We start from the raw sequence: 1,102,205 nt of genomic DNA, 5'->3' as shown, positions 1-1,102,205 counted from the left end.
AAGAAACGTGCCTAGCCTTTTTGGTTTTTGTATATAGGTTAATTAAAAATATACATAATTAATAATGTAAATAGTTGTCAATTTTAATTAGACAAAAGGAAAGAGAAGTAAATAAAATCTAAAGTTATTATTTACAATTTTGTATATATACATAGAGTGATGTGTTGTCTAGTTATAATAAATAAAATAAATCATTTCGTATATAAATTGATATAAGCTTGTATGTAAGTTTTGTGTATTTAAATTATGTGCGTTTGTATGAAATGTCGATAAATAATATAAATTTGTACAACCGCATTTCGGAGAAATTTACAAAAAAAAAAATATTTTTAATGTAGTTGTACAGTAGTAAATAGCAAAACCGTGTATGTAAATTTTTGTTTTGTTTTATTTTATTATTTTTTTTAATTTAAGAAATATATTAAATATTAAGTCATAAGGCATTTATTTTATTTTTCCCTATATATTTTTTTATTAACAACGCACCTTATTTCTAACTGTTTGAACATGCTTATCTTTTTCTTCTTCTGTAATGGTTTCCGACGTTCATCCATCACCAGCGATTCAATCAGAAAATGAAGTAGAGAATTTTACTTTTACAAAACCTCCTCAAATGCTTCATTAGGCAAAACCTCACATAAAATTTACGTCAGTATCGGAGGTGACACTCAAAATAACTACGCTGGTAAATGAGTTGTCAACTTGTCTACATTTTTCTCCTACAACATCAACTAAGGGCAAAAAGTGAAAGTGTGTACCACCATCCCATCCATAGTTAAAGAGTTGGGAACCACTATCTACCCCTCAGCATCCCAGATAGAATAAATTGGTACTCTTAATGAACAAAACGGCATTAATCTCGCGCGATGCATTCTCCACGAATTCCTATCAAACCACAACGATTTCACTTGATTCAAATTCAGATCCACTCGATTCACTTAGATTTCGTTGATCAGGCCTGAAAAAATCCGAACTAATCACAATTAAGAGGACAATGTCCCTGCTTACGCTACTTAAAGTAAAGAAAAAATGAAGCGGAGACTCACAGCACTTAACATAAAGCATGCCGTCGCAAATACAATATTACGTCAAATCACTAGGGTTTACCCACACAAACATAAATAAATATTTGTGTGGGTGTATATGATTAATTTTCCATTTAAATTTGTTTTGTAATAACCATTTTGGTTATATAATGAACCTTAAAAAAGTTTATTACCTGGGAGACACGCTTTTGAAAGCTAGTAATTATAAGTGAGCGCTCTAATCCGAAAACTAATTGTTTTATAGACCCATAGACCTAGTGTTTTATACACCTCTCCACCATCACTTTCAAACTCTCACCTTATTAATAAATAAATGTGTTTCTTTCTTTCTTTCTTATCTGCTTGGGAGCCTAGCCTGTTACCAAGCTCGAAACCGCTTTTGGTTATTGAAAGACTTAAAAACTAACTAATTAAAAAACTAACATAAAGGCAGACGTCCAAATTGGCTTATGGAGAAATTGAGTTTTTAAGAATGAAACCCTCCACACCATTTTTCAAAATCAAAAATTGAATGGTTCAGTTCTTACTTTCATTATAGTTCTTTCAAATTAAGGCTGTTGTTACCGATCAAGCTATTGATGTTTTGAAACATATATCTCAGTTTTTATATAGGTTGAAGAATTATGCAAGGGTAAGGAGATGGTCTTTACTTTATTTACAGCTTGTTCTACTAGTAATTTTTTTTTTTCAAATTCAAATAATATTCATTTTATTAGAGAAAGTAATTTCTGATCTTAGTATTGCATAATATATTTTCATACTTATTCTTGACACAATTTAAAAGTAACGTGGATTAATTAAAAAATTAATAATAAAGAAGATTGTATTTAATTTATTGGTTATGTAAGTAATCTATAACGGTGACCTTATTTTAATAGTCAGATGTTTGTTGTTGGTTGCTTTCATTGGAGGAGAAAACCAGCAGTCAGGTTATCAAATAAACAGTGTTTGTTGGGTGTGCCTTCTGTGGGTATTGAATTATTTAGTATGTTGAGTTTTTTAAAAGTTTAGATTTGAATAAATTTGTATTAGTTTTAGTTGTGTGAAACTAAAAAAAAATTAAAAATGACGAGTGACAATAAGGTGGATTACCCTAGGGCTTCAGGTAAGTTCGAAAAATGTAATTAATGGAACTTGTAACAAAGAAATTAAAATAAAATTTACGCTAGTAATTGACTAGTTTGTATTTCAGCGTATATATTAAATATTAGAAGTTCAATCATAAAAGTTGAACTGGTCAAGCTTATCTGAAAAAATGTGCATCACTTTATTGTACTTTTTTCAAAATTTTACGTCTATACAACCGTAATATGGCAATAATTTTAGTTTTAATCAAAAAAGGTTTCCAATGATAGCTAATCTTATTAACTTATTTTAGACTCTATGGTCTTCGGAGGGATATTAGTATATATTGCTGGGATGTTTCTGTTAATTGCATTTGCTAGGTAAGTATACAGTTCAAGTTTTTTCTTTAATTTTGTCTTAGTAACGAAGTGTTTACATAACCCAAAATTCTGTAAGAAGGTTGTTACAAAATCAATTGCACTTTATTATTACACAGATATTGCTGGCATTACATTTTCAACTAAATATATAAAATAACAATCATATTAATTATGTTTATTACGGACTTTAATTCTGAACCATGATTATTAGCCTTCGGGCCTTTTTTTTATAACAAGTTAAGCACCCTTTGCTAATGTGTATTGTGGTAATAAGTTCGATTCCCGGTCTGGGCCTCGGATTTTATTTAACGTTTAAGTAAAGAACGTTTGTTATTCGTCTCCGTCCACGACACCTAATCTGCAGCTTCACGTAAAGCCTACCTGAAAAAAATAGGCATTACTTTAAGCACCAGTTAATTAGTTTTAAGTATTATCCAATGTAAAAAGAGAGAGAGGACTAGTGCGTGTTTGTAGTCTTGTTACTTCTATCCTAAATTTGCGGATGTATTTATTGAGTTTCTTTCAAGCTAACTCACTCACATAAGGCCTGATTAATAAAGTCAAAAATCTAAAACCCAAGATATATTGTAAATATTTTGCATTTTCACTTAGTTAACATTAGAATCTCAGATCTTAGAAGTAATAATAGAGCTTAGCCTAATGTTTCTTATACTATTGTGGTACAATCCATCTATTTCTAAAATTCTGACTGGCTTAATGCAATTTCTCTTAAAATTCAGCCATCATTACATCATTACTTCGACAGTCTGTAGAAAACAACCCATAATTTCATCAGTTACCATTTATCCTGTAAGCGATTACTTACATTCTAATTTGTAATAAGTTAAATATGAAGAATTTGTATTATATTTGATTTTAAACAAAAAATATTTGTAATCATTTAGTAATTGTCAAAATTTAATTCTTTTTCAGCCCTTACTGGGTGGAATCTTATGATGAAACATTTAGCGAATTCAAACACATGGGACTTTGGGAATATTGTTTTGAACGTTTTCGGTTTCCTTATCATCAATTTGACAAAATATTCTCTGGTTGCCATTACATTTATAGTTTTGAATTTCATATTATTAGAGAGTGGCTATTACCAGGTATGTATTTACTTACAATCAATATTTTTCTTCTAACATGAGCAGGTTTGGTGTAATGGTTTAAATAATTGATACACAGTAATTATCTTACTAAAGCCATTCTTAAACTTACACACCAGTAAAAAAAAAGGATGTTAACAATTTATGACTGCCTCTTTTATATTCAAAATTTCATTGTTGCCCATAACAGAAGTATCAGCATAATAAGATTTCATAAATCTCTTCGCTTACTTCATCCATTACACAAGATAGTGTTTATTGAAAACTGAAAACTGTTTATTAAGATTAACTTGAATTCTTATTTTAGGTTGGCTGTTGACAGTACAAACATTTGTGACTCTTGCATTCATTTTATCATTCAGTTCGCAACTTCTAGTTGCGTTAATTGTCACCCGTTATCCATTAAAATTTGTTCTCAAATATGAATGGTTACTATCTGGTGTTGTATTTATTTGTAATGCTGTAGGAGGTAATTTTATTTGTTTTTAATGGTTATATGTTTCTGTTCTTTACAATTTATTAAAAATTATTTTTTTCTTTACAGCATTCTTTCTATTTCTGGCGGTGATAATATTCTGGACACAGTCTTCAAGACGTGATTGGCTGATGTACCCAAATTTCAATCATATATCATGGTCATATTATTTTTGTGCTTTATCATTTTTCCTGCACGCGTTTGCAGCAATTATTCTGTACAAAGTAAGAATAACTTTTTTGCTACTTTAATTTCGTCATCTAAGCTGGTTATATCTCTGATTTTATGTGCAAATTCTGATATAATCAAACCATCTCAACGAAGTCATATGTGCTTTTTTCATTTTGTCATTAGGGGAGAGGGAGCACATTTAAACAGAATTTACATTTTCTGTTACAGAGAGCACAGAATCTTATTATTGAACCTTTTTATTTTGTTTTCTACAACTTTCAAGTATTCTGAACAGATATATATCAATAAATAGTTGGCATTTTACATACACATCTATATTTTTTAATTTAAAAATGTTGTGTCAAATGTTAAGATCTGGTGGGTACCTTTCAACACATTATAAAATAGAAAAAAATGATATTACTTTACTCAGAATCTACCTTCTATCAGTTATTTCTCTCACTACTATATTACTTTCTCTTTTAAACCACTAAAATCTAGTTAAAAAATCAGTTCGGGAGGTTGCACCAAGTGATGGGTTTAGGAAGTTTGAACAAAACATTCGGTTTGTTGCGCTTCTTAACATAGGTTTTCCCCATCTTTGCGATTAAACGAATAAAAGTCACAAATTTGCAACTTTAACTGTGATGTTGAAATGTGCCCTCCGTCCATCCATAAAACGAGGAAACAACGTTGGTCATTAACAAAAGATAAGGTAAAAAACAGCTGAATATGAAATGCGAGAAGGGTTTCAATTTTTTAGGTCCGTCCCTACAGTTTCAAGAGCGACTTCATCTTATTTTAGACTAAGATTCTAGAGAGCTTAGAGACTTAAGATTGGAGCAGCCAGTGTTTTCTGACAATCCTGTAACCTAGGGTATCATTTAATTTTTATTAGTTTCTTTTGTAGCCTACCTTCATCCAAAATATTTAATTAACCCGAGATTATTTTTCAACATCATTTTTCTTAATGTTTTTCCGAGTTTAGTCTACCCAAGTATTGTTAAGTTTCTTATTGCAATGTGAACTTCCTAAGGTACCTCTTTAGATAATAGCCGTTTTTACTAGCGTGTTCAGTATTTTATTTTGGGCGTCCTAAGATTGAAGTGCTTGTGTGGTATTAGTAACCATTTAAGCTATATTCTCCTTCAATCGGCGGCTTGAGTACAAAACGAATAACTGACGATGGCAAAGTCGAGGTAAACGCATTGCCTAATACAATCATTTTGGTTTCTTGAATGTAAAATGTATTTTTTTTTTTCAATAACCTGAACTTGCTCTTTATTAATATTTTGGCTTTTTCTGTAGGTACACTAGAGTTCTCTTATAAAACTCTTCTGTCGTAAGTAGATAATTAAATTGTTTAAATAATTGAACATTCAAATATGACAAAATAAACTCTGTTTTGGTATCGTCGCCTGTTTCCAAGCTGGGAGATAGATTAAAATTCTATTGAGAATTTTATTTATGAAAGAGATTAATTAGAATGAAGAGGATACTTTAATATTGATAAGGAAGTAATTGATAATAGTTATTGAAAAACATTTCTTAGGTTCATGATAGATTTTCATCCTCTTTTATTTTTAATAGGTTTTTACTGTCCTTGTTCACTCAAAACAATTGCGCTCAATACTGGAGTAAACACATGATTTTGTGATTCGCTAAATACGATTCATTTATAATACTTTTAAAGCTCTCTTTTTTTTTCAGGATGCCAAAAAATCGTGGGATACTCGAGAAGAAAAACGCCACTTAGTGATGGAAATGTATCCTCAAGAACATAATGGTTTTATATAATTTTTTTTGTGATGATTTTTAACAAAAATTTATCAAGATTAAAAATATTTTTATATATTAAAGAAACTCATTATGAAGAAGTTAAATTTTAACTCGAAGTATATATGAAATTAGTAGATGCACGCGGCACAGTTGTGGCACTTATATCTTGAGAAATAGATTCCGCCTCTTAAGATTTATTAAATAAACAGCATGCTCATCTGCGAAATTTTATCTCAAACAAATTAAAATTTACAGATTTACCATTTATATTTTTAGACATATCTTTATAGCAGTAGAGAGAAAAAACTAGCTCATATTTACAAATACAATTAGGCGAGTCAATAATTCAAAAAATTCATATCAATGAAACATATCGATACCATCACAGACTTTTAAATTGAAAAATTATATATATTTCTTATACTGCAATATTTTATAATTTTGTAGACTATAAACAAATTAAAAACATGGGCTTATATCCTGTGCCTTAGGAGTAGCTGACGATAAAACCTCTTCTGCTTCAATTATCCTTTTTAACAAAATAGCATATTCATAAATATTGCTTATATTTTACTTACATACCTTTTTGTGGGTGTTGTTTGTAGCAGTCCACATATTTAATATTTATAGTACAAATTCTTATTTTGACTAATAACATTTAAGTCAGTCGGAAGACAAATTGTAACTAATTCCATCCAATTATAGGACTGAAGTTGATATTTGAAGGTTTAACAATTTTTTAAAATATATATTTTAACTTTGTATTTTATTCTAATTTTCAAGTTGTATGTTTTTTTTAAAAGCAATTAGTGTATAAGTTTTTATTATAATAATAATTTGAGTGTAAAGTTTCTTATTTATTTATTATGTTTTAACAAAATAAGGTCACTTTTGGCAGAACCTATTGCTTATTTATAATGTGAAAGCTAAAATCTATATTTAGGGTACTTTTCAAAATTGTATTTGTTATATGGAAATTTAATTTAGTTGCACTTTCAAAATTAATGTACCTATATTTGCGCTTTTTAAAGCGGGAACTCTTTTTCGGATTATTTCGGAAGAGCCTATAAATTTGTAACTTACAATTAGGTTTAAAAATGAAATTTATTAGCCAACTTTAAAAAGCGCAGTTCATTCGCTGTTTATAGTGAAATCTTAGAACACACACACACACAAAAATCCCTATCTTGTTTGACTTATATCTGTAAGCACATTAAGTTTAGAAGAATATTTATTCTAAATGGACCAACTTGCTTGTAATGTTAACATTTAGCGGAAAATCAATTCTGTTCACTTGCACCAAAGTTTATTGATTGAAGTTTACCGACTGGAGCATCACAAGAATTCAATAAATACAATTAATAAAAAAGAAAGTACTAATTTGGATGATTTTTTTCCGCGCGACATGGATTTTAAATATCGTCTCTTGCATTGGAATTGAATCTTCAGCGAATTGTGAGGTCATTATGTATCAAATTGACGAATAACAGTGAGCAGTTGAATGTGGACCTTTGCAGTGATGTTGAGCTATTGATTTTTCTGTCAATGGGCTATTTTCAAGTAAATGATGTATAGTAATAATAATCAAGTGGGTATTAGAAACACTTTTTGAAGATTTTGATGTTGGAAGTAATTGACAAGTGAGTACAGAAATTTTCAATTTTTAGGTTGCGGTTGTGACGTAGGTTTTTCTATTTACATGTATGTACAATTACATCTTTCTATGAGTTTAAACGAATGAACGCCATTATATATACATTCAGTGTAGATTGAAACAAAGCTTGGTGGTGAACTATTCATCTTGTTAAAAATCTGAGAATTAAATGGGAAAATATTTTTAGTGAATAGTAAACCTGAGGATGTAGTACAATCTCTTGAGTTAGCACACATTAGTCATTTGCATTTTGCAAGTCACAGGGCAGTAGTATTACTCACAATAAATGTATTACTGACAATTCAAATAACGGATCCCAATACCTTTATTGGTATGAAGTTTGTAATTTATACACATGGAATCATGCAGGATGTCCCAGTGGTTGATTAGTATTTTCATCTTGGTTGAACTTTGATAACAGAAAGTGCCTTTGCACGAAAAGCTAATTCGTAGTTGATTACTTTATTATTAATTAATTGTTTTGAATGAAAGACTTGGAAAGGTACCATAGGCAGAAATTAAGAAAGATATTATGAAGAATTCAAAGTAAAAGAAATTCAACATCAAACATAAACAACGTTGAAATAGAGCCGATGTGTATTAATGGTAGAGTAGCAAGAATGATTGTAGATGGTAAGTTGGTATATCGAAAAAATTGTAATTGTTGTGTGTTAGTATTCAATAACTTAGTAAAAATGTCTGTACCTAATCAGTTATAAATGCACCCATTTCCATAATGCATTTTTTAATCCACATCTAACATATCAATAGAGTGATTAAAAACAGCAAGTTTGAAATTAAAGTTAACAGTTAACTTCATATCTTTACTTTGTGAAGAATGTTGCGAAAAAGTTAATAAAAAACGGATAAATGTGTATGTTTGATGATCGGTTTAAAAATATTATTTATGTTTAATCGAAAATCATTTAAACTCCATACATTTTTATCTGTGGTTAGTATTGGAATATGGTAGTGTACATTTTAGAAAACAGCTTTTCGCTGTAAAAGTTCATTTCTTATTGAAGTCAATAAGGTTGCTCATGAAACCTAACCGTTTTAAATCCTATATTCATAATCCATTAAATAATGCAAAAGGTCTTGCAGAAATATTTTAATACTTTATGTACAGGTTTCGAGCTTTTTAGAGATCAGTTTTGAAAACGATTTCCTTATTAAGTTTTAATTAGCATTTTAACTTAAGATTGACGAGGAATCTACTAACTTGTACGTTTTTGGAGTGACACTATTTTTGGCCTTGTCCTATTTTGCTTGATTTACAATGCAGTTAAGTTGAAATAAATGTTATGCTTATTTTCTATCTTTTTTTTTTTTCTAGTTTCGATTATTGTAATGAAGAATTGATGTGATGGATACAATTGGATTTAAATAAATAAACATGAACATATTAGTTTGTATGATAATCCTCCTTTTAGTAATAAAAAAACTTAACTTTTTTAATGCTAAAAAGCAATGATTTCCAAGCATTAAGAAGCTATTCAGGACTGCAGGTGTTGTATCAAGTGGGAACATTGGGCATATTTTAAACAAAACTTTTGTTGGACAGGAATATGAAATGATGTGTTTCACTTTTTCTTGTTACAGATGAGGCGTGTTGCACAGTTCTGGATTTTCCCATTTCTTGCTTAGACTTCATCGGCAGTCATTGATTGCTGTTGCTTTCCTTTTTAGAAATATATTGTACAAAACCTTACGTATGCTGACTCAAGCTTAATACAAATGCATCCAATTTGGATTTCACTAGGTACGGTTTTACAAATTCTATTTAGTGAAAAGAATTCTACTTTCAAAAAAAAAAAAAAAAATTGAGGCTAGATTCAGCAGATAACAATCTGCTACCGATATTTTCAGACAAAATTAAATAATTTTTCAACGAAATGCTTTTGCAATTTGGTTTTAAATTTCCAAGATAGATAAAGTATTTCGATTGACGGGTCAAATTTTTGTGAGACCTATAACAGAGTAAGAACGTCAAAAACGGAAAGGGCGCATGTTGTTCAAATATAATACTTCATTCTGTATCTTTTGTTAATCCGAAAAGTTCAAAAAATGATTAAGACTGAGCGCCTCGCTATTGGTGAAATCTCAAGTTTAAAGGGGACTGTAATTAAATTAATTATAGAAGTCGGTTTAATGCGATGAAAGGGAGGGATGCTTTTCATCCCTTTATCAACACTTGTATATACTAATATCATGGTCAAAATGTTATGCACCCCGGTTACTAGCGAAGGATCAAGGTAAGGGTAAGTGCAGTGGACTGTGGCAACCTTTTCTTACCCCTTCTGAAAGAAATGTAGTTTTCAGAACAAGTACTATTTTTATAGTCCCATGAGTTTGTTTAATTTCAGCATCATTGAATCGAATAGTGGCATTATTTAAAATAAAATTTGATATCTCTATCATTACCTCATCTTGACTTATTATTGGATTCAAACTACATTGATCTATAAAGTCTTTAAAAGGAGAGCTTTCTATAGATATTTTGTTTTGGATAATCATTGATACTGTCATAGTTTTGCCTTAATCTTTAAGTGAATGACTGTGAAATAGGTTTGGGCTTAATTATTATATTTAAAGATGATACTTAGCAATAGATGAAACAGACAATTGTTTTAGTGTAATTTTTAGTGCACCATTCTCCTAGATGCGGTGTATCTATTCATTTACTCAAAGAGTTTAGAACATTGACTTGTGAAACTAGGTAATAAAGAAAAAAACTGGTTTATAATAAAAAGAAATCATTATATTGTAAAGAAAATTACAAACGAAAATTTAAATAATTAAACAGCAAAGGCAGCTTTCCTGTACATTGTAAAATGTTCTAAATATTGCTGTACGGTATCTAAGGGCTGATAAATTTCATCCATTCGGCTTTGTAAATAAGGTGGAAGTCCTTGAACACATGATCCTAAAAATCCTTGCAGGAATTCTCTTAAAAGGCCGGCACAACTGGAAGGAACTACACAAGGTCTATATTCAACTTCAACTAAAACACCTTTAAAGTTCTGACTTATGGTTACACTGCCTAGTTTTATGCAGAAATCAGCCAATTCAAAACGTGGACCTTTAGATTCAATTTTTCCTTGTTTCTTTGTATAAATAGGAGTCATTTTCAACATTAGTAAGTCGAAAAGGCCATCAGCAACTAAAGGAATAGTTTTCGTACCTGTTTCCAATAGTGAAAACACAGATGCTGGTTGTTCAGAATTGTGTAAAACATGAACTGTACGTTGTGGACCTAATGATGGCATAGAAATATATGTATCACAATCAACTAAAAACTGACCACACTGCACGGCACCTAACGCGACAACCCGTTTAGTGAGAACTTCAATAGTCTGTGGACCAGTTCTATTTTCTAGCATTGGAAATTGCTGTAAAATTGTTACACCCATATTTGGGTTTGATTAATGTCTACTATTTTAAATGATTCGTTGATGCATTTGTTAACCACTCATCAAAAGGTTATAAATAATTCCAATTAGCACAGCAATCTGAAACCTCCCTTAGAAAAGTGTTAAACGCATGGTTAGAGTAGATTTAACAATCCAATATACATTTAAATTGATTAATCATCCCATGATATGGATGAGAGTGTAAAATCTGTGAGGAATTTAATATATAACGTACAAGATGGTCAGCGATATATTTCACATTCAGGTAATAACAATGCTTATTATTATTTCCAAATCAGTATGTTTTGAGATATCATTAAAAAAAAAAATTAATTGATTATAATTTTTTAACCATTAGAATTGAATAAACCATTCTTCCCCTTGTACAAGCAGTAGCAATTTTCTACTGATTTATTCGTTGCTGAAAATGTCAGTTCAGGTAGTCTTATCCGTTATTTAATTCGTTCAAGGTATTACAGTGTAAAGTAAAACATGTTTTCTGATTATAATTTTTCTCTTTCGAACTGAATAAATAATGTTTTCACTTTTATAGAAACAAGGTTTAAGTTTAATTTCAACATTCAACGTTAAATGTACATGCGAATGATTGTTATTATAGTTGTTTTTCTATTAGAAACGTTTTATCGCATTGTTCTTATGATTTGTGTGTCTGCCTTTATTGATGAAGCCAATAGTTTTGTTGACATAGACAGTGTGTTAAAAATACCCTAGAGTTGCCTTTGTCCAAACAGACAAAGTAAATCTCAGCTCGTTTTTTTTACTATTTTACAAGTTATCTATTTATCATTTTTCTTATTTATGACCTTCTTATATTATATTTGAATCACATATTCGTCATTATTTCATTTAAAAATAATGATTTTATTGTACAAACGAAGAAATTCTTTTACATAAATTTGCATACCTCCTCCTGTATAAAATGCAACTTCAACTTTACAATTTTAAAATATTAGAAATACACTAAACGAATATAGTATATGCTCTTCGGTTCGCAATGATCCTACAATGGTAAGATGACCACAAAATATTTTATCCTCCATCTAGCGAAATTCTTTCTTGGCAAAATTATTCTTATGCTCTGTTTTAGTTTAATTACAATCACATTTATTTAATTTTATGAACAATTATTCATCAGTAGTTATTAAATGTGTTCTTTAGCTTTTATGAATTAAATGAAATAATTTTGAACAGTTGAATTTGAAAAATCGTTTATTTTGGTTTGCAAACTTAATAAACTAATGATTTAAATTTATGGCAGTGGGTGTAGCTTGTCTAAAACAAGTTTAGTAAAACTGTTAAATTGCTACGTATGTGTCTAAATAATTTAATGTTTTTCCATGCTAGAATACGTTCTATAAGATTGATCCGTTTAAAAGATTTAAACTAAAATTTCAGCATTCGTATTTTATTTATTTATTAAATTCCTGAAGGATACAAATTTATCTTAAAGAAATGGTTGCGTTTTAATTTGCAGTATCATCGAATAGAATGCTTTTTAATTAAAGATTACCTCTATAAACTGTTTATTTCATTGAATAATGATTTTCAGATTGAAAACAGCTAATAAAGGTAACAGCCAAAACTGTCCATCAACTAAAGTGGAAATGAAAAAGACGTTGAGAAAACATCCATCAAATGTGTATGTACAAACGAATTTTGTTATTATGAATCAATTGATAAAAAAATGTATTATTAACTTTATTGTTTAAAATACAGTTAAGACACAATTCTTATGTTACATTCATGTATTTATTACATTGTGCTTTGATAATAAGTTATTACAGCAAAAATAAATAAGTATTAATGACCTATCAACTAGCAGGCTCTTCTTAGTTGCTAAGTTGGTCTATTTCCTTACATATACGGCAAGAAATGTAAATTAAAATAGTTGTATCGCCGTCTAGAACGGAAATACAACGTAAAATAATAATAGAAAGTTATATTGTATGTAGATAACAAAATGGCAATATGAAAACATTTATACAATTCTTAAATTGATCAACTAGCCTATTTGTAACATTTAGTAACAATTCAGATGAAGGAAATAGCCTACAACCTTTGCTTTAGCGCAATAATATAACAAATAAACGGCAGTTTACTCCTTGTATGTCAAATTCATTCTGGCTAACACCTATTCATCGTATTGGTTACTGAGTGGTAGAAAAATGTACGTTTTACAGCCAACCGTAATGCAACACTCCCACTTCTAAAATACTGAGTTCTGATTGGCTGTCATATTCTCCAATGCGGTGCAGGCCAGCAGACCAGGATTGTAAGCGAAGCTCCTTCCGTATTATGTTACCCGGATAGAAATAGTCAATTTTACCCAATTTTCGTGCACTTTTAAACGTCGTATTTCGAGTTTTTCCTTTTAGTTTCTTTATTTTCGAGTAAATAGAAGCCTAATTAACCATATATTACCTCAAAATACCTAATTAAAAAAGTATATAATTTGTAATTAAAATAAAAATGCTTAAAAGGGAAAGGTATACAAATAATCGGACTTTTAAGCTAGTATTGTACAACTTTATTGTTTCAAATACAGTTAATACACTATTCTTATGTTAAATTCATGTATTTATTACATTGTGCTTTGATAATAAGTTATTATAGCTAGAATAAGTAAGTGCTAATGACTTATCAACAACGCACAGGCTAATTGAGAGGCTAATTGGTTTCATTTCCTTAATAAACACTAATAAACAAACTTTTAAGCTTGTATTGTACAACTTTATTGTTTCAAATACAGTTAAGACACATTTCTTATGTTAAATTCATGTATTTATTACATTGTGCTTTGATAAGAAATTATTACAGCTAAAATAAATAAGTATTAATGACCTATCAACTAGCAGGCTCTTCTTAGTTGCTAAGTTGGTCTATTTCCTTACATATACGGCAAGAAATGTAAATTAAAATTGTTGTATCGCCGTCTAGAACAGAATTACAACGTAAAATAATAATAGAAAGTTATATTGTATGTAGATAACAAAATGGCAATATGAAAACATTTATACAATTCTTAAATTGATCAACTAGCCTATTTGTAACATTTAATAACCATTCAGATGAAGGAGATAGCCTACAACCTTTGCTTTAGCGCAATAATATAACAAATAAACAGCAGTTTACTTCTTGTATGTCAAAATTCATTCTGGCTAACACCTATTCATCGTATTGGTTACTGAGCGGTAGAAAAATGTACGTTTTACAGCCAACCGTAATGCAACACTCCCACTTCTAAAATATTGGAGCTGTCATATTCTCCAATGCGGTGCAGGCCAGCAGACCAGGATTGTAAGCGAAGCTCCTTCCGTATTATGTTACCCGGATAGAAATAGTCATTTTTACCCACTTTTCGTGCACTTTTAAACGTCGTATTTCGAGTTTTTCCTTTTATTTCCTTTAATTACGTGCAAATAGAAGCCTAATTAACCATATATTACCTCAAAATATTTACTTAAAAAAGTATATAATTTGTAATTAAAATAAAAATGCTTAAAAGGGAAAGGTATACAAATAATCGGACTTTTAAGCTAGTATTGTACAACTTTATTGTTTCAAATACAGTTAATACACTATTCTTATGTTAAATTCATGTATTTATTACATTGTTCTTTGATAATAAGTTATTATAGCTAGAATAAATAAGTGCTAATGACTTATCAACAACGCACAGGCTAATTGGTTTCATTTCCTTAATAAACACCAATAAACAAACTTTTAAGCTTGTATTGTATAACTTTATTGTTTCAAATACAGTTAATACACTATTCTTATGTTAAATTCATGTATTTATTACATTGTTCTTTGATAATAAGTTATTATAACTAGAATAAGTAAGTGCTAATGACTTATCAACAACGCACAGGCTAATTGAGAGGCTAATTGGTTTCATTTCCTTAATAAACACCAATAAACAAACTTTTAAGCTTGTGTTGTACAACTTTGTTGTTTCAAATACAGTTAAGACACATTTCTTATGTTAAATTCATGTATTTATTACATTGTGCTTTGATAAGAAATTATTACAGCTAAAATAAATAAGTATTAATGACCTATCAACTAGCAGGCTCTTCTTAGTTGCTAAGTTGGTCTATTTCCTTACATATACGGCAAGAAATGTAAATTAAAATTGTTGTATCGCCGTCTAGAACAGAATTACAACGTAAAATAATAATAGAAAGTTATATTCTATGTAGATAACAAAATGGCAATATGAAAACATTTATACAATTCTTAAATTGATCAACTAGCCTATTTGTAACATTTAATAACCATTCAGATGAAGGAGATAGCCTACAACCTTTGCTTTAGCGCAATAATATAACAAATAAACAGCAGTTTACTTCTTGTATGTCAAAATTCATTCTGGCTAACACCTATTCATCGTATTGGTTACTGAGCGGTAGAAAAATGTACGTTTTACAGCCAACCGTAATGCAACACTCCCACTTCTAAAATATTGGAGCTGTCATATTCTCCAATGCGGTGCAGGCCAGCAGACCAGGATTGTAAGCGAAGCTCCTACCGTATTATGTTACCCGGATAGAAATAGTCAATTTTACCCAATTTTCGTGCACTTTTAAACGTCGTATTTCGAGTTTTTCCTTTTAGTTTATTTATTTTCGAGTAAATAGAAGCCTAATTAACCATATATTACCTCAAAATACCTAATTAAAAAAGTATATAATTTGTAATTAAAATAAAAATGCTTAAAAGGGAAAGGTATACAAATAATCGGACTTTTAAGCTTGTATTGTACAACTTTATTGTTCAAAATACAGTTAAGACACTATTCTTATGTTAAATTCATGTATTTATTCATGAAAATTATGAAAAATTAATATGTTTAAAACAATTTTTCGTCATAGGTATTTCATAAATTATCAGATTATGCTATTAAAATTATGTATAAAAGTGATAATATTTTCGGTTTGTCTTACATACGCTCAAGGTAAGTGCGCTAAATTACTGGCTTTACATTATGTAATACCAACCTGTAACGTAATATTAATTATAAGTTTGATTATGAAGCTTACGCAGATTAAATCTCCTTTACAACATTTCAATTTCTATGTGATAAATATATGTTCAAAATTGGTTATTCTGTTGCAATGTTAATTGTTTATTTTGAACTCTTGGGTCCAATATAGTATGGCTATGCCACAACTTCATCTTATGTTTCAATATCAAAATTGCATTAAAAAGGTTTTAATATAAAAGTTATGTGTTTTAAAATGTAGTACGTTTTTCTCTTCATCCAGTGCCTCAAAGACCCTTTCTGCCCTTCGCTGGCTTGATCATGGTCCTTCATTACATCCAGCAGCACTCCCATATAAGATGAGGTGATTCACATCTAATTTCTACATTTCGTTCATGAAACAAATTAGGCAATCTTGGAACCTACCCTGATAATTTGTGGAATTCTACTTCAGGTACTCTTAACTATTATATATTATTTCTAAAGCATGTTAACATGGGAAAAAATCCAGAAAAATTAATACTTTTGATTACATGAAAAAAGATTCAAACTGATTGATAAATGCAAGCATTAAATATTTTGTTTGTGTGTAATCTTGGAAATTTTATTCAGCAACAAAATTATTCCTTTTTTTAACATGCAATTTTTAATTGTGATAAAAACATTCTTATAATGTTTAATGACTAAATATCTTCTTTTTTTTATAGATTCCTAACCAATGTTTGTTGATGTATTCACATTGGGTTGACGTCTTTTTCACTTTGGCTTCCATTGATGATCAGTTTTACGGGGTACACAGGTAACAGCAGCATTAATTCAGAAAATCAATATTATTTACTGTAATTAAAAAAATTAAAATGTTTACTGAGTTTTACCTAGTATTAAGAAACACATGTATAACAATTTATGTATATTATAAAGATTAAATAAAGAAGATTAAACTAAAGTATTTTAGTGCCCTTTGAATTGTATCTATGTGTGCGTGTACTGTTCTGGTGAGTGTGCATGTTGCTATACTTTTCTGTGGTAACCCTATGCGGGGCATCAAAATGTTTAATCAGTCAAAATCAAATTAATAAGCAGCTTAAAATTCATTCAGCAGAAAATCACCGATTAGCAGTTTCTTAGTTTTATGGAAAACACATTCTTAAGCTTTTACAAAAAATTATTATTAAGTAAAGGTTTCTTATAGATTCCTAGGTTCATTTAGATCTAAGATAATATTCAATAAGAAAATTTTAAGATTAAAAAGACATTAGAGTAATAAATTTTGTATGCCATTCATGAATAGATTCATATTGAGAGCAATATATTTTTTATTTTATAATCCCATAAAATATTGAGTGCTGTCTTGAAGAAATTGATTACCAACATTCTTCTCCTAATTGTGAATGTCAGGGCTGGTAATGAATATTTATATATACCCATCCATTAATTAAAAACTTCAGTCAATGAATTACTCGAAGTAAATAAACGTACATCAAGGACAAATATAGATTTGTCTATTAGAAAAACTTTAATAGAATTAAGTTAGGAATACAAATAGTTAATTAGTCAAGGATGAAGCTTCGAAAGAAGAAGATAACTATAGTGAAATATATATAGAAGTTGCACTATAGTTTTAAAGCGACGAATTTCGTTCATTTTGAGGCTACTTGAAGCTTTGGAGTTACTGCATTGGAATTCAAGTTTACAAAAAAAGAATTAGCTAAAAAAATGCAAGCTGTAAGTACACTTTTAGAAGGTAACAATATACCTTTTATACTTTTGAGGAAACATGGTTTTTGTAACCAACAATAAGTGTAAATCAGTAAAATAAATGCTTCTACAATTGTTTTGTTTGATTGAAGACAATATGATGGATATTCTTTATTCATTATAAATCAAATTTATTACCTGATTAATTCTCGAAGGTTTTCTCTTTTTACTAGATTTATTTATTCTTGGTAATAAGAATATTGAGATCACTATTCTTTTAAACATAAACTTGATGATATTCTGACCACTTAAAAGCACCCATGCAGCTAGAGATCTGTACACCTATTATTTATTTCTACTGTGCTCCAAAGAATAATTACCTAAATTGAAATAATTAAAACGAAGATGAACAAAAGATTCATTCTGTAATCAGATTTCAATATTAAATTATTTATAAATTTAAAAATGCCTCTAAAAGATTTGTTTTATAATGGTTCAGTAACAAAAATGTTCGTTTTAAATTAAACAATTCAAAAAAGTTTAACTGAAAAAACCTATAAAGTACTATGCAAGTGGTATATATTTAAATTTCTTCAAAACAAAGAATTTTCTGTAAATTGTTGAAAAAGTTAATAAAATTTCAAGTTATAACCATTTACCGTTTATAAATATTTTGTGCAGAATAAAATTGTGATAAAAAAGTATGTAAACTAACCCAAGGTAATAAAGCGTATTTTTTTATTATTTCAGTATAATTTAAATAAAAAGAAACAATAAACAATTTTTTTTTTTGGAATACACAAACAATAAAAAATTAGTTCAAACATTTGTCGCAAGGCTACAGCACTTACTTAGGATTAAAAATATAAACATATTATTAGTTTTCAAATTGGCCACCAGGTAACAGCACTTCCTGAGAATTTAAAATATATTAATTATTTTAAATAAATTAGTTTAAATTTGGCCGCCAGGTTACAGCACTTACTTGAAATTAAAATAAATATAAACTAATTAGTTTAAAATGTGGCCGCCAGGTTACAGCACTTACCGGGAATTAAATAGATACAAACTAATAGCTGAAACATCAAGTTATCTACAGCAGTTCGCTGCCAGACAGCAAGCAGTAAGGAAGTAGGCGTGAATTTTTCTTCGTCAAAAACCAATAAATAGATTATCGTTGATAATTAAATACACCTGTTCTCCCATAAATATTATCACCTCTGCTGGACCCTCCTCATAAATACAATAAAATTTAAGTTGAATAAGTTTTTTTTCATGCTTTCAAACTAAATGATATAGCTGATAAATAGAATAAATAAACAACCAACAGTAACTCTTAGGACCTCGAAGCAAATTGAAGTAAAAAATCATTTTACAGATGAACGAAATATTTATTATAATCCCCTCCCTCACCACCCTGTGAACACAACTCACTTAAGTAGATATTATGACAGTATGCACAGACGAGAAGGAAGCTCCTTTCATTGCTTTTTTTATGCGTAATAAAAACTATAACTAATTAATTTTACTATAATATATTATTAATACAATAATACCACCTAATGGTAATTTTTTTGACATAAAAAAATTGTTTTATGATGCAATATAAATGAAAAAAACAGTGTGAATAAAAAAGTATACTTAGTTTAAAGATAGATCTACCAGAGAGCAGAACATACTCAACAATTTTGAAAGCTTTAGTGGACTAAAATTATTGAACAACTTAATACCAAGTAGAAAATAATAGTAAACAAAATCTAATTACAAAAAAAAAGAAAGAAAAAGGTTTATGATGTAAAATGAATAAAAAAAACACTGTAAAATAAAAATTAATTTTAATAAACAGCCATTAGATATGTCGCACTGTTAATTAAAATGTTTTGAGTTCAGTTTACATATTTCTAATTACTAAATGTTTATGAATTAAAATAATAATTTCTTCACAAAAAAAGTCAATAAAGACTACAGAAGTTGCATGCTACTGTATTATATTTGATATAAAATTTTTCATTAAAATTAAAACAAATATGATTGAAAAGAATCAGCTAAATAAATGCAAGCTGTAAATATACTTTTAGAAGGTAACAACAGCTATTTATTAATTATTTTAAGTTTCTCTGTTAGGTTTTAAATGTTTTTCAGCAATTCTTTTTGTATTTTATTGATTTATATGTATATTTTTCTTATAGTAGAATGTAAAATATGAAGTAAAAATAGGTATGCAAATAAATATTTTTTTTTTTCAAATTAAAGGTTTTTATTTATTCTCCTACTAAATAATACTTTTCACTTTAAGTCAAAAAAATCATTTAATAAATAAGATTTTGATACAAACATGCAAATTACATATACCTAAATAATACATTTTTTTATCAATTGATTTATAAGAAAAGTTGTTTGTACATATGTACTTATTTGATCCATGTTTTCCCAACGTCTTTTTCATTTCCACTTTAGTTGATGGACAGTTTTGCAGTTATTGGCTGTTTTCAATCTGAAAATCATTATTCAATGAAAGAAACAGTTTATAGAGTTAATCTTTAATTAAAAAGCATTCTATTCGATGATACTGCAAATTAAAACGCAACCATTTCTTTAAGATAAATTTGTATCCTTCAGGAATTTAAGAAATCAATAAAATATGAATACTGAAATTTTAGTTTAAATCTTTTAAACGAATCAATCTTATAGCATTGTAAAACATTAAATTATTTTGACATGAATTACATATAAGTAGCTATTTAACAGTTTTACTAAACTTGTTTTAGTCAAGCTACACCCACTGCCATAAATTTAAATAATTAGTTTATTAAGTTTGCAAACCAAAATAAACGATTTTTCAAATTCAACTTTGTTCAAAATTATTTCATTTAATTCATAAAAGCTAAAGAAACACATTTAATAACCACTGATGAATTATTGTTCATAAAATTAAATAAATGTGATTGTAATTAAACTATAACAGTGATATGGACATAACAATAATTTTTTTTTTTTTTTTTTTTTTTTTTGGCGCATCGACTGCTGAGGTCATTAGCGCCCCTAATCGTTGTAAGCTTTTCTCTTCCTTTATCCACTCGAGCTGGGTCGGCACGCGTTTGCTGTGGGCTTCCACATACTGCACCTTGCATAGCAAGGTAGGGTGGAGCCCATAACAATAATTATGCCAAGAAAGAATTTCGCTAGATGGAGGATAAAAGATTTTGTGGTAAAGTTGGTATATTTGATTGAAAAATTATTTAGAATTCACATGCACGTTTTCAATCAAATTAAATCAAACAAAAAATAATACATCTCAGAGTCAAAGTGGAAGATTTAATTTTGTTCTCTGTACTTTACTAAATGCATAAAATAATAAATGAGGTTACCTGATGCTCAGGGTGGTAAGTAGATCCACTTGCTTTTTTTTTTAAATTTAGGAAACAAAATGGAATCCCATCATGTTTACGGTCGTACTGCTGGAAGTATACAGGAGCCCTTTATTATAATTAATTAAGTAGTAAACTGAGCTTTACTAGCTGCTAGTTGCCTTAGAGTTGAAAAACCCATGGATGAAAGCTCTGGAAAAGAGAGAAATATTACATGAAAACCTCAGCTGATAATTAGAACTTGATTTACATAAAGTAATATTGGCTTCAAACGTAGTATTTTTCTGTTAAACTAAACCCTTTTCTCAAGCAAATTAAACTATTATTGAATTTGAACCAAATACATCATACATCTACAAATGTACGTAGTTCAAACAAAGCCACACGAAATTTTAAATAATTTCTTTAAGAACTTAATCCTGGTTTTATTCAATTAATAGTTAGGTTTCTTAACAGTCTGTATATATAATAGTTTATGCTGTAATTCTTAGATTGTATGGGATAATAGACAAGACTATATGAAAAACAGTCTTACATAAGCAGTGTAGTAGGCAGATTTCTATATATTCCAGATTGAATGGTTGAGAATCAGATAATATTTACCCCAGTGCTGCTGGATGTAATGAAGGCCAATAAAGTTAATCCATTACATGGATGCAAGCTGACAAAATGGCACCGGATAAAGATTGACTGCAGTTCTATTACTGTGCTGGTCACTACAGCAGGCTATTAAACAATAGAACATTCAATCTTGGTTACTTACTTTATAGAACTTTAATATATCTTTGATAACGAAGTTCTTAGCATTTAAAAACCCGACAGTTTTTCGTAGATGTTTCTAATATTTATAAATTAATTTTTCAACGTTACGCTTTTTCGTGCAGTATTTGACGAGCAACTTTATACAACTGTCCTACCGGACAGTTTTGATAAAAAGATTACCTACCTTTCATAATGCACAGAACAAAGTGTATATCCAAAAATATTAAGTAAATCCAATGTTATCAATCTCAAAAGGTTTGTTTGTAATTAAAGAAAGACTTTTTCTTAATAGTATCACAAAACGTGTGTATTTTGAAATATCACTAAGCATTACCATTCTATGTCATAACTTCAATGTAAATGTAGTGTCACGGATTGGAATGTCACCTTTACATGTTTTTGTAACCCTGGACAATTTTGTACTTCCATTCATCATCAGACGGTGATTAATAAGTTTAAATATGTATTAGTAACTAAGTAATGTTAATATGCTAGTAACTTCGCATCGACTTACAATACACACTACCATTGTTGACTGAGTGAAGGAGGTTATTTGTGGTTACTTACGAGAGATCATATTATGGTGTGTGTTTACTGAAATTGTTAATAAATTGTAGAACATTTTTTTGTAAAAATAATGAAATAAAATTAACTTAATCTAGTTTGATTGGAAGGCTTGTGAATTTTTTATTCATTGGTAATTTTTTAAAATTCTACTTTACATAAGTGGGCGCGCTTTTTTGAAAAGAAAACACTGAATGTAACCAAGTTCATTTGTACTGGGAAATATTGTAAAATTAAAAGAAATTATTACAAAATTATACATAGAAAAAACAATATTCTATTTACTTTACAAATTACGCGCAGATCGTAAAATTCTAAAATAAAGGGGGTGTGAATTTTGGCAAAATTAGACTTCTTTCATTTGTACTGGAAAATAATCATAATTAAATGAAATAATTATGAATAAGTGGTTCAAATAATATAAACAGTGCGTAAATAAGTAAAATCTTGAAAGGAAAACTGAAGCTGGCTTGTTCATGTTTTAAATTCAAAAGTTATTAAGACAAAGGGGTTGAATATAATCTCAAAAATAATTACATCAAAAACAGTGTTCTAATGATCGAAACATGGCAGTAACATTACTACTGCATGATAACCAAGAATAAGAATATTATATCAGAAATATACATACAAAATTGAAGACACAGAATTAAACAGTACGAACTTCAAAAATGAATCTGACGTAACCATCCTTAATCGCAACTAAGTGGTTTTACTTTGAAAACCCATGATCTAAAGAAACTGCTCCAGTTAGAGCCTTTGGAAGTTTCAGCATGTAGATGTGATTAGTTTGGTGCGACAAATACAAATCTCTTGACTCTGCAAAAATAAGGAATAAAAGGTTGATGTTCTTAATATATTTGTAAATACCACCATACTCACTACATAGACGAGGTTCCGTGGTGTAGTGGTTATCACATCTGCTTTACACGCAGAAGGTCGCCAGTTCGATCCTGGCCGGAATCACTAAATTTTTTTCTATAATCCAAACTTTTATTCAGGAGGGGCAGAAGGTTTAAAAAAGCTAATGATCGCATGCGCACGATGGACTTTTTTTAAATTTTATTTTCCCAACCCAATAGCATTTTTTAAGTATCTTCGTGTATTTTTAGATGAATTATTTTTGCCTTATTTGGTCTTCAATAAATAAATAAAAATCGAGTAGCCACTTTTTTCCCTCAAACTGATTATTATTGCAGAAAAAACGCCGTAATTTAGCAAAACGTCGATACTATGTGAAAAAAAACGCCAAAAGGTGCATCGTTTTCGGCCCATTTAGTACGATGATTAAAGAGGCCAAGAAAGTATGATTCAATCTCTTAAGGTTGTATGAAATTCGAAGCTGATCGGAATAAAAATAACATGCAATGACGAATTATACCACTGTTACTGTCTACCACTGTGGAGTAACCACTTTCATCATCTAAAACTTCGATAAAAATATATTTCGCTGGGTGCTACGGATTTCTGTTATTAGGAAAACAGGCATTGAAAAAAAGCTTTTGAGTTTTCGAAGCAGATATATCTATGAAAGAACTACTTTTGCATTACAAGATAATCGTGTAATACAATTAATTAATATTATGATTAGAACTAGAGTATCGTCTAGCGATGTCTTACACCGTAAAGAATGCTTGAAAATTATGACGAAATCAGTAGAGCTCCATACTGATTTTTTCGTATTATTCATGCATTCTGCAAGAAGTAAAACATTAATAGACAATACCCTAGTTCTAATCATAATATCAATTAATTTAGTGGCACGATTGAAAAAAAAAACAATAAGAAATTCAATCACAAAAATTTTACGTTATAATAAAGAATGTCACTGAAGATTTAGTAGCAATTAGAAAATAAATTTGCTATTTCTAGAACCTAAATAGAATTTTTACAAGAACAAAATAAACACAATCAAAATTCACTTATCTCGTGACCACAACGAGTAAATATAGGTAGTGTTTAATTTTAATTTTCTATCACACTTATAAAAATAATTTAGTTTTACATAAAAATCTTACCAAATTTAACAAAGTGTTTAGGAAAACATAAGTTTCTCCATAAATACTTTTAATAAACATAAATGATGGCAGTCACTATTAATATAATAAAATATACAGGAATGAATACCTAAAAGAACTATTTAAATTTACAATATTTATATAAAAATATTTATTATTTTACAAAAAAAGAAAAAAAAAAAGGAAACTATTTACAGTATTTTAAGTCAAATGATTTAGGAGGCGACTGCAGCAATTTTTTGTACTGTTTTTAAATCTCTTAAAAGCATTAGTATTGTTTGTTTCATTAGTTTATCTGAAACAACATTACTGGAAAGGTCAGCATCTTGTGATTCCAATGCTATAAAATTAGAAAAAGTAAATATAAGTTAAAGAAAAAATACATAATAATAAATTTAATACATTATAAATATAAATAATTAAAGTAAATAAATTGAAATACCAGCTATTTGAGTTTGTAAAGACATTAAACGATCGTCAAGTTGTTGATAATAATTATCAATGTGGTCTAATAATTTCATCCTACACTCCTCCAAATCAATAGGTGCTTCTGGTTGAGGAATTCCACTTGGTTTGTCATCATCTAAAACGTAAAAGAAGAGGAAAATATAAATATAAATCTTTATGCCTCACATTTTTTAAATTAAGTATTTTATTTACGTTGTCATAAAACGTGCCATTCACTGATAGAAACATTAATGGAACTATTTGAGACAATGGGTGTGAATCATTGTTTACCACTTCTTTTTTTAATTTTTATTTACTTGTCAGTGGATTTGCACTCTAATATATCAGTACTAGTACTTTATTATCTGTGATTTCTGAGTAGTTATACAATATAAACTATGTCAGGCTTAGATGAAGAGGTGTCAAAAACCTTTCAATATTGGTATGCGAGGGCGAGCGATTTTATACCAAAAGGTTTCCGATAGTACATTGCATTCTTTCAAAATATTGATATAATTTTCACCCATGCTAAGAGATTGTACAAAAACTGTAGGTTCTGCTTGCTTAGCAGATACCAGCCTGCCGTCATTCAGAACATTCATGCTTAATAATTGCATTCTTTCAAAATATTGATATAATTTTCACCCATGCTAAGAGATTGTACAAAAACTGTAGGTTCTGCTTGCTTAGCAGATAACAGCCTGCCGTCATTCAGAACATTCATGCTTAATAATTGCATTCTTTCAAAATATTGATATAATTTTCACCCATGCTAAGAGATTGTACAAAAACTGTAGGTTCTGCTTGCTTAGCAGATAACAGCCTGCCGTCATTCAGAACATTCATGCTTAATAATTGCATTCTTTCAAAATATTGATATAATTTTCACCCATGCTAAGAGATTGTACAAAAACTGTAGGTTCTGCTTGCTTAGCAGATAACAGCCTGCCGTCATTCAGAACATTCATGCTTAATAATTGCATTCTTTCAAAATATTGATATAATTTTCACCCATGCTAAGAGATTGTACAAAAACTGTAGGTTCTGCTTGCTTAGCAGATAACAGCCTGCCGTCATTCAGAACATTCATGCTTAATAATTGCATTCTTTCAAAATATTGATATAATTTTCACCCATGCTAAGAGATTGTACAAAAACTGTAGGTTCTGCTTGCTTAGCAGATAACAGCCTGCCGTCATTCAGAACATTCATGCTTAATACATGCTTGAATTTCGTTAATTTAGCAGAATAGAGCTCACTTACAAGTATTTCAAATTCTAAACAATGAGCAATAATATATAGTGTAATCTTCATAGTCTATCTTTTCAAATGTTACTTACTTGAAGACTTATTTGCCTCTGTATCCTCTGCATTTCCATTCTCCTCACCAGTTCGATCTTTAGAATCAACTTCTACTTTAGTTTTTAAACTTATTTGATTAGTTTCATCCCAATTTTTGGCCCATAGATATAACTTGGGATGTCCAGCTTGCCTAAAATAATAATAATAAATTTAGAAAGATGAATTCTATCAAATTCTTAATTGGTTATATAAATATTTAAAACAACATCTTACTCTGCAATATTAATTTTTGCCTTCAAACTTCTCTCCACATTTTGTATTTGTCTTAAGCTAGACGACAACTCATAACATCGCTTCAATAACATTTCCCTTTGTTGTATATCTTTTTCATCTTTCGTTCGGAAACTAAAACTATAGATTCTTTTATTTTTATCATTTATTTATTAAGCCTTAAGTAAAACATTATTTCTGGAATTGAAATAATTATCACAAAATAGATAAAAAGTGCTTACGATGGTAATTTTCCTTGAGAGAGGTAATGCAATGCATACGAATACTTTTTTGAAGATCGTACTTTAGGCGGTTGTCGACAAATTTGACAAACATATCTATCTGGTACGTCTGAATCACTCTCTACTCCGCTGCACATTCCATGCTGCCAGCACATACAAATGTCACACTGAAAAAAAAAAAAATCCCCCTTCATGTGCAGAGATAAAACAAAACCAACGCATGAAGATGGTGTGAAACAGTTCTTAAATATTTAAGATGGGATGGACCCCGAAGTAAATGTAGCTAAAACTAAATCGTTGTCTAGCCATTTCCTTCAACTATAACATATGAATTCCCGAGATTTTCACACATTAAAATGCATTATTTAAAATTTCAGCTAATAGATTCATAATAAACAATTTGTGAAGCCATCAGGAAGGCGGAAAGCCTAAAGATAAATTCTTATATCATTGATTTTATTCGTCGAAGGGCAAAATTTTTGTTGTCAGCTAAGACTCTTATTTGGGATCATATCAATATTGTGTGATGAGAACTTAATCGAGGTTAGATTCTCTACTTTAAATCCAAAACCAAAGTTTATCTTCTTCCTTACTTTCTTACTAACCTTGCATAACTTTTTATGGTAACAAAACTATTAAAAAATACAAACTCAGTGTTGGATGGTACAAAAAGAATTAATTTTCTTAAATGTTCGACGATTTGGACACCTCTGGTGTAACTTGTTCAAATGATATACTATTTAAGGCTTAAAATATTAAGTCCTCCCATGTTCGGCGAACGCTTCGAATGCCACAAGATTCAAATTGGATTTATCTGTTATAATAAATAAACCTAATGACGCCTCATGGTACTTAAGACTAGTTTAAAAATTAAAGGAATGTGCAAGATGTCTGTAACATTTTTCAAGTGCTATTCGCCTAATAATAGACACATAACTATTACGCTTGAGTAGAACAAAATAGATCCATCCCTACAATAACATTAAATGAAAACTACCTGTATCATAAGGCCATCTTCTTCTCTAAAACCACAGATACAATTTATAATCTCTTCAGATTTCAATCTTTCGATGACTACACCGCCTTCATCTGTTGTTGCTTCAGTGTTTGGTGAAGTTTTCTCTTCTTCAGTATATGAGTCTACAATAAAAACATTGCTTAACAAATTGGATTTTAAAAATTTCAATAAATATTAATAATAATAGTTTTAAGGACACTTAGTATCATGTTCCAGAAGTCACTTTGAAGAAAGTATCACAAAATATTGACAATTTTTTTTGATTTGTTTTTTGTTTAAAGAAAAAGTAAACCACTTACCATTACTATCAGTTGTAATATGTAACTTATCTAGTACTGGTAATTTCTTTTTTGTATATTTGTATGTCGGTGAATTCGGATAACCATCATCTGGTCGAGGGACTAATTAACCAATATAAATCAAATATGGGAATTAGGATAACAGCTTAGAATAGAAAACTGAATTATGAATAAAGTAGAAATGATTCTCTCTGTGATATATAATTGAAAATAAATAACTAATTATTTTATTCACCTGAATTCAATTTTTTTTCCGTCTTTTTACGCCCGCGTCCTGGTTTAAATGGTTTTGTTTCGACACTTTGTCCATCGTCACTGTCCACATCGTCTGAATCAGCCATTGCCAATCTGCTAAATTTTTTATTTGATAAAATTATTTTAATGAATGTAATAATATAGTGAGGTTCAATGGTACTGAACATATTCGCTGCCTTTTATAAGTAAAGTTTTTCTTTAAGATTGTGCAAGCACGAACCAACAGTTAATAATTGCATACACTGTTTACGTAGTTGGAATGAGAAATAATTTACTCAGACATCTTTATTCACTTATAAGTAATGTAAGATAATTTGTAAAAATGCTTAATAGCACCCATTATGCCAAGGAAAAAATAAAATGAACTAAACATTTCTAATAGTATTTAGTAATGTAAATAGTAATTTCTGAGGATAAAAAAAAAAGACCGGCATTTTACAAAACGTATCATTTCACATCATAATCTCTGTTTACTTTTTGACATTTTGCTTATAGGGGAGGTTATTACAATTAGTAATATAATATAATATGATAATATAATATGACGAGCTGACAAGTAATGTCGAAACTGGAACTAATAGTACATATATGAAAGAAATGGAAAAAAAGCGGGCTACCCAAACACAAATAAACATCAGAAATAGTTTAAAAAGTTAAGATTATTTCTACCAAAAAAAGGATTATTTACCTATAAACCTGATTTTAAAAAAAGAAGGGGAAAAGAGAAAATGCGTATTTGATTTTAATAAGAAAATTAAACAAGATGCCACCTTTAATTTCTAAAAGTAAAATACTTTACTATACAGCGTTAATTACCTTGGAGTTGTCGATGTATCTTGTATAGCAGATTGCCGTAATGGTAACATCGTTTTTATCGTACTCTTTCTTTGTTCTAACGGCGTTTTGTTAGCAATATTATCCTGAGTATCTGTCTTAACGACCACGGGAGCCTGAAATATTAATTGCTCTTATACTGCAAATCTTTCTTCTTATTTTTTTAGTTTTGGAATACTTTTTATGAGTCTAGGAAACTTTTGTTACCTGAGGATTGGAAACAGTTGTTACAACTGAAGAATTATCAATTTCTGACGGTTTTGAAGAATCACTTGTGTGTGGAGGAGTTTGAGAAGGCCTGAAAATGTTATCTCTTTTTAAACTGAAGAAACTTATATACAATATATACAATTTAAGAAGCACAAGCAAAACTTACATTTTCGTCAATAATTTTTTGGGTGGAAAGCTTAATGATTTAATATGTTCCGCATTTACAATTTCTGATCTGGCACAAGCTAGATCTACAACATTTGGAGCACTACCAACTAATGCTGTGAATTCCACATGGTAATGCTTGATATGCATCTTTAAAAAAAATAAATCAATAAAATAAAGTTTTCAAGCCATTGTAAACAACTGTAGTTGTAATTTTTTGTAAACAATATTACTTAATACTACTTTAAATAAAATATACCTGCAGCAAATTTTCTTTACGGAATTTTTTATCACATCCTTGCTTAGGACATCTCCAGATTTCACTGAATGTTGCTGCAGGAGGTTCATTAGTCGTAACATTTTGTGGTGTTCGACATTTAGGTAATAATGTTCTTACTCTGCCAACACGACAATGACTTTGAACAGTTAAAGGACTCATAGCACTGGTACCTCCCAAAAGGGTATTCTTTTTACCAGATTTACCAATCCTAAAAAGAAAATTTTAATAAAACAAAAATGTATAAAATTACGAGTACATTTATTGAATATCATAAACCTACAATATGTTAAGTGATATTTAGTACGCTCAGGTTTTGAATGCTGGAAAATGGGTAAGTGTGCAACGCAACGCACAAGAGCGCCTTGATTGGTGGGCGCCACTCGAATAAAATATAATTATCATCTGATAATAATCAGACCAAATTAAAAAAAAAAAAATCGACTGCTAATATCATTACGAGAAAAAAAACAAAGAGATTTTTCAGTTTGAGAGATTTTAAAAGGAAACGAATAAAAAGTTTGAGGTTGCAAAATATGGTAAAAAACCAACAATAAAAAATAACTAACCATGGTAACCAATTGTTTACAGGCTGAAGATTTTCTTGTTTTCCAATTAGTTCCGTAAGGATCTTAGTATTCACTAGGAAGTCTAAATTTCTAGGTGTTCTTGAGCCCAATATTTCTCTTGAGTACTCTTTCAAATCTTGTTTGGTATTTAATCTATAACCTTCGGGACTAAATATTCAAATTTAAAAATAATTAATGGAATGTAGTGTTGAAAGTAAATTTACATTGTACATAAAAAAGAATACGAAAGACTGATGAATACCTAATTAGGAATGTTTCCCACATCTGTCCAGTTCTATTTATACACTGTTTAGTCCAACCAAGAGGTAATACTTTATCAGGTACTACTACTGACTTTCTAATGCCTAGGAAAAGAAAAATACTAAGATAAATTTTACGAAAATAACGTAATAAATAAAATAAATTAGAAAATCAAGGATTACCATCACTACATTCAATATTTAATGGCTTGGCATCAGGGGATATCTCTCCAGTCCATCTATCTTCACTCTCTCCAAATAATTCATGATAATTATCACTCTAAATTAAAGAAAAACAAAATTAATTAATTCAAATTTGTTCCTGCAAATTAGTAAGCACAATATTTCACTAAAGAGACAAACTACTACGAGACTATTCCAACATAAAAGTTTTATCTTTTGCCAACATAAAATAGAAAGAACAGATCACTACACTAAAATATTAACTATAATTGGAGTCAATCTGTCTGAAATAATAGGGTGCAAAATAATTGATTTTCTATATAAACAAAAAAGAAATCTATTATTTATAATTCTGTTTCATGCTCTCATCGATTGATAGATTGTTGGTATTCCATTTTCTATCGGCTACAGCATTTATTGAAACCATTCTTTCCTTAGGTTTGGAATCCAATATTTCAGTTTCCACTTCCGTGCAGTTATTAACTCTATTTCCGCAATAAAGAAAGTATCCACTGGACCGAAACACATGGAAGCCGGATATTACGAAGTTGATTAGATAGTTATTCCAACAATGCCAAAGCCGCAATGGCTATCAGCAATTCTGAAGAATGCAGAAGCCTGATCCTAATCCGTGTTAAAAGAACTTGATGATTTGCAGTTTTATCTTTAGTTTAACGGGAGGAGTCTGGCAAAGATTTATCTTGCTGGAATAACGTTTGTTTTGGATTGGATAGCTGGAATAGGTTTGAGCTTATGCTTTGCACCAGTAATCACCAAAAAAACAAAGATGATTTCTTTCCTCATAGCACGCTTCAGAGTCTACCAAAAGAATATAATACCGAATATAAACGTTTGTAAATCTAAGACATACGACTTATGAAAACGGCCATTTATTTTACTTCCTATTAATACCACCGAAAAGATAAGATGTACTTCGAATCGAATGTTCCGCACTATCTCATACAAAACATCCAGACACATATTATCATAAAAACAAGCCGAAGCACAGACCGAAGCCTCCACATGCATAGCACAGGAAGGTTATGTGAATTGTAAATGTTTATATTACACAAACACTAATTGAAACACTAAAGAAAAAAATACCTGAATGTAGATTTGTTTCTTTTCAATTTTCAAGACGAATAGTAATACTTACATCTGTACCCGCCATATTTGAATTTTCATAATCATTAGTGCCACTATCATTCATTGGACTTTGTGCCTCATCATCCTCTTTATCTGACAATAATTTCTTCCTTTTTCTACCTTTTCTGCAATGGGTGTGTAACGATTGTAAAGAAGGTTGTTTACTTGTTTCATCTTCAACACATTTACTTCGTCTTTTTCTTTTCAAATCTTTGGCAAATACATAATCATCAAATGTTTTCCTTTTTCTCTGTCGTCGCGCTTCCTTGGAATCGGCCTCCATGTCAACGAAAGAATCAGCTTCTGATGGTTTTGAATCTTGGTACTGAAATAAATAAATCTAAATTTAATTTAATTTACTAAATGAAAATAATATTATCGACTTGGAATTGATTTACAATAGAGTTCATGAAAAGTAACCAATTAATAAATTAATAAATAATAAATTAATCAATATCCACTCTTAAAGATTAAGAACTGAGTTTGTTTCACTCGCTTGTTTCAGGCGGTTCGTCTTTTGTAAGTAAAAAAGTGTCACGCATGGAAGTGTCAATATTATCTTGAGAGGTTTTGAAAGAAGAATAAACTTCTCCAATCAGCTTGGAAATAATTGAAGTGCTAATACGAACAGTAAATACAGCAATCATAAGTAGTAATCGATGTCAAACCAAAAATTATTGATTATAACTAATTTTGGATTCTTGTTTATGAAGCAGATGGCTTTTCAAAAGGTCGAGACACATTATAAAGAAAAGAATAAATAAAAAGCTGTAATTTTCTTGTTATTTTGAAGCTAATGAAGCATTTCTACTAAATGTAATTTGAAAAATTCATATTCAATGAGCACAAGATAATGTGAGGAATTTTTCACTGTAAAGGAAGAAAATGTTAGGACGTAACCATGGAAGGGATAGTTTTGGCGATAATGTTCAATAGAAAGTTAGTTTTGTTCGAAAGATGGAATGCGGAAAGCCTTTTTTTGCCAACAACTTGCGCAGATAAAAAAAACCTCGATAATTCCTCATAAATCATTGTGATTGACTAATTGTGAAATTATAATTTTTAAAGTAGGTTGCATTGTAAGATATCCATGGGTAGATATATAAAACTTCCAAGATTCAAAACCTCAAAATTTAAATTAAACCAAAAGAAAAGACAAACAAAAAGTACTTTCTTGTATCTAAAATCTTCTTTAAAAAAGCAGATTTATACTTTACCAACAAATGAATTTTTTTCGACTCACTCCATTCAAAAAAAATAAAATTTAGACTAATTTACAAATACTATTGCACTAAATTCTGTTTCTGCGAAATAATAAGATTATTATTAGTAACATTTCCACTTTCAAATACCGTTAAAATGGTTGCTTTGTTTTAATTTCTTTAATAAATCTACATTACGATTCTTTTGAATGCAGTAAATTTCAGAATTCACCCTTGAGCTTGTCTCTAGGTGATTGACATGCCTTTGTTTGAAGCCAAAGGCCGTTTAAAATTTTAAAAATAAGAATAACTTCATGAAATTTATATTACTTTATAATACAATTTACTTGATACTTTGTGATTTTAAGTAGTTTATTATTATTATTGTTACTTAAAACGAATTTAAAAACTACCCCCAACTTGACATTTTCAAATTCCGAACGAATTCTTAAAATAGCATCTTCAAAATTTTGTAATATAATGAAGCATTTTAAATTTGAAATTTCAACACTTACTTAAATAAATCCAGGAAACCAGTTTAAATAAAACAACATTGAGGAATCAAAACTAAGGAATCATAACCACATAAAATGATATACAAAACTGAATTTACATTGAAAAAAAAACAAATTAAAACTTAATATTTACATTGATGGTAACGTTAACAGTACTTGCTTGTAAACTAACCTTAGCTGCTTCCTCTTCTGTTGTTTTAAAAATATGATCTTCGTTTATTGTTTTTTCAAAGCCATCATAGAATAACAGATCATATGCACCTGAAATGTATGGAGATTTAAATTAAATTTGTATTTGTATTTATATGAATAAAATACAAAGAACCAAGGGTAAATGTAGAAATTTTAAAGGAGAAGGACATAACCAAAATGTTATAGTAAACCATACATATATTATCACCACCCTAAAAGTTGCTTTTAGTTTAGAGTTTTTTTAAGTTTTGGGTAATGAACCATGGTACCAAAATTACAAATAGTTAAAACTTACATATTAAATTGTTAAAAGATAATTATATTTAAACTCGATTAAAATTAGATTATAGTTATAATTTTGATTCTGTTCAAACATAATGGATTAATGAATACATTTTTTAGAATACTATTTTGTCTTTAACAAAAAAAAAAAAAGATTCAAAAAAGTTTTGTGTGCAATATTGAATTTATACTCTCAATTTGGTTTTAATTCACTAAAGAACGAAGAAATATAAATATTAATTAACAGTTTAAAAATATTAGCGTTTATAACGTAGTTAACGGAATCAGCCATCTGGCAGATTGGCCAATAACAACTGAATTGATGGGCATTGGACTTCCCAAAAAATAACAATTCCGATTATTTAGCATAGAAAGGGACATGGCTAAATCAATCTTCTCTTGCCGCACTTTTGGATCCGCCGCTAGACTTTTCAGCAAACTGGAATTTCGGAGATCAGTTAATTTAACATCTACTGCAGGGCTTGAGGGGAATGAATAAATTAGAAGAAATGATTCATTTTAAAGCAGCGTTATCCAAGCATCCAAAAGCAGAGCTTGGCGTTTTATAGATCAATACGAAGAAATTAGTATGATGTGAAAAATATGGAAACAATAATGGCTTATCTAAGACTGGCGCCATTTTTAGAGATCAGAGAATTAACGTATGCAGCCCACGCAGAAACTGTGCAAATTAAATGTTCTTGGAGAACAGTTTTTCAATGAAGTTCATAAATCAACAAGAGTGCAAAATATAAAATAAAGGAATAGAATCTTTTAAAGTATTCAAGAAAAACACACGATAAATATAAATTTAGCTTTTGGTGGGGAGAGGTTGAGTGAATCCTATGTTTGGAAATAAATAATAAATTAAAACTGTCCAGTTTAGGACAGTTGTATAAGGGTTGTTATAGTTCATTATTGATCATAATATGATCGAACAACATAAAAAAGTAATACACAGCTCCTAACAAAACCCTACTCTCATCAATCTACACATACATTTTGAAGGGCAAAATCAAAAAACTGCTTTCATTATTCTTTATTAACGCACGTTAACTTAATTATTTTTAATTAATATTTAAAAAATGTAATTCTACTGAATAAATGAATAAAAATTAATTTATAACATAAACGAATAATACTTACCTTTTCCAGAAATACTTTTGATAACTGCCGGAAATTTTTGCATCCTATGATTTGACCATTTAGCTAAAACTTTTTCACCAACTTTAAATTTGCCTTCAAATTTTGAAGAAGATTCTAACGAGGACTGCCGTTTAAATCGCCAATTTTTCCTACTATTTCTATAACGTCTGAACTTGGCAGGATTCCGATTTCTTTTATTTTTTCGACCGGTTGAATCTGCTGAAGATAATTTTGGTGTCCCAATCAGTTCCTCTTGGTTGGTTTTAATTTCTGTATTCATTGTTTCTATCTCACCTGTTTCTTTGATTTTGATATCTTCTTTTTCAAATAATCTGAAAGATTAAGTTAGTTGTCTAATTTATTTGTATGATACAATTTTTGTTTGTAACAATCGAAAGTGTTAAAAGAACTAATCTTTTTAAAAAAGTAACTGGGATAGCGTCACTGTATATTATACTGTAATAAATAAAACTATTTTATACTGTACTTTACAAAATATAGAACATCTTTTGTGTCCCATTTAATTAGTTGTATATTTTCCCTAGACACTAAAGGCATTTCAGTCCTCAGCCAAATACAGCCTTATTAAAATGCTGTCTTCAGGATGAATTTAATTTAACACGGAAAGTCTATAGAGATATTTTCCATAGCAAATCTCAATAATTAACAGCCTGCAATACTAGTATGAAAGTCAATGTCCACTATTCACTAAGCGGAGACCAATCCTAGCAATAGTCAGTGATGTATGTAGTCGTTTCGGGCTGGGATTGGGCAGCTCCAAAGAGTATCAAGGCCGTCTATATATATGTATATATATTTTTTTTTTTTTTAATTCCGCAATGTGATGGTTCCAAAGCCAACTCCTTACTAGCCTTCGCAAATCAAGCTAGATCCAGGAAGCATCCAAAAATACTGCGATTGTCCAGACAATGGCCAATCAATGCCGCCTTTGAGTAGGATAATACTACTATTTTGTTAAGATAGTATTTATACAATTTGCTGGTGTATGCACTACCAATTCTATTATGACCAAGAAATGGGAGTTAGTGCAATAAGTTTGGAAACCACTGCCTTAACCACTGGGAGTAGATTGATGGAGACGGAGGGAGGAATTAAAAAAACAAGGTAAATGTGTGTGAGAGCACTAAAAGTAAAAACTGCGCAAACTTTTTTTCTCCTAGTTAATTTTAAATAAATCGAAAATTTAGATCGATAAATCATTAAAAAAAATGAAGAAATATAATTATGCAATCACATTCGCAATAGCTTAAAAATTATGCTTCTACAGATGAAATTTGCATTAACTACTGGTTAATCGATACTGTAATTAAAATTCAATTATACTTGGAAGTTCCTGATAAGGGATGAGTTGTACTTCTTGACAATCTCTGACTGCTCATGGACACCCATTCGTCCGGCTTCCGAATATCATAATGTACCAAGACTTCCTCCTCTTCCCAATCCACTTCAAGTATTGATGCTTTGTTCCTTTATTAATTATTAATATTAATTTCTAAAAAAAATACATTATAAATAATTATTGCATACATATAGCAGAAATGTACTAATCTCTTACCATTCAGTTGTTTTGTAATCTTTTACATGTATTTGTAACCCAGCACTAAATTCTTGTTCAACATTATCATTAGATGAGGGTCTCGTAGGAGAAGCAACGTCCTCTTGGGATTCCGTATCTTGTTCTTCTTCTTGAGTTTGCTCATCCTCCTCTTTTTTAGGTTGCAATGTTTCATCAATTTCTTCCTCTTCTTCAATAGTTTCTAATTTAATCGAGCTACTTTCTTCTATCTCCGACGGTTCCTCTTTGATTACTTTTTGTACTGACATTAATCTTGGCCGAGGTGCAAATTCTTCAACTAGCTCTTCGCTAGCATCAATCTCTAAATTCTCTTCCCAATTAATATCATTGAATAAATTAGCTTGTTCGCTATTTTCTGAATTTGTTGTACTTTCTTCATCATTTTGAACAATTTTAGTTCTTTTATTGGTAAGTTTTTTAATTTTTGTTAATCTTTTTTTTAACGTTTGTCTTGCAGCATTTCTTTTCCTAATATCACTTCTTTTTAAAATTCTAGTATTTTTTCTTTTTCTTTTTGCATTTGTAGCTGTTGTTAAGAGTTTTGTAGAAGAATCATGAGAATTTGTAGATTTTGACGAAGAAGGCTCTGAAACAGTATCAACACTAACTAAATCTACCTTAATTTTTGTTTTTGTTTTTTTAGTCTTTGCACTACATTCTTCGCTAGTAATTTTTTTGTTTTTATTATTTTGAACTTTTCTATTTTTATTAGTTTGCAGTTTTTTAGTATTTTTTTTATTTGGAATTTTTTTATTTCCATTAGCTTTTTTATTACCCTTTATTGCAACTCTTGGCATACTGTTAGTGTCAATTTTTTTTAATACTACCAATAATTCCTTGATTTTAAATAATTTTTTATCTTTTTCACTTAAAATTTGATTAGATGTAGTACCTCCATTTGACTTTACATTAGTAGCTGCTGTAGATTCAATTTTGCACTTGGATGCATCATTATCCATTGTTCATTATGCGTCCATAGTACACTTTTTTTTATTTTTAAACATATATAATAATCTGGAAAAAAAATCAAGTGATAAATTATTTCATTGATCTATAATATCAGTATAATAAAATAATAAACTCTGCAAAAATAATGTCGGAAATTTTTAAACAATTAAAGAATGACAAATAGGAATCACTCTGAGGGAATAAAAATTTCCAATACACTTAAAGTAAACATTTTAGGAGGTATTCTTTACATCTTTTGTATACATCTACATTCATGCAAAATATAAATGCATTAAACAACCAAATAATGTAAACCTAATTTAATAAAAAAAGATATAATCGAATAAATATTTAAAAATATATATATAACGCAATCTCATGATTTTTTTGGGATAATTTATTTTTTTAAATGAAATATGAGAATATTTAAATAGGCAAACGAAACAATATAGATATAAATACATGAGGGAGAGAATTTATTGGTTGAAAATGTACGCTTTATTTAAATATCGTTAGACAATGGACCGTCTATCTACTTCTTTTTTCTTTTCTAGAATTCTGCAAAGGCTAGTATTTTGCTAAGAAAATGGTACTACGTTCAGAAGATATAAATGTTCGAAAAAGAGGCACGCAATTTTCCTTTGCAGACAATAAATATGGATTTGCTCGATCGAACCCTAAATCTTTGTACAGAAGTCGTTTCTATTTCAAAACTGAAAACTATTTTGTTCAGTGATTATTTGTGATAAATTACAAATAAATCTTGAAGAATAAAACTACTGACAGCTTCTATTATATCAAAGCGATAATTTTCTTTGTGGCTTTAAGGACATGAAACTACATGACCTTAATTTATACTGGTTATTTCTAATGCATTTAACAGCAAGAAATGTCTTCTAGTTTATGGTGAATTGTGTGGTTCTCGAAACTCCGGGAACATGAAGGACAAGTTAGTTACTGTTTTAAATGATTTAATCATGTACAACTGAATATGAAACAAAAATGTAATTACATTATATATGTATTAAATTAATTGGGAAAAGTAAAAATTTTTAGAACGTTCACTTATCTCTCAGGAAAGTGGCAGAATTCCACACATCGCCCTTTATTTTAAGGAAAGATCTTATGTAATGGATATCTCTATAGATCAATTTGTGAGGTGGAGGAGGAACGACCATGCAGCTTGTAGAGAGAGAGAGAGTGTGTGAAAGGGCATTAGGTTCAAGCTCTTTGGTCGGAATAGGTCGAAGGAGAAAGTTCCTAAGCTGTTTCTCACTGATCGATTTGACTTTCACCAGAGAATGTTGCGTTTTTCAAGTCCAGGTCTGCATTTTGGTACTAGGAACGGCGTAAAACTAATTTCCTAAATCCAACAGAGGGTAGTCATAAGGAGGCAAGAGATAGATAACCTTAGAATGCATTAACTATACAGGATCCCCCGCGGTGAAGTGATGCCCACTACATATCTTGGTGGCTGATAACGCACCAGCCAATCTTAAGATTTTAAAATATTAATGTTAACCACAACATGCTGAGTAAAGTTATTTTAAAATAACCGATGTCTACATATATTACTTTATATTATTGTTTGTCATATCTTATCATTTACGAGATATGTTAGAAAACAGTGCATTAAATTGTAAACTCTCTAGTGGGATCAGTGACTGAAACTGCAATTCCGTGTTGGTTTAAAAATATTACAAAAAACAAAAACAAAAAACAGCAAAAACAGCTTAAAGGGCTACTCAGCCATTTCATTTGAGATTTTGGATGGCAGCAAATTTAAGTAAAAGTTTGCTAAATAAAATTCATATATTTATCTGGTTTCTTTCTCGGTCTTTAATCCGTTTTACTTGGATGACCTGGGTAGTTACTAGGTGTTGGAGTAAATACCTTATCCTACCAGTTTCTTAAAATTTTTCAGCATATCTACGAGATGCTAAAGGAAAAGAGGCCACATGAATGTGGCTTAAGATCTACCACGCCACATCTCTCTACTTTGGTCAAACAGGACTGATTTTCCATGAAAGTAAAAATTATTGCATTAGAGTAAAAATATGTCACTGTTTCAACTTCTTGAAATCTCATGTTTTGTAATAACCGAAATCTTATTTTTTTGGCATGCAAGAAGTAATGAAATATAAATAGAATTTGGTGTGCCATAGATGGAAAAAGGTTGCAGAACACTGCACAAAAGGGTCATTACAACACACCGATTCCATCTTATTTAAATATTAATTGAGGATTTTTTTTTATTTTTATAACAAATAAACATTTGTTAAAAATTATTTTATAGAAGAAATTTTGTCATGAGATTAACATTATTTGGGGCAGGTGGTTTGGAGTAATGTTTGTGGCCGTGGGGTTTTAAAAGGGATTTTAGCTTTTATGTTGATAGCATCCACACCTAGGGAGGATGTCAACTAGATTAACACTTATTCTACATTAATTAACACAGAAAATAAATGAATGAATTATGAAGTACTATGAATTACTCTTTATAAAGTAAAAAAGAAAATCATTAACAAAAGAAATCTAAACACTTCCTATGTTTACATTAAAACAACATGCATACATAAATTTCCTGTGACAAAAGAATATTATTGAATAACAAAAAAAAAAAAAAAAAATTAAACAACTAAAACAGCACTACATTTGTTATTTTACACTAAAAAAATAAAAATACCAAAAAAATATGTGGGCCATACTTTCATACCAATGGAGGTGTAATGTCCAAAGATGTAACTTTTATGCCTTTTTAGAAAATCCAATTCCACGTGTGAGCCAATGCAAACATTCAACTTTTTTTTTAAATACACTTCAAACCTAGCTAAAAGATTTATTTGGAGGAACAATATTTATAAAAGAATCTGTTGCGAAAAGTAAGGCACATACCACAAGAAGCTTGGCCTTATATAATTGTTAATAGCTGCTTTAATAAATTATGAAAAGTTACCAATTTACGTCGCAAATCTTTGTATATGCTTGGATAATTATGAGAAAACTAATCTTAATTTTCTAATATGGTTAAAAAAAACTTATCTTAGGAAAATAAGACTTCATATAGAAATTTTATTACCTATTCCCAGCCCAATAACCCAGGTTAATGTTTAGCTGCAAGGCATTACATTTACATAACAATAAAATAAAATGGTTTGCTTTAAATGCCTTAAAAATTGAATGCAAACAGTTGAAATTATGGAAAATGCAGACAAAAGTATGCGTATGATTTGAATTGACTTTAAATAAAAGTAACATTGTAATATTTAAGGTTTACAACTTTTGGGATGAAATTCTAAAAAATGAGAAGCTAGTAGTATTGAAACGTTTAATCATACTACCAGACAACATTTTCGATTCATAAACTAAATTCAATTCATAATTCTTCCTTTGCTGTAAAAAAAATTTGATTTGTTTGTATTAAATTAATAACGCCCATATCAAACATGCAAACCTTTGTTAAATAAACATTTAAATGATCAGATGATAAGAAACACATGATTTGATCTTATTAAGACGTTATTAAAAAAAGATATATACAGCAATCAAATAGCATTGTAAAAATATATATTTTTAAATAATCTAAACGACATGTTTAACTAATATATTGCAATTGTTCAACATTAAAAGTGGAATAAAAGCCTGTCAGCAAAAACGATAACACAAACATTAATACTACTAGTGCCTACAATTAGAAACTTCTGACTTCTATACGCTGTACAGCTGAATAAATTAATACGGGAAAACGAAATCAACTTCATTGACAAAAACAGAAATTCCTAAAACTGTAGCAATGTGAAAAACTAAATGATAAAATTTGCATTAAGAATAAAGTTACATTATTCATAACAGTATCATCAAATTGACAATTTATTTTAAAACAATTTAATTATAAAAAAATATCAAGTAATTAATCAAAATTTTATTTGCTGAAAATTATGCTTCAACTTTTGTGCTGACACTTCCGAAAGAACTCAAAGCAATAAACTCATGCAACTGGGTAACTCCTTTCCCAAGGAGAGCCAAAATCGAACAAAATAGTAAATTTCATAAGTAACAATAAAGTATTTTTTTTTTTTTAAACAAAATGAAAACGATCCAACACATACTGTTAATTTAAATACTTCCACCTGGAGCTAGTAAATGATCTGAACTTACTTTTTCTTATGCTGGGCCTCTTTTTTTCAGACAATTTAGGTTATGTTCTTCTTAAAACAACTATAAAAAAATGAAAGAATTTACATTACTTCATAATAAGAGAACCTTTTAAATACAGTACTAAATAAAAAAAAATCACCTGAATACACTTTTCAAAATATAAACATTACAAATGCTTCTCTATATGTTGCACAAATACGTATAATCATTGAACAAAAGGGAGTTAGTAAAATGCAAGAGTGTGTATATTGTCTCGAAAGTCACTAAAAATTAAAAGTAATTTTAACTTTATTTTCCAAATGACACAAATAAACGGGCAACTTCACACCAAAACAAGACAGTCGGCTAAACACCAAAAATGCTAACATTACCCTCTACAATAACCTAGCGACTTCCAATGGAAATAGAGGGCGACGCTGTATCCATATCAAATCCGTTCTCAAATTAGATTTTCAATAAGAGGTTAAGCAAGGTTACACATTTTCAGTCAGCTGTCCATCCAAACTAAGTTACACTCTTTGAATGAGCGTCAGATTCTTTCTTTACTAACAGTTATTATAGTTTTAGAATTATGTCATTTAAAAAGGTAGTGACTTCTTCCATTCGTCAAGTAAAACCAATTTTGTCTGTGGATAAAAGTGAAAGTAAAAGAAGAGTTTTAAATTTGTACAAAGCTTGGTATCGACAAATTCCTTATATTGGTTGGTATATTTAGTAATTATTTTGAAAAATATTAATTCTAATGTTATAATTGATAAACTCTTATCTATTGTTAAGGGAAATTATTATAGAAATGAGTTTTTTAATTTTCAAGGGTTTTGATACCTGAAGAAGTTGCTTCCTTAACATTCAACACTGATTTACCCCCACATTTAAACAACTAAAAAAGATTATTCGTACAAATACTTGGCGAAACTTAACTGTAGGCTGTGAAGGGAATGACTATTAGCCGAAACACTGACCAGAAAAAAAATTATTCTGGCTTACTAAAGTCTTTGCATAGATTTTTGGCGTTTGTAAAGCTTAAAATATGTATATGTGGTACTAATAACAGTCATTATAGTGAAGTATGCCTGTGGATCCGCTAAACCCAATTAGTTGACTAACGTCTTGCATGGTTCAGAGTGCTGGTGTTAATTGAATGCCAATACAAAAAGTAACAAGTCCTCTTCTCTTTACGGGAGTTAAGAATTCATTATAATATTGTCCCAGAACAGAGTTGGGCAATGCTTGTGAGTCGAATAATTAGACCAAGTTTTTCCAGAGGTTCTTGTTAATTTAACCAGTTAATTTTCTCTAAGAGGCAAATATGTACATATTATATTTACTTATGTTAACAATTACTTTTTCTATAAAAAACTGCAGAGATTGGCTGAAACAAAATAAAAAAAATCTTAAAGTTTCTACTTTTCGGAATCATCATGTCCTCCGAAAGTTGTCCAAAACAAATGTACCAACATTGCAGTTTGTTATGTAACAGCGGCCAAATATCTAATTTATTCATCAATTTCTTTTTCTATTTCCAGTTATGGATTATGACATACCTAAAAATATAACACAGTGTCGGGAAAAATTAAGAGAAGAATTTATGAAACATAAAGATGTCACAGACATTCGAGTGATTGATATGCTTATCATTAAGGTATATATTTTACTTCAGTATTTGTATTTGTGTGCTAAGAATGTTTCAACTAACGTAATGGTATATGGACAAAAATGCACCATTAAATTTTAAAAAAAAATTATGTTTCCTGAATTTCTTATAACGTTCCACTTGTCGACTACTGTAACTGATTGTGTAAGCTAACTCTCTGGCATTGTAGAATACATGTGAACCATCGCTAAACATTCTTAGGTGCATCAACCGCCTGAACTGTGGCGCTGATATCCAAATATCGTTAATGTACTACAGTCAATTAATTCTTTCCATGATAGATTATGGATGTGTCCTTTCTTGGGGACGCCTCTCAAACCCACTTAACGAAAATTGTTAGAATCTAGTTCAAAGCACTGAGGATCTGTCTGGATGCTCTCATCTCCAATCCCATGAATACTCTTTTGGTAGGAGGCTCTTGAAACTAGGAGGAAGCTTTTTAGCTTCTCGTTTTATTGTGGACAGGCTGGCAGTAAAAAACCACCCATATGTAATGTATTAACTAGAATTTTAACAGAAAAATATTGGCTTAAAAGAAATCTCCAATTTTAGTTGAGGTTTTCTGCTGCCTGTTGAACATTACTTGCTCACTACATCGCCTTCCCAGATACACCTTTGATTACTCCATGCTCACTTTAAACTGTAGTACTGATATCTTCACCTGTTAACGAACCCCACCTTCCTAATTCCGTAAATAATCTCAGCTTCCTATCGAAATTTGAAACCAAATTTCCCCAGTCTATATACTTTTGTACGGACGGTCCTAAAAATAAGGACAGTGATGGTGTTCAGGTCTATGACTCTCTTTCTTAAGCCTCAAATCAAACTTCACACTTCAGTATTTACAGCTGAACCCACAGCCGTAAATAAATCCCTGTTTCACATCTTGTCAGCTAACCTGTAGCACTACGTGATTGTGAGCGACAGTATGTGCGATCTCCAGAAATTAAAACAACCCGGTAGTGACCCTTTCTTTTTGATCTAGGACACGTTTGGTCTGCTACAGAAAATAAATTCTAATGGTACGTAGATTTGTGTATCTGTTGTGGATGAGAGGACACTGTAGATTGAATGAAAATGAGAAGGCCGATATCGGCGGAACAAAATTGGCCACTCTTCTCGAAGAATCATCTATAGAAACACTAACAACCTGAGTGAATGGGTTAAAATTTACTCGATTTCTATTCCAGATAATTACTCACATTACCATTTAGCTATTATTGGTTGCTAAACAGTTCCCATATGCTCTTGTGATAATAAATCTACTGCTGAATCAAATCACATTATCTTGGCCTACAGTAAGTACACGAACAGTAGGGATCAGCTGTGGAGGGCGATATTACAGACGAACTGCCTAATTTCGACCAACTAACACTAAATACTGATACCCAAGCATTTACTCATATTTATATAACTAGATAAATATTAATCAAATTAAAATATTAAAATATAATCAGCTTTCATGCACCCATATTGAAATTGATTTTAAAGATGCATAATAACACTTTTTAATAAAGAAATACCAATAAAAATAGGCTAATTTGCAAGGGGGAAAACCAACTTTCTGGCAGCTGTTGACTCTCTCAGTTACCATTCATTTTTTCTCGAGACAAAAAATCTGTTTTAAACTTTCGTTTAGACGAATTTATTAAATTTTCTACCCTAACGAAATCGAATAGAAAGCTACTCTGATTATAGGATGGGTTTAAACGACGTTAATGTATCAAATGTTCAATTTATTCTTCTCCGACGGAATGTAATCTTTGCGAGCGTTCATGTATTTATGTACCATTTATATATTTAAACTGATTATTATTTTATTATAAAAAAAAATCAGTCTTAGCAAGCTACAGTTTCAGCCAACATTCATTTTCAGGGTTAGAGAAAGAGAATGAGTAAGAGTGAGAGAGACTACTGTCTTAATGTGCAAAAATTAACTGTAATTGAAAACTTATTACATAAAAATTAAATTTATTTAATATTATTTATGAATGAACAACATCCTTTCAAGGTTACAATGTAATTTTCTTTTATTTTTTAGGGACAGATGGAACTTAAAGAAGTGGTTAATATTTGGAAACAGAAGGGTACTGTCATGGCTTATTGGAAAGATACACATGAACCAAAACCTACAGATTTCTTATCAAAATTTATGGCAGGATCTAATTGATTACATTTCATTGTAATAGATAAAATATTTATATCAAAATAGAAAATTGGAATTAAAATATCTTGTAAATGATTTTAATTTATGGATGTATATAAAGTTAAATTAAGTAGAAATGTTCAATAAAAACTGTTAATTTGGTTAATTTATGATTTCAAGATTATTATTTCTTTTTAAACATTTCTGTGGAAAGATTTTATGAAATTGGCAAAAAAAAATTGGATTCATTTCATTCAAATAATGTCTTATCTTTATAATGCGCGTTTCTAATGCAATTTTATTACGGCAACAATTATGTCTACATAAATATGTATTATTTCCTATCGTAAGGACATTCATCAGACTGTGAATTGTGGAGAATAACTTTTCGTGGAGCTTCTACGCTGCAGGCTCTTTCAAGAGCTTAACGATAATTAAAAAAAACCTCTTGTCTATGCCACAAAATATGCAATGTTTCCTCTTTTTACTAAAAAGTTATCTTCTGTCCATACCTAGCATGTGTTGTGATATAAAAGTTCTATAATCATTATATTTACGTGTCCCAAAAGGGTTCAGTTCAATGAGGACTTTGAAAACTTCTCAATTCGAAGGATTGGCCTTCCATCTTCGTTAATATGCTAAAATAGTGCAATATTGTGAATTGACTTAACAAGTGGGTACAATAGCTCAAAAGAAGTCTCAGACTAACTAAAATAAAAGCAACGTCGCCAAACATATTCTAACTTATGTATCTCCATAACTCTATTTACAGCCTCCCATTGGTATTCACATACTATCCTATCTAGTTCAGGACACAATAGACCCAAATGTGGACTAAGTGAACAGCTTACTTCCTATGAAAGCCTCGATTTAAGATTTCATTTAGAAAATGAACCTGGAACTTTTTAAAATTAGCAAAGCATCTAATCAAATTATTAAAAAAACAAACATTAAAAACATGAATTTATTTAATATTTAAATATCGGACTAAATATGTGTACTGGGTGGCAAGGTTATAAGACTATGTCCCACCACTGGTACCGGCAATGAACTTATTTGACGATTCCAAGTACCTGTTTTCATACACCATGAATCAACTTGATTTAGTGATTTCACATATTTTGTAGTAGAACCTCCAATCATTAACATTTGAGAACCTATAAAAAAAAGTTTTAGGTAAAAGTAAATGATTAAATGATCTCCCATTATTGAGATCCATCATCCTCTCTGTCTTGTTTCAATAAAAAAAAAGTAGAATTCAGGAAAGCCTAACCTAATACAGCGACAACATGTCCATGCCGGGGTATAGCCATATTAGCCTTTAATTTCCATTTTCCTTGTCTATCATCCCAAACATCGATTGAATCAGTACTGATTAATTCATCATTTTTGACGATAGCTCCACCAATTATATGCAGTGAATCTTCATAGTTTATAAGTGTAGAAAACCCACGGCCAAAACGAAGAGGCGCTGATCTTAGCCACCTATGTAATTATAAATCAACATTAGTACGTGAACAAGTTTCTAATATTTAATAAAAAGTTGTGAACGTAGCAAGTGCAAGTGCACATAACTTTTTTTCGGTCAAATGACATTCACGAATAATGAGAGGAAGTTTGGTAATGTGGTAATTTTACATCAGTTAGTCATACGTTACTAAAGCTACTAAATTTAGAGGGCCTTTCTGAATTCGATGTACATGTTCCTAAGTGATAAAACTGTGAATTTATCACACTATTAATTTATTATTAGTGATTATTTAATTACTCACATTTTACTATTGTACTTAAGGAGTTGCACAAATTAGTATTAAAACAACGTACATTTTTAAGATATTTTACCAAAGATTTATCCGTATGTTTGCCTGAATTAAGAAGCATCGGAAAAGAAAAAGTTAGGAAAACGTGGAAGAATATCATTTAAAAAGTATCGACAAATTCTATTAAACGATGATAACAGATAGAAGAGGTCCTCCGATGATAAGGAAGAAAGAAAATTGAATGGAACATTGTTAGCAAATATTTATAAAAAAATCTTTTCAAGTTACTTAGAATGTATTTTTTAAAAGATGAAATATGAATAGCAAGACAATTTTCAATTTTGCGAATAAGGGTAGGTGCGGTTTAAAATTATTGATAGGTTCATAATAGATTTAAAGATCATTGCATGATCTTATATTGTGATTGATCGAAATTTTATTTTTTTAAGCCTTTACAAAAATCATTCTTAAATGTATCAAAATCTAATGGATAATTTGTTAATGAATTATATTTGACTGAAGAATAATTTGAAAAGAGAAATTTATCGTTATTAGAAGATCGTATTTAGATTGATTATTAAATAGTAAAAAGAACCAAAAGTTTGCATTCAAGTATTTTGTAAAATAAAAAGGCCCTACAGATTTTACTTACAGATTTTTAAATGGATCATAGCAATAAACGTGTGATGATACTACAGGTTTTGGGTAACTATTCAAACCACCAGCAACCCAAATATTATTTTTATAAACGCATGTAGCTGGATAAATAAGAGGTTCCGGTAATGGTGTAACTTCTTCCCACTTCTTTTGATTCTGATCATACCTTTCGACTGAAGATAATATTCTAAAACAAAAGAAAAACAAAATTAATTAAAAAAATGTCAATACCATGTATCCATTGACGGATGGTTATTTTTTTTATTGAGAAATGATCGCAAACTAAATTGAATTGCAAATTTGAACAATAACCATACTTGTTATCTTTATCTTGGCCTCCAATAACAAACATAAATCCATGAAATGTTACCAAACCAAAACTTTTTCTAGGTGTCAATAATTTTGCCTCTTTATTACTCCACTGTTTTTTTATTGGATCATAACTCCAGTTTTCAAGGTAAATATTACTTTCCGAATTTTCACCTTCCTGTGGATTGCTGCCACCTGTAAACCAAGTATTGCCTCTAGATTATAAAATGATATTTATTAAAATGTAACTGTAGTTACATTATAATGTAGTTTTCCAACGTAATATGTGGAATGCAATCACGTTAAACGAAACATTCTACGCCAACACGAGAGAGCGATTAATCATGAATTAGTCTAACAAAAGTCGATCTTATTCTATGTAGTAAAACAAAACAAAAATTATATAGTAATAAAAAAAAGCCATCATGTAAGTAGTAATTTGAACGGATGCAAATAACAGCTCAATAAGAGTAATCTATAATGAGCTCACAAACATTAATTCAGAATTGCTAAACAGTATTAAAACTATTAGTCTGTATATTATTTTGAGATTTGTTATGCTCTTCTTCAACAAAAAAGAACTACACTTTTTAGTAGAAATGTGTTAATTTACTAATTGTTGCATACTTAAGAATAGAGTAAATTATAATGAATTCATAGAGAAACCCATCACTTCAATATTCCCAGAAAAAATTAAAAATCTCTGAATAGGATTCAAATTAAAGGAAACTTTATTACGTAAGATCAGTTAATTAAGTCAAGGAAAACAGATAAAGTCGTTTTCTAGACAATCCAGAAAACCTATAGCATTTTGCTTAAGTGAGTGATAAAAGAGGTTTAAGAGTTAATATATTTTTTTTTTTGCAAATGCTCTTAATTTAGTATCTTATTTGTAAAAAATATCTGTACAATTTAGTCTGATAAATTGGTTGTTGAGGTTTTTGGTAATAAGAGTTGATATTAATTTAAAGTTACTTCTTATCAAAGTCTAGATACTATTCAACAACTTTTATGCTATTTTTTTTAGCCTTACCAATAACAAATATTTTGCCTTTCAGCATAGTGGTTGAATGATGATAACGAGGTTTTGGTAAGAAATCGACAGTTTGCCAAACATTACTATCAGGAAGGTATCTAAACAAAGAAAACAAATTCTGCTCTGTTATTTGATTATTATTAAATCAGAATTGTTATATATATTAACTCACTTACCTATAAATTGTACAACTGTTGTTCAAGCTTGTTAACTTGCAACCAGGATTTTTTCCACCAAATATTAAAATTGAAGGATGGTGAGCAAAATAAAGAGAGCTTGGTACGTCGTAATTAGTCTTATTAATTGGAGCTAAACTTGATTCACTGGAGCGGCTATAATAAATTAATTAATTAAAACATTCAACCAGGTCGGTACTTCCTACATGAATCTCAAAATATTGATCGTCTAACTGGCAATTATTTGGGAAAAATATTCAAATCTGTCCCAACAGTAAGCCAGAACAGTAGATGGTCCAGCAAGAACCAACAAGTAGTACTGGACTTTGATTTTATTCCCAAAGACTTGGACTTCGAAATCGTTTCAACACTCTTACGAATTGGGAAGAAGCGGTTATCATTCTCAGCCAGGATTTTGAGAAGAGGCATATTCTTCTTAGTAGAGACGCGTTTTGGAGACGCCCAAATCTAATTTTATTTAATCTTTACAAAAAGGTGGAGCTTTTGAAACGAGATCAAAAGTCTCACAATAACATGAGTAGTTCTAAGTTTTGGATTACTTCTATGTTGCCATAAAAAATTGGCGTAGTAAGCAAATGCATGTAATGCATTAATAGAGGGTTATTTTAAATGATGTTGATACATATGCTTAAGCTCTTTAAAAGTTTCATCTGTGTTACTAGATATCACTTGTTCACCGTTGACTCACCATTTTCATATTCTACTATGGATAATATACCAAATTCACGAAACAGTTCTGATATTTCAGCGATCATGATCTCCATGAGATTAACAAGAAGAGTACGTTCCATAGCCCATGTGCAGGCATTTCACAGAAGCTCGCCTTGCAAGAGGGAAAGAGCCTGCACCAAGAAGTATGTCTTCCATTAAGAAGGAAACTCAGTATTCAAGACGGTCTCCCGCGGACTGTCGAATCAGTGCTAACATCTAAGAGAGTCAATCTTGACAATCGCTAACCCATCCGGTCTCGTATTAATATTAAGAATTGAGATTTGTTAAGTACGTTAAATACGTCATCAGCACTGAGACAAGCCAGCGAATTTTCCGCTTCTCAATTCACGAAAGGTTTCCTTTTGTTATGTATCTCATCGTACATCTCGAAAAATGGTCTGAGAGTTTGTTTTATTACTGAAGACAATGTTATTGAGCGGAACAATGACTGAAATATATATATATGGCCTTTTTTCGAGCTGTGCAAATTCGATGCCTTCGCAAGGATTCTTTTATATTGCGAAATTCCAGGTTATCAAGGGGCGAAGAGAAATCAGGTACTGGGAAGAGAGAACGACTTCCAACTCGGTCATGATTGTGTTATACCACACTACTTTTAATAAATAATTACATATAAATAAATAGCTACCTTTTTTTCAATTCATTGTGAGTTGTAATAGAGATTTTATTTAAACGTGACTTAGTTTCATTTGAACAATTAAAAGTAGCTTCTCTCTTGGGGTCAATTAATTTTCTTTTAATACTTTCGTGCATTAAATTCTTATTATTATTTAGACCTAAAACTTTTCTATCTTTAAATCCCCTGTATGTTGATTGGATAATAATAGCAGCACTTTCTTTTAAGGACAGTTTCTTCTTATAAACAGATTCTGGACTATCAGACGATTTATGCCTAGTAAAATTTTCTGAATAAGGTCCAACTGTAGTTTCTTTACTTTTTTGGCTGTAATCTTGAGTATTCGGTTTAAACTTATCTTTATTATCTTTGAAAACGTCATTAAGAACGTTTCTATTTTTTGGCAATTGTTCGTTTGGACTACTAAAAACACTGTTGCATACGATTGGTCTATGTGTTTCACTAGCATGATGGTAGACTACTGGTTGATAAATTTTATTACCCTGTACGTCAGTATATTCACGAAATAGTTTCTGATCGTACCAATCATCAAATTTCCGTATTTCTGGTTCTTTCTACAAATTATCAATCAAAGTTAGAAATTTAATAAACCATTAAAAATATTAATAAATATAAACTATGAAGAAAATAACATACCTTTTCCGTGTTATAAATTTTGAACAATGGTACCGATTTATTTCTTTGATTTAAATTTTTTTGTAAAAATGAATCAGGTTCAATTTCAGTGTACAGAGAATCTTGTGATTGTACATTCGAGTTCTGTGAGTGAGAAAATGATTCTTCTGAAGTAATATCACTCTTTGATTCACAACGATTTTTTATAAACATATGTCGCGGATTTTTATGTAATTCTTGAAGAAATTTTAAAAAATCATTATAAGTTTTGTAATCCTAAAAAAAAAACAAAAAAATTATTCTTTAGAGAAACTCATCCGTTCTGTTAACATATAAATACATATGTACTATTTCTGTGTGATATCTATTTATTTTTAAAAACAATGCTAGAACAACTTGTTTTAAAAAACCACTTCATGAATCATTTTCTATTCACCTACCACTCTTTCTGTAAAAAACAAGGGTTAATATAGACACCAAATTCATTGAAGAAGGCGAATTCAAATTGGCAATTCTCTTTACAAGACTATATTGGGTCAATCATTGTATGTTTTTCTGATATTGTCTCGATTGTTAGAAAACTGAATTAGAATTTTTTTTTCCAGATTCTAATGATAGATGACGGTCAAACATAACTTACAATCTAGAAAAAGGATTATTTGATAGACATGATCTCTGTTATAGGACCCATCAACTTTTTAATCGTACAACTCCTGTTTTTTCGCATTCAGGAGAGTAGGAAAAAACATGATGAGATTGCCTGTTTCATTTAGGGAGATAAATTTCTATCGCCAGCTCTGATTCTGTGAATTATATTTCTGATTTCATTTTTTCTTAAATGTTTTAGCGTGAAAATCCTTGTGATGAATTACATTAAAACATTTCTGCGAATAATACAAAAAATATTTGTTATTTTTGCGTACTTTTCTACAAAGTGATTAAATTCAACGATATTGTTCAACTTAACCCAGTCTTCTTTTGGAATAATTTAAATTCACAAAAGAATATAATTACCTTTTTTACCTTTAATTATCTTTTGAATTAATTAAAATTCACTAAATATAATTACTTTTGTTTCTTTAGAAAAGTTTCTTGGTTGAGGGACATCCAGTTTTAATAAATTACATCTCTGTAAATGATCAGACTTGACTGATGAATTTTCAACTGCGTAACTAAAAAAATTAATTAAAAACATCAAAAATTAACTATCAATCACTAATCAATAATGGGCTTTTAGATCTTTATAGAAAAAGTAGATTGAAGTTTTTAAAGTTAATGTCATAAGTTTAATAACATGAATTTTTAGAATTACGATTTGTTAACGACCACAACGTAAACATTCTTTTCAAAATTACTTGGTAAAATAACAATATTTTATTATAAATAAATTCAATTTTTAAAAAACTGTCTCTTTTTTGACCGAAGCGCAATTATTGAAGGGAATAATTCTTATTAGAATTAATTACCAACTTTTAAAGTATGTTAACAGGAGATAAACTGATATAAGGAAAAATTAAAACAATTGTGGAATTGTAGAGCTAATCACAAATGTTATTGTTTTGATCTGGTGGACTCAAGTCTTCTAGAACGCACATAGTAGCGTCTAATGGTCCGAATAAGTGACCTTATGTAATAGAGATCTTTAATAAAGCAATTGTTAAAATCAGTTTCGATTCATAGCGTGAAGACTCAAGTATGGACTGTTGAGCTACTTTTTTGGGGCCAGTTTAATATAATGTTGTGATTATCCGACAGAATGATTGCACTCTTGGAGAAAAAAAAAATTCTTGTCTATTATGCGAAGATGTTTTGCTAATACTTGTGATTACTACAGAGAAATTGTTTGAATAAAAGTCACCATGTACTTTGCTCAGAACATTTTCATCAGCGGACTAATAGGAAACAGAGAGGCCTTAGGGTAAGGTTTTGTAAAAAGTGCTTAAAAAATCCTGAATTCTCAACATTCATTCATTCAACTTCATTACTTATATTAGTTGAGATAACTATAATTTTTTTTTTAACACTAAGTATCAAATAAATAATATTTACGCCATTCCATCATCAATCATCTTTTGCACAGCTTTATCTTGTGTAATTTTAAGAAACTCTGGTGATTCTGGATTTTTTCTGATGTCAACAAGCTGAGAGGGAGTCATTAAACCAAAGCGAATGCATTGCATGACTATAGATAGATAATGACATCGCTCTTCCCAATTATGCATTAACCATCTCACTGCAGACATAAACATTTCCATTTCACTGAAAACGAAGAAAATTCATTTTTTTTTTAAGTATTGAAAATAAAATATAATAAAAAATAAAGTATGTAAGCGAATATGATAAAATGAGACAATACCAATGAATTATAGCGTAATTTGATTGAAGAAATACTGTCAAATCTTCTACATTAAGTTCTAAAAATTCCTTTGCACTAACTAAGTGTAAGAAGAATGCTTTAATTCGTGGCACCATAAGATCCATAATTTTCTGTTGCTTTAATCTACTAGCATCCATAAATAAATGAAAAGCATTTTCTTCTGAGAAAGCTTGCCCATTATCGATAAATGCAAGACATTGTTCTTCTAAATCTGTAGAACAAAATAAAAAAATATTTTTAAATTTTCTTTAATAAGGCGAGTTAATATTATATATTAATATTAGTATACATTAGTAATATTAGTATTAGTATTACAATAGTTTAGAAGGAATCATATAAGATGAGTCTACTGGCTTATAATTTCGTACTGTAACGATAACGAAGTTTGAATTTTTACTAAATGAGGTTGCAATCTAAATTAATAAACAAAATTCTCGAAGATATGTCTCAAGGAAGCAAAGCATTTACATTACACTCCAGCAGTACAGATTCAAATGAATTTTCAAATAAAATTGTGTTAAAAAAAAATAGTTTGAATAGAGTTGTTACTATTAGAAATTAAGAAATAATTGAGGCTTTGATGTCACTTTCTAATTGCTAAGTCTCAATTTATGATATTTAAGACAAACTTGGGATTGAATCCCTCCGCTTTTACCCACACAAAATTTCTTATTCTATTCTTTCTGGTGATAAAACAATGTAACAGTACTAATTTTATTTAAGTACATATTCAAAACTAATTTATAATAATAACTCAGAATCTGACACGAGAAGTAAATCAAAGATAAAAAGAATTAAGAATTAATAAAAGTTTTGTGATTAATAGGGTAAATGGTAAAGTGTTAATATAATTGAATCTATTTAATCTAGTTAAGTATTACTAACCTGTAACTTGTAGAATCTGACAAGCAATTAAAACTTGTAAAATATTTTCTCTGGTTAGATAACGAAAACCACCTTGTCCAACAGTGAGCATCCAAGCATAAATAGCTATAAATGCTTCTTTAGATACACCCTAAAAGTATAACTAAAGTTATTGGTAAAAAAGTTAGTGGTATATATTTTGTTGAGTTTCTATTAAAACGAAACTACCCATATTTGTTAAATTCAGCAGAATGAATCTTAAAACGTTTTAACTAGAACAAAGTCAGGTAATCATTTTGGCTCAACCCAATGAATTTGAGACAGGGCTAGGCAATTGTCGGCATCCCTCCAGTCACTCATCGCACTGGCAAAGAACAATAAGCAACTTTTTTTTCCAGCTTAATCCAAATTACAGCACATTAAATCTCATCACCACTTTTCTATTGCAGATGTTTGCATGAACTTATTTATAAGAAAAGTAATAAAATGTAAAAAGTAATTGTACATAAGTACATAAATATACAAATATAAATATACAATTAAATTAGTTGTCAGTTAAACAAAAATAAATGCGTTTGTTGTGACGAAAACTTATTAGGGAGGAATTTACAGTAGGATACATATCACTAGAAAGAGAGCTGCAAAATCTGGCTTTTACTAACTTCCATTTCAGTTGAATTACAATTCTACTATTATAAGTTTTGGAATAACTACATATTTAGAAAAATTCCATATTTAAAGAATCCGGAATGGATTGTGAATAGAGCAATAACAAAAAATAATTACACAGATGTTTCATTGTCAACATTTTAAGAGGGAATATGCATTTTTAATTCATACTTAACTAGAAAATGCTGAAAAACTTGAACTCCATACTTACTGGATCTATTTCAATAAAATTGTTCGGCTGTAAATTATTCATTTGATCAAAAAAAGGGGAATAACACTGAAGTACAATTCTGTGGCAATAAAATTCATGTTCATCTATCATTAAACTTATGTCTGGATTTCTGAAATAAAATAATTAATTTAAGAATTAAGAACAAAATAGAGAATGTATACGATATCTTTTGGGTAATTATTTATAAATATACTCGTATGTGGGAAAAAAATATTACACAAAATTCAGAAGTCGTTCATGAATAAGTGGATGTAATTCTCTTCTGTCTAGTGTTTTTAAATTATTCCATTCTATATCCTCTGCAAAATACCCTAACCTATAAAAATATTTGACATTCTGATTATTGCAGTCTTAGTTATTTTAGCAGAAAGAAATTAAGTTTCGGGTACTTTCTGGTTAAAGAATCCCTTTAACTTATATTGCTAGATAGTTTAACATACTTATTAAGTTCTACTTCTGCAAAGAAATCGCCTTTTCCTCCGAGTGGTTCATCTTTTAATGTTCCCAAAAGAGGAAATTTAGGATCCTGCACATTAAAATATTTTGTACTTAAACAAAATGTCTTATTTAGCTGATATTGAGCTTCACTTTTTTGAGACATGAATTCTTGAGGAATGTCTGGTGATGTTGGTTTCACATATCTTCCTTCAGAATGTTCCTTAAAAAATAAATATAAATAATAATAATAATCTTGAAATGATACTTTAAAAAATAATATAACTTTTGAATTATTCTATAATTCAATAACAATATTGATATATTCTAGTTTTACTTGGTATTGAGTTCCTGGTAACCTTTGCCTGTTAGGATGTTTACTTTCAATATGGTTGCTCTTGAGTTTTTGATGCACAGCACATTTCATTTCTTCTTTTATTTCAGATCTTCTAAAATAGAAAAATAAATTTAAGTACATGTGACATAAATTGCGTCATTAGTCTTAAAAGATTACTTGTTTGTGCTCGAAATGGTTTGTGGTAGAAAAACAGATATCCTTCCTCTGTAGAGTGTTCTCTATTTTGTAATTTACCAATTCAGAACGGTTCCCACCCTCAGAATTTTGAATGAACAACGTCCAATACTTTTTTTTATTAATCTAACAAGACAGTAACTAAACTCCCAAAACACGCAGATGCCTCAAAATGATGACGACGGAATATGTAAAATATAAGAAAAATGTTGCGAGAACAATACACCGTAAATAGAACGAAACGTGTAGCAACTCAAAATGCTATTGCAATATCAATTACTTTGGGTCTAAATTTTGATACTTTTTTTTTAAATTAATAAACTTGTAATGACAAAAATCTTTCATTAAATTGGTTCTGAGTATCATTCGTGGACTCCTTTACATAGTGAAATCAAAATCGCCAAGAAAGTTGAGGAAATAATTTCAGAAAAAATCGTGGCTTTTTCGCCAATTAGCATAAATTCATCTGAAGTTACAAAAACAAAAATTTTCGCAAAGCTTCTTTAATCTTTTTGAATTTTGTTTCTCCTAAGAACCCCAAAACAGTGGCAACGAATTATCGAACCATAGGAAGCAACTCCGGAACCTCGGTCGTTGCAAGAAATAAGAACACAAAAACATTATTTTGTACTAATATCAGTACCAAAGCAATAATTATTTTATTGCGAGCAATATAATTTAATCTAATATAATCCAATTTGTTTTTTAATTTCTTAAGGATGTAGTAACCGGAAAAAATAGTGGAAATGTTTGTTTTGAAGTAATTTTGACGAAATTACTGGTTTAAACCTCCAAAATTCTTTCCTTTCTGTTTTACTCCTCCATAATAATTACCTAGATCTGGTCAATACTGTCTCTTCATCTGATACATCATCACTACAATTTGTATATGGCAGTCTTCCTTTATTCCTTCTGATAATATGTCTGGGTACATTTTGACAATGAGATAAATTTGTTAAATCAGTTGAGGTTTCACTTTCATACAATACATCTAACAATAATGCCAAAATGAGTAAATAACTATTGGAACATTGAAAAATTTTATGTAAAAACAATATCCTTAAAAGAAAGCTTAGTAATGTCATACTTCTTGGCTGATTCTTAATAAAATAGCCATAGCATTACCAAGTCTGGTCCTCCAAAAAGTAATAGAATATTTTGTTGAAGTTCTTTTAACTTACTCATTAACTTTCAAAGCTATTATGTAATCTTACATCTGTAGCACAACCTTTATAATTAATTTATTTTATTATTTTTGAAATAATACTGGTAGAATTTCCAAAAATTCATTTTAATATTCTATTATTACATAATTTTACATGTAAATTTCTTTAACCAACATTCATTTCATCTTTGTACATTTATATTTTAACGATTTTTTTTTTCACTTATTAAAAGTTGAATAACGAGTGTCCCTCATTCCCAAAATCGAAAAACTAGGCTAGGTAATTTTAAAACTGATTAAAAAATTTCCGAAATAGTAAATAAGGCGCCTATACATTAACAAAAAAGTAAATTAAAAAATTCGCTGATGATGAGAAATGGCTAAATTCTTTTTTTTCGGAACGCTCAAGATAAAAACTAGAATGGACTGATTTATATTTTGTTTTACAGCATTAAAGTAAAAGTAATGAAATTCAAATATTGGGGGTACTCACCCCCAGTATCTTGTCCATATGAGCGATGAATGTCACCATAATCTATTTGATGTGAAATTAATCTAAAATTAATAATGAAATATTACTTATTATTATTTTGATTAAGGCACGTCAACATATGAGGCGTTGGCGCATGTGTAATGATCGCTTTAGCATTGTTATTACATTTCATGGTTTTGTTTAGAAGAACTAACTTACTTAGCAGCTCTGTTGGAAATTTCAGTAACATATCCAGAATTTTGCTTCATGCCGTCACCATAATCAACGTCAACCTTGAAAAATACTTCACTTACTGTGTGATCTGTAGAAATTAATTTTTAATAAAACATTTGTTTTGATAAAATTTATAGAAAACTTTGCCCATACTTACATTTGTTCTATTTATACTAGCAGTATTTGGCTCTACTCCTTCGAGAGGTGCAGAAATTACTTTTTGAGCAGATACTGAAATTAAAATTGAATAATAAGCAAAATTTCTATTCACAATTTAAAACGAAATCACATTAAATTTTCATAAAATAAATATTTAAATTGCTACGATACAGAATAAATAAAAATCAGTATTTAATTAAATAATTAATCAGCAGCATTGCTAGTTTTAAAAAGCAAAATAATCGCATAATTTTGCAGCACATCGTTTCGTGCGATAATTTTTGGAAGATCCGTCCACTTAAAACCCACAATAATGTTTGTGCGATACTATTTAAAATGAAGTTATCCTCTTTTCTGGAAAAATGAACTGGTCCGCCATGCAGGTAAATCTAAATCAGAACTTTGAATGCAAGAAAGTAAATAGGTCCTTAATTTCATACAGAACTTTACTGGTTGCCTGTGCTGAAAAGTTGAGAACTTTCTAGTTCATTGCAACAATAATGTGCAGTTTAGCAACTAATGATAAATTACAAAAAAAAATAAGATAATTATACTGCATTTTTTTTTTAATAGTTATTATTATTACTGAAGGTATCTCGCCGTGATTTGTAAAAATTAATTCGCTGTACTTCAATTAGGAAGAATTTTCGGATTTATGTTTACAGTCATTTTGACTTCGAATGACTCAGGCGACAGCAAACCATCGAAACGTATCACAAATTGTAAAAAAAAGGGAGGAAAATACATTAATAATTTAAGACGGATGTACAAAATGAAATAAAATAAAAGGTACTTATTACAAGTTTGAAAAGTGTGGTTGAATAATAATTGAATTTATTAGCCGTAGCAATATCTTTTTTCTGTTTCTTGTCAGGTTTTCGATTTTTTTCTATTCCCTCTGGTAATCATACTGATAATCGGAACTGCAGCCCATTACTAAGCCTTGGCAGCAACCTTCCAGTTTCTAATGAGGAGTAGTTTCAGGCATCTTCACAAACCCATCCGTCTTTCTTAATATGGGTCTGCCTGCTCGCCTTACCCGGTGTACTCCCTCCTCATGGACCTTTTGGGCATTTCCTCATCCGGCATCCTCTCTAAATGGACGCCCATTTGAGCCTGCCAAGTTTGATCGTTTTGATGATGTCTGCTTCCAGGAGAAGATGTTGTAATTTCTGATTCTTTCTTCTTCTCAAAACCGTGCCCTTTCGAACTGGGCCTTAGAGCCGCCAGAGAATCTCTCACAAAGACTGGTAGCATCTCTCCAACTTTTTTTTGACATTATCCAGGTCTCAGAACTAGATGTACGCACCGGCCGGATTAGTGTTTTGTAGAAGGTGACTTTTGCCCTTCCTGAGATTAAATTATTTATGTTTTGCCTACTCAGCCCCAAGTAGCTCCTATTTGCCAGCATCATCCTTCGTTTCCGTAGAACTTTGATAATAAACGAAAATCCGAAACAAAAAAGGTGGGATAAAAGGGATAAAGTCAATGTTACTTCAGGTTTCTTACAACAAAAACCTGATGAGAGAGTTAAGAATGATTAGTTTTAGTAGAAGTACAGATACGTTTAAAAAAAAATATATATACATTAAAAATCTTATTTTTATAGCATGAAATAATCACAGAATGAATTAGCTTATGAAATTTATGCAGGATGCAGAGAAAGAAATAAATGTATTATTGAAAAAAGATATTTTATAAATAAAAAATGAATCAATATATTGAATTTGGTCTATTTTGATTATTATATTATCTTCAAAGAATTAATAAAACTCACTCCACGTTTTTGAAGATTGTCTTAAAATGTTATTCTTTTCGTAAAAATCTTCTTCAGTAGGATGAAAAAGTTTGGCTATTTCTTTTGGCTTCAATAAATTTGTTGATGAAAGAGTAGAATTGCAACTAAATTTTGAACAATCAAATTCACTATGTAAAAGTGAAGATCTTATAGTTTGGATTCTTTTATTTAAATTCTGCTTACTAAAAATAACAGAATATAAATTATTTTTTAATTTTTAAGAGTAATATTAGTTGATTTAAGCCTCGTAACATAGAAAGTTGTCTCTAAGATAGAAACTATTAAAAAAGTGTTTGCATTTAGATAATAAATGAATTTTTTAAATAATTTAAAAAATGATTTGGATTGTCATCACTTGAAAATAACGATCCTCCAATAGATTATGGATAAATAAAATTTAAAAAGTTAACATTTCAAAATCTAAGTAATTAAATCATTCGTATAATTGAACGTCTAGTTCACTAAACTTCTCATTTAATAGTTTAATAGTTTCAAAAAAAGAGAATTTGAATTCCAAGAATTAAAAAAAATGGAAAAACGTCAATAGTTTACCTTAATGTTTTTAATAAACTATTAGAAGAGTCGCTTCGACCAACAGCAGTTACTTCACCAAAAGAATCCTAAAAATTGAACAATTAAGGCTTTTTTATATTTTATATCAGAAGCTCTAACAAATATTTTTTTAATAGTAGAAATTTCATTGGATACTATCTTTTTTGTTTCCCTTACTTTAAGTAAGTAGACGATTTAAGACCATGTGATTGTTTTATATAGTTGAGTTCATAGAAATATAATTTTAGCTTAATTTTAATTCCTATAAAACATAATACGTGTTTTTCCGCATTTGTTCCGTCTTTCTTCTTTAAAATTTGTTATTCTAAGTTCGTATACAATATCTTCTACTCTATTGGAATTTTCCAATTCGAATTCCAATTGTTTATTTTAAATTCTGTAATTTTCCAATTAATGCACAGCATTGCACTTATTTGAAATCATATCGCTTTTCTTCGGGAAGGTAAGAGGCTATCTTTCTGAGATTGTTGTAATGTAAACGAGGAGTGAGGTGGGAAAGGAGAACAATTGTATTTTATGCCTACATTCCTTCTTTCTTGGATCCATCATTATGAGCAATTTAATATAATCTAGAGAATTACATGATCTCTAGATCACAAGATCCTGAAATAAATATTCCAGAAAGAAAAAAAAAAATCTTTAGAAGAATGTAGTTCATGTTCGAAATGCATTTTAAAAGAACTGTGGTATTTCTGACTGAAGAATCGAACCTAATTTATGCCAGACCCTCTGTCGCTGTGATGATACCTTAACATAATGTTTATAATTCATTTCAATTATCTGTTTTTGTGCTACGATGTTCGTTAACGTATAAACAAAAAATATTTTTTCGGTCTGGGGACCCAGAATTCAAAATTCAAATAAAATTTGACATAAACGCATTATTTCTTTTAAACAGGGAACAGAGAAAGTAGAAAAAATTAACTTTCAAATTGCCAAAACGATTTAACCGGTAGTACGCTCAATAAATTTGAGGTTCTGCATTATATTCTACAACATGATGAGAATAATAACAATATAATTACTTACCCGATTAGCAAAGCACGTTGGGCAATTATTCATAAGAATAAAGAAAACGTTATTTCCGAAAAAAATGTGCTATATGATACGTTAAAATACAAACTTGAATCTACTCATTTGTCTAAATAATAAGCTAGATTATTTTTAACAAATAGGTACTAGAAACATATGTTCTTACTGAGAAACCTAGGAATATGTATAAAATGAAAAGTATGTATCTACTTTTTATCTTCAGATTATTTAAATCTTATGGCTACTCATTAGCAATGTAATACCAATATTTAGAAATTGTTTAGGAATTTATTGAATAAAAACATAAGGCAACTTAAGATGTCAATATGTTTGAAAAATATTGATTAGAAAAAATAATAATATAAGCTTATTCTATTTAATGACATTGGTTTATTATTATTCAACAGGACAAGAAATTTATTTAGGTAAATAAGGTAGGTAAGTTTTACTTTAGATCTGTACTGATGTTAAATACTCTTTATTAACAGATTCGCAAATTTTTCTCATCAAGATGTTGAATTATCTTCAAATAATCCAACAAAATCTATTCCATTCGATTTAATTTAAATCCACAAAGTTCTTAAACATATGATTAAAAGCTCTATATTACAAATTTACTAGTCTTCTTAACACAAAAATTAATAAATTAAACAAAAATAAACATATTGAATAAATTTTAAAATGATTAAGGAAAACATAAATTCATTCACGGAAAAAGTAAAAGCTTCAATCACAAAAAAGGAACTAGAAACCATTGTATGGAATGAATTCGAAAAAGTTAACAGAGCAGATTCATTGAAATTTATTGAAAACGTTATACCAGAGGAGATACTATGTGAGTGTAATGAACTATATAAATAAACAAAAGGTAATTCTGAAAGAGAAGTAGTAAATTGATGAACTCTAAAATGTATTGAAATGTTGCAGTTTGTGAAGGAGGTACCCAAAAATTATTCTTAAAATTAACGGATGAACAGATTATTAAAATATTAAGATATAAAGAAGGTACCTGTAGAGCTCCTGTAAATAATCTACAGGTAATTACTGTAGAACTAATTAGCAAATTTTTACAATACTATTTCCTTCTATACAAGTGATGCAGCTCAAAAAATTAAATAACATGACATTTTAGTATCTTAATTTAAGATATTCGAATCTATCTTTTATTACAAATCTATTTTTGAGTGCTTTCATCGGGAAATGTGGTTTTTAAAAATTTCTATTAACCTGTGTATATTACAATGAGATCAGCTAATTTAGACTTGCTAAATTTAAATTCAGAGCAGTCTTACACAGAATGCAGAAGGCATTTACTCAGTGCAGTAATGAAATGGTACATAGAAAAGATTTCTGGATAAGAAATATTTTGTTTCATAATTTGTTGTTTTCTTATGATTAAAATTGTACTAACACCATTATTGAAAAAAGAATCCTCGGGCGACCTCCTTTTCTAGAAGATTATTGAACTGTAACAATTATTCTCAGCTAGTCAGAAACTTTAATGAGTAAAATTAATGCAGGAAATGACCTGCATCCTAAAATAAAAACGTGTGTTATGTTTTATTACTAGCGAGCTAGGTACATGAAATCTTTTAAAATGCTTAGGAACTAGGCACTAAAAACTCTCTTTATCAAAAGAGAAAATTTAAAAATAAAAAGAAAGATCTTTCAATAACAGTAACAGAACATGTAGCACAGTTTTATATTTGAAATTGTATAGTGTCCACCATATTCCACAAAATGGACAAAAATTGTAATGTGAGACAGAAAATTTTGATACTAGATTTAAGTTAAAGCGTTCCTTTAATTTTGTATAATTACAATTTTTAGGTAATGATGAGAATTGGTGTGATAGTTCTAGGTAAAACGGTCCAGTTTAAAAATCTACATGTTAATCTACAACATGTTTGTTCAGTTGAACTAAATAAGCAAACGATTGTAGTTCCAACAGTAAGTTAATTTCCATCATAGTTTACTTAAGAGCAAAATATTAGCTGACTTGAATTAATATATGTATGTTAAAAAATTAAATTAAACTAGTTTAGGCTCTACTAATTACAAATAAAATACACATGATTTAGAACCTGTAAATACAACTGTTAAACTTAGCTAACAGGTTCCTACCAGAATAAATATTCAGATTAATATGTTAGTTCAACTCCTCGCTTGTGCTTATGATCTGTTAAACTAAGACTTCATCGAACCGTAATCAAAAGTCAGGGCTTAGAATTAATCAGAACTAAAACCCAATACGTGGTTAATGACAAAAAGTTATAGAGCTCTCCATATGCCTGTAAATATTTGGTAGGATAGATGAATTTGTTTTCCAAGCTGCTAATTCATTTCGGAAAATGGTGGTTTAGCAGAAATGATAAGATGGATTCAGGCAGCAAATGGGTGTTTTTAAGGGATGAAGTGAGAGATGAGAAGTCGCTAGTTAAGCTGGAAAAAGAAGCATCTGTTTCTTCAAATTGGTCTTTCTGCAACCGAGACGCAGGTGGAAGGATAGTGTGGCGATTGATGGAAGAAAGCCTGTTAGATGTACAGAACTGGAGGGCAGTCACGCATAATCGTGATTGTTGGAGCTCGTAACTTAAGGAGGCAAAGACCTGCAAAGGATTGTAGCGCCTAGAAAAGTAGAAGAAGATCAGTCCACTTTTTCTCATCTTTTTTTTTTATTATTATTAAATGGATGTTTCAACCTGAGAGATTTTAATTGAGTACAATACTATTGCAAATGCTACAGGTTATTTATTTACTTTGTGCAGGATGTTAAACCTTAAACAATAACCTATTTACATAGTGCTACTAAGGTACTAAATTATAATAATCAGACGGGTCATTCAAAAACAAGAGAGTATATACAAACGTGTGAAATACCTATAAAAAAGTTAAAAGTAAAAAAAAAAAGGCAAACTACTAAAAAATAAATTTTCAAAAGGGGATTTTTCAACTTTTTGTTTGGGATTATAGCTTAGTTTTTTTTCGCTTTTTAAAAAGAGTTTTGCCAGCAAAATTTGTTTTTAGAAAAGTCAGGAGCTATAGATTTACTCTTGTCAGCCCTAATCAGTAATTTAGTTTCAATCAGGTGGAACTTATAAATAAGGTAAAAATATTTAAAAAATTTAGTTTCAACTTTGAAGAAAACTTTAGAAATGGAAATAACAGAAAGTATATAGTTTCACGCCAAGTTATTTAATATTATTTTTTGCAGGATAAGGCAATAAATTTAATGCCAGCGTTAACTGTTATCCCAGGTGAACCAAATCTATTGATTATAAATTTTTTTGCACCAAATTTTTATGTTATAAAAATTTTTCTTGGGAAAAATACTACTGTACCAGATTTAGAAGAAAAATCATGGGATCCCAAGAAAATTCAATGGTATTGCGAACAAAATAGTGAGTATAACTGAATATTTTTAAACTTATCTACATATTTTATTTTCTTTTTTTTTGCCGATTCGTTATTGAATATAAATATGATTGAATCACATAACAATGATGCAACTATGTTACATATTTCTTGCAAGACGAAGTTTTCAAAAATCTTAGCTCCCAAAATCCTTGTTATCAAATTCTTTAGTCTTCCAGAAGTTCTTCTTTATTTATTTTTTGCCAATTTGTAACTTCAGGAAATGTTTCTTTAGAAGTTTGAGTCCATTAGTGATCTCATAAATGAATAAGGCTTCTCATAATAGTATGGTAGATCGGGAAAGTAAATGTCAATATTTTAACAATTAATTGCAATATACTCAGTTATATCATCTTTTCAAATGTGTTGTATATAATAACCTCATTGAAATGAGGGCTAGAGACAGAAACTTTAATTTGTTGCAGCTAATTCTAAGTGAGATGCTCTAAAATTAAAGAAAATCTTTTCTTTAATTAAATTCAATGTCACTCTAATCTAAGAATGTGTAGAACATTTTCATTTACACTAATTTTTTTAAAATTAATAAAATACGAAAATATAAAGACGTGTATGGCACCTTGCATTCATGGAGAATGCGCTATAATTAGTTCCAGAAATGATGAGTTCTTTTAAAACATAAACGCTGAGAGTAAATCTTCTTAGCATATGCATTTTCAAGCAACCAACCTGAAATAGGTTTCTCAATTTTGAGATCATTTTGCATCAACAAAAAATAAAAAAAAATTTGAAATAAAAAACTGAGGAAGAGTGAATAGGAAGGAATCAGCTATTCAGGTATCTTTTGGACAGTTAACTTGGAGAACCAACAATACTTTGAGTTTAAAATTTATATTTAGCCCCAAAATCCTCTCTAATCATTACCTAAAATGTAAATTTTTTAACAGTATCGCTTGCACCGAACAATGATGACGATTGTGCTGAAATTACTTCAATAGATGTGGTACTTGTCTGTCCAATCAGCAAAACGTTAATTAAATGTCCTTGTCGTGGTGAATCATGTTTACATTTAAATTGTTTCGATCTAGCAAGTTTTTTAAAAATTAAAGCAAATAAAAGGAGTTGGGGAAACTGTCCAATATGTGGGAAACGCATTCAAAAAAATACATTAATTATTGACAGGTATTTCATTTTTTATTTTATTTTTCAAATTTATTGAAATTCATTGATTAGTGCACCGAAATTCCGATGGAGATCCTGGGTCATTTTTTATTTTAAATTTCTATTTAAAAAAAAAACAAAATTTGTTAAAGTTTTCATGTTTCTACATGAAGCTTCATTATGACTGCATTTATAAAGTTTTTCAAAGGAAATTTTATATAATCGGCTCTATGAAAAGAAAAAGTTATGTTTATTTTCTTTTTAATTAGAAGCATTGTCATTTACGGTCATTGGTGCGTGGATCCATCTCCACGTGATGTGTAATTATACTTAATTAATAATGTTTAGACAAAATAGAAAACTATTTTATCCTTAAAAACTTGCTTCTTAAAAGGAATTTATTATGAAATCTTTATTTCATTTATTTATTTTGCTTAGGTACATGCAAAGAATAATACAAAAAATACCTCCTGGTTGTTTAACTGTCAGACTAAATAGAGATGGCTCATGGTACCCAGTTACAACGAATAAATGATTTTAAACATGAAATTGATTTGATATTTTATAATAAGATCTTTAAGTAAGTCATTTAGGTTAAGAAAAATAAATAAATTAGCTGATAGATGTAGTCTGAACGAACAACTTTTAAACAACAGTTAAATCTCAATTTATTAGCCAACTGGCCAATATCCTATTTTTGGTATTAAATTATTTGTTGCCCTTATTACCTATTTTAGTACATACCAATACTTAAACCAGTTATTAATTGACATATTTTAACCAAAGTAGATATGAAGCATGAATATGCATAAACAGATGAATAATAAAATCAAATTAGAGATGTTAACAGGGTCCTACTATGAGATATTTAGACATTTCATAAATTATAAATTTCATATTTCAATATAAGTGCTCGTAATAACCTTGATTTGTTTGTTGGAAGCTGGATATCTTTCAAATTATAATAGAAATAATTATTAATATTGACATAAAACTAAGAATTTAGCTAGAACTCTAGAAGTAGCAATCAAATTAACACTCGGTCTCCTCCTTGTGCCTATTCAAATACTGATTGCGGTATCAAGAGTGAGAAATAAAAGTTACAAATAGCAAAAACTAAATTTTGGCTCATAAAAGAAAGTTAATTCGAACATAAAGTACCAGGGGTTGAAAAACAAAATTATGACATGGGACGGGGTACCTACATTTTGTAAATTCCAAGATTTTTTTGAGAATCTACTGATTAACCTAAAAGCATTTGTTAAAGAAGTTCATGTATATAAAATTGGCAGCTGATTTATACAATTAAATATTTATGAGTTTTTATTTTAATTAATGTAATTTTTTACCACAATAATATTAATTAGTTATTGAACTTTATTTGCGTTTGTTTTTAAACGATGTTTTCACAAGAAATAATGCATTTTTTCATGTGAAAAATTTCTCTTGGGAATGTGTTAAAGAGCGGATTTTTACTCTAGAATGAACTTAAATATAATTGTTTTGGAATTATTGAATAATGTAGTTTTGTTTTTAGGATTTTTAGTTTTTAGATACTGGTGTAGTTAGAAGAAGACGAAATATACAAATCCTTATATAATTAATTTTTCAAATTAGTGAAATTTATTTTTTGTAAGTTCCTAGAAAAAGTGAAACGTGTAATGGAGCTACTGAGGCGAAAGAAAACAGGTATGCTAGGTATAATTAAAAAATAAGTAAATAAAGCTCTCTCAAACTATGTTTACTATAATGTTTCCTATTTTAGACCTACCTCTCATACTCATACTATCAGTTTTCTTATGCAAAGATCTGTGCAATTGGAAAAGAATGGCCAAATTAAATCTAGAAAGACGGGCGCTTTTTCATTATTGTAACAAAAAAAAAAAGTTTGTAAGCCACCATAGCAGAGTAGAAGGCTCCGTTACTTCTTGGGCTACTCAAGTTAAGTCAAAGTGGTTAAATGTCTGAAAAATAAACTTCGTCGAGAATGTAACACCTTTCTTAGAATCTGACTTCAAACCTCAACTCTGGAAGCAGGTTCTTACATAAACATCAAATAATTTTAACAAGGTAACCATAAACCTGCGAGTAGCTGGCATGATTTCCTGGAAGCAGCCGAAGTGTTCTATATCAACTTGCAACCCAAGCAAGCTGCATATTGACTTTAAACCTGTAAAACATTTCTTCAAAATTCGATTGAATTTTTGATTGATCGTATTGTTATTAACAATACCTTTAAAAAGTGATGTGTTTCCACATTTCGAATAAATAAAACCATTAATTAGATTAGATCAACTATTGTATCTATTCACCCAAGAGAAATATTTGAAAAAAAAAGTGGAGGTGATGTATTATTTGGGTGTCATAAACTTCGGGATGATTCCTAACGCCCGTGGGATGCTACCCAAACTTATTGTAGTCAACTAGAACGTGCATGTGATTTTTGTTTTATATCACTGAATTCATCCATCTAAGGCTTGATCGAAAAAGAGTACTGAAACGAAGGTTACGCTTGAATCTAGGTGAAAGTGCTAATTTCTGAATTGTTTTCCCAATATTTTAAGGTTTTCTTGATGACGATTGTATTACTTTTATTTGGAACTTCTTCCCCTGAAAATATGATTGTTTTTCTAAGAGTGGTGGGTGGTGGATATATGTCCTCTAATGTGCCATTTTTGTAAAATGTATGGATCAATGGATCTATCTCTTCTGTACTGGATTAAATGTGTAGCCACAATCAAGTTTGATGAGAATTCCTCAACCTAAACGTACCTTTTCACTCAATGGATTGTTCACGTTCTTAAAAATTGTTCCCCGGTGGATTATCAACAAACTACGATTTTCAGGGAGGGTTTTGGGAAGGCTTCCCTGTAAAGTTAAATTTCATGGTTTTACTAACAGTATAATTTGGTAACAATCAAGAATTTGGTAAGTCTCAAAACAGGAGTTTCTCGAAAATTGTCAGAGAGAGTCATGGAAGTGTTGCTATGCCTATGATCTGCGTAGCTTACAAACTAAGTATGAAAATTTGTTTACTAACTTTTTTTACCCTTTGGATCATTTATTGCAGTTTACAGAGTTTTTTCTTAACTTGTTACATTTGTTGTATTTGTGAATATTACCAATGAAGTGAAAAACAAAAAAACGTTGTTGATGCATAGAAATGAGCATTATCAAAACATATATCTATGTATATTATCCTTATTACTTATACCATCTTTAACATTTTATGATTCAGACTATTGAGCTGTAGGCCTAAATTTCGATATTTTTTTTAGCGGGCAATGAAACTAAAAAATATCAAAAAAAGAAATTTCAGGCAAACAAAGTCATTTCTATAGCAGGTACAAATGTAATAAAAATGAATATGATCAAGATCCATAGAGCTTTCTACGAGAATTGTTTATTTGAATTCCTTAATCCAATTATTCCTCCAACATTATTGAGTAAGTAAATATTTGATAGCTATAAAATAATTAATTTTATTATTATATCCTGAGTTACTTACTCGTATATCCAATGAATTAATAATTTGTAAATTTTACGTTTTCCACAGCACAAATGTCTGGATTGTCTATGTTTAGGATGACACTTGACATTCATTTAGCCAATGCTATAGGCCTAGGCAGAGAATTAAATAATTCTGACCCTCAACTATCATCAGATTATATATACAATGTAAAGGTAATTATAGAGATTGTATAACATTTAAATTATTCTATTTAATAATTATTTATAAATCAACCCTTTTACCACAGCCCTAACGGGACATTTTTAATATATTTATTCAAATATTTTTTTATTCATTAATAACAGATTCTACTGAGAATGTGTAAAGTTGATGGTGGTGTATACAATATGGATAAATATCCAAAAAATGTAACAATTAAAGTAAATGATGAAAATGTAAATATTATGAAGGTAAATAATTCAAAATTTATGTTATTAAAAAAAAACTAAACTTTTTTCAATTTTAATTTGTATAACTGCCAAGGCATTTGTATTCGACTCATAGAGAAGTTGATTTAGAAGTTTTTTAAGCATTAAAACAACTTTTCATGTAACTATCACACGTCTTCTTATGGTATTTCAATCACATTTGTAAATATAGTTCAAATTTGAATTTAAGCAATTGATACCATTCTGTGTGAACGATTTCTTTCTAAGGTTGCAAAATCGGCTTTGACGGCTTTAGGGCATACGTTTCCTAAACGTCCCATCAAGTTTCCTTCGTTTTGTACCAAGTAATATAAATTACTGTCGTACATCAGTTCTCAAACAACAAATGTTTTGAAAGTTCACTATTTCTCACTTACACTAAAAGTTTGTAATAAGGACTGAACTACTGTCGCAGCTTTCTCTTTTATAATCTCTTTAGAACGTTGTAGAAATTTCTGATACATCCTGAATCATCTCCTTTTTTTCTGTACATCCCTAAAAATTTCCTAGACCAGTCTTGAAGAAATCTGCTAATCTTTTTCCTAGGTTTCACTCGGGAAAATTCAAGTGCGTGTCTTTTATGCAGAGTTAGCACCACTTGTTACAATAAGTAATATTTAAATTTTAATTAATTTTTAGTATATTTTAAAGCACGGATTTCAGTTATTTTTGAAACATTTATTTAGGTTTAATTTTTGTTTTAAAATAAATAAGTGCATACTTAAAATCAATATTTAATAATTTCACGAAGATGTCACTAATCTATTATTGACAACGAAATAAGAAAAGTTAAGAAATACAAGAACAGTTTATCTTTCCAAAGTTTACTTACAAATCTCATTATCTATTTAAATTATGTATGTAATTATTATTCATCAGATCAAGTTGTCCAACAGTAAAGTTTAATCTATCAAGCACGCAATCAACTATAATGTATATAAAATCTTAATCTAAAGTGATTAAAATATAATTAATTTATGCTGTTTTTCAATTACAGGGAACATTAACAGATATAACGCCTTATGTTAAAATTAATCCATCCTTTGAGAATATTATAAAAGTATTTAACAGCAAATTTGAAAAATCATTTTATCTTTTAACAGTATTTCTGGCAAAAACATTAGATTTTAATATAATTATCAAAAATCTTCTTTCTAACAAAATTCGATCTGAAGAATATACCCAAAATAAAAGTAAGAAATGAGTTTATTTAAGTATTTTATTCTGATTCTTATTTTATATTACTCTTTTTTATTTTACAATAGTTTTCGAATTAGGCTAAAGAAAGTCTTTATATAGCCATGCATTAATCATGAATGTCCTGGACGATGTTCTAAAATTTCTATTTTTTTAGCATTACTATGTACAGTTGCGTACATTTATGAAATGGCATTTCAGGAATTTAACAGATTTGTGGCATTTCAGACTCGATCGAAGTACATCCTCTACTAAAATGACTCATTTCATCCCCTGCAGTGAAAAGGCAGCATGGACCAATATAATCATAGGTTTTGAAGCGCCTTAATTAAATAACAATAATAATTTTTTAGTCACAGAGTTGCTGAATAAAGAAGAAAGTGAATTAGAGCTGACATCAATGGAGATTTCATTGAAATGCCCATTTAGCCAGACGATAATGGTAAATCCTTGCCAGAGTGTACATTGCAATCACTTAGAGTGTTTTGAAGCAGTTTGTTATATTAAAGTGAATATAGCTAATGGAAAATGGATATGTCCAATTTGTAAGATACATGCTCCACCAACAAACCTTGTTATAGATGGGTAAGTTATTGTTATTATTATTATTTTTTCAAATTTATGCTGCGTCAACTCATGGAAATTCAATAACTTTGTCAATGCACTGCCGGACTCCATGCCCAGTTTCAGAGGAAGCACTAATCCATCAGTGAACGGTAAGGGTAAGAAACTTTTAGGAAGAGTAAATCTAAAGGTAAATCAAACTGAAGATCTCCGCGCGAAAATCCAATGCACTAACCACTAAGCAATCTCTTCCCCTAAGTATGATTATTGTATTCTAATCCTGGTCAAGGCAGCGAGCCACCACAATATCATCTAGAAAAGTTTTGTACCAAAGTGGCAACTAAAAACTCCCTCAAGAGAATATTTGATCACAACATCCAATGAAGAGGAGAATGAATGTTGAAAGAGAAATCCAAATCATATCGAAATGGATGTCAGAAGATTCTCCATCGTGTTTTTGGCTTAGTCAGATATTGCGAATTTACAATTGTTACCGTTGCTCTCAACACTATGCCAACTTCTGCCCTGAAAACTTTTTTTTTGGAAATTCCATTTCTCTTTGTTGAAGTGAAAAACCTGCGCTGAAAACTTTGCAAAACCCAAATCATTATTTTAACTCAATGGTTACAGTAAAAAAGTAATATTAATTGAGCTGTTGCGAAGTATAAGTATGTACTTCTAGAATGAATAGAGTGGCCCAAACTTTTAGGCTTTACACTGTACACTGTTTTTGACTTCATTTGTTGGAATTAACTTTTTGTAACAGTTTTAATAAAAGTTTAATTTAATGAGATTAACCACGTTGATTCAAATTTAACCCTGTTGACTCGTTTGCGTTAATATTTTGTTAATAAAAACAGGACCTTTAGGTATTTACTTAGGTACTGGCGTTAAAATAGTGGTCTTAAATTATCTTGATGGCACTTTTTTTTTAAAATAGGGATTAATACATTTTTAATTCTATTTCAGGTACTTGCTAAATGCTCTGAAAATTATACCCAAAGACTGTATTTGCCTCATACTCAACAAAGATGGCACTTGTATTCCACGAAAAGAAAATAATTTATGCTTTAATGATTTGGATGAAATTAAAGATGTTAACGATTAATAGAAATAAAAATAGCGTGATAGTAAAAATAGTGTGAAATTGCTAATATCTTTTTTTCATCAGTTTTCCATGTTTATCGAAAGCCAAGCTAATCTAAAAGAGAGGTAGAACTGGGTGATGGTATCGTACCTCAAAGATAACCACCATGGCCAGTGAATTACGTAACACCAGTTTATGAGATAATAGAAATGACACCGGCCTGTGACACCGAAATCAGAATCTTGCAGAATTTGATAAGACAACTAAAGTTAAGAGAAAATATCGAGAATGCCATTTGTTATTGCAGATACCTAGTACCTTTTATCAGGGCACTGGTTTGCTTCGAGTGATCCTAAAATTAAAGATGGTGTATTGCTGAAGATATTATCATAGCGGAAGAAAAACTGCATATTATCATACGCCAGCCAATTCTTTACTTACAAGGTGGCCCCAAATTAGTCTAGTGTAGGGTTAGAATATAATATTTACCTGGCATTTCATTTGACACCTCTTCACAAATTCTATTTCACTTACTTCCTAATCTAATCTCTGATCTAGTATAAGTTTGATGTTACCAGCTCAACTTTTCCAATCTGTCCGTTTTACCATTCTACTCTTCATTTCTCAGAGCACTACCTAGTGCTTTATCTGAATATAGTTCTATCTTACTGTTACTTATTCATCTATTTGTCTCAATAATTAGTTGTATCATTTCCTATTTGAATTCCTTCAAGACTTTTTTTTATTAGTTTATTGATAGAATTGTTTATATGGGTGATGCGTGATCTGTTGGCGTTGTGTCAACCGATTTCCGTCAATCTTTCATTAAGAATAATGTAAGTTTGTTTAAGAAATTGCTCTTGGAAGTTTTCGCTAGAGTTAATTTATGTAGGTATTTCCATTACGCTTCTGTAACAATTTCTACAACTGTATTTAAATAAGGTCGAACTAAACTTATTAATGATGGAATTAAGATCATGTTGGAAATTCCTTATACAATATCAGATATTTCCTGGTAGGGCGAACCGCCTTTAGATGTCTGGTTTCTCTTACCAGTTGGTGGTACGACTTAAAATTCAATTTGCTTATTAATTAGTGTTAACTTAGTTAATGTTAGTGAGAAATGTTAGTATTAGAAAACTATTGTTTGCTAAAATTTCAAATGTGACTAAATTGACATAACCGTTTTGTTTCCTAAACGATTGTTTTTACTTTGTAACACTTTTTTACAGAAATTAATTTTTTAGAAAGAGTTCTAAGAATTTTTGTTTGTCTTTAAAATCCTGTAACATTGTGATCATTAATTTTATTTTACCTTCTATTGCACTGAGTTAACAATTGATTTGAGGGCCACGGCCGCATTTTTGTTTTTTGAAGAAGGTTTTTGTTTTGCTGAAATTGTACTTCTGTAAAATATAAATTTCTACAAACTGCTAGGAGTTATTAGTAGTTCCTAAATCAAATAATTTTTCATCAGAATGAGAGAATTTAGGGATGTTTTCATTTGATAATTTAATAAAAGAAAGAAAGCGATGAAAGTTAAAATAAAGATGAAGTGTTTTCAAAGTGGCCTGAAAGAATTTATTTACGCGTTAAATAAGAATATAGAATGACAAGTTACATAATACTAAGTAACTAAACGAGCTGACCTAAGATGTTGTAACAAGTATTTTCTTCAAATAAATGTGTCTAAAAATTATTTTTCATTATTGCTAATATAGGTAATTTTACTTATGTAATATTCATTTTTTTTTTCATGTATTGATTGTCATAGCGTTGCAAATTATTTTGGAAAAAATTGTTTAAATCTAAAAATTTGGTTAATTAAGTTATTGGTAACTATCTTTGAAAGTAAGTCAATAGTATTTAAGGTTATTATTATTTGTATGTTCGCACAGCTATGCATCCAGACTGGTATTTGAGTGTTTTTAAGTGCTTTAACTTTTCACTTAAAAACTAATTTCATTTTAAGGAACAATTTCTTTTGTGAGATTTTTATGAGAATATATTTACAAAATAATTGAAGCATCACAATTTCTTTAAGCAATAATAGTACATATTCTATAATAATTAAGTAATTACCTTAAACTTATGTCTCTGCATGGTTTACAGATGGATGTAAGACAGAAGAAACGGTAGGGATCGGGCTGTATGGCGCTAATCCATGGTATATTTCGGTATATTAAGGAAAACTTGCCATATTATTTCAGACAGAGTTAGTTACAATTCATGAGTGCTGTTGGTGATATTTTTAAGAGAAGAATGATTTACGAAGAATGTTAGTAAATGAAGAATCATTTACGGTAGATGAAGAAGAATGATCACTCCTGAAAAAGAACCGGCACAGCTCGTACGGAGAGTAATATTTCAGTGTGCATGTTTGGCATAAAGTTCAGCTCCTTCAGAAGAAAAAATGTGCCTTCAAGCTTTACTAAGGAGTCTCTCTCTCGAAACCTAGGTGTAATCCAGCAGACAGGATATGAGGGCTTCAACGGGTGCCGCAACTGATCCCGCTTAGTCCAAGAGTCCACACGGAAAATGACTGGCCAATCTAAAGTATCCTCATGTACCAGGAACGCCACTCCCGCCTTGGCTGTGGAGCTTGTTGGTACTCCTGAGTGAATGAGAATAATGCTGTCTCCAATTTCCGCACAGCCCCGTGCCTTTCTTCTTTGTCTCTGTAATCGCCATCAACTGGACATCTTTCTTCAATCTCCTCAATCAGTCGCACCTCCTGCCTCGCTATACCTTTTACGTCCCAAGTTCCATACCTTTATAGTTCCATCTTCTCTCCAAAGTCCTGCCATAAAAAATAGAGTCCGTTTTTTCTTTATTTGTATCTTCTAATCTGTTTCATTTCGGAGATGTGGAGGATTGGCCCACAATCCCCTGGTGTAATGGAGAGATTGCCTCCTTCAGGTCTCTACATTTGCCCTGAGCACCGTCAGAGTTTTCAACGCGGTTAAACTCCTACTTTCTGAGACGGTCTGATGGCTCAGACCCATTCAGTGTAACTGATCGTCTAGATCATGCAGGGGGCACCACGAGCAGGCGATCAAATTCACCCTTTTATTTTATTTTTTCTCATATATTTAGTATAAGAAATACACCATCAAGGTGCGTTGCCATAATATACAAATTTCTTTCTGCGCATATTCCATGTCAATTTCAGCTATTAAGAATCCTAGACTCATTGGGTATCGAAATTTATGATTCAATCAGATAAAAAATTATTTAACGAATTCTGATTAAAATTATTTCAACTGATTACATGAGAATAAAGCCAGGGTAAAATTGATTGTAAAAAACAATATGATTCTAAGATGTATCTTATGACCCAATGAAGGTTTTGACAAGGTACCCAAAATTTAAAGCATCATAGCAGCTATTCTAAGATGATTTCAAGAAAAGCGTTGACTCCATAAATAAACCAGACTACCATGTTGTAGAAGTTAAGAATTTAGTAGGTACATAAGGTACAAGCTTTAGGTTATTTAATTATGTGTACGTTAAATATATTGAGATTCTTTGTGTGCTCTATATGTGAAGAAAGGAAGGAGGTAGAGTAAAAAAAAAGTCTTTTTCTTCTAGTAACTTGATTTCATTAATAGTGTAAACAATGTAGACCAAAGAAGGAGTTTTGTTACAATGATGAAACAAGAGTTTTAGAATTAGAAAAGAGTTTTGGAGTATAAGTCAAACAGAAACAGGCGTACAATGTTACATTAAAAGTTCGGTAGAACTACGGCCACTAATACACTTTCATTTAATTTAACGTTTAAACAAACATACACTCGCCTGAACGCAAAGATAAAAAAAGAAAAGTTTAAGGGACAGAAGTTCATTACTTAATAAGATATAGAATGAAAAAGAATGATTAAAATATTGAACTAACAATCTTAACAATCTTTTCCTCTTAATATTTAAATTGTGTATCTGAATATATTTTTTTTCCTAATTCTAGTTTCAATGGATAAACTTTTTTTAAAAAAGATTCTTAAAGATTTGAAAATACCCTAAATAAATCAAGATTGAAAAGTTATTTAATAGTTAAATAGATGTGCAAAGCGGTTTTTTCCTCACAAGAATGGAGACTGCTATAACCACATGAAATGCAAAAAAGGTCGGTTGGTTGATTGTCGGTTCACTTCACTGAATAAAATTTAAGGCTTTTTGATATATACATATTTTGTCACATAATAGTTTTAAGAAGTTTCATTATGTGAATCTCACTTTTTTTGTTTTTCTAAATTTCTTAATTGTTGCTAACTAGCCAGTTTTACAAAATTAGGTCTTTCAAGAGTGGGAATGGAATTAGATGGCTAAAAGCAATGTTTTCTACCTTTCTTTCACTTCGATTTGAAAACTTGATCATCCGGAAAAATATCTATTTTGATTATTTGACATGTTGGCGTCAGTATTGAAAAAGGTAACGGGACTGACTGCTCAGAAATTAAATCCAGAATAATTTTTTTTTTTTAGCGGTCCAATTACATTTTATCCAGAATGGTAATTAGGCAAATGAATATGGAATGTTAAACAAGACAATAATCATAATTTATTCAATACTGGCACTATTTCAAAATTAACCATTTTGGTGTTTTATTAAAGTTTGATTTATTAGTATTTTTCGCTAGTATGTAATATGCATGTGCATGTATTTGCTACAGAAGTAAAATGTTGTTTGTAAAATGCTGATAAATAAAAGCCTAAGGAAGAGAAATACAATGTTAATGTACATGTATAGGTACCTAACAAAAATGAATACATTAATCTCTCTGTTGTATTATTGAATATGATGAGGAAACTAAAACGAGCGTGCATATGTAATCGATATGCATTTATAGGCAGTGGTTACACCTGTTAAATGGTTATCAGCCAATGTATAGCGTTTTATATCAATTATTGCTTTACAGATTCGCAAACCAAAGGTTAGGTCAATATTTTACGCACATAAAAGCGTATATTAAGTTAAATGATAATTAATTTATGCAATAATTACTCTGTAAACGAGAAATGGATATTGTTTTAATAATTCATATCATGTGAATGACTTACACTCATATCATGTGAATGACTTATAAATAATTGAATAACAAACAATAGAAGTAATTGAGAAAAGAAGAGGGAAAAAGGTAAACCAAGGGAGTATTTGTGCGTGTCCATGTGATACAGTTTAATTATAGATTTCCTAGTTACAGTACAGAAACGAGACAGCAAAGGATTATAAAAGATTCAACCGCTTATTCACTAGTGGACTGAAGGAGAAATAGGTAGACTGTACATTCAGAAAATGTCCTAGAATCCTCTTTTCACAATTACAAGTAAATAGTTTCTAATTATGCGGTAGTTGCAGGGCCCGATTAATTTCAAACAATGATACCTGGGACTTTCTAAGTATTTAGATAAGATAAGCTACCACCTCTAGTTAAATCAAGTTGAGTGACCTAATTGTTTAAGAAATGTATTCATTGTTACACATTTAAGAAATAAGAACAATTTTATTCTCATAAGTTAAAAATGACTTGAATTAAATCTAAACATTAAGTTTTATGGTACTTCTGTTATTCCTCATTAATAACTAAATAGATACATTCTAAATTAGGTGTGGATGGAGGACAGAAGCTTTCGCCATAACCTTTTGATTATTTGTCCATTAAAATGTTTACAACAAATAAAAAGTAGCTACACTCAGTCAACTTACTTTTCTTCTTTCATGATCACTACACGAAATCCCGTCTTTCCAATTAAATCTTTAATTTGTTAACATTTATGAGGCAACCATCTGCATAAGAGAAAAATTTAATTTTTCCTTCATTGCAAGTTTCTGCAGTTGTTTGGAAGCCCTAATCAGTAACTTCATTTTTGAGGCTGCAGGCAAGATGAACTAGTACGGTAATGATAGGATCTTGGTTGAAATCCCAGAACATTAATCACAGCTTTTTAGGGTAAAAAAGTGTTGAAAAATTATTTGATTTCTATTAACTAAGATGTTAAAATTATTGTTTTTTTGAAAACCAAAAGGAAAGATTATCTTAGAGAGGAAAAGTGCAAGTTTTTTCTTCTTGATTTCGATTTTAGATGGTAATTCAAGTAAATAACTTTATTAAAGCCACAAATTTTAGTTTAGAGTTACATTGAAAGGAACATAATGGTTGCAAAAACTATTTGTTACAGATTATCGAAAAGCAAAGCTTATAATTTTGAATCGATATCATCCTTAAATTGTTTAAGTAACCCATAATTTTTAGTAACATGCTTCTAATGGTGTAGACTTTGGAACATTTTCCACCTACTTAGTTGTTGAAAACTACAACATTCTGCGTGTTTGAAGGGCTTTTTTTCCTTCATTGATCAAATCGCAACTGTGTAATACATTGACGCAACCAACAAATGTGACGAACGTAAAATACAGCATAAATGTGACATTAAACAAAAATAAAGTAAAAACAAAACAAAATAATAGTATAAAACAAAATAAAATAAATCACTGGAAGGGTTTGAATGAAGGCCATCCAACGATGACCGACATTATAAGTAAAATACCGAATTGATTGAATACAAAGGATGCGTTTATCTCTCGACCAGGTGGCGGCGAGGCCATCGGTGCTTCAGTCCTCGAAGAGGATTTGACGGGAGGTTAGTGCAGGACAAGCGCATGAAGAGCTAAATAGAGATTTTAGCGAGCTATCATGTAAACACGGAAATCAGGGGAAAATTAAGGACGAAGCAAGATCCAGAAAAAAAAGAAGATGGCGAAGATTTTAAGGATTGCATTGTAATTGATTGTAATTATTTTGCATTGTGTTTATTTGGGAAACAAAATTTCATGATAGTAGATTTATTATTAGTTAAAATAGTACAACCTCTATCTAGCATTTGTACTGCACACCAAATTCTTATTTAATTTATCAATTATTTTGACTTCAACTATGCCGAATCAAAACTATAAAGATAATTTTTTGCTTGCAAATCTCTTTGAAATATAGAACGGATCCAATGTATGCAGCGAGTAAGATAATTTCTACAGAAATATAGGATTCTATCGCTCCTTTAGACAAGCCACTTTTTTCTTTCACTCAATGGTTCACATAAACGCAATAAACTTTTCTTTTTTTTCACAGCATACAAAATACGGGCGCATGGATAGACGGAAATATTCTTCTTTCTACCAAACAGGTTCATTTGCAATGTATATTATTTTATTCAAACAATCCAATTCTCTGTGTTTTTACCAGAATAAACATTCAATATCCCAATTTATTTCTTGAAGATAGATAGATATGTTTTATTCCTTCTTTTAAAAAGAAATATTTTATCCTTGTTTGTTTATACTTACTTAATCTAAAGAATAAAGGTAAGTTTGGACTATTAATGTTTCAGCAAAAAGATCCGTGGTGATATACGATCATTTATTTATAATAAACAGTTTGGAATGTTCACGATGTTATAGCATTTATGGACTTACATTGACGATTTTTCTCCGAATCACAATTAAAAAGTTATTATTATTATTATTGTTTTTCCCTTCCTTTTATCGTAGGAGTGATTTCAAATTGCACAATTATGTTAAGAGGTTTTTTTACCCAAATAAACTAGTTTTCATCTTTGAAAGGTTTTGCCTTCGCCTAAAAAATGGATCTTGTCATTTTAATGCCAACTTTGAATAGGAATTCTAAAATGTAGGGGAGATAACTTTACTTTCTATGAAAAAGTATCAGAAAGTAACAAGTTTTTCCTTGTTGTTGAAGAACAGAACAACAAAAAGAGTAGTGAACTAAATGGCCATCCATCTATGTTACCCGCAAGGATTTTCTGTGAGTACGGAGTAACCTGAATGGGAAGTTACGATTGCAAAATTAATGGGAAAATAATGAATCCTCCTCTAGTTTGACCAGTAATATTAGGGTTTCTGCTTCAGTGTATTAATAATTAAGCCAGTGGTAGATTGTGTACACAGGGTAGCCTGAATTTGGAGTTACGATTGCAAAATTAACGGAAAAATAAGGAATTCTCGTCTAGTTTGACCAGTAATATTAGGATTTCTGCTACAGTGTATTAATAATTAAGCCAGAGGTGAATACACAAAGTAGCCGAATACCTAACTACGTCTGAAAATTGAACGGAAAAATAAGAAATTCTCTTCTAGCTTTGAACAATAGAAAGAGAGAGATTGCAAAAGAATGAAGAAAGAAATCACAATCTTTCCAGTCAAACTAGACCAGAATACCTTATTTTGCCATTAACTTTGCAATCGTACTTCAAATTTGGGCTATCCTGGGTATACATTCCACCTCTGGCTTGGTAATTAAGTGTACAAAGCAGAAAATGTAATGGTCGCAGTAATACTAGACGAGAACTCCTCATTTTATCTTCTATTTTGCACTTGTATCTCCAAATTCGGGCTACCCTGTGTGTACAATCCATCTTTGGCTTTCTTCTTGAAGTCACTGAAGCAGAAATCTTAATCTTTCCAGTAAAACTAGTCCAAAATTTCTCATTTTTTCCATAACTTTACTATCGTAACTTCAAATTCGGTCTACTCTGGTGTGTATAATCCAACATTGGCATGGTTATTAATTCACTGAATCAAAACTCACGTTCTTTTGTGTAAAACTAGTCAAAAATTATTTATTTTCCAATTATTTTGCAATGTAATTCGAAATTCAGGCGTGAATTGGTTGGTACAAATAGGTTTCACCGAATTTGAAGTTAATATTGCAAAATAAAAGAAAATTTAAAGAATTTCCGTCTAGTTTTACAGGAAATATTAGGATTTCTGTTTCAGTGAATTATTAAATAAGCGAGAGTCGGAATATATACACAGGGCAGCTTGAATTTTGTGTTACGATTGCAAAATTAATGGAAAAATAAGGAATTCTCATCTAGTTTGACTGGAAAGATTGGAATTTTTGCTTTTGTGAACACACAGCAGGGCCAACGTCATCACTCGGCTTACCCGGATAATTGCCAAGGCCCACATCGCTTCTGGGCGCCCGCGGCACTTGCTGCCCCCCTGAGTAGAAGACCTTGAAGGAGCGATTCAAGCGAATCAAGAAAGGAATAAGTACATGGTTTTAAACAGAATGACTGCTAAAGAAGACGACGGGTAATATTCAGAATAGCGACCGGGAGCGTGGCCTATTTATTTAGATCGTTTTATTTACTGTATAATTTTATTCTAGTTGGCTGTTACCTCATGATTTCCACCACAAAAGAAGCCACTAAGGTTCTGTCGCCCAATGGCCCACAAAAACCTGAAGGCGACCCTGTCTATGACACACCAACTAATATTAATCAGCTGCTCAAAGGCGGTACTCTTTCGGCTAAGACCACTCCTTTCAACTACCGATACACACAACCCTTCGAAAGGCCCAAATTTTGGCACGAGTCTACCACTTATACTACATTAATTATGTTGCAAAAATTTTGAAATTAGACAAGAATTTCTGGGCAACAGTATCAAGTTACTTTCCACTTTCATTATTCACATAAAGCTGCTAAATATTTAGTAAGAATTCTAAGTCGGGAAAAATTTTAAGTTAAAACTAAGAAACTACAGAAACTAGAATTTGGTGGAATTTTTTGAGGATTCAAATAGTTGTCGGAGAGAATGGATTCAAAAGAAAAGATTAGAAGGCCTGACATTCAGATATGTGATATGTCAGAAGATTATTTATTATCTACTTGTAATCTCAACGAGGTGATGGAAGCCTAGCTGATCAGCACAAGAGTGAAGTAGTGTTCATGGTATGAGGATAAGAGAGAACTAGTTACAACAACAAGGATGGTAGAAAAAAATGTCTAATTACGTGTTTGTGTTGTTATCTAAAAGTTAAAGAAGGGTGGAAGTCATAGACTGAAGGAGCCGTACAGCCAGGGTGTGAGGAAGTTATCTGAGAGACTAGTGCTCGTTCTTGCTAGAAGTGAAGGGGCCGAAGGAGTTTGGTTTGGGGTAGAGTATTCAATAACAAGGAGCGTTATCTTGGCTAGTGTGGCAGGGCTGTACCGCCTTGGGGCGTGTAACCCTCTCCGCTATCTCCCAACATACGGCTAGCTGTATAACAACTAGCAGACAATCTCCTCCTCGTATTATTTAGACCAACATTATGTAATCATTATTTCACTTGAATTTACAGGCTGATTGGAGGGAAAAATGGATTTTGGGTAATATGAAATCTCGTTTGCAACGAAATAAATTCAACCTTCCTCAATTCTTGTATTTTGAAGGTTACTTTTTAAAGTACCACTTACTTAAGAGGAAATATTTCTTATACAGGGTGATCCATTTAAAACGCACCAATCACATATAACTTTTTAGGAATGCGAAGGGAGGGGCTGGTGTTGGACTAGTGGTCAAGAGCGTGGTTTTGTAATTCAGAGATCCCCAGTTCGAATCCCTCGTATGACTACATTTTATTAAAAAAGTATTATGATGTATTAAGAACGATGAATAACTGCATACGCGGGATTCGAACTGGTGATCTCTCACTTACAAAGCCACGCTCTTGATCATTAGACCAGCATCCTGGCAAGATATTCTTACCGTAATCACAGTTAAAGAAGTCTTGCATACGGAGTACATTAAAATGATGTGATGGTTGCTTTAGTAACTTTGATCTTAAATATCTCGACAAATATTAGGGGTATCGAAACAGGGTCAACGTCATTTTTCACAATTTTTTATGTAGTTTTCACAGTCATTGTCAAAACTAGTGGTCCTTATGAAACCCCCAATCGGGTTTTTGGCCGTAACTCCGCCAAAAATAAAGATACAGCATCTGGGGTGGAAAATTTGTAAACTAGACCAAAAAAAACAACAAACATATAGTTTACTTCGTGGGTTTTTTCGAAATTCCGCTTTCCTAAAAAGTTATTTGCGATTGGTGCGTTTTAAATGGATCACCCACTATATGTGTCTACTTTCGTTTTTAGCAGAGACCTCAAAGGTATTTTTGATCGTTCTTGGATACCTAGTCTTAGCTCAAGTTCAAATTTGTCTTCTTTTTTTTCCTTCTAGATGTCTTTTACAGTTTACTGTCGTTCTTCGGAAGAGTTCTGTCGACCTAATTGGTGGTAAATCGTAATGGACTCAAAGGAACCTGCTCCAATTCTGAGCGAAATTCTTTCCTACTGTGAATCTACAATTTTTAATGTTAAAATTTAAATTCAACTCTTTTATACTTTTAACTTAGTCTTGTTTAAGTAGTAACAAATCGATTGATTATAAACAAAAAAAATTTTAGTACTAATTTGTTTTTAATGTTAAAATAAAAAATTGTTTAGGGGCAAGGGTTTTCGTCACTCTTTGCCCGCTTACTTTCTTGCTATTAATTACATACAGTTTAGTAAACATTCCATAAATGAAAAAAATTGCAGGAAGAAGGAGGTACATTTATTGAGCGTGATGGATTATCAATAAACTTATTTCATTCTTATCAAATAACTTAATTAAGATCTATTTCTTTTCTTAATTCCAGCCAGACATGAATATAATTTCAAGATTTAAATGAGAAACACCAAAGAAATAAATTAGAAAGAAGTGGAAAAACAAGACCAGTGGAGATAATAGACTTATTTTTTAATAGGATGAATGGAGATGTCATCGTTGTTGGCAGAGCATTACACTTTGGCCTTCTTTAGGTTGTTCAGTAAAGTTAGAATGGTTAGCGGTTCACCTCCATGCCAAAACTCTTATCACATAATTTGGCTAAATAGTGTCTGAAAAAACTTTGCTCATTTCTCACCGGTATATAGTCAACGTAGGTCACTCAATTTTCTTAGCTTAAACTATTAATAAACTCGTTTAAAAAGTTTTTCATAGCAAAGCTCAGACTTTTTTTTTTTGAATAAGATAAAAATGACAAAAACTAGGGTTGTGTAGCTTTATCAATTCTTTGCACTATCTTCATTTCCTTTCTTTTTTCTGTGGTAAGTATTCTTCTTGTAATAAGACTTCAAATTTGAATTTAAGAAATAAAGTCCTACATAAGAGATAAGTTCTCCATTTAACAGAATAAAACCGGCTAATCAATGTAATTTGTAAAACAAAATAAAAACAAATTACTCAGCAATCCCAGGAATGTATCTTCATAAACATAAAATGTTATTAATGCTTTTTATCTGATTTGATTTGGTGATTTGTTGTGAAAACTAAAAATTAACCTTTCTCCTCAAAAAAACAGACTCTTCCACACCAACCAGGAATACTTCTCTCCATTTTTTATCCTGTGGAAACTGAAGACCACTAGCAAGGATCCTAAATCCAATCTATAACTCACTTCACAAAATTATATTAATGTAGTTCCAATAATCATGGACCCTTCCATTACACCATCTTATTTTTCGCAAAAACAAATGGCTAGAAAAGAGAGGATTTCAATTGCAACGATCCAATGTAAATCATAAAACGTATTATTTGTCTTTTATTTAGTAAGAATCCTATCTGGTTCATCACTTTGCTTCAACTATTTGGACAAATGAATCGATGCGTGAAAGGCACGTTTTACGGTTACTAAAGAAATGTCTTGGAACAAAACCAAATTTATCATTGAACAAAAAGGTATTTGATTTGAAACATATAACATGAATCTAAGTACTTGAATTATCGAACTTTGTAAAGCATCATCACCTTCAACTGTTATCATCCCACCCGAAGCTTCAAATATCATCTTTAAATTATTCGTGTGATTGACTGAACCACTCAGTTCTAGCGCGAAATTTATATTATTAATATTCTATATTATTTTTTATAGACTTTTTTTATATTAAAGTACTGATTTTCCAAAAATAACGATCTAGGGAAACTGATTTTCTACGAAGAATACCACGTTGTAACGGGGAAACTTGATCAGTATTTCCATTTATATTTACCAATTATTTCATTAAAAAAAAATTCTTACATCTAATTTCTCTGTTAGTTTTAAATAATGTTTTTGATAGCTTTCTAAAAATTGTTTTCTTTTTCCATGAGTAGATACTTGATATATTTCTAATCTTGTTAATTGAATTTTAAATTTATTGCAGTGTATACGAGGTGTGTTCAAAAAGTAACGGGAATTTTTAAATTTCGCGGGTTTGGAGAGTCTGATTATAAAAATTTTTTTTTTATTATGTTGGTACACATGCCCCTGAAGTACGATAAAATTTTCAGTAATATTCATTGTTTACTTCTTAAGTGGCAGCCGTTAAGGTTAGACGTGTTTTTCGAGCTTGGCGATTTTTGTTTGTTAAAAAAAATGGATCAAAGAATTTGTATTAAATTTTGCGTAAAAAATGAAATAAAGTGTGTGAAATGTTAATAAAGGCATATGGTGAGTCTGCTATGAGTAAAACAAGGATTTACGAGTGGTATAAGCGTTTCCAAGATGGCCGCGAAAACGTTGAAGATGACGAACGACCTGGACGTCCAAGCACATCAACAACCGATGAAAACGTGAAAAAAGTGAAAGAAATGGTTATGAACGATCGCCGAATCACAATCAGAGAAGTCGCTGATGATGTTGCCATATCAATTGGCTCATGCCATGAAATTTTTTCGGATGTTTTGGGTATGAAACGTGTGGCAGCAAAATTTGTTCCAAAATTGTTGAATTTCGAACAAAAACAGCGGAGAATGGAAGTTGCTCAAGAGTCACTCAATGAAGTCGACAGCGATGCGGATCTACTGAAACGTGTTATAACAGGTGACGAAACATGGGTTTACGGATATGATGTCGAAACTAAGGCTCAATCGTCCCAGTGGAGGCATTCTGGATCGCCAAGACCGAAAAAGGCTCGACAAGTGCGGTCGAATGTGAAGGTTATGCTCACTGTGTTCTTCGATTTTAATGGCATAGTGCATCATGAATTCTTGCCACAAGGTCAAACAATCAATAAGGAGTACTACCTACAAGTTCAACGCCGTTTGCGTGAAGCAATCCGAAAAAAACGCCCGGATTTGTGGCAAAACAATTCATGGATTTTGCACCACGATAATGCACCTGCTCACACTTCATTGCTTGTTCGTGAATTTTTGGCCAAAAACAAAACTTTAACGATGCCCCAGCCTCCATATTCGCCAGACATGGCTCCATGTGACTTTTTTCTATTTCCAAACATAAAGAGAACATTAAAAGGCCGTCGTTTTACAAGCATAGATGACATTAAAAGCGAATCGCTGAAAGAGCTGAAAGCTATCACAAAGATCGAGTTTCAGAAGTGTTTCGAGGATTGGAAAAAGCGCTGGCACAAGTGTATTGTATGCGAAGGGGACTACTTTGAAGGCGACAATATTAATGTAGATGAATAAATAAATATTTTTTTCAAAAAACGAAAATTCCCGTTACTTTTTGAACACACCTCGTATTTGATTCCGTATTTTGACTTGTTTATTCAAATGATTTGTAAATTGTAGGCTTTAACCGGTGAATAAATAAATGTGGCGCACTGATGTTTTTGATTGTACGCTTCAATTCACCCCTTTTTTTGCCCATAACTCTGTAAGATATTGATAGGTATTTTATAATTAACATATGGACTTCATTTAGTACAAAGATAGGCACTTCCATACCGTATGGCAAGAATGGAGACCTGCTAATCAGAATGAAGGCTATTTGATTTTTTATACAAGCAAATAATAACAAAGTAGATTGATGAAATAGGCAGGGGCGGCTTAACCTATAGTGCAGGGTGTGCAATGCACACGGGCGCCGCGGCGCTCCCTGAGACATCTAAGAGCATCGTCTTGGACCATCATGGTACAACAATGATATGACAGAAGCGGCCAGCCAGCGCGGTGGCGGCAGTTATCAAACGCGAGCGCCCTATGGGCGGCTTCTTTTTCGACCATTTTGTTCAACTTAAAATCAACCTTATTTCACTTAATTAAAGTTTATACTCGCGTAAGGCGGCATTGCTATCAAAAGCACGTGCCGACGCCCGCCGGCACGCGTTTGATCAACAAGCCGACAATCATTGCGAATTCGGCTTTATTACAATGCAATAATGTTAAAAATTTCAACAGCAATTGACACACGTGGCATATTTTCAAAATAATATTTTGTAAGTCGGCTTTTCTTTTGGTCTAATTGATATAAAAGGATTAGGTGATTAGCTTCAGCTATCACAATAATTGCGACTTTCACCCAGTCAAGATCTCAGAAGAAAGGCCGTAACTAATACCATACTGTAAGCTATACCTACTTATAAAATAGCTTGTTGGAATATGAAAAAACTTTCTTGGTACGACGGCAAAGTTAATAGTTATAGCCGCGGGGGGGGGGTCAGGCCTAGGGGGCGCCAGGGTTTCATTGCACACGGGCGCTACACGAGCTAGAGCCGCCCCTGGAAATAGGGATAGATTTTCAATTTCAAATAAAATTCAATAAATTAGTTAATGCACACAAATTATTAAACAATCATCTTGCCTTTGTAGCAAAGTTTTAGAATTGTTGCTATTGCGTTTTGATGACTCCTCAAGACAAATTGATGTATTCATTAGGTTCATAAATTTCTGTCATAGTTTTTAAAATGAACGCAATTCTCCTAAAACTATAATTATTATTTTTTTTTTATTCGTTGATTTAAAAAATACAACCATATAGTTTTGTCACCATGAGCTTCAGGATTATTTACCTTAAAGACCCTTTAAAAGAGATGATGTATTCTATGTTAAAGTAACTAACTTAAGTCTATCATCCGCTTTTAATAGTTTTAAATGCCTATAACTGTACTAAAGTTAGTAACTTGTCTTAGGGCCTTCAAATTGTTAGGATGGCGGTAGGTACAAGGTAGGTTTGGGGTACAAGCTGAGAAACTTTTTCTTTTCCAACAGATAGAATAAAAGGAAAAGAATGAAATTGCATATTGTATACAGTTAGAACCATCGTTCAAAACTTATTCAACTTTCAAGCATTCAACTTTTGCAACACACTGGCTTGGTCTGAGTGCTAGCGTTAGTATTCGCGTACATATATATACAACTTTTATAATACTAAGTAAAAGATGGTATTGTGAAGTAATAGAAGTATTGGAAGAATACAAAACTGAATGTACACACTGAAAAAGATATTGCAATATACAGAATATGGCAGAGTTTTTTTCTTCTTATTACTCACTATTTTATGCTATTCTCTTTTCCTCAAACCTTTACCAATATTTACTTATTTTCAATATTCCTAAGTAATAAACCTTAACATATTACTTACCCACTTTGTAAAAGTTTATTTTTGTTGAGTTCCCTTTTTTAAAAAAGTCCATTTACGATCTTCTAGTCTAAAGGAATCTATTTTAACCTTCTATCGCACACAGGATCAGGATATAAGGGAAACGAAGTGGCAGATTTATTGGCCCGGAAAAGCTCTGCGGGACACTTCGTTGGCCCGGAGCCCTGTTTTGGGGTTTCGAAGTGTGTTAAGACTGCGGCCATTAAGCTATGGGTGCAGAGTAGGTCTCAGGAGTGGTGGCTCTCCACCACTGGACAGAGACAGGCGAAGGAGTTCATCAGAGGCTATTCGCCGAGGCTGACTGCAGAATTAATCCGTCAAGGCCGTGGGGCTATAAGGATAATTGTAGGCTTATCGACTGGCCACTGCAGGCTCAGAAAACACATGCATCGCGTGGGCCTGGCAGATGACAGTCTTTGTAGGTTCTGACAGGAAGAAGAGGAAACTGCACTGCACGTTTTGTGTCAGTGTGAGGGGCTTGTATGGCTAAGGATGTTACTTCTCGGGGAGGAAAAACCAAGGCCTGAGAGCTTTACCCAGGAGTCACTCTCCAGAAGAGTCTGATTGAACGGACGGATCTGGAGGGTGAACTCTAAAGTCTGGGAGCCACAATAGATCCAAAGGGGTCGCAGTGGCGTAGGCCTTGAGGCCGCCCTAATTTAATCTAATCTAATCGCACACAGGATACTAAATATCATCAGAGTTTGGGGTACAAGAGTTGTGAAACTAATTTAGTGCCCTTCATTTGCTTCATTAAACAAAGCAATATGATGAGATGACAGCAATATAATCATCTTTATGGATTCAAAATTTCAACAAGTATCATGAAGAAGATTTAAGCTAGGCTTTCCAATTAAAGTCTGAGCAAGTAAAAGTACAGACTATTACAGTCATTTGCTATTGCTCAAAATATACTTATTTCTCAGATACGATTTCGTGAAGATGTTATAAGACTGATTCTTGTATTAAGTGAATGTTTTAACCTAAAACGGATCAATAAAATTTCTATTGTAATTGAGATGGGCTAATTACAATAACAGATAGTACCGCAAGAATCGTTTAAATATTTTCCTAATGCTCTCAAACTCTTTCTAGTGCACCACACCGCACTAATTCACGGATTGCAGTTGCGAAACTATATTTTTACCTAATTTTGAACTTTGACTCGTTCATGAAAGTAAGTGAAAGTAAAAAATTAAATGTGCAAGAGATTTAGTTAAATTAATCGACCAAACAACAATATACATATTAAGTAGGCTAAATATTATTGAGCTCTGAGGGTTAGCAAACTGGATTTCTACTTGGAGATCCTAGGTTCGAATCTAGCTTCTGACCCTTAGATTTTCTTTATCTAGGAACTTCTTACAGTCTTACATCCAGTGATGGACAGTTTAACGAGAAGACACTGTACGGAAGCCCACAGTAAGGCTAGTGTGTTGATAAAAAGCTCCGCCAATGAGCTTAGATGTTGACGCATCTTAAATTAATTTTAAACAAATTAAGTAAAACTATCTAAATCACAAATCAAATTGTAGAATTCAAATAATTCCAGATGTAATGCGATTATTAGATTCAATCACATGAAAGTAGAATGCTAAATTTTAGCAAAAAGTAATCGCCTATTTTTTCAGGAGGGGCTTAACTTCCAACTACCATTTACTAGGTGTCATGGAAGGAGGCGTAGCAAACGTACTTTACTATTTCTCATATAACCATTAAATAAAATCCAAGGAATCGAACCCAGTACCACAATAAAAAGGGTCCGATATGTCCAAGTGTACCTAGGTCGTTATATGGCTTAGCCATCAGCGAAAAAATCTCAAGTTATGTCTAAAGACAAACTCGAAGCCCCTTACAAAACTCAAACATTTCAATGTTAAACAAATCAATTAAAATTTTAGCAAAATAATTTTACATTGCAAAGAAATTAAATTAAAATTTTATTTGTTTTCTCAGCTAAATTTAAATGAATTTGGCCTAACACGAACGAAGTAAATAAAACATAAACCTAAAAAGATTATTGTGTAATATTATTTTAAATTTGTACGATTAATGAATAAATTCTATTGGGATTAAATTTTAATCTTCCCAGCAGTTGTGAATTTTATTTGCATATTTATTGAAAAATTGTCATTTTAAAACATCATTTACATGCCCATTCTGTTATTTTGTTTTCTTTAATAAGTTCAGCACTCAACCATACCCATTTAACTTAGCACAAAATATTATACTTGCTAAGAGGTATATCTTTCCCAGATTAAATTAAAATTAGCCTAACAGAACCAAATATATTTGTTTTAAGTTCTATTTTAAGGGTTAAATTGTTAAAGTCTTCACGATTTGGTTGCCAGGAGTTAGTAAGGTCGATAAATAGGAAACATAAAAGACAGGTCGCCAATCATAAAATGTTAAGAAGTAATCGCAGTTATATTTTTTGCGATTGGCTGATTTCACTGTACATAAATGCCCTTAGAAGAATCATCTGTCAAGTCCTCCATTCCTTAATTCTTGTCCCAGGAGTTGAAGTTGACATTACAGTATTTGTACATAAACGTTGTGTCAAATACTCAGCAAGTTTCTACCAATTTATATTAAGAGAATTTTTGATAGACACTAAAGCTGACAAACAGGGACATCTTGAGAGATTGTGGTAAGGAGGTCATGACTGAAGAATTGCAAAAAACAGTGAAATCTATTTTAAATTATCTCAGTTTCCTAAAAAGTTATTTGAAAAAAAGTAAATGAATTATTTTCAAATTAATTTAATTCTTGATTAACTCAAACTCCTTGAATTTTTATTGTTTAATTCCATGAATAAGGCACATTAATTATTCAAACATTAAAATATTTCATTTTCATTTCATATTAAATTGCAATTAAATTTCATATGGCAAATAAAAATTTATATTAAGTTCTAGCAACCTGAATTGTAAAAATATTTCCTTTTTTAAATTATTTTCTATTTGCAGTTTATTTATTTTTAATTTTTATATTATTTTTTCCCCTAACTCTGTAAATATTAGAACTTTATATTTTTACAGTCTTGATGAATTGATTTTAACGCATATACGAGGGTCGTTTGAAAAGTCCGTGCAAAAATAAAAACTACTTAATTTTTTGGGGTAAACCTTTTTTATTTTTCAACATAGTCGCCTTTTAGGCTTACACACTTCGTCCAACGCTGCTCTAGTTTGTTGATCCCTTCCGAATAATAGGATTTGTCCAAGTCTGAAAAATAGCCATTCGTTTCTGCAATCACCTCCTCGTTTGAATAAAATCTTTTTCCCGCCAGCCATTTCTTCATATTGGGGAACAAATAGTAGTCCGAGGGAGCCAAGTCTGGAGAATAGGGGGGATGTGAAACGAGTTGGAACCCTATTTCCATTAATTTTGCGACCACAACTGCTGAGGTGTGAGCTGGTGCGTTGTCGTGATGGAAAAGGACTTTTTTGTGGGCCAATCGTGGGCGTTTTTCTTGCAGCTCGGTTTTCAAACGGTCCAATAACGATGAATAATATGCACCTGTAATAGTTTTACCCTTTTCCAGATAGTCGATGAGGATTATTCCTTGCGAATCCCAAAAGACAGTCGCCATAATCTTTCCGGCCGAAGGAACGGTCTTCACCTTTTTTGGCGCAAATTCCCCCTTGGTAACCCATTGTTTAGATTGTTCTTTGGTCTCAGGAGTGTAGTGATGTATCCATGTTTCATCCACAGTGACGAAACGACGCTTAAAGTCCTGCGGATTCTTCTGGAACAGCTGCAAACCGTCCTTGCAACACTTCACACGATTTCGTTTTTGGTCAAGCGTGAGCAATCGCGGCACCCATCTTGCGGTACCCGTTCATTCGAGATGCCCACAGCACTAGCAATCTCACGCACCTTCACTCTTCTGTCATCCATCACCATATCATGGATTTTATCAATGATTTCTGGAGTAGTAACCTCAACAGGGCGTCCAGAACGTTCAGCGTCACTTGTGCCCATATGGCCTCTCCGAAAATTTTGAAACCACTTATAAACTGTTCTAATCGAAGGTGCAGAGTCACCATAATGTTTATCAAGCTCCTCTTTAGTCTCCTGAGGCGTTTTGCCTTTCATAAAGTAGTGTTTAATCAACACACGAAATTCTTTTTCGTCCATTTTTTGAAAATCACTCGACTTCCTCGATTCAAACGAATGCCAAACACAAAGAAATAGACCGATCTGGCTGAAACTTGGTGTGTGTTCTTCCAAGAGATGCTACTAACTAATCATAACCTCGATACGCGCCAGTGGTGCTATCTCTCTGACTTTGCATGGACTTTTCAAACGACCCTCGTAATAGAGATGTAAAACATGTAGAATATTAATTTTTTTTTATATTTTATAACTTCTTTTACGAAAAAGAAGTCATAAGTTACAATTTACGGTGATAAATCAAATTTCTTTGATATGAATTTATAAAACTACCTAATTATTTATTACTGTTATAGTTGGTAGAGATTAACTCAAACTCTGAGCTTTTGCAAATGACACCTAATAAAATATGATGGTTAAAGAAGATGAAAAAAAAAACAAAAAAACTGAAAGCTCACTAAAGAGTAACAAATGTAATCTAAGCTTTATAATTGTGTGTAATGTATAATTCACACAATGGCAAGATTATTGAATAGTTAATGTGAGTTTTACATAACAACAAACGGTCTCGTTTGCATGGTAATAATCTTTCAATATGGATTAATGCATTCCATCCATGGATTACTAAAACTTCATTAGCTTACAAACAACTAAATTAGTAACATTACAATATCTAGCCGATTATTATACACCGATAATATAAATATTAATGTACTCTCTGTACCAAGGATGTAATATGGAATTTGCAATTTTATTTTTATTTTTTAAAAGTAATAAAACTGAGGCTGGAGCTGTTTTATGGAACTTACGTTAACATTGAATTTTAATGATGGTTTTGGTTTTCGGCTGTTGTTATTAGATTATCATAACGAAATTATTGAGATGTGAAATATTTAAAAAAGATTTAGTAAGTTTAATAAAGATTTAAAATCGATAAAGGTCAATAAAGGCTTATCAACCGCACCTCTATCATTTCCCTATGATAATTGAATTTTAATACGAGGATTCTATCATTGCCTTTAACGCGCTAAATTTTTCCTTACAGATACCAAACACACCAACTCTCTCTGGGTTCGCAGTGCCTGACAATGACACCCTTGAACCACTGTTTTATCATTTTCAGCTAATTATATAATCCTAAATGAATTTTATTCACAAATTAAATTTTTCCTGCATGGTAAATGTTGATTTTTCCTGCACGGAAAAATATTGATGGCGGTTGGAAAAGTAGTTTCCACAACATTTTATCAAACTTATTTATAAGAAAAGGATGAATGCTGTAAAAAGATGCCCATTTTAGAAAGTCATACACAAAAATTCTGGACCATAAAGAGTGAAGTAGCGCCTAATTTGGTCCGCCTAACAAATTCCACAATTTTATTTGAGACAAATAGACAGAATGATTTTTATGGATTTTGGAGTGAAGTCATATATTATCGAAAAACTTGTCAAAAAAACGAGAAAAGGTGTACTGGTTATGACGTCTCTTTGTTTTAATCAATAATAGTTTCAAAGCATATTCATTGTAGTTTTTCCTAAAGCTTTCAATGCTTCCAAAAAAACTTTTATAACACAATAACGTAGGAGTAAAATAGTTTGATAAATATCCTTGCTTTAACATTATCGTTTCCATTCAGCACCTGAACAGAATTGCTTTCAGATTAATTTATTTTTAGCACAGTATAACCTAAACTATTGAGAGAAACAAGCAGAGACCTACTTGACAAGAGATCTAAGCTCCCTTGTTAATCTCTGGTTAATTATTAAGTTCTGTTGTGTAGAAACTACTTCGGGGGTAGATAAACTTGGTTGAAGTATTCACGACTAAAATATCCATTTGAATGATGTAATCAGCGTCTTAGATCCTTTATTATTGTGCTCGGTGTTTGGAGACTAAGTTTTCAATCTAAGTAATTACAAAACAGAATTTGTAATGTACAACAACAATAATGTACGTTTTACAAAAATTTTGAGCTATAAGGAAGGTGTACGACTCGTATAATCGTTGTAAGAGAGAAAAACCCAGTAAGAGAATATCACAGGAGTGGTCACATTTCTCTTTGTCTCTTTTAATTTAATGAACTAATTATAAGTTAGGGAAAGCGTTGATATCCACGGCTTTAGGAAAGCTTAAAGTTGAGAGACAAGTTTATAGTTTTTCCGTGAGCTGGCTCAGTTTTAGTGATATAGTATTTTGGTGGCTACGGTCTGTAGATGTAGAAGAAGAAGAGGAAAGGATAAGAGAAGGAGTTGGCGAGTTTGACGGGAAAGGTCTGATGATGCCATAGCTTTGGTGCTAGTTTTCTAGTTAAATCAAGTGAACTATTATCTAGCCAGCAGCAAAACGGCGATGGATGAAGAGGTGGAGGGTGAAGCAGGACGGATAGTAGTGTATTGTAGGGTGGTTGAAGCGGCAACGGATTTAGCGTGATTAGCTTCCCTCTCTCTAAGGCCAGTTGGCCCGGGCTCTGGTTAGCAGAAGTACGGTGGAGAGAAACGGCTCATCTAGTTTATATCTGCGGTTGTATTGTTATCGGGCGAGCGGAGAGCTAAAGTTAGCGTGAGTGGGAGAGCTGTACAGCCCTGTCCTGTCAGCCAGCTATTATCCCCGCGCATTCAGTGTCGCTCCTGCCGCCCCCAACATGCAACTATCAGCACCGACAGCAACAACTCACACTCTTACCATTCTTTCGCCAATAATAGAGCCACCTTTTACTCATTTTGTTAATTACCAGTTGGTACCTAAAACAGACAAATTGTGGAAATATAAACGCAATCTTATTGCTTTAGTTTATTGTATTGTTTAATATGTTAACCCCAACTGAATAGAAACTGACGTACTCATAATCAAATCTGAAATCTTTACTGAACTTTTAATTACAACACCATAGATGAGGATTAATTTTTAATAGGTTTATTCGACAAAGAATTATATCCATTAGGATGGCCTAAATTGTTTGCTCCAATAAAAAACTTCGGTAAAACAGGATTTTTGTGTTTTTGTTTAATAGCCTATTTAAACTCACACCAAGTTGAAAGCAAATCCGTTTATGAGAGTATCTGCATAAATTCAAAAAACATCTTACTAAGACCAGCCTATCTCTCTTCATATTGTTCAGATTTAAATGATTTCTTTGCCGAATTGTAGAGAAAAGTTAGCTCCCTAACTAGTGTAAATTGCAATATTCTAGTGATAATAGTAAATGTGCAATTGACGTTTAATTTTTTCATTCACTTTTTCCATTCATTTTTACTTCTGCTTTTTCAAAATAGATCGACCCCAAATGTACAATCTAGCATTGACCTTAATATTAACTATCGAATACAAAAACCACCGAATTTCCGTAAATTTAAGAGACAACTTCCACTTTTTCCATTCATTTTTACTTCTGCTTTTTCAAAATAGATCGACCCCAAATGTACAATCTAGCATTGACCTTAATATTAACTATCGAATACAAAAACCACCGAATTTCCGTAAATTTAAGAGACAACTTCCACTTTTTCCATTCATTTTTACTTCTGCTTTTTCAAAATAGATCGACCCCAAATGTACAATCTAGCATTGACCTTAATATTAACTATCGAATACAAAAACCACCGAATTTCCGTAAATTTAAGAGACAACTTCCACTTTTTCCATTCATTTTTACTTCTACTTTTTCAAAATAGATCGACTCCAAATGTACAATCTAGCATTGACCTTAATATTAACTATCGAATACAAAAACCACCGAATTTCCGTAAATTTAAGAGACAACTTCCACTTTTTCCATTCATTTTTACTTCTGCTTTTTCAAAATAGATCGACCCCAAATGTACAATCTAGCATTGACCTTAATATTAACTATCGAATACAAAAACCACCGAATTTCCGTAAATTTAAGAGACAACTTCCACTTTTTCCATTCGTTTTTACTTCTGCTTTATCAAAATAGTTCGACTCAACATGTTCGACCCTGTATAATACATATTTTGCACTACAAGCACTATTGGAGTGAATCATACCACCAAAACTAGTGTGTCTAATTAGAATGACAATGCAAGGCGCACGGTGCGTTGACTTAATGCAGAAACACCTCTCGCCTGAATTTGGCCCCAGCTAGGGCTTGGGGGGGGGGGTCGCTCAAACTTGCTTTCTCTTTTATTTGGGGATGCAAGGAACGAAAATTAAGCAGACTGGCATTTTTTCAAGTAATTTTCAGATGAAATGCTATTTAATTGAAATAATTTGTACCGTCAAAAATTGTAGTTAAAATTAGATAAACTAGAGAGAGAAAGAGTGAGCTAAAGGAGGTATTTCCTGAGTATGTGTCAGGGCTAATGGGAGCTAGGACAGGATCCCTGAAGGGCTATACATAACCTGACCTGTAACAAGCAGTAAAGGTAACATATAATGGGCGGTTAGTATCGCTCATTACCGGAGGCCAGTTTCACTCGTACCTTACCTCCGCCAAGCCGCCTTCGTTCCTTACGGCCGCGCTGCCATTACAGAGAACGCGCTATATCCGTTAGGGACTAGCCCTCGGGATCTACTACTGCCGCTTCTATTCCTGGCTAAACTCCTTTACCTGTTGCCCTGGAAAACACCACTCTGTTTATGAATAACCTATTACCTTCCTGCAGCAAAAAATAAAGTAAAAACCTTTTTCCTCTTTCATCTAGGCCCTTTATTAACAGCTTAATTCCCTCATCCTCCACTTAATCCTGTAAGGTAAACACAACTTGAAATATTACTTCCTTCTTTTAATTTTTTTTTCTGAATCCTTCCGTTCCACTTTATTATGCTAACCTTTCTGAATTTTTTTTTAAAAATCATCCTTTTTTTTTGAATGTATAAACATGTTTTAAAAAATGAAATTAGAATAATCATTATTAACTGGCTTACCATTACTTTCAATGCTGTAGCCCCTATTTCAAAATCCTGTTACTTTATCTTATGACTGTAAGAAGAAATGTAAACGTCATTTTTGAAGATAGAAAATAAAAAATATTTGAGTCGAGGAGAGGAATCAAAACTGAGTAGTTTTGCTGGCAGTATCTGATAACAGTAGAAATATTGAGAGTATTAATGGAGGATTTATATAAATAAAAATCTTCTGAATTAATAATAAAAAAAAGACACATTCGCGTTTTATATAATTTCCATTTAGATTAGAATGTATGATTAGAGAAGAGTGTGATAACAAAAAATAAGTTTGAGCGAGTAGGCCAGCAGAAATTCATATTTAGGATACTGTACTTGTAATCTCGATTGTAACTCAAATAGTAGCAAAAGTAAAATTAAAAAAGGTACCTTGAACAACAAAAAGGGGAATGAATCCATCGTTTTTCTGGAATTTAGAGTATTTCGCTGCAATACTCTAATGGAAAGTGATATACAAAACGTATAGAAATTATTGAACGTGCTGCTATCTATTTAGTTTTTTCTGTACTTTTTTAATTTTTAAATTAAAGATTTAAATTTAATTGAATTGTGGATTTAAAAAATATTCTTAAAAAAAGGATAGAACGCTGTGATTGTTTTTTTTTTTAGATTTACTTGTCATTAAGAATTCATACACGTATCATTAATAACATACTGTCTTTGGTACTCAGTTACAAGTTGTGATTGCTTTGTTTGAAAACTTCTTATATCATCATGATGATAATGATGAAACTCATCATCTCCATCACGCATACGGAGAGGCAAAAGTCAGTGGTAAATTTTCAGTTACACTCCCTAGAAGTAGTAATGAAGTAGGGAACTTTGTTCAAGCTCTGTTCCCCATGATAACAAAATTTATTTAAGAAGATAACGATGTTTGACTCATCAAAAGTTACTATTATGGTAATTCTACCAGCAAAAATGGCAGCAAGCTATATCAGCAGCATAGATGCTTTTGTTTACATTCATGATCCAGGAAGCACATATTTGTTCATTTAGGAAGACAACATAGACGTTCATTGGAACATCTCTTTAAGGCAATGATTTCCCTGGAGCTTTATTTATTTGGAGGGCACGAGATAAGATAAATAAATGTGGCTTTTGCTACCAGCTTCGCTACATTCTAAAGATCTTATGTCAAACTGTTCAGCCTTAAAGGAAATAAACCCTTTATAAATAACAAATAGACAAATTTTGTGCAAACTTCCGTACAAATCCCAAGCAGATTTCCTACTAAATTGAGTTGAAATAGTAAGCGACCATGAAGTGCTCATGGACTAGAGTATCCAACTAAAAGATCACTTTGATGAATAGTGAAAGAAGGCAGCTAAATCTAGCGGGCTTAATTTTAGTCCTTGCCGAGATTTAAAGGATTCTAATGATCTGAAATCTGTGAAGGTATTGTTTCCTATTTTGTTTTATAGCATTATAAATAAAAAAGTGTTGAGTGTGTTGTCTTCTTGGTCTGGTATAAGATTCAGACGCGGCCCAGTGCACAGTTACCGAATAGAAGCGAAGTACGATAGAAGCTGGAACAATGCACTGCTTGAAGAGCTGGACATATTTTCATCGTTTATATTGAAGGTATAGTTCATTGTTAAAACATTCCTCGTATGTTTTAATAACTTGTGAATATAAAGTTGCTCTCTTTGTTTAGTTGTTATTGACGCGATTCATCTGTTTGTTTGACAAACAACTATTTTGGATTTGTAGCTTTTGGTTGATGTAAATAAATATATGTGATTATCTGCAAGAAGAGAGTTCATTGGAAAGCAGAGAACATTCAGCTAAGTAGCAGCTCCTTCATTAGCTCCTGAAAAGAAAATTAATTTATAACCTGAACATATTAGGCGCCACGGTAGCCGAGCGGTCTGAGACGAGACGACCTGTAAAGCTAATATGCATTGTGGTACTGGGTTCAATTCCCGGTCTTAGGCCTTGCATTTTATTTAATAGTTAATAAAAGAAATTTACAGTAAAGTATGTTTGCTAGTTGCCTCCGTCCACGACACGTAATTGGTAGTTGAACGTTAATCCCCGCTTGAAAAAATAGGCGATTAATTTACTTTACCTGAACATATTCTATTTGTTATTATACAATTGGGTAAGTCAACAGTAACAGTTGATTTTTGAGTTGGGCTATGACTTTCTCTGGCAATCCCAAGATGTGGCCCATAATTATTAATTTAAAAAAAGAAATTTTAAACAAATATGAAAATAATTTGATTGAACTGGATGGGGTCATTTTGCGAAATTCATCCTTCACCACCAACCTAGCGCATATATTTTTTATTTGCCCAGCTTACCATCTTTATAGAATACAACACCTGATTGGTTATTAGTTATTATGATTTAAATTCACTATTAAATGATTTGAATAAATAGATATGGAATATTTACCATGTTATCACCTTTTTGCTTAAATTTAGGCCGCTACTTTCCTAAGTTAGCTGGTCATATGTTGTAATTATAACTTTAAGGGTCTTACTATATATATTTTACTTTATTCTAATAGTTTTTTTTTTCTGTTTAGTAATCAGTTTAAGCATTTGTCAAAATTAATTTTAAGTTTATTTTTTTTCAGTGATATAAAACTATACATCTATATATTTTCGTTACTTTCATTTAATAGTACCTATTTTACTTGTTTTTCTTTTGTATCTTTATATAATGTATTTAGTCTGCATATTGCAGGTTTCATTCCCTTGCTGTAAGTACATTTATGTATGAAACTGTCAATAAATAAATATTCTATTGTTACTCATGACTCCTGTCTAATAACTATCAGACAACGTTCCTTTTCATCTAAATCTGAATTTGGTAAGAACAAAAAGTAAAAACAATATTTTCTGTCTGGAAAACTATGGCACTTAATGAAAACAATAATTTAAAGCTCAGCTGATTCAGGAGATTACTGCAAAAATTAAAACACTCAATGCAACATTAATACCTTAGATATCAGAACGCCATGTTAAGTCTCTGTTTTGATTTGCTCGATTTAAAAGAGGTCTTTGGCCATCCCAAGTAAAAAATAAAAATAAAATTTATTCAAGATGTACTTAAGCATCATTTGATGGATGAGGTAATTTGTATTTGGGTTCTGCAAACAACATTAAGATCCTTGTTTGGTTAGCAAAAAAAAAATCTTCAAAATTTAGATATTTATACTTTAAACTTTGATAGTTCTATCAATGATTTAATCAGTTCCTCAAAGAGAATGATCAAAAACAACCAAATGTATGCAAGTACTGTTCATTGTTTTTGGTGGCATCCATTTTATCCAGAACGAAGAAAGAATAATGCCAATTTTAGTCATTATTATTATTATTATTTTGTCGAGCTTTCGACCTTTGTTAATCACCTTACGTTATTGAAAAAGACAATATTTTTTACATTGTTATACGTAAGGTTGGATAAGGTCGTTTGATGCCGGTTTCTGCAAACAACATAAAGAATTGTTAGGCTACAAACGTTTGCCTAACAGAATTCGGCTTCTGAGTAGTTTAAAAAGAAGAAATGAGGTTTTTGAAGTATTAAGTTATATTCCTTACAACTAGTGTAGGTGTGAGTGGTAGGAGGTTATTTGATATATGTTGGGCTGGAAACACAAGGGACTAGATAGGGACAACTGTAGTAAGAATCACGTAGAGGAAGAACGAATGGGGATCCTATGTGATTCATATAACAAATTTCTGAAGCATATGTAAAGAGGAATTCTCCCCGCTAAGGCTGGAGATATTGCTATCTACGGAGTGCCTAGGGATTTACCATCCAGGTGCTAGGGACTCCTCAGGTGTGGCAACACTAGTATATCTACTACTTAATACTACAAACCATATTTCCTATTACCTGGACTTAGATGTGAGAAAGCTCTCCACTTTCAAACAAATTGTCGTCTTACCTTGTCTTCCAGTACCACCGCAGCGTCTTACAATTCATATAGTATTTCCCTCACCCGTCAGGTTTATGCAGAACTTCCACCACCCTCTTTTGCACAGCTTCAGGACCACAATGAATAAAGGCACAGTACATTGAGCAAGTTAAGTGGAGAATTCATTTGACATATTGTACGTTAGAGAATCTCGACAAAGATAGAGAGAGAGAGAGAGAATATCATCCTTCTATCCTGTTTCCGGTTTCTATAGAGGATAATGATACCTCGTTTAAATAATTTGGCTAAATCTTAGGAGAATGTTATGCAATCTGTGGACCATTTGCTACAATAGAACTTGTTGATGTCATGCAGTAACTTTCTAATGTCAGTTTCGTCAATTAGTTTCTAAGTTTCTACTTCATGGAAACTTTGATAATAATACAAGTTTATGTTTCATGTAAATAAACTTCTAAAACTTAAATAATTTACGGATTTTTTCAGTTAGTTCATTTCCTACTTTCTACGGATTATATGTGTAATATACAGGTGGAAACCTATAAAGTAGAAATAATCACTTTGATTGCATAATAATAATAATAATGATAATGATAATAGTATTAATATTTGTGTTTATTTAGAAACAACATATCGTACATTCAAAAACAAAATATTTACTCTAACTAAATAATCAAACATTTTTTTAATTAAAATCGGAACACACTTCGGGCATGGATTTAGTCCGTCTGCTGAGTTGACTCTAATTTTCATTACCATAAACTTCGGAACTAAACATATTTCAGTATTAAAAATTGCCTATAATTCCAAGCTGCTACTGTATTACTTATACAGCTTGCACCAATCAAGGCCATTAAAATAAAGAATAAACCCACTTTTCTTGAGTTTTCTGTTTCCAAGAACTGTTCTCTGAACTCCTGTAGAACCGGACATTCCTCAATGAAATGGACTATATCTTCAATCGCTCCAAGATTACAGAGAGGTCAATTTTCATCCCTGTTTACACTAAAATTTAAATTAAACAGTGAAAACAACTTAGAATCATTATATTAAGAATAATTACAATAAACATCATGAAATAAGAAATAGAATAAAAAATTATATTATGACTCACAAATTTAATATAAATTACCCTAAAGTACATCAATCAATCCCACAACAAATCCCTACAGACCGAATAGTGCTACGATTAAATTACCTCCCTTAGAAATTAAAAAGTAGCCCATCTGTTGTTTTTTTTTAGTCAAAGTTTCATATTGCTGCGTAACTGCATTTAAAGTTCTGCAAATAGTCAATTTTAAACTAGCGGTAAACTACTAATGCACTCTATCGAAAAACTGCTAAACATTTATTTCCAATGTTCTGGATATCTTTTATCATCTTGTATCTCGTACATATTCGAAAAGTGATTCCAGTTTGCTAAAATTCAAGCTCGTTGCTCTTGATAAATTTCTTCCGAAATAACAGCTCTTTTCGAGATATTGGTTTCTTTTTCTGTGTAATATTCGCTTGTGCTTTTTATTTATTAACAATTAGAATTATTTGGACGACACACCAAATTGACCATAGAACTGAAACGTTTAATACAACAATGCTATCCTCAAACCTATGTGGACTTACGGGCTAGAGCTATAGGGTTCAAAACTACTCCGACAGATAGCTGACGCTCCTTTCTACGTGACTAACTTCACCCTTCACAACGACCTCAACATCCCATTCGTACACCAACTCGACAAGACGAAATATCAAAAGTACCAGACTACTCTCTCTACTTGCTCTAATCCTCTTGTGCAGTCTCTCACCTCCTCTGACATCCCTAACAATACTCCTCGCCGACTGAATCGCTAGTGGCCCCGCGACTTCCTTACAGTCTGAAGACATAAAGATAATTATATCCTGTAGAGAGTGCTACCACTGGGTAGTTTCTCTCCTCCTGCCTTTCGCGCATCCATTTATCTTTTATTCTTCCTATTTACTTATTGTGTATACAGATCGTAAATAACGAAATAAATAAATAAAAACTAGTCTGATTTATATTGTGAAAGTTTGGGGGTGTTTTAGAAACAGTTATCATATCTCACATTTTAGTTTAAGTCATTGAAATTGAAGATTATTCATCAACAAAAAAAAGGTAATTAAGTGAAAGTTAACTTTAAAAAAACTGATGGACACAATTTTAGGTTTTCTTTACGTAGTTCGTGCTTCATAGTGCTTAAGTGGCACTGTTTATATTCGAAAATTATTTTGTAATTAGAGAACGAATGCACTAAAGTGTTCTATCTAGAGAAACGTGATGCCCATATTGTCTGTGAGAGAGAGACAACTATGTGGCAAGATAAAGGACTACAGGAGAGAAGTGATGTTGGTTAATACACGTCTCGCAGAGAGAATCATGATTTAGTTTTACTGTAGACAGCTTCTATTCCAAGCTGTGCCTTAATCAAGTTCCACTCAACACAAATCCAACCTCAACCTCTTCCTGCCCACATCTTACCAAGTCATCATCCTCTGACTACTTCATTTCTGACCAAAAAGCTCTTCACTACACCCGTCCGCACATTGTCTCCGCCAGCCGCTTTTACTAAGTTCCTCAGCAATTCGTTTCTATTTCTTGTAATTAAACCAGCTTATTAACTATTCTCTGGCCGGCGTGAATACAGTACCTACCAACTTCCAAACATAGCTCACTTTGATCTTAACATCGCCTTTAAAGTTAATTTAATTCTCTTCCACAGCCTCCACCATTTTTATTGGCCTCTTTTGATGTTTCACCGCATTAATAAAAAATGTAGCGTTTTCTACTGTGTGACCATCCTTTGTTTTAACCAACTGCTGTAGGTTTGTTTTCGTTTTTTAACAAACTTTTCTAACAGTTAATGAAAAAGTCGAGTCATTCTCGCTTTTTAATTTATTAATTCTTTAATTTTTAGAATATAAGTTTGTTTCAGTTGTAAAAAAAAATCCTGAATTTAACTGTCATTACCATGACCTGATATGAAATCACTCACAATTTTCAGTTACAACAATTATTTTACAGAAAGTTTACAAATAATTTTTTTTATTTTATTTAAATGAAATCTAAATATAAAAGAAAGTTCTCTGGGTTTGGCAAAGTTTAGCAGGAGATGGGTTTCATGCTGCGGGGCCAATTGTGAGAAGGTGCTGCTAAGATAAAATATTGTAGAGTTTATTTCAAATATTTAAAGCTAAGAAAGGAAAACACCATTTTAAAGAGCAAATATCTTCTTTATATCTAGAATGTTTGAATAAAATAGTGTAGCATAATTTTACTTGAAACTCACAAAATTAAATATTTTCAAATAAACATATTGCGATATTTTATGTCTGATGTGGGCAGACGACTTGGTTATTTTTGCTGACTCTCGACCTGATGCGCAGGCTAAATTGAATGTGTTGGCTGAATATTGTGCTCTGAATGATCTTGAGGTCAATACAGACAAGAGCAAGGTAGTCGTTTTCCATGCTGGGGGGAGACTGAAAAAATTCAGGGCTCTGCACTATCTCGGACATGAAGTAGAATTCGTTAAAAGTTATTTATATTTAGGAGTACTTTTCAGCTCCTCTGGTTGTTTTAGATTAGCAGCCCAAGAATTTATTAATAAAGGAATCAAAGCTGTAGGCAGAATAAAGCAAATTCTCATTAAAGGCAAGAATAGTTCATGGGAATGTAAACTCAAACTTTTTGAGAGCGTAGTGTCTGCCATAACTTTGTACTGCTCCGAAATATGGGCCATTCAATATCTGGAAATGGTGGAAAAGGTACTGCAGCACTTTTTCAAAACATTACTGTTATTGCCGCGTAATACGCCTTATCATTATGTGCTAGTGGAAACAGGCTGCAAACCACTTAAAGTTGCTATTTTTAAAAGAACAATGTCTTGGTGGCTCAAGTTGTTACATATGAGTCCAAGTAGGTATCCCCGCATTTGTTATGATAAACTTCGTGAGTGTGGCCTCAACAAATACAATAAGTACAATTGGGCTTTACAAATTAAAAACCTTCTGTGTCCTATTGGTTCTGAAGAGTTGTGGAATGCCACTAACCCTCAGTTGGTGAAAAATGTTATTAAAGATTTAACTGAGAAATGGTCGAACCACTGGTACAGTCTAGCGGTTGAAAATGTATTGAATTCCCGCTACAGTAACATTTATAGAAGTATAGCCTGTTGGGGCGATGGAGAGACTTATTTAAAAGCAAATTTATCTATTTCAAAAATTAGAATCATAGCTCAACTTCGTCTCTCTCATAAAAATGTAATAAGGATATTCTATAAAGGCAATAAGTATTGTTTGGATGGCGGCGTGTTGTGCAGTTTGTGCAAAAGAAATGAAATAGAAAATTTGGAACATTTCTTTTTTTACTGCCCTATATACGGACCTCTACGCGATCAATATATATTAAAGTATTTCCCTTCAATGAGCCTTGATATTGTGAGTTTGTTTGTATTTGACAGTACAGACAAGATCAACGACATTGTGTATTACGTGTTGGGTTCATTGAAGCTGAGATCCTTTATTATGAATGAATAGTTAGTCAATATAAATGTTTTTGAGTTTGTTAAATTTTTCAAATGTCCAGAAGATATCTTTCTTATACTTGTGCTGCACTATTGGTTGTTTCTTTTTATTATATAGGTGTAATCTTTCTACTTTTCGTAATATTATATTTGTATATTATATTTTTCCATATTTTGTCAAGTCCCAACTCTCTTGTAAAACTGCTAAGTTGTAACAAGTAATAAATAAATAAAATAAAAAAATAAACATGCTGCACAAAAGTAAAAGCCCTGATACACAGGATAGCCTGAATTTTGAATTACGATTGCAACATTAATGGAAAAATAAGGAAATCTCTTCTAGTTTTGAACAAATGAAGGAGAAATATTGCAAACGAATAAGGAAAGAAATATCAATTTTTCCAATCGAACTAAACGAGAATTCTTTAATTCTGCATTCGTAACTTCAAATTCAGGGTATCATATTTGCACATTCCACCTGTAGCTTAGTTATCAACGCTATAAAGCAGAAATCTTAATCTTTCCAGTCAAAGTAGACGAGAATTACTTATTTTTCTATTATTTTGCAATTAATTTGGTTCCAAATTCGGGATACCCTGGTCGAAAAAATCCTCTTTTGACTTAGTTATTACTAAAGCAGAAATCTCATTCTTTTGTTGAAAAGTAGAGAAGAATTACTCATTTTACTATTAATTTTGTAATGATAATTCCAACTTTAGGCTACTCAGTGTGTACAATCCATCTCTGGCATTGTAATTAAGTGTATAAAGCAGAAATCTCGATCTTTGCAGTCTGACTAGTCGAGAATTCCTATTTTTCCATTAATTCTGCAATCACAACTTCTAACCAAAGGCAGCACTGTGTGTACAATCCACCTTACTCTAAGTTATTAATATACTTAAACAAAAATCACATACGTTGGTTCAAATCTAGACAAAAATTACTTATTTTTCCAATTATTTTGTAATACTTGAATTGTACAAACAGAGTACTTTGAATTTGAAGTTACAATTGCAAAATAAAAGGAAAAATAAGAAATTCCGTTTAGCTTGACTGAAAAGATTGAGATTTCTGCTTCAATTTATAATTTCTTAATCCAGATGTGGATTGTATACATAGGGTAGCCCGAATTTGAAGTTACGATTGCAAAATAAAAGGATAAATAAGGAATTCTTTTCTAGTTTAATAGGGAAGGTTGAGATTTCTGCTTCAGTATATTAATAATTAAGCCAAAGGTGGAATTTATACACAGGGTAGCCTGAATTTTGAGTTACGACTGCAAAATTAATGGAAAAATGAGGAATACACGTCTAGTTTGACGGGAAATATTAGGATTTCTGCTTCTGTAATCCTTAAGCCAGGGATAGAATGTATAAACGTAGTCAGCCCTCCTGACAGAGCTTCATATTTTTTGAAGCTCATTCGTACTTGTGAACTGTTGTTTTATAAAAATAAATTATTTGCTAATATTAATAAAAATAAGTAAATAAAGCAATGAACTTAAAAAAGAAAGCACTTGTCATCTTTCAATTAGACAAATTTTAGATTAATCGTTGAAAACTGAAGTAATAAGTCATACTCATATCAAACTCCGTTTACGAAAAGAACAGCGACCTACTACTACCCTTATGTACATCAATAAACGACTCCAAACCGTAGCCTTTGGCCTTTAGAAAAACGAATATAGTTTAGTACAAATGACCCTTTTAGCATCGATCTTGTTTGCCACAAAAAAATGTGACGAGATTATGGGCGCATGATTGCGAAGAAGAGAGAGACAATTGTTTGAAAATTAAGTTGTTATCATGAGGGAAATGACATTTCCATTCAATCAGCTATTAATGAAATTTGACTAAATGGTAAACAAAAAAAACTGTCAATATTATTATTTCAATAAATAAAATATATAAATCAATTCATACTGCTCAATTATTTGCGGTGAGAATTACGATATCACAGTTGATCTAAATTGTTTTCAACTGTCTCATTTTATGATTATATGCTCATCGCAAGTGACAATCTGTCAACCACATTAGTGCTGTTACCATTCTTATTTTGAGACCATCAGTTTATTTCAACGTTGAACCATTAAAATTGAGTTGGGAAAAAATAAACAACATCCTCAATCAGTCTTTGCTTCTGGCTATAACAATATCATCTTTTATTTTGTTTGTAAATGTGACGCAGTAGAGTTTAAATGTGTAATAAATGAATTTTCGAGTCTTAACCTTTTAAGCGATAAAATTTTATTACCCAATTATTATTTTAGAAAGGACACGTTTAGCGTAGGATCTAGGCAGTGTGGCTTCTTTGATCCCAAATTCTGTGATTCCAGCTCCAATTGCGTCTCCAATTTACTTCTTTGATGTTTTACGTGAAAATTTCGTTTTCTTGAATTTTGATCTCAAATCTTGTTTGATTACTGGATTAGATTGATTTTTTTTTTCAGACTTTTTTAAGTCTCTTTATGAGTCAAGGCGTTAAGCGCCTGCTTACTGGGCTTACTTCGTGAGAAACAGAAGTTTTAAAGATGGGAAGTGGAGAGAGACGGGGCTGATGATTCCCAAAATATCTAACTCTTGAGCCACCATCAACTGAGCAACGAAATGGATTTGTTAAAAAATGGTTGTTCAAAAAAACGCTAATTACGTTTAAAATTTATTTTTATTTTTTAAAGGAGTCAATTAAAAAATGTATTAGGTGTCGCGCTATGTTATCCTTTTTACAAGGACCTCTTAATTTTTTTTGCTTTTCTAAATTTCAATAACAGCACCTGTCAATGCCAGACACAAACTGCCACAACGTGTTCGTAAACAGGAGCAAAAAAAGTTATTTTAATTACAAGGCTAATTTAAATTAAAAAACTAACGAGCTTTTCATGATTTTTAACTAATGAAGACATCCTGACCTATTTTTTATTATTAAAGTTGAAAGTCCTGCGCTTTATACAAATATTTACTAAGAATATGACAAAAAAAAAAAAAAAGAGGGAGAAAAAAACAAACAAAGAAAGCAAGAATCCTCAAGAAGAAAAATAATGGAAAACACGGCTAGAATCAAAAGGCAGCGCGCAGAAAAAGGAAACCTTTAATACAGTTTGTTTGTCCCCAGCTCAGATATGTCAAAAGCAATGCTATATTGCAAAGCAATATTGATGGAATTGTTGGCAAGCAAGGGAGTCTTCGCCTTCACTCACTTATTTAGAAGTAATATACGAAGCAACAATGTAACTTTCGTCAATGTTCCTCTTCAATAACAACTGAAAACAGAATGATATATAGCTAAGAATTATTTATTGTTTCCGGAATACTTAAAAAAGATCGCTTCACTGGCAACAAAAGATAAAATTTAGTCAGATTTAATGGATTCACTATATTCTACGGCTGAATTAAAAAACATTTTTATACCCTAGCAATGCTCTTAAAAAATAATTACTTACAAATATGTTTTCAAAATTGAAAATCACCAGAAATGCATGTAATGTTTGATATCTTTTGTTTTTATCTTATGATTTGCAAATTAGCTCAAAAACAAAATATTACAGGAACCTCAAATAGAAAAAAAGGGTGATATTTTCTAAAAAAACATCTGCAAAGATTTATTTTTTAATTTTTACTCATCCACCTTAAAACTGGTGGCCAAACATTTTTTTAAGAAACATTTTACAAGCAAAATTTATTTTTGCACACATTTAGAACATTGGGTACTGCTTAGAAGGGGTGTTTAGCGGAATAAGGGCTTCAGATGAATGGCTATGGAAAAGAAAGTTCTTTATTAGGTCTTGTAATTTTAAAAATGGCAGTAAGAACAGAAAGATTTTAAAGTTTACTCTTTGGAAAAACATTGACTGATCCAGATTGTAGAAGCTGGAACGAATCTACCCAATGGTTGCAGAGCAAGATTGTGATAGTTAGGGAAACGTGATCGGGAGCCGTGAGACAAGCTACGATTGTTTTGGCTGCGAGTGGACAAGAAAGATGAACGATAGCGACAAGTGGAATTCTCTTTTAAAGGAGATTTAGATTGTACTTAGAACGTAGTTTTGTTATAACAAGAGTATGAGGTTATACTTTAGTGAGATATTAGTTCGATGCTAAGGTCTTCCAACGAATAAGGCGTTCTTCGCCATTTCTCACTGGCTGCCACTATCCATTGTCTCATCTCAACAAAGACTGCTTTAACATTATAATCGGTATTCACCGCCTCCAGCCGCCATCTGGATCCCATACTTCGAGGAAAGCTTCTTTCTCCATCCGCTTAACTTGACCCTTCTTAATAATGACAACCAAGTCTGGCAGGGTACAGAACTCATCATTGGTTCTCATCTTTTACTGAAACATCGCAGCTACTAGCAACATGCACGAAGGAGGTTTTTCATTTTTACTTTTCACCCTTTTAACAATCTTTCATAGTCCTTCTCATTGTCCATTCATTTTCTTAGGAATTCATCAGAGTTGTTAAACTAATATTTTTTTTGAAACCCTTGATGTTCTGCAATAAAATGAAAATAGCAAAAATTATTATGAAGCAAATAGGGGAGAACGGTGCAATACCGTAGACACACAATTCCCTCGTTAACCCTTTAACTACTAAAGACGAGTATACACCTTTCCTTGGGGCCTGTGGACATATCTAAACGCGCTGACTCAGCTTTGGCGATTTTAGGAAACGATATGTCTGCCACTCTCAGTGGAATTCCAGAATGATTCGGTCTTAAAAGAGAAATATCAAGAAATAGGAAATCCCAAAATATATTCTTATTTAGGTGAGAAATATCCAAAAATTAAAAACTATGCTGCACAAATTTCTATGTTATTTTGGCAATATGTACTTGTTTGAGCAACTATTTCCATCTAAGAAATTAAAATAAAGCGGCATACAGACTGATAAACATCTATCTGCCTTAGAATGCAGGTATTGGAAGACTAGTACGAGGAAAGCCCTGACAAGTTTCGAGGTAAAAAAGAATAATTTTAGTTTTATAAATACATTAAATAGAATAAATATTTAAATAAAAGCAATTATGTAGTGTTTTAATTATTCTATCCATATTCCTGAATCCTCACTTCAGAATATAAATTTAACAAAATTTGTAAATATGATGTGGCCCGCGTGAATCTAGCTTGTTGCACCAAGTGGATCCTGTTTTAATTGAATTTGACACCTCTGGAATAGAAAATATAGCAAAATTTTCACTGTAATAAGTACCTGACTGGTTGAACTCATTAAATGGTTGTTTTATTGATTAGCTATTAATTTAAATGAATTTATGAAATTATAATAGATATTCTGTGAGTGTTCAATAATGTAAAGAAGAAAACAATTCTTAACTCTTCAGACCTTTGCTCTGTACTGTCAAGTAGGATAAATTCCTTAAAAACAAGTTTAAAATGTGTCAGTGGTTGTGTGTTCATCGAACTAGAAAACACTGGATATTCACGTAAACTTGAAAATGGCGACAGTGTGATATTAGACTGAACTAAGCGAAGCAGGCACCTCTTTGTAAATTAAGCTCTTCAACATCTAGTGAAGAAGTGAGTACATACTTTGAATTGAGTGTACGTGATACACAGAACAGGTATATATATATATGTAGGTAACTATGTAGAGGGATACCCTTTCTAAAATTTAATGAATATTAAAGAGAAAGTTGCTTTATTTTACACGCCTACGTTTGCCGCCATTCTAAACAACCATCTCATACTGCTCTTTAATCTTTTAATTTGGTATCTAATTAATTCAGATTTTTCCTCATTTTTACTATCTCTTGACTATCTTACCAACCTTACTAAGAATTACAATCATGTAATCCATAGAGTATTAACCATAAATATCCGTTTTCAGATCCTCTAGATATGGAAGAGTGAATTTAAAAAAATGGTCCGTGGGTTTGTGATCAATATGTCTAAATACTGAAACCTAAAGTAAGCTGAAAGTTTATGTTTTGATATTACTACCCACCACAACACCTTAATCCTCTGATATACTGACGACATCGCCATCCTCTTTACTCACTCAGTACCATCCGAAACCTCTTTATCCTTTTAAGAGCATCACAATCTAATAGAAAGCTGGTGCACACCCATTGGTGCATAAAAAATTAATGAAAACAAAGATTCTCAACATAACTTGCCTGCTTAGGTGTCACGTTATCTGGGGACTCACATGGAACCCACAGACTGTACTTAAAAAGACAACAGCTAAACAAAAGGTACGGACAACTAAGACGCATGATCGGACCTAAATCTAAACTAAGTACACCCAACAAACTAACCCTCTGCAAGACTTTTTTTTAAACCCATCTGGACTTACAGATCAGAGCTGTAGGGCTCAACTAAAACCTCCAATATTTCCCGCCATATTGTTGATGCTCCACTTTATTTCTCTAACCTCATTCTTCACAAAGATCTGAAGATTCCCTATGTCATCTATCCATTTACGTTTTCTTCAATTTCCATAGAATTTATCCTATCTATATCTCGAACACTCTCCTCTATAATCCATCCTAATATCCACCACAACGACTTTGGAATCTCCTACCCTAGACAATTCCAACGATTAAAATTCTCGAGAGAGTCAGCACTGGCTGATTTCTCTCTTCCTTTGTCCGTACGGTTTCGTTATGCATCGCCTATGCCATACAGCTTTTGCATCATGTAATTGTAATTACAGTATTTCCACATACTGCCTGATGTGTATATGTTTCTCACAGATAGCAATAAATAAATGATTAAAAAAAACAACTAAAACAAAAAAAAATAAATGTTTTTCAATAATATTCTCTAAAAAATGAACATTTAACTTGCACAGCCGTAGCTTCTCCAGGTGGATTGCACCAACATTCATCCAGCTATATAATTTATGTTTCATTTATTTGAAGAATAATGATAAATTTTTTCAGGGATAAAATTATTCTTGTAAAGAAAAATGTTAAATTTTTAAATAAAGCAACTACAAGATGAATGAAGCGGTATTAATAATGCACTTTGACAGCTAAAACATTAAATTGGTATACGCTCACATATGTACTGAAATATGAAGAAAATAATTATTTTAACAGATTGTCTGAGTGCAGAACTAATTAGTTACTGAATTTAGTAAGTTATTTATAGCTTTTTAGTTATTACTAAGGGCTAAATTTAATTTATTTATAAGATTTTTTGTTAATACGAGTTTTTAGATTATAAATGTTTACAAGCAAGGTCTGATAAAAGACCATTAGAAGCCTCAAGCACTTAAAGATATAAAACTTTATGTGTTATTCAAAATGAAATAAATAGTGATCTTTATTTTTGTATGCTGATGATTTAATTTGCTAAGTATTCGATCAGATCTTCCAAAAAAATAAAGTGATGCCTATTTTTTTTAGTGTCATTGGACGGAGGAGACCGACAGTAAACATACTTTACATAAATTCTCAGACATCACTTAATTACTTAATATTATCCTCTTATAGAATTATTAGAGTCAAGGTGTCTTCATATTTGCTTTTCAAACTAACCTATCTTAGGCCAGTCTGAATTGTCTTAACTAAATTCCTCATTCAGAACTCCTTCCTCACAAAACCTTCCCAGGTTGTTCTACTGTATTCTTGGCTCTGCATTTTTCGCCTTATAGCAAATGCTTTGCAACATAGTATGCTTCCATTCTAAATCACTTGCCTAAAACCATCATAGGCTTCGCTTTCTTACAGGTTTGACTTCTTAGGTGAGATCTAATTATCTCCTTTCAACTAACATTAAATAAAATGTACGGCCACAAAGCAATTTAGCTTTATGGGCTCAGCTACCTTGGTGCCTTTGTTTTTAAAGGGTTGGCCACAATGATCACTCTTATTTAGAGGCGATGTATTATTCTAATGTTTAAATGCTTTTTTTTTTTTTATCATTCAGTTTCGTTTTTATTTCATTTCTTTTAGCGTTACAGTTGGGCGTAACACTTTATTACGCTCTTATCACATAAAATACAATATCAATCAGCAGCTGGTTTGTTTGAATAGCACTCTCACAATGTTTATAGAGTTTGGCTTAGTAAGGAGCAACTATCCATTATAGGCGCCAAGAAAGGAGGTTAGAGTAAGTAATTTGTGAAGAGCTTGAAAGAGGAAGGTAGAGTAATAGCTCATACACTAACAACACTGATAATGGAAACCACGCTTTCCTTTAGGACATACAGCTTTAGTGTTGGGGGAAAACTCTAGAGGCATAAAGAGAGCTATTCTCTTGGAAAACAGTCCGCCCTCCTGACATGGAGAAGTGAACACATGAGAACGTCAGCTGTGTTTTCCCGACCCTATCCATTCCCAAAACACTCACACAAACTCAAATATATTTATACATGTGTACAAAACTATATAGATATAAATATATCTAGGAACATTACTGGAACGATATCCTGTTTGTTCTGAATTAGTTTCTTCTTTCTTCTTTTTATTATATTTATTTTATTTTATTAAATTCGCAGAGCTTGATATAAATATAACTCTTATTTATCTATCCATTAGGGTGCACAAAATAGTCTACGTACTTTTATTCTTACATTTAAAAAGGGTTCTCAAATTAATTATAGCTAGGTTCTCGAAATAGGTTCTTAATTTTCTCTAAATCAAAACTTCCGTGACGTACACGGAATAAGGACATCTTAGTGACTTGTGGAAGGAATGTCTTTTATTGATTTACTTGATTACAATAGTGTACTTGAACAGCTTATTTGATTTTAACTTTATTGTACGAATAACTGAGCCAATCATGGATTGTAACACAAAGGGTAGTACGAAAATTATGTTAAGATTGTAGAATTAAAGGAAAAATAAGCAATTCTCATTTAGTGAGACTAGAGGTATTGAGATTTCTGCTTCAGTGTATTAATATTAAGCCATTCGTGAACTGTACAAACAGGGTAGCCTGAATTTGAAGTTACGATTGCAAAATTAGTGGAAAAATAGGTAATTCTCGTCTAGTTAAATGGGAAATATTGATATTTCTGCTTTATACATTTAATTACTGAGTCAGAAGTGGAATATACATACAGGGTAGCCCGAATTTGAAGTTACCATTGCAAAATTAATGGAAAAATAAGGAATCCACATCTAGTTTGACTGCAAAGATTGAGATTTCTGATTCAGTGTATTAATAATTAAGCCAGGGTTGGAATATATACACAAGGCAGCCTGAATTTTGAGTTATGATTGCAAAAATAAATAGAAAAATAAGGAATTCTCATCTAGTTTGAACGGAAATATTAGGATTACAGACGGGGTAGCTTGAATTTTGAATTATCATTGCTAAATTAATAGAAAAATAAGTAATTCTGGTCTAATTTGACTGGAAAGATTAAAATATCAAAACTCAAAATTCAGACTACTGTGTATTGAACAACCTTGAGATTTTTTTTAATCTTAAATCATACACATGAGCTAAAATTGGTTGCCCTGATATAACTCGTTAACCAGATTGCAGTGGCAAGATATTGTACACTCACGGCTAATGTCCTAACCCCATTAGAATGTTGTATTTTTCTTCTGGTGCTGGAAGAAATCATCAAGTCTAAATTTGTTCTTTGATAGCAAAACCATTTGATTGCCACCTCTACTGTGACAACAAGCTGCTTTATCTCAAAATTTCCTGTTTTTACTAAACTGTAAGCGAGAATACTTCTAGGTAAAGTTAAATCTCCAGATATAGAAACTGACCAAGCAAAGAATTTGGCAGAATTCAGATGTTACCTCACCCAACCTGAATAAAGGCCTAATTTTAACACCATCAGCCTATCAGATCACAGTAACTTTTTATTTGAATGATTTATTTCCTTTGCGAACCGTGGTCAGCGATAATTGGAGGAAGCCATCTGGAATTATCGGAAATTCTTTGCTTGTTAACCTAATGAACCAGCACGGAATCCAAGTGCCCGTTGAAAGATGAAAACAGGCTTGCTACTTATTGAATATTACGTTGCATTATCAGTATCAATATTACATTATCATTTTTTTAAATAATAAAACTTCTTTTTACTTCTTTATTATAAAATTAATAATTGAAATATTTAAACATTAGTATCCTATAATTTTTCATATAAAGAAAATAATGTTATACTTTAAGAAGAAATATTGTTAAATAAAAATTGTTGCATTTAGTGTCAACTTGTTCGTGACAAAAAGAAAGAGGCAGACAACCACGAATTGTGGGCAAGAAAATTTAAGTAAAGAACAAAATGGTTGGAAAAAATAGAATGTCACTCAGCGAAATGACAGTGTGGTGTAAGATATAAGAGAATGGGAAGAGTCCAAAAGCCGTCAGTTGTCACTAAAAGAGGTGCACTTGTCTATAGTGGACAGGTTACTAGGAGGGTCATGCCATGGCGCACATTGTAAAGACTTAAAAAAAATAAAATAAAATAAAAATAAACGGACGACACTTAAAATAACTAATTTTATTCAATCAACAAAATGATTCAACATGAAAGGTAATAAGTTTGCTCGCTCGATTTCAAATCAGACCTTCAAAAAAAAAAGAAAAAAAAGTAGGATTTTAATCATTTTCCCTAATAATTTATTCTGATTACATCACGAAATAAGATTATTTTTATAACTCATTCTTCATTTGAAGAGCGACATACATTATTGCGTGAGGTTTCACACTAATTTCAGCATCTTTACATTGAATTCGAATCTAAAATATATTTATTCATTATATTAAAAATTTAAACATTCTTTATCCTCAAATTCATTATCAATTCAGTGAAGTTTCAACCTCAACTGACATTCACCAATCACAGAGAACAAAAGTTTTTATTCATTTATTTTTCTTAAATAATTTTGTTCTATTTTTAAACAGAAAGAAATGTTCATTTTTCACAATATATTTTTTATTAATTCTTCTTATTTCAGTTATAGTTATTTTTGTATTTTGTTATAATATTTATATTACTTTTTCTTCAATAGAATATTGCATGAAAATTTAAAGTGCAATTCAGCAGATTGACCAAGTCCATAAATTTTATTCTTGCTCCAATGAAGAAAAGTAAAAATTTATAACTGATGAACAATTTATTATTTATTAATTTATTACCTACAGCAGATCCGGCTTTTATTTCCGTAGTCACGTCATTATGATACAAAATTCTTTTAGCTGAAACTTGTTCTGACTCAAAATCTGCTCTGAACTCTTACTTTCTCTAGGTCCTTGAAGTGGGCCTTTTATTCATTAATCTCAAGGCCAAGTTTTTTGCAAGCATCTTTCAGTTGATGGAAAGTTACCCTTAGCTCCTGCTGGATGTTTAGGCCAGGTATTGTCACAGGCTATTTGCAAATTGTGCCACCTGGGTTAGTTTTTACATATAACATTTTACTACATATATAACTCCCTCTATTGAATATAATGCTTAATGATGGATTTCATTCTGAATAAGGAGAAAATAGAAGTTGCCCAAGCCCAAGATTCGTTAGAGTGTCACATTTAATATCTAAATACTTTTAAAATCATCAAATCAAATAAAAAGTAATTTTTAAAAAGCAGTATACAAAACAAACTTGCAGCTTATTATGGCGCTTTGTATTCGGTTTTAATCCTTCTTGTCCAAACATTGTACTCGCTCCGCTCATTCCATATCTGGCAGCTGGCTCCGTTCAAAACGGAGGTATGCAAGCTCATTAGGACCAATCGTGACAGTTCTCTAAGCCACTGATGGAAAGTTTTTTATAAATTGACTTTGCTGTTTTTAGACTGAAAAGGCTTCAAAGATGTGGGTTATATACAAAGTTTTATATTTTCTGACTTGGAAATTAAAGTTCTCTACACAAGATGATTTTATCTCTGTAGATTAAAAAAAAATCCGAAACCTTAAAGATGAAATTAAATAAACATGCTAATGACGAATAAATTCAACGATACTGTCCAGCATTCCAACTAGGCTCAACAAAACCAGAGTGAATGGGTGATTGTTTACTATTAAAAATGTATCTTTAATTCATTTGAATAGAAGAAGAGCGTCTCTGAGACTTTATGGTTAATGTATGGAAGGAACTATTTGAGACAGAAGTGAAACTATTATTTCTAGATTACAAGATTGTGGTTGTTAAACTTCTGTTTGAAACAGAGTTTTCTCATTACCAGTCACCAAAACTTTTAAACTAGTTTTATGAATGTTCTATTTAGCAAACAACTTTCAACTAACTAATATTATTTTCCCAAAATAATGAATGAACCTTTTTTCTTTTCTTTTTTTATCAAAGTAACCATTGAAAATAAAATCTTATTAAAAGAAAAAGTAAAAAAATCTGCTGTTACAGATGTAGAAGTTTCTAAAAGATTGGTACTAATGCAATGGTAAAGTCGTTCAATGATTCTTTCAGACGAACAAACTAGTAAATGGGGTTGAAACTTGTAGAAGAAAGTGTTGATAAGTACAATATTGTAGTTTACTTGCTGGCTGTAGATGTAAGAGTTCTACCTCCAGTATACATCACGTACTCTCTTGAGGTGTAAATGAACGAAATCCAATTCCCCTGCCGGGTTGGCTGGCTGCCATACAAGTCAGAACTCGTGCACGTTTTAGACACTACTTCAATACATCCTTCCCTTTACTACAGCTAATAATTCACTAGAAAATTTATCATGGAAAATATCCGCTATAAATTATTTTATAAATAAAAGTATGAAAATAACCTTCTAGTGGAAATTATGTACACTTTTGATGTGCGCTATTAAATTACATTTAAAATTCAGTAAATTTCGTTGGATATTTTCTACAAATTGTGCATCAAAGAATGTTCAATTTTTCGTTTTAATAAATCAGATGGATATTTGTTATATTATGTGAAATGAGAAGATTAATACCCTTTTTATCTTTGCTTACTCAAGTAAGAGAAGGTATTGGAGACCAGGCAGGTTTTCGGGTTGGAGTTTTTTCTAGAAATATCCGTCTGGGTGTATCTTGAGCTTATCAAAAGGTGTTTCTAGAAATTTGTCCTGCATGTGGCCAGCGTAACTTAAAAACGGAAAATTTTAATTTTAATATTTCGACTGGAACACGACAATAAGCTTTTAGTTAAAATCAGCAGATGTATCACATTACAAAGACAAAGTTTTAGTGTTTTGTATTTCGGATTTTCTCTATAAAAGGGACCAAAACTTTGTACACAAAGCGCTCATATGTAAATCTAAAACTTTCATTTAGAACACCTTCCCAAGGAAATCCAATCAACCAATACTTTTTTAATCTGTCGAGTAAAGATTCATTATACAATTGAAATTTATTTTCTTTTTTCTGTTCTCACAATCATTTATAATTATTAAAAATGCCGAACTATTTTAACTAGTAATTCCTTTTATTTAAATAATTTTTGTAAACATAGTAAACGAATGTGTTCTGTTTAGTTACACAAAGAATTTAAAACCTAAATCTGTTTTCTAGTAGGTTTTAATAATATAAAACTAACTTCCAACTTTGATGTTAAGAGAAATCAATAATTCAACGAACGGAGTCAAACTTATTGAAATTTAGTTAGTGTGAAGTGAAAGTCCTTGAAGTTTCTTGACATGCAAATCTAACGATGAAAACAAACTCAAAGAATAACTTATTCTTGCTATTTAGAGATTAATGAACTTTTAAGAATTAGTAGTGAAGTGTACTGGAAAATTTGTATAAAAAAAGAAGAAGATAGAAATAATGGAAAAAAAACTGCAAATTGTCTATTAAAAAGTAATAAATTTTTATGAATAATAATTAAGAGAGAGAGAAAAAAAAAATAGAAAAATCTTCTACTTAAAATAGTAATTTAATTGAGTAACTGTTTTTTGGAAAGAATGTATTAATATTTGTTCTGTGGGTTTAACAGTTTACTCAATGTTCGCAAAAAGACATCGCAAATGTGACGCACCTTCAGGAAAAAGTCAGTTGTCTCAGAAATCCATTTATTATTATTAATCCTCCAAGAAATTTTATATCAGGAGATGAATACTTCATTGACCAACGAAGACCTTTTCACCTCAAATAGGGACAATGCTATCTATTTTAAAAAATTAATAGAATTTTATAAAAACAAATCTATGCGAAAATTTGGAAGAGGGAAATCTTAAGTTTTATTTGTTAAAATAGATTTGCTTCCGCCCGACAATGTCACCTACCTGGTACTTGAATGTGAAGCACGGCTTGAAAAAAATTGGCAATATTTTATTTGTTTATGAATTTGGGAGCTGATCGCACTCCTGTTACAATATTGCAATTTAAGGGGTAGAAGTCTCCACTTTTTTTTGAATTAACAAATGAACTGACCTCAGTTTTTCAGCAATTACAATATTGGGTACTGCTTTTTTACTAAAATACGTTGAACCGAAAATAAGATATAACATATTCATTTTCTTAAAGCACCTGTTACAACATTATATCCACTTTGAAAATAAATTTCAATATAATGGATATTTTTACGAAAATTTCGTGGACTGACAGCTGACACTAAGTTAAATTTCATCTTCTGGAAGGAAAGGAAATCAAATATAGTTGCGGTGATGGGAGATCTAGAGGGGCGGTAGATTAGCGCATTGCTACAGTTTATTACTTCTACCCCATACTTTTGTTGATTAAAGTCACCCCTCCTTAGTTGTACTAATGGAAACGAAGCTAAGAGAAGTTGTAAAAGGGTTTCACCGCATGAGAGTACACTAGTTATTGAGGAAAAAAGTATATTAAAACTAGCCTCCTTTCTAGTAGGGTGTCTAAGATATACTGGAAAATGGAGAAAAAGGACAACCATATAAGAGCAGCAAACGTAATCCCTTACAAGAGGCAATCTTCCTTCAATGTAATTCCACGCTCATTTCTTCTCTTACAATTTCACTACCTACATTTTTATTATTATTATTACTCCCTTGCAAATGCACTCTACTCATCCCTATTAAAGATGGCATGGAAAAACAAAAAAATCTTGATTATTTTTTCCATAAAAAATAAAGTATAAGTAAAGTAAAACATTATAATTGTAACAGCGATTCCAACAAATCTGTTTTTTTTTCCCCCTTCTTTTTAATATTATACTAATATTTTACATTAATTATTTGGTCCTCATTCTAGCAGTTCGAATTCATTTCAAGTAGGTTTTATTGCACTGACTACCCACGATTTGTTGTTGCCACATAATGTTTTGAAATTGAAAGAAAAAAATGTTTTTTTCAAGTTTTAATCTTTACTGATTTCTGGTTTATTTATTAAAACATTGTTAAAAATATTAGCATTACCATTGAGTTGAAACTAATTAAAGTTTTCATAGATTTACCTTTTTATTATTATTATTAAGAAGGTAGAATAAGATATTTTAGTAATAATAAGATATTTTTGAAAAAAGGATATAAAAAGGAGCAGCTGATGCACAGGAAAATTTGTGAAGCTAAAGAGAAAGAGGTATTGAATGAACGTTAGTTTAAAAAAATTAAAACGTGAGGACACCTGCAAGTTCATGTTCAGTAGATGAGAGCCGAAGTTGAGGAGTCTGCACTACCATCAACTTGTGAACTGGGGCTAATCTTAGTATAAAAGGATTTTTGCTATCCCTTTTTCATTTAAAAGCATCTGCAATCCAACAGCGCCCTTCTTGAGTCTATTTCTCTTAGAAAGTTTAGCATATGGGAAGGTTCTGAAGAGATATTTTGGTTTTTAAAGACTGGAAAATACCTGAGCTCCTAAATACTGGATAATATCCAACTTCATTCCAGAATCAGCAGTAGTCATTTCTTTCTGGGTTAAACTTTTTCATCTTCAAAGTCTTGAGCAACTATTAGCATACGTAATTTATTACTTTCTCTTTAATAGGCAAGAAAAGCAGTGTTTTTTATCACTAATGTTTGGCTGCGATCTTTATTGTAACTTCTTCTTCTTCTTCTAACCGAATGTGTAAAAGGATCCCAAATGTTCGCGAATTTCTTACATCAACAAAAAATATTTATTTTGTCTTACTTTGTTTTAAGAACCGATACAAATTTTAGCCTGTTTCTTCTTGTTTTAGAAAAGGTTTGTGGTAAGTAGCCCAATGGTATCGGCCAATTTAGTTCCAAAATATTGAATGAAAGCCTTGGTGCTATTCGTTATTCACATATAATTTCTTAAACATTAATTAATTAGTTAATTAATAAATAAATAATTAATTAGTCTTTTGGTTTAATCTCTGACTACCCAGGGTTTTTGCCAAGTCATCCAAGTTACATTATAATAATCAATGGCAGTTCATTAGGCTAAGCTGAACCGGCACACACTCCTAGTTTCTTCATGTTTATTCTTTTGCAACAAGAAGTCGATAAATACAAAAAGCATATTTTTTTTATTGTTGGCTGAAGATTGGTTGAGTGGAATGTGCCAAGAACGAGAACTTCCACTTGCATGGAAATAAGAAGGAATTAATACAAAAAACATTCAAGAACTTTTATTATATGTAAAAGAAACTTTGTTTAGTATTAATTATGTACCACCTATAATTTCATGGATGACTAATTAAGTCAGGGAAAAATAAATTTTACAGACATCACTAGATGTAATAAGTAACCGGTTTTTATTGATCAACTACCCAACTGTAATATTACAGCCGGCGGCGCAATTTTAACCAGATGTCGTTAAAATAATAACTTCTTTATTTGGTCCAACTAGGTAGATTTAAAAATAATTTAAGTAGAGGGAAAATGGCGGTTCTGGCGCACCTAAATTGTGCCAGATCCAAACACCTCCAAATCTGACCGGGTAATCATCGAGTTCAACGAAGCTGTAAGCCATATCCATCAGCACAATTCTACCCCCACTTATCTTCGAATTTGACGAGGCTGAAATCCGCACCATCACAAAAAAAAGAGGAATCGTTTTAAAAGATTTAAATCGGTATAGATATACTCAGATCTCAGAATTGTTAAATAATAATTTTGTTCAGAATAATGTTTGAAATAAATAGGTTTATGGCAGAGAAGATTAAAATAAACAACAGACTAAAGGTTTTTTTTAAGCGTATGCTTATTTTTTTCGACAAATGAGTTTAAAAAAGCACTCACACAAAACAAATAAGGTGAAGGGACCGGTAATTTAGAGCTTAAGAAAAAATTCGACTTTCGTTTAGAACAGTGTTTCCCAACCTTTTTTGTGTCATGCCCCACCATAACCTTTATAACATTTTTATGCCCCCCTATGTAACATATATAATTTTTAACATTAAAAAATTGATTCGTTCATTTAAGAAACATAAATGATAGGTTCTAGGAAGAAATCACTCTGAAATTGTTAACAAAACACAGTAAGTAAAATTTCAAAACATATAATGAAAAACTGAAATTCAAATTCCAAATAATTTTAATACAGATTTTTCTATATTAATTTATTATTTTAATTTAGTGAGATCCTTGCGCTTGATGCTTGCTGCACAGAGATTTTATATAAGGTTCCAATTTGGTTAGCTGCAGTCTCAAGTCTCCACGTTGTGTTATATCCAGCCGATTTCTTTTTTTTACCAGTAAATCATTTACAGCACTAAATCCACATTCAGCTAAAAATGAAGATGGAAACGGTAGCAATAGTTTTCTTGACGAGACCAAAATATCAAATGGGTGATTGGCGTCGTCAAGTAAACTTCGTCCGGGGTTCACCGCGGAGCGTGCAGTTTGTCGCGGGGAACCCCGGACGTTTTAAAAACTCGCTAAACAGCGCAGTTGTTAACCATTAAATAAAATCCAGGTGACAGGCCATCGCTGCATAAGGGAAGGGATTAGCTATGAGGTTAGCATACTGGACTCCCACGCGGAGGTCCCGGGTTCGAATCCAGCAGCTGACCCTTAGATTTTCTCTTCCTAGGAGCTTCTTACAGCTCACTGTCCGGTGATGGACAGTGTTGTCTGTAACGAGAGAACACTGTCCGGAGGCCGGCAGTGCACTGGAAAAAGCTCCGGGCGCTAATGACCTCAGCTGTTGATGCGCCAAAAAAAAAAAAAAAAAAAAATAGTTTTCTTGCACATTTGGTTGAATTTAGGTATTTGATTTCTGTTTCCTCACAAAGCCATGCCATCGCTCTTTTATATTAAATAAAGTTTTAACTGACTCATCATTTTGCAATTCTGCGAGTTCTTCTTGATACTGCATATTTGATATGCAGCGATGGCCTGTCACCTGGATTTTATTTAATGGTTAACAACTGCGCTGTTTAGCGAGTTTTTAAAACGTCCGGGGTTCCCCGCGACAAACTGCACGCTCCGCGGTGAACCCCGGACGAAGTTTACTTGACGACGCCAATCACCCATTTGATATTTTGGTCTCGTCAAACGGAATTATACCTAATAATTATTTACCGCAATTATTTAAGAATTTGCTTTTTTTGTTAAATTTAGCACCGATATCTAGCATTGCATTTAAATGGCCCGGAGCGAAAGTGTTAAAGTCGTGTCGAGTCCATTTTCGAATTGCCCCCCTTAACTATCAAATTGCCCCCCTGGGGGGCGTGGGCCCCACGTTGGGAAACCCCGGTTTAGAATATCTTCCGTTATTTTGGCTCCAGGTGTTGTTTGGTACAATTGTGCAGCACCTTTAGATTGTATTATGTATTCACTAAATTCGATTTTTATGTCAACCAAAAATTATTACTTTTTTAAAAGTATTTCAATGACCCGGTGATTGACACACCGAATGTTCGGTGGTACCAGTGTTTGACATGGGGTGGGACCAGTGATTCACAACAAGTATATTCCTGAAACGACCTAAAAAATTCAAAATACCTAAGTCACTGTTCCACTTAGATTTTTAACAAAAAAATCAGTCTTATTCATAATTAATAACAATCGGATTTTAAATTGGCCTACCTAAATAATGTAATATTTTTCAACATTACGCTTTGTGAAATGAGGCCCTTATAACCCCCACAGTAAACATTAGATTATTCGTATGAAATTTTGTGCTCTTACACACGCGGTTTTACTGAGTAGTATGCTATAGTTTTCTTGATTACAGATCCATTAGTTGAGAAGATATTGAGAGTTGAATTTTTTTTGGGTCATGGTTTTGCTGTGAAATGAGGCCCTTATAACCCCCAAAGTAAACATTAGATTATTCGTATGAAATTTTGTGCTCTTACACACGCGGTTTTACTGAGTAGTATGCTATAGTTTTCTTGATTACAGATCCATTAGTTGAGAAGATATTGAGAGTTGAATTTTTTTTGGGTCATGGTTTTGCTGTGAAATGAGGCCCTTATAACCCCAACAGTAAACATTAGATTATTTTTATGAAATTTTGTGCTCTTACACACTCGGTTTTACTGAGTAGTATGCTATAGTTTTCTTGATTACAGATCCACTCGTTGAGAAGATATTGAGAGTTGAAATTTTTTTGGGTCATGGTTTTGCTGTGAAATGAGGCCCTTATAACCCCCACAGTAAACATTAGATTATTCGTATGAAATTTTGTGCTCTTACACACGCGGTTTTACTGAGTAGTATGCTATAGTTTTCTTGATTACAGATCCATTAGTTGAGAAGATATTGAGAGTTGAAATTTTTTTGGGTCATGGTTTTGCTGTGAAATGAGGCCCTTATAACCCCAACAGTAAACATTAGATTATTCGTATGAAATTTTGTGCTCTTACACACGCGGTTTTACTGAGTAGAATGCTATAGTTTTCTTGATTACAGATCCATTAATTGAGAAGATATTGAGAGTTGAAATTTTTTTGGGTCATGGTTTTGCTGTGAAATGAGGCCCTTATAACCCCCACAGTAAACATTAGATTATTCGTGTGAAATTTTGTGCTCTTACACACGCGGTTTTACTGAGTAGTATGCTATAGTTTTCTTGATTACAGATCCACTCGTTGAGAAGATATTGAGAGTTGAATTTTTTTTGGGTCATGGTTTTGCTGTGAAATGAGGCCCTTATAACCCCCAAAGTAAACATTAGATTATTCGTATGAAATTTTGTGCTCTTACACACGCGGTTTTACTGAGTAGTATGCTATAGTTTTCTTGATTACAGATCCATTAGTTGAGAAGATATTGAGAGTTGAATTTTTTTTGGGTCATGGTTTTGCTGTGAAATGAGGCCCTTATAACCCCAACAGTAAACATTAGATTATTTTTATGAAATTTTGTGCTCTTACACACTCGGTTTTACTGAGTAGTATGCTATAGTTTTCTTGATTACAGATCCACTCGTTGAGAAGATATTGAGAGTTGAAATTTTTTTGGGTCATGGTTTTGCTGTGAAATGAGGCCCTTATAACCCCCACAGTAAACATTAGATTATTCGTATGAAATTTTGTGCTCTTACACACGCGGTTTTACTGAGTAGTATGCTATAGTTTTCTTGATTACAGATCCATTAGTTGAGAAGATATTGAGAGTTGAAATTTTTTTGGGTCATGGTTTTGCTGTGAAATGAGGCCCTTATAACCCCAACAGTAAACATTAGATTATTCGTATGAAATTTTGTGCTCTTACACACGCGGTTTTACTGAGTAGAATGCTATAGTTTTCTTGATTACAGATCCATTAATTGAGAAGATATTGAGAGTTGAAATTTTTTTGGGTCATGGTTTTGCTGTGAAATGAGGCCCTTATAACCCCCACAGTAAACATTAGATTATTCGTGTGAAATTTTGTGCTCTTACACACGCGGTTTTACTGAGTAGTATGCTATAGTTTTCTTGATTACAGATCCACTCGTTGAGAAGATATTGAGAGTTGAATTTTTTTTGGGTCATGGTTTTGCTGTGAAATGAGGCCCTTATAACCCCCAAAGTAAACATTAGATTATTCGTATGAAATTTTGTGCTCTTACACACGCGGTTTTACTGAGTAGTATGCTATAGTTTTCTTGATTACAGATCCATTAGTTGAGAAGATATTGAGAGTTGAATTTTTTTTGGGTCATGGTTTTGCTGTGAAATGAGGCCCTTATAACCCCAACAGTAAACATTAGATTATTTTTATGAAATTTTGTGCTCTTACACACTCGGTTTTACTGAGTAGTATGCTATAGTTTTCTTGATTACAGATCCACTCGTTGAGAAGATATTGAGAGTTGAAATTTTTTTGGGTCATGGTTTTGCTGTGAAATGAGGCCCTTATAACCCCCACAGTAAACATTAGATTATTCGTATGAAATTTTGTGCTCTTACACACGCGGTTTTACTGAGTAGTATGCTATAGTTTTCTTGATTACAGATCCATTAGTTGAGAAGATATTGAGAGTTGAAATTTTTTTGGGTCATGGTTTTGCTGTGAAATGAGGCCCTTATAACCCCAACAGTAAACATTAGATTATTCGTATGAAATTTTGTGCTCTTACACACGCGGTTTTACTGAGTAGAATGCTATAGTTTTCTTGATTACAGATCCATTAATTGAGAAGATATTGAGAGTTGAAATTTTTTTGGGTCATGGTTTTGCTGTGAAATGAGGCCCTTATAACCCCCACAGTAAACATTAGATTATTCGTGTGAAATTTTGTGCTCTTACACACGCGGTTTTACTGAGTAGTATGCTATAGTTTTCTTGATTATAGATCCATTAGTTGAGAAGATATTGAGAGTTGAAATTTTTTTGGTCATGGTTTTGCTGTGAAATGAGGCCCTTATAACCCCCACAGTAAACATTAGATTATTCGTATGAAATTTTGTGCTCTTACACACGCGGTTTTACTGAGTAGTATGCTATAGTTTTCTTGATTACAGATCCATTAGTTGAGAAGATATTGAGAGTTGAAATTTTATTGGGTCATGGTTTTGCTGTGAAATGAGGCCCTTTTAACCCCCACAATAAACATTAGATTATTCGTATGAAATTTTGTGCTCTTACACACTCGGTTTTACTGAGTAGTATGCTATAGTTTTCTTGATTACAGTTCCATTCGTTGAGAAGATATTGAGAGTTGAAATTTTTTTGGGTCATGGTTTTGCTGCGAAATGAGGTCCTTATAACCCCAACAGTAAACATTAGATTATTCGTATGAAATTTTGTGCTCTTACACACGCGGTTTTACTGAGTAGAATGCTATAGTTTTCTTGATTACAGATCCATTAATTGAGAAGATATTAAGAGTTGAAATTTTTTTGGGTCATGGTTTTGCTGTGAAATGAGGCCCTTATAACCCCCACAGTAAACATTACATTATTCGTGTGAAATGTTGTGCTCTTACACACGCGGTTTTACTGAGTAGTATGCTATAGTTTTCTTGATTACAGATCCATTAGTTGAGAAGATATTGAGAGTTGAAATTTTTTTGGGTCATGGTTTTGCTGTGAAATGAGGCCCTTATAACCCCAACAGTAAACATTAGATTATTCGTACGAAATTTTGTGCTCTTACACACGCGGTTTTACTGAGTAGAATGCTATAGTTTACTTGATTACAAATCCATTAATTGAGAAGATATTGAGAGTTGAAATTTTTTTGGGTCATGGTTTTGCTGTGAAATGAGGCCCTTATAACCTCCGAAGTAAACATTAGATTATTCGTATGAAATTTTGTGCTCTTACACACGCGGTTTTACTGAGTAGTATGCTATAGTTTTCTTGATTATAGATCCATTAGTTGAGAAGATATTGAGAGTTGAAATTTTTTTGGTCATGGTTTTGCTGTGAAATGAGGCCCTTATAACCCCCACAGTAAACATTAGATTATTCGTATGAAATTTTGTGCTCTTACACACGCGGTTTTACTGAGTAGTATGCTATAGTTTTCTTGATTACAGATCCATTAGTTGAGAAGATATTGAGAGTTGAAATTTTATTGGGTCATGGTTTTGCTGTGAAATGAGGCCCTTTTAACCCCCACAATAAACATTAGATTATTCGTATGAAATTTTGTGCTCTTACACACTCGGTTTTACTGAGTAGTATGCTATAGTTTTCTTGATTACAGATCCATTCGTTGAGAAGATATTGAGAGTTGAAATTTTTTTGGGTCATGGTTTTGCTGCGAAATGAGGTCCTTATAACCCCAACAGTAAACATTAGATTATTCGTATGAAATTTTGTGCTCTTACACACGCGGTTTTACTGAGTAGAATGCTATAGTTTTCTTGATTACAGATCCATTAATTGAGAAGATATTAAGAGTTGAAATTTTTTTGGGTCATGGTTTTGCTGTGAAATGAGGCCCTTATAACCCCCACAGTAAACATTAGATTATTCGTGTGAAATGTTGTGCTCTTACACACGCGGTTTTACTGAGTAGTATGCTATAGTTTTCTTGATTACAGATCCATTAGTTGAGAAGATATTGAGAGTTGAAATTTTTTTGGGTCATGGTTTTGCTGTGAAATGAGGCCCTTATAACCCCAACAGTAAACATTAGATTATTCGTACGAAATTTTGTGCTCTTACACACGCGGTTTTACTGAGTAGAATGCTATAGTTTACTTGATTACAAATCCATTAATTGAGAAGATATTGAGAGTTGAAATTTTTTTGGGTCATGGTTTTGCTGTGAAATGAGGCCCTTATAACCTCCGAAGTAAACATTAGATTATTCGTATGAAATTTTGTGCTCTTACACACGCGGTTTTACTGAGTAGTATGCTATAGTTTTCTTGATTACAGATCCATTAGTTGAGAAGATATTGAGAGTTGAACTTTTTTTGGGTCATGGTTTTGCTGTGAAATGAGGCCCTTATAACCCCCACCGTAAACATTACATTATTCGTATGAAATTTTGTGCTCTTACACACTCGGTTTTACTGAGTAGTATGCTATAGTTTTCTTGATTACAGATCCATTAGTTGAGAAGAAATTGAGAGTTGAAATTTTTTTGGGTCATGGTTTTGTGTGAAATGAGGCCCTTATAACCCCCACAGTAAACATTAGATTATTCGTATGAAATTTTGTGCTCTTACACACTCGGTTTTACTGAGTAGTATGCTATAGTTTTCTTGATTACAGATCCATTAATTGAGAAGATATTGAGAGTTGAAATTTTTTTGGGTCATGGTTTTGTGTGAAATGTGGCCCTTATAACCCCCACAGTAAACATTAGATTATTCGTATGAAATTTTGTGCTCTTACACACTCGGTTTTACTGAGTAGTATGCTATAGTTTTCTTGATTACAGATCCATTAATTGAGAAGATATTGAGAGTTGAATTTTTTTTGGGTCATGGTTTTGCTGTGAAATGAGGCCCTTATAACCCCCAAAGTAAACATTAGATTATTCGTATGAAATTTTGTGCTCTTACACACGCGGTTTTACTGAGTAGTATGCTATAGTTTTCTTGATTACAGATCCATTAGTTGAGAAGATATTGAGAGTTGAATTTTTTTTGGGTCATGGTTTTGCTGTGAAATGAGGCCTTTATAACCCCAACAGTAAACATTAGATTATTTTTATGAAATTTTGTGCTCTTACACACGCGGCTTTACTGAGTAGTATGCTATAGTTTTCTTGATTACAGATCCATTAGTTGAGAAGATAATGAGAGTTGAAAATTTTTTGGGTCATGGTTTTGCTGAGAAATGAGGCCCTTATAACCCCCACAGTAAACATTAGATTATTCGTATGAAATTTTGTGCTCTTACACACGCGGTTTTACTGAGTAGTATGCTATAGTCTATTGATTACAGATCCATTAGTTGAGAAGATATTGAGAGTTGAAATTTTTTTGGGTCATGGTTTTGCTGTGAAATGAGGCCCTTATAACCCCAACAGTAAACATTAGATTATTCGTACGAAATTTTGTGCTCTTACACACGCGGTTTTACTGAGTAGAATGCTATAGTTTACTTGATTACAAATCCATTAATTGAGAAGATATTGAGAGTTGAAATTTTTTTGGGTCATGGTTTTGCTGTGAAATGAGGCCCTTATAACCTCCGCAGTAAACATTAGATTATTCGTATGAAATTTTGTGCTCTTACACACGCGGTTTTACTGAGTAGTATGCTATAGTTTTCTTGATTACAGATCCATTAGTTGAGAAGATATTGAGAGTTGAACTTTTTTGGGTCATGGTTTTGCTGTGAAATGAGGCCCTTATAACCCCCACAGTAAACATTACATTATTCGTATGAAATTTTGTGCTCTTACACACTCGGTTTTACTGAGTAGTATGCTATAGTTTTCTTGATTACAGATCCATTAGTTGAGAAGAAATTGAGAGTTGAAATTTTTTTGGGTCATGGTTTTGTGTGAAATGAGGCCCTTATAACCCCCACAGTAAACATTAGATTATTCGTATGAAATTTTGTGCTCTTACACACTCGGTTTTACTGAGTAGTATGCTATAGTTTTCTTGATTACAGATCCATTAATTGAGAAGATATTGAGAGTTGAAATTTTTTTGGGTCATGGTTTTGTGTGAAATGTGGCCCTTATAACCCCCACAGTAAACATTAGATTATTCGTATGAAATTTTGTGCTCTTACACACTCGGTTTTACTGAGTAGTATGCTATAGTTTTCTTGATTACAGATCCATTAATTGAGAAGATATTGAGAGTTGAATTTTTTTTGGGTCATGGTTTTGCTGTGAAATGAGGCCCTTATAACCCCCAAAGTAAACATTAGATTATTCGTATGAAATTTTGTGCTCTTACACACGCGGTTTTACTGAGTAGTATGCTATAGTTTTCTTGATTACAGATCCATTAGTTGAGAAGATATTGAGAGTTGAATTTTTTTTGGGTCATGGTTTTGCTGTGAAATGAGGCCTTTATAACCCCAACAGTAAACATTAGATTATTTTTATGAAATTTTGTGCTCTTACACACGCGGTTTTACTGAGTAGTATGCTATAGTTTTCTTGATTACAGATCCATTAGTTGAGAAGATAATGAGAGTTGAAAATTTTTTGGGTCATGGTTTTGCTGAGAAATGAGGCCCTTATAACCCCCACAGTAAACATTAGATTATTCGTATGAAATTTTGTGCTCTTACACACGCGGTTTTACTGAGTAGTATGCTATAGTCTATTGATTACAGATCCATTAGTTGAGAAGATATTGAGAGCTGAAATTTTTTTGGGTCATGGTTTTGCTGTGAAATGAGGCCCTTATAACCCCCACAATAAACATTAGATTATTCGTATGAAATTTTGTGCTCTTACACACTCGGTTTTACTGAGTAGTATGCTATAGTTTTCTTGATTACAGATCCACTCGTTGAGAAGATATTGAGAGTTGAAATTTTTTTGGGTCATGGTTTTGCTGTGAAATGAGGCCCTTATAACCCCAACAGTAAACATTAGATTATTCGTATGAAATTTTGTGCTCTTACACACGCGGTTTTACTGAGTAGAATGCTATAGTTTTCTTGATTACAGATCCATTAATTGAGAAGATATTGAGAGTTGAAATTTTTTTGGGTCATGGTTTTGCTGTGAAATGAGGCCCTTATAACCCCCACAGTAAACATTAGATTATTCGTGTGAAATTTTGTGCTCTTACACACGCGGTTTTACTGAGTAGTATGCTATAGTTTTCTTGATTATAGATCCATTAGTTGAGAAGATATTGAGAGTTGAAATTTTTTTGGTCATGGTTTTGCTGTGAAATGAGGCCCTTATAACCCCCACAGTAAACATTAGATTATTCGTATGAAATTTTGTGCTCTTACACACGCGGTTTTACTGAGTAGTATGCTATAGTTTTCTTGATTACAGATCCATTAGTTGAGAAGATATTGAGAGTTGAAATTTTTTTGGGTCATGGTTTTGCTGTGAAATGAGGCCCTTATAACCCCCACAATAAACATTAGATTATTCGTATGAAATTTTGTGCTCTTACACACTCGGTTTTACTGAGTAGTATGCTATAGTTTTCTTGATTACAGATCCATTCGTTGAGAAGATATTGAGAGTTGAAATTTTTATGGGTCATGGTTTTGCTGCGAAATGAGGTCCTTATAACCCCAACAGTAAACATTAGATTATTCGTATGAAATTTTGTGCTCTTACACACGCGGTTTTACTGAGTAGAATGCTATAGTTTTCATGATTACAGATCCATTAATTGAGAAGATATTGAGAGTTGAAATTTTTTTGGGTCATGGTTTTGCTGTGAAATGAGGCCCTTATAACCCCCACAGTAAACATTAGATTATTCGTGTGAAATGTTGTGCTCTTACACACGCGGTTTTACTGAGTAGTATGCTATAGTTTTCTTGATTACAGATCCATTAGTTGAGAAGATATTGAGAGTTGAAATTTTTTTGGGTCATGGTTTTGCTGTGAAATGAGGCCCTTATAACCCCAACAGTAAACATTAGATTATTCGTACGAAATTTTGTGCTCTTACACACGCGGTTTTACTGAGTAGAATGCTATAGTTTACTTGATTACAAATCCATTAATTGAGAAGATATTGAGAGTTGAAATTTTTTTGGGTCATGGTTTTGCTGTGAAATGAGGCCCTTATAACCTCCGCAGTAAACATTAGATTATTCGTATGAAATTTTGTGCTCTTACACACGCGGTTTTACTGAGTAGTATGCTATAGTTTTCTTGATTACAGATCCATTAGTTGAGAAGATATTGAGAGTTGAACTTTTTTTGGGTCATGGTTTTGCTGTGAAATGAGGCCCTTATAACCCCCACAGTAAACATTACATTATTCGTATGAAATTTTGTGCTCTTACACACTCGGTTTTACTGAGTAGTATGCTATAGTTTTCTTGATTACAGATCCATTAGTTGAGAAGATATTGAGAGTTGAAATTTTTTTGGGTCATGGTTTTGTGTGAAATGAGGCCCTTATAACCCCCACAGTAAACATTAGATTATTCGTATGAAATTTTGTGCTCTTACACACTCGGTTTTACTGAGTAGTATGCTATAGTTTTCTTGATTACAGATCCATTAATTGAGAAGATATTGAGAGTTGAAATTTTTTTGGGTCATGGTTTTGTGTGAAATGTGGCCCTTGTAACCCCCACAGTAAACATTAGATTATTCGTATGAAATTTTGTGCTCTTACACACTCGGTTTTACTGAGTAGTATGCTATAGTTTTCTTGATTACAGATCCATTAATTGAGAAGATATTGAGAGTTGAAAATTTTTAGGGTCATGGTTTTGTGTGAAATGAGGCCCTTATAACCCCCACAGTAAACATTAGATTATTCGTATGAAATTTTGTGCTCTTACACACTCGGTTTTACTGAGTAGTATGCTATAGTTTTCTTGATTACAGATCCATTAGTTGAGAAGATATTGAGAGTTGAAATTTTTTTGGGTCATGGTTTTGTGTGAAATGAGGCCCTTATAACCCCCACAGTAAACATTAGATTATTCGTATGAAATTTTGTGCTCTTACACACTCGGTTTTACTGAGTAGTATGCTATAGTTTTCTTGATTACAGATCCATTAATTGAGAAGATATTGAGAGTTGAAATTTTTTGGGTCATGGTTTTGTGTGAAATGTGGCCCTTATAACCCCCACAGTAAACATTAGATTATTCGTATGAAATTTTGTGCTCTTACACACTCGGTTTTACTGAGTAGTATGCTATAGTTTTCTTGATTACAGATCCATTAATTGAGAAGATATTGAGAGTTGAAAATTTTTTGGGTCATGGTTTTGTGTGAAATGAGGCCCTTATAACCCCCACAGTAAACATTAGATTATTCGTATGAAATTTTGTGCTCTTACACACGCGGTTTTACTGAGTAGAATGCTATAGTTTTCTTGATTACAGATCCATTAAATGAGAAGATATTGAGAGTTGAAATTTTTTTGGGTCATGGTTTTGTGTGAAATGACGCCCTTATAACCCGCACAGTAAACATTAGATTATTCGTATGAAATTTTGTGCTCTTACACACTCGGTTTTACTGAGTAGTATGCTATAGTTTTCTTGATTACAGATCCATTAGTTGAGAAGATATTGAGAGTTGAAATTTTTATGGGTCATGGTTTTGCTGTGAAAAGAGGCCCTTATAACCCCAACAGTAAACATTAGATTATTCGTACGAAATTTTGTGCTCTTACACACGCGGTTTTACTGAGTAGAATGCTATAGTTTACTTGATTACAAATCCATTAATTGAGAAGATATTGAGAGTTGAAATTTTTTTGGGTCATGGTTTTGCTGTGAAATGAGGCCCTTATAACCTCCGCAGTAAACATTAGATTATTCGTATGAAATTTTGTGCTCTTACACACGCGGTTTTACTGAGTAGTATGCTATAGTTTTCTTGATTACAGATCCATTAGTTGAGAAGATATTGAGAGTTGAAATTTTTTTGGGTCATGGTTTTGTGTGAAATGAGGCCCTTATAACCCCCACAGTAAACATTAGATTATTCGTATGAAATTTTGTGCTCTTACACACTCGGTTTTACTGAGTAGTATGCTATAGTTTTCTTGATTACAGATCCATTAATTGAGAAGATATTGAGAGTTGAAATTTTTTTGGGTCATGGTTTTGTGTGAAATGTGGCCCTTATAACCCCCACAGTAAACATTAGATTATTCGTATGAAATTTTGTGCTCTTACACACTCGGTTTTACTGAGTAGTATGCTATAGTTTTCTTGATTACAGATCCATTAATTGAGAAGATATTGAGAGTTGAAAATTTTTTGGGTCATGGTTTTGTGTGAAATGAGGCCCTTATAACCCCCACAGTAAACATTAGATTATTCGTATGAAATTTTGTGCTCTTACACACGCGGTTTTACTGAGTAGAATGCTATAGTTTTCTTGATTAAAGATTTATTAAATGAGAAGATATTGAGAGTTGAAATTTTTTTGGGTCATGGTTTTGTGTGAAATGAGGCCCTTATAACCCGCACAGTAAACATTAGATTATTCGTATGAAATTTTGTGCTCTTACACACGCGGTTTTACTGAGTAGTATGCTATAGTTTTCTTGATTACAGATCCATTAGTTGAGAAGATATTGAGAGTTGAAATTTTTTTGGGTCATGGTTTTGCTGTGAAATGAGGCCCTTATAACCCCCAAAGTAAACATTAGATTATTCGTATGAAATTTTGTGCTCTTACACTCTCGGTTTTACTGAGTAGTATGCAATAGTTTTCTTGATTACAGATCCATTAATTGAGAAGATATTGAGAGTTGAAATTTTTTTGGGTCATGGTTTTGTGTGAAATGTGGCCCTTATAACCCCCACAGTAAACATTAGATTATTCGTATGAAATTTTGTGCTCTTACACACTCGGTTTTACTGAGTAGTATGCTATAGTTTTCTTGATTACAGATCCATTAGTTGAGAAGATATTGAGAGTTGAAATTTTTTTGGGTCATGGTTTTGCTGTGAAATGAGGCCCTTATAACCCCCAAAGTAAACATTAGATTATTCGTATGAAATTTTGTGCTTTTACACTCTCGGTTTTACTGAGTAGTATGCTATAGTTTTCTTGATTACAGATCCATTAATTGAGAAGATATTGAGAGTTGAAATTTTTTTGGGTCATGGTTTTGTGTGAAATGTGGCCCTTATAACCCCCACAGTAAACATTAGATTATTCGTATGAAATTTTGTGCTCCTACACACTCGGTTTTACTGAGTAGTATGCTATAGTTTTCTTGATTACAGATCCATTAATTGAGAAGATATTGAGAGTTGAAATTTTTTTGGGTCATGGTTTTGTGTGAAATGTGGCCCTTATAACCCCCACAGTAAACATTAGATTATTCGTATGAAATTTTGTGCTCTTACACACTCGGTTTTACTGAGTAGTATGCTATAGTTTTCTTGATTACAGATCCATTAATTGAGAAGATATTGAGAGTTGAAAATTTTTTGGGTCATGGTTTTGTGTGAAATGAGGCCCTTATAACCCCCACAGTAAACATTAGATTATTCGTATGAAATTTTGTGCTCTTACACACGCGGTTTTACTGAGTAGAATGCTATAGTTTTCTTGATTACAGATGCATTAAATGAGAAGATATTGAGAGTTGAAATTTTTTTGGGTCATGGTTTTGCTGTGAAATGAGGCCCTTATAACCCCCACAGTAAACATTAGATTATTCGTATGAAATTTTGTGCTCTTACACACGCGGTTTTACTGAGTAGTATGCTATAGTTTTCTTGATTACAGATCCATTAGTTGAGAAGATATTGAGAGTTGAAATTTTTTTGGGTCATGGTTTTGCTGTGAAATGAGGCCCTTATAACCCCCACAGTAAACATTAGATTATTCGTATGAAATTTTGTGCTCTTACACACGCGGTTTTACTGAGTAGTATGCTATAGTCTATTGGTTACAGATCCATTAGTTGAGAAGATATTGAAAGTTGAAATTTTTTTGGGTCATGGTTTTGCTGTGAAATGAGGCCCTTATAACCCCCACAGTAAACATTAGATTATTCGTATGAAATTTTGTGCTCTTACACACTCGGTTTTACTGAGTAGTATGCTATAGTTTTCTTGATTACAGATCCATTAGATGAGAAGATATTGAGAGTTGAAATTTTTTAGGGTCATGGTTTTGCAGTGAAATGAGGCCCTTATAAACCCCACAGTAAACATTAGATTATTCGTATGAAATTTTGTGCTCTTACACACGCGGTTTTACTGAGTTGAATGCTATAGTTTTCTTGATTACAGATCCATTAATTGAGAAGATATTGAGAGTTGAAATTTTTTTGGGTCATGGTTTTGTGTGAAATGAGGCCCTTATAACCCCCACAGTAAACATTAGATTATTCGTATGAAATTTTGTGCTCTTACACACGCGGTTTTACTGAGTAGTATGCTATAGTCTATTGGTTACAGATCCATTAGTTGAGAAGATATTGAGAGTTGAAATTTTTTTGGGTCATGGTTTTGCTGTGAAATGAGGCCCTATAACCCCCACAGTAAACATTAGATTATTCGTATGAAATTTTGTGCTCTTACACACGCGGTTTTACTGAGTAGTATGCTATAGTTTTCTTGATTACAGATCCATTAGTTGAGAAGATATTGAGAGTTGAAATTTTTTTGGGTCATGGTTTTGCTGTGAAATGAGGCCCTTATAACCCCCACAGTAAACATTAGATTATTCGTATGAAATTTTGTGCTCTTACACACGCGGTTTTACTGAGTAGTATGCTATAGTTTTCTTGATTACAGATCCATTAGTTGAGAAGATATTGAGAGTTGAATTTTTTTTGGGTTATGGTTTTGCTGTGAAATGAGGCCCTTATAACCCCAACAGTAAACATTAGATTATTCGTATGAAATTTTGTGCTCTTACACACGCGGTTTTACTGAGTAGTATGCTATAGTTTTCTTGATTACAGATCCATTAGTTGAGAAGATATTAAGAGTTGAAAATTTTTTGGGTCATGGTTTTGCTGTGAAATGAGGCACTTATAACCTCCGCAGTAAACATTAGATTATTCGTATGAAATTTTGTGCTCTTACACACTCGGTTTTACTGAGTAGTATGCTATAGTTTTCTTGATTACAGATCCATTAATTGAGAAGATATTGAGAGTTGAAAATTTTTTGGGTCATGGTTTTGCTGTGAAATGAGGCCCTTATAACCCCCACAGCAAACATTAGATTATTCGTATGAAATTTTGTGCTCTTACACACTCGGTTTTACTGAGTAGTATACTATAGTTTTCTTGATTATAGATCCATTAGTTGAGAAGATATTGAGAGTTGAACTTTTTTTGGGTCATGGTTTTGCTGTGAAATGAGGCCCTTATAACCCCCACAGTAAACATTACATTATTCGTATGAAATTTTGTGCTCTTACACACTCGGTTTTACTGAGTAGTATGCTATAGTTTTCTTGATTACAGATCCATTAGTTGAGAAGAAATTGAGAGTTGAAATTTTTTTGGGTCATGGTTTTGTGTGAAATGAGGCCCTTATAACCCCCACAGTAAACATTAGATTATTCGTATGAAATTTTGTGCTCTTACACACTCGGTTTTACTGAGTAGTATGCTATAGTTTTCTTGATTACAGATCCATTAATTGAGAAGATATTGAGAGTTGAAATTTTTTTGGGTCATGGTTTTGTGTGAAATGTGGCCCTTATAACCCCCACAGTAAACATTAGATTATTCGTATGAAATTTTGTGCTCTTACACACTCGGTTTTACTGAGTAGTATGCTATAGTTTTCTTGATTACAGATCCATTAATTGAGAAGATATTGAGAGTTGAATTTTTTTTGGGTCATGGTTTTGCTGTGAAATGAGGCCCTTATAACCCCCAAAGTAAACATTAGATTATTCGTATGAAATTTTGTGCTCTTACACACGCGGTTTTACTGAGTAGTATGCTATAGTTTTCTTGATTACAGATCCATTAGTTGAGAAGATATTGAGAGTTGAATTTTTTTTGGGTCATGGTTTTGCTGTGAAATGAGGCCTTTATAACCCCAACAGTAAACATTAGATTATTTTTATGAAATTTTGTGCTCTTACACACGCGGCTTTACTGAGTAGTATGCTATAGTTTTCTTGATTACAGATCCATTAGTTGAGAAGATAATGAGAGTTGAAAATTTTTTGGGTCATGGTTTTGCTGAGAAATGAGGCCCTTATAACCCCCACAGTAAACATTAGATTATTCGTATGAAATTTTGTGCTCTTACACACGCGGTTTTACTGAGTAGTATGCTATAGTCTATTGATTACAGATCCATTAGTTGAGAAGATATTGAGAGTTGAAATTTTTTTGGGTCATGGTTTTGCTGTGAAATGAGGCCCTTATAACCCCAACAGTAAACATTAGATTATTCGTACGAAATTTTGTGCTCTTACACACGCGGTTTTACTGAGTAGAATGCTATAGTTTACTTGATTACAAATCCATTAATTGAGAAGATATTGAGAGTTGAAATTTTTTTGGGTCATGGTTTTGCTGTGAAATGAGGCCCTTATAACCTCCGCAGTAAACATTAGATTATTCGTATGAAATTTTGTGCTCTTACACACGCGGTTTTACTGAGTAGTATGCTATAGTTTTCTTGATTACAGATCCATTAGTTGAGAAGATATTGAGAGTTGAACTTTTTTGGGTCATGGTTTTGCTGTGAAATGAGGCCCTTATAACCCCCACAGTAAACATTACATTATTCGTATGAAATTTTGTGCTCTTACACACTCGGTTTTACTGAGTAGTATGCTATAGTTTTCTTGATTACAGATCCATTAGTTGAGAAGAAATTGAGAGTTGAAATTTTTTTGGGTCATGGTTTTGTGTGAAATGAGGCCCTTATAACCCCCACAGTAAACATTAGATTATTCGTATGAAATTTTGTGCTCTTACACACTCGGTTTTACTGAGTAGTATGCTATAGTTTTCTTGATTACAGATCCATTAATTGAGAAGATATTGAGAGTTGAAATTTTTTTGGGTCATGGTTTTGTGTGAAATGTGGCCCTTATAACCCCCACAGTAAACATTAGATTATTCGTATGAAATTTTGTGCTCTTACACACTCGGTTTTACTGAGTAGTATGCTATAGTTTTCTTGATTACAGATCCATTAATTGAGAAGATATTGAGAGTTGAATTTTTTTTGGGTCATGGTTTTGCTGTGAAATGAGGCCCTTATAACCCCCAAAGTAAACATTAGATTATTCGTATGAAATTTTGTGCTCTTACACACGCGGTTTTACTGAGTAGTATGCTATAGTTTTCTTGATTACAGATCCATTAGTTGAGAAGATATTGAGAGTTGAATTTTTTTTGGGTCATGGTTTTGCTGTGAAATGAGGCCTTTATAACCCCAACAGTAAACATTAGATTATTTTTATGAAATTTTGTGCTCTTACACACGCGGTTTTACTGAGTAGTATGCTATAGTTTTCTTGATTACAGATCCATTAGTTGAGAAGATAATGAGAGTTGAAAATTTTTTGGGTCATGGTTTTGCTGAGAAATGAGGCCCTTATAACCCCCACAGTAAACATTAGATTATTCGTATGAAATTTTGTGCTCTTACACACGCGGTTTTACTGAGTAGTATGCTATAGTCTATTGATTACAGATCCATTAGTTGAGAAGATATTGAGAGCTGAAATTTTTTTGGGTCATGGTTTTGCTGTGAAATGAGGCCCTTATAACCCCCACAATAAACATTAGATTATTCGTATGAAATTTTGTGCTCTTACACACTCGGTTTTACTGAGTAGTATGCTATAGTTTTCTTGATTACAGATCCACTCGTTGAGAAGATATTGAGAGTTGAAATTTTTTTGGGTCATGGTTTTGCTGTGAAATGAGGCCCTTATAACCCCAACAGTAAACATTAGATTATTCGTATGAAATTTTGTGCTCTTACACACGCGGTTTTACTGAGTAGAATGCTATAGTTTTCTTGATTACAGATCCATTAATTGAGAAGATATTGAGAGTTGAAATTTTTTTGGGTCATGGTTTTGCTGTGAAATGAGGCCCTTATAACCCCCACAGTAAACATTAGATTATTCGTGTGAAATTTTGTGCTCTTACACACGCGGTTTTACTGAGTAGTATGCTATAGTTTTCTTGATTATAGATCCATTAGTTGAGAAGATATTGAGAGTTGAAATTTTTTTGGTCATGGTTTTGCTGTGAAATGAGGCCCTTATAACCCCCACAGTAAACATTAGATTATTCGTATGAAATTTTGTGCTCTTACACACGCGGTTTTACTGAGTAGTATGCTATAGTTTTCTTGATTACAGATCCATTAGTTGAGAAGATATTGAGAGTTGAAATTTTTTTGGGTCATGGTTTTGCTGTGAAATGAGGCCCTTATAACCCCCACAATAAACATTAGATTATTCGTATGAAATTTTGTGCTCTTACACACTCGGTTTTACTGAGTAGTATGCTATAGTTTTCTTGATTACAGATCCATTCGTTGAGAAGATATTGAGAGTTGAAATTTTTTTGGGTCATGGTTTTGCTGCGAAATGAGGTCCTTATAACCCCAACAGTAAACATTAGATTATTCGTATGAAATTTTGTGCTCTTACACACGCGGTTTTACTGAGTAGAATGCTATAGTTTTCATGATTACAGATCCATTAATTGAGAAGATATTGAGAGTTGAAATTTTTTTGGGTCATGGTTTTGCTGTGAAATGAGGCCCTTATAACCCCCACAGTAAACATTAGATTATTCGTGTGAAATGTTGTGCTCTTACACACGCGGTTTTACTGAGTAGTATGCTATAGTTTTCTTGATTACAGATCCATTAGTTGAGAAGATATTGAGAGTTGAAATTTTTTTGGGTCATGGTTTTGCTGTGAAATGAGGCCCTTATAACCCCAACAGTAAACATTAGATTATTCGTACGAAATTTTGTGCTCTTACACACGCGGTTTTACTGAGTAGAATGCTATAGTTTACTTGATTACAAATCCATTAATTGAGAAGATATTGAGAGTTGAAATTTTTTTGGGTCATGGTTTTGCTGTGAAATGAGGCCCTTATAACCTCCGCAGTAAACATTAGATTATTCGTATGAAATTTTGTGCTCTTACACACGCGGTTTTACTGAGTAGTATGCTATAGTTTTCTTGATTACAGATCCATTAGTTGAGAAGATATTGAGAGTTGAACTTTTTTTGGGTCATGGTTTTGCTGTGAAATGAGGCCCTTATAACCCCCACAGTAAACATTACATTATTCGTATGAAATTTTGTGCTCTTACACACTCGGTTTTACTGAGTAGTATGCTATAGTTTTCTTGATTACAGATCCATTAGTTGAGAAGATATTGAGAGTTGAAATTTTTTTGGGTCATGGTTTTGTGTGAAATGAGGCCCTTATAACCCCCACAGTAAACATTAGATTATTCGTATGAAATTTTGTGCTCTTACACACTCGGTTTTACTGAGTAGTATGCTATAGTTTTCTTGATTACAGATCCATTAATTGAGAAGATATTGAGAGTTGAAATTTTTTTGGGTCATGGTTTTGTGTGAAATGTGGCCCTTGTAACCCCCACAGTAAACATTAGATTATTCGTATGAAATTTTGTGCTCTTACACACTCGGTTTTACTGAGTAGTATGCTATAGTTTTCTTGATTACAGATCCATTAATTGAGAAGATATTGAGAGTTGAAAATTTTTAGGGTCATGGTTTTGTGTGAAATGAGGCCCTTATAACCCCCACAGTAAACATTAGATTATTCGTATGAAATTTTGTGCTCTTACACACTCGGTTTTACTGAGTAGTATGCTATAGTTTTCTTGATTACAGATCCATTAGTTGAGAAGATATTGAGAGTTGAAATTTTTTTGGGTCATGGTTTTGTGTGAAATGAGGCCCTTATAACCCCCACAGTAAACATTAGATTATTCGTATGAAATTTTGTGCTCTTACACACTCGGTTTTACTGAGTAGTATGCTATAGTTTTCTTGATTACAGATCCATTAATTGAGAAGATATTGAGAGTTGAAATTTTTTGGGTCATGGTTTTGTGTGAAATGTGGCCCTTATAACCCCCACAGTAAACATTAGATTATTCGTATGAAATTTTGTGCTCTTACACACTCGGTTTTACTGAGTAGTATGCTATAGTTTTCTTGATTACAGATCCATTAATTGAGAAGATATTGAGAGTTGAAAATTTTTTGGGTCATGGTTTTGTGTGAAATGAGGCCCTTATAACCCCCACAGTAAACATTAGATTATTCGTATGAAATTTTGTGCTCTTACACACGCGGTTTTACTGAGTAGAATGCTATAGTTTTCTTGATTACAGATCCATTAAATGAGAAGATATTGAGAGTTGAAATTTTTTTGGGTCATGGTTTTGTGTGAAATGACGCCCTTATAACCCGCACAGTAAACATTAGATTATTCGTATGAAATTTTGTGCTCTTACACACTCGGTTTTACTGAGTAGTATGCTATAGTTTTCTTGATTACAGATCCATTCGTTGAGAAGATATTGAGAGTTGAAATTTTTTTGGGTCATGGTTTTGCTGCGAAATGAGGCCCTTATAACCCCAACAGTAAACATTAGATTATTCGTATGAAATTTTGTGCTCTTACACACGCGGTTTTACTGAGTAGAATGCTATAGTTTTCTTGATTACAGATCCATTAATTGAGAAGATATTGAGAGTTGAAATTTTTTTGGGTCATGGTTTTGCTGTGAAATGAGGCCCTTATAACCCCCACAGTAAACATTAGATTATTCGTGTGAAATTTTGTGCTCTTACACACGCGGTTTTACTGAGTAGTATGCTATAGTTTTCTTGATTATAGATCCATTAGTTGAGAAGATATTGAGAGTTGAAATTTTTTTGGATCATGGTGTTGCTGTGAAATGAGGCCCTTATAACCCCCACAGTAAACATTAGATTATTCGTATGAAATTTTGTGCTCTTACACACGCGGTTTTACTGAGTAGTATGCTATAGTTTTCTTGATTACAGATCCATTAGTTGAGAAGATATTGAGAGTTGAAATTTTTATGGGTCATGGTTTTGCTGTGAAAAGAGGCCCTTATAACCCCAACAGTAAACATTAGATTATTCGTACGAAATTTTGTGCTCTTACACACGCGGTTTTACTGAGTAGAATGCTATAGTTTACTTGATTACAAATCCATTAATTGAGAAGATATTGAGAGTTGAAATTTTTTTGGGTCATGGTTTTGCTGTGAAATGAGGCCCTTATAACCTCCGCAGTAAACATTAGATTATTCGTATGAAATTTTGTGCTCTTACACACGCGGTTTTACTGAGTAGTATGCTATAGTTTTCTTGATTACAGATCCATTAGTTGAGAAGATATTGAGAGTTGAAATTTTTTTGGGTCATGGTTTTGTGTGAAATGAGGCCCTTATAACCCCCACAGTAAACATTAGATTATTCGTATGAAATTTTGTGCTCTTACACACTCGGTTTTACTGAGTAGTATGCTATAGTTTTCTTGATTACAGATCCATTAATTGAGAAGATATTGAGAGTTGAAATTTTTTTGGGTCATGGTTTTGTGTGAAATGTGGCCCTTATAACCCCCACAGTAAACATTAGATTATTCGTATGAAATTTTGTGCTCTTACACACTCGGTTTTACTGAGTAGTATGCTATAGTTTTCTTGATTACAGATCCATTAATTGAGAAGATATTGAGAGTTGAAAATTTTTTGGGTCATGGTTTTGTGTGAAATGAGGCCCTTATAACCCCCACAGTAAACATTAGATTATTCGTATGAAATTTTGTGCTCTTACACACGCGGTTTTACTGAGTAGAATGCTATAGTTTTCTTGATTAAAGATTTATTAAATGAGAAGATATTGAGAGTTGAAATTTTTTTGGGTCATGGTTTTGTGTGAAATGAGGCCCTTATAACCCGCACAGTAAACATTAGATTATTCGTATGAAATTTTGTGCTCTTACACACGCGGTTTTACTGAGTAGTATGCTATAGTTTTCTTGATTACAGATCCATTAGTTGAGAAGATATTGAGAGTTGAAATTTTTTTGGGTCATGGTTTTGCTGTGAAATGAGGCCCTTATAACCCCCAAAGTAAACATTAGATTATTCGTATGAAATTTTGTGCTCTTACACTCTCGGTTTTACTGAGTAGTATGCAATAGTTTTCTTGATTACAGATCCATTAATTGAGAAGATATTGAGAGTTGAAATTTTTTTGGGTCATGGTTTTGTGTGAAATGTGGCCCTTATAACCCCCACAGTAAACATTAGATTATTCGTATGAAATTTTGTGCTCTTACACACTCGGTTTTACTGAGTAGTATGCTATAGTTTTCTTGATTACAGATCCATTAGTTGAGAAGATATTGAGAGTTGAAATTTTTTTGGGTCATGGTTTTGCTGTGAAATGAGGCCCTTATAACCCCCAAAGTAAACATTAGATTATTCGTATGAAATTTTGTGCTTTTACACTCTCGGTTTTACTGAGTAGTATGCTATAGTTTTCTTGATTACAGATCCATTAATTGAGAAGATATTGAGAGTTGAAATTTTTTTGGGTCATGGTTTTGTGTGAAATGTGGCCCTTATAACCCCCACAGTAAACATTAGATTATTCGTATGAAATTTTGTGCTCCTACACACTCGGTTTTACTGAGTAGTATGCTATAGTTTTCTTGATTACAGATCCATTAATTGAGAAGATATTGAGAGTTGAAATTTTTTTGGGTCATGGTTTTGTGTGAAATGTGGCCCTTATAACCCCCACAGTAAACATTAGATTATTCGTATGAAATTTTGTGCTCTTACACACTCGGTTTTACTGAGTAGTATGCTATAGTTTTCTTGATTACAGATCCATTAATTGAGAAGATATTGAGAGTTGAAAATTTTTTGGGTCATGGTTTTGTGTGAAATGAGGCCCTTATAACCCCCACAGTAAACATTAGATTATTCGTATGAAATTTTGTGCTCTTACACACGCGGTTTTACTGAGTAGAATGCTATAGTTTTCTTGATTACAGATGCATTAAATGAGAAGATATTGAGAGTTGAAATTTTTTTGGGTCATGGTTTTGCTGTGAAATGAGGCCCTTATAACCCCCACAGTAAACATTAGATTATTCGTATGAAATTTTGTGCTCTTACACACGCGGTTTTACTGAGTAGTATGCTATAGTTTTCTTGATTACAGATCCATTAGTTGAGAAGATATTGAGAGTTGAAATTTTTTTGGGTCATGGTTTTGCTGTGAAATGAGGCCCTTATAACCCCCACAGTAAACATTAGATTATTCGTATGAAATTTTGTGCTCTTACACACGCGGTTTTACTGAGTAGTATGCTATAGTCTATTGGTTACAGATCCATTAGTTGAGAAGATATTGAAAGTTGAAATTTTTTTGGGTCATGGTTTTGCTGTGAAATGAGGCCCTTATAACCCCCACAGTAAACATTAGATTATTCGTATGAAATTTTGTGCTCTTACACACTCGGTTTTACTGAGTAGTATGCTATAGTTTTCTTGATTACAGATCCATTAGATGAGAAGATATTGAGAGTTGAAATTTTTTAGGGTCATGGTTTTGCAGTGAAATGAGGCCCTTATAAACCCCACAGTAAACATTAGATTATTCGTATGAAATTTTGTGCTCTTACACACGCGGTTTTACTGAGTTGAATGCTATAGTTTTCTTGATTACAGATCCATTAATTGAGAAGATATTGAGAGTTGAAATTTTTTTGGGTCATGGTTTTGTGTGAAATGAGGCCCTTATAACCCCCACAGTAAACATTAGATTATTCGTATGAAATTTTGTGCTCTTACACACGCGGTTTTACTGAGTAGTATGCTATAGTCTATTGGTTACAGATCCATTAGTTGAGAAGATATTGAGAGTTGAAATTTTTTTGGGTCATGGTTTTGCTGTGAAATGAGGCCCTATAACCCCCACAGTAAACATTAGATTATTCGTATGAAATTTTGTGCTCTTACACACGCGGTTTTACTGAGTAGTATGCTATAGTTTTCTTGATTACAGATCCATTAGTTGAGAAGATATTGAGAGTTGAAATTTTTTTGGGTCATGGTTTTGCTGTGAAATGAGGCCCTTATAACCCCCACAGTAAACATTAGATTATTCGTATGAAATTTTGTGCTCTTACACACGCGGTTTTACTGAGTAGTATGCTATAGTTTTCTTGATTACAGATCCATTAGTTGAGAAGATATTGAGAGTTGAATTTTTTTTGGGTTATGGTTTTGCTGTGAAATGAGGCCCTTATAACCCCAACAGTAAACATTAGATTATTCGTATGAAATTTTGTGCTCTTACACACGCGGTTTTACTGAGTAGTATGCTATAGTTTTCTTGATTACAGATCCATTAGTTGAGAAGATATTAAGAGTTGAAAATTTTTTGGGTCATGGTTTTGCTGTGAAATGAGGCACTTATAACCTCCGCAGTAAACATTAGATTATTCGTATGAAATTTTGTGCTCTTACACACTCGGTTTTACTGAGTAGTATGCTATAGTTTTCTTGATTACAGATCCATTAATTGAGAAGATATTGAGAGTTGAAAATTTTTTGGGTCATGGTTTTGCTGTGAAATGAGGCCCTTATAACCCCCACAGCAAACATTAGATTATTCGTATGAAATTTTGTGCTCTTACACACTCGGTTTTACTGAGTAGTATACTATAGTTTTCTTGATTATAGATCCATTAGTTGAGAAGATATTGAGAGTTGAAATTTTTTTGGGTCATGGTTTGCTGTGAAATGAGGCCCTTATAACCCCCACAGTAAACATTAGATTATTCGTATGAAATTTTGTGCTCTTACACACGCGGTTTTACTGAGTAGTATGCTATAGTTTTCTTGATTACAGATCCATTAGTTGAGAAGATATTGAGAGTTGAATTTTTTTTGGGTCATGGTTTTGCTGTGAAATGAGGCCCTTATAACCCCCAAAGTAAACATTAGATTATTCGTATGAAATTTTGTGCTCTTACACACTCGGTTTTACTGAGTAGTATGCAATAGTTTTCTTGATTACAGATCCATTAGTTGAGAAGATATTGAGAGTTGAAATTTTTTTGGGTCATGGTTTGCTGTGAAATGAGGCCCTTATAACCCCCACAGTAAACATTAGATTATTCGTATGAAATTTTGTGCTCTTACACACTCGGTTTTACTGAGTAGTATGCTATAGTTTTCTTGATTACAGATCCATTAGTTGAGAAGATATTGAGAGTTGAAATTTTTTTGGGTCATGGTTTTGCTGTGAAAAGAGGCCCTTATAACCCCTACAGTAAACATTAGATTATTCGTATGAAATTTTGTGCTCTTACACACTCTTTTTTACTGAGTAGTATGCTATAGTTTTCTTGAGTAAAGAATTTCTGTACTGTAGGTAGGCCAATTTAAAAACCGATTGTTATTAATTATGAATAAGACTGATTTTTTTGTTAAAAATCTAAGTGGAACAGTGACTTAGGTAATTTGAATTTTTTAGGTCGTTTCAGGAATATACTTGTTGTGAATCACTGGTCCCACCCCATGTCAAACACTGGTACCACCGAACATTCGGTGTGTCAATCACCGGGTCATTGAAATACTTTTAAAAAAGTAATAATTTTTGGTTGACATAAAAATCGAATTTAGTGAATACATAATACAATCTAAAGGTGCTGCACAATTGTACCAAACAACACCTGGAGCCAAAATAACGGAAGATATTCTAAACGAAAGTCGAATTTTTTCTTAAGCTCTAAATTACCGGTCCCTTCACCTTATTTGTTTTTTGTGAGTGCTTTTTTAAACTCATTTTTCGAAAAAAATAAGCATACGCTTGAAAAAACCCTTTAATCTGTTGTTTATTTTAAACTTCTCTGCCATAAACCTATTTATTTCAAACATTATTCTGAATAAAATTATTATTTAACAATTCTGAGATCTGAGTATATCTATACCGATTTAAATCTTTTAAAACGATTCCTCTTTTTTTTGTGATGGTACGGATTTCAGCCTCGTCAAATTCGAAGATAAGTGGGGGTAGAATTGTGCTAATGGATATGTCTTACAGCTTCGTCCCGGTCAGATTTGTAGGTGTTTGGATCTGGCACAATTTAGGTGCGCCAGAGCCGCCATTTACCCTCTACTAATTTATTATTTTTTCTAATTTAGGATAAAATATAAGTTGTTTATAATTTTGTTTCAGCGTGTTATTTCAAGGAAAACATGTTTCATATATCGAAGAAAGCTTAAGCTCTTAGTGAGTTGTGTTCCCGATTTTAGTCTTTATAAAGGTTGACAACTAAATCTAAAAGTTTTCATTTGAAATAGTTTAGCCTTTTTAGCTTAATGCGCTGAAGGATTTGAGTTGGGATTCAAAATGAGTGAGCATTAAGATTTTGAATTTTATGCCATTGACATAGAGAGATGTTGATAGCTTATTCGTAATTGTTCATTCAGTAAACTAATTTCATTTATCTCATAATTTCTTTCTTTTTTGAAGATAATTTTTATATTTTATGTTAGTCATTATCATCATTCTTTACTGGTGAAGTTAAAATATTTTTCTACGGCCACCATCTCTGTTTTGTGCTCACACTTGTGAAATTATCATTTTATGGGAGGAGGAGTTTTAGATAAGTGCTTTCCAAATTGATTCCCTCCAGTATAATAAAAAAATTAGAAAACCTAAAAACTAAACAGCTCAAAATGAAAAAAATGTAAAACTTACTATAATATAAAGCATCAAAAGCATTAATGAAAATCTCATAGTTCAACTAGTACAAACAATCAAGCAAATTTAGGGTGTGCTAAAACCGAAACTTTCAGAGGTAATAAAAGTAATAATTAAATCTATATAAATAAAAATATTTTTCCGGAATACTGTGAATTCAGAATAAAATTTTAAAATTAACTTTGAAATTTGATTTGTTTATTAATTCTGTTTTTAATTCTAATTTAGAGGTAGTTTTCAAAAGATATAATTGCAATAAACTTTAATTTATTTTTGTACCAAATAAGCTGAAGAAGTGGAAAATGTTTAAGCGTTAAAACAAAATCATTGAAATCATGGTTTCTTGTTTTATGCCCAAAATAAATAAAAAATTACCTTTACCAACAATTATAATGTATAATTATTGATATTGTGAGAAAACGACAGAAACTATCTCTATCTATACTGTGATTAAACAGTATAAATATGATAAATAAATTTTTACATCAATAAAAAAATAAGCCAGACAACAATTTGTGGCAACCTTACCTATCACACAATTAAAATGTAAATTACTTTAATATAAAATACATTCTAATTCTTAAAATATTTGATCTTCCAAATCCTATGTTACCATTAACTGCCGCATTCTAATGTTTTATATCTTTTATTTGAGAAGACAGGAGCCTCAAGTCAGCTCTTCATTTTAAAAGTGTTACACCAGGCACTCGGAAGTCAAGAGAGTAAAAAATGACAAGAATTTAACTCTCTTAGTGATAGTCTACTTACCATTTCTGTAGCTGTTTTATTTATTTGAATGTGCAACAAATATGTCACTTATTTAACTCGTCAAGTTTTTATTATATGAAACAACTAAAAGTAGGAATTGAGAAATAACTTTGCTTACTTATTTATATTACTTCAGATTTAAGATAATTTCTATTTAGGGGCAACAAAAGAAGTAGAAGTATACTAATTTTTGCATTAAAAGCATTTCTGGGAATTGGGGTCCATTTTTATCCTACACAATTAATTTCCCAATTACATACGTTTCGATCTAAATATATAATCGCTGGTCAAAGTCTAGTAGCATCCAAGTGGGAAGTTAGAAAGTGAAGAAATATATGTGTTTTTTCCAAATCGTTAAGTTGCTCATTTAGTTCAGCTTTGGATTTTTTCAGGCTAAGGAAATTGGTTGAAATTATTAGGAACTGATACTTGATCAAATTATGGCCCATTGAGTTAAGAATCCTGAAAGAAACAGATAGGGTGTTAAATTTATTTTTAAATGCATTACTATTAATATTAATGATAATAATAAACATGCGTTGATTTAACTTAAAGTTAAATAAACTCAAAGTGGAGACTATTGGTCTAGGCGCAGGTCAGCCAATCTTCCATTGATGCTTTCTTGAAGTTAACTTGTATAAGCCACTCTTCAGGGACCACGGTCCTTTCATGAAACTATATTTGCTGAAAAAGAAATTACTTTACATGAAAATGAAGAAATAGAAAAAAAAAATTCAAGGAGCAAAAGCATTTCATTTTAAATTAGATTATATATATATATTTTTTATATATGTAATTTCTTTTTTGCAATGGACAAAATGAAATGACCAGAAAATTAACATTAAACTTTCGCTTTGATACATTTAAAATAACAAAAAATAGTTATAATACAATAAAAATTATATACATCGGTCCTTGAATAAATATGTACACAATTAACCTTCCGTTAAAAACATTTTTTTCTTTTTTTAACTTCATTTAGTTTCCAAAATTACGAGACCATGGCACGGTTTTTTTAAATTTTTATTTAGCATGAAGTAATATCCCCTCGATGTTCTATTGGCGATCTAAGGTCCATTGTCCGATGTTCTATTGATGCTCTATGGTCAACCGTTCTATGATCTATTTGTTGCGGGGGAGGAGTTGGTTGTGGAGGTTCAATTGTTGGTCGGTGGCTAAGAGGCGTTCGATGATCAATAGGTGTAGATCGATGAGGACCAGCATTCGCGTCATGGCACATTGCAAGGCCTAAAACTACTGGTGATGGCTGCTGTGGGGGTTGTTGAGGTTGTGGTGGTTGTTGTTGCTGCTGGTGTTGATGTTGTTGGTGCTGCTGTGGTTGATGTTGTTGTTGCTGCGGTTGATGTGGTTGATGATGCTGTTGTTGCTGTTGAACATTATTAGGATTTTGTCTAGTATGTATTCCTTCATGTCGTCTAAGGCTAGATTTAGTAAGAAAAGCTTTACCACAGGTATTGCATACTTGTCCCCTGGCTCCAGTATGTGTAAGATGGTGGTTCTTCAAATGCGACAAAGATTTGAAAGTTTTATGGCATTCAGAACAGGAATATGGCCTTGATTCAGTGTGGCCCGCTCTATGGCCAGATAAATATAATTCAGAAGAAAATATTTTACCACAAATGTCACAACGTACGCAGTCCATTATCCGATCTTCAGTGGCTTTTCTATGTGTAACCACATGCGATTCCAATTCCTCAAATGATTCAAAAGATGCTGAACACATAACACAATTTCTCAATCCTAATCTTGCATGTCCTAATACGTGTTTCCTTAGATTTGATGTGTCACTGAAAGCAAGACCACAAAAATCACATGAAAATGGACGGTTTTTAGTATGTGTAGTAAAATGTCTTTTTAATTCAGAAGGCCGGGAAAACAGTTTATTACAATATGAACAATGATAAGTTTTAGCTTGTAATTCTGCAGCACCACCTTTTAAATGAGTTGTGATATGCTTTTTTAAATTTGATGTATCACTAAATGCTAAACCACAAACGGTACATGCAAATGGTCTTGAACCACTATGTGTTAATGCATGTCTACGAAGATCGGCTGGCCTTCCAAACGATTTAGAACATACTTCGCATGGATATATTTTTAAACCAGGCCTACTAGCCGCTTTTATGCCTGTATGTACTCTAGTATGTCGTAATAGTTCGCTTGGCTTACTAAATGACTTACCACATGTTTCACATTTGTGTGGCAATTCTCCTGAATGCTTCATTAGATGAATCCTTAAGTTGTAAGCAGAACTCAGACCACTTCCACAAATATGGCAAATGAAACGTGAAGAGCAATTATGGCGCGATGGTTCGAATTGTTTATAAGTTTTTTGACACCTGGGACATTGTGGATCTTTGTTATTCTCATTAGTTGTACAAGTACTGCTAGACATAGTTGTATCAGTGCAGTGGACAAATGTATGCTTTTGCAATAAAAATGTAGTCTGAAATGATTGATTACAATAAGCACACTGAAATCCTGGACAAACACATGCCTCCATTGAACAGGTATTACAAGGAGGTCTACGGTCCAATGATTCCACTCTTTTTAAACAACCTGGACAAGCCTCGTGTGGAGAAAGAAATCCGTTTTGGTCGTAATAACTCTGACAGGGCGCACACAGTCCAACTGGCTTGATTGAACACTCTACAGCTAATTCTTGTTTTACATCAATATCTGTATCCTGGCCAAACATAGGCTTCATATAATCTTCCATCTGCAGCAAACGTGCAGGACCTCCTAACATTTCCTGTACATTGAACATTCGAACTATTTAACACTCCACATAAAAAGAGAATAAAAACTAAAACTGTCTACTACTGGAAACAGCTTACTCCTTAGTCATGTATGGCGTACATACAAAACTTTGAAAGTGTTAATATCACAGCAATTGTTTAATAATGGCTAATGTAGATTCAGTAACTGACAAACATAGATATTTCGACTCTACAATCAAATGTATTTGTAATGTTTGCAACAGTTCAGAGATGGTTATTAAAGAATCATTTATTACGGAAAACACTTCACTAAAATCTTACCTCTAAATTCATTATCCATCGAATTGAATAATAAAACTCTTTAGTTTTTATAAACACTTGTTTAACCACAAAATTTTCAATACCTAACTGTTTGGTTATCTAATAATGACAGAATCACACTGCAAAGTTAATGTATATTATTGTTTATAAACGAAATTCACATTTAACTGTGAAATATAACAAAAAACAAACTAAGATAAAATAGGAGTAAACACTAAACAGCCATATTGGGAAGGTAGCGTCAGAACTCTAGGCTATATAGCTCCCTAGCGGCAACTATAGGAACTACAATTTTCTTATTAATTTCAAAGGTTGAAATAAAATTATTAAGACATTTATTTTAAATTTTATAGACTTTAATATATAATCTTTATCGAATATACCGAACACATAAAACAAAAAATTACTAAATGTATGCTTAATCTCTTTTAACTAATAATAACTCTTTTATTTATGTGCTGTACACTTCCAGACTGCAACATTTTTGAGATCCAGTTTTAGATTTGGGAAATAATTATTGTAATAGAAAAACGAATTACCTATAAGTTAACATTCCTAATTTTAACTTTTAGAAAAGGCTATTTAAAGTATTAAAGACTCAATATAATAAGATAGACCTCTGAATTTTGGGCTATCCTAGTAATTAAGGAGAGATCTGTTCATATCTGTTTAAGTTGGTTATAAAATAAATGATGATAAAATAAATTTTAAACTACAGCTGCACGACAAGTAAATAAAAATAACAAAATTGCAGAATAAACCATTCCAAAGGTTGCACAGTATTAAATAATAAATTGATCAAATAATATAGTTTCGCTCACTACTTATTATTTTGGAATAAACAAAAAACACATGCGCATCTATATATTTTTTTTTTTTTAAGAATTAGATTAATACAAAGAAAGAGATATCCAAGAGGTTTGTTAGTTTTGGATGAGGTATGTCACGAATACACACATCTACAATCACAAGCAGTAGAAGTCACGCATGTCCCCGGGCACGGTGCCTGTTCCCTTTCAATATTGTATCAACTTCTTTTTTTAGACTCTGTAATAATAACTAAGACTCAATTTATTTTCTAATTACACTTACATTTGTTAGTCTGTAACTGTGTCTAGAAATTAGAACAATATAAAGATTTATAGTTTTTATACGTACATATAAACAGTGATGAACATCTTGCTATTGAGGAAATATAATTTTTGGAAAACATAAAATATATAACACTTCGTAAGCTCTGTACAACCTAAAAGAAATTAAAAAGGATTGAATATGTTGCTTAAATTTCAAGTTTATAATTTTATGTTTTCTAACGATCCAAATTTGCTTGCAACACTTTTGTTGTCACATGTCTCCATACAAAACAAAATCTGGTGAAAAATAGTTAAATTATTGTGTTGAAAAGATACTAAATAATTTCTACATAAAATTAGGCGCACTAAGCTTTCTAATATTTTGTACAGCTTTTTAAAGAGAAAGTGAGACAGGTTGATGGGTCCTCAAAAATCAATTACTAAATTTTTATAATTACCTCTACATCAGGAAGAGAGGAGAATAAAATAAATTCATTTACTGTCTATTATTTTAATTAATAAAAGTAATTAAATTTATAATAAATGTATTTACACCGAATAAAGAACTGTTATTGTATAATAGAAATTGATAATAATTGTCATAAATAAAATCAGCGTAAATTTATTTCCTTTGTGCACATTATTAATTAAAAAAGAAATAACAACGCAGTATCTGAAATTTTACTATTTAAATTGTAAATAATTTAATCGATAAAATTTTGTACTCACCATTTTCTCCGCTCACAGTGAATATACTAAGTTTTTATTTTCCTTGGACTGTGATGAGTAAGGTGATCCAGCTCATGAAGTTCCAAATTATGAGAAGAAGCCTTAAGTACTAACCAGTTCCTAAAAGATGAACAACAAATGGTAAGAAAGGATAGCTCAGCTTTTTGGTGAACGAGTAAGACAGAGATCCTAGGTTCAAAAACCACGTTTGCTGTTCTATACACGTTAGCCTATAAACATCTACAGACAGCTATTCTATTCAGTGATGGAGAACAGTGTCCGGAGACCGGCAGAGCTTTGAGAAGGTTCCCTGAATCAATGCATTTAGACACTGACACCCCTTAAGGAATAATATTAAACTAAGTGAGCCAAACTTTTATTAAAAGTCACTGACAAACGTGATTCAAAGTTGATTTCTGCTTCAGTGTATTTATTAATATTAATAAAGTTATTACTAAGACAAAAAAGAATTGTATACAGGGGAGCCACGAATTTGAAGCTTCGTTTGCCAAATTAATGGAAAAATAGAGAATTCTCGTCTAGTTTGACTGGAAAGATTAAGATTTCTTTCTTCATTCTTTTACAATCTTTCCCCATCATTTGTTCAAAGCTAGAAGAGAATTTCTTATTTTTCCATTCAATTTTCAGACGTAATTTGAAATTCAGACTACCCCGTGTAAACATTCCATTTCTGGCTTAATTATTAATACACTGAATCACAAATCGCAATCTTTCCAATCAAACTAGGCGAGAATTCCTTATTTTTCTATTAATTTCGCAATCGTAACTCAAAATTCAAGCTACCCAGTGAATATATTCCACCTCTGGCTTAATTATTAGAACACTGAATCACAAATCGCAATCTTTCCATTCAAACTAGGCGAGAATTCCTTATTTTTCTATTAATTTTGCAATCGTAACTCAAAATTCAGGTTACCCGGTGTATATATTCCACCTCTGCCTTAATTATTAATACACTGAATCACAAATCGCAGTCCTTCCACTCAAACTAGGCGAGAATTCCTTATTTTTCTATTAATTTTGCAATCATAACTCAAAATTCAGGCTACCCGGTGTATATATTCAACCTCTGCCTTAATTATTAATCACTGAATCACAAATCGCAATCTTTCCATTCAAACTAGGCGAAAATTCCTGATTTTTCTATTGATTTCGCAATCGTAACTCAAAATTCAAGCTACCCAGTGAATATATTCTACCTCTGGCTTAATTATTAATACACTGAATCACAAATCGCAGTCCTTCCACTCAAACTAGATGAGAATTCCTTATTGTTCCATTAATTTTTGCAATTATAAATAAAAAATCGCTATTCTAAAGATTCTTCTTCTTTGGCAGTCATTCTGTTAAAAACACGTACATTGTTCTTTGTTGGTTCAACTTCTTGATTCGCTTTAATCGCTCCTTCAGGGTCTCTACTTGGTGGTGCGGTAATTGTCGGAGGGCCCCTTGAAGTGATGTTGGCCCTGGCACTTGCTCGGGTAAGCTGGGTGCTGATGCCAGCCTTGTAATTTAGTCAACTGGTTCGCAATCACATTTCATTTTTTGTTTAAAAGGGTGTTTATACCAAAAATAAATAACTAACATGGTACCTCTTACTAGAAAATAAGCTACTTAGTTATGAAACATTACAGTTTAGTATTTAGTACTCAATCATTTTATGTATATTCGCAGGAAACATGTATAGCTTTATGTTTTATATAAATAAATTTGGTATATAGCATGTAATGCCTATAATATTTGGTTGATGTTTAAATAAGTTTTCCTGTTATACTAGAATATTTTGACAGTTATTGATCGTAAAAAGCTTCTATATTATAGTAAGGGTGAAATTCTTTCCCACTTTAGCCAGTCTTCTTTAATAGTTGTTTACAACATGCTACTACTTACTTGTACATTTTTCTACGCAGCAGTTAGTGGGATCCCGAGGGTGATGTAGTTTTTGTGGAGGTGATATTGGAGTTATACAGGGTGAATCAGTAACGTCCATAGGCCTACAGTGTGTACTACACCTGAAGTGGAGTTTAATGACGTATTGGCCAACTTCATATTTTCCATTGTTCTTCAGTGACGTCACTTATTTTATTTTATTTTTTTTTCATAAAAACTATACTTTTTGCAATAAAAATGTTATTACTCAGAAAGTTTTAGTCCGAATTTGATTCTGATGACACGGTTAGAAAGACAGATAAATTTTCTAAAAATTGATACTTAATAATTAACAGAAGCATCTACACATCCTCAAGCTGATGGACCACTTTGAAGGCTTCATTCATCTACTACCTCATCTCCACTTTATTCATTAACTAACCGATTAAAGATGTAACGCTAGTGTTCCATTATAATCACTGCCTCGAAGTCCCTTACTTTAAGGTCCCATAATTCTTGCTAGTTATCTTAATTAATATCTTAATGTATAATCAGCTACTAGAAACTATACACGCGTTTTATGTACTCAATGTTGTACACTATCTAGTAGCTCTTTTAGTTATTCTTACTAGGTACATCAATAGCAATCTGCTCAGTTCCCTACTGCTTACTACTTACTTAAAAACTCTCCGAACTAGATTCTTCTAGAGAGAATTCTAAAAGATCTAGATTCTTTCAAGACATATTCTCATGTTTTTTATGCAACCATATTTATTTATTGCCAATATGCACTTGTAAATTAATCTGAAAATGTTAAAAAAAATAGTCATATTTCTATGGAAAAATGTATTTTTTGGGTTATCTGGTTTACCTGAAGATTGATGAGTAGGATTTTAGTTTTGAACAGAATGTATCCTTCTTTCTGCACACAGGTAAGAGAGAGAAGAAACTTGACGAAGGGACGATGATTGCCAACGATATTCACTCCTAGTGACAATACTCTAGCCCAGCGTTTCCTAACCTTTTTTTGGCTCGCGTACCACTTGGTAGTACTTCATGCTACCACTTCGTAAAAATGATAGTATTTCGTGAAATTTGTTATTCCGAGTGTGTTATTTTACTATAATTATCTTTATTTGTATAGAGATACAATGTATCTGCTACAAAGGAGTTTAAGTTCATGTTCTCTTTATAAACTTTGTAAAGTGTAAGATCTTAGTTTTAAAACTTTGTTTAAATGATAAAAAATTGCTTACATATTTTTCTCTTCAAAATTATTAATTAATTTACAAAGTTCTTCTTTAGGATTATTATATTTGTGCCCAAATCTTCTAAATTAATTTCTTTCAAGCATTCAACTACCTGTAAGTAACGATTAAATTTAATGTTGCTTGGATAGAGCTTACTCATTACAATCAGTCTCTTTAAGCAGATTTTTACATAGTTATCATTTAAGTTCTGTCATATAACTCTTTAACAAAAACTTACAGTTTAAAATGTTAAGTATAAGGGTTGATTAAACGCCAAAAGGTACACAAATCAGCAAGTACCCAACATTTCATTAATACTTCATTGATATTATTTTAAGTAATTTTACTACATTAATTTTCATTAATATTTTTTTGAATTTATTAGATGTTTCACAGACCCTTATGCTGGCCATTTTAATCTATACAATATTTGTTCAAGTAGAACACCATTTAACTTAGATTGACTGTAATAAGATAAATAAGATATGCATATTTTTATGACAGCTAACATAATTATTCCAGTATTTTACTATAAGTAAAATTAGAGGGACTAAATTAAATTACAATTGAGAAATGAATAATTATTGCTGAATAATTTACTTGATATTACCTACGCGTTATTTGTGCTCACGAATACTTTGGAAAGACGAATTCTAGACTGAAATATTGTTTTAAATCCGTGATTCAAATTTAAATAGTAGCCGACTCTGCCTTTGTCTTTTTTTACTTTAACGTGCATGTACATACATACGATATATGTGACTATTCAGAATAAAGAGCATAATAAAGATAAATCAGAAGAATAATTTGGAATAAAGCTAAAATAAAGTACCTATTTAATTACGAAAATATAATATACATTTTATCATAATTATAACAAAAAAATAAAATATTATGAATGAACAAAGGGAAGGGATTAGCTATGCGGTTAGCATATTGGATTCCCACGTGGAGGTTCCGGGTTCGAATCCAGCTGCTGACCCTTAGATTTTCTCTTTCTAAGAGCTTCTTACAGCTCACTGTCCGGGTGATGGACAGAGTTGTCTGTAACGAGAGAACACTGTCCGGAGGCCGGCAGTGCACTGAAAAAAGCTGCGAGCGCCAATAACCGCAGATTGTTGAAGTTGTTGAAGCGACTTAAATCATAAAAAAAAAGAAAAAGAAAATGAATGAACTGGCCAGCATAAGGGTCTGTGAAACATCTAATAAATTCAAAAAAATATTAATGAAAATTAATGCAGTAAAATTACGTAAACATTAATGAATTAATGAAGTTGGGTACTAGCTGATTTGTGTACCTTTTGGCGTTTAATCAACCCTTATACTTAACATTTTAAACTGTAAGTTTTTGTTAAAGAGATTTTTGTACCTTTTGGACAGATTTTCTTTTTTGTATGTTTTGCAAAGTTACATATCTGCTTTACAGATTTTATTAAAATTGGGAATAATAAATTTAATTTTATCATTATAACCTGAAAAGGTGTTAAGTCGGAGTTACTACCACTGGACAGATCTTTTTAAAGAATGATTATAGTTGCGGTCCCCAAGCCATCCTCAATAACAATTTTTTTGAGAAAGCGTTTTGAATAAAATAGGAAGGTAATTTGTACGTAAATAGCAAAATTAAACTGCGATTTCAGTACTTCCCTTTAAGAGGAGTAAGAAAAATAAACTGCGATTACAGTATTTCTCCCTAAAAGGCAAAGAGGCAAAGATTTTGAATCGAACTACAATTCATTGATGAAAATCGGTTCACTCATTGAAAATTTTAACGATTGCAATACTTCCTCTTAGTAGGTGTAAAAGCATGATGGCACTTCACAGCCACGTAGAGGAGCTTTAACCACTTCTTCTTACTAAATTTTATCAAAATCGGACTAACCGTTATAGAAATATTGGTAATAATAGTTTTAGAAAGGGCCTTACTTGGGTGGGGCAAACTCCCCTCCTTATGAGGCACAGCGTCGAGACTTTTAAAGTGCAAATCTGTACAAAATTTCGATTCGAATGACACTTTATTCATGAAAATCGGTTCACGTTTCGATAATTTGAAACGATTGCTATACTTCCCCTTAACAAGTGTAAGAGCAGATCGTCGCTTTAATGTTACGTAGGGGAGCCCTAACCCTGTCATCCTACCAAATTTTATCAAAATCGGGCTAAGATTTACAGAGTAATTAATGATAATAATTTTGGAGGGGGCCTTACATAAAGGGGGCTAACTCCTCTCCCATTCGATGTGCAGCATCGAGACCCCCAAAAGGCACATCTACATAACATTCCGACTCGAATGACACCTCATTCATGAAAATCGGTTCACGCGTTTAGGCGCTACGTTGTTTACAAAAAAGGTAACAAGAAGAAGAAGAAGAAGAAGAAGAAGAAGAACAACAACAACAACAAGAACAAGAACAATTTTTGAAAATGCCGTTTTTGCTCATTTTCAGCATCTTTTTTCTCAATATCTATCAAATCTAGGCTGTTGCAAAAAAATTACAGTTATAAAGGAGGGTTTGCCCTATATTTTAAAGAAAATTTGGGAATTTTATCTTTTATAGAAAAAGAGAAAAAAATTGTCAAAGTTAGGTGTTTTTCAACGTTACGCTTTTTCGTGCAGTTTTTGATGATCAACCCTTATACAACTGTCCTACCGGACAGTTTTAATTATTCTAATAAATTTTCTTTATCTTTTATTGATAATGATTTAGCTTTTCCTAAATTTTCTTTATAGAAGGGGTTTGAAATCCAATTATCATTTGTGTTTTCGGGTTTTGGAAAATACTCCATGAAAGACAATTTTAATCCTGTTAAATGTGCTATTATATTTTCTCGTATATCTTGAGACAGACTAACCTTCTTACTGTACATATTAACAACTGTATAATATTATTAATTAAAATAATTTTTAAGAATTATAGGAAACAACGTTTCTACGATATTTTTATGCCTTAATCTTCTTTTAATTGTTATGTCCGCCATTATTGATTATTTTTCTTGTACCACCAACCAGCAACTCGCGTACCACCAGTGGTTGGGAAACGCTGCTCTAGCCAGAGGAGGCACCGATAAGCGGCGAGTACAGCTTGGCGATGTACCATCCCATCTTCGGTAAAAACAACCATCTGGTTTCCATGGATTTAACAGACTTCCTTTACCTGAACCCAATCACTGTTTCCAAAAGCGAGCTTCATGTGAATAGTCCTTAAAGTAGCAAAACTTTCTAACCTACAATTTATTATAGCTTTATACCTCAGCTGACCACTGTGACGCCAGCTAATCTAATTAAGATATCAAAGGTTGTTATTTCACCTGAACTTTCTATTTATTAAAGGTTTTTATGTCACTCACCATTATGGAGAGGAAAATGTACGTAGCACTTTAACACAACCAGTTCGAAATTACTACATAAAAACTGTATTTAACTGCACGCTCAAAAAATAACCAAAAGAACTTTATTGTAATCGATATTATCTTTATGGCCTAATCATTTTCCTCTCTCTAGGAACTAGTATGATTAAATGGTATATTACTTTCATAATTACTGCCTTCTCTTTGAAATCAATACCGCTTATCGATAGATGAAATTTTAATTCACGTACTTAAACCATTTATAATCCCTGTTACATTCTTTTAACTGAATAAGATAACGTATTTTACAATCGTATCATTTTTTCAAAAATTAAGTCCTTGATCAAAGTAAATATCGACCAAAATATTAATTATGTTTTTGATGTAAAAATGGAGATGTTTTATCTTGGAACGGACAGATGCCATGATTGAAAATCGTTTTATTTTTAAACAAATAACTGATTTAAGATTTCCTTCAAAATGATTTTTTTTTTGGATAACTTTTGGTTTTAAATGCAACATAAAACCGTAATAACTGCTTAATCATCTGTATCTTATGAATGACTCATCTCTCATGTTGGAAAAAAAATGGATGGAATTAAGTTTAGAGATCGTATTTAATGAATTTTCTAAAAGTTAAAACTTATTTATCAAGATATAGAAAGTATTAGTTTGGTTAGAATGAAAATACATCATAAATAATTTGTTTTGAGACAATGTTTGTTTGGCTTTGTTATAATCTAAATTCTCAACTTATTTAATTTCTGATTATTTGCTATTAAAAAACTCTTAATTTTGTAGCCATAATGTTGAAAATACTCGGTAGAATTTATCAAACCTGCTTCCAGATTTATCAACATTAAAGCTTCAATATTACTTCAGTTCAATGATGGATAATATTGACGGTACAAGGTTCTACTTACTCCCGAACATCCTGCCATTCTAAAAGATCACCCACTTCCCTCAAACTGCCGTTCAAGGTTTGTCTCTGGCCTGGATGAACAGATGAACTACAAGAATTGCTAATTTTCAGTATATTGAGGGTTACAGTTACAATAATAGCTTATAAAGGTGTGACTATTAATAAGTTAGCGTGGATTATTGTTACTCCGTTTGAATGGAGTTTTGTTTATTGAAGACAAGTTTTGAATGGATCCATGTAGTTGTTTAGCAGATGCGGCCAGCTAACTTGCCGAAGTTAGTGAGTAATGGCGATGTAGTTAGTAAGAAAGGGGATAATCCTTGGGAATAATTGCTAGGATATCCTGTCCCCAAGCTGTGGGTGCAGTAATCTATAGCTGCGTATGTTCCTACTCTGTGATTGTAACGCCCCTTAATGACCCTCTAAGTGATTAATCGTATTGTTATCCTCATACCTGGGCTCAACTCTCAACAGTTCAACTGCCTCCTTTATCCTATTTAATTTATACCATACGGTAACTCTTTTTCTTTCCTTTTAATGCAGTATACGCTGAATTTTGACCCAAGGCACGCAATCTTTTTGGAAAATTTTGGTTACCGAAGTTCTAGCTCTTTCACAGTATTTTTTAAAGTTAAGTTCTTCTCTAAAGCACTTTTCTTTTTTTTTTTGGTATATTGTTCAGTTTTAATACCTATCTATTATATATGAGTGTAGTTGGGACGAGTGTTGGTCTAGTGGTCAAGAGCTTGGCTTTGTAAGTGGGAGATCCCCAGTTCGAATTCCGTGAATAATTGTTAAAAAAAATTGTTTACAGTAAAGTATGAGCTTCCGCCCCCGTCCACGACACCTAATTGGTAGTTTCATGTTAAGTCTCACCTGAAAAAATAGGCGATTACTTTACAATATAGCTGTAGTCGAAATCGCTTCTCACTAAAGTACTATTCTAGTAAAATAGTTAATAAATTTTGAATGTAGGAATTTTACTTTAAGATTTTTAGAAAAAGAACTGCTTTTCTGGTTGTTCTGGAGATGTGTAATGAAGTTTTCAATAGAAATGTCCTACGAATGATCAAATTGGGCTAAGAAGTAAACCCTGTATACACCAAAATGGTTTTTCTGATGTAACTATTTTTATTATTATTATTACAAACTGAAGACGGGATAGAATAGAAAAATAATAAGATAAAGTTGCCGTTTCTGTGAGACAGAAACCAGCCGTAAGGGTGTAGGGCTTGTTGGAATGTTACAAAAGATTGTTTACATTGTTAGATAACGGTAACGCGGACCAGCAACAATAACAGCAACCCTCCCTTACACATACAAAGAGAAATAAGAGTAGGTACTTCAAACCAAAGAGGTATTCTGGTGAAGTTGGTGAATATAGTAACAAACAGACGGTTTATCTAACCGTCTCACTCTCTTTCTGTTATTATTATCTACTTTTCTGTTATCTCTTCTTCTTCAGTTTCGTATTCTGTACCCACCCTAATAATGTATCTATACTTGAAAATGTATATCTTCTTTTTCTGTCGGTGATGTCGACGACCTTTTTTGACGATGTTCCCTTAATGATGAACGAAATCAGTGGCGCAGCCAGATTTTTTTTCTTGGTCAGAAGAAGAAATTGGTTTGAGAAGTGAATCTGTTACTAATGTTTTTAAAATCTATTTCTTTCATTTAGAAGGCAACGCAGTGTCTCAACGAGATTGTTTCTTAGAATATGTTTATGCAATATGTATTATTGCAAAATAATTTTAGGCTACCTAAATCTCTTTTCAAACTTTCAATTTGGACACCCTTGGAAGACCTCTTGAAGGGTCTCACCCTTTATAGGTTTGGTCAGAAAGAAAACAGAAACGGCCAACACACGAATTGAATATTTTCTGTCGTTGTCAAGGATGTGAGTTGCAGAGAATTCGGCAATTCGGAGAAGAAATTCAAGTATTCAGGCTTTACCCGTGAAACGTTCCCCAGAATCTTGAAGTCTAATCAAACGGATATTGAGAGCACCAAATCCAGTCCGTTGGATCTCGGTGAAATAGGCTGACCATTCAAAAGAATCTAATCTAAACTTAGGTTTAATTTTATTCTCTTCTTAGAGCTGAAATTTTCTAAGTAAGGTAAATTGTCTACATTATTTACATCTTTTTAAAGAATATTATTGGAAAACTTTAAATCTTGCATTCATTTTCGGGAGGCGTGCTGACCCCTGAACCCTCCTTTGGGTGCGCTATGAACGAAGATACTTTGCAAAAAGGCGCCACTGTAGCCAAGCGGTTAAAGGCGAGACCTGCAAAGCTTATATGCATTGTGGTACTGGGTTCGATTCCCGGTCTTAGGCCTTGGATTTTATTTAATGGTTAATAAAGGAAATTTACAGTAAAGTATGTTTGCTAGTCGCCTCCGTCCACGACACCTAGTAAATGGTAGTTGGACGTTAAACCCCGCCTGAAAAAATAGGCGATTACTTTACTTTACTTACTTTGCAAAACTGCCTGTATGAATTGGATTGTGTTAGCAGTTTGGACAGTTGGTCACACTTTCGACATATCCTCCTGGCTGAATCACGCTTGATGTTTATTCACAGAGATACAACGATTTATTGGCAACACTGTGGAGAGAATAACATCCTTCTGGTATCCGATAGTTCTACTCTTTAAAAATCTTCAGTCTCCCTTTATGTAGGAATCATCATTTTGTGGACCAGGATTACTTGGTATTCAGAAAGCAAAACGCAATGACAGTATAAAAGATACGATATTGGAAAATACTTCATAAAGAAAGCTAAGAAATATTGACAGAGGGCTGACAAAGAAGGCATCGACGTGCTTGGTATTATTGTGGCAATGTATATTAAAGAGAAAGGTTATATTGTATTAGAAGGAAGGTAACTGAATGAAAGAGGACACTACATATAATTTCACATGTTTTTTTTTTAGAGATATGTAGCGCAGTGAAGGAGTTCCAGTCGAGGACTGTAAGCAGTGAGGCGGACAGACTAGGCGCTCCACTTGGTGGAGGACGAACTCTTCTGCCTCCAATATACACAGTATCATCCTCCTCCATCTTCGCCTTGTTTCTTCTTTCAGTTTTCTCTTTATTTGGGATTCACTCTATCCCATGTTTACTTCTTCCGTGGCCAGAATCTTATTGGATTCTTATATTCTTTCCATCTTTCTTACTCTGGCCGAGCCAACACTCTAGCTATTTCTTTCTAGTGTTTGTGGAAATCTTTTGCTTCCACTGTGTTCACTAACAACCGGGCACATACATGCGCATACTTACTCATACAAAAAAAAAAGAAGAGGTCTCTGTCTGCTCCCTATTTCAATAACATATAACCCCGCAGGGTCCTGACCTCTGAACTTCTAGGCATGGCTCTTTCGTCTACAGCTAGTAGGAGAAGTTAAGGCACCGGAGCTACTTGTTCCTCCTGCTTCACCCTGGCCAATCTAGACCAGGCTGCACGCACGTATCAACACAACCTTGCTCTATTTGCATCTCCAGAACACAAAATATTCCCCTCAACATTCACCCGCTTAGAATTTTGTATTATTATTATTATTATTCTGGCTTATATAAATAAATTTCAATAAAATAAAAGTAAACAAAGTGTCTAAAACAGCTGGTAACCTCCTCAAAGTCGAGACTCACGGATAAACACAATTTACATAATAATAATCGATACATTTTTTTTTTAAAAACCTTTACATCTTTAAAGTTTTACTAAATGTTTGGTAGCTTACAATACTACGTAGTTATTCTACGAGAAAACTACTCTTTTCAAGAGGGTATTCTACCCAAAATTGCCTCCAAGAATTCCTCGAAAAAATTAATTTCTTTAAAAAAAACCATGAATAGTTAGTTGATTCGGTCCACATCGAAATGTACGTTATGACCTGACACCCAGAAACGAAGAACAGCCTTGACAGAATATAAATAATTCTATTTTTAAATAATGATAATATTATAATAGAACATGTTTTCCCTTATAAGAAGCCCAATTAAACGAAAGTATTAAGGAAACAAAAAAGGCATTTCTCATTAGCATAATTTCATGAAAACAACTTCCATTATACTATTTATCGTTACAGTAAACTTTTTTACCGAACTAGATTCTAGTTATTAGGCAAGAAAAAGTAGGTTTCCGTTCTGCTCTGAGTTACACAGTTTCTAGCTGTTAATATCAATGGTAGGCTGTAGCGGAAGATAGGTCCAAATAGTTGGGTCATTTGGCCGTACAGCATTGAAATGACGAAACTTTTAATAAAGGGACAAACCCTTAACAAGTGATTCCATTCTGGCCCTTCAGGTGTCACTTAGCCCTAACAATGAAATCTGCCACGGGTTTTGGTCATCTTTGTTATCACTTATCACTTCACAATTCCTTTTCAGAACTAGTTCGCACGAAGTTAACGTACAAACTTTTAAATTGTTCCAATAATATTGGCTAACAGAGGATAGAATCAAACTTTAGGTTGTTTCAAGAGTAATTAATTTTGATTAATAACCTATTCAAGTCGCAATTACATTTCTCTTCAAATTCAAAATGGTATGCTCTACAACTTTTGTATTAACTTTAAATGACATCATTTAAAGGAAAGAGAAAACTGATTTCCGTGACCTATGAGACTTTTGTGCCTACTTATAAAATGTCAAAACAAAGATTTATACAAGGTTTTATTATCTCCCATTCTCAAATTTTTTCTTTAACCTAATTTGACTGGGCTATATCGTCCATTTAAGGATAATAAGTTTATGATACCTTAGTGCAATATATTATTTTATTCAAATTCTCTATAAAATAATTGTACACTCTATTTACAAAATATACAATTTTAATGTAACGCACACCTCCTCTTATCATCTCTCAAATCATACACTTTTCTGTTATAAATATCATTTTACAAAATTAATAGTTTTTATGTTTAGTAAATTTACATTTACATTATAATTTATACATTTTTTTTTTTTACTTCATTATTTATGTTATTGTTAGACTTATTTATATTTGTGACAGAAAGGAAGTATTGGTCAAAATATCTTGTGTATACATTTAAATTCTTTTCACAGTTTTGTTTATATATAACTACTTTTGTTTTTATAATTTATCTTGTATATGTATATTTATTTATATAATTAAAATATATAATACTGTATTTCTTTGTAGGCCTTGCCTTAAAAAAAGAAAATAGGAAATAGTCCATTAATCTAATTTAATAATTATACAAATAAAGAAAAAATGAGGGTGATTTAAAATAATTAATTTATATAGCCGGCCAAATCCAAATGAATCATTTTCAGATTTTTGGCGATTTACTTCAGTTGCAACGAAAAATTTTTACCCAAAAATAGTAGAAAAATTATAATGAATTGTTGAGACTTTCAAAGAGGAATTCTGAGCGATTGAATCAGATTTTACTGGCGATTTGATCGAGAATGAGGATGCTTAAGCTTACCTCAAAAATAAATTTAATTTTTGATCCCTAAAGAAGTGATGATTGGAAATACACTGGCTTGTCCTTGCCGGTCGCCTTAAACTCTGAATCTTCATAAATAAAAAAAAGATAAACTTGTTTATTCAATCTCTAAAAATGGATGATAAGTCCGAAATCGGCCAGAATAAATATTCTGTTTATTAAAACTTTCTGGTAAGTGGCTCCAATGATTTTTATCTTAACTTAATTTAGCGATTACAAAGCTTTAAAGGAGGGGTTTAGATCCCATTTAAAGTCTTAAGGGGGACAGTTAGACCATTGAAGGAAATATAGTAAGAGGAACTGGTAAGAATATTCACATCAGAATTGAATTTGTCTTGAATAAAAAGGAATCATGTTGATGACCACAAAGAAGTCCAGCTATCCAGAAACTCCCAGGATGGAAAAATTACATTCAATTCTAAAATGTGGAAGGTTCTGTTATGGAAGTTTACTCTCCATCCAGTCTGGATTAACCAATCTTTGAAGGGCAAAAACAGTAACTGAAATAAGTACATAAAAAATGAAGAGTTACATATGTTGACATTAATTTACTTAGCCTACTTTGTAAACATATGGTTGTTATTAAAGTAACATCAAAAGATTGTTTCATATATGATTGAAGTAACAAACTATAGGCTATAGAGGATTTCACACAATTTTAGTAATCAGATTTCTGTATAATAACAACCTTTGGTAGAGTGACTACAAAGTGCAGTGGTAGACAAGAAATTAGCGAGTCATTCAAATGGAAATATAATCAAACTAGAAGATCTGCCTGTCTCTCTGTCTCTGTCTCTCTCCAATAAAGCTGCCTCAGTCTATGCAGTAACCACAATCCATCTCTATAACTAACCGAACTGAATTACTTCAAAGTGAACAGTTTCAACTTTATCATATGTTCATAATTATTATTATCATTTAATTTATCTAGGTAGGTATATGAATTTTATTTTTAAAATAAATTTTAATTTGAATATGGATTAGAAACTGAAATTAGGCCGGCATATAAATGAAATTTACTCATAATATTTGCATGCTTTATTATTAATTAAATCATTAATCCCTAAACAAGTATAAGTTTAAGAAATAAATATTAATAAATAGTTAGTATAAAAATGATATGTATTTATTGCAATTTTAGGCTCCCTTTATGCAATTTTAATATTAGCGGGTATTGCTAGATACTATTCACTTCAAATTGAAGTGAATTGAGGAAGAATTATTCAAACAATAGAATAAATAATATCAATTAAATCAAAGACAAAAGAAACAATAATTATTGTCAATTCAAACATGAAGGTAAGAAGCAGGCATTTTCGTTACAGGAAACCACTAAATTCGCTGATTGATCAGTGGGCATAGATCTGGGGCTTAGCTTGAGATGAACTGATAAGTTGGTGGCCATAGGTGGTTGGAGTAAAAACTTCGACGTCTAAGACGTAATCGAATTTACAGTCTGCATTCAGAAGAAGAACGATAGCCGCAATTTTGTCTTTAAAAGAATGCCAGTTCACCCGTTCCCGCTCTAATTCTCCATTTTAGGAACCGAACTAAGATTTTTCACATCAATTTGCGAAAGAATTTTGAAGTACTGTGCAGAAAACTGGGGCAGCGGGAAAATTTAAAAAAAAACTGTTGCGAGAAATAGGATAACGATGGGACGTTTAAACAAATGTGTTATCATTGGTTTAGTTATGGGACAGAGGGCCAATGAGGCCTATTGTACGATTATCGCCTTGAAAGGTCTAATGGATCAAACCAAATCTCTTAAGAAGGCTAGGGAAGTGGAACTGCTGTTTTTGCGACATGATCATCTCTGGTTTGAACCTGCCAAACATATATCTGTCTATGCAAAGAGCCTATTTCAGGGGCCGGCAACCCGTGGCTCGCGAGCCGCATGCGGCTCTTTTAACCAAATTGTGTGGCTCTTCAGCCTGTCTAAAATAAATTATATATTTTAATTTTATTGGAAAAAATGAGAATTTCTTTTATTAAAGTAAAGATATTTTTTTAAAAAGAATTTTAACTGTGATTGGTTCGAAATTGAATAGAATTATATTAAAATTAATAGGATTGCCGCCTTGTCATTCAAACACTGGTTTAGCCATTATTTATTTGTTTTTTTACTTCGCAATATGTAAAAATAAATGTGTAAAACATTTAAATATCACAAAATAATAATTTGGGAAATAAATTATTAATACAAATGATCTACAGAGGTTTTTACACCATCATCCTTGCGACTCTTGGTTAAGATTTATTAACATTATTTAAGGAGAAATGGCTCTCTACTTAAAATAGGTTACCAACCCCTGGCTTATTTCAATCCCTCCTTCCAGAAACAGTCGGCAAGGAATATCTAAGATAACCAACCTTAGCCTGTCATAATCAAATAAATATTGAAAAAATTGCTGTTAATAAATTAAAATAAAAATTGGATAGATCAAGATGTGGGATGAAAATAAGTAAAAAGAAAGAAATAAATCAGGTCAAAATTTGCCAATAATTAGAATTTCTCTACAATATTGCGTAATAAAATTTATAAAATCTTTTTTTAGATTACATTACAAATATAATGTTAATTTTTAAAAATACAAATTAATTGATTATATCTTTCCCTTCTATCGTTCTACACTTTTATCCCTCATGAAAAATGGTCAAAATCCCTTAGGGATTATTGGTTTAGGAAGTAATATTGGGTTTAATAGAAAGGAATTTTACAGCGACCTTTAAACTTTAAGGAGGTCACAAAGTAGAGGATTCTGTTATTATAGTTATCAGCTGTCCTACCTATCTTGGAGAATATTATTATTATTAATATTCCTTTTTGAAATAAGAAGGGTTGTAGGGCAATTTGTAAATAATTTAATATATTATCAAATTAATGATAATGATTCTATTTAAAATTATCAGTATATTTATTAGAGCTTTTCTGTAAAACAATTGCCACGGATATAATCTTGTCAATGAATTGAGAATCCAACTACAAACTGATTAGGATAAAAATAATCTTTAAAGCTGTTTTGTGTTTTTAAAGAAAACTTATAATTAAAGCAGACATCACTCTGAAGTCAAACAGTAATGATTTTTTTCCTTTCTCTTTAACATTTTTGATGGACAGATAATTTGTAGTTGCTTCCATCTAGGGAAACAAGGAATGTCTTTTTGTTGCCCAATCATACTCAAATGTTTTAACTACAAAAATAATCAATAAATGGACATGCGAAAAAAAAAACACTGTTCTACAACTTTTCCAGCCCAGGGGTTAATCGCCAAAGTTAGGCATGATCCGGTTATGCAGATTCCGGATTGAAGATAAATTTCAGTAAAACGTTGCAGAAGGAATGGAGTACATGAAACAAAACATATGTAATTGATATCTAGATTAACAGGCGTAAGTCTTGAAAATTCTTTACTTTTTTTCTTACATACCCAACGTTTCGGCTAGGATATATACAGTGATGGATTACAAAAGAGGATACTGGACAGAGTAAGATGTTCCTGCGGGAGATGACACTCTTTTGTGGTTACAACAGTTGACTTAATAATAATAACAGCTCGCCACTTTCTTCTTGATTAAACTTTTATTATGTGGTTATATACAGGGTGAACCAGTAAGTAATGTCCATAGGCCTACTGTGTGTAGTACATCTGAAGTGGACTTCAATGACGAATTGGCCAACTTCATATTTCCCACTGTTCTTGAGTGACGTCACTTCAAATTTTTTTTTCTAAAATCATTACTTTTTTTTGCAATAAAAACGTTATTACTCAGAAAGTTTTAGTCCGAATTCGATAAATATTTCCTAACATTTTCTCAAATATTTCAGTGAGATCAGAAGTAAATGTTTAAAGTGCAATTTTGTAACCTTTTACTTCCTTATTTTAAGACAATCTAGTTTAAAAATTGACTACTGGTCCATCTAAAAGAGTTTTCAATGAATTAAACAACTTGATAAACTAACACTGTTGAGTGCTCGAGAACACTTTTTCTTACAAAAACAAACGTAATTTCTCATACGAAGATAAAAGGAATCCTGGGCAAATGATATACCGTTTGAAAGCCCATTAGACAAGGAAACTTTTATAAAAAGTGCCAGCACCTAGGTCTGATAATGATCACATAAGGGCCTAATGAGTTTTCTTTAAAATTTCGATTACTTATATTTTTCCAGCATTCGGAGGGAGATTGAGGCTGTTTGGAGAATAACTTATGCTTCAAAATGGTATCAATTTTTAGAAAATTTATCTGTCTTTCTAACCGTATCATCAGAATCGAATTCGGACTAAAACTTTCTGAGTAATAACATTTTGATTGGAAAAAAGTAATGATTTTAGAAAAAAAAATTAAAGTGACGTCACTCAAGAACAGTGGAAAATATGAAGTTGGCCAATACATCATTGAACTCCACTTTAGATGTACTACACACAGTAGGCCTATGGACATTACTTACTGGTTCACCCTGTATTTGGTTTAAGTTATTTTTGTTCTTTTTCTATAGTTCATTGTGGTTGGCTATTTTGGCTACTATAAATTCTTTTTTAGTTGCTATTTCTTTGTCCATAATGTTGGAGTTGTTAAGGTAGAACCTATGGTTAAGTGTTGTAGCGTGAAAAGCTAAGGCAGTAATTTTCTTTCAGTTATTTATGTTCTTCTCGTGTTGTTTCATTCTTTTATCTAAATCCTAGAAAGTTCGTCCATTTTACGAGCATTCTTGTAGTTAATTTTGTTCATAAAATTTGAACGTTTTGGTGTTGGGGTGTTCTATTTTATTTTTTTTATTTCGACTGTCTTTCATTGGGTGTAATGTGATGGCGAATGTAATTTTGTTCTTTGCAGGTCTTTTAATAATTTGTTAACCGTTTTCCACACTGAGATAAATAATTTTACACTCAGGTTTTCAACTCTGAATCAAATCAGACATAGATAAGGGAACACATCCTGGCCTAAACGTTTGCACATAGCCAAATATCACGCGAATCGAAAATATGTTTTAAAAAGGTCGCAACATTTTTCTTACTAGTCAGGGAAAGTAAAAAATAAGGCTAAAATTATACTAGAGATTTTTCAAATCTTTAAATTGACTTCAACCTTAAAATAAAAATCAATTATTTAAAAGTATTACTTAACTTATTTATGACAGCAGGGGAGCCTCTTTTTTAAAAAATAAGAACAGCCTAGAAATTAGTAAATAAATATATCATAAAATTGGAACAATTGTCTTATACTATGGTAAAAGACTATGGGGCTGCAAACTTTATTTACATAGTATCTTATATTTACATACTTCAGAATGGATTTCTTATTTTCAGGGCAAAAATATAAAATATTTTTTGCCTTTTTCTTAAAAAAAAACAAACTAATCTTTTGAACAAGTCTTAAGTTTCTTTAACTTATTTACAAAACCATAAATATGACTTAATTTTTCTTTTTTTTTGTTTTCAGTCACTTAAATTTAAAGATTTTTTTGTAAAATAATTTTTCCTCTACTCGACTTATTTACCTTATATATATTTACACAAACATCTACATTAAGGGTTTCCAGATATGTATTAGGTTTTTATTTTCTCTTTCTTTGTTTTTGTACACCGTCTTTTATACTTTCTGAACGAATACAGATCATTCTTTTTCACATTTCTTTCATTTTGTTACTTTGTTGTTCTGATTTCAATATCAGATTGGAAGAAATATTAGCAGACTGTTAACTGCATACAATCATCACCGGTAAACTACCATAAACAAAACCACCAATATAAGAGGCGGTGGTAATGAATGTGTAGCGGCAGATAATGCGCTCGCATGGCATGATAATTGTTCCGGATGTAGATCTAATAATGGCAATGCACGTCCAGCACGATCACGACAGGTTGCCTCTCTAACTGCCCTTACTAAACGTTGTCCACTCTCTGGATCTGTTGTATGTATAACCAAGGATTCTCTTAGCCATCGTCGTAACCAATGGCCAACCCATACTAGACTGCAATCACAGGATAATGGATTGCCTTTTAGCAGTAATCCACCTGAAACAGAATGACTATAGTTTAAAACAAATCACACAGAAATAGTAAAACATTTGCATGTGTTTTTTTTTTGGGTGTGGGACTAAAATGGTTAATTGGTTTTGGTTAATAAATGGTTTAAACCATGGTATTGATCTGTGCTTGGTTTGATCAGTAAATCGGCAATATGTGCTTCAACGTAACGTACAACTAAGGTTGGTAACTTGTAATGCTCTTTAATGAAAAACACTGAAAATAGTTACAATAATAAGCAGCCCCACTACCTGGCGTTATATTTATCTTTATTATATTGTATCAAAAATACAAGACACGATAAAAATTTTGCTCTTAAATAAAAGTGAGGCGCCAAATTTGTGGGATTTCGGTAAGCCCAGTAATAATGTTATAAACTTTTTGTAAGAAATGAGGGATTAAGTGCCAAAAATTTGTCATTGTAAACCAGTTTAAGGAAAAGAGTAAATAAAGATTAGAATTCCAACAGTATCACTTTTTTTTTCTTTTTTTTTATTTGAGGCGCGTCAACATCTAAGGTTACTGGCGACCGGAGCTTTTTTCAGTGCACTGCCGGCCTCCGGACAGTTTTCTGTCGTGGACAACACTGTCCATCACCGGACAGTGAGCTATAAGAAGCTCCTAGGAAGAGAATATCTAAGGGACAGCAGCTGGACTCGAACCCGGGGCCTCCGCGTGGGAGTCCAGTATGCTAACCGCATAGCTAATCCCTTCCCTCCAACAGTACTACTAAGAGTAAGTTAACAAGATTTGACGTTAAACTTTTGGAGAAGGTCAATTCCTACAGTGGTTATCGAATGCAGTATTAAACATACTATTTTTTAAAAAAACAATAATTCTAAGAAGACGTGGTGAATTTTTAATGAATCCTTGGACAACTGTAAATACAGTCAAAGAAGTGAACAGGTAAGATTATTATGGCCTTATACAAATTTTTCATCTAATCGCAAACTTAAACAAGTGTTTAAGAAAATATCAGAAGAAAATGAAAGTGAAAGACTAAAACAAAATAGGGAGGATGGTCTAAATAAAGAGGTAGAATAAAGGAGTATCCTCAGGACGAAAAAGGAGTCACCTAAGATCAAGTATTAGAAACAGGGTCTGGGACTGAAGAACCATATACTCGACGCTGCAGTAATATAAAACTTTTAGTGAAAGAAAAACATGACATCTAAAGTAGCAAGAAAGTTATCTTTCGTCAAACTTTCGAGAGCGACTTTCTACTAAAGTTGTCCTCGTTTAGTAAACGCAGAAAAAAAAAAAAAAAAAAAATTGTTATACTAAAAGTAATACATTCTCACTAGCATCTTCTGGGGACCATCTGCAAATCACAAATGAGATATACCAACTAAAACTAAGTTTGTTTTTTTATCCTGGAAAGATATATCTTGAGTCCCAACAAAACATACACTTGGCAAATATGGCGGATATTTACGTGTTTAAGACAGTTCAAGCACTTTGCTTCATAAGAACCTCAATCTTTTTACTTTGTTTACGTGCACCACAATCGGATTTGTTTCCAAAAAATCATACAACTGAAGTTAATGTTGAAATTAAAAGAAAATTCAATTCAAAACTAAAAAAAAAAAATCACGTGGGGGTTGACAGAGGGTTTTCCTTTTTTCAAACTTAAATGCCCTGCCACAAAATAATCAGTTTAGTCCCAATAAACCTAATTTAAGTTAATGAATAATTACAGTAAAGCCTTTAAAAAGAACAAACTATGCTAAACTATTTAGGTAAGTGGACAAAGACTAAAAAGAATGACGAGCCTGACGCACGTAGTAGCAGTTTATTTGACGTTGCCACTGTAATAATATTCCGAACATAAATCACAGGTAATATGAACTAAACGACAATCGATCATTATTACAAATAGGTATAAAGTACTTATCTCATACGAATGATGTATGTACCATTTTTAGATTTATCGTTTTATTTTTTATAATTATGATAAATGATGCGAAGTATTTTGAAAAAGGAGAAGGGAGGTAATACCACAGCTGTTATTGCTGTTGAGTAATTAGTGAGTATAATTCACATAATTTTGCTCGGTTTTCATTTTAACTGCATTTTATAATTTATTTTTTTTAATTGAAAAATAAGTAACAATAATTCACCATTTTACAAGAGAATAAATCAACACTTTGAGAAATAACATAACAATCAGAGAAGGGTTGTTTAACACTAAACCTACCACGACCGGTCAATTGACTGTTTTTTAAATTTGATTTAAATTTTCTAATTACAGCGTCATCATACCGCCATTAAACTTCACGACTTTTCCTAAAATATGTATACAATTGTTTTTTTAATATTCACTTCCTTTCCTAATATTTGATTTTTGAGAAAAATTTGTAGTCCGTCTTAACTACCGCGACCGGTCATTTGACCGGCTGAATATTTTCATTTTATTTACTTATGATTTAATTATTTAATATTTTATTTTATTCATTTATTTATTTTTGTAACAGAATTCTCTCGAAAACTCAATTTGATAATGCTTTTATCGGATTATTGTTTGCATGTGGTGCATATGAGGCGAAAAATGTACGATATTGCCCTTTTCTATGGAACAAAAAATAGGGACGAGCATTCTTCTTAAACACTGTGAGCAGAAATGTATAGACGGAAATTTTGAGGTTTATTCGAGTGGATCAAAGAAATAATCGTTTACAAACCGATAAATTTGCTTTGATTTCTAAATTTTGGAACAAATTCGTAGAGAACAGTCAAAACTGTTCTAACCAAGAGCATATATATCTCTTCCAAGGACATTTGTTCCCAACAAAGTCGAGATGCAAATTTACTCAGTACATGCCAAATAAACCGGACAAATTTGGTATCAAATCTTGGCTAGCGTTCGATGCAATAAAAGGCTTTCCATTTTTGGGAAAAAGTGAAAGCAGAGAACCTATAGTTCCGCTTGGGGAGTTTGTCGCTCTGAAATTAGCAGAAATGTATACAGCTCGTGGAAGAAATATAACCGTGAAAAATCTCGGAGATGGTCTCAACAAATAGTTTTCAATATCCTAGACTTAGCCCCGGGATAAATCCATGGATTTTGTATAAAAAAACTACCGAAAGCGAAATTTCTAGGCAAAATTTGTGTTACCATTGCAAAAGCATGACAAATATTAGTACACGAACAAATGGTCGGAAAATAGCCAAATAAGATACTGCAAAGGCAATAAGACTAAAAAATGCTGTCTAAAATGTAAAAAGTAAGTAAGCGGGAACTTGGCAATTGAGAAGCCTATAATTATAAAAAATGATGCATTAAAGAGTAAAATCTACGAGATTTATTTTTAATCAAAAGAAACTATGCTTTTTCGTAGTTAAATAATTATTATCTTCATTCTAAAATAAGAAAAAGTGATTTTAAAGTCCGGTCATTTGACAGGTCACGGTAGGAATAGTTATGCATAAATGTCGGTAGGTTTAGTGTTAAATTGAAAAGTAATCAAATATAATTCAATTATACTCTAAAGATAGGCGCCACGGTAGCCGAGCGGTTAGAGGCGAGACCAGTAAAGCTAATATGTATTGTGGTACTGGGTTCGATTCCCGGTCTGTAGACCTTGGATTTTATTTAATGGTTAATAAAAGAAATTTACAATAAAGTATGTTTGCTAGTCGCCTCCGTCCACGACACCTAATTGGTAGTTGGACGTTAAGCCCCGCCTGAAAAAAATAGGCGATTACTTTACTGTAGTATATTCTAAAGAATATAAATACAATTTAAATTGTGCTCTCTATAATCATTGCAGATAAGATTGTTTACACTTTACACGTGTTCGAATTAAATCCAAGTGCAACAAATTTTATGAAACGATGGCTGCAAAAAAAAAAAAAAAAATAGTAGTGTACAGTTGAAGATATTGATCACGAATGGATTGAAGAAGCAATTAAGTGTGTTTGTCCGCCATAATTAAAGCAGAAAACGTTGAAGTAGGCTGTTGCAGCATATGGGCTACATGAGTGATCTATCCCTATTAGAGGTCGCCCCCTTCACCTACTAAGAGCACTCCCTGGCAGAGACAGGAGATCCCGCAAGGACGTATCTACCTTTACTACCAGCAGCACAGCTTACAACTGTGGTAATTTACTGTAAGATATAACTACCAACTTCTTCAACAGCATGCCCTACCTAAGCTAAGTTTCCCAGTAAGGCACCAACTGTAAGAAGAGGGCTGTGGAGACGCTCAGAATGGAAATCTACTCACAGAGACGACGCCCTCATCCCTTTACCTCCTCCACAAATGAGTACCCTTGAGATATTACTATTCTACTAACAAGCTGTATATTGCACGCAGCTACCGCCTCAAGCGGTGAAATGCCGCACACTTCTAACCATATTTCCATATTCAGAAGCTCCTAACACACAAATAACTTAACTACAAATTATTATTATTAATAATGACGGATGTTTTCAAACGAATAATTTAATAGCAATTATACAGGAAGTAAGAAGTTTTAGCTAGTTGATTATTATCAAACAAAACTTGAATTAGTTTTTGGAAATTCTGTTTTAAAAGTACAACTCTCCTTTTAGATAACTTAATTCCATATTTTTACTCTTCTACAACGTTTATTGGTAACTTTTTTCCATGCAAATTCGAAGAAGAGAACTTCAAAAAAATCGGAATTGATTAAACTTATCTTTAAAGGACCAATTGAGTACAATCTACAGTTTTGTGTCTTACAATTAACAAAAGAGTTCACAATGGGCGCATTCAGCAGACAAGAGCGCTAAGGAACTATCCGCTGAATGGCGCATCGCTCTCACAACATGTTGTGGCAGGGGACGCCATCTTATGGAGCGGAAATTTTCTATGCTACTTGGACGGAGCGGTGATCGCTACTAGCAAAGTACATGTATTTATAAAAACAATTTTGAAATTTGTTTCGGTAATTAAACGCAACTCCCCCAAAATTACCAAATAATTGTTAAACCTTTTTGTTTGTAACAGATGTAAAATTATTTTCTAGTCATTCCGTGTATGCTTGAGAACATCTGAAGCTCTTAACATTTGATTTTTCTTAGAAAATCACTCGGAAAACTACTTATTTCCCGATATTAAGAAAAATACTAGCTTTACTGCCTTGGCAATATTTTTAGTAGAAAGAGGATGAAAAAAATACATAAAAATGACCTATCGCGTGCTCTTCTTTCTCTTTGATAACAAATTAAAAAATTGAAATATGATTAATAAATATCCAGATTTTGAAATGGCCTAGCACCTTTTAATTTAAAAGACCAGTTGTTTTTTTATTTTTCGCCAATATTAATTCGAAAAAAGGTTATGTTTAGGTTATATTAGTAGCAGAGCGTTCAGAGAAATAAAGCGCTCCCTTTGGGAGCGATCTGGTAGCGCTTTTGTCTGCTGAATGCGCCCAATGTGTAGCTAAGCTAAAATGTCAACTTTGATGAAACTTCCAAACAGCAAGCCCTCTCAAGTCAATAAACATCGATATATTCTCCTTACTAATTAATGCTGAGTTTCAATTGAATTGTATTGATAACACTGTTTATTACATTTATGTAGCATGCTTGATTATAATGTTTACAAAAATTAGATATATCCAAACATCTTTTGTATAGGGCTTTATCCTTTAAACAAAATAAAATAATTAAAAATAAAATATATTCGCTTCATAATTTGTTCTCCCCTAGAAAGATCATTCCTTTTAAGCGAATCCACTATTTATCTTAAGCATCACAAGAGACTTGGCAATAAAACTGTGACCAAAAAAAAAAAGGTTGCGAACAATTTTGAAACGAAAGAGGAAAAAGAAGATCAAAAGAATGAAGTAGAATGATTTAACAAACAGAATAAATATTAAATAAATGAACTCCGCGACAATTTTTTATTGAATAAAGAGAAATGTGAAAGTTTTAAAAAGAGATTTGAATTAAAATATGAAATAGAAATTGGTTTTAAAAATAATAAAAGTGTAAAACAAAGGAATGAGCTGAATAAAAGGGAATTAATACTCGGTCAAGTGTGATACAGTTCGCCCACGCGTTCACTTGGATAACGACGTTACTCACTATCTAGATAGAAATCATATCAATTTATTATTGTTTGTGGTCACAATTTTTGTATTTTTTTGCTTTGCCTCAGATCTGTAATTAAGTTATAGACTTCATACTTCTAGGCATTACTTTCTTTTAATTTATCTTTATAAATCTATTGATTCTATCTTTTGATTACGGAAGTATTAGTTACAGGTTAATTTCTGATTTAATAACATTTAAGAAGGGTTTTAGTTTGCGTGCCATTGAATGATTTATTGATCAATGTATTAAGAAAGAATCGTTAATAATGATTGGAATATTCGCTACGAACTAAAAATTAAATGAAATCTGTTTCCATCCGTTTAAGACTCATTTTTGTGGAACAATGTATGCTCATATGAGGAAAAGGAGTTATGGGGTAGTTAGAAGACCCTGATTTCGAGACCAGGGAGTAGTTACTTTTTATTTAATTTATGGTATAATGTAAACAGTCATAGTGGGAGCTTCTGGAAGGGGCATCTCTTTCATTGGTGGTCAGTGAGAGGAGGAGCATTATATGTGGCGGTGCCGCAAAGCGCTGCGTTGCTCGTGTACAGTACTACTTCCGATGACTCGCGGGATGCACGCGTCACGGCTCCGAAATATAACAGCAGAAGTAGGAATAAAGGCAAAGCACTATAACTAAACCGGACATTGGACCATCTCATAAGCCAAAAGCAGGCCCATAGTTCCCACAGAAATACTGGGCAGTTTGGGTGATTTAAATTAACTTGTTCTCTATTTTAAATATTCTATTTGTTCCCGTTTAGTTTTATAGTCTGGCCCTCCAACGGTCTGAGGGACAGTAATCTGGCCCCCTTGGTAAAAAGTTTGGGGACCCCTGACGTTTAAGACCTCCCTATACTGGAATCTAAACTCCAACTTTAAATTTCAATTTTTTTTTTGTGAGCAATTTAAAGTTATCCTGCTTTGGTATTGGAGGGATTTTAGTCCAATTAATCAATTGCAAAGGTTATGGTTCTATCTTAAGAAAGTTCTAAGTTAACCGCGGTATTCTCCAACTTACTCAAAAAGAGAAAGATGTGAACTAATGTATTTGAAATACAGCGTTTTCAGAAATGATAGCCGACCCTTCTGCCCTTTGTCTGATACAAGGTGTCAGAAGATTCCTTCCTATTTGCCTATCCTGGAGATTACTAAGAACAAGATGCTTATTAACTTAATAAAATATGTTTATATAAATATTGTTTTGTAACCTTTATAAATTTTTAGATGCGAAGATGGCGAATACACAGAATCGAACTGATAAAGATATAATAAAGGTATTAGTAAAAACAAAAATGATAGATAAACTTGTGTCAAGTAAAAATAAGAAAAGTGGCAACTTCTATACTTATCTAATTAGGTAAGTGATCAACGAAAGATTTTATTGTTGTTGTTTACAAATAAAATGGACAGGTATTTCGCAATTGCAGTGAAACACTTTTAAGCAGGAAGAAGTAATGGTAGAACTAAAGATTGGTCATTGGTAAAAGTCTATCAAACTAATGGATGTTACTGTCCAATCTGGTACAAAGAAAATAGACACACACACAAAAAAGAAAGAAAAGCTCTCCATTGAAAGGTTTTTGAAAGCCACAAGAATGAGAGAAAACCAGAAAATAGAAAGGCCATCCAAAACAATCAAAACATTGACGTTTGTTTAAAAAAAAAAGAAAGCGGTTTTCATTGACGTTGGTTAAAAGAAAGAAAACAAGCTGCCTTTCATTTCCTCTTAATTTACGCTGTATTAGATTTCGGCAGCTGAATTACTTCGTTACTTAGTTTGGTAATGATTTCAGAGTGGCAACATTCAAGTACCGACTACGCTGAGAAAGGTGATTGAAACTCTATTTTTACGTGTTTTTACCCCCCAAACTGATGTAAAAATATTAACGCAACTATCAGTCAAATGTCCACTTTTACTACATTATTAAAGTGTTTTAAATTTAACACATCTTGGAGTCTGGTTTAACCATAAACTTGACTTTCAAATCACGTATTGATTATTAAAAAAGCAACTTTAAAGCTGTTAGGTTTTCATCTTTTGTTAATCAAAAGAGATAAATTTAAATGCTTTTATACATTACGACACTCAGATCTATTTTGAAGTATTGTCCACTTATTTGGGATCCTTTTTCAATCTGGTAAAATTTAAAAACCAGTGTAAAATAAATTCGCTCGAATTATCTCGTTTAAATCTGGCCTGCAAAACTATTCTACCAATTGCACATTCCTTAAAGCTCCACTTGAACTTATCTCCTCTGAAGTCTCGTATACTTCACCCTGACATAATGACGATATTAGACTTTTTCATCAGCTGCTTTCAGCTGTCCAGACAGACCAAGGTATCACTTCACACTCAAGAAGACATCACAATTTCACTCTATTAACTATGGTAAAAACATCCAACGTGATAGAATTTTGCACTCCGCAAATAATGCTAGTAGAAGTTTAGACTGGATATTAATTGAATTAAAAATATGTCTTAACGGTCTCAATGTTTTTTTTTTTATCACGATAGAATTTGTCCTTCATAAAAGCTTAAGTACGAGGGGGTACCCAAAAATAACCGGAATTGCGTTGCCGCGCATGGAGCTTATGTAGTACGCATTTCTGCCGCTAGACGTGTATAGCGCAATTCCTTGCCAGTTCAGTCCTGCCTGTGTTGTCTGCCTGGCTTGTTCTGTTCATCTGCAGTGATTGTTTTTACCAGCGCTGTTTTGTTCTTTTTTCGTTTTTTATGATGGCAAGTTTAAGTGAACAACGTGCAGCTCTGAAATTTTGTTTTCTACTCGGCAAAAATGCTGCTGAAAGTGTTTTAATGTTGAAAACAGCTTACAAAGATGACGCTATGGGAAAAACTCAAGTATACGAGTGGTTTACTCGGTTTAAAAATGGCGACATGTCGATTGATGACAAACCTCGTTCTGGACGTCCATCAACTGCCCGAATCGACGAAAATGTTGAAAAAATTCGAGAGCTGGTGTTCACAGACCGTCGACAGACAATTGATCAACTGTCAGAGAGTAGTGGGTTATCTTGGAGCTCGGTTCAGCGAATTTTAACGGAAGATTTGGGGATGAAAAGGGTTGCTGCCAAGTTTGTTCCTCGAGTTCTGACTGACAATCAAAAAGAACATCGAGTTGAAACATGTCGTGCTTTGAAACAACAGCTTGAAACTGATCCAGACTTTCTGTCAAAGGTCATCATTACTGGTGATGAGTCATGGTGCTATGGTTATGACCCAGAAACAAAGCAACAGTCGAGCCAATGGAAGACGTCATCTTCACCCCGACCAAAAAAATGTCGTCAAGTCAAGTCAAACATCAAAACAATGCTGATTTGCTTTTTTGATGCCAAAGGCGTAGTCCATTCAGAGTTTGTCCCCCCCAGGTCAGACCGTCAATCAAACCTTGTATTTGGAAGTTTTGAAAAGATTGCGCAATAGTGTTCGCCAAAAAAGACCCGATTTGTGGCAAACAGGAGACTGGTTCTTCCACCACGACAATGCACCTGCACACACAGCCATCTCTGTTACACAGTTTTTGGCTAAAAATGGCATGGTTCCCGCTGCCCCACGCACCTTACTCGCCTGACCTGGCTCCGTGCGACTTTTTCTTATTTCCACGCATGAAAAAGGGCATGAAAGGTCACCGATTTGACAACATTGAAGAGGTCAAGAAAAAAACGAAGAAGGAGCTGTCAGCCATTTCTAAAGATGACTACAAAAAATGTTTCGAACAGTGGAAGCACTGGTGGGACAAATGTATTAGTTGTAATGGAGAGTATTTTGAAGGGGATAAGGTTGTTCTGTAAAAAATTTGTAAATAAATAGCTTTTAAAAAATAATTCCGGTTTTTTTTGGGTACCCCCTCGTATATTTATAATTGAACTGCTAAAAACAAATCAATTGAAACCATATAAATTCTTCCTCGCAGATTCAGCCAAAACAATATAGATAAACGCTAAATTTTGCAAAATATTGCAGAAAAGCGTGGAAATACAGATATCTTCTAACTTCAGCAGTTGATCACAATCAAAGAAGACCATTATCACTTTTAACTATGCTTTAAGTTCGTTTGTAAGTTCGTTAAGTAAGTTTTTTTGCTTGTTAGTGTTCTACCTGTTATTGGAAAAACAGAAAACAATGCCAAATAAATATAAATATATATTTTTCTCTTTATCTTTTTAATTTAATTAATGAAGGAGGATTTCTCTGATCTCAACCAGGTGTTTATGTTGTTATTTGATTTTATTTAATATTTTCAATTATGTATTTGTATTAATGTATAAAAATTTAATATTAAAGTTGTAACTGAAGTAAACTGAACTGTACCTTTAAAAGGAGCATCAGCGATTTTGCTGAATTGCTAATTAGATAAACGAGTATAACTATCTAATCATGTATTTGTATTATACATTAAGAGCAATAAATGGCTTGTTATTAGTGTTCTATCTTGCTTTGTATTTGCTATAAAAACGTTAACGACATTAAATCCGTCCGATCATCACATGAGACCAATTTTCTATCGCTGAAAAACATAGAACATTATTTTTTGAGAATATTTCAAAAAAATAATATTTTGAAATATTATTATTAGCTTTTCACCAAATAATGTTGGATCGTTTTTCTAGTTTATATAATGGTAGAAAGCTCCCTCCACCTTAAATTTACAGAGAACATGTCCTATACCTTAACTTCTGGAGTCAGAATATGGAATATTTAATTATTTTAATTTCTAGCAGAAATTCTGAAAGGATAAAATTAAATGAGCCCACGAAACTCAACTAAGTCCGTTGATGATTGATGACTAAAATTTATAAGTTGAAAATTGAGTTTAGGAAACATGTTAAACTTATGGTGGAAACAATGTGATGGTGTCAGACTTGAGAAATTGAGTTTTGAGAAAGTGGTACACGGCTTCTGAGTCCCTTAACTTAGATTTAATCTATTAGAATAGAATAATGTCTCAGTATGTTTTGAGTTTTAGAGTGTTTAGTTCGTACAAAATTATATGTTTTCAATGTACACCAATAATAATCTCCTTTTAGAATAGTAAAGATTTGCGAGTGTACTGGAAAAAAAATATCGGTAATTGTAATTAGAATAAAACCGGAAAGAGGATGGAAACGTACGCATGACTCACTTAAGATTTTGTGTTTCCTGCTTTTAAAACTTATAATCCAGTTAGCACAACGGAACACCGCTAACAATATGTACCAAAAAAAAAAATTTATAAAATTATACGGGATCATTTCCGCCCAGAAAGAAAGAGTTCAAAGAAATATTCTTGTACAAAACATTATTATATAATTTCCTGTCTAGAGTAATATCATTAAAGAAATGAATTTCAGGCAGAATATTTAATGAACTCGGAAGAAAAATAACCTTTAAGCTTGTTTTTTTTTTAACCCTAAGTTGTTTTTTATTATCCGCCTGCACGGTAATAATTTACAATATGAACTCAAGATGCAAATTTTTAAGAATGAATGCAAAAAAAGTAAAAAAGAAAACAACAACCTTAGTTGAAATTCCAACATTTTGGCGCTCTCTTTTGTAAAAGGATTTTGAAAAGAACTCTATTGGTCTCGTAAAATGATCATTGTTTGGGGGGGGTTTAATGACGAACCTAAGAGGGTTCTAAGGAGAAGTCCATCCTGCTCTACTCTTGGTAAGTTCCCAGATGTCTCCATCTTCCTTGGATACTCAGGTATTTTAGTCAGTTACAAAAAATAGTGGAGATTTTTCAATCTATCCACAGAATCTGCAGAGTTATATCGTTCCAGTAATCGAAAAGGCCCTATGAAGGAAACCTGTAAGCTAAAGAATTTTTGAGTTTTTCCTCAGCCCGAGATACGGCCTCACAACTGTTCCAATGATGCCCACTTAATCTGGCATTATGCCTTCTTTCAGGACGCAATAGACGAGAAAATATGAAAACAGAATGTTCCAATCTGTAGGTTTAGTTCATCCCCTGTCTTTAGCGGTAAGGTTCCAGTTACAGGTAACCCTATTTCATATTTCAATATTTAGGTCAAAAATTTCTTTAGTAACATACAGAAATGTTGTCTTGCTTGGTGGTCTTTTTTCTTACCGCAGTTTTGCGTATTAAAAATGTTCTTGAAACTAACAATTTACAATAATGAGCACTTGACTTCAAATATTAAACATGCACAAACGTTATCAACCAGTCGTCCATGATTGCTCTGAATGATCATAATTGACATAATTTTGGCTTTGTACCAGTCCAGTAGTTTAAATTTAACAATTCACATTTAACCTTTAGTCTTAAGGAACTAACTTTGCGACAAGAAATTATACCCTCTCTAAATAATCACCGTAATAATATCTAATTGAGCGTTTAGTCCGTGTAAAATGCCGTTCCTTGCTTGAATTTTAGTTTTAGTTTTTCATACATATTTTAATGCTTTTTATCACTTTATTAGAGGTTTCTATCTGGGGAGTTTGGCTTTAATAACATTATCTTTTACACTGATCCCATATTTGTGCATTGATTTGTTCACACTTCAGACCATTACATATGTATTCCATTTTATTACTAGATTTTGTTAGTAACCAAAGGCTTTAGATAAGACTCAGTACTCAGGATGCATTCCTGATCTATAAATCAGAGTAAAATCTTAAGATGTCTTTTGAATTCCTAAATTCGGCACAAGAAACATGAGATCTTTTGAGGAAGAAGTTTCAGAAATCTAAAGTTGGTTTTGATGAGCGTAGGTTTCTAATTGAAGCAGACATTTTAGGTGGAATTTGTTTTATTGTACTTAGGATATTGATACTACTTAAGATTTGTACTGCTTCTATTTTGTTATCAGCGAATATCCACCGCTTTCAGATTATCCGGCAAACCTTCTTTTTATCGAGAGTATGCTATCATGAAGACTAAGAGATAAGGGATTAGAAATTGTAGGGAACACTGGTATTAAATAGCTTTGGGGCGCGGGAATAAGAGGCTACGCCCCCAGGATACAAGGCCAGGCCTATACTTAGATTTATTTTCCTTCAAAGACTTGTTTACAACGCAGTATAGCATAAATGGTGACTCTGTACATTACTGAGGTACTATTACTGTATTATTATTAGAAGTTTTGTGTATTTTTATCAGAAAAGTGTTTGACTAATGCTTTAAATGTAAGTTTTAGGCATTTTTTATTGAAAAATTAGTTTATAAATTTTGAAGAAAAACAGAAATATTCTGCTGTTCATTATTTTTGGAGACTGATTCATAGTTTCAATAGGATGAAAAAATAATTGCCATTTCAGTCGAGTAAAATCTATTTTGCCGAGCTTTCGATCTAGGGACTAAGGTCATCTTCAGGGCTAATTTATAAAGTAATATTTTTACATTTCAGGGTTGGTGTGTCTTCTGTCTTGTCTGTTCATGGACTCATTACTATAAAATATTACTTTCTAAACTAGCCCTGAAGATGACCTAGTCCCTATGTCGAAAACTCGGCAAAATAAATTTTACTCGACTGAAATGGCAATTATTTTTTCATCCTACAGAAATATTCTGTTAACACTCCCTGAATCGATGAAAAAATCGATGAAGGCAAGATTGGAATAATAGCTTCTTAGCTTAATTCTTCCTCCTACTGATTTATCTTTAAATTTAATGTAACATCTGGGCTGCTGATTCCATAATTCTTTTGCCTGTATCATTACTCTATATCAAATAAACTAAAACCACCCAGGCGATATGAACATGTTATTGCTAAATAACAATATATATTATATATATATATATATATTTGCTTCCATTATTACAGGAAAACAGGAGTCTCGTGTCCTTCCTATTCCAACAGCAAAATGTTCATCCAGGATGCTGTGGAAGGAATATTAATGTTCCGCTTATTAATCCTGCAACATTAGCATCCTCCAGGCTTTAACCATCCCACAGCCTCCTTTCCTAGTTTGTTAAGACCGTACCCATGGGCTTCTTCTTATCTAATACTCACGCTGTTATAACAACAAATTTTATTAAAATCTACCAAATAACGGTTAAAAATACTTTTATTTAAATTATCTAAGATTTTTTTTATTAAAATTTGTTAACTATTTTAGATGTTATGATTTGTGTGCAAATCTCAGAAGATTTGCATGGAGGCTAAATTAATAATTTTGTAGTAAAAAGAATAATTAGTTTATTTCTAAAACATCACACGAGCTTAGGAATTTAAAATTTGGGTACTTTTACTGAGAAAGGAAAAAAAGAAATCCTGTCATCAGTAAAACCATGAGCGCTGATCTTTATTAAGAGTAGATTAACGAATGCCTTATTTCCATAATCACCTGTTAAGTAAATTTATTTGAAAATTTGGAAGTTGCGCTTTACCACCAAATAACAAGATACATTGTACCTTGAAGTCACAGCAGTGTATCAATACAGGTCAGTCGGGCTAGTGAGTGCGCGCATCTCAGTTCGGTCATTCACTTCACGATCATTTAAATCATCTGTTTAAACCAATTGTTACTTCTCTATTGTAAATTGGATATCCATTTGAATGTAATATATACTAACTAATTAAACTATATCAATTTATTTATTAAACACCCCTGAAGGCACAGTCTAATTGAAACAAGACAAGGTTAATGATAATTAAGGAACGGATTTTTATGTATTTAAAAATGCCAAATATTTAACTAAAATATGCATTTATTTTCGTCAATTATGTGGAAAATATGTGATTTTCTTAAAATATTTTCTGGAATATTTAAGTAAAATGGACATTTTTTTTATGAATTTTTTTTTTTGTGGGGGGGGCAAGTTATAATTATTTATACAAGAAAAGAATATTTTTACAATTTATAATAATTTATTAGGAACAAAATAATTTGTTTTTACAAGTTATAATGATTTATACAACAAAGAACATTTTTACTATTTATAAAAAGATGTGTTAAATTTTCAATTTTGAAAACTTCACTCTTCGAAATTGTTTGCAACCACATGAAATTTCAAATGTTGGAACGTAAAGTGACGACGATCTGGGCTTAAGATGGACTTGTAACGACTAAAAGATCGTTCAACATCTACAGATGTTATAGGTGCCTTGCTGAAAGAAGTTATCTCGTTGGTTGTAAAGGGTCCACGATGTTCTGAGGTGACTTCTGTTCCACTGATAATATCAGAAATCTGGCAGATGGTCTCCCACCCTTTGTTCTTGCTCAGTACTTCTACCAGTTTTGATCTGATCAGATCTCCCTTACTCCCAGGTATTCCTTCCACCATTTCGATGACTTTTTTAACGTGGGACACGTTTTCTGTCAGTCGAACATTTTGGGACTCAAGTTGGGTAATGGCTTGTGCAAGAAATACGCAATTGTCAGAAATGAATGCAAGGTCGTTCCTTAAATTAGGTTTCTCGAATAAAGACTTGGCTGTATTTATCGCTACTGCTTCGTCTTCGAGATGTGAAAGGACATTCTTGATTTTATTGTAGTTTTCATAGTAATACTGAGCTGCTTCCAGCCAAGTACCCCATCTTGTCAATATTGGTTCTGGTGGAAGGCACAAGTCTGGATAGAGATCTTTTAGCATTTTAATGCGACTTGGTGCTTTTAAAAACACCTTTTTAACCACTGTGATTCACAGTCTGTGGTTCACAGTTCCTGTCAACCACCTCCCAATTATGAAAATATGCCCAAAATGAAAAATATGTACATATTTTGATTAAATATGTAGAAATATTTATTTATTTTAATCAAATATGTATAAATATGCGATAACATCCAAATATGTGAAATAAAAGTAGACTCAAACGGCTTAAAAAGTGTCAGTATGAATACTTCTAGTTGAAAAACGTCTGTAAATTGCCTAGAAAAAAATATTTAAATACATACGAATCCGTTCCCTAATGATAATCTACGCAAAATTACAGAAGAAACATTATTGTATGAACGTTAATTTATCTGGATAATTTTACGAACACTTGCAGTATTTATTATAAGCACTTCAATTAATTTTTTGAGCAATTAAAACACTTAACAATTTAACGTTTACTTATCACTGTTGTATAAATTACATCTGATAAGTATGGCTTAGGTATAACTTAACATTATCAACCTGATCAGTAAAAATATTGGACCTTTACTGTATTCCTCTCTAACGAACATCGTAGGAGTAATCAGAAACTGCAAATCCTCTTGAATAAACCTCTTTTAGTGTTCAAAGAAATTGAGTAGAATCAGACGGGGGTGATCACCTAGCTAAGTTGAGTCCTGAAGGAAACCCCAATACAAGCTACTTGAAGAACAACCGCAATGAAAGGGTTAAGCCAATGACAGAGTAGGTCTTGGAACATAAGCAAGTCCCTGTCTAATATAAGGAATAATGGCGTAAAGAAGGAAAGGTTTTAGCGAGGAAACAAAGACACAGTGTAACGTAAAAATGTCACAAGCAAATATTAAGCAGAGAAAAAAACCACAGAATTAGAGAAGAGGCTGAGCCCGGAGTCTGCATCTCATAACACATTCATTACTCAAAGTGTTTCTCCCTAAATTCAATTCTGTCAATGACTTTCAATGTCAAAGGTTTGTTCCTTACAACTAGCAATGCAAATCACTAAAAAAATCAGTCAACTCGAAGTGATATTTGGAAGAGAGATTCAAAGTGTAATGTGCGGACTCTTTACCTGTATAAATATTAGTGACGTATGGTGATTTTTCCGTACAAATCCCAAGTTTAAAAAAAGATATTTTGTAAATATTGGTAAAAGAAAGCCGAGTGAATGTTCGCGACAAAAAGTTTCACTAAGTAATTTCATCATATTTACATAATATTGAATCTTTCATCTCACTTTTTACTATGAAATTTCCATTTACAATTAAAACTGTATTTATTTCATTTAATTAAATTTAAATTCAGCCACTAACCAATCCCTCTTAATAATCTATGGGTCTCCATTTTGGTTAATTGATTTTAACTAAAGAAGAAAGGACATGCAAACTGTTGACTACAAAGAGCCAATTATTTATCAATTAGAGTTGGTTAAGTCACAATTATTGTGCTCTAGCTGCCAATTAGAATAGAACTAGATAATTATTGGAAAAGCTAGTGTAGTGTTATGAGCATCTATGGTGCTAGTAAACTGAGATCCATTTAGTGGGAGTGTCTCATAAAGTCAATGCAATGTACTAGATTGGCCTCATAGGCTATAGCCTAAGAGATATTCTCCTGGCATTTATAGGCTAACCCAGAGAAAGCCTTCTGATTTAGCCACCTTTCAATAGACAATATTTCCCTTATTTTTGTAGTTCAGCTCGTAGTTAGTAGTTTTGTCCGGTTGTCATGGCCTTATTTGGTTCTACAACTTATCCTCCTTATCGTACTCAAAAGTACTCCTTAGTTTCTGCTACTAGGGAATAAAATCAACGTCACCATTCTTTCCACTTCTATGTAACTCTGGTGTAGACAGTCCATTTGGGTTTATAACTAGGCTGTAAAAGTGTATTCCTCTTTAAACGTAAAAAATCATCATTTGAGCAAAATAGTTACACGTGTGGTTTCAATACTCGTCTTTGAAGGGCGGTTGATGGTCCCAGTGGTCAAGAGCGTGGCTTTATAAGTGGGAGATCCCCAGTTCGAATCCCGCGTGTAACTACTTACTTTTTATTTGTTAGAAAAAATTGTTTATAGCAAAGTATGAGCTTCCGCTCCCGTCCACAACACCTAAATTGGTAGTTGAACGTTAAGCCCCGCCTAGGAAAACTAGGCTATTACTTTAATAAGTCATGTGTACTTTTGTCTGACTACCATAGCCAAAAATTGATGTATTTAGTGAATATTTTAATGGATATTATCAATGAATTATTTTTTCCTTACATATAGCGCAAGAATCGCGTCGATTGCAACTAATTAATCGATTTTAAAAGTAATTGTGACTTAATTACAATTCACTACTGTAGTGAGAGAAATTAAAATCAAACTTAGCAAATTTGGGAAATAGCTAGGCATAATTGAAATCTCTTTGTGGTCAAGTTACTCTTTTCTAATAGTTTAAACCACACTAGAAAATATTTACACTAGTTTTAATGCATTACATGTTAATAAAAAGCGAAAATAAACAAAGATTTGAAAGAATGAGGCAGAAATTTCAGCAGGACCTCGGGTAAACATGTAATTAATAAAATATTGGGTAAAAATATATTAATCAACATTAAAGGTAGAATAAATTAACTCTTGGATAAAAAAAAATATGTTCGTGTAAAAGTTATTTCTCTTTGCAATATATAAAATGGCGTGAAATTATAATTACCAAAAATAACAATGAAATTAATTAAATATAGATTAGAAAAGGGTTGATGAAGTAATGGAAGAACGAGGTGAACATATATCGGAGGCGGTATGGATGTAGCTGGAGGCGGCCTTCTGCCCGCCGCCTTCACATTCTCTGCTGACTACACGGTCCTGTTATATTTGCTTTTGGTAATAAATTACACGAATAATTTCACAATAGATGTATATATAATTATAATCGTTACAACTAATACAACGCATTAATAGAGATTTAATTTAATTTATCACTAATCGAAATACCTTTCCCCATATGTTTGCTGTAGTTGTAACTAACTCACTTGAAACGGGAATTCAAATATGAATATATATAATATTAATAATAAAGGGGTATAAATTCGTACTTCCATATATTCTGTTATGTTCGTAATTATATGTTTTGAAATATATGACAAACGCAGAATTCCTGTGATTGGCAAACAACAACAAAAATCAATTCTTACTTCAAAAATGTTTCATAATTAATTTTTAAAAGAACTTTATTGATCTTAAAATGATCATTGTAATTATTTGGGGGGTTTAATGACGAACCTAAGAGGGTTCTAAGGAGGGTACATCCTGCTCTACTCTTGGTAAGTACCCAGATGTCTCTATCTTCCTTGGATACACAAGTATTTTAGTCAGTTACAAAAAATAGTGGAGATTTTTCAATCTATCCACAGAATCTGCAGAGTTATATCGTTCCAGTAATCGAAAAGGCCTTGAGAAGGAAAACCTGTAAGCTAAAGAAGTTTTGTTTTTTTCTTCAGTCCGAGGTTTGGCCTCACAACTGTTCCAGTGATGCCCACTTAATCTGGCATTATGCCTCCTTTCAGGACGCGATAGACGAGAAAATATCAAAACAGAGGGTTCATTTCTGTAAGTGAGTTCAGCCCCAGTAGAGTCTTTGGCTGGAAGGGGGTATAAACCTCTTAAACTCTTGTCAGGTTACATCGTAATCGCTAGTTTACATCCTTCTGGCATTCGGAGAACAGAGGAGACGATACGAAAAATACGAGTGACGTAAAATCCATGAAAGAAGAGAAGATTTTTCTTTCAATTTAAATTTAAAGCGATCATTACAATGAGCCACTTTTCTTCTCAAGATAAGAGACACTGTGCAATCTGTGTCAGGATGGTCTTCATGATTGCCATCATTGCATCGTTAGGCTGGGTATGAGATCTTTGGTATACTGTCAGCAGGAAGTCCATAAATACAGGAAAAAGAAAAGAGTATGTCTGTTTGTCAGACGGAAGTAGAACGCGGCTCTAGAATGGCCCAGCAACAGTATATAAGAGAGGAGACGTCATTTTTCATTCTCGTTTCCAATTCGCGAAGTACTGGTCATTCTGTAACTTAACAGTGCTAACAAAAAGATCGTCACCTCGCTCCGTTATTTAGCGATTCAATTCATTGAATGTACTTTTTAGTATTTTTACTTTTTATGAGGAATCTGATTGCCCTCTTTGACAGGAGTAGTCAGGATAGTCTATAATACATACTCTATAATCTTGCCCAATTCTTTCCCCTTTTAGGAACTCATAGTATATCGAGAAATACATAGTTGGACAACGCTCAGACAGAGAAAATTTTCTGGATCTACTTTCAATTGAAAATGACATTAATAAATTGAATAATATTTATTTTTTTGTAACGAAAAGCTTGAAACTTATAAAACTATTGTTAGATTTTTAATTAATTTACAATTTTTTATTGATATAGCCTATTACTATTATTATTATTAGCTTCCTATTTGCCTGCATAGCTACCATTTGCGAGTAATATAAAATTAGTTTGATGTAAAGTTCTCTATTTTATTATTTAAATCAAGATTTCTATTTGTATAATTACAGATTCGCCGTTTTCTTTTACTTTTGTATTCAGTATTATTGTCTGGGAGAATGTTGACTTCATTTACTATTTTTTCACTTTTCCCTCTGTTTATTAAATTTATTAAGTATTAATCATTTTAAAATTTATTATAAAACTGCCTTATATCTGTTTTATATTACATTCTACTTTATTGTAAATAAGCTTTGTGATGGCCAACTCCAAGCTATTCTTACTCTTGAAGCAATAAAAAAATCATTCACTTTTAGTTACGCTGCATTCTAATGTAATATCTCGCGTACAGCTTATAAGTTAATGCTAGACAAACTATAAAGGCATTAGTATTACCCACCAGTCTTTTTCAAAGACCTTTGTAGTTTTTAATTAAATCTAAATTACTCAGCCTTTTTTTTACTTCTATATCAACAGCATCTTCCCGCATTCAGCAGCATTACTCTGGCATCTTAAAACAAGCGGAGATCACCCCTTCTAAATCGTAAAACGGGAGAAGCTATGAATACAAGATTTAGGGATACTAGGAAGATTTGTAAAGTAGAACGTGGATGTGGTTCTAAATGAACGATTTGCTAATATTGATGGAAAGAAGTACAGTTACTGCCTTACAGATTTTAAATGATGAAAATTTTATTATTAAATCAAGTAACCTTCCCCTCATAGTCCCTTTAAATTGTAAATAAATGTAAGGGTAAAAGAAAGATGGTTGCAAGAAATGTAGATGTTCAACAGATGGTCCAAGAGAAGATAATATTTTATTACAAGTGAGTAAAATGTTTTATAAAGATAATGAGGAAGCTATATAAAGTTGGATAAAGTGTTAATAATGATAATCTTAAAACTGAACCCCATCCTAGTAAAACCGGAAATACGCGAAGAGTGTTTGGTCGTAGAGAAACCTTTCATCCTCTCCTGTACCTCTCTTTCTCTCTATCCCATTGGCTGTCCTGCTTTTAGATATTATAGCGTATAATTCCTAGTTAGATAAGGAAACAGGATCGAAAGGAGGAAATAGCCCCGAGGTCCCAGTTACTCCCTTACTCGTCCTTAATGCTACCAACCACTCTACTTCCTGCTCCAAGTCTTCGTATCGCATCTTCCAGCACCTTTTACTGTATAACCTCTAGCCAGGGATGTGTTTGTGTATTACTTTCAACCCGTACACTGACAACAATCCTCCTTTTGGCCACATTAAACGAGTAGGGTTCGTCCTAGTAACCGATATCCCATCTCTACCATCTTGCAAACCTTTACCTATTGGTTAAAGTATGGGTATAGTCTTACTATATAGTAAAGATATATGATTTAGGAAGGTAGTTTTATCAAACAATGTTACCTTCAGGCGTACACCACTTTGATATGCTATTCTAGCAAAGAAATAAAGGAAAAAAATTTGGTGTTTTCTAGGTGACCAGCCATGCTTTCTACGTCGGCTTAGACCGTACTGCAATCAGTACATTGAATGCATTGACACTGAATGAATGACCAAGAATTTATTTTGAAATAAGTCACAATCTTAGTAAACTGCAGGTTAAAATAGAAATATTAGTTTGAGAATTATTGTTGGATATGCTAAAATATAAACACTAAAGTCCTTGAAAGGGCTAATCCAAGCGAATTAACTACCTACCTCTTTGGCAGTACTAGGGTGAACATTATCGACAACCTTACCCTTACACCCTGGACAAGGAATAAAGCTTTTTATGTTCAACTGTCACGATATTTGGGCAACAATATCAATGTGGTTACACAGATTTCACTCTTAACGCATACAACATTAATCGTATGAACAACAAACTCCAAACATTGCTGCTCTGCACATGATATGCATATTTAATAATGTTGCTAATGAAGGCGGATATGGATATGTCGCCTTTTGAAGGCACTAATTAAAGCTATGGAATTAAAGGCAGACAAAAGACAGTATTCAACTATTCAGAAGCGGGGATGGGATCACTAGTGCACCGCCTACTCGGAGTCAGAAACACTTTTACTAAATTAATATAAATAATTCTATTTATTTTTTTTAAGAAAAGTAAATCTGTTCAATCCGGAAGAATTAGAAGGAGTCAAAAATTAAATGGAAGGAAATACAAAAAGAAATTTTATAGTGAAACGTGACTAAACATATTATCATTTTTATGATGCACAATTCTAGATGGATCCTGATGAACAAGATATACCTAGCCAAACCCAGCCAAATATGTTAATATCTTTCATTAGGGCAGTATTCGGCTGAAATTCTTTTACTGAGGATGTACCCAGCTCTATCTATTACCTTAACCAGGAATAGGGCATTAAGATGGGGATTTTGAATACCAATATGTTAAACAAAACCTAGGCTCTTCTCTATAAATATTATCAAACTACTGTGATGCCCAAATCTACAAAAGATATCAAACACACGGTTTTCACACTTTTTTCGCATCCGCCCCACTTAAAATGAAACAAAACTATTATCGCCCCTCCAGGAAATGTAATTTGTTGATGGACAAACAGAAAAAGGGTAAGTTACTACACTTTAGAACTTACTCTCATTTTATAGCAAATAAGCATCTTGGAACATGAGATGTTAAAAATAACTAAGAATTACAAACTTAAAACAAGATTGGGTGATAACAAAGTAGAATTCATATCCTCAATAACTTTTCTTTTTTTTAAATCATTTATTTAGTTACAATCAACGCATTTTGCGTTATAAGCAACAATGATAACAATAAATAACATTCACACATATCAGGAGTGGAGAAGTTACCCAGCGGTAACACTCCAAAAACATTCTACAATCTACTGACTCTCTTCATCAGAGAGAAGATCGCGAGGCCACTGTCTTGTAAGACTGTCCTAGAAGTATTGTCTGGAAATGTTCTTGAAGATAGATGTTGTACAAGTGGATTGTGATGAGATAGAGATTTCTGAATCGAGTTTCAGCCACTTGTGCGACGAAAGGAATGTTTATGTCTGCGTGATTGGTGACGTAGAAAGGAGCGTTTACTATAGAGCGAAGAATTTTAGACTGCAAGGACCTGGATTCTTTGCAGATTTGAGCGTTTGGTTGAACCCCACAGTTCGAAACTCTTAAACTTAAAATCAAAAGTAGTTAACTTGGGAAAGTCGACGAACTTGGTGAATTCTATTTATTCCTCTTTCGATTTAAGAGATTTGCTTAATTTTTAATGCCGAAAAGAGCATTCATATTGCAACTAAGCATGCTCATTTATATTTCAAAAATATCATCCTCTCATCTTTGATTAAAGCCAAAATGGTAAGCATCCAAATGCTGACCGTTGATGATCAAACATCGTAATGTTTTTCTATCTTAATTAATTTCGGAAACTGGCCAAATTATGTTGCTCCTAAACTTTGTTTTACAGAAGAAATTTAGTCCTTAAAGCAGAGCTAACTATTGTCTTATTTTATTCATTTCTTAAATCTGAAGCAGCAGTTTAAATTTATGAAATGATCTCTTGATGTGATTGAAAAGATAGTAGTTACGTCAATCAACGTTCCTAAAATTCCTAACCAAATTGCTACTATTCAATTGACTTAAAAAAGACACTTATCGACATCAAACGGACTTAGACACCAAGCATTAAACTTAATTGAATTAAGTCATTTAAGCAGAGAATGCTTTTTGACTTAGATGTCTCCTCTAATAATCATACTGAAATGAACTATTCATTAAGTCTTTTACCTACGCTAGATTTTCAATTTTTGCAATATTTTCCGGGTCCAATATTGTCAAGAATTAGAGTAAATCATACTTCAGTCAGGCGCCAAGGTAGCCGAGCGGTTAGAGGCGAGACCTGTAAAGCTAATATGTATTGTGGTACGGGTTCGATTCCCGGTCTCAGGCCTTGGATTTTATTTAATGGTTAATGAAAGAAATTTACAGTAAAGTATGTTTGCTAGTCGCCTCCGTCCACGACAACTAATTAGTAGTTAAACGTTAAGCCCCGCCTGAAAAAATAGGCGATTACTTTACTTTACTTCATGTTTTTGGAGTGTTACCGCTGGGTAACTTCTCCACTCCTGATATGTGTGAATGTTATTTATTGTTATCATTGTTGCTTATAACGCAAAATGCGTTGATTGAACCTAAATAAATGATTAAAAAAAAAGAAAAGTTATTGAGGATATGAATTCTACTTTGTTATCACCCAATCTTGTTTTAAGTTTGTAATTCTTAGTTATTTTTAACATCTCATGTTCCAAGATGCTTATTTGCTATAAAATGAGAGTAAGTTCTAAAGTGTAGTAACTTACCCTTTTTCTGTTTGTCCATCAAAAAATTACATTTCCTGGAGGGGCGATAATAGTTTTGTTTCATTTTAAGTGGGGCGGATGCGAAAAAAGTGTGAAAACCGTGTGTTTGATATCTTTTGTAGATTTGGGCATCACAGTAGTTTGATAATATTTATAGAGAAGAGCCTAGGTTTTGTTTAACATATTGGTATTCAAAATCCCCATCTTAATGCCCTATTCCTGGTTAAGGTAATAGATAGAGCTGGGTACATCCTCAGTAAAAGAATTTCAGCCGAATACTGCCCTAATGAAAGATATTAACATATTTGGCTGGGTTTGGCTAGGTATATCTTGTTCATCAGGATCCATCTAGAATTGTGCATCATAAAAATGATAATATGTTTAGTCACGTTTCACTATAAAATTTCTTTTTGTATTTCCTTCCATTTAATTTTTGACTCCTTCTAATTCTTCCGGATTGAACAGATTTACTTTTCTTAAAAAAAATAAATAGAATTATTTATATTAATTTAGTAAAAGTGTTTCTGACTCCGAGTAGGCGGTGCACTAGTGATCCCATCCCCGCTTCTGAATAGTTGAAAACTTGGGTACAAATGCTGGTCTTCAGACTGCAAGATATTGTGTATCCCTGGCTCAGGTTATATTATTTTTGTAACAGATTCACGTAAGAAATCAAATCGTATGCTTTTATTAAAATCGATAAAAGAGTAAAAATTACCTCTCTTTATACGCATAGCTAAATAAATATTTGTAGCAGAAGTCAAAGTAATAAAGTCTTAAAAGAGCTTTAAATATTATTTGCATCTCACTAATGAGTTTAGCATTTCTTTTTTTAAAAAAGAATATATTTACAAATAATAAAATAAGGGGCGTAAATGGGTTTAATTTCTCAATTTTATTCTTCTTAAACTTTTTCAGTCTATAATCTGGAAAATTTGCTTTGATAAAGGAAATTTTAGTGCTTGAAACCAATATACACACACTCATAAATAAAATTATATAGCATGCGGAAAAGTACGTGATGTGACGTGAAAGGAAATAGATGAGAAAATGGAAAAATATATCCGTTTTCTCAATATTTGTGGAGAAAGAGAGAGTAAGAAATGTGGAGTTGGATGCTATCTAGTGGTGAGTTCTGGTATTGACAGAAATATCACCTAGAAGAGTGATATGTGGATGAGATGGAACTGTATGGCCAGCAGATATTGCAACTTTGTCAAAATATTGTTTGTTTATTTTTCTTTCTCTTATTAAGAGGATATATAGCGATCGTGACCAATTTTCGTAGTTTTACTTTTACACCCAGTGACGTGACTTCCTATTAGGCTACAAGGTTGGGACAAAAATGGAGCTCTGTAAATAATAATTCATTTTAATTTACTTTGCAAGAATAAACTAAGTCTGAAGTTCTTTTGCTGTTTTGCTCTCCAGTTGTTATGGTTACTGCTTAAAAGGCCTCAATGACACAAAGGCTAGCATTCGACTACCTCCGTTGACTACCTCTGGTTGAACCAGGATCGGACCAATGCACCTTCACTTTATCAACTAGCTGCCTTCATTTCCATCAATAATATCAATTTTCTGAAACTTCATCTACATCAACAATATCACTTTTCTTAAACTCGGTTCCTCCAGTCCACCAATACGAGGACCATTTTAGGAAGTGTTAGCAGAATAGGAACCATGATCAATAGTCATGTCATTGAAATCTGTAAAACAAATTACCGGAGGAGCAACAAGCCATACTTTTAACTAACAAAGTGTTACCAGCTCACCGATAAATGAGGAATAAAACACATATTCTAAAAAAATAAGTTAAACATGAATGTAAGATAGTCCTATATAAGTCTAGTAAGTCGTCAACGTGGTTAAATATGAGTGTAAGATAGTCCTATGTAAGTCTAGTGAGTGGTCAGCGTGGTTAAATATTAGTGTATAATAGTTCTATATAAGTATAGTGAGTTTTGAACATGATTAAATGTGAATGTAGAATTTGCGTTTGTTTGCAGAAATTGCCACTAGAGTTCTCCACCGGATGGTGTGTAAAGTAAGGTTACAGCCTATTTAATGGCGGCTCTTAAGCCCATTTCTCATTAATCTATTTCACGATTAAACAATACAAATTCTCAACTTTTTTGTTTCTGTTAACAATAATTGTGTAAAATATGAAGTATTATCCCAAAAGAAATATTATTTATAGTATTTTTGACGAGAAATTTTTTTTCTTACTTATTTAGAAAGTTTATCAAATACCTATGGGAGAAATGTCGAAAAAAAAATTTTAAATTAATTATTTCATTGAAATTATCACTTTTAAAGTATTGGCCAATCACAGCGTAGTAGGGATGCGGACTGTGGGCGGGTCATGCCCACCTCTACTGTAGCCACGCCCCGTCCAATGAAAAGCAGTTATGGGCTGGTCAAAGCGGTATTAACAATGGTGCTACAATACCTTTCACTTATTTTTCTAAATCTTTCATTATTTTCTCATATTTTATTAACTTTTTCTGGTTATTTAAGAAATAATATTAATCTTACGTAGGTATTGAGAAAAAATGCTCACAAATTATTCGAAAAAAAAATTTCAAGCAATTTTTTATTAAGTTAAGATCGTTTTCGAATAGTTTTCGCCAATATTCGCCAGTTTCACTTTACTTTCTCATGAAAAGAATCTCGTATGAATACTCACATGACTTTTTCTTACCATAATTTACGAATATAATTTAATTGTATTGTAACTTAGAATTACATAATAAAAAGAAAAAAATATCAATGAACTAAACTATTGAGAACAAAATTACAAGTGAAACTGACATTTAAGCTTAAGTAGCCATTAGATCAGCTTCAAATGAATCCGTTAGGCAAATTCGTAGTAAATTACAGGAAAAGCCTTTCTTTAAGATTGCACTTCCGGGGTATTGATTATCTTTCTCCTTACAGGTTTGGTTAGGAATTTAATAATCAAATACTTAGAGGTAGTAAATCCATAAAATATCTAAATGTAAGTTTAGAAAACCTTAGTTAACCCCTCCTACAATAAAATGAGAGTATAAGATGGTCCCATTGTAGGGCTAGTGAGTCACCAACACTGTTTAATAATTTAGTGTAAAGGTGGACCTATCTTGGTTTAGTAATCGTATGCTTGTGGAAGTCGCAAGTCTAAAAAAAATTAATCGAAAAGTTATTGTTGGAGATACTGAGAAAGGTGGCCTCGCCAAAAAGTGGTCCGAACCATTAGTTGAAGAGTCATATAGTGAGTTATTAAATCAATTTCATTAACTATTAAATTCGAAATTTAGTTAACTAATTGTCATTTGATCAAACTACGATTAATTTCGCAGTTTAATTAACAGTGTCCATCTCTGGCTGCCGCACATTGTGATCTCAAAGTTCCATTTGTTACTGAAATAATCTAATCCCGATTAATTTACATACTAACCTATAGGATTATCTTAAAATCATCCTAATTTTTCGGCCCCCCACTTCTACAATCCACTAAGACTTAGAGTAATGTATTTCCTTAAACATAAGGCTATTATTTTGAAACACACTACTGTGAAAATAGTTATTCCATGATAATGATCAAGGTGGAATATTAAAATATCAAAAATTGAGCGAAAACCCATTTTGAAGAAATACTTTCCTTCCATCTTAGAGCGGTTTGGGTGATCAATTAATGATTAAAGAATCCTTTAAAAATTAAACAAAAAACCCAAAAAAAGGAAACTGTAACCGTACCACTTCCTGTTTAATAGAAAGTGCTAAGATAAAAAAAGGAAAGAATGGGTGGAGAAAAAGATAATGGCGGCGCAAGGGAGTTTAAAACAGAGCAAGAAGGTTGTGTTTACAAAGTAGGTATTGTAAGGGCCAGTTTACATCCAAGTGTTGGACAAGTAGATAGGGATATAAGAATTGTACTTAGGCCGAATCTAAATTGACTCATCCACACACACATTGCTCTGAGGCCCTTTGTTTCTGGCCCTTTTCTTTTTTCTTATTCCAAGCCAAGAATAAAATAAATGGAACGGCTCTTGCTACCCAATTTAGATTCTATTCTACACTTTTGTATTATTACGTTATAAGTGTTAGCTTTTAAAAATAATGTTCCTGAATTAGTTAAACTGCGGAGAAAAGTGTACAGGGCATTTCTAGCTAAAGTTAATCTCATTTAGAACAAGATTATCTAAATAATAGCGGCAATATCTAGCTTTGTCCGCTCATCGATCGTCAACCCCTTTGACTATAAAAATCTTTTAAGCAGTTCTTGACTCTTAAAAACGTCTGAACGAATGAGGAAATGGGACTGAGCGACTGGTTCGAAAATCTGTTTCGAAACGATTGCAGGTTTTTAGTAGAAGAATGCTACTCCAGCTTGAAATATTTTAAGGTTGCGTAGCAACAACGCAACCTACTAAAGAATGTCCGAGAAAGAATGACCGATGCGACCAGCAAACGTCCTTTTTTATAAGTTTCTCACATTAAACATGAATTAAAATGCCAGTTTTAAACAGGTAATCGAACCCCATGACATATAATACATCTTAGCTTTGAGAAGCTTGCCTCCAACCGCAACGTACATATAAAATTATATAAAACGTATCATTGTGGAAGAATCAGCTTGCTGCCCTGTTAGATAAAATAAAGAACAGTTCATCGCGAAGTGTGTGTTACAAATGCTAAAGATTGTAATAGATAACCTTTTTTTTTTATAGAGAGCATAATGTTAATGCTTGTCTATTTTCTTTTTCAATTCAGTCTACAGCATTAAATTTAAAAGAATTACGTTGGCTGTTTAAGATGAGATGCGAACTGCTCTATTTGAATTTTATCCCTTGGTAGAGGGAGGTAGAGTTGTGCTCACTATATAATTTAAAGGCCAGAGAGGACTTGGTTCATTTTTTGGGTGATTTGTCCTGTCTTGGCAGAATTTAGAGTGCGACACCTTGGTGTTCGTTCTTTAACTTTGCCTAATTTAAGAGAACTATTAAACTCTGCTAACTGTCTCAACCTTATTAAATATGCTCGCCCTGGCTGGTTGTATAGATACCAATTAATTCAAGAATGTAATGTGAAGACTCATGTGGAATCCACATACTAGACTTTAAAGACAAGCAATGACAAAATGTGCGAAACTGCTTTACAGACTTCTTGGACGACGCTCCAAATTACCCATTGACCTCTAAACGCTTAATATACAGTACTATCCTCAAACCTATGTGGACTTACGGACTAGAGTTGTGAGGTTCAGCCAAACCTACAAACATACGGACGGTACAAACATTTCAATCAAAACTCCTCCGACAGATAGCTGACGCTCCTTTCTATGGTGACTAACCTCACCCTTCACACCGACCTCAACATTCCCTTTATAGATCAACACGCCAAGACTAAATACCAAAAATTCCACACTACTCTCTCGACTAGCTCTAATCCTCTTGTACTGTCTCTCGCCTCCTCTGACATCCCTAATACTCCTCGCTGACTGAATCGCCAGTGGCCTCGCGACTTCCTTGTAGTCTGAAGGCCTAAACGTCATTATTCTCCTATCTCTCCTCTCTCCTATAGAGAGTGCTACCGCTGGGTAGTTCCTCTCCTCCTGCTCTCCTCCCGCACCAGTTCATCACTCTCTCCATATTTACTGATTGTATACAATGTATACAGATTGTAAATTACATGTACAATAATTTTATTATTATCTTTTCCTGTGATTGTTTAATAGTGCTTCATGAAGGCAATTTTTCTTTATTAAATTTAAAAAATAATTGTATTCTTCCTTCCCCATTAATGATGATTTTTGTTTTGTTCTATTCTCATTTCTATTGAGTCACTTTTTGTATTATTTCTACTTAATTATTGGAAAAACTCTTAATTTCCGGCGACGGATTACCAAGCTTTTGATTGGTTTTTTCCACAGTAAAGATTGTAAATTCATTTCAATAAATTGTATTATTACTATTATTATTATCAAATCATAATAACCTGGAAGATAATTTATAACAAATACTTGGCTATTTGGCCTACAGAAATAGTACTTCCCTAGCGTCAAACTGCTTCCAAAGAATTTACTATACTTAAGTGTAAAGCTACATAGAGTTAAGGAGTTTTTTTTACTGAGATATTTTAAGTTATTAAGGGTAGAACATTGTTTTGCAGCTGAGTTATACGTACATTTATTTTATATATTATAATCAATTATTATGCCTGAATGATCTTAATAAGTTGTATATTTGACCGGAAGTTTCAATACTTTATTCCCTGAACACTGTCTAACGCTAAAACATAATATTCAATAACTTCCTCTCTGACTTAGTAAATCACTGGTCCACACAGTTGAAGCAAACAGCTTGATTTTGATTGGTAGTTAACGAGTTTCTGGATGAAAGTTCTGAATTCGATCTCAACGAGAATGGAATGCCATTAATTACCTTCCATTTTAATGTCTAATATTGCTCTCAGAATTACAAATTCTCTCCCATTTGTCAAATTCTAATATCTTTGAAATTGATTAGAAATATGTCTGTATTTACAAAAGAAAATAAGTCAATAGTGTCCATTGTTCGAATCGTCACCTATTATTCTTCATAGAGTTTTGGTAACAAATGTGTACAGAATATGTTAAACGCTATAGACAGTTTAAAACTCAGAATAAAACAAAATTCCAAAATAGAATGTATTCTAGAGGAACGCTGCTTCCTTTTCAGATAACAATTTCTGAATTTAAAATTATGATAAATCAGAGAAGAATATTTCGTTTTCAGCTTTTTTTATCATTCCACTTTTCTTAATGAGAGAGAGAATACACCTTCTGTTGACATACCTGTACCTGAATCCTGTGAGGACGAGATAAAATAGCCCTCCTGCCTACTTTCTTAGTCCTTCGTCCTCAGAAAATTGTTTCATATCCCATTCATTTTAAATTAATTAATAAAATACCAGCCAGTTTGTATCTCTCCGTACGCTCATCTATCTCCATCAACTTAGAGGTGTGTTTATTTATTCAAACGTTAACTTTAATTTCTTCTTGTAAGTTAACCAGTCTGTCTCTTTGTCGGAATGTTCATTGTTAAGCTGCTCAAGGCGAAATATAAACAAGCGTTCTCTAATTACTGAATATTTTATGTTAGTGGTTGGCAAATCTTGCCAAGTTGACTGTGAAATCTCTCTCTCCAACCTCAAGACAGTATTCCTGTGTGACGCACAATAGTATCTTTTTAAAAGCTCCAAAGCTGAGAATACCCAAAATATTTTTCAAAAAAATTAAACATTGCTTTCATTAACTTTTCTCCCTAACTAACTACCCGTTTTGTGATTCGTTTTTCAGGTTTCTCTGCTGAAACTTAAAATTTTGCAGCAAGTTATCTCCTAATATGTTCTCAAAATCTGTATTTTAGGATCGGGATGCAGATTAGTCCGATTTTAGAAGGAGTTCGCAAGGAGAAGTTTTACGAATATGAAATTGAAGTTTCACTTCGACTACAGTCCATGCTACTGATGATGAAAACAAGTGTCTCCGTAGTGAGCTTCAGTTAACACCAAATGTTTTTCCTAAATTGTGTATTCATTGAGATCACAGTTAAAAACGTTGCACAAAGGATACAATGATTGTATAAATATTACGAAATGTGGGAAGAGGGACCTAAGTTTGGTAAACATTTTGTGGCCATGAGATTCAGGAGCCATCTTTGTACCGGTCTGCGGGCAATCATTTTTTTCCAAGAAGAGAAAGCACTAACTCTGGACAATTCCTTTCTGACAGAAAAAAAACAACAACCTTATTTTCGCATGCCTTCTTCATCAAAGCCACCGGGATTCTTGAATGATTCCTTCCCAGATCCAACAAGACAAATCTATTGACAAATCTAAATTATTTGGTAATCTCCTCAGATACAGAGAGCAGTTGATAACCTCCTGGCTAACCTGGCTTGCGAGCCAGAGGAGGCACCTTTGAAAGCACTGTACTTGCTTCAAAAATTGAATTAAGTGCATTATTTGATAAATTAAGGAATAAGTTTGATCCTTTACATGAAAGATATCGATCACTTAAATATGTGGCAGGAGGTTTCCAATTTTTTAGTAATTAAACGCAACTCTCCCAAAATTACCAAATAATTATTAAACCTTCTTGTTTGTAACAGATGTAAAATTAATTTTTAGCCATTTTGTGTATGCTTGAGAACATCTAAAGCTCTTAAACATTTGATTTTTCTTAGAAAAATCACTCGGAAATCCACTTATTTCCCGATATTAAGAAAAATACTAGCTTTAATGCCTTGGCAATATTTTTAGTAGAAAGAGGATGGAAAAAATACATAAAAATGGCCTATCGCGTGCTCTTCTTTCTCTTTGATAACAAGTTAAAAAATTGAAATATGATTAATAAATATCCAGATTTTGAAATGGCCTAGCACCTTTAATTTTGAAAATATCGAATTGCGGTTTCCGGTTTCTTTCATAACTTTTTATACTCTTTAAAACTGTGTGAATGAAAATGGGGGTCAACTGCGAACCCTCACTTTTGGACGCGCGTCTGCGGGCAGGAATCTAAAATCAAGCCACAAATTCTGAAACTAAGAGGTGACGGGCAACAAATTTTTCCTCTACCAATTTTTTTGCTCAGATTAACCGTTCAAGCATGAAATGCGTTTGAGCCGTCTTAAAATGAACACCCCCGTATATGGTGATTACATAATTTATAAACTTAACAAAATACCGTCATTTCTTTTAAGAACAGTTTCTAAGATAAGAAAGGAGAGTAAGTCAAAATTTTGAAGAGAAAATATTTTTTAGAAAAAAGGGGCAAAGACCTGAAATTTTAACATTGTATTACACAGAATAGGCTGGAAACTTGGCCACTATTGAACTGAAAGAACAGGAAAAAAAGAAGTCACAGTAGAAGTTTTTAAGTTTGTTGAATTCAGTTAAAGTAATAGAATCAGGAGAACGAGGTGGAAGCTTGGTTACTCAAGTTCAATGATGTGAACTTTAAAAGAGAACAAAAAAAGAAGGAAAAGCTCCTCCTGGGAATGAAAGAAAAGCTTTAAATAATAGATAAAGTTGATCATTCCTTCTCCACTTTTAATTTTATTTTGAAAAACATTTGTGCGCTTTCCGGTTCTACAGTTCCTTTTATTTAACCATTTATTTCCTCTCTCTCTTTTTTTTTGTTTGAAAGACATTTTTCTTTTAGTTAGGTCGGTCGAGTTTGAATAGACTATGTAATCGTCTGAAGACAGAACTTTGTTAAGAAGTAGAAGCAGAAGAAGGAACTGGTCGACAATTTACAAATTGAGTGCAAATAGCTAAAGATCAAGCAAAGGGGAAGTGACACTGGCGTGCCAAAGGAAACAGTTGAAACGGAAATTGAAACGTTTAACGAGAAGGCATTTGGATAACCGTCTCTTGTTTTTTTTTTATCCCTCCCTTTCATCTAATGTTAGTTGTACCCATGGGTTCATGGTATCGGCTTGGAAACTGTCTGGGAAGTTACTTAAATAAACTTTTTAGGATTCGTTTTCTAACTGTTCATTTACTATTCTAGCATCGATTTTAATCTAATTCAATTTATAAATTTAACTCTCTTTCAAGTCTAATTGTAATTTTCATCTTAACCTTTTGCTTCTTACTCATCAGTTAGCTTTACTTTTCTGTGAGAAACTTCTGTGAATAACACCTGACTACTGCCCAATAGTTCTCCCAATAGTTTTTTAAAGCTTGTTTCGAACTACAAGCTCGCCTCAATGGCTGATAGTGAGGCCAAACTGCAAAGAGATTTATACAACAATAACTTAAATAAGAAGCAGAGAAGAGCAGCTTAGTTGTTTCTCAATTGCGCTGTCAATTTTCTCCACCCATATAATTGTTCAAAAAGTTCTGAATTTTTTTTACATATTTGTACCTAATTATTTATTTATATTCATCCATTAATTAACTATTTCAGTGTTCTTACAGCCTAGACTTCCAAATTCTTTGGCTAATAATTCTATTTCTTTGAATAAATTATTGGGTTTTGTGTCAAACCAAGAGTGGCTGTTCTAAAGTACAACAAATCGCACTGCTGTTGTTGCAATAATTGTGTAGATATGTAGCCATTTCTCAGTTTGCAGCAAGTGTTTTCTTCTAGAACTGTACATTGTACTGAAATTGGCAATCAAGAGAGGATTTGAGGGGAGGGCTTCTCCCATTGAATTCCTAAAATGTTGTTGTTGTGGAAGGGACGAATTTTAGGAAACTGCAAAAAATTTTTTTGAAATATTTCAGTGTCATGTAAATCTCCAAATTTTCTTATTGTCCTGATAATATTACAAAAGCGGGACGAGACCTACGCCCCACGGCACCGCAGTTAAAAGAGGCTTATTGTGCCCTCCGCTATTTGGATCTAGTAGACGAAACCTCCCCTACTCAGGAGGTTGAGGACTTTCCCTACTAGTTCTTTTTGCGCTACTATCTCCTTTGGTCTCAAAGAGCCAAAGGTTTCAAAGCGTAACCACTCGATTGCAACGCCGTTTCTTCCACAACGGTTCAGAGATAATAAGCTCCACCCAACCTTGTACAGATGTTTTCTGAACCTACCATGCCCCGTGAATAGGCCTGTAACCAGAGTAATCTGATTTCTGTCCCAGCACACAGAGACTCTTCGGTTCTTCGTTTACACAGCCAAGGCAACATAGTCTTGCTGTGTTTAACCCCAGGACACATCATCCAGTTCTTTCTATGCTCTCTCCAGATCCACATCTGAGATCCGCACGAACTACACCCTTGGAGATCTCCAGGACAGGTACCGGGCTAATGAAATGAGTGTTAGCTCCATTCCTGGCCTGCTGATCGGCTGTTTCCTTCCCCTTGATTCCCCCAAATGACCTTATCACCTTTTCTAGCCGAACTTTATTGTGCCGGGCCAGTTGTTCCTGGGCCTTTCTTATGTTCCCAAATCAGGGAAGAGGTAGTTCTGAAGAAAGTAAGCGCCTTCAATGCAGTCTGGCTGTCCGGAAAGATACAAATCTCCCTCGCACTCGCTTCGGCGGTACATATACTAAAATTAGTCCTGATAAAGGAAATAAACATTTCCGAAACTTTAGAGAGAATGTGAGATATATTTATTTTCTAGCTCGATCACCCTCCGAGAAAACATTATCAAAAATGGTCTACCTTTCTCTCCTCAATGTGTTATTAAAATTAGAACTCGATTCTCTATATGATTCAATAAATTTACTAAAAAATTGGAACAATCCAAATTACCGGCTCGAAGAATGTCCGGTAGTGATTCAAAGTACTTATCCTTTAAGTTGTTAAAAAAAGGGGCCTCAAGTCGACACATGTCTACTGAATGTCTGGATATTCCAAAATCCATCGTACGTTTTCAGTTAAAAAAAAGAAAAATAATTTTAAAAAAAATATTAGTTGCAGATTTTCTTATTCTAATTTACAAATTCATTAATTTTCTCCTCAAGTTCTCTGCCTCACACTCCCAAGAAGTGGAAAAGACCACTTAACTCATCCAACAGACTCTCAACGTGATGAGGGTTCGACACTGCAATGGTGAAGTACGGTAGTAAGGTATACAAAAATCTTTTCTTGCTTTTATAAGTCCAAGAAGAAGCAATGGTGGTAGTGGAAATCCCAGACGATAGAAAATGGTTCGTTTTTCCATAGAGATAGATTGCTTGAAGGGGTTAGATTAGTTCTGGGTGGTCAGACTTGGTGCATCTTTTTCCTTCAATGGATAGAGCCTCTCACCTTCTACTTCTTCTTCTTATCGCCTTCCTTGGGGCCCAGCTTTTTGCACCTATCTCTCCCCAAAAGCTGGCCACACTACATCAGATAAAGCAGCCAGTAACCCTTTCAATCTCCAAGTATAACGTGAGGAATCCATCAATTTCACCGGATTAACACTTCTACCGCTATCAGCTGAAATCTGTCTACTAGTTGTTTTTTTTTTTTTTTATTCTTTCAGCATTTTTTGATAACTGACTCCTTCTTCCGAACATTTATTTATTTAATTTATGCACAGAACAACTCTGAACAAAAATTGATTAATGGTACTAATTAATTGTTTAATTAATCAAATATTTAAATAAAATCTATCTATAATTAAACCAGAATACTGAAAACCTTTTCAGGAAAACGCCCCAGAAAGCTCAACATGGTATTAACAAGGGCAATGTTGCTTGCGATACCAAGGTTTTAGGCAAGCTTCAGGTAATGGTAAAAACGATTGTCATTAAATTCTGATTTCTCCTAATTTATTTAATTCCAATTAAATTTGTACAGGTTTTAAGGTTGAATGAAACATAATCCATCTAAACTCTCCAGCAGAACATCCTTAATAAGCATTTAAATGGAAAAACGTTTTAAATAGAAGTTTCCACGTCAAAATGTGTAGGCAAAGAAAAATGCGGAAGTAGATTTTCGCAGTAGAATTTTCTAAAAAACCTGAAACATTTATTTAGAGAAAAGGGCAACTTTTTACCTTCTAGCGACTGATTTCTAGCTTACTTTGTCAAAAAGCTTGATATGTGGTACCCATTGGTGGAGCCAATTCGAAATATCAGAGGAATTAGTTATCTCAAAATCGAAAATCGCAATAAATTCTTTTACTAACAGACTAAGAGAAATTCATAACAATTTTAATTTCTATAACAAACCTGTATGTTTACATTGTAAAAAAAAAGTTTATCAGGAAAAACTAAATAAAAAAAAAAACGGCCTATACAAATAATGGGGGATAACGTTATTTGGGTAGTTTCATGAAGGCCTTGGTAGAGTTAAAACAGGATGGAAATAAAAATACTAACTGGGTAGAGTTTGCTCTAATTGGAACGGACTGTTTGAACCAATAAGCCTGCTACTGCAAAATTCAACACCTCTGTTTTCTCTCTCTCTCTCCACACAAACACACGTTAGAGGCATTACGAAAAACCAGTTTACGTTGGAAAATGAAGAAAATAAAATTGGAGGAATTTCCATTGTACACATACACTCCATAACGGTGCTGTATGTGTAATTAAAAAAAAATAGAGAGAGTAGAAAAAGACTTCGTACTTAGAAAAAAGGAAAAATAGAAGAAATAGATCGCCAATTTCATTTATTTCAGCACTTGCTGTTTCAGCTAGCCAATTAGTAATATCGAAGTTCATTGAAATCATTGTTTGCTGCTGAGAACGTTGGTCATATTCTTTATTGTTACGTAGAGAGATTATATTTTGTTGGTGAATGTTAGTAAGTAATCAAAAATATATATAAAATGAAATAATAAGTCCAAAGAGATATAAATTTCAATTAAAAGCACAGCCTTTTAGATTAACCAAAAGAGCGATATTTTTCAATCAAAAAGGCATTTTCTAGTCATTCAAGTTCTAGTGATTTAATAAGTTAGGTTGTAAACATTATCTACTAATAAGTAATACCAAAAAAATCTATTAAAATTTATTATAATAGTTTCATTCTCATCTTTCTGGACATTCTAATCCATTAATCCATCAGCTCTGATCTCATAGCTCTTCCCAACAATCTTCTTACACGTTTTAAGCGGCGCTGGCCACACTAATTCCTCGACAGGGGAGATCAGTAATTTAATGTTACTATTCGTTCACGTTTCTAACGTCAGTTGAACTACTTGTTGCAGGTCTTCAGGCTTGGCATTTTCAAGTAATTTTTTTTTTAAAGTTTGGATGAACAACAGTTTCAGCAATCAATGCGATTTAAGAAGAATTAATCGCATCAGACGCTGCAGAGATGATGCCGAAATCTGAATTGGACAATGTTATACAGGGATGCATATTTAAAATTATATTCTAATGCGAAATTACCAGAAGAGTAGATCACTCTGCTTAAATTTGCAATCACGGATATCACTCTTGGTTATATTTCAAAATACCAGGCGTGAATACAAAAATTTTCAAAGTGGTTGTAATAATTCGAATAGTACTAATGGAGCAAGGCACCACGGTAGCCGAGCGGTTAGAGGCGAGACCCACAAAACTAACATTTATTGTACTAAGTTCGATTCCCGGTCTCTAGGACTTGGATTTTATTTAATGTCTAATTTTAGAACTTTGCAGTAAAGTATGTTTGCTAAATCGCTTTCGTCCACGACACCTAATTGGTGGTTGGACGTAAAGCCCACCTGACAAAATAGGCATTACTTTCCTTTTACTGATGGAGCAATTTTGAAGAGAATAACAAGAAAATGTGTAAAAACTTACTCAATAATCCTACCCAAGCTGAGATGGGGAACAAAGTGTCGAAGCTAAATACTTACAGGGTAGTAAAATGTGCAGCAACTATCACCTTGGGGCACCGGGCGAAACCCCATTGTAATTTAGCCTTCCTGAGGTAGTGGGGGTCTGCCAACGTTTATCCCACAACTCACGTGGGATCAAAAAAATGTATAAAAATATAAAAAATTCAAAATCACTAGCTAGGAGTTATTCCTCAGGCTGGGTCTGAACTTAAGGATAGTATTGTGCCAGACCTTGAGATGGATGCGGTAAGACCCAAGGGGTCGTTCCTGGTGACAGTGGAAACCCTGATTCCCACCCAGAAACGGGAGGCTCTTGCTGAGATCTCCCAGAAACTAGGTTCAAAAAGCATCTGCACAAGGTGGGGGGGGGCAATTAGCTCGGAACCGTTGTGCAGATTGTGTCAGGAAGAGGAGGAAACGGCCTCTCACTTGTTGTTCGATTGAGTTGCAATCGAGTGGTTGCTCTTTGAAACCTTTTGGCTCTTTAAGACCAGATAGTAGCTCATAAAAAAGAAACTAGTAGGTAAAGTCCTCAACCTCCTTAGTAGGGGAGGTTTCGTCTACAACATCCTAAGTGGAAGGCACAATAAGCTTCTTTTGGCTGCGGTGCTTTGGGGCATAGGTCTCCGCCCCGCTTTTGTAATCTAGCTTAATCTACTCTGTAAAGAGACACTGCCACTTAAATTTGTAAGAATAACATAAAAAAGGGTAAATGTTTAGGAAGGCTTAAAACGTCACGAAAGCCTGCAAACTATAGAATCATAATCGAAGTTTAACTGCACAGCAATAAAAATTATTAAAGCTCAATTTTTGTAGCTTCTGTTAAGCTTTCACTTATATGTATATATATATTTTTAATTTCTGTACAATTCCAGTACTATTTGTTCGCTCTACCCAACAAAAGCTTGCACGCCTACAATTTTATTGTTATAAGATGTCCATTGAGATTACTAAAAGCACTCTACTAAGAACTACCTCTTTATAAAATGGTCAATAACTGTATTTCTCTCTGCATTTTTCATTCTCCATTTTATCCAACAACTTTATTGCAAAAGGCAGCTTTAAAAATAATTTTATTACTTTAAAGGTGGAATATGGCAATAAGGGAAAAAAATACGTAGCAATAAATAAAATGCAATTCCCATTTAAATTAAATTAAACAAAAACGGAAAATAAAGTAAAAGTTGGGGGAAAAAAAAGAAATTAGTGAGGAAACAGAGTGAACACATATCTTCATCTCCTTCAGTTATTTTTAGTTGCCTTAAATTAACTTTTCAACAAGTTCTCTGGTTATAACTTCCTCTTCTCTTCCTTCACTTTTATAAAAAACAGGAAAAACATAAAAACTACGTAATACAAGTGAGGAAATACTTTTTGCAAGTCTAAAAGTAACGTAGTAACAAACATAGTTTAAACGGAAGTTTTAGATTTTCATAACGGATGTTTAAATCTTAATAAACGTGAGACATGAAGCCCCATTACTACGAAGGTAACCAACCATTCCATTAAGAGAACGCAAAAAAAAAGATAAGGATGTTTATGTACTTGAACAATCACTTACAGCCAATGATGGGCATCCTACCGGTTCGCGCGAACCGTTTTTTAAAATGATGTAACCTTAGGGAAAACCGGTTAATAAAAATGAATGAATCACTCTGAACTTAAGTTTTGAATCGTGCAGTGTTGGACTACCTACAGTCCGGGAGCAGTACCGAAATTGCTCATATTAATACAAAATTTGCACAACTATGAAGCCAAATTATCGCATGTATTAGTGGAAGATCATGATCTTCAGTAACTTCGAAACAGAGAAACCATGGTCCATACTTCTAGATACTTTATGCTTTAATTCTATAAACTCTATAATTTCATGTTTAATTCGTTTATTTTGAAATAGATTAAGTGATTTTGTAGACTGTTAAATGGGTTTTTGTAGAAGCTTAGCTAAAGTTTGTTTTTTCTTTTGGGGTTAATGTTGAAACTACCAAACAGAACATTTTGTATTTGTCAATTTGGAGTACGTCTTCATTCCACGGATTGTTCAATTTTTGGATATTTTGGTCGAAAATGGTTCCTAGGATTTTCTGCCAATTTCCGTAAATTCATCAGATATGCACATTAAAACTGTCCGTCAAAAAAAGCATGAAAAAGTAACGTTGAAAACACCCAACTTTGACCATTTTTTTCTCTTTTTCTATAAAAGATAAAATTCCCAAATTTTCTTTAAAATATGGGGCAAATCCTCCTTTATAACTGTAATTTTTTAACAACCCAGTTCTATAAATACTTATAAGTTGTTCCATGTAGTAAGATTAGATTAGATTAGGGCGGCCTCAAGGCCTACGCCACTGCGACCCCTTTGGATCTATTGTGGCTCCTCTCACTTCAAAGCTCACCCTTCGGACCTGTCAGTTTAATCAGACTCTTAATGCTGGAGAGTGACTCCTGGGTAAAGCACACAGGCCTTGGTTTTTCCTTCTCGAGGAGTAACATCCTTAGCCATACGAGCCCTTCACACTGACACAACACGTACAGTGCCGTTTCCTCCTCCTCCTGACAGAGGTTATCATCCACCAGGCCCTTGCAATGCATGTGCTTCCTGAGCCTGCAGTGGCCAGTTAATAGGCCTACAATCATCCTTATAGCCTCACGGACTTGACGGTTTAATTCTGCAGTCAGCCTCGGCGAATAGCCTCTAATGAACTCCTTCGCCTGTCTCTGCCCAGTGGTGGCAAGCCACCACTCCTCAGACCTAGTCTGCACCCATAAGTTAATGGTCGCAGACTTAACACACTTCGAAATCTCAAAACAGGGCTCCGGGCCAAAGAAGTGTTCCGCAAAGCCTTCCCGGGCCAATAAATCTGCCAGTTCGTTTCTCTTATGTCCTGAATGACCAGGTACCCAAACCAGAAAGACCTTATTTGGGTCACTAATTTCCTTCAGGGACCCAGACCGTCCCAAACCAGCCTTGAGTTGACCTGGTAGGAACTAATAGCTCGTAGAGCAGCCTGAATATCCGAGAAGATTACGACCTTAGAATTAATAATTCCTCGCCCACAAATCTCGGTAGCGCAGAACCTAACTGCAGCTAGCTCAGCCTGAAAAACTGTAGCTAGTTTTCCTAGGCTAACCGAGAAGCTACATTTCGGCTCCCACACCCTCCTCTGTCTTGGAGCCATCAGTGTACCACCATGTGGTAAGTTCCCTGTAAAGATTCATTCTAATATTTTATAAACATTCTAAAGTTTGTAAGAATTAAATATAAATATTGTTGTTTGGGGGCAAAAAATTGTAAGTTGAAACCTTGATACGTTATTTTATCAGTTACTAATAACTACTTATTGCAGGAACAATCATAATTGTAGTAGCAAATTTCAAAAAAAAATTATTAAAAACCTATACTTGCAATTTGCGGCGCACATGCTTTAAAGCCGAAAGAAATTTGCATTCCAAAATCCTACTCTCATGATTGTGCAAGAGTAAGAGAAAGAGAGAGAACAAAGATTTTAAAGATTAGATTCAAAATGGTGAAATCTAAAAGATAATTCTGCAAAGAGAGTGAGCCATAATAAAGCACCTGGCAAACGGCAGAAGTTATGCGCTAATAAAACTTGTTTAACCCTTAATACTGCTTAGCAGGATCTTATTTTTCACTTTGCTTTATTCTCTTTATTTTCTTTTATATACAATTAATATTATTATCTCCCGCTATAATGGAAGACTTCTTGCAATCTTTTGTCTTGAAACTGAAGAAAATACTCAGCTTTTTGTTTTCTAATTACCGCATGTATTGCGATAGAATTCTAGTTAAACTATAAATGAAATGAAAAATTAATTTTACTCAATCGGAAAAAGGCAACAAAATCCATGCAAAAACGTTAAGTAACAAACAAGATGTGCGCTTACTTATAAGGGACTTCGAGTTCAAAATATAATGGCTACGTTTTTTTCTCCACGATAGCAGAGTGGTTGGAGGCGAAGCCCGAAAAGCTGAGATCTATTGTTGGGTTAGTAGGTTCGATACTCTGGTCTAGGCCTTGGATTTTTATTTAATGGTTAATATGAGAAATTAATAGTAAAGAATGTTGTGGCTACACGCCTCCGTCTATGACACCCTAATACAGTAGTTGGACGTCTCACCTGAAAAAAATAAGAGACTTCCAAACAGATATTTAAAGTAAAAAAGAATCAAAACTGATCATTTCTACATGTTTACAATAAGTTGAGAAAGAAATAGGAACCAAAGAACTCCATTTTGGTTTTTATAAGAAGTGGAGAAACAAAGCAGAAACCAATTTTGATACGTTAGCACATAAAATTGTGTTCAATTAATACTTTTATTTAGAAAAGGAATTATATTTATTATGGTAGCGTGTACTTGCGAAGGCAATTGGCTTTACTGTAAATCACTAATGGTGTAATTTAAGTAAGTAATCTATCCTAAGTTTGTAGGGATAGAATTGTATTTTAAGCATAAATATTACCAAATGTAAATTCAATAAAAGTTTGCGATGTTTGGTGCAAAAAGACAATACAATTTATTTATTATTTTTGGTAAAAATATAGCGAGGTAGTACATTATAATTTAGAAAGAGAAAACAATACAACTGCCTAAAAAAATGTCTACTTATATATGTGTAGAAAGGGGCAGTATGTACAAAAAGCACATAACAGAGATGTAACACAAGCTACATATCTAACTTCACTTTCAACTGTAACTGTATACCTGGGTTATTTTATAGTGTTTTTCTTTATCATACAAAACAGTCGTCTACCATCATACCAGTAGCGTCTAGCAAAACATCAGGAACCAGTTGGACGGGCGGCACTAAGAAAATGTAGAGTAGAATGGGGACGCGGAATGGTACATTGCAGACTCTCGGAGAGCTTGAAGAGCTGTACAGAATGAAGGTAACCTCAGAGTAAGACAGAACCTTCACCCACAGACAGAGGGAATAAAAAGAAAGGAAATATTTCGACATGACATCTGCACCGAGCTGTAGTACACTCTCAAATATACTATACCACACTCATTCTGTCTGATGGTTAAAAACGCCAGTTATTATTTTTTTTTAAATTTGTTTTTATTTTCTTGTTAGCCGGTGTTGACAAATGTGTTTTCCCTTGTTGCTATAAAAATAAATAATTCTGTCATGGTTTCAAATATTCGATATTAGATTTTTTAATGAAGATTCAGATTAATGGAGAAATTAGATTTGATAAAATAATGTGACAAATGAAATTTTCTACGTCAACACATAATTATTCCGCTTTTATATACTTAAGGTACCAGACCATGGTTTCAGGCGTCATCATAGCACTATTCAACAATGCCACCGGGCTGTGGATGCCATTGCTTCAGCGCTGGAGAGAAAATAGTATTGCTCGGGGGCGTTCTTAGAACGTAAGCCAGGCCCTCGATCGTGTTTGGCATCCTGGATTACTGTTCAAACTAAAAAAGCATCTTCCCTCAACATACTACCTCATTTTGCGCTCGTAACTTTCTCTTCTTTATCCACAGAGGCGGCGGGAGTGCCGCAGGGTCCCGCTTAGCCCCGTTCTCTAGACAGTATACTCATCAGACCTACCTGTACAACCCTCTGCAGACGACACAGCCAATTAGCCACAAGTACACATCCTTCATCAGTTTCATACAAGTTACAGTCACACTTAAAATAGAATCCTGGGCAAAGAAGTGGATGATTAAAATGAACCCACAGAAATGCCAGCATGCCACGTTTACTCCCCGGCGGGGCTCCTGTCCACCTGTCCACTTCAACAGCAATCCTCTTCTTTATACAGATCTGGTGCGCTACCTTGGGCTCTACATAGACAAAACGACTCACGTGGAACCCACACATTAGACATAAAAGACAAGCAATGACAAAACGGGCGAAACTGCTCTACAGACTTCTTGGACGACGCTCCAAATTACCCATTGAACTCAAACGCTTAATATACAGTACTATTCTCAAACCTATGTGGACTTACGGACTAGAGCTGTGGGGTTCAGCCATACCTACAAACATACGGACTATACAAACATTTCAGTCAAAACTACTCCGACAGATAGCTGACGCTCCTTTCTACGGTGACTAACCTCACTCTTCACTACGACCTCAACATCTCACCAAGACTAAATACCAAAAATTCCACACTACGCTCTCGACTAGCTCTAATCCTCTTGTACTGTCTCTCGCCTCCTCTGACATCCCTAATACTCCTCGCCGACTGAATCGCCAGTGGCCCCGCGACTTCCTTACAGTCTGAAGAACTAAACGTCATTATTCTCCTATCTCTCCTCTCTCCCACTCATATTCTCCTCCTCACATTCCCCTATCTCGCTGGGTAGCTTCTCTCCTCCTGCTCTTCCCGCACCAGTTCATCTTATTTACATCCTATTTACCTATTGTATACACGATATTTATACAGATAGTAAATTACAAAATAAATAAATAAATAAAAATTAAAAATAAAATACTTAAGGTTTGTTTTGGATGTAGGTACTGAAAATTAGTCCAACGGTTCAGTTAAATAATAATAATAATAATAAAATTTGTGTTTCTATTTCATATTTATGTTATACTGTACATTCGTCACATTTGCTTGCTGCGTCAATGTATAACGAAATGTAGTTGCGAATTGATCAATAAAGGAAAAATAATAAAATAAATGAAAAAACAATGAGCTCTAACCTTTCCATCAATTAGTGAACAAAATTATATTTAGGAGGTAACAAAGACTGAAGCAGTAGTGATAATTACAAGAACATCTTATAGCTCACTGTCCAAGACAGCTTGTAACTTGTGAGACACTGAAGGTCGACAGTCCACTAAAGGAAACGGCCGCAGGCTCCAATCATCTCACAAATTAGCACGCATAAATATTAATTATTAAGTATACACTACAATTTATCTGAACTAACGCAATTTTTATAATGATAACTTGTAAATAATTGGTTTTAAGATCACCGAGTAAACGTTTAAAGCTTCGCTCTCCATTTTGTTCAATTTAAACTCATCCAGTTTGTTTTTGTCGTGGACAGGTACAACTTAAAGAAAAGTGAAGAGTAGATTCCCAATGGTAGAATGCTGCTTATAGAAGCCTCTCAGCCTAGTGGCAATGTGTAGTAGCACATTCTACTTGAAAGGGATGAACCAATTTACACAAGCCAGCATCCTTGCGTCTACACACTGTCTTCTACTTCCTTTCCGATTCCTCACAGTTTTACAACACCCATCAACTTCTTCCCTTGATCCTTCCTTGCAGCTACCCACTACTACATACACAATAAATACAAGCGCCCACACAATACACACCCGAAACAAAAGAAAAATAAACACTGAACAGATCCACTTCATATGGAATTTATTCCATCTTCTTTTTCTTCGCCTCCGTTACACATTCCGCAGCTTCTTCTTCTTCTTTCCTTCCCAAGATAAACACTCCTGATGAAACGCTTAATGCTCTCTCTCTTTCTGTTTTTTTTGTAAGTTATATATATAACTATAATTTGAAAATAAGATACTAAAAGGAGAAAAATATCATTCTATTCTGAAACCAATAGTAACTTATATTTCCGCCCTTTTTATCGATATAAATAACCTCCTACTGCATTTAGCTACAGTTTTTGGAACGTTGACTGCCAGACGCATTTTCGATGGTTTGCCCAAGGCGCCGACGTGACCTTTTCATTATGCGATGCATATTATGCTGAAATATTATTTGCAGCAGATAAAATGACTGCTTGAAGCAGTTTTTGTGGTGAGGGTCACCGGTGGCCCCCACGGCGCGGTAGGCAATTCTTACAATATTCAAATGTCGGGAAATGCACGAAATGTAAGGCGATTTTGTAAGGCGTGTTATAACAAAAATTCAAAGCAGCTAGGAAGAACTAGAGCAAAGAATTTGACTAAAAAAGTGGTGACATATTGTTCCGATTGCGTTGATTCACCTTTTCTTTGCCTTCAGTGTATCAATCTGACTCATCGCAATATGGCACTGATAAAATGTATTTCATGTACTAATGCAATTATTTTTGTATGTTCTATATTGCATTAATTTCTTCAAACCATTATAATAACAATGGTATTATTGAAAAATTTATCAATATCCATATTTACGATAATTACGTACTTTTATTATTCACTGCGTCGCCGGTCACCGGTGGCCCCCACGGCGCTGTAGCCAAGTCGAGTGCCGGTCGCCGGTGACCCCCATGTCAGTCAACGTGTTAAAATAAATAAATATATGTATGTAAATGTGATTTATTGAATAAGTTATGTATTTCATGATCCTAACCTAAGTCATTTTTCAGCATCAATAAAAAGTAAAAAAAGTAAAGCAAAGCCATTTTTGTTTTTTCACGCATGCTTAAAGTTTCAATTACCAAATTAGGTGTGTGGAAGAAGCTCTGTAGCTAACGCATAAATTACTTAATTGTAACGTATTAATCATTAAATAAATATCTATAATTTTGACCGAAAACCGAGCCCTATACATCTTAGCTTTGCGTTCTTCGCCTTCTAAGCGGTTTACTGTCGAGAAGCTTTTTTTAGTGTCCCTGTTTTTTGATTCTATCTCATTAATAATTCAAATATTTAAAAGCTCTTCTATCCTTTCCCCAAAAAAATTAAGCTGGTTTTTATGGGATAGTGATCCGAGTTTTATGCATTTAGTAGAATAGAATGCAGCCCACTTGTAGGACCGACAATACTGCCCTGTGACAAGCCGTTCTCTGAGTGCAATGAAGTGCAGTAATGGAGAATCCAATTGACACTAGGATATATCGATCAGATGTAAGTTTGAGGTACAATTCTCTACTTCTCCTTTTCATACCTCTGAGGTTGTCATGACGCAGTACAGTATCCTTCGTCATTCAATATTCACTGCAGAACTGCAGACGATACTGCAATAATTTACTCCCATCCTGAACCTATACTCTTTTATATACAAAAAAAACCTACTAAGCTATTCAACAAATACAGAATCTTAGGTTCAATATATGGAATATCTAAATTTGATAAAAGAGTTAAAATGTAGGATGCCATTGAATTTGGCAGAGTAAACTCTGATAAGAGTTCGAAGACCTACTTCGGTTGCCAAATATTTGAACGCTGTCGAACTGAATTGTTTTTAGCGTTTATTTTTGCTACAATCAGCGCGTTGGTGCTATAAGTAACAGTGATAACAGAACTATGAATAACAGAAGTATACGAGTGGAGAAGTTACCCAGTGGTAACACTCCAAAAACATTAGGCTATTAGTCGCTCTCTTCACTTGAGAGGAGATCACGAGGCCACACTATCTCTTAAGGCGTCTTGTGCGGGTTGTCAGGAAGAGTTCTTGAGGAAAGATTTTGAGCAAGAGGATTTATATGAGATTGCAGGCTGAAGTGGAGTTTTCTGTATCGCGTTTTAGCAACTTGGGCGACAAAAGGAATGTTAAGATCATTTACAATAGTTCGAAGTATTTTAGATTGAAGAGATTAAATCCTTTGGAGACTGGAGCGTTTGGTTAAACCCCACAGTTCTATTCCTTACGCCCAGATAGGTTTCAAAATAAAAGTATATGTTAAATTAGTCTTTTGTTGTCTAGAGCTTTGATCTATCGTCTAAAAGTCTTTTAAGTAGTCGACAGCGTCTGTTTTGTTCTGTTCTTTTTAGTCTAGTAAAACTGAAATTTGGAAATTATATTGGATATTTCAAGGATTGGATTTATTCCGTTTTAATATCAAACTTTTCAAATATATTGCCAAAACTAAATAGAAGACTTTTAGAATTATGCAGAGTTTTGAAATTACGAACATTTTTCACCATTTTTGGGCATTATTTATGAGTACTCTAGGTAATCATTTTCACTTCTGATCTCTAAGAATAACTCCTCTAATGGTACTAACATGGAAGTGTGTCATACATGATCGTATGAGAAAACTCTGATTGTCCTTTGGTGATAGTTAAGGTAAATAATTTATAAATTATTCCAACAAATTAAATATAATCACTAACATGAAAAGTTACATCACTTTTACCTCGTAAATTTCATACTCCATACTAGACAACTATGATAGTAAACCTAATACTGCGACCCTTATGGAATCGATACTAACTATTGGGGAGTTCAATTTACTCTTAACTCCCACAGGAAAACTAACAATTAAACAACCTCCGCAATTTATAGTATTTACTTAGTAAATATTTCTTCTTAATAATCTATATTTACTATGTAAATATTAATCTAAATATTTACGTAAATGTTTTAATACTTATTTATTTGCCGATAAGGCTAAAGCCTAGCAAAGAGTGACATTTGTGAAATATTTACAGGAGTAAATAACTAAATAGTTGGATTACATAAGATTAGATTATCGGGGTGGGAACTACGCCCCAGGCACCACAGCCAAAAGAGGCTAATTATGTCTTCCCCTTTGGTTCTAGAAGGACCTACCAAGAAGGTTGAGGACTTTCCCTACTAGTACCTTTTGCGAAACTATCTCCTTTGGTCTCAAAGATCCAAAGGGTTCGTAGCATAACCACTCGATTGCAAGTGAGTGGGGACGTTTCCACCTCTTCCTGACACAATCTACCCAACGGTTCCGAGCTAATAAGCCCCTCTCATAAAGTGGAAATTGAAGCCGATATCATAAGAAGTCTGCTTTTTCTGTCTTTGGTTGTTAATAATAAGGGCAATGCTAGGTTGTACATGTAGAGTCGATCTAATTTGTAAAATAAGAAGTAAAAACCATTGGAAAAAGTGGAAATGGAAGCCGATTTCATTAGAAGTCAGCTTTTCCTGTCTTTGGTTGTTAATAATAAGGGCAATGCTAGGTTGTACATGTAGAGTCGATCTAATTTTAAAAAATAAGAAGTAAAATCCAATGGAAAAAGTGGAAATTGAAGCCGATTTCATAAGAAGTCTGTTTTTTTCTGTCTTTGGTTGTTAATAATAAGGTCAATGCTAGGTTGTACATGTAGAGTCGATCTAATTTGTAAAATAAGAAGTAAAAACCATTGGAAAAAGTGGAAATTGAAGCCGATTTCATAAGAAGTCTGTTTTTTTCTGTCTTTGGTTGTTAATAATAAGGTCAATGCTAGGTTGTACATGTAGAGTCGATCTAATTTTAAAAAATAAGAAGTAAAATCCAATGGAAAAAGTGGAAATTGAAGCCGATTTCATAAGAAGTCTGTTTTTTTCTGTCTTTGGTTGTTAATAATAAGGTCAATGCTAGGTTGTACATGTAGAGTCGATCTAATTTGTAAAATAAGAAGTAAAAACCATTGGAAAAAGTGGAAATTGAAGCCGATTTCATAAGAAGTCTGTTTTTTTCTGTCTTTGGTTGTTAATATTAAGGTCAATGCTAGGTTGTACATGTAGAGTCGATCTAATTTGTAAAATAAGAAGTAAAAACCATTGGAAAAAGTGGAAATTGAAGCCGATTTCATAAGAAGTCTGTTTTTTTCTGTCTTTGGTTGTTAATTTTAAGGGCAATGCTAGGTTGTACATGTAGAGTCGATCTAATTTTAAAAAATAAGAAGTAAAATCCAATTAAAAAAGTGGAAATTGAAGCCGATTTCATAAGAAGTCTGTTTTTTTCTGTCTTTGGTTGTTAATAATAAGGGCAATGCTAGGTTGTACATGTAGAGTCGATCTAATTTGTAAAATAAGAAGTAAAAACCATTGGAAAAAGTGGAAATTGAAGCCGATTTCATAAGAAGTCTGTTTTTTTCTGTCTTTGGTTGTTAATATTAAGGTCAATGCTAGGTTGTACATGTAGAGTCGATCTAATTTGTAAAATAAGAAGTAAAAACCATTGGAAAAAGTGGAAATTGAAGCCGATTTCATAAGAAGTCTGTTTTTTCTGTCTTTGGTTGTTAATTTTAAGGGCAATGCTAGGTTGTACATGTAGAGTCGATCTAATTTTAAAAAATAAGAAGTAAAATCCAATTAAAAAAGTGGAAATTGAAGCCGATTTCATAAGAAGTCTGTTTTTTTCTGTCTTTGGTTGTTAATAATAAGGGCAATGCTAGGTTGTACATGTAGAGTCGATCTAATTTGTAAAATAAGAAGTAAAAACCATTGGAAAAAGTGGAAATTGAAGCCGATTTCATAAGAAGTCTGTTTTTTTCTGTCTTTGGTTGTTAATAATAAGGGCAATGCTAGGTTGTACATGTAGAGTCGATCTAATTTACAAAATAAGAAGTAAAATCCATTGGAAAAAGAGGAAATTGAAGCCGATTTCACTAAAAGACTGCTGCTTCTTTAGTTTATAAAGAGTTTTGATGATCTTTCATTTTTGTAAACATTATTTAGTCCTTAAACTAGAATAATATTTCAATTTTATGTTAATCACCTTTATAAACTAATTATTTTAAATAAAAACATAATATCCTCCTTTGTTGCCCAAAATCTGCAGAAGAATATGTAGAAAATGGAAGTACTTATTCAGCGATTCAAGAAAAATATGTAGCAATCTGGCAAATTTCTAGAAAATGGTTTCTTCTGCGGTTAATCTTTGGCTTATTATATCTATAAATTTGACTGGGTAGATGACCTAAGTCAAAAGCTTGGCATTTAAACTAATAAAAAAGTTTGGAATGAATCTGACAAGGCAATAATCTTTCTTACCCTCGGATTAATGTGTTTTGTTTCCCCTAATTTTTCTTAATTTGCAACAAATGATTTAATTAAGGTTAGAAGGTGATAAATATGATAATCTTCGTTTACTGGCACAATTTGATATAAAAAAAAAGATTTTTTTCAGTAGTTTTTTTTTTTTTTTGTAGTTGAGTGATGTGGGATAATGGAGGAGTAGATATAGTTAGCATGTGCGCCGGAAGGGTTTGAAAAAAGAAAAGAGTTACGGTGGGTGATTGAGTGATTGGATGATTGACAAGAGTATTGTAGAAAGGCGCTACGGGAATAGAGGATTTACCCGAGTTAAAAAAGTGTTGGGAAGGGAACGTGGAGGATTATGGCGCCGGTGGTATGGGAAGTGCAAAACTGTCATTCCATCACACACTTGCCTAGCGCTAATATGGACCGCCATCGTGGGCGAGACTGGGCAGGTTCGCAGGAAGAAGATACAGCAGGGTTGGACTATGATTTATATACTCTCACATCATTTTATTTTTACCTTCCTCCAAAACTGGAATGGATCCGTGTCATCTGCTTTTACTAGCGGATGCTGCAGACAACTTTATGTATCAGGATGTCCATATCTTTTCTACTAGTACGATTCTGTATCTTATTTCAAAAGGGACGGAAAAGGGGAAGATTTACAAGATTACACACTTTTATTAGAGCCAAGGTGAATGAAATCAAGTTTGTGGGTGAAGAGATACGAGATGAATGAATGACTGATTAGGCTACGTCAGTTGTGTGGTGATAGAGAAACTATTGGAGTATGAATTACGTGCAGTCGATCTACACTAATCGATCATCGATCTTCAACCAACATAAGGATTGCCTTCAGCAGCAACCAATCTTTTTTGTAGTCTAATAGCAATAATTACACTGTGATGCTGCGATGAAAAAATTGTCTGGAATCTATTGTGTGATTTCAATAGATTTTTTGGTGCTGAAAATGGGAAAAATATTTAAAAAATTTCATCACGTAAGGTTTTTCCACAATTTCGGATTTTTTGTGTACTACAGGTGTTGGCATATTGTGAAGGATTATTTTGTAAAACTATTATTTAAATGAATAATAATTAGTATTTTTAGTCGTGATGATGTAAGAACGTAATACTCTGAATAAAGTATTGTGAATTTTACTGATAAAGAAGTTAAAAGCAATGGTAAATTTATAACACAACTGTAAATACAACCTCTGTCACCTCAAGACATGTCTGATCCTGTTACTGCGCGTCTCCCTCCCACCACCAATATTTTATTTATTTATTTGTTGTACAAGTGTTAAATTAAATTGCAATGGCTTCAAGAGGTTGTGTCAACGCGCCTGACTCTTTTTGTTATATTTGTGGTAACTTTAGGGTTAAAAAATAACAAAGAAAATTTTGAATTTAAAATGGAGGAAGCAGAAAAACAAGCATGGAAAGCCTTCAAGGAAGTACGTAGTTACTAAGTTTCTTGGCAACAAAAAAGATGAAGTTTATAAAAATATTGTAAAGGAATATGTTAGAAAAATTTAAAAATTTAGGCTGTAACATGAGTTTAAAGAGGCATTTTTTACATTCGCACCTTGACTACTTCCCTGCAAATCTTGGTGCAATTAGTAAGGAGTAGAGGGAAACATTCCACCAAGATATAAAAGAAATGGAGAGGAGATACTAAGGAAGATAGAATGTAAGCATGATAGCTGACTACTGTTGGATGTTGAAAAGGGACGGCCTGCTTCGAGACCACCGAAGACAAAGCACCAAAAGGAGCGTGGAAATGATAAGGAAAAGATTCTAAAAGGACTTTTAAAGAATTAAGTAGTATTTTACTGTGATTTTCATTATATTTAATTGCTTTTTAAAGGAATTTTACTTGTCGCATCACTTGCAAATAAAATCTAATTTTAAATTTTGTGAAAACTTCTTACGTGATGGTGGAAAATGGAGTTCATATTTGGATTTAGCCCACAAAAATACATAAAAACCAAGTATCAAATTTAAAACAATTTTTCAAAAGTTAAAGAAAATGCAGGCCTGTGTTATTGTTCGAGCACTTATAAATGCAACCAGAGCGCCTGAATAATAAAGCCACTTGCCGAGTAAACCAGTTCATCACCATCTTTGTTTTTAATCCGAGTTTTAATCCGAAGTATGAATTGAATGGTATTGATTGTGTTTCATCTAAATGAAAGTTATGGTTACAATCAGGATACGTTGACGTTTACAAATTATATTTCAATAAAACAACACGTATAATTGACAGATACAAATAATATTCAAATTCGATATCAATCGTGAGACATGTAGTAGTATTCCTCTAACTGAAAACCTTTAAACTAATCGATTAATTTGACAATTCCACTTAACCAATATTTCCTTCAAAATTTAGAATTTCATATCCTCTTCATCTTTAAGTGTTACGTTCTCCATGAATGTTGGACAACTAGTTGCATGATTTTTCATTTTAAGTACCGTTGCTCTGATGAATGACACTCCGATTTTTGCAGCTAAGATGTCCTTCTATTGCCTAGGCTCCAGTTTGACTTGAATTATTATTTGCAGCAACTGATATTTCTTATTTCTCATAAAGTGGCCAAATTATTCTAATTTTCTTCTTTTGATGGTGTTGAATATTTCAGTTTATTGACGTGGCGTAGCATTTCAATGTTAGTTTTCTCCATTCTTCTAAATGTCCCCTTCTAGAATTTTCACGTTGTCTCTTGTTATGTACCATACGGTACAAATGAATACTGTTAACACAGAAATAATCGTAAATGGGATGAAATTTTCCGATCACGTCTTGTAAAAATTGTCTTCATCTTTACAAACGCACTTCAAGTCTATTCAAGTCTGCATTTTACTTTTTTGCGAATTCTCCCAATTTCCAGTTATTTAATAAAGAGAATATTAGTACGTAACTTGAAACTCTTTTAATAATAACATTTCTAACCGCAAGCTAAACCTATATAGAAATTGTTATTCACTTATAATTGTGAATTTAACTTATATTCTTAATTCCTATTAATAGTTTATAGTTATTATTATTATTTTATTATTACTTGCTTATAATACAATAAATTGTAGCAAGGGGTTGACCCGTGCCTTTACATGGATAAAATACAGAAGATACATGAAAAGAGAAAGAGAACAAAAACAAAAATAAATTCAGTTTACAAATAAAAAAAAAAATAATAATATAAGTACAAATGTAAATATAATACAATTTATTTATATATTATATAAAAAAACAAAACAAAAACAAAAAAACTTATTAAATTAATGAGAACAAATTTCTAATTTTTAGTGAGTTCATTATAAAAAAATACATATATTTAACTTTGTTTACTGAGTCAAAAGATAAAAGGTTCTCCAACACAATTTTAGGCTGAATACTGGGAGAAAAGTTAATGTGTTGCGCCTGTAGATACTTGGCTCTTAGGACATCCAAAATCGGGCAGATAATCAAGAAATGAATTAGATCATCTTGATCTTTTCCACATAACGGGCAGGAGGAACCAGTATTAAATTTATAAACCCTACCGAGGATATACAGTTGAGGCTTCTTCTCAGACATTAATCTTAGTTGACTGGCAACTCTGATCATATCGATATGACATTTAAAGTGAATGTATTGTTCACCTAAACCAAAACTGCTAATATTCCTAAGGAACGTGTTAAATTTGGCGTTTAACAGAGATTCGACATCCTTACTAATTAGATTATTGTTGAATCTTGCCAAGATATCTGTCAGTTTACCCTCGGGTATGTACTGTTTTTCCCAGACATCATCGGAGCCAATAATCTGAAATTGCTTTCGCAAATCAGCGGTCCAGTTAAAAGGGATGCTAGGGCTATCAATGCTGTCAAGCAACGCGGCATAACAGATACGAGGCAATCTATTTTCGGGCATGGCTAAGATTTTCTGCCATAAAAAGACCGTACGTTTAAAAATTTTTGAAACTAAATGAGTATGGCCAACCTCCAACCTGACAAATGCATCTGGAGTATTCCTGGATAATTTTAACAAAGTTTTGAAAAATTTTAGAGGTGTTCTCTCGGCAATATCGGCATATTTGAATCCCCACAGTTCAGATGAATGTAGGAGAACACTGGATACTAGAGAGTTAAATAAATAATTTTTAACTTCCCAAGAGTCACATTTCATTTTGGCTAAAATAGAAAGAACCGAAGAGACAGCCAACATACTCTTAGTTTTAAAAAATTGAGCAGCTTGTAAGAATTTACCGGAAGTGGAGAATGTGGTTCCTAAATAAGTAAAGGTGTGGACTATTTCAATATGTTTATTGTTGCAGAAGAAATTTGGAATATTTTTCGGTGGCCGACCCTTAAAGAAAGAGTAAAGATACTTCACGATTTAGTCACAATCCTAAATGACACTTTGGAGGCAGCTAAATCTTTCAATCCCACAGAACAGCCATGATAAGTATTTTTTTTCTATTTACTTAGACAAGTTTTTAAAAACAACTTCTTTGCACTCAAGTAGATAATATTTCTGGTAAGAACAAAAAATAGAAAATAAGCAATAAAGTTTAAGTAATATTCAACGCGTCAGATCTTTTATTAATATTTACTTCAATAAGTGTTTTACACAGTCAAATATTGCGTCGACTTTCTGCGGACAGTTTAACTCTCGTTAATCCAACCATTTTTCAAAAAAAAGTATTGATTTATTCACAAAAGATATAGTAAAGATCTAGAGGCCATATGAAAATAAGACAAATATGATGTTAATGCAACCAAAACAGCTGCTAAATAATCTACCTGTTGCGCTTATGCCATTTTACTCCATGAAATCTGTTATAAGCACAATTGAGAACATAAGTACGAGGGTCGTTTGCAAAGTCCGTGAAAAGTCAGAGAGATAGCACCACTGGCGCGTATCGAAGTTATGTTTAGTTATTAGCATCTCTTGGAAGAACATACACCAAGTTTCAGCCAGATCGGTCTATTTCTTTGTGTTTGGCATTCGTTTGAATCGAGGAAGTCGAGTGATTTTCAAAAAATGGACGAATAAGAATTTCGTGTGTTGATTAAACACTACTTTATGAAAGGCAAAACGCCTCAGGAGACTAAAGAGAAGCTTGATAAACATTATGGTGACTCTGCACCTTCGATTAGAACAGTTTATAAGTGGTTTCAAAATTTTCGGAGTGGCCATATGGGCACAAGTGACGCTGAACGTTCTGGACGCCCTGTTGAGGTTACTACTCCAGAAATCATTGATAAAATCCATGATATGGTGATGGATGACAGAAGAGTGAAGGTGCGTGAGATTGCTAGTGCTGTGGGCATCTCGAATGAACGGGTACATAATATTTTGCATCAACATTTGGACATGGCAAAGCTATCCGTAAGATGGGTGCCGCGATTGCTCACGCTTGACCAAAAACGAAATCGTGTGAAGTGTTGCAAGGACGGTTTGCAGCTGTTCCAGAAGAATCCGCAGGAATTCAAGCGTCGTTTCGTCACTGTGGATGAAACATGGATACATCACTACACTCCTGAGACCAAAGAACAATCTAAACAATGGGTTACCAAGGGGGAATCTGCGCCAAAAAAGGCGAAGACCGTTCCTTCGGCTGGATAGATTATGGCGACTGTCTTTTGGGATTCGCAAGGAATAATCCTCATCGACTATCTGGAAAAGGGTAAAACTATTACAGGTGCATATTATTCATCGTTATTGGACCGTTTGAAAACCGAGCTGCAAGAAAAACGCCCACGATTGGCCCACAAAAAAGTCCTTTTCCATCACGACAACGCACCAGCTCACACCTCAGCAGTTGTGGTCGCAAAATTAATGGAAATAGGGTTCCAACTCGTTTCACATCCCCCCTATTCTCCAGACTTGGCTCCCTCGGACTACTATTTGTTCCCCAATATGAAGAAATGGCTGGCGGGAAAAAGATTTTATTCAAACGAGGAGGTGATTGCAGAAACGAATGGCTATTTTTCAGACTTGGACAAATCCTATTATTCGGTAGGGATCAACAGACTAGAGCAGCGTTGGACGAAGTGTATAAGCCTAAAAGGAGACTATGTTGAAAAATAAAAAAGGTTTACCCCAAAAAATTAAGTAGTTTTTATTTTTGCACGCACTTTTCACACGACCCTCGTATAAGCCTAGAAATTTCCATACGTTTTTAAAAAAAAGTTTTTCCACGCGTCATATTCAGTGTTCATTTGAGTAACTAATAATACTTTCAGGGGCCTTACTTTAGATTTTAGGATTACAGAATTTAGGCTCAGAGTAACCGGACATATACCTGGAGAAATACGTTAGAGGCAAAAAAATAAAATTTGAAATCATGGTTTTCTGCCGAGAACGTACGTTGTGCGCAGGTCTGTCTTTTCAACACTGCTAAAAAAATAAATAAAAAAATAATTTCTCCTAAAACAATTCCAGAAATTCAAGACGCAATTTTTGTGCTACGCCGAAGTTCTTCAACCTTTTTACCGCACAATATATTTCTTTGAACACGTACTGATACAGAATTGTTCGTTTAATTATTTATAATACAAAATAAATCAGACCTCTGTTGTAAATTGCAAAAAAATAGTGTTTACTCAATTCCAAAAGATGAGAACCGCTGTTCTACACCATTTACAGAATATACGACTCATTGGATTCGAATTTTATTTATAGATATTTTTGTCTCCCCTGAACCTAGTCCATATTTAGGTTCAACAGGTTTACACTATTCCATCTCCGCAGACAAAACCGTACTTTACCGCAGATGACATTTAATGCCAAGGCTCATTTTTTTTCTGAGAACTGCTGACGCGAACATGCATCAATAATTTACAGCATTTGGATGCTTTTATTGGTTGGTTTCCAAGTTCGCAATCAGAGGCGTGGTTAACGTTTTATACGAGTAGTCTTTCCATCTTTATCATTTCTATTTCTTTTCTTTCACTTACAGGGAACCAGTTTCCTACTTATAAGGGACGAACTAAATAAGCTCGTGAACATAAGACTGAATTCTTGGGCAGGAGTCACCACTTCTCCATAGAGTGAGGCGGTTGCTCTTAATAAATTCCTATTATACTATTACTTCCAAAAAGGACAAGAAGTTTCGGAGTCTCGCCAACTTTCTTGGCTCTAGGTAGCTAAAATATCGCCTGGAAAGCGAATTGTTGTCTTGCAAATGAGAACACTAAGATAGCTCTCAATGGACGTGACCATTTTGGAGAATTCAAGAAGAATTTTGCAGTTGATGTCCTGGAGTTGACGTCACAATTGATTAACAAAAAACTTCTACTATAACTGGATACCAAATTAAAAAAAAGAAGCAATATCTTTAGGAATTCATTCAATAATCGTGAGCCATTCGCCATCTTACAATAAAGAACCCAGAATCGAGGCAAAGTCAAAAGTCTGACCGAAAACACCCTTTTTGTAGGAGAAAGAGAAAACCCAATGCATGGCTGAGCTATACGTATTTCGCTTTGTTTGTCCACTAAGAACACTTTGCTTGATTCTGATTTCCTGTTTTGCTTGATTCTGATTTCCTGCTTTCTTTCAATGAGACTCTACTTCAATATTTATCTTACGAACCGCACTAACCAAGAGCAAAGTAAGAAGATAAAGATAAAAATAAGATATATTTTTCGGTTAAAAAAAGGAGAATTTTAATGTGATATTAATAAATAGAGCAGACGTTATTAATATTACTAAATATTGAAAATAACCCACCTAATGATCAATAAGTAAACCCTAATCTTCTAATTACAAACTCCTATCCTTGTATGAATAATTAATATCCATTTTGTAATATAGCGTATGGTACTGCTTTAAACTTAATTAAAATATTAATCTCTGGAATACCAAAATCTTAAGACCTCTTTAAGGCAGGTCTCAAACTTAACTTAAAAAGTACTTTGCATTGTTAATATCAGTAAAACAGTGCAAAGACCTAGAGTTACAAACATTATTTATTTAAAACAATAATTTTATAAGTTTGCTTTTAAGATTTTACTTAAAAATTCGTTCTCTTAATGTTATTAATATTAATTAAAAACCATGTAAATACCACGTGGGTGTGCCACACCCGAACGAAGGCCTGCTTTAAATCAACAAGCATTCCTGTACAGTTTTCTAAAAACAAACTCTTTACACTAATAACAAAATATTATTAGCAATAGTAACATTAATGAAAAATTATATCTCTAAATTCATTTCATAGTTGTTGACCAAATTCTAAAGACAAACTTCCAAAATCTGTACGATTATAACAAATACTTCTTAAAGAAAGAAAATAGTTTAAGGAAAGATCTAAAACTTTATTTTAAGGCTAATAAATCGATTGGTGTAATTTGATTTGATATAAGCGAAAACTAAAATATGATATTGATTTTGTATAAGGCTGAGTGCTGCGAAGGAAACTGGAGCAGTGATGTAATAAAAACAATTTAGGATACTTGTTAAGGATTTGAGATGAAAGTGGACTGAAGGATCTAGAAGGCTATTCCCCTCGTTCCTCGTAGGAAGCATTGCTATCTTGATTGGTTAGCTGACCGCCTCCGCCTCTTCTTGTTCACTCTTCCACTTCATACTGTTCAGTAATCTAATTCCAAGGGCAGAACACCTCAAACCTTACAAAATTGACAACTTCTTCGCCTGTGGTACTCCTTTTTTTTCACCCTTTCTCTCAAACTAACCCTTTTACTTGATCTTCTTTTTATATCTATATTAGATAAAATTATTCAGGAGACCTTCTTTAAAGAGAGGCCAAAAAAAGGAGTCGACTCTTTACCTATATAATGTACTTTCTTATCAAATGTGATAAATAAGAAAAGAAGAAAAAGGTAACATCGACCATTTTTTGGAATTAAAGAAGAACACGATGGATATATACATATTTTTTTTTTGCAGCAAATCATTCAGAGCCCAAATATTTTAGCTTATCTCCGGTACTTTAATCCAAAAAAGTTAGTTTTATGCATAATGGATTCTTTTTTTCGGCCTTATTTTGTTAATACTTATCGATATACTCGAATGGACTTTCGATTTTGTGTTTTCAACTGAAATGGCAGTTTTGAGTTTTGCATAAGTAATTATTACAAATTTTTCAATGTTTGTATGATCAGTATATGACAAAAAATGGGAAAAATCACGATTAGTTCAAAGGCCAACAATAACCTATAAGAAAAATCGATGAAAGCTTAGAAAAACCAATTGCTGTTAATTATTTTTGGTGACTGATTCATAGTTTCAATAGTATGAAAAAATAATTGCCATTTCAGTCGTTATACATTTATTCTGCCGAGCTTTCGACCTAGGGACTAGGTCATCTACTGGGCTGTGGAACAGACAAGACAGAAGACATACCAACCCTGTAATGTAAAATATTTCATTGTCAATTAGCCCAGTAGATGACCTAGTCCCTAGGTCGAAAGCTCGGCAGAATAAATGCATAACGATTGAAACCGGCATTTATTTTTCATCCAATTTTAGTAAATCAATTTTTCTGACTTTGATTTTTCCTTAAAAACGAGGCTAAAGATTTTCTCTAAAGTTAGTACACTCACTGTCTATGTTTGTTGAGGCAATATTTCCCAAGAAAATGCTCGAAAAAAAAAAAGGTGGAGTTAAGGTTCCCCCCAATGCGATAGATAATTGATGCACTATTAACCGAGTATAATTAATAATCATTCAATATGTAAGTAAATGTAATAATTTTAAGTAAATAAATTGAACAAAAATGCCACTTTAAAAAGTTTTGTGAATTTTCAGTTTGGCAACAGATCTATTTTTAGATAAACGTTCTTGCAAAACTAGATACAAAGAATCTAACGCTGACAGCTTTCCACAAATCTATTTTAGAATGAACTAGGGGTCAAAAGAAAGGAAAAAGATCGTGGTCTCAGGATCTTGCTACCTCCAAATTTAATAGCAAACTAAATGTGCCAGAGAAGAATTAACCAAGATTTGTTGTAGGCCATATTTAAATAGAATTGTTATCAATGAAACTTCAACTTGCATTGAATACATTGGCCGTGAAATAGAATAATATATTGTGGACAGAATTAGTAAACCGATTTTAACTGGGGAAACATTTTGTGCCATACCTAATTCGACCCAAGAAACAGAAAGTCGTCCTCATCATTCTCTAAAAGCATCTCATTAATTTCAAAATATTTATATTACCTGTTTCAATTTCGAGAATCACCATCATTTCTCTAAATAGAGATTAGGAGAGATTGTTACAAATCTGGGCAGTAGAATGTTTAGAATACTTTAGGAAAATAAATAGAACATAGTCCAACTGGAAGGCTTCAAATTTACTAGCAAACCAAATGTGCCAGAGAAGAAGTGACCAAGATTTGTTTTAGGCCATATTTAAATAGAATTGTTATTAATGAAACTTCAACTTGCATTGAATAATTGGCCATGAAATAGAATAATACGAGCATACCTCTTGAATACAGAATTAGTAAACTAATTTGCTCCTCCAAACCTGTAACTACAGGTGTGTGTTACAGGTTGGGCTCGTAATCCAGCTATAGTGGAAGCTCTGTTTACATGTTCTAGTCCATGAAACTATAGAATTTAACGAAGAAATAAGTTATACGTTGGAGATGAGCGATAGATAGATAGATAAAAACAAATGACTGCATAGTAATGAAAAAAAAAATTGCAACGGACCAATTATGACCAATAGAAAGTGATATTTACCTTTCAGTTTTCTAACCTTAAACATATAAATAGCCGAGTGAAAATGTAAAGGGCAATACGTGTTGTTTATACAACCCTTTGATAGACAAAACTCGTCCCTTTTTCTATCGATATTCATTGCAAATTTATGGCTAATTAATCTTGTTCCTCCCAATTGTTTTTTACATAATAAAGAAGCATAACTTCAACGGAGAATGCAATAAATTTGAAAACAAACAAAAAAATAAAAAAATCTGTAGTGCGGCCATTATCTCTGACTAGTAAACAATTTACGGGAAAACAGGAAAAAAAGAAAACACCCAACAAGCGAGTAGACAAGGAATACAAACACAAAGGAGCATCAGACAAGATGGAAAAGGTGTGCAGGAGAAAGAACAAGAGATGAAGAAGCAAACAAATAGAAGGTACTTATTTCAATTTACTTTTCTCTTTGTTTTATTAAGATGAAGACCATGGAGGAGAAAGGGCTGCAATAACTAGCAGCAGTTTGGTCCACGAACAGAATTACACTCTCCAGCATCCTACTTTATAATGCAGCATAAATTTTCAAACTACAACCTTCCAGTTGGACTATGTTCTATTTATTTTCCTAAAGTATTCTAAACATTCTACCGTCCAGATTTGTAACTATCTCTCCTAATCTCTATTTAGAGAAACGATGGTGATTCTCGAAATTGAAACAGGTAATATAATATTTTGAAATTAATGAGATGCTTTTAGAGAATGATGAGGACGGACTTTCTGTTTCCTTGGGTTGAAAAATTTATTTTCCAAAGCTGGACATTGATTGTAGAGCAGCGTTTCCCAACCTTAGTAAAGTTGTTAACATTTACAGTAATAAGGTTAGTCTGTCTCCAAGATATACGAGAAAATACAATAGAACATGTAGCAGAATTAAAATTGTCTTTCATGGAGTATTTTCTAAAACCCGAAAACACAAACGATAAGTGGATTTCAATCCCCTTCTATAAAGAAAATTTAGGAAAAGCTACATCATTATCAATAACAGATAAAGCAAATTTCCTAGAATTATCATGTAACAGAACTTAAATGAAAACCTTGTAAAAATCTGCTTAAAGAGTCTGATAAACTCCTATCCAAGACAACATTAAATTTAATTGGTACTTACAGGTAGTTGAATGCTTAAAAGAAATTAATTTAGAAGATTTGGGCACAAATATAATTATCCTAAAGAAGAACTTTGTTAATTAATTAATAATTTTGAAGAGAAAAATATGTAAGCAATTTTTAATTATTTAAAAAAAGTTTTAAAACTAAGATCTTACACTTTACAAAGGTTATAAAGTGAACATGAACTCCTTTGTAACAGATACATTGTGTCTCTATACAAATAAAGATAAAAATAATAGTAAAATAACACACTCGGAATAACAAATTTCACGAAATACAATCATTTTTACGAAGTGGTACAATTTAGCATGATGTACTACCAAGTGGTACGCGAGCCAAAAAAGGTTGGGAAACGCTGGGCTAGAGTATTGGGAACGAATAGATCATTTTGTTAAATGAGACTAGGCAAGCTCGGTTAAGAAACAACCTACCTAGACCCACCTCACCAATATTCACCATAGATATTCTAAATGAAACTTCTCTAAATGTAAAGAAAGAAGTATTTGAAGGGAATCGAAACACCTGGATGAGCATCCAGGCTCTCCAGGAAAGCCCGCAGGAAGTGCGATGAAGAGTTGGCAGTTAGTGAGAGGATTATCTCATCAAATTAAAAGAATCCCAGGGAAGTTGTTAGAAAGAGAACGGAGAATGGCCATTTTGGGATAAACTCTTGCTGGTGTTTTGGATGCACAATCCTGATGCATGTCTCCAGATATCCCAAACATAGCACTTCAAATACAGGGCAGGGGTTCTAGGGAGTGTAACATACCAGTACTGCACCAGATAACGAACCCTAGAGAGTGCAAACAAATAGATTTCAGTTAAATGAGAAAGAGAAAAATTAATATTAATAAATTATAACAGTTTTGAACATTACATATTTAAAATACAAACCAAAAACAAAGTGCATGGGCAAAGTCAGTGCACTCAATAACAGCCATACAATAGTAACTGATCAATACAGTAATAATGTAATGTAAACTGAATAGGGGAGATTGTTGTACCTTGAGCATAGTGTGCCTTGAAACAATTCATGTTGCTGGGCACTGGTGTCATCTGTGGACTTTCTGTTGAAGTATGTGATAGATCATAATATAACAGCAGTATGAACTGAGTTTCAGTTTTCTTGTTTACTTTTGGCGGTTTTCAGAGCAATTTTTAGTTTTTCATAGTGAAAAGTAAAATTTTATAACATCAAACCGAAGTGTTTATTCTCAAAAATAGTGAATATAACTATCAACCACGTCTGGAATAATAATCTCCGCTAAATAGTGAGTAGAATACTTATATTATTTTGATTTCTATTCCTAACCTAATTTTAGATCGCAACTTTTGTTCAAACCCGTACCATCTTGTACCATGCATCCTGTACGTTGGAACACTACTCTTTTGCAAAAGGCTATTTATTTTATTCTATTTGTTTATAGGTAAAGATGCCTCGCAGTAAAAAAGGCAGGAAAAGGCCCCCCTGTTAATTCTAATGCCATTGAAGTAGCCGTGGCCGCTGTTACAACTAGTTCTGAAAACAAGATTTCTTTGAGAGAAGCATGCAAAATTTATAAAGTGTCTCTCGCCACTTTATCAAGAAATTTAAAAGTTTTTTAAGAATGTGGGGCTGAAAATTTTAAGTATTCAGCTAATTGTACTGTAAAACGTGTTTTCGATGACACGGAAGAGTTTAGTCTGGTTGACTATATAAAGACAATAGCCAAAATGCAGTAAGGGCTCTCAAAGAAAGGTGTGAGGGAGTTAGCTTACAAATATGCTGAAGCGAATAAAAAAAAAATTCCAACAACATGGGGTGAAGAAAAAAATTGGTGGTGAAGAATGGATACGTGGATTCATGAAGAGTGGTACATGACTTGTGTTCCATGGTACATGACCATGTTGTACCATGGAACAGAAAACATCATTTGACAGATCCATCATTTTTACAGTTAATATTTACGAGGGTCGTTTGAAAAGTCCGTACAAAGTCAGAGAGATAGCACCATTGGCGCGTATCGAGGTTATGTTTAGTTAGTAGCATCTCTTGGAAGAATACACGCCAAGTTTCAGCCAGATCGGTCTATTTCTTTGTGTTTGGCATTCGTTTGAATCGAGGAAGTCGAGTGATTTTCAAAAAATGGACGAAAAAGAATTTCGTGTGTTGATTAAACACTACTTTATGAAAGGCAAAATGCCTGAGGAGACTAAAGAGAAGCTTGATAAACATTATGGTGACTCTGCACCTTCGATTAGAAGGTTTATAAGTGGTTTCAAAATTTTCGGAGTGGCCATATGGGCACAAGTGACGCTGAACGTTCTGGACGCCCTGTTGAGGTTACTACTCCAGAAATCATTGATAAAATCCATGATATGGTGATGGATGACAGAAGAGTGAAGGTGCGTGAGATTGCTAGTGCTGTGGGCATCTCGAATGAACGGGTACATAATATTTTGCATCAACATTTGGACATGACAAAGCTATCCGCAAGATGGGTGCCGCGATTGCTCACGCTTGACCAAAAACGAAATCGTGTGAAGTGTTGCAAGGACGGTTTGCAGCTGTTCCAGAAGAATCCACAGGACTTTAAGCGTCGTTTCGTCACTGTGGATGAAACATGGATACATCACTACACTCCTGAGACCAAAGAACAATCTAAACAATGGGTTACCAAGGGGGAATCTGCGCCAAAAAAAGCGAAGACCGTTCCTTCGGCCGGAAAGATTATGGCGACTGTCTTTTGGGATTCGCAAGGAATAATCCTCATCGACTATCTGGAAAAGGGTAAAACTATTACAGGTGCATATTATTCATCGTTATTGGACCGTTTGAAAACCGAGCTGCAAGAAAAACGCCCACGATTGGCCCACAAAAAAGGCCTTTTTCATCACGACAACGCACCAGCTCACACCTCAGCAGTTGTGGTCGCAAAATTAATGGAAATAGGGTTCCAACTCGTTTCACATCCCCCCTATTCTCCAGACTTGGCTCCCTCGGACTACTATTTGTTCCCCAATATGAAGAAATGGCTGGCGGGAAAAAGATTTTATTCAAACGAGGAGGTGATTGCAGAAACGAATGGCTATTTTTCAGACTTGGACAAATCCTATTATTCGGAAAGGATCAACAAACTAGAGCAGCGTTGGACGAAGTGTATAAGCCTAAAAGGCGACTATGTTGAAAAATAAAAAAGGTTTACCCCAAAAAATTAAGTAGTTTTTATTTTTGCACGGACTTTTCAAACGACCCTTGTATATTTTTTAAACATTTATTATTGGAAATTGTAGCTTAAACAACACTCTTCGTAGAGACATAGTTAAATGTTCGAAATGTTAATTTATATTATATACAGACGAAAAAACAAAAAAAGTGTTCCAAGGTACAACAGTCTCCCCTACAACTGAAATCAAAATGGATTTTATGAAATTAAGCCTTTCTATAAAGTCTAAAAATATTGAAAAATATTCAAAATAAAAGAACAACCCTTGTTTCTACAAACACAATCACAAAATTAGTAATTACCTAAATTGATTGATTGAATAAACATTTGTCTGTAATTTCCAGCTGAATGAATAAATTGATTAAATAAACAGCCAATCTTTTCCAATCGAGTAATCAATCAGTTCTGCCCATACCTGGATTGTATTTTGCCAAAAAAGACCTGCCTCTAAACTGAGTCAAAGTTGAACGAGCTATAATAAAAATGATAAGACTATTGCTTTCATAATACCCACGGCATAGACCAACAGAACGTACGAGCAAGTTAGTTTTTATGTATATTTTGCAAATTACTGAGAGAATGTTTATTTTTCTATAGAGATGTAGTTCAGAGAGACTTGCAACTAGTACCATTTTATATTTTCAAGATATTAAGCTCTCTCTCAGTTTACCTTTAACATGAAATAAGTTCTAAAAAGCTCTGAAAGGTTTTTTTTTCCAATTTTTCCTTCAAACTTTTTACTCACACTTGAGTAGGGTTGGATGATTTTAAGGGATCCAACAAAGTATATCAATATAGTGTTAGGTACAAATAACTTTCTGTATAATACTTATGGATATAATACGTATGTCTAATCAAAATTTTAACCAAGCTGGAAGTTTATCAGTTCAACGAATGTGAAAAACTGAATAGAATACCTTTTTCTAATTTTACATAATTTTAAGCATAAATTAGGTGTGTTGGACGAAGGCAGAAGAAGCACATACTTTACTGTAAAGATTTGTTTCTAACAAATAAAAAGTAGTCATACACGGGATTCGAACTGGGGATCTCCCAATTACAAAGCCAACCATTAGACCCAACACCCGCCCCTCAAAGACGAGCATTGCAACCACACGAGTGACTTTTTTACGTTTAAAGAGGAATGCACTTTTATAGCCTAGTTATAAACCCAGATGGACTGTCTACACCAGAGTTACATAGAAGTGGAAAGAATGGAGACGTTGATTTTATTTCCTAGAAGGAGAAACTAAGGAGGACTTTTGGGTACAATAAGGAGGATAAGTTGTAGAACCAAATAAGGCCATGACAACCGGACAAAACTACTAACTACGAGCTGAACTACAAAAATAAGGGAAATATTGTCTATTGAAAGGTAGCTAAATCAGAAGGCTTTCTCTGGGTAAGCCTATAAATGCAAGGAGAATATCTCTTAGGCTATAGCCTATGAGGCCAATCTAGTGTATTACATTGACTTTATGAGTCACTCCCACTAAATGGATCTCCGTTTACGAGCACCATAGATGCTCATAACACTAAACTAGCTTTTCCAATAATTATCTAGTTCTATTCTAATTGGCAGCTAGAGCACAACAATTGTGACTTAACCAACTCTAATTGATAAATAATTGGCTCTTTGTAGTCAACAGTTTGCATGTCCTTTCTTCTTTAGTTAAAATCAATTAACCAAAATGGAGACCCATAGATTATTAAGAGGGATTGGTTAGTGGCTGAATTTAAATTTAATTAAATGAAATAAATACAGTTTTAATTGTAAATGGAAATTTCATAGTAAAAAGTGAGATGAAAGATTCAATATTATGTAAATATGATGAAATTACTTTGTGAAACTTTTTGTCGCGAACATTCACTTGGCTTTCTTTTACCAATATTTACAAAATATCTTTTTGTAAACTTGGAATTTTCAACGGAAAAATCACAATGTCACTAATATTTATATAGGTAAAGAGTCCGTACATTACACTTAAAATCTCTCTTCCAAATATCATCTCGAGTTGGCAGATTTTTTTAGTGATTCCCCATTTTGCATTGCTAGTTTTAAGGAACAAACCTTTGATTTTGAAAGTCATTGACAGAATTGAATTTTGGGAGAAACACTTTGAGTAATGAATGTGTTATGAGATGCAGACTCCAGGCTTAGCCTCTTCTCTAATTCTGTGGTTTTTTTCTCTGTTTAATATTTGCTTGTGACATTTTTACGTTACACTGTGGCTTTGTTCCCTCGCTAAAACCTTTCCTTCTTGATCTATTTACGCAAATTATCCTTATATTAGACAAGGAATTCCTTATGTTCCAAGACTAATCTGAACATTGGCTTAACTCTTTCATTGCGGTTGTTCTTAAAGTAGCTTGTATTGGGGTTTCCTTCAGGACTCAACCTAGCTAGTTGATCACCCCCGTCTGATTCTACTCAATTTCTTTAAACACTAAAAGAGGTTTATTCAAGAGGATTTGCAATTTCTGATTACTCCTACGATGTTAAGTTATACTAAACAGATGTAATTTATTATACATCAGTGATAAGTAAACGTTAAATTGTAATTGTAAAGTGTTTTAATTGCTCAAAAAATTAGTTGAAATTTTAATTGTAAATGGAAATTTCCTACTAAAAAGTGAAAGAAAGATGATTATTGATTGACAGACTTTCAATACAGTTACTCAAATTTGTAATTATTGATTTTTCGTTTATTTTTAGAAAATCAAAATTGAGCTTTTCCTGAATGGATTCAGAAAGAAGACTTCAAAAAAACATCACTTTTTGCCAACTAGCCATCTAAATTAAGATGAATTTTTGCAATAAGCTTCACCACGGTGGCTAACGTCACCGATTTTCCCAGTTTAGTCTTTTTCTTTGGTGAAATAACCACCGATTTTGAAGAAACTAGTGGTAACTTGATGGAATAACTTACTAATTATTGATAACAATCGATTGTTTGGTAATCTAATGTGTTGATGACCGGCAAAAATTGGGCATACTACTAATTCTTAATAGATTTAACGATGCTTCTAGCCAGCCAATTCGGTTACGCAACTTCGATGCTTCGCTTAAAATTTAAATAAATTAAGTAATCCAAATCTTTACCTGATTTTCGTAGAAGGAGAAAGGAAGCAAAGAAAATTTAAACCAGCAGTTACCCAAATAGTAAAATAATATATATATATTCTCCTATTTCACCATTCTGAAAAATTGTACAAAATAAATAAATAAAAGCAACTGAAAATGATATTAAAATAAAAATAACACAAAACGGAAGAAAAAACTTAAATATTTTCCACTTAATCAGACTAACTGCCAGAATTTTCTCCTTTTCATAGTCCTCGAATTTTCCTGATGATTATCATCATCTATCTTTTGATATAACACTCAGAAATAATTGAAAATTTGTACTAATATAACTGTCCTATTTTTTTTTACAGCATTTTACCCTTAATATTTTCTCATGAAAACTAATATTTTGTAAGCAAAGTGAGGGCCCTCTCACTGGAAAATAATTATCAAATACCGTTTTCATTAAATTCCAGTGCTGTGATTGCTTTTCCTGAAATTGTGAGCTCAATTGCTCTCATTAGTGATCTTCAAATAATTAAACACTGTAAACTCCTGGCCTGTTTTACTCCATATATTCTAGATTTTTCCGATCTATTTGAATCATTTGTGGCAACAATTTCTTTAAAAAAAAAGATGCCTATTCAACTAGTGGATGAGTAATAACCCAAAAAACCAACTAACTGAAGCTGTTCTACAGAAGAAATAACCTGAACTCATAGTTTTAAATATTTTCGTAACCACAAACACAGAGGGTGTTCCACTACCCTGGGGGGGCTTCAAGTTAAACTGGACTTGGTGGTACGAGTAAATATAAAAGAATATTTATTCACAATATTCTAACAAAACACATTAACTTCGCTTTCCTCCCTCTTTGATTATTTCTCAACAATTTAAATTTTAAATTAAAAGAAAATATAAGCGGCTGGAAGCGAAAATAAACATGCAGGTAAAAATCCAAATTATAAGAAAATCCGTAAAAGGGAAGTTCCAAAATACTGAACAATGTGTTGTGGATTTTTGGAATAAAGTTTAGTACGTGAATAAATGTAAAAGGAGTCACTTCCATTATTTTAAACAAACCTCACTATCCACAATGATCTCAAAATCCTTTTCGTTAAAGATATTGCTAAAACTCATTTCTTAAAATCTCATTCCTTTACTGCAGCTCATCCTAACCCTCTAATCTAAAAACTATCTTCTTTCGCAAGACCAGGTAAACCTCTAAGAAGATTGAAGAGAAGATGGCCACATCGATCTACTCTCATCATTAGAGCAGTATAAAGCATCTATTCACGTTAATGAAGTGTCGCCACTGGGTGCCTTCTCCTATCCAAATTCATGATATAGTTATCTTATATCTCATTTGCTACTTGCAACAGTTGTGAATTTCAATAAAAAAGAATCTATAGCTTCTAACTCAACTACTTCCTAAATCGCAACAACTTAAACAACTCCCGAAGGCTAGCCTTCAGACTACCTAGCAGTAATCAAAACTATGATTTGTAAGTTTTACAACTGCAACAAGTGCGGAAACAGCCCAAGCCTTTTGGTAATACTTCCTGAACGTTCAGGCTTTGTTTATTCGTATAAGTGGTAATTCCAAACGTTTGTGTTATCACTAAAGTATATACTCTGAAATTATAGATGGTTATAAAAGCAATGTTATCTCTTTTTGGAAGGCTAATCCGTGGTCTCTCCTAAATGGTTTTCTCCCAAAAAGTACTTGCATTCATCTTGTAAAAGCTGTCCAACGAATCAAAAAGAACTGAAAATAATATAATTAAAGGCTTAAGTGAAAAATGAAAGAACTGCTTACCTGAAATAAGTTTAGTACCAACATTTTCCCATCCTGTGAGGTTATAGTAGAAAGTATCCGGACTTAATGACGTAATCTTGTTGTCCCGAATGTCTAGGGTCAGATGTGTGACGTGGCCAAGACCTGATAGTAAACCTAATGGTAATTCTTCTATACTGGTACCACGGATACAGAGTACAGCTTCCCTAGCCAGTCCAGAAAGACCAGCTGGTTCAATCTCTCTTAAATGTTCACCACGTAATTCAAGATGTGCCAATTTTAGTGGTAATCTACCAAGTTGGTTGTTCAATTTTCTTTCTAATATTCTTACAGTAAGTCTTGTAAGATAAGGTAGGCTGGCCAATAATGAGCCAAGTCTTGTGGAACTTTCTATAGATAGACGTCTCAACCAATGACAGCCCATCATGGAGTCACTGTCTAATCTCTCTAGACTTAACAGGCCATCCATATCTAGCCATTCCAGTCTGTTTAAACCTGACAGACTGTCCTTCGTTATCATCTGTAAATATAAAAAGGAAATTATTTCGGAATTTTATAGTTACTTTTAATACAAATAATTTAAAGGAACCATCGGATAATACTTCTTTACAAAAAATGTATTTAAAATTGTAAACGAAACTCTAAAAATTAGTTTATTTGCAAAAAAAATCTTTGACTTACAATGTGATGTCTATTATCACTAGAATATTGCGATTTATACCAGTTATATACAGTTAACTTTCCTCTACAATTCGGTAAAGAATTCATTGAAATCTGAACAATACGTGTAGAGATACGAATGGTTTGAAATTTGAACTGTTTGTAAAACCTCCAAAACTTAACCTTCTATATCTCATTAACTAATCACTAGTACATTACCATTTATATCAGTTACAGAGCTAACTTTTCTCTACAATTCAGTAAAGAAATCATTGAAAACGGAACAATACGTATAGTGATATAATGGTTTGAAATTTGAACTGTTTGCAAAACCTCCAAAATTTAACCTTCCAAAGAATTCCTAAAATTGAACTCGATTGTGCAATGCATCAGGACTACACCAATCAGGAGAAATGGCTTTTAAGAATAGGATTTGACTGACCTTTGGTCTATAATTTAATTAATGCTGTAATAAAATTATAATTACAATTCAATTAAGTTGAATAACGAGCATCTATTAGTAATTTTGAATTACTAGTTAATTAAATGTAATATAGTTGCACTAGCCCACTAGTTGCATAAAACAAAAATGTCCTAATCTATATTCAATTAAATTATAATCATATTGCTATCGATATGTAATTTAGCCGGGTTGCATTCGAATTAAGCGAATGTTTAGTCTATTAATTAGAAACGAACCTGATAATGCAGGTCACGAGTAAAATATCAAGGAGATGTTTCCAAGCGATGGACAAACAGGAAAATTGTGATCTCCCTATTTGAGGTGCTATTCGGAGGAGGTCACAAGGTCAGCGGCTGGTGGAAAACCAGGGTATTAGCAATAAAACTTTCTGTTAAGACACAAAGCAACAACAATAAAGAAATAAAAACAACAAAAACCTAACAATAAGAGAAAATTAAAGACAATATTAAAGAAAATCACCCCTTATTAAGATGGCGGAGTGGAAAACAGAAAATATTAAACAAGCAAAAAAGGTACTCACTACAATAATAAAGGGATAAAGCAAAATAAAACACAATAAAAGAATGGAATTAATTCAGAATATGCTGTCGGTATGTATGTAAGAAAACAAGGCTGTAATAATACATATTTCTGTATAAGAAGGCAGCGAGTGTATTCTGGTAACAGCAAGGTAGCGCGTGTACAACCTTAAGGAATTACATAAATGAAATGGAAGGACCGCCCTGTGTGCGAAGAAAAGGGTGGAAAAACCCAGGATATTAAGTAAAAATAAAATACCATAGGGTTTTCACTTACCCTTTCCAGGTTTTTAAAAAAGTTTTCTCTTTTCCTTTATAGAGGCAGTTTTAGTCTAGGCACTGGTTGGTTTTCTGTAGCTTTATTTTTCTTTTTATTTAAATATTCTTTAGTTTTTCATGTCTTGAGAAAGATTTGAAGACTTACAATTTTTTAACAGAATTAAAACAATGCAATAATATTTCTAAACTACAATGTTAAAACTGATTTATTTTCTTCAAGATGTGGAATTTTACTAAAAGCTTCTAGCAAAAGCCTAGTCCAGAGAATTATTTTTAAGGTTTACTGAATATCCGGACATATTGGAAAGAAAAAAAAAGCCTACGAATAGGCTAAAGTGGGATCCTCAACATCTAAGATTAATTCAGGTTAGGGCTAGCTCAACGAAGACATGCAATAATAGAATGCACGAATGAGCTAGTAATTCAATCGACCCACATTCACTGCAGCTTGTAAGAATCACTTAATGTGTTAACCCATACTGTAAAATCCCTTGGTTAGCCAAAGTTAACACCGTTAGCTCACAGAACATACGTAAACCTTAGGCTAACAAGCAGACCTTAAAGCTTCTAGAGAAGCGCACCCATAAGGCTGCCACGTCTTTAAAGCTCAAACTTCCAGCCAGTGACCACCAACGACTAAACAAAGTAGCTTTTATTTTTCAATCTAGCTCGTCAGTCTCCAGTCAGCAGATACTCCGTAGTAACATTTATAACCATCCAGCTCTGGTGAGGGTTCTCGAATAAAACCAAACTCCAGAGTTGCTGGAAACCCTGTTCTTAAACGTTGCTTTTGTCGCAACCCTAAATACGCAGCAGAAGGGCTCCGGGTCCACTAAAGATAAGGCTAGAACCTACCTTCCTCTCTTTTCCTACATGATCAATTTTGTGGCAAAGAAATTAATACTTGAAGAATAATGGATTAGGAGAAGTACTAAAAGAGGGCAGAACGTCACATGAAACTTCAAAGAAATGCAGGCAGGGAAATACATTATTGAAGATGGAGAAGTAACCGGCCTCTTACGCCCGGTCTGATTGCTCTGCAACCTATAGTTTGCATTAAGACCTCTTGGAGGCTGCAACGCAGTTAATAACCAAAAGCGACATCTGGTAAAGCCTTCGGCCTCATACGAAGCTTGTGAGAAAGAGGTAGAAACGTCATTAAGAGTTGTTTCATACGAAGAGGAAGAGTATAGTGAAAACTTACCAGACCAATTACGGCGAATATGGTTTATTGATGAACGATGTTGGCGAGGTAGCGAACAGTAATCTCCAAGATTGTTGTAGCCAAATATTCCAGAAGTATTGCAAGTTGAAGAAGCCGATTTTGGGTTTTTTTTTTATTACTAGTGACGTTGATTACCTAGGAGATTTCTTCTTTCATCTAATTCTTCTGTGAGATGAGGACCAGATGAACCTGTGCCATTGCAACTAGCTAGGTTTGTATTCACACTTTAGCTAATTAAAGTGTTGCAAAATTTTATTTAAAAGAAGGTAGTAATAATTGGGAGTGAATTTAAATTTGAAGGAAGGTTGTGTTAACATTAAATGGAAGAAATAAGAAATAGAAAAGAGAAGAGATGGAGTCTCCAAAAGAAGTAGAAGAGGCTGTCACAAAAAAAGGGGTTTCACAAAGAAGCACAAGAGAAGTGGGAAGTAAGTTATCCTGGCTCACTGTCAGCGAGTGGGTCACGATGAGGAGCAGCCCAGCCCGACCTCTAAACTGGGTGTAAAAGTCCTTCTTTTGTCTTTCTACCAGGTACAGCCCAAGTAGTACATCTTCCACCTTCTACCCTCGGCTCATACGTGTTCTCGCCGAGTGCCTGTGTGGGCCCAGAGTGGATCCTTAGCCAACTCCTCCACTTTCAGCACTCCAATTTTATTTTATATATATGTATTTTTTTTTTTTTTTGTTCTGGTTGTTCCCTCTTTCTTGTTCTCTGTTATGTGTTATTGGTCGTGAGGATAGTAAGTGCACCCAAGAAGAGAGGTCGCAACCCTTTGTTTTCCCTTGGTCTGCCCTTCATCTCTTTACACCCTAAGGTACTTCTTCTCTAACTATACCACCTACTTAACCAACCTTGTCTCTAAAAACTGCTCTAACTTCAACCACTGACGTTGCTACTCTACTGTAATAGTACTAGTTGGTTCTTTGAACTTCTTTTGTACGTAACTTACTTGGATATATTACATGGAAGTATATAATCAAAATATATGTATGTACTTTTTACTGAAAAAAAAAAATAATAATACCTAATTTGCCCCTCTTGATGACTAAGTTCAGCTAATGACGTCCTTAAAAGAGGCAAATTTCTTTGATTTGTTTTCTAGCAAAACCTAAAGCCTAAAAAAAAGATGACGACCAGAAGATCAAGTTTTACATCAAAATACTGCGACAATTATAGGCCGAAAGAAAAAGATATTCTTTGATTTACAATTATTTTTTAATTAAGTTGCATTATATCCAGAGTTGGGCACTGATTAAAAAAAAAATTAAATTCTAAATTTAATTGATTAAATTTTTCAATTGATTAAATTTATTTTTAATTTAATTCAGAATTTAATCGGCGAATTTAATCGTAATTTTAATCATATGACAATTATTTAATCAACTAAACAGATTTAATCGTTAATCAAACTAATTTAATCAAACTAAAAAAAATATGATTAAATCTGAGAATTAAATTGAACTTTAATTTTAATCACCGAATTAGTTCAATTTCAATCGTTAATCAAACTAATTTAAACATCCACTTTTATGGCTTTTCAACCAATGGTTCGAACCACGTTTTGGCGAGGCCCTTTTTCTGAGCGTCTTCAGTAAATACTTTTCGGATAATTTTTATAGACTTGGACTTCTTCACAAGTCTCTAGACCAGTGGTTCTTAACCTTTTCATAGACGCGGAACACAATTATATGTATATATATATATTTTTCTTGCTGAACACTAACATTAAATAAAGTGTATAAGAGAACAAAATTCCATATCAATATGTGGTTCACAGCGGGAGATATAGAACGGCCATAATTTTACAGAATTTCATGACCCAAAAATTTTCAACCCTTTATATCTTCTACCTTTTTAGATCTGTGCACAAAATAACTATAGTTTATAATTGAGAAAAACAAAGTGTACAAGAGAACAAAATTTCATACGAATACATGGTTCACGGTGGGAGATATAGAACGGCCATAATTTTACAGAATTTCATGACCCAAAAATTTTCAACCCTTTATATCTTCTACCTTTTTAGATCTGTGCACAAAATAACTATAGTTTATAATTGAGAAAAACAAAGTGTACAAGAGAACAAAATTTCATACGAATACATGGTTCACGGTGGGAGATATAGAACGGCCATAATTTTACAGAATTTCATGACCCAAAAATTTTTCAACCCTTTATATCTTCTACCTTATTAGATCTATGCACAAAATAACTATAGTTTATAACTGAGAAAAAAAAGTGTATAAGTGAATAAAATTCCATATCAATACGTGGTTCACCGTGGGAGATATAGAACGGCCATAATTTTACAGAATTTCATGACCCAAACAATTTTCAACCCTTTATATCTTCTACCTTTTTAGATCTGTGCATAAAATAAATATAGTTTATAATTGAGAAAAACAAAGTGTATAAGAGAACAAAATTCCATATCAATATGTGGTTCACAGTGGGAGATATAGAACGGCCATAATTTTACAGAATTTCATGACCCAAAAATTTTCAACCCTTTATATCTTCTACCTTTTTAGATCTGTGCACAAAATAACTATAGTTTATAATTGAGAAAAACAAAGTGTACAAGACAACAAAATTTCATACGAATACATGGTTCACGGTGGGAGATATAGAACGGCCATAATTTTACAGAATTTCATGACCCAAAAATTTTTCAACCCTTTATATCTTCTACCTTATTAGATCTATGCACAAAATAACTATAGTTTATAACTGAGAAAAAAAAGTGTATAAGTGAATAAAATTCCATATCAATACGTGGTTCACCGTGGGAGATATAGAACGGCCATAATTTTACAGAATTTCATGACCCAAACAATTTTCAACCCTTTATATCTTCTACCTTTTTAGATCTGTGCATAAAATAAATATAGTTTATAATTGAGAAAAACAAAGTGTATAAGAGAACAAAATTCCATATCAATACGTGGTCCACAGTGGGAGATATAGAACGGCCATAATTTTACAGAATTTCATGACCCAAAAATTTTCAACCCTTTATATCTTCTACCTTTTTAGATCTGTGCACAAAATAACTATAGTTTATAATTGAGAAAAACAAAGTGTACAAGTGAACAAAATTTCATACGAATACGTGGTTCACAGTGGGAGATATAGAACGGCCATAATTTTACAGAATTTCATGACCCAAAAATTTTTCAACCCTTTATATCTTCTACCTTATTAGATCTATGCACAAAATAACTATAGTTTATAACTGAGAAAAAAAAGTGTATAAGTGAATAAAATTCCATATCAATACGTGGTTCACAGTGGGAGATATAGAACGGCCATAATTTTACAGAATTTCATGACCCAAAAAATTTTCAACCCTTTGTATCTTCTACCTTTTTAGATCTGTGCACAAAATGACTATAGTTTATAATTGAGAAAAACAAAGTGTACAAGAGAACAAAATTCCATATCAATACGTGGTTCACAGTGCGAAATATAAAACGGCCACAATTTTACAAAATTTCATGACCCAAAAAATTTTCAACCCTTTATATCTTCTACCTTTTAAGATCTATGCACAAAATGACTATAGTTTATAACTGAGAAAAACAAAGTTTACAAGAGAACAAAATTCCATATCAATACATGGTTCACAGTGGAAGATATAAAACTGCCATAATTTTACAGAATTTCATGACCCAAAAAATTTTCAACCCTTTATATCTTCTACCTTTTTAGATCTGTGCACAAAATGACTATAGTTTATAATTGAGAAAAACAAAGTGTACAAGAGAACAAAATTTCATACGAATACGTGGTTCACGGTGGGAGATATACAACCGTCATAATTTTACAGAATTTCATGACCCAAAAAATTTTCAACCCATTATACCTTCCACCTTTTTAGATCTGTGCACAAAATGACTATAGTTTATAATTGAGAAAAACAAAGTGTACAAGAGAACAAAATTCCATATCAATACGTGCTTCACAGTGGAAGATATAGTACGGCCATAATTTTACAGAATTTCATGACCCAAAAAATTTTCAACCCTTTATATCTTCTACCTTTTTAGATCTGTGCACAAAATGACTATAGTTTATAATTGAGAAAAACAAAGTGTACAAGAGAACAAAATTCCATACAAATACGTGGTTCACGATGCGAGATATAGAACGGCCATAATTTTACAGAATTTCATGACCCAAAAAATTATCAACTTTTTATATCTTCTACATTTATAGATCTGTGCACAAAATAACTATAGTTTATAATTGAGAAAAACCAAGTGTATAAGAGAATAAAATTCCATATCAATACGTGGTTCACAGTGGGAGATATAGAACGGCCACCGTTTTACAAAATTTCATGACCCAAAAAATTTTCAACCCTTTATATCTTCTACCTTATTAGATCTATGCACAAAAAAACTATAGTTTATAACTGAGAAAAAAAAGTGTATAAGTGAATAAAATTCCATATCAATACGTGGTTCACCGTGGGAGATATAGAACGGCCATAATTTTACAGAATTTCATGACCCAAAAAATTTTCAACCCTTTATATCTTCTACCTTTTTAGATCTGTGCACAAAATAACTATAGTTTATAATTGAGAAAAACAAAGTGTATAAGAGAACAAAATTCCATATCAATACGTGGTCCACAGTGGGAGATATAGAACGACAATAATTTTACAAAATTTCATGACCCAAAAAATTTTCAACCCTTTATATCTTCTACCTTTTTAGATCTATGCACAAAATGACTATAGTTTATAATTGAGAAAAACAAAGTGTACAAGAGAACAAAATTCCATATCAATACGTGGTTCACAGTGGGAGATATAAAACGGCCACAATTTTACAAAATTTCATGACCCGAAAAATTTTCAACCCTTTATATCTTCTACCTTTTTAGATCTATGCACAAAATGACTATAGTTTATAATTGAGAAAAACAAAGTTTACAACAGAACAAAATTCCATATCAATACGTGCTTCACAGTGGAAGATATAGTACGGCTATAATTTTACAGAATTTCATGACCCAAAAAATTTTCAACCCTTTATATCATCTACCTTTTTAGATCTGTGCACAAAATGACTATAGTTTATAATTGAGAAAAACAAAGTGTACAAGAGAACAAAATTTCATACAAATACGTGGTTCACGGTGCGAGATATAGAACGGCCATAATTTTACAGAATTTCATGACCCAAAAAATTTTCAACCCTTTATATCTTCTACCTTTTTAGATCTGTGCACAAAATAAGTATAGTTTATAATTGAGAAAAACAAAGTGTATTAGAGAACAAAATTCTATATCAATACGTGGTCCACAGTGGGAGATATAGAACGGCCACAATTTTACAAAATTTGATGACCCAAAAAATTTTCAACCCTTTATATCTTCTACATTTATAGATCTGTGTACAAAATAACTATAGTTTATAATTGAAAAAAACAAAGTGTATAAGGGAACAAAATTTCAGACGAATACGTGGTTCACAGTGGGAGATATAGAACGGTCATAATTTTACAGAATTTCATGACCCAAAAATTTTTAAACCCTTTATATCTTCTACATTTATAGATCTGTGCACAAAAGAACTATAGTTTATAATTGAGAAAAACAAAGTGTACAAGAGAACAAAATTTCATACGAATACGTGGTTCACGGTGGGAGATATAGAACGGCCATAATTTTACAGAATTTCATGACCCAAAAAATTTTCAACCCTTTATATCTTCTATATTTGTAGATCTGTGCACAAAATAACTATAGTTTATAATTGAGAAAAACAAAGTGTACATGAGAACAAAATTTCATACGAATACGTGGTTCACAGTGGGAGATTTAGAACGGTCATAATTTTACAGAATTTCATGACCCAAAAAATTTTCAACTTTTTATATCTTCTAAATTTATAGATCTGTGCACAAAATAACTATAGTTTATAATTGAGAATAACAAAGTGTACAAGAGAACAAAATTCCATATCAATACGTGGTTCACAGTGGGAGATATAGAACGGCCATAATTTTACAGAATTTTATGACCCAAAAAATTTTCAACCCTTTATATCATCTACATTTATAAATCTGTGCACAAAATAACTATAGTTTATAATTGAGAAAAACAAAGTGTACAAGAGAACAAAATTTCATACGAAAACGTGGTTCACGGTGGGAGACATAGAACGACCATAATTTTACAGAAATTCATGACCCACAAAATTTTCAACCCTTTATATCTTCTACCTTGTTAGATCTGTGCACAAAATGACTATAGTTTATAATTGAGAAAAACAAAGTGTATAAGAGAAAAAAATTCCATATCAATACGTGCTTCACAGTGGAAGATATAGTACGGCCATAATTTTACAGAATTTCATGACCCAAAAAATTTTCAACTTTTTATATCTTCTACATTTATAGATCTGTGCACAAAATAACTGTAGTTTATAATTGAGAAAAACAAAGTGTACAAGAGAACAAAATTTCATACGAATACGTGGTTCACGGTGGGAGATATAGAACGGCCATAATTTTACAGAATTTCATGACCCAAAAAATTTTCAACCCTTTATCGTATATCTTCTATATTTATAGATCTGTGCACAAAATAACTATACTTTATAATTGAGAAAAACAAAGTGTATAAGAGAACAAAATTTCATACGAATACGTGGTTCACAGAGGGAGATATAGAACGGTCATAATTTTACAGAATTTCATGACCCAAAAATTTTTAAACCCTTTATATCTTCTACATTTATAGATCTGTGCACAAAAGAACTATAGTTTATAATTGAGAAAAACAAAGTGTACAAGAGAACAAAATTTCATACGAATCCGTGGTTCACGGTGGGAGATATAGAACAGCCATAATTTTACAGAATTTCATGACCCAAAAAATTTTCAACCCTTTATATCTTCTATATTTGTAGATCTGTGCACAAAATAACTATAGTTTATAATTGAGAAAAACAAAGTGTACAAGAGAACAAAATTCCATATCAATACGTGGTTCACAGTGGGAGATATAGAACGGCCATAATTTTACAGAATTTCATGACCCAAAAAATTTTCAACCCTTTATATCTTCTACATTTATAAATCTGTGCACAAAAGAACTATAGTTTATAATTGAGAAAAACAAAGTGTACAAGAGAACAAAATTTCATACGAATACGTGGTTCACGGTGGGAGATATAGAACGGCCATAATTTTACAGAATTTCATGACCCAAAAAATTTTCAAACCTTTATATCTTCTCCATTTATAGATCTGTGCACAAAATAACTATAGTTTATAATTGAGAAAAACAAAGTGTACAAGAGAACAAAATTCCATATCAATACGTGGTTCACAATGGGAGATATAGAACGGCCATAATTTTACAGAATTTCATGACCCAAAAAATTTTCAACCCTTTATATCTTCTATATTTATAGATCTGTGCACAAAATAACTATAGTTTATAATTGAGAAAAACAAAGTGTATAAGAGAACAAAATTTCATACGAATACGTGGTTCACAGTGGGAGATATAGAACGGCCATAATTTTACAGAATTTCATGACCCAAAAAATTTTCAACCCTTTATATGTTCTACATTTATAGATCTGTGCACAAAATAACTATAGTTTATAATTGAGAAAAACAAAGTGTACAAGAGAACAAAATTTCATACGAATACGTGGTACACGGTGGGAGATATAGAACGGCCATAATTTTACAGAATTTCATGACCCAAAAAATTTTCAACCCTTTATCGTATATCTTCTATATTTATAGATCTGTGCACAAAATAACTATACTTTATAATTGAGAAAAACAAAGTGTATAAGAGAACAGAATTTCATACGAATACGTGGTTCACAGTGGGAGATATAGAACGGTCATAATTTTACAGAATTTCATGACCCAAAAATTTTTAAACCCTTTATATCTTCTACATTTATAGATCTGTGTACAAAAGAACTATAGTTTATAATTGAGAAAAACAAAGTGTACAAGAGAACAAAATTTCATACGAATACGTGGTTCACAGTGGGAGATTTAGAACGGTCATAATTTTACAGAATTTCATGACCCAAAAAATTTTCAACTTTTTATATCTTCTACATTTATAGATCTGTGCACAAAATAACTATAGTTTATAATTGAGAAAAACAAAGTGTACAAGAGAACAAAATTCCATATCAATACGTGGTTCACAGTGGGAGATATAGAACGGCCATAATTTTACAGAATTTCATGACCCAAAAAATTTTCAACCCTTTATATCTTCTACATTTATAGATCTGTGCACAAAAGAACTATAGTTTATAATTGAGAAAAACAAAGTGTACAAGAGAACAAAAATTCATACGAATACCTGGTTCACGGTGGGAGATATAGAACGGCCATAATTTTAAAGAATTTCATGACCCAAAAAATTTTCAACCCTTTATATCTTCTATATTTATAGATCTGTCCACAAAATAACTATAGTTTATAATTGAGAAAAACAAAGTGTACAAGAGAACAAAATTTCATACGAATACGTGGTTCACAGTGGGAGATATAGAACGGCCATAATTTTACAGAATTTCATGACCCAAAAAATTTTCAACCCTTTTTATCTTCTACCTTTTTAGATCTATGCACAAAATGACTATAGTGTATAACTGAGAAAAACAAAGTGTATAAGAGAATAAAATTCCATATCAATACGTGGTTCACAGTGGGAGATATAGAACGGCCACAGTTTTACAGAATTTCATGACCCAAAAAATTTGCAACCCTTTATATCTTCTACCTTTTTAGATCTGTGCACAAAATAACTATAGTTTATAATAGAGAAAAACAAAGTGTATAAGAGAACCAAATTTCATACGAATACGTGGTTCACGGTGGGAGATATAGAACGGCCATAATTTTACAGAATTTCATGACCCAAAAAATTTTCAACACTTTATATCTTCTACCTTTTTAGATCTGTGCACAAAATAAGTATAGTTTATAATTGAGAAAATCATAGTGTATTAGAGAACAAAATTCCATATCAATACGTGGTCCACAGTGGGAGATATAGAACGGCCACAATTTTACAGAATTTCATGACCCAAATAATTTTCAACCCTTTATATCTTCTACATTTATAGATCTGTGCACAAAATAACTATAGTTTATAATTGAGAAAAACAAACTGTACAAGAGAACAAAATTTCATACGAATACGTGGTTCACGGTGGGAGATATAGAACGGCCATAATTTTACAGAATTTCATGACCCAAAAAATTTTCAACCCTTTATATCTTCTACCTTTTTAGATCTGTGCACAAAATGACTATAGTTTATAATTGAGAAAAACAAAGTGTACAAGAGAACAAAATTCCATATCAATACGTGCTTCACAGTGGAAGATATAGTACGGCCATAATTTTACAGAATTTCATGACCCAAAAAATTTTCAACCCTTTATATCTTCTACCTTGTTAGATCTGTGCACAAAATGACTATAGTTTATAATTGAGAAAAACAAAGTGTACAAGAGAACAAAATTTCATACGAATACGTGGTTCACGGTGGGAGGATATAGAACGGCCATAATTTTACAGAATTTCATGACCCAAAAAATTTTCAACCCTTTATATCTTCTATATTTATAGATCTGTGCACAAAATAACTATAGTTTATAATTGAGAAAAACAAAGTGTACAAGAGAACAAAATTTCATACGAATACGTGGTTCACGGTGGGAGATATAGAACGGCCATAATTTTACAGAATTTCATGACCCAAAAAATTTTCAACCCTTTATATCTTCTACCTTTTTAGATCTGTGCACAAAATGACTATAGTTTATAATTGAGAAAAACAAAGTGTACAAGAGAACGAAATTCCATATCAATACGTGGTTCACAGTGGAAGATATAGTGCGGCCATAATTTTACAGAATTTCATGACTCAAAAAATTTTCAACCCTTTATATCTTCTACCTTTTTAGATCTGTGCACAAAATAACTATAGTTTATAATTGAGAAAAACAAACTGTACAAGAGAACAAAATTTCATACGAATACGTGGTTCACGGTGGGAGATATAGAACGGCCATAATTTTACAGAATTTCATGACCCAAAACATTTTCAACCCTTTATATCTTCTACCTTGTTAGATCTGTGCACAAATTGACTATAGTTTATAATTGAGAAAAACAAAGTGTACAAGAGAACAAAATATCATACGAATACGTGGTTCACGGTGGGAGGATATAGAACGGCCATAATTTTACAGAATTTCATGACCCAAAAAATTTTCAACCCTTTATATCTTCTATATTTATAGATCTGTGCACAAAATAACTATAGTTTATAATTGAGAAAAACAAAGTGTACAAGAGAACAAAATTTCATACGAATACGTGGTTCACGGTGGGAGATATAGAACGGCTATAATTTTACAGAATTTCATGACCCAAAAAATTTTCAACCCTTTATATCTTCTACCTTTTTAGATCTGTGCACAAAATGACTATAGTTTATTATTGAGAAAAACAAAGTGTACAAGAGAACAAAATTCCATATCAATACGTGGTTCACAGTGGAAGATATAGTACGGCCATAATTTTACAGAATTTCATGACCCAAAAAATTTTCAACCCTTTATATCTTCTACCTTTTTAGATCTGTGCACAAAATAACTATAGTTTATAATTGAGAAAAACAAAGTGTACAAGAGAACAAAATTTCATACGAATACGTGGTTTACAGTGGGAGATATAGAACGGTCATAATTTTACAGAATTTCATGACCCAAAAAATTTTCAACCCTTTATATCTTCTACATTTATAGATCTGTGCACAAAATAACTATAGTTTATAATTGAGAAAAACAAAGTGTACAAGAGAATAATGTGAGTGTAAGGTGGTCCTATGTAAATCTTGAGAGTCACCAACATGGTATAGATGAGACACCAGACTGGTAGAATGAAGGTGCCAAGTTTGGAAAAGGTGATAATATTGATAGAGAAGAGGCACCAGCTAGGCGGAATAAAGATGCATTGGTCCGATTCTGGTTTAACCATTGGCAATGTTTGGTTTTAAAAATTTAATCTCTCAAATTTTGATTAAATTAAAAAATTTAATCGTCCAAAGTGATTAAAACTAAATTTGGAATTTAATTCAATCAATTAAAATTCTGATTATTTAATTTTAATCTTAATTTTTAGTTATGATTAAAAATTTTAATTGATTAAATTGCGATTAAATTAAAAGTGAATTTAATTTTAATCAACTAATTTTGGCCGATTAAATTTTTTAATTTTAATCATGATTAAAATTAAATTTCGGTTTAATTCAATTGTTTTTTAATTGATTAAATTTTTGCCCAACTCTGATTATATCTTAAGATCATTGGCACACCCCAATGCTTTTTGTAGATATTTTGGAATTATATTTCCTTTCATATCTTAATAATCATGTTCGTGGTGAATTTAAAGTAACAGAAATAATTACTCGAACAATTTGGAAAAAAATAGAAGGATTGACTTGTCAATCATAGCGCGTTAGTGGCGAGGAAGTCTGTATGTTTGTAAACAAAATTTAGGCACCCTTAAAAACTGGGATAAGGATATCATTACCAGTATCCCAGAAAAAAGTAGCAAAAAAGTGATATCCCATTTTTATCGAATTAAATTAATAACCAAGTCAATTGGTTAGATAAAAAGAAATCCCATTGAGTAAAATTAAATGCTAGTTGACTCAAAATATTGGCATGAAAAGTCTGCTTCTATTTAAAAATAAAAATAAAATCATATTTAATATTTCTTTGCATTAAATTTGACTTATAAATTTGTGAATAAGTTGTCAAATATTTTTTAATAAAGTAAAATGTTTCATCATCCGCAAACTGAACAATGCGAACCTAACTTTAATAAAGTTCTTTCAAAGAATAAATTCCTGTTCAAATAAAGCAGCCATAGAATTCTTATTTCTTTGTGTAACAACAAAATAAAGAAGAAAATGGAATAAGGAAAAATATAAGTAAACAATTTATTTGCGTGAGAATAGTGATAATTGGTATTTTTTTTTAAAAAAAAAACCTTAAGGTTTAAAAATTAACTTAAATTTTCTTTCATTACGTCCCCAACATAATGTAAAGAATTTGTATTATCTTATAGTGGCCATAAACTATTTATATTTAGAATTGAAATAACGTGGATTCGGCCAAAACAAAACACAATAATTCCGTCTTTAAGCCAACGTTTCCACAAATTTATTTCGTTCTTCAAGGAACTGGTTACACAAAGAAGACAATAAATTTGGCGAAACATTTGGTGAAAAGACGGAATTATTGTGTTTTGTTTTGGCCGAATCCTCGTTATTTCAAAATTGAAATTTTTCTAATACAATTTATAATAAATATTTAGGATAAGAAAATTACTGGAGGGAACGCAGTATTTTTTTTTGCAAGTTTTGATGAAGAGTCGCAAAAATGTTTTTTATTTTATTGGCCCAGAAGTATCTCATTTACGCGATACCTGACAAACTAATTGCGTCTGTTTTGTTCCCAAAACATATGCTCCGTAAAAACTAAAAACAAAAAAGCTCTCAATTATTGGCTTAATTCTTGGAGCATTCAGTTATTAAAAAAATATTCAAAAACTTCTAGCGTTATATTTAAGTCGGGGACATTAAAAGCAATTCAGAGAACAAATTTGGTATAGCAGCTCAGGAAAGCGCGAAGCACGCAATAACAAGTTGGAGGAACTTGTAATCTTGACTGCAGCTAAAGAACTTAATCTGAAAAGTTGGACTAAGGAAGGGAAAGACTAACTTCGGTGCAATATTGAAGAACATGTACCAGGGCAAGAAAAAAAATGAAGAACTAAAAGGATCTTAATAAGGAAGAAGATCTGGTAACAACCGTTAAAAGTACTAAATTGGGTTGGCCGATACACCTACATTAGACGAAGGAGGCTCCAGAAACTATATTTATTAAGTAATCACAAGATGTACAGCCAAAACGAAATACTAACTTAAGAAAAAAATGGCCAAACACTAAAAAAAAAGTTTTACGAGTTCAAATTAACCTTAGGCTGGAAACATAGTGGAGCGGCGAGCAAAGCGGCGATGATAGTTGCTTCAGATCAAAGAGAACGGCGAGCAACGAGCGAGCAAAGAGTCGCATGCACATAGTGACGAGTTTAGTTGCGTTCTCCTTTCGACGAAACAAGATGGAGGAACTATTTCTGTATGAAAATTCTTCCTTTAAAATTTGGTATTTACAGCAGCTTAGAAGCTGGAGCTGAGTGTTCATGATATAATCAGGACTAGACGTGAACACGGTGAATTCCATCACTAGTACCAACAACTTCGGGAACATCCTGCAAGTTTCATTCGTATTTTCGAATGTCTATTTCAACATTTGATTACATATTGACCAGTTTGCAAGGCATGTTAATCAAGAAAAGAACAAATTTCAATGTTAACCCCATTAATCCTGTTCCATTTCTTATCGAACACAAATCGATTTTGATGTAGAAGATCCTTTTGGTCCCACAGAGGTTTCTTTAAAAGAAACTTCACCAATAAATGCAGCAATATCCCATTTTAGCCTTTAAAAACTGAGCGCGATGAGAGCGAAGAAATCAAACATGTCATAACGCTTTGCTCTACTCTCTATAGATAGCGTTGCTCTATCTTCGCTTTGCTCCCCAGTATGTGCGGTCCCATACGGTTAACTTGTGATTGTTTTCGCCGCATTGCTCTTCACTATCATCGCCGCTTTGCTCGCCGCTCCACTATGTTTCCAGCCTAAGGATACGTTTACAACGGAGCTGTGAGCATAGATGATAGCGGAGATGGTAGCAGTGAGGCATCAGCGCTTAAAGAAAAACATAATACATTCGAATGTGAGCGTGCACAACGAAGCTGCGACAAGGACTCATACGCTGTGGTATAAACGAGCATAGATGATAGAATTGAATTTTTCATTTTTCTGCTAGCTGAACTCCAGTATCGGAGCTTCAAAATGGACGTCGAAAAATTATTTAGTGCTGTCTTTACTCATTATTTTTTATTATTTACTTTTAAACAATATTTTGTTTTTTAAATCGTGCTTACATTTATTTTTATGTGTATTTATTTCTTTTTTCTCAATAAAACCATTACTTACCTAAGAGTAATCACTAGTTTTTCTTCTGTGGTTATAACATAGGATTTCCATGACAATTTTTCCGTTTTCTTAATTTTGACCTTATTTTTTCTAAAATATCGTCGAATGTGGGTGGACCCATCCTCACATATTCAAAAAAACGATCCGGATAATTTCTAAGTTCCTTATATAAATAGTGAAATTCACCCAAAGTACTTTGTTTTTTATTTATGGGATGTACATGATATTTTCTAAAGCGTTTTTTCTTTAAAATGTACCATTTTGCTGCTGCTGAACATAAAAACTCTTCTATCACAGCTCCGTTGTGCACACTAATCAGCGATTATATTTTACTCTATCAGTTATCATCTCTGCTACCCTTAGTAACCAACATTGGAAACTAACTCAACACATGTTACTAGTAAAATTGAAAATACCACTTTGGTAAAACAAACGAGCGCATCTGGTTCACTAATTTTAGGTGAAACCAGAATCAAAAGCGGTACTAAGAAAGGATAACTTCTACCGCTAACTTGATTTTTATTTCTCTGATACGAAATATTATTTGAAAATACCTCTCTATAGCACAGCTGCTTAAATATAATAAATGAAAATAGTAAAAGATCAAAAGCTGGCCGTTGTAGGAAGTAATGATCTTTATTCCAACTTTATCAGCAACTATATCAGACTGTTGAGGTTTCCATTTTCTTTCGTCGCCAACCAAGAATAAAAAGAAAAGCCAAAATAATAATAATAAAAAAATCTTTTAGCTCCAGCAAGGAATTTTCCCAGTTTCTGTCGTTGTGAATAAAAACTGTAGAGAATAATAATTTCAAATAAGTTTAACTCTTTTTTTTCCTTATGCATTATTCAAATTTTCTTTATTCTACTTCTATTTTTGCCAGCCACCACTCAAGATCGTCCGCCAGATCGCTCTGTTCTTTTTTTTTATCTTTTTTCTGTAGCTGGAAATTTATTTTTTAGCATCGGCTGATGGTTAAGCTTTAAACTTCTCTTTACTTACTTTATAATAAAGAGTTTATTTTCTTGCTTTATGACAATCTCTATCTTAATGATAATTCTTCGATGATTTTCTTTGTTTTTCAAGAGTTTGTAAAAAAGGAAGAGAATTTTTTGCGTTCGACAATCTCACGAAGTAAACCAATTGATAATCAAAATGTTAACGCGTACCAAGATGGTTATTTAGCTAGCATTCGTTGGAAGATATTTGACTCCGCTCGACCAGCACTTTCTAGTTCCAATAAGGTTACCATCCTACCTTTAACGAGAGAGAAAAGATTGATTATAAAGAACTATTCAGTAAAAAGGTTTTGTTATTTTGTAATTATTAAAACTAATATTCCAAATAAATTAATGAAATATTCTATTGATATATATATTTTTTTTAAACTATTTACTTGAGGCATTTTATCAAGATTCATCATTGTATAGGTTGACAAATAAGTTCGTTCGGTTTTTGAGGGTGGAATAAATAACTATTTTTTTGATACACAGAATAAATTTTAATCAATAATATATTGACCATTCTTACTGATGACCTCTTGCCATCTTTCCACCAACTTCATTATGCCACGTTCGTAGAACGTCTGTGGCTTATCGTCGAAAAACCAATCAAAATGTTTTTTATCCCACCATACGGAGAGCATAATCTTCTTCGGATGCAATTCCGGCTTCGAGCTTGTTTGCGGCGGCTCACTGCAGTGCTTCCATGATCTTTTACGCACTACGTTATCGTAGACGATCCATTTTTCATCTCCCGTTACCATCCGCTTTAAAAATGGGTATTTTTTGTGACGTTTCCGCAGCGAATCGCAAATGGTTATGCGAGTGGCTAAGTTGGCCTCGGTTAATTCATGCAGTACCCCAAACATTGAGCCGAGAAACGTATCCCAGCCGGCGCAAATGATTTTCAGCGCTCGTAGGGGATATGTTAAGTGCTGTTGCTATCTCTCTCACCGATTCGCATGGATCTTTATCGATTACGCCCTTGTCATTATCTGAATTAATCTCGGTCGGGCGACCGGAGCGGGGCTCATCATTAATGTCAAAAATCTCCAGAACGGAATTTGGCAAACCACTTTTGGCAGACGTGTTCTGTTAAGGCATCATCACCCTATACACAACATATCTTTTTATGAGCCTCTGCCGCTCGTTTGCCCTTTTTAAAATAATAGAGCAAAATATGACAAAAATGCACTTTATTTTCTTCCATCTTAACAGCTACGCAGCAAGCACAATAGTATTTGTTAAACCGAAATTCATAGAAAGGTTACACGCTTAAAATAATCTTTCAAATGAACAATCGAGTTGTGCGCTTGCGCCGAGAATACAAAAAAGAAAATCGGAATGAATCTGTACCAAAATAAAAACCGAACGAACTTATTTGCCGACCCGATATAATACAAAACAAACAATTAATTACTGTCTGCAAATTATATTATACAATAGAATCTATAACATTTTTTATGATTTAAGGCGTGAAAAACATCTTAGGTTATTGGTGCCCGGGGCTTTTTTCAATGCACTGCCGGCCAGCGGACACTGTACTCATACGTGTTACAGACAACACTATCCATTGCCGGTCTGAGAGCTGTAAGAAGCTCCTAGGAAGAGAAAAAATTAAGAGACCAGCAGCTGGATTCGGTTATCATTAAATAGAAATTTTTTTTATATATAAATTATAGAATAAATTGTTGATATTTTCGTGTCAGTATTTAGTCAAGGAATGCTAAGTCAAAGAATTTAAAAAAAAATTAAATCAATCTTAACCCTTCAGCCATCACGTCGGGTCATATTGACCCAGCTCATACTTTCAAGCCTTCTATTTTAATATCTATAAGGGCTGGGCTCGCGACATTTTTATTTATCTCTTTGTGACGTATTTTGATTGAGATGGCATAGGATTTTTTCCCGCCGCCTTTTGTACGGGCGCGAACCAGCCATTTTGACCCGAGGTGACGGTTTGTGTCATTCATTTCTTAGTGATTTGACCCGAGGTGACAGTGTGTGCCGTTCATTTCTTAGTCTTAGTTCATTTCTCAACCTTTGTTGAAACTCTTAGGAAAAATAAGCCAGAAATCCCCATTGCATTTCTGCCACACAAGTCAAGGGAAGCGAACAGCTACCTTTTTGGGTTCAAAAAGAAAATTTCTATAGTGTCTTATGTACCCAAAAAATCAAGAGCAGTAATTTTGTTATCTACAATGCATAGCGATAAATCCATTGACAGCGGAACAGGGAACAAAAATAAACCCGAAATTATAACTTTTTACAATGCTACTAATGGAGGGGTAGACACTAATGACCAACTTTGTGCAAATTATTCTGTAGGAAGAAAAACAAATAGGATGGCCCATGGCCATTATTTACCACTTACTTAATGTGTCAGGCATTAATGCGTATATCACATGCAAAAATAATGCTCAACGTAAAAATATAAATTTTAAAATGGACCGACGCATCTTGCTCAAAAGTTTGGGGCATCAATTATTGCAAAACATCATTATCAGAAGGTCGCTGAGCACCGTGATCTCACGGGATTTGAAGGTGAGGATCAATATGTATCTGCAAGAAGAAGGCGCATCAATTCTTCCGATTGCAACAAATGGAGAAAACATCCCTAACCCTAAAGAACGAAGAAGATGACACACATATGCCCTAGTACAAGGGACAATAAATATCCTACTTTTTGCAGTAACTGTAAAAATTACATATGTAAGATACACTCAGTAACTATTTGCACTAACTGTAGAAATAATTGTAATTAATTAACTGTTTTAATTTTAATTGTAAACTGTAAATATTTTCTCTGTTTTTCATTACATGCTAAGCAGCACCTCATTTACATACAAAAAGTAGGATATTTATTATCTCTTGTACCAGGGCACATGTGGCATCTTCGTTTTTCTTTATGTTATTGATTTTTTTTAAATTTGTATTTCTGTTTTATTAAAGTATGAATAAATGTTTTGTCTTCGATTTCTATTCCCTGTAACATGATATTAGTTAGTTTTTCCTTTTTATTTAATAGTTTTTAATGCTGGGTCAATATGACCCGAGGTGACGGATCATAGCACTTTACGAAAGGTGACGGCTCAAGGGTTAATGATTTATAGTATATTCGTGGACAGTGTTCAATCAAGAGCTTTTCCACTATAAAATTGGATAGTCGACATCTGTGATTGACATCTTGGCAGAGTCAAATCCCTTTTAATAGATCACTGATTTAAAAATGAAAATAAAAAAATTATCTAATGGTTCCATTATACGGGGTGTAAAAATAAAAGTGCCACCTACCTTTACAGGATTATGTGATATATCCAAATGTTTTAGAAGAGTCAATTTAGGCCATGCATTTGATGGTAATACGGTGAATCTACAATTACTGATCACTAAACTTCTTAAACTAGGCAAAGATTCAACTAATGCTTGTGGTAGATCGCTGATTGCATTGCCAGATAGATTCAGACTTACTAAATTTGGTAATGGTAAAATTGGGGCTGATTTTAGGCCAGTTTCAGCTAAATTTAGTACACGTAAACTTTGTAAATAATGGAATAATTCTTTAAAATTTGCACGCAAACGATTACCGCACATTTCTAGTTTCAACAGTCCGCCAACGCTGGTGAATACATTGTCTGGTACTAGTGTTATACGATTATTGCATAGATTCAATCCAGTTAGATTTGGCGTTTCCGGAAATACAGTACTGTCAAGATGTTCAATTTGATTATTAGATATATCCAATAGACGTAAAGTGAAGCCAACTTCGCCTAATGAAGCGCTTGGCATCACTAGAAATTCATTATTCGATAAATCTATACGTTCTAATTTTGTAAATTGAAAGGCATCTCGTGGTATTGAACGTAAATGGTTGAATGATAAATCGATAACTCGTAAATTTGACAAATGTTTAAATTGTTCCATATGTAACTGTTCGATATGATTATGTGACAAATCTAATATTTGCAAACTTCTTAGTCCCGTGAACGCTCTTTTACGCAATTTCACTATGCTGTTATGCTCTAACGCTAATGCTTCCAGATTTTTCAACATACCAAACGCTGCTTCATCTAATTTCCCAATATGATTATAATCTAGATTTATTCTTCTCAGTGATTCTCCCATAACTTCGAAAAAACTACGTGGTATTTCAACAATGTTATTATAACTTAAATCAACTACTTTAACGAACAAACTATTTGCAGAATCAATGTTACCTACTGTTAATGATGATATCAGATTTCTCGACATATTTAAATGCAATGGAAACTCATTAGTGGTAACATTGTTAAACATTGATAATGACCATTCTTGTAATTCATTGCAATGTAAATCTAATTTTATTAAGTTTGGTATATTAGTAAAAGCATTATCTGCAATGTGTGCAATTTTATTATCTGATAGTATTATTGTTAATTTATTAGGTAAATCTTTGAAAGAATTAACCTCTAGAGAGGTAATCTGGTTTCCAGCCAAAACCACAAACTGGAGCTCTTCCAGACCATCAAACATGTTCGAATGTACACTTTGTAGGTGATTATAGGAGATCCTAACGTCGCGTAGATGTTGATGTGTTTGTTTTTTAAATAATCCGCTAGGGATTTTTGGTAATCGATTGCCGTCTAAATTTAAATATCTTAAATATTTGAAATTTTCCAAAGCGCTGGATTTTATAACATGAAAATTATTATTATCCAAAGCTAACCATATGATTGATTTCAATGGTTTTAGCGATTCTTCTGGGAAATTTTCTTGGTATAAACCAAAGCTAATTTCTAGGCTTTCTAAACTTGTCACAACGTCTAAAAATGCTTTTGTATTTAATTCGGCAATTTTATTAAACGATAAGGATAGTTCCCTTAATTTTGGTGTAAACTTAAATGTATGCTCATGTATTTGTACTAAACGATTGTTCATCAATAATAATGTATCTAGATTTTCGCCCCAATCATTAAAATCATCCATATTAACATCTCTAATATAATTATAACCAAGATTTAGATGTGCCAATTGTTTACAATTTTTCAAAGCCATTTTTGGCATTTCTTCCAATTTATTTCTGGATAAGGATAATGCGACTAAATGTTTGGAGAAACTTTGTAAAACATCGTCCTGTATTTGGCTGAGATTATTCGACTGTATATATAAATATTTGAGCCGTTTTAATATGGCCAAAGCTTGAGGCACTTTATGCAATCGATTACCACCAAGGTCTAAATACTCCAATTTGGTCTGCAAACCTTCAAATGCTCTCTCATGGATCGTCTCCAATTTGTTCATCGATATGGATATACGGCCAATTGTCAGTCCTTTGAACATATACTCTGGCAATGTTTTAAAATAATTATAATCCAAATTTAAATCTTTTATAGTTACACTACCGTTTAATGTGTTTCTATTGATTTCTTTTAAAAAATTATCACCCAAATCTAATTTATCCAAATTCTTAAAATTTCTAAAATTATACGCTGGTATATGATCAATATAATTATCACGTAAATAGATCCATTGTACTGAGTGTAGATTATCAATCAATTCTATTGGAAAACTTTTTAATAAATTATGCGAAGCGCTTAAAGTCTGTATGGTCGGCGGTAAAGAATCGCTTTCTAATTTTATTATTTTATTACGATCCAAACTAACTGATGTTAAACGACGAAAATGTGATAATGGTAAATCTTCGCCTAAATTTCTAAGGTCATTTTCGCCTAAAAATACGTTTATTAGGCTATGCCTTAAACTGCCCCATTCTGTTTCATCGCCTAACGAAGTTATCTGATTCCTGAAAGCAAAGAAAAATTATAATAATAAATACAAATACATTTAATTAATGATTATAATATTGAAAGTTAAAGAATACAAAAAAAGGGCTTACAAACAAAGGGTGTGTGCTAGGTACGCGCTCACGAAATCATTAGATCAGTTATATTAAATCGATAGTTTTATTCGACATGCATCTCATTCTGTTCGATTCCAGCTAATTTGGACTTTAATTCATAGTTCATGGTTTGGTTTATCATGTTTTTGTCGAGATTTCAACAATTATATTTTTTTTTTATAAAATTATTGTGTAACACACCATTAAGTTTCTTTTGTAAATTAGTGAAAAAAGTAAAGAAAATACCTATTTTTTTAGGCGAGCTTAAGGTCAGCTACCAAATTAGGTGCCGCGGATGGGGTCAATTTGCAAACACACTTTACAGTAAATTACTTTTATTAACCTTTAAATAAAATTCAAGGCCCCGAACCAAAATACAGATTAATTTTGCGAGCCTCTCCTCTAATTTGGTTATAACTGATAATCCAAGACTCCAAAAAAGATCTTTCAAATTATAATCTTGGACGAAAAACCCCGTGGCAATAGAGTATGGGTAACCATAAGGGCTTTCTTATTAATGTTAAAAGTATATTTCAGAATCGGATGTTGCATTTTCATCTTGCCAAGTACTTCTAATAAATTTAACGAAGAAATGTTCTGCCTTAGCTGGCGGAGGTGGCATTTTAGAGGAAGAATAAGGACATCTAAACGACCCCTTAAGACTTTTAAATAAAGACTTAAGTCTTTACAAGGAGAATATGATTGATTTAACTAGCCAATAATTTTGTTTGCTGGGAGGATTAGTTTGAAATTTTTAATATTATTTATTTAATACGCGTCCATTTCAATAACTGGGTGCGAAGGGAATAGAAATTATGCTGCTAAGTAATAGTCGAACTTAAAATCCAACTTACCCATGCAGATTAAGCCATTCCAAAGTTCTTAAATGCCTTAAAGCTTCCAAAGGTACTGTCTCTAATTTATTGTAACTAAGATCCAACGATCGTAACACTTTTGAAGATGATCTGAAAATGAAGCAAACAAAAAAATAGAGCTGAAACGTTATTTATATTTATATAAATATTATTTTCAGAGGCAAAAAAAAGAAAAAACGTAAGCTCAGCTTTTTGTAGAGAATTAATCGAGGAACTTTATTATCTGCCCTAGATAAAGCTGTTCAAATAGAGTGGAACAATTCATTTTGGTCAACTTTTTTTCTACTGGGCTGAAAAATAATGTGGTTTGCAGCTCCAACTGACATCAAATGGGGCCCCTCACGCAAAATAGAACAAAAGGATTTCTTTAATCTAACTTTCCCCCCTTTTAGCCAGTTTTCTAAACAACTTTGATTGAAAAAAAAGGTATTTTTGTTTTAAACAAGGGAAACTTATTCAATTTATTCAAAAATAAATCATGATATATTTTTACTTGCTTTTAGTAATGGCGGTAAGAAGTATTGCAATCTAACATACTATATACTATAAGCGTTTTAAAGTTTGCTCTGAGATGACTAAGTACGGAAAAGTTGTTTTGAATAAGTTAAATCTTTATGAGTAACCACTCATAAAGTTCTTTGAATATATGTTATCTGCGTAAGCGATCCCAGAGTGTGTTTTTAGGGATCGGCACCCTAGAATTTTTAAAAGAAATTCAAAGCTTTCGAGTAAAATGTAACTGTAACGAAGACAATGTACATTATTTAGGAAATTACAGTTCTAAGTCTTTTCTACTATAATTTTAATTTAAATAGTGTTGACTATAATTTAATCTTATAATCTAAAAAAATTGGACGTAAGTTTAGATTAATTAGATTTAGATTCCGATGGATAGTTAGCCTATTTCACCACGACCCCTAAGATCTTTGGTGATACTTTCTAGAGGGAGTAACCCTCTAGTTCTGTCTAATTAATTACAATTAAGAATCTGGAGAGAGACAATCTAGAGAGAAGCTTGAAAACACGAGTTTTTTTTCTTCTCTAATGGTGCCCAAACTCACAGCCTAACACATCCTTCACACTGACAGGAAATACTCAATACTTAAGTGTTTAATCAATCTGCTAGGGGGCTTAATATCGACCGGAGTGACCTCTCTCAGTCTTGTTTGTAGTCACAAGTGGCTAATAATTAACTATTTCTTCTTGACTTGCGAGATTTTCATTCACCAATTTGGTACGACTATTTGTCGTAATTTCAACGCTTTGTTGGCCATCCTACTGCTAGATTTTCTCTCAGCGTAAACACTTAGACCCTTCGAGGATCGGGAAAGTTGTCCAACTGCTGTTTTATTGCTTCTTGAAGTCAGAATTTGGGATCTTTAATCACAGAACAAATGAATACTAGTATCCTATACAAGTCTAGCCATTGTGGTATAAAAGAAAATGAAATTGTGGATAAACTTGCAAAGGAAGCCACCAATAGTGGGGAAATGGCTAATTATAAATTACCACCCACCGATATCAAGTGTATAATTGCAAAAAATGGCAGACAGATTACAGTAATGGTAATAAAGGGAGATTCTATAAAATTTTGGCTGATCAGTTACCTAGACAACCATGGTTTAAGGGAACTGTCACTAATAAATGGATTGTAGCGACAATAAGCAGGCTGAGAGCGAACCACGCTGTGTGCGGATCGTATCTTCATAGGATCAACAAAAAGGTCCTCTCTCCTCTTTGCGTACATTGCAATGAGGAGGAGGATTTCAAACATATAATAATGATATGTCCACGTTTTGTAGTAGAAAGGAAACGAATGTTTGACGACATATACAGGTATTTAGATGCACCATTTCGCTACGAAGACATAATATTCTCGAGCAACATCTATGCGCTTAAATCTATCTATTGCTAGCAGAGCTAGCAATGAAATATGAATGTATTTAAAAGTTATAGCCAATTAGAATGAACGGAAGAAAGTGATTAGAGAAGGATTACATGATTTTAATTTCGGTTAAGCTATAAGGATGGCAGGAATATAGAGTACTGATCCATCCATTAGCTGTAAGGTTTATGTAAATAGTTGAATATAGTAGAGTGATGAATGAGTGAAGCGAATGTATTTATAAGTGAGAATGGAGAGTGAGTGATATTCTAGTGATAAGCACCTAGACGATGCTGGCAGTATGGCGAAAGCCAAGGCCAAAAAAGGAAACCCCAAAAAAAGAAAAAAGTCTAGCCAATCTTTAGCACAGAAGTAGCAGTACTACAGCAAAAAATAACATTAAATACACTAATTTTTCAGCATTACAGAAATAAATAAATTAGAAAATGAAATTAATCACACGAATAAAACACACAAATCTAGAATACATTTTTGAACAATTGATAATTACAACAAAATGATATCATCAAAATATTATTACAACTAAATATGAATCTCGGTTGGCCCTTTCCTTGAGTCCCAAAATACCAAGATTACTCTATGGTCTGCATCATTCTAAAGCTCCTCAAAGGAGGCTAAAAGAACCTTTAATCTGTAATAGATTAACAATAGTAACCTATTGTGAAAAATAAACTTATTTAGTTAAGAATGGTATATTGAAGTCTGTAAAACATTGTTAGTCTGAATTCTGCTTTTTTACTTCAGATCTTGGGCTTCCTTTAACAGGTGAAATTCTAAAAAAACATTTTGAAGAAAAGTAACTTGATTTTCTTTCAACGCGTAAAATACACGGAATATAAAAGGCTTAAAAGTTATAATGAAATGGAGACTAGTCGAGCAATAAATGTAATTAATATCGGCAAAGAGGTAAGTGGTTTGTTCGAGAATGTGAATATGAGGACGCCAGTGTATTGTGCGAGCAAGTAAGTGAACCTCTGTGTGGTAGTAGAGAGGGGATAGAAAGGAAATTTAATCCAAAGTAATAACGCAAGATTATTTAGAGATAACCATGGAGATGGTTTCCACTTAATACAAACGGCACCCTCAACTTAATCTCGATTCATTTTAAATTACTAAGCATTAATTGCTAACCAAATGTGCTTTCAATTCCTCCATAACATTCCAACTCAATAGTATTACTATTTACTTGATTATTACTGTAATAAGACAGTAAATTTAAAATTGCAGAATTTACTTTCGTTGCCTGTATTCCACCTCCTGTAAAAATTACTTCAATACTTTACTATTCCCACGGTATTAGGACATAGATCAAACTTAATGATATCAATTAGCGAAAAAGGGTTTTTAAAGAGGCATTCAGCTTTGTTATGAACCTTAACAAAAACATACAGTTCAAAAAGTTAAGTATAAGGGTTGATATAACGCAAAAAAAGGTACCCAAATCAGCAAGTACCAAACATTTCATTCATATTTCAGTTCGACCAAAAAAAACTTATACGTTTTATTCAAATTTTAAAACAATAATATCATTTAAGTAATTTTACAATTATAATTGTTTAGAATCTATTAGATGTCGCAGACCCTTATGCTGGCCAGTTCATTCATAAAATTTTTTTTAACTCTATTCCAAATTATTCTTCTAATTTATCTTTATGATGCCAATTATTCTGGAATAATCACAAACACATGCACATTAAAATGAACAAGACAAAAGTTAGAATTGGTTTCTCCTGAAATTTGAATCATGGCGATGAAACAAAGTTTGAATCTTGAATTCGTCTTACAGAAGATACGAGAGCACAAATTACACACAGTTAATAACAAATTAATTTCTCAGTTGTAATTTACTGAAGTCCCTTTAATTGAGTCTTGTAGTAAAATACTTTGGCAATAATTGCCTAACCTAAAAATATGTGTTTAGCAGTTCTAGATTAATAAAAGGTACACAAATCAGCAGTTCCCAACATTTCATTAATACTTCATTGATATAATTTAAGTAATTTTACTGCATTAACTTTTCCTTCACATTTTTTAGAATTTATTACATGTCACAGACCCTTATGCTGGCCATTTTCGTCTACAAAATATTTACTCAAGTAGCACACCATTTAACTTAGATTGACTGTAATATCTATTTATCTATAATAATCAAACTATTAATCACAGGTGAAAAAGAAAACGTTATAAAAAATATAAAAAAAATAAGAGGCTAAAAAATTCATAAACTTTTTTTACATCAATGATTTTATGCATTTATTTTTATTTTTAAATAAAAATCATTGGTTTAAGTTCATTCTTCGATTAAGGTAATTGTTATTTTATGCTGTAGTCAAACGTTTGTAATAATAAGTAATAAATAATCTGGCTTTATCGCAAATAATATAGTTTTCTTCAATTACATTCTCAATCTAGGTGTTCTTCCCACAATGTTATATATATGTAATATAAAATAAAGAAAATAAAGATATGCATATTTTTAGGACAGCTAATTATTCCAGTATTTTACCATAAGTAAAATTAGGGGGACTAAATTAAATTACAATTGAGAAATGAGTAAATATTGTTGAATAATCTACTTGTTATTAAATGTATGTTATTTGTGCTCACGAATATTTCGGTAAGACGAATTTAAGACTGAAATATTGTTTTGAATCCTCCGTGATTGAAATTTAAAAAGTGGCCGACTATAACTTTGTTTTTTTCTGCTTTAACATGCATGTATATGTGACTACTCAGAATAATTCATCACTCATTTTATCATAATTATAATAAAAAAATATTATGAATGAACTGGCCAGCATAAGGGTCTGTGACATCTAATAAATTCTAAAAAATGTGAAGGAAAAGTTAATGCAGTAAAATTACTTAAATTATATCAATGAAGTATTAATGAAATGTTGGGAACTGCTGATTTGTGTACCTTTTGGCGTTTAATCAACCCTTATACTTAACTTTTAAAACTGTAAGTTTTTGTTAAGGAGATTTTTGTACCTTTTGGATAGATTTTCCTTTTTGTCTATTTGCAAAGTTACGTCTGCTTTACAGATTTTTTAAAATTTGGAATAAGCTATTCTATCATTATAACCTGATAAGGTGTTAAATCGGAACCGTAACTACCACTGGAGAGGTCTTTTTAAAGAATGATTATAGTTACGGTCCCCAAACCATCCTCAATAACCATTTTTTTGAGAAAGCGTTTTGAATAAAATAGGAAGGTATTTGTACGTAAATAGCAAAATTAAACTGCGATTTCAGTACTTCCTTTTAAGAGGAGCAAGAAAAATAAACTGCGATTACAGTACTTCTCCCTAAAAGGCAAAGATTTTGAATCGAACAACAATTCATTGATGTAAATCGGTTCACTCATTGATAATTTTAACGATTGCAGTACTTCCTCTTAGTAGGTGTAAGAGCATGATGGCACTTCACAGCCACATAGAGGAGCTTTAATCACTTCTTCGTGCTAAATTTTATCAAAATCGGACTAAGCTTTGTAGAAATATTGGTAATAATAGTTTTAGAAAGGGCCTTATTTGGGTGGGGCGATCTCCCCTCCTTATGAGGCATAGCGTCGAGACTTTTAAAGTACAAATCTGTACAAAATTTCGATTCGAATGACACTTCATTCATGAAAATCGGTTCACGTGTCGATAATTTGAAACGATTGCTATACTTCCCCTTAACAAGTGTAAGAGCAGATCGTCGCTTTATTGTTAGGTAGGGGAGCCCTAACCCTATCATCCTACCAAATTTTATCAAAATCGGGCCAAGATTTACAGAGTAATTAGTAATAATAATTTTGGAGGGGGCCTTACATAAAGGGGGCTAACTCCTCTCCCATTCAATGTACAGGGCCGAGACCCCCAAAAGGCACATCTACATAAAATTCCCAATCGAATGACACCTCATTCATGAAAATCGGTTCCAGCGTTTAGGCGCTACGTTGTTTACAAAAAAGGTAACAACAAGAAGAAGAAGAAGAAGAAGAACAAGAACAAGAACATTTTTTGAAAAAGCCGTTTTTGCTCATTTTCGGCAACTTTTTTCTCGAAACCTATTAGATCTGGGTGGTTGCAAAAAAATTACAGTTATAAAGGAGGATTTGCCCTATATTATAAAGAAAATTTGGGAATTTTATCTTTTATAGAAAAAGAGAAAAAAATTGTCAAAGTTGGGTGTTTTTCAACGTTACACTTTTTCGTGCAGTTTTTGATGGTCAACCCTTATACAACTGTCCTGCCGGACAGTTTTAATAAAGTAATTGAAGAAAACTATATTATTTAATATTAATCAAGATTAATTATTTACCTATTATTTTTAGTGCTTGTCTACTAACTACATTAAGCGAAGAAACAATCAATTTAATTGAAAATTAATAAAAGCCGACGATTTTTACTTAAAAAAATACATTCAGCTTAGTTATGAATATGTTAAATTAAAACATAATGATCCAATCGCATTTTTCTCAGAAAGCTGATTCCAGATAGACGTGTTTCAAGCTGTCTATGGCCAGGAACTTCTCAAAAACCCTTGGACGTTTCTTAAATAGATGGTAAAGTTCTACAATTACTTGAAACTAAGCATGCGGAGGAATGTAGTCTAGTTCCACTGACATCTATGTACTCGTATGTCACTTCTGTATCTCCGAAGCTATAGAAATGGTCCTACAGTAATCTAACAACTCTGTCTTACATCAAGTTAACTGGGTTCACAGTGAAAACCGGAGTGCTTTTTGTAAAATTGAAAAGTATTGGAATATCCAATGAAGGTAGGTACCTAACAGTAATGTACATCATTTAAGAAGTCCTTAATCTTTGAAACAGAGGTTTGGCTATTGAGTTGGAGATGAATAAAAGGATATTTCAGGCAGTTTAAGGACTTAATGAGAGTGTGGAAGAATCAGCAGAAGATGCTGCTATCTGGGGGAAGAAGGCAGATCTACACCTTCTGAATAAAGAATACAACAGATAGTTTTTGCTTCTTGAATAGTAAAAGACCACTTGAAAGACTGTTCAAAAAAAAAAAATATAACAAGTCGAATATTGAAAACTCTTGTACAGAGATCACAAACACATTGTATTGTAATCATGACGTATGTTATCTTCACATATTGAAGAAAGAGTTTGGGTCTTTCTGAAAAAAAGAAGTGGGAGAATCCAGGATGTTGAATGGTCACCTAAAAAAAGAGTGGAAAAACCAAGAAGGCAGGTGTAGGATGGAATTGGATTTGAGAAGTATCGAAATAAGAAAAGTAGGATTGCTGTAGGAGAAAGAAGAAGTGGTTGAGAAGACTTCCATGCAGCGCCATTAGAAGAAAAAGAAGCAGAAAAAAGAAATAGAAAACATTAAAGCTGGATTATGCCTTAAGATAAACTGACTTGGGGAATATGTCGTGAGCAGCCCTTACTGACAAATGTCGAAGCATAACCATTATTTTGTTCTAAAGATGTAAGGCTATTTAGCCAGTTTCTCTGAGGAAATTAATGCTGAATAATAGGAAATGTGAAAAACAAAGCTGTAGGAAAATATTATGGAGGCACTATTTAGAATAATCAGAAACATTTACTGCAAAAAATAAATTAATAACTTTTTTTTTTTAAAAAACAAGATTTTTCTGTTTTCTTCTTGACTCTCTCTAGTGTGCTGTATATAATGAAATATTAAGGTAGATAGGAGCAGAGTGCAGTAAAAGCTTCTGACTTGGGAGGATTACGTGTAAAGCTTAGATTAGCGAACAAAGTAATTGCCTGCTACAGTTTTAATCATTTCTAACAGTGAAGCAGCTTGTAGCGAAGCAGAGCAACACTGTTGCTGCTTGCTGCTTTAAGTTACTGTTGCTTTAATTCCATTCTCTTCTCTCCCCTTTAGTTCCTTTAGAGCCCTGTATCACCCAATCACCTTCTTATATTATTCTCTTCAACGCGCTCTCATTCATCTACAATTCTCACCAACTTATAGACAACATTCCTATCTTATATTTTATACCAAATGCTATTAATTGTATTTGGCTAAATGTTAAATAGAAAACCAAAATACTTGAACAATTGACTGAAATTAGTAATAAATTTTAAATCTCAAATCAGTTTCTTCTAAGACCCGCCGCATTTATTTAGTTATACATTGATGCATTTATTTATTAGTATTATCTCATAATTTAGTGATATTATTCATTGTAATTAGACTATATCAGATGGTCAAATTGTCCCTGGCTATGTGGCAGCTTTAATATTTATTTACACTCAACCCAAAAAAGTAATAAATGCGTTATCAATGTTACAAGTTAGGCTTCCCAATACTATCTTCTAATGATAATAATAAAGAACAATACTGAATTGAGAAGCGAAGAATAGATGATAACAAAAGAGGATGGTAAGTTCTCAAAGCTTGGGAAAGGATGATCCTAAGGTAGTTCTTTGTCTCTGCTGTAGAAGAAAAATCGTGAAATAAGAGAGCAATACCAGGATCATGATCTAGTAGGAAAGGGCCGGATTTCCCTATAGGCTGAAGCCTAGGGCCTCAAGATCAAGAGGGGCCTACATTCAAATTGTTAGCCAAATTAAAATTACACTATTCTAAAAACAGTGAACACTAAAACACTGAAAATAAGGAGAAATTCTACGCAAGTACTCGACTTTTTTTTATTTACTATCCATGCCACATTTTTTATAAAGGTTAGTACCAATAGCGACATGTTTCATTTAACATATTGATATATATAACAGTAGTGATGTATTTTATTATCTCTAATGTAATTTACAAACTTAAAAATGGGAGGTGAAAGGGCCTCATAAGTGGAATATAGCCTAGGGCTTCTTTACATCTAAATCCGGCCCTGAGTAGGATGGATCAAAAGAGACTGGAGAGAGAGTTTGGGTCTTACTGTAAGACTGGAGGAATCCAGTATGTTGAATGGACACCCAAAAGGAGTGGAAGAACCAAGAAGACTTCCATGCAGCGCCATTGGAAGAAGAATAAGGAGAAAAAAGCGAAAATAAAGCTGGATTATGCCTAGGGGATAAATAGTTGCATAAATCAACTCCACTGCAGCCATATTTGCATTGCATGATTGTTGATCCTATTCTATACAATTGTTCTACAAATATTTTACAATTTAAGGTAGAAAAAGAGAGTGTTTTTGGTTCGTCAAGAAAAGAAGCAACTTCACCAAAAACAAAGAGAAATACAAAGCCAAATGAAACGTAAAAACTTTTGAATGAAATGATGCTTTGCTCGCATCAATACAAAGTGAATAATAGCACCTAATTAGATTGGATAAAACGTGAAAAAAAAGTTAGATGCACGTTAACTAAGTAAAATTAAAATAATTGATCCTCTCGAACAAAGTAAATTGAGAACACGTTATTTTTAAATTAGACGATAAGCAAAACAATTGGTTTGTTGCATGCATTCAAATTGAAAGTTATTAATTTTTTTCCCCATTTGTGTTTGTTTTTTCAAGGATTTTGCAATTTTATTTATTGATTAAACTCTAATTTACAGGGAAGCTCCAATAGGGACGGGCTAAAATTACTTTTAAATTCACATTCATTCTCTACTTTTCAGAAATCCATAATGCCCAACTTTAAATTCTTTTCACCAAAGCTTAATTAATGAATGAACATTTTTGAAATGTACTTCACTTATCGAAGTGCTCTTTAGAGTGCATTTTATCAACGCACTATGATCATTTACAGAAAATCATAATCAAATAGTTCTCTAATAATCAACTACCTCAATAAACTCATTGAGTGATGTTTGGGATTATGAGTAAGGGGAAAATGTAGTTTTTTATGGTTTGCTTGAGATATTTTCAGGAACATTAAGATTCCAGAAGGAAGTCGGTTCAATACTTCCTGTAAGGAAATGTGGTTTGTAGAAAAAAAAAAAAATACAACAAAGGAAGCTAAAAAAGAAGTTCACAATAGTTAGTGCATCTGGAGATTCAAAACATTGTTAAATATATAATGACTTCTGTCATATTCAAAGTAACGAAAATCAATGCCATTTCACCGAGTTTCCAATCTCCAAACTAAATATCTTCAGCTAAAGAGGACTGTTATCTATATATTTACGGTTTTTATGGAAATATTGGATTAAAATAGAATATTTTTTGAGATAACCATTAATTCAGATTTTCTTTTGATTGTTATTCCCATCAATAACGTAGTACCTCTTTCCTTAATATATTATAATGAGATAATCTCTCATAAATAATTTGTCAAATTAATCTGCAGTATTATTTTCTTTATTTTAATAATAATTAGAAGAGCGTTATTAGTGGAAATCTACTATTTGCCACAAAGATTTCCATGCTTTGCAAATTGTATTTTGCAAACTTTGTAGAAGGTGGGAACGATTTGCATAAAATTTAGAGAATGAGCACTTCCATATTTTAGTTTTGAAATACTGAGAATAGGTGAAACTGATTTAAGTAGAACAATTATAGTCTAATTAAAAATTAAAGCTTCAAGAAAGGGTGTTTTTTAATCAATTCTTAATGAATTCTGAACTGGGCATCTTCTTCGATTGAACAAAGTGGACGATAAAATTAAATATTGGAAGAAGAACTTATAAAATCCGCCATGTCTCTCTCTCTCTCTCCAGTTTGCTTTCAATAAACACTCTCTAGTTCGCTTTCAATAAACACTCTCCAGTTTGCTTTCAATAAACACTCTCTAGTTCGCTTTCAATAAACACTCTCTAGTTCGCTTTCAATAAACACTCTCCAGTTTGCTTTCAATAAACACTCTCTAGTTCGCTTTCAATAAACACTCTCTAGTTCGCTTTCAATAAACACTCTCTAGTTCGCTTTCAATAAACACTCTCTAGTTCGCTTTCAATAAACACTCTCCAGTTTGCTTTCAATAAACACTCTCTAGTTCGCTTTCAATAAACACTCTCTAGTTCGCTTTCAATAAACACTCTCCAGTTTGCTTTCAATAAACACTCTCTAGTTCGCTTTCAATAAACACTCTCTAGTTCGCTTTCAATAAACACTCTCCAGTTTGCTTTCAATAAACACTCTCTAGTTCGCTTTCAATAAACACTCTCTAGTTCGCTTTCAATAAACACTCTCTAGTTCGCTTTCAATAAATATCAACCATCATTAAATCCTTGTTTAAAGTTGGGATACAAAAAGTCATGAGAGTGTTTCACACCAAATTTTCTGCATTGATGAAAATTTTTTTTTCTTTTCAGCAATGCAGTACATTCGATTAGAAAGCGAATCCATCTAGCAGTATACTTAGTGTTGTTTGGTATATTATGGTGATCAAATAAAAAACTGTGCTAATGAAGCTAGATTACTAGATTATTTAGCCTCTATTTTACATCGAAATAGTTTGGAAACATGCAATATAAAGCACCATTCTTATTCCATTATTGTAGAATGCATATAGTATGTTGCATATTACATTTGACTTTATAATTGCATTTTCCTTCCTTCGAAAGAGGATTCAGAAATTTCCAATTTTCTTTCCCAAAAAATAGCACCTGTTTTCAGGCAACCTGTTTGTAAAGGAATAGTTTTATTACAATTTGGTTCATGTGCGATTTGTGCCGTTTAATAAAAAGAAGTTCTGATTAATTGTAAAAAAAAAATTCAAATGACTTCAAAATATTCTCAATTATATCAAAAAGTATGTAAATTATGTATGTGTAATGGTTGAGGAGAGAGAGAGATGTTGGTTGTAGATGTTGATGGATAAATAACACTTTTAGTATCGGTATAAGACTTTGTATATTTATATGACTGACTGCCAAGGACTGTATACTTTACACTACAAGAACAGAACAGACTGACTGACGTGGCTAAACGATGTGTACAACTGAAGCGTAACACTTTGAACAGAATCACCGAATCTTCGAATCACAGAATCTCCAAATCACCCAATCACAGAATCTCTCTTTTGACTTTCCTCTCGTTCTTATATACATTCGCCGAGGCTCCCTTCTCTGTGTGCCGAGGGGGCTGTCTCTTTCTCTCTGGCTAGAGTGGGTGAGTAGTGAGGTTTCACTACCCCTACGCTAGAGTGGATGAGTGGTGGGGTTTCACTACCCCTACGCTAGAGTGGATGAGTGGTGGGGTTTCACTACCCCTACATATGTATTAACTTTTATGAAAAGCAATGAACAGAAATAAAAATAATACAAACCAATTAAAGAAGAAAAAAAGAACACAATAAGATTTTGAGATCAATTTGAATTGGTTAAATTCCACTTTGTCAATTGGAGGAGATTTCTGATCCCATATTGAGTGATGTTAAATCAAATTAATTGACTGAATTAGAGCGGAATGATCTAATTCCAATCAAACCATAATGGCAGTTTAATCTCTCGCTACAAATTGCTACTTAATTTATACCAGTAATTACTCAAAATATATTTGTTTTTTTACTAATCTACTTCAAGTAAACAAAATTTAGACACGTTTTTTATGACATTAATTAATTTGAAAAAAAAAATCGTTGACAAAACCAAATAAAATGAGCCTTCCAAATATCAGCCTCCTTTCTACTCGCCTGAAAACGCGATATTGAGGCTAACTTCTTTGTTCTGACTGAATATACAATTAAAGCTCTTCAATTAGGATTTTGGAAATCACATTCCATGACTTGAAAATTATAACTGAACAGAAACAATACTTATATGTAGCTTTATTTCTGGACGTTTCTACAATTCCATACAATATTTCACAAGGGACAACTCTATTGAGCAAAAACTTGGCTCTATTGAACAGGACAGAATATTTGAAGTAAAAATAAATTGTACCAACGAAACTCGAAGAAAGATTAAGTCTGGAGTTCCTAAAGTAACATTCCAACATTCAAGACTTCCTCTCCTACCCTATTTCTATCACGACATAACCAACTTCCTGAATTTATACATCACAAGCATACGTCAGTAGAAAAAAAAAAATAACGCACTGATTCCCACAAATGAAAACTATACCATAAATGTACTGGAAAATACAGGAATCAATTTTTTCTCTCCGAAGTCTGCAACCAAACCATAAAGTTTTAAGTTTAGCTACAAGTGACGTGATCTTAGCTTAGAACTAGACTCGAGACTAACCTGGAACTCTATATATAACTGTGAAGTTAAGGCTTTTCCCTCTCATTATCCGACGGATATCACTGAAACCGCAACGTTCCAGATTTCACTAGAACTCCAAACTTTGAACCCTTATTGTCATATGCTTGCCCCGTCTTGCAGGAAGTTAGTAATTCTAACCAATTCGCATGCCTTCATCATCTAGTTTAGTTACTCTACAATAAATAAAGACTATATTTTATTGTTATTTACAAAATAAAGAAGATGGTTTTGTGATCTTTTAAATAATTTTTATTTTTTTCTGATGTCTTTGAAAGCATATCTACACTCAACAATATTCAGCCCGCGTAGAATAGCATCTTAAAATGAATATATACTAACGCGGAATATCTTTACAGATGTTCAACTTTACATCCTCCAGATTGCACATTGGGAAATCAGGATGAATCAACAGGAACAGTTCTACGATGATGATGCTAGAGAAAGACATGGCAGGCTGAATGGGAGACGATTCTTTGGGTCAAGAAGAACAGCCCAACTTGCCCTTCAAAAAAAATTATTGTTCTCTTTTTTGCATAGTGTGATTGACATTTGCAAGTTACAGTTTACCTGTTCTTTATGAAGTCAATAAATTTGGTTTGTAAGTGCTACTTAATTTGTAAATATAAAGTTTAGATAAAGAACAATATATTTAGATCTAGTAATAAGTAAATTGTATGTTTCGAGTTATAGGACAAATTACCCAGTAATAACACTATAACCTCACTAAATTTCCATTTTAATTGCACAACGTTTTCTCGGTTAAAAATGGACTTCAATTTTAAGTGTCTCCATTTCTTTTACAGCTCCTGATATCTCATTTCTACACATTAAAATATTTACATTAGACAACCTTTTAAAACTCATTTCTGTCTTTGACCTACTTTAAAGTCAATTTTTTTCATATTCAATCCTTAATGACCTCGTGAAAGTGCTTTTATTGCATGTACACTTTAATTTTTAACCCAATTTTGGCAATTATTCCTTAAATTAGAATCCTATTATATTTAAGATAGGCGTCATATGGCAAAGGGAATTGTCAATAAATGTCCCTTATCTTACCCAAACAAGATCTAAACTCTTACATTAACCTAAACCAGCAAGCTACCCCCACAAATAACTTGGTCTACATAACTTGTCTTCTGAATCAGAGGAGCCTGGTCACTCCCTTGATTTCTTCTGCTTTGAATGTCCCCTAATCTGGTTTGTACAAATCTTTGGCAGTCATATAAACAGTATGCTACCATTTCTCTTACTTTTTCGACAACATTGCGCCTGTCTAGGTATACTTATGTTAAACAGTTGACCTGCAACTGTGGCAAGACAGTAATCAGCCCTTCTGTAGTCCACAAATCAATTCTCCTCAAATTAAACAAATCTAAAGAAACCTACGACTAGTCTGTACGCATAAATTTCTTTAATTGAGCACAAGTCCGAAAGCTGTCTCCATCATCTGTTCATTTTATCGATTTACCATTCTTTAATTTTAGTAGAACTTAATTTCTCTAAAAATAACCGGCTAAACGGAGGTTTTAAACCAATGATTTGATCTGACTTTTATGTGAGGTACTATGGATTGTTACAGTAAATAGAGAGATTCAATATTTCAATGGAATTATGGCACAAACTCCAGATAGAAGTCGTACCCAAGAAAATTTGGATAAGAGAAGATCAAATTTAAATGAAGATAAAATAAAAAATAATGCACGATATCCTCTTGACGTAATAAGAGTGGAAAAGCCAGTGATATCAATATTAGGGGGGTTAATTTGAAAGTAATTATCTAGGAATTAATTAGGAGAAAGATCATTACAAATAGGAAACGTTTATCTAAGGAGGGGAAGGTATGTTAAATAGGGAAGCTTGGCAATACATTGAATTTGTCTGTTATAATTGTGTGGTGGCTACACTGCAGAGTAATACCTTCTCGCTTATATGTATATATATATATATATATATATATATAGAAAAGGATGGATAGAGACAGCAGAAATAAAGGAGCTTTCTAAAGGGTAAGGCTAAATTGTCCGGAAGTGAGTGCTGCGTACCACTTGGAAAATACAGGAAGAGAGAAATAAGAAATTGTACTGGCTGGGCTTGGTTCGCCCACAGCGTTCTGATGTTAGTATCCTTTACAACAAGGGAAGGATTTTCTCTCGTTGGCGGTGGCCACAAATTAACCCAGCGGAGCGCTCCCGCTCCCGTGGAAGGAACCAACCCGACTCTACCTTCTTCTTTGCTCGTACTCTTTAAAGAGGAAGAAGGCGGCAAGATTGAAGAGCAACAGCGACGACCAAGAAGGAGTTTGGGTGTCCCTTGTAATAACCAAAAGGAATGCCCTACTTTACCACAGATTGCTATCTTACTCTCTTTGCTCCACTTTATCATCTCCCCAGCTCATCTTGCAAAACACACATACTCACGCTTTCCCGTCATTCTTATAATACCAAGTAAATCTTTCTAAAATATCTTTCTCAATTAGCTCAAAACCGTTTCCTTATAAAAGACTCGTATTTTTTTTTTGTTAATCATATTCTCCTGATGATGGGGTACACGAAAAAACAACTGTTTTCTTGCTGAAGCACCACAGACTTCTAAAAGAATGATTATAAACAAGGAGTCTGTATTTGGTAGCGAACGAGGTAAGACGTGCTGTTGTCTCTCTTAAGTTAAAGTGTTTTTTTTCTGTGTGTTAAAGTGACTTTTGCGGAAAATTTTTGGATAATAGTTTTCTATATGAAAAGACCTTTGATTCAGAAAATAATTAGCGCCTAAGAACTTAAAATAAGTGAGTAATTAACAAAAATTAATTGATGAAATTTAATGCACAAATCTGCAAATTCGTGATAGGAATTGTGGTGGGGAAGTTTCAAGGCCAGTTGAACTTTGGCTTGAGCTTGCTCTTCAGTTACGTTTGTGCCGAACTTTTGAGAAGTGGTTTTACTTTTTTCTAATTAGATCTTAATTCTGAAGAATTAAAAGAAAAGAAAAAAAAAAAAAAAAAAGAAGAAAAATTGCACTTATATATTGATACAGGTTATTTGTCTATAGCACATTAAATTGAATTAGAAAACCTCATTACATTAAATTCTTTATGAGCAAAAATTCTGAGGATATTTGCTCGCCAAAACTATCGAAAGGTAAAAGACAGAGGAGTAATAGTTCTCCGGAAACTGAAGAGGAAGTTAAGAGAAGGGAAAAATACATCATGGCAAGCCCAATGGAACAGGTAGGAAATATGAATGTGAATCAGTTAAGTGAGCTATTTGATTTAAAGTTAAAAAATATGGCGACAAAACAAGATATTTCTATCCTCTCTGCCCAGTTGGAGCTTCTCCGTCATGAACATTCCACCCTGAAATTAGAAATAAAAAAGCAGCAAGACATAAATAGAAAATTAAGAAGCCAGATGGAATTTACTCAAAGGGAAGTGAAAAGAAAAAATTTAATTTTTAAAGGTATTACAATGAGCCCTGAAGAAGACTGTTTACAAAAGGTAAAAAACTTGTGCTTGAATCTATTAAACACTCCAGAAGATATTACAATATATCGAGCTCAGCCTATAGGCAATAAAAATGCCAGTAAGAAAATCATTCTAGCGGAATTTCCAAAAGAAGCGGAAAGGATAAACATTTTAAAAAACGCCAGAATACTGAGGGGAACGGGAATATCAGTGGAGAAAGATCTCACTGGGATGCAGAGAGATATAAAAAGGAAACTTTTATATCTGAGAAAATGCATAAAAGAAACAAACCCTAAATTGCAAGTATCAGTATGGAATCAAAATTTATTTATTAACAATTCAAGATTTCATTGGATAGAGGAAGAAGGGCTTATTTTTGGTAGAGAGTGTGGAATAAGTAAATTAAAAGAAATTACGAATTATGATTTTTCCACAGTTATTCAAAAGTTATTGAGTGAAGTATCAGCTGAGAAGTTAAATTTAAGAAAAGAAGAGATGGGAGAAGATAAACAGAAGAAAGAAGATCAAAGTTCTTTTAGAGAAACAACCTCAGTAAATGTCTGTAATAAACAAGTTGTATAATATAAAGACGTCTGTCAGGTTAACACAAGTAAGTGCATAACTAACAAATTTAAAATATGTTCATATAATGTTCATGGCTTGTTTAGTAAATTTAATGATGTTTCCTTTTTCGAGTTTTTAAAACAATATGAAATTATATTGCTGTATGAAACTTTCTTAGTTAGTGAGGAGTGTCATAGATTTGATAAATATTTTCATGGCTTTAAACTTAACTGGCTGGGTGCAAAAAGATTAAATAAATTTGGAAGACCTAGTGGAGGTACGTTATTAGCTTACAAATCTAATATTTATCCGAATTTAAATTGTAAATTTGTTAAAATTCTTGATTATGATGTTATCGAGATTATCGCTTATGACCAGAAATTTTATTTAATACCAGTATATCTTAATTTTTCACACTGGGATTCAGATTTTAACAAATTAAATAATGTAATGGAAACTATAAATTGTAATAGTGTGGTGATAGGGGACATGAATGCAAGAGTTGCTGACGGACAAAGCTTACCTGATTGTATTGCACAAGAAAAGTGTATTGTAGAAAGTTTTAGGCATTCAAAAGATTTATGTTTAAATAATAGGGGTAAATTATTTTTACAGTTTTGTGAAGATTCGGACATTGTTATATTAAATGGCCGTACCAAGGGGGACAGTAACGGAGAATTTACTTTTATTTCAGATAGAGGAAATTCAGTAATTGACTTTTGTTGCGTCAGTCCTAATTTGTTAAACCTGGTTTCTGATTTTGAGGTAATTCCAGAAATTTATTCTGACCACATGCCAATTGTGATTACCTTCGAGTATAAACAATTTTCAAACAATGTTAGCAAACCTCGCATGCTTTCAAAATTGCTATGGTCAGACCAAGACGAACAACATTTTAAACTAAAAATGAGTAAGAAAATAGCGCTGCTGGCAAAACAACATATTAAGCCGGAAGAAAAACTAGACGCTTTGTTAAACTGTATTGTAGATTGTTCCCATTACGGTAACCAAATATACAAGCCAAATATCGCTAAAATCGGTAAACAAATATGGTTTGATTACGAATGTAAAAAGTATCGCAAGCGTTCATTTAGATTTTTACAGATCTTTAGAAAACATAATAATACCTATGTGAGACAATTATACCTTGAAGCGAACAGTATTTTCAAACAGGTATGCCAAAATAAAAGGAAAAAATATATTGAAAGTTTAAAAGATAAATTTAAAAATGTGAGAGATTCGAAAGACTACTGGAAACTAATAAAGCAATTTAAAGTCAGTAATTATATTAATGAGTCGAATATATCTAAGATCCAATTTATGAACTATTTTCAGGAATTGTTAAACCCTTCAGTAACTAATGCCGTAATTCTCTATGCCGAACCGTTCTGGTCTAATTCAGATTTAGATAAACAGTTTACACTACTAGAATTGAAAGATGTTCTTAGAAAAGCGAAAAATAACAAAGCCCCAGGAATTGATTCAATACCATACGAATTTTTCAAAAACAGTTCTGATAATTTTCTCGAACAGTTAGTGAACACTTTTAATTATATCTATGAGACTTGTAAAATTCCACGTAGTTTTAACGAATCGATCATTTATCCGTTATATAAAAAAGGTGATTTAAACTCTGTTACAAATTATAGAGGGATCTCCTTTATTAATGTGGTTTCAAAACTATTTACAGGAATCTTATTAAAACGATTGTGGGATTGGGTGGATTTATATAATATTCTAAACGAATTTCAGGCGGGATTCCGTCCTGGATACTCTACAGTTGACAATATCTTCACCCTTCTTAATATTCTCAAAATTGTATTATCAAAAAAGCGGCGAAAAATTTACAGTTTTTTTATAGATTTCAAATCTGCTTTCGATTGTGTCAACCGGCATGCGCTATTTTTTAAGTTGGCTAATTTGGGACTGTCAGCGAAAGTAATAAATATTTTAAGGGGTTTTTACGATGAAACGAGGGCTACAGTGTGGCATAAAGAGGGGATGTCTGAATTCTTTCACACTAATATTGGCGTGAGGCAAGGTTGTCTTCTGAGCCCTTTACTTTTTGGACTCTTTCTAAATTATTTGCACGATAGCATTGGAGAAGGCTTAGATGTGGCTGGGACAAACATTAGGTGTCTCATGTATGCTGATGATGTTGTTATGCTAGCATCAACCCCTATTAAATTACAAAGGATGATAAACAAACTGGGTGAATATTGTAGTTTGTGGGGATTAAATATAAACTTAGCAAAATCGAAAGTCGTAGTGTTCCGAAATGGTGGTAAACTTTCTAGATTTGAAAAGTGGTATTTAGAGGGGCGACAAATCGATATTGTAAATTCTTATAAATACCTTGGTATGACCATCTCCTCAAAAGTATCTCTTAGCGAGCATTTTCTAGAAAGAATTAGTCATGCAAAATTTGGGCTGAACACTACTTGGCATAACTTAATGATGAAAAAGGATATTCCCTACTCCACCAAGTTAGAAGTATTTCATTCTGTTTCTCGTTCAGTAGTCAGCTATGGGTCTCAAGTCTGGGGATTTGAGCCTTACGACTGTTTAGAAAAATTTAGAAGATACTTTATAAAAAAATTATTATCACTTCCCCGGTATACCCCAAATTATATAGTAGACTTTGAAACCGGAATTGAATCTATATATTCTTATACTTTGAAGCTTCACTTCAAGTATATACTAAAAGTTTTAGAAATGCCCTCCACTCGTCTACCCCACATTATGTGTAATGAGACTATTAAAAGGAATATATACTGGTATAAAAAATGGGGGGAGTTGGGTGCAGCACATTTACCTTTGTCAAATATCCCATCATTGCGGCAAAAATTACAAAGTTTGAGGCAAGATCTAATAAAAGCTCAAAAAGAAGAAGCCTTAAATAATTGTATACAATCAAGGTATGAATTGTACGGTAAGCTTTGTTCTGTCGGGGACGGCACTATATATTTGAATGATGATAGTGATTTATATTCAATGAGATGGATTTGTAAGGCTAGAACTGAATCCCTAAATCTGAATTTTAAACATTGGAAACGAGACAATACAGTTAGATGTTCCCTCTGTAACTCTAACGAAAAAGAGGATACATTTCACTTCATTGGGGTGTGTACCGTTCTATCTGAATGGAGGGTCAAATGGTTAAAAAAGAAAAAATTGACTAAGGAAGAGGTTTTTAATTTGTTAAAGGGTGGAAACTGGTCAAATCTCGTTATGTACTTAAGGCAAGCCAGTTATTACAGAAATGAATTAATAAATGAATTTAATTGGTAAAGGGCATAGGAGGATTATTTTATTTTATGATTTTATTTTATGAAGTTAAATTTTGAGCCATTTTTTATTTCGGGTGTTCTTTTGTTTTTGTCTTTTTTGTTTTTATCTTTTTAGAAAGGGTGTATGTTTATTTATTTTATTTTCACTTTTTACTGAAATATTGTTTGTTTATTTACAATTACCTTTTCGAGGGCGTAAAAAGTAGTTAATTTTTGTTATTAGAAAAATTAGAAAAAAATAAGGAAGAAGAGAAAAAGAAACTGTGAATTAATCATTATTATTTAAAATGCGTTACACATTTATCATTTAATTTAAGTTTATTAATTAATTGTTTATTGTATTTTATATGTTTATTTATTTAAAAACACTTTCTGTAAAATACAGACTTGACAGACGGATTTTATCCATTGTCTATGTGCATAGATGTGAATAGAAGTTTGATTTATTTTCTTTTTTTTATTTTTTGTATTATTTTTGTTTTAGTTTTTCTTTGGTTGTAATTTTGTATGCACAAAATAAATAAAATAAATAAAAAAATAAATAAACAAGAAGAAATTTAACACTTTTTTCTTTCTAGTCTCAAAAACTGTATTTATCTTTAGTCAAAACATTTCGTTCCTCTCTATTTTGGGAGACATTTTAGATCTCTATTTGCCTATTATAAGTCATTTAAGACAACAGCGCTAATTTTTTTGTAAAATAATAATTCACTTTCTGCCATTTTAAAACATTTATTCAAAAAATTAAAAATAAAATCAATAAATAAAACTATTTCTCAAAGAAAGCCTTTCGTTGTTATGGTAACAGTTTTTTTGCGTTATGGAGAGATAGTACAGCCGGAACACCCAATGGAGGGAAGTGAATTGAAGAAAGAATTTGGAAATTTAAGACACAAAATGTTTCATTTTTAAATTATCTTGCGAAACGATAAAACTAATTGATCGCCGAACTTCTACTAAACATTCAAGCGAGTATCTATCTTATGACCATTGGTTCAATCAATGATTGCCTTGATTCTGCACAATTTGTGTTATAAATGACTAACAAAGATGCATATTTTACAAGAACTTCCGTTCTACAAGCAACAAAATTTATCAGTGGCAAAATACGAAGAAAGGTTCAGAAATATTCTAAAAGAGAAGTGACACTAATGAGGGAAATTTAAAAAAAAATCAATTACCAAACGATAATTTCTCGTCAATTGATGAAAGCAGAGACAATTACCATCGCTTTATACTAATTACTAATAATATCTATAATTATATTCACCTCTTGAGAACATTCGCTTTGAGCGTGCTCCATTCTAAAATGATAAGCATCGGCTCATTAGAGAGAGCTCGTTACTGGGTGATGAGGTCTGGCCAATTAAACAAGCTTAATTAGCTATAGGAAAGATTGGTAACTGGAGTAAATAAATTTGTGAACTCATTTTTAAAACTGGTAACTTTTTATCTTTGGATATATGTATGCTGATATATCATATTTACGATCTCTCTTACTCGTAGGACAGAAGAGATAGTTCACATACATGCTAATAAGAGAATTTAGAACGGAGAAAAAAGCATATAAAGAATATCTTAAAACAATTCTAGAATTCCTTCTGTGATAATAGTGGAGTTATGGACACTGGCGACGAGGAATAGAAATTATGGTACCTCCAAAGAATAGGAAGAATCAAGTTGAAACACCTACAAGTCCAGATGGGAATTATTCCAGAATTCAACGTAATAAATGGATGATTTGGCAGATCTATGCAGAACGATTGGATCAATACTCTATCGCCAATAATATTCCAGAAAAGGAAAAAGGTATCTTTATTTTTAACTCTGATAGGGAATGCCGTCTACATGTATCTTAGGGATGTAGTAAAGTAAAAAAGTAAAGTAATCGCCTATTTTTTCAGGCGGGCTTAACGTCCAACTACCAATTAGGTGTCGTGGACGGAGGCGACTCAAACATACTTTACTGTAAATTTCTTTTATTAACCATTAAATAAAATCCAAGGCCTAAGACCAGGAATCGAACCCAGTACCACAATACATATTAGCTTCGCAGGTCTTGCCTCTAACCGCTCGGCTACCGTGGCGCCCATCTTAGGGATTTGTGTTCCCCGTAAGTGCAAAAAGATCAAACAAATGTGTGAGATTATTATGTCACGGCAGTTTTTTTTACATTAATATAACTTCGTTAAATATCCAATGCCAGTTAATGTTACGATAAAAACTCTGCATTTTTACTTACGTAGATCATAATTATAACAAATATTTTATTCAAAATTTGATCATTAATCTAAGCGCTGTTAATCTAAAGAGAAGTTTTTTGAATGAAGTAATCATATTATACTGATGGTAATTATACAACGGTTAAATCAAGATGAATCGATTGAAAGTAATATCAATCGAAGGGACTATTTAATAAATAGTCCGATTAAATAAAAAAGAATCGATTGAACGTAAATGCAGACAACAAACCTATCATCCTGACTATCCTTTGGATGATGATGATGATGTTGCGAATAACTCATTTTATTTTTTATTATATTTCAAGTTACTGGATAAAATATAGTCTTAAAAATTGCAAGATCAAAGAATATTGCAAGGAAATATAAGTTGATGATGTTAGGATACAGGAAACTTATTGAAAGCATTGTTCCTCTAACTTCCACCCTATAACCAACCTTATCTCGCTGGCTTTCAGAACACTGTTGAAGTCGGCTTATTCTTGATCCTTACGTTAAACTCTACTGTAAAAGGGTAAAACCTATATTGTACAGTGTACCCCTGCATATTACCATAATCCTGTAAATTTGCAACATAACATACTCCATTGTTCATGCCATTGGGTTAAGAATTTCTTTTTTTAATACGTAACTTAGTGCCAAACGAAAAGAATGGTGAATAATTATGGAAGATACAGTATAATAGTAAATAACTTCTTTGATTAAATGCCAAAAGATAAATTTAAAAGTAACTATAAAACCAAGTTCATTAAAACTAAAACATCTACCTCCTTACTTGTGCAGAGAATGTGCGACAAACGGGTACGAGAAGGAAATGTGAACAAGCCCTGTAAGGGGAAGTGGTCTTGCCACTTCCTCCGGAATTGTGGCGCCCTTGTGGGTGCCCTAACTCATCCTGGCACTGTAGAGGTAGTCTGATGTTGTCTACTTGGATTTAGCGTTCCCACTTCCTTATTATCATAGACAAAGAACATTACTTTCACTGCTACCAATATAAGAAATAGGAATAGAAGAAACAACAGTTCTGGATGTTCCTCAGGAGTGAGGTGCGGAAACTATGTAACCACTACCTGGTTTACTTTGTTCGGCAGCGGAGCTATACCATCAAGGAAATAGCTGCAAGATTTGGGGGCTGAAGGATATCTTAACGCAGGCAGATCTGAAAGCTGTTTTTTTTTTCCGAGGAGCGTTCTTTTTATATAACCTTTTTTCGCTTTGGCACCTCCAATTCCTAGTTTTCTGTGGAACCATTTGAAAATGATTTATCTTTGATATAACTCAAAGACGAGAGCTCCTATTGGTTGGCAGATGGTGAATGATTATTATAGAAGAGAGGGAACACTCGTATCCAAAAGTAATACCTCCATATTAAATTCCTAACTATAGTTTCACAAAGACCAGCCCCAATAAAGTTCAAAATTAACTTTTGTTTAATTCATGAACTTCACTCCTAAAAATATAAGCAACAATACAAACGCATAATAAAAATATAATTTAAAATTAAAATAACTTTAATAAACTCCTTTTTTTAAAAAAAACGAACTTTTCGTTGTTTAATAAATTTGGATTGGCGAAATAAAAGTGTATTCAGTAGTTTGAAAGGAAACTAGACTCATTTTAATTTTTAATTGGCTTCCATAAGTATTAAGTTAGAAGTTGTTCTTGTAACTGCTCCGACCACTGCGATGAATGGATATTGTAATGAGGTAAGTTTCTTTAATGGATCCAAATAACTAACCCTGCCTTTAACTATAAGTATTGTGAAATAACAACAAGAAAAGAAATCTTTTTACTCAGATTTACGGACTACCTGCTTTAAAATAAGGCTATTTCATTTTAATATCCACTTAAATATGACTTTATTATACTTTCTTGCGGCTTCTTGTTACGATGGAAGACAAACGACACTAGTTACCTATTCAAGTATGCTCTTTGATCAAATTGTACATTCAAATAATATGAAAACATCAGTAATTAAGTGAAGTCAAAACTTAGTAACCTTCAACACCGATTAATTACTAAAAATTTCATTCTCTTACAGAAATTCAATAATTAAGAGCTGATAAAATCTCTTCATTTGTGTTTAATGATGATAATAATATATTTGTATTAGAGATTAATGCTTACAATTATGAAAAACATAATATACAGGGTGAACCAGTAAGTATTGTCCATAGGCCTACTGTGTGTAGTACATCTAAAGAGGGTCACTTCAATTTTTTTTTCTAAAATCATTACTTTTTTCCAATAAAAATGTTATTACTCAGAAAGTTTTAGTCCGAATTCGATTCTGATGACACGGTTAGAAAGACAGATAAATTTTCTAAAAATTGATACCATTTTGAAGCATAAGTTATTCTCCAAATAGCCTCAATCTTCCTCCAAATACTGGAAAAATAAAAGTAATCGAAATTTTAAAGAAAACGTATTAGGCCCTTACGTGATCATTATCAGACCCTAGGTGAGGTACATTTTATAAAAGTTTCCTTGCCTTATGTTGGCTTTCAAACGGTATATCATTTTCCAGCATTCCTTTTATCTTCGTACGAGAAATTACGTTTGTTTTTTTGCAAGAAAACGTGTTTTTTTTTAAAAGTGCAATTTGTAACCTTTGACTTCCTTAATTTAAGACAATCTACTTTAAAAATTGACTACTGGTCCATCTAAAAGAGTTTTCAATTAATTAAACAACTTTGATAAACTAACACTCTTGAGTGCTCGTGGACACGTTTTCTTGCAAAAACAAAAGTAATTTCTCATACGAAGATAAAAGGAATCCTGGAAAGCCCATTAAACAAGGAAACTTTTATAAAAAGTGCCAGCACCTTGGTCTGACAATGATCCCCATAAGGGTCTAATAAGTTTACTTAAAAATTTCGATTACTTTTATTTTTCCAGCATTCAGAAAAAGATTGAGGCTGTTTGGAGAATAACTTATGCTTCGAAATGATATCAATTTTTAGAAAATTTATCTGTCTTTCTAACCGTGTCATCCAGAATCGAATTCGGACTAAAACTTTCTGAGTAATAACATTTTTATTGCAAAAAAGTAATGATTTTAGAAAAAAAGAACAGTATAAAATATGAAGTTGGCCAATACGTCATTGATCTCCACTTTAGATGTACTACACACAGTAGGCCTATGGACAATACTTACTGGTTCACCCTGTATAGTATAATATAGTGCAGGCAATATCTGCTAGAGTCGACTGAACATCGTAACAAACAAAAAACCATAAATGAACGTTAACAAAAACATATCTGACTTAAAAAGAAATACGAGAATATGGCGTAAAATAAAATTTCCCATATAAGTTAGAAAGAAAAAAGATCTAGTAGGGGAAGTCCTCAATTTCTTTAGTAGGGGAAGGTTCGTCTACTAGATCTAAAGGAGAGCTGGCACAATAAGCCTCTTTTGGCTGCGATGACGTGGGGCTTAGGTCTCGTCCAGCTTTTCTAATCTTAATCTTTCGAAAAATCTCTCCATCAGTAAAAAAGTCTGAGAACCCCAAACCTGGGGGCACCATAACAAACCACAGCAATGCGAAACACATTTATAAACCAGACGTTTGGCACATAACGGAACATATTTAAAATTAATTCAAGTTTAGCTTCCCTTTTCTAGATGGGACAGAAAAGATGACTCTGATAATGCCATTCTTCTGAAGATCATAATTTTTGATTGGGCCAAATTCACAGATCAGATCAGATTCCACTGATCCTAATAACCCATCAAAAAACTTAATATTTATCCGAAGTGCTAGTGGATTATCAGTTAATAATACAATTTCAACAGCCTAGAAGAGAAAGACCTCTGTTTTTGCGTCACCAGCCAAAACTACACCTTCCAAGAAATCCACTAAATTTATGTTCGCATTGTTACAGATCTAACAGGGGGTGAAAATGCTCATCTAAAATAATATTAAATGCCATTTACTGCAGGAAGTTAAGATGTTACTTCCTGCAGTTTTTTATTTTATTTCTCTCGTAAATGCTAACAAGGATTAAGTTACTAACAAAGCCACTAATTGGATGTAAAAATTAATTAACTTAATTTTTTACCCCCACTAGCGTTTTATCAATTTATTTTTTACTTTTTAAACGATAACATTTCCTTTAAAATTACTTATTCAACATTTTTACGCAAATATATCTTTGATTAATTAATCATTTTTCCTAATAATGGCACAAATAGAATGTTGTACATACAGTATCTGAGGAATGTGATGAGTTGATGAATTTTGTAAAGTAATTTACAAATTAAAAGCTAACCGCACCAAAATACCTTCTACTATCATTCAAATATAATGCCGAAGAACCTAATTAATCTTTAAGTTATCAATGTAAGATTAACTATAATTAATGATGGTAAAGCAAGAAGCAGCGGTGACATGATTATTCGAGCGGATGCAGGAGGATTTTGCGAAATGATTGGTTAAGTTGGTCGCACTGAATTGGTAACTCATAATAATTATCGATGTGATTGTCAGCTATCAATTCTATTTCCATCAAGGTAGGGTAGTTAAGGGTGTCCCTTCTACTTTTGCCCCCACTTAAACTATAATTGTCTGTGACAACCATAACTATTGTATTTCTTAAAAATTGGTAAGAGCTTTTATATCACTGCACATTTTTGCAGTTCTATGGCATGTTAAAATGATTTATTAAGAATTAAATGGAACAATTTAGAGGCAATCTAAGGAAGCCTATGAACCAATGGCATTTGGCATCGGTGCGCATTTCCCAGAGTAAAAACCAATCAACTTTACATTTCCTAGGTTTCCTTGATGTCCAGAAACCTCGAAAAGGTCCACTCCTATCATTCTAAATCCTTAAGTCTTATTCAGCATTCCCTAATCAGCTCTGATGAGCATTCAGGCTTCTCCAGGGCTCTCTGAAAGCAGCCTGGCTGTCTGAAATTATTCTTATAGCTCATGGGTGACCTTCACATCTGTCTAGTCGCAGCAGGATCTATGCCTGTTTATCAAGACGTTAAAATTGTAAATGATTTCTGTACTTCATAATTGAAAGTTACTTGTTATTATTCTAGATATGAAATTATATAAGTTCAAAACTCATTATATTTGAAGTAGTTACTTACAACAGTGCTTTCGGCGTGAGAAGTAAAATTTGATTGGATATAAGTCTAAGGGAGACAAGTTGAGGCAGCGCGAGGCTGTCTCCGTCCACAACCTCTAGTCCACCTTCCACCACGTCAATGTGCTCCACCCAACCGCTGGCCAGTTCTGCAATCAAAACATTTATCATTAAAATCTAATATTGACTATCAGCTAACAATAAATTTTGGGGGGACAAAATTTAATCTAATGCTTAATAAAACAATCCTTTTAAACAATAAATTAGGGAAGACATCAATAAAATTAGTGCACTCCATCGCAGAGGTCCTGGATCCAGCAGCTTGTCCTTTAGATTTTCTCCACCTGGGAGCTTCTTGCTGCTCACTGTCAGCGATGGATAGTGATCTTTGTAACGAGGAAACTCTTCACGGAGGTTAACAGTACTTATAAAAACGCTGCGGGTGACGATAAGAAAAAAAAGCTTTTGGCTAAAATATTATTAAAGTGATTTGAACTGAATAAAAAAAGCGAATTATAGATCACTGGTATTTTGCATCATAATGGCGACAAAATAACTATCAATGAGAATAGTTCCAGTGTTTCTGGAAAAACAAAACAAGGATCATCTATGAGCCTTCATGAGTCATCTGAAGATCTTTGGCTAGATCTAGAACCAGGACAGAAAGCTAGAGGATGCGAGCCCTAACAGTCCTAGGAAGGTGTGGATTTTAACATTTACTCAGTGCTTTAAATACTCCGCGGTAGTTGGGCAAAGAGATTGGACCCTTGCGGTTAGAAGATGCGGCAGTAGGTGGACACAGAGTATAGAAAAGGGGGCACTAAGGGACAGCAGTATTTCAAGGATAGAAAAGGCTTTTATGTGTGATAATTAATTTAAAAAAAGGACCAGGTTATCTAGTTTTCGAAATAAAGACAAACATATGGAATTAAAAATATTATTTAAGCGAATTGAATTAAATAAAAAGGGGAAATTATATTGAGCTGGCGTTTTGAATTACAAAGTAGAGCCTTAATTTTATTTATTTTAATAAAAAAGATAAACTTTCCAATTGTTCAGTTTAAAATTTAAATTCATCCCTTGACTCAATCTAAAATTAAGATTTACAAAACATATAATGACGATGTTATAGCTCGGATCCATAGTAATAAGATTGATTTCATTACTGGATCTAGTGGAATTGTAACAAAAGCGTAGGAATATAATTAGAAATGTAGGCGTGCACTGTTTCTATTTATTAGAGCCTGTTCCCTGAGGGAACCGCTACTGATTAACCAACATCCATTGATAAACATTTCGCAGCCACATGGTAGATATAAACCTATGCATAACTTTACTGCCAACATAAATTTAGAGCCAATAGTAGTTAAAGCCTGTACAACGTGACCCATCTGGAAAATATATGGTATTAAAAGAAGGAACAAACCAGTAAACCAGGGTTGTTTTTTTTAGATCATTTTCAATTAATTCGATATAATTAACATTATTGCATGAACTTTGGTAGGAAACCAAAGATCTGAACAATTAGTATCCCATTCTTTTTCTTTTGAGAATTATGTGGATTTTTTTGAGATGTTCTTATTGAAACTCTACAGAGTAGGTACTGTTACCCTTTTTGTGTAGAGTCTACGAGGGTCGTTTGAACAGTCCGTGCAAAGTCAGAGAGATAGCACTACTGGCACGTATCGAGGTTATGTTTAGTTAGTAGCATCTCTTGGAAGAACACACACCAAGTTTCAGCCAGATCGGTCTATTTCTTTGTGTTTGGCATTCGTTTGAATCGAAGAAGTCGAGTGATTTTCAAAAAATGGACGAAAAAGAATTTCGTGTGTTGATTAAACACTACTTTATGAAAGGCAAAACGCCTCAGGAGACTAAAGAGAAGCTTGATAAACATTATGGTGACTCTGCACCTTCGATTAGAACAGTTTATAAGTGGTTTCAAAATTTTCGGAGTGGCCATATGGGCGGGCACAAGTGACGCTGAACGTTCTGGACGCCCTGTTGAGGTTACTACTCCAGAAATCATTGATAAAATCCATGATATGTTGATGGATGACAGAAGAGTGAAGGTGCGTGAGATTGCTAGTGCTGTGGGCATCTCGAATGAACGGGTACATAATATTTTGCATCAACATTTGGACATGACAAAGCTATCCGCAAGATGGGTGCCGCGATTGCTCACGCTTGACCAAAAACGAAATCGTGTGAAGTGTTGCAAGGACGGTTTGCAGCTGTTCCAGAAGAATCCGCAGGACCGTTTCGTCACTGTGGATGAAACATGGATACATCACTACACTCCTGAGACCAAAGAACAATCTAAACAATGGGTTACCAAGGGGGAATCTGCGCCAAAAAAGGCGAAGACCGTTCCTTCGGCCGGAAAGATTATGGCGACTGTCTTTTAAGATTCGCAAGGAATAATCCTCATCGACTATCTGGAAAAGGGTAAAACTATTACAGGTGCATATTATTCATCGTTATTGGACCGTTTGAAAACCGAGCTGCAAGAAAAACGCCCACGATTGGCCCACAAAAAAGTCCTTTTCCATCACGACAACGCACCAGCTCACACCTCAGCAGTTGTGGTCGCAAAATTAATGGAAATAGGGTTCCAACTCGTTTCACATCCCCCCTATTCTCCAGACTTGGCTCCCTCGGACTACTATTTGTTCCCCAATATGAAGAAATGGCTGGAGGGGAAAAAGATTTTATTCAAACGAGGAGGTGATTGCAGAAACGAATGGCTATTTTTCAGACTTGGACAAATCCTATTATTCGGAAGGGATCAACAAACTAGAGCAGCGTTGGACGAAGTGTATAAGTCTAAAAGGAGACTATGTTGAAAAATAAAAAAGGTTTACCCCCAAAAATTAAGTAGTTTTTATTTTTGCACGGACTTTTCAAACGACCCTCGTATAAAGAGAGAACCTGGTGGCCGGCAATGCTCTAAAGAAATTGGCTCAGTTTTTCTTTTTTTGACGGACCTTTCAATATTATTAATAATAACAATAATAATAATAATAAATACTGGTGCTGATTGGTCAAAGTACCATGTGGGCGACTTTTTGGCTAAAAATTAAAGTATCTTTTTTGTCTTTCTTATTATTATTTGATTTATTAATCATTTATGCATTTATGAATTCTATAATTTATAGATATTTAAGAAATTTATAAGTTATGTAACTTTTCAATTTAATAAAGACTTCTTTCTTTGTACTGGCACCGATCTATTTGAGTTGTCTTGCAATAGCAAAGCATCGATACTTTAACAGCAATCACCGTGGCTACTATCAAAGAGGAAACTTAACTGAAGACATTAACACTTAATTTACATTTTATTGGTGCTACAAGGACCCACCTGATGAACCAACTTCAGTCCATTATAGTGAGGAATTGAAGCGAATTTTATCGAGTTTTATCAAAAAAGGGATGGATATGAAATGGCTTTCCTTTTTAATAACGTTTTAAATAATACAAGCAAAAATTTCAAGTTAAATCTCGATTGAAAATTTATTATTTTAAGTTTTAAATTTATGAATTTATATTTTGTTTTATAATTTATTATTTAAATTTATTTTATGAAAAGGTTTTTATTTTATTTATTGATTTATTTTGTAATTTACAATCTGTATAAATATATACAATAAGTAAATAGGAGGTGAATGAGATGAACTGGTGCGGGAGAAGAGCAGGAGGAGAGAAACTACCTAGCGGTAGCACTCTCTATAGGAGAGAGGAGAGATAGGAGAGTAATGGCGTTTAGGTCTTCAGACTGCAAGGAAGTCGCGGGGCCACTGGCGATTCAGTCGGCGAGGAGTATTAGGGATGTCAGAGGAAACGAGAGACTGTACAAGTGGATTAGAGCAAGTAGAGAGAGCAGTATGGAATTTATGGTATTTAGTCTTGGCGAGTTGGTCTATGAAGGGAATGTTGAGGTCGGTGTGAAGAGTGAAGTTAGTCACGTAGAAAGGAGCGTCAGCTATCTGTTGGAGGAGTTTTGATTGAAATGTCCTGTCCTGTCCGTATGTTTGTAGGTTTGGCTGTCTCAAACATAGTCTTTGACAGCTCTAGTCCGTAAGTCCACATAGGTTTGAGAATCGTGTTCTATATTAAGCGTTTGAGTTCAATGGGCAATTTGGAGCGTCGTCCTAGTAGTCTGTAAAGATGTTTCGCACGTTTTGTCATTGCTTGTCTTTTAAGTCTAGTGAGTGGGTGTTCCAAAGGAGTCGTTTGTCTATGTAGAGCCCAAGGTAGCGCACCAGATCCGGAAGAAATTTGCAGTTGAAGAGGACAGGTGGACAGGAACCCTGCCGGAGAGTAAACGTGGCATGCTGGCATTTCTGTGGGATCATTTTAATCCGCCACTTCTTGGCCCAGAATTCTATTATATGTACGAGGTGTGTTCAAAAAGTAACGGGAATTTTCGTTTTTTGAAAAAAATATTTATTTATTCATCTACATTAATATTGTCGCCTTCAAAGTAGTCCCCTTCGCATACAATACACTTGTGCCAGCGCTTTTTCCAATCCTCGAAACACTTCTGAAACTCGATCTTTGTGATAGCTTTCAGCTCTTTCAGCGATTCGCTTTTAATGTCATCTACGCTTGTAAAACGACGGCCTTTTAATGTTCTCTTTATGTTTGGAAATAGAAAAAAGTCACATGGAGCCATGTCTGGCGAATATGGAGGCTGGGGCATCGTTAAAGTTTTGTTTTTGGCCAAAAATTCACGAACAAGCAATGAAGTGTGAGCAGGTGCATTATCGTGGTGCAAAATCCATGAATTGTTTTGCCACAAATCCGGGCGTTTTTTTCGGATTGCTTCACGCAAACGGCGTTGAACTTGTAGGTAGTACTCCTTATTGATTGTTTGACCTTGTGGCAAGAATTCATGATTCACTATGCCATTAAAATCGAAGAACACAGTGAGCATAACCTTCACATTCGACCGCACTTGTCGAGCCTTTTTCGGTCTTGGCGATCCAGAATGCCTCCACTGGGACGATTGAGCCTTAGTTTCGACATCATATCCGTAAACCCATGTTTCGTCACCTGTTATAACACGTTTCAGTAGATCCGCATCGTTGTCGACTTCATTGAGTGACTCTTGAGCAACTTCCATTCTCCGCTGTTTTTGTTCGAAATTCAACAATTTTGGAACAAATTTTGCTGCCACACGTTTCATACCCAAAACATCCGAAAAAATTTCATGGCATGAGCCAATTGATATGGCAACATCATCAGCGACTTCTCTGATTGTGATTCGGCGATCGTTCATAACCATTTCTTTCACTTTTTTCACGTTTTCATCGGTTGTTGATGTGCTTGGACGTCCAGGTCGTTCGTCATCTTCAACGTTTTCGCGGCCATCTTGGAAACGCTTATACCACTCGTAAATCCTTGTTTTACTCATAGCAGACTCACCATATGCCTTTATTAACATTTCACACACTTTATTACACTTTATTTCATTTTTTACGCAAAATTTAATACAAATTCTTTGATCCATTTTTTTTAACAAACAAAAATCGCCAAGCTCGAAAAACACGTCTAACCTTAACGGCTGCCACTTAAGAAGTAAACAATGAATATTACTGAAAATTTTATCGTACTTCAGGGGCATGTGTACCAACATAATAAAAAAAAATATTTTACAATCAGACTCTCCAAACCCGCGAAATTTAAAAATTCCCGTTACTTTTTGAACACACCTCGTAAGTGTGTCTGTAACTTGTATGAAGAACACAGTGATTCTGAGATAGAAATCCAGGATAAGTGGAAGACTCATGCTAAGTCCCAGTTCGTTGTTCCATTTGGAATTAAATCGAGCATTTGCGGACCTAAATCCAGCTGAATTTAAAAAGGTTTATTCTTCTATCGACAAACAAAAGCCTTTAATTAATAATTAAAATGTATAATTTTTTATAATACATTTGTTAAAGTGTACCTCAAATGCTTATTCAATTAAGTAGAGGGAAAATGGCGGTTCTGGGACGCTTTTTTTGAGGAGCCAATCAGAATGCAGGATTTCTTTTTGGCCACGCCCACCGGCCTATCATCGAATTCGACGAGGGTTTAGGCCACGCCCCTCCCCCCTCCCCCCTTACCCCCTCCCCTTCCCCTCTCCAATCAGCGAATTCGACGACACTTCCTCTACCCCCCACCCCACCCTATCCCTACTCCTACTACATGGCACTTACCTTTACCCCCACCCCTCCTCCTCCTGCTCGTTGTCCTCCTCCTCCTACAAGATGGCGGACCTCATACCAGCTGTTGTGCACAGCTGTGCTCTGACCAGCTGTTGACCACCACAGCTGTGCTCCGACCAGCTGTTAGCTCCAAGATGGCGGACCTCATGCCAGCTGATGACCTGAAACATACCTCTCACCCCCTCGCCCATTGATGGAGAGGAGGGTGAATTTTTTTTATTTCTTACCTTGGATTCGATCCTACAACCTTCGTGCTGGTAGCCACGTCATCTTCACCACTCGGCCACAGTGATAGTCTCGCTCACTGTAGTTTTTAATGTACTCTTATGTTTTACCTTGGAATTATTTTTAAAAAAAAAAAAAAAAATCTAGCCCCCTCTCCTAAGATTTTTTTCTTTTAATAACCAATTTAAATTAACTCCCCCCCCCCCTTCACTGTTACACACACAGGCACATATATATACACACACACAATATTGAACTTAAATATTAATGGCTGACTCACTTTAAATAATGAAGAAACTTACCCCCTCCACCTGGGCTGCATTCGCTGTTGATGACGTGACCTTCACTCACTAAAAACTAAACACGAACTAACACTTAGTCCTACCAGCTACTACTAGCATTCCCTCCCCCCCCCCCTCTCCACCACAATTACGTCACATTGTAACTAGCCAATAGAATTGCATCTTTTTTTTCCAAACGGTTACCTCTCAGGACAGGTTTCTATAGCAAGCACCTGTAGCCCCCCACCCCTTCCTTAACTTTTGTATTTTCTATTTTAAATAAGAAATATTATTTAAACTGCTAACTTGTATCATTTACGCATGCGCAAACTCCAGTCTCCAGTGTGTGATAGATCTTTAAAAAAAAAAAAAAAAAAATACAGGAGGCAGTTGCAATATCGATTACTTCTATCGGCTATAATATCGGTTGTATATGTATTGATTAATATCGATTTTATTTCTTAGTATAAGTAATATATATAACAACAGCTGGTTAAATAAGAAATATTATTTAAACTGCTAACTTGTATCATTTACGCATGCGCAAACTCCAGTCTCCAGTGTGTGATAGATCTTTAAAAAAAAAAAAAAAAAAAAAAAACAGGAGGCAGTTGCAATATCGATTACTTCTATCGGCTATAATATCGGTTGTATATGTATTGATTAATATCGATTTTATTTCTTAGTATAAGTAATATATATAACAACAGCTGGTTAAATAAGAAATATTATTTAAACTGCTAACTTCTATCAACTAGGCATGCGCAAACTCCAGTGAATTGTGTGTGTGAGAGTAAGAGAGAGAGAGAGATCTTAAATATACAGAAGGCAGTTGCAATTTCAATTACTTCCTTCAATTACCATATTTTGAAAAATAAAAAATAAAATAAGAAATTATTATAACACAACTTGTTATAACCTTAACTTTAAAATAATGTCTATAGATTGGTTTCCTTTGAATAAAGACTTCTATTTTTCTCTATATGTTTAATTCGAAAGACAAAATATTTATATTATTCTTATATCTCTTAGTATTTCGCTTTACCAACTATACAAACCTGAATATGTCGTTGTAGCCTCAATAGGCTAACTCATATTATTTCTGTGTTATATTTTAATAATTTACTTTACCTCAAGTCTGAATCATCATACTTAACCCATTTAAACTTTCTTGTAATATGGGAATAATTCAAATGTACAAAGGAAAAAATAAGAATGAAGCAAAATTAATTAAAAAAAAAAAAACATTTTTTATTGATTTAAAAAAAAATAAACTTATTAAAAAAAAAAAAAAAAAAAAAGATGACATCAATAAAGATGTCATAAGAAAGGAATTTTTTTAAACATTTCTTTTATTGTTTAAGAAAAGAAATGTTTAAAAAAATCCCTTTCCCCCTGCAGGCAGGCCTCCACTAAATCTTCATCTTTCACTTTTTCTCCCTGCAGGTATTGTTGCATGATTTTATTTTCCTTTTCTGCCTGCAGGCAGGCTTCATTCTCCTTTTCTGCCTGCAGGCAGGCTTGAATTAACTGATCTTCCTCCTCTTTCGAGGAGGAAGATAGCAATTTTTCCTTTTCTGCAATTTGCAGCGCCTGAAAGAAATAATAAATATTTTGTTTAATTATATATATATCAAGATCAATATAAAACAATAATGCATTTTTTTTTTTTTTATTATATTGTTATTTAATTACTTTATCGAAAATATCTTCTTCTTCGCTGTCGTAATAATGGGGCCTAAGGGCCCCTGAACGGTTGGGGGTGGAATCTCCCACCGCCCAATCGATGTTCAAATCCCAAACCTGGGCATTTGAAGTCTGAAAAAAAATATTAATAATAATTAGTATTTTTATTACTATAATAGTATGCAATTAAAATTAGCATTTAAGAGAAAGTAATAATTATCACTTACTTCTTGAGAGTAGTTGCTGCTTGCCGACATTCTTGTGATAATGAACAGCGCTCTGTTGTTTAAACTGCCCCCTTCTATCATATCAGCTAACGGACAAGTTCCAACATGATTTGAACTGACTTATTGTCTAATTTCATTTAACTTTGTGTGTGTGTGTATTTGGATACTTATCACTAACACTATGATCATTTTTTATGTTTTATTATTATTTATATGTGGCTTAGTATTATTTAACTTGCACGTCCGATCATGCCGTGTTTGCATTGGTCAGTAACTAACTTTGATACCCCCTACCCTTAGCATAACAATCACAAGAGTCTATAGCATTTCCTGTTTTTTACTTATAATCGATATAAAAGAAGTCTCCGAATTCTGTTGCGCTCATACAGCGTTCAGAGTTTTTGGTGACAACATCTATTCCAACATCCTGCCTGTTTTTTCTAAAGCAAGTACTTTTTTTAATTAATTGTTATTTTACAAATATATATATTCGTTTTTTTTCTTTATTTTTTTTATTGCTCTTTTATTATTTTGCTATATTTCATATTTCCATTCAGTATTTTACATAGTTAATTTTTATTAGTTTTATTAGTTTTATTAGTTGTATATATATATATAATTATTTAGTAATTTTGTGTTATTCTAGTTTTTATTCTTTTTTATTTTTAAAATAATTTTTTTATTCTTTTTTCATTTTAAAATAATTTTTTAATTTGTATTAAATAACTGCGTTAAATTATTTTGTATTGCTCTTTTATTATTATTTTTATTATATTTCATATTTTCCATTCAGTATTTTACATAGTTAATTTTTATTAGCGTTAAATTATTTTGTATTGCTCTTTTATTATTATTTTTATTATATTTCATATTTTCCATTCAGTATTTTACATAGTTAATTTTTATTAGCGTTAAATTATTTTTTATTGCTCTTTTTTTTTTTATTATTTTTATTATATTTCATATTTTCCATTCAGTATTTTTACATAGTTAATTTTTATTAGTTTTTTATTAGTTGTATATATATATAATTATTTATTTAGTAATTTAGTGTTATTCTAGTTTGTGTATGTATTAAATAACCGCGTTAAAATATATATATATTTGTATTATTAATATTTTTCATTACATTACTTATTATTTTATATTACTTATTATTATTTTATATTACGTGTTATTTTATTAATTATGGAGTGTCTACATTGCCATAAAATATTTAAAAGGGAAGATAACAAGAATCGTCACGAAGTTACATGTATATCGCGCAGTCAACGCCATCTTTGCAATATTTGCGGCGAGGGATTTTCTTCTAAGAAGACGTTGACTGCGCACATGCGTCGTTGTGGCAATGAAACACTGACCATCATGACTAAAAGAGCTCGAATAGATGCCGCCAACGGAAGTTTGTATGAAGTGGAAACGGCGCACGGAGGGACTCTTCGGACTTTCTTTCTTCCATGCATTGAAGTAGTTGATGCAATGGAATTCTTAAATGCCCAGTTAGGCACATTGCGTCAGTTACTTGCAGAATGCGTGGAAGAGGCTCCCCTCAAGTACAACTTGGTCTTGGAGGCGACATTTGAAAACATCAAAGGTGAAACATGTGATCGCGCCTTCAAGACTAAGAATAAAGTAATTTATGAAGACTCCTCCATCGAAGAATGCTTAAAGGAAAGTTTTAAGAAATTAGTGACTGAGATGGAGGAGTCCACATTAAAGGGGAGCGGGTGGTTTTTGAAAGGGTTTGATGGGGTCCTTCTAAGGGTGAACCGTTTCCAACCCATGGGAGGTAACAGCTACATCCCTTTACCTCCCCACATTGCGAATCGAAAAGCGGTTATAAATGTCCAAAACAATGATGATCAGTGTTTCAAGTATGCCATTCTCTCCCGTCTCGTAACTATTCATCCAGAACGCGAAAGTAAATATAAAAATTTAGAACACAGGTACAATTTTGACTGCATTTCCTTCCCCACTCCTCTCCATGAGGTGAAAAAATTTGAGAAATTTAATAACATAAGCATCAATGTTTTCGCCCTTGGAGAGAAAGGAAACGTGTACCCTTTAAAGGTGGTGAAGCAGGAGAAGGAAGACCATCGCGACCTCCTTCTCCTAATGATGGAAAATGGACGGAGCCACTATACCTATATTAAAGATTTTAATAAATTAGTGGCCCGTCAGATTACTGAGCACGAACAAAGGGTACACGTTTGTAAGCGATGCTTCACGCACTTTAACATCGACAGCGTGAACATCGTTGAGCGGGTGAAGGAGCATATGGAGTACTGTGGAGAGAACAGAGCGACTCGAATTGTCCTGCCCACATGCAATGACGATGGGTCTCCTCCAACTGTATCTTTTACTAAAGTGCAAAATCAGATGAGGATTCCCATCGTCATCTACGCAGATTTTGAATCGGTTTTAAAAAAAATTCCCAGCGATGGCAATTCGAGTCGCACCTACACGACTCCCTATCAGAGTCACCTTCCAATGAGCTTCTGTGTTTATATTAAAGTTGCAGAAGACATACGCCACTGTCTTCCTGCCGATTTCCCTGCAGAACCCTACATTTATACAGGTGAAGATTCTGCAGAGAAATTCATGGCATACATAAAGGCAGTGGCCGAGAAGGTGGCTCTGGTATACTCCATAAAGAGGCCAATGCTACCCCTGACACCATCTCAGCTGGAAGACTTCCAACAGTCCCAAACCTGCTACCTTTGTCACAAATCCTTCTCTAGATCCAATCCTAAGGTGGCGGATCACGATCACATCAGTGGTATGTATCGTGGTCCTGCTCACAATTCCTGTAATATCCTATACCGCACTCCTCGTTTCCTTCCCGTCTTCCTCCACAATCTGAGCGGATATGACGCCCACTTTATTGTACGCCAGTTGGGGTATGACACAAGTCGCATTGACGTCATCCCCAACAGCGAAGAGAAATATATCTCTTTTAGCAAACAAGTGGGCGCTCTAACCGTCAGATTTGTGGACACCTTCCGCTTCTTGTCTTCCAGCTTAGATAGGTTGTCCAAGAATTTGCCCAAGAACAAATTTATAGATATGGGTAAATTCTTCCCCGCAGACAAGATGGATCTGGTCATAAGAAAAGGAGTGTATCCCTACGATTACACAGACTCGTTCGAGAAACTTAGGGAGACGGTTCTACCCCCTAAGGAGGCATTCTATAGCACCCTTAATGAATGCCATATCTCGGACGAAGACTATCAGCATGCTCAGTCAGTTTGGGAGGCCTTCGATATTAGAACCCTAGGGGGGTACAGCGAGCTCTACCTTAAGGTAGACGTAATGCTCTTATGTGACATCTTTGAAAATTTCAGAGATGTTTGCATAAGAGCATATTCGCTGGACCCTGCCTGGTATTTCACGGCCCCAGGACTGGCTTGGGATGCCATGCTGAAGTGTACAGGGATACAATTAGAACTCCTTACAGATTATGACCAGCTCCTAATGATTGAGCGGGGCATAAGGGGCGGCATTTGCCAATGCAGTCATCGCTATAGCAAAGCCGATAATAAATACCTCAACCCAGATCGCGACCCCCTTAAGGAATCGAAATACATTGCCTACCTAGATGCAAATAATTTGTACGGGTGGGCAATGTTAAATCCGCTTCCTTCTGGAGGTTTCGAGTGGGTAGAACATCCGGATACTCTAGACTGGGGCAATATGCAAGAAGATGGCCCCTTCGGGTATATTGTTGAAGCCGACATAGAGTATCCGAGCAAATTGCACGAACTGCACAACGATTTCCCCCTTCTCCCGGAGAATAGGGTGCCTCCGGGACAAGTTACCAAGAAACTGTTGGCTCCATTGTCCAACAGGGAGAAATACGTTGTCCACTTCGTCAATTTGCAGCAAGCCATGGGCCTAGGTCTCCGGTTAGTACGCGTACATAGGGCGCTGCGATTCAGACAGTCCCGTTGGCTTCGTTCCTACATCGACCTCAACACTCACATGAGACAACAGGCGACGAACGACTTTGACAAAGACTTTTACAAACTTATGAACAACGCCGTTTTTGGAAAATTTATGGAAGACGTACGCAAACGGACGAAAATAGAACTGGTGACTGACCAAAGACGACTGAGAAAACTTATAGCAAAACCCACTTTTAAGGACCGGACAGTATATACAGAAACTTTAGTGGCAGTGCATCTGGACTTTGAGCAGATCACGATGAACAAACCGATTTATGTTGGAATGTCCATACTTGATCTGTCCAAAGTCCGGATGTACGAGTTCCACTACAAAACTATGCTCAAAAGGTACGATACAGACAAACTTAAGTTAATGTATACCGATACAGATAGTTTAATTTATGAAGTTAAGACGGAAGACTTTTACAGTGACTTAACAACAATAATAAACGAACTGGACACTTCAGACTACCCTAACGGACATATACTTTACAGCACAAAAAATAAAAAAGTGTTGGGGAAGTTCAAGGACGAGGCCAGCGGAGAGCCTGTAACTGAATTCGTGGGCCTCCGCGCCAAAATGTACGCTTTACGTATCCGGGGACAAGAGTTAAAACGGGCGAAAGGGATAAAAAAGGCAGCTGTGGAAAAGAAAATAACTTTTGATGATTATGTGGCTGCCCTGTTCGACGGAAAAGAGTTTACCACCTCTTTTAGAACAATCATTTCAAAAGAGCACAAACTCTTTTCCGTTGAACAGAAAAAAGTATCTCTTTCGCCCCACGACGACAAACGACATCTAGTCGATCGTGTTCATACTCTTGCCCATGGCCACTTTGCTATAGCGAATGTACCTGTGTAGCCTCGTTTCTAGGGGTTGTATATAGTGTACATATTAGTCAAGTAGTTAGGTTAGTTTAAGGTGGTGGTCATTTTATTTATTTATTTATTTATTTAAATTATTTAAATTTCTTAATAAAACATTATTTTTATTTATTCATTTTATTATGTTTTTTTTTTTTTTTTTTTTTCTATTCATTCAAATTTTTTTTTAAATTCATTTATTTCACTTTTTTTCTTTTTTCATTTAAATTTACTCTAAATTTAGAAAAAAAAAAAATAAAAAAAAAAAAATAAATAAATAAATAAAAATACAAAAAAAGGTGGCGGGAAATTCTATTTTATATACTTTTTTTTTAATTTATAGTTAGTATGCATGCTTTGTAAATATTTGATCTTAATTTTAATATATTATTTATTTATTTTTTACTTTTTTTATTGTTATTGTTATTTTATTTATTATATTTACTTATTATTATTTTTTTTTTTGTATAATGAGCATGAGTTATGTATATATATATATAAGAGACGGGAGAGCGATTCTTGTTATTCTTCATCATGCGCTTGATAAAGCAACATCACACCCTCTCAGTGCAAAACCTTGACGACAGGGCCTCTTCCAAAAAATGTTCCAAACACGGTCCGCTTTTCCCAGATTCCATTAGATGTTTAATATGCGGACCGTCTAATTGTGGGAAAACTAACCTGATGTTGAGTTTAATATACGATCCAAAGGGGTTGAGATATGAAAATATATATTTGTTTGCAAAGTCATTACAACAGCCCAAGTACCGGAAGCTAGCTCAAATTTTAGATCCTTTAAAAGATATTGGCTATTTTGAATTTGAAGACAATTCTCAAGTTCCCCCACCTAAAGAGGCCCTGCCAAATTCAATAATTATTTTCGATGATATAGCATGTGACAAGCAAGATAATGTAAGAGCCTATTTTTGTATGGGGCGCCACAGTGGAGTTGATATATTTTATCTAAGTCAAAGTTATACTAGAGTTCCTAAGCACTTAGTAAGAGAAAATGCAAATTTCCTAATACTCTTTCGGCAAGATGAATTAAATTTGAGAAGAATTTACGATGACCATATCAATTCCGACATGGAATTCAAAACTTTCAGAAAAATTTGCCACAGGTGCTGGAAAGAAAATAGATTTGGCTTTCTAGTGTTGGACAAAGATAGACAGATTACTGAGGGAAGGTATCGAAAAGGTTTCGAAGCCTATATAATACCTTAACCTCGTTCTTGAACATCACTGTTCATTGAGCCATGGAGGGGTCAACTAGTGACGTTGTAATGCGTGAAATAATCGAAACCAGAAAGGCGATTCAAGAAAAGTGTAATTTATTGAAGAGAAACAGAGAAGAGACCGATGAATATTTGAAAATGAAATATCAACCTTTATTGAGTCCATTGAAAGCATTGGTGGAAAAGCAGGAAAAGCCACCACTTGAATTAAAACAATCTCCTAAACCGGAAGTAGCTACTTGTGAAACACCCCTTCCACCTCCAAAGAGGCTAAAATTTTTGAGGCTGGAATCGGCTACTACACCACCGTCAAGATTATCAAAAATATGGCATGAAGAACTTTCAACCACAAAGCGACCGGAAGTACTAAAGTTAACTTCTTCTACTTCTGCTGAAGCAACTAGCCCGCTTCAAGAGGGACGAGAACAAGCACAAACGCCTGAAGGGAAGGAAATTTCAGCAAAATATTTGAAGGAAGTTGGAGAAATGTCCTCAAAATATATCAAAAAATTTATTAAAAATGAGACCAAGGACTTGGATATGATATATGGTGTAGTTTATGACGGCCGGAGATTTAGTATTGGTGACTCAGTGGTCTCCATCAGCAAAGACATTCTATCTGTTGGTGATAATACCTATTTCGGCACACCAGGTCTTTTCGAGTTATTATTCATGACAAATCCAAACTTGTCTCTGGTGAAAAAGACGGATTATATCAATTATAAGAGCATACTGCAACAGACGAACGCTCATAGAGAAGGGCACAGCCCTTCCGGACCAATTAAAGTTCTGAACACAAACATGAAATACAAGAATGTGATTTCAAAATTGTTTTCAGCAAAAAGGGGTGCTGGATTTGTAGATCCTAACAAGCTTGTAGATCGATTAAGAAGCTTACTTGGTACCAACAATGCCAGCGCAGAAATAAAAAGTATTGAAGCTCAGCTGAGAGATGGAGGTATAATAGCGTAGTGTGGGCATAAACAAGCTTCATTTCATCATGGCCTCTGTTAAGGAACAGATTGTAAACGAGTTGCATAGACCAGCAAGAAGAGTGTTCAAGAGAAGAGCAGTCCTTCTGAAGGGCTTAGATGATCTGTGGCAAGCCGACCTGGTGGAACTAATACCCTATTCTAGATTCAATAAAGGTCACAAATATCTGTTGACTGTGATTGATTGTTTCTCCAAATATGCATGGGCGATCCCTCTGAAGAATAAGACAGCCCTGGAAGTGAGTCAAGCATTCGAGAAAGTATTAGCCGATCGGAAGCCAAACAATTTGCAAACGGATAATGGAAAAGAGTTTTACAACAAGATATTTGGCAAGCTGATGAACGTGAACGGTATAAATCACTATTCTACCTATAGTAACTTAAAAGCTTCAATAGTGGAGAGATTCAATCGTACTCTGAAAGCGGCAATGTGGAAAAAATTTAGTCTCCAAGGATCGTACGACTGGTTAACCGACATTAAATCGCTATTGAACAAATATAATAACACTAAACACAGAACGATTAAAATGGCACCGGCTTCAGTACGGGGAAAAGAAATAGAAGAACAGCTATTACGTGAAGTATATGGGAAGAAAACTTTGAAAAACGGCAGCATTCCCAAGTTCAAAGCTGGTGATCATGTACGCATATCCAAATATAAAGCGCAATTTGCTAAAGGCTATTGCCCTTCGTGGTCTACAGAAATATTTAAAGTTGCTGAAGTGAAAAATACCATACCGTTCACATATCATCTGAAAGATTATAAGGGGCAAATGATTGCTGGAGGTTTCTATCAAGAGGAACTGCAGCTGGCCAAACATCCCGACAGTTACCTAGTGGAGAAGGTTATTAAACGGAAAGGTGATAGAATTTTGGTGAAATGGTTGGGCTTAGATAATTCACACAACAGTTGGGAGAATGTTAAAAATATTCATATATAAAGCCAGAAACAACTAACAATGATTCAGTTTATCATGAGACGTGCTAAAGATAAGAAGAAAAAGAAGAGAATCATCCCCACTCCTAGGCGGATGGGTGGCAAATCTTCAAAATTGAGTGTAAAAGCCAAAGGAATGCTGGATACGCTACCTCGCCTGCGGTTAAGTAATTTTGATCTAATTAAGTTGGCAAAATCAAATAAAATTCCTCATTTCAGAGGAGTATTCATGATTGATGAATTTCCAAAGAAACCATGGAAAAATGAACGAGCCATTTTTAATTTGGATAGCAGTGTTGGCAGTGGTACTCACTGGGTTTGTTACAAGAAGAGAGGTGAATATGTTCAATTCTTCGATAGCAGTGGTGCCAATCCCCCTGCTGAATTTGTCCGTTATGTAAAGGGAAATCGAATTTCATGGAACCGGAAGCAGTATCAGAAAGTTGGCACTAACAACTGCGGTCAGCTTTGTCTACTCTTCCTGCTGGATGTCTTATAAAAGAGAGGCTCACAACTGAAGTTGCTCATTTGATCACTAGACTGAGATGGGTTTAGACTTTAGAAGAGGCGATAAAAGGACAGTTGCAGAGAAAAAGAGCATCATTCCAGTGAGAACAGTTGCCGAGCGAACATCGCTGACCAACAGCAGTATTCGATTTCTTCAGGCTGCAGGTTACTACGTTCTATCATCATCATGGAAGTGTTAGATTTGGAAGAGAAATGTCAGTTTGACAATTCAATCGAGTGCATAGAATTGCATTCCCATCACCCATATGCTTCTTCAAAACTACTACCAGGCGACGAAATACGCATTAGTGTACAGCATCAAGATCTATATACGCTACCTAGTCAAAGTTTGCTCTACTTGGAAGGCAAGTTTTTAAAGGAAGACGGCTCTGCAGTTCCTGTTTCATCCAAATTGACCAATAATGCTTTTGCATTTCTATTTGATGAAATAAGATACGAACTAAGTGGAGTTGAAATAGATCGAGTAAAAAACCCAGGAATAGCTTGTACACTTAAAGGGCTGGTTTCGCTTAAGGCAGGTTGTCAGTATATTACAAACTGGGGCTGGTGCTATCCTCAAAGCGATGCTCTCAACATCACTTCAGCAGAAGGATGTTTTAATTTATGCATTCCGCTATCATTGCTGCTGGGATTTTGTGAAGATTATCAGAAGATTGTGATTAATGTTAAACAAGAATTGATACTTGTTAGAAGCAGACAAGATGGAAATGCCTATAAATTCAACAGGCTGAATGAAGAACAAGCGGTGGAGAGGTGTAAAATTGAAATGGTGAAGCTTTGCTGGATGCTGCCCTATGTAACAGTCAACGAACATCAGAGATTAGCTCTTATGCGTCATCTTAAATCTGCTAAGGTATTTGCTCTAAGTTTTAGAAGTTGGGAACTCTATGATTACCCTTTGTTGCCGGCCACTCAGAGGCAAATCTGGTCAGTAAAGACAACTAGTCAAATGGAAAAGCCCCGATATATCATTCTAGCTTTTCAGACCGGACGTGCTAATAATGTGGAAAGCAACGCTAGTCACTTTGACCACTGTTCAATTTCAAATGTAAAACTTTATCTTAATTGTAAAGCTTTCCCATACGGCGATTTGAATGTAGATTTTTCGTCTAACCGTTTTGCCATTCTGTATCATATGTATGCTTCCTTTCAAATGTCATATTATGGAGAACAAATGTATCCTCTAAGTTCTTTACAAAATTTTAAAGAGAAAACACCCTTAATTGTAATAGATTGTTCTAAACAGTGTGAATCTATCAAATGTGGCCCGGTAGATGTTAGATTGGAATTTGAATCAAAAGAAATGTTCCCTCCAAATACCACTGCCTATTGTCTTATTATTCACGACAGGGTGGTAGAATATAATCCTTTAACAGGTATTGTACGTCGTATGGTATAAGAAGGCTTGAAGAGCTAATTCAGTGTTCAGAATGGCTCAGACAGGCCTACTGATAACTGACTTCCAGTGTTTTGTAGACAGTGTAGGAGGATATATTGTTAAAGAGCTTTCTCTATTAGACTATAATTTTCAATCAGTTAGACACTGGATATTCAAGCCACCTGTCCAACATAAACAATGTGAAAAAAGTAGAAGAACCAATTATTGGTTAGAAAATTATTATCATAAAATTAAATGGAATGATGGGGATATTGAATATGAAATGATTAGAGATATTTTCAAGTTTATTGATTGTAACTATAAATTTGTTTTTGTTAAGGGTAGTGATAAGAAAAAATTTCTTTTGCAAAATCTGTACAGTTGTTGTGTAATTAATTTAGAAGATTATGGTTGTCCAAAACTTGATTCATTAGAAGCAGCAGGAAATCAGTGTATTATACACAATACTTGTAAAGAGAAATGTACGCAATATCGAATTAAAGCCATCAATTGCTGGCTCAACAATAAGTTAGGTTGGAATGAGGCGGAAATATTTTTGCCTTGAAGTATGAATGTGGTCACTGGCGAATGCATTGAGTTGCACACAAACCTGAATGTTGGTCACTGGCGAGATGTAAAATCTCGTAAACCATGAATGGATTTGTACAGATTCTGTGCAATGTTTGAATATGATTGGTGCAAGGCAGCTAAAATTCCAACATTGAAATAAAGTGCTTCGATAGCAAACATTTCTCTTCTTATTTCTTTCATATTAATGTAATTAGAAATTAAATATTTTATTTGTATTAGAAATTTTTTATATCTGTCTGTAAATATAAGAATCTTTTTTTTAAAGTTTTGTTTCAATAAATGTATTAAGTCAAATAATTCTTTTTTTTCAAGAATTCCTTCTATTATTATTAAAAAAAAAAAAAAAAAAAAAAAAAAAAAAAAAAAAAAAAAAAAAAAAAAAAAAAAAAAAAAAAAAAACTAAGCAGCAGTTTGCGCACGTTGAGAATAGTACATGAGAATGGTAAGAGTCATCATTATTATTATTATTTTTTTTTTTTCATTTGCCTGATCAAACAGTCAATTTAAGTCTACAAACATTCAATGTTTTATTATTATTTATAAAGCAATAAAAAGCTAATAAGGACAAAGTTCAGTTTTCAAATTTTTTCTAAGAAACATGAAGTTAACGGACAGGTTGAGTCCTGTTTCAAAGGTGGCAGGTGTGGAATCACCTTAGAGAGAGAGAGAAACACTTGTCAGAGAGAGAGAGAGAGGGTAAGGGAAGCTCGCAATTCTATTGGCTAACTATAGGTGACGTCACTGAGGGGGGGGGCATCCGTAACGGTAAATTAGTGAGGCTTGTAAGATAATTCTCCATTCGCTACCCACACTCCGAACGTTAACTACACACACAGCAAAGGTAAGTAATAATACTTCAAAAAAAAAAAAAAAAAAAAAAAAAAAACATTATTTTAATAATGATGTGATACTTTCATATAATATTCTTCTTTTAGATGTCTAAGTTGGCCAGCTTTTTGAATGATGTGAATATAAGGTCAGCGGGCATTGGCAAACTATCAGATCTGAGAACCGGATACTCATACGAAGTCAAACAATTCGAAAGAATCAACACTAAATTTGGAGATGCCATCGTTGCCCATTTACATTATATTGGCCCGACAATGGACTACCCAACGAGGATCTTCCTTCCACGCAGATTTGCGGCAGTGATAACTGATGAAATGGTGGAAGATTACCAACAATCAAAGAAAAAACTGTTAATAATGTACAAAGGCTTTAATAATAGAAGATATGACATAGAATTTAAATAAAATTTATACTGTAAAATAAATTACTTTAAAATTTAATTATTTAACTTGTATGGTTCCTTTAAATAATATGTTTTAATTAATTTTGATTCGTTCTTATTTTCCTTATATATATATATATTACAAGAAAGTTTATGTGGGTTAAGTATGATGGCTACATGTTCAGACTTAAGGTAAAGTAAATTATTAAATTTAACAGGAAATAATATGAGCCATCCTATTGAGGCTACGATATGTTCAGGTTTGTATAGTTGGTAAAGTGAAATAGTAAGAGATATGCTAATTAGTTAAGGTTATAACAAGTTGTGTTATAATAATTTCTTATTTTATTTTTTATTTTTCAAAATATGGTAATTGAAGGAAGTAATTGAAATTGCAACTGCCTTCTGTATATTTAAGATCTCTCTCTCTCTCTTACTCTCACACACACAATTCACTGGAGTTTGCGCATGCCTAGTTGATAGAAGTTAGCAGTTTAAATAATATTTCTTATTTAACCAGCTGTTGTTATATATATTACTTATACTAAGAAATAAAATCGATATTAATCAATACATATACAACCGATATTATAGCCGATAGAAGTAATCGATATTGCAACTGCCTCCTGTATTTTTTTTTTTTTTTTTTAAAGATCTATCACACACTGGAGACTGGAGTTTGCGCATGCGTAAATGATACAAGTTAGCAGTTTAAATAATATTTCTTATTTAACCAGCTGTTGTTAAATATGGTGGAGAGGGGGGGGGAGGGAATGCTAGTAGTAGCTGGTAGGACTAAGTGTTAGTTCGTGTTTAGTTTTTAGTGAGTGAAGGTCACGTCATCAACAGCGAATGCAGCCCAGGTGGAGGGGGTAAGTTTCTTCATTATTTAAAGTGAGTCAGCCATTAATATTTAAGTTCAATATTGTGTGTGTGTATATATATGTGCCTGTGTGTGTAACAGTGAAGGGGGGGGGGAGTTAATTTAAATTGGTTATTAAAAGAAAAAAATCTTAGGAGAGGGGGCTAGATTTTTTTTTTTTTTTTTAAAAATAATTCCAAGGTAAAACATAAGAGTACATTAAAAACTACAGTGAGCGAGACTATCACTGTGGCCGAGTGGTGAAGATGACGTGGCTACCAGCACGAAGGTTGTAGGATCGAATCCAAGGTAAGAAATAAAAAAAATTCACCCTCCTCTCCATCAATGGGCGAGGGGGTGAGAGGTATGTTTCAGGTCATCAGCTGGCATGAGGTCCGCCATCTTGGAGCTAACAGCTGGTCGGAGCACAGCTGTGGTGGTCAACAGCTGGTCAGAGCACAGCTGTGCACAACAGCTGGTATGAGGTCCGCCATCTTGTAGGAGGAGGAGGACAACGAGCAGGAGGAGGAGGGGTGGGGGTAAAGGTAAGTGCCATGTAGTAGGAGTAGGGATAGGGTGGGGTGGGGGGTAGAGGAAGTGTCGTCGAATTCGCTGATTGGAGAGGGGAAGGGGAGGGGGTAAGGGGGGAGGGGGGAGGGGCGTGGCCTAAACCCTCGTCGAATTCGATGATAGGCCGGTGGGCGTGGCCAAAAAGAAATCCTGCATTCTGATTGGCTCCTCAAAAAAAGCGTCCCAGAACCGCCATTTTCCCTCTACTACAAAGTGTTTCATTCAATGGTAAAAGTTTCATTAATTAATATCATAGAAGCGTTTGTTTTTTACATGTAACAAAGTTTGTTATTAGTCAGTAAAATTATACATAAATTCATTAGTGGCCCTTTGCTTTCAAACACAAATTCACGTTACATTCACACTGTCTACAGTTTCTAAATCATTCTTCCTCGTAGAGTTTTGTTGCGCTTGTTGTAAACATGGTATTGTTGAAGAGTTCAGAGAGCCAAGAGAGATAGCAGCAACTATATTTGTAACACTTGTTTTGTTATAGATGTCGCCTATTACCAGTCCTACAATAACAACCATATCAGTTTGTCCATTTTCAACACTTGTTTTGCGGGTAAATGTTCGACATTTCCCTATTTTGTAAATAGATTCTCTACCATACATAAACTATATCCTATAATGGAAATTATTAGCTTTCATTAGTAAAGAGAACCTTTATTGTTTAAACTATGTGAATAATAGAGTCTCAAACTGGAGGCCATCGTCCCTCTGTAGGCGTTCTTCTTGTTTGGCACTACAGTCCATGAAGAACCTTGGCCTCCTCAATAATATCGTGCCATTCACCTCACTCTTGGGTCGCTCTTCTCCATCTTCGCCCAAATCTCTTAAATCCTGCTCAACGTTGTCCAGCCATCTCACCCGGGGGCTACCACTCACTCCTCCTAGCCAATCCTGGATGTCCAAGAAATAGTTTTTTGGCTATTCCTTCCTCCTCCATTCGTTCCAAATGACCCAACTATCCTAATTCGTCGTTGTTTGATAAGGCCAACTAGATCCTGATCGGCATAAAGATCTATGACTTCTTTGTTGGTCCTTATCCTCCATCTGTCCCCTTCCTGAATGGGGCCATATATTCTTCTTAAAATCTTCCACTCCCACACATTAAGAAGACGCTCCCGTACATCACAATAAGTTGCAAAAATCTGTGAGCGTTGATATGAATTGAAAGGACAGTGCTAGACTTAAGTTCATTCTGGAGGCGTTTTATAAAATAAAGTGCTTTTGAAAAAACACCTGTACAGATCATTACGAGTAGCTCATTTAAAAGGATCAAAAATAAACAAAAAATATTTTCGTTAAGTAACGAAATTTCTTGCTTGTTGTTTCTAGCTAAAGTCCGCTGGTTATCCAAAAATGCCTGTCTACTTGAATCAAATTTGTACAGTCTACGATTCGGGAATAGAGTTCATAAAAAAAAAAGACAAAGACGATAATTTAGGAGCCTGATTTGATTGATTCAAACACTGATATATCTTTAGATTCAAAATTGAAGAAATTAATTAATCAAAAGAAAATGCGCTATTTTTGCTTTTTGAGGCAAAACCTTTTATTTTAGGATGAAGAGAATGATCGTATATCCCTAGTTCCATATTTCAATCAGTGTGTTGGTTAGAAATTAAGATTAATATAAGTAAAGTAAAGTAATCACCTATTTTTGTCAGACGTAAAGCCGTCCAACTACCAAATTAGGTGTCGTGGACGGAGGCAACAAGCAAACATACTTTACTGTAAATTTCTTTTATTAACCATTAAATAAAATACAAGGTCCTAGACCAGGGAGTCGAACCCAGTACCACAATACATATTAGCTTGGCAGGTCTCGCCTCTAACCGCTCGGCTACCGTAGCTCCTAAGATTAATATGTCACTTAATTTATTTATAATATTAATAAGAAGGGCAGTCAAATTAATACTGACCTGGTAGTCTGGAGAGCGGGACGCCCAAACAAGTGATATCCCTAGTTGTATTTACTGGATGAGTCGGTGGACTTTTGCAGGTACACATGGAATTAAACCGGCAAGGTTGGCATCCAACTAGCCTGGCGCACAGTAGAAACATCATTATCTGCAACAAAAATATACCTGTCAAATATTTCTTCATAATGTGACGTATGAAAATATTTTGGATTGTTAAACACAATATTGTAATTGATATACATTCATTGCAACCAATAAATTTTGTTCGTTAACAAAGTGAGATAATACTTAATAATAAGAAATCCATTTGGACGCCCGTAATTTTCATCAAAGGACAGCATAGACATTCTTAAAACAATAGACTTGAGCGTCTCCTTTAGACACGAAACTGGCTTTGGAAAGTAATTAAAGGAGAAAAACCGAACTACACTACAGATGGCAACATGAAGCCACTTGGCTGAGGTACTTTGGGAGAAACAGAACCCCAAATAAACGCTGCTGTTAGAAACAGGTATGAGTTTCTGTTCTTAAGACTTCCAATTCCTCTAAACCATTAAGGTGCCTCTAACCCTACTAACCAGAGAGTACTGTCTGAAGAAGGAAAGGACTCTCGGATACTAAAATGGGTAGATCTTAAACTAAGAGGTGTGGCTATTAAATAACGAGAGTGATGCTGCTACAGAAGAACTATGCATGCGCCAAATCCTAACGACCGACAGCTGTGCAGCGTAAAGCTTTCTCTTTCGATTGCAGCGTCTCACGTGTTTGTAGAGAAATCTGTCTGACCGGAACCGTCGTTTGTATAAGAGGTGTTAGTTTCGTTTTGCCGAAAACACGATACTACACATGTAGTAGAGCAACGAATTGTCGTGAAATTTCACATGAAAATTGGTAAAACCGCTACTGAAACTTATCTTTTATTAAAAAAAGTTTATAGCGATGAATGTTAATCACGTGCGCAAGTTTTTGAGTGGTTCAAGCGTTTCCAAGATGGCCGAGAAGACGTCGGAGATGATGACCGCCCGGTTCGCTCTTCCACGTCCAAAACGGATGAAAATATCGATTATAATTAATCAACATTACTACTGTGAGGTGCTTGCTCAACTCCGTGAAAGAGTAAGGAAAAAAACGACCCAATTTGTGGAAGAACAAGTCATGGGTTCTCTCCATCAAGACAACGCGCCAGCTCACACTACATTGTCTGTCGCAAGACGTTTCTAGCTAAGTACAACATCCAAGTTTTAGGCCATCCGCCTTATTCGCCTGACCTGGCCCCACGTGACTTTTATCTGTTCCCCAAAGTCAAATCTGCATTAAAAGGAACACGATTTCAGTCCGTTGAAGCCGTGAAAGAAAAAGCGGCTGGCGTCATGACACATTTCTGCATGCAGAAGCTCACAGAAAAAGACTTCCAGCACTGTTTCGAACAATGGTAAATTCGCATGGAGCGTTGTAGGGATAGGGGAGGGGTGTATAGTGAAGGTGATAATAACTAAATATGTATAAATTTAAAATAAAATGTTTTATAGCAATAGTCTCGTTATTTAATAGCCACACCTCGTATGTTTAACAGTGTCGGCAAAATTATGTAGTCCGATCGAAGTAACTTAGTAAGAAAATGAAATGATTTGCTAAAAGGAGTAAAAATCGGCCTTGAAGAACAGTTCTTTTAGGTCTTATTTTGCGCTACAGAACCTAAAACCTGAACATAATACCCGAAAATCTGATAAATACAGAGCGCAATAATATTTTGGATCTTTATCTGACTAAACCTAAGAGGGAGCTTTTAAAATTGAATCACATGTGATGAATATTGGGTTTTGTAGTTTACATAAAAGAGAAAAAAATTAACCATTTTTTCACGTGTTTTTTCATAAAATTTACATTTCCAGGGAGCTCTACCCTAACATTTTCTGGATTCACAAAAATATTTTAAGATAGGCTTAATTTTGGAGGCCTTTTGAGAAACGTTACTGCAGTTGGTCAATGAATCGAGAGTGTTAAAATTTAATTATTTACGTAACAATTTACAAGTTTTTATCGCGGCGCACTCTCTAAATACCAAGTGCATTTAAAAATGTGTCTACCATAGTAGTTACGTTCCCAAATATAGATGCGAGTATACCCCTAAACTGCTATACACCATCAAGAATTCAGCATCTCTTTTATAGCATAAACGGCAATCCTTAACTTGTAAACACGGCGCCATCAACATAAAAATCACTCTTCATTTAATGCCTTTAAATTGTACAGTTAGAACTAAAATGATACAGTGAAATAATTAATTAAATCCAACGAAATAATCAAAGACTTTTAAAAAAATCATTACAATTTTTCTAAAGTTTAGACTAGGTTTTTTGCACAACTACTCAATGTAGTCATTCTAATCTTTTCGCCTAGAAAACCTAAAAAAATTTGTATTGAATATTTTCTCAATTAGGTTGAAGAAAAAACAAACTTAAATTGTTTCTCAAACATAAAGTAATAGAATTACTTTTCTGTAAGGTTAGATAATATTTGATGATTGACTGTTACAATGGTCGTAGCTATGACCTCACTTCACCTATTATGTTTAACCTTTAGTACTACGAAGTTTCCATCCTAGAACACCTAGTTTATTAAATTTTAGAATTGTTTAGCTACAGCAACTGTTTATGTTTCCATCTACCTTCAGACAGATACAAAGCATACTCTGATAGTAGGATGGTTTAATTATTATAACTTCATTAAAAACAATGGGCTAACATCATAATTTATAACAATTGTTTTTATACTCATTAAGCTTTACTAAAATGTATAAAAAGTTTCTCTTAAATTAATTCAAAATTATAATATTAGCTTCCAGTTATTCTGGATTATTTTAAATTTAGATATTGTCGATCTGTTGGGTCATTAAAAAATGGTTTCATTGATTTTAATGGAAATAGTTTTGTTATAAAGTGTTTCTACGATAAAAAAATGTATTTTTATACTTGAACATGAGTAAAATAACCCAATTAGAAACGTCGTGTGCTTAATTAACTATCTAGAATGTAGATTAAACATAGAGATGTATCAACAAAGATAACAACACTAGGTATTCGAGTCAAATATTAAAGAATAATTACAATTCAACAGGATTTATCTCTGCAATCATCTTTTTACACTGTCCTTACAGAATTTGGAGGAAAACGATTCGAGCGGTGCTTTGTGGGTTTCAAATCTTGAGAAAGTCCTAAGTAAATGAACACTACTACGACCCAAGCAGTAAATGTGCTGAAATACAATATGGAAATCAAGATTCTCGTTACAAATATGGAATGGCTTTCTGCAGCTGACAGAAGCGGGAGTTTCGAACCAACATTTATAAAAAAAAAATGTTACTGTTTTAGTGACTTAATAATAGTTTCAATAGGATGAAAAATTAGTGCCAGTTTCAGCCATGATAAACTTTATTATGCCGAGCTTTTGATCTAGGGGACTAGCTCATCTTCAGGGCTAATTTACAATATACTGTTTAACATCATTAGAGGGTCTTCTGTCTTGTCTGTTCATGGACTCTTATTAGCCCTGAAGATGACCTAGTCTCTAGGTCGAAAGCTCGGCATAATAAAGTTTATCATGGCTGAAACTGGCACTAATTTTTCATCCTATTGAAAAAATGTTACGTTATTTTGCTAGGTTAAACAAAATCATATTAAATATTCATATAAAGTGTTAAAATTAATTATTATAAAAATATTAATTCCTGATGCAATTAAAACAAAAATTAAACTTGTCACATTTAATAATAAAATATTGGCAAAAGTATTGACATTAATGGAATTGTGACAAAAACCTGTCAATTCATTTCCACAGTTTGTAACCGCAAACAAAATATTCTTTTATAGAAAATTGGTGTTTTAACTAAAAAATATTAAGGAACTTACTATTTATATAATTTTATAATAAAACATTCCATAATTGCCTAGAAAAAAAGAATCGTCCACAAAAGTAGTCACTCACTTTCTGTTCATGAAACAAACTAAATAATCGGCAAGAAATAAGTAAAATTACGTGAAATTAAAGCAAATAATACTCGTACATATTAGTTAATTGAAATGAATAAGTTAACATTTACAATCTTTTAATTGAGACTAACATAAACAGTAGGCGACAAAATTAACACTAAGTTTTATGCCTAATAAGTATTTAGGATGGAAGATTTGCGAGGAATCGGTCAAATAAAACAACTCGTCTTTTTGCCAACGTTTCGACAAATATATTGTCCTCTTCAGGGCCTGGATATTACAAATACAAAACAATTTACAGAGTCAGTAACATAGAAAATCAGTAATACAAAAATAAACAGTAAAATACAATAAATTCTTTATAATTATTGAAACTTACGTGGCTATGCGGGTTGGTTGAGTTACAGAAACTAAGAGCCAGAAATGGAGAAGCAGGTATATATATACAGATATAGCGGTACTTACAAGGGAATTTTAGCAATTACAATTGAACAATATATTTGTCGAAACGTTGGCAAAAAGACGAGTTGTTTTATTTGACCGATTCCTCGCAAATCTTCTATCCTAAGTTTAACAATTTGCGGTCACGAAAACTATATATTCATAGTAATAAGTATTATATATACCGTATAAAATACATAAAAATGCATCTCACATACATGCACATAATATACATACTCATATGCACATTTGTGTATACTCAATAGTATATACACATTTACATATCACTTCGTTTCTACATCAGTGGGTAAATGTATATTCATTACGACACGCCCGACTCTGTATACTCATTTCATCACTAATCATACAATAATAGACAGTATTTATGTATATCCTTAAACAGTTTTAAGGATCAATTAATTTATTAGAATTAATTATATTTATTATATAATTATATATGATTATATGATCCTCGAGTGAGGTAACTATAGAACTAAGCAAACTGAAGAGTAATGAGGGTAGATGTCTATGATTTTATAAGTAAGTTTCACGCATATTTATTGTATTTCTGGACCGGTTTTGGAATTTCATCCATCAGCAGAGGTAGATTTACCCAGTTTAGTGTAGAAATTTCGACTTCACTTTACGCTGCTGGATAACAAGTGTAAGGGAGGGTTAGAGCTTAAAGTTTCTTTTCGGTGCAGTTCGCAGTTTTACATCTTCTTAATGATAGTTTCTATTAAATATTTTATATATCCTGTCGAATTTACCACTGATTTTCCACCCACTAAAGCAGAATCTAAAATCGAGGGGTGAAGGTGGAACCGCAGACAGTGTCTATCTAAAGAATCTAAAAATAGAATGGAGTTCTGGAAATTTCATCTACGAGTTACGTTAAATGAGCATTTCAATTTTGGATTGTGTCTAGACAAACTTGATTAGTAAATTCTATAGTTATACGTATTTACATCGTTCTATTTTAATGTTCTCTATTCTGAATAGATTAAAGGTTTCGACAGTTCATCATACTGCACAAAACTATAAACTCGCAGATCGAATGTTATATATATAAATATATGTTCAGATAATAGAACATATTATTTGACATTCTTCCTTCCTATCGTCGTAGTAATATGTTAAATGTCGGAAATCTATAATTGATGAATGCATTTCATTTAAGTGTAATGTCACATCTGCAGAAGGACTAAGTAAGGTCAAAGGTAACTTTCAGCTGTTTTGGCATTTCCAACGAAATTTTGTACTTCTAAAGTGATTTAGTATAAAATTCATGCACAATATGCACTATTGGTTTTTTTGTTTTGCGATTTGTTATTATTGTGAATATTACTAATTGAAAGCCCGCTTTTTTGATTAACCAAAAACACAAATCAATGATTTGTTGGCCCATCTTAAAGCGTACAGAAGACCCAATTACCACTTTCGAATTTCCATATTATTTTTAACTTTAGTTTTAGAGCCGTAAATTTTTAGTATTTTTTAAATAATTTATTAAGTTACTTATAGTCGGTATATAAATATATACAATAAGTAAATCAGGAAGTTCTGAGATCAATTGGTACGTGAAAAGCAAGAGGAAAGAAACTACCCAGTGGTAGCACTCTCTGCGGGATGTGATGATCTTTAGGTCTGAAGACCTCAAGGAAGTTGCGGGGCCACTGGCGATTCAATCGGCGAGGAGGATTGTTAGGGATGTCAGAGGAGGCGAGAGACTGTACAAGAGGATTTGAGCAAGTAGAGAGAGCAGTATGGAATTTTAGATATTTAGCCTTGGCGTGTTGGTCTATGAAGGGAATGTTGAGGTCGTAGTGAAGAGTGAGGTTAGTCACCATAGAAAGGAGCGTCAGCTATCTGTCGGCAGTAGTTTTGATTGAAATGTTTGTACTGTCCGTATGTTTGTAGGTTTGGCTGAACCCCAGATAGCTCTAGTCTCTAAGTCCACAAAGGTTTAAGAATAGTATAGTATATTAAGCGTTTGAGTTCAATAGGTAATTTGCAGCGTCGTCCAAGAAGTCTGTAAAGCAGTTTAGCACGTTTCGTCAATGCTAGTCTTTTAATTTAGAAATGTAAATTTAAGAAACTGTCGACATTTAATTAGGGCTTGTTACCGAAACTGGTCTCGAATCCTCCATACAGCCTTGGTTTCTTTCTTTATTCGTTCTGTTATTTGCATTTTTTCCTTTTAATTTAACAAAAGTTTTACAAAGTAAGGCCATTTGTTGCCTTACTTTGGCCATTAAAAATCTATAGGATTGAGTTCATTTATTGCAGACTGCAATATTGCATTGTAAATTACCGGTTTGTTAACTGAAGAACCTCCCTGGAATATTTATATAAAACATAAACAAAGAACAAACATAAAAATCAATAAAATAACGCTACATTGATTCATTAAACCAGCTGAATTCGTTGAATATTAATTTCCTTACAGAAAAATGCGTACGTATAAAAACAATATGCCCACGCAGGCCATCTACATTCATGGAATTATTAAATTTTAACATTCCGTCTACTATATCAGATATTTCTTCCTAAAAGCAACGTAATCTGAATTTATCTAGGTTATGGTTTTCTGTCATAAAATGATGGAGGTCTATCTAGAAAATGTAGCATCGCATACTCGACAATACTGGCTGTAGTTTTCAGTTCCCCAATTTAAATAAAACATTCTGAACATCGCTCTACTTGCAAGCTGAAAATCATAAGAATACTAAAAAAGTAAATATCGATCAGATAAGGTCAAATTTAAAAAAATCTGGTGCAAACTCATACCACTTTATCGTACTGAGGTTTTATCTAACAAAGTTTCTGGTAATTTTCGACATTTTGAGTTACATTTATACATCATATCAACATTGTAAAACCTTACATTACACTAAAATGTAACTACTTCAGCGAAATCTACTCTTTGAAGTTCTAGTTTAAGCTAAATCTCATTAAGAAGAAAGATGAAGATTCAGTAAAATGGTGCCTCCATTATATAGGTTTTGATCTAAACTTCATTGCCTAAGGCTAAACTTCTTATTGAAATAATATCAATTTTCAACTTATTGCGACGTTCGTTTTAGAGTTAGGTAGATATACATATGTATTGCAATTATAGACATTTGTACTTAAATATTTCTTTAATGTTAAATATATTTAAAGACTGAATGTTGGGCTGAATAATGGAACAGTTAGACGGTGGAATTCTGGAGAATAGATAAGAACAAGTCTTTCTAAAGTGGGGAATAGAATTAAGTATTGGAGAGATGTTAAGCAGCCTGAGAATAGTCAAAGATGGCTACAGAAATGGAAGTTGTAATGCCCAAAATGAAATCATATTTTAGCATTGTGAAATAGTAATGCTTCTTAAATGTGCTTTAGTGTTTTTTTGAAAACCGGTAACAAAATCACAGGGGAGAAACCAATTTCGGCACGTGAAAAAATCAAGAATGAAAAATCAAATAATTAGAAATTATTAATTCATTAAAAATATTATTATTCCAAAACTAACGAAAGCCACTCTGGGGCCTGTATAGTGACCCAAAGAAAAACAATATATACGTAGACAAATTCTAGGTTGAAAATCCAGTAAAGCTACCTAAGAATCACATATGTCCGTAAAAATTGACTTAATCAAGTCTAAACTCCCTCTCACCGTCCATCTTTTCCTACTAAGAGCCTAAACCTTTACACCCTGAACCCTTGATGGCAAAACGTTTTAGATATACGTGCCAAAAATTTGAAAATATTATACGGTGCTAAGTAGTTTTTTTAAATGGAGTTTTATTTAAACGTTCCTCTTGTAGTTTAGTATGATTTATTTATTAAATAGATCTTATCTATTCTCAAGAATGTCTTAACTTGTACAAAGTGTTGCTTTTAATAGTATGTATTGTATAATTTAAAAAAATGTATAAGTATATTAAAACAGCAATTAACATTTAAACAAGTGATAAAAGATAAATGAAATGTGTTACACATGTATTTCATAGGAATTTTATTTTTATAAAAAATTGTATTTTTGAGTGCAAACCATTAATTAAAACCGTGCCATGCAAATTTTGAAACGTGCCATCTTTGGCAAGCATACCATGGATTTGCCCTTAACAAACCATCAAAAGATGGGCGATCCTTTTCCTTATCCGTCTAACACATTATCAGCATGGGTTAATTTTCTAAATGGTGTATCTTCCTAAATGGCAAAGTCTACTGAAGGAAACCAATCTGGTGGCTGAGAGAAACCACAGCTTCTTATAAAACTCAGGGCGGTCACAATGGTATATGGTATTGAGCTATGGGGTGGAATCTCCGAAGCTTCCATTGTATTTAAACTTCAGAAGAGAGCTATTAGAACCATGATGAAGAAGAGAACTCGAGTCAGCTGCAGGCCTCTCTTCAAAGAATTAAATATATTGACGCTACCCTCAGTATTCATTTTGAAACAAGCACTGTATAAGAAAAAAGAGCCTTCAATTGAATCTAGAGGTGATAAGCATAATCACGATCTACGTAATAAAGATGATTTATGCATACCTTACAAACGACTAGTGATGTCCAATCAACTTTGCAGTGTCATGTCGGCGAGAGTATTTAATAAAATTCCCTTAAGTGTAAGACGGTTAAGTGAGAATCATTTCAAACGAACCATCACCCGTTTTTTGATGAGGAACTGCTTTTATGATATAAAAGAATTTATAAACGCAGAGTGGAGTGATGAACATTTCAAACAAGACTGAAAGTTTTAATATATAATATAAAGTTAGTTTTAATACACAGTGTGAAGTCCGTTATTCTAGATTAGTGGCATATAGTTGTTATTGTTTTTCTTATGTTTGACGTACCTTTTATATTGTATTTATGTACACAGGCAAAAAAATAAATAAATAAAAAAAAAAAAAAATAAAAAATGGAAAGCCATATAGAACTCCGTAGCCGAGATGGTCAACGCCATTGGACTTCACTAAATTCCCTGACCCGTCTCTCAGATTACCAAAACATCATTAATAGAGGATAAACTATTCTAGTCTTCAATAAAAAAAACATTATTTTCCAGTTTAGCTTTGAGATACACTGCAATTTTAACAGCAAAAATCATGACACGCTGCTGTGGAAAAACATTTTATTCCGCTTTTCCAAAGGGACTGTGCGTGACAGAAGGAGAGGACAATTGTTATTACCAAAGAAAGAGAAGGAAAATACAATAACTATGGTGTTCTCCCAGCAATGAAATCTTGCCGGCATGAAAAGCCTATGGCAGAGATATTTTCTCTTCTCGTATTTAATGGAATAGTTGTCCTTTTTTCCAAGAACTATCTTGGGAGAAGGGGGAAATCTAGATCTATTCTACCATTTAGATGGGTACAAGCATTCAGGTAATATCAAAAACAGGCCGGTTGCCCGCTTTACTAATAAATAGTTAATTAAGTAAGCAGTGGATATGGAAGAGAAGGGAAGATCGTACTCTTGGAGATGATTCATTCGCTACGTGACTAAAATAAAAACTCCCACAACCCTTTCAGTTACCCTTTCAGTTAAGCTACCCGACTCGGGGTACTTCCTTCAGACCAAAGCCGTTTCACTGACAACGATGAGGAGCCGCCCTCTCTGGTAAATATAACAAATGAAATTCTTTTACTTCCGTAATGTTTCCACTTTTATTATCTCGTTTCAAATTTACAAGGAACATCTCATCAGGTGGGTTTATAATAAGAATTTCTTCTTTTTTTATCCCTCCATGCTATATCTCTTTTCTTCAAAATTGGTTTTACATAAATTATACGCAGTAAGAATTCATCAGCTAATACTAAATTGGGCTCAGTACTGTTTGCGAAGAGTAGGTAATACTGAACAAAACTGGTCAATAAAAAGGCAACAATTATTACTAGGAACTAGGTATAAAAATACATATACTTCAGGCAAAGTGTGGATACAATAAGTACAACACAGGATGCGAAAGCTGCTCGGCATAGCCAACGCAACCGTACGGACAAGGAAGAGAGAAATCAGCCAGTGCTGACACTTTTTTCACGAATTTTAATTTGTTTGGAATTATCTAGGATAGGAGATCACGAGACCAACGTCGTTTTAGACGTTGTAGAGGACTATCAGAATGGGTTGATGAAGAAAGAGTTTCGAGCTGTTGAAGTTGGGATGGCAGGATAGGCTTCTGTGGAAATTGAGGAATCGTGAATGGATAGTTTCGGTGGCAAAGGGGATATTTAGGTCTTCGTTGAAGGTTGAGGTTAGTGTCATAATAGCAAGATGAGAGATATTGGAGGGTTTGGTTGAGCCTCACAGCTCTGATCTACGGATAGGATGAAGTAACATCTTGTAAAGGGTTAGTTTGTTGGGTGTGCTTAGTTTAGATTGAGGTCCAATCATGCGTCTTAGTTGTCCGTATCTTTTGTATAGTTGTAGTCTTTTGAATCTCATGTGGGAGTTCCATGTGAGTCTACTGTTCAAGTAGAAACCCAGGTAGCGTTCTGCGTTCGAGGTAGGGATGGGATTATTGAGAATTAAAACATTGGGCGATTATTTGACGCCTGAGCGTGAAAATTATGTGAACCCACGTGCTTTTATTAAATTTTACTAGAAACTTAATGTCATTTCGCGAGCTGGGCAAGAAACACAAAAATGTAACCTGGGCAAGCCGAAAGATAGTTTTCGGATCGTCTGGACTGGACAACTACGCATGTGCTGAAGGCGCAGAAAACCGTGCACCATTGGTATAATTCTTTAACTATAGGTAAGTATTATAAGACTAATTAAAGCAGTACATTCTTTTTATTGACAAATTTGGGTAGACTCAGTCTTGAAGCATAAAGGGAGGCTACGCCACTACTATAATATAAAACGATAGAATGGAAGACAACAATGTAGTTAGAGTAAAAAAGATAGGAGGAGATGATTATGAAAAATAGAAAACGGGGAAATTACTTTCTCAATTTCTTGGAAATCCTCTTAAAGAAAGGGAAGTTAAGCCGATTAATGAGATTATAATAAGAAAGTGAGGAGTAGGAGGAAGAGAGGTGCATTGTTGGACCGCTACTGCTCACAAAAGAGTATCATCTTGGGAGGCCCTTTCCTAGCTGGGTTGGAGGCCCTATAGAAGTGTAGTTTTCTGGGTCCATAGAGGAAGATGTATATACCCATCTAGATTATACTATTTCTCTCACAAATGAGAAAGTCCCCCTCCTCCCTTCTAACTAGCAACCCCTCAAACTCAAAAACAACAAACTATTACCACTAATACAATCACAGCCTCTTCAATTTCGTCCTGTTAAAGGATTATACAAGGGCTATAAGGCTTTAAACAGTAAACAAACTTTTAGACACATTAAAATTCCTCCCTAACTTAGCTTCCGCCACTTCATCCAAACAAACTCTACTTCATAATCCTAAACGTTAATATAAGATTAGTTTTGTCAGACTTTTTTTCTTTTTTTGTAAAACTTTTAGATGGAGGCGAAAGTCATGAAAAATTATACTAAAAAATCTTAAGGCATAAAATAAATGATTTTTATATCAGCCAATTGTAAGTAATGTTGAGAAAAAGATTTAAACAGGTCTCTGCAGTAGCGGATAATAATTTACATATTTCTTCAATGGATTACAACTTCCATAAAATATAGCCTCCCAGTTATCTGATACACGGACTAACTCTTCTTCAGCAGGGAGGATTGTCCAACTTTTTAGCCATTCTATGTCTACCGTGCCAACAATGAAAATTGCCAAGCCTGAAATATATTATTATTTCAGTTAAGTCAAACAATATTAGTATTTAATCAATTCACTATAACCAGTATTAAAGTAAGTAAAGTAATTGCCTATTTTTTTTTGTAGGCGGGGCTTAACGTCCAACTACCAATTACATGTCGTCGACGGGGGGGCGGAAGCTCATACTTTACTGCAAACAATTTTTTCTAACCAATAAAAAGTAGTCATACGCGGGATATTCGAATTGGAGATCTCCCACTTACAAAGCCAAGCTCTTCACACTAGACCAGCGGTTCCCAACCTGGGGTACGCGTACCCCTAGGGGTACGCAAAAAAAAGTTATTATGGCGGGAGATATAAAAATTATACAGATATATTATTAATGAGAAAAAAATTATATAATAAATGATTCCTACAACTTAATTACGAAATTATTATAATAATACTGAATAACATACAAATTGACAAGAATTAAGTACTCATTCGATACTGCAGTATTTTTTTAAAAGTAAATATATTTGTATATCAAAAATTATTAAATGATTTCTTGAAAATGTAAAAATTGCGAAAAAATGTGGCTTTAGTTTAGACTAATATTAGACATGGCCCGCATATAATTTACTTCTTTATTAACGCTTTGCTGTTTCAATTTACGGCCCCAGCAATAGTTATTGGTTTGAAATGTTTACCTATTCATAAATGATTTTTTTTAATAGGAACATATCATATGTATATGTTCTTTACAAGACACATTATATTCAGATTGTTTTGCTGTTAATTTAAAGTTACAATACGTAAAATCAAGAATACGATTACAGTGGAACCTCGCATAACGAGCACCTCTCTTAACGAGTAATTCGCATAACGAGTAAAACAAATTGATTCTTATAGCGAGCGATGTTTCGCATAACGATAGTTTTCTAATGACATTTCGCTGACTGCGCAGTTTTCGCTGACTCATCGAAAACTGCGCATTCTTCGATTAGTCATTCCTGTTTACGCATATGCGTTTCATATTCTCCACGTATCTAATGCAGTGATACAGTCGAAACCGAACTTCACCGAATGAGTGGTGTATAGGGGAAGTCCATATAGTGATATTTGTGTTTAAATATTATTGTGTTTATTTTGTTATCCCTCTAACAAAATGGCTTCGAAAAGAATTAAAATAACGTTAGAATTGAAACGTAAAATCATTGAGAAACGAGAAAATGGTGTAAATGTGGCTGATCCCCTTTTATTTTAATTTATATGAAAAAAATTGTTTCGCTTAACGAGTATTTCGCGTAACGAGTAAGGTTCTGGAACGAATTATGCTCGTTAAGCGAGGTTCGACTGTATTTATTTTTTTATTTATATATATTATATATATATATATGTTAGGGGTACACACTAAGGAAACAATCAGGTAAAGGGGTACACTAATGAAAAAAGATTGGGAACCACTGCACTAGACCAACATTATGCAGTTAGTATTATTCTTTAACTATTAATATTTAGGACTGAGATAGCGAAGATTCGGTCAAAATAAAACCTAATCCTGTAACTCAAACAACTCACATAACCTTGCCCTGAGAAAGACAACAAACCTGTCAAAATGTTGGTTTTCAAAAACAAGAGAGTTGTTGTTCTTTTTATTTTGATGGAATCCTGCGCTAGTTATTTCAATCCTAAATATTGTACAATTAGTTTAGAGATGCCACGATAGACCGAGCTGGTTAGAGGCGAGACCTGCTTAAGCTAAGAAATATTGTATTGGGTTCGTTTCCGGGTCTAGGCCTATAGTAAAGCATGTTTGCCAGACGCCTCAGTCCACACCTGTTTAGGTAAGTTGTGAGTAAAGCCTGCCTGATGAAATAGGCAATTACTTTACTACACAGTTAGATCGAATGTCTAACTTATCTACATCAACATGGTTCACCATTTTTACAGGAAATAGTACAATTTTATTCAGGAAATTCTAAAAAATAAATTCCAAAAAGTGATAACTTATTGAGGCATCCTCAAGTCATCTAACCGAATTATTAAATTTAAACTTCTACAAATTTGACGTTTTTGAGTTAAGGTACCTCCACCCACACCGCAATAAGTTAAAAACGCATTTTTTTTTCGGACTCAGGGGGAGTCCTCAAAAAAAATATTTCCCGTGAAATTGAGAATTACCTAATTGGAAAAGTGGAAAACCTTTTTTGTTTTTTTAAAGAACATCTTTCCCAAAGTTGTGAGACTTGCCAACAGATTCAATATTTAATTTCTTTAACAATTTATTAAAATTTCCGTCAGTGTACACATACTTATTTAAACAGAAATAAACAAACAATGGCCGGCTGAAATTAAATAACTCGAGCTATTATTTCTGTTCGCCCGACCGTTACATTATTAATTAAATTTATTTTCTTCGCCATTCTTTACATTTGATTTTCCTACTTTTCCTTTTTATTTATACATCTAGCTTTTCTTTCATCCAACCAAACTTGCTCTAGATTAATAATATTTAAAAAAAACAATAAAGTTAATTAAAAATTGTTAATGTAGATTCTTAAAAGCCGCCATTTCTTTTCACGTTCAGTAATTGAGACCACTAATTACAGTACAGATATTTACATTTATTTGTATGCAAATTGTGGAGAGGACAATTTTAAAAGATAAATAAGTGCTTACTAGAACAAGGTAAATAAATAATTGACTGATTAATCTGTTAATGCAGTTGGATGCCTGAATATTTATGGCAGCAAAATTAGATGTGAGACGATAAATGGCGTGATTTTTTTGCTGCCGTTTTTCTTTTCAGGAGAGTTGATAAGAAATATTTCAGGCCAGAGTTGGTAAAGAGAAAGTCTCTTCCAGGTAGGTTGTTGGACGTAATACTCGTCAAAAAACTAGGATCTTTCATTTTTAATTTTTTTGAAGTAGATCGCGATAAATTTTTCAGAGAAAAAGTCGATCCTATACAGGGTGGACCAGTAAAGTAATGTCCATAGGCCTACTGTTTGCAGTACATCTAAAGTGGAGTTCAATGACGTATTGGCCAACTTCATATTGTTCACTGTTCTTGAGTGACGTCTCTTTAATTTTTTTTTTTTTCTAAAATCCTTACTTTTTTCCAATAAAAATGTTATTACTCAGAAAGTTTTAGTCCGAATTCAATTCTGATGATACGGTTAGAAAGACAGATAAATTTTCTAAAAATTGATACCATTTTAAAGCATAAGTTGTTCTCCAAACAGCCTCAATCTTCCTCCTGGATACTGGAAAAATAAAAGTAATCGAAATTTTTAAGAAAACTCATTAGGCCCTTATTTGATCATTATCTGACCAAGGTGCTGGCACTTTTTATAAAAATTTCCTTGCCTAATGGGCTTTCTAACGGTATATCATTTTCCAGGATTCCTTTTATCTTCGTATGAGAAATTACGTTTGTTTTTTGCAAGAAAACGTGTTCACCGAGCACTCAACAGTGTTAGTTTATCAAGTTGTTTAATTCATTGAAAACTCTTTTAGAATAGACCAGTGATCAATTTTTAGAGCAGATTGCTTTAAAGTAAGGAAGTCAAAAGTTACACATTTACTTCTGATCTTACTGAAATATTTGAGAAAATGTTGGAAAATATGAAGTTGGCCAATACGTCGTTGAATTCCACTTTAGATGTACTTCACACAGTAGGCCTTTGGACATTACTGGTTCACCCTGTATATGCAGAAGTTGTCCAATCCCTGGTCTATAGAATGACAATAAGTTTTTCTTTTAAATCTATCATAATCATTTGAAACTTCTCCGCAAGACAATTTATTTCAGCAGAAGTTCCAAAGAAATTGGAACGGTCCGTTATTCTATATATAGAATAAACTCGATGGTAATTAAATAAGAATTGAAAAAATCGAAAGTTAGAGTAAAAATTAGTCATTTAGAACTAATAGTCTTGCATTAATAGTCATATTTGAATTTCACGCCAGTTAGTTTAGTCTAACTTCTTAGTCGCCAATACGAAGATCATATTTGTTCTCTTCCAATTTGGAACAAAGAGGCTTGCTAGTTCTATCTTCCGTGAATAATAAATTTAAGACTTGAATTTAACTTGTTACTTAGTTTCCTCTCTTTTTGCTCTGTAATTTGCTACATCTACTTGTTCACTTCTTTGACTCAATTTTCTTGATCAAGACTTCCTTCCTCTTTTTCATGTACTTCCCTCAATTGTCTACTTCAGAATCAATATTCTCCTTTATTTTGTACAACTGTTTTCCCTCTCCGTTTACTGTTAATAGAAACTTAAGCTTACTTTTCTAAGTAAAATGTTGATCCGAGCACAAAAGTTACCACATACTCTCTCCATTTTACTGAAGTCTTGTATTTAACTTGTTAAGACAGGCTTTTTCGACGGGTACGCTGCTAGTTTCGAGAAATTGATGTAGTACACTTATGTAACATCCATCTCTTAAATTAAGTTAATAAGAATTTTTGCCGCTGTTATAATAGTGTAATAATAAAGGAAGTCAGAACGTTCAAGGATTAAACCAAAGGCTCGTGCTGGAACGCAGCATTCTGCTCTTCCGGGGAATTGTCAGTGTTCTATTTGTGAACTATTACTACTTGAATAGTATTGAGGATTCCGAAATTGTTGGAAAAGACGACGCGTCCTACATTGCTGTCAATTCGTACAACAAATTTTCAATTGCACTTTTAATGTATACTACTTTTAAAAAATTAGATCAATATTTCTGTATTCTTGCTTTATCAGTAAGTGATTTGTAGAACGTGTGAGACATGGTCAAGTGATAAATAAATATTAGTTCTTAATGAGTTTGAATTAATATATTATTTGGGAATTGTTAGAGATCTTGGCTTTAATTAGAAATAAAATAAAAATATTTCCATATTTTTATGGAAATTCTGCTTTCTTCCCTAATTAAATCCAACAGTACTGTTATAACTTCACCTAATCTCTCTTTAAGGATGTTTTATAGGAGCGAGGACGAAAAGAGATTGGTTTGTACCAACAACTTCCTGTATTGCTTTCAATAAAAAAATTGAAAAAATATTTATTCGACTGCTATGCAAAATTAAAATTTTACAGTTTCTTTTGAAGTGAGTTATCTCACTATTTTATGACCATGATGCAGATAACTACGATATTCTAGGATATATTCACTAGGATTCGTTAGGACATTCTCTGGGTTCATTCATCATCTTCTTCTTCTTTTAGCTTTACAGCCTTGCAGGGCCTTCCTCGTTTATTTTCCTTCAGGCTTCTCTAGCCTTGTGCCTTGTGCCTTTTTCTTGCCTTGTGCCTTCAACTTGCTGTCCTCAGTTCCGCGATATCCTCTCCCTCTTACTCAATACACCTTCTTCTTAATTGACATCTTCCTGTAGATATTGTGTAAGTGTTGAAGAGTCCAAAAAAGGTGTGGTGACATATTGTGAACGCATAACTGGAGAATTAACAATTTGAGAAGACTAACAATGAAATAAATAGATGAAAAAGAAAACTAATACCAGGTGTTAATAGATTTTATGTCAGATTGCAACAGCGAATTGTTTTTTTTAAAAGAAGTTAATAAATTATGTTAGCAGTGAAAATGAAAAAAGAAAATTACATTAACTTCTTCCTTTAAGAGTAACTTTTTAAAGGAATTCTGTTGGGGATAATCAATGTTCCGGAAGTGAAAGAATACTGGTAGGGATATAACAATGATGGATCACTTAGTTATATTTTGGGAAGTCAGAGAAGAGCACGATAAGCAACTGCAACAAGTGTTATTGCGCCTATGCTCTATAAATAGTGGTATCTCTAAACGATACTTTTTTTTTTAAACAAACTAACTTTGTGATTTAGATTTGGGTTTTTAGATGGTGTTATTTTGCAAAAGATGGAGATGAAACAAATTTATAAAATCGGCAACTTTTTTACTATCTTCATCGTAAAAAAAGAAGAAGTAGTACGAGGGTCGTTTGAAAAGTCCGTGCAAAAATAAAAACTACTTAATTTTTTGGGGTAAACCTTTTTTATTTTTCAATATAGTCTCCTTTTAGGCTTATACACTTCGTCCAACGCTGCTCTAGTTTGTTGATCCCTACCGAATAATAGGATTTGTCCAAGTCTGAAAAATAGCCATTCGTTTCTGCAATCACCTCCTCGTTTGAATAAAATCTTTTTCCCGCCAGCCATTTCTTCATATTGGGGAACAAATAGTAGTCCGAGGGAGCCAAGTCTGGAGAATAGGAGGGATGTGAAACGAGTTGGAACCCTATTTCCATTAATTTTGCGACCACAACTGCTGAGGTGTGAGCTGGTGCGTTGTCGTGATGGAAAAGGACTTTTTTGTGGGCCAATCGTGGGCGTTTTTCTTGCAGCTCGGTTTTCAAACGGTCCAATAACGATGAATAATATGCACCTGTAATAGTTTTACCCTTTTCCAGATAGTCGATGAGGATTATTCCTTGCGAATCCCAAAAGACAGTCGCCATAATCTTTCCGGCCGAAGGAACGGTCTACGCCTTTTTTTGGGCAGATTCCCCCTTGGTAACACATTGTTTAGATTGTTCTTTGGTCTCAGGAGTGTAGTGATGTATCCATGTTTCATCCACAGTGAAGAAACGACGCTTAAAGTCCTGCAGATTCTTCTGGAACAGCTGCAAACCGTCCTTGCAACACTTCACACGATTTCGTTTTTGGTCAAGCGTGAGCAATCGCGGCACCCAAATTGCGGATAGCTTTGTCATGTCCAAATGTTGATGCAAAATATTATGTACCCGTTCATTCAAGATGCCCACAGCACTAGCCATCTCACGCACCTTCACTCTTCTGTCATCCATCACCATATCATGGATTTTATCAATGATTTCTGGAGTAGTAACCTCAACAGGGCGTCCAGAACGTTCAGCGTCACTTGTGCCCATATGGCCACTCCGAAAATTTTGAAACCACTTATAAACTGTTCTAATCGAAGGTGCAGAGTCACCATAATGTTTATCAAGCTTCTCTTTAGTCTCCTGAGGCGTTTTGCCTTTCATAAAGTAGTGTTTAATCAACACATGAAATTCTTTTTCGTCCATTTTTTGAAAATCACTCGACTTCCTCGATTCAAACGAATGCCAAACACAAAGAAATAGACCGATCTGGCTGAAACTTGGTGTGTGTTCTTCCAAGAGATGCTACTAACTAAACATAACCTCGATACGCGCCAGTGGTGCTATCTCTCTGACTTTGCACGGACTTTTCAAACGACTCTCGTATTTGATGTAACCAATGAAATTTATGGTTCTTAAGAGTAAGGGGGCTCAACAGCAATAGTTGGGCAAAGATTTTTGAACTTTTGAAGATTGAAGGCGACATCAATTGTCGCTGATTGATTCATCAACTTGACGCTTCTCTTAAGTTTTCAGTCCTTAAGGAATCTGCATCTGCGCAAGGAACTTCAGACCGACAGTGGTTCATAGGAAAGCTATTGGTGGACGCTATGTTTGGACAGTTTTTAACATTACTTTTTTATTCTTAATTTGATGAATAGATCGAGAAGAGGAAGTGGTTAGAGGCGGAAGGAGGGTATAATTTAAAGTTCTACTGCCATTATAATATTATTATAAAATTCAATTATACAGGGTGTTCATTTTAAGACGGGTCAAATGCATTTCATGCTTAAACGGTTGATCTGAGCAAAAAATAGTAGAGGAAAAATTTGATGCCCGTCACCTCTAGTTCCAGAATATGTGACTTGGTTTTAGATTCCTGCTGACGCGCGACCAAAAGTGAGGGTTCGCAGTTGACCCCCATTTTCATATACACAATTTTAAAGAGTATAAAAAGTTATGAAAGAAACCAGAAACCGAGATTCGATATCTTAAAAATTAAAGGTGCTAGGCCATTTCAAAATCTGGTATTTATTAATCATATTTCAATTTTTTAACTTGTTATCAAAGAGAAAGAAGAGCACGCGATAGGTCATTTTTATGTATTTTTTCATCTCCTTTCTACTGAAAATATTGCCAAGGCAGTAAAGCTAGTATTTTTCTTAATATCGGGAAATAAGTCGTTTTCCGAGTGATTTTTCTAAGAAAAAACAAATGTTAAGAGCTTTAGATGTTCTCAAGCATACACAAAATGGCTAAAAATTAATTTTACATCTGTTTCAAACAAGATGGTTTAATAATTATTTGGTAATTTTGGGAGAGTTGCGTTTAATTACCAAAAAAATTGGAAACCTCCTGCCACATATTTAAGTGATCAATTTCTTTCATGTAAGGGATCAAACTTATTACTTAATTTATCAAATAATGCACTTTATGCAGCTTGTGCAGCATGTACTGTGCCTTCAAAGGTGTCTCCTCTAGCTCGCAAGCCAGGTTAGCCAGGAGGTTATCAACTGCTCTCTGTATCTGAGGATATTTTTTGCTCAGATTAACCGTTTAAGCATGAAATGCATTTGAGCCGTCTTAAAATGAACACCCTATATATTATACTTATATAAAAACTGAATTTTCGGGTTAAAGGGTCGTTAAGGGTCACTTAAACTGGTTATTTCTGAAAAATTGGCTGTAATCACAATAGTTTGTTTCATTAAAAAACCGATTCACTAATTGGAATTTGTAAATAAGAACTCCTCGCCCGTAACTATTTCAGAACATCAGGTGAAGTCGGTTTAAAACCAAAAAAATATTTACAAACTAGCACGAAAAATGAACTAGAGGAGAATTTTTTATTTTTGTAAAAAAACCAAAACAATTATTTAGAATTGCAGTTTTTACCAAATCCTGCCACCATCAGAGTCAATATTTTAGGCTAGCCCGTTGTTAAAGCGACTTATCGCACAAAACATTATTTATTACTGATCTCCCAACGTCGAGGCAAGCACACGCCCAGAATTGTTTCTGCCATCAAATATGGGGCTGGGTAGCATGGTGGAGGAGATAAAGGTGAGAGGTGATGAATTAGTGGATTACGGTTATGCAGGGGGTGGAAGGAAATGTGATTTTTTATCGTGAGATAGCATTAAGTCCTTGATGAATGGTGGGATGTTGGGAGCGAGGGAATGTTATGGATGGTCCTGTTCTGGAGATATGTATTGCGTAGAATCTTCCGCAGCTGGTATTGCAACTCGTTTCTGGTAAAGCAAGAATGTTAAGAGATAAAATTCCAAAGGATACCATGTCCTAAAGAATCTTTGTTCATTCTAGTATGTATTAGTCGATGTATTTAGAAAGTTAGAAGGATTGCCAGTAAAATATTGTTATATATAGAGAGAGAATGTAAAATTGTCTTTAGTCTGCGGGTAAATTTTTTCACAAACAAAAATAGTAGAGGTTAACCAATATTCTCTGCCAACAATTTGGACGTGGAATCTTCAAGCATGACTTAACAGACAAGAACTTATAAAAGTGTCCACATACATATCGCGATTTTCTTTTAAATCCATCTGGACATTTGGACAAATATACGAGTACGGTAACTTTCCACCAAATGTCAAAGAATCTAGCGCAGAAGTTTCGAAACTCATAAGGTGCAACATGGCAAGCTTCACGCGGGCCACATCCTATTCACAAATTTGATTTGGATATGTACTGATTCATAACATCACAACTCAGAATACTTTTTTTTAAAACCATTTCGCTATTGAGATCTGTTTATATTAAATTACGTCTCCACTGAGAATGGCAGATAAATCGCTTTTAAACGTCGCCGAAACTGTGTTTATCCACGCCTTAATTGTGAAATTGCGTGTAAAGGAATTGCCACGATCTCCCGTAAGCGTTATTTTCTTCAGAACATCGTGGGCTGCAAAAAAAAGAAAAAGAATACCTCGGAGGCCGCATGCGGGGGCCGCGGGCCGCCAGTCTGACACTAGCTCAGTATCAGCTTTTTCTCCAGGCATTTCTTAGGATCATAGCTCCATGTTGTGCAAAAAAAACGTGATGAACCACAAACACTTCAATAATATAACTAAAGAAAACTCCATGAGCTTTTTTTTTCCGCGACCACCGCCGCCTCTATCAACTTCTTGATGATACTTCTAATATCTTAGATGGATATGGCATGCGGAAGTGTCAAACTTACGATGTTCACTTTTAACAGGAAATATTTGTTCTGTGGTCACCTGATTCTCAAAAATGTTTTTTTTTTTTAAAGAAAATCTTTTATTTGCGAACAAAAAAAAGAAGACAAACTAAAAATCAAAGAAGTACGAGACATGTCCAGAAAGTAAGTGTACTGAGGCTCTCACGGCCGGAAGGATTTTTTTTTCGACATGTTGGCTACACTGCCGTGTAGCCTGATACCTCCCCTCCGCAACGAGACCGGTTTGAGGTCAGTAAGTTGTGAACTGTCGACGCGAGAATAGGTTTCGTGAAAAATGTCAATCCAATCTCCCGCCAAGTGCGAAATGCAAGTAGTTTTTGAGACGCTACAAACTCCATGGAGACAAAATTTCTCCGCTCCATTGTTACTGGAGATGAAACTTGGGTTGCACACTACTCACCTTAAACCAAAAGGCAGTCTCAACAGTGGCGCCACACCTCTTCACCCTCCGCCAAAAAGTTCAAAACCACAATTTCAGCCCTAGAAAATCATGGCATCCGTGTTTTGGGACTGTCAAGGCATAATTTTAATTGAATATATGCCTCAAGGCGAGACCATCAACTATGCAAGATACTGTGAGACCCCAAAAAATTTGCGGAGGGCGATTCAGAACAAGAGAAGAAGCATGCTGACAAAGGGAGTCTGCCTGCTGCACGACAATGCCAGAGACTACACACGGCCAAAGTGCCACGAAGGAACTGCTCGCTTCGTTTAAATGGGATGTCCTGAACCATGCCGCACATTCCCCTGACCTAGCACCTTCAGATTACTATCTCTTTACCTCCCTGACTACATATGCTTACATATGTACTAATGTAACCAGCTAATGTTTTTGTTTAAATAAACATTTTTGTAACCTACAAAAATTCTGTACACTTACCATCTGGACATGCCTCCTAAACACTATATGATTTCTTTTGGATATTCGAATGAGAACTAACAGAAAATAAAGTTCAAAACGGAACTACTGCTTTACTCAATTGATTACAACTTCGAGATTTGCTTGCAATGATTCCAAATATTCCAAGATTATTTGTCAAAGGCTTGGGAGGCAAGACGTAAGAGGAAGTCGTGTTAGAATTTAAGTTTTAATAAGAAATTTTAAGTAAAGTATATACTTATTGCACCAAACTTGCAGGATACGACGAATAATTTAGTTTTTATTCCCTGCAACTCGTCGCCTTTTTTTGAGATCTCAATTTCCTGAACTTAACTTTTTCTTATAAAATTGCAATAACTCACACAACTTCAAAAACATCTCTGAGACAAACATATAAGGAAAAAGTTTCTTGTTGTTGTGGTTATTTTGAGCATAGAATCTACTGTGCCTAACTTTGTACGCCTAAAGTTGAGTGTGACTTCATATAAAACTTTTTGGCAGAGCAATCAGATTTTAAAGCTTCTAGAAAAAAAAGTACTTCTTCTCCTTTATATAGACAAAGTCCTGCGAGGTTTTTCTTTTTTGCCCTCATCGGATTATATATTATAATTTTACTTTTAAAAGTACCTCCAGTCTTTTTTACGAATATATTTTGGGTGATGGCTCATATATTGTAACGAAAATGGTTATTCTGGATAGAGAAAAAAAGCGATTCAGATGTTTAATATGATCTCTAGCCAAGTTTTAAATCTTTCAGCTGATTTTTAGAATATTCTTCGCCAAACTTGAAATCTTTGTTTCGCATCCATAAAGTTTTTTAAACATAAACAAACAAAAAATTTGCAAAATAACTCATACGAATTTCTCTAAAAAGAATCCTCAAAGTAAAAATCATTCTAAGTGGTTAGCGCAGGACATTTGAAAACCCGATAAACATTCAGACGGTTTTAGTCAACCTAACAATTTTGCCACATTTAATGGTTAATTTTTAATCTTAATGAATTTGATTGTTACGATAGGTTTTAGATTATTCGCAAGTTTTAAAGATTTTTGGAGCCTAAATATGAAAGTCTAAGGTGGGACTGGCAAATTAAGAACATAATAACCAAAAAAGTTTCATGCTCAAAAAAAAATGAAAAAGCAACTACTTATTTCCTACCTAAAATATTTAATTTTCAAAAGTAGTACACCAATGCTGATAATTTTTCTCAGCATAAATGTAGCTTAAACGTCTACCTTGTTGCTATGATAAATTGCACAAGTATTGCGAAGTACACTGCTCTACGAGTACTTAGTCACAAGAATAGTGTAAATTATTTAATTCACGGGTAATTCTTATTGAATAGTTCTTAATCAAAAATTTTGTCAGTTCCATTTGTGTTACCAAAACTACTAACAATAATCTACTTAACATCTTTATTAACTTGCTCATACTTACGTGCAGGTTCCCTCTCATACGTAATCATATTTAGGATTTACTGATTTATGTTAATGAAGTTTTTATAGGCATTCATAAAAAGTATAATTAAAAGAAAAATATTGTAGATCGTTATGAAGTATAAAAACAAAACCTTAAGCTGTCTGATGAAAAATACTTTTCGAGGCAGGTGTCCGTAGTACCAAGCGTTATTAGATTGTACCAACTGTCCGCATTATATTAGGTAATAAAAACCGTTTTTATGTCTGTTTACAGTTCAATAAAAAGGATAGTATCTACCTTCATTCTACCAAATGTAAGTGAATTACCTTCTGACCAACCATATTCCCTCGTGTAGACCTCCACTTCTGATAAATGACTTTATTTATAAACCTGGTTTATTACAGATTACATATTCTTCGAGATTAATCAGTCAAATGCTTTTACAATATACTAATAAGTGATTTAATTAAGCTAGGTATTGTTGCGAACTCGTACAGGTACTTTGAAACTAAGTAGTCAAGAAAGAAACATGTATAGAGAATTCTCGAAATGTCAATCAAAAACCCTTAGATTTTAACGCAACGAACGATTCAAACTTCTCTCTAGACTTCTCGACAAACGATGGAAAGTTCCATTAAACTACAAACGATTTATCTAACACCATGATCATCAAACGATTCTGGGCTAATATCTATCTGGAGAAAAGGTGCTAAAGAATCCAATCAAAAACACTCCATCGAATCGCTAATGTTCCTTAGTTTGTTCCTAAAACTACAAACCTTGCATCGAGTTCTCTTAAAGCTAGCCACAACAAATCGCGGTATCTTTATTTTAAATCGTAAATAGCGAGATCTAATTAAGTATTTGACGAATGGAATTTTGATACCATCATGAATTGTTAGAGAGAATAATTGGTGCATTGGTTATTCGACGAAGAATTTATGACACAGTGATTGTAGGAGGTAAATGATTAGTATCCTTAGGGCTGACCTTTATACTTGAAGTTCACAAGGTCAAATCGATTCAAGCAGATTGTTGTTTAACCATATACCAGTCTAACGTCTAACAAGTAGACGTTCTGAAAATATTATTGCATCTTTGTCTTTCTAGCCTTGGCTTCGTTTCCAGACAGTCATTTTTTTCAAATCAAGTCCTAGATACTTTGATAGTGTCTAAAAATGGAAATAGTCTGATTAATATAAATGAAACGAAAAGTTGCGCCCCTAACAGTGCGAATTTCGATTTCCCATTTTCTAAAACACTGTTTTAGAAAATGGGAAATACTTGAGAACTCGATGCAAGGTAGTTTTAGGAACAAACTAAGGAACATTAGCAATTCGATGGAGCTTTTTTATTGTGTTCTTCAGCACCTTTTCTCCAGATAGATATTAGCCTAGAATGGTTTGTGGATCATGGTGTTAGAATTTGATCATTCTAAGCCACTAATCCGTCACTTAGACTTCCTGACAACTTCACTCAGCGTCTGAGACGACGTTGTCCGCTAGATTTTTAGAGCGGTGACTTCTCTCAGTGTCAAATGGCAGCCGTTTTTACTTGCTGCAGGAGCTACGATGCCTTTCAGTAGTATATTTTAAATAATAACTAAATCCATAATTCTCAAGTTGCCCAACCCGCAACACTGTCAGGAAATCCTGTTACGATTAAATCGCCAATGCCAGATGATCTTCTGAATGAATTAAGCGCTAGCGCAAAAGAAGTTACTCCACCGGGAGAATTCTTTCTTCACGCTGTAACAATTAAGTTTGACTGCAGCAATGCACAGTCATCGTGAAAATTAAGGATGTAAAAAAAAGGTTGGTAGACTGGACTGACCATTGGCCTAGCACTGCCCAATCAAAAAAATACTTTCTACGAAGCATTTAAATTTAATTTTTCTAGATAATAGTAAACAAAAGTGGTTTTTCAGTTAAATTTGCTTTATGGGAGATAAATGCTTATTGACTATAAAGTTCTTCCTGTCAAATCCACGTTCAGTGTTACGAGATTTACTGTGTACGATGGAAACGTCACACCAAAGGTTGTTAAGAGTGGAATAACTAAATAAATAAAAATAAAGTGCTGTAATCAAATAGAATAGACTTACAAAGAGACTGTAGCTAACAGGTTTTCTAAGTTGGAAAGCCCGTCACTGAATTGAGATTGATGGTTTTCGTTGGATCCATATAAAAGATTTTTGAAGAGGAAGTTTATTTTATGCTTATAATAATAATAAATATATTTATAAAAGTTTTAAAGCTAAATAATAGTTAGCAGGCACTTAACAATGAACTTTCTTAAATGGTTCTGTTGAAATAGGAAAGACTAAAAATAAGCTTCATTTTGTTTTGGATATAAAAAAGGTAAGGACTGAAATAAAATAAACACAGCCCACTTTAGGTAGAAACAGTCCTAACGTTGAGAACTGAGTTCTCATGTAAGGCAGAAGAAAAAAAAGGGAATTAGGATTGAGCAGGGGTTGCCTGAGTTCATCCTACAAGAAAAGGGGGAGTTAGGAAAAGCTATTGAGCGTATAGCGCCACAGAAAGAGCCAGCACGGATGAAATAGCTTACTTTTTGATTCATGAATCGCTCATTTAAAGGATACGATCCTTTTAAAAGTCTCCTGTAGGACAGGGAGAGTGCGGAGTAGCACAAGGAGCTACTAAAGTACCTAGAACTCTCCACTCTGCCGCTCTGCTGTACTCTCTTTCTATAACCGCCTCCAAGCCAATATCCACCTCCACAACAGCCACCGTTCAACCACTTAATCTTAAAAACATTTCACGAATCAGCAGGAAAGCTAAAAGCTGAAAGCGAAGCAATTATAACTTTAAATGGACCATTCAAGAGTTACAATCAAATGAAGTTACAAAATGTTTTTTCATTTATATAATTTATTTTTTCTGTACACTTGTACATAATATTGTATAATTTTTATTAAGACATTATTACTTTAGAATAAAAATAATCAGCTGGCTGATTTTATTAAATTTTAATTGAGGCAATAAAACAAATGGGAGAACTTAAAGCGAGGGTAACATTTTTAACTTTCCTTCAAACTTTCATTTTAAAAGAGTAAGTATTACAAATTCCGTAGTACTTACAATTTAAACTGTAAGGCGCTGTTCTAGAACGGCACCAGGCAATTGCAACTTCTATTAGAAAGTTTGGACATCTTCAATCTCGCATTACAAACTATAAGATATAATGCGAGAAAGGGTTATGGAGTCAATTATGTTTTAAAATTCCGAGATGGAAGAAAAAGTATTTCAGGTATTATCGTAAAAGAATGCTGAGTTCAGAATATTGGTCCATTAGATTATAGTAGTATTTATAAAATTAAACTGTTAAAAACATGTAAGGAGGCCGGGACAATTTAGGATGATCAAGAAAGAGGCAGAACCGTACGTACAGAAAATTTGGAAATTACTGGTATGGACTTCAGTTTTTCCCGACAGACAAATATGAATAATTCTTCCACAGAAGAATTAGGCGATTTGTTGAAATTGGTGAGTTCTATTGAAAATTAACGAACAGTTTTATTTATTTACTTTATTTTTGGAGGGCGTAAAAAGCTGCAGTTTTACAAAAAAGAAGGTTATTTAGGCATCATTCCCTTGTTCTCTATATCATTAAGCAAAGAAGTGAATACTTTTTAAACAAAGAATTAGCCTTAATAAGATATATTTCTCATTAAATGTAGGCAATAAAGGAGAAGTGTAATAACAATTAACAATAGTAAAATGTTAAAACTTTAAGATAATTAATACTACTTCTAGACTAGAAACTTTTCCAAGCAGACAAATTAGCGAGAAGGGAAACAGTTGTGTTTCCAATTGCAACTGACAGTTCACTGAAACTTAGCCCATACTGAGAATAGTGAAGAAGTTTCAGCCGGAAGATGTGCTTGGTTTCCTGTCTCACAAGCTGAATAGTGCAACATTCTAATTAACCAAGGATATTCAATGAAATAAGATCAGAAGTTAAGCAGAAAGTCGGTAAATAAAATTATTTCGATATATAAATGTTTTAGTGATTCTGCACAACTTTTTAATAACTCCTCCTAGACATTCTAGGAAAGTTGTAAAAAAGTAGCAAAATATTCTAAAGTAACCTTTCTGGATGAAGAGGATTTTAGGTAGGGAATACTTCTTCTCGACGCTTTCCTGGTGATTCACAAAAATTAAATAAACCAGGGTCTTCAAAGAAGTTTTAAGAAAAAAGTGGAGCCGGGGTTAACCGCTCCCTAATATTTGAAAAACAACCCTCCTCTAACCATGCATCACCTAGGTAACTTCGCAGGCGTTCTTTAAAAAAAAAAAACGATAATATACCCTTGTAAAATACGCGTTACGATAGATATGGGACGCCTGGTTACACGAAAGCATCGTTCTCGCCAAAATCATCCATCTTTTCATCACGAATCGAATTGAACTGAGCTAAAGATTGCCGATGAATTGTCTAACCCCGAATTAAAACTGTCCGGTAGGACAGTTGTATAAGGGTTAATCGGCCAAAAACTGCACGAAAAAGCGTAACGTTGAAAAACACCAAACTTTGACAATTTTTTTCTCTTTTTCTATATAAGATAAAATTCCCAAATTTTCTTTAAAATATAGGGCAACTCCTCCTTTATAACTGTGATTTTTTTTTTTTGGAACAAACATGAATGTCGTAAGTGTGTGCTGTTATGCTGACGATACCAGTAAAGACGCTAAGATCTCTGGGTAAGTTTAAAGAGGGGCTTAAATTTGAAGATTTTCCTGAACACTAAATTGCACAAAATTCAATTATCTAGTAAAATTTTTTCAGGTAAAATAAAGGTTCTGGGCGAGTAAATTGTTAACGAAGTTTTATAAAACAAATAGATGCGCTTTTCAAAATAAAGGCGAAAAGTTTGAAAAATCATATCAGAAATGACGCAATTCCGGTCAAATTAAATCCGAAATTTTCGTTCTTGAGAAATCCAGTTTTACACGGACTGAACTCTAAAAAAAAAAAACTTAGTTTTCTCTACTTAGAAGTCTCAAAACGTGGACACATGACTACCGGAAAAACACAACAATTAAAACGAAAATATTGCTTCCCGCTTTGTATTAGAAAAGAAAAATCGCGGCAATCCGTCAACTCAGAATATTAATTGACTGGGCAGAGAAATGGCAACAATATTGGACATTTTAACGATCAGAATTGCAGGAAGCCACAGGAAGTCAATTAATATTATAGCCACAGCATCCTGAATCCTATTGGAAACCATCCCCACAGTAAGGGAAGAAAAATGACTTTAAAAAGAATGATAACATTTTTTACAATATGATTGGCTATGAGGGTACCATAGATTTTTAAAAACACATTGTAGTCTTTGTGTTAGTAGTTCGAGACAGGATGGTAGATTGGCGCCCAACAGAGGGCATATGAGTTAGGTTGGGAGTGGTGCGTGTCTGGACTATATCTTGCAGAATTATAAACTGTACATCATAAAATGAGCCCACCAACCCACTGAGAAGTAGAAGAACAAGTGGAGGCATCTGGCCATTCCTAACTTACGGCTCGCACAAACACTCTTGTGTCCATATGTGTATGCGAGCGTGTCTGTATGTTTGGCGAGGATGTGCAGTTTGTGCGGGGTAAGGGGGGAACTTTAGTGAGAATATAACGTCTCAAATATTTGTTCTCCTTTATCTATATCCTACCAGAGTGTACTTCCCTTAGATCATCTTCCGCCCAAACACACCCCTTGCCAAATACCACTTCCTTCTGGCCCTTCTCTAGAGATATGTACACTATTAAATGACAACCCTAGCCAACATAATAAAAATTGGTAACGTTATCCAAACAATAGTATGTACAGTCTAATGTCTCTTTTAGCGATAGATTATATGAGAAATTTATCTCTTAAAATTACATCCTGAGGAATATTTTGTTTTTTATACCAAAAAAAATTAATAAAATGAAAGAGTTATTTTACCTAATGCCTCATAATTAATTGAAAAACCACCTCCAAGTTAAGGACTTAAGCATTTCCAATCCAGCAAACTGTAGATGATGACAAGGGTTTCGAAACATTCACAAAGCGACTACCAAACTTTTTATCAGGCTAAAAGTGACCTGTATGAAAGTGATTCATTGAAAAGGGGAGTTATTTATAAGAAGAACTGGCATAATCACAAAATGAGTGAGCTTAAGTGATATGAATGTCTTAAGAAATGTTTAATTTAAGACGCGTCAGGCCATTGGCACCAGGAGGCTTTCTTTTCTGCCACTGCTGAACAGAAAATTTAAACGCAGGCATCTCATGGTTAAGACCTCGTACTCCTGGAAGATCTCGGCACGCTTAGAGTTCGCTTGGATGGCTAACTCAGCAAGAATAAACTATTGGCGATTGTTTGTATCAGTTGGCGAACATAACACAGAATCTTCTTAAATATATCCTTGAGGAGAAAAGAGCAGAATGCGTATGGTCGAAACTGTTATATTTTTGTTTAGATAAAGGTATTAATTGTCATGTGTTAAAAATAACGTATGTTGAGTTGAGTGAAATACAAAATTGTATAAAACGCTAATAAAGAATATCTGTAATAATTCTAGTGTTCTTTCTTATACCTAATAGTAGAGATATTACAGAAACTTGTACCGGAAACCTTCATAGTTTTAGTACTGCGATAGCGGGACTTGATTCCTGAACAAGGAGGGCGACAAAGCACGAATCGAACTTACTATTTCATCCTGTCTAATAGCTTTAAATTTATGTATTAACAATTTTAAGGTAATTACATTTTTGAAGTAATGAAGGGTGAGTCATTAACACAAATGTAAAAATAATACTAATTATAGTAAGACATTAATTATCGTTCTTGCGAAGATTTTTACTTCTTTCAAACTGTATTAACTTGCGACATAGTAAATTATAAATCTTTAAAAAATGCGATTAGACACACTTTTATTAGAGAATTAATAAAAAAAGAAAAGAGGCAAAAGACGGATCTTGGAGGAGCATAATCTGAGGGAGTTCTGTACCTTTTTAAAATCCAATTTAAATATCATTAAGGAGGAAGGCGACTTATCTTCTTGGGGCTAACTAGTTAGGGGACAGGCAAAATACCGGACCAAGAAATTAAATCAACGTCTTTTAAAACTAGTAAACAAGATATATCACTTCGTAATAATCATTGCCAAGATAACTTTTTTTCCCTCAAATTTTCCTAAAATTATTGTTAATAAAAAATTATGAGCTCACTCATCGGACATTTTCTTACATTTTCAAGGAGCTTACTTACAGGAAAATTTTAACATACACTTAAAATTTTTTAGTACTTTTCATAAGATTTGGAATTTCTGCAACTTAATCCTGTTAACGAATATATGTCCTGGATGCTAGAGATTCTATTTGAAGGATCTATCCTGTAAGTAATGTGCACAGTCCGTCCAGAAACTGTCATAACCTATGCAGATCATCCAGCTATACTTTCTTCTCACAATGATCCAGTAATTGGACACAGAAACCTCCACAAATCCATCTCCGGTCTCTTGAGGAATGGTCCCCCTAAAAAAAAGGGAAAATGAATTAAACGAAACCAAATCTCGAATCATTACTTTCACTGTTCCTCCGATCTACCATGACCTCAATTCCTGTTCCTGCTGCCAATGTTGTCTATCATCTCCGGCTGTATTTAGGACAAAAGATTGACTTGGAACCAGCACACGCGGCTTAAACGAACTGAAGTTGTTAAGAGACGCTATCGACTACTTAAAAGACTTTTAGACCAAAGATCTAACCTTTCACTTAATAACAGACGACTGATTTATAATTCTGTACTAAAACCCACCTGGATGTACTGGTATTGAACTGTAGAGTTCAACGAAAAGCTCCAATCTTCACAGAATTCAATCTCTTCGTTGAAAATCCAACGCACTACATTAACGCTCCAAATTTCAAATCTAACTATCCACACAGACTTAGAAATTCCATTTTGTAAGTCCAAGTTGCTCGAACTCGCTTTAAAAAACTTTCATCAGAACTTACAGCCTCATTCCAATCCTTTTGTCCTCAATTTATCATCTCCTCTTACATTCCAGATAATCCTCCTAGGCGATTAAAATCAGCCTGTGGTCTTGCTATCTTCTGAAATGAGTAGTTAATCCTGGAGATGGCTTAGGGAGTGTTACCGCTGGAGTAACTTCTCCCCTCTCAGTTAGTCGGAATGTAGTAGTCTCAATATTATTGTCATTGTTACTAATAGTGCATCTAGCGCTGGTGTAACTCTCAAAATAAATTAAAAAAAAAGAAAATGCATAAATAATGCCCCTCCAAAGAAGTATACTTCTCTGACTCGTACCAAGTTTTTCGTAAATTGGTAAGAAATCAATTCTATTCATTTGAAATTTTGCTTGACAATTTTATGCATTTCCCGCAAGAGAGGGTTGCATTTTTGAAGATTAAACTATGATAAATATTACATTTCTTTTTTTTTTTACACCCTCGGGTTTTTTTTGAGATATAAAAAGGGATAAAGTTATGAAAGAGTTGATCTGAATATCACAATTTGGTATATCAACACGCCAGCTTAGTTAAATTGACGAAGATATATTATAGTATATGAAGCTGTAGCTGTAGCAGCAAATACCACTTTATGCTCAGATCATTTATTCCTTTCCATCGGACGAAATTTATAACTTTATTGAATTCGAGTCATGAAGCAATGATAAATGTCTGATCTATAAAAATAATCTGACATTTCTAGATCTTGGTACTCTGCAATCATGTTATAATCCACTTATCGTTATAAAATTCTAATTGTAAGCACAAAGCTGACAATAAAAAAAAACTTCATGAGTAATTCAATTAACTTACAAAAACTTAACTTTTTTAATTATTATAATTTGTATAAGTAACTGTAAGATAGCAGATTGAAAGAATGTAATTGAAGAGATTATGTATCTAAGGCCCGTCAACTTCTAAGGCCATTGGCGTCCGGAGCTATTTTCAGTGCATTGCTGGCTCCTTGGACATTGTACTATTGTTACACAGACAACACTGTCCATCAAACGGACAGTGAGCTGTTAGAAGCTACTAGGAAGAGAAAAATCTAAGGACCAGCAGCCTGGAATTGAACCTGTGATCTACGCGTTGGAATCCAGTATTAGCTATCCACTCAGCCAATCCCTTCCTTTACTGATGTTAAATGTTTTTAGAAGTGATGTGATTAAATTGTTCCAGTCTTTTTTTTTTTGTTTTTTCTTTTTATAAATATTGGGCAGTTTTTAATACCTAATTTTCATAGTGTTTTGTTCAGTTTATTTAAAATCTTAAGATTCAATGTATAATTTGGTGAGCGTTAGTCAACAGAGCTTTTTTGGTTAACGAATCGAGACTTCCACAAATGATTTGGAAACGATCTTAATAGTGTTACACTTCGAGCGAAATCAATTGAAGTTGATTTGCTAGAAATGGTCGATCACCACATATTTAGAGAGCAATAATCTTAAATTGTCACTTCTTTTATTCCATGGATAATCAATCCATGATGGCACGAACTGTGTTTTTGGCCTTCAAGTTTACTTTAAGACTTAGATAAGTCTTTCAGACTGATCAGCAGAATGCTATGTTGTTAGCTATTCAACATAGTTGTGCAGCCACTTTTTATTTGCCTACAAATAATAATAAATAAAATAGGAATTTATGTGGAAAACTAACTTAAGTGCCATAAACGTAGCACCCGAACAGCACAAATTGAAAGATCTCTGACAGAAGATTACCGGATGGGAACGGTGCCCAGTTTTTCGAGAAGTTTGGGGTTCCTCTCCAGATAATTACTGATATCAATAATTTATTTTTATTTTTATTCCTCCAGAGTTCCTCCTAATCTTTAAGCTTTGAATCAACTTAACCAATTCCCACTCTTGAAAAACTTCCCCTTCATTAAATCTCTTCCCCCTCCAAGTTTGTCACAATTTCCTGCCAATTTCTCTCGTTCTTCCCCTCCATCCGCATTTTCATTCGCCACTTTCCAGCTTAATCATATCTGCTTTAAAATATTTCACCATTTCTGCTTACCATAACAATTTTTACACCGTTTGCCTAATTCCACTGTCACTAAAAGCGAGTTGCTTAGCTTCTTCCAAAACTACACTGTGATGATCCTAATGTAAGAAGCCTTTAAATGAAATGTTTCAAATAAAATTAAAATATTACAAACCACTTTTGGTGCGCTACCTTGGGCTCTACATAGACAAAAGGCTCACGTGGAACTCACACACTAGACTTAAAAGACAAGCAATGACGAAACGTTCGAAACTGCTTTACAAACTTCTTGGACAACTCTCTAAATTGCCCATTGAACTTAAACGCTTAATATACAGTACTATTCTCAAACCTATGTGTACTTATGGACTAGAGCTGTGGGGTTCAGCTTCAATCAAAACTCCTCCGACAGATAGTTGACGCACCTTTCTACGTGACTTACCTTACTCTTCACCACGACCTCAACACTCCCTTCGTAGACCAACTCGCCAAGACTAAATACCAAAAATTCCATACTGCTCTCTCGACTAGTTCTAATCCTCTAGTACTGTCTCTCGCATCCTCTGACATCCCTAATGCTCCTCGCCAACTGAATTGCCAGTGGCCCTGCGACTTCCTTACAGTCTGAAGAACTAAATCTCTACTCTCTCCTCCTCACATTCTCCTCTCTCATCTAGAGAGTGCTACCGCTGGGTAGTTTCTCTCCTCCTGCTCTCCTCCCGCACCAGTTCATCTCATTCACCTCCTATTTACTTATTGTATATATTTATACAGATTGTAAATTACAAAATAAATAAATAAATAGTAGAGAGGATTTGGCGGTTCTGGCGCACCTAAAATACAAAATGGCGGCCATCCCCTCCCCTCCCACCCCCTCCCCCACCCTCCCCCCACCCCTCCTTATTGACCAATCATCGATTTCGACGAGGGTTTAAGCCACGCCCCCTACCCCCACCCCACCTTATTGACCAATCATCGAACTCGACGAGGGCTTTAGGCCACGCCCCTTCCCCCACTCCACCCTTTAAATCGACCAATCAGCGAATTCGATGACACCCCTTTTACCCCCACTCCTACCCCCACCCTTCTTAATAGACCAATCAGCGTATTCGACGACATCCCTTTACCCCCACCCAAGCCCTACTCCTATCACATGACACCTACCTTTACCCCCACCACCTCTAGGTCGTCGTATTCGTTGGCCTCTTAAGCTCCTCCTACAAGATGGCGTCTCCTCTAACAGCTGTAGTACACAAGATGGCCGACCTCGTACCAGCTGATGACCACAAGATGGCGGACCTCATACCTCCACCCCCCTCGCCCATTGATAGACAGGAGGGGATTTTTTTTTTTTAATTATTTTTACTTACCTGGGATTCGATCCTACAACCTTCGTACTGATAGACACGTCATCTGCACCAGTCGGCCACAGTGGTAGTCTCGCTTACTCTAGTTTTGAATGTTCTCTTATGTTTTAACTTGGAATTATTTTTTAAAAAATCTAACCCCCCTCACCAAGAATTTTTTTTTTTTTTTATTTAAATTACCCCCACTATCACAAAAATATTTAACTTAAATAAAAATGGATAACCTCACTTTAGGTAATAGAAAAAACTATTTACTTACCCCCTCCACCTGGACTGCTTCCGTTGCTGATGACGCGACCTACACTCACTGAAAACTAAACCCGAACTGGCATTTGGACTGCGATACTAGCATTAACCCCCCACCACAATTACGTCACACTCTAACTAGCCAATAGAATTGCATCTTTTTTTCCAACTGATTGCCTCTCTGGACAGGTCTCTGTAGCAAGCCACCCCCTTTCCCTTCCACATCTTTTATCATACCTGTTAATTTATATATATGCCAACATAGCTGAACATGCTCCAACAAGTCTGGACATGTAGCCAGCTGTTTGAACAGGCAAGTAAAAATAATGATGACTCATACCATTGTCATATCCTCAACGAGCACAAACATGCTCCAACAAGTCTGGACATGTAGCCAGCTGCCTCTTTCGCTTTAACCGTTTTTTTTTTTTGTTATTATGAAGTTAAAAGTAAATTGAACTTTGAACTTTCATATATCTTATTATTATTTCCGTTTACCAACTATACAAACCTGTATGAACATATCATCGGTGTAGTCTCAATATGTGTGATTACCTGAACATGCTCCAACAAGTCCGGACATGTAGCCAGCTGCCTCACTCGCTTTAACCGTTTTTTTTTTTGTTATGTGTGATTACCTGAACATGCTCCAACAAGTCCGGACATGTAGCCAGCTGCCTCATTCGCTTTAACCGTTTTTTTGTTATGTGTGATTACCTGAACATGCTCCAACAAGTCCGGACATGTAGCCAGTTGCCTCATTCGCTTTAACCGTTTTTTTGTTATTATGAAGTTAAAAGTAAATTGAACTTTGAACTTTTTGATAAAATATAAATAAGTTTTAATTTCCTTTTTTTTTATTTATCACATAATTTGTATATGGCTTAATATTGCTCAACTTGCATCTTAACCCCATAAAACTTTCCTGTAATTTTAAGTGTAAAAAGGAAAAATACGAATGAGCAAACATTAATTAAAACATTTTATTTTTATTTAACGGAAGTATACAAGTAAAATAATAACATTTATTTCACAGTATAAATTTATTTCAGTTTACCAACTATACAAACCTGTATGAACATATCATCGGTGTAGTCTCAATATGTGTGATTACCTGAACATGCTCCAACAAGTCTGGACATGTAGCCAGCTGCCTCATTCGCTTTAACCGTTTTTTTTTTTTGTTATTATGAAGTTAAAAGTAAATTGAACTTTGAACTTATTAATAAAATATAAATAAGTTTTAATTAACTTTTCTTTATTTATCACATAATTTGTATATGGCTTAATATTGCTCAACTTGCATGTCTGAGCTTGCCCTGTTTGAATTGGTCAGTAACTAACTGATGTCCCCCCCCCCACTCTATGACGTCACTTATAGTTAGCCAATGGCATTTCGTGTTTTTACTAATAATCGATTATCATAATCGATCCTTCTGATGATATAAAAGTCGCTCCGAATTCGGCTGCGGTCATAAAGTGTTTAGTGTTCTTAGTGTCAACAGCTTTTCCAGCATATTGCCTTCTTTGAACTGTAAGTACTTTTGTTATTATTTTTCAACAAATATATATATTCGTATTATTTCACTTTTTTTTATATTTCATTTTTTTCTAAGTTTTCAATTTTAAATTTCATTCTGTATAGTTAATTTTATTTCTTGTATATATTTAATTAGTAATATCTTAGTCTAGTTTATATTCTTATTAATTTTTATTAGTAATTTTTAAATATTCGTGCTTTGATAATATATATATTTGTATTTATTATTTCGTGTTACTCACTATTTGAATAATAATGGAGTGCCAATATTGTGAAAAAATGTTTTTACGGGGGGACTATAAGGAACGTCATGAACGTGCTTGCGCCGCAAATGAGCAATCTCGTCAATGTCCAAATTGTAGAGAATGTTATTCCTCAAGAAAAACGATGCTTGCTCATTTGCGACGCTGCGGTACTGAAACACCAGTCATGGCAAAACGAGCTCGTATTGAGGCAGCTCAAGGCCATTTATATGAAGTGGAGTCAGCCTTTGGGAGGACTCTTCGAACTTTTTTCCTTCCAAGTTCCGGGGCAGTCGACGCAATGGATTTTCTAACAGGTCAGATAGAAACATTGCGTCGTCTGCTTCAGGAAGTAATGGCAGACAGCGATTCTCCCCTGAAATATAACTTGGTCTTGGAGGCGACCTTTGAAAACATCAAAGGTGAAACTTGTGATCGCGCCTTCAAGACTAAGAATAAAGTAATTTATGAAGACTCCTCCATCGACGACTCTCTTAATGAGAGCTTCAAGAAGATTATAGTAGAGTTGGAGGAGTCAACACTAAAGGGGAGCGGCTGGTGCCTAAAAGAGTTCGATGGAGTCCTCTTAAAAGTAAATAAATTTACCCCTCTCGGCGGCTCCAGCTTCATTCCCCTTCCTTCTCACATTGCCAATAAAAAAGCCGTCATCAATGTCCAAAATATGGATGACCGGTGTTTTCAGTACGCGATTCTCGCTCGCTTCATCGCAAAGGATCCACAACGCGTTAGTAAGTACGCTAATCTTGAACACAGGTACAATTTTGACTGCATTTCCTTCCCCACTCCTCTCCATGAGGTGAAAAAATTTGAAAAGTACAACAACATCACGATAAATGTTTTCACCCTTGGAGAGAAAGGAAACGTGTACCCTTTAAAGGTGGTAAAACAGGAGAAGGAAGACCATCGTGATCTCCTTCTTCTGACTTTAGAGAATGGACGGAGCCACTACACTTACATTAAAGATTTTAATAGATTAGTGGCCCGACAAATTACTTCTCATGAACAAAGGGTACACGTTTGCAAGCGGTGCTTTACCCATTTCAACTTGGATGGTGAAAGCATCGCTGAGCGGGTGAGGGAACATATGGAGTATTGTGGAGTAAACAGACCGACCCGGATTGTATTGCCAGAATGTAACGACGATGGGACCCCTCCAAAAATATCTTTTACAAAAATACAAAACCAAATGAGGGTTCCCTTCGTCGTTTATGCTGATTTTGAGGCAATTTTAAAAAAAAAATGGATACAAACGGAAACAATGTGGGCCGGTCGTACACAACTCCCTACCAGAGCCATCTTCCTATGAGTTTCTGCACTTATGTGAAAGTGGCAGAAGACATACGCCACTGCCTTCCTGCCGATTTTCCTGCGGAACCTTACATCTATACGGGTGAAGATTCCGCAGAGAAATTTATGGCTTACATAAAGGCGGTGGCCGAGAAGGTGGCTCTGGTGTACTCCATTAAGCGGTCAATGCTACCCCTGACACCATCTCAGCTGGAAGACTTTAAACGGTCCCCAAAATGTCACCTCTGCAATCTTCCCTTCAATAGATCCGATCCTAAAGTGGCGGATCACGATCACATCACTGGTGTGTATCGTGGTCCTGCTCACAATTCCTGCAATATCCTTTACCGCACTCCTCGTTTCCTACCCGTCTTCCTCCACAATCTGAGCGGCTATGACGCCCACTTTATTGTTCGCCAGTTGGGGTATGACTCAAGTCGCATTGACGTCATCCCCAACAGCGAAGAGAAATACATTTCATTTAGCAAGCAAGTGGGCGCTCTAACCGTCAGATTTGTGGACACCTTCCGTTTCATGTCTTCTAGCTTAGATAGGTTGTCCAAGAATTTGCCCAACAATAAATTTATAGACACGGGCAAATTCTTCCCCGCCCACAAGATGGATCTGGTCGTAAGAAAAGGAGTGTACCCCTATGACTACACAGATTCGTTCGAGAAACTTAGGGAGACGGTTCTACCCCCTAAGGAGGCATTCTATAGCACCCTTAATGAATGTCACATCTCGGACGAAGACTATCAGCATGCCCAGTCAGTTTGGGAGGCCTTTGAAATTAGAACCCTAGGGGGGTACAGCGAACTCTACCTTAAAGTAGACGTAATGCTCTTATGTGACATCTTTGAAAATTTCAGAGATGTTTGCATAAGAGCATATTCGCTGGACCCTGCCTGGTATTTCACGGCCCCAGGACTGGCTTGGGATGCTATGCTGAAGTGTACAGGGGTACAATTAGATCTACTCACTGATTATGACCAGCTCCTGATGGTTGAGCGGGGCATTAGGGGTGGCATTTGCCAGTGCAGTCTTCGCTATGGTAAAGCTGATAATGCTTATCTGTACCCAGATCGAGATCCCCATAAGGAATCTAGCTACATTGCCTACCTAGATGCAAATAATTTGTACGGGTGGGCAATGTCAAATCCACTTCCTTACGGGGCTTTCGAATGGGTATCAGATCCGGATACTCTAGACTGGGGCAATATGCAGGAAGATGGTCCCTTCGGGTATATTGTCGAAGCCGATATTGAGTATCCGGCCGAGTTGCACGAACTGCACAACGATTTCCCCCTTCTCCCGGAGAATAGGGTGCCTCCGGGACAGGTTAACAAGAAATTGTTGGCTCCATTGACCAACAGGGAGAAATACGTTGTTCACTTCGTCAACTTGAGGCAGGCCATGGGTTTAGGTCTGCGGTTGGTACGCGTACATAGAGCGCTGCGATTCAGGCAGTCCCGTTGGCTTCGCCCTTACATCGACCTCAACACCCAAATGAGACAACAGGCGACCAACGACTTTGACAAAGACTTCTACAAACTAATGAACAACGCAGTATTTGGCAAATTCATGGAGGACGTACGAAAACGAACAAAAATAGAACTGGTAACTGACGAACGTAGAATACGGAAACTGATAGCGAAACCTACTTTTAAAGACAGGACGATCTACTCAGAGACGCTGACTGCTGTACATCTGGACTTTGAACAGATCACGATGAACAAACCAATCTATGTTGGGATGGCCATTCTTGATCTGTCCAAAGTCCGGATGTATGACTTTCACTACAGTACAATGCTAACCAAATACGGACCTGACAAACTAAAACTTTTATACACAGACACTGACAGCCTCATGTACTTAGTAAAGACGAAAGACTTTTACGAGGACATAACTACAATGATGGACGAATTTGACACCAGCGACTACCCAGACGGACATCCATGTAAGAGCAACAGAAATAAGAAGGTGTTGGGGAAGTTCAAGGATGAAGCCAGTGGAGAGCCTGTCTCTGAATTCGTGGGCCTCCGCGCAAAGATGTACGCAGTACGCATCCGCGGCCTAGAGAAGAAGCGGGCGAAAGGGATAAAGAAGGCAGCCGTAGATAAAAAAATCACCTTTGATGATTATATGGCTGCCCTGTTCGAGGGAAAAGAGTTTACAACCACGTTTAGAACAATAATTTCTAAAGAACATAAACTCTTTTCCGTCGAACAGAGAAAAGTATCCCTTTCGCCCCACGACGACAAACGCCATCTAGTCGATCGTGTACATACTCTCGCCCATGGCCACTTTACCATAGCGGACTTGCCTGTGTAAAGTTGTGGATTTTTTGTAAATATATATATTTCATATACTATGTACATGGTTACCTTGTTTAGAGTAGGTCTTTTTTTTTGTTCTAGTCAATCTTTATTTATTAATTTTTTTTAAACGTATTTTTGTAAATATTTTTTTCCATATATTATTATTTTTTGTAAATATTTTTTCTATTTATTATTAGTATTTAGTATTAAGTTTTTTCTAATTAATAGTTTATTAAAATAAAATAAAAAATTAAAAAAATTAATAAATAAAAAAAAAAAAGGTGGTGGGTATTAGTTTAAGTTATTTTATTTTATGTGAATAGGATGTGTGAATGTTGGTGGCGGGTGTGTGAATGCAGTGTAGATAGATTTCCTGTGCCATGTACATAGCTTAGTTATATATATATATATACAGAAGCGAGAGAGCGTTCCTTATTAGTTCCCATCATGCGCTTGATAAAGCAACATCACACCCTCTCCGTGCAAAATCTTGACGACAGGGCCTCTTCCAAGAAATGCTCCAAACACGGTCCGCTTTTCCCAGATTCCATTAGATGTTTAATATGTGGACCGTCCAATTGTGGGAAAACTAACCTGATGTTGAGCTTAATATACGATCCAAAGGGGTTGAGATATGAAAATATATATTTGTTTGCAAAGTCATTACAACAGCCCAAGTACCGGAAGCTAGCTCAAATTTTAGAACCTTTAAAAGATATTGGGTACTTTGAATTTGAAGACAATTCTCAAGTTCCCCCACCTAAAGAGGCCCTGCCAAATTCAATAATTATTTTCGATGATATAGCATGTGACAAGCAAGATAATGTAAGAGCCTATTTTTGTATGGGGCGCCACAGTGGAGTTGATATATTTTATCTAAGTCAAAGTTATACTAGAGTTCCTAAGCACCTAGTGAGAGAAAATGCAAATTTCCTAATACTCTTTCGGCAAGATGAATTAAATTTGAGAAGAATTTACGATGACCATATCAATTCCGACATGGAATTCAAAACTTTTAGAAAAATTTGCCACTGGTGTTGGAAAGAAAATAGATATGGTTTTCTAGTGTTGGACAAAGATAGACAGATTACTGAGGGAAGGTATCGAAAAGGTTTCGAAGCCTATATAATACCTTAACTATGTACTTGAAGATCATTGTTCATTGAGCCATGGAGGGGTCAACTAGTGACGTTGTAATGCGTGAAATAATCGAAACCAGAAAGGCGATTCAAGAAAAGTGTAATTTATTGAAGAGAAACAGAGAAGAGACCGATGAATATTTGAAAATGAAATATCAACCTTTATTGAGTCCATTGAAAGCATTGGTGGAAAAGCAGGAAAAGCCACCACTTGAATTAAAACAATCTCCTAAACCGGAAGTAGCTACTTGTGAAACACCCCTTCCACCTCCAAAGAGACTAAAATTTCTGAGGCTGGAATCGGCTACAACACCGCCGTCAAGATTTACAAAAACATGGCATGAAGAACTTTCAACCCCAAAGCGACCGGAAGTTCTAAAGTTATCTTCTTCTGCTTCTGCTGAAGCAACCAGCCCGCTTCAAGAGGTACGAGAACAAGCACAAACTCCCGAAGGGAAGGAAATTTCAGCAAAATATTTGAAGGAAGTTGGAGAAATGTCCTCAAAATATATCAAAAAATTTATTAAAAATGAGACCAAGGACTTGGATATGATATATGGTGTAGTTTATGACGGCCGGAGATTTAGTATTGGTGACTCAGTGGTCTCCATCAGCAAAGATATTCTATCCGTTGGTGATAATACCTATTTCGGCACACCAGGTCTTTTCGAGTTATTATTCTTGACAAATCCAAACTTGTCTATGGTGAAAAAGACGGATTATATCAATTATAAGAGCATACTGCAACAGACGAACGCTCATAGAGAAGGGCACAGCCCTTCCGGACCAATTAAAGTTCTGAACACAAACATGAAATACAAGAATGTGATTTCAAAATTGTTTTCAACAAAAAGAGGTGCCGGATATGTAGATCCTAACATGCTTGTAGATCGATTAAGAAGCTTACTTGGCACCAACAATGCCAGCGCGGAAATAAAAAGTATTGAAGCCCAGCTGAGAGATGGAGGTATAATAGCGTAGTGTGGACATGAACAAGCTTCATTTCATCATGGCCTCTGTTAAGGAACAGATTGTAAACGAGTTGCATAGACCAGCAAGAAGAGTGTTCAAGAGAAGAGCAGTCCTTCTGAAGGGCTTAGATGACCTGTGGCAAGCCGACCTAGTGGAACTAATACCCTACGCTAGATTCAATAAAGGCCACAAATATCTGTTGACAGTGATTGATTGTTTCTCCAAATATGCATGGGCGATCCCTCTGAAGAATAAGACAGCCCTGGAAGTGAGTCAAGCATTCGAGAAAGTATTAGCCGATCGGAATCCAAACAATTTGCAAACGGATAATGGAAAAGAGTTTTACAACAAGATATTTGGCAAGCTGATGAACGTGAACGGTATAAATCACTATTCTACCTATAGTAACTTAAAAGCTTCAATAGTGGAGAGATTCAATCGTACTCTGAAAGCGGCAATGTGGAAAAAATTTAGTCTCCAAGGATCGTACGACTGGTTAACCAGTATTAAATCGCTAGTGAACAAATATAATAATACTAAACACAGAACGATCAAAATGGCACCGGCTTCAGTACGGGGAAAAGAAATAGAAGAACAGCTGTTACGTGAAGTATATGCGAAGAAAACTTTGAAAAACGCCAACATTCCCAAGTTCAAAGCTGGTGATCATGTACGCATATCCAAATATAAAGCTCAATTTGCTAAAGGCTACTGCCCTTCATGGTCTACAGAAATATTTAAAGTTGCTGAAGTGAAAAATACCATACCGATCACCTATCATCTGAAAGATTATAAGGGGCAAATGATTGCTGGAGGTTTCTATCAAGAGGAACTGCAGCTGGCCAAACATCCCGACAGTTACCTAGTGGAGAAGGTTATTAAACGGAAAGGTGATAGAATTTTGGTGAAATGGTTGGGCTTAGATAATTCACACAACAGTTGGGAGAATGTTAAAAATGTTCATATATAAAGCCAGAAACAACTAACAGCGATTCAGTTTATCATGAGACGTGCTAAAGATAAGAAGAAAAAGAAGAGAATCATCCCCACTCCTAGACGGATGGGTGGCAAATCTTCAAAATTGAGTGGAAAAGCTAAACGAATGCTGGATACGCTACCTCGCCTGCGGTTAAGTAATTTTGATCTAATTAAGTTGGCGAAATCAAATAAAATTCCTCATTTCAGAGGAGTATTCATGATTGATGAATTCCCAAAGAAACCTTGGAAAAATGAACGAGCCATTTTTAATTTGGATAGCAGTGTTGGCAGTGGTACTCACTGGGTTTGTTACAAGAAGAGAGGAGAATATGTTCAATTCTTCGATAGCAGTGGTGCCAATCCCCCTGCTGAATTTGTCCGATATGTAAAGGGAAGTCGAATTTCATGGAACAGGAAGCAGTATCAGAAAGTTGGCACTAACAACTGCGGTCAGCTTTGTCTACTCTTCCTGCTGGATGTCTTATAAAAGAGAGGCTCACAACTGAAGTTGGCCATTTGATCACTAGACGGAGATGGGGTTAGACTTTAGAAGAGGCGATAAAAGGACAGTTGCGGAGAAAAAGAGCATCATTCCAGTGAGAACAGTTGCCGAGCGAACATCGCTGACCAACAGTAGTATTCGATTTCTTCAGTCTGCAGGTTACTACGTTCTATCGTCATCATGGAAGTCTTAGATTTGGAAGAGAAATGTCAGTTTGACAATTCAATCGAGTGCATAGAATTGCATTCCCATCACCCATATGCTTCTTCAAAACTACTGCCAGGCGATGAAATACGCATTAGTGTACAACATCAAGATCTATATACGCTACCCAGTCAAAGTTTGCTCTACTTGGAAGGCAAGTTTTTAAAGGAAGACGGCTCTGCAGTTCCTGTCTCATCCAAATTGACCAATAATGCTTTTGCATTTCTATTTGATGAAATAAGATACGAACTAAGTGGAGTTGAAATAGATCGAGTAAAAAACCCAGGAATAGCTTGTACACTTAAAGGGTTGGTTTCGCTTAAGGCTGGCTGCCAGTATATTACAAACTGGGGCTGGTGCTATCCTCAAAGCGATGCTCTCAACATCACTTCAGCGGAAGGATGTTTTAATTTATGCATTCCGCTATCATCGCTGCTGGGATTTTGTGAAGATTACCAGAAAATTGTGATTAATGTTAAACAAGAATTGATACTTGTTAGAAGCAGACAAGATGGAAATGCCTATAAATTCAACAGATTGAATGAAGAACAAGCGGTGGAGAGGTGTAAAATTGAAATGGTGAAGCTTTGCTGGATGCTGCCCTATGTAACAGTCAACGAACATCAGAGATTGGCTCTTATGCGTCATCTTAAATCTGCTAAGGTATTTGCTCTAAGTTTTAGAAGTTGGGAACTCTATGATTACCCTTTGTTGCCGGCCACTCAGAGGCAAATCTGGTCAGTAAAGACTTCTAGTCAAATGGAAAAGCCCCGATATATCATTCTAGCTTTTCAAACCGGACGTGCTAATAATGTGGAAAGCAACGCTAGCCACTTTGACCACTGTTCTATTTCAAATGTAAAACTTTGTCTTAATTGTAAAGCTTTCCCATACGGTGATTTGAATGTAGATTTTTCCTCTAACCGTTTTGCCATTCTATATCATATGTATGCTTCCTTTCAAATGTCATATTATGGAGAACAACTCTATCCTCTAAGTTCTTTACAAAATTTTAAAGAGAAAACACCTTTAATTGTAATAGATTGTTCTAAACAGTGTGAATCTATTAAATGTGGCCCGGTAGATGTTAGATTGGAATTTGAATCAAAAGAAATGTTCCCGCCCAACACCACTGCTTATTGCCTTATTATTCACGACAGGGTGGTAGAATATAATCCTCTAACAGGTATTGTACGTCGTATGGTATAAGAAGGCTTGAAGAGCTAGTTCAGTGTTCAGTATGGCTCAGACAGGCGTGCTGATAGCTGACTTCCAGTGCTTTGTAGACAGTGTGGGAGGTTATATTGTTAAAGAGCTTTCTCTATTAGACTATAATTTTCAATCAGTCAGACACTGGATATTCAAGCCACCTGTCCAACATAAACAATGTGAAAAAAGTAGAAGAACCAATTATTGGTTAGAAAATTATTATCATAAAATTAAGTGGAATGACGGGGATATTGAATATGAAATGATTAGAGATATTTTCAAGTTTATTGATTGTAATTATAAATTTGTGTTTGTTAAGGGTTATGAAAAGAAAAGATTTCTTTTACAAAATCTGTACAGTTGTTGTGTAATTAATTTAGAAGATTATGACTGTCCAAAACTTGATTCATTAGAAACAGCAGGAAATCATTGTATTATGCACAATACTTGTAAAGAGAAATGTACGCAATATCGAATTAAAGCCATCAATTGCTGGCTCAACAGTAAATTTGGTTGGAATGAGACGGAAATATTTTTGCCTTGAAGAACGAATGTGGTCACTGGCGAATGCATTGAGTTGCACACAAACCTGAATGTTGGTCACTGGCGGGGTGTAAAATCCCCGTAAACCATGAATGGATTTGTGCAGATTCTGTACAATGTATGAATGCGATTGATGCAAGGCAGCTAAAATTCCAACAACCATTAAAATAATCTGATTCGATAGCAAAACATTTCTTATTTACTTCACTTTAATGTACTAATTAGAAATTAAATATTTTATTTGTATTTGAAGTTGATTTTTAAGTTTTATTTCAATAAATGTATTGAAGTTAAATTATTGCTTTATTTTTCAATTATTCCTTTTATTATTATAAAATTATTTAAAAAAATAAAAAAAAAATAAAACAAAAAAAAACAAAAAAAACAATCTTCCTCGATGACCTCCACCTTGACGTGGTGAGGAAGCTTAAGGCGGAAGCCGAACTAAGAGGGGCGCATATACAAAATTTATTTAGTTAAAAAAAAGTCATCATTATTTTTTACTTGCCTGTTCAAACATGTTGTGCAAGCGTGTTAACATTTTTTAAAAAGTAAGTTTTTAAGTCTCCAAAACATTCAAAGTTTTATTATTTATAAAGCAATAAAAGCTAATAAGGGCAAAGTTCAGTTTTAAAAATATTGTTTTTTCTAAGAAACATATATGAAGTTAACGGACAGGTTGAGTCCTGCATCAAAGGTGGGAGGTATGATTCACCTTATAGAGAGAGAGACACTTGCAAGAGAGAGAGAGAAAACAAGCACGCAATTCTATTGGCTAACTATAAGTGACGTCATAGAGTGGGGGGGGGGACATCCGTAACGGTAAAGTAGTGAAGCTTCTAAGGTAATTCGTCATTCGTTGCCCACAGCTCGAGAGGTTAACTTCATACTTCAAAGGTAAGTAATAATACTTTTTTTATTGAAACAATATATTGATCATGATGTGATACTTTCATGTAATATTCTTCTTTCAGATGTCTAAGTTGGCAAGCTTTTTGAATGATGTGAATACAAGGTCTGCGGGCATTGGCAAATTATCAGATCTAAGAACCGGATACTCATACGAAGTGAAGCAATTCGAAAGAATCAACACTAAATTTGGAGATGCCATCGTTGCCCATTTACATTATATTGGCCCGACAATGGACTACCCAACGAGGATCTTCCTTCCACGCAGATTTGCGGCAGTGATAACTGATGAAATGGTGGAAGATTATCAACAATCAAAGAAAAAACTGCTAATAATGTACAAAGGCTTTAATAATGGAAGATATGACATAGAATTTAAATAAAATTTATACTGTGAAATAAATGTTATTATTTTACTTGTATACTTCCGTTAAATAAAAATAAAATGTTTTAATTAATGTTTGTTCATTCTTATTTTTACTTTATACACTTATAAATAAAGAAAAGTTAATTAAAACTTATTTATATTTTATTAATAAGTTCAAAGTTCAATTTACTTTTAACTTCATAATAACTAAAAAAACGGTTAAAGCGAATGAGGCAGCTGGCTACATGTCCGGACTTGTTGGAGCATGTTCAGGTAATCACACATAACAAAAAAAAACGGTTAAAGCGAGTGAGGCAGCTGGCTACATGTCCGGACTTGTTGGAGCATGTTCAGGTAATCACACATATTGAGACTACACCGATGATATGTTCATACAGGTTTGTATAGTTGGTAAACGGAAATAATAATAAGATATATGAAAGTTCAAAGTTCAATTTACTTTTAACTTCATAATAACAAAAAAAAAAAAAAAAAACGGTTAAAGCGAAAGAGGCAGCTGGCTACATGTCCAGACTTGTTGGAGCATGTTTGTGCTCGTTGAGGATATGACAATGGTATGAGTCATCATTATTTTTACTTGCCTGTTCAAACAGCTGGCTACATGTCCAGACTTGTTGGAGCATGTTCAGCTATGTTGGCATATATATAAATTAACAGCTATGATAAAAGATGTGGAAGGGAAAGGGGGTGGCTTGCTACAGAGACCTGTCCAGAGAGGCAATCAGTTGGAAAAAAAGATGCAATTCTATTGGCTAGTTAGAGTGTGACGTAATTGTGGTGGGGGGTTAATGCTAGTATCGCAGTCCAAATGCCAGTTCGGGTTTAGTTTTCAGTGAGTGTAGGTCGCGTCATCAGCAACGGAAGCAGTCCAGGTGGAGGGGGTAAGTAAATAGTTTTTTCTATTACCTAAAGTGAGGTTATCCATTTTTATTTAAGTTAAATATTTTTGTGATAGTGGGGGTAATTTAAATAAAAAAAAAAAAAAAATTCTTGGTGAGGGGGGTTAGATTTTTTAAAAAATAATTCCAAGTTAAAACATAAGAGAACATTCAAAACTAGAGTAAGCGAGACTACCACTGTGGCCGACTGGTGCAGATGACGTGTCTATCAGTACGAAGGTTGTAGGATCGAATCCCAGGTAAGTAAAAATAATTAAAAAAAAAAATCCCCTCCTGTCTATCAATGGGCGAGGGGGGTGGAGGTATGAGGTCCGCCATCTTGTGGTCATCAGCTGGTACGAGGTCGGCCATCTTGTGTACTACAGCTGTTAGAAGAGACGCCATCTTGTAGGAGGAGCTTAAGAGGCCAACGAATACGACGACCTAGAGGTGGTGGGGGTAAAGGTAGGTGTCATGTGATAGGAGTAGGGCTTGGGTGGGGGTAAAGGGATGTCGTCGAATACGCTGATTGGTCTATTAAGAAGGGTGGGGGTAGGAGTGGGGGTAAAAGGGGTGTCATCGAATTCGCTGATTGGTCGATTTAAAGGGTGGAGTGGGGGAAGGGGCGTGGCCTAAAGCCCTCGTCGAGTTCGATGATTGGTCAATAAGGTGGGGTGGGGGTAGGGGGCGTGGCTTAAACCCTCGTCGAAATCGATGATTGGTCAATAAGGAGGGGTGGGGGTAGGGTTGGGGGAGGGGGTGGGAGGGGAGGGGATGGCCGCCATTTTGTATTTTAGGTGCGCCAGAACCGCCAAATCCTCTCTACTATAAATAAATAAATAAATAACAAACAAACCACTTTTCTTCAAATTTAGAATTCCATAGTTTCGTTTAGGGTTCTTGAAATTTTAGTAGTTGTACCGTTCACAATTTGATTCTAAAGCAATCTTAAACTATTAACTCAATCATATTTCTTAGACTTCAAAGCACATGGACAAAAGCAACAAAAGAAAATGAGACAAATTTTAGTCTAGCCAGGTAGATTGCAGCTTAGAAGCAGTTTAGGCGACTTAATGGTGTTTGGTAAGAAGGATGTGGTAAGATGATCAAGATAGATGCAATTAAATTGCAGTTAGCTCTCTTTCATAGATGAACTAAAAATTAATTAAATCAACTATCAGTTCTATTAGTTATTAACTTAAATGTTTTAGTACATAGGATGGGTGATAGATTTTGGATTAGAGGATTGAGTAATAGCATTGTGGTTGGATAGGCAGGTAGAACAAGAGAGATTGCTAGTTGGTGAATTTCACCTAAACATAGTACTGTTCATTTGATGAATGCATGAGGTAACAGCAGCAGCAACAACAACAACAACAACAACAACAACAACAACAGCGCGTTATAGCGTCATAGTTATATATGGAACGTAGGTGAATACTAAAACCACAGGCACCGCAAATCAGGTATGTGTTAATGGGTCATTAACGGGTGCTAGTATGTCGGCTGTTTAGTTTGGTAGGTTTGCAGTGAGTATGAGGTGGAAACAACGGCAATGTTTACTGGCCAGGTCGGTGAGGAAGGTAGAGTAAGCCAGTAGGTGAGAAGAGATTGGGATTTCATGAGTACGATTTGGCTACCACAAGCTCTAGAGTGGAAACGCAGCAGACGGAAACTGACAGACGGGGACGGGTTATACAACCTTTGGGTTGAATACAAGTGGGCTGTCCAGATTGGCTGTTGAAGCTCTGGGTTTTGTATGTCGTCGTTGCTACTACTGGGGGGGGGCAGATGGAATTAGAGGAGGCGAGAGACACAGAAGAGAGAGACTCTGGTATATGCCCAGAAGTACCGGGGCATTGAGGGTAAGTGTTAAATTAGTGATTTCGTGGGCCGCTGAAGAGTCAGAATTACCACAACTTAATTAGTCCTATAAAAAAGCCATTTACCACTTTATAATCCTTTCTACAAAATATTCCGACAGCAATTAGCCAGTGATGAAGGTAGGAGATCCTAATTTAAAAACAAAAAATGTACGAATCCATTAATTTTGTAAATATTTTATAATTACTTTTCCCATTCCGCGGATTGCGTCAGGTCAAATCTTTCTTCCATGGCTTTCCAATATCATCCTTCCATCTTCTTGAGGGTCCTGCCTCTTTTCCTGCTCCTTTTTTGGCATCCAATTCTTAACAATTCTGTACATCTCTCAGAAAGCATTCTACAAAGAAGATCGTGCCATCTTGACTGTTGTTTTTAAATTTACTATTTTTTGAACCACTGGTGCCGTCTCCTTTTTCTTTTTCACAACTGCAGTATATTTCTAAAATAAATGAAGCTGAAACAACATGGTACAAGTATAAACATGAGTAACGTGTGGGAAGAATTCACTCATTGATAGAACTCACAAAGAAAAACACTTCACTATCGTCCACTGGCACTTAATTCATAGAGTAGATCGCGTGGCCACCTGTGCTTAAGTCGTCTTAGAGTATTTGCAGGCAATACAGTAAGTTGGGATACTAGTGGATTAGGATCTGAGTTGATTGATGTATAGAATTTAATATAATGGGATCTTATAGCTTCTGAAACAGAAGAAAATCTCGGTACAAGGTAGAGTCTGATAAAAAGTAAGGAGTGTTAGCGGTTTCGACGGAGTGTTTTTGACTGGAAGGATTGAATTTTGTAGATATTGGAAGCTTTGGCTGAGCCCCAAAGTTCCATTCCTTAAGTCCAGGCAAGTTCGTCTCCTATATCTCCTTTTTGAACAGCATTGTTTTCCCTTAGCAATTCTTGCCTTCTTTAGACACCATCTCCACTAAACCAATTCCATTCTATTTATTATTCCAATTCTATTCTACTTTATTATTATTATTATTTTATATATTTATTTTGTTTAATAAACCAAATTTAACTGTAAGTTCCGTTTTATGATTAATAAATTAAAACTTCTGTAGATCATTTATTACTAAAAATGAAGTGAAAACACAGCCTTCTAGAAACGGCCACATTACAAACAATGATGAGAGCAACCCCAGTCTCTGGCACTCTAAATGTCCAGCAGATAGCTGCTAGAAAGGACAGAAGACTCGAACCATCTCAGGAGGATGTTAATCCTATATAACTGTGGCAGGAAGTGGTAAGTTCCACCCCTCTACTCTAACACTTTGCTGCTTCTAAACACTTTCAATTAAGTTTTGATAAATCTCTTCATATATTAAATATTAAGAAGGTTTGCATATCAGTTTATGTAAATTTCTAATGCGCGATACGCTGGAATTCTACATTTTTAGCTGGATATATTTATACAAATTAGTATTTCTAGATTTTCTAGTTTTATTTCTTCTAGAATTCAATATTAGAATAGTTTTCAGTATTTATATCAATTAATTTATTAATTTACAGTATTCGCTATGAACTAAAATTAAGTCAAAATTTTGACGCTGATATTTAAGAAGGTTTAATATTTAAATAACAAAATTAAATCGTAAAAAATGAAATTTAGAAATTGCCTGAGTACAGTTTTAACCAGCTAAGAACTCTGAATGAGTCCGGAGTTCCGCTATTATACTTCTCCTCTCACTCTACTAAAGGTGTTTGCCTGAACCAAATTAGCCTAGAATATTTGTAGTCTGATAGCCTGAGTGAAGAATAAGTTAATGAAGCAACTTGCCGCCTTGAATCTGCTTCCATTTAGTCATTAATTTATTGTGTTCACAATTGAACTGTTCATTAAACAGTTTTAGTTTTGGTTTAATTTGAAATATGGTAAATGTTATTAATTTTGATAATAATGCGGCTCGTTTCTCTTATAAGTATAAAATAGTTATTAGAATCCAAGTATGCAATTAATTAGAAGAAATATGGAGAAGGCTAGCTAGGGACTAAGAGAAATATTAAACGTAATTTAATACCATCATTGCTCGGTGTTTAGTGGTGTTATATTTGAAAATTAGGTTGTAGCTGGGGATATGTAAGAGAACCAACCGTAGAGTGGTAGCCTGTAGTGTGGTACACACGATGGCGGGTAATTGACGGTTTTAATATAATTTCTAAACGTGTGGTAAAACCAAAGAGCAGAATTATACGATATATAGAGCTGAGATTTAATAAATACCACTCAAACACAAACGAGGCGAAAACATTTGTGGCAATGCAATAATATATCTGACGCTGATTCGAAAACAATTCAAACGATAAAAGTTTTGTTACAATTCTGTGGAATAATAATAGATTATTATATTCATTGTTTTGAAAGATAAACTTTGATGGGAAATTTAAATTCTAATTTTCAACTTTTCCATTTCAAAACATCAACATCCGGCCATTTCTACACTTTTTCACCAACTAATTACAGTTATCTAATTTGACGGTTTAGTAATACCGTATTTGTCAGATTAATGGAGATTTTTTTATTCCTCTAACGCAGGGATGGCGAACCTTTTTGAGACGTGGGTCAAATTTTGTTCATTTTTTTTTTTAGCTCTTGGGTCACTAATGCCCATTTGCACAAGAGTTAAGTTTAAATATTTTAAACTGAATATTTTCAAAACTAAACATCTTTAAAATTCAGTTGGCTTAACGGGTAAAACGGGACGAAACAAGTAGCTATGGAAGTCTCTTTTTTACAAACATAACTGAACAAAACCTTACAAAAGTGTGTTCTATCTGATAAAAAATCTAAATATGGTTATTTGCTTTGGGTTGTCGATTTTTTTTTAACAAACAAAATATGAGAAAATTATACATTTTATTTGATATTTTGTAAACACTTTTACTTTATTTCAAATACTACAAAAAGCATTCGTCGTCATTTGCGTTTTAGAACTGTAATGATCAAACTAAAGGTTATAGATAGCATTTAAATTGCTTTTGTGTCAATGCGTGATTGAAAAAAATACAGATAGAATATACGAGGGTCGTTTGAAAAGTCCGTGCAAAAATAAAAACTACTTAATTTTTTGAGGTAAACCTTTTTTATTTTTCAACATAGTCTCCTTTTAGGCTTATACACTTCGTCCAACGCTGCTCCAGTATGTTGATCCCTTCCGAATAATAGGATTTGTCCAAGTCTGAAAAATAGCCATTCGTTTCTGCAATCACCTCCTCGTTTGAATAAAATCTTTTTCCCGCCAGCCATTTCTTCATATTGGGGAACAAATAGTAGTCCGAGGGAGCCAAGTCTGGAGAATAGGGGGGATGTGAAACGAGTTGGAACCCTATTTCCATTAATTTTGCGACCACAACTGCTGAGGTGTGAGCTGGTGCGTTGTCGTGATGGAAAAGGACTTTTTTGTGGGCCAATCGTGGGCGTTTTTCTTGCAGCTCGGTTTTCAAACGGTCCAATAACGATGAATAATATGCACCTGTAATAGTTTTACTCTTTTCCAGATAGTCGATGAGGATTATTCCTTGCGAATCCCAAAAGACAGTCGCCATAATCTTTCCGGCCTAAGGAACGGTCTTCGCCTTTTTTGGCGCAGATTCCCCCTTGGTAACCCATTGTTTAGATTGTTCTTTGGTCTCAGGAGGGTAGTGATGTATCCATGTTTCATCCACAGTGACGAAACGACGCTTAAAGTCCTGCGGATTCTTCTGGAACAGCTGCAAACCGTCCTTGCAACACTTCACACGATTTCGTTTTTGGTCAAGCGTGAGCAATCGCGGCACCCATCTTGCGGATAGCTTTGTCATGTCCAAATGTTGATGCAAAATATTATGTACCCGTTCATTCGAGATGCCCACAGCACTAGCAATCTCACGCACCTTCACTCTTCTGTCATCCATCACCATATCATGGATTTTATCAATGATTTCTGGAGCAGAACGTTCAGCGTCACTTGTGCCCATATGGCCACTCCGAAAATTTTGAAACCACTTATAAACTGTTCTAATCGAAGGTGCAGAGTCACCATAATGTTTATCAAGCTTCTCTTTAGTCTCCTGAGGCGTTTTGCCTTTCATAAAGTAGTGTTTAATCAACACACGAAATTCTTTTTCGTCCATTTTTTGAAAATCACTCGACTTCCTCGATTCAAACGAATGCCAAACACAAAGAAATAGACCGATCTGGCTGAAACTTGGTGTGTGTTCTTCCAAGAGATGCTACTAACTAAACATAACCTCGATACGCGCCAGTAGTGCTACCTCTCTGACTTTGCACGGACTTTTCAAACGACCCTCGTAAATTATCCACACAATTAGAAAATCTAAATCAACAAATGGTTGCCTAGGAATTGTGGGTCAGTGAAAAAGCTTGCGCAGGTCCAGTGTCTGACCCACGGGTCATAGGTTCGCCATCACTGCTCTAACGATTATTAGCGATTATCTGTCCATGATAACATGAACTATCATCTATTACTTCTATCTATAACATAAGTAACACTACCGAAAATACTGTAACTTTTAAGTTCGATAGAACCAATAACATCCTTCAATCTCATCCCTAAATACAAAAGTTCCTTTTGAAAATTGTTTTTCTTAAATGAAAAGTGAAAAACAAATGAAGAAACATTTGTCTAACTGAGTTACATTTACTCTTCAGAAAGTCCATTTGTAAATAGTTTGCATAACTTCTATTTCAACCAATTTGGCAGACAAAAAAGCGCCAGTCTAGAAATATTTCACTTTGATTTCTTAGCATAAGCGCATTTTTAACCAAAAAAAACCTCAATAACTTCAACACATATTTAGTTAAACTTTGTTAACTATAGTCTGCCAGTATTTCAGATAATTCCTTAATTGATACAATTTATCGTAAAATATCTCGTTCATGAATTGCAAATACGTTATCTAAGAACTGTTACAGCTAGCTGTTATAATAACTAGCTGAACTCGTTTAAAATTAGATTTCTATAATTCCCTAGCAGTCAATAAAAAGAGGCCAGTTTGAGCCATTAAGAATACCTAAAATCTTAACTAGCAAATTTCATAATTTCTTTGTAGTTTGTATAATTTTGTAAAGTATTTATTTAGATTTGATGAATTTGATTTTTTTTTGTAATGTGTTAAGATGGAGAAGAGCAAATTGACTGTCGTGACTATCTAACAGGTTACGATCGCTAGTGAATTCAATTAAAGCAGAAAAATTAAATTTGAACTATTAACTAACAATAACTGAACAAGGTGATAACATTTCTGAGGACATCTACTCTCTCTATAAAAAAAACACAAATCTGATGAAACCTAATTAAACTTTGCTCATCAAGTGAAAGCACTGCAAAGCATTTACTTTAATAAATTCTCAACTGTTTTACATCAAAAAGGAGTTTTTGGTAGAAATGAATAAATATTAACTTTGCATTGATGTTGATAATATGCAAAAAAAACAACAAGCAAAAAGTTGGAAAAGAAATAAAAAGAAGACGATAAGGAGGCGACCCTAAAGAGGTGATGAAACTGTCCCGTTTTACCTTGCTAAAGTTATTATTCTGATATTATTTTAGACGTTCGGGATAGAATAATTTTATAGTTGGTAGGACATTTAGAATCTAAATTAGCTTCTACTTCTTCTTGTCCTTCATCTGCTGCGTCCGCCAGTTTCTAGTTCAACGCCTTTGTGATCTTTCATGCTGTCCACTGCTCACTTTATTAAACTCTCTTTTATTCACACTTGTGCTAAATATGAATTAACAAAATTTTATTAATATTCAGACAGTGTTCTGCTTTCATTTCATAGATAAAAACCTTCCAGAGATGGGATTTTTTTTTTTTTTACGCTCTCTCTTAGTAAGCAATGCATTGCGAACGTATCTAATTATCTGATTTCCAATTCTTGCTGGGTATATCCGTTTTTAAGTTCATCTGAGTCCAAAAAATAAGAGATTTTTAGAAAATAAATGACCAAAATCTGTAGGTTTTTTGGAGAAAGAAGGCTAAGCAAAGGATTCAGGACCTATTATTGAGTACTGCTCTGCTTTATGGTCTGCTTATCAGAAAATATACGTTAACAAGCATAAGTTGTTTTAAAAGAGATTCTTAAGACTGCTCTGGTATCGGGAGGACAAAAACCCAAGGCGGACGTATCATAATGACGACATAATGGAATTTACTGGATTGAATACTTTACAGTTCATAGTAGATTGAATATTTCAACCTCCTTCATATAAACCGTTCCCTGCATAAATCGATTAACTCCAAATAATTGATAAATCCTTAAATTTAAGCGTCAAAGCATATATATTTCCCAAATTATAAAGATTATATAAAAAATAAATAAATACAAAATAAATCAGACGCAGACGAAGTTTATGGTGTGTTCTCGAAGAAACCTAGGTAGTGATGAGGCGCCTATATGCGCACCGTACAATTTTGAGAGGGTTTTATCTTGCAAATATCTGGGGGCCGTTTTTAACCTATGAGAATGAAGTGAGTGTAGAAATAAACGGTAGGTTAGTGGCAGGCTATAGGTGTTTCTGGGCGCACTATAGAAGGTCCTTAAGTTTTAAAGAACTATCAAGGGAGGCAAAGCTAACCGTCTATAAAAGCATATTGAGGCCAGTGGTTACGTATGCCAGTGAAACCTGGGTGTTGACCAAGGAGGATAGAAAATTGATTAATACCTGGGAGAGGAAGATTCTGAGAAAAAGTTTTGGTTTTGAAAGAAGGGGAAAGGTACAGAATCAGGAAAAACGAAGAAATAAGAGAGCTGTACCAGGAGCAGGATTTGGTAGGTTTGATTAAGAGGGGAAGATTGAGATGGCTAGGCCATTTAATAAGAATGGAAGATTCCCGAATTCCCAGGAAGGCCGAGGATTAGGTGGCTGGATGATGTAGAGGAAGATGTTCGGAGTCTAGGAGTGAGGACATGGAGGAGGATAGCCTTGGTGAGAGAGGAGTGGGGAAAGGTGTTAGAGGAGGCCAAGGTCCTTCGAGGACCGTACAGCCAGAGGAAGGAAGAAGAAGATAAAGATTAACACCATTAAACGACCATTTTTTTTTTTTGGCAATTAATTAATAATTAATTCATTTCAATAGCCATTTTGATTAACTCGGTGCTCTAATCGTTGCAATAATTCAACTCAAATTCAGTAGCAGACGCTGAATGATGTCGGTAAATTTATTGTAATTTAATATTATAATCAGGAATTATAGAATTCAATGTACATTATTTCATCGCATTTTCCACGATTTGGTTTTACAGAGTTACCCAAGCTGTGCAGTACGTATAACCATCCAAAATGTGCATCACAGAATAGTCCAACTGACAAATGTAAGTACAAATGTGAGATTTGTGTTCTCAACTGAGTCATAGAGTCTAGGATAGTCGTCATAGTTATCGCTGTAATCAGCGATCGTTTAATATTCAAAATAAATACAATAAAATAAAAAGGTAAGGATTGGTAGGTTATTGAACTGTTACAGTTGAAGCATTAAACTTACGCACTGTTGCAAGTGAAGGGGCAGAAACAAATGAAGTAATTACTTAATTAACCTGTCATACTAAGCAAAGTACTTTTTTTTTTGTTTCCTCTTTCAATTTGTCCACTTCTTAGATAAAGTCTGGAAATAAAGGAAATTTACTTTCCTTTCAACAGGCGGAAGTAGGGGCTTGATGTATAAGGGTGAACTTCACTGAAAGGGACAGATTGGATTTGCGACAGAAAAAGCTCTACTTTTCGGTTAAGTTAAATTTGCAAAGTTTTTTTTTTCATTTGTCTGACGTACGGTAATTGAAGTGTACCGCTCGCTAGAACAATTCAACAGCCCAAAATTCAATCTTCTTCAATTCAATCTTCGGCACCAAAACTCTCTTGATGGGTACAAAAAGTTGGTTATTTCAAGCGATAGATTCTCTTACATGTCCTTTAATTTTCGTTTTTTATACACTCGACTTTTTTTAAAAAAAACAAAAGTAAAACTAATATTACTATTACCTCATATTAAATTGTAAAATTTCATTGAAATTATTTTGTGAGGAATAAAGCGCTAAAAATCCACTAAAATTTACTCCGTAAAGTGCCGCATACTCTTAATCGATTTACTTCAAATTTAGAATTTAATTTATATTAAATACATATAGATTGTGGTAAGTGCCTAAGACTATTCTTGTACAAACGCCTAAGCTGGAACCCACATACTCAGACTTAAGCGGAAAGAATTAAACAAGACGATTCAAACTTCTCTGTAGACTTCTCGACAAAAGATCTAAGCTTTCACTAAACAATAAACGACTTATCCAACACCATGATATACTGAAACCTGCCTGGACTTACGAAATAGTACTTTGGGGGCTCAGCCAAAGCTTCCAATATCTACAAGAATCCAATCCTTCCAGTCAAAAACACTCCGTCGAATCGCAATTGCTCCTTTACTTTGTATCTAACTTTATCTTGCACCGAGATTTCCTTGTTCCCTATGTTTCCAGAAGCTGTAAGATCCTGTTACTTTAAATTCCACACTTCAATTACCTCATATCCAACCCTATAGTATCCCAACTTACTGCATTACCAGGAAATCCTCCAAGATGACTGAAGCGCAGGAGGCGAAGCGATGTTCTCTATGAAATAAGTGCAAGTGCACGATAGTGAACTGTACCTCTTTGAGAGTTTCACTAAGGCTGGAAACATAGTGGAGCGGCGCGCAAAGCGGCGATGATAGCGAAGAGCAAAGCGGCAAAAACAAAAACTAGAAATAGATAGAGTTGCTCTATCTTCGCTTTGCTCGCCACTATGCGCGGTCCCATATGTTAACTTGTGTTTGATTTCGCCGCTTCGCTCTTCGCTATCAGCGCCGCTTTGCTCGCCGCTCCACTATGTTTCCAGCCTAATGGGTGAATTCTCCCCTCATGCTATTCATGTATTTATTTTATGTATCATGTTGTATCAGCTTCACTTAGTGCAGAAATGTACTGCAGTTGTGAAAATAAATAATAAAGAAAAAATTAATAATATAAATATTATCTGATATCAGTAATTACTCTTTAGTAAACACTTTATATAGTGTAAAAGAGAACAAAATTGGGCTTAACGTCCAACTACCAATTAGGTGTCGTGGACGGAGGCGACTAGCAAACATACTTTTCTGTAAACTTCTTTTATTAACCATTAAATAAAATCCAAGGCCTAAGACCGGGGAATCGAACCCAGTACCACAATACATATTAGCTTCGCAGGTCTCGCCTCTAACCGCTCGGCTACCGTGGCGCCAAAAGAGAACAAAATATTACACTAATAAGTTATTTACACAGGGAGATATGGGGGCACAATTTCAGAGCAAGTTATGACCCAAAATATTTCAACTCTCAATACGTATCCTCGCCATTTATGGATTAGAACACAACAAAACTATAGCCCATAACTGAGTAATGTACAGAGCAAATGGCAAACTTTTTGCGGCTCGGCGTGTCAAAATTTTGATAAACCCTAACTTAACTCTGGTGCCTAGTTACATATAGAAATATTCATAACTTTTTGATCTTTGCAAACCGTAGTAGGAAAAATAGTTTACAGTTTTTTCATTCTAAACCTAAATGAATTACTAAATTTGTGTTTGCCGCAGATTAAGCGCTAAAGACGAACTTCCTTTTTCAATTCCATGGACACGGTAAATAATCTATAGATTGCTGTTGAAAATTCAATTTTGAAAATTAGCAAATAACGTTAAGAGTAATTAAAAAATATGGGTAATTAAAATTGAACATTCAAAATCAACGAACTATAATTAAGATTCAACGTAGCAAGTAAACAAAAATGGAATCAGTTAAATAACAGTGTAATATAACAAGTTTAAATTCTGATATGGGTCACTGAAGTGTTAAGTTCAATTATGTATAGAAACAATGTATGTATATATACTTACTTTATCAAATTACTTTAGGCACTTATTACTACAGCGTATAAATAAGTGTTGTGTAACGAAACATACTCCTGAGTACACGGAGGTGGATTATATCTGGAGGTGGCAATTTAGTGTATCCTCTTTTATTTCTGTTCAGAAATGATGACGAAGATTTTATCTCAACGTGTAATTCTTTGATCAATTATTACATGAATACAGAGTGTGCCAATTTTATCTCTCATCCGATTTTATTGTTTAATTATGAAGATAACCTCATCAATTAAATCATTCGTTGGATTCAATAATTATCCAGAAATGGCGTTTAATTGCATTTTACTTGATGCTGCTTCTTTCGTGATTCTTTTTTAATATTATCCAAATATACGTATTTTGTGGAAAAGTGCGCAAAAATTATTTGAAACACTAATACAACAAACCTGGCTGTTCTGATTAATAACCAGGACAAACCTAACATTCAATCAGGTCTACTTATTGGGGAATTCTACCTGGATGGTACACTGAATTGGTGCCTAAAAAACTCGACTGAAAAGATAAGAATTGAACGGAAGATACCGCCTTCTAAGGACGGCTATTTTTACCAAATTCCACAATGAACGTACCAAATTCACTTTAACGACCCATATAGACCTACTGGGCGGAACTAAGGAGTGGTATGCGCCCAAATTCCCCATAATCCGGAGAATACAGTTCTTATCATTCCAAGTTCTCCGATCAATCTTCTTCAACGCTTCTTTTTGAATAAATTCCACTTTTATCCTTCAAAAATCTTTTATTTCATAATTAATCCACTCACGATTTCCTTACCTTCCACAATAATCAATACATTAATCCTAATCCTGTAACTCAAGTAAGTCAAAGAAATTTGTAAATTACACTAGGCAGAGATTTAGGATTCGAATTCCAGCTGCTTGGCCCTTAGATTTTCTCTATTTCTAGGAGCTTTCTACAGCTCAGTGTTCCAGTAAGTTTACTTAGAAATGAATAGAACTTTGTTCAATCATAGTCAAAAAAGCTATAAATAATAACTTTGGTAATACTTTATTATATGCTTAAGGCAATAAAAAATTAACTAAAAAAATTTTACTCGCAAATTAGAGATAAATTTTTCAAAATTGCTCGATTCCATTTAACTTTTTGCTATTTCAGTTATTATTTTTACTTCGTGTAGATGTAAGTTGTCAAATAGGACTTGTCAAATAATATGTAACTTTTTAAAATAACCTTCAAAAATTAATACAATTTTTATATGCAGCTACACAATTTTCTCTGTTAGAATAGATGCTCTTCAATGTTGTCTTCATCTAAAGGATTTAACAACTTCTTATAGTCAATGTCACAACGTATCTTTTTCAGTGATATTGGTATCAAGTCTTTCCCATTTCTTAAATTTGTATAATTTTCTATAGTTTTATCAATCTGAAAAATAAGTTTTTCTATTTTTAGTTAATCAACAAGAGGAATATGTTTAAACTAAATGGTTTAAGATTCGCCATCTTCACAATATCATTGTTTTCCTCTCATCATTTAAAGTCTTCAATACTTTCATTTATTTAATTCTATCCAGTTTCTGATTTTTCATATATCTTTACAAATAGTTTCATCAGTTTCTTGTAGAAATTAACTTCTAAAGTTAAAAAGAAAGCAGGTATCCTAAAAATAGCGTTTATTTTAAAGGAAAAGAGAAAACTGAATCAGTGATCAACTAGAATTACTGCGTCTATCAGAACTTAAACAAACTAAAAGGCCTAGTTTTTGATTGTAGTTTGAAAATTCTAAACCAATGATTAATAAGAAAAATCGTCTTGTTAAAACGAATAAAACCTACGATAATGTATTTTTATGACTAAAATTAAATTTACTAATTCAGCTTCAAAAAACATTTAAAAAAAAAGTAATTACTTCCGTTTCTGTTACAAAATTCTAAATTAAAAAAAGAAAAGAAAGCGATTGTTTTTAAACGCAGTTAATTATTACTTTTCATGGCGGTTTGGTGTAAATACAAAAAAACAATTAAAAAAATAAAAACTCGAGGAATTTAGTGGACTACGTCACCCACCCACTTCCCCTCATAATTAATTCCGTTGTAATTAGCAACTAACCAGAATTTTTTTTTTTTTAATAATTAATAAAACACTGAAATGTTTTCTACCTTTTATAATCCACTTTGTATACATTTTTATATTACCTTTTCATTTTTTTCTTTCTTAATTTTTTATTATTTTTCCCTCCTACGAAGTAATTTTTAAAAAATAAATAATATATCATTTGAAATTGATTTTTTCTTTTTGCATAATCATTTAGCTCACCGACACTTATTTTTACCAAAAAAAAAGTACTCAATGAAGGCATTACTATCTGGATTCTCACGAGGTTAACCTCGGATTCGAATCCAGCTGTTCAGCCCTTTCTAGGAGCTTCTTACAGTTCACTGTCCAGTGATGGACTGTATTGTCTGTAACAAAAAACAAATGATACTGGAAAAAGCTCCAGGCGCCAATGATACCAGATACTGAAGCGCCTTAATTCAATTAAATATTGTAAAAAAATATATTGCTGGCAAGAAATAAGAAACAGTTTCGACATACTTGTGAAAATAAATCGAATAGTAGATTTTATATTCAAAATATTTATTTATAAAGACCTACCACTTTTGTTAAATTTTTCCATTTTACAATAAATTTATAGCAATCAGGTTTCTCTGAACTATTTATAAACTTTGTAGCAATTTTCTTCATTCTAGGTATTAAACATTTTAGGCAAATGTCGCTTGTCACTAAATGGAAATAATGAAACTCTGTTAAAACATTAATATTTTTGGTTTTACTTACGTAAAAATCAAACATTATAGATATTTTTGAAACCATATACAACTTATTAACATTTTTAATGGAACTTTAATTGAAAATTCTTGAATTTGCAACCAGCGTCTTTCATATTCATTCCCAAGTTTGCAGCAAAAAAGTTCTAATATCATTTCAAACTCATTTAGCTCTAATTTCTACGATTTTGGAACTTAGGTTAAAGATGATTGTTTTTACACCTAAATATTTTTTAAATGATAATTTTTGCACTATCCTTTAATTGAAGTAAACGTAATAGAAACAGTTTCTATTGGTTTATCACTTATTTCACTTCAAAAATTGAGTTTAAGGGAGGCATAAGTAAGAGTAGATGTTCTTTTACAGATCATTTTATGAAGTTCTCAGTTATTTAGAAGAAGATTTTAAGGTTTATTGGGTATTTTTAAATAATGCAGGTCTTATTGAGGCAGTTTTGTCCGAAAAAGTCAGTGAAGATAAACGGTAAACATCCTTCGAATTCAATTCGTTCGGTATTTTGCATTGATCAACTTATGATTGTCTTCGTTTGGATGGCCTTTATTATTTTGTTTAGTCTTTTCTATGTAAAATAAATAAAAAATAAATAAAATATGGGAGAAAACACACAATAACTAAAACACATAAAACATAATAATAATTTACTAAATACTCATAAGGGTTTGAATAAACACAAATTAACCTAAATATAGTTTATTCACATAAGTCATGAGGCATAACATTCATAAAGCATAACTTCCATAAAGAGTGACCAAACTCAACTCAACTCAACTAAGGAATGTCTCCAACTACCTGCAACCCTATAGTTACCCCTAACGGTCAGCCCTTCTCTTACACCCTCAACAGGGTTGCCAAATATCTACCATTCCAAATTTACTACAACTATTTGATTTTTAAGTTGTGAATACATTAATAAAGGGAAAATGGTGGCTGCAAGAGGAGAAAAGCTGCAATAGACTCCTCTGTAAAGTTACTTTCCTGTCAAATGCGCGGTTTTACCACTACAGCGTGTAATATAGGAAAGTAATGAAATATAACAGAAATGTTTGCAATGTGACGAAACTTGGAAATAATAGTAAGACAAAGTTGTGTGACTTTTTTGAAGTTATTTGACCGAACCTAAATATTATCTAAAAGAATGTAAGTGTTGCGTGGCTAAAGAATTAAAAGAATTAGAATCATGAGCAGTTGAACGTGATTAGCTTAAACTACGCTGAACAAAGAAAAAATAAGATCCTGTATTTTTAGTTTTCTACTAATTTCCGTTGTAATTAAAAATGGATTGTGTGAGTCGTTTGCAGGAATCAAGAATAATATTCTCTGAAACTAATCCAATCGATGAATTCACCGAAGTTTTCCATCAATTATTTACATATAAATACCACCAGAAATATCCTGGAGCTGAAAACTTAAAAATAAAAATCAGAGAAATTTAATAAGGCTACTACAGTATGAATGAATATAGCGGGGGAAAGCACAGCGTTCAGGATATCCAGAAAGGACGACCAGATAGTTCGAAATAGTTCCTTCAAGATAGGAGGGAAAAGTGGTCGTTAGATAGAGAGTTGAACGGAAGTTAGATAAGTTAGTAAACATTATAGACTCTTGTAGAACCTCTAACGGAAGTTATATTATCCTGTATAGAAGAGTATATACTATTAGCAATGGTTAGAGGTAAAGGTTGGAAGATCTTTAAGAAGTAAAGTTAGGCTTTAAAGAAGTGGGAAGTTAGTAGAATAGTGGATGCAATAGTGGAGGCTGTGCAAGTGGTTGTTGGCCATCTTAGCTTCTTCAGCCATTATCTACCTTCTCCTGTGCGGATACCACTGTGCGATATCAGCAAATATCCTTGGTCTTCCTACACGGGCCATTTTCTCTTCGCTTAATGTACAAACTAAACACATACAAACACAGCTATTCACACCAATACTTACACATATTCGTAGCTATCTTTCCGTATCCCTTCACTATCTAAACTTTAATCATCTAATTATCTATCTAAATATGGTTAGAATCACGCACAAACATTTCTATATTGAACAAATACTAACATTGGCCAAATTGTTAGCCAGCATGGGGCAAAAGTTTCGACGCGTTTTCTTCAAAATATCGTCCCTTACACGAAAGTTTTTCGACAGTTGTGATTTTCTTACAAAAAAAAATGTCTCGTACGATTCTCTTCGTTTAAATTTCGCTCAAATACTTTTAATGATAAGGTCAACCATTCTCAGGTGCAAGGAGTTTTATACTGTATTATAAATAAATATATAATAGATAGATGAACTGTTGGCAGTCTTAAAATTGGTTTAAACAAGAAAAAAAGACATATTTTTCCAGAATCGGTTAACCCAAAAAGAATTACCGATGTTTTTTATTTAGATCTGTGTACGAGTACCGCGCTGAAGTGCAGCAGCTCAAAAAGCAATTTAATAAGAAAATCAGACCAATTTTACGAATTTTCATGGTAAGAATCTAAGAATATAATAACTCCTGCGGGTGCAATAACACAAACCATGCCGAAGATAGCAGCAAAATAACCATTTCCGGCCTTTAAGAGTGAAGATAGGAAATTAGTAAGCTTACTGAAATGATCATATTTGGTATATACATCCTCTTCTTCCAGTCTAAATGTCATCACATCAAAATCACTGATATCCTTCAATAATTTATCAAATTTCTTTAATATGTTCTCTTTTTGTTTTAAATCTTTTAAATATTTCTTCACATCATCGTCAGTTAAATTCACTGGCTTCTTTGGATGATTCCTTTTGCTTTGACCACTATCCATTTCATTCTTTTTATGTCATTCTAATAAAGATATTTTGCTCTGAATATTGATTTTAACATATGATTTTAATTAACAGTTTTTTTTTTATAAATTATTGTCTTTTAAACAGAGATTGAACAAAATTAAATTATCGAGAATATAAAATGGAGTTTATCTAATGTGAAATGTAATGATTTCGTCAAATTCTCGTAGCAAACAGTTATTTGAAATTTGAAATAATGGTTACGTATTTTATTCGAATAATTTAAAATAACAAAATAAAATAAAATCTGACAAAGTTATTTTTAATTTATTTAAATCAAATTTTTTTCAAACCGTGCATCTTTATCCTTTTAACCGCTCAACTTAGGTTCACTCCCCTATCAATTTTATCATTTCCTGTAACTTCATCCTATTAAAACGGGTTTATTCGCTTATTCAAGATCCAAGTTGGATAAAATCGAAGAAAATGATCAAGCTAACTAAAAAGAACTAATATTAAATATAAAGTAACCATCTACTTTTGTCAGACGTAAAGCCGTCCAACTACCACTTAGGTGTCGTGGACGGAGGCGACAACCATTTGCGACTTTTATTAACCATTAACTTCTAGCATTATTTTGGGCGTGCAATGTACGTCTTAGATAATTTTCTCCTATACTGAAAATAACGTGCATCGCACGTCTACTAAAGTTTCTGAAATACTGTACTACTTGCTACATTTTATTATTTTTCGTGTTGGTAATACTGTACTTAACTCTTAACTAAACACCGTTATGCAAAATGTGAAATTAGTGCAATTACACTGAACTGCCTTTTTTATTTAGTCGTAGATATTAGATTTATAACGCGGTATAATAAATTAAAACCTGGTCAGTACAAATAATTGTCTGACAATTGGTCTGATTCTCTTATTAAATTGCTTTTTGAGCTGCTGCACTTCAGCGCGGTACTCGTACACAGATCTTTTACGAAATAAAAAACATCGGTAATTCTTTTTGGGTTAACCGATTTTGGAAAAATATGTCTTTTTTTCTAGTTTAAACCAATTTTAAGACTGCCAACAGTTCATCTATCTATTACATATTTATTTATAATACAGTATAAAACTCCTTGCCTCATTGTTATTTTTAGTAAGTATTATCCTTATTCAGATCCCTAAAATGGATAATGGATAGTGAAGCTAGTGATATTATTCGACCACTCTCAAAAAGAAAGCGAGGATGGAGGAGACTGGGTGGTGAATCTAGCGATATTGTTTTCATTTCATTTCGAAAAAATCTAGAATTTCAGACGAAGTAGATGGAACTGTTTGGGTGTGGAAAAATGAACCAAATAACAATAAAGTATGGCATTTCTCGAGAATTTCTGGTATAGAGAAATCAACGCTTGAAGTTATGGGAAAAATGTTACACCGTTACAAGTAGTCAATGCTATATTGAAAGCATATTTCGCTTTTTTCCCCAGTGAGATGGGCCCACATTTTTGCTGATTAATTAATAGCGCAAGAGGTTAAATAAAAATCCAAAATCTAGACCAGGGAGTCGAACCTACTAAACCAGCAATACATCTTAGCATTGCGGGTCTAGTCTATAACCACTCGGCTACCGCGGCGCCTAGAACCAATATTGAATATAATATATTAATAGGCGTCGACCAAGAGATGATGTTACTCATGATGGCTAACTCTAACTGAAGACTAGCTCGTAATTCTACGCGTTTCTCTGAGGCTGTCCGCGATATTGTAGAAAATAAGAAGAAATAAGAATATTTATTCAACTGAAATAACGGCTCGCACATTATTAAAAAGTTAGAAGGAAAAAGATTACGAATAAACGGCTGTAATATTTGCGTCAAACTGTTTATACTATAAACACAAACTCATAATAAATATACTAAAAATTATTATATACTGAAACAGAGATAAAATGCTAACAACAGCAAACTTACATACAAAGATATATTTATGTATAAAGGTACATAAAAATATATTATATAGCCAGAGAAAGTTCCCATTCATGTGTGTGTTTAAGCCTTATTTAGCACGAGCAAAGTAATTTCTGTTCTAATTAGTATTTTAATTTATTCCATTTATTAATATAGATCAAGCCAGCCGTGATTCACCTGGAGTTTATATTGCCTAACCTGGCCACTGCCTACCTTATTCTCTCACAGCGCACGGCCTTCGCCTGAACCCTGGTCTCACCACTTTGGCACTCGCTCGCCACTTCCCAACTTTACGAACTACACTAGGCTAGAAAGTTTATGCACTAATTATTTATTACATCAGTTTAGTCTAAATATATATTATACAAAGTACTAACTCACGCCATTGTGTTTACGTTTGACCTGCAGATTGATTCAAATATTTTAATTTTTCCATATATTTGTTCATTTTATTATTATTTTTCGTCAATGGGGAGTAAAATTGTGCTTCTCTGGGACCCTTCAGCTGTCCTAAAAACAAAAACAAGAAAAATCAGTAGACCGAATCTAAGATGATAATTCAGTCTCGGTCCATATTCACAGTTGTCCGAAGAAATCAAGCAATCTTCAGAGGAAACAGCCTAAATTCCTCAACCTTTTCCAGCAATAATTCTAAATCTAACCTCCTAAAACTCTAATTAATCCCTTATGAGTATTCTTACACCCACCACAATGGGCAGTGAGAGTACATCCAAAGCCTGAAAAAGAGGTTCGCGAAAGACACGGTAGTATATCATTATCGATGCCGGAAGTGACACGAATTAATATATGGACAGTAGGCAGCTCACAGAGTTCATCTAAGACCGGAAACTCGGACTGGCTTTGATCGCTTCCAACGAGGACTTCCTTTTGGTCAACCTGACCACCTGTCCATTATGTCCTGGTATCCAGAATAGAAGTATTCTTTAATAGCAATCACCTGGAACATTCTAATATCAGTCTTGAAAGTGAAAACACAACAGTTCAGCGCCTTTAACAAAGCCTGACTTATCTGAATAGATGCAAAACGTATTTTACTTTAACTTCAATGAATTTATCAAAGTGACGTCAAAATTAAATTAATCTTTAAGTTGTGTCTATATGAAACTGTGGGGTTCAACCAAACGCTCCAGTTCTTGCACACTAATATTCTTTGGTCCAAAGTTAACGTTTTGCGTCTCCAATCAAATCATTTCTAAAAATTCCTTTAATCTCAAAAGTTGCTTAAATCTGACACAATATTTCACCTTAGTATCTCATACCACAGGATAAAACAACTAGATGTCTTCTAGACACTACTATCTACCCAAGCGATCTCTTCTCAATCAGGATAAGAGTCAATTGATCGTGAAGTGTTGTTGGAATGTAACCAAAGGGTGTCTTCTCCACTCTCGAGTATGTGGTGGACATTCCATCCTATCCTTGCAGCTTATACGCTACCAGTAACTAAATTCTCCACTAGGCCATGGATGGCCGTTTGCTGGACCCTAATTTGATGTTCTAATTGGTACCATGATCGTTTCCTTTTTCTTACCATAATTTTAAAGCCTTCTGATCTCCTTGCTGAAAATGAAGAGCTCTAAACTGGTATTGAAAGTTATGTTTAGCGTTTTAAATTCCACGGCTGTGTTCTTGTTTGAATGATTCCGAGTCTGTATGTCTGGAATTCTGGTAAATCACAAGTTCCTCACCCACAAATGGAACATCAAACCAAATACGTATACATGTGATTCGACAGCGAAAGCTTCTGACCACGTTTCTAATGTTCAGTCAGTTACTCACAGTGATTTAGAAAGTTAGTACTTCTCTCTCATTTAAATTATTAATTAAAATGAATTCAAGAAGATCCTTACCTCTTCACCTAGGTGTCCGAGCAGCTCGAAACTGCGATTTACGAGTCAGCATCATATCCAATTAAAATTTTCAGTCCAATTTCTCTACAATAGTCAGTTGGAATCGTTAAAATTAACTGTTTTTTATATGCAGATGACGTGGTGCTCATAGCTGATAATCCGGTCCTCTACAAAGAAATATTAAGAAATGTACTGCCTAAGATGGAAACTGATCTTGAATTTAACTAAATCAAAGATCTTGGTCTTTCGTAAGGGAGGCAGAATATGGCAGCCAGGGAAAGATGGTTTTTATAATGGTAAATATCTTGGAATACACCTAACCTCTCGCTTATCGTTTAATTTTCACCTGAATGAAAAAAATCTCCGTTGTCAAGATTGGTATCAACAAAGAGTGTGCTCCGTTCACTTGTCGAAATGAAGTCCCATTAAATGCAGAATTCCAATTTTTCAACTCCATCTCTAAAGTGTATTATGGATCACAAATATGGGACTAACAATGCTTTGATAACCTGGAAAAATTTTAAAGGTTCTTTATTAAAAAAGTTTTCTCTTTGCCTCCCTCTAATCCAAACTATCTGGTCCATATAGGAACTTCCGTAGATTCTCTTGTGTTATCTACATTAAAACTCCACTTCGGGCAACGTCATGGCTGGAACAAGTTCCAGACGCCTTCACCCGGATGTAATTTCAACTTAATGACTGTATGATCACTAAAAAACAACTCCATTAATACTAGAAAGTTGATATCGCCCCTGATGATTATTCTCATCCTGGCATAACTAAGGTTTACGATAGTAGGTTATTGTTTCGTCAAGTTTCCTCCCTCAACGCAGAGATTGTCTCCCTAACAGGAACCACCCTAGTTCTCCTCAGGTCTTGTGATAGTAGGGATAGTTTAGATTGTGAGCTAGTTTTGGTAAGCAAGGTCGCCGCCATCCACCCTGAGGAGGCAGCTAGTCCACCTCCAATATTGCTTTGCCAAGGCGCCCGGACCACACCACGTGGAGGTGGGGGTTGGCTTGAGGACTTCATGGATGTACTGCAATACCATGAAGACAGAGACGTACAACAACACTCTGCTCTATCCTCCTTGTGGTCCGAATGGGAGATATATTGAAAAGATACAGGTAGATACATGCGATTGTCTGAATAATATAAATCCAGAAATAATTACTTACGTGAGAGGCTACACAAAATCGCCACTTCTTCCGCTCGATAACAGCTATTTGCTGGGAGTTACAATCGTCGCACTACTTTTTATCTACTACTCCAAGAAAAGTACTATTTCTGTTCCTAATGGTAATACTTTACTTAATTTTTCAATACTTTTCTTAATTCTCCATTTTAAATCTCAAACCTCACCATCCACAACTACTTAATAATTCCCTTCGTTTCCAAACGCTTTGTGAGAGTGCGCTGGACTTGCTAGCAGAGAAGCTTGAGTTAAACCCAGTCCGGACTCGGTTTTCTTCCTAGAATATCGTACTGTATCCCTAGTGAGAAAAACGTCTATAGGCCGATATGCACTGTGGTGTTCAGGGGTGCCAATGTCAACAGCTTTTTTTTTTTGTCACGATTTAATAAAATAAAAGCCGTAGTACAACCCTCCATACCGGAACAATCAAGAAATATTTGTTACGATTAATTTGAAAATTTCAATCAAAATTAGGGGATAAGAAACAAAAAGGTATTTAATGTTTAATTATTGACATGAAAAGTAACTGGTTGCCCCTATTTCACCCTCTTGAGTGTAGTGTGCGTACAATCTGCAGTAAATTGAACAGAGAAGAAGCACAAGGCCGAGCACACATGCATGTGGCACGTTGAAGGGTGAGAATGGTGTGTTTGAAGAGAGGTGGCCGTTGTAGAAGGGAGTCACAGGAGAAGATACAATTTGCAAGTTAATGGCTTTACAATGTTAATGGATATAAAGTTAAGAAGGGAATGGTTAGGGTAAGATAAGGGTCGGAGCCTGGGATAAGGAGTGTAAGTACTTGGAAGTTGGCACCACTGACGCTACTTCACCCGACACTGAAGTACCTCTTCCACCATGGGGGCAAACCCTTTCTCCCTCCTTGTCCGATATAACGCCCTGGCGCGTACTTTACTCTTAAACGGAGCACTACTATGTTTCAACTCCCTTAATTGCAATACTTGTTTAATCTTCTTTTTGTAACTAATACCCTTATCTTGATTTTATTATCAAAAATAATGAACTAAATTTCCAAGTAAAATTATAAAAATTTTGTCCTGAAGACAAAATCTTAATTATACAAACTTATATGATCAACAATTATACTCTCAAAACGATAAGGCAGCCACTAAGAAGATAGTAGAGGAAGAGAGCCACTGTTACCTCGTGGCAGTCCTGGAAAAGTAAGAGATGAAGGAGGCTGTAGAACAACTATTCTTCGAACCGAATCAAGGTTGGTAATGGTTGGTTTTCCGCCAATTTAATATTGGTAAATTGAGACATTAGAAGTCAACAGTAGCTGTGAATACCGTTTGTTTGTTTTTTCGGCCATCCAAAGCAATAAATGGTTAATGTGCAAACAAAACAAAACCAAAAACACCATAAATAAATAAAATAATACGGCCAACAATTAAATAACAATAAAATTTTAATTAAAGCGCATCATCTTTTAAACTCCTTAGTAGTCCGTAAGTAAACGTTAGCTTGAAAGTGCGAACTCAAATTGTAACTCCATTCTATGTTCAGTTGAGGTTCGAGATGAAGGCTCAACCGAGTCAGCTTCGACTCGAGCCTTCAAGCTTCCTCGAAGCTCGAGCCGTGAAGTTCAAGTTGGAGGCTCACAAAATGCAAGCCTTTTTACATTCTTAAGGAATGACGAGTAATCAAAAAATATCGAACATTTTAAAAATTATTGTATTCATTTATACAAAACAATGTTGAAAAATCCATTAGCTGCTATAACTTGATTTTATTTTAAGAAATGAATTTATTAATAGTACATTCAAATAAAATGCTTCACATAAAAAACTAAAAAAAAAATCTCGAGCCTTTTGAGCCGAGCCTTGGAGGCTCACCGAGCTCTCTGTGAGGCTTCAGCTCGAGCTCTGACTCTGAGCCACTCGCTGAGAGCTCGACCAGGGAGCCCGAAGGCTCGAACCTTATAGCCTTATAGCTCAGCTCTTGGAAAACGCTAATTCTAGATCATCACCACGAGGTACGATATGAAATTTGCAAGCAAAAATCATCACCTAATTGAAAATACAATTATTTTCTTAATTTTTACACTTCTAAAGCATAACTTAATTCCATATTCTAAGTTCAATAATTTACTTCAGCGGGTAGCCTTTAACTATATCCGAGTTCACCGTTATATCTTCTAAATTATTGTAACGATTGCTGAGAAATGTTTTTCATTTTTTTACAACTCTCTTGTCCAGTTGCTCCCTCGCTACGGTAGTTAAAAAAAAGTGTTTAATGAGTAAAAACTCAACTTTTCATTCTAGTACAAAAAATATTTTGTTTAAGACGTAGACTAATCTTTTTTTTACTCACCCTTGCTCTACATTGGTATTGGCAGCAAAACTAGACCGAAAAGCTTAGAATTCAAACTAAGCAAGGTTAGCAGGTAGTAATTAAGTTCAAGAGAAAAGGCAATGAATTCAAGCTCTTCACCCTGAAGAAAAGTCTAATTTTGTGTAACCAATATCTTAAATTTCCAAGTCCTAAATCCTTACTTTATGAACCTAAAATGCTCGTTGCACGCACGTAGAATTTAATTCTTTTATGTGGCGATTTTCTCAGTATATAAACCAGTGAAATAAGGGTTATTATTAAATATATTTTTCTTTTTTTTTCAAAAACCATCACACCATGACCAACAATATGGAAAAGAGAATTACACGAGATTTGTTAATTTTACTAAGTTCAAAGCAGGAGATACGCAATGCTGGAAATAATACGCATTATTGTTGAAAGTAAACGCTAGGTAAGGTAATATTGGCATATACGAGGTGTGTTCAAAAAGTAACGGGAATTTTTAAATTTCGCGGGTTTGGAGAGTCTGATTGTAAATTTTTTTTTTTTATTATGTTGGTACACATGCCCCTGAAGTACGATAAAATTTTCAGTAATATTCATTGTTTACTTCTTAAGTGGCAGCCGTTAAGGTTAGACGTGTTTTTCGAGCTTGGCGATTTTTGTTTGTTAAAAAAAATGGATCAAAGAATTTGTATTAAATTTTGCGTAAAAAATGAAATAAAGTGTGTGAAATGTTAATAAAGGCATATGGTGAGTCTGCTATGAGTAAAACAAGGATTTACGAGTGGTATAAGCGTTTCCAAGATGGCCGCGAAAACGTTGAAGATGACGAACGACCTGGACGTCCAAGCACATCAACAACCGATGAAAACGTGAAAAAAGTGAAAGAAATGGTTATGAACGATCGCCGAATCACAATCAGAGAAGTCGCTGATGATGTTGCCATATCAATTGGCTCATGCCATGAAATTTTTTCGGATGTTTTGGGTATGAAACGTGTGGCAGCAAAATTTGTTCCAAAATTGTTGAATTTCGAACAAAAACAGCGGAGAATGGAAGTTGCTCAAGAGTCACTCAATGAAGTCGACAACGATGCGAATCTACTGAAACGTGTTATAACAGGTGACGAAACATGGGTTTACGGATATGATGTCGAAACTAAGGCTCAATCGTCCCAGTGGAGGCATTCTGGATCGCCAAGACCGAAAAAGGCTCGACAAGTGCGGTCGAATGTGAAGGTTATGCTCACTGTGTTCTTCGATTTTAATGGCATAGTGCATCATGAATTCTTGCCACAAGGTCAAACAATCAATAAGGAGTACTACCTACAAGTTCAACGCCGTTTGCGTGAAGCAATCCGAAAAAAACGCCCGGATTTGTGGCAAAACAATTCATGGATTTTGCACCACGATAATGCACCTGCTCACACTTCATTGCTTGTTCGTGAATTTTTGTCCAAAAACAAAACTTTAACGATGCCCCAGCCTCCATATTCGCCAGACATGGCTCCATGTGACTTTTTTCTATTTCCAAACATAAAGAGAACATTAAAAGGCCGTCGTTTTACAAGCATAGATGGCATTAAAAGCGAATCGCTGAAAGAGCTGAAAGCTATCACAAAGATCGAGTTTCAGAAGTGTTTCGAGGATTGGAAAAAGCGCTGGCACAAGTGTATTGTATGCGAAGGGGACTACTTTGAAGGCGACAATATTAATGTAGATGAATAAATAAATATTTTTTCAAAAAACGAAAATTCCCGTTACTTTTTGAACACACCTCGTATATGTTATATACTAGATGGCAGTGGATGATAGTAATAACAAACTAAAAACAAACACAATGAACAAAGCGAGGTGAACTCACAAAGAGCCCTACAAGGACAGCTTTGTTCCTATTACTGGTAATAACTTATATACTAGGTTACCAAACCTAACCTATTAACTATATCATAGATATAACCCTTTCATCTTCTCTCCATATAATATATACACACATACAAATACACATCTGTAGGAATGGCGCACACACATATCTGCTACAAACTATATCAATTACATCCTAATGATAACATCAACACTGACAACCATTAATATTGACTGTGCTTCAACAATGGTGCACTCAAAGTCTGCTATTGAATCAAATTTATAACCAGCTTCTTCTTCTTTCAGCTACTGTTGATATTGTACCTTTCGATATTTCGATATTTTATTATCTGATATCATATCGAGGTCATATCAACCATGCTAAACTTCCTCTTTTATCTTTATTGATGCTATAATAATTCTTCCATTAATCACTAATAATCTACATGGCAGTGTGGTTTGAAATTATTAACAACTGTCCTTCAATAGTACTATCGACAACTGCCACAAGTTACTATTTTACCTGCATTTAACCAACTTTAAAAGGAGAAGATTTGCCGACATCCTAGAAAAACTGTCCATCTTGGTTTTTAGGAAAAGCTAGTAATATTATTTTTCTGGAAGTGGGCAGTCTTAGAGAAGTAATCAACGCGAAAATGGACGACTCTCACAAATGAGTTTAATGGAGAACTTTTGCCATTCAGTTCTTAATGAGGAATGGATTAGAATGAAAGAATTACGTCAAAGACTTAACTGCCCATACCAAAGGCTACCCTATGATACGACTTAAAAAGAATACTGGACACCAGTAGTGTCTAAAAAGAAATCCGTGAGTGAATGTCTTAATGCATTATTTTTATGTTTGCAGCTTTAGGCCATAACAATGTTGCACCAAAAGTGAGGGTGGGGTGCCTACGGGGATTATATTTAAGTCACCACTGTTTTGTAATCCAAGGCAGAAGATGTAACGCTTCTAGATCGTCGACAACATTTTAAAACCAAATTTGAAATTTCTGTTTGAACTTAATGCTTGGTGCCACCTTACTCGTCAATACTCGATTGCGTGTTGCCTAGAATTAAATGAATTGTATAAATGGATAAATAAACTTTATTACAATAATTACAAACATGTCGTGTCTATGTGTAATTACATTACAAACTTCATTACATAGTGCACAGGAAAGTTTAGGATGGGAAAGATAGAGAATGCAGGGGAAAAATGGATGGAAAAACCTGCAGCTTGTGGTGAAAGTTAGAGCAGGATATGTTTGATTCCTTTGTGTCTGTTGGGAATGGAAGGATGTGTAAGAGGCTAAGTCGCGGAAGAGTGGTTTAGGATTGCATTCTTGAGAGGAAAGGAGTTTCAGCAGAGCGAGTTTGGATTTTGGTACGGGAATAATGGATGCAGTCTCATGGAGTGAGTCCAATTTTAGTGCATCGAGAAGAGTCTGTCACGAGTCTTAGAAATTGGTTCTGTTTCGTCTGGAGTTTCATTGATTTTACTTCTATAGGATCAGGCTGCAGTCGGAGCGAGTGTAGAGTATCTTAGTCGGTCTGATAACCACTTTGTAGAGGAGGAGTTTGTTCTGCACATTCATCTTCGAGTCTGGTTAGAGTAAAGGGATAAATAGTCTTGCAGTCCACTTTACTGGAGTCCACTTTGTCCTGAACCGGGATATGAATTTCATGTTAAAGTATTTAAGTTGCAATTACGTGAGTAACTGAAAACAAAAACCGTGTTTCAAATCGAAGAGTGTTGTGAAATTAGTCGGCTCCAAACACAATACTTCCTCCTAGTGCAGGGGTCGGCAACCCGCGGCTCGCGAGCTGCATGCGGCTCTTTTATCCAAATTGTGTGGCTCTTCAGCTTGTCCAAAATAAATTGTATATTTCAATTTTATTGAAACAAATTTCATTTATTGAAGTAAAGATATTTTTTCAAAAAGAATTTTAAATGTGATAGGTTAGAAATTGAATAGAATTATATTAAAGTACAGTACGTAGGTAATATATACTCGTAGGACTGCCGCCATTTTCATTCAAACACAGGTTTAGTTATTATTTATGTGTTTATTTACTTTGCAATATATGAAAATAAATATACAAAACATTTAAATGTTATTGAATATCATAAAATAATAATTTGTGATTACAAATGATCTTCAGAGTTTTTTACACTACCATCCTTGCGGCTCTTGGTAAGATTTATTAAAATTATCTAAGGAGAAATGGCTCTCTACTTAAAATAGGTTGCCGACCCCTGTCCTAGTGAAAGTAAGAAATGCTTCAAGCCAACCAATAACTACCAAAAACCAAATTGATGACTGTGCATGGCGCCAAACAAAACTTGGCAACAACTTCAATCAAACTGCGATGTCAGCATAAAAAAACAAGTTTACCAACTCACATACTCTATATGTGAAAACATCTGCAAGACAAGATAACAGTGTAGCCAGTGAACACAATAATCTCTTTACAGTGCAATTGTCTCTTCCATTCCTCAACTCGCTAACAGAAGGATAACAAAGTTCTTCTATCTGTTCTAGAGTTTTTTCCCTTCTTCTTTTTGTTCTTCCTGGTTTATAGTTTCTACCCGCTATTCTCTTGTAGTTCTTCACATTCTGTCGCAATGGATCAAGTAATGTAGGCTGTTGTAACATGAGCGGATTCCATGTAGGCGATGAAACGCTTACTATGTTGTCATTGTCCAGAGAAATAGAGTTGGTTGGGATGCAGCCAACAACAAGAGATTAGATACTCTCTTCAACATACTTATTTGTCCCACAGCACACAGGTAGTATATATGCCGCAGTTAGGGCGATCAAGTCCCCAAACTACTTGCACAAACTGGGCCTTATGTCAGCACTTTCCCTCAATATTGATTAATTCTTTGGCATTATGCCATTCAAACAGCTTGTAAAGTCTATAACAGGCACACCTTTAGCTTGTCAATACCATATTAAGGGCAACTTTATACATTATAGCTTAAAACGGCGCCGGAAGAGGGAATCGATTGGAAAAGAGAATTTTCATGAAATTTATGTCTGAAAGAATCAGTTCAGAATACCTCGCAGGACTTTTGCTGTTAAATCTGACAACACGGACAGGGCGTAAAGATCAATAGAGGGAAGTTATTGCGCAGTAGGCAGAATTAATCCTACTGAACGAACATGTTAATACAGGACTAGTTTTGAATAGTAGAAATCCTAAATGTTGGATTGCCGAGCACTGAACACAGGACACTGCAATGGAAGAGAGGAAATTTTGGCATAATGGGTTGGCTATGATCGATAAATGGATTTCTCTCTGGCCAATGTAGACAATGTTTGTTAAATCTCATATCGCTAATTGTTATAACAATGTGTTCACTGCCATAGTTGTTTTCATTGGGAATGAGAGAAGCCATGTGTACCTCTGGATGATGTCATTTAATGCTGGAGATCTTCCGTGTCTTTCAGTCGGTCACAGTCCGTCTGTGTGTACTTCACAGAATATAATTGTGCAGTACAAATTGTCACTCGGTCCCTTCCATCGCGTAATGACAATGATTGTCACTGATGTAACAGTTGCCGCACGTCAAACACTATCATTGTGGTCAGACATCAAGCCAAATACTTAGCCACAGATTCCTGCTAGCAGCAACACAATCATTCCAAATAAAATCCATTGAAGGCATATCAAAAATACTGAATTATGAATTTATTGCATTATTATTTATAATTAAACCATTTACCAAATTAAGAAAGAAAATTTGGATGATAAAACAATGTTTTTCTTTTAAGTAAAGCAATTTAAGTAAATCTTCTTCATTTTATTTACAATTCGGTACAGAATTCAAACAATACAATACAAACAAAGATACTGAACAATACAAACAAAGATATAAAGGTTTGAAATTTGAACGTATTTAAAGACCACCAAAATATAACTTTCTATATCTCATAAACTTCAATCACTAAAACATTGCGATTTATACCAGTTATGCAGCTAACTTTCCTCTACAATTCAGTAAAAATTCATTGAAATGTTTACAATACGAAGAGAGATACAACGGTTTGAAATTTGAACGAAATTAAAGACCACCAAACTTTAACCTTCTATATCTCATAAGCTTTAATCACTAAAACATTGCGATTTATACCAGTTATACAACTATCATTTCTCTATAATTCCGTGAAGAATTCATTGAAATCAGAACAGTTTGTAAAGAGATACAAATGTTTGAAATTTGTAGGAATTCGAAATCTTTGATCGTATACATCCAATATTTAACCATCTATATCTCACTTATTATTATAATTAGAAAAATGCATATTATACCAGTTATATGGCTAACTTATCTCTACAATTTGGTAAAGAATTCGTTGATATTTGATAAATATTAAAAAAGGTACAATACAACGGTCCTATTGGGGGAGTATTAATTAAGAAAGTAACCATCTAACTAGCTCTAGCCTATAGAGAGTGGGAGCTATCAAAAAAAATAGTCAGCCCATAATAGAAAGTAAAACTTTACGAAGGTACAAATTAAATAATTAATAACAATAGTAGCCTGTATCTTTTTTGCCCCTGGTTACTTCAACAGCGGATGAAAAATTAATGTAAAGCTATAACTGGCTAAAACTAAGCGACCATAATCCTGAAAATGCAATAAATAACAGTTTAATGGTTTAAACGTTGTGACTAATTATCTCGTCACTTTAATGGCACAAATTCTCCAGATAATGACGGATATTTAAATTAATGATACTTTATAGCTTACAATCTATCACCTTGTGAAAAATAATTACAAGTAAAAAAAGAAAAGATTACTTTAACTTTATTTAGATAAAATAATGGAAATTTATTAACTTTGTACTTATTTATTTATTTTTGCTTTATTTATTTGTACTAAGTGTGGAAAATTAAAAATAAATAATGGAATTCCTTATTAATTTAATAAAAAAATTATTAATTTTAATAAATTAATTAAAAATGAGATAATTCACGACTTTCTTTAACTTCAATTCCAGAATTCTAACTTCAAATTGAATCCAGACATTAAAAACGGCGCATTTCAATGATGCACAACTTTTAACCTATCCTCCTCATCTCTCTTCAAAATGCTTCATAGACCCAAAATTTTATTTCTAGAAACAGATTTTTACAGAAAAGTTTCAGATTTGTGTATATGAGGTACGAGTCGTAATACTAAAAGGAAAGATAAAAAACTTCGTTCAGTATAGCGATCTTCTCGGCTGTGGGAATTTTCATGTTATATATACTTAATATTTTATTAACCTTCCTTTATAACAATACAAAACAGTACATTATCCTTAAATCGTCCTTTAGTGAAAAGCTTTTCCCTCCCCAGAAGTGCTTTCAATCGAATTTTCCAGGAATAATTTAATGGAGAATTTTTTTTTTTTTTTGGCGTTTATTTTTGCTACAATCAGCGCGTTGGCGCTATAAGTAACAGTGATAACAGAACTATGAATAACAGAAGAATACGAGTGGAGAAGTTACCCAGTGGTAACACTCCAAAATAGGCTATTAGTCGCTCTCTTCACTTGAGAGGAGATCACGAGGCCACTGTCTCTTAAGGCGTCTTGTCGGGTTGTCAGGAAGAGTTCTAGAAGAAAGATTTTGAGCTAGAGGATTTATATGAGATTGCAGGTTGTAGTGGAGTTTTCTGTATCTTGTTTTAGCAACTTGTGTGACAAAAGGAATGTTTAGGTCAGTGTGTATAGTCAGGTTGGAGACATAAAAAGGAGCGTTTACAATAGTTCGAAGAATTTTAGATTGTAGAGATTGAATCCTTTGAAGATTGGAGCGTTTGGTTGAACCCCACAGCTAATGGAGAAATAAAAACCATTTTCATGAAAATCACCAAACAAACAAAAAATGGAAAACCCATTTTGTTAATTGGAATTATCAGTTATGATTAATACGATGCAGTCAGATACCTCTGACAGGGTACAATCTAAGTATCAGGAGTCCTAGATCTCTAGTTCATACAGGGGAAACATCCACACAACCACGCTGACAAAGAAAACCACCTTCCCAGACTATGAAGGTGCAAACAGATGATTCAAGGGGAAAAATTGCAATTGGAAACTTGATGAACGCCCTGCTTTCCTAGTAAGAGAACCATCAAAATGCAGCAAAGCTCATACTGATGATTTTAGAAACGCCTCAGAATCTCCATTCTAATCACTTTAATCGAGTATAAATCAATGAATTATAAATTTGGTGGTCTCCACTCCATTAGGAGAAGCTGCTGTAAAGTTAAAGACGCTCTCTGAACTTCTTTTCTAAATATTCGAACTGAAATTGAACAATATGATTTTCAATTAGATTTTCTAGCCTCCGAAATAGGTTTAAGAAGTTTTATATTTTATAGTATGGTATGAGATAAGTGAATAGACACGGCGGCAGTCCAAAGATTGAAACTAATCATGTAACTGTAAAACTCCTGGGGAGGCTTTAATTAACAATGAGATTGGATGGACGAAATGAGAGTGGTTCGAACCACGAAGTTCTGACCACAGTCGTCGTTAAAACTGGCCGAATGGCAGCAAAAAAAGGTTCATTATCAACGTAGGCGTTTTAATAATTTTATTTCTCACAAGGAGAACTGCCTTACCGAAATGTTTAACTAGATTCAATGGGCATTATCTGATTATTTTTCATGAATATATAGTATTTTGTCAAGGAACAAGTTTAATTATAAGGAAATAAGTTACCTTCAAGATGTTCGATTGAAGAAGCGTCCTGCCAGGCCACACCTGAAAACAGCAAAAAATCATCACTTTGTATTAACGGACAATGAAATTTAGAAGCAACAAAAAACTTATGTAAATGGGGCATATATCGTGGAATGCATCTTCTTAAAAGAATATTTGTGATAACTTGTCGTTAATCACACCAAAAAGCTTGCTGCAAGATCATGAAGGTAAAGTAAAAAGTGGTACATAAGTGATGGGCTGCGAGAAAAACTGAAAAAAAAAAACTCAAGTACTGAACTGGAACGTGGAACTAAGTAAGAAAAAATCTCAGCTCCTTAACAGATTCGTCAAATAGATGCTACAAAACCTAATTTATTATTTCTATGAATTAGCTATTAACAAAAGGAATCAGAAGAGAATTTGAATATAATTAATGCCATAAAAAATTATTAATTAGCAATAATATTTTATGCTTTAATTTAAATTGGAAGATATTAGAAATTTAGAAATGGTTCTTGTGGTTACCAAAGGTAATAGTGAAATTACATTAAGAAAACAGACAAGTACCTGGTTCTGAAAATGACAAAGAAAATCTAATAACAAAACGTAGTTTTGTAATTAGATTATAAATGGTAAAACACAAAATTAGAATTAGGAAATGATTAACATTGGAAGGTAATAATGGTCATTATTCCATTTGTAAAATTACCTTTTATAAATAAACAAGTATTTTGTAATCGCATTATATAATTAAAACATTTTACACTTTTGTTTTCTTATTACCTAATTTTGTTTGATGAATTAAGTTTATTTTATTACCATTAATGAGTTTGAAAATACGGTTTTGGTTCCACAGTACAGATAATATCTCTGATTTTATCTGTCGAAGCCTCCTGAGATAAATAAATTTGAAGTAATAAGAAAAAAAGTAAAGTAATTGCCTATTTTTTCAGAGGAGCTTTTCTGCGTCCAACTACCGAATTAGGTGACGTGGAAGGAAGCGACTAGCAAGCATACTTTACTATTAAATACTCCATATTAAACATTAAATAAAATCCAAGGCCTAGATCAGGGGAATCGAACCTACTAAACTAACAATACATCTTAGCTTTGCGGGTCTAGCCTATAACCGCTCGGCTACCGTGGCGCCTGATAAATATTTTTTTTTTTTATCGTTTATTTAGTTATAATCAACGCGCATTTTATTGCGTTATAAGCAACAATAATGATAACAATAAACAACATAACATATACGTAACTCTCAGAGTGGAGAAGTTACCCAGCGGTAACACTTCAATAACATTTCAATTTCTACTGGACTCTTGTCTTCAGACATAAGATCGCCAGGCCACTGTCTTTTAAGACGTCTAGAAGTGTTGTCTGGAAATTTTCTGGAAGATAGATGTTGTACAAGTGGATTGTGATGTGTTTGAATGTTAAGATGGAATTTTCTGTATCGTTTTTCAGCCACTTGTGTGACGCAAAGAACTGTTTAAGTATGTGTGAATGGTTTGATTGGTGACGTAGGAAGGAGTAATTACTATAGGAGCGAAGAATTTTAGACTGCAAGCACTTGATTCTTTGGAGGTTTGAGCGTTTGGTTGATTTAATTTTAATTTTTTTTAAGTTTAAATTATAGAAATTAAAAAAATGGTTAAAACAAACACCCAGAAGACTTTTTCTCACTGAAACTTTCAATTGGTACCAAGACTTGCAATATTATACATTTTGATTTAATAGGTACAGTTTTCTAAAAATTAATGAATAAATCGCTAAAAATCTATTCTAATGGCAATTTCAGTAGGCTAATTTCGTCGAACCACTTAGGAGGGTCGTTTGAAAAGTCAGTGCAAAGTCAGAGAGATAGCACTACTGGCGCGTATCGAGGTTATGTTTAGTTAGTAGCATCTCTTGGAAGAACACACACCAAGTTTCAGCCAGATCGGTCTATTTCTTTGTGTTTGGCATTCGTTTGAATCGAGGAAGTCGAGTGATTTTCAAAAAATGGACGAAAAAGAATTTCGTGTGCTGATTAAACACTACTTTATGAAAGGTAAAACGCCTCAGGAGACTAAAGAGAAGCTTGATAAACATTATGGTGACTCTGCACCTTCGATTAGAACAGTTTATAAGTGGTTTCAAAATTTTCGGAGTGGCCATATGGGCACAAGTGACGCTGAACGTTCTGGACGCCCTGTTGAGGTTACTACTCCAGAAATCATTGATAAAATCCATGTTATGGTGATGGATGACAGAAGAGTGAAGGTGCGTGAGATTGCTAGTGCTGTGGGCATCTTGAATGAACGGGTACATAATATTTTGCATCAACATTTGGACATGACAAAGCTATCCGCAAGATGGGTGCCGCGATTGACCAAAAACGAAATCGTGTGAAGTGTTGCAAGGACGGTTTGCAGCTGTTCCAGAAGAATCCACAGGATTTTAAGCGTCGTTTCGTCACTGTGGATGAAACATGGATACATCACTACACTCCTGAGACCAAAGAACAATCTAAACAATGGGTTACCAAGGGGGAATCTGCGCCAAAAAAGGCGAAGACCGTTCCTTCGGCCGGAAAGATTATGGCGACTGTCTTTTGGGATTCGCAAGGAATAATCCTCATCGACTATCTGGAAAAGGGTAAAACTTTTACAGGTGCATATTATTCATCGTTATTGGACCGTTTGAAAACCGAGCTGCAAGAAAAACGCCCACGATTGGCCCACAAAAAAGTCCTTTTCCATCACGACAACGCACCAGCTCACACCTCAGCAGTTGTGGTCGCAAAATTAATGGAAATAGGGTTCCAACTCGTTTCACATCCCCCCCTATTCTCCAGACTTGGCTCCCTCGGACTACTATTTGTTCCCCAATATGAAGAAATGGCTAGCGGGAAGAAAAATTTTATTCAAACGAGGAGGTGATTGCAGAAACGAATGGCTATTTTTCAGACTTGGACAAATCCTATTATTCGGAAGGGATCAACAAACTAGAGCAGCGTTGGACGAAGTGTATAAGCCTAAAAGGAGACTATGTTGAAAAATACAAAAGGTTTACCCCAAAAAATTAAGTAGTTTTTATTTTTGCACGGACTTTTCAAACGACCCTCGTATTGTCGGGTCTAAATATGTCATCGAATCCAGCTAAAAAAAATTTAAATTGGTGTGATAGTAAGTTTTTATGCTAAAACATTTACTGATATAATTAAGTTGTAAAATTTAAATCCCATTCTTCACCAAAAATTAAATGAAAGTTTTTTAAAAAAAAACGGAAAATGCCTTGTTGTAAATAGAGCACGATGTAAGCAACTGCTACACTAGTTTAATTGTCTATTAACAACACATATAACAACAACGTGTTGTATCTGTTGTGATATAAACAGAAAATATTACTATTTTCAGCTGATCAGTTAATGTCTTGGCCATATGTGTTACCCGTTTCCCTTATCCATCATATGTGAGTAAGAACTTGCCACGTCATAAAAAAGAAATGAGGGTAATATAGTGGGGAATAATTGCATAACACGTAGCTGCACAAATCAAATAAATCTAATCTGTATTCTATTTTTTTACCAGCGTCCGTCTATAAAAACGTCAAAAAAATATTGATATAAATATGATTTACAGTGTAATATTATTTATTTTTCAGTCTTTATTACTATTTTATTTCTCATGCGTAAAATATTATTTCAATGGAGGTATTCAAGTCAACAGGGGGTAGCTCTTTCTTCTTATAAACTGTTCTAAAAGTTCTGGTATGAGCAAGATGTTTTCAGACTGTCCAGCCAGAAATCTGAAAGGTACCCTTGAAAGATGTAGCAACTTATAATCTATCAAAAACGAATTTTATGAGTACGAGGTGTGGCTATTAAATAACGAGATTGATGCTGCTACAGAAGAACTATGCATGCGCCAAATCCTAACGACCAACGTAAAGCCTTCTCTTTCGATTGCAGAGTCTCAGGTGTTTGTAGAGAAATCTGTCTGACCGCAAACGTCGTTTGTGTAAGAGGTGTTTTAGTTTCATTTTGCCGAAAACATGATACTGCAACATGTAGTAGAGCAACGAATTGTCGTGAAATTTCACATGAAACTTGGTAAAACCGCTACTGAAACTTAACTTTTATTAAAAAAAAGTTTATGGTGATGAATGTTAATCACGTGCGTAAGTTTTCGAGTGGCTCAAGCGTTTCCAAGATGGCCGAGAAGACGTCGGAGATGATGACCGCCCGGGTCGCCCTTCCACGTCCAAAACGGATGAAAATATCGATTATAATTAATCATTACTACCGTGAGGTGCTTGCTCAACTCCGTGAAAGAGTAAGGAAAAAAACGACCCGATTTGTGGAAGAACAAGTCACGGGGTTCTCCATCAAGACAAACGCGCCGGCTCACACTGTATTGTCTGCAAAGACGTTTCTAGCCAAGTACAACCTCCCAGTTTTAGGCCATCCGCCTTATTCGCCTGACCTGGCCCCATGTGACTTTTATCTGTTCCCCAATGTCAAATCTACAGTTAAAAGGAACACGATTTCAGTCCGTTGAAGCTGTGAAAGTGAAAGCGGCAAGCGTCATGCAGAAGCTCACAGAAAAAGACTTCCAGCACGGTTTCGAACAATGGTAAATTCGCTTGGAGCATTGTAGGGATAGGGGAGTGGTGTATATTGAAGGTGATAATAATTAAATATATATAAATTTAAAATAAAATGTTTTACAGCAATAGTCTCGTTAATTAATAGCCACTCCTCGTGGTCCCTCCTTTAACCAATTTCTCGGCAAAAATGCTTCAAATAACAGGTTTTTTTCTTACATAAAATCAAATAATATTCAAATATTAATGAATATCGTTAGATACATTTTCGAAGAATAAATAGAATAGAAAAACGATTGTCTACTTTTGGAGAAGGACGCTTCGAAGAGGGGAGTCTTTCATTTAGGTTTGATTAGGGTACACGGGTTTATCCCGCGTATGGATAGGGGAGGGGTGTATATTGAAGGTGATAATAACTAAATATGTATAAATTTAAAATAAAATGTTTTACAGCAATAGTCTCGTTATTTAATAGCCATACCTCGTATGTTAAGAATGAATGGTGCCGACATGTGCGTAAAATTTCTGGTGTATTCTTAATTTCAGATGTAAAAATGATAACAATATTTGTTCTTACTAGAAAAATGAATGGTCAAAGAAAATAATAATGTTTTTACAGCATCTCTTAATTGAAATCTAATTCACTATTTGTTTTTAACAAATTTGTGAGCCCGGAAATTGTAGCGCAGTGTTGCATGGTACGTACTTGTTTGTGGACCGCTCGTTATGCACACAGCTGGTTAAGATGAAAAAGTTGCACCATTTTAAATAACTGATAAAAACCTCGCCACCGATGGAATAAATAATTACTATAAAATGATTAATGTTCATTAAAATTGCATTAGCGGTCAGTGTAGAGGTGTGACCATATTTTACGACGACAAAATCGATATTGTTTTTTGATGATTAAATTATTCATTCGCACAAATCAAAACACATTACATTAACCACAATATCCATTGAGATCAGAACTTTTAGTTTTAACAAAATCCTCTTTTACTACCCCCAAATTGTCACATGGTAGTGCAAATTTAAAATTCAATCAATTTTAGAAAGCTGCGCGTATGTAACAAACACAATGCTCCTAACCACTTGCCATTATCATTGTTCGAATAAATGTTTAAGTAGGTAAATATTTCAACAGTGTGCCGGCTTTCACAATCAGTCAACGGCTGGTAATGGTGAACCTAAATAAATTTATAAACAGGCGATAACTGAGAGAATTCGTTTTAAAATCTGAACTTAGAATCTAAATAAACAGCGTAAATATATAGATCTAGTCTATCAGTTTGTTTGTCCGATTATTTGTACGCAAAACATAATTAGAAATGTACAATTCTAAATGAAAGATGATACTGATTCCGCATTTCAGGTTAATCTTACTAAAATACTTGTGTTATAAATAAGTATTAGAACAAAATCTCTTAAATTTAACTTTTTGGCTCAGCAAAGATTCATCTAAAATAAGGATCTTACTGGGGTTAAGGAGCTGTTTTGTAGAAAAAAGAAAGTACTTTTACACTTTTAATTTACGCAATAACAAAGTTCAAACTTAAAGCGAAACTTGGAGGAGAGTATGGACTTCCGCAGGACAGAGGACCTCCGATACCCAACAATAAACCGAATAAGTATTCTACCAATAATAGTAATACTGGTGATAATACTCGTATTAACAGTACAGCTACTGCCAACAATAGCGTGAATCCCACAGCAGACAAAACAAAGAAAAGATCGCTAGCTTGGGGAGCGGCTCCCCTAAATCTAATTCAGGCTCCAAATTGGGTCAAATTGACAAAAAACAGTGGTAATGTTACCATATAAACTTTACAACTACCGGCCGAAAATAAATTCAATTAATAGACTACGTATTACAATAGGGTCTATTTTTTACCAAAAATACCCATTTTAAATTCCCTGGGACTAAAAACAGTTGAAAAAGATTGATGAAATAAGGAGTACTACTAAGGAATGGTACACATAAAAGTAAAGTAAAGTAATCGCCTATTTTTTCAGGCGGGGCTTAACGTCCAACTACCAATTAGGTGTCGTGGACGGAGGCAACTAGGAAACATACTTTACTGTAAATTTCTTTTATTAACCATTAATTAAAATCCAAGGCCTAAGACCGGGGAATCGTACCCAGTACCACAACACATATTAGCTTCGCAGGTCTCGCCTCTAACCGCTCGGCTACCATGGCCACCTGGCGAGATGGTACACATATCCTGCTGAATTAGTTTGAAAGCCTCGCTCCTACAACTTAATTTCTTTCTTCAATTTTTTGAAGTTAATTGTTTGGGTTATTTGACTATTTCATTCCACTGCCAACATTATCACATTAAATCCTATTCTATCGTTGCAATAAGTTGAAAAAAAAATTATATAATACTACACTTCACTACAAACATTTCACTATGATTATACAAAACCTTTTAAACAATAATTTTCAAACTTTTCCTAATTAAACTTCTTGACTTTCACTTCAAGGCTTCCTATATCTCAAATTCAATCTCCCAACCTAATCCGACTATTATATCGTAGATCGACTCACATATTAATGAATGAGTAATCGATATCATTTTTGCAGTTCAACGTTTATTTACTTGTTTTTGAAGGCATTATATCCAAAGGACCAATAGCTTTCTATTTAAGAGATTCTCATTGAGAAAAATAAAAAGAAAAGCATGAAAATTATGGGTTCCCCTTCTTTTCCTCACCTTGGTACAGAACGTATCGTCAGTTTCCTTCCTACTACAATTTCCCTCTTTTCACTTTGTACCACCTTCAAAATTGGATTGTGAATGATACAAGAAATCCAATACTGAAGAATAAAGCGGATAAAATGCATATCTCTGTTCACACAATACGAGTATAGATCTCTACAGCCTGCATTCTATTCTTTCTCCATGAATGTGAATTTTTTGAATTTAATAAATGTTTGAATAAATAAACGCAAATATTACCAATATAATTTCTCTCTCGATTTAACTTGCTCTCACTGCAATAGAATAAAGTTATAGCAATCTTACAAAATTTTTGATTTCAAATCCCCACCAAAAAAATCTGTTCTGATTCACTCTGATTAGGAAAAAGTGATTTTTACTAATTTCCTCTCACCCCAAATTGCTCCCTCTCCACCCACTCTGTGTGAGTGTCCATCGCAACTCAAAAACGGGAAAACCACAGAACATTGAAATTTGATATTTCGTTTTAGGTGGGCAACTGAGCACGTTACGAGATGCTGATATTGGCTAAAATCGGTCTAAGTTTGGAAGTACCCCTTTACATAAATCAATCTTCAAAATTTGGTGAACTACTTGTAAATATCTAGAAATTTAGTTTGTCTTTCTCAGCTCCCCGAAAACTTACACATTCCATAGAACTTATTAAGTTTCATATTCCAGAAAAAATTGACTTTAATTTTTTGCACGGGAAGGGTAAGTTAGACTTATTCTTAATTGCAAGGATTAGGCTTATAGCGTGTTGTGATCTTCTCACTAAAATGTAGAATGAATGTTAGTAGGCTACGGAAACTACAGACAAGATCGGAACAGCCTATTCCTAATCCATAGAATTCATTAAAATCCACTTTAAATGGAAAATATTAGTGATAGACTGAAGGTACAGGAGGCTACTATGTTTTGGGGGGGAGAATTTGAGCTTACAGGAGTAAAAAACTTCCCTAAGAGTGGTTGCGCTGCAGACTTAAGTCTGATTAGACTGTAGTTTTCAAAGGAAGTGGCTATAAGAAACTAAATCCACTGCCACCTATTATTGTGACTTCCGAATGTAAGTCAGCGTTTCGAGGGTTAATGTATAAGTCTGTAAACTGATGAGCACGTGATTGCTAAACTCAAATAAGTTGTACACATTTTGAAAGTTGCATCTGTGCACTCTATATGCATTATGTGACTGTTGTAAGATTTCGGTAACCTCAAGAGACACCAGGTTCACTAAAGACCAGCAGTTCACTTCCGCCTTTCATCCATTTCAACAGAGAGCTGCTTTTAATGGTTCTTTAGAGCGATGAGGAATCTGAATTGAACAAATTAAAAAAGTTTTTGAATAACTCGTCAGTACGAATCAATTTAGTAAATTTCTTTACAAAATTGAGGTTCGCAGGGGGTCAAATCTCCTTTTTCGTTGGCTACGGCACCTTGAAGGCTTACTTCCCACCTTTACATTTAAATGTCCATTTACAAACCCTAAAAGGAAGTTTCAAATTTTTTTTGTCCTAAGTCAAAATGCTGTGAACAGAATTCTCGAAGTTCCGCCGAAAGTAATTATTATTAACATTTTGAAAAATATCAAGAATTTGTTTAATTATTATTATATTTAAACATCATTTATATTTGTTACATTTTTAAATTGAAATTAAAATTTAAGTGCTTTGCAAATTCTGGGATGTATAAGATATTGATTTACTGACAGACTAGATTTCAATCGTTTCCAACCTTTCTACGCCAGCCAAGCAACTACTTGTGACCTAGTTCAATTTATATTTAGACAAAGAGATTCAAACATGGCAATCAAGTTCACTTATTCTAATTATAATAGCTGCAGCAAGTGCTAGTAGTGTTGGATGCATTAAAATTTAAAATGAAAGTAGTCCTTTCATTAACACAAACTTAATTAATAATTAGAAAGTGATATAATTAATGGAGAAACATCTATACATCTTATTAAGGGAAAGATTTCCACTCAGATAGTCGCTCTTATCTTATCAAAATGTTTAAAGATGTAAACCTCGCCCACGTACAACTTCTAACCTATTATCTTATAGCGGAATAATTAAGACTTCATAATGGAACGAACATTACACCGTTGTTTATGTATATATAAGGTAAATATACATCTAGTACATTGTACAATATGTTTTCCGTGTAAATACATTTCCTTAGGGAATTTCATTACATAATAAGCTGTATTATAGCTTTTACAAGAGAAGGTTAAAGACAGGTTTACAACAGCCTTAACAAACTCATGTATTATGCAGTAACATCAAGTGTATGATGCATTGGTAATAAATATTTACATATCATTAATATGTCTATTAATTATTAAATTTAATATTGTGATAATAGTAACTAACATATGCCATATTGATTTGTAATCAAATAATTAATCACAAGTGTACATCGTGCAAGTTAAATATAACATCGAATTGGATAGGTCAAAGATAATAGAAAAGGTATAAAAAAGAGAAGTAAAAAAAATAAAAGACTTAAAAAACTCCAACTGCTATTGGGCGCAATTTTACGAGAATGCTGTCTAGACGAAGTCAATAAAAATTGGACATAAAGGAATGGAAAACGTAGTGTCTAGGCTTTATCGGGTGTCAATTTTGGAAATTCGACGAAGCCTCCCACTAAGGTTAACTCTCAATATCTCGCTTCACATTCATCACATCATCATGAAAACTTAACCAAATATATACTATACCTGTGCCTACAAACGGGTGTGTTTTGAACCCGAACGATGTTTTAGTTTAGGATAAAATTGAAGTTGAACTTTTTTTTAGTTTGAAATGAGACTTTTTAACTGTAAATATCTCGCTTCTCATTCACCATTTTAATATGAAAATTTACCAAAATGTAGACTATAGCAGTGCCTACAAACGGGTAAATTTCGAACCCAAAAGATGTATTAGTTTAGGAGAAAATTGAAGTTAAACTTTTAATTGAATGCTACGAGTATATAAAACATGAGGAAGGTTCAAATATTTATTAGAATATATATATTTGGTTAAACCCCCTCCATACAGTACTTGTAAATTCAAAATACAACATTAAAGCTTATGTATTCTATTCCACAATACATATTAAATAGAACAACGGATGGTTTTGTATCCTCGCAATACAAGATTAGAAATATAACAAAACTACAGCTGCCGTTGAATATAATTGTTATTACTATAGCACCAGTATTCACTCTGGACTCTGCCATTACATTAAATTAATTGGGACTTGTAACTGGGTGTTAATCTGCATACATTTTGCAAAATCATTTCCTAATTATTTGTTTTCACCAAATACAAAATTTTTGTATTTTTATTTAAAATTTATTTTCCCCTAAATAAACTTATTTATAATCAAAACGTTTGCGTATTTAAAACACTCTGCACATTTACTACAAATCAAAAATTTATCTTAATAAAATTTAAGTAGAAGTTGGTGAACTCTTTCGCACTAATAAATGTTTTTTTGGTATCCGAAAAATTTTGTGTTTTGGAACTTTGAAAATCTTGGTTTTGATCATAAAAAGTAATTTTTCCTATTATTATACTCAAGGTACGTTAACATATGAGCTTTTTTCAGTGCACTGCCGGCCTCCAAACAGTGTTCTCTTGCTACAGACAACACTGCCCATCACCAGAAAGTGAGCTGTAAGAAGCTCCTAGCAAGAGAAAATCTAAGGGCTAGCCGCTGGATTCGAACCCGTGATCTCCGCGTTGGAATCCAGTATCGCTATTTGTTTTCCTATAATAATATGTATTCAATTTGATAGTTTAAGTTAAAAATAAGTTAATAAAGAAATAGCATATAATGTAAACAAAAGTAAACTAATTGCCTATTGTTTCAAGTGAGCTTTAAGTCCAACTACCAAATTAGGTGACGTGGACAGAGGCAACTAGCAAACTTACTTTACTACAAAGTTCCTACATTAAACACTAAATACGAGGGTCGTTTGAAAAGTCCGTGCAAAGTCAGAGAAATAGCACCACTGGCGCGTATCGAGGTTATGTTTAGTTAGTAGCATCTCTTGGAAGAACACACACCAAGTTTCAGCCAGATCGGTCTATTTCTTTGTGTTTGGCATTCGTTTGAATCGAGGAAGTCGAGTGATTTTCAAAAAATGGACGAAAAAGAATTTTGTGTGTTGATTAAACACTACTTTATGAAAGGCAAAACGCCTGAAGAGACTAAAGAGAAGCTTGATAAACATTATGGTGACTCTGCACCTTCGATTAGAACAGTTTATAAGTGGTTTCAAAATTTTCGGAGTGGCCATATGGGCACAAGTGACGCTGAACGTTCTGGACGCCCTGTAGAGGTTACTACTCCAGAAATCTTGATAAAATCCATGATATGGTGATGGATGACAGAAGAGTGAAGGTGCGTGAGATTGCTAGTGCTGTGGGCATCTCGAATGAACGGGTACATAATATTTTGCATCAACATTTGGACATGACAAAGCTATCCGCAAGATGGGTGCCGCGATTGCTCACACTTGACCAAAAACGAAATCGTGTGAAGTGTTGCAAGGACGGTTTGCAGCTGTTCCAGAAGAATCCACAGGACTTTAAGCGTCGTTTCGTCACTGTGGATGAAACATGGATACATCACTACACTCCTGAGACCAAAGAACAATCTAAACAATGGGTTACCAAGGGGGAATCTGCGCCAAAAAAGGCGAAGACCGTTCCTTCGGCCGGAAAGATTATGGCGACTGTCTTTTGGGATTCGCAAGGAATAATCCTCATCGACTATCTGGAAAAGGGTAAAACTATTACAGGTGCATATTATTCATCGTTATTGGACCGTTTGAAAACCGAGCTGCAAGAAAAACGCCCATGATTGGCCCACAAAAAAGTCCTTTTCCATCACGACAACGCACCAGCTCACACCTCAGCAGTTGTGGTCGCTAATTTAATGGAAATAGGGTTCCAACTCGTTTCACATCCCCCCCTATTCTCCAGACTTGGCTCCCTCGGACTACTATTTGTTCCCCAATATGAAGAAATGGCTGGCGGGAAAAAAAAATTTATTCAAACGAGGAGGTGACTGCAGAAACGAATGGCTATTTTTCAGATTTGGACAAATCCTATTATTCGGAAGGGATCAACAAATTAGAGCAGCGTTGGACGAAGTGTATAAGCCTAAAAGGAGACTATGTTGAAAAATAATAAAGGTTTACCCCAAAAAATTAAGTAGTTTTTATTTTTGCACGGACTTTTCAAACGACCCTCGTAAAATCCAAGTCCTAGAGACCAGGTATCGAACCCACTACCACAGTAATTCACAGCTTTGCCAGGTCTCGCCTCTAACCTCTCGGCTATCGTTGCGCCTGCCATATTATATTATATTTATGTTTCTTGTTTCTTCGGCCTGCCACCAAACTAACAGAAAGAAAAAAACACTTTACTTTTGAGTAATGGTTAAAGAAGAGTGTTTCCGTTTCATGTATTTTCGTATAAATCACTTTTCAAAAATTTAATATATCCTTCGATTTAGTCATTCTACATGCTCTAAGTGGAAATGATTGCCCAAAATGTGGAATAAACTGTTTCTGTAAACTAATAAATTTAGTAGAGTGAATAATTTAGCAACGTATCAATCAATTTAATCAATCTAATTCACTTAATCACTAACCTCAGCCACGATTGGACAATCTAAAATCATTCCTCAAAACCTAACTCTCGGCTTTTTTACATTTTTCGAGGAACCTTTCTCTTTGAAATAATTTCGAATCATTACTACATCGAAACATGAACAAAATTATTCATTTTAGTTAGCGCATTTCATTTTATTACCTCAGTTTGTCTTACATATCTGTACCAATTCTCTAAATTTCTTTCTCAAAAGTTAACCTAAAATCAACTGCGATATAAAGTTGATGGTTAATAAGGAAATAGTAAATCAAAAGTCTTATTGAAAAATAAAATCACATTGAAAAGTTTCAAGTTAAACCAAAGTAAAGCTGTTTTTGGTAGGGAAAAAGGTTAATCTGGAAAGGAAGGTTATAAGTGTGGGAGCCCATAATGTAGAGTATGTAACAATTAATTAATGGCCTAACATGCTTCATAAATAATATGTCCTTGATTTAATTCTATTATCTTGGATATTAAAATTCAAGTTAATATATCATTATTAAATAATCACATATGCATAATGTTTATGCATTGTAATATATTTATGAACGTGCGAAGTTAACCAGTTCTGCAGTCTAACTTTTTGTAACAACGAAATTATGCTACTAACATCCAAAAAAAAAAAATATATATAATTCAAGCTTCGCTACAAAGAAATTACACCTTAACCAGTAATTTTTTGCACGCAATCAGAAAAGAAAAACCTTACTGTTAAAAATAACACAATTTGTCTTAACTGAAATTCTCAAAAAATATTTCCTATCATCTTGAAAATATTAACTAGTTTGCTTTTTAGTATAGAAAATTTTTGAAATTGGATTTTTGAAATCTGAGGGGGCCAGAATTTTACAACACAAGTGTTGAACAAGGGCATCCCCTAATTTCTTCAATACAACCAATTTTTAACCTGTTCTTCTCAAATTTCAAGCAGTCAGAAAAGTATAGTACAATAAATAGCTTTGAAGAATACAGTTTAACGAGAATTGAAACATGTTCAAACATGCTTTTTTATGAATGACATAATTACACACACACAAAAAAAAATACACAATAACTGTCCCCAACAATTGCACAAAAAAAGTTCTAAGTCATTTTGCCAGAAGCCTTGAATTACAGTCGAACCTCTCAACAACGGACATTGGCGGGGGAAAGCAAAGTGGCCGCTGTTTGGAGGTGGCCGTTAGAAGGAGGTAGGCAAGTTTCATAATGAAAAATATGGGTTTTTTTTCCAAACATCTATTTAAAAATTGTTTATTATTAATAGATTTAAAAACGTACATAATTGCATAATTATTTAGCTACATGATATGCATCAAATTTTTCTTAATTATCCAAAAAAGTTATCAAAAAACTACATATTATTGACTTAATTAATAATCTTTATAATAATCATCGCATTTATTCATAACAATAATAATTTATGGTAAAATTATCATCATACTATCATCTATTATTAGAAAAATAGAACAAACCTTTCGGCTAGTTGACGAACGGCTCGATTTGGTTTTTGCAAAATCTTCCAACACATTTATTTTCTCTTCTAGAGTTAACCACTTTCGTTTGAAAGACATATCGGAAAAAATAATATTGTTCGTCCAAAGTTATATTGAAAAATGATTAAAATGGTACAAGATGTATGGAGCTTATATAAGAAACTTTAGGAAAAACCAGAAAAAAACTAAAACTTGAAAGGGGATAATTCTTTTTATCACCGCGTCAAAGGAACTTTTAATAATAAGGTGGTCGTTGGTGGGAGGTGAAACATATAATCCGTTCCCCAAAATCAATGTCCGCGGTCGCTATGTAGAGTGTCCGTTAGACGGAGGTTCTTTTACATAGACAAGTGTATAGGGGTAAAACGGGGAAATTCAAAAACTGTCCGTAAATGGAGGTGGTCGCTAGTGAAAGTGTCCTTTATGGGAGGCTCGACAGTATATCCAATTAGATTTTCTTAACTTTTAATATAACATAAATAATTAACTATAATTGGTTAAACTGATCAGAAATATAGGAGAGAGAGGTTTTAGCAAAATGGACACGATTAAAGAAAAGCCTTTGGGAAATTCAAGGCAGTTGAATAGAACATGGATTCCACAAAATCCACTTATTCCATAATTCACTTCTATTGAAATAATCTCCAACGGGATTTAACTATACAGGGTGGTGTCTCTTATCTATAACAGAACACCATTCCCTGAGAACAACAAGTTAGTCAGTTCAACCTTCCTGATTATTGACTAGTAAAACTTATCGCATTGTTTAAAAGAAAAAAATGGTTACTAAAAGTTTTCTTCACCTTCTTTTTTTGAAATTAAAAAACTACAAAGTGGATTTAATTACCAAATATATTTCTCTAACAGCAACTTAAGAATAGTTCGGAAATGTGAAATTTAAGGCAGATATATTTATATAACTATTCTCGGCTAGTTGTGGTGAGAACACACATAAATTTCTCTAACTACTATTCTCTATGTTTTAACTCATTAATATTTCTTCATTCTCCGAACATTTGGACAATATCTAATCCTTACCAACATTATAGTTTGTAAAACCGTACAATAGACTCTAAAATACTGTATCTTTTTTTAAATAATAAAGAGGAACTTATAAATCTATATATTTTGCCCCCAAGAGTTAATCCCTACATAACTAAGCGTCGTTAGACAAAGTTTTGAATGTAGTTAGGTGCCCTCCACCAATTCACTGGGCACTGTTTATCTTCCTTAACCAATTCCGCTTGACTTCCTTCACATCTCTCCAAGAGTTTTACCTGTACCAACAACTAACACTTCAAACCCAAAAAAAGGTTTTAGCATGACCACTTAAAAACAGGGAACTCGCAAATATTCTTTAAACAAAAAAAATGCAATAAAAAGATCTTTCAATCACAAGTTTTATCAAGAATCCAGACTCGGGCTTTAGAAAATGCAAAATGATAAGGGAGAGGACGTATTAACCATTTAAGAGAGATCAAAGGAATGAATTAAGAACTAGAGGATAAAGGAAATAAGAAGAAAATGGTTACAATTACTTCAGAAAAACGTACACAATTGCTTTAAGGGAATATTTATTAAAACAAAAATGCTAATAAATCTGTTCACTAAGAGTTTGCACACTGAAGACGCGGCGTAGACGGTAGATGAATGTTTCAGGTTAAAAAAAAACTGTAGGGGAAAGTCGCTTAAGTCGTACCGGTGCTTAAATCGTATCTCAATGATCTCAAAAAGTTACACCGCTCGGTTGTACTTAATCGCGAAGGCAGTGGCATCTGAGTTTCAATGAATTCAAACTGTTTTTGATAACCAAATTCATTTATAGCCAATTGAGTGTAATTTCCATCTGGTGTGTGGAAGCTCCTAAGGTAAGAAAACATCAGTTAAATGAATTTGGTTTTTTTAGTATAAACAACAAACCTACATAACAAAAGACTCTTATACCTGTTGTTACTGCGACCTATTTGGTAATACGGCAACGAAGTATGGGGAATTGACTAAACGTTCCAATTCTTTACGCAATCAGAGACTTTACAATCAAAAATGCTACCAAAACTACTTAACGCTCCGTTCTATGTATCTAACTTCACCATCCATAATGACCTCAAAAATCCCTTTCATTAACGACCTTACTAAAACTCGTTTCTTAAAATTTCATTCCTTTACCGCAGCTCATCCTAATCCTTTAATTGAACACTTATCTTCTTCCACATTACCAGGTAATCCTCCAAGGAGATTGAAGAGAAGATGGCCACGCGATCTACTCTCCTCGTAAGAGCAGTATAGTGCATCTGTTCAGGTTAATGGAGTGTCCCTACTGGGTGCCTTCTCCAATCTTCATTCATGACAATATACATTACAACCGTTGCAGTCGCAAATTTCAATAAAAGATTACCAAAAAAAAAAAAATCTGTATAAGTTATTATATCTGTAGCGACTTTTTTGGCCTCTCGCAGTTTTGTGAAAGATTTTTTCAAAATAGTTTTGGGATTTTATTAACTGACATGCACGCTGTGTCTTATCTCGTACCCACTTACCACCGGTACGACTTAAGACCCGGCCGCAAGGAGGTACAAGTTTAGTTTTCTAGCGCATTTGTTGAAAAACATTTTCAGTAACTATCGGGGCTTGGTAGAGGAGCACACCGTCTTCAACCATTGGACCCGTTCTTTTTTTTAATCACTTAAGAGTATTTTTTTGGCAGGCTGGCTTTAATATCCAACTACCCATTAGGTGTCGTGGACGGAGGCGACTAGCAAATATAATTTACTGTGAATTTCTTTTATTTACCATTAAATACAATCCAAGGTCTAAGACCGGGAATCGAACCCAGTACCACAACACATTTCTCTTTACTTTGCAGGTCATCTCTGCTTTACAGGTCTCGCCTCTAACCGCTCGGCTATCACTTAAGAGTTATTATTACGGAACCTCATCAATTTGTTAAGAACAAATTCTGGCGAAACAATTAAACAAAGTACCGTTTCGGAGTTATTGGGTTAGGCATTCCCAAAATTTGTTCGTACAGATACAGCCATAAAAGGCTTTAATTCTACAGGATTGTGAACATCTTTCGGAATGAAGACTTCTCTGCTTCAATGATAAATAATTAGGACTCATTGTCCAAGTACCAACTCCAGAAGAGGGAATATTGAAACTGAAGAAACTGAAAGTCCATCGGCCGACCCGCTTCCATCGACTCTAGGCCACCACCTACACAGGTCGTGACAAATACAGGAAATGGATACACTTGCTGAAGATACCGTCGATAAGAAAAAAGTGCGCAGACTATTTAATTTTGTTGCAATAAATAAAAGCAGGGTTTACTAAGATTTCCGGAATATGGTTCCGTCCAAGTTATATATTTATTTTATTTATTTCAAAGGACTAAGGAGATTGTTGATCCTCTTACATTAATAAGGAAATGTAAAAAAAGAATTTGTTCACTCTATCCTTCTACTCTGATCCATTAATTCAAATTCTCGCCTCCATAATTATTCTGGATAATCCATCACCCTGACCGAGATGCCATTAGAGAGCTTGTCCATCTCTTGACATTGATGTAGTTTCGCTGGTGACGGTGTTAACCCCCTCTGGGTAACTTCTCTTCTCCACCAGGGTACCGCACAGAAGTTCCAAAAAAAATCAGTTCAATTTAATACATCTAGTTTGTTGAGACTAGGAAAATTTAGAAAAGCGAATCTGGTAGGTTTGGTCTATCTACACTAGAGAGTGCGGTAGATAATATTAGAGATCTACCTCTTTGAGATTAACCTATTTCTCTGAACTGGTTCAAAACCCGTTCATACCCTTTCAGGAAGTGTTGATAAACAGTGCGATGTTACGGTCTTGCTTTTAGCAATGATTTGTACAATATTATTTCGACAAAATGATTATACCCTCATTCTAGAATGGCTGGACCCAAACTGGAGATTTTCCCCTCCTCAGCTGAAATTAATTATTGAAGTGGCTAGCCACTACACTGAACAAGCCTCCACAATTTTATAAATAATTTGTTCACACCATTATAATATTATATAATTAAATACCATTTTGACATAATTTTTTCTTCAGTGATTTTGAAATTATTAACTCATGCCTTGCTTCAATTTTACAATCGCGAGGTGCAGCATTCGCAGTATTACCGTAGATAATCATATTTTTAATTAGGAAAGGGTAATAAAAAAAAACTGAAACAATTTGGCCAAAAAACTCATTAAATGAAGCGACAAAGTAACTAAAACGGAACAAAGTCACACACAACCGGGAAGGAATTGGCTGAGTGTTTAGCGTAACGGACTCCCACGCGGACATCCCAGGATCAAATCTAGCTGCTAGCTTTTAGATTTTTTTCTATCTAGGAGCTTCTTACAACAAAGTTGTCTCCGGTAATGGAACTATGTTGTCTGTAACGAGAGACTGGATAATTGTAGGACTATTAACTGGCCACTGCAGGCTCAGAAAACACATTGCAGATGATAGCCTCTGTAGGTTCTGTCAGGAAGAGGAGGAAACGACACTCTGCACGTGTTGTGTCAGTGCGAGGGGCTTGTCTGGATGTTACTTCTCGGGGAGGAAAAACCAAGGCCTGTGAGCTTTACCCAAGAGTCGCTCTCCAGAATTAAGAGTCTGATCAAAAGGACGGGTCTGGAGGGTGAGCATTAGAGTGAGGGGAGCCACAATAGATCCAAAGGGGTCGCAGTGGCGTAGGCCTTGAGGCCGCCCTAGTTTAATCTAATCTAACGAGAGACTGGTACTGTATAAAAGCCAACATTGGAAAAAACAAACCACTAGGCGACATTATTTGAGATATTAAATCGTTTCAAAATTTATTAAATAAATAAATGTTTCTTGAATAATTCAACTGTTGAAAGTATAATTTTCTTTCCAACGGTTTGAAAATTAAAAATATTTAGAAAGTTAAGAAGTTAACGGAGGGTGGAATCCGCAATCTTGAACCAGGATAGGAGAGTAAGAACATGACATTTTGCTGAGAGGATGTAGATGACGCGATGGCTGTTAAGGAAATGAACTCTTGTCATCTACAGCCAGTGTATAGCTTGTCCCCCATCATGTATATATATATTAATTTCCATCAACATTAAACCTTCTACGTAATATTAGGAATGTGGTGACGTTATAAACATAATATTCTGTTTATAAATGCAGATTTAACCTTCCATAATTTAATAGGAAGTTATGTTGATAATAATTATTATTTTGTATTATTATTATTGTATAATAATTATAATAATAATAAATAAATAAATTTTGTTTAATAATTCTGTAAATTCTGGTATAAAATACTGAAAATCGGATGTACATTATTCTAGTTTCACAGCCAAATGTAAATTGTGTTAGTTCTGTCGGATGAAAACAAAACGTTTATGGTTGGGGTAAGTCAGCCCGATCTGTTCACCGCCAATGCAATCTGTACCAAAACGCCCATTACTTATCCAATGTGAAATAAATTGAACAGAAACCAACCACACCATCATACCACTCTAAAAACATTCATTCCCTCTGTCCAGTTCTGGGATCTACCCCCTACTAAACGGGATACTATGCTGCTGGTTATGATGAATTTTATGCCTATAAATTATAAAGGGAGTTATCCTTGTTTCCGGCTGCAATATATTTACAATAATTCTCCCTGTAATAATTGACCATTTTAAAAAAGAATTATTTTTGAAGCTGCAGTAGAACAGGAGCGACATAAGGAGCTATGATCACAGAAGAAATACAAATGAGAATTCAAGTCTAAAAATCTCACATAAAATAATTTTCTTAATAAATTACAATGAAATTAAAACTGTCCGGTAGGACAGTTGTATAAGGGTTGATCGTCAAAAACTGCATGAAAAAGCGTAACGTTGAAAAACACCCAACTTTGACAATTTTTTTCTCTTTTTCTATAAAAGATAAAATTCCCAAATTTTCTTTATAATATAGCGCAAACCCTCCTTTATAACTGTAATTTTTTTACAACAACTCAGATTTCTAATATATCCATTAATACCCCTTATAAGTGGATATGTCGGTCAAAGAATTAATTAATAGTGCCTTATCAGAACCCTTCCAATTGGAGTCGTCCGTTAGTCGTTGTCTATTTTATATTTTAGGGTCATATTTTCCTCGCAAATACAAACCAATATTTTAATAACCTCTTTCTCTTAAAGGGCATACTTCCGGCAAAAATGATGATTAAAAAAAAAAAAAAAATGAACTTTTGAATATTTATATTTATGAGGCGTAATTTACATAGATTGGAAATTTACAACGTCACTGTTAAGTTAAATATTTGTACATAAAAACTAGTTGAGAAAACTACCTCGTAGTTACTACAAGTAAGTGCTTTATTCTCTGGGCAGCAAAGAGGGTTTATCGAGGCCACTAGACTTTCAGAAGGGTGTCAGAGAGAGTACAGGATTAAAGGAGACGGACTAGAAGGTTGGAATGTGAGAAAAGACAACTGAAGAATGTTTGGTATCTCACTTTGTTAGTCACTGGTGATGCGTACGTATACTATTTTTTTCAAAGTATTTTAGAATGTTGGGATTGGATAAGGTCGAATTTGGAACGTTTGAATCGTAATACCAGCCTAGATCTATAATCTAGGAGATTTTTTATTTGTAATTAACGAATGTTAATTTCCTTGTCTTTCGCGTTAAGTGAGGGGATTCTCAATATCAATTTTTGGAAGATTATTCGGTTGAAATAAAGAAAGGGAAAATAATCCTTCTAAGAATAAAAGTAACATGATGTCAATTAATTAGAAATAACAGAATAAAGAGGAAGGATCAAGATTCTGTTTAGAAGGTGGCTGTGAAAGACAGAAGCACTATATTCTAAACAATTTATTGTGGCTCTCTTATTTGCCCAGTATTGGTTCATAGAATTTGGACGTCTGTAAAGTGTAGCATGTTTTGTACGCTTCCTTAAGCTGTTGGAAGCATCAAAATAACACAGCTAAAAAGCCATAGTTTTATAATGACTGGGATGTAAGTTTTGTTTGTGCTGGGATAAGACTACCGCAAGTTTGCCAAGAACTCTTGCAGAAGTGGCTAGTCACTTCAATCTAACAGCATGGAGGATGCTGAAGTAAGGGTCTATTTGGACCATGAAGTGCCACCACACTAATGAGGAGAAGGTAGCAAACTGGCTGGACTCAATCTGAAACTCCTAGAACTCCTATCAGGTTAGGATAGCGCGTCACATAAAAGTGTTTTAAAAATAATTTACTATCGACTAAATTTAATCAAAAATTATTAAACCGATTACTGATAAATTACCTAATTAAGTTGAATTTTAGTTTCAAACACAAAACTTTCAATTTTAGTTAAAGCTTTTAAAGTACTATGGGTAATATTTTTCATTACTGAGAGCAATTAACGACATTGAAATTTTAAGTTTGAACTTAATGAGAATTTAATATAAACCAAACAAAATGTTTGAATTTGATTTTGAAGTGCTCGGAGAACTGAGAAACCACACTACAAAACGATCATCTAGTCCAAACTTATATATAGGGTAAACCAGTAAGTAATGTCCATAGGCCTAGTGTGTGAAGTACATCTGAAGTGGACTTCAAAGACGTATTGGCCAACTTCATATTTCCCACTGTTCTTGAGTAGCAAACGTAATTTCTTATACGAAGATAAAAGGAATCCTGGAAAATGATATATCGTTTTAAAGCCCATTAGACAAGGAAACTTTTATAAAAAGTGCCAGCACCTTAATGATCACGTAAGGGCCTAATGAGTTTTCTTAAAAAATTTCGATTAATTTTATTTTCCCAGTATCCGGAGGAAAATTGAGGCTGTTTTGAGAATAACTTATGCTTCAAAATGGTGTCAATTTTTAGAAAATTTACCTGTCTTTCTAATCTTGTCATCAGAATCGAATTCGGACTAAAACTTTCTGAGTATTAACATTTTTATTGGAAAAAAGTAATGATTTTAGAAAAAAAAATTAAAGTGACGTCACTCAAGAACAGTGAACAATATGAAGTTGGCCAATACATCTTTGAAGTCCACTTCAGATGTACTTCACACAGTAGGCATATGGACATTATTTACTGGTTTACCCTGTATATAAAGTAAAGTAAAGTAATCGCCTATTTTTTCAGGCGGGCTTAACGTCCAACTACCATTTACTTACCCTGTATATAGATAGTAGTAACCTCAGTCAAGCTTAGTTCGTGCGCTCGTAGGTCCAAATAGGGACGCTTAGTGGAAATATACAGTTGCCTGAAGTCTTTTTTAGCATTCTGAAACGGTAATTTAGTTCAATTCGTTTAAGTCGAGTATGAGGAATCAATGTTAGTCCTTTGTCAAGGTGAAAGCCGAGGTAATTCACAGATAGGAAGGGTGATATGATTGGAATGTATGGGGGAAAAAAGGTGTAATCGATTTATTGTGGAAACTGTTCGTATTTCTGCTGATAAATCGAAATTTTCCAGTGAGGATGCTAAAGAAAAACTATTTGACAAACGCTGCAATAGAAAACTGCATAGCAAAAGATAATTTCAATACTAGCCCTTATACGAGTATGTTATGGTCTTACAGACTCGAACTATACGGGATCGCCAAATGGACAAACAAATACCCAATTCAATCCAAAATCCAAAGCATTCAACGCTCCCTTTAACCTATTTAACAAAAACCAGAGCACACCATAACCGCCAATACCTTGAAAATCCCATTCCAATCTAGCTTCTCATTCTCTAATAAGCTCATCCAAGTCTTCGCACAATCCCCAGGTAAATCGACAAGACGTATGAGGCCACAGTTGGGCGTACGACCTTCTTCTTCTTCTTCTTCTTCTTCTTCTTCTTCCCAGAAAAGCAGTAGCACTCCCATAAAGCCTTAATGGGCCGCCATTGATCACTCGCAAGTGTGGGCCACTGGCCTTTCAAGTCAACGCACAACCTTAATGCAAACGTCTACCTAGCATGCCATTATTTTCAATTTCTGAATTACTATTATGAATTTTATACTTCTCTCCGGCGGGACTCCTGTCCACCTGTCCTCTTCTACAGCAATTCTACAGTACAGATCTGGTGCGCTACCTTAGGCTCTACATAGACAAACGACTCACGTGGAACTCACACACTAGACTTAAAAGATAAGCAATGACAAAACGTGCGAAACTGCTTTACAGACTTCTTGGACGACGCTCCAAATTGCCCATTGAACTCAAACGCTTAATATACAGTACTATTCTCAAACCTATGTGGACTTACGGACTAGAGCTGTGGTGTTCTGCCAAACCTATAAACATACGGACAGTACAAAACATTTCAGTCAAAACTACTGCCGACAGATAGCTGACGCTCCTTTCTACGGTGACTAACCTCACTCTTCACTACGACCTCAACATTCCCTTCATAGACCAACTCGCCAAGACTAATTACCAAAAATTCCATACTACTCTCTCGACTAGCTCTAATCCTCTTGTACTGTCTCTCGCTTCCTCTGACAATCCTAATACTCCTTGCCGACTGAATCGCCAGTGGCCCGCAACTTCCTTGTAGGCTGAAGAACTAAATCTCTCCTCTCTCCTCCTCACACTCTCCTCTCTCCTATAGAGAGTGCTACCGCTGGGTAGTTTCTCTCCTCCTGCTCTTCTCCCGCACCAGTTCATCGCTCTCTCCATATTTACTGATTGTATACAATGTATTCAGATTGTAAATTAAAAAAGAAATTAAAAAAAAGAAAAAGAATTTTATAGTTTTTCAACCGATTTTACTAGCATTTTACTGAGTATTGGTAAGGTAATATTTATTTGTTAATCACCTGAACCAAAGTTAAGCGTTAAGCAAAAGTCAAACCCTTTCACAATTTGCACCAAAGCATATTTTATTAAAGCCCGACATTATAGAGTTTCTTGGTTCAACTGGAAATTAGTTTTAGTAAACTAGAGCTAAGACTGTTTGGTGCATTGTTTGTAATAAGGAAAACCCTTAGACGTTCATCTTATTGGCATAGGATGCAGCTCACTTAGATTGGGTAGAGCTTTATTGGACAGGACAGCTATAATGGAAGAGCATTCTATTCCTATTAGACGCGTGTGGAACAGTTAAGTTATATATGTATATGGGGGAACACTGGGACCTGCTATGTAATTACTAACCGATTCTTACTTCATTGTGTCTTTGTGTATATTACCCGCTGCGCCTCCATTTATATCTTATCACCAGTTTAGCTCCTCTATTGAACACTAGCGACTGCTTGGCTTGGTGTTGTTAAATTCCCTCGTCATAAGATCACACTCACACACATGTAATGCGTTCTATATATATATATACACACACACTCCTTTTGCTTGGTCTCTGAACCTCTGAAAGACGCAAATTTAATGAAATTCCCTGCACACTCTCTACACTCAATTCTACATCGACCTTTATCACCTTCACCCCCTACGCTGAATGAGATGCCATACCTATTTCATTATGAACACACCTAACTTTTACATCATAGCACACACATATACACCAGCCCTATACATGTATATATAAGATTCAGGCTGTACTAAGAAGAGCAAAATCCTTCTCTTAACCTTTCAATTGCTCTTCTGTGTAGGCACTTTAAACAGAAGAGAGAACCTACCATTCTCTTTTAACACTGAATAAAGTACAATCTACGTTGGGAGATGGAAGGTAAGTTGCAAGTACCTACTGTTACCATGCCAGCAGCCACCACATTGAAAGGTCCTCCTCTTCAGGGCCACTTGTTTTCAATTGTTCAACTTTGGCTGTTTCTACGTTAAAGTGTGAGTGAGAGAGACTGAGGACTTGTACTCTAAGGAGACGCTAAGAGACCTTCTCCCTTCGCCAAACTTCTACAACCAAATGATTCAAGAGCAGTGGCGCGCGAGAGCTGGCCCACTGTACTGACTTCACCGCAAACAGCTCTTTCTCAGCTTGGTGGGGCGCCTCCTTTCTCCATCTAGTTCTCACTCTTATACTCCTTGCAGCAGCCCCTGAATATGAACAATCCAGCCCTTCCCTTTTACCAAGTTTAATATTTGCTATTAATTTCCTTAGAAAGTTTCGCTTCTCTGTCCCCTTCCCTTTGGAAGATCTGTTCAAAGGCAAAGGTGAAATGTTAGACGTTCTTCACTATTCTAAGATTTATGAACTGTACACAATTTGACCGAAAGTAAAATTTCTTCTTTGTTTTCAGCTGTGTCATTTCTCAGAAGCTACGTCTTATAAATTTTATTTCTTTTTTATTTTTATTTTTTTAAAGGTGAATGAAACCCTTTTTAAAACCATCTTTTACAGCGAGATCATCTAATTGACAAAAAGTGTAATAATATTTAATTTTACAAACGTTTACTGCTTTCTTAACTGACTAGGTGATAGGTTAAATGACACACTCTGACAATGAACGGAATGAATGAGTTATACGAGGTGTGGCTATTAAATAACGAGACTGATGATACTACAGAAGAACTATGCATGCGCCAAATCCTAACGACCAACAGCTGTACAGCGTAAAGCCTTCTCTTTCGATTGCAGCGTCTCACGTGTTTGTAGAAAAATCTGTCTGACCGGAACCGTCGTTTGTGTAAGAGGTGTTAGTTTCGTTTTGCAAAACCATGATACTACACTTGTAGTAGAGCAACGAATTGTCGTGAAATTTCTTATGAAACTGGGTAAAACCGCTACTGAAACTTATCTTTTATTAAAAGAAGTTTATGGCGATGAATGTTAATGACATGCGCGAGTTTTTGAGTGGTTCAAGCGTTTCCAAGATGGCCGAAAAGACGGCAGAGATGATGACCGCCCAGGTCGTCCTTCCACGTCTAAAATGGATGAAAATATCGATTATAATTAATCATTACTACCGTGAGGTGCTTGCTCAACTCCGTGAAAGAGTAAGGAAAAAACGACCCGATTTGTGGAAGAACAAGTCATGGGTCCACCATCAAGACAACGCGCCGACTCACACTGCATTGTCTGTCAAGACGTTTCTAGCTAAGTACAACATCCCAGTTTTAAGCCATCCGCCTTATTCGCCTGACCTGGCCCCATATGACTGTTATCTGTTCCCCAAAGTCAAATCTGCATTAAAAGGAACACGATTTCAGTCCTTTGAAGCTGTGAAAGAAAAAACAGCACGCGTCATGCAGGAGCTGACAGAAAAAGACTTCCAGCACTGTTACGAACAATGGTAAATTCGCTTGGAGCATTGTAGGGATAGGGGAGTGGTGTATATTGAAGGTGATAATAACTAAATATATATAAATTTAAAATAAAATGTTTTACAGCAATAGTCTCGTTAATTAATAGCCACTCCTCGTGGTCCCTCCTTGAACCAATTTCTCGGCAAAAATGCTTCAAATAACAGGTTTTTTTCTTACATAAAATCAAATAATATTCAAATATTAATGAATATCGTTAGATACATTTTCGAAGAATAAATAGAATAGAAATACGATTGTCTGCTTTTGGAGAAGGACGCTTCGAAGAGGGGAGTCTTTCATTTAGGTTTGATTAGGGTACACGGGTTTATCCCTCTTAAGACTTTTAAGCCTTATTACCAATAATCATTTTTAAATTATTTATGATAACTGATATAGTTTTCCTTTTTATTTATTAATAAATTACTCTCAGTTAAAAAAACGAAAGTTACATCTATTCCTAAAAAAAGTTAAACCCTATAAATCTAAATTCTATTACGAAGTTACCTATTTACGGTCTTAACACAACAGTGTTGTTTTATGCAGAATCATTTTCCAACTCAACAGGAAAATTTAATCAGCTACAATGATTAACATTAGCCAATCAGTTGGAAGAAGATCCAGAATAGGAAATAGCTCCTCTGGGTATAGTTATCTTTTGGTGGTAAGTGTGCTAGGGAGGATAAATAACCTATATTTGTAGCACAGGATGTTTACTTCTTGAGCTGGGTCCTGTAAAATATAATTTATCTAATCATATTGTTATTGCAATAAACTGCAAGGAAGGAAAGTAGCTCAGTGGTTAATGCACTAAACTCAGTTGCCCAAGTTCTCCAGTTAGTCACCTTTTGGCTTCTCTTAGATGTTTCCGTTCTGAGAATCAGAACTGAGCTCAGTAAAAGCTCTCAACTCCAAAGACTCACTTTTTAACGCGCCTTAATTGATAACAAACAGCCAAAAGATTTGGAAATTCTAATGAAATCCTTTTAATAAATAAGTTAAATCTTTGTACATTAATTTTAATCGGGTATAGTGGCTCTTTAACTTGTATTTGTAAGTGAGGAATCCCAAATTCGAATTCCACCTGCAGCTAATTCTTACTTGTTGGTAAAAATGTTAATAGTAAAGTATCTACTTTAAAAGTAAAGTATTTACTTCCGCCTTCGTCCACGACAACTAATTTGATGGTAGGACACCCGTCTGAAAAATTACTTATTCGAATGTGCATTAGGTAACACAAATGGGAAAATTTTGAATTTCAAATCAAAGCTGGAGGACTGGGATTATCGGAGAGTAGAACTCGAACTGAATTCAAGGATTTTCATACAAAGATGCAATTCTCTAAAATTAATTGTGTACGTACACTTTAAAAGTAAAAAGTGTGCATGCTTTATATCAAAAGTGCATCTATAGTGAGCACCATTATTTTAATTTTATGCAAAATAAATCTAATAATATACTTTCTTTTTTTTTTCAAAGTTGAATTGATTTATGTAACTTTTTCCTTTTTAAATTTCTATTCCAAATTCTAATTCATTTTTATTATTCCCAAGCAAAGATGTATTGAAAAATGAAAAAAAAAATATATATACAAAATAGCGCAAAAGTGACTTGAATAGAAAATACAGTTTAAATTGAATGATAAATAAGGGCCGGAAAATAAAAGAAATGAACGCTATTTTTCCTTACTCTGGGACTCGCTTTGTTATCGGGGAAAATGTTTCTTTTATTATTATTGTAAAAATAGAGAGATAAGAGAGGCTTTCTGTCAAGGCAGATATTTATCTTATTTTGTTAGATAAAGATGGGATGCAGGAGGAAAAACGGAAACAGGAAAATATTGGTGTGTATGTACTCCAACAAAGATGTCAAGAAACCAATTATACAAGAGGAACAATAGTTATTTATTTAACAAGTGCGGAAAGTAGTACTTTACCTCACGCAGGGTTTGCACGCACGAACGAGCGAAGCGAGGCGAGTGCAAGTGCAAATTGCCGAGTGTGAGGAAAATACTTTACTCTCGAGTTAAATATTATATTTTTTCTGCAACCATTAGATTTATTAACTAAAAAAAAAAAACTAAACAGGAATCACTAGAATCCATTTTAAATTTCTATAAGGTAACACTATAACCTTTTTAACTGTTATAGTTAAAAATATCTAATTATTTATTAAAGTATTATTTTTATTTCTATATTCCTTTCAATTTTTATTTTATTTTTTAATATTCGTTTTTTAATTATTTAAATAAAATAAATTTAAATAAGCTTATTAGAGTTTTACAGAAAATATTTATGTTAATAACAAAACTTCTTATATCAAGGAAGCACAATAAAGTTTTTCCACTCACTTGTGCGGAAAGTGACACTAATGGGAATTTTTCCCCACTAGTGTGGGAAGTTGGGCATTACACAGCTGATTTTAATTGAGTAATGAGAACTTCCCTAAATGGTTGCAGAAAAAGTTTATTTTCAGTTCCGGAGTAGTAATTTTTCAAATGTTAAATTCGAACTTCCGATATTTAATTTTTGAATTATTTTAACCTTACACTCAACGGGAAGACTGATACACAATAAACACACACACAATATTTCCGGTGATAACATCAATATATTTTCTATTATTTAGAATAGTAAGAAGAAATTAAGAAATGAATTAGCTGCCATTTACAAGCAACAGCCATGAGACAGAAAACAACAACTATTGTGACGTAAGAGAGAAAAAAACAATAGGTAACGCAGAAAATTGGTAATAATATGATACAAACAATTTTCTTAGTTTGTTTAAGAAAAAATCAATATACTATGTTGATATAAGAAGGAAAATTATATATGGATAACGCTAACTCTTAGGCCGGGATAACAGTTTTCTGATAATATTTGTTCAATACAAATAATCTGATAGAAATGATACACGCTGGCTAAGTAAACAAAGTTTATTTATTATAATTCAATGCAGGAGAAATGTCCTAAATATCGACTAGCATCATCATATTGAAATCAAATAACGCTATAATAATTGAAGTAATGATTAAATAGAGCAAGTTTTAATTGAATAATAAAATAACCGTTTTCTTTGTACAATAATTAGTGTTATCCGCTCGGGTTATTTATAAATTTAAAAATAATGTTATCCAATAAATTTACAAGAATAAATGATGAAAGTAATAAAAAATCGTTGGTAAATCACATGCTTTATTAGTTACTTTCTCTGGCCAATTGCAGCTGAATTGCAACAATAAGACCACCTTGGTCTTACAATATCTGAGAGTAAATCTACTTTAGTCCCGTTTACTAGGAAAAGAAGAGTTCTCCTATCTGATTCAGTGCAAATTGGCAGTTTTAAATTTTCATGCGCAAAGGAAGCCAAATTTTTAGGATTATTATTGGATAGGAAATTATCCTGGAAAAGCCACATACAACAAATTATTAAGAAAACTACCAGATATCAAAATGTTTTAAAAGCTATTTCACACAGTAAATGGGGCTGTGACCCGAATATAAGTTTGATTTTCTACCGTACAACCATTAGAGCTATCTTGGAATTCGGGTGTACCTTCTACGGACAGGCAAGGAAATCCACTATTCGTCCATTAGAAGTAATTCAAAATAACTGTCTACGATTGTGTTTGGGCTTCCTAAAGAGCACCCCCATAGATGTTCTACACGCTGAATCTGGCGAACCCCCTTTTAAATACAGAATGATGTTTCTGTCCAATAAAAATCTGATTAAACTAAAATCATTTCACTATGATATATTCAATAACATTTCATCGCTTACAACTAAAGTGCTCACATATAATTATTGGAAAACCAAAGTTACACCTCCAATGGTTGATAGCTTCATAAATTGCTCTGACCTATCTCTTCAAATTTTCTCATCAACAAAAATGCCAATGTTTCTGACAGATTTTAAAATTTTACAGCAAACAGTACCATTAACTACACTAGAGGACTTTTCTGACATCCCTACATCCATGAAAAATACGGTATTTCTTCACAGAATAAATGAGATATGGCCAGATTCATGTTTCATATTCACAGACGGATCAAAACATAATAACTGCGTTGGTGCTGCGGGCTATATCCCCTCACTAAACCACTCGTTTCAGTACAAATTAAATGAAAATGTATCTGTGTTCACAGCTGAATTGGTGGCTATCCTTATGGCTTTGCAATACATATTAACAATGGATAATACAAATTTCACGATACTAAGCGACTGTAAAAGCGCTTTAATTAAACTAAGTAGTATATCGGTATCTTCCACTAACAGCCATTTAATAGTTCATATAATGGAAACCTTAAATAACGCCAAATCATTGGGGAAATTGATAAATTTTGGATGGATAAAGGGACACTCTGGGATAGTATATAACGAGAGAGTAGATCAGCTGGCCAAGGATGCCGCTACCAATGGAGAACTCTTAACAATAAAAATTCCATTCCAAGATTTCACCTCAACTATTAGATCTTCCATAACAGAAATATGGCAAAAACAGTATAACAATAACAAAGAGAAAGGAAGATTCTATAAACTTTTATTCCCCAAGTTAAAGAGACGCCCGTGGTTTGCTAAAATGTCAGTTAGTAAATCAACAGTGACCAGTATATGCAGAATACGAAGCAATCACCTTATATGTAGAGCCTACTTGAATAAGTTAAAAATAGTTAACTCTCCGCTATGTTCCAGATGTGGGGTTTGGGAAGATCTAGAACATGCGATGATGATATGCCCGTACTATGGAACTGCAAGAGACCCTCTCTTTAATATAATAACTAAACATGAAACATGTCCCTTCAATTATAATACAATCATTTTAAGCAAGAACATAGAGGTATTAGAAGCAATAGTCACTTTTTATATGAATTATAAAAAGAGTTTTATATACAATAATAATAATAATAATTAAAACTTCCCTAAAAATCTTACTAACGTAAATGGCTATATAGTGTGTAAGCTAATGCCAAAAAACAAACAATAAAACGATTCTCGTTACTGAATTTTCAAAGAAACTAACTTATGAAGCCCAAAATGAGAAAAAAATTTGTTTTTTGAGCCAAAAAGCTTTACTTATTGCACAAATTCAATTCCCAACTTATGCTAAGTTACCCAATACTTTACGGAACTTTTGTACGATTTCCAATTTAAAAATGGCTAAATTTTATTTGTAACGTTTTCTAAAGGGACCTTGTCTTGTTTAGTATATAGTAACTGGACGAAAACATCACGATGCGGTGACTAAATTTAACTCGATATTAATGAATAGTTTTCTAAAAAAATACTCAAGCAGTCGATTTAATCAATTGAAAACTTAACAAAATAAGTTACATAAAACTTACACGTGGTAACAAATCAACAAACTAGATTGTCTACCTCTGCTAGGTACGGATACAGTTTATTGTAATTTCAATAAAAATAAATAATTTTAGGAATCAATTAGATTAAAATATTATTTTAGCCTTCTTTCTTTAGCACCTTTCTACGGTGACTAACCTCACTCTTCACACCGACCTCAACATTCCCTTCGTAGACCAGCTCGCTAAGACTGAATACCAATAATTCCATACTGCTCTCTCTACTAGCTCAAATCCTCTTGTACTGTCTCTCGCCTTCTTTGACATCCCTAACAATCCTAATCGCCGACTGAATCGCCAGTGGCCCCGCGACTTCCTTGCAGTCTGAAGAACTAAATCTCTCCTCTCTCCTCCGCACATTCCCCTATCTCATATAGAGAGTGCTACCGCTGGGTAGCTTCTCTCCTCCTGCTCTTCCCGCACCAGTTCATCTTTACCTCCTTTTTACTTATTGTATATATTTATACAGATTGTAATTGACAAAATAAATTAAAAAAAAAAGCATTCTGTAGGTTTTTATTAATTTTATACTTCTAAAGCTCAAGTTAATTCAAAATATTAAACACAGTAACCTATAGCGGGGAGCTTTCTTGTCTAAGTTTGCGAGTTTATACTTATTAGGTACGATACACATCTAAAAGGAATCGATTTACATAGCAAATACAGAAAAAAGTTAAGATTTCAAAATAGATACTAACAATCCAAATAATGTATATAACCAAACTAATTGCGAAACGTGTAAAACCTCTTTTTGGCAGTAGACTACACTTAGATGGCTCAAAAAAAGATTTTGAAAATCCCATCAAGTCATAAATCATAGAAAAATCAACAATTAACCTCCAAAAATCAACACAATTTCGTACCAGTTGTGATTTAAAAGAAGTGTAGAATCAGTGCTAACTATATTGTATATTTTCAAAATAACTTGAAAATGTAATCATTTCTGACAGCCCTGAAATTGGCCTAAGAAAAGGCGAAAGCTTGTCAAAGAAATAAACAAAAAAAACAAGATGGAATTTTAGTAATAATTTCTCTTCTTCCCTTTTGGTTGAAATAATCAAGTCACCAAAACGATGGACAATACTCTTAAAACAAATATTACATCTTAGCTAATCGTGTTCACGCTATTCTATTCACCAATTAAAACTCTATCTAAAAAAAAAAAAGGGAATTTTTAGAATGGTTACGATATAATAATAATAATTATAAGCAAGAATGGGCTGAAATCGATACAACATATCGATATCAATAAGATAAAAGTCATGTCAACGCTATGGATTTTCCATTGTTGTGAATGGTGGGGATAGTGATAAATCTAAAAGAATAAGGTTACAGAAAAAGTTATGATGGTTGAAGGACGGTGTATTGGTAGTGGAGGGGATGTCGTCGGCGTTTCCCTTCATATCTTTCTTCCCACACTTTATATGGGATAAGATCTGGGATAGGAGGGGACGTTTTGTTGGTTTGACTTACTATTATATTATATATATGGTATATTTTAGGGAAAGAGAAAGAGAGATCAAAAATTGTCTTTACTCTTATTGTGTTGTATGTATATATATATATATATATATATATATATATATATATATAATAGGCCAATATTCAGTGTATCACATTTCTCATCAGATATAAACATCTCTGGTGGACCAAAAATACGCCCTCAGAGACAATGACGTCACTATCGAACTGTAGCATGGACTACTTCCTATATTGAACTCACGGAGATTTCGAAATGGAAGTAAAAAAAAAACAAAATGGCCACCGATATACTACTAAGATGGTTTTCTTTGTTTTTCCATTCAATTTTTCTTGCGCCTTTTCCGTAATAACTCGATATTTACACAATTCTGATCTAGATTTATTGATATAGGTATTATTATTTTAGATAGCGGCCATGTTAAGGTAAGGTATGTTTTAAATTAGTGAGCATCAATATCTGAGATCATCGGTGCCGGAAGCCTTCAATATTTACAGGAAATACTAAAAAGCATCACAGGGCAGTAGACTGAAATAGTTTCTAGAACGAGGAAATGGACTTTCTTTAAGGCAGAATAAATAATTTTTAGAAAATGGTATTTACGAGGTGTGGCTATTAAATAACGAGACTATTGCTGTAAAACATTTTATTTTAAATTTATATCTATTTAGTTATTATCACCTTTAATATACACCCCTCCCCTATCCCTACAACGCCGCATGCGAAATCGTATTTCTTTTAATGCAGATTTGACTTTGGGGAACACATAAAAGTCACATGGGGCCAGGTCACAGGCGGATGGCCTAAAACTGGGATGTTGTACTTGGCTAGACAACGTCTTGACAGACAATGCAGTGTCAGCCGGTTGTCTTGATGCGAGAACCCATGAATTGTTCTTCCACAATTTGGGTCGTTTTTTTCCTTACTCTTTCACGGAGTTGAGTAAGCACCTCACGGTAGTAATGTTGATTAATTAAAATCGATATTTTCATACATTTTAGACGTGGAAGGGCGACCCGGGCGGTCATCATCTTCGATGTCTTCTCGGCCATCTTGGAAACCACTCAAAAACTCGCGCAAGTGATAAACATTCATCGCCATAAACTTCTTTTAATAAAAGATAAGTTTTAGTAGCGGTTATACCAAGTTTCGTGTGAAATTTCACATGTATCATGTTTTCAGCCAAATGGAACTAACATCTCTTACACAAACGACGGTTCCGGTCAGACTGATTTCTCCACAAACAAGTGAGACGCTACAATCGAAAGAGATGGCTTTACGCTGCACAGCTGTCGGTCGTTAGGATTTGACGCATGCATAGTTCTTCTGTAGCAGCATCAATCTCGTTATTTAATAGCCACACCTCGTATGACGGTGTAAATGAACATACAGAGGTAAAAAATGAAAGTTGCAGTAAGTTCAAACTTTACATTTCGTTTGGTTTATCTCAAAATAGTAACTTAAATGGTAAAAAATCTCTACTAAAATAGAAGTTGCCCTCTGCTGAACGGATTAAAAGGTCACTTTTGGATGTAGAGTTGAAGGGCGTCCTTCTAAATTACCTAAATTGCTGTTCCCCGGTCGTAAAATGAGATATTGTTGATACGGGACTGTGCCATAGATTCAGATAAATTTTGAAACTTCTTGATATTTGCTACAAGTTCAATGCCACTGCAACAGAACTTTTAATAGGATTCAGTCAACAAAATTCTAATTCTTATTTAAATTCACGCCAATGGCGGCAATGAAAATTCCAAGAACAATATTATAAATAAATTAAGGAGTGGTAATTAAGGAGAAGTGCAGCTGTGTAATGGAACGCAGTGAGTGCAAATAATTAGCATATGAAGTTATACAGCGTGAGACTGACATTAGCTGGAAATTATCTGAATGTATGGCACAGTCTGACATCCTCCGTATCAACAAGTTATCCTCCTCCTCCCAATGTTACCAACAATAACTCATCTTCCCAAAGAGCCTCCAACTAAACTATTGCGCGTATCAACTAGTTTTACTAACCCAACGTCCAACTTCCAATAGTTGCTACAAACTAATAGACAAAGTGCATGATTAATTATGTAGCATGGATGTTACTCTGTGTCACCTCCACCCAAACCTTAGGCCCAGGAAGTCCGGACGGCCTAAAGTCCTGTGCCACCTTTGTAAAGCTTTACTTCAAATACAATGGTAATGCACCAAAGTTGTTCAATACCTTCATCTGCACAAATAGTACAGCACTTCAGCCTCTGCAATGAGCAATATCAATATACAAGATGCTTAATTTGTTCTGCTGCATAAAGAGGAAGCCTTACGATTGATACTTAAATCATCTACTCCAACTTCCGCGAACTAGAGACCAGTGTACAGCAAGAGTGGGCCGAACAGTCTAACACACACAAATCTAATATTGATTTGAAATTGCAATTTCTCGGAAAGCCCAACAACTTAATAGAGTTTAACACAGAAAAAGTTGATTTTGAAAAAGTGTTAAAACTACTCGTGCAAAATGAGTATAACGTAACTTGAGATAATCGTAGAGGATTTTGGGAAAAGGCACCATGTCACAAAAATTAAATTCTACAGGGGAGCCAAATATAGATATTTTTCAAAATTCATTTTTTGTTCCACTTTTCCGGTTATACTCTTTCCTGTACTTCTCACCATAATTATTACAGTTGGTATGGCCACTTTAACTCCCATATTTTAAAATATTTTATTTTGATCTCCATTGTGAAAAAAATTTATGCCCATGTAGTGCCTTTTACCCTTAAGTAATGAAGTATCATAGCGCTTTTTAAAAATACATAAATCGCTTAATAGTAAACATAGGTCATAGTGCTTTACACCTGTAGAAAGAGCAACAAAAAATTTGTAAAATGATGCCAAAATATGAAAATCGAAAAAAATGGACATGGTGCCTTTTCCCTCCGGGGTACAGTTTTTTTTAGAGAAACTCTTAAAGAAAGGAACAATCGATACAATAAAATGGCACCACCGGTTGGCAATCTATACAGTAAAGTGAGTGGTACCATCGATTGGAAATCGATACAGTTCAGTGGCACAATCGGTTGGCAATCTATTCAGTAAAGTGGCACTTCTCAGCAATCGATACAATAAAGTGGCACCATCCATTGGCTATCGACACCGTAAATTGGCACAATCGGTTGATTGATTTAGTCATAAGTTTATTGTTAGTTCCGATGGTGGGAACAAAAACAGATATTAAATTGGGCATTGTCTGTGCCTTTTCGTTTTATAGCTGTTGCATACAAAGCTCAAACAAAGTCAAAACCACTTTAACTTCAGCGAAATCCTAAAATCGAAAACTTTCACGATTGTAATAAATTTAGATTAAGACAAAATATGACAGTATTAAATAAATAGAACATGAACATGTTATTCTTCCAAAATTATAACAAAACACTTCTCTAATTATTTCAGCCTTATTTAAATTAAGTATTTAAGTAATATAAATAAATAATTATTAATTAAAACAAGTAATAAATAAAATAACTAATAAAATAGATACCTAATTGTTACTAAAATATTGAATTTTTTATTATATACAATAAGCCAACTATCTACAACAGCTGGTTATACTAACCATTCATACATCTATGTATGTATAATAGTGGCCCCTACATGTTGTGATAATAATGGCAGTGTTGTGGAATTTGTAAGTGGCCATGACTTATAAATTCTGAATATTGACTATTTGAGAATTCTATACATGGCCCCCTCCTAGATTATAACGGTTAGTGTTTAGGACACTAAACCACTATTCTACACAACTATTGAATATTAATTGCATATTATTATATATTCAAGCTTTATAATAAATCAAACTGTACTACATTGTGTTATTAACACAATATATTTAATCACGTGATTATTAACAATATATTCCGTGGGGTTGACAGCATAGAGCTGGAGAGGGAATGGGGCTGCGGCACTTTAAATTTGTGCAAATCTTCTAAATGTCAATAAATTTACATAATAAAAAAAAATTTTATTAAATACATTAAATTTTTCGAAGATCAATTTGTCTTTTTTTTCAATTTCTTCTATCTCAAAAGAGGAAGTTATTGTTTACGAGGGTCGTTTGAAAAGTCCGAGCAAAGTCAGAGAGATAGCACTACTGGCGCGTATCGAGGTTATGTTTAGTTAGTAGCATCTCTTGGAAGAACACACACCAAGTTTCAGCCAGATCGGTCTATTTCTTTGTGTTTGGCATTCGTTTGAATCGAGGAAGTCGAGTGATTTTCAAAAAATGGACGAAAAAGAATTTCGTGTGTTGATTAAACACTACTTTATGAAAGGCAAAACGCCTCAGGAGACTAAAGAGAAGCTTGATAAACATTATGGTGACTCTGCACCTTCGATTAGAACAGTTTATAAGTGGTTTCAAAATTTTCGGAGTGGCCATATGGGCACAAGTGACGCTGAACGTTCTGGACGCCCTGTTGAGGTTACTACTCCAGAAATCATTGATAAAATCCATGATATGGTGATGGTAAAAGGGTAAAACTATTACAGGTGCATATTATTCATCGTTATTGGACCGTTTGAAAACCGAGCTGCGAGAAAAACGCCCACGATTGGCCCACAAAAAAGTCCTTTTCCATCACGACAACACACCAGCTCACACCTCAGCAGTTGTGGTCGCAAAATTAATGGAAATAGGGTTCCAACTCGTTTCACATCCCCCCTATTCTCCAGACTTGGCTCCCTCGGACTACTATTTGTTCCCCAATATGAAGAAATGGCTGGCGGGAAAAAGATTTTATTCAAACGAGGAGGTGATTGCAGAAACGAATGGCTATTTTTCAGACTTGGACAAATCCTATTATTCGGAAGGGATCAACAAACTAGAGCAGCGTTGGACGAAGTGTATAAGCCTAAAAGGAGACTATGTTGAAAAATAAAAAAGGTTTACCCCAAAAAATTAAGTAGTTTTTATTTTTGCACGGACTTTTCAAACGACCCTCGTAGGTGTAAATTTAAATTTAAATTTTCAACGGAAATACATATTTGAGACCCATGAACACGGGGAAAAAAATTACGAATTGGTTTGAGGTGTGTACGGACAGAACTTTGTTCAGAATCTTAAAGAAACTGTTGCAATTTTAAGCCATTTCTTCGCTTTTTTTGAAACTTTACAAACAAATGCCAATTGAATAATATTAACTAAATAAATTGACAAATCTTTCCTGCATTAGAATTTAATAATTTGTAAAGATGAAATTAATACCATTAAAAAATTCATATCTATTTAATGAAGCATTTTCAAGGATTATCCCCTTAGCGTATACCAGCGGTTTTATACGCTTCATTTAGCGTAATTAATCAGCAAATGAAATTTAGCAAGTAAATAAATTTAAAAATTATTTGGGTAAATTTAAATATAATATACATTTATTTACACACTCAAAAAAAAGGAGTGCTAAAGATATTAAAGTTTTGTAAGATTTATCAAACATAATAACGGATTATTGGGATTATTTGATAAACAGGATTTCTGGATTTCAATTTCCAAAAGCAGAGGGATAAAGTTAATTTCTGTGATATGGTTTTTGGAAATACTGTGTCAAAATAAAAGTAATACAGCTTTGAAATTATTATTTTCTTTATTATTGAGGGGGGAAAAAAATGTATTACTGGACTAAGTTGAATTAAGTTGAGTTTTGCAGATTGGATTGCTAATTTAATAAAAACCAAACAAGTATACTCGTATAAATGGAAAAAATGGAGTTCCATACTTTTCATTAATTCATTTTTTGGTAAAAGAAATAAGAACATATATTTGTGGTTTAATTTATAGAAATCCTTTCTAATCAACCATAATTTTTAATATTTGATTTAAATGGAACCATGGCTGAATGGAACCAGATATTATTAAAAAACATTAAGCGCAAAATTTTTGTGACTGCTCAAGTGGTGTTTGCAGTAATATTTTGTTTTTTTTATACAGGTGATATACTCTGTATATTTCACAGTAATGATTGTTTAAAGGGAAGAGCTCTAGCCAAGCGAGTTTGACGTGCGTCAAACCAAATCTCTGTTACGGTGCGTTTGACGTGTATACTCGTTGTGAAAAATATAAAATTGCCATTAACTATAAAAACTCGAAATTTTAATAAAATACAATAAGAATATCATTTGGTGGGATGTTTCCCTTTATCTTACCAATAGAACTGCGGTGGGAGTTAGCCAAATGATAAGTGGTTGGTACATGTTTGGTCTCCGCATTAGAGATTGGGGAATTACGCGCACAAATAGAAGCTCTCAACCCTTGTGCAATGCCCGCTTTTACCTTAGATAGAGGTTCAGACCTCAGTACGAGCATGATTTCATTTTGCACAGAATTCAAAGCTCTTTTTCTTCCTTGTAAAAAGCTCTTGCGTCCCCTAGTTAACTAGAGCAATGCATACGTGAAGCGGTGCAAGATTTTTGAATGAGCACAGAATGCTCTGGTAATCTCAAGCCCCACAGAGATTGCAGAAAAAGTGCACTGCAGTGACTATTACAACTATTGTAAACTTTTGGTTGTTTTGCCCTGCGTTCGACGGGTATACATGTCATTGTCTGATTTTAATTCCGCACATTGTGTGGGTTTTTTTAAGACTTTTTTTTTTTTTTATCCTACGCCTTCACGGTCAATGGCTACTTCGGCCATGCGACGTCTGGCAGCCCAATATAAAATTTTTGTTTTTTTGTATGGGTCCGTGGGCATATTGTCCCGGACATCCTGCAGTTGGGAGCACGCTAGCAGGTGCGGACCGTTCATAACATCTCCTCCTCAAAGCACACAGATACTGTTGTCCTTAATGCCAATTCGGTGGAGATGCTTCTGAAGGTAATCATGCCCCGTCAATAATCTAAAGCATGCCACAGCTGTTGATCTAGGCAGATCGGTGGGGAGTCTTCCTTTGATATTTCCAAGCACCTCCCACTGCTTCCCTTGTGCTTTTCCCCTTTGTTCTTCGGCCATCTTCGATCGAAATCGAAGCCGGATCTCTCTCTTGGCAGTTCTAAGCGGCAGCGAGGTCGGCTTTTTAAAACTAAATTCCACGCTTAACTGGTTAAGAAGTACGTAAAATAATAATAACAATTATATGAAACAAATCTGTGTTGTTAAGAACACAATAAATAATAAGTGGGTTCTGTTAGCCGTGAATCGCAGGAGAGGAGAAACTACCAATTGTTAGTGCTATCGACGAGATAACCATTTTGCTGATGAATCCCGAAGGAGGTCTCAGGAATTTTGGCGCTTTAGTAAACGAGGAGATGGTAGAAGAGGCGAGAGGCTGTACTAAAGGATTAGGACAATGAGAAAGAGTAGGATGGTTTTTCCGATATTTTTTCTTTGGCTGGTTCCTTTACGAAAGGAATGTCGGAGATCGTTTACGTAGAACGGGGCACCATTTGTTATAGTATTCTTACAGAAATGTCTGTGTACAGAACTGGGGATCAAGTTATACTCCCCTGTGGGTACTGCTGCCCACATTAGGGGATGAGGGAGAATTTGCGGCGCCGCTGCTGACCAGATTATGTCTTTCGGAGGTAGGAGCACCAGTTGAGGTAGATATTACTGCTGACGCCACAGTTTCAAATAAACCTCTAGTAAGGATAGTTCAAAAATAAAGTTGCTAATGTACGCCATGAGTGAATGATGTTTAGCGAAACTCGAAGAGCCTTAATACTGTTCCAAAATAATATATACCTATTTATAAAAAAAACAACCTCTTTTTCATACCTCAAAACCTGTAATTCAGAAAAAAATTAAAATCTACTTCCTGCAAGAATAGAAGGGGTAACAAAAAGTAAAAAGTTAGTTGAAATTATTTACATTTCTAAGGAAATATATTGAAAATTAAAATGCAAGAGTTAAGCATAACACAAAAATTGTTTATATTGAAAGTAATGAATTAGAACTAGCGGAGAAGTATTTGGGTATAGAGGAAATACCTAAACTAGGGGCAAAGTACCAGTAACATGCTTAGTGTGCTTATTTAGGGTGAACGGAGGAGAAGTAGAAAGACCTCTTGAAAGGATTTAGTTGTAAGCAACTTTGTATGGAGTACCTGAATGGTGTAATGAAAGGTTGGCAGAGTTTGGTAGACAAACCAAAAGTTCATTAAAGGGTTAATTATTGAAGGGGTCTGTCGACAGTGAAAGGTCTGGTTCGAAAAGGCCTCCTCTCTCTTCGCCCCGTCCCAAGTCAGCTTGTGCTTCGCTAAACCATCTGGCTGAGAGAGAGTAGTATTTCTAGAAGGTAAAGTTTTTAGACCTTACCAGTCTCCCCCGTATTCCACTATTTCTGTAACAACACCCCCAACGGCCCTGACAAAGACAGAAATAAAGGCTGTGGAGAAGAGGGCAAAAAAGAAAAGCAATGTACAACACTTAATGGATTATAACTACATGGTTTGTCCAGTAATAATGGCGGAGTTAACAGCTATCAAGCTACAAATAATATAAGGAGGGCAGTAAAAAATAGAAATACAAAAAAAAGGTCCTTCAGTATCCAGCATGAAAAGGACGAAAAAGGTTTGTGACAAAGGAAACACCTTCCCTTCGTCTGATCTATAGACCCAAGGCTACTAATCCTAACCGGCCCAATGAACCAAATCTTTCCTACACATTTGCAGACTACCCTGAAAACTCACCGCCCTTACACAATCCTAAATGGAAACCTTCAACCTTAAAACTTTAGGTTAAAAGTAAGTGATGGGTAAAACGCTGCCGAACCGGAAGTTTGACATTTCCTGCTTCCTGCACGCTTTCCTTCTCATCCACACAGACCCTACACATAAGCTAACTATATAACTATATTTGGAAAGGTTGAAGGTAAACTGACCCTACAGAAATATTACTCCAATCCTCCTTTGCTGCCCAAACCCGTTACAAATGAGATGTTTGCCCTACATAGTAAGTAGGAAATCGGTTTTACTAAATTTAATAAAAATAAAAAAAAAAGGGTTATATCCGTGCACCTCTCGCCTTGATCTAACCTTCTTCAGGTTATATCCTCTATTAGGGATATAGCAGGAAGAAATGTGACCCGGAAAGTAATCTATTGTTAACACTCGTTCGTATTTTTGTTATTCTACTTTCATGAAATGCTCAACGTTTAATGTTCGGAGTTGGTTGAAAATCGTGTCTAACCTAACAAATTTTAGAAAAAATAATAAATATAAAATAAGAGCGGCAAATAAGTATATAAAACATTTACAGAACAATTTCTAAGATGGTTTTAATAAAATACTTTTTTTTTATTTATCCTTTTATTGAAATTTACACCTGTACCTCTACAGGGTACTATAAGTAAATGTGATGAATGTATATAAATAGCGTGGCAGATGTGAGTGACTTGTCATCCAGTGATGGCCGCCATTAGTCACCCAGTTGGTCACGGGGGGGCTAACGGCGCCTCAGCCGTCTTCCGATGATTGGAGGGTAGCGTAGTTGAAGACAAGTTTGCAGCCAAAGGGTTGGGTTGAAATGAGAGTTTTTGATGAAAATTGTTATATCGGATTTTGGCAAGTACGGAGATGAGTGGAATTTGGAGATCTGTATGGATTGTGTGGTTGCTAACATATAAAATGGAGCGTCAACTAAATGCGGCGGAGTATTTTGGATTGGAGTGTTTGCAGTCTATTGATGTTTGATTTTTTAGCTGTTCCTTAAAGTTGCGAGTCCGTAAGTCCCATATTGGTGTGAGTAGAGCTGTATAGAGTCGTCGATTGTTCTGTAGTGAGAGTTTTGAGTGTTGTCAAGTAGTCTGGCTAGAAGTTTGTATCGTTTGTTTAGTTCGGTACGTTTAAGTCTCGTATGGAGGTTCCAGGTAAGTCTCTTGTCTAGGTACATTCCAAGGTACCGCACATGGTCGGCTGGTGGGAAATAAAATATTTAATATTGAAAAATTCTTTCCCTCTTTGTTGATGATACTGCAATCTTATCTCCTCATTCTGATCTTCTTATCGCTACTTGAACTCTTCAAACGGCCATCAACCACTTACAGGACTGGCTTATCAAATGACGAATCAAAACTAACTTTACGAAATCAAAATAACTACAGCAAAGCTTCAGAACTTTAGATCTCCCTTAATTAAAGAGAGCAACACGGCTCCATTAACCTTGGCATCACACGCGTAGACGTACAATGCAGCCAGAACTTCTGGTAGCCTTTAAATTGGATAGAAGACTATATGAATGGTAACGGTAACCAAACCTGAGGAGAAAACTGAAATTAATGTGGCTGTAGTTCTGTATATAAAAAGTAATTCAGCAGGACTTGTTCTACAGCCCCGGACGGAAGCCGCTACACAGTAATTGTTAAGAAGTTTTTTGTTTTTTTTAGGCTTTACAAACCAACTTAGTGTAGTGGAGTCCTCTTGCCAAGTATAATGAGGACAGGGAAATCAAATTGGAAAAAGCCAGCTTCTCTTTACTTCTATTACTTCATCCTGGGGGCCTTCGTTTTCCACTCTAAAGCGAACCACCTCCTGCCGGTTACAGACCGTTCCAGCGTTTCCACTAATACCGTTTACACTGGACCCCTATCACTCACCATAATTACTTCCTAAACTTACAAATTACCTTCTAAACAATTTTAACAGATTCTTTTCTCTTTTTTTTTCTCAACGTTTCCTCTTAATTTAACAAGAAAAGAGGGGGGAACAGAAGAAGAGAATGTGAAAGAGAAAACGTCTAATCTGTTTTATAATGAAAGAGAAAAATTACATCAGTTTTTTTTTTTTAATTACAAAATTCTTTTCAAGGAAGACTTTTATGAAAGAATTATGAATTTCTTAACATTAAAGAATTTAAGAATATTAAAGAGAAAACATTTTCCGTTCAGAACAAACTTATGAAATTAATTAAAAAATAATAATAAAACAAGAACCCAAGCTACACAAAATATCTGATAAAGAACCCAAATATAAGTATAATAAGAATGTGGAGGAGGGAAAGTCATTCAAAGCCTCTGTGGATCGTGTACGTCACCCAGATATGATTACGAAATTTCTTACGCGATGTTCTTGCTAGCATGATCTCAAAAAGAAAAAATGTTTGCCCAAAAAACCAAAACGATAATGATGCTCGTCACCTTCATATTGATTCTGCCAAAGAGATACGAGATTTCCAAGCCCTTCAAAGTAAAAAAATATTGGAATATCTTTAATTTTGTTCCGTCTTTTAGCACCACGCCTGTTTATTGTATCTCTAACCGGATTTGGACTTGAATCATCGGTGGTGTACAGTTTTCGTTCGACATCACTTACTTTGTTATCATAGGAGGAGTATTTCTTTTCATTAGCGGATATAACTGAATACGCAGAAGTAACGCCCTCATTAGTCCTTTTAGTATTCAAGAAATTTCCTCATTACTGAATTTTAATTGGCAAAAATCTTCTTTCCGGTAGGAGGAGAAAAGCTTGGCTTCTAGTTTGGGAAAGGCAATCCATATTATCGTGTTGGTAAGTTAGTAAAGTCTGAAGAGGTAGAGAGAGTGAATTGTGGATTCATTTTGGGATAATCACGTTAGAAACTCTGTAGTTATTGTTACACCATATACAGAAATGTTCTGTCTTCAATTAAAGGATATTTTATAGCAACAGAATCAAGTAAAAAGGACCAAATGAAAAGCTGAGAATCCAAAAATAAGAATTCAGAAACTGTAAATAATTTAAGGCGAACATTTTGGTGATATTAATACGCAATTCAGATTGAAAGACAAAACAACTTTACCCTCAACAATTTTAAGGAGATAAATTACCTAATAAACATCAGACTCACAATGGAGTTGGAATCTTACAGTAATTTAATAGCAGTTTCCATGAATTCCCAGTCTTGCTAAGCCACTCTTACTACAAAAGAAATTCTCCTCAAGAATTACATTTAAAACAAAATGAGAAAACATTTTATTACAGTCTAATAAATTTACTAAATTACTTAGAAAGAACTTCTTGAAACAGAAACAAAAAACAAATCCTTTAATAGAAAACAATAGAACCAGAGAAGTAAAACTAAACATTCTAGGTAGATATTTACTTTGATATGTTTATTGAATTATATACGAGTATGTACGTAGTGTGGAACCCTATATAGTTTGAATAAATGTCCCGAATGGGAATATGTCTGTCAGAAATTTAACATGCGTGGAATTATACATTTCCCGTTATAGGTACAATGTGGAAGCAACCACTTTAAATAAACACGCACAATCACATGTTACGTACAATAATGCTGAATGTATACAGAAATTTATGAAACAGATTTATAAACGTACAATCAAAACTGAGTTAATTAATAATTGATAGTAAAGTTATTAATGGAATTATTTTAATTAAAAAGTGCACCTAGACTGCACCTAGACTGCACCTATACAAACGGTTGACATGGAATCCCCCATACTAGACTGAAAAGACAAGAAACTAACCCAACGCTACAAAACTTCTCGCCAGACTACTTGGACAAACGATCTAAACTTAACCTACATAACAAAAGACTCTTATATCTACTGTTACTGCGACCTATTTGGTCATACAGCATCGAAGTTTGGGGATCGACTAAACCGTTCCAACTCACTACGCCTCCAGGGACATTACAGTCAAAAAATACTACGAAAACTTCTTAACGCTCCGTTCTAATGTATCTAACCTCCACTATCCATAATGACCTCAAAATCCCTTTCATTACAGATCCTTGCTAACACTCGTTTTCTCAAATTTTTCATTCCTTTACAGCAGCTCATCCCAATCCTCTCATAGAAATACCTATCTTCCTCCACAATACCAGGTAATCCTCTAAGGAGATTGGAAGAGAAGATGGCCTCGTGAACTTCTCTTATCGTGAGAGCAAAGCACGTTACTAGAGTGGCACCACTGGGTGCCTTCTCCAATCATGATTTTCTTCTATTCATTTTTTCTTTTACCATATTTGCTTGTTGCAACAACTGTTGCAGTGGTAAATTACAATAAAAGATTAAAAAGTCAAATTACAATATTATCGATACAAATTTATTTAGCCTGAAGAATGTAGCCATAGTTAATAGTACAAAATACTGCATCAAATATCTTGACCATAAAGTAATTAAATGAAAACCCTGGCGAGTTACCTCCCTACCATTTTCAGTTTTTAACTTACAGTAGTAATAATAATACACTGTAATTTTGTATTAAAAATATTACAGCATAATGTAAAAACATACCGACATTATTAAATAATAATAACAAAAAGAAACCGAATTATTTCCAGAAATCTAAGCGAATAAGAATAAGAGATAATGCAACTTGAGGGGTAGGAAGAATACGTACTTTCTCAAGTAAAGGGTTCGACCTAGGTCAACGATTAGGGTCAAATTCACACATTTCTTTGTCAATCAATTTCAAAGAAATGAAAACAAAAAGAAAAAAAAAAAAACTAGCTTTACATAGGCAAAGCAAAACGCAGGAGATAAGTAATTGAGAAATTACAATTTTGAAATGCAAAAGCGTTAAATAAGTGCACAGAATTAACAAATAATAGACACATATAACTTGTACAAGAGTACGACGTACGGGAATCGCCCGTTGTGTTCGCTTGTACAAGTGTGTTACAGTGTGGGTGAGCAAGAGTTGGCAGGAAGAGATGTATATGAACGATTATGCGCATGTATTCGTAATATCTGCAGGTATTTGCATTGCAGATAGGTCCCGGAGTCCAGATACCCGGGCCTAGACTATATCCTCTACAGCTGTGAAACTCTACTGCCCTCGCATCCATACAGGATCACTAACACCGTTGCAGTTAGAGGCATACGAAGTGGGCATTTGAGATTAGCACAGTGCTCCCGTACTACGAATAATTGATAGCGCGAGTCACCGAGGCTTTGATAAACAAATCTTCTATATGGTATGTGCACGTCATGTGCTAATATAAAACATAAACGCAACTGCAATTCCGTGAAATGGACTTTCATTCAACGAATTATCGTTTTATTTAGAATGTAGGGTGCATTCTATTTAATGTTATTTAATAAATGTTACTTATTGCACGGAAATGGGAGGCTTTTACAGGTCAATCCCAACAACCCCGTCGCCAATGCTTAAACCAAATTAAGTTTAAAAGGAAAAACGTTTTAAGTACAAGATTCAGGGCTACTTATGGGCAATAAATAAAACAAGTTTAGAAAAGCGAAAAAGAAGGGGCTTTTTTTGATTAAATTTCAAAAAAACAAAAAAAGAATTAGTAAAGCAGCTGATTTCCTGTCTGATAATGGCACCCAATCTTGAAAACCAAAATTTTCTGTTTACACACCATAAATTCATAGTATGAATTAACTGCATAAACCTTTCAGATAACCTTTAATCCAATAAAAATGATACGTTGGATGCAGGGAGTCTCCATAAATGCACTGCAAGTGCTGGGGAAAATATTTTTAAGGAAAAAGTTATTAAGATCTAAAGCTGGCGGTGGAAGGATGCAGCGCAGACACTGCACTGCACCAAATGTGCACTGAAGCGAACGGTTATTGCACTTAGTGCAGATCACTGGAAAGCATATAAAAACTGTACATATACCTTAGTTTTACAACTTGCCGACCTAGTGACTGTTAACAAAAATTACACAAGTAGAAAATACTGCTAGTTTAAGTTCTCTCCTAGCTTATCAACTCTTAATATGGTTATAATTTTTCTACGCTTCTTTTTTTAAATAATAAATAAGCTATTCCTTTTAAAATAACAATTTTTAATATCAAGCTAACCCTTTTCTAAATATCAAGGCATCCCTTTTTTAAATAACAAGGTATCCCTGTTTTAGATAACAAGCTATCCGTTTTCTAAATATCAAGGTAACATCAAGGTATCTCTTTTTTAAATAACAAGGTATCCCTTTTTTAGATAACAAGCTATCCGTTTTCTAAATATCAAGGTAACATCAAGGTATCTCTTTTTTAAATAACAAGGTATCCCTTTTTTAGATAACAAGCTATCCGTTTTCTAAATATCAAGTTAACATCAAGGTATCTCTTTTTTAAATAACAAGGTATCCCTTTTTTAGATAACAAGCTATCCGTTTTCTAAATATCAAGGTAACATCAAGGTATCTCTTTTTTAAATAACAAGGTATCCCTTTTTTAGATAACAAGCTATCCGTTTTCTAAATATCAAGGTATCTCTTTTTTAAATATCAAGGTATCCCTTTTTTAAATAACAAGCTATCCCTTTTCTAAATATCAAGGCATCCCTTTTTTAAATAACAAGGTGTCTCTTTTTTAAATATCAAGCTATCCCTTTTCTAAATATCAAGGTATCCCTGTTTATTTATTTATTTATTTAAACAAATATGTAGTTGAGAGTTGTTTATTGGTGGAGGTTACGTTTTGATATCTGAAAATACTCTACAGAGAGATATGCAAACGGATAAGAATAGGTATTGAAGGTTCTGCTCCAGAAGGAAGAGGTAAATCCTTTATGAGTCAGTGAAAGCTCAAACGAAGAAAACAAAGGTATCCACAAATATTTTGAATAAAATCAATTTTTCTAAAAATTTATCGATTGCAGAAAAGAATCAACTGAAAGAGAAAGAGACAGAAAAATAAAACAAAAATATTGCTAACATTTCTCTTGCAGGTATTCTACAGCCAAATACTCTAGGACATTTTTTCCCTCCCAAAAAGAAACCTCCCTCCGTATTTGTATTTACTTCAGCAGTTCCTCATCATAGAAAACTCCAGACTCTTGTATTTCTACAAATTTATTTCATCCTCAGCAGATACTGAAATCGCATCTAGCTGAGTGGATATTTTTCCATTTACTTTTATTGTTTTCCTTTTAATTTCATTTTCTATTTGTTTCCGTCCCATTCAATTATCTATTATATTCAAAGAGAGAGAGATAGATATATGTGTATAGAGAGAGAGAGACATACAGACGCTCAAAGTGAGCACAAAATTCAGGTCATGATTACAATTATTAGGAGAAAATTTTGTCTATCTTATAAACGGAACTTTACGTTCTCAAACAGGAAACAAGCAATGTAATTTGTATTATCGAGAAAATAACTTCAAAAGTTTGTAATTTTTCTTTTCCTTTTTTTAATTTTTTCCTACGACTATTATCGTGAGAAATTTTTCAAAATTCATTTTAAGGCTTTCAGTCTGGTTAAACAGGAGTCATTTCTCGGTAATGCTAGTAAGATTTAAATATATCTTAAATTTCAGAGTTTTCCAAATTTATAAGTATGACATTTCATTAACAGTGTTCGCAGCTGATTTTATTTTAATTAAAATTTGCTAAAACTCACTTACAAGATAATATAAACTACCAAATTTTACAGCCTAGGATCCCCAACAAGCCATGGTTTTTAGAAGTACTGGAGGGGGAAAGGCAATTTTACACAACAATAATGCGACTGAGGTTCAACCGTAATCTCACAAATTCGCATTTGCATAAAATTAAGTTATTAGTTAGTCCCAAATGTGATTGCAATAGCGGGGAGGATGGGGACATCGATCACCTCCTCTTTAGATGCAGCAGATATAACAGAAATGGAGAGAAGTTCCTAAAAGAATTGGCAGCACATGTACGATTTCCCTGTAGCGCTAAAAGTATTTTAGCTATAATGAATCCTGATGCGCTTCGAATTATTTACAAATTCATTAGAGGGAATAAAATCAAAATATAGGATGCAGCGGGTCTCCATAGTTTCGATTTTAGTTCTTAATTACTCATTAATCATGACTACACTACTAATTACACCACTCTAAGCTCACATCAAATAACGAAGTCACATTCAGAGACCATTGTGTTGTTCTAGGAAGGAATGTCGGTACGCAGCGCTCAAGATATCCTTATCTCATGGAAGCCACGAAGCAGAATGTAGTAGAAGAGTGGCTGGCATGAAGAAGAAAGAAGTGAAAGAGGCTGCGCTATTCCTCAAATTGAATATTGGAAAAGATAGGGCTGGTTTTTTTCCACCAACATATTGGTAAATTAAGGCATTCGAAGCCAACTGTAACTGTGCATACCAATATGTTGGTTTTTTCCAGCCCTCATATAAAGTAATTGGTTAATGTGCAAACAAGACCACAAATACAATAAATAAATAAATATATAAATAAACTACCAAATAAAATTTTTTGTATCGTACTGATGTTGAAAGTAGGCAGTAATATTACGGTAATATCAGCGAAGGAAAGATGAAGAAAATATCAATTAAACTCAGTAATTTATAGAACACTTCGAAATGTTAAGTGATAAATAAAATCTGCGCAATAATTTATCATTTGCTGTCGTAAATTTAGTTTTAAGGTAATTTCAGTGAATTGGAATCACCTCTTACCGGATTTGGTATGGAAACATCCTGATAAATCGTGTACGACGATTCCCTAATAGGATCTGTCGACGGAATGTGCAGAGTTATTCATTTTGAATCATACTGTTTAGAAAAATCTAATTTAATTTTCTTGAGGTAGAGCAAAGTACAATCCATATTAGTGTTATATTTCTAAAAATAAAAAGAGACCACAAGAATTAACTAAAAGCTCAACCACCCTTTTCTTAGAAGTGCCCTTTATTCAACTTTGTTTTCCAAAAAAATGTTCCAATTAAAAAGTTGTACCAAGAAATCGTGGCAGCAATTTTCTTGAAAATTTTAAAAGATTGAAAAATAATTAGAGTAGAGAAAGCACATTTGGTTAGCTGATTTTCTTTTACTTAAAAAAAAGACTGTTACATAAAAGACATATGTAATTTGAACATCCTACGGTATTTCTTTTTCAGTTATACTGCACTTTGATAACTAATTCGAGAGGAAAACATAAAACGAAGTCTTAATGTGTACTCCTAACTGATTAATCTACTACTGATTAAGAATTTAAGTCTGCAACCAGTCAGGGATAATACCATAAACTTGTGTACTACTTTGGTGAAAATCAACGATCTTATCCAGTACTGTGGACCTAACATTTTCAAATTAATATACATATACGTATATCTACACTGACCAATCTATTTCCGGTTAAAACTAGGTACAAGTAAATCTGTCGCAATGGTGTCATTTCCTCTTAAACAGAAGAAGCTAAAAAAAATACAATTTTTCTACAGAAAATACCAAGTGTTCTCTAAATAATTTGAGAATATCTGACTTTTTTATGGAGTTTTAACTCAAAACTTTGGGTCAAAACCCTTACTTCATCTAAATTGGACAATCGTTCAAATTTTAAGAAATGTATCCTTCTTACCAGGAGCAGCATCATTTTAAACAAAATTAATTATTAAAAATAACTGAGGTTAATTAATAACAAATTTTAAATAAATAAACAAACCGAAAATGTAATTAAATTCTATTTGGTTAAGTAAATTCACTTAAAGTAAACGATATAAAATGGAGCTACAGGTGTTGTTAGTGGAAACTAGAGGGTTAATATGTTACTCAGTGGAAATTGTAATGGCCAGAATGCAGGAGAGGCGAAGTTACTCCGAAAGACTAAAGTTTGGAGAGACGGAGGAGTTTAGGAAATGGTTGTAATGCCCCCCTCTGTGCTTTGGACTAATGATTGAATTTAATGTTTGTATAGCCTACAATGGGGCACACTGTATCCGTGCATGTATGTGAACTTTACTTTCAGAGCTACAGAGAGCCACCATTAAAGGGCAATACTCCCATTAAGTTTGGACAATTAAGCATTTAACAGCTATTGAGATTCGCCTATTTCCGTTAGTCACTTAGTACTGGGCTTTGACTTAGTATTAACTAGCTTCATTTTTCGTACTACAAGAGACAACAACTTAGAATTCGCAATATTCAGAAAGCCCACGTCCACTGACACTATTACACACAACAGTTCCTACCATCCTATTCAACATAAACTAGTCGCTCTCAGACACCTGACAGATTGAAAACTAATCCTCTTGTAATGGACCAACTATGAGTGAGAACTCAACATCATTCGCACAATAGCCACAAATAACAGTTTTACCACTAACATTATTAATAAATTACTAAGTACAAACAAACATTGCCCAAAATAATAACCTACCCAACATATTCGGCACTTTTACTTACATCGGACACGAGAACTTACTAACTATATAACCTTTACAAGAAACCGCGCTTAGGACCAATAATAAACTGAAAAAAAAAAAACTGCAAACATCGAAACTAACAATCACCATGACAACCGCGATACATTTTTACATGATACTATCTTGTTTTGGCCAGAAAAATCTAAGAAACAAACAAAGAACTCAACTTACACAAACCTCCTTAGTCAAACAGTCATCAACTGGACTGTTAAAAACCACACAATGGCTCTGTTACATTCGGGAAAAAAGGAAGACTTGTGGACATCTTAGACAGAGCAGAAATATTGATGAATCGGAAAGCCATTTACAAAAACAATATGGAAGACCAAATAACCTATAACTGATACACTCTTTAAAGTCATTCCCAACCAAACACACCGACACAGCTGAGCAAAACCTCACAAAATAAAGCATGAATGGAACAAGAGTGTGGCATATTCTCTACCATTAAATATATTCTATTTAAGATTTTATTTATTTACGCATAATTTATTAAACGATTAGAATCACATATTCATTAATATTTTATTCAACAGCAATAGGTATGATGAACTAGGTAAGATTTAGTTTTTCCTGCTCACAACTACCATTTTACAATTCTAAAATATTACCTATGCACAAAACAGGCATATCCTTTAAATACCTACCTATTAATATTCTTTAATTGTATTTCAGCATTTATACAAAGAAAAAGACGTTCTCATAGAAGGATTTGTGCAATCTATTTCAGTCTTGTTCAATTTCAGGCGTATCGAAAATCTGCACGATTGTAATACTTCCACATAGGAAGGGTGAGACAAAGTAAAAAACACTTGAAAACGTTAGAGTAATGTAATAGATACAAAGTGCTCCTATATCTACAATCATTTGAAACTCAAACATTGGATTTTTATGTATTCATTTAAATAATTAAGATTGGACTTTATCTGCTAACAACTGTTACATAACGACTGACTTACACAAGATACCATCTCAACAATTTGGATTTAGGTCAAAGCATTTATCAATAACATTAAGTTAAGCGAGTAACTCCTCGCATACATATCGTACACAAAGTAGAAAACAGAAAGTACTCAGCAGCTATAATTCTTGATTTAGCTGGTGTATTTGACAATTTTGAAACGCTGGACAGCTTTACAAAATTAGGTAGACTTACGCACTTAATTACATAATTCCAATCATACGATACTTTTTTAAAAGACCTAACCTTCTGGGTAAGATTCAATAACATTTACAGTACTCGACGATAATTCTGGCTAGCCTGCCTCAGGAAGCAATAAGTCCTATATTCTTCAATTTCTACTCTATGGACAGACCGAAACCTAGTATAACGATGATAGCAACTTACGGCACAATGTTATTAGCAAAAGGCGACAACACAATCATTTACTAAACCATCAACAACTTACAGAAAACAACTAATCTTATAATCAATTGGCTCAAAACAAACAAAAATTGAAATTGCGGAAATTGAATTTAAACCTATCGAAAACGTAAGCAAAAATCTTCGCTCTAAGATGGTTAGAAAATGAAGATCTAAGATCCCTATAGAAAAACCAAGAAATCTCTTAGAATCAAAAAGATCAAGGAGTGTGCTAGCTCGACATAACTCAGTATGTCGACACATCAACATAAAACTGCAACAACCGTAACCCTAACTGAGACAATTATAGCCACTTATTTACAAGAAAATATTAACAACAGAGTACAAGACATTACTAAAACCTATTCTGACATACCCCTGTCCAATTTGGATAACAGCTAGTGAAGGACTGACCAAACAACTAAACACATTACAAAAAATAATTCACTGAACGTCTCTTTGTTCACCACAAAGCCACAAATTCATCTAATGGTTTTCGTAAAGTATTAAATAAAAACACAGTCTTTCTAACAATGTACTGGTTGTATTTTTACAACAAATACACTTAAAAGATACTGATACAATTTGGTAACTTGGTAGGCAGTGATTGGTAGGTTACTTGTTACTACGAGAAAAAACAATTAAGGCAAACCATGAATGACAGTTTTCAACAGTAGATTTAAAAGAAAAGTTCAAAGAAAACATAAAAAAATATTTGTAAACAAAAACGCTAATTTTGTACTTATAGTCGATTAAGAAAGAATGATTATAAAGTACATTTAAAAGAAACAGAAATCTATTGCAAAAAACAATATGGGGAAACCAAGATTACTTCTTTCAAACTAATACTTATTCAATTAAAGAGAAAAGATTAAAGCATACATTTAGATGGTTAAGAAATCAATTCTAAAATACTATTAGAGTAATCAAACAATGCTAATTTCAAACTGATTGCCAAATAAATGGGCAAGATTAAAGAATACCTAAAGAAGATTTAGAAATAAATTGAAATACTATCAACATTAAAGGAGTAACCAACACTGAACGTAGTTAAGACGTAACATTAATTTTAATTTGTAAATAATAAATAAATGATATAATGTTATTTGCATGCAAGAATAATAAAAATATAGTTGATGATAAAAGACTTACAGTGTGTTATGAATATAAAAGTTCATCAGCATCCCAATAGATCACCAGTCCAATAGCACATGACACTTGACACTATTTAAAATAATTCACAACACTATTCGCACTAAAACTGTATATCATGCACTAAATATAACTTAAACACAATTTATAAAATAGAACTTCACTTTAACACGCACTGATATTCACTTAAAAAATCACGTAAATTAAGAGAGATGACGAACGAGTTAAAGATGGCCGCCGGTAACTGGCCAGGCTGATCAGCTGGTAAATTAAAGTTAACTCAACAGTGTGACCAACTATTTTTTTTCATAAAAATAATAAAAATAACAATAACAATAATAATAATAATAATAATGTCTTTATTAAAATAAGTATTAAAAAGTTTGAACCAAATACATTTTCTAGCGACAGACTTAGTGACGACCGTCAGAGAGTTGTCTTGCAATTAAACTTCTTTAATTATTATATTACTGAGAAAAGAAAAGACAAAAAAAAATTGGATACAAATATTTTATAGCTTTGATAGTTTTATTTTTATTTATTTATTTTTTTAATGAATTCATTAATCTTTTCTTTATAATCGACTATAATACCAAATTATCAATCTATTTGCCCAAATTGTTTTTTGGGATGGATTTCTAAGACGGCTACCGTGGCGCCAGTCACTTTTTAATTTAAATATTATATTTATTAATAATGAATAATGTATTCTATTTAGTTCGATGGTATCCAAAATAAGTGATATGTATATTAAAACTGTCCGGAAGGACAGTTTATTTGAATTCGGCGTTAGTAAATCACTTATTTTGCTTTGGAAGTGAAAAGTAAACTAAATAAACAACGATCCCTGTCTTCAGAAGAAGGAAAAAATTATCGCTTTCGATGAGTAACAACTCAGAAAAAGCAGTAACACAAGTGGTTTTGGACGATTATCAGGAAAACGTAGCTGAGCAGAGTGAAAAAGAATTAAATACACAAACTGCAATTTGGATTTAAATTTCCAAATCTATTTTCCACGACTAGCCAGTACCAGAACAGACGAAATGCAGATCGACCAAACAATATTAACCAAAGATGAAAACCCAATAATCTTCCGCCAATCCATAATAAATTCGAACCTATACCTAACGCCGAATCAGACAAACCGCTAATAGACCGCATTTCAAATAAACTAATGAAAATTTTACGGGTATGGATAAATATCAGACAACAACAGAGGGAATTAAAAAGACAATCATTTGACAACCAGGCTGCGTAGAAATAAATTAAAAATAATTGCCATAAACTCAAAAGACTTCAGAAAATTGACTAAAAGCAAAATACTATACTTTCCCAATGACATAAACATTTTTTAATTAAAATTTAAAAGTTAGAATATATATTTATATTCTAGAAATATTATTGTTAGTTCACTGAAGCCCGGCGCAAAGAACCCTAAATTCGAGTACAGCTGTTGGCCCTTAGATTTTCTGTTTCTAAGGGCTTCTTACAGCACGTTGCCCGATGATGACAGTGTTGTCCAGAACGAAAGAACACTAACCGTTAGTCAGCCGGAGTGATGGAAAAGTATCAAAAATAAATGCTTTCTAAACTGATAACAACTTATTTGTCAAAATAAATTACGATGAGAAATAGAGCAATTAGTACTTGTTATGTTGGATAAATAGTGTATCATGTAATGTTCATGCATTGGTAAAACGTTGTGCAAAAAAAGATAAACAAGATTTAAGCTTTAAGCTAGCAAGGGCCAATGTTACATAGGCACTCTGTTAATTTAGATATACTGCCTCGGGTGCTGTCCAAATCTCTGGGAAAGAGTTGGCAGCTCGATCTACCGGTTTGAATTTTTAATTAAACCATCCGACCAAACCAGATGGTAGAGAACAACATACAGATCACAGCATCCACATACTATCGAGTGAGGGGTACAAGCAACAACCCGCTAAACCTTTAAACAACAAAACTGCCATTGGTTATCACAGTGTTTAACGGTTTAATCTAAACAAGCAAAAGGAAAAAAACTGTTTACATGTCATTTTAACTCTTTTAATTAATTATTGCAATTTTAATTTTTTCAATTAAATATCCTATTTACTTTAGACTGTCCAGTAGATGAGGTTACCTAAAGTCAGTAAGAAGTTGTAAGAAATTGTGCCTTTAATTAAACACGAAATGTCCATAGAAATCTACGTCTTTCTTCCCTGATGCAAGTTGCAAAGGAAAAGTGAAAATTTAAACATAAAGAAAAGCCTCCACCAAATTTTTCGTAAGAGAAATTCACCCGGTATTCCAAAAATGTTTCCCAATTTTGATTCAGCCTTAGAAATTGATTAATTTAACGCTGAAGTTCTGCTATTAATTGGATTTAGTTTTACTGCATTTCCATCACTGTAGATTAGTCTACCCAAATAAAGAACCCAACTACATTACTGAATAATAGAAGAGTAAGGCGCCACGGTAGCCGAGCGGTTAAGAGGCGAGACCTGCAAGCAAAGCTAATACTGGGTACTGGGTATTGGGTTCGATTCCCGGTCTTGGCCTTGGATTTTATTTAATGGTTAAATGTGAAATAGTAAAGTAGGTTAGCTAGTCGCCTCCGTACACGACACCTAATTGGAAGTTGGACGTTAAGCCCCGCCTGAATAATAGAAGAGTAGTAGAAATTTAGGAAACAAAAAAATCAGGGAATTCTAGTAAACGAAGCCATTTTTATTCTTATTAGAACTATTTACATGATTTAAAGAGATGATGTTAGTTTGCTTTGTTAAGTGAAAATATATGCCAGCACTTGTAGAGATTGCTCTACATTATAATGGTCCTTATTTAGTACTCGAGTAGTGGAAGAATACGTTCTCAGGTAGGATGTTCCAGGGTGTAGATATAATGGAAGTAGATAGAAGAAGGGAGAGAAGGTTATGAATATGATATAGACCACCCAATAGAGAAGTGTAGCAGTGCTGCTATATAACTAGCACAAGAAGTAGTAGAAGAAGAAGAAGCAACCAAGCGAGCAGGTTTATACAGGATGAATATGAGAAGGTAAACCTGCGGCAGGTTACAATCCATTCCTCCACCACCACACAAATACAAAACACACATGTATTTATACTTTTATACACAGACACAAACAACACAATAACCATCTTGTTCTCGTATCAAACGTGTATATTTTATTTGTAACCTCCATATTGTTGTTATCATTTTGACAAGGTTATCAAATTTTTAAACATAACTAACCTCAATTGAGTTTCTGTTAATAACTCAATATAATTCAGCATTGCCGGTTTGGTATTTTTTCTTCTTCTTTAAGTTATTTATTCTAAAGAGAAGTTTCCGAAAAAGCTAGGAAACATAACAATAATCTTTTTCAATTTATACCAAAAGTTAATCTTGAAAGTGGAGTACTTTTTTAAAAATATAATGACGCAGATCACACCGCCTTACTGTCCTCTAATCATGATCCTGTACTAGACATAAAAATCTTCAGTCACATCTCTCTTCAATAGAACAATGGTTCAAGAAATGGGCTATAAAGCTTAATGAAACCAAGTCTCAAAACATCACCTTCACTCTTCGTCGCATTACTCTTCCTCCAGTCTTCTATAACCTAACACCTCTACCAAAAGTGAACGTTGCCCGCTACCTTGGGCTTTACTTAGACCGAAGACTTTTTTGGAACCCCCACACTAGACTTAAAAGAACAGAACTGAACAGACGCTATCGACTACTTAAAAGACTCTTAGACGATAGATCAAAACTCTCACTACAACAACAAAAGACTGATTTATACTTCTATTTTGAAACCCATCTGGGCGTATGGAATAGAGCTGTGGGGTTCAACCAAACGCTCCAATCTCCAAAGGATTCAATCTCTACAATCTAAAATACTTCGAACTATTGTACACGCTCCATTTTATGTCTCCAACCTGACTACACACACTGACCTTAACATTCCTTTTGTCACCCAAGTTGCTAAAACACGATACAGAAAACTCCACTTCAGCCTGCAATCTCATATAAATCCTCTAGCTCAAAATCTTACTTCTAGAACTCTTCCTGATAACCCGGACAAGACGCCTTAAAAGACAGTGGCCTCATGATCTCCTCTCAAGTTAAGAGAGTGTCTAACCATCTAATGTTTTGGAGTGTTACCACTGGGTAACTTCTTCACTCGTTACCTTATCATTTATTACTCTATTGTGTCATTGTTACTTGTAGCGCTAACGCACTGATTGTAGCACATAAACGCAAAAGAAAAGCTATTAAAGTTTTAGTGCTTGTACGTATTTTTCTAAACTAACAGCTAGCTCTGATTTGCAACGTTTAAAAATGTATGATCAGACGAAAAATGATTCAAATAATAATAATAATGATAATTTTTTTACGCAGCCCTTAAAGTATGACTAATGCAAAGCTGTTTGTTACTTAAAATAGGCTTCCACATTATTCTCACTTGACTCGATGACGACAGAACAAAAACAAACTCCTTCTCTATGAAAGTGGTCATCAGGCCAATGCTACTCTGTTCTGTCTGATCTGGAACACAGAACAAAATCAGTCCCAGACTTGTTACGCGGACTATTCTCAACGCTCTAGGTTCGATTCACTCCATGAGACTGATTCCTTAATCGTTCCTTTATCCAAAACCATCAGCTAAAACTCTAGATTGTCATCCTAACTAATGGGAATGGCCAAGTATGAATCGTAACTATGGAATATATCAAGTTTGTAGGAAAACTAACCAGAAGTCAAAAAAAACAAAAAAAAAGACGAAAGAAAACTAATAATAAGAAAAGGAAAAATAAAATTGGTTTGAATTCATTCGATTAGATTTAATGGTAGAAGGGGTAAAGATAAATCTAGGACGGTTGTAGATCATTTCTAATTATGTGAAGTATTTGTGTCACGAGATAGCAGCACTGAGATTAGAGTGTAACGCTGCCTAGAGGAGAGCCAATGATGCTGTGGAAGTCCCTTAGGCAATTCTAGTGTCTAGTATCAAGTCAGTAGATTTGTTCCCATTTCACTAATAGCATTCGAACAGAGTCGCGATTCTAAATTAAGGAAATTCTTATCCTCTTTTTTAGATCCATTATTGCATTTTTTGTTTATCTATTTCTGATCTACTTTTATAAAGTATAGGCCATTCTTATTAACTTTATACTTTTAACCCTTTCCAGCTCGATGATGCCATATGGCATCACTAGTTTAAAATGTATTATTTCTTGCTTAATTTTGACCAAATAATACAATTGGCATCATTTTAGTTTTCTTTCATGCCTGTTGGGGCAGCACAAGTCGTAATTTTTACATAATTCTTGCCCGCGAAAATATATGTTTTTATTTCATTGTTGTCAACCACCAGAAAATCGTCTTCATTACAGTTGTATTTGTGAATTTTTTTTTGCATTTTTTAAAGCTTTTTTGTTTCTTAATTATTTGTTTTTGTAGAAACTAAGTGTTATTTATCTTGAATTAGGTATGTTTCAATTTATTTAACTTATATTTATTTGTATAATCGAAATTTTAAAAATGAGTCCATATGGACTCTTTGAGCAAAAATTGACTATTAACCATTCTATTTTTTTTATTACATAGGGTATATTCTGACCTGTTTTTTTAAACATGGAGCGCATGTATACACCCGAAGAAACTATAAAGATTATATTAGACGGTAATTGGTTAGATGTTGACTTAGAATCTTCAGATTCTGAAGATGAACAAATTGGGGAAGTTGATGCCAACGCGAATTTACCCCCAAAAACAAAAACTCTAATTATACCACTTTACCAAATGAAGATGAGTTTTTTACTGAGGATGAAAGATCAGCTAGTTCGGAAAATATTTCAGGAAACCCTTCCAATAATTTGCAGGATCCTGTTTTACCAACCCCTGAAGCAAAAAGGAAACCTCCAAAATTATTACGCGGGAACAACATTAGTTGGGTACCAGTTAGGGATGATTTTCAATTGAATTGTACTAATTTTTCTTTCAATAAAAAACACAATATCACTTATGGATGTGACAAGCCCATAAATTATTTTCAAATCTTTTGTTCGAATGAAATTTTAAAAAAATTTGTGGAGCAATCTAATTTATATTCTGCTCAAAAGACTGCCCAATCTATTGGCACCACAATTAATGAAATAAAAAAATTTTTGGGTATAAACATCATGAGCGGAATTGTAAAAATGCCAAGCTATAGAATGTATTGGGCCAGAGATACCAGGTATCCTTGCGGATGCAATGAGCAGAAATCGTTTTGACAAACTTCGCACATTTTTCCATGTGAATGACAATACAAACTTTATCTCTGATCCAAATCACCCTAATTACAATAAATTGTACAAAATTCAACCATTCCTAGATGGAATAAATAAAGTTTTAATTATTTTCATTCTTGCTAACTGGTGCCCAATGATGCCATATGGAATCATTTTCCAAAAAATGTTCAAAACATTCAAAATGGAAAAAAATATTTGATTTGTTCATTTTAAGCATTATTTATTGCAGTGAAAAAAGTTTTTTTTCTCTCTCTCTCTGTATAATAATTCGGTCCGGAAAGGGTTAAAATTATCAATCAAATGATTAGAACTAATCTTTTATGTTTATAGAGATTGGAAGGGAGATGGTAAGTGGCTACTTACCGATTGAGTGGGTTATGTCGGCAGTGATAATAATACATAGATTATGTGGAGAGGAGTTTCAGTAGCCGGTTTTTGGATGAAGAAGGAGTATCGTGTAGTTATGAAGCCGTAAGCCTGTGGAATTTGTTCTTGAGTTGGTCTAGACTTTCTTTATGTTACATACTACGTTAGGCTGTAGATGTAGCGAAGCATAGGAGTAACATCGGCCTAATGGCTATTTTGAAGAGGAGTTTTGTTCAACACAGTCCATCTTCGAGTTGAATGAAAGAAATGAGAAAAGTTGTCTTGTGGTCGTCACTTTTCTAGAGGACACATTTGTCCTCCTAAAGATGGATATGAGAAGGATCAATTTGTTGTCCCGAGTTAAGCAGAGATAATTAACGTGGTTGGTCCGAGAATCAAAATATTGTCTTATTTAATTTGTCCACTGAGGATAAGTCAGCGTTTAGTAAAAAATATACGAAGTTAGTTTCGTACATATTTTATTACAATTCGCCACATTACAGTTCAAGCGTAGTTTTCCCAACTATCCACTTATAGAGAGTAAAGTAATCGCCTATTTTTTCAGGCGGGCTTTACGTCCTACTACCTAATTAGGTGTCGTGGACGGAGGCGACTAGCAAACATACTTTACTGTAAATTTCTTTTAATAACCATTAAATAAAATCCAAGGCCTAAGACCGGGAATCGAGCCCTGTACCACAATACATATTAGCTTTACAGGTCTCGCCTCTTACCGCTCGGCTACCGTGGCGCCTCTTTTCCACTTATAGTTTAAATTATGTATTTACATTATATAGAATAAATTGCATACAAATAAATATACTTTCAACGGATATAATATATTACACGCACACGTACTATAGTGAGCATAAATTTCAAAGTAGATTATTAATTTTATTATGTATACATTTATTTGTTCGTATAATGTATGAAACGTGTCACAACCTGTATTCACACATTGCGAAACAGAGCAACATATGTATGGAATTTACAAGCGATTCATATATATATGACGTCTCTGTTCTAGAATTGTATTTGTCTGTTAGTGTGTGCCAGTCTAACCACTGAGAATACACAAATACGAAAATCGAATTTTGCTTGATATAACGCTGGATATGCTGTTATTACTGTATATTTGAATACTATGCCGGATATGTACAGTAACGGTGTGAATACATTTAAATTTTTATTTCATACAATTTATAAAGAGAGTTCTCGTTTGGCCTCGTCATCCGCCGCACCGGCCAACTTACTTGACAGCTATTTATTTATTTTTTTTTTAATTTTTGTTACATTCCTATTTTACTTTTTGTGTTGATAGGTTTGTATTATTTATTTATTTTAATTTAAACTTTAAACAAAATGAAAGAAAAGGAGCACGAACCCAAATAACGTGTGACAGGAAATAGATTCTTTGATCTACCTGTTAGCAACGATTGATCTACATTTGTATCATTAACTCTTCGAAATATTAACACAATCCAAAAATAATCCAATAAAAATAGGAAATATAAAAAATTATAAACTTCAAATTATAATTTGTTATTACAGCTTGAATTGTTGGTACGAGGGTCGTTTGAAAAGTCCGTGCAAAGTCAGAGAGATAGCACTACTGGCGCGTATCGAGGTTATGTTTAGTTAGTAGCATCTCTTGGAAGAACACACACCAAGTTTCAGCCAGATCGGTCTATTTCTTTGTGTTTGGCATTCGTTTGAATCGAGGAAGTCGAGTGATTTTCAAAAAATGGACGAAAAAGAATTTCGTGTGTTGATTAAACACTACTTTATGAAAGGCAAAACGCCTCAGGAGACTAAAGAGAAGCTTGATAAACATTATGGTGACTCTGCACCTTCGATTAGTTTATAAGTGGTTTCAAAATTTTCAGAGTAGCCATATGGGCACAAGTGACGCTGAACGTTCTGGACGCCCTGTTGAGGTTACTACTCCAGAAATCATTGATAAAATCCATGATATGGTGATGGATGTCAGAAGAGTGAAGGTGCGTGAGATTGCTAGTGCTGTGGGCATCTCGAATGTACGGGTACATAATATTTTGCATCAACATTTGGACATGACAAAGCTATCCGCAAGATGGGTGCCGCGATTGCTCACGCTTGACCAAAAACGAAATCGTGTAAGGACGGTTTGCAGCTGTTCCAGAAGAATCCGCATGACTTTAAGCGTCGTTTCGTCACTGTGGATGAAACATGGATACATCACTACACTCCTGAGACCAAAGAACAATCTAAACAATGGGTTACCAAGGAGGAATCTGCGCCAAAAAAGGCGAAGACCGTTCCTTCGGCCGGAAAGATTATGGCGACTGTCTTTTGGGATTCGCAAGGAATAATCCTCATCGACTATCTGGAAAAGGGTAAAACTATTACAGGTGCATATTATTCATCGTTATTGGACCGTTTGAAAACCGAGCTGCAAGAAAAACGCCCACGATTGGCCCACAAAAAAGTCCTTTTCCATCACGACAACGCACCAGCTCACACCTCAGCAGTTGTGGTCGCAAAATTAATGGAAATAGGGTTCCAACTCGTTTCACATCCCCCCTATTCTCCAGACTTGGCTCCCTCGGACTACTATTTGTTCCCCAATATGAAGAAATGGCTGGCGGGAAAAAGATTTTATTCAAACGAGGAGGTGATTGCAGAAACGAATGGCTATTTTTCAGACTTGGACAAATCCTATTATTCTGAAGGGATCAACAAACTAGAGCAGCGTTGGACGAAGTGTATAAGCCTAAAAGGAGACTATGTTGAAAAATAAAAAAGGTTTACCCCAAAAAATTAAGTAGTTTTTATTTTTGCACGGACTTTTCAAACGACCCTCGTACTACTGTTGGAACTAAAGTTTATTGGCTACACGTCTTCGTCCATTTTCGTAGGCCATCATGAAAAACAGACATTTCTTTACTTAATATTACTTCTTATTTGAAATGAATAGAATATTTGTTTATTCTTGAATAAAACAATTAATAAAGTGGAGTTCATTAAATAATTAACTTAAGGTTATTAATTTAAATGGTCAAGGAAATTCAAGTTATTAATTTACTTTTAATTTTTTTTTACATTTCCGGTAGTAAAACTGAGCCTAAAAACCTGTAACAGTACAAGTTCAAGCTCATGGGATTACGGATCCCGGAAAGCGAAACGGGATCTATGCCCAACGGCACCGTAGCCACCACAAGAGACGTATTGTGCCTTCCCTTTTTATGGATCTAGTAGACGAATCCTCGCCTATTAAGGAGGTTCAGAACTTTCCCTACTAGTTCTTTTTGTACTACAATCTCCTTTGGACTCAAAGAGCAACCGCTCGATTGCAACACAATCGAACAACAAGTGAGAGGCCGTTTCCTCCACTTCCTGACATAATCTGCACAGTGGTTTCAAGCTAATGAGCCCCCACCTTGTACAGATGCTTCCTGAACCAGTGGAAGCCTACATTACTGGCGTAATGTGTAATTTTAGTTACGAATTTTTTCGAAAAGTTAAATTGGTGACCAAATTGTAAAAAGAAAAACCCAAAACCAAAAATCTGTAAGATTCAAAATATTTTGTTGTTACTTGAAGTAACGAATAATGAAACTGACTAATGTATTTAGAGCGTTGCATCAAAATATTTGGACAGAACTTCAATAAAATATAAATTTTATTTTTTGTATTTACAAATACTTACATTTCATTTTTCAACCACCAAGATTTAGAAAATACCTGTGAAGTACTGGTTATGATTAGCATAAAACGTTCATTATGCGATTTGTATCTATAATAGTGCAATTTACCGTCATAAAATAAGTCCTTATTCTCTTTATAATACATACTGGGATATATGGAAGATTATATAGACCAAGAGATATATCCAAAGTGAGAGAAGGGTGAAGTAGAAAGCTAGAAGTAAAACAGTTTGCGATCCTGCAGCTTCTAGGATGGGTCCAGTGATAAAGACTGTTGTTTACGAGATCCAAATATTGAAATTCTAAAAGTGGGCACAGCTGTTACCAATTGGTGCACCAATCTCCTATTTACCAGATCATCTTATTGGCTATTCTCTAGGAAGTATGGTCACTCTACTAAAAACCCTCGAAACTATAATCCTTAATATATTATTTCTTCAAATCAATGAAACCTATCAAAAACTATTCTACTTCTACCCTTAGATTTTGGAGTAAACTCTGATGTACAGACAAGAACTTCCAAATTGTGCATAACTGTGAGGTTATAGTAAATAAATGTAATTTACTTGAAAAAATTTTCTTTCAACACTTAAGGTATCGGTTGTCCTTTAAGAGTAAATGGTGTAGTTAGGTCTGCCATAAAACACCCTGGTAGAATATGACCGGAGTGTGTATTCGAGGTATGTTCAAAAAATAAGGTGAATTTTCAAATTTCGCGGGCTACGTACATTCGAATTTCGATTGTCTTTTTTTTTTATGTTGGTACACTTGTCCTCGAACATATTTTCAAAGTTGTAGCTATATAGCATGTTTAGTTTGTATGTTAGAGGCATAAATAAGACAAGTGTTTTGCGAGTTCGGCGATTTTCTTCTGTCGAAAAAAATGGATCAACGAATTTGCATCAAATTTTGTGTAAAAAATGGAATTAAGTGTTAAAAAACACTTGAAATGTTGAGAGTGGCGTACGGTGAGAGTACTCTGTGTCAAAAAAATGTTTACAAGTGGTACAAGCTTTTCACAGAAGGTTGAGAAGATGTGAATGACGTCGCTCGCCCTGGACGCCCCAGCACATCAACAACCGATGAAAATGTTGAGAAGAATCGTCGAATCACAATTAGAGAAGTTGCTGAGGTTGTCGGCATATCGGTTGGCACATGTCCTGCAATTTTTTTCGGAAATTTTGGGCATGAAGCGTGTAGTAGCGAAGTTCGTTCCAAAATTGCTGAATTTTGATCAAAAAAACCGTCGCACGAGCATCGCTCAGGAATTGTTGAATGACATTATCATGTCTCAGTCACCGTATTCACCAGATTTGGCGCCCTGTGACTTTTTCCTGTTCCCATGATTGAAGAGACCCATGAAAGGACGGAGATTTGCGACGATTGAGGAGATAAAAACCGAATCGCTGAGAGAGCTCAAGGACATACCAAAAAGTGCATATCAGAACTGTTCCGAGGATTGGAAAAAATGCTGGCACATATGTATTATATCTGAGGGGGACTACTTTGAAGGAGACAAAATAAAAATCGATGAATAAATAAATATTTTTTAAGAAAAATGAAAATTCACCTTATTTTTTGAACACACCTCGTACTTATTGTCGCCACTCGCCACACGTGCATTACCTTCCTAACATTTCTCTTACTTTAGCAGAGTAAGAGAAATATAAATAAATTAAAAAACGCAGTAAAATGTTGATGACATAATTATAAAACGTTAAACAAAAAACGTTTTACTCTGGCAATTCTACATTGATTTTTTTGTAAATTAAATATTTTCAATTCTAAATATCCACTAAGCTGTGTAAAAGATTACCATTTATTAATGTCACGTAGTTTGAAAAATTGATTTAGTCTTTTCATTAACATAATGAAGTGAACTTCATAATTAAATTTGCAAATGGGACGCTGCACGGGAAAGAGCCAATCCGATACAATGCTCACTACCAAAACAAATATTTATTCAAACAGTTTAACTTAATTTTTTGGATTAACTTTTTTTTTTCTTTATTTTTTTGTTTATTCGTTTATTTAGCTGCAATCAGCGCATTATTGACTACAAACAACTAGGATAATGTGCAAATCACTCAGAGTGGAGAAGTTACAACCAGCGGTAACATTGCAATACAATTTGACTTTCTACCGACTCTCGTTCATCAGAGAGGAGATCGCGAGGCCATACTGTGTTTTAAGACGTCTAGAAGTATTGTCTGGAAATGTTCTTGAAGATAGATGAAGATTTTCTGTAACTGTTTCAGCCACTTGTGTGACGAAAGGAATGTTTAGGTCTGCATGAATGGTTTGATTGGTGACGTAGAAAGGTGACGTCAAACTATAGAGCGAAGAAGTTTTTAGACTGCAAGGCTCAGGAACCTTTTGAGACGTTTGAACCCCTATAGTCCGATGCCATTGGCCAAGGCGGAACATAAATAAATATTTCGTTGTCCAGTGAGTGTTTTGATTTGTTGTCTTTATAGCCTTTCACTTGTCGGAAGCGTCTGTTGAGTTCTGTTCGCTTAAGTCGTGTACAACGATTCCAAGTCTTCTGTCGAGATAGAGCCCAAGACAGCGGACGTTAACTACTGGTAAAAGACTTAGAATTGTAAAAGACAGGTGGAAGAGTGATGCGTCTCAGTGTGTTGAGATTTTATCTCGTTCAGTTTTTTGAACCACAAAGTCGAGGTGGGATTGCAAATTTCTATGTGCCATTAATAGATTTGTGTTTGAGGATCATACGGACTGTGCAGACATTCCAATCAAAACTCTGCCGACAGATAGCTGACGCTCCTTTCTACGGTCACTAACCTCACTCTTCACAACGATCTCAACATTCCCTTCATAGACCAATTCGCCAAGACTAAATACCAAAAATTCTATAATACTCTCTCGACTAGCTCTAATCCTCTTGTACTGTCTCTCGCCTCCTCTGACATCCCTAATACTCCTCGACGACTGAATCGCCAGTGGCCCCGCGACTTCCTTGTAGTCTGAACACTTAAATATCATTATTCTCCTATCTCTCCTCTCTCCACACATTCTCCTATAGAGAGTGCTACCGCTGGGTAGTTTCTCTCCTCCTGCTCTCCTCCCGCACCAGTTCATCATACTCTCCATATTTACTTATTGTATACGATGTGTACAGATTGTAAATTACAAAATAAATTAAAAAAAAAAAAAAAAGTGTGAGGATAAGACAACCTAATCTCTTCTACTCGCACATAATTAATCGAATTTTTACGAAATCCCAAATTTGATCCGAACAGAATACTTCCTTCCTCTTATGAAAGTAAAAAAATGAAAACTTGCTAATCAGGCAGGCAGCCAAATTGGACAAAGCAGTGATTGCAATTAACAATATTTAAATACAGTGATTGCTGAACAAATCATTGTTATTACATGAACAACACAACATTCGTTAATTAAGCCCATGTACTCCATAATAACATTAATAATAAAAATGAATCATAATAATTAACATTTCAGGTAAAGCCTAAGGGTTAATTTCAAAAAAGAATAACGACTAGCTAAAAATACGCACTGAACTCTTTTAAAAGCCAAAATAATAAATAAAAAGTAATGGCCGTGTCTATGTACATATATATATTTGGTAAAAGATAATATGATGGAATTAATGTGAAATACAGGGCGACCTAATATTCACACAACATGGGACCGCCCGTGGGTCTCTCTGTATTGCGAAGGCGGTAAGCATATCTCTTTTGTAAGCATAATACCCGAGTAACAACACATTCCAGGTGTGGAACACCACAGGCTGCAGCAGGTTATAATACCTATCTGTGTTGGGGGCCGTGTGTATCTACTTTTAATAAACTTCGAATGCAGGAGCCATCTCATGCTTTCAATTTAATTACACCTAGATTTGCTAATAAAAATAATTTCACCCATTATTTTGTGAATGAAGCAATTATAATGATTAAACTAGAAAATTAATTGTCTTTTAATAATTTTTTTCTGGAAGAGGAGAGGAAATGGAAGAATAAAAATTAGAGGATATAAATTCTGTTACAAAATTTCAATTTAATAATCTGCTTCTATTTTGAACTTCTACGCTAAACTTTTGCTTCTAACTCTAAACTTTTCTAGCTTGTTTAAACAATGCAGATACTATTTGCAAAAATTTAATAAGAGAGCTTTAGGAGGTGCTTTCTAATTATTTGTTTTTTAAATGCCACAGGTTTTGGTTTTATCTAAGCAAAAGCAATATTTTTGAAAGGAACTAGTAATTTTACTAAAACGTTCGTAATAATGAAAAAATGGCAACATTTATTATTCAATCTTGCAGCACAATATTAGTAACTTAGCGAACATTTTTGACCAATTTACTTTTAGCAACAACGTAGAGAATCCAAAATTTCGATTGTTTTCCTATTCAACTTTAGGAATATTATGGATTCTGTTGAAAAGCTGATGCCATTTATGATACGGAATCAGACTCTACTCATTGGCAGAGTGAACGTCAATGCATCAATGTTCAACTTAAGTATAAGCGCTACGCTGTCCAAATTCCAGAGTTACTTTAATGGACAGCATATCTTTGGCACGCCTTTGAGGGTTGCACTTTTACATACCTCAAAGAACCTTTTTTTTGTTTTTTTTTTGCAGGAACTTTTCGAGATCCTCACGCAACTTATCTAATGACTCTAATCAGAGACTTGTGATCTGATAATACTCTTTTTCTGGCGTAGACTTAAGTAAATGTGAGGATTTACGAGGGTCGTTTGAAAAGTCCGTGCAAAAATAAAAACTACTTAATTTTTTGGGGTAAACTTTTTTTATTTTTCAACATAGTCTCCTTTTAGGCTTATACACTTCGTCCAACGCTGCTCTAGTTTGTTGATCCCTTCCGAATAATAGGATTTGTCCAAGTCTGAAAAATAGCCATTCGTTTCTGCAATCACCTCCTCGTTTGAATAAAATCTTTTTCCCGCCAGCCATTTCTTCATATTGGGGAACAAATAGTAGTCCGAGGGAGCCAAGTCTGGAGAATAGGGGGGATGTGAAACGAGTTGGAACCCTATTTCCATTAATTTTGCGACCACAACTGCTGAGGTGTGAGCTGGTGCGTTGTCGTGATGGAAAAGGACTTTTTTGTGGGCCAATCGTGGGCGTTTTTCTTGCAGCTCGGTTTTCAAACGGTCCAATAACGATGAATAATATGCACCTGTAATAGTTTTACCCTTTTCCAGATAGTCGATGAGGATTATTCCTTGCGAATCCCAAAAGACAGTCGCCATAATCTTTCCGGCCGAAGGAACGGTCTTCGCCTTTTTTTGCGCAGATTCCTCCTTGGTAACCCATTGTTTAGATTGTTCTTTGGTCTCAGGAGTGTAGTGATGTATCCATGTTTCATCCACAGTGACGAAACGACGCTTAAAGTCATGCGGATTCTTCTGGAACAGCTGCAAACCGTCCTTGCAACACTTCACACGATTTCGTTTTTGGTGAAGCGTGAGAAAATCACTAGACTTCCTCGATTCAAACGAATGCCAAACACAAAGAAATAGACCGATCTGGCTGAAACTTGGTGTGTGTTCTTCCAAGAGATGCTACTAACTAAACATAACCTCGATACGCGCCAGTAGTGCTATCTCTAACTCTGACTTTGCACGGACTTTTCAAACGACCCTCGTAAGTAACACAGTTTCGTACAAAACTAAAATTAGAAAGTAATTACAACTTTTGGGAAATTATTGATAAATTAATCACCAACCAGCAATCTCTGATCAAACTAAACTTTCAAAACTATGTTATATTAATTAAATTACAAAAAAGAAATCAAGATATAATAGTCAGCAAAGGATTCAAGAAAGTCAACGAAGTCTTCAGTCTACCAAAACCTCCGCAGACGAAAACTCCTGTAGATATGGCAACATCAGAAAATCATTGAAGTTGCTGCACTATCAGCCAACTATCATCATTGCAAATTTGCTAGACCAAAGTGCGCATGACTTTGCCAGTCAATTTATTCTCGATTATAAAATGTAAATCGCCTTCAACACCTCGCCATTACTTTCAACTAAATCTGTAGAAGAATTTGAATAGATCAAATTAAATTTTAATATTCTAAATTAGTCCAACTCTGCTGAAAATAATTTAAATGCACACAATTATACAATATTAATGAGAACGTTAATCCTATACCTGAAGTCTCACTCTATACTTTCAATGGTGACAGCAGTAATTTCAGGGGTTGTTGGTAAATTATTCGTTAATTTTATGTAGATTAAACGAATGTCTTGTTTCTAAAATTAATTGCACTTACTGTCAATCACTTTGCACTACATTTCAAGTGATTTTAATCATTCAGGTACGATAATACAGTTGCTTTCAATCTTTCCATTAAAACCAGCTGATGCTAATGTTAGGATTACAATAATATTTTAATTTATCAAAACGGAAATTATAATGTATATAATAAATACTTCCTATTCCAAATAATTAGAATAACCAAATCACTTTACTAAAGTCATTTCAGTGTTTGAGAAGTTATACAATTCATTACCATTTATGGAATCAATTTTTTCTTCGGCAATTTCAAGTAGATCATCAACTTATGCCATTGTCTCTATGCAAGAAGAAAAAATTATTTTAGAACGTTATTTCATTGGATAACTTGACGATCACTTAAATGATTTTTTTTTTGCGTTTATTTGTGCCACAATCATCGCGTTAGCGCTATAAGTAACAGTGATAACCGAGTAACAAATGATAAGGTAACGAGTGGAGAAGTAACCCAGTGGTAACACTCCAAAACATTATATGGTTACTTGGGAAGAGATCACGGGACCACTGTCTTTTAAGACGTCTTGGTTGTCAGGAAGAGTTCTAGAAGAAAGATTTTGAGCTAGAGGATTTATATGAGATTGCGGGTTAAAATGAAGTTTTCTGTATCTTGTTTTAGCAACTTCGGTGATAAAAGGAATGTTAAGGTCAGTGTGTATAGTCCAGGTTGGAGACATAAAATGGAGCGTGTACAATAGTTCGAAGTATTTTAGATTGAAGAGATTGAATCCTTTGGAGATTGGAGCGTTTGGTTGAACCCCACAGCTCTATTCCATACGCCCTGATGGGTTTCAAAATAGAAGTATAAATCAGTCTTTTGTTGCCCAGAGAGAGTTTTGATCTGTCGTCTAAGAGTCTTTTAAGTAGTCGATAGCGTCTGTTCAGTTCTGTTCTTTTAAGTCTAGTGTGAGGGTTTAAATTATTAAACTACCTAATTAAAAACAAAACAAAAAGATTGGTAATGTTTAACAAATCGATCTTTTCAAAAACAGAAAGAACATCTACTGATTTGTGAGTAAAATTATCCATTACAACATTCGTGTCTCTGCGACTTCCAACAAAAATCAGCTCCAGGCGGAATTGAGGCTTTTATTTTTCGAAACTCAGAAGTACTTTCTAAACCAATATTAGACTTAACAATAATATAGACCCAGTTCTATGTGAGTACAAAGAGAGGCAACCACAAGATGCTACGTAAGTGGAAACAATTGTATCCGAAAAGCTTTCATAAACTAAGTACACATGAATGGAACTTAAAGCGGTTATATTGTGCTTACAGAATTTCAAACTCATTACCAATTTACCTTTCCACGTAATGTACAAAGGAGACGCAAACTTTGTAATAAATGCTCAGAGCATTATACGTATGTTATACTATGTGATAGACATAACAACCCCGCTTACATCAAAATTAAGTTACAAATCAATTAGCGATGTACAGAACGATATTTTGTAACAGGAATGGATGGTTTCAATTTTCATGATAATATTCAGCACATTTACAGCTACCAGTTAGAAATAGAGTCTCACCAGAGAGAAGAGTTGTTGTAATGTAGAGGGGAGTGAGCGAGCTAGAGCCTGTTATAATTATCCAGAGAGAATGTGGTCCCAGCAAACTCCTTCATTCCATTTCCTACACCCCATTGATCCTGCACTATTATATTCATTATCATACTCAGATTGGAGGCTTCAGTTATAATTATTTCAGAGAAGGATATTAGCACTAATTGTGAGCATGATTGTAATGGCCATATTGTAATGGTAGGTAGGATATAGGGTAGGTACTCTATATGCATACTCTTATTTGTAGATTAATGATCTCGCCTGAAAGGTACAACATATAACTAACACAATTATTTTAAATACTATTATATTGCTGATATTTTAATAAAATATTTTGCTGAAGATCCAGGTCGTGTTAGTATAAGATTCCGAAGACGTCATACATGGACAACAATGCAGGTTGAATGCGCAAGGGCTTGGAAAGTGCAGTATCCGGTAAAAAGTTGGAATAACAACTAAAATGGAGCAATAATTATTAAAAAGGTGAGATACAGCTATAGCAAGGTATTCTGTTCCATAAAGATGGTTTCTGCAACCGTTACAGTGAGTCTCAGTGATTTGAAGTATTTTGTAAGAGCTATTTCCGAAAAAAAAGTCTTTAAAAAAAATGGAAAACCGCTTCAGTGATAACGCACTTTTAGAAAACGGATTCCGGTCAAAAACTTAGTATCTGAAGAGGCAGTAATTCCTAAAATCAAAGATTAGCTGAGTTATAAGAGTATACTGGATTCCCTCGCGGAGTTCCTGGATTCGATACCGGCTGCTGGCCCTTAGATTGGGTATGGCCATCTGCTGTGAATGCCAGAAGGAATTGTGGCCAAAGGGGTGTTTACAGAAGCCAACATCATATAGAAGAAAAAGAGACAGACTAAGATAATGCCAGAATTGCCGTCAGGAAGATGATGGAACTTCTTACAGACAACACTGTCCAGTTCTCTTACTTCCGGGCGCTAATAACCACAGATGTTGACGCTCCTTAAAAAAAAAAAAAAAAACTGTGGCTGTGTCATGGACCCGGCCGTGTGTTGAACGTGAATACGTTTACGTAACGGGTTATATTTTTTATATAAAACATTTTTATTCATGTATTCAGGATGAAATCAAATTTGTCATTATTTATCGACGTTGATGAAATTAACTCATTGAGTCGCGATTTAGAACCCAACAGTGGTGTCGATGTAGAAGCGCTTTCATCATCCACTTGCATAATTTCATCCGCCCCAGCTGCAGATGTACTGACACCGTCGTTGATCCGCTCGGCCGCATTCATTCTTTTACGTTTCCGGCACAGCTTGACTCGTTCATAAGGTGTTTTATTATTACCATTCGACTGTTCTTGAGAAGCCCTTTCCAACCGTATACGATCTCTGTGTTTGGTTTTGGCTTTTCGACGTGTATAGGCCGCGACATTATTTATTTTTGATAATATTTTTTTATTCTAACACCTTATTATATTCACTGTCACTATTTTACACTAATGTTTTATATACAATCGATAGATTGTGACGACAGCTGACGATTAAAACTGAAACGAACATCGTAGCTTTTCCGAGTCAAAAGTTATACTAATTGCAAATCGCGATACGCAGCAAAATTATCTCAAAATGGCGGCGCTTCCCCCTTCACCACGCGCGATGCGTCACAGTCCTCGCTTATCGTAATGAATTCTTTAATCCTTTAGCTATCCAGTGGTCTAATTTAATTTTGGATGTAGACGATAGATTCGAAACTATAATGCCAAACTGTATCCCCCGATTTTGTTATCATTAGGTTTTTTGGATTGCCTCCATATGATAGCAAATTTAAAGACGTATTCACGTCCAAAAAAAAAAAAAAAAAATTACCATAATCAGATAACAAGTTTGAGTTATCTGCAAAGTTTAGAACTGAGTTAAGATTTTTGGACTTAGCGAAACCATAGGCAAGTTCAAGCACACTAAATACAAGGTGCCTTAACGGTGCTAAACGGGGGAATGTTACGGAACAGAATCTCCGAGATTCCAGGTACCCTACCGCCCGGAGTAAATAGCCTTTCTCTGGCTAAGATGTACTTGGATGGGGAGCTGTGCATTACTCTATAGAACCTGGATGGATTCCAGAGTGTTGATAGAGGATTTTCTCGCTCAGTTCATTCTAAATCCATCCTAACTCAAAAATGAATACATTCAATAAAACAAAAACCAAAAATGAAATAATTTTAAGGTTAATACCTATTAAAAAAAACTAGATCAACCTTTTCCTAGCACATGGTAAAAAAAGTAATGAAAATGATTTTCGCGTTTCACCTAATTAGCAGTGAACAGTGGAGAGCAGCACGATACCAACAAGGTGTGATACCACGAACTCTAACGGGTAACACGCTAACAGTTTCAACTAACCTAACCATGTCTATGGATATTATTTTTTAGTTTATTTATTCAAATAATTTACTAAACTTTACACTAAAATAATAATATTTCCTTTCTAAATAAATCAATTAGAGAATGAATTATGTATTTAAATTATATTCTATTTTTAAGCAAAGTTTGGGATGAGTCATTAACACGGAAAATTCTTATTAAAACAACTAATTCTAGAAGAAAATTATACTAACGCGGAATTTACAGCAATCACTGAATAATGATAGGCCTATTATTATTTCAGCTAATTTCGGAGGAGGGATTTCGTGTCCATTGTTTTGTGCGTTAATTTGTATTTAATTAATTTGGTAAACGTAATTCTAATTCTGATTGCTGTCTTGTTTTGAACCTTGTATGTTCAATAAAACGATGACTCTAAGACAGTACTGGAGGGGAGAAGTGGTTCTGTAGCGATTATTTGGGAAAATGAAGAGGAAGAACAAGAAGTTGAAGGAAAGATCTCGAGGATGGTTTCCAAACTTAAAAGAATGGGGAGACATCTTCTAGGGAAATTTCTCCGTAGAATGCTTCCTGCTACTGTTAAGTCTAGGCTGAAGAACCCTGTCAATATTATGTTGAACTAAGTGAAGTTGTACAATCTACTTAACAAAAAGTAACAAAAGTGACGTAATGACCGATTAGGTATCGCGTTCGGAGACGGATAGCAAACATACTTTACTGCAAATTTCTTTAATTAACCATTAAATAAAATCCAAGGCCTAAGACCAGGAATCGAACCCAGTACCACAATACATTATTAGCTTTGAGGGCCTCGCCTCTAACCGCTCGGCTACCCTGGCTCCTTAAAATTAATACCCTCCACAAAGATGGAGCAAGCCCTTAGTACGACGTCATTTTTCCAAAAAAAAAAGCAGTTTAATCTTCTGGGTCCCCTAAGGAGATTGTACCAGAGATTAAGATGATAAGAATAAATACTACATTTTGATCTTAGGCAATAAGCTGAGTAGCGACAGTTGTGCAATCTACTGGAAACTGCTACTTTAAGATGTGGCAAAAGAAAAAGGTTTGTTGCTAGACAGAGACCTGTTAAAGAAACTGCCTTTTTCAGAAATCTAAGCATCACCGTTTGGAGCAAAAACAGAAAAAAACCTGAGATAGAACCCAAAAGATATGATAAACGGCTAACCACCAACAGTTCTACAATTTCTTAATTCATTCTTTTATAGAAGCCAAATTGCTTCCGGTGGCCCAAAAAACATCATTTAAGCTTCAAAACAGATGGAATTTTAAATTAAGCTCATGAATGATGCTGTTATGTTGAATCGTTCAACTCTTCCAGGGCTCTGGTCTCTATCAAGAATTCCTGTTCAACTTTTAACCAACATTTTGTCCTCCTTCCCAAGAATTATCCTATTTCCTTCTGTTTTCTTTTGTGTAACATTCAGTATTGCACGCTAGAAGTATGCGATTTTAATGCAATAAAGCAATTAAATTGGTCAGAGAAATTTTCAAAATCTCATTGAATCCAACGCAGTTCTCTGAAACAGAATTGATTCACTATCACGAATCATTCAAAAAAGAATCACTTTCTTTAATATCTTGCTAACCAATTTTAAAACCATAATAAACAAAGGTAAGGTGACGTGTTTGGTGTAATAGTTGCGAGTTTGGTCTAGTAAGTGAGAGATTTCCGTTTATTTTCCAAAGTATAGCTAGTTTTTATTTAATTGTTAAAATATTAATAATATAGTATGAGCTGCCGCGCCATTTTCATGTCACTTAATTAGGTAGTTGAGCGCTAAAGTCCATCTGAGTGAATTGGCCATTATTTTAATCTCCTCTTTATTTTGTAGAAAAAAATAAATGGATTTTAAATATTGAATTCCAATGGTTTGTGACACATTTAAAGCTAAGAAAAGTAATATTATTACTTTATTATTGTTATTATTATTATTGTTACATTATTATTTAACTTTTTTTTTCTAAGTCTATTCACACCTAAACAATCGCATTAAGGTGTTAAATCAATTTTCTCACGTAGTTATTCAAAAGGTTTCCGTTAACTAATAAGCTTTGTAAATTAGTCTGACTGCTGCAACAGATATAACTTGTCCAATGTAATTAGGGTGTTATTTAATTTGCAGGTGGTATATTTGCACTACTCGGTACAGTAGTGCATATTTTCAGTTATTTATACATATGGGCATAAATTTTTTTTTTTTTTTTTTTTAATTTATTTATTTTCACAACTGCAGAATAATTCTGCATCAAGTGAAGCTGATACAACATGATACATAGAATACATACATGAATACATGAGGGGAGAATTCACCCATTGGTGAAACTCCCAAAGTGGTACAGTTCACTATTGTACATTGGCTCTTACTTCATTTAGAAGATCGCGTGGCCACCTGCGCTTCAACCGTCTGGGAGGATTTCCTGGTAGAGTGGTAAGTTGAGCTACTAGAGGATTAGGATGTGAGGTGATTGATGTGTGGAATTTAAAGTATCGGGATCTTACAGCTTCAGAAACATAGGGAACAAGGAAATCTCGGTGCAAGGTATGATTGGAAACAAAGTAAGGAGCATTAGCGATTCTACGGAGAGTTTTTGACTGGAAGGATTGGATTCTGTAGATATTGGAAGCTTTGGCTGAGCCCCAAAGTTCCATTCCGTAAGTCCAGGCAGGTTTTCGTATCATAGTATAGATAAGTCGTTTATTCTGTAGAGAGAGTTTAGATCGCTTGTCAAGAAGTCTAGAGAGAAGTTTGTATCGTCTGTTCAGTTCTTTCCGTTTGAGTCTAGTATGTGGATTCCAGGTTAGGCGTTTGTCCATGAAGAGTCCTAGATACTTAACACAATCTGTTGTGGGAAGAGGAGTGAGGTTTAGGTAAACGGGTGGAAGGATAGTTCGCCTTAGGGAGAATGTAATGTAATTACATTTATTTTCATTAATTTTAATTCTCCATTTCTTTAGCCAAGGCTCAAGAGATTCTATATGGGATTGGAGGAAGCGGTAGGCAAGGTCCGGGTCTTTATGAGGAGAGAGGATGGCCGTATCATCGGCATAAGTAAAAAGGAAGGTACGAGGATTGGTAGGAATATCAGCAGTGTATATGGTGTAGAGTACAGGCCCAAGGACACTTCCCTGGGGAACACCTGCTCGAACTGGGTAACAAGGAGAGTAGGAATTTCCACAGACGACACTAAATAAGCGTCCAGTAAGGTAAGATTGAAGGATGAGAAAATATGTAGTTGGTAGGATGCTCTTGAGTTTGGCAAGCAATCCCCGGTGCCAGACGCGATCGAAAGCTTGAGCAACGTCGAGAAAAACTCCCGGACAATACTGTCCATTCTCAAGAGAGGTTGAGATTACATCCACAACACGATGACATTGTTGGACTGTAGAGTGATGAGCGCGGAAACCAAATTGATGGGACGGAAGTATTTCCTGTGATTCTAGGAGAGGATAAATTCGTTTTAGGAGCAGTTTCTCAAGGAGTTTTCCTAAGATTGGAAGAAGGCTTATAGGACGATAGGACGAAACGCTGTTTACTGGCTTTTTAGGTTTAGGAATCATTATTATTTTGGAGAATTTCCATTGAGTCGGGAAAAATGTGGTTCTAAGTACTGAATTGTATAGGTAGGTAAGGAAAACGATAGCACGTTTTGGCATTTGCCGGAGGACTTGGACGGTGATAAGATCGTGACCAGGGGATTTTTTCCTAGGAAGATTCTGGATAGCATACTTAACATCAGAAGGAGAGAAAGCTTTGGGAGGAAGTTCGAGAGGTAACGGTCTATTAAGTTCATCTACAATTTTGCTGGTATGTTCGGAGTCGAATATGTTAGTGTGGGGTGTAAAAGTGGTATGTAAGTGTTGAGAGAATAGATCAGCTTTGTCGCGGTCAGTCTTGGTCCAAGAACCATCCTCACGTCTAATTGGAGGTGAAGTGAACTTATACTTAAGTAAGCGTCGTGTAGTGTTCCATAGTGAGTTGTCTGTAGTGTTTAACGCTGCAGTGAATTTTTCGTGCTGCTCATTTTTGTACTTACTCAACTCCTTCTTAACAAGACGTGCTAGGCGATTAAATTTACGTTTGTAAGAAGGTAGTCGTGTGTTTTGCCATAACGATCGTATCCGTCTTTTATAAGTAATAATCCTACCAATTCTCTTCAATCAACTGTCATATCTCTCCCAATAAACTCTTTCCAATTGACAATAGCATCAGTTTACTGCCCTCCTAATGGGCATAAATAAATATTACAAATAGCACATACTCGTATATATGTATAATAAATTACTTGAATTTAATAAATTAAAAAAAGGAAATAGCGTATGTTAGGATAAAAGATTAAGATTAGAAAGCGGGACCTATGCCTCACGGTACCGCAGCCACAAGAGGCTTATTGTGCTCTCACCTTTGGATCTAGTAGACGAAACCTCCCCTACTAAAGAAATTGAGGACTTTCCCTACTAGTTCTTTTTTGTGCTACAATCTCCTTTGGTCTTAAAGTGCCAAAAGGTTCCAAAGAGCAACCACTCGATTGCAGCTCGCAATTGAACATCAGGTGAGAGGCCGTTTCCTCCTCTTCCTGACAGAATCTGCACAACAGTTCCGAGCTAATAAGCCCGCACCTTGTACAGATGCATCTTGTACCTACCATGACTCGTGAATAGGCCTGTGATCAGAGTAATCTGAATTTCTGCCCAAGCACAGAGTCTCTTCGGCTCTTTGTTTACACAGCCAAGGCACCATAGTCTTGTTGTGCTTGACCCCCAACAGATGCTACTTTGGGCTTCGGAAGCACCTGGGATGTAACCTGATATCAAGGCAGACGAAGCCCAGGCTATGAAACTTGGGACACATCTAAGACAGATGAGGGGAGCCCTTCTAGGTTTCGAAAAGAAAATACTGTGCGGCGAATTTTCGGCCCAGTCCTTAGTAGGACGGGAATGGATGTTTCGAACGAATCAGCAGCGGTGTTGTGTATGTGCTGTTTAAAAGAAATAGATGCTGGTCAAAATTTATGAAGTTGGCTAGACTTCTGTGGGCTGGACATGAGGTTAGGACATCCCAAAAAAAAAAATGACTAATGTGCACCTCCATGGTGCCAGGAGAGTTGGGAGGCCGAAGCTGCAGGTGTTGCTGGTGGAGGACGATACTGAATATCACCAACTGGAGAGCGGCAGCACAGAACTGACTGGCGGAATCACGTTGAAAGAGGCCAAGACTCAGCACTGAGTTGTAGCGCCTTTGGACGACGATTATCACATAGTTGATGGACGGAATTTGGATTCTTCTTCTGTGATGATTAAATAAGAAACACAAATGTAAGCCTAGAATTGTTTTTTTTTGAGCATAACCTGCTTTTTGCAAGCAAGAAGCTATGTACATGCTTACACTAACTTTCCAACTAAGGTCGCCTTGAAGTTAACATCTACATAAGATAGCAAATCTCACTTTAGTGCACTTTTATTCAAACATTTTACACAAATTAAAATTATTTATTTTTTCCTCCTTTAACAGCTCATTAAGATTGGAAAATGATTACCAGAAGCTTTAAAACAGTACCGGGAAAGCTTGTTAACATGAAAGCTGGAGGATGTCGCCTTAGAAGTTGTTTGGGAAGTGATCAATAGCAGGCGAGGGATACCACTTCATGCTAAAGGCGAGTTTCTAATTGGTGCCAATGAAGTATATTCCTCTTTAAATTTAAAAAGAACTGTCCTTGATAAGGGAGGCGAAGAGAGAAAATTTATTTATTTTTTTTAAAGAAGTGGAAAACCGATGGGCTAGGGGAGAGCAGACGCAGGCGCACGAGGAATTGTATCCCCCTTACTTAATGTCATTTGGTTGCTTCTGTTTCTCAAAGGAATGAGCAGTAGCGAGGCGCGCTAGCAAAGGGAACAGCCAGAAGCAAACCTCTTCCTTGCCCCAACAAGTCGGTGCCTAGTTTGTGAGAAATGGGGTGCTGTCCGCCCTCCCAGCATCCAGCAGTGACTCACTTCAGCCTGCCTCAAGTGGCTGACATGGACACAAGAGGGACAGGACTTAATAAATCTTTCACAGAGGTGCCACCAAGGGCTGGTCCCTACTGGGCGCGAGAGAGAAAGAGATAGAGGCATGCGCGCAGAAGGGGATGCAGACTTCAAGGGCGAGCAAGAAGGAGGGGTTGTCCCAAAGTTGCCTGAGGAATGAGCACACCAAGTCTCAGTAGAAGGCTTTGAGGAGAAATAGAGGAAGGGAGGTTATTTTCTGTCGTTACTCTTTGAAGTGAACCCAAGGCCTTCACCAGCCCGCGCCCAGTCCTAGGATAGCCCCTTTAACCCCTTCACCAAGAAACCTCACTCACCCCTGGCAAGTCTCTCACTGGCTCTGTTGCCAGTATAACATCTCCTTCACTTAGACAAGTCAAACATCATTAACACGCTGCTGCTATCAGAGTGATGTTGTAGACCTCGCACTAATAGTAATACTATCTATATTTAATGCAGTGACACTTGAAAATTAAAATCACTTTACTTATAAAGAACGTGGGAATGACGTTCAATTTACTAATTCCTCAAGAACTTTACTAAGTGCACCTCCATCATTTCACATCAAGATTTTGCTTTACATCAAAATGATGATAACATTATTGAAAATGCAAGAACTACAGCTTCAGCTTTAATAAATTAAGAACCCAATTAGCCTCCATTTTATAACCGTCCACTTTACAATTCCACAGATTTTTACATTAAGGAGCCAAATAAAACTTAACATTCGTTTCCGCAATATCTTGGCAGCCTATCTCAATTCAATTGCACTAGCCCCGGCTAATCTATGTCCTAGAGCAGTCCCTTGTTGGCGCTAGAGGCTTACAAGGAGGCGGTAAAAAGCCCAGAGAAAATTTGGGGTGTTGAAGCGGTTTAATGAGGCGATGACTCATTTTGTGTTTTCCTAATATTTTAAACTAAAATCCAATCCTACCTACTACATCGATTATTTCCTTGTTTTTTTATATAGTTTTTTCGTTAATTTTGGTTACAAAAACCAATCCCGCAGTTGTACCCTGGATTGCGGACAACGATTTTCGATAGCATTCCCTGTTGAACGTGGGTTTCATGCTGTGGCAACGCTGCTAACTAGAAAGTGAAATCGTTTGCATGTTACCTTACGGCATGCATGGTGACGGTTGCATGGTGACTTACGGCTGTTTTTTGAGTAAATTCGAGCCTAATATTAACAAACTTGAGTAAAAATCATCAAATTCATCCTTCATATTAGTTAAGTTTTAAAATTTAAATTAAAATGTTTGTTTTAATTTGAATAAAAGTTTTTTCTAAATATTATTTATAAAGTAGCACTTTATTGCTCTCATTATTTACGTTCTCATTTAAAATGTAAGTTCGAACTCAGAAACAGGATAAGACCCAGATGGCTCGCTATAATTAAATTAAAGTAATGATTGCGATTGTGATTTTTCAAGATGTGGTAAAGTTGCGAATTTTTTGGTGGGGCTCTAGAAAATAATTGATTCTCAAAGTGGGGCGGTAGACGAAATACGTTTTGGGAAACTCCGCACAAGAGGAATCCTAGAAATCAGCACCCCATTGTGATCCAATTATACAACATTTGCAAGGTACATATACTCGTATGTGTAAAAATTTTGAGGAGGCTAAGGCCCTTAATGGGTGGCTGTAATGCCAAGAAAGAATATGTATAAAAATTTAAAATAAATAATTGTTACAATTTAAAACCATTTAAAAAGAGAATGTAAAAATAAGCTAAAGCTGAACTATTGTAAATTAAAAAATAGTTTGTACAAAGAAAACAAGATTTACTAGATGGTAATTGTTGATCCTTGAATATCAAGATGGCAATGTGTCTTAACAGCCAGTTCTGTATGTCTAGAACATGTTGAACGTCTCCATCCTTAACTTGCGCACTCTGAACTTCCAGCCAGCTATCCAATCCCCCGCCACTCTTAATGTACCTTAATTAACTCAATTCCAAAGTTCCAGCGTGACGTCCCTATCATATTGTCATCTCAACTTCACTCAGAAACTTCATCGTAACGGGTTATCTAAGATGAAGAAGAACAGACCGGAGAAAATGGTCGTACATCATTCACTAGAACACCCTTAAAGTAGTCTTCAACCAAGCTTTTCTTAAACAGTTTTGGGTATATACCAATACAATTGGAAGAACGGCTTTTAGAAGTGTCTTTAAGAGGGTATAACTTTTGGACTATACTTATCTCGTAACAAGTCTCTTCACATTTCGTATCTTGTTTTTTATTGTGTATAGAATTTGGGCTCTTACTAAGGAGGATGAACGCTTTCTTAATGTCTGGGAGAGGGAAATTTTAAGAAGACTATATGGCCCCATACTGGAAGGGAACAGATGGAGGAGTTCAACAAGTTGATCAGGATGTAGTTGGCCTTATCAAAAAAGGAAGGATTAGATGGTTAGGTCACTTGGAACGAATAGAAGAGGAACGAATAGCCAGGAAACTCTTTCTTGGTAGAAGGCCAAGGTACTTCATGGACTGTAGTGCCAAAGAAGTAGAATAAGATATAATTTGACACATAAATGCTTATGGACATTTTATCGACTCTTAACCAAGAGGCAATGAAAATTGGTGAATAAATTCAGATATTCCTCAGCGGGAAATTGTACAGAAGGGATTTTAAACTCATCTTTTAAGTTTTTCTTGAAAATTGTTGCTCCGATTTTCTATATATTTCCTGTTATCCAATTTACATACACAGATCAATTATAATTAGCTCAGGATAGGGTGCTTGGTCCGCTACTCTTTTATAATATTCCAGAACAACGTAGCACACAAGGAAAATATACATATCATCTCTTTTAGCTGAAGACGCTGTACAATACAACTTTCTCGTTAGAATTATCTATACAGTTCGTATAATAAATCATTACAGAATACTGAAATATTTTCAACTGTTAGAAAATCAAAATTAATATAAATAATACTAGGGTAACCCTGTTTACTTAACAGAGGTTATTGGTAACTAGAAATCTACCTGTTGGTGGAACAGACAATTGGGCGAAGTTTAATGATAACTTATTTAAGGTTGAATCAACCATGTCAGAAAGTAGAAGGCATTGATTATCAGACTATTTCGAACCCTTAAGTAAAAGCTCAAGCTCAGAAGTATTGTAAATAAAAACTTAATGCATGTAGAGTTTTTAATTACGCCAACGCTAACTTAAAGCAGCTTAATTCTGCAGTTTTGCAGTTGCATGGAGAATGATTACTGGTTTTAATTTAATTTCTGGGTTTTGCACAAATCTTCCGGAACAGTTTCTCAAGCTTTATTTTTTGGGGTTTTTTTCAAAGCTTTTGCTTAACAACCATTCGTTGTTCGTGGTTACTCAACCTTAAGAACAACCATTTTTAATTGAATTCATTCCGATGTTCAATAGGAATAATATAAATTAAATACTGGAATAGAATAAGAACAGGTGGTTTACTGGAAATCAATAATGATTAGAAACTGGTTAAGACAGAATTTGGGAAAACTAAATGGAATATTGGATATTAGGGATGAACGGAAGTGATTCTAGGTTTGGACAAGAGCAATTCGACATCTAATCACGTTTCCAATTTGGGATGGTACCTTTTAATACCGGAATTATTCTGATTATTTCTTTGCCCTCTCTTCTGGTATTATTTTTGTAAGGTGTTAGTGGGCGAAAGTGTTAGAATATAGCTAAAAAAAAGAAGGTAAAACTGATGTTATAAAAGGCAGTAACCTAGATAGTCTTCTAAAAGAAAGAAGAAGAAGAAGAAGAAGCTGCCTCACACACCCCACCCAATCCAGACTTCAAATACCTAACAGTAGAATTGAATGTCTAAATGGTGGCAAGACTGAGTGCCAAACATTGGGTAGTGAGAGAAATACTATTGGCAATACTGTGAAGGGAATTTTAAAACATTCACCCCCCCCCCCGTTACATAGCGTTGCCTGCAATATTGGCCCCTCACACCCTTGACGTCACCCTGAACATCAGTTTCTGAACGTTACCTGAGTCAGTTCCTCTCCAGGGGCGTATATATTACCCACAAGGGGCCACACTGCTACTGAAGGCAATAAAAATCTACCCCCTCCAACCCCCCAAATTCTCTTTAAGCTGGCCACTTACTTACAAATAGACAATTTATTTTTTTTATTTTATTTTATGTTTCCACTCACGCCTTTCGACATTCTGGAGTAGAGATGTTTTCCTTTCGTATCCACCAACGCGCTTTCCCATTTCATATAATTTATTATTCCACTTTTATACTTGTTTTCCCCTCTCCTTAACTTGTCATTCTATTAAATCAAACTAGCAAGGACCTACTACATCAGCAACTACTATCTTCCCAATATTTGCAATACCTAATGAACACAATAAATAATATCAAGAAAATCTTTCAAATATTCAAACTCGCTTATACAATTCAAAACTTTCCAAATTTAAATACGGTCTTTGAACTACGAATTCGGAAATAAATTTACTTTTAGTACTAGCAAAGTACTTAATAATTATTATGCAACTAAGTAAAAAAAGCTTTAAAAGAATCACAAAAGCTGTTGTCAAGAAAATACATAGTTTGAAAAAAATCTAATTTTAGAAAGAATCTACGTTTTCGCTTTCTCAGAAGCACAATCAATCGACTTTTCGCTAAAACGTTTTATGTATAAGTTGTAGATTTATAAGACTGTAATCACGATATAAAGTTAGGATATAATTAGGAGAATATAAAGTTAGGATATAATTAGGGAAGTATAAATATGAGCCGCCGTTCACTGCCCAACTTAATTAACTCCATAAAACCAAAAAATGGAGAAATGCGATGAAATAATGTAAATTGTTTTTTAAAATTCCAGTTTATAATATAAATTCAAAATAAATTTACCGACATCATTCAGCGCCTGCTACTGAATTTGAGCTGAATTATTGCAACGATTTACATCCAGCACATTGGAGGTTAATCAAAATGACTTCTGAAATAAATTATTTATTATTAATTAGCCCAAAATTTTTTGTCGTTTAATGGTGTTAACCCTTTCCGGACCGAATTATTATACAGAAAAAATGTAAAAAAAAAAAAAAAATCAAAACAAATGCAGACAAAAAAGTGCCTCACATTTTTTGAGCCTCACTTGTGCTGCCTCAACTGGCATGAAAGAAAACTAAAATGATGCCAATTGTATCATTTGGTCAAAATTAAGCATGAAATAATACATTTTAAACTAGTGATGCCATTATGGCATCATCGAGCTGGAAAGCTTTATTATTCTTTATTATTTAGGAAATTTATTATAAATATAAAAAAAGCTATGACTGACCCAAGTGTTTTGACACTTAAATTTAAGATATTTCTAAATGTGGAGTTAATCGATTTGTGCAGGGGACGGTTCATATTTAATCGATATTAAATCAAATTATTTTGCAAATGTTGTAAAAGATAGTTTCAAAGTTTTGAAAGTTGATAAACTCCTTTCTTTTGGCATACAGCGTATTTAAAGTTTATTATTTTCTTTTATTTTATGTCTGTCAGATGGAAATTGTCAAATTCTATTTTTAAATTTTCAACCTAATGGAAGCCGATTTTTCTCGATTCGTAGAATTATTGTTAAAATATTCATTCTTTGGTGCAATTATCGTAAATTAGTATTGATTTCCTAAATTCTATATCAAAGGTTAATTCATGTTGAAACAAAGTTCTAAAATTTTGCTGAAGAAGAGGAATCACTTCCGAATTCCGCATACAATTTCTATAAAATGGAGTTAGCAAATATACCCTTGCCAAATATTATAATGAAAACCCAGACAAGTGACTTATCGTAACTCTCCAAATAAATCGATGTTTGGCGAATCAAGAGAACGTTCCGAACAAAAAGGCTACTCACATTTTTGACGTACACAATTCACATTTAAATGGACCAAAACCTTTAGTATAACAGCTGATAAAGGGCCGAGGAGTAGCCTGAGGTAACATACTACAGTGTTACCACTTCGGTGCTTAAACTTTAGTTCTGATCTCTGTAGCCGCTTGGTAAGAAGCGTTATCACAACTCGTCCTAAAAGTGCCCTAAAATGAATTTCCTGTTTACACGTACGCAAAAATTTTTTAAAGGAAATCAACGACACAGTTTTCTGAGAAAATGCCAAAAATTCGGAAAATTGGAACTATCAGTAGATTTACTGCATTCAAAAGCTTATTTCCGGTTCCAATTCTTACCAATTTTGAACTTTGATCAAAAAAAGACCATTTTCAATTAAAGCAGATCCTCGGAAGTGAATTTCCATAAAAATTTTCAAATGGAACATTACAATATAGAGGATGGCGAGATTATCGAAACTTCAACTCACCACCCAAGAAGACACTGGGAGGTCATTGGCGCCCGGAACATTTTATCAGTGCACTGCTTGGGCTCTGTTCAGTGAGCTGTTAAAAACTCCTAGAAAGAGAAAAATCTAAAGCCCAGCAGTTGGATTCGAACCTGGTATCTCCGCGTGGAAATCTATAATACACTAAACACTCAGCTAGTCCCTACCATTAGAAACCACCAGAACAGTGTGCGTTGGATGTTTGCAGGAAAACTTTGCTAGAATTTTTGAGAAAATCTAAAAATTATGGACAATCCGGTATAGGAATTTGGTCGCTAAGTATAGTGCTCTAGTGGAACCAAATTGAAATATTCAGTTTCATCTTTCTGCGATTTTTAGATTTTCAGTTATTAAGCAAACATTCACACTTTTTTGAACTGAAAGCCTAACTTGGCAAAATTGGTAATCATCTTTACTTAGCATTAAAAGTAATAAGAAAAAGAAGTAAGATTAATTATTAGGAAATTATAAATAAACATTTCGTACCCCAATCTTTGTTGATGACAATAAACTTGACGATATAATGAACGGATACGAGAGAAGAACACGTGGAAGAATCAGAATTGCCCTACAAAGAAGCGCTAGAAGAAGGGACGCTGGAATAGACAAGTGGGAGCTAGATTTGTACTTCATGCTTTCTACTTTTCCGCGTTTGACTTCTTTACTCTTTTCTCATTGTCATTTATTAGAGAAGCTGTAGAGAAAGAATCAGAAACAAGAGACAGTCCAAAAAGAGTAACAGGAAATAGGGGGAGGAAGACGACAACGGAAACCTGGGATAGGGCGAAGAATAGCAAGAGAAGAGACAAAAGCTTGTTCTCTCTGATGCTGTTAGAATTGTTCTCCTGCCGGTTAGTAGTTCGCAGGCACTCCTGAAGACCGCATGGCCGTAATAGTTGAGAGGGGACGGAAGCTTTTCGTTACTATTTCACATTAGTAAGCCCGCATTGTTGCTCAAACTGCCTCACTTCCTATATCAAACTCCTTCTCCCGCCAAACAGCATTGCCAACCTTCTAGCCGTTCCCTTAACCTACTCACTTCTCTTCTGTCAGTCGTTAATCATTCGGACAGTTTTCAGACAGACTGTTCTATGTGCAACCTCAAAACCGCGTATTTTATCTCATTCCAAACAGTCTGTTCTTCAGCCTCCAATTAAAAGAGAACCTCTCTTATTTATATCTTTAACTAACTTTTTTTTCTTTTTTTTTACTTTATTTATTTTCACAACTGCAGTGTATTTTTGCAATAAGTGAAGCTGATACAACATGATACATAGTATAAACATGAATAACATGAGAGGAGAATTCACCCATTGGTCGGACTCCCAAAGAAAAACAGTTCACTATTGTGCTCTAGCACTTAGTTCATTTAAAAGATCGCGTGGCCACCTGCGTCTTGGAGGATTTCCTGGTAATGCAGTAAGTTGGGATACTAGTGGATAGGAATGTGAGGTGATTGATGTGTGGAATTTAATGTAACGGGATCTTGCAGATTCTGAAATATAAGGCGCAAGGAAATCTCTGTGCAAGGTAGAGATTGATACAAACTAAGGAGCATCAGCGATTCTACGGAGAGTTTTTGACTGGGAGGATTGGATTCTATAGATATTGGATGCTTTGGCTGAGCCCCAAAGTTCCATTCCGTGAGTTCAGGCAGGTTTCATTATCATAGTGTAGATAAGTAGTTTATTGTTTAGTGAAAGCTAAGATCGGTTTTTAACTAACTGAATATACTTTTATTAAAACCAATATGTGTTTTTTAAAGTTCCAAGTAGCGTATTACTTATTATTATTACGAAATAATTTTATTTTAAAAAAAGATCATTAATTGGAGTATTAGGTAGTGAACCCTGGCAAAAGCGGTGAAATTAAAGTTAAACTCCCAAATTAGGGGTCAAGAACGATGGTAAAAGCTGATACTTTACTATAACCCGGGGGGTGCGTCGCCTTCTTGGCCATTAGCACCTTCCTAAACTTTTTCTATCATATACCGAGGCCACTCAGACTCAGTATGGATGGCACCTGTGACCTTATGCGTACAGCATCCATACCCAATACCTTGTCTTGCAAGAAAGGAACCCTAAGTTATAATAGTTTTCCATACTTTCGCTCTTAGTAAGACGCTCCAGTAGATGTGAGGGTGGTTAGTGATATTGATATTTTGCTATAAAAAATTTTTCTTAACAAAAGTTACACTCTGGACTCTAGAACCGGGGATTTCTCATGGTACTTCATGTTTTCTCAACTCGAAACCCACCGAACATTGTGGGAGGGGGGGCTAATTTTCGCATAAAAACTTAATTTAGAATTACCAAAGAAGTGAAATATAAAACATGAAATTGTAAAAATGTAAAGTAATGCCTATTTTACAGGCGGGTCTTATGTACAAACTGCCAAATAAGGTGCCATGGACGGAGGCGACCAGCAAACATACTTTAGTGCAAAATTCTCGGTATTAACCATTAAATAGAATCCCTCTTCCTTATACAGATCTGGAACCCACGCACTAGACTTAAAAGACAAGCAATGATAAAACGTGCCAAACTTCTTTACAGACTACTTGGACGACGCTCCAAATTGCCCACAGAACTTAAACGCTTAATATACAGTACTATTCTCAAACCTATGTGGACTTACGGTACTAGAGCTGTGGGGTTCAGCCAAACCTACAAAACATACGGACTGTACAGGACATTTCAGTCAAAACTCCTCCGACAGATAGCTGACGCTCCTTTCTACGGTGACTAACCTCACTCTTCACACCGACCTTAACATTCCCTTTATAGACTAACTCGCCAAGACTAAATACCAAAAATTCCATACTACTCTCTCGACTAGCTCTAATCCTCTTGTACTCGTTTCCTCTGACATTCCTAATACTCCTTGCCGACTGAATCGCCAGTGGCCCCGCGACTTACTTGTAGTCTGAAGAACTAAACGCCATTATTCTCCTATCTCTCCTCTCTCGACCACACATTCTCCTCTCTCCTATAGAGAGTGCTACCGCTGGGTAGTTTCTCTCCTCCCGCACCAGTTCATCACTCTCTCCATATTTACTGATTGTATACAGCTGTACACAGATTGTAAATCACAAAATAAATTGAAAAAACAAATAAATAAAACAAATAAAATCCAAAGGGACTAGACAGGGGAATCGTACCCACTAACCAGCAATACATCTTAGCTTTGCGGGTCTTGCCAATAACCGTTCGGCTACCGAGGCGAGTTTTCGCTCCAATAGAAGTACAGATGAACACCAATTCTCAGATTCCGTCCATTAGGACATATTATATAAAAGCACTAACATGAAATAGACTATCATAGTTAATGATTATTAAATAAAATATGAGAGCAGTACATGTGAAGAAAGTAACTTCATAAAGTACGTAGACGTAAATTCTACAGAACCGCAGTAGAATAACTGGGTTTCCTGCGCCAGAAGTAATTAGTGCCGGGGTATTCGTGTAAAAAGGAAGGTGGAGGGGGTACACAAAAAAATTAATTACCCTCCCCCTTACAATTATATGGGAATGAATAATTTGAACTCACAAAAGAGGGATATAAAGTATAAAATGGTGTAGGCAAGTTTTAAAAAGGCCGTTGTTAATATTCTATGTTTAATTATTTAAATGTCTACTAGTATATTGTTAAAACGGCTGGTAAGATTAGTGTATAAGGCGGATGATGCAAAAGATGCGGCGCTAAAAGATAATACCCAGTAAGGTGGATGAAAAAGCTTTAGAAGCTGTTACCAGGAAGTTAATACTAGAAACGGGAAGTCAAGATGTTTAGTTGAAATAGCGGGAAGAAGTATAATAAACAATTTCCGTTATCATTGAAAGCCCAAAACTTGATAATCCGACAACGCCCCAGAACAGGCGAAGAGTTGTTGAAATTACCACTGCCTAGGCTCTATTTACATAACCAAACTTAAGTAAGTTAAACAACTAACAGCGTTTTTCCACAACCAAATTTCTCCTTTCTCACACCGCCAATTTCTCTTGAGAAAAAAAAAACAAGATTTCCTTAATATTTTCTCTTTATAACTTACTTCTACCTTTACATTTACTTATCTTGTTACCTTTTTTATTTACTACTTTCCAAGAAAGTATTAAAGACCTTGGAAAATGTTCAAATATAATTTTCTAACCGAAAATACAGATACCACAGAAATGTTTTAGAGACTGGTCTACAAGAAAATGGATGTTTCTTGAAAGAAAATTTCCTTAAAGAAAACAAATAGAAAGCAGCCGACTATGTATTCATTGTCAGTGATTCCACTACTTAGTGTAAGGACAGGAGAAAAGTCTTTTCCAAGAGAAATACCAATTCTCTTAATTGCAAACTCAGTTATTATTATTGTTATTATTATTATTATTATTATTATTATTATTATTATTTTATTTAATAATAAATTACATAGCAAAAAGATATGTACAAAATAAATGAAGCAATGGCAAAGCCGTCTGCTCGAGAACACTGCTTAAATGTTTTTAAAAGATACAAAATAAACAGTAAATACATAATTTTCTTTCCTCGATATACAAGTTATAATTTTATATTTCATTTAATTTAATCTGATGTAAAAAATAAAAAATAAATAAATGAATAAAAAGAGAAGCAAGCTATCCTAATGCAGTCAGTAAGTGCATCTGCATAAAATTGATTAATAAGAACATGATTTATTGAACCAAGGGCTGAATATAGATTATTGCAGTACACATCTTTATTACAATCTTTCTAAACTAGTTGAGGAATTAGAGGTAATGAGGTAGTATTTGAATCAACGTGAAGTTTAATAGCAAGAGAAAGCAGAAAATGATCTGAGAAAATTTCATTCAGAATAGTAAAATGCTCAATAAAAGGTAAGAAATCAAAGGGCACGCAACACACGCCGTTAACCGAACAAAATACTTAATACTTAAACGCTTAAAAAATTCAAGAAATTGACACTATAATTATTAACCTTGGAATTCAAACCGGAAATCTTATAACCAATTAATTAATTAAGAATTAATGACAGAACTAAAAGAACCCTTGCAGGTGGCGAATTGATTTCAGGATGACCTTGGATGAGGATGAGGGCTGTCCTTATGAGCATGACCAACAGACAGGAAGTAGTCTTTAGCCAAGGAATTCGTACGCAGGTCGCCAATGAAGACAGTAAGATCATTCTTCACCAGTTTATTTAGTTTTTGAGTACCATCTTCATCAGTGCAACGCAAACCCATACGATTACACCAACTGAACTTCAACTTTTCTACCAACAAGTAGCTTGAGCGAAGTTTTACATTAAGATGACTAATTGCAAACTCAGTTTCTTTAACCACTTTTTTTCTTAAGGCCCTCTGCATCCCACTAATCAAATTGTCAGGAAAGTAGTAGAAATAAGTAAATAAAAATATTATCATATGGTAAGGTACAGAAAAATTTAATATTTTAAAAAATAGGATTAAGTCAAAGGGGTAAATGACTTAAAATAAAGGAACAAGTTTTATATTACAACATTCTTTGCGACAGGCTAAGACATGCAAAACTGTGAACAAGATGGCCACTTGTCGTAGCGAGGGAAAAAAAATTAAAATAAAGACCAGTGATAAGAGATTAGCACATTGGATTCCGGGATGAGGAGATCCCGGGTTCTCGAATCTCTTCCTACAAGCTTCTTGTAACGATGATGGACAATGTTGTCTGAAGCGAGAAAACGCTGAGCGGAAGCCGTTGGAAATAAAATGGGAGGATGCAACTGAGGCCAAAGATAAGTTCCGGTGTTTTGAAAACCAAATTCCAAATCACCGACAATCTTTTAATCGGTCTATGTTTTAGCATAACTTTGAAACTGAACAAGATGCTGCAATACTGTGGTAATTATCATTTAAATATTTAATCATTAGGTTGACAAATTCTTGCATGGCTCACGAATTAGATAATTAAAAAAAATATCATTGTAAATTTAATATTGTACTGGGAAATTCTATAAAACTATGGCAGATCAGTTACCTAGACAAGCATGATTTAAAGGAATTGTCACTAATAAATGGGTTGTTACGACAATAAGCAGGCTGAGAGCGAACCACGCGGTGTGCGGATCGTATCTACACAGGATCAACAAAAGGTCCTCTCCTCTTTGCGTAGATTGCAATGAGGAGGAGGATTTCAAACATGTAATAATGATATGTCCACGTTATGTGGTAGAAAGGAAACGAATGTTTGACGACATAAACAGGTATTTAGATGCACCATTTCGCTAAGAAGACATAATATTCTCCACCAAAATCTATGTGCTTAAATCTATAGCAGAGCTAGCAATGAAATATGACTGTATTTAAAAGTTATAGCCGATTAGAATGAATGCAAGAAAATGATTAGAGAAGGATTACGTGATTTTAATTTCGGTTAAGCTATAAGGATGGCAGGAATATAGAGTACTGATCCATCCATTAGTTGTAGTTTATGTAAATAGTTGTATATAGTAGAGGGATGAATGTGTGAAGCGAATGTATTTATAAGTAAGAATGGAGAGTGAGTGATATTCTAGTGATAAGCACCAAGACGATGCTGGCTGTACGGCGGAAGCCAATGCCAAAAAAAAACAAATTTACTAATTCTAATTCTATCTCGAAAAAAAAGTGAGGAAAAATGTACAACATAATTTGTCTAGTCCATCAGCAAGTAGCCAATCTAATCACTAAATACTCGTACAATTTTCCCCCCTTCTAGCTAAATGAGAAAACACTACATAAAAAACTGTCAGGATGTCGGAAGGTGAACAAGGAAACAGAATATGAAAATGAAAGAATATGAACTCGAATATTCAGCAGTAATAAACAATAATAACTTGGTTCCATTCATAACTTAAAACTATTAGACAACTTGTACTTATATTTATGCGATGTTAAAAAATTTAACTTATATTTTATTCCAGCTTAGTGAAGAATAGATAAAAATTAAATTTTTGTTCGGCGTTAATATTGACCTAAATTTTGTTCGGCGTTAATATTGACCTAAATTTTGTGATATTTAATACCGAGAGTGAGCTAGAATTAATTATTTAAATTTAAACTTTGTTAAACTCTGAATTCAATTTTTCATGCACTAGAATTAATGGAAGTTTTCCAGTGTACCCAACTCATTTATTTATTGTATTTGTGCAGACAAGGGTTGACTTCCAACAAAAATAAATACATTTTTTTGAAAAACTTTTTCTGTAAAATACAGTAACTCTGTCAAACGTCCCACTCAAATAATTCACAACTCACTCAAAAACAAAGTCAATAATCTCTCACTGACTTCTTTTTAGGATGAAAATCCTGGCTCCTTGAGTAATTAGATAAGCAGATGTATTTTTTGTATAGAAATGTTCTACTTATTTTTCAGCAGATACTGATATAACCTCTTCTTGATTCGCTTGATAGCGATGAAATAGACTAGCTAATACTTCAGAGATTTTGTTTACAAAATCACACTAACATTCATCGACTTTTATCACAAAGTATAACGGAAATCATGTGTTCTGGATATAAAGGTTTAAGAAAGCAAACTCAGTCTCAAAATCAGACTCATTATCACACTGAGGCTTTTTAGTGAACACACTAAAAAGAGCCACAATAGATCTTTTGGTTTTGTAATCATCCCATCTATGAATCTACGTAATATTAGCGTTTAAAGTGTAGAAGATGATTGCTATTAAGTAAAAGAAAAATCGTCCAAATACTTAGTACTGATTATTTAATTTGGATTCTGGGCAAAAAGACACATCAAAAGCTACGTACGCCAATAAAAGCTATTGGGAAGGAATGATCTGTAAGTGGACAGAGTATCTGAGGAAAGAGTGGGATGGTATAAGAAGTTGAGGCTCAATTTTGTGTTCTCGTTGAATTTAAAAAGAGTAAAAAACTTGTAAAACATTTAAAGAACAGAACAGCTGAAAATTTTGTTTTTAAATTAATATACTGGTCAGTACAAATAGAGAATAAAGGAAAAGCATGTAAATAGAATATAAACCAAACTGATGATGGATGGAAATATGAAAGCAGACAGATATAAGGGGAAAAATGCATGCTATGACTTAGATAAAGATCAACGCTAGTAGAAACTATTTTAATAACTACAAACAGTTAATGTGAAAGCAAAACTAGACGAACTTCTATAAAATTCTCTAAATTAACAATAGAAAATAGCAATTAACCTTTAAAAAAAACCATCGGCTTACCTTAAATTTGTTCATTCTAAATTCACCAACATTTCGCCAGACCTGAAAACAAAATTAGAATAAAAATTTAAAATGCTTTACATAGATTAATTATTTAATCTTTTAAAAATGTTGATAAAACTCTCCAACAAACATTCAGCTTATTTATTATTTATTTAATACATACGAGTAATGCATGCGCACTCGTATTCAAATAAATATCATATAAATAAATATTTTTTATTTATTTATAACATTCAAGCCTAAAGACTTTTAACAATGGAGATAGCTGCAAGTATTTGCAGAATAATAAATGGAAAATAAAATATTTTCTGACAAATGATTAATGAAAAAGAAGTAAGAAACATTAAAATGATTGACCCGCAAACGGGAAGTTTTCGCCTATACAAGCTCCCTAATAATGCCTCAATATTTACCGCAGAAATTGTAGCGATTTGGAATGCGGTAATCCTGGCGGAACAAATACAAAGTAATGACATAGTAGCCATTCTTAGTGATGCTAAAAGTGCACTCCAAAAAATAAAATGCCCGGGCGATGTTTTTGATCCCATAATTATAGAAATTCTAAGTCATTTGATTAATGCAATGGGTAGGTTGCATCTGGTTTGGCTGAAAGGGCATGCTGTGATAGTTGATAACGAGAAAGTCGACGTGCTAGCGAAAAGAGCGATTTTGTTAGTGGAACATATTCCAGTGCTCAATTTAGCGGATTTCGAAGGTGCTTTAAGATGCTTTATGACGCATGGCAAAAGCTCTACGATCTGGAAAAAGAAATTAAGGGTAAATATTACGCTGATTTACAGCCTAGGATTCCCAACAAGCCATGGTTTGTAGAAGTACTGGAGGGGGAAAGGCAATTTTACACAACAATAATGCGACTGAGGTTCAACCATAATCTCACAAATCCGCATCTGCACAAAATTAAGTTATCAGATAGTCCCAAATGTGATTGCAATAGCGGGGAGGATGGGGACATCGATCACCTCCTCTTCAGATGCAGCAGATATAATAGAAATAGAGACAAGTTCCTACAGGAATTGGCAGAGACAAGTTCCTACAGGAATTGGCAGCACATGTACGATTTCCCTGTAGCGCTAAAAGTATTTTAGCTATAATGAATCCTGATGCACCCATGAAGCATTTATAAGTTCATTAGAGAGAATAAAATAAAAATATAGGATGCAGCTAAACTCCACAGTTGCGATTTTAGTTCTTAATTACTCACACAAGTACTATCATAACTACACTACTAATTACACCACTCTAAGCTCACATCAAATAACGAAGTCACATTCAGAGACCATTGTGTTGTTCTAGGAAGGAATGTCGGTACGCAGCGCTCAAGATATCCTTATCTCATGGAAGCCACGAAGCAGAATGTAGTAGAAGAGTGGCTGGCATGAAGAAGAAAGAAGTGAAAGAGGCTGCGCTATTCCTCAAATTGAATATTGGAAAAGATAGGGCTGGTTTTTTTCCACCAACATATTGGTAAATTAAGGCATTCGAAGCCAACTGTAACTGTGCATACCAATATGTTGGTTTTTTCCAGCCCTCATATAAAGTAATTGGTTAATGTGCAAACAAGACCACAAATACAATAAATAAATAAATAAATAAAAATAGCCACTGATCATGAAAGGAAGTATTCACTTTAAAAACAACGAGAGATGTCAATAATTAGGCCTACTGGTACCGGCTCGGCGTTCTAGGCTCAGTGTACCATTTCATTTAGTTTATTTGATAAAAATGCAGAATTTTACACGCTATAGGCAAAATTTGATGGAATATAAACTATAGTATGTGTGCATACTGCTAGCTGGGGCACATCTGCGTCAGCTGATAGGGTAATCTTAATAATGTGGAAGAAAGAGGCTAAATCTACAGTAAAAGCTTTATTGGGGCAGCAAACTCCACTGTGAACTAAATTGTACTAAATTTTTAGAAGTAATTAAAGAATATAAAGTTCTCGCTGCTGATAAATACCAGAAACTTTTTAATGAAATGTTATGTTCAATAAAGAGCAATTCAAAATTATTGCTTTTTCGCTAACTACTCGGCTATTGGGCCTTTTCCATTATTAGCCCAATAGCAGAGAAGGAATTAGTTTCTGTTTTGAAAAAAAAATCAAAATGTTCTAGGTTTGGGAGGGAAAAATAGGTTACAATTTCAGCATAGTTTTAGGCAACCTATTGACCTAATGTAAAGAAAATTACAACAATTTGTTTCAAGTTCTAGTTTCAATTTAGATAAAATATTCTAAGCTAAAATTATTCATAAATCTGTAAAGTTGACATTGTTAGTCTGATTGATTAGAATTTTTAACACAAAAAACTTCCGGCAACAGAAGTTATGAGATGTGGGTGTAGATGCAGGCGATTAATGCAATTTGCAGCATAAAATTGGGAGCACATTCAGAGATGAAATTTTCTTTGAAGGACTTGAGAAAAAGGTGATTCAAAAGAACTGAAACTCTGTATTCCCTGTTCAAGTTAATCCACTCACATTCCAGCTATAATGTGGAATTAACAGTGAAAGTAATCAGTTGTCCTCTTTGTCAAGAAATCCATGAAGTAGTCTGAAGTACAGGTTGAGGAATCAGTTTGTGTCAGAGTATTTTAGTGCACTCTTTCGTCAAGATATTTGTCTAAGATAATAAATGTGATCTTCGGGTCGAATAGAAGCACTGAAGTTATGGACAGTAGTTCGACTTTCTTTTTGTTTAGGATTAATTAGATTGTTTGATTGTTATTCTTCATTTGAATAATGATGATTCCAGAGATAGCTAGAAGAGATGGGATAAAGGCCCACCCTGTAAACCTGCGCAGCTTGCACGTGCGTGCTAGTGTGGAATACGATACCATTAATTAAATATAATTCAACTAATGAGGTTATGCACTTGCATTGAATGAATCATTCACAAACCTGGAAGGGGTATTTACACTGATCATCCTTTACAAGAGTGTGCAACAATGTAACTGGTGCGCATGAATGCAGCACACTATAGCGATTTTTATCGTTGTTGCTACGGGGGCTGCAGTTTCTCTAGTCAACGATAGCAATTATTGGTTTAGTAATTAGTATTTTTAACATTTCTCTAATATTTAATATTAGGAGAAAGTATGAGACCAAATTTTTGGAACTTAAATAGAAATTTATTTTAATGCGGAGCGAAAAAAAATTAATAAAACTTTAGAATCCAAAAAATTGAAAAGGGTACCCCCAAGATAATGCACACGCGGGACGAATTGCAAGGAAATGCACAATATCCTCCCAAGTATTTTTTTTAACTGCATTTTTTTTCCCTCTCTCTCTTATCATTTTCCTATCTTCAAGTCTTATGATATAATAGCCTAAATTATCGTTAAAATGCAACTAAATTATTCTATTTCAAGGCATTGACAGTGTAATAATACGTCATACTTCGTTAACGTCAAATGAACTTAATAAGATAACAATAACAATATAACTGGCACATTTATAGTTCTATCTACTATACAGGGTGAACCAGTAAGTAATGTCCATAGGCCTACTGTGTGTAGTACATCAAAGTGGAGTTCAATGACGTATTGGCCAACTTCATATTTTATACTGTTCTTTTTTTCTAAAATCATTACTTTTTGCAATAAAAATGTTATTACTCAGAAAGTTTTAGTCCGAATTCGATTCTGATGACACGGTTAGAAAGACAGATAAATTTTCTAAAAATTGATACCATTTTGAAGCTTAAGTTATTCTCCAAACAACCTCAAATTTCGATTACTTTTATTTTTCCAGTATTCGGAGGAAGATTGAGCATGGCGGACAGATGAAGGCAAGGAGTTCCAGAGAGAGGTAGCACGTATTAGGAAGGACTTGTCAAAGGATGAGGTACGGGAGGGTAATGTTTTCCAGGGCGGAAATGGATAGATTTCTTTCTAGATTGTCTAATTGGTTGTAGATGAAGAAGACAAGTGGTTCACCATTTCCTGGCATAAGATTTTGATGGTTGTAAGGATTATTTAAACGAATCAATGTTTAGCTAGCAATTATTACCTCACATCTTTATTCCAAGTTGACCTATGCTTTCCAAATTCTGCAGCCTTCAATAATGCAAATTGTTCAACTTGGTATGGCAGTCGAAATCGTTCTTAAACGATCACTTCTCCCAAGCCGACAAAATTTACCATTTGACTTCCATCTGTTTGGAATTGATGAACTTATAGCTGGATGTATGGCCAAGATTCGTAGCGGTTAAAAAATCCATTGGAAGATCTGTATTCCAATTCCAGAAATATTCTCCCAATTTTTGAGTATGTGGGTGTTTTGAGTATGTACCTAGTGTAAATCGAAAACTAGAAATCGTAGAAAATTCAGATTTGATATTTTGTTTAATTGCTTTTCCGATTTTAACGTACGAGTTGCATTGTTCACTTGTACCGTAATTTACGTAAATAAAACTCATACACAGACAATTTATATATTTAGATACACAAAACTTTTTCAAAGGCCAGCGGAAATAAAATAAAGAAAGTTTATTCAAACTTCCTGTGGATCGACAAAAAACTGCACGAAAAATTTGTAATATTGAGAAACACCCAATTTTTTGATAGTTCTAATAAAAACTCGCTATTCCAAAACCCATTAATTTGATTTGATATTAACGCACTAGTTTCTCTTAATACACCAGAGCCAGTAGAATGCACTACTTATTTCATTTAAAACTAATTTTTTGGATGCACAAATGACTTTAAATTTCTGTCGCATTATTGTAGAGTTTTTAGTTGAACTCCATTTGGGTATTTCCTTCACCATTAACAGCGCCTAAAGTGGTAAATTTCATATCGAGAGGGCAGAACTTGTAGTACAGGCACAGAGCTAACTATAAGTTACGTGTCAAGTATGTAGATCATGTTTGTAAGTGGGAAATCTCTTGTCATAGAGCTACCATAGCTTTCCGCCCGTTTCCCAATCCGTGTGTGTGTGCGTCACATTATTCTAACCCCATGATTATTAGCTCATACCTTTACACAATTATGAGCAAGCCGTTGAGGTAGGTATGTTGAGATGGATACCGGGAGGGAATCCTCTGCCGACTAAATCTAAAGCTAGGATATCCGCCCTCCAGTCACTTGTATACGTAATATTATACACGGATATCTATCTATTCTCCAGGTGAAACACGTTCACCACTACCTTAATGAATACCACCTTCTCACTATATTTCTCTATTCAACAAAACCTTCATAACTCTAGAACTATTGCTCAATGCACGTCCTTTTCAATCCTTATTAGTTGTAGAAGCGTGTAACAAAGAGGAGAATACAGAATAGATCAATCTAGAGCATACATCTACTCGCATACAAACAATAAAGCCGCAGTGCAATCTAGAACCAGTCAATAACAGAAGTGATAAAGAGCACGTGGCTAGCTCTATGGCTGTCTATCTTCACACGATCCACACATTCATACCTACCGTGTATAATTACCTAGGTACACGTGGTCTCCGTATCTCGGGCTAACAATATAACTGGGTAGCAGCATTGATTTGGCCTTGTACACGAATCTACAATAAAACTAAGCAAAGTGTACAGATAAACAACGCAATTTTAATGAAGACAACTTTGTTAGTGCGAGACAGAATGTAAATAATCAATAATTGCAAAATACTCTAGCAACGGAGTAATTTGCTAATGAGTATTTTATTATTATACGTTCCTTAAAGAGGGAATAGCCCCACTACATTCGAATCTTTTAGCGGCTTTTTATGTGAATGCGCTCGCGTGAGGTCGTTGAAGAATAGTTGACTTGAAAACATACAGGCTTCTAGAGAGATGAGACGGACGGAGATCAGCCATTTCAAGAGCTTTTTTGGAAATGCCTGACACGATTCACTCATTCTACATCCTTAGCAGAGGATAAGTCAAGCTGAAGAAGATTGTTACAGAATATTGCCACTTGAAGAAGCATCTACACAGATGGAACCAGTTGTAGAGCTGCTGTGTAGCAGGTATGGACAAGAGCGTGAAACAAAACTCCATTCCGTCTCCTGGCAGTTGTGGCCAAGTGGATAAAGGTGACAGTCTAGTATGAAAAGGAGTTTCAGCAGACTATTTTGGATATAGGAGTGTACCGAGGATAATGGATGTAGTCTCGTCAAGTAAGCCTATTTTATGGCATCGAGGAGAGTTAGTCGAAAGTCTGAGAGGGTACTATGCTCGCTAACGATTCCTAATGTTAGGCACCTTTACCACGGAGCCAAACTAGGGTACGAATGGCTGATATGAGCTGTTTTCTATGTGAAGCGCAATAGGCCTACGTTCTTGCCTTAAAGGCTCCGATTACAGATTCGATTAGAGAAGCTCAAATCAAAATGTGGTTTCACGTAGCGACTCTAGCCTAGGTCAGAAGTCCAGTACTAGGCCGAGATACCTAAGGATCCGACAGGATTAAGCAATGACTTTTAAAAGAAATTGCCAAAGCTCCATGACAGCCCAGCTGATGTAAGAGTACAGAAGATTTCCCATTTAGGAAAATGTGTTCAGGAAATCCCGAGAAGCTATTCTAGCCATTGCACCTTCCCAAAAACTGCCTGATAATTAATTTTCCTAAAAATGTATTCATACAAATGAAAAAAAAAACGTTAAAAATTTGTAAAATATCAATTACTCCTTAGACCGAACATTTCTTTAAGAATTCTTCCGTTTTAAAGCTAAGTAATGGATCGAACTGCTCGCTGAAATTCGGTAGCTATTTTAGAACATAATGGACTATATTTTGAATGTGTTATTTGAATAGATCTTTCTTTCTACTCACCCATTAGTTACAAAATTAAACTTATAAAAAAACTGACAAGCGAATAGAGCAACTACCACAGTAACTTTGACGATGTCCTTGTAAATAATTAAGTTTCACAGTGAAAGAAAAGGTAACCTGTCGGACAGAAGTTAGGACTTTACCAACAGAATGGGCAGCAATCAACAGTTTTACTGGTTGGTAACCGTTACCGTTGGAACTTAGAAACTATAAATACTATGACTAAACGTTGCTTACCGTGCTCTAGTCACATTGAATCTAAAATAGAGTTCGCCTTACTGAATTAAGTGTAGCAGAGAACGCTATAGAAAATTTACTTCCGTGCCAACCCAAACTATTCGCCCCGCGATCCACTTCAGTCCATTGCTTTCCTATCGCTTCTTTCTACGCCTATTTCTTATGTAAATCAGAGTAGAAGGATTTTTAATTAATGTTGGATAAAGGGCCTGAATAACTATCGTTATCCTTAACTACATTTCCATCCTTGAAGCCAATATAACCTAATTATATGCTGCTCTTGAAACTTTTATTGGTTTAACTATATCAAATGATTATTTTCGGTTTATTCTTTTTACTTTCTATTATCCCTCATCCAATTCTTTGTTAAAGACTCTTACGGAATTTGTTTTTTTTATAATAAATAATCTTTATTATAAGTATGTACAATAAATCAATAAATACACGAAGTGCCATTGAACAATACATTATAACCTTCATAACTATGGTTTGTGGAAAGGTTAATATGTGAAGGATAGAAAATGCAGGGAAAAAAGATGGAAAAACCTGCAGCTAGTGCAGAAAGTTAGAGAAGGATGTGTTTTAGTCTTTGGTATCCCGTAAGGAATAGAAGGATCGTAGGAGGCTATGTTGCGGCAGAGCGGATTAGGATGACAATCTAGAATGGTAAGGAGTTTCAGCAGACGATTTTGGACACAGGAGTGCAAGGGGATCATGGATGCAGTGTCGAGGAGTGAGTCAATTCTAGTGCGTCGCGGAGAGTCAGTCGCAAGACTTGAGAAATTTGTTCTGTGTTGTCCTGGAGTTTCTTGATGGGTTACTTCTGTAAGTCAGGCTCCAGGGTAGGAGTAACATCGGCCTGATGATCACTTTGTAGAGAAGGATTTAGTTCTGTACAGCACAGTAAAGGAAATTGTTTTTGTAGTCCAGTTTAATGGAGTTCACTTTGTCTTGAACGCGATATGAATTTCATGTTAAAGTATTTAAGTTGTAATTACTTGAATAACTGAAAACAAAATCCGTGTTTCAAATCGAAGTGTTGTGAAATTAGTCGGCTCCAAACACAATACTTCTTCTTAGGGAAAATAAAAATGCTTCAAGCCAACCAATAACTACCAAAATAACCAAAGTACAGGTCCTGAAGTTATTTTTAGAAATTTGGTCTGATCGCCGAAGTGGTTAACATAGAAATTTGTTGTACGTATTCTTATGATTCACTCTATATATCTGATAAATTAATGAGCTCCTAATTTGCATATCAATTTCCAAATTTAAAAACAATCAGTCACTTATAAACTTCAACAATAGCGCCAACAATATCTTAGTACTTCCGTTTCATCTCAACCGGAACAAATAAACAACTAAAAATTGCAGAATGTTGCGGCTTAAGTCTTTCTCACGTGTGTCTGTCACAGTAATTGAGAATTATACTATGGCCTTTAGTAGTAAAATATTTTAACTATACCATGCTATTAGTCTCGAAGAGTTACTCTCCTGGAGTCTGGAACTGCCACATAAAGAGAATATTATGTCACTTGGCACTTTTAGGGAGAAATTATGAGCGGGAAGCGTACATTGTGCTGCTGGTGAAAGGGTTAAAAGATTAAAGTGAAGGAGGATATAATTTTTTTTATTTCTTTTCAGGTTTTTCCAAGTTTTTTATTCATTTTCATTTTTACTCTCATCAAAATTTGGTTATATACTCGCACAGTCTGCAATAATTTCGACTTGGATTTTGAATAAGTGAGAGTTAATACAATGTCAACGATACAGAAAGTTGTAACTTCTTCATTTTAGTTGTACATTAGATTAGTTTAAATTAGGGTGGCCTCAAGGCCTGCGCCACCGCGACCCCTATGGATCTATTGTGGCTCCCCGGCTTTGAGCTCACCCTCCAGACCCGTCCGTTTAATCAGACTCTTAATTCTGGAGAGTGGCTCCTGGGTAAAGCTCCACAAAATCATTTCAGTTGTAAGACGAGGTTATTTGAAACTTTGAGTAACTATTCATTCTCTTGAGTGTAAAAAAGCCTCATATTGTACACAGAAAAGTGCTGAACTAAAACTAAGCTATAATTTCAGTTTATTTTATGTAGATTTACCAACGTGCTAAAAAAGTAATAAACGGGATCATAATTCTTATATTTTAATACTAAAGTATTCGTAGATCTCTTTAACTATACTAAAATAATAAAAGTTTAGGTTAGTTTAGTAAACTACAGGCTACAGCCAATGAGTTCCATCCTTCACCGGCATCTTTTAAGTCTAAAAGAAATAGTATTTGGGCTCTAGATCTAACTATTTCGAGCTTGTTCTTTATATTTCATTCATACTGAATAATTTTGTGCTGAAACTATTGAACGAACTAATTTATGAAGTTATTTATTTTCTACCCTTACTCGATCATTACTGTTTTTTCGAACAAGAATCTTCGATGTTCTCGGACGTAGAAAAAGAAACAGTATAAACGTCACAGGTAACGAATTTACTACATTGTATAGAACGTATAAAGCTGAGATTTGGGCACATTGGAGACAAGAAATTCGTACCTTCTTGCTTTATTCAGGAGGAGGAGAAAGTGTTCTCCTAAACTATTAGCATAATCAAACATACAGGACTTGGTGAGGTGCCGAACAGAGTTAGACGGAATATAGGCCGATTGACCAAATCCCACGGAATCTAATCAAATCTAAACTTAATTCAATCCAATTTTCAGATAGAGAATTATGTATTACAATCTGATGAATTCTTGTTTCTATTAAGATCTAGAATAGGTCAGTCATTTATTGTTGTTTTTAGTGCTGGCACGTTTTTTAATAAAGAATAATTTTATTATTTTCTATTTTAACCGCTCGATTATTCCGGGGCAGATTCGATTGTAGAGAGATTTCGATTTCACTTACGTTACCGTTTCGCACTGATGAGTTTTTTGAATGTTCATATATTATGCATTGCTGTAAAATAGTTTACTGCAATCAATATGTATGCGTATACAAAATTTAGATGCACTTTATAAGTGATATCTGCAGGCAAAAAAAATTAGTAAAAGTTGGGTAATAACAGGACAAAGCGAGTAAATGAGAAATGACAGTAGATGAAAGTGCTCTGGGCTAGAAGGAAAAGAAGTGTTCTTTTAGGGGAGAGGAGATGCGGCTAGAAGGGTGCATTGTGTAGTAGAGGAGGTACCATTGGTTCTGAGTCACATGGCCCTCCAAGTGGACCAGGTGGTACGTGTCGGGTAAATAAAAGAAGTTAAGTTTGCTTCAGAAAAAAAGTAAAAAAGGAGCTGAAGAAGTTTCTATTATACTCTTGAAGAAAACAAATTGGACAAAGGCGCTACCATGGAGTTGTTTGTAGCTGGGCAGAAATAGGGGAATAAATGAAATGAAAAGGATGATTCCAAGTTGTATTTGTGAGTGAAATGGGAACGTGACCCAAAGATTTGAAAAACCAACCTCTTCTCCCATTTACCGGCAGCTTCAGGCTGCTTTCTCTTTTAACTATTCACCAGTCAGCGCATTCTCTCTTGAGAGAAATTAGCCAAGGCAATCAATTACGGGAGAGAAAGAGTAAAAACGCTCGCCACGCAAACCTACATTCTATTAATCACAAAAATACAATAAGGTTCAGCCTAGGCGGCGTGTTTTCTGTACGAGCACAAGCAGTGTAGCCTCAGTCCATCATAGTACAGAAGTCTAGGCAATGCCAGCAACAACTAAAACCACTCTTCGACCATAAACACTCTCTGTGGCCGCTACCAACACGAGCACACTGAGACGCCGTCCGTCCGCCATTGGCCAGGTCCCCCAGCTAGCTGTTGTACTATTAATGGTCAGTAGGTTGAACCAACTGTGAAATTGGCAGCTGTAAATTTCGAGAGTGTTTTGTACTCACACCATTTTGCCTTGCCAAAATTCACTGGGAGACACATACAAAGGCCTGGATCTAAACATTCACTAGCCCACCTGTAGTATGTTTGCATCACGCCACATCCCCGAACTCTATCTATCTCTTTCACACTGTGAGGAATGAGAAATGAAATGAGGGATTGTCAACGCGTAACTGCACACAGCTTGCAGTACCCTGGGCTAAAGTGTGGGTGCCGATCATAGCCTGTGACAAAGCGGGAGGGGGGGGCTCTGCCAGTACCAAATGTCGAGAAGAGTGTAGTACCTGCTGGCCGTTACGTCATTGTCTCTAAAATGTTCAACCAAACCCGTTTCCGGTCCCTCCAGCACCCGGGGGTAGCCTCATTTCAAGTGTCAGAACGACGGATACCCGTACAAAACACCTCTCCAATGTTAAAGCACTGACAGCTATGAATGAGTACAGTTTGTCAGCGAACTGTTGGACACTGTCAGTTGGAATTCCTTTATCTGGCACAATATTGTTCCAGTCTGATAAACAAGTTCTCACAGTTAACAATAATAGGATGTATGCTGAAAAACTATAAAATGGCGTGTCGGCCATTAATAGCCACCAAAATAGCCACTTCAATGCACCATTGAGTATATTAACTCGATATCCATCTCAATAATATGGTCGATTGATTAAATTTCAATAATTTGGCTAATTGCATATAACTAATTAATCAGACTATAATATGTAATTAATTATAGTCTAATAGCTAATTCTAACTTCTTATCTGCCCACATGGGATCTTTTGATAGACTATCTAACAATTTTCTTTAATTAAATCTTGAAAATGGATGTAAGTCTGGACTAGAGAGTGGGAGGTGTTCCAGAGATCTCTAGCGGATTCCAGAAAGATGGTAAGATACCAGAATTATGTGGAAGACTGCAAGAATGTCCACTACATACTGGTTTCCTATAGCCTTTAGTGTCTCTCTCTTAAAGATAATTCTTTCTAAGACTTCACTTCCGCCAGCCTATCATCACTTTCAGTCTTGCTGCCAATCACCAACCAGAGAATTTAGCTGAATCCATTCTTCTCGCATAAATACCTTCACCTCTGCTGATTTCAGAACATGTGCATTCCATGTTCATGTTGACGTGCGTCCAAAAGTGAGAGTTCGTGGTTGACCCCCATTCATATACACAATTTTAAAGAGTATACAAAGTTATGAAAGAAACCGGAAACCGCAATTCGAAATATTTAAAATTAAAGGTGCTAGGCCATTTCAAAATCTGGTATTTATTAATCATATTTCAATTTTTTAACATGTTATCAAAGAGAAAGAAGAGCACGCGATAGGTCATTTTTATGTATTTTTTCATCCCATTTCTACTGAAAATATTGCCAAGGCAGTAAAGCTAGTATTTTTCTTAATATCGGGAAATAAGTCGTTTTCCGAGTGATTTTTCTAAGAAAAATCAAATGTTAAGAGCCTTAGATGTTCTCAAGCATACACAAAATGGCTAAAAATTAATTTTACATCTGTTACGAACAAGAAGGTTTAATAATTATTTGGTAATTTTGGGAGAGTTGCGTTTAATTACCAAAAAAATTGAAAACCTCCTGTCACATATTTAAGTGATCAATTTCTTTCATGTAAAGGATCAATCTTATTCCTTAATTTATCAAATAATGCACTTTACTCAACTTGTGAAGCATGTGCTGTGCCTTCAAAGGTGCCTCCTCAGATACGGAGAGCAGTTGATAACCTTCAAGCTAACCTGGCTTGCGAACCAGAAGAGGCAGGACACGTTTCATATCTTTACAATATTAAAAAATATTGTATATAAGACTCAGGATCGTAAATTATATTGAAATATTAATTTAGAGAAAGACCAAATCAACTCCCTTTATCAGAAGAACCCTTCATCTATATTAACTGGAAAAGTATTTTGAAATAAATATTGGAGGCAAATATTAGTAAATTAAATATTCTAAATTTAAATAAAAACAAGGCATTTGGGGGTTTTGATAGCAATGTCACTGTTAGGTTCATCGATGCATAAAATATAGTAAAAACATAGTCCAAGTAAAATCGAATAAAGTAATTGTCTATTTTTTCAGACCGGCTTTACGTCCAACTACCGATTTGGTGTCGTGGACGGAAGCGACTAGCAAACATACTTTACTGTAAATTTCTTTTATTAACCATTAAATACAATCCAAGGCCTAAAGACCGGGAATCGAACCCAGTACCACAATACATTGTTAGCTTTACAGGTCTTGCCTCTAACCGTTCGGCTACCTTGGCGTCTAAGTAAAATCGAATATATACAGCTTCATGTTTAGGCACCACAGTGACTTTATTTAAAGTTTAATATGAGAAATTTGTAGTTAAGTATGTTTGCTAATTTGGTATTTGGATGTAAAACCCGCCTGCATTAGAGCTTCCTATATTTTTCAATTTTGTAGTATTTTATTCACCCAAATTCAGAAGACATACGTCCGCAAAAAAAAACAACGCTCTTTTTTGGGATTAGTTAACCTCAAAACGGATTATTTACATGAAAAACTGTAAATGGAAGAAATGTTCACAATTATTTTCTCGCATTTCACCACAAAACCGGTAAGCGCATGATTAAAGTAGATTATAAGGTCAAAGTTGACTAAAGGTTAATCAACTATAGGGCATATGGAAGAGCAAAGTTTACTATTGATTGCTTAGAGCCTAGAAAATATTTATGATTAAGGTAAAAATGATGTATCGAAACGTTACTCTCTTTTTTCTTTTTTTTTACCAAATAATCAATGTCTAGCAGTCTGTAAAGAAATTGCTTTTTGACTTCCTTTATAATTCTGCTTTGAGATTTATCTAGATGAAATTTAGGCGAAGAATATACTCTTCAATTCTATAGTGTGATTATGTTTGTCTTGGCAAAAAAATTTTGTATTAAGATCTCATTCTGTAGTAAAACAAGAAGAACTATTTGATTTTTGATTCGCAAATACAATATTTTGAGATCTACTCAACAAGAAAGAATGCTATATTAGAAAAAAGATTGGATTCGTGTCAGATCCGTTCATCGTCACCACATCTCGAAAACCCAAAAATTGATAGAATTCAAATTTGATAATTATTTCAGCTACTGCCAAGAGGGTCTTGAAATAAGCGTTCGACCAACATCGTGAGAAGCGTACAGAATAACCCCACAAAAAGGTTGCAGGAAGACACATTGACTTCCAAATAAATAGATAAGGAGGCCCAAAGATTCCCTGGACCACTACAAGCACAAAAAGCAACTATTACTTGCTTCATTAAGGAATGAGTGTGAATTTTTATTAAATAAGATCTGGGTTCGTAAATTAGGAATTTAACCATATAGATAAATAAAATATTAACTTCCGAAACATCTTAGCTAATGTTTATTTCAACGGAAGTAATATCGAAAGCATAGAAAAGAGAATAAATCGATATTATCATCATTACAGCGATCTCCCAACCTATAACCAACCAAGGCACACCGCCTGCAACAAAAGCAATACTAATCGAAACTAGCAACTTTATTTTTCACTCTCCCTTCTCGAAAAGTTTTATTTCTTTTTCTTGTAGTCTGCCATTTCTTCAAAACATGAATTATTACCTAAATTATTAAACTTGTGCCAATGTTTATTAATAACTAACCACTTCATAAATCTTGCCGTTGCCGTTATAAGTGCCATTGTAACCAAGGAACTGGGGGTTGTAATTAAGGAAATTTAAACAAAACTAAAGTAGTACTTTGGGGTTGGCGAATTATATCTCTTTGAAACAAAATTTTATAAAACTGAGAGTAAAGTTATTGGAGAGAATGGGTGAGCAGGATAATGAATAATATTTCAAGAGTTTTCGTATTTTGGGTACCAATTCGACATGAATTACTCCATCATAATTCTGGTAAAGTTTCAAGTTAACATGTTGTAAGCAACAGAAATGGTTTATTTCTACAATCCAATTGATGTCACCTACTTAGGGATTTTACCAGTAAATCCTTATTTCATCTTAGGTCGGTCACTATTTCATTTCTAGAAGCGCACAATATTTTTTAAAAAACGAAAAGAAATTGCCGAAAGACCAAGGCCCAAAAACGAGTTTAAAAGAAGACCGATAGATGGGCTTTTTTGTAAACTCCGTATGTCCTTTTCTCATGGATTAATGATTTTAACCTTTAAAGTTACTGTGGCTGTGTCATGGACCCGGCCGTGTGTTGTACGTGAATACGTTTACGTAATGGGTTATATTTTTTATATAAAATATTTTTATTTATGTATTTAGAATGAAATCAAGGAAACAAATCGACGATCGAACACTATCTATGCCTATACAGTCCGTTGTCGATGTAGTAGCGATTTCATCATCCACTTGCGTAATTTCAACCGCCCCAGCTGCAGATGTACTGACACCGTCGTTGATCCGCTCGGCCGCATTCATTCTTTTACGTTCCTGGCACAAATTGACTCGGTCAATTATTCCAGGCCGCGACATTATTTATTTTTGATAATATTTTTTTATTCTAACACCTTATTATAATCACTGTCACTCTTTTATACTAAGGTTTTATATACTTTTTGATAGATTGTGACGACAGCTGACGATTAAAACTTAAACGAACATCGTAGCTTCTCCGAATCAAAAGTTATACTAATTGCAAATCTCGATACGCAGATAAATGATCTCAAAATGGCGGCGCTTCCCCCTCCACCGCGCGCGATGCCACACAGTCCTCGCTTATCGTAATGAATTCTTTGATTCTATAAATATCCAGTGGTCTAATTTAATTTTGGATGTAGACGATAGATTCGAAACTATAATGCCAAACTGTATCCCCCGATTTTGTTATCATTAGGTTTTTTGGATTGCCTCCATATGATAGCAAATTTAAAGACGTATTCACGTCAAAATCAGCCGAAGGTATTGGGATAAACTATGGTTAAAAATTTATAATGTTGGCAAGAATTAGGTAAATATGGAGTCAAATGTCCGGTGTTTGAAGACAATTATTTGAAGTATTTAAACAAAAATCCTGAATTCAGCAAAACATTGTGGTGACTACAACACATTTCCCTGTAAACGCAAGTAAAAATATGTTGAAAAACACCCAGAAAACCCAGAAAAAGCTTTTTAAATGAAATAGAAGATAGAAATGCAATGAAAGCTCATTTAATCAAATGTTTGGTTGTTTAACATCAAGCAGAAGCTTTGGCCTAGCTTGAACTATTTCTAATTTTCTAAGCTCTACAATATATTTTCCCGTACTCTCTGTGTTTAGCGTAGGTCTTCGTGCTTCTTTTCCAAGCTATATGTATTGTAAGAGAGTCTACGAAGACTAAATTTACTTTTAAAGCCTTGTAAACTAGTTTCCTTTGCTAGTGTGTTGTGGCCGGAAATAAGTGGCAAAGCAAGTGGCTTTAATGAATCTCTTATTCCAGTGCCTCCACAACATCGTCGTCTCTCTTAACTAAATACCCTTTTTTATCCCCAACATAAAATTACTTCCTCCTTTGAAGCTTAGACTAACAAAAAAAACATATTAAACTTGAGTAGAAAGATTTTTTTTAATACAGAAAATGGCACCCTCTACGCCATTTTGCCCTATCGTGTAACAAGAACTTAATCTACATTTAGATCAAAGTAATAAAAAATGGTGCTATTAACGCAACTTAGTTAAATTACAAACATGTATATTAGTGCTTATAGATTTCTTACAAACATTAAAAAAATCTCCTTATTAAAATTTTGAAACAGCGGAAGAAATAAAAACTTTTATGAGAATAATTTTTGGAAACCGGATATGAAATACTAGATACCAGGCTAAGTACCTTATTTTTTTCCGCCCAACTTTCATAAAAATCGGATTAAGAAATGTTGGCTCATTACCGAAACCATGCAAAGATCACAGAAAGATTGCAAATTAGGCTCATTTTATAGGCTCGTTAAAAATAATAATAAGTGTAAAAGAAAATTCTGTAACAAGAAATTCATATTGTAACTTTTGCTACACTTAAACGCTGTGACTGATGGAACCAAAAATTATCTCGTGACCTGTAAACCTAAGCCCCAAAACTAGTATATTTTACGGAATACTAATTCAGGTTGAATACAAGTTCTCTAAAGTTTAAGAATAGCGTAAAAATTAGAAATGCGTCAAAAGCATCAGATATAAAAGATTGTTAATTCCATTGAAATAAAAGACGTAGAAGCCTACTCAGGGCATTGGATACGAGGTGTGGCTATTAAATAACGAGACTGATGCTGCTGCAGAAGAACTATGCAAGCGACAAATTCTAACGGCCGACAGCTGTGCAGCATAAAGCCTTCTCTTTCTATTGCAGCGTCTCACGTGTTTGTAGAGAAATCTGTCTGACCGGAACCGTCGTTTGAGTAAGAGGTGGTAGTTTCGTTTTGCCGAAAACATGATACTACACATGTAGTAGAGCAACGAATTGTGAAATTTCACATGAAACTGGGTAAAACCGCTACTGAAACTTATCTTTTATTAAAAGAAGTTTATGGCGATGAATGTTAATCATGTGTGCGAGTTTTTGAGTGGTTCAAGCGTTTTCAAGATGGCCGAGAAGACGTGGCCACCCGGGCGAATGAAAATATCGATTATAATTAATCATTACTACCGTGAGGTGCTTGCTCAACTCCGTGAAAGAGTAAGGAAAAATGACCCAATTTGTGGAAGAACCAGTCATGGGTTCTCCATCAAGACAACGCGCCGGCTCACACTGCATTGTCTGTCAAGACGACGTTTCTAGCCAAGTACAACATCCCAGTTTTAGGCTAACCGTCTTATTCGCCTGATCTGGCCCCATGTGACTAACTTTACTTTAATTTACGTACTGTTTCATCGGTGCTGTCAGTGAAAGTCAGTTTTGTTGCCCATTGTATAAAGTTCTGTGTTATCACTAAATTTAGTGCAACAGTGTGATGAAAACTGCAGTTTAATACCCGGTTCCTGCCATGTTTTCTTTTATTAACAAAATCCGCTAGATATTTCTGATTCTTTGACGGCAATAAAACCAAAATCAAATCAGTTTCAACTAAAAATTTGCAACAATTCATTACTTAAAGTAGAAACTGGAAACAATTAATAATAATAATAATATAATAATAAAGTTTTATTGAAAAACTCAAAATACATAATACATTTTAATTTATAAAAATAAAAAAAAACTTATTACGGCATGGAAATCCGTCTGCCGGGGTTTGGTTTTGAATATAAATAAAATTATATACGTAAGTACAAATAAACTAAAATTATACATTTTTAATAATTGTAATTGTAAACAATTTTGTGTTGTTGTGAATATGAAATAAACAGACCTCTTTCTTATCTTTTCTTTTTTCTTTAAACTAGAGAGAAAATTTTTTTTTTTAAAAAAATGAATGAATAGCCAAAGAATACCTAATAATAATAATAAATAATCAACAAATCAGCAAGTCATTCAGAATTCAATATCCTAACTTATAAATAAATAGTTTAGAAAGCAATACACAATACTCTCTAAAATAATGCTGACTTTACTGGGAAATTGGAAAAAAAATTAAATTGAACATCAAAAATAAAATCAGAAATTATAAATAATTAGAAATTATGAAACTGAGGTTTTCAAAGATCAGATCATCATTTTATATCAACAGCAGCCGTATTCACTATTGAGCATCCTCCTGTACTTCCATGCACCAACCACATATTTAATCAGATTGGTCCAGTCTGGGCCATTTAAGAGAGTTATAAAAAAGTCAAAAGAGAGAAATCTTTCGCCAAAGACCTCTAGACGATAAGAGGCGAGGATAGGACAGACCGCTACAAAGTGGAAAGTATCCTCCTGAACCCTATAATTACAGAGGGAACATTCTCCCTGACCATCAGGGTTATAAGGTTTATAGTTGAGATTCAGCAGTTCTCCCCTCAGCCTGATCACCCATCGCACCACTTCAATACTACTGCACACCTCACCACTATCGCTCAAATCCGCGCACCTAACTTCATGATTTAACAGCTTGTAAGTAGTGTACCGATGTGAAGCCTGCGCCCTTTCAATTTGCTTAAGATTAAAATTCTCTTTTAGGCGAGCCACGATAGATTGGAGTTTTAAATTAAGAACTTCTCTTTCAGACCTATCAAAACTAAGGGCAACTCCAGTCTGTGCAGCTAAAGTGATCCAGTCCCCAGCCCAAGATACTCCCAGCCTAAGAACTTCTTCCGCGATTACTCGGGGAAATCTTGAATGGTCCATATTTAATACCTTCACTAAATAGCGACTATTTAACGATAAGGTATAATGGAAAATAGGCTCTAGACCAGTCTCTAAGTGAAGAATGTAAGTTGGGGTGAAATTTGGCAGGGCGAATAACTTTCTAATGAAAAACCAAAGAACTTTTTCTACTGCATAAAAATACTCTGACCCCCACACTTGCGCTGCATAGCAGAGAATGGCTCGCGACACGGCATTAAATATATGAAGTTTCGACTTAAGTGGAATATGTGGTTGCATTATCGCTCTTCTCCAGACAAAGTTTATTGCAAATTTAGCTGCCGAAGACTTCTCTAAAAAGTGCGGTCTCAAGGACAACCGAGAGGTGAGTAAAACGCCTAGATACATGTATCGATCTACCACTTCAATTTCCCGAGCCTTGTATGTCCAACGCTCCCTAACCCCAAGTCTACCACCACGACGAAAAACGACCACCTTAGATTTTTCAACTGGAAACAATTATTGTCTATCGTGCTTTTTACGCTTCACAGAGTGTTTAAATTTGAAAATGATTTCTGTAAACAAATTGTCCAAGATTTCCATCTCTGACTACGTAATAAAAATTTTAATGATTTGAAGGGAAAAAAAGTTAATTGAAACGGAATGAGGTAATAAATAATAAACTAGCTGGCGATACATCCTTGGTAAATGACCTCAAACAGTTTTGAAACATTAAAAAGAATGTTTACTAGAAGAAAGTACACCATTTTTAGAGCTAGTTACCAAAATAAGTAATAAAGCCAAGTTAATTTATTACACTGTTAACACTTTAATAATTAAATAGGGGTTAAAATTAAACTACTAAAAAGGCCAGCTGTTGTAGTACAGTTTGTCTACTTTTACAAGCAACTTGTACTCATTTTTACGTGTGAGTTTTTTTTTTTTTGGTTGTTGTTGTTGTAGAAGGTGATTTGTGTGTGAACCCACTATCTAACAGGAAATACCCATGGGACAGATAAATCCAAACTAACGCAAAAACCCACACACTGAAGGAAGGTTTAAGAGAAAGAGGACCGTGGGTTAAGTCCACTTCTAGTTGCAACGATGTTTGCGCTCCTTTCTACGTAGGATTCCCCAAACGAACCCACACCCATGGGTTTTCTACAAGTAAAGAGCAAAACACAATAGCAGTCACACAACTCTAAGCTCTCCTTTTCTCTCTCAAAATATTTATATATATACACATATATATATATATAAAGCACACATTCCAACGTAGACTTGATTAAAATTAAATTTTAAACAGTTTGCTGGTTTTGTAGGAAGAAGGAGGTTGCTGTAGGGACTGAGAAAGAGATAAGAGAATGCAACAGAGAGAGAGGCGAAAAGACATACTTGCTCTACACGGTCCTACTGGAGCAGTTGTACCACGAACTGGGCAACAGCCTAGAGAGCCACCGAACTAATCTACACTATAGCCACATTGCCCTGCCGGCCGCTGCCACTATTATAGTGGTATCAAATTTCCAAAGTATATCACTTGACCACGACATACCACGGCTATTGATCAATGACTTCTCTTAAAAAATATCAGGTTACGTGAAAAATTCTGACAATCTAAAATAGTGGGAAGTCATCAATATAAAGATTTACTAAGACTGATTTAGAACAGTATCACTTACAATTCATGAATTGAGCAAGAGAATCGCTTGCAGAAAGGTATGTATGAATTAATAGCAAAACTGTACGAATGATAACTCCTTTTAAAGCATAAAGTAGACTTTCGGTGATTCCTTCTCATCTATCTGGGGAGGTTGAATAGGCTACTTAGAGGTTTACTCGCAAACAAAGAAAAGAAACAATTAGAGTAGAGGATCTGGAACCACTACAAAAATAAAAAGAGAGAAATGCCGCTTAGAAGTTGCGAGAAGGAATGCAAAAGTTTGGTCACTTCTCAAAAGCTTGGAAGACACGAAAACAGGGAACCAACAACAGCCTTTAAAGATAATCCCGGACGGTAAAACAGAGCCAAGAAATCGCGAGTTAAGAAGTAAAAAACATTAGCGATAACTTTTATACTGCGAATGGGATTAAAAATTAACGCCTTTTTTTTTTACATTTCAGAAGCCTCTACTACATCGAATTACCAATCAGGAAACATGGTTGCAGGCAAATAGCTAACAGACATAACTTAATTTTCTCATTTAACTCATCAAATATAATCTACAGGATCCGGGAATCAATCCCAGGACCAAAATACATCTTAGCTTTGTGAGCCACCAGCTTCTGACCGCTCGGCTAGTCTGGGATAACAGAATGTGCATAATATTTAAGTCCAATTTTAAACAAAAAAAATAAATAAATGTGAGTAAATGAAGAACAATATTTTAGTTAGAAGTTACCCGTAACAGTGAGCATTGAAAGATAAGCCCAGAAACAGTAATTTGAAAAACGTTTTTGGAAGTGGGTAACTCAAAAGAAGGAAACGATTTTAAAAAGTCAATGGACCCCATAGACTAGAATTTAAGAATACAAGCAAAATATTTATAAATAAATCAATATAAGAGTAGAATTTCAAAATTTCAAAAATTACGGTTTAAAAATGCTCAACATTGTAAGAGCTTCAAACTTTAATATTTTTCCCAACGTTGCCAGTTTAAGGACGTTCGTTCAAATAGCGGAAGTGAAAGAAAAACTTCCGGAAATTAGTTCAGATGATTCTCAGAGGACTATAAGATAGAGATTAGAAGAAAACTCGCCAGGTCATCGTAAATCGGATTCAATGCTGCAGTTATTATTTATTCTATCCCCATTATCGCATTGTTCTGTATGAAATCTACAACTTTAGTTATAGTCAATCTTTTTGTTTAAATAATATAGATTAATTCATTAGCTCGGTAAATACAACTGTTATATTCTGATTATATATTAATATGTACGCAGTAACTCGCCTTTTTGCCAAAGTTTCGACAAATGTATAGCCTTCTTCAGGGCCTTGAAACTTACGTGGCTACGCAGGTTGGTTAAATTACAGCAGTATGCAAAACCTTTATTGTTCCTACTAGTTACTGGGAAATAATTCTGTAAAGTTTTTGAGACAAGCTGCTTATTATTAATTTTCTTTAATAACTGCTTACTTTAATAATGTAATAAAAACCTATTTATTAACAATTTACATACACTTTATCGTAGTAACCATTACAACGAAATACTTTGTGCATGCTTAGCGGAAAGTATAGTTTAGCGACTAACAAACAATCCCTAGATTTAGGAGGCACAAATAAAAGGAGAATAAATAATCCTTTAATGGGTGGCGGTCCTGTATACACAATGCTAAAATAAACCAAACCCAGGTTCTATCCTGGAAAAGCTGCTTTCCTTTTTTTCTTTTTTATTCTCTTTTGCACATTAATTTTTCGTATTTGAATGCAGTTATGCATTTTTGTTTTGTAAGCATATTTTGGTAATTTTTCCTCTTTAAAATTATACTATTATTAGAGAAGATTTATAAAATTTACTAATTTCGCACGGATTATTAGCTAATAAAAAATCACATTCTTTATTCACATTAATCTCGCTTATCTGAAGCAAAGTGGAAGTATTGCTTTCAGGCGGATATCCGATTTTCATTTTAAACGGAAACACATGGATTTTTTTGAGTCGTCCAGTAACAAAACGGAGACGAAGACCTAAATACTAAAAACTATTGCAGTTCAAGACTTTTCCATTATTCTTTCTCACAATCTGAAACCTTCCTAGAGGAATTCTTCATTTCCTCGTCATGCCTCTTCTGTCTTAACGCCAGTCCACGTCCATTCTATGGCTGTCCGATGTATCCATCCAAATATTTCAGCAAGTTTGACTCTTTTTATCTGTTTCCATATTGTTCGCCTAATATGTAAACTTTTTTTTCAGGTAATTGATAACATTTTAATCAATACTTCAGGATTAAGTGCAAAGCATTTTATATCATAACCATTCGTAGCCCTTTTAGCTAGACAGAGCAACTCTTTCATTCCCTGCTGTCCCTCTTACATGGACGGGTGTGAATTTAAATCAGATCCGTTAATCGTTAATCAGAATCCGTTTTAGTATGTGGAGGCAAGACAAATTTTTAATATATTTATAAACGAGGATGTACCCTTAATTTTAAAGAAAATTTGGGAAATTTATTTTATTTTTTTTATAGGAAAATAGAAAAAAATTGTCAAATTTGGGCCCTACCGGAATGTTTTAATATTTAACCTCTTGCGTGATTTTGGCGCGCAATGTACGTCTTTGATAATTTTCTCCTATACTGAAAATAACGTACGTACGTCTACTAAATTTTCTGAGATACCTGTACTACTTGCTACATTTTATTATTTTTCGTGTTGGTAATACTGTACTTAACTCTTAACTAAACACCGTTATTCAAAATATGAAATTAGTGCAATTGTACAGAACTGCCTTTTTTATTTAGTTGTACAAACTAGATTTATAACAGTATAATAAATTAAAACCTGGCCAGTATAATAATAGTTTCATTAGGAAATAACAGTTGCCAGTTTCAGTCATGATATATTTATTATGCCGAGCTTTTGACCTACGGACTAGGTCATCTTATTACTTTGTAAATTAGCCCTGAAAATGACCTAGCCCCTAGGTCGAAAGCTCGGCATAATAAATATATCATGACTGAAACTGGCAACTATTATTTCTTCATCCTAATGAAACTATGAAACAGTCACCTAAAACAATGATCAGTAATAGTTTCATTGTTATTTTTAGTGAGTATTGTCCTTATTCAGATCCCTAAAATGGATAATGATAGTAAAGGTAGAGGATATTATTCGACCACTCTCAAAAAGAAAGCTGGGATGAGGAGACTGGTAGTGAATCTAGTGATATTGTTTGTTCATTTCGGAAAAACATCAGAGGAAGAAGATGGAACTGTTTGGGTGTGGAAAAATGAAACAAATAATAATAAAGTATGGCATTTCTCGAGAATTTCCAGAATAGAGAAATCAACGCTTGAAGTTATGGGACAAAATGTTACACCGTTACCAAGTAGTCAATGCTATATTGAAAGCATATTTCGCTTTTTTACCAGTGGGATGGGCACACATTGTTGCTTATTAATTAATAGCGCAAGAGGTTAAAGTAAAATATTTTGACCAAAGATTTTGTGGATAAAAAGTGATTTGATAGGTGCGTTGAAAAAGTGTAAAGTGGTTGACAGTTCATCTCGCCGGGCCCATATTTGCATGTAATTTTTTGGGAGAGAAAAAGGAGAAATATCTTCTGTCTCTGTATGTTTATCCAGGTGACAGTAGCTGTCAAATGTTTAATAACAGCCACCATATTTTTCGCTTTTTCCCAGATAGTGGGCGTTGGTTGTGGAAATGTGTTATCAATAAATTTTGTTTTCTTTCTCATCCAGCGTTTCCATTGTTTTTCTTTTTTTTTTAATATTCAACTTTATCTAAATCGCACTGCACAACGTTGTCAAATGTGTAGGTCTCTGCATTGACAAACGACTGACGTGGAATCTGCTGACAAGAATAAAACGACAAGAAATGCTACTAATTGCTAGCTCCGACATCCTCATAGAAGATTAAATCTTAACACTGAACAACTAAATACCAATATTCAACGCACTATACAAACCAATTTGATCAAAAAAGTAACTCTAACCCTCTCGTAAATCGAAATAGCCACCTACGATCCTTCCATTCCCCACTAGCTGCAGTAATCTCCTTGCTTATCCTAAACATCCTTAAACAAACCATGTAAGATTTTTTGATTTTCAGACATAGGTTCTCCCTTAGATGTAAGGTTATATACTCGTAAATAATAAAACGCCAGCTTGTTGGTTAAGGGGAAAAGAATTTAGAAAATGAACAGTTTCGAAAGAGTGACGCGATGGTCATTAAGGTTGATTCGAATTGGTAGTGATCCGGACCCAATGAGATGGCCCAAAAAAATAATTACTTAGATTTTGGTCAGGCTAGAAACTGGTCTAGTTAAACTAGAGTATCTTGTTTGAAAAAGGGCATTAAATTGGCTAATTAAGTTGTTGAATATGCCCAGTAATAGACTACCCGGAATTTGTTACAATAGGTTATTCTTTTTGGATGGTTCTGACAGCAACATTATTAAATATAATTGGGCCTCTCAGTTGAAAAACTATTTCATCAATTTAGGCTATGACTGGCTGTGGAATAGTCAGGACGCAGAACAATTAAAAAAAAATTAAGAATAAAATACTGAGAGATTTCCAGGTGTACTCATTTAATAAAGATTTAGAGCGAGCGAACAATTCTACATACAGTACGCTCTATAAGGGTATCATGTACTAAGATTTTTTCAGTTCTTATCTATTCTTTAACATTCCCTTAGAAGTTGTTAGAATAGTCAGTCAGCTTAGAATTAATCCCGATAAAATGTGTACACTGTTTAGCAGAAAAATAGTCTGTAAGGTTGAATTGTCAGAAAAGTGTAAGCTGTGTAAAAAGAACGAAGAATCTCTTAAACATATATTTTCTAAGTGCCCTTATTATATGTTAAGTTACATAGAGACAAATATTTAACCAGATATTCAGACGCTTCTTTGGATCTTGAACTTTGAACTTTCTTAATAAAGGCCAAGAAGTTGCGTGGTTTCCTATTAGATGAGTAACTCTATTATTTTGTCACATTTTTGTATTGTCAGTCAGAAATTACTATGTTTCTCCTCCCTCACTGTATTCTGAACCGACTCTTTACTTCCATCAGTTTATGTTCTCTCTATTATTTTGTTATTTTATTCACGTTTAACCCAAAATAATTATATTTTGTTTAAAATGTAACATATTAGTGCCAACTCCACTGTAACATTCACTTTGTATAAATCAGATGTAATAAAATAAAATAATTACTTAGATTAGCCCCAGATTTCTCAGCAGACAAAGAGGAATTTCAGGGTAGCTGCTCCAATGATATAGAACCATTTTATTTTTAGACCTTTATGACAGCTTTGCATCGGACAGGAAGTCATAGAATACATTTGGAAAGGCTTATGTCTAAAGAAAGATTTATCTTTTATTGAATCAAAAATTACGAATGATAAATATTGTAATGAAATTTTTTATTTAATCATTTTCAAAATCAAATAATGATTAAATCATTTATCTAGTCAGAATGATTTTCTTTCAAGAGCAAAAATAAATCTTCATAAGTAAGTAAAATAATCATTTATTTATTCATGTGAAATGGTGAAATATCAATTCGGTATCGTGGACGGGGACTAAAGCTGATACTTCATTATTTATAACCACGAAAAAGTATCTTCACGCGAGATTCAAAATGTAGTGGGGCTCTCCACTACAAGAGGTCTAATAAATAAAAATAATTATTTAAATTAATTATTTTTAAAAAGCTATCAGAAATTAAATAAGATTATTTAATATAAATGAAGGTTTCCATCTAACTTTGTAAACTTAGGCACCTTAACTTATAACTTAAACTAATGTTAACGAAGTAAAATGGTCAGTATATTAATCATCAACATTAATTCTAATTAAACACAGTAGATGATGATGTCCTTTCAACCAGGGCAAGAGCCACACCCCCACATTGCTGAGCGTAGAAAGCTACTCCATCCTCTCTCTCCCTCTATAGTTTCGTAAAGCCTTCACTTTTGGTAGCTCTTCTACTCTTAGTAGAAGACCATCAGTTAACTTGAAAGGTTACCATATTTCATTTGGATATAATGTACATGATATCCATTGGAAAACCTCAATATCAGCGTGTTTTAATTAAGAAAATGGCAGCCATTAATAATCCAAAATTAGGCGACCGAAATGTAGTTTACTTTTCTTGTTTTTGTAGAAAATAAAAATGGACATTAGCCGTATAAAAACAGACAAAAAACAATGTAAATATAAGGGCAATTCCCACCTGCAAAAATTGTTTAAAAAACGGTACATACTGATAATAATATAATTGGTAAAGATGCATTTATGGAATAATAGTCATAGATCAGAACTTACGGAAACGGAAACAATTTATTTTTATTTTTTATCCTACGCCATTGTCGCTGGCTACTTCGGCCATGCGACTGCGTGCAGCCCAATATAAATCAGATTTGCAGCAGTTGCTGTTTCCTACATCCTGCAGAGATATGCAGTCGTCTAAATGCGAGGCAGTCATAATTTCTAAACTGCACAACGGGCATATTGGTGATCGAGCAACACCAATGCGGTGTAAATGAGACTGTAAATAGTCATGGCCCGTTTTCATCCGAAACAACGCCACCTCTGTTCTACGTGGAAGGTTTGTGGGAACACGATCCGCCGGATTTAACAATGAGCCCCAGATTTTGCCCTCCGCTTTCCCTTTCAGCATTTCTTGTAGTTTTTCCAACATGTGAACCTTAATATTCTTTTTTGCTGTAAGGTACTTAATCGCGTTTTCGGGCTGTACCTTTTGGGCACCCAGTTTTGCAAGTTTGTCGGCTTCCAAAGTAGTCCACAGTGAGCTGGGACCCACTGCAGAACTACCCTGCTGGAACGGCTACTGCTCCGTCCCACCGCAGATTCCACGTCAGTCGTTTGTCAATGCAGAGACCTACACATTTGACAACGTTGTGCAGTGCGATTTAGATAAAGTTGAATATTAAAAAAAAAAAAAAGAAAAAAGAAAAACAATGGAAACGCTGGATGAGAAAGAAAACAAAATTTATTGATAACACATTTCCACAACCAACGCCCACTATCTGGGAAAAAGCGAAAAATATGGTGGCTGTTATTAAACATTTGACAGCTACTGTCACCTGGATAAACATACAGAGACAGAAGATATTTCTCCTTTTTCTCTCCCAAAAATTACATGCAAATATGGGTCCGGCGAGATGAACTGTCAACCACTTTACACTTTTTCAACGCACCTATCAAATCACTTTTTATCCAAATATCTATACTTTTTATCCACAAAATCTTTGGTCAAAATATTTTACTTAACCTCTTGCGCTATTCAGCAAAAATGTGTGCCCATCCCACTGCTATCAATATAGCATTGACTACTTGGTAACGGTGTAACATTTTGTCCCATAACTTCAAGCGTTGATTTCTCTATACCAGAAATTCTCGAGAAAAGCCATACTTTATTATTTGTTTCATTTTTCCACACCCAAACAGTTCCATCTTCTTCGTCTGAAATTCTAGATTTTGTTTTTCGAAATGAATAAACAATATCGCTAGATTCACTACCAGTCTCCTCGTCCTTGCTTTCTTTTTGAGAGGGGTCGAATAATATCACTACCTTCACTATCATTATCCCATTTTAGGGCTCTGAATAAGGATAATACTTACTAAAAATAACAATGAAACTATTATTATACTGACCAGGTTTTAATTTATTATACAGTTTTAGCCAGTACTTGAAGTTAACAAAAAAAAAGCTAGGTGAATTATAAGATTTTTCACAAAAATCAATAAAACCATTTTCGGGGAAATCGTGTAAAAAAAAGTGAAAATCAGAAATATACATATTTGGTGTAACTTCTAGAAGATGAATTTTGGCCAAAATCTTAATAACTGAAACTGAAGAAATGACGTCAAAAAGGAACTCAAGTTTCCGCTTTCTACTGTTCAAGAATAGACACTATTTCTCTCACTCATTTCCTCTCATTCTAATTGTAGGTGCACCAAGGCTTGCACCCAAGGCTTGGGGGGTCAAGGCCGGAAGAGCCAGGGCCCTAAAGAGGGCGAATATACGGGTACAACGACGGGACCATCCCTAAAGCTGAAGATAAAAGAAAACACTGTTGAAGAAGAATATTTAAGTGGTATACAGAAAAGCGGTTGTTGCTCCTTCTTCTTGCCAGCAGATGAGATGCACAGCATTGTAGCCCGGAAACAAATGATCTAAACACAACTACGAAGGTTATCAGAAACGAAGCTACAGATCTTTTGCGGGAACAGCCGATAGCGGGAAAGATAAAAAATTAGATAAATCAAATGTGCGCAAAAAGGATAGAATAGACGTAACTACAATAAACCAAATTGATCAAAAAATTAAACTGCGTCTAGTCACCATTTTAAGAAAATTATAACCATATTTACCAGAGAAATATAGTATTAATAGAAAGATAAATTCTTTGAAACCAAGTGAGCGTAACAAAGAGGAAATGGAGGAAAGAATGGAGAGTGGAACTTGGTAAAGGAGCAAAAAGAAAAACCCTTTCAGAAAATGGGGTTGCCTCGACATGGCCACACTTCTATGTAGTGAAAAATACTTCTGGCGTGAATTTAACACATCTCTCTTACCCACAAATTTCATCTCTTTTCAACCCATATGGACCACTATTTCTCTGGTCTCTTTTGTTACCTGTAATATTTATAATAATTCTAAAATATATATATATATATATATATTCATTCTTTTGCCATCCACAATCTACAGAAAAAAATATTATCAGTGAATCTGATATAATAATTCTTGGCTAAACGAGCTGGAGGAGAGAAGCTCTCCCACTGGCAACTCTCTGGCTGGAGTTTGTCACTTTACGTTTGTACTAGAGTTTCGAGATCACTGGTGTCTTAATCGAAGTGTAGGTAATCAATGTGGAAGCAAAGTAGTGGCAAAGATTCTTGGTCCAGAGAAATTAGGCAGAAAAGAAGATGGAAGAATTCTGATGCTTCAATTACTTATAGGATTTTAATATCGTTATCGCCACCGGTGTCTTAATCGAACTAATCAATGTGGAAGCAAAGTAGTGGCAAAGATTCTTGGTGCAGAGAATTTTGGCAGAAAAGAAGATGGGAGAATTCTGATGCTTAAATTACTTATAGGATTTTAATATCGTTATGGGAGATACCGTTAACAGACATAAAATGGAGAATCCGTAGTCTGACGAAATATTTTTAATTGAAAGTACTACACGTTTTTTGAATTAACAAAATTAATTTCAGTAAGCTGTTTGTATTCTAGTGCCTACTTTGATTGTCTACCAATTAATAGCAGTAGCTACAAAGTTGTGTCGGTTATTTCAAGTATTTTTAGTCTGCGAGTTCTAAGTTAATCGTTGGTCGATTTTCATTTAAGGTAGCCCAGTCAAGATAACAGGAGAGATAGGAATTGAGTTCCTTGCCGGCCGTTGTCGAGAAGAGATGACACTGGAGCCGCCTCCGAATTGAACATACCAGACTGACATGTGGGCATTTGAAGATACGTGAACTCCGCCAACCAACTTGTCAAACATGCGGTGTCACACTTATTATTTAAATCGTTTTTACTGACTGCGCAACTTACTACTCAATTCAAACATCATGCAGACGTTGTCCTTTAATGATCCCTTAAAATAAATAGCTGAAGTTACGGGAGGCAAGCCATTCACTTCAGTAATGTGCATGACCAATCCTTACCATCGGAAATGTCAAATTCAACAAAACGGATAATCACAAATAACCTTTCTCTAATTGTCTTAAGTGTATATAAAAATGTTAACCTAACCTAGAAGATAAAATACTCATAAATAAAATTAACTGTAACAATCTAGAGTGCCTTTAAGAACAAATAAAAAAAATTACTTATTTAAGCAAAAAAAATTGTAAAAGCACTCAGCAATGGAGAAGTCTTTTTACGATAGAGAGCTAAGTTTGTTCCCTCTGGGACTGATAAGACCAAGGTAAAAAAACAAGGATCTGAATATTATGTAGTCTTTAAACAATGGAGACCAAAAGAAAACGTTTTTATCTTGGAATATTTTATTTGCACAAACTACTTTAATGTTATTTCAACAACCAGGAGATTTGCAACATGGTAACGTAGAAAAATTTTGTAGGACGTTAAAAAATTTAATACTTAAACTGGGAATAACGCTTTAATCTGCAAAGTACTGTTTCTGTGAAATATTTGCCACAGCCCTCAAGATGGACAAAGTCTCAATGTCTCAGAAGATTGGCATTCAAAACAAATAAAACAGAAATTATGACTGAAATTGGCAAAAATATTTACTTACTTTGTACGTAACGTTAAGGTTACAAAACGGCCAATCTTTGCAATAAATCATCGCAGGAGATCATACTAAAAGTTATCTTCTATCCATCAACAAATTAAAAAGCAATAAGAAAACTTCCTTGAAGCCATGTCCAATCATCCTCTTCTAAAATCTCTAGCTCCCTCAGCCTCCCAATCCATTTCCCAATAGCAGTACGTACCTCTGGCCACCCTCTGTATAGAGCGGCATCACCACTGAGAGGGCATTCTCCCCAACTAGTTCTTTTGCTTTTTAAAGAAATAAATAAAACATTGAACATTAAAACTAGTTTCGAGTTGTACTGGGCTTCGAGCTTGTCTTAAGATAGATTAGATTTCGCTGATATACTAGAGATACCGCATTCGAATCCAGCTGCTGGCTCTTAGATTTTTCTCTACCAAGGAGCTTCTCACAGCTCACTATCCGGAGATTGAAAACAGGGTTTTCTGTAACGAGGGAACACTGTCCGGAGGCCGGCAGTACATTGGAAAATGCTCCGGGCGCCAATGAACTCAGATGTTGACGCGCCTTAAATCATTATAAAATAATTTAATAAAACAATATTAATACTGTTCTAAACACTATGCATATACATCGTTGCTGATGGAGTTCTAATTTGCAACAAAAATATGCATAATTTTGTTTTAATAATTCAAAGATTTCACTAAACTATCCTCTCCCTGCCAAAAAAAAATTGGCATAAAATATACCATATTGAATTATTTTTTTCCTACTTCCGTAAAAACATTTAGAATTATTCCTCAACATGTTGCTCGTAAATCCAGAGTGTAATTTCCGGTCTGACATGTACCATTTGAAAATTTATTGTGGTTTTTCTTGCCTGACCATTACAGTAGTAGCCAATGATAAATTAGTATACACAGAAATATAAATATTTTCTATCATATTTCAATTTAACTTCCTGGACAGGTTAAGTTTATCGTTAAGCTTCTAGGGAGGGGAAAAAAATTGTTTTGATGAGCGGCAATTTCTTTTTAAAAAGAAAATAATAAAACGAACAACCGGGAACTAAAACGGAAATAAGAACCTGCCTAAATAGTTGTATTGGCAGAATAAGCAGATGATAGAGGTGCTAGATTAGACTCTAGGAATAAGAAGCGCTTCCAAAATCGCTTTTAATGCTCCCCAAGGAGTGTGAGCGATACAATATACCTCCGAAAATTCAGCCGTATTATCAGTTTTAGAAGAAGATGATAGTCTAAAAGTATTCGTTCGGTCTGTTCGATACATTGTTGGAGGAAATTACAACTGCTCAATGTGTGACCTTAGAGAAGCCGAGGATGTTTTCCACTTCTTGGGCTGTTGTAGAATTCTTAATTTTTAAGATTGAGGTTCTTTGGTGCACAGTCCTTAACGGAAGAGGAAATGTTGAGGTATTTGAATGGCGCAAATTGGGCGGTGTTGGCTGGCTGTATAAGAGACGCTCTAGCCTATCGCTCCTTTTTGGTTAGCCACTTCAATTATTAGTTGCTGGTTGGATTAGCGATGATGTAAAATAAAAATTATAATTTTAAAGGGAAAAATTCTTTACTTTTTTATTATTTTGTTATTGGTCACTTTTCAGTTCAATGTAAAAAAATATACGAGTACGAGGGTCGTTTGAAAAGTCCGTGCAAAGTCAGAGAGATAGCACCACTGGCGCGTATCGAGGTTATGTTTAGTTAGTAGCATCTCTTGGAAGAACACTCACCAAGTTTCAGCCAGATCGGTCTATTTCTTTGTGTTTGGCATTCGTTTGAATCGAGGAAGTCGAGTGATTTTCAAAAAATGGACGAAAAAGAATTTCGTGTGTTGATTAAACACTACTTTATGAAAGGCAAAACGCCTCAGGAGACTAAAGAGAAGCTTGATAAACATTATGGTGACTCTGCACCTTCGATTAGAAAAGTTTATAAGTGGTTTCAAAAGTTTCGGAGTTCGCACAAGTGACGCTGAACGTTCTGGACGCCCTGTTGAGGTTACTACTCCAGAAATCATTGATAAAATCCATGATATGGTGATGGATGACAGAAGAGTGAAGGTGCGTGAGATTGCTAGTGCTGTGGGCATCTCGAATGAACGGCTACATAATATTTTGCATCAACATTTGGACATGACAAAGCTATCCGCAAGATGGGTGCCGCGATTGCTCACGCTTGACCAAAAACGAAATCGTGTGAAGTGTTGCAAGGACGGTTTGCAGCTGTTCCAGAAGAATCCGCAGGACTTTAAGCGTCGTTTCGTCACTGTGGATGAAACATGGATACATCACTACACTCCTGAGACCAAAGAACAATCTAAACAATGGGTTACCAAAAAAGGCGAAGACCGTTCCTTCGGCCGGAAAGATTATGGCGACTGTCTTTTGGGATTCGCAAGGAATAATCCTCATCGACTATCTGGAAAAGGGTAAAACTATTACAGGTGCATATTATTCATCGTTATTGGACCGTTTAAAAACCGAGCTGCAAGAAAAACGCCCACGATTGGCCCACAAAAAAGTCCTTTTCCATCACGGCAACGCACCAGCTCACACCTCAGCAGTTGTGGTCGCAAAATTAATGGAAATAGGGTTCCAACTCGTTTCACATCCCCCCTATTCTCCAGACTTGGCTCCCTCGGACTACTATTTGTTCCCCAATATGAAGAAATGGCTGGCGGGAAAAAGATTTTATTCAAACGTGGAGGTGATTGCAGAAACGAATGGCTATTTTTCAGACTTGGACAAATCCTATTATTCGGAAGGGATCAGCAAACTAGAGCAGCGTTGGACGAAGTGTATAAGCCTAAAAGGAGACTATGTTGAAAAATAAAAAAGGTTTACCCCAAAAAATTAAGTAGTTTTTATTTTTGCAAGGACTTTTCAAACGACCCTCGTATATACATTATTATTTGAAATTAGCACTCCTGACAGACAGCCAATGGCTATGTCAGCTATTACTTTTGTTAAATTTTTTCTTTGTATATCTATAGTGTAAATAAAAAAAGTTTATCTATCTTTTTATCTATCTATTAAGTGTTCGTTCGGTCTGTATTGAGTTCTGGCGATATTAGACTTAATCAAGACAAGAGCAATTGAGTCCTTAGCCAATCCCTATTGCGTTCGGTTACCGGTGTGCAGATCAATATGAACTAATAATAATTTATGAAACATTAAAATGAAATAATTAATCTAAAGTAAAGGTTTTGCAATAATAAACTGTTTATATCCCACATATTTTGTTTTTGATTTTGATTTTTAAATTTATTTTGTTATTCACAATCTGTATACAATGTATACAATAAGTAAATATGAAGAGCATGATGAACTGTTGCGGGAGGAGAGCAGGAGGAGAGAAACTACCCAGCGGTAGCACTCTCTATAGGAGAGAGGAGAATGTGAGGAGGAGAGAGGAGAGTAATAATTTAGGTCTTCAGCCTACAAGGAAATCGCGGGGCCACTGGCGATTCAGTCGGCGAAGAGTATTAGGGATGTCAGAGGAAGCGAGAGACAGTACAAGAGGATTAGAGCTAGTCGAGAGAGTAGTGTGGAATTTTTGGTATTTAGTCTTAGCGAGTTGGTCTATGAAGGGAATGTTGAGGTCGTTGTAAAGAGTGAGGTTAGTCACCGTAGAAAGGGGCGTCAGCGTCGGAAATTTAGTTAAATTAATAATCCTCAACACCAATCTTAATCAGCCTCTGATAATGGATTAAAATCTGAAACCAGTAAAGGAATGTTGCGTCTGATAAAATCCAAGATATTATCGAGAACTGTGGATCTAAAACAAGTTAAATGTTGTTAATATTTAAAGGGAATTTTACAACCGGAAATGTCACTTTGCCAGATGGATTTTTCGCTTTTTTGGGACAATTTCAGTAATTAATCCATGGATTACCTCTTAATCTTCGTACGTTCTACATTCACACGTAGATCTGTAATTTAGATTTGAGTAATTTTTCTATGGTTTTATGGTGAAAGCCAATGCCAAAAATTAGGTATTTTTTGAGGAGAGACATGGTAAATGTCAATTAAAATTTACCATGAGAAGAATTAAATATGTTTACAATTTCGGAGTTTGGAAAAATATATACTTTAGAATCTGGAGTACTGGAATAAATAAAAGGTCGTACGAGTTATTAAACCATATTTTTTAAATACTTTTTTTTTAATTAGTAGGAGTTTAATTGTTTTACCAGAGCTTTAAACAGAACTTAAGCAGCACTTCATATTTAAAGACCAAGTTAATAAGTAGAATATAACCAACTTCGCCAACGAAGTTTCTTATTTCAGAAAATTTAATAAAAATTCCTTTCCCAAGTATAAAAGAATCTCGGAAATGTTGACTTGTTTTGTATTAAAGAAAGTAATATATAAATAAAAACTTAAATTATGCTTTAATAAAAAAAAATCATAACTAAGAGCCAGCTAGAGTTGGTTGGAGATTTTCTGAAAGATTTATTTTTATGATTTATGACGCGATATCCAAACATTTTAAGTGATATGTTCCAGTATTATAGCGTAAGAACATTTCATTACTTCCTCACTGTAATTAATATTTTGAAAAAGAGATGTAATAAAACTGTAATTTATTCCATTAAAGAGATTACATTAGCAACATAAAAGGTACAACTAATTATCCCTTCAATTAGTTACTGCTTTGTATAACATTGGAATCATCCTGTCTAGGAGTATCTTACAGCTCTGCTCGGTAGACAGTAATAGAGTAGTTTGGAGTGCAGTGCTCCGGAAGCCAATAACCTCAGATGTTATAAATACAATACAATAGGAACGTCAGGAGGGCTTGTAGGTCGTCGTACTCCCTCGTACATGAAGGAATACGTCTATCTATTACAAAAGAAAAAAGAAAAAAAGGTATGATGAATTCGTTGGACTTAATTCTGAACATGTTCACAGATATCGTAAAATTCTAATCCAAAATTTTGGGAGTATGTTCCTATACCAGATAGTAAGAAGAAAAAAGTTATAGGGCCTCCAAAACGAAAGAATACGAAAGGAGATGAGATCTTGAATACAGTTGGACTAGTTTTTACATCTATAGACGGATAACTTGATAACGTATTTCTTCTAAGCCAAGTTAGAAACACTAACAGTTCTAGATGTTGCAAGAGACTACTTAATCCAATCAAAGATATCGATGACCGCCGTTTTCAGCAGCTGCAATAAACTCCTCAATCCCCAGGGTGCGAAAACATGCGAGAGACATGTAAGATGCAGTTAAACTATCATGGTAATGTACAAACAAGCCTTGCTATAGCGTAGAACCTTTCTGCTGACCTAGAGATACGATAAAATCCATTTTCAAGCCCTGGATTTTGCAACGAAGTTGAGGCCAGCTGGTTTCTCTCTGAAAATCGACCGATAGACTTATACTCTGAGCGAGGCTTCATGAATATATCCTCAGAAGTTAACCGAATTTATGGTTATAAACAGATGATTGTAATGGCGGTTGTTGTAGCTGCCTTTCTGTGACTGTAAATTTGGTAAATGTTTTTTTGGTTAATTGAGGCAGAATCCTCTACGTGCATTATCTCCAAATATTCCATTTATTTTTGTAGCTTCCAACCTTAGGTACTGGATTCAACCAATCAAATCGTTTGCGCTGGAAAACTGAGACAGCATTTTTTTTTCTAATATTTATTTCTCTCATTTTGTTTCATTCTTATCTCTAAATGTATGTTCACTTTAAGAGGGTGTGGAGTCACTGAGAGTCCTTGGCTTTTACGCAGAGCGTACCAACAAAAGGGACTGTAGCTTCTTCGGTTGTAAACCGACTTCTTTTTGGGTGTCCTTAATGGACATTCAGACTCTTTACAGCTTGAAATTCAACCAAAAGTACTAGTCGCTAATACTTGCTGAATTATCATATCCTTTCTCTAGGTTATCTCTTCAGCCAGCTATCCTGTTTCTCGCTATGATTCGATCTTCTAGTTTTTTCTTGATGGCCATTGCTGTATGTACGACCTTCTAGCCTGAGGATATAGTAATGCAGGTACTGCTTGACTACTAAAACAAATACAGCAGTCCTCTGGTATTGCGTGGCAAAAGCGAGGTTCCTAAAATTGGGATAGGCTAATCAGAAGTGAGAATGTGGCACTGCAAGCAACTGTACAGCTCCTCCACATCTTTCATCTATTCTACTCAGTTTTAAGAAATTAAATTAATTATATAAAAGAGAATTTTTTAATTCTAATTTTTATAAATGCAGTTTTATCATTAAAAAATGTCACGCTAAGAAATTCCCAGTAAGTAGCAAAGGTGTACAGAGTTAAGAGGGGCTTTATAAGATGTAGTAGAGAGTAGTCGTATAGTTTTAGGGAAAATACATAGTAGAAGTGGAGGCGGTAGAAAGATCTTGGAGTGTCTTGGTTAAACAACTGCTGTAAGAGCACGGTTTTGTACTATGTAAAGATTTACCTAAGCCAGAAAACACTTGTCCCTGAGTTACAAGGTGTTATTGTATTCTTGAAGCGGAGCACTACCAGGAAATGCCTGTACCAGTGATGAAGAAGAAAGTGGAAAGAGAAGAATGGAGAAGAGGTCCTACTGGCAGGATGGGAGAAAGAAAGAAACGATGAGCATGGGGGCTCAACTTGGGAGACGGCGGTAACGATAGCTGGAGAGGCGGCAAAGAGACACTAGGAGAGGGCTGGCTGAGATTATTGTCAATATTTACTGCTTAAAGGATTTCAGCACTCTCTTTGTTACCGCCGCCATTGCCCGCTCTTAGTGGTTTGAAATAAATTTCTCTCCCAAAAAATATGCCCCTTAACCATCTTGTCTCCGGAAAACAAAAAAAAATATTGTTAAAATTAAAAAAAAAAAAAGAAAAATCTTATTCTTGCTTTTTTATTTTTGTTTTCCACATTTTTCTTTTAAAAATTGGGTTACTTTTCTTAAAAAAAACTTGTTATTGTATTTAGCAATTTAACGAATATTTCTTTTAACGCTCTCGATTCTTTAATCTAAGATATTATCAGCTTTATGCTTGTTAAAACTTGTAGCTTGGGTTTTACAAGTTTTCCACCAATTAGTAAAGGCAATGCGATCAGTATCAAGGAAATATCTCTGTTAGTAATATGGATTTGAATCCAAAACTTCATCAATAAAAACTAAAATCACTGTTAATAAAAGTAAACCAGAAATAAAAGTAATTCCATAAAAGTCAAGAAAAATCTAAATCAATGCAATGTGACAAAGTAATATAATAAGAAATATGCATATTGACATTTTCTTGTTTAATAATATATTACAAATATATTATTACAGCCATCCCATCCTCAGAATAATTTTTTTTTTTTAATCTTTTATTGTAATTTACCACTGCAACAGTTGTTGCAACAAGCAAATATGGTGAAAGAAAAAAGAAATAGAAGAGATCATGACTGGAGAAGGGACCCAGTGGTGCCACTCCAGTAACATGCTTTGCTCACACGATAAGAGAAGATCACGAGGCCATCTTCTCTTCAATCTCCTTAGAGGATTACATGGTAATGTGGAGGAAGATAGGTGTTCTATGAGAGGGTTAGGATGAGCTGCTGTAGAGGATTGAAATTTGAAGAAACGAGTGTTAGCAAGATCTGTAATGAAAGGGATTTTGAGGTCATTATGGATAGTGGAGGTTAGATACATAGAACGGAGCGTTAAGAAGTTTTCGAAGTATTTTTACTGTAATGCCTGGAGGCGTACTGAGTTGGAACGCTTAGTCGATCCCCATACTCCGAATGCCGTATGACCAAATGGGTCGCAGTAACAGTAGATATAAGAGTCTTTTGTTATGTAGGTTAAGTTTCGAACGTTTGTCAAATATTCTGGCGAGTAGTTTGTAGTGTTGGTTAGTTTCTTGTCTTTTCAGTCTAGTACGGGGATTCCATGTCAACCGTTTGTCTAGGTGCAGTCCAAGGTAGCGTACTTTTTCCTCAGTTAGAATAATAAATAAATAAAATAGTTACTTTCTTAGTAGAAAAAAAAGATAAAAACTGAAAAATGCAAGTCTGAGACAACAAACTGGATATAGATTTGTTGCCAGAAATACTAAAATAATAACTATATAAACAGAATACTAACTACAAACCTGTCCAAATTTATATTAACACAGGGAGATTACTCATTTAATAGGAAACTTCTGAGTGCAGTGGCTCCACAGAAATAGTTATATATCAAGTTTGCCTGGACCAAGGGCTCAATTAAAAGTGATGTTTCTAATAAATTAATATGACAAGACATACCCATATTTAGGCTTTCAGCTAACTGAATTCTAAGTGGCGCAAAAGGTGGGCATTCTAAACATAAAGTGAAAGAATGAGTCGGACTAGTAACAGCTTGCACAGAGAACTAAAAACAGAAGAATCAAAAATATATTTAGTACCTTTAATGTAAATACTTGCTTTATCTAGACTAGCAAGTCGTAGTTGGATAATAATTCTGGACTTGGATATATTATATTTGAGGCGCTCAGTGCAATAGTGGCCCAACCCACAGAAATGTGAAAACAGGTATCAACATGATTGCACTCACCATTTGCTAATCTATGAGTGCAATACTGGTCCAACCCACCTTCGCAGTCTACTCAACAAATGACAAGGAAAATGTGTTATTGCACAGAAGAAAATCACAACATCTGGAAGGCAACTAGAGGATTGCACAGTTCAAAAAGAACTTCATTTAAGAAATGCTGAGTCTGGCCAGTGCTGGAAGGCCGATGCTGAAGTAGGTAAACCATAAAATGATTTCACAGTTATAGCGTTTGATCTAATGAAAACTTTGTCTACACCAGTTCTCTCTGTTGGTATGTGCTTTTATAAAAGACAGCTCTAGACATATTGTCTAGGGATTCACAATCTCAATAACCAGGATGCTTGTATGTATGTCTGGGATGAAGGCTTCAAGGGGACCTCAAGAAATAGGGTCTTGCATCTTGCACTGCATAAAGACAAGCAAACTTATGATGTACAGTGATCATTGTGGAGGTCAGAACAGAAACATTAATAACATTAAAAGAAAAGAAGTGCAGCAACAGAAGACACTGGTTTATTACTGGGAAGTTCTGATGAAAAAGAAGGAAGTGGATAAGGATGTGAAAAGTATTCATAAAGAATGTAACGTATTATCTTCTTAAGAAGAAGATATTACCTGATTTATATCATTATAAAATAGGCCTATCCCACATATTTTCCCAAATCAACTGCAATAGTGGCCCAACCCACATGTACTAGCAAGAAGTGTTTGTTTTAATGTACCAATTTAATGCATAAGTGAAAACTAGGTACTACACTGATAAAGTTTTGAAATTTACTTGAAAAATCACTGCCATAAATAAATACAGATTTTCATCAAACTTTCAAATCTACTTTACCCAACAAGTACTTCAGTAGGGTTGGGCCAGTATAGCGCTGAGCGCCTCATTTAGACTCCAAGTAAAATTCACCAAGACCAAATTTGCTCAAGTTTCTATAAAATTGTATTATATTTAGAATCTATAACCCAAGCAATGTCATCACTTAAAAATCTCAGTACTTATCTGTAAGACAATTGATTTTTATGAAATAGTTAATCACTAACAATTTCTTTAAATATTAGACCAAAAAAGTAACAATAAAATGAGACATGAGTAGTGTGTGGTAACATCAAAAGTAATAAAAGATATATTATTTTTAGATAAAAGTATATTTTTATTTCTACTAAAAATGGAGAAAAGTTTGAAGGTAAATTCAAGTACTGGACTGAACATTATGAACTGTGTATGGCTGAAGATTGGCGTAACTATTGTACGTAGCCAGCGATCCAGTTTGGTGTTCGAAGTTGCCTAGAGTTTTCTTCTTCATTTTTTTCTCTTTTTGGATATAATAGTTAGGGCCGAAAAATGGGAAGACAATAAGATCATTGTACACTAAGGGAAACTATAAAAAGTAAACTGGTTCTTTTCGGAAATGTTTTGACCTGTATTTTTTCTCCCTTAAGTGGAGTGGTATAAAACGTGTTTGTGTATAAAATGTTAGGAGTTAAGATTTTGCCGGCCCATTAAAGGGAATACTAGTCCCCTTTATCCCTTTAAGAACCTTCTCTATAGTGTTGGCAATGGAAGTAACCTTCTTTTTTTTACTACAGATTGTGTCCTTGTCTTTCCCAACAGACAGACCTGGAGAATCAGACAGAAATAAAAGTGGTAGACAAGAAAAGAGGAACAAAATTGAAGTAGAAATGGTTAGTGTTCAATACTGGAGTATTGTAACGGGATTGCCGAATGTCTGGCTCTAAGTATTGTTTCGTGTAATTTTACACATTACTAAACCGGCCAGTCCCATAACATCCTAAACTGTGATCAGCAAAAGATACAAAAAAAATAAATTTACCAACGTCTGCACAAAAGAAAAAAATTATGAAAAAGCTATCTTATGTAATTCAAAATTGCAGGCTTGAAACTATATTTTCCTGCGCTAAATTTACCTCATTACGTTGTTTCCGGATCAGCGAAGTATTTCTTTCCTTCAAGAACTTACTTCCAGCGCGCTTCTAGATATCGAACATCCTCGGAAGTAATGATTAGAGAGAATAATACGATCGAAAAGTTTATTTACAAAACAAAAAAGAAGTAAAAGAGACAGAAAAAGAAATCCTAAATTGTGAATAATCTGCTGGATCTTCGGTTAGATACCGAACTAACAACCTCCCCCAACTCACTAGCATCACATCAAGTAACATGTAACGAGTATCGTCAAGAACCTAGTCCGATATCAGCTGGTTCAAATCTTCCTCATTCTTGGCTTTTGAATTTTACAAGCATCTAGATTTTGTACAGAAGATAGCGAGAATCTAAAAGGAAGTTGAACATTAAAGGTGGGGACTAGTCCAAGCTAGGAGCAGAGATGATGTGAACTGATAACGGGGAAGACCCAGTGCTGTCAGCTGTAGAAGAACAGGGAAAAGTAACATTCAGTTCCTGCAGATAGAGATAGAGAGATGGAGAGCGAGATTGAGGGTATCCTGGAAAAGGAAGAGCGGTCAATAAAAAGGATTAGTTCTAGGATAAGGACAAAAAGGAGATACAAAGTAGCAGTGGACAGAAAACAGTATGCCATCATTGGACATTTAAGGGACATCTAGGATCTAACTGTAACACAAGTTGGTCCTGTAATGTGCATCCCTTGGATTTCTAGCATTGTCCATCGGTAAATACATTCCAACACAGTTTATCTCCTCGGCTAAACAGGATATTTCTTTAGACTAGATACAATCAAACTAACTCCGACTAATTTGGTCTTCAGTATGGTTGAAAAAGGGGAACTATCAGCAGACCGATTATGTTACATCCACTTGTTGCAAGTGGGATTATTTTATCATCATTGCAGATCACTTCCTGTTACAAAACAAAAGAGCTGTGCACAGCTTTTGTCTCGATTAGTCAGCTTTGCAATTTTGGATAGAGTACTTTGGATATTTCATTCTTTGAAGGCCTATCGGTGATGGGCTTAGAAGAGCCCACCCTCAGTTAGATATGGGAATAGCGAATGCAAAGTAAAGAGAGATTAGCCGGAAGTTAGTTCGAATCCAGGCAGTGCTGCCAACAGTATTTTTTCTTCTTTCATCCCTTTTCAGCTAATGATGTAATTCTGACGTTGAAGGAAATTTTTCATCAAGATCATCAATAAAATGTTGGCTTCCCTTAATGATGTTGGGATTCGAACTGGGGATCTTCCTACTCACAAAGCCATGCTCTTGGCCAGTAGACCAACATTCGCCCCGAATAACTGGTAAAAATGTTTAAAAGTAAACAATGGGAGTCAGTGAGTGTTCACAATAGAGTTGTTTAGTGACTTAAAATAAAATAAATATCTTTAAACACTTATCAAAAATGTTCTTTACCACAAACCAAATGGAGAGGTTGAACAAAAAAATTCAAATATCTGTTAGATGAGTAGCATGAGGGAAGAATTCATCCCACTGGTGAAACTACCAAGAAACTAAACTGCATTCATCCTGAAATGGTACTTATTAAGAAGATCAAAAGGCCGCCAGAGTTTCAAAAACGTCTTGGAGGATTCCCTAGCTAAGCAGCAAGTTTGGAAATAAAGGGTTAGAATGTGAAGGAACTGACCTGTGGTGCTTCGGCACCTTGTGAACTTCGAAATATAAAACAAAATGATTTCCTACCGGTAAAAGAAAGATTCATTAAACGGATTATCCATATATAATTTTCAAAAAAAAATCAAATATTTTTCAAGAAAGCTTTACGCTCAACTTCTGATGAAGGCGAATAGCTTTACTCTCAAATTCACATATATCACATTAAATAAAAAAATATAAGGGCTGGACCGGGAATCGAACCCAGCAACACAGTACTCCATAACCTTGCGGGGTGCACCACCAACCGTTTCGGCTACCTTAGCACCTTAGGCTGGAAACGTAGTGGAGCGGCAAGCAATGTGGCGGTGATAATTGCCTCAAATCAGAGAGACCGACGAGCAAAGAGTCTCGCATGCACATAGTGACAAGTTTAGTCGCCTTTCTCCTTTCGACGAGACATGATGGAAGAATTATTTCTATATAAAAATTCTTCCTTGAAAATTTGGTATTTACAGCAGATTAAAAGCAGGAGCTGCTGTGTTCATGATATAATCAGGACTAGACATGAACACGGTGAATTCCATCACTTGTACTTCGGGAGCATCCTGACAAGTTTCATGCATATTTTCAAATGTCTATTTCAATATTTAATACATACTAACCAGTGTTGAAGGCATGTTAATCAAGAAAAGGACGAATTTCAATGATAACCCCATTAATCCTGTCCCATTCCTTATCTAACACAAATCGGTTGAGATGTAGAGGATCCTTTTGGTCTCGCAGAGGTTTCTTTAAAGAAATCTACACCAATAAATGCAGCAATATCCATTTTAACGTTTGAAAAATTGAGCGCGATGAGAGCGAAGAAATCCAACATGTCACAACGCGTTGCTCTACTCTCTCTTGGTAGCGTTGCTCTATCTTCGCTTTGCTCCCCACTAGCGTGGTCCCATACGGTTAACTTGTGTTTGATTACGCCGCTTTGCTCTTCGCTATCATCGCCGCTTTGCTCGCCGCTCCACTTTTTCCAGCCTTAGGAAATTTCGTGCAAAATTCGATTCTGCATATTTCTTAGATGCTTTAGTTCTTTGGACATGTCCTATGTGATCTATCTAACACCCATAGCTCTTTATATCTGTCCTTTTGCTGCCTTAAAATAATGTAATAAATGTTTTCACTCATAGTTAGCCCAAATATGAAGAGATTTTAATAAAAAATACTCATTGAACTGTACAGTTCACTGTGCAAGTTACAGCAATCAATGTGTTCCAAATAATTAGAGGCACAATAATTTTGAATAATTTGTCCCGTCACTTTGGTCAATACTCATTAGACTCTTAGAGAAGTCACGCACTCGACGGTTAACTAACCGTAATGACGGGCGCGTTTCCATTACCCTTTACGGCCTTCATTCCGTTTTATCTTGCTCTGGAACCATTGTTAGTAATGTAAGGCTAGAGGGGAGAACATAATAACTACTAAATACTAGATTCAGAATAATTGTGCTATCTTAATGTATAATTTACTATTTAAAACAAAAATGCTTTAAATTATTGCTAGAGTATTTTTTTCCTTTTTTAATCATACACAAACCTTTAAAGTTAATGACAAAATGTCAACTATTCAGGTTAATGTTCGGCCGGAAATGCTCTCACAATTACTTTTTTACTATCATTGAGTTTTAAACATGGTAAACGGAAGTACTGCGCTCTTGTTTAATTTTAAAAAATTGAGTTTCAAATAGAGAGATCCGTTTTGAGCTCTCCTTTTGGGCAAATAGGTGCTCTTTCTACAAAGTGGACAGCCCGCATTTATGTATTGAGTCTGCTTGCATAGTGTGTGGGTCATAACTTAAAAATGGATCAAGAAAAAAACGTAGCAAGTTAAAATTTGATCCAGGTTTTCAAATTGCCACCTACTGACAATAAGCTTTTAGCTAATATCAGCAAAACGGAAGTGACACTAGAATAAAAATATTTTTAAGTTTTACAAGGTTTACTCGAAAAGTACACAGCTTCTGCAATTTCCATTCTACTTGATACACTAATTGCTTAACCACAGATGTAACATTTATTAAGGGACAGATGTTGATATGAATCGTGGCTTTGTAAGTGGGGAGATCCCCAGTTTCGAATCCCGAGTGCACTTACTTTTTATTTTTTAGGAAAAAAATGTTAATAGTAAAGTAAGTGCTTCCGCTTCCGTCCAGGACACCTAATTAGGTAATTCGACATTAAGCTCCACCAGGGAAAAAAAATAATACGCTATAACTTTAATTAAAACATTTATTTATTTAGTCACTGGTCACTAGTAAAGATTCAAATTGTATTTTGAGCGAGATATGTAGCGATATATTTGTGTATCAATGAAGTAAAAACAGGGCATTGAAATCAGGAAATGATGTCGATTATCAACTTTGCCAGATTTGTAGAGTTAACAAGATTTGACAAAGTTGATAATTTACAGCACTTTTTTGATTACATTGTCCTGTGTTTACCTCATTCAGACACAAATATATCGCTACATATCTCGCTCAAAATACAATTGGAATCTTTGCTAGTGATCAATGATGAAACTAAATTTAACAGTTTGTATATATTTCTGATTAATTAATCGAATATTGATGAACCAAAATCTTTGATTATTATTATTATTTTTTTTTTTTTTTTTTTTTTTTTTTTTTAGCGCATCAACAGCTGAGGTCATTAGCGCCCGGAGCTTTTTCCAGTGCACTGCCGGCCTCCGGACAGTGTTCTCTCGTTACAGACAACACTGTCCATCACCGGACAGTGAGCTGTAAGAAGCTCCTAGGAAGAGAAAATCTAAGGGTCAGCTGCTGGATTCGAACCCGGGACCTCCGCGTGGGAGTCCAGTATGCTAACCTCATAGCTAATCCCTTCCCTTATTATTATTATTATTATTATTATTATTATTGTCTGCAGGAATGAATCATATTATCGCAGAGATTGTGGAAATTATAGCCATTTTTAAAGAGAAAGGGGTCTGCATTAATTTTTTGTAGGTAAGGGGGTCATTGTGGTATATAAGAGAATGAAATCGTTGATAAACTTGCAAAGGAAGCCACCAATAGTGGGGGAAATGGCTAACTACAAATTACCACCCACCGATATCAAGTGTATAATTGCAAAAAATGGCAGACAGATTACAGTAATGGTAATAAAGGGAGATTCTATAAAACTAGATCAGTTACCTAGTCAACCATGGTTTAAGGGAACTGTCACTAATAAATGGATTGTTGCGACAATAAGCAGGCTGAGAGCGAACCACGCGGTGTGCGTATCGTATCTTCACAGGATCAACAAAAAGGTCCTCTATCCTTTTTGCGTAGATTGCAATGAGGAGGAGGATTTCAAACATATAATAATGATATGTCCACGTTATGTAGTAGAAAGGAAACGAATGTTTGACGATATATACAGGTATTTAGATGCACCATTTCGCTACGAAGACCTAATACGAGATTCTCCACCAACATCTCTGTGCTTAAATCTGTAGCAGAGCTAGCAATGAAATACATATGAATGTATTTAAAAGTTATAGCCGATTAGAATGAATGCAAGAAAATGATTAGAGAAGGATTACGGTGATTTTAATTTCGGTTAAGCTATAAGGATGGCAAGAGCACAGAGTACTGATCCATCCATTAGCTGTAGTTGATGTAAATAGTTGTATATAGTAGAGGGATGAATGTGTGAAGCGAATGTATTTATAAGTAAGAATGGAGAGTGAGTGATATTCTAGTGATAAGCACCTAGACGATGCTGGCTGTATGGCGGAAGCCAATGCCAAAAAATTATTATTATTATTTATTTTATTTTTGATTTTTACTAAGATTTACTCTATTATTTTGGTAGTTGCACTGCTATTCTGTTTATAACCTTTCTCAGTTTTGTAAAAAAGTGTCCGTTTTTAGTATATTTTATTTATTTAGTTACTTTTGTGTTCAAAAAAATTGTGAACTTGTTTTTGTTTAGACTAAGCTACAGATATAATCATTTTTGTCAAACTCTTGACTTAAAATAAATAAAATATCTTAAAACATTGACATGTGTTTTTTCTGTAAAAGCTTAAAATTGTTTTTGAAATAAAAATAATCGGATATCGAAAATTGGGGGCGGAGAATTCGCATACAAAACTAAGTTATCAACAATTTCCACTACGACAAACAATGGAGAGGTTGAACAAAAAATTTAATTTTTTTTTTTTTTATCTTTTAAAGAAAATAAACAAAATAAATGACATAAAGCAAAAAGAAAGTCAGAATGAAAGCAGCACGAATTAAAAATAAAAATCATCGAAGCGTAAATAAAATGATTCTTTTTCCCTCTATGGATTAAATTGAATTATAAAATTTTTTGCTCTAGTAATTCTTATTTTATTTTATTTTATTTTTTCCATCATTATTTAGTAACAGAGAGCGAGCGAGCGAGCCTATCTCAGTTCCAGCAGAATGCTCGAGCCGTATTCCTAGCATGCTTGCCTTGCTTTACGCTCTGACTATTATCCCTGGTTCGTTCCGATTCCATTCATTCTCAACAGAAACATACTCTTCTGGCGAGCAGGCACAGTTTTAAAGGGTAAATGACTTAAATAAAAATATAACTCCGTGGATTGCACAACTGTATGGAGAGGAGAGGATGATGCATAGTAATTCTCTGATAAGGGGGAACATTTTTATATAAAATATACCGCCTGAGCTTCATTTTTTTTCTCTCTCTCTCTCTCTGCGCTGGCCACAGTTCGCTGGCAAACAGATCTGTTATAAAAAGGGAAAACTGCTCACTTGGCTAAACGCGACCAGAAATTTTTCATTTACCAAGACATCAATCTCATGTACTATTTACATTCTCATATTCACATTCAGAAAGAAAAAAGCGCAACCTTTTTCTCCTTTTCTCTTATACACGTGCGTAAAAATTAATAAATGTAGAGAAAGAGAACTATTTCAGTTTATATTAATGGCTATTTTTAATCAGCTTCTAAAAATGCAATACCGGGTTGAAGTCTCGAATCATTTCCAGACCACTAGCACAGACTGGTGGATGTTTTTATAAGTTAATTTATTTATTGCCTAAAGATATAAAAATACAAAAGGCACTTCAAAATATTTCAAGCCTTTATAATACAATAAAATAGACAAATTAAATGACTGTTTAATATATAGTTTAATAAATAAATAAATGAAATATAATTCACAGACAGAGCCGACAATGATCTTTAATCTAACAATAATACTGTTCATTTCAGTTCGAAATCGTCAAGTCTACAGTTTACTCAGTAAATTCTCTTAAGTCTTAAGGTAAGTCTACACGGAGACACTTAGAGTAGCTAAAGCGTCTAGCTAGAGCAGTCGCAACGAGGACAGTTCCTAGAGCAGTCTCCTAGACCGAGTTGCATCCCCACCGCCAGTGTCGGGAAGTGTCGCCTTTCTCTAGAGTACACGCGTGTAGACAGTGACCAGTAAGTGTCTAGAGATTAGTGCCTCCTAGTTTCACTCAGGTGAAACTTTTCCCTAGAGCCGTTTGAAATTATTCAAAACAAAAATGCCATCACCATCATCAAATTTCGATCAGGCAGTGGACGAAAGAGGAACCAGAGCACCTAATCTCTCGGCTTGAAGTCCTACCAGAGTTTTGGGATGCGACTGACGATTTGTACGAGGACCACAACTGATAGCAATAGAATTCAACACAGATCACAAGAAGATGACGAGGAAATTACACAATTTTCGGACTCAATTCAACAACGAATTGAGGGGAAATTAGAAAGAAGAGGAAGAACGGAAATGGAGCTGACCAAATCTTTCCCCAAGTGATATGGAACACCTCATCACTGTGTCCTCTTTTTTGGAACAGTGGTGCCACTTTTTTGCAGAAGTTCTTGAAAATTAGAGGTTTTTTCATCCGAAGAAAATGTTAAGCTGATCTGTTGTCGGTATCCGCCATTTGTATTTTTTAAATCTACTATAATCTTATGCTATAAAAATAGTTGGTTAATACAATTTTTTTTTAAAATTATCTCAAATTTGTTAATTTCCAACCGTCTTACATTCACTGGGATTTTATTAAAGATTCTTATGGAAGCATTCTTATGGAAGTAAATCCGATTCCATGGCCAGTATCTTAATAAGGAAGTAATACATTATTTTTTGCTTTACAACTAATTTTATTTTATTTTTTTAAAATTACAAAAAGTACTGAGAACATGTCTAAACTTCAATTTCCGGTTTTTGAGTAAGAACAAGTAATCTAAAAAAAACATTAAAAATCGCAGGAATCTGAAACTTCTAAACTAAATTCCACACTTAACTAGTCAGTAAGTAAAGTAAAGTAAGTAATCGCCTAATTTTTGAGGCGGGGCTTAACGTCCAACTACCAATTAGTTATCGTAGACGGGAGCCGAAGCTTTACTATAAACAATTATTGTTCTAACAAATAAAAAGTAGTCATACGCGTGATTCGAAATGGGGATCTTCTACTTACAAAGCCATGCTCTTGACCACTAGATCCAACACCCGCTATTATATAACAGAGAGTATAATGCTCGGTTTTTGGTCCTAAATAATATAATAGTAGTAGATTGTATTGCTCAAATTCGGAGTTAAAAGAACATTCCGGATTGGAATTAAAAGTTCAATGAGAGTTTTTATTTAATTTTTTGAGATTTACATCAAATTTTTAACCTTTGCACTAGTACAAACGTTACACTTCTATGTACTCCACAAATCCTATCCATGCATAGTAACAGCAGTTGCAGTCAATAAGCACAATTCACACTGATTTTAACAACCTCAATGGAAAAGATAGTTCAAGAATATTTATGAGGTTTTTCAGTAACTTTTTTCCAAAAAATAATATTTCTATTTGGACCAGAACAGAGTTCTGAATTCATTTGCTAAGTTCTGATCATGGTGAAGAGCTTATTTTGAAGGGTCCAGTGCTATTTCTAGATTTCTTCTTTACAAAGAAGTTGAAAAGGGAGTTTAACGTAATTAAGGATAATACTGGCGAGGCTGGATGAAAAGGGATTTGAGATGGCTGTTTCAAGATTAAAGGAGACCTTTTTTTCCTCGTTTTAACTTCAGTTTCGTTTGTTTCTTAAGAGACAGAAGTTCGCCTTTCTGTGTAATTCACGCACAAAGGAGAGGACATTCTTTCCCATTTCATGGCGGAATACTCTATTTTTTTAGCAAAAATTCGTTTTTTTTTTTTATTTTTTTAGTTAATCAAATCAATCATAAGTTTGGGCCGAGCTAACCCAGTATTTTGAAGGGCCCACCAGTTTGTGCTCCATAATTAGGTATGCCAACAGGTTCTACTTTTTTTTTGTTTTGCATTTATTGTGGTACAATCAGCGAGTTAGCGCTACAAGTAACAATGATACAATAAAGTAGTAAATGATAAGGTAACGAGTGGAGAAGTTATCCAGTGGTAACACTCCAAAACATTAGGCTGTTAGTCACTCTCTTAACTTGAGAGGAGATCACGAGGCCACTATCTTTTAAGGCGTCTTGTCCAGGTAATAAGGAAGAGTTCTAGAAGTAAGATTTTGAGCTAGAGGATTTATATGAGATTGCAGGCTGAAGTGGAGTTTTCCGTATCGTGTTTTCAGCGACTTGGGTGATAAAAGGAATGTTAAGGTCAGAGTGGAAACATAAAATGGAGCGTGTACAATAGTTCGTAGTACTTTAGATTGAAGAATCCTTTGGAGATTGGAGCGTTTGGTTGAACCCCACAGCTCTATTCCATACTCCCAGATTGGTTTCAAAATAGAAGTATAAATCAGTCTTTTGTTGTCCAGATACAGTTTTGATCTATCGTCTAAGAGTCATTTAAGTAGTCGATAGCGTCTGTTTAGTTCTGTTCTTTTAAGTCTAGTGTGGGGGAAATAAAACTTATAATAAAAATTTTTTAAACTGATTCGTTAAACTTTTTTAATTTTTATTTGTTTATTAAAACTGTCCGGTAGGACAGTTGTATAAGGGTTGATCGTCAAAAACTGCACGAAAAAGCGTAACGTTGAAAAACACCTAAATTTGACAATTTTTTTCTCTTTTTCTATAAAAGATAAAATTCCCAAATTTTCTTTAAATTATAGGGCAATTCCTCCTTTATAACTGTAATTTTTTTGCAACAACTCATATCTAATAGGTTTCGAGAAAAAAGTTGCCGAAAATGAGCAAAAACGGCTTTTTCAAAAATTGTATTTATTTATTTAGCAAATTTAGTTTAAATTTAATTAAATTTTTTTTTTTTGCTTTTTTTGGCATTGGCTTCCGCCATACAGCCAGCATCGTCTAGGTGCTTATCACTAGAATATCACTCACTCTCCATTCTTACTTATAAATACATTCGCTTCATACATTCATCCCTCTACCATATACAACTATTTACATAAACATAAACTACTGCTAATCGATGGAGCAGCACTCTGTGCTCCTGCCATCCTTATAGCTTAACCAAAATTAAAATCACGTAATCCTTCTCTAAGCATTTTCTTCCATTCATTCTAATTCGGCTATAGCTTTTAAATACATTCATATTTCATTGCTAGCTCTGCTATCGACTTAAGCACATAAATGTTGGTGGAGAATATAATGTCTTCGTAGCGAAATGGTGCATCTAAATACCTGTATATATCGTCAAACATTCGTTTCCTTTCTACCACATAACGTGGACATATCATTATTACATGTTTGAAATCTTCCTCCTCATTGCAATCTACGCAAAGAGGAGAGGACCTTTTGTTGATCCTGTGTAGATACGATCCGCACACCGCGTTGTTCGCTCTCAGCCTTCTTATTGTCGTAACAACCCCTTTATTAGTGACAGTTCCCTTAAACCATGGTTGTCTAGGTAACTGATCTGCCATAGTTTTATAGAATCTACCTTTATCACCATTATTGTAATCTGTCTGCCATTTTTGTAGTGCTGCTTTTGCAATTATACCCTTGATATCGGTGTGTGGTAATTTATAATTAGCCATTTCCCCACTATTGGTGGCTTCCTTTGCAACTGTATCAACAATTTCATTCTCTTTTATACCACAATGATCTCTTACCCACAAAAAATTAATGCAGACTCCCTTCTCTTTAAAAATGGCAATAGTTTCTACAATCTCTGCGATATGTGATTCATTCCTGCAGACTGGTTGTGTATATGTGATAATTTACACAACACACTCTGGCTGTCACTAATAATGGTATATTTTTTCTCCGACAACGAATAAATATATTTTAAAGCCGTTAAAATAGCAATTAGCTCCGCTGTATAGATGGACGCCTCATCTTCTAATTTAATTATCGTAAAATAGTTCCGAACCGGATCATACACAGCACTTCCGACTTTATTATTGATTTTGGACCCATCTGTAAATAAACGATATGAGCCCGGATAATGGGAAGAAATGTAATCTTAGAAGGCCGCGGTTCTCATCTTTTCCGGTACCTTTATCAAGTCGAAGGAAGTGTTAACACTTAATTCGCTCAATAAATGTTCGTATTTTAAGTTGTACACATCTAACTTATTATTAGAATATACCTTATCTCTAAAGGTAGAGATTCTAATAAAACTTTCTGTGTAAATGGGGCCTTTCTTTTTTGTCCAATATTTGTGAGTGAGGACTTCGGTATTTAATTGGCTTATTTTATTATAAATTATCCGGTTCGTGATTAATGAACATTCTCAGTGTTACTTTATTTAATGCGTATTTGGGAAAGAAATAGATAAAACAAAAATTAAATGAAATTACAGTTTTTGTATATTTTTCTCTTCCTAGGAGCTTCTTACAGCTTATTGTCCGGTGATGGGCAGTGTTGTCTGTAAAGATAGAACACTGTTCGGAGGCCGGCAGTGCACTGAAAAAAGCTCTGGGCGCCTTAAATTATTTAGAAATAAAAGAATACCAGCATTAATATCCGGCAATGGATATTAACAATGACGTACAAAACTACTTTCAGTTTGTGTTCAATTTTTGTATTGTAACTACTTTATTTTATAATCTCGTATTAATATTATTATTAATTAAGGCATTTTTTTCAGTGCAGTGCCGGCCTCCAGTGTTCTATCGTCACAGACAACACTTTCCATCAGTACCGGACTGTAAGCTGTTGGAGATTACAGGGAAAGAATTGGATTCCAACCCTGGAAATTCCGCTTGGGAATCCAGCGCCCTAACCACCGGACTAACCCTCTTGATATATTATTATTCTTTATTTTTGGCGCATCGACCGCTAAGCGCTTATATTATAATATAACTATTATTATTGATTAACCGTTAATTCGTTAGAACTGCCCTGAATAATATATTTATTTAATATTAATATTAGAAATGTTAGGTATAATATTCGATGAATATGTAACAGTGGTAAGTGGACTTATGCTACAGTTGGACAGAAGCTGTTAAACTAGCGCCCGGAATGCTGGTGATGATATTTTCAGACGAGATAGTTTGGGTTGGTTGTTGGCTAGAAGATACTGGGATGAAAGGGTTCTTGCACTGGTCCACAACATCATCACCACAACATTGCCGGGGCTATATTATAGCTCCAAGTATTCATGTAAATTGTAAATAATTATAAATTATAATCCGGACGGAGCCCGTCTCTATCTCTTTCGTTCTGCAGCGCCAGTTTATTACACCGCCTCCGCCGCCTCCTATTGCCTTCGCCGCCAAGAGTTATCAAACCAGCGGGCCCCCCACTATCAACCATTCCTCCGCTCGCCAAACATTCACAAACTGACTGATAAATATTCAGTGTTCTTGTTGTTTCGTTATATATTATACATCTATTGCTTTATGAACATTAATTCATTCACTTTGGTGAATTATTTATAATGAGGACTATGATGAGCTTTACCTGGAGTAGGCGCTAATTCAACTATGGAGTTCTTAATGTGGAAATTTAAATCTAATTAGTACTCTACACAGGAAACTCCACAAACCCGTCTCCTTTCTCTAGAGGAATGGTTCTAAAAAGGGGAAATCAAGTTAAACGAAACCAAATCTCGAATTATTACTTTCACTGTTCCTCCAATGTACTTTGACCTCAATTCCTGTTCCTGCTACCAATGTTGTCCGTTATCTTGGGCTGTGTTTAGGACAAAAGATTGACTTGGAACTAGCATATAGGACTTAAACGAAATGGTTAAGAGACGCTATCGACTACTTAAAAGACTACTAGACCAACGTTCAAATCTTTCACTTAATAACAAACGATTGATTTAAACTTCTGTACTAAAACCCGCCAAATATTCAGAAGATGAAGAAGGAGCTTACACCTGGATTACAGCCAGCTCTTTCTTGTCTGTTAATTTAATTCTTAGAATTGCTAATCTTGTGCTAATTTCCAGGACCAAAACTCCCCTATGTGAAGGCCTACATATTTACAGCGGAATGGATCAATGAAAAATTATTTATATCAGTGTAGTTTTATTTTATTTTTTTTTTTGTCTTATTTCAACTTAAACTGAGCGATGGATATTTATTAGTGTTATTATTTTTCTGTAAAAATGTAGGCTTATTATTATTATTATTATTACCAAAACCCGCCTGGACGTACGGTATTGAACTGTGGGGTTCAACGAAACGCTCCAATCTTCAACGAATTCAATCTCTTCAGTCTAAAATTCTCCGCACTATAGTGAACACTTTATTTTAAGTTTCAAATCTAACCATTCACACAACTTCAAAAATTCTGTTTATAAGTCAAGTTGAGCTCGAACTCGCGATAAAAACATTTCATCAGAACTTAGCAGTCTCATACTTAGCAGCAGTGCGTAAAACAGTGATTACAAATTTGAAAAACTCCCTTCAATAATTTCATTTTGAGCCGATTATTTAAACAGCTGCCAAAAATTAAACTAAGTACCAAAATTTCTAAGCTCAAAAAACAGCAATTTAGAAACCATTCGATGTAGTAACGTCTGGCTACCAACAACTGGAACAACTGACAATTACATTAATTATCAGAAGTGGGGACTGTAGAGAACTACCAAATAAAGGAAATGGGTTCAATATCTAAATGGGCACTATTTCCAGTAACTAGGGCGTTAGAAGGGATACAAAATGATTTCCTGGGGTTTTGAACAGATTAGAATATGGCTCTCTTCCTCTTGCAACCATAGCAACTAATACGCAGTCCCTTGGTTAGTGTATTTACACGATTAGCAAAGATAAATGAAAGTACACTATCAACATTTAGTTTAATAGTTCAACCATAGAAAACAAAACTATTCCCTTCTGCCCAATTGAAATTTACAGGTAATTTTTTTGTATCTCCCTGTATTTTTAATAAAACTGTCCAGAAGGAGAGTTGTAGAACGGGTTGATCGTTAAAAACTGCACGAAAAAGCACCGAGTAATGTTGAAAAGCACAGAAAAAATAACAATTTTTTCTATAATATGAAAATTAATGCCAGTTTCAGTCATGATAAACTTTATTTTGCCGAGCTTTCGACGTAGAGGGACTAGGTCATCTTCAGGGCTGTGGAACATATTTATAGTGGTAATAATTATATTACCAATTAATTATATTACAATGAATATGTATAATGTAACGAAAATTTACAAAAATATTTACCTATATTACAATATATTGTTTTATATCATTAGAGAGTTGGTGTATCTTCTGTCTTGTCTGTTCATGGACTGAATCTGATCGGTCTGTGTGATTGTGTTTGGTTGTAAGGAAGTCAGTGTTGCCAATTGTCAAGTAAGTATGTTGTTTAAATTAAGATGTCAGGCTAGAAATCATTTAATAATGTGCTGCAATTTAATAACTTTAGTTTTAAGTGTAAACTTAAGATCACTTTTGACTGAATAATGAACGAAACGAAGGAAAATAATTAGATAATCTCTACCCTGTATTTTTTTACAAGAATTGTAAAAACTAAGAATTTTTTTTTAATTCATTGAATGAACTAGAAAACATTGAAGACTAACAGACGATTTCGCATTCTGTAAAGACTACTCAACAAACGATCTAAACTTATATTACATAATTAATATTTGTACAAAACTTTGCTGCGAACTTGTAAGGATTATAGGTAACAGATACCACAATACGTATTATAAAATATATGTTAAATAATACAACTATAAAAGCTGAACATACCTGACATCAGAGGGTAACATAAAACTGTTAACTCACCTGCAAACAGAAAAATTAAATGATTAAACTAAGTTTCAGTACTTGGCTCTGTTAATAAATGTCCAACAATGGAACCGAAACATCATTAACGTTTGGCTCCGCTTCCTCCTACTTCACTTAAGGGTGAACTAAAATGAGGGAGACCAACTTAAGAGATTGGAAGATATCGCTGAAAAGTGTACTGGATTATTGGAGCGACCGAAGTAGCTAACGTTTAGCTATACTCTACCTAGAAGCTTTCCCTGCTTACCAGCCTCTGAACTCTTTGCGCAGACTGGCAGTCCTTTGGGTAGGCTCTGGGCGCCAGTGATTATAGTTTTTTTTCTGATGAAACTTAAATGATTGTGGGTGTCACAGGGAGAAGGAGATAAAATGCTACTTGTTGCAAGCAGTTGGTGCATACAATATGGAATTCTTCATAGGGTAATACTACACACCAAAATATCCCTTCAGAACAGTGGCCTCAAATCTTGAAGCCTGAAGCCAAACTATTTAACAGTAGTGATGTGCCTTAAATAACAACAATTAGGATTCTACGACGAGAAGTGAAAGAAGAGCTCACGGAAGGAATAACAACAGAATTCTTATTTTAAAACTTCTTTACGCAACTTTTCAAACTGATTACGCACATTTTTGGTGGTATAAAAGCTAGCAGTTGTTCTAATTAATAAAGCGAAAATACCCTTTAAAAATATTATGCCTCAAACCGTCAACCTCCCCAAAAAACTTTTATTTCCTGTTTATAAATTCAATTTAGTAAAATCTGAAAACAATTTTATATATTTCCTGCCGCGGCAGTAAAAAGCGAATCGATTACTTAAAACATCATCCATCTTCTTGAAATAGAAAGATCATAAATTTACCAAGAGCAGTAGAATATCAAATATTGTCCGTGTCTAAAACGTAAAGCAAAATTTTTGTATTATTTTGCCTTCCACCTTTTTCATATCCGCATTGTTGAGAGTACATCGCATTATGATTTTTCACCACAATAACAGTCTTTGTGCTGACACAAAGATAACAAAATCATTTAGTCTAAATTATATTTCCCATTAGATAAATTTGTTCGCAGGAACGTTCCTTACTTCTATATCTTTTCTTGTCCACAATAATGCAGCCTCCGATATTTCTCTCCTTCCCCAGCTATTTCGCAAACTTTTCGCTTTGATTCTGGATTTCCATAAAAATTGAAAAAAAAAAAATAATAAGAATATTACTTTTAATTACTCTGTGTATGAGTATTCAGTAAAGGTTCTGAGTAACTTATTTTTTAATTTAAGCTTGCTATGCTCCCAAATCGAAGGGATATACTCGTATCATTGCTTTTCAAATATGTTTACTAAGTTCTATCTGTCTCGGACAGAAGTTCGCAACTTAATTTAAATTTTCCTGAAGTTGTCTTTAACATAAAATAAGTTTTTAAATCTGTAATTACTTCTTAAATTTTTTTGATTATCTTTTTTTAACTTCAATAGCCCATTTACAAGCAAAATGGGGCGCTTCCTCCTCATAATAGTCTCTATTAAAGTACCAAGTGGCCTTATGCTCCCTTAATTCTCAATTATTAGGCTTATCATAACCTATTATGACCGAGAATCCCCCGTTTGAAGGACATAGTCCCGGCCAGTGTACAGCATGTCCCGGTCATTTGATAAATATCGAAAAGTTCCATATGTATATTGAATGCTTCTTTTGAAATTTACAAAGTGCAACAATGGTTACAAATAAATGTGGTACGTTATAACACAATATTTGAGCGGAAAAAGCACCCGATGGTGTCACTCCATTAACGTGAAGCGGAACTACGTATGGAATATATTTCCGAGTATGTATCATTTTTTCAGAAAAGAGACCTAAAGCATAAAAATAGAACTGATCGAACTGAGAAAATGACAGATTTATATTGAAAATATGTGGATTTACGGACTAGAGCTGTGGGGTTCAGCCAAACCTACAAACATACGGACAGTGCAGGACATTTCAATCAAAACTCCTGCCGACAGATAGCTGACGCTCCTTTCTACGGTGACTAACCTCACTCTTCACAATGACCTCAACATTCCCTTCATAGACCAACTCGTTTTAGATCCACAATTCTCGATAATATCTTGGATTTTATTGGACGCAACATTCCTTTTCTGGTTTCAGATTTTAATCCATTATCAGAGGCTGATTAAAATTGGTGTTGAGAATTATTAATTTAACTAAATTTCCGACGCTGACGCCCCTTTCTACGGTGACTAACCTCACTCTTCACAATGACCTCAACATTCCCTTCATAGACCAACTCACCGAGACTAAATACCAAAAATTCCATACTGCTCTCTCGACTAGCTCTAATCCTCTTGTATTGTCTCTCGCTTCCTCTGACATCCCTAATACTCCTCGCCGACTGAATCGCCAGTGGCCCCGCGACTTCCTTGTAGGCCGAGGACCTAAATCATTTTTCTCCTATCTCTCCTCACATTCTCCTCCTCACAATCTCCTTCTCAAATTCTCCTCTCTCCTATAGAGAGTGCTACCGCTGGGTAGTTTCTCTCCTTCTGCTCTCTTCCCGCACCAGTTCATCGCTCTCTCCATATTTACTTACTGTACACAATGTATACAGATTGTGAATTACAAAAAAAAAATCGAAGAATGGTTATGTAGGTTTGGTTATATAGAAATAATTAGCAATAAAGATTTGACCAATGAAGTGGCGCAGAGCCAGGCGTTTTGGGTGGGAGGAGGGGCCAAATAGAATGCTAGGATTTGGTTAGCCGGTCACATATCTAGCCAACCACTGAGCAGTCATCTCTCTTCTCCAAAAAAACAGTACCTAGATATTCTGAAGAAGGCGTCTCTCCAAAAATAAGTGAGACATTCGGTGTATATTCCTCTCCTCTAGCTGGTAACCATATTCAAGGCACCTCTGGGAAACTCCAAGAGAGAGAAGAGAGTTACCAAGCGACTTTCTGGTGCCTAAACCTCTCTTCTCTTCACTTACTAGATAGAAAAGGAGCTACAAGAGGACGCCTGGTGTCTGAGACGATCCGTTCTAGACTCAGTCTGCTTTGTTTTGGGCTAAAGACCCAAATAATTAATTAGTTAATAATAATAATTAGTTAATGCAGACCCTTAAGCCCATTGTGCTTTAGGGAGGTCTGTATTCAAAGATCTTTGTGGCTAATCTCTAATCTAATTACCCTTCTAAAAGTAAAATTTGTGATATGAGGACGCCAAATTTCTAGGTTACAGATGTTCTGCAGTTAACTCTGAAATAGAATTCTAATTAAAATAAACTTCTACATATTCAGAAGTCTTTGATTTTATCCAGCACTGTGGGATTTAACCACATTATCAACTTTTTCAGTTTGATTTCATTTTTTAAAGTATTTTAGCCAATACTGTAATGGTGGAATTAGTTGCAAAGTAAAATTGGTAAAAACATTTGCCCCAGGGCGGCGGGGTTAGAGGCGGCAGGGATGGTAATCATTAGCCTAAATGAAAAAAAAGAAAAAAAATTATTTTAAAAGTTTTTACAGAGACTTCAAACATACTTTTTCTTTGAAATAAATGGACCCATGATCAAATTCTATGCAAAGACCTTTTGCAGATGAAAAAGTAAATCTCTCTTAGTGTGCAGAAAATTGCTAAATATAATTACAGATCAGCTTACAAACACACATCTTTAAAAAAATAAATAAATAAACAGTGTAATAAGAGTCACTTAAGAGTCATCTTACCTTTCCGGAAATAATAAAATATATTACTTAACGCCGGAAATGGCAAGTCAAGGAAAAAATAAATCACTCAACTAAAAAAAAAAAGTATGCGATTTTATCAACTTTGATCAAACGACTTTGATTAATATGTAAAAGAGAGGTTAAGGAAGGATTTGTTTATTAGAAAATCAACAGCAATAATGCTAATTCCACGCAGAGCAAAAATAAATAAATGTATTTATTAAAAAAAAACGTAACGTCTTGATGGTTAATTCATCTTCTTTGGCTATAAACTTTCAAAGTACTAATTGACAAACTTCTGGCCTAAAATTCTTTGAAAAAGAGGTGAAAAAAAGAAGCTGCGAATGAATTCATTTGAGAAATTACAAAGAAGCAGGCTTATACTGAAAAGTTTCTGTCATTTCCACTGAAAAGATTTTTCATTTATCTCTTATTGTTAGAAGATCGATACTTAGGCTTAAGTCAATTTTTTAAGAAGCCTGTTAGGCGCCAAAAAATGTTAAAGCACACAAAGGAGAATCATTATTTTGTTTCCAAAGGTGTCTGGATCTTTTTCCGTCTTTTTATCTTTTATTGAAATTTTCAACTGCAACAATTGTTGTAACAAGCCAAGGTGATATAAGATAACAACATCATGAATATGGATAGGAGAAGGCACCCAATGGCGACACTCCATTAACGTGCTCTTGCTATACTGCCCTTATGATGAGAGTAGAACGCGGGGCCATTCTTCTCTTCAATCTCTTTGCAGGATCATCTGGTATTACAGAAGATAGGTGTTCGATTAGAGAGTTAGGATGAGCTACGGTAGAGGAATGAAATTTTAAGAAACGAGGTTAAGCAAGATCTTTAACGAAAGGGATTCTGAGATCATTATGGATGGTGAGGTTAGTAATATAGGATGGAGCGTTAAGTAGTTTTAGTAGTATTTTTGACTGCAAAGTCTGGATGCATAGAAACGTTTAGTCGATACCGTTACTTCGATGCCGTATGATCAAAAAGGTCGCAGTAACAGAGGTATAAGAGTATTTTATTATGTATGTTAAGTTTTGATCGCTTGTCAAGTACTCTGGCAAGAAGTTTGTAGTATACGTAGTTTAGTTTTTTGTCTTTTCAGGCTAGTATAGGGGATTCTATTTCAACCGTCTGCCTAGGTACAGTCCAAGGTAGCGTACTTTGTCCACAGTTGGTACAGGAGTTTGGTTCAAGATGATGGAAGGTAGGATTTTCCGTCTAAGAGTAAATACTATATATTTTGATTTAGTAACGTTAGTTTTGATTCTCCATTTGATAAGCAGGTCCTGTAAGTGGTTGATGTGTTTGTAGAACTCGTGTAGCGATAAGAGGATCGGAATGAGGAGATAAGATTGCAGTGTCGTCAGCAAAAGTGGAAAGGATGGTATCTGGATGTTGAGGTATATCTGCTGTATAAGAAGAGGATCTAGGAGTGAGGAGAAACACCAGCTCTAGCTAGATGGATATCAGAGTCTGCTGCTTGTGGATCATTTTAAAATAAATATTCAAGGATTTATGAATCAATTGGTGAACGTAACTTTGGGAAAATTAAATACTTGGTTTTTATTGACAGGGAGCCAGTATTTAAATGGTAGGTAACCATTCTGGCTGACAGAGGATACGGGCCAAGAGACACGCTAAGGTTTGAGTACAGGCAATGTTCTAGATCCTCAATAGGGAGATATCTAGAGAGTAGAAGATCTTTTTGTTGAGAAGGAATGAATGAAAGAGGGTTGTTCCTTCATACCGATAAGTATTTGTATTCCGTTCGTGCCAGACAAACCGACAGAGACCTTTCGAAAAACAAGAAGTCCAATGACACACGGAGCAAGTTCTGTTCTCTAAGAAACTGCTGCCAAAGGCTTATTGTACTATCCCCTCGAAAGTTATAGTAAATAAAGCCACCCATTTTTACGAGAACCATGCTTTTACCCACTAATCGTTTTTGAAAACATGATCTCCGTTGGTCTCAACGTGTCTAAGTTAGTGACGCCGGCCCACATAGAAGCCACTTCTCTGGCTCCTGATAGTGAGGGATTCTAGTTTAATCCCCGACAGAGAAAAGACTTACTGTGACCTCTATTAATTCTAGTAGGACAAACAGAGTCCTCAGCTTCTTTTATTTTCCTTGGTGCAACATTAAAGAAACCTAATTAAAGCATAGATCTTATTCAACATTATGATAAATTTAAATAAACTAGCGAAATTGTGACTTTGTTCTTGAAAACAACATGGCAGAATTGTTGTTAAATAGAGGAAGGCAATAAATATAGTGAGGGTGGTTTGTGTGTAAGTAATACAGCCTGCATGTATGTAAGTACCAAGAGCTGGAGAGGGGGGGGAGAAATAATGCACTTGGTACAAAGTAATTCTGCACTGGGCGCCATTTGCCTGGTTTGTTTCGTGTCCTAATTTATTACCCGTAAGCCACCTGTCCCCGCAGTTTTCCGGCCCCCAATTGTCTCCCACGCCCCCCGCTTTTCCTCCTCAAAGAACTGAATAGCAGCAGAACTCTGCCGTCTCCTGGGCGGCCATGATGCCGAAACCCAGCCAGACACTCTCACTTTGTAACTTGTCCTGCCTTAAATAATTACATATTCCGAAACTCCTAAATTACTTTATCGTTGTCACCTTTGTCTTTAAAGGCATCAGCTTAAACTACAATTTAATGGAAGCTCACAAAAATCTATCCTAATTGAGCAGATGGATGTACTCGTAATATGGAGATTAACATTAAGCAATAGCTCTTAGAAACTTTATATTATAAACAAGATTGACTGAGAAAGAACATTTTCAGTTGATCAAATTTTTGTAAGAGTCTCTTTCTTACAAATTCAAGATACTATATACCTAGGAGTTTTAATATTTCCTCCCAAAAAAAGACTATAGTACAAAACTGGATCAAAGACCGATTGTATGGGCGATAATCCTGAGATTATAAATAAGAAAGGCGAAGCATACAAATGGTGGTTATCTACACTAAATTTAATTTGCTTTTGTTTCATCTTTAAAAGTTGTATCTACAAGTTTTTTAGACTGATAATTAAAATCATATTCGATTTTAGTGTATGGAAGGAAGCCACACTTATTAATGTAGTTTTTACAGGCAGTATATCTGTAAACAAAAGACCATGAAAAGGCTGTGGCCGCCGAAAAACCCGTAGTATTTCTAGCGTATATAAACAAAATAAAAAAATTTAAAAAATGTCTGATATAAGGATAATTTCAGTTAAATGAACGTCTTGAGCCACTTGAACCACAAAATAAGTGGAAGAGTGATAAGGATGTAAACTCAGGTAAGTATATGGTCCTATAAATAAAGGAGGATCCGTAAAAAGGCCCAAGTGAGGGAACTGTACGATGATGAAGACCTCCATTATAAAAGTAAAAAAGATAGGAGAAAGTGGCTGAGACAGGTGGAAAGAATGGAGATGATTTCCCATGTACGGCAGATCAGGAGGAACAAGGAGACGATGTGGAAGAAGATCTAAGAAGAATGGAAGAGAGGAGATGGACAAAGGTTGGGAGATAGGGATGAGGTGGCCCAGATCCTTACAAGCGCCAAAGGAAGAAGAAGAATGTTTTAAAGAGTAAAATGAGACTGTCTAGTTCAAGGAAACGCTCTATCAGTGCAGCTGCAGCGCTCAAATTCCATTCACTGCCAGCCGAAGATGGATACTACATATTTCACATTTATTTTAATTTGACAGAAAATGCGACCCTGCAATCAAGTTTTAAAAAAAAAATAGCTAAACTTTATTATTGGGTTGGTGCAAAACTAATGCAGGTTTTTGAACTTTCATCTTTTGTTTACTTCTGCTTGCCAATTAAACAAAGATAATCCTCCAGTCTAGGTAATGGATTATAAACAATGTTTATTAATGTTGTTTTTCCTCAAATATCAGTTTAGTTTGTGTTCCATTTTGTATGAGTTAAGACCTCCGATATTCACCATGTCAAAACAAGATTTTCGTCAAATTTATTTTTACGAGTTCAAACTTGGTCGAAGTGCGGCTCAAACTGCGCGTAACATCAATGTTGTTTGGGGTGAAGGAAGCATCAGTGAATGTACAGTGCAGCGATGGTTCCAAAAATTTCGTGTTGGAGATTTTGATCTCGAAGACAAGGAAGGTCGCGGTAGGCCCTCTGTTGTTGATCACGACCATCTTAGGGCATTGGTGGAAGATAACCCTCGCAAAACCACTCGGGACTTTGCGAGAGAAGTTAGTGTTGACCACTCAACAGTCGTTCGCCATCTCGAACAAATTGGTAAAGTTAAAAAGCTCGACACGTGGGTACCTCACGAATTGACCCAGAGCCAAAAACATCGGCGTTTTGAAATTTGCAATTCTCTTCTGTTGCGCTACCAAAATGAACCATTTCTTAATCGAATCGTGACATGTGATGAAAAATGGATCCAATACGACAACAGGAGACGGTCAGGCCAGTGGCTGGACAAGGATGAAGCACCAAAACATTTCGCGAAACCAAGCCTGCACCCGAAAAAAGTAATGGTGACAGTGTGGTGGTCTACTGCAGGTGTTATTCATTACAGCTTCCTAAATACTGGCGAAACAATCATGGCTGAAACATATTGTCAAGAAATTGACAAAATGCATAGGAAATTGCAAAATCTTTGTCCAGCATTGGTGAATCGGAAAGGACCAATTCTTCTTCACGATAACGCCAGGCCACATATCGCAATGCCAACTCTCAGGAAACTTCAGGAATTGAAATATGAAACACTTCCGCACCCTCCATACTCCCCCGATCTCTCGCCGACGGACTTCCACTTATTTAGACATTTGGACAACTACTTAAGAGGAAAAAATTTTAGGGACCGAAGTGAAACCGAAAATGCCTTCCGCGAGTTTATTGAGAGTTTAAATAAAGATTTTTTAGAAACTGGAATAAGAATGCTTCTGACACGTTGGCAACTATGTGTTGGTAATGATGGAACATATTTTGAATAAATAATCTTAGTTTTATACAAATTATAATAATTTTTTTTTTGGCATATAAAAACCTGCATTATTTTTGCACCAACCCAATACTTTTTTATTGCTGCAAATTGTTCTGCGGCAATTTTTTTAATATATAATTTGATGCGATATCGTGTATCGCCAATACATGAAACGATGGTCTCATACGGCTATGCAATATTAACATTCCATCTAACGTCACCATTAAAGAGCTACTAATGATCACTCTAATGGGCAGTTATCGCTGCAAATTTTGAAATGGAATGAATTTGAGCCCCTTCCGCCCCACAAAAAAAAAGAAATCCCATAATGATGTCCTTGCAAGGTGAAAAAATATAAGAGAGAAAAATAGAAACTATAATCATTTACAGAATAAGTTGGAGAAAGAAATATTGAAGTAGTTTGTTGGGAAACCGCCTGGAAGTAGGTTTCAGTAGACAAAAAAACAGGAAAAAGAAAAAAGGTGTAGAAATGGTAAGAGAGTTGCAGGAAGTTGGTAGAAGTTGATGGTTAACAGCCTTATTTTCTTGTAAAACCTAACCACGTGTAAAAGAGAGCAAGTGATCTTGCAAGAAAAACAAACATAGCGGAAGTTTTAGGAGTTCTAGAATATAACACATGTTGTGTGTTGGTGCTGAGGTACTTGTCCTTTACATCCTGTGCGTACAACTCACTAACAGGCGACAGATGTCTTCTTTACAAGGAAAATCACTCACAAATTTGGGTTTTCTTTTTGTTTTTCACACATGAGGTAATGCATTTAAATTAACAAACTAAGATTTTGATCTGAGTAGGCCATGGAGAATATGGAAAACACTTTTGTAGGAAATTTATACTTGCGAAATTTTTTTTTTTCAAAAATTCCTAAACTTGCTGCAGGCACTATCTTGATTCCATAATATTCACTGCATCTGGTACTAAGAAGGAACAAGAGGCCACCGGCGCTTGGAGGAATTCCTGGCAAGTAATGCCTATTTTTTTTCAAGAGAGCTTTACGTCCAACTTCCAATTAGGTGTCATGGGCGGAGGCGACTAGCAAACATACTTTACTGTATATTTCTTTTATTAACCATTAAAGGTATAGACCGGGGCATATAGCCTAGTTCCGCAATATACCTTAGCTTTGCGGGCCTAGTCTCTAACCGCTCGTCTAGCGTGGCAACTAGCAAACATACTTTACAATAAAGTTCTCATAATATAAACATTAAATAAAACCCAAGGCCTAGAGCGTTGCAGATTTCGCCTCTAACCAACCGCTCGGCTAACGTGGCGCCTAGAAATTCCTGGCAATACAGTAGTAAGTTAGGAAACTAGATGGTTTTGAATGTGAAGAAACTGAGGCCGTGAAACTTGGGCATAGCGGGTACTTGCCGCTTCAGAAATATAGGGAACAAGGAGTTCTCGGGGGCTTTGTTAGAGTTACGAGACAAAGTAAGGAGCGTTAGCGGATTCGACGGAATGTTTTTGATTCGAGAAAATTGGATTCTGTAGAAATTGGAAGTTTTGACTGAGCCGCAATGTTCCAGACAGGTTTGAGTTTTCATTCTGTAGTTAAGTCGACTGTTGTTTACCGTAAATCTCGATCGTTTGTTCAAAAGACATGACAGAAATTTGTATCCTTGCGTATAAAGTCTAATATGTGGATTCGAGATCAGAAGTTTGTCCATAAAATGTTCTAGTTCTTAGCACAATCTACGGTGGAAGGGTTTTGATTGAAACCTATTCCAACAAGGCCAGCAGTTCATTCAGATGAACTCTTAACCGCTCTGGGTGGACCCAGTTACCCCATAAGGGCTGCAGCATTCTGAAGAAACCTTTCAGTTTTCCGCTATTCTTCTTAAAACTGATTCCTTTAAGCTTCACCCAAAAGCAGGTCTAATCAAAAAGACGGAACTAAATTGATGTTTTTAACAATTAGTGCCCGAATAGTCGTTCAGAATCGCGGTGGCAAAGACCAGTAGGTAGTTTAATCTACTCTGTAATATAAACAAGCTGGTTCAGTTGATATAATAAAAAATTATTTCTGAAAAAAGGGAGAGGGCGGAAAGAAACAAAAATTCATCCATGAAATAAAATTATGCCGGGGGAATGATTTTTATCGCTCTCAGCTAGAAACGGAAGGTAGAAAGCTTTTCAATTTTGTCAGTGAGAGTTCAGATGACAGAGTTATAAAAATGATCAAAAGTAATAGAATTAAAACATGATCATGTAGAAGATTACTCCGGTGTAGAGGATGGGGCTGGTTGGTGGGCGAAGGATGGAAGGTAAAAAAAGGGTTGTAAAGGGTTGATGATTCCAGCGAAGCTGAACAATTCGCTGACAAGCCAGAGGGCAAAGTGGTCCAGGGGTCCTAATATTTCTACAGTTATATTACCTAACGCTAATCAATCCTTCCCGACCAATATCTCGCAAACTGGTAAACCCGCTTCTTTCTCTATTTAAGCTAATATTTGAATAATTTATAAAACATACATTCACTAAAGATATCTCTTTCTAAATCTTGTTAAAAACTCATTGGCCAGAAACAACAACCAATCAAACAAGATATACGTACATAGTGGCCAATCACAGCGGCTGACTATGGGGGGGGGGATTGTTTGCTTCCGTTGAAATTTAGTACAGAGTTCATAACATTCGGTTAAGTAAATGGTCTTTTGTGGTGTTTGTCTGTAGATTCAGCGTATCAATCTGCAGTCAGCCTGAAGTAACCTTGTTCTCAAGCATTTGTATTTATTTTGTTTATTTTTTAGATTTTGTTGAAAAGAGAATTGATTTTTCTCGTAAACTTGAAGTGCCAGTTTTTTGCAGCAGATCTCTAACTTTTATTTATATTCATGAAAATCGGTTCAGGAGTTTAGGCGATACGTTGTTTACAAAAAAAGAAAAAAGGTAACACGAAGAAGAACAAAAGCAAGAACAAGAACATTTTTTGAAAATGCCGTTTTTTCCAATTTTTTTGGTAATTTTTTTTTTTCTCGAAATCTATTAGATCTGGGATGTTGCAAAAAAATTACAGTAATAAAGGAGGATTTGCCCTATATTATAGAGAAAATTTGGGAATTTTATCTTTTATAGAAAAAGAGAAAAAAACTGTCAAAGTTGGGTATTTCTCAACATTACACTTTTTGACGATCAACTCCTTATACAACTGTCCCATCGGACAGTTTTAATTCTTCTTTTTCTCCCGAAAAATTGTAAATAATAGTTTTTCTCCTCAAAATAGGACTTGGTAGATTCCCTTTTAAATTCCTTTTTTAAATTTTTTTGAGAAATGCGCTGCCCTAACTTTGCATATTATTAAAGTAGGGCTAAAATTGTGTTGCTAAAATAAAGTTTTACCCATAACCGGCAATTCATCGCTCAATGATTCTTTACGTTTTCAAAAACGACTCCTAGACAATACGTACACATAAATTTAAAACTTTTTTTTTTTATAGGTTTTAGGTCAGTTCTCAGGAAACGATCGGGTTGGGATTTTCCTATAAGATAAAGATAACGTTAAGCACGGTTACAAACTGTATACTGACGGTAAGAGCCTTCGGAGTTCGAAGGAAATCTGTAAGTTCAAACCTTGAGATAAGCAGATAAAGTCGGGTGAGGATTCACATTAGATTAGAGGAGAAGGTGGTAATATGGTACGGGGTTGGAATTAGGGACACCCCTGTTTTTGTGAAACCAGTAGTGCTATCTGATTTGGGGTAGGCTTTGTTTGCTGCAGAAGGCAGCGCCGTCAATCGAGTGGCAGCTTTGTCCAAGAGAGGACCGTGTTGATTTTGTCAGTGCTAAAAAGTTTTCTTAACGTTGATTTTCCTCTGCTTTTGGTTAATACCGAGGAAAGTTTGACTAATTTCTCTTAGACATTAAAAATGCAGAATGTAGAGAGTTTTAATTGCCAGTATTATGGATTACAAGTATTGGAAAAAAGATGAGGTTATATTGTACGCAATGTATGGTAGTATTATGGGACAGCGTTGTCCTCAAATAACAACCTCGTAAATCGTCTGCCGAACAAGTGAGAAAAGTGGCACTGAGGACGAAACTAGTGTCTTATAAATATTTTGTTTTTCTACAGGGTACTATAAAGGGCCTAAAAAGATATGCCTAGAACAAAATTAGGACCACCGCCGAAAGGCAAACGTGTGAAAAAGGATGCAAGGAAAGAGGAAATTAAATTTCGAAGAGACAGATTCTGAAAACGATTCTGATGTTTTAGTTTCATCAGATGAATCGGATTTGTCCACTCCACCCCAAAATTCGACACCAGATAATGAAGAAGCGGATTGCAGATTTTGCGAAGAAAAGTTCAAGAACTCAAAGCCCGGAGAAATGTGAATTGAGTGCATTGTTTGTTGTCGTTGGGATCACATGGAATGCACTGCGTGTGAAAAGGAGTCATTTGTTTGTGATTTTTGTGTCCAGTCCACACCTATCATGTCTTGATATTTCTCTAAGAAAACCAATTACACCCTAATTTTTGTCCTTAATGTACGATAATTGTGTAAAATATAGTTTTTTGGCATATTTAAGGCTTATTTTTACAATTCATGGAGAAATGGAGAACATTAACTATAATTATTATGTGTGTCCCATACTACGACCACACTTTCTGAAAACCCAATATGGCACCACGTTAGACTTCTTCAGTGTAACTCCAGACTCCTTGCTGTGATCCACTCAGGACTCCAAATTTACAAAGACACAAATAATGTATGTCTATGATTTTACTTCAGAGTAGATTTTAAATTCAGTAGTGTTCAAAATATGCAAGGTAAAAAAAAAGACTGTCCCATATTACCCAACTTCTCATCTATTCGTTCCTTGAGTCCTTAAGATATCCTTAACAAAAACTTACAGTTTAAAAAGTTAAGTATAAGGGTTGATTAAACGCCAAAAGGTACAGAAATCAGCAAGTACCCATCATTTCATTTATACTTCATTGATATGATTTAAGTAATTGTACTGCATTAACTTTTCCTTCACATTTTTAGAATTCATTAGATGTCACAGACCCTTATGCTGGCCAGTTCGTTCATAATATTATTTGGTTATAATTATGATAAAATGTATATTATATCTTCGTTTTTAAATAGGTACTTTATTTTAACTCTATTCCAAATTATTCTTCTGATTTATCTTTAATATGCCCTTTATTCTGAAGTTGTCACATCTTATACATGCATGTTAAAGTAGAAAAAGACAAAGTTAGAGTCGGCTACTGTTTAAATTTGAATCACGGAGGATTTAAAACAATATTTCAGACTTGAATTCGTCTTACCGAAATATTCGTGAGCACAAATAACACACAGTTAATAACAAGTAGATTATTCAACAACAATTATTCATTTCTCAATTGTAATTTAATTTTACTTACAGTAAAATACTGGAATAATTAGCTGTCCTAAAAGTATGCAATACTTATTTATTTTATATTACATAACATATATATAACATTGTGAGAAGAACAGCTACATTGAGAGTGTGATTGAAGAAAACTATATTATTTGCGATAAAGCCAGATAATTATTACCTATTATTATAAACGTTTGACTACTACATAAAATAACAATTACTTTAATCGAAGAATAAACTTAAACAGACGATTTTTATTAAAAATAAAATAATCGAAATCATTGATGTATGTTGGTGTAAGCATTTTTTTAAAAAAGTTTTTAAATTTTTTAGCCTCGTAATTTTTTTTATTTTTTATAACGTTTTCTTTTTAACCTGTAATTAATAGTTTGATTATTTTTTTGAGAAAGCCTTTTTATATAAAATAGGAAGGTATTTGTACGTAAAAAGCAAATTTAAACTGCGATTTCAGACCTTCCTTTTAAGAGGAGTAAGAAAAATAAACGGGCGATTACAGTACTTCTTCCTAAAAGGCAAAGAGGCAAAGATTTTGAATCGAACGACAATTCATTAATAGGTTCACCCATTGATAATTTTAACGATTTCAGTACTTCCTCTTAGTAGGTGTAAGAGCATGATGGCACTTCACAGCCATGTAGAGGAGCTTTAATCACTTCTTCGTGCTAAATTTTATCAAAATCGGACAAAGCGTTATAGAAATATTGGTAATAATAGTTTTAAAAACGGCCTTACTTGGGTGGGGCAAACTCCCCTCCATATGAGGCATAGCGACGAGACTTTTAAAGTGCAAATCTGTACAAAATTTCGATTCGAATGACACTTCATTCATGAAAATCAGTTCACTTGTCGATAATTTGAAACGATTGCTATACTTCCCCTTAACTAGTGTAAGAGCAGATCGCCGCTTTAATGTTACGTAGGGGAGCCCTAACTCTATCATCCTACCAAATTTTATCAAAATCGGGCTAAGATTTACAGAGTAATTAGTAATAATAATTTTGAAGGGGGCCTTACATAAAAGGGGCTAACTCCTCTCCCATTCGGTGTACAGCGTCGAGACCCCCAAAAGGCACATCTACATAAAAGTCCGAACCGGATAACACCTCATTCATGAAAATCGGTTCGTGCGTTTAGGCGCTACGCAGTTTACAAAAAAGGTAACAACAACAACAAGAAGAAGAAGAAGAAGAAGAAGAAGAAGAACAACAACAACAATTTCTGAAAATGCCGTTTTTGCTCATTTTCGGCAACTTTTTTCTCGAAATCTATTAGGTCTGGGGGGTTGTAAAAAAATTACAGTTATAAAGGAGGGTTTGCCCTATATTTTAAAGAAAATTTGGGAATTTTATCTTTTATTGAAAAAGAGAAAAAAATTGTCAAAGTTGGGTGTTTTTCAACGTTACGCTTTTTCGTGCACTTTTTGACGATCAATCCTTATACAACTGTCCTACCGGACAGTTTTAATTAACAAGTGTCCTTCGGGCAATTAAATTTTGAAACCACTGGAGGTGAATCTAAAGAATTAGTGGAGAAAAAAAATTGTTATTAAAACATTAAAAACATTTAAAAAAAAAAAGATCTATTAAATAAGGCCATAGATTTAATAATAAAATCTAAATAAAAAAATGAATAGCGATTTAAATAAAGGAAAAAATCTGCCTTTCATGAGCACGGGAAGGGCGTTGCACTATGAAGCTAATCAAGTGGGAGCTAATTGAATAGAAAAGTGATGAAAAATTCAGAACATCAGAGTTTTTGAAAGAGAACGGGAGTTTACGTTCAGAATACAGAGTCAGCGGCCCCTACAGTCGGTGCAGAGTTGGTAGAATAGAAGTGGGATGTCAAGGGGTCGGTCTCTTGGGCAAGGGGAATGCTTTTTTTTTTCTGTACGTTGGGTAAATGGGAATTTAACGAATGAGGTTGTACACTATAATAGAATTTGATATGTGCCGCACATGGACGGCTCTCCGAGAAGTGTCGGCAGTGGATAGAGTAGACGGAGATGTGGTGTAAATATTTGAAAGTTTCCACACAGCGCCGGAAGTGGGCGGACGGACGGAGGATGTATGTGAAGCCTTGTCATAGGGCTGTGGTGTACAACCCTACAACAAATTCAGTCCTGCGTGAAGATCAATTGTGTAGGTGGGATGGTAGCAGCAGTCCCACCAACACCCAGACCTAGTAAGTTGGTGCTTCTAGCCCAAACTGTAAAGGCAAACACTAAGTCTAAAATTAACCCACATCTGTTCAAGTTATCCACATTCTCTGAGGTGACTGCTAACAGTGATCTGTTACATTCTAAGGCCAAGACGAGGTAAAACTATACGCCTACTGCATGGAACTTAATAAATTTTACATCGACCACCGACTCACTTTCTTTAGACTCATCTCTACAACCCTAAACGGTTTCGAAACACTTCTATTCTTAATGATATACACAGAATGGGCTATAAAAGTTAGAAGTTATGTTAACAAAGGCCAATTTACAATTAACCGAGACATTTAGGTTTTAGTCTATAGCTTTTTAAAACGTCCAACTTCTAAAAACGTATCAATTGTGTGTGAAAGTAGAGTGATTTTTACAAAAATTATATAATGTTTGTAGTTTGTGTTATAGTGATAAAATTTCCAAAATCTTATCTTGATGCCTGAGGTAGTGAAGTAACATGAATGTATTGTTAGTCTATCACACTATATACATGTAACTTAATCAAGAAATAGATAAAATATAAAAAATATATTTATCCATTAACTGGCAACATTATACATGGTATATGATTTAAAAATTATGCCAATTCCACAGTTAAAATAAAAATTTTAAGAGTTTAAATCTCAACATCCAAATACCATTCTTTCCACTACTGCTGACGATACTGCAATCTTATCTCCTCATTCCGATCCTCTTATCGCTACCCGAACTCTTCAAACGGACATCAACCACTTACAGGACCTGGCTTATCAAATGGCGAAACAAAACTAAAATTACTAAATCAAAATATATAGTATTTACTCTTAGACGGAAAATCCTACCTCCTGTCATCTTGAACCAAACTCCTATACCAACTGTGGACAAAGTAAGCTACCTTGGACTGCACCTAGACAAACGGTTGACATGGAATCCCCATACTAGACTGAAAAGACAAGAAACTAACCAACGCTACAAAACTTCTCGCCAGAATACTTGATAAACGATCTAAACTCAACCTACAAAACAAAGGGCTCTTATACCTGTTGTTACTGTGACCTATTTGGTCATACGGCATCCAATTCTTTACGCATTCAGAGACTTTACAATCAAAAATACTACGAAAACTACTTAACGCTCCGTTCTACATTTCTATCCTCACCATTCATATTGACCTCAACATCCCATTCATTAACGACCTTACTAAAGCTCGTTTCTTTAAAATTTCATTCCTTTAAGCAGCTCATCCTAGCCTTTTAATTGAACACTTATCTTCTTCCACATTACCAGGTAATCCTCCAAGGAGATTGAAGAGAAGATGGCCCCGCGATCTACTCTCCTCATAAGAGTAGTATAGTGCATCTGTTCATTTGCTTGTTGCAACAACCGTTGCAGTCGCAAATTTCAATAAAAGGTTTAAAAATAAAAAAATAAAGCGTTAAAACTTCGACTTGACTAGCTCTGGGGATACTTTGAACCGCATTGTTAAAATTCAGGTAATATCTCAAATTAGATTTAGATTTTTAACGAAAGCCCTAAGATTCGATGATAGAGCAAATAAAAAACGGAAAAAAATGAAAAAGAGAAAAATTCTGTTTAATTTCACTTTTTTTGGAGAATAATGTAAAAATAATGTAATTCTAATAAATAAAAAATAATGGTTCTTTCCATGAAATACCTGTCAAGAAATAAATAAGTTCTAGAAAATGTATTTTTGTCCTCTTATACTGAATTTTCATATTATATTCTCTACTTAGCTAACATAGTTTGCATTTATATCAAGAAAAATGTTTTTTAAAAATAAATAAATAGATTACTGAATGACTTTTCAAAGAGATAGCAAAATATTATGAAAATATTTTACTAATAAAATAGGACAAGATGCACAGAGTATTTCCCAACCAAGTGGGAAAATACATAACAAGTAACGGAGTTGCGGAAGTAATGAAATAATTGATGCACTAGTTAACTCTTTAAAAATTTTGGGAGCTTCAATAGATAATTTAGGTAGCACTGAATTCTACTCTGCAGTAATTTCCCATATGCAATATCTTATAGATTCACGAGAAATTTTATCATTATTCACTAATACGGACAGCAACCACAATTTTGGTTTTGCACAGTAAATTGCGTGGAGCAGCTAATGGCCGCTGTAAGTTGGTAAAACTTCTCCTAAAGCATTCATCCAAATACAGTTTACAGTTAGAACAGTTAGAAAAAGTCGTGTTAGATGATAAACCAGATTATTAAATATCGAATTCGATGATTTGACGGAATAATGTGTATGAGATGAAATAATTAAAGTGAAAAGAGATATTTCGTCAAAGGAAAATATAGAGTAGAAATATGTTCTTTGTTTAAATGAATATCGAAACAAAATGTTATGATAGCTCAAAAAAGCAAACAAAAACAAAATAATGGTGCCAGTTAGTGCGTGGGTTTTTAATTATTCCTTCAAAGGAGTTGTTTACACAAAATATCGTATTAGGAAACTCTATACTCTTGTAGAATCCAACAATTATTTTTTTTTTTACTTAAAAATAAAAAAAAATTTATTTTCCTCTTGTCTGGAAACCAGGAGTTTTTATGGGTCTGGATAAAAATACACATCACAACTATTCTCTGTTCGAAAGTTTTGAAACTCTGATAAGTGTCTGATAAGCTGGGTCTATATCCTAGAAATCTCTAACGTAGCCTAAGATTAGATGCTGCACAAAGACGATAATAACAAACTGTGCGAAAAGAAGATGCTCTCTTTCAAAAGAGTTTTCAAGTAGTCACGATGTATCCTTTATTCAGGATATGTGTATGCCGAGCGATGATAAAAGGATAGTAGAAGGAAGTAGTCATTTTATATATCAGCCTGAGAAGAACACCTAATTTTCACTTTCTGACTCAAAGCAATGTTTTTGGTGGAATTCATTCTACAAAGATTTCTGTACCAAAATTCTGGATTAGTGATTTCACAGATTTCCAATTATTTCTGTTCTTTCGAATTTTTGGGAGTGTATTGTGAAGATTGTAGTGAATAAGGTGTAAGTATTGTTAGTCCATATTAACATTTGGAATTCGTATTTTTAAATCTAGTATTTACAAAAGTCTATTTGCTTGCAAAAAAGTGTTGGATATTATATTTTCTTTTATGGAAGGAGAGGGGGCACACATTTCAACATCTCAGTTAAAATATGCCCTACCGACCTACAAGTTTGTGACTTTGCTTAATCGCAGTGAAGGGGAAAGTGGTCCGAGCCTACATTAAGAAGCGCAACAAACCGAATATTTTGTTCAAACTTCCTAAACCCATCACACTTCGGGTACAACATCCCCGAACTGAGTCATTATTGATTTTTGAACTAGATTTCAGTGGTTTTTAAAGAGAAAGTAATGTAGTAGTGAGAGAAATAACTGATAGAAGGTAGATTCAGAGTAAGGTAATATCATTTCTTTCTATTTTATATTGTGTTGAAAGCTACCCCACCAGTGGGGCAGATATTAACATTTGACACAAAATTTTTAAATTTAAAAAATATAGATATGTATGTAAAGTACCAACTGTTTATTGATATAGATCTGTTAAGAAGACTTGAAAGTTGTAGAAAACAAGCTAAAAAGGTTCAATATTACGATTCTGTGCACTCTGTAACAGAAAATGTAAATTCTGTTCAAATGTGCCCCCTCTCCACTACATGCCGAACAAGGAAGAGGATAAACAAATTCTAGTGCAACTTAAGCGTTCCAACTCAACACTCCCACTTAAATGCACCAACAGAACTATTTCAATCTAGCCAATTAAAAATCAGGAATGTATATGCTCTTACTAAAAGCGTAACTCAAGAAGAAATGAATCGTATAACCCAAAATCTTAAAAATAAATACTTCAAAGTCAGTACTTCCTTCAAAAACGTCTTATTCTGTAAAGTGAATCAGATAGTAAGAGTTAACCTGGTTCATAACCTTCCTTCCTTCTAACCTTTAACTTAGGGAATGTATTTATTTTAAGAAAATAACTTTAAGTTAACAATCTATGGGAGAAAGCCACAGGAGTGTCTATTCCCCTTGCAATATTATGCACTCAAGAATAAAATAAAGAGAGTTATTTAAAAAGAAAAATATAAAGGAAGGATACACATTGTAAATATATCTATGACTTTTTTTCTGCTTCCTTGAGCGTGTCTCATATTTATTCGCTCGCTAGTGAGCTACACAGCCAGTTATATAACAACTATGCTCTTCACAGTTCACCGATGTATGATAAAAGATGTCTTCTTTTTTATATATATATATAATTTTTTACTTTCCAGCATTTGTTATACAATTATTATTCAGATTTCCCGTAGAATAAATTTTATACAAATTTTCATCTAATATTAATGAAGTATTATTATTATTTTAATTTAAAACGCAGGTCAGACACTAATTAACATAAGAACACTAACAATAATGTACAAGACACTACTAAAACCTATTCTGACATACCCCTGTCCAATTTGGATAACAGCTAGTGAAGGACTGACCAAACAACTAAACACATTACAAAAAATAATTCACTGAACGTCTCTTTGTTCACCACAAAGCCACAAATTCATCTAATGGTTTTCGTGAAGTATTAAATAAAAACACAGTCTTTCTAACAACATGATTGCATTTTTACAAGCATTACACTTTATGGAAACTCATATAATTTGGTAACTTGGGTTTGGTAAGATTTCTCACATTAGTTACTGATGACTTTTGTGCAAACAAGACCACAAAAACAATAAATATATAAATAGATATTTATGACTTTATTACATACAAAAAGGTTTGTAAATCAATTGGGGAAATGATAATATTGAACTTTTAGTTGAATAAAAAGAAAAGATAAAAAAATACATCAAAAAGATTTAGAAATTACTTTCGAAAAACCACTTGTAGAAACAAAAATGCTAATTTTTAACTTTTAGTCAATTTAAAAAAAAGAATGCAATAACAACAGTTACAAATCAATTCCAAAAACAACATAAAGAAACCAAGAATACAAATTTTGGACTTCTAGTCGATTAAAATGGAAAGATCAAAGAATACATTAAAAAGGTTAAGATATCGATTCTTAAAAAAGTATTTTGGGAAACAAATAATGTCAATTTCAAACTGATAGTCAATTAAGTTGAAAAGAATGAAGAATTTAACAAAATTTCGGTATCAATTTAAGGAATGTTAGGAAATAAAATGTACAATCAAACAATCAATTTAAGGAATGTTAGGAAATAAAATGTACAATCAAACAATCAATTTAAGGAATGTTAGGAAATAAAATGTACAATCAAACAATCAATTTAAGGAATGTTAGGAAATAAAATGTACAATCAAACAATCAATTTAAGGAATGTTAGGAAATAAAATGTACAATCAAACAATCAATTTAAGGAATGTTAGGAAATAAAATGTACAATCAAACAATCAATTTAAGGAATGTTAGGAAATAAAATGTACAATCAAACAATCAATTTAAGGAATGTTAGGAAATAAAATGTACAATCAAACAATCAATTTAAGGAATGTTAGGAAATAAAATGTACAATCAAACAATCAATTTAAGGAATGTTAGGAAATAAAATGTACAATCAAACAATCAATTTAAGGAATGTTAGGAAATAAAATGTACAATCAAACAATCAATTTAAGGAATGTTAGGAAATAAAATGTACAATCAAACAATCAATTTAAGGAAACCAAGAATGCTAATTTTAAACTTATAGGTCCATTAAAAAAGAAAAGATTAAAAAATACATTAAAAAGATTTAGAAATCAATTTAAATACATTTTGTAGTAATTAAAATTACAGAATTAACCAACACAGAACCTAGTCAAGATGTAGCATTAATATTTATTTGTAATAATTGAATGATCAAAAGTTATTTGCATGCAAGAATAATAAAAATATAATAGAGATCTAACCTTGTGTAAAGAATATAAAAGTTCATCAGCATCCCAACAGATCACCAGTCCAACAGCACTTGACACTTGACACTAGTTAAAATAATTCACAACACTATTCGCACTAAAACTGTATATCACGCACTAAATATAACTTAAACACAATTTATAAAGTAGAACTTCACTTTAACTCGCACTGATATTCACTTAAAAAATCACGTAAATTAAGATACACGACTAACGAGTTAAAGATGGCCGCCGGTAACTGGCCAGGCAGATCAGCTGGTAAATTAAGGTTATCTCAGCTGAGTGACTAACTTTTTTTTTTGCCGTTCACAACCTACCAAAAAAAAAAATGTAATTTTTTACTTTTTATTACAAAATTTTACAAAAAAGAAAAAGTAAAAGAATTGAAAAGTATTTAATATTATAATTATAATATTAAAGTGTCATTTTTGTTGAGGCTTGAGGAGATATGTGATATAAGTAGGTGATGTAAGATAATCTTTTTATATTAAGTTAAATTTGAAGGATAAGAATGAGTCGGCTATAAGCTGGGCAGTAGTAAAGATCCTGAAGGACAATATAAGTGAAGAGAAATGAAAAGGAAGTTGAAGATCTATTGAAGCGGAAGTAATAAGTAGAGGAATTTAATCAGATATAAGAAGAAGGAAAATCTAAAAGAAAAGCCAAACGTTGGCTCTATTCCTTGCCCCACTTCCTGATCCTGGTCAGAACTTGAATCCTGCCACCCTTCTTCCAGACATCCTTCTACAATTTTTCACCCTACTATCCTCCATCCTTTTTCCTGAACAATACTAACCTTCTTCTAATGAAACATGAAACAATTATACCAACACTTCGACAGCTCCAATATAAAACAACCCTTATAGACTGGGCAATAATTTCTGTTCTCTCCCTTCTTTATTCTACTTCTTCTCTCAGTCTTCACCACATCCTCGCAGACTTCCAGGCTGGTGAAGTGCTTCAATTTTTACTACTTTCCAGGTGTACTTAACGAAGCAGATGAAAAGCAATCAAATGAAAGACAGAGTAATTTAATGCATTGAATTAAAGACGTTCCAATCTCGCCTTTAGATTGCCAATAGATGGGCTATTTTAGTGGCGAAACTCAGATTAGATTAGATTAATAGGGCGGGACCTATGACCCAAGGTACCGTAGCCAAAAGAGGCTTAACCTTTTTTGGATCTAGTAGACGAAACCTCCCCTAGTAAGAAGGTTGAGGACTTTCCCTACTAGTTCTTTTTGCGCTACTATCTCCTTCGGTCTCAAAGAGCCAAAGGTTTCATAGCGCAACCGCTCCATTGCACCGCAATTGGACACCAAGTGAGTGGCAGTTTCCTCCTCTTCCTGACCCAATCTGCACTACGGTTCTGAAGCTAATAAGCCCCACCTTGTACAGGTGCTTCCTGAACCTACCTGCCTCCGTGACTATGCCTGTGATCAGAGTAATCTGATTTCTGCCCAAGCACAGAGTCTCTTCGGCTCTTTGTTCACACAGGCAAGGCATCATAGTCTTACTGTATTGGACCCCAGGACACATCGCCCAGTTCTTTTTGAGATTTAAATTTGCTATTTTAGAATTTATTTCCATTACCATTTTAAATTTAAGGTGCGTCAACATCTGAGGTTATTATTGGTACCCGGAGCTTTTTTCAGTGCACTGCTAGCCTCCGGACAGTACTCATCTCGTTACAGTTCTTTACGAGACATTGAACTGTAAAAAGCTCGTTAGAAGATAAAATCTAAGGATTAACAGTTTTCCGGAATTAATGAAGCAGATGAGTCTGCTACAGTTTTCTTTTACAGCAAATTGATTCTTTATTACTAAATTTGATTGTAAATTTATCAGTTCTAACTTGATAAAAGGTGCGTCGTTGACATTCAAATTAAATAATAAGGTTTCTAAAGATAGATCTTTAAAAACTGTCTGAAAACTGTCGAATCTACTTCTAAATTAAGTCTTCTAAATTAGAAAGACTCATATTTCTTGAAATCTGAGCATTCAAATTTTATTTTCTCTTGTTAGGAAATTGGAAAGTAAGTCGACTGTTTATTTTAAAATTGTTGCGAAAATAATTTGTGTTTTCTTGTAAAGGTTATAGTCTCTTAAATTCAGTTATGGATTTGTTTGGTGGAAAGAACAATTTTCCATATTAAAACTGTCCGGTAGGACAGTTGTATAAGGGTTGATCGTCAAAAACTGCACGAAACAGCGTAACGTTGAAAAACACCCAACTTTGACAATTTTTTTCTCTTTTTCTATAAAAGATAAAATTCCCAAATTTTCTTTAAAATATAGGGCAAACCCTCCTTTATCACTGTAATTTTTTTGCAACAACACAGATCTAATAGTTTTCGAGAAAAAAGTTGCCGAAAATGAGCAAAAACGGCATTTTCAGAAATTGTTGTTGTTCTTGTTCTTGTTGTTGTTACCTTTTTTGTAAACTGCGTAGCGCCTAAACGCGCGAACCGATTTTCATGAATGAGGTGTCATTCGATTCGGAATTTTATGTAGATGTGCCTTTTGGGGGTCTCGATGCTGTACATTGAATGGGAGAGGAGTTAGCCCCCTTTATGTAAAGCCCCCTCCAAAATTATTATTACTAATTACTCTGTAAATCTTAGCCCGATTTTGATAAAATTTGGTAGGATGACAGGGTCAGGGCTCCCCTACGTAACATTAAAGCGACGATCTGCTCTTACACTTGTTAAGGGGAAGTATAGCAATCGTTTCAAATTATCGACAAGTGAACCGATTTTCGTGAATGAAGTGTCAATCGAATCGAAATTTTGTACAGATTTGAACTTTAAAAGTCTCGACGCCGTGCCTCATAAGGAGGGGAGTTCGCCCCACCCAAATAAGGCCCATTCTAAAACTATTATTACCAATATTTCTATATCGCTTATGCCGATTTTGATAAAATTTAGCACGAAGAAGTGGTTAAAGCTCCTCTACGTGGGTGTGAAGTGCCTTCATGCTCTTACACCTACTAAGAGGAAGTATTGCAATCGATAAAATTATCACTGAGTGAACCGATTTACATCAATGAATTGTCGTTCGATTCAAAATCTTTGCTTCTCAGCCTTTTAGGGAGAAGTACTGTAATCGCAGTTTATTTTTCTTACTCCTCTTAAAAGGAAGTACTTAAATCGCAATTTAATTTTGCTATTTACGTACAAATACCTTCCTATTTTATTCAAAACGCTTTCTCAAAAAAGTTGTTATTGAGGATGGCAACTATAATCATTCTTTAAAAAGATCTCTCCAATGGTAGTTATGGTTCCGACTTAACCCCTTATCAGGTTATAATGATAGAATTGCTTATTCTAAATTTTAAAAAAATCTGTGAAGCAGATAAGTAACTTTGTAAAATAGACAAAAAGGAAAATCTATCCAAAAGGTACAAAAATCTCTTTAACAAAAACTTACAGTTTAAAAAGTTAAGTATAAGTGTTGATTAAACGCCAAAAGGTACACAAATCAGCAAGTACCCAACATTTCATTAATACTTCATTGATATTATTTAAGTAATTTTACTGCATTAATTTTCATTAATATTTTTTAGAATTCATTAGATGTCACAGACCCTTATGCTGGCCAGTTCATTCATAATATTTTTTTGTTATAATTATGATAAAATGTATATTATAACTTCGTTATTAAATAGGTACTTTATTTTAAGTGTATTCCAAATTATTCTTCTGATTTATCTTTAATATGCTTTATTCTGAAGTTGTCACATATATGTTCATGCATGTTAAAGTAGAAAAAGACAAAGTTAGAGTCGGCTACTGATTAAATTTGAATCTCGGAGGATTTAAAACAATATTTTAGTATTGAATTCGTCTTACCGAAATATTCGTGAGCACAAATAACACACAGTTAATAACAAGTAGATTGTGCAACAATAATTATTCATTTCTCAATTGTAATTTAATTTAGTCCCCCTAATTTTATTTATGCATATTTTATTTATTTTATATTACATATATACCTAGAAGAATACCTAGATTGAGAATGTAATTGAAGAAAACTATATTATTTGCGGATAAAGCCAGATTAATTATTACCTATTATTATAAACGTTTGACTACTACATAAAGTAACAATTACATTAATCGAAGAATGAACTTATATATTTTTGTTTAAAAATAAAAATAAATAAATAAAATAAGCAAAATCATTGATGTATGTTGGTGTAAGCATTTTTTAAAAACAGTTTTTGAATTTTTAGCCTCATATTTTTTATGATTTTTTTTTTAACCTGTGATTAATAGTTTGATTATTATAGATAAATAGATACTACAATCAATCTACAGTGCTACTTGAACATATATTTTGTAGATGAAAATGGCCAGCATAAGGGTCTGTGACATCTAATGAATTCTAAAAAATATTAATGAAAATTAATGCAGTAAAATTACTTAAATAATATCAATGAAGTATTAATGAAATGTTGGGTACTTGCTGATTTGTGTACCTTTTGGCGTTTAATCAACCCTTATACTTAACTTTTTAAACTGTAAGTTTTTGTTAAAGAGATTATATTTAAGAAATAGAATACTGTAAGGTAACGGAAATAATTAATAAATTGAAGAAAGAAACTTCTTCAGGCGGGCAAAACTTTATTTAAAATAATTTGAGGAAATTCTAAATTAAATCAAGTATTTTCATTGAATGGCCAATAACAAAAGTTAAAGAGAAACTCAACCAGAATAATACCTTTCAAAAATGTGTTGAAGTGAAGAACTTTAAATAACATAACAGACTTCAGTAACATTATAGAGATATCTGTTTGTACGCTTTAACGAAATATTAGGTTAAATTGATATATATATATTTTATTTTAATTTACATTCTTTATACATGTATACAATGAGATGAACTGGTGCGGGAAGAGCTGGAGGAGAGAAACTACCCAGCGGTAGCACTCTCTATAGGAGTATTATGATGTTTGGGGCTTATACTGCAAGGAAGTCGCTGGACCTTTGGAGATTCAGTCGGAATGTCAGAGGAGGCGAGAGATTGCACAAGAGGATTAGAGCAAGTAGAGAGAGTAGTATTGAACTAGTGAAATTTTGCTCTTGTTGGCTACTTTGTTATACGTATCGGATGTTGAGGTCATTGTAAAGATTGAGGTTGGTTAGTCACGTAGAAAGGAGCGTCAGCTATCTGTCGGAGGAGTTTTGATTGAAATGTCCTGTACAGTCCGTATGTTTGTAGGTTTAACTGAACCCCAGACAGCTCTAGTCAGTAGGTCCACATAAGTGGATCTCATAGGTTTGAGGATAATGTTGTGGTATTAAACGTTTGAGTTCTAAGGGCAATTTGGAGCGTCGTCCAAGTAGTCTGTAAAGCAGTTTCGCACGTTTTGTCATTGCATGCCTTTTAAGTCTATTATGTGGGTTCCACGTGAGTCTTTTGCCTATAAAGAGCCTAAGGTAGCGCACCAGTCAACTAATAAATTTAGATTTTGTTAATAAATTACACAAAAATAAAATGTATTTATTTTTAATTAGGAGAACCAGATGATTGTGACAATCAGAATGCCACTTGCATGGAATAGAAAAACAAAGTAGTCCCGAGGGACCCCCGGGTAACTCGCGAGCACAAAGAAGTGGCAGGCTGCAACAGTTATAGGATGTGAAAGATATCTGGCAACGGGTAAAGAGCAAGTGACTTAGGTGGCTGGTGATTGGTGGAGGTGAATATCCACTTCGGATTATAGTGAAAAGAATACATTAAAAGATAATCCATTGATTAACGAGAAAAATGAAATAAAACAGATGGTAATGCATGATGCAGTCGAATTGATTCCCCTTGCAAGTACAACCTGTATTTTCTCACAATCGACTAATAAAATTGTTTAGAAAAGTCAAATATTTTTTATAGATCATAACAGTTGTTATTAAAGACTATGGTAGTGTAAATTCGCAGAGTGACATTTACGATAAACCCAAATTGATGACGAATAGCGTTTTCGTAATTCTGTTAAGGCTTTATAACAGATCTTGAATCAGACAATGGTTTTTATTAATTATAACACTAATAATAATTAAAATATTTCGAAATGGCGGTAGACCAGCCAAAAATGAGAAATGGTTTTTGGGCTTAAATAGAATTGAAGTGGTCAGTGAATATAAATATCTCGGCATAGTTCTTACCCCCACATTATCTATGTCTAAACACTTAAAAAGCAAGTCATCAAAAGCAAAACTGAGCGTAAACTTAATATGGTCACAATTTATTGATAATAATAATATTTCATATTCATCAAAAATTAGAATTTTCAACTCAGTTACTAGAAATATCATTTGCTATGGTGCCCAATTGTGGGGATGGAAAAGATATGACGAGGTTGAGAGGGTTCTTTATTTTTTCATGAAGAAATTAATGAGATGCCCAAAATACGCACCCTCAGCGTTAATACATTTCGAAACCAAATTACCGCCTATTTTCCTTTACACATTAAAACTGCACTATAAATATCTACTCAGATCCTTAAACCTTTCCGAAAATAGATATCCCAAAATTTTAGCTACTGAAATAATAAAAAAGAATATTTTTTGGTTTTCAGAAATTAAGAGTCAAGCTGAAAAATTTAATATTAATTTTAATTTAAACTTCACAAATTGTAACAATAGCGTTTTGTGGAAAACTACGCTTAATATTATAATTGAATCTTTAAACAGTGATTTTAATAACATTTGCAAACTGAAGGTATTTAATACAAGTTATTACCCATTTTATAAAGAACTTCATTATACTTTAGAGGATAAATTGTATTTAACTGATGATTTTTCTTTGAAATCAATGAGATGGATATTTAAAATTCGAGGTGATCTATTACCGTTGAATTACAAATATTTTAAGAATACCGACCTTGAATGCAATCTATGTGTCAGTAATGAGTATGAGGACCTGTTTCACTTCCTGGCGGATTGTCCAGCATTGGCTGAACTGCGCGGTCGTTACTTTGGTTCGCCTACTCTTTCTAGACAGAGCTTTGTGGATTATTTGAACGGCAAAGACTGGGTTGCTTTGGTTCAGTATTGTACTGTAGCTTATGCAAAACGAGTATCACTTATTAATCCAGGATAATTATAAATCTATTTTTTGTTTTCCAATTTTCGGTTTAATGCTAAATGTTTTATATTGTATAGTTAAGACAGAAAGAAGGAAGTATATAAGGTAATAATAATAATAACAGTATAAAAATAATAATAATAATTTAAAAAAAAAAATATGTATATATGTTGATATATATATATACAAAAATAAATAAATACAAAATGCAACAATAAATCATAGACTCCACGGACGGTCAATGACCATGTTGTTTGTCTTTATAAGGAATTTATTTTTTTAGTTTTATTTAATTTCACTGTAATTGAAATACTATTTTACATGTATGTAATTTTGTAATTTTGTAAATTAAATAAAGACTTCTTCTTCTTCTTCTAATAATTAAAATATAATAACATTACTATTAATAATAGTAATATAATAGTTATTAGTGTAATTATGATGACATTTAACCGTCACGTTCCTTTTTTCACTTTATTTTAAAAGCAAAAAATGAAAAGAAAAGTTTGAATTTTCCGGTTGACATTTCCTAAAAATAAAAATACTTTTATTTTCCGCAGTTATAAGCAAATAAAAGGCAAAAGGTGGCCTCACATTTAGCAGGTCCGCCTCTTTTCTTATTAATATCATTTTATATTTACATAATTTCTTTCACCCCCTGTTCTCTTTGAAGGAAGTTACTAGCGGAAATAAACTGCGTGCCAAAGATTTTATGGGTATACTAACGGAAGTTATTAAAAAGCGGACGACAAGAACTCCACATTCTTACCAGATGCAGAAATTGTTTTCCTATATCCAGATTGAGCAACAAGTTAGGCTGGGAAATATGTAAATAATATCCTAAACTAATGTACTAAATAATATATTAAACTACTACTAGGATATAGTGGAACTGCGCATATTAAACCGGATATACACGTTTTGAGGGATAATAGCCGTTTTGTGTGGAATAACCTTGATAGTGGGCGTTAATGACCGTAGAAGTCGATGCGCCGGATACAAAATTGCCGTTTTGTACCATAGAATGTAAGGGGTTTCATCACAAGCTTATAAATCGTTCATTTTTCGCTCAAATTTGATACTTTTTAGCATTAAAATAATCCGCCATATTAACAATCAAAATATGGCGGACTTATTTTTCAGAATTCATACCTAAATTGATTTTAAATACGCAGGGTTTCTCAAAAAATCTTTTATTCTTACGAGATAAAAATTGAAATAGCAGAAAGATAAAGTAGATTGAATATCCGTAACAAGTTTTCAAATCCAGCAGCCAGACAGACATTAGAATAGAATAGGATAGAAAAGAAATTTATTATTCTGGGACAATTGTCCCCTAAGAATAAAAAACAGGTACAACTAGAGGCCTTAACAGTTTGGCCTGTGATTATACAGAAAATAAATAAATAAATATTTACAAAAAGTGAAAATAAAAGTAACAATAGAAATTAAGGAAATAAATTAAAACAATTAGAATTTCGGAGGAAGCTGGATAAAAAGGAGATAACTGAATAGACGGGATTTAAAGATGGATAGAGTAGGAGCATGGCAGACAGATGATGGCAAGGAGTTACAGAGAGAGGTAGCGCGTATAAGAAAGGACTTGTCAAAGGATGAGGTACGGTGAGAGGGAATATAGAGATCGGATGAGCGAGATCTGGTATTACGGGAATGTATCGAGGATTTAAACTTAAGGAGTTGAAAAATATAGGAAGGCCTTTGAGACTAGATAACTTCAAAAAGGAAAGAAGCCAAAAAATATTGGCGGCGATAGACCAGGAAAAAGTCTCTTCAACTCATCGTAGAAGTGCGGAGTCTCTGGAAATGTTGAAAATAAATCTTATGAAGCAGTTCATGAGGCGCTCGAGCTTAGCTTCAATATCACCAGAAAGACCGGCCATACACTAAGCAACCATAGTCGAAATGGGGGAATATAAGAGAGGAAACTAGGAGTTGCCGGGTCTTAATTGGAAAAAGGAGACGGGAATTATTAAACTGCTTAAGGATATGGTTGGAACAACGAGAGATTTGGGAAACATGGTTTTTCCAAGATAGTTTTAATCAAAAGTGATACCGAGGTTTTTCACAGAGGAACAATATTTTATTGGGGTATTGTAAAGGAAAAGATTAGGAAGAGGAGCCAATGATTTAAGAAGTGGGATGCAGCCAATAACAATAGCTTTGGTCTTTTCTACATTCTATATTGGCGGCGATAGACAGGAAAAAGCCAATTCAACTCATCGTAGCAGTGCGAAATGCGAGAGTCTCTGGAAATGCTGTAAATAAATCTTATGAAGCAGTTCATGGAGGCGCTTAGATTCTCTCTTCTTAGGAGTGGATGATTCCATCCAAACTGGAGCATGTTATACCGTACAAAATTCCATCCAAACAAGATTCCCACAAAGTAGAACAAGACTGAGGAACTACTCGAAGTCAAGATAATCACGAAATTTTACCTCAGCTCCGTGGTCCCTGTGGAAACAGAATTCCAGCGTTCAAACCCTCTTTCGGCCGTTATGGTTTACTTTTTGGTTTATTTTGGCCAAAAAGGCCTGAAACTTCTAGCAATTCTTATTAATTTTGCCTAACCTTCAGGACACAACTTGAATTCATAACAGCTCATAAACTGGTGAAGGAAATTGTAATGAGAGAATCGGTAATGCACGGAAAAAGGCTTCAGACACTAACGTCCTCAGCCTGAGTTATTGCAAAATAATAACTTTTACGTGAAATTTTTTCCTGAAGAATATAATCTAATATTATAAATCAATAAAAATTCAAATTTTGTTTTCAAGTCTTCACTCGGGACATCTTACATGAAAACGTGTTCATTTTATTGCGTCATATCGACTTTTATTATTTTCCCTCGAATAAAGTAAGGAAGAGTTTGGCTAACCCAGGAATAAAATTGAATTATAGCCTATATATAGGAATATAAGCGCGGATATACAATATATTCTATCACTTTACTTAGCTTGATTTACTTTAAGCTGCTTTACTTTATAGGGATGGGGCAAGAAAGAAAGAAAAATGAAAATACATACTCTATCGGGCATGTATCTCAATAAATATGTATATTAGATCCATATTACATGTATGTTATTTATTGTTCAAAATATATGGGGATTGAATATGCGTAGATTAGAAAAGAGCAATTTTGGGAATATGATTTATGAACAGTTCGTGACACTTTTGTAATTTAGTTGAATAGAAAATAATTGATTAATATTAAATTATTTTGAAGATTCAGACTAGTTTGTATGTTAGTTTTGTTAGTTAGTTAGTTAGTTAATTTGTTAGTTTGTTTGGGTGACACTTCCTGGGGTTGAACACGGTAAGAGTGTTATGCCCTTGCTGTGTAAACAAAGAACTAAAGAGACTCTGGGCTTAGAATCTGATTACAGCCCTATTCACAGGGTACGGCAGGTTTTAAAAGCACCTGTACAAGATAGGGGCTTATCAGCTCGGAACCGTTGTGTGAAGATTGTGTCAGGAAGAGGTGGAAACGGCCTCTCACTTGTTGTTCGATTGCATCGAGTGGTTGCGCTATGATATCTTTGGAACTTATGAAGCTAAAGGAGATTCTAGCGCAGAAGAAACTGGTAGAGAAAGTCCAAAACATTTTTTAGAAAGGAAGGTTTCAACTATTAGGCTTGAAAAGGTGAAGGCACAATAAGCATCTAGGTGCTGCTTTCTAATCTAATCTAGTGTAGGTATGTTTACGAAGCGTACCTCAACAGCGGGTGGTTAATGTAACCGTAGAACTTACATAAAACTTACTGCAAAAAAGGTTCAGCCTTAATAATAATTCAGTTCTCTATCAAGAGAGTCATAGTTAAACCCCTGTTAATGGGCCGCAGACAAACTGGATGGGGATAGCTGATAAAGAGGATGGAGACGGAGGATTTTTGGAGAAAAGAGGCATTCCAGGAGTCTCGAAGCCAGAATTAAAACCTTTCAGTTATTTAGAAACATCTTCTTGCTATATTACCATCATTCATTTAAATCATTTAGCTCGAAGTTAAACATTAGTCTACTACAGAAGTACATTTGTGATCCCTTTAACGTAGTAGTAATTCTTATTTACTTTGTTCCCTATATTCTCTCAACACGTTTTTCATCTGCCATCTGGGCGTGACTCTTTACTGAATCGATTTCCAGCAACACAGAGAGAGGCTGTATGAATTTAAACAAAAATGGGTGGTACATCGATTTTGAAAAGAACTCGTTAAAAATAAAATAAATAATAAGAGCTCGATAGATTTACGTCATTAGCTTTGAATTAAAAAAAGTTTCTGTTCTAATCTCCAAAAGAGCAATATAATTCTATTAACGGAAGATTGCATAATTTAAAATATTGCCAAAGCCATGAAAATGCTTTAAAAAAATTAATGCTATTTATTAATGTAGCATCTAATTAATTTCCGTTTATGGACTTATGCTGATCACACCTTAACATTTAGAGACCAATTTGTAAAAAAATATAACTTTTTCGGATCTCAAAATGGACTTTTCTCGCGAAAACTACAAATAAAAACAATCTGCGATTTCTTCTGTCAAATTAAAAGAAAAATTCATAATGTTGGAGATGACAAGATAATTCTAAAAATGCGAAGAACTCAATAGTAGATACCTCTACGAAAGAAAGGTATTTACCAGTGCTACTGTATGAAATTCCCTGCATGAATGTTGCATAATTGATGCATTCCTTTTGACAGGAGATTTAGTATAGGGGGAGGCATGCATTACAATTATTCATAAAAAATTCAATGCACTTGAATTGTGGAAACGAGTTTGATCCATAGCAACTAAGCCCACTCTATAAATAATCTGCTAGCAGAGCAGCATTGTGTAGAGAAGCGGATGGAAGTCAATTTCGCTTTTTCATTGGTCCACTTGGGGTGGAGATACGCCCATCCCCTCCCCCCCAATAAATCATCTTTGAAGTATCCTCCACTATGATGTTTGCTAGCTTATTAGGTGGTAAACAGTTTCAAAAGGTCAACCTTAGATAGAAATTTCCTAGTTAGGTAATAGCAGTCAACTGTTTCGAATGTAAGTGAGCAGAATGTTCACGATAATCCAGAAAGTGTTCACCAATCATCAGGGGATATCCCTTTATTATTTTGAATGATGGAATATCAAGACGCTTCTGTGTTTACGCTGGTAACACCTAAACAAAGCCAAAGTTGTCTTCTGGAGCGATGATCGATACCAGAGAGGGTAATGGTATTAACCAGTTACACGAATATTAGACTTACAGACGCAATTTCAACACTCCTCAAAATGCTCAAAATAAACAGTCCATTCAGTAACGTGGTACTACGAAATTTGGCTATTAAATAACGAGACTGATGCTACTACAGAAGAACTATGCATGCGCCAAATCTTAACGACCGACAGCTGTGCAGAGTAAAGCTTTCTCTTTCGATTGCAGCGTCTCACGTGTTTGTAGGGAAATCTGTCTGACCGAAGCCGTCGTTTGTGTAAGAGGTGTTAGTTTCGTTTTGCCGAAAACATGATACTACACATGTAAGTAGAGCAACGAATTGTGAAATTTCACATCAAAACTTAATAAAACTGTTTAAAAGAAGTTTATGGTGATGAATGTTAATTACGTACGCGAGTTTTTGAGTGATTCAAGCGTTTCCAAGATGGCCGAGAAGACGTCGGAGATGATGACCGCCCGGGTCGCCCTTCCACGTCCAAAACGGATGAAAATATCGATTATAATTTGATTATAATTAATCAACATTACTACTGTGAGGTGCTTGCTCAACTCCGTGAAAGAGTAAGGAAAAAAACGACCCGATTTGTGGAAGAACAAGTCATGGGTTCTCCATCAAGACAAACGCGCCGGCTCACACTGCATTGTCTGTCAAGACGTTTCTAGCCAAGTACAACATCCCAGTTTTAGTGATCTGGCCCCATGTGACTTTTATCTGTCGCCCAAAGTCAAATCTGCACTAAAAAGAATACGATTTCAGTCCGTTGAAGCCTGTGAAAGAAAAAGCGGCAAGCACGTCATGCAGGAGCTCAAAGAAAAAGTCTTCCAGCACTGTTTCGAACAACGGTAAATTCGCATGGAGTGTTGTAGGGATAGGGGTGGGGTGTATATTGAAGGTGATAATAACTAAATATGTATAAATTTAGAATAAAATGTTTTTTACAGCAATAGTGTCTTTATTTAATAGCCACCATCTTGTATTTTGGAAATTCGTTTGATCGCCCATTTTTTCAAAACATTTATCCTCCCTTCATATAATAATATTAAACACGCAGAGACATAGATTTTACTAATATAGAACTTTAGAATAAATAATAACCATTCCATCTCCCAAAGAGTCCTCATAATGGTATTCTTCAGGACAAATTTCTCAAATGAAATTTGTATACCATCACTCGTGCAAAGAGAATACAAATTTAAAAGAAAATAAAAGTCTGGTTATTAAAAACGTCCAGTAACGACTCAAGTAGTAAAGTAATGCAGCAATGCAGACGGGCTTTACCTCCAAACCAAGTAATTAGGTGAATTTCAGTAATGAATGGGTTACAAAGAGATTTACAAAAATGGATAACAAGTACAAAAATGTGGATATTACAAATTTAGCACGATTACAATAATACTCTTATCACTTGTAAGAGAAAGTAAAAAATAATTTTTTTTTGTTTGTTTTTCTATTCTGGTAGCTCAGATAGATGACCCAGACAAGAGGAAGAAGAATAACCACTTAGAGCAGTCACGGCCAAATTCTAACTTGACGCACAGACTGGGATAGAAAATCTGCTAACCGTCCCCTCCCCGAACGTAGCAGTACTTCTCAATCCCTAACATATTTCAGGATTTACTTAAACAGGATGAAGATGACTAGCAATGGTAAGGAAGCACTAGAAAAGGGAAAAAGAACTTCTTAAAGAAGTAGAAAGAGCCATGTTTCCTCTATTTACTGCTTGAAAATCTTTTCAACTTATCTTTCCTTCAGTTGGTTGCTTCCTCTCTCTCTCCCCCTCTTTAGCTTTTCCATCCTGCAGGAGAGTGAAGCAAGATGTCTGACTAAACCCTTTTTTGTCTATCTACCTGACTGTATCTTAAAGTTAAAACAAGAAACTACAGGGGATCAACATATCGCAAAATTTACTTTAATTTTACTTTTTCACACTATCTTACTAAGCTAAAAAGGGAAAGGCTGTAATGGTGTAGTAGATTAGAGATTTTGAGTATTCTCAGGGAATTTCCGTTTTGAAGACCCCTGAATCAACCCCCCCCCAATAATTGGTCAGAGAGTTTGGTACATCTATTGGTAACAACCAGGAATCAAAAACAAGAAATCGCAAATCAAATTTGATATTTGAATAAGTTGCCAACAGAAGACGCCAAACTAAGGTTTTCTCTGTAATTTTACTGTATCATCATCTATGTAATTTAATTAATAATAATAAAATGGCATCCTAAATTTCAAAATTTGAGGAAAATCAGCCAACCTGAAGTACCACTTTAGTAAATTAATTTTTTCAGTATTTGAGATTTTATCGAAATCAGCTGAAACGGTTGTACTAATTGTAAAAATCTAAGGACCAAATCATTTAAGGATAATTAAATGTGTTGCTAAAATGGAATTTTAAAAAAAATTCCATCTCTACGCAACGAATTATTCATTTTCTCGAATAAAAACTTCTAGACTTTTTCTGTAAATACATTATACAAACATAACTGTTAAGTAAAGTAAGTAATCGCCTGCGGCCTTGATTGGAAGAAACCAGAATGTCTTATATAGCGCACTTCAAGAACTGAAAGCGGGAGCAGCCGAATTGGGAGTGGAGATTAATTTCGACAAAACGGAATATGTAGTCTCCAGTAGAAGACCAAATAGGCAAAACGCTCTAACTGTAGATGGACATATGTTACCTTCAAGAGCAAGGATCACTTTAAATACCTAGGTACAATAATCACTGCAAAAAAAATGAAGTGTTACAGGAGATTGGAGCAAAGTTGATGGCAGGAAATAGGTGCTATGCAGCACTTCACAATGTATTAAAAAGCAAGACGGTTTTGAGAGAAATCAAGATAAATATTATACCTATGCAGCAGAAACCCGGGTTTTAACGAAAGAGCAGGAGAGAAGATTAAGTACCTGGGAAAGAAAAGTTTTAAGAAAAGTATATGGTCCCGTGAGAAGTGGTGACGGATGGAAAATGAGATCCAACTCAGAACTGAGGGAGCTGTACCGTGAACCAGATATAGTGGGTGTGGTAAAATCCAGTAGACTGAGGCGGATTGGGCATGTAACTAGAAAGAATGGGAAAAGAGAGAATGCCCAAGAAAGCAATAGGATGGTCACCCAGGTGGTAGAAGATTGAGAGGGGCAGGCCGAGAATGAGATGGTTGGAGGATGTGGAGGAGGATATCCGCAGACTAGGTACTAGGAGATGACGAGTCAAGGCGCAAGACAGAGAGCTTTGGAAGGAAGTTGTCGAGGAAGCCAAGGGTCTCCAAGGCCCTTAGCGCTTTATTAAAAAAAGGTAATCGCCTAATTTTTTCAGGCGGGACTTAACGTCCAACTACCAATTAGTTATCGTAGGCGGAGGGCGGAAGCTCATACTTTGCAATAAACAACTTTTTTCTAACAAATAAAAAGTAGTCACACGCGGGATTCGAACTGGGGATCTCCCACATACAAAGCCAAGCTCTTGACCACTAGACCCAACACCAAATATAAATCTTATAACTTTCCATCATTTTTTCAAGAAAAATTTGTTCTGTTTGGGCCGAAACTTGGGCCTCACAAACAGCATTTATGATATTAATTACTACTTCATTTATCGAATTACAGGTTCCTTTTCATGAAAATTTATCAATTATAACTACGAAAACTGTTGTAGAAAAATCAGGACTTCTTTTTCAAGACAGAATTATCAATAGTTTTTATCAGATAATGGGAAAATTTAAAGGAAACGAGAAAGAAAATAAAAACCATGATTTCCTCTCTTATCCACCCCTCTACTTACTGTTGAAGTAAGATAACTGTGATATTAAAAGCAATAAAAATTTAATTACAATAGATAAACATAGATAGCATGTATGCGCTCATATGTATGTATAAAAGAATATACTGTGGCTCAATCTAGTATTCAAGATTTTTTTTACAAAAAAAATTTAAATAGAAGCTGTAATCTTCTATGGCGAATGTGACGTCGTTTCCAGTGTGTGTCTGTATGTTTGTACTAATATTAAAGGCAATAGAAACAATGGAGTTCTGTCTGCGTTTACATATTCACTGGACAACCTCAGCTGGAATAACTATTAGATTTTGTAATAACACCACATACACCGAGGGGTAGGGGATTTTTTGTTCTTTTTATTACTATTAAACAAACTAAAAATAAAAATCCATTAAATTGTAATTATCTTAGTTTTACTGCTGAATGTTTATTTAAATTAAATGGAGAGCTTAAATAAATAATGATAATAAAAAAGATTTTACCAGATCTAGCAAAAATAGAAGAATGATTTAGAAAATTATTTAATTATAAAAAGAGATTTTGAAATAGTCAATCAGAATTCTTAATGTAATAAAAGATAAATCAACTCAATTAGCTGTTTTCTTCGGCATAAAAAACCAAAATAATAATAATATTAATTATTATTATTATAGTTTTAATAAGACGATCCCAACTGCAATTTCTATTGCATGGGTTATTTCGTAGATCTGTTACTGATTGCCATCCATTGTCACGTAATTGATATATTAGTTTGGTGTCAAAAATTTGTCTTCAATTACGTCCAGAGTCCTGTCAACGTCTGTGTTGGGATGAAGACTGATTTAGTAAATTTGCCTACGTCTACATATTGTTTGAATACGAGCAGTAAATTAATTATTCATAATTTAAAATTATTAATAAATAAATATCTTTATGCATGTTAATACATAAATAAGGATTCTTTCCTAACACTATTACCTAATCCTTTGCTAGAATATACTTTAATCTCTTCTTTTATACGGTTTATAATTGTCACATTACTGCATGGCAGAGGTAAAACAATCAAGTAAGCCGTGGAATTTTATATTTATATTTAAATTTATTATACGAGGTGTGGCTATTAAATAACGAGACTGATGCTGCTCCAGAAGAACTATGCATGCGCCAAATCTTAACGACCGACTGCTGTGCAGTGTAAAGCTTTCTCTTTCGATTGCAGCGTCTCACGTGTTTGTAGAGAAATCTGTCTGACCGGAACCGTCGTTTGTGTAAGAGGTGTTAATTTCGTTTTGCCGAAAACATGATACTACACATGTAGTAGAGCAACGAATTGTCGTGAAATTTCACATGAAACTGGGTAAAACCGCTACTGAAATTACCTTTTATTAAAAGAAGTTTATGGCGATGAATGGTAATCACGTGCGCAAGTTTTTGAGGTGGTTCAAGCGTTTCCAAGATTGCCGAGAAGACGTCGGAGATGATGATCGCCCGGGTCGCCCTTCCACGTCTAAAACGGATGAAAATATCGATTATCATTAATCAACATTACTATCGTGAGGTGCTTGCTCAACTCCGTAAAAGAGTAAGGGAAAAACGACCCGATTTGTGGAAGAACAAGTCATGGGTTCTCCATCAAGACAACGCGCCGGCTCACACTGCATTGTCTCTCAAGTACAACATCCCAGTTTTAGGCTAACCGCCTTATCCGCCTGACCTAGCCCCATGTGACTTTTATCTATTCCCCAAAGTCATATCTGCATTAAAAGGAACACGATTTCAGTCCGTTAAAGCTGTGAAAGAAAAAGACTTCCAGCACTGTTTCGAACAATGGTAAATTAGCATGGAGTGTTGTAGGGATAGGGGAGGGGTGTATATTGAAGGAGATAATAACTAAATATGTGTAAATTTAAAATAAAATGTTTTATAGCAATAGTCTCGTTATTTAATAGCCACACCTCGTACATGAATTCGAGAGCAAAAAAGTGCATTTACTTTACTAGCTTTTCAACTAAAATAACTATTTTCGTAGACTTGCAGAGGGTAAATTTAAATTTGAGAGAGAGAGAGAAAACCAAAAAAAAAATATTAAAAGATGTAGAGAAACTGCAAAACAATTATGTTAAAATTCCATCAAAATCCATTTACAACAATTGGACCAAAATTACACCGCTAGCTCGGTGTTAATGGCTTCCAATCGCAAGACTAATACTTTGCAATGACTGTTATAACCCCCTCTTCTCATACCATTGGCCACCACAATGCAAATAATTAATAATTACATTGCCGTTCAATGGGATGAGAAATGGGCGCTATAATTAAAAATTGATTTGCCATTAACTGAATGCACATTATTCTGTTGAAGAATTAAATTATAAAATCTAAAATTTGTATTATATATATTCGTGTGTATTTAAACTCTATGCTATTTGTTTTTGGTTAAGTGTTAATTAAATGAATATGACCATTTCATCACAAACTCAACCGCCAATCAAATTGAACTACTTCAAGGATTTCAACCAATTAGGTGCTATTATAACAACCCGTATTTTCACTAATCAGCTAGTACTGGTACTAAAGTTAAAATGGTACCAACTTCCCTACTAAGTCTTGATATTTCATAGAATAACGTCGTAGAGATTCAGTAAATAAAATAAATGAATTTCTATTCTCTAAGAAAAAGAAGACTTAAAAGAAGACTAGAAAAATCGAGGGCTGCTACCATTGTGGATTTAGAAAGAAGATATCCACTGCAGACCAGATATCCTCGGTAAGGATAAGTGCTTAAACAAAACCTACTAGTACAATTTGGATCGAAATTAATTGTTTACCGATTTTAAGCAAGCCAGTATTATAAAGAATTATCTTCAGTATGAGAATTAGTAAACCTGAGAAGTTAATAAAGATTCCGAAGAATGGCGACACAGAGCCATTAAGGAACTTTACGAGCTATTTTGGAGATGTGAATATTGTGATCCAAGAGTGAATAAGGCTCGTATAAGGCGGCTGAGAGCACCAACAAAAAGAGAAGACCCTTCTAAGAGGTGGAGTCACTATTTGAAGAGGACCACTCCAGAAACACCAAAAAGATCTCATTAAGATGGATGAGGCGTTTCTTTTTGGAACCCAGAGCCATAAGACGACAGAATATAACAATGTTTTATCCTTCCAATACATGGCTTGCAATTTAAAACCGGAACTGAGAAGCATTCCTAAACTTTAAAGACTTTAAATTCTTTGTAATAAAATATCCATGACTTACATGCTGCATTCAGTCAATAATTCCACTCGACTGAAGAAAAAAAATGGGCAATAATAGATGAACTCTCATCAATTTTGTTGGACAATTGATTCCAGTAAACCTTCAATATGGTCAACTGAAGGGATGTAAACCGTATTATCTTGAGGAAGGGTAAAATTTCTTCACTTACGCTGTACATGAAAATTAACCCTTATCGGACCAAAAAAAAAAAGTTCAATGCTTTGAGAAAACCAAAATAATAAAGTGAATTTTCCGGAAGTTTCCATTTCAAAACTGTTTAAATTGTTCGCAATAATTTCTATAATATTCTACAATGCTTTTCTTCAACATGTTAGCTTCATGTCTACTTCTATTCTTTTTAAAGAAAATATTCGAATGTTTAAAAAGAGAATTGTAATGAATTTCTTTATCTTATAATTTAGTAGCAGTGAAGAAAAGATTTTTTACACTTCATTTTATCATTGTATTCCCTAGATAGCGGAAACAAGGAGCGCTTAAGGAAAGAGCACTACTTAAAATGTTAGCACATGATACAGACTCCAACTCAGTGCAGCTGGTTAAGGATTTTTTTTTCTGCCAGAATACACAAGGGAACATTCCTTGCTGACTTAAAATTAAATTCATCTCTTCTTTTATAAATCTTGTTAAACAATCTCCTTTGTTAACAAGAATAAGTAGGTATACGGTATAAATGTATCGAAGAATTTACCAAAATTAATTATAAATGGCGTAGATAAATGCTTAAAAAATAGTTTGGTATAGAAATATGTAAAAACAGAATAATCCGAAGAAGTGATTTTGTTCTTTAAGGAATTCTTAACGCGTCTTTAGGGCTTTAAGAGTGGTGGTTGGCCACCACTAGACAGAGGCAGGCGAAGGAGTTCATCACGGGCTATTCGCCAAAGCTGCAGAATTAATCCGTCAGAAGTGTGGATATCAGGAGAATTGTAGGCCTATTAACTGGCCACTGCAGGCTCAGAAAACACATGCTTTGCAAGGGCCTGGCAGATGATAGCCTTTGTAGGTTCTGTCAGGAGGAAGAGGAGGAAACGGGCACTGCACGAGTTGTGTCAAAGGGGCTCGTATGGCTAAGGATGTTACTTCTCGGAGAGGAAAAAACCAAGGCCTGTGAGCTTTACCCCAAGAGCCACTCTCCAGAATTAAGAGTCTAATTAAAAGGACAGGTCTGGAGGGGGAGCTCTAGAGTGGTGGGAGCCACAATAGATCCATTGGGTCGCGAATTCGTAAGCCTTGAAAGTCACATTAAATAAAGAGCCTGCAGATATAGTCGATATGATCAAATGTTTGGTTTTATTTCACATAAAGTTATATCATTTATTAAATAGTGAACTCGTGATTTCTAATTTACATCGAAACATTTTCAAAACTGTTTAGCTAATCTGTGAACACAGAAGTAATTAACTACAAAGGATTTTCATCAACTTATCAGTAATAAATTATATATTTACTTATTTATTTATTAAAAAGGATAGAGTTTCAAATAAGGAAGAATTTGAGGCAAGGCGATGCGTTAACGTGTCTCCTGTTTAACCTGGCCCCGGGAAAGGTGGTTTAGAGAACGGGCATTGGGACAGATGACCACATATTTAACAAATCTGTTTATGCCGACGACAAATATATAATAGAAAGATCATACAGAGCCGTACAAGAAGCCTTTGGAAGGCTAGAAGGTTGGGGACTCGCCCTCAATGAAAAGAAGACAAAGTGCATGGTAACAGATCGGAATACACCAACCACAAGTCAGATGGTCACAATTGGCTGCTACACATTTGAAAATTGATTGCCTGGTAATGGACGTTCAGCTGAAATAAGGAGAAGGATTGTAGCAACAAACAGATGCTACTTTGGGTTTTGGAAGCATCTGGAAAGTAACCTGATATCAAGGCAGACGAAGCAGCGATTGTACAAGACCCAGATCCGGCCCAGTCTTGACATACGGCTCTGAAACTTGGACCATATCTAAGACAGATGAGGGGAGGCCACCTAGTTTTCGAAAAGAAAATACTGTGCAGCGAATTTTAGGCTCATTACACGTGGGACTGGAATGGAGGGGTCTCGAACCCTCTCTCTCTGTGTGCGCTGTTTAAAAGAAATAGATGTTGGTCAAAATTTATGAAGTTGGCTAGACTTTTGTGGGCTGGACATGTGGTTAGAATGAGGGACAAGGACATCCCAAAAAAGGAGCCAGGAGAGTTGAAAGGCCGAAGCTGCGGTGTTGCTGGTGATGTAAGGACGATATTAAATATATCGCCAACTGGACAGAACAGGACTGATTGGCCGGAAACTGGGTGAGGAGGCAATGATGATCATGATGATGAAAGTAATAATAAAACATCAATAAATGATGAACGCCCCTTGGAGTTCCTTATAACTATGGAACATCATTCTCAATTAAACTCTCTGACAAATGTGATTGTGTACAAAGATAGTCAATAGATTGATTAGAGTTACGCTGTTAAGAGTGAGAGACGACAAATTCGAAAAGGGAAAAAGCTATTAATGTGTAGTCTATTTCAGGTCATAGATATTAACTACAATAAAGGAAGTAATCTGATTAGAAGTAACAAAGAGAAAATCAAACCGAATTAAAAACAAATTTTTGGAACAATTGGTTAAAACAAAGGGAAAGATATACGGAGAAAAAGGAGAAAGGTTTGATCGAGGATGAAGGCGAGGAGGGTTTGTGACGTAGTTATATCTTTTTTACTGTTCACTTTTCAAATTGGGGGAAAAATTGATAAAGATTTCCTCTTTATTTTAGTATTTTTTGCTTTTACCCTCTTTTTTTTTTAATCCACCTTTTCCTGGCTTCTCCTCGATCAATTGTTGGAACGGTCAGGACAGGGGTAACCTAGGTTAAAGAGAGATCTCCCAAAGATGGGCATGAGACGGGTGAACGTCCCCGTGTTAACTCCATCGGTGAGAATTGTAACTGCGCCAAACCATTTCAGACCTACATGTGGGAAGTAGAGACCTATCCCCGGTAAAGTCTGGCCCTTCACATACTCTGTAACTTCCAGGGCTGTCCCAGGGCAAGGTCTCTAAGCCCAGTAAATGGGACGCCCTTTTTTTCTTTTTTTTTATTGCCAACTTCTATTAACAAAAGCGATATGTTATTCTTCTTTCTTTTTGTTTTACTCTGTCACAGATTATTTCTTTAATATTTTTGTTTGGATTATCTTCCTGCCAAATCCATTTTCAACTTTTTTATTTATTTATTTATTTTCACGCTCTTCAAGGTACAAAAATCTCCTGTCAAACAAAAAGTTGTTATTTATTTTCTCTCCATGTACGAAAAAGACAAGATACAAAAAGGAAGCAATATTGTTCGAAATTTTAATTATTACTCAACTAATTGGTTACTCGGGAAATATAATAATATGGCTCTCTGCTCGATTTTCACCTGTCATTCCCTCACGTTTCGTGTGGTGTCACCCTGATAGTATCTCGAAGATCGGGATAGGAATTTAGAGCAAATATGTTACTAGTCTAAGAACGCTTTATACCTAATTTTTAGCTGATATGGAAGGTCGTTAACGCAACGCAGTTATTCAATCTTCTGATGTCTTACGGAGAAGACATCAAACGAAGATATTTTGATTGCTAAGAGAAAACCATCAGCAAAAGAAAAATTACGAGGTCTATTGAAAAGGATGTAACTTATAACCTAGGAAATCACGTGATATTTAGGAGAGAATTACTTTATTTTAAAATTCCCTATTTCTAAAACCGTTTCTTGAACGTTACACAAAATAAATATTGTATTTAGAGACTGGTGTGGACTTGTTGGAGGTGTTTACCCTGAGACTGCATTTCAAATATTGTCTAAAAGTTTTGAATCTACCTGAGTACCGTCTTCCTAGAATACTTGCATTGGAAGTAATTAAACGTAAAGTATTCTGGTTTGAACACTGGATCAATCTTTTTGACAAATATTCTACTGGTTTCTTCCCCTCAGTTGAGAATATGCATCTATGGAGTGGTCAGTTGCCTGTTCTGTTGGATACTGTTAGGCTGGCGCATCGGGAAGAGTGTGTAGAAAAAGCCAGATCGTCGACAAAGTTTTTGTTCTATAAAAAAACTAAACTTCTCGTTAAATCTTTTTTCTTTTGAGCGAGATTCCCAGGCCAACTCTTACCCATTAAAAGATCTTTGCTGGTTTTTTAAATTGAGAGGAGAGTTGTTGTTTTTGAACTGTACTCCTTGGGTCGAAAGGCAAATTGAACTCTGCTCTTTATGTAATTTGAATGTTAGGGAGGATATTATGCATTTTTTGGCAGTGTGTCCCATACTGTCGGAATTTCGAACAAGGTATCTGGGTGCGTCTACCTTTTCTGAGGCTGAGATGGTCACTTTACTAAACTCTTTTAATAAAAATTTAATTATATTTGCTAGTCGTGCATGGCAGTACCGATATTTCCTTGTCCAAGAATTTAATTATTAAATTGCTGGAATATTGCATATTTCTGTTTTTTCTTGTTTTATTCTTCATTGTAGTTAAATTATTTTATTTTATTTTTTTGGCACTTTTTGATTTTAAGTATTCTTATCTTGTTTTATTTGTTAATAAGTATATATATATTTGATATTTTGTGTAACCCCAACCTCCGGCTGACGGAATTTATTCCAAGCCGTACATACTTTGTATTCAAGAATTTTTGTTCATTTTCTTTTCTATTTCAATAAAAGTATATTATTATTATAATTTTAACAACTTAATGCAAGTATACCAGGGGGTCAGCAACCCTCGGCTCGCGAGCCGCATGCGGCTATTTTATCAAAATTTTGTGGCTCTTCAGCCTGTCCAAAATACATCGCATATTTCAATTTTATTGAAACAAATGAAAAGTTCATTTATTAAAGCAAAGATATTTTTTTCAAAAAGAATTTTAAATATGATAGGTTAGAAATTGAATAGAATTATATTAAAATGAAGTACGTAATTATATTAGACTGCCGCCTGTTCATTTAAACAAAGATTTAGTTATTATTTACTTTGCAATACATAAAAACAAATATATAATACATTTAAATGTTATTGAATATCATAAAATCATAATTTGTGAAAATACAAATGATCTACAGAGTTTTTTACACTGCTATCCTTGCGGCTATTGGTAAGATTTATTAAAATTATTTAAGGAGAAATGGCACTTTACTTAAAATAGGTTGCCGACCCCTGTGCCTAGTCCAAATGATTGGATCCTTCATCGAACTACGTCACAACTCAGGGATGATCATCCTTTGTGCGAATGGCTCACCAACACTCTGTTTTCTATCACACCCAAACAATTACACTCAGGAGTCAAAGATACTTAAAATCGCCTTAGCCAAAAAACTTTTTCTAAAATCTTTAATTTTAAACAAAAACACTAACTACCTCCCAAAGCATTCTGACGGCACAATTCAAGAAAGACATACACCTTCATTTGACGGGTGGGGTTCCTGGCCAGTCCATAAAACTTAAATTGATCAGCATTAATTAAATAAACGATATTTCTATTATCTATTTGCTATAGAAAAATAAAAGTTGTATTGCCAGAGGGAAAACCAAATTTTAAGCATTTAAACAATTTAAAGTCAAACCAGTTAAAGTAATTTAACCTGTCAGGAGCAGTTTTTCTATTTAATTCAATTTTCTAAAAAAAATTAAATAAATAAATAAACCTTGTCACTTAAAACAGAAACTTCCACAAAGATAAATAAATGAATTAAAAACGGTAACGAAAATCAATTTTGACATTGATTATTGTTCTTGTTCCTTTGAATGGTTTTGTTCCTTGAAAAATTGAACAAATTAAGCGCAGAACAATGTTAAAGCTACTTCCTCCTCCAACCATATTAAGAAAACATGACGAGATCTCTCTGGAAAGATCACAGTTTGAAATTCCCTGAGTCAGTAGAAGTCGTTTTCAAAATTCGCATCTATTGTAGAAAAAATTATTCTAACTTAAAAAAGAATTATTGGAAGATGATCACACCTAACGTCTTTTGAGTGCTCCCATGCGGGTATGACAGGAACTTAAGAGGAGATTAAAATCGTTTACCGGAAGTCGTATTGAAGATTTTTTTTTTTCTCAATATTTTGAGGTTTAATTAAAAAAAAAAATAGATTATATTTTTTTTTTTACGTTTTTCAGTAAAAAGTTTGAATATTTCAGCTTCCTACGATTTTTCGTTTTTGGGTAATTTTTGCCTTCCCTACCTCATAATTTATTTTTAAAAAAAACCTGTTTTCTTACTCAAACCTCAAAAAAAAAAGATGGAAATTTGAGATCAAGAATTTTAAATGATCTCTGTACTTTAATTAATGAGAGAAATTAAAAATCCTACTGATTTCACTTTCAGAATTTACGAAACAATTAACTACAGATATTTCATAAAGAGGGGAGAAGATACACTTTGATATAGACGTAACAAAGAAAACCACCCGAAAGCAATATGGTTAACCAACAGCCGCTTTATTTACAAAGTTTCCCCACACAAAATTTTATTAAACATTCGCAAAAACACTAACAAACATATATATTACATACATTAATAAGAAGTATATGAACAAATATTAGCAACAGACAACAAACCTACCGACAGACCCTTTACTTCGTTCTTAATTAAAGTGAGTTGTTGAGATAGATGTAAGAGAGTTAATGTCATGTATTCCACTCTTTGTAAACATTTCTGTAGGTAATGTATGTATGTAGTAAGAAGTACAAGTAATCCTAACATTTTACTTAACTTAAGTAAGTAACAAAACTTTGAAAATGTTTACCTCTTCCGTCGTATATTACTTTGAACATTATCAACTCAATATTACTACAAAAACATGGAAAGCAATATTAGCTCCGAAGATTCTGTACAATTAGTAGATAGATCCACTATATAGATTGTCAAAATATGCAATCATCCTTCTCCCAATTCAGGGCGAAATGATTAAAATTTGTATTTTCATTCCTGGATTTTAAATTTAATATTAACTTCATAATACCCAGAAAGATATGAGTCTTACAGACCAATAGCCTTATCATCATGCATGGGTAAAACCTTTGAGAGATTAATCAAGACGAGACTAGAATGGTGGACTGAGTCTGAATTCAAATTTCCTACACACCAAAATGGTTTCAGGAAAAGACACAGTACATTGGATGCTCTGTCTATCTTTGTAATGGAAGTATATAATTCCTTTTCTGACAATAAATTTATGGTTGCAGCAAATCTCGACCTGACAAATGCCTACAATAATAATGTGCACATCCCTACACTCATACACAAAATGGAGCATCCTGGAGGTACTCCGTCCAGGATTGTGCATCACGTGCATAACTTTCTTTCAACGCGCGCTATAAAAATCAGATTCAACGGAAGGACATATGGGCCTCGAGAAACCAATGTGGGTCTCCCTCAAGGAGCAGTGTTAAGCCCAATATTATTCATAATATTAATTCAAGGCAGAAAGTATAAATCCTTACAGATAAATAAGGGCATTTAAGCTTTTAGGCAAACTAAGTTCTAAATATACACACCTGATAAGATGAGAGACAAGGAGGAACATCTCACTTACCTGAAAACAAATAATAATTAGCTGATTCAGTTTAAAAAATAAATAACTAAATTAGTGAATAAATAAAAAAAAAGAGAATATATTTATTTATCATAATTTTAGCGAAGAAATTAGCTCAGTGGTTAGTGTACTGGATTCTAAAGCGGAGATTCCCGGGCTCGAATCCAGCGACCCCTAAGAGTTTTTTCTTCCTTCAGCTCACTGTCCGGCAGTGATGGACAGTGATTCCGGTTACGAGAACACTGTCCAGAGACAGGTAGTTTACTGATAAAAGCTACCAGCACCAATAACCTCAGATATTGTCGCGCCTTAAACAAAGCAACAACAAAATAATAAATCTAGAGTGGAATGGAGTTTCAGCTGAAGATTTTGGATACAGAAGTGTACGGGGGGAATTATGGAGGCAATCTCATGGAGTGCAGTCGATTTTCACCGTAGAGAGAGACAATCGCAAGTCTGAAAGATTTGTTCTGTGTTGCGTGAAGAGTCTTGATGTTGCCACCAAAGTGGTCCAGGCTTCAGATGGAGTAGTAACGTCAGCCTGTGATGACCTCACTTTGTAGAGGAGAAGTTTGTCCTGTACAGATATCTTCCGGGTCCGGTGAGAGTAAGAAAGGGAAAAGTAGTCCTTCTAGTCAGTTTACCGGAACTCACATTGTCCTTAAACGTGAATAGAGGTACTAGATAAATTTGTTCTTCAAAGTTAAACCGACATTCTTAACGTTTACATACTTGATTTTCAGCATTGTGGTCATCTAATACGAGACTCGTAGACATGTCTTTCGGGATGAATACATTTCTTTGCTCTCAATGCTAAATAATGAGGACTCATTGTTCCAAATTAACCAACTCCAGAAGAGAATATTGAAACTGAAAGAAACTGAAATTCCATCAGCCGACCCACATCCGTCGACCTCATCAACAAGTGGTGACAAATACAGGAAATTGAAACACTTGATGTCGATGTTATTGTCACACATTCAGTCTCCAAATTACCACGTCAGACTTCGAGAGAAATTAAGGCAAATTTGAATTTGCTGGCTCCAGGTCCAAACATATTAATTTTAAAATAAACCACATATTTATTTAATTTCAGCTCGAGGTACGACTTAAGCAGCAGGTGGTACGACTTTTTTAATTTTAGAATTTTAAAGAAAAAGAGCGCAGACTATTTAATTTTTTTGGCAATAAATAAAAGCAGGTTTTACTAAGGTTTCCAATGATACCCCATAAGTAGGTGTTTACTAATATATTCTCTGATTTCTGAGAACGTTTTTTTTTAAAAGGTACGACTTGAAGTAACCTCAATAAATGAACCCTATTTATCTGTATAAATTACATTTTGAAAAGTTTCTTTTTGGGGGGCAATTCTGTGACATCTGCGAAGGCGAGAAACGTAGTACGTATTAAGATCAGTCGGTATGTCTGAGAAGGGTAAATCGAATAAAGTACAGAACCCAGAATGCTTATAGGTTTCTAGCCCTAAGGGTTTCCAGTCCTATGAGTCCAAAATCCAAAATTTACATGACTGCCAGTCTTTCTCTTTTAAATAATAATTCACGGATATTAAGGGTTTTAAAATTAAAATGTATTTAATTATATTTAAGTTACATTAACTGACCATGTTCTTCCATTTTTGTTTTAATCTTTTACATAGCCCTACTTTTATAATTATTACCCTTCACAATTTCCTAAGTATCACAAAAAGGGATACAAAGTATGAAAATTAATAGTTCATTCCTTTTCTTTCGAGGAGGAGAAATGAAGGTAAAATCCGTACTAAAGTTTTGAAAGCTTAAAGCTTCCATTTAAATGCTATTTAATAATTTTAACAGAAAGTTAACATTAACTTTAAGAAGCAACAACACTACACTGAGAAGCCAGCCAGCGTAGCACTTGTAAAGTACTATTATTAGAAAATCAGACCAAACTTCCCGCAAAATACTAGTCCAAATACAATGTTATAATGTAGCTCAATAGTTGGGAACATTGTTAACACAGCTTGTTTTAAAAGTTGTTTTACGTTATTCATTTAGAACAAGTTTCAGTTCTATTAAAAAAGAAAAAGATAATGAAACTCAGTTTATTATTTGTTATATTTATAACCATAATAATGGATGAGGCCAATGATGTATCGGTATATTCCGAATAATACCTTCAAATGCAAAAAGAAATTATAACCATTTTCCTCTACAGCTAAATTATTCCGTCACTCCGACTCTATTTGACTTCCGATTTTACAGTTACAAGAACTGTAACAACAATCCCAGAGACCCAAGATTTAACAGACTCACACTAGCATATGGATAATGGTGATTTCTTCCCCTTAACTAAGCCTACTCGGCCGAAAATGCACCAGGAATTAGAGGTAGTCGCAATAAATGAATATAATAACCAGGAATGTGATGAGCTAGAATGTGGAAAGAAGAATGAATAGTCTATACAGGAATGAGTCCAAAACGGTGGGACTCCATCAAGTATCTGGCGCTACGGTGTCGTGCGCAGATGGTACAATGGAGAAGGAAGATCAAGGCTTGTCTAGTGGCTGTATATCTGCGATGCAAAAGGCGTTAAGGTTTACGGAACTGGCTAAGAAAGACTAGTACGGCAAAAAGTAGACAACTTTTTTTTTTAAAGCAGGGCTTAAAGTCGTAACTACCAATTAGGTATCGTGGACAGGAGCAGAAGCATATAATTTACTATAAGCTTTTTTCTAACAAATAAAAGCTAGCTTGAAAGATGGCTTGAAGACATGCGAGACATGAGACGATGGCTCAAACAGCTGAAAAGACTCTTCTTGTTTACAGAAAATTGCTGAGGAATATTTAGGGCTGAACTATGAGAAGAAACACCTCACAATAAAAAAAACAGGCTTAGATATTTGGGTCATGTTGAAAGAATGTCAAGAGAAAGAACTATCAGAAAGATGCTGTACAGTAAGCTTGGAGGTCATAGCATAAAAAAGAAAGTTCTAGACTTATTTGGCTGCAGGATCTTGAGGACGACCAAACGACGATCTCCGTAAAAAAAAAAGAAGTAAATTGCGAAAAGGAAAAAAAAAAAAGCAGATCGCCAGGAAAATGACTTCAGATTGTCGGTGGAGTCTAAGGTCCTTCAAGATCTTCAAGGCCAGTTACAAAATTGTGAACCACCCTCGCGGAGATCTCGGACATACCAAGAAAGACTCTTAAAAAGACTAGACGACATCCTGGTTCACAAAAAACGCCGGCACAACTAAATAACCTAAGAGAACCTATGCCCCCCAAGTAAAGATATATCTATTAATTTCATGTAATTAAGTGCAAACTAAAAATTAAAAAAAAAACAAAAAACAAAAAAGGTTATCCCATTGTTATATACCAAATTATTGGGATATTGTAGATTTCTAAGGCATAAGACAGGATGATGGTTGCCGAAGGATCAAGGCTCCAATCTAATTACTAAAGTTATCCGCTAAAGAACCTGTCCAGGAATTACAGACAATAGATTATTACTCAGCAAGGAACTTAATATATTCTAAAGTTACTGACATTAGAAATTCTCACCCAATATACAACTCAATCATGTATTATTTAGAATGATAGATTTGCAATTTATTTGTAAGTAAAATGTAACTAATTTAAACGAAATTTACCCTAACCCTTCCCCGAGAAAAGCTCTGAAATTAATTCTTTCAAAAATAAATAAATAAAATGTTTAAATATTGAAACATCCAATGAATGCTTCACTTGCCAAATCGATTAGCTCCACAAAACAAAAAGTTGAGAAAAATGAGAAACTAGTATAATATTGTTTTTTTAAAATTCCTGTTCAACAATCGATTTAAATAAACGATGTAGACTGTATTGCTGCAGATGTATCTTTTATCTAACGACATATTAAAAGTATAAGATGGAAAATATCGATATTATTACGACAATTTTTACGTGATTGAGGAAATGAATCGATTTGGCAAATGAAAGAAAATGAATAATTCAAGTTCAGTCATAAATTTATATTTTTGTTACAGGAAGACTTCATTAAATACATTTTTTATTGAAGATTTTAGCAAAAATTATTAATAACTGTTCTGATACAAATACTACAAGCATTATTACTTAGTTTAAATTGATTCTTCTGCAATATAGATGATGCCTACTTCGTTAGGTGTATTTGAGCTCCCGTCATGTCGAATTGTCTATAAATTTTTATAAGAATCATTTAGAATAATAAAGGAAAGGAATTAGCTATGCGGTTAGCGTTCTGGATTCTCACGCGGAGGTCCCGGATTCGAATCCAGCTGTTGACCCCTCAGATTTTCTCTTCCTAGGAGCTTCTCACAGCTCACTGTCCGGTGATGGACAGTGTTGTCTGTAAAGAGTGAACAATGTCCGGAAGCCAGCAGTGCACTGAAAAAAGCTCCGGGCGCCAATAACCTCAGCTGTTGATGCGCCAAAAAAAAGAAAATCATGTTTAATAGATGTTTACGAAGCTGTCAATTGCGTTGTATAAAGTGATTTAACTAAATATTTATTACAATTTACATTAGAGTATGGTGTTAAATCAGATTGGCTTCTGAAGTAAATTATTCATTATTCAATGGCTAAACAATTTTGTCATTTAGTAGTGTTAATACTTATTATCAGCGAAATTTTGTTTTGATTATTATACAGTTAGGAGCCAATTAAGTGTTCGGACATTAAAATTTAATAAAATTCAGAAATTGGAGTTAATCGATTTGGCAAGTGAAGCATTCAAATGACACTGTTAGGGGAGCCAGGAGGCTTGAAATGAAGTCTCTTCGCCGATCTTTTTTTACTCTAGTGCCGTTGCGCTGGATCAGTTTATGGATGACTGGTATCAGAGTGAAGGCAACAAAGGAGTACAACCAATAAAATATGTTTGTATTTTATAATAATTAATATAACCAAAACATTTAAATACGAGGGTCGTTTGAAAAGTCCGTGCAAAGTCAGAGAGATAGCACTACTGGCGCGTATCGAGGTTATGTTTAGTTAGTAGCATCTCTTGGAAGAACACACACCAAGTTTCAGCCAGATCGGTCTATTTCTTTGTGTTTGGCATTCGTTTGAATCGAGGAAGTCGAGTGATTTTCAAAAAATGGACGAAAAAGAATTTCGTGTGTTGATTAAACACTACTTTATGAAAGGCAAAACGCCTCAGGAGACTAAAGAGAAGCTTGATAAACATTATGGTGACTCTGCACCTTCAATTAGAACAGTTTATAAGTGGTTTCAAAATTTTCGGAGTGGCCATATGGGCACAAGTGACGCTGAACGTTCTGGACGGCCTGTTGAGGTTACTACTCCAGAAATCATTGATAAAATCCATGATATGGTGATGGATGACAGAAGAGTGAAGGTGCGTAAGATTGCTAGTGCTGTGGGCATCTCGAATGAACGGATACATAATATTTTGCATCAACATTTGGACATGACAAAGCTATCCGCAAGATGGGTGCCGCGATTGCTCACGCTTGACTAAAAACGAAATCGTGTGAAGTGTTGCAAGGACGGTTTGCAGCTGTTCCAGAAGAATCCGCAGGACTTTAAGCGTCGTTTCGTCACTGTGGATGAAACATGGATACATCACTACACTCCTGAGACCAAAGAACAATCTAAACAATGGGTTACCAAGCGGGAATCTGCGACAAAAAAGGCGAAGACCGTTCCTTCGGCCGGAAAGATTATGGCCACTGTCTTTTGGGGTTCGCAAAGAATAATCCTCATCGACTATCTGGAAAAGGGTAAAACTATTACAGGTGCATATTATTCATCGTTATTGGACCGTTTGCAAGACCGAGCTGCAAGAAAAACGCCCACGATTGGCCCACAAAAAAGTCCTTTTCCATCACGACAACGCACCTGCAGTTGTGGTCGCAAAATTAATGGAAATAGGGTTCCAACTCGTTTCACATCCCCCCTATTCTCCAGACTTGGCTCCCTCGGACTACTATTTCTTCCCCAATATGAAGAAATGGCTGGCGGGAAAAAGATTTTATTCAAACGAGGAGGTGATTGCAGAAACGAATGGCTATTTTTCAGACTTGGACAAATCCTATTATTCGGAAGGGATCAACAAACTAGAGCAGCGTTGGACGAAGGGTATAAGCCTAAAAGGAGACTATGTTGAAAAATAAAAAAGGTTTACCCCAAAAAATTAAGCAGTTTTTATTTTTGCACGGACTTTTCAAACGACCCTCGTACAATATGAGGGAGTACATCCTTTACCGTAACCATTAGAAAACCTCCTCTCTTCACTCTTACACCCCAACACCAAGCGCGAGAGAGAGCGCTTCTCCCTCTTCCTCAGGCGCGGCAGAATTTTCAACTAAAATGAAATTAATAATGAAATAAACTCCGAACAGACACTTTCGGTCATTAGATATTTTTCCAACGAAGAAATTTAGATATGCATTTGATATTTATTATTACAATAGGTGAGCGAAAGAAATGCACAAATGGGTGATTTTCGGGGCGGGGGGGAACAGAAAAAACTATACAGGAAGTGGGTAGGTACTTCCGGATTTTTAGACCAATCTTCCGGTTACACGAAAGAGAAATATCCAAAATTCGAATTTAAAAAAAAAAATTATTTTTTGATTTAGGGTGACCATTCTTTCTAATCTAACCAATTTGTAACATCCTAACTGTTATTACCAATGAAATATCCTAACTGGAAATCGCCCAACTGGAATACCTTTTCGAACCAGAACCAGTGAAAGAAAGTATAAAATAAACAAAACGCATACAAAAGAAGATAGTTTCTAACTTTGTGGAAACCGCTTTACTGTAATTCCAATAGGGGTGGAAACACAATATAAAAAGCTGTAGTAGAGGAAATATAAGGTTTGTAAAATGGGTTAACGTGTCCCCTATAGTTACAAGGATATTGTTTACCTATTTCACCCAAAGACTTCTTGGCAGTGTGCAAAACTGTAAGAGCAAAACGGGGAAAAGCTCTGTCCTAGTGCTTCATTATTCACTAGACAAACTACATCCACAAGTTGCCCTAGTTTTACTCCTGAATTCTTCTTACCTTTCTTACCTCATCTGGTTCTTTGCAAATGTTCTCTTTTCACGTTTAGTTTCAGTTTCTTACTCTTCTTTGATTGATTTTTTTTTTTTTTCCGCCCAAGTTTAAGAATTTTAAGATCAAGAAAGCTAATCAACATTATTTAAGTTAAAGCTCTCTAAAAGTTCTGAAAAGCTTTCAAAATAATATTGGAATTCTTTGATAAAAAAAAGGACCATTAATTAAATTTCAATTTAAGTGAAGGTAAACTTATTATTATTTGTTTTTGTATAACTTCTTTCTTTTATTTGTGTATAACTTGTGCTCTCGTATTCTTATTATTCTTGAAATTGCTGTGTGACAAGGTGCATTATCGTGATGCAACACCCACTTGTTCTTGATGTTTGGTCTCACACACGAATGACCCTTTTTCGATATCCACGGAATCGTCCTTAAAGAGTTTCTACCTCAAGGTGGACAATCAAACACTTTTAACGAGGAGGTTCTTGAAAAACTTCGAAAAAAAAGGGTCATTCGTGTGACAGACCAAACATCAAGAACAAGTGGGTGCTGCATCACGGGTAATGCTACTTGTCACACAGCAATTTCAATAAACTGAGTTTTTGGCCAGTAAAAACATTCCTGTGGCTCCTCAGCCTCCTTATTCGTCTGACTTGAGTCCTTGTGACTTTTTTTTCTCTTCCCGAAGTTGAAAAATCACCTTAAGGGAACTCATTTTGGAACAGTCGAAAACATTCAAACGGCTGTAACCGACCAGCTGAAGGCTATTCCAGTATCGGAGTTCGAGCACTGCTATGAGGAGTGGAAGAAACGTCTCCAGCTCTGTGTGGCTTCAGAAGGAAGTTATTTTGAAGGTGACAATATAGAATTGTAATTCTTTTTGAATAAAATTTTTTTTAAAAAATCAGTCTCATTACTTAATTTACAGACCTCGTATATAGCAAAAAATTCTTAGTTCAATTAAAACTGTCTAGTACTTTAGTTTGTCAAAAGAGAAGATCACTGCATCTTCTACCAATTGCGTCTTCACTGAGTCTCAAACCATTGTGATTAAAAAGCACGAGTTGAGCTTCCATATATAAGTAGAGCAGCTTATTAATGGAGCTGAAAGTTGAGACGGTATAATTAGATAAAACAAGGCAGCAAAAATTATTGCTGTGAAAAAAAAGACGCTTTCTTAGACAGTATACTCGGTGTGGCCAAAAATAATAATAAAAAATACTGCTATCAAATAAAATATTCCAAGATGAACACATCGCCGGGGAAAATGGAAAAGATCCAAAGATCATGATGAAATTACTTGGTCCTATTTCGAGTGAAAACTTTTCCTTGATCTAAACCTCAAATTTGAACATAGGAGTTTCTGTTTTTTTTGGGGTAAAGATGGCCACTTTTTAATATACAAGGCATCGTATATCCGGTAAACTCAGAAAATTTTCCCCATTTAGTACGAAATCACAAATAGCAACAATCTACTTGGCATCTCTTTCTGGCTCCAGTAAGTTCTTTTAAATATAACCATCCCAAAAATATCTTTTATTTAAAAGAAGAATTAATAAAAGAGACATTTTGATTGATAATTCAAATATATCCAGCAAGCGTAAGTATTTTATTGTTAGCGGTCAGGTGACAGATCCTTCCTACAAGAGGCCATGACGGGTCACTAAATCCCTCGGGTGGGCTAGTCCCTTTTTATTCCCTTACTAAACAAGTTTATACAGAATATATGAGCAAGAGTCAAGGAGTTTTAGGTCAGCTAAAGTTTATTTTGTTACTTTATTTCTACCTTTTTTACAAAATGATTAGGTTATAAAAATAAATAATATTTATTGCTAGGAACAATTAGTGAAAAAATAACGCATTAGTAATAAATTCATTTTGGTTTATTTCAAAAATTTTAATCTATCAAAGTAGCTTGATTTTTTCTCAATCTAACGGGTTTTCGGATTTAATTATTAAAGTACTACGTAATGTGCACAATCTTTGATCCGATATATTTATTTATGTACTAAATTGAATTAAGGCGACGTCCTTCTGTTTCTTGAGAAGAAATCGTGGCTAACTTAGTAACTAGTTCGCTGGAAATAACTTTTTTTTTATTATTATTATTTATTTTGTAATTTACAATCTGTATAAATATATCAATAAGTAAATAGGTGGTAAATAACATGAACTGGCGCGGGAAGAGCAGATCTCTATGAGATAGGGGAATGTGAAGAGGAGAATATGAGTAGGAGAGAGGAGAGATAGGAGAATAATGGCGTTTAGGCCTTCAGATAGTAAGGAAGTCGCGGGGCCACTGGCAATTCAGTCGGCGAGGATTTTTAGGGATGTCAGAGGAGGCGAGAGACTGTACTAAAGGATTTGAGCAAGTAGAGAGAGCAGAATGGAATTTTAAATATTTAGTCTTGGCGTGTTGGTGTATGAAGGGAATGTTGAGGTCGTTGTGAAGAGTAAGGTTAGTTACGTAGAAAGGCGTGTCAACTATCTGTCGGAGGAGGAAACATTTCATGTACTGTCCGTATGTTTGTAGGATTGGCTGAACCCCACAGTTCTAGTCTGTAGGTCCGCATAGGTTTGAGAATAGTGTTGTATATTAAGCGTTTGAGTTCTGTGGGTCGTCCAAGAAGTCTGTAGAGCAGTTTCGCACCTTTTGTCATTGCTTGTCTTTTAAGTCTAGTGTGTGGGTTCCACGAGAGTCTTTTGTCTATGTAGAGCCCAAGTTCACGCACCAGATCTGTACAAGGAAGAGGATTGCAGTTGAAGAGGACAGGTGGACAGAAGCCCCGCCGGAGAGTGAACTGGGCATGCTGGAATTTTGGAAATAACTAGAGAACAATAGTTTAGTGGAGTAAGAATTTTCTAGATCAGTCGTAGCTGCTTTTGGAAGCGATGTTAAAACCGGTGAATTGTTAATGAATTCTGGAGAAGACTCGCTGTAATAGAACGGAAGGAAGCAGTGAAACTTGTCTGGCTTTCAAAGACATCGAGAAAACCGCTTCTGTAACAGCTACTGTTATCAAAAAGTGGAAATAAAACGAGATAGCACCAGCATAACTCAAGACAAAGAGATTCGTTACATAAAGAGAAGCTGCAACTCACTGCATCGAGAATATTAAATCAAGTCATGTATCTGAGGCCCTACAGTTGTTCAACATCAAGGTTTTTTTTTTTTTTTGCAGAAGTAATCACAGTGGCGCACTATCTTCGAGAATGCCCACGCTTTATGTGATGTTGACTGGGGTCTTTGCAGTGGATGTAATTCCTGACAGACGGTTTGAAAAGTTATTGCCAGGAGACTGCTAGAGATTGAGACAGGTTTGAGTAACATGGTGTAGGATAAGCCGTTTATTGTTTAATTAAAGTTTCGATCATTTGTCGAGAAGTCTAGAGAGAAGATTGAATAGTCAGTTTAGTTTTTTCCGTTTGAGTCTAGTCTGTGGATTCCATAAAGAGACCTAGATACTTACCACGATCTGTTACGGGAAGAAGAGTTAGGTTTAGGTAAATCGCCGAAGGTTCATTTGCTTTCATTTATTTTGATCTCCCATTTCTGTAGCCAAGGCTCAAGGAATTCTATATGGGATAGAAGGGAGGTACAGGCAAGACCCGAGTCTTCTTTTATAAATCTTAGGCTTAATATTTTCAAATTGAGTCGTTGGAAACAACTTAAATTTATTCATCAAACAATTCACAATAATTTGAGATGAAGTAGCCGATTTATCAAACACCCACTGTTGAGGAGTTAAAATTGTTTAGACACAAACTTACTCTAAAATTAATATACCAATCAAAATGAAATGAGATAATTGACAAGCTGAAAATAACGATGTTCGGCTAATTGCTGATTAGGATTGGCGAGTTAACTAGAACTTGTATCTATAAGGTTAGCGTTCAACCAAAACCCCTATTAGGGTTCGATAACCTAACATAAACAAAACAAATTTATTCTAGAATTGCATGAACAGACCCAAACTGTTCTCCTCTTAACTTTCTACAACCCTATCTGTGCAATCAACGAAGCCATATATTTAAATTTACCAACGTAACAACCCAATTCAAAATGAATTATCTGTACAAACAAAACTTTGAAAAACGGAATTTTACTTAGTCTCCCTTATTTTCTGTTCTGTTCCGTTTTATGCAGAGAATTCACATGCAAAACACATACAATTTTTTCGACTTTTGGTTGGCTAGTAAATCTACTTAAAAACAATAATTCTTGAGGTGAAATACTGTTAAAATTATATTCACAGTCCTTAAATTATCTAGTTATCAAACTCCATCAAGAAGATTATCTACTCTGAAACATCCATTTTCTTAACTAAATCCTAGAAAGATAATTCGGCGTCACGGTAGCGGAGCGGGTTAAGAGGTGAGACCTGCAAAGCTAATATGCATTGTGGGTACTGGGTTCGATTCCCGGTCTTGGCCTTGGATTTTATTTAATGGTTAAATGAGAAATAGTAAAGTATGTTTGCTAGTCGCCTCCGTCAACGACACCAAATTGTTAGTTGGACGTTAAGTCCTGCCTGAAAAAATAGGCGATTACTTTACTTTTTTACAAGAAAGATAATTTCCAAGTCACGGAATATTAGAAAGAAAAAACTAAAAAAGAATTTTATTGTAAATTTTCTTATATTTCTAAAACCCGCCTGGACGTACGGTATTGAACTGTGGGGTTCAATCAAACGCTCAAATCTTCAAAGAATTCAATCTCTTCAGTCTAAAATTCTCCGCACTATGGTTAACGCTCTATTTTACGTTTCAAATTTAACCATCCACACATACCTGGAAATTCCGTTTGTAGATCAGGTTGGTTCGTGCACGAACTCGCTATAAAAGTTTTCATCAGAACTTGCACTCTCGTTCCAATTCTCTTGTCCGTCACTTATCATCTCATCACCATCCAAATCATCCTCCCAAACGATTAAAACGTCAGTAGCCTCGAGATTTTCTCTCTTCTGAGGAGAGTAGCTAATCCTGGAGATGGCTTAGGGAGTGTTATCACTAGGGGTAACTTCTCCCCTCAATTAGTGAGTTTGTAGTGGTACCAGCTATTGCCATTGTTACTAATAGTGCATCTAGCGCTGATGTAACTTAACTAATAAATTTAAAAAAATGTTTCTTATACAATTTTTTCTCGTTTGGTTACTCCATTATGTATCTTTAAGTGACTCTAGGTTTGGGCAGGAATCAGATCACTCAGATTACAGGCCTATTCACAGGGCACGGAAGGTTCAGGAAGCACCTGCACAAGGAAGGGCTCATTAGCTCGGAACCGATGTGCAGATTGTGTCAGGAAAAGGAAGAAACCGGCCTCTCACCTGTTATTCGATTGCGTTGCAATCGAGAGACTGCGCTACGATATCTTTGGTACTTTGAGACCAGAGGAGATTATAGCGCAGAAGGAACTGGTAGGGAAAGCCCTCAACCTTCTTAGAAGGGGAGGTTTTTTAACTACAAGTCTTAAGGGAAGGCACAATAAGCCTCTTGGTGGCTGCGATGCTGTGGGGCATGGGTCCCGTCCCGTCGTTCAATCTTAACTATTAAAATTTCTGTCATCGCTTTTTAGAAGCTTGATGAAGGACACCAAAGGTTCCTAAAACGTAGAACACGAATGAAATGTTTTTACGTTGAAGAGTATCTCAGGCTACTGCCGAACATCGTTTTTCTTATGGAATAAGGCTAGACAAATTATGAACCAATACATTGCAAAAAATTTTGTCCGATTAATCAATCATTTTTGTTTTAAATTTTAACCAAAATTATACACACCTGCAATTCTATTAATTAATAGAACATAATTAGAGCAATAACCTAAAGGGGGGGAATCCCCTCCACTTTCAACCCCTACTTTGACCCAGTCTAAAAAAAAATCCATTACAAGTTGGATGGGTGTTTTTGTAGCTCCGACTGACAATCTCTCTACAGAATGGATCCACATTGTTATCATCATTAATAATCTACACAAACACAAATTAGGTTAACTTAAGTTTCTTATTGTTTTCTGTTAAAATAATCCTAATTGAAACCCAATTTTTGTGTGTCTTTTTTATGGAATTAAATATTGGCTACAATAGCCAAGCGGTTTTTGGCAAAGATTGCTAAAGATAGAGATATACTCGTATATTGTGGTACTGGGTTCGATTCTCGGTCTTACCCTTAAATTTTATTTATTTAAAAGAATTCGCAGTAAAGAACGTAGAGGAATGAAATTTGAAGAAACGAGGAATTTCATTTCTCTACAGCAGCTCATTCTAACCCTCTCATAGAACACCTATCTTCCTCCACATTACCAGGTAATCCTCTAAGGAGATTGAAGAGATTGAAGTATAACAAGAGCACGTTAATGGAGTGACACCACTGGGTGCCTTCTCCACTCATGATTTCCTTTTATTTCTTTTTTCTTTCACCGTATTTGCTTGTTGCAACAACTGTTGCAGTGGTAAATTGCAATAAAAGATTTAAAAAAAAAAGTAAAGAACGTTCGCTAGTCGTTTCCAGGCACGACAACGTAGTTAGACGTAAAGCCCTACTAAATGAATAAATAAGCATTATTTTACTTATTTCACAGAAATAAATAAGCCGAATCAAACTAAAATAGACTGAATTTAGATCAGAGTTGATAGTAAAGTCGTAAAGAAGTATTTCTGCAGAAACTTGCGCAAAAATATTAAGAATTGCTTTGAGAATGTGGTTCAGACCGCAGTGATCGGATAGTACCGTTGATTTTTATTGGTTTATCCCTTACCGTTTTTCGGATTTGCATCCATAATCAGGGGTAGATTAAACAGGTATAGAGATTTTCAACTTCACTTATGTTTCCGTATTGCACTAAACTTTCTGAGCTCTTTTATTGAGTGTTTTCCAAGTTATCTGTACACTATAGGACAGGCAATTTTAATTCTTTTAGAGATTTTTTGTGAGTATGCATAGTGTTTAAATTTCATAGGAAGAAATTTAAATTTCTGCAGCGTTTGTAATACTGTCGAGCAAATGCCTGGAGGATCGTCATACAGTTCTACCAACATTTGCATTTTACTATTCCAGGTCAAACTAAAAAGTAGAGTAACAAAAGTAAGAAAAATTAGAAATAAAGAAATGAAACAAAATGGTATCCACAATTTATCCCTTATTATTTTTGGGCTGAAAATGGTGAATGCTGTGGCGTAAGAGCTGAATGGAGAGGAGGAACTGAAAAGAATACTGTAAAGCCCGTTCTATTTTTTTTCATCCGACTGAGTTTTGTTCACGAAAGAATGTTTGTGCGTATGTACAAGTGGAAGGCTATTCTCTCTCTCTCTCTCTCTCTTTCTCTTCAGAGAGCGCATACAGGAAATACATTTTACATGAGCCAACATGTCCGCTAACAGCCTCCACCATTCCAAGCTCCATATGCACATGCTGACAAAGAGAAAACATACTGGAAGAGAAAGTCAGTGGAAAAAAAGTCGCAAAATAAATGAAATTCTAGATAGGATTTTGATCATTTCTTATGCTACACGTGTGCACAAGTACCCAGGCCAATAGTTCCCAAATTCTAGGCTATATTAGCACCTTCCTCCCTACAAAGGATATCTCCTTAACTTAACTAAGATAAATGACCGAATTGTACAAATTAAATACAAAAATGGCAATTTGCTTTCCAGTAGAGCAGTGGTTCTTAACCGGTGTTCCGCGGAACACTGGTGTTCCGCGAATATGGTCCAAGTGTTCCGCGAAATTTCAACTTTAAATTGTATTGAAATTTAGAAACTTAGGAAAGATATGAAAACAAAAAATCGCTCCTTTTTTTTAAATTTGAATTTTCCACTACCAAAGCTGGCCTATCTTTTTAAGTCATAGTCTTTTACAGCATTTTTCCAGTGGAAATGAATTAGTGATGCGCAAAATCGTTCATTTTCTTTTTAATTTTAACTAATACATATATCTTTTTTGAAAATTACATTCAATTTTTTATTATTCATTAATTTTAAGTTCTTGCTAAATACCGAATTTCAAATTTATTAATGTCAGTGTTCCGCGAGAAAAATATATACATAATTGTGTTTCGCGTCTTTGAAAAGGTTAAGAATCACTGCGGTAGACAGTACAACTTCCCACAAATTCCATTCACTCCGGAATAGACGCTAAAACTAACATAACTATTTCAATTGTTCAACATCTGAAGAAAAAATTCTTTACAAATTGTATTTACAAAGAATCTGACTTGAAGACCCATCAAAGATCTAAATAACTAATTGGCAATTATGGATTCCGCGAGCTCATTAATCTCCTCTAGAATATTATCCCTATCCTGAACCATACCCTGTACTACACCATAATCCTTATCTACAACCACATCTAAAGCATTCTGTTTTACAAATAAGGATGCATCGAATTGCATTGCATTAGTTATGCTGCTCTGTTACGGTAAATAGATTCAGTGCAGCAAAAATAATTCAACCTTTTTACTATCTCTTACTTTATAGCGCTCTGTACATGCATTTCCGGAGTAAGATAAATCTAAAATCAACACAATTCACTGCTATAAAAAAGCATATGATTATTAAGGATTTGACTAAATTGGCTTTTTATGGGAATTATAAGTAGTAAATATCAAAGAGCAAAAGGTTAACTAACTATGAATTTGACAAAATGATGCCAAAAATGCTTCACACACAAAAAGAAGCAGAAAGATAAAAAATAAAACAAAACAAAACAAAAAATAGAAATCACCCATTTATAGCCAGATTAAGAGGGCCGTGGGAAACAAAAGCCATACGCTATACCGAGCCCGCCGCCTGTGGACTTCATCTCGTACCAAACTGATATTTAAACCATGCTCTGGTGATTTCACTTCCAAGCCAACCTTTTAATTCAATGGGGCTAAATTTATTTTCCAATAAATTTAGCCCTTCATTCCCGGAACAGCCTAAGCTTATTGTGCTGGACGAATGGGGGTAGTTAAAACGTGCCATGGACTGTACTAAACCTTAATCCGGATTTAAAGCAGCGTCCACGATCTGTTCCCCAGTTACTGTTGAAGAGTTTTATTATTAACTATAATAGTTACGTATTGTTGATTTGTTTGTCATTATTATTATTATTATTGTGAATTAGAATAACTTCAAATAAATGGAAGGATCTCAATTACGATACTCGTAATTGCTAAAATATAGTGAAAATAAAATGTACAAGTTAAAAATAGAGAGCTGGTTAGCGCAGTTAGTAACGCAGTGTGATAGTAATTCGAAGGACTCGGGTTCAATTCTAAAAGTTTGTTCAACCAACTTTCTGGTTATGGACAGTGTGATGTAGCAAGAAAATCAGACCGGAAGACGGGCAGTCTCCTGAGAAAGCTCCGGCGCCAAAAACCTTAGACGTCGAATGAGCCTTAAATTTAAAAAATAAACCTTGGATAGAATTATTTTAAACTTTACCAAAATCTGAACGAGGCATTCAAATATGAAAATTTAAAAATCACATCTTTCTATGGTAAATAACCTCACTCTTCACAACGACCTCAACATCCCCATTCGTACAACAACTCGCCTAGACGAAATATCTCTTCATTTGCTCTAATCCTCTTGTACTGTCTCTCGCCTCCTCTAACATCCCTAACAATCTTCCTCACCGACTGAATCGCCAGTGGCCCTGCGACTTCCTTGCAGTCTGAAGGCCTAAAGATCATTATATCCTGTAGAAAGTGCTACCACTGGTTAGTTCCTCTCCTCCTACCTTTTACACACTCATTTATCTTTCATTCTTCCCATTTACTTATTGTATATCACGGTTCGCCTAGAACGATTTTAATTGAAAAGTTCACCAACATGAAAAATTTTTCTTTCTCCTTATTTATTTTATCATTTATGAAATTTAAAATGAAATTTCATTTTTATCATTTATAAAATACATCAATCTGTAGGAAATTCCCTCAGCTTCAAAATGCATGCATTGGTTTTGCAAAAAACTGTATTGTTTTTTTATTCATTAAGCTTAACTATGCAAAAAAAGGCGTTTTTGACCTAAAAAATTAAATAAAAAAATCCGCAACGTAAACCGATTTGGTTTTCAGTGGATTTTGGTTAGTTTTGACCCAAATAATAAGGAGAAATTTTTTTTTTTCATATTGGTGAACTTTTCAATTAAAATCGTTCTAGGCGAACCGTGATATACGAGTATATACATACAGATTGTAAATGGCGAAATAAATTTTAAAAAATAATCAGAATCAGTTCACACAATTCTAAAATGTTTTGGGGTTATCGACAAAGCGCGAAATAATAGTTACTAGCTTATCAGTAGCCAAGATTAGGACTTGGTTTCCCATCAGTACAAGTCTCCAAACGTCAATGTTCTACCTGAGATGGAGAATCAGCAATATTGTGTTTTACTTTTAATTCTTTCGTTAGGTATAAAACTACCAATAGATATTTACAGATAATGAGTCACATCTTTCCAGTAATTATCACAAATTCCACAAACTAGCACTTAACACATATTAGTTATTAATACAAATTTTTTTTAAATAAATATTGAGTTCCAATATTAAACAAAGTTTACACAAAACAATTGAGTTTGCTGCAATAAATTTCCCATTTAATCTAATTCTGCCAGAATACAAAAATATAAATGAAAATGTCCAACTCAAATAAGATAAACTTTTGTTTTATTTGTAAGGCAGCAAAGATTTATGTAGTACAGCATCGGACACGATAGTCCATATAAATATTTGTACTTCCCATGATGACCCATGTTTATGCTCAGTCTTGTGTTATGGCGAGGGAAAAAAAAAGAAGAGATTATTTATATTTTTATTCTCGTTTCAATGGAGCGCAAATGTCGACTGCAACTTCAGCTAATAGACAGCTGATTTAAGGTTTTTGGGGTGCGTGGGATTATAAACATTTTATCCAGTGAAAATAATATTTTATTCATTTTTCTGCTAAACCAATTCTGAAATCGTAAATGACCGAAATAACAATGGAAAAGAGTTTATAATAATGAAGAACCTACTTCAAATATCTAATAAAAGAGACTTCTTGGTTAGAAGTAACTGCTGATTAATTGCCAGATCCATAAAGAAGCCCCAAGAAATGAAATGAAATATGACTATGCTAAGACAACTCCCAGACGAGAGGATTAACGTGAATAAGGGCAACCCGTCACTGAAGGATGACAATGTTACGCACCTTTGCGTACTCCAAATCTTGTCATTCAATCGTTTAACGCTTTTTCGTGCAGTTTTTTTTGATGATCAACCCCTAAACAATTGTCCTTCCGGAAGTGTTAACAACAAAATCGTAAGGATATCCACTGAAACCATTCAATCAAATCACAATCATTGTCCGTATAAACAAAATAAAAATGTTCAATTACATTTGATTAAATTGTTACATAATTTATACTATCGAATAAATATTTTCATAACAAAATTATTCACGGAGAAAGTTACAAACTCCGGGGGAAAAAATGAAGCTGGTATAATAAAATGAAAAAATATTTATAATATTGGTCAACGCTGGAGGCATCGGAAGAAAAAAAAAAATATTAAAAATATAAGGCAAAATGACAAGCTCTGAGAAAGTAAAAAAATGAAATAAAATGAAATACAGTAACAAAGATACAGAAATACAGTCAGAAAATTGAGAGATAACTAATAACTGATGAGAAATGTAACTGAACGAAGAAAGTAGGAATAAGCTAGCTAGATAAGAAATGTGTAGTCACTCCGAATGCAAAGTCACGGCAGAATAAATTATGTACAATTATTGCCTCGGTGAAAGGGCCTTTTCAGCGACCTCATCCAATTTCTTTAGAAAGGAAAAAAAACAGCATCTATTTCTCTATTTATTTATTTTTTTAAAAAAAGTAATTAAGGGGTTTATTGGGTGTAAAAATAAAGGATGGGCTATAAGGTCGCTTTAGAGCGAGATGTAGGTTGCAAACTGCAATGTTGGTTAGAATAAATGTGACTCAAATGTTTAGAGATGGAATTTGTGAGATAGAACCTTGATAGTTAGAGACAAAAAGTGAAAGTTTGGAAATGGGATAATACTTCGAAATAAATTACAATTATTTTTGTACCCAGGCGATGTCAAAAAGTACACTTCAGGTGAATGCTTTGTAAAAACAAAACACAAAAAAAATTCTCAACCCTTAAAAGTAAAAATAAAATAATAATAAAATATTCTTTTGAAAGTGCACAGATTAAAGCTCAATTCTACGACTGTTTAAAGAAAAATATTTTATTTATGTGAACGCTACAGGAATAAAAACCACAACCAGGAGGAATTCCGCTATTGGAATTCTATATGCTGCTTTAACCGCACGAACAAAGAGCACTGCCCTCCGAGGGCCGCCACAGACAAGGCACTGTGATATGTGGGCAAAGGTATTCCCCGATACCTGTTATCTGTTACGCTTTTACAAATCTGGTACTGTATAAATGGTAAAAAAAAAATAATAATTTATCTTTTATGTCAGATGATATCAATGTTATAACTAGATTTTTCAAACGAATTTTTTTGGGAGTCACAAGTGAAATGGATACAGTAAGGAGACTGAATTATTACAAATTATTTCTTGAGAATTATAGGTACCATCTCCAGCTCCTGGAGAAAGGAAGATCGTCTCCGCTGGTTAGGTCATGTAGAGAGAATGGAGGAGGACAGACTGCCTAAAAGGTTCCTCTTTAGTCGACCCCGGTGGGGAGGAAGACCTCGTTTGCCGCTGGCTGGACGATCAATGGGTGTTAGGCGGTGGAGAATGAAAGCCAGAGACAAGGATTTCTGGTAGATGCTTGTAGATGAGGGTCCTTTAGGACAATTGCGCCATTGATAAGAAGTAAGAAGAAGTTACAAGTCTTTGACAAGGTATGGGGCATACGGGTCTACAATTCAAGCTTCAACCCAATACTTTTTATCTTCTATCTATCTGTAATATCGCTTCTTTCGAAAGCGAGTGAAGTGACATAGAATTATCAGGCATGAAACCTACCCAGGCATCCTACAAGGCAAGGCAGTCGCTAACCGCTAACCAGTACCACTTTCAAGCCTATCAAATTGTGCAGGACCACTATGATCTAATAATATGGTGCTCGTGTACGCACCATTAAACTAGACTTGAACCAGTGCGCGCAAAGTACCTTTTACGCTAAGAAGACATGCCCCGTTGATAAATAACGAAAAAATAACAATTCAAAATACGAACCACCAAGTCAGTCGGCTAACTGCAATTCTATCTGGGTAGTTGACTAACTTAGAAACTCACTTACTTGACTGAAAAGAAACAGCCTTCTAAGAGGACTACTTGTACTAAATTCAAATTTGTGAACACACAAACTAAATTGGTTATTTGCAAAATAATTTTACGAGACCCACGTGGACCCAGAACTGTGAGATCTGTTAAATCTATTAACATCCCGAGAATATGATTTATCAATTCAAAGTCTTCAGTTGAACCTTCAATGTTACTTAACTACGTTTCCAATGATACTCTCCACAAAAACTACAATACACTCGGATTATTTCCGAACTAATCCGCTTTCATTTCCTGAATTCTCACAAAGATCTATCTAGTCATCCAAATCCTAGTAGTCTTCTCTTCCATTTTCCACCACGCTGCCTAAAACGCCAATGCCCCTCCCCCCCGTGAACAGACCTTAATTTCTGGAGAGTTTCAGCAATCCATCTCCCACCATATCTCCATCTAAGGGACGTTTAGGGCATTTCCCTGTATGAATGAATGTTCTCTGAAGCTAAATCTAGCATAGAAATGCATGTTGAGTGCTGGTACAAACAGTAGAAGTGCCTCTGTAAAGTGAATATTTTACAAGAGTTTCGTTTAACATCACCACAATTGTACGTCTTCACAACTGACAAACGCTTGTTTATTTTTTTTTAATTTTTGAATTCCCTTCACTAGACTTAAAAGAACAGAACTGAACAGACGCTATCGGACTACTTAAAAGACTCTTAGTCGACAGATCAAAACTCTCTCTGGACAACAAAAGACTGATTTATACTTCTATTTTGAAACCCATCTGGGCGTATGGAATAGAGCTGCGGGGTTCAACCAAACGCTCCAATCTCCAAATAATTGAATCTTTACAACCTAAAATACTTCGAACTACAGTATACGCTCCATTTTATGTCTCTAACCTGGACTATACACACTAACCTTAACATTTCTTTTGTCATACAAGTTGCTAAAACAAGATACAGAAAACTCCACTTCAACCTGCAATCATATATAAATCCTCTAGCTCAAAATCTTTCTTCAATAACTCTTCCTGATAACCCGGACAAGACGCCTAAAAAGACAGTGTCCTCGTGATCTCTTCTCTAGAGTGAAGAGAGTTACTGAATAGTCTCAATGTTTTGGGAGTGTTACCACTGGGTAGCTTCTCCACTCGTTTATATCTACCATTTATTTCTATCACTGCTACTTATAGCGGCAACGCGCTGATTGTAGCACAAATAAACGCCAGAAATAATAATAATAATTTGAATATAAGTCAGAAATACAACTCTATTTAACGTCCTTTTTTCACAACTACTCGTATATCGCAACAAGCCGGCCAACAAACTGACGGACATTTTAGAAGAAAACAATAATTAGAAAATATGAAAAGATCGCATAACTTATCGCGTAAAAATAAAAAACAAAAAAAAATGCAAAAATACGCGCAATTCCAAAATAATTTTTTTGTTTATAAAAACAGCTTTCACGGAGTTCAATTTCAAGGATGTGGATTATTCTTAATTCTTTTCATTCCCAATTGGAACTTTCATTTTCATAAAATATTAACCCCAAACTTATTAAATTAAAAATGTGAACTTTATTTTCAGGAAAAAATCGACACGCTTGGAAAAGTAAGGGTTGGAAAAAGAACGAAAATCAAAGGTATTTTGTTAGTACACTTTAGTGAAGCCATACAAGTATGTATATATACTCGTGTATAAAGAAGTTGGTAGATGTTAAGAAGTACCTAAGGCCATACTGCAAGTACATCACATATCCCAAGCAGTGCTACTGTGGTATGTGTGTGTTATAATGAGTAATATCAGTGTATTTGTAAACAAGGAAAATGTCGCAGGGAAAGTTTAATAATATACCATCCCGCCTTCTCTAGCCGAGGAGAAAAGATTGTGCGCCAAGTCTCTAAAATGGGCTTCCAAAGCATCTCTTTCACATCCTTCTTTACACACAAATACAAACACACAAACATACACACACCTATGCACAGTATTATGGTTGGTGTTTACAAAATTGCTTTTCTAGCCCCACCAGCCCCGCAAAACACCTAACTCGCCCTCCTTCACTTCCACCCTAAACTAAATACCTTCTCAAATCAGCGCCGCACAATCCCTGCCTACGTCACCGAGACTCCCATGTTACAGTCTACTCATTTCCCTCTTTCCACTAAATGTACACTTCACCTCGCTAATACCTTCTCCTGAGGTTTCAAAGTATTCATAAAAAAAAATAAGTATATAGAAGGCACATTCGCTCTCCTTGCTCCACAATCTTTCTTCTAAGCATCACACATTGTTTTGTGATGAGAATTGCAACAGCTGTAACAACTTAACATTCATGCAGGAAACAACAAACAACCTACTGATTTAAATTTCCTTTAGAAAGTAGGACCCAGCAATATGAAGGAATCTCTTTGGCAAAGAGTATGGCCATTTAAATTCAGGAAGAATGGAGACTTGGATACATTATACCAATCAGTGTTGTGGGCTTTTAATCACTATCTAGTTTCAGCATATTTTTTGGGCAAATCTGATCAGCATACTTGAAAAGGAGGTTTGCTAATAATAGGCAAGGTTTCAGGAAGGCAGGTCTTACGGATTCAGAGGAAAAAAAAAATAGATAAAAAATTGGTAATTCATTAAGGTGTATTGTTTATTTTACTTATGTACACATTGAGAAAAAAGTTCAATTACAGGACGTTCCTGAAAAGATGGGCAGGAAAAAGTAAGTTTTTGCATCAATTTGGTGCATTAAAAAGAACGCCGAGGAAGTGGCTACTTTCGAAAGGCAAATCCCAACCAATTTCATACGTTTCCTTTCTCTCTTCACCATAACTTCTAGGAAGGGGACAGTTTTTAATACTAGAACCGTTCCTTCCGAAAGAATGGGTGTATAAATTATGTAGGAATTAGAACTCAACGAACAAAAGAACAAGTTATTGGTTTCAAAGATGAGGTTGAATAAAGGAAAACAAATTATCAATAGCAACACTTTGGTCTTTTAGAGCAATGCTTCTTAAACTATGGGTCCACGACACCTCGAGGGGTCGCAGAAATATATGGTGAACTGATAAATTAATTCACTTATTATCATTTTATTAAGAAGTAAATAGAAAAAACTAGATTTTTTTTGGTTTACTTCAGTAACTCGCGAACGTTCAGCAAGTAGTGGGGATATATATGTTGTAGTGATCCTATCGAAGATACCACGAAAATGAAGTATAAGTTTGTTGTTCTGTGACAGTACACTATTCAATGGAGTTTAGGTTTTGGCCAAGAGCACAGTGTCTATTAATCTTTCAGATACATGGTCAATGTTAATGGCTACTAAGTTCTACCTTTCATACAAATTAAAAACATCCTTACTTATTTACGATTTCTTTTGGTTGAATTTGTACTCTAAAATGGATAATTGGCCCAATCGACCTGAGAAATGTGAATCCGAAAAAGAAGAAAAGACTTCGTTGTACTTCGGAAAATAAGTCGAAAATACAAGAAAAGTGCCAGATTCGACCAAAAAAAAGAGAACATTCAATGAATCATTCCAGCAATACAGGGTTTACTTTTAATAACTAACAACCAAACTTTGGCTAATGAAGGCATGAAGCCCACAAAATTAAAAAGGCATTTTGAAACGAAGAATCCAACCCACTCTAATAAAATTTTACCCCAAAAAATGTTTCTATCAGAAGTGGTAAGAACTACACATGCGCAATGAGTATTTTGAATTTAAAAGAAAAATGGTAAGAGCGATTTTCTAGGAAAAATAATTCAAAAAACCGAGAAATTGAACCAATAAAGTGGTACTTTTTAGTTGGTCTAAATGCTTATTGTTGGGCCCAATGGTGGAATCTAAATATAAAATTTGAATTTTCGGCAATTTGTTTTTGGGCTATGCTGACCACATGCTCCAGAGTAAAACCCATCTACCCACAAACGGATTTGACAACATCCATTTTCTGGGTTCTGGTCACCTCCAAAACCGGAATCCTACCAATGAAAATTCAATATCAAAGAATTTGACACGTTTCCTTGCTTTAAGTACACTAAGTGAAATAATAAAACTGTGAAGTGTAAATAAACGATTCATTATTCCAAGGTGATGGCGGAAATAAATCAATGAAAAGGTTCGAAAACAATAAGTACCACTGAGAGATAATTAACAGCTGGTTAAAAAAGAAATGCTGGTTTTTGTCTTAACGCCAGGTTGCTCATTCTTACCAGAAGACTTTGTTAGTCAATTGTTAGACAAGGGAATTTGACAAATAGTTTCTATACAAAAGAATCAATTTGTGCTACAAATAAATAATGGCACAAATAAAAAAGTAATCAATAAAGAGGAGAGGTATAATGGAAGAAAGAAGGTAAAAGAAGGTTACAATAAACTCCTGTTATACCTTCTAAAACAGATTAGATCCAGTGCCTTTTGTATAAGGTTGTATAAAGTTAAGTAAAAAAAATGATACTATTTGTTACTTAATAATTCATAACTTCAACAGAGCTTTTTCTTTTTTTTTCTTAAAACCTTTTAAGGTTTAATGCGTAACTGCATGCATTTTCAGTTGAATGGAGTTTTGTGATTTACCTATGTTTAGAAAAAAAAATATGGAAGAGATTCACAAAGGGCAAAAGAACAACTTATAGGTGGGTCTCGTCAGTTTTCTAAGGACAAATTGTAAACCTTTTCAATATAAGGTCCACAAAGGTAGTTCCAAAACCGATCTGACACGTTTATTAACGAGCCTAGACCGCTAGACGAATGGAATCAGTGGCTTCATTAGCAGGGAAAGGATATTATAAGCACAATGAGATGTTTAAAAAATTCAGTCTGCCAACAGTTGCAACGATAAAACTAAATTAACAGTTAACTTAAAATGGTTTTGAATTTGTGATTAAGTGTAAATATTGGTTGACCGATTAACTAAAACCTTTTACGAGGGATGAGTTAAGTTGATGAAGATAAAGAAGTAGATGATTTCACAGATTTTATCTGTGACGTAATATGATTATTCCTCATACAAATTACCTTTTTAGTAAAAAAAAAAAGTATGTAAACGAGGTGTGGCTATCAAATAACGAGACTGATGCTGCTACAGAAGAACTATGCATGCGCCAAATCCTAACGACCGACAGCTGTGCAGCGTAAAGCCTTCTCTTTCGACTACAGCGTCTCACGTGTTTGTAGAGAAATCTGTCTGACCGAAGCCGTCGTTTGTGTAAGTGGTGTTAGTTTCGTTTTGCCGAAAAACATGGTACTACACATGTAGTAGAGCGACGAATAGTCATGAAATTTCACATGAAACTGGGTAAAACCACTACTGAAACTTATCTTTTATTAAAAGAAATTTATGGCGATGAATGGTAATCACGTGCGCAAGTTTTTGAGTTGTTTATGCGTTTCCAAGATGACTGAGAAGACGTCGGAGATGATGACCGCCCGAATCGCCCTTCCACGTCCAAAACGAATGAAAATATCGATTATAATTAATCAACAATACTACCGTGAGGTGCTTGCTCAACTCCGTGAAAAAGTAAGGAAAAAAACGACCCGATTTGTGGAAGAACCAGTCCTAGGTTCTCCGCCAAGACAACGCGCCAGCTCACACTGAATCGCCTGTCAAGACGTTTCTAGCCAAGTACAACATCCCAGTTTTAGGCCATCCGCCTTATTCGCCTGACCTGGCCCCATGTGACTTTTATTATGTTCCCCAAAGTCAAATCTGCATTAAAAGGAACACGATTTCTCGGTCCGTTGAAGCTGTGAAAGAAAAAGCGGCACGCGTAATGCAGGAAAGGACTTCCAGTACTGTTTCGAACGATGGTAAATTCGCTTGGAGCGTTGTAGGGATAGGGGAGGGAAGGTGATAATGATAATAGGGAAGTCTCGTTATTTAATGGCCACACCTCGTATTAAAATAAAAAGGAATATTAAAAATTAAAATATCAATTATTATAGCAACTACAATTTCATTTATCTCAGTATCAGCAAGCACAATTATTAAAACAAAATTCAACCTAGAATGAGAAAAGATATCTCCATTCGAATGAGGCGCTGTATGATGGACAAAATCAGCGAAGTTATCCAGCAAACGCATCTTATCAGCTTCCAAAATTAGATGTTATGTTTGTAAAAGATAAGGACAATGGACACAATGGTTGGTTCAAAGCATTGAACAAAATAATATCAGAGCTTACCGGAACTGTGCAGAGTTAGGTTAGTTACCATGGATCTATTCACTTACCTGCGAACAGAAAATTCAAATTTAGTGCAAAAAAATAAAAAATAAATAGCTAGCTGGAAAAAATTTAAGATCTTTTCAAATCTAAATTCTAAAAGTAACTTGATCACTTGGCTACAGGAATTCTGGAATGAAATCTTTTTATTTGGATAGGTTATCATTTTAATATGATTATTAAATGGTAAAAAACCATATAAATAATAAAAATTCCTTTTATCAGACAGAATGGACCTTGAAACCGATATTTCCGGTGACATTTCGACATCGAAAACATGACACAACCGCAATGTAACCGTAACCACAAAAACGGAAGTAAAAAAAAAAGCTGCAACAGTTAAATTCATATTTCTAAAAAATAGACAGCCCAGATACATGAACAAGTATGATCGGAAAATGAAACGGTACATACACTATATACGAGGGTCGTTTGAAAAGTCCGTGCAAAAATAAAAACTACTTAATTTTTTGGAGTAAACCTTTTTTATTTTTCAACATAGTCTCCTTTTAGGTTTATACACTTCGTCCAACGCTGCTCTAGTTTGTTGATCCCTTCCGAATAATAGGATTTGTCCAAGTCTGAAAAATAGCCATTCGTTTCTGCAATCACCTCCTCGTTTGAATAAAATCTTTTTCCCGCCAGCCATTTCTTCATATTGGGCAACAAATAGCAGTCCGAGGGAGCCAAGTCTGGAGAATATGGGGGATGTGAAACGAGTTGGAACCCTATTTCCATTAATTTTGCGACCACAACTGCTGAGGTGTGAGCTGGTGCGTTGTCGTGATGGAAAAGGACTTTTTTGTGGGCCAATCGTGGGCGTTTTTCTTGCAGCTCGGTTTTCAAACGGTCCAATAACGATGAATAATATGCACCTGTAATAGTTTTACCCTTTTCCAGATAGTCGATGAGGATTATTCCTTGCGAATCCCAAAAGACAGTCGCCATAATCTTTCCGGCCGAAGGAACGGTCTTTGCCTTTTTTGGCGCAGATTCCCCCTTGGTAACCCATTGTTTAGATTGTTCTTTGGTCTCAGGAGTGTAGTGATGTATCCATGTTTCATCCACAGTGACGAAACGACGCTTAAAGTCCTGCGGATTCTTCTGGAACAGCTGCAAACTGTCCTTGCAACACTTCACACGATTTCGTTTTTGGTCAAGCGTGAGCAATCGCGGCACCCATCTTGCGGATAGCTTTATCATGTCCAAATGTTGATGCAAAATATTATGTACCCGTTCATTCGAGATGCCCATAGCACTAGCAATCTCACGCACCTTCACTCTTCTGTCATCCATCACCATATCATGGATTTTATCAATGATTTCAGGAGTAGTAACCTCAACAGGGCGTCCAGAACGTTCAGCGTCACTTGTGCCCATATGGCCACTCCGAAAATTTTGAAGCCACTTATAAACTGTTCTAATCGAAGGTGCAGAGTCACCATAATGTTTATCAAGCTTCTCTTTAGTCTCCTGAGGCGTTTTGCCTTTCATAAAGTAGTGTTTAATCAACACACGAAATTCTTTTTCGTCCATTTTTTGAAAATCACTCGACTTCCTCGATTCAAACGAATGCCAAACACAAAGAAATAGACCGATCTGGCTGAAACTTGGTGTGTGTTCTTCCAAGAGATGCTACTAACTAAACATAACCTCGATACGCGCCAGTAGTGCTATCTCTCTGACTTTGCACGGACTTTTCAAACGACCCTCGTAATGACACTATAATGTAAGAGATTCAGATAATAATCAAGAAATTGCTGCCAAAATTAGACAGTGCAAAACTGTATACGAATTTAATCCACATTTACAATACAATAAAATTGTCGTATTAAAATTGTATTTTTACCAATTCAGTGTCTTACTAAATCGTATCACAGATTAATGGCTTGAAGTCATTTTGGAGCAAAAAGACTTCCGCTCGGCTATCTTAGCGCCTATTCAGGAGCTCAACATATCCACCATTTGGACAAAATTGAAAGTCAAATAAGTAGAGATCATTCAAGAAAGATCAGGATAAAAATATGATATCACTTGAACTTGTACATTACCACTCTCTCATCTAGCCAATATTTTGTTTTCTATAAATTGGCCACTTTGCTCCAATCGATTCACCAATTTCTTGTCTTCCTTTTTTTTGGGGGTTATTTGTGCTGTCAAATAATGAAACCTGTTGTGATAGATAGGTAGGTATCAGTCTGCCTGTCATTTTTTGTTCGTTGATAAAATCACTAAGAGGATATTGAATAATTTGACAGGTTGTGTCATGCAGGTCATGCTGGTAGTTATGATTCTAAAAATTAGGAGATGCAACCTATTTTTGGAATCCAGGATATATATTTGGTTTCAAAACAACTCGACCAGAATTCATTTTCTATTTGAACTTACTTTATTTGAAGGCCATAATTTTGTATTGGGCCTAGATGAAGTTAGTTGGGCAAGAAGTATTGATGTAGGTTCGTAAATGAATATAAGAAATGAAAAATTTACCGATTACCGTTCTTAATAATGTACTATTATCTGCCATTGTACCATTACGTGGACGGAGGTGACAACCAATATACAATTTTCTCATATTAACTATCAAATTAGTCTAGACCTTGTTCAAGCTACCGAAATTAGGAAAAAGAATCTTCCTCTTAGATTTGGTAGTTACAGTGAAGAAACTCAAAGAGGGAATTGGGCAGGACAGGTTGGAAGCTAGATGATGGACTAATAAAGCCTGCACAGGGTGGTGCCCGACAAACCGGAAAAGAAGAAGAGGAAGGCAATATGTTAAATGGAGAGAATAATTAACAGAACAGGAATCGACTGAGGAAGAATTGCAAGAGTTGAAACAAATGTGGGAAACCATGGGAAAGGCTTTTGCCCAGAAATTGGCCTAAAGGAGAAGAAGAATAAAAAAAGCAATATTATTTCTAAATTTGTAAATATTGTTGTAAAATTTTAATTTTAAAATACAGGCACATATTATTATTATTATAGTCTAGACCGGAAATCGAACCTTGTACCACTCGATACTTCCTAGCTTTGCAGGGCTCGCCTCTAACCACTCAGCGACTCAATTGTGACCGCTCAATGTGACTCAATTTTAATGGTAATATTCCGACCAAAATTTTCACTTTACCGAGCAGAACTTTTCGCATTTTGTGATTTTCTCGCAAATGATTCCTAATGATTTTATTTATGTTTTTTTATGGTGAGTAGAAACCACATAAAATCTACAATTTTTAATGGAAACATGTTTCCCAGAAGTTTGCTTAAGGGTATTTTTGAGGATTAAGAGATGGAATGCGTAGATTCCTTCTAAAGGGAAAAGATTTAAATACAGTCAAACCAGTTTATTGTGCGGCAGATTAGGACCGCATTAAAAAGTCTCATTTAGAAAATATGTCAAAACTTTTGCAAAATAGCGGGAAAGTGCTTTCCAATACCAAATAAATAATTAAATCATCATGGTAATATTCCAAAAAAGATTTTATTCCTCATTTCAAACATGGGAGAAATCTTCAACATGTACACAATTCAATACTACTCTTCTTAGTCTGGTTCGTAATCGCTTTCGTCACTTAAAGATATTAGAGTTGATTTAGTTTTTGTTACCATGAAGACGGTGATAAGTTCCTGCGACGACCATCGTTTGATCAGTGGCTTGTAAACATCTCAAAAGCCAGTTATGGATACCTGTATATACTTTATCCGCTGTCATAGAAATCGGTTCTTCTTGTCCGTCTCCATGATCTATTGATAGTTATTGATAGTTGTCTCTATCATTAACGGTATCGCTCTCTTAATCGTCGCTGAAAGTATCAAAAACCTTCTCCGCTAAAGTTATGTGCTAGCGTGACGATTTCTGATGACGTGGACGAGTTTTCGGTTAAATTCCAATTGATGACGCATTCAGGCTTTCAAGCACGAATTTAAAGTCTGTTGTTTTATTTGAGCAACTTATTTGAGCGTGGTTTTTGTACATTGAGCACGTCTAATGAAATTGGTTAATGCAATATTTAGAATCTCAATACATATTCATATACCGCATAAAATAGGACCGCACAAAAGCAGGTTTGACTGTATTACTAAAACAAAACAAAAAAAGTTAGAGGTATGAAGAGAATTTTGGAGTTAGATTTTTGAGAAAAGTAAGAGTAAATCTTGTGGGTATTCACATCACTTTGTTTTATTTCAATTTTATTATGTGTTTTATTAAAACAAAAACTGCATGTATATATTATAACATTTCAATTCAAGTATATGCAAAATATTGTAAATATACCACACTTTGGTTAACAAAATATATTCATAACTTCTTTAACGATAAAAGTGAAAGTATAAAAGTTCGAGAAATAAAAATAATAATAACAAGAAAGGGTAAACTCTGAAGCTTTCTGGGTCTGTAAACAGTCTAGTTCAGAGCTTCCTTGACTTCCTGTTCTTCAGTTCAGGCTGGATATTACTTCAAAGAACTTCCGCTCGATCAATTTGGTTATTGTATACTATACACTGTGTACAGCATTCAGCCCTTGTTTACTTTATCATCCAAACGGTGCACTTTCAGTGTAGTGCTTATCTTCCTTTCGCTATAACTTGCTTTTATTAATCGATATATTTCAAGATACGTGCAGGGAAGAGATCGATATTTTAAACCATGCTTCTGCATTCCCGCTTTTTTTCTAATTACAATGACAAGAATACGTTCTGTAGTCAGTTAAATTTGCATTTTTATTTAGTCGATTTTTAACAGAAGAGCTTTAATATTTTGAGGAAACGACTCACGATGGAACCCACTCACTAGACTTAGAAGACAAGCAATGACAAAACGTGCGAAAATTCTTAACAGACTACTTTGGACGTCGCTCCAAATTGCCCATAGAACTCTAACGCTTAATTTACAGTACTATGCTCAAACCTATGTGGACTTACGGAGTAGAGCTGTGGGGTTCAGCCAAACCTACAAGCATACGGACTGTACAGGACATTTCAGTCAAAACTACTCCGACAGATAGTTGACGCTCCTTTCTACGGTGACTAACCTTACTCTTCACACCGACCTCAACGTTCCCTGCGTAGACCAACTAGCCAAGATTGAATACCAAAAATTCCATACTACTCTCTCGACTAGCTCAAATCCTCTTGTACTATCTCTCGCTTCCTCTGACATCCCTAACAAAACACCTCGCCGATTGAATCGCCAGATGGCCCCGCGACTTCCTTACAGTCTGAAGAACTAAACGTCATTATTCTCCTATCTCTCCTCTCTCCTTCTCACACTATCATCCTCACATTCAAACTACGCTGGGTAGTTTCTCTCCTCCTGCACCAGTTCATCACTCTCTCCATATTTACTGATTGTATACAATGTATACAGATTGTAAATTACAAAATAAATTAAAAAAATATATATATATTTTGTGTGTTGCACTAATTATCCCCAGTCAGATTAAGTAAAAGAAATTGGCGCCCAGAACAACTAATAATATGATGCTCCAATCGGGTCCTTTGAACATTACCTATTTTTTACTATCTATTGATAGTACATACTATTGTATGTACCCATTTTACTACTGAAAACCTTATTAGATCTACATATATCCAGGGTTTATATCTACATTTAATAGAACGTTGCCTTTAGTAAATGTGGTAAGTGCAAAATATGGGTACAAAGACAGAGGTTGGCACTGATTATTTAATCATATATTTAATTGAATAAATTTTAATCAGAATTTAATTGGCAAAATTAATCGTACTTTAATCATATGGCAATTAGTGGACTAAATTTCAAATTTAAACGTTAATTAAATTTATTAAACCATTCCACTATATGGCTTTTCAACTAATGGTTTGGACCACGTTTTGGCGAGGCCACCTTGCTCAGTACCACTAAGAAAAACTTTTCGATTAATTTTTTCAGACTTGGACTTCCACAAGCATACGATTCACTAAACCAAGATATGTCCACCTTTACACTCATATTGAACCGTTGAAGTTGATCTAATGTCTACTCAAGCTTGAATGTCAGTTTGGCTTGTAATTTTGTTCTCAATAGTCATTGATCTATTCTTCTTTTTATTAAGCAATTCTAAGTAACAATAAAAGTCAATTATGTTCGTAAATTATGGTAAGAAAAAGTCATGTGAGTGTTCATAAGAGGTTCTTTTCATGAGAAAGTAAAGTGAAACTGTCGAATATTGGCGAAAACTATCCGAAAACGATCTTAACTTAAGAAAAATTACTTGAAAACTTTTTTTCGAATGATTTGTGAGCATTATTTCTCAATACCTACGTAACTTTAATATTATTTCTTAAATAACCAGAAAAAATTAATAAAATATGAGAAAATAATAAAATATTTAGAAAAATAAGAGAAAGGTATTGAAGTGCCATTGTTAATATCGCTTTGACCAGCCCATAACTGCTTTTCATTGGACGGGGCGTGGCTACACTAGAGGTGGGCAGGGCCCGCCCACAGTCCGCATCCCTACTACGCTGTGATTGGCCAATACTTTAAACGTGATAATTTCAATGAAATAATTAATTTAAAATTTTTTTTCCAACATTTATCCCATAGGTATTTGATAAACTTTCTAAATAAGCAATAAAAAAAAAATCCCGTCAAAAATACGATAAATAATATTTCTTTTGGGATAATACTTCATATTTTACCCAAGTATCGTTAACAGAAACAAAAAAGTTAAGAATTTGCATTGTTTAATCGTGAAACAGACAAAAGAGAAAAAGACATATTGCAGACTTGTAAGCCGCCATTACTTAGGCTGTAAGCTTAAATTTACACTCCATCCGGTGGAGAACTCTAGCGGCAATTTTTGTAAACTTAAACGCAAATTCTACATTCACATTTAATAGACATACAGGACTATATTACACTCACTTTTAACTATGTTCATGACTCACTAGACTTTTTTAGGAGTTTCTTACTCACTTTTAAACATGTTGACGACTCACTAGACATATATAGAAGTTTCTAGCACTCATGTTTAACAACGTTCACGACTCACTAGACTTATATAGAAGTACCTTACACCCTTATTTAACAATATTGACACTCACTAGACTTATATAGGAGTATCTTGCACTTATATTTAACAATGTCGAAGACTCACTAGACTTATATTGAACTACCTTACACTCATACTTAACCATGTTCACGATTCACTAGACTTCTGTATGACTATCTTACACTCATATTTAACCATGTTGACCACTCACTAGACTTATTTAGGACTATCTTACACTCATATTTAACCATGTTGACCACTTACTAGAATTATGTAAGACCACCTTACACTCACATTTAACCATGTTGGTGACTCACAAGACCTATATAAGTCTACCTTACATTCATATTTAACTAATTTTTTCCGTATTACATGTAACCTATTTATGTATAAGTCTATTTTTTGTCAATCTATCTACAACACATCTCCATGTTGGAGACTGCTGCTAGACCTTAGAAAAAATGCTCCGGGTGCCAATAACCTCAGATGTTGACATGCCTCAAATACAAAAAAATTTAAAATAGTAAAATAACAGAAGTAAGATCAGGTATAAAGTAGATTAGTGATGCTTGATAGCTGCACTTTTCGAGAATTCAATGAAAAGGGACGAAGATATTATAGATTTGAAGAGTGCTTTCAATAAATAATTCATATTGTCTAAAAATGGAAGTACAAGAATGCGGAAAATTGAACGAAGTAGGAACAAAAGTTATTCATTCAGCTTTTGAAAACTGAGTAGGCTGATGCTGGAAACTGAGGAACTTCTTCTCGCATAATGGAGGAGAATAAAAACTTGTGCTAAACTAAGTTTAAAAGCAATACGATCCAATACCGGTAATTAATATTAAAATAATCATCTACCAATTTTATTGATTTTGTTTTATAAAGGAAACTGAGCTAGAATTATCTTTGTGGGCGTTGGTGTAGCGTTTTATGATACGTAAATTTGAAAGTGTAAGATCCCCAGTTCAAATCCCGTGTGTGCTAATTAGAGAAAAAAATGTTAATAATGCGGTATTTGCTTTCATTTATTTTTTAATTACGAAAGATCATTTTGTAGGGATCACGTCTGGAGGAGTCCCTCTGAAATTCTGCATCCCAATTGTCAACTCTTCTGCAGACACGGTTCTTCAGCTGAGGAACTCTTCTATTGAGAATGGTCTAAGCGCAGCACACAGTCTATAGATTTGAAAATGACTCTTCAAAAATAACCTGAATACGTACAAATCTATTGACGGTAAACTGTGAACGTGTAGGTTTGAATATTTTTCGAACATCTTGCCTCGCAATCCCTAGAATCAGGCGCGTCATTGGTCATTGGTGCCTGGAGATTTTTTTCCCAATATACCGATCAGTGTTTTCTCGTTAAAAGACAACCCAGAGATGCTGTAAGAAGCTCCTCCTAGGAAGAGAAAATCTTAGGACCAGCAACTAAATAGAACCCGAGACCTATGCTAGATAACATCGAAGCATCAGAGCCAGTAAGAGAATATAAAACGGAAACATGGTTGAAGTCGTATTCTCTTCATCAAACTGATAAAGCTACCTCTGACGAGGAAGGAAAGTCCGAAACCGATCTGAGATACAATAAACATGCCTGCTACGACCGGATAAAATCAATTTTACACACATCTGGATAAAAATACTTATGGTTTTTATTTGACACCAGCCTATATAATTAAATCTAAAAACATATAGGACTCTCGCTAATACAACATAAAATCATACATGACACTTTAGACAACAGTAACAGAAAGTACTGCCCACTCGAAGTAGCCCTCTAAGTCCAGACATGCAGTTTCAAACAAAAGCAACATCCAGTTATAATAAGTAGGTGTTATCCTTAAGTTGAAGTATTTATCTGGATTACGCAGTTTCATACAGAATAAATTAAAAGATTGATCTGGATTAAATAATAGAATAAAATCTGGATAAAATTCCGCACACTTCCTTCATGAGGAGTGGGAGAAGCTAATAAATATTTCTAAAACTAGCAACTACTCTAACATTTTTGTCAGAGATAAGATTTCAACCAAAGTACGAGAAAATCCGAAGAAGGCTGAATTTTGCATGGTTCATACCTTGAAAAAGAATATATTAGTCAGTTCAGATGTGTGATCCCATGGAAAGGAGTACGTGCTTAACTTTGAGAAGGAAGGAAACGTGAGAAACCTGGAATAAAGGTCCAGGAACATAGAAATAAATTATGGAGAGTTAGACTGAAGAACATTTTTGTTTTATGTTACAATTACTGGCATATTATAAAGAAAATTATTAAAAATAAATTATAGTGTTAATATTAAACAGTGACGATATAGGCCTCCGTAAGGGAAACAGGAAAAACAACACAGCATAAAATTGAGAAGATGAGCAAGATTGTCGTCAAAAACCATACCAGAATGCCGTCAATGTTAAGAAGTTTGAATACGAAAGGAAAAGGTATCAGAGGAGTTAGCAGGTAAGAGAGCTGTATATGTGAACAGAATTTTGAATACCCATGGGGGACGCCTATGTAGTTGCGGACGTTGTGTTCAGGAATGAGACAGGAGGTAGTTGAGATGCGAGGAAATTGGGAGCAGCAGCCCAGCTTTTCCCACGATAAGAAAGAAGTGGATGCAGAAGACGAAAAGAAGTGACGCGGGTAGAAAAGTGTTGCAGATAGGAGGACGGAGAAGTTTTCCTTCTTTACCTACTTCAAAAAAAAAAAGGGAGGAATTCCTTCTGCTCCTGTTGATCTTCCTAGTTGGTAGCCTCCGCAGGGAAATACTCTTACATCATCAGTATAAGTTTCATCAGGATGAATATGGTAACCTTCGCATAGTATGCTGCATAATTTTTTCCCCCAAGTAATTGATAATTCACGTATCAGGATTTATGAGTTTTTATCCAATAAATTTGAATAAAAAATATTTAAATTAAAAAAATTTAAGTCGAAATTTGCTAATTCAGAAACATATAAACAATAAATTTTGGTTTTGTGGGTTTGAATAAGTCGTTTATTAGGTACAAAAATCAGCATTTTGGCGCTAGAAGTACCAATAAAGACAGAACAGTAGAAGTAAACGAGTGGAGAAGTTTACCCAGTGGTAACACTCCAAAACTCTTGGAACTATTTAATCACTCTCTTCACTAGAGAAGAGATCACGAGGCCACTATCCTTTAGGACGTCTTTTTCGGTAGTCAGGAAGAATTCTAGAAGAAAGATTTGGAGGTAGAGGATTGCAGGTTGAAGTGGAGTTTCCTGTATCGTGTTTTGGCGACTTGAATGATAAAAGGAATGTCTAGATCTGCAAGTATAGTCCGGTTGGTTTACTATGAAACGAATTATTTTAGATAGTATTCTTTGGTAATTACTCCAAACTTCGGATGGGTTTTATAATAGAAGAATAAATTACGCTTTTGTTGTCGAGAGAAAGTTAAGACTATCGTCTAAGAGTTGTTGAAAGCATCATCCTTTCTGATATTCAAAGTTCTGTTCTTTTAAGCCTAGTGTGGGGTGTTTTTAATTTACAACTATCTGAATAAGTAAGTAATTAAATGGAATGTTTGACTCATCAATGAATGACATTGACGTTTGTACCGTAATCGTCATGGATCTCCTAGGAGAGTCTGAGAAAAGAGAGTGTGTCAGCGTTAAAGGGATAGAGTGAGCTTGGAGTCTGGAGTGAAATCTGTTATTGAAGGATATGACAATTGGGAATGTTGAGGGTCAATGTTTATTACAAGGTTGGATTTACAATAAGAACTACCTCTGATTTGTCGGAGGATTTGGAGGGCTTAGATTTGGTTCAGATTGGAATGATTTGCTATACAGTTCTAATATACTGTGGTCTTATTAAAGTAATTTACATCATTCTTTTATTACAGTGTGACTTAAAGCAGCTACAGAGAAACAGTCTGATCAGGATGTTGAGGAAAATTGAAAAATGAAAAACGGTCACTAATGCGATGATTTAGCCCATTTAAAAACAGTTTAAAAAAATAAATTCAGCCTGATCTTAACTGAATTCCACCACAAGTGAAGTGAATCACTTTAGTAAATCACATGGATTTATCCTTAGTAGAAATCTTATTTAAAAAAACCTACAAAATTTTTAGTCAACTTGCCACCATTGTAAGAGTGATTCGTTGTGTTAAGACGCTGAAAGTCCTGTAGATAACATTTTATTAATCAGATATTTCAGAATTTCTGTTAATTATAAAACTAATTAAAGGAAAACAGGTTAAGTTTCGGACTTAATCCTTGTTTAACAAACTTTACTTTTAACTTGTAAAAAAAAGAAAAAGTCCCTGAAGGAAGTAACCCGAGAGCATGGTTCCTGGAGTTGTTACAAACTTCCGTTTCTTTCAACTCATTAATAATAAATTCACAAAATAAAAATATTAATTATTAAGATGTAAATTGTTTTTAATTCTTAATTCTAATATATAACTTTGTACTTAAAAATGGAGATAGAAATTGATTTTGTAAGTTTTAGGGCATAAACTTTTCTCTTTTTTTTTAATTACTAAGGATGTAACTTTTAATTTAAAATATTAACATATTAATTTGGTATTTGGTTTTCACTTTTAAATACAACTTTATTCAAAAATAAATAAAATATCTTTGTTAATTTAATAAAAAAACTTTGTATAAAAAACTTCCGGATTGAAGAGTCACACGACTTCTCTTACTTTTATTCACAAAAATTCTAACTCACAAAGTCTCTACTAACTTTGAATATTTGAATCATATTTAATTGCAATCCAAAAGCATTGATTGAATTAATTGCTTTATGCAAAAGAATCCATCCCCTTCTCAAAAGAAAAAAATCCTTAATCTAATGTACGAGAAAAATGTTTTAATTAAAATATGGATTTGAATAATTTTAAACACTAAATAAACGTTTAAATAAACTATTAAGGGCCGTTTGCGGGGGAAAAAAAAATCACCAAATACAGGAAAATATTTTATCGATAATGTAGCTCATTTCCGGTCAATCAATTTTCTTCAAATTTAGAAATTCAGTCCCGAATTTGTTTCTTATTAATATTATACTGGTAGCAGTGCAGTACAATAAACGGTAATTGCACGTTAGAGGTAATGCCAAATTCTTCCTCTTTCAAAAACTGCACTAAATCGAATTTTTCTGAAAAAAAAAAATGCTTCGCCAAAAATAGTTATAGATTATCGTATATGCAACTAGTGCGCCAAGGAAATAGTTATAGATTATCGTATATGCAACTAGTGCGCCAAGGAAATAGTTATAGATTATCGTATATGCATCTAGTGCGCCAAGGAAATAGTTATAGATTATCGTATATGCAACTAGTGCGCCAAGGAAATCGTAGCCGCCGTTTTTCAGGAAATATTGAAAAATTTTAAAATACCTTCAGTACTTTTTAAAGGTTCTTCAGGTTAATACCAGACATCAATTAGAACTAAACCTCATTTTCTCATTTTAAAGACCATCTTTTTCGGACTCAGGGGACCTTTAAGTGGATATTTCCGACAGGAATTTGAAAATCTGCACGATTACAATGACTCCTTATTTAGTAGAGTAAGAGGAAGTGAAAAAAAAATCATAATAATCGAGATGACTGTGAATCAAACTGCATAAAAATATTTATTGTTCAGCGCTGATATTCACATTTAATCAAAATAAAATTTTGAATAGAAAAATAATGAAATAAATGAGTTAGACCAATTAGAATTGATTAGAATGTTTATTTTGTCCATAAAATATTCATTTATATTAATTTTTTACAATCAACTGCCTTTTAATATTCAAATTAATATTAATATTGTAATTTTTACTCAAATATTATATTAATCTAATATTTTAATAAGACAGTCCACTACCTCGTTCCTACATGAAAAATTCTTTGTATAGATGATTTCCATTTTACGTGCGTATTGGCTGAGCAAATAGTGATCGCTTGCGGAACCCCTGACAACGTTCCAGGGAACCCCTGCTCTAAGATAAGGAAAAACACCCACAAAATGGAGCAGATACTATCGATGCTGTCTAAGAAGGACCTCCTTCTTTTGCAAACGCAGAAGACTCAACAAAATTTATCTTTAAATAATGTGAGACTTGTTACAAAGTAATTGAGACCGCAAATTACAACTGAAATGAATCTAATTCACCTGAGAACTCCTTCATAACTGCCTTAAAAAAAAATGGATTTTTCTAGAGCAAAAGTTATAGAATTGCAAAATGAGTATTCTAAATTTAAATGAATGGCGTTGGAAAAATTTTTGGAGTAAATCTTGACCCAATAAAAAAGAAAAGCTATTGAGAATGTGGTACATTTTCTGTAAGAAAATTATGTTTACAAGCCCTATATTGCCGGGCCACATGGTGGCAACGAGTCGAAATAAACTTCCCAAATTCCTACTTTGAGACACAGACTCAAAACCTAAAAACTAGCATAATCTCAAAAGACTAGTACCAATAGACTACCCTAGTTTTACAATTAGCAAAAAAAGAAAAAGCAGCTGATAAAATGAAAGAGTGGTTATAACGGTCTGAATTAGGACTAGGTTAGGGTTCCTTTATTTGTATAAAAGAGCCAGCCAATTAAAATTCTCATTTCAAGAGATTTAGTAACCCAGTATTCATTTTAAAATATTTTTCGACAGAAACAAAAAACAAAAATACAAGTTCCTTGCTTGAGTTTATTCAAAAAAAAAAAGAAGGTTTTGATACGGAATGTAGTCGTCTTTGAAATGCAGGTTATATATAACCTAACAATGAGGTGGCAAAAAGTATTTGCTGTTAATGGCGATGTAGTCTGCATGAATAGGATAAAACATAAAGGAGGTTATATAAGAAGGTTAGCTGCAGGAAGGAAACCTAACCTAACTAAAAAGATGTTGAAGCTGTTTCAGTGTCTAGGTCTGTGACGTTCCTCTACTCCGCCTGAACTAGCTTTTTTTTGTCTCCATATTTTTATGATCATTATTTTCTTTAATTCTGCAAAGTAGCTTCAAAAAGGAATATGTACAGCAGTACCCAATTTGCTGTAACAGTATCAACCAACGTTTCATTTCTCGCTTCATTATCTAGCTTACATTCATCGCTCATTATACCCTTTTCTGCAGCAATATAACAAATTATTCGATCACTATAATTACTAGGATGCCTAATAGCGTGAAACTGAGGCCTCATTTGGCTCTAATTCCTCAACTAAATTCTCCAATATCCCCCACTCCAGGATTAGCCCCCCTCTCTGCTTACCAATTTCGCAAAATATCCCAGTATTCCATTGAGACTAGCGCACATCCAAAGTCATTAAACCTGGCATTAGCAGAACTACTAACCTAAGACAAATACTAAACGGTTTTCCCCAAAAAACTCTATTACACGAAGACGTTCTTAGGAAATTTACGAGGTGTTGCTATTAAATAACGAGACTGATGCTGCTACAGAAGAACTATGCATGCGCCAAATCCTAACGACCGACAGCTGTGCAGCGTAAAGCCTTCTCTTTCGATTACAGCGTCTCACATGTTTTTGTAGAGAAATCTGTCTGACCGGTACCGTCGTTTGTGTAAGAGGTGTTAGTTTCGTTTTGCCGAAAACATGATACTACACATGTAGTAGGGCAACAAATTGTCGTGAAATTTCATATGAAACTTGGTAAGATCGCTACGGAAACTTATCTTTTATTAAAAGAAATTTATGGCGATGAATGTTTATCACGTGCGCAAGTTTTTGAGTGGTTCAAGCGTTTCTAAGATGGCTGAAAAGACGTCGAAGATGATGACCGCCCAGGTCGCCCTTCCACGTCCAAAACGGATGAAAATATCGTTTATAATTAAATCAACATTACTACCGTGAGGTGCTTGCTCAACTCCGTGAAAAAGTAAGGAAAAAACGACCCGATTTGTGGAAGAACAAGTCATGGGTTCTCCATCAAAACAACGCGCCAGCTCACACTGCATTGTCTTTCAAGACGTTTCTAGCCAAGTACAACATCCCAGTTTTAGGCCATCCGCCTTATTCGCCTAACCTGGCCCCACGTGACTTTTATCTGTTCCCCAAAGTCAAATCTGCACTAAAAGGAACACGATTTCAGTCCGTTGAACCTGTAAAAGAAAAAACGGCACGCTTCATGCAGGAGCTGACAGAAAAAGACTTCCAGCACTGTTTCGAACAATGGTAAATTCGCAAGGAGCGTTGTAGGGATAGGGGAGTGGTGTATAAGGAAGATGATAATAACTAAATATGTATAAAATGTTTTACAGCAATAGTCTCGTTATTTAATAGCCACACCTCGTATTGAGTTTTTGGGTGTTTCATTATTAAAGATAAAGAAAAGGTCCAGTATATGTATAATTTTTCACAATTTTGGAACTGATAATAAATAACGATTCAGGAATCACTGAACATTTAAAAAATAAAATGCAAGTTTTTCAAACTAGTTTCTCCGATGGTGAAATCAGACTTGAAGTAGCTTCAAACACCTCTGAAATTATTAGCGGTTTCGAATACTAACGGTGTGAAAATAAAAAATGGTAAAATACAAAAAATGTGAACTATTTCCCGATTATTCGAACAATTTTTCCAGACTTTTTTTTTATTATTGCATCTGAATTAGGAATAATAAAGTTTCCTCCTGAGTTTGGCCATTATAAACTGAGACATCCTTTTATAAAAATTAAGTTCAGGTAAAACTAGTGCGGAGACAATAAATTACAATTTATATACCTGTTAGAAAGATGGTGGCAATGTTAAAGGCTAGCTCAGCTTTAATTAGAAAAGCCCTGTGTGTATTAATTATCTAAGTTTTCAATTAGTAGGTGGGAAGGTGGGGGGTCTAGCTTGCACACACATTATCTGCTAGAACTCAGCGAGGAGTACACGTCTAGTGTAACTATGAACACGAGGGTACAACTAGCTGGCCAGTATGCTGTAGTATACGTTCTCTAGCCAACTTGGGATGGAAGCAGAGAGGAGCGACTTGTTTCATATACGGGCAAGGTAAGCACCCTCATTGCTTGCCTTTTCCATGTCTCTACCAAGTCATACATGCAAGAACCCTGCTTCTTCTCCCCTGATGTCCTTATATTCTCAACAACACATATGTAAGTACATTTTTTCCAATATTCCGCTACTTCACAACCTTCAGAACTGAGCATATCGAAACACTTAGTTTCGAGAATGCAGTGAAAAAAAAAGTGGAAAAACCTATCCCCTCTCTTCAATTCCAGACTCCCACAAAAATATTTCATCACTCACTTAATTTCCCAACACGATCGATTACCAATGAAGTAGTCAATGCCTACTAAATCATTAAAGACAAATTCAATGAATAATTATCATACAAACACAATGTTAGCGCAGAGTGCGTCAAATGAACAAATTAGATTTGCGTCAAATAAAAAGGCTAACTAATTGATGAGAAAAGGATGAACATGCCAGCTCGCTCAGGGCCACCTAATATGCATTTTTCCCCCTTGTTCAAAGATCCAAATAGAAGTTGTACATTAACAAGTGTACAATGAATGTGCCAAGAAAGACAAGCGTACAGCAATTTTCCAGAAAACCAATTAAAACGGTGAAAACAAAAGAAAATCTTTAAGCTTTCACTTCCAGACTTTTCTTAGCGAAATTATCATTGTTCCGTTGACGTGGGAAAGTTCCAAGCGAAATTTTAAGTCTGAGTTTTTGGCAACATTTTCGTTTTTTTACCTAAAAAGTTTACACTTAGATTAGATTCGATTCTTGTAGGGCGACCCATTTGGATCTATTGTGGCTTCCCACCACTCTAGAGCTAGCCCTCCAGACCCGTACGTTTAATCAGACTCTTAATTCTAGAGAGCAGCTTCTGGGTAAAGCTCTTAGACCTTGGTTTTTCCTCCCCAAGGAGAGACGTCATTAGCCAAACAAGTCCCTCGCACTGACACAACACGTGTAATGCCGTTTCCTTTTCCTTCTCCTGACAGAACCTTCAAATGCTACATCTGCCAGGCCCATGCGATGCATGTGTTTTCTGAGCCTGCAGTGGCCGGTTAATAGGCCTACAATTATCCTGATATCCATACGGGCTTGACGGGATTAATTCGGCGAATAACCCAGGCTATGAACTTCTTTGCCTGTCTCTGCCCAGTGGTGGCCAACCACTTGGAGACCCCCAAAATTAGGGTTCCGGGCTAACGAAGTCCCTCCCGCATCGCCTTTACGGGCCAACAGATCTGCCACTTCGTTTCCCTTAAATCGTGAATCACCGGGTACCCACACCAGAAAAAAAAACTTATTTTGGACACTAATTTCTATCAGGGCTCCCAGATAGTCCCATATTAGCCTTGCGTTGACCTGGTAGGAACCAATAGCTGGGTGTCCAAGAAGATTGCGATCTTAGCTATTCCATCTTTACACTTAGTCCACAAAATCTTTCTCTTTTTTAGACTCAAAAGACCACCAAACAGATATATCTGGAGAAAATTAGATGTCGAAAATTTATTTGAGCGCCATAATTTCTTTAGTAAGATAAGGAAAGTAAGAAAAGGCCAAACTGGAAATGAAAATCCACGAAAATAGCAGCGTAAAATGGTGTATTTAGTGACGAGCATTTAAAGTAGAAAAATGAGGGGCACAGAAAAAGATGTATTTGATGTTTTGATTTTATAGAGTTCACATTCTCGGTAGTAAAGTGGTAAATTAGGTAATAAAGAATTTATAGGTAAAACGATCTTAACCGCAATAACTTATCTCCAGTAGGTATATATTTTAGGTTGTGAACGTAGGAAGATATCACGTAGGAAGTTAATATAAACAGTCTCCTCACCATTTCCTAACAGAATATGATGTTGTCATGAAACTGTGTGTGTGTGTGATATAAACTGGAGATCTCGTAACGACCTCCAGAGAAGGAAAAGACCGGACAAAGAGCGACGGGAGAATGGCTGGGCTTTGTTGGCTCCAGCTGGAGTCAACCAACCACCGTCCTATTATCATCAAAAGTCAAAACAGAAATTTTTCAACCAAGTTTGTATTTTTTTATCTCTTTGAAGTCCAGGGTTGGAGGCAGAGACGTCGAGATTTTTTTTTTTGGGGGAGGGTGTGTGCCTGTATTAGTGTACAATTGTGGCGCACTGCTCCCTCCACCACCACCTCGCACCAAACCACCAAAAGGAGGCTGTAGATTTTGTGTTTGAGGGGAGAATATGCGAGAAAGCTTGGGAAGTCTCTGTTTAGAAGAACGAGTACAAGGCTGGCTGGCGCTTCTAAAGATGGTTGAGGTTATAACTTTTTTTGGGGGGAGGGGGTGTTTGTGCTCGGTGCCTGTGTAGAGTATTAGTGGGTAGAGAGGCTAAAGAGAGGTTTTTTGGAAAGGAGCAGGTTGGATTCCTCTTTATTCACCACTTCCCTTCATCGCTTCCACGCGCACCCAACTACAATCGTACGTTCTTGGCATGCCCCAGTAACAAAGGAAATCCCCATATACCCTTCTCCCGCTCCGCATGTAACGTACTCACCACAGTCGAATTGCAAACGGATTTAATGTCATAATTTATTCTTCCACAATACTAAGAGAAGTTATGAATTGACTCAATTACTTTTATCCGCCCTTCAAATCTTCTCTTGCACATATTTCCAAGAGCGGCCACAATAATTTTACATTCTACATAATCTAGGACCAAACCAAGTTAGCTTTGATTAAACTTTATTTTTTAATTTTTCAACTCGCAAGATTCCACATCGAACGTTACACTAACAACATATTTCACTAACTATTACTGTAGAACAGAGTTTTTCAAAACTTATTTCGTCTATCGCCCACTTTGAGAGTCCAAAAATTTGCAACTTTACGACATCTTAAAAATCACAATCGCAATCATTACTTTAATTTAATTATAGCGTGCCATCTGGGTCTTATCCTGTTTCTGAGTTCAAACTTAAATTTTAAATGAGACTTTTCTATTGAGAAAATTAATAAATTATACTAAGAAAAACTTTTATTCAAATTAAAACAAACATTTCAATTTAATAAAGATAAGAATTATGCGAGGTTGATAGAAATTAAAAGAAATAAATAAAATACCTGAATGCAATATTAAAAGAGTAACAGACTCAGGTCTTACCTGAAACATAAAAAAATAAAATTCATTAGATAAATTATAATAATCTGATGATAGAATCTAAGGTTTCAAAGTTTGAACTATTTAGATTTAGAAACTACAAATTGTGAAAAAATAAACAGTTTTGATAATACAGTATTTAGACACACTTTACAGGTTTAACTAGATTATTAATAGTCTAGAGTGGATGATAATCTTGTTCTTTTAATAAAAATCTTTTACTGAAGTTTACAACTGCAACAATTGTTGCAACAAGTAAATGAGTTACATGATAAACCAATATCCGGGGGTTATACGAGCGAAACAGGCACCCAGTGGTATCACTCCATTATCGTGGAGTAGATAGCGAGAGTATCTTCTCCTCAATCTTCTTGGAGGATCACCTGGTATTGCAGTAGAAGATAGGTGTTCAATTAGAGGGGGGCTAGGATGAGCTGTTGTAGAGGAATGGAATCTGAGAAAACGAGTTTTGATGAAAGGGCTTTTGAGATCATCATGAAGAGAGCAAGACTGGAAATATTAAACGGAACGTTATGCAGTTTCCGTAAGTCTGGATGCGTAGAGAGTTGGAAGGTCAGGTTTTTAAATAGAAGTATAAATCAGTCTTTCTTCTAAGAATCTTCTAAGTTGACATCTGTTTAGTTCTATTCTCTTATGTCTATTGTGTGGATTCCAAGAGAGACTTTGGTCTAAGTAAGGCCCAAAGTAGCGGACTATGTTGACTTCCGGTAGAGGTATCAGTTTACAGAAGACTGGAGCAAGAATGATTGAAATTTAAAAAGAGCAGAAATGCCATTTTATTAAATAAATTTTGTGAGAAAAATCGTGCATTTTCCGCAGATTATTTTCTAGAAAAACTCTAGGTCTAAAGTAATGAGCAATTAGGAAAAAAATGTAAGAATTTTCCAATTTTCTATGCGCCATGCAGACGAAAGATGGCCAAGTATTATTAAAATGGAAAAAAATGAATCTCTGAATGCATTTATGTATTTATTTTATTTTCCTGTGCTAAGATTTGAATAGAAATTTCTTGAATCGAAAACCATTTTTAGAAAAAAATATATATTTTATATTTGAATAGAAGTATGGTAATACGTAAACCTTTGACAATATTTGTAGGGCAAGATTCATCAAGAAAAGTGCAGCATTGTGAAATAGGAACTCCCTATAAAACATCTTCACCGAGTGATTTTTCCCCTTTATTATGGTACCATTGAAGTTTTTAGATATGAAAAATTTATCTGTGATAAATCTATATTTGTCTGTGATCAAGGATTGAAAGCACACAATATTGTGGCGGTTGCTGCAGGTCTCTAGGCCATGATCTCAGGAAAAGCAAGCAACTAAAAGAGCCTACAATACTATTAAATAACGAGACTGGTGCTGCTACAGAAGAACTATGCATGCGCCAAATCCTAACGACCGACAGCTGTACAGCGTAAAGCCTTCTCTTTCGATTGCAGCGTCTCACGTGTTTGTGGAGAAATCAGTCTGACTGGAACCGTCGTTCGGGTAAGAGGTGTTAGTTTCGTTTTGCCGAAAACATGATACTACACATGTAGTAGAGCAAGGAATTGTCGTGAAATTTCACATGAAACTGGGTAAATCCGCTTCTGAAACTTATCGTTTATTTAAAAAAGTTCATGGTGGTGAATGTTAATCACGTGCGCGAGTTTTTGAGTGGTTCAAGCGTTTCCAAGATGGCCGAGAAGACGTAGGAGATGATGCCCGCCCGGGTCGCCCTTCCACGTCCAAAACGGATGAAAATATCGATTATAATTAATCAACATTACTACCGTGAGGTGCTTGCTCAACTGCGTGAAAGAGTAAGGAAAAAACTACCCGATTGGTGGAAGAACAAGTCACGGGTTCTCCATCAAGACAACGCGCCGGCTCACACTGTATTGTCTGTCAAGACATTTCTAGCCAAGTGCAACATCCCAGTTTTAGGCCATCAGCCTTTTATTCGCCTGACCTGGGGCCCCATGTGACTTTCATCTGTTCCCCAAAGTCAAATCTGCATTAAAAGGAACACGATTTCAGTCCGTTGAAGGTGTGAAAGAAAAAGCGGCATGCGTCATGCAGGAGCTCACAGAAAAAGACTTGTTATTAATAAAATGTTTTGTAGCAATAGTCTCGTTATTTAGTAGCAACACCTCGTATTTCTTTGGCGAAACAGGTAGCCAACAAAAAGCAATCGAATCTAACAAAACAAGGCAGTAATTCTAGGTTTAGTTTTATACTTTTGTTTAAAAATTGGAAATCAAGAACAAAACAAAAAATGTCTCCCCTGTAGTCCTTCAGCAGAATTGATATTTAATGCTAATTAGAATGGAATGACTATAGCGTGAAATCCCTTATTCATTGCTACTAAATTTTAATGCTTTTATCAGGTGAATGCTGCCAGTCAACAAGGGACAGCCCCTGTACAAGATGCTGTAAAGACGGTAGAAGTATAGGGCGTTTGTTTCAAAGAAGTGAAGAAAAGCGACTTAGTACTAGTTAGTTTGAAATGGAAAAGTGGCAAGGGAGAGAGAGAGATTTTCTGGCACCAGATGTTTTTTGGGAAGGAGAAAATTCATTTTCATTGTAATAATATAATATTGAATGATTTGGAAGACAATGAGAAGGTATAACAGTAGCAGAAACAGTCTAAGTAGACTGTTTGAAACAGAATTGTAGGAATTATAGGGTCTGTTAGAGGGCCAGTTAAACATTATCGGATGGACACGAACAAAAGAGAGATTTCAGGATGTAGACGGAGGGTGCAAATGTCTTTTTAAAGAAAGAGGAAGAGTTTCCCCCCCCCCGCGCTCCCAAATCTCTTACTTTCACTTCTCTCTACACCTCATCAACAACAACCAGAACAAAAAGCAAGATTTTCTTGAAGTTTTAGGTAAATGCATTGATTAGAACTTTTTGTTCCGGTTTTCCAACTTTACAAAACTTATTAACTTGGATAAGTTTATTTCCTGGCTGTTTCTGTTCACAGCGGAAAGGCTGATTTAGTAAATTAATGGTTAAAATGTACAAAAGCTTTTCAAAAATAGAATTTTTCCCAAGAAACCATGCAAAAACAAAAAAAAATTACTAATAATGACTTGTTAATAAATAATTTGGGGTCCACATAGCCTCAGGAAATTGTTTCTTAAAATAGGTGGCTTAATGGAAATTTTACGATTTTAAAAATTGATGGATATACTTTGGACTTTGCGTAGCATTTAAAGTAGTGTTGTTCAAGAGCTGAGCTTTGAGGCTGTAAGGTTCGAGCCTTCAGCGCACAAGATCTCAGGGCTCAGTGGGTGGCTCGAGTCAGAGCTTGAGCTGAAGCCTCACTGAGAGCGCGGTGAGCCTCCAAGGCTCGGCTCAAAAGGCTCGAGCTTTTTTTTATATGAAGCATTTTATTTGTACTATTAATAAATTCATTTCTTAAAATAAAATCAAGTTATAGCAGCTAATGGATTTTTCAACATAGTTTTGTATAAATGAATACAATAATTTCTAATTGTTACTCGTCATTCCTTAAGAATTTTAAAAGGTTCGCTCTTTATGAGTCCTGGGGATCACAAGGGGCACGTTTCGTGTGGCTCTCAGAGATTGGATCTGGAGGGAGCACGAAAAGAACTGGGTGAGGTGTCCTGGGGTTAAATAAAGCAAGACTATGATGCCTTGGCTGTGTAAGCAAAGAACCAAAACTCTGATTACAGGCCTATTCACGGTGCACGGTAGGTTCAGGAAGCATCTGCACAAGGTGGGGGAGCTTATCAGGTCGGAGCCGTTGTGCAGATTATGTCAGGAAGAGGAGGAAACGGCCTCTCACCTGTTGTTCGATTGCGTTGCAATCGAGCGTTTGCTCTATGAAACCTTTGGAACGCTGAGGCCGAAGGAGATAGTAGCGCAAAAAGAACTAGTAGGGAAAGTCCTCAACCTCTTTAGGAGGGGAGGGTTCGCTTACTAGAACTAAGAAGGGGCTGGCACAATAAGTATTTTGTGGCTGCGGTGCCTTTGGGCATAGGTCCCGTCCCATCTAATATTCTATTCTATTCTTATGAGCTTTCAACTCCAGGTTTATGATCCTCCAACTTGAGCTTCACGGCTATATAAGGCTCGAGCTCTGAAGGCTCAAGCCGTAAAGGCTAGAGTAGAAGCTCGACACGGTTGAGCCTTCAGCTCGAACCTCAACTGAACAACACTAATTTAAAGTAATTAAAGAGGAGAAAGATGATCACTAAATGTTATTATTTACAATGACGAATCAATAATTATGAGTGAAAAACTATCCTTAAACCCATTAGCTTCACAAGTATAATCTAATAAAATTGGCAACTCCTTGAGAAACTGCTCCTAAAACGAATTTATCCTCTCCTAGAATCACAGGAAATACTTCCGTCCCATCAATTTGGTTTCCGCGCTCATCACTCTACAGTCCAACAATGTCATCGTGTTGTGGATGTAATCTCAACCTCTCTTGAGAATGGACAGTATTGTCCGGGAGTTTTTCTCGACGTTGCTCAAGCTTTCGATCGCGTCTGGCACCGGGGATTGCTTGCCAAACTCAAGAGCATCCTACCAACTACATATTTTCTCATCCTTCAATCTTACCTTACTGGACGCTTATTTAGTGTCGTCTGTGGAAATTCCTACTCTCCTTGTTACCCAGTTCGAGCAGGTGTTCCCCAGGGAAGTGTCCTTGGGCCTGTACTCTACACCATATACACTGCTGATATTCCTACCAATCCTCATACCTTCCTTTTTACTTATGCCGATGATACGGCCATCCTCTCTCCTCATAAAGACCCGGTCCTTGCCTACCGCTTCCTCCAATCCCATATAGAATTTCTTGAGCCTTGGCTAAAGAAATGGAGAATTAAAATTAATGAAAATAAATGTAATTACATTACATTCTCCCTAAGGCGAACTATCCTTCCACCCGTTTACCTAAACCTCACTCCTCTTCCCACAACAGATTGTGTTAAGTATCTAGGACTCTTCATGGACAAACGCCTAACCTGGAATCCACATACTAGACTCAAACGGAAAGATCTGAATAGACGATACAAACTTCTCTCTAGACTTCTTGACAAGCGATCTAAACTCTCTCTACAGAATAAACGACTTATCTATACTATGATACTAAAACCTGCCTGGACTTACGGAATGGAACTTTGGGGCTCAGCCAAAGCTTCCAATATCTACAGAATCCAATCCTTCCAGTCAAAAACTCTCCGTAGAATCGCTAATGCTCCTTACTTTGTTTCCAATCATACCTTGCACCGAGATTTTTTGTTCCCTATGTTTCTGAAGCTGTAAGATCCCGTTACTTTAAATTCCACACATCAATCACCTCACATCCTAATCCTCTAGTAGCTCAACTTACCACTCTACCAAGAAATCCTCCCAGGCGGTTGAAGCGCAGGTGGCCACGCGATCTTCTAAATGAAGTAAGAGCCAATGTACAATAGTGAACTGTACCACTTTGGGAGTTTCACCAATGGGTGAATTCTCCCCTCATGTATTCATGTAACTATTCCATTATCATGTTGTATCAGCTTCACTTGATGCAGAATTATTCTGCAGTTGTGAAAATAAATAAATTAAAAAAAAAAAAAAAAATTGGCTATAAAGAAGATGAATGAAATGTTAGGAATTGTAAACGGTTTGCCCTAGAAATAGCTGCAGAAGAAAACAAATGTACGAAAAACTTACTAAAGTGAATATATAGCAAGATATATTATTTTGCCAACGTTTCGACTTACGCGACTTGGACAACTTCAGCACTTATGCTCATGTTTTATACTGTTAACGTTAAAGGCGTGAGTATCCCCCAAACAGTTAGGACAATAGACCACAATCATTCTTGATTCCACTTAGATTCGTCAGCTTCAATCATTCATTACATAAATTCGGCCTAACTACCTTATAATTGCATTTTGGGCTAAAGTTAGGTTTTCATTGGTCAACTAAGCATTAAACCAGCAAATTCTGGCTCTCTTTAAAGATAGAGTTTGTCCTTAGGCTACAAGTGTCTGTCATCTGACAAAAGTACATATACGAGGTGTGTTCAAAAAGTAACGGGAATTTTTAAATTTCGCGGGTTTGGAGAGTCTGATTGTAAAATTTTTTTTTTATTATGTTGGTACACATGCTCCTGAAGTACGATAAAATTTTCAGTAATATTCATTGTTTACTTCTTAAGTGGCAGCCGTTAAGGTTAGACGTGTTTTTCGAGCTTGGCGATTTTTGTTTGTTAAAAAAAATGGATCAAAGAATTTGTATTAAATTTTGCGTAAAAAATGAAATAAAGTGTAATAAAGTGTGTGAAATGTTAATAAAGGCATATGGTGAGTCTGCTATGAGTAAAACAAGGATTTACGAGTGGTATAAGCGTTTCCAAGATGGCCGCGAAAACGTTGAAGATGACGAACGACCTGGACGTCCAAGCACATCAACAACCGATGAAAACGTCAAAAAAGTGAAAGAAATGGTTATGAACGATCGCCGAATCACAATCAGAGAAGTCGCTGATGATGTTGCCATATCAATTGGCTCATGCCATGAAATTTTTTCGGATGTTTTGGGTATGAAACGTGTGGCAGCAAAATTTGTTCCAAAATTGTTGAATTTCGAACAAAAACAGCGGAGAATGGAAGTTGCTCAAGAGTCACTCAATGAAGTCGACAACGATGCGGATCTACTGAAACGTGTTATAACAGGTGACGAAACATGGGTTTACGGATATGATGTCGAAACTAAGGCTCAATCATCCCAGTGGAGGCATTCTGGATCGCCAAGACCGAAAAAGGCTCGACAAGTGCGGTCGAATGTGAAGGTTATGCTCACTGTGTTCTTCGATTTTAATGGCATAGTGCATCATGAATTCTTGCCACAAGGTCAAACAATCAATAAGGAGTACTACCTACAGCGTCAACGCCGTTTGCGTGAAGCAATCCGAAAAAAACGCCCGGATTTGTGGCAAAACAATTCATGGATTTTGCACCACGATAATGCACCTGCTCACACTTCATTGTTTGTTCGTGAATTTTTGGCCAAAAACAAAACTTTAACGATGCCCCAGCTTCCATATTCGCCAGACATGGCTCCATGTGACTTTTTTCTATTTCCAAACATAAAGAGAACATTAAAAGGCCGTCGTTTTACAAGCATAGATGACATTAAAAGCGAATCGCTGAAAGAGCTGAAAGCTATCACAAAGATCGAGTTTCAGAAGTGTTTCGAGGATTGGAAAAAGCGCTGGCACAAGTGTATTGTATGCGAAGGGGACTACTTTGAAGGCGACAATATTAATGTAGATGAATAAATAAATATTTTTTTCAAAAAACGAAAATTCCCGTTACTTTTTGAACACACCTCGTATGTGAGATCTGTATGATTATAAACGAATATTGGTCCTATTATGAAGCTGGGAGACGTGTACAGATACAAAGTTCATCATTCTACTGAAGTGAACGTGGATAACCGCGAAGATAACTTATTTTCTGTAGAACCAAGTTTAAATTTAAAGAAAAATTCTCTTTCAAAATCAATTCTAAGTTAAAAAATAATGATAATAATAATTAAGCGTTCCGTCTGAGTGGTTCATTCCAGATTGTTTTTGAAACTCCAGGTCGACATTTTGGTAGATCGATCACTAAACATCCACATATACGAGCTATTTCGTGGTAGTCAGTTGAAATGTAAATTAATTTTAATACAAACATGAATTTAGCAGACCAGAATTTAATTAAATTGCCTGGAAAATATAAACTTAATTAAAATGCATTATGTAAATATAATTTCTAAATATAGATATAATAGAATTTAAGTCTTCACTCCAGGCTAAAATATAAAGAACAAATTATTAAACATTGTTATTTCTGGGTAAAAATCAAAAACCAAGAGAAGGGCCGCATGCAATTATTTTGGCGGGTCGCCGGAATTATTCCCGCTTCTTTATTTCCTTCAACCTTGCACATAAAGGGAATTCCTTCTTTTTGGGGGACATATTTACCGTTGAGATAATTTAAAAATCTCATGTTATCAAAGTTGGATAAAACTTTTTTAAATATAAATTTAACTTTCGGTTGCCAGCTGGTTAGAAAAGAGTAAAATTGAGCTCGGCAGTACTTGTGTGACGTAATTTAAACTCTCTCTTACTTCTCCCTAACAGCATTTTCTCTTTCATTCTCTCCTTCTGGCGGCTCTCTCCAGTCCTTTCTTATAAACATACATTTTTGCTCAACTTCACGTTTTTTGGCTCAAAAAAAAAAATGTGACGTGAAAGTGTTAATAAACAGGAAATCAAAAGGGATTCTCTAAGTTGAGTATTTTCTTTTTTATTTTGGGCTTAAAAAACAAAAACAAAAAACCCAAAAAATGAGGCTGTACGAGGAGCTTGAAGAGTAGACAGTTCTGGTCTCCCGTTCGATAGCGAGAGTTAGACATAGTTTATTTGTTTTAAGATAGAATTATCTTACACAAAAAAGACTGGTTTTAAAATTATGTACAAACAAATTAATATTTTTCAAGTAAAACAACGCTTCCGCGGCACCAAAAGAAAATATTAGATTTTCCCCCTCTGTATTAAAAAGAAATATTCGCGAAAAATAACAAAAATCTTTTTTTTCTAATCATTTATTTAGTTCAATCAACGCATTTTGCGTTATAAGCAACAATGATAACAATAAAATAACATATAACACTCAGAATGGACAAGTCACCCAGCGATAACACTCCAATAACATTCTACAATCTACTGACTCTCTTCATCAGAGAGGAGATCGCGAGGCCATACTGTGTTTTAAGACGTCTAGAAGTGTTGCCTGGAAATGTTCTGGAAGATAGATGTTGTACAAGTGGGATTGTGAGGAGATTGAATATTAAGATGGAATTTTCTGTATCGTGTTTCAGCAACTTGTGTGACGAAAGGAATGTTCAAGTCCGTGTGAATGGTTTGATTGGTGACGTAGAAAGGAGCGTTTACTATAGAGCGGAGAATTTTAGATTGCAAGGACTGGATCCTTTGCAGATTTGAGCGTTTGGTTGAACCCCACAGTTCGATGCCATAAGCCTAGACTGGCTAAAAAAAATCTTAAAAACCAAAAATAATACAGAAAACTAAAATTTTATTTATTTTTAAGTTTCATATATTTTAAAATATATTTATTTCTTATTTAAAAGTGTGATGCAGCCCGGTTTATTTGGGCTGAAACATTTTTTAAAGGCTTCTGCAACCTTTTTTGGAAATTTTGTTCTTAAGAGAAGGAGGGGACGTTCAGTAATGATGTGCTGCACGTTCAGACAGTTGTTATAATATTCTTAACCAAACAGTAAATTTCTGAATAAAACAGAAAAATAAATATGCTGTGAACACACTAGACTTAAAAGACAAGCAATGACAAAACGTACGAAACTGCTTTACAGACTTCTTGGACGGCGCTATGAATTGCCCTTAGAACTCAGACGCTTAATATACAGTACTATTCTCAAACCTATGTGGACTTACGGACTAGAGCTGTGGGGTTCAGCCAAACCTACAAACATACGGACTGTACAGGACATTTCAATCTAAACTACTCCGACAGATAGCTGACGCTCCTTCCTACGGTGACTAACCTCACTCTTCACAACGACCTCAACATTCCCTTCATAGACCAACTCGCCAAGACTAAATATCAAAAATTCCGTACTGCTCTCTCTACTTGCTCAAATCCTCTTGTACAGTCTCTCGCCTCTTCTGACATTCCTAATACTCCTCGCCGACTGAATCGCCAGTGGCCCCGCGACTTCCTTGAGGTCTGAAGAACTAAATCTCTCCCACTCATATTCTCCTCCTCACATTCCCCTCTCTCCTATAGAGAGTGCTACCGCTGGGTAGTTTCTCTCCTCCTGCTCTCTTCCCGCACCAGTTCATCTCATTCACCACCTATTTACTTATTGTATATATTTATACAGATTGTAAATGATAAAATAAATTAAAAAAAAAAAATGCTGTAAATGCAAACAGATAGATTCATGCATAGTTTCTATGCAGATGCAAGAAAGTAAGCTATTTAAAGACGTAGAATACCCAAAATAATTACATTTTTACAGCATATTATTGAGATACTGTAATTTTTTTCCAAATATTTTCGGGAAGTAGGGAGATTCAACTCCTAAAACCCTATCCTGAGTGCACCTATATGTTTGTAACAAAACTCCAGTAAATAATAAAAACTACTTTTCTTCTAACTCATCCGGTTAAGACGTCATTAAACAGTAAAGCTAGAAAACTTGATACAGACTATAACTTCAGACTTTAGCTACATTTTTTATTCCTTTATAATATAAAAGTTAAAATATACATTTAGACAAACAAACAAAAAATTAATGTCATATCTACTTAAAACTGGCGTTTAAAATAAAATACATAACTTGCGAAACAAAATAAAATGAAACAAAAAAAAATGAAAAAAGAAAAGCACACACAATTATATGACAAGCAAGATGGAGGACGATGGGGGAGAGGTAAGCCATTAAAACAGAGAACATTAGGAGCATTGCATTGTATATATCCACAGCTTACTTCATTTTATCCACTGTCACATGAATCATTAACGAGACTTTGAAAAACTCCATTATATTTTACTACTTTAAATTCTCCTTCCTCCATACCTCACCCACCCACCAACCTCCCCAACTTAGTGCTGCTAATCCTCGATCTCCATGCGCCTACCCACCATTCCACAGAGAAAAGTTTTCAAAATGGCCTTCGGAGATACTTTCTCACTTTAGAGACATCCCACTTCACTTTGCCAGTTTCTATCACCATTTTAAAGTATCTTAATTATATATTTAATATAATTTACCGGCGAGTAAAAACTATTTATTTAGGAATTTTACTTTTTAAAGACTAAGGTTCCATTAGTAACTTTAGTTTTCTAGCCAAAGTAAATCAATTTTGTAATCAAGGAAATTTATAATTAAGGCTTTCAAAAAGGAAAACTGGTTGAAATCGTGTCCTGCTTATGCTGCTAAAGCCTAAACCGGAAATGGACTTGCCATTAAGTTCCGCTGAACAACACTTGCACTAATTCCAACATGAATCTTAGATAATAGAAATACCTACATGAATCTCTATAAAAAATCGTCTCTAAATTATAGAATATTTCATTTTTTTCAGATTGTTACACATATAACAATGGAGGTGATTGATTTTTGTATTAAAATAAGGGATTTTTTTTCCATTTATAGTAAACTTATTTGTGAATTTAATGAAGCTATTGCCCAAATCCGGAAATACGAATTTTGATTTCGTTTAAGAAAAAAACTTTTGACCATTACTAATAATTAGAAGCAGATTTATCATTAAAGGAAACGTCTACCGGCTGTGATACCGGAGTATTTATCGCTCGTGTCGAATTCAGTATGAAGAAAATTAGGAGGCCTAGAAAGAATGATGGTATCAAGTTAAGGAAAGGAGTGCCGAGGGAATGGTCAAATGCGAAAATATAGCGCTAACACTTATCGGCGCAGTCAGAGCGACAACTGACGAATGATAATAATGGGGATATTAGTTCGCTGGAGTCATCGCAAATACTTATGTCAATGGAGGACGCGAAAGTTGCTGGAGTTGAAACCTGCCAATCACAAAAAGAGTTTACAAACGGTGAGCAGTCTACAAGTTGGCAACAGAATAAAGAGCAAACAAAAAAAGCATTTGTAGAAAGCAAATATAACACGACAATTTGTAATTAAAGAAAACACTGTCAAGAAGATGAAGAAAGCAAAGCAATACGAGGATAAAACTGGAGAAGTGTATACCAAAAGTAGATAACTGAAGCTTAACTAAAACATGCATTACATCTTAGTAAATTCAAAAAAAGGCTGTTTTTAGCCGAAAATGCAGATAAGAATGGTGCAATTACGGATGAGAGAACGAGGTGGAAGAATTTGACTAAGCAGATGCTAAAGAGGAGAAGTTGGAAAAAGTGAAAATGCAGAAATCAATGGAAGAAATAATCTGTATCAAAGATGGACAAAAGGTTGAATGGAAGATGAACGCGACGAGAATGAAGTTACGGCAAAAACTGTTGGAAATGGTAAGGCTTAAAAGAATGCACTTAAGTTTAAGTTAGATGATAATAGATGAACTTAAGCTTACATGTAGGATGGAGTTTACTGAAAACCAGCTTTAATCTCAAAGTTTAAACCCCTAGGACAATCTATATAGCTGGTTGAAGAGTATGCTCAAAATGTGATAATAGTATTTAATAATTAATTTACTATACTGAATATCGCGGATTCAATTCCACATGCTGGGCCCATAGATTTTTTTCTCTTCTTAGAAGATTACTACAGCTTACTGTCCGGTGATGGACACTGCAACTAGAAACACTGTCCGGAGACTGGCAAATAATTACACTAATGGCTGGTAATTAGACACCACAAAAGAATTAAACATTTAATCACGGCTAATTCAATGTGGCTATCGGCTAGTCAATACTTTTTTTTTACTACATTTATTTTCACAACTGCAGTATATTTCTGCAATAAGTGAAGCTGATACAACATAATACATGATATAAACATGGGTAACGTGAGGGAAGAATTCACCCATTGGTCGGACTCCCAAAGAAAAACAGTTCACTATTGTGCTCTAGCACTTAGTTCATTTAAAAGATCGCGTGGCCACCTGCGCTTCAGCCGTCTTGGAGGATTTCCTGGTAATGCAGTAAGTTGAGATACTAGAGAATTGGGATGTGAGGTGATTGATGTGTGGAATTTAAAGTAACAGGATCTTGCAGCTTCTGAAATATAAGGCGCAAGGAAATCTCTGTGCAAGGTAGAGTTTGATACAAAGTAAGGAGCATTAGCGATTCGACGGAGTGTTTTTGACTGGAAGGATTGGATTCTATAGATATTGGAAGCTTTGTCTGAGCCCCAAAGTTCCATTCCGTAAGTCCAGGCAGGGAGAAATAAAAAAATTTAAAACGACTAAATCAATCATGATTTTCTTAATGAAACAATATGTTTAGCTTAAACAACAATTTTAGAATTATAGCACAATATGTTACCCAACTCAGTTATAATAATAATAATAATATTTTTATTTGTTTCAAGAATTAACTTATACAAAGGGTTGGTGTGATTGCAATAAACATTACAGTTCATAAAAAATAGAAACATAAAAGAAACTGAACAGAAAGATCTAAGTTCTCAAACAGAATATTTAAATAATACTGAAATATCAATCCTTATCAAAAAATAATAGTTCTAGTCAAAATAAAAATAATAATAATAATAAAAATAAAAATAAAATAAATAAAATAGACTCCATAACAAATTAAAAAAAAAAATACATCTTTCTTTTACAATTCAAATTTTGAAAATGGCAAATTCAGATATTAATATGGTTCATTGATCTAACTTCCAATCCCTTTAAAATATATAAATATATGTCATTAATTTTGCTAATATCAATTTTATACAGCAAAGTCTCCATAGACACATATTCTCCCTGAGTTACAGGAGAGGGATTCATATATTTAGCCAAATATTTTTCTCTAATTTTATTAAATTTGCAACAATAAAAAAGAAAGTGGTAGATATTATCATTATGGTTTAACGAACAAAGAGAACATATTCTGTCTGGAAAAAATTTATAATTTTTAAAGTTAAGGTATAGAGAGGGATATTTTTTATTGAATAATCTTAGTTGTGCAATAATTCTTATCTTATTAACATGACATCTATTAGTTAATAAATACTCCTCTCCAAAAGTTAACGAACTGCAGAGACGGAAATGTAAATTAAACGAAGAGTTCACAACAAATTCAATATCTTTACAAATTAGAGAGTTTTTAAAAGATTCACAGAGACCATTTTTGATATTTAATACTTGCGAACTACTTTGCATGTTCAACACTTCTGCTTTACCAATAGAAATTAAATAAAATTTAAATGTGTTGTACCAATTAAATAGAAGATTAATTTTCTCTAATGCTGCCATTCTATTATAAACTATTTTAGGTAAACAATCTGAGTTCATATTTAATATTTTAATATACCAGTTTACCATTCTTTTAAATAATTTCCATCTACTATGGACTCTGCCTGTCTCCACACGAACATAGGAATCAGGAGTTGTTCGAGTTAAACCTAGGATAGATTTTAAAAATCTAATTTGGCCTCTTTCTATTAGATCGGTGTAGTTACAGGCCCACACCTCAGATACATAAAGCAGGACACTCTCTGCTAGTGAGTCAAATAAACCAACTTTAGTCGACCACTTATCAGACTTGCACTTTCTTAAAATATTTATCACAACTGAATTTGCTACATTAAATTTCTTAATAAACTCATCGCATGCAGCTCGAAATTTTAGGGAACTTGTAAACACGACACCCAAATAAGTAAATTTTTTCACAAAATTAAGTTTAGATGACTTATAACATAAATGTTTAATATCACCCATTTTTGTACCTCTCTGGAAGGGAAGAACAACAGTCTTATCAACGTTCACAGTTAAACCCCACATCTGACAATACTTTTCTAACAAATCTAATTGACACTGTGCATCATTTCTGGTACCAGACAGCATAACAATGTCATCCGCGTATAAGATCATGTTCAGACTTTTATTAGGAGCAACATCAATACCTGAAGACCCATTACTATTAAAGAAGCATACAATATCGCTAATGTAGAGGGCGAACAGTAGCGGGCTTAAAATTTCTCCCTGTAAAACTCCCTCGGTAAACGGGATCTCCGAAGAAGAGGAATTATCTTGCGAGATGACAATATTCGTGCCATTATAAATAGACATTATTATTCTCAATAACTTGCCATTAAGACCAATACCATTTAATTTACTCCACAACTGAGAGTGAGGAACCGAATCGAAAGCACGCTTTAAGTCTACAAATGTTCCAAATACACGCCTTTTCTTTAATCTTAAATTTATGCTGATGGCTCCAGCCAAGGCGAATATCGCATCTCCACAACCCCTCCCTCTCCGAAACCCCATCTGTTCCTGGGGAATCAACCCTTTGCTCTCCACCCACAGCACAAGTCTATTATACAAAATACTAGTAAATAACTTTGTTATGGAATTGACTAAGGAAATAGGTCTATAATTATACGGATCAGATACATTATTTTTTTTGTGCAAAAATTTCAGTTTAACTCTTAACCAGTCCTGAGGAATTGTCTCATATTTCCAGACAACATTGAAAAGATTCAACAAATAATGTAACCACTGACAATTTAAATACTTAAAACACTCATTTGGCACACTATCCAAACCTGGTGCTTTGTTATTTTTTAAACTTTTTACACAAACCATTAGCTCCTCTAACGTGAAATCTGAATCTAAATCTGGATTAAAAACTGTTAAAAAATTTGAATCTTTATCTATTATCGGCCTAGGCGGAAGAAGGGATCTGTAAAACAATTCCCATTGTTCTACTGAAATAGGACAATTTATATTTCTTCGGTTTCGAAATTTATTAATGGTTTTCCAAAATTCTGACGAGTTTTTAATATTACAGAGTGATTCCCTAATATTATTAAAATAAGAAGACTTACAGTGACTAATGAGCAATCTATATGACTTTTTACAATTAAGATAAATTGAGAGATTGTTCAAATTTTTATTCTTCCTATATTTTCTGTAATATTTATAAGTTTCTCTTTTCTTTATTAGACAATCATAAGAGAACCAAGGTTGATTTTTGATTTTATTTTTTCTAAAATGACACTTTACAATAATATTACTGTTACTCATAGCGTTTAAAACAGCGCTTTTAAAATTATCAGACAGTAAATCAGGAATTTCACTATTATAATAAACAGAAAAATCATTTCCTAAAATTGAGTTATACATAACCAGCTTAGAATTTTGTCTATCAATAATAGTATAAACATTATCAACCGAATCTGAGGCCAAATCAGCCAAGGAAAAATTATCAAGGTTATTAACATTAATACTTAACAATGCACCAAAATGATCAGAAATATCTGAAAAATTCTTAATCTCAAAGTCACAAGTGAATTGCAAACTATTATGAGAGCACCAAATAAGATCTATAGTACTGCATCCATGATCTGATAAAAAACTAAAATTACCTGGCGAATCACTTAGTGAACGACCATTACAAACGAAGTAACCATATTCTTCCATTAAATTCACTAATTTAACACCCCTCGATGACACTACATCATCAAGCACAGAGCGTGTTCCACACATCAACGAGCCTTGAAAGACTTCATCGCTTAAGGAGTTAAGTGCTGCTATTCGGGCGTTGAAGTCGCCACCAACAATGACAGTATTTGAACCAAACATTACTGATATATCATGAAGCTCAGAGGCAAAAGAGTTCAAAAGGACGTCATCAAGGAGTGCGGGTCTCCAGTAATTCACACACAACACAATAATCTCTTCAAAAATTTTCAAACGAACAGTAATCCAATTTTCAGTGCATGATAGAATTTCTATATCAGATCGCAGGATATTTTTCTTAACCAAGATCATTAGTCCACCGCTAGCTCTTCCTCTATTATAGACTTTAATAGCTTTATTAACTACACACTCATAATCCTCAAAAAATTTTGGTCGACAGAAGTCCTCAGTCAAAATCCATGTTTCTACAAAACATAGGATGTGGCAATCTAACATTGAAGATAATTCTGAAGAATTCATACAGAACATGGTTTTAAAGCCCCTAATATTCCAGAAAGCAATTCGTACTTGAGAAACGGTTTCCTGCTGAAAGCTAAAATTATCTGTTGTATTTAACTGAGAGTTTATTGTTTTAATGATCTTCTTTTCCTCCAAATTATTCTTTCCCAACTTTATTAAATTATCATTATTTTGAATTGAGTTTAATAGTTTTTTGGCTCCTTAGAAGATGTACTTTGTTCAAAAAATGCCGGTATTGTGCGTGCTTTAATGTTCGTAATTTTACGTTTTTTAGAAGAACTAAGATCAGATCTGTCAGTACAATCAGTTTCAGAGCCTTCAGAAATTACAGACGCTCCATCTTCCGCTAAATCAGTATCTTTAATTAATAGTTTCAAATCCTGATCCTCTCTGATATTAATAATATCAGCCTGTTCCTGCTTTCTAACTTGAATTAATCCATTTCTTACCCACACATACTTTAATTTTCCTTGTTTCTGTAATTGCTTACATTTTTTGAATAGTTCATAAGTCTCTTTACACATATCCTCTTCTATATAAATTGGAATTTTTTGAGGTGAGAGTTCTGGTACATCAAATAATTCACTCCATAACTTACGTTTATTTACTCTATATGCTTTAAAAAATTCATTTTTTTTTTTTACTCTAAGGAATTTGAATATTATGGACGGGTTAAAGTTAGAAAGATGTTTTTTAGCCCTCAATAAGTAATCAATATCATTCATCTCTATTTCAACACCAATGGCGGAGCTTATTACTTTTAATTTTTCAAATAAGTTCTCATTATCATTAAACGGCACATTTTTTATTTTAATTCTATTAGAGTAGTGCAAATTCATAAGATTATTTAAATTTACTTTACAATGTTTCAGTTCTAATTTTAACTGTTGATTCTCTTTTTTTAAAATTAAATTTTCTTTCTTTACTTTTTTAAAATCCTTTTCGAAATTTGAGAAACGCTTATTAATGTTTTCATCCAGTAATTTTATTGAAGAAACAAGATTTTTATTTTCAGTTTTACATTCATTAACGTCTTTTTTAAAAGATAAAAGTTCAGAGTACATATGCTCAATTCTATCCAGCACGGTGCTTATTGTTGCCTCATCCCCACCGCTTACCTTATCAACAGGCATGTTCCTCCCACTAACTATTTCCAACAAATTCAACAAAAATAGATTCTGTTTCTTTTTATTCACAATTAATAAATTAAAAATTGAAATACACTAACGCATAAAACACATTTTAAACTGTAATATAGAATAAAAATCTAATTAGTTTTACAACTGCAACACAACAAAAATTGTAAAATAGTACGGAGCACTAATAAACACGTCTGCACAGTTCAAGAGCACAACACCAACTCTAACAACAACTGACGAATGATAATAATGGGGATATTAGTTCGCTGGAGTCATCGCAAATACTTATGTCAATGGAGGACGCGAAAGTTGCTGGAGTTGAAACCTGCCAATCACAAAAAGAGTTTACAAACGGTGAGCAGTCTACAAGTTGGCAACAGAATAAAGAGCAAACAAAAAAAGCATTTGTAGAAAGCAAATATAACACGACAATTTGTAATTAAAGAAAACACTGTCAAGAAGATGAAGAAAGCAAAGCAATACGAGGATAAAACTGGAGAAGTGTATACCAAAAGTAGATAACTGAAGCTTAACTAAAACATGCATTACATCTTAGTAAATTCAAAAAAAGGCTGTTTTTAGCCGAAAATGCAGATAAGAATGGTGCAATTACGGATGAGAGAACGAGGTGGAAGAATTTGACTAAGCAGATGCTAAAGAGGAGAAGTTGGAAAAAGTGAAAATGCAGAAATCAATGGAAGAAATAATCTGTATCAAAGATGGACAAAAGGTTGAATGGAAGATGAACGCGACGAGAATGAAGTTACGGCAAAAACTGTTGGAAATGGTAAGGCTTAAAAGAATGCACTTAAGTTTAAGTTAGATGATAATAGATGAACTTAAGCTTACATGTAGGATGGAGTTTACTGAAAACCAGCTTTAATCTCAAAGTTTAAACCCCTAGGACAATCTATATAGCTGGTTGAAGAGTATGCTCAAAATGTGATAATAGTATTTAATAATTAATTTACTATACTGAATATCGCGGATTCAATTCCACATGCTGGGCCCATAGATTTTTTTCTCTTCTTAGAAGATTACTACAGCTTACTGTCCGGTGATGGACACTGCAACTAGAAACACTGTCCGGAGACTGGCAAATAATTACACTAATGGCTGGTAATTAGACACCACAAAAGAATTAAACATTTAATCACGGCTAATTCAATGTGGCTATCGGCTAGTCAATACTTTTTTTTTACTACATTTATTTTCACAACTGCAGTATATTTCTGCAATAAGTGAAGCTGATACAACATAATACATGATATAAACATGGGTAACGTGAGGGAAGAATTCACCCATTGGTCGGACTCCCAAAGAAAAACAGTTCACTATTGTGCTCTAGCACTTAGTTCATTTAAAAGATCGCGTGGCCACCTGCGCTTCAGCCGTCTTGGAGGATTTCCTGGTAATGCAGTAAGTTGAGATACTAGAGAATTGGGATGTGAGGTGATTGATGTGTGGAATTTAAAGTAACAGGATCTTGCAGCTTCTGAAATATAAGGCGCAAGGAAATCTCTGTGCAAGGTAGAGTTTGATACAAAGTAAGGAGCATTAGCGATTCGACGGAGTGTTTTTGACTGGAAGGATTGGATTCTATAGATATTGGAAGCTTTGTCTGAGCCCCAAAGTTCCATTCCGTAAGTCCAGGCAGGGAGAAATAAAAAAATTTAAAACGACTAAATCAATCATGATTTTCTTAATGAAACAATATGTTTAGCTTAAACAACAATTTTAGAATTATAGCACAATATGTTACCCAACTCAGTTGCTCATTACTAAAGTATACATACGGGCGCGCACATAATTTTATGATCGATTTCCTTAGCTATGAAAAACCATTGGTCGAACGCCTTTAAAGTTAATAGCCGCATTAAAAGCTATCGCAATGGCTGTGACACAGCCATGCACGGCGCGATGGGCAGATGCGGTTTAGTTGATACACATCATCTCTACACATGAAAAGCAGTAATTATTATTACATTTATGTTTATAACAAATGGGACTTGAAAATAATATAGTATTTTGCAAATAATACTCTTCCAACTATCTGTCACGAACATAATCGAACACGAAACAATTCATCTATCGATGTGAACAGGGTCTCTAATGTGAATTGCTTGGGCAACCTCTGAAATTTACAACATCCGGACCTCTCTACAGCGATTTTTTTTGTAAAGATGTAATTTAAATAGAAGTTACACAGATCAACGTACACTTAATTTATAAATGATCAGAGAAATTAAGCCATCAACCAGAATAACCTCAAGATTTAACCATGTAATTGTAAGCACCGCCACATTTAGTTTACTTATGGTGAGGAATGATTCTAGAAAATGCCAGCAAATCACGATCTCACCTTTTTTTTGCACTTTTTTTTTTAATCTTTTAATAGAATTTACAACGATTGTTGCAACTAGCAAATATGGTACCTGACAACTAAAAAATAAAAGAAAATCACGAGTGGAGAAGGCACCCAGTGATGTCACTCCAGTAACGTGCTTTGCTATACTGCTCTCACGATAAGAGCAGATCACGAGAGGCCATCTTCTCTTCAATCTCCTTAGAGGATTACCTGGTAATGTGGAGGAAGATAGGTGTTCTATGAGAGGGTTAGGATGAGCTGCTATAGAGAAATGAAATTTGAGAAAACGAGTGTTAGCAAGATCTATAATGAAAGGAATTTCGAGGTTATTAGGGATAGTGAGATTTTAGATACATAGAACGGAGCGTTAAGAATTTTTAGAAGTATTTTTGACTGTAAAGTCTGGAGGCGTAGTGAGTTGGTACGCTTAGTCGATCCCCCATACTTCCATGCCTTATGACCAAATAGGTCGCAGTAACAGTAGATGTAAGAGTCTTTTGTTATGTAGGTTAAATTTGCCAAGTAGTCTGGCGAGAAGTTTGTAGCGTTGGTTAGTTTCTTGTCTTTTCAGTCTAGTATGAGGATTACATGTCAACCGTTTGTCTAGGTACAGTCCAAGGTAGCGAACTTTGTCCACAGTTGGTACAGGAGTTTGGTTCAAGATGATGGGAGGTAGGATTTTCCGTCTAAGAGTAGATACTATAAATTTTGATTTCGTAACGTTAGTTTTGATTCTCCATTTGATAAGCCAGGTCCTGTAAGTGGTTGATGTGTGTTTGAAGAGCTCATGTAGCGATAAGAGGATCAGAATGAGGAGATAAGATTGCAGTATCGACAGCAAAGGTGGAGAGGATGGTATTTGGATGTTGATGTATATCTGTTGTATAAGAAAAGGACCTAGGACACTGCCCTGAGGAACACCAGCTCGAGCTAGATGGATATCACGAGTCTGCTGCTCCACAGTTGACTCTGAAATATCGATCTTTTAGGTAGGATTTGAGGATAAGGTAGTATATCCTCAAATATTTCCTGTCTATCGCCGCCAATATTTTTTGGCTTCTTTCCTTATTCAAGTCATCCAGTCTCAAAGGCCTTCCTATATTTTTCACAACTCCTTAAGTTTAAATCCTCGATCCATTCCCGTAATACTAGATCTCGCTCATCCGATCTCTATATTCCCTCTCACCGTACTTCATCCTTTGACAAGTCCTTCCTTATACGTGCTACCTCTCTCTGGAACTCCTTGCCATCATCTGTCCGCCATGCTCCTACCCTATCTATCTTTAAATCCCGTCTATTCAGTTATCTCCTTTCTATTCAGCTTCCTCCGAAATTCTAATTGTTTAATTTATTTCCTTAATTTCTGCTGTTATTTTTATTTTCACTTTTTGTAAATATTTATTTATTTATTTTCTGTTTAATCACAGGCCAAACTATTAAGGCCTCTATTAGTACCTGTGTTTATTCTTAGGGGACAATTGTCCCACCCTGTCGAACGCCTGAGCACACTCGGGCAATACTGTTTTCGAATACATAAAAAAAAACAAAAAATTTTACTTATAATTTTTGTTTGCTCCATTATGCCAATTTATGTAAAATGGTAGACAAAGAAATTTTTTTTTAAAGAAATGACAAAGAAGCCTAAGTTATGATTTCATTATTATTTTACTTTTTTTTTTTACTTTTCTGCATAAATTTATTATTCATTCTTCTCTGAAATCTTTTTTCAATATTTTTCTTTATCTTGTTGTAATAAGAAATAGATTTAACAAAAAAGAAAAAAATTATTATTTCAACTACTTCCCCGGCTGTAAAAATTCACAATTATTTACTTTTTCTCTTAGAGAGACGTCGATGTCATTTTCTCTCTCTGTCTCTCTCTTATCTAATCAGTTTTAGTGAGGATGATTGTGATTCCGTTTGGATTTATCTTCCATTATTCTCTCCTTGCTCTTTGATTTTTTTTCCATTTTGTCACTTTCCCTAGCTTTGATATTTGAATTTTTACTTCTTCCAACTTAAGTATTTGCGATCGTGTTCTACATTAAGTTATAATCGGAAGTATACTTTTCAAGAGCTTCAGAAAATGGAGGGAAAATATTTGCACATTTGAGACTAAAAACAAAAAAAGTTGCGAATAACTTTAAGCCACTGAAGACAAAATGTTTTAGCTTGGTCAGCATTTTGATGTCTGCAAGATAGTTATTCTTTAAACAGATATATATCAAACTTACTATTATTTGAGCTGTTATTTTTGAAAGTGGTAAAAGTCCAATTTTTAAAAAAATGAGTTAATGGTAATTTCAGTAAGATATAGACACATTCTTTCCATATTTATAATCATACATTCAATGGAGTACGATTTCTTTTATAAAGTCAAAAGAATTTTGACTATAAAATGTTATCACAAAAATATTTTTTTTTGAAAGTGGAATAAGTCCATTTCTAATAATTATAATTAAAACAACTTTCTTATTGCAATTATTTTTGATTATTGCTACTTCAGTGTACGCTGCTCGCTAGCAGATATTATGCTAACTGTAAAAGAAAAATAAGTTTAAAATATCTTTTTTTGCTTTAAAGATCCTAACAAAGTAATTTTCATTTTTATATTTTTAATATAACTGAAATTAAAAAAAAAATAAACCTGGTTATTCGTATATTTAAATGTCTTTATTTTAATTATTACTTTTTACATAAAAACCCATGTACTTAAATTCACTCCTGTTTTTATTTCTTGTAATATGTTATTTAAAGTGGTATTAAAGTGGTATAAGTCCATTTGGAGCTAAAAAAAATTGTTTATTTTTTTAAGAATTGTAATAATTATTATTCCATAATAAAATTTAAAAGGTGTATGGTGTTAATAACATCACTTGAATAGATTAAGGTTTACAAATATTTTTAAATTAATTCAAATGCAAAACCTTAAATATCTCGATACATGGAAAAATGGACTTATACCACTTTCAAAAATAACAGCTCAGATATCATGGCGGTTCTGATTTCTTTTCTTTTTCTATTCCAATTTATTCTTAGCGAATGCTTAGTTTCAAGTTTATGCGGTGGAATAGTTAGATGGGAGTTTCTCTTCTATCATGGAAATAATAGAGGAGGACAAGATGCGACCACTACCACCAAGAAACTTGAGGTGAGTTGCAAATAAGTGTTGCGGCGGTGAAATTCAGGACGCTGCGGGTGGGATAGTGAAGCACCGGTTTCAGGATTGATCTGAGCTATCAAGCGTAAAATTGGTTCATCATTCAGTTGATCCTGCGGATAGATAGGGCGACCTGACCCCTTTGTTTTCCCCTTTGCCCCTACTATGCCCTTTCTATCTCCGTAATACCAGAGATAATTTATTGTATTAAAAAGAGAAGAAAAATGAAATGTTTTTCAGTTTATTATAGAAATCAAAGAAATTATTGAACTGTAAATAATAATAATTTATTTTACTAGGGTGGGCATTCGCTCAGCGAGTAGTAGACTGAATCCCCACGCGCGGAGATCCCTAGTTCGAATCCAACTGCAGGAACTTAGAATTTCTCTTTATATGAGCTTCAAACAGCTCACTGTCCTGTGATTTCCAGTGCTAACTGTATCGAGAAATCACTGAAAAAAGCTTAGGGCACCAATGACCTCAAATTTTGACCTGCTTTAAATTATATTTTTAAAAATATCCCATAACTTGAAGAAGTGAACTTCATAGTGCCAAATATAATGGGAAATGTCCCCATGTATGAGATTATGTCCCAGAATCTCGATAAACAACCAAATTGTCCCGATTAACCTACAGAATTGTATAAAAAAAATTATTCAAATATAAAATTCTGGTCTAAATACGAATGGTTTGAGGATTACATTTGTTCTTAAGCAGAAAGTGGGTTTATACTTGGGATTAGTAGGATATTGAGTCCACAATCCTAACTTTGTATATATATTCTTTTTACTTAGTAAAGTAAATACAGTTAGATTTAAATTTTAGGCTAAGTTTGCCGGAATGCAAGCAAAGATCTAGTGCTCTAACCATAAGTATGAATGTGAATGAATGAATAAATATTTATGTCTATAAATAAATATATAGGGTAAAGTCGGGTGAGATGGCCAATCGGGAGAGATGGCCAACAGCCGAAATTTAACCGAAATGTCGTCCGACGGCGCTGCGTGACTTCTCCAGTGATGAACCTTCATCGTTCGACTACAGTGAGTTCATTTTGGTCTGCGTCAAAGCGTTATTAATTAACTCAAAGAATAAAAACATTATCATCTCAACAAAACTTTTTTTGATAGTTACATACTGCGTGTATAATTTTAGTGTTGTAATCTACATATTAGGTAAATACAATATACATTAATGAATCCTATCCTCTAAAACTGTCAACACTTATGCGTACATAAAATAAAATAAATACAGAAGTATAAGTATAATACATTTTAACCTTCTTTACAAGTGAGAAACGAGAAAGGTTAAGTGAATAGGATAGGAATGCAGAGAAAAAAGGAGAGGAAAAACCTGCAGCTAGTGTAGAGAGTTAGAGGAGTATCTGTTTTATTCTTTTGTGTCTGTATGTTATAGAAGAATCTTTAGGAGGCTATGTCGCGGCATAGTGGATTGGGATGGCAGTCTATGATGGAAGGAGTTTGAGTGAGCAGACAATTTTTGGATATAGGAGTGTACGTTGGATAATGGATGCAGTTTCATGGAGGGAGTCAATATTGCGTCGTGGAGAGTCTTTCGCTAAGTCTCCAGAAATCTGTTCTGTGTTGTACTGGAGTTTCTTGATTTTACTACTACAAGTCCCAGGCTCCAGGCGGAGCAGACGTAGAGCAAAAACATCGGCCTAATGACCACTTTGTAGAGGAGGAGAAGTTTGTTGGTCACAGTAATTTTGGAGTTACGTGAGAGAAAGTATGAATCATGGCAAGAATATTAGGCATATATATAAGCCGCGTAAGGCTTCTAGTGCATATACGAGGGTCGTTTGAAAAGTCCGTGCAAAGTCAGAGAGATAGCACCACTGGCGCGTATCGAGGTTATGTTTAGTTAGTAGCATCTCTTGGAAGAACACACCCAAGTTTCAGCCAGATCGGTCTATTTCTTTGTGTTTGGCATTCGTTTGAATCGAGGAAGTCGAGTGATTTTCAAAAAATGGACGAAAAAGAATTTCGTGTGTTGATTAAATACTACTTTATGAAAGGCAAAACGCCTCAGGAGACTAAAGAGAAGCTTGATAAACATTATGGACTGGGACAAATCCTATTATTCGGTTTCAGTTACTTATTGCTATGACTGTGGTAGGTTAAACTCGTCAGTTTATATGTAAAGAATAATTAGTAGGTTTTCTCAGCTTTGTGACACAAATGTATTATTTATTTATGTCTGAATTATAAAATGTCAATTCAGAAAGACCGTCAGGCCAACTCTACAATCCGCTCAGCTCAAGCGTAAAATGTCTCTAACTACCATTCTCCTCGGATGTTACTATCACATGATACGAATTAATTATTACCAACATCCAATTAACTAAATCAAAATAGCAAAAACTAATTTTATTTTTTAGTTTATTTTTCTCAACAACTCCAGTACTGTATAATTAGCTACTCAATCGAAATGTTGAATTTCTGCGATGTTTTTAGAGTAGAGTATAATACTTTTACCATAATATATCCGTAAATATGAGTATATATTGTGGATTGTATGGCCTAATTACTTTTCCAATGATATTTGGCATAGTTACCCCCACCGCCTAAACTCTTCGTGACCTACAATTCTGCATGAAATATGTTACCATTTCCACCATGTCCTCATGGAGAGTGTGTATGCTCTGACATTCGGATAAATTATAGCAATATCACGTGTTTTTTTTTACTTTCACTGATCGAGTAACTTTATTTATATTTATTTTAATATTTTTGTCTAATTTATTTGATCTGATTTTAATTAGTAGTCTATCCGCTTTGCCGTAATATAGTCTTTAAAGGAGGGAAGAATATTGTCAATTTCAGTCATAATTTTATTTTTTGCCAAAGCTTACGAATTAGGGACTTAGGTGATATGATTTATGCATTTCTATGCACTAGATAAAGTTTAAATAAAAACGTAGGATGCGACAAAAGCTCTTAGAATAAGTTGAATTCTATTGGGTAAAGTGATTTCCAGTTATCTGATTTTCATAAATTTGGTAATTCTTTTTCTTTTTAATTTATTTAGTAATTTACAATCTGTATATATATATACAATAAGTAAATAGGAGGTGAATGAGATGAACTGGTGCGGGAAGAGAGCAGGAGGAGAGAAGCTACACAGCGGTAGCACTCTCTACAGGAGAGAGGAGAATGTGGGGAGGAGAATGTGAGTGGGAGAGAGGAGAGATTTAGTTCTTCAGACCTCAAGGAAGTCGCGGGGCCACTGGCGATTCAGTCCTCGAGGAGTATTAGGGATGTCAGAGGAGGCGAGAGACTGTACAAGAGGATTAGAGCAAGTAGAGAGAGCAGTATGGAGTTTGTGATATTTAGTCTTGGCGAGTTGGTCTATGAAGGGAATGTTGAGGTCTGTGTGAAGAGTGAAGTTAGACACCGTAGAAAGGAGCGTCAGCTATCTGTCGGCAGGAGTTTTGACTGAAATGTTTGGACTATCCGTATGTTTGTAGGTTCGCCAGAACCCTACAGCTCTAGTCCGTAAGTTCACATAGGTTTGAGGTTAGTAATAATGTAGATTAAACGTTTGAGTTCAATGGGCAATTTAGAGCGTCGTCCATTAGTAGTCTGTAAAGCAGTTTCGCACGTTTTGTCACTGCTTGTCTTTTAAGTCTAGTGTGTGGGTTCCACGTGAGTCTTTTGTCCTATAAAGAGCCCAAGGTAGCGCACCCAGATCTGTGTACAAGGAAGAGGATTGCTGTTGAAGAGGACAGGTGGACAGGATCCCCGCCGGAGAGTAAACGTGGCTGGCAATTCAATTTCAAATTTAATTCTTGAAATTATTATATAAGTGGTAAGGCAGAACAATAAACACCCACTCTCTAAATAGCCCTTATTGGAATTTTTGAAATAAAATTTACAAATGAATATATGATTAATTAGCATATTTTATTATTTTTTCAAAAAATATAGGAACCTTTTTTTGAGAAAACGTTAAAATACTGAGCAATATTTCCGTAAAGTGATACTTCCGGTATTATCAATTCTAGACCAAAATCTATATTTGACATCCTCTGATAGTTTCTAAGCTAAATATGAAAATTGAAGTTTCCGTAAAGATTCGTTTTCGAGTTAAGGTAGATAACATGCACTCCCAGACAGAGCAATTTGTAAAAATCATTTTTTCAGACAAAGAGCACCTCAAATTCGAAATATTTCCGGTGGAAAACTAAAAAGAAAAATTGGTAAAATCTACGCAAATATAATACCTTCACTTATTTAATGTAGTAAAAGAGAAAGTACAAAGAAATGCATCCTCCATATGCACTACTAATGCAATTATAAACTAAACAAGAGATGCATGGAAAAAATAAAATAAAATAGAAACCCACTTCCGCTCCCAGTTTCCCCCCCAAAGTTATTAAAATTCAAAACAGGAAACTTCACACTCACATGAAATTGAGTTTAAACTAAATTAGCAACAATTTCTAGTGTAATTGTTGCAACACTTAATTAACAAACCCAAGCTCTCGTTTGTTAATCATATTGATGCAAATAAATGTTTTGGATTTTAGTTTCCTTCCCTTTTAATTATGTTTTCTTAATTAACATTTAATGGGCATTCCGAAAATAACTTCATTACTTTTTTTTTAATTAGCAACAATCTTGTTAATGAATTCTTTAAATACTTTTCTTTTTCTTATTCCAATGTTAATTTAAAATTGAAGCCATCGAGGTATCAAACTTATGAACTATGTTATCATGAAGGCACTGTCACATTGTTAATAAATTTCTTTAAAACCAAAGAAATATTATGATGGCTCAGCAGTGGCGGCTCAGGACTCAGGTAGCATCTTTATAAAATCCCTAATTATAAAATTAAAGGCAAAATTTTTGTAAAGTAAAGGCATTTCACGCTAAAGATAAGTCTCACTTTTGAGTCTCAATTGAAAAGTACTTACTAGAAGGTTCGACGAAGAAACTAAGAAGGAATAATCAGTGGCCAGTGCCAAGTAGATAAAAACAGCAGCTTAAGTCTAGGCTAGCCAGAGGTTAACAAAAGTTTGCTTTGATATTTTTGTTACAATGTGCAAAATCTAATAAATTTTCTGTAAGCTGCATTTTAGTTTAAAATACCATCCCAACCGTTTTAGAGAAGAATTTTGGCGGCATAGATTTATTTTCAAAGACAAGGGGCGCATTGATCTGTTTGCTTTCATGGTACGATGCCGCAACTCACAAGAACGATTTTTAAAAAAAAAAAAAAAACAGGAGATGTGCACATTATCTAATCAACTTCAAACTGTGGTGATACCAAAATTGTCCCTTTGTACAAAAGAGTTCAAGTCAGGACTAAGACATGACAGTTCAGAGGGAGAGATTTCAATTAGAGCCTGTGGCAACTGACCTTTTGAGTTTATACCAATCAAATTCTTGGATCAAAGGAAAACCAAAATTTATGGAATATAACCACTGAATAAGGAATTAGGAGTTAATCTCAATAATGAATTAAATACGATTATTGGGAAACGTAACAAATAGCTTTCCCAGAAAGGAGGAAAATGCTACCAGTAATTAGATCGCGACAAGAGAGCATTTTGTTAAGCCGGGAGACCCAATTAAAAATCAAATAATTGCTAAATTTTCCATAATTATGCAAAAAAGAGTCAATTATTTTCAAAAAACTTTTAAAAAAAATAATAAGAAAGCAATAAATGTATTATTTACAAGTCATTATTTATCCCAAGACCGTAAATAATTATTTATTCTTCAAGAGCTTACACTATGTACTAGATGCCAGGTAAGAATCTTACACAAAGATTTCTAAAGATGGCTGTTGCAGTCGACACAAACTCTCATACTAAGGAACTAACGGTAAATGCAAATTAGCCAACAGTAGATTGTACTTTGAATACAAAGTAGGTAAGCTGGGTGATCAGTGCAACGAGAGAATACAGCCTGGTCTTATCAAACATGTCCTTAGTAATTAATTATAAAACTTGTGAAGAACTGGCAACTGAGATATATATTTAGGAGGCGCTGGATACGCTAATATTTACTTTGTAATCAGATTGTTTGTTAATTATTCATTTCTATATTTCTTTTCAATTTTTTATTATTTTATTTTTTAATTTAACCATTAAATCCATAGAATTTATCCCATTAAAAAAATTAAATAGTTGAGAAACCAAATTCGATAGTTTGGAAGCAATCTGTTTATATAACTATTTATATTGCGTCTCGGTAGTTTTAAACAGTTGGTAGACTTCTTGGCGGGGAGGATGGCAGTTTCCTTCCCCCCCAAGCACCCCCCATGGTGGACTTGAAGTAGGTTGGCCGAACGCATGATGGGAATTTCTAAATCACAAACTTATTCAATAAAAACCAAAGTTATGATATTTTTTTATCAATTTAATTTCTCAGTTTGTTAGTAGAATACTAAGAAGCGGAAGTTAGTAATTCTTTTTATTATTTTAGCCAGATTATTATTATTATTATTATTATTATTATTATTATTATTATTATTATTATTATTATTTATTTATTTATTGGTTACATGGGCATAGCCCTATACAAAGGAGTTGCTACAAAAAACAGTACATATACAAAAAACAAAAAGAAAAACTTGTACATCTTACATAGCAAACAAAGGAAAACAATACCAGTGTTATAATTTAAGTAATAATTAATAGAATAGAATAAGTAATAGTTTTGATGGCCTTAGAGTTATCCAAAATCATAAATTTGGTTTTCGCAGTTACCACTCTACAATCCAGCAGGCCCATCGCGTTGTGGACACCATTGCTACATCACTGGAGCTTAAACATTTCTGCGCTGGAGTATTCTTGGACGTCTCACAGGCCTTTGACCGAGTATGGCACAAGGGTTTGCTATGGAAGCTTAAGGGTATTCTACCAAGCACATACTATCTTATACTCAAATCCTATCTCTCCGACCGATTCTTCCTAGTAACTCAAGGCTCTTCTCGATCATCTATTTTTCCTGTCCTTGCTGGTGTACCACAAGGTAGCGTCTTAGCTCCTCTTCTCTACACAATCTTTACAGCCGACTTACCTTCAAATCCCAACACCTCCATATACACCTTCGCTGACGACACTGCCATTCTCTCCACACATACTGATCCTGTCTTCGCTATCCGCTCTCTACAATCTCACCTTCACTCACTAGAACCCTGGCTACAAAAATGGCGAATAAAAATCAACCCAAACAAATCCAAACACATAGTCTTCACACTCAAACGAACAACTCTTGGACCGTCTTCTTATATAACACTCCTATCCCACCAGCCGACCATGTGCGGTACCTTGGACTGTACCTAGACAAAAGACTAACTTGGAACCCTCATACGAGACTTAAACGGGCTGAATTACACAAACGATACAAACTCCTTGCTAGACTACTGGACAAACGCTCAAAACTAACATTACAGAACAAGCGTCGACTGTACACTTCCCTTCTTGCTCCAATACGGACTTACGGGACAGCTAAACGATCTAACATCAACAGATTACAAACACTCCAACCTAAAATACTCCGCCGCATTGTAAACGCTCCCTTTTATGTCAGTAACCACTCCATACACACAGACCTCAACATTCCATTTATACCAGAACTTGCCAAAACCCGCTACAACACATTCCACCAAAAACTATCATTTCACCCTAATCCTTTAGCTGCAAACCTATTCTCAACCACACTTCCCTCCAACCCCCGAAGACGGCTGAGGCGCCGTTGGCCCCGTGACCAACTGGTAGACTAATGATGGTCATCACTGGATGATCATCATTCATGATTGCCACGCCATTTTTATTGTACGCACAGCATATTTACTTATTGTACTGCACGAGTGCAGGTGTAAATTTCAAATAAAAGATATAAAAAAAAAAATTAATAGAAATCAAAATCATCTTGCGATAAATGAGTTATTAAATATTCATATAAATCAATAATTCATATTATTAGTTAAACACTGTATTATTCATTTAGAATAAATGCCCTCAGTTTTAACACATTTTCCACATAATAGTATAATTTTTTTATATTTTCAGCGCTGATATTATGAAATAATATTGGAAAATTAAATTGATCAACTTCTTGTAAAAAACCTAAATATTTTAAAAGAAATTGTAAATATATTGGGCAATTTAACAAAATATGGGACAAATCTTCAAATTGGGCGGTGTTACACAAAGTGCACTTTTCATTTGGATTTAATGTATATGTAATTTTACCAATACTAATCTTCAATACATATTTAGAGGACAAACGCAACTGAGAGAGCAATCGTATAAATTTAAAAGAAATAGGAAAATTCAAATAATTCTGTGGCTCCTGATCATTAAAAACTAACGCAGAATAGATTAAACTGAAATTGGAGCTGTGCAATTTGCAAAGGTCAGATTCTTTAAGCGACTTTTTATAGCTAACTAAAAACTGTTTCAACTGCTTCTTCAAACTGGAAATATTGTCATTGAATAAAATATCTGATAGATTTAAAGAAGGAAACAAGAAATTTAATTGTGAAACCCAATTATACTTGGTATTTACTGCATTACGACTTAATTCCAACAGCTTTAGAAAACACAGCAACGGGTATCTGTCGGGCGACATAGCTTTTAATTTATAAATCCAGTTACCAGCAAACTTGAGAAGAAGATAACTAATGTGTACCACACCAAATTCCAAACGCACGGCAAAGTTGGGCGTACAACGCGGTAATCCAAGCAAACGCTTGTAAAAATTTAGACTACATGCATCCAACGTGTTGCTGTACCTGAGCCCCCATATATGGGCACCATACAATAATACGCTCATCGCAATGGCTTCATTCAGTTTAACCCTGGAATCCCAACAGATTAATTTCGATGCAGCGCAAATATTTAACACAGTTCCAATAGCCGCATTTGTTTTAGATACCGCATTTTCAGACGCTTTTAGAAAAACCCCGGAATTAGAAAATAAAACCCCCAAGTAATAGTAATTAGAAACTTGTTCTATCAAAACATTGTTAAAGTATAAATTTCTGACTTTTTTCTTAAAACTTTTTGAAAACCTAATAATTTTGGTTTTATTGGTATTAACATTTAAACGATTTTCTTTGCAGTACGATTCTAAGCATTTCAGTTTCGATCGAATATCGGTGAACGAATCCCCAAAGATTATCAAGTCATCGGCATATAACAACATCAGAATGTCAGAGCGATGCCCCACAGGAACGCCGAACAGTCCCCTACTTCTAAAATAAGTCTCAATATCGGAAATGAACAAATTGAATAAGAGCGGACTCAACGACTCCCCCTGCAAAACACCCTCAGTGACCTCTATTGGTTCCGATAATTGATTACCAACCCTAACTTGCAAGACTGCATTATCATAAAGTACTTTTAGAAATCTTACAATTTTACCGCTAATCCCAATCTGGAATCATTTTGACCAAAGTAAGGTATGATTCACAGAACCAAAATATTTTAGCCAGATTATTTTCCTAAGTAAAAGTTGTTTTAAATCTACATCTATCCCGCAGATTAGGTTTTCATATTTGTTCAAGTGATTCTTGATTATCGAAAGTTATGATCGATTTTGTTTTTTTTTTAAGTATAAGTGAAGTTTTATATCACTGAATCATCAACCAACTCAAGAGGGTTTCGCAGATTTTATAAGAAAAATGTTTATGTTAATGACAAACACGCCACAAAATCATACCTTTGTACATGAGAGCCTCATTAGACTGTAAACGAAAAATATGCAAGGAACGTTGAGAAATAAGGGAAATAATATTTATATTGTGGAAAAATTTGGATGCCTGAATTAACGTATTAATAAAGTTTAGATTTTTCTTTTTCTCGACCAATAAGGAAACTACTGCGATCATTCCAAAATTTTAAAATTGATTTTTCAATAAAGGTATCCGTTCTAAGGTGTCCCCAAGACCCGGGAGAAATGGTACAGGCATTTGGACAAAGTACGAGCCTTAAAAGTGAAAAAAAACTAAAATTGGCAGAGCCCCAACGTTTCCATTCCGAATGTCAGGGATAGGTTAGAGCAGGGTTCCCCAAAGTACGGCCCGCACTTCCGGATATTTATCCGGCCCTCGCCGCACTTTCGGAAGGGGCATCTCTTTCATTGGTGGTCAGTGAAAGTGAAAGGAGCACTATATGTGGCGGTGCCGCAAAGCGCTGCGTCGCTCAGTACAGTACTACTTCCGATGACGCGGGACGGACGCGTCACGGCTCCGAAAACAGTGCAAAATAACAGCAGAAGTAGGAAGAAAGGCAAAGCACTATAACTAAACCGGACATTGGACCATCTCATAAGCCAAAAGCAGGTCCATAGTTCCCACACAAATACTGGGCAGTTTGTTGATTTAAATTTACTTGTTCTTTATTTGAAATATTCTATTTGTTCTCGTTTTGTTTTTTTTTACTTTAAAATAGTTTGTTTTATAGTCCGGCCCTCCAACGGTCTGAGGGACAGTGAACCTGGCCCCCTGTGTAAAAAGTTTGGGGACCTCTGCATTAGAGTATCGTATTTTCGATGTTAAAAACCAAATTATATTTTATAAATGTGTGAATGAGTGCAAATCCACCAAGTAATAAGAAATTTCCTCAAAACGGAAGTATCACTTTGCTAAAGGAATGGATATTTCCTGATTTTTTCCGGAAATGTTACCTATGATTTCCTTTACACTTTGTTTGAATAACAAACACAGCAGATCCATAACTTTAAATTAAATAATTGTAGAGGAAATCTTTTTTTTAGACCATTTTAGGACATGTTACGGGAAAGGTTGAAGATGCAGCTTCACAATCTGGTTAATGTTGGTAAGAATTATGCTCCTGAAAACCGGAGTTTTAAAAACTGAAGTTAGAAATTCGTGAATTGTAATAACAAGTCAGATGAGTATTCTCATGAGATTTATTTTTTTTAGAACATCTCCTAAATTTTATAAAACCAGTCAAAGATTTTGAATAATAGCTGGACGATCACAGCGTGGCTAAACTCATGAAAACCAAAATAATGAACTCGAAACACAGTGAAGAAGTAAGAGATAATTAAATTTATTAATAATTTCTAGTTGTAGTGGGGATTTCAATCGAACAGCTTCATCAGCCCAATCCTAAAATATCAGTTAACTGGTGCATAATCAAAATCAGAACTCTTACCAATAGAATTGAAACAAAACTTATTATTAACAAATGAAATTCTATCAAAATAGAATGGAGTCGGGATAAAGATTATGAAATGGGCATCACGCCAAAAGGTAAAAATAAAATAAAAAAATGTGAGAATCCCTCGGACCCTTCATTGCTTTAAATTAAATTAAACTTTTTGTCAAAGTTACTGATTATCAAGAAATAAGAAAGTAATTTCAAAAAGTGAAAGATGAAAATTGATAAAAACATTTTTCTGGAAAAATTCTATAGATTTATTTATTATGAAAAGCCCGTCAGAAGAATAGGCTTTGTGTGTTGGAGGCAGTGGCGGAGGCAGTATGGCGGGCGGCGCGAGAAGCTGAAGTTTTCTAATCTTATTAAGAGAACTTTTACCGCCTGTCAGATATAACTGGGAAGTAGTTGATTTACTCGTATGCACCGTCTAAAACTGATCTATAAAGGTATGTCTTCCCTCTGGAATTGTACTAATCTTGCAGCATCGCTTCAACTATACAAAATTATAGTTTAAATTATTTTTTCTTACATGGAACCCACACACTAGACTGAAAAGACAAGAACTCAATAGACGATACGGTCAACTACGAGGACTACTAGGGCGGAGATCAGCTATGAACGTACTGAACAAACTGACTCTATACTAAGACCCATCTGGACCTACGGAGCTGAGCAGTGGGGCTCTGCGAAACCTTCCAACATCCAAAGAATCCAATCCTTTTAATTTAAAGTCCTTTGGCCTTATTATGTATCCAATTTCAGCCCTCCATACAAGACCTCAATATCCCCTTTTGTCAATGACCTAATCCATTCTCGGCTTCCTTAATTTTCATAATAGCCTAACCATACATCTTAATCCCACAGCTCAAGACGTTGGCCCCCGCGACCTTTTACCAATTTCCTAAACTTCCTTCCAACCTCTAGAGAGTTCCAGCATTGGCTGGCCCCTCTCAGCAGGCCTTCCCGATTGTGGCGCTTGATCCACCAGGATTCAGCCTACAATCTGTGCATAACTCAATTAAGCACACATTTATTTACTTGATGTACGTATATGTATATGTACATGTTGTAAATAAATAAAATAAAATGAAAAATTATTTTTGTCCATAGTTTTTCATCACAGTTCTCTCATCAATGTGCTGCCATTTTTTATCCAGATTGGTAGGCCGCAATTTTTTTTTTTTTTTTTGAAAATACGTAAATTATTAAAGAGAAAGAAAAAATGTATTTCCACAGTTTCGAATTTGACTTTGATATGATTTTTATTTCCTGTCTTTTTCGAGTTATCAGATCGACTTTATAGCACTTTATGGAGGAGGATGAATTCTCTATGAGGAAGTTTAGACGAAGCGGTGCGTTGCGTGAGGAAGTGGTAGCCCAACTTCCTTGCCGATTATCCTGGAGCTACCTTGGGGAGGATTTCCACCTGGATTGGAGTTTCTTTTAATTTGTGGAAGTCTTTTCTGAATATTTTGAAAAGTATTGGATTGGAAGGATTTGTTAGCATAGCGAATGGTGAATCCGGACTTCCACCTCCCTTTGTTTTACCTAAAGCTTCCTTAGGGAACCTCAGCGAATGGTTTCATCAAATGGGCGTCCTATAGGATGAGTAGTGTTAATTAAATGTAGAGCTCATTATAATTCTATTTTGGCCATAGAGCAGTATACCTAGTTAATAAAAGATAAAGGGCAATTCCCAAGACGCTTCGGTAAAACAGAAGAGAGAATTCCGCGTCAACGAAAAGGTGTACATAAAAAATATGAAATATAAACCAAAAACTTTTATTTGGCACTCCTGATCAAATGGAATGAGGAATTTACTGTGCGGCGGATGGATTCCTCAGTGTAGTTGCCGGTTACCCGAGAATTGTTACTCTCGACAACACTTCCCATCAACGGACAGTGAGCTGTAAGAAGGTTCTAGAAAGAGAAAATCTAACGGCAGGCATCTGGATTCCGAACCCGAGATCTCCAACGCATTAACCGCTGAACTAGTCTTCTCATTGTTCATAAATATGTTTGATATTATCAGATCAATAAGGTAAGATTTTTGAAGTTATATGATTTGAACTTCCAAGATAATTGCTGTTAATTTGGTCCATTAAAACTCATGGCTAAATTAGTGTGGCAGAAGTTACTGCTTGAGAAAGATGTAATCGTTGTTACTAGAATTAAAGAATTGCCAATCACATAAATATGGAACAGCGATCCTACTTATCACTCAAAGACTTCGTGCATTATCACCACCGGCTGTAATAGGGCGATATATGAAAGAAAAATTGTAAGGATAAGTTACGTCAGAGTGAATGAAGAAGATACCAAGCGACGGAATGAGGAACAAACTCTTAGATTGAGGAAAGTAGGTCAGTTCAATAAATTGGACAGAACATGTGGAAAGGATGCCAAGAATGTTGACTGTAGTTTTCCCAGGGCTAATCGATAGCTAGAAGAGGTAGAGTGAGATCCTAACCAAGAGATTATGAGTAACGAAACTCCAGATGTTTTGCAAGATGGATGCCAATGAGGATGGATGCAAGTCAAGAACCATGTTGGTAGAGTGAGGAGCAGTAAAGAGGATAAGAGATAAGACTTCGGTTAGAAATTAGGAATGTTAGGACACTCCTGAAATTCACTGATTGAATACAAATGAATGTATTTATGTTTAAACCAGGGTGGAAGCTATTTTATCTAAAAAGGAATTTAGAGAAATTAGATTTAGAGGTAACTGAGATGATGATGGGATTAATAATGCAAAGGTTAAAGCTGTTCTCTTCTCGAACAATAAAAGTTTAAACGTTAGCCACGTTACAAGAAAACGGATGTACAATGTTCTTAGACTGTGGCGGTAAGATGGTTCTGACTCGAAATAGACTTCCATCAATAGACTGTTGTTGCATAAGACTACTTGTTCTTCTCTTGTCAACTGGCTATCCTAAACTTAGTCTGCAAAGTTGTAGGCGCTGCAGTAAGAATGTAAGGCAGCGCCTTATTATCCCTTGTTTGAATAATTCCAACAATTTTTGTAGCGATTTTAGTTAGGCCTATTGTGCTTTTTTTACTACTGTGTTTTATTGCTACTTTATTTTTTACTTCCGTTTTATCAAATAATAATTGTTCAAAAATAAAATGGTTACTTTTATTTTTGTTCCTTCTCCCAAAAACTGACATTTGAGTAAATTAATAATTTGATATCAGTGAAAAGTCGGTTACGCAAGTTCGCAGTTTTCTGCATTTACATCCCTCTGTTCGGGGTAGGGTTTTATTAAAAACCAAAAACACCCATATGGTCTTGAAGCTCAATAAATGCACAACTTTTCCCATAATTGGGTGACTCCTTGACACATTGAAAAAGTACTGTTGAAAATTTTATCAGAAATAATCTTGAACGATTTTTTTTTAGACATTGAAGTAAAAATTTCATTATTTATAAGAAACGTTTTGAGGCTCTAGGTTAAGCAAATTTATAGGAAATTTAATGCTCTTTCGTTTGGAATAAGCAGATTTAATGTAGGATAAAGGATAGAAAATTTACGGCCGTTTTTATAGTGAAAAAAATGCGAATATCGACGGAAAAGTTAAAAATGCAAATATCTTGGACACTATTGAAAATTGGGCCAAGGTGAATAGAATATTTTTTGTTGCATTTGAGCTGCTGAATCACCTCCCGAAGATTCGACCTCTCCTCCGTGTACACCCTGTATACAAGTGGTACATAAAAGAAAATCAATATTTTTCTTTTAACTAATTCTCTGCTATCCACTTGTAATTATTGAGATTCTAGCTAGTTATCTCATTTCATTGTTAATGCATGTCCCAATTAAAAAAGATTGACCCCCAAGTATGACCAAATACATTGTGCCATTAATATTTAAAAAAAAAAAAAATATTCTGGAATATCAATAAAGAATTCAATTATCCCGCCGGCTTAAAGAACCTTCGCGCCAACGCAAATGTTTACCAACCCATTTAGCTTAATGGAACTTTTACAGCAGTTGATGGGTGAGATTCTATCGGCCAAATTATAACAGAAGGGAACTAGTTTTCAAGTTTGATTAAAACAAGAAACAAAAAGAGAAAGGCAGAGAGAGAGAGATGACGTCATTTATATATAGAAAAATACTGCACATATAAAATACACAATTATGACGTGAACTTTCCCACAACTTTATCTTAATAAATTCTAATGGTTCAACCCCCCCCCTTTTAGAGCTTCTTCAAACTGAGAATTTTTGGAAACATATTTAACTCTTAATAAGATAGAGTACATCAGCGTAGACTAAAAAAAACTTCCTTTGTGCAATGAATACAATAAAATTTTGCAGGCTGTGCACACAATCTAGTTTATCGTAGGTAACATTTTCGAGAAATATCTCAAAATAGTAAAAAATTCTTTAAGAAGAGCAGTAATTTTGGCTGATAGATTTCTTCGCGAAGATACTTCAACGCCCCACAAAACTTAATATCAGATTTGAGCTTCCGGTTATTTTTTTTTGTTTTAAAATTTTGGAATTAGGGTATTCGAAAACTACAACTTCCGATTCAAAAACAAATATTTCCGGTTAGGAAAAAAAGAAAAGATACCTTTAATATTGACTATATTTTCTTCTAAAAGTGGAAAATTTTCGCAAACTAAAAATAGCTAAAAACTACAATAATCAATTCAGTGAAACAACCCTTTAGCTGTAAGAAGTTCCTAGGAAGAGGAAAAAAAAAATCTAAGGGCCTGTAGCTGGATTCGAACCAGGGATCTCCGCGTTGTAATCCAGTCGCTTACCACTTTGCTAATTCCCTCCCTCATTATCGCATATGTGCAGAAAATAAATAACTATTTTATTTTATATTTTAAATAATGAAATAAAGGACAGTCTCAGTATAATTTAAAGAGATATGGTATGTTAGGTCGCGCTTTCAAAGTGACTTTGAAACTCTTTGAAGGAAAGCCAAAACTCCCATATACCCCTCGCCTAAACTGTGTTAATAGAATTTTCCCCCACTACGTAGTGCAACAAAAGAACATAAAAAAGTAGTTACAAATGAAAGAGCGGTAGGATATTGGTTAATAAACTAATTAAGAAGGACACAAAAACAGTGGAATGAGAAGGATTACAGTGATATTGTGAAGGGTATAGACTTCTTAAATTCTGGAAGATATTGAGGTAAGATAAGGTGGGACAGTTAAAGACCAGCTTTAATATCTACTTATGCCCCCAATAGTCTGAATGCGGTCAGCCTTACGGGGCAGGCACTTCGCAGTAAAGGGGACTTTGCCTATACACCGTCACTAAAAATACTGGGCACACATAAGTACGCCATTTATTACTGCAACCAATGGCGCAATATATTTGCTAAAAAACCAAAAAAAGCAGTTTTATTTTTCATAATTAATGAAAAATAATCGTTACTTCCGATTAAAGCTATTAATTGCTGTTCATTATTTTTGGTGACTGATTCATAGTTTCAATAGTATGAAAAAATAATTGCCATTTCAGTCGTGATACATTTATTCTGCCGAACTTTCCACCTAGGGACTAGGTCATCTTCAGGACTAGTTTACAAAGTAATATTTTACATTTTAGGGTTGGTGTGTCTGTCAGTCTATGAACAGGCAAGACAGAAGACACACCAACCCTGTAATGTAAAAATATTACTTAGTAAACTAGCCCTGAAAATGACCTAGTCCCTAGGTCGAAAGCTCGGCAGAATAAATGTATCATGACTGAAATGGCAATTATTTTTTCATCCTATTGAAAGCTATTAAGATGAATGGAAAAAAAGAACATGGGACATTGTAACAGGGCAAACAGGAAACTGCCAATGAAGTCATGGAGAAAAAGTTTTGAAAAAGAAATGATGATCTAAAACAGCTGGTTAGGCAAAAGGAGACATCATTTCAGAAATGGTGAAGTTGTAAGCTGAAAGAAGACAGAATAGTGAAGAGAAAAATAAATGCTCAAGTTAAAAAAGCTGCGGGTTATGCAAAAAATAAATAAAGACTGGGAAATGACTTGCAGAAGGTTGATGGTTATATTTTTTTTTTTTTTTTTTTTTTTTGGCGCATCAACAGCTGAGGTCATTAGCGCCCGGAGCTTTTTCCAGTGCACTGCCGGCCTCCGGACAGTGTTCTCTCGTTACAGACAACACTGTCCATCACCGGACAGTGAGCTGTAAGAAGCTCCTAGGAAGAGAAAATCTAAGGGTCAGCTGCTGGATTCGAACCCGGGACCTCCGCGTGGGAGTCCAGTATGCTAACCTCATAGCTAATCCCTTCCCTTTGATGGTTATATTATAGTGAATACGAGTATAAGTCAAGTGAATCTTGGAAGGAGTCGAGGACTCTAAAGAAGGCATCAAAGCACAAAAAACTGTATTCTGGTTTGTGATGGTAAGAATAATATCGTAATCTGAATAAAGATTAAAGGAAAACAGTCAAAAGCGAAGTATGCGAGAAACCTATATTTTAGAAGAAGAGGAATTGCATCCTTAATCCTTAAATGAATCCTTAAAAGCACTAAGAATACCAAAACAGAAAAAATTCTAGTCTAGGATGAATCCTGGTTGAATTTTTAAAAGCTGGAGAACACCATTGGGTATCAAAGTATTTTCAAATTTGTTTAATGAGAAATTGGCAGTTATAAGCACGATTCCGGAAGTTGATTTGGTTACCTCACTTTTACCAACAAAAAAAAAAAAGTGAGAAACCTCAAGGTAACCCAGAAAGAGGGAAGCGGATTAATTAGTAATAAAAGAAATCTATCGGCCCGCAATTTTTGTTTTTAATCAATTTAATAGCTTTCTCATATTTTTTTAATTAATTATTTTAACGCATCAAATTTACATAAGTTCATTTATGGGCCGGAGCCTTTTCCTCCGGAGCCTCTGACCAATCACCTTTCGTATTCAGTTTAAATTGACCGAACTTGATAATACTAATAAGGGCCCTTCAACTAGTTTGCAGAGATATATATTCTAAGAATGCATTGGCTAAGCTGACTTATTGTCTTTGCCGAAGGGTATCACTACTTAATTGCACTTAAGAGAGGACTTGATTGATACCCTTGAAAATTCACTGATTTGTTCTAATATCGATTTAACCTTCCAATCTCCGTTTAATCTCCATTACCTTCTACAGCTGTTAACATCAGTTTGGTGAAATTTACTTGACCAAAATTCATAATTAGCAAAAGCAGATTAATGGCTTTGGCTTTGATTATAATCTTTATATTGCTATAGCAACAAATACCGCTTCTATATTATATAATATGTCCCAATGACCTGTCAGATATTAACAAATTACTATTCATTAACTCCTTAACAAAAACTTACAGTTTTAAAAGTTAAGTATAAGGGTTGATTAAACGCCAAAAGGTACACAAATCAGCAGTTTCCAACATTTCATTAATACTTCATTGATATAATTTAAGTAATTTTACTGCATTAACTTTTCCTTCACATTTTTTAGAATTTATTAGATGTCACAGACCCTTATGCTGGCCATTTTCGTCTACAAAATATTTACTCAAGTAGCACACCATTTAACTTAGATTGACTGTAATATCTATTTATCTATAATAATCAAACTATTAATCACAGGTGAAAAAGAAAACGTTATAAAAAATATAAAATATTTCGAATATTTCGGTAAGACGAATTTAAGACTGAAATATTGTTTTGAATCCTCCGTGATTGAAATTTAAAAAGTGGCCGACTCTAACTTTGTTTTTTTCTACTTTAACATGCATGTATATGTGACTACTCAGAATAATTCATCACTCATTTTATCATAATTATAATAAAAAAATATTATGAATGAACTGGCCAGCATAAGGGTCTGTGACATCTAATAAATTCTAAAAAATGTGAAGGAAAAGTTAATGCAGTAAAATTACTTAAATTATATCAATGAAGTATTAATGAAATGTTGGAAACTGCTGATTTGTGTACCTTTTGGCGTTTAATCAACCCTTATACTTAACTTTTAAAACTGTAAGTTTTTGTTAAGGAGATTTTTGTACCTTTTGGATAGATTTTCCTTTTTGTCTATTTGCAAAGTTACGTCTGCTTTACAGATTTTTTAAAATTTGGAATAAGCTATTCTATCATTATAACCTGATAAGGTGTTAAATCGGAACCGTAACTTCCACTGGAGAGATCTTTTTAAAGAATGGTTATAGTTGCGGTCCCCAAACCATCCTCAATAACCATTTTTTTGAGAAAGCGTTTTGAATAAAATAGGAAGGTATTTGTACGTAAATAGCAAAATTAAACTGCGATTTCAGTACTTCCTTTTAAGAGGAGCAAGAAAAATAAACTGCGATTACAGTACTTCTCCCTAAAAGGCAAAGATTTTGAATCGAACGACAATTCATTGATGTAAATCGGTTCACTCATTGATAATTTTAACGATTGCAGTACTTCCTCTTAGTAGGTGTAAGAGCATGATGGCACTTCACAGCCACGTAGAGGAGCTTTAATCACTTCTTCGTGCTAAATTTTATCAAAATCGGACTAAGCTTTGTAGAAATATTGGTAATAATAGTTTTAGAAAGGGCCTTATTTGGGTGGGGCGAACTCCCCTCCTTATGAGGCATAGCGTCGAGACTTTTAAAGTACAAATCTGTACAAAATTTCGATTCGAATGACACTTCATTCATGAAAATCGGTTCACGTGTCGATAATTTGAAACGATTGCTATACTTCCCCTTAACAAGTGTAAGAGCAGATCGTCGCTTTATTGTTAGGTAGGGGAGCCCTAACCCTATCATCCTACCAAATTTTATCAAAATCGGGCCAAGATTTACAGAGTAATTAGTAATAATAATTTTGGAGGGGGCCTTACATAAAGGGGGCTAACTCCTCTCCCATTCGATTTACTATTCATTAATTTTGGTAATTAGAACATTAGACATAAGATTCATTTACCGCTTTAATTACTTCTCTAGCTGCATTTTTTATGTGTTTTAGGTTTAAAAATCGTAATTAAAACTTATGCTGAGGAAAACCAGCGAATGGATCTTAGAAATTGGGAGATTTGCATCTTCTCGGACAGCCAAGCTACACTTAAGGCCCTTACTTCCTTCAGAACTACATCTTCCCTGGATTGGGAACGTAAAAAGGCTCTGGAACAACTAGCTCGGCTGGGATGGGTGCCAGGTCATGTAGGGGATCAGGGGGAATGAACAGCCGATCAGCTGGCCCGAAACCTGTCCTGGGGTGCAGTTTGTGCGGCTCTCAGTGACTGGATCTGGAGATAGGATGAAAAGAGACTGGGTGATGTGTCATGGGGTCAAACACAGCAAGACTATGATGCCTGTGGCTCTGTAAACGAAGAACCGAAGAGACTTCGGGCTTGGGTAGAAATCAGATTGCTCTGATTACAGGCCTATTCTCAGGGGCATGGGTAGGTTCAATAAGCAACTGTGTGCAAGGTTAGGGCTTATTCGCTTGGAACCTTTGTGCAGATTGTGTCAGAAAGAGGAGGAAACGATCTCTCACTTTTCGTTCTTGGTTGCACTATGAAACCTTTGGCTTCTGAAGACCAATGGAGATAGTAGCGCAAAAAGACTAGTAGGGAAAGTCCTCAACCTCCTGAGTAGGGCAGGTTTCATCTACTAGATCCAAAGGGAAGGCCCCAACAAGCCTCTTTTGGCTCCGAGGCCGTGGGGCATAGGTCCCGTATGTAATCTATGTTTTAAAAAAACGGAACCAAATTCGTGGTAAGGGATTTTTTTCTCTCAAAATAATAAATAAACAAAATAAATCGATCGATTGATCGATAAGCTTCGCCCCAGTATAAGATTGATATTATTATTAAATACTGCGGCAGGAAATATATCCAACTTTATTACTCGAAGATTATCCACTGCAACAGAACAATCAGCCATTTTCACTTCTCCCATGCTCTCCTATTAAAAGGAAGTGCTGCGATTGCGTTCTTCCAAATCGAGTTTTCCCCAGAAATTAACTTTTTATACTGTTAAAATTGACGAAGATTATAATCGATTGTCTAACATTCCATTAATCGAATTTATTAAACAAGTCCTGAGATTTGTATTCATTACTACCTTGTTTAATGGTAATAAAGATATGTGTTCAGCAACTCCAATGACTTTAATTTTTGTTCAACTAATACTTCAGTGCTGTGTTGAGTGTTATTATCAGGTTCTTCAAAGAATATAATTGAATAATCACTCCACAATCAGCAGTTAGTTATTTTCTGCATTAGTTTGGAATGTTGCAATGATTCTTTAATGAAAAGTATGGAATATAAAATGTGAATTTATGGCTACCGCAATTATTTGAATTCAACAATTTTTTTAAAAAAAAATCAGTTGATATTGTTAATGTAAAATGAACACATCATGTTATAAAGTGCTAGAAGGAGAGCGACGAGTTGAGATGTAAGTTGAGAAAAATATACGCTACTAAGTGAAGGGAAAAAGCAGACACAGAGTGGAAATGTTAAGCTCCCCCGACTGAAGTGAAAGATGACGTACCTAACAATGTAATGGATACGGAGGGAATGCTCTCCTGGACGGCCTAATGCCACTCCTTTTAGACCTGGAGGGTATCATTTTCTTCCCTTCTAGAAAGCACAGTATAATTTTTACTATAACTAAAAATGAGGATCATACAAAATTATTATTAAAAAAAAAAAAGTTTAAACAATATAAAAACAAGCATACCATGGGGAGAACCATAATTATGAAACTTAGAATAGACAATTAATAACTAGAAGTACAGCTTGAAAAATGACGATCGCTCAGCACATTTTAAAAAGAACACCTCATTATATCGCAAACAAAGAGAATAAATATATCAATGCTGCGTTTATTTAATAAAATAATTTTTTATAATGAATTTAAGGAATATTAAGGCGCATCCCATAACGATGAGCTGTCTGGAAGGATGAAAGCAAACACCGAGCAATTAATCAGAAAAAAAAACTATACAATAATTAAGTCATAATTAGATACGACTGGAACATACTCGTATTTCGATTCTTACAAGAATATAGTTTTGTTTTGACCTGTAAAATTATTTAAGGACTCGAACTTGTACATTTTAATGTATTGACCTTTACAGTAAACGTAACCCCCCAGCAGAGTGGCGTTATTCAACCTAAAACGGATGAAAATAAAAATCATTTTAAAAATGATGATTTGATTATGAAATATTCGATGGGTTTGATGATCAGAAATTAATTTAACTTCAGTTCATTTAATGGAATGGAAACGAGGACTTGGCAAAGTGCTGCTGCCAACATTTAAACAGCGTAATGGATTAAAGTTGCTTCATTAAAATCAGTCTACCTTTCATTATATTACAAAAACAGTCATACTTCGTACCTATGAGGAAGGAATACCTGAAAATTTTCATCCACCAGTAGATTAAAATAATAATTTCATAAGAAAAAAAAAAAAAAGATACTACACTTAATTTTTCTTGAATACTTTTATTGGCTAGGAAAGAGATCTGTCAGAGAAACTGTATCCGAAACGGAAGCTGGTTAAGTTTTAGACACCTAGGAAGTTATCAGATGCTGGAAGAGGGATTGCCTTGCTTGGAATCCTTTGTAGGAAGGATATTTTTTTCTAGAAATCTTGAAAAGGACTCGCCAGGCACTGATAGGAAGCCAAAAACAGATCCAGATCTTGCCAAATCATCTCCCTCATTCAGTCAAAAACAGACCTGAGGTTCCCCTACGCTTTTTGTAAGCAAAAATATCTATTTGTAAATCCATTTATTTAAAAATGCAACTAGAGAGGAACTAATTCAAAATTTACAAATGCACTGACAAGAGTTTTACTACATTAATTAAAAAACAGAAAATTAACGCGTAATTATTGTAACCATTTCAGATATTCTGTAGCTAATAAACTCCTAGCTATAAATGAAACTCAAGTTATTCAATGGGTTTTCCACCAATAATTTGTGAATTATTCAATAGTCCACTTAAGTAATCTCTCGCTAGAATAGAAGGAATTTTCGTCTTGCCAAAAGTTATTAAAATTTCATAAGCTATAAATCGATACCAATATTTCAGAAAACTTCGTCCTTTTTTTCTCTCTCTCACTTTTTATCACTATTTCCTGGAGGAGGTTCATAGATTATGTTTTGCTATGAATTTTTAAAAACCCTTGCTGACACTGAATCAGTTCACGGGAATCAGTGAACGGAAATTGAAGTAAAATTAAATAAAAGAATCATTAAGCCGATCGCAATGGGCGATACGAACTATTTTTTATTTTTAATTTTGTTAAGCCGCGTACCGTCCTTTCTCGGCGGTACCGTTTGACAGTTCTCCATCTCGCCTTTTTCTATTTCTCTCTCTCTCTCCTTATTCCAATTCTCGTAGTATGCGTTAATTTTCGTTAATCTTTTCCTTTGCTGTCGCCGCCAATATCTTATTTTTCTGCTATTTTGTAGTTTTGTTTATTTCTCAGTTCCCATGGTTTCAACCTTCCCCTTCTCTATCCTCTCTTACCCGTGGGGTTTTTCCGTCTGCTGTAGTTCTGTACGCCGCTGACTGTGCAAATAAGTTAGTGCTCCTCAATTCCATACCGCTTCATAACGAGTCGACGTCTGGCCCTGCTCTGCATCAGATATAGTACGCGTCCGCTGGACCAACGCTTCAAGTACAGCTTTTCGTACTTCCGCAACGCTTCATCATCGGCTGCTTTCGGCCCTACGTCACTCGAGTCTGCCTGCTGGTGTACTTCTTACTGCATCTCAGCCTGCTAAGAGACACTTCCACTGATATCTAGCACTTCGTTTCATCCGCATCTAGTGCATTGATTGTACTATTACTTCTTCCTCATCCGCATCTAGTGCACTTGGTGCACTATTACCCTTCCCTCTTCCGCTTACCTCACTTCCAATTCTAATACGCCTCTTTGGGCTTGAACCCTAATATTCCTTACGCTTCTAGGAGCTCAGCTACACATTACACACACACTTCTTTACACACTTGTTTACCTAAGCTCTTTAATAGTTCCTATTCCCTTCTACCGCTTAATTAGAGATCCTTCACCGCCTGGCGGATACTGTGTGCGCTCGCTTCCGGTGCGTTAAAGGTAAGTGTTTTCTTGACCATTTTCATTACTAAATATTTTCTTTTGTATTTATTTATCCCTCCCCCAAGCACGTATGGATTTAAATTACGTTTACGTCATCTTCCCCTCTCTGCATCTGGGTGTAAGCCTCACGCGCTTACAAATTTGTTTATTTATTTTGCAACTGTATGCAGTACAATAAGCAAAAGTGATGAGAGATAAGGGATGGCACAAATACACAAGCACACATACATACACGCGCCCATGCATGTGCGCCAAGGGCGTGAGTGGAGTGAACGATGACCATCCAATGATGGAAGCCGTTAGTTCGCCAGATTAGCAAGCTTACACAGCAACCATCCTAGGAGATCGGCGTTATATATGTTGAGATGATCGCGTGGCCACTGCCGCTTCAGTCTGCGCTGTAGATTTGAAGGAAGTGTTGTAGTAGACATGTTGTGGATCAGAGGGTGGTACTCGTATTGTGTAGATTTGAGTGGAGTTTTGTGTATCGAGATTGGGCTATTTCAGAGACGAGAGGAATATTTAGATCAGAGTGTACGATACGAACTAAATTTGTAATTTCAACAAATTTGGAGCACAAACTTATTACATTAATGAATATTATATTTAATATAAACATATGGGCAAAAATATTGGTAATGTCACTTACTTTTTATGATAAAGAATATTGGAAATGGGGTAAGGCCGCACATACCTGAAACCAAAGAAACAAAAATAATTTTAAATTAGTTTTAGGAAAATTTTAAATAAAGGGTAATCACGATTGTAATTTACAATTTGAGACCAAATTTTCTATTTTTACAAAAAAAAAAATTAATTAACATCCAACTTTTAGAAATACACGCAATGTTTATTAACCTCCAACTCAAAAGGCTCTCTTTTAACGTACTATTATAGGCAATGTACAGTTCTAACACCTTTTCTAGGCGCAGTTGACATAGAGATCAGTTTGAAGGGAACAAAATGATTGTTACGTCTTCCTATCAGTTTGATTGAAGCCTACAGAATTGTTCTGAAGGAGCGCTGAGACTAGCTTAGCACTGAATTTATCAGAGAAAGCCCGACAATGACAACATCACATCCAAATCAAATTCGTGCATTGTTTGCAATCATATTGACCGCCGCCTGCTCATCTTCATCTCCAACAGAGTTAAAAAGGGAGCAAATATAAATCGCACCTGGCTGCAGATAATTTTCCATCGATTACGCAAGAGAGAAATTCAAATATGAACATGGATTTCACAGTAGAAATCTACAATGAAGCGTTGATGATTGAAGATTTTTATACTTAGATATCGGGTACAAAGTTCGCGATCAATTGGGAATGCCATCACCGAATCGATCTATTTCAGCTGCTTCGCTGCGGTCTGAGCCACAGCAACGCCCGGCTCAGCATCCGAGCCACAACTAGTTTTCAATAAAATTTAATTATGTGAGTGTAAGGCCGTGTGAGCGATCTTAAAGAAGTTTTCTAATAATTAATATTCGACAATAGATCTTAAGGAATGTTCTCAAATTGATGCGATAACATTTAAGGCATAAACAAAAAAAATATATAGTATCATAATTAAAAGTAACAATTTAGTCCTGGTTGAGCATTTTGACACCATTAGCAAAGCTTTTGGTCAGATAATAAAATATTTATAATAAAAATTACTTTCGCATTGGCTCTCGCAGATTTAGTAATTTATTGATACAAATCTAATTAATATTAATGGACGGACTACCTATAATTATACGCTCAAGTTATAAAGTTACCGTTGAATAAATTATATTTTGCTATATATATAAATAATAATATCCCAAACGAACCTGTACATTTTTTATTATTAATAAAACAATTATAATTGAAATCAAATGCGAGTAGTTAAATTCATTATTTACGTTTTCATTAAATAAATGTGGCTAGAGGCTATTTATTATTGGAAATTTACTGTGGAAAAATGGTAAAAAAACTCCTTATTTTCTTGGATCGCTACATGAAAAGCTTCTATCAAGAGATTTTTATGGCATTCTAGTACCTTGAATTTGGTACACTGCATTCTAGATGAGCGCTACAATTAAATTTGTGAAGTCTTTGTGAGATAAATATGCGTAATGCTGAAAGCCCCTTTAATTGTAAAAAATATTTTATATATTTATTTATATAAACAATATTAGGAACTAAACAGAAGAACGGTTATTAATTTTTCGTAGAGACTTGAATTCTAGCGGAGCTTTTAAAGCCACTCCAAAATAAAAAAGGCACTAAATGAAAATGAAAATAAATAAGGGGAAAGTTTACTTACTATATTGTAATTACAAATGGCATTCAAAAAGAAAATCGTATATACTGCGTTTCTGTCAATAAATTTGTGATTGAATAGCATTAGTAGTCATCGACCTATTATACAGGGTGTATACGGAGGAGTGGTCGAAACTTCTAGAGGTGATTCAGCTGCTCAATTGCAACAAAAAATATTCTATTCACTTTGGCCCGATTCTCATTAGTGTCCAAGATATTTGCATTTTTATCTTTTCCGTCGATATTCGCGTTTTTTCACCATAAAAATGGTCGTAACTTTTCTATCCTTTATCCTGCAACAAATTTGCTTATTCCAAACGAAAGAGCATTAAATTTCCTATAAATTTGCTCAATACAGAGCCTCAAAACGTTTCTTATAACAATGAAATTTTTACTTTAATGTATAAAAAATTAGTTCTCGAAGATTTTTGTTAAAATTTTCAAATGCATTTTTTTAATGGTTAATGAATCAAGGAGTCACATTTTTTTTTTTTAATTTATTTTGATATTTTGCTGGAAGAGTTTGATCGCAGGAAACTTGCTTGGTTCGGCCATCTGAAGAGAATGCCAGAGAGCAGAGTACCCAAAGCAGTTCTAGAATGGAACCCTCCAGGCCGCCGGAAAAGGAAGAGGACCCAGAAATAACTGGAGGAATAGAGTGGAAGAGATGATGATTGGTAAGGGACTCTGCGAGGAGGATGCAATGGATAGGGACCAATGGAGACGCGCTATTGAACAATGATTGGTCCGGTATAGGTGGTTTTTTGTTGGATGGATGATCCTTGTTTGTTCAATGTTAAAAAAAAAAAATTATATTTACAATCTGTATAATGCACTATACAATAAGTAAATAGAAAGATTGAAGTATAGAGGCGTGAAAGGCAGGAAGAAAGAAACTGCCCAGCGGCAGCACTTTCTGCAGGATATGATTTCTAGGCCTTCAGACTGCGAGGAAGTCGCGGGGCCACTGGCGATTCAGTCGGCGAGGAGTATTAGGGATGTCAGAGGAAGCGAGAGACAGTACAAGAGGATTAGAGCTAGTCGAGAGAGTAGTATGGAATTTTTGATATTTAATATTGGCGAATTGGTGTACGAAGGGGATGTTGAGGTCGTTGTGAAGATTGAGGTTAGTCACGTAGAAAGGAGCGTCAGCTAAAGGAGGAGTTTTGTAGGTTTGGCTGAACCCCACAGCTCAAGTCCGTAAGTCCACATAGGTTTGAGAATAGTGTTATATCAAGAGTTCAATGGGTAATTTGGAGCTTCGTCCAAGAAGTCTGTAAAGCAGTTTCGCACGTTTCGTCATTGCTTGTCTTTTAAGTCTAGTATGTGGGTTCCACGTAAGTCTTTTGCCTATGTAGCGCACCAGAGAAGTCACATAATTTCAGAAAAAGTTGCGCATTTATTGAGCTTCAAGACCATATGGATTTTTTGGGCTTTTAATAAAACCCTACCCCGAGGGGTGTAAATGCAGAAAAGTGGGATTTTGCGTAACCGACTTTTTCACTACTAATTTACTCAAATGTTAATTTTTGGAGAAGGAACAAAATGAAAAGTAACTATTTTAGTTTTTTAACAATTATTATTTACTAAAACAGAAGTACAAAATAAAGTAGCAATAAAACGCAGTAGTAAAAAAAAGTATTTAATTGTAAAGCAGGCTACCTTTACGTCTAATTACAGGAGCAGGTGTAATGAAGCGAGATGTAAAGATGGATGACCCAGATAATCGTAAAATAAAACAAAAAGAAATCACAAAAACAGATTCCTTCCGGTAACACATTTGAGCTTATTGTATTTTATTTCTATACGTACAAAAAAAGCGACCATTTGCTGAAATAAATTTGAGACCTTGAACGTATTTCTCGTACGAAATGTCACCAAATTTAACGATCTCAAATGAAACTGCACACAAATATAGAAAGGGAATTCGTATAATAATAATTGCTCAAATCGTTTTTCGCAAATAAACCTGTTCCAACTAATTTTCTTAGTATAACTCTATAAATAATAACATATATATTAAATTATCGATTTCTAAGTCTAATAAACTAAAACCAAATACCCAAAAAGGGGAAAGGTAGACGCCATGCCAAGGAGGTTAGCTTTACAGTTTGTGTTTACTTTGGGAACTCGTTGGCCATAATTACAGGTCACGAAACAGGGGGCTTGGATAAATTACTTCGTGGTCTACTAGGTGATTAAAACAGCATGTTTAAATAAACGTCATTAACCTTTATATCGTTAAATATTATTGTTAAATATAGTAATAACTGTTTATTTATCATTAAAATTACCTCACATGGGCCAAATACAATTATTTTCAAAACAATAAATGAAACAAGAGTTCATTAAATAGACTAAATCGAAATCGGCTAAAAATAGAACCAGAAAAATTCATGCTGTGACAGGTAAAACAAAAAAAAAATCAACGATAACGGTCGATTGATTTTTACCTAATGATTCCTAGTATAATTGTACAGTCAGTGAAGTCGTAAATCCAACTGCAATGGCACCTCAGAGAGATGGCCTACCCGTGCTCTCCACCAACAGAATCTTTTATCAAGAATTTTTCAGAGAAAATGTTTCAAATAAAAGTATTTAAGTTTTAAATTTAAATCAAGTAAAACTAAAATCGCTAGAGTTTTTTTTTGAGAAATATCAGCCATGGTTAGGTGACTCTGCTTAAATAAAAGCTTATTATCTGGCCCAAATATCAACTTTAGGCTTTTTTTTCAGTTTTACAGAATTTGAACCCACAGACAGACTCAAACCCCTCATATCTACTTATAGATAAATTAAATTAAAAAAAAAAAAACTAATTTTATTCATTTTGATTTGATTTTAATTTTTTTCTTTGAGTCAGGGGGTTTAAAACGTTAAATTTCCAGTAAAACCCAATTTTTGAAAATTTACCATGATCTTAGATCATTGTTTTGGTAGTTTAATTCTTTTGGTACGGAAGTGATAAAGCTATGAGGTTAGCGTATTGGAACGCGGGGGATCTCAGGTTTGAATCCCAGCTGCTGACCCTTAGATTTCCTCTACCTAGGAGCTTCTTAAAGCTCACTGTCCGGTGAAATACAGCAGGGATCCCCAAACTTTTTACACAGGGGGCCAGTTCGCTGTCCTTCAGATCGTTGGAGGGTCGGACTATAAAACAAATCTATGAACAAATCCCTATGCACACTGCACATATATTATTTTAAAGTAAAAAAACAAAACGGGAACAAATAGAATATTTCAAATAAAGAACAAGTAAATTTAAATCAACAAACTGCCCAGTATTTCTGTGGGAATTATGGGCCTGCTTTTGGCTAATGAGATGGTCAATGTCCGGTTTAGTTGTAGTGCTTTGCCTTTCTTCCTACTTCTGGCTGTTATTTTACACTGTTTTAGGGAGCCGTGACGCGTGCATCCCGTGTCATCGAAAGTAGTACTGTACATGAGCGACGCAGCGCTGCGCTTTGAGGGTGCATCCTGTGCTTCTCTTACTGACCAACAAAGAAAGAGGTGCCCCTTCCGGAAGTGCGGCGGGGGCGGGATAAATGGTCTCAGGGGACCGCATGTGGCCGTTTGGGGACCCCTTGATATACAGTGTTGTCTGTGACGGAGACCGGCAGTGTACTGAAAAAGGCTCCGAGCGCTAATAACCTCAGATGATGAGGTGCCTTAAATCATTTTTTTAAAAAAATAACAATAATAAAATCTTTTTTTTTTGGAACAATTTTCTGAGATACTCGGAAATAAAAGATTCAGAAATACGTACACAAAATTGATATAGTTGAGATATTTTTCGAAAATCTTATTATTGGTTCATTGTTGGCTCCCCCTTAGGGAGGTATTTCAAGTTTTTTTTTTAAAATATTTAAATGAAGATAAAAAAAGACAATGGATGGAAAGATATATTTATTTTCACAGATTTATCCTAATTAGCTTTAAAATAGAGATGAAAGAGCAATTCCAACGTTCACGCAGGCTGAAGTAGGCCTTTAAATATTCAAGGGAAGCCATACAAACAATAGAGGCTCTTTATTCCTGCAAAGAAGATCTATTATCACATTGTACGCAGCTCTCAATGGAAATCTTGATATAATATGTCCTGAATTTACGCCAAGTACAAGGGGATTATGCAATTTTATAATACTGTGCATTATCTAATTAAAAGCTTGTGTAACTTATCTCATGTACAACTTTTTTTTTTAAGAAAAATGTAATCTGCGTCAACATCTACAGAGACATTGGCACTGACGGCCACCGGAAAAGCTCTTACGAAGAAACACTCTTAAGATGCTGAATTCGAACCCCAGATCTCCACTTAGAAACCCACCAAGTACGAATCACTACCCTGAGTTTAAGGGACAAAATTTCTTCAGAATTAAAGGCAGAAACTTGGGTGTGTTAAATGCATTTCTAAATGCATGGATAAGTTTTTATTAATTAAATTATTACCATTATACAAAAAATTCGAAATTAAATAACACGAAGTTCAGCAAGCATCTGTACGAGATGGGGGCTTATTAGCTGGGAACCGCTATGTAGATTGTGTCAGGAAGAGGAGGAAACGGCCTCTCACTTGGTGTTCGATTGCGTTGCAATAAAGTGACTGCGCTATGAAACCTTTGGCTCTTTGAGACTAAAGGAGATAGTAGCGCAAAAAGAACTAGAAGAGAAACTCCTGAAACTCCTTAGTAGGAGAGGGTTCGTCTACTAGATCCAAAGGGGATGTCCCAACAAGCCTCTTGTGGCTGCTTCGCCGTGGGGCATAGTTCCCGTCCAGCTATTTTAATCTTAATCTTGAAGCTTCCCTGTTACAGATCACGAAAAGACAAATTCAGTAACAATCTAAACCGCCTGAGAAATCTTATTTTGTCTTCAATGTAGAAATAGAAAATAATATTAAGTAAAAAAGTAACTGCCTATTTTTTCAGATCTGGTGTCTGAACGGAAGTGACTAGCAAAGATGTTTTACTATAAATTCTTTTCATTAACCATTAAATAAAATCTAAGGCCTAAACCGGGAATCGAACCCAGTACCACAAAGCTTTGTGAGCCCAATATTTTTAACGGGAGGGGAGTAACTTTATATTAAAACACTCGAGCTCACAAATTTACTAAGAGAAATATCAAAAACTGTATCTCATTAAAAAATTCAAATTAGAGAATCTGAAACTAATTAAAAATATTTCCTTTTAAATTTTCTATGCGAACATAATTATTACAAACAGAGCAACAGCAATATCTGTCAAAAAAATAAACTTTTATTTAGTTTAAAAGCAAGTTGAACTCATGAGAGAAATGCTCATAAATAAAAAAGGCAAGAAAAAAACAAAAACTTCATGCTGGAGAGAGACGGAGAGAATTTGCCGGTCGAGTAACCATGCCTGAATTCTTCTGTATCTTGAAGTTACAAAGTGGACATTTGTAATAGTGATAAATGTTCTCCTCATAAAGGTTCCTTTTCAGTAGCAAAAGGCAGAAGGGCTAGGAGAGAAGTGGTGCTTGCTCTGTCTCTTAGCAACTAACAATTCTGCGACCGACTCCACAACTGGCCAACATCTTTCATAATTTGATGAAGGAAATGATGTGGTGGCTTTCTTTATGGCCATTCTTTATTTCTTTTCTTTCTACTTTAATAAAACACCGATCTTAAAAGTTTTCGAGTTAAATATTAAAAAAAAAAAAATGCAAAAGGGCATTTAAGATGAACAAGAGTTATTTTAAGGCAAGAGACCTCTAAGTGATTGCCACACGGAGATTCAAGGATCTAATGCAGCTGCTAGTCCTTAGTTTTTCTCTTCCTAGGAGCTTCTTACAGTGCGGTAATGGACAGTGTTGTCAGTTACGAAAGAACACTGTCCGGAGACCCGTATTGCATTGGAAAAAGCTGTGTTAGCCAATAACCTCGCCTTAGACTTATTATTATTTTATTGTTCTACACTCACTAATCTATGGTTTGCCATGAGCCTACCGATAGGAAAAAATTAAACGTTGGAGGACCAAGGTGATATTAAGCAAAGTGTTACGAAAATGTGGATGAATTACACAATAATACTAAACTAGACAACTAGATAATGAAAAGGTATACTGATTAAGTTCGATGAACGTGAACAAATTAAAACTAAAAGAGGATAATGTATAGATTGCCGGACGGAGATTCAAGGATCGAATGCAGCTGCTAGTCCTTAGTTTTTCTCTTCCTAGGAGCTTCTTACAGTTCACAGGGCGGCAATGGACAGTGTAGTCAGTTACGAAAAAACACTGTTTGGAGAGAAACCTTATATATAGCTTTGAAAAGGTATATTGATTAACTTCGATGAACGTGAACTATTTAGAACTAAAAGAGGATAATGTATAGCAAGGACAACAAGCAACGCGAAGGAACGTAACGATTACATTAACACCTGCGACATTTCTATTATCAGCCAACCGACAGAAATAAACAACAGCTGAAAGAGTAGAACAACTTGATTAACAAAGTAAGTAAGCCATCAACTAATACAAGACCAACTACTGCCGGCCAGACCAGGACAAACAGAGCCACAATAAGCACCCAAAGAACAAGGCGCATGCACCAAATATGGCACATTGGATGATTACAATTTGGGCAAGCACAGATCCACGCTGAGCCTGCTCTTAGTTCCAAAAACAGTGGTCCACAGTTATCTTCACCAAACAGAAGATAAAGAACCATCAAGATTACCTTCTCATACAGGAAATCAGTTTTCACTTCATAAAACTGGATGTAAATAAATTAATTTAACTGCTGTGATTAAAGTTATTCCTTTTACCCAGCTTAAACGAAGCAGATTCTATCCTTAACTCTGCTTACCAACCCTTAACTATGAAGTAATACGAAATTAAAAGTGTTCCGAGTTATATTGGCACACCTGAACTCGTCTTTAAAACAGAAAAATTGGCGCACGATATGCAAAAGTTTGGCCATCTCTGGCCTAAACCGATGCCAAGTCAATTATTATTGTTTTTTTATCTATCTAAAGATGTCTGACAGAAGCTTCTGCACGAAATTCGGGTCTCTTATAGAGAGACTGTTGCACCATAGATCGGATATTGGGAATTAAAAAGCAAAATAGAAGTTGGAAGATTCGGACTGTTTGTGTTTGGAACACTTTAAACCCTACTATATCTTACAAATCTTTAACCTTACAAGAATGCAATAATTTAGTTACAGTGATGGTATCCCATCTTGGTTTCCACGAGCATAAATACTACGCGCTTTCTTATAATTACACTAAATAAGGTGATTGAACAGTAGAGGTCATTTAAGGCAGCTAATTCGTTTCAAACGAGGTAGGTAATACCAATTACCACCCAAAAGCCCTGAACCAATTGCAGTCCATTGCTTGCAATACTTTCAATAGATTCTCAGCAGTTCCAGGTCTTCTAAGAAAGGAAATAGAAATCTACAAAATGAAGGCGGAAATAAAAATAAACAAATAATAAACTAAAGCTGAAAGAAAAAAAAAAAAGGAAAGAGCAAGATATTTTGTGTGAGTTTATCTGTAAAAGATTCACAGTGGCTGTGAATTGTATCAAATTGTGCGTATACGTTGGCAGCACTGGGAGTGTGCTGAAAGAGCACTCACCGGATATAGAGAGGCAGGAAGAAGAAGAAGAAGAAGAAGGGAAAGAAAAAGATTTGCCTGTCAGTAGCACGCACTGTTTCTACACACAAATAGGCAGCACACTATCGCCCACTCCACCCGTAAGCACGGCCTCACGCCCGTACAGACAGCCTGAGGTGTTAGAGAGGGTCCATGAACGTGGCATACTAGAACAGCCCACCCGTCGTGGTAAGCAGGAGAAAAAGAAACAATCTAAGTATAAAAATAAGATTGTATAACACAAGCTTATTCTTTGTGTTATTTTTCACAAAGTCCTCATTTATTCCTTAAGTCAGCAGAATTTATTCACTTTCGTTTTGCGTAATAAACCAACAATATAAAAATGTCGTACAAAGAACCTACATTTATAACAAAATAATTAAAATTAAGTCTAATCGTAAAAGATTCTAAATTATAAGAGGAATTGATATTGCCTAAATTTACCGGAGCAACCAGATAAACGTAATTATTATTAAGTGCAGGATTATGAGGGACAAAGTACCCCCCTCCTGGCAAACCTCGCGAACATAACCTCACCATAATAATTAGTCCTAGAACTCAGTCGGATCTTAGCAAGAATTTGTTCTCTTTGCAGACTTCGAGAGTGTAAACCAAGGCCCTAACTACGGCCCGCGGGCCACATGTGGCCCCCTGAGGACATTTATCCGGCCCTCGCCGCACTTCCGGAAGGGGCATCCCTTTCATTGGTGGTCAGTGATAGGAGCACTATATGTGGCGGTGCCGCAAAGCGCTGCGTCGCTCATGTACAGTACTACTTCCGATGACGCGGGACGGACGCGTCACGGCTCCGAAAGCAGTGTAAAATAGCAGCCAGAAGTAGGAAGAAAGGCAAAGCACTATAACTAAACCGGACATCGACCATCTCATTAGCCAAAAGCAGGTCCATAGTTCCCACAGAAATACTGGGCAGTTTGTTGATTTAAATTTACTTGTTCTTTATTTGAAATATTCTATTTGTTCCCGTTTTGTTTTGTTTTTTCTTTAAAATAGTTTGTTTTATAGTCCGGCCCTCTAACGGTCTAAGGGACATAATTATTAAGAGCCTGGAAACCAGCCGGATCTTGGCCAGTTTTTGCACCTCTTGTAAATCTTGCGAGCTGAATCTACACCATAATAACTAAGAGCCTGGAAACCAGCCGGATCTTGGCCACTTTTTGCACCTCTTGACAATCTCACAAGCTGAATCTACACCATAATAATTAGGAGCCAGGAAACCAGTCGGATCTTGGCCACTTTTTGCACCTCTTGACAATCTCACAAGCTGAATCTACACCATAATAATTAGGAGCCAGGAAACCAGTCGGATCTTGGCCAGTTTTTGCACCTCTTGACAATCTCACAAGCTGAATCTACACCATAATAATTAGGAGCCAGGAAACCAGTCGGATCTTGGCCACTTTTTGCACCTCTTGTTAATCTCACAAACTGAATCTACACCATAATAATTAGGAGCCAGGAAACCAGTCGGATCTTGGCCAGTTTTTGCACCTCTTGACAATCTCACAAGCTGAATCTACACCATAATAATTAGGAGCCAGGAAACCAGTCGGATCTTGGCCACTTTTTGCACCTCTTGACAATCTCACAAGCTGAATCAACACCATAATAATTAGGAGCCAGGAAACCAGTCGGATCTTGGCCACTTTTTGCACCTCTTGACAATCTCACAAGCTGAATCTACACCATAATAATTATGAGCCAGGAAACCAGTCGGATCTTGGCCAGATTTTGTCCCCTACTTGCAAACCTCGAAAGCATAACCTACTAATACGGTATTTTGTTATACTAGGCAACAGGTATAAGAACCTTAATTTACCGTAATTAATTAAACTTTACCAGATTCGCCACCTATATCATTGAAATAAAATTAGTAATAGGTAATAACCGAGTGAAAGTGGGACACCAATATGGGGCAGATTTGGTCACAACCTCTTGGCCTATAACCTCACTTAGTAATTTTGCAGTAATTACTAAAATCACAAAGTAGCATATATATATTTGTTCTGTAATACATGATTTTAAGATTTAGTTTTTGACGCTATCTTTTTTTCACAATTTATCTAATTGAATTTCCTCGAAAGCAAATCTAGCATAGAATCTGAGAAAAATTGCTAAAAGCTTCACAAATTATTCAGTAAAATAGCAATTTCGCTCGACCGGCTTTTTTTAAATTACAGGAATTTGATTTCATTTTAAATTTTTTAATGAGTATTATATATTAGGCCACATATTATACACTTAAATAAAACGTTAGAGGAATGCTAAACCCCCCATCAATTCATGAGAACATCCTTGTCCCGCTTTTCTTATAAGGAAAAATGTTACAGATCAAAATGCATGAAGAAATGATTGTACAGGATTAAACAGGATCATTTTTGGGGGCCATTTACAAGACCATTCCTTCCTTCCGCAAAAAATCAGCAATTCCGGCATGCTGATTTTAGTCCAAAAGTTGATTAGGGTCCCCTACAAATGAATGGATGGTGATGGCCCCATTTTGAATTATAAAACTTGAACTTAACTTATTGAGTATTTTCTTGTATTTGAGTTAAAGCCTAGACCAATTTAATGAAAACCACTTTTCCACGCTCGGACGACCTTTTAAACGGATATTTCCTGCGAACAACTAGAATGAAAACTCTAAAACATCTCAATACCTTTTCTTGCTAGGACAATAAGAAAATTAATGTGCAAAGGATGTCTTCTGAAAGCTTAGTGGTAAATTTTCAGGATTATTTATTAATAATTAGGTATTACTGAATTCTCCATGTTAGGCCCTAAGGATGGGTTAAAAAGTTCCAATTTATTATCTCTCGCATACATTTCTTAGAAGTTGAAGCGGAAAAGCCAAAAAAAGTATATAAACCTAAAAGTAGTTTGGGAGCTCAAAAAAGGATGAAATTCCTTCGGAATAGTGACTAGCAATGTCGCACTGTTGCTTACAGCAAAAAGGAGGATGCGGAGAGGTGAGCCCAGAGACTTGGGATAAGTTAGTGCAAGCTAAAGTATAAATAAGTTTTAACTGCTAGGAGAAGCTTTAGGAAACGCCCATTCGCTCTAAACTGCCGCCCATACATCTCAAAACTAAACAGTAAGCTGGTGTCTCTCCTCCAGCGTACATACGTACACCCCCACGGCCTCACTCTACCCTGCGCACACATTCTCCAGTTGTACTGTAGCAATGGAGCGGATGGTTCTTTTTTTCTGCTCTCTCTCGCTCTTCCTTGGACTGGGATAGCAAGGATAATACAAGTCCAAGGCTCAAGGATTAAGGATGTATCCCTTACTCTTTCTGCTTTCCTTTTTTTTTTTGTTTCCCTGTTCAGGTTCCTGGCGATGCACACGACTTAGTTTACTCTCCCCTCACTCAGGAAAACTCCATCTCTTTCTATTTCCCAAGCATTTGCAATTAAAATTTGCGCCTAGTTTGTATAATAATAAATCCGTTTAGAATTTTCTTTGAATAGAATAAAACGATGCACTGCTCAAGGAATAACATAATTTTATAACTTCCTCTTCCTTTTAAAATAATAAAATTAAAGAAATTTACATAATAATTCAAATTTATGAGAAACTAACAATATAAAAAGCTTTAAATCCATTCCCTTAAATCCATTTAATGCCTTAGTAAAACAGAAAACTGTTTTAAGCTCTACGCGACTAACTCTTACAACAATTCTCAAAGCTCTAAACCTACATATCGTATTTTCTCTGAACTCCATATTTTGCAAAAACAAAAAAAATCTTTTTAATATTATATAGTTTGCAGCACACCGTACATTACACTGACATGTCACTTCAGTAAAGTAGAAGCCACTAAATGAAGTTACCATGGAAGTTGGTATTCGCTAAGGAGTATGTAATAACTCACCTGTCGACGCACTAGCCCAGAAAATGGATTACTTAACGCCTATACTACTCTGCCGTCAATTACAAACCTAGTTAATAAGCTATGAGTTAAATTGATGTAATAGCTTCTTTACTAGGAATGGTGTTAATTTTATTGCTGACTCTTCCACAAAGCCGCACCCATTGTTAATTGATTTAAAAAGAAAATGTTGGGGGACCGTAGTGATTGTCGTGGAAACTGAGCGAGATCTTGACTGAAGTCATCATCATCGTTGGTGCGTAGAAGAGAAATCTGCTTTAAACTCGGGGACACATGTAGTAAGTAACAAAATAGATGTTTAGTGACAGAAGCTACGTAACGTCAAAAAAATAAAATAGAATAGCATAGAAAATAAATTTATTATCCTGGGACTATGGTCCTCTAAGAATAAACACACGTTCAATTGGAGGCCCTATTGGTTTGGCCTGTATTTTAGATATTTATAAACAAAAAATAAGCAAGTATTTACAAAAATAAGAATTAAAATTAAGGAAATAAACCGCATTCAATTATTATTCCGGTGGAAGCTGGATAGAAAGGAGATAATTGAACAGAAGGGATTTAAAGATGAAAAGGGTAGGAGCATGGCGGACAGATGATGGTAAGGAGTTCCAGAGAGTGGTAGCGCGAATTAAGAAAGATCTGTCAAAGGATGAAGTACGGTGTGAGGGAATATAGAGATCAGATGAGCGAGATCTAGTACTGCGAGAACGGATCGAGGATTTGAACTTGAAGAGTTGGAAAATATAAGATGGTCTCTTTGAGATTGGAGAACTTGGAAAAGGAATGAAGCCAAAAAATACTAGCGGAGGTAGACCGCAGGAAAAAGCCACTTCAACTCATCGTAGTAGTGTGCGAAATGCGAGTGTCTCTGGAAATGCTGAAAATAAATCTTATGAAGCAGTTCATGGAGGCGCTTGAGCTTAGCTTCAATATCACCTGAAAAACCGGCCATACCCTAAGCAACCATAGTCCGAAATTGGGGGAAAACAAGAGAGGAAACTAGGAGTTGCCGGGTCCTTAATTGGGAAAAAGGTGACGGGAACTACTCAACTACTTCAGGATGTGGATGGAGCGGCGAGAGATTTGGGAAACAATGTTTTTCTAGGCGAGGTTTCTGGTCCGAAATACTGCGTTTTAGAAAAGAGCGTACTTTAACAAATGAAAGTTGTTGATTTTTGTTGTACCTAAGTCAGTGCAATGAGTGTACGCAATTTTAACAAAATTAGTGCAATCTACCATTAGAAGAATGTTGATTGAGTAAAATAGTACTGCTAGTTGGACGATTTAAATCAAAACTTATTGATACGTTCCCTTGGTGCGACCTAAACGGTAAAAACTTAAAACTTTCTTAAGTTTTTTAGTTGTTGATTGTAACATAAAGTCCCAAAGTTTTATGGTCCAGTGAAGGAGTAAGATCGGTGGAGGATTAGGTCGAATGTACAAAGAGTTATACCAGTAACCGGATCTTGTAGCCTTCATTAAACAAGGACGCCTTAGATGGTTAGGACATGTGGAGCGGATGAAACCAGAAAGTTTACCTAGAAGGATGCTTTATGGTACTCCAGGGAGGGTCGAAGGCCTCGTATGAGGTGGCTGGATGATGTGGAGGCAGATCTGAGGAGCATGGCGTTTTAGAGCTCACAATCGGAACGAATAGAAGAGGCTTTGAAAGGTCTAGAGGACCTTTCAGTACTGTAGCACCCCAGAAGAAGAAGACTCAAATTTCTGTTAAATAAGAATAGCTAAATAAGGACCAAAAGAATCACTCATACGCACACACACAGATCTAAGAACCAAGAGGAGTGGGAGGATTAGCCGTCTTCGGAAGGGATTCACAATAAGAAAAATAACCATCCCATACTGTTCCTGCGAAATCCTTATTGGTGCCCACCTTCACCAGCCGTTATTTCTCGCTAGAATTACTCTTGCCGCGCATTCACATACAGTTAACTATTCAGAATTCCCGCCTCCTACGGGACAGATTAGAAGATCAGGGTAAAACTAGTACAAATAAAATAATGCCGCTGTCACTTGAGGAGTCTTCACAAAAGGCACTAATTTAATTTAGCCTTCTCAGCTAATTACAGAGAAAACTTAATTATTTTCAGGTACTTGTGAAGAAAACAAGCAGCAAGTAGTAGTAGCACAATAAAGTAATGCTTTAATTTACGAATTAATGCGAATTTACGCTATTTAATTTATTAATAAATTATTGTATAGATGCTAATAAAGGGGCCTCCTACATTTAAAACTAGTAATTTGTAAAAATCAATGTCAAGAGCAAACCGTGCTATTTAATTTCAAAAATCACTACGATATTAGACACTGATCCATTTCCAGCTCTTACTTTTTAACGTGAATAGTAATTATCAAAATTTTAGTCATTTTCAATCGATCAATTTTTATGCCAAGCTAATAAATATTGTTAACTAATTAAAGGATTTATCATTTAAAATGATTTAGAAACAAAATCTGAGTTTAGTCTGGGCTAAAATGAAATGAGTTTAAACAGATAATTATGTGATAACAGGTCATACTTGATGCCATTATAACAATAAAACAAGTGGAAACTCAATATGGAAAATTTTGGAAGATTGCAATACTCCCTCATTATTAGTAGTAAGAGAAGGTAATGTCTAATTTCCAAACAGACTTCACGGCCAACAGCAAATAACGATTCCATTAACCCATAGTATTAAATCTTAAGAACAATCCGATTCACCTCAGTACCGTAACACATCCCTGTTTTGGGGGGGTGCATATATGTACTAAAGTCAGCAAGTGAAGGGTGAAACCGTGACGTCATATTCTCTACCCCAGGGGTGTCTTTCAACCTTTTACACTTTGAGGAACCGTTGGAGCTCATGATCTTTCTTGAATAAACCTCACGTTTAAGTAGCAGTTAAAATAGTTTATCAAAACTCGAATGCGCAAAATTATTCTTGTATCTTTATTTCACCCTAATGCAAACATCTTAATTAGACTACTGCATAGATGATTTCCATTAGGGTGTTTCAAAAAATGTTGAATTTAAATTTTAAATTAATTTACTGTCAATCAGTCAATTTCAAATTATAACAATAAATGCAAAATATTCCCTAATTTAGACGCTTCAGTAACCAAAATTATTTGTTTTGCAAATTCTGTACGAAACACATAAAAAATGAAGTGATTTTAACGTTAATTAATCGAAATTTTTCAAAAATGTATATTTTTCTTAATTTTTTTTTTAATACAGCTTCTTTAATTATTCATAACTTTGAAAGTGAAATGGCCATCAAAATGATTCCAACTGCATTGTCTTTATAGCAAATTATATTTTAATAAACTTTGTACAATTACATGTTTTGCTAATAATTTTAAATGATACAGAACATTTAGTTAAGATTTTTTATTAAAAAACAAAACTTTTTGATCAATGGTAGTGACCTCTAAATATTAATCGATTTCGCTCTACTACAGACGAAACTTTTTGTTTTTAAATGAACTTGGATTTTCCGCCCTTTAAAATTTAAAAGTCAACATTTTTTGAAACACCCAAATTTCCATTTGACATGCGTTATGGCTGAGCAAATCACTTGCGGGAACCCCATGTCCAACGTTCCAGGGAACCCTAGGGATCCGCGGTTAAATTCTTTCTGCTAGAGAACTGTTTGTCCCAAGTTCAAAAAAACAACGTAATAAGTGAATATTTAGCAGATTTTTTGTTAAATAAATGAAAAATTTAAAGATAAATATTAGGAATATTTTTACTAAAACTATATAGGGCATTTCATAGGGCCCAAAAGATGGCGCCAGTGTTATCTCAGTAGAACCGCTGACATGAACAAACTGGACTATGAGAACAAACAGCACGGGGTAAATAGATAGAAAAATCAGCTGGTGCGCCCATTTCTACACACAAAGCAATGGCCGATCGAATAAAAAGTTGCTGACAGAGGAACTTGTTTTCCCTTCTAGAGCAGTTATGTTGAAAGAGTTTGTACTAGTCTAACGTCCGTTTGTATAATCGAATTTTGTTTTTCGTTTTTTAGAAAATTCTGCTTTGAACGTCTAATATGGACTTTCTTTTACCAAATTACGAATTTAAATTATCTAGAAAGTTAGAATTTGAACCAAAAAGCAGTTCAGTTTAATACTGTAATTGACACTGTTAAAGCAAGCGTGATAAGCTCCAACTCCTGAACCCCAAATAAAATCAATAGCCTTAAGGAGATATTAACTGACAAACGCCGTGATGAAGTAATTTAAAGTTCAGGAAGTCATACCAACCAGTTTTGGTTCTCAGATGATTAGCAGTCTATTTATTAAAAAAGCTCTTAGTTGAAGCCAATAAACCTTGAGCTCCTGCTTCCATCTTTGGGGGGGGGGGCCTTGTCACTTCATTTTTAGATCAAAATCTATATTTGTAAAGGAATTATAATTCTATATGTCTGTTCAGTCTTACACAGCCTTCTCTATTTGGCAGTTTCTTTTATCTTGCCCGATAACCCTTTTTACCTTCACTTCTATAACCTTCCAAACATCTATAACCTTTTTTGTTTACTAGTAGTTTCCTAGTGGTGGGGATATGGATGCTACTCTGGCTAACCGCATACTGGATCAGATATAATCACTTTGTATAATCATAATAAAGAGACTAATAAATGCATTCATTCCCTGAAATCGGAAAGTAAAGCAGATTTATCGATAATCAATAAAGATGTTCAAAACTTTAAGAAAAAATTACAGATAATACAAAAAAGAAAACCCTTTGTTAGCGCAGAGTATCTCTTATCTGAATTCCAAAATAATAAATAACGAAGCTCCAATCAATTTGAATAAAGTTAAAATTTTTAATGTGCCCTTCTTAACGGACAGTCTCTTTAAATTTAATGGGAAATTTTGAAAAATAACGACGTCATAGTATTACATAATAAATAAAATACATGAAAATACATTAAGGGAAAGTGGCCTAAGTCGTACCGGTGCTTAAATCGTATAAAAGTACTTTTGCCGCCATACAAATGGTAACTGTATATAGTTATACTGCTCGGTTGTACTTAATCGCGTAGGCAGTGGCATCTGCGTTTCAATGAGTTAAGACTGTTTTTGGTAAACAAATTCATTTATAGCCATTTCAGTGTAATTTCCATCTAGTGTGTGGAAGCTCCTAAGGCAAGAAAACACCAGCTAAATACATTTTGCTCTTTTAGTATAAGTTATATATCTTTTAACGACTTTTTTAGCCTCTTGCAGTTTTGTCAAAGATTTTTTCAAAATAGGTTTGAGGTTTTATAGACTGACATGCACACTGGGTCTTATCTCCTACCCACTTACGCTTCTGGTAATACAACTTAACACCTTAACAGAAAGAGGTTTCAAGTTTAGTTTTCTGGCGTATTTGTTGAAATACATTTTCAATAACTATGGGGGCTAGGTTGAGAAGCACACCGTCTGCAACATTGGACATTTCTTTTTTTAAATCACTTAAGAGTTACTAAAACGGAACCTCATTAATTTGGTAATAACCAATTCTGGCGTAACAATTAAAACAAAGTACCGTTTTGGAGTAATTGAGTTAAGCATACCCAAAAATCTGTTCGTACGGAAATCACCATAAACGGCTTTAAATCTACAGAATGTGGACACGTAAAAGACATGTCTTTCGGGATGAATACACTTCTCTGCTCTCAATGCTAAATAATGAGGATTCATTGTTCCAAATTAACCAACTCCAGAAGAGAATATTGAAACTGAAGAAACTGAAATTCCATCAGCCGACCCACTTCCGTCGACCTCATCAACAAGTCTTGACAAATACAAGAAATTGAAACACTTGCTGCCGATATCATTTTCTCACATTCAGTCTCCAACTTGTCACGTCAGACTTCGAGAGAAATTAAAACAAATTTGAATTTGCTGGCTCCAGTTCCACCTCCAAATATATTTATTTGATGGTAAACCATATATTTATTCAATTTTAGCTCAAGTTATGACTTAAGCAGTAGGTGGTACCACTTAAGGTACTGGTTTTACCGATCACTTTTTTTTTCATTTTATGATTTTAAAGGGAAAAGTGCGCAGAATATTTAATTTTTTTGGCAATTAATAAAAGCAGGTTTTACTAAGGTTTCCAATGATACCCCATAATTAGGTGTTTACTAATATATTCTCTGTTTTCTGAGAACGTTTTTTTTAAGAGGTACGACTTGAAGTAACCTTACCCTTAAATACATAATCTTATAAATATCAGTAAATTTGAACTTCAGATTGAAATATTAGACTATGGGGGAAGAGGAAGCGGACATCAAACCAAAAATACTTGATTGAAAGGTTATTGAATAACATTTTACGTGTTAAAAAAGAAGTGTTTCCACTCATAAAATCAATTACTGTTAGATAACAGAATAACCGAAGTTGACGCTCAGAGGGCTAGTTGGCTAAATTAAATTCCAAACCAGAAATTTAAAAAAAAAAAGATAAAAATAACTCTCAAATGTCAAAAATTAATATTACTTGTTACGTGAAATTAGAGGCTTTTTGTTTTTATAGTAATATTAAATAACACGGTTACTGCGGCAGACACATACGCGTGAGCCTCAACTTTACTCTCTCTTACAGATACAGGCGCACGCTGGCGCCCCTCCCCATACACACACACACATGCACATAAAATGAACGTGTGTGTGGTGAGAGAGATGAAATTACGATCGCTCCAATACAAAGCTTCTCTTCAATAATTTCATCATATTTTACAGACTCACTGAAGGGGTGACCTCTGACCACCGACCAGTAGTATATTGTGCACCAAAACGAACGATGGACCAAAAGCTTGGTATATAACAGATCCTAAAGCTTGCCAATAAATTATTACGACAAAAAAAGAGGAAGCATTTTTTTCTATTTTTTTTTTTTTGCTTACCTTCCGTTTTGCCCCGTGTTTACGCACAGTTTTTCTTTTTTCACGCAATGAATTTTCCATTTGATATATTACTGATGGCTAACTAACTTATTGCTACCATTTAGATTATTTCACTATTCTCATAGAATTTTTCTCACGTCAAACATATTAAAGACAAAGTAATAGTAAATATCTACTTGAATACAACCCCATAAAGGACACTCTCACTAGCGACCACCTTCATTTACGGACAGTTTTTGGATTTCCCCGTTTTACCCCTATACACTTGTCTATATAAAAGAACCTCCGTCTAACGGACACTCTACATAGCGAGCGCGGGACATTGATTTTGGGGAACGGATTATATGTTTCACCTCCCACCAACGACCACATTATTATTAAAAGTTCGTTTGACGCGGTGATCAAAATAATTATCCCCTCTCAAGTTTTTGTTTTTTTCTGGTTTTTCCTAAAGTTTCCTATATAAGCTCCATACATCTTGTACCATTTTTCAATATTACTTTGGACGAATAATATTATTTTTTCCGATATGTCTTTCAAACGGTAGTGGTTAACTCTAGAAGAGAAAATAAATGTATTAGGAGATTTTGCAAAAACCAAATCGAGCCATCGTCAACTTGCCGAAAAGTTTGTTTTATTTTTCTAATAATAGATGATAGTATGATGATAATCTTACCATAAATTATTATTGTTATGAATAAATGCGATGATTATTATAAAAATTATTAATTAAGTCAATAATATGTAGTTTTTTGATAATTTTTTTGGATAATTAAGAAAAATTTGATGCATATCATATAACTGCAATAATTATGCAATTATGTACGTTTTTAAATCTATTAATAATAAACAATTTTTAAATAGATGTTTGGTAAAAAAAAACCATATTTTTTCATTATGAAACCTGCCTACCTCCTTCTAACGACCACCTCCAAATAGCGGCCACTTTGCTTTCCCCCGCCAGTGTCTGTTATTGAGAGGTTCGACTGTTATTTGTTAAAATATTACGACGATACATGACCTCCCTAGATTGTACCATAAATATAAAATCAATAGAGGATATATTTTAAACGAATTACTTCTGTTCTGGCCAATAAACTCCAATGGCAGTAACTATTTCTTTCCAAAAAAACTTATAGCATCTCTTTATATAAACTTCTATTAAAGTCAAATAGAAATAATTGTTTACGGAACTTTGAATTAGTGTTATTGCTTTTAAGATAAATTATATATACATATATACTTATAGAAGGGATTAGCTATGCGGTTAGCGCATTGGATTCCCACGCGGTGGTCCCGGGTTTGAATTCCATCTGCTGACCCTTAGATTTTCTCTTCCTAGGAGCTTCTTACACCTTACTGTCCGTTGATGGACAGTGTTGTTTGTAACGAGAGAAGAGACCCTGTGTTTGGGTAGGAATCAGATTACTCTGATCACAGGCCAATTCACAGGGCATGGCAGGTTCAGTAAGCACCTGTAAAGGGAGGGGGCTTATTATCTTGGAACCGTTGTGCAGATTGTGTCAGGAAGAGGAGGGAACGGCCTCTTACCTGCTGTTCGATTACGAGTTGCAATCGAGCGGTTGCGCTAAGAAACTTTTGGAACGTTGAGACCAAAGGAGATAGTAGAGCAAAAACAACTAGTAGGGAAAGTCCTCAACCTTTTTAGAAGGGGACTCAAAAGGGGAAGGCACAATATGCCTCTAGTACCGCTGCGGTACCGTGGGGTCCCGTCCCGTTTTCTAACCTTAATTTTAATCTTGTAACGAGAGAATACTAAAAAAAGTGCACCTTAGAAGTTGACGCGCCTGGAATCATTAAAAAATTAAAAAAATATATACAGGGTGACCAGAGTTACATGCTCCACCCACTTTTTTTTTTAAACGGCGGGAAATTTCGAAAAAATAAAAAACACGTACTTAATCATTTTTAGTCTAGTTTATTTTTAGTGATTGACCCATTTTTTTAAACCCCTGAATCTCGAGATACAGCATCCAACTTTGTTTTTTCAAATGGAACGTTATATTTTTTGTTGCATATTTTTATAGTATTTGAGCTCCTAAAAAAACAAAAACAAAAATTTTGAAATCGGTTAAGTTTTTCAAAAGTTATGGTAATTTAAAATATGAAAAACAAATTTCAGTTTATTTTCAAAATTACCTTATTTTTTTTAAAGAATCTAAACTGGGCACAATCAACGGATAGGTAAACTAAAACTCTGGACTCCCACGCTTTGCTTGTAGCAACACTTATGGCGGCAAAGTCAAGATCTAGGCAGGCTAGAGTTATCCATGAAAAGTGCTTAGGGACTCATTGTCCCATCCAATGGCCACCTCGATCTCTGGACTTAACCCCAATGGACTATTTTTTGAGGGGATATCTAAAAAATAAAGTGTACAGTAACCTTAATCCCATGGCTTCATTCGATGATCTGAAACGTCGAATAACTCTAGCCTGCCTAGATCTTGACTTCGCCACCATAAGTGCTGCTGCAAGCAAAGCGTGGGAGACCAGATTTTGGCTTGCCTATCCGTTGGTTGTGTCCAGTTTGAATAGATTCTTTAAAAAAAATAACGTAATTTTGACAATAAACTGAAATTTGTTTTTCATATTTTAAATTACCATAACTTTTGGAAAACCTAACCGATTTCAAATTTTTTTTTTTTTTTTTAGGAGCTCAAATACTATAAAAATATGCAAAAAAAAAATATAACGTTCCATTTGAAAAAACAAAGTTTGATGCTGTATCTCGAGATACAGGGATTTAAAAAATTGGGTCAATCACTGAAAATAAACTAGACTAAAAATGATTAAATACGTGTTTTTTATTTTTTCGAAATTTCCCGCCGTTTAAAAAAAAAGTGGGTGGAGCATATAACTCTGGTCACCCTGTATAAACTTATATATTGACAGGTGCAAGGTTAGCTGAGCGGTTAGATGTGAGAACTGTTGGTTAGTGGGTTCGATTCCCTGTCTCTAGGACTTATATTTTATTTTATTGGTTAATATGAGAATTTTGCAGTCAAGTATGTTTGCTAGACGCCTCCGTCCACGACACCTAATTTGATAGTTGGAAGTAAAGCCCGCCAGAATTACATATCAACTGTTATTTTCTGCTCATATACTAAATTTAATGAAGTTAAAAATTTTCTTAGTTTTCTGTGGACGAATGGCTGCTGGATATAGATGCTTGTGGACTCATCAAACGACAATTAGAAGTAAAACTGTGTCCGAGATCAACAAAAAAAAAAAAAAATCTTAAAAAAAAACAGTATCGTGGGTGATGACACGAGCGGATGAGCTAAAGTTACTCAGGTGAGAAAGAAAAATCAAGGAAAATATTTGGAACCGCATGGGACAGAGGAACACTTCAGGACCAAGAAGTGGATGAACTGATTTTTGGGTATCTAATATTGTGTCCTTTCTGATAAGACAAGATATACGAGTATGATAAGCTCTTGGCAACAAGTAAGAAAATCCGAAAATGTTCGACTTGGGGAACGCGAATTTATATCATGCGAGTCGTTTAAATATTTAGGGTTTTTTGGTCACAGAAAGGAATGAAACATTTGTGGATATAAAAAGCGAGACTTGCGACAGGGAGGAGGTGCCTGTTCGCATTAAAGAAAATAGTATGTTTCAGATCCCTTTCTAGAAAAGCGAAGCTTCTCATATATAAGATCGGTAGTACTTTATGGAAGCGAATGCTGGGTTCTGACCCAAGAGAGCCAGACAGCCTTGAGAGAGTGGGAAAGGAAAGTATTGAGGAAGGTATATGGTCCTGTGAACGAGCTCGGAGGAAGATGGAGAATCCGCACCAACTTGGAACTGCAAACTCTTTATGGAGAAGCAGACATCGTTCAATGTATTAAAAAAAGGAAGATTTAGTTGGTTAGGACGTCATGTGGAGAGGATGGTGGATAACCGCATCCCTAAACGCCTTTTATTTGGAAGGCCCGAAGGCGTCAGAATGAAAGGTAGGCCAAGAATGAGGTGGCTTGATGACGTTGAGGGGGATTTGAGAAAGGCGGGTGTGCGAAGGTAGAGACTGAAGGCTCTTGGATAGAGCTCAATGGAGAGCCTTGACTGAGGGTGCCCTGGTCCTTTTAGGACTGTAACGCCGAAGAGGAAGGAATATTGTGTCCTTGAATAAATGCTGGTAGTCTACGACGGTCGGAGCAAAGACACCGGATATCCGAGTGGGAATCCGAAAAATTTTGTTGAAAAATCACTTAAATATTACAAAAGGATTTCGAGCGTCTACATTTTCTAGAGATACCTTCTTTACGCAAACCATAACTACGTAATATCGGTGGAATTTTATTTGATGCTAAAATATTTCAGCAAGTTCATAAATTGCAGTAAACAAATAATAAGATACCAGTCAATAGCAGGATTGAAATGTGAGTTAAAACTCTCTTTCCCACTTAAATATTAACCGCAAAAGTGAGAGAAATGTCAAGTTTAAGTAATGCCCACAGAGTTCTACATACTGAGCTGGGGTATGAAAATGCTTTATTCTCAAGCACTCAATATTAAATATTCACTAAATTCATTTTAATTATTCAAAAATATAAAATCTAAACTTAGAGAAAGGCTAGCAGCTCAAAGTTAAGTAGGTTATTGATGTTAGAATATTGAATTAACTTGACTTTTTTGAAGTTTACAGAAATTAGAAACAAATTAAAATTGCTTATATGTATTTTAATTCAGTTTTTTATAAATTGTATTTGTATTTTTTACTAATGAACTTAAATTGTTTTCATAACTGGCAATGGTAGGTAATCTTGGTGAGGCTTACTAAGTTTTAAGTTTATCTATTAGTTTTCAGCAATTGATTTAATTTTAGAAGATATTACTTCAGATTAAAAATTATACATCATTATCGTCCGAAATTAGTGGCAGTGTCGTGACGTGAGGCAATTATGCCGGAAGATTGCGAAACAGGAAGGTAGAAAATTAGAACTTATTAATTAAGAATACTGTTCAAAAATTTATTTTTTTTTGATGACTGATTCATTACTCCAAAAGGAAGAAAGAATATTGCCAATTTCATTCATTATTTTATAGGTAAAATAATGAATGAAATTCGCAACATCCTTTTCTTCCTTTAATAATTAAGCATATTTTGCAAAAGAGCCCAAAATGGTGATAAAAAAAAACCTGCGGCTGTGTCATGGACACGGCCGTGTGTTGTACGTGAATACGATTACGTAAGGGTTATATTTTTTATATAAAATATTTTTATTTATGTATTTAGGATGAAATCAAATTTGTCATTATTTATCGACGTTGATGAAATTAAACTCATTGAGCCGCGTTTTAGAACCCAACAGTGGTGCGATACAGTCCGTTGTCGATGTAGAAGCGATTTCATCATCCACTTGCATAATTTCAACCGCCCCAGCTGCAGATGTACTGACGCCGTCGTTGATCCGCTCGGCCGCATTCATTCTTTTACGTTTCCAGCACAGCTTGACTCGGTCATATGGTGTTTTATTATTACCATTCGATTGTTCTTGAGAAGCCCTTTCCAACTGTATACGATCTCTGTATTTGGTTTTGTCTTTTCGACGCGTATAGCCCGACATTATATATTTTTGATAATATTTTTTTTATTCTAACACCTTATTATATTCACTTTCACTATTTTACACTAATGTTTTATATACAATCGATAGATTGTGACGACAGCTGGACGATTAAAACTAAAAACGAACGTCGTAGCTTCTCCGAGTCAAAAGTCATAGTAATTGCAAATCACGATACGCAGCAAAATTATCTCAAAATGGCGGCGCTTCCACCTCCACCGCGCGCGATGCGTCACAGTCCTCGCTTATCGTAATAAATTCATTGATCCTTTAGCTATCCAGTGGTCTAATTTAATTTTGGATGTAGACGATAGATTCGAAACTATAATGCTAAACTGTATCCCCCGATTTTGTTATCATTAGGTTTTTTGGATTGCCTCCATATAACAGCAAATTTAAGGACGTATTCACGTCAAAGCCTAATTGAATATTTGGTTAGGTCCGCAGTGTGCTAGATATATCTTTGAGAGTTTATCTGTTGTAGTAAGTATACCTATTTATTACTTTCGAACATTCTCAGGGGTAAGTTTAGCGCAGAGTTTCCTATTGATAGCGTCTCGCAAGAGTGCAGGTGCAGTGCTAATTCAATGTACTTTAACAAGATTTTTTGTTTCTTTAAGGTAAAAAAAGAAAAAGCCTTTTAATCATCTAGTAAAACTATTATTCACTAGATTTTACAATTGTTTAACTAACAGTCAAAAATCTTTTACTACAAGGACCAACAAGCTAGCTGAGTTGTGCTTGGTACTACAATAATAACCACAAATTCAAGAGTCAGACCACGGTCCCAGCAGGAAACATGGGGCTAACTAATGGGGCCTGTGGTTCCAAGGGGAGTTAGAAGCTGATAAAGTCTTGGCGTTTACGATAAACAGAAAACCGTTTACAACAACCCTAAACTTCTTTCTTGCATGCATGCATGCACCACGCACCACTTGTTGTTTTACACGTACCAAAAATATCAAACACGTTTAATCGTGAAAACGTACAAAACAAGGCTAGGGTCCTGTGGTCTACACCATTAAACTCTTACTACAAACAAAAGAAGAGTTATCTCTCACTAGAAAACCCTCCAAAAGAACGGAAAACACCCCCCCCAAAAAAACAGTTGATTTACCTTCCTTCAATTGCTACAAAGTTGCTAATTATAATCAAGTTTTTAATAGTTCCTGTCAAATGTAAATATACTTCATAAATTCAGTATTGTTAAGAAACATTTTAGATTTTTTTTGCTATTTTATCAAAGAATACAAAGTTTAAAAGAAAATAACGAACTAACCTAAACCGAATACAAACCCTCCAATCCTGAATCCTAAAAGCCATAGTACACGCGCCATTTTGTGCCTCCAAACTCACTATCTACACCACAAGGTCCCCAAACTATGGCCCGCGAGCCACATGCGGCCTCCTGAGGACATTTATGCGGCCCTCGCTGCACTTCCGGAAGTAGCATCTCTTCCATTGGTGGTCAGTGAGAGGAGCACTATATTATGGCGGTGCCGCAAAGCGCTGCCTCGTTCATGTACAGTACTACTTCCGATGACGCGGGATGCACGCGTCACGGCTCCGAAAACAGTGTAAAATAAAAGCCAGAAGTAGGGACAAAGGCAAAGCACTATAACTAAACCGGACATTGACCATCTCATTAGCCAAAAGCAGGTCCATAGTTCCCACAGAAATACTGGGCAGTTTGGTGATTTAAATTTACTTGTTCTTTATTTTAAATATTCTATTTGTTCCCGTTTTTTTTTTTTTTTGTTTTTTTTACTTTAAAATAGTTTGTTTTATAGTCCGGTCCTCCAACGGTCTGAGGGACAGTGAACTGGCCCCCTTTGTAAAAAGTTTGGGGACCTCTGGATCTACACAAACCTAAATATTGTTTTGCGCTACTTAACATAACACCAAATTGTAGGAGAAAACCTTTGCCAACATGGGCCTTGACGGATGTGGTATATCGACGATTCGTCGAAAGTGTTTATGACATCGTTAAACGTCTCCTTCAGAAAAACCACTTCAAAATATCGTTCCTCCAATGACACAATCCTCTGATTCGCTCGCTTCCATCTAGAGAATACTGCCGGACTAATACCCTTACCGCAGACTCAGCCGTTGATGGTCCTCCCCGTGATCTCATTTAACTAGATCGACCTGCATTGAACACTGGTTAGTTGCCGTTTAAGTTACCACGCTATTGCATGCCATATTTTTGCATATGTTATGTATATAAATGATGCTTTTTAGCATCATTTATATACAATCGCGAAATTCATAAATAAACTAAAATAAAATAAAAAGAAATTTCCTAATCGAACCAATGATGTGAAACGATTACACAAAATACATTTAACCATTCAAATACATAAATATAAAGAATAATAGACAATGTTACATTTACGTAAAAAATAAATAAAAAAAATAAACAGCGTAACACCAGAGTTAGTTGCGCCAATAAAAGCCGACCAATTCAAGCAATATTGGTTTAACTGTCAGAGACGTATACATGAAGGTATACCATATTTGTATTAGTAACTTCTATTGCTACTGAAATTTACATAGCAGTGGAGTTCGTCCTGTATGCAGAGAAGGAAAGCTTTTTTTGAAAAAAAAAAAAAAAAAAAGCTCCCCACCTCCCGATTGGCTCCTGTCCTATCTTTACGCGCGCGCTATTCAGGAGGCGCTGTTTCCTATGGCTAACGACGTCATATAATATCCCAAGGGAGAAGAAGTTAGTACGCACCACTTTTATGAGGTTCCCATTGACAACTTGTTTACTCTAGGGTGGTGGGTATGGTAGAGGTGCAAGAAGGGTGGAAATAATTTTTCCCCCCCCATTGTCACGCCACCCTCTATAGTTTTTTTTCACAGTCGCTGCAGTGGTGGGGGAGCTGTTGTGCCCCTGATGGATATATTGCGTTTGTAAAAATATTTTGAACCTTTTCATGTCTAATCTAATATACCGCATTTACCACCAGCTTTTTTTAGGGAGCCTTTTAGGTTACAACTTTGCTAGTTTACTTTTTACTAATAATTTAGTAAATATGAACTATTTTATACTGTGATTGATGATAATGCCTGTTAGTTTCTCTTACTAGATAAGGGAAATATTGTGATCACACCTAATTTGAAAAAATATTATAAATTTTTTTCTCTTGAAATCTCCACTGAGTCTCAAAAAATGAGGTTTTAAAAAATGGTCCGACAAAACAATTTTAAAGAATCAAATAATGGCAATGTTTCGATACTTTTAAGTTTCGATTTAGAACCCATCAAAAGATCCAACTATAACTTACGGGTCGAAACCGCAAAACCCAAAAGTTTCCCAAAATCAGTTTCAAAACTTGCTTTAAATTTTCAAAACATTTCGTCTGCTTACATCTTTTATTTGACAATTTTTTCAAAATTCAATAAAGGGTACAATGGGGTTACAGGTTGTCGTTGTTTGTAGGTTAAAGTAACATTTCTGTATAGTGCATGGCCCTGTGCCTTATATATGATAAACTGGGAATATATATGTTGAACAATTTCCGGATTTTAACAAAATTCCACAGCCAGAAGCATCAGTTTATTTATAAATATTTTTTCCGAGATTTTTTTTGCACGTAAATGCCTCCAATAATTTCTCTTAAAATTTAACTAAGGTGTAAAGTGCAGTATGATAATGTAGATTATGTGAATAGAGATTTATTCAATTTTAGAGTTTAATAAAAGGTATAGCTTAGTAATTAGATAATTCTATCTAGGACGAAAAGTAAAGGTGAGTGTTCAAACCAGATTAGTTTAAATTTAAAATTTATTATCTTTGAAACCTAGAGTTAGAAATGTTGTTTTAATAAAGATAAGAAATAAACGAGGTTGATATTAATTGAAATAAATACAATACCTGATTCATGCAATATTAGAAGAGTAACAGACTCAGGTCTTACCTGAAATATAAAGAAATAAAATTCATTAGATAAATTATAATAATCTGATGATAGAATCTAAGGCAGGGGTCCCCAAACTACGGCCCGCGGGCCACATGCGGCCCCCTAAAGGCCATTTATTTCGTCCCCGTCGCACTTCAGGAGGAGGCATCTCTTTCATTGGTGGTCAGTGAGAGGAGCACTATATGTGGCGGTGTCGCTCATGTACCGTACTACTTCCGATGACGCGGGATGCACGCGTTACGGCTCCCTAAAACAGTGTAAAATAACAGCCAGAAGTAGGAAGAAAGACAAACCACTATAACTAAACCGGACATTGATCATCTCATTAGCCAAAAGCAGGTCCATAATTCCCACAGAAATACTGAACAGTTTGGTGATTTAAATTTACTTGTTCTTTATTTGAAATATTCTATTTGTTCTCGTTTTGTTTTTTTGTTTTACTTTAAAATAGTTTGTTTTTATAGTCTGGCTCTCCAACGGTCTGAGGGACAGTGAACTGGCCCCCTGAGTAAAAAGTTTGGGGTCCCCTGATCTAAGTTTCAAAGTTTGAACTATTTAGATTTCAACATTTAAATTGTGAGCAAAACTACAAATCATGAAAAAATAAATAATTTTGATAATACAGTATTTAGACATCCTTTAGAGGTTTAACTAGATTAATTGATAATCTAGAGTGGATGATAATCTTCTTTTTTAATCTTTTACTGAAATTTAAAACGGCAACAAGTAAATGAGTTACATGATAAAACAATTTCCGGGGGTTGTACCGAGCAAAGCAGGCACCCAGTGGTGTCACTCCATTATCGTGGAGTAGATAGCGAGAGTATCTTCTCTTCAATCTTCTTGGAGGATCACCTGGTATTGCAGTGGAAGATATGTGTTCGATCAGAGGGGGGCTAGGATTAGCTGTTGTAGTGGAATTGAATCTGAGTTTTGATGAAAGGGATTTTGAGATCATCATGAAGGGGCTAAGATTGAAAGTATCAAACGGAGCGTTAAGTAGTTTTCGTAGTATTTTTGACTGTAATGCCTGGAGGCGTAGAGAGTTGGAACGGTTTAGTCGATCTCCATACTTAGATGCCTTATGACTAAATAGGTCGCTGTAAAGGAAGGTATAAGAGTCTTTTGTTAATTACGTTTAATTTCGACCGTTTGTCTAGTGATAGATTTAATTGGGACATTTCAACCATAGTTCCAAATTTGCTGGGTGAAGATTACCAAAATAAAGGCTGTTTTTATTTTTATTTGCTGAGAACTGATTTAACTGATGTAAATTAAATTTTTTTTTTTTTTACTCTTAAAAAAAATAAATAAATAACACCTCATTTTAATCAACATCAAGCACAGGTAGAACAAATAGAAACAACGTCAATCATTAAGTTAGATCACAACTTTGGAAAATGCATATTTACCAAATAAATACGCCAACATGATCATAATATGGTAGGTAAATGTACCATGAATCTATATTTACCAAATAAACAATTTATGTTGCAAAAAGGTCATGCACACAATGTACTCCACTTAATGCATTGTTGCATTTATTGTTTTATGTTGATCAATAATTTGGGCAAATGTTTATGGAGCCGAAGAATATTTAAAAAAAAATTATAGAGAGAAAGATATCATTTGATTTGAAGATCAAATTGAATGATAACATTTTCATGTTCCGCTTTCATATGTTGTAAAAAGGATGGTTTACCTTTTTTATTGTACCATAAATATTGAATGAGTTACAAATGTAAAATGGAGAGAAATAAATGAGCAGTTTAAAGCTCGGATATAAGTGGCACTTATTAAAATGGGACAGAAATTGAAAATCAATCAGATTACACTCACAAAAAAAGAGAATAATTGATTAGAAAATCAAAACATGCCTACTACACTGCTATCGATTATTTCCTTGTTTTTTATTTCGTTTTTTTCGTCAATTTTGGCCACAAAAGTCAATCCCACACCCTGGATTGTGGACAACGATTTTCGATAGCATTCCCTGTGTGAACGTGGATTTAGTGCTGTTAGCTGCTAACTAAAAAAAACTGTGACTGTGTCATGGACCCGGCCGTGTGTTGTACGTGAATACGTTTACGTAACGGGTTATATTTTTTATATAAAATATTTTTATTTATGTATTTAGAATGAAATCAAGGAAACAAATAATTACTGTGTTACAATATAACTTTATTAATTATAGGTCTGTGATACGAAAAGTACGACACAAATAGCATTCAAGATACATCGAGATTTCTGGTAAACGTTAAATCAATATAGGTATTATCTAACGTTGTTGGAGAAATTTCAAAATAAGACAAATTGAACTCGCTGAGCATGAAGTCGGGCAATGAGCGGTTTTGTGAGACATCAACATTAAAGTCTCCAACTATCATAATTGGTGTTGTAAGATCAGGCTCGTAATCGGGTATAATTTTAGAGATGTTTTTAGAATATTTTAACAACGATCGTAACATAAAGAGTTTAATTTCTGTTAATGCTGTGCCCGGATGGATGTACACAAACCTGAGTACGAATTTGAAGATGCCACTGGCCTTTAGGTTTACTAGACAGTTCCAAATAAATTTCCGAAATGTCAATGTTAACTCTATTACAATCAGTGAAGCTATTGATGTTGCGATATATGGCGACTCCACCGGCTTTGCGACTTTTACCATTCGATTGTTCTTGAGAAGCCTTTTCCCACTGTATACGATCTCTGTATTTGGTTTTGCCTTTTCGACGCGTATAGCCCGACATTATATATTTTTGATAATATTTTTTTATTCTAACACCTTATTATATTAACTGTCTCTATTTTACACAAATGTTTTATATACGATCGATAGATTGTGACGACAGCTGACGATTAAAACTTAAACGAACATCGTAGCTTCTCCGAGTCAAAAGTTATACTAATTGCAAATCTCGATACGCAGCAAAATTATCTCAAAATGGCGGCGCTTCCCCCTCCACCGAGGGTAATGCGTCACAGTCATCGCTTATCGTAATGAATTCTTTGATTCTTTAGCTATCCAGTGGTCTAATTTAATTTTGGATGTAGACGATAGATTCGAAACTATAATGCCAAACTGTATCCCCCTGTTATCATTAGGTTTTTTGGATTGCTACCATATGATTCAAATTTAAAGACGTATTCACGTCAAAAGAGAAATCGTTTACCGAACGCGGTGACTTACAGCTGTTTTTGCGTAAATTGAGCCTGATATTAACAAACTTGTTAAAAATCATCAGATTCATCCTTCACATTAGTTTTAAAATTTAAATTAAAATGTTTGTTTTAATTTGAATAAAAGTTTTTTCTAAATATTATTTATAAAGTAGCACTTTATTGCTCTCATTATTTACGTTCTCATTTAAAATATAAGTTCGAACTCAGAAACAGGATAAGACCCAGATGGCTCGCTATAATTAAATTAAAGTAATGATTGCGATTGTGATTTTCAAGATGTGGTAAAGTTGCGAATTTTTGGGGGGCTCTAGAAAATAATTGATTCTCGAAAAGTGGGCGATAGACGAAATAAGTTTGGAGAACCTCTGCACTAGATTAATAATAGAGGTAAGTATTCTATTCAATTTGAAGTATGTGCTATTAATAAATTAGAAATAGATTTTTAGCTTCAAGGCATTAAAAGAAATAGACCTGCTTTTAATTGCAAGCGGAAGAATCTGTTCACATCCGGTTCAAATCTTCACAATTTGATAGCTTAAAGAGAAAAGAGGATGTACGTCTGATGGAGTCCCATTTTTGCGTGTAATTATTTTGTTTTTATGAATGTAGCGAATATTTTAAAGATATAATTTAATCCATTAATGAAATAATTTATCCATATATTCCATGGTTAAAATCAACAAAAACGAAAAATGGCACAACAATAAATCCGCATTCTACCTCGTCGATTGGATCGATTAGATGTATATATGGAATCTGGGGCAACCTGAGGCTCCACCCAGCCTTGCTGAACGTACTAATGTGTCTGTGTGGGAGCCATCTCACCTAGGTTAGGCTCGTGGCAACCCAGGTTGATTGGTCATTTTAGGTGTTATAAACAATAAAGAAGAAATTGACAATCTATTTTTCGACATGCCAAAAATAAATAAATAAATCAATAAAAATGCAGCAAGGGAATGTCGTGGAAGTCCTATGACATCTGAAAATTGTATACGTCATAATAAATGCAACAACTCCAGTAAGGTTTAAATTTAAATGTACGTGGGTGTTTATTTTTTTTTTTTTTTTAAAAAGATAAAAATTGGATGCAATTTAAAGTCTGATGATGAAAATACAGGTATTTGTTAATAACTCATATCTTTCTCTCTCAAAAGATTTAAATAATTCGCAATTTCTTCGTATCAAGTTCAAAATTAAATTTAATTAATAAACTGGTAAAGTAGATATTTTAAGCAAACTAAGGAGTTAGTAAGTAACATAGGGGTCATTCCATGTCAAATCAACACAAAAAAAGACCATTTTTGACCTCACCATCTCGGATTTTCTTAAAATTTGCCACATGTGTACTATTGGTATAGACTTGGAAAAATATGAAATTTTACTGTGATATGTCAACTGGTTTATGAGTTACAGGGCTGTAAAGTTGCCAAAAATGGGCTGAAAAACAGGGAACCCCGTGTTTTTGAATTACTGTAGAAGCTTTCCTAATTGAGCTACAGACTTGGGATTGGTGTCATTTTATAGCATATATAATGCCCTTTCCTGTGATATGCGACACCATATGGATTAGGATAAATAAAGTTTGTTAAATTTAAATTTAAAATTTAAATTTTAAATTTTTTAAAAAGTACATCTAATGTGACATCTAATAAATTCTAAAAAATAACTTATTAATGAAAATTAATGCAGTAGAATTACTTGACTATTAATGAAGTATTAATGAAATGTTGGGTACTCGCTGATTTGTGTACATTTTGGCGTTTATCAACCCTTATACTTAACATTTTAAACTGTAAGTTTTTGTTAAGGAGGTAAAAGATAGTCTTTTGTGATCTTATATCAGATTTTTATAAAGAAACAAAGGCGCCGCAATAGACTAAACCAGCAAAGCTAAGATGTATTGCGGTACTAGTCTATCTACATCCCTGGTCTGTACCTTGATTTTATTTAACGGTAGATATAAGGAATTTATTTAGAACTGTCTATATAGCATTCATCGACTACGAGAAGGCGTTTGACTCCATATCACACCAGTTTTTGTATAAAGCATTGGAAGCACAGGATGTTCACTCAAAATATATTAATCTTATACGACAGATGTATTCTAATAGTAAATCCAGAATAGTGTTGGACAGAAATGGACCGTATTTTAACAACTGCAGAGGAGTGAAACAAGGGGATCCATTGTCGCCTATACTGTTCAACTGCGTGCTCGAAGAAGTGTTTAAGAAGTTAAAATGGAATGATATCAACAAATACGGAATTGATGTCAATATGAGAAAGTTGACTCATCTTAGGTTTGCAGACGACCTGGTACTGTTCGCCCAAAGTGCAAAAATCATGGAAAAAATGTTAAATGAATTGGATAATGAAGGCCGAATAGCCGGACTAAAAATGAATGAAAAGAAGACCATGATTATAACAAACGGGTTAAACGAAGATATAAAGTTGTCGGGCAAAGCACTAAACTACGTAGTTAGCACTATATATCTGGGACAGCTAATAGGATTTGAAAATAGGAATGAATGAGAGGTAGAAATAAGAATTACATTAGCGTGGAGAAAATATTGGTCGCTGAAGCATCTAATGAAGAACCGCAATGTGCCAATAAAGAAAAAAGGAAAAATATTAGATTGCTGTGTAATGCCTTGCTTAACATAGGGTGTCAAACATGGACTTTAACAAAGAAGTTAATTAATAAGTTAAAAGTGACGCAAAGGGCAATGGAAAGAAGTATGAAAGGTGTAAAAAGAAAAGGCAGAATCAGAAGCTCAATAATTAGGGAAGAAACGGAAGTTAAAGCTATAGAGAAGACTGTGAAGACCCTGAAATGGAAGTGGGCTGGCCACGTTGTGCGATGTAATGATGGAAGATGGTCAAGGCATGCAACTTTATGGACGCTCTTTTATGGCAGCAGGAAGAAAGGAAGGCAGAAAATGAGATGGCAGGATGACATAGTTAAGGTAGCCGGACACAAGTGGTATAAAAGAGTTTACAATAAAGGCGAATGGACCGAGATGGGAGAGGCCTATGCTCAATGATTGGGCCTGGTTTCAAATAATTATGTTTTATTCTATTTTATGTAAAAAAGTAGTTTTTGTTTGTGTTTTTGATTAAATATTTTGATTTATAATTAACTGAAAAGAAAAAAGAAGAAATAAATTATGTTAAATTTTATAAATCTGTTAATATGAACGAAATCAATAAAGGCGTATTATTATTATAAGGAATTTATTATTAATAATAGTAAATTTGCTAATCGCCTCCGTCATTTTAATTAAAGAAATAAATTGATTAATTTAATGTCAACAAATATTTAAAAATGAATACCAGAGCTTCAGTTTCCGTCCGTAAGGACATAATATAGAGGTAGGTGTACGTGAACATATCGGACTCTCTAGATAAGATTAGATTAGATTAACAAGGAGCTTATCTTTTAATATTCACTCACACACCTTTATTAATATACAAAAGAAAAAAAATTGCTTTAGAAATCATATTTTGAACCTAGAATATCTATTCCAGTTAAGAATCTTTTCTCATTTGAAAATACTAGGCTCATTATAGTTTTCTTTCATATGGAATTAATTATATGTCAATAAGTACTTTATCTACTCGTATTTTGTACTTCACTTTTTTGTATTTTGTTGTCCTTATTTCTTTGTATCTCGTCTGATTTTGTCTGAAGTTTTAATAATAATGTACCAACCTCTTTGTATAGTAAATAAATAATAATAATAAATATTTTTTAAAAAAGACTAACAAACATAAAACAGCCAGCAGGTGGTTGTGTTTTAATTAATTACACAAATATAGAACGTTCTTTATGTGCTAAGAGCGTTTTGATTGGCGGATAGAGGTATTGTTTTTTGTTTTTTTAAATTAAAAAATAACAAAAGATGTCCATTATTGTTTAGGTTGATGAAAAATCATAATAAAAAATTAATTAGATCAATCAATTTTTTTAAAAAGAATTGATTGGGTATAAAATTACAGAGAACAATTTGTCCGATTCTGGATGGACCGTTTTTTTTACAGTGAACTTTACTGTATACGAGATTAAATTAAATCGATTCAGTCATTTTTGAAAAAAGTCACAAATATTAAAAATCTATTCTACAAAATCGCATTTAAATCAAATCGATGTAACTCGCATTTTGAATTTCAGTATTACGTTGAAGTTTTTTAGTAAATTTAATTTTTAAATTAATTAATTCAGTTTTTTAGTAAAAAAAAATTAATTAAATGTACAGTAAATTAATTCCTTAATTATACATAGCTCTGTACAATTAAGTGTCGACTATTTTATGGCAATATTGGTACATGCTGTATTTTTTCGCTGAAATGAGCGATTGATTGGTTAAAATCATTAAAATGGTTTAAATTGATTGGTCGCTGAATGAAATTATCAATTACTTATCCTTGTTTTGTTTTTTTACAATTAAGAATTTAATTTGAGAAATGATTGTCACAATTTGAGAAAATCTTTACTGTATATTTTATTTTTTCACAACAAATAAAAGAGGAAAACTAATTTGAAAGGTGAAGAGAAAAAAAGAGTTTTTCTTTTTATTTTTGTGCCGTCTACAATTAATCAGACTTTAAAAGTGATGAAGAAGCATTAAACCCAGCATCACAACCCTCCATCATAGTTCACGCTCGCTAACTACCCGGAACAAAAAAAAGAAAGAATTCTCCGGAGGAAGTGTTTATTTTTACTCTGTCAGACAGAGAGGAGAGAATGGTGTTGTTTTTGCAGCCAAGCTATAGCCAGCAGCAGCAGTACCCGATCTTCATTGTGCTCAGGATGAAATGTTCAAGCTACCAAACCGTGTACGTCACATAAATCATTAATCACCACACATACACACTGGGTTTCCCACTACAACGAGAGAGAGAGAGAGAGAGACAGAATTCTCTGTACGTTCAGCGTCTTCTTATCCAGAATAACGTCAAACCAATCTTCTAGTTTAAAGTCTCTCCCAGAAATTGAAAACGGAGAGTGTATGAATGATCGTTTGCTATATAACAAATGTTTGTAAAGATTAAATTTTACTTTCCTTTTCTTAAAACCGCATGTATTGAAATCATACAGGATTTAGGCTTTGGATCATACAGAAATTAAACCGGAAATATCCGGTTTTAAAAGCCTCTTGGGTTACATAATACTGTTTTTTTTTTCAATTTATTTGTCATATTTACACCTACAATAAATGTTGCATCAAGTAAATTTGATGAAACTGGTTAAATTTTCACATGAAAGACATGTAAGAGTCACCACCCATTGATGGAACTCTTTCTCAGTGGATTGCACTCACAACAGTAGGTCCCTAGGCCACCTCCGCTTCAAGCGACGAGGAGGATTGTCTGGAAGGTGAGGAGAGTAGAGTTGTTGGACGAGAGGATTAGGATGGAGAGCTAGGAGGCTGTGAAAGTTGTGGTAGCGAGACTTTATTAGGTCGGTTACAAAAGGGATGTGAAGGTCAGTGTGAATGGTGAGGTTAGAAATGTAGTATGAAGCATTCAGGATTTACCGTAAGATTTTAGACTGTAGTGTCTGCGACGTTTGGAGTTAGAGGGTTTGGTTGAGCCCCACACTTCTAACATATGGGTCTTCTAACAGGGTCTTGTAAATAGTCAGTTTGTGATTCACGTCGAGTTTGGATCTACGGTCAAGTAGTCTACTAAGTAGCTTGTAGCGTCTGTTCACGTCTTGTCGTTTCAGTCGAGTATGTGGGTTCCAGGTGAGTCTCTTGTCAATGTACAGTCCTAAGTATCGTACTACGTCAGCTGGAGGAATCGTTACACCGTTCAGTTGAACAGGTGGACTCGCAGATTTTCTTAAAGTAAACGTAATGTGTACTGACTTTTGTTCATTAATTTTAAATTTCCATTTTCGGAACCAGGTTTCGAGAAGCTTTAAGTGAGTTTGAATGTTCTGAGTGGGCTTGCACCGGATCGGAGTGAGATGAAAGTATAGCAGTATCATCAGCGAATGTTGAAACTATTGTATTTTAGGAAAGAGGTAAATCAGCAGTAGTATATTAGAAAAAGGAAAGGGCCCAGTATGCTTCCTTGAAGGACTCCAGCTTTTATGGGTATGAAGAACGAGAGGGCCTGCCCTTAACGAACGCGACAGTACCGATCGGTTAGGTAAGATTTTAAGATCAAGTAGTAGGTGAAAGGAAGATTATTTTTGACTTTGTGCAGTAAGCCCGAGTGCCAGACCCGATCAAAGGCCTGAGCCACATCGAGAAAGACACCCGAACAGTACTGTTTTCGCTCCATGCAAAAAGTTTAATTTTTATAAACAACATAAATCGGTCACAAATTCAACACCATCCTAAAACTTAAAAGACTTAGCTTTATGGATGTGGAGGATGATTTGGAACAAATGGGAGCGTGATAGTGGAGAAGGGATGCTGCAGAATGACAAGATTTGAAGCCTATAATGGAGATCAAGATCCCGTAAGCGCCTTAGGTGCCACAGAAAAGGAGATATCGTCTAAGCAGTTATAACAGTCCATAACGCTATTATTTATGAATTGATTTTAACTCTTTGGGGCTAGGTGGGTTAAAAACTGTCCCACCTTTTGCTTAGCTTTTGCTGCATGGTGGGATATATTTTAACCCACCTCGAAAAGTTGTTGAAGTTATTCATACATACAGCTTAATATGTATATTTAAAGTTTTTCATTCAGTTGGCAGTGCTAGGCACCAATGGTAAATGAGTAAATAAGTGAAATAATTTTTATATTTATTATAAACTTGACCGATAGTAAAAAATGGTGGCACCGCATACTGTTCTATTATTTGGATGCAGCTGTTGTTAATTCATATATTGTTTATAAAAAATTGGGTCAAAACATGGAACTTAAACATTTCAAGGAACAGTGCGCTGAAGGACAGTGCTGTACTGTCTGCAAAGTTCCGCTTTGTTTTGGTAAAAAGTTGTGTTTGAATGAACATCATATAAAGCATTAGTTGCATAGTGGTATTATACAATACCAGCGCCCCTCACTAAAAAAGGACTATTGAAATGGTATTAATTGTTTCTTTTCTTCTTTTCGTATTTCGAGAGTAATGATTACTTGAGAAAAGAAATTCTGTGCAACCTAAGGCTTTTATTTTCTTTAAATCGTGTGCCTTAAAGAGCGAAGAGAGGACCTTAAGACGTCACGCTTTCGAAAGCTTCTTCATTACAGTGAAACATAATTTAGTAAACATTCCAAGTTAAATGAAAAACTGAAGATAAAAGATTGTGCGAAGACTCCCCCCCTAGAAGTTTACATATTTTATTATTATTTATTTTTTTTAATGATTTAAGGCGCGTCAACATCTCAGGTTTTTGGCGCCTTTTATTTTATTATTATTTTTTTTTTAGTGTTGAGTTTAAATCGCGTAATAAATAAGAAAGTGTACAGGGCCCCCACCCGGCCAAAAGTCGGCGACCAAAAGAAACTTTAGTGTACACTACTTAATGGAAAGCCATTTATATTTTCTTATATGTAGTGAAAAGTGATGGAAAGTGCTTGTAGCTTTCCAAAACCCAAGTTTTTCCCCAACGCTAGCACGTTATTAGACCTCACTTCCTCTCTAACTAACATTACCTTCCCATTTTCCACAATAAAACTAAATTTTCTCCACGCCATTACTCTTCTACTCCTTTTTTTTAACTTCCTGTAACAAGGTCAAATATTGATTTTGATACATGACAAGACGATACAAACAATTACAACGCGTACTAGGTATAAAACACTCCATACTAAAACTACAAAACAAAAAGACTGATTTAGTTGACAATTATTACATCTATCTGGACATACGGAGCTGTACAATGGGGTCCAACAAACAATTACAACGCCTACTAGGTATAAAACACTCCAAACTAAAACTATAAAACAAAAAAACTGATTTAGTTGACAATTATTACACCTATCTGGACATACGGAGCTGTACAATTGGGTCCAACAAACAATTACAACGCCTACTAGGTATAAAAAAACACTCCAAACTAAAACTATAAAACAAAAAAACTGATTTAGTTGACAATTATTACACCTATCTGGAGATACGGAGCTGTACAATGGGGTCCAACAAACAATTACAACGCCTACTAGGTATAAAAAAAACACTCCAAACTAAAACTATAGAACAAAAAGACTGATTTAGTTGCCAATTATTACACCTATCTGGAGATACGGAGCTGTACAATGGGGTCCAACAAACAATTACAACGCCTACTAGGTATAAAAAAAACACTCCAAACTAAAACTATAGAACAAAAAGACTGATTTAGTTGCCAATTATTACACCTATCTGGAGATACGGAGCTGTACAATGGGGTCCAACAAACAATTACAACGCCTACTAGGTATAAAAAAAACACTCCAAACTAAAACTATAGAACAAAAAGACTGATTTAGTTGCCAATTATTACACCTATCTGGAGATACGGAGCTGTACAATGGGGTCCAACAAACAATTACAACGCCTACTAGGTATAAAAAAAACACTCCAAACTAAAACTATAGAACAAAAAGACTGATTTAGTTGCCAATTATTACACCTATCTGGAGATACGGAGCTGTACAATGGGGTCCAACAAACAATTACAACGCCTACTAGGTATAAAAAAAACACTCCAAACTAAAACTATAGAACAAAAAGACTGATTTAGTTGCCAATTATTACACCTATCTGGAGATACGGAGCTGTACAATGGGGTCCAACAAACAATTACAACGCCTACTAGGTATAAAAAAAACACTCCAAACTAAAACTATAAAACAAAAAAACTGATTTAGTTGACAATTATTACACCTATCTGGAGATACGGAGCTGTACAATGGGGTCCAACAAACAATTACAACGCCTACTAGTTATAAAAAAAACACTCCAAACTAAAACTATAGAACAAAAAGACTGATTCAGTTGCCAATTATTACACCTATCTGGAGATACGGAGCTGTACAATGGGGTCCAACCATGCCATCAAATTGCCGTCGCATCCATTCATCTTAATTAAAAATTCTCCGCCGAATTACAGAAGTTCCCCTTTTATGTTTCCAACCTTATCTTCCATAATGACCTCAGTGTCTCTGGAGATATAAGGGAATGCTAATTGGGTTGTTAAAATTCCAATAAGATCATCCCAACTTCGTTACGAGGATCATTGTGTTTAGACAGACAAGTGGACTCAATTAACAAATATTTTAAAATATATTTCTTTCATCCAAAGGAAGCAATCAACAAAAAGAAAGGTTAAGAAATCATGATTGGCACCACCAATATCCAATGGGCTTGGTAAACCATTTTTGTGCAGCCAATAAATTCAACTTTCAACAGTTTTTCGCTAAACTTTTTTTTGTAATTTACAATCTGCATATATTGTATACATTAAGTAAATAGGAGGTAAAGATGAACTGGTGCGGGAAGAACAGGAGGAGAGAAACTATCCAGCGGTAGCACTCTCTATAGGAGAGAGGAGAATGTGAGGAGGAGAGAGGAGAGATAGGAGAGTAATGGCGTTAGGCCTTCAGCCTACAAGGAAGTCTTGGGGCCACTGGCGATTCAGTCGGCGAGGAGTATTAGGGATGTCAGAGGAAGCGAGAGACTGTACAAGAGGATTTGAGCAAGTAGAGAGAGCAGTATGGGATTTTTGATATTTAGTCTTGGCGAGTTGGTCTATGAAGGGGATGTTGAGGTCGTTTTTTTGAAGAGTGAGGTTTGAGGAGCGTCAGCTATCTTTTGGAGTAGTTTTGACTGAAATGTCCTGTACAGTCCGTATGTTTGTAGGTTTGGCTGAACCCCAGACAGCTCTAGTCTGTAAGTCCACATAGGTTTGAGAATAGTACTGTATATTAAGCATCTGAGTTCTAAGGGCAATTCGGAGCGCCGTCCAAGAAGTCTGTAGAGCAGTTTCGCACGTTTTGTCATTGCTTGTCTTCTAAGTCTAGTGTGTAGGTTCCACGTGAGTCGTTTGTCTATGTAGAGCCCAAGGTAGCACATCAGATCTGTACAAGGAACAGGATTGTAAGTGTGTCTGTAACTTGTATGAAGCTGATGAAGGATGTGTACTTGTGGCTAGTATGGCTGTATCGTCTGCATATGTACAGAGTAGTGTAGAGGGTTGTACAGGTATGTCAGATGTGTATACTGTATAGAGAACGGGGCCAAGTATACTCCCCTGCGACACTTCCGCCCCCCTCTGTCGAGAAAGAAGAGATTGCTGAGCCAGTACTGACTTGAAAGAATCTATCTGAAAGATAGGAGCGCAGAATGAGGTAGTATTTTGAGGGAAGATGCTTTTTTAGTTTGAACAGTAATCCAAATTTCTAACATTTATTATAAAACAAAAACCGTCTTTTAATTTGTCGAAATAGAAATGTACTAATATTATTTGCTTCTGAGCAAAAAATATTTGATGAAAATAAAATAAGAAAACAGGCAAACCAAAAAAAAACAGCCTGCATTTCCGGTTGAACTTTTTTTTCGCCAAAACGTCATATGATCGCCTATATTTTAGCCCACAAATAATAACCAAGTAGAACGAAAACAATTCTAGAAATTATCGGCTACTTAACAGAAATGCTCAGTCATAAACCCATTCGAATAAAGCCCTAAATCTTTCAATTAACCTAAAGTTAGTTTAAATAACAAATCAACATTTTCTCACATGTTTATCCCAGCGAAAATCAAGCACGATTTCTTGAGTTTTTTTACCCACTACAGAAAGAAAAGTAATCTTTCAGTGCTGTCAATATTTTATATTAAAATAAAAAGAAAAAAGAAAAAAAAAAGATGAACAAATATTTAAGTTTAGAAGTTCTTGAATTAAATATTTGTTTACCATTTTGAAAAATTAATTCAACGATAAAAGTCTCTGAAAAACTTATAATAAACTTGTCAGAGAAGTTCCACAACTTCACTGAGACAGCACAATCTCATTTTCTAACTAATACTTCGCACACATACACTTTTTATTAGAGAGCGCGAGCGAGAAATGCACTCTAAATTTTACAGGTGCATTTATTTTAGTATTCAAAGGGAGAAATTTATAAAAACAAGGTATTTATTAACAAAAGAGTTAAGTTGGCCAACTTACGTGTTCTCAGCAGTCTCCAGCGGGATTTTCTCGATTGCAATATTTCCTCCAGGGAATGAGAGAGATTAAATGATCATAAGAGAAAGTATGGGGGGGGAATCATGCACCTAAATCTTTTTCTTGAGCAGGTGATAAGTAACTTAATTTTTGAGGCCAGAGAGAGGAGCAATCTCGTTTTTATAATTTTTTTTTTAATTTTTTTAAATCTTTTATTGTAATTTACCACTGCAACAGTTGTTGCAACAAGCAAATATGGTGAAAGAAAAAAGAAATAAAAGAAAATCATGAGTGGAGAAGTGGAGACCATCTTCTCTTCAATCTCCTTAGAGGATTACCTGGTAATGTGGAGGAAGATAGGTGGCTCTATGAGAGGGTTAGGATGAGCTGCTGCAGAGTGGAATGAAATTTGAAGAAACGAGTGTTAGCAAGATCTTGAATGAAAGGGATTTTGAGGTTATTAGGGGTAGTGAGGTTTTAGATACATAGAACGGAGTGTTAAGAATTTTTAGAAGTATTTTTGACTGTAATGTCTGGAGGCGTAGTGAGTAGGAACGCTTAGGCTGGAAACATAGTGGAGCGGCGAGCAAAGCGGCGATGATAGCGAAGAGCAAAGCGGCGAAATCAAACACAAGTTAACATATGGGACCGCGCATAGTGGCGAGCAAAGCGAAGATAGAGCAACGCTATCTATAGAGAGTAGAGCAAAGCGTTATGACATGTTTGATTTCTTCGCTCTCATCGCGCTCAATTTGTAAAGGTTATTTTTCAAAGGTTATGGATATTGATACATTTATTGGTTTAGTTTGTTTAAAGAAACCTCTGTGGGGCCATAGTATTTGTGAAGCTACAATAGTTTTTAATAATTAATAGTTTAAATTAATTAACAATTAGTAGTTAATGGAGAATTCAGGTAATTTTTGCTACATTTAATTTGGTTCTCAATCCCTTAATGCTAACTTTCATCTAAATACTAGGCAAAATTAAATTACATTTTCATGTCCTACTACTTCTGATCTGAACGAATTCTCCAATCCTTCTTCTGTAGCGTCGTACTACTCCAGTTTTTCAGATGAACAACATTAATTTACGACAAATCATGGTGTAGTGATTTAATAAAATTATTATTTTTTTTTAATTGACTAATTTCTTTTTATCTGCATATATTTCTATTTTATTTTTATTTATTTTGATTTTCTTATCTTAAAGTAACTGCTAGGATTAATGGGGTTACACAGATTTGTATTTAGTAAATAACCTACATAGTTAATTTTTCTATATTGTGCCTAACTTTTGTTGTGAGTTGTATTATTCAAAAACAATAAAATTTGATTTTGATTAATGGGGTTACACTGAGCTAGTATGTAATCAAATGTTGATATAGACATTCGAAAATACGCATGAAACTTGCCAGGATGCTCCCGAAGTTGTTGGTACAAGTGATGAAATTCACCAAGTTCATTTCTAGACTTATTTATGTCGTGTACACTGCAGCTACTGCTACTAAGCTGCTGCAAATACCAAAGTTTCAACGAAGAATTTTCATATAAAAATAGTTCCTCCATCTTGTTTTGTCAAAAGGAGAACGCGACTAAACTCGGTCACTATGTGCATGCGAATCTTTGCTCGCTGCTCGTCGCTCTCTTTGATTTGAACCAACTAAACCGCTTCACTATGTTTCCAGCCTTAGTCGATCCCCCATACTTCGATGCCGTATGGCCAAATGGGTCGCAGTTACAGTAGATATAAGAGTCTTTTGTTATGTAGGTTAAGTTTCGAACTACAGGATAAAATTAAACTGCAACAAAAAAAATGCAGGAGGCGCGAAAATTTACTTTTGTACCTGGTGGAGGGAGGCGAAGATACAGAAAGTGTAGAAACCAATGACTTAAGTCCATCCAAAGTAAAAAGAAAAAACAAAAATCAAAAATCAAAAACGAAAAAATCGCTGAAGTTGCTTTGTTTGCTCAATAACTTGGACTTGAACGGAGCAATGACTATTTGGGTAAAATAGAATAAATAAATTGATGAAGAATATTCTAGATGAAAAAAAATATCATAAATATACCTCTCTAAGAAGAAGAAAGGTAATCTAATATAAGAATATATATATTTATTTATATATGTATCGCTGTATATGTGCGTATGCGAGTGTGTTTATGTAGGTGCGCGTACGGAGAGAATTCACCTGGTTTCCGTTTCAGGGTGGTATGTGACCGACGTATCCACCGACTATAATCTATTTCCAATAAAGGCATATATATATCTAACAGTTGGTTTCCGCTAAATTTCACCTCAATATATTGCTAACGGAAATATGCTTTTCGATTTGATCGCACGGCTATAAGTTTAACAAAATCTATTTATACAATTTTTTTGTTTTCTCACCCCCCCCCCCTCAAGATTTGAAATTATTACTGGCGATTCGGCTTTCCCCCCCCCCCATCCTAAGTTTTGGTAAGTATGTTCGCCATAAAGATGAACGAGCCTGAAATCGTTTTTAATTTTTTAGGTTAAGTTAGCCTCCGGGACAATGTTCTCTGGCTGGTATTTAGTGGTCAGTGAAGTGATGGTAGTGGAAATCTAAAAGCGAACAATTGGACTCGAACCGGAAATTACTCAGAGCACTAGTTTCCCCGAAATAAGAAATTTCCTAATTATATTTGATCAACTATTATTTTCTTTCTTCTAAAATAGTTCTATTCTAGTAGGCGCTAAGTTGTTTTCAAAAAAAAGGTAACCAGAAAAAAGTACAAGAACGACAAGAACATTTTCTGAAAACGCAGTTTTTGCTCATTTTCAGCAATTTTTTTCTCGAAATCTATTAGATCTATGTCATTACGAAAAAATTACAGTTATAAAGGAGGATTTGCACTATATTTTAAAGAAAATTTGGGAATTTTATCTTTTATAGAAAAGGAGAAAAAAATTGTCAAAGTTTGGTGTTTTTCAACGCACTTTTTGATGATCAACCCTTATACGAGGTGTGGCTATTAAATAACGAGACTATTGCTGTAAAACATTTTATTTTAAATTTGTACATATTTAGTTATTATCACCTTCAATATACACCCCTCCCCCATCCCTACCGTTGTTCGAAACAGTGCTGGAAGTCTTTTCCTGTCAGCTCTTGCATGACGCGTGCCGCTTTTTCTTTCACAGCTTCAACGGACTGAAATCGTATTCCTTTTAATGCAGATTTGACTCTGAGGAACAGATAAAAGTCATATGGGGTCAGGTCAGGCGAATAAGGCGGATGGCCTAAAACTGGGATATTTGTACTTGGCTAGAAACGTCTTCTTGACAGACAATGCAGTGTGAACTGGCGCGTTGTCTTGATGGAGAACCCCGTGACTTGTTCTTCACACAAATCGGGTCGTTTCTTTCCTTCTCTTTCACGGAGTTGAGCAAGCACCTCAAGGTAGTAATGTTGATTAATTATAATCGATATTTTCATCCGTTTTGGAGGTGGAAGGGCAACCCAGGTGGTCATCATCTCCCTAAGTCTTCTCGGCCATCTTGGAAACGCTTGTACCACATAAAAACTTGCGCACGTGATAAACATTCACGACAATTCGTTGCTCTACTACATGTGTAGTATCATGTTTTCGGCAAAACGAAACTAACACCTCTTACACAAACACGTCAGGTTCCGGTCAGACAGATTTCTCTACAAACACGTGAGACGCTGCAATCGAAAGAGAAGGCTAAAGCCTAAAGCGTAAACGCTGCACAACTGTCGGTCGTTAGGATTTGGCGCATGCATAGTTCTTCTGTAGCAGCATCAGTCTCGTTATTTAATAGCCACACCTCGTACAACTGTCCTACCGGACAGTTTTTAATGAAGTTCTTTCCAACAGAAAATAAAAAAGAAGAGTTAGCCTAAAGAGGTGAAAAGAAGAAAGAATTTCCAAGTAAAGACAGCCATGAAGGCATACGGAAAGAGAAATATAGAGAACGCTCGTTCAAGAATGTGATCCAGGATAACCATATAAACTGATAATCATAAAATAGACTAATTATGCTATTACTGAAGTAAAGAGCTATAATAGCCTTGGCAGCTGATGCGTTAATAAAGTTAAATAAAGTAAGCCAGAATAAATAGGATTATTGGTTACTATTATTTATGCTCATTTTCAGCAACGTATTTCTCAATATCTATTTAATTTATGTTGTTGCAAAAAAATTACAGTTATAAAGGAGGATTTGCCCTATAATTTAAAGAAAATTTGGGAATTTTATCTTTTATAGGATAAGAGAAAAAAAATGTCAAAGTTGGGTGTTTTTCAGCGTTACGCTTTTTCGTGCAGTTTTTGACGATCAACCCTTATACAACTGCCCTACTGGATAGTTTTAATTTTAATACAAAGAGATTTACGTATTATTGATTAAGAATAATACTTCTTTGTTCAATAATAGCCAGCTGTGTTTTATGGGACGTAATTACAAAATTAGACACGATTAGCCTTTTCGTGAGAGGTGGAAGAGAGAGTGGAAAATGCCATTATAGTCAGGGAATTATGAGCAATGCGGTTAGACACACTTTGACACCTATCAGTAAAATATTGAACGCCCAAAAGGACTTTAAAGCAGTTAGAGGGAAGTGGTAGGGGGAGAAAAAAAGAGAGGCGATCTCTATGACAATCCAGAGAGCCACAACAATAAACTAATTATCAAAGAACTAAAATGGTTTTCCAATTAGTTTGGCGCACCCTTTTCCCTTTGGTTGCAAATGTAATAGCAGTTTGGATACGAGGAGGGGGCAACAAACACATTGGACACCACCCCTGTGGGCCGTGAAGGCGGCTACATAGAGTGGAGACTCTCCGGGGACCATTAGAGAGTGCTCTATTCCAGCCGCCCCCGCACCCCTACTAGCTACTATATCAACTTGCCGCCGCCAGAATCGCTCGGGTAACCCCACCTGCTTACTAATGATGTCCTCTACTCTTTTTACTTTCTGCCTTTCATTACACTCATTCTTATTTGACTGAAATCGTACATTAGAGAAAACCAATATATTCTGATTCGCTAATCTATGGCTAAATTACTGATTACACATCACACACGCGCTCCATGAAAACAATTTATTGCCGAATAAAAAACAAAATGTATTTCCCGTAATAACTTCAATTAGAACTTTTTTAAAAAAATATTTCTCAAATAAGCAAAAATAAAAATGAAATAAAAGTACCTCACTCGATATAACTAGATGAATAGTTTCATCCCAAACTGTAACAGCTTCTAGCTGCGTAGGATAGATAATCAGTTTGGAGAGTTTTTTGGGGGAGGTCGAACAAACCCCTTAGTTCGGGGATTCTGGTTAAGCTAAACTACAGTAGGGCAAAAACAATTACCTAACTAAACCTTCAGTCCGCCTCTAAGGGTAAAACCATATGTTACTACTGTTTTTAGGGTAGATTTGGGTAGGGTGACACTTTTGTTTCCCCAGAATTATGGATGTATTAGTAAGAAGTTTATATTCTTCTATAAACATTCCAAACTGTCATATTGAAAAATCTAATTTGGGTACAAATATTCTATTCTTCTTATTGAAGTATACTGCAATCAAAGTCATGAATGGCTCCAAGATGGCCTGTGGGACTAGGGCTGGAGTGAATGAGGTTAAACCTGAGATAATCATTTAGAGAGCTCTTCGAAGTTATACCGAGATCTTTGCCGTTAAAACTTGTGCTGAGGAAAACCTGTGAAAGGGCCTTAGAAATAGGGAGATCTGCATCTTTTCGGACAGCTAAGCTGCACTGAAGGCCCTTACTTCCTTCAGAACTATCAATTTTCCTGGTCTGGGATTGTAAAAAAGCCCTAGAACAACTGGCTCGGCACAATAAAGTTCGGCTGGAAAGGGTGCCGAATCATGTGGGGATTATGAGGCCGATCAGCCGGCCAGGAACGGAGCTAACACTCCTTTCATTGGCCAGGAACCTGTCCTGGGAATCCCCAAGGGTGCACAGTTCGTGCGGCTCTCAGAGATTGGAACTGGAGAGAAGAGAATTGGGTCAAACACAGTAAGACTATGGCTCTGTGTGGATAGAAATCAGATTACTCTGATCACAACTGGCCTATTCACGGGGCATGGTAGGTTCTGGAAGCATTTACACAAGGTGGAGGCTTATTAGATCGGAACAGTTGTGCAGATTGTGTCAGGAAGAGGAGGAAACGGTCTCTCACTTGCTATTCGATTATTCGATTGCAATCGAGCGGTTGCGCTATGATATCTTTGGATTTTTGATAACAAAGGAGGTTGTAGCGCAAAAAGAACTAGTAGGGAAAGTCCTCAACCTCCTTAGTAGGGGAGGTTTCGTCTACTAGATCCTAAGAGGAGGGCACTAATTCTAATTCAAAAGTCTATTTTAATATTGTTTCCATTCATGGTCTTTCTGAAAAATTGTCTACAACTATCCAGAAAACATATTTCTACAGCTTTTAAAATTTCAATCTATGATTACAATATTTTATATTCCTAGTAGAACTGGAGGAAGAAACGATAATTCTCAAAATTACCTATTATGTTACCATGCGTAGGTATATTTATAAAGATTTTGAAAATTAATGGAGTTTCGCAGATGTCTATGAAGAAAACTGATCCCACGAAGTTTCGGTACAAGATGGAGGATTAAATTGAATATATCTAAAGGAGGATTACTAGATGGCCTCTATCTGGGTATTAGTAATGGAACTCTTGGATATGTCTATTTTGTTATCGTCAGTATTATTGTGATAAAGTGGCTATCCTAAACTGTGACAGACAGACAGACAGCTGGATGGATATATTTAGAATAGTATGAACTTTGCGTGAGAAGATGAAGTGAATGGTGGTACTAGGCGAAGTAGAAGGACGCCACTAAGAAAGGTCCTCTCCAAGTACATTTGTAGATGTAGCAATGTCTACTCACTAGATAATGATAGCGCGTAAGAGTATTTGTAAACAATGCCTTGACAAGCTAGCAGCAATAAATCTTTCTAATTCTACGAGTAATAACTTTTCACACATTTGTCAAGAACGAAGTAGAAAATTGCCTTTCTTAGATGATAATTTTACTCAAAAATACGAACCACCAATAAGATTCCATTTCTATTATTTTAACCAATCAGGTACATGTTTTGTGTATTATGAATTTAATTGGCAAACATCCGCCAATCAATGAGCACCATTTCAATGATTTCTACCAATTAGATGTGCTTATTTACATCACAATGCATTGTCGCGGTAATACAGTATGTTTAGTATTTTCTCTAATCAGATGGCAGTAATATTAGGTTATTCTACACTTTGTAAAAGTCAACACTACCAATTTTTGAAGGATTTTTTTTTTCTTCGTCAACCATTTTAAGAGTTCGTGAAATTATCAAAGATAATTCCAAAATGCTGATAATTTTTCCAGTAATTTTGAATGGTAATTACTGTAATTACCTAACAGCAGTCGTTTAATGTAACACAAAATTATTGGGATTAATTATCAACACTTAACTGGTGATGCCGTTGATAATACATTATATTGTAGTGATAATAACCAACTCAAACTATGCACTGTACCCTTTGAGTGGTTAGAAACTTCAAAACGGTTTGTTATAAGCTTTAAATTATTTTAAAGACCAAATTAAACGTTCCATAATAAGCGAATAATAATTAATATATTCTCTCTAGTGTAACATGGTGGCGTTCCAGTTAATTCAATGTGAGATTCTGGAGAGTTTTCTCATTACTAAATTTTCTCCTTTCTCCCATTAACAAACATCCATCCACTCACTCTAACCATGTACACTCGTAAATCAAATTGCAGATGGTTTCATGATAAATTAAAGGAGTCTGTACCAAGTATATAATTTGGTCAACTAGCAGAGTCACTTATTCTAGGCCATTTGACTTTATTTAAATACTTGTATATAATATATTCCTATAATTTATATGCATAATTTTCAAGTGAAATAACTGAGATTTTTACATGGTATAAGCGATGCTGGTTGGGCCCATGTTTCACCTAACATGCCGGCAATAAAATGTATTTGTAAAACAGCAGAGTTGGGAGAAGAGCACCCACTAGAAATACAAGGTTATGTATTCATTCATGAATATACATGTGCATAAATAATTTTATATTCAGTTTTAACATTATTTATTCATTGGTAATAAAAGCAGGAGGGGAAAAAAAGATTTGGAACGCAAAAACTAGTATTACTTATTTAACACGTTAATAATTTAGATGTTTCTAGTAAATATGATTGGCCAATTAAGAGTTTCAGTAATTAAAATGATTGGTTCATTTAGAAATAATGAGGTTTGGTCAAATAAAAAGCTTTATATGTACCTAAAATTGCAACTTTGATCTTAAATATCTCGACAAATATTAGTGATATTGGAACGGGGTCAACGTCATTTGAACGCAGTCAACACTGTCCATCACCGGACATCCCACTGCGTATACAGTCATTCTTATTACTTAAAAAACCATAATACTTTTTTTTAATAAAGTGTAGTCATACGCAGAATTCGAACTGGGGATCTCCCACTTACAAAGCCACGCTCTTGACCACTAGACCAACACCCGCCCATCCCTGCCAAGATATTCTCAACGTAATCATAGGTCAAGAAGTCTTGCATACGGGGTGCATTAAAATGATGTGATGATTGCTTTTATTTGATGATTAAACAAATTCACCCACAACCATTACATATGACACTACATGTTTTAAAATCTTCAATTATTATTATTTTTTTACTTTGCGTCACAAATAACATTTTCTGCACTCAGAGGACCTCCCAAAACGTGTATTTTTGGAGGAAAATTAATATTGAAAACCGTTCACGAGTTGATAAAATAGTAACTTTGATCTTAAATATCTCACTAACATTACGGGATATCGAAACGGGACCAACGTCATTTTTCACAATTTCTTATGTAGTTTTCATAATCATTGTTAAAAACCAGTGGTTCTTATGAAACTCCGATCAGTGTTTTATAGCCATAACTTTGCCAAAAATGAAGATACAGCATCGGGGGTGGAAAATTTGAAAACTATACCAAAAAAGAAAAACATATGGTTTATTTAATGATTTTTTTTCCGGATTTCCGTTTTCCTTAAAAGTTATTAGCGATTGGTGCGTTTTAAATGGATCGCCCTGTATATAAGGTAATTAAAGTATTGAAATTTTTGCTTTAAAAAATATTGTTATTCAACATTTTTTTTATAATACCACACGTTCTTTTTTTCAAACATTGCAAAAAAGAACCGATTTCCATCATAAGTCATGATGCAATAGAAAAAAAAAGTATTTAAAGTATAGTTCCATTAAATGGGGCGAACTTCAGCTTGGGCAAAAATAGACAGAATAGACAGGAAACGAAGAAGGAGACTGAACGCTGGCGAGTAACATGTTTGTTACCCTTTGCACAGGAGTAACATGTTTACTATGAAGGGTTTTCTGCGAAAAGTTGAGACAGGTTCTAGCAGAACGTATCAAGAAGGATTGTAGGGCCGTTAAGGAAGCACTATAGCTGGGGAAGTAGGGAATTTTACGCCCTTTAAGAGAAGCTTTGTTTTACACATGTAAAACACTAAGAGGTAGGACCAAAACTCAGCTCATATCTAGCCGGTGGTTATTTACACCGACCAATTACTTAAGAGACGAATGAATCGTGTTCAAGAATCAGTAAAAATCAAAATAAGATAAAAAATGTATAATATATAACGCAACATCAATCAGCGCCTGGAAGAACTGAACTTCCGCGGCCAGCATGACAGATTCCGCAAACTGGACCGTAGTTACAACGGCTTCGGCTCCCCCCTGTTGGTCAGCAAGGGTCTCCTGTCGCTTACAGTCAGTCTGTTAGCAGTCTGCTGGTGAGCTAAGTAAGAAGTATATCGCCGTAGTTAGTGGCGTATGCGCAAACACACTTCTCTGGCCGAAGATATAATTACTCGATCTAGGTTCGGGAAGAATTTGTTTTTTCCTTCTCACGTTTGAAAATTTGTACTTTAGCGATCTACGTAGCCTCATATTTAAAATTCTTGTAACTTTAAATACTATATCCTACAATTAATATCTTATAACTGAGCGCCATACTCAATGAACAAAGCGCCATCATTCCCAATTCCAGGTCAGAACGGAGTATTCCAATAAATTGTACGATATTAGGCGCCCCGCTTCACACAATCCTCTTGCTTCTTCCTCGACGCTACAATCTTGAAAGGACCAGGGCCTCCTCAATCAAAGCTCTCCACCTTCGCACACCTATTTTCCTTAAATCCCCTTCAAGCCTCTCAGTCTTGGCCTACCACTTCTTCTGACGCCTCCGGGCCTTCCATGTAAAAGTCCTTTAGGGATAGTCTGTTCTCGCAACATTATCCTCTCCACATATCCTGACCCAACTCAATTTTCCTGTTTTAAATGTAGGAATGTCTGCTTCTCCATAGAGAGTTTGCAGTTCCAAGTTGGTGAAGATCCTCCCTCGTATACAGGACTACAATCCACCATTCACCAAAAAAGTACACCAGGTTACCATCAAATGGACATTTCTGGTGAACATTTTTAATTCGAAAAGATGGTAGCAAAGCTTTTTCCTCACCTTAGCAAAGGAAAGCAAAAAGTTATAATTAATAAGTAAAGGATTAAAAATAGGCAGGTAATTTGTAGAGGAAATGATGTACTAGAAAAGACATTCGTGTTAAGCTGAGCCTTTTATGAATATCAGAGGAGAATGGCAGCCGGGGACCTTAGGTATGAATAAAGTAAGGGTGGGGATATTAACCCAAGGGCGCTCTCTGGTATGAGACACGGTCAAAGGGCTTGGCAAAGGAATTATTAAAGTAGAAAAAAAAAATATAATAATTTTTTGGAGGCTCGCAACGCACGGAGCGAGTGAGAGAGAGAGATTAAAGCTTGCACATAGAAGTGTATAATGTGAAAACTAGCCTTCTAGTGAGTGGGCAGTGAAGGGCTTACTAGACCTCACTCGCAACAACCCACCTCGCCACAGAGAACAGCGTCATGGAGCTTTTCAGCAGCAGGCTACACCCAGACCATCATGCAATATTTAAATGTGTAGAATGAAAAAAAAAGAAAAATAATAATAAAATAACTTTTCAGTCACGTACAACATCACTCTATAATACAGTGTACATAAGGTTGGTCATATTATAGTGTGTGAGCACTAATGTTGGCCAGCCTGTGTGTAGTTCCGTTAGATTTTTTTTTTAAGTACCAACACAAAACCAGAAGTCCACTATGGGTTTCCACTCACTTTTTCTAACCTCATACCAGGGTATTTTTCAACATACCTCACTACATAACTGCTTTCAACAATGTTTTTTATTCTCTCTCACTCTTTCATAGTCTCTCTTTCACACACCCACACACACACTCTCTCATTGCCTCTCTCTCACTCTCTCATTGCCTCTCTCTTACTCAAATTCACTCTCTCACAGTCTCTCTCTCTCATTCTTTCATAGTCTCTCTCTTACTCTCTCATAGTCTGTCACTCTCATTCTCTCCCTCTACCCTTACAAACACTCTCTTTCACTCTCTCATAGCCTCTCTTTTTCTCTCTTAAAAACGCAACATTTAATTTGTTAACAACACGCGAACTGTTTTCTTTTATTTCTCTAAAACAATACCTCTATTCAGTGCTACCAACATACATTGACTTAACTATAAAAAATTCTTCTTCATCTTACAAACAATTTTAATGGCAGTCAATGAAAAACAAACACATACACCCACCCATACACAAATTCTTTTATCTCACTCTCATACAACTAACATTAATCAATAGGTAGGTGTTTTAGCGTTTTTTACCAGGCTACGCTTGGTATATCTATTTTTATAACCGGCTTACATAAACCACGTTTACTCCTACCAGTAGCTTTATTCAGTTTGTTTACAAAACAAAAGTTGGAACAAAAAAGAAAAAACCATATTCAGGTCAATGGTAGGTTCAACTCAGCACGTAATGGGGGGGAACTAGAACCTGTGCCACCACGATAGAGGGAATACCTGGACAATCACTAACAAAACTAACATCTAAGTAAAAGAACTGCTACGAGAACAACGGCAAGATTAAGAAACAGGAAAAGGATATTAAGAAAATTAAGGATAACAAAAATCGCGGATAGTTTCAAGGAGCCGTTTTGCGAGAAAGATTCCAAAATACAGAAAAATCGATTCTATAAAGTGATTACTACCGATAGATCGATTTTAAGCAAAGCCTCATTGTGGCATCCTCTGTATTACCATCTATTTATTAATAATAAATTAATTAATATAAATCTATTTATTTATTTTTTAATATTGCTTTTAAACCCTTTTATGTAATTATTCAAACATGGCGGATGCTGTATTTATTCAGGTAGAACCGCGCATTCCCTTCTCAAGTTGGATAATTCAAGTTAATAATGTAGGAGCGTCGATGTATTATTATTGTTAATGGGGGTCAGTAAATATAAATAGCTTATACAGTTGTGTTCCTATAATGTACTACAAATATAATAATGTAAGCTTTCAACCAAAAAGCATTCTTAAGAGCCAATACCAACGATGAAGGTCCATTTTGTATAGGTGCTCCTAATAAACGGGCAGATTGCTTTAGCAACAACATTGAAAGGGAATATAAAGGAGAGTTTTGTATGTAACTACCAGTTATGCTTTATTATATTCCTTAGTATATTGTGGTTTACAAACTATAGTTAAAACGTTTTACACGTGAATTAGTAAGGTCTACGTGGGACCAGGCTGGCGGAAAGCGCCAAAACTTGTAGCAACACACAAGACGAGAAAGTCAAATCCCCTCCCCCACTTCTGCCCCAATCAACAAGACCTAAAAAGGTCGAATCCTCGAAACCATACAAAAACTTTAAATCGATCATCATTATCTTGGTATATTTAGTTTTAAAATGGTAGTAGTGTCTTTAGAAGCATTTAGTACCTTGGTGTGCTGTTAATGGCCACAATCTTTGAATCAGTGTTCGCATGCGCCAGTTCATATAGCGCCGAACTAGGTTGTATAGCTTCTTTTTTTCATCCCCAAAATTTGGTGTTTATTTTTAATCGTTGCGATAGCGTTCAACGGCCTTAAAGGATAACACGATCCTTTCTTCCTCTCATTGCGACATTTCCGGCATTTTAGTGTGTACAGAAAAAACAGGAAAAGCGTATTCGCCAATTTCCTTTACAACCAAGTGTGCATAAACCGTAACCTTCAGATAACCTGACAAAGCAGCTTTTCTTCATTGCTATTTTGAAATGGAAATTGTTTACTATTGAATTTGAATGCATGGAAATTAGTTTTCCAACTGCTTACAATTTCCCACAAACTATTCTACCCTCTCACTCTAACAAGACCGTCATCACTTCACTTCACTTTCTAAAAAGAAAATTGTAAGAATTTGCTTCTATTTAAATATTTCTTTGAAGGAGGGGAATTCATCCAGGAAAATCCCATTTTACCAACAGCAAAGTAAATGCAATTTGGTGGGCATAAAAATTAAATAATGAAATTACAAATAAAATGTCAATCCCTGTCTACTGACTTTCTACAAATTTTTTGTAAATTCAGCCCTATATTTGATCATTCTTATTAAGACAGTTAAATATACAGCATCCCTACTTGGATTTTTAGGTAAAGTACGTATTTTATGAATAAAAAGCTGCACTTCAAATTTAATTACATTCTTTTCTTATAAGAATTTTTAATTAAGATTTAATAGAGCCGTTCGCTGCAAAACTCTATCAACTCCATAAGAACAAAAAAAAATGGAGAAATGCAATGAAATAATAGCACCCTGCTTTCAAGCTGCCATTCAGCCTGCTACAGAATTTGAGTTGAATTATTGCAACGATTTAGAATTTTAGCTAGGAATTGCATCAAAATAGCTACTGAAATAAATTATATATTATTTAATGACCAACAAAAATTTTTGTCATTTAATTAGTATTAACCCTTTATTATTTGGGAAATTTATTACAAAATATAAAAAAGCTGCGTCTGAACCAAGTGTTTTTGACCAATTAAAAAGATATTGCAGAAAGTAGAGTTAATCGATTTGTACAGTGATCGGTTCAATTAACAATCGATTAAGAATTTTAATTGAACAGATTTTCGATTTACCGGAAGTGAACGAAAAAGTGTTTTTTAAAAACTTGGTCTCTTTTTTTTTAAATGTTTGTATGTCTACTGCAACTTATTATGTAATTACGTAGTTATTTCACTGTCTTTCCATTTTCATAATATTAAAAATAATCAAATGAAGGACTAAATTTCCAAAACATTGAAGTATATCCGGCTTACAGCAAGTGCCACATTATTTAAAATTTTATTTCATTATTTTTTTTAATTTTCTCGAAATTGGGTTCCATGATCACCGTAAATTTCATGAACACACAGACGTACAGCTAGATTTATTAACTTTTACTCTAATAGCCAAAATTCGCTTCAGGTGTGTCTTATTTATGATCTAAATATAATAAATGATTGAAGGAAATTGTGAGTTAAAAACATGAGAATAGTATTAACATAATGTAATATGAGAACTGTCATCAGATGATATTGTTATTCAATTTTTTGTAATCATTGGAACTGACATTTGGAAGAGTTTCGAATTTCAACGGAAATAATAATTGATTACTAAGGAAATCCTCCAGATAAGTACTTCCGAAACGCACGATGATCTCTGGATAATCAGATAAAAACCCTAATAAACCTTTTATTGCCAACACACTCCCGGAAAGAATGTTATTAGTAATATAAAAATTTACCTTAGTCAACCAGATAACAGACCAGAAAACTGCATTTACATACCTGCAACAATTTAAAAAAAATTTGTTAGATAATAGAAAATAAAGACAAAACTTTGAAATTACTTTTTTATTAAAAATAAAATTGAAATTATTGAACAGAGACGAGAGAATACAGTTGATATCACTGAATTTAACTTGTTTGAAAAGTCCGTGCAAAAATAAAAACTACTTAATTTTTTGGGGTAAACCTTTTTTATTTTTCAACATAGTCTCCTTTTAGGCTTATACACTTCGTCCAACGCTGCTCTAGTTTGTTGATCCCTTCCGAATAATAGGATTTGTCCAAGTCTGAAAAATAGCCATTCGTTTCTGCAATCACCTCCTCGTTTAAATAAAATCTTTTTCCCACCAGCCATTTCTTCATATTGGGGAACAAATAGTAGTCCGAGGGAGACAACTCTGGAGAATAGGAGGGATGTGAAACGAGTTGGAACCCTATTTCCATTAATTTTGCGACCACAACTGCTGAGGTGTGAGCTGGTGCGTTGTCGTGATGGAAAAGGACTTTTTTGTAGGCCAATCGTGGGCGTTTTTCTTGCAGCTCGGTTTTCAAACGGTCCAATAACGATGAATAATATGCACCTGTAATAGTTTTACCCTTTTCCAGATAGTCGATGAGGATTATTCCTTGCGAATCCCAAAAGACAGTCGCCATAATCTTTCCGGCCGAAGGAACGGTCTTCGCCTTTTTTGGCGCAGATTCCCCCTTGGTAACCCATTGTTTAGATTGTTCTTTGGTCTCAGGAGTGTAGTGATGTATCCATGTTTCATCCACAGTGACGAAACGACGCTTAAAGTCCTGCGGATTCTTCTGGAACAGCTGCAAACCGTCCTTGCAACACTTCACACGATTTCGTTTTTGGTCAAGCGTGAGCAATCGCGGCACCCATCTTGCGGATAGCTTTGTCATGTCCAAATGTTGATGCAAAATATTATGTACCCGTTCATTCGAGATGCCCACAGCACTAGCAATCTCACGCACCTTCACTCTTCTGTCATCCATCACCATATCATGGATTTTATCAATGATTTCTGGATTAGTAACCTCAACAGGGCGTCCAGAACGTTCAGCGTCACTTGTGCCCATATGGCCACTCCGAAAATTTTGAAACCACTTATAAACTGTTCTAATCGAAGGTGCAGAGTCACCATAATGTTTATCAAGCTTCTCTTTAGTCTCCTGAGGCGTTTTGCCTTTCATAAAGTAGTGTTTAATCAACACACGAAATTCTTTTTCGTCCATTTTTTGAAAATCACTCGACTTCCTCGATTCAAACGAATGCCAAACACAAAGAAATAGACCGATCTGGCTGAAACTTGGTGTGCGTTCTTCCAAGAGATGCTACTAACTAAACATAACCTCGATACGCGCCAGTGGTGCTATCTCTCTGACTTTGCACGGACTTTTCAAACGACCCTCGTATGTTACCAATTTCCTATTTTTGATCCGACTTTATCCCCTACCATCTAGCATGTTTTAATTTTGATATGTGTAAACGACAGTTGTAATTAATATTCTTAATAGACTTTTTGCAAAATATTCAATAGATCCTGGCAAGAATAAGTGAGAGTGGTGGGGGATAGAAGGAGTCATTTTATTGGGTGGAACTGCTGATGGAGGGCAGCACTTTTAGCGACCAAAAAATAAAAATAAAATAAAATTGGCTGGTAAGGAAGTCAGGTTATCGGTATGTCTTTATTTTATTTTCATTTTTGTTTTAAGAAAAACGAAAAGCTGAGCTAACGGCTACTTTTAGATTTTAGATGCTCTGTATTCACACGCCACAAACAGGAAATAATTTCTCACATTCCAGTGTTCTCAAAATACATATATTTGGAGAAATCTCCCAATTAAAATAAAATTAATATACAAAAAAATGGACACTAAAATTACAAGGAGAAGGTCAAAATAGAAACAAATAGATTATAAAATAGGAATTAAAATCCAAATGACAGCAAAATAATGCATAGAGAGATTATTGAATGAAAAATAGATCGATATGGGCGCTCAGAAATGAAGAGAATTTAGGTATATACAAAACGAAAAGAACACATCTAAACTTCACAAACCAGGCTAATTGGATTGTTCCCTGATGAAACCAGTCTGGCTAGATGCCAAACTGATGGCAACCATTTTATACCAACAAACTAAAATAAATAAATAAAAACTACGACGAAAACAAAATATTTTATAAATAAATTTAACAAACGTTTTGAAATTTAAAAAATTCATCATTTAAATTAAGCTTGTTAAAAAATTCAGAACTATGTTCTTAATCTAAATTCATATTTTTCTGCAATTTTAATTAATAAATATATACGAGGTGTGGCTATTAAATAACGAAACTGATGCTGCTATAGAAGAACTATGCATGCGCCAAATCCTAACGACCGACAGCTGTGCAGCAAAAAGCCTTCTCTTTCAGATTGCAGCGTCTCACGTGTTTGTAGAGAAATCTGTCTGACCGGAACCTGACGTGTTTGTGTAAGAAGTGTTAGTTTCGTTTTGCCGAAAACATGATACTACATATGTAGTAGGGCAACAAATTGTCGTGAAATTTCACATGAAACTGGGTAAAACCGGTACTGAAACTTATCTTTTATTAAAAGAAGTTTACGGTGATGAATGTTAATCACGTGCGCGAGTTTTTGAGTGGTTAAAGCGTTTCTAAGATGGCTGAGAAGACGTCGAAGATGATGACCGCCCAGGTCGCCCTTCCACGTCCAAAACGGATGAAAATATCGATTATAATTAATCAACATTACTACCATGAGGTGCTTGCTCAACTCCGTGAAAGAGTAAGGAAAAAAGATCCGATTTGTGGAAGAACAAGTCATGGGTTCTCCATCAAGATAAACGCGCCGGCTCACACTGCATTGTCTCTCAAGACGTTTCTAGCCAAGTACAACATCCCAGTTTTAGGCCAACCGCCTTATTTGCCTGACCCATGTGACTTATATCTGTTCTCCAAAGACAAGTTTGCATTAAAAGGAACACGATTTCGGTCCGTTGAAGCTGTGAAAGAAACAGCGGCACGCCTCATGCAGGAGCTCACAGAAAAAGACTTCCAGCACTGTTTCGAACAATGGTAAATTCGCATGGAGCGTTGTAGTGTATATTGAAGGTGATAATAACTAAATATGTATAAATTTAAAATAAAATGTTTTACAGCAATAGTCTCGTTATTTAATAGCCACACCTCGTAAAAGTGGTTTATTGCCGTTTGTAGATGTACGCGAGCTTTAGAGTAATATAATCTTGGACAAAATGGTAAACTCATATCTAAAAAAAAGAGAAGGGAAAGCTATTTAATCGCAAATCATAATCGCATCAAACATGTCAGTGCCTTATATCTTTTGGCCAAGACTAATATGTAAATTATTAAAATAATAGACACTAACATAGGGTACTTTCTTTATCATTTTGAGTTGATATCAAGCAATATCTACTTTAAAGTTGCAAATATAGAACGAATGGATAAAAAGATGGAGAACAAAAAAGAGAAATTCGCAAGTTGTTTTTTTCACAAAGTTGGAGTAGAACAATGGAACACAATTAGGGAGAGAATAGAATTGCCAGGCCCGATGAAATTGTAGAATAAAAAGGAAAATACCGTTCCTTATTCAATTCCACATTTTCCTTCACTTCCCAGGTGGCCTAGAATGGGACATAAGGGAGAATCTTCATCGGCAGAAATAGATTGAAATTTGTGACTGGAAAAACAAAGCTGCCTAGTAGGAGGAAAAAATTCTACAAAGAGAAGTTACAGTGAACAAAAGCTGTCACAGTACAACCAAGAGTTTCAAGCTGTCTTCCGCTAGAGTCTTTAATGAAGTGGTAGTTCCTACAAGATGCTGATATACAAATACACATTTGATTTGATAAAACGCATATTTAGCTTCTAATTATTGTTGTTATTTTCTCTTACCCCTTGTAAGAAGAAGTCTTGCCATCGTAAGGATTTCCTTGACTTTAAACTATCACTACAAAACTAGAGACAAACAGACCATTGTAGGACAGTGATCGTCTAGGGCCTATCGTCGGAGCGACAAAGCTAAAACTAAACCTTTCAGGGAGAGACTTCTTCACTTATTTCAGAAGAGTGGGTTCGTGTCGGGATTGGCACCCCGATGTAAGTGTGAAACGGTAGTAACAATGAATGTTGGGTAAATGATTATGTATGTAAATAAGGTTTTATCTTAGATTTGGTTATTAATATGATGCGAAGAATATCAAGTGCTCCATCACAAATCACTCAAAGTGTTAATAAATTGAAAGTGAGTGGACGAGGAAATGCATTTTAGGTATGATTTATTGTGTGTGATTGTATTTATTTGGATGAATGCATTTCATTATATGCATGAGTCTGTTTTCTAATAGAAGTGTGTTTTAGAATGAAGGTAGTTTAAATAATTTGTTTTTCTCTTTTGAGCAATATAGGGTTCGATTCCTCATTCGCAAAGGGCTACTATAAGATAGTGGATTCCCAGGCCACTATTTGGTGAAGGGTGCGGAAGCATAACTTCCTTTTTTCCAAACTTAATAAAACCCATTGTATGAATCAGAACATTTTTATTTGTTTCTTTATAATGTAGGTGCATGCCTAAAGTTTTGTTTTACGTAGTTTTGAAGATAAAATCAGATAGGTGACGTCCGCCATTCTCCATAGACTGAGTAAACCGATTTCTGGCGTTTGTCATGACTCTTGCCAGCATAGTACAGCAATTTGTTCCTGGATGTTGGTCTTTAAATCTTGTAGGGTCCCTGGACGGTCACAGTGTGGTGTGCAATTTCCTCAGCTGGAATTATTGGTCCCCTGGTTCTTTGAGAAAAATGAAGTCGCAGTGACAGTGAATTCGGACCGGTATGTAAACATGTTACAGGATTTTTTTTCCACGGCGGACTTAGGGGACATTTGGTTCCAACAAGACGGAGCAATGGCACACACTTCAAGAGCATCGATGGATGTTTTGAGGGAACACTTCCCAGAGCGCCTCATCTCAATTAGGGGCGATTTGGAGTGGCCGGCCCGCTCTCCCGATTTGGCCCCTTGTGATTTTTTTTCTATGGTTTTTTTTTTTTTGAAATCCCGTGTTTATGTGAACCGTACAAGGACCCTACAAGATTTGAAGACCAACATCCAGGAAGAAATTGCCAACATAACGCCTGCTATGCTGGCAAGAGTCATGACAAACGCAAGAAATCGGTTTACTCAGTCTATGGAGAATGGCGGAGGTCACCTATCTGATCTTATCTTCAAAACTATGTAAAACAAAACATTAGACATGCACCTACATTATAAAGGAACAAATAAAAATGTTCTGATTCATACAATGGGTTTTATTAAGTTTTGAAAAAAGGAAGTTATGCTGCCGCATCCAGCTTTATGGTTTGCTGTAACTTGCAACTTAGCGCCACAAATAAAACTTAATTGGTTACATATTTTTGACACACATGGCATTACCGTGAACGGATTTGGCCTCAAACAAGGACTCTAAAATGTATCTTCAAAACTGTACCAATTTGCGAGCGAAACAAGACAAACTTAGACATTAATTTTACTTTAAAAGATTACTCTAGTCCAGGGGAGTACCCAGTGCATTGGCCATAATCTAACAGATGGACTACAGGACCGAGATTGAATGATTAAGGAAGACAGAAGAGAAAAACCCTGTATCTAGGGAGTTGAACAAGAAGACCAACTTCCAACTTTCTGTGCCAAGAATAAATCATAACCGCACTCGCAGAACGGTTAGGCAGTTCTAGTGAAGGGTATTAGTACTTCAGATAAAAGGTAAGCAGCTGCCCCTGAGGCTGGGAATACATAACAGTTTGTACTTTTGAGGAACAGCATAATAGAGGAAGAAGACAAATTTAAACAGTTTTTGGTCACAAAATTAAACTTTAGTTCTTAGTAGATGCAACCTCCATTTTGTTTATTTTTTTTTAAAATATTCTTTTAATAATGTTATTACGAATAAGAGCTGGCTCACAAGAATATCTCTGAATAAAGGTCATTCTAGCTTGAAAGAGGTGTACCAGAATAAATAATTAAGGAAGCACTGCACTTCCCTTTAAATGGAAACTATAGATTTCATATTTTTTATCCCATATTCTTTTTTCAGCTACTTTAAATTACTTATCAGGGATTTTTACTGTAAAAACATGGTTAAAATTAATTCAATAAAATAGGTACTTTGGAAAAAAAACAAACCAAAACGGAAATATCCGTGGAAATAATAGTGGTAATTCCGGTTCTTCAAATTTAATATTTTATTTGCATATTAAATTCGTATTAGCATTTTTTTTAATACAGGTCTAGCAAATGATTTTTGACCTTCAGGGCATTGCCTGGGTAGGTGAAGCTCGTCGTAGCCGGGACGATAATAAGAATAATGGTTACATCCGCCAGCAAAACTTGGGTCATGGCCAAAGGTTGCTAAGGATATGGGAAAGGAAAGTGTCGTGGAAAATATTTGGACAAAATGCCAAACTCAGATGTCTGTACAGTGAAGAGGATCTGTTATAATGTATTAGACCCAGGTAGCTAGAAGATGTGGAAAGAATGGTGACTTAGAGATTTCTCAGACGCAAGCTGTGCGTAAAACTAGAAGAAACCAGAGGAATAGTTCGTTTAAGGTGGAAAGATGACGTGGAGGAGGATCTGATAAATGTGGGAAGGAGAAGATAATGTCAGGAATAGGGGCGATGAATTGGCGTCGGAGTGGGTCCAGATCTGGTCAGAACAAAGCGCGAATGAAAGAAAAAGATTTGGTAGATGATGAGAACTATAACACGGTCACAATACTAAGGGAAAGTAAAAATATCAATGTAAATTTAAAAAAAGATATAATTTGATAAAAAAAAAAATCTCTAGTTGGAGATTAAGTTAATGCAAATAGAGATAAAAACCCCGGGTTTACACCCAAAATCATGTCGAGAATGGGAGCCGAGACATTGAGCCGGAACTCTTTAAACTTAATTCTCCAATACCCGCTCCATAATACTCTGGTAATTCCTGGAGTTACAGTTGGCCAACCAATAGTGGGTTAAAAGCTTTTACCGTTCAGCCTGGAACCTTTCTCTTAATTTCATCCTCACCAACACACAGATAGTTATCTAGTACACAAAATTTCAGTACATGAGCTTTTTTGCCAACTAACTTCTGTAACTCTAAGGACTTTTTGCAAAACCTCAACTAATACCCATTCCTCCAATAGAATAGAAACCACATTGCCAAAGTTATATATAATTCAAGTAAATTAATTAAAACAGAAAACTAATTTAAATGAAGCTATAACTTCATCTTCCCAAGATAAGTATCAGCATTTCAAGTATTCAAAAAGTAATAAGTGAAATGAGGAAGGAAAATTGAAACATGAAGCGCTCCTGTCGGTAATTATGAGAAACTCAAGAAGAAATATCCAAAGTTACACAATTTAAAACCATTTTCGAGCCCAAAAAATGTAAATAGTGAAATTATAATCAATTATAAAAAAAAAAGATTAGATTTGAGAATGCATTACAAGTTAATAAATTTACGAGAAATATTTTGTAAAATATTAGAAATTAAATCGTGAGAACTGGCAAGTTACGACACTGACCACAGTAGCACTGAGCAACTTTTAAGCAATTCTTCAATGATAAATTACTGATCTTATTCCACTATTCTAAACATTTAACCGAATTTTAATAATAATTTCATGTTAAATCAAGTCTTACCTTGTTTAAAAAACATACAAAAGCACAGCAGGTACTGAACCAGCTCAAGTCAGTGCACTTAAATTCTTACATTAATTCATCTATAAATTACAACATAATTTGCACTGAATATGAACGCCACACACTAATAATAACTTAAACACAATTTTTACAACAATATTTCACTTTAGAAACTGATTATTCACACAAAAAACAAATTAAGTTAACAAAGTGAGATGACTCAACGTAAAAAAAAAGATGTCCGCCGGTAACTGGCCAAAGCAACTGGGTGCAAAGAGGATCAAAACAGTGTGACCAACTTAACTTTATAAATTATATTATTATATGTTAAAGTACTTAGTAAGGCGACTAATGGCAGATACAACTGTTCGAAAGACTGTGGCATAGATCTCTTACTTCTTTTCAAACTACATGGAAGAATACGTAAACAATTGCTTATTAATTAAATTAGAGATTTTGTGAAGCATTTATTATTATTGTTCTTGGAAACTTTACAGTCGCCATTAAATATTAAAGAATTCTAGCTCGAATAAAGGTATAGTGGGAACACTCACACGACTTTTCTTCTATGTTTCTGTAACTAATTCATTTTCTTTCAAATAAAGGTTAGAGATCTTTGTTTATGTAATCTATTTTTCATTAAATAATTTTTGGTAATGTTTTAATGTGATTATGATGTAATTATTGATTTTCTGGTTAAATGTCCCTTTTTTTAAAAAAAGTATTTCCATACATCTTTCTCTTTGGTGTTTTAAGAGAACAAAAACTTCTTTGTTTTCCTAATATTTAGGTGAATATATTGTGCTTACATCTACTCTCTTTTATCGTAAAAGTTTTTTGTGATCCAAAACGTGCTTTTTTTAATCGTATTTTTTCTGACCATATGACGATAAAAATTAAAAATAATTCAAAAAGAGAGAACACCTATGGTAAAAAGTGAAAGGCGAGGAAAGGGAAATAGTGCCTCCTGTATAAATATTTTTTTTAAAAAAAAAGCAGCTACGGTACATAATGGTGTCTAGATAACCCTTTGAAGGGCATATACTCGTATATGAGAGAAAGAAAGAGGTAATATGGTAGGGTCTTCATGGGACGAGAGAATAAGGGCGGAAGGATGTCACTGGAGAATGTTGGACTGTCCACTCTCTGACATATTTCACACTTAAATTTAATTAGTGGCCACTCTATCTGTCTCTGCCTCTTCATGACTTCCAAACTATATACTCATATGTACATGAAAATAGGCAGTCTATAGAACCGCTTTATATATTTAAAAAGAAGAAGATAATTCATGGTTAGTTCACGTGTACTAATAAAAGTAAGACTAATTGTTTGTTTGAAATTAGCACTACCACGATTTAATATTTAATTTATTATTATATTTTATATCACCCAGAATATCGTACCCATTAAGGGTTGAAAAACACCTGACATATGCACTCTAATTTCCTCCTCTAGTGAATTTATTAATATTTATACATGCTTCATCATTATTAATCTCTCTCTCTCTCTCTCTCTCACTCTCTCTTTCTCTCTCCATGTGCGAATAATTCATTTCAAAAAATTCATTAATTCTCGTTTTTTTTACCCGAAAAACATTTGAACTATAAAAGCCAGATTTTGCTAACGTTAGAACAGTTTTAACAATTTATTATCTTTTTTTCTATCTCACATGTTAGCCCTTTATAATTTCCAAATTCATGCTGAGAATGTATAAAACAAGGGAAATGTAATAAAATACTTTTTCCTAACGCGCCTCCGGGACTTCCGGTACAGGAAGTCAGTAGTTTACCACATGACTGATGTTTGATAAGTGTTTCAATAATTAATATTGAGAAAAAGTAATATGTAATAAAAAGAAATAATAATAATATATTTTGTTTAAAGAATGCTGCTTACTAACTAGTTCAAAATTAAACACTATGCTCGTTCCCAGGACAATTCAAGGCTGGTTTGGGACTGTCTGGATGCCCTGAAGGAGATTAGTGGACCAGAATAAGGTCTTTCTGGTTTGGGTACCTGATCATTCAGGACACAAGAGAAACGAAGTGGCAGATTTATTGGCCTGGGAAGGCTCTGCGGGGGTCACTTCGTTGGCCCGGAGCCCTGTTTTGGGATTTCGAAATGTGTTAAGTCTGCGGCCATTAACTTATGGGTGCAGAGTAGGGCTCAAGAGTGGTGGCTTGCCGAGGCAAGTGGAGGCAGATGGACTGCACGGCTCATTGGCAATCCTTCTGTGTGGGCCGGAAGAGAGCATGGCGAGGTCGACTACTACCTCACCCAGTTTCTTACAGGGCACAGGTTGTTCACCTCGTACCCTGTATAGTATGGGGAAAGTTGCGAGACCCGTCATGTGTCTTCGGAGACTCTGTCCTCGATGACGCCCATCACACATTCTTTCTGCATGATAGATGGGTGCCGGAGAGGGCGAGCTTGGAGCAAGAGATCGGGCGAATCAAGCCCGAAAATATAGTAGGGATAATGCTCTCCCACAGAGTCGGCTGGGATAGGGTGGCGACCTTTCTGAAGGCAGTCTTGATAAGAAAGAAGCAGGAGCTGGATTTCCGTCTGCTCCGGTCGTTCCAGAGAGGTTCATTTTAGAGGCTAACTACAAAATTAATCCGTCAAGGCCGTGGGGCTATAAGGATAATTGTAGGCCTATTAACTGGCCACTGCAGGCTCAGGAAACACATGCATCGCATGGGCCTGGCAGATAATAGCCTTTGTAGGTTCTGTCAGAAAGAAGAGGAAGCGGCACTGCACGTGTTGTGTCAGTGTAAGGGGCTTGTCCTGGCTAAGGATGTTACTTCTCGGGAGTAGAAAAACCAAGGCCTGTGAGCTTTACCCATGAGTCGCTCTCCAGAATTAAGAGTCTGATTAAACGGACAGGTCTGGAGGGTGAGCTTTAGAGTGAGGGGAGCCACAATAGATCCAAAGAGGTCGCAGTGGCATAGGCTTTGAGGTCGCCCTAATTTAATCTATTCTATTCTATTCTAACACTATGCTTTAATTTTTATTTAAGTAGAGGAGAAGGTGGTAATATGGGACAGTCTTTTTTTACCTTGCATATTTTGAACACTACTGAATTTAAAATCTACTCTGAAGTAAAATCATAGACATACATTATTTGTGTCTTTGCAAATTTGGAGTCCTGAGTGGATTACAGCAAGGAGTCTGGAGTTACACTGAACAAGTCTATCGTGGTGCCATATTGGGTTTTCAGAAAGTGTGGTCGTAATATGGGGACACACATAATAATTATAGTTAATGTTCTCCATTTCTCCATGAATTGTAAAAATAAGCCTTAAATATGCCCCAAAACTATATTTTACACAATTAGGGACAAAAGTTAGGATGTAATCAGTTTTCTCAGAGAAATGTAAATAAATCTTTGAAATGATCTTTTTAGGCCCTTTACATGAAACACTAGTTTCGTCCTCAGTGCCACTTTTCACACTTGTTCGGCAGACGATTAAAACTTGACAAACAACGCTGTCCCATAATACCACCATACACCGCGTACAATATAACCTCAGATTTTTTCCAATATTTGAAATCCATAATACTGGCAATTAAAAATCACTTTCTACATTTTTAATGTCTAAGGAAAATTATTCTAGCTTTCCTCGATATTAACCAAAAGCAGAGGAAAATCTTATGGAAACTTTTTAGCATTGACAAAATCAACACGGCCCTCTCTTAGACAAAGCTGCCACTCGATTGTCGGCGCTGCCTTCTGCAGCAGCTTTTGAAAATGACTTTTTATTGGCAAGAATTATTACTTCAAAGAAGTAAATGGACAAATTTTCCAGGTTTCCTAATTTAACAAATTACTCCAGAAGACAAACCAATTTAAAAGTAATGTTACCATCTATTCAATAACCCTAGCATACCAACTGTAAGACTTATTCAATGACAATAATTCAAGAATTAAAAAACTATGTGAGATTTTTAATGAAATACCCAAGCAAAGAAAGGTCGTCTCCGCTGGTTAGGTCATGTAGAGAGAGAAAGGAGGAGGAAAGACTGCCTAAAAGGCTCCTCTATGGTCGGACCCGGTGGAGATCGCCGGAGAGGAAGACCTCGCTTGCGCTGGCTGGACGATCTCCAGGATGACCTCACCTCAATTGGTGTCAAGCGTTGGAGAAGCTTGTGGACGAGGCCTGGGTCCTTTAGGACTGTTGCGCCATGTATAGATAGAAGCAAATTAAATTGAAAAAAAAAGAAGACTATTTTACCAACTTTAAAAGGAAAACAGTTTTCTAATCACTTTTTTATCAGGCGGGGCTTTACGACCAACTACCAATTAGGTGTCGTGGACGGAGGCGACTAGCAAACATAGTTTACTGTAAATTTCTTTTATTAACCATTAAATAAAATCCAAGGCCTTGACCGGGAATCGAACCCAGTACCACAATACAATTAATCACTGAAAATTTGGGATAAAAAATGTTTTAAATTCAATAAATACTTTTTCTTTTTATTAAAATGTTTTCAGTTCTGAAGAAGGCTGGATATCAGTCGAAACGTTCCCTTTTCAGCCTAATTACACTGTTATACAATAACATTGGGAGACAATTATTTTTTTTTTAATTTTTGTAAATCTCCATTAAAAATAGTCTTAAAAAATTAGGATACTAGAAATTAAAAGAAGTCTTTAAATTCATTATTATTTTAAAAATATCATCAACATCCTTCGTCTTACCGTCCAATTAGTTTATTACCTGTACTAGGAAAAATTTTCGAAAAACTTCTTCTCAAACAAATCCTTCCTATCCTCGAAAACTCTAATGTAATCCCAGATCATCAGTTTGGATTTAGACGTAACCACTCTACTATTCAACAATGTCATCGAGTAGTGGACATAATTGCATCCTCTCTTGAAAAGAAAGAATGTTGTTCAGGGGCTTTCCTTGATGTGCAGCAGGCCTTCGATAGAGTATGGCACACTGGCCTCCTGTGGAAGCTTAAAAATATTTTACCTGCCACGTTTTATTTAATCATAAAATCTTACTTGTCCGACAGGTACTTCAGAGTGCAAATAGGATCTTCTTTCTCCCCACTTAAGCATATCGACGCTGGAGTTCCACAGGGCAGCATTCTGGTTCCTATTCTCTACTCCATTTACACTTCAGACATACCAGCTGATACTAACACTACACTTCTCACATACGCAGATCACACCGCCTTACTGTCCACTAATCATGATCCAGTACTTGCTCACAGAAATCTGCAGTCACATCTCTCCTCCTTAGAACAGTGGTTCAAGAGATGGGCTATTAAACTTAATGAAACCAAGTCTCAAAATATCACCTTCACTCTTCGTCGCATTACTCTTCCTCCAGTCATATATAACCTAACACCTCTACCAGTAGTTAACGTTGCCCGCTACCTTGGGCTTTACTTAGACCGCAGGCTTTCTTGGAACCCCCACACTAGACTTAAAAGAACAGAACTGAACAGACGCTATCGACAACTTAAAAGACTCTTAGACGACAGATCAAAACTCTCTCTGGACAACAAAAGACTAATTTATACATCTATTTTAAAACCCATCTGGGCGTATGGAATAGAGCTGTGGGGGTTCAACCAAACGCACAAATCTCCAAAGGATTCAATCTCTACAATCTAAAATTCTTCGAACTATTGTAAACGCTCCTTTTTATGTCTCCAACCTGGACTATACACACTGACCTAAACATTCCTTTTGTCACACAAGTTGCTAAAACAAGATACAGAAAACTCCACTACAACCTGCAATCTCATATAAATCCTCTAGCTAAAAATCTTTCTTCTAGAACTCTTCCTGACAACCCGATAAGACGCCTTAAGAGACAGTGGACTCGTGATCTCCTCTCAAGTGAAGAGAGCGACTAATAGCCTATTTTGGAGTGTTACCGCTAGGTAACTTCTCCACTCGTATTCTTCTGTTATTGTTGTTACTTATAGCGCCAACGCGCTGATTGTAGCAAAAATAAACGCAAAAAAAAAAAATATTTTAAAAAATTACCGATATATTATATATCGATTGAAAAGGATTAAGAGAGACCAATTAATAATAATTATATAGAAAGATAATAATTATATTGACAAAATAAATAAACGCGTATCAAAACAAACCACTTAGTTAAGAGGACATCAGCGTGGAAGTATAATTTTCCAAGCCTCTGATCATAAAGATATTTTATATATAAGTGGCGATGAAGGGAGAGGAGATCAACTGTGATAGGAAAGCGATACGGCTTATACGAGTAGCATGAACATCGCAGATAAATAACAGAATACTTTAGTTTAATATTAATCGCCCGGCTGACTGGCCAGTTATATAGTAGCACACTCCACTGGCTAACAATATCATGGGGGGTCTGTTCTATAGCCGCACAAACAATCGCATGTTCCAACTTTTATCATTTTGTTTAATCAAATTATTTCTAGTGGAAAACAGTGATTATTAATCTTGATTCATCTATGCCTTCAAAAAATAATAAATAAATATATAAAATAAAATAAATAAAAAATAAGATGATTATGGCTAACTCTCAGGAAATTATTCTGGAATCATTTTATATTCTCCTCTCTTCGTTTTATAGGAACAAAAAAAAAGGTTATCTCAAGATGAATCACTTTGATTAGTAATGAAATGCTTTCACAAACTTAGTGAAACTCAGAACCAAGAAAAAAAGAAAATTGGTAAACCAATTTATTTATTTTCCCCAATAAGATAACGATGCTTGAAAATATTGAGGAAAATTGGAGGGAAAAAATGAATTTTAATAAATGTTTTCTGTAGGAGTTTAAATAATTTTAAAATCATTAAATTTAATAATTAATAAAGACAACTGAGTTTGGTTGGATGTACAATTGATTTTATAGATTTCAATGAAATAGAAATAAATAACTGAAAAATGATTTGTTTTATTCTGGATAATCAGAAATTAGAAGCAGTAATTAATCCAAAAAATTTAGAAACTGAGGCGCTTGTAGGAGGGGGTACTGCAATCGTCCATCCTTACCAATAATATTGAAAATTTGAAGAATAGGTAAGTTATAGTGTATAACAGCTTTATTATTATTATTCCCATTATTATGGCTATTCCATACTGCTGTACGGAGTGAAGTTTGGATACAAAGAACGGGAAGCGTTCAAGATCGCCTCTTCCTATCGAACGGTCTCGGAGCCTGCGGCACTGGTGGTGGCTACAGTGATCCCCATCGATTTGATGGCCCAGGAACGTAAGATGGCTTATGATTTAAGGGAAGTCCTTGGAAGATCGGAGGCGAAAATGGTGGCCAGGGATCGCTCAATTCGGTCCTGGCATGAGAGGTGGCGGACGAACGTCCGAGGCAGATGGACTGCACGGCTCATTGGCAACCCTTCTGTGTGGGCCTCACCCAGTTTCTTGGAGGGCACAGGTTGTTCACCTCATAACCTGTATAGTATGGGGAAAGTTGCGAGACCCGTCATGTGTCTTCGGAGACTCTGTCCTCGATGACGCCCATCATACATTCTTTCTGTGTGATAGATGGGTGCCGGAGAGGGCGAGCTTGGAGCAAGAGATCGGGCGAATCAAGCCCGTAAATATAGTAGGGATTATGCTCTCCCACAGAGTCGGCTGGGATAGGATGGCGACCTTTGTGAAGGCAGTCTTGATAAGAAAGAAGCAGGAGCTGGATTTCCGTCTGCTCTGGTCGTTCCAGAGAGGTGTATGAAGGCCGTTAGGAGCTCGTATGAGCTATTTTGAGGCACCACCCTGAAGTACGAGTAATGCGTAAGTGGTACCAAGGTGGGTTTCTGTGCCTCTATGGGAGGAGGGTTTTTTAGTGGGTGAGGGTCCCACATACCGTGGGCATTTCTCCCATGATGATGCATAATGCATTTTTCCCCCTCCATAAATAAATAAAAAAAATATTATTATTATTATTTTTAACGATTTAAGGCGCGTCAACATCTAAGATTATTGGCGCCCGGAGCTTTTTTCAGTGCACAGCCGGCCTCCGGACTGTGTTCTCTCGTTACAGACAGTACTGTCCATCACCGGACGTGAGCTGTAAGAAGCTCCTAGGAAGAGAAAATCTAAGGGTCAGCAGCTGGATTCGACCCCGGGACCTCCGTGTGGGAATCCAGTACGCCTATCCCTTCCCTATTATTATTATTATTATTATTATTATTCCTATTATTATTGCTATCATTATTATTATGATATATATGTTTTTATTATTTAAGGCGCGTCAACATCACAGGTTATTGGCTCCTGCAGCTTAATATTTTTTTATTGTAACTCTCGTTACAAATAACACTGTCCATCACCGGACAGTAAGATGCACCTAGGCCAGGGGTCGGCAACCTACGGCTCGCGAGCCACATGCGGCTCTTTGGATGTGAAGCTGCGGCTCTTTAGTTCCATACGCAAATATTATTTATTTTATATAAAAAAAAAAAAACATTTAAAAATCGTCCTGAATCGATTAACGAGGATTAGGCACCGATTCTATCGCTCAGCCACTTGTACTCGCTTATCACCGCACCCCTCCCCTGTGACACGCGTCGTTACTGTAGTCAGTCCGTCGGAAGCTCTCGATTGGCGCCGTCGTCGGATGTTTCTATGTACGTTTTAATTCGCTTTCGACGCAAGACAATTTGGCGTCTTCACCAGTGTTTTGGCTGTGACGTATAGTTTGTTGTTTCAAGTAAAAGAGTTAGAAGCGACTTATCTTCTCAAAGTTATGTATGTACATACACATACGAGTATATAGGACTGGCGCCATTTTCATTCAAACACAGGTTTAGTTATTATTTATTTGTTTATTAACTTTGCAATATGTGAAAATAAATATATAAAACGTTTAAATGGTATTGAATATCATAAAATAATAATCTGTGAGTACAAATGGTCTACAGAGTTGTTTACATTATCATCCTTGCGGCTCTTGGTAAGATTTATTAAAATTATTTTAGGAGAAACGGCTCTCTTCCTAAAATAGGTTGCCGACCCCTGACCTAGGGAAAAGAAAATCTAGCAGCTGGATTCGAAACCGGAATACTCCACCTGGTGAAACAAGAAATTTCCCACCATTTAGCTAAAAGCTCTTCCCTAAACTATAAAGGAATACTTTCAAATAATTATTATTTATAAAAATAATGGAACAGTAACTGAATGAATGGTGGTTATGAAGGAAGACTTGTAACTTTATATGTCACACCGCAATCTAACAATTTTACGATGCAACGAAACTGGGGATAAGAAAATCGTTAAACTCCGCATCCTGTTGCACAAGGGCTAATCAATCTGTAAAGGGTCTATTTCCCGTCTAAAATTTTCCCCCAAGTCTTTTTTTGCGTGTTATTTCCGCTTTCACCAAGTTCCAGAGGCCTTTTGCGATCCATTTCAATGGCCACCCTATTGCAATGGATATATTATTTTCAATAAAAAAATAATAATAAAAATATTTCTAATTATATTAGAAAAGTTTAAACAGTTTTATCTATCACCCAAAATATTCCAACGATTAAGCACTTTTTTTTTATAATTTGTCTAAAATAAACTGTCAAATTTTCACACTTTAAAATTACAAACAAATAAATCTTTAACTTTCATCTCGTATTTCATTTATTAAAATATATATTTTTGTTTTGTTTTTAATCTACAGCTCTGGGATCCCTGTTGCACAGCTCTGGGAGTACTTTAAATGATTAAATCCTATTTTATTTGCCCATAAATGTTGTTTTTGTTCTATTTTCCAAAAAAAACTAAAAAAAAAAAAATACAAACAAATCCCCAATTAGTTTAATTGACTTTTCTAATAGAGCTTTATGAATTAATAAATCTACTGACGATAAATTAGTATAATTTAAAAACTAGTTAAAAAAATAATAAAAATAAAATAAATAAAATGGAGGTACGAATTATTTTCAGAACTAATATTATTTTAAAAATATAATAGTGTTCTGTAGTTGGCTGCCACTAGGTGAGGGGGGGAGAAGTAAACAAACAGAAACATAAACAAAAACATAAACAAAAAACGGCAGAAATAACCTCGAGATAGAGTTTTGAATATAAACTGAGATAAAATTGGAAACGAAATTTTTTTTTAAAGAAAATTTATTAATTTAATTTTTACAGCAAACGGATTTTTAGCCTCGCAGATGGATCTAAAAATAATAATAATAATAATAAAAAAGGGTAAGGGAAACAAAAAAAAAAAAAAATAACCTCAAAGTGATAACTGCTTTGCGTTGTACTACTTTAATTTCACTAATGGCCACGTGTACAGAGTGTGGACCCGGGAGATGAATAGTAGAACGTAGAGGGGATTTAGGAACAAGGAGGAGAGGCTGCACGCTATCCTCTAGTAAAACTGGTGAAAGGATCTTGGGGAACAGCCAGGACAGCTACACGAATTATATTTAACTTTGAAAAAGTTTTATTTCTGACTAAATAAATATATATATATATATATATATTTCCTGTGAGATTGCTTTTTCTTTTAGTAAAACTGTTGCCGTTTTCCTGTATTAATACACTCGTATTGTTGTTATGTGCTTAGTTTATTAAAATGAACTTACAAACAAACAACTAGCTCACACTGCTACCAACTTATTCACCCCCCTACAATATTCCACAAGGACAACTTTATAAAACACAAAAACTCTTCTATACAACTTATTGTCTCCAACCTTTTGTACTTTGTATGAACTTTAATCTTAATTTTATAGTCAACTTAATTTATCTTATTGTATATATAACTTTTGTTACATTTTAATGTTTTCTTTATTTAATTTTGTACAGCGAAGTGTCCTCTCATAGACCCATTAGTCTCCTCCCAGTGCTATCCAAAATCCTTGAAAAGCTCCTACTTAAACGCATAATTCCCATTTTAGAATCCCATAGAATTATCCCTAATCACCAATTTGGTTTCCGATCCCAACACTCCACTATACAACAATGTTTCCGAGTAGTGGATAAAATATCCTCTGCTTTAGAAAAAAAAAAATTCCGTCTGAGTGCATTTCTGGACGTAGCACAGGCTGGTACCCAGGACTGTTGTACAAGCTGAAGCAGTTCCTTCCCACTCATTATTACCAAATCCTTCAATCCTATTTGACAGGTCGCTACTTCAAGGTTAGATGTGGCATTGAATTCTCTGATGCTAAGCGCATCCAAGCCGGCGTACCGCAAGGAAGCATCCTTGGCCCAATTCTATATCTAGTGTACACTGCTGACATCCCCACACACCCACATACCTTAATTACAACCTATGCAGACGATACCGCAATATTATCCTCAAATCCCAATCCATCTGAAGCCTCCACATATATTATCCAAGAACACCTTGATCTCATTTCCGCTTGGTGCAAAAAATGGAAAATTAGACTAAACGAAGACAAATGCCAACAAATAACATTCACCTTACGTAGACAAACTTGCCCCCCACTACTCATACACAACAGAGAATTACCGACCTCCACTCAAGTACGCTACCTAGGACTGTATTTAGACAGTCGACTTACATGGAACCCGCACACTAGACTGAAAAGACAAGAACTCAATAGACGATACGGACAACTACGAAGACTGCTAGGGCGGAGATCAACCATGAACGTACAGAACAAACTGACTCTATACAAGACACTACTAAGACCCATCTAGACCTACGGAGCTGAGCTGTGGGGCTCTGTGAAACCTTCCAACATCCAAAGAATCCAATCCTTTCAATCTAAAGTCCTTCGGCAAATCGACAAACGCTCCTTATTATGTATCCAATTTAACCCTCCACACAGACCTCAATATCCCTTTTGTCAATGACCTAATCCAGTCTCGCTTCCTTAATTTCCATAATAGCCTAACCATACATCCTAATCCCACCGCACAAGCCTTATCCACAGCAACCCATCCCGACAGTCCTCCACGACGCCTGAAACGACGTTGGCCCCGTGACCTTTTACCTATTTCCTAAACTTCCTTCCAACCCCTAGAGAGTTCCAGCATTGGCTGGCCCCTCTCAGCATGCCTTCCCGATTGTGGCGCTGGGTCCTCGGATGCAGCCTAAAATCTGTGCATAACTAAATTATGACCTCATTTACTGGATGTATATGTATACAGGTTGTAAATAAATAAATATATACAATAAAAATAATAATAATAATAATTTTGTATAATTTAGAAAAAGTTTTTATTGATACTAAGAAATCTGGCGCGCAAAATTTACAAGAATTTCTCTTAATGCAGTACAACCTCGATTAACCGGCCCTCGGTTAACCGGGATCAAGTTGAGTCATCATAAGAACACCTGTATCGTAACCTAGGTTAGATTTGGAGCAAAAATGAGTTTTCTACAGCAGATAACTTTCTTTTGCTCCAAACAGAAAAGATGACGCCATCAATCAAACAAAAATTTTTATATTAGGTTTATTTAATGTTTATATTAGGTAGATATTATTTTTATCTCTTTAACAAAAACTTAAAGTTTAAAATGTTAAGTATAAGGGTTGATTAAACGCCAAAAGGTACACAAATCAGCTAGTACCCAACATTTCATTCATGCGTAGCTGATATAATTTAAGTAATTTTGCTGCATTAACTTTTTCTTCACATTTTTTTAGAAATTATTAGATGTCACAGACCCTTATGCTGGCCATTTTCATCTACAAAATATTTGTTCAAGTAGCACTGTAGATTGACAGTAATATCTATTAATCTATAATAATCAAACTATTAATTACATGTTAGAAAGAAAACGTTATAAAAAATATAAAAAAATTAGGCTAAAAAATTCAAAAACTTTTTTTAAAAAATGCTTATATCAACATACATCAATGATTTTGTTTATTTTATTTATTTATTTTATTTTATTTATTTTATTTTATTTATTTTTTTAAATCGTCGGTTTAAGTTCATTCTTCGATTAAAGTAATTGTTATTTTATGTAGTAGTCAAACGTTTATAATAATAGGTAATAATTATCTGGCTTTATCGCAAATAATATAGTTTTCTTCAATTACACTCTCAATGTAGCTGTTCTTCTCACAATGTTGTATATATGTAATATAAAATAAATAAGATATGCATATTTTTAGGGCAGCTAATTATTCTAGTATTTTACTATAAGTAAAATTAGAGAGACTAAATTAAATTACAATTTATTGAGAAATGAATAATTGTTGAATAATCTACTTGTTATTAACTGTGAGTTATTTGTGCTCACGAATATTTCGGTAAGACGAATTCAAGACTGAAATATTCTGTTAAATCCGTGATTCAAATTTAAACAGTAGCCGACTCTAACTTTGTTTTTCTCTACTTTAACATGAATGTATATGTGACTACTAAGAATAAAGGGCATATTAAAGATAAATCCAAAGAATAATTTGAAATGAAGTTAAAATAAAGTACCTATTTAAAAACGAAGATATAATATACATTTTATCATAATTATAACAAAATAATATTATGAATGATCTGGCCAGCATAAGGGTCTGTGACATCTAATAATTTCTAAAAAAATGTGAAGAAAAAGTTAATGCAGCAAAATTACTTAAATTATATCAGCTAAGCATGAATGAAATGTTGGGTACTAGCTGATTTGTGTACCTTTTGGCGTTTAATCAACCCTTATACTTAACATTTTAAACTTTAAGTTTTTGTTAAAGAGATTTTTGTACCTTTTGGATAGATTTTCATTTTTGTCTATTTTACAAAGTTACTTATCTGCTTCACAGATTTTTTTAAAATTTAGAATAAGCAATTCTATCATTATAATCTGATAAGGTGTTAAGTCGGAACCATAACTACCATTGGAGAGATCTTTTTAAAGAATGATTATAGTTGCCATCCTCAATAACAATTTTTTTGAGAAAGCGTTTTGAATAAAATAGGAAGGTATTTGTACGTAAAAAGCAAAATTAAACTGCGATTTCAGTACTTCCTCTTAAGAGGAGTAAGAAAAATAAACTGCGATTACAGTACTTCTCCCTAAAAGGCAAAGATTTTGAATCGAACGACAATTCATTAATGTAAATAGGTTCACCCATTGATAATTTTAACGATTGCAGTACTTCCTCTTAGTAGGTGCAAGAGCTTGATGGCCCTTCACAGCCAAGTAGAGGAGCTTTAACAACTTATTCGAGCTGAATTTTATCAAAGTCGGACTAAGCGTTATAGAAATATTGGTAATAATAGTTTTAGAAAGGTCCTTACTTGGGTGGGGCGAACTCCCCTCCTTATGAGGCTCAGCGTTCAGACTTTTAAAGTGCAAATCTGTACAAAATTTCGATTCGAATGACACTTCATTCATGACAATCGGTTCTCGTGTCGATAATTTGAAACGATTGCTATACTTTCCCTTAACAAGTGTAAGAGCTGATCGCCGCTTTAATGTTACGTAGAGGAGCCCTAACTCTATCATCCTACCAAATTATTTCAAAATCGGGCTAAGATTTACAGAGTAATTAGTAATAATAATTTTGGAGGGGGCCTTACATAAAGGGGGCTAACTCCTCTCCTATTCGATGTACATCGTCGAGACCCCCAAAAGGCACATCTACATAAAATTCCGAATCGAATGACACCTCATTCATGAAAATCGGTTCGTGCGTTTAGGCGCTACGTTGTTTACAAAAAAGGTAACAACAACAACAACAACAACAACAACAACAACAACAACAACAACAACAAGAAGAACAAGAACAACAACAATTTTTGAAAATGTAGTTTTTGTGCATTTTTCGCATCGTTTTTCTCGAAAACTAATTAATCTATGTTATTACGAAAAAATTACAGTTATAAAGGAGGATTTGCCCTATATTATAAAGAAAATTTGGGAATTTTATCTTTTATAGAAAAAGAGAAAAAAATTGTCAAAGTTGGGTGTTTTTCAACATTACGCTTTTTCGAGCAGTTTTTGACGATCAACCCTTATACAACTGTCCTACCGGACAGTTTTAATTATTTTTTTAATTTCTTTTGTAGATCAGCTGGTTCGCCATTGTACGTGTCAGTGTGTTTAAATTTTGCTCTGCAAACTTATTAATTTATTAAGTGTTTCTAGTGACTATTTAATGTTAAATTGTTTCTTATTTTGTTTATTGTTATTGTTTCTTTTTGTTAGACATTGAAGTGCGATGACACATTGACAATTTTTGTAAATAGTTTAATTTGAATAGACTTATTTTTCGTAGGTTAGGTAAGTTATTTGAATTTAAAATTTTTAGTAGTGATTGGACACTTAGTTCCAATAGTAGCCGCATGGCTCAAATGGAACTTACAAATTCACCAGGCATTGAATCACATGGTTCGTGCAGTGCTAGTGGTATTTTCACTAGTAATAATAATACAACTAGTAATGATGTTTTGGATAAAACAAATAAATCAGTGAAAAGGTCAAGCACTAATAAATCTGAAATTCTGAAAAATAAAAATAAAATAAAAACCAAAAGCACTGATGGGCAAAGAAAGTTGACTCGAACCCAGTCTCTACAGTCAGTTAATTCCGCTGTTTCCACTACCCCTTTCAGTAATACTATCAATTTCTGCACACCTAATCCTTTTGCACCTTTAAGTGTAAAAGATGACGGAGAAATCCCGAACGCTAATGCATCGGCCGGTGAGAAAAAATCACCTAAGCCTCCTCCAATATATATCTCAAACGTGGAAGACTACTTACAATTCTGCACTACACTAACTCAACTTCTTGGACCTTCATCTTTCGATTGTAAATCGAGAGTTGACAAGGTAATGTTATCAACAAAGACCATTGAGGGGTACAGAGCAGCAATTAAGTTCTTACAAGAAAATAAAGCACAATACCACACTTATCAGCTAAAGCAAGAAAAGGCGTTTAGGGTGGTATTAAGAAATCTACACCACACTATTCCAACGGAAGCCATCAAAGAGGATCTGGAAAGATTAGGGCACAAAGTGAGAAATGTCAGCAACGTGAAGCACCCTGCTACTAAAGCATCACTTCCTCTGTTTTTTGTAGACTTGGAACCACAAGAGAATAACCAGGAAATATTCAAGATCACGTCAGTCCTGTACACTCGAGTTAAAGTTGAGGAACCCTACAAAACAGAGGAAATAATTCAATGTAAAAGATGCATGCAGTATGGCCACAGCAAATCTTACTGCAATTATACTCCTAGGTGCAAAAAATGCGCTAAGTATCATTTTTCCTCTGAGTGTCTCCAGCCTAGGGACATCCCACCTACATGTGCGCTGTGCCAAGAAAGGCATTATGCTACCTACAGGGGCTGCACAGTGCATAAAGATCTTCAGCGACTTCGGAGAAAGTCAAGGGACCAAAACGGCCGCAGTCCGCAGTTGCGTTCACAACAGGGAGCTGCTCCACCACCTACTCCAAAAGACTTTCCTCCATTACCTCAGAAGGTCCCTACAACTACAACTTCGCATCCGCATCCATCTCAGCCTCCAACTTATCAAAGGCCTTCTTACGCTGGAGTCGCGGGGTCTCCGACTAACCTTTCATCCGCTTCTACTGACGTTACTATTGTACTGACCTCTTTCATTTCTGAATTCAAATCACTCATCAATCCTCTCATCAGCCTTCTCACTACCTTAGTGACTGATCTCATTCCTCGACTTGTAAAATAAATTCCTCTTCACTTCATTTCCCCCCACACTCACTAGCAATACTTCTTTGGAACGCAAACGGGCTGAATTCCCACAAAGACGAACTAGACATTTTCTTACATGACAAACTAATTGACGTAGCCCTAATTACGGAGACACACTTTACCGGACGATCTTACTGCAACGTAACTGACTACACTACTTATAGAGCAGACCACCCGGACGATACTGCCCATGGTGGCGCAGCCATTCTCATCCGCTCCTCTTTAATTCACAGCCTGCTCCTCACTGAGCAAACTGATGCTCTCCAGTCCGTGGCAGTTACATTGTCTTGCCAGCCATTCTCTCTGAATGTGGCAGCGGTGTACTGTCCGCCTAACAAAGCAATATCATCACAAGAATTTAGTACTTTCTTTGGCAAACTGGGGCCAAAATTCTTGGCAGGTGGGGACTATAACGCTAAACATCCGCAGTGGGGTTGTCGCACAACTAATCCTAGAGGACGCACCCTACTCAATGTTCTTTCTTCCTCTAACTACAATGTATTGTCTCCTGATCAACCAACTTACTGGCCGACAGCTCTCTCTAAACTGCCTGACATCCTAGACATTTTCGTTACCTCTCAGACTTCTTCACAGTGTACAGACATCTACACTCTTACTGATCTTTCTTCTGACCACAGTCCTGTGCTGTTGGTACTAACTGCGACACCTAAGACACTTCCGCCTCGCCCTTCTCTAATTACGGGACCTGTTGACTGGGACAACTTCCAAACTTTACTTGACACTAAACTTAATCTATCTCTCTCTTTAAAAACTGCTGACGAAGTTGATGAAGCAGTTTACACTCTGACCAACGCAATACAGACTTCCATCTGGGAATCGACTACTCACTTACATCGGAAGAATACTAGACAATATAACTTACCTATAGAAACACGAATACTCATAAGAGAAAAAAGGAGAGCTCGAGCCCTCTGGCAACGGACTCGTTATCCTAGTGACAAACGGATATACTTTAGACTCACAAGACAACTGAAAAGAAATTTACAAAAGCTAAAAATTGAAAAATATGACGCCTTCATTACAAACCTGACTACAAACCGTAAATCTCTCTGGACAGCTACACGCAGGCTGCTGTCCTACAAACATACTCCTTCTCCACTCAGACGGGAAGACGGGACTTGGGCGAAATCGGACGAGGACAAAGCTACACTGTTTGCTCATCACTTGACAAATGTCTTTACACCTCATCCTGATATGACGGACGACATACACATGGATGAAATACAAACAGACCTGGACGTTCCACTTCCTCTCGCACTACCACCAAAAGCCTTTACTCCTTCTGACGTTAAATACACTATCAAGAATCTTCCATCTAGAAAGTCTCCAGGATATGACCTCATCACCTCTGAAATTCTCCGCCACCTACCTAAAAAAGCTATCATCTTCCTCACCTACATTTACAACTCTGTCCTTCGTACTACATACTTTCCGCTATCCTGGAAGTATTCAGTGGTGCGAATGATTCCAAAACCTGGAAAACCAGCTCACCTACCCTCATCCTACAGACCTATCAGCCTACTGCCGACTCTAGGAAAAGTTCTTGAAAAACTGTTACTTAAGCGTATTAACCCCATATTGTCGGAGTTTGGTGTTATACCAGACCACCAATTTGGTTTCAGGCGTCATCATAGTACTGTTCAACAATGTCACCGGGTTGTTGATGTTATTGCTTCAGCACTGGAGAGAAAACAGTATTGCTCAGGGGCATTCTTAGACGTAAGCCAGGCTTTCGACCGTGTTTGGCATCCTGGATTACTGTTCAAACTAAAAAAGCATCTTCCCTCAACATACTACCTCATTTTGCGCTCCTATCTTTCAGATAGGTTCTTTCAAGTCAGTACTAGCTCAGCAATCTCTTCTTTCTCCACAGTGAGGGCGGGAGTGCCGCAGGGGAGTATACTTGGCCCCGTTCTCTACACAGTATACACATCTGACATACCTGTACAACCCTCTACACTACTCTGTACATATGCAGACGACACAGCCATACTAGCCACAAGTACACATCCTACATCAGCTTCATACAAGTTACAGACACACTTACATAAAATAGAATCCTGGGCAAAGAAGTGGCGGATTAAAATGAACCCACAGAAATGCCAGCACGCCACGTTTACACTCCGGCGGGGCTCCTGTCCACCTGTCCTCTTCAATAGCAATCCTCTTCCTTATACAGATCTGGTGCGCTACCTTGGGCTCTACATAGACAAGCGACTCACGTGGAACCCACACACTAGACTTAAAAGACAAGCATTGACAAAACGTGCGAAACTACTTTACAGACTTCTTGGACGACGCTCCAAATTACCCATTGAACTCAAACGATTAATATATAGTACTATCCTCAAACCTATGTGGACTTACGGACTAGAGCTGTGGGGTTCAGCCAAACCTACAAACATACGGACTGTACAGACATTTCAATCAAAATTACTTAGACAGATAGCTGACGCTCCTTTCTACGTAACTAACCTCACTCTACACAACGACCTCAACATCCCCTTCATACGCCAATTAGCCAAGACTAAATATCAAAAATTCCATACTGCTCTCTCTACTTGCTCCAATCCTCTAGTACAGTCTCTCGCCTCCTCTGACATTTCTGACAATCCTCCTCGCCGACTGAATCGCCAGTGGCCCCGCGACTTCCTCGCAGTCTGAAGGCCTAAAATTAATATCCTCTAGAAAGTGCTGCCGCTGGGCAGTTTCTTTCCTCCTGCCTTTCACGCCTCTATACTTCTACCTCCCTATTTACTTATTGTATAGTGAATTATACAGATTGTAAATAACAAAATAAAATTTAAAAAAAAAAAAAAAAAAAAAAAAAAAAAAATTCTTTTGTAATTTACAATCTGTATAAATATATACCATAAGTAAATAGGAGGTGAATGAGATGAACTTTTGCGGGAAGAGCAGGTGGAGAGAAGGTACCCAGCGGTAGCACTCTCTAGATGAGAGAAGAAACGTGAGGAGGAGAATTTGAGTGGGAGAGAGCAGAGATTTAGTTCTTCAGACAGTAAGTAAGTCGCGGGGCCACTGGCGATTCAGTCGTCGAGGAGTATTAGGGATGTCAGAAGAGGCGAGAGACTGTACAAGAGGATTTGAGCAAGTAGAGAAAGCAGTATGGAACTTTTGATATTTAGTCTTGGCGAATTGGTGTACGAAGGGAATGTTGAGGTCGGTGTGAAGGGTGAGGTTAGTCACCGTAGAAAGGAGCGTCAGCTATCTATCGGAGTAGTTTTGACTGAAATGTCCTGTACTGTCCGTACAGTTTGTAGGTTTGGCTGAACCCCACAGCTCTAGTCCGTAAGTCCACATAGGTTTGAGAATAGTATTGTATATTAATCGTTTGAGTTCAATGGGTAATTTGGAGCGTCGTCCAAGAAGTCTGTAAAGCAGTTTCGCACGTTTCGTCATTGCTTGTCTATTAAGTCTAGTGTGTGGGTTCCATGTGAGTCGTTTGTCTATGTAGAGCCCAAGGTAGCGCACAGGTAGATATTATTATTTTTCTTTTTGACAGGCATAATAATATATCTAACATTCGCTTCGACAAGACACAAAATGCCACTTCAAAGCTCAAAAACCAGAAATCTGTTGACTAAAGTACTCAAGTTTTACTGAAAACTATGATTTGGTGCAAAAAAGTGCTGCAAAATAACTTTTGCTTATAGCAAGCCTAAAAAATGCCCTAGAAAGTTGAAATTGAGCTCCAAATAACCCCATCACAACATATTAACTAATCTTTACAGCAGAAACAACATAAGGAATACATCTTAAAGCATATTTAGATTTTTGTCCCTACTAAAATTTTTAAAAAAACTGTAGATAACTCCTTTTTGCACCAAGCTCTTCAATTAGTACTGAATTTCTTGGGATTTACCACGGTCTTACAAAAGACCATGGGATTTACGTGACGAAACACCTTCTTAATTTACATATTTTCACATAGGCATCTTACTGATGAGTCTACCTATGCACCCGTATAATACATAATGTACATTCATAGGTACAAATGTACTATGTAATACTGTGTATTCGGTTTAACCGGGAATTCAGTTTTCCGGGGTGGGTATAGCCGGAGGTCAGCCCGGTTTATCGACATTGTACTGCACTTTATTTATTTTTATTTTTTATAGGGTATTTATTATATAAAACAAACACTAAACTCTTGATTCTTCAAACCTTCTTTATGATAATTGGTAACTATTCAGTTAATACAACTCCCTTAACAATTAATTTATGGACACCACATTTAAATTCAGTAATGTGAAGCATGTAACGTGCCTTCAAAGGTGCCTCCTCTGGCTCACAAGCCAGGTTAGCCAGGAGGTTATCAACTGCTCTCTGTATCAGAGGAGGCACCTTTGAAGGCACAGTACATGCTGCACAAGCTGCGTAAAGTGCATTATTTGATAAATTAAGTAATAACTTTGATCCTTTACATGAAAGATATTGATCACTTAAATATGTGGCAGGAGGTTTCCAATTTTTTTGGTAATTAAACGCAACTCTCCCAAAATTACCAAATAATTATTAAACCTTCTTGTTTGTAACAGATGTAAAATTAATTTTTACCCATTTTGTGTATGCTTGAGAACATCTAAAGCTCTTAACATTTGATTTTTCTTAGAAAAATCACTCGGAAAACGACTTATTTCCCGATATTAAGAAAAATACTAGCTTTACTGCCTTGGCAATATTTTCAGTAGAAAGGGGATGAAAAAATACATAAAAATGACCTATCGCGTGCTCTTCTTTCTCTTTGATAACAAGTTAAAAAATTGAAATATAATTAATAAATACCCGATTTTGAAATGGCCTAACACCTTTAAACTTTAAATACACTATTTACCAACTTAATACCTATCACTTTCAACTTTATCTAGTTCCTGATACAGTGTTTTTATGAGAATACAGAGCAATCAACTTTAGCCATTTTTTTAGCTCCAATAGTTCACTCCCTCACACCCAACTCAACTTCCCAATAGTAAGCGGAAGACAACTGAATAATATTTCTGAATAATAACTGTAATTTCCAAGGAGCTTCTTGATAGTTTAATAATAAACATAATTTTATTTTCTCTTTCCCTGCTTCCATTAGACCAATTCTCAAGATATAGTAATAAGTAAAGATATATTTGGTAATATGAATGTTTTCTGTCGCCATGGTTGTCAGTGCTTATTCAAATTTACTGCCATAGAGGTATAGTATATATACCTCTATGGCGTAGAGGCAGCAAATGAAAGGCTCCTGTTCTACCTAGTGTGTGAACTACGTTCGACCCAGATTTAACCTATCCAAGCAGCCGTAGTGGTAGGTAACAACCAGCATTACAATTCAACAACCGTATTAGAAGTAATTCATGCAAAATGTCCGTACTCACTGTGTCGGCTAGAATAGTGAGGTAACATTTTGTAACAATATACGCTATTCAATTTAAATATTATTGAATATAACATTGAATACATTATCTTCTATATAATAGTTGTAATTTTTGTTTTAACATATGTTTTGGCTGTTTTTATTTCCTAGATAAATATCTCCTTAACGAAGAAACTTACAATTTAAAAAGTTAAGTATTAGGGGTTGATTAAACGACAAAAGGTAGACAATTCAGTAAGTATTTCAAGTATTTCGCTGATATCATTTCTGCAATTTTTCTGCATTAACTTTTCATTAATATTGCTTAGAATTTATTAGATGCCATAAACCCTTGTGCTGGCCATTTTCGTATACAAAATATTAGTTCAATAAAGTGTAGCACCCACTTTAGCTTAGATTGATTGTAATAAAAGGTGTTACAACTACTCATGCACATGATTTTAAGAAGGTGATAACAAAAAATAATAATTATGACGTCAATTATTAAAAAAAGTAAATAAAAAATGCATATGTCTGCGTACATTACCGACTTTTATTGTTTTAAAACATCTTATTTAAGTTTTTATATGTTGTAACTTAATGAAATATTGATCTACAATTTCTTGTCTCAGAATATTTATTTTTGTATTAAATTCAGCTCAAATACAGAGAACTTTCATATCTACATTTGAGCCGAATTTCAGCTACCTAGAGGAATGAATATAATAATCGACATAAAAAGTTTTCGTGGGTTGTAACTTATCTCTTTCATGTGTTGTAGTCATGCGAGTGTGAAGAAGTTAAAAATTAAATTGGAAATAAAATTAATAATTATAGAGTCGAAAGTGGCCGACAAAAACCGATCGCATTCGGATTGTTAGAAATAAAAGTGAAAGAAAGTCGTGTGAGTGTACATATTAGATGTTAAATATTAAATTGGAAATAAAATTAATAATCATAGAGCCGAAAGTGGCCGACAAAACAGATCGCATTCGGATTGTTAGATAAAAAAGTGAAAGAAAGTCGTGTGAGTGTGCATATTAGATTTTTTTTTTTGCCGCATCAACAGCTGAGGTTATTAGCGCCCGGAGCTTTTTCCAGTGCACTGCCGGCCTCCGGACAGTGTTCTCTCGTTACAGACAACACTGTCCATCACCGGACAGTGAGCTGTAAGAAGCTCCTAGGAAGAGAAAATCTAAGGGTCAGCTGCTGGATTCGAACCCGGGACCTCAGTGTGGGAGTCCAGTATGCTAACCTCATAGCTAATCCCTTCCCTCATATTAGATGTTAAATATTAAATTGGAAATAAAATTAATAATCATTGAGCCGAAAGTTGCCGACAAAAACCGATCGCATTCGGATTGTTAGAAATAAAAGTAAAAGAAAGTCGTGTGAGTGTGCATATTAGATGTTAAATATTAAATATTAAATAAAATTAATAATCATAGAGCCGAAAGTTGCCGACAATAACCGATCGTATTCGGCTGGTTAAAGAGAAATGAGAGAAATATAATATTAAAAAACATGGCTAAGGCTGGTTGGGTTACAGATCCAGTGATTCCTGGAATTGCTGTTCTCTAACCCAACGGGCCTTGATAGCATAGGTTTGGACTGACTTTACTGTTCTGTAGTCAGCTTATACGCTATATCTCGAGAACGGATGATCGCAGAAACTTCAAATTTGATATTTCCTTCCAGTGTCATTAGTGGAAGTGACAATAATTTTTTAGACAAAATAGGTACACCGGAAATACCACTTTACTGAATAGATTTTTCATTTTTTTAACTTTTTCTAAAAAACCGCTTTTCCGATTTTCTTGTAACTTGGTATAATTACAGTTCACAAATAGTTCTACAACTTTTATGGGAAACATTTTTCTGGATTACTTCAATTAAGGGCACTTTTGGGGAAAGGGGTGGTCAGGCAGTCCGGAAGAATGTCAGTTCGCTGTAATGTATGGACTTACTTTTTGTAGTAGGCGATTCTTTAATGAACAAATATTTTGTAGATGAAAATAATTCCTAAGTCTTGATTCTTTGAAGCGGCTGAACTTTAATTTACCATTGGAGAAATATTTTAAAAGAAGGCTTAAAGTTGTTTTCTGGAATCGTTTTGGAGGCAAGATTTTGAACAAGAGGATTTGTACAGAATGGAAAAAAAAAGTCAAAGAATCGTCTATATTTAGATTTAGATTTGTCAGTTACGTATGAGATCTTGAGGTCGTTATGGAGGGTGGAGTTAGGGTAATAAAATGGAGAATTCGTAATCTGACGGAGTATTTTTGATTGGAAGGACTGGATCTTTAGTGAATTGGAATGTTTGGTTGAACCCCACAGCTCAAGTCCGTTATTGGTTGTTAATGACGAAAAGTTTGGTCTAAAAAAAAAAAAAATCATAAAAATAAATGACAAAAAAAGAGCGGCGGTGTAAACTCTGGTCCAATCTATGTAAATGGACGAGGATGCTGTGGTCTTGTAATTAATTCCATTGTAGGTCTGTGGGTTTGTTGGGAAGTAAAGAGCAACGCTTCCACTTCTTTGTACGTATTCCATTTTACAGTTGACATCTGTTGTACTACTTGGTCCACTATTAATTCTAGCGCCACTTCTAATAGCTAACAACCAAATTACAATTCAGTGGCCTTTTACGCAAAAAGCCAGCGCAATACTCCTCTCAACCGTTATGAGCGGAAGTTCCCTCCAGTCTGTCTCTCTCAGGTTTGTCTAGCCTCTAATGAAGAGAAACATACGGAGCAATAGGGTGAATCTCTTCACCAAACCCAGTACACTAAGCAAGAGGGAAGCAAGAATCATGCAAAACTAGAATAAACTTAGCTGTGGTTAAGGCGAACTGGCTATGCTAAACCAGTATCTACCAGATGTTGTATACCCACCCGGGGGTTCCTTGTTTTCGCTATATTAGAGAACAGTTGAAGGACATTTTGCTATCATGGTAACTTTCAGAAGGATGAAGCTGGGGGACTATGTAGTATCTTCTCCCAGAAAGTAACCCTTATTTGCATTGGAGAACTACCAACGTTTGCTCGAACCTTTTACATTTATGCTCATACCATACTCTTCTCCCAACAAATACCCGCCACTCTCATTCTCAATACTTCACAACATGGAAACCACTTGACTCGAAATTTTGCAACCAGTTGAGTATCGAGTGCCAATTTTTATTTTTGCTTACTCTTCTATGAGTAAACGGAAATATTGCGATTGGGTCTAATTTCCAATTTTGATATTCCAACTAAAAAATAAATCCAAAATATTATCCAGCACTGCCGGTCCTAACCACATTTTCTCTCTCTAAATATCTACGTTTCGGTTACATTGGTGCCCTTTATCAGAAACCTCTTTAGAGATAGAGAGATGTATATGAATATAAACTGAAATTCCCTTAATGTTCACTCCAGAGTGACTATTTCCTTCGCTACAGAAACCTAAAAACGAAACAAAGCAAATTTTTACTGATTCTTTTGGCTCATTTTAAATTAAGGTAATCGCCAATTTTTTTAGGCGGGGCTTAACGTCTAACTGCCGATTAGATATCGTTAGCTGGGACAGAACTCATACTTTACAGCAAACAATTTTTTTCTAACAAATAAAAAGTAGTGATACGCTGGATTCGAACCGGGGATCTCCTACACTCAAAGCCACGCTCTTGACCACTAGACCAACACCCGCCCTTGGCTTAGGAACTTCAGGAACTTCTTTAGGGATAGAGGGATGTATACGAATATAAATTCCCTTAATAAAAAGAAAATTTTTACTGAATCTTTTAGCTCATTTTAATTATAATAAGAAATCTATTATTTTTCTTTTTATGCTTCATTTGGATTTTTAATTAATCCCGCTCGAATCCCAGTTATAACTAGAAATTGTATTTATTTACAAGAATAACGTTTTATTACGATTAACTTTGTTCAATACTTTCTAAAAGGATGTATGATGCATAATAAAAGACGTGTTTACATTTACATTTGGTTAGTTACAAGCGATAAAATATAGGTTATGTAAGAAAACTAAGGTTAACCGACATGTTTGAACATGTATATACACACTTGTTACAATAACAGATGCTGGCAAGTGTAAGAAAGGAAAAGTTTTCATCTTAACATGTAACGTCAGTTTTTGTTCTTTTTTTCTTTTTTACTATAGTTCGTGAAATGTTTTATATCCAAACACTTCCAGCAAACACCTCATAACAACATTTTCTGTTTTAATATAGCATAAAAGTGCAATAAAAATAGTGTTTACACATTTGCTAAACACGTAAATTCCTTTAAAACATTTTCATTACAATAAATATTATTTATTTTCAAAACTATACAAAAATAATAAAATTTTAATGATGAAATGCGTAGCTGAAAATACTGTTTATGTATTTTAACGTGCGCACAAAGTGCAAAGGAAATGCATTTAAATCGATATTCGGAAAATTGCAAGGAGAGAAACATTTTAATGCAAATACGAGGGGGTACCCAAAAATAACCGGAATTGCGTTGCCGCGCATGGAGCTTATGTAGTACGCATTTCTGCCGCTAGACTTGTATAGCGCAATTCCTTGCCAGTTCAGTCCTGCCTGTGTTGTCTGCCTGGCTTGTTCTGTTCATCTGCAGTGATTGTTTTTACCAGCGCTGTTTTGTTCTTTTATCGTTTTTTATGATGGCAAGTTTAAGTGAACAACGTGCAGCTCTGAAATTTTGTTTTCTACTCGGCAAAAATGCTGATGAAAGTGTTTTAATGTTGAAAACAGCTTACAAAGATGACGCTATGGGAAAAACTCAAGTATACGAGTGGTTTACTCGGTTTAAAAATGGCGACATGTCGATTGATGACAAACCTCGTTCTGGACGTCCATCAACTGCCCGAATCGACGAAAATGTTGAAAAAATTCGAGAGCTGGTGTTCACAGACCGTCGACAGACAATTGATCAACTGTCAGAGAGTAGTGGGTTATCTTGGAGCTCGGTTCAGCGAATTTTAACGGAAGATTTGGGGATGAAAAGGGTTGCTGCCAAGTTTGTTCCTCGAGTTCTGACTGACAATCAAAAAGAACATCGAGTTGAAACATGTCGTGCTTTGAAACAACAGCTTGAAACTGATCCAGACTTTCTGTCAAAGGTCATTACTGGTGATGAGTCATGGTGCTATGGTTATGACCCAGAAACAAAGCAACAGTCGAGCCAATGGAAGACGTCATCTTCACCCCGACCAAAAAAATGTCGTCAAGTCAAGTCAAACATCAAAACAATGCTGATTTGCTTTTTTGATGCCAAAGGCGTAGTCCATTCAGAGTTTGTCCCCCCAGGTCAGACCGTCAATCAAACCTTGTTTAATTTGGAAGTTTTGAAAAGATTGCGCAATAGTGTTCGCCAAAAAAGACCCGATTTGTGGCAAACAGGAGACTGGTTCTTCCACCACGACAATGCACCTGCACACACAGCCATCTCTGTTACACAGTTTTTGGCTAAAAATGGCATGGTTCCCGCTGCCCCACGCACCTTACTCGCCTGACCTGGCTCCGTGCGACTTTTTCTTATTTCCACGCATGAAAAAGGGCATGAAAGGTCACCGATTTGACAACATTGAAGAGGTCAAGAAAAAAACGAAGAAGGAGCTGTCAGCCATTTCTAAAGATGACTACAAAAAATGTTTCGAACAGTGGAAGCACCGGTGGGACAAATGTATTAGTTGTAAAGGAGAGTATTTTGAAGGGGATAAGGTTGTTCTGTAAAAAATTTGTAAATAAATAGCTTTTAAAAAATAATTCCGGTTTTTTTTGGGTACCCCCTCGTATTTGCAAAACAAAGGGTGCTGCCCAAATAGATCGGGTTGCTAGACACACAGCGTACCAATCAGTCAATCAAGATATATAGACAAAGTTGTTAATAGAAGTTCACGTTTGAACTGGTTATTTTTTGGAATTACGGCCACGAATTTATTTTTTATTAAAATTAATGAACGATATAACCGCCAAGATAGTCAAGTTATAATATATTTCTCATTTTCTAAAATTAATTCTCTATCTTTTCACAAAAATAATGGTACTTTAAGGACTTATAAAAAGATGAAAATAATTTTTACTCCTGAATTTTTAGTTACAATATAATAATAAAGATTACTAATAATAACGATAGAGGGGAAAGGTTTAGCTGAGTGGTTAGCGAATACTGGATTCCAACACGGAGATCATGGGTTCGAATCCCAGCTGCAGGCCTCTTAGATTTTTCTCTTTCTAGCAGCTTTTTACAACTGTCTGTTACAGAGACAGAGAAAAAAATTTCTCTATAAAGTGGTACTGGAAGCTAAGAAATTTCAATATCTAAGTATGGTACCCTGTAAAGTTTGAAGCTTCCAGCGATTTTTAGCGTTTGAGGATGACGTGTTCAAACAAAACCACACAACACTTTCGAAACACTAATTTTTCCAACAAATGGAACTACAAAAATATGATTATTTACAGTTGAAAACTCAAAAAAAAAATCACTGCAAAAGTGTTCAAGGTCAAAGAATAAAAGCTCTTATAATATGAAAGTTGTTCTTACAATAAAAAAAAGGTAGTGACGTATGAAAAATAAAATATATATTCTTAGCGAATGTGTAGCATAAATAAACCTAACTTGGTGAATAATAAATAACTCAGTGAAGGGCCAAAAAGTGCTTGTACCTTAAGGGCCCTTATATTAAAACAGATAAATATTCGCCAGGTCAGATAAACCTGTTACTCGACGAAAACGAGACTGATAAATGTTCCATTGTTTTGTGAAAGAACAAAATTTTCTTACGTAAGTTAAGTAACACGCGTGAAAATGAAAAATAAAAAAAATTCAAAACAGAAAACTTCACACTCACATGAAATTGAGTTTAAACTAAATTAGCAACAATTTCTAGTGTAATTGTTGCAACACTTAATTAACAAACCCAAGCTCTCGTTTGTTAATCATATTGATGCAAATAAATGTGTTGGATTTTAGTTTCCTTCCCTTTTAATTATGTTTTCTTAATTAACATTTAATGGGCATTCCGAAAATAACTTCATTACTTTTTTTTTAATTAGCAACAATCTTGTTAATGAATTCTTTAAATACTTTTCTTTTTCTTATTCCAATGTTAATTTAAAATTGAAGCCATCGAGGTATCAAACTTATGAACTATGTTATCATGAAGGCACTGTCACATTGTTAATAAATTTCTTTAAAACCAAAGTAGTGCTGCACGAGAAACGTGACAAATCTTGGTCTCGGTACCGAGACCGAGACCGAGACGAGACTTGAGCAACCGAGACCGAGACATGATATATATCTCGTCGAGAAATCTCGGTCTCGTCTCGGTTTTTCAAATATTAATTTTTAGCTACAAAGTTATAAAATTGTGTTCTTTATTAATAAATAATCATTACGGGTATTGAATTAATTATTAAAAGATACGATTTTATTCTATATGTCCAATATTACTACATCTTTTGACTTCGAATTACATAAGTAAAGTAAGCAAAGTAAAGTAATCGACTACTTTTTCAGGCGGGGTTTTACGTCCAACTACCAATTAGGTGTCGCGGACGGAGGCGACTAGCAAACATACTTTACTGTAAATTTCTCATATTAACCATTAAATAAAATCTAAGGCCTAAGACCGGGAATCGAACCCAGTACCACAATACACATTATCTTCGCAGGTCTCGCACCGCTCGGTTACCGTGGCGGCCCCCTTCGAATTACCTAATTTTTACATAAATTCACTAAATTTCACTATTCATATCATTCATTCATTCAATTTCATAAATTTCACTATTAATAATCTAATACTTTGAACTTAGATATTATTTGAATTATATTTTAGAATTAATGAATTTGAAAAAAAAGACTATCTATGCACCTAAAAAATATTGCCACAAATTTTCGTTTTTAAGATACACTTTGCCCAAGCATTGATACATAAAAGAGCTTTTACTGAGTCAGAAGTTAGAGAAGATCTTCTATTGGTCATTATCATCGCAGCTTGCGAAAATAATCTTTCCGATGGCACTGAAGTTGCACAGATACTAAAAACATCTTTCGCCATTCTAGACAAATTTTTGAAGGAATTCTCAAGTGTTTTCCACCATTCTAAAATGTCAACGTCTACTGGTGCTTGGTCTAATTTGGTGTAATTATTTCTGTCTTCCATTCTTCGGTGATATTTGTTGATTTTTGAGCAAATAGTGCAAAAATATTGATGCAGTCGTCGTCGTCGTCAAAAGGTGAATCACCAGATTCTTTATCTTCACCAACAGCCATAACTAATGGAGCGGGAAGTTTGTTGGGAGGTGTATTTTTTATTTCACGAATCGACTTGTTATAGTAGGCAGATATGTTATTTGGGTCTTTCATTTGGCGCGTTTTTAACATCTTTTTGAAATTATATAAAGATATATAACAGTAATAGTAATATATGATGCATTGAAGTGTAAGTAGTTGTCTTCTTTTACACACATTTTCATTACCAATATATAAATTAAAATAATTATTAAAAAATAATAACATTTTTTGAAAAGATTATTAATAGCAAACCACTTTTAATACTTAAACAAAAATTCAAAAAACCGAGACCGAGACTGCATAAAGTCTCGCCTCGTCTCGGTCTCGTGCAGCACTAAACCAAAGAAATATTATGATGGCTCAGCAATGGCGACTCAGGACTCAGGTAGTATCGTTATAAGATCCCTAATAAAGAATTTTGTAAAACTTGAATAAAAGATTACCCCAAATGCTGAATATAACAATTTTATAACGTAATTAGACAACTTTATTTAAGAATAATTTAATTCAACAAATTTAATTTAAATATGCCGAAAAAAATCTGAATTTAGTATTGAGCGACTCTATTTGTATTAATACAAGATATTAATTTAAAAAAATAACTACATATTTCTAAATTACTTAAAGCAGAGAACATTTTACATCTATGAAATTAACCGAAATAGAATCATACTTTTATCTAAAGAAAGACCGCTGAAACATCAAGAACTAGCTAAAAGAGGCTGTGATACGACCAGACAAATAGTCTTCGTTCCGCAACGCTGGTTAGAAATGCAAAAATGAACCTGGATAGAGACCTAAGCTTCGTCGGTCAGCAGAGGAGAATATGAAGATAGCGATTAGAAGTGAAGCCCGCAAAAGCTAAGATATATTGGTATAGGCCTAGGATTTTATTGGCATTTAGATGTAAAGCCCTCCTGAAAAGATGGGTATTACTTACCCTTGTTTTAAAAATTAATTATAAATTAAAACATTGTATAATTAATTCCCAGTTGACCCGAGCAAATGCAGTATCTTGTTGATTTTATATTAAAAATTATAAAATAAAAATCTTGGGCCGCAGAGAGGGACTTTAAAGAAGTAAGTAGGACTAAAGACTTGAATGGTTTTCAAGATAGAATCTAATTGATAATTTGATGATGTAACTTGATGAATTTCAAGACACAATTTAGTCTCAAATATTTTGTGTGGCTAAAAATTGTTTGGTGAATGAAATTGAGCGTTCCGATTACCGGACCATTAAAACTATAGACTAGCGATGGCTTCAATCGTAATGTTTTCCTCTTCATGATTTTGATGGGGCCTTATTCTCGACGCTCTAAAAAATCAATAAAAGAAAAACATCAGACGGATGAAGTTTGTGGTAACTAGCATTGGGATAACGAAGTGCAAGGAAACGCCTAACTTAAATTCAATAGAATGCAACTGAGCAGTTTTTTTTTTTTTAAAAAGTTGCAAGTGTGAAGAGAATTTGGTATTTATCTTTTCTTAAAATTAAATAAATATACCAAAACTATATTGGTGTATATATTTAAAAATGATTGGTAATTTCTGGATACGATACCGCGGCTCGTGTAAAGCTATTCCGGAAGTTAAGGTACATCGAACTCATCAGGGTTAGTTAATACTTCAAAAAAAAAATTAACAGGTTTCTTTAAAGAGAAATAAAATAAATGGTTTCATTTTCCCGCAATGACCGCAGAAAGTCTTTCCGTTAGTCTTGGATGGCCATTCCCATAATAAACACACCTAATTCTACTTTACAGGCCAAAAGATGTAAAAGATCTGCTCATCTCTTCGATCAACTACTTTTCTATAATATGGGGAAGATAATTTCAGCCTAATTAGATAGATAAACAGCATTAAGGAAACCATGGGTGAAAAACATGGCCAAAAATCCAGTTTCAAGGAGCCGAGTGTTCACGAAGTAAACTATTCGATCATAGTTTCTCTACATATTTAAAAAAAATATATATATTTTAGACAAATTTATAGCGCCAAAGACACTGATTTTGCAAGCGAAGTATGAAAGAAGTGCATCTCCGTTAATTTAAATTTTCTCAATAAATAATTTATTTTTATGTAAACATGAAGACACAAAAATACTTTTAAATTTTTGAAATGGCTAAATTAAAAATTATTTACGAATACATTAAATTTAATATATAAAAAGTTAAAAATTGATAAAAAACGATATACTCATATTAGAATATTAAATTTAATATTTTATTCTAATAAAGATAATAATAAATAAATTAATATAATTTTATATTACAATTAATATTTTTTATTAGGCCCTAATTTAATTCCTTAATATTTTTTATTAATGAATCTAAAATGCGACTAAAATTTTGCAAATTACAAATTTAAATGAAAACAATTTACCTTCATCTCAACGGGTTAACCTCTTCAATTACCGCAATCACTAGAACCAATTTCTCTTTTTACGAACATAATTAATGCTCAGTTCGCGAATTTATCCCGTTCAAACTGTAAAACTCAACCAATTTAAACATTAGATTATTATTAATTTTTTTGTAATTAATATTTGATACACGTAATAATTTTGTTCGGTGATTTTCTTACGGTGACGCGCATATCGCCTCGATACACGATCAAAAAAATTAAAAAAATATTTTATTTTATCTCGTTTCAATTTAAAATTAAATTAAATTAGTTTATTTAAACATTGTGTGTAAATTAAAAACCAAGAAAAAGTTGAAGACATAATCCCGGATGCACCACGTACTTCGTACAGAATTTTTTTTTTTTTTTTCTATCAAAGAATTGGAGCGGAGGGCCACGCTATCTGTAGGAAGTTACGAGTTTGACTGGTGTGTAGGTTACACTACCCAACAGACTGTTGTCGTTTTCAGGGTGAGAAAAGCGCGCGCTAGTTGCGCGCCGTACAACACTGCCACCACAAGGGTGGGCGGGAACGTTTTCTGGTAATACAAAGTTACAGAGGCGGCAGTTGACAGCCCCCGCCTGCTCACAGTTCTAAGGATTCCAATTTTTTCTAGTTTTGCGCACTAACTATACTAACTATTTGGAACTTGATATTTATTTTAAAGACCCTATATTTTGTCGTGTAATTTAAAAAAAAAAATTAAATGTCTTATAATTACATTCAGGCAAACCCTTAACCTTCAACTACCACAAATTAGTGTCGCGCACAGAGGCAACAAACAAATATTCTAATCATTTCTCACATAAAACCATTAAATAAAAAATTCCAGGAATAGCTTAGTTAAGTATAAAAAGTTAAGTATAAGAGTTGATTAAACGCCAAAAGGTACGCAAATCAGCAAGAACCCTTAATTTCATACCAGGTATCGAACCCAGACATCTCAAACTATGTGGGCCTCGGCTATTGTGGCGCCTTGTTTAAGTTTTGTATTGATCTTTATAGTTGATTTTGCTAACCCATACGACTACTTACATACCTTTGTACATATTGAACCCCTATAATCTGTACTCTTTAACAAAAACTTAGTTAAGTATAAAAAGTTAAGTATAAGAGTTGATTAAACGCCAAAAGGTACACAAATCAGCAAGAACCCATAATTTCATTCATACTTAATTGATATAATTTTAATAATTTTACTGCATTAATTTTTCATTAATGTTTAGATGTCACAGACCCTAAGCTGGCTATTTTGATATATAAAAAATTTGTTCGAAGTAACCTATCTCATTAACTATCTTCTAACAAAAACTTATGGTTTAAAAAGTTAATTATATGGGTTGATGAACTCTTATACCCTTTTCTTTGGGAGTTCTTTTAAAAGAATGCTTTAGTTGGGGTCCCCAAAGAATCTTCAACTATAATTTTCTTGAGAAACCTTTTTGAATAAAATAGGTAGGCATTTGTACTTAAATAGCAAATTTAATCTGATAATACTGTATTTCCTCTAATGATAAGTAAGAAAAATTAAACGGCGATTGCAATACTTCTCCCTAAAAGTAAAGAGAAATTAAACTTCTAATATGCACGGTTGCAGTACTTTCTCTTAGTAGGTGTAAGGGCATGATGGCACTTTAAAGTTATTTAGGTGAAGCTTTAACCACTTCATCCTTCAAAAATTATATCAAAATCGGACTAAGCGTTATAGAAATATTAGTAATAATAGTTTCAGAGAGGGCCTTAATTGGTATGGGCAAACTCCCCCTTTATGAGGCCCAGCTTCGAGACTTCTAAAAGGATCATCTACATAAAATTCCGCATCGAATGACACCTCATTCATGAAAATCGGTTGGCACGTTTTGGCGCTATGTTATTTACAAAAGAGGTAACAAGAACAATTTTTGAAAATGCCGTTTTCGCTCATTTTCGGCAACTTTTTTCTCGAAATCTACCAGATCTAGGTTATTGCAAAATAAAATTACAGTTATAAAGGAGGATTTTCCCTATATTTTAAAGAAAATTTGGGAATTTTATCTTTTATAGAAAAAGAGAAAAAAAAATTGTCAAAGTTGGGTGTTTTTCAACGTTACGCTTTTTCGTGCACTTTTTTGACGATCAACTCTTATACAACTGTCCGACTGGACAGTTTTAATTAGTGAGTAATTGTTAGTAAGGAATAAAATCGTTTCTATATTCGTAGTTTGATGAAAAGTACGAGTTAAAAAAATGGTGAATTATAGCAGGAGAAATTCGGGTTCGTTCAAATTCGTGCCAAAGATATTGAAAATATTTTAATAAATAATAATAACATTTTCTGTTTAACCGTCTTTAAACCGAGTATTTCCGGAAGTTATAAAAAATAATAATAAAAAAAAACCTTGTAAAAATTATTAAAATTCATCAAACTGTTTCCGTTAAATCTTCATCCGGAGAATTAAGTAGCGAAAACTTTATACATTCAAGAATTTGATGGGTATGTAAGATTATATTTTATTTTGTAGCAGGAAAAGCGGAAATTTTATTTAACTAAGTATTATTTCCGTTGTTAGATAAAGTAAGGAAGACAAATGCTAACGACTTCCTAAATAGCTGGGAGAGTATTTTGTCAATTTAGCTAATAGTTTAGATAGGAGTTGGTTATTTATAATAACACCACTAGCAACACCCATTTCAACCCTAATTTATAAAATAGATGTTTATAAGATTCAGTGTTGTTTTATCGATTATTCTTTCTAAAAAGGGTCATTTTTTTATCGTTTATTTAGTTACAATCAGCGCATTTATTGCGGTATAAATATTAAGGGTAATAGTGCACAATGTCCACAATATACTCAGAGTGAAGAAGTTACCCAATAGTAACGCTCCAACATTTCATTGTCTATGGACTCTCGTCTTCAGAGAGGAGTTCGCGAGGCCACAGTCTTTTAAGATGGCTAAGAGTATTGTCTGTAAATGTACTGGAAGAAAAATGTTGCACCAGGGGATTGTGATGAGATTATACAGGGTGATCCATTTAAAACGCACCAATCGCTAATAACTTTTTAGGAAAGCGGCAATCTGGAAAAACTCATTAAATAAACCATATGTTTTTTAGTTTAGTTTTCAAATTTTCCACCCCCGATGGTGTATCTTCATTTTTGGCAGAGTTACGGCTAAAAAGCTGATTGGGGTTTCATAAGGACCACTGGTTTCTAACAATGATTATGAAAACTACATAAAAAGTTGTGAAAAATGACGTTGACCCTCTTTCGATATCCCTAATATTAGTCGAGAAATTTAAGATCAAAGTTACAATTTTATCTATTCGTGAACGGTTTTCGATATTAATTTTCCACCAGAAATACTCGTTTTGGGAGGTCCTCTGACTACAAAAAAATGTTATTTATGACGCAAAGAACAAAAATAATAATAATTGAAGATTTTAAAGAATGTAGTGTAAAGTGTAGGCCCCAGGTAGGCTCTAATACAAATACATAAGTAAGTCTTTTGTTGTCAAGAGTGATTTTGATCTGTTCTCTCATAGCTTTTTGGTTAAATGTTGTAGAATAAGAAATCCTGCGAGTATAATATAGATATACATCACTTATTTGTAGATTACGAGCAAAGCATATGTGGACCAAAGTGTAAAGGGAGATTAAGCAATAGCCGACCCGGGTACAAATATATACTATACCAAATTGGTACAGTTTATTTGGTACAACGTGGTACAAACGCAAGACAACAAGTTAAAGTGTAGAAGGTACAGAAAGCTTCAGGGTTAGAAAGATTTGAGAAATGAAGATCCTTGTTGTTTAAACGTTATTTTATTTAATCCCAATTAGGTGCAGGCAATCTGAGTCAATAAACCAACAACCATGAAGGCACTATTAAAAACAGGTTGGCACTGATTGTCATATGCGGACGACATCCTGATCATAGAAAAGAGAAATGCTACCCACGGAAGAGTTTTTTGAGGAGTTGGATAAATATGGGCAGAGGGAGAAACGAGGAAAAACCTAAATATTTATTTGAATGCTTTGAAACCACAGCGTGAATGGCACGATTGTAAACAAAAAAGGTTTGAACCAGCTTGAAATACCAGGCGTCCATTGTCACTAAAAATGAGATGAGCACGGAAGTTATTGAATAGACTGCGGCAGGAAATTGTTGCCTATGCGTACTAATAAAGGCTCTACTATACAAGAAACTGTCTGGAGAGGCTAAATTAACAGCAAAACTGTGACCAGACCAACGGTCAGATTCTATACTAACCTTGCTGACTAAAAGCTAACAAATGAAAACCCAAGAAGAGGTTCGGGGAAGAGGAAGGAAACCTCCGCAAAATAAATAAAAGTAGGGAATGGCAAATCGAGCAATGTGAAAGTAAACTAGCTTTGCACGGAGCATATAAATGGTTAGGTCGAGAAAAAATAGCTCACTAGTATCTGAAGTAAGGCTGCCAAAAGAAATATCATATGGGAAGCCAAAGACGACTCCGACATAGAGGATGAAGGATGTCGAAGACAACCTCCGAAGGATGGCATCTCAAGGCTCAAGATCGAGTGGATGAGGCAACGATATTGTAGAATAATATGAGTCTCAACTTAATTTTTACGTTTTGTCAACAGAAAACCAAACCTCTGTAGTATAAATTGTTTTACAAGTAACAATTTAAATTGACTAGTATTTTTAAACAGCATCATTAAAATTCCTGCTTCCTTATTAATAGGGGTAAGAAAAATTCTAGTTGATTAAAAATAAATCTTTTTCCAAACTATAAGAATAATAAAGGAGCGTCAAAAAAAGTAAATAAATTCAATACAGTTAGATACAGTAAAGTAAAATATATAAACCAGAGAACTGTATTTTTCTTGACAAATAATATCAGAAGGTTTATGAAGGAAGTATTCAGGACAGGAAACGAAGGACCTCCTTTTTAACTCCAATTGAAAAAAGAGTCGAGGGGTGCTCAACTAATGGACAGGAACTTTCATTGGGTCCAGGCAGCATCCATTGTGAGAACAGTCTTTAACAGCGACAGGAAGTTTCGAGGATAACAGAATAATGCAGATAATGAATGAACTCTAAAAATAGATTCTTTCAATGAAATGGTGATGAAACTAAAATAAAATTCTGAAATATTTTTCTGTCAATAACAAAAAATAAAGAAATCGAAATGGAGTTAATTGAACATTACAGCATAAATTACATTACTCAAGATTTATAATCACACGTTAAAAAAAGCTTTTTTATAATATACAATCAACTTTATTCATCAATAAATGTAAATAATTAAAATTTCATTTCTACAAGTCAGAATTTTCAAGATTGAAAATTAACACTGATTGTTCGAAACGTAAAAAAAAAAAATTGAAAGTAGATAATTGACCTTTTTATTGGGTTTATGTTTTTCTAACCAGGAAAACTTTTCTATTGTAGCGAAACTCAAAACGTAAAATATTAAATGTGAACAAATAACCAAAAGATTGTATTTAAAATAGACTTACTCTCTTTTTAGTAGTTAAGAATATTTAAATTCAGTCCAACCTTTTAACGTCCTATCAAGAGACAGTTGGGATTTTAAAATATTTATTTAGCAATATAAATTTCAACCAAGCCTTGGATTTTCTTCAACAGAAACTACAAATAATTTAATTATACATTTCAATTAAATTAATGTTAAATAAAATCCTACCTTGTTTAAAAAGATGATTCAGTACCATGAACAGAACTCCAGCCCCAAGTGATAACTGCAGTCTATAAAATAATTCAATAGAAATCACTATTTAACATCAAAAAAACTGAATGTCATGCACTAAGATTCACTTAACAGTAATTACTATAAAAAGAACGAACTTTAACAGTGATCAATAATGCCAAGAAACATTTATGAACTCCAAGTTACGAATACATAAAGTAATACGACCGCCATGACTGATCAGATCATCTGCTGGAAAGGCAAATACGTAATATGCACAGAGTAACCAACTTAACATGAGAACAGAATTACCCAGTTCTAATTAATAGCGACGATACAGATTGGATACAAATTTTACAAAGTACTGGAACGCTCAATATAAATAATCTCTTCAAAAAATCTTACGTCTAAACAACCAAATTAGTACTAATTCTATCAAGAATATTGCTTACCTCGAAGTACTTTTTTCGGGCACATCAACTGCTCCAGTCTTTTGCGACACTAAGTACTTTCTATTTACTTTTGGCTTTTAAAAATACTAAAAGTACAATAGTTGACAAATATGAGTAATTAGCCAGAATTTAAAATTCTAAGTTACACGTTATTCTTCCGCTTCTACCATCGAATCACCATGACTCCTCTTGTATAATATCGGACTAAACTTGTCATTGTGTGAAGACATAGAAATTATTTTATTATCGCTCTAGAAAGTAAGAAATTGTCGCTTTCGAGTGGCCAATTTCTACTGCTCTAGCAAGTGGTCACCTAAAATTAAAAACCGTTTTTTTGGTGAATCTAGGCAGGAATCATAGCAAAAATCATTCTTTTGGTGAACTGTAATAAGAATTCCTACTATTTCCATTCATTTTTGCATCTACTTCAAGATTAAAAGGGCGAGCCAGTCTGTAACATTCTACCCTGCCCTCAATGACGATTAATGCTGCTTAAAAATCATTCTATTGGTGAACTTTGGTAAGAATTTCTACTATTTCCAATCATTTTTGCATCTACGTCAAGATTAAAAGGACGAGCCAGTCTGTAACATTCTACCCTGCCCTCAATGACGATTAATGCTGCTTGAAAATCATTCTTTTGGTGAACTGTAATAAGAATTCCTACTATTTCCATTCATTTTTGCATCTACTTCATGATTTAAGGACGAGCCAGTCTGTAACATTCTACCCTGCCCTCAATGACGATTAATGCTGCTTGAAAATCATTCTTTTGGTGAACTGTAATAAGAATTCCTACTATTTCCATTCATTTTTGCATCTACTTCATGATTTAAGGACGAGCCAGTCTGTAACATTCTACCCTGCCCTCAATGACGATTAATGCTGCTTGAAAATCATTCTTTTGGTGAACTGTAATAAGAATTCCTACTATTTCCATTCATTTTTGCATCTACTTCATGATTTAAGGACGAGCCAGTCTGTAACATTCTACCCTGCCCTCAATGACGATTAATGCTGCTTGAAAATCATTCTTTTGGTGAACTGTGATAAGAATTTCTACTATTTCCATTCATTTTTGCATCTACTTCATGATTTAAGGACGAGCCAGTCTGTAACATTCTACCCTGCCCTCAATGACGATTAATGCTGCTTGAAAATCATTCTTTTGGTGAACTGTAATAAGAATTCCTACTATTTCCATTCATTTTTGCATCTACTTCATGATTTAAGGACGAGCCCGTCTGTAACATTCTACCCTGCCCTCAATGACGATTAATGCTGCTTGAAAATCATTCTTTTGGTGAACTGTAATAAGAATTCTTACTATTTCCATTCATTTTTGCATCTACTTCATGATTTAAGGACGAGCCAGTCTGTAACATTCTACCCTGCCCTCAATGACGATTAATGCTGCTTGAAAATCATTCTTTTGGTGAACTGTAATAAGAATTCCTACTATTTCCATTCATTTTTGCATCTACTTCATGATTTAAGGACGAGCCAGTCTGTAACATTCTACCCTGCCCTCAATGACGATTAATGCTGCTTGAAAATCATTCTTTTGGTGAACTGTAATAAGAATTCCTACTATTTCCATTCATTTTTGCATCTACTTCATGATTTAAGGACGAGCCAGTCTGTAACATTCTACCCTGCCCTCAATGACGATTAATGCTGCTTGAAAATCATTCTTTTGGTGAACTGTAATAAGAATTCCTACTATTTCCATTCATTTTTGCATCTACTTCATGATTTAAGGACGAGCCCGTCTGTAACATTCTACCCTGCCCTCAATGACGATTAATGCTGCTTGAAAATCATTCTTTTGGTGAACTTTAATAAGAATTCCTACTATTTCCATTCATTTTTGCATCTACTTCAAGATTAAAAGACGATCCAGTCTGTAACATTCTACCCTGCCCTCAATGACGATTAATGCTGCTTAAAAATCATTCTTTTGGTGAACTGTAATAAGAATTCCTACTATTTCCATTCATTTTTGCATCTACTTCATGATTTAAGGACGAGCCAGTCTGTAACATTCTACCCTGCCCTCAATGACGATTAATGCTGCTTGAAAATCATTCTTTTGGTGAACTGTAATAAGAATTCCTACTATTTCCATTCATTTTTGCATCTACTTCATGATTTAAGGACGAGCCAGTCTGTAACATTCTACCCTGCCCTCAATGACGATTAATGCTGCTTGAAAATCATTCTTTTGGTGAACTGTAATAAGAATTCCTACTATTTCCATTCATTTTTGCACAGTTTGGTCTGAACTTTTGTACCGTCACCACGCTACTTTTTGCTCTCTCGTTTTTATTAAGTTTTTAGTGTTATAAGTAATTTTCTGCAATTTATTTTTCACCTGTGTGCCCGTGAAAGTGTGCAGTTTTTACCGAATAGATTGTTTACACTCGCTAAAAGTTTCTGTAAGCTTGAATAAAGTGGACAGTGAAGTTATTTAACTCAATCTAGTTACGAGACAGGTAAGAGATAACTGTGGTCAGGTGTCAGTGGTGGGGTGCGCATGTGCATTATACGACAACTGATAACGCTCTCACTGCTGTGGCATTCAGTACTCTCTTAATCTTATTAAGGGCGTATTACTTTTTCCAATTTTGTTTTTATTGCTTTTTTGCTTTCGTTTCGCACTGATTGTAAATTGAAGATGGTGGTGTGCCCTGCATGTAATAGTACGGTTACAAGGGATGATAAGAAATCACTCACCTGCTCTAATGTGCAGTGTAAAGCTATTTATCATAGCAAATGCTGCAATTTGAAAGATAAGGATGTTGATAACCTTATAGCCTTAAATAAGACGTGGATTTGCCCTGCTTGTGACACGGCTAAGAAAAATTTTCCACACAGCGAAAGGCCTGTTACACCATCGGAGGCCTCTGCAGCTTCCTCTTTAAATGATGAAAGTGTACGTAAGCTCTGGGAGGTATTGAAGGAGTTGGCTGAGGAGGTTAGATTGATGAAGGTTAGGCTTCCGGATTCAGGCTGTGATTTCAAAGATATCAAGTCAACACTTGACAAGCAAGCTGAACTCAGTTTCGAAAATTCTGAGAGGCTTAAGAAGCTTGAGAATCTGCTTGAGACTCAAAATAAACAAATTGAGCTTCTCTCCTCCGAGAATTGCACTTTAAAAAAGAAAGTCTCCGCTCTTGAGGTTAGAGTGAACACGAGTGAGCAGCGACTTCTCAGGAATACTATTGAGATTCGAGGTATTCCTTCAAAACAAGAGGAGGTGCCTGCTGCTGTTGTGGTGAGTGTTTGCGCTGGTCTAGGCCTAAAGATTAGCTCTGACGACTTGGACCACGTTGAGCGGCTTGGTCCGAGGCGGGACGGCGCCCCTGGAGCTGTTGTGGCCCGGTTCGTTAGGCAGTCTCTGCGGGACGAGGTGGTACGCCAGAGGAGAATAAAGAGGGATTTCTCCACTCGTCATCTTGGCTACCCTGATAGTGACTCTCGTGTTTACGTCGGAGATGCGATGACCGCTACTAACAGGCATTTGTATTGGCTGGCTCGACAGAAGAGATCTGCGGACAAAGTTAAATACGTCTGGTTTAGTGGTGGTCGGGTGAAGTGCCGTCGGGGTGATGGCCTTCCGGTCGTCGTCATCAATAGTCCAGAGGACTTGGATGTTTTTCCCTGACCCATTTTTTCTGTTCACTTTTTCTCTCAATTTCATTTAAAGACCTTATTTTCATTTATTTTGTTCTATAAAGTGGTTTTTCTGTTTGGTTTTATGCACCTATTTTCACATTATTTATGTAAATCTTTTCTTTTTAACTTTTTATATAGCAAAGATGTTTTAATTATTTTGTTCTTTTTATCTTTCTTAATTTTTCAATTTTCAAATAAGTGGATTCAGTCTCATTTACAGACCTTATTTTCATTTATTTTGTTCTATAAAGTGGTTTTTTTGTTTGGTTTTATGCACCTATTTTCACATTATTTATGTAAATCTTTTCTTTTTAATTTTTTATATAGCAAAGATGTTTTAATCATTTTGTTCTTTATCATTTTCAATTTTTCAATTTTCAAACAAGTAGATTTAATCTCATTTACAGACCTAATTTTCTTTTATTCCTTTGATAAAGTAGTTTTTATTTGGTTTTTTTGTTCTTATTCTTATATTATATGTGCAATTTTTTTCTTTGAACCTTTCTATTTACAATGGTGTCATTATTATGTTCTTTTTATCATTTTCAATTTTTCATTTTTCAAACAAGTGGAAGATACACTTCTTTTTTGTACAGCAGCAGTTTTCCCTCTTGATTTATATCCTTCCTGCTCCTTAAATGACTAATGCCCTGACCTCCTGCCACGTCAACGCTCAATCCCTCCTTGCACATTATGATGAATTCCTACAGTATTTCCTTGATAATTTCTATCACATTATAGCAGTTTCCGAAACCTGGCTTAAACCCTACATTCCTTCCTCGCAAGTTTCCATTCCTAATTTCACCTTCTTGCGTTGTGACAGAGAAGACCGTACCGGTGGAGGTGTGGGTCTCTTTGTTCATGATAGCCTGAAGGCTAGACTCCTTGCTCATTCCCCTTCCTCCGAATCCCACCAACCTGAATATATGTTTGTCGAAATATCTTCTCCTCTTTCTTCTTCTCCCCTCCTTTTTGTTGTTGTTTACCGTCCCCCCCGAGTTCCTTTTGACCTATCCTTTGAATCTCTCCTCTTTGAGCTTGTCCCTGCTTACTCTCATATAATCCTTGCTGGCGATTTCAATTCCAATCTGCTTGTCGAGTCCACTGAAATGTTATACCTTACAAATCTTTTCTATTCCTTGAATCTTTATGTAGTTCCTTACTCTCCTACTCATCACACATATTCTTCCGATACCTGGCTTGACCTTTTCATTATAGACTCCCAAGATAAACTTCTGTCCTCGTCGCAGCTCCCTGTATCTTTCCTATCCGCTCACGATCTCATTCAAATAACTTATAATTTACATACCCCACCTTTTGTTCCTAGGACCTTTTCCTTTCGCCATCTTGATTCCCTCTGTTTTGAACCATTAAAAACTGACCTTGAAACCCTTCCTTTCGAAACTTTATTTTATACCGACTCTATTGATACCAAGGTTGAAATCCTAACACATCACCTCCTTAACATCTTAGACTCCCATGCTCCCATTAAAACCTGTCATGTTCGACGTCCTCCTGCACCCTGGCTTACACCGGAGCTCAAGGACATGATGAGGAGAAGAGAGGCAGCCAGGAGGAGGTTTAGACGCACGCGTTCTCCTCATGACTACTCTCTGTATAAGCTCCTGCGTAACCTTACTCTGGCCTCTGTCCGCCGAGCCAAATCCCTTCATATTCACTTATCTCTCTCCAATGCTCCTGATTCCAAATCGAAATGGGCTATCCTTCGTAAGCTTTCCCTCTGTAGATCTAATCGCTCCTGCCCCATTTCAATATCTCCTGATGACCTGAACGTCCACTTCACTTCCTTCTTAACCAATGCCTCTTGTAATGTTCCTGCTCTCATTTTACCCTCCTTTGATCCTAACAATTTTTTTTTCCATCATATTACTCCTGAAGATCTCCTAACCTCAGTTCTGAAATCCCGTACAAATGACTATGGCCCTGACAACATTCCTGTTAAATTAATTAAAGCCTGCCTCCCAGCGATATTGCCAGTCCTTTACCATATTTATAATTTCTCCCTTCAGAATTCTATTTTCCCATCCTGCTGGAAAACAGCCCTAGTCCGTCCTCTAAATAAAATCTCAAATCCCACCTCTCCTATTGATTTTCGTCCCATCTCTATTTTATCAAATTTCTCCAAACCCTTTGAACGTTTAGTGCAATCCCAGCTTTCTAATTACCTCGAACAAAACAATCTCCTTAATCCACTCCAATCTGGCTTTCGTCCTTCTTATTCCACTCATTCTGCACTCTTGAAAATTACCCATGACTTGCAGACGGCTATTGACGACCAAAAACTTACCATCCTTATACTCCTAGACTTCTCCAAAGCCTTTGATACCGTTGACCATCATATCCTGCTATCTAAACTACAATCCCTCTCTTTTTCCAATAGCACCCTCCGTTGGTTCCAATCCTTCCTGTCTAATCGTTCCCAATTCGTTGTCACTCCCGATAGTAATCCTTCTTCACTTCTTCCTTTGTCACGCGGTGTACCTCAAGGTTCTTCCCTATCTCCCACCCTCTTCTCAATTTACATCAATGACCTTCCTCTTTCCATCTCTCATTCCCAGTATCACCTCTATGCTGATGATTTTCAGATTTACATATCCTTTTCCCCGTCGGATTTGTTTGAAGCTGTATTTAAACTTCAAGAAGACCTCAATAACATCTCAGCATGGGCCACGAACAATAAGCTTACCCTGAATGTAGAAAAGACCAAAGCTATAGTTATTGGCTCCAACCCACTCCTTAAATCATTGGCTCCTCTTCCTAATCTTTTCCTTTACAATACCCCAATAAAATATTGTTCCTCTGTGAAAAACCTTGGTATCACTTTCGATCAAAACCTATCCTGGAAAAACCATGTTTCCCAAATCTCTCGCCGTTCCATCCATATCCTTAAGCAGTTTAATAGTTCCCGTCACCTTTTTCCAATTAAGACCCGGCAACTCCTAGTTTCCTCTCTTATATTCCCCCATTTCGACTATGGTTGTTTAGTGTATGGCGGTCTATCTGGTGATATTGAAGCTAAGCTTAAGCGCCTCATGAACTGCTTCATAAGATTTATTTTCAGCATTTCCAGAGACTCTCGCATTTCGCACTGCTACGATGAGTTGAAGTGGCTTTTTCCTGTCTATCGCCGCCAATATTTTTTGGCTTCTTTCCTTTTTCAAGTCATCCAGTCTCAAAGGCCTTCCTATATTTTTCAACTCCTTAAGTTTAAATCCTCCATCCATTCCCGTAACACTAGATCTCGCTCATCTGATCTTTATATTCCCTCTCACCGTACCTCATCCTTTGACAAGTCCTTCCTCATACGTGCTACCTCTCTATGGAACTCCTTGCCTTCATCTGTCCGCCATGCTCCTACCCTATCCATCTTTAAATCCCGTCTATTCAGTTATCTCCTTTCTATTCAGCTTCCTCCGAAATTCTAATTGTTTTAATTCATTTCCTTAATTTCTGCTGTTTTATTATTTTATTTTTACTTTCATTTTCACTTTTGTAAATATTTATTTATTTATTTAATTTCTGTATAATCACAGGCCAAACTATTAAGGCCTCTATTTGTACCTGTATTTATTCTTAGGGGACAATTGTCCCAGAATAATAAATTTCTTTTCTATTCTATTCTATTCTATTCTACTTCATGATTTAAAGACGAGCCCGTCTGTAACATTCTACCCTGCCCTCAATGACGATTAATGCTGCTTGAAAATCATTCTTTTGGTGAACTTTAATAAGAATTCCTACTATTTCCATTCATTTTTGCATCTACTTCAAGATTAAAAGACGAGCCAGTCTGTAACATTCTACCCTGCCCTCAATGACGATTAATGCTGTTTGAAATCATTCTTTTGGTGAACTGTAATAAGAATTCCTACTATTTCCATTCATTTTTGCATCTACTTCATGATTTAAGGACGAGCCAGTCTGTAACATTCTACCCTGCCCTCAATGACGATTAATGCTGCTTGAAAATCATTCTTTTGGTGAACTGTAATAAGAATTCCTACTATTTCCATTCATTTTTGCATCTACTTCATGATTTAAGGACGAGCCAGTCTGTAACATTCTACCCTGCCCTCAATGACGATTAATGCTGCTTGAAAATCATTCTTTTGGTGAACTGTAATAAGAATTTCTACTATTTCCATTCATTTTTGCATTTACTTATGTTTACTTAGGATAAGTTAATATGCCTAAACCTATTAAAATGCTGTTTGCTCGTGATCTACTTCGTGAGGGCGAGATATAATAGATAGCGAAATGTTTCATCCTGATATACATATTCCACTTTATCCTTGCTGCTTGTACCCAATAATGCACTGATTGGAACTAAATAAATAACTTAAAAGTAAATAAAATTAAAAAAGTAATGTTCAGATCTTTTATTTCTATTAAGAAGGTGAAAGCGATTTTTTTTTTTGCATTTTTCTGGAGAAAGAGTAAATCAAAATGTCAATTTTATAAATGAACATATTGTACACACGTAAATCTTGACAGAAAACCTTCCAAACAAAATAGTTCATGAATAGTGATTGTTGGTTTGCTGCAATAAATATTGACTTATCTGAGAATACAACTAGAAAACTAGGTGGACGTGCTCTACATTAAGTAACCCTCATTGTATTTTACTTAGACTACGGGTTGAAGTTGCCTGGAAAATTTACAATAATAATTCTATATTTTATTTTATGACAATAAAGACAATTTCCATTCTGAACAATTTTCTCTTAATACACTATCCTGATGAGGTGGGTGTGGGTATAGTTTTTCCATCATTGCTTACTTCAAATGTATTTATTTTAAGATGCAATCCATTATATTAAAATTATAATAAAAAATTGGGTTATTAATAATAGTAAAATTGGTAAATCAGATACCGTGTGGTCTTAAATTTTCATAAATAGTAAGATGAATGAACTCATCGCATTGAAATTACATTTTAGAGCATAGATTACCAAATTTTTTAAGGTCGCCATCCTCTGCAAATGTATTTTATGGCGAAAATCGAAGGTACTACACTTTTGTACATTCTTGACACCAATACTCAGCAAGCTGTGGCAAATATGGGATCATTAAATATTAAATACCTAAAATTACCCAACAATCACAAACTTAAACTGGACTGAATTTGAGAGCATGAAGAATATTTTTTTTTAAAGAAGGATGTTCATAGTTTTACATGTATACTATTCCATGTAGACTTATTATTTCTGAATTAAAATTGTATGGTTAAGATGATATAAAAGATGATTAGGATGAAAATGCACATGAATTTATTTAATTATTACACTTAGGTACTAATCTTACTTTAAAAAATGTAATACTACTACTAGATCAAAATTTCAGGTTTTTGAAAAAAAACAGCTTTAAATTGCATTATTTTAAAAGTTTTTTATTTTTTAATATATATTTTTTTTGTGCACTGTAAAAGTTCCCGGCGCCAATAACATTATATATGGACGTGTCTTAAGTACAATAAAAATAAATAATCAGACAGCCAATTCAGGCTAATTCCCTTCATTGAAAATTCAAAATTAGTTTAAAAGTAATATATAATTGTAATATCACAGTTGTTTCCTAAGTTTTTTCTTACAAATAAACCTTAGAGTTTTGCTCTGTTCATAACATTCTGATTATTTAAGTGGTCATTATATTCTTAAGAATGATTTGAATTTAATTTTGTTTGCATGATATTTAACTTGGTGCTCCATGCCAAAAAACTGTATTTAAGTGTTATCTAGTGGCGATCTATAGAACTAAAGTTCATTAGTAGGTAAAGTGTTATTGGTCAGCACTTTTTAATAAGTAATAATCTGTTCATGCCCTTTAACTTTTTTTTTTTAATTTAAAGGTGGCATAAGACGATAAAAAAGTGGTTTAATTAATAACATCAATGAAGTTTCATTTGCTAGTAGTATCCTAATTTAAAACAAAAACTGTTTTGCAGCTTTCAAAAATTGTTATATGAATTCAAGGTTGTGTAAAATGATCATATTGCGGTCGAATAGTTTTAGCAAACTTTAATTTGTTTATAAACTATTGTTTTATGAATTTAAGGTTGAAAATTTAAGGTATTGCAGAATTAACAAACTTTAGTCTGTTTAAATTATAGAGATTGAATAGATGGAATAAAATAGATGGAATCAGAAATTAAAGCAACAGAAAATCATCCCACCCTTAACAAGTAGTCTGAGTAAGTAAAGGAATTATTGACTTATGTAAAAACAATCTCCTTATAATTGCTAAGTTCAGGATCTATTTTACTAGCCTATGTCTGTACCAAGTAAAATAGGTTTTGTACAGGGCAAATGAAAGAACTGTTAAGAACTTCTTTTTTTTCAATTTTCTTTTAAAAGAAGTAAACTTTTATAAACAAACGGATTTCTTAATTAGTATGCGCTAATAATAAGATACAAATGTAAGTTAAAAAAATCCATTAATGACTTTTACTAATCTTGAAGAAAAGGGAATAATTTACTGGTCCAATGTAAAATTCATGTTCTTTAATAAACAATACGCTGAATTACATTTTTTAGGAAGAGGCCCTTTTAACAATTAGACAGAAGATTTAGGCCATTTAAGTTTTTGAAAATTTAAATTAAATAAAAGCAATTAGCAATACAGTACATCATAACATTACTCTTGCTTATTAATTATAGGCTTATAAATTGTGGTACTTAGCTTAGTTTTTTTAACTATAATACTGTAAATAATATCTGAATTTTCAAATATTTTAAATACAATAGAATATATTTAAACTTGATTTGTGTGGCTAAACATTCGAGTGTCTCTACTCCAGACCATAGAGAGGCTATTTAGTAGAACAAAAACTTCTACAAGTACATTTATCTGCTATCTAGCGACAGTTAATAGAACTACAGTTCTTTAGTAGTTTATAAAAACGCCACTAGAGAGCAATAATAGCAACGGCATGAATCAAGTTAAAGTAATTCTTTTACTTTTTTATTTTAAAAGTAGGTACGTCGATAAAAAATGTGATGTACAATTTTTATTTTCTTTTGAAGGGTTTTAAATTAAAAAGTGCTTGCAGTTTGTCTTTAAACAATAATTATGATTTCCAGAGTAGGAAAACTGAAAGTATTAAATTCGATTAGTAAGCTTTAGTTAAATCTGTTTCATTCTTATAAATGGGCATTTTTTTAGTGTTTTTAAGAAATGTTTTGTTTTGTTTTTACAAAAAAAAATCTTAAATTTAATAACTACTAACTTTTCTCGTCAACAATCCGCCGGTGTGTATCAAAGAATTAATTTTGGGCACAAAACATCTCGCCCGCGCCTGCCTTTCACAAGGTGAAATCACGGGTTGATTGGCAGGTCAGAATTCGTACTATATGGGGATCTCCAGCATGAAAATAAAACAGTACACCATGAATATTTTTGGTTCTAGGACGGGGCTCCTTAGGAGAGAAGACACGGACCATAACCACTATTCTCATGAATGTAACACTATGAACTCTATTACAGTTTTTATTAATTATCTTTTATAAAAGCCGTATATTTTCTTAGAATCATAAGCAACAAGCCTGCAAGTAGACATATAAAATTATACTTTAGGGAACGACCTAGATGTGGATTCCCTTGCGGAGATGTTGAAGTAATTTAAATTAATAATATTAACAAATATATTTTAATTACTTCAATATATCGTTAACCAATCAATGGACACAACTTCCTAATAAGATTCATAGAAATCTAACGCTTTTCTTAATGAATCTTGACTCTAAAATAAAATAAATGTTGCAAGAACCATTTACTAGATTCAGGGCAGACTATTATCACTTTCCACCTTATGAGGCCAGCCTTAAAGAGGGTAATTCAGATTTCTTTAGGTGAGAGTTATAGAGAAACTAATTAGGATTTGATCAATTAAATGGCATTCACTGAACTGTGCGATATGGAGTAGTAACAAAATATAATGTTAGCATTATTTATGTCTTTACAAAATGTTGTATAAGTTGAATTTAAGGTCGAGTTAAAATTGTTAAGATCTGCTGTATGTGAAGTTTCACAGTATTTCAAACTAAGATTGGTTTTTGAAACCTAATGTTTACTAATACTTATGCATAAAACGTTAAAAATATTAAATGTTCTAGAAAAAAAAAAATCTTCCGATGTCGTTAAATTTATTAAATGCATCAACAATGAGAATTCTATTTGCTATTTTTCGGTGAGGTATCTGTTGGAACAAAAACATTTTTCGACTTAGAAAATTACCCGTGGCCATTTTTTTTATACGATCTATTTTTATTTATTGCATACTGCCAATTTCATAATATCTTTCCTTCAATTCTTCTCTTTACTTTCCAATAATTTAGCTACAGTTTTGGTGCAACTGGATTGAAGCTCTGCTGCTTCCTTAAAATATTTTTCTGTAACCTTATTTCTACTCATTTCTTCAATTTGTTTTTTCGGTATCTCTTGTATTTTTAGCTCTTGAGTTAAACCTCTAATATGGGATGTTTTTAGTGCACCATTTTCAGGTGAACTGTTACGTGCTTCTGTATTTCCTATAAACATGTTTGAATTGAAAAATGTATTACCACACGTTTGTTCTTCTTTGTCAATTTCTAGTCGTTCCTGTATTTTCTTTTCTCCTTCATTATCAGATTTATTTAAATTATAACTCATAGTACTTTTAGCTGCATCCATTCTCACCATTTCTGCATTTATGTTAGCTTTATTTAATAAGTTATCTTCTTGCTCAACATCTTTACCACTTTGTAAATTAAAAATTTTAAAATTGTTTTCATTACTTAACTTTTCATCTATCTGTTTAGCCAGACATTGCCATAAACGGTTCTCAACTTCTTTAACTTTCTTACTGTCAAAGTCTTCTGAAGGGATATTTAAATAAGTTCCTTTAGTAAATTTTCTTGGTCCAATAATTTCTTCAAAAGGCATTTGTAATTGTTTTATTATACTTTTGGTATTGTACAGATCAAACTGTTCTTGTCCTTGTGGTTCATGTTCCTTATTCTCATTTTTGGGCTGGACAGCATTACCAAGATCCATGTCTGCTAAAATTTTCTTCACTTTATTTCCTAGTAGTTCATGGTCATGCTTTTCACGTTTCTTTTTCTCTTCTATCTGTTTTAATAATGCTTCTTTTTCATCTTCACTTAACCAACTTTTAGCATTGAAATATTGTTCCTTTCTTAAATTTTCCTCTTGCTTTTTTCCCTCTAATTTTTTATCTTTTATTTCATATTTTGAAGGAGAAATGGTTGTTTTATCAAAGTTGAACATTACCGATTTGTCTTGTTAACTATCCACACTTTCGATATTACTACAGTAACTTGACAACTATTGACTTTCCTTAATTAATTTTACATTTTTCCAGACAACTGTTTAATGAAACCCTAACATTACCATGGAAAAAGTAATAAAATTTCTTGATATAGAAAACAATATTTAAGTAAATTTTGTTGAAAAACTTTGATGGAGTTACCCCTCTAACTCTGACCACGAAGAGCTGGCGACTGTACGTAGAGGGCTACCTAAGATCTTTCGATACTTAGTTTTTAATTCACATAGATCATAGATCATTTTATAATCTGATAAAAGCATGAATCAAAGTAAAAGAAACCCTTTTAACAAACTTTGGTAAACTGAACAGATTAAGGTTGAGGACTTATAAGGAGAACACATATTTATTAGACTACAGTAAATACTATGTTGTCCACTGTTTTAAGGCTGCTCATCTTGTTTAAGCTGATGTTTCAGGTTACATCTGCTTCCTTCTTTAAAGCGAGAATTTTGAATAGAATTTGAAGTTGCAGAATAAAGTAAAATCCTCTACGATCTAAATAAAAACTATTATGGCCCCCTTAAATTTCAGTGTTTGTGCTCAGATTGTAGGCGCTTGAGATGTGTTCAATGTTGACGTACCAATGTGTATAATTAACAGTGAATAATATTAATAATTGTTTTGTAAAAATTCAATTTTGAGACATTTAATCATTGAGACCTAACCTTCCAGTATACTTAAAAAATTGTATGTTACAAGTATAAAATGCAGATCAAATTTTTAATTTCTCTTTTAATGAAACAACTATAAGTTTATTAGGTTCCGAGATTTTACTCATTTCTCAGCGAGTTGTTGTATTGAAACGATTAAAATAATCATTATTTGGAAAATTATCTGTGTCCATTTTCTTCATAGATTTTCTTTGCATTGCTTGCTCTGCTGCCAGTTTCAGGTTTTCTTCAAAAATTTTTCTATTTATATCTTTCTTTTGCTGCGAAGCCTGTAATTCAGCTGCAGTTTTTTCATTGTTTTGAAGCTCAGCTAGTTTATTCCAATGTTCTTCTGATGCTTTTTCAGCATTTTTACGCACTTCTAGTTCTTCAATTTGTTTTTTCTGTATAGCGCGTATTTTAAGCTTTTCTTCTTCACTTAAGCCTCTAAAATTGTACGTTTTTTGTATATTATGTCCAATGCAACTTGTACTTTCTGGATTTTCTGCAAACATGCCACATGTTTTAAATCGCGCTTGTTCATTCTCGATATCTTGTTGTTTCTGAAGTCTTCTCTTTTCCCTTTCGCAATCAGCTTTGTTTAAATTGTACTCCATTATACTTTTTGCAGTTTGTGTCCTTTTAAATTTGTCATGTCCTAAAGCTTCAATGTCAATTTTTTCTTCTTTCATAAAGTCTTTATCACTGTCTAAGTGGGTAATATTTTTATTAGTTATATTTTCGTTTTCCTCTTTAGCCTGAAATTGACCTATTTGTTTGCTAAATGCTTTAACTTTCTCACCATCACAGTCTTCTGAAGGGAATTTCAAAAAAGAGCCATCAGTTGATTCACTTGGTGAGTGAATTTCTTCAAAACGCTTTTTTGGATCGTTCAGATCAAATTCTCTTGATTTATGTTTTTGTTGTTCAGTCAATCTGTAAACGTCTATTTCTCTGGCTAATTCTCTTTTCTTATTGTCCTTTTGTGCCTGAAGAGCGTTAGTGCGATCTTGTTCTGCTAATATTTTTTTATATTCTGCCTCTTCCTTTTCTTCTTCAAGCTTTTTACGTTCCTTCTTCTCTTGTATCTGCTTTAATAGTGCTTCTTTATACTCTTCCATTATTTGATTTTTAGCATTGAAAAATCGTTCCATTCTTACATACTCACTTTAGTTCACTTCCTTTATCTGATACTTATTTCAGATTTAATTTTTTTTTTAATATATATTTCAGTTTTAGACACCTTTTTTTTCTATATCATTTCAATTTCCACAGTAACAAAACCCATGTTTTATTTTTCATCATAATTTTTCTAGAGCAATTAATAATATTTAGTATCCATAGAATGTATTTAGTTACAAATTTCATTGCCCCCTCACCATAAAAAATACTACTTAATATTTACAGTTCTGAAACATTTTACTTACACCTAACATTCTTAACCCTTAAACAATAACTAGTTTCATTAATTTTTATTCCTTTTTTTTTACAAAAAGTTTGCAATACATTTACATTTTGATAACCTACAACACACCATGTAACCTTCCTTACTCAGTCAGCAAGTGTAGTACGAGGCGGTAACGTGAATTCAAAATTTCTACACCTTAATCTACTTTTGATATAAATTAAACTACCTTAGAATATAAATGTGTGCTGGATAAAATCAAAGATATTTTAAAATCTTAAATTTTATGCTTAATGATCTTAAAGGTATTCAAGCAACACTATGAATACATTGGTATGAACTCTAATGTAACTTTAATTACAGATGTTATTGCTCATTTAAAAATTTGTGTTTTAACTAAACAAAATGGGTGTAACTGAAGGTGTAGTTCCTAGCCAAGATTTATGAATAGGCATTAGTGTCTTCTTCCAAATCTTTTACTTTTACAAACCTCCTAATCAAACACGATCAGTCTGATGCTCAAAAAATGTTTTTTAGTGGAACACCTCTTATTATTTTAACATTCAAAAATTCTACTCCCTAAAGTGGGAATTAAATATGTCACTAAAATGGTGAGTTTTCTTGAAAACATAAATACAAATTTCATAAACTGAAACCAGTTTTAAAAACTGGCTCTAGCAAGTTTCTGAATTCTTAGATACTGATATCTCTACTAATGCTTTTAGTACGAAACCTAATTTGGCCATGATCATTTTAACCATCACTCGTCCATGGCGCTATGATCCTAACCTCAAATGTCTCGACTATTTGTATATTTCTAGTTTTCTACCAGTAATCAATTTTCAGCAAGTAGCTGCTCGGTTCCAAGGCTCAGTCGTCTGGCCATCTTATTCTTGGCCTTCTCTTTCAGTCGTTTGCAGCTAAATAAGGAGTTTCTTCGTGGCTTATTATAGCTACATAACTAAAAAGTATATTTTTCTGTTTGATCCTGGGTGCCGAAAAAGTTTCAACGATGAGAGGAATATTCAATTTTCATTCTGTCAAGTTATTTTCCGTAAACTTTTCCACTTTATAAAAAGTGTTAAATTTCTTGTGTCTTATTTTTGTTAGTATCTTGTAGAATATTCTCGCTTACGTGAATATTTGATTTAATTTGGAAATAGTCAGTCAGATGGTATGTTGTCATGCAGAGTGTCATCTTGACTCCTATTCTAATAACGTAGTCAATGTTCTTGAATACCTTTTGAGTACACTGAGGCATTTATGTACTTACCCCAGTGCCAACGGTCATTCTGAATTGGAATAACCCAACATAGTCCGGTCTTAATGTTACTGATGGTAACTTTCCTTCCAATTTTCTCGGTATCAGTGAACTTGTTTCTTGACACATGTTACTAAATTGTTCAATATTCTCTTTCCAGGAGAGCCTACAGTATAGTACTACGTTCAGAAATATTGGATCATTTTTTTAAATTCTTACTGAAAGAATTTAAAGTATTCTGAGTTTTCTCCTGGTTCAGTAAAAATTCACTCGAATCCAAACATTCTTTCAACCAAAACTGATTTACCTCTGCCTCAGGTATTGCTTCTCCCTTATTCTCCTGTTCAAAATCAATGTCGTGACACCCAAACATTCTTCTTTAATTCTTGTTGGAAATCAAGTGCCAACGTTTGTATTATTAATAAAATAGGTGGCTCTAGAACTGATACTAGTATTGTACCTCGTTATATTTGCCCTTGTACGAAACAACTATTATTTGTTCATCATTTTGAGTTCATATTGCTTCACCGTCTTATTCTTTCACAAATTTCCAAGTTGTTTCTCGTAGTAATGTTCATTACTACCTTTTCGAAAGTCACTATGTCAAAAGGTTTGCTTAGATCGCAGTATGTGGTTGAATTTTTAAAGTTATATTTTTTTATATTTTATATTTAAATTTTATTTTATTTTTTTTATATTTTAATGTTATTAGAAATACCAAAGTGATCAATACTTTTCTATCATTCATTTCCTCAACCACTTTCCGCGTATTGCCCTAATCTATTTCTCTTACTTCAAATTCTATTGTATTTAACTTTTTGTTAAATTTGAGGAACTAATTTAATTTTTTTTAAGTTAAATATAAACATGTAGATTTTCATTCCGCCTACGAGTTAGTTTGGGATCCTTTATATAATTTCTTTATTTAAGTACTTACAAGGTCCTAAAAAAATTCAAATATTTGACCAAAATTTGAAAAATTCAAGTGTTTTCAAAATAACTCATGTATATTAATTTATTTTATTTCATTTGACATTTCAATACAGCTCACATTAACCAACTTTTTACCTTGGAATTCATTTACACACTAATAAATTTGAGAGAAGTGACGTGGTCATGCAAAACATCGTTAATAATTTGTCAGAGTAACAACAGAATGCTTACTTGATCAATAATTCAATATTACCCACAAAAATGAATGAATTAGAATCTTTTAAAAATGTTCTATAAATTCTTTTTAATGTTCAAGCATTACTTTTTATTTGAATATAATGTACGAAACCTACAATAATTTTATAATAATTAATTTTCTATAAACACTTAAGACAAAGGGTCTACTATCCGGACGGATAAAACTGACCATTGGAAATCTTAGCTTTTAAGTAATCAACGATAATTAAACAACAATAATATACTAAGTTAGTTGTTTTGAAAATATCCAAGACCAGTAGAATTCGCGCTGCTGCAACAAAAGTGAAAATATTCAAATCAAATAGAATTTGATTAAGTAATTAGGCTGTATTAGATTTTACGGTTCTTCTGTTAAAATAATCTTTCCTAATGTTAAAGAAATTCTCTTAAATTTGAAATTTACTGATTGCAATAAATTTTAATATTTTTTAAAAGATACAGAGCAGCAAGAAGTTCATTATACGTTTTGTGTTTGTCTACAGTTCTACAAAGTAAACTAATTTTGTTAACTTTTTTATTTCTTTAAATACTTGAACAATTAAAACCAAATTAATCATCTTCATGAATATTATTTCCATTTACCAGTAATTCGTCTTCAATGGTTAATTCTTGTTCATCATACTTTTCTCTCCTCACTGAAAAAGTATTAATTAACTAGATAATCCAATTAAAACCAAAATTAATTAAAACTAACTGTTTTCTATCCATAACAGGTGATAGAATTCAATGCAATAACTGAAACTGCAGTTGAAATGTATGCCAAAAGGCAGTATTTAAAAATAAAAAATAAAACAATTCTTATAAATATCCTAGGTAATGTGAACATTTTTTTTTTCTGCGATTTAATATATTTATTTTGTATTTTTTTTTTTTTACTTTGCATTATTTTAGAACGGTTTTTAAAAAATCGAAAAGTCAACCAGTAATAGAAAAAAATAAATGAAATAATTCCTATTTTTTCTTATGAGATGTGCGTTACGCCCAATTGCAAAATTAGATGTCGTGTACAGAGGTGACTAACAAACATAATTTATCATTAAAGCCTCATATAAACCATTAAAATAAAATCCAAGGAATCCAACCCAATAATCTTACCACAATACATCTTAGCTTGGCAGGCCTTACCTCTAACCTTTCGGCTAACTTGGCACCTTTATTAAAGTAACATAACTATTATTTAGAAATGGTATTAAATGAAAACAGTTTAAATTAAATCAACTAATTATTTAAGTTTACTTAACAGGCAAAGATTTATTAAATATGAGTGAATGCTGAAGATGTTTATAAGCTGCGCTGTCTAGTCCAAAATGATTTATTGAACAGATTTATTTTTGTCTTCTTTTCTTGCGGGTGTGAGTGACATTGACAATATTTCATTTAATTCATTTCAATGACTGTACAAATGCATTTTATATTATATAAATAAGGTTGTTTTATATGAATAAGGCTTTTTCTATCCTTATAGAAAATATAAGAAAACTTGTGTCCTTAATGAAAAGAATTCTCCAACGAGAGAAATCCACGGAGAAACGTATTTACAAATTTAATTGCAATGATTTACAAAATTTTAAACGATAATGAAGAACTAATTTTCGGTGGAAAGCTAGAAGTTCCGAAAATGTTTTAGCCGATAATTGTTCTGCTGAATTTTTTTCCTGACAAAAGATATATTTTAATAAGTATGATTTCTGTTACTATTTTGTAAATCTTTACATTTTCGAGTCCCTTTTATTACTTATTTATTATAAGTGCTAATGAAATGGTATCAAAATAATAAATTTATACAATTATTTTTTTAATTACAGAATTTTCCAAAAGGATCTGTGTTTCTGAAATATCACGTCTATGGAAAGTCCTGCTCATTTTCCGATCCCTAATATTTCATCAACTGCAAGTTCGTCAAATGGTTAGTTTTGGTAATAATTTTCGAACTTGGTTCCTCAGTTACAGTAGTTATCATTTTAATTTGTTCATCACCTAAATATACTTAATTAAATATCTTGATATATCTAACCTCTATATGATGCAGAATGTTTTCTAATTCTGTAAATAATACCACTTAATAATATTGCTCCAATTATAAGAAGAACTGCAGGTACAATATACAAGTACCCTGAAAAGTAAATTGAAGATTATTATTATTAAATTATAAGTGAATTTGGAAAAATATTTGTTTTTTAATACTGAAAAGTAAGTCATTAATAATTTCCTTTTTTTAGCACAAACAGTAATGTAGCCCTTATCATCTTAGCGACGCCTAACTTATTGATACATGTATCTCGATGGCAAAGCAGCAACGGAGGAATGAATAATTAATTTATCTTTTACAATTGTGGGGAGAACACATAGATCAACAATTAAGTTCTCTGTTTTTCATTATAATTTATTTCTGTGACCTATTTTTCAGCAACTACTTTATTACGCCGAAAGAGATTATTTCTCTATCAAGAAAGGATCATTTTGCGAAGTATAACGATCTTTTACTCTTTTTTTTCTATTTTTAGAACATTGGAGCCCAATCCTAAATCTCTTAGCGGCAGCTAACTAGCAATGGATTGCATTTCCTTAGGACGCTCATTAAATCTGATGAAAACCTTGTGAGTATTCTTCTTTTAACGTATTCATAAGATTAGATAAAGATTAGATATTAGATAAATTATTTTTTGTACTTTCCGTTTGTGATTATTGAGTAATAATACATTACCAATCGCTATCGTAGTCAATACGATGTTAAATACAATATCAAAATTTATTGCGTTCACTTACTTATTCCCAATTTTAAAAATTATTCAAAGCTCCACTCAACAACGAAAATTAAATTGTAATAAAACGAATCACGATTTTTTTTTTTTTATGAACTGACTTTACAAAAGTAACAAAATAATAATAATAATAATCATTTCTTACCATAACCTGACTTATCTGTTGGCATTAAATTTAATTTGTGCGACTGGCAAGGATTGAAGTAAAATAATGCTTCATTTTGTTTATGCATTCTTCTGAAAAATATTGTCACTATTACTAAAAAATTTAACAATATTATTTTTAAATAAAAACTATATATACTTACTCCAAATTACTCCCACACATGCATACATCACATTTTCCTTTTTTCAATCCATGCAATTCTTCTGGATGTATCAAAATTATGGAATAACTAAAGTTTTCTTCTGTATGATCTATAAAGTAGTTGGTCTCATTTCTTTCCTCATCGTTATCATTTATGGTTTCATGTTTTTTGCAGATAAATTGTATGTGTTTATTATCAAAATTGATTTGAGAAATACATGATAATGGTAGAGCTGAACAAGTTTCACAATTATTAAAAGTACAATCCACATTGGATGTATTAAATATATCACTACAACTCCAGTTTAATGACATTATTGCGTCTTTTATGGAAAACACTATTTTGTTTGTGGAATAATGTAAACCTTTAGTAAAATAATGCGTTCCAATTTGTACACATTCTGGATATATTTTACATTCATTAAAATTATTTTCACAGTCTTCTCTACAAATTGGCATACACACATTATGTTTAATTTTAATATAGTCTTTATCGCAAGTGCAGACATTAGGAAGTGTACAGTTGCCATTCAGACAACCTCCATCACAGACTGGTTCGCAGACATAGTTGTCAAATTCATTCATTGTATAGCCTTCATAGCAAGTGCAGTTCTCTGGTTCGGTACAGTTACCATTTATACACTCGTCTGTACAGTCTGGTTCACAGATATATTCTGTTATTGGTTTGTAACCGGCATTACATTCACATGTGTCTGGGGCAGTACACTCACCATTTTTACATGGTGTGTTACAGACTGGTTCACATGTGCTACCGTTAACTTTAGTATAATTTTGTAAACATGTGCAAATACCTGGTTCAGAACAAAGTGAATTGATGCAAGGTTCGGAGCAATAAGGAACACAATGATTCCATTCTTCCGCATGAGAAGTATAACCATCATTGCATGTACACTTTTCTGGCTGTGTACACTGTCCATGGATGCACTCCCGCGAGCAATACGGTGCACAGGTTTCGTTCGCTTTAGTATATCCATCACTACACTCACAAATGTTTGGTCTAGTACAAATCCCGTTAATACAATTTTCACATTGTGGCAAACAGTAATATCTATTCTGGTCACTTAGTTTGTAACCATCAAAACATTGACATTCCTGAGGTCTTATGCATTGTCCATTTTGGCATTCTTCATCACATACGGGGTTGCATATATGATTGGTGGTTCCATCTTTTTTATAATTTTCTGAACAGTCACATTTATTGTGATCTATACATTTCGCATTGACACATGGAGGATCACAAATTGGTTCACATTCGTAGGATGATATTTGTTTATGTCCTTCAATACAAGTACAAATTCCTGGGCCGGTACAGTTCCCCAAGATACAATTTGGACTGCAACTAGGATGACATGCCAAAGGTTCTGCTGATACTTTTTCATAACCATTACAGCAATATTTCAGTGTATGAGGAACTTCTTCATACTATATGTAAATGCAATAAATATATATTTTTTAATAGAGAAGTAAGACAATGAATATCTATTTCAACTCAAGATATATTTATTTTTTGTATAATCAAGGTTAAAATACAAAATACATTGTTGGATATTATTAACTTTAACAGTAAACAAAATTAAAGTAAAGTAATGCCCATTTTTTCAAGTAGGTTTAAGGTCAACTATCTATCGCTGGCAGAGGGTACTAGCAAACATACTTACTATAAACAGTTCTCACATTAAACGTGAATATAGCTTTGCGGGCATCACCTCTAATCGTAGCGCGTAACTCTACCATTGATTTATTAACATTGGGAACAGTTTAATGATTAGTTTCAAATGCTTTTTTGTTTACACGATTTGTAGGGTTTGCCGCAATTAATTTCCATTATGAATTGAATAGGATTGCCTAAATAAGATTTAATTGTTGGTAATAGTGATGACTTCTTAGAACTGGAATTATTAATAAACTGTTAGCTAATTTCTTATCTCAAAGTGTATGAAAAAAGATTTCATTGGTTCTAGGAGTGCACCTAAATTTTTTCGGAGGTTTCTTGTTAGAGAGTAAATCTATTAACTTTTTATTAATGAATATCAGATCAATTTTACACAATACTGCAATAATAAAACAAAATATACACTCCTAGCTTTGAAGTTCTATAAACTGGGCCCTTATGGTATCTGTGGGTTAGGCAACTTTTAATGTTTGTATACATATAATGTCATCTAATGCTGTATTTTTGTAATTTTATGACAGATTTTCTGCAATGGAGTGAACGTAGAGAGGTAATGGCAAAGTTATGGTCACCGGCTCTCAGGAATCTATGCAGAATGAACCTTAACAGGTAGGTTAGAGTACCTATCAGTGTTTAAAATAATAATAATAAGTATATCTAAAATTATGTTGTCTTATAAAAATATATATACATCACCTTAACTCTGTATTCAATTCGCGATTGCAACTGCCTTTTTTGACATCTATCCCAACCGCAATATCCCCAATATGTGTGATGCCATGTGTGAATATAAGATTGCCGAACAGTTTTAATAGATCTATAAATAAATTGATAAAATTAAAACAATTATTGCCTTCATTAGTATTCTAATACAAGTAAAAGAAACAAAACTTTTAAAATAGTATGAAACAATTGGATTAATGAATGAACTATAAATATTATTTATATTTTTACATTGATCATTATTGGTAAACCTAAGAAATGGTTTTATATTTAAAGAAATATTTATTGCGCCATAAAATCTCTATTAAGAAACATTAATTATTTACTTTCTCTTTCTCTCAACAAGTGTGACTGTGATACATTCCGGAATTACTTTAAAAAAGTTTTGTAATTCGACGGAGCTACTGCTATGATTTTCTTATTAACATTTTTTATTGAAAAATCTATTAAGGGCCATGAGGAGTAAGGATTACTTCTGAATTATCATTTTAGTGGGATGTTTAGGTCTATTAATTGCATAATATTATCAGTGATTACTTGTGTTGATTGCGAGCTAGTAGCTAATGACGTAACCGGAATTGCGAAACTATTGCTCACAGTAGGTTTAATAATCTTATGGACCATTCCATGAAAACACACTAAAGTAGTTCTGGGTAACGTGAGTGGGTAGAAATCACTAATTGTCATTTCAGTGAAACATATGGCCTTATATATCCTGTCAGGGAGGTTTAAATATGATCCTTGAATTTCGAGTTTTCAGAAACTCCATCTTTACTAACTAAAGTTTCACTTAATAGATTTTAAATTTTTTGAAATTTGTTTAAAAAAAATTCTTAAAATTTATATATTATAAGGCATACTTAATACATACTTTACATAATACATAAGGCTCATATATTATGTAGATCTTCAACTTTTGATCACTTTATGAAAATCCTTTTTAAAATAGTCCAGGGAGGGATCCTGGGGTAAGCTCCCTTCTAAATTGTCATATCAGGGTAATGTATTATTTACAAACTGTTAAGGATATTAAGGGTTTAATTAGTTTCTGTAAGTCGAAGTGCGAAGGAAAATATATTAGTTATTGTATTATGGGTAAAAGAATTTTTTATAAATACAGCAAAAAAATTAAAGGGCCACTGAAAGAAGCCCACAGTACAACCTGTTTAGAAGAATAAGGCTGACAACACTTTGTTGAAAGTGATGGGGAAAAGAAGTTATGCTAATTTATGAGATAAATTTTTACACAAGACAAAATTTATTAAAATAGTGCAAAATTTAAAAAAAAGTTAATACAGAAAAATTTGAAATTCTTTTTGATTGCGTGCTCAGTATCTCGTATGGCCACCGTGAGCTTGAATAACAGCGTGCTTATTATTAGGCGCCTGATGTTTTGTTGTGGAATTTTTTCTCATTCTTCTCTTACGACTTGTTCCAGTTCTCGTAATATCCGTGGCGGGTCAGGACGATTGCGAATGATTTGCCCCTCCTGGTACCATAAGTGTTCAATCGGATTCAAATCCGGGCTACAAGCTGGCCAGCCCAGAGTCTGAATGTTATTGGCAATTATGAACTCACGTACCACATTTGCAGTATGAGTGAGGGCGGGCTCCATTATGCATGGAAATGAAGTGATCTCCACCAGTGAGTGCTCTTCCGCGGACGTGGATTCGTAACACTACATTGACGTACCGCTGAGCTGTCAAACTTCCATACGCGAACACAGCCAAGTAACTTTTGTCGGTGAAAGAAATTGCTGCCCAAACCGAAATTGATGGTGACGTTGGTTATAGTGTACAAGTTTGTTTCCTCGTCTCCATACCCTTATTCACCCATCATTTCTGTACAGAGTAAATTTCGACTCATCAGAGGAGAAAACTTTCCTCCGTTGCCCGATGTGCCAATGGCGATGGTCCCTGGCAAACAGATGTCTGGCGATTCTGTTCCTTCTGGTCAACCGTGGCACTTTTATCGGGTACCTGGAGCGCAGGCGCGGTTTGAGCAGAAATCACGGTTTCTGTGCCACGCCTGAGGTGAGGTCACTTTGTATAGCAGGTGAGGTGGTTTGCTGATTTCTAAGGGCTTGTAACCGCATGAATCGATCCTCATTTAATGAAGTAGATCTTGGCTGGCCCTGCCCTGGTAGTCTCGTGAATCCTTCTATCTCCTGATATCTCCCCCATAATCGCTGGATCACAGAATGACTCACTCCCAATCGCCGGCCTACTTCCCGCACTTCTAGGCCTTCTTCAATTAATGTTGCAGCCCTAAAAACGTCAAATTCGGAAAGATGCCGCTTTAAACCTTGCAAACCGTGCAAACACCAGGATAAACTACACGACAAAACGTTAAAGACTGATAGAGATAGAGTAGAAATAGCCCCATATCGGTCAATATAAACCAAGTTCAAGATAACAAGGAGAAAAATGGTCAAAGAAAACAATAGCCTCTTGAGACAGGTCTGAGGGTTTATCTTAATCCTAACCACAATCTCTTCAAAACATGTTCCATAGTGCACCCATTTACTTGGAAGAACAACAATGTTAAATTGACAATTAAAGTGGCCCATTAATTTTTTTGCCATGTGTATTTACATACTCCGGCAATTTTTTTTCCCTTTTTTTTTAAAGTTTATTTTGATTTAAAAAAAATAAATGCAAAGTTATCAAAACTTGGTACATTGAATACATTATAGCAAATTTTCAAGAGAAATTGATACTGCAGGAATTCTGAGGAGCAGCTGTATAGTCTTGTTTAATTAAAAAATTGTCATTTCAGTAAAATTTTCATTAAGAGCAAACTAAATTTCTAGCTTTAAAGGGAAATCAATAAAAGAACCTAGTGATATTGTGAGAGCATTTAAGGAGAGTTTAAAGCCTGGGAATGATTCAAGTATTTTCTCATTTCATTTACTTAATTTAGAAAAACATTTAAGAAATATTTTATACACAAATCAATAACGTACACTTTTTTATTTTTAGTTAGAATTGTTAGTATTTTAATGATAATTAAAAAACTTTAATCCCCTTTTTAACTAGTAACTCTATTCTTAAAACTAAACTAATTACCAAAAATGATTTGAAAAAACTTACTTCCATGTTTTCTCACAAATTCCATCGTCACCATTAGCTGTGCTGATCATGACAAACATCTAAAATATAAATAAATAAAACAAAATCACTTAATTTTTTTTAAATGTAGATTAACTTTTGTTAGTATCAATTTTTAAACGGTAATATTATCTCATTCTATGAACAATTAAAAAAAAACTTTTAATCTAATGAATTAATTTAGATAGTAAATTTAACAAAATAAATGAGAAAATAAAATATAATAAAAATACTAGAAAAATAACTACAAGTGAACAGCACATACAAGTAATCCTAGAAAGAAAGCCATATTGACTAATAATATTGGGCAACAATCTAGCCGCAATGTCGACCATCTTCCTTACTATCTCACTCAGCACTTCGTTATTATCAACACGTAAAACATCCTTATGATAATTCATTGCAATATGATAAGGATAAAATAGAAACAAATTCGAAAAACAAAAAATCTAGTTTTCAAACTTCTGTAAATTCCTCTTTTACTGAAGTTTTTTTTGAGGGAAGTACAGTAATGGGTGGGATTTTTACTTCCTCTTAATCCTGTTGAGGAGAATTACTACGATCGGGTTGAATTTACGGTCTTCCTGAAAAAGACAATTAATTTTTTTTTTTTTAGACCATTGGTCAATTTATGTATGTAAATAGTCAAGTCTATATTGCCAAGCATCTGAAGTGCGGTTAACGTTCAAATAATCCTAGAGGACACACTGTACCAATCTTTGAACAACCTCTGGCTACAATGTATTGTCTTCAAATCTACCAACTTCATAGCATCTCTGTGTCATTCTTACTATGTACAGCGATCATTCCTCTGAGCTATTGGTACTATCTGCGATACCTAAAGGCACTTTCGCCAAGCCCTATTCTAAATACAGGACCAGTTAACTGGGAAAATTTCCACTCTTTGCTCCACACTAAACTTTTAAATTTAATTTATCACTATCTTTAAAAACCGCTGAAGAAGTTGTCGAAACATTAAAGTCTGACTATCGCAATACATACCTCTATCTGGGAATCGACCATTCACTTCGAGAAATGTATACTGGACCTGTAGAAAACACGGGGATAAAAGAACTAGAGATCTCTGGCAACAGACTTGTTAATGGCAGAAAGATGTTTAGACTCACGAGATAACAAAAAAAATCGGGAAAAATTACTCTTTTATTACAAATCTAGTCTATAAATCGTGAATCTTTCTCGGTTAAGGAATTTATGGGAACACTGCCGCAGGTCAGACGACGGTGAGTTCTTAGCCAAAGTACTGTGAGTAGCCAACAAATAAATTTATAAAGACAGTGAATCTGATTGTTTTGTTTAATTTCGTTTAAATTTGGAAATATAAAAAAAAATTACAACATTTACCAACAATTTTATTGTTCATCAGCGTTAACATTAAATTCAATTGTCAGATATTTATCAAATATTTTAAAGACCATGTTTTTAAACGACCTCTGATTTTTTTTCTTTACTCAAATATTTAATTGATTACATTTGAAATTAATTAAAAATTAACTATTATATTTAATTGTACATAATCTAGAGATATCGTTTTACAATTTTATCATCGTTTCTCTTACAATAAAACAAAATGCATGAGACACAATGATTGAATAAATATATAAATATATATAAATTAATTTAATCTTTATTAAATAATAATATTTTGAGAAATGTAATTAATTAATCTAATCTAAAACTTAAATTACGTTAAAAAGACAGTGGAGACGATTTAGAAGGACTCCTCTAACTCTGACCACAAAGAGCTGGCGACTGTACGTAGAGGGCTACCTAAGAGCTTTAGATACTGACTTAGTTTTTAATTCACGTAGATCATAGATAATTTTTTAAGCTGATGAAAGCATTAATGAAAGTAAAAGAAACCCTTTTAACAAATTTTGGTAAACTGAACATATTAAGGTTGAGAACTTAGATAGAGAGAAAAAAACATATTTTGTTAAACCGTATTAAATACTATGTTTTGCTCTTTCAAGTTAACTGTTTTGAGACTGCTCATCTTGTTTTAGTTAACTCCTTCAGTAAACACTTTAGCAAACACATTAGAATTAATAATTGTTTCAAAAAAAGAACCAAAAATGCCAAATTTTTTAAATCGCGCTTGTTCATTCTCGATATCTTGTTGTTTCTGAAGTCTTCTCTTTTCCCTTTCGCAATCAGCTTTGTTTAAATTGTACTCCATTATACTTTTTGCAGTTTGTGACCTTTTAAATCTGTCATGTCCCAAAGCTTCAATCTCAATTTTTTCTTCTTTCATAAAATCTTTATCACTGTCTAAGTGGGTAATATTTTTATTAATTATATTTTCGTTTTCCTCTTTAGCATGAAATTGACCTAATTGTTTGTTAAATGCTTTAGCTTTCTCACCATCACAGTCTTCTGAAGGGAATTTCAAAAAAGAGCCATTAGTTGATTCAATTGGTGAATGAATTTCTTCAAAACGCTTTTTTGGATCGTTCAGATCAAATTCTCTTGATTTATGTTTTTGTTGTTCAGTCAATCTGTAAACATCTATTTCTTTAGCTAATTCTCTTTTCTTATTAACCTTTTGTGCCTGAAGAGCGTTAGTGCAATCTTGTTCTGCTAATATTTTTTTATATTCTGCCTCTTCCTTTTCTTCTTCAAGGTTTTTACGTTCCTTCTTCTCTTGTATCTGCATTACTCTTCCATTATTTGATTGTAAAATCGTTTCATTCTTACATACTCATTTTGCTTCATTTCTTTACTTGATATTTATTTCAGATTTCGAAAATTATTTTTTTCTTTGTTTTTTGACACCTTTTTTTCACTATATAATTTTGATTTTTACAATAACAAAGCCAATGTTTTATTTCCAAACTTACAAGTTTAATAGAGCAATTAATAAAAATTTTTCCCTAGAATGTCCATTTGTAATATGTCTCCCCCTCCATATGAAATACAACTTAATATTTACAATTCTAAAAGATTATACATAATCCTAACATAATAAACCCTTAAACAATAACTAGGTTGCATTAATTTTTATTTCATTATTTTTACAAAATGTTTAGCATTCATTTACATTTTGATAACACACATACGCACCATGTAACCTTCCATAGTCAGTAAGTGTAGCACTAAGCGGTAACATATGTAAATTTAAAATTTCTACACCAAACTACCTTAATATGCCTTAGAATATAAATATGTGTTTGATAACATCAAAGATATCCAGTACTACGGAGTTCCTAACCACGTTCTCAACTTATTTTAGATCTTAACTTTTATGCTTTAAGATCTTAAATGTATTCAAAGGCTGTATTAGATTTTACGGTTCTTCTGTTAAAATAATCTTTCCTAATGTTAAAGAAATTCTCTTAAATTTGAAATTTACTGATTGCAAGACATTTTAATATTTAATTAAAGTTACAGAGCAGTAAGAAGTGCATTATACGTTTTGTGTTTGACTACAATTCTACAAAGTAAACTAATTTTATTAGTTTTTTTATTTGTTTAAATACTTGAACAATTAAAAACAGAATTATCTTAATGAGTATTATTTCCATCTAAATCCGACTTCAATGGTTAATTCTTGTTCATCATACTTTTCTTTCCTCACTGAAAAAGTATTTATTAACTAGATAATGTAATTTAAAAGAAAAATTAATAAAACTAAGTGTTTTCTTTCCATAATAGGTGATAGAATTTAATGCAATGACTGAAATTGCAGTTGAAATGTATGCCAAAAGACAATATTTAAAAATTAAAACTAAAAATATAGAAAATTGGAAAAGAAAACTTGTGACCTCAATGAAAAGAATTCTCCAACGACAGAAATGCACGAAGAAACAAGTGTACAAATTAAATTGCAATGATTTACAAAATTTTACGCGATAATGAAGAACTTGTTTTCGGTGTAAAGCTAGAAGTTCCGAAAATGTTTTAGCCGATAATTGTTCTGCTGAATTTTTTTCCTGACAAAAGGTATATTTTAATAACTTTGATTTCTGTGACTATTTTGTAAATCTTTACATTTAGTAGTCCCTCTTATTATTTATTTTTTATAAGTGCTAATGAAACGGTTGGTTACAAAATAATAAATTTATACAATTATTTTTTTAATTACAGAATTTTCCAAAAGGATCTGTGTTTCTGAAATATCACGTCTATGGAAAGTCCTGCTCATTTTCCGATCTCTAAAATTTCATCAACTGCAAGTTCATCAAATGGTTAGTTTTTGTAACAATTTTCGAACTTGGTTCCTCAGTAACAGCAGTTAACATTTTAATTTGTGCAACACCAAAATTAAATTAATTAAATTAGAATGAAATATCTTGATATATCTAACCTCTATATGATGAAGAATGTTTTCTAATTGTGTAAATAATACCAATTAATAATATTGCTCCAGTTATAAGAAGAACTGCGGGTACAATATACAAGTACTCTGGAAAGTAAATTAAAGATTATTAACTTATATGTAAATATGGATTTTTTTTTTTAAATAGATCAAAAGTAAGTCATAAATAATTTCATTTTTTAAACACAAAAGTAATGTTGCCCTTGTCACCTTCGCGATGATAAACTGATTCGTATATCTCGCTGGCAAAGTAGCAACGGAGGAATAAATAATTAATTTCTCTGTTCTGAAACATATAAGCTTGAGAGTTTGATTGACCTCAATGCCTTTAATGACGTAAAAGTCACTTTCAAGTTAGCTAAATATTGTGGGACAAAAAAAAATATCGACAAAATTCCATTTATTCTAAAAATATCTGCATCTTAAAAAAACTTGAATTCCACTAGGAAATTAGACCTTAAAAGAAATGGATTACAAAAGCGCAGCATAAAATTGATCGGTTTTTCTGGCAATATTCAGTAGCGCAACTTTTCATAATTGGAAAGTAAAATAAAGTTACTTTGCGATGCAGCTGGGCTTTTGGAATCAGGTGAGAGGAGATCAGTTTTGAAATAACTGCTTGCCATTTCACTAATTTCTTTTAAAGGTTCTCGAAGACGACCTATTTTCCTACAACTACTTTATTATGCCGAAAGAGATAATTTCTCTATCAAGAAAGGATCATTTTGCAAAGTATTTAAGTTCTTTTATTCTTTTTTATTTTATTATTAGAACATTGGAGCCTAATCCTAAATCTCCTTAACAAAAATTTACAGTTTTAATAGTTAAGTATAAGGGTTGATAAGTGTAAGTGATAAGTTGTATATTAAGTGTAATTAAGGGTTAATAAAACTGTCCGGTAGGGTTGATCGTCAAAAAATGCCCGAAAAAGTATAACGTTGAAAAACACCCAATTTGACAAATTTTTTCTTTAACAGATAAAATTCTCAAATTTGCTTTAAAGTATAGGGCAAATACTCATTTATAACTGTAATTTTTTTTTGGCAAAGCTCAGTTTTAATAGATTACGAAAAAAAAGTTGCTGAAAATGAGCAATCACAGCGTTTTCAAATATTGGTCTTGTTGTCCTTGTTGTTGTTGTTACCTTTTTGTAAACAACGTAGCGCCTAAACGCGTAGGGGGTCATTCGATTCGGAATTTTATGAAGATGTGCCTTTTGGGGGCTTCGACGCTGTACATCGAATGGGAGAAGAGTTAGCCCCAAGTAAGTTAGGGCCCCTCCAAAATTATAAATAACTAATAACTACGCAAATCATAGCCCGATTTGGATAAAATTTGGCAGGATGAAAGGAGAGCTCCCCTACGTAACATTAAAGCGACGTTCTGCTCTTACACCTCTATTAAGGGGAAGTTTGGTAATCGCTTCAAATTATAGACGTGTGAACCGATTTTCATGAATCAAGTTTAATTCGAATCGAAATTTTGTACAGATTATCATTTTAGAAGTCTTGACGCTGAGCTTCTTAAGGAGAGGAATTCGCCCTACGCAAGTAATCCCTCTCTAAAACTATTATTTTTTTTTTTTTTTTTTGGCGCATCAACAGCTGAGGTCATTAGCGCCCGGAGCTTTTTCCAGTGCACTGCCGGCCTCCGGACAGTGTTCTCTCGTTACAGACAACACTGTCCATCACCGGACAGTGAGCTGTAAGAAGCTCCTAGGAAGAGAAAATCTAAGGGTCAGCTGCTGGATTCGAACCCGGGACCTCCGCGTGGGAGTCCAGTATGCTAACCTCATAGCTAATCCCTTCCCTTAAAACTATTATTACTAATATTTCTGTAACGCCTAGTTCGATATTTAAAAAAAATTAGCTCGAAGAAGTGTTTAAAGCGTCCCTATGTGATTTTAAAGTGATATCATGATCTTACATCTACTAAGAGGAAGTACTGCAATCGTTTGTTAATTATCGACTGGTGAACCGATTTACGTCAACGAATTGTCAATCGATTTGAAATTTTATGTAGTAAAGCTTTTGTGGATCTCGACATCTACAACATTAGAAACGGAGTTTGTCCTAGTTAAGTAAGGCTCCTCTTAATAATCATTGTCCTTTAAAGAATTTTGATGAAATTCGACAGAAAGAAGTGATTCGACTTTTACTGCGTCCATTAATGTACCATCCTACTCTTATTAAAGAGAAGACTTGCAATCGTGCGAATTTGAAGTTTAATTTCTCTTTACCTTTTAGGGAGAAATACCGTAAACGCAAATTAATTTTTCTTACTCGTCTTTAAAGGAAGGACTGTAATCGCAGTTTAATTTTCCCATTTAAGTATTAATGAAATGTTGGGTACTTGCTGATTTGTGTTCCTTTTGGCGTTTATTGAACCCTTATACTTAACCTTTTAAACTGTAAGTTTTTGTTAAGGAGATTAGTAATACTAGTTTTAGAGGGGCCCTCACAAACATGAGGCTAACTCCTCTACTATTCGATGGGCGTCGAGACCCCCAAAAGGCACATCTACACGAAATTCCGAATCGAATGACACCTCATTCATGAATATCGGTTCGCGCGATTAGGCGCTACGTTGTTTACGAAAAAACGTAACAACTAGAATAAGAACAAGAGCAATTATTGAAAATGCCAATCTTCCAGCTACTTTTTTCTCAAAATCTTTGTAATCTAAAACATATGTTGTTGCAAAAAAAAGTTATTTATAAAGGAGGATTTGCTATATATTTTAAAGAAAAATTGGAAATTTTATTGAATGTTGAGAAAAGTTTTAGTTTTTGGAAGCTAATTTCTACTTCTTATTACAAATATATTGCCAATCGCTATCAGTCACTGCGAGGTAAACACAATATCACAATTTCTTGCGATCACGTATTAATTCTCCATTTTAAAAATTATTCAGAGATCAACACAAAAACCAAAACAAAATCCTAATAAAACGAAACGGTTTGTTTTAATGAGCTGACTTTACAAAAGTAACGAAATAATAATAAAAATAATCTACAATACTTACCACACTTGAATGTACAATCTGGTTCACAGATATATTCTGTTATTGGTTTGTAACTGGCATTGCATACACATGTATCAGGGGCAGTACACACACCAATTTTACATGGTGTGTTACAGACTGGTTCACATATGCTACCGTTAACTTTAGTATAATTTTGTAAACATGTACAGACACCGGGTTCAGAACAAAGTGAATTGATGCAAGGTTCGGAGCAATAAGGAACACACTGATTCCAATCTTCCGCATGAGAAGTATAACCATCATTGCATGTACACTTTTCTGGCTGTGAACACTTTCCATGGATGCACTCCCGCGAGCAATACGGTGCACAGGTTTCGTTCACTTTAGTATATCCATCATTACACTCACAAATTTTTGGTTTTGTACAAATCCCGTTCATACAATTTCCACAATGCGGCAAACAGTAATATTTATTCTGATCACTTAGTTTGTAACCATCAAAACATTGACATTCCTGAGGTCTTATGCATTGTCCATTTTGGCATTCTTCATCACATACGGGGTTGCATATATGATTGGTGGTTCCATCTTTTTTATAATTTTCTGAACAGTCACATTTATTGTGATATGTACATTTCGCATTGACACATGGAGGATCACAAATTGGTTCACATTCGTAGGATGATCTTTGTTTATGTCCTTCAATACAAGTACAAATTCCTGGGCCGGTACAGTTTCCCAAGATACAATTCGGACTGCAACTAGGATGACATGCCAAAGGTTCTGCTGATACTTTTTCATAACCATCACAGCAATATTTCAGTGTATGAGAAAATTCTTCATACTATATGTAAAAAATGCAATAAATATGTATTTATTAGTGGAGAATTAAAACAATCAATATCTGATTCAACTAAAAATTATAATTATTTTTTGTATAATTAAGATTAAAAATTCAAAATACATTGTTGGCTATTATTAACTTTAACAGCAAAATAAAATTAAAGTAAAGTAATGTCCATTTTTTCAAGCAGACTGTAAGGGCAAACACCTATCGCGGACAGAGGCTACTAGTAAACATACTTTACTATAAACAGATCTCACATTAAACATGAATATAGCTTTGCGGGCATCGCCTCTAATCGCTCGGCTATCGTGGCGTTTAACATAAGCATTGATTTATTAACATTGGGAACAGTTTAATGATTAGTTTCAAATGCTTTTTTGTTTTCACGATTTGAAGGGTTTGCCGCAATTAATTTCCATTATGAATTGAATAGGATTGCCTAAATAAGATTTAATTGTTGGTAATAGTGATGACTTCTTAGAGCTGGGATTATTAATAAACTGGTAGCTAATTTCTTATCTCAAAGTGTGTGAAAAAAGATTTCATTGGTTCTAGGAGTGCACCTAAATTTTTTCGGAGGTTTCTTGTTGGAGAGTAAATCTATTAATTTTGTATTAATGAATTTCAAATCATTTCTACACAATACTATGGTAATGAAACAAAATATACACTCCTAGCTTTGAAGTTCTATAAACTGGGCCCTAATGGTTACTATGGGTTAGGCAACTTTTAATGTTTGTATACCTATAATGTCATCCAATGCTGTATTTTTGTAATTTTATATATATACATCACCTTAACTCTATATTCAATACGAGATTGCAACTGCGTTTTTTGACATATTTCCGAATTGCAATATCCCAAATATTTAGACACTGAGTGAATATAAGATTGCCGAACAGTTTTATTAGATCTAGAAATAAATTGATAAAATTAATACAATTATTGCTTTCATTAGTATTCTAATATTAGTAAAAGTTATAAAACTTTTAAAATAGTATGAAATAATCTGATTAATTAGTGATCTATAAATATTGTTTATTTTTACATTGATCATTATTGGTAAACCTAAGAAATGGTTTTATATTTAAAGAAATAATTATTGCGCCATAAATCTCTATTAAGAAACATTAATTATTTACTTTCTCTTTCTCTCAACAAGTGTGTGACTGTGATACATTCCAGAATTACTTTAAAAAAGTTTTGTAATTCGACAGAGCTACTGCTATGATTTTCTTATTAACATTTTTCATTGAAAAATCTATGAAGGGTCATGTGTTGATTAATGACGTGACGGAAATTGAGAAACTATTGCTCACTGTAGGTTCAAAAATGTTATGGACCATTCCATGAAAACACACTAAAGTAGTTCTGGGTAATGTGAGTGGGTAAAAATCACTTAATTCACTTTCACTTTCATTTCAGTGAAAACAATGGCCTTATATATCCTGTCAGGGAGACTTAAATATGTTCCTTGAATTTCGAGTTTTCAGAAACTCCATCTTTACTAAATACAGTTTCACTTATTAGATTTTAAATTTATTTGAATTTGTTAAAAAAAAAAAATCGTAAAATTTATGATAACAAAAAAGGCACATATATTATGTAGATCTAAAACTTTTGATCACTTCACGAAAATCCGTTTTAAAATAGTCCTGAGAGAGACGTTGGGGTATGCTTCCCTCTCTATAGTCATATCAGGGTAATGTATTATTTACAAACTGTTAAGGATATTAAGGGTTTAATTAGTTTCTGAAAGTCAAAGTGCAAAGGAAAAAATATTAGTTAAAACCTTGAAAATTATTGTAATAGAATTTTTTGTAAATATTTACATACGCCTGCTTTTTATTTTTTTTTTTAATGTTTTGATGTTTAAAAAAATAAATGCAAAGTTATTAACACTTGAAACATTGAATAAATTATATCAAATTTTCAAGAGAAATTGATTCTGCAGGGATTTGAAGTATAGGTTTGTTTTTAAAACGTCATTTTAGTAAAATTTTCATTAAGAGCAAATATTAATATATGTATTTGGTTTAGTGACCGTAAAATATTAAATTAAAGATTTAAATTGGCGATTTAAATCCTTGATTAAGAGCAAATTAAATTTCTAGCTTTAAAGGGAAAACAATAAATGAACCTAGCAATATTGTGAGAGCATTTAAGGAGAGTTTAAAACCTGAGAATGATTCAAGAATTTTCTCATTTCATTTACGTAATTTAGAAAAAATATAAGAATTATTTTATATATAAATCAATAACTTTTTTATTTTTAGTTTGAATTGTTAGTATTTTAATGATGATTAAAAAACTTTAATTCCTTTTTTTGCTAATAACTCTATTCTTGAAGCGAAACTAAATTACCAAAAATGATTTGAAAAAACTTACGTCCATGTTTTCTCACAAATTTCATCGTCACCATAAGCTGTGCTGATTATGACAAACATCTAAAATATAAATAAAACAAAATTACTTAATTTTCTTTTAATAAAGATTATCTTTTGTTAGTATCAATTTTTAAACGGTAATATTATCTCATTCTATGAACAATTAAAAAAAAACTTTTAATCTAATGAATTAATTTAGATAGTAAATTTAACAAAATAAATGAGAAAATAAAATATAATAATACTAGAAAAATGACTACACGTGAACAGCACATACAAGTAATCCTAGAAAGAAAGCCATATTGACTAATAATGTATGTTAAACAATCTAGCCGCAATGTCAACCATTTTCCTTACTGTCTCACTCATCACTTCGTAATTATCAACACGTAAAACATGATAATGGTAAAATGGAATTTATGAATGTAAATAGTCAAAGTCTATAAGGCGCCACGGTTAGAAGCTAATATGCATTGTGGTACTGGTTTCGATTCCCGGTCTTAGGCCTTGGATATTATTTAATGGTTAATAAAAGAAATTTACCAATGGCCAACGGCCATTCTGAATTGGAATAACCCAACATAGTCCGGTCTTAATGTTACTGATGGTAACTTTCCTTCCAATTTTCTCGGTATCAGTGAACTTGTTTCTTGACACATGTTACTAAATTGTTCAATATTCTCTTTCCAGGAGAGCCTACAGTATAGTACTACGTTCAGAAATATTGGATCATTTTTTTAAATTCTTACTGAAAGAATTTAAAGTATTCTGAGTTTTCTTTTGATTCAGTAAAAATTCACACGAATCCAAACATTCTTTCAACCAAAACTGATTTACTTCTGCCTCAGGTATTGCTTCTCCCTTATTCTCCTGTTCAAAATCAGTGTCGTGTCACCCGTAAATTCTTTTTTAAATTTTGTTGGTGGTTCTAGAACCACCACTAATAAAAGAGGTGGCACTAGAACTGATTCTAGTTGCGTACCTCGTTATATTTGGCTTTGTACGAAACAACGATTACAAACGAGCCTCCCATAAAGGGAACTCTCACTAGCGGCCACCTCCATTTACGGGCAGTTTTTGAATTTCCCCGTCGTAACGGTCACTCTACATAGCGACCTCCCACCAACGACCACCTTATTATTAAAAGTTCGTTTTGTCGCGGTAAAATAATTATTACGCGTTACGAAACTTTTACCCAATATAATTTTTTCAATGAGAGCAATGGGTCGTGTCTCTTACCTGTTTTGCTTCATATTAAAAACAATTCTGACTTTTAATCTCTGTAATAAGACCAATAAGATTTTTCAACTGCGCTGCTGTTATTGAGAAATAAACAATACTCGGACAATCTTAACAATTTCCAGACACTTTTACAATCTTTTGCAGCACAAAATATCACGCATAATTTATATTAATTGCTATCCCTTCTCAAGTTTTTCTTTTTTTCTAGTTTTTTTATAAAGTTATATAAGTCCTATATACGCTCATACATCTTGTACCTTCAAACCTCGTTCTTAAGGCCACCTCCAAACAGCGGCCCACTTTGCTTTCCCCCGCCAGTGCCCATTATTGAGAGGTTCGACTGTATTTTATTCATCATATTGAGTTCATATTGTGTCACCGTCTTATTATTTTTCCAAGTTGTTCCTCTTAGTAATGTTCACAAGTACCTTCTCGTGACACACCATGTCAAAAGCCTTGCTTAGATCTCAGCATGTGGTTTAAATTTTCTTGTACTCCATGGCCTACACTATGTCTTCTAGCTATTTCTTACAGCATCAATAGTAGAATGCTTCTCTCTGGCTTCTTATCACGGCTGACTCAATGATTGACTTGCTATAAGTTCTAGGTTGTGCAGCACTTGTTTAGCTGATACTTTCTCAGTAATTTTTAAAATATCGTAATTGCAACATATAAATCGTTACTGTTTTCATTCTTAATTTTTTTATGAGCTGCTGGCTCTTAAATTTTCTATGGTTTTTCTAGGAGCTCCTAGGAGGTGATAGAAAGTGTCCTGTTCCGTGAGAACAATATACGCAGGCCGGCAGTGCACTGAAAGAAGCTCCGAGCACCAATAATCTCAGATGGTGACGCACCTTTATATTTTAATGTTATTAGAAATACCAAAGTGATCAATACTTTTTATCTTTCATTTCCTGAACCACTTTCTACTTATCCCAAATCAACTTCGCTTACTTCAAATTCTATCGTATTTAATTTTTTTTTTGTGATGAGAAACTAATTAAAAAATGTTTTTTTCTATTTAAATATAAACATGTAGATTTTCATTCTACCTCCGAGTTAGTTTGGGATCCTTTAATTAATTTCTTTATTTAAGTACTTAGGAGCACCTGATAAAATTCAAATATTTGACTGAAATTTGAAAAAATCGAGTGTTTTCAAAATAACTCATATATGTATATTAATTTTTTTTATTTCATTTGACATTTCAATACAGCTCACTTTAACCAACTTTTTACCTTGGAATTCATTTAAACACTAAAAAGTTTGAGAGAAGTGACGTGGTCATGCAAAACATCGTTAATAATTTGTCAGAGTAACAACAGAATTCTTCCTTGATCAATAATTCAATATTGCCCATTACTTTTATTTTTATTTGAATATATTTTTCGAAACCTATAATAATTAATTTTCTATAAACACTTAAGACAAAGGGTCTACTATCCGGACGGATAAAACTGACCATTAGAAATCTTAGCTTTTAAGTAAACAACGATAATTAAGCAACAACAATATAGTAAGTTAGTTGTTATGAAAATATCCAAGACCAGTAGAATTCGCGTTGCTGCAACAAAAGTGAAAATATTCAAATCAAATAAAATTTGATTAAGTAATTAGGCTGTATTAGATTTTACGGTTCTTCTGTTAAAATAATCTTTCCTAATGTTAAAGAAATTCTCTTAAATTTGAAATTTACTGATTGCAAGAAATTATAATATTTAATTAAAGTTACAGAGCAGTAAGAAGTGCATTGTACGTTTTGTTTTTCTCTACAGTTCTACAAAGTAAACTAATTTTATTAACTTTTTTATTTCTTTAAATACTTGAACAATTAAAAACAAATTAATCATCTTCATGAATATTATTTCCATCTAAATCCGTCTTCAATGGTTAATTCTTGTTCATCATACTTTTCTTTCCTCACTGAAAAAGTATTAATTAACTAGATAATTCAATTTATAACCAAAATTAATTAAAACTAAGTGTTTTCTTTCCATAACAGGTGATAGAATTCAATGCAATAACTGAAATTGCCGTTGAAATGTATGCCAAAAGACAATATTTAAAAATAAAAAATAAAAAAAATCTTATAAATATCCTAAAATAATGTGAATATCTTTTTGTCTGCGACTTAATATGTTTATATTGCATTGGCTTTTTTTTTTTAGTTTGCATTATTTTAGAACAGTTTTTAAAAAGTCGAAAAGTCAACCAGTAATAGAAAATAAATAAATGAACAAAGTAATGTCTATTTTTTCTTAGGAGGTGGTCTTTACAAAATTAGATGTCGAGTACTGAGGCGAATAGCAAACATATAAACCTTATATAAGTCTCATTAAACCATTAAAATAAAATCCAAGGAATCGAACTTAATACCACAATACATCTTAGCTTTGCAGGCCTTACCTCTAACTTACCTTTTAGCTAACTTGGCACCTTTATTAAAGTAAATTTACTATTATTTAGAAATGGGTATTAAATGAAAACTGTTTAAATTAAATCAACTTATCATTTAATGTTAATTTAAAGATAAAGATTTAATTAAATATGAGTGAATGCAGAAGATGTTTATAAGCTGCCCTATGTCTAGTCCAAATTGATTTATTGAAGAGATTTATTTTTGTCTTCTTTGAATGATATAAGTAAGTGACATTAACAATATTTCATTTAATTCATTTCAATGACTGTACAAGTGCATTTTAATCTGTATAACAGAATAAGGCTTTTTCTATCCTTATAGAAAATTGGAAAAGAAAACTTGCGTCCTTAATGAAAAGAATTCTCCAACGACAGATATGCACGAGAAACGTGTATAAAAATTAAATTGTATTGATTTACAAAATTTTAAACGATAATGAAGAACTAATTTTCGATGGAAAGCTAGATGTTCCGAAAATGTTTTAGCCTATAATTGTACTGCCCAATTTTTTCCCTGACAAAAGGTATATTTTAATAAGTAAGATTTCTGTTACTATTTTGTACATCTTTACATTTAGGAGTCCCTTTTATTATTAATTTTTTATAAGTGCTAATGAAACTGTTTAAACAAAGTAAATTTATACAATTATTTTTTTAATTACAGAATTTTTCAAAAGGATCTGTGTTTCTGAAATATCACGTCTATGGAAAGTCCTGCTCATTTTCCGATCCCTAAAATTTCATCAACTGCAAGTTCGTCAAATGTTTAGTTTTGGTAATAATTTTCGAACTTGGTTCCTCAGTTATAGTAGTTATTATTTTAATTTGTACAGCACTTAAATATACTTAATTAAATATCTTGATATATCTAACCTCTATATGATGCAGAATGTTTTCTAATTCTGTAAATAATACCACTTAATAATATTGCTCCAATTATAAGAAGAACTGCGGGTACAATATACAAGTATCCTGCTAAGTAAATTGAAGGTTCTTATTATTAACCTATATGTAAATTTGGGAAAAATATTTTAATATTGAAAAGTAAGTTATAAATAATTTCGTTTTTTAAACACAAATAGAAATGTAACCCCGGTCATCTTCGCGATGTTAAACTGATACATGTATCTCGATGGCAAAGCAGCAATGGAGGAATGAACAATTAATTTCTCTGATTTTCATTATCACTTATTTCTCTGACCTATTTTTCAGCAACTACTTTATTACGCCGAAAGAGATTATTTCTCTATCAAGAAAGGATCATTTTGCGAAGTATTAACGATCTTTTATTTTTATTTTTATATTTTTAGAACATTGGAGCCCAATTCTAAATCTCTTAGCGGCAGCTAACTAGCAATGGATTGCATTTCTTTAGGATGCTCATTAAATCTGTTGAAAATCTTGTAAGTATTCTTCTTCTTTCCATAAGATTAGATTTTAGATAAATTATTTTTTATACTTTCCGTTTGTGATTATTGAGTAATAATATATTACCAATCGCTATCGTAGTCAATGCGATGTTAAATACAATATCAAAATTTCTTGCGATCACGTATTTATTCCCGATTTAAAAAATTATTTAAAACTCTCACAAAAACAAAAACTTTATTATAGTAAAACGCATCACGATTTGTTTTTCATATAACTGACTTTACAAAAGTTACAAAATAATAATCTTCAATTCTTACCGTAAATTGACTTATCTGTTGGCCTTAAATTTAACCGGCAAGGATTGAAGTAAAATAATGCTTCATTTTGTTTATGCATTCTTCTGAAAAATATTGTCACTATTATGAAAAAATTTAACAATATTATTTTTAAATAAAAACTATATATACTTACTCCAAATTACTCCCACACATGCATACATCACATTTTCCTTTTTTCAATCCATGCAATTCTTCTGGATGTATCAAAATTATAGAATAACTAAAGTTTTCTTCTGTATGATCTATAAAGTAGTTTGTCTCATTTCTTTCCTCATCGTTATCATTTTTGATTTCATGTTTTTTACAGATAAATTGTATGTGTTTATTATCAAAATTGATTTGAGAAATACATGATAATGGTAGAGCTGAACAAGTTTCACAATTATTAAAAGTACAATCCACATTGGATGTATTAAATATATCACTACAACTCCAGTTTAATGACATTATTGCGTCTTTTATGGAAAACACTATTTTTTTTGTGGAATAATGTAAACCTTTAGTAAAATAATGCGTTCCAATTTGTACACATTCTGGATATATTTTACATTCATTAAAATTATTTTCACAGTCTTCTCTACAAATTGGCATACACACATTATGTTTAATTTTAATATAGTCTTTATCGCAAGTACAGACATTAGGAAGTGTACAGTTGCCATTCAGACAACCTCCATCACAGACTGGTTCGCAGACATAGTTATCAAATTCATTCTTTGTATAGCCTTCATAGCAAGTGCAGTTCTCTGGTTCGGTACAGTTACCATTTAAGCACTCGTCTGTACAATCTGGTTCACAGATATATTCTGTTATTGGTTTGTAACCGGCATTACATTCACATGTGTCTGGGGCAGTACAATCACCATTTTTACATGGTGTGTTACAGACTGGTTCACATGTGCTACCGTTAACTTTAGTATAATTTTGTAAACATGTGCAAATACCTGGTTCAGAACAAAGTGAATTTATACACGGTTCAGAGCAATAAGGTATACAATGATTCCATTCTTCCGCATAAGAAGTATAACCGTCATTGCATGTACACTTTTCTGGCTGAGTACACTGTCCATGGATGCACTCCCGCGAGCAATAAGGTACACACTGATTCCATTCTTCCGCATGAGAAGTATAACCATCATTGCATGTACACTTTTCTGGCTGTGTACACTGTCCGTGGATGCACTTCCGCGAGCAATAAGGTACACACTGATTCCATTCTTCCGCATGAGAAGTATAACCATCATTGCATGTACACTTTTCTGGCTGTGTACACTGTCCGTGGATGCATTCCCGCGAGCAATAAGGTACACACTGATTCCATTCTTCCGCATGAGAAGTATAACCATCATTGCATGTACACTTTTCTGGCTGTGTACACTGTCCGTGGATGCACTCCCGCGAGCAATAAGGTACACACTGATTCCATTCTTTCGTATGAGAAGTATAACCATCATTGCATGTACACTTTTCTGGTTGTGTACACTGTCCGTGGATGCACTTCCGCGAGCAATAAGGTACACACTGATTCCATTCTTTCGTATGAGAAGTATAACCATCATTGCATGTACACTTTTCTGGTTGTGTACACTGTCCGTGGATGCACTCCCGCGAGCAATAAGGTACACACTGATTCCATTCTTTCGTATGAGAAGTATAACCATCATTGCATGTACACTTTTCTGGTTGTGTACACTGTCCGTGGATGCACTCCCGCGAGCAATAAGGTACACACTGATTCCATTCTTCCGCATGAGAAGTATAACCATCATTGCATGTACACTTTTCTGGCTGTGTACACTGTCCGTGGATGCACTCCTGCGAGCAATAAGGTACACACTGATTCCATTCTTCCGCATGAGAACTATAACCATCATTGCATGTACACTTTTCTGGCTGAGTACACTGTCCATGGATGCACTCCCGCGAGCAATAAGGTACACACTGATTCCATTCTTCCGCATGAGAAGTATAACCATCATTGCATGTACACTTTTCTGGCTGTGTACACTGTCCGTGGATGCACTCCCGCGAGCAATAAGGTACACACTGATTCCATTCTTTCGTATGAGAAGTATAACCATCATTGCATGTACACTTTTCTGGTTGTGTACACTGTCCGTGGATGCACTCCCGCGAGCAATAAGGTACACACTGATTCCATTCTTCCGCATGAGAAGTATAACCATCATTGCATGTACACTTTTCTGGCTGTGTACACTGTCCGTGGATGCACTCCCGCGAGCAATAAGGTACACACTGATTCCATTCTTTCGTATGAGAAGTATAACCATCATTGCATGTACACTTTTCTGGCTGTGTACACTGTCCGTGGATGCACTCCCGCGAGCAATAAGGTACACACTGATTCCATTCTTTCGTATGAGAAGTATAACCATCATTGCATGTACACTTTTCTGGCTGTGTACACTGTCCGTGGATGCACTCCCGCGAGCAATAAGGTACACACTGATTCCATTCTTTCGTATGAGAAGTATAACCATCATTGCATGTACACTTTTCTGGTTGTGTACACTGTCCGTGGATGCACTCCCGCGAGCAATAAGGTACACACTGATTCCATTCTTCCGCATGAGAAGTATAACCATCATTGCATGTACACTTTTCTGGCTGTGTACACTGTCCGTGGATGCACTCCCGCGAGCAATAAGGTACACACTGATTCCATTCTTCCGCATGAGAAGTATAACCATCATTGCATGTACACTTTTCTGGCTGTGTACACTGTCCGTGGATGCACTCCCGCGAGCAATAAGGTACACACTGATTCCATTCTTCCGCATGAGAAGTATAACCATCATTGCATGTACACTTTTCTGGCTGTGTACACTGTCCGTGGATGCACTCCCGCGAGCAATAAGGTACACACTGATTCCATTCTTCCGCATGAGAAGTATAACCATCATTGCATGTACACTTTTCTGGCTGTGTACACTGTCCGTGGATGCATTCCCGCGAGCAATAAGGTACACACTGATTCCATTCTTCCGCATGAGAAGTATAACCATCATTGCATGTACACTTTTCTGGCTGTGTACACTGTCCATGGATGCACTCCCGCGAGCAATAAGGTACACACTGATTCCATTCTTCCGCATGAGAAGTATAACCATCATTGCATGTACACTTTTCTGGCTGTGTACACTGTCCGTGGATGCACTCCCGCGAGCAATAAGGTACACACTGATTCCATTCTTCCGCATGAGAAGTATAACCATCATTGCATGTACACTTTTCTGGCTTTGTACACTGTCCGTGGATGCATTCCCGCGAGCAATAAGGTACACACTGATTCCATTCTTCCGCATGAGAAGTATAACCATCATTGCATGTACACTTTTCTGGCTGTTTACACTGTCCATGGATGCACTCCCGCGAGCAATAAGGTACACACTGATTCCATTCTTCCGCATGAGAAGTATAACCATCATTGCATGTACACTTTTCTGGCTGTGTACACTGTCCGTGGATGCACTCCCGCGAGCAATAAGGTACACACTGATTCCATTCTTTCGCATGAGAAGTATAACCATCATTGCATGTACACTTTTCTGGTTGTGTACACTGTCCGTGGATGCACTCCCGCGAGCAATAAGGTACACACTGATTCCATTCTTCTGCATGAGAAGTATAACCATCATTGCATGTACACTTTTCTGGCTGTGTACACTGTCCATGAATGCACTCCCGCGAGCAATACGGTGCACAGGTTTCGTTCACTTTAGTATATCCATCATTACACTCACAAATGGTTGGTTTTGTACAAATCCCGTTTATACAGTTTTCACAATGCGGCAAACAGTAATATTTATTCAGGTCACTTAGTTTGTAACCATCAAAACATTGACATTCCTGAGGTCTTATGCATTGTCCATTTTGGCATTCTTCATCACATATGGGATTGCATATATGATGGGTGGTTCCATCTTTTCTATAATTTTCTGAACAGTCACATTTATTGTGATCTGTACATTTCGCATTGACACATGGAGGATCACAAATTGGTTCACATTCGTAGGATGATCTTTGTTTATGTCCTTTAATACAAGTACAAATTCCTGGGCCGGTACACTTGCCCAAGATACAATTCGGACTGCAAATAGGATGACATGCCAAAGGTTCTGCTGATACTTCTTTATAACCATCACAGCAATATTTCGATGTCTGAGGAACATCTTCATTCTATAGTATATGTAAATAATGCAATAAATATGTATTTATTAATAGAGAAGTTAAACAAAGAATATCTGTTTCAACTAAAAATTATAATTATTATTTGTATAATCAAGATTAAAATACAAAATATAACTTTAACAGTAAACAAAATTAATGCCCATTTTTTCAAGCAGACTTTAAAGTCAACTATAAATCGCAGGCAGAGGCTACTAGCAAACGTACTTTGCTAGTAAATAGTTCTCGCATTAAACATGAATATACCTTTGCGGGCCTCGCCACTAATCGCTCGACTATCGTGGCACTTAACTCGAGCATTGATTTATTAACATTGGGAACAGTTTAATGATTATTTTCAAATGCTTTTTGTTTTCACGATTTGAAGGGTTTGCCGCAAAAAATTTGCACTATGAATTGAATAGGATTGTCTAAAAAAGATTTGGGGAGTTTTGAAAGGTGCGCAACATCAAGGGTCCTTTGCACCTAAACTATACTGGAGAATAGGCACTTTACTACACAGCCTAATCTACACCTAGTCAATCTAATCGAAACTAACCTAGTGGTTGTCCTAACTCGTATTTCCTTTTAACCCAACTAAGTAATGTTGGGGTGGAGTACTCGATATTCCTCGCACCCCATAGAGATCTAACCTAAATTTTAAAATAACCTATTTACACTAAGTTTGTAAATTAACCTAAGTTTGTGTACACTCATACACTCATCTAAATAAGTACATTCGTCTTAATAAATAAATACATACATCCTAATAATTACATTCATCCTAATAATTACATTCATCCTAATAATTACATTCATGCTAATAATTACATTAGCAGGAAGGAAGACATCCTGCGAGACAAGAAGACAACTGTTTGCCACCCCTGCCCACAAAAAAGATTTAATTGTTGGTAAAAGTGATGACTTCTTAGAACTGGGATTATTAATAAACTGATAGCTAATTTCTTATCTCAAAATGTGTGAAAAAAGATTTCATTGGTTCTAGGAGTGCACCTAAATTTTTTCGGAGGTTTCTTGTAGGAGAAGTAAATCTATTAATTTTGTATTAATGAATTTCAAATCAATTTTACACAATACTGCAATAATGAAACAAAATATACACCCCTAACTTTGAACTGAGCCCTAATGGTTACTGTGGGTTAGGCAACTTTTAATGTTTGTATACACATAATGTCATCTAATGCTGTATTTTTGTAATTTTATGACAGATTTTCTGCAATGGAGTGAACGTAGAGAGGTAATGGAAAAGTTATGGTCACCGGCTCTCAGGAATCTATAGCGGATGTGCCTTAATAGGTAGGTTAGAGTACCTATCAGTGTTTCAAAAAATAATAATAAGTATATCTAAAATTATGTTGTCTTAAGAAAATATATATACATCACCTTAACTCTATATTTAACACTCTTTCGCAACTCAATATTTGGACATGCGAAACCGCAAAAATCCCAATAATATTTATACTCTGAGTGAATATAAGATTGCCGAACAGTTTTAGTAAATCTAGAAATAAATTAAAAAATGAAAACAATTATTGCTTTCAGTAGTATACTAATATAAGTAAAATATATAAAACTTTCAAAAATAATATGAAATAATCTGTTTAATTAGCGAACTATAAATATAATATTAAAACTGTCCGGTAGGACAGTTGTATAAGGGTTGATCATCAAAAACTGCACGAAAAAGCGTAACGTTGAAAAACACCCAACTTTGACAATTTTTTTCTCTTTTTCTATAAAAGATAAAATTCCCAAATTTTCTTTATAATGTAGGGCAAATCCTCCTTTATAACTGTAATTTTTTTGCAACCACCCAGATCTAATAGATTTCGAGAAAAAAGTTGCCAAAAATGAGCAAAAACGGCATTTTCAAAAATTGTTGTTGTTCTTGTTGTTGTTGTTGTTGTTGTTGTTACCTTTTTTGTAAACAACGTAGCGCCTAAACGCGTGAACCGATTTTCATGAATGAGGTGTCATTCGATTCGGAATTTTATGTAGATGTGCCTTTTGGGGGTCTCGACGCTGTACCTCGAATGGGAGAGGAGTTAGCCCCCTTAATGTAAGGCCCCCTCCAAAATTATTATTACTAATTACTCTGTAAATCTTGGTCCGATTTTGAAAAAAATTGGTAGGATGATAGAGTTAGGGCTCCCCTACGTAACATTAAAGCGGCGATCAGCTCTTACATTTGTTAAGGGAAAGTATAGCAATCGTTTCAAATTATCGACACGTGAACCGATTTTCATGAATGAAGTGTCATTGGAATCGAAATTTTGTACAGATTTGCACTTTAAAAGCCTCGAGGCTGTGCCTCATAAGGAGGGGAGTTTGCCCCACCCAAGTAAGGCCCTTTCTAAAACTATTATTACCAATATTTCTATAACGCTTAGTCCGATTTTGATATTTAGCACGAAGCAGTAATTAAAGCTCCTCTACGTGGCTGTGATGTGCCATCATGCTCTTACACCTACTAAGAGGAAGTACTGCAATCGTTAAAATTATCAATGAGAGAACCGATTTAAATCAATGAATGAATTGTCGTTCGATTCAAAATCTTTGCCTCTTTGCCTTTTAGGGAGAAGTACTGTAATCGCTGTTTATTTTTCTTACTCCTCTTAAAAGGAAGTACTGAAATCGCAGTTTAATTTTGCTATTTACGTACAAATTACCTTCCTATTTTATTCAAAACGCTTTCTCAAAACAATTGTTATTGAGGATGGCAACTATAATCATTCTTTAAAATGATTTCTCCAGTGGCAGTTACGGTTCCGACTTAACACCTTATCAGGTTATAATGATAGAATTGCTTATTCCAAATTTTAAAAAAATCTGTAAAGCAGATATGTAACTTTGCAAAATAGACAAAAAGAAAAATCTATCCAAAAGGTACAAAAATCTCCTTAACAAAAACTTACAGTTTAAAATGTTAAGTATAAGGGTTGATTAAACGCCAAAAGGTACACAAATCAGCAAGTATCCATCATTTCATTTTCACTTCATTGACATTATTTAAGTAATTTTACTGCATTAACTTTTCCTTCACATTTTTATAATTTATTAGATGTCACAGACCCTTATGCTGGCCAGTTCATTCATAATATTTTTTTGTTATAATAATGATAAATTGAGTTATGAATTATTCTGAGTAGTCACAAACACATGCATGTTAAAGTAGAAAAAGACACGGAGGATTGAAAACAATATTTCAGTCTTGAATTCGTCTTACCGAAATATTCGTGAGCACAAATAACACACAGTTGATAACAAGTAGATTATTCAACAATAATTATTCATTTCTCAATTGTAATTTAATTTAGTCTCCCTAATTTTACTTATAATAAAATACTGGAATAATTAGCTGTCCTAAAAATATGCATATCTTATTTATTTTATATTACATACATACAACATTTTGGGAAGAACACCTAGATTGAGAATGTAATTGAAGAAAACTGTATTATTTGCGATAAAGCCAGATAATTATTACCTATTATTGTAAACGTCTGACTACTACAAAAAATAACAATTACTTTAATCGAAGAATGAACTTAAACCGACGATTTTTATTTAAAAATAAAAATAAATAAATAAATAAAATGAAATCATTAATGTATGTTGGTGTAAACATTTTTTTTAAAAAGTTTTTGAAATTTTTAGCCTCATATTTTTGTTTCTTTTTAACCTGTAATTAATAGTTTGATTATTATAGATAAATAGATATTACAATCTACAGTCTGTAGTCTTGAACAAATATTTTATGCATGAAAATGGCCAGCATAAGGGTCTGTGACATCTAATAAATTATAAAAATGTGAAGGAAAAGTTAATGCAGTAAAATTACTTAAATAATGTCAATGAAGTGAAAATGAAATGATGGATACTTGCTGATTTGTGTACCTTTTGGCGTTTAATCAACCCTTATACTTAACATTTTAAACTGTAAGTTTTTGTTAAGGAGATATATTTTTACATTGATCATTATTGGTAAACCTAAGAAATGGTTTTATATTTAAAGAAATATTTATTGCGCCATAAAATCTCTATTAAGAAACATTAATTATTTACTTTCTCTTTCTCTCAACAAGTGTGACTGTGATACATTTCCGGAATGAGAAGTTCCTTTTTTTAAAAAAGTTATGAAAATCGACAGAGCTACTGCTATGATTTTCTTATTAACATTTTTCCTCTCAAAATCTATTAAGGGCTCTGAAGGAATATGGCTTACCTCTGAACTATCATCTTAGTGGAATGTTTAGGCCTATTAATTGCATAATATTTTCAGGGATTACTTGTGTTGATGGTGAGCTTGTAGCTAATGACGTGACCGTAATAGCGAATTTATTGCTCACAGTAGGTTTAAAAATGTTGTGACACATTCCATGAAAACTGAAGTAGTTCTGGGTGACGTGCGCGGGTAAAAATAACTAGTGTCATTTCAGTGAAACAATGGCCTTATATATCCTGTCAGGGAGGATTAAATATGATCCTTGAATTTCGAGTTTTCAGAAACTCCATCTTCACTAAATACAGTTTTATTTAATGAATTTTTAAATTTGTATAAAAAAGAAAATGGTAAAATTTATGTTAACATAAAAGCCACATATATTAGGCAGATCTTCAACTTTTGATCACTATGAAAATCCGTTTTAGAATCGTCCTGGGAGAGACGTTGGGGTAAGCTCCCCTCTAAATTGTCACATCAGGGTAATGTACAATATTATTTATAAACTGTTAAGAATAATAAGGGTTTAATTAGTTTCTGAAAGTCAAAGTGCAAAGGAAAAAATATTAGTTATTATATTATAGTAAAAGCATTTTTTGTGAATATTTACTTAGGCCTGCTTTTTTTTTATGATTTTAAAATAAAGAAATTTATAGGTGCATTGAACTTGGTATATCGAATAAATTATATCAAATTTTCAAGAGAAATTGATTCTGCAGGGATTTGGAGGAGCAGCTGTATAGGTTTGTTTAATTAAAAAAATTGTCATTTCAGTAAAATTTGCATTAAGAGTAAATTAAATGTCTAGCTTTAAAGGGAAAACAATAAAAGAACCTAGTGATATTGTGAGAGCATTTAAGGAGAGTTTAAAGCCTGGGAATGATTCAAGTATTTTCTCATTTCATTTACTTAATTTAGAAAAACATTTAAGAAATATTTTATACACAAATCAATAACGTACACTTTTTTATTTTTAGTTAGAATTATTAATATATTAATGATAATTAAAAAACTTTAATCCCCTTTTTAACTAGTAACTCTATTCTTAAAACCCAACTAATTACCAAAAATGATTTGAAAAAACTTACATCCAGGTTTTCTCACAAATTCCATCGTCACCATAAGCTGTGCTGATCATGACAAACATCTAAAATATAAATAAAACAAAATCACTTAATTTTTTTTAAATGAAGATTATCTTTTGTTAGTATCAGTTTTTATACGGTAATGTTATCTCATTCTATGAACAATTAAAAAAAACTTTTAATCTAATGAATTAATTATTTTAAATTAATTTAGGTAGTAAATTTAACAAAATAAATGAGAAAATAAAATATAATAACAATACTAGAGAAATGACTACAAATGAATAGCACATACAAGTAATCCTAGAAAGAAAGCCATATTAAATAATTATCCCAAAATCGTCAATTAACTAATAATATTGGCCACCAATCTAGTGAAGTTTGCCTACTTTTCCAGGCGGACTTTACGTCCAACTAGCGATTACTACCAATTAGGTTGTTGGCCAACAATCTAGCCGCAATGTCAACCATCTTCGTTACTGTCTCACACATCACTCCGTTATTATCAACACGTAAAACATCCTTATGATAATTCATTGCAATATGATAAGGATAAAATAGAAACAAATTCGAAAAACAAAAGATCTTTTTACTTCCTCTTAATCCTGTTGAGGAGAAGTACTACGATCGGGTTAAATTTTCGGTCTTCCTGGAAAAGACAATTTAATTTATTTTTTTATTTTTTATTTTTTTTTTTGAGATCATTGGTCAGTTTATGTATGTACATAGTCAAGGTTATAATGCCAAGCGTCCGCTGAACCGCTGAAGATGTTGACGAAACAGTACAGTCTGACTATCACAATACATACTTCTACCTCGGAATCAACCAAACACTACGAGAGATGTACACCGGACATGTAGAAAGCACGGCTACTTATCAGGGGGAAAAACTAGAGATCTCTGTTAACGGACTTGTTAATGGCAGAACGATGTTTCGACACACGAGACAACAAAAAACCGAGAACAGTAGTAAATATGTCTCTTTCATTACAAACCTTGTCTATAAATCTTGAATCTTTCTCGGTTAAGGAATTTGCGGGAACACTGCTGCAGGTCAGACGACGCTGAGTACTTAGCCAAAGTACTGTAAGTAACCAACAAATAAACTTATAAAGACAGTGAATCTGATTTGTTTAATTTTGTTTAAATTAGGAAATATCAAAAATATTTTACAACACTTACCAACAATTTTATTGTTCGTCAGCGTTAACATTAAAGTCAATTGTCAAATATTTATCAAATATTTTAAAGACTATGTTTTTAAACGACTTACCCCTCTGATTTTCTTTCTTTACTCAATGTTTAATTATTTACATTAGAATTTATTAAAAATTAACTTTTATATTTTATTGTACATAATCTAGAGATATCGGTTTTACAATTTTAACATCGTTTCTCTTAAAATAAAACAAAATGCTTGAGACACAACCATTGTGGCCCATTCATAAATATATAAATATAAATTAGTTTAATTCCCTTAGATTTCTCAAAATATGTTTTTTGAATTTTACATGGAATTACTGGTACATCAGCACCGTCCGTTCAGTCTTTTAATACAAGTTTTCATTCTTTTTCTTTTTTTTTAACTTACCAAATAACATATTTTTGAGATAATGCCCAATTACAAAAAACTGCTTAAAATAATTAATACCCCCCTTGAGTATAATAAAAAAATCAAATAATTTGAAAGTAATTATTTTAATTTCTCGGGTAACATTTTGTATACATTTAACATATATTTTTAAGAGGAGAAACTAAATTTTTATAATTTTTAAAACTATTCCCAGCTATTTTTTAATTATTCATTTATTTTTTAATCTTTTCCTATCTCTGAATAATAATTTATACTGTTTAAAACTTTTAATTAACGATATTTGATTTGAGAAGCATAATTTCAACATTTCTTTAAATTGTAAAGAAATTATTCAATATTAATAGTTTTCTAAAAATTAATGCATCCTCAAAACTCTTTCAAGATATTCCATTTTAATTATTTATTCTTTTTTAGCTTTTCCAAAAACATCAAAGGCACTAAGAAAATTCTAGGCCTTCTTGCTTAGGAAAATAATTTTTAGTTTTTTTAACAAAATAAATAATAAAAAATGTAATTTTTTAATTCATTTTAATTTTAGTATCTTTAGTTTAAAATTTCATTTATAAAATATGCTATTTCATAACAATATTTTAGATTAACAATCTAAATAAAATGATTTTTTTTTTTTTTAAGGTATATACCTAATATATAATAAAATTTCCTTCTTTTAACTGATAATTTTAATCAAAAATTATTTTTGAATGTGATTCCGTTCCGTTTGTGTTTGTTTTGTTAAATAATGATTCCCAGTTTACTCAAAATTTATTTAGTGATATGTTGTAATGTAAAACTTTATTTTTTTCTTTTTATGATATTACTTGAACTTGATTCTCAGCTTCTGTTTAGTACGTTTGGACCGTTAAAAAATAAAATTTGTGTCATAATATATAAAAATACAATGTTTTACACGTAAATATCTCAGTAAAACAGAATATTTATTGAATTTTAAAAGTTTAATGTGGTCCGCTTAATTTACCTCGGTTTATCTTTGCCCACATCAGTGAAAAACTTGTGCCACAATTGAACCATCGCGGTATAACCACTATTACTCTTTCAATCTCTTAAATTTTGTTTCTGCATCAGTTGAAAAGTTTTTAGTGAAAAGAATAGATTGAAATAATTGTCGTAAAAAGAAGTTAACATTACATAACGTTTTTATAAGGATCCATTTTGTTTACCAATATTTCACTTACAGTATTTGAAAACTTTTATTACGTTTTAATTTTAAATATACGATTGCATCCGCAGAGCTATAAACATCTGAGTTATTTATTTCTATTACAATTTTACATTTCCTTTTACATTGTCAAAACATCCTGTGTAGTGCGAATCTCCGAATGATTATAATATTGGACAGCTTAGTAGAACAAAAATCACAAATATTAGAAAATGTTACAACTTTTAATAACTCTTAATAAAAACCTTAAAAGTCGACCGATTGTATTAATCTTAACTTTTCGGAAATCTGGAATGAAAAAGTATAATTTCTTTATTGATTTTTTCACCAATAAATTGTTGCAAAAAAATTTATATACATATATACTATTTATAAAAATTCAATTTTATAACATCAGATCTATTATGAGTTCCGTATTGTTTATGATTGGTAACTTGATATTAGTAAACCAGTGATTTTCAAACCTTATTTTCCATAAATCTCCGTTAGATTATTAAAATACAGTCTGTAGGTTACTACTATCTGTTGATGGGGATAGATCAGTGACCTGAGAACACTTTTTGGAGGTCTGTTCGTTATTATTAGCTCAAAAATTTTATTTTTAAATAATTTTATGTTGTTTCCGAAATATTAATTTTATTTGTACATATTTTAAGGAGTCTTAAGACTTAGGTCCATTAAAAGTGAACTTTGTTTCCTTGTTGGAAAAGCATTTTCACCCACAGCGTTTTGTTATTCCTAAGATGATTTTTAATAATTGATTTAACAGAGCTTAGAGACACTGAAACCCTGAATCATGAAAATTTATCCAAAAAAAAATGAACTGTATAATTGTAATGTATATGTGTCGTACACAAATGGTGATTTGCTTTTATGGTTGTTGGAATTGACGTTAGCTTCTGGCTAAATGATAAGAATCCGTCAGAAATGAGTCACTCATCTGGTCTTTCCTTTATGTAATTACGAGTACTATTAGATAAAAAGATCTCACTCTCTCTTTTTTTTAAAAAAAGATCAAGCTCCAGGAAAATGTTTTCTAAATAATTATCAATGTTTAGTTTGACGTCACTGATTTGAAAATGAAATGTCAGTATTAATTAGTCACTTCCTAACTCTTGATTACATCTTAGAGAAATAGCAAATTTGTTTCTAAACATTGGGTAAAAATAAATGTTAAAATTAATTTAAAAATAAATGTTTGCTGAGAGCTTTGCTTTCTCTTTAAATTACTGATTAAAACTTTAAAATTCACTAATTAAAATTTTTGATAAAATTACTTTAATAATGAACCTTTGTGAACTTACAATTTGTCACATTGTAAAAAACATTTTATAATCAAATTAAGTCAATGAGTAAAAAATAATTAGAATTCGTAAAATTACACTTTTCGCGTTTTTTAAAAAAAGACTTTTTTTTTAAGGTCAATAATGTTTTACTTGAATCAGATTTAATTACAATTATTATAACAAGTATTGAATAATATTTCCTTTTCAGAATTTTGGGAGAGAATGTAGAAAAAAGTTGTATCATTGTTCTCTTAACTTCCATTTGCATGGTGGTCTAATTTTAACTAACGGATCATCAATACATCAATACGGATCATCTTTTGATATTTTCATTTCCCAATGGACAATCAATGTTTTGATATAAAAATCGTTTTCTTCCTTTATATGAGTTTTTAACTGATAAAAACATCAAGCTAACCGATATACAAAAGGTCTTCAAATGTATTATATTATATATACTTGCGATAGCAGAAATGTCCAAAATTAAATTTTCTTTAAACTAACAATGGAGTTAAATGGAAAATACATCACATATACGCCATATATAAGGAAGACCTTGTGGATTATAATTTATAATGTATAAAACAGATTCATATTTTCTTGTACTTGGCGCAAACAATTATTAATTTCCAATCTAATTAGTTTCTGAGTATGAACAAAATATAAAAGAATTACATCGTTAAATAAATAAAAACCCCCCAAAAAAAGATATTTCAATTTCCAGCTAGCATTGCGTAACACAGTCACCAACACTTTTGTTTTAATACTAGAATTAATTTAAAGGCTTGACGAATGTCTTAGTGTTACACATCAGCTGGGCAAATCTCATTGTTGTTGCTCCTTTTCATTAAAAGACGGTGGAGAAGATTTAGAAGGAACTGCTGGCAATGAAACTGTACCATCGTCTTGTATTAAAGGATCATCAATGTGTGGTAAAGAAATTGCCAAACCACGCTCTAATATTTCTGGTGTAAATGCTGAAGAATCGTCTTTAGTATCTTCTTCGCTTTTTGGCCAACTCTCCTGTAAAAATAAAAGAGAACATAACTTGGAGTGGTAGACTTCTGTAGTTTTATTTGAGGTTTCCAAAAAAAGAATTAGAATAATTATTAAACATAAAAGATTATGCATGTTTAATGTACAGTTTAATGGGTTGATTAATCGTAGCTAATACATTATGTTAGAAAACTTTGTACAGATTTTATACATACTGAAGGCATGGCCTCATCTATTAGATTCTCCAACGATCTAGGACTTGGACTTGGAGAGCTACCTTCACATCTTTCTCTTTCTCTTGCTTTAGCTAATAACCTGTTCTCCCTTTCTCTTTCGAACTGTCTAGCACTGAAGCTTTTTGTAGAAGATGTACTACTGTGAACGGAAGCTAAAAATAATTTAATCAGGTTTTAATATTTTTAGTAAAAACAAATAAAAAATGACTAAGTTTTCCTATTAGAAAAGTAACGTTCAACTAAAACTAATTAGATTCTTGTTTAGTTTAACAACATTCTTATCAGATAAATTAGAGGCATTCAATAGTAATTATTTTTAATAAGAAAATGTGATCAAAAAGTCTGCATATTAATTTGATTATTAGCCTGAAAATTTCTAATTTTTAAAATGTTTTCATAATCTCTCAAAGTAACTAAAATTTCATTACAAGAACAATCTCATTTCTCATCTTACACGTTTTACTGTTAATATTTTGAAAAATATTACTACTTATTTTTGAATGACCACTTGATCACACCTCAATTCTTGAGAGTTTATAATTATTCTTCAAAAAATAAAAATATAAAAGTAGTGGTTCAATGTTTTATTATTTTTTAAAATATTGATTAGAATTTGTATTCAAATGTTAATTATAGGAAAATTAAGATGATAAAAATCTTTAAAGAACCTATGAATAAATTTACTATATAAGCATGCTGCGTAATTTCATTAAGCTTTCATAATTTTGTTAATAGTTTATTAGTAATTTATGTTATAAAAAAAAAATTACAAAATATTTATTTATAAAATTTACATAAATGGCTACTTATGTTACTGCATGATTATACTATATTTAAAAAGCAAATAAGTGATGAAATTGTAAAAAAAAAACTTGGTCAGTGCAAGGAACATCTTTTCAGTTATTTGTATAATTATTTTTATTGTTTATTGAATCAGGAAATTACAGATAATTAGGAAAATATTTAAATATTAAGTGTTTCATGTCACTACAAAACTACAGAAAGCAAAAAATTTTGTGTTGGAATACGATTCAGTCATTCTTTCTACGGTTTTTGAACAAAATAAATAATAAAACTAAAAACAAAAGAATCTGATTGGCCAGCCAAGTTTAGTTGTTCACAAGTTCAAGATTGAACATTTAAAAAAAAAAGGAAACATATTATTTAATGAATGAAACAAGTTAATTGTAAGAATATTATGATCGAAATAAATTTGTTTTATTTGTTAAAAAAAAAAATCGGACTGATCTAAATATAATTTACTTTATGGTGTACTAAACATTTTTTCTTAATGATCTGCAATAAATCGTGAACTTGTGTACAGTGTGTAAAAAAAATAAATAAATAAGGTGTCCAAATATTCTACATTAACGGTGTAGCATTTGCTAATTATTAGAGCTAAGATATGATCTTGACTCTACAGATTTTGCTAGAGGATTTTTGCTTTGTTATTGGCCTCACCACGACCACCTTGCTGCTTCATGGGCCCTGTCTCTGTTTACTTAGTGGTTTATTTTTTATAATATTCTTCGATTCATTTTTTTTTTTTTTAATGTGTCCCTAAAAGATATTAAAAGATAGTTTTCTTTTCTGTTTATTTTAAATTATACGAAATAATTGTAACTTTTTCTTTTGAATAATTAATTAATGCAAATTTTCTCATAGAAAAAAATGGCAAAAAGATAATAAAAGAAGCTTTATTAAAATTCAGAATATCACATGAAACTCTTTGGCCAATTAAATAAATTTATTTATGGATAAGAGATACACGAGAACATCTTTTACTTAATAACCTGAGAGAAATTTCTGTTAAGATCACGAAAAATTTTCAAGAGGTTAGATTTTAGAATGTTGACTGAGTCTTCCATATGGATCTATTTTGGCTCCCACTACTCTAGAGCTTGCCCACCAGACTCGTCCGTTTAATCAGACTCTTCATTCTGGAGGGCGTTTTTTGGGTAAAGCTCACAGGCCTTGGTTTTTCCTTCACGAGGAGTAACCTCCTTAGTCATACAAGCCCCTCGCACTGGCGCAACACGTTCTCAATGCCGTTTCCTCCTCCTCCACCATCTCCTCCGGACAGAAGTCCAGGCCCATGCAATGCATGTGTTTTATGAGAATGCAATGGCCGGCTAATAGACCTTCAATTATCCTGATATCCACTCGGCCTTGACGGATTAATTCTGCATTCTGCCAACTTTATAGATAAGAATACAATAATTGTTGTTTCGCGCGGAGTTCCCTGAAGTGGATGATTCCAGGAGTGAATAGTCGCACGGACTTAATCGTTTCAGTAGACTAGAAGTCTTAAAGGGAAGGACGGACATTCCATGAATGATTGTTTATCAAATTCAATCTTACAGAATTCTTTAAGTTCTCTTTGAGTCGAAGTCAGCCAATCAAGATTTTATTATTAAAACAATAAAATATTTGTCTAGATAAGAAATATTTCCAATGTTATCTTAATGCCACTGTTTTCACATGATATCTTTGCACTATCAAATACAAGGAAATAAACTTCCCAGTATCATAACTCTTTGAATGATATCAAACAAGATTTTAAAATGTATTATATTTTTCAATTAATTATTAAAGCTTTACTTTTTAAAATTAAATTAAATAAAAAATAGAATTATAAGTTAAACAAAATGGCTTTAGAAGTCGTTGATGATCCAATAAAAAGATATGTTTTGTTTTAATGACGTGTATGGACCTCTGCGGTGGTTACCGTGTGAGGGTGACAGGTGACATGAGATAAGCAAGATGGCCGCCGCCCTGGCTGCACCTGCTCTTGATGAGGGTACGAGCACGCCACGACTTCCACGGGTAAAACCTCCACGTAGTACTGATACTCCGGCCATGCCTAGCAACAGATAACATATTTATCTATATAAGTAAGGGATAATACTTCAACTAAATAAAATATTTTATAAATTAATTTAGCTTGAAGTAAGTTATTTTCTTTTTTACATTTCCATTCAGTTTATGTTGACTCTACATAAGAAAATCAAGCCTCTCCTTTTTTGTATATATATATAAAAATATTTTAATAATGGGGTAATGGATATTTTTGCAGATGCTATTTTATACATCTATAAACCCAAGTTTTTTCCATTATAAAGATAGGGACGAAATTAAGGCTGTCTTAATGCGACAAGGTGAACTTCTTAAAAATGTAGTAGGGTTTGCTGGACAATATCGTTGGTTTTTACTATTTCTAACCGGTTTCAGATTTTCTATTATCTATCATCATAGGATGATCCATTAGTTTGATGTAAAGAATTTTATTTCTGTTATGTGACAGAAATACACTGCACTTGTTCATCACCAACTGACTCATATCAGTATGTGACAGAAACTTAATGTGGAAGTCAAATTCTCTATACTAAGTGGTTAAACCTGAATCAACCTTTAATGAAGGATGAAAATCTCACGGATAAAATTAACGATAAGGGGAATTCAAATAAAGCCAAAAAAAAAAAAAAATTAAATTTTCATATTTTTGTATATCTTTCTAAGTAAAGGTATTTAATTACGCAACTTTATATAAAAAAATTCTAAGATCGAATAAGTTTCTGAAGAATTCGTTTAGAATGCGTTTCAACAGAACAGTTCCTTGCACATCTGTTCTGGACAATTTGAACCAAAAATAATGTAGCTGTGTATTTTTGTCATTCTCTGGTATTTTTTGAATAAAGAATTCAATAAAGTTTATCTCAACACCAAGAGTCTTGCGTGAAAACAAAACAAAAAATTACTGTTTTATTTACTACTTGGTTGAAATGCCTTCGCATTTCTATTGCTATTCATAAATTAGCGTAACCAAAAACAGGTCCCAACTCTACCCTTAATAAATTTAAGAAAGAGAATAAAATAATTTGAATTGTTAATAAAAGTACGTGATTATAACAGAATATCTTGTGGAGAAATATATTCTGTTCTTTATTTACATTTAGAAGGTAAAAAATGAGATCTTCTACTGTGCGGAAATAATTTCTGTATGAGTCAAAACCCTACATAACAAAAGACCCTCTTTAGTAGTCTGGGATTACTAATACTTGTTGGATAGATTACTCACATCTTGTTAGTCAAATAAAGTAATATTGTAGGTGATAAGATAATATGTGATTACTATTTTCTAAAAAATAGAGAATTTGTACATATTTTAATTCTAACTTTCAAATAAATACGAACAATAATCTAGAGGTACAAATTTTCTCTGCTACAAAATGTTTATTACAAAAATCAAAATGAAAAATGTAAGGAACAAAATAAAACACAACAAAAAAAACGCAAGAACATTTAACATGCCATTCGCTCAACCTGAACGATTAAAATGTAGATTTACGTTTAACATCTGGGATAATAACAATTGTCCACGAACAATATACAGAATTCATATTTACTTTTTAAGGGGTTTTGGGATAGATAAAAGCCATGCATTTAATGAAAAATAAAAACTACGAATAACACGCGCATGAAAAGAAATTATGCAGTCTAATTTTAATATTACATTTTAATTTCTGAACTTTATTTTTGTGAAGATTGCAGTAGTGGAAAAAAAAAGGTTGAATATCACTCTTTCTAGTTAAGATGATATGGATACTATCATGTTAGCCATAAACAATAAAAAATTCTAAATTACTATAATATTGCATTCCTAATTATTTGCAATATATTTTTTTTTTAATCTTGAAGAAGTAGATAACTCAAAAATCACTAAAGAATTTTTTCAAAATGCCTACAGCTATACAAATCTCAAATACACTAAAATATCAAATCTCCTTAACAAAGATTACAGTTTAAAAAGTTAAATATAATGGTTGATTAAACGTGAAAAGTACACAAATCAGCAAGTACCCAACACTTCATTAGGCCTTAAATAAATGAGGCTAACTCTTCTCCGATTCGTTGTACATCGTCGAGATCCAAAAAGGCTCATCTACATAAAATTCCGCATCGAATGACACCTCATTTATGAAAATCGGTTCGCGCGTTTAGGCGCTACATTGTTTACAAAAAAGATAACAAGAACAATTTTTGAAAATGCCCTTTTTGCTTATTTTCAGCTAGTTTTTTCTCGAAATCTATTACATCTGGATTGTTGTAAAAAAATTACAATTATAAAGGACGATTTGCCCTTTATTTTAAAGAAAATTTGGGTATTTTAACTTTTATAGAAAAAAAGGAAAAAATTGTAAAAGTTGGGTGTATGACTTTCTTCAAAGGAAAGTGTCGATTTATAGCCAGACTGTGAACCCAAAACTTTGATACCAACCAGCGAGTTAAGATCAGTCACTTAATTTCAACATTATGCAATGCGTACTGTGTTACAAACACTTAATCCAAATTTAAAAAAAATCCAACCAACATGATGAGATCTCCTTTCTTTGGAAGGTCTCACCACAACGAGACATCAATATCTGATATTTACTTTTAAAGAAATACCAAGTTTCTGAAATGAATAACCACTTTAAAAATCCACATCTATTGCATTTTCTCCTCCTGCAATATCAAAATACTCTAAATATAAATTGTCTTCCTTTGAATTTTAAAATAACTGTTTTTTTTTTATAGTAGTATGATCAATACCTAAGTTCTAATTCGACCAAATCCTAGTTAAAATGCAACATTCTCGAAAATATAAAAGAACAAAAATTAATGAAGATCCTAGAACTGAAATTCAAAGCTCTCTTATAATATACATATATAAAATGATTTTTAATAAAAAGACTGTCAGCCACTGCTACAGTAGCTAATCAAAATTAAAAATAAAGTTCAGAATATCGTTACAAATGCCTCGTGAAAGGCAAAAAGATTTACCATCATCCCTTTAATCACTTCCTCGCAAATATTCGTTTAGTAATGAAACAAATATACAGTTTTAATTTTCAAGCTTTTACAGTACAACAACAAATTTTATACTCCCACAATCCTGATTACAAAAATAAGATTAGATTTGCTCAACATAGTCCCTTTTCCCTTTCAAAATTCCCATTTTCTGTGTTAGCATTTTAAAAGAATATAAATATTTTTTTAGGAAGGTTGGTATTATTGAGGACAGGAAAACCCCAAATGCTCATGAATGTATTTAACTTCAAAACCGGTCACTTTTTCCATACACATTAAGAGATTAAATTCAATATTTGATTCATGACGGTTTATTAAGGATTGTGTGAGTAAATTTTGGATATTGACATTAAGGTTTATTTGTTTGTTTGTTTTTTTTTTTGTTTGCCTTTTTGCTACTCACCATCTTGACCACTTGATACCTCCCGAGCAATATAAGGGGACCAGTTAGTTACTGTGAACACCATCACTAGGGTTAAGCTTTTTTACTTGGAATACTTTCTATCTAATTGGTGTTATTCAAGGGATGAAGTAGTTACAAGTGATGTGTGTCTCCAATAATTTAACATTATTCCAAGAATAATCATGCAAAGGTAAAAATATATATATATATAGTTCACACCAGATCAAAAATTAGTTAAATAAAATTTCATCTCTAATTTCTGTTTCCAGTTTTAATGGAAATAAACATTAATTTGACTGAAGTTTTTCTAAAGTTCTTTGAAAAAATTAGTGTTAGTGAATTATTAATAGCTGCAGCTAATATTTTTTTCGTATAATTTGTACCGTTCAAGTTAAAAAGTCAATATAACAATATTATCAAATGCTTGTCGCCAGTTTCTGGTTCTGACAATCTTATGGTTTTTTTTATATTTCTTCTCTTCTGTCGACTTGTTTCTCATTTTGAACAATTCTAATAACTTCACGCAAATATAATATTAATATTAAAACGACTTAATAAAAGCAGCAAAAAACTGTATTCATCTAAATGTAATCCAAACTCTTCTTCTAGTCCTACCTCTAAAAATGTTTAAAGGGTCTAAGAAAATACTGATGATCCAAATTAGAATCAACAAAGCAAATACCACAATTCCTTACTTGGTTTGATATTTCCTGGTTTAACTAACTACTGAGGATATTTGAGATCGATTTGTTATGGGAACTGAAATTATTCTAATTATCGTTTATTTCTTATAATATTAAGCCGAACCACTGGATCATTTGTCGGAAGCAAGAATACTGTTTTTTTTTAACACTTGGTCTAGAATGCTGATTTTAATATAGCATAAATTATTCAATACTATTTTTCTGATTAATTCATTTCATTAATAGTGAGTGACCCTTGTGAGTGTGTGTGTGTGAACAGTAATCTTTGATTTGATTGAAATAAGTGGTACAACTTACCACTTATTTTGTATGGTTTCAAGCAATGTCCCAGCACATAGCACCTATCCAGCAGGCTTCATTGATTAGATGGGACAACTCTTTGGATATACAAAGAAAAAAAATTTTTTTTGTCAACTTTAAAGTTGTATTGGCATTCTGGTGTATAGACTTTTGCAATGCAACTGAAATACCAGAAGACGGCGGTATTCGTCATTTTAGGTGGTCTAGTTTCTGTGATATACTCGTACTCGAAAACAAACAATAATAATTAAAACTGTCCGGTAGGACAGTTGTATAAGGGTTTAAAAATAAGTTTTGCCACATTTTTGTAGAGCCTCAGTTTCGTTAACAAGGATTTATTTAGGCATTTTCCAAAAAATACATTATTGTTCAATGTATACACTTGACCTAAGTAACCTAAGATGTGGTCAATGTTAACTAAACTTGGAGTATTATGATGCCAAGTAAATGAGAAGTATTTTGTGCATATCCGTGCAATTTAATATTAAAAAGTTGGAAGCAGCTGCTAGTAAACGTTTATAGATGTAACAGGAGAACTAGTTCGTTTTTTAATTACAATTAACCACTTTTTAGTATCACAAGAATATTTGCTATAAGTGATTAGTAATCATTAGAATTAGATCCTTAATGGAACAATATAATTTGTCTTTTCAGTTCTCAACTAATTAGAGTTTCCTTAATTGATTAAAAAAAAAAAAATAATAATTTCAGCACTAGACTTAAAATAAACAATATATCTATAAAACATTGGATTTATATTTAAAGAAAGAAAAACTTAAAAATACTCACCGGATTGGGCAAATAAGATAGGTTGTGATAAATTAGAATTTGCATAATGCCTTGGTCTAGCTCCCACAAATAATTTTAAAACAAAACATATTAAAGCAGTGAATATAGCTAGTCCTGTGGCGACGCCAAGTAGAGTTGGCATGTCTGTAGTTATCACAACAAGATCTGAAATTATAATATTAATTAATTAGAATGAACTTTGTTTAAGTATTCAGCAGCTTTTATTGTAGGAATAAGTTAGGTTATATTGGTAATTTAAGGGTTTGAAACATAGCTAATTGTATGTCATGTCAGAATCTTACGATTCTATTCCAACTTAATATAGAATAAACTTAGCACCTGAGCATTTTTGGGCGTTATTTAAAAACTCAAGTAAATGATAGATTATTTATTTCATTATTTTTCGGTTGAGACCTTTTCTTCAAACTGGTCAGCCTTTTCGGGGATTCCCTTGTTAATATTGGTATTAATTAAAATACGATCGCTGCAAATAACCTTATCAGGTGTGCAAGCATTCTTCCTAACGAGCGCAGATATTTCGCCTGCTTCTGGTGTAAGCAGGTCGTTGATAGCTCGTCTATTAAAAACACTTTCTTTTTTTTTGTATTTCATAGAAATTCTTAGGCAGCTATCTTGAGCGCTGCAATCTCGTCATAGAAATTCGAGATGATCTGGCTAAAAGGCGTTGACGGCTGAATTAACGAAGAATACAACAGTTTTCGCTTTTCTCGTAGCATTTTGTGCCAATCCGTCAGCATAAATATTCCATGATGGGGGCCAATTAAATTTTGCGAATTTCCTTTTCGTTATGGATTTAAGTTCGGGTTGTGGCTTTTTTAACTAATGTCGACACATTTAACCAGTTCTTGGCTAGCAGCCGGGAACTCCCGAGGTCGAATTTAGAGAAAAATTCTTCAGGTTCAAGGGTTAGCGCATATTTGCTCACTATACGTACTATTACTTTTACTGTTCTTTGTTCCTTAAAAATTAATTAAATTTGAGATGTTATAACACCTCACAGAATTATAAGGTAAAATTATAGCCCAATTTAAATTACAGCTTCTATTTAATGTAATATTTACCTTGAGTACAAAATACTCTTTTCAAAGGGCGTAATACTGTAACAGGATGATATCCAGTCTTGCACTGGCACACTGCATTGTGACTTATCTGTACACATTCTGCATTCTGATCGGTAAATATGCATGTTTGGAAATAATAACATTGTTCACCTATTTGAGCAGCTAAGGAAGGACAAAAAAGTATAATTAAAATTTAGAGATTATAGTTTCTTAGAACAAAAAATATGCTTAAAATTCTTAGGGGAAATTAAATGCTTTGAAACTGTTGCAGTTAGTAAATAGTTCTAAGGTTCCCTCAAGTACGTATTGATCTTTAGTAAAATAAAATTTCTTACTACCTAAGTAAGCTGCTTGATCATATATATATATATATATATATATATATATATAGCAATAGACAGGATTTCATTTTGTGTTTTACTGGAAAATATCTGCTTTAAGATTCACTGAATGAGAAAAAAAGAGTTTTTTACAAATTGCACTCTCTCTCACCCCCTCTCTGTAATACATATATATATTTAATTAATTTTTTTCATTTAGGAACATCTCAAAATGGCAAAATAAAAACCAAATCGTAACAAGTACTCTAAAATTAATTCATGTTTTCTTAAATTATAGAGTTTTCCATCTCAAGAAATCTAAGAAGCTAATCCATCTCAGCAGTTCAACTTTTTGAGATCCATTACATAAATATATAGTACGTATGAAAATAACTTACGTTTTGCACAACCTCTGCTGATGCCAATATTTACTGGATAACCTTTAATACATTCACATCTAAGTGTTTCAGGTTTGCAATAAACATTTATTAACATAGAACTGCATGTTTCCTCACATGGTGCACCAAGAAATTCACCTAAAGCTGTAAAATAATTATGCACTTATAATTATGTATATATTTACTGTGTGTGAATCAGTTAATTTTATAATCTACTGTTAACAGTTATGTACAGTGTACTACAATCTATATTTGCAAAATTTAAATAATAAAGTATAATTTAATTTTATATTTAAATTTAATTGAAGTATTGAGTATAAAAATATAAGTTGATGAAAGACAAAAAAGTGCACAAATCAGCGAGTACCTGAAATTTCATTCATACTTTTTTCTTGTCATTTCAATCAGTTAGAAACGTTCGAAAAAGTTTATTTGTTTTATTTAAATTTGTTTCAAATTTTTACCCCATTTGCTTGAACTGATTACTATTAGGGCTTTTATCTTTTAGTTCGGCTTGAACAATTTTTTCACGAATCTTACTCTAGGCATTAAAAAATTAAGAATTATAATTTTAGAAATTTTATAAGAATTGATATCATTCAAGTAATTTTACTCATTAATTTTTACAATTTTGAAATATAATATGTTTCGAGGTCGTTTAATAAACAAGTATTTTTGTTGCAGAAGAAAATTAAATTTAAAAAATTCAGAAAATTGGCACTTCCAACCTTTTAAATTTTAGCAAATCATCTATTCTTCAGAAATAAAAATGGATTGGCCAGTACATATTCTAAAATAGCTGTTCAGAGGGAAGCCTAATCAACCCCAAGAAGTGCCCCTAATGGAAGATTCCTGGTAAAATGTTTTTAAGCAGGTTAAAGTAAGTAATGTAAGTAGTGAATACGATAAAGATAAAAATTTGTTGAAATCGTTTTTGAGAAAATCTAAGCAAAAAAAGTATGAAATAGATTCAGTAAAACGGTAATTTTTTATGTCAAGAAACCATAAGAAACACTGACAGAACATCATTTAGTTGTTGTCAAGGTGAAAAATGATATTTCTGACTTTACTCATAATCGAAAATCAGCACGATTTCAATACTTCCTTTTATGGGTTAAATGAAAGTATAAATAAAACTGCGTTTTAAATATACATTCATTCGATTTAATTACTTAAAAAAAAAAAAAATGGATTTCTATTAAACTTCTTTAAGAGGAATAGAATGTAGAATAGAAAATTAATAGAGGTGTAGAGAAGTAAAAGTATACTGAATACTACAATCAATGTTGGAGGATTGCAATGGTTGTCATGGGTAACGCAGCCAACCAGCCTCCTCACATTGATCCTCTTGGCAGAATAACTCACTTATACTAGCTTCGAATTAAAAAAATCTGTACATTTAAAAATGAACCTCTTCATAATTTAAATGGTTTTTTTAAAGCATTTTAATTTGTAATAATAATATGGATTAATTAAACAAAATTTGGAAAGTTAAAGAAAATAAAAGTAGATTTAAAAGTGCAAAATCAGATGTAAAGTAGGTATTCCATCGAAGTAATAGTTTATTAAGAAGGAAACTACGATAGTTAATTTAATTTTTGTTTTAATCTAAAAAATTTAAATCACTTTAGGTTTTAATTAAGATTTTTAAAATATTGCTTCAAGTTCCAGAGAATTTCTATATATTATTTTATATTCTTTCAATTAATTCTTTTTCTTACAACTTTTTCAACTGAAAGATATTAATTTACATTTTTAATCTGTTATTAGTGATGATCAAAATGGGTGGGGAAGATGTAATATATGATAGAAGAAATCAATAGATGTGTTTACAGAGTTGCTATGTAGAGCATCTCCTCACAAACTCGTATTACTCTTATAGTAAAAAATAATCTTTTCTTACTGGAGAAAAAGTGCTAATTTATTTAGTTTATTTTTCAGCTTTAATAAATTATGGAAAAACATAGTATTAAAGAGAAAAAAAGTAAATCAAATAAACCACCATTTAAATTATGTTTTTCAAAAAGTGCAGCATGTTTGGGACAATCAAACATACATCCATGTAGACCTCAAAGTTATGGTATATAAATAAACAGTTAATTTTAATTTTGAATTCTTTCTTATATTTCATAAAATTTTATTTATATATTTATGTTTTAATTACAGTTCATTATGTTACTGGCAAATTTTATTCAAGAGAAGATCAAAGTAAATTAAAAAAACATTATGAAGAAAGTTCATCATCCTCAAATGCATTTATACAGACACCTAAAGAAAAATATCGTTACACTATTTTGGAAAGTCAAAGGTATTAAAATTTTAATTTTTTTTTTATTAAAGTATTAAATATTTATTTATAATTATTTATTTATTTTAGATATGGTTGGTATAGCGATGTAACATTTCAAACTCCACAGATTTTTAAAAATAAAAGATTTAATCATCGTAGAGCTATGAATCCAGTTTTTGCTCATGATGATAGAGAATGAAGGTTGGTTTTAAAGGTAAAATTTCCAAAAAATATAGTACGATTATTAAAGAAATAATTGAAAGTTATATGTTATACACTTTTAGAATATTGAAGTTAAATTACTAGAAATATTCAGTAATAAAAAATTAATAATCCAACTTAGAAATTATTAAATTTTTCTTTTTACCTGTTTCATTAGTTAAAATAATATCTTCTTGTTGGTCAATATCTGTATAGAAATCAGTCTGGGCAGAGACCGCTAAAACTGATGCTACCAGTACAGTGGTGAACATTTCACTGGAGGAGGCATAGTCGGGTTGCCGGTCGGCAAGGTGGTGGGTACCTCTTGATGATGATGTTAGAAAAGGGGCGGTTGGAGGCGGCACAAAAAGATAGGGGAGGGAGGTTGTGAACTACCTACTAAAAACTCGTGTTAAAAAAGTATTCATAGTAAACAAATTGTAATTTCATAATCCCAAGTTACCTTCATAAGTACCTTTATTAATAATTTGTGTATTTACCTATTTATTTATACTGATGGGTTAAGCCAGTTTATTCTGTTCAAGTCCTATAAAAAAAAGTTTTTTGTATAAGAAATAATATACAAAAGCAAGGTACCAAAAAATATATAAACTATGATAAAAAATAAATAAACCTCACAACTAAATTAATAGTAATGCCAAAATCTACTGAAAACATCACACAACTTTCTATTACTATGCCCTAAATTAACTTTAGTCAATCTTTATCCAAGTAGTCAACAAACTCAGTGGAAAGACTCATTAGAAGGAAGCGAAATCCTTCCCCTCCCCAGGACTGTCCCAAAATTGATTTTCCTGGAAAAAACGTTTTTAACAAAAGTTACAGTTTTTCATGAGACTAGTTAATATACTTAGTGTTCAGAAGTCAGCTGATTTGTTTTTGAAAAATTCCTGTTAAACTAAAAACCAGGATGTCGCATTTTATTTAAGTCGGAATTTCAGCTACCATTTCCCTCATAGAAAATGTATAAACGACAGACCTATACAATTACACTATAATAGCTCTTTAAAAGAAAGTTTAACTACCTTACAAGAACTTGGAAGGGCTTGCCGAACTGTGTACTAACAGATGTCCTGACGGAGGAAAAGTCTTAAGCCGCCAAGGAAAAAGGAATTTTAGTTTTTCTAAGAGGAGAGTGTTCTAAGTATAATGTGTTCCTGTGCTTGTTTATGGTTTATTAAATAACTTTCACATCTTCCTTCCTATTCGCTTCAAGTGATCCATCAGCCACTACAGGCATACCCTTATTAGGTGCAGTTTCCCCTGTAAGCGTCCAAAATCGTCTTAACAATAATCAGATTAACCATGCTTTTCAGGCACTAGTACAATTTTAAAGTCCTCAGGAGTTTCACTGAAGGATCAACAAACCCTATTAAATAATCTTCCGTGGGCTTGAAGCGTTCTCATATCCAGGATGGTGTTCAAAATTCGAATCTAATGTGACGATGATTACAACATGACGTTTTATACAATACATGTCAGTTGGTTACGCCAATCAACATGCAGAGGGAAACAAGGGTCATATCGTGCGGTAACAAAAATGGGCTCACAATGTTCAAAGTTCACCAATTGATGCTGACTATAACATACCTCAATGGTTGTTGTATTGCCTCCATATGCGGTGAGGATGTCATCACATCCCAAAATCAAAGTAGCACTTTTGCAGTCAATGGTCGAAAATCTCCTTCAGCAATGCAGGGAAGCAGACCTCATCAACTTCGAAGCACCTTAAACTTTGATATAACGTCTTTTTCCCTTTCTCGGTGCTCATGATTTGGAGAGTTGTAACAAAATTCGCGGAGATAAGATCTGGAATCATTTGTAAAATATTATTAACGCTCGTGGACTATTTACTGAGTTTGTGTATAAATATAATTGCCTTACTCAATTTGAAGTTATCCCCATTATGGCAACATTGCTTCGGCGATTTTTAGCCTTCGCTGCAAATTTTTCAACTAAAATCCGCCGAGACGGCCTTAGCATTGTGGAGGTTTGTCAGCAACATTTTGACTAAGCCTGAAATAGAAAGTGACTACATTTTGAGACGATAAAAGATTTTTTTATCAGTGACAAAAATAAAATTTCTAGGCAATGAAATTGCAATTTAAAATATTTTCTTGAAACTTGTTATTCTGTTAATCTTTAATTGCTCTTGAAAGTTATAAGCAATGGCAATGTAAATTGTTCTGAAGTGCCACTTAAGCTTAAACCTTAACGTTGCACCATCCAGAGTCAATCTTTCTCCCATCCAAAAAAACGTTTTTCGTAGGGAAAAGTTTTAATAAAAGAGGCAGGTATTTAGATAAGTAAATAGAGTACAGCTATATTGAGAAAATAATGTAAATTGAGAAAGTACATGTAAAAACAACATCATGCGCCTAAAACCTTTTTTTCAGGCACTTCAAAACAAGTATTTCGGCTATGATTCAGTTTTTAAAACACGATTGCAATGCTTCCTATAAAAGCTAGAAGTAAAAATCTTACAAAACTTTATGGATAGAGCCGCGAGAGATGAACATTATACGTAATAAAGTTAGAATTTGTTATTTCTGAAAAACAAAGCCAGGTTTTTAAATTAAGTAATTTAAAAGAGATCAAAAATTTATTTCTTTTGAAGTTGTTTCTTTTTAATCAGTCAACTTGACTTTTCACCGAATTAGGTTGCCACAGAGACAAAAAAAAAATGGCTGATCATAATATCAACCAAATCACAAAAAATACAAACTACAAAAAATCCATGTAGATATACTCAGCAAGATTATTTTCTTTTTGTACTATTAATTTCTGAATAACTTAAATTGTTTTTGCGAATAGACATCCTAGATTACATATTTTATTTTAATTATGTCAAGACTTTTAAAAGAATAATTAAACATAAGAATCAAGGATAAATGTACAATTGATAGATAATTGTATTTTTGAAGTTCTGTATTTAAGTTTCTATGGTTTCAACAGAATAAATTTTCATGATTTACATACAACACATTTAAATCAACATGACAAAAAGAAGAGCAAAACGCATCTAACAAAAACAAAAACAAAAATCGAAAATGAGAAGTACCTATGTAAATGGAAACTCTAAAAGGTTCGTCAGGCAGAAGAACCCGAATACCGGACAGACCCAATAAGCCTATTAGTCTTTGGTCTATAGTGAAAAATTTTGTTGGCAAAGAAATGACTAAAGTTGCTATGCCCGTTAATTTCTCTGAACCACTTTCAATGCTGCAAAGACTAACTGAAGATTTTGATTATTCAGAACTTTTAGACAAAGCTGCTAATGTTAACGATGATTTACAAATGGCCTATGTGGCAGCATTTGCTATATCTAGTTATTCTACAACAACTGTACGTACTAATAAACCATTCAATCCACTGCTAGGTGAAACTTATGAATGTGATAGGATGTCGGATTTAGGTTGGAGATGTATTTCAGAACAGGTATCACATCATCCTCCAGTGTCGGCAATGCATTGCGAAGGTAAGGAATGGACAGCTTGGCAAGATTTTACTATGTCATCAAAATTCCGAGGTAAATACCTTCGTATTTCACCGCATGGTGTGTTTCATTTAGTATTTAACAAAAGTAAGAATCATTTCACTTGGAACAAAGTATGTACCATTGTACACAATTTAATCCTTGGCAATTTATGGGTAGATCATACTGGTACAATGGAAATGAAAAATCACAAAACAGGTTGGCAATGTATTGTAGAATTTGTTCCGTATAGTTTTTACAATAAAGATGAACAAAGATGCATACGAGGTACCATTCAGGACTACAATGGAGAAGTGAAATGGATCATTTCAGGAAGATGGGACCATGAATTGCTAGCAAAGAAAGTTTTAAGCATAGATGGGTCTAAAGAAAAGCCAATTTTTAATACTGGGCCACCAATTTTACTGTGGAAACCAAGACTTTTAAACCCAGAGGCTAAAAAATACTATAATTTCACATTATTAGCTTGCCAATTAAATGAACCTGAACCAAATGTAGCTCCGACAGATTCAAGAAATAGACCTGATCAAAGATTAATGGAAGAAGGTGACTGGAATGAAGCAAATATGATGAAAGTAGCTTTAGAAGAGAAACAAAGAGAAAAAAGAAATCAATCAACCTGCGAAAAGCCATTGTGGTTCAGTTTGCAAGCGGATCCTTTAAGTGGTTTACAAATTCATATTTATAATGGGAAATATTGGGATTGTAAGAAAAAACAAAATTGGTCAAAATGTCCAGATATTTTTACAATAAACAAGTTACAGTATTCAATTAGTAAATATTACAAATAATCTGCCTGTTCATCGAAAGAAACCTCTAAAATCCTTCAATAAGAAAAGAATTTGTCCTACAGATTTTCTAACAGACTTATCAAATTGAAACATATGAAATAACAATTTTATTAATTAAGAATAGATCCAAAGCAATAGCCCCACTTGACTAATAGTTCACTTGCTTACATTATGTAAGAAATAGCGGTTTAGGCTCCCACAACAGAGTTCAGCCGGAGAAGAGTAAAAGTTAATAGAATTTAGTTTAAAACCTTTTTTGATACTTAACTTTTTTCCTTTTTTTTTATAATTTGTATTATCATGAGCAAGGGATAGATAGATACCTCATTTAATTTTGTACAGCTAAGATATAGCCAAGTTTCAAATTGATGTGATCTTGTTATGTATTTTATTTAGCAATATCATTTTTTATTTTTATAAGGCAATAAATTAAGTCGTAATGAACAGGTTCAGTAAAAAAATATGACAATTCATAGACATATTACACCTAAATTTTATTATCTAATTATAGGCAGCACTCACAGCACATTCTATTTCTTCATATCGACTGATTATTTATAAGTTTACAAGAGATAGAAATGAGTAATTGCTACTTAAATTTGTGAGGTTCGGCCAAGGATTAAAAACTAAGATTAGATACATAAGAGATTATTCACCGTTTCTACAATTTTATTATCTTTCACGCTTAAAAAAATTGCTGATAAATTCGGAGTATAATTCTACACTTTTTTTTTGAGGTTTTAAAATTGTCGAAACGTTGGGGCAAAATTATATTATTTGGCTCCTTGGCTGAGCCTTATATCTATTCCAAGCTTAAAAGTACTAAAAACTTAATATCAAGAAAGAAAACATAATTTTTAAGAATTATTTCACGAACATCCTGAAAAATTGTGTAATACTTTAGCTCTCCATTTGTAATAAGTAGATATAACATAACAAATATCATCGCTGTATTCGTTACGGCCACACATTAGAGATCTCACCATAAGAAAACAATGATTTTATTAATCATTAAAACAGAAAAAATAATTGTCTCATACACTTGTGAAAAGAGAATTGCTCCATTGCTAATATGTTAGGCGCAAATAAACACGGTTAAATTTTGTTGAGTTGATTTATTGAAACATCAATAAAATTCCAAATTACTATTCTTCAACGAGCAGTCGTGTTGAAGCAATCAAAATATTCATTAGTAGGAAAATTATCCGTGGCCACTTTTTTCATACATTCTTTTTGTATTGCTTGTTCTGCTGCTAATTTCATATTTTCTTCCAATACTTTTCTATTTAATTCTTTCTTCTTCTGTGTATCCAATAATTCAGCTGCTGTTTTTACATTTGTTTGCAGCTCTATAACTTCTTTCCAATATTTTTCTGTTGCTCTATCAACATTTTTACGCATTTCCATTTCTTCAATTTGTTTTTTCTGTATCTCCCGAATTTCAAGCTTTTCTTCTTCAGTTAAACCTCTAAAATTGTAGGATATCATTCTACTTTTTCCAAGTGAACTCTTACTTGCTTCTGGATTTTCTGTAAAGATGTCTGAATTTATAACTGTATTGATGTGAGCTAGTTCATCTTCAGCACCTTGTTGTTTCTCAAGTCTTCTCTTTTCTCTTTCATAATCAGCTTTACGTAAATTATATTCCATATTACTTTTAGCTGCTTCCAATCTCATAGCTTCTTCATATTTCATAGCTTTATTCACTAAACCATCTTCTTTCATCACCTCTTGACCAGTTTGTAGGTGCGTAATTTTATGATTATTTTTACTAATTAAATTTTCAGATATCTGTTTAGCAAGACATTGCCATAAATGTTTCTTAAGTGTTTTAGCTTTCTCACCATCATAGTCTTCTGAAGAGAATTTCAAAAAAGAACCCATAGTCATTTCTCTCGGATCAATAATGCCTTCAAACCGCATTGGCAACTGATTTGTGATCCTTTTTGGGTCGTTCAGATCAAATTCTCTTGATTTATGTTTTTGCTGTTGTGTCAATCTGTAAACATCTACTTCTCGGGCTAATTCTTTTTTCAAATTTTCATTTCTGTGCTGTAAAGCGTTACCAAGATCAACGTCTGCTACTATTTTCTTGAAGTAGACCTCTTCTTGCTCATCTTCCAGCTTCTTACGTTCCTTTTTCTCATCTATCTGCTTTAATAATCCTTCCTTATCACTTCCCATTAACCGATTTTTAGCATTGAAAAATCTTTCCTTTCTTAAATTTTCACAGTGCCTTATTCGTTCTAATTTTTGTTGTTGTTTTATTTCAGATTTTGTTCGAGGAATTATTTTATCAAAGTTTAAAAACATTTTTTGAAGCTTAGTACACTACTTTCTGTTTGTTATCACCATAGAAACCAGTACCAACAGTGTTGACTTTATTATTTTGGATCATTTTCTCGTACGACTGTTTTAACGAAATCCAAGTTTGAATTAGAAAAATGTTCCTTTCACTAAGTTCTTTTAATTCGGTATTAAACTTATGTTAATCTTTAATAAATCTGAAACGGGACTTAAGAAATTAAACTTCCTCTTTAATTTTACTTTTTGAGAATCAGTGAGCACACATACGTACAATACACACGCACATAAATTTTTTATATTCTACAAGGTTTTTGACGTGTAATATTTAACCCTACTACTTAAATTGTGGTGTTTCAAGAAAATCTATTGACTACTAAAATAGGTATCACAATTTGTTTTTACACCGAACGATAATAAAATTGCTCTAGCTCCTTTAAATTTTGTACCCTAACCACTTGTTAGAAACCAGTTTCTAAGAAAACTTATTTTCGAAGTGCATCGGGGAGATTTTTGAAGTTACCTTCAAGGATAGTTCATGAATTTCACTGTTGCTATCCAAATTATAAGAAACATATAAAAAAAATATCAAAAAATTTTGCAAGAAAATTAGCTTGATTTGATCTATGCAGGACATCCTTCTATGACGCCTATGCCTCCCTCAACTTCTTTCCTGAATACCTTTTTCTTACTCCTTCTGTATTTAGTAAATACATCTCCACTAAAAATCTGTTTTAACCTCTGAGAAAAGGTCTGAATTGTGGTCCCAGGTTTGTCGTAGGGCAATATCCTGGCTGGTGTAGAAAATTCCATTTTGCATATACTATTATTACACAAAAAGAGTTATTCTTATTTCCACGAATTTACTTTCCCAATACTTCCCATTCATCTAATGTTAAAATTCCTTTGCAACTCTTTCCAGATAATTGAGCTCCTCCTCTCATCTTCCGGTGCCACCATAATGTACTCTTCCCAGTTTCTCATACCCTCTACATGTGTAATAATTTTATTTATTCGTAATCAATTTTGTAGGTTTTCACTAACTTCAGCCATCAGACTAAATAGTTTTGAAGTTTTCTTTAAGGGTTGCAATTTGAATACGTATTAATATGGCTCATTATTATAAATAAGGGGCAAGCACTTAGAAGAATAAGAACATGTTAGCCAGAAAGTAACCAGTAACCCAAACGTTTCTACTACACTTACAAAATTTTTAAGCATTTTTGTGCATGAATAAATATTTAAAATAAGTTATAGAAGTTAACTGGGATTCAAGAGAAAAAGTTTCCGTATCGTGTTAGCAGTCCAGAAAAAAAAGTAATAATATGTTTATGTATCAAGTAAATAACTATTTGCAGTTGTCAATAGAAGGAAGGAAACAAAAGATAAATAATGAACACTATTGCTCAGAATCTTTCTTTTAATTTTGTGCCGAAAAAATTTAACAGGATTTCAATTTTTAAGATGCCAAAATGATGTGAAAGCCAGAAATCTTATGAATATTTTCATAACAAGAAGTTATAAATACAAAAATACTGAACGTAACAAATAGTGCCTGTTCCTTTTTTTTAAAGCTCTGCTAAATTAAGATGTATTTAAGCTTTATTCTTTCTTTATATACATATAAAAAAAGGATAAAAAGTAAATGTAGAGCTTAGGTACGTAACAATATAAAGGAACAATCACATTTGGAATGTAACATTTTAATCGACTTCTTCAATAGTTGGACCACCTGCACCTGGGGCGCCTCCACCTGGGGCTGCTCCACCTGCTCCTGGGAACCCTCCTGGAAACCCACCGGGCATACCTCCTGGTGCAGCTCCACTTTGGTATAGTTTAGTAATAATAGGATTACACAGCTGTTCAAGCTCCTTTTGTTTGTGTTCGAATTCTTCTTTTTCGGCAAGCTGATTAGCATCAAGCCAACGGATTACTTCATTGCATTTTTCTAATATTGTGTTCTTGTCAGATTCAGAGATCTTATCCTTAAGTTTTTCATCTTCAACAGTACTCTTCATATTGAAACAATATGATTCAAGAGCATTCTTCGCAGATATAACTGCTTTTTGTTTATCATCTTCAGCCTTGTATTTCTCTGCATCGTTCACCATTCTCTCAATTTCTTCCTTGCTGAGACGGCCTTTGTCATTGGTTATTGTAATCTTGTTCTCTTTGCCGGTTGATTTTTCAACGGCTGTCACATTAAGGATACCATTAGCATCAATATCGAATGTAACTTCAATTTGGGGTACCCCACGTGGGGCAGGCGGAATGCCAGTCAATTCAAATTTACCAAGAAGATTGTTATCCTTAGTCATGGCACGCTCTCCTTCATACACCTGGATCAGTACTCCGGGTTGGTTATCTGAATAGGTGGTAAAAGTTTGAGTTTGTTTGGTGGGAATAGTAGTGTTTCTCTTGATTAATGCTGTCATAACACCACCAGCTGTTTCAATACCTAATGATAAAGGTGTAACATCAAGAAGTAGCAAATCTTGCACTTCCTCGGATTTATCACCATGCAAAATAGCCGCTTGCACAGCAGCTCCATAAGCCACGGCTTCATCAGGATTAATGGACTTGTTCAATTCTTTGCCATTGAAGAAGTCCTGAAGGAGTTTCTGAACTTTGGGTATACGTGTAGAGCCTCCGACTAATACAATATCATGAATTTGTGCTTTATCCATTTTGGCATCCCTCAGTGACTTTTCTACAGGTTCCATTGTACTTCTGAACAGGTCAGCATTAAGTTCTTCAAAACGGGCTCGTGTAATTGATGTGTAGAAATCAATACCTTCATAAAGTGAATCTATTTCAATGCTAGCTTGGGTGGATGACGATAAAGTTCTCTTCGCTCTTTCGCAAGCTGTCCTTAATCTTCTAAGAGCCCTCTTATTTTGTGTAAGATCTTTCTTATATTTACGCTTAAACTCTTGTACAAAATGATTTACCATTCTGTTATCAAAATCTTCACCACCTAAGTGAGTATCTCCAGCCGTAGATTTTACTTCAAAGATACCATCTTCAATGGTGAGGATAGAAACATCAAAAGTACCACCTCCCAAATCGAAGATAAGTACGTTCCTTTCACCAGTTCCCTGTAAAACAAAAATTGAAGATATATCCATTAACCACTAGTATAAAAAAAACTAATCATAAAAACTGATGTGAACGCTTACGGTTCTATCTACTACAATAATCGTGCTTTATTTATCAAATTTCGAATGTTGACTATTGAAAAGTGCGTCCCAAAAATGAAGCGTAAACCCCTTTTTTTTCACGAAAAACTCAAATTTACATACAAATCCAAAAGAAATTTATAAAAAAAAAAGGTACTAATCTTTAATCAGTGATTAGCAAAGCGTAACTCACTTCCTACCAAACATAACATATATATTTTTAAACTAGGAATTCCAGTAACTTATTTATGATCATGATTGCCCTGGTTGTAAAGCAGTGCAATTCGAAAATGTACACCCTCCAAACAAGAAATTGAAACAAAATTTATTTTATACATTTCCAACGAAAGTCCTAGCTTCCTATGCTGTGCCTAATATACTGACCACGATTTTACAGGCATCAGTAATTGTCATTTTTACAGAAATCCGAAACGTATTTATCTCCTGAACCTTGACTTTTAATTAAACTTTAATAAACTCTTTTAATGAATTTGAACCTGAACTTTTAATACTATCATTAATAAAATAAGTAAATGACGACAATTAAAGGCACTAAAATTGTTTTCACATTCACAGCAAACTTCTTCCATTCAGCGAAATTATTTTGTTTAAAAAAAGTAACGTACCTTCTTGTCAAGCCCATAAGCAATAGCAGCTGCGGTAGGCTCATTAATAATACGTAAGACATTTAAGCCAGAAATAGTTCCGGCATCTTTGGTGGCTTGTCGTTGAGAATCATTAAAATAAGCAGGTACAGTGATTACAGCATTCGTGACTGTTTTTCCTAAATAAGCTTCGGCCGTTTCCTTCATTTTTGTCAATACCATTGAACTGATCTGCAAAGAATCATGAATAATGTCAAAACTATTTCATAATTTAAAATTATTTATTCGATGGTCTAAAATAATACGGAATAAAACTGCAGTTTTGCCCTTTATTTTAATCAAAATTATTGGTTAGATTAGAGACAGCAATGACCATAAAAATATCACTGAGCACTATGAAACTAATCGTTACTGTTGGCAACACTGACAAACTAATAATAATAACATTCATTAGTTTTCAAAGAGCGTTGCCTTCCTGAAATTAGTAAAATACCGAGACTGACAAGATACACATATAAAATTTCAGTTGGGGAAAAAAGGTAAGCTTCGATTACTATATAAACTATAAACTACATAAGTTTGTTAGTTTGAGCTCAGTAAATTTTATTTAATGTTGAACTTTTTTTTTCTTTACATTTCGTACAATAAGTAAAATTTCAATAAGAATTTATGTGATCAGTCATATAAAACGAACAACTATTGTAATATTTGTAATATCGTCTTGCTTGTAAGCAAGTCTAGCAAAACAGAACATTTACTTAAACTGCAACTATAACCGGCAATTAACTTCATTAAAAAACAGATTTTTGAAGCAAAATTTCAGTTATCCATTTACAGATAATGTAGGAATTTAAAAAAAACAAACTCTTTTCCCCTTAAAACCTTTTGAAAGTTTTGAAACCAATTTGAGCCAAAACGAATTAAAATTAATTCTAGGTAAAACCTGAAAAAAAACCTCACTGACAGATACGAGTCCGAAACTCACACTAATCTTACCTTCCAACCGGACCACCGCATTTACTGCTAACAATTACTTATAATATATTCAATAAAACATTTTAATGACCAACAGTTGTTTGCGGAAATGTTTCTAGTAACATCAGCATTTTAAATATTGGCTCCTAAAGAAAATTCTCTTAACATCGAATGTCATAGAATTGTAAATTGGGTAACAAAAAAATTTGAAACCTCACAAATACCAACGATACTGTTTGCTTGAGAGTTTAGCGTGAAATCAACTTTAGAGTCCTAAGGTCATAACACCAAACCTCAAGCAAACAGTATGTTATCTTATGATAAATAAGACAAAGAGAGAGAGAAAAGGATCTATTCAAATTAGAGAATAAAATTGGGTAACTTTAGAACCGTTCCTGGGTCTCAGGAGAGAATCTCCTTCAGTAGGCTTTACTCTTTAGAAAAAATTAATTATATATTTAAAAAAAGACAAAAATACTACTTCCGATCTAACTTGCGAACGATTCTAAAGTTTAATCAATTGTTAACTAAAAAAAGAAATATATATCCTACCTCTTCAGGGAAAAAGGTTTTGCTTTCACCTTTGTACATAACTTTGATCTTGGGCTTTCCTCCATCACTGACTACTTCGAAAGGCCAATGTTTCATATCTGACTGTACGGCCTGATCTTCAAATCTCCTTCCAATCAGTCTTTTAGCATCTGAACAAATAGAAACATTTATATAAATCACAAATATAATTGACCCTTATTTAACAAAAAAAAAAACGTTAAATAAATAATCTACCGAAGATGGTATTGTTGGGATTCATTGCCACTTGATTTTTGGCAGCATCTCCTATGAGACGCTCCGTGTCCGTAAAAGCTACATAACTGGGAGTTGTACGATTTCCCTGATCGTTAGCTATGATTTCAACTTTACCGTGTTGAAATACTCCCACGCATGAATAAGTAGTTCCAAGATCAATACCAACTGCTGGTGCTTTTGCCATTTTCTTTTTGTTTCAGTATCTGTAAATGAAAATTAATTTTAGTGCTTTAATTATTGAAAAAAACAATATTGCCTAATGATCTTACCTACTAATTTGAGATCAGAATTAATTATCCTCAAAAATTTAGGAGGTGTCCTAAGGTTCAAGTAATAAATTCATCATGCTCTCTAATTTTATTTGCTAACGGTGTTAGGCCTTTATAGATATAAAAACACCGAAAATTTAAGAAAAAAAATCTATAAAAATGCAAATAGTAATTGTATTCCTTACTTTGACGGTATAGCCTCGGTTTTAACCTCGATATGAGCCAAATGCAAATCAAGTCATGTGATTACTTGGCTAGAATAATTATATATATATTCAAAACAGTATATATTTTAAAAGCGTAAGGGTTCCGTCAAAAATTGAAAATTTCGGATATTTTTTCAGTTACATTAGCGCTATTTAAATTTAGAAATAAATTATTTGTCCGAATTTGTTCTCGGTACTACACGACTATTATATGACAAATTAGAAATGAACGGATCTCCAACACCATTCGTGAGTTTATAAAACGAAATTTTCTCACTTTTCATCAAAGCTATTGCACTTACATTTAAAACTATGTCATGGTCTAACGATCGCCAATTAAAACTTTCTTAAAAGGGATGTCAATTACAACGCATTAAATTAATTAAGGTGCAATTTGTATTATTCATGAGCACACTTAACATCCCTGGTAGAAGTAATCAATACAACAAATCAGATAAATTACCAACACGATTCTACGGAAATTAACAATTAAAATTAACTTGCTAATCAGCTGTTACAAGTTTTGATTAATACTCAGAATTAACTTAAATCAAAAGGTGAGTCAACTTCCAACAAACAATGAGGTTTAACTAGGATTGTAGGTCTTTCATTGATTTCCCCGAGTGACGCGTACACCGCATTGAAGGTCATTCATATAAAGGAATATATAGAAATTTATTATCCAGTTTCTTTGGCAAATCTTAAAGGAGTAAAAACAAATAATAAATAATAAAGAATTGTTACAGAGAGGAGCTTGATCATTCTACAGCTACATAATTACTTGCACTTTCTAATTTTTCTCACGAAACAAAAGCTTCCACAAGTAGCACTAATTTTAAATTCTGGACAAAACTTATAAGTGTCACAAATTCTGTCAGATTAGCAATTATATTTTCATTAACAAAATTAACTACATATTACTGGTAAGGGCTGCCCTGTTATTCTTTAATCGTAAAGCATGTTTCTCTGAGAGATCACAAACCGTACTTTAAGCAACACGACAATAATTAGAATTTAATACTTACACAAGATAAATTTAAGGGGAAAAATAAATTGTTTTAAACATGCATTATTTTTCAATAAAATTATTTTAAAATGGCGTTCCTAACCAAGTAGCACATGGTGGAGACAAATTCGTAAGTTAAATAATCACGGAACTTTTGAAACAATTGAGGCTCTACAAATAAAACAACATATGGAAATAAGTATTACTTAGATTTAATACTACTTACATAAATAAAATAAGTCAAATTTACAATTGTTCGCAGGTACGCGTTCTTCTTGCTTGAATTCTGGCTATAAAGTGAGTGAGACAAGAGGCAACTATACGCCACCTCGATTGTACTCCCAGAAACACCAGGTTCCAGGACAATCCAGAATGTTCTAACCAATAAGAAACTGGCTTTTAATATAACAGACAAAGTGATTGGTTAGTACAAATGCTATTGTTCACCTAATCGATGAGACACCTAACAAACCGTGCAGCTTTTATAACTGTTATAAATTTTATGTAATAATGTGATAGAAATTTCAAAAATTAAATAATATAATTGCTAAAACTTAACCTTTAACTTTTTATAAAGTTGAAGACCAAGTGATTTTTTTTTTTATACTTTTCTAAAAGAATAGCAGCACAATGAACATGGCATTGTTAAAATTTAGTAAATTAGAGGCGGGAGAATTATTTTTCGATTGCTGCAATAATGACAATTTGTTTATATTGCATTAGTAATGTAAGTTATAATTATTAGCAATGGAAGGCTTTGTACGTTTAATTTTTATTTGCCTTTATATTGATAAAAAAAGAATTAGATGCTTGCCATTACTAGGCCGTCAGGTATTATAACTGTTCTAATAATTTTAGTGAATTAAGATCTAAGTATTGCAAAACAAAACAAAAAATATATGTACAAAGTGATTCTCAGAAGCAAAATTAGGATCAAACCTTTCATAAAATGTGATAATAAACAAAATTAATTTAAGTAATCACTTAACTTTCCTAAAGCATATTTACGCATTCAAAAAAATCTTCTTGAAACTATTTGTGTACTACAAAGTTAGTTGACTTCAATATTATTAATTATTTTCACAATAATAAAATGATAGTGTTGCAAGAAGTGTGTCGTCCCCAGAAACCTCACTAAAACTGACGAGTTTTAAACGCTAAGTGACGCATCCAGAATTGTATTTGTTTTTTTAAAGGTATAATAATGACATAAATAATTCACAGTATAATAATTAAGCAATTGTTTCAAACCTACGTCTCTAAGAGAGCCACAGACGTCTTTAAGATTGAACCGAGGTTTGTTATCTTGTTAAGTCATGAAAAATAGTACATAGCAGTGGGAGTAATACTTTTGTGCTAATGAGATTTAAGAAAAGCATTTTCAATTATGCAATTGTCATTTTTTCTAGGCATCTTTAATGGCTAACATGCTTTATGAAGTTAATGTAAGGCAAGTATGGGATTGCCTTCTTAGTATTAGAATTTATTACCTAGCTACCTTGTCGGTAGATTCTGATGGTTCTTCAAAGCGCTTGGAACTAAGCCATTCATAAAGCTGGATACATAGTCACGGTAAGATGGTAAAAACCTAGGCCAGTACTCACCAGACAAACGTCAAAATTTGCCCATCGTCTAAGTTCTCGAGTTCATTACTATTCTAGCAAAGCCAGGCAGCCACTCTGATGATCTTAAGCCTTGGTTGAAGTCACTGTGTAATGAGATAACACTGGCAACGGGCTTGACAGAATTTCGGTATCGGTTTGTCAGGTACAAGAAGGTAAATGTGAAGAGAATATCTTTACGTGTAAAAAGCGTGTTGGCTCTTTAGACAATTAAACCATGTTTTTTCAAGCTTGACTGTTAATTCTAATCGTACAAAAAGGACGAGTAGTTTATTCTCTTGTTAGACTCTTATAGGAGAGTAAACCACTTGTCCTCAGAATTAGAGGTTGTCACACCAAATGTCGCCCTTACAGAATCAGATCTGGTACTGGGTTAGATCCTCGTTCTAGGCCTTGGATTTTTAATGGGTAATACAAAAACATTACCGTAAAGAACATTTGCTACTCGCCTATTAGATTTTCAAGAGGCCTAATTTGGTAGTTAGTCGTAAGGCCCTCCTGAAAAATAGGCATTTCTTTACTTTTTTACTTATCTTTACCGTTTTAATTTGGGATTTATTTTTGAATGCAGAGAGCAGATTGATTGTTTATTTGTTGCATCCCACAGCGGAGCCTAACTCAAATATCAAGTTTGCAACCTGGTATTTTCCGTTATTGTTATGGTTCATATAGATGGACAAATTGTAAAAATTACATTTCGTCTGATTTGTCATAACATATTTCCGAAGAAAACACAAAATATCAAATCTGCACGATCGCAATATCCTCTTATGAGAGTTAAGAAAAAGTAATAAAAATGGTGGAAGGTTCCGTTTTGGATAATAACATTAATTTAACATTTATAATTTTAGAGTGTGCTTATTTAATCTAATTTAACTGATTTCAACTTTTATAGATGTAGCGACCTAGGTTGATCAGGTTTCTGAGTATGAACGCCAGAAATTTGCAAGTGGAAATTAACCCCTCTTGAGACAATAAAAACAAGATGGACAAGCAAATATTTTCCATAAAATACTTCAATTGATTCACAGAACTCGACCTTCAGTAAAGGTATATCAATAGTAAATTCATCTATTAACTTTTTATTATTATTATTTTATACATTTACATATATAAAATCATAATATATATTGTGTATATGTAAACAAGTCATCAAAATTATCAATTTTGTCAAAGAATAATAGCTAGAAATTTTGTTAAATATTTATTCAGTTATCAAACTCCCTAAATAATTTTTGCTTCATTTTTGTTTAAAGAAAGATGCTTCGTTTCTGATGGATTATTTTTGTTTTAAATTTTTTATGTATTATTATCTACAGTTTTCATTATTTTCTATAGTTAGTACAGTGCTAAAACTGTCTTTTTTTGGAACATTATGTTGTAAAGTACTTATTCTTTACTAAATTAATTTTCTTATTTTTTACGTGACTAATTCTCTGAAACAGCTTCAAAATCTCTGCTTAATGCCTTATTGGTTCATAGCTTTAAATAAATAATTTATTTAAGGAGGTCATATTCTGCTCTAGTGTAAAGAAACACAGAATAAAATTTTTCTGTACTCTTTAAGAAGGTGTTAATCATTTAAAAATTTTGTTTAAGAAAAATATGAACACAGTCATAAATATCTAGGCTTTATTCAAATTATGTACAATTTTACAGTATATGGCTTAACTGTGAGTAGTATTTAAACATTTCACTTAATATAAATTTTTAATATATATTAGTCAACTATTCTTTTTTCAAATAGTTTTCTAAAAGTCATTCGCTTTTTATATTCTCAAATTTAATCCACAATCCATTTGGCGGAACAATTCCTATTACATTTCTTGGATTCAATTCTGGCATTGTAGCGCCTTCATCTCTTGGTAGTATTTTGAAATTTTCTATTAAATACACCAAAGCCAGTTTTATTTGAGTTAGTGCAAAATTGGAGCCTGAAAAATAATATTTTAGTTATTAAATATATTTCAACCTTTTTTTTTTGTCGACAGTATTTGTTATGAGGGATTGTATCTGTAAAAGTTGTACACTCCTGTTTTAAGCTGGGTAAAGTAAATAAAGTTTCTTTCTCTCTTTTGAATATAAATAAATGGTTATAAGATAAAGGATCATAGGGAAAGAAGAGGTTTGAGGATGACTTTTGGAGCTGGACGCTTTTTTCTGGAAGTTATGTGTGTTATCACATCGTAAGCCTGCGTTTTCTAAAATAAAAGAGCGGGTAGAAACTTCTATCTGTGGGAGACTCAGTACCTATAGAATAGTATCTATTGAAACAGAATACTAAATCTAAATTTCAATTCAATATCGCCGTCTGAAATTGAAAGAGTTTCCCAGACCATGTCTTTGGGGGGAAAAAAACTGTTTTTCTAGTGCACAATACTCTGCATTATTAAAAATATAATATTTAAAGACATTTAATTTCTTTTTAGTTGAAATGCTGGATTGAACCAGGTGGAGATATAAAGTTAGTTCTATCTATATGTTCAGACGAAAAATGGAAATGTCCGATTGATTGGGAGTAAGAATTTGAGGGAGAATGGCAAGACTTTACCCTAGAGATCTTGAATTGTTTACACAAGAGCCGTCTACTTTACAAGATAAGTAGGTAGATTCATTGTAAATGTAAAGTTTATCGGACAGTTTTAATATTAACTTTGACAGATGTTGTGCATTCTGTCTTATGGAAGGTATCATTTAAACCTGAGGTTGTAGGTAGTTATATTTTGATATTTTTTTCTATTTAATATTTTTAAATTAAAAACAGGTCTGGTCTTGCCTACCATTTACAATACCGTAAATACTTTTTACCTTAAATCTCTTGAGTTTAATTAGAAATAGAATTTTATATAGAAGTACAACCAATTGAGAAAAGTCTTGAAAGAAAAATTAGCTCTTTGAAAACTATAATTAAATTTAAACTCACCTAAACAAGCTCTGGGTCCAATACCAAACGGGAAGAAACTCGGTGGTAATGGTGTTTCATAAAATCTACTTGGATCAAATTCCGTAGGTTCTCTAAAATATTGGGGATCCCTTGATATAGAATATACAGGAACTGCTACTGACATTCCTTTTGTAAGTGGGTAAGTTCTATCGCCGGATTTAAGGACAGTATCTTGAGTACATTGTTTAGTTAATAGCAACCATGGAGGGTATAACCTTAGAGTTTCTGTAAACATAATAAATCTTCTTTGTGTTAAATTATTAATTGAGCTATTAAGTTTAATAATTCAAAATGGTTGTCAAGTAGGGAAGAAAAACCTAGCAAAATTTGCAATATCAATTCAGTTTTTAAAATGCGGTTCAGATAAATGTTTAATTACAGGATGAAAAATGAAACAGAGTAATAAATTTAAAGAATTTATTTAATATTTTCTTTCACTTACTACCGAAGAAGTAACTTCGTTTATGCAAAGTTTTTCGGTTTAATCTTATGAAGTAGCACACATATTTAGACATTCTTTGGGTCGTAAAAATGTTCCCCAACACTCACTCATCTTTAATTTTACCCGTTCTGCATAAATAAACATCTCAAAAACAAAAAACCCACTAAGATCTAACTTGTTACTCAGTTTTTAACTGTTACTGACGCCTACAAATCTAATAAATAAAGGGTTGGCTGATTTATTATTATTTTTTTAAATTTTTTAATTCTAATTTCTCATGTTTTTCTTGAAACATCAAGTACAAATCCTATTACTTTATCTGAATTTTTTTCAAGAAAATGTATTAGGTAGCTGCTGTAACACTATTAATTTTCTCTTAAATATCTTCTGAGTACAATGTATAGTTCTGCGACTTTGAATTAGAAACGCCTTTGAAAATTTAAGGGAAAACCCCAATACGAAGAGTTTATCAGCAAAAGCTGTTCTATGAGGGTCGTTTGAAAAGTCCGTGCAAAGGCAGAGAGATAGCACCACTGGCGCGTATCGAGGTTATGTTTAGTTAGTAGCATCTCTTGGAAGAACACACGCCAAGTTTCAGCCAGTTCGGTCTATTTCTTTGTGTTTGGCATTCGTTTGAATCGAGGAAGTCGAGTGATTTTCAAAAAATGGACGAAAAAGAATTTCGTGTGTTGATTAAACACTACTTTATGAAAGGCAAAACGCCTCAGGAGACTAAAGAGAAGCTTGATAAACATTATGGTGACTCTGCACCTTCGATTAGAACAGTTTATAAGTGGTTTCAAAATTTTCGGAGTGGCCATATGAGCACAAGTGACGCTGAACCTTCTGGACGCCCTGTTGAAGTTACTACTCCAGAAATCATTGATAAAATCCATGATATGGTGATGGATGACAGAAGAGTGAAGGTGCGTGAGATTGCTAGTGCTGTGGACATCTCGAATGAACGGGTACATAATATTTTGCATCAACATTTGGACATGACAAAGCTATCCGCAAGATGGGTGCCGTGATTGCTCACGCTTGACCAAAAACGAAATCGTGTGAAGTGTTGCAAGGACGGTTTGCAGCTGTTCCAGAAGAATCCGCAGGACTTTAAGCGTCGTTTCGTCACTGTGGATGAAACATGGATACATCACTACACTCCTGAGACCAAGGGGGAATCTGCGCCAAAAAAGGCGAAGACCGTTCCTTCGGCCGGAAAGATTATGGCGACTGTCTTTTGGGATTCGCAAGGAATAATCCTCATCGACTATCTGGAAAAGAGTAAAACTATTACAGGTGCATATTATTCATCGTTATTGGACCGTTTGAAAACCGAGCTGCAAGAAAAACGCCCACGATTGGCCCACAAAAAAGTCTTTTTCCATAACGACAATGCACCAGCTCACACCTCAGCAGTTGTGGTCGCAAAATTAATGGAAATAGGGTTCCAACTCGTTTCACATCCCCCCTATTCTCCAGACTTGGCTCCCTCGGACTACTATTTGTTCCCCAATATGAAGAAATGGCTGGCGGGAAAAAGATTTTATTCAAACGAAAAGGTGATTGCAGAAACGAATGGCTATTTTTCAGACTTGGACAAATCCTATTATTCGGAAGGGATAAACAAACTAGAGCAGCGTTGGACGAAGTGTATAAGCCTAAAAGGAGACTATGTTGAAAAATAAAAAAGGTTTACCCCAAAAAATTAAGTAGTTTTTATTTTTGCACGGACTTTTCAAACGACCCTCGTAACTGGTGTTTTCTTGGCTCCTCAAAGTTAAGGTTCACTTAATTAAGTATAAAGTAATTGTAGATCTAGGATTCCCGTATAATACAACTAATTATTAACTTCTTTACTAAGCAAGGAAAATGTTGAATCTTTTCAGTTTTTCAAAAGTAGTTTTCGCGGATATAAAATGTTCAGACATCAAATGGATGGTTTTATCAGAAAGGAACCATTTCTTTTTCCGAAAAGAAAACCTGTTTTTTCAACACTGTGATCATTCTTTGGACATTTTGTGTACTTCAATTTGAATACAATTACTATATTGCAAAATAATTACCGTTTATAACAGCATCTAAATATTTAAGATCATGCACAGTTTCGTAATTTATATGTGACAATGCTTCAACTTCTTCCCGAACTTTTTCCTGTACGTTAGGGTACAATCCTAACATAAAAAGTGTGAATGCCATTAAAGTCGATGAAGTCTCGTAGCCATCGATAAAGAATGTCATAGTGATTGCTGTTATCGCCTCTAATGAATATACTGAAACGTTGAATATATCTCTGTCAAGTTTATATACATGTTTATTAATATATAAATATTTTTTACCATTAAAAAATAAATAACTTTTGATTCTTACTACCAGTTTCACTCGTTTTATAATCATCTAGAAATGTTTGTAAAAAATCATTTCTTGTAATATTATTCTGTTTTCGACTTTCATACAAATCTTTGACGATTTTAATAAAGAAATTGGTAACGTCCTTTGAAATGAATCTAAAATAAAAGCAAAGTTATGAATATGTAATTGGAAATTTAAATGTATCGTCATTTAGCATTAAATGAAATTAAATTAATAAGTTATGGGATATTTTTTAAAAAATAAATATTCTCACATACTAAAGATTTAATAATAATAATAAATTATTATTAGTTCTATACGAGTCACTTAAGTAAGAAAGAGATATAAAAAGTATCGTATTTTCCATTTCTGTTTTATTTAATATCTAAACATTTATTAAGAATATCAATGGAAGAGTTTATTTTAAGTTGTTATACCCTCATAAATCCTGAATGTCTGTTTGAAATCTATGAGTAATAATAATAATAATTAATACTAATAATAGTAATAATAATAATAACAATAATAGTTTTTATTGGCAATAATTACATAAAGGAAAGTATTACGAAAATTTTAAGATTACAGGCCTACAAAACCATTTAATGGGCGTTAAATATAAGATTATGCATCTATGAAAGCTTATAAAAGAAGAAAATAAATAAAAAATACTGGAAATTTATAAGCTTCATTCAGTTAGCTGTTATTTCAGGACTTTCAAACTAACAAATAATGAAAATAAGAAAAATTACAGGTCAAACTACAAATTTGACATGACTTTTTTAAAATTTTTAAAGTCTTTTCTTAATTATTTTATTTATTTATATTTAAAGAATATATATTACCTAACTCTTAACACCGACGAAAGGCATGGCATTATACTGACAATCATCATTGTTAATGAAGATAAAAAATCTTGTTTAAAAACCTGTTTTGACATTTTTATAAATTCTGCTTCTGGATCGTTGAAGGAATTTGTTTTAAGACTAAATACACAAGAGGCAACAGAATCTGCACTATATTGATCACTGAAATGTTTTGCCTGGAAATAATACTTCAATGAAGCTATTATTGTTATGAGAATATATTATAGCTTATGAAAAATTGTCCCTATAAAAACTTATTGATAAAATTTAAGTCTTATTTTATTACTTACTTCAATAGGTATACCTAAATTGTGTTTCACATGTTCTTTCATTTCGTGGCAAACGTCTACCATCAATGGATACATACCTTTCATTTTACTTGTCGTTAATGCTTTTGCAAGAAGTGATCTTAAAGTTTTCCATCTGAAAAAAAAAATTGAAATCATACCTCAAAAAAAAAGATGTATCGGTAAATGGTTTAGTTCTGGAGGCTAAACAAAAAAATAATGAAACCTTGTTTACAAAACCAACATTCAAGGCTTTTATAGCAATTTTATAAACTTATCAATTCGTATAGACAAAACAGTCACTAATTACTTCATTCACTTTTAATACCGTCCAATCGAAATCTAAATCTCTCATTTGTTAACTCATTGCTATGATGAACAAAAATATTATCATAACGTTGTCTAAATAAAAATAATTTATTTCAATCAGCGATAATTGAAATATTATTTTCAAATACTTTGCAAAGAATTTTAAGTTTAAGTAATTCACTTTTTGTTTGATTTAAAAAGGGAGAATTCTTTATAATAGATGGGATCTCTAACATTGAATGAAAGAAAAGAAAGTGATCTTAAAAAAAAATGGACATTACATATTTTTAATACATTTTCAAGGAAACTGATAAGTAATTTTCAAAAATAATAATAAAAAATATTTTCTCTTAAATTGTAATAGGTACTAACCGTTCTCCTTTTGCCATAGATGGATTTAATGGAAGAAATAGATCATTTTCTAATCCTGTTAAAAATGCATTATCATGAAAACTGGTGAATTCTTTAATTAATGCAGTTTTTATTAAATCTATATCACGAAGAAGTAATTGTGGACTGCGCATATAATATATCCCTACTGCTGGTTCTTCTGGATATTTCCTGAAAGTGATAGAAAAATATTATAAATTCATTACGAATAAAATCATTAGCTGGGGTGTATTTAAACGAAAATTAGTAATTTTTCCAGGCGAAAATAAGCTGTATATGTACAGATTTATCTTAGGGTGCTTAAAATTGGCCTAAAACATCACGGTGGCTTCTGATGAGGATGTTAAGAGAACATTTATGGGAAATCCTCCACTAATTGACGTCTACCAAGACTGACGCGTCATGACTCACTTCATGTCTGAATATAAATAAATACTATCTCTGGTATTTAAACTTTGAAGTTATTGTCCCCCAACCTATAGATCACCATATACAGAAAGATTTAATCTTCGTAAGTCTCGAGTCTAAACGCTACACTTCTACTTTTTCGATTTCAACAAATACATTCCACTAAATGAAAAATAAGTTATTTTTCTAACAGATTTTTTCTACATGTTTTTTTTTGTAATGTTTCTTTATTTAGTTACTTCATTATTGAACATTCAGTTGAGCAACACAAGCTGAGTCTAACCAAATAAACCAATCCCTAACTTGAGCCTTTTTGTTAAAGAAATGTTGGATTTTGTTTTATTTATGGTTATCTAGGACTTAGTGCTTGTACATAACCATAACGTTTGTGGTTTAGCAGATTTTTATTACTGTCATTTTATAATTAAGTAATAAATATTATTTTATTTATTGTTATAACGCATATTTATTCAATTGAACAATATATTCTTATATACCATCAAATGTTTAAATCAAAGAAAATCTTTAAGTTAATGTACGAGTATTATTACTGCAAGGAAGCCCCTATTTGGTTTTTCTTCCGAAATTTTTATTTCAACAAGGTAATAGCTGGTATTCTTCCAAAACTGTATGTTTCTTCTTTTGTTTTTTTTAAATGGTTTATATAATAGGAAGTTTATTATTTATTTAGTTTTTCATTTTATGATATAATTGGAATATTGTATTTATTTTCATTTTCTTTTATAACACACTCCTTGCTTGTAAGGCATAATGTTCTTCAAAGCAATAAATAAAATAATAATATAACGCATATTTACTTACCAATAGAGTTCTGTATAAACTTGCCCTGAATTTTTCTTCATAAAGAATAAATCCTTGATATTACCAAAGTATGGTAGTGGTTTAATGAATGGAACGTCACATGTTTTCCAGTAATTATAATTCCAAGTAGCCCAAAGATAGATTCCAACACAAACCGTCACAAAAGCTACTAATACGTCCCACATATTTCATTTACCTGAAAAAAGAAGCAAATTACTTTTCTAAAAACAAAAAATTTGTGTGATACTCTTATGATTTTCTCTGATTCACTTAATTTTTTACACATTTTAAAGTTTTATTAATATCCACAATTACATTCGAATTTACCCGGTAATAAAATTATTTTTTAGCCGTAGCTTGACAAAGCACTCTTCCAAACCTCCTTATAAATCAGTATTTTGTTTTGAAAAAGTTTCAAATAAAAGAAATAGGATTTATGAGGGTAAACTTTCTTTTTTTCCTTATAAATAAAAAGGAACCACACTCGGGATTCGAACTGGGGATCTATCACTTAAAAGTTCATAATCTTCACAAACATAATTTCACCAATACCTGACCCAATGTGAGTTGTTATCATACTCATTACAAAAACTTTAAATTTTAAAAACCTCAGATTCTAGCAGGTAGTGAATATTGTGATATCTTTTATTTTGTAAGGGAATTATGAATGGCATTGTGAATGATACATCAAGTGAAGTGTAGGTGTTAAATGTGTAGGTACTGTGCTTCTTTATATTGTGTCTGTATGTTTCCCAGTGATTAATTTGTTGATGTTATGTAAAAGTTCAATGTCCAGTGTGTCGGATGAGTAGTTCCGTTGGGTTGGTTTAGTTAATAGCCTTCATATAATGATTTTTTTTTATAATAAAAATAACTGTGATTACAGATTGGGTCAATGGAGGATACCACTGCAGATTGTACTGAAAAACCTAATTGCTCGTTGTATGCCTTGAATGCTGCCTTAATAAAATTCATGTAAGAATGATAAATTTTTAATTGAATTTGATTATAACTATTACGAATTTATGCACATTGGGTTAAAAACATAGGGCGCTCAAAGAATAAACTGTTATTACAGTTAAATTACTTCGATCAATACAATCAATTTTTGTCCGTTTTCGGTTAGCGAAACCTTAGTTTAAGGTAATGCTAAATGCTTTGACTCCGAAGAGTTTAAAATATTTTCTTAAAAAATGGCAGTTTCCTCGAACATTTACCTTGCAACAAAAGGTGAAATAAAAAACAGCGATAAAATATAGCTGATAGACCATGCTGACGTAATGTTGATTTACGAGTGAGTCTACTAACACACAATGAGTATAAAATTACGATTTTTGTTTGACTAATGGATCATTGTGCAATGTGAGTCAATAACAAAAGCAAACGGTTTGATATAAAAGAAGTTTGATATAAAACTATAACTATAGTGAAGCGGCACGCGACTATTTGCACAAAGCGCTTATGGATTAAAGATATAATTAAAAGAATTTAGGACGTAAAATCTTTTATTTACCTAGAATAAATAATGGAGGTTTCAATTAAACCAAAAAGTAAGCAACGGCAATTCTATTGCAAATAACATTATGAAAGAAATAGGTAGCAATGTATAGGCAAAAATTTAAATAACGAGAATGTAAGTGGTTGCACTTTATGGTCAATTATACCTACTAAAAATTATTTTCATTTTAAAAATCATTTTCATCTTCTAAGGGAGGTATGAAAGTTTCTAAGATGTAGACTAATAGGAATCCTGTCATCAAAACTAAAGGTCCAAAGGGTCGAGAAGGAGTTTGTTTGTTGTGATTGTTCCCACATATTGACAGTTCGCTGATTCTTGTCCCTGTCCTGTACACTACAAATATCTTACAACTGTATCCAGTCACTCTCCATCATCGTGACCAATGCACCAATGTTTTTACAAGGATTTGTATGGGACATAATTGTATAAACAATTCATATTGAATGGTGATAGACACCAGTTCTCGAAAGACATTGGTATGTCAAAATTGTGCCGACGTTATAAAAACATGAAAAAAACGAAAAGACAATAATGAAAAACTTATATAGTTTGAAGATGATGACAATGAAACGATCCAAAAGAATTAGAAATATTTTATTTATTTCCAAATATATATATATATATATATTTTTTTTTTTGTGCATCAACAGCTGAGGTCATTAGCGCCCGGAGCTTTTTCCAGTGCACTGCCGGCCTCCGGACAGTGTTCTCTCGTTACAGACAACACTGTCCATCACCGGACAGTGAGCTGTAAGAAGCTCCTAGGAAGAGAAAATCTAAGGGTCAGCTGCTGGATTCGAACCCGGGACCTCCGCGTGGGAGTCCAGTATGCTAACCTCATAGCTAATCCCTTCCCTTTTCCAAATATTGCTATGTTTATTAGCAATGATATAAAGTAAGGCAGAAGTTTTAACTTAACATAAAGTAGAAATACAACAAAATTTTCAGAAACTATTTTTTCACTTTTTAGGAAAAATGAATAAAGTGAGATTTCAATCATACCGTTAATTGCCTTGACGTAATAAATATATAATTAGTATACATAATTTATAATAACGGGGTAAATTTTTAGATTATCAGTAAATAATCTTATCGATTGTTTTAAGTACTTTAGACGTAAGGAATGCTGAAGGCCAGCAGAAGTGTTGTTTATAAATAGAAACAACTCACACTCTGGAGTACAGAAATGGTTTAGCCAGAGTATCTACTTTCTTCTGTACAAATAATTTTTGCTTTCTTTCATCTTCAATTTAACTAAACGGTAACTACATTAATTGCAAAGATCAAAGTGAAAAAAATCATTATTGTAAATAAATCATGAGTGCGAGAATTGAGGCAACTGAAGATTAATAAAGCAGCTTTATTTAAGCTACAAGTGTTAGTGTGAGAGTGAAACTTGCTAGGGGACAATGAAATGAACACAATCTTTGTACAATCTTACTTCTTATTTTGGCAAATATGAAAATGAGTGGGCATGACAATTCAAAAAATCTCACGTCTGGTAAATCTTTTTTTTTTCGAATACGGAAAATTTTAAAGAAATATTTGAAATAAACTTAGTAGTGTGTATTGTGAATATAATGTTTAATTTTATTTTATTTTTAAATAAAAAACAGATCAATATCCAATTGACAGAAACAACAATAAAATAACATAAATAATAGAATGATATTCGTGAGAACTTATTTCTTTTATACAAATAAAGTATCAAATTTAAATATTGTATCATTTACAGTTTAGATGCATATAATACATACTGATGAATACATACAGGTACAATTACATACGGACCAGTTTTTAAAAACCACATTTTTGTAAGAAAAGAGGTCTCAATTGTGTACGATAATTTCTGCACAAATAATAAGTGTATTGCCGCACTTTTTAATTTGTAATCAACTAAAATAATTTAATATTGTTCAATTACTTGTAAGGTTCCCTCTCTGAAGATCATCAAGTACTCACGTACCCAAATTAAATCTGGTCGAAGTGAGAAGGTATTTACCCTAGTAAAGTGGCCGCGATTTGTATTTTTCTTCATTTTACTTTCTCCACCGAAATGGTAGGTAAAAAGCCATGTGCAAATAAATAAGAAAAAAAAATTAGAATGAAGTGAAACATTAAAAAAATATTTAGATGCAGTAAAAGTAGAAACACATGTGTTGGTCTCATCCCTATATTTAGCTTTATTTTATGATCTTTGGTGTATAACTTAGCATTGATTGGAATGATGTATTTTTCAGATACTTAGATCGTTTTTATTAATTTTACCCAAAATACTTATTTAAAAAAGGAGAAATACAATCAATATCTCTGGTTTAAAATATGTAATTTGTATTCAATATTAAGGTATAACACTAACATTAATTTAATCGTTAAAAAAAAAAAAACCTGAAATGGAAACATTCACAATAGTTTAAACAAAAATTATGGAACATGGGAAATTAGAATTTTACATGCTTCCCGTATAAGTTGTTCTAGAAGGTATTGAAGCTTAAAATAAATTAACTAAGCAATTTAGGGGTGTGTCTCTTCAAACAAATATAATTTAAAAAAAAATAAGTATGTAAAATAAAGGGGCATTTTGTTCAGAAAATGCTGCAAAAAAAACAACAAAAAATTCAACTAAAGCATTCATTTTAGGATTTTTTATATAAAGAGTAAACTTTGTACGAATGTGGAAGATTTATGTAATTGGTTTTCAATAGATTTAGAGAGAAAAACTCGCATATAAGGGCTTAATATTTAAGAGAATCTCATCGACAGACTTTTTTGGAATTCAATATTTGTCAATTTTTTTTAATCTATTATTAGTTAGAAAGATCAAAGGACAAATTTTGTGGGGCTTTTCAAATTCCCTTCATTTTAATAAGTAATTTTGCAATTGCAATTAAAAAAAAATATTTTAAGTTGTTGTGATTAATAATACACGCATACTTTAAACCCTTAAATTCTTATTTGAATAATTTATTTCTATTCACATTGTTTCAATAACTTCAGTTATGTTTAAGGAATTAATTTATTCCAGAGATGTATTTATGTTTAAGAGTCAATTTGGCAAATTTTTCTTATATTTTATCTCTTCTTTTATCTATTAAAAGTAATTGTTGTTTCTATTAACGTTGATTTAATGTTTGTACTAACTTTTTTTTTATCTTGAATACGGCGAAATTGGTAAATTTTACAAAAAATTTTTACGAATGATAAAAACTATAGGAACATTTTTAACAAATTTAATTTTTAATAAGTTGTTGGCAAAGTAACAAAACTAAATAAATGTGAGGATAAAAATATTAATCGAAGAAAAGATTTATTTGAATATTTTTAATGTCAAGCAGTATTTCATTAACCATGTTTTAAGAATTTTTTTATTTTTAAGGGAGAAGGGAATATTAAAATAAAATAAGATTAATGGATAAAACAGTTGGTAGAAAGCAGAGGAAGTAATATAGGAAACTTATACTTACAAAAAGAATGAATGTTTGCTCTGAGCAGTGAATTGGATCAGTGGCTGTGCTGGAATGATCTCATTCAAAGCTGCCTCACTACCCACAGCAAGGTCTGTGTACTGAGAACTTGATAAATTAGATATAGAGAAATATATATATCAATATAAAGGAAGTAACAAATTCTGATTTATTTGTGATAATATTCTTAAAGTGATTAAAAAAAGGAATGAATTAATCCGTGTATTTATATTTTTTCATTAAATGGCAAGTTCCTTACTTAGTTTAAATGTATTTCCCAGATTTCTTTGAGAGGTTCGTTAGGATTGATTTTTTTTCCACAAAGTAATAGCTGCAATTCCTAGTAAATTTTTTAGAAGGATTTTGATTCCGATGTGTTACCATCACCACTCTTGAGCGTCGCTTTCGATTTTTAAAAGAGTACAGCATACCTGATGTTCCTCTTTTTGTATTATTTTAATTATTTAACTTATCTTCAGCCCATTTTATTTGCACCTTTTTCTAACTCTTTCACGCTCCAGAGTGATCTGGTCTGGTTTGGGCTTTGTTTATACTGAACTTAGCCTATCCGTTTATTCTAATTTAATATCAGACGTATAGCCAGTTGTTCGGAAGTGCTAACTCTTCTAATTCAGAATTCTATTTGTTACCTACATCTAAACATATAATTGTTGTAGTTCCTTGTGGTGGTTATAAATAATTTGAAGAATAATTATCGATGGAAACCACAGAGTATATTTGTCAACAATTCTATCCAAGACGATGGAGTGCTTTATTCCATAGAAAGTATATTCTGGAAGGCAAAGTCTGCCTCTATTTTATTATGTGCATGAAAACATTTTCCTGCGTTCATTTTCTCTTTTGTCCTCAGTGCGTGATTACTAACTTGCACACGCCATCACGTTTCGCTATATCTGCGATTATTTCTTCTGTTCATTAGTTAATTAATAGTAAGTTGTCATTAAAAGGTCTAGAAATTTAAATTCACTTTTTATTAGATCAGAGGTCGGGAAATAGTTTTGAATATTCTGTGAAAGAGAATTTTTAATTATTTCTTTCAATTTATAAATATGCTTTGGCTTAATAAGTAATTCAGATTGCTTTTTAATAAATAGATTATCCCCCCCTTTACGGGACCTCTTTCGATTTCTTACTCTCCCTCTTTTCTCTCCATTTAATTGCAATATTTTCGTAGATGCATTTTTATCATTTGGAAAATTGGCTGGCTGGCGTTACTGTGGCAAAGCATGAGAACTAGAAGTGCTAGGGAGTTTTATCAGAAGAAGAGCTAGGCTCAGTTGGAAAATGCATACAAGAGAGGTTGCAGAGAGCTGTAGGCACTTTCAAGCTGTAAGTGAGAAAAAAGTTTTTTTTAAGTACTTAATGAAACAGAAAAAAAGTTAGCTAGAACTCCTTGTAAGATGTTTATTTCATTGTTATGTACATTTTACATTTTCTCTTTTTGTATTATAATTAGTCCTAGGGTGAAATCTTTCTTTAAGAAGTAGTTTTCTTAAAGTAAATAACATTGAACATACTTTATCTTCTTTTTTTTTCAGTTAATCTTGGCATGTTCGTTTTGTTTCTACTCCCGTTGATGTGGACGCCAAATTGTGGGATATTAGAGTTACTGTGTGTGTATGGCAGACACAACATACACACATCCATCATAATTCTCGTTTTCATATTGCTACAAGAGTTCAAGATTAACTTAGAATAATATAAATCACCTCCAGTTGACTTAAAATATATTTGTAAATTACTTCCGTTGTAATTAATTTATTACATGAGCTAAGCTGTTGATATAAAATGAATAATATAGTATATATAATTTCTTGCTAACCTACTTATATTCCTAACTTTTAAATGTAACTATCTCTAATAACTCATGATTTCATTTATTTATTTTTAGTGCTTTACTGAGAAGTGAAATTCACACTTAATTCTGAACATTGAAGAAGCTTTTTCTTCTGATGATGTGCTTCAATTGACCATGTAATCAGTTATCTCTTTTTGGCAATTAGTCAGAAAAATATTTAACAGCATTTATATTTTGTAAGTATCGTTTAAACAGTTTAAACTAAAGATAACCAATCTGTATTTACTTTCCTAGAGAGTGTTAATTACCCCTCAATTATAATCATCTATTCATCGTTTCTTTATGAAGTAATTCTTTATTTATTGTTCAAATCTATGCAATATTTAGTTCAAACTTACTTTTGTTTACTACTACGAATGGAACTAATGAAGTTGTGTTAATGGCCCTTGATGGTTTAATGCTTGCGAATTTGGTTTTGCTTTTGTTTTATATTCATATGTGTTTTTACTTTGTATGAGTGTTTTACGCTGCAACAAAGTAAGCTGAATAAAATTGTAAACAGTTCTTGTTCACTTAGGATATACATGAGAAAAAAGATTCAAAGCTAGATAACCGGACGGTCTTTACTCAGAGAAAGCGACCCGAAATGCCTAAATAATGAACCTATACAGCAACATTAGGACGAGGAATACTTTACATGTATTTCATTTTCCCATTCTTTTTCTTATAACAAGAAAGAGTTGGAATCGAGCGAATTTCGAATTTAAATTTTCTCTAGAAATGTTCGTTTTAAGACGCCCTGAGTACGAAAGCTTTTTACGAGGGTCGTTTGAAAAGTCCGTGCAAAGTCAGAGAGATAGCACCACTGGCGCGTATCGAGGTTATGTTTAGTTAGTAGCATCTCTTGGAAGAACAAACACCAAGTTTCAGCCAGATCGGTCTATTTCTTTGTGTTTGGCATTCGTTTGAATCGAGGAAGTCGAGTGATTTTCAAAAAATGGACGAAAAAGCATTTCGTGTGTTGATTAAACACTACTTTATGAAAGGCAAAACGCCTCAGGAGACTAAAGAGAAGCTTGATAAACATTATGGTGACTCTGCACCTTCGATTAGAACAGTTTATAAGTGGTTTCAAAATTTTCGGAGTGGCCATATGGGCACAAGTGACGCTGAACCTTCTGGACGCCCTGTTGAGGTTACTACTCCAGAAATCATTGATAAAATCCATGATATGGTGATGGATGACAGAAGAGTGAAGGTGCGTGAGATTGCTAGTGCTGTGGGCATCTCGAATGAACGGGTACATAATATTTTGCATCAACATTTGGACATGACAAAGCTATCCGCAAGATGGGTGCCGCGATTGCTCACGCTTGACCAAAAACGAAATCGTGTGAAGTGTTGCAAGGACGGTTTGCAGCTGTTCCAGAAGAATCCGCAGGACTTTAAGCGTCGTTTCGTCACTGTGGATGAAACATGGATACATCACTACACTCCTGAGACGAAAGAACAATCTAAACAATGGGTTACCAAGGGGGAATCTGCGCCAAAAAAGGCGAAGACCGTTCCTTCGGCCGGAAAGGTTATGGCGACTGTCTTTTGAGATTCGCAAGGAATAATCCTCATCGACTATCTGGAAAAGGGTAAAACTATTACATGTGCATATTATTCATCGTTATTGGACCGTTTGAAAACCGAGCTGCAAGAAAAACGCCCACGATTGGCCCACAAAAAAGTCCTTTTCCATCACGACAACGCACCAGCTCACACCTCAGCAGTTGTGGTCGCAAAATTAATGGAAATAGGGTTCCAACTCGTTTCACATCCCCCCTATTCTCCAGACTTGGCTCCCTCGGACTACTATTTGTTCCCCAATATGAAGAAATGGCTGGCGGGAAAAAGATTTTATTCAAACGAGGAGGTGATTGCAGAAACGAATGGCTTTTTTTCAGACTTGGACAAATCCTATTATTCGGAAGGGATCAACAAACTAGAGCAGCGTTGGACGAAGTGTATAAGCCTAAAAGGAGACTATGTTGAAAAATAAAAAAGGTTTACCCCAAAAAATTAAGTAGTTTTTATTTTTGCACGGACTTTTTATACGACCCTCGTATTGTGCTGATTTTTCAGTTTTGGTTTTTGTCATCAAGCCTTATGCACATGTATTTTCTTGAGAAAATTTCGATCAACGACATTTTTGCCCGAAGTGGGTATTTGAACATCCCTTAAAAAGAGTCTTTTTAGTGAAAATGAATGATTATTAAACGCCTATTAAAAATATAAATAAAAATTATGAAATATATAAGCAAAATGCCAAATTTAAAATGAATATTATGTTGGCGGGAGAACAGAAAATTGTTCAGGATATAAGAACGCTTAATATAAAATTTCCTCTTAGGCCTCCACTAACCAATTTTCCTTTAGAAAAGTTTTAAATAAGTGCAATCAGCCTTTAGTTTGGCAGAAGATGTTAAAACAAATTTTTAAGAAAATCACGAAAAATATCTATACCTAAATTGCATTTGTCATTGTCGGATTTGGTTTAGTTTTAGTGTACGTAACTTATTGTTTTTAGATATGCTGTTCACGCGTATACATTAGGCGATCTCAAAATCTATATTTCTTGTGGAAACCTAAAACCCTTTCTAAAAATCGAAGTTTTAGTAGACTTCTTTTAACTTTTTTTTTGGCCAGGTAATGCAATCCGACTAGTCAAATAAAATTTAATATTAAAGCTTATTATTTTATAGTTCCACACAGAGAAACTTCTGAAAAATGCATTATTTTTGAACTTTACAAAAATTAGTTTTTTATATGAAAACCCCCTTTTTTTTTTAAATTTTTTAAAATAGTATTTTAAAGTTAGCCATGTTTGGCAATAAACTGTTAAAACTAGAATGTATTTGTAGAATCTGGCTACAATACTATTATAGCCTTTTATTGGCACTAAATACTAAATAGAAGTCTATATATGTAGAGGTGCCAAAGACCTAGATCTACTAAATCAAATCTGTGCCAAACTTCGAAGACAAGTTAGTTAGAAACCCTCATCCGAAGTGATCTAAGCTTCTCTAAGAAGAAATTATGTATGAACGATATTAATCATTTTTAGTAAGTGAATATAAAAAAAAAAAATTGTGAATTTTATTTTTGGATGGTAGAAACTACAATAAAAATTAAATCATAAAGGTGAGTTAGGCATTTAAAGATTTTAATCTACCATTCACAATTATTCTCCATAAGTACTTTTCCCTTAAAGTGTCTATTTAATCTATTCATTTTTATATTTATTTATTGTTTTTGCGTGAAATCTGATGAGAAAACGTACTTTTCTTTATTACTTACGTCACTCTTCGGGAGATAAAATATTCTTAGTTTGCATTTAATTTAATGTATACAATTGTATAATGTATACAAAGGAGCCCGAGAAATATTTTGAGAATTTTTTTTTGCTTTAGTAAATTAAATGAATCGAACATAAATGTTACTGCTTTTTAGAAAAGTGAATACAAATACTTTTTTTTTTTTTATCAAATTTAATATTTCAAGATCACAAAACTTCTCTTTTTTTGAAAAAAGATTTTATAAACTGATTTGTTGGCCAGTACTTAAAGTTGCATTTCTTCGTCACTTATGCTTTTATAAAATTCACTTTTAGGGAGAAAGAGAGAAAAAAAAAACACTTTGGAGCATAGGATCACATTAATCATCTAAAATGATTGAATTTGAAATGTTGTAGAACAATATTAACTCTTGTAAATAATAACTTCAGTAAATAAATCAATATCATAATTTTAGTATTTGCATTTACAACAACTTTTATTTGCTCTTTCATGTTGTTGTTTTTTTTTAGATGTCAGATGTAAAAGGATCAGATTACAAAGTGTGGTACCGGCCCCAATATTTAAGCAGCGTATGCCATATCTGCAAATCATTATCTGAAAATGGAATCACCTGTCCAAATTGCCAGTTAGTTACATATTGTAGTATGAAGCATTTAGAAGATGATTTGGATGATCATGAAGAACTATGTGATGCAATCAATAATGTGGCCAAAATACTTGGTAGTGAACACGTATTGGACAAAGCTTATCTTCTTGGTGCTGAACAGTTAAGAGATTTTCGTTTAGGTTTAATAGCGTTATGTGCAAAACATATGCAACGACAATTATTACCTTGGGAAATGGAAGTGTGTCTATTTCCACCGATGTGTGCTACATGCCATAAATTTCATCCAAACAAATTAATTAATTGTAAAAATTGTTTACATACAAAGTGGTGTTCGATTGGGCATAAACCAAAAAATCATGATAAATATTGTGATCAATTAATATTATTTCGTAAAATTTTACAAAAACGTATACATGTAATACATTCATTACAGTTACAATCATTGCCAGAAAATATGGGTCAATTGTTGACAGAAAGTAATGATCAAATAGAAATTTGTTTATTATCGGAAATCGCTACATCGCCGTTTTCATTATTAAATGCTTTGCCAAAAGAAATGAACGATATAAATTTAACAATACATGTTGTCGGACCAGAACCAAATTTTGAGGCAAACAATCTAGTTAAGTGGGAAGCCTTTCTATTTGATTTACTTCCTTCTAGCATCAAACTAGTAAATCTTATATTTATTGGTCCAGAGATTGGACCATTCAACACACGTACAGTAACGAAAGCTGAACGTAGATTAGAATTTAAATTCCATCAATTATTATATCATGAATATGTTAATAGTAATGGTATAAATATGAAACCTAACTTAATAGCGGCACTAAATCCAGGTTTGTACCGTAATGAAGGGTTTCAAGGTCAGGATACATGGTCTGAAACTATTTCCGCAATGTTTTTACATTCATCGGTCCCTGTTCTGATTACTGCTTATACTGAAAAAGAAATCAAACTAGATTATAAACGTATTAAAGATATTGTTAAAAACATAAAAGTAATACAAGAACCAAGTCTAAATCCGTTTTCCAGTCAAAGGCCTTTAATGAATTTTGTTTCTGATGAAGCATCGCCTGTGGTTTTTAAAAATGCCTACTATACAATACTTACTTCATAAAAGTTTTATTTTTAATATTTAATTACAAATTGACTAATAAAATTTGACCGCTAACAATAGTAAAAAAATCTGGGAATGTTTCATTGTTGACAGCTTCCATCTCTCCTGTACTTTCTCCTTCTCTTCATCGGCCCTAAAGACCAAAATTGACTACGTCCTCTAACCTTAGTTCTTACTGACAGCATCAATATTAGCTAGTAATTAATCAAAGAACCTAAACTTCCAATTATAATTCTAAATATCACATATTAAGAGTGCAGATTTGGCATCAGTAATCTATTGTATATTATCGTATTATTGTGTTCAATGAAGTGATATAAAATATTTCAAATTTCTATTCCTTCAAATGTAATAAACAATATGAAAAACTCAGAATTTTTTTCTGGGCAAGCTATTACGTATCAATTTTTTTGAAATAAAGAAAAAATTGAATTGTTCAATTAGAGCATTTCGTAATCAACTTTTTACTTTTTAAATTACGCAAATAATTGAAACTAAAAAAATATTTGTATTAAAAGGGAATCATTTGTTTTGTTTTTTATTGATTTTTTTATTTTTCGTTTGTTTAAAGTAGTTAAACGAACTATGATATTCTTTTGCTAGTCTGAGCCTCTTATCCCATATTACTCCTGCACTAAAAATTTATTACGCTTAATAATTTTTCTACTCTCATATAGAAAGATACACGATTTTGTATATTCTTAAACTCAGAATAAAATATTCATTAATCACTCTAAGCAGGTGAGATTCCAGTTGGGTAATAAATAGTTCACACTTTTAATTTTTTCAATCAGTAAATTAATAAATTTTATTTATTACAATTCTTGAATACTTAACTGTTTTTTTTTTTTTTTAATTTACAAGCTATTAATTTCACACTTCAAAATAAAATTGGCACTGTTTCAGTTGTGCAACCAGCTGCATTGCGTTAGGTCAGGAGTTATTCTCATTTTATTTTTAAATTATGTATTTAATTTTGTTTATAGAAAAGAGTGGTAAAAATCAAAACAATTATAGTAAGATGGAAGACATATTGTAATAAACTTTTTACATGTTATTGTATTTTATCCGTCATTGCACGTATGTTTTTTTTGTTTCTCAACGGTTTCGGATGGCCAGAATTTGATTTATCATTGGATGTAGAAAATTTTACTTCTACTTGTACTGCTTGTATTTCTACTTAACTGTTAACTCAAACTGAAGAATATCACCTAATTGTGCTGTTGAAAGCTTTGCATTAACTTTTGATGTTTAATAAGAGCGTTTATTGGAGGGTAAAAAAGAGAGCGCTAAAAATGTCGATATTCATTTTATTTTAAAAGGCGTGTTTTTTAACTTTCGTCTCAATTTTTCACATTCATACTATTGCTTCCTTTACGCTATTTCGTTAACTTACAGTCTTGACGGCCGTTAATACTACAGAATTCATTCACATATCCCTTTGAAACGTTTTGTATCACGCCTTTGTAAAGAGGAAAATTTGATAAAAACTTTTCAAAAAATATAAATAAAAACATTCTTTAGCTGTCACTTCTGATAAGATCTTCGTTTCTTAAGTGGGTTAGAACGAACAAAATGGGTTCCATTTTGAGAAACCTAGGATTTAAAAAAAAAAATTCTCGTACTGCTACTGTGATTTTGTAAACATATCTGAACTGATTTTTCTACAGAATTCATAGCATAACATAAAAAAGGTACAGAAAGTTCATATCTGGTGTTCCGGCCTGATATTAATGGCACTAATACTAACAATTTCGGTTATTTTTTCCCTTATTATTCCAATTCTAGTATTAATTTAAGTTCATATTAATTAATTTTTTTTTCTGTTCGCTCTTGCCTTGTATTATTACATGGGCCAACTGCAGACCGTCAAGTGTGGATAGTGCAAATTAATTTGCTGATGCCCTATATCACAATTTTTATTGGTTCTACAATTCTCATTTAGGAGTAATTAGCTGTTTTTAATTATTTATTGCTTGTAATAATGTTTTACAGGGAGGGAATTAGCTGTTTGGTCAGCTTACTGGATTCAAACGTGAAGGTCACGGGTTCAAATTCAGCTACTGGCTTTACATTTTCTCCTCCTAGGAGCTTCTTACAGTTCACTCTACGGAGATGGAAAGTGTGCCAGTAATAAGAGAACACAGTCCGGAGGCCGGTAGTGCACTGAAAAAAGCTCCGGGCGCAAGTGATTTCAGTTAAATAAAGATAGTGATACATAAAATAAAGTTTAAACAGTTTTTAACAATTTCAAGTACATGTTTGTACAAAAAAGTATAAAACAACATGTGTATTAGTAGGAGCATTTTAAAAGGCACTTGAACCCTATTGAATTTCACCTTCTTCTTTCTCAACAGTACGCCAATGTTCGCAAGCGTAGCATCTGCAACCTTCTGTTACATTAGTTAGTTTTCGTTTCTTACGGATTGGTTCGTCATCTCTCCAGCGCACCTGAGCAAATTATAAATATCGTAAGCAATTTTTATAACACTTATTTTATTATTTGTGAAGTTTTTCATTGATCAAAAGTAAGTTCTCGTGACCATTAGGTTTCTTTTTAAGTAATGCTAGAAAGCTACAAAACAAAAAAAAAAGTTGAGTGAACACAACAAGACTTTCTATTACTACCCTTATACAACTGTCCTTCCGGACAGTTTTAATATCTGTCGGATAGGAACATTTAAACGTTCCTCGAAATAATACAAAACATAATAGACCAAGTATTGAATAAAAACTTTTGATACAAATAAAAGTTGAGAGAAGTATTAAAGCATTTGGAAAACTCTCAAATTGTGAAAAATACTCAAGTAATGTTCTACCGCTCTTTTGGATTTTCCTACGAACTAGGAATGTATCAAGGCAAATTAATCAACCAGAGTTTTACTTCAAGATGAAATAGTACACCCACTTTCCTGAAAGTCCTTTAATAGAATTGTCCTGGAAAAATTGCTCAAATAAATTCGGACCAATAATAGTGGCAAGTAGAGCTTCAGAAAATGAAAAAAGAAAATGGCATAACTATAATTTAGCTTAATGTGTTAAAACATGGGTGTTTTAACAAATAATGGATAAAAGCAAAATAAAGTACTTACGAAAAACGTTTACGACGGACTCAAAAACTAAAAATCTGCCTTAGCATGAACTGATGTTGAAGGAATTAAAGAGCTGAAATGTAGATTCAAATTATACTGCAAATTTATTGATGCAATACACCCAAATTTTGTATAAAGCTTATGAACCTAAACTATATTCAAAAGAATCACACTATTACCCAGAAATAGTAAATTTTGCAGGTATGAAATTATCACACTTTATTTTCATCAACCCAAGTAGTGAATTATTAAAATTTTGGAAAAATCTAGTTTTATTAGAATATAGACCGAACTTCGGCAGGAGTTAAACGGCGTTTACTATTTTGAAACGGTGAGAATTGTCGGTTTGCTTTATTGACATAGGTAAAGTATCTCCTTTCGAGAAATCGTGCATCGTTTTTTTTAATTGGACCAAAACGTTTCTTCCATGTTAAGAGGTGGAAGTTTTGGTCTGAGGAAAGCGTCCAGTGCCATCGTAATCTCATTTTTAGACGGCCCGTTCTCATGGCTGGTGTCGCTCATGTTGTAAAGCTATATAACCAATGCAATAAGTTGTGTAGGTTATTTCAGTTTGCATTTTGCAAGAAGAAGCAGTAGTGAGGTACAAATACAATGTAACTAGAAGTGTTGAGTTGTTGAGTACCATGTGTAACCTAAAAGATGTGGAAGATCATACCAATATGTGGCTTTATGTCTACGGGGACATAAAGCTAGGTATACCTCAGAAACTTAAATGTTTCGTACAGAATTAAGAAACTGCTTATTGAGACAAAATTGAAATGGCTTTATGATTTTCATTTAGCTGCATTTAAATTCAGGTTAATTTTTGATAATTGAATGATTTTTATTATTACTTTTTCTTAGTAAATACTTTAAATAAGTTTAATTTACGAATTTACACCAATGGTGTAAAAATAATTTATACCTGAAAATCGGTAAATATTCACCGACGATGGTAATAGTAAGGTACATGTTGCTTTTTGTTTATTCATATTTCTGTAAGAACAATATCATTTTCTTTTCTATTAAAAAAAGTTTTTTAATTTAAGTTACTAGCTTCTCAATGCCTCAAATTAGTGCACTTCTGAACGGTTATGGAGTCAACTCAGTTATTGAAATACGTAAATTTGAAATCTTGAGAAAAGCAAAAAGTTAATGAGGTTTTCAAACCGTAAATGTTTCGTGTACTGACAGTAATATGAAGTAAAGAGTATGAAATAGTACTTGTTGGTGGATGATTTAGCGATTTCGTGTGCGAATATGTTTAACTTCTGAGATATAAATTAATTTTATGTACAATATAAAGTAGTAATAAAAAGAAAAGGTTAAAAAATATATACATAGGTCAAGTCTTGAGAACGGGACACTATTGTTCGCTTTAAGCTCAAGCTTTGCGCATAACTTCTGTAGAATGCTTAGAAAATTATGCTTACTTTAAATAGCCCGCCCGCCGTTTCTTCTACTTTTCCTTGTTCTATTGCAGTATTTAATAGTGCAATCAAGGTTTTTTTTTTAATCCAGAATGCTCTCGATAAAATCTGCCTTAATGTACATCCCTGGTTACTGTTAATTCCGATGATGATCCCACACAAAACAGCTAATTTCATCGTGTTTTTTTTCTGATGCACACCTGCCATGCCCTATTTATAAAAGAAATTTCTGTCACTTAAAAATTTTGAATTATTAACTGTAAATTATAAAAACAGATGAGTCTTGTTTACTACATATGTATGAATTAATAATACAATTTTTTGAAGGGTAGTAATATAAGTGGTTGAGGTTTCTAGACAGAAATATCTTCTTCAAGCAAGCTGACAATTCTTCCCTTTGAAAACTACGTGTAGCTTTCGGCAATTCTTGGCAAAGCGGTAGTTCGCTGCTCTTCTTCCGCATAAAATTCTAGACTAGCCAAAGATTATTTTATTGAATAAAAACATAAAAATTATTTTTTTTTACCAATATGACCTTATTAACAACCTGCGGTGGATCCTCACCTCGATTGAGCACCTGCTACTCGCTCTATCGTGCTGCCACTGTTTAATTCTTAACAGCCAACAGGCCCCTTGCTTGAACCTGTAGCAGGCTCCTTACTGCTTAGCTTAGTACTGCAGTTCTTTCATATGTATTTAGTTTAAGAGCAAAATGTGTGAATCTTTACATATAAGTACTTTCGCAAAGGCGACTCCAGCAGTCTGTCCTCTACAACAGATATTTTTTATTTTAGCGCTTGATATTAACTTTTGTTTTTGTAAGTCATTTATTTTGGGTAGTGATTCATTTTACTGAATTGGCATTTTAGAAAAAAGCCTCCATTCTCCTTTTCATTCAACCGAAAATATTGTTATATAAATTTCCCTTGAAAAGTTTTACAAAGGAATGTATGCAATGAGCATCCTAGTTTTAAAGAAAATTGTTGGAGCCTTTCTGAAAAAAAACGAATAAATTCGCTATAAATTGGCTGATTTAAAAATACAAACAAAAAAAGGACTAATATAAATATTAAAACTGTCCGGTAGGACAGTTGTATAAGGGTTGACCATCAAAAACTGCACGAAAAAGCGTAACGTTGAAAAACACCCAACTTTGACAATTTTTTTCTCTTTTTCTATAAAAGATAAAATTCCCAAATTTTCTTTAAATCTTACTCCAAACCCTCCTTCATAACTGTAATTTTTTTGCAACCACCCAGATCTAATAGATCGAGAAAAAAGTTGCCGAAAATGAGCAAAAACCGCTTTTTCAAAAAATTTTCTTGTTCTTGTTCTTCTTCTTCTTGTTGTTCTTGTTCTTGTTGTTACCTTTTTTGTAAACAACGTAGCGCCTAAACGCGTGAACCGATTTTCATGAATGAGGTGTCATTGGATTCGGAATTTTATGTAGATGTGCCTTTTGGGGGTCTCGATCCTGTACATCGAATGGGAGAGGAGTTAGCCCCCTTAATGTAAGGCCCCCTCCAAAATTATTATTACTAATTACTCTGTAAATCTTGGCCCGATTTTGATAAAATTTGGTAGGATGATAGGGTTAGGGCTCCCCTACGTAACATTAAAGCGGCGATCAGCTCTTACACTTGTTAAGGGGAAGTATAGCAATCGTTTCAAATTATCGACACGTGAACCGACCGAAGTGTCATTCGAATCGAAATTTTGTACAGATTTGCACTTTAAAAGTCTCGACGCCGTGCCTCATAAGGAGGGGAGTTCGCCCCACCCAAATAAGGCCCTTTCTAAAACTATTATTACCAATATTTCTATAACGCTTAGTACGATTTTGATAAAATTCAGCTCGAATAAGTGGTTAAAGCTCCTCTACGTTGCTGATGCTCTTGCACCTACTAAGAGGAAGTACTGCAATCGTTTAAATAATCAATGAGTGAACCGATTTAAATCAATGAATTGTCGTTCGATTAAAAAATCTTTGCCTTTTAGGGAGAAGTACTGCAATCGTAGTTTATTTTTCTTACTCCTCTTAAAAGGAAGTACTGAAATCGCAGTTTAATTTTGATATTCACGTACAAATACCTTCCTACGCTTTTTCAAAAACATTGTTATTGGGGATGGTTTGGGGGACCGCAACTATAATCATTCTTTAAAAAGATCTCTCCAGTGGTAGTTACGGTTCCGACTTAACACCTTATCAGGTTATAATTATAGAATTGCTTATTCCAAATTTTAAAAAAATCTGTAAAGCAGATATGTAACTTTGTAAAATAGACAAAAAGGAAAATCTATCCAAAAGGTACAAAAATCTCCTTAACAAAAACTTACAGTTTAAAATGTTAAGTATAAGGGTTGATTAAACGCCAAAAGGTACACAAATCAGCAAGTACCCAACATTTCATTAATACTTCATTAATATTTAAGTAATTCTACTGCATTAATTTTCATTAATAAGTTATTTTTTAGAATTTATTAGATGTCACAGACCCTTATGCTGGCCACTTCATTTATAATATTTTTTTGTTATAATTATGATAAATCACATAAATATGTACATGCATGTTAAAGTAGAAAAATACAAAGTTAGAGTCGGCTACTGTCTTGAATTCGTCTTACTGAAATATTCGTGAGCACAAATAACACACAGTTATAACAAGTAGATTATTCAACAACAATTATTGATTTCTCGATTGTAATTTAATTTAGTCCCCCTAATTTTACTTATAGTAAAATACTGGAATAATTAGCTGTCCTAAAAATATGCATATCTTATTTACTTTATATTACATATATACAACATTGTGGGATGAATACCTACATTGAGAATGTAATTGAAGAAAACTATGTTACTTGCGATAAAGCCAGATAATTATTATAAACGTTTGACTACTTCATAAAATAACAATTACTTTAATCGAAGAATGAACTTAAACCGACGATTTTTGAAAATCATTGATGTATGTTGGTGAAGTTTCTTTTAAAAGAAAGTTTTGAATTTTTTAGCCTCATAATTTTTTTTTATTTTTTGTAACGTTTTTCTTTTTAACCTGTAATTAATAGTTTCATTATTATAGATAACTAGATATTACAGTCAATCTACAGTGCTACTTGAACATATATTTTGTAGACGAAAATGGCCAGCATAAGGGTCTGTGACATCTAATAAATTCTAAAAAATAACTTATTAATGAAAATTAATGCAGTAGAATTACTTAAATATTAATGAAGTATTAATGAAATGTTGGGTACTTGCTGATTTGTGTACCTTTTGGCGTTTAATCAACCCTTATACTTAACATTTTAAACTGTAAGTTTTTGTTAAGGAGATCAAATTTAGAGTTTCTACGATATTTCGTTTTTGAGTTATGCTGATAACACATTCCGCTCACGCACGCCAATTTGTACATTAGAATCCCTTGAAACTGTTATTTTCTGGGAAAAAATTTCGAAAATTCTACACCAAAAACAAATAAAAGTTAGTCTAAAGATTTTTCTAAATGTTATTCATAAAATTAATTGCGCTATCGTAATCATATTTGGGTGGTTCTCGTTTATCATAGGTTCCGCCCTCTTCAATATGATTTCTTTTTTCGTATGCAAGTTACATATCAGTTTCATTCAGACCAGAACCAGCAGTGAGGTTAACTGGTGTTATGCTCATTTAGTAAGTTTATATTTTTCACTCCACTTACATATTCTTACCAATTTATCAAAATTAACATATTATATATAAATATACATATATTAAATTATTTAACTTAAATTTCTTCGAGTTTCTGGCTAAGATTTATGATTAGGACAAAATTAGTGGTACAGTGGAGTCTCGGTTATCCGTCATGACCGGGACCGGACACATGACGGATAGTCGAATAGACGGATAATGAAAAAAAAAAACGAAAATTTCCAGATTCTTTTGTTTAACATGTAAAAAACTTTGTATTAACTGGTATACATATTTTATACGTTTATACGCTTAAGCCTTAAAGGTCAGCTATCTTTCATTATTCAATTCATTCTATTGGGTATTAAAATTAATGAATACAATGTCTGCGACATCTAATCGGTTTTGTTTGTGGTTGATCTTTTTAGGAAAAAACCCACAAACTGTCGAATGATGGACACGAGTATGTACCTAAAAGACAAAGGAAAAATTTTTCTTTTTAAAATAATTTTTTGTTTGTTTTTTTTAAATTTTTTAAATACTGAGGACAGTGACGGTTAATTGGAATAGACGGATAAAAGGGTGACGGATAACCGAGACTCCACTGTATTAGGTGATCCTCTTTTCTATTCTACCTCTTGAATCTGTAAAACCGAGCTCTGACAATCCTAAGAACTCCACAAATAATTTTTACAGAAATAAATTTAGATAAAATATTCGGATTTATATCTGTGCATTTAAAATTTCAAGTTCAGAGAATGTAGGCTGAGCCGTTTTTGACAATATTCGAATAATTTATTTTGTAAAATTACAATTTTGGTTAACCAATTTTCAAAGGTAGTACAATAAAATGTCTTTTATTTAGCATCAACTACATAACAAATTTTTTTTGGGCATAGTTGTTATAGAATTCGGAGATATTAAGGCAAAATCGGTACTGTACAGATTTGTGAAATGTAACTTATTTCAAAGAAATGGGAATTAAAAAATACATAAATTACCGGAAAGCTGATTTATTTTGATTATCAATTATCGGCCCGTATGGTTTAAATCAGAGGTTCTCAAACTTATTCCCTTTACCGCCCACTTTGAGAATCAATTATTTTCTAACGCCCCCTAAGTTTTTTTTAACCACATCTTAAAAATCATAATTACACAATCTAAAAAAAAAAATCGTTTGCAAGTTAACGAACATTGTGACTTACAGCTGTTTTTGAGTAAATTCGAGCCTGTTATTGACAAACTTGTTAAAAATCATCAGATTCATCCTTCACATTAGATTAGTTTTAAAATTTAAATTGAAATGTTTGTTTTAATTTGAATAAAAGTTTTTCTACATTATTTATAAGGTTGCGTTTTATTGCTCTCATTAGAACAGTCTCATTTAAAGTTCGAACTCAAAAACAGGATACGCTATAATTAAACAATTTATGAACTAGAAACGATCCATTTCCATTTTTTAAACTATAAGGGCGAAGAAAATGTTAGATATTTAAACATCTTTAATTATTCCATTGAGAATGAATATGATTAACTTAAACTTAACTTGTTATTTTTATAAAGTGATAGCCTAAATTCAGTTATGGGACATTCGCCCATTCAGAAGTGGTATAAATCCTCCGTTACATTCTTGCCACCCAGGGAGCACGTGCAGATTAATCGCATTGCTGAAAGTCTGTACTTGCCATCTTGTACGCTGGAAAAACACGAATTAAATTCTAATTGCACGTACATAAGATGTTTTCAATTGGAAAAGGCTATTTTTAATTTGTAAGAATTCTGAATTAATTTCTGAATTGATTTTGTTGATAAGCTTCTCATTGATACACTGAATTAAAACATTCCCAAATTACAATTAATCTTAATGAAAGATGTATCAATGTATTTTGAACAATATATGTATGTACCATGTATTAATTTGTATAGTACAAAGTTTTCAAGTATAATATTAAAAAGCAATAGTTACAAAATCGCTTCTCACCTTTAAGTAGTACAAATAATTGGAAATGATTATGTTAGGCACATATAAAAAAATAAATTGAACGATAAGATCGTTTATATAGATTAGATAGACTGGCAGTGATCGGTTGAGTTCAGCGATTTTTCGGCAAAAATATGCGGGTTAAGACCGGTGAATAGGCCATCTGCGGACTGTTCAGTATGTGAACGTCTCATAATGATTAATTTTAGAAACTAATATACTTCGAAGTATCGTTTGTTTAAATAAAATATTTAATTTGTTGAAAATAAAATAAATTACTAAAAAAAATTAATAATTTAAAAAAAACTTGGACGAAGCTCCAAATTACCCACTGAACTCAAACGCTTAATATACAGTACTATCCTCAAACCAATGTGGACTTACTCGTACGGACTAGATCTGTGGGGTTCAGCCAAACCTACAAACATACGGACTGTACAGACATTTCAATCAAAAGTACTTCAACAGATAGCTGACGCTCCTTTCTACGGTGACTAACCTCCCTCTACACAACGACCTCAACACTCCCTTCATAGACCAACTCGCCAAGACTAAATATTAAAAATTCCATACTGCTTTCTCCACGTGCTCCAATCCTCTAGTACAGCCTCTCGCCTCCTCTGATATTCCTGACAATCCTCCTCGCCGACTAAATCGCCAGTGGCCCCGCGACTTCCTCGCAGTCTGAAGGCCTAAAATTAATATCCTGTAGAAAGTGCTGCCGCTGGGCAGTTTCTTTCCTCCTGCCTTTCACGCCTCTATACTTTTATCTCCCCATTTACTTATTGTATAGTGTATTATACAGATTGTAAATAACAAAATAAATTAAAGAAAAATAATAAAAAAAATGTATTAACATTATTATAAATTAATGTTTTCAGGTATTAAGATGGTTTATAATCACAGAATTTTTGTTTGGATGTTCTTCGTTTATTGCACCAATCATGTATATTCATACCTTCCCTACAAAGATCAGTTAGTTTACCCAATAACTTTATATTTTGTTATAAATTATTACAAATAGTTTTCATGTTTGTTCATCGCTTTCTTACTAATTACTATTCTTCATTTTTCGTTTGTTTCTCAAAATTAGAGCAAAATTATTTAGCGAAAATGGACATCTATATATAGTGAGTGCAGAAGGAGCTAATATTACTTTAAGAACAAGAGGTGCAGGCTACATTAATATTAACGAAGAAAATCTCCTTCAAGCAACCTACTTAGTAAGTATTGTGGTTTAAGTGGAAAAGTCATTCACATTCTTAGTGTTTTATTATGTCCTCTAAATTTGTTGTGTTATTTACCTAAGTTTGAGATCGTAACATTGTAGTTTTATTATTATTTTTTTTTATCCTAGAAAAAAGTCAGAATGAATTGATCCTTAATTTTTTTTTTACAAATGCCATTTAAACGTTGAACAAACTGCATACTGGACAGTCTTAACGGTTTTATCTGTCACAGCATCCTGTTTTATTTCATTATAGTTTGAATCTGTAATCATTAATATGCTTCTGTCCTTACGAGCTTATCATGTAGTCGCTACTGCCGTTCTTTTGGCCTTGCTTAATCTGAAAACTTTGCCGGACTTCTTCAATGAAAAGCTGAGGAATATATAAGCTGAATCGTATACTAAGTTTATATATTCTTAAGTATACAAAACTTATATAAATGTACATAAGTTTTGAATGACAAAGATTATTAACTTTTCTTTGGCCAGATCAGCTGCATTTTCTAGTGCAAAATTTTTCCATGACCAGTTCTCTGGTCTGGGCGATTATTTTTCTTTGCAGATGTTCCGTCTAAGATGGTGGTTAATTTGTGCGAGACGTTTTCTAAGCTTTGTTAAACTTATAGAATGTACAATGGAACCAATTCTGGCTGCACAAATCGCTAGGTACCTAATTGAAAAGTGATTAAGAAAATAAAAAACATGTTTTAGTTGTTGAATTTTACTATGATTTTGTTTGATTTCAATTTAATTAAGGGTTACTGATGGAATCATATAAAGAATAACAACACATTCCACTAAGCGGTTGAAATGATTAATAAAAATAATTATTTGCAGGCTAGAAAAGCAGCACTCTCTGTTGAAAAATTTGAGAGTGAGTCATTAGTTGATATACAAACAACTATTAATGGACTAACTTCGACAGTGAGAGGACCAATGTTGCGCCGATTAGAAAGACTGGAAACTTTTCTGCCAAACAGTACTTCTGGAACATTTACCACGGTAAGACAAATTTAACTGAGAATTAGTTGCGAATACACACACTACTGTGTGTAGTCACTTAATTGCAATTCCACTAACAAAGTGTATGAGCTTATTTTCAACAACTCTTAAGTTGTTTCATTAAGTGGTTTTTATTTTCAGGCAAACGTACTGTTTATAAGAAGAAAAATTATATTGTTGACCAGAAGGGTTAGTTAACTTATACTACAATTTATTAAATTGATAATTCACCATCATCTGATAAAAGCTTCTTTAACCAGAATTAATTAAATATGTTAAATGAAATTTACCTTTAAAACTGAAGTAAAGAAATAAACATAGTTTTAACTCTTTTACACAGACCTACTTCGCTTATGGAAGTACACTTTCTTTTAAAGTGCCTCAAGTGAATTAACCACTTACAAACAAAAATAGATGCTAACACTATTCCTACCGCACTTTATATTTTAGAAGTTTGAAAAACTATTTTCAGTAAATTGGCTTTTCATAATGGCAGATTCTATGTAAAGACTCATGATGATAACATATTAAAATATCAAATTTCAGCCTTCTGCTATTTCCCATTTTTTGACCGTTGACCACACACAGACCTCATGGAACCTCAGAACTAATATTTTGAAAATTCAAACTGTAAGTCTGAACGATTGTAAATTGGCGATTTCCCTTTCGAATCCCGCTTATAACTACTTTTTATTTGTCAGAAAAAATTGTTTGAAGCAAAATATGAGCTTCCATCCACGTCCACGACACCTAATTGGTATTTGGACGTTAAGCCCCGCCTGAAAAAAAGATAGTCGATTACTTTATTTATATATACAGGGTGTTTCAGGGTTAACTGAAAATATGAATTTAAGACCTCAAAACAAGAAAACATTTTCCTATGAAGGTATGCCCGTTAACGCTTTGTTTATGAGATATTCACGTATAAAGATTTCAATTTTTATGAATTATTATTAGGTAGGTTATTATAAAAAAAAATGAATAATAAAGAAAATGAGGAATCGGTATCTTTCTTCCACAGCAGCAATAGCCGAACGGCACTGGATTGCTGTTATTGATTCAATTACTCATCTTAAAGAATGAAGATCATTGACCGGCATTTCATAGACTTTTCCTTTATTGGCACCCCAAACAAAAACAATCCATTGGTGTCAGATCTGAAGAGCAAGCAGGCTAAAAGTGAGTCACTGAAACTCACGCTGAAAATGGTGCTCACGAATCGCATGAGGATTTTCGAGCATCTAGAGATGATAAGTCTTTTGGTTGAACATTTCTTGTGAGTGTAGCTTCATCCGTCCAGAGAATATGATGCGAAAATTGTGGCTTAAGACCAACTTGATTTAAATTCCAATCGTAAAATTGAATAAATGACAAAATTCTTGAGGTAATAAATATCGTACCGTTGATAATGCTATGAGTGACGCCCATCTGCAAAGAGAGTTCTCCTTACTCTCCTTAGAAAGTTGGCGTAATATGTAATTCAGCTGCAGCTCTTCGTACACTGGCGGACGGATTATCATCAAAATGTAGTAATATTGTCGCATTCCTTTCATTTCATAAAAGGGCAAGAGCTCTATCAGCACGTTGCATTAAAGCAAATATGCCAGTTTCTCTAACACGTTGAAATGTGGACCTAAAGATAGACTTTTATGGTAAACTCTGTAAAAGCGTCAAAGTGATAAATGTTATTGAGAAAGAGTTATTATTTAGAAAGTCCACAGTTCAAATTCCAGATGGTATTATTCCGTAAAATGTCAATATTGGCATTTGCAGTTGGCGTGTGGTTCTCCTTATTAATAAGCGAGAAATCTGGGTACAAAATTTGAGAGTTTGTAATCTTTACCAAATTTCAACATACTATATCTTTTATATTTCAATCCCTACAGTATTGATATATACAATTATGGAATTTATATTTATAAAATTGTGCTAAATTCCATAATGTTCTCTTAATTAGTTCGGGAGAAATCTGGGATCGGAATTTGGGTGTCTGTAATGTTTACCAATCTTCAATATGTATTCGATAACTCCTCTATTTCAACCTTTACAATACTGATTTCTTACACATAATGTTTGTAGTTGTCTATAACTGTGCTAAATTCCATAAGGTTCTCTTTATTAGTAACCGAGAAATAAAAGATCATTTAATTCTCTGATACGTGAAATTCATTCCGAACTTAATGTCTTTTGATTCGAGGGTACATTTGCTCATTTGGCTTTATTTTTTATTCTTACATTTACGTATACGTTCTTCGGTTAAACTCTTCAACGTTTGCAGAATAAGCAATCGAAGTTTCATTAAACGCAATATAAAAAGTGCGCTTCTTATCGTTTTGTATTTATTTATTTTTAGAAAACATTTTTAAAAAGTACTTTTTTTTAGATAAATATGCTGTTGACTCATATAAGACTGGTAAGGAGGAAACTGATCACTGACGATTGTGCATCTAATCCTTGCGAAAATGGTGGCACCTGTATCGATCTGTATAATGGATTTCATTGTATTTGCCCACAGTTATGGGAAGTAAGTAAAATTAAAACAATAAGCAAATAATTTATTTACTTATTAGCTATTAACGAAGTACTAAGCAAATTATAAGCTGCTTTTCAATTTAGTAATATAATTAAGCACCCTGCTTCGAGGCTAGGCTAATTATTTAATTTATTTTAATATGAATTAGACAATTTGTCTTCTTTTAAACAACTTCGTTAATTTGAGGATTGTTCGAAGGGCCTGACATGTCAAAAAGACGTTGATGAATGCGATAGATTCAATGGAACTGATCTTGGATGTCAAAATGGTGGTACATGTCAAAATACAGAAGGTGGTTATAACTGTTTATGTCCAGACAATTGGTTTGGATTACATTGCACCCGTCGAACCTATGACTGTACAGCACAAGATTCAGCAGAAATCTGTGGCCATGGTGTTTGTATTAATCGAGGAGGAGCTGGAAGAGGTTTTATATGTATCTGTGATCAGGTTTGCTGTTTTTCTGTTTATTTTATTTGATGTACAAACTAATAGGATTTTGTCTGCTGACTGATAAACTTATGTTGCTTGAAATGTGACTGAGTTGATGAATTAAATAATTTCTTAAGTTCGGAGGTTCTTCCTAGGAATAAAACAATGAGTTTTCAACGTTTTAGTAATTTTATTATCTTGACATATTATCATGATAACTCAAAGCCTTCAAAATGATAACATGCATACCAAACATTTCAATGTATTTTTGAGCGTGGAAAATGATAATAAAAACTTAAACGAAAAATTCGTTTTATAATCACGGCCGAAAGTTACGACTTAAGAGAAGGACTAATTCTTCAATATTTTTGCCGGTAGTGTCCTTTTGATGGTGAATAGAACTACAGAACATTTGAATGGAATTTTCATTTTCAAATTCGCATAAATGACTTCACATAAATAACATGTAAGAAAGAATATAATAAGAGCGCTATTTCAATGTCTTTATAGGAGGAGTACATTTTATATATTTGTAGATTTATACAACTCGTTAATTATGTGTTTTAGCCTCATTCCATGGTAGCAAATAATAAATGATTTATTCTGCTGAATATTAATCTCTATTTAAGTCAAATAGTCTTAAATAAATCAGGTCTCTCTTTTCTCTTTACTTTTCTGTAATACAATTTTAAGTATTTTCTCGGAAATGGTTTAAAATCAGTTTCATTGAATCGAATCTGACTGGAAGACAAACTGAGTTGTTTGAATAGTATTTTAGACTACAAATACTTTACTTTTAAAACAAATCAACAGAAAGCTGTTTTCTATAATACAAATAATAAAAAAATAAATAAATAAAAATAAAAAACTTATTCTAATTTGAAATTTTGTAGTAATTATTTGTTCATTGTTGAAAACATTTAAAAAATCTGGAGCTAGAGATCTCATTCCCTGAGGACTACGCTAATTGCCTAGAGTCATTGGTCTTGCGGAATTCTCAATCAATCTTCCCAGAGGAAAATCTTGCAACTTTCTACATAAAAATATAACTTTAATGACAAACAAAATACTAAAAAAAAAGAAGTATAATATTTACATAGCTTGAAAGGATCTTAAGAGAAAAAAAAAATTATGTTTAAGGGATGGACAAGTACTCCTGGTACTGGATCCTGCACAGTTGACATTAACGAATGCGATCAGAAAGCACATCCTTGCTCCCATGATCCTCCTGTCTCATGTGTTAATCTCCCTGGTAGTTTTGATTGCGAAGGATGCCCACCAGGTAGGTGCGTTTTATGTTTTTGCGAAGTATATAATAAATAAATAATGTTCAAGTAGAGTTAAGTAAATAAGTTTAATTAGGCTACTCTGGCAATGGTTACCATTGTGCTGATATTGATGAATGTCTAATCAACAATGGCGGCTGTAGTTCTCAACCACAAGTGCAGTGCATTAACACTAGGGTATGAATTTACAAGTATACAATAAATATTATATTATTGTAGTAATTAGGAGATCCTTTTTCTTTTTCTCTTACAACAGATGTAAATTATTATATGCTAATAATTTGAATTACAGGGATCATTTTCATGTGGCCCTTGTCCACCTGGTTATTCGGGGAATGGAATTACATGTGAGCCTGTGTCTTCTTTATGTGTTGTTAATAACGGTGGATGTAACGATATGGCCACTTGCATTCATAATCCAAGTAAATTATTCAATGTTTTTATTTCATTTTTATTATTATTTACATTCACATTATTATTCATTTATATATAAATTTTTCTCTTTTGTTTAAGGTCTCAATTATGTACAATGCAGATGTCCTTTGGGTTGGACTGGTTCAGGAATTGGACCCAGCGGGTGTGTACAGCTTGCAAATGTATCTGTAGCAGCGCCTTGCAAGAATAATCCTTGTTTAAACGGCGGAATATGCAATGAATTTCCAGATGGCCGCTTTGCCTGTACATGTTTACCTATTTATAGAGGTGAATATCATCAAATGGAGCACCATTAATCATTTGTTTGGATAAAATTTGGTATACTGCTGTTACTATATCCATAATTATATCAAATTAATTCTCAGGACCGACATGCGCTGAGAAATTAGATGTTTGCCAACCAAATCCATGTAAAAATGGAGCAACATGTGTAGAGTTCTCAACTAATATTCGATGTTATTGTAGTCCTGGTTTTACTGGCTTCCTTTGTGAAAATGAAGAAATGGGTAAAATTATAAAATTCACAAACAATACAATAAAAGTTTCATATATAAACAATTTGCTTTCAATTAAATAGTTGAATAATTATAAGATTTTTGATGATCAACTAATTTTTATGTTTTCTTACACCTTTTAAGAAGTAGTAATGGAAACATGTATTGCAAAATTAAAGTTTAGGCAAAAATCTATTGACCAAAAGTTCTTTACCGAAGCAGTTTTTTTTTTTAGTTTTTCCTGATTTTCTTAAAAGTTGTTCAAGCGGTTTTCTTTATATTTCGTATTCTACGGACTCAAGTAAAAATCTATCACTTTTATTTCTAATTTTTCTCTGAATTATTCAGCGGGGGAGGGGGAATTTGAGAACCACTGAATTAATATCTTTCAAAAGCACTTTACTCTTCGTTCACCTTATATAACATTAAAAGCTTGATAGATTACGAGTCTTGGAAAAATCATTTTTACGGAAGTACGACGTAACAGAATAGGTTCTGAGTATTTTGGAAATGGATTGATCTTTTTACTCCAAATTTGTTAAAAATCAACTGAAGATTTATGAAACCAATGGTTTTATTTGAGACTTTTTCTAAAAAACGTATTTTTTGAGAGTTTTGGGAATCTAAAATCGTTTAAAGAGCAAAAATTTGTCTGTATAAGTTCAAAGAAAGGAAAGAGCAAACACATCACCTCTCGTAGACCGTCATACATTCTGCCCACAAACACATAACTTTAGGCGTTGTAGAATTTTAAGAAAATTTTAAATTAGAATAGTAATAATTGCAGTAACTCGCACCATTTTTTAAAATTTACTTTGAATTTAATTTACTTTTGGTTTACAATAGCATCTAGGACTACACTTTAATTCTTCTTTAAAGTATCATTGGCCTATTATTATTCTCTTTGTTTAAAGCTGGTTATTCAAGACGTTAGTTTAGTAAAGCTCCATCATAAGATGGATTCTTCTCCAAGGATTTAAGAACTCTTTTAAGCAAGGCTGCAAAAATACGTTTTCGAAAAAAGTCACAAATAAAACCATTGTTTCATAAATCTTCAGCTGATTTTCAATAAATTTGGAGTAAAAAGATCAATCCATTTCCAAAATAATCATAAAATAAGGCTGCATAAATATCTCGAAATGTTTTTATTAGCTTTCATTAATTCAAATTAACCTCTAAGAAGACTAATTACCAGCTACTGGTCATGTTTCTTCTCAAGGTGGAAGCTTGCAGAAACTTTTATGCTAAAATCAGTCTGAAAAACCATCTTAGCTAGTGACGCTACGAGTTATTGCCAACTAAGTACCTAATTGGTAGTTGGACGTAAAGCCCGCTTGAAAAAATAAGCAATTACTTTTTTTGCGAACTAAGTTTTTTTTAAAAAAAATGTAAAATACAAATGTATGGTGCATTATATTACATGACATTTACGAGTATACTAAAATCAGTTGAGTTATATTTTAGGTGGATGTTATTCAACTAATCATTTATAATCACCAGCAGTTAAATTTTTCAGGTTGTGTAGGAAGATTTACAGGACTGGAAGGTACACTCAAGTGGCCAAGAGAAAACAGCAGCATTTCATCGCGTACCTCTCAAGGACAGAGTTGTAACTGGGTTATCACCTCTTCAAATAGTTCATTGGTTATAAAAATACAATTTACTAAAATTAATGTGCCTTCACGAATTCACAATTGTGCGTTTCAATACATTGAGGTACACTATTTACTACAACATATTAATTAATTTTAATAGGTTTAAAACTATTTGTTTCCACTAAAAGTAAAAAAGAAATGTTAAAAATCTATCTAGAAAAAAAGAAGCTTTGTACTATTAAGTAACTAGAAAAAATAGTAACAATTAGGCCAAATAATGAAAATTACTTTGTTGGTTGGTTATCTCACCTCCTGAATTATTTTTAATTTATTTTTGTTACATTAAGATATTTAATGGCCGAACTAGCAGTTATCCCTCGTTTGGCCGGTTTTGTGGAACATCTTTACCAGAACCAATAATTTCAACACATCCAAGTATCTTAATAGTTTTGCAATCCTATTTATCTTCAAACGGAGAATTTACTCTTACGTGGACAGCAGTCAAGCCAGGTTTGTCGATTTTCAGATACATTTTGCAGATACACTTTTTCCAAGCAATTGGATGAAATTTAGGTGCTTACTAATCTTATTATGGTGACTAAATTTTACGTCATTATTACATGTTCTGACTAAAAAAAGTTGAATACATAAATGTATATATTTATTTATTTATTATTTATATATTTATCTATAAATACTAAATAGTATAATTATAAAAGTGTTGAATCTCAAATGCCATGCTGTACGTCAACAGATGTAAAGGTATTGGAAGAAGGCGGCGATTGACGACCAAAATATTTTTGAAAATGTACTATGAACCACAGTAATTTTATTCATTGAATTTATCCAATGTGACACACTTTTTTTTTTTATTTTGAACGGTTTCGGATTTTAATACATCATCAGTGGTTGATTTATCAGTTTGGTCTAGAAAATTTGATTTCCAATGATTTCTATAATCAGCAGAAACATCGTGGATGATAAATTCGGAGAGTGAATTTAAAACCTAACAGCAACTATGTGTAATATCCATTTGAATCCAGACATTTAAAGACCTTATAATATAAACTACGTAATAAGGATACAAGCTGAAAAAATTTTTAGTCCCAATAGCAGTTTGGATTAATGAAGAGAATTGGTCGAAAACCGTGAGATTTATCCAGCCCACTTAACTTCCTTTTTAAAGGATTTGATTAATGAAAGAAACTTCTCTTGAGTTTTCCTATTGGTCTGTTTTGTATTCCATTTTTTGATTAGCCCAAAATGCTGATTTGAGAAGGTTTAAATACAAATTTTAAAAATCATTAAATTTTCAGAATGTGGAGGAAACATAAATGCATCGGTTCATGGAATATTAACTTCACCTGGGTCGCCTGGACCTTACCCACATAATGCAGATTGTGAATGGCACCTTATCGCCCCGGAAGGAAAGCGAATACAGATATCTTTCTTTTCGCTTGATATTGAAATTCATGCCAACTGTAGCAGCGATTTTCTTGAGGTATTTTTTTTGCGTTCAGTAAAATATTAACATAAATTCGAATTTATCTGAAAACGTTAAGTTTAACTTGTTTAATGTTTCTTCACAGATCCTCGATGGGCCATCTTTAATAAGCCCTTTATTAAAAAAATTGTGTAATAAAACACAGCCAGCACCTATACTAACGTCTTCAAATGCGGCAACCATACATTTTCATTCTGATAATACTGGAAGTGGAAAAGGTTTTCAGATTACATATACTCCGACAGAAGGTATACCTGGTTGCGGTGGCACTTTTACTGCACCAACTGGACGCATCACACCACCTTCTTCAATTACTGAAAAAAATTCTTACGCTGACCATCTTAATTGTGAATGGAAAATTCAAATACCTGAAGGGGAAAGAATAAAACTCAGTATCGTGAAACTCAGTTTGGAATCCAGTAACAACTGTAAATATGATTCGCTAGCAGTAAGTAAGCTATGTCTGACTTTGAAATTCGTATTTAAAATTTCATTAAATTTGTTAGCTGCTGAATTAATATGAACATTCATTCGTTAGTTTAGGTATTCATCTGTAGTAAGACCGATTTTGCGTACAAAAACAAATCGTATTGTCATTATAGTTCCTTATATCTTTGTTGTGACTCCAAGAAGGATTTTAAAAAGCGGGAGTGTTGCCCAATAAAAATGATAGTGTCATAGTTTTTTAATCAAACTTTTTCAACTTTAAAAAGCAGATCTAATCAAAAATCTCAAGCGTTTTCGTTTGGAATATAAGGAAAAAAAATGTAGATTTTTGTTAAGAGGAATTCTAATTTATAAATTGTAATATTGTAACTTGCAAACAAGTAGAACAAAATTATGAAAAATTCGTCATTTTTCAAGGTATACGATGGTCCGTCTGTGGAATCTGATTTATTTGGAAAGTGGTGTGGAAACGTTTTACCTTTGCCAGTCGTTTCTACTACAAATATTTTAACCATATTATTTATCTCTGATCATACATTCAACGAAGGGGAATTCGTTATTACTTACATTTCAGGTCCATATGTTCATATATATTACTCTAAAGAAATGTATTTACAAATTTATGATAACATATAATCTACATTATTTCAGTATGTGGAGGAAACTACTATGAAAGTTCTGGTGTTTTATCGTCACCTTACTATCCTAAACATTACCCAGAAGACCGTCAGTGTACCTACTTAATACAACAGCCTCCTGGCAAGGCAATAGAATTAAGATTTTTAGATGTTGATATTGAAGAAGAGGTAGATGATGAATGTGAATATGATTATTTAATGGTAATATTTTAAAATTTTAAATTTATTTATCATTTTCTCCCTATGAAGTAGATAAAGTTGTTTTCTATGTGTATCTTTAGTTCACTCTGGGTTCTTTAAAACTTTTATTTTTGAAACAAACAAGGCCGCTTTCAACATTTTTGGTTTAACATAAATAGTCAAAGTAACATATTAATTAATTTATTTATTATTCATTTACAAATACATGCAAATGCCTAATGAGGAGCTGGTAAAACAAAGTAACGATTGTGTAAACATTCTAAATAGATATCAGATACAAGTTAAAATAGAACAATCTAAAAAATTAAAGCTAAAAATACAAACAAATATATGTAAAATAAAAGAAGAATAGTTTATGATATAAAAACTATAAAAGTATATTTTGAAACAAAATAAAAATAAAATAGAGCAAAAATACGTTATTAATGAAATAAGTTATTAAATAAGTTACTTAAGTAAAATAGGAAATGAATATTTCTAAGCAGACAGGGAAAATTCTTTAAAAAAAAACAAATTATATATTATTAGCAAGTCTCTGAATTTTATTAATTGGAGCAAAATAAAGTTATTTGAACAAGAAGGAATGTTAAAGAGAGTGGTTATCCTAACATGAGAGGTAATATTGAAGTTGACTAGCTGAAGGATTTCATTGCAGTCTATTTGTGAGTTTATGATCATGAAACATACTAGAGTAGTTATGAAAAAAAATTAAATCTGTTGTACGCTTGAATTTAAGGAAAAGTAAGTTCACATGATATCAAAATCTATAGAATTTGAATAAGTAATAGAGAAAATTATTAATGTTCGGGAAGCTGTATTGCATTATTTATTGATTGCTAATTAAAAAGAAATAGGAAAAAGGATAACAGGGGAATGGGTTTTAGAATTTAGGAGATTTGCAGTAGTTTTGCGTGTAGGAGGCAAGGAAAGATCTAGGGTACCTAATTATAAAACCTAAATTTTTAATTTCTTTGGCGATGATGTGTAATATGGGAAATTAGATATTGTAAAATTTAAAAATATATAGTTGTTACGCTTTCTATAATCGTAAAGTTCAAGATGTCTACCTTGTAGTCTTGAGAACGCTCGCGCAGTCCAAGCAAATTGTTATATTTTTCATTATTAATTTGCCAATCACAAATTTCTTCATTTATCCTTTTTCATTTTGATTGTTGCAGTATTGTAAACGAAAGCATCTCGAAAGTTGAACGAGCTTGACGTGAATTTTTATCGTGATATTAATCCGTGCATTAGATTTGTTTATGGCGTTTCAATTGATCACCATATGGTCTTATTAAACATGTTCGCACACGAAAAGAGTCTATTGATTTGTGTTCTCCATTAACGATTGGATGCAGCTAATTTTGTTTGAGAACTGTTTCTAAAAATTTGTTTACTCTTAAAAATAAGAGACTAATTTATTACGAAATTTAAGGAATATCACCTTTCTCATTTTTCATTAAAAAAAAAAAAAAAAACACAACAGGGAGGTAGTTTAAAGTTTAAAATATTGTTTCACAACTATTTAGAAATATTTTTGCGGCCGATGTACAGATATCCTAAAAAAAAATTCTAGTAGTGAATATTTCATGTCTTTTATATCTGTACCAGATTTTTTTTCGTTACAGATTTATGATGGCGACTCAGATGCTTCACCACTTCGAGGAGAATTTTGTGGAAATGGCACTCCTGGTGTAATAATATCATCACATAATTACTTATATTTAGTTTTTAATACTGATGATTCAAGAACTGGACGTGGTTTCTATGCTAATTATTCGACTTTCGATGTTGGTATGAATTTGTTGTCAGCAATTCGTTTCTGAGTTTTTTTAATCAATGTTTACAAATTAAGTTTTAATATCTAGATCTAGATAATTAATTTAAACTTCGGATTGACTTTCCTAATTGTGAAAGTAGCAAAAATAATAATAATGTTAGGTAAGGTTTAAAATTTATAATAAAGATTCAAAATGCGCTCCTAAAATTATTAAAAACGCAAGAAGTTAACAATTTTTCTTCACTTTAATCGCAGGTGATTTAATCCATTCAATAACACAATTCTGCGTATAATGATTTTGTATAGAAATATTTTTCAACTCGAGTTATAATATTAATATACAAATATTTCACCAGATTTCTATTACTTAAAGCGTTTTAGTAATTTTAATTAGTTTAGTAAATTTTTCTAAATACTGATCGATCACATTCAAATAATTTTGATTTTTTTTCATTAGGCTGTGGCGGAATATTGGTAGAAAATACTGGTTTTATATCGTCGCCAAAATACCCTGATGAATACCCTGTAAACAAAAGTTGTCATTGGATAATAAAAGCAAGGCCAGGATATATTATTCAACTAACCTGGTTAGCTTTTAAAATAGAATTTTCTCCAAGCTGCGTTCATGATTGGGTTAAAATATATGACAATACTACTACACCTCTCGCAGATTATCAAACTGGAGAAAGGTTAGCATGATTTTTTTTATTATAAGCTTTATTACATTTATTTGACTTTTTTATTTCTGTGAATGATTAGAAAATTTAAACGCTGAAAATGGTAACATCTAGAATATCTTTGATTACAAATAATCGAACAACCAAGGGTTTATTGTTATCGAGCCAATCTGGTTAACATCTACATATATTATCTGGTAATTCCCAACAAGATCCAATACTAGTTCTAGAATTATATCTTAGTCTAGTATTAGGAGAGGTTTAAAGTCTTCTTTATTTACTAGTTACCTGATTAAAGCAGTTTCAATTTTTGACTATTCATGGATCTTTGAAAAAAGTGTTCAAAATCAACAATTTACTTTAGTAAAATTCTCAAAAACTAATTTCAAACTAATGCTCTAATATTTTTGTAGTTATTGTGGATCAAACATGCCACCAGTAATAACATCTTCATCAAACTTGCTATTGATTGAGTTTCATACTGATAGTTCTGAAGCCGAACCTGGATTTATGGCAACATATACAACATTGGACTATCGTACAAGTAGTTATTTTTTCAGTTTAAAATTTTATTTTCATTATCTTAAGAATTTTATATTTTTAATATATACTTACATTTTTAGCTTGTAGTGGCAACTTTTTTGGTAATGTTGGTTCTATAAAAAGTCCTAATTATCCTGATAACTATCCAGATAATCTTAATTGTGTTTGGGTAATTACTGTCCCTAATGGAAAAATGATTCATTTGAATGTTATTGAATTTGATATTGAAAAATTCTCAATGAAGTGTGAAGATGACTTCCTTGAAATAAGGTAATACTTATTCAGAAACAATTACATTCACTTTAAAAAAAACCGATCATTGATTTTTTATAATTTAATTTTTTATCTTGTACTGCTCCAACATGTGTACAGAATGAATTTTACATAGACATGATGCAGTAACCTGAAATTCATCTGGGCAGAAGATTTTCGGATCAGCCATGTCACTCTTTAATATCTTCTTTTAATCAGCGCAAATTTTTTACTTTTAAGGGCGACTTTTATCAATATTATCAATTTTTGACAATATTTATTTATTAATATTGAACCTGTCCGGTATAGTAAAAAGGTGTAATGTTAAAATACACTGAATTTTGACATTTTTTTCCCTCTTTACTGTCGTTTATATTCGTTTACATTCTCGCTTGTAAGTATTTCTTTTAGGATTAGTTTAGTTTTCATGAAAAACGTTGTCGAATATGAGGAAAAAACGGAAATGTTTGCAGCGAAATTTCTCTGCGCTCTCAACACTTCACAAAAACAGTAATCGACATTAATTTATATTTTATGTTGTTTGTTTGAAAGGAATGGAGGTTATGAATCGTCCCCGCTAATTAACAGATATTGTGGCACTACTATTGACCGCGAAATTACTTCAATGACTAATCAAATGTACATTAAGTTTATTAGTGATTCTTCCTATACTTCTAAAGGATTTTTTCTAACGTGGGATAGCTCTCTAACAGGTAAATATTTAAATATTTATCGATTAAGCTGTTTTATATTTTACAAAACGTGTTGTGGCAAAGTGTGGTGTAAACACTTACAAGACTTACTCTTATGTTCTCAAAAATGCTAAACACCAAATTTTTTCACAGAAGTATCCTTAATAAAATTTTCGGAAAAAATGTTGCTAGTAAAAGTTATGGATCTTCATATAAAAGATTAGCACTTGTAAGTTTAAAGAAACTCTGAAATATTTTTCGAAAAAATGAAACATTTAGTAAGGTGATCTTCCAGTTGACTAATTTAATCAAAACCTTATAGATGCAAATTCGTTGCTACCTAAGTTAATGACCGATCCACTTCTGACGATAGATGGAATTCCGTAATTGTCCACAGATGCAATAAACATGCTTACTGCGATGGATAAATTCAGCGAAAGTAATAAACCCTGTGAACTTAATTTTCTATGCCACATTTCGCGCAACTTAGAATTTCAGAAAAAGTTTTTATCACTGCCCAAATAATTTAATTTATTCAAGATTTTTCTCTCCGTAAACACTGTTATTCATTAATTTAAACATAAGTTGTGAATGGATTTGCTAATTTTCTCGGGGATGTTGGTAAGTCCCCTGCGTCAAAATTTCATTGCTTAAAATGATTATATTTAATCATTTTCACTGAATTGGAAATTCATGAACCTCATTAATATTCATCCATCAAATTTATATTAGATTTGACTTTTAAAAGTCAAATGGAATTCTAGATCAAGTTTTCATGGAATTAAGGAAGTTTTGCTGTTTTCAAAATAAATATTTAGCATTTAAATTTACAAATTTTCTAAAATTTGATTACTTTTTTGAGAGATAAGATTTTTGTGTTTATATTTGAATGAATGATTATGATAAGATTTATTTTTTTAAATGCAGGTTGTGGTGGAACACTTTTCGGATCTTTTGGTGATATCATCTCTCCAAATTACCCTTTACCTTATGGGAAAAATGCAGATTGCACATGGCGGATTTCTGTATCTCACGGCTCTGTGATAAAATTAATGATTTTGGACATGGAGCTAGAAGCGGAAGACAATTGTTATCTAGATTTCTTAGAAATTCGTGATGGGGCATATAAAGGAGGCCGTCTTCTTGGTCGATATTGTAAAGGGCATATGACGGCAATACATTCTTCTAGTAACCACCTATATCTTCGTTTCCGTTCGGATATTTCAGCAGAAGGAAGAGGTTTTCATCTGAGATACGTGACAGGTTAGTTTTTAATGTTTTTTTTTAAATTAATTTGTTAGTTTTTATTAAACTTTTTTTTTTAAATTATTCAGATTGCAACAGAACTATTACTGGCTTTAGAGGGGTTATAGAGTCACCCAATTTTCCTAATGATGAACCTGATGAAGTAAATTGTAATTGGATCATTGAAGCTCCTAAAGGAAATTCAATAAACATCAGTTTTTCCCACTTCAAACTTGTTGACCATCCAGTTTCCGTTTTTTTGGAGAGTTCTTTCAGAATGTCACCTTTTTCAAGATTCTCTGAAGCTGTTGTATCTTTACAGCCTAACAAATCTTGTTCTCATACTTATTTGCAGGTATGTTGCTCATAAATTACAATAATTAACCATGATTGTTACTGGAATTGGTGTTTATTTTTATAAATATAAAATCTAAAATTAAATACAAACCATTATACAGATTTACGAAGGTTCTGGTACGAATTTGCCAAGCATCATGAATGGAATGTATTGTGGCACGATTATTCCATCTATGTATAGTTCAACTTTAGATCACTTATACATAAAGTACAAAAGTTCAAGATTTTCGCTAAAAAATACGTTTCGCTTAGAATGGATTGTGTCAGGTATTTATTATAAACGTCATTCAAATTATTCTTGGTGTAGCAAATTTTAAATTTTTTTACAAAAGAGCTCAAAAAGTGTTTTTGGCATTCTTGACAAGGCTTTATTTCGTGACATCATAAGGTTTTTTTCAAATGTTAAATTCTGCTTGAACTTTAATCCACAGCAAAATTGTTAGGCTATTGATTTATGCTTTTCATCACAAAAGAGTATTCTTTATAGCTTCAAGTTCAAATTCTGAGCTTATATTGCAGACCTTATTCACAAGATAAAATAATTGGACTCGGCCCTTGTTAAAGAGATATTGAAACTTTACAATCTCTGATATACTACTCAACACTTTACTGGCCATTTCATTTCTTACTGTTCTGAACTCTTTGTAATCTGACCGAACTAAATACCACTTCTTTCTTAGTCTACAATTAGGAGGATACTAAGCAGATATTTTATCGGAAATATGCAATGTTCAAAATTTTATGATGTCATATTGACCTCAATTTTAGATTCAAAATATCTCGCTTCATAGAGTTCAAACTTACGAATTTCACACATTTTAAGGGTACTGCAAATTCTATGATTGAAAAAAATATACACGTTAGGAATTTCCTTTGCCTCACTTCCTGCAGACTGAGAGCAATGAATTTTGGCACAGTTATTAGTCCTTCTCTATATAGGTACCACCTAGAGTCACTTACTTTTTCCATCTTTTTAATAACGTAAACACCTCGCTTGTTAGAAGTCGACAAATTACTCCCAAAGCCACGTTGTGACTTCGGAAATCAGAGTCTCATCATCTGGAAAATGTTTGCTCTTCAAATAACTTCATCGTTGGAAAGAGGTCCGATGGTAAATAGCCAATAGATGGCGGTAGAATTTCAAAGCCACAGGAGTATTCTTCCATTTGGGTAGCATGTGAGTGTGATTTTGGACACCTTTAGTGACCATTTCACATCTCTTGGATTTAATGAATTAAGCATAGTATGCCCCAGTGATCATGGTATCCATTGCTAGGAAATCCAACAATACTACTACTTGTTGGTCCCAAAATACTGTGAGTCTGAAATTGGAGCTGTTTGCTCCGAAGTCCGACCACATTTGAATTGACGATGCCAGTTCTTGACTACATCACATGATGGGGAATCATCACCATAAACCTCTTTCATCTCATCGAACGTCTCCTTTGGTGTGCGGTCTTTGAATTAAAGCAACTTGGTGACGGCTGTTTATTCCACTGGGTCCATTATCATACCTCATACAACTTCAGCACCTTGAAAATTAAGACCGTTATCAGTTCTGAGTCGCAAATTGGCACGTAACCTATAGAAACTTATACTCATGTGCAGTTTCAGCGTCCCATGTTAAATAGAAGTTGGTCAGGAGGAATCTTTAATGGACTCCCTTCGTAATAGGAAAGAAGGTACATAATGTAGTTTACAGAAATAATATTTCAAATAACATTTTTTTTTTTTGTTGTATTTATTTATTTATTTGCAACTGTACAAAAATATACATTTAGCAAAAGTGAAATACTAATAAACATTCGATTGTGCCACTGAGCTGGCTCAGTACCACAACCAGGATGACAGGATGAGAGAAACCAGCCAACGGTGGAACTCTCTAGGAACCCATTGGGGGTTTAGGAGGCAATGAGGTCACATGGCCAACGCCGTTTTAAGCGACGTGGAGGATTGTCAGGATGGGACGATGTGGATAGAGTTTGAGCCAGAGGATTTGGGTGATCGGAGAGTTTGCTGTGGAAATTTAGGAATCGGGTGTGGATTAACTCATTTACGTAGGGAATATTGAGATCATGATGGAGGGTGCGGTTGGAGACATAGAATGGTGCGTTAACGATTCGGCGGAGGACTTTAGACTGGAAAGATTGGATAGGTTGGATGTTGGATGGTTTGGCAGAGCCCCACAATTCTGCTCCATAGGTCCATTTTGGTCGTAATAGTGTTTTGTAAAGTGTAAATTTGTTTTGTACGTTCATGGAGGATTTCGGTCCAAGGAGTCTCCTTAGTAGTCCGTAGCGTCTGTTCAGTTCTTGTCTTTTAAGTCTTGTGTGAGGGTTCCAGGTTAGACGGCTGTCTAGGTAGAGCCCTAGATAACGAACCTGTGTGGAAGTCGGTAGGTCAGTATTGTTAATAGTTATTGGAGGGCAGGTCTGTCTTCGTAATGTGAATGTCACCTGTATACATTTGGTAGTGTTAATTTTAATCCTCCATGTTCGGCACCAAGCTTCTATGAGCTCAAGGTGTTCTTGGAGAATGTTAGAGACTTGAAGAGGATCAGGGTGGGAAGATAGTATGGCGGTGTCATCGGCGTAGGTTGTGATTAGGGTTTGGGGATGGGTAGGGATGGCAGCAGTATAGATGGTGAATAGGATCGGTCCAAGTATGCTGCCCTGTGGCACACCGGCGTGTATTGCATGAAGATCAGAGACCTCTCCACCGCATCTCACTCTGAAACAGCGATCGGTAAGGTAGGATTGCAGGAGTAGGTAAAAAGGAGTGGGGAGGAATTTTTTAAGTTTAAATAGTAGTCCTGGGTGCCAAACTCTGTCGAAAGCCTGGGCGAGGAAGACACCCAGGCAGTACTTCTTGTATTCTAGAGCCGAGGAAATGGTGTCGACGACTCTGTATGACTGTTGGATAGTGGAGTGACGGGTGCAAAAACCAAAATGATGGGTAGGGATGATATTTTGGACTTCTAGGATGGGGATAAGTCTCTTGAGGAGTAATTTTTCCAAAACTTTGGATAGAGTAGGAAGAAGACTAATAGGTCTATAAGAAGATACCTCGCTAGGAGGTTTATATGGTTTAGGGATAAGAGTAATTAAGGAATATTTCCATTGAGCCGGAAAGTGGGTTGTGCGTAGGATAGAATTGAAAATGGTTGTAAGGAAAATAATGGCCTTCCGTGGAAGTTGGCGAAGTATGATAGGAGTAATGAGATCATGTCCAGGGGTTTTTTCGAGGTAGATGGTCAACAAGGAATTTCACCGCGGAAGGATGAATTGGTTTTGAAGGAATGTGGAGTGGAAGGGGAATGTCAAGATTTTGAAGGACATGATTCACATGGGGAGGATCAACTACATCAGGATGTGAAGTGAAGGTTAGCTGTAAATAGTTGGCAAACACATCAGCCCTTTCCTTATCGCCCCTGGCCCAGGAGCCATTAGGGGAGCGGATAGGGGAAATAGCAGTGTGATATTTTAATATTCTTTCAAATAACATAAAATTTTTAATGTTAATATCTAGCTTTGATTCGTCCATTATTCTGTATAATTTGCCACACTTAGAGGCAACTTCCTACTCTTGAGAGAAACATTAATCTTTGAGTTACTACTGGTAAATTAGCTTACTATAATTTTTTATAGCAATTGAATGCAAATTCTTAAACACTAATTTTTTTGCAAGCTAATCTTCCAAAACTCAAATTTAATAATAACTGATTGGTAGGATTAGTGCAACCCGAATTTATTCTTGCTTTTTTTTTTTCTTTTTTTTATCAGCAATTCCGCTGTTAAATGTACATTAATTTCAGGTTGTGGAGGCCACCTGAAGAAGCCGTTTGATACCTTAGAATCTCCTGGTTATCCTAATGGTTACACTAGAGCATATGTTTGTGAATGGTACATAACTGTAGAGTATGGCAAGAGCATTGATTTGCGTATAACTGATCTGCAACTGGAAAAATCTCCAAATTGTACCTACGATTCATTAAAAGTAAGTCTTTTTTTAAAAAATGAGTCTAATTACCTGAATATTTAACTTCCTATGAAATTAGTCATTAGATATGTTTTATAGCCATTTTAACGAATTTAAGGTTTCAGTCCATTCCTTCTCATCAGTTTCATTTCTACTTATACGATACATGCATACCGAATATGAATCAAAGCCTAATATTTGATCAGATCAGTTTTAAAAAAATAAAATTAAAGTAAGTTAAATTTTTATTCTATTTAGTTGGCAAATCAGTTTTAAATGTACACCCTTCACCTTTGGTAACAAAATTCATATAAGGTATTGCATAAATAAATGTTCTAGGAATAAGGCATGGCAAAAGCCACAAGTGCCAAATAATTTTTTTTTTTTTTAATTTAAGGTGTTTGGAGGAGCGGATGATAAAGCACCACTTTTAATTTCACGATGTGATAAAAGTTCTGATCCTATAATTGTTCAGACATCTGGAAATAAAGCGTACATTAGATTTGAAAGTGACACAACATATCATGGTAGAGGATTTAGGGCGTATTATATATTGACTGATTCGAGTGAGTATTTTCTATGTATTTTTCGTTTAAGCTTACGAAAACATGTTAAAATTGGCAATTTATACGCCAAAAACAAATTTTTTAAATAACTGGAAAGAATGTTCAGTTTTTACTCATATATCTGTCTTAAATATTTGATTACTTTAATGTAATTCATTAAAAGTTAGAGATTTTGAAATATTTATTTTATACCTTTATGTAAGCAGAATTTAGGAAAGTAAACAAAAAAAAAACACGAATTTGACTTTGACAACACTTCCATACTTGCAACTAACACCAACAGAAACAAACGGAACATATTAGAAATGATACACATTAAAAAACAACAAAAATCCATCAACTTTAGGACAGACACGAACAATATTCAAATTTCTACAATAACGTTCTTCAAATAGTAACTTAACAAATTACTCACCACATACCTTAGGTTTTCCAGCCCTATTGTTTTCACCCCTCCCTTACCTCTATAAAAATTCGCTTTTCCAAGAATCCTTAACAGTTATGATGATACAGCCCTATATTAAAGTTCACAAACTTTTTTTTATAATGTAAGTCATTCCAAATATTTATTAGTTATATTTATTTATCTATTTAATTTTATGATTTAGAAATATTTTTATTTAATTATTTATTTATGGTTTTCATTTATATCTATCTATATTAGTGTAATATTCCTTTTGTACAGACCCTGAAGAAGGTAGTAAAAATTACCGAAACGTTGGTATAGAGCAAAAAAGTTGTATTTATTGATGACCGCACCTCTATATTCCCCAAAAATCATCCATCTACAACGGTCGAGAAAACCAAAACCATTATTTAAACCAAAAAATTTACATGTAATTATAATTAACCAAACCATTATAATTCAAGAAGGAATATATTAACACTTACCATATTTCCTAAAATTCTGATGCCTTTTGTCTAGGCTGTGAGGATAGATCGCAATTTATTCCCTAAAACGATTGATATACTTTCGAAAATTAATTGTAAAATATAACAAGGCACTTTTCTGGGCCGACGGGGTAATGATATAGAACTCTTGTGTATTTAATCGTTTATGGTGAACGAAAAATCCAATTCTGACTTAACTGGCGAGTACTTATGCTTCAAACTTCCATTAAATTTTTGTATTAGATCTTTTCATTGATTTTTGGAAGTTCAAGTCCCGTGTAATCTTTTTCATAAGCACATTATGGTTTATTAAGGTACTTCTGACAGCTTTTTGTATGATTTTCAGGTTTTTGGCCCTAACAAGTCAAATATTAATAAAATTTTCAAGTGCTTTTAGATCAGATGGAAATTTCAGAATTAACGTTAGAATTTAAAATGTTTCATTTTATCTTTGATTGATAAGGTAGAAGTGCGGTCATAGTAATTAGAAAAACTTTCTTCTCATTTAAAGTAAGCTCTTGTAGCAGTCTACAAATTAATTCATCTTGAACAGTTACTTACTAAAGCTTCTATAAAGAATTTCTTTACGCCTATTTTTTAGGTTTTGTTGTTTATTTATTTGTTTAATGAATTTAAAAACATGAAATTCTTTCAGAATGTGGAGGAAAGTTTGTAAGCACCCATGGTCGTATACATTCCTCTAATTATCCACAAAATTATGGAGCTTTTGACGATTGTTCATTTTTAATATCAGTTGATTCAACTATGCGTATTGTACTAAATTTTACTGATTTCGATATATTTTCAATAAGCGAAAATGACTGTGATTCTTCTTATGTTGCGGTTAGTAAATCTTAATTTGTTGCTTGGTTTGTTTAATTAACATTCTATTATTATTTTATATTTTGTTTGAAGTAAATTTCCTTATAATGTTAAGTGTTTGTTTCTGTTCTAGGTATATGATGGTGATTCTCTTGATGCACCAGAGTTGGGAAAATTTTGTGGCAATCGCAATCCTAAAGCAATTCAATCTTCTTCAAATCAATTATTTGTAAGACACAAAGCAGATGGAGAAAATGTAGCCAAGGGTTTTATTGCAGAATACCACCAGGTAGAAGAATTAATTGTCTAATATTTCTTTTTTATTTATCTTACACCTAGTAAAAGAAAGAATATCGTCGTGACAAAATTTGGTTTTAACCGGAAATTTCAAGTTTTGAGAATCCTTGATCACAAAATCGAAGATATTATACACCACTTAACTACATTTTCAACAAAATAAACTTTTATTTGTTTATGACTGTATACCTACATATACTTTTTTTTATGACGTTTTCTTTTTCACCTGTAATCAATAGTTTGATTAATATAGATAAATAGATATTACAATCAATCAATTTAAGTTAAATGGTATGCTACTTGAACAAATATATTGTAGATGCAAATGGCCAGCATAAGGGTCTGTGACATCTAATAAATTCTAAAAAATATTAATGAAAATTAATGCCATAAAATTACTTAAATAATATCAATGAAGTATTAATGAAATGTTGGGTACTTGCTGATTTGTGTACCTTTTGGCGTTTAATCAACTCTTATACTTAACATTTTAAACTGTAAGTTTTTGTTAAGGAGATTTTTGTACCTTTTGGATAGTTTTCCATTTTGTCTATTTTGTAAAGTTACATATCTGCTTTATAGATTTTTTTAAAATTTGGAATAAGCAATACTATCATTATAACCTGATAAGGTGTTAAGTCTGAACCGTAACTACCACTGGAGAGATCTTTTTAAAGAATGATTATAGTTGCGGTCCCCAAACCATCCTCAATAACAATTTTTTTGAAAAAGCGTTTTGAATAAAATAGGAAGGTATTTGTACGTAAACAGCAAAATTAAACTTCGATTTCAGTACTTCCTTTTAAGAAGAGTTAGAAAAATAAACTGTGAATACAGCACTTCTCCCTAAAAGGCAAAGAGACAAAGATTTTGAATCGAACGATAATTCATTGATGTAAATCAATTCACTCAGTGAGTATTTTAACGATTGCAGTACTTCCTCTTAGTAGGAGTAAGAGCATGATGGCACTTCACAGCCACGTAGAGGAGCTTTAACCGCTTCTTCGTGCTAAATTTTATCAAAATCGGACTAAGGGTTATAGAAATATTGGTAATAATAGTTTTAGAAAGGGCCTTATTTGGGTGGGGCGAACTCCCCTCCTTATAAGGCACAGCGTCGAGACTTTCAAAGTGCAAAGCTGTACAAAATTTCGATTCGAATGACATTTCATTCATGAAAATCGGTTCACGTGTCGATAATTTGAAACGATTGCTATACTTTCCCTTAATAAGTGTAAGAGCAGATCGCCGCTTTAATGTTACGTAGGGGAGCCCTAACCCTATCATCCTATCAAATTTTATCAAAATCGGGCCAAGACTTACAGAGTAATTAGTAATAATAATTTTGGAGGGGGCCATACATAAACGGGGCTAACTCCTCTCCCATTCGATGTACAGCGTCGAGACCCTCAAAAGGCACATCTACATAAAATATATTGTTCTTTGTATAACTTTGCTATATTTTTGGTTATCAACAGGCGTGTGGTGCTACAATTACTACTGACAGTTCAGGAGTAATTGATTTTTCAGAAGCATATTCAGAGCTTTTCAACAATGATGTCGACAATTGTTCCTGGGTAATCAGATCTGATAAACTAGGTAAATTTATGAAGTTTATTTTTCTTTTGTTTTTATCAATGAGCCCTCTACATTTTCATACAAAGATTTCATTTGTAACCTTCTAAGTAGACTTTTGAGGATTAATAACTTTTGAGAAATTGTACAAAAGATTTCTGATGGGAAGACAAGAATACACACTTGCCCAACATTAAGTGTCATAAATCGGCCTAAATATCCCATGTTCTCACAACAATCATTAATTTTTTCTGTGATACTTTGATAATAAAAGTTGAACGACCAATTTATTTACTTAGGAGCTGACCTCTACTTATATTTACTAAACATTTTTCCTTCTAGATTCAAAGATAACATTAAGCTTCCTCCTAATGGATGTTGGAAATCGTAATAATGAATCAGTGAATGGTGTTAGTATTTACGCTGGAGAAGACACTACATCACCTCGTTTGGGGACCTACAATGGCCAGTGGAGCCCGCCACCAATAGTAGTTCCAAGCTCTGCTGTCACAATATTATATATTAAGAGCCATGAAGAATTTGTGGGCAGATTTTCTGTTGAATATTCTGTTCTTGATACAGGTTTAACGATAATTATAAAATATTTGTAGTAGAATATTTCTTAAAATTAAATGAGGCAAATAAGTGCATTTATCCATACATCTTTACAGCTTGCGGTGGTCGTTTCATGTCAGAGTCAGGAACAATAGTTTCACCAAACTATCCAGATAATTACCCTTCCAACTCTGAGTGTGTATGGACTCTACTCACAAGTCCTGGTACGTTTCGCAATTTGACTATCATTTCATATTCGTTTTCTTCAAGACCAATAAACTCTTCCACCTATATTTTGAAAGTATTGTAATTATCATTCTATTAGAAAGAAAAGAACAATGCCAATTTCAGTCTTTATCAAATATCATTCTGTTAATTTTTTTTTAGTAATGAACAAAAAAAATTCATTCCCACACCTTATCCACAATTCTGGACTTTTCTATTCAGGATAATATTATGCTATAAAAATTATAGTCTCAGATTTTTTGTTTGCCTAAAGAATAAAGAACTTTGAATAAATTTTTATTGAACGGAGGAAAAAATTAGAAGCCCTCTTTAATATAATTTATTAAAGCAACACGCTACAACTGCTGGCAGTGGTCAACAAAGTTTGGGTGATATTGAAAAAATTTGGATCAAACTATGAAAAGCCGTGTCAATAAACATGGCACTTCGGAGGAGAGTCTACCACCCCTCTTTGCCGTAAGGGCCCTTTTTTTGATTCCGGGTCCAAGTACAAATGCCTGCCCTTAGGCAACTTCTTGGCATTTTCTCTTCCCTAACAGCTCACACTTCGCGAAGGACAATGACGTCTGTAATGAGATAACACTGTCCGGCTGAACACTGAAGAAATCAATTATCTCAGATGTAGATGTGCATTAATTAAAAAAAAAAAATATCCTTTACATCTACTTTTTTATAAAATACTATTTTCTAATATTTTTATTTTAATGTTTCATTGTTCTGTTCTTTCTATTTGTTCCCAGGTAATCGTGTAATGTTGGAAATAGTTGAACTTAATATACAAGTGAGCGAGTCATGCAACAGTGATTATTTAGAAGTACGAGAGAAAGACAGTGATGGTAAGCTAATGGGAGTCTATTGTGAGTCAAATATTCCAGATCGTTTGTATTCAAATAAAAATATGTGGATCAAGTTCCGCAGCAGTGAAGGCGGTGCAAAAGGATTTAAAGCTCATTACAGTTTAGGTATAGTTATTTGCTTGTAATTAAAATAGTTTTTTTACTCTGTCAAGTGCAGGTTTACCCTATTAGTTCAGACAGTCGCTCTTACTGCTGAGTTATTTCCTTGAAAACCTTAATACCGGGAGTAACAATGCCATTAATACCGTTAAGTTGACTTTTAGATTTCACTACCTACCGACCTACATACGCTTAATACATTTTTCCGAGATTTTCGACCTCAAAGAATGAATATCCAGTATATACCTCTTCGAAAATTTGACACATTTTTCTTACTTTTATGAGATATAAAAGGTAGTATAATTAGAAAACTCCATTAATAAAATGGCAATTCTAGTTATCCGATTTTTAAGTGTGATGAATCTAAAGTGTTTTGAAATAGCGCTTTTGTAAATTTTTTTCCTAATATTGTGTAAATTTATAAAAAACATTAAAAAAAAAAATCAGTCAAGTCGCACTTTTTAATTGGAAAAGGGAAGATTTTAAAAATCAAATTCTGGTATGAAAAGGTTTACACTCCAAATCGTAACACGGACAAAATGATGACAAAGTCAAAAACTTGAAATCAGTTTTCTCTAAAAAGGAGAAAGCTTAACAGCAGTCAGAAAAAAAAAATGTTTAAAATAAAAGTGAAAAAATCTGTAGATATTTCTGAAAATAAAGTAAAAATAAATTAAATATAGAGGCTCTTGTAAAGAAATTGGCAAAAATTAAATAATTGCACAGATAAACGAATAATTCCGATCACGCAGATTTTCATTTTATTTCATAATTTTTTGCAATATATTGGTTTTTTATTTAAATTATACATACATAAAAAATTTTGCTACTCGCCTCCTACCATGACACCTAATTGTGGTTATAAAGATACATAAAGACCGCCTGAAATAATAGGCAGTACTTTACTTTTTTTTTTTTTACTACTTTTCACTTGAACTCGTTATATTTGAGAAGCATAAAATGAATTAAATGGAAAAAAATTAGTAAAATGTTGCTGGAAATAGCCGAAATTGGTCAGCGCAGTAAAAACTTGTTTACACCTATCTCCTTGTCTTGTAAAGATGATCGTTAATTCTTTGATTAGGCACTAATCAGATATGAACTTGATACTGTACGGATACAGTGTGGCAAGTAGAAAAGTTTTTGAAGGTAACATGCAAGTTTTGCTATCATCAAGTCAAGCTGCCCTAATTTTAAAAGAGCTATCTGAATTGGAACAAAAAATTTCTTTCTTATCACTTCTAATTGGACCCTAACATTTACTTCCAATGAAAACATGGTTTCTTAAATTTGAAATAGTCACTTTTCATTATTCTTTCATTCATTATTTAGGAAGAAGAAAAGGTAAATATTGTTTTCTTAGAAATAATGCCATACAGGCGCTAATGGCCTCAGACGTCGATGCGCCAGAAAAAAAAAAAAAAATGCCATACACTTGTAGGAAAACTTTACACACATCATCAAATTACACTTGTAAACAAATATTTGCTTCAAGAATCATCCTTTAATTTCTCTGATGATTTTATTAGCAAGATATTTACTAGTTGATATCAAAAACGTAGAAATTAATTTTCATCCATTGAAGAAAGGATTAATTATTACACCTGTCTGGAGATAATTATTTAGTTGAATATTTTACGTTACTTTACTGTTGCAGAAAAAATGGGTTTACTTGTACAAAACTAATCACTTCGTACTATTTAATAAATAACTGAAGCGTATATATTTTAGTGCATGGTGGTGAATTAAGTGGGATTTCTGGTCAACTAGCTAGTCCTCTTTATCCAAAGAACTACATTAAGTATGGAAAATTTAACTGGAGGATTACTGTACAACCTTCTCATGCAATTAGGATTGCTGTTATTGATTTATTTATTGAGAAAATGGACGAAGTTTTTGAATGCGTAGGCGAAATTATGGTATGTTAATTCATTTTATTTTAGTTTGTTTTGATTTTTAAAGTTTAGAAAAAAGAAAAAAAAAAGTAGTTATTTAAGAATTCAATAAACATGTATCTAATCTTAAAATAGAACCAATAATAATTTGAGTTTTACATTTAAAGTAAACTTTAACTTTAAACTTAAGTTTTAAACTTAGTAAACTGAAAGACTGGGGACATCCTAATCCTCTGATTTGTGCCGTACACCTTTGGAACCTCCTTCTTTTTCTTCACTTCGTTGTTCGAGATCTATAGATTCTAAACTTAAAATAATTAAATGACTGTAAATTATAAAGTTTTTATAGAACCTTAAAGAGATCAGATTCTCTTAACATATTTAAGAAATAATGTAATTGAAAATGATCGTGTTGTTCTCTAAATGAAAGGATTCTTTTTCTTTTTTTTTCATTTTTTAAATGAAATAAAGTAATGCTCCAGGACCCTCCTAGTCATCTGAAAGTTATATAGAGCTGGTGCAAGCCTCTTTAGGTGCTGAATCTAATGACGAAGAACGCTCGGAGACGACGTTTTATTCCCAGGCTTGTATCATACTCTCTAAATTTTCAGAACCAGACTTGAACAGTTCTAAAAACAGAGAGGTTCCCTTTTCTACTTCATTAATTTCAGAATCTGCGTTTGTGCGTTATAGCCTTAAATAGAATTTTTAAAAAATTGCTCTAGATTTAAAAGTCTGATAAATAAAAGATCTTTAAAAGCTTGGTAAATGCTTAAACTGAAAGCTTAAGAGGTACTAATAGGAAACTTTTGGATCACTTAGCGGGTGAATCATACTAAGTTCATTGAACTTTAAAAGAAAAAAACGCACATTTTCTTGTTTTAGGCTAGTAATTAAAAAAAAATTACTATACACTTCATTGCTCAAATTATTTCTTTTTTTAAAAAACCTTCAATCAATTTACTTCTTTTTGAAAGTATTTGTTTTTCAGGTTTACGATGGTTACGACTCATCAGCCCGAATATTAAAACGTATTTGTGGAATACAAATCCCAGAGCCTTTCACTTCTGGTTCTAATGTTGTTTATATAGAATTTTTGAATTTCATTAACGCAGTTGGTTCAAAATTTCTCATTGACTGGATGCAAGTACCTAAAGAAACAGGATCTAGTAGTAAGAATCAAAGTGTTAGCATTCTGGATGGTATGTAGTAAAATATTTATTTATACTCTTTTTATTAATTAATTAATTATTACATTACTTTTTATCATATCATTTGGCATCACGTTTACTTAATGATTGTCACTTATGTTTAAAGAGAGCAATGTTATATGTTATATTTGAGCCATACTTTATCTTTAAAACCAGTGTAATCTTGACTTTCTTCATCTAAATTAGGGAATATTTTGGATTTATTGTTATAATTTGAAATTAATTTACTATCAATCAATCAATTTCAAATTATAACAATAAATGCAAAATATTCCATTATTTAGACGTTTTAGTAACCAAAATTATTTGTTTTTTAAATTCTGTAAGAAACACATAAAATTGAAGTGATTTTAACGTTAATTAATCGAAATTTTTAAAAAATGTATATTTTTCTTAATATTTTTTTTTTCAAAAATACAGCTTCTTTAATTATTCATAACTTTGAAAATAAAAAGGTCATCAAAATGATTCCAACTGCATTGTCTTTATAGCAAATTATATTTAAATAAACTTTGTTCAATTACATGTTTTGTTAACAATTTTAGAAGATACAAAACATTTAATAAGGATTTTTTTTATGAAAAAGAGCAAAACAAAAATTTTTTGATCAATGGTAGCGACCTCTAAATATTAATCGATTTCGTTCTAATACGGACGAAACTTTTTGTTTTTAAATGAACTTTGATTTTCCGCCCAGCGCTCTTTAAAATTTAAGTCATCATTTTTTGAAACACCCTAATAAACAGGGTGACCAAAGTTATATGCTCCACCCACTTTTTTTTTAGCGGCGGAAAATTTCGAAATAATAAAAAACACGTATTTAATCATTTTTAGTATAGTTTATTTTCAGTGATTGACCCATTTTTTTAAACCCCTGTATCTCGAGATACAGCATCCAACTTTTGTTTTTCAAATGGAACGTTATATTTTTTTTTTGCATATTATAGTATTTGAGCTCCTAAAAAAAACAAAAAAAAATTTTTGAAATCGGTTAGGTTTTTCAAAAGTTATGGTAATTTAAAATATGAAAAACAAATTTCAGTTTATTGTCAAAATTACGTTATTTTTTTTAAAGAATCTGTTAAAACTGGGCACAATCAATGGATAGGCAAGCCAAAACTCTGGACTCCCACGTTCTACTTGTAGCAGCTCTTATGGTGGCGAAGTCAAGATCTAGGCAGGCTAGAGTTATTCGACGTTCAGGTGGTTTATTCAAAAAACGTTTGGTGTGGAGTTTTAGGAAATCAACTAATCGGCCCATACTTCTACAGAGAGAACATAACTGATGCTAGGTATCTGACTTTTTTTGATAGACATTTTGCCAGTTCTGCTTGAAGATGTTCCTCTAAAACGTCGGCTAGATATGTATTTTCAACAAAATGGTTGCCCGGCATATAATGCGAGAGTTGTTCGAGGTTACCTGGACAGAAATTTCCGTGGAAAGTGCTTAGGACTCAATGGCCACCTCGATCTCTGGACTTAACCCCAATGGACTATTTTTTGTGGGGATATCTAAAAAATAAAGTGTACAGTAACCTTAATCCCGTGGCTTTAGTCGACGACCTGAAACGTCGAATAACTCTAGCCTGCCTAGATCTTGACTTCGCCACCTTTTTCATTTTACTTTTAAAGTATACTTTCATTTTCAAAAGTGTTATGCTGATATATACAGGGTGATCCATTTAAAACGCACCAATCGCTAATAACTTTTTAGGAAAGCGGAATTTCGAAAAAATCCGCAAAGTAAACTATATGTTTTTTGGTCTAGTTTTCAAATTTTCCACCCCCGATGCTGTATCTTTATTTTTAGCGGAGTTACGGTTAAAAACCCGATTAGGGTTTTATAAGGACCACTGGTTTTGACCATGATTATGAAAACTACATAAAAAACTGTGAAAAATGACGTAAATCCCATTTTGATATCCCTAATATTTGTTGAGATATTTAAGATCAAAGTTACAATTTTTTCTATTCGCGAACGGTTTTCAATATTAATTTTCTCCCATAACGTGTATTTCTGGTGGAAAATTAATATTGAAAACCGTTCGCGAATAGAAAAAATTGTAACTTTGATCTTAAATATCTCAACAAATATTAGGGATATCAAAATGGGATTTACGTCATTTTTCACAGTTTTTTATGTAGTTTTCATAATCATTGTCAAAACCTGTGGTCCTTACGAAACCCTAATCGGGTTATTAACCGTAACTCCGCCAAAAATAAAGATACAGCATCGGGGGTGGAAAATTTGAAAACTAGACCAAAAAAACATATAGTTTTCTTTGCGGATTTTTTCGAAATTCCGCTTTCCTAAAAAGTTATTAGCGATTGGTGCGTTTTAAATGGATGCGTTTTATGGATATATCAGCATAACACTTTTGAAAATGAAAGTATACTTCATTTTTAGCCTGTCCCCCCAATTTTGACAAATCTCGGCGTACTATACTCAGATAGAAGGTTATCTAAACTTCGTGTTGTAATGTGAGTGCCACTTGTGTGGCGAAATCAGACGAATTGGCCCAGTAAAGTTCTAGTACCTTTCATGAACCGGAAACATTTTGCTGCAAAAGCTAGGGCTGTGACAAATCAGTCTTTACGTGATTGATATGCAGTAATTTCGAGGTCAGTTGGCGAAATACCACTTGCCAAAGGCAGAGGAAAGAAAACCGAGAAACTCCATTAAGACTTGCTTAATCCTGGCCGGGTGGCACAGAAAATTATGGTAGGTTTGTCGACAGGCCATTGCAGAAATAAGTCTGCTGCATTTAATCGAAAGAGATCGTTACAGATTTAATTGACTGAGGGCACTGCTCTTGCGAAAGAGCAGATTTCTCTAACTGAATGTTGAAACATGTAAAATTTGTTATTGGAGAGTGTTATTTAAGATGTCTCTCCAGCATCTTTGTAAACTTTAGGCTTAACCAAGGAATTTAACAGCAGATCCGATCCGAGTAGGTTGAGTGAATGTGTGCCTTTTGGCTCGCTCTCCCATTTATTTATTCGTGATAGGTTCCTCTGAAAACGACAAAATTGGCCTGTTCAATCTCCAAACCCAATGAATTCATGAATGTGTTAAACAAGAAATGAATAAACGCTATCTAAGAAAAGTGCAATCACCTCTTTAATGCCTGTTAAAAAATATTTTCCTATTTTTCACTTGGATATAGGATGGAGCAAATTGTGAATCCTATTAAAAGACTTCCATCTTATGAGAGAAAACTCTACAAAATTCTTATTTCTTTCTTTTTTCATTGTATTTTGTTGTTACAGGTATTTTATGCAGGACCAAAGTAGAGTTGAGTATAGATCCAGTAAAAAATAACAGTTACACTTTTAGTAGTCCTGGATTTCCAGAAGGATATAAAACTGATTTAAATTGTGAATGGATCATAGAATCTGAACCGCAAAATCATATTGAAATTTTATTCAATAAATTGGATTTGGAAAGCAACAGACTTTGTCTTTCCGATTATGTCGCATTATATAAAGGTATTAGTGTAATACCTTTCTCATTCATAGAGTTCCATTTGCTGAAATGTAATCCATGTAGGCACATGTTTATCTATTATGGATTCCAATTTAGTACATTAATATAGCTCGCACTTCCGTTGAAGAATGTTCCCACTTAGGAGCGGGTATTAAATTAGCAAGTGAAAAATATAATTAAAAAATCAATTAAAATTTATTACTGGTAAGAGTAAATAATAGCAATTTTTCTAAATCTATAATGAATAAAAAATTTGGCATGAAACACTTAGAATCCCATACTACATACTTTCTCCAGCATATCTTAAAATAAAGATTGATGGAAAACTTCATGATCGAAGTTTTTCTATTTCTTAAGAAAACTAAGTTTAACTTCTTGATCGAAAATTAACACTGGAAGTAAAAAGCACTAATCAAGTAATTCTTGCATCGAGAGTGAGAATTCACTTCAATCTCAAAACGTTGGCAATATTTAACTAAGACTCAAGGTCGATGCAAACAATGCCTTTATTGTCGTGATGATTCAGTAAGAGTTTTAAAATATCCCCTCCTTAAATGTACATTAAATTTAATTGAAGTAATTCAAATAAAATTTAATCATTATTTATAAGATTTTAATGAAATTCGCCGTCAAAATTTTACAGTAAATCGAGAAAAATTTATTTTTCCAAAAACTGTTTCGATTAGAAGTTGTGGGTCGACAAAGTTTAATTGAAATCGGAGACGTCACAAGAAACTAAAGCTCTGTTTAGTAAGAAGTATTACTTTCCTGTATATATTTGTTTCTGATGCAGTGATGATTTCTTTAAATTAGTTTAGTAAGTAATAGAGGAGAATATTTCCGTTCTTTACAAGATTTTTTTTTTTTTCAGCATCGTTAGACAATGTTAATACCTGGGATAAAATTGCTCAGGTATGTCACGAAAACGATACTCTTTCAAGGTTCAGTGGAAATAATATTGTTAAAGTTGTTTTTCGTACTGACTTTTTAAGTAACAAAACAGGATTTGAAGCAAAAGCATTGACAGGTTTTTTTTTTAGCTATTTTTACTTGCAAAGAAAATTATTATCTACGATTGTTCTTAATTGATGATTTAATTGTTGTGTTATATTTACTCATTTATTTATTTTCTTCTATCTTAGTTTGTGGTGGAAGTATGAGTGGTCCGAATGGAATAATTAAGAGCCCACCAGTATATGTAAGAGGTACTTGCCAATGGAATGTAACTGTAAAACCAGGACAAACTATTAAACTCAAGTTTAACAAATTAAAATTAACTAAAGATACAGAAGGAACTTCTTGCGGATATCAGTATCTCATGGTTAGTGAGTTGGAAATAAATTTTCTAAATGGTCGTAAAATAAGAATTTAATGCTTCTATGTTAACTAATTGAATTGTACGGTGGCATTGCGACGAAATTAAACAAATATGTTATCTTAACTTTTTTAGTGTTTTATCCGGAATTTTAGGCGAATGTAATCTCTTTTTTCAACAGAATGTCTAAATAAAAGTTCTGTTTTTTTTTTTAAATGGCGTGTTTTGTGTTTAATTAACATATTATTTCTGGAGACAATGTAGTAATAGTCAAGAGCTAATAAGTAGGCCCAATAGTCAAGATTTTAGAGAACTTAAGTTTTAAACAATTTTTTGTTTTTTGTTCAGTTGAGAGATGGAGGCACAAGTGATTCACCATATTTAGGAGCTGGAAAGTATTGTGGTGAAGATTTAAAAGACATTCCTAATACACATAGTAATAAGCTATTTATTCTCTTTCAATCTACACATTGGATGGTTCAGGTATTTAATTAAGTAATTTAAAATTCTTCGGATTAGACAACTCCTGTAAATGAGAAATTTAATCCTTCAGGTGGTATATCCTCCTTTAGCTGTGATAACTAGCCAGGCTTCTAATTTTTTTCAATTGATGCCTTAGCGTTTAAATGTTTTGGATGGTCTTCCGCCTTTGCAAAAGCTTTAAAAAATATTTTAAAAAAATATAGCATAATTTATTCTTACTTAGAGCGCGGCAGACAAGGGTTTCTTTCCTTGGCCAGACAGATCTGTACTAGTCTGTCTTTGGAAGTTCTTCCAGAGAATAGTTGAGTTGACTTCCTCCTTCTTTCTGAGCTTCCTGTAGAGTCTTTGCGAAAAAAAAAGTTCAGACTGCATTGAGTGGAGATGTTCGCTACTTCGTTTCCAAGTATGTCAGCTTATCCTGGCGTAAGGTGACTTTATTTTTCCTGCTATTGAGATTATAGCATATCCAAATAATAATGTAATTTAGTATCAAATTTTTCAGGCGGGCTTTAAGTCCATTTACTAAATTACGTGTCATCTAGCGACTTGCAAACATGCTTTACTACAAAATTATATTTACACAATTAATTAAAATACAAGGAATAGTTGCAATCGATCCCAGTACCACATTACATCTTATCTATGCGGGCCTCTAACTCGGCTACCGTGGCGCCTCATTTCCGGACTAATTTCAATGGATAATGCGTGAATTAACGTGTTAATAGAGGCCTGAGCAATAGATGTGATGACGACGTATTTATTCAGAATATTTCTGAAAAGTTTAACAAAACTCATTTTAAGCATGATTTCCGTCGAAAGCTCCTAGTTTCTGGTACTTGGCATAAAAACGCCAATCCCCCACACGGGTCCTTGACTCATCCGTATACCACTCAATCGCACGTTTTTTAATGATAAAATCAAAGAATTCATTGCTCATTGGTAGCATAAGTATGATAAAACAATATTTATTTGCAATTAATTAAAAATATTTCTCGGAGGACAATATTAAAAGCATTGTCCTGAAGAGATTTCCTTCCTCAATTCTGCATTAATTTATAATTACTTGTTTAAGTTTTAGTAAAATTAACATGTATTATAAATCAGCAGCATTATGCAGAGTTCGAGTTGGAGTATGAAGCCCATTCGATTAGTTGCGGAGGAAACATTGTTTTGTCAAAAAATATTCAGTCAGCTATTATTCATTCTCCAAATTATCCAAACGTACCTCCAGCTCATATCCAATGCATTTGGACAATAATAGCACCTGCTGGTGAAACAATTCATTTCAATATTTTAGGAAGATTTGACATCACCTATTCTGTTGGGTAAGTATTTTTATAATTTTGTTAGTTTATAAATTGAAAATTTCCTTAAAATAACTCTGATTATCATTTAAGATGTGAAAAAGAATATTTGGAATTACGAGAAGGAAATACAGAAATAGGACATCTAATTGGTAGATTTTGCAACATATCGCCAAATTATCTTATTACAGAAGGCAACTCTCTTTATGTCAAATATTTCACGGATGTAAATGATCCTAGAGACGGATTTAAGGCTAACATATCTCTGGGTAAGATTATTTATGTTTATATTTTTAAAGAGTAATTGAAAGATCAATATTGCTTTGCTTCGAGGAATTTGGTGTTTTTTAGAATTAAAATCCCCCATGAATAGCATTGTAGATTGCTGGTATGGCTGTTAAAAAAAAATAGAATTAAACAACTCAAAAAAGATGGTTTGAATTTTGCGAATGAAACCCGTGCAATAATTTGCACAATGCTTACAATTTAAAATGAGTTTTGTGTATGTCCAGAATGTTTGAAGATGTTACTTTTTTTAGAAACCACGGCTTCTAGAAAAGGTCAAAAAGGTCAATTGTTGCTTGCCAGTTTTCACTTTCTGATGGTAAAACATATGTAAACAACAAACTTCGCAAATTGGAGAGTTCAGATTTATGAATCTTAACTCTACATGCTAAAAAAGTTCTCTTATTTATAGTAAAATTTTCGTATAGGTTATAAAAATTTATAACGCTATCTGATACGAGATCCCTAAACAGCCTCAAAAGAAAAATACCCTTAAGGGTGCCCCTGGCGGGATAGTAAAGTAAAGTAATCGCCTATTTCTTCAGGCGGGGCTTAACGTCCAACTACCATTTACTAGGTGTCGTGGACGGACCCTGGCGGGATAGCTCACTGGCGAGAGAAGGGAGGGTCCTGGAGACAATCACCCGGGGCGATAGGGAGTAAAATAAAATTCTTTCTTGTGCTTAATAAACCAACAACAAAATACCTTTACTTAAGGAAAAGTTCATACCAATAGGAAAATTTATGCTAGATACAAAATACTAATAAAAAGATAAAACTCACTGACGATAGATAACATAAGCAGGCACTAGCCAGGCCGAACGTACGGTAGAGAATGAATTTTTTTTTTTTTATTTTGGAATCTTGGCTGTAAATAGCACATTGTCTGGCAGTCCAAAGTTCAAATTTACATTATGTAGCAGCTCCTTCCATCTACGACTATTTTTCGGTTACAGGCAAGAAAACAATGTAGTCACTTGATTTTATTGTAGAGTGGTTGTTATGAAACAATTTCTTATCAACAGGTTATAACTTTTAGCAATAACCAGCTTTTAAACTTCCATATGTTTAAGTCCCACATTTAGTTACTCGTACCGGAAACGCCTCGATTCCTCACCATTTACTATTTTAGTTCATCTCACATTCACTCAAATATTTTTTCAGTTTTCGTCATCTTTTTTAAATTAGCTCTTCTGTCCTCTTCCTGCCGTGGCAGGCATCTTTACGAAAGGTTATTCTTATTTCTTCTTCGTCCTCGTCCAGTTCCTTCTTCAGCTCATTGTTTTCACCGAAGCTACCTTTCCACTAATGGCTTCAAGCTCTCCACTATAATAATAATAGTAATAATAATAATAATAATAATAATAATAGTAAAGGGAAGGGATTAGCTATGAGGTTAGCATACTGGACTCCCACGCGGAGGTCCCGGGTTCGAATCCAGCAGCTGACCCTTAGATTTTCTCTTCCTAGGAGCTTCTTACAGCTCACTGTCCGGTGATGGACAGTGTTGTCTGTAACGAGAGAACACTGTCCGGAGGCCGGCAGTGCACTGGAAAAAGCTCCGGGCGCTAATGACCTCAGCTGTTGATGCGCAAAAAAAAAAAAAAAAAAAAAAAAATAATAATAATAATAGTAATAAAATAATAATAATAATTATAATAATGTGTTTATTTTTAAACATAACAATAACTTTAGATATATACACGAAACAAACAACACTTTTTCATAGATCGTAGTCCGTCCGAAGTTGACTCTCACAAACTTAAAATTTTAAAATGAAAAAATTAAATACATTAAAAATTGAATTAAATACATTCTGTAATTCCTGGCTCTCCTGGTATATTCATACAAATTATCCCATCCATAATCACCATTTAAATTATTAATAACCCCTTCATAAGGTAAATAATTTTCTCCTAGCTATCTGATTCTAAATTCCTGGAGTACGGGGCAAATAGCTTAGAAATGGACTATATTTTCTATTACACCTGTATTACAAAGAGCACATGTATAACAGGTACCAGATCTGCTGTGGTTATAATTTAGCTTAAATAATTGGCCTCTTAATTTGAAAATAACCAGCTTATTGTGAACAATATAATTATCTTCTCCCAGTTAATGCCTCGCACCCTCATCAATTTTCAGCTCTTTATATAAATTATAAAATTGTCCCCTCTATATACATACTTACATTTAAGTAGAGCTGTTCGCTTCAAGTAAAACTTGATCACGTCAAAGATCAATTGCGAGAAGTGGAACAATTCTTACATTCAAGTACATTCTGTCATTTTTTTTTTTTTCTAGATCTATTGAGAACTTCTATTTCCTCACACTAATTTCTTTAGCAGTAAGACTTCTGCGTCAGCCACTTGAGCAATCACAACTTATTTATCCTGTACTTCATTGGACTCTGCTTCAATTCATATCAATTCTTCCTCAATGAACGTTTATTGATTAGCTTCTTCAACAAACTGAACAGTCGCTATGCAAACAAATTTTATAGACTAATTTTGGCTGTCAGAGTTCTTTGAACATTTGAAAATTGAATTCATTGAATATTTGAAAATTTTCCCATCAATTCAATAATATCCTGGAGTAAGCTGATAACTTTTTGAATATTAAGTTTTATTTTTACTCATTTGCAAGTGATTTCTTGTTTTTACTTACTTCGAATATTTGCTGCACTCTACTTAACGGATTCTGCCTGGCCATATTCACTGCTGACCTGACTAAAGCTGAGAGTTAAGCACCGTAGTAACACATCTTCACTTTTCTTCTAATTTTGTCATATCCAATATGCAGGCACCACTGGTTACACGGGCCGTCACACTGTCCCCCCTCACTTTCAGTGCACCTCATTTTATCACCTTCGCAGATTAGCCAAATAAATCGATCTAAAATACATGCTTTTGTTTGAAGTACATTATTTATTATGGAATATTCAACTTTTTTGCAGCTAAATGTGGTGGGAATGTGTTTACTTATCTTACTTATGAAATATCATCTCCTGGATATCCAGAAAGTTATGACGGAAATTTAACTTGTATTTGGCGCCTAACTACGGATGATCGTTTGCATTTCAAATTACACTTTCATAAATTTAATTTGGGTGGTACCGCTCTGAAACATTATAAAGACCCTTGTGATGAAAATATAGAAGATACATTGACTATAACAGATGTGTATCGTGACAATTATTCCATTAGTAAGTATAAAATTCTGCCTTGTTAAAGACTTAACTATATTTATTTTTCCTCTTAGAAGCAGTGTTAACAGAAAATTAGAAAATTATGGTGTAAGATCAAAAAAGTTAACTTTTCTTTTATGAGCTGAGAGGTTCCTAAGATAGTTTTAACTGTTCATAGTTAATTTTAAAACTTTCCTAGGATTCAGCGACTTATTAAATAAAAAGTGATTGTACTTCACAATTTTAAAAACGTTTTCTGTACATGTGCTTATTAAATTTTAGATAATTCTAAGGTATTTTGCGGCCAAAATGATTCATTAGAATGGGAAAGTGATAGTAACATTGTGCAAATAAAATTTAAATCCCTTCAGCCAAGATTTTCTTCGGATAGAAAGTTTTTAATAACTTTCACATCAGCAATAACACGAGCGAGTAAGTAATTTATTATTTTTAAAGTTACGCTTTGTAAATAAATTACTTTTTTTTTTATCAGTACATGCAGATTTTCCATTAATACGGTGTTAAGGCGTACATACAATAATGGAAAATGAGGATTTGGTTAAGCCGATCAAATTAAAAGAAAATATCTGGGTTTTTGTGGCCCTGTAATTTAAATACAATGTGGCATCTTGAATTAAATATAATTGGTTGGCCAACAATTTAATTTCAATACTTTAATTTTAGGTTGCAGCGAATCACTAAACGCCCCTGAAGGCGAGATTCAGTCGCCAGGTTATCCATATTCAAGAAAAAAGGTTCATTGCATCTGGAAAATTAACGTGCCTAAAGGAAAACGTGTAACTTTTACCGTAACTGATTTAGATATGGAAACAAATTTACTAAGTAATATTACCAGACTTGGCCCACAAATTATCACGGTAAGTTGATAAACCTATATGAAAGAGTTTTTTCACTAAACAATGTATAATTTTACAAGCAACCAGTAAGTATGCATTTCATATTTATAATTCAGTTTATTTAAAAGTGGCTGCTGAATCGAAAGATACGATGGAGGCTCAATCCGTGTCATTCTGTTTTTTTGTGATTTTGGACTTGGCTAATTTTTAATCTGAGGTAGGCTGGCCATTGCTGTAGGCAGTCTCGGCAGGTACTTAAAGCACAAAATTTTAAACATGTCACACCCAGCATCATTAAATGGATTTTTTTTTTGGTCATGCATTTAAATATTTTAAAAAGTTTTTAAACGTTTTATAAGTGAAGAAAATTCCTCAACTCTAAAGGCCGCTTTAATGAATGGATTTTCACTTTTTAAATTTCCCGAAAATGGTTTCTAGGATTGTTCTTAACTCTAAATTTGAATTCAATCATTGTTCTAGGAAAGTTCGTTTTAGAACAGTTCTTAAGTTGGGTTAAGGGGCTTTCAAGTGAAATTGTTTCCTTTTTCTATCGGCAGTAAAGAATTTTGTTCCACGAAGGCATGCGAGAGTTAATGTTGAAATTTTAACATATTCTGAATACCGTCTATTAAGAGTGTCCGTCGAGGGAGTTCTTTCGATTTGCTGATCAAAACAAACTAAAAATAAAAAATGGTATGTGAAAAAATTGGTTAGAGCTTTTTAATTAATTGATATTTGAATTTTTATTTTAGGTATCAGAATGTTTCTATTTTCAGGACAAACTAATATGAAGATAAAGTAACTATTTCTGTCCTGAACTACATTATTTATTGATTTATTTTATTTTTTAATTATAGTTTTACAATGATAAATCATTCAGAACTCGAATAGCTACATGGCACGGCTACAAAGAACCAGGAACATTTATTGAATCCACTAGCAATTTTATGGTAGTCACTTATTTTCTGAGAAATATCAATAATCATCGAGGATTCTCAGCGAAGTATTCGAGCCACAATCCTGCCAGTAAGCAACAATACATTTTAATGATTCATTTTCTATTGCTGATTTTAAATGTGGAATGTTTTTTTTTAATATCATACTGGTTTTGGATATTCACCCATCATCAGAGGATAAATAATCAGTTTGGTGTAATACACGATGCGACCTCAACTGTTTCCGCCTCATTCTAACTTACTGGTTGACTGAGTGAGAATATTACATGGTGTGCATGATGTCATTCGAAAAATGTAAATTAATCTTATAACATTTTTTTTAAAATAGTGAAATAAAATTAATGAAACCTAATATATGCTTAAGGGTTCTTATGTTTAGAGTACACCATTTTATGTAAACGTCTCATTACTCAAATAAGGAGTACACATTTGGAAATTATTGACTTACTTTAACAGCCTTCACAGCAGCAAAACTTTCACGCTCGGATATAGCAAAACTTCAACTTCCGGGATATCACACTTACTAGAAGAGACAACTTAGAAAACGAAACAAAGAGTAAAAATCATATCTCTTGCACCGATCAACTTGGTTGAGGACTTAACACCATTCGCACAATCTCAAGAATCTAACTCTCTCAACAATTGATATTACTAAGTATAAACAAACATTGCCCAAAACAATAACTCATTCATCATATTTGCCATTTTTACTTACATCGGAAACGAGATTGGCAAACTACATATTCTTTTCGAGAAACCGCGATCAGGACACCAAAAAAATGGGATAGAGGATACGTACGTATACCGGTACAAACAATCCTTGTGGCCCGCAACGTATTCAGAAACTAGTTTTTTAAATTGTGATTATACCTTTAATGGCCAGAGCAAGAGAAAAGTCAAAGACAGATATAAAAAAAACACCCGCTCTTACTAACTCAGCAAAATAGATTAAACTTACTATAAAAAAGCATATACGAATGTACATATACGAGCATGTTGCATGTTCTTTACTATATAAAATTTTCTTTTTAGGATTTTAATCACACATTTATCAAATTTAAATAATAATTCCTGGTATAAACGAACAAAGTATAATTCAGTGTTTTCTCATATGAAATACTACTCCAACTTCACAATTCTAAAATATAACCCATGAAAAACATGCAGAATGCTTAAACACTAATTTCATTAATTTTATTTTACTATTTTTACAAAAATGTTTCACAATCCATTTAACACTTTAAATGTGACACACATTAAATAACCTTCCTCGCATAGTCAGCAAGTGAGAAGGTAACACAGTTGATGTCGAATCTCGTATATCCAACAGATTAAGCTGTCCGTGATGATGAGTGGTAGTACGAAATTGATCAGGTATTTAAAAAAAAAAAAAAACATGCTGGCTAATACGGAAAACCAGCAATATTTTCAACCTTTCATTTTTCTATTTAATTAATTAGTGCATTTTTTCTTTTAACTTTACTTTTTTCTTTTTTTTTTGTAGTGTGTGGCGGCGATTTGACCGATACGAATGGTACTGTATATCTTACAGAGATGTTTCTTACAGAAGTTTCGATATTTTGTCAGTGGGAATATATAAATAAGTTGAACACTCAATCAACGTTTTCTTTACTCATAACGGCTAACGTTTCGTCTGGGATAAATATACATGAAGATTGCTCTTTCGCCAAGCACTCCATCGTCGTTAGAGATGGTATGGTTAATATTTATCTCATCAGAGGGGAATGTCTTTATTATTCTTGGAAGTGTTTTAATTAATTGTATAACAAAAGGGATCTCAGCTTCCTTGGTGATTTGATAGTTACTTTATCACAAAAATAATTTTGTAACAGTTTCTTATAAAAGACTTAATAGTTTAAGACAGAGAAAAGAAAGAAAGTACACATTTTCACCCCTACATAACAGTAAAAGATGACTTCTCCTGAAGGAACTAACTAGTGCAATTCCTATTAGTTCTCACTCGCGTTACGAGGTTGAAGTTTGCACAGGGATGTTCGTCAGAATTTCGCGAACGAGGCCCCAAGAGAAGGAATCATCCTAGGATGAGGAAATAAATAAATCGGTACCCTGACCGCAGCAAATGAATCAAGGTCTTGAGCAATTAATCAACAATATTGAATTTCATCTTTGTTGTACAATTTTTTCTGCCTCTTTCAATTCATATTTTTTATATATAATTTATTAGATATGGGATCACTATACTATTTATGGTCAAGGAAGGACCTTGCTGTCATTAGAGAAATGGAACGCGTTGAAATTTTGCATAATAACGTTAGTAAAATTTGCGATGCTTTGATTTCTGAGTCGTCTAAAAAAGAGTTTTGAAAATATAAGTGACTTAATAAGTAAAAAAAAGTATGGTCAACTATCAGTGGAGTAGCTGAAAAGATTATGGTTCACCATAATCCTTAAGTTAAAAGTTAATTAAGTTTGTTAACAAAACATTGGTTTTATTTCGTTTTACAGATTATTTTTATTAGCCTTGCAGAATGGATGCGAGTTAACTAATTCATTAATTAATTTTTTTTTCTTTTTTTAACTTGGTAGTGAAATAAATATTGAGAAGGTGGTTAATGGTTTGGTTGGGTCCTCTATGATTAATGACTCAAAATTAAGTACTATTTTTCATACCTGGGTCCTGGAATGTATACAAGCGACTCGGGAAACATAGTGAAGTAATAACATAGTAACATAGTGTCCGACAGTTATTTAAGTAATAAGTCAAGAAAAAATAACTAGAAATTAGTGACAATAAAGGATTTTATAAAGTAATTTGACTTATAAACCGACTTTACAGGATCGAGAACTAATTTAGTTGGCGAGTTTTGCTCAAGAACTGAGACTAATAAACCTTACATAATTTCCTCACCGCATCCTGTTGTAGTAATAGATGTAAGTAGCAAGATAATCATTTAAATAGAGTGCGGTGAGCAAAAAATTTTTCTATTTTTTGGTTTCTATAATATAGTGGAAAATATTGAAATAATTTGTATATATACGTAATATACATTTCTGAAATTGCGTTTTGCTTTTCAGAAGCTAAAATTATCTTGTGATACATTAACTTCTGTATAAGAATTGTAGTTATTTAATTGATATGATCATGTTCTAGGCTATGAGAACGTCAAAATTGGGTACTAGTTACGATTATGTTGAATTTAAATTCATTTATAAAGTGAATCAATGTGGAGGAGTGTTAGATTCTAAAGCAGAATACTTTGTCAGCCCACAGTATCCACAACCTTATGCATCAAATCTTGATTGCGTTTGGTTAGTCACCTTTGACGAAGAAAGTATTATCAAAGTAAAAATATTATCAATGTTATTAAATATTATTTATTGGATTTTTTTACAAATAATGAAAATAATATCTTCATTTTTTTAAGGTATCTTTTAATAGTTTCGATTTAGAAACCGATTGCGACAATGATTATCTAGCAATTTACAATGGCGACAGCGCTCGTGCGCCTCTAATTGGAAAATATTGTGGAAATATTCCACTTCCTGATATAATAAGTAATTCAAACAAACTTTGGTTTTCATTTCACAGCAATGAACAGTTACAATCCAAGGGATTTAATATCTCACTAACTCCTTTGCAAGAAGGTAATTTTTATTGTTTATAATTTAATATTTTCGTCCTTTCCCCAAACTTCAACAGATTGATAGGAAACAATGTAAAATATTGTCAAAATTGTAAATATATTTTTTCGAGGTATGATCACGCTCTGCAACCTTTAAAGATCTAAGTGCCCTCTTACTGGTGTTAGGAAAATTTCTACACCACTCCTTCCAGTCCCAAATTTCGAAAAATTCCAGAATTCAGAGGGTTTCAAAGAGAATATGTCCTCCTCTGGCTCCTGGTAGTTTCTGAAGTGTCGTAGTGGCATCGCCTTCAGTTAAGAGGTTTATTGGAGATTTCTCGTTTTCCACAGAATTGGAGTGGCCATTACATATAGATACAACTTCTTCAAGTGCCCTTCAAGATTTCCGTTATAATTCCGCTGGCAGATCTTCATTTGTCTTAGACCAGGAAGGCTGGTCGAGAGCATACCTGTGCAGATCCCTTTAGATCTCTTCAACTGCTCACGGAAATTACTATCACCAACCTCACAAAAGAGTACAGGTCCCATGAAGGGAATTTTGGTACCTTGATTCGCCAGGTCGTCGATCATCTCTTTCTCTTCCGCGCCGACATGCCCCATCACCCATACTAGAGTAATTTTATTTTCTCTGCTCAATTCATTTAGTATTCTGAGGATTTCCGCAACCAACTTTGAGCTGACAACATAGGAATTCTGTGGTTACGTGGCTGCTTGGCTATCGGAGACGATGACAAATCTACCAATCTCGCGAATTTGAACCGAATGCATCTTCCGATTGTTTTGGATTTAAGCTTAGAAGATATTAGGAATTTTTTTTCACCTGGATTTATGTAATATATGTAAAAAATTGCGGTCATGTCCAATTTCAGATATTGAGTTTTCGCAGAAAAAGAGCTATTTGAAGTCCTCTGAATTTGTAAAAGTAGTTTATGGGAAATTCTGGCGTTCGTACTGTTCGTGGGTTTACCCTTTAGCATAAACAAGAAAAATCAAAGAAAACTCGAACTTTATATTTCAATTGGGTGTCCCCATGGAATCAGATCGAAATTTATAGGTCCAAGTATCCAAGAATCCCCCAAGTATCTTTATAGATTTTTCTCAAGAAGGCCTCCCGATTTCAATAAACTTCACACATTTCTATAACTTTTTTAGAAATATTTTTTCAAAATTATGCTAATTTTAGAAAAATAAGCTGTTATGACTTTGGAGGAGGGGTGATCTTAGAGCCTCCTTCTCAAGTGTTATTTCTATGTTATGTTGATATTTATGTCATCCATTTAATATTCAAGAGATTTAAATGCGTCACTAAGTTTGATTTAAAAAAAAATGCCGGACCCGAATAAAGTGCGAATTTCTTTTTTTTTTACTTGGAATATCTCGCAAATTTTATCTCAAGGCTTCCTGAACCTTCTTTCAATATTAATAAGAAGCCCTACTAGATTAGAATACATTCCATAATTTCTCGTAGGGGAGAATAGGGATAGGTTCTTTCAAAGAAGAGTGATATATCGGTTTACAGAACTGTTTGCTTAAATAAATGTTTTGCTCAGAATCTGAAATCACATGGGCAGAAAGAAGTGCGTGATTCCTGAAAGTTAATTCGGTTTTCCTATGTTGTATTATAGTTAACGATATCACAGTTATTGTTCATATTTTTCTTTAATCATTATGTATTAACTATTCGAATTCAGACTTAACTAAATTCCGAGGAAAATGATAAATTTCTTTAAGATTTGAGGTAGTGTTTCATATCCATATACGAGTATAATAATATTTTCGATACAATGGAGATCTTCACCTACAAATCGAGGAGTAGGTAAGTTTATGAACAACTTCAAAGGAATTATAACTCACAATATATATATATTTATAAATGAGAAACAGTCTGATGAATTTGCACTTCATTTTTTGTAAACAGTTAAAAAAAATACTCTTTGTTTCTGAAATTTGTCCTTAACAGAATTCACCGAAAGAAATGGACCCAAGTCCAACTATTCAAAATGTTCAAGCATCCATTTTTCTAGTTTATAATCAATGGTTCTTTATTGTAGGATGTGGAGGGATTTTACATGGAGATGGTGGAGAAATTATATCATTAAACTACCCTTCGGCCTATATAAATGATTTGGAATGTGATTGGGAAATAAGAGTGGATACTGGATTCCATATTGGGCTTATTTTTTCAGGACGGTTTTTTATTGAACAAAGTGTTAACTGTACAAACGATTACCTCGAAGTAATTTCATTAATTTTTTCATTTTAATTTCATTAGTGTTTTCCTCTCTTTTACAATAAACGACAATTAATTAAGCCTTTCACATGACCATCTAAAGCTGTTTGTTCTAACAACTGAGCTAGGGTAAAAATTAAAAATGTTTGTATGGTGTGACAGCTATAATTGGTAAGCATTATTGTTCAGTTGTAAAAAGCATAAAGCTTAAAAATTAAAAATAATATTTTTCGCTAATTTTAAACAAGAAGTAATTATTATTTAATAAATATTTTAACATTTTATTCTTCAGTTTTTAAGATCAAAAACCATTTTTTATACTGTAAATATAATGTTTACATTAATTTTTTTCCTAACATTTTGAAATTATTGTCAGAAAAATTCTTAAACGTTTGAAGATTTTTTTTTTTATAATATCGGAAAATAATTAGCTCAGTTTTTTAAAAATTAATCAGCTCTTAGAATTAATTTGAAGCTCGATATGATCTTAATATAACCAGCTTAATAATATAATTAACTTAATATAATATAACTTACTATTCTATGATTTGAAACGTTCTCCCAATACTTATGAAGTTTTATAAAATGTTGACCTGATTCTTTTTTAAGGTATCAGATTATGTAGACAACGATTGGAAGAGTTTAGGAAGGGTGTGTGGAAGAGAAACAACAAAGATTTTCAACAGTACTACCAATCGGATGAGACTATTTTTTAAAACCAACGACAAAATAATAGGAGATGGTTTTAAAGTGAGCAATTCGTACTACTTGTAACGTTTAATCATTGTTCTAATATTTCTATTTTATAAGCTATTTCTGTAATATTAAGTTATTGGAAACAACATACTGCTACTTCATTTAGTAATTGAAGTGTCCTTCCGGCTGGGAGAACATTTGTTTTCTTAGTACTCTTTAAAAAAATATTCGTGCTCGGTTATTAAAAAAATTATTTATTTCGCATTGTTTTATTTTTTTATGTATATCTAGCCATTAGGTATAGACAATGTGTAAATAGCCGTATTTGTTATCATAATCCATTTCGAATGCAAATAGCAGGAAAGACAATACATTGGTAGCGTAAATAATAAATTGCTGTTTTGGACATGTTTTTGAAATAGGAAAAAAACTGAAATGTGCTTCTAAAGATTATGCTCATTATCAGGAACCTTCCGAAGGGTTTATGTACGTAAGCAAATATATATTTCATTTTTAATTTTTCAAATCAGGCCAATTTAGTTAAGAATAACAGAACATATGTAGTGACTATGTTCTTTGGTTCGGTGAAATCGAACTATTGAGCCGTCATTTTGAGCTACATTTCTCTTGCTTCACTTTCTTTACTTCCATAAAAGTGTTGGGGTCCACAATGTTAAGAGACCTTAGTCTCTTCTTTCCATGAATGTCTATTTCAAAGCTTAAAGCTTTAGTGTCCTGTCGTCTCACTACTCATTCCAATGAGTCAAAGTAGATGTAAAAATAATTTTCTGCGCATTTTGCCTTTACACCGTAAGAGTTGTGGAAAAAAAATATGATTCTACGATAAGAAATGTTTAATCCCGCACCGGTCTTTTGTTAGAGCAAATTTAACTTTAGAAACTTTCCCGTAACACTAAGGTTTAGTGTTAAATAGAAAGGGCTGAGTAGAACATATCCAAATGAGGACAATCGTTATTGAAGAACATATCAGAGAGTTAGGTAAGATTTATCGGATCAGTTCCCAAATCGCAATTCAGCGTTATTATCATCCAATTTTACAATTCCTTAAAATAATAATGCGATTGGCATTTTTAATAAAATAAAAATTCAACTAATAGCCTATTTATCAGGTGGGTTTAACGTCCTACTACCAATTAGGTGTTTTGGACGGTGGAGGGAGCTCATACTTCACTATTAACATTTTTCTAATAAATAAAAAGTAGGTGCAGGCGGAATTCGAACTGGGCATCTCTTAGTTACAAATCTAAATTTAAATTTCTACAAGAACACATTTCCCAGCACTATTAATGAACTACAGTTTATAATAGTAATTAGTTATTCCTGCTGAAATATTTTGTACAATGATTTAAATTTTTTTCAGGCTATTTGGAATATTAATTGTGGTAGTGTAATTAAAACGAACAAAAGTGGATATTTATATTCACCGGGCTATCCACAGAATTACAAGGGCTCTTTAGATTGTAAATACGAAATAGATCTATCAACTACAAAAGTTATTACTGGTCAATTTGAATATTTCGACCTTGAAGAAGGTAGGTTCATTTTGCTAATCTATTCTTCAGGGTTTGGGTCAATCACTTTGATTTTTTATTTTTTTGAACGGTTTCGGAATTTCATCCATCTGCACAGATTAAGTTTCAGTTGCAATAGTATTGAGTGCCATACAACAGAAACTTGATTGGATTTTAAAATTCTCCTCACAAAACTTTATACAAATCCATCTAGAATGGATTGACAACGAGTTCAATGAAAATCTTAACCTACTTATTGAATGAGCTTATTTTTTCCTACAATTATGAATTCATGGGAAATAGAATGCCAAGGAGTTTAATACAATAACACTGGTCTGAATATGTGTCATAGTTTTGCAAAGAACTGTAAGTGGTGATCTTTAATGTGCTGAAGAATGAGATTCATCTTCAAAGAAAAGCCGGGAAGTTATATTTTTGATGATGAAGTTAGCGATATCGACTTAGAAATCTCTTAAGAATCAAAGGAGAAAGAAGTATAATAGAAAGTCAAAATTAAAAAAGATAATGTTATTTACTAGGTGTGGCCGTATTTCTCTTTCCAAAGTACTCTTTCATTCTAGAATTAGTCCATTGAACTCCACAAATTTAATTATTGAGGCTGATGTGTTTGATTTAATTTTAATGGTATTTGCTGTTGTTTAAGTTGATAAATACAATTAAAAAGAAAAAAAAAGACAAATATATGTTGTTCTTCTATTTTAGCAACTTCACGAGGATGTATCTATGATAAAGTTATTATCTACACCAAAAGCTCTGGAAGAATGTATCGCGTTTTAGGTACTTATTGTGGTAATTCACCGCCTCCGGAATTCTATTCAAGAGGACGTTTTAAGATACATTTAATAACTGATAATTGGACATCCCACAACGGCTTCGTTTTGCGCTATTCAATTCCTGGTAAGGAAACGTTTTTCAGAAATAAAAACTAATATTTCGCTGTTTTTAATTCGCCAGAAGCTCTTCCTAGTGCACTACTGTTCTCACTAAAGACAAGACTTATAGCAAGAGAAAATCTAAGAATATGAGCTTTTATTTGAACCAGGGACTTCTGGCTTATTAGTCCTTGGAGATAATTTCTGAACTCACCTCTTCCCAAAAATAAAGTTTATAAATTTTCTCCCATTAAAAAGGATTTCATAGACCGAAACAACCGGCTATGTAAGGTGTCTTAAAAGAATCTTAGTGCGTTGCCGGGAGCAATTTTAATGAAAGTTGTTTCCGGTATAGCGATGGGTGATTTTTTAGTACATTTTGACCAGTTGATTAATAAAATTATATTACTCTTTCTAGGAACTCTTACAGCAGCTCTCCTAAAAAGAATGTTTTGGGCCTGCCAACTTTTTATTTTAGAAAGATAGCCTAGAAACTGAGTAAAAAAATAAAAAAAGCCAACTCAACACTTTGTCATTAGGATGGTCTTACTTCTTAACGATAGAGAGTGTGCCTCTCAGACATCTCATCGTTAAATTTCTCAAACATTATTCATTATATAAATATGAAGTCTCTCAGAAGTAATTTTTGTTTTTTTAATGCAATTGTTTGACATTTTTTAAATATTCGAAATTTTATATTATTTAATTAAAAAAAATCGGTAACTTTTTCCGTCATAGCCCCATTAATTTCTAGACCTGTTTCGGATTTGTATCTATATTATTTGTTGTTATTATTATTATTATTATTTTTTATCTTCTTTGTTCATTTAACAAGTGTCGTCTCGCTTTCATAGTTTTCTCCGTCTTGCAGTTCAAATATTTAGATTTATGAATTACGATACTGTACCAATTCTTATTTGAGTACTCTACACAAGGTATTAATCTAACAGTTGCGATCCAAATATTTTTATTTTTATTAATTAAATAATTATTTATTTTTCATAGAATGTGGTGGAAATATTGTTGAAGAGACAGAAATAGTTTCTCCAACTTACAGACCAAAAGGTTATTTCTCACCTCTCGATTGTGTATGGAACATAACTGCGCCTGAAGATAAAATAATAACATTTAGGTAATTATAGATTAGAACTGTGTCAAGATTAAAGAGCAATCAAAAAACTTTTTTTCGAAAGGTTTCTTTCTTTTAATAAAATCGCTCAGTTGGAATAAATTTATTTCTTCAAAGATATATTGTAAAATAGTCTAAAAAAGCAGTATACCAGAAACTGCAAAACAATTCTTGTCTATCTTAGTCATTTCTATTTTTACTATCTATTTGCTTCATTTGGCAAGTTTTCCTCATTTTACTTTTGAAAACTGTAGAAAGAATAAATTTATTCGCAATGTTCGGTAAAAAGAAGACATTTCATATGGCTCATTTACGATGTATCTGTCTTTCATTCTTCCATCATTTATTAAATCTCCAAGTTCGCTCATAGCTTGCGTTGATAATACTGTGCAGCCCGCCTACTAAGTCTCAAGTTCCGCTTCCTTCATGGCCTTGTAGTTTTTATGAAATTTTTTGTGATCCTTACAAATTCAAACTACCTCTTTCTCAGGCAATGACTGCATTTTACTTACAAGAGGTAAAATAATTTCACCATTGTTTGATCTCAAATTCTGGAACAAATTATGTTGTGATAAGGCATTTACCAGGATAATTATTACCATTAATTTTTCCTGGTTTCTGGCCACATATCGAGACAATCTTACAGGGGAAAAAACAAAAAAGTGATAAATATTTCTATGCAATTAACATTTTACAAGTACTTTCATGTAATCAATCTCATCTCCTTTTGGTTCTTTGGCTCTTTGGCTCTTATGATAGTGGTAATTAGTATGACAGCATGGCGCACATTCTATACCAAAATGGTGTTCTATTTCCGTAAGCAGTGATGTAATTTATATTTCAGTGCATAAAAGGTACAGTTGCTTGAGACACAAACAGTTCTAGTGAATACCAAATAAAGCGAGGAAATTAAGAAATTAATTAAAATAATTTATGAAGAATAAGTAATGATTTGACATCATTCAGTTTACAAATAATTTTTATTTTATCCTAGCTTTTTGCTTCTTATTTTTTAGGATTATTTCTCGAATACCAGTTAGTCGAAGATGTCGTCATGCTGGTATTCAGTTGTGGGATGGTTCTATACCTATACGTGGAAATAATTCAAATTTGATTGCAACTTTATGTGGAGAAATAGTGAAACAACCTGGACAATTTCGCACTAAAGGAAACCAGGCAGTCTTTGAATTTAGATCAAATAATTTCCAGAGAGGTCAAAAATTTAGTGCAATTATCAGTTTTACTTATGGTAATACACTGAATCATACCTTTATATTTTTATACATATATATATATATATTATATATTTTGTACATGAAGTAAGGTACTACATCCGATATACAAAGTTCAATAAGCAATTATTTATTTAAAACCTCTGTTCTTTTGTATTTGCTGTTTGACCAGAAATATATTTAGATAGATAGTAGATATATCGTGTGTACTGTATTGAGTGTTAAATATTTACAATACAGGGGTTCTGTGCTTAACAATTTTTCAAAAAATGAAATAAAAATCAATACAAACTGAGTTGTATATAAGTACACTTAATTAACTAAACTTTAATATATATATATATATTATTTAATATTATATATATATATATAAATTTTATGTATATATATATTTATAATGACGAGCATACATAAAAAAATAAAATTTAATATTAGAAAATAATACTTATTCATTTAGGCAAAATGATATTTTTAATGCTCTGTTATAAAAAAATATATTCTATTCAAGTGGTACTTAATTTTAATAAAGAGTTTTATAAGGAGCATTTTTGCTAACCCCCTCTGATAGATAGTGGAATCCAATTGGTTTATAAATGGGACATTCTATTAACAGGTGTTCAAGAATTTCGTTCTTATTCAAATTACATATTGTGCAGACAGATTGCGTATCAATAGAGTGGTAGCCTCCAGTTTTAAACCAGACTTTTACACTTTTATCACTTGCTACTCGTAGCTGGGTCACAACCCTAATAATTATATTTATATAACTTCTTTAACAGTTTTTTTTTCACTTACTAGAAATATTTACAATTGCAACAAATGAAAGTCTTTTAAATTTATTATTTAACAATTTTTGATTCGATTATTAATTGACTCATTTAATCCATTAGAAATTATAAATTTTATACAGTACTCTTTTACTTATGGAATAACAGGTGAAGCTGCGGGATGTGGCGGAAATATTGAATTATCCACTCCTACGTATGTACGAAGTCCTGATAAAATTAATAATAACTCTCTCGATTGCCATTGGTATATTGAAACTTCAGAAGGAAATTCAATAAATTTGCAATTTGAGAATTTCCAAGTAGAAAATTGTACCAGATCCAATATTTCTTGTTCATGCGACTTTGTTGAGGTATGTTAACAATTTATTATTTAATTAAAAATTGTAAATAAGGTAAATTCAATTAATTCTCTTATGTTACTGTTTAAGGTTTACGATGGGCAAAGTATGAATAGCGAAGTTATAGGAAAATATTGTGGCAATGTGCTGCCAGGCACTGTATTATCATCTCATCGTTTTATTTCATTTAAATTTGTTAGCGATGGAAATGGAAAAAATTCACAATTCGTAATATTAGCTACTCCAACACCTTGTAAATTAATTATATAATTATCCAAATGTTTAAATTTTGTCTCTCTGTTATAGTAAGAAATCTTATCTTCTGGTCTTTGGTGTATCGCTTGTTTTTTATCTTTTTTTTTTATTCAAGCTTCTAAACTATTCTAAGCTTATCTTTAAATTTATCTTAGTAAGTGAAACCCATGTTTCTATCTAACGCGTGTTTTCAATGTAAGATTTGTATTACATATTTCGTTTAGAGAAGCGTCAATGCAGTAAATTAGATTTCCAGAATTCATAATTTTCTTACAGCCTTTTCTTAAATCTTACATTCTTTTTGTTCATAATTCTGTCACTTTTATTATTATTATTATTATTATTTAAATAGAAATGATCGATTGCTGAAGCGTATAGCTAGCTCTTAATTAGGGTTTTTCTACTAATTTCAAGATTAAAAAGAATTTACTAGAGTGCTAAGTTAAATTAATAGTTATACATACTTGTTATTGAAAATAATAATTATAAATATGTATTTTTGTTTTAGCTCTTTGTGGTAAGAGTGTGATAAATGTTAACTCGACTCCGCAAGAATTAACTTCACCAAATTATCCTGATAACTATCCAACAAATGTTCATTGTAAGTGGGTGCTTCATAAACAATTATGGGCCACTTTTGATTTACACATTGTGGATGTGGATATTGAACCTTCGGATACCTGCTCTAACGATAGATTGCAAATACGTGAACTTGAGGTAAATATGATTTTTTTTTTTTTATTTGTCTTCATTATATCTGATTTATTTAACCTGTTAATTCTTTCGTTAGGATTTAATTTTAAAAGGTTGAAATAACTGAATGATTTATCAACAAACATTTTTTTTTGTTTAGAGAGGATATAGCCATTTCTTATTGTGGGGTGCAAATCCAAATGAGAAACTTATTATTGGTCTCGATAGGACCTTCAACTACCGTTCAACTGTAGGTCTGGTATATATGTTAATGATTTTTACGTTATTTTTTAAAAATAGTCGAATGTTCACTTCCGTTGAATTTTGAGGAACACGAGTTTTTTAAATTATTTACAGTCCATGAAATCAGAAATTAGTTTTACTTTTATATTATCCATAATAATGGTAGTTTTCAATTAATATTATTTTCTATCTTCTTTCAAAGATAATCTTCAAGCCTGAATATCTGAAAAGGAATATCTTGACTTGATAAGTTAGAAATCTGACTAAATTAGAAAACTGTACTTACCTTCATTAATCCGCACATACCTATGTTCCGTAACAATGCCTAAAGTAGGTTATATTAAGCATGTTGGGAGTCCAATACGCTAACCGCATAGGTAATCCCCTCCCTGCCTTTGTAGTATCTGATAAAAAAGACGATAATCTATTAGCATCGGCTAGAAAATAATCAGCCTTTCTAAAATATTAAGCTTGCTGGTTTGCTGAGAAAGTGTTCACATTTCACCCTAACATACAATTCTTAAAATAGAATTATACTGCTAAATTGGTGTAATGCAAACTCAACTCTATTTGTATGGGGTATATCCCTACAAGCAAATAAAATAAAATAACTCATAACTGGTTTTTAGGTGTTTCGGAATTTTACGATTTTTATCGCTGAGTATGGCCAAGTTTTTTTGGAATATTATTGAGTATAGATTAACTATTGAGCACAGAAAATTAATTGGCATAATTCTAAGTGGGTATTCTGGAGTTAAGTTTTTACTTTTTTCAGCTGCAGTAAAATAAAAACCGACTACTTTTGAGTAAGCTGAGTTAGAAGTGTGTAGCTACAGTAGAAAAAAATCATTTAGTTTTAGAAATGTCGAGATTAAAAGTCGCTTTACTGAAACTTCTTTCCCCTATATAAACAGAAAAGGTAAAAATGAAATGTTTTGATTTTTGCCCTGCGTGTTTTTTGTTAATACAAGTGAACTGTTTTTTTTCTATATGGTCGTTATGGATAGAACAATTAATACAATAAAATATAATGTAGAACTTATTATTAACTAATATATTGTTACTTGACTACCATTAAACGACGTTAAAGGTTATTTCGCAAATTTTAATCTTTGTAGTTAAGCAGCGTTCCATCTGATAAATCTATATTCTGCGGCAAGGGGCAAACTATGGATTATTACTCAGAAAGTAACAGGATTCAGATTTCATTTGTAAGTGATTCACAAACCACAGCAAAAGGATTTAAAATAAGATACAGTATTGCTAGTAAGTAGTTTCAATTAATATTTTAAAATACTCGAATAAGAGAGATCATCGTGTGGTTAATATTTGTAATATATTTTTGAGGGGGTACCTCTTCAATCAGAATTCCAAGTGCGTAACTACAGTTGATAATAGTTGTCCAGTTTGTAGAAATTTTTCAATTTAAAGCATCTTTAATGAAACTTCTTTTCCTTATACATTAAATAAAAAGGAAATAATAAATGTTTTAATTTGCTCTATACGTGTGCTTAAGGAAGTCTATTTGGATATTAAAGAATATTTGGTTCTTAACATAAAATACTTTTGGGAAGACAATAGAATAATGGAACTACCTGAAGTGTTACCATGTGGGTTCATTTTTCTATTGTTCGTACCTGACTTGGCGAAACGTGATAGCTGTATCTGCTAACGGTTTTTGAGAAATCGATTAATCAATTTGTTTTCTATTGCAAAGAAATGATGATTAGAATTCAACTCCGATTACTCAGCAGTCTGGGATAAAGCTTTCTTGATTGAGAGGAATTGCTAAATTAGGATTGTTTTGAAATGGCAGGGTGAGGCTAGAAAAAGCCCTTCGGTTCCCTGACTTATTAATTATGTCCATTTTTATTTTAACAAACGTTTATGTATTTCAAATTAAAGATAGTTAATAAAAAGGCCACTATCAAATTAGAAAACTATAATAATAAAAGAGTTTCAAGTTCTAAATGTTCGCTAAAACTTAATAATAAATTTTTGAACTAAAAATGAAAATATTTTTTACTAGATTGCTCAAGAAATTACACTGCTTCACAAGGAAGGATATTACAATCAAGATTGACAGAAGACTGTACTATATTTATTAAGTCAGCAAATCCAAATGATACAATATCGCTTTATTTCAATGTTATTTCAATTTCTTTTAGGCAAAACTGTTCTGTTTCTAGTCTAAAGGTAATTTATTATTAATCTATATTTGGAATAAATTACGAGTGATTTTATTTTACAATAATTAAACAAAATAAAAAATAAACGAAGGATCTTTTACTGTTCGCATATCGTAACCTAAATAACTTATATCCACCTCCCAACACTCACGCCTACCAATGTTGGTGTTAATATTTCTTGGGTTTAGCATACTATTACCATGTTCTCTCTCATTCACCTTTACTTAATGCTTTTCTCTTTACCTTGGTAGTTTAGTTTTAGTTTGCTTATTAAAAGAAAAACAGTAAAAGAAAACGTCGCAATGCATTAGGCGCAAAATAAGGTGCTTAATTAGAATAATTTCCTTATTTGAATATTTCTACTTTGACTGTGTCGTTAGATTAATAGATAGCGGTTAAAAGCCACATTCGCTGTGACTTAATCGTTCTTTTGTGGCCCTCTTTAATGACATAGTTAAAGACTGTAGGCTTTTGAAAAGTTTTCATGTTCAAGTGTGAGTAATATTAAATACATTATATTGTACTAACAAAAGATTATACAGTTCTTTTATTTCAACAGATTTATGATGAAAAGAACAGTACGAGTTCACCTGTAGCTACTATTTGTGGCTTTAAAGTTCCTAATCCTATATTTTCAACTGGTCCAGAAGTTAAACTCAAATATGAATCCAAGGAACGTCGTATTACAAGTTTTGACCTAACATACACAGCTACTGATCAAGGTAAATCTCTTTGCGTGTCGTTAGTTTTGGACTTACACTCTATTTTTTCCTTAGTCTACATTAAATTAAATTTAATATATTTTTCTGACTCTCAGTTGCAAAGAAAGTATGTTTACTACGTTTACCTTAGTTAGAACGCATTCACATTTTGTCAGCAAAAGTTTTACCAAGTGAATTTTTTTACTTTTTTCATATTTGTTTGTCTAAAGTAATTTCAAACTAAAGTTCTGAATCTCGGTTGTCATTTTAATTACTAATAAGGAGTTGGAGCATTTACAACATAATGAAAATATATTATTTGGTTACATTTTTATTCTTTAACTATTGGTATTTTTAATTTAAAATGGTATTGCAATCATGTAGGCTTTCTCTTTCGAGTTTTCACAACGTTTTGACGCTTCCTGAGTCCGAACAAGTTGTTTTTACGACAACATAAGTTATGGTCAGCATAGCTCAACGTAGAACAGTAAGCAGAAAGTTAAAATTTTATATTTGGAATCAATGCCTTCATGAGACCTGGTGATACGCTTTTGGCGATATGAGTTGGCATCGCAGTCAGTTAATAAGTATTATGGAGTTTCTTCCATCTCCTCACAGAATCTACTGATAAACGCTTGCCTCAGACCTTAAAAGTTGTTTTAAAGCCATTTTCTTGGGATCTGATCTTTCTTCTTAACACCATTTGGAAAGAACTGACCGCAAGAAGTTTTCTTCAGGTTCTGTAAGATAGAATTCGGCCTCGGCCATTTGATTTCCTCCCATTTTAACAGATTTAAGATTTATTAGATCGCTTTAATTTTTAACATTACTTCAAGACTGTCGTTTCCAGGTAGAACGTCGTCTAAACAAAAGTCTCTTTTTAAGACGGAAACTGCTTCAGTTTGTGATATTTTTATGGAGGTATGTCTTAGAGACTTCACTTCTATCTTCACTCCAAATCATTTTTTGATACATCTGGTCTTCATCAATTATTATATTTTTGTACATCAGTTTAATATCAACCGTGCTCACTTATGAGCAAGAGGAGGATAGAGATCAAGTCTTGTTGAATAGTTGGTACTATAAGTATGTTAAGAAAGAATTATTCCATGTCATAGCTGAAGTGTCGAACACTATTCTTATCTTTGTAATGGAATTCGAGTTCCTCAATTCAGGTTGATGAGGTAGATGGTAATGAATGGTAGAGTTTGGCTCTTCTGAAGTTTTCTATTTCTACACTCACCTTTTAATTTATATTTCAATTATATATTTTATTTTAAATTTATCAATTAAATTTAATTTTAAATTTCATTGTTTTTAACCACAAGCTCCGCTTTTGTAACAAGACTCGATAAAGCGATTCCCAGGCAAGTCAGAAAACTGGCTTATGTTCACTTCTGACATTAGTCGCATTGTTGGCTTTTCAACACGATAGCTGCCTCACATTCACGTATTAAATCCATTCAAACGATCTTTAAAATTATCGAAGAATAGGTTAAAGCGCAAGAGGTGGCTGCAGATCCTTCCTCATTTGGTAAATAATGCCAAACGTCATACAAGTTACACTGGTCAGAAACGTTCAGTACATCCTGGACTCACCGGGACAATCAGCCTCACTAAAATTTGATATTTCTCTGTTCATGGATGAAAAACCAAAACCAAACAGACAGTGTGTAATGACTGAAATTTTTAGAATAGGACCTTATCATTTATTTCATACTGCCATTTTGCTATTTACTCGTTCAGATGAGTATTTTAAAATTAAAGTAGTTGCACACCCAAAATGATATTGTTTTACCATTACGTCCACTATATCATTACATTGAGACTGTAATCCACGAGCCATTTATCCTGGCGACACATCTGTCGTTTCTCGCCTTCTATATAATTAAGTTTTTGATGGTCAACATTATGAAGTGGTAAATTTTTATAAATTAACTGATTTGCATTTTAAGTAAAGCGCTTTGAGAATCAGAAATTATGAAGAACTTTAATTGTGGGAAATCTTCTAGAAATGTCAGGTACCATTAGCTTTGCCGTAAATATACCAGGCAATTTATAAAGCTTTTCAATTTTAGTACCGAAATCGCAACATACTCTTTTGTGTGATTGTGTTTGAAAATTTGGTAACAAAATAATCTCAAAAAATACATATATTTAGAACAAAATTTATTACTTGTAAATTTGTGCATAATACCATTAATGTGTTCGTACATTTTCTTTTTAATAGAACTCTTACAATAAAATAACATCTTATAATTCAAACATATTTAAAATAGAGAAAAATTAATGGAAAGCTAAAATTTAGCTTTTATTTTTATGATTTCATTTCAAATAATTTACTATTTCGTTTTAATAATTTATTGCAATACAGCATAATCATATATGTAACTTCATATACAACGTTAGAAAATAAAATTGACTTGACATTTAATGCCTAGATGTAAGTAAACACTGTAAAAATGTTGATTATGGAAATCTTTGTAATTTTTATAAATGCTGATCGTTTAGGTCGTGGTTGCGGTGGAAGATTCTTCAATGATGTTGGTGTATTTACGAGCCCTTTTTATCCGAGTAATCAGAGGAAATCAACTTCATGCAGATGGGATATTACTGTTCCCGTTGGCAATGTAGTTGTCATAGAATTCCAAGGTGAAATAGATTTCATACAGAATTAGTATACAATAGATCATCTATAAAAGCCTGCTTAGATGCCCCATTTTTTATTCCTATAAACTTTTTTTTTTTAATTTGATGCTAAATTTTTGTAAAAGATATTTGAAGCATAATAAATCTTCAGGATTTGCTTACTTTATTTTGCTCTGAACTTTTGACTAGGTACAATTCATAAAAAAAAATCATTTCTTCTTGCTCGATATCTAAATTGAAAGAAATTCTACTCAATATATGAAAAAGTAAAGAACATAAATTAAAAATTTTTATTTTTCAGAGTTTGATTTAGGTCCAGCTTCTACGTGTGGAACTGATTTCGTAACAATATACGAACATGATGCAATCTCAGAAACGGATAAATTCCGAGTTAGATATTGTGGACCGGTATGTTAACATTTCAATTTCAACACTAGCAAACTTATTAAATGTTAGCAATAGTTCATCATTTGATGTTATATTAGAAAATAATCTTGATTGTTTTACAACTGTTACTGGTCATTCACAATTCCTTTCAAGTAATTTCGTGACTAGAAAAGTACAAATGAATAAACTAGTGTATAACTACTTGCCAATAGCTCCTCATCAGTATTTCATAAAGTTGGCGATAACGCCCCCTTGTAGGCGCTGGTGGCCCACAAGGGAGCGGTAAAGGGTCCAGAGAATATTAGGGGTGTCAAAGCGGTTTAGGGGGAAGGCCGTGACTGATTTGTGTTTTTCTAATATTTTAAACTAAAATCTAAACCCTACTACTATCTATCTATCCTATATTATTTGTATTAAGATAATTTAGAAGTATTACTTGAGCTTGACGTATTTATCTAAGCTGTCCATTGCATGTATTGCACTGCCACCGAGAAATATTAATGCCAAACAATCGATGCTGAAGAAAATTTATTGTTTGATCATCGTATATGAATTGGAAGTCATAGACAACCTCACATTAAGTTTTATTGATTATTTTTCTGAGTAATATTTTTTAAATAAATATTTGTTTATTTATCAAACAAACTTGCTAATAATGTTTCAGGAGAAGCCAGCAATATTTGAAGCGAAAACAAATTCTGCGAGCGTTGTTTATAAGACTAGCCTACACAACGGTGGTACTGGATGGTTGGCTCGATTCATGTCAAAAGGTTAGTTTTTTTTGATAAGGAATTCAGGAATTCTAATTAAAAATTTTCCAGAAATAATAAATTATTTACATTTTATAGGTCCAGGTCATAGTCGATTGATAGCTCAGGGTATGTACGGACCATAATATATTTCATCAATGTAAAACTTGAATTGTTCACTTACAAGTGTACATAGTTCTGCAGACGTCAGACGTGAATTTGATTTAAGAAATGTTAAGTTTAATTAAAAGATTAAATGTTGGAAAGTATCGTGGTAAATAATCAAAAATGTAAATACGCATTTTGCTACTTTAAACTTATTTTTAAGTATAATTAATATTTGTATATATCTTCAAAATAAAATTCTATTATGTCTGCAAATTTTAAGCTTTGTTGTATAATTTGTTTTATATTTTAGCTCGTTTTATTTATTACCGTAATATACAGTTAAATAATGTCTTAATAAGTAACAAATGAGAATATTTAATACAAGATTTTTTTGTCCATTCATTTCATGTGTCACATATGGTTAAATTGTATGCATTGAGTTTTATTCATCATATTACCTTTCTTTCCTGTTGTATTTGTAGCTCTTACCCCCTTAATCTGCTTTTAATTGTAGGCTTTCATTAGAAAGGTATAACTTTTACCTGTGTACACCTATACATGCAATTCCTCCTGCTCACTGCTATTCTTATTCACGTTTTCCATTTCTATCTTTTCCTCTGATAAACGTATCATCCAGAAATCCAGTCATCCTAGAATATCAACTTTTTAGTCCCACCAAGTAAAAAATTTTAACTATTATAAAAGCCTGGCCTGCTTTTCTCATGTTGCTGTACCTCGTTAAATGTTCCATACAACATTTATCCCATAAAGAAGAAAACTTTTCTTCATATTTTACCACCATCAGGTTCCATTTGTGTTCTTTGTCTTTTTTGATTTGCTTCTCTCGGTAGTGAACGAACCACCCCTTTATGAAGGTAGTTCCAAGCAGGACAACCCTAAAAAAACTAACAGCTTCCAAGCAGGACAACTTCAGCTTTTTGTCATAAACCATTTCACACACTACCGCCAAATAATATATAATAACATTAGAAATGAGTGTCTGTGCTATAAGTGGATACTTAGGCATCAGTTTTGGTTCAACTAACCTTTACCCCTGATTAAGACCCAAAACGAGATGTTCTACGAGCTGTTATTCATAATTTTTTTCTCCCTTTCTTTGTCATTGAAAAAATAGCATCAATTGAATGCCCAACTTCCTCCTTGCTGGAAAATAATTTAAAATTCTGTAGTATGGGAGGAAATTAGCTAAGTGATAAGCGAACAGTATACCCATCGGATATCCTTTGTTCAAATTAGGCAGTCTGCTCTTAGATCTTCTCTTGCTAGGAGCTGCTTACAGCTCACTGTCCTTATCCGGATAGTGAGCTCTGTAACTAGAAAAAATAGCCCGGGTGCCGGCAGTGCATGAAGTCCTGGCACCTGAAAGTTCCTGGCACTATTGGCCTGAAATGTTGACAGGGTATTTTGGCGGACCTTTTTATGGAAATTTAAAGTTCACTAATGCCCATTCCCGCGCTTATTCAATTTTCTTCTTTAGGAAGTTGGGCAGAGAACTGATTTAGATGCTTAAAACGATTACTATAGATAGCTGTATTGGTAAACTATCGTGTAGTTATTTTAGTAATCCTTCAATCGCCTCTTTATTTCGTTTAATGTATGCATGCAAACAATGTAGCGTTAGGCATAGAATGCTCCTTTGGAGAATTCCAATCTGGGTCACTTGTAGGTATAATTTTAATGTAGAATCGTCCATTCAAAATTAATTCAATTATGTACTTTATGAACCAATTTGACCGGTTAAATCAGTCCTCGCATTATTTTAGCCAGAAACGGAAATTGTATTCAGTCGTAAATAAGCATTGGTGAAATCTAAAAGCAGCACTATTATTTTATTAATTATACTCTACACCACTTTGCCTGGGTGGCTGAAACATCTTAGACTTCGCAAAGTAAGGGGCTAATTTGTACTTAAATTTTATTATTCCTAGCCTCTAACTACTGGAATAAAAATATTTCGATTGGTTTATTAAGACTTCAATTTTCTTCCAAATTATAGTATTTGGAGTAATATTGCAGCATTGTCAGAAATATTTATGCAACCACTTGTTCCACAATTTAATAAGTAAATTGGAAAAACATTTTACACACGTTATGTAGACGACTACAAACTACACAAATAAAATATAGAACAAGAAGATGCATTAATATTATAGTTGATACAGCAGTGTAGTTCCAATTTCAATACTTGACCTAGATAAAAATAAGAGTGCAGCCCTCTGTACATGACATATCTTAAATTGTAGCCCCCCCCCAGGTAAATTCCATTTTTAACTTTTCAGTTCTAAAATATTACATCCGCAGAGATAGAAAAAAAATGTATAGAAGTTTTGAACAATAGGTACTAGTTTTCAATAATTTTATTTCATAAATTTTACAAATGATTTTTAGTTCATTAATTTTTTGGATAACACCGTGTAACCTCCCTTAATCAGTCTGCTCACTGCTCTGTCAGTAATTAAGCGTAATGCAAGATCAGTACGGAGGTAACAGTGAAGTTGAAATCTCTACAATAATCTGGTTATTCTACCGCTGCGATGGATGAAAACCAGAAACCCTTAAGGCATATAATCAAAATGCGTCGTACTAACACAAAGATTTTATTACCAAGTACTGCGGACGTAACCACATCAGACTAGTAAAATCTTAAGCCTGTACAAAGACCTATAAAAAGTAAAACAAAAAAAATACTAGCAAAGTAGGACTTATAGATCAAAATAAGTGGAATATTCAATATAAAAATTATGAAGTCTTATTATCAACTCACTGGATTTAGGTTCTAATGTATTTCTGCGTAATTTAGTTTAGAAAAATCAGTTGTACTATATTTTGGCTTGAAAGTTCATAGCAAAGTGATTAAATTAAACTAAGTAACATAAAAATCTGTTAAATGAAATAAAAAGAAGAGAAGAATAGAAAGAAAATATCCGATCATACTGTACAAACTTTTATTAAACAGCATATAGGTAATCGATAATCATTGCGTACACAAAGTTTTTGCAAAATCAAAGACCTGCTGAACCAACCTGAACGAGAACAAAGAATGTAATAACGAAGGGAAGTACGAGAAGAGTTAGTCCTTTGTCCAAGTGAACTGACGAAAACCACGGGATAGTATTCCAAGACGTGGAAGAGAAGTTCGATAAGCTTAACTCACATCTACCTGTCATGAAATTGACTACTTTTGCTTAAGCAGTATAATTGTTTATATATTTTGATAGTATCATTTCTTATACATTTTTGTTTTATTTTTTATAATGTAGCCAATGAAAGAAAACTAACAAGGTGATGATTTATACATAATAAATTTTAGGGCTTGAAAAATATGTGAAATATATCGAAACTTTAGAAGTTATATAAGATGGTGATTTCGGCACTTCAGATGAAGAATTAGATGGGTCGTAGATAGGTCTGATATGAAGTTTCTAGTTCTGTATTTCGCTGCCAATAGTTAATGACTATTTTGTAACAGGAATAAAGGGGGTAGAAGTGCCTGCAAGCAGAAGTAGAATGAGAAGTACTTGTTGGAGCAAGTGTTGTATGAACAAGACCTTTGCTTTTGTATCGGATTCATAAGGTATTTTGCTTAACTTTGTCATTTGGCCCTTTAATTTTGAATATTAATTCTCACCTTTACTTTAATATAAGGAGGTTTAATGCCTTCTTTTAGCGCAAAACCTAGAAATGTAATACAAATTTACTGAACCTGATTCTACGTAATTTCTCTTGAACAGCATTTACGATTTTCTGTAAATAAGTACTTTCATTATATTATAATGATCTAGAGCTTGTATTGAAACATTTTTCTTGAAAAATCCATCAAGCGTCTCGCATTCTGTTCGCTTTCACTTCCCTCCTTGAACTGAAGGCTTTTGATGGCCCTGGATTTTACAAAGACGTGTCTGGGCCTGGGAAGAGTAAGACATCAGAATTAGAAATCTGTGATCCCATATTTCGGATTTTTGACCCGATATTTTGCTAAATCATGGATTTGCCTAATCCTATACATTCCCCGTACAAGCTGACGTTCCTCAAAACTTAATTCTCAGTCCCCTTTTATTTATTTCTATTGCGCATCACCTTAATGCAGGACCGTGTACCTTTGCGAAAGAAAGAGCAATAATTTTTTTCCTAAATCTTGATCTTGTTGCCGCTCACTGTTCACTTGAGACTCATCTCATTTGCAGACGGCATGAGAAGAATAAAAAAAAAAAACGGACCAAGTGCTACTAAATAAAAATCTCTATGGGTCCGTGAAATTCTCCCACACATTGATGTAACTGTTTCTCGACTAAAGATTCACTGGATCTCTCACAGTAGACCGAAAGAAGGGAAGCAAACTCCTCAATCTAAACTTCTTTTAAGCCTCTTGAACAATAGCTAGAAACTCTGTAATAAATAAAAGACTGCCATAGCTGTTGCTTATGCAGCAATATATACTTATGACAGAAATCTTAGTGTACTACTTTTCCAACTTTCAACGAATCCAGCCTAATCAAGAATCTTTGGGAAAATAGTAAATCCTCTTCGGTTTGCATTGACCTTACAATTCATAATGACCTCAAAATCCTTTCATCCTACACCTAGCGAAATCCTTTTTTCCCGATTTTATTTTGTGGTTTTGAGAAAGCTCTTCTTCAAGCACTTCTTTCAATAGAATCATTTTATAATACTTAACATGTATAATATTGCAGAATCACTTGACAATATATATTAGTATAAATACTATGTTTAATGAAAATTTAATAAATATGTAATACCTGAGAGAGAAATTCGTGAATGCTCCCACCAGAATTCGTTGGTGTACACTTACTTGTGCATCGACCTAAAATATTTTTTGTTATGGTTAATTTATTGTAGTATCGAGTATCTTATATTTCTTTGTAAATGCTGATTTGTTTCAGTAGTCCGTTTGCAGTTATTCTAGTCTTCAATAAGAGAAATGCTTCAAGAGTTAAAAAAAAAACAGTTTGGGTATTCTTCTCTGCTTCCTTTAATTACCTCTGGTCTTGAGTGAATATGTATCTTCATATTAGCATCAAGTAAATGCAGAAGTTTGAAGTCTTACTGTTCATTGATGGATACAACGGATTAGCATGGCTAGGAACATTAGAATTGTTGACAAGTAAGTAAAGTGAAGTGATTCCTATATTTTCAGGCTACCAATTAGGTGTCTTGGGCGGAGGCGACTAGCAAACATACTTTACTGTAAATTACTCATATTAACCATTAAATAAATTCCAAGGCCTAAGACTGGGAATCGAACCCAGTACCACAATACGTACTACCTTCGCAGGTCTCACCTCTAACCGCTCGGCTACCGTGTCTTCTCAGTTGTTGACAACCTCATCTTCATCTTATAAAAATCATTACTTTTTAGTATTTACTAATGGAAACTTTAGGTACAATAATTGTAAACAGTGAATTATTAATATAAATTATGGAGATATATAAAGAATTTTCATCTCCTGTACCAACATGGTTTCCATAATTATTAAAATAATTTCCTAAGATTTGTATTACATATTTTGATATTTGGTCAATATCAATGAAAAATTTAAAGAAGAAAGACATTGTGTTTATAGTTCGTCAGTCCTATCTAGTGGCGATCGCTTGAACTATTAGATGTAAGATACATAACTAGTTCGAGCTATGGCCGCTAGGTAGCATGAGCATATACTTTTGATGCTATTAAAAGTTACAACCTCAACAAAAGCTAACTGCTCGGTAAGGCGTTGTGGTAAGGTGTTATTCAGGTTTTTCGAAATAATCTCTATCTTGTAGCAATAATTTGCTTTATTCCCTAATTATATTTCACTTCCGTTAATATCATATTTTTGAAAAAAGTTTCCTTTCTAAAAAATTACTATATTTAAAGTTCACTGTTTACTTCATAATTTGATGTTATATACTTATGATAGGTTGTTTTAAGTTGTTGCTGCTGTAACAAAGTCCGTAAGATCGTTACATACCCCAGAAAACTGATGGTATTATTTATTTGCATTAAGCGATAACTTCATAGGAAAATGGAAAACTTGATTTTGCGCCATTACTGCGTTGAAGACCTCTTGCAGGTAAGCAACATTTTTTGTGTATACTTTTATTTTTAATTACGAGTAGATGTGATTAGATGTGTTTATGAAATTGACATGTTTCCAAGACAGTTAATAGTAGTTTCATTTTAAATGTACCCATAAGTTATTTTAGTCCATTATTTTGTTTGATCAAAATGATTCAAAGATCATTTGTAGATTTAGTTCCTAACTTATTATTAATTTTTGGTTGTCCTGATTGCTGTAAAAGTAAATGGCTAATTATGATTGCGTATTTGGGAATTATGAACTTCCACGTAAATATTCACATTTCTCTCATCTCAAGGGGAGAGTAATCTCCATGAAATTTAAATTAATAATGTAGTTTAATAAAGTGCTAGAATTATGGACCTTGTATTTTGTAAGGTTCGCACCTGTAGTTTTTAATTCTAACGTATTGAAATATATATTTCAGGTTTATTTTATAAATATCTGTTAGTTAGAATTTAATACACATTTAAAAAATAAATGTATTGAATAATCTAAAAGATGGGTTGAGATGCTTTGTTCTAGAAAGGATTGGGAAGTCTTCCTGTGGTAATGGTAAGACAAAATTAATTGTAAAACTTAAATTTTCGGTGTCGAGCTGAGTGAAGTTTTTAGTAAATAGTGAGTGAGTTATCCGATAAAAGTTTAACAGCAGTGCATTTAAGTACGAAGTCACCTTCGAGCCAATCTGTTATCCACTTCATTTATTTTCATGTTAGCATAAAGTAATTGCAGAAGATTGAAGTCTTACTGTTGATTGATGAATACAATGGATTATCATGGCTGAGGAACAACGTTAGATTTGTTGACTACCTTTTTGATTCACTTCTTCAACTTCTTATAAAAATCGTTAGTTTTTATTGATTTACTTATGGAAATTTTAGTTACATTACTTGTAAATAGTGAAATATCAATACATCTTATGGAGATTTATTAAGAATATTCCTTGCTTGTTGTACCAACATTATTGTCCCATAATTATTAAAATAGTTTTATCAGATTGGTTGGTTCTATTATACATAGCTTGGGAAGAGAATGGAATTTCTAAATATATTATTTTGGTATTTGCTGTATTTAAATCAAATAATAAATCAGAAATTGAAGTCCTTATATTTAAATTAAAGAAATTGGATAACCTTATTAGAATTTCTATGCATATTGTTCTTATTTTAAAATTAAGAATGGCAAAAATAGATGTTTTAAGGGCAAGCTTATGCTTACTAGCGGCGGTTGCTTGAACTAGAATTATGTAATTACATGGGAACCTAACCGAACAACTGTCCAGTAAGACAGTGGGATAAAAAGGTTATACGGTTGTGTCCAAATATTCTCTTTACCATGTAGCAACAGTAATAATTTGTTTTATTTATTAAATGTTCTTCACCCTTGTTGATAAACATTTTATATCGTCAGTATTTTAAAAAGAAATTTTCCACTAAAAAAATTTCCATGTTTAAAATTCACTTCTTACCTCATAATTTGATGTTTTTTAATTTATGATTGATAGTTTTAAGTTGATGCTGCTTTAACTAAGTCAATGAGAACTTTATATACCTTAGAAAATTGATTGTATTATCTATTTGCATTAAGCGATAACTTGCTAGGAAATTAAAAAACTTGTTTTTGCATCATTGCTGCGTTAAGGACTTCTTGCAGGTAAGCAACATTTTTCGTGTATACTTTTATTTTTAATTACGAGTTTATGTGTGATTAGAGGTGTTTATAAAATTGACGTTTCCAAGGCAGTTGTTAGTAGATGCATTTTAAGTGTTCGTATGTAATTTTAAAAAGTTGATTTTAGTCTTCATTATTTTGTTTCACAAAAATGTTTCAACGGTCATAAGTAGGTAGATTTAGTTTGTAACATGTTAATAATTTTTGGTCGTGTTTACTACTGTAAAAGGAAATTGCTAATTACGATTATGTATTTGGGAATTATGAACTCCCACTTAAATATTCAAATATTGAAATTTAAATTAATAACGTTCTAGAATTATGGATCTTGGATTTTGCAAGGTTCGCACCAGTAGTTTTAAATTCTAACTTATTGAAAACTGATTTTTTCTTAATATTTGTAAATTACAATGTAAACAATCGAATAAATAATAGTTTATATAATTTTTATTTTTGTTCTCAGCGTTCTTTCAACATCTAATGGTAAATCTGAACTAGTTCAATTCAAACTAATGACTGGTTTGATGAGATTTTATCCAGTGTAACATATTTTAACTCCTTCAGCAACAGTAAGTACATGTTTTCAGCTTACAGCATGTAGTTTCTCAGTTAAGATATTATGTCGTATTATCTAAAGATAAATAATAAAGTAGACAGTAATAGATTAGATACCTACTAAGTGCAATGATTTGCCTAAATTCAAATTATCAAGAAGGTACATGAACTTAGATTTTTTTAAAAAAAGTGCATTTTCTTACACTTTTCTTTATCTTTTCTTAGGCATTACACTTTTCTAACTGAAGAAATGTCCCTCAAGTATTCTTATCTATTATTTACTACGTACAAAGTAATACTACATAAACTAAAAGTTTTTTCATATAAATTTTTGTCTTTATAGCTGTAAAAAAGTTTTAATTTTTTGAAAGAAGGTTTTAATTTTATTAAAATTCTGTTATATTTTCCAATCACAGAACTATTTCTATTCTATATAAAAAAAATTAGAACATTAGTAGTATGTTTGTTGTTGTATTGTTCAGTCAGAGTAATCTTTTTGATAAATAATAAATATGTTTTTTGAAAATATATTTCATTTCTTTGAAAGAAAAGGTTAGGCTCTTTAAAATATGATTTAAACTTACATTTATTTAACTTTATTGAATACATAATCAGTTATTAAACTTCTTTTTTTTTCAGGTTCCTAATTCAAGATAAACTCAGTAAAAACTTATTATTTTAAGTACATAAATTTTGTTGATTGTACATTATGTTGATTTTCAGATTAAATATCTCTGACACTGCAGTACTGCCTGCAAAACTGTTCATCAATAGAAGCCCAAGTGAAATAGACGAAAATCATCTATCCTAGGAAATTTTTGTGAAGTATCAATTAATGAAACAAGTATTTGCAGTACGTATTACATATTACATTACATAATATGCACGTTAATTTCACAATGTAATGTTAGAATTTTTACTTCAAATTGCATGTTCTTTGGCTTAAAAATTATACATTTAAAAAAAGAATCTTCTTTATTCTCCTTTCCATTTCAGAAAAAAAAAAGTTCAGAATACTTCGATAGCGAACAGACAACAGGATAAAAGAAATAATTTTCAAAAATAAAAATAAACGGTTAAGATGTTTTATTAACATGTTTGTTACATACTTAATTTCACTGTAATGGTGCTGTTTCTGCATTTGATAGTTAATATTAAAGGCAATCCCAGCTTGTATATGTTGGGTCGAACTGTTTTGAAAATAAAAAAGTAAAATTTATTGGGAAAAGTAAAAAACAAGAAAAATTAGTTTTAAAAATGGCCACAAGGTAGCAGCACTTACTGGACTTGTCAACTATACAAACACACTTTAGTTCACATATTTGCCACCAGGTAGCTCCAAAACCATTTTTACAACTGACAAGATTTCTCTTCAGTACGACTTGAGTGTTGTAGGAGAGAATATCGCTCTGTCGCTCGTTACTTGTAAACATACCTTCTTTAGTCCCACTTCATAAAATAATGAAAAGGTATATTTCTGTCTAGTCTAAAAATCACAATCATAAACTAGTATTAAGAAATATAAAAAAACTATTCGAACATCAAATAGGACATAGGTATCATGACATATGTATTGTCTAGTCAAAAATTAGAATTATTCTAAAATATAAATAATAAATACGCATGAAAGTTCTTCTATAAGAATGGTAAAACTATTAAAAAATCAAATATGAAACAAGGTACCAGTCGTAAGTCTAGTCTTCAAATAAAAAAAAAAAAAAGATATAAATACCCCACCCTCCCGTCCACAAAAATCTCCGACCTATATACTCTGGCAATACTACTGCACACTCGGCAAGCAAGAAACATTTTATGCATTTTTCTCAGCATAAAACAATTTATTTTAACTTACTTCCGGCATAAATAACACATGCATAATGCCATCTAACTGTAATATTTTCTAATTAAAAAAAACTCAAGCTGTATAATAATTAATAAAAACAATGTGGAATTGATAAAGAACGAACTGCAGTTTGTACTGTCACTCCTAGGTAGCAGAACAATCACTATTTTAACTATTAGATTTCTCTTTCTAGACTTTGGAGGCCTTTTTTAACAATTCTTTTTATGTTTTCTTTTTTTCGTATTTTTTTAATTATTTTGAATTTCTTATTATTTAAAATATTAAAAGGAAAAATAAATACAATATTATTAATAAACTATTTTTTTATTAGTTAAAAACAATTCATAAACTTTTTCACTGGAATGCTGTTGTTTCTGCATTAGATAATACTAAAGGCAATGCTAGAATGTACATCGATCTATTTTGAAATACAATTGAAAACCATTGGAAAAAGTGGAAATCATCTTCTAATTTCACTCGAACACTCCTGTTTCGTAATTGATAGTTAATATTAAAGCAGATGTATGAATGTAAACTTAGGTTGTTTTTTTTTTTAACAGTAAGAATTAAAAAAGATTGGAAAAAGTTCTTGCCAAATTTCGCCAGAATACTGTTGTTTCTGTTTTGATTGTTAATAATAAGGTCAGTTCAAGTTGGTACATTTTGGATTGATGTGTTTTGAAAAACAACAGGCAGAAACCATTGGAAAAAATGGAAATAGACTGTTAATTTCACTGTAATGCTGCTGTATCCGCATTTGATCGTTAATATTAAAGGCAATCCTGCATAGTTTATGTTGGATCAATCTATATTGAAAATCAAGAAGTAAAAACCATTGGAAAAAGTAGAAATCGTCTTCTACTTTCACCCGAACGCTCCTGCTTTGTACTTGATAGTCACTATGGTAAAATGTACATGTAGGTACGATCTTTTTTTAAAAGTAAGAGGTAAAAAGCTATAGAAAAAGTCAAAATTGTTGTCTAATTTTGTTTATTTGATAGTTAGTATTAAGACCAATGCTAGATTGTAATAGTAAAGTCAATCATTTTTGAAATACATTTTTAAAATTTCAGCATTCATATTTTATTTATTTTTTAAATTTTTGAAAGATACAAATTTATCTTGAAAAAATGGTTGCATTTTAAATTGTAGTATCATTGAATTGAATGCTTTTAATTTAAGATTAAATCTATAAACTGTTTATTTCATTGAATAATGATTTTCAGATTTGAAACAGCAAATACTGTAAGCCAATAACTGTAAAACCGTCCATCAACTGAAGTGGAAATGTAAAAGACGTTGAGAAAACATTGATCAAATGAGTAAGTACAATCAACTTTTCTTGTGAATCAATTAGCAAAAAAATGTGCTATTTAGGTATAGATATATTGCATGTTTGTATCACAATTTTATTTATTAAATGATTTTTTTACTTAAAGTGAAAATAAAAAGTATTATTTAGTAGGAGAATAAATAAAAACTTATAATTTAAAAGAAAAATATTTATTTGCTTACCTATTTTGTTTTTACATAGACTTCATATATTACATTTGCATATAATTGTTTTAGTTTAATTACAGTCACATTTATTTAATTTTATGAATAATATTTCATCAGTAGTTATAGATAATAAATGTGTTTCTTTACTTTTTTTTTATATATGTCTCTTTAGGTCGGATAGCAACTGTTCTCTAGGTTAGAGAGGTAAACTGGAGTCACAGTAGAGAAGGTAGTAACCAACGTCGGTTAATAAGTGCGCAGTTATTCTTAACAAACACACTACCTGAGAGAGAATAATGAAGCTAATATTCTACAAAAATAAGGAAACTTTAAGTGCAAAGTTGGTTGAAAAACTAAGTTCTTAACCTTACATAAAATTGCATGTGCATGGCAGGAACACCTCCACAAGTTCACTGATTTTCTGTACTCAATATTTCTACGCAATATAAAGTATAAATGATAAATCCCTTTTAGCTCCCACTTTTTACTCTTCATTTTGCTCCCCTTCCCTGCAGTCTTTAAGTTTAATTATTATTTCACAGAAAAATTAAGATCTTTAAAACAATTTTCTCCCCATAGGTGTTTGATAAATTATCAGATTATGCCATTAAATTATATAAAAGAGATAATATGTTCGGTTTGTCTTATAATATGCTCAAGGGAAGTGTGCTAAGTTACTTTTGTCCTGGCTTACATTATGTAATACCAACCTGTAACGTAGTATTAATTATAAGTTTGATTATGAAGCTTACGCAGATTAAATCTCCTTTACAACATTTCAACTTCTATGTGATAAATATATCTTCAAAATTGGTTATTCGGTTGCAATGTTAATTGTTTATATTGAAGTCTTGGGTCCCATATAGTGGACTGTTTTAGAGGCTATGCCTCAACTTCAACTAATGTTTCAATATAAAGGGTCCTTGCTCAAGGACCCTTTCTGCCCTTCGCTGGCTATTCTTGATCATGGCCCTTCTTTACATCCAGCAGCACTCCTACATAAGTTGAGGTAATTCACATCTAATTTCTCCATTTCGTTCACGAAACAAATTAGGAAATCTTGGAACGTACCCTGTTAATTTGTGGAATTCTACTTCAGGTAGTCTTAACTATTATTTATTGCATGTAATTTGAGATAATTCGCAACTATTTATACGTTCAAATAAATCAATGATGAAATCTCCATACTTACCATGTTACCTTGTGGAGCTGATCTTCATGTTATCTTATCCATTATTGATTACATCTAAAGCATTTTAACATCAATTAAACCTTTATTCCAATAAATTAAATATTATCCTTTGAAGTTGTTATTTTGTGCAATAGATGGAAATTAGATTTTCTGAGTTAGTTGCAGAATGGTTTAATTTGTTATAAACAGAATTAACTTAGATTTTGTTTGTAAAATGCTACCGTACTACAATAAGTGTGAATGAAATTCAAATCATTTACTAAGGTTTTAATACTTTCACCCCTTGGCCGACTCGCAGCCCAGTAAAGCTGAGACATAATCTAAAATAATTACTTTTGAGGGAATTTCTTTGAATGCTGCAGCACTTCCGTAAATAAGAGGTGATTCCCATCCATCTCTGTTCCTATAATATCCAAATAAGGAAATCTACCTACCACTCTGTGGTGTTATCTTCCAGGTAATCTTATCCATTATTTATTAAAACTTGAGCATTTTTACATGATTAAACCTTTTTGTTCATATATTCCTGTATAATCGGAATGAGTACAGTAAAGATTCTGTGTTAAAGAAAGTTTTAATTTGATTGGAAAATTGAAAGGTACAAGATCAAAAATTGACGAGTGTTTATTTAAAAAATGTTTATTTCACTTAAAAGAGTGCAGTAAACGGCTATTTTGAAAATGAATTAAATTCATATAATTACTCAGTTTTACTTTCTTGCGTTTTCTTTCTAAAAGATTGATCTATTTTTATTTAAACGTATAAAAAATTAACATTAATTTTCAAGGAAGTTGAGTTAGATTTGTAGGACGATTCAGTAGACGAACTGTCTTATCTCATTGTATAATGTTATTTTTCAGAGTTGAAACAGGCGAAACTGGAGTGCTTCCTGCCAAAGAGGTTCATCGAATTAAGCCAACATGAAAAAGACGTTGGAAAACATCTATCCAATAGCAACTCTCCCAATTATTTTATTATTTAATCGATTATTTGTAAAAAAAATATATTTGAAGTTTGAAAATGTAATGTAAATTTTAATTTTCTTATGTAGGTAATTTTAAGAATCATTACCTAAAGGATGTAATTGAATTTAAAATGTTTTTGTAATACAAAACAGAAAAAATGTATAATTGGTAGCAAAATAAAGAATTATCTATAAATTATTAAAGAACTCATTATGTATTTTCTCTTTTTTCCCATAGTCTTGTTATTTTTATTATATTTGCAAAGTTACAACTAAAAACGAAGTTAAATAAGACTAAAAATGATAAGAGGCAAATAAAGTAATGTAAAACTAAAAATTCCGTTTACATTAAACGGAATAATAAAAATAAAGTATAAAATATATAATAAAATAAAGTAATAGGAGTACGAAAAAATGGCGTCAGAGAGCGTTAAAAAACAGAAAAAGTTAAAAAGTTGAAAAAAATTGCATCAGAAAGACGTAAAAAAAAAAAGAAAAATTAGTTCACATGTTTGCCACCAGGTTGCAGCACTTACTGGACTTGTTTAATGTGTAAACAAAATTTAGTTCACATGTTTGCCACTAGGTAGCATTTAAACTGTTTATATGCAACTGTCAAACAAGATGTCTCCTCAGTACGGCTGCAGAGTCGTACTCGTGAGGAGGGGTCTATGTCGCTCGTCGCTCCAAAAATATCTAATCTAGTCAAAACACCTCTCTCCACACATACAATCTTGATAATATGTCATGGGTAATGGTTAGGGAGATGCGTTCACCTCGACGGTCGGAAGGCAACTATTCGCCCCACCCGGCCCGGCCCGCGCCGCGAACTTTCTTATATACCCTCTAGATGGCGTCATATCACCATGACAACGGGCTCCCCCCCCTACTATTAGTTCCACCAGCTGTCACTAGATCGCTCGTGCTGTCTGTTTTAACTCTCGTAGCCTTCCTGGCACACTCTCAAGACTTTGGCAGCCATTGTTGTAACCTTGCTATCTTACACACTCTCTAGACTTCGGCGGCCATTGTTTAACCTTGCTATCTTCTTACACACTCTCTAGACTTTGGCAGCCATTGTTGTAACCTTGCTATCTTCTTACACACTCTCTAGACTTTGGCAGCCATTGTTGTAACCTTGCTATCTTCTTACACACTCTCTAGACTTCGGCAGCCATTATTTACCTTTTTTTTTATATTTTCTTTTAATTTCAACGCAATTTTTTCATTTTTTTAATTTTTCATATTATTGAGAGATTAAAAGGGAAAATAAATACAATATTGTTATAATTAAATCGTTTATTATTTATTAATTATTGATACATTTTGTTACAATAAATTTTTATAAAATCTTTACAACCTCATATTTAACCACGTTGGTGACTTTTTAGACTTATATAGGACTTCCTTTCACCCATATTTAACCATGCTGGCGACTCACAAGACATATATAGGGCCACTTTACACCCACTTTAAACCACATGGGCGACTCACAAGACTTATATAGGACCACCTTAAACTCACATTTAACCAAGTTGGTGACTCTCAAGACTTATACTGGACTCCTTAAACTCACATTTGACCATGTTGATGACTCTCAAGACTTATACTGGACCTCCTTAAACTCACATTTAACCATGTTGGTGATTCATAAGACTTATAAAGAACTTCCTTAAACACACTTCTAACCAAGTTGGTGACTCACAAGACTTATATAGGACCACCTTACACACACTTTTAACCAAGTTGGTGACTAACAAGACATATAGAGGACCACATTACAATCATATTTATCTTATTTTTTACCATGTAAAAAACCATGTCAACTTGTATCCTATTTGTTAATTTTGTCAATATATATTTTAAAAAATTAGAAATATTATATCATTCAAAGCGAAAAATAAATATGTAAACTTAGCAAAGGTTTCACTTTTTGTTTTTATGTATTTTTTAAATTCTAAAGGAACAGGTGTGCTTGGAACGTAGAATACTTTTAATTTTTTTTTTTTTGTATATATAGATTGACAAAATAAACAAATTAATAAATAGGTTACACGTGAAGCGGTAAAAAAATAAGCTAATAGCGAGTGTAAGATAGTCCTGTATAAGTCTAGTAAGACGCAAACAGGATTAAATATGAGTGTAAGTTGAACCTATATAAGTCTAGTGAGTTTCTAACGTGGTTAAATGTGAGTGTAAGATAAATCTATATATGTTTAGTGAGTCAACATTCTTAAATGTAAGTGTAAATTGTTCTATATAGGCCTAGTGAGGCGTCAAAATAGTTAAATGTGAGAGTAAAATTGTTCTATATAAGCCTAGTGAGTCGTCAACATGGTTAAATATGAGTATGAGACACTTCTATATAAGTTTAGTTAGTCAGAATTTGCCACCAGGTAACAGTGCTCTATATATACGGTAACAGCACAAATTCTCGTCAGTACGACTTGAGCAATGCAGCGGGTAGTCGCTCTTTCGCACCAAACATATGTTATCTAGTCTAGTCTAACATTCATCACTTCTTTCCCAAAGAATCATGAGTGAAGGAGATGTTGTCGCTTCGACGGTTCATATCATTTTTAATAGATTCCTAACCAAATTAGTGGTAATATTCGCACGGGATTGATGTTTTACGTCTTTTTCACTTGGGCTTCCATTGTTGAACAGTTTTGCAGGCAGTACTCTGGAATCCCTAGTATTTAATCCTGAAAATTAACATTATTGTAATTAAAATGTAATGAATTTCACCTATAGAAACAAATCTGTAACAATTTATGTATAAAAAAAGATTAAATAAAGACAAATGTACTTAAAATAAGAATTTATTTATTTTTTTAAACCTAAATCTCTTCATTCAATGATAATGAAATATATTTCCAAAAAACGCACATTCCTCAGGAAGAAAATTAATTTGATTGGAAAAATAAAATAACACAATCTACTAGCATTATTATTATGAAATTATTTTTTTGAAAATTAATTAAAAAATTATAAGCTAGAATAAAAATAGTTCTATGTGATTTGAAAATTATGCAGAATTCACATGCGTTTGATGTTGAATTTTTCAATTAAATTACTGCTACCTACAATCAACAAAAATTAAAACTTCTTTCAGATACAAAAAGAGAATAATTTGTGTGAAAAAAGATTTGGTTCTGGATATATCACTCCTAAAATAATAAATAATAAAATAAGACTTACCTGGATGCGAAAAAAACTTCATATTAATAATGGTCGTGCTGCTGCAAGTACTGAAGATCCTTAAAAATTCATCTCAGGTAAAAGCTGAGCTTAACGGAGCTGCATAATTCTAGAACGTTATTAAGTTAAGAGGCGAGACCTGAAAAGATAATACGCATTGTGGTACTGGGTTCGATTCCCGGTCTTGGCCTTGGATTTTATTTAATGGTTACATGAGAAAAAGTAAAGTACGTTTGCTATTCGCCTCCTTCCGCGACACCTAGTAAATGGTAATTGGACGTTAAGCAACGCCTGAAAAAATAGGCGATTACTTACTAGTACTACTACTACTACTAAATACAGCAAATACCAAAATAATATATTTAGAAATTCCACCCTCTTCGCAAGCTATGTATAATAGAACCATAAATCCAACGACTTCCTTCTTTAAATTTTTCATTGATATTGAACAAATATCAAAATAATACAAATCTTATGAAATTATTTTAATAATTATGGAAACAATGTTGGTACAGGAGATGAAAATTCTTTACACATCTCCATAATTTGTATTAATAATTCACTGTTTACAATTAATGTACCTATTTCTATTAGTAAATCTCCTTAACAAAAACTAACAGTTTAAAATGTTTAGTATAAGGGTTGATTAAACGCCAAAATGCACACAAATCAGCAGGTAACCAACATTTCATTCATACTTCATTGATATTATTTAAGTAATTTTACTGCATTAACTTTTTATTAAATTTTTTAGAATTTATTAGATGTCACAGACCCTTATGCTGGCCAGTTCATTCATAATCTGTGACATCTAATAAATTCTAAAAATGTGAAAGAAACGTTAATGCAGTAAAATTACTTAAATTTTTATAACTAATTATGTTGATATTACTCACCTTTTATTATTATAATTATTTAAGTAATTTTACTGCATTAACTTTTTATTAAATTTTTTAGAATTTATTAGATGTCACAGACCCTTATGCTGGCCATTTCATTCATTATAAGTTTTTTGATATAATAATAAAAGGTGAGTAATATCAACATAATTAGTTATAAAAATTTAAGTAATTTTACTGCATTAACGTTTCTTTCACATTTTTAGAATTTATTAGATGTCACAGATTATGAATGAACTAGCCAGCATAAGGGTCTGTGACATCTAATAAATTCTAAAAAATTTAATAAAAAGTTAATGCAGTAAAATTACTTTAATAATATCAATGAAGTATGAATGAAATGTTGGTTACCTGCTGATTTGTGTGCATTTTGGCGTTTAATCAACCCTTATACTTAACATTTTAAACTGTAAGTTTTTGTTAAGGAGATTTTTGTACCTTTTGGATAGATTTTTCTTTTTGACTATTATTTGGGTGGGGCAAACTCCCCTCCTTATGAGGCATAGCGTCGAGACTTTTAAAGTACAAGTCTGAACAAAATTTCGATTCGAATGACACTTCATTCATGAAAATCGGTTCACGTCTCGATAATTTGAAACGATTGCTATACTTCCTCTTAACAAGTGTAAGAGCAGAATGTCGTCTTAAAGTTACGTAGGGGGGCCCTAACCCTATCATCCTACCAAATTTTATCAAAATCGGGCCAAGATTTACAGAGAAATTAGAAATAATAATTTTGGAGGTGGCCTTACATAAAGGGGGCTAACTCCTCTCCCATTCGATGTACAGCGTCGAGACCCCCAAAAGGCACATCTACATAAAATTCCGAATCGAATGACACCTCATTCATGAAAATCGGTTCACGCGTTTAGGCGCTACGCAGTTTACAAAAAAGGTAACAACAACAACAACAACAACAACAACAACAAGAACAAGAACAAGAAGAACAACAACAACCATTTTTGAAAATGCCGTTTTTGCTCATTTTCAGCAACTTTTTTCTCGAAATCTATTATATCTATGTTGTTGCAAAAAAATTACAGTTGTAAAGGAGGATTTGCCCTACATTTTAAAGAAAATTTGGGAATTTTATCTTTTATAGAAAAAGAAAAAAAAATTGTCAAAGTTGGGAGTTTTTCAACGTTACGCTTTTTCGTGCAGTTTTTGACGATCAACCCTTATACAACTGTCCTACCGGACAGTTTTAATACTAAAAACTAACGATTTTTATAAGATGAAGATGAGGTTGTCAACAATTGAGAAGACACGGTAGCCGAGCGGTTAGAGGTGAGACCAGCGAAACTAGTACGTATTGTGGTACTGGGTTCGATTCCCGGTCTTAGGCCTTGGAATTTATTTAATGGTTAATATGAGTAATTTACAGTAAAGTATGTTTGCTAGTGCCTCCGTCCACGACACCTAATTGGTAGCCTGAAAATATAGGAATCACTTCACTTTACTTACTTGTCAACAATTCTAATGTTCCCAGCCATGCTAATCCGTTGTATCCATCAATGAACAGTAAGACTTCAAACTTCTGCATTTACTTGATGCTAATATGAAGATACATATTCACTCAAGACCAGAGGTAATTAAAGGAAGCAGAGAAGAATACCCAAACTGCTTTTTTTTTTTTTAACTCTTGAAGCATTTCTCTTATTGAAGACTAGAATAACTGCAAACGACTACTGAAACAAATCAGCATTTACAAGGAAATATAAGATACTCGATACTACAATAAATTAACCATAACAAAAAATATTTTAGGTCGATGCACTAAGTGTACACCAACGAATTCTGGTGGGAGCATTCACGAATTTCTCTCGTCAGGTATTACATATTTATTAAATTTTCATTAAACATAGTATTTATACTAATATATATTGTCAAGTGATTCTGCAATATTATACATGTTAAGTATTATAAAATGATTCTATTGAAAGAAGTGCTTGAAGAAGAGCTTTCTCAAAACCACAAAATAAAATCGGGAAAAAAGGATTTCGCTAGGTGTAGGATAAAAGGGATTTTGAGGTCATTATGAATAGTAAGGTCGACGCAAACCGAAGAGGATTTACTATTTTCCCAAAGATTCTTGATTAGGGAGACTGGATTCGTTGACAGTTGGAAAAGTAGTACCCTAAGATTTCTGTCATAAGTATATATTGCTGCATAAGCAACAGCTATGGCAGTCTTTTATTTATAACAGAGTTTCTAGCTATTGTTCAAGAGGCTTAAAAGAAGTTTAGATTACGGAGTTTGCTTCCCTTCTTTCGGTGTACTGTGAGAGATCGAGTGAATCTTTAGTGGAGAAACAGTTACATGAATGTATGGGAGAATTTCATGGACCCATAGAGAATTTTTTTTAGTAGCACTTGCTTCGTTTTTTTTTTTTATTCTTCTCATGCCGTCTGCAAATGAGATGAGTCTGAAGCGAACAGCGGGCAGCAACAGGATTAAGATTTAGGAAAAAAATTATTGCTCTTTCTTTCGCAAAGGTACACGGTTCTGCATTAAGGTGATGCGGAATAGAAATAAATAAAAGGGGAATGAGAATTAAGTTTTGAGGAACGTCAGCTTGTTCGGGGAATGTACAGGATTAGACAAATCCATGATTCAGCAAAATATCGGGTTAAAAATCCGAAATATGGGATCACAGATTTCTTATTCTTCCCAGGCCCTAACAAAAGTCTTTGTAACATCCAGGGCCATCAAAAGGCTTCAGCTCAAGGAGGGAAGCGATAGCGCACAGAACGCGAGACGTACGCTTGATGGATTTTTCAAGGAAAATGTTTAATACAAACTCTAGATCATAATATAATGAAAGTACTAATTAAAGTATATTAAAGGAAAGGGGCCAAGTGACAAAGATAAGCAACATACCTTATGAAACCGATGCAAAAGCAAAGGTCTTGTTCACACAACTCTTGCTCCAACAAGTACTTCTCATTCTACTTCTGCTTGCAGGCACTTCTACCCCCTTTATTCCTGTTACAGGATAGTCAATAACTTTTGGCAGAGAAATATAGAACTAGAAACTTCATATCAGACCTATCTACGAACCCATCTAATTCTTCATCTGAAGTGCCGAAATCGCCATCATATATAACTTCTAAAGTTTCAATATATTTCACATATTTTTCAAGCCCTAAAATTTATTATGTATAAATCGTCACCTTGTTAGTTTTCTTTCATTGGCGACATTATAAAAAGAAAACCATAAAAATATATAAGAAATGATTCTATCAAAATATATAAACAATTATACTGCTTAAGCAAAAGTAGTCAATTTCAAGGGCAGGTAGATGCGAGTTAAGCTTATCGAACTTCTCTTCCACGTCTTGGAATCGTCCCGTGGTTTTCGTCAGTTCACTTGGACAAAGAACTAACTCTTCACGTAATTTCCTTCGTTATTACAAACTTTGTTCTCGTTCAGGTTGGTTCAGCAGGTCTTTGATTTTGCAAGAACTGTGTGTACGCAATGATTATCGATTATCTACGTTTATTCTGCTGTTTAATAGTAGTTTTCACAGTATGATCGGATATTTCCTTTCTATTCTTCTCTTCTTTTTATTTCATTTAACAGATTTGGATGTTACTTAGTTTAATTTAATCACTTTGCTATGAACTTTCAAGTCCAAATTTATGTAGTACAACTGATTTTTCTAAACTAAATTACGCACAAATACATTAGAACCTAATCCAGTAAGTTTATAATGAGACTTCATAATTTTTATATTGAATGTTCCATTTATTTTAATCTATAAGTTCTACTTTGCAAGTATTATTTCTTAATTTTTTTTAATTTTTAATAGGTCTTTGAACAGGCTTAAGATTTTACTAGTCTGATGTGGTTACGTCCGCAGTACTTGATAATAAAATCTTTGTGTTAGTACGACGCATTTTGATTAAATGCCTTAAGGGTTCCTGGTTTTCATCCATCCCTGCGGTAGAATAACCAGTTTACTGTAGAGATTTCAACTTCACTGATATCTCCGACCTGTTCTCGCATTACGCTTAATTACTGACAGGGCAGTGAGCAGACTGATTGAGGGAGGTTACACGGTGTTATCTAAAAAATTAATGAACTATAAATCATTTGTAAAATTTATGAATAAAATTATTGAAAACTAGTACCTATTGTTAAAAACTTCTATACATTTTTTTTCTATCTCTGCGCATGTAATATTTTAGAACTGAAAAGTTAAAAATGGAATTTACCCGGGGGGGGGGAACAATTTAAGATATGTCATGAACAGAGAGTTACACTCTTATTTTTACGTAGGTCATGTATTGAAATTGGAACCACACTGCTGTATTAACTGAAATATTAATGCATCTTCTTGTTCTATATTTTATATGTGTAGTTTGTAGTCGTCTACATAACGTGTGTAAAATGTTTTTCCAATTTACTTATTAAATTGTCGAACAAGTGGTTGCATAAATATTTCTGACAATGCTGCTATATTACTCCAAATACCGTAATTTGGAAGAAAATTGAAAATGAACCAATCGAAATATTTTTATTCCTGTAGTTATGGGCTACCCATAATAAAATTTAAGTAAAAATTAGCCCACTACTTTGCGAAGTCTAAGATGTTTCAGCCACCCAGGCAAAGTGGTGTAGAGTATAATTAATAAAATAATAGTGCTGCTATTAGATTTCACCAATGCTTATTTAGGACTAGATACAATTTCCGTTTCTGGCTAAAATAATGCGAGGACTGATTTAACCGGCCTAATTGGGTCATAAAGTACATAATTGAATTAATTTTGAATGGACGATTCTACATTAAAATTATACCTACAAGTGACTCAGATTGAAATTCTCCTAGGAAGAGAAGATCTAAGGGCAGACTGCCTAATTTGAACACAGGATAACCGATGGGTATACTGTTCGCTTATCACTTAGCTAATTTGTTCCCATACTAAAGAATTTTAAATTATTTTCCAGCAAGGAGGAAGTTGGGCATTCAATTGATGCTATTTTTTCAATGACAAAGAAAGGGAGAAAAAAAATTATGAATGAACAGCTCGTAGAGTAGAACATCTCGTTTTGGGTCTTAATCAGGGGTAAATGTTAGTTGAACCAAAACTGATGCCTAAGTATCCACTTATAGCACAGACACTCATTTCTAATGTTATTATGAAGGGCGGTAGTGTGTATAAGGGCTTATGACAAAAAGCTGAAGTTGTCGTGCTTGGAAGCTGTTAGTTTTTTTATGGTGCTGGCATTTGGAACCACCATCATAAAGGGGTGGTTCGTTCACTACAGAGAGAAGCAAATCAAAAAAGACAAAGAACACAAATGGAACCTGATGGTGGTAAAATATGAAGAAAAGTTTTCTTCTTTATGGGATAAATGTTGTATGAAACATTTAACGAGGGTACAGCAAAATGAGAAAAGCAGGCCAGGCTTTTATAACAGTTAACATTTTTTACTTGGTAGGACTAAAAAGTTGATCTTCTAGGATGATTGGATTTCTGGAGGATACGTTTATCAGAGGAAAATATAGAAATGAAAAACGTGAATAAGAACAGCAGTGAGCAGGAGGAATTGTGTGTATTGGTGTACAAAGGTAAAACTTACAGATTTCTAATGAAAGCCTACAATTAAAAGTAGATTAAGGAGGTAAGAGCTACAAATACCACAGGAAAGAAACGTAATATGATGAATAAAACTCAATGCATACAATTTAACCATATGTGACACATGAAATGAATGGACAAAAAAATCTTGTATTAAATATTCTCATTTGTTACTTATTAAGACATTATTTAACTGTATATTACGATAATAAATAAAACGTGCTAAAATATAAGAAAAATTATACAACAAAGCTTAAAATTTGCAGACATAATAGAATTTTATTTTGTAGATATATACAAATTTTAATTATATTTAAAAATAAGTTTAAAGTAGCAAAATGCTTATTTACATTTTTGATTATTATTTACCACGACACTTTCTAACAATTAATCTTTTAATTAAACTTAACATTTCTTAAATCAAATTCATGTCTGAAGTCTGCAGAACTATGTACACTTGTAAGTGAACAATTCAAGTTTTACATTGATGAAATATATTATGGTCCGTACATACCCTGAGCTATCAATCGACTATGACCTGGACCTATAAAATGTAAATAATTTATTATTTCTGGAAAATTTTTAATTAGAATTCTTGAATTCCTCATCACAAATATCTAACCTTTTGACATGAATCGAGCCAACCATCCAGTACCACCGTTGTGGTGGCTAGTCTTATAAACAACGCTCGCAGAATTTGTTTTCGCTTCAAATCTTGCTGGCTTCTCCTGAAACATTTTTAGCAGGTTTGTTTGATAAAGAAACAAATATTTATTTAAAAAATAATATTACTCAGAAAAATAATCAATAAAAGTAAATGTGAGGTTGTGTATGACTTCCAATTCATATGCGATAATCAAACAATAAATTTTCTTCAGCATCGATTGTTTGGCATTAATATTTCTCGGTTGCAGTGCAATGCATGAAATGGACAGCTTAGATAAATACGACAAGCTCAATTAAAATTTCTAAATTATCTTAATTCAATAATATAGGATAGATAGATAGTAGTAGGGTTTAGATTTTAGTTTAAAATATTAGAAAAACACAAACCAGTCATGGCCTTCCCCCTAAACCGCTTTGACACCCCTAATTTTCTCTGGACCCTTTACCGCTCCCTTGTGGGCCACCAGCGCCTACAAGGGGGCGTTATCGCCAACTTTATGAAATACTGATGAGGAGCTATTGGCAAGTAGTTATACACTAGTTTATTCATTTGTACTTTTCTAGTCACGAAATTACTTGAAAAGAATTATGAATGACCAGTAACAGTTGTAAAACAATCAAGATTATTTTCTAATATAACATCAAATGATGAACTATTGCTAACATTTAATAAGTTTGCTAGTGTTGAAATTGAAATGTTAACATACCGGTCCACAATATCTAACTCGGAATTTATCCGTTTCTGAGATTGCATCATGTTCGTATATAGTTACGAAATCAGTTCCACACGTAGAAGCTGGACCTAAATCAAACTCTGAAAAATAAAAATTTTTAATTTATGTTCTTTACTTTTTCATATATTAAGTAGAATTTCTTTCAATTTAGATATCGAGCAAGAAGAAATGATTTTTTTTTATGAATTGTACCTAGTCAAAAGTTCAGAGCAAAATAAAGTAAGCAAATCCTGAAGATTTATTATACTTCAAATATCTTTTACAAAAATTTAGCATCAAATTAAAAAAAACAAAAGTTTATAGGAATAAAAAATGGGGCATTTAAGCAGGCTTTTATAGATGATCTATTGTATACTAATTCTGTATGAAATCTATTTCACCTTGGAATTCTATGACAACTACATTGCCAACGGGAACAGTAATATCCCATCTGCATGAAGTTGATTTCCTTTGATTACTCGGATAAAAAGGGCTCGTAAATACTCCAACATCATTGAAGAATCTTCCACCGCAACCACGACCTAAACGATCAGCATTTATAAAAATTACAAATATTTCCATAATCAACAGTTTTTACAGTGTTTATTACTTACATCTAGGCATTAAATGTCAAGTCAATTTTTCTAACGTTGTATATGAAGTTACATATATGATTACGTTGAATTGCAATAAATTATTAAAACGAAATAGTAAATAATTTGAAATGAAATCATAAAAATAAAAGCTAAATTTTAACTTTCCATTAATTTTTCTCTATTTTAAAATAGAATATGTTTGAATTATAAGATGTTATTTTATTGTAAGAGTTCTATTAAAAAGAAAATGTACGAACACATTAATGGTATTATGCACAAATTTACAAGTAATAAATTTTGCTCTAAACATATGTATTTTTTGAGATTTTTTTGTTACCAAATTTTCAAACACACAAAATTTACAATAAATGGCCAAACAGTAATAACACCTTTTTTTTAAACGATTTTAAAGACGAAACAAAATGTGGGATGAGTATGTTACGATTTCGGTACTACAATTGAAAAGCTTTATAAATTGCCTGGTATATTTACGGCAAAGCTAATGGTACCTGCATGGTTCTGACATTTCTAGAAGATTTCCCACAATTAAAGTTCTTCGTAATTTCTGATTCTAAAGCACTTTGCTTAAAATGCAAATCAGTTAATTTATAAAAATTTACCACTTCGTAATGTTGACCATCAGAAACTTAATTACATAGAAGGCGAGAAACGCCAGGATAAGTGGCTCGTGGATTACAGTCTCAATGTAATGATATAGTGGACGTAATGGTAAAACAAGATCATCTACTTTAATTTTAAAATACTCTAAAATGAACGAGTAAATAGCAAAATGGCAGTATGAAATAAATAAGGTCCTATTCTAAAAATTTCAGTCATTGCACACTGTCTGGTTTTGGTTTTTCATCCATGAACAGAGAAATATCAAATTTTAGAGAGGCTGACTGTCCCGGTGAGTCCAGGATGTACTGAATGTTTCTGACCAGTGTAACTTGTATGACGTGATTTTAGGCATTATTTACCAAATGAGGAGGGATCTTTAGCCACCTCTTGCGCTTTAACCTATTCTTCGATAATTTTAAAGATCGTTTGAATGGATTTGATACGTGAATGTGGGGCAGCTATCGTGTTGAAAAGCCACTAATGTCAGAAGTGAACATAAGCCAGTTTTGTTACAAAAGCGGAGCTTGTGGTTAAAAAAATTAAATTTAAAATTAAATTTAATTGATAAATTTAAAATAAAATATATAATTGAAATATAAATTAAAAGGTGAGTGTAGAAATAGAAAACTTCAGAAGAGCCAAACTCTACCATTAATTACCATCTACCTCATCAACCTGAATTGAGGAAATCCAATTCCACTACAAAGATAAGAATAGTGTTCGACACTTCAGCTATGACATGGAATAATTCTTTCTTAAGATACTCATAGTACCAACTATTCAATAAGACTTGATCTCTATTCTCCTCTTGCTCAAACGTGAGCACGGTTGATATTAAACTGATGTACAAAAATATAATAATTGATGAAGACCAGATGTTTCAAAAAATCATTTGGAGGGAAGATAGAAGTGAAGTCTCTAAGACATACCGCCTTAAAAATATCACAAACTGAAGCAGTTTCCGTCTTAAGGAGAGACTTTTGTTCAGTCGACGTTCTACCTGGAAACGACAGTCTTGAAGTAATGTTAAAAATTTAAAGCGATCTAATAAATCTTAAATCTATTAAAATGGGAGGAAATCAAATGGCCGAGGCCGAATCCTATCTTACAGAACCTGAAGAAAACTTCTTGCGGTCAGATCTTTCCAAATGGTGTTAAGAAGAAGGATCAGATCCCAAGAAAATGGCTTTAAACCAACTTTTAAGGTCTGAGGCAAGCGATTATCAGTAGATTCTGTGAGGAGATGGAGGAAACTCCAAAATACTTATTAACTGACTGCGATGCAACTCAAAGCGTATCACCAGGTCTAAAATATAAAATTTTAACTTTCTGCTTGCTGTTCTCCGTTAAGCTATGCTGACCACACCTTAAGTTGTCGTAAAAACAACTTTTTCGGACTCAGGAAGCGTCAAAACGTTGTGAAAACTCGAAAGAGAAAGCCTACATGATTGCAATACCATTTTAAATTAAAAATACCAATAGTTTAAGAATAAAAATGTAACCAAATAATATATTTTCATTATGTTGTAAATGCTCCAACTTCTTATTATTAATTAAAATGACAACCGAGATTCAGAACTTTAGTTTGAAATTACTTTTTACAAACAAATATGAAAAAAGTAAGAAAATTCACTTGGTAAAACTTTTGCTGACAAAATGTGAATACGTTCTATCTAAAGTAAACGTAGTAAACATACTTTCTTGCAACTGAGAGTCAGAAAAATATATTAAATTGAATTTAATGTAGACTAAGGATAAATTAGAGTGTAAGTCCAAAACTAACGACACGCAAAGAGATTTACCTCGATCAGTAGCTGTGTATGTTATGTCAAAACTTGTTATACGACGTTCCTTGGATTCATATTTGAGTTTAACTTCTGGACCAGTTGAAAATATAGGATTAGGAACTTTGAAGCCACAAATAGTAGCTACAGGTGAACTCGTACTGTTCTTTTCATCATAAATCTGTTGAAATAAAGGAACTGTATAATCTTTTGTTAGTATAATGTATTTAATATTACTCACACTTGAACATGAAAACTTTACAAAAGGCTACAGTCTTAAACTATGTCATTAAAGAGGGCCACAAAAGATCTATTAAATCACAGCGAATGTGGATTTTAACCACTATCTATTAATCTAACGACATAGACATAGTTGAAATATTCAAATAAGAAAATTATTCTAATTAAGCACCTTATTTTGCGCCTAATGCATTGCGACGTTTTCTTTTACTGATCTTCTTTTAATAAGCAAACTAAAACTAAACTACCAAGGTAAGGAGAAAAGCATTAAGTTAAGGTGAATGAGAGAGAACATGGTAATAGTATGCTAAACCCAAGAAATATTAACACCAACATTAGTAGGCGTGAGGGAAGGGATTAGCTATGAGGTTAGCATACTGGACTCCCACGCGGAGGTCCCGGGTTCGAATCCAGCAGCTGACCCTTAGATTTTCTCTTCCTAGGAGCTTCTTACAGCTCACTGTCCGGTGATGGACAGTGTTGTCTGTAACGAGAGAACACTGTCCGGAGGCCGGCAGTGCACTGAAAAATGCTCCGGGCGCTAATAACCTCAGCTGTTGATGCGCAAAAAAAAAAAAAAAAAAAAAAAATTAGTAGGCGTGAGTGTTGGGAGGTGGATATAAGTTATTTAGGTTACGATATGCGAACAGTAAAAGATCCTTCGTTTATTTTTGATTTTGTTTAATTATTGTAAAATAAAATCACTCGTAATTTATTCCAAATATAGATTAATAATTAATTACCTTTAGACTAGAAACAGAACAGTTTTGCCTAAAAGAAATCGAAATAACATTGAAATAAAGCGATATTGTATCATTTGGATTTGCTGACTTAATAAATATAGTACAGTCTTCTGTCAATCTTGATTGTAATATCCTTCCTTGTGAAGCAGTGTAATTTCTTGAGCAATCTAGTAAACAATATTTTCATTTTTAGTTCAAAAATTTATTATAAAGTTTTAGCGAACATTTAGAGCTTGAAACTCTTTTATTATTATAGTTTTCTAATTTGATGGCGGCCTTTTTATTAAGTATCTTTAATTTGAAATACATAAACGTTTGTTAAAATAAAGATGGACATAATTAATAAGTCAGGGAACCGAAGGGCTTTTACTAGCCTCACCCTGCCATTTCAAAACAATCCTAATTTAGCAATTCCTCTCAATCTAGTAAGCTTTATCCCAGACTGCTGAGTAATCGGAGATGAATTCTAATCATCATTTCTTTGCAATAGAAAACAAATTGATTAATCGATTTCTCAAAAACTGTTAGCAGATACAGCTATCACATTTCGCCAAAACAGGTACTAACAATAGAAAAATGAACCCACATTGTAACACTTCAGGTAGTTCCATTATTCAATTGTCTTCCCAAACAGTATTTTATGTTAAGAACTAAATATTCATTATTATCCAAATAGACTTCCTTAAGTACACATATAGAGCAAATTAAAACATTTATTATTTCCTTTTTATTTAATGTATAAGGAAAAGAAGTTTCATTAAAGATGCTTTAAATTGAAAAATTTCTACAAACTGGACAACTATTATCAACTGTAGTTACGCACTTGGAATTCTGATTGAAGAGGTACCCCCTCAAAAATATATTACAAATATTAACCACACGATGATCTCTCTTATTCGAGTATTTTAAAATATTAATTGAAACTACTTACTAGCAATACTGTATCTTATTTTAAATCCTTTTGCTGTGGTTTGTGAATCACTTACAAATGAAATCTGAATCCTGTTACTTTCTGAGTAATAATCCATAGTTTGCCCCTTGCCGCAGAATGTAGATTTATCAGATGGAACGCTGCTTAACTACAAAGATTAAAATTTGCGAAATAACCTTTAACGTCGTTTAATGGTAGTCAAGTAACAATATATTAGTTAATAATAAGTTCTACATTATATTTTATTGTATTAATTGTTCTTTCCATAACGACCATATAGAAAAAAACCAGTTCACTTGTATTAACAAAAAACACGCAGGGCAAAAATCAAAACATTTCATTTTTACCTTTTCTGTTTATATAGGGGAAAGAAGTTTCAGTAAAGCGACTTTTAATCTGGACATTTCTAAAACTAAATGATTTTTTTCTACTGTAGCTACGCACTTCTAACTCAGCCTACTCAAAAGTAGTCGGTTTTTATTTTACTGCAGCTGAAAAAAGTAAAAACAACTCCAGAATACCCACTTAGAATTATGCCAATTAATTTTCTGTGCTCAATAGTTAATCTATACTCAATAATATTCCAAAAAAACTTGGCCATACTCAGCGATAAAAATCGTAAAATTCCGAAACACCTAAAAACCAGTTATGAGTTATTTTATTTTATTTGCTTGTAGGGATATACCCCATACAAATAGAGTTGAGTTTGCATTACACCAATTTAGCAGTATAATTCTATTTTAAGAATTGTATGTTAGGGTGAAATGTGAACACTTTCTCAGCAAACCTGCAAGCTTAATATTTTAGAAAGGCTGATTATTTTCTAGCCGATGCTAATAGATTATCGTCTTTTTTATCAGATACTACAAAGGCAGGGAGGGGATTACCTATGCGGTTAGCGTATTGGACTCCCAACAGGCTTAATATAACCTACTTTAGGCATTGTTACGGAACATAGGTATGTGCGGATTAATGAAGGTAAGTACAGTTTTCTAATTTAGTCAGATTTCTAACTTATCAAGTCAAGATATTCCTTTTCAGATATTCAGGCTTGAAGATTATCTTTGAAAGAAGATAGAAAATAATATTAATTGAAAACTACCATTATCATGGATAATATAAAAGTAAAACTAATTTCTGATTTCATGGACTGTAAATAATTTAAAAAACTCGTGTTCCTCAAAATTCAACGGAAGTGAACATTAACTATTTTTAAAAAATAACGTAAAAATCATAAACATATATACCAGACCTACAGTTGAACGGTAGTTGAAGGTCCTATCGAGACCAATAATGAGTTTCTCATTTGGATTTGCACCCCAAAATAACAAATGGCTATATCCTCTCTAAACAAAAAAAAATGTTTGTTGATAAATCATTCAGTTATTTCAACCTTTTAAAATTAAATCCTAACGAAAGAATTAACAGGCTAAATAAATCAGATATAATGAGGACAAATAAAAAAAAAAATCATATTTACCTCAAGTTCACGTATTTGCAATCTATCGTTTGAGCATGTATCCGAAGGTTCAATATCCACATCCACAATGTGTAAATCAAAAGTGGTCCATAATTGTTTATGAAGCACCCACTTACAATGAACATTTGTTGGATAGTTATCAGGATAATTTGGTGAAGTTAATTCTTGAGGAGTCGAGTTAACATTTATCACACTCTTACCACAAAGAGCTAAAACAAAAATACATATTTATAATTATTATTTTCAATAACAACTATGTATAACTATTAATTTAACTTAGCACTCTAGTAAATTCTTTTCAATCTTGAAATTAGTAGAAAAACCCTAATTAAGAGCTAGCTATACGCTTCAGCAATCGATCATTTCTATATAAATAATAATAATAATAATAATAAAAGTGACAGAATTATGAACAAAAAGAATGTAAGATTGAAGAAAAGGCTGTAAGAAAATTATGAATTCTGGAAATCTAATTTACTGCATTGACGCTTCTCTAAACGAAATATGTAATACAAATCTTACATTGAAAACACGCGTTAGATAGAAACATGGGTTTCATTTACTAAGATAAATTTAAAGATAAGCTTAGAATAGTTTAGAAGCTTGAATAAAAAAAAAAGAAAAAAAAAAAACAGCGATACACCAGAGACAAGAAGGTAAGATTTCTTTTTATAACAGAGAGACAAAATTTAAACATTAGGATAATTATATAATTAATTTACAAGGTGTTGGAGTAGCTAATATTACGAATTGCGAATTTTTTCCATTTCCATCGCTAACAAATTTAAATGAAATAAAACGATGAGATGATAATACAGTGCCTGGCGGCACATTGCCACAATATTTTCCTATAACTTCGCTATTCATACTTAGCCCATCGTAAACCTAAAACAGTAACATAAGAGAATTAATTAAATTTACTTAATTTACAATTTTTAATTAAATAATAAATTGTTAACATACCTCAACAAAGTCGCATGAACAAGAAATATTGGATCTGGTACAATTTTCTACTTCAAAATTCTTAAATTGCAAATTTATTGAATTTCCTTCTGAAGTTTCAATATACCAATGGCAATCGAGAGAGTTATTATTAATTTTATCAGGACTTCGTACATACGTAGGAGTGGATAATTCAATATTTCCGCCACATCCCGCAGCTTCACCTGTTATTCCATAAGTAAAAGAGTACTGTATAAAATTTATAATTTCTAATGGATTAAATGAGTCAATTAATAATCGAATCAAAAATTGTTAAATAATAAATTTAAAAGACTTTCATTTGTTGCAATTGTAAATATTTCTAGTAAGTGAAAAAAAAACTGTTAAAGGAGTTATATAAATATAATTATTAGGGTTGTGACCCAGCTACGAGTAGCAAGTGATAAAAGTGTAAAAGTCTGGTTTAAAACTGGAGGCTACCACTCTATTGATACGCAATCTGTCTGCACACTATGTAATTTGAATAAGTACGAAACTCTTGAACACCTGTCAATAGAATGTCCCATTTATAAACCAATTGGATTCCACTATCTTTCAGAGGGGGTTAGCAAAAATGCTACTTATAAAGCTCTATTTATTAAATTACCACTTGAATAGAATATATATTTTTTAAACAGAGCATTAAAAATATGATCATTTTGCCTAAATGAATAAGTATTATTTTCTAATATTAAATTTTATTTTTTTATGTATGCTCGTCATTATAAATAAGGGTTGATCGTCAAAAACTGCACGAAAAAGTGTAACGTTGAAAAACACCCAACTTTGACAATTTTTTCTCTTTTTCTATAAAAGATAAAATTCCCAAATTTTCTTTAAATTATAGGACAAACCCTCCTTTATAACTGAAATTTTTTTACAACAACATAGATGTAATAGGTTTCGAGAAAAAAGTTGCCGAAAATGAGCAAAAACGGCATTTTCAGAAATTGTTGTTGTTCTTCTTCTTGTTGTTACCTTTTTTGTAAACCGCGTACCGCCTAAACGCGTGAACCGATTTTCATGAATGAGATGTCATTCGATTCGGAATTTATTGTAGATGTGCCTTTTGGGGGTCTCGACGCTGTACATCGAATGGGAGAGGAGTTAGCCCCCTTTATGTAATAAGGCCCCCTCCAAAATTATTATTTCTAATAATTTCTCTGTAAATCTTGGCCCGATTTTGATAAAATTTGGTAGGATGATAGGGTTAGGGCTTCCCTATGTACCATTAAAGCGACGATCCGCTCTTACACTTGTTAAGAGGAAGTATAACAATCTTTCAAATTATCGAGACGTGAACCGATTTTCTTGAATAAAGTGTCATTCGAATCAAAATTTTGTACAGATTTGTACTTTAAAAGTCTCGACGCCATGCCTCATAAGGAGGGGAGTTTGCCCTACCCAAATAAGGCCCTTTCTAAAACTATTATTACCAATATTTCTATAAAGCTTAGTCCGATTTTGATAAAATTTAGCACGAAGAAGTGATTAAAGCTCCTCTACGTGGCTGTGAAGTGCCATCATGCTCTTACGCCTACCAACAGGAAGTACTGCAATCGTTAAAATTATCAATGAGTGAACCGATTTACATCAATGAAAAGTCGTTCGATTCAAAATCTTTGCCTTTTAGGGAGAAGTACAGTAATCGCAGTTTATTTTTCTTGCTCCTCTTAAAAGGAAGTACTGAAATCGCAGTTTAATTTTGCTATTTACGTACAAATACCTTCCTATTTTATTCAAAACGCTTTCTCAAAAAAATTGTTATTGAGGATGGTTTGGGGACCGCAATTATAATCATTCTTTAAAAAGATCTCTCCAGTAGTTACGGTTCCGACTTAACGCCTTATCAGGTTATAATGATAGAATTGCTTATACCAAATTTTAAAAAAAATCTGTAAAGCAGATATGTAACTTTGCAAAATAGACAAAAAGAAAAATCTATCCAAAAGGTACAAAAATCTCCTTAACAAAAACTTACAGTTTAAAAAGTTAAGTATAAGGGTTGATTAAACGCCAAAAGGTACACAAATCAGCAAGTACCCATCATTTCATTTATACTTCATTGATATGATTTAAGTAATTTTACTGCATTAACTTTTCCTTCACATTTTTAGAATTTATTAGATGTCACAGACCCTTATGCTGGCCAGTTCATTCATAATATTTTTTTGTTATAATTATGATAAAATGAGTTCTGAATTATTCTGAGTAGTCACATATACATGCATGTTAAAGTAGAAAAAGACAAAGTCAGAGTCAGCCACTGTTTAAATTTGAATCACGAAGGATTTAAAACAATATTTCAGTCTTGAATTCGTCTTACCGAAATATTCCTGAGCACAAATAACACACAGTTAATAACAAGTAGATTATTCAACAATAATTATTCATTTCTCAATTGTAATTTAATTTAGTCCCCCTAATTTTACTTATAGTAAAATACTGGAATAATTAGCTGTCCTAAAAATATGCATATCTTATTTATTTTATATTACATATATACAACATTGTGGGAAGAACATCTAGATTGAGAATGTAATTGAAGAAAACTATATTATTTGCGATAAAGCCAGATAATTATTACCTATTATTATAAACGTTTCACTACTTCATAAAATAACAATTACTTTAATCGAAGAATGAACTTAAACCGACGATTTTTATTTAAAAATAAAAATAAATAAAATGAAATCATTGATGTATGTTGGTGTAAGCATTTTTTTAAAAAAAGTTTTTGAAATCTTTAGCCTAATTTTTTTTTTCTTTTTAACCTGTAATTAATAGTTTGATTATTATAGATAAATAGATATTACAATCTACAGTCTAGAACAAATATTTTGTAGATGAAAATGGCCAGCATAAGGGTCTGTGACATCTAATAAATTCTAAAAATGTGAAGGAAAAGTTAATGCAGTAAAATTACTTAAATCATATCAATGAAGTATAAATGAAATGATGGGTACTTGCTGATTTGTGTACCTTTTGGCATTTAATCAACCCTAATACTTAACTTTTTAAACTGTAAGTTTTTGTTAAGGATTATAAATATATATATATACATATATTTTATATATATATATACATATATTTTATATGTATATATATATACAGTTTAGTTAATTAAGTGTATTTATATACTACTCAGTTTGTATTGATTTTTATTTCATTTTTTGAAAAATTTTATAGCACACAACCCCTGCATTGTAAATATTTAACACTAAATACAGTACATACGATATATCTACTATCTATCTAAATATATTTCTGGTCAAACAGCAAATACAAAAGAACAGAGGTTTTAAATAAATAATTGCTTATTGAACTTTGTATATCGGATGTAGTACCTTACTTCATGTACAAAATATATATATATATAAAAATATAAAGGTATGATTCAGTGTATTACCATAAGTAAAACTGATAATTGCACTAAATTTTTGACTACTCTGGAAATTATTTGATCTAAATTCAAAGACTGCCTGGTTTCCTTCAGTGCGAAATTGTCCAGGTTGTTTCTCTATTTCTCCACATAAAGTTGCAATCAAATTTGAATTATTTCCACGTATAGGTATAGAACCATCCCACAACTGAATACCAGCATGACGACATCTTCGACTAACTGGTATTCGAGAAATAATCCTAAAAAAATAAGAAGCAAAAAGCTAGGTTAAAATAAAAATTATTTGTAAACTGAATGATGTCAAATCATTACTTATTCTTCACAAATTATTTTAATTAATTTCTTAATTTCCTCGCTTTATTTGGTATTCACTAGAACTGTTTGTGTCTCAAGCAACTGTACCTTTTATGCACTGAAATATAAATTACATCACTGCTTACGGAAATAGAACACCATTTTGGAATGGAATGTGCGCCATGCTGTCATACTAATTACCACTATCATAAGAGCCAAAGAACCAAAAGAAGATGAGATTGATTACTTGTTAATTGCAAAGAAATATTTATCACTTTTTTGTTTTTTCCCCTGTAAGATTGTCGCGATATGTGGCCAGAAACCAGGAAAAATTAATGGTAATAATTATCCTGGTAAATGCCTTATCACAACATAATTTGTTTCAGAACTTGAGATCAAACAATGGTGAAATTAGTAAAATTAATAGTAAAATGCAGTCATTGCCTGAGAAAGAGGTAGTTTGAATTTGTAAGGATCACAGAATATTTCATAAAAACTACAAGGCCATGAAGGAAGTGGAACTTGAGACTTAGTAGGCGGGCTGCACAGTATTATCAACGCAAGCTATGAGCGAACTTGGAGATTTAATAAATGATGGAAGAATGAAAGACAGATACATCGTAAATGAGCCATATGAAATGTCTTCTTTTTACCGAACATTGCGAATAAATTTATTCTTTCTACAGTTTTCAAAAGTAAAATGAGGAAAACTTGTCAAATGAAGGAAATAGATTGTAAAAACAACGAAAAATAGAAATTACTAAGATAGACAAGAATTGTTTTCAGTTTCTGGTATACTGCTTTTTTACACTATTTTACAATATATCTTTGAAGAAATAAATTTATTCCAACTGAGCGATTTTATTAAAAGAAAGAAACCTTTCGAAAAAAAGTTTTTTGATTGCTCTTTAATCTTGACACAGTTCTAATCTATAATTACCTAAATGTTATTATTTTATCTTCAGGCGCAGTTATGTTCCATACACAATCGAGAGGTGAGAAATAACCTTTTGGTCTGTAAGCTGGAGAAACTATTTCTGTCTCTTCAACAATATTTCCACCACATTCTATGAAAAATAAATAATTATTTAATTAATAAAAATAAAAATATTTGGATCGCAACTGTTAGATTAGAAAAGCTTACAATAAGCTAATGATGATGTATACACAGATTTAATACCTTGTGTAGAGTACTCAAATGAGAATTGGTACAGTATCGTAATTCATAAATCTAAATATTTGAACTGCAAGACGGAGAAAACTATGAAAGCGAGACGACACTTGTTAAATGAACAAACAAGATAAAAAATAATAATAATAATAATAATAACAAATAATATAGATACAAATCCGAAACAGGTATAGAAATTATATAATGGGGCTATGACGGAAAAAGTTAACGATTTTTTTTAATTAAATAATATAAAATTTCGAATATTTAAAAAATGTCAAAAAAATGCATTAAAAAAACAAAAATTACTTCTGAGAGACTTCATATTTACATAATGAATAATGTTTGAGAAATTTAACGATGAGATGTCTGAGAGGCACACTCTCTATCGTTAAGAAGTAAGACCATCCTAATGACAAAGTGTAGAGTTGGCTTTTTTTATTTTTTTACTCAGTTTCTAGGCTATCTTTCTAAAATAAAAAGTTAGCAGGCCCCAAACTTTCTTTTTAGGAGAGCTGCTGTAAGAGTTCCTAGAAAGAGTAATATAATTTTATTAATCAACTGGACAAAATGTACTAAAAAATTACCCATCGCAATACCGGAAACAACTTTCATTAAAATTGCTCCCGGCAACGCACTAAGATTCTTTTAAGACCCCTTACATAGCCGGTTGTTTCGGTCTATGAAATCCTTTCTAAAGGGAGAAAATTTAAAACTTTATTTCCGGGAAGAGGTGAGTTCAGAAATTATCTCCAAGGACTAATAAGCCAGAAGACCCTGGTTCAAATAAAAGCTCATTTTCTTAGATTTTCTCTTGCTATAAGTCTTGTCTTTAGTGAGAACAGTAGTGCACTAGGAAGAGCTCCTGGCGAATTAAAAACAGCGAAATATTAGTTTTTATTTCTGAAAAACGTTTCCTTACCAGGAATTGAATAGCGCAAAACGAAGCCGTTGTGGGATGTCCAATTATCAGTTATTAAATGTATCTTAAAACGTCCTCTTGAATAGAATTCCGGAGGCGGTGAACTACCACAATAAGTACCTAAAACGCGATACATTCTTCCAGCGCTTTTGGTGTAGATAATAACTTTATCATAGATACATCCTCGTGAAGTTGCTAAAATAGAAGAACAACATATATTTGTCTTTTTTTTCTTTTAAATTGTATTTATCAACATAAACAACAGCAAATACCATTAAAATTAAATCAAACACATCAGCCTCAATAATTAAATTTGTGGAGTTCAATGGACTAATTCTAGAATGAAAGAGTACTTTGGAAAGAGAAATACGGCCACACCTAGTAAATAACATTATCTTTTTTAATTTTGACTTTCTATTATACTTCTTTCTCCTTTGATTCTTAAGAGGTTTCTAAGTCGATACCGCTAACTTCATCAAAAATATAACTTCCCGGCTTTTCTTTGAAGATGAATCTCATTCTTCAGCACATTAAAGATCACCACTTACAGTTCTTTGCAAAACTATGACACATATTCAGACCAGTGTTATTGTATTAAACTCCTTGGCATTCTATTTCCAAAGAATTCATAATTGTAGGAAAAAATTAGCTCATTCAATAAGTAGGTTAAGATTTTCATTGAACTCGTTGACAATCCATTCTAGATGGATTTGTATAAAGTTTTGTGCGGAGAATTTTAAAATCCAATCAAGTTTCTGTTGTATGGGACTCAATACTATTGCAACTGAAACTTAATCAGTGCAGATGAATGAAATTCCGAAACCGTTCAAAAAAATAAAAAATCAGAGTGATTGACCCAAACCCTGAAGAATAGATTAGCAAAATGAACCTACCTTCTTCAAGGTCGAAATATTCAAATTGACCAGTAATAACTTTTGTAGTTGATAGATCTATTTCGTATTTACAATCTAAAGAGCCCTTGTAATTCTGTGGATAGCCTGGTGAATATAAATATCCACTTCTGTTCGTTTTAATTACACTACCACAATTAATATTCCAAATAGCCTGAAAAAAATTTAAATCATTGTACAAAATATTTCAGCAGGATTAACTAATTCCTATTATAAACTGTAGTTCATTAATAGTGCAGGGAAATGTGTTCTTGTAGAAATTTAAATTTAGATTTGTAACTAAGAGATGCCCAGTTCGAATTCCGCCTGCACCTACTTTTTATTTATTAGAAAAATGTTAATAGTGAAGTATGAGCTCCCTCCACCGTCCAAATCTTCTAATTGGTAGTAGGACGTTAAACCCTGATAAATAGGCTATTAATTGAATTTTTACTTTATTAATAATGCCAATCGTATTATTATTTTAAGGAATTGTAAAATTGGATGATAATAACGCTGAATTGCGATTTGGGAACTGATCCGATAAATCTGACCTAACTCTCTGATATGTTCTTCAATAACGATTGTCATCGATTGTCCTCATTTGGATATGTTCTACTCAGCCCTTTCTATTAAACACCAAACCTTAGTGTTACGGGAAAGTTTCTAAAGTTAAATTTCCTCTAACAAAAGACCGGTGCGGGATTAAACATTTCTTATCGTAGAATCATTTTTTTTTCCACAACTCTTACGGTGTAAAGGCAAAATGCGCAGAAAATTATTTTTACATCTACTTTGACATTGGAATGAGTAGTGAGATGACAGGACACTAAAGCTTTAAGCTTTGAAATAGACATTCATGGAAAGAAGAGACTAAGGCATCTTAACATTGTGGAGCCCAACACCTTTATGGAAGTAAGGAAAGTGAAGCAAGAGAAATGTAGCTCAAAATGATGGCTCAATAGTTCGATTACACCGGACCAAAGAACATAGTCACTCCACTCTATGTTCTGTTATTCTTAACTTAATTGGCCTGCTTTGAAACATTAAAAATGAAATATATATTTGCTTACGTACATAAAACCTTCGGAAGGTTCCTGATAATGAGCATAATCTTTAGAAGCACATTTCAGTTTTTTTCCTATTTCAAAAACATGTCCAAAACAGCAATTTATTATTTATGCTACCAATGTATTATCTTTCCTGATATTTGCAATCGAAATGGATTATGAGAACAAACACGGCTATTTACACATTGTCTATACCTAATGGCTAGATGTACATAAAAAAATAAAACAATGCGAAATAAATAATTTTTTTAATACCTGGGCACGAATATTTTTTTAAAGAATTCTAAGAAAACAAATGTTCTCCCAGCCGTAAGCAGTCTAATATGTCACTTCAATTACTAAATGAAGTAGTAGTATGTTGTTTCCAATAACTTAATATTATAAAAATAGCTTATGAAATAGAAATATTAGAACAATGATTAAACGTTACAAGCAGTACGAATTGCTCACTTTAAAACCATCTCCTATTATTTTGTCGTTGGTTTTAAAAAATAGCCTCATCCGATTGGTAGTACTGTTGAAAATCTTTGTTGTTTCTCTTCCACACACCCTTCCTAAACTCTTCCATTCGTTGTCTACATAATCTGATACCTTAAAAAAGAATCAGGTCAACATTTTATAAAACTTCATAAGTATTGGGAGAACGTTTCAAATCATAGAATAGTAAGTTATATTATATTAAGTTAATTATATTATTAAGCTGGTTATATTAAGATCATATCGAGCTTCTGTTAAATAATGTTTAATTAATACATTGGTAATTTTGTCTTTGTGAGTAATGCGGCTTGTAGCGTCTGTACAGCGTCATTGTTGTTGTGTACTGTGAGTTAGCGTCAAGTGTATATAGTACCTTGTGTAATAAAGTACAATTAAAATAAAAACTATAAAACATATAAGTGTTGTTTATTCGTAGCAGCTGCAGCAGAAACCTCACAATTAAAGACATTAACAAGAAAACTTTTAACAGCTTCAAATTAATTCTAAGAGCTGATTAATTTTTAAAAAACTGAGCTAATTATTTTCCGATATTATAAAAAAAAAAATCTTCAAACGTTTAAGAATTTTTCTGACAATAATTTCAAAATGTTAGGAAAGAAATTAATGTAAACATTATATTTACAGTATAAAAAATGTTTTTTGATCTTAAAAACTGAAGAATAAAATGTTAAAATATTTATTAAATAATAATTACTTCTTGTTTAAAATTAGCGAAAAATATTATTTTTAATTTTTAACCTTTATGCTTTTTACAACTGAACAATAATGCTTACCAATTATAGCTGTCACACCATACAAACATTTTTAATTTTTACCCTAGCTCAGTTGTTAGAACAAACAGCTTTAGATGATCATGTGAAAGGCTTAATTAATTGTCGTTTATTGTAAAAGAGAGGAAAAAAAAAACACTTAAAAATAATTAATCAAATTACTTCGAGGTAATCGTTTGTACAGTTAACACTTTCTTCAATAAAAAACCGTCCTGAAAAAATAAGCCCAATATGGAATCCAGTATCCACTCTTATTTCCCAATCACATTCCAAATCATTTACATAAGCTGAAGGGTAGTTTAATGATATAATTTCTCCACCATCTCCATGTAAAATCCCTCCACATCCTACAATAAAGAAACCATTGATTATAAACTAGAAAAAATGAATGCTTGAACATTTTGAATAGTTGGACTTGGGTCCATTTCTTTCGGTGAATTGTGTTAAGAACAAATTTCAGAAACAAAGAGTATTTTTTTTAACTGTTTACAAAAAATGAAGTGCACATTTATTAGACTTTTTCTTATTTATATATTGTGAGTTATAATTCCTTTGAACATTGTCAACTGAAAGTTGTTCATAAACTTTTTTTTATATATATACCTACTCCTCGATTTGTAGGTGAAGATCTTCATTGTATCGAAAATATAATCATATTTTCTGAATATAATATAATTAATATTCTGCGAAAACTTAATATCCGAAATTGGACATGACTACAATTTTTTACATATATTACATAAATCAAGGTGATAAAAAAATTGCTAATATCTTCTAAGCTTAAATGATTTGTCATCGGCTCCGATAGCCAGGCAGCCATGTAACCACAGAATTCCCATATTGCCAGCTCAAAGTTGGTTTCGGAAATCCTCAGAATACTAAATGAATTGAGCAGAGAAAATAAAATTTCTCTAGTATGGGTGATGGGGCATGTCGGCGCGGAAGGTAATGAGATGATCCAGGACCTGGCGAATCAAGGCATCAAAATTCCCTTCATGGGACCTGTACTCTTTTGTGAGGTTGGTGATAGTAATTTCCGTGAGCAGTTGAAGAAATCTAAAGGGATCTGCACAGGTATGCTCTCGACCAGCCTTCCTGGTCTAAGACAAATGAAGATCTGCCAGCGGAATTATAACGGAAATCTTGAAGGGCACTTGAAGAAGTTGTATCTATATGTAATAGCCACTCCAATTCTGTGGAAAACGAGAAATCTCCAATAACCTCTTAACTGAAGGCAATGCCACTACGACACTTCAGAAACTACCAGGAGCCAGAGGAGGACATATTCTCTTTGAAACCCTCTGAATTCTGGAATTTTTCGAAATTTGGGACTGGAAGGAGTGGTGTAGAAATTTTCCTAACACCAGTAAGAGGGCACTTAGATCTCTAAAGGTTGCAGAGCGTGATCATACCTCGAAAAAATATATTTACAATTTTGACTATATTTTACATTGTTTCCTATCAATCTGTTGAAGTTTGGGGAAAGGACGAAAATATTAAATTATAAACAATAAAAATTACCTTCTTGCAAAGGAGTTAGTGAGATATTAAATCCCTTGGATTGTAACTGTTCATTGCTGTGAAATGAAAACCAAAGTTTGTTTGAATTACTTATTATATCAGGAAGTGGAATATTTCCACAATATTTTCCAATTAGAGGCGCACGAGCGCTGTCGCCATTGTAAATTGCTAGATAATCATTGTCGCAATCGGTTTCTAAATCGAAACTATTAAAAGATACCTTAAAAAAATGAAGATATTATTTTCATTATTTGTAAAAAAATCCAATAAATAATATTTAATAACATTGATAATATTTTTACTTTGATAATACTTTCTTCGTCAAAGGTGACTAACCAAACGCAATCAAGATTTGATGCATAAGGTTGTGGATACTGTGGGCTGACAAAGTATTCTGCTTTAGAATCTAACACTCCTCCACATTGATTCACTTTATAAATGAATTTAAATTCAACATAATCGTAACTAGTACCCAATTTTGACGTTTTCATAGCCTAGAACATGATCATATCAATTAAATAACTACAATTCTTATACAGAAGTTAATGTATCACAAGATAATTTTAGCTTCTGAAAAGCAAAACGCAATTTCAGAAATGTATATTACGTATATATACAAATTATTTCAATATTTTCCACTATATTATAGAAACCAAAAAATAGAAAAAATTTTTGCTCACCGCACTCTATTTAAATGATTATCTTGCTACTTACATCTATTACTACAACAGGATGCGGTGAGGAAATTATGTAAGGTTTATTAGTCTCAGTTCTTGAGCAAAACTCGCCAACTAAATTAGTTCTCGATCCTGTAAAGTCGGTTTATAAGTCAAATTACTTTATAAAATCCTTTATTGTCACTAATTTCTAGTTATTTTTTCTTGACTTATTACTTAAATAACTGTCGGACACTATGTTACTATGTTATTACTTCACTATGTTTCCCGAGTCGCTTGTATACATTCCAGGACCCAGGTATGAAAAATAGTAGTTAATTTTGAGTCATTAATCATAGAGGACCCAACCAAACCATTAACCACCTTCTCAATATTTATTTCACTACCAAGTTAAAAAAAGAAGAAAAAACTAATTAATGAATTAGTTAACTCGCATCCATTCTGCAAGGCTAATAAAAATAATCTGTAAAACGAAATAAAACCAATGTTTTGTTAACAAACTTAATTAACTTTTAACTTAAGGATTATGGTGAACCATAATCTTTTCAGCTACTCCACTGATAGTTGACCATACTTTTTTTTACTTATTAAGTCACTTATATTTTCAAAACTCTTTTTTAGACGACTCAGAAATCAAAGCATCGCAAATTTTACTAACGTTATTATGCAAAATTTCAACGCGTTCCATTTCTCTAATGACAGCAAGGTCCTTCCTTGACCATAAATAGTATAGTGATCCCATATCTAATAAATTATATATAAAAAATATGAATTGAAAGAGGCAGAAAAAATTGTACAACAAAGATGAAATTCAATATTGTTGATTAATTGCTCAAGACCTTGATTCATTTGCTGCGGTCAGGGTACCGATTTATTTATTTCCTCATCCTAGGATGATTCCTTCTCTTGGGGCCTCGTTCGCGAAATTCTGACGAACATCCCTGTGCAAACTTCAACCTCGTAACGCGAGTGAGAACTAATAGGAATTGCACTAGTTAGTTCCTTCAGGAGAAGTCATCTTTTACTGTTATGTAGGGGTGAAAATGTGTACTTTCTTTCTTTTCTCTGTCTTAAACTATTAAGTCTTTTATAAGAAACTGTTACAAAATTATTTTTGTGATAAAGTAACTATCAAATCACCAAGGAAGCTGAGATCCCTTATGTTATACAATTAATTAAAACACTTCCAAGAATAATAAAGATATTCCCCTCTGATGAGATAAATATTAACCATACCATCTCTAACGACGATGGAGTGCTTGGCGAAAGAGCAATCTTCATGTATATTTATCCCAGACGAAACGTTAGCCGTTATGAGTAAAGAAAACGTTGATTGAGTGTTCAACTTATTTATATATTCCCACTGACAAAATATCGAAACTTCTGTAAGAAACATCTCTGTAAGATATACAGTACCATTCGTATCGGTCAAATCGCCGCCACATACTACAAAAAAAAAAGAAAAAAGTAAAGTTAAAAGAAAAAATGCACTAATTAATTAAATAGAAAAATGAAAGGTTGAAAATATTGCTGGTTTTCCGTATTAGCCAGCATGTTTTTTTTTTTTTTTTAAATACCTGACCAATTTCGTACTACCACTCATCATCACGGACAGCTTAATCTGTTGGATATACGAGATTCGACATCAACTGTGTTACCTTCTCACTTGCTGACTATGCGAGGAAGGTTATTTAATGTGTGTCACATTTAAAGTGTTAAATGGATTGTGAAACATTTTTGTAAAAATAGTAAAATAAAATTAATGAAATTAGTGTTTAAGCATTCTGCATGTTTTTCATGGGTTATATTTTAGAATTGTGAAGTTGGAGTAGTATTTCATATGAGAAAACACTGAATTATACTTTGTTCGTTTATACCAGGAATTATTATTGTTTATTTAAATTTGATAAATATGTGATTAAAATCCTAAAAAGAAAATTTTTTATAGCAAAGAACTTGCAACATGCTCATATATGTACATTCGTATATGCTTTTTTTATAGTAAGTTTAATCTATTTTGCTGAGTTAGTAAGAGCGGATGTTTTTTTTATATCTGTCTTTGACTTTTCTCTTGCTCTGGCCATTAAAGGTATAATCACAATTTAAAAAACTAGTTTCTGAATACGTTGCGGGCCACAAGGATTGTTTGTACCGGTATACGTACGTATCCTCTATCCCATTTTTTTGGTGTCCTGATCGCGGTTTCTCGAAAAGAATATATAGTTTGCCAATCTCGTTTCCGATGTAAGTAAAAATGGCAAATATGATGAATGAGTTATTGTTTTGGGCAATGTTTGTTTATACTTAGTAATATCAATTGTTGAGAGAGTTAGATTCTTAGTTAAGATTTTTGAGCTTGTGCGAATGGTGTTAAGTCCTCAACCAAGTTGATCGGTGCAAGAGATATGATTTTTACCCTTTGTTTCGTTTTCTAAGTAGTCTCTTCTAGTAAGTGTGATATCCCGGAAGTTGAGAGTTTTGCTATATCCGTGCGTGAAAGTTTTGCTGCTGTGAAGGCTGTTAAAGTAAGTCAATAATTTCCAAATATGTACTCCTTATTTGAGTAATAAGACGTTTACATAAAATGGTGTACTCTAAACATAAGAACCCTTAAGCATATATTAGGTTTCATTAATTCTATTTCACTATTTTTAAAAAAATGTTATAAGATTAATTTACATTTTTCGAATGACAACATGCACACCATGTAATATTCTCACTCAGTCAACCAGTAAGTTAGAATGAGGCGGAAACAGTTGAGGTCGCATCGTGTATTACACCAAACTGATTATTTATCCTCTGATGATGGGTGAATGTCCAAAACCAGTCTGACATTAAAAAAAACATTCCACGACATTTAAAATCAGCAATAGAAAATGAATCATTAAAACGTATTGTTGCTTACTGGCAGGATTGTGGCTCGAATACTTCGCTGAGAATCCTCGATGATTATTGATATTTCTCAGAAAATAAGTGACTACCATAAAATTGCTAGTGGATTCAATAAATGTTCCTGGTTCTTTGTAGCCGTGCCATGTAGCTATTCGAGTTCTGAATGATTTATCATTGTAAAACTATAATTAAAAAATAAAATAAATCAATAAATAATGTAGTTCAGGACAGAAATAGTTACTTTATCTTCATATTAGTTTGTCCTGAAAATAGAAACATTCTGATACCTAAAATAAAAATTCAAATATCAATTAATTAAAAAGCTCTAACCAATTTTTTCACATACCATTTTTTATTTTTAGTTTGTTTTGATCAGCAAATCGAAAGAACTCCCTCGATGGACACTCTTAATAGACGGTATTCAGAATATGTTAAAATTTCAACATTAACTCTCGCATGCCTTCGTGGAACAAAATTCTTTACTGCCGATAGAAAGAGGAAAGAATTTTTGCAAGTGGGGATAAATTGTAAATAGTAAATTCAATGAAAAAACTTCACTTGAAAGCCCCTTAACCCAACTTAAGAACTGTTCTAAAACGAACTTTCCTAGAACAATGATTGAATTCAAATTTGGAGTTAAAAACAATCCTAGAAACCATTTTCGGGAAATTTAAAAAGTGAAAATCCATTCATTAAAGCGGCCTTTAGAGTTGAGGAATTTTCTTCACTTATAAAACGTTTAAAAACTTTTTAAAATATTTAAATGCATGACCAAAAAAAAAAAATCCATTTAATGATGCTGGGTGTGACATGTTTAAAAGTTCGCGCTTTAAATACCTGCCGAGACTGCCTACAGCAATGGCCAGCCTACCTCAGATTAAAATTAGCCAAGTCCAAAATCACAAAAAACAGAATGACACGGATTGAGCCTCCATAGTATCTTTCGATTCAGCAGCCACTTTTAAATAAACTGAATTATAAATATGAAATGCATACTTACTGGTTGCTTGTAAAATTATACATTGTTTAGTGATAAAACTCTTTCATATAGGTTTATCAACTTACCGTGATAATTTGTGGGCCAAGTCTGGTAATATTACTTAGTAAATTTGTTTCCATATCTAAATCAGTTACGGTAAAAGTTACACGTTTTCCTTTAGGCACGTTAATTTTCCAGATGCAATGAACCTTTTTTCTTGAATATGGATAACCTGGCGACTGAATCTCGCCTTCAGGTGCGTTTAGTGATTCGCTGCAACCTAAAATTAAAGAATTGAATTTCAATTGTTGATCACGCATTGTTGGACAAGGAATAAAGTTCAGATGTTTCAGTTACTTCAATCATTCTTACCTTAAAATAAAAAATAATGACCCAATAAGGAAAGTTAATGTTTAGCTCAAAGAAATGAAACTTGCTCTACTCAAACGCTCGATCCTTGACGTCACTATCAGGGCTCAACTACACTATTGATAGCATCACCAAGACGCAATTCGCTTTGTTTTCAGATAATAAAATCAATAACTGGAGGCATTGCGAAAACGCCAGTCAGTCTTTTAAAAGATTAATCTAGGACTAATGAATCTTAAAAATATCATTCTATTAAAAGGGCTTTCAATAACGATTAACAAAAATACCATCCAAGTTAAAGAGCCATAACTAACTAGTAATATGAGAATAGGGCTTACTTTGGCATCTAACATGGCGTAAAACGAATTTTAGGAAGGTGCAAGGTTTAAGGAAGACAATATGCGTATGCTACTAGGTAAAATGTCATTATATGGTAGTCTTCGATGATGTGTCATAAAGGTAGCATGCTTAGCGCTAAAATCAGCTTGTTAGCAGAAAATAGAATGGAATAGTGGAAAGGATAATGAGATCGTCAAGCTTGACGGAATTGCTATTGAAACAGATGTTGTTGATATTCGTAGCGTAACATGTGCCTAGGGAATTCCAAAGCCAGAATAATTCGCACAAAATGAGCTTAAAGATATCTACCGAAGCAAGAAAACGGAAGTATCAAAAGATTAACGGTTAAACTCTAATATATAATATAGCAACAACAGTACGATATGAAATAAACAATACACACGTACTAGTTTGTAGAATGTGCAAATATTAGAAGAGCGAAAAATAGGGATACATTTGATTTGTTACCAACTGAGTCATATGCGGCAACATCTCTCAATGAAGGGGCTTTGCTAAGAACACCACTACGTTGCATATTTCAATGCAGTGTGAGGAAACTCTGAACTTTCTAATTTTCACAATCTCTTTCTTTAATTTTTGTTTCTTTTAATTTTGCTAAAAAAAAAGGTGAACAGTGGAAGGCAAACGATTTATTGTTACGTTTTGGCATTTTTGTTGATAATTTGTACCACTTCCACATGGCTGATCAAAATAAACATTTTATTTATACAAATGTCATAAATTTCCTGAAGTTATCTGTTTTTTTCTGATTCCAAATACACTTCGGTCATCGAAATGTTTCCTGCTTCGGCTAATCAAATCTTTTATCAAAACAGTAGCTCTCGATATCACAATCTAAACTCGAGAAAATGCAAGTCAGCCGGATGCCACATTATATTTAAATTACAGGACCACAAAAAAACCAGATATTTTCTTTTTATTTGATCGGCTTAACAAAAATCCTCATTTTTCATTATATATACCCCTTAACACCGTATTAATTGGACAATCTGCATTTACTGATAAAAAACAGTAATTTATTTACAAAGCGTAACTTTACAAATAATAAAATTAATAAAATACTTACTCGCTCGTGATATTTCTGATGTGAAAGTTATTAAAAACTTTCTATCAGAAGAAAATCTTGGCTGAAGGGATTTAAATTTTATTTGCACAATGTTACTATCACTTTCCCATTCTAATGAATCATTTTGGCCGCAAAATACCTTAGAATTATCTAAAATTTAGTAAGCACATGTACAGAAAACGTTTTTAAAATTGTGAAGTACAATCACTTTTTATTTAATAAGTCGCTGAATCCTAGGAAAGTTTTAAAATTAACTATGAACAGTTAAAACTATCTTAGGACCCTCTCAGCTCATAAAAGAATAAATAAAGTTAACTTTTTTGATCTTACACCATAATTTTCTGTCAACATTACTTCTAAAAGGAAAAATAAATATAGTTAAGTTTTTAAAAAAGCAGAATTTTATACTTACTAATGGAATAATTGTCACGATACACATCTGTTATAGTCAATGTATCTTCTATATTATCATCACAAGGATCTTTATAATGTTTCAGAGCGGTACCACCCAAATTAAATTTATCAAAGCGTAATTTGAAATGCAAACGATCATCCGTAGTTAGGCGCCAAATACAAGTTAAATTTCCGTCATAACTTTCTGGATATCCAGGAGATGATATTTCATAAGTAAGATAAGTAAACACATTCCCACCACATTTAGCTGCAAAAAAGTTGAATATTCCATAATAAATAATGTACTTCAAACAAAAGCATGTATTTTAGATCGATTTATTTGGCTAATCTGCGAAGGTGATAAAATGAGGTGCACTGAAAGTGAGGGGGGACAGTGTGACGGCCCGTGTAACCAGTGGTGCCTGCATATTGGATATTACAAAATTAGAAGAAAAGTGAAGATGTGTTACTACGGTGCTTAACTCTCAGCTTTAGTCAGGTCAGCAGTGAATATGGCCAGGCAGAATCCGTTAAGTAGAGTGCAGCAAATATTCGAAGTAAGTAAAAACAAGAAATCACTTGCAAATGAGTAAAAATGAAACACAATACTCAAAAAGTTATCAGCTTACGCCAGGATATTATTGAATTGATGGGAAAATTTTCAAATATTCAATGAATTCAATTTTCAAATGTTCAAAGAACTCTGACAGCCAAAATTAGTCTATAAAATTTGTTTGCACAGCGTCTGTTCAGTTTGTTGAAGAAGCTAATCAATAAACGTTCATTGAGGAAGAATTGACATGAATTGAAGCAGAGCCCAATAAAGTAAAGGATAAATAAGTGGTGATTGCTCAAGTGGCTGACGCAGAAGCCCTAATGCTAAAGAAATTAGTGTGAGGAAATAGAAGTTCTCAATGGATCTAGAAAAAAAAAATAAATAAATAATTCAGAATGTACTTGGATGGTAAGAATTGTTCCACTTCTCGCAATTGATCTTTGACGTGATCAAGTTTTACTTGAAGCGAACAGCTCTACTTAATGTAAATATCTAGATAGGACAATTTTATAGTTTATATAAAGAACTGAAAATTGATTAGGGTGCGAGTCATTAACTGGGAAAGATAATTATACTGCTCACAATAAGCTGGTTATTTTCAAATTAAGAGGCCAATTATTTAAGCTAAATTATAACCTCAGCAGATCTGGCTCCTGTTATACATGTGCTCTTTGTAATTCAGGTGTAATAGAAAATATAGTCAATTTCTTAGGTATGTGTCCCGTACTCCATGAATTTAGAATCAGATAGCTAGGAGAAAATTATTTACTTATGAAGGGGTTATTAATAATTTAAATAGTGATTACGGATGGGATAATTTGTATGAATATACCAGGAGAGCCAGGAATTACAGAATGTATTCAATTCAATTTTTAATGTATTTAATTTTTTCATTTTAAAATTTTAAGTTTGTGAGAGTCAACTTCGGACGGACTACGGTCTATGAAGAAGTATTTTTTGTTTCGTGTATACATCTAAAGTTATTGTTATGTTTAAAAATAAACACATTATTATTACTATTATTATAATTATTATTATTATAGTGGAGAGCTTGAAGCCAATAGTGGAAAGGTAGCTTCGGTAAAAACAATGATCTGAAGAAGGAACTGGACGAGGATGAAGAACAAATAAGAATAACTTTCGTAAAGATGCCTGACACGGCAGGAAGAGGACAGAAGAGCTAATTTAAAAAAGAAGACGAAAACTGAAAAATATTTGAGTGAATGTGAGATGGTCTAAAATAGTAAATGGTGAGGAATCAAAGCGTTTCCGCAACGAATAACTAAATGTGGGACTTAAACATATGGAAGTTTAAAAGCTGGTTATTGCTAAAAGTTACAACCTGTTGATAAGAAATTGTTTCATAACAACCACTCTACAATAAAATCAAGTGACTACATTGTTTTCTTGCCTGTAACCGAAAAATAGTCGTAGATGGAAGGAGCTGCTACATAATGTAAATTTGAACTTTGGACTGCCAGACAATGTGCTATTTACAGCCAAGATTCCAAAATAAAAATAAAAAAATTCATTCTCTACCGTACGTTCGGCCTGGCTAGTGCCTGCTTATGTTATCTATCGTCAGTGAGTTTTATCTTTTTATTAGTATTTTGTATCTAGCATAAATTTTCCTATTGGTATGAACTTTTCCTTAAGTAAAGGTATTTTGTTGTTGGTTTATTAAGCACAAGAAAGAATTTTATTTTACTCCCTATCGCCCCGGGTGATTGTCTCCAGGACCCTCCCTTCTCTCGCCAGTGAGCAATCCCGCCAAGGTCCGTCCACGACACCTAGTAAATGGTAGTTGGACGTTAAGCCCCGCCTGAAGAAATAGGCGATTACTTTACTTTACTATCCCGCCAGGGGCACCCTTAAGGGTATTTTTCTTTTGAGGCTGTTTAGGGATCTCGTATCAGATAGCGTTATAAATTTTTATAACCTATACGAAAATTTTACTATAAATAAGAGAACTTTTTTAGCATGTAGAGTTAAGATTCATAAATCTGAACTCTCCAATTTGCGAAGTTTGTTGTTTACATATGTTTTACCATCAGAAAGTGAAAACTGGCAAGCAACAATTGACCTTTTTGACCTTTTCTAGAAGCCGTGGTTTCTAAAAAAAGTAACATCTTCAAACATTCTGGACATACACAAAACTCATTTTAAATTGTAAGCATTGTGCAAATTATTGCACGGGTTTCATTCGCAAAATTCAAACCATCTTTTTTGAGTTGTTTAATTCTATTTTTTTTTAACAGCCATACCAGCAATCTACAATGCTATTCATGGGGGATTTTAATTCTAAAAAACACCAAATTCCTCGAAGCAAAGCAATATTGATCTCTTCAATTACTCTTTAAAAATATAAACATAAATAATCTTACCCAGAGATATGTTAGCCTTAAATCCGTCTCTAGGATCATTTACATCCGTGAAATATTTGACATAAAGAGAGTTGCCTTCTGTAATAAGATAATTTGGCGATATGTTGCAAAATCTACCAATTAGATGTCCTATTTCTGTATTTCCTTCTCGTAATTCCAAATATTCTTTTTCACATCTTAAATGATAATCAGAGATATTTTAAGGAAATTTTCAATTTATAAACTAACAAAATTATAAAAATACTTACCCAACAGAATAGGTGATGTCAAATCTTCCTAAAATATTGAAATGAATTGTTTCACCAGCAGGTGCTATTATTGTCCAAATGCATTGGATATGAGCTGGAGGTACGTTTGGATAATTTGGAGAATGAATAATAGCTGACTGAATATTTTTTGACAAAACAATGTTTCCTCCGCAACTAATCGAATGGGCTTCATACTCCAACTCGAACTCTGCATAATGCTGCTGATTTATAATACATGTTAATTTTACTAAAACTTAAACAAGTAATTATAAATTAATGCAGAATTGAGGAAGGAAATCTCAATTAGGACAATGCTTTTAATATTGTCCTAAAAAAATATTTTTAATTAATTGCAAATAAATATTGCTTAATCATACTTATGCTACCAATGAGCAATGAATTCGCTGTTTTATCATTAAAAAACGTGCGATTGAGTGGTATTCGGATGTGTCAAGGACCCGTTTGGGGACTGGAGTTTTTAGGCCAAGTACCAGAAACTAGGAGCTTTCGACGGAAATCATGCTTAAAATGAATTTTTTTAAACTTTTACAGAAATATTCTGAATAAATATGACGTCATCACATCTATTACTCAAGCCTCTATTAACACGTTAATTCACGTATTATCCATTGAATTAGTCCGGAAATGATGCGCCACGGTAGCCGAGCTGCTAGAGGCCCACGTAGATAAGATGTAATGTGGTACTGGGTTCTATTGCGAATATTCCTTGTATTTTATTTAATTGTGTAAAAATAATTTTGTAGTAAAGTATGTTTGCTATTCGCAAGAATGCACGAAATTTAGTAGATGAACTTAAAACCCGCGTGAAAATATTGACACTAAATTACATTATTATTATTGTGGATATGCCTAAACTCAATAGCAGGAAAAATAAAGTCACCTTATGCCAGGATAAGCTGAAATACTTGGAAACGAAGTAGCGAACATCTCCACTCAACCGACCGAGCAGGCGCTGTATCCCCTGCAGTCTTAATTTTTTTTTTCGCAAAGACTCTACAGGAAGCTCAGAATGGAGGAGGAAGTCAACTCAACTATTCTCTGGAAGAACTTCCAAAGACAGACAAGAACAGATCTGTCTGGCCAAGGAAAGAAACCCTTGTCTGCCGCGCTCTAAGAATAAATTATGCTGTATTTTTTAAAAATATTTTTTAAAGCTTTTGCAAAGGCGGAAGAACCTCCAAAACATTTAAACGCTAAGGCATCAATTGAAAAAAATTGGAAGCCTGGTTAGTTATGACAGCTAAAGGAGGATATACCACCCATCTGCAGGATTAAATGTCTCATTTACAGGTGTCGTCTAATCAGAAGAGTTTGAAATTACTTAATTAAATACCTGAACCATCCAATGTGTAGATTGAAAGAGAATAAATAGCTTATTACTATGTGTATTAGGAATGTCTTTTAAATCTTCACCACAATACTTTCCAGCTCCTAAATATGGTGAATCACTTGTGCCTCCATCTCTCAACTGAACAAAAAACAAAAAATTGTTTAAAACTTGAGTTCTCTAAAATCTTTACTATTGGGCCTACTTATTATCTCTTGACTATTATGTTCTACATTGTCTCCAGAAATAATATGTTAATTAAACACAAAACACGCTCATTTAAAAAAAAAACAGAACTTTTTTTTTAGACATTCTGTTGAAAAAAGAGATTATATTCGCCTAAAATTCCGGATAAAACACTAAAAAAGTTAAGATAACATATTTGTTTAATTTCGTCGCAATGCCACCATACAACTCAATAGTTAACATAGAAGCATTAAATTATTAAAATTTATATCCAACTCACTAACCATGAGATATTGATACCCGCATGTAGTTCCTTCTGTATCTTTAGGTAATTTTAATTTGTTAAACTTGAGTTTTATAGTTTGTCCTGGTTTTACAGTTACATTCCATTGGCAAGTACCTCTTACATATACTGGTGGGCTCTTAATTATTCCATTCGGACCACTCATACTTCCACCACAAACTAAGATAGAAGAAAATAAATAAATGAGTAAATATAACACAACAATTAAATCATCAATTAAGAACAAACGTAGATAATAATTTTCTTTGCAAGTAAAAATAGCTAAAAAAAAAACCTGTCAATGCTTTTGCTTCAAATCCTGTTTTGTTACTTAAAAAGTCAGAACGAAAAACAACTTTAACAATATTATTTCCACTGAACTTTGAATGAGTATCGTTTTCGTGACATACCTGAGCAATTTTATCCCAGGTATTAACATTGTCTAAGGATGCTGAAAAAAAAAAAATCTCGTAAAGAACGGAAATATTCTCCTCTATTACTTACTAAACTAATTTAAAGAAATCATCACTGCATCAGAAACAAATATGTACAGGAAAGTAATACTTCTTACTAAACACTAAACAGAGCTTTAGTTTCTTGTGACGTCTCCGATTTCAATTAAACTTTGTCGACCCACAACTTCTAATCGAAACAGTTTTTGAAAAAATAAATTTGTCTCGATTTACTGTTAAATTTTGACGGCGAATCTCATTAAAATCTAATAGATAATGATTAAATTTTGATGGGATATTTTAAAAGTCTTACTGAATCATCACGTCAATAAATGCATTGTTTGCATCGACCTAGAGTCGTACTTAAATATTGCCAACGTTTTGAGATAGAAGTGAATTCTCACTCTCGATGCAAGAATTACTTGATTAGTACTTTTTACTTCCGGTGTTAATTTTCGATCAAGAAGTTAAACTTAGTTTTCTTAAGAAATAGAAAAACTTCGATCATGAAGTTTTCCATCAAACTTTATTTTAAGATATGCTGGAGAAAGTATGTAGTATGGGATTCTAAGTGTTTCATGCCAAATTTTTTATTCATTATAGATTTAGAAAAATTGCTATTATTTACTCTTACCAGTAATAAATTTTAATTGATTTTTAAATTATATTTTTCACTTGCTAATTTAATACCCACTCCTAAGTGGGAACATTCTTCAACGGAAGTGCGAGCTATATTAATGTACTAAATTGGAATCCATAATAGATAAACATGTGCCTACATGGATTACATTTCAGCAAATGGAACTCTATGAATGAGAAAGAAAATATTACACTAATACCTTTATATAATGCGACATAATCGGAAAGACAAAGTCTGTTGCTTTCCAAATCCAATTTATTGAATAAAATTTCAATATGATTTTGCGGTTCAGTTTCTATGATCCATTCACAATTTAAATCAGTTTTATATCCTTCTGGAAATCCAGGACTACTAAAAGTGTAACTGTTATTTTTTACTGGATCTATACTCAACTCTACTTTGGTCCTGCATAAAATACCTGTAACAACAAAATACAATAATGAAAAAAGGGGACAAAAAAGAAATAAGAATTTTGTAGAGTTTTCTCTCATAAGATGGAAGTCTTTTAATAGGATTCACAATTTGCTCCATCCTATATCCAAGTGAAAAATAGGAAAATATTTTTTAACAGGCATTAAAGAGGTGATTGCACTTTTCTTAGATAGCGTTTATTCATTTCTTGTTTAACACATTCATGAATTCATTGGGTTTGGAGATAAAAGATGCCAATTTTGACGTTTTCAGAGGAACCTATCACGAATAAATAAATGGGAGAGCGAGCCAAAAGGCACACATTCAATCAACCTATTACAAACCTGAAGTTTACAAAGATGCTGGAGAGGCATCTCCAAATAACACTCTCCAATAACAAATCTTACGCGTTTCAACATTCAGTTAGAGAAATCTGCTCTTTCGCAAGAGCAGAGCCCTCAGTCAATCAAATCTGTAATGATCTCTTTAATCAATCTTTCTCAATATATAATTTAAATATTGTTTTTGTGATTAATCACTATGTTTAAATTATGTTTGATTTGTAGCAATGAGAATACAAATCAGGTATTTACATCCGAATCGTAACTGTAGCAAAATTACAGTTATGACGTAGCCACCAAAATTATTTTTTGGTTTGGGGTCACCGCATCATGAGGAACTGTATTGCGGGGTCACGGCATTAGAAAGGTTAAGAACCACTGCTTTAGAGGAACGTAGAACGGTCAATTCTGAATGGTACACAACCATTTGTTTGCCGGAAGTCTTCGGTGAAATAAGGAAAACAAACAAGCGCCGTCGGATCATTCTTCATCAAGACAATGCCAGCTGTCACACATCTCATCTAACAACCGAATATTTGAGCACTCAAAAAATCGAATCAATGGGTCATCCGCCGTAAGGTCCTGATTTGGCACCAAATGACTTCTTTTTGTTTCCGAACTTCAAGAATAAATTACGTGGACAACGATTTTCGTCGGCAGAAGAAGCCGTTGATGCACTCAAAAACCATGTTTTGGAGGTGTCTAAAGCGGAATGAAAAAATGCTTTGACAAGTGGTTCGAACGCATGCAGAAGTGTACGAGTATAGATCATAAAGAAGAATATTTTGAAAAACAATAAAGTCATTTTCAATGACAAATTACTGTTTTTTTATTATTAGGCTCAAAATATAAATAGTGCCCCTCGTATATTGAACTGTGTACTTCTTTTAACATATATTAAAGGTCCATTGTTGAAAAACAATGTTAGTTTGTGTTATTTATTCCAAAATATATCGAATATTCTCAAAAAATTGAGGTGGTCCTAAACTTTTGACCGGCAGTGTATATATATGAGAACATCTAAAGCTCTTAACATTTGATTTTTCTTAGAAAAATCACTCGGAAAACGACTTATTTCCCGATATTAAGAAAAATACTAGCTTTACTGCCTTGGCAATATTTTTAGTAGAAAGGGGATGAAAAAATACATAAAAATGACCAATCGCGTGCTCTTCTTTCTTTTTGATAACAAGTTAAAAAAATTGAAATATGATTAAAAATACCAGATTTTGAAATGGCCTAGCACAGGGGTCGGCAACCTATTTTAAGTAGAGAGCCATTTCTCCTTAAATAATTTTAATATATCTTACCAGGAGCCGCAAGGATGGTAGTGTAAAAAACTCTGTAGATCATTTGAATTCGCAAATTATTATTTTATGATATTCAATAACATTTAAATGTTTTATATATTTACTTTTAAAAATTACAAAGTAAATAAACAAATAAATAATAACTAAACCTGTAATTGAATGAAAAGGCGGCAGTCTTTATAATTACGTATACGGTATTTTAATATAATTCTATTCAATTTCAAACCTATCACATTTAAAATTCTTTTTGAAAAAAATATCTACAAATATCTATATATAATAAATGAAATTTTCATTTGTTTCAATAAAATTGAAATATACAATTTATTTTGGACAGGCTGAAGACCCACAAAATTTGGATAAAAGAGCCGCGGGTTGCCGACCCCTGGCCTAGCACCTTTAATTTTGAAAATATCGAATTGCGGTTTCCGGTTACTTTCATTACTTTTTATACTCTTTAAATCTGTGTATATGAAAATGGGGTCAGGGTCAACTGCGAACCCTCACTTTTGGTCGCGCGTCAGCCGCGTATGCGGGCAGGAATCTAAAATCAAGTCACATATTCTGAAACTAGAGGTGACAGGCAACAAATTTTTTCTCTACCATTTTTCGCTCAGAACAACCGTTTAAGCATGAAATGCATTTGAGCCGTCTTAAAATGAACACCCTGCATATCTTTTTTATATATATATCTTTTATATTCAGGGTGATCTATTTAAAAAGCACCAATCGCTAATAACTTTTTAGGAAAGAGGAAATCTGGAAAAAACCCAATTAATAAAATATAGTTTTTTTTTTGGTCTAGTTTTCAAATTTATCTCGATGCTGTATCTTAATTTTTGGCGGAGTTACAGCTAAAATCGAATCCCGAGGATGCAGTCATTCATCATACTTAATACATCATAATTCTGTTTTTTAATGAAATGTAGTCATACGCGGGATTCGAACTGAGGATCTCCCACTTACAAAGCCACGCTCTGGACTACTAGAACCAGCACCCGCCCCTCACTGGTAAGATACTCTTACCGTAATACAGGTCAAGAAGTCTTGCATACGGAGTACATTAAAATGTGATGGTCGCTTTTATTTGAAGATTAAAAAAAAATTATTTTGTTTCACCCACAACCTTTACATTACACTATATTCTTTAAAATCTTCAATCATTATTATTTTTTTCTTTGCGTCACAAATAACATTTTTGCAGTCAGTGGATCTACCAAAAGTGTATTTCCGGTGGAAAATTAATATTATAAACCGATCACGAATAGATAAAATTGTAACTTTGATCTAGAATATCTCGACAAATATTAGGGATATCGAAACGGAGTCAATGTCATTTTTCACACTTTTTTAAATAATTTTCATAATCAAAGTCAAAACCAGTGGTCCTTATAAAACCCCTATCACTGTTTTAGCCGTAATTCCGCCAAAAATGAAGTTACAGCATCGGGGTGGAAAATTTGGGAACTACACTAAAAGATCATATAGTTTATGTACTGGGTTTTTCCAGATTTTCGCTTTTCTAAAATGTTATTAGCGATTGGTGCGTTTTAAATGGATCACCCTGTATACAGAATAAAAACAGACCTTTCTCTTGTTAATGGGGTCGCTACATTTCAGGTGAATACTGGTATTTGCCGAGGCTTTCAACCGATGAAGGCAAGATAGGAAAAAGATGAAGAAAGTCAAGATTACACTAGTTTTAAGATACAAAATTGCTCAAATATTACAATTGCTCTCTTTACACATAAGTGACAATCATTAAGTAAACGTGATGCCAAATGATATGATAAAAAGTAATGTAATAATTAATTAATTAATAAAAAGAGTATAAATAAATATTTTACTACATACCATCCAGAAAGCTAATGCTTTGATTCTTATTACTAGATCCTGTTTCTTTAGGTACTTGCATCCAGTCAATGAGAAATTTTGAACCAACTGCGTTAATGAAATTCAAAAATTCTATATAAACAACATTAGAACCAGAAGTGAAAGGCTCTGGGATTTGTATTCCACAAATACGTTTTAATATTCGGGCTGATGAGTCGTAACCATCGTAAACCTGAAAAACAAATACTTTCAAAAAGAAGTAAATTGATTGAAGGTTTTTTAAAAAAAGAAATAATTTGAGCAATGAAGTGTATAGTAATTTTTTTTTTAATTACTAGCCTAAAACAAGAAAATGTGCGTTTTTTTCTTTTAAAGTTCAATGAACTTCGTATGATTTACCCGCTAAGTGATCCAAAAGTTTCCTATTAGTACCTCTTAAGCTTTCAGTTTAAGCATTTATCAAGCTTTTAAAGATCTTTTATTTATCAGACTTTTAAATCTAAAGCAATTTTTTTAATTTTATTTAAGGCTATAACGCACAAACGCAGATTCTGAAATTAATGAAGTAGAAAAGGGAACCTCTCTGTTTTTAGAACTGTTCAAGTCTGGTTCTGAAAATTTAGAGAGCATGATACAAGCCTGGAAATAAAACGTCGTCTCCGAGCGTTCTTCGTCATTAGATTCAGCACCTAAAGAGGCTTGCACCAGCTCTATATAACTTTCAGATGACTAGGAGGGTCCTGGAGCATTACTTTATTTCATTTAAAAAATGAAAAAAAAAGAAAAAGAATCCTTTCATTTAGAGAACAACACGATCATTTTCAATTACATTATTTCTTAAATATGTTAAGAGAATCTGATCTCTTTAAGGTTCTATAAAAACTTTATAATTTACAGTCATTTAATTATTTTAAGTTTAGAATCTATAGATCTCGAACAACGAAGTGAAGAAAAAGAAGGAGGATCCAAAGGTGTACGGCACAAATCAGAGGATTAGGATGTCCCCAGTCTTTCGGTTTACTAAGTTCAAAGTTTAAGTTTAAAGTTTAAGTTTACTTTAAATGTAAAACTCAAATTATTATTGGTTCTTTTTTAAGATTAGTTACATGTTTATTGAATTCTTAAATAACTTCTATTTTTTCTTTTTTCTAAACTTTAAAAATCAAAACAAACTAAAATAAAATGAATTAACATACCATAATTTCGCCTACGCATTCATAAACTGCGTCCATTTTCTCAATAAATAAATCAATAACAGCAATCCTAATTGCATGAGAAGGTTGTACAGTAATCCTCCAGTTAAATTTTCCATACTTAATGTAGTTCTTTGGATAAAGAGGACTAGCTAGTTGACCAGAAATCCCACTTAATTCACCACCATGCACTAAAATATATACGCTTCAGTTATTAATTAAATAGTACGAAGTGATTAGTTTTGTACAAGTAAACCCATTTTTTCTGCAACAGTAATGTAACGTAAAATATTCAACTAAATAATTAACTCCAGACAGGTGTAATAATTAATCCTTTCTTCAATGGATGAAAATTAATTTCTACGTTTTTGATATCAACTAGTAAATATCTTGCTAATAAAATCATCAGAGATATTAAAGGATGTATCTTGAAGCAAATATTTGTTTACAACCGTAATTTGATGATGCGTGTAAAGTTTTTCTACAAGTGTATTGCATTATTACTTAGAAAACAATATTTACCTTTTCTTCTTCCTAAATAATGAATGAAAGAATAATGAAAAGTGACTATTTCAAATTTAAGAAACCATGTTTTCATTGGAAGTAAATGTTAGGGTCCAATTAGAAGTGATAGGAAAGAAATTTTTTGTTCCAATTCAGATAGCTCTTTTAAAATTAGGGCAGCTTGGCTTGATGATAGCAAAACTTACATGTTACCTTCAAAAACTTTTCTACTTGCCACACTGTATCCGTACAGTATCAAGTTCATATCTGATTAGTGCCTAATTAAAGAATTAACGATCATCTTTACAAGACTAGGAGATAACTGTAAACAAGTTTTTACTGCGCTGACCAATTTCTGCTATTTCCAGCAACATTTTGCTATTTTTTTCCATTTAATTTATTTTATTCCTCTCAAATATAACGGGTTCAATTCAAAAGTAGTAAAAAAAAATAAAGTAGTGCCTATTTTTTCAGGCGGTCTTTATGTCCAATTACTAATTACACTACTAATTAGGTGTCGTGGACGGAGGCGAGTAGCAAAATTTTTCATATATAATTTAAACAAAAAAAAACATTTATTGCAAAAAATTATGAATTAAAAAAAATAATCTGCGTGATAGGAATTATTCGTTTGTGTGAGTAATTATTTAATTTTTGCCAATTTCTTTAGAAGAGCCTCTTTATTTAATTTATTTTTACTTTATATTCAAAAATATCTAAAGATTTTTTCACTTTTATTTAAAAAAATTTTTCTTGCTGCTGTTATTTTTAGAGAAGACTGATTTCAAGTTTTTGACTTTGTCATCATTTTGTCCATGTTACGATTTGCAATGTAAATCTTTTCATACCAGAATTTGATTTTTAAAATCTTCCCTTTTCTAATTAAAAAGTGCGACTTGACTGATTTTTTTTTTAATGTTTTTTTATAAATTTGCAAAATATTAGGAAAAAATTTTACAAAAGCGCTATTTGAAAACACTTTAGATTCAAAACTAAAAATCGGATAACTAGAATTGCCATTTTATTCATGGAGTTTTCTAATTATACTACCTTTTACATCTCATAAAAGTAAGAAAAATGTGTCAAATTTTCGAAGAGGTATATACTAGATATATTTGAGGTCGAAAATCTCGGAAAAATGTATTAAGCGTATGTAGGTCGGTAGGTAGTGAAATCTAAAAGTCAACTTAACGGTATTAATGGCATTGTTACTGCCGGTATTAAGGTTTTCAAGGAAATAACTCAGCAGTAAGAGCGACTGTCTGAACTAATAGGGTGAAACTGCACTTGACAGAGTAAAAAAACTATTTTAATTACAAGCAAATAACTATACCTAAACTGTAATGAGCTTTAAATCCTTTTGCACCGCCTTCACTGCTGCGGAACTTGATCCACATATTTTTATTTGAATACAACCGATCTGGAATATTTGACTCACAATAGACTCCCATTAGCTTACCATCACTATCTTTCTCTCGTACTTCTAAATAATCACTGTTGCATGACTCGCTCACTTGTATATTAAGTTCAACTATTTCCAACATTACACGATTACCTGGGAACAAATAGAAAGAACATAACAATGAAACATTAAAATAAAAATATTAGAAAATAGTATTTTATAAAAAAGTAGATGTACAGGATATTTTTTTTTTTTAATTAATGCACATCAACATCTGAGATAATTGATTTCTTCAGTGTTCAGCCGGACAGTGTTTTCTCATTACAGACGTCACTGTCCATCGCGAAGTGTGAGCTGTTAGGGAAGAGAAAATGCTAAGAAGTTGCCTAAGGGCAGGCATTTGTACTTGGACCCGGAATCAAAAAAAGGGCCCTTACGGCAAAGAGGGGTGGTAGACTCTCCTCTGAAGTGCCGTGTTTATTGACACGGCTTTTCCTAGTTTGATCCAAATTTTTCAAAACCACCAAAACTTTATTGACCACTCCCAAAAGTTGTAGCGTGTTGCTTTAATAAATTAAATTAAAGAGGGCTTCTATTTTTTCCTCCGTTCAATAAAAATTTATACAAAGTTTTTTAGGCAAACAAAAAATCTGAGACTATAATTTTATAGCATAATATTTTCCTGAATAGAAAAGTCCAGAATTGTGGATAAGGTGTGGGAATGAATTTTTTTTGTTTTTTATTAAAAAAAAATTAACAGAATGATATTTGATAAAGACTGAAATTGGCATTGTTCTTTTCTTTCTAATAGAATGATAATTACAATACTTTCAAAATATAGGTGGAAGTGTTTACTGGTCTTGAAGAAAACGAATATGAAATGATAGTCAAATTGCGAAACGTACCAGGACTTGTGAGTAGAGTCCATACACACTCAGAGTTGGAAGGGTAATTATCTGGATAGTTTGGTGAAACTATTGTTCCTGACTCTGACATGAAACGACCACCGCAAGCTGTAAAGATGTAAAGATAAATGCACTTATTTGCCTCATTTAATTTTAAGAAATATTCTACTACAAATATTTTATAATTATCGTTGAACCTGTATCAAGGACAGAATATTCAACAGAAAATCTGCCCAGAACTTCTTTATGGATCATATTATATACTATTGTGACTGCAGAGCTTGGTACTACTATTGGTGGCGGGCTCCACTGGCCATTGTAGGTCCCCAAACGAGGTGATGTAGTGTCTTCTCCAGCGTAAATACTAACACCATTCACTGATTCATTATTACGCTTTCCAACATCCATTAGGAGGAAGCTTAATGTTATTTTTGAATCTAGAAGGAAAAATGTTTAGTAAATATAAGTAGAGGTCAACTCCTAATATAAGTAGATACCTAAGTAAACAAATTGGTCGTTTAACTTTTATTATCAAAGTATCACAGAAAAAATTAATGATTGTTGTGAGAACATGGGAAATTTAGGCCGATTTATGACACTTAATGTTGGGCAAGTGTGTATTCTTGTCTTCCCATCAGAAATCTTTTGTACAATTTCTCAAAAGTTATTAATCCTCAAAAGTCTACTTAGAAGGTTACAAATGAAATCTTTGTATGAAAATGTAGAGGGCTCATTGACAAAAACAAAATAAAAATAAACTTCATAAATTTACCTAGTTTATCAGATCTGATTACCCAGGAACAATTGTCAACATCATTGTTGAAAAGCTCTGAATATGCTTCTGAAAAATCAATTACTCCTGAACTGTCAGTAGTAATTGAAGCACCACACGCCTGTCGATAACCAAAAATATAGCAAAGTTATAGAATAACAAAGAACAATATACTATTAACAATAAATGTATAACGAATACATGATGGTAAGCGATAAATATTTTAATTTTAAAGCACTTCAAGATATAAGATTATAAGATTAATAAATATATAAGAGTGTGATAAGACGGATTATGGCAGAGCTCAAGAATGACAGTATAATATTACAGGCTGAAAAAATGGAACAGAAACTATTCTAAAGGTGTGTAGCCAAGGAACGATCTTCCTTGAAAAACCATTTACCTGCAATACTGCATAGTAAAATCATGAATGAATAGGTATTATTCGTTTTTGAGTAAAATAAGAGGAGTTTCCGGAAATTGCGCAAAGCTGAAAATTCATTTCAATAAAATCATCCTTTTGATCGAACGAATTTCGGCTGAAACCTTAGTCTCCAAAAACAACACCGATGAGGAACCGAAATGAATACCGAATTTAAGCTTACTAAGACTAAGTAGAGTTCAAGTTTCTCATATACAGATAAATAAATAAAAGTTCATTTTGTCGAAAATGTAGTTAAGTGGTGTATAATATCTTCGATTTTGTGATCAAGGATTCTCAAAACTTGAAATTTCCGGTTAAAACCAAATTTTGTCACGACGATATTCTTTCTTTTACTAGGTGTAAGATAAATAAAAAAGAAATATTAGACAATTAATTCTTCTACCTGGTGGTATTCTGCAATAAAACCCTTGGCTACATTTTCCCCATCTGCTTTGTGTCTTACAAATAATTGATTTGAAGAAGATTGAATTGCTTTAGGATTGCGATTGCCACAAAATTTTCCCAACTCTGGTGCATCAAGAGAATCACCATCATATATCTAAAACAGAAACAAACTCTTAACATTACAAGGAAATTTACTACAAACAAAATATAAAATAATAATAGAATGTTAATTAAACCAAACAAACCAAGTAATAAATTAAGATCTACTAACCGCAACATAAGAAGAATCACAATCATTTTCGCTTATTGAAAATATATCGAAATCAGTAAAATTTAGTACAACACGCATAGTTGAATCAATTGTTATTAAAAATGAACAATCGTCAAAAGCTCCATAATTTTGTGGATAATTAGTGGAATGAATACGACCATGGGTGCTTACAAACTTTCCTCCACATTCTGAAATAAATTTCATGTTTTTAAATTCATTAAACAAATAAAAACAAAAAAAATCTAAAAAAATAGGCGTAAAGCTATTTGTACCCTGATAGTGTCATAAATTTTTCAAATGGAGTAAAAGAGCCGGAGTGGATAAAGTTTGTTATGCTCATTAAATCAGGCGACATTTTGCCTAAATTGATAAAAATATAATAATAAAAGAATTACTTTATAGAAGCTTTAGTAAATAACTGTTCAAGATGAATTAATTTGTAGGCTGCCACAAGAGCTTATTTCAAATAAGATGGAAGTTTTTCTAATTTCTATGTCCGTAACTTTACCTTATCTCCCAAAAATAAAATGGGACACTAGAAATTCTAACGTTAATTCTGAAATTTCCATCTGATCTAATAGCACTTGAAAATTTTATTAATATTTGACTTGTTCGGGCCAAAAACCTGAAAATCATCCAAAAAACTGTCAGAAGTACCCTAATGAACAATAATGAGTTCATGAAAGAGATCACACGGGACTTGGAACTTCCAAAAGTCAATGAAAAGATCTAATACAAAAAATTAATGGCAGTTTGAAGCATAAGTACTTGCCAGTTAAGTCAGAATTGGATTTTTCGTTCACCTAAACGATTAAATACACAAGAGTTCTATATTATCACCCCGTCGGCCCAGAAATGTGTCTTGTTATATTTTACAATTAATTATCGAAAGTATATCAATCGTTCTAGGAAATAAATTGCAATCTATCCTCACACAGCCTAGACAAGAGGCATCAGAATTTTAGAAAATATGATAACTGTAAATATATTCCTTCTATATCATTCGCTTGGTTAATTATAATTACTTGTAAATTTTTTGGTTTGCTTTCCTAAATTCTGCTTACATAAAGGTATAAAATAAATATTTCAAAATCTCCAACTTCTAATGAACTACATTAAAGTAATCAAATATTTAAGACGGATGTATGGGTAAAAACTGAACATTCTTTACAGTTATTTAAAAAATTTGTTTTTAGCGTATAAATTGTCAATTTTAACATGTTTTCGTAAGCCTAAACGAAAAATACATAAAAAATACTCACTTGAATCAGTCAACATATAATACGCCCTAAATCCTCTACCATGATATGTTGTGTCACTTTCAAATCTAATGAACGCTTTATTTCCAGATGTCTGAACAATTATAGGATCAGAACTTTTATCACATCGTGAAATTAAAAGTGGTGCTTTATCATCCGCTCCTCCAAACACCTTAAATTAAAAAAAAAAAAACATTTTTTTGGCACTTGTGGCTTTTGCCATGCCTTATTCCTAGAACATTTATTTATGCAATACCTTATATGAATTTTGTTACTAAAGGTGAAGGGTGTACATTTAAAACTGATTTGCCAACTAAATAGAATAACAATTTAACTTACTTTATTTTTTTAAAACTGATCCGGTCAAATATTAGGCTTTGATTCATATTCGGTATGCTTGTATAAGTAGAAATGAAACTGTTGAGATGGAATGGACTGAAACCTTAAATTCGTTAAAATGGCTGTAAAACATTACTTAATTTCTAATTTCATAGGAAGTTAAATATTCAGGTAATTGGTTATAAAACAGTAAATTATTCATACAAAAAACTATCAATCGATTAATCTTCTCACTATCTAAAATTAAAAAGAAATTTTTTCTAAACAGTTAAAATTCTTAGAAGAGGAATCAACAGGACTTCCACTCGTAGATTTGATTTCAAGTACAGCCTACCTTTAGAATTTTTTTTTTTCTTACCGAGAGCGCCTCACAAGACATTGTCCGGCAGGGCGCTAAAAAAAGTTGACGCATTTTTTAAAAAAATTCTTACTTTTAATGAATCGTAGGTACACTTTGGAGATTTTTCCAGTTGCAGATCAGTTATTCGCAAATCAATGCTCTTGCCATACTCTACAGTTATGTACCATTCACAAACATATGCTCTAGTGTAACCATTAGGATAACCAGGAGATTCTAAGGTATCAAACGGCTTCTTCAGGTGGCCTCCACAACCTGAAATTAATGTACATTTAACAGCGGAATTGCTAATAAAAAAAAAAAAAAGCAAGAATAAATTCGGGTTGCACTAATCCTACCAATCAGTTATTATTAAATTTGAGTTTTGGAAGATTAGCTTGCAAAAAATTTAGTGTTTAAGAATTTGCATTCAATTGCTATAAAAAATTATATTAAGCTAATTTACCAGGCTTTACCAGTAGTAGATTAGACTAGGGCGGCCTCAAGGCCTACGCCACTGCGACCCCTTTTTTACCAGTAGTAACTCAAAGATTAATGTTTCCCTCAAGAGTAGGAAGATGCCTTTAAGTGTGGTAAATTATACAAAATAATGGACGAATCAAAGCTAGATATTAACATTAAAAATTTTATGTTATTTGAAATATTATTTCTGTAAACTACATCATGTACCTTCTTTACTATTACGAAGGGAGTCCATTAAAGATTCCTCCTGACCAACTTCTATTTAACATCGGACGCTGAAACTGCACATGAGTATAAGTCTCTATAGGTTACGTGCCAATTTGCGACTCAGAACTGATAACGGTCTTAATTTTACAGGTGCTGAAGTTGTATGAGGAATGATAATGGACCCAGTGGAATAAATAGCAGTCACCAAGTTGCTTTAATTCAAAGACCGCACACCAAAGGAGACGTTCGATGAGATGAAAGAGGTTTATGGTGATGATTCCCCATCATGTGATGTAGTCAAGAACTGGCATCGTCAATTCAAATGTGGTCGGACTTCGGAACAAACAGCTCCAATTTCAGACTCACAATATTTTGGGACCAACAAGTAGTAGTATTGTTGGATTTTCTAGCAATGGATACCATGATCACTGGGGGATACTATGCTTAATCCATCAAATCCAAGAGATGTGGAATGGTCACTAAAGGTGTCCAAATTCACACTCACATGCTACCCAAATGGAATAATGCTCCTGTGGCTTTGAAATTCTACCGCCATCTATTGGCTATTCACCATCGGACCTCTTTCCAACGATGAAGTTATTTGAAGAGCAAACATTTTCCAGATGATGAGACTCTGATTTTCGAAGTCACAACGTGGCTTTGGGAGTAACTTGTCGACTTCTATTAAGCGAGGTGTTTACGTTATTAAAAAGATAAAAAAAGTAAGCGACTCTAGGTGGTACCTATATAGAGAAAGACTAATAACTGTGCCAAGATTCATTGCTCTCAGTCCACAGATAGTGGGTCAGAGGAAATCCCTAACGTGTATATTTTTTCCAATCATAGAATTTGCAGAACCCTTAAAATGTGTGAAATTCGTAAGTTTGAACTTTAGGAAGCGAGATATTTTGAATCTAAAATTGAGGTCAATATGACATCATAAAATTTTGAACATTGCATATTTCCGATAAAATATCTGCTTAGTATCCTCCTAATTGTAGACTAAGAAAGAAGTGGTATTTAGTTCGGTCAGATTACAAAGAGTTCAGAACAGTAAGAAATGAAATGGCCAGTAAAGTGTTGAGTAGTATATCAGAGATTGTAAAGTTTCAATATCTCTTTAACAAGGGCCGAGTCCAATTATTTTATCTTGTGAATAAGGTCTGCAATATAAGCTCAGAATTTGAACTTGAAGCTATAAAGAATACTCTTTTGTGATGAAAAGCATAAATCAATAGCCTAACAATTTTGCTGTGGATTAAAGTTCAAGCAGAATTTAACATTTGAAGAAAACCTTATGATGTCACGAAATAAAGCCTTGTCAAGAATGCCAAAAAAACTTTTTGAGCTCTTTTGAATAAAAATTTAAAATTTGCTACACCAAGAATAATTTGAATAAATGAATACGTTTATAATAAATACCTGACACAATCCATTCTAAGCGAAACGAATTTTTTAGCGAAAATCTTGAACTTTTGTACTTTATGTATAAGTGATCTAAGGTTGAACTATACATAGATGGAATAATCGTGCCACAATACATTCCATTCATGATGCTTGGCAAATTCGTACCAGAACCTTCGTAAATCTGTATAATGGTTTGTATTTAATTTTAGATTTTATATTTATAAAAATAAACACCAATTCCAGTAACAATCATGGTTAATTATTGTAATTTATGAGCAACATACCTGCAAATAAGTATGAGAACAAGATTTGTTAGGCTGTAAAGATACAACAGCTTCAGAGAATCTTGAAAAAGGTGACATTCTGAAAGAACTCTCCAAAAAAACTGAAACTGGATGGTCAACAAGTTTGAAGTGGGAAAAACTGATGTTTATTGAATTTCCTTTAGGAGCTTCAATGATCCAATTACAATTTACTTCATCAGGTTCATCATTAGGAAAATTGGGTGACTCTATAACCCCTCTAAAGCCAGTTATAGTTCTGTTGCAATCTGAATAATTTAAAAAAAAAAGTTTAATAAAAACTAACAAATTAAATACAAAAAAAAAACATTAAAAACTAACCTGTCACGTATCTCAGATGAAAACCTCTTCCTTCTGCTGAGATATCCGAACGGAAACGAAGATATAGGTGGTTACTAGAAGAATGTATTGCCGTCATATGCCCTTTACAATATCGCCCAAGAAGACGGCCTCCTTTATATGCACCATCACGAATTTCTAAGAAATCTAGATAACAATCTTCTTCCTCTTCTAGCTCGATGTCCAAAATCATTAATTTTATCACAGAGCCGTGAGATACAGAAATCCGCCATGTGCAATCTGCATCTTTCCCATAAGGTAAAGGGTAATTTGGAGAGATGATATCACCAAAAGATCCGAAAAGTGTTCCACCACAACCTGCATTTAAAAAAATAAATCTTTTCATTCAAATACAAACACAAAAATCTTATCTTCCAAAAAAGTAATCAAATTTTAGAAAATTTGTAAATTTAAATGCTAAATATTTATTTTGAAAATAGCAAAACTTCCTTAATTCCATGAAAACTTGATCTAGAATTCCATTTGACTTTTAAAAGTCAAATCTAATGTAAGTATATTTGATGGATGAATATTAATGAGGTTCATGAATTTCCAATTCAGTGAAAATGATTAAATATAATCATTTTAAGCAATGAAATTTTGACGCAGGAGAGTTACCAACATCCCCGAGAAAATTAGCAAATCCATTCACAACTTATGTTTAAATTAATGAATAACAGTGTTAACGGAGAGAAAAATCTTGAATAAATTAAATTATTTGGGCAGTGATAAAAACTTTTTCTGAAATTCTAAGTTGCGCGAAATGTGGCATAGAAAATTAAGTTCACAAGGTTTATTACTTTCGCTGAATTTATCCATCGCAGTAAGCATGTTTATTGCATCTGTGGACAATTACGGAATTCCATCCATCGTCAGAAGTGGATCGGTCATTAACTTAGATAGCAACGAAGTTTGCATCTATAAGGTTTTGATTAAATTAGTCAACTGGAAGATCACCTTACTAAATAGATGTTTCATTTTTTCGAAAAATATTTCTGAGTTTCTTTAAACTTACAAGTGCTAATCTTTTATATGAAGATCCATAACTTTTACTAGCAATATTTTTTCCGAAAATTTTATTAAGGATACTTCTGTGAAAAAATTTGGTGTTTAGCATTTTTGAGAACATAAGAGTAAGTCTTGTAAGTGTTTACACCACACTTTGCCACAACACGTTTTGTAAAATATAAAACAGCTTAATCGATAAATATTTAAATATTTACCTGTTAGAGAGCTATCCCACGTTATAAAAAATCCTTTAGAAGTATAGGAAGAATCACTAATAAACTTAATGTACATTTGATTAGTCATTGAAGTAATTTCGCGGTCAATAGTAGTGCCACAATATCTGTTAATTAGCGGGGACGATTCATAACCTCCATTCCTTTCAAACAAACAACATAAAATATAAATTAATGTCGATTACAGTTTTTGTGAAGTGCTGAGAGCGCAGTGAAATTTCGCTGCAATAAGAACAGGAACGATTTCTAAAAATTTCCGTTTTTTGCTCATATTCGACAACGTTTTTCACGAAAACTAAACTAATCCTAAAAGATACTTACAAGCGAGAATGTAAACGAATATAAACGGACAGTAAAGAGAGAAAAAATGTCAAAATTCATTGTATTTTAACACTACACCTTTTTTACTATACCGGACAGTTTCAATATTAATAAATTATTATAAATAAATTAATAAATTCAAGCAATACAAGATAAAAAATTAAATTAAAAAAATCAATGATCGGTTTTTTTAAAGTGAATGTAATTGTTTCTGAATAAGTATTACCTTATTTCAAGGAAGTCATCTTCACAGTTCATTGAGAATTTTTCAATATTAAATTCAATGACATTCAATTGAATCTGTTTTCCATTAGGGACAGTAATTACCCAAACACAATTAAGATTATCTGGATAGTTATCAGGATAATTAGGACTTTTTATAGAACCAACATTGCCAAAAAAGTTGCCACTACAAGCTAAAAATGTAAGTATATATTAAAAATATAAAATTCTTAAGATAATGAAAAAAAAAATTAAAACTGAAAAAATAACTACTTGTACGATAGTCCAATGTTGTATATGTTGCCATAAATCCAGGTTCGGCTTCAGAACTATCAGTATGAAACTCAATCAATAGCAAGTTTGATGAAGATGTCATTACTGGTGGCACGTTTGATCCACAATAACTACAAAAATATTAGAGTATTAGTTTGAAATTAGTTTTTGAGAATTTTACTAAAGTAAATTGTTGATTCATGAATAGTCAAAAATTGAAACTGCTTTAATCAGGTAAATAAAGAAGCACTTTAAACCTCTCCTAATACTAGACTAAGATATAATTCTAGAACTAGTATTGGATCTTGTTGGGAATTACCAGATAATATATGTAGATGTTAACCAGATTGGCTCGATAACAATAAACCCTTGGTTGTTCGATTATTTGTAATCAAAGATATTCTAGATGTTACCATTTTCAGCGTTTAAATTTTCTAATCATTCACAGAAATAAAAAAGTCAAATAAATGTAATAAAGCTTATAATAAAAAAAATCATGCTAACCTTTCTCCAGTTTGATAATCTGCGAGAGGTGTAGTAGTATTGTCATATATTTTAACCCAATCATGAACGCAGCTTGGAGAAAATTCTATTTTAAAAGCTAACCAGGTTAGTTGAATAATATATCCTGGCCTTGCTTTTATTATCCAATGACAATTTTTGTTTACAGGGTATTCATCAGGGTATTTTGGCGACGATATAAAACCACTATTTTCTACCAATATTCCGCCACAGCCTAATGAAAAAAAATCAAAATTATTTGAATGTGATCGATCAGTATTTAGAAAAATTTACCAAACTAATTAAAATTACTAAAACGCTTTAAGTAATAGAAATCTGGTGAAATATTTGTATATTAATATTATATCTCAAGAGTTGAAAAATATTTCTATACAAAATCATTATACGCAGAATTGTGTTATTGAATAAAATATGGATTAAATCACCTGAGATTAAAGTGAAGAAAAATCAAATGAAGAAAAATTGTTCACTTTTTGCGTTTTTAATAATTTTAGGAACACATTTTGAATCTTTATTATAATTTTAAACCTTACCTAACATTATTATTATTTTTGCTACTTTCACAATTAGGAAAGTTAAACCGAAGTTTAAATTAATTATCTAGATCTAGATATTAAGACTTAATTTGTAAACATTGATTAAAAAAGCTCAGAAACGAATTGCTGACAACAAATTCATACCAACATCGAAAGTCGAATAATTAGCATAGAAACCACGTCCAGTTCTTGATTCATCAGTATTAAAAACTAAATATAAGTAATTATGAGATGATATTATTACACCAGGAGTGCCATTTCCACAAAATTCTCCTCGAAGTGGTGAAGCATCTGAGTCGCCATCATAAATCTGTAACGAAAAAAAATCTGGTACAGATATAAAAGACTTTAAATATTCACTACTAGAAATTTTTTTTAGGATATCTGTACATCGGCCACAAAAATATTTCTAAATAGTTGTGAAACAATATTTTAAACTTTAAACTACCTCCCGGTTAAAGGCTATTTTTTTTTTTTTTTTTTTTAATGATAAATGAGATAGGTGATATTCCTTAAATTTTGTAATAAATTAGTCTCTTATTTTTAAGAGTAATTAAACAACTTTTTAGAAACAGTTCCCAAACAAAATCAGCTGCATCCAATCGTTAATGGAGAACACGAATCAATAGACTCTTTTCGAGCGCGAACATGTTTAATAAGACCATATGGTGATCAATTGAAACGCCATAAACAAATCTAAAGCACGGATTAATATCACGATAAAAATTCACTTCAAGTTCGTTCAACTTTCGAGATGCCTTCGTTTACAATACTGCAACAATCAAAATGAAAAAGGATAAATGAAGAAATTTGTGATTGGCAAATTAATAATGAAAAATATAACAATTTGCTTGGACTGCGCGAGCGTTCTCAAGACTACAAGGTAGACATCTTGAACTTTACGATTATAGAAAGCGTAACATCTACATGCTTTTAAATTTTACAATATCTAATTTCCCATATTGCACACCATCGCCAAAGAAATTAAAAATTTAGGTTTTATAATTAGGTACCCTAGATCTTTCCTTGCCTCCTGCACGCAAAACTACTGCAAATCTCCTAAAGTCTAAAACCCATTCTCCTGTTATCCTTTTGCCTATTTCTTTTTAATTAGCAATCAATAAATAATGTAATACAGCTTCCCGAACATTAATAATTTTCTCTATTACTTATTCAAATTCTATAGATTTTGATATCATGTCAAAAATGAACTTACTTTTCCCTAAATTCAAGCGTACAACAACAGATTTAATTTTTCTTCATAACTACTCTAGTATGTTTCATGATCATAAACTCGCAAATAGACTGCAATGAAATCCTTCAGCTAGTCAACTTCAATATTACCTCTCATGTTAGGATAACCACTCTCTTTAACATTCCTTCTTGTTCAAATAACTTTATTTTGCTCCAATTAATAAAATTCAGAGACTTGCTAATAATATATAATTTGTTTTTTTAAAGAATTTTCCCTGACTGCTTAAAAATCTTAATTTCCAATTCTACTTAAGTAACTTATTTAATATCTTATTTTATTAATAACGTACTTTTGCTCAATTTTATTTTGATTTTGCTTCACAATATACTTTTATAGTTTTCATACTATAAACTATTATTCTTTTATTTTACATATATTTGTTTGTATTTTTAGCTTTAATTTTTTAGATTGTTCTATTTTAACTTGTATCTGATATCTATTTAGAATGTTTACACAATCGTTACTTTGTTTTACCAGCTCCTCATTAGGCATTTGTATGTATTTGTAAATGAATAATAAATTAATTAATTAATACGTTACTGTGACTATTTATACATTATGTTAAACCAAAAATGTTGAAAGCGGTGTTTGTCTCAAAAATTAAAGTTTTAAAGAACCCAGAGTGAACTAAATTTATATAAAAGATATAAATGGGAAACAGCTTTATCTACTTTACAGGGAGGAAAAGATAAATAAATTCAAAATTTTAAAATATTACCTTTAAATAATCATATTCACATTCATCATCTATGGCTTCTTCAATATCAACATCTAAAAATCTTAATTCTATTGCCTTGCCAGGAGGCTGTTGTATTAAGTAGGTACACTGACGGTCTTTTGGGTAATGTTTAGGATAGTAAGGTGACGATAAAACACCAGAACTTTCATAGTAGTTTCCTCCACATACTGAAATAATTTAGATTATATGTTATCATAAATTTGTAAATACATTTCTTTAGAGTAATATATGTGAACATATGGACCTGAAGTGTAAGTAATAACGAATTCCCCTTCGTTGAATGTATGATCAGAGATAAATAATATGGTTAAAATATTTGTAGTAGAAACGACTGGCAAAGGTAAAACGTTTCCACACCACTTTCCAAATAAATCAGATTCCACAGACGGACCATCGTATACCTTGAAAAATGAAGAATTTTTCATAATTTTGTTCTACTTGTTTGCAAGTTACAATATTACAATTTATAAATTAGAATTCCTCTTATCTAAAATCTACATTTTTCCCCCTTATATTCCAAACGAAAACGCTTGAGATTTTTGATTAGATCTGCTTTTTAAAGTTGAAAAAGTTTGATTAAAAAACTATGACACTATCATTTTTATTGTGCAACACTCCCGCTTTTTAAAATCCTTCTTGGAGTCACAACAAAGATATAAGGAACTATGACAATACGATTTGTTTTTGTACGCAAAATCGGTCTTACTACAGATGAATACCTAAACTAACGAATGATTGTTCATATTAATTCAGCAGCTAACAAATTTAATGAAATTTTAAATACGAATTTCAAAGTCAGACATAGCTTACTTACTGCTAGCGAATCATATTTACAGTTGTTACTGGATTCCAAACTGAGTTTCACGATACTGAGTTTTATTCTTTCCCCTTCAGGTAATTGAATTTTCCATTCACAATTAAGATGATCAGCGTAAGAATTTTTTTCAGTAATTGAAGAAGGTGGTGTGATGCGTCCAGTTGGTGCAGTAAAAGTGCCACCGCAACCAGGTATACCTTCTGTCGGTGTATATGTAATCTGAAAACCTTTTCCACTTCCAGTATTATCAGAATGAAAATGTATGGTTGCCGCATTTGAAGACGTTAGTATAGGTGCTGGCTGAGTTTTATTACACAATTTTTTTAATAAAGGGCTTATTAAAGATGGCCCATCGAGGATCTGTGAAGAAATATTAAACAAGTTAAACTTAACGTTTTCAGATCAATTCGAATTTATGTTAATATTTTACTGTAGGCAAAAAAAATACCTCAAGAAAATCGCTGCTACAGTTGGCATGAATTTCAATATCAAGCGAAAAGAAAGATATTTGTATTCGCTTTCCTTCCGGGGCGATAAGATGCCATTCACAATCTGCATTATGTGGGTACGGTCCAGGCGACCCAGGTGAAGTTAATATTCCATGAACCGATGCATTTATGTTTCCTCCACATTCTGAAAATTTAATGATTTTTGAAATTTGTATTAAACCTTCTCAAATCAGCATTTTGGGCTAATCAAAAAATGGAATACAAAACAGACCAATAGGAAAACTCCAGAGAAGTTTCTTTCTTTAATCAAATCCTTTAAAAAGGAAGTTAAGTGGGCTGGATAAATCTTACGGTTTTCGACTAATTCTCTTCATTAATTCAAACTGCTATTGACACTAAGAATTTTTTCAACTTGTATCCTTATTACGTAGTTTATATTATAAGGTCTTTAAATGTCTGGATTCAAATGGATATTACACATAGTTGCTGTTAGGTTTTAAATTCACTCTCCGAATTTATCATCCACGATGTTTCTGCTGATTACAGAAGTCATTGGAAATCAAATTTTCTAGACCAAACTGATAAATCAACCACTGATGATGTATTAAAATCCGAAACCGTCCAAAATAAAAATAAAAAGTGTGTCACATTGGATAAATTCAATGAATAAAATTACTGTGGTTCATAGTACATTTTCAAAAATATTTTGGTCGTCAATCGCCGCCTTCTTCCAATACCTTTACATCCGTTGACGTACAGCATGGCATTTGAGATTCAACACTTTTATAATTATACTATTTAGTATTTATAGATAAATATATAAATAATAAATAAATAAATATATACATTTATGTATTCAACTTTTTTTAGTCAGAACATGTAATAATGACGTAAAATTTAGTCACCATAATAAGATTAGTAAGCATCTAAATTTCATCCAATTGCTTGGAAAAAGTGTATCTGCAAAATGTATCTGAAAATCGACAAACCTGGCTTGACTGCTGTCCACGTAAGAGTAAATTCTCCGTTTGAAGATAAATAGGATTGCAAAACTATTAAGATACTTGGATGTGTTGAAATTATTGGTTCTGGTAAAGATGTTCCACAAAACCGGCCAAACGAGGGATAACTGCTAGTTCGGCCATTAAATATCTTAATGTAACAAAAATAAATTAAAAATAATTCAGGAGGTGAGATAACCAACCAACAAAGTAATTTTCATTATTTGGCCTAATTGTTACTATTTTTTCTAGTTACTTAATAGTACAAAGCTTCTTTTTTTCTAGATAGATTTTTAACATTTCTTTTTTACTTTTAGTGGAAACAAATAGTTTTAAACCTATTAAAATTAATTAATATGTTGTAGTAAATAGTGTACCTCAATGTATTGAAACGCACAATTGTGAATTCGTGAAGGCACATTAATTTTAGTAAATTGTATTTTTATAACCAATGAACTATTTGAAGAGGTGATAACCCAGTTACAACTCTGTCCTTGAAAGGTACGCGATGAAATGCTGCTGTTTTCTCTTGGCCACTTGAGTGTACCTTCTAGTCCTATAAATCTTCCTACACAACCTGAAAAATTTAACTGCTGGTGATTATAAATGATTAATTGAATAACATCCACCTAAAATATAACTCAACTGATTTTAGTATACTCGTAAATGTCATGTAATATAATGCACCATACATTTGTATTTTACATTTTTTTAAAAAAAAACTTAGTTCGCAAAAAAAGTAATTGCCTATTTTTTCAAGCGGGCTTTACGTCCAACTACCAATTAGGTACGTAGTTGGCAATAACTCGTAGCGTCACTAGCTAAGATGGTTTTTCAGACTGATTTTAGCATAAAAGTTTCTGCAAGCTTCCACCTTGAGAAGAAACATGACCAGTAGCTGGTAATTAGTCTTCTTAGAGGTTAATTTGAATTAATGAAAGCTAATAAAAACATTTCGAGATATTTATGCAGTCTTATTTTATGATTATTTTGGAAATGGATTGATCTTTTTACTCCAAATTTATTGAAAATCAGCTGAAGATTTATGAAACAATGGTTTTATTTGTGACTTTTTTTCGAAAACGTACTTTTGCAGCCTTGCTTAAAAGAGTTCTTAAATCCTTGGAGAAGAATCCATCTTATGATGGAGCCTTACTAAACTAACGTCTTGAATAACAAAGAGAATGATAATAGGCCAATGTTACTTTAAAGAAGAATTTAAGTGTAGTCCTAGATGCTATTGTAAACCAAAAGTAAATTAAATTCAAAGTAAATTTTAAAAAATGGTGCGAGTTACTGCAATTATTACTATTCTAATTTAAAATTTTCTTAAAATTCTACAACGCCTAAAGTTATGTGTTTGTGGGTAGAATGTATGACGGTCTACGAGAGGTGATGTGTTTGCTCTTTCCTTTCTTTGAACTTATACGGACAAATTTTTGCTCTTTAAACGATTTTAGATTCCCAAAACTCTCAAGAAAAAAGGTTTTTGAGAAAAAGTCTCAAATAAAACCATTGGTTTCATAAATCTTCAGTTGATTTTTAACAAATTTGGAGTAAAAAGATCAATCCATTTTCAAAATACTCAGAACCTATTCTGTTACGTCGTACTTCCGTAAAAATGATTTTTCCAAGACTCGTAATCTTACAAGCTTTTAATGTTATATAAGGTGAACGAAGAGTAAAGTGCTTTTGAAAGATATTAATTCAGTGGTTCTCAAATTCCCCCTCCCCCACTGAATAATTCAGAGAAAAATTAGAAATAAAAGTGATAGATTTTTACTTGAGTCCGTAGAATACGAAATATAAAGAAAACCGCTTGAACAACTTTTAAGAAAATCAGGAAAAATTAAAAAAAAAAACTGCTTCGGTAAAGAACTTTTGGTCAATAGATTTTTGCCTAAACTTTAATTTTGCAATACATGTTTCCATTACTACTTCTTAAAAGGTGTAAGAAAACATAAAAATTAGTTGATCATCAAAAATCTACAAATTATTTAACTATTTAATTGAAAGCAAATTGTTTATATATGAAACTTTTATTGTATTGTTTGTGAATTTTATAATTTTACCCATTTCTTCATTTTCACAAAGGAAGCCAGTAAAACCAGGACTACAATAACATCGAATATTAGTTGAGAACTCTACACATGTTGCTCCATTTTTACATGGATTTGGTTGGCAAACATCTAATTTCTCAGCGCATGTCGGTCCTGAGAATTAATTTGATATAATTATGGATATAGTAACAGCAGTATACCAAATTTTATCCAAACAAATGATTAATGGTGCTCCATTTGATGATATTCACCTCTATAAATAGGTAAACATGTACAGGCAAAGCGGCCATCTGGAAATTCATTGCATATTCCGCCGTTTAAACAAGGATTATTCTTGCAAGGCGCTGCTACAGATACATTTGCAAGCTGTACACACCCGCTGGGTCCAATTCCTGAACCAGTCCAACCCAAAGGACATCTGCATTGTACATAATTGAGACCTTAAACAAAAGAGAAAAATTTATATATAAATGAATAATAATGTGAATGTAAATAATAATAAAAATGAAATAAAAACATTGAATAATTTACTTGGATTATGAATGCAAGTGGCCATATCGTTACATCCACCGTTATTAACAACACATAAAGAAGACACAGGCTCACATGTAATTCCATTCCCCGAATAACCAGGTGGACAAGGGCCACATGAAAATGATCCCTGTAATTCAAATTATTAGCATATAATAATTTACATCTGTTGTAAGAGAAAAAGAGAAAGGATCCCCTAATTACAACAATAATATAATATTTATTGTATACTTGTAAATTCATACCCTAGTGTTAATGCACTGCACTTGTGGTTGAGAACTACAGCCGCCATTGTTGATTAGACATTCATCAATATCAGCACAATGGTAACCATTGCCAGAGTAGCCTAATTAAACTTATTTACTTAACTCTACTTGAACATTATTTATTTATTATATACTTCGCAAAAACATAAAAAGCACCTACCTGGTGGGCATGCTTCGCAATCAAAACTACCAGGGAGATTAACACATGAGACAGGAGGATCATGGGAGCAAGGATGTGCTTTCTGATCGCATTCGTTAATGTCAACTGTGCAGGATCCAGTACCAGGAGTACTTGTCCATCCCTTAAACATAATTTTTTTTCCTCTTAAGATCCTTTCAAGTTATGTAAATATTATACTTCTTTTTTTTTAGTATTTTGTTTGTCATTAAAGTTATATTTTTATGTAGAAAGTTGCAAGATTTTTCTCTGGGAAGATTGATTGAGAATTCCGCAAGACCAATGACTCTAGGCAATTAGCGTAGTCCTCAGGGAATGATATCTCTAGCTCCAGATTTTTAAATGTTTTTAACAATAAAGAACAAATAATTACCACAAAATTCCAAATTAGAATAAGTTTTTTATTTTTAATTATTTATTTTTTTATTATTTGTATTATAGAAAACAGCTTTCTGTTGATTTGTTTTAAAAGTAAAGTATTTGTAGTCTAAAATACTATTCAAACAACTCAGTTTGTCTTCCAGTCAGATTCGATTCAATGAAACTGATTTTAAACCATTCCCGAGAAAATACTTAAAATTGTATTACTGAAAAGTAAAGAATTCCATTGAGATCTTCTGTAGTTCTATTCACCATCAAAAGGACACTACCGGCAAAAATATTGAAGAATTAGTCCTTCTCTTAAGTCGTAACTTTCGGCCATGATTATAAAACGAATTTTTCGTTTAAGTTTTTATCACTTTCTACGCTCAAAAATACATTGAAATGTTTGGTATGCAGCGTTATCATTTTGAAGACTGAGTTATCATGATAATATGTCAAGATAATGAAATTACAAAAATGTTAAAAACTCATTGTTTTATTCCTAGGAAGAACCTCCGAACTTAAGAAATTATTTACTTCATCAACTCAGTCACAAGCACAAGCAACATAAGTTTATCAGTCAGCAGACAAAATCCTATTAGTTTGTACACAAAATAAAATAAACAGAAAAACAACAAACCTGATCACAGATACATATAAAACCTCTACCAACTCCTCCTCGATTAATGCAAACACCATGGCCACAGATTTCTGCTGAATCTTGTGCTGTACAGTCATAGGTACGACGGGTGCAATGTAATCCAAACCAATTGTCTGGACATAAACAGTTATAACCACCTTCTCTATTTTGACATGTACCACCATTTTGACATCCAAGATCAGTTCCTTTGAATCTATCGCATTCATCAACGTCTTTTTGACATGTCTGGCCCTTCGAACAATCCTCAAATTAACGAAGATGTTTAAAAGAAGACAAATTGTCTAATTCATATTAAAATAAATTAAATAATTAGCCTAGTCTCGAAGCAGGGTGCTTAATTATTTTACCAAATTGAAAAGCAGCTTATAATTTGCTTAGTGCTTCGTTAATAGCTAATAAGTAAATAAATGATTTGCTTATTGTTCTAATTTTACTTACTTCCCATAACTGCGGGCAAATACAATGAAATCCACTATACAGATCGATACAGGTGCCACCATTTTCGCAAGGATTAGATGCACAATCGTCAGTGATCAGTTTCCTCCTTACCAGTCTTATTTGAGTCAACAGCATATTTATCTAAAAGAAAAAAGTACTTTTTAAAAATAAACATATACGAAACTTTAAGAAGCACACTTTTTATATTGCGTTTAATGAAACTTCGATTGCTTATTCTGCAAACGTTTAAGAGTTTAACCGAAGAACATATACGTAAATGTAAGAATAAAAAATAATTAGAGACTTAAATGATCTTTTATTTCTCGGTAACTAATAAAGAGAACGTTCTGGAATTTAGCACAATTATAGACAACTACAAACATTAAGAATAAGAAATCAGTATTGTAAAGGTTGAAATAGAGGAGATATCGAATATTGAAGTTTGGTAAACATTACAAACACCCGAATTCCGATCCCAGATTTCTCCCTAACTAATTTAGAGAACCCTATGGAATTTAGCACAATTTTACCACTACAAATTCCATAATTGTATATGATATCAATACTGTAGGGATTGAAATATAAAAGATATAGTATGTTGAAATTTGGTAAACATTACAAACTCTCAAATTTTGTACCCAGATTTCTCGCTTAACATAAGGAGAACCACACACCAACCCACACACATATGTACAGGATGTTTCAGCAGGGTTAACTGAAAATATGAATTTATGATTTCAAAACAAGAAAAAAAATTCCTACGAAGGTAGGCCCGTTAATGCTTTGTTTATGAGATATTCACGTCTAATGATTTTAGAACGAATGATAAATTGATTGAATAACTGCTAAAATCACGTTGTGTCTCTAACTGCAAATACCAATATTGAAATTTTACAGAATAATACCATCTGGAATTTGCACTGTGGACTTTCTAAATAATAACTCTTTCTCCATAACATTTATCAGTTTGACACTTTTACAGAGTTTGCATCATTATGCATCGCATTTATTCTAACAGTGAATATGCCGATAAGGTGTTTGTGTATGGTTTTTGCAATGCTGCCCATTGTGAATATTCCGTGCGATTTCCGAATAAAAGATTACCATAAAAATCTATCTTTAGGTCCACATTTCAACGTTTTAGAGTAACTGGTATATTTGCTTTAATGCCACGTGCTGATGGAGCTTTTGCCCCTTAATGAAATGAAAGGAATGCGACAATATTACAATATTTTGATGATAATCCGTCCGCCAGTGTACGAAGAGCTGCAGCAGAATTACATATTACGCCAACTCTCTAAGGAGAGTAAGGAGAACTCTCTTTGCAGATGGACGTCACCCATAGTATTATCAACGGTACGATATTTATTACCTCAAGAATTTTGTCATTTATTCAATTTTACGATTGGAATTTAAATCAAGTTGATCTTAAGCCACAATTTTCGCATCATATTCTCTGGACGGATGAAGCTACACTCACAAGAAATGTTCAACCAAGAGACTTATCATCTCTAGATGCTCGAAAATCCTCATGCGATTCGTGAGCACCATTTTCAGCGTGAGTTTCAGTGACTCACTTTTAGCCTGCTTGCTCTCCAGATCTGACACCAGTGGATTGTTTTTGTTTGGGGTTCTAATAAAGGAAAAGTCTATGAAATGCCGGTCAATGATCTTCATTCTTTAAGAAGATGAGTAATTGAATCAATAACAGCAATCCAGTGCCGTTCGGCTATTGCTGCTGTGGAAGAAAGATACCGATTCCTCATTTTCTTTATTATTTATTTATTTACTTTTAATGCCATTATTTTCTATTAATAAAGTAGTTGGAAGACACTATTAATTTTTTTTTTATAATAACCTACCTAATAATAATTCATAAAAATTGAAATCTTTATACGTGAATATCTCATAAACAAAGCGTTAACTGGCATACCTTCATAGGAAAATGTTTTCTTGTTTTGAGTTCATAAATTCATACTTTCAGTTAGGACACTTAACCCTGAAACACCCTGTATATATAAATAAAGTAATCGACTATCTTTTTTTCAGGCAGGGCTTAACGTCCAAATACCAATTACGGGATACGTCGTGGACGGGGGAGGAAGCTCATATTTTGCTTCAAACAATTTTTTCTGACAAATTAAAAGTAGTTATAAGCGGGATTCGAAAGGGGGATCGCCAATTTACAATCGTTCAGACTTACAGTATGAATTTTCAAAATATTAGTTCTAAGGTTCCATGAGGTCTGTGTGTGGTCAACGGTCAAAAAACGGGAAACAGCAGAAGGCAGAAATTTGATATTTTAATATGTTATCATCATGAGTCTTTACATAGAATCTGCCATTATGAAGTGCCAATTTACTGAAAATAGTTTTTCAAACTTGTAAAATATAAACTGCGGCAGGAAAAGTGTTAGCATCTATTTTTGTTTTTAAGTGGTTTATTCACTTGAGGCACTTTAAAAGAAAGCGTACGCGAAGTAGGTCTGTGTAAAAGAGTTAAAACTATGTTTATTTCTTTACTTCAATTTTAAAGGTAAATTTCATTTAACATATTTAATTAATTCTGCTTAAAGAAGCTTTTATCAGATGATGGTGAATTATCAATTTAATAAATTGTAGTATAAGTTAACTAACCCTTCTGGTCAACAATATAATTTTTCTTCTTATAAACCGTACGTTTGCCTGAAAATAAAAACCACTTAATCAAACAACTTAAGAGTTGTTGAAAATAAGCTCATACACTTTGTTAGTGGAATTGCAATTAAGTGACTACACACAGTAGTGTGTGTATTCGCAACTACTTCTCAGTTAAATTTGTCTTACCGTGGTAAATGTTCCAGAAGTACTGTTTGGCAGAAAAGTTTCCAGTCTTTCTAATCGGCGCAACATTGGTCCTCTCACTGTCGAAGTTAGTCCATTAATAGTTGTTTGTATATCAACTAATGACTCACTCTCAAATTTTTCAACAGAGAGTGCTGCTTTTCTAGCCTGCAAATAATTATTTTTATTAATCATTTCAACCGCTTAGAGGAATGTGTTGTTATTCTTTATATGATTCCATCAGTAACCCTTAATTAAATTGAAATCAAACAAAATCATAGTAAAATTCAACAACTAAAACATGTTTTTTATTTTCTTAATCACTTTTCAATTAGGTACCTAGCGAGTTGTGCAGCCAGAATTGGTTCCATTGTACATTCTATAAGTTTAACAAAGCTTAGAAAACGTCTCGCACAAATTAACCACCATCTTAGACGGAACATCTGCAAAGAAAAATAATCGCCCAGACCAGAGAACTGGTCATGGAAAAATTTTGCACTAGAAAATGCAGTTGATCTAGCCAAAGAAAAGTTAATAATCTTTGTCATTCAAAACTTATGTACATTTATATAAGTTTTGTATACTTAAGTATATATAAACTTAGTATACGATTCAGCTTATATATTCCTCAGCTTTTCATTGAAGAAGTCCGGCAAAGTTTTCAGATTAAGCAAGGCCAAAAGAACGGCAGTAGCGACTACATGATAAGCTCGTAAGGACAGAAGCATATTAATGATTACAGATTCAAACTATAATGAAATAAAACAGGATGCTGTGACGGATAAAACCGTTAAGACTGTCCAGTGTTGCAGAACAAACTATGAGTTTGTTTAACGTTTAAATGGCATTTGTAAAAAAAAAAATTAAGGATCAATTCATTCTGACTTTTTTCTAAGATAAAAAATAAAATAATAAAGCTACAATGTTACGATCTCAAACTTAGGTAAATAACACAACAAATTTAGAGGACATAATAAAACACTAAGAATGTGAATGACTTTTCCACTTAAACCACAATACTTACTAAGTAGGTTGCTTGAAGGAGATTTTCTTCGTTAATATTAATGTAGCCTGCACCTCTTGTTCTTAAAGTAATATTAGCTCCTTCTGCACTCACTATATATAGATGTCCATTTTCGCTAAATAATTTTGCTCTAATTTTGAGAAACAAACGAAAAATGAAGAATAGTAATTAGTAAGAAAGCGATGAACAAACATGAAAACTATTTGTAATAATTTATAACAAAATATAAAGTTATTGGGTAAACTAACTGATCTTTGTAGGGAAGGTATGAATATACATGATTGGTGCAATAAACGAAGAACATCCAAACAAAAATTCTGTGATTATAAACCATCTTAATACCTGAAAACATTAATTTATAATAATGTTAATACATTTTTTTTATTTTTCTTTAATTTATTTTGTTATTTACAATCTGTATAATACACTATACAATAAGTAAATGGGGAGATAAAAGTATAGAGGCGTGAAAGGCAGGAGGAAAGAAACTGCCCAGCGGCAGCACTTTCTACAGGATATTAATTTTAGGCCTTCAGACTGCGAGGAAGTCGTGGGGCCACTGGCGATTCAGTCGGCGAGGAGGATTGTCAGGAATATCAGAGGAGGCGAGAAGCTGTACTAGAGGATTGGAGCACGTGGAGAAAGCAGTATGGAATTTTTAATATTTAGTCTTGGCGAGTTGGTCTATGAAGGGAGTGTTGAGGTCGTTGTGTAGAGGGAGGTTAGTCACCGTAGAAAGGAGCGTCAGCTATCTGTTGAAGTACTTTTGATTGAAATGTCTGTACAGTCCGTATGTTTGTAGGTTTGGCTGAACCCCACAGATCTAGTCCGTACGAGTAAGTCCACATTGGTTTGAGGATAGTACTGTATATTAAGCGTTTGAGTTCAGTGGGTAATTTGGAGCTTCGTCCAAGTTTTTTTTAAATTATTAATTTTTTTTAGTAATTTATTTTATTTTCAACAAATTAAATATTTTATTTAAACAAACGATACTTCGAAGTATATTAGTTTCTAAAATTAATCATTATGAGACGTTCACATACTGAACAGTCCGCAGATGGCCTATTCACCGGTCTTAACCCTCATATTTTTGCCGGTAAATCGCAGAACTCAACCGATCACTGCCAGTCTATCTAATCTATATAAACGATCTTATCGTTCAATTTATTTTTTTATATGTGCCTAACATAATCATTTCCAATTATTTGTACTACTTAAAGGTGAGAAGCGATTTTGTAACTATTGCTTTTTAATATTATACTTGAAAACTTTGTACTATACAAATTAATACATGGTATATTGTTCAAAATACATTGATACATCTTTCATTAAAATTAATTGTAATTTGGGAATGTTCTAATTCAGTGTATCAATGAGAAGCTTATCAACAAAATCAATTCAGAAATTAATTCATAATTCTTACAAATTAAAAATAGCCTTTTCCAATTGAAAACATCTTATGTACGTGCAATTAGAATTTAATTCGTGTTTTTCCAGCGTACAAGATTGGCAAGTACAGACTTTCAACAATGCGATTAATCTGCACGTGCTCCCTGGGTGGCAAGAATGTAACGGAGGATTTATACCACTTCTGAATGGGCGAATGTCCCATAACTGAATTTAGGCTATCACTTTATAAAAATAACAAGTTAAGTTTAAGTTAATCATATTCATTCTCAATGGAATAATTAAAGATGTTTAAATATCTAACATTTTCTTCGCCCTTATAGTTTAAAAAATGGAAATGGATCGTTTCTAGTTCATAAATTGTTTAATTATAGCGTATCCTGTTTTTGAGTTCGAACTTTAAATGAGACTGTTCTAATGAGAGCAATAAAACGCAACCTTAAAAATAATATTCAGAAAAACTTTTATTCAAATTAAAACAAACATTTCAATTTAAATTTTAAAACTAATCTAATGTGAAGGATGAATCTGATGATTTTTAACAAGTTTGTCAATAACAGGCTCGAATTTACTCAAAAACAGCTGTAAGTCACAATGTTCGGTAACTTGCAAACGATTTTTTTTTTTAGATTGTGTAATTATGATTTTTAACCCTTTCCGGACCGAATTATTATACAGAGAGAGAGAAAAAAAACTTTTTTCACTGCAATAAATAATGCTTAAAATGAACAAATCAAATATTTTTTTCCATTTTGAATGTTTTGAACATTTTTTGGAAAATGATTCCATATGGCATCATTGGGCACCAGTTAGCAAGAATGAAAATAATTAAAACTTTATTTATTCCATCTAGGAATGGTTGAATTTTGTACAATTTATTGTAATTAGGGTGATTTGGATCAGAGATAAAGTTTGTATTGTCATTCACATGGAAAAATGTGCGAAGTTTGTCAAAACGATTTCTGCTCATTGCATCCGCAAGGATACCTGGTATCTCTGGCCCAATACATTCTATAGCTTGGCATTTTTACAATTCCGCTCATGATGTTTATACCCAAAATTTTTTTTATTTCATTAATTGTGGTGCCAATAGATTGGGCAGTCTTTTGAGCAGAATATAAATTAGATTGCTCCACAAAATTTTTTAAAATTTCATTCGAACAAAAGAGTTGAAAATAATTTATGGGCTTGTCACATCCATAAGTGATATTGTGTTTTTTATTGAAAGAAAAATTAGTACAATTCAAGTGAAAATCATCCCTAACTGGTACCCAACTAATGTTGTTCCCGCGTAATAATTTTGGAGGTTTCCTTTTTGCTTCAGGGGTTGGTAAAACAGGATCCTGCAAATTATTGGAAGGGTTTCCTGAAATATTTTCCGAACTAACTGATCTTTCATCCTCAGTAAAAAACTCATCTTCATTTGGTAAAGTGGTATAATTAGAGTCTGTTTTTGGGGGTAAATTAGCGTTGGCATCAACTTCCCCAATTTGTTCATCTTCAGAATCTGAAGATTCTAAGTCAACATCTGACCAATTACCGTCTAATATAATCTTTATAGCTTCTTCGGGTGTATACATGCGCTCCATGTTAAAAAAAACAGGTCAGAATATACCCTATGTAATAAAAAAAATAGAATGGTTAAGTTAATAGTCAAGTTTTGCTCAAAGATTCCATATGGACTCATTTTTAAAATTTCGATTATACAAATAAATATAAGTTAAATAAATTGAAACATACCTAATTAAAGATAAATAACACTTAGTTTCTACAAAAACAAATAATTAAGAAACAAAAAAGCTTTAAAAAATGCAAAAAAGAATTCACAAATACAACTGTAATGAAGACGATTTTCTGGTGGTTGACAACAATGAAATAAAAACATATTATATTTTCGCGGGCAAGAATTATGTAAAAATTACGACTTGTGCTGCCCCAACAGGCATGAAAGAAAACTAAAATGATGCCAATTGTATTATTTGGTCAAAATTAAGCAAGAAATAATACATTTTAAACTAGTGATGCCATATGGCATCATCGAGCTGGAAAGGGTTAAGATGTGGTAAAAAAAATTTAGGGGGCGTTAGAAAATAATTGATTCTCTAAGTGGGCGGTAAACGGAATAAGTTTGAGAACCTCTGATTTAAACCATACGGGCCGATAATTGATAATCAAAATAAATCAGCTTTCCGGTAATTTATGTATTTTTTAATTCCCATTTCTTTGAAATAAGTTACATTTCACAAATCTGTACCGTACCGATTTTGCCTTAATATCTCCGAATTCTATAGTTGATGCTAAATAAAAGACATTTTATTGTACTACCTTTGAAAATTGGTTAACCAAAATTGTAATTTTACAAAATAAATTATTCGAATATTGTCAAAAACGGCTCTGCCTACATTCTCTGAACTTGAAATTTTAAATGCACAGATATAAATCCGAATATTTTATCTAAATTTATTTCTGTAAAAATTATTTGTGGAGTTCTTAGGATTGTCAGAGCTCGGTTTTACAGATTCAAGAGGTAGAATAGAAAAGAGGATCACCTAATACAGTGGAGTCTCGGTTATCCGTCACCCTTCTATCCGTCTATTCCAATTAACCGTCACTGTCCTCAGTATTTAAAAATTAAAAAAAAAAACCAAAAAATTATTTTAAAAAGAAAAATTTTTCCTTTGTCTTTTAGGTACATACTCTTGTCCATCATTCGATAGTTTGTGGGTTTTTTTCCTAAAAAGATCAACCACAAACAAAACCGATTAGATGTCGCAGACATTGTATTCATTAATTTTATATACACAATAGAATGAATTGAATAATGAAAGCTACCTGACCTTTAAGGCTTAAGCGTATATGTATACCAGTTAATACTAAGTTTTTTACACGTTAAACAAAAGAATCTGTAAATTTTCGTTTTTTTTTTTTCATTATCCGTCTATTCGACTATCCGTCATGTGTCTGGTCCCGGTCATGACGGATAACCGAGACTCCACTGTACCACTAATTTTGTCCTAATCATAAATCTTAGCCAGAAACTCGAAGAAATTTAAGTTAAATAATTTAATATATGTATATTTATATATAATAATATGTTAATTTTGATAAATTGGTAAGAATATGTAAGTGGAGTGAAAAATATAAACTTACTAAATGAGCATAACACCAGTTAACCTCACTGCTGGTTCTGGTCTGAATGAAACTGATATGTAACTTGCATACGAAAAAAGAAATCATATTGAAGAGGGCGGAACCTATGATAAACGAGAACCACCCAAATATGATTACGATAGCGCAATTAATTTTATGAATAACATTTAGAAAAATCTTTAGACTAACTTTTATTTGTTCTTGGTGTAGAATTTTCGAAATTTTTTCCCAGAAAATAACAGTTTCAAGGGATTCTAATGTACAAATTGGTGTGCGTGAGCGGAATGTGTTATCAGCATAACTCAAAAACGAAATATCGTAGAAACTCTAAATTTGATATTTATATTAGTTTTTTGTTAGTTTGTATTTTTAAATCAGCCAATTTATAGCGAATTTACTGAATCGATATTCGTTTTTTTCAGAAAGGCTCCAACAATTTTCTTTAAAATTAGAATGCTCATTGCATACATTCCTTTGTAAAACTTTTCAAGGGAAATTTATATAACAATATTTTCGGTTGAATGAAAAGGAGAATGGAGGCTTTTTTCTAAAATGCCAATTCAGTAAAATGAATCACTACCCAAAATAAATTAATAATTTACATAAATAAAAATAAAGGACTTACCAAAAAAAAAGTTAATATCAAGCGCTAAAATAAAAAATATCTGTTGTAGAGGACAGACTGCTGGAATCACCTTTGCGAAAGTACTTATATGTAAAGATTCCCACATTTTGCTCTTAAACTAAATACATGTGAAAGAACTGCAGTACTAAGCTAAGCAGTAAGGAGCCTGTTAGCTGTTAAGAATTGAACAGTGGCAGCACGATAGAGCTGAGTAGCAGGTGCTCAATCGAGGAGGTGAGGATCCACCGCAGGTTGTTAATAAGGTCATATTGGTAAAAAAAAATATTTTTGTTTTTATTCAATATAATAATCTTTGGCTAGTCTAGAATTTTATGCGGAAGAAGAGCAGCGAACTACCACTTTGCCAAGAATTGCCGAAAGCTACACGTAGTTTTCAAAGGGAAGAATTGTCAGCTTGCTTGAAGATATTTCTGTCTAGAAACCTCAACCATGTTTCTACCACTTATATTACTACCCTTCAAAAAATTGTATTATTAATTCATACATATGTAGTAAACAAGACTCAACTGTTTTTATAATTTACGGTTAATAATTCAAAAATTTTAGGTGACAGAAATTTCTTTTATAAATAGGGCATGGCAGGTGTACATCAGAAAAAAAACACGATGAAATTAGCTGTTTTGTGTGGGATCATCATCGGAATTAACAGTAACCAGGGATGTACATTAAGGCAGATTTTATCGAGAGCATTCTGGATTAAAAAAAAAACCTTGATTGCACTATTAAATACTGCAATAGAACAAGGAAAAGTAGCAGAAACGGCGGGCGGGCTATTTAAAGTAAGCATAATTTTCTAAGCATTCTACAGAAGTTATGAGCAAAGCTTGAGCTTAAAGCGAACAATAGTGTCCCGTTCTCAAGACTTGACCTACATATTTTTTAACCTTATCTTTTTATTACTACTTTATGTTGTACATAAAATTAATTTATATCTCAGAAGTTAAACATATTCGCACACGAAATCGCTAATTCATCCATCAACAAGTATTTCATCCTTTTACTTCATATTACTGTCAGTACACAAAACAGTTACGATTTTAAAACCTCATTAACTTTTTGCTTTTCTCAAGATTTCAAATTTACGTATTTCAATAACTGAGTTGACTCCATAACCGTTCAGAAGTGCACTAATTTGAGGCATTGAGAAGCTAGGGACTTAAATTAAAAAGCTTTTTTTAATAGAAAAGAAAATGATATTGTTCTTACAGAAATATGAATAAACAAAAAGCAACATGTACCTTACTATTACCATCGTCGGTGAATATTTACCGATTTTCAGATATAATTTTTACACCATTGGTGTAAATTCGTAAATTAAACAAATTAAACTTATTTAAAGTATTTACTAAGAAAAAGTAATAATAAAAATCATTCAATTATCAAAAATTAACCTGAATTTAAATGCAGCTAAATGAAAACATAAAGCCATTTCAATTTTGTCTCAATAAGCAGTTTCTTAATTCTGTACGAAACATTTAAGTTTCTGAGGTATACCTAGCTTTATGTCTCCGAAGACATAAAGCCACATATTGATATGATCTTCCACATCTTTTGGGTTACACAGGGGACTCACCACTTCTCGTTACATTGTAATTGTAATTGTACCTCACTACTTCTTCTTCTCGCAAACTGAAATAACCTACATAACTAATTGCATTGGTGCAAACATGAGCGACGACAGCCATGAAGAACGGGTCGTCTAAAAATGAGATTATGAAGGCACTGGACGCCTTCCTCAGACCCGAAAATTCTCACCGTGTCAAAATAGTAAACGCCGTTTAACTCCTGCTTTAGTTCGGTCTACATTCTAATATAACTAGACCAGATTTTTCCAAAATTTTAATAATTCACTACTTGGGTTGATGAAAATAAAGTGTGATAATTTCATGCCTGTAAAATTTACTATTTCTGGGTAATAGTGCGATTCTTTTGAATATAGTTTAGGTTCATAAGCTTTATACAAAATTTGGGTGTATTGTATCAATAAATTTGCAGGTATGATTTGAATCTACATTTCAGCTCTTTAATTCCTTCAATTTGCATTGGTCTTAATACTAACTATCGCACAAGCAAAATTATACAATTTTAACTTATTCTATTGCTTTTTACCTCTTACCTTTAAAAAAAAGATCGTACCTACATGTATATTTTACCATTGGTCTTAATAGTGACCATCAAATGCAAAACAGGAGGGTTCGAGTGAAAGTAGAAGACGATTTCTACTTTTTCTAATGGAATTTACTTCTTGATTTTCAATACAGATCGATCCAACGTATACAATCTGGCAATGCCTTTAATATTAACTAACAAATGCAGAAACAGCAGCATTACAGTGAAATTAAGTGATTATTTCTGGTTTATCCAATGGTTTTTTATTCTTTTTTAAAGGTTTTCTTTTTTATTCCTTCCATTCTCGCAGCTATTTCTAACCCTTTTCACGTTTTCCTTTTAATTCTTTTTTTTTTTTGTTTTAAATGAAACGCTTGTTAACAATAAATCTGTACAAACATGTTAAACATCTTTAAGTTTATTTTTATTTTTGGAAATTATTTCTTACATCCTGTTGTCTGTTCCCTATCGAAGTTTTTTGAACTTTTCCTTTTTTTTTATTCTATTTGCAATCAAATTAATTTTATTAATAATAAGTGTATTTTCTGGAAATTTATTTCATTTATTGAATGAAAAGGTTTATGTACTTTATCAATTGTTATAGATGTTTTTCTCTAGTTTCTCAATTCAAGGTAAAATTCAAAACGCACCGTAATTTAATTAAACATTTTGGATTTTCGGATTAAACATTTCTGAACTACAGTACTTCCTGCAAAACCGTTCATCAATAAAAGACCAGGTGGAAAAGACGTAAATCAACTATCTAAGGAAATATATCTTCAGATTTAATCAGGAATAAGTTAATTAAATATGAATGTCATTACTACATTAATATGTACAGCCAGATTTGGGCAAAATTTCTAGAATGTAGGCGCAGCTCCACTAGACTTATATAGGACTTCCTTTCACTCACATTTAATCATATTGACGACTCCTTTCATTCACAAGTATTTAACTTGATTGGTTAAATGTGAGTGAAGGGAAGTATCGTGAGTCACCAGTCAATTTAAGTTTTCCCAAACTCTGTAAAGATTTTATTAAACTTATTGTAAAAGAGTTTATAAAATATTATTAAATAATTTTTCTTGTTTCTCATTTATCTTTTATTAATTAATTAAATTATTTTTTGCTTTATTTTGTTTTTATTTTTTTGCATAAGCATACAAGTTTTCAATTTATTTTGCTTTTGCTTATTTGGAGAATTTTTTCTTTTATTTTCCCGTTTGTATTGTTTTTGTGTAAATTTTCCATCTCATTTCTTTTGTATATTGTACTTTTTATTTGGTTTTTGTATTTAATGTGCTGTTTAATTTAATGTATGAGATGACCGACTCCCCCGATGGTCGATGGCCAGGAGGCAGTCTTGAATAAAGACTATTATTTTTATTATTATTAATTAAAAAAAATTGTTAATTAATAATATTGTATTTATTTTTCCTTTTAATCTCTTAATGAAATTAAAAATAATGAAAAAAATACGAAAAAAGAAAACATAAAAAAATTAGTTGAAAAAGGCCTTTCTTCTTTAAAGTTTTCATTGATATTGACCAAATATCAAAAAAATACAAATATTACGAAATTATTTCAATAATTATGGAAACAATGTTGGTACAGGGGATGAAAATTCTTTATCCATCTCCATAATTTATGTTAATAATAATCAAATTATGAAGTAAACAGTGAATTTTAAATATGGTAATTTTTACAGAAGGAAACTTTTTTTAAAAATATGATGTTAACGAGGGTTAAGTATATTTAGTGAATAAAGCAAATTATTGTTATTGCAACAAGATAGTGATTATTTTGAAAAAACTGAATGACACTTCTTACCCCAACGCCTTACCGGGCATTTAGGTTTTGTTAAGGTTATAACTTTTAATAGCGTCAAAAGTACATGCTCATGCTACCTAGCGGTAATAGCTCAAACTAGTTATGGATCTAACATCTTAATAGTTCAAGCGATCGCCACTAGATAGGACTGACGAACCATAAATCCAATGTCTTTCTTTTTTAAATTCATTGATATTGACCAAATATCAAAATATGTAATACAAATCTTAGGAAATTATTTTAATAATTATGGAAACCATGTTGGTACAGGAGATGAAAATTCTTTATATATCTCCATAATTTATATTAATAATTCACTGTTTACAATTATTGTACCTAAAGTTTCCATTAGTAAATACTAAAAACTAATGATTTTTATAAGATGAAGATGAGGTTGTCAATAATTGAGAAGGCACGGTAGCCGAGCGGTTAGAGGTGAGACCTGCGAAGCTAGTACGTATTGTGGTACTGGGTTCGATTCCCGGTCTTAGGCCTTGGAATTTATTTAATGGTTAATATGAGTAATTTACAGTAAAGTATGTTTGCTAGTGCCTCCGTCCACGACACCTAATTGGTAGCCTGAAAATATAGGAATCACTTTACTTTACTTACTTGTTAACAATTCTAATGTTCCCAGCCATGCTAATCCGTTGTATCCATCAATGAACAGTAAGACTTCAAACTTCTGCATTTACTTGATGCTAATATGAAGATACATATTCACTCAAGTCCAGAGGTAATTGAAGTAAGCAGAGACGAATACCCAAACTATGTTTTTTTTTTTAACTCTTGAAGCATTTCTCTTATTGAAGACTAGAATAACTGCAAACGGACTACTGAAAAAAAACAGCATTTACAAAGAAATATAAGATACTCGATCACAATAAATTAACCATAGCAAAAAATATTTTAGGTCGATGCACTAGTAAGTGTACACCAACGAATTCTGGTGGAAGCATTCACGAATTTCTCTCTCAGGTCTTACATATTTATTAAATTTTCATTAAACATAGTATTTTTACTAATATATATTGTCAAGTGATTCTGCAATATTATACATGTTAAGTATTATAAAATGATTCTATCGAAAGAAGTGCTTGAAGAAGAGCTTTCTCAAAACCACAAAATAAAATCGGGAAAAAAGGATTTCGCTAGGTGTAGGATAAAAGGGATTTTGAGGTAATTATGAATAGTAAAGTCGATGCAAACTGAAGAGGATTTACTATTTTCCCAAAGATTCTTGATTAGGGAGACTGGATTCGTTGACAGTTGGAAAAGTAGTACCCTAAGATTTCTGTCATAAGTATATATTGCGGCATAAGCAACAGCAATGGCAGTCTTTTATTTATAACAGAGTTTCTAGCTATTGTTCAAGAGGCTTAAAAGAAGTTTAGATTGCGGAGTTTGCTTCCCTTCTTTCGGTGTACTGTGAGAGATCGAGTGAATCTTTAGTCGAGAAACAGTTACATGAATGTGTGGGAGAATTTCACGGACCCATAGAGATTTTTATTTAGTAACACTTGCTTCGTTTTTTTTTTTTTATTCTTCTCATGCCGTCTGCAAATGAGATGAGTCTGAAGCGAACAGCGAGCGGCAACAGGATTAAGATTTAGGAAAAAAATTATTGCTCTTTCTTTCGCAAAGGTACACGGTCCTGCATTAAGGTGATGCGGAATAGAAATCAATAAAAGGGGAATGAGAATTAAGTTTTGAGGAACGTCAGCTTGTTCGGGGAATGTACAGGATTAGACAAATCCATGATTCAGCAAAATATCGGGTCAAAAATCCGAAATATGGGATCACAGATTTCTTATTCTTCCCAGGCCCTGACACAAGTCTTTGTAACATCCAGGGCCATCAAAAGGCTTCAGCTCAAGGAGGGAAGCGATAGCGCACAGAACGCGAGACGTACTCTTGATGGATTTTTCAAGGAAAATGTTTAATACAAGCTCTAGATCATAATAATATAATGAAAGTACTTATTAAAGTATATTAAAGGAAAGGGGCCAAGTGAAAATGATAAGCAACATACCTTATGAAACCGATGCAAAAGCAAAGGTCTTGTTCACACAACTCTTGCTCCAACAAGTACTTCTCATTCTACTTCTGCTTGTAGGCACTTCTACCACCTTTATTCCTGTTACAAGATAGTCAATAACTATTGGCAGAGAAATATAGAACTAGAAACTTCATATCAGACCTATCTACGAACCCATCTAAATCTTCATCTGAAGTGCCGAAATCACCATCATATATAACTTCTAAAGTTTCAATATATTTCACATATTTTTCAAGCCTTAAAATTTATTATGTATAAATCGTCACCTTGTTAGTTTTCTTTCATTGGCTACATTATAAAAAGAAAACCATAACAAAAATATATAAGAAATGATTCTATCAAAATATATAAACAATTATACTGCTTAAGCAAAAGTAGTCAATTTCATGGACAGGTAGATGGGAGTTAAGCTTATCGAACTTCTCTTCCACGTCTTGGAATCGTCCCGTGGTTTTCGTCAGTTCACTTGGACAAAGGACTAACTCTTCACGTAATTTCCTTCGTTATTACATTCTTTGTTCTCGCTCAGGTTGGTTCAGTAGGTCTCTGATTTTGCAAGAACTGTGTGTACGCAATGATTATCGATTATCTGTGTTTATTCTGCTGTTTAATAGTAGTTTTCACAGTATGATCGGATATTTCCTTTCTATTCTTCTCTTCTTTTTATTTCATTTAACAGATTTGGATGTTACTTAGTTTAATTTAATCACTTTGCTATGAACTTTCAAGTCCAAATTTATGTAGTACAACTGATTTTTCTAAACTAAATTACGCAGAAATACAGGCTTAAGATTTTACTAGTCTGATGTGGATACGTCCGAAGTATTTGATAATAATATCTTTGTGTTAGTACGATGCATTTTTATTATATGCCTTAAGGGTTTCGGGTTTTTTCATCCATCCTAGCGGTAGAATAACCAGTTTAATGTAGAGATTTCTACTTCTCTGACGTCCCCTCATTGCAGTTGTACTATGCTTAAGTATTGAGCACGAACAGTGAGGTGAAGAGACTGATTGAGGGAGGTTACATGGTGTTATCCAAAAAATTAATGAATTGTCCAACATTTGTAAAAATTATGAAATGAAATTATTGAAACCTAATACCTACTTGTTTAAAACTTCTCTACATTTTTTTTCCAACTCTGCGCATGTAATATTTTAGAACTAAAAAGTTAAAAATGTAATTTACACGAGGGGGGCGACAATTTAAGTTATGTCATGAACAGTGCTGCATTCTGACTTTTACCTAGGTAATGGATTGAAATTGGGACTACACTTACACTGCTGTATTAACTGAAATAATTATGCACCTTCTTGGACTAGATTATATTTGAGTAGTTTGTAGTTGTCTACATAACGTGTGTAAAATGTTTTTCCAATTCACTTATTAAATTGTGGAACAGGTGGTTTCATACTTATTATTATTAATTTGTTGACAAATAAGATGTAGTCTTACAAGAAGTCTTAATAAGATGTGATGCTGAAGTCTTCACAACCACGATTGAATTCTTAGTCATCGATTATTTCTTTGAAGAAGAATGTTAAAGTTGCTGTAGTAAGGTTTGTTACTGTTACCTTTTAATTGTTTGCAAGTTTTTTTATTTAATAAACAGCTATTTAAGAGATACATTCTTCGTACTTTGAGAATGTGAAATTCGTATTATGTTTTTTAGATTATATGGGACTTACGAATTGTGAGGTACAACCTTGATCATTAAATTTAACATGTATTAAAACTTTAAATGAGAAGTTTTGGCTTTTGCATTTTTGTTTATCATTGAATTTCCAAAAAATAATAAATACAAGAGCTGATTCTAAAAGTAATATTGCAGTCTTTATTATGATTTTAGAACCTAACCGTAGTTGATTCTCAGTAAACTCTGTATACTATGGATGTGGCATCTTTTAACTTTAATGCTGCAATTGCGGAATTAAACAGTTTCTTAGCAAGAAAAGATTATGAAACTCAAGCAGTAAATGCTATTCTAGATAAACTTAATTCTTTAGATTTTACTTTTATTTCTCCTGATGCAAAGGTAAAATGTATAATTTATGTATATGTATGTATATACTTATATATATATATATTTAATTAACTAATTTGTATTCCTTTATATAATTTTCAGAATACACTGTCTTCTGTGCACAACTGTTGCCTTTCAGTCCCCCCAAATAATTCTCTTTTAATAGCGAAAAGTTCAAATTTTATGTATAATGTAATAGCTAAACAAATAATTGATGTTCATGACGTAGATCATTCCTTACTTGTTAGCTGGATTTGCTCTTCCTTGGAATGCTGTGCTGATATTGCGTTTATGGATGTTTTACAGTTGAGTGAAGCTTTAATTAAAGCAAATCACTCTAGTCTAAGAAAGGTACGTAGACTTTGTAATAATAGGACGCATGTATGGAAGGGCTAAGTAGTTAGAAACTGAATTCCTATTCGAAGAACCCGGTTTGAATCCTGATGCCTGCGCTTAGATTTTCTCTTTCTAGGAGCCTCTTAAAACTCATTTTTCGGTGACGGAATGTCTGCGTCGAGAGAACGCGGTCTGGAGACCGGCGCAGCACCGAAAAAAGGCACATGGCAGACGTTCACTCGTCCTGAATTAAAAACATTGAAACATATTTTTTCTTTTTTTTCAGCATGAAATCCAGTTATTTAATGCTTTGATTCAAAATTTAGAATCCAATGCGAATGTAACAAATCCAAATGATATTAAACTTATGAGGATTAGCTGTTTGCAAAGTTTAGCAGAAGTATTGTCTCCAGAAAACAACTTACATTTGGCCAAAGCATACATTGATATTCTTTATGCTCAGCCAACCAGTAAGCTTTCGGATCATTATCAAGTATGTGTGTCGTTTCTTTTATGTCAATGATTAGGTGCTTAAGAAATGAATTTTAGTTCTCTAAGAGTGATTTCTGTATTTTACACTTAAAATATTTTATTTCCCAGGTGTGGTTGGCTGTATTGGAGGCATTAGATGCATTGTGTGCAAAAAGTTCGAAATGGTTAGAAACATTACTTAGTGATACAGTTGGTATTATTATCTATGGAACTGAATTAGGTTTAAATGGAAAACTTCCTCCCGACCCTAAATCAGTATATCCTTCGTCAGTTGCGGTACCTCCTCCACAGAATTCTGCAGATCCTTCTAAGGTAAAATAATTTATTTTCTTATTGTTAAAACTTAAATTCTACTGAAAGAGTTTACTTACTGTTAATAAGACTTTTTTTTGGCATCTTTAGATAAAAAAAAAAAAATTACCGGGAAAATCAGTTAACAATGGTATTGCCATTAACTACATTGCCTGTAGTTAGGTAAATGGCAACATGCAGAGAGTTACTGCCAAAATGCTTCGATCTGATTTCTTTTAATCCTGAGTTTAATGGATCTTCATTAAACTAAATACAGAGCTGACATACTTTCCCTGAATTGACTCTAATAAAACAAACCACCTCTGTCTGAAATAATCCACTTTATACGCTTAGATTTTCTCTTTCTAGGTGCCTCTTATCATTCATTGTTAAGTAATATAATTTCTTTGATGAGAGAAAAAGATCTGGAGATCGACATAGCACAGAAAAAAAGGCTCCTGGCGTCAAATGTTGACTCATTGGATGATGCTTTGGAAGGATTCATATAACTGTTTTATTTTGATTTTTAATGCAGTAATCTGTAAAACCTTTTCAGCGAATTTCTAGCCCTATTTGTAGATGTATGTTGGAATTTTCTAACAACCTTAGATCCTTTTTTTTGGTCAATTTCCACTCTTTCAGATGTTCTTGATGAAAAATCTTAAACAGTTACTTACTTCCTTGTTTTAATTCCACCTTTAAACTTGAGCACCAAAACATAATATTATACGTAGTACTTAATGTGGAAATCTAAGTTTTTCAGTTCATCGTGTACGGTTTCTTGTTATTTAATATAAAAATTTGTTCAAACTTAATTTAAGCCTACTTTTACTTTCACTACCCTTTCATTCTATTGCTTTTTCAAAAAGATTATCCCAAGGTAATTTGGGGTTTCCATGATTTGGAACTCCTCTCAGTCAATCCACCATTTGTCTGATGTTTTTCGCCTACCAATTAATCAGTTTCTTCGATTTATCCAAATTAATTTGTATATTCTATAGATTATAATAATTAACTAAAGAAAAATTTAAAATTAAAATTCTAAAACTAAAATTCTTAGTAATCTTTTCGGCGAATATTAAATCACAACCTGGATAAAGAGCTTAAAATTAACCTTCTTTAATTTAATCCCTTCACTATTGAGAAAACCTAAATCATTCAGATAAAGGAAAAAAAGCAGCATACTTGGATGATTTGCCTCATTTTTTTGTTCAAAGAATATATTGCTTTGAAGCTTTGCCCATTTTAAAAATTTCGTTATACACACCCAAGACAGATTCAAACAGCAATCTGGAGCTTGCCTAAAGAATTAATAAGATCCCCAGTTAGTAGCGGCAGCCTTGTGTATTTATAGCTTTTTAACGTAAGTTATAACTCAATTGTAAAGTTCTTGTCTCACTCAAAATTTACAAATAAGGGCTCAGCATAAGGTACATTAAACGGAAATAATGGAAAGTTATAAGGCGTTTTAAAATTATCTACTACTTACTCATTGGAATTATTTTGGTTTTTAAAGTTCCTCACTAAAACTTTCTGATCGTTCACGTACGAAAACTTCTTAATTAATTGTGCGTTATAATTTTTCATTTTATCTAAACATAGATTTCAGTAAACCCTTTTAAGATTGTCATATGGCAATTTATCTTCATATTTGATACTATTTCTACATAGTTGCAGTTAACTAGAACATTTTCTCTTTAAACGCTTTAAAATTTTGTGGAAACATTTCTGAGCTTTTCTTCTAGACCTACAGAAATTGTGTTTTGAAATATCTTTTACCAGCTGAGGTGCACATTGTAATTTCTTGTTTGGATTTCCAACCGTTACTCAAAGAATGAATTTAATTGAATTCTAATATTATTTCTATTGATTTGATTATACAGTTATTAATATAATAAATTCGATTCAATTAATTTCGAAAAATATCCTTTTCGATTACTGACGAATAGTAGTTTTATTAAAATAAAACAAATCTAGCAGATTATAACTAAATTATATAAGTAAATGAATTCATGCGATCTTGACGTACGTCAATATAAGTCAATTATTTGTTGTTTTTTTCCTCCAAATTACCAAGTTAAAAAACAAAATATTCAAAATATATAATAAATTAGTAATGAAGGAGAAGAACACTTCATAACTAGCCGAAACACATCTACGAATCAGTTTTCCCCACAAAACTGCTCTTTAATGGAGCGAGTTAACTAGTTGTTTTTGGTCTGACACTGGACAAAACTCAAAATTTAAGATTATTTTATTCCTATTTCACTAAATTTCTGTCATATTGTTTTGAGAACATAAAGGTTATCGTCAAAAAAATGCGCAAGAAACTTACTGTTGAAAACTTTGTCAATTGTTTCTTCGATTAGAGCAAAAAAAAAACTTGATTTTCTGAAAATAAGAGGAAGGAAAAAATAATATTGCCAATTTCAGTCATTATTTTATTTTATTTTTATTTTTTGCCAATCTTTCGACCTAAGGCCTTCAGGGTTTATGCTCTTGACAATTATATTATTTTACATTGTTATATTATGGTTGATGTGTCTTCTGTCCTGTATGCTTATGAAGTTCAATGTACAAAAATATCATGATTGTCAATAGCCTAAGCGCTAAAGATGACCTAGTCCCTAGGTCGTAAGCTTGGCAAAAATAAAAAATAATAACTGAAATAGCAATATTCTTTCTTTTTTCTGGAATAATGAGTCAGTCACCAAATACGACTAACAATACTCTACAATGAAAATAAGAGCTTATCTTTCTTTAAAACAGCAATTTATAGCAATAAAACATATTTAGAAAAAACGTTATTTTTTCAGGTTAATTTGAAAGTGAAGAAGAAGCAAAAAAACAAAGTGAAGCAGGTTGGTTGGTCTGAAAAAGAAACAATTAAATTTGAAACAGAAGGTGATGATGGGATTAATTATGCATGTTTTAACACTAGTTGGCTCACTAGTGATTCTGACATTAGTGATAGTGAAGGAAATCAAGTTGCACTCATTTCAAAAGGACAAGCTAAAGTTAGGCATTCAGCTTATAATCTACTTATACAGATAATAAAAGTGAGTGGATTCGCTCTGAAAAATCAGAATTATGAAAATTTATAAGTAAATAAATAAAAAGTTACATTTTTTTTATTTTAAAGAATTATTGTTTTCAACCAGGTTGTGGGCTGCAAGGTACTTTATGAATACTACGGTACTTTGTTAGGAAAGCTTACATTTTGTGTGAAGAATGAGAAATTAAGTAAACCAAAAATCGCTGCAATGGCAGCTATTAATGCATTATTAACAGATGCTAAACCATTTTTAGCACAGGCTCAGCATAGGTATGATTTTATGTTGGATAAGTTCTAAAGATGGGAAGTGTTTACCCAATTGATTTTTAATTATTCTGTTTAGTGAAGGTGTGGCATTTACAACATTTTCCGAAGTACTTTCTGAACTAGTTACTGGTCTTCATTCAACTTTAGGTGGACTACTTAGCACTGTTCCTCATATGTCTGTAGCTGTACCTCTTTTACATACAACTGCAACCTTAATTTCTGCTACACCTTACCATAGGCTTCGGCCAGCTCTGTTAACCAATCTGTTCAAAGCTATTTATTTGCATAAACAACATAAAGGTAAAATCTTAGTTAATAACTGTCTTCTTTTTTTTTATTAATATGTATATTTTTTAAGGCGCGTCAGTATCTGAGACCATTAAGGCCTGAAGCCTTTTCAGTGCTCTACCAGCCTCCGGACTGTATACTGCTAGAAACACCAAAGAAGAGAAAAATCTAAAGGCTGGCAGCTGTATTTGAACCCGGGATCTTCTCGTAGGAAAGCCTTGTACAATGAGATTCCCTAAAATTTTAAGAGTTAACATTTTCAACACACTTCCCCTACCTGTCGGTGATTGAACTTTATTTCAATTTTTTTAACTTTGCCAACATTATGCATAAAATTCTGGTTTAAAGCGTAGTTTTTTGCAACCCACTTTTTCATTGCACTTGTTGAATGTGTATTCATGTTCTAGGTCAGTAATTCAAGGATATATAGAATTGCATTGAATAAAAAATGGATGGAACTGATGGCCTGCCTTAAAGGTTGTTCAAAATTGAAGAAACCTTTTTTTTGCGTTTTGTTTCTTTTAAAGATGTTTAAACTTCTGCTGCTAGTAGGGATTACTTCTGTTGTTTACTTTTTCATATTTTTAATTCTTCTATCGACTTATTGATTGAATTGGTAAATATTGAAATTTTGAGTCCCACTGATATTAACCAGTTTCGCTAATTATTAGCCACTATTAAATTAATATTATTAATTTTGTCAGGTTATGTTTCTGTGAAATAAGTAGAAGTGAACGAATAGGATTTTATTTTATTATTTTTTTAAATAATGTTCATAATAGTAGTGTGCATAGTCGTTGGGTTAGATTTTATTTTTAGGGGTGTAGGAATATTTATCACTATACTTCCACCGAATGCAAATATTTATAAAATGGAACCTCAATATAAGTGAGTTCATCTATGTCAAGCTAGTTATTTGTAACAAGTGTACTATCTTTTAAAACTTTGCATAACTTGAAGAAATACGTATATGTAAGTATATTCTAGTAAAAAAAAAAATCAAGGGATCGATTGAAATATTGTCTATCAGTCAAAAATTGATTGGTACTGCTCGGGGTAGCACAACCAAAATTGCCATACTTTTCCACGTCAATGATATTGATGAGCAAAGAAAAGACGTGTGGCTCCAGTTCGACCTCCTGAGGCACTTCCATATCTTGCTGAGGTAGGTGCCAAACAGACTGAATAGAAGAATATAGTGCCAACCTTGCTAGATGTGACCTAGATCTATGTGAATAAAGATATAGAGACCGCTAATGACCACAGATGTCGAAAGCACGAGATATAATGTCCAAGCTTATTTTTTTCAGAGCTCCCTCAGTCAAAGTAGAGGAAATACTGGAAACGTTTCTTAGTACTCTTTCTCTAGATTATTTATAGTTTCACAGTTCCTTCTTTTCGCATTGATATTTGTGGCCGTTACCAACTCTTGTCAGCAATTTTATTCTAAAATATGCTTTATTATCTTTTTTAATTTGTCGAATTTTTGTTTTTTATATACATACGTATATACAATTTTTTAATAATAATTTTTAATTTTTATAATATTTTTTATACGTATGAAACAAATTTTTAAATTTCTTAATACTTCAGTTTCATTTATTTTATTTTTTAATTACTAAACACTATGTAATTTCAGACCCAACTGTAAGAGTTGGAGTATTACATTGCATTTCTGAAATAGTAATACTAAATCCTGTCATAAGCGAACAGAAGGAAATTATTTTATTTGGGATTAATGACGGAACTTGTGCGACTGATTGTTGGGTTTTGAATTACTGTTTTTCTCTTTTGAAGGTTAGTATTCTATTAATACATATATAACATAAAGAGTTTTATGAAATCATTTTGAATGAATTGTTATTGCTTTCAAGAAAGCAGCAGAGAAGCTAAATGAAATGTTTTTTGCCTTCTTTATTACGAACTACTAATTTCTTTGTTTTTAAAGTTATAAGCTTCTGATTACGAATCACTAAACTTGTCAATAGTTAAAATTTGTATTTCAACTAAGTTAAAGGATGTAAGATAAAATTTTAGTAGTAGGTAATAGTAATTTGAGGTTCAGTTATTTGAAACATTTCAGCGGATCTCTTAAAATAAGATACATTATTGAGAGAAGAAATGAAAGGCTTTCCGTATTCACTATTTTAACTTAATTGACTTAATTATTTAATAGATTAACTCTTATTTTTTAGGAGCCAACATCAAGCGATATACGAGTAGCGTGTTGGCAGATATTAGGAGGAATGTGTCAGTGTCATTTTGAATTAATTACTTCATCATTTTCATCAATAGAAAATTTTATTTTTCAAGATTTAAATGCGCCAAACAAACCTATGATTTATGCTGCAAAGACATTGGAACATTTACTGTCCAAATTAGTACTTGAAGGCAAGTAAATGTTTTTGTTATTGTACTAGTACAAAACAAATATTTTGCAAGAATGGGATTACAAAGAATAGTATAGAATGGAATAGTTTATTTACAGAAAAAAAGAAATTTCATTGATATGTCTAACCGTATAACATAAACTACATACAGCATTGGTAATAATCCGTTTGCCGGAAGTTGACTGTTATCGAAAAAAAAAATTGATAGGTGGGTCTGTATTCAAGTTAGAAGTATATACTCGAATAGCTTAAGGAAATAAAATACATCAGTACTTTTAAAGTTTCCTGTTAATATACACTGTTGGTGTTTAGGTTGTGTGTAGATGTATGTTTGAGTTGTGTGAAACGTGTATAAACATCAGTTGGTCAATTTGTATAAATGCATCGATTAGATATCTTTTTTAGCAAGAATGAGTTTTATTAGAATATGATCGTGTACGTTTGAATGAATTGTGAGATGTTTGATATTGTGCGCTTAAGTGTAAATGTGAATTATAGTTAATAATTCTTTTCGATTAGATTATAAGTTCAAGTTTCCCGGATCAGGTTACAACTTATCGAAAAAATGAAAGTAAAGTTACAAGTTAGATCTGGAAGTACATTTTGTAGTCTTAAAAGTGGGGCATTTTTTTTAAAGAGAAAATGTTCTGGGGAATGGCATGAACAGAGACAACTCTTCATGAACGGTCTAAGAGAGGATGTGAACGAATCAAGTTCATTCACCTCAGCTGCTTCTTTTTACTGGGAAAGGCGCTTTACTTACTCAAGTATGCGATTTCCACCAAAGTGCTACAACGAATTCATTGGGATAGCTAAATAAAGAGAGAGATCTGAATGCTCATTATTTCAATTTCCTGTGGTGCAGACCCTTTCGCCTTTCTTTGTGTGTTTCAATTTTTTTCTTTTTTTGTTTTGTACCATCAAAACTTTTTTTTTTATCGTTTATTTAGTTACAATTATTTTATTGCGTTATAAGCAACAATGATAACAATAAACAACGTATAACCCTCAGAGTGGAGAAGTTACCCAGCGGTAACACTCCAATAAAATTTTACTTTCTATTGACTCTCGTCATCAGAGAGGAGATCGCGAGGCCACTGTCTTTTAAGACGTCTAGAAGTGTTGTCTGGAAATGTTCTGAAAGATAGATGTTGTAGCAGTGGATTGTGATGAGATTGAATGTTAAGATGGAATTTTCTGTATCAACTTGTGCGACGAAAGGAATGTATACAGTCTGTGTGAATGGTTTTGATTGGTAACGTAGAAAGGAGCGATTACTATAGAACGAAGAATTTTAGACAGCAATGTCATGTTCTTTGGAGCCCAGACTGAACTCGGTACTAAAATAGCTATATTTTTGTATCAGTGAATTTAATTAATTATGAAATTGTATTAAAATAAATAGTGTAAGTTTAGTATATTTATAAATATTGGGAAATTTACTATATGTTGTTTTTTAAGAGATTTTCTTTGTGTATAACGTAACTTATATATATATGTATAAATCGAAACATCGAGACTGCGAGTTTATGCTTCTCACAGTGAATTCTAATTTCAGACGAATTTGATGCGTACAGAAAAGAGTTGTGGATGAAGCTTCTTGAAGGACCTTTTGTTTCATTAATTGAAAGTTCTAGGAGAGCAGCTGCCATTGCATGTGATTGCCTATCAAATATTGGAGCTCAAGTTTTTAATGCATTAAAGGCAATCATTATCTTCTTAGCAGTTATTTTTAAGATTGGTAAAATTAACGTGTCAATGTTGAATATATACTTAATTTTCAGGAAGAAAAGCAAATACTTATAATAACCCTTATTTATGGTTGCTGCTACAGTGAAGTTGTGGTTGTTCGTGGTTCAGCTGTTAATACATTAGGTGTTTTTTTATTATTTCCACAATTGACAATTGTAAGTTTTTTTTATTTTACTTTTGAGGCGAAGGTTTTTTTTATTCAAAAATGAACAGAAAACATTAACTTTTATTGCTGGTTTCGAGTACCGTTGCTCAGATAATACCAAATTAAGAAATAGGTCACTCTCCACTCTTTAGCACTTTTTTATGGTGGACCTCTGATGGATGGTAGTAATTTTTCTAAGTAAAAAAACTTTCTTTGGCCACTGCCGAAAAACAAACCTCTAATTTTAACCTGACGATTTGCTAGCCACTACATTAATTTTGTTTCGGAATCACTATCACCTTAATTATGATATGGATGAACCCAGTTCTCTTCTTGCAGAAAAAAAACTGGTTGAATTGTGTCCTGTTCTGTTCATGAACTTCCATTATTTCGGGTTAGAAATAATGGAAAAGGTCGATCTGTGCATTGCTCAACATTAATTGCCAGTAAGGTTTCTCACGCACAAGCGGACGATGTAACTCTGTGAGAGCCAAAGCTTGGCGTCTGAGAAAAGACGGTCAGTCATAATTGAACCTTCAGTTCGAATCCCTAGAAGCTTCTTACAGCGCACTGGATGATGATGGTCAGTGTAGTTTAACGAGAGTTTATTTTTAAATTTAAAAAGTAATAAGACAACAGAAATGTCCATGCCCAGATGACTATAATGTTTTCTGAGGATCTCACGGTTGTTTAAAAGAAACAAATTTATGAGGTACATATGAGAATATTATAAAAATTAATGAGACTATTTCTCAGAATCCTTTATCTATTTTAATTTTATTTTTAAAATTATTTTTATTTTATTTAATCTTTACTGTAATACTCATTGTGGTACTAGAACCCAGATAAAGTTCTGTTTATTTAACATTTCATTTTTGTATTTGTCTTACAAGATAATTTGGTGATGTCAATTTTTTGTGAATTATGTCTTTTCCTGTGTCTGTTTATAATTATCTTCAGATCAAAATGTAAGAATGTATATTCGGGAGTGTTTTCCAACCAATAAATCATGTTTTTTTGTTATTTTATGAAAATAATTTTTTGTTTAAGGAACAATTTATACATGACACTAAAGATATTTTAATTAAAAGATTAAAAGATGAAAGCGATTATGTAAGAACAAAAGCAGCCTGGGCATTTGGAAATTTAGTTGATCTACTTATTGAAAATCAGTAAGTCAAAAAATGTTTTAATTTACTATAGATTTTTTTAATTTGCAAATCTTTGTGTCAGCAATAAATTCAAATTTATTCTAAGAGTTGCGTAAAATCAGCATGCTATGACGTGAACTGTCACAAAATACAAAAAAAATACGTGAAAGAAAAATTCAATGAAAAGATACTTTATTATTCTCAATTCGTATAGTTCATTTCTTTTAGAGAGTTTACTAACTTGCTTGAATTTATGAATGCCTTAGTTTAGTTTTTAAAATGCATTTTACGAACTTCCAAATAACCAAATATGGTTTATATCCTTAATATTTTGTCGAAAATTCTTGGGTCAGTTATATCGACCTCATTCAATAATAAACTGAAGTAGTGCTTCTACAAATAACTTTAGAAAAGTATTTTAACATCCCATCTTTTCTTTTAGAATTTCCTTCTTTTTTGTATTGTACTTTTCTCTTCCAGAGACAAAGAATTTGTTCACGAAATATCATTAATAAAATTACTTGAAGCAGCTCTATTGGTTGCAAATGACAGTAACAGGGTAAGTGAATCGTTATTACCCAATTACTTTAAGGCCACTTCAGACGTGGTTGCTTGACAACATAAGATGATACAGAGTTTCTCCAGTCATGAAAACCGGTACACAAACGCCCAATTATGCGAATTTATATCGAAATTTCAGTGTTGCTAAGTAACCTTATCAGAAGAATGCTTTGATGTACTTTTCATTCTAATGAAATAGCAGAGTGATGTTTAAAAATAGTGTAGAATTCTCATTATCGTGTTTACTGTAGATATGAGGTTCTAGTTGCACTTTGTAATTTGTTCTTTTTTACTATTGTTTAGGTCAAAGCAAATATTTTAAGAGCTGTTGGGAATTTACTATTACTAATAACTAAGGACCAGTTATGTAATTCTGAATGTAAAGTAGTAGTAGAGAAAGCAGTACAGTTTTGCTTGACTTCTTCAAATACAGGAACATTGATGAAGGTTGTTTATATTTTTATTAAAGAAAATATTTTAAGTATTTATTTTAATTATAAATTCAACTATTTATGTGGTGAGACTCTAGTGCGAGAAGACAGTTGATCTTCGAAATAATTCTTTCCTATGCATCAGTTGAAGGATTGCATTCCCAACAAAAGTCAGGTTTTTTATTATAGACAGATCCTTTTTGTAACTTTTGAAGATTTCTCTTTTTTTTCTGTAGGTTATTTTTTGACCATTCCAGTTGCCCTTTCTGAAAAATTAATTTACTTCGTACTCGATCATCTCGTAACTCTAGTTAGTTTTGCGAGTCGCAGTTCCTAGTTCCTTGATGAAACTTTACCTAAGCAAGGTCTCAATAATTTGAACCAAACGCTCTGTCTCAGCCCTTAGTAAACCAAGCGCCTAAATATAAGTCGGGCTCTCCCTTAGGAAAAAGTTGCACTTTGGCCAAAGTGGCCTTATGTGATTCATGGAGCTGATAAGTTTTATATAATTTAAAGAATACAAATTTTTAACACAAACTAAAATTTAAACATGTCTGAAGTTCCTTACTTGTCATTATTTTTCCAATTTCCTTGTTGTAGTTGTTTAATAGAGCTAGTAGGTATGCAAACTTTGTCTGACACAAAAGTTATTCCTTTCATCCTCTCTCCTTTCATCACATATCTAATAATTAATCTTGGACTCATTGTTCACTTTACTACGACCAATGCAGATAATATTTAAGTAGGTTTGATAGCTCTTATTACTTGGCACTTTTCACTTAAATATTTTTGAAAATGTGGTTATGCCGCAGTGCGAGAAAAGTTATTTGATTTTATCCGTCGTATCACGCATTTTTATTGGATTCCTGACCGGTTTCTAACGTTCATCTAACATTGCAGGTAGATGAATCAGTTTGGTGTAGAGAATTCGACTTCCGTTACATTAATTACCATCTTGCACTCACTACACTTGCTGAATGAGAGAGGGAGGTTACATGATGTGTATATGTGTCATTCCAAAAGTTAACGACTCGTAAAATTAATGTAATAAAAATTATTGAAAACTAGTAATTTCTTGAGAGTTTCTTTTATACGTTGAATGTATGTATAAATTTTAGATTGTAAAGTTGGAGTTGTATTTTAATGAGGGGGCCCCGAATTTAAACAGAAAATACTGAATTATACTTATTACATTTGCGCTAGGAAATAAACATTGTTGAATTGTTTGATGAACTTAAGATTCAGTTAATTTAACAAATTCGTAAATAAATAAAATCTTCAAAATAAAACAGAAAAAGCATGCAAATACTAGTTACTAGTATATACATGCATTTTGTATGTGTGTGAGTGTTTACCTAGCTGTGTGTTTGGGTCTGAATGGCTTTAAAGGGACAAAATTAAAGTAAATTTGGTCATTCATAATGTTTGTGAATGGCTCTCTGCTTGTACATTTCTACTTTTTATGAGATGTAAAAACGTCTTCCCTTTCTTCCTGTATATAACAGCGTCATTGTGTTGTTGAATCAGCCTCCGATTGGTGACTATGTTTGATAAAGTGGTTTGCATGAGTTGAGTCTGTTTTGTTGTATTTCTACGAGCGTTGACAATTTGTCTTTGATTTTTCTTCCAAAGGAGAAATTCTACCGATTCTACGGTTAAATATCCCTTTTTTTTTTCTTTTTTTTCTTGTTTATTTTAATTCAACATTTCATTCAATTCTATCCGACACCAGTTTAATTCAATTCGCAGAGTTAATTCTGACAGGAAATAAATTTCTTTGTGGGTTGCCGTTTGAGAAGGGGAAATAGTCTGGCAGGATAAACTTTTAAGGTGTGCATAGTAGCCTGATTTGATCCCCTCCAGAACCCTTTCTTTTTTATCCCTCACCTTCTTTTGAAACAGAATATAATTTATCTCTTTTCTAGTAGTAATGATTTCGTTTAATTGGCTGACTTTGCATTTTTTATTTTAGATGCGATGGAATGCATGTTACGCAATTGGAACGTTGTTACAAAATGATGCTTTGTATGGATTTTCGAATAAGTGGTTGGTAAGTAAAATTTTCTGAAGAAATGAAATGCTAATAACATATATTTGCCCAATCTTTTTCCTATAGTGATAGTTTTTTCAAGGGAACTCTTTTCTTTTTCCTTTATATTATTGCATGCAGAAGGCCTACCTCAGGGATGAATTTCTCAGTCCGAAGTAGTGCTTCCGCGTGAGCACAAGGCGCCTGTGTGCAAAAAATATATTTCAATGCTCCCAACTAGCAGTTTAAAACCAAAGAATAAATAAAAAAAATCCTTACATAAGAAATGTACTACTTTCCCGCCAAAAAATATTGACTAATGGGATGACTGCTTCTTTCTTCATACTTTGCTTGTCTTAATTTTTACTTTACCAGATTTTATTACGGCAAACAGTTTTTTTAAAACAAAAGAAAAAACAAACTTCCAAATTTTTGTTTTCCCGTTCATTTATAAATTAAAGAAACTTTCCGCTGTATTAAGTTAATTGAGTTAATGTCTTCCCATTTTTTCCTCCTCCTTACTCCTCGTGGGCAATCCCAATCTTTCAATACGATCAAAACATTCCGTCATTTTGTCCAAATCGCATGTTCATTTTAGCATTCACACAATAACAGTAGCGAGGCTAGTTAGTGTACTCTCAGAGGTAGCTTCTTGCTTCTGTAATTATTTGCAATTTTTTCCAATATCACTAGCATAAGATTTGTATAATTTATGTATCTTCTATTGGTTCTGAATTCTTTCTTTGTTAAACAGACATCTTTCGTCTCCTGGGAAGAATATATTTTAAAGTTTAGTTCCATGGATCTTTCTTGTTATAAGTTTTAGGAATTTATTTTTCATTTTATTTAATGTCATCCTTTCTCCAAGCTTAACCAAATTTCTAATGCCATTTTTTTTTTTAATTTTCAATTTTTAGGGACCAGTTATCAGCAGTCTTTGCAATCTGCTAGTAAAATGTAACAACTTTAAGGTTCGCGCCAATGCCTGTTCTGCAATTTGTTCCATTAAAAAACGAGAATACTTTGGCACTTGGTACATCTTGGTTTGGGTATCCCTTCTTGATGGTCTAGATAATGCAGCCAATATGCCAGATTTCAAAGAATTTAAACATCAGGACCATCTTTTCCAACAAGTAAACAAACCAGATTTTACATTATTCGACGTTATATTTTTGAAGTGATAACTCACATTTCTTAAAAATGAAAATAATACAATGAGTAAATTGAGTTTTAGTTGAATTACTTTTAGTCAACCCTCTTTCGATCCTCTTTTTATTATGAACTTACTTTAATTAAATAAAACGATTTGTTATACTCCGCATTGATTCATAATCATATTAGAAATAATACAAATTACGCTGAGTTTGTCATCTGTCTTATTATGTGGTCCATTTGTAAGTAAATAATATATCATTCTTGATACCTAAAAGGCATTTAAAATGTGGTCTACCCACTTTTTCCTTCCCTTACTCCTCGAGTTCAAAATATTTGTATGTAAATATTCTCATTATATGACAAAATTTAGGTGTATTAAATAAATTTGTAAACATTTCATTTCTTCAATTGATAAGTTGTACTATTCTCGAAATCTTTTGTCCTAATAACTAAAATCAATTTTTTTACTTTATTCTATACGAAAGTTGCTCGTCGATCTTCACGACGAATCAATTTTGCGGTTGTTGAATCATAGAAATAAGACTTTCTTTTTATGGAAAGCGGATCTATTATGTATCTGAATAATTTTGTTCTGGAGCTTCTCGTATCTTCACCTGCATTAATTATACCTTGACATCGGCATCACTCTCTACCCTTATCAAAGAGACAAGGAAAAATAACAGAAGCAAAGGCGAATTCATTTCCATTGCAGTATATGTGCACCACCCATTTCCTGAAACGTAAATGACCACCGTGGAATTTTAATCATGGCTTTTGAGCTGCTAGCAGAACATCCTGCAAGGAGTGACTGATGCATTTAATTCAATCTGCTGAAATTAAGTGCTCACATAGCAGCCATAGCAGTATCAAATTCGAATATCCGGAAGTAAAATCCAAAAAAAAGTTCATTTAGAACAAATTTTAGAAATTGCTATAAGCCCATTTATCATTGAATTTGACTGAATTCATTATTAGAATAAAATTGATTTTATATGTAAATATTATTAGTATAAGATCAAGTCAAGAAAGTTAAAGTTGATTTTTATGCATTAAGATTCAAATTACTCACAAATTTTCTATATTTAATAATGATGCAAGTAAAACATTTACCAACTTTTTTTTTTTAAAGCTATGCTGCGCAATTTGCCATGTTGCATCTCTTATTGAACTAGATGATATTTCTAATTTACAAGAAATACTATTGGACCGAATAGATGTGGTCAAGACAAAGATGTTGCAGTTTCAAAATTCTGCACCTCCAGAAAAATCAGGAACTTTATTAACAGCATATATGAATATTAATGTTTTATTAAAAATGGAATTAGAAAAAATGGAACGAATGTTTTTATTGAGAATTCAGAAAATTTTTACGATAGCGTAGACGTAAAATGACTTGGCGTTACGAAACTATTGTTAAGGAATGCGTAATAAGGTTTTCATGTATATTATAATTTTTATCGTATACTTTTCTGTCTTTATTTTTTATTATCTCTAATTAAGAGAAGGAAGCCAAAGTGAATTATTATTATTATTTTTTTTAAGGACGTCAGGAAATCCGAAGTTGTGTGAAGTATTATTTGCAACAAACTTCTGCAATATATTATTTTAATAAATGAATAAAGAAGGTATCATACAAATTATTGTTTCAAGTTATTTACCTTCGAGACTAGATTTAATATCATTGCAAGAGTGCTAACATTTGTCAACTTCACTTTCGAGAAGCTCGCTAGCACTACGTTTTTTATTGTATTTGATTATACTGATTGTAAATATGAAATAAAAATGTAATAAAAGAATGAAAAATAAATAGAAATTTAATAAATAGTAAGACTAATAAATAGAAATGCGCAATTTAATTTGAAAATTGATTTGTTATATACTTTTAATTCATTACCATGCTATTGTGCTCCAATCTCAAGAACCCTTCTTCTTTTAGTTTCAGTCATCCCTTCTCTGTAGCAATCTATCTGATGGCAATTTTTTAACTAATTTTTATTTTATTGTGTTTTTTGACGTAGATTACGCCTTTCAGTTCGATATATGGGATATACCACCTAGCAGAGAATGCTTACCGATCATTGTATTGGGGTTGACTGAAACCTACATGAGGTGTGTTCTTGAGATTTGAGCACAGTTCTAATTTAAGCTGTGATAGTGATTAGAATCCAGCTTTACGGAGATCTAACCATATTTTTAACAGTTCAATTTTGTTTAATTGTTCTTTCTTAACAGTCTGTTGTTACCTTTAAATCTTTATGTTTAGTTCTGCTTACGTCTATATTTACAGCTTTGGTCCCCGCAGACTGCTTCATTTTTTTTTTATTTAATTTATTTATTTAGGATCTTGAATTTTTTACTTAGAAATATTATTGTTATCTAGGATTTGATGTTATTGTTAGTAATTTTAGTAAAATTAAGCTATAACAACTTATATTTTGCTGAAATTATTGCACTAAATAAATCTCTCATTCCATACCTTGAATTGTATTGATTGCTGACAATAATTTCATCTTTGTTCAAAGGCGCGGAGAGAGGGTCTTTAAATTTTTAAACTACATGTTAATCATTTGCTATAAATTCAGTGCTACCTAAACAATCCATTCCAACACCTTTTAGAGTTTCAATCAACCCCCGACGCACATGATCGGTAACTCTTTCTTTACTAACGTGGTAACCATCTACCTATCGAAGCGAAAGACGTCTTCTATGTCAAAAAAATAAAAGCAAATAAAATGAAATAGAAGAATAGTATTTAACCAATAATCCCAGAAAATAAAATTTGCATTTTGTTTTGTAGAGAATAAAATTTATAGCACATTCAATATGAATCGATTTTATTCTGCTACGATAAAATGGATTAGAGAAAATCTTTAGGCAGATACACATATTTACTATATCCTAACAACAATATCCACTGTTCAGCTCGCTTTACAAAAATTTGAGTGCGCCGTTTAGATACGAAGACATCATCTTTTCTAATAATGTCGTATGTCCTAAAACCTGTTGAACATTTGATTAAAATATATATTTGTAGATCTATCTACCGATCTTGTATTGGGGTTGACTGAAACCTACATGGAGGTGTTCTTCTCATGGTGTGACTTCTAAGTCACATCGTTAAGAAAAAATATCCCGGGAAGGAACGAACTTCCAAGTTGGCTGTATGGTGAAAAGCCAATGCCAAAATAAATAAATAAACAAATAAAAAAAAAACCATATCCACAATTTAATACGGCTTAAAATTTCGAAATTAAAATAGTCTTTTTGCAGTAAATTTTTTCTTACTTAAGTAAGTCTTCAGCGATAAAATGTCATGCATTTTAATTTTTGGATGTTCCTCAGAGTCAGGATATTAAGAAAAAAAAAGCAAGTGGTGGAAAATTCATTTCTTAAGAAAGGTAGTCAGTAAATTGTGTCAGTAGTAAATTGTTATGGGTACAAATAAATATATTTCAATTAATTTTTTTTTTTTTTTTTTTAAATGCCAGTAAATTCTCGAACTGGCTTTTCACTTATTTATTTTATAGTAATAGCTTCCTGTGATTCCTCGTTTTTGAGACATTGAAAACAACAATTCACATATTCATTATCTTAAAACTATTTTTCTAATTTAAGAGACCTCAAAACGGATATTTCTATCAAAACTCGATTTAGAAAACTGGACATGAACTCAACATTTTCCTTTCCTAGTGGGAAAAGTAAAAATAAGAATGGAAGACACAGTTGAAAGTTAAGAGTATAATGATGTGTTTTTAAGATTATTGATATGCATAACTATGTATTACATTTTATTAAATAAAATTCATAACACTATACTTAGATGTTTCTTTACTTTTTGGAATTATCTACAACTTTTATTTAAAATATTTCTCCAAGAAAAGTCTATTAACGACACTTTAAG

General features: G+C 33.5%; 24 protein-coding genes, 8 long non-coding RNA genes, 1 other non-coding gene and 2 pseudogenes across 103 annotated transcripts; 14 read left to right on the top strand and 21 right to left on the bottom strand.

Moving 5' to 3' along the window:
• Positions 1–1,960: 1,960 nt before the first annotated feature.
• On the top strand, positions 1,961–6,167 carry pck (Claudin superfamily protein pickel). Its single transcript, XM_074127529.1, has 6 exons — positions 1,961–2,151; positions 2,425–2,491; positions 3,425–3,600; positions 3,908–4,069; positions 4,145–4,299; positions 5,957–6,167. The coding sequence occupies exons 1-6, from the start codon at positions 2,112–2,114 to the stop codon at positions 6,041–6,043; spliced, it is 687 nt and encodes a 228-aa protein (XP_073983630.1). The 5' UTR covers positions 1,961–2,111; the 3' UTR covers positions 6,044–6,167.
• A 4,251-nt stretch (positions 6,168–10,418) lies between these two features.
• Positions 10,419–11,366, bottom strand: MED20 (Mediator complex subunit 20). Its single transcript, XM_074127546.1, has one exon. It carries the CDS (start codon positions 11,090–11,092, stop codon positions 10,478–10,480), a length of 615 nt encoding a protein of 204 aa, XP_073983647.1. The 5' UTR covers positions 11,093–11,366; the 3' UTR covers positions 10,419–10,477.
• An 8,247-nt stretch (positions 11,367–19,613) lies between these two features.
• Positions 19,614–42,412, bottom strand: MBD-R2 (PHD finger protein MBD-R2). Of its 6 annotated transcripts, XM_074129137.1 has the most exons (26): positions 42,164–42,411; positions 42,025–42,084; positions 37,811–37,932; positions 36,898–37,504; positions 36,666–36,809; positions 35,322–35,653; positions 33,874–33,962; positions 31,995–32,309; positions 30,839–30,935; positions 30,658–30,760; positions 30,396–30,563; positions 29,809–30,037; positions 29,551–29,699; positions 29,382–29,472; positions 29,157–29,290; positions 28,321–28,436; positions 28,086–28,187; positions 27,766–27,908; positions 26,769–26,935; positions 26,530–26,667; positions 26,295–26,446; positions 24,950–25,090; positions 23,372–24,847; positions 21,767–21,889; positions 21,164–21,355; positions 19,614–20,289 (listed from the first exon to the last, which is right to left on the bottom strand). In XM_074129137.1, exons 3-23 carry the CDS (start codon positions 37,875–37,877, stop codon positions 24,723–24,725), a joined length of 3,609 nt encoding a protein of 1,202 aa, XP_073985238.1. In that variant the 5' UTR covers positions 37,878–37,932; positions 42,025–42,084; positions 42,164–42,411; the 3' UTR covers positions 19,614–20,289; positions 21,164–21,355; positions 21,767–21,889; positions 23,372–24,722. The 6 variants fall into 6 exon arrangements, with proteins under 6 accessions (XP_073985238.1, XP_073985235.1, XP_073985234.1 ...); XM_074129134.1 differs by having other exon boundaries at positions 28,321–28,433; positions 36,898–37,932; positions 42,164–42,412; XM_074129133.1 differs by having other exon boundaries at positions 21,699–21,889; positions 36,898–37,932.
• Positions 23,383–23,455, top strand: TRNAV-UAC (transfer RNA valine (anticodon UAC)). Its single transcript has one exon. It is a non-coding gene; the product is annotated as a tRNA-Val (tRNA).
• Positions 42,413–42,445: 33 nt separating the features above from the next.
• On the top strand, positions 42,446–45,990 carry ND-B14 (NADH dehydrogenase (ubiquinone) B14 subunit). The gene is made up of 3 exons (XM_074129153.1): positions 42,446–42,725; positions 43,551–43,666; positions 45,720–45,990. The coding sequence occupies exons 1-3, from the start codon at positions 42,596–42,598 to the stop codon at positions 45,846–45,848; spliced, it is 375 nt and encodes a 124-aa protein (XP_073985254.1). The 5' UTR covers positions 42,446–42,595; the 3' UTR covers positions 45,849–45,990.
• A 784-nt stretch (positions 45,991–46,774) lies between these two features.
• Positions 46,775–62,464, bottom strand: LOC141454666 (uncharacterized). 6 transcript variants are annotated; one of them, XM_074129138.1, is made up of 23 exons: positions 62,307–62,464; positions 61,257–61,324; positions 60,684–60,886; positions 58,905–58,978; positions 58,733–58,806; positions 58,535–58,596; positions 57,711–57,867; positions 56,682–56,793; positions 56,350–56,567; positions 56,127–56,225; positions 55,889–56,018; positions 55,030–55,159; positions 54,124–54,355; positions 53,817–54,026; positions 52,837–52,939; positions 51,789–52,043; positions 51,144–51,706; positions 49,763–49,918; positions 49,584–49,684; positions 48,559–48,745; positions 48,237–48,428; positions 47,098–47,309; positions 46,775–46,981 (listed from the first exon to the last, which is right to left on the bottom strand). In XM_074129138.1, exons 1-23 carry the CDS (start codon positions 62,337–62,339, stop codon positions 46,812–46,814), a joined length of 3,741 nt encoding a protein of 1,246 aa, XP_073985239.1. In that variant the 5' UTR covers positions 62,340–62,464; the 3' UTR covers positions 46,775–46,811. The 6 variants fall into 6 exon arrangements, with proteins under 6 accessions (XP_073985239.1, XP_073985240.1, XP_073985243.1 ...); XM_074129139.1 differs by having other exon boundaries at positions 60,684–60,808; XM_074129142.1 differs by lacking the exons at positions 61,257–61,324; positions 62,307–62,464 and having other exon boundaries at positions 58,733–58,835; positions 60,684–60,750.
• Positions 59,126–67,391, top strand: LOC141454668 (E3 SUMO-protein ligase PIAS3-like). Of its 4 annotated transcripts, XM_074129149.1 has the most exons (8): positions 62,471–62,507; positions 62,717–62,738; positions 62,996–63,144; positions 63,237–63,346; positions 64,140–64,259; positions 65,524–65,710; positions 66,629–66,863; positions 67,281–67,391. In XM_074129149.1, the coding sequence occupies exons 1-8, from the start codon at positions 62,492–62,494 to the stop codon at positions 67,375–67,377; spliced, it is 936 nt and encodes a 311-aa protein (XP_073985250.1). In that variant the 5' UTR covers positions 62,471–62,491; the 3' UTR covers positions 67,378–67,391. The 4 variants fall into 4 exon arrangements, with proteins under 4 accessions (XP_073985252.1, XP_073985250.1, XP_073985253.1 ...); XM_074129151.1 differs by lacking the exons at positions 62,471–62,507; positions 62,717–62,738 and adding an exon at positions 59,126–59,289 and having other exon boundaries at positions 63,000–63,144; XM_074129148.1 differs by lacking the exon at positions 62,471–62,507 and having other exon boundaries at positions 62,525–62,738.
• LOC141454667 (E3 SUMO-protein ligase PIAS1-like) lies at positions 67,286–75,623 on the top strand. 3 transcript variants are annotated; one of them, XM_074129146.1, is made up of 8 exons: positions 67,286–67,422; positions 68,380–68,531; positions 70,121–70,288; positions 70,399–70,526; positions 70,659–70,763; positions 71,779–71,974; positions 72,332–72,563; positions 73,512–75,623. In XM_074129146.1, exons 2-8 carry the CDS (start codon positions 68,504–68,506, stop codon positions 73,648–73,650), a joined length of 996 nt encoding a protein of 331 aa, XP_073985247.1. In that variant the 5' UTR covers positions 67,286–67,422; positions 68,380–68,503; the 3' UTR covers positions 73,651–75,623. The 3 variants fall into 3 exon arrangements, with proteins under 3 accessions (XP_073985247.1, XP_073985248.1, XP_073985246.1); XM_074129147.1 differs by lacking the exon at positions 67,286–67,422 and adding an exon at positions 68,041–68,179; XM_074129145.1 differs by lacking the exon at positions 67,286–67,422 and having other exon boundaries at positions 68,187–68,531.
• A 76,810-nt stretch (positions 75,624–152,433) lies between these two features.
• On the bottom strand, positions 152,434–155,502 carry LOC141453972 (uncharacterized). The gene is made up of 2 exons (XR_012458343.1): positions 155,189–155,502; positions 152,434–152,810 (listed from the first exon to the last, which is right to left on the bottom strand). It is a non-coding gene; the product is annotated as an uncharacterized lncRNA (long non-coding RNA).
• Positions 152,860–155,192, bottom strand: LOC141453971 (uncharacterized). The gene has a single exon (XM_074127662.1). It carries the CDS (start codon positions 154,912–154,914, stop codon positions 153,154–153,156), a length of 1,761 nt encoding a protein of 586 aa, XP_073983763.1. The 5' UTR covers positions 154,915–155,192; the 3' UTR covers positions 152,860–153,153.
• Positions 155,503–169,170: 13,668 nt separating the features above from the next.
• Positions 169,171–806,820, bottom strand: LOC141453907 (uncharacterized). 4 transcript variants are annotated; one of them, XM_074127531.1, is made up of 9 exons: positions 806,499–806,820; positions 502,369–502,410; positions 406,150–406,191; positions 323,551–323,698; positions 299,864–300,008; positions 272,188–272,298; positions 268,750–271,237; positions 247,164–247,662; positions 169,171–175,901 (listed from the first exon to the last, which is right to left on the bottom strand). In XM_074127531.1, the coding sequence occupies exons 2-9, from the start codon at positions 502,381–502,383 to the stop codon at positions 175,600–175,602; spliced, it is 3,750 nt and encodes a 1,249-aa protein (XP_073983632.1). In that variant the 5' UTR covers positions 502,384–502,410; positions 806,499–806,820; the 3' UTR covers positions 169,171–175,599. The 4 variants fall into 4 exon arrangements, with proteins under 4 accessions (XP_073983632.1, XP_073983631.1, XP_073983633.1 ...); XM_074127530.1 differs by lacking the exon at positions 806,499–806,820 and adding an exon at positions 800,803–801,264; XM_074127532.1 differs by lacking the exon at positions 806,499–806,820 and adding an exon at positions 768,096–768,596.
• LOC141454353 (uncharacterized) lies at positions 237,712–240,678 on the top strand. Its single transcript, XR_012458649.1, has 3 exons — positions 237,712–238,344; positions 239,072–239,177; positions 240,499–240,678. It is a non-coding gene; the product is annotated as an uncharacterized lncRNA (long non-coding RNA).
• On the bottom strand, positions 385,652–390,325 carry LOC141454475 (uncharacterized). The gene is made up of 3 exons (XM_074128720.1): positions 390,050–390,325; positions 387,275–387,402; positions 385,652–386,045 (listed from the first exon to the last, which is right to left on the bottom strand). Exons 1-3 carry the CDS (start codon positions 390,252–390,254, stop codon positions 385,899–385,901), a joined length of 480 nt encoding a protein of 159 aa, XP_073984821.1. The 5' UTR covers positions 390,255–390,325; the 3' UTR covers positions 385,652–385,898.
• On the bottom strand, positions 392,231–395,019 carry LOC141453908 (uncharacterized). Of its 2 annotated transcripts, none has more exons than XR_012458300.1 (4): positions 394,373–395,019; positions 394,052–394,218; positions 392,562–392,690; positions 392,231–392,487 (listed from the first exon to the last, which is right to left on the bottom strand). It is a non-coding gene; the product is annotated as an uncharacterized lncRNA (long non-coding RNA). The 2 variants fall into 2 exon arrangements; XR_012458299.1 differs by having other exon boundaries at positions 394,398–395,019.
• Positions 482,608–482,775, bottom strand: LOC141454827 (U2 spliceosomal RNA; annotated as a pseudogene).
• A 2,405-nt stretch (positions 806,821–809,225) lies between the features above and the next one.
• Positions 809,226–813,153, top strand: LOC141453970 (uncharacterized). Its single transcript, XM_074127661.1, has one exon. It carries the CDS (start codon positions 809,631–809,633, stop codon positions 810,618–810,620), a length of 990 nt encoding a protein of 329 aa, XP_073983762.1. The 5' UTR covers positions 809,226–809,630; the 3' UTR covers positions 810,621–813,153.
• Positions 813,154–820,493: 7,340 nt separating this feature from the next.
• On the bottom strand, positions 820,494–822,120 carry LOC141454726 (RIB43A-like with coiled-coils protein 2). The gene has a single exon (XM_074129295.1). It carries the CDS (start codon positions 821,779–821,781, stop codon positions 820,759–820,761), a length of 1,023 nt encoding a protein of 340 aa, XP_073985396.1. The 5' UTR covers positions 821,782–822,120; the 3' UTR covers positions 820,494–820,758.
• Positions 822,121–824,279: 2,159 nt separating this feature from the next.
• Positions 824,280–833,476, bottom strand: LOC141454717 (uncharacterized). 2 transcript variants are annotated; one of them, XM_074129267.1, is made up of 7 exons: positions 833,345–833,476; positions 833,062–833,120; positions 829,943–830,063; positions 827,555–828,996; positions 827,392–827,480; positions 826,499–826,597; positions 824,280–825,119 (listed from the first exon to the last, which is right to left on the bottom strand). In XM_074129267.1, the coding sequence occupies exons 1-7, from the start codon at positions 833,366–833,368 to the stop codon at positions 825,034–825,036; spliced, it is 1,920 nt and encodes a 639-aa protein (XP_073985368.1). In that variant the 5' UTR covers positions 833,369–833,476; the 3' UTR covers positions 824,280–825,033. The 2 variants fall into 2 exon arrangements, with proteins under 2 accessions (XP_073985368.1, XP_073985367.1); XM_074129266.1 differs by having other exon boundaries at positions 827,392–827,483; positions 833,345–833,469.
• A 1,881-nt stretch (positions 833,477–835,357) lies between these two features.
• Positions 835,358–844,764, bottom strand: LOC141454722 (uncharacterized). The gene is made up of 6 exons (XM_074129283.1): positions 843,912–844,764; positions 843,636–843,694; positions 842,043–842,160; positions 840,440–841,244; positions 837,404–837,502; positions 835,358–836,673 (listed from the first exon to the last, which is right to left on the bottom strand). Exons 1-6 carry the CDS (start codon positions 843,933–843,935, stop codon positions 836,612–836,614), a joined length of 1,167 nt encoding a protein of 388 aa, XP_073985384.1. The 5' UTR covers positions 843,936–844,764; the 3' UTR covers positions 835,358–836,611.
• Positions 844,765–846,050: 1,286 nt separating this feature from the next.
• Positions 846,051–859,649, bottom strand: LOC141454715 (uncharacterized). 5 transcript variants are annotated; one of them, XM_074129261.1, is made up of 7 exons: positions 859,515–859,649; positions 858,523–858,581; positions 854,596–854,713; positions 849,137–853,203; positions 848,983–849,065; positions 848,168–848,269; positions 846,051–846,799 (listed from the first exon to the last, which is right to left on the bottom strand). In XM_074129261.1, the coding sequence occupies exons 2-7, from the start codon at positions 858,579–858,581 to the stop codon at positions 846,738–846,740; spliced, it is 4,491 nt and encodes a 1,496-aa protein (XP_073985362.1). In that variant the 5' UTR covers positions 859,515–859,649; the 3' UTR covers positions 846,051–846,737. The 5 variants fall into 5 exon arrangements, with proteins under 5 accessions (XP_073985362.1, XP_073985360.1, XP_073985361.1 ...); XM_074129259.1 differs by having other exon boundaries at positions 858,815–859,547; XM_074129260.1 differs by having other exon boundaries at positions 848,168–848,266; positions 858,815–859,547.
• A 37-nt stretch (positions 859,650–859,686) lies between these two features.
• Positions 859,687–876,441, bottom strand: LOC141454725 (uncharacterized). Of its 9 annotated transcripts, XM_074129291.1 has the most exons (9): positions 874,383–874,520; positions 874,022–874,195; positions 873,655–873,798; positions 872,937–873,098; positions 871,855–872,019; positions 870,062–870,112; positions 866,522–866,671; positions 863,788–863,960; positions 859,687–863,599 (listed from the first exon to the last, which is right to left on the bottom strand). In XM_074129291.1, exons 2-9 carry the CDS (start codon positions 874,035–874,037, stop codon positions 863,402–863,404), a joined length of 1,059 nt encoding a protein of 352 aa, XP_073985392.1. In that variant the 5' UTR covers positions 874,038–874,195; positions 874,383–874,520; the 3' UTR covers positions 859,687–863,401. The 9 variants fall into 9 exon arrangements, with proteins under 9 accessions (XP_073985392.1, XP_073985386.1, XP_073985387.1 ...); XM_074129285.1 differs by lacking the exons at positions 874,022–874,195; positions 874,383–874,520 and adding an exon at positions 876,312–876,441; XM_074129286.1 differs by lacking the exons at positions 874,022–874,195; positions 874,383–874,520 and adding an exon at positions 876,312–876,441 and having other exon boundaries at positions 866,537–866,671.
• LOC141454727 (uncharacterized) lies at positions 874,379–876,491 on the top strand. 4 transcript variants are annotated; one of them, XM_074129297.1, is made up of 5 exons: positions 874,396–874,534; positions 875,596–875,734; positions 875,821–875,962; positions 876,032–876,158; positions 876,362–876,491. In XM_074129297.1, exons 2-4 carry the CDS (start codon positions 875,608–875,610, stop codon positions 876,141–876,143), a joined length of 381 nt encoding a protein of 126 aa, XP_073985398.1. In that variant the 5' UTR covers positions 874,396–874,534; positions 875,596–875,607; the 3' UTR covers positions 876,144–876,158; positions 876,362–876,491. The 4 variants fall into 4 exon arrangements, with proteins under 4 accessions (XP_073985400.1, XP_073985398.1, XP_073985397.1 ...); XM_074129299.1 differs by lacking the exon at positions 876,362–876,491 and having other exon boundaries at positions 874,379–874,509; positions 876,032–876,296; XM_074129296.1 differs by lacking the exon at positions 876,362–876,491 and having other exon boundaries at positions 876,032–876,296.
• Positions 876,492–878,425: 1,934 nt separating this feature from the next.
• LOC141454721 (oxysterol-binding protein 2 pseudogene) lies at positions 878,426–880,784 on the top strand (annotated as a pseudogene).
• Positions 880,785–881,432: 648 nt separating this feature from the next.
• Positions 881,433–883,650, bottom strand: LOC141454723 (RIB43A-like with coiled-coils protein 2). Its single transcript, XM_074129284.1, has one exon. It carries the CDS (start codon positions 882,764–882,766, stop codon positions 881,606–881,608), a length of 1,161 nt encoding a protein of 386 aa, XP_073985385.1. The 5' UTR covers positions 882,767–883,650; the 3' UTR covers positions 881,433–881,605.
• A 509-nt stretch (positions 883,651–884,159) lies between these two features.
• LOC141454716 (heat shock 70 kDa protein cognate 4) lies at positions 884,160–890,171 on the bottom strand. The gene is made up of 5 exons (XM_074129265.1): positions 890,031–890,171; positions 888,303–888,526; positions 888,069–888,217; positions 886,563–886,772; positions 884,160–885,855 (listed from the first exon to the last, which is right to left on the bottom strand). Exons 2-5 carry the CDS (start codon positions 888,505–888,507, stop codon positions 884,461–884,463), a joined length of 1,959 nt encoding a protein of 652 aa, XP_073985366.1. The 5' UTR covers positions 888,508–888,526; positions 890,031–890,171; the 3' UTR covers positions 884,160–884,460.
• LOC141454719 (uncharacterized) lies at positions 890,086–913,178 on the top strand. 12 transcript variants are annotated; one of them, XM_074129270.1, is made up of 8 exons: positions 890,086–890,227; positions 892,322–892,476; positions 893,856–894,027; positions 901,130–901,218; positions 906,422–906,576; positions 906,786–906,980; positions 907,139–907,281; positions 910,899–913,178. In XM_074129270.1, the coding sequence occupies exon 8, from the start codon at positions 910,899–910,901 to the stop codon at positions 912,114–912,116; it is 1,218 nt and encodes a 405-aa protein (XP_073985371.1). In that variant the 5' UTR covers positions 890,086–890,227; positions 892,322–892,476; positions 893,856–894,027; positions 901,130–901,218; positions 906,422–906,576; positions 906,786–906,980; positions 907,139–907,281; the 3' UTR covers positions 912,117–913,178. The 12 variants fall into 12 exon arrangements, with proteins under 12 accessions (XP_073985371.1, XP_073985372.1, XP_073985373.1 ...); XM_074129271.1 differs by having other exon boundaries at positions 906,786–907,047; XM_074129272.1 differs by adding an exon at positions 905,139–905,318 and having other exon boundaries at positions 906,786–907,281.
• LOC141454718 (probable cytochrome P450 9f2) lies at positions 893,045–905,347 on the bottom strand. 2 transcript variants are annotated; one of them, XM_074129268.1, is made up of 9 exons: positions 905,227–905,347; positions 900,244–900,439; positions 898,996–899,184; positions 898,318–898,450; positions 898,007–898,203; positions 897,183–897,319; positions 896,879–897,085; positions 894,350–894,595; positions 893,045–893,360 (listed from the first exon to the last, which is right to left on the bottom strand). In XM_074129268.1, the coding sequence occupies exons 2-9, from the start codon at positions 900,426–900,428 to the stop codon at positions 893,185–893,187; spliced, it is 1,470 nt and encodes a 489-aa protein (XP_073985369.1). In that variant the 5' UTR covers positions 900,429–900,439; positions 905,227–905,347; the 3' UTR covers positions 893,045–893,184. The 2 variants fall into 2 exon arrangements, with proteins under 2 accessions (XP_073985369.1, XP_073985370.1); XM_074129269.1 differs by having other exon boundaries at positions 897,186–897,319.
• Positions 913,179–914,340: 1,162 nt separating the features above from the next.
• LOC141454729 (uncharacterized) lies at positions 914,341–921,324 on the bottom strand. Its single transcript, XR_012458909.1, has 4 exons — positions 921,310–921,324; positions 917,203–917,407; positions 916,642–917,112; positions 914,341–914,567 (listed from the first exon to the last, which is right to left on the bottom strand). It is a non-coding gene; the product is annotated as an uncharacterized lncRNA (long non-coding RNA).
• LOC141454713 (cubilin-like) lies at positions 915,878–985,275 on the top strand. Of its 7 annotated transcripts, none has more exons than XM_074129255.1 (67): positions 915,878–916,026; positions 923,171–923,264; positions 923,383–923,512; positions 924,355–924,519; positions 924,661–924,708; positions 926,903–927,043; positions 927,251–927,502; positions 928,625–928,766; positions 928,847–928,947; positions 929,063–929,192; positions 929,284–929,472; positions 929,571–929,711; positions 931,216–931,415; positions 931,642–931,804; positions 932,611–932,795; positions 932,884–933,246; positions 933,663–933,819; positions 933,897–934,084; positions 935,713–935,878; positions 936,322–936,553; positions 936,955–937,085; positions 937,165–937,354; positions 937,889–938,049; positions 938,956–939,291; positions 939,363–939,628; positions 939,732–939,897; positions 943,445–943,626; positions 944,006–944,174; positions 945,721–945,908; positions 946,021–946,176; positions 947,663–947,783; positions 948,102–948,341; positions 948,431–948,538; positions 949,301–949,522; positions 951,248–951,435; positions 952,403–952,613; positions 955,893–956,111; positions 956,981–957,136; positions 957,252–957,430; positions 957,773–957,907; positions 959,012–959,232; positions 959,305–959,480; positions 962,453–962,701; positions 962,966–963,115; positions 963,368–963,561; positions 964,398–964,566; positions 966,001–966,210; positions 967,315–967,409; positions 967,630–967,821; positions 967,904–968,123; positions 970,174–970,358; positions 970,962–971,102; positions 972,430–972,601; positions 973,304–973,498; positions 974,479–974,605; positions 975,619–975,851; positions 976,770–976,972; positions 977,051–977,213; positions 977,724–977,932; positions 978,069–978,167; positions 979,270–979,417; positions 980,181–980,347; positions 980,900–981,062; positions 983,553–983,693; positions 983,992–984,098; positions 984,742–984,847; positions 984,926–985,275. In XM_074129255.1, exons 2-67 carry the CDS (start codon positions 923,179–923,181, stop codon positions 984,970–984,972), a joined length of 11,385 nt encoding a protein of 3,794 aa, XP_073985356.1. In that variant the 5' UTR covers positions 915,878–916,026; positions 923,171–923,178; the 3' UTR covers positions 984,973–985,275. The 7 variants fall into 7 exon arrangements, 5 of the variants coding, with proteins under 5 accessions (XP_073985356.1, XP_073985355.1, XP_073985357.1 ...); XM_074129254.1 differs by lacking the exon at positions 915,878–916,026 and adding an exon at positions 920,239–920,311; XM_074129256.1 differs by lacking the exon at positions 915,878–916,026 and adding an exon at positions 920,239–920,311 and having other exon boundaries at positions 959,015–959,232; positions 984,926–985,274.
• Positions 958,083–962,458, bottom strand: LOC141454731 (uncharacterized). The gene is made up of 2 exons (XR_012458919.1): positions 960,280–962,458; positions 958,083–959,174 (listed from the first exon to the last, which is right to left on the bottom strand). It is a non-coding gene; the product is annotated as an uncharacterized lncRNA (long non-coding RNA).
• Positions 985,276–985,345: 70 nt separating the features above from the next.
• Positions 985,346–992,633, bottom strand: LOC141454732 (uncharacterized). The gene is made up of 4 exons (XR_012458920.1): positions 992,504–992,633; positions 989,713–989,777; positions 988,659–988,860; positions 985,346–985,584 (listed from the first exon to the last, which is right to left on the bottom strand). It is a non-coding gene; the product is annotated as an uncharacterized lncRNA (long non-coding RNA).
• Positions 987,379–998,711, top strand: LOC141454730 (uncharacterized). 9 transcript variants are annotated; one of them, XR_012458915.1, is made up of 10 exons: positions 987,379–988,529; positions 989,857–990,077; positions 990,874–991,026; positions 991,460–991,587; positions 991,752–992,688; positions 993,170–993,275; positions 993,985–994,114; positions 996,331–996,426; positions 996,777–996,944; positions 998,657–998,711. It is a non-coding gene; the product is annotated as an uncharacterized lncRNA (long non-coding RNA). The 9 variants fall into 9 exon arrangements; XR_012458911.1 differs by having other exon boundaries at positions 991,460–992,688; XR_012458914.1 differs by having other exon boundaries at positions 990,874–991,587.
• A 9,988-nt stretch (positions 998,712–1,008,699) lies between these two features.
• Positions 1,008,700–1,082,939, bottom strand: LOC141454369 (cubilin-like). Of its 7 annotated transcripts, none has more exons than XM_074128506.1 (68): positions 1,081,911–1,082,015; positions 1,080,491–1,080,714; positions 1,070,985–1,071,078; positions 1,070,737–1,070,866; positions 1,069,716–1,069,880; positions 1,069,527–1,069,574; positions 1,066,891–1,067,031; positions 1,066,432–1,066,683; positions 1,065,411–1,065,552; positions 1,065,230–1,065,330; positions 1,064,985–1,065,114; positions 1,064,705–1,064,893; positions 1,064,466–1,064,606; positions 1,062,771–1,062,970; positions 1,062,382–1,062,544; positions 1,061,392–1,061,576; positions 1,060,941–1,061,303; positions 1,060,371–1,060,527; positions 1,060,106–1,060,293; positions 1,058,277–1,058,442; positions 1,057,579–1,057,810; positions 1,057,075–1,057,205; positions 1,056,806–1,056,995; positions 1,056,241–1,056,401; positions 1,055,000–1,055,335; positions 1,054,661–1,054,926; positions 1,054,392–1,054,557; positions 1,052,374–1,052,555; positions 1,051,607–1,051,775; positions 1,050,345–1,050,532; positions 1,050,072–1,050,227; positions 1,049,245–1,049,365; positions 1,048,670–1,048,909; positions 1,048,473–1,048,580; positions 1,047,499–1,047,720; positions 1,045,665–1,045,852; positions 1,044,490–1,044,700; positions 1,040,773–1,040,991; positions 1,039,777–1,039,932; positions 1,039,483–1,039,661; positions 1,039,019–1,039,153; positions 1,037,665–1,037,885; positions 1,037,417–1,037,592; positions 1,034,496–1,034,744; positions 1,034,084–1,034,233; positions 1,032,375–1,032,568; positions 1,031,323–1,031,491; positions 1,029,654–1,029,863; positions 1,028,455–1,028,549; positions 1,028,043–1,028,234; positions 1,027,741–1,027,960; positions 1,026,382–1,026,566; positions 1,025,402–1,025,542; positions 1,023,885–1,024,056; positions 1,022,992–1,023,186; positions 1,021,839–1,021,965; positions 1,020,611–1,020,843; positions 1,017,184–1,017,386; positions 1,016,943–1,017,105; positions 1,016,221–1,016,429; positions 1,015,988–1,016,086; positions 1,014,741–1,014,888; positions 1,013,810–1,013,976; positions 1,012,845–1,013,007; positions 1,010,227–1,010,367; positions 1,009,820–1,009,926; positions 1,009,069–1,009,174; positions 1,008,700–1,008,990 (listed from the first exon to the last, which is right to left on the bottom strand). In XM_074128506.1, exons 2-68 carry the CDS (start codon positions 1,080,567–1,080,569, stop codon positions 1,008,944–1,008,946), a joined length of 11,472 nt encoding a protein of 3,823 aa, XP_073984607.1. In that variant the 5' UTR covers positions 1,080,570–1,080,714; positions 1,081,911–1,082,015; the 3' UTR covers positions 1,008,700–1,008,943. The 7 variants fall into 7 exon arrangements, 6 of the variants coding, with proteins under 6 accessions (XP_073984607.1, XP_073984609.1, XP_073984608.1 ...); XM_074128508.1 differs by having other exon boundaries at positions 1,015,997–1,016,086; XM_074128507.1 differs by having other exon boundaries at positions 1,037,665–1,037,882.
• On the top strand, positions 1,034,739–1,039,076 carry LOC141454379 (uncharacterized). Its single transcript, XR_012458679.1, has 2 exons — positions 1,034,739–1,036,616; positions 1,037,723–1,039,076. It is a non-coding gene; the product is annotated as an uncharacterized lncRNA (long non-coding RNA).
• Positions 1,082,940–1,083,181: 242 nt separating the features above from the next.
• LOC141454370 (HEAT repeat-containing protein 6) lies at positions 1,083,182–1,099,792 on the top strand. Of its 4 annotated transcripts, XM_074128516.1 has the most exons (19): positions 1,083,182–1,083,497; positions 1,083,611–1,083,636; positions 1,083,788–1,083,973; positions 1,084,064–1,084,312; positions 1,084,584–1,084,790; positions 1,084,898–1,085,101; positions 1,087,897–1,088,139; positions 1,088,242–1,088,405; positions 1,088,479–1,088,702; positions 1,090,330–1,090,487; positions 1,090,886–1,091,081; positions 1,092,639–1,092,784; positions 1,092,865–1,092,987; positions 1,094,028–1,094,149; positions 1,094,609–1,094,687; positions 1,094,993–1,095,136; positions 1,097,093–1,097,170; positions 1,098,067–1,098,282; positions 1,099,434–1,099,792. In XM_074128516.1, exons 3-19 carry the CDS (start codon positions 1,083,827–1,083,829, stop codon positions 1,099,683–1,099,685), a joined length of 2,952 nt encoding a protein of 983 aa, XP_073984617.1. In that variant the 5' UTR covers positions 1,083,182–1,083,497; positions 1,083,611–1,083,636; positions 1,083,788–1,083,826; the 3' UTR covers positions 1,099,686–1,099,792. The 4 variants fall into 4 exon arrangements, with proteins under 4 accessions (XP_073984617.1, XP_073984614.1, XP_073984615.1 ...); XM_074128513.1 differs by lacking the exon at positions 1,083,611–1,083,636; XM_074128514.1 differs by lacking the exon at positions 1,083,182–1,083,497 and having other exon boundaries at positions 1,083,498–1,083,636.
• Positions 1,099,793–1,102,205: the final 2,413 nt, after the last annotated feature.

This window comes from Rhodnius prolixus, unplaced genomic scaffold (assembly GCF_049639745.1).
Source record: "Rhodnius prolixus isolate KJV_2025 unplaced genomic scaffold, Rpr scaffold_9, whole genome shotgun sequence".
In the NCBI taxonomy this organism is placed as follows: domain Eukaryota; kingdom Metazoa; phylum Arthropoda; class Insecta; order Hemiptera; family Reduviidae; genus Rhodnius; species Rhodnius prolixus.
The sequence above is the reverse complement of the archived record's forward strand: the minus strand, read 5'-3'. Positions and strand labels throughout refer to the sequence as shown.

Bases quoted from the DNA above. Each gene is read 5' to 3' on its own strand.
- LOC141454723 (XM_074129284.1), bottom strand. From the start codon at position 882,766: ATGTTTTTAAACTTTGATAAAATAATTCCTCGAACAAAATCTGAAATA.
- pck (XM_074127529.1), top strand. From the start codon at position 2,112: ATGACGAGTGACAATAAGGTGGATTACCCTAGGGCTTCAG. The intron at 2,152-2,424 runs GTAAGTTCGAAA...AACTTATTTTAG, and splicing joins GGATTACCCTAGGGCTTCAG to ACTCTATGGTCTTCGGAGGG. The intron at 4,300-5,956 runs GTAAGAATAACT...TTTTTTTTTCAG, and splicing joins CAGCAATTATTCTGTACAAA to GATGCCAAAAAATCGTGGGA.
- LOC141454727 (XM_074129297.1), top strand. From the start codon at position 875,608: ATGGAAAAACATAGTATTAAAGAGAAAAAAAGTAAATCAAATAAACCA. The intron at 875,735-875,820 runs GTATATAAATAA...TTTTAATTACAG, and splicing joins ATGTAGACCTCAAAGTTATG to TTCATTATGTTACTGGCAAA. The intron at 875,963-876,031 runs GTATTAAAATTT...TATTTATTTTAG, and splicing joins ACTATTTTGGAAAGTCAAAG to ATATGGTTGGTATAGCGATG.
- LOC141453907 (XM_074127530.1), bottom strand. The intron at 300,009-323,550 runs GTCAGTATTAAT...TTTTGATTGCAG, and splicing joins CCCGCTCTCCAGACTACCAG to AACTGGCCAGCGGTTGGGTG. The intron at 247,663-268,749 runs GTAGGTGGCACT...TTATATTTACAG, and splicing joins TATCACATAATCCTGTAAAG to ATGATAACGAAGGACAGTCT.
- LOC141454370 (XM_074128513.1), top strand. From the start codon at position 1,083,827: ATGGATGTGGCATCTTTTAACTTTAATGCTGCAATTGCGGAATTAAAC. The intron at 1,083,974-1,084,063 runs GTAAAATGTATA...TATAATTTTCAG, and splicing joins TTATTTCTCCTGATGCAAAG to AATACACTGTCTTCTGTGCA. The intron at 1,091,082-1,092,638 runs GCAAGTAAATGT...TTCTAATTTCAG, and splicing joins GTCCAAATTAGTACTTGAAG to ACGAATTTGATGCGTACAGA.
- LOC141453970 (XM_074127661.1), top strand. From the start codon at position 809,631: ATGGTGGTGTGCCCTGCATGTAATAGTACGGTTACAAGGGATGATAAG.
- LOC141454717 (XM_074129266.1), bottom strand. From the start codon at position 833,368: ATGGCTTTCTTTCTAGGATTACTT. The intron at 833,121-833,344 runs GTATGTGCTGTT...TTTATATTTTAG, and splicing joins CTTTCTTTCTAGGATTACTT to ATGTTTGTCATGATCAGCAC. The intron at 825,120-826,498 runs GTTAGATATATC...ATACTTTTTCAG, and splicing joins ACATTCTGCATCATATAGAG to TGAGGAGAGAAAAGTATGAT.
- LOC141454722 (XM_074129283.1), bottom strand. From the start codon at position 843,935: ATGGCTTTCTTTCTAGGATTACTT. The intron at 843,695-843,911 runs GTATGTGCTGTT...TTTATATTTTAG, and splicing joins CTTTCTTTCTAGGATTACTT to ATGTTTGTCATAATCAGCAC. The intron at 842,161-843,635 runs GTAAGTTTTTTC...ATTTATTTCTAG, and splicing joins ATTTGTGAGAAAACATGGAC to ATCTAATAAAACTGTTCGGC.
- LOC141454726 (XM_074129295.1), bottom strand. From the start codon at position 821,781: ATGGAACGATTTTTCAATGCTAAAAATCAAATAATGGAAGAGTATAAA.
- LOC141454713 (XM_074129255.1), top strand. From the start codon at position 923,179: ATGGTTTATAATCACAGAATTTTTGTTTGGATGTTCTTCGTTTATTGC. The intron at 923,513-924,354 runs GTAAGTATTGTG...AATTATTTGCAG, and splicing joins TCCTTCAAGCAACCTACTTA to GCTAGAAAAGCAGCACTCTC. The intron at 968,124-970,173 runs GTAATTTTTATT...TCTTTATTGTAG, and splicing joins ACTAACTCCTTTGCAAGAAG to GATGTGGAGGGATTTTACAT.
- ND-B14 (XM_074129153.1), top strand. From the start codon at position 42,596: ATGTCATTTAAAAAGGTAGTGACTTCTTCCATTCGTCAAGTAAAACCA. The intron at 42,726-43,550 runs GTTGGTATATTT...TTCTATTTCCAG, and splicing joins TCGACAAATTCCTTATATTG to TTATGGATTATGACATACCT. The intron at 43,667-45,719 runs GTATATATTTTA...TTTATTTTTTAG, and splicing joins TTGATATGCTTATCATTAAG to GGACAGATGGAACTTAAAGA.
- LOC141454725 (XM_074129285.1), bottom strand. From the start codon at position 876,417: ATGTTCACCACTGTACTGGTAGCATCAGTTTTAGCGGTCTCTGCCCAG. The intron at 873,099-873,654 runs GTAAGTTATTTT...GTCCTTCCTTAG, and splicing joins CAGCAGAGGTTGTGCAAAAC to CTGCTCAAATAGGTGAACAA. The intron at 866,672-870,061 runs GTGAGTAGCAAA...ATCTGTTGCTAG, and splicing joins GGTATCAAGTGGTCAAGATG to GCATGGCCGGAGTATCAGTA.
- LOC141454718 (XM_074129268.1), bottom strand. From the start codon at position 900,428: ATGTGGGACGTATTAGTAGCTTTTGTGACGGTTTGTGTTGGAATCTAT. The intron at 894,596-896,878 runs GTAATTATTTTG...TTATGTTTACAG, and splicing joins TTTAGATGCTGTTATAAACG to AAACTCTAAGGTTATACCCT. The intron at 893,361-894,349 runs GTGAGTTTAAAT...ATTATTTTTCAG, and splicing joins TGGACCCAGAGCTTGTTTAG to GCTCCAATTTTGCACTAACT.
- LOC141454715 (XM_074129259.1), bottom strand. From the start codon at position 858,838: ATGGCTTTCTTTCTAGGATTACTT. The intron at 854,714-858,522 runs GTAAGTTTTTTC...ATTTATTTCTAG, and splicing joins ATTTGTGAGAAAACCTGGAT to ATTTACTAAAACTGTTCGGC. The intron at 846,800-848,167 runs GTTAGATATATC...ATACTTTTTCAG, and splicing joins ACATTCTGCATCATATAGAG to TGAGGAAAGAAAAGTATGAT.
- LOC141453971 (XM_074127662.1), bottom strand. From the start codon at position 154,914: ATGTTCAATGTACAGGAAATGTTAGGAGGTCCTGCACGTTTGCTGCAG.
- MED20 (XM_074127546.1), bottom strand. From the start codon at position 11,092: ATGGGTGTAACAATTTTACAGCAATTTCCAATGCTAGAAAATAGAACT.
- LOC141454716 (XM_074129265.1), bottom strand. From the start codon at position 888,507: ATGGCAAAAGCACCAGCAGTTGGTATTGATCTTGGAACTACTTATTCA. The intron at 888,218-888,302 runs GTAGATTATTTA...CTATTTGTTCAG, and splicing joins TCCCAACAATACCATCTTCG to ATGCTAAAAGACTGATTGGA. The intron at 885,856-886,562 runs GTACGTTACTTT...TTTGTTTTACAG, and splicing joins CTTATGGGCTTGACAAGAAG to GGAACTGGTGAAAGGAACGT.
- MBD-R2 (XM_074129133.1), bottom strand. From the start codon at position 37,877: ATGGATAATGATGCATCCAAGTGCAAAATTGAATCTACAGCAGCTACT. The intron at 27,909-28,085 runs GTAAGTGGTTTA...TTTTTATTGTAG, and splicing joins TATTACAACTGATAGTAATG to ACTCATATACTGAAGAAGAG. The intron at 25,091-26,294 runs GTAAGTAACATT...TTTACGTTTTAG, and splicing joins AGAGGCAAATAAGTCTTCAA to ATGATGACAAACCAAGTGGA.
- LOC141454475 (XM_074128720.1), bottom strand. From the start codon at position 390,254: ATGGATAGTGGTCAAAGCAAAAGGAATCATCCAAAGAAGCCAGTGAAT. The intron at 387,403-390,049 runs GTAAGCTTACTA...ATTTCCATTTAG, and splicing joins TACCAAATATGATCATTTCA to TGACAAGCGACATTTGCCTA. The intron at 386,046-387,274 runs GTAGGTCTTTAT...CTTATTTTTCAG, and splicing joins GGAAAAATTTAACAAAAGTG to ATTGATAAAACTATAGAAAA.
- LOC141454719 (XM_074129279.1), top strand. From the start codon at position 910,899: ATGTCAGATGTAAAAGGATCAGATTACAAAGTGTGGTACCGGCCCCAA.
- LOC141454666 (XM_074129138.1), bottom strand. From the start codon at position 62,339: ATGAATAATTGCCCAACGTGCTTTGCTAATCGG. The intron at 56,568-56,681 runs GTAAAACTAGAA...TTATTTTTTAAG, and splicing joins TACCAGGAACTCAATACCAA to GAACATTCTGAAGGAAGATA. The intron at 47,310-48,236 runs GTAAGTAAAATC...ATAATTACATAG, and splicing joins TATGATCCATTTAAAAATCT to GTGGCTAAGATCAGCGCCTC.
- LOC141454667 (XM_074129146.1), top strand. From the start codon at position 68,504: ATGGAGCTACTGAGGCGAAAGAAAACAG. The intron at 70,289-70,398 runs GTAAGTAAATAT...CGTTTTCCACAG, and splicing joins TATTCCTCCAACATTATTGA to CACAAATGTCTGGATTGTCT. The intron at 72,564-73,511 runs GTAAGTTATTGT...ATTCTATTTCAG, and splicing joins ACAAACCTTGTTATAGATGG to GTACTTGCTAAATGCTCTGA.
- LOC141454369 (XM_074128506.1), bottom strand. From the start codon at position 1,080,569: ATGCAGAAGTTTGAAGTCTTACTGTTCATTGATGGATACAACGGATTA. The intron at 1,064,607-1,064,704 runs GTGAATATCATC...ATTAATTCTCAG, and splicing joins ATGTTTACCTATTTATAGAG to GACCGACATGCGCTGAGAAA. The intron at 1,051,776-1,052,373 runs GTAAGAATTTTT...TTTTAATTTAAG, and splicing joins GTACCTACGATTCATTAAAA to GTGTTTGGAGGAGCGGATGA.
- LOC141454668 (XM_074129148.1), top strand. From the start codon at position 62,689: ATGACATTGGTTTATTATTATTCAACAGGACAAGAAATTTATTTAGGT. The intron at 63,347-64,139 runs GTAATTACTGTA...TACAATTTTTAG, and splicing joins CTCCTGTAAATAATCTACAG to GTAATGATGAGAATTGGTGT. The intron at 66,864-67,280 runs GTATTTCATTTT...TATTTTGCTTAG, and splicing joins AATACATTAATTATTGACAG to GTACATGCAAAGAATAATAC.